The sequence below is a fragment of the Candoia aspera genome, chromosome 6 (genome assembly GCF_035149785.1).
Source record: "Candoia aspera isolate rCanAsp1 chromosome 6, rCanAsp1.hap2, whole genome shotgun sequence".
Classification (NCBI taxonomy): Eukaryota; Metazoa; Chordata; class Lepidosauria; order Squamata; family Boidae; genus Candoia; species Candoia aspera.
This window is the reverse complement of record NC_086158.1, coordinates 65,196,486-66,349,918: the sequence shown is the minus strand read 5'-3', so window position 1 is coordinate 66,349,918 and position 1,153,433 is coordinate 65,196,486. Positions and strand designations below refer to the sequence as shown.

General features: G+C 38.7%; 7 protein-coding genes across 11 annotated transcripts; 2 read left to right on the top strand and 5 right to left on the bottom strand.

Annotated features, from left to right (window-relative positions):
- Positions 1–105,448: 105,448 nt before the first annotated feature.
- On the bottom strand, positions 105,449–132,495 carry MKI67 (marker of proliferation Ki-67). The gene is made up of 16 exons (XM_063307345.1): positions 132,385–132,495; positions 129,886–129,967; positions 129,660–129,775; positions 129,032–129,101; positions 127,641–127,719; positions 125,372–126,649; positions 124,782–125,023; positions 123,778–124,105; positions 123,502–123,620; positions 120,035–120,224; positions 115,086–115,187; positions 113,626–113,728; positions 112,497–113,589; positions 111,751–111,820; positions 108,100–111,300; positions 105,449–106,064 (listed from the first exon to the last, which is right to left on the bottom strand). The coding sequence occupies exons 1-16, from the start codon at positions 132,474–132,476 to the stop codon at positions 105,934–105,936; spliced, it is 7,296 nt and encodes a 2,431-aa protein (XP_063163415.1). The 5' UTR covers positions 132,477–132,495; the 3' UTR covers positions 105,449–105,933.
- A 30,330-nt stretch (positions 132,496–162,825) lies between these two features.
- On the bottom strand, positions 162,826–327,016 carry PTPRE (protein tyrosine phosphatase receptor type E). Its single transcript, XM_063307347.1, has 21 exons — positions 326,839–327,016; positions 270,769–270,801; positions 227,053–227,159; positions 212,212–212,314; positions 211,827–211,900; positions 209,405–209,541; positions 204,018–204,108; positions 193,916–193,992; positions 193,757–193,793; positions 191,418–191,515; positions 190,358–190,477; positions 189,485–189,648; positions 186,748–186,883; positions 182,462–182,611; positions 181,385–181,478; positions 181,070–181,146; positions 179,644–179,778; positions 178,050–178,175; positions 173,770–173,921; positions 171,871–172,006; positions 162,826–169,792 (listed from the first exon to the last, which is right to left on the bottom strand). Exons 3-21 carry the CDS (start codon positions 227,153–227,155, stop codon positions 169,718–169,720), a joined length of 2,085 nt encoding a protein of 694 aa, XP_063163417.1. The 5' UTR covers positions 227,156–227,159; positions 270,769–270,801; positions 326,839–327,016; the 3' UTR covers positions 162,826–169,717.
- Positions 327,017–336,895: 9,879 nt separating this feature from the next.
- CLRN3 (clarin 3) lies at positions 336,896–347,631 on the top strand. Its single transcript, XM_063306158.1, has 3 exons — positions 336,896–337,257; positions 342,955–343,128; positions 347,121–347,631. Exons 1-3 carry the CDS (start codon positions 337,032–337,034, stop codon positions 347,390–347,392), a joined length of 672 nt encoding a protein of 223 aa, XP_063162228.1. The 5' UTR covers positions 336,896–337,031; the 3' UTR covers positions 347,393–347,631.
- Positions 347,632–417,285: 69,654 nt separating this feature from the next.
- Positions 417,286–421,018, bottom strand: FOXI2 (forkhead box I2). The gene is made up of 2 exons (XM_063307823.1): positions 420,460–421,018; positions 417,286–417,836 (listed from the first exon to the last, which is right to left on the bottom strand). Exons 1-2 carry the CDS (start codon positions 421,016–421,018, stop codon positions 417,286–417,288), a joined length of 1,110 nt encoding a protein of 369 aa, XP_063163893.1.
- A 99,137-nt stretch (positions 421,019–520,155) lies between these two features.
- On the bottom strand, positions 520,156–529,345 carry NPS (neuropeptide S). The gene is given in 3 exon segments (XM_063307821.1): positions 520,156–520,179; positions 520,181–520,369; positions 529,202–529,345. Coding segments are annotated over 3 exon segments (357 nt in total).
- Positions 529,346–592,869: 63,524 nt separating this feature from the next.
- DOCK1 (dedicator of cytokinesis 1) lies at positions 592,870–1,082,108 on the bottom strand. 4 transcript variants are annotated; one of them, XM_063307341.1, is made up of 52 exons: positions 1,081,793–1,081,971; positions 1,014,528–1,014,611; positions 998,390–998,430; positions 997,307–997,362; positions 993,579–993,675; positions 991,490–991,638; positions 988,617–988,752; positions 987,059–987,216; positions 985,886–985,967; positions 984,649–984,787; positions 982,917–982,989; positions 980,945–981,087; positions 979,055–979,180; positions 978,288–978,412; positions 977,360–977,458; positions 971,923–971,995; positions 963,383–963,486; positions 962,709–962,892; positions 959,019–959,116; positions 953,968–954,057; positions 952,658–952,758; positions 950,733–950,858; positions 948,419–948,527; positions 940,218–940,288; positions 936,499–936,605; positions 924,430–924,557; positions 920,381–920,476; positions 812,272–812,373; positions 799,447–799,541; positions 755,510–755,588; positions 753,969–754,069; positions 745,764–745,822; positions 732,057–732,205; positions 704,511–704,596; positions 704,180–704,336; positions 697,267–697,307; positions 695,032–695,122; positions 678,285–678,404; positions 660,968–661,057; positions 654,511–654,615; positions 645,574–645,715; positions 645,067–645,145; positions 642,955–643,039; positions 641,913–641,999; positions 632,129–632,305; positions 629,751–629,834; positions 621,801–621,938; positions 617,507–617,652; positions 616,074–616,272; positions 610,745–610,895; positions 605,308–605,453; positions 592,870–593,899 (listed from the first exon to the last, which is right to left on the bottom strand). In XM_063307341.1, the coding sequence occupies exons 1-52, from the start codon at positions 1,081,836–1,081,838 to the stop codon at positions 593,804–593,806; spliced, it is 5,646 nt and encodes a 1,881-aa protein (XP_063163411.1). In that variant the 5' UTR covers positions 1,081,839–1,081,971; the 3' UTR covers positions 592,870–593,803. The 4 variants fall into 4 exon arrangements, with proteins under 4 accessions (XP_063163411.1, XP_063163412.1, XP_063163413.1 ...); XM_063307342.1 differs by having other exon boundaries at positions 980,945–981,024; XM_063307343.1 differs by lacking the exons at positions 592,870–593,899; positions 605,308–605,453; positions 610,745–610,895; ... (9 more) ...; positions 654,511–654,615; positions 660,968–661,057 and adding an exon at positions 676,233–676,379 and having other exon boundaries at positions 1,081,793–1,082,108.
- Positions 870,896–904,933, top strand: INSYN2A (inhibitory synaptic factor 2A). 2 transcript variants are annotated; one of them, XM_063306157.1, is made up of 4 exons: positions 870,896–872,105; positions 880,233–880,325; positions 892,920–892,991; positions 903,489–904,933. In XM_063306157.1, the coding sequence occupies exons 1-4, from the start codon at positions 870,901–870,903 to the stop codon at positions 903,670–903,672; spliced, it is 1,554 nt and encodes a 517-aa protein (XP_063162227.1). In that variant the 5' UTR covers positions 870,896–870,900; the 3' UTR covers positions 903,673–904,933. The 2 variants fall into 2 exon arrangements, with proteins under 2 accessions (XP_063162227.1, XP_063162226.1); XM_063306156.1 differs by lacking the exon at positions 880,233–880,325 and having other exon boundaries at positions 870,901–872,105.
- Positions 1,082,109–1,153,433: the final 71,325 nt, after the last annotated feature.

The following is a 1,153,433-nucleotide window of genomic DNA, read 5'->3' as shown; positions in this document are numbered from 1 at the left end:
GAAAAGAAAAGCCTTCCAGATATGGCAAAAAGATATTGACTGTGCTGTTAAGAAAAAAAAATGCCAGTGAAAAGGCAGAAGTCCAAAGAAGAACTAGAGAACTTAAGAATGCATGGTGATAAAAAAAAAACCAAGAAATCCAACAATTTGCAGATGTTCATGATGCACAGGGTTTTTTTAATGCCACAAAGGCCAACTATGGACCAACAAACTATGGTACAAATCCCTTATGTTCAACAGATGATGTCAAACTTCTAAAGGACAAAGAGTCTATGGCACTGCACTGGAAAGAGCATTACTACAATCTCCTAAATCATCACTCTACTGTGGCTGATGAAGTCTTCTTGCAAATCCCGCAAAAATAAATAAGAGATGAGCTGGCAGCACCCCCTAGTTTGGAGGAAGTTCGTAAAGCCACTAATCAAATGAAAAATAGCAAAGCTAGCAGACCTGATGGGATTCCTGCTGAGGTTTTTAAAGAAGGTGGACTTGAACTTACAAAACAACTTCACAAGGTCATCGATAAAATCTGGACGAGAAAGGAGATTCCAGCAGATTTTAAGGATGCCATAATTATTGCTATTTTTAAAAAGGGTGATAGGACAGGCTGTGGAAACTATCGAGGCATCTCTCTTCTAGCTACAGCAGGTAAAATCCTCACAAGGATTCTTGAAAATCATCTCCTTTCTATATCAGAGGACATCCTCCCAGAAACTCAAAATGGTTTCCACCCTTCCAGGGGGACAGTGGATATGATTTTTCACTGCACAACAGCTTCAAGAAAAGTGCAAGGAGCAAAACTGCCCTCTGTACACGGCGTCTATCGATCTGACTAAGGCTTTTGATACTATAAATCGTACTGCTCTTTGGATCATCCTGAAAATCGGATGTCCTGATAAATTTGTGAAAATCTTGCAGTTACTCCATGATGACATGATGGCAAAAATCCTGAATAATGATGGCTCTCAAAGAGATCCATTTAAAGTAGGATCCGGCATTAAACAGGGATGTGTTATTGCTCCAACCTTATTCGCTATCTTCATTGCTAAGATTCTACACCTTGTTGAAGGGAAACTTCCTACCAGTGTAGAAATTATATATCAAACAGATGGAAAGCTTTTTAATCTTAGAAGCTGAAGGCAAAAAATAAGGTAACTACAACCTCTGTTACAGAACTCCAATATGCTGATGATAACATAGTCTGCGTTAACTCAGAAGAAGATCTTCAAACTATTCTAAACATCTTTGCAGAAGCATACGATAAGCTCGGCCTCTCCCTTAACATTAAAAAAACCAAAGTGCTTTACCCGCAAGTTCGAACTAATCCCTCCGCAGCACCATAAATTCAGCTTGAAGGTGTGTCACTGGAAAATGTTGACCACTTATCTAACCTTGGCAGCCATCTATCTATAAAAACTGATATCAATGCTGAAATTCAGCATTGTCTGAGCTCTACAAGTGTAGCTTTCTCCCAAATGAAGCATAGAGTTTTTGAGGATTGGGACATTCGCAGGGAGACCAAAGCCACTGTACTACCGACCCTATAGTATGCCTGTGAAACATGGACTTTCTACGAACGCCACCTCCAATTTCTTGAAAGATGCCATCAATGCTGTTCTGTAAAATTCTGCAAATTACTTGGGAAGATAGGTGGACTAATATTAGCATATTGGAAGAAGCGAAGACCACCTGCTTTGAGACAATGATCATCCAACATCAACTTTGCTGGACCGGCCATGTTGTTCGAATGCCTGATCATCCTCTTCCAAAGCAGCTACTATACTCCCAACTTAAGAACGGAAAATAGAATATTGGTGGACAGCAAAAGAGATTCAAAGACGTTCTCAAAGCTAATTTTAAAAAGTTTAATATTAGCACTGAGAACTGGGAAGACCTAACTCATGAGCGTTTAAATTGGAGGTCAGCCCTTATTAAAAGTGCTACGGACTTTGAAGAAGCATGAGCGCAGGGTGAAAGGGAGAAGCAAGCTAAGAGGAAGGCACGTCAAGCAAATCCTCATCATGACCATCTTCCACCTGGAAATTTATGCCCTCATTGTGGAAGGTTGTGTGGATCCAGAATTGGCCTTTACAGCCACTTACAGATCCACCGTTAAGATTCTAATCCTGGAAGACAATCTTGCTTGGCTCTGAGTGATCACCAATGACAAATGACGACATATTGTTCACTGATAACTATTGTTCACTGATAACTAAAGGGACCCATTAACTCAGATACAATATCAGGACTTTCAGACTTAAAATAGAAATACAAAGCACAACACAGATCTCCCCTTAATCTGAAGTTTCTGGCCTTAATTTATTGGGCAACTATCCTAAGATATTTGGATGGAATCACACTTTCATGCAGAGCCTTTTATTCAGGGATTTAATATGCAGTTGATAGTAAAAATATCAGATCCATTAATTACACAGTTAATACTTTATAAAACAGTAGGACGTTCTTTAGTATAAGTAACAAATTCTTTCACCTAAACATCTCCTTCACAACTTCAAATGTATTATATGAAACAGAAGGGGGTATTAGAGAGGAAGGGGAATCAAAATGGTACTCCCCTTCCCATTGGGTCTCTCACTCCCTCCACCATTTGCTTCAGTTCTTCCCATTACTGATATGTGATCTCTGACAGATAAGTTGTTGAGAAATGTGGCCCTCAAAAGAAAATAGCAAAGACATTCTAGAACAATGAATTGCATTGTGACTAGGAATGGTATGGTTCATTTAAAAACCAACCTAAACCTCTTGAGTACCCATAGCAGGACAAGGAAGGCAAATGATGCATGATTACATCATCACATAAATGCTGCAGCTTACATATCTGCATCAGACATCAGGATCCAAGTAGAAGACAATGGCATTTGCACAATGACCCCGTTATAATTTCCTGCGGATGATATTGATTAGTCTCTTAATCATTCAATAAGTACAACTCAAATAATATTACCCCCAATTGGCTAAGTTTGGATTCTTTATTTTTTTGTAGTTTTCATACAAGTCCAACATATAAAACCTCTAGAATTTCATTACTCCATTGGTGTTTTTTTATTATTAAAAAAACTGGCTCTTATTTTTGTATGATTATTATTGTACATTACCCTATTCATCTACTGCAGAAAAATAGTAGTAGTAGCAATCATAGTAGTAGTATTGCCATTTCTATCCCATAGTGTCAGGGCCAGCCTCGCTCCGAATAAGACACAGACTCACTTAATAGGGATTAAGGATTTCTGGTTTATTGAAAAGGTGCTGACAGAAAGAAAAATGGGAATGGAGGCGTAGTGGCATGGTACCCTGTTTATACCCTCTTGCCGGACCCCATGCTCCTCCACCCTCCATTGTCCCCATTCCTCTGACCGGACGGGCGATTTAGGTGTTGATGTGATTTGCGATGGGTGTCTGGGCGTTTTCCCGGCTGTCGTCTTTGTCCTCTGGTTGCAGGTGCGTCCTCCGGGGCGCAAGGCTTGAGTTCTCCTGTGTCATCGATGCTTATCTGGATTACCTAGTGATATCCTTCTATTAAGCTGTAGATTAGTTCATGGGTGTGGACGCTTGGGTGATTAGCTGAGCATTGATTTGATTGTGAACCTTCCTCTCTTTCCTGATGATCATGATCCACGTTGTGAGGCTCTTGTGTGCCTTGCAACGGGGTCATGACACATAGTTCTTCCAGTGAGGTTGATGGTTTCTGGATCATGGTTTCTGTTTTTTGAAAATAGTAGACAGGTACCTCTGCTATAACAAATCTCATCACTCTAAGGTTTCCAATGTGTCTAGAGGGGGAACTCTCACACTATTATTTTTTATTTTTATTTATTTTATTTTCTATCCTGCCTTTATTATTTTTATAAATAACTCAAGGCAGTGAACATAGCTAATACTCCTTCCTCCTCCTCTTTTCCCCACAACAACCACCCTGTGAGGTGAGTTGGGCTGAGAGGGAGTGACTGGCCCAAGATCACCCAGCCGGCTTGCATGCCTAAGGCAGGACTAGAACTCCCAGTCTCCTGGTTTCTAGCCCGTTGCCTTAACCACTAGACCAAACTGTTCTATTCCCCTGACTCAGGTAGAATGTATGTCTAATGTCTATATTTATTTGGCAATTACTGTGTTTGTGTCATAATTATCTATTTTGGATGCAACAAAATAAATTTATAATGTATGCCATAATAGGACCACTTTGATACAATGTATGTATTGTATCAAGTGCCCCCCCAACACATCTCAGATGCATTCATTTTTTTTCCCTATTCTAAGTCTACAAATAAGTAACCAAAGGCCAACTATCAACATTTTCCAGTAGGCCTTATGTAATGATTATGTCATTATGGTCTTAAGCTGAACATCTGAAAAACCATTTGATTCCATCATTGGGCTTTTGATCCTTTATTGGAAATCTCATAGATATGCATGCAGATACTAACGTAATAAAATAATACTAAACACTTAAATAATAATAAAAAAAAACCCACACAAGTAAATTTACTTGATAATGCAAGTAAATATTTTCTTTAAAAAGTAGCTTGAAAAGATATTAGGGAAAAAATGGACAATTACACTGGTAAATTTACTTCTGATGCAAACACAATTAATAAACAACTTAATTCTATACTTTTTTCATTTAAGGAATAATATCCACTAGCCTAAATTGAGCCTTACAAACTTGGACAGTTTGTTTAGTTTTCTGAAGATCTTCCTAAGCTTGTTAACCAGTGAGGTGATCCCCAGAGCCTGTCAGTTCTAGAATCAATTCCAGTGTACTGCCTTTTTTAAAAAAAATATAAGGATAACTGCTTCTTATGCATTAATAGACCTTTTCAGGCAATAGTAGCAAAAATTGTATTTGGGAACTTGTCTTTTGGAGGTCAGAGGGGCACTTTAAGGTTAAACTAGGCAAAATGCTATTCATGGAATTACAACTGTGAGACTGGCTTTTAAAATGTAAATTAGCAAGTGTGTGGGACCATGGCAAAGGCAGAGAAGGTTTTTAATCATTTTCTCCCTGTTGGTGCCAAAACTGACCAATACTGTCGTTATCATTAACTGGTAATGCTACATGAGGCACAGGTTTGACTAAGGCTGGCAACCTCGTCCATTTCCTTCTATCTTATTAAGAAGTGTTGCATGAAAGCTTTAATTGATCAAACCAGGCAAACCTCTGCTGATAGGCAGCAGAGGTCAGTATCTAAGTGCCCATCTGGTGATGATCATAGCATATGGAAGATAGTGACTTGGAATATGACAGAAATAAATGGTAAAGACCATGAGTCAATGAATTAAAAGAAAGAAGGAAATTTCTTCACAGCTACAGTTGTGTAGCTGTGAAACTAAGAGAAAGGGGAAGGATGTATTAAATCTGAATGAAGGTGGAATAGAATTCAAAATGCATGCAGAGAATGAAGAAATACGTTGGGTTGGGAAAACCATCTGGGAATTCCAAGCATGATGGCTTGCTTGGGAAGATTAAAAAAAATCTTTGAGAGTGAAATAGCACATTATTTCATAGTACTGTCATGAGCAGTCACCAGATGTGTAGGTTCACTCACAGATATATTTTTAAAGATAGTAAGGAGAATAAAGAGTACTTAAAGCATTTCTATCCTCACTCTTAATATCTAGTTAAAACTGAGTATCACATTGTAAAAGCTCTAGCACACAGCTTGGCATTCTTCATTCTAAGCACTTGTTTATTGGCACAAATTAAACATTTGTGTTATGTAACAAATAGGCATCCACAAGTTCTATCTACATTTTGTATTTTGCAGTTTTCTTTCATACTTTTATAAAGATGAACAAGTTCATTCTATATGTATGTGTGTGTGTGCATACATACATACACACACACACACACACACTTTAGTAATTGGGCAAAATATAAAAATCAAGCATAGGACAAAGAACAAGCAATGGATGGCTTTAATAAATGAATTCACCAGATGCATCATTGCCCTCTGAGTAGTCAACCCAGTTTGGTCTAATCAAAGAGCAGCATGAATTGGTTCACCAAGGGATTGAAAAGAATCAGGAACAGCATTTAGCACTTTGCTGACCTTGAGACCACCTTTACAAAATTCCTTCTGGAACCACAATTTTTCCAGCCATTTTCAAGTAATTTTTTCCACTTCCTCCTGAGAATAAAACACTTGATTGACCAGTAATGTTCAGTCCAAATTCTCTCACTGGGGGAAAAAAAGGGAACTGTTAATAATCCAAAGGTATGAGAGAGAGAGAGAGAGAGAGAGAGAGACAGACAGACAGACAGACAGACAGACAGACAGACTAAATAGATGAAAAATAGATAGATGATAGACACACAGACAGATGGTAGATAGATAGATAGATAGATAGATAGATAGATAGATAGATAGATAGATAGATAGATAGATACTGTAGATAGATACTGTAGATAGACAGACAGACAGACAGACAGATATAGAGCTACAAATAAATATTTTACCACACATTGATGCACATTATATTACCTTTGTTATTATTGGATGTAGTATTTTAACTAAAATCCAGATTCTAGTGAGAGGCATGTGCATAGAGTCCAGAGAGCTTGACAAAAAATATTTTTTTTAAAGAAGCAATTGCTCTAATGCTTATTTAAGTCTACACCAAGAACCTAGTTGTTTAAAAACTATATATAATAATGGCAAATATTAACAATTCCAAAAGGGAATTGTGTCCTAAAGGCCACCTTTCTTTCATATTTTAATCTGTTATCTTATCTGTGATGGACCTATTATTAACTATATTGTAAGTAGTTTTATATGCATATATAAGTATTTAAATGATACAATTTCTTGAATTAATACTGTTTAGTTCATATAGTCATAGTTAATACTGTTTAGTTCATATATACTGAATTTCACTAAGAAATTCTCTAATTAATGATTTCTTTGTAGTCTTAACTGGCTTACTTCCCAGCATAAAATGATCTAAACTAATAAAATCTGGACACAAGAGAATGAATACCTGGGCTATAAAGAGTTTTTGTAGCAGGAGAAAGCTGGTGTAATAATAAAGTTCTGTTTTTCTACACAACAGGGTGCTTTCCAAGTTTAGGCTCCCCTTTTCCCCCAAAATACTGTGTTCCTAGAATAACTGTGTTTTGATTCTCCTGCTTGAGTAGAAAGATTTATTTGTGCCAAAATCTAGGACACCCAGTGGAAAATAGCAATCTGTAGGAAAATGTGGCATTGTAGGTATTCCTTTGAAAGAAAAGTGCTGCCTTAGTAACCACCATAATTAGGATGGAAGTAAGTTTGATAGGTTAATTTACTGCAATAGTGTATACAGTAGATGTTCCATCTTAGTCTGAAAATTCCTTCCACTCAAGGACACAATCTTGACATTCTTGCAATGCATTAACAGAACCATCACATGGTCCTATTGATTTGAAGTGGTGATACCATGGCATGACTGAATTTTAAGTAGTCCCCAAATTGATAACTATAGAACACCTATGTTCATTTTCTCTTTCCCTCTTTCTCTATCATGCATACAAATGTATTTCTATATTCCAGAGAGAAAACATACAAAAACTCTAAGAGCCTGTTTAAAAATAAACAAGAATGATTTTGCTTTTATGTTCAGAATAGGGACTATCAAAATATGGATTCAAAGGATGCTGTGCTGGAATTATACCTCTTGAAAATGCAGTATGGAAGTGCTTGGTTCAAACTGAAAAGTTTTGTATTTGCCCTCCCTTTATTACCCATTTTTTCTTTCTTCTCAGCAGGGCCGCAACTAGGGTCTGTGTCACCCGGGGAGAACATGGATTCCACGCCCATTTTGGTGCCACCCCAGCGCTCATTTTGGCGCCCCCCAGTGCAGCGCCTGGGGGACATGCCCCACTTGCCCCCCCCCCAGTTGTGGCCCTGCTTCTCAGACCTTCGAATTGTGCTAATTTCATACTTCTTCAGAAGACTATTGCCCATACAACATGGTAGCCACAAGAAAAATACTTTAGAACTGACAATCTCTTGCATGTTAATTTACTACCTGTGTCCAAACAGCCTTTCTATGATACTAAAAACAGTGTGCCAAAATGATGATGATGATGATGATGATGATGATGATGGTGATGATGATGATGATGATTTAAATGTATATACTGCCCAATTCCCTGTGATTCTGGGTGATTTACAAATTATTTAAAAAACATTAAAAACAAGGAGACAGACAGACAGACAGACAGACAGACAGACAGACAGACAGACAGACAGACAGATAGATAGATAGATAGATAGATAGTTTATTCAGTCAATGACCAGCAAGATAAAATTAATAAGAACAATAAACAGCATCAAACTAAATGAAATGAATACGATTATACATAGACTATAAATCAAAACAATTACCATATAATCTCTAAATCCCTAGTAAAATAACAACATATTTGTTTAAAAACAAGGAGACAACACAAAAACAACACAAAACAAAAGAAACAAAGATGGCAGAGAAAACAAACCTGGATGGGAAACAAAGAAAAACCACCCAGAGTCCCCTTTTGGGGGAGATGGGCAGTGATAGAAATTTGAAAAATAGATAAATAAAATAAAGAAGAAGAAAAAATCATGTGAATATTTATCAACAAAGAAAGTAGATTAATAAAGTTCTAGAATTCAACTTTTCAAGTTTGCTTAAACGAACAAAATCTCTAATTTGCACTTACTCTTTCCATTGTCTAGATGGGGGCAAAAACTAGTAGAATCAAGACTCTTAGTAATTATCTGGTAATAAGATTTGGGACTGAGTCTTCATCATCTCTAGATAAAACACATTGTAACCAGTGTATAGTATCCTTTGAATCTCTTTCCACTTGGTGACTTTCCAAATAGAGATCTGCAAAATACATCTAGGGAGATCTCAGTTGGGCCTCCTTAGCTAATGAAGATATGCAGAAAGTAATCTCTGATGTGATTAAAGTCCTGCCCCTTCTTAACATGTGTTGCAGGGTTTCAATTGTGGCTGACATCTTGACTGTTTTGACTCACCCTACTGATGCCTCTAGCAGTTCCTCTATTGTTGCCAAGAAAACTTCACAGACATGGACATGTCAGCACCAGGAGTCAAGCTTGACTCAAGGGAATCTTTATCTGCATGGGTGTCTGCAGGGTGTAGTAAAAAAAACCCAAGTTGATGGCCACAATGGTGTGAAGTAAGATCTCCATATAAAAAAAAGGTGGTGGAGCTTCTAATGCATCAATGTGGCCTCCTTCTAGACTTTTTTTACCATAACCCACAGACATCCTTTTTTACCTGTTTAAATGTTCATTGACTAGGAGTGTCCTTTTTTGATACTTTACATGTATTCCTTAATGCATATGCAGACATCTAAATAAAGCCATAATGAATACAAAATTATATACCCTCTTCTTATTTGGTTGCTATGGAATGATCACAGTATGCACATAATGTTTCCCAAACAGTGGGAGATCTATTAGTGGTGAACTAATTTAATTGGATGTAATTTTTTAATTATTGTATTTTTCCTTTGATGTACCATACCTTGGTAAAAATGAATTATATTATTCTTGTGACTACTACAGCTATACAATGGGAGTATCTCATGGTTATTTGGGTCAGTTTAATTATCCCCTAAACCAGCAAATGCAAAGTATAATAAGATTGTCTTTTCCAGCTGTTCTACCTTTGTGAATTAATTATGAGCAGCAAGAATTAAAAGTGATGTTCTATTAACAAGCCATCAGAATTTCTGCATGTTTAAGACTTCTAGCAAGGAATGGAGCTTGTCTCAAGAAAAACAAAAGCTTGATACCCTTTTCTCTAAAGTATGTTCTCGGGATAAGGGTAACTTAACTTTCTCTTAATCCAGGATTGATTTTGTTTTTAAATTTAATCTGACTGTAAAGAATATTGCCTTTTATACATCTATATTGTCCATCACATCATTATGAAAGTAGACTATAAAGGTAAAGCTGGCTATTCAGATATCAATCTTGGAATCTTCAGGAAAAACATCTGGGTTCCATTGTCAAGTCATGAAAGTATGAAATAATTTCTGATAATTAATAATGTTAGAACATTTAGGGAATATATTTAAATGTATTAAAAACCTATCGGGGTTTTAGAAATATATGGGTTCCTAGTTAATAACATATTTCAGGTTCTTGAAAATTGAAAGAAAACCATTGCATCCATTTCCATTAAAAAGTGAAAGTTATACATGACTGGGTTGTGGGGGTACTTATTTTTCTATAGTAATTTCTTTTAATATATTGGCTTTCAATTGCTAATATTCCTCTGTTAAAACTCTGGCCTCCACAGCCCTGATAACAATGACAAACAATGAAAGGCAAATTCATTCCAAAATAATGTTCCTTTCAATATTACTTCCAGCAGTTGACAACTCTAAAAATTAGAATTATAAGACATAGAATTGGTAGAAGTTAAGAACCCCCTTCTATTAACAGAAGTATCTTTTGCTCACATAAGCTGCTCTAAAGTCCATTCTATTGTCTGGGATAAAGCTTAGAAGCATATCACTGACTATTTTTTTTTAACAGCACATCTGATCCAGGTTTCTTGATCTGGCTATTTCAAAGGTTCAGACCTCTTGAAGTCATCCTCTCTTCAGGTACCTAAGCAAGTCAGGAAGAAAGGAGAAGAGAAGGTCATGTAGATGATTTAGTAGGTCATTTTTATTCTAACACCAATTTTTCACAAATTTAAATATAGTGCTAAACTTCTGGAATGAATCTCCTTGATCAAAAATGAAGGCACTATACTTTTTTATTTATTAGTCACTGTAATTAATATATGAGAAAATATCTATGAATTGCATATTCTCACCTGTATTATGAGGTGTGATTAACCATTGCCTTCAATGTATAGAAAAAATGATATTCATTCTGTACTCATACCTAATATCACTGAACTTTTCAGAACCAAATAGTAGAGTTTCCTTATCTGTTGAGTATCTGTTTGAAAGCAAAGCACAAGTACAGTGCCAAAATTTGACCCCAAACCTATCCATTCTTACTTCATTTCAACATGAGACAGAATACACTGAAGTGCTGTCAATGTATTAAACATTGGGTGTTCTTTAAACATTACATGCAAAATATTTTCTAAAGCATTATTTCAATAAAGCCTCATTACTCACAGTTCACAGAAGTTCATCAGGAGAAGATCACTTTGGAAAGAATTCAACTTAACTAGCCTTTCTTCTCAGCAGTGAATTATATGAGCTACTTTTTAGTTATTGAAATCTTAAAATAAAAGATGTAAATGCTACAGTGACATCTTAAGATCATTGACAAGGCAGGTCCTGCCTGCATGGGAAAAAATATGCCCAGCTGGTCTGGAGCTAAAACAGATTGATAATTAGTTGCAAAATGTAACATTTCATCAGGAATAGTTTGAATAATCCAATTTATCTTTGTCAGATATGCAGCACATATTCTTCCCCCTTTGGAGACTCTTTGTTCTTTAACATAGTATTATAATTTCAGCCTCCTAATTAACGTGCTAGCCAGCCGGAACTACAGATCTGCCTTGATGTTGTGCTGCAGATTGGAGGCTGGTGTTACAGCACACAGCTAAGGTACCTGCCCTAAGCCACATGCCACCACTAACTACTGTGGTGCCTGCTGCCTGCTTACCATCCTACTGAGGCCATCCCTAGTTTGATATTGATGAGATCAAAGATAGGCAGTTTGAAGGGAGGAGGGCTTCACTTGCTGGCTAGTTTGAGTGATTGGGACCAGTGTACAACAGCTGGGACCACAATTTCTTTGCATGTTCGAAAGCAGCTCACCAGGGTGAGCTCCTACACGCTCAGGTTTCTAATTAACTGATAAAGATGCATGGTCCCTCCTTAATGCCTCAGCCTAATCAAGAAGGTAGTGATACCAGACTGAATGTCCCTTAGATGAATCTCCTGCTTCCCTAGTGAACAAATGTACAAGCTTTTGATGTTCCTGGTTTGTTTGGTTAATACCCCTGTAAGAGGTGGAGGGCTACATGGATTTACAGGGAAGGACAAAAAACTTGTGAGGAGAAGCTTAAATGGTAGAGGAGAATTTGAAGATGACAACAGAAGTTCGAATGACACAGGACTGGCTGTAAATATATCTAAGAGAGCTGCCAATGCCATCTCCACAGATACATAGATACTGTTTTTTTCCCCCAAGTTAGAACATTTAACATTAAAGCTGCTTGAATTGGGAGGAGTATCAGCCCATTCATACTGAATAAAGAGCTCCTTAACATTTGTTGTAGGATCTTGAATGCCCCTTTGCAAGATAGAATTTTTACTTTATAATCTACTATATAATTTTGGATTAATATAAATTTATTATATAAGACATACAATATATATCAGCATGATAACCATGGTTTTCTTCAAAGATTCTGAATGCTGTTTGATGAAGAGATGCAAATGTTTAGAGAGCCCATTTCCTATTTTTCGTTAGGGTTTTCATGTGCTCCATTTTTCAGAATAAGTAACAGCCAATCCTCAATTCCCCAATCCATAGACCAAAATATGTCAAAACTACCGTCATATATTAGTGTTAGGTCCCTTTAGAAATGTATGGGTTAAAAGAAAATATATTCAAAAATCCACATGTTGTGATAGAAATATATTTGTGGATTGTTAAAAAAAAATTACATCATAGATTAATGCAGAAATATCACTAAGCATATCCAAAATTGGCCTGGAGCAGAAATAAACTTACCCATCCTTCTTTACTTTCCTCTTGAAATCACAGTTTAATTCTGATTAAACCAAGGCTTTCTGCGTTTCTGCCCATTTATAATACGCAGGCTTTCTTACAAAACAATTAAAGCAGGAACATCTATTCTGAGTCTCAGTTCTCTTTCATACATGGTTTTAAAATACTGTATTTAATTTCTTCAAATGTTCATTCAAAGGCAAACTCTTTTGAGTGTAAAGAACAGCTCTACAATTTCTTCATTCAAAAGTTTAAGTATTGTTTCCTATGCCAAAATGCAGTTACTTAGACTTCAAATTCCTAGTATGATTCTTTGTCAAGGAAAGTGTGAACATGTTCTGTTGGGGCCAGGGCCTGAAACATATTTGATTCTTCTATGGAAATCAAGGGGCCTTCACACTTAAATTTCACAAGATCATTCTCTTCATTTCTATCTAAATTAAAGCCCTTAATCTGGTATATGAAGTCTGTAAAATCAATATTATAAACTGTAGGCAGACTACCAAAAAGAAAATACAGTCATTATTACTGGGTTAGACAGGCTTAACTTTATTAGCAGTAGGTCACTTGGGTACATATGAATCCAGTTCAAATCCGACAAGGGGGAATCTAATGCTATCTGAACATTGTGGGTGTTCACACACACCAACATTGTGGGTGTGAAACATGCAGTGTTTCAGGATACCGCTTTCTAATGCAGGAGGCATAGGGTACATATTTATTCTTAGTAATATTCTTTAGCATATTTATCCTGTGCCCGTGCCTAACATTTAATGAACTCAGGAAACAACAAGTGTCCTTATAATGTTGTTAAGTGAAAGACTTACACCACATAAAACTGTTTGTGTCAGTGTCTTTGAGGAAGCTTTGTACCAGGGTTGAGGTGAAGATATAACCAACCCAACTTGTCCTGTTTTCTTTCACTTTATAGCTATTGCTGGACTCAGATATTTGGAGCCCATGACAAAAATCTGACCCAACACGTGAAGAATCCCATTAGAGAGATGGGCAGACATATAAATTGTTTAAATAAATAAATAAATTCCCTTTCCTTGGTGCTTTTTAAAAAAATAAATGAAGAAGGTAAGGGACAAGGTCAGCAGTGATTAGAGAACTCCTGACTTGTTAGGACTCCTAACTTCCCAGAGTGCAAAGTTGTTCTTTTTTTTTTTTTTCCGATTTCTGTTACCAATTATTCAAGCCTGCTCCAAATGTTTCATCCTAGTCTCCCAATTTTTGTTTCTTCTTCAACTCTAAAAATTCATTAATGGTTTTTAGAAAAGTGTCAGTCCCATGATACATATGAGACCTCTGTACCATTTTGTGTCTCTGTGTGTGTATCCTAAGCTGTTACATGTATACACATGGATTGTGTTTCTTTTTGAGAGTGTGCTATCCATACTAAAGATTCACACAGTGTACTTCAACCACCAGGTATAAGTTCTAAAAGAAAAAAAAACATTCTATTCTGAAATTATGCTCTTTATTTTTTAAGCCTTTATACATTACAAAAGAGAAGAATAGCGTGATTAGCATACTCATCCTCAGTACATAGATGAGTATACTGTTTCTAAGAGTCATAACACAAAGTTGGAGATTTAGCATTTGCCAGTAAGAAGTGTAAGAAGAAATTATAGAAATAGAACAACAAATGATTGCTATCTGCCAGGAAATCTTTTATTACCTGCTTTTCTTTTCACAACAAAGCTTTTTCATAATAGGCAAGTTTTTTCTTTCTTACACTTTGCTAACTCTGTGTCCTAATTGATCTATTCTTCTTAACTCCTTTAATGCCATGTTTGACTTGTCTATCCTACATCTGCTAAAACTTCTGCCAATCTATTTTCTTCTTAAGCAAGAAGAAAGCAGATAAGCCTAAGTTTCAATGCTACTAACTCCTCCTTTAAACCTATACTACTCGATCTATAATTTGGTTTTATTTCCTACTTTACCTTAACAATGACTTAACTTAACTGGACATAACTTTATACTATACTGTCGTTGGGACTGTGTTGTTTTGGGAGAACTACTTCTATCGTATCCTTATCCATGCCAGCCAATTCTGCTGATGCTGCTTTGGGCTTCTAGGGTGAAGTCGCAAGCTGAGGTTGCCACTGGGCAGCCACTTGGAGGAATAAGCATCTCCCTAGGCTGTGCCTTTGGGAATTGAGGTCCCTGTCTGGTCCCTGCCAATGCTGTGGCTCTCCCATGGCCTTTTGCCAGCAGCCAGTGCTTCTCATTCTGTCTTCCCTCAGTAGCAGCCACCTGTATCCTCCCTCCAGCATTCTCCGGACCTAAACTTCCTTTGTAGTCTTTTTTCCCCCACGTCTCTCTTTTTTCCCCATTGTTTCTAATGGCAACACATTCCTGGTGCCCCTGATGGCCTGTCATCCATGACAGACAAGCTCTTTTTTAAAAGGCCTGCTCCTCTTTTGGGCAGAGCAGAGCCCGGTATAGATATACAGTAGGTGAAAGGAAGAATACAAGCATTTCCATCTGTGGGTTCATCCTCCCACAGGCCCTAATGACCTGTGGTAACTAGCTGATACTGAGTGAATTTCTATAAAGCATGAGGAGTTTCAAGTCTCACCATGTGTGTAGATATCTGGGTATGACCTGAAGGATTGTTCAGGGTTTCTAGCTATTTGTATAAGCATGGTATGCTATTTATCTGCATACCTAACCACTTTATCAATTGTGGGGATGTTGATCAAGTCAAATATTTTTTTTATTTATTTATTTATTTATTTAAATTTGTTGGTCGCCCAACTCCACTTTCTCCTGCTGAGAGAGCGCGCATAACACTTAACTGAAGACTTAGCAGATGGATCAGTCCACAACACGAAAAGAACATTCCCCATTTCTGCTTTTAAAAAATGTTCCAACTGACTATTTCATGGAGTCAAAATAAGATAGGAAACTGAAAGCATTTTCATTAGCTTTTAAGACTTGTAAGGCCTTATGCTCCATTGCCTCTCACTTGAGCATCCATTTATACCTGTGAAGGCAACACTACAGCAGAATGCAGTGTATTACACAAGGCAAAGTAGTAAACAATTTCACACAACCTAAAGGAATCACATAGCAGAGCTATGTTATTGAGTGCAATTCTATATTTGCTTACCTAATGGTATATGCCACTGGGACTGTATATGATTGTGCCATTTAAAAGTTCTCCAAATTATTATTCAATTACAATAAAAACATACTTCTCAATAACTGATCTTCTAAAAAAGGAAATAAAATCAACACTAAAATATATGCCTAACGAATGTATGAATTGAGCTTTAGATTATTGCTACTATTTCTCCACTGTCATTTTCCCTCATTATACCCCCTACAAGATGATACTAGCTCAGCTTGTTATTTGCATCCAATCAGTTTTAAGCATTTCAAAGTACCTTAAAAATTGTGGGTCCTGACAATTCTGAGGTTAGTCAGTAGTATCTGTTACTCCATCCAGTTTCTGGGAAGTATTTTAGTATTACAATTACACATGTAATCTTGACAATTTAAGATGGAATAAAGGGTGGGAGAAAGAATCTAAAGAGAGAAAAAAATTCCCTTGTCAAGTTAATACTGTGAAGTGAAGATACATTTTAAAAAACATTCTGAGAACTTGAAACATTTCTTTTTCTAAGCAGGACAAAATCTGCCCTTCCCACTACACAGCCATATGCCAATGAGCTACAGGACTTCATTGCTAGGTTGGTGATGGATCTCTCTAACTTCTTGTTCTTCAGGACATGAAGCCCTTGTCAGGAGGCATTTGCATAGTTTCACCTTGTGTGTCAGTTGTGATCGCGCATGCCCTTGTTACTCAATTTGGACTACAGGTAGACCTCGTTTAGTGAATGCCTCATTTAGCAACCGTTCACTGTTATGATAGTGATGAAAAAAGTAACTTTACAACCAATATTTGCATTTACAACCTTTGCAGGTCTGTAAAGCAAAGGAAAGCTAAAGTAAGATCATAAGCACAGCTGCAGTTTAACTTAGTGACCACTTCACTTAATGGCTGAGTGCTGATCCTAGTTGTGGTCACTAAATAAGAACTACCTGTATTATATCTGCTTTACATGCAACTTGTCATGAGTAAGGATGGTGAGCAGGGGGCTTCCATCCAGGCTGTAAAGCGCATGCGTAGCACTGAGGAATTGGTCAGCCATTCAAAGAGACACAGATCGGGACCGCCTTAACCTTTGGGGTTTATAGGCTGGGTTTTTCCCACGCTTCTTCAGTTTGTTAGGATTCCTGTTACGTACTAGCAATAAACATTAGAGACCAGTTCCTTGTCTCAGCGTGTTTCCTGGCTGTTAGGACATAACTGTCATTGAAGACTATTTGGAAGCTGCAGCTGTTCCAGAAGGCAGCAACCTGAGTAATAATGTGTTTTGTGCAGTTTGCTAGCAGGCAACCAATTTCAGGTGCAATTCAAAGTGCTGGTGATTTGAAGCCCTTTATGATTTAAGATTAGAGAATCTCTGAGTGGAAACTGCCCATCCATGGAGATATAGAAGGGAGGTCTTGCTGTAGGTCCTGGCCCCTAGGGAGTGTCACCTTTAGGGTCTTCAGAAATGAGCTTTCACAGTGGTGCCCACCCACCAGAACAATCTGCCCCCAAACACATGGCTAGTCTCATCAATACTAGCTATTTAAAGATGATTCATGTAGAGGGTGTTCAGTGATAAATGTTAGGTGGAATGATCTAAGGAAGTTGCACAATGGGATATTTACTTTTTTATATTTTCCTTTTTGTTTTTAACCCAGTTACTGTACGGGGGAATTTTTAGGCCTCTCAGAATGGTTTGATTGGAGAATAGCATATAAGCTCAAGTAATAAATAAATCTGAATGACCCATAGAATTGTCTTCTTGAAGACATTATTTTGATTGGGTGACCAGATAGTTTTGGAGCAGAGAAACATCAATCTGTATTTGCTGTCATTGCAATAACACCTAATTTTCACCAAAATCTCTTTTTTGTGTGTGGTTGTAACAGTGCTCTCTCCTGCAATACTCTATTGATTTTTTTTTGTCATCTTTATTCTCACTTGATCTTCCTTTAATTAGTTTATCCATCTTCCTATTTCTCTCCTTTCCCATCCCTTCCTTCTAACATTGTATTTCGTCTAAAAAACAGTAATTTCTCAATTTTCCTAGTCTTCCTTCCCATTCACTTATCCATTTCTCAAACTATTCATCACTTTTGTTTTAATTCTGTAAATAAGTGTAAATATACTGTTGTGTGATTCTGGCTTCTTTCTATTTTTTATTCTTACAAGCAGTATCCCTCCCTGCTTCCCAGTCCTATTTTGTCCCTACTGAGAGGTGTGTGTGTGTGTGTGTGTGCATACATGTGCACATTTGTTAGCATATTATGCCGTATCACTGGAAAGAGTGAGGAGATAGTCACAGACAGATTGTTCTGGCAGTAGATTTCTCAGAGTATTACTGAAGTGTTGAGCAACCAGTTGCTGTAGTAAAAAAACTATATAAATATGAAAATGCCTGCCCTGATTTCTACACACCCAGTATGCTTCATCCATTCATAATAGTCTAGCTTTCTGAGAGATTCCATCCCATTCTGGTAAAAACAAAAGAGTTACAGGTGCCATTAGTTGTTTATATTGTTCTTATGCTAGATAATGGGAGGCAGAGCTCTAGTTTTTCTGAGTACAGGTAGTCCTCAACTTACAACCACAATAAGGAATGGAAAATTTGTCATAAAGCAGGTGTAGTCATTAAGCGAGGCATAATGTGACTTCACCCAATTTTACAACATTTTTTGCAGTGGTCATTAAGCGAATCATGCAGTTCCCCATAGATTTTGCTTGTTGGAAGCTGGCTGGGAAGGTTGCAAATGGCAATCATGTGACCCTGGGATGCTACAACCATTGCAAATACATGCCAGTGCCCAAATTTTGATCATGTGACTGCAGGGACACTGTGATGGTTGGAACTGTGAGGACTGGCCCTAAGTCACTTTTTTTCAACACCATCATAACTTTGGTCACTAAATGAATGGTTGTAAGTTGAGGACTACCTGTAACACCAACTAATAGAACTGGGAGCCAACTAGACCACTTATCCTCAGACCTGCGTAAGGTGACTCTGGCTGCTTTCTGAGCATAGGATTCATCAGCAAAGCAGTCTGGGCAATCCATTCACAGTCCTAACTAAAATACTGATAACTGTTAGATGATAGCAGCAAGCATTTATCAATTAAAAGCTTAAATTATTTTTTATGTGTTTTGTAAATGAGATTAAAATAAATCTTAGAAACCATCCATATAAGTTTGTCCTCTTTATTTCCGTTGCTGTATCTTTAATTTGACTGAAAGATCTAATTGATTTTTCTCAGCTTTAAATGACTACTCAAAGGATAGATTGCCCTCAATTATTCCTTTCTTCCTTCATCTTGACAATTCTGCATTATTATTGGAAAAAAAAACCCAAAACCACTGACCTCATCTACAATGGCCAAACCTAAATCTTTTTGTTTTTGTTGTTGTTCCCAATCATTTCCTTGTACACCCTCCCTATGCTTAAGACATGTAGACAGTCATTTCTAATTCTATCTTCTTATATTCCCCCTTGTTCATTACCTGCCTCGTTGCCCAGCCTATTTCCCATGCTTAAGAAAATACCATTAGTTTGCTCCTTCCTGGTGATCACAGAGCACTTAGAATTCCCACAACTAGCCTTATGCTGACACTTTGAGCCCAGGTACACATTTCTGACCATGTGAGGTGGCACCTGGAGGATTCTCAAGTAGCTAACTGAAAGGTCTTAAAGTCTTTCACAAATCCTACAAAATTCCCTTCTAGGTGGCTTTGAATGAGCCACAGAGGAGACTGCACAATGATCTCTCAGGTCAAACAGCAGGAGTCATGGTGGCTAAAATCTTGCCTGCCTTGATTATTTATTAACTGGTTGAGTCTTCTCATGATGATATACCACACATAGGCTTTAAAAACAGTACATACTGTTTACAACGTTAGGGATCCATCCAAAGTGCTGTGCAAGTAGAGGCTTTTCTAGGCCCCATGCTACTGTATCCATGATACACCTGGGCATTACTATTCCTGCTGGAGTCTTCTAGGCTCCCTGCCTCACCTGATTTTTTAATTTTATTTTTTCTGCTTATTTTGGGACTGGCTAAGAGAGTCATTTTGTCAATGAACAGGCACCCTGCTCATGGCAGCTGAAATGTCTGTGGAATATTCTCAAAATTCCAAATATGCCAAAAATTGCATATTTCCAGTACATAGTTCCATTCCATTCCAAAAAGTCTATGTTTCTTCCAAAGCTCCTAAGTTTCTTCCGTATCTCCAATATGGGGCAAATAGAATTAGAATGAAATCAGTGGTATGTACAAAGGCAGGTTTTGCTTGTCAACAGAGTTCAATGGATTTAACTTAAATCTTTGTTTTTAATATTAACCTATTTTGTTCCTGAAATGTATTTAAATTTTAAATCCGTTTTACAAAACTAGACATTTAATTGCTATCCATGTGTTAATACTATCAACAAGGAAGGTGAAAATCAGTTCCTAATTTCAGAAATTCAACCTAAAGTTAAAGACTCTACATAGGTGATGTAAATACATGAAATAATGAAAATTAATCAGCCTTTCTGTGTAGACTTTGTGCTATTATTTAGGGCCTATTAAAATAAACGGGAGCTTTTCTTTACTTGATTAGGTAATATGTTTGCAGAATGTTATACTTACTCCATTAAAAATAGTTTAGGCATGAAATCTTCTGATTTTCAAAGAGCATATTAAAAAATGAAGAAGTTTAATAACAATCCTAGGCTCCATTTATATCTTAGGTGATTGGTGTTCACTAAATGGTGTTGTACAACTCTATCTTTTCGTGTTCTCTTTGCAGTTCCCAATAAAAGAAAATGTAGAACATGAACATGTAAATCCGTGCTTCGAATTAATAATGGATTAGATAAAGGCTAATAAATGAACCTCAAATCTGACAAGAGGGTGATACTAATAGGGGATAGTTCACCTATATGGGAAGTGAGGTTCATTTGATTTATAGGGAACTTTACTTCTGCCATGTCGGGATCAGCTGCGCAGCCTGGGCCTCACTCATACAGGTATACAGTACATATGAAACTATACTCTGTGTGTGTGTGTGTGTGTGTGTGTGTTATCCATTCAATCACCTCCAATTCTTGGAGACTGCCTGGAAAAGTCCCTGCAGTTTTCTTGACAAGGTTTTTCAGAAGTAGTTTGCCATTGCCTCCTTCCTAGGGCTGAGAGAGAGTGACTGGCCTAAGGTCACCCAGCTGGCTTTGTGCCTAAGGCAGGACTAGAACTCACAGTCGTCTGGTTTCTAGCCTGATATCTTAACCACTACACCAAACTGGCATGTATATGTATATATATATGTATGTATGTATATGTATATGTATATGTATATGTATATGTATATGTATATGTATACACACACACACACACACATATACATGCACATACACATACACATACATACACACACACACAGTCAGACCCATCCAAAGAAAGAAGAGCAATTGGCAAAGTAGAGAAAGTTGGGAGGGCCAAAGAGCAGAAGAATTGTCCTGTGATGACAGTCTAGACTGAACCTGGCAACAAATTGCTAAAGTATTGCAATCTGGACAGAAGTTTCTTAAGCCACTTTAGAGTCCAGCTAGATTGGAGCAACATAAGAGTGCAGTATGAATAAGCAGTACATCCCTGTTTATGAAGCAAATGCAATATATATACAGTGCAATACACACACGTACAAACATGCACGCACGCACACATACCTGTATACCAGGCAGTGAGAAAAGAGCTTTCCTGTGCTGAAAGAGGTGCCCTGATTACTGACTTTTTTTCAAAGTATTCTGCTTGCCTTTATATCCGTAAATCTCATAAGGTAGTACTTTTCCACACAAAATATGTTACATCATGAAATTTGTATTCAGATACACCAATGGCCACTAACTTAACATGTTTTAAAACAGAGTTGGACAAATTCAGTGGCTTATCTCCCAGGATCAGAAACAGTACAGCTCTGGCTCCCAGTCACTAGGATCACCAGCCAGACAAGACTTTTCTCTTTGTATTCTAATGGTGGACCTCCCAGAAACATCTGATTAGCCATGGAGGAAACAGAATGCTGGATCTGATCAGCCTTCGACCTCACCCAGTGCAGTGTTGGGTTTCTTGTTTTTGTTTTGTTTTGTTTCTCACACTGTTAAACTGCTTGGAACCTAAATATAGGAAGAAATGTCTCCTTCCATATCCACCTGTCTAGGCATTATGATTATTTTTGGAGGCACTTGTCCAAATGCCTGATCCAAAAGATGTGGACATGACATGGGGAGGGCTTTCTTTTTTGATTCTGAGCGTATCTATGACTACCTCCTCAGAGAGACTTGTAGATGTCCTTTTGAGGCCAGGTGCATATCATTATTTTTATAGACTTTTGTTATCTGAGGAATTTTATCATCTGATTATTTATGGCCATTTTTACTATCTTGCATTATTGATTTCTTTACTGTATTCTTTTATGATGTAGGTTTTATATTCTAACGCATACTGACTTTTTTTTCCCCTGTTGAATGACATTGTGGAAATCTAATAGACAGGTCACAGTCTGACTTCATTTATCAACATGACTTAAATTAGGAAAGTGACTAAAAGATATCACCAGATAAACCAGATCATGTATTTGGAAAATCAGGAAACCTACTCAAGGTTCATTCTTAACATTCTGACCTCAGTAGCACATACTATCTTGTCAGTGTGCATGTGTATCTCATTTTAGCTCCACAAAGCGTATGGTTGTATATTTTTTTTTAAAGCAGAACTGTTGAAAACCAGAATCATCCAGACAGATACATTGCTAAATTAAAAGGGGATCTCTCTCTCTCTCTCTCTCTCTCTTTTTCTCGCGCAATTTGGTCAGCAGCTCTGACTGGCACCAGGGGATAAATCAATTTGTAGCAGCAGGGTTAGTTATTTAAGTGCTAACCATGAACAGCTTAATTGAGGAAGTGTGTTAAAAGCTAAAGGACAATGGCCACATTAAGTGCATGAAGACTATCTTGTCACAGTGTTGTTGTTTTAAGAAAATCTTCTGCACTCTGGTATCCTCACACCCTTCTCTTCACTAATTAATCAAATATCCCATACCTGATAGTTCCTGATTTGTAAGTACATCTCTACTTTAGAAAAGGTGAAGATTAAATCATAAATAGTCCACAGACTGTGCATTAAGCAACACTGAAATCAATGGAACTTCATCCCTGATAACTGGGCATAAGACTGAATCCACAAACATCATATAATACAATTTCTGTTATTTCTGTTATATTTATTTGTTTATTTATATATTTATACGATCTATAAGCCTGCCCAACTCATAATTTATGATGGCATATATCAATAAAAGCAAAATAAAATTAAAATCCAACAAATATAAAACCAATATGACAAACCACAACAGTACACAAAATAATCAAGGTTGGAAATAACAACCATTCCTTTTTGTAACAGAATAGACTCAACTACCATCCTGGCCTAATGCATGCAAGAGGAGCCAGATCTTCATGGTTCTAAAGAAGGCAAGTAGCCTCAGGACCACCCACATCTTTTGGGAGAGCTCATTCCAAAGGGCAGGTGCAGCAACAAAGAAATAACTAGAGACAGTCAGTCCTGCAGATAACCCAGCCCTGAGCCATACAAGGCTTTACAGATGACAACCAACACCTTGAATTGCACCCAGAAACTACCTGGAGCCAGTACAACTGAGTGATGGCATTACCTAGGCATACAAAGGCATGCCCATTACTCCCCACACCACTACATTCTGGACAAGTTGCAGCTTCCAGGTAGTCTTCAAGGGCAGTCCCACATATAGTGAATTACAGAGATAAAACACAGTAGTAACCAAAGTATCAGTGATTGTGAGCAGGGACACCTGCTCCAGAAACAGGTACAATTGGTATACAATATGGAGTTGGACAAAGGCCATGGCTGCCAGCTCATCCACAAGCAGGGATCATGAGTCCAGGGAGACCCCCAAATGCTCCTGAGGAAATGATGAGGACCTTTCAGAATACTAATGATGTTTATGATATGGCTAGATTAAAGCCTTTGGCACAGTGATTTGATGATGTTGTCATGAAGGAAAAGAAAATCAGAAACTGCAAAGACAGAATTACAGTGGGAACATGGGCTGTAAGGAGCATGAACATGGGAAAGCTTAATACAGTGAAAGATGAAATGAATCAACTACATCTTAGGCATCAGCAAACTGAAATGGAGTAGAACTGGACACTTTCAACCAGAATATCACACTGTTTACTATTCAGGACATGAAGAACAAAAAAGGAATGGTGTTGCTTTCATAGTTGGGAAAGATATAGCAAAGATAGTATTTGGGTACAATGGATTCAATGACCAAAAAGTATCAGACTTCACAAGCAACCTTTAATATGATGGTTATCCAAATTTACAGTATGTTCCAACCAGAAGAAGAGGAACTGGATGAGTTTTATGATCAAGTTCAATCTTCAATTGGCAGAACTTGTAAGCAAGATGTACTGCTTGTGGTTGGAGACTGGAGTACCAATATTGGAAATAGTAAGGAAGAAAACATAGTTCAACTGTATGGCCTAGGAAACATAAAAGAAGCAGGAGAATGGCTGACCACTTTCTACCAATCCAATTATTTCTTCATTGCCAAGACACATTTAAAAAATCAAAATGACACCTATATACAGGTAGCCCTCAATTAATGACAACTCATTCAGTGACCCTTCGAGGTTATGACAGCACTGAACAAGCGGTAGTTACAGCTGGTCCTCAAAGTTCTGGCTGTCTCAGCACACTCATGGTCATGTGATTGCCATTTGCGACCTTCCCTGCCAGCTTCCTACAAGCAAAGTCAATGGGGAAGCCGGTGTGAGGTTTCAGCCCACGTCTGACTCCGAAAATTAAACTTATCCCAAGTCAGAGGGGCAGACTGAAACTGCTCAGGAGAGGCTTGAAAAAGCAGAACCAGGAAGTGACTCAGCAGAGTGGGAGAAATGGCAAATGGGGATTGGACAAGAACCGGTGGGGGATTTGAACTCTCCAATCAGCATGCGAGACAGGAGACCTGAGAAGTGCATGAACCAGAAAGCAGCCTGATTGGCTGCTAGAGAGAAAAGGCACGGAAGGGATCGGCTTAAAAGGCAGATGCGTGAAGAGCAAGCTGCCGGAGGCAACCAATCCTTTAAGCTCACAGCCCTTGCAGAAGAGTCCTTACCTGCGTCAGAAGCCTCACCTGTAGCCAGATTGGAATCAGTGCCAGCATCTTCTATCTCCGAAGATTTGCCTTCTGCACAAGCCACTTCAGAGGATCCTCCTCCTGCCATCCCAGCTGAGCACAGTCTCACGTCTAGCTCAGGACCTTTTTGCCACGTTTCAGCATGAATCAGGTGTGCACCCAGCCCTGCTCCTAGCCCCCAAGTGTGCCTAGGATCTCCAGTTCGGTCCAGTCTTGCTTCCAAGTCCAGTCTTGCCTAGGATCTCCAATCCAGTCCAGCCTTGTTCCAAGCCCACAGCCATGTCTAGGTTCTTCAGTCCAGTCTAGTCTTGTTTCAAGCTCTCAGCCTTGCCTAGGAACTCCAGTCCAGTCCAGCCTTGTTTCAAGCCTGCAGCCTTGCCTTGAGTCTCCAGTCCAGTCCAACCTTGCTTCCAGTTCTCAGCCTTGCCTAGAATATCCAGTTAAGCCCAGCCTCGCCTTCAGAGCCAAGCCTTGTCCAGTGGTTCCAGTTCAGTCTCGCCTAGCCTCCACATGTCAGTCCGGTTCTACCTGCGTGTCAGATCACGGATCCTTGCCTCCAGTTTCTGCATTGCCATACACTCTAGCTTCACCAAATCTACCAGCTTCAATCAGAGAGTTAGCCGAATTCTGCCTTGCTGTTCTACCACAGTCTGATCCTGCAACCGTGCCTGTTCATCAGTCATTGCCTGCTGGTCTTGATTAGAACTACCTTGCTTTACTATTCACCAGAACTCTATTACTGTAAATAATTGTTTTAAATAAATAGTTTTGATGATAAATCTGTCTGGCCACCTCATAGTCTGAACAGGACAACCAGCAGGGAAGCTCACAAGTCACTCAGGTAAGTCTCTCCCACCTGCACACCCTCCCCTAGCTCCTCTGCACTCACACTGCACCTTGCCAGCCACCTGCACATCATTACATACTCTCCCTGACCCAGCAGCAGCCACCCCTGCCACACTCACAACATGCCTCCCCAGCCACTCATGCACCCTCCTTGCATACTTCCTGAGCCTTGCTGCCACTCATGCACCCTCCCCAAGCACACTGCATCTCCCTGGCCACTTGTGCACCCTTCCTGCACCCTCCCCAAGCCTCACTGTCACTCACACACCCTCCTGAGCCTCAAGCCACACCTCCCCACCACCCACACACCTTTGTGCACCCTCCCCAAGCCTTGTTGCACTCACACGGTGACTCCCCAGCCACTCACGCACCCTTGCGCACCCTCCCTATACCCTGCCCGAGTCTTGCTGCACTCATGCTGTGTCTCCCCAGCCACCTGCACACCCTCACACACCCTCCTCGCACCCTTTCTAAGCCTTGCTGCCACTCACATACCTTCCCTGAGCCTTGCTGCACTCGCACCGTGCCTCGCCTCCCTGACCATTTGTGAACCCTTGCATGCCCTCCCTGAACCTCGCTGTGCTCATGCCATGCCTCCCTAGCCACCCATGCAGCCCCGTGCTCCCTCTCCCACCCAGCAGTAGCTACTTACCTGTCTGCTGGCCTGCTTACAAGCCACCTGGAATTTGCTTCCCCACTGACTCTGGTTGTTGGAAGCTGGCAGGAAGTTGTGAGGAAGTCCTCACTTAACAACCTGCAAACTTAGCTTAATTTTATTTATTTATTTATTTATTTATTTATATTTCAAATTTCTATCACCACCCATCTCTCCCAAAAAGGGGACTTAATGATGGCAGTGGGGACTGCAGGGATTGCCGTCACTAAGTGATGTGGCCATGTGATACCACACTTTATGGCTGCACCGCTTAGCGATGGAAATTCCAGGCCCAATTACTATAGTTAACCAAGGACTACCTGTATATGGCCCGTACCAGACGAGCACACAGAAATCAAATTAACAACATTATTGGTACAGGAAAGATGTGGCCAGGAGATGAATGTGGAACAGATCACAAACTGCTCATATGCAGGTTCCAAGTCAAACTATAACAGAAGAACAAAGCCAATCAGTTTCCACAATATGACCTTGAGCAATATATCCACCATTTTCAAGAAGAACATCATGAACCATGTCCTGACCCTCATTGATGGGGAACATATACTTTTGGCCTGAGTCATTTAGGATTATAAAATTCATAATCAGCCCTTTAAATTGTGCTCAAAAGTGAAATAGTAATCAGAAAGTTGGGATATATGACTTTATATGCTTTTGTCTTTTAGATTAAATCTATCCTAACTGCTGTATGGTGATATTTTGAGCCAAATGTAGCTTCCAAAGTGTTTTCAACAAACAGAAAATTATGCCAAAAGATCTAGTCAAAGATTTTCAACTCAGTCATCATTTTTTCCTTCAGTCACACCAACTTCCATATATTGCCATGTGTGTCCATGTTCTTATCATTAAGAAGTATATTCATATGCATTTCACTTGTAATTGTGAAATCATGGCCATTATCATTTGCCCAAATGCTATTCTGCAAAATAAAAAGTAAAACAACATACGTCACTTTCTTTTTAGTCTTACTGGCACAACCTCATGTGTTTTACCCTAACTTGTTTGGCTTAAAATATTTTCCACATTTTAAAGAAAATAATCAACACAGCAGCAATTTTATTCCTAGTGCCACAGCTATAGAGAGCTTCAGTAATACATCACACTTTACTTCTTGCCACAGAGGTATTTTTATAACTAAAGCAGGGTATTTTTTATGGGTCAGATGTTCTTGTCCTAGCATACCACCGTTTGTATTCTCTTGGTAGAAAATGTTCATTCTCTACTTAATTTTTAATGTATGTATTTGTTTTTATATTAAAATTCAATAAAATTTTAATTATAAAACATGATATCTCATCCTGAATTATATGTATCTGCAGAGAAATACAGCTGTGGTTTCATGACAGTTGGGCTTTTTGCTCACTTCTCTCTCTGTACGGTATTTCTGGTGCAGAGTTATGCAGATTTTAACTTTTAAATACAATGTAAGCATGTAAACAACTTGGCTGTCTTGAATATTTCAGGCAATTCAGTACAATTTTGCTGGGATACAGTATAAAACAGCTGCTTTCAGTATTTCGATATTTGATCTATGAAAGATGTTATACAAGATTAAAGACTCAGGAAAATATCCATCATTGTCCATTATCTTACGCGGAATTACATTTGCTGATCTAATGCCATTTTTCCAGTTTGAAGATCTCCAGCTTCTGGAGATCTTCATTGTCTCATTTTGTTTTTGATCCCCAAAATTATTTAATTCACAGTTTAAAAATACCATGCTAAATGGAATGTTGCAGAACTACCATTTTGAAAACTGAGCTCTAATTCCTAGTCTCTGCTTCTTATTCTTCATACAGTTACCAAACATTAAAAAAATGATCTCTCTCTCATTTTACATCATGGCTGAGAAGTTTGTTCAGGGATTTTTTATGAGGGAATTTATCAGGAGACTTTGGAAAAGCCAAGTATCCATTCATCTTGATAGATCCAAGAACTGAAAGAAAATAAGTGGAACAGAAATCTGGTTGATTCTTCTTAAGCAACTTTTATCCTTCCATACATTAGATTAATATGTATATATATACACATACATACATGTACACAGGCACAGAGTTTTATCACCACTTTCTATCAATTTACCTGAGGCAGATATCAGACTAACAAGTCTATTATTCTTTTTAAAAACCCAGTGATAATTTTGTGGGCTTTGTGGAAATATATATTACTTTAGTATTCCACCTCTAAAAAAATACCAAAGTAATTATTAATCAGGTGTTGAAATACAGCATATTTTCACCACAACATGTGTCTTCCCAATATCAAATAATTTTGGCTAATGCATTGATGTTTAATGCTCCTGCAGTCACAGCGGAATTAGGTATCCATTCCTTACATAGCCATTTAACTATTAAAGTTTTCACATACTGGCTGAGGATCCAGTCATTGGATTCTGATAGACTTCCTAAAATATGCTTAACAGAACAGATAAATATGGCACAGCCCAATTCTTGGATCAGCCAACTCTTTGAAGTTATTTCACAACATGGGTTTTCCATTCAGTATTTGCTCTCAACGGCCTCTCAGGCAAGGGAAATTTTTAAACAGCAAGTCCTGGATATTAGTGCACAAACTGACATGGAATTATTGACTAAAAATAGATCTTTAAGTTGGTTGGCTAAGAATAAAATTATTTTTCAACCTGAAAAATAACTATTAATGAGCTTGCCACAACTTTTAAGAAGGGCCTATTCTAGAACTAGATTTGAGTTGTTGGACTCCATGGACAAATATGGGCACTTCCACCACTTGCCATATCATAAGAAAACCTGCGTATGTGGTTCACTAGCCGTTGAAAATATTTTTCATATTTTGTTCAATTGCCAGTTATATGTACCCATTAGGCTTAAATATTTATCATCCCTATTAGAAAGAACAGTACACTGGGATCCAAACCACAGACTGTCTTACTTCCTTCTGGGTTCTAATGTGCATATTGTATGCAGAACCGCTAAGTTTATAACTAAGGCAGCGCTCATAAGAACCCAATACACCGAACAAATTGGGGTATCCTGTAAGGGAGATTCATACATCTGATTACTGACTCCTTGTATTATTGCATATGTATTGTATTACTGTATTTTCTTTTATCTATTTTCTTTTTGGACAATGTATTGTATTTTATTTTATTTAATTCAATTTTATTTTATTTTATTGATAAGGTCACAGGACTAATCAATTAATAAACTACTACTACTACTACTACTGCACTGATGTTTCATGATAGTATCTTTGGGCTGCACCAAGGTGCACCAAGGTTGAAAATTAGTAACTATTAGTAATGAAAGACTAAGGAAAAGATTAAAAAAATTCAGACTGTTCCAAGACAATATTCTTGCATTTTCCAATGTATATATAATGAACTTCATTTCATTCATGGCCATGTGCTAGTGGGACCCTTCAGGTGGCTTGCACTTCAGTTTCCACCAGTTCCAGCTAGGATGACCAATGGTTATAGTTTATGGACACCATAGGTAATGCTCCTCTCAGACATAACCATAACCATGTCCTCTGATGCCTTCTTTGGCCTTTCTTCTTTGGTGAACTCCAACTGCAGCAAATTTTAGCTTAGACAACATCAGAGGTAAAGGGAGATAATCTTTTTCATGTGCCATTCTTCCTTAAGAAAACCCCACTCCCTAAAAAAGCCAGTATGGGCATGTTCCAGAATTCCTCTTTTTACCATCAAGATTGCCATGAATGACTGGAAATCTTAGCAGTGAAACTAAATTCATTATATGACAGAAGCTGCAATTTTGAACATATATTAAGACTTTAAAAGGTCTCTTTTCAAAACGTCTTTAGCTGAACTATACCATAAAGCTTTTTTTTAAAGAAAAACTCTTAACTTTGAATTAGTCTGTAATGTTTAAATTCTCCACTGAATAATAAATAAAAACAAAATCTCATAAACTATCCAGAACTTTCTGTAGATCTCTTTCTATACATTGCCTTGTGAATATATTAAATGCCTAAATTACAATGGTAGATTTATTCCATTACATTTTTGCTGTATTTTTTCCCATTAAAGTACAGAAATCAAATTCAGAAATGTATTGTTTTCTCACTTACTGTTGACATTAACCCAAATGTTTCTGGTTACAGGGATGTTAATTATTTAGCTGTTTGCTAAATCTATTTTTGGAAAAATGACCTGCTAGTCACATCTTATTCATTCCCACAGTGATCAACCAGATCTGAATGAGAACCTTACAAGCCAGATCCCTATGAAAATCCTACAGGCAGAACATAAGGGCAATAATCTTCTCCCACTACTGTAACTAAGCAACAAGGGATCCCGAAAGTTGTAATAACCAGTAAAACTATCAGTAAGTAATAGCCATATCCTTCATGAACTTGCCAATTCACATTTTAAAATCACCTAAGTTTGTGGGCATTGTGAATTCAATCATGTATCTTGTGATAGCAACTTCCATAGTTTAAGTAAGCATAATTAACATAGTGCTATATGAAGCATTTACTTTCTCCTGAATCCTTCATTATCAGCTCATAATTCCTAGTATTATGAGAATAGATGAAAAACGTTTTCTGTCTGCTTTCTATTCTGTATGCAAAATGTGATGTACCTCTGTCATCTCCATGCTTTTTTCCAACCTAAAATCCTCCAACTTCAGAAAGTTACAAAAAGCAGCAGTATACTACCCAGGGATCTACAGGCCACTCTTGCCTTAAACTAAAATCAGAAAGAGTCACTGGGAGTTGGGCAGCACATTAATAATAATAATAATAATGGATTAATGGGAGACTAGCAAGAAAGAAGTCATTACTTATTAAAAACATTGATACTCATCTCAATTTGCCAAAAACAACTGGATTACCCTCCAGACTTCTGGTGAAATGTTCTATGGATAGACGAGTCAACAAGGAGAACTTTTGGGCTACATGGGTACCATTATGTTTCGTGGAAATCCATTTCAAATTACATACCTCATATCAAGCGGGCCATGTCATGGTCACGGTCTGGGAATGCTTTGTTGTCTTAGTAACTAGAAGATTCACCTTTGCTGAAGGAAGCATGAATTTATTTATTTATTTATTTATTTATTTATTTATTTATTTATTTATTTATTTATTTATTTATTTATTTATTTATTTATTTGAAAGATGTGCATGGCTAGTAGCTAGCCACAGATAAACAAATAACAATACAAAAAAAATTAAAACTCTCTCATATCACCAATGAGAGTCCCATCATAACACTATGTGTGCCAGGCTCCCCTCCCGACTCTCCTGAATCTGCCATGCATCAGAGACTTCTACAGGAGAATATCCAGCCAGCCGGCCAGCCAGCCATTTGCTGAAATCAAAGAGCAAGTGGGTCATACAGCAAAATGTTCAGCCCAAATGTACAAGCAAGTCTTCAAGAGAAAGGATGAATGTTTTAGACTGGCCAAGTCAAAATACAAGTCTAAACGTCATGGAAATGTTGTGGGAGGACATGGAATGAACACTTCATACTGTTCATGCTTCAACTCTTAAATATTAGTGAGTTTACCATGGAGAAAAGACCAAAATTCCTGCACAGCAATGTGAGAGATAGATCACCACTTACAAGAAGGATTTGGTTGTAGCTATTGCAGCTAAAAGTGATGTTACTGAATCTAAAGGGCAATTACTTTTTCAGATTGGCATATTTGAATGCCTTTATGAAATTAGAATGCCAAGTTGCATGTCTTTATGAAATTAATGAAAAAGCCCCAAATTTTGGTGCTATCTGTATCAGCAGGACCCCTTATATCTCACTAAGATGCTAATGAAGCTCTGATAACACTTATTGCCAACGTTTTGCAAACATTTAGAAAATCTAAAAGAGGTCAAGTACTTTTCCACAGAACTCTGTGTGGGAAAGAAAGTATGAGTTTCAAGACTTTAGATATGGCATTTCATTTTAGGGTATATTTTCAAAACCAGAAATAATCTCTGACCTTCACATTTCTTACACAGAGAAAAGAGGTTTCCTCATTTCTGAAGCTTCCCTCAGATCAGTCACACACTGGTCAGACAGCAAACAACACACTTACTTCGTTAAAGGAGGAATACAGACCAGGAGAAGAAGAACACATAAAATGGATCCTAGTTTAGAGTTGCAGGAAGCCTTTAATCAAATTGCCTCATTTTTCTTCCTGCATTAATACACGAGGATATTCAATTAACCACAAACCCATAAAAAAAAAATTCAATTTGTTTATATAGAACTAATGTTTTGGGTTTTCTGAAAATATCCCCAAAATCTTAAATCACAGTTCATAGTTGTCCTTCAGTATCAAGAAAATAACTTAAAAACAAATTTATCTACATTTCTCATAAATAAAAAATAAATCTACAGTTAAATTCTCTCAACTGTTTGAAATAAAAAATATGTGCATTGGTGGCAAACAGAGCTTGTAAAAACATAGCTGAAATAGAGCTGGCATACTACAAGCTAGAGAGCTTTGGTATAGTGGTTAAGGCATCAGGCTAGAAACCAGGAGACCGTAAGTTCTAGTCCCACCTTAGACATAAAGCCAGCCGGGTGACCTTGGGCCAGTCACTTTCGCTCAGCTTTAGGAAGCAGGCAATGGCAAACCACTTCTGAAATCTTGTCAAGAAAACTGCAGGGACTTGTCCAGGCAGTCTTCAAGAATCGGACATGATTGAACAGATTAAAGAAAACAAACTACAAACTAAGTGGGTTTTCTGTAGTCACTTCCTTCTTTGTACTATAATGACTCTGCTCCACCAAAAACTGATCTTGTGATTTTGCCTAACATGTACTATTTTGTTTTCCACAAATCACCTGCAGTGTCTTGATAGATGAGCCTATAAAGGAAGCTTCTGATCTTCATTTGAGACTCATCTGAGCATGACCACCAAAGTCTAGTTCAAAGAGGAATAATACAATCAAATCTACACTATGGAAAACAAGTGTAGAGCTGTGTATGGAACAGGAGATCTTCTGGTATTCACAGCAATGTGGGCTGCACATGACACAAAGGGCTGAACATAAGCATGGGTATTTTTATTGTCCTGCCATCCTACGGGTTAATGCAGCTGGGTGGTGGGGTTGAGAGCTGGTATGGCTCAGTGGCTACAGAGGAATGCTAATCTATGGATACCAAAGGATTTGGGTTCTTACCCAAAAATTCTTGGGCCCACACTGAACTGCAGTCCTTTGCATCAGTGCCATTACTATTCCCGCTAAGCAGACAATGTGGGTCTAACCCCCAGCCCTCCCTTTAAATCAGGGTGTGAAGCATAAGGGAAAGAAAGATTCAAATTAATAATTCATTCCAAGCAACCCCCTGGAGCAGTTTTACTATGATATGCTATGCAGAATGCTTCAACACACTAATTAATATTTTCAAAGTGTTCCATGAGCTCCTTTTAAAAGCACTTTTGCTTTCTATTGAACATTCTGCATTGTAAATAAGATCAACCCTGTCTCTAAAAACCATTGATGAGTTATTCCCTGCAGCTGACATTTTACAAATATAGGGAGATTTCCCCTTGCATCAAAAATAACCAAAACCATTTTTTTTTGGCAACATATAGGTAACCTAAACATCTTTTGTTCCAAAATTAACAGGGATAAATTATGCTCCCTTTGAGAGGCAAGTAACTGCACAACTCAGGTGAGCCCAGGAGATATTCTGTAATTTGCACTTAATGATTGTATTGCAGAGTCCCCATTGCATTGCTCTTTCAGCTAACAGCGAAATAAAGTCACTGTAAATAACTTAATATTTAAACAGAAGCAAATTCTTATTTTGTTTATAATAATGATTACAATGCTCAGTAATGAATTTGTTCTCAGATGCAGTGACTGAATCAACCTATGTATCTGCCATAATAATTCTCATCACTAGAGGCTCTTTCTCTTAAGAGGTATTAAGGCATAGATTGATAAATTTTAATAGCCAAAAAAAATTGCCAATATCAGTATCTGAAGACATTTTCTCTTTAGCTTTGGATGATTGATTGTTTCTCCAGCACCATGGTGACTTCTAGAAGTGGTCAGGTTGTTGCCAACGAGGTTAAGATTAGTCTTTTCTTTGGGAAGACAAGTCATTTGGGCTTTCTGATTCCAAGGCTAAAGTATTGTCATGTCTGGCGTCAAGAAGGAATTTCTCTTTCTCAGGTCTGATTGGTTGAGGATACAAGGAGATTTTTCTGTTTATTGCCTTTTTTCCAATACTCTTACATCAGTGTTCCTCAACCTTGGCAACTTTACGATAAGTGGACTTCAATTCCCCAAATTCTCCAGCCGGCATGCTGGGTGGGGAATTCTGGGAGTTGAAGTCGACATATCTTAAAGTTGCTAAGGTTGAGGAACAGTGCCTTAGGTAATACACCATTGCTAATGCAACCCACTGTCAACATGAATCCTGCATGCTGGTATTTTTGGAATTTATATAAATAGTGTACACAAATAATAAATGCCAGACAGATTACAGTATTCTGTTGACAGTGCTAATTGCAGATCCCAAATTCAGTGTCTTCAAGCCTTCCTTATACTGTAATTAAAAGTTACTGAGCCCATAACTGAACTATAGCTTGGATCCTTCAGCTTGCCAGCCTTGAGACACGTGGTATAACTCAGCTACAGAGCATTTGTTTTATGAGCAAAAAGATCCCAGGTACATTCTCAAGTATCTCCAGGTGGGACTTAGAAAGGCTGCTAAAAAAAATCTTACAGGACTCCTGTAAGTCAACAAAACTCATACAGAACTAACTAGATCAATGGTCTAAATCAGTATAAGGCAGTCTTCTAAATTGTGCTGGGTATAAGAATTATAAAGACTCATCTGAGCCTCCTAAGTTTCTAATAAGTATATTCTTTGTCTTAGGTATGCCTTTAAACATGTGGAGCTCTGCTCCCATCTGTTGCTAATTCTTTCTATTATCTAAATTAACCTATTGGGAATACAGCAATATGGGGAAAAAAAACCCTTCCCATTATGCAGGGAAGGCTGGTTGTTTAGAAACTAAGATCTCTATGGCTGTCCAAGATACTGTATCTCATGGAGAAAGGTAATGTAAGATTCTGTATGATATTTTTTTTATCTGTTGTCACCATGGATGTGATGTGATTATTTTTCTGATGGTGTCACTTTCTGGCTTTCCTGTATTCCTATAAATCATAGCAGACTGCAGACTCGTGAAATTTTACTACCAGTTTGTGTTAATATTTTCCACTCTGTCCAACTCCTGGGCACTCAAGCTAGATTGCATGTACGGTAGATACATAACAGCCAGTTTTCGTATGTGCATAGAATCTCTGAGAATTTGGAATTTTATCAGCAGTACCTTAGGTGCATATTTTACATCTGTAGAACTTTTTTTTTTTTTAATACTATCTCTGTAGGACTCTTGTTCTATATATGGCTGTTGATTTGACTGAATATACTGGAGCTCTACACTGACAGAAAGAGGACAGAAAATAACCAAACTAATAGCAACAGTTATTATGCCTTCAGGATATAACAAAGGAATGTCTCTATTTAGAAATGGACATGTGTACCAATATTTCTGAAAGCAACATGAAAACATGTATCTCTTGTCTTGTACAAGCGTTTTGTCTCAATTAAGCTTATATTTTTTAAAGAACAAACAACACTTTTCCTGCTTTCCAGGTAACATCTGGCACATAAAAAAATCAGTTGCAACAAGTCAGATGGGTAAACTGCTAAAATAATGAAATAGTACAACACACATATATGTTTCAAGGACCTACAGCCGATTTCAACATGCACTGCACTGTTATAATTTCTTTATGAATCTTTTTAAAGCATCCTACAACTTCTGAAAAAAGCTAGGAGAGAGTATTATTAAAACATGGACTTTCTCTGTCTCTCTCTGCTCAGAAATAATGCAGCATCAGCCGCATGGCCACTTTTCAATGCCTGTGTATACTGTGTCTATCCCATCCACAAACCTCATGCCGATTTGGGCTGCTGACAGTGCCTTCTAAATCCAGCAGCATCTGAGGAAGAACAGAGGCTTCTCCCTGATCTCATTCAAAATTCGTTCTTGGAGGTAATTGCCATTCTCATGCAAGTGCTCTGAGAAGAACAAAGGGATTGCCTTTAAGCTGGAGAGTACCCAGCAACACAGATGGAAAGGGCTGGAAATTGCCAGCCAAGTCTGGAAATCATTGGGCCATTAGGAATGTACAGAAGCTAACTGTGAAGGAATTAGGAGAGAGGTTTTGTCTCAAGTTAAGAATGTTGTGCAAAAATGAGTGTGACCTTTTCACTGCAGGCTCAGCTGAGCAGATTTGTGTGTGTGTGTGCCTTTAAGTCAGTTTTTGACTCTTGGCAATTGCTTGGACTAGTCCTTGCAGTTTTCCTGGTAAGATTTCAGAAGTGGTTTGCCACTGCCTCCTTCCTAGGGCTCAGAGAGAGTGACTGGCCCAAGGTCACCCAGCTGGCCTTGTGCCTAAGGTGGGACTAGAACTCACGATCTCCTGGTTTCTAGGCTGGTGCCTTAACCAGTACACCAAACTGGCTCTAAGTTCTTGCATTCTCTCTCCCTCCCCTCCCCTCCCCTCCCCTCCCCTCCCCCCCCCCTCCCCTCCCCCCCCTCCCCCGATTAATGCTGAACCTTTTGCCCAGAACAATTCTTTCACCCAGCAGTATAAAGATAAATGTTCAAGTTCACCACAGCTGCTGAGAGAATAATCCTATCCTCCTGATGTTTCCTACTAAGGAGGCAGCTTCTGGTGGAGAAGTCCCTTTACCAGAAAAAAGGGGCTCCATCAATACAAAATGGGGCAGGCTGTTTTCCTGGAGAAGTTCTTGCTACTACTGCTATTCAGAGACACACTAAGTCTGGCTCTAGAGCTTCCATTTGCATAGCTGTTGGCATATAACCTATTTGCTTCATTAATTGTTTCTAATACTCTTCAAAACGTGGGAACTGAATGTGGCCTTCAAAGCCATGGAGGGCACCACAGGAAACAGATTGCTGGTTTCCAGTTCCAATTAATGGCAGGAAACCAAGCATTTGGCCCTTATTAGCTAATTCATACCTCCATGCCTAAAAATTACACACCCACAACCTATGCCACATTTATTTTAGGTTGCAAGAGCCAGGCCAGAATATATGAAGTAACAATACTTCCGTATTGTTTTATTTATTATCTCTCTCTCTCTCTCTCTCTCTCTCTCTCTCTATCATCTATTACTAAATAAAAAGGGCTAACATGCACACACCTGGGTTTACAGGTAAAGGTAGAGCTCAGGTATGACCACTTAAACCCAAGTAGACATTCTTTGCTTATTTGCTGCTTTGTTTGCAAATCCTTTTTTACAAATGTGAAGTTCAGTGCCTGAAGCCACGATCAACAGGAGGCCCAGAAAACAGAGTGGAAACTCTTGAAGCCAGTCGCCTTGGGCGGACACAGGAAATATTTGAGAGTTTGTTGTTTTTTAAAAGCAACTAGGGTGAGTATTGACTTCTGGAATTAAATGGATTTTAAGTGTCATACTTAACTGCCCTCTACTTGGTGTTTTAGCTACTCTATGATGTAATACAAAGCCTTGTTATTTGGTGGTTTCCAAGATGGAAGGAAAAAAAAACAGATGATTTGTCTTATCTCTAAAAGCAGCATTGGCTCACTGTCACATATACTGCATTGCCTTCAGATGAAACAGCAGAAGAGGGGATGTCAGAGGTTGGTCCTTTCTTTCAGTACTAGCCAGTGTGTTACACAGCTCCTGAGATGCAATAACCTGTTGCAATTTGAGATCTAACCTGGGCAAAAATGCTCTTTTTCTTCCATGTTGCAATGCCTGGCCGCATAATTTAACACCAGTTATTTTATTGTTAATTGGTATACACTTGGCCTGGAGTTTCAATCACATTGACATTCTACTCAATAAGTTTCTAGCACTTTTCTTCCTGCATTTTGTGTGTGGACATGGGTATAAATGAGCATGCACACATTCCTTTATCTGGATGATAAACTGCGACAATGCTACAGAGGGGAAAAGCTAGATGAGCGAGCCTGGCATTTGCTAGCAGAAACATAGTATGCCCCTATCAGCAACGTTCACACAAATGCTGTCTAAAATATGTGCTTGGCTACTCACTGAATAATAAACATATGTGGGGAGGCTGCAGACCTGGAAACATTTCTCCACAGCCCCAGCCACAATGGTGAAATTGGAGAAAAAATGCTTCCACAGCCATGCTGGTGTGCTGTGATTGGCAGTCTCGCCCACATCTCACACCTTGGGTAGAAAAGACCATTGTAATAATTGATGACAGTTTTTAAAAAAAATAATATTAAAGCTTAGATTTCTCCTTTCTCCCACTATACTGTGGAATTACTATAATAGCAATAAAACATTCTTACTCAGAGGCCATCATTGTGAGGTAAAATTCCGTAATGAAGTCATCTGTGCCCTTGCTTGGATAGCTTTGGAAGGTAACCTTATCATTGGCTGATGTCTAAGGAGGACAATTTGCTTTGCTTCTCCTTCTTAAATGTGTCTCTGTTTCTTTTGTTTTTCAGGTCTGGATAAAAAAAATATATCCCTGTTTTGCTGCTATATATGCATTTCAGTGATTTGGCCTGAAGTCAGAAGGTTGTATCAAATTGGGCAAGGGGCTGTGGAAATTCCAGGCTCCACAGAATTCCAACGGACAACTCCTCATGGAGTGAGACCAATTATAACAAAGCCTGAAAGGAGCTTCATATTGGTTCTGATCCAGTAGCAATGGTTACTAGAATCTTAGCTCAGAGTGAAGCTCAGAGAACAGCCCTAGACTTTGAGAGACACAATTTTCCACAGTTAGGAACATCTAGAGAAGTCTAGCTAGCTTTCATGTGGGATGCCTACTTTTCTGTCTTTGCTTTTCCCCGGCCTTTGCGCCCCCCACAATCCCCTGCCATAAACACACCATCTTTTCCCGCACACTCTTGTTGGCTGATGGAGCTGTTAAGAAGCCTAAGATTGCCATCTTGTGGACCAAAATGGTCAGTGAACGAAGGGTGTTCTGTTTTGTTTTGTTTTGTTTTATTTATTTATTTTAGGATGTCACTGAAATTTGGGCAGGATTTTTGTTTTGTTTTGTTTGCTTGTTTACTTAGCCTTGTTTAATTAGAGTGGTCATTAGTGATCATGTTCCACTTGGGATTTTCCAAATGGTTTGGGCCCCATTATCTCTTTATGAAGCCAGACTTTAGAAGCCATGAGTGCTGAATAATACAGAAAATTCAGGCTTGAGGTATTTCAGTTTAAAATTGGCAATGGATTTTTCTTTTAATTGTGCCCTTGGTATGGCCTTTTAAGTATATGCCAAAGTAGGGCAACTTCAAAACAAGAAAATGATCAGAAATCTGATCATCTAATAGGCCAAATGTAAAAATAATATTTCTGTCCTCCACCAAAATGAAATAATCAACAGCCTCTAGTAGATCTTGGACGTTTTTCCAGTACGGGCATATTTCTTTTACTTCTTGATATTCTTCCCTAAAATGTCTATTTTTTTCTTTGTTTATTCTGGTCTATCCACTTTCATTTATAAGAAGGGGTTTTTAGGTAGATATACCAGATATTTTACTATTTTACATTTTCATTGTTTGGTTTCAATGTCAACCCATTTTGACTATGATAAACTGAGACATTCAGCATTTATTTATTTATTAACTAAAAGTGCATTTACCAAATAGCACCATCTAAAATTATTTTTATTATTTTTTTAATCAAATTATGGGAGACAAACATAGAGCTATACTTAATTTTATGTTGTCTTACCCTTTTTTAAAAAAAGAGTTTAATATCTTGGATTTCCTTAAAAAAATTTTAACCTAAGCTCTTAGCTAGCTTGTTTTTTAAAAACAATGCAGTACTATATAAGAGATCACAGGAAACTGGTGAACTAAATTACAATGTCTAATTTCTTTTGCTTTTCTTTATTAATAATGTTTAGAGCCATTACAGCAAAAGGTATTTCCCCAGTGAATCAAGTTGTATAACTTGTCCCTATATCCACCCTATGTTGCTCTTGTTTTAAATCAGATAACAGATCCATATATTGTTTACAATGCAGCATGTCTATTCAGATGTGCCACTGATGTTTTTTTTTCCAGGTGCATATGAATAGGAATTGCAGCTGGACTGCATGTTTCTAATTAATTTAATACATTGATATTGTACATTTGCTATAAAAACATATACCTTAATTTGAAGCATATGAGGATTGATATAATTTATTTTAAGAAGTAAATTGTCTTTTAATCATTTGTGTCTTATTGAAAAGGAAAAGAAACGTGTTCCAGAGATCCATGCAAGGAAGCAATAATATTTTGTAAATCCCACATGAACATAGTTTTGTTATTCCCTCAACTAATCCTACCACTATCAAATCAATCTCAATGTAAAATCAATCCAACATAAAAGAAAAACCAGATATTGTAATAATATTACTTCCACTCCACTTCTTAATATATTTCTTCTAGCAGAAAGCTCCTTATTTCACAGGACTCTTGCTTGAAATGTTGCTTGAAATGTTCCTCTCTGTTCTCTCTCTCAGCCTTTCTTTCTTTGTATACAAATCCTGAAAAGATTATCAAAATTCAGAGTCAGTTAAATGGCTCACAAGTGTCATAACTTCCTTGGACTCATGTTTCAGTGCAATTTTGAGCATGCTCTTAGCCGCAAACAATTGATAAGAGATGTGAGAGGGGAAATGTCAGAGACCATTTAGAATAAAACCTATTCTATCTGGGAAGAAGCTTATTCTCTGGAGTTCACACAGGAATTCTACTGCTTCATTCAGGTAAGATACTTGGATTATATTAGAGAAACATTAACTTCTATTTTAAAAAGCAAGAATATTGTGAGAAAAAGAATGCTTCTAAATGGCTCAAAGGTCACCTGAAAATACTTTATTACTAAATTTCCTTCATATGCAGTTAGGAACAAAGTGAGTTTCAACTTTGCAAGTTGCAACTCTGTTCTTCTCTACAGCAAAATAAAAAGAAAACTTTTCAGAAGTTCACTTATTTTTATCTACTTTCAAAGCACAATTATATGAGTAGCCCTGATGAATAATACAAAAAGTAACCCATGTCTATACTAGGCAAGCTTTTTTTTTGTCCTGAAATATCAAAGCACTGAGTGTGTTTTAACATAAAGCTGAATCAGGAAGCATTTTTGCATTTTAATGCAAAACTTGGGCTCAGGCAATTAAGAGATTCCAGAGGAAGAAAGCAGATAGAAGCTCACATCCTATTTATGAAGTTCAGCTGACTGTCAACTTTATGAAAGAGAGTGGCTTAAATTCGCTGCACTGCACCTGAGATCTTGCACCATTCACATGTTTATTGAGCATGGGGAGGGGGTGTGTGCTGAAGATAATTTGAAAATATTAAAAATGATCCTCCAGTTGTGGCTGTCAGGTATCTCAAATAGGCACTTCTTTTTTTCTTCTCTCCAACCTAAATATGCAGCTTAAGAATCACTTGCCTGGATTCTTCTCGCTCAAAGAGCAGTACGAAAGTCAATTTGGACATGTTTAAATCAGATTCTTCCCTAGTGAGGCTGAATGAAACAGTAGGCTTGGAGTCTAACCCAGTTTAAAAGTCTGCTGTTACAGGCTCCAGGTTTCAAAGCAGTGACCATGTCCATCACCCTCACTCCGTACATATTTAGCTCCATCTAAATGCCCGAACTGCACAGCCATTTAGGGTCTGGAACAAGCCCCATTTAATAGGCATTATTTCTATTGCTACATGGTAATAAAATCTGCAGCAGTTTTGCCTACACTACTGGTGCGATTTACCTAGCCTAATAGACAATGCAAATGCTAAAAGACACATATACATCTTCATTATATAAGCTAGGGCTTGAGTCATGTTCCTCCAGAGACAGTTTTATTCATTTTTATACAATTTGCCTACTGTACAGTACAGATGGTTTCTATTAAATAAAATGTCTATTTACTTCTTCTTTTTTTAGATTCTGTGATTAAATTGGTTTAAAATGATGGTGTATTGTGTTATCTCTTCTCATGACTTAATTTAGCTCTATGAGCACCAGTCATAACTTGAAAACCTGGTTTTGCCCACTTGGAAAACAGATATTTTGACTACATGCTGAGCTTTCTTTTTTATATACTTGCTACAGCAGTAGCTAGGCAGCAATTAATGTCACAAGCCTTAACTATGTATGTTATTTTCTAAATATGTATTTAAACATAATATAAGGGGCATCTTTATTAATATCAGAAAAAGATTGCTATATTATTTGTCTTGCTATTTTACATTCGTACCTGATGTTGACAGGGCAATACCTAGTACAGTATACTATGGGGGGGGGGGGGGCTGTAGACAAAGAGAAATGTGCGACTATACTGCCACCAGGTGGCTGTTATAGGTATCTCCTTCAGAGATGCTTGTACAGTTAGCTGGTTAATTCAAAGCTCTTTTCTTCAAAGTTCTTTTCTGCTTTCTTATTTACATTAAGGCAAAGTATTATAGGAAACCGAAAATCATAAAGGAATTATCATAATCAAATGTATACCTATATCACAGAGTTCATAGGACTTGCAAAGGAAAACTACCACAAGGGACTTCTAGATAATTTGACTGCTTTCAAATCCCCATGCCCTGATGAAATATATCCTAGAATTTTGAAGGAACTGGTTGAATAATTGTCAGGACTTCTGCCAATTATCTTTGAGAAGTGCTGGAGAATTGTGGAGGTGACAGAGAACTGGAGAAGAAGAAATGTGGTCCTTCTCTTTAAGAAATAAAGCGGACCCCACTAATGATCAACCAGTGAGCCTAACACTGATCCCCGGAAAGATGTTAGCAGAACATTTGTAAGCATCTTGAAAACAATGCCATGATTGCTAAGAGCCAGCATGGTTTTGTAAAAAATAGATAATGTGAAACCAATCTTGTCTACCTCTTCAACAGTGTAACTACTGTAGTGGACAAGGGGAGTTCTGTGCATATAACCTACTCTGATTTAAGCAATGTTTTTATGAGGTTCCACATGGCATTCTCATTGACAAGCTGTTAAACTGTAGCTTGGATGGCAGTACAATAAGATGAATTCACAATTGACTGGCTAATGATACTTAAAAGAGTCAGCATTAATGACTCTACACTGAGTTGGAGACCTGTAAACAGTGGGGTACCACAGGAATCTATCTTAGAGCCAGTATTATTTCCCATTTTTATGAATGAACTGGCTAGTGGGCTGTTTATCAAATTTGCAGGTGATGCAAATTTGGGAAGTCTGATCATCCAGGACAATAGAATGAGTGTGAAGTCTAATCTTGGTAGATTAGATGACTGGGCTGAATGGAACAAAATATCCTTTAACAAGGATCAAAGTAAGATATTGCATTTAAGGAGAAACAATGTAGGACCACATACAAGATGACAGATTTATGATTTGAAAACACTACATCTAAGATCATCTTGGGTCTGGTTCAGTAGATATATTCAGGGGGATAGCTAGCAAAGGCAAGTTGAGCTGGCAAATTGCCTTTGACCTCACAGGGATTTTGTGATTGCTCAGATAGTAAAGCTGGGATGCAGCATGAGTTCATTCCAGATATAGAGTAATCTTTGAGTAGCTCTAAATGAAGGCTCTGTATATGAATTGCAGTTCAACTCTGGATGTGTCTGATTAGATGACATTGGCTGGGTTGAGTTGAGTTGACTTCTGGCCTTGCAATGGTATATTTGAAAGTTGTGGGATCTCTTCCTGCCACTCCTTGCCTCTTGCACCCCCAAAAATCCCTAAGCAGTCTGGCACTTTGTATACCAACTGGTCCCTTGCCAAAGAGAAGGGGAAAACAGAACTCTTGACAATTTTACTCCTGTTTGCTTTATCTGAGCTACTGTGCACAAGGGATGAGTGCAAGGATCTGCAAATAATGAAAACAGCTTGGATCAACCATGGCAACTATTTAAAATAGAATTCCTGGAGCCTGTCTGCCCTGTTCAGGATTTATCTCCCTTGCTCTATCCCACTGCAGTCGCTATAGCAGCATGCAACCATGGTTAGTTCTACTGGGAAAAGTACCTTGTTGAAGAACTGCCAGCAGGGAATCATTATACCTTCAGATGCTTTTATACTGTATGCAGTGGATTGAAGTGGATTAGATATTTTCTTTTACAAAATCACATCCCTCATAAATTGTAGCTTCCTATTATAGCAACATGGGGGGGGGGTGGCTACAGCAATTGCCTTTTCATTTATTTATTTATTTTTACAGAGTAGAGAAGAATGGATTTTTGTTTCTCCAGGATGGACATCAGTTTGAGTAAATAATGGGGGTGGGGTGTACATTATATTGGTTAGCTGGAAGAAGCACTGATTGGCTTCTTGTATTTTGAGGCTGGCAGCATGAATTAATTTCAAACTCCACTGGACATCTGGGGGATTGAAAGTAGTAGCAGTACTTTGAGTAAATGAATCCAAAGAAGACCAAAAAGAGTACTCTACCATTTTACAATGCCAGTTACATTTGCTCGCAGCTCAGTAGTTTTAGCTAGCCAGTCTTCCCTAGGCCAATTCTACAATCAACTTATAACATGGATGTGCAGCTGACAAGACTAGACGCATTGTTCTAAGTGATGCACAACCCTTTGCCTAACTAACCTTATTATATGCATTTTCCTTACTAGGAAATGTGTGTGAGTGTGTGTGTACACACACAGATATGTTGAAGATCAACTAAAGTAGTGACTCTCAAATAGTGATATCAACAAGTGGGCTGTTACAAGCTCTGAGACTAAGAACTTGAATACTATGGAAAAAGCAGCACCTGGAGATCAAGTGGGAATATTATTGATGCTTAAGATTATCTGGGCAACCATGAAGACAACCTTAATTGAAGAGTCCCTTGGTATAAAAAAACCTGAGAAATAGAAATAGACTATAAACTACAAATATAAATTATGCTTTTGATTTTGAGTTTCTGTATGAAATCCTCCTTTACATTTCATACAGCTATAATAATCATTCCCTTAAGCCTAGAATGTTTCCTGTGAACTTCTCTCTCCTCATAATGGGACAGCACATTGCAGGCTGGTAGAATATGATCCCATGATTGAGGTACAGTGAAGAAGAAATGAAGAATTTGGAAATGAAATATGGTCAAAAAGAAAATGAAAGAGTTGTGGGGAAAAGCTAAAGAAAAGCACTTATTTGGGAAACACAGATTTTTTGCATGAACTACTATATTTGTATAAGTATATAGTATTTGTTCTGTATCATGTTTCTGCTGTATTGTTGGCTTTCTTAATAGTCACTTCTTTTTCATCTGTTCGTAGCTGGATATACCCATCCTGCTAACCCAATTGTTTTTTGACATGGTTTATTATATAAGCCACAATGTATGGATCTGTACATTGTACAAGGCATGAATCATGACTGCACAAAGGATAAATCATGATTTACCTTCACACTGGATCTGTTTATATGTTGTATTCAACATACAAAATCATACAAGCAATATTATGGCTTAGCACATAATATGAACCCAGAGTTCACACATTATGCTAATCCTTGGTTTGATTAACCATGGTTTGTTGATTCAAAATTAGTTCGGTTCATACAATATGCTAAGTCAAAACCAAATAAACCATATTGTGATTTAACCCAATACCTAACTAAGGATTTACCGAGGTTTGAGGGAATACTTCAGTATTTTAGATTCTATTTTATATTTCTATTTTGTATTTCTATTTCTATTTTATATATTAATTGTGATTTTATTGTATTTTAATTTTTAGCTGTATTGTAAACCGCCCAGAGTCCCTGTCAGGGGGAGATGGACGGTGGCAAAATATGATTGATTGATTAATAAATAAATAAATGCAACTCCAGGTAAAACATGTCTCTAAAAATATCTGCAAACTGTTAATACTGCTTCTACATTTTGGAGAAGTGAAGTTGTATTCAGCAGCAGGCACATCCTTCCTCTCATAGGTTGGAGACAGATCTGCCTGAACCACTTCATACAAGCCTAGGTTAAACCCAGGAACACAAATAAGCACTACTTCTGCACCCCAACCCTTAATTAGAGACAGTCAATGTAGCTATGTTTAGACCAAGAAAATTTTCCCATTGGCAATAGCCTGGTATTTTTCTCAACAAACCACCTGAAAATCATTTTGCACAACTGGTTTGTAAATATCCTGCAAACTCTAGTCATTCTCTGACTGAAAGCATGTCCTTTATCACCTTGATAAAATTTCAGTGTAGTGTACTTCCTCACCACCACCACCACCTCCACCACCACCCCTTTGGGTCATTTGAGTCAATCTTAACTCCTGGCAACTCCATGGACAAGTCTATGAAGTTTTGTCGGCAAGATTTTTGGAAGCGGTTTGTTGGCCACTGCCTTCTTCCTAGGCTGAGAGAAAGTGACTGGTTCAAATTCAGGTCTCCCCACTACTAGTCTAGTGCCTTAACCACTAGGCCAAACTGACACTCAATATATTATTAAATCCAATCAAAAGAAAGGTTTGCCATGATTGCTATATAGCCAATCTTTCAGATAAGGAGAACCAAGCAAGTTGCCCAATTGCAAAGCAACAAGGGCTTCACATTAAAAATAAAAAAAAAAGAACCCAGCTGTGTTTGCTGATGAAGAACTGTGGGGATGGCTCACAGTTCCTGAATATAGCATGAATGATTGATCAGTTTAAATGAAGAAGTGAGTATTTCCAATCTTCCCCATGTCCATGATACAAATATTTTGTCACACTTGCATAAGGCCACAATTCTTAAAGTTATTGCAGACTTTTGAAATGGACCAGCTAACTAACTGAAAGCTTGTGCGTAACTAGCTAGGTATGTTCTTGCCATTAGATATAGCAATGCAGGCTAGCTTATCATGGGAAACAAATATCACTATAAAAGCAATAGAATAATGGAATAGTAGCCCACTTACCCATATTGAAAGCTTTAATTGCTATTCATAATAGTGCAAATTTATTAAATAGTTTAGCTTGCTTTGCAAAAAATGTTCATATTTACATAGCTTTTGCAACCACAGATATCCTTAATATCAATGTTTACATTGGACAGAACTTACATCTTAAGTAGCTGCTGCATAATTCCCCAGTAATAGATATATTTAAAAGTAAAAAACATGCCTTATTTGCTGCATGTCTAGGGTCTAATAAGAAAAAAAAAAGGTTCTGTGTTGGCCTGTGGCAAACTGAGAAGCAGAAAGATTTATGAAAACCCTTCCAAAACTTTTTCAAACAGCTGTAATAGAAAGGAAATACAGAAACATCTGAATCACAAAATTATCATCCTTCCACTCTATACGATATTACCAAGCACCCTCAAGCAACTATCTTATTTAATAGACAGATTTAATTGACTACTACAAGTCCAGTTGTCTTCATTATGCAAAAAGGCAAGCCCACAGATAATGCAGCTATTTCTGAGCTGAAGGACTGCTTGGAACAAAATGGTAAAATGACACTGAGATCTCACAACTAGACAATAGTCCAAAAGAATAATGCTTGAGTCAGTTAAAATAATTTCAGGATAACATGTATTGATTTGGCCTTCTTTGAGGCAAACAAACCCCAAACCAAATAAATCCATATGTAAAATAAAATAAGGCAATAAATATGTATAACATGTGTTTACAGTTATCCAGAATATATCACATTTTAGCATGCTTTTGCAGATGTTGAACATTTTTCAAGATGAGCCAAGACACAACAGGGTCTTTCACTGGGACGCAGGTACCATCTGCAAATAATGAAGAGCAAGTCTAGGTTTTATGTTTACACCGCATTTACAGATTATGTCAGCTTAAATATTTGCAGGATCATGATTGATTTCTAAATGCACATAGAGACAATGAGGAAAATGGACTGATCCCATGAGAAACTGAACACCTGCAAAGTGCCATTTGCTTTAGAAAGAAAGAGAGGAAATACAAGCTTTTGTAAATCACATGACAAATTCAGTTCTAAACAGAAATTAACATTCTTAAGTTGAGCAAATGCCTCTGGGAAAAACTAATTTATATCTCTGGCCAAGATCAGGAATCTTGAAGTGATATCAACAATTAAATACAGGCAAACTGAAGAAGTATTTATTCAGGAATCTTCAAATGGTCATTTAGCATATAGCTGGATGTACGTAAGTTATATTCGATACCAGATCCTAAGCAGAACTGCTCCATTTTATGTACCATTGCATAAGTAAATCAGCTCACAAAATTGAGAACAAAGTCTGAAATACAGTTCTAGCTGTAGTGAAAAGCCACAACTAATCAAGTTTTCCTTCCAAAGATACTAAACCTACAATGAGTGCAGTAGCAGCTCTTGGGAGTGTCCCATTGCATCACAGTGGCCGTCATTTACTGTTCTGGGATGGACATTGATGGATATGTGAGATCAGAAGCAAATAGAACAGCATTGTTGGAGTGATGGAGTCAGAATTTCTCCAGCATTCATTTGTACCCCTCATATAATTTTACCTCAGACAATAACCACTGTTGGTGCTTCTAATGCTCTGCTGAGAAAATTACCCACCTTGCCACCAGGAGATGCACATGAGTATATGCACATTTTGCAAGCCAACTTGCATAACCATTTTATAGCACGGAAAGGTTTTGTTCCTATGACATGCTCATCCACAATTAGGTAAATCATAATTTATTTAAATTAAATTGACCACAGAGCTTTCCCACCGCATAAGAACGTTGCCCCTTGGGTTTGGTATTTATTTTATTCTTATTTATTGGTGTATTTATTGTAACTTATATTTTATGATTTTAATCTTGGTTTTATTGTAAACCCCCCAGAGTCCCACTTTCTTCAGGGAGATGGACGGTAATAGAAGTTTGAAGAATGAATAAATAAATAAATCTGGATTTATACAACGAACTGAATCATTAACTAATAATGGGTTCCTACAATATGCTAAACTAAAATCTGGTTGAGTGATTTGTAGTTCAGTGCCTTATACAAATTTAGCCAGTGTCATGCAATTCCAGAAGCCTAGGCTAATTGAGTTCAGTTAGGCAAACTGATCATGTGAACCACAACCTAATAATGAAGTTGGCTGTGCTGAAAGATGAAAAACCATAAGAAAGAAGAGCAGCAGCTTTGAAGTTGCCTCCAACAGATTTAGCTGGACAAAATCATGAGCAGCCGCACAGCTTTCTCCCCTACCGTAGTGAGATATACTTCATTTCTATTTAAAGTACATATGCATACATTTATGTATAGCCACTGTGCAAACTTTATATAAATCCAAGCAGTCTTCTGTCCCTTCTTTGGATGATGTAAATTCTCAGTCAGCTTCCAGCCCAACCATTATCTGCCCCTGAATCTATTTAATTTCTGTGATCCATCAGGATCAAATACCTAATATCTGCCTGTTTGTTTTTCTCTAGGTAAAATAACCTAAAGTGCAATCATTTTAACTACTGTCCTAAGAATAATATCAAAGTGCATGAACCTCAAACTCTAACCATTCAATAGGTGAGCCAATTCAGAAGCTGACAGTTGCCATGCCCATGTCCTCTTTATAGGATAAAGTTTCAACACTCTGCCTGTATCTACTAAAATTACTTCAACTTAACCAGTAAACAATGGTGATGTCATCTGCAAATTTCCCCTCTATAACTGTTCCTTTCCTGTTCAGACTAAGCACCAGACAGGTTTTTAGAGAATAATCTTTATTAAATAACTATTTGCAGTAATGAAGTCCTTGATATGCAAGGCTTCGTTAAACATGCCCAACTGACCAACTGGAGGCAACAGTTCTTGACTGGAACGGTACTGACACTGAATCTCAGACTCACTGGACCTGGAACAGGACTACGAACAGACAGGGATGAATGGGAGACTTGGATCAGGACTTGAACTCAGAGCAAGGTTAGACTCGGCTGGGGGTTCTGGATTAGGCTGGGTACTCTGAACTGAGGACTTGAAGACAAGGCTTGAAACTGGAGCAGGACTGGACTGGATCCTCTGGACTGGAGACCTGGTGCAAGGCTTGGAACTTGGAACTAGGCTGGACTTGGCTGGAAGCCCCAGACTAGGCTGGATTCTCTGGACTGGAGACTTGGAGTAAAACTTGGCACTTGGAACTAGGCTGGACTCGGCTGGAAGGAATGTGTGTGCCATGAACTCAGATCCTGAACAAGATAGGTGTGAACCTTCGAAACACACTGGAGTCTGCAAAGCGCAGTTGCATAGGACTGTGGAAAAGTGGCAGTGCTGGAAAGTTGAGGCTTGCTCACACTGCTGAGGAGATTGTGGAGACTCATGGCTGGAAGCAAGGTGAAGACTGCTGGACGTGGCTGATGCTGATTCCTCACTGGCAGCAGATGCAGGATTCGATTTGTCTTCGGAGTGGAGCTCAAGCGCTGGTTCCTCTTCGGCCACAGACGCTGACTCCAATACCCATAAAGACTCTTCTCCTGAAGCTGCAAGGTTAGAGGATCAGTCGTCTCTGGCAGCTCGCTGTCTGTGTTGCTGCCTTTTATCCCGATTTTGGGCAAGCTTGAAGTCTCCTGCGGCCAATCGAGCTGCCTTCTCCTTTGTGCGCTTTTCAGCTCGTCTCTGGCACGCGCTGATTGGCATGTTCAAGTCCTCCTCCAGATCTCGCCCAATCAGTGTTGTAAGTTCTTCCCGCTCTGCTGAGTCATGCTGGAGTTTCGTTTCTCCGATTCCAGCCCGTTAAGTTTCCAATTCCTCCTCTGACTCAGAAAGTGAAACTAATTCTGAGTCAGAGGCAAGCTTGGTTCTGACAGTTCCACAGGAACACTGTCTCTCTGGTCAACCCATTGCTTGTCTATAGTAACTTCATTTACTCATAAGCTGTAGCATGATTTGTTGCTTGTGGCACGATGTATTGCATGACCCCAACCGATGTGGTTTGTAAATAATAGTTGTGTGAATCCAGCCAATAAGTGTTTATTTAGCAAACCATGGCATAATGCAGCCAGTGAACCCAATCAAAGATTGACTATTAGAAACAAGCAAGCATCAAAATATAAAAAGATTTACTTAATTTGATTAGCTTGCTATAATTATTACAATCTCTAAAGGGGAACCTTAACAAATGACATTTAATGCATAACTTTTCTCATTTCCAGGTGAGTAAAAGAGAAAAGGTATTGATTAAATGTCATTTGTTAAGATTCTGCTTTATAGCTTGTAATAATTCTACTGAACCCAGTGAAACATAATTCTGAGCAATCAGGTACAACAGGGTCAATTTTCAATATATTCCAGGATGTGCTACTATAAATTAATTTTTTAAAAAGCACACAAATCCAGAACCATAGGCTGATCTATAATACTTTTGGCTTTTTAACATGCTCCCTGCAAAATAACATGCAAAACTTTCAACAAGTTAAAAATGAGGGATAAATATTCTGACTTGCATGCATTCTTAGCTTTCTGCTTGAAAAAAAAAAAAATTACTCAGTAGGATGAAGCACCCTTAAAGAGACTGATAATTCAAGGAGGGTTGATCCCAAATAATAATGTCCTTATATATGATTCTATGTACCCGATAATGTTTGTGATTAAGGATTATTCATTATGTGAATAATGAGATATTAATTCATTTGTTAAAATAATTCTGTTATTGAAAGTCTAAATTGTGCTGTGTTGGGAAACTGGGATTTACTATTATTCATATTAAATTTACTTAATACAAACTGAAAAGTGGATCACTAGAAAAAATACATCATATATGAAAATTTTACTACAGCCAACATTAATAAGCATCAGAATGTCTAATATGAAGTGTGAACTGCAGTGTCCTTAAATGTAAAGGGAAAAAAATATATCTTGGTAAATTAGTTCTCTGGAGGCCAAAGTTAAGAATGGAATGAAAGAGTATCTTCATTTTCAGCAAACACCAATTCTTTTTCATGATAATACTATTAAGCTGTCAGTGGAGTATTTTGAGGGACTGTTCCAAGACAAAAGGACAATTTCCTTTGGGGGGATTTTGTGTTGCCAAGTAATCAATATTTTAGCAGTGCTTTACCCATTTAGCCAAGTCTTTCTGGAGTATCAAAACAATAATTTATTCATTTATGGCAAAGTTCAAGGTAATAGTTTCATTCATTCATTTATTACTGTCTCTTGATGATGTGTCTGCTTTAGCTTTTTTCCCTTTTATTTCTCTGTCACAGGTAGAGCATTATGACATGGAATAGAGCAACAATTGTCTATGCAGCACTGAGGGATATTTGTATTTTTTGTATAAAAATGAAGTTTAATAGAAACATTTCACAGCATAGCATACTATGAAAAACAGTTGCTATGAAAGTGATATTTGAAGTGTGCTTGACATTGTTCCTATCATCTAGATTATGACTGGATTGGATTGGACTGGATTACAGGAGATTACTTCCTTATAGCAGAACATAGGGAAAGAAATAACCAAGGGGTCCACAAAGATGGGAATGCAGAAAGACCTCTCTTTCTCTAGCTAGTAGGGTGCATCACAGGATGAAATCCAAAAAGGAACACAGAACACAAAGCAAGCTGTAGACTGAAAAAACAAGGTAAACAGATAGATGGAGGTAGACAGAGGTCTGTTGGAAAGGAAAGAAAAGATTTAATATAACAGAAATGTAGTAGCAAGAACTGGCATGCATATTGCATGGTGGTGCACAGGAGAAAGAGAGCACCAGGGAGTAGAAATAGAAAAGAAATAGGTTAGTAGAGAAAAGAATGCAGCAGATTCCTTAGGGATACAGGGAGAAGAATGAATACACCACAAGCTACATGGTGAGAAAAAGTGGAATGGTGTATAAGACAACAGATTTAAAAGAAAACACTGAATTCAAATTTTTAAGAAAAAGCCTATTTTCATTGCTGTCTGACCTTTTTGAATTAGTTAAAAAAATATCAGAGTGCCTTTCTCAGTGATCTTAGTGGCAGAAGAGGGTTGGAGTCACAGGTTTGCCACCAGTTGGAGGATGGATGCCCCTTGCACGACGGACTTGATCAAGAAATACTTGCCCAATGTCTTCTTGCAGGGCAGCCAAACAGGGTAAGTGTACAATAGAATGGCATCTCTTTCTCTTTTTCACCATCTTTCCAGGCTGCTTCTGCAACGGTACACACAAAGCAAAACAAATCCCCTTTTCTTTCAGAGCAGAAACTTTCCAGTCAACTACGTGGCTGCTTAAAAAAACAAATGAACAAACTAAATGAAAGACTTGGGCATCTGAATGACTGGGCCAGTGAATCCTTTACAGATGCAACATGCATCTAAAAGGGATCACGAAGTTGCTACTTAACTATTTTGACTTTATTATTCCTGAACGATATTTCTATGTACATAACATAGAAATAGAGATGTCCTGTTAAGGACGCACATGCCCTAATATAAAAGTAGTAGTTCCAGTTGACATATTATCTCCTTTTTAGCCCAAGATTTGCTATTTGTGAGATCCAATACCCTCTCTTCAGTCCAATTTATGACACATTGTTGATTCCTGAGAACTTGGAATACAACCTCTTCTGTATCAGATTACTCTGTTCCTTAAGAAGCAGATGTGCAGTTGGTTCCAATGTTGTATCTTGAGGCTTGCTTTTCTGTTTTGTCAGGCATCAATTGTGTTATTTCCTGGAGAGAGAGAGCCTGCCAACTTCTCATAACCTCCAAGTTGAATTATCTGAAAAATATTGGAAGCTTTAACAGGTAAAAAACTCAGCTGTTTGCCTATGTCAAAGATGGCAACATGGGGCCACTTAGTGGTTGAATTCCAATTCTTTTCAGCCCTGGCAAACATAGCCTTGGGTGAGTCCCCCATTTGAAGTAACACATCAATGTGCCTATTACAGTAAAACCTAAACTTAACAAACTATTCAGAGGAGAAGGAAGTGTCTGTTAAAGCCCACTTTATGTCATTTGTATCCATTTCTGTCATTTGCTTAATGGTAATGTTGTAAATTGATGCAAATGCCAACTTAATGTTATTTGAATAACTACATAATTATGCAAGTATGCAAAAGATATGAATATACATAAATCATCTGGAATACTTCAGATGCAATGAACTTAGTCTATTGTTTGGGAGAAGGATGTCTGGACAGAAAATTTGTCCTTGTATCTGAAGTCTACTAATCTGAGGTCCATTAAAACAAGGGTTTACTGAAGTTGTGGAAGAGCAACATTAGCTACTAAAGAGCCTAATTCAAAGTGCTGATCCTTTTCCTTAAAATCCTATATGGGCTTGTTACAGTGTGACTCACTTCTTTGAGAACTGGAGATGTATTTTATTTATTTTATTAAATTTTTATCACCACCCATCTCCCCACAAAGGAGGGACTCTGGGTGGTTTACAATAAAAACAAAGTTAAAATTCTATACAATTATCAAAACAATAAATATAAATAAACAATAAAAATATAAAATACGATAAAATCCAGATGGACTGAGAAATTCTGTATCGATCCGTGAATCTAAAAGACCATTCTAGGGGGCTAGCCATCACCAGGAATAACTATTCCCCTTCCCGCTCCCGGCATGCTGGCAGAAACAGGTTTTTTTAGCTTTTTTTCGAAAGTCCAGGAGCGAGGGGGCTTATCTCACCTCTGGGGGAAGAATGTTCCAGAGGGTGGAAGCTACTGCAGAGAAGGCCCACTTCCTGGACCCCGCCAGATGGAATTCTTTTACAGATGGGGTCTGCAACATACCCTCTCTGCCTGCCCAGGTAGGATGGGTCAATGTGATGGGGATGAGACGGTCCCTCAGGTAACCTGGCCCCACGCCATGTAGGGTTTAAAGGTAATAACTAACACCTTGAATTGGACCCGGACGCAAACTGGAACCCAGTGCAGCCCGCGCAGCAAAGGTGTTACATGTGCCAACCTTGGGGCACCCAAGATTGCCTGCACGGCTGCATTCTGGACCAGTTGTAGTTTCCGGATACTCTTCATGGGTAGCCCCATGTAGAGCGCATGACAGTAGTCTATATAGGAGATGACCAGGGCATGAGTGACCATTCAAAGGGCTTCTCAGTCTGTTTTGGTTTGCAAGGATGGCAATTGACACAGAGAAACACAACAGTGAATACCTTTTTGCTTTTCTACTATATACAGTGAAGCTATTTACAACAGGTATTTACAACAAATATATACAACATAATCCCAGTGTCAGGTTTATACCTAAATCTCTGTCCCAGAGACTATTCCTCTCTAGCTCTCCTGCTGCTTCATTTCCTCTTCCTTCACTCGGTCTCCCTCTCCTGTTTCTGGGCTTATCAAGAGAGAGTGAAAAGAAAGGGATATGCTGGATTTACCAGCTGCATGCTTAGCACAGTTTGACTCCTTCTCCTGGATCTGCTCAGCCAAACACCTTTTCCTCCATGGAGGAAGAACCTCTCTCAGAGACTTCTGCCCAGTCCTTCTCCAGAGACCAGGGCTTCACTGACGACAGCCGATTCCTACCTTCCTGTCTTGGGTGAAGATGTCATCTCTCTGGGACTTCCCTTCCTCCAGGGAAGCCACCCATGGATTCTTCTTCTCCCTCTCCAACCAATAACTGCTCTACACACTCACGTAACTTCACTCTCCACCTTTTCTCTCCTGCCACTCTCCAATTTTGGATCAGACTGGCAGCATGTCCCCCAGCAACTGAGGAGGTGGGTGTGTCCCCCCCAGGGCTCTAGTCCCCAACACCTATATATCAGGCTGGACCAATGAGGCTGCGGTCTCTAGATCTCCTCACAACAGCTCTGGCTAGCAGTTAGGTCATCTCTTCAGCCCATGTGACAGCACACTTGCCTTTCAAGACCAGAATTGAACTGGTTCTCCCCTCTTCACTCTCCATTTGCTGACTCACACCAGCACAACAGCAGCCAGGCCACTAAAAACCATATGCCACAGAGCTTTAAAGCTATTCAGGCAGCAGCAGTTCTCTTACCACGTATTGGATACACAAGGAGGCACTTTCCATTTGCCATCTCCAAATGAATGTTGTTTGCTATCTACAAACAACAGGGCCTTTTCTATAGTGGTGCCTCAACTTTGGCATGCTTTTCAACAGGAGGCTGCCAAGTTCTAGCAGTGCATTCCTTCTGGTGCCAGGCTCAAATATTTGCTAAGGCTTTTTTAAAAAATTGGCTGATTTGGTTTTAAATCTCCTAATTGTTTCAAGTTTGGCTTGTTTTCTTCAGTCCATTTTCAAAGTGTATTTGCTGTGAATAGTGTCTCAATATCCTTTCTGGAATGAAGATGCAAATATAACTCTTGAAATAAAATGTTAAAATTTGAAATAGCCCATAAGGGATACATAAAATGTAAGTAATAAAAATACTTGTGATTATTCTTCTTTCAATAGAACAATAGCTGTTTACTGAATAGTGTACTAAGGTTTTTACTATTCCAGTTAACAAATCTTGCTATTCTGGGATTCTCCAACATGGAAAGATCTTGCTCTGCACGAACCTGTATATTTATGAAGAAAGAATATTTAATTTTTCGACTTTAGCCACTCTGGTATCTTAAATATTACAAAAGTGTGGGGGCTTTATTAAAAAACTTCAATAAACAGCACACTTTTTGGACAAAATGAGTATTAAAGGGTAAACGCTAAATGCTACCTCTTAGCAGGACAGTAGTTTAAATTGCATTAGTAAATCATCAAATGGGCTCTATGAAAAATATTCTCATAATTATTTGCTTAATTTTCTCTCATGCTGTTACTATAAGACCATTATTACATAGATAGTTTTACCAGCAGTGCATCTGTTTTACAGTTAAAATAACTTTTTAAAAGTGTGCTAAAATACCCAACACCATTAGGTGACAACATTACTGCAGAAACTGACGATGACAATGCTAAGAACTTAAGATGACCCAGTCTGGGGGTCAGACAAAAGGCACATCTCACTGAACAATCTGTTACCACTCTGGTCCACAGGTGTCTATGGAAAACTAGATAAAAGTGCTGCAGAGGTATGTTCTCCATCGCCTCAGAGCTATTCTATCTCCACCATCAGGTAGCTACTGATAACCTTAACCTCCATACTCCCTTTTAAAGCTGCCAAGGACACAGTGAGAAAGCAGCGTTGAAATGCTGTTGTGCAGTCCATGAACTGGCAAAAAACTATGTTGGTGTAAATTGCTGGTATGAATTGTGCTACCCTCATTGCCAGTCCCTATCCTGCTACAGTTAAGCCTCGTGTGGCGCAGAGTGGTAGGTGGCAGTATTGCAACTGAAACTTTCCCCACGACCTGAGTTCGATCCCAGCGGAAGCTGGATTCTCGGGTAGCTGGCTCAGGTTGACTCAGCCTTCCATCCTTCTGAGGTCAGTAAAATGAGTACCCAGCTTGCTGGGGAAGGTGATGACTGGGGAAGGCAATGGCAAACCACCCTGCTATAGTCTGCCAGGAAAATGTCGCGAAAGCGGCTTCCCCCCAAAGGGTCAGACATGACTCAGTGCTTGCACAGGGGACCTTCCACCTTTTTTTTCACATCCTGCCACAGTAATGAGGCCAGCTATCCTTACAATTTTAATATGGGACAAGTTAAAGGAAGTATTGGTGGATTTCTCTGACTTTGCTTTCTCTCCCATTAACTGTCACCTGCAGGTGGGAAAGACCACCTCTAATCACTTTACTTAATATGTGTCAGCCCTTCAAGGTAGACCAGACTAAGAAGCCAGCATTATAAATGCTAATATTACTGTTATTATAAAGTTACAGTAGCAGAATCTTGCAAGCTTGAATGCCCCCCCCCCCATTTTACCATTTTTTCTTCATGAGCATCATGTCTGAGATCCTTTCTCAGATTGTATGTCTGCCCTGGACTCAGTTTTCTTTTATCTGACCATTGTCTTGGTTGCAGCTTTTCTTCCTGTTCCTCAAGGTTATCCCTACTGCCTATTACAATATGTGGTGGGACAGTGAGTATAGGGAGGTGCTTAGCCACCTGTCACACTGCCTCACAGGTAGAGAGGTGCTCCATGCCTGATACATGTCAGTTGGACTATTTCTGAGCATGGGTCTACTGCTCTTCTGAGAGAGCACTAGACCCTTGTCCAAAATAGGTGAGGGTCCAAGGGTGAAGGAGAAGTGGAAGTTGAAGCAGCAGGGAGTGATCAATAATAAATGGGATATATTCTCAACCAATGCTGCAAGGGACTGGCACTGCTGGCAGTAAATGGCTATGGATGCAGCATCTGGAAGTAGCCCATGGAGTTTCCCAAAAGACACCCTCTCAGGCAGACTTCTCCAGTCTAATCTTTATAACAGCAAGAGGTTTACTTTTGCATATAGTGAAATCCAGATTTCTTGAAACCCCTCCTTCTCCTGCTAGAAGGGCTTTTGTTTTTCTGGCAACTGCAGGTACTGGGTGAAATAATATTGCTCTGGAGTCTCTGACAAAAGATTGCATTCTAAAAGAAACTGGCAAAAAAGTCCAAGAAAGCAATTGAGTTGAGCTTATGGCATCTGGTCTTCCTAAGAAATAGGGAACAGAAATATTGCATAAGATTATTTGTATGAATTTTTAAATCTAATATTTCGTGCCTGGAATTATTGCCCCTGAACAAGCTCATGGCATGATCTGCTGGAATTTCTTTACAACAGAATTGTCTCTAAATAGGAGCAGACCTGCATCACCTTGTGGTCTGCCATTGTTTCCTTTACATTTTTCTATGGGAGACACTTTTCAAGATATTGTCTCTAATTTGAATAGCTTTATATTTGTATTTCCTTTTGCCATTGAATGTCTTGCATGCGACTATTTAAACCTAAAATGGGATTTTTACATGTTTTCCTTTTTTTAAAAAAAGTTTGATTTTATTAATCCTTTATGTGATTGGTCTATTTCCCAAGGAGGGACAGTTACCAGGTCATGTTCATACCATGTTTAAGGGACATGAGAATGAGCCCCAAGATCATTTAACTATGTGCAATATAAAAACTGCTTTCTTTTTTTAATTGGGCATTCCCAGATTCTAGCTTTATGATAAAAAAAAAAGAGGGGAAAGTCCCTGGAGACCACTTGGAAGTTTAAACTGATCCAGAATGCAGTGGTGTGGTCAGTGATGGACATGCCTCAGTATGCCTATGTGACATACCTGTGACCTGTGCCTATGTGACACCCCTGCTTTGTAAACTGCACTGGTTGCCAGTTGGTGTTTGGGTGCAATTCAAGGTGCTGGTTATGTCCTATAAAGCCCTGCATGGTATAGGACCTGGTTACTTGAGGGTCTGCCTATCTCCTGGGTGTTGGTTTGATCTGACAGGTTTGGTGCCCTCCAGGATCCCTTTGATTCAGCAGTACCAGCTATCAGGATGGTACCATTTATCAGGCTGCGCAGTGCTTTGAACTTAATTCCAAAATGTTACTTTGAAAATTCTGGGAACATGAATGCAGTACTTATTGGTGACTCATTAAAATAGCTGTATCTGTTTCCAGAATCATAAGCTGCTCCTTGCAGCAGCCATATGATTCTGGAAAAAAGCACAGCTGCTTTAATGAATTGTTTTCCTGCACTCCAACTTTTTAAACTCAAATCTGAAAACATTGCATAGCTTTATTGTATTCATTTATTAAATGAATAATTTATTTATTGTATTCATTTAGAGAAAGACAGACCATCAAATATGAGAGAAAGAAAGAGAAAGATGGATGGGCATTTGAGATGAAGTGACCAGCTTATTAAAAAGTAGTATATTATGCATTGTAATATGGTAAAGCTGACAGATCATTTCTGGGATGCATATATGGCTATATCTCTTGTTATTTTTTCATACATCACAGTCACATGAGCACATCAAGAATTTTTAGGGGTTGTACATATCCTTTTCTTCTGTGCTGACATAAGGCAGAAAGAGAAAATGATTATAATGACTTTTGAAATTGTTACAGGAAACTAGAAAAGGCTCTCTCACGGTTGTTTCATGAAGCTACATGATTAGACCAACATTAAATAGAGGAGATCCTAGTCCTCCATGTCCATGTTATTTTATATCATGAGTACATTGATATAAGAGCCATGTGTTTCTTTCTGCATTAAATCAATAATAATCATTTCACAAAGCCAGCATTTAACTTTACCAAAAATGGATGCAAGGAAAGACCCAAAGCAGTAATTTATTCCACTGGGAATAAATGAAGGTATTTCATTCCCAGGAGATCCATGATGGTATCAATCAACCAGCCAGCCCCAACAAAATATGACTAGCATTTGAACCCTTCAAAAATTAAAGGGTTGCTTTTACTATATTGCCTATTCAAAGTGTCTAGGATTCTTCCATTTTCTTATGTCCCTGATGCACACAGTAGTGTGTGGCTCTCTGAGGTGTTTCCTGAATAAACTATGCAACTATATGATATTCTATGTATTTACATGGTCATTCCAGCAAGTCTCATGGAGAGGTTACATAGTCTTTTCAGGAAGCACCACAGAGATCCTCAAGGTACCATGAGCATATGGCACATGTTAAAATCGGAAGGTCTCCAGACACTCTGTGCAGTCAGCAAAGAAGGTCCACTCCAATTCACTCTGATCATTTTTCTATAGAGTATTAATTGAAAATCCATTTTTAAAAAAACCCTTCCAGGCCAGCAGGATAAATTTTAAAAACAGCACATCCTTATTCAAACTACTTGTGATTATAAAATGTGTGGGTGTCTTAAACTTTTTTTATGTAGTTAACAGCTCAGAAAGTAAAGGAATAAATTTGACTACCAGAGGTTTCTTTGATGGCCAAGAATTGTATATGTGTGTATATCTAAAGTTGTCAGTGTCACCCTTTTCTTTATTGCAAAATGAACTCATTTCACTTAGTGGTGCCTAATAAACTTAAACCCTTTGGCTTTTATTTGTCCCTGTTGTAAACTATGGAGTGCTACCATGTTTCTTTAACATCTGGGACTTATCACATCTTTTCAAATGACTCACTGGGCTGAAGAAAATGCCTGCTGAGACACAGATGCATGGTGTCACACAGACTTAATGGGATACAAAAGGAGAGAATAAAAGGTGCGTACTGAGGAGACTGAGGTTGGAATGTTTGGTCCCAAAGATGGAAAAGTACTTAGGGAGTACACAGAAAGCCAGTAAAGGGAAGAAAACAGACCAAAAAAATCTTATATACCTACAACATTAGACAGAGGGAAATGTAAAGATATCTATGCTTTGCTGTAAGGGATTTATAGTTTCTATAAGTTTCAATTTATAGTTTCTATAGTTTCAATGGTGCATGATTTGCAAGAGCAAATCATGCACCATTTCCATGAAGTCTTGTGGCATGCCCATCAAGACATTTTGAAATACTAATTCTTAAATATTACCCTACAGCCAAATTATCTGTTTGCATATTATAAACTGCTTTATTTTAAATTTTCTATAACCTACCACTTCTATAATTTCAAACTGTGATGCCTTTGTTGCTATCACAATGGATATGAATTGCTATTACAGTTGGTATATACAGTTCAGAAGTGAGGCAAGCAGCAAGAATTATATCATTTGAAATAGGATATTTTTTATTGGGATTGGCAATATGATTGACTGAGAAAGCATAGGAGAAGGTAAATGAATTTTCCTGAGGTACTTATGAGTTTTCTCTAATGTTACCAACTAATTTGAAAATAAAATTAAGCCAGACAAGTTCCTCATCCCAATAGTCCCCAGGCCTGCTATGTTGAGCAGCAAGGACTGAAGAACAAATAAAAACCTCTCTTCAACATACCATAAGACTGGTGAAAAGGGCATGTGTCATCCCTGACCACAATACATTATTGGCCAATGAAGGTCATTTCCTTAGATGGCAGCATCTTTTGGGAACTTTTTTTACACCTAGATCCAAAGGGCCCAAAATGTCTTCAGCTCTCAGAGCCCACAATATATGAGAGTTGTAATGCAAATTTTGTTGTGTTCAGCTTCCATTAAGAACATGCACCACTTTTTATAACATTTTATTTAGGAATAAAATATAATCGAGGCCTAGATCCTCTAATTAAAATAAGCTGTTAGCAGCAGTGATGAATGAAGGGTTCTTATTTATTTATTTATTTATTTATTTATTTATGTTAAATAAATGTTTCTGTTGTATTGCATATTTATTTGTTTGTTTGTTTCATTTATTAATCAAATTTATATAGCCACCCATCTCACAAGAAGTTACACACAACAGTTCCCATTTCCTTCCTGTCTTATGAAAGCAGTTTCTCCTATTAACAGAGGTAGGCTACCAGCTGTATGGATAGAGTGCTTTTATTTTTAAATAAAAATAAATTATTTTTATTTTTATTTTATTTTTAAGAAAGTATTCAAACTAGAGAATGTACTACTTCACAGAAGTTCCCATGTTCTACGGTCATATGAAAACCAACCCTAAGAAGAACCACCAGACTAGTTTGGTCCTCTCTTCATAGTTTAATGCTGGAAAAGGCATTTTAGTACCCTCCAGATGTTTTGCATTGCAACTGTCATAATCTCTGACCATTTTCCAGGTTGGCTGAAGTTAATGGGTCACTACATTTGCTGGTGAGTCATTGCTGATGCAATAGACCAAGATCCCTATTTTCCCAGAAGAAAAGCACAGATTTTTAACTTCTCCCCTGTAACTCTTAGCAAGGAGGTTGCAGGCTAATGGGATGAGACATAATAGCCTTTTCTGTGCTGCACTTGGCCTATTCATGGCAGTTGCCAGTGGCTGCTATAACCAAGCTGTTGCCTTGCTTCCAAGTATCACCCTCCAAATACCCAATTTAATGGTTCTTATGCTCCCCATCTTCATTCCAATTGTTAATTCTTTGCATAATAATTAGATACCAGTGTGACACCATGAATGACATATTAATCTATGCATGAAAAGACACATTAGAGTTGAGAAAAATCAGTAGATTCGCCTTTAATAAAATAATGTTGCTTTAAAAGTGAGTATGTCAGGAAGAAAAAAGAAAAGCAGCCATAATCAAAATACAAGGAGATTCAAAATTAGATAGGAAATTATATTTAAGGATGGCTATGTATTAGGATTTTTATTACTAATTCATTTCATTCTTAATCATAAAAATCCTGAAGCGAAACAACTACTTTGGAATTATCGTTAATAATTACTTTGATACCAAATTCCTTTGGATGAATAATACAGACGACTTAGAGATAGGACTCTTTCTAAACCTCCTGAGTGTTTGTATGAAGTTTAATTCATTTCCTATCTCCAAGTTTGCAAATGAAGTGTGAAACAATTCTTTATTTCTACAAGGTTGTCACAATTCATGCACAATGCCTAGTATATACCCAGCTCAATTAATTTAGTGGATTGGAGAGACGTTGTCATCCTGTGCAACTTGTGTCATTCATTCACCCAGTGAGGTCATCCAGGCACTATTAATTATTACAATTTATTGAACGATGACAGGGTTCTTGGCACTGTCATGATGGGCTGTATCAATTTACAGCAAATCCTGTTTATATAACAATTCAAAAACTCCATTGGGAAGGAATCCATGAACAGAGTCACAAAATAGGAAGAAGACAGGAATACTTAAGGCAGACCTACAAGGGAGAATTAGGGGAGGGCTACATTCCCATCGTGAGGAATTCTTTATCTTTCTTCATACCAAGAGATTATCATTGCCTAGGCACCCTTTTTGGCATCAAGATGGTTGATTAATGAGATGCTGTGATCCAAACCTTTTTGGATTCAAAGCTTGTTAGCAACTACTACAAAGTCACTATGGCATCAAGATTTTTCCGTTACTACTAATTTTAGGATCTGCTTTGCAAAAGCTATGAAGACACCCCCGTCTTTCACTCATTTCTATTAATGAGTTTAGCTCCCTGAGAAATATCTATCTGCTTCATAAATTTTTCAAGACCTGTTCATTAGGAATATTTTGTGTATTTTCTTGTTTTCACCATCCATTGAATTGCCATTTTTAATTCATCATCATTTTTAATTCATCGTGTCTTTCCAGAGAGAGAGGAAAAATCCTTGTTCATGAAGTTTCTCAAAAAATAATATTTTTTTGAGAAACTTCATGCTAGGGTTTATGGGTAGCACCCTGCAGGTGAATGTCTTGGGCTCTTATTCAATTGTCTGGGAAATAATCAACATGACCCAGATTCAGAGCAGATGAGATGCAACCTATAATCTTCAGTAGGAGCTACTAAAGGGTCAGAATCTCATGAGAACTTCCCTTCTTGATTAAATCAAGCCCCACATAGTTCTGCTGCCAATAACAGTCCACTGGATGATTCTTAACACATTTTCTCATTGATACATTTATTTATTTAATTTTTATCCTGCCTTTATTGTTTTTATAAATAACTCAAGGCAGCTGACATCCCTAATATTCCTTCCTCCTCCTATTTTCCCCACAACAACAACCCTGTGAGGTGAGTTGGGCTGAAAGAGAGTGACTGGCCCAAGGTTACCCACCCAGCTTTCATTTTCTAAGGCAGGACTAGAACTCAAAGACTCCTGGTTTCTAGCCCAGCCCTTATTTGTTTTTTATTGTTAATTTTATTACTGTATTTTTTATTGTACACGGTTTCTGAGGACTGTACAAATCAACTAAACATGGAGATTTTGTTATAAATGCTGTTGCTTACATAGACTTTTTTTCAGTATTGCCTGAATGAAATCAGTTTTAGAAGGAAGGCCAAATAAGTCACAAAAGTAAATTCATTATAACTTCAACAACATTAATTCTGTGTAGCTGAAACCTGATACATCTAAAGCCAAGAGCCAAACATTCAACATCAACATGATTTAGCCCTGTTCTCTTTACCTAGGATCTAGGCCACAATTATCTACAACTTTGTTCATATAAAGACTGTCTTGCTGATCTCTCTCTTGTTTTCTACCTATCAAAGGACTTGTGTGCATTTGAAAGGACAAGCACATTTTTTAATTTAAACTTCTAGATTTTATATTTCTAAAAATGTTGGGGGGGAGGGCATAGTTTTTCCTTCTACCCAGCAAGCTTTGGACGAGTATTTGATACACTCTAATATCACTTATGCACCTAATAGAATCCAATGCATGTCTGTGAACATTCCAACACCAATCTTAAAAGTAACTTGCTTCAGACAGAACCTGATTACTAGTTGTAGTCCTCCTTCCTTTTTTCCTGGATTTTTAGTCTGATTAAGAGTTCTTAGCCAGTCAATTTTTTTCAAATATTTTGTAAATGATTTTTTTTTCCCCGTTCAATCATGTCTGATTATCAGAGACTGCCTGGACAAGTCCCTGAAGTTTTCTTGACAAGGTTTTTCAGAAGAGGTTTGCCATTACCTCCTTTCTAGGGCTGAGAGAAAGTGACTGGCCCAAAGTCACCCAGCTTTGTGTCTAAGGCAAGACTAGAACTCACAGTCTCCCAGTTTTTAGCCTGATGCCGTAACCACTACACAAAACTGACTCTCTTGTAAATCATAAGTTGATCTAATAAAAGTATTGTTGCAATGTAGATTAAAATACTGTATTGCTACCCATGTTTCTCAAAGTATTTTTGGTCTAGTTTTATTTTTTTTATTTAAAGCCAATTCATTTTGTATAACCTATCTTTCTCACCCATCTGACCTCTGCTGTTGGATCAACTGCACAATACTTATGCCAGCACCTCAAACAATTTTATCCTGAAAATAAATGTAGAAATATCAACTGACATGCCAGGACAAATATTTTCAAATTATGTTGTCTTGTTTGTTGTTTATTTGTTTAGTCACTTCCGACTCTTCGTGACCTCATGGACCAGCCCACGCCAGAGCTTCCTGTCGGTCGTCAACATCCCCAGCTCCCCCAGGGACGAGTCCGTCACCTCTAGAATATCATCCATCCACCTTGCCCTTGGTCGGCCCCTCTTCCTTTTGCCCTCCACTCTCCCTAGCATCAGCATCTTCTCCAGGGTGTCCTGTCTTCTCATTATGTGGCCAAAGTATTTCAGTTTTGCCTTTAATATCATTCCCTCAAGTGAGCAGTCTGGCTTTATTTCCTGGAGGATGGACTGGTTTGATCTTCTTGCAGTCCAAGGCACTCTCAGAATTCTCCTCCAACACCACAGTTCAAAAGCATCTATCTTCCTTCTCTCAGCCTTCCTTATGGTCCAGCTCTCGCAGCCATATGTTACTACAGGGAACACCATTGCTTTAACTATGTGGACCTTTGTTGTCAGCATGATGTCTCTGCTCGTAACTATTTTATCGAGATTTCTCATTGCTCTTCTCCCAAGGATTAAGCGTCTTCTGATTTCCTGACTGCAGTCAGCATCTGCAGTAATCTTCGCACCTAGAAATACAAAGTCTTTCACTGCTTCTACATTTTCTCCCTCTATTTGCCAGTTATCAATCAGGCTGGTTGCCATAATCTTGATTTTTTTGAGGTTTAGCTGCAAGCCAGCTTTTGCACTTTCTTCTTTCACCTTCATCATAAGGCTCCTCAGTTCCTCTTTGCTTTCAGCCATCAAAGTGGTATCATCTGCATATCTGAGATTGTTAATGTTTCTTCCAGTGATTTTAACTCCAGCCTTGGATTCCTCAAGCCCAGCATGTCGCATGATGTGTTCTGCATACAAGTTGAATAGGTAGGGTGAGAGTATACAGCCCTGCCGTACTCCTTTCCCAATCTTAAACCGGTCCGTTGTTCCGTGGTCTGTTCTTACTGTTGCTATCTGGTCGTTATACAGATTCTTCAGGAGGCAGACAAGATGACTTGGTATCCCCATACCACTAAGAACTTGCCACAATTTGTTATGGTCCACACAGTCAAAGGCTTTATGTTGTCTTAAAGCATGTTAAAACATTTGTTTAGAAATTGCTTATGTTATTAACTTTTAGCTCAGCTTGATGTAGGACACATAGTGGGATGGCCAAATATTAAACATGCATAGAATATATTCCAGTAGTGGACAATCTTAATCAAATGGTTGTACTGTTGTGCAGAGCAGCACATTTGTATGCAACTTTGACATCCACCTTGAGCTCTCAAACTCTCTAAATGTCTCACAAATCAGCTTCCTGGTGATTCCTGCCTATCAGCCAGTTTCATCAAAGTTGCAGAGCTGTACGCACTTGGGAGGAAGCCTACTTATTTCTACAAAACATATAGGATATATTTCTATACAATACAATATTCTATACAATAGGATCATTTTTTGTACATTTTTAGTTCTAGCTGTAAAGGCAGCAATCCTATGAACTTTACTCAACGAGAGAAAAAGATAAAATTCATTGAAGCAGCTCTTCAGTGAGTTGCATAGGATTGTACTGTGAAATACTATCAGAGAGAGAAAGAGATTAATGCATATAGAACCTCCCACAGTATTGAAATATCAGCCACAATGATTCAACTGTTCTTGAAATAGGACAGAAGGCAGCAGTGAAACACTGAAGTTAATTGATTAATCAGTTTTAATATAGAAAATGTACAGTATATGGCTCTTCAGAAGCATCACTCTTATGGGGACAAAAAAACTCACACCCCTTCCTCACCCCTATAATGAGACATAGCCTTGTAAACAGTGAAGAACTTGATATAAAAGTAAACATTTCTAACAGAAATCTTCACAATCAGTTCCTTCTTAACTTCACCAATAGTGGATTCTGTGAGCTTCGTTTGCTATGACATTAAATTCTGTCAGTTCATAAAGGTGTTGCTTTCATCTTTTCTGTTATAACCTCTTATACCTCTCTGAGGTTTACTTCTCCTCATCCGTCTTCTGTCTTTTATTCCCCATTACACAACAGATGACCTATCAGATATTCTTCTTCTCCGCCAACATATTTCCTGTTGCCAACCATCAATGAGAATAAAACCAGACACTCTTTTTATCTCCCTCCTATTGCAGTTGCCTGCTGAACCACCCTCATTCCTCTGCTGGCCTGCTAAAGATTATTTGCCAGTACTGTTTTCTTAGTGTGTGTTTTAACTAAGCAGAACAAGTAGTGCTTTCTAAACTGACAATTCTGACGTTTGGTTGCTTGCGATTTTTTTCCAGGCAATGACAACTACTTGCAGCAAGACATGGTAAACCTTTTCAAATGAAGAACCTTGTTAAAACAAAAATAAAAAAAATGAGAACAGCTCAGTGAAGGCCTTTCAAGGAACAGAAGTCATCACCACAGGAGTTGAATGAAATAAATCCCTTATGAATTTATTTAATTTGGTTGGACCTTTTCCATGGCAAATATAATTAAAAACAAGATATTCTGAATCCAAAACAATGTAATGTCTTCATTTAACATACACACATCCCATATAATATTCAGATGCTGAATGTACCTTCTATTAGATCTGGAGACCTGCAACCAGAGATCGCCCATAGATTATTCCTACTATTGGAAAGGGAGTGAGGATATGTTAGATAACCCTTCTTCACCCTGCAGTCTCCCAAATGTTGCTGTGGAAGTTGCCCAGCACACGAGATGGTAATGTAGAAGCAGGATATAAATGAAAAAGAGGATTGGCAAAAATAACCAACCCATCTTTCTACGAGTGGAAGTCTCCACTGATTCACAGCATTTTCTATAAGTTTGAGGACTCCAGACTTCTGCCTTTCCTTTTTGCTTTACAGTAAAATTGATACTAGTAGTCCTGATTACATCTGCAAGTCCAGGGGAATTCAAAGGCTTTATTTATATTTAATTGTTTTCTGTTTAAATGAGCAAATGGGTTACTCATATCAAACTTGCACTGCCAGATACTGCTATACTATAACTCTCAGCATCCTTTTCCATTGGGCATCCTGAGAGTACAGGGAGTTCAGTAACATCTAATGAAACATCAGTTCCTCATTCCTAATCGTCTAAGTACAGGTAGTCCTCATTCAGCAACCTTTCAAACTTACGACAGTGCTGAAAAAGTAGATTTACAGTCAGTCCTTGAACTTATGGCCATCGCAACATCCCCATGGTCTCGTGATTGTGATTCAGGTAATTGGCAACTGGTGTGCATTTACAATGGTTGCAGCATCCCAAAGTCACATGATCACCATTTGCAACCTTCACAGCCTTCTTCCAATAAGCAAAATCAATAGGGAAGCCAGCAGGAAATCACAAATCATGGTCATGTGACATTGCACCTAACAACGGCACAGGATTTACCTAATGACAGCAGCAGAACTGTTGTAAGTAGGGCACAGTCACATGATATTTCATTTAATGACTATGTTAAGGAGTTGCCAGCCCCAATTGCAGTCATTAAGTCAGGACTACCTGTATCTAAATAGCCATTCACATAGTGTAGCATGAGATCATTGGAACTGCTGCCTGCCACAAAAAGGCCACAGGGCATCTTTGCTAAGAAAAAAAAACCTTATCCTTAACCAAATATAATGAACTGCTTCACAGCCAATGATCTATTTCACATACACCTGGAAAATATTAACTCCTCAATAATGAGAATCAAAAAGCAATCTGTCAGTTGCTTTAAACCCTACTAGGGATTATTTCTAGGAATCATGCAATTCCTAGAAATGTTAGAATTGCTAAGTACAAAAATGCTGACAATGGAACTTAAAAAAAAAGAAAGGAAGATCTGTTTTAGGGCACATTTGCACATCCTTTTAACTGAAATGTGAAGAAGTTTCCTAACTATTCTTTAAGGCCATGTCTTCATGATACTGCCTTCACCTCATACCCGGCTGCTAAGGTCACTAATTTTGAATTTAGCTGATCTGATGTTAAAGGGGGACTTTCTATCTTCTCCCAACACAGACCTTGTTATATGCGTAATTTATGGGTGACTGTGATGATGACATGGTTAGAAACTGCCCAACTTCTATTGACTACTTGTAGTACAGCATACATGCCACACATTTCAGCCCCAGCCACTGACTGTGGAGGTTAAACTTCCAAACAGAGAGGAGTGCTGTCTGCACAAATTAATGCCTTCTCTTCTCAACTGTTAAATGATTTTTAAAAAAAAATAAATAAGGTATTTATACATTACACACATGAATCAGGAACAGTGCAAAGCCTACTGAGTTTGTTCCCTTTTGTAAAATGATGCAAAAAAATTTTACAGATTGTTTGCTGTTCTAGCAGCAGGAGTACAAAAGAGGATGAGCTACAATGCCAGATCAAGGGGGATCAGGAAAGCAGAGAGCCCACTCACCAGAACTTGTCAACAGCCGCTTCGCATAAGCTGTTTTTAGACAGAGTGAGAAATAAAACAAGAAAGAATTAGTTAAAGGGAATGAGCAAGTAACAGAGAACATGTGTGAGAGAGAACACATGAGAATGAGAGCAGAATAGCACAAAAGAGCATAAGAAAAAAGAAGAGAAAGACCAAGAGAGATAGGGAAAAGCTGAAAAAGGGAGAAAGACCAAGCAAACAAGAGGCAGCATGAAAGAGTCAGAGCAAGAGTTAGTCTTTGGATCATCCACAGGTTGTATGACAGCTTCACAGTAAAGAGGAACCAGAAAGTCCTCACCCATCCTGTGGATCCCATGGGTCTAACCATCAGTCAACATTCATCTACTCCTCCAAAGCATATTAGGGACAGTGATTGTGGACTTTTTTTCCTGACAGCATGGAACCCACCAATAGTTTGCTGGGGGTGGAGGGTATTGTTATACATTGAACCTGTAAGGACAGTACCACTCACTACCTTATTATTGAGGTAGATTAGAGTGTGGCTCTTGGGACAGAGCAAATTATGCCAGCAAGCTTTTGTGCTACCTCACAGATCACAGGAAAGCACCAAAAAGCAAATGTTTGGACTCTGGATGAATTTCAGGTATGCAGAATGCTCTTGTATAGTCCAGGAAAAAGATGAATTGAGTGCCCTTGGCTGGAAGGAGATAAGACGATGGTGCCAGTTAAACAGGTTACTGATGGCTTGATAAGGAGCCAGCAAAGAACAAAACATCAGGAAAGAAAAAACAGAATAGATAGGCAGCTGAGGTGAATGGGAAGAACTGAAGATGGAGAGAAGTCAGGAAAGGAGACTTTGCAGGGGCAAAGGTGCTGTTCCACTGGGGTTTGCAAAATCTCCCTTGGAGACATCCTGAAGGCATAGTCTATAAGCCTTCCTCAATGGAGGACTAGTAACATTAATCAATTACTGGGAGCAGCTTCTATATTGCTTATAATGGCAATACCAGAATAAAAACTTTGATAACTATATAATAATGGCATTTTTAGTGGCATCCCATTCAAAGAATCTATCTGTAATGTTTTCTTCACTCTAAGAACTATGTTCCCCACAAGCGACAGGGAGAACAGTAATTTGATATGAGGCAAAAGTTTGGTCCATTGATTTCCACCCATACAACGCACACAACAGAATTTAACTAGGTGGAGTTCTGGAAGGCTTTCTAATTTCTTACAGTTCCTCAGCAATGCAAGGAAACTGACAGAGACTGAGGATAGTCTTACCTTAAATACGCAGCAGGGGTGCCCTGGAGAAGGCCCAGAATCTTCCTTAGGAATTGTTCTGGACCACCTCCAACTGGACAGTGATCTTCACTTCCCACACTGTAATGGTATGTGGGAAAGACCTCGGGAGACAGAAGGAAGAACCGTAGACTAGGCAATGGTCAGATAAGAGGCAGCTGAGCCTGCAGAAGGAATGGGAAATGGCAAATGTCTCAGAAGGGACCCTCCCACATCTCTTGGACTGTAAAGGTGAGGGGGGACAGATGTATTTTCAGATGTATTTTCAGACCTGCAAGATTCTGTTAATGTAACCTTACAATAAAGATGGAGCTCGGTAAACTTCTTGTCTGGACTACCTCTCAAGGCTGGCACACATTTAGATCTCAGCTCCATATAACATCTGAGCTAGCACCTTTCTCTGAAATATCTTAACGCAGAAGCTATTAACTGCCCTCCTTTTGAGATGGTTAAGATATTTGAAGGAAGAATATTGTTCTATTTCTTGGGCGTTAATTGACAACCTATGGTTGATGTTACTTCTTTTAAAGACAACTACCTTTGTTTTTCAATTATTTATCCTCAGTTTTTCACTTTCACTGCAATCACTCTATCTGGCCACCATTCTTCTAAACTCAATCTTTGTGCAGGAGATAAGAGCAATGTCATCAGCATATATTAGAACTGAGATTGTGCAATTACTAAGTGAGGGGCAGAAATAGTTTTGCAATTCCATGATTACTACATAAAGCAATGATGGGCAAACTTTGGATAATCTGGTAATTTAATTTCAGGGCAGGTCCAAGGGTGCTGGGTTTTTTTTTTTCATTTGTTTGTTTTATGTGTGAAATCTATTCTAGGACTTAAACAACAGATGTTGTGTGTGTATGTGTGTTCCACATAAAAATAGCAAGAAAGCAAGCCACCCATTTAAGCAATTGTACACGGAAAAGTAGTTGTACAGTGGGAGGGGTGGATTTGGGACAAGGGCTGCCAGTGATGTCCAGCCCAGTTTTAGACCCTGAGCAGCTGCCAGAAAGGGAATGAAGAGACAAGGAGGCCAAAAAGCAGGGACATCATTGACATGATGGATTACTGTGTTACAATTGGGCTTTAAAATATTCCTTAAATTATGGTCCAGCTCTAATTTCAAACAACTTTCCTGGTGCAGCAAGATCAGGCTAATAAAACAAAAACAAGTATGTCTTTTAATACTCATGCTAATACTTATGCTAATTTAAATTCCTGGTAAATGACTAAGTATTTTATGTATTTTATGTAAGGATGAAAACGTGTATGGACAAATATTTAATTTTTTTCTGCTACCAAAAACTGCCCCTGAATTTGAATTTAGATTATTACTCAACATACCTTTAATAATAACCCTAGAGATTTCAAAAAAAATTGAAGGTGATATAATAGATAGTAATCTCTGGAATATTTATTTCCTTTTTTCCTTTATATAGGTTCAACAAGTTTCTGATATACTACAAAGCCCTGCAAATGCTGGTTAACAAGACAAAAGAATGGACAAGAAAGAAAAAATATCTATAAACAATTATTCTATTAAACACCTTCAGTTCTTTAGAAGGAGAAGAAAATCACTGTTGCATATACCCAGCCCTAAAAAGTTGGGCCTGAAATACATTCCAGAAAGTGAGAAACACCATCACTTTGCTCTGCAAGGATCAGTTACAGCCCCAAACCATGTGTTAAATTGCTTGACACAAATGTTTGTATTTTCCGTTCCCTTTTAAGATCATATTTTAACAGCATTTAATCCTGGACCCAGTCTCATCCATGTCTTCCTAGCATACAGCCAAGGTGTTTGTACCCAAATTGTTCACTAAAATATAAATAGGCAGATAAGACACTAGAAATTTGATCAGATCTCTACATATCATCAGCTTGTTGATGGGACTCAGATGCCAGATTTGCAGCCCCACTGAGTATGACTGCAAATTATAAGTTACGTAACTCTTGCTGCCAGGAGAAGGGCACTGAAAAACCTTGAACACACCTCTTAAAACAAAATATTCATTCGCTTTATTTAAAGTGAATGAATCTCTACATGTGTTTATGGATGCATGCCAGATATGCCTGTCAGAGGCAGATCACTCCAAGAAAAGTGACAGCCAACTCAAGGGAGAAGCTTTTCCAGGTCCCCAAGAAAAATCAGTGAAAACAAGTGATGAATTTCCTTCAAAGGCAATGGGCAGAAGGCAGATCAGGATCTGGAAATTAATTCTTCAGTTCTGCATAGCTCAACTGTTTTAGGCAGTGATATTGTATTCACTTGCTATGGAGAAAGTCTTAAAGTTAAATTGGATTTAATTAAGGAATAGTTGCAGGGGTGTCCACTCGGGAGGGTCAAAACAATCAAGATGACAACCATGACAGTGAGATTGAACCTCTGCCCCTTTTTTATGTGCACCACACATAAAAAGTGGGTGGAGTTTTGATCACCCCATCACGGCCATCCCCTTGGCTGTTTTGACCATACCCTGCAGTTGACTGTAAGTTTGCAGGGTTAAGAGACAACATGCAACTTGCTTGTCTCTGCTCAGCTCATATATCCTAAATAGTGTTTTAGCGGTGTTTCTCACTCAGTCTCTTATTCTAGTTTTATTAGTAAGACTTCTACATCTTCCTTTGCAGAACCATTTTTAAAAAGGCATAATTATGGAGCTACACTGTCAGAATATGTCAGGTGGAAAAATGACAAGTTATTGTCCTCTTCCTGCATCTCACAAAACACTCTGATAACACTCACTGCCTTCTGGCAGTGGGTGTTTTCAGATCCCCAAAAGGCTTTTTCCATAGTGTCAGATTCCTGTTTCTGTGTAAGATTACTGTATTCTTTTTCTCACAGTGCCTTTTTTTTTAAATAAGGTCTGATAGATGCAATGCTTCAGTCTTTTAGGACATTAGTACAATGTAACTCCAAACAGTTGCACAGCAATCTGATGCTACACAGGTATAACAATAGAATCTTAAAGTATTTTCAGCACAGCGGGACCTAGAGTAGACCAGGATGTTTTTTCTTAATACTACATCTAGATCAAAATTGGACAATCTGCACCCCCACTCCCACCCCCACCCCAGGTTGCATGTTGCCTCTGAGACTCTTTAATGCCATCTTCAGATTCCTCATCAACCACAATTACTGAAAATCAGCAACATGGTTCCTCTCCATTTGGGGCAGGGAACATGTGAAAACTGTAACTGAAGCCAAAAATATCCAAATCACTCCAAAATTCAGGAAATCAAAAAGCAAAACTTGTAGCTCCACCTACATATGTGACATGGCCCTGCTCACTCTACATCACCCTACCACTCTAGCCTTAAATGCAGCTCCTGGACATTAAAAGCTCTTAGCCACCTCTGAACTATATTAATTCTTAACAGATAAGTTTATTATGTCATTACTAGAATTGTAACACCATATCTGAGAACATTCAGTTGGAAGCATTGCATAGTCATAAAATATGGCCTTGTAGAAAATAGTATTATCATTCAATCTTTTTTCTTTCTTTATCCTTGGCTTCATTTGTGGCCAAGGAACTTATACTATAAAATTATATTTTATAGTATACTGCACTATACAGTACTATATAGTGTTTACTATGTAAACACCAAATTATAAGAATAAGTATAAGAAACTTTCTTATAAGTATAAGAAACCTAGTTATTATAGGAGAAGTACATGGTGGCCATAAGAAACAATCCCTGTGCAATGGAAATGGAAGTTATACTAGTGAAAACAAGGGAGTTAGCACAGCCATTATTCATTTTAAATCAGCTGATGGAAAATAACCCTAACCCTAACCCTAATCATATATCTTGGTATCATTGTTTAGTAATAATACATTGAGTTTAGTAATAATACATTGAGTAAGATTGAGTTTCTCAATCTTCTAAGAGCAGGTGGTATTTAATACAGACAATGGCACAGTATTTGGTCACGCTGCTGGAGATACTTTGATCTGCTAAGAGATAATTCACATAAAAGAGGTAGCTCTACCTGGGAGGTCCCGTAAACAGGATTTATGACTTGGATGTATAAAAAGGAGAGTGCAGTAGCACATGCCTCACAGAATTAGTTTGCCTTGATCTCATGGGAAAAGTCTTTTTGAGCAAGGGATTTTCTAGAATCTACCTAAGAGGAACACGGAATGGCAGCATGTTAAACTGGGCCATTGTGAAAGCCTGCTGGTACTTCAAATTTGTGATGCTAGTTAGATAAGCTGATTGTATACAATTATTTTTTCATAATCCCCATATAGAAATATCTAGGACTGGCTTTAAATCTCTTTGAGGATCCATGTCCCAAATTCAATGCTTAATAACTTTTCTTGCATTCTCATAATTCCCCTTTAAAGCCATACTGCTGAAGCCTATCAGCTAGACTTCCTAGCAAAGCAGATTTACAGTTATCTATTAGAGAGTCAAATCCAGCTGGACCATATATAAATTCTAGTTATAAATTAAACACTGATGTCCAGACTTCATTTGGTGTCATAATCAAACCTATTTCTAAATGTAGGTCACCTGGGCACTGCAAAGCATGCTATGTTTTATGTAAGGATAATCAGTGGACTCCTATCTATGATTATTAGATGAATATACTGACAAGATGGCAAAATACAGCCAAATGTTGCATTTTCAACAAAATACATAAAATAACTCTTGCATCATTAACAAGCCAATCAAGCACAGAAAGGGCTGTTTACTGTTTTAAAAAGGTGAGATAATTCACCAATAAAAAGGACCAATAAAAATTATTGCAGTATTCACCAATAAAAAGGACATAAGCAAAACAGTAGCATGATAACAGAAGCTATCATATACCTATATTATATGGCACCATCCTTGTCAAGTCCTAATGCTGTGTTTTTAAAATCTCGTATTACTAGCACCACAAAGTTGAATAGATGAAGGACATTGTTTCCATGAGCAGATACCATGGCTTGATACAAGAATCAGAATACATTTTAACAACATGTCCAAATTAAGAGTGTTCCAGAATTCATAGGTTCCATTTCAAAACTACCTTTTTTTAAAGCCAAATATGGAAAGTAGCAGCACCTGGCTGACTTTGACTGCTCTTGAAAAAGCTAAGCACAGCCAGTCCTGATTAGTACTTAGACAGGACAGAGATTAGCCAAAAATGCCAAGACTATATGCTGGGCAGTTTAAAAAAATCATGGAAGATAATAATTACAAACCACTCCCATACTGTTGCCAAGAAAATTACACAGACATAACCATTTAGTCATCAGGAGTGGCATTTGATTGAAGGGTTTCCTTGTGTTTTATCTATCTGTGTAGAAGACAAGTCTAAAACCTAATCCTGTATGTGAATGGCCATATCATTTACTCTTAATAAGTACAGTGGGAAAGTTAGCACAAAAGTCCTATTCACACATTATTACACACATATACAGTAAACTTCAGCCTGTCCAATGGTCCCAGTCCCTACTTATTGCAAGTAGGCTAGCCCCTCCTCTAGTATCCATGAGGTAAGTGTGGATATCTGAAAAGTAATCCCTACCTGAGATATCTTTTCTTTAAAAAAAAAAGCATACAAGTATCCTACATACAGTATAATTAAACATAAATCGCACCCATTATATGATGTATTTACAGGAATGCCTACAATTCCTTGTTTCAGCCTATGAATTGAGGTAATCTACTGTTGCCCATCTCCAGGTACGTCCCTCACCATAAATGTAGCAGATGGTGACTTTGGGCTATATTTCCACACCAAACGATACTCAGCTGATACTACCATTGTCAGTATTTAGGCAACATAAAAATATATTTACTAGACAACCCTGGGACCCATTGGGTCATCCTTTGAAAGAAAAGTAGTACAGTCTGACCAGATATCTGACCAGAATGAACATTAAGTTTTAGGCTGACCATTTATTTTTTTTTACCCCAATGCTGGACAGTCCCGTGATCATCTAAGAAGAATATATATCATAAACAGAAAAAAATTGTAGTGGCAAACGAAGTTCTATAATAAGTCAATATTTACTTACCTAAACAGATAAACAGAATAACCACTGGTGGGCAAAAAAGCAGTGGGAGTGGGAGCAACTTCTGACTACCCGCCAGCTTCCCCATTGACTTTGCTTGTGGGAAGCTGGCAGGGAGTGTCAGAAATCACAATCACATGACTGCAGGAATGCCGCAATAGCCACAACTTTGTGAATAAAACTGCTCTGAACATCATGGAACTTGCAATCCCACAGAAGTAATGGATCCCAGAATTTTTACACATTCTTTAAGTTAGCAGATTTTAGGTACCTTGATTCAAAAACTGTTGTGGTGTAATGCACCATTTGTGCTAACATAAGGGTACGAACAGACAAACAGATAAATACAATGAGAACTTTAGTAGTATGTAAATTCTAGATTACAGAAGTTGACTAATAAATTCTGAATTCTGCTGTTTTTATTATAATTGTAATGAATGTAGTGATTATAAACCAAACTTGTTCCACATTGGCACAGAGCAGCATGTAGGTAGCTGGGGGGAGGGGGGGAATGTAGCCTTTGTTTCTATATTGTACTGGTGTGATGTTGATCAAACTTTGATTTGTGTGTAACCATTTATTGTAATAGTTTTTAGAAAATATGGGAAATTATCTTCTATATACAGGTAATCTTCACTTAACAACCACAATTGAGCCCAGATTTTTGGTTGTAAGTCATAACAGTTGTTAAGTGAGCCAGACACATCTGTACAACTTTTTTTACTGCAGTTAAGTGAGTCACAGCAGTTTTACTGCAGTTAAGTGAGTCACAGCAGTCATTAAGCGATTCAAGATCAGGGCTTGTGGTTTCCTTTGGTTGTTAAGCGAAAGGTGCAGTTGTTAAGTGAACCAGGAGTTACTTTGCAGTATCGTGAGGGGAGGAGTGTGATAGTCATATGTTTTCCACTGAAACATGACTATGGAAGTGCTTCTGTGGCTACAGTAGTATTATTCTCAGTTAATAGTACTGTTATTTTCAACTAATATTGATTATTAAAAACTTTTACTGTAAGGTCATCATTGGAATCTTTGTTCTTCAGTACATTACTAAACAGATTTAAAGGTACAGTACTGCACCTTTAAACCCATTTAGTACTGTGTTGTAGAACTTTAGTACTTATGCTTGCCTTTAATTTTTTTCCCCAGTTTTTGTTTAACTTAATTTGTATGGTGGCATGCATGTTCCATCCTCTGCCTGCCTGATTTTTAATTATATTTAACAATACTGAATGCTGGTTTAGTGTTTTTAAAACAGTTGTTTTATAAAAAATCAGACTGTAACTTTTTTTTCCTGCTGTAGTAAACTCTGCAGCTTTTATTACTGTACAGTACTGTATATAAATCTGATTTTTCTAGTACAGTACTGCATGGAAAAGGTGCAGATTACTGTACAACCTTCCTACACACAAGGCTCCCTCTGTTGGCTGCTAAATCACAGGAAGTAGTGCGACCACATGACTGGGCCTGCTGCCTCAGAAATCCAGCGTCGTAAGCCTGGAGGACTTCCTGGTACCAAAGGTTGGTCACATGACCCAAAATGGCCACCACATCTGGGATGGCCAAATCTCAGTCATGTGATCATGGAGGCCTTGTGAGGGTCGTAATTTCAGGCCCCAGTAGGAAATCTACTTTTGGGATACCACTGTAACTTCAAACAGCCTTTAAGCAGCCGGTCTGTAAATGAAGACTACCTGTATAGATAAATTACCCCATGCTTCTAAATGATTGAAACCTAGCATTATCCCTGGAAAATTGATAGTTTGTGTGCTACTCACATGTCCATTGTACACTTTTGGACAATATAACAAACCATAAGCATGGATTTTCAGTGAACATAGCACTTTCTCTTACTCTCCCCATCTCCAGAAATGCAGTTAAGAAATACCTATTGATTGTCTGACTAAGCTTTCCATGTCCTTTACAGAGTGCATCTAATGATAGAATATCTCCATGGTTTGTTGTTGGCTCTGTGGTTAATCACACCCAGATGAACCTTGCAAATGAATACTAAGTATAACGCAAACTATGACTGCTGTTTCTTAGCCAGGGAGGATATGGAACACATGAACTGTTGCATTCCCCAACAAGCACATTAGATCATAGAGAAATGTTATTTTGCATATTCAAAATCAATTGTTTAACTTTCTTGTCATCAATTCCCATATAAGGAGTGGAGAGGGTCCATCACACTGTTTTTAAATTCTGAGGATAGACAATTGTTTTTTATGGATCAGTGAAATGAAACAGAAATGGTTTCTAACTAGAGCTCACAAGAAACCAGTGGCTTGTGACCCTTTAGACATCTAGCTGTCTCCTTGCTCCATTGTGACTTGGATCAAACTGATCAGTATTATCATCTACAGCAGCGGTTCCCAAACTTTTTGGCACCAGGGACAGGTTTCGTGGAAGACAATTTTTCCACAGACTAGGTGGGTGGGGTATGGTTTCAGGATGATTCAAGCGCTTCCTCTTTCTCCCAACCTTTTATTCTTTTTTCTTCGCACCATTTGGAGATAGCAGCCAATGGGCTTGCTTTCTCTGACAGGAAGCGGAGCTCAGGTGGTAATGTGAGCGATGGGGAGTGGCTGTAAACACTCAGGCTGTAAATTTGCTCGCTTGCCCACCACTCACCTCCTGCTGTGCGGACCGGTTCCTAATAGGCCATGGACCGGTACCGGTCCGCGGCCCAGGGATTGGGGACCCCTGATCTACTGTATCTACTGTATTCATTTCCCACTAATATTATTCAGTTTCATTCAAAATAACTGGCATACTCTTGTCCTAGGTCAGCTTGCAGAATCTACCAAAAGAGTAAATAACTATGCACAGAGCAAACATCTATCCTTTATTTTTCTGCTAACTTCATATCAGCAATATAATTTTGATGGCTGCTAGTGTTAAACAACTAATACTCAAAAATCTTTGACAATCTATTACAGATCATTCCTTTAGAAAGACGTAGCAATATCAGATGTTTAGCCAATGAAGATTTTCTTTAGAAAGCAATTGGCCTGACTAGGATTCCAATTTCTAGAATTCCTCATTGAATATTTTGCTTGGTAATGCTTTATGAAGGCATATTATTCTCTTGTTATTGGTCACGCACACATGTAGAAAAGCTTTTGTAGTCCCCTGAACATTTTAGTTAAGAACTCTTGTTCAATAGTGTTCTTTGATTTGGTTTTCCAATATGCTAACTAGAGCCAACTGTATAGCTGACAATCTAATTGAGATTTGGCAGAGTATTCATATTCAGATAAAGAGAATTTTGAGAGTAGACAAGGGATCCTCGGCCCCAGGCCAATGGGCACTTATTTAGCATGTCTCATAGGTGATTCATTCAGTCATCCAGCAAGGATGCTGCCAATGGTGCTGTCTCAGCATCCCTACTAGCTGATCCATGGAGTTTTACTCTCATCATTTCCAAAAGGAGCCACTTGTGTGTTGTTAAGGACAGCAATAAAGTATGATGTTGACAGCAGTGATTCAGAAAAAGAGAGATGGATGGAAGAACCAATCCTGGATGCTGGCTAGAATATCTGACACATGGCAAAAGAAAGAGAGAGCAAAGCCAACCAAATCTGGGAGATGGCCTTCAGAGGCTGGAAAGAAAACCTTATTGCTGGAAGTTTGAGTAGAAACAAATGTATCCTATGCAAACTATTACCCTATTTTGCAATCACAAGCTGGAAGCAATGGAACATGGCTGAACAAAACCCAAAAGAGTGGAACTGGGACACACTTTCAGTGAATTCCTTGTCAACAAAAGCAACCTAGCAAGAAATCAGAATTTAGCCAAATTGCTCAGAAACAGCTGAAATTTTGAGCAACAAATACTCATAATTTAACTTGGATTATTTGGACACCCTTGGTTGCAGAAGGTTTATTTTTACATTAGGGCAGAGGTATGTTTTTACACACAGGAGAAGCCCAGCCATTCTTTTTATAGGTTTGATGATTTACAGACTGAGGTGAATAAATACATAGGCAGTTCCAGATTCGCAAAATTATCCCTTGTAGAGCAACAAAACGAAGGGAGAAATACATTTTTTTCATCCAGAAATCTCTTAGCAGTTTAATAGCAATCTACAGCACCACTTTTCCCATTAAATCAAAAATCCTCTCAGCTGGTTTACACAGAGAAAAAATTAAGAAATCCAATCACAGGTCTCCTGTGGCTTGTCCTTTTTGGCCCTTATATTCCAAGCCAGCTTTTCAAACAAAAGGTAGCCTAATGCTAATTGATTATCAAGCAACAATGGACCCAGGAAGGCTTCTGTAGCCTCCCTTGGTGTACGCCAGTTCTGTTTCCCTTTATTTTCTGTTAATAGATGGACTTAGTGCAGGCAAATGTATGATTTGATTTCCCTCTGCCTTAAGCTTTTGCCAGGTTACTTATCTCGGATTGGAGCAGTTTGCCTCTCCTAAATTGAAGGTCCAAAGAATAGCTTTGGGGCTTGGAGCTCAAACCCCACTCTGCCTTGTATCTTGGTTCTAAGGCTAGGTATATTTCTTTTCACCCCAAGACATTTGGCCTCTGGAAAAGTGGTGTTGTGTGACTGCACTACAGACTGTAGCATATTATGCTTGGATTGGATACTGTCCCTGCAGACATGTCGCAAAATTCCAGATGTTTCCACCAACCCAAATAGTCTGGGAAGACTTGAGCATTGGTCTTCCATAAAAGGGGCTGGACTTAACAACTGGGCATGGACTTTGCACAGGTACATGAGCTTTACTCTTTACTCTGGGTGTCATATATAAGTGCATGAGTGTTTAGAAGTGGGTCCCAGTTCATAAAGACTATCATGCTATTTGATTGCATTATGATAGACATGAAATTTAAAAAAAAAAATCAAACTTTGTGTGGTATTTGTAAAGGCTTAGGTAGAAATGCCTGGCAGTCTTAAAAATAAACAATAGGAATCCATATTTAACTGAGCTTATTTTCTAATAAGATGCTCATGATTTCAGCCTGAATCATCACCAAGTGATGGGGGACCACCACAAAATACCATGGCTATGGGCTGGGCTGGAAAGCTAATGAATATCCTGGTAGAAGACAATGGCACATCACTTCTATACTGTTGCTAAGAAAACTACATGATGATGTCCACATACTCATCAGAAGTCAATCTTGTTTGTTTTTACTTGACTGTTAAATGGATATTAATAAATTATGAACTGAAGAGATCAAAAATATTTATAAGATTAGGAAGATGGAGGAAAATATTAGATAAAAAAACCACACAGGTTAGGTTTTCTTTTCTAAATACTGCAACTTGCCTTTTTTGTTTAGCACTGATGCTTTGACATACAGTACCATCCAAATACATACTGTATAATTTATCCAAAATTCCATTTGTGAATAATTATTTATTTTCTTTGGACCTTGTTAGAAAAACATATGAAGCTATATAACTAGAAGGAATTGATTTTATTGCAGAAATTGCTATGTTGATGCCATTTGAATTTATCTGCTGGAATAGTCTACTGTAGGAATCCACTATATTCTCAGTATAGTATAGGTTTCACAAACATTTTTAATGTATACATTGTAAGAATTTACCTGATAATATTTATATCTTTTCTCAGTTAATGACTGTTAATCTGTCCCACCTATGAATATGTTTTGATCTCAGTTGCTCTTCCATAGAGCTAATTGCTTCATGTGAGGACTGGGACACTTATCCATCATATGAAGGGTGGGGGGATGTCCCATTCATAAAAAATATATATGTAAATACATGATGTGAAAAATTCTAATAGAAAGAAAGATTTGACCAATACAACAACCGGGTTTCAAAAGATTTCCTCCAAACAGGAAAGAGGCTTTCCTGTAGTGGTATCTATTCTGTACAACATTCTGTCCCTAGAAACAAAAGATACATCAACTTTCCTACAGTTTTGGTGCCCATTGACAAGATTTTTGTTTATTCATTTTAGCATTTGAGACTCCATGATGGCACAGCTGAACTATTAATAATTGTTGCTACACTGTGTTTTATTCCTGTATTTATATATTTCAATATTATGGCATGTTTAATTCTCTACTCTTCCTGAAGATGCACTAGGTAAGTATTTTAAGTAAATAATAAGATGTTATTGACTGGGGTTCAAAATACCATATAATTAGTCACATGAAGCCAAGAAGTTAAATTTATTTTTCATCAACCCATTTTTCACCAAACCGTTTTTTTATGATTAGACAGGAGAATCTTTTAAAAAGTTAAAAAAAATCATGCATAGAGGAAGAGGAACTGTTTGATTCTGCCCACTGTTGTTTCCAAATGTTCCTTTTTGGCTGTAGAGGAAAAATCTCTGTTCTAGTACAATTGTTTAGGAAAGTGAATTTAATTCTTGCTTTTTCCCATCTTTCTTCATGAACACATGCTCTGTTTTGGTTTGCTTTTTAACTACCTCTTATCACAATATCATGATATAAAGAGGTGATGCTTTTTAAACAAGCTACATTTTTCAATGCCCATCTTTCAGGAATGCCAGTTAAAAATGGGAGTGCTTGAGAGAATCAGGTTCAAGGTTTGAAAAAAGAAAGGAAGAAAGAAAAGGCCTCAGAACTTTCCTAATATATATTCTTGGAGTGGTGTTTAATACTGCTCCTTTTGTTTGTTTCGACAATGGATCTTATCTTTTGGTAAGGACTGTGTTCAGGACTATTATTGCCCTATAGAAAAGCCGCATCGTCTTTCTTTCCACTTGTTCAGCACACCAGAGTGGCATAGCAAATTTAATCGAAGAACGCAGCTCCAGGGAAGGCCTTTTGAGACTCTCCCCTTTTTCATAATACTGTTATCTCCCCTTCCTTGTGTTGGGGATGCATAAAAATCACAAAAAAGTCATTCTGAGCATATTCTTCCTGATAATTATTGTCAGACTCCAAGATAAGTACCTACGTGATGTAACGTGTGTCAGAACTGGCTCTCTGAATGCAAATCTAGCAACACTTATAGACCCAAACAATGGTGGCCCGGAACACCAAGACCTAGTATTTTGCCACAGACAAGAGACAGCTTTGATTTTTGTGTGTGTTTTGATAAGGCACAATCTGGGTGCCTTTATCTCAGCTGTTATATTTAAAGATGACATTCTAGCCTTGCAGCCTAGCCTATTGTTTTGACCCTGATTATCACCAAATGTTGTTGTTTAGTCAAACTCACCAGCTTAATGAAAGGCCTGCTCCCAATTTAAGGAAAATTATTTAAATGCAGAGTATCCTATACACTGTGGTTTCCAAAAGAACTAGGTGGTTAATCAAAAGTTAATTGTATAATTCTCATGCAGATTAGGGCCTCTTGCAGACGAATCCCAGGTTGTGATTATAAAAAAGGGGGGAGTGTAGCGTAATGCACAAGGGGTCTTCAGCCTGGTAAACAATCAGCAAAGGTTTAATTTGTGGTAAACAAAGTGATGATACACTGGGGGACTCCAAAGGAGACAAAAAGGTGAAAATAAATTAAAAAACAACAACACAGAGAGATGATCTTTTTGTTTTTCAACATCTTTCAAAAACATTAGCTAAATGAATAAAAAGTAATCCATTAGTATTTACTGGCAGCATCCTAGCAATAAGCAAATTCAGAGCGATTCTATAATTACACTGCAAAACTCCCAGAACAGGATGCTGCCAGCAACCTATGCTATTGCTCTCTTTACAATAAGAAAGTTGTTATATAATGAGCAGTGTGATTAATTGACAGACCACTTTGCTATAGGACACCAAGCTGTTCCAGCTTCATTAAAGAATGATTACGTGCTTTAGAAGCACATGTGATTTGGGAAAGATGACCATTGAACACATATACAATAAAGGGAAGTAGATATTTGCATAGGATAAGCAAACTAAATTGGGAGTTCTATATATTTTAGCCAGGCAGGCTTAGAATTGTTTTTTTTTTTTTTCCTATGGCTATTGTGGCTGATTATTGCAGTTCGGACAAGTCCTGCTTACACTTGTTTCAATAGGGAACAAATTGCCTGTTCATTAGAAAAAAAATATGTCAAACACTTGTAGAGGCCCATATTTCCATGTAGTAACTTCCTACTGTTCCTCCACCTTGCTGTCATAGCCTACCTGTCATTACCTACCAGGCTCAAATGGGTGAATCCTGAGACTTACCTTCTGTTAGCATCAGAGCATTTCTCAGTTATACATGTTTCAAGAGGTTTGTGTTCTTCAAAATGAAAGGGCATCACCTATTTATAAACTGCTTCCTAAGACTGCAGGGCCATTGTCTTCAGTCGTCTGTACAGAAATAGCAACTATTTCTTTACCACAACATCCATTTTTCCAAGAAAGTGATGCATTTTGTACACAAACTGGAAAGTACATTTTTTTCTGATCAGAGATTTCACTCCATACCATCTGTATGAGAAAGTAACATTAAACTTCACAAAATGACAAGCAGAATTATTGTTACTACCTTTGTAATAGGCCAGTTTGGTCTAGTGATTAAGGTGCTGGGCTAGAAACCAGGATGCTGTGAGTTCTAGTCCCCTCTTAGGCATGAAAGTCAGCTGGGTGACCTTGGGCCAGTCACTCTCTCTCAGCCCAACCTACCTCATAGGGTGGTTGTTGTGGGGAAAATAGGAGGAGGAAGGAGTATTTAGGTATGTTCACTGCCTTGAGTTATTTATAAAAATAATAAAGGCGGGATAAAAAATTAAATAATAATAATAAATAAGTCATTTATTTTAAAATCAGTTTTAGACACATGGTTATAATCAGGATTGCAGAAACTATTGTTTTCCAGCCTTACCTACTAATACCAAACCTGGCCTGGCCACCCCTCTTACTTTCAAAAGTAAATCTACCACTTTAATCTCCTCAGTGATGACTTCCTGTGTGCAATTTATTCTTAGAGCTTGTCAACATGCTCTAACCTTGGCGATACCTCACTATCCATGTTTAGATAGTGATGGCCCCCTTTGTCTCATCCCCAGCTCTCTGTGTGGATCAACCTACATTCATCCTTAGCTGTTCCAGTTTTAAAATAGTAAATACTCAAAAGCTTTCAAAAACTCTGGCTGTCTTTTCCTCTACATCCCCCCAAAGTCCATTTTAAAATAATGTTTTCTGTATTCTTTCAACAGAAGACTTGGAGTATGACTAATCTGTGATACCTCATTCACAATCTTGGTGATGATGCAACCAGGGGATGATATCTGCTCAGCTTGCATTGGACAACTGAGGCTGCTGCAAGCATGACCCCTCATCTCTGATTCAAGACATTGCCCCCAATGGACATTTTGGCATTATGCCAGCTTTTTATATACATTGTACATCAGTTTTATGAAAGACCACTGAACCTGTCATTGCATGTACAATCAGTGGTCTTTAAAAAAAAAGTGGGTATACCAGTCTATGAAAAAAAAAAAGCTGCCCATCAGTGTAACTGAGAAAAAGATATATTGCTTGTTTTGTCCCAAATTAGTGCACTGAAGGTTTCATGCCACATTTACTGATTTGGGATATTCAGGAGAAATGGTGAATTGACAGGACTATTGCCAGTTTCCTCTTCTAGACTAAGTGACAGGAAAGTCAGTAAACCAGTCTACCTGTCCTTTGGAAGACCACCTCTCCAGCTGACAAGTCAGTGAATTAGAGAATGGGCCAGGATGAAATGGGAAGTAGCTTCCTCAATGTGCTATGTGGGTTCTCTCCCAGTTTCCTTTATGTCCTTTTTCTGCCCCAGTGACCTATCAGCTGGGCTATTTTGGGACACAGGTCTACCAGTCTTCCAGAGATAGACTGGAAGGTTGGTATACCCAGGTTCATAAACAGCCTGAGTGGCAGGTTACCAGAGTGAAGCATCTCCACACCAGCATCCTATCACTCAAGCAGTTTGAAAGGTGGCTAAAGCCACTGTCTCAGGCAGCTGCCCACACTCAACCAATTCTACCTCACCACAGTTTAAGGAGGGCAATTGACAGTGGTTTTTCCCTTCCTTTGAATGGAAGGGGAGACAAAGCCAGAGAATCTACCAGTCACTGCCATTAAATTTTTCCACAGTAAAGATATAAGGACAGGACCACTCACAAGGCTTGTTTCTAAGGCAGGTTAAAGCTCTGTCCTCAGAGTAGCGCAAACTAACTTTCCATCCCAACTGAAGGACTGGAGGAATGCACATCAACATGGCTAGAAAAAGAGCCCTTCATTTGTTCTTGTGGCCTTTAAGTCAGAGAATGTTGCATCCCCAGTGAAAATTCACATTTCCCAAACCTTAAAATATGCTCAAAGAAAATATTTAATGATTGTAACAAGAGAACCGAACTGCTCTAACAGACCTGATTCATATAACAGCTTGGTAGTGGTCCAATCCTTTTCATTCTTCTCTTGCAATTTGCAAGGAACTGTTGCAGTTACGGTACAAGATATTTTCCCAAACTCATTGCTGACTTCTGAATCAGAGAATCAGGCTGGCATAATTTCCTACACCATAACAAGACATGCTTCTGAACATATGCTAGGAGTCTAACAGCCAACTGTACACTCCATAGAGGAGACTGTTAAAGGCTTTAGAAAAATAAATAGCCAGCCATAAAACTGTAAGACCTGGCAGTCCAGCACTTGGAACATTCAGATCTAATATTGTCACAATCCTTTAAAGACTCTATATTCTCTTTCTCCTCCAATGTTTGCAGCTGCTGTTCCACATCTTAGGAAGCAGCATTAGCTGGAAACATTTGGTCATAGGCCTTAGATTTCTCTAAACACATATCAGTTTGGATCCAAATATCTCATTCTGAGTTCTGGCCTAATTGATGAAGAAATTTTTAGCAATGTCATTTGGCCTGATTTTTTAAATATTCTTTGGTCAAATATGCATAATGAAAATCATAGTTGGAACTCAAGCTAGTTAAAACATGCACTTCCAGCTTGATGTTTTCCATCAGTATAAACCTCTGTGAATAACAAGCAAGATGTTTCAGAAATTAAGCTTGCGAGAGCTTTACAAAACTGACAATACTGTTGAAGCTGCCTATATAGGATAATTCTCTCTCTCTCTCTCTCTCATTCTCTGGTTTTGTATAAAATACAAGCAATTTATACATATATGTGCCTAGAAACATTTCATAGACTTCAGAATTAATCAGCAAGACTGGAGTGACTTGTCTATTACATTCAAGTATATTTTGGAGTTGCTGTAATCTGTGGAGACACTTCAATATATATGTTATATATATATGATGCACAAGAAACTCATTACTTTTTTGATAATGTAACTCCCTCTGTGCCCCAGCCAGAGAACTGTGATATGAACATTCAAAATTATTTTTAGGACTACATCAAGGACTGAACCTGCATTATTGGCTACAATTGGCTATGACCTTCCAGAGTACAACATACTTGCATTACAAAAATCATTGAAAAGTCTTTAAAATAAGAAAACAAATTCCAGCTTTCTTCCTTCGTAAAAGCTGAAATGCTTGTTTAGTACTTGGATGAGAACCACCAGAGAATTCCAGAGCTTTAGGCTGAACTGGGAAGTGAAAAAACAGTCCAGAAGACAATGGCAAGCCATTATTATATTGTTTCCCAAAGAAATGCATGGATGTGTCCATGTAATCAGCAGAAGTTGAATCTGATTCAAGAATATCTAGCTACTCATCCATCTACTCACCCATCTATCTACCCACCCATCTATTTACACATGTCCTTCCTAATCAGCTTGTTAAATACAACCTTTGACAACATTATTAGTTAAGACCAACTATTAGCAAAATGCACTTAAAATACTGTAATACTTTAAAGCTTCGGTCATGTCAAAGCTTCTATTGGTAATTACTGCTGAGAACTCAAATCAACTGTTTTCATCTTGATCATAAAATAAGTACCATCTTGTTGAATTAGGATTTCAAAACACTCCAGGTAAAGACACTACAGAAAGAAACCTCACAGAAATCTACTTCAGCTTGAAATCATGACAATTCTGTTTCTTACATTTGCATGGTACTACCCACCATTTGCTATCCCTAGCTCTAATGCGATAGGACCCTAGATTGCTTGGAATCATATACCTGTATTCAAGTAAATTCAAGTTCACTTTCCATTCAAACCTTGCTCAATGTGAGGAAGCTGAGGAGCACATAGGCTCCCTCTGCAAGAAGTGCTCAGGCTACCTGGAGTGAACATGCAGGTTCAATCCCAGGACCCAGCATGACATCCTCCAGGAAGAAGTCCAAGGAAAGCCATCTGTGGAAGAGCAGGGAGGCTAGACTATTCAAGAATATCTCTATATCAGCCAGGTTATGAGTGGGCTGGGACTGCTGTAAAAGCTAGTGCTTTGAATGCAAAGACCACTGAAGGAAAGACATGGCCAGGAGCAAATTCTGACAGTGACCCAGTTTTGAGTGCCCAGATTTTGCTTTCCTACATACAACTAGATTGCTATCAGACAATATTGCTATCATATCCTGCTGTGGCCAGAGAAGCCAACACATGACTTATTCACAAACAGGAGCAGTTCTGTCAAAGCACAGTTAGAGTTTAGTCTGTTAGAAGGCAGTCTTTCCATTTAATTTAGACAAGGGTCTAAATTTATTATTTTAGAGCATCATGGCATGCAATGTTTGAGAGAGCTCTGATACTGAAGCCTCTCCAAATGATACAAATGTTTTGTTACTAGACTTGAACTGTGTACAAAAGAGGGATAAAAAAGCAGCATTGGTATGATATTATCACAAAAATCATGTAAAAGCAGTTATAAAAAAAAATTCTATATCATTTTGCTGGGTGAACACACTGTTTGTTGACTATAGATCTCAAGTGGATGTAGCAAAGTTAATGTCCTCTATGACATGTAGAGCTATGGGCCACATCAAGAAGTTATATAATCACCAGCTGAAAAGGACTTCAGAGAAAATATCTGTTATCGTTTTAATTATTGAACCTATAAAACTGACTAGCTAATCAAATGGCATTGCTGTGTAATATTGCTTAAACATTATTGCCCAGTTTTATTAATCTTCTTGTAGTCTTGTCCCACCATATTTCTGCTCTCTGAGCTTCTGCCCCCTGGCACTAACTGTGTGATAATCATGCAAAATTGAGTTGTGGTTTTGGATCTGAACAAATGGAGACTCGAACGAGACATGAAGCTCATTTTACATTTTGATCATCTGAGCCACAGTCTGAACTGAAGTCGTTAGAAATTTCCATAAATAGGACAGGGCCATAGGGGCACCGCACTTGAGGTACAGTTGGGCCGTGGCTTCGGCTGCAGAATCTCAGCTGAGATTGAAACAAGGGCATGCAGACAAAAAAGGTCAAATGTATACTGAAGTTGGAACAATACTGAAATTAGCAGCATGCACACACTCATATACACACTCATATACACACACACTACCTTTATTATTATTGTGATTCATAACATATTTCATTGTGCTATTCTGCTTCAAGATTTAAACTTTACAATAACAGAAGAATTGCTACAAACAACTAGTGTGTTTGGTACATTAATAAAAATCCGAAAGCATTAATAATGAAAGTCTCTTTTTAAGACAAGCTGAAATAAAAATCAAATAGTAGTGAACAGGTTTTCGAATTGACTTAAACATTTTTTTGGGAGGGTGCTGAATCTGAAGGGTAAAAACAGGGCAGAGGAAGACAGAAAGAGAGGGTGGGAACCATGCTGAGCGTGATAAAAATCCCAGGACTACAGTTCATGATAATTTTAAAATGGATAGATAAGATGCTATGAGGTGCTTCCACATGCAGGCCCACAAAACTACCGTTGAGGAATAGCTTTCCACAATAAACAGGAAAAGCAAAACAAAGTAGAATAAAACAGCTATAGCAGTGTTCCTCTAATGTTTACTCATAAATAAGTTTCATTTTCCAAAAGCTTACTGCAACTTTAAGCTTTTTTCCTTTTGGCTTCTACCTCTAGTTTTTTTTCCTGCTTCCATGTGGATCATCTTTACTGATAAATTACAGTAATTATTTAGTTCCTGTTCCCCATAGTTTTGAGGGGGGAAGGGGAGGTCTTACTGGTTTCTACTCATCCTATCTTATTTTCTTTTTCTGGTTGTGTAATAGCACTTTCCTATATAATTCAAAACTAACTTTAGGACAATTAAAGAAAATATATTGATTACTAATAATGCCAAGCTACAGTGGCAGGTACAGAGGAAACCGTAAATAAAGGTTTTAATTAATGGTAAGGTAGATTTTAAACAACTCAGTAGCACTTTACCAAATACACCACATTTTCTTCATATTAGATGGGGAGAAAAAGTAAACATCCTGACCTGAGGCTCTGAGAAATAGAATATAGAACATACTGGAATTAAGATTAGTGCTAAAGATATCACTCTGTTGTTGTTTATTCGTTTAGTTGCTTCCGACTCTTCGTGACTTCATGGACCAGCCCACGCCAGAGCTTCCTGTCGGTCGTCAACATCCCCAGCTCCCCCAGGGACGAGTCCGTCACCTCTAGAATATCATCCATCCACCTTGCCCTTGGTCGGCCCCTCTTCCTTTTGCCCTCCACTCTCCCTAGCATCAGCATCTTCTCCAGGGTGTCCTGTCTTCTCAATATGTGGCCAAAGTATTTCATTTTTGCCTTTAATACCATTCCCTCAAGTGAGCAGTCTGGCTTTATTTCCTGGAGGATGGACTGGTTTGATCTTCTTGTAGTCCAAGGCAAGAATCACTCTAATTCTGCATAAAAAGTGAATTGTAGCAATCTTAGATTAAATAATGCCTTGGTTACACTGTGAGTCCTGCAACAGCTCCCAGTTTGCACAAATTCCCATTAGTAGGGCTACCAGATGTGGGCAGCAAAAATCTAGAAACCACAAGATGGCAGCAAAGAGTCAGAGTTTTCTGTATCACTTCCAGTTATTTCATACAGTAGTCATACAATACAGCTTTTTACTGCCCAGGTCCAGTAGCCTTACTACTAGGTCACTGTAACAATGTATGCTTTTTCCTTTTCACTGCAAAAGTTTACAGTTACTTTAAACTGTCTTTAGTTTAATTAATTTTGAGCAGTGCTCTGTTAGTTACGTGCAATATCCACAAGGAATTTGATTTCATGGCTAATTCTATAGAACCTAAATGCAGTTACCTTAGTCTGGATCCATTGTGCTTGCGAATAAAAGCCGATTTCTTCAGCATTATCATCAGTTATGGAAAGTTTTCCTGGTCGGTAACCATCCCCAACACAGCATCTTCCAGATGTGTTTGGGCTGCAACTCCTGGACAACTCAGTGTCCCAAACCATCTGCAGGGCATCACATTGGGAAGGCTCTGGTAGCAGTCCCCCTTCTTCCAGTTATATTTAGTATAGCATTTTAGCACTTTCATTTGGTAGGCACTTATAGCTAAAAGCTATTTTCCCGAGAGCAACAATCCTGTAAGGCAGGTAGAGTTGAGAGAGTGGCTGGCTTAAAGTCCCCAACTGGACTTCTGTGGTTGAGGTGGACAGAACCTGAGTCTCCTCTGATTCCTAGTCTAGTACCTTCCTGACTGCACCTCTCTGGCTACAGGCCATTCTTCCACTGAGGAGAGCCATGCCTTTCAGGATTCTATAAGCCACTGGCATCCATTCCTTGCTCATCCAGTCGGAAGTGTTCTGTGGGTATGATCAGTCCTCATTAAACTCTTGAGGGACCTTCCTCCTCCCAGTCACAGGGTTTTGTTTCCTAAACGTTTTCTTCTTATTTTAAAAACCTTGTGATTTCCTCTGCCTGTTGATATGCTTGTCTTATGAAAGAATATCACATTTTTGCTCCATATTATGTTTCTGCAGATGGGAAAGGAGTTTCTGTTAGTTTACATGGAACCTTCCTATATTTCCCAATTAGTGCCCCACAACATGGGCACTGCAATTTCCATACATCTGGGAGATGTAAAGTTGAGGAATCCTGGTGATGATTGGGGTATATTAGGCATGCATCACTAGCAGGGTTCTTACCACAAACCTATACTAGGTTTCTCTTTTTTTAAACTGACGAGTTCTGTCATTATTTCCTTCATTTCCTTCATTTATCTTTTTTTTTTTTTGTCTCAGCATTGTATCTCACATGACATTCCTTTTGTGCTGGGAAAGGCTGAAAGGCAGGAAACTCATGGTATCTAGGACCAAGAGGATCTTGAATTTGGTAACTTAACTATTGTATATGAACATCAGAGACTGTGTTACTAAAAATAATCTGCTGTTTCAGTGTTGGCAGTCTGATATTATTGCTTTAAGTACTGTTTCCAGCAGTGTCAATGGGCACAAAATTGATTGGCACTGACGTTTGGGGCGTTGGGTTTTTTTCTTTTTAAATCTTACTATTTTCCTTTTTTATTACTGTAAGCCACTCATAGACTTTTTGGAACTTAGCATTATATAAACTGCAGAAATACATATATGCATACATTTTAAGAATTACGACATTCTTTAAAAATATTTCACCTCACTTTTCTAACAGTTTTATTCTTTTTGTTTATGATATGACAAAGCTGTATCATTTCCTCTTCTTTTTTCCCCTAGCTGATCCAGAGCATCGTCTGCTAGGGGAGTGTCAGGCCTCAGTAAACAAGCCCTGTAGTTTGGTTTTGGGTTAATTCACAAACATGTATGAATGAAGATCTTTATTAGCAGAGCGCAGAGGCAGGGATTTGGAGGCAGAGCTGCACCGAAGAAAACAGGGCAGTTCATTTGCTAAATATAATTTGATTTAAGGATTTTATATTAGACTGAAGGATTTTACAGCATTATGTTAAGTTTTCTCAGAAATCTGAAGACAATAAAAATTGTGCTCATGTGTGTCTTACAGCATACATTTTTGACCATGTAAGAAAAATATCAGATGCAAATTTTCTACAATGAGAAGTTGTATGTAGGTTATTGTTAAGTTTATCTTTTTTTTCTACTTTCCTTAGCAATAGTTATATGTTAAATCAACATTTTATCTTTTTTTCTTTCTAGCTGTAGATTGTGTTTGGTGTTGTGGTTGTACTCCTTAAACAAGTACAACAGGGCTTAGTCCTGGGTTTGTGAGAGAATGTCCAGAATCACCACTAGTGTTAGAAGATGAATGAGATAAAGCTTTGGAGGTGTGAATAGCTAGAGAAGATGAGTTAGACAGATTAAGGCTTTACCTTTCCTAATAGCCTATCCAGATCTTAAAACAGGAAAACTAGAGTGTTCAATGTCCATGAAACAGAGCAGCCCAAAAATAAATTTGATCACCCTGTCAGACCTATTCTGGAAGTAACCCTTCTCCAGTCTTCTACCTCAATTACTATGTGTTTTCCAGATCAGGGATGCACCAGAATATTTAGTTTACAACTTCACTTGTAAAGTTCAATAAAGTATCTGGCATTATGTCCTATTTTATGAATTCAAACAGCACCAAGTAGATGTCTGTTTTCTGCTGACTCAGGGACATACGCATCTTTCACAGACTGGAAACTGAATGTGCTCTAATAACTATAACTTGCATTTCTAAAAAAACCAGACGACTTAAAAACAAATCCCTCATTTCTTCTTTTCAGAGGCCTCTGAGAGACTATAACCTAACATTACTGTGACAGATGACCCATTTTGCATGCCTGAGGCTCTCACTTTCACTACATCTAAGACTGCAACTTGGAACAGGAATGGCTTAAACCATTCAAGTCAACCTCCCCTCTCCCGTTTCCTGGTTTTTAACTATCTAGCCTAAGAAGGATTCAATATAACAAAAAGTTTACAATTACCGGTTGTCTTATTAAATGTATTATTAACCTATAGTTTTGAGATCTTTATTTGAGCTTATTTTGAGATAACTGTTCTTAGCATTGTGAATTGGTTTACTAAGAGAGATGTAGGGACAGAGAATAACAACCTTGGAATGTCTAGAGTCATTAGTTCCCAATATTACATACAGAATATATGGATCTTATTAAAAACATTATTTTATCTTCTATCTCACTTTTCAGGCTATTTTCATTATAAACATATGTTACAGATTCAGAACTGAAGAAACTATGGTGCTAATTTGAATCACTTTCTGTAAGCAGCAAGAGGACAAACAATTCTAACTCATGACACATCAATCCACATACACCAAAATGAGTACCAACTATCAGAGAACCCTTGCAAAAAGATGTTTGCAATCCATTTTAAATCAAATCAAAACAGAAGGAGTAGAAGGTTGGAGTTGTTTATAATCTTGTCTCTTTCTAATAATAGAGACACAATGAATGAATGAATGAATTATTGATTGATTGATTGATTGATTGATTGATTGATTGACAAGGGTTCTCTTGTCCCTTTGAGGGGAAAACTCCTTCCTCCATTTGCTAAAATACTATAATGGCAAAGAATGACAGTTTAGTAACTTGTGTTTAATTCAGCATTAAAAGCTCTATTATTTTCTCAGCCTTGCTTTTTTTAAAGATAAAGATACTGACCATCCTTGCATATCTTTCATAATGATTATTGATATAAACCACTTGGAATCCCTGCAGTTCTAAATTGAGAAGATTGATACTGAATAGGAATCTTTAATGGATACCAGAAAGATAGCAGAAGATAAGAATAACACAATCAGTAGTTGATTTAGCAATTCTAGAAACTTACACCCTAGTAACTGTGTTTACAAGTGTAGTCCCTGAGTGACAAAATTTTATGAAGTAGGCTTGCACACATTTAAGTATGATCCAAACCATACTGAGTTTAAATTTTCACATTACAATAAATATTATTTAATTTTGGTTGGCTTATTCTGGTAATGTATTTTAAAGGACCTAAAATGGATGGCATCTGAGATCACCACTCTTTGAATAATGGAGAAAAAGAAAAGAAAAAAAGATCACAGAGAAAACAAAATTGCTAATGTATATTTTAAAGCAGCAATTCTATATAACCTAATTTAAGAATAAATTTAACTGAACTTAGAGGAGCATCCATCTGACTTGACATGCATAGGACAAATTATAAATGTTGTAACTGGACAGACATACAACTTTTGCTCTATCCAGCAACATGCATTTCAGTAAACTTATCATCATCAAAAACAGTATCCTGGAAATGAAGAAAATCTTAAGCAAGATTTCTTTAACCTATTAAACAAAGTTATTAAACTATTACTAAAATTTTAATTTAATTATGTAATTTATTAAATTACATTAATTAAATTGTTTAATTATTTAAATTATGAAACAGTTATTACCAAACTATTAAACCATTAAAACAAAATAATAAAATATGTTTATCCACTTAAAATGAGGTAACTTGGAATTATAACTGTCATGGCTTTAAAGTAGATGATATACAATTGCATGTTCATAGCTAAACACCGAGTTGACAAAGGAACATGTTTTATTAGTTATTAATTCATGCTATGTTTGATTTCTGTATGCAACATTTATTTCCTTTTTCAGTATCTAAAATATTCATAGATCTTAAATGTCACTTTCTCAGTTTATCAATGAATAAAATTTTCTCCCAGCATATCCATGGCTTATAGCATGGAAATGTTAATTTCAAATATTTTTTTCTATTTATGAAAAATATTTATTTACTACCTATGATGTACCACATATTTAGGCAAGGTACAATAGAACTACAAGATAAATCTTCATTATCAATAAAGCAAACATGTCTGCAGCCACATTGCAATGTCAGTGTGAACAGAATGGGTCCAAACTAGAGGGGAGAAATCAGTCTCTGCAAATGTTGATGAAAATACCCTTCCAAAAGTGGATGCTTCCCTGAAATACTACATATTATATGTGAATTTAATTCTTGCTGCTTATTTGCTTTTGAAATGCTTTCTGCATATGCTGTAAATACTTTTACTATTTAGATGCAAATATATCTAATATTTTCTTCAAACAGATGGTTAGAACAACTACACTTGGGCTATCTGCAGAATACAGAATACACAGGTTTTATGAAAAATGATTGTAGGAGTCTGTTTAAAATGAAAGCTTTTTAAAAGGTAAGATTCCTTCTCCTTTTTTTCACAAGGGAGACAATCTTTTCAGAAGAGAACAATGAACTTGGAAATGATGGAAAGTTTAAACTATTTTATTATTATAATTACCATGTTATCAAAGTCTACAGTTGTATCTTCTCTATATACAGGTAAAAATGGAAGTGAACAGTTGAACTGTTGCCAGCATATTTGTTAAGACTCCTACATTTTAAGAAAAAATATATACACTGTTCAAGTAAACAAGATTATTTTGTTCCCTATTTGCAGCATGTAAACAAGATTATTTGTTCCATATTTGCAACATGTAATCTATATTTTCCCCCAATAATTGTAACTTGAAAATGCACACAACCTATGTATCTGTTTTGCTCAACGACTGGTTTAAAATTTTAATAATAAAAAACCCTAGCTAGCTCATTCAAAAAAGAAATTAGTGAAAAAAAACTTTGGTAGTCTCTCATCAGTGAAAACTGATTTAGTTATGCAAATTACTGCTATGAATATTAAACCACTGATGAAAGGTTTTAATGAAGGGATCTTTTGTTTTGGAAATGCAAGGGTATATACTTTAATTTCTTGCTAATTTACTGTTCTTTGATAATGTTCACATTTTCCCCAAAGTGACTTCACGGATGGGTTTAATACAGTGAATAGAACTACAGGCCAACAATACTGGTTTTGACAAGCCTTCCCCTGTGTAACAATAGATCATGATTTGCAGCCCCTTATGCACAATTCTATTAGGGTGAATTTTGTCTACAGGGCTTTCCCTGAAATGAATTCTCATTTTAATGTTAGCCTCCTGCAGTTTTTAATTTTTAATCTGTAATATGAAATTGCAAATTTTACAAACATCATTTGAAAAAGCCACTAGGACAGAACCGAATGCCAAAGTTTACATATTGTCTAATTAGACTGTTATGAGAAGCAGCTTATCAATGTCAAGCCAAAGATCATCAAAAAATCCATTACTAATTTGAAAAACACATATATTTATAGGTTAATTTTGTTTAATTTGCATCTGATTTGCTTAATCATTGTTTAAAAATTGTATTTAGCTTAATAATTTTGGTTGAGTTAGCAACACACCTGGGCTGTGAATGTGGCTTAACAGCTTTTGTCAGTTGCTTGTGTCATCCACAATAAAAATTAGCTGTAACCCTCAGCATAAAGCACAGAGAAAATGCAGCACTCAATAGCAAATCAATGTTAAATATGAAAAAGAAGGCATTAAACCTACTTACCAAGGTGATCAATATTGTGTTTTCTATCCTCTGCTTTTTTGCATGTCTTTTAGCTGAGTTGAGTCCAAGGTACTAAGTATTTTAAATGAAGAGACATGAAAATAAAGCTCATGCAGCGTTACATATTATGTAGAGGAAACAATAGATAATTATAAAGCTTATTTACAAAATCTGTTTTGCTTTAATAAAATACTTCATATTTTAATATTTTCCTCTTAACATAATTAAAGGAAAAATTATCTAAATGGGAGAGTCATCACCTTTTTCTGTCTTTCTGCTCTCAACTTGACCATGGAAAGCAGTGTTAAAAGTATAGAAGTTTTACTGTGAGCGGCATCAATTTACAGGAGGCTTTTAAAATATATTGAGACTGAAAAAAATGGAAAGCTACAGTCCTGGACTTAATTCAATTAAATAGTTGTACTGCTCCAAACTGTCTGTATAGAGGCATGATACTTTGAAAAATCCAGTATGAAAAAATCTAAATTACGCCTATATATTATGATACCAACATTAAGCTACCATCAAACCCAGAAAAATATCTCTAGGAGCAATAGCTTATAATCAGTCTTCACCTCTTATGAAGTAATCAAACCCTTGATTACTAATGACTAGTTAGGAAAAAAATTCACTAGTGTTCTAAAAAATAGTAATAATAAATGGCTTGATAGTTCCTTTAGGGTGCTATTTGAAGACTGCATATATTGTTGCATAGAACAACCTGCTCTACACTGGTATTAACGCATAGGCAAAATAGCCAGCGCAAAGCTGTTTCCAGCACTTAACACCAATTAACAAGAATAATATCCATAGCATATCTTAACATGAATACGATTAACATGAACAGCACAATTTTAAGAACAAAAAGAGGGGGTGGATCACCAAGAGGAAATTTCAGATGGATTGCCTCATACTTGTCCCTCCAAATATTTGTGCCTGGCAGGTGCCCTGAAAATGTTGAGTATATGTCATAACTTATCTAGTCTCATCACATTTACAAGACAAACTGATGAGAATATGCCTTACCTACTATGTCCCAGAATGCTCCCTCCCTCCGTTTTCCTTCTGGATATAGTTCTGAGCAAAAATCCTTATGGTACTGCATTTTTCCATTTTTATTATTGAAGAATTGTTATGAAGTCCATGAGTTCATAAGGCATTATTAGAAATAAAAATAATCTGAAGGCTAGCCCTTTCTTTGCAATGTGGCATAATCAGTTTTTAAAATTTATTCTCCTGAAAATGAAAATCTTTTCAACATTTTAAAAGTCAGGTGGGGCATGATGGCCACCAAGGTACTGATGTTATACTTTGATTTTTAAATAGAACATAAATGGAAAATAATAGTATAAGAAAGGAGGCAGGAGGAATTAGTCAATAGCACACAGAATGAAGAACAGATTAAGAACACCTGGATAATGCACAACCACTGGTGTCTGCAGGGAGATAAAAAATGTCACAATGGTGGTCACAATCATACAACCAAGAAAGCAAAGAGGTGGGGATTCAATTGCACAGCCATGCCCACCATCTTGACTTTTTTGACTCCTGATAGAACTGGATTTCTGGTTCTTCTGCTCCCTCTCTCCCAATGTTTCTCAGCCTCAGTGACTTTAAGATGTGGATTTCAACTCCCAGAATTCCCCATCCAGCATGCCGACAAAGTGACTGCTAGTGCTGGCCCTGAGATACTGTTACAGAACAAAAGCACCAAGATGGGTTTCTTCCTCCCAGAGAAAGTCTGTGGACAGCAGCCAGTTTTGGACTGCACAAAAAGTCAAGATCAGCTTTTCCTCACCTCCCTTGAATTGCAAGTTTTACTGCCAACTACCTTTTCCTGCTGTAGTTTGAAAATATCCTTCTTCTTTTATGTCCCTTCAAGTGCTCTTGTCCATGTGGGCTGGAGCACTTTACTTCCTTGCAGGATAACTCCAGGTGCTCATTGGCTACTTCTCCAAGCCAGGATCACTATCTCCATTGAGGGAATGGCTGACCTGATCTAAGGTCTTCTAAGACAATGTTTCTCAATCTAATCAATCTTAGCAGCTTGAAGATGTGTGGACTTCAACTCCCAGAATCCCCCGGCCAGCCATGCTGAAATTGAGAAACACTATTCCAAAAGAACACTGCTTGCTATTGGCATTAGAGTAGCACAGGGGCCCAAGAGTTTTATCTAATGTTTATTGAAGTTGCTGGTTCAAAACTCAGCAGTGTTTTATTAAAATTACTATTTATTTATTTTTATTTAAAATACATATATGCCTGTCCATCTTCAGTGAGACAACTCTGGGCAGCTCACAACAACTCTAAAAATAAAATAAAAAATAGCAGCAGCAGCAGCAGCAAAAATTCAGTGCCTCAGCCATTCTCCTTCGATGCAACCAACATCTTAATTTCTGTTATCTAGCTAGCTTTCCTTAGAAAGTAGGGGCCTTAAAAAAAAATAAGTGCAGGGGCCACCCATTTGTTGTTCTTTCAGACAAAATAGTAGAAACCTGCACTTTAAAAAAAAAAAAATTCCCTTCACTAGTTAGAGGAAGTTAAAAAAAGTTTTTTAAAAGTTTTTTTTACATGTGAGGGTTTGAACCAACTACCTCTTACATATAAAGCATAGCTTTTAATCATTATGTTATTCTAATCCTGATATGAAAAAGGAAGGTCTAGACGTTATTAGGGTATAAAACGGTTGGTAAGAAAGCATTTTTATTTTAAAGTTGTTCATTGTGTGTGCCTGCATTTAAGTGATATTGCTGCTCTAATTTTATATATATAATATTGGTCTAGTGGTTAAAGCTCCAGGCTAGAAACCAGGAGACTGAGAGGTCTAGTCCTGCCTTAGGTATGAAAGCCGGCTGGGTGACCTTGGGCTAGTCACTCTCAACCCAACTCACCTCACAGGGTTGTTGGGGGAAAATAAGAGGAGGGAGTATTAGGTATGTTCACAGCCATGAGTTATTTATTTAAAACAAAAATAAATTTAACTTTATTTTGTATAGCTTTTACATTCACATAAAAGCACATAGGTGTACTAAAACCCATCCAGAGGGATGAAGGCGATTGGCTGTTGCTTTCTTAGCAGGGGAACTGTCTGATGCAGCCTTTCTCAATTTTTTGATGGTGGAGGAACCCTTGAAATATTCTTCAGGCTTCGGGTAAGCCTGCACATTCAGGCTCAAATATACGCCAGAAGTTACAAAAGTATTATATTCATTTCATGGGTAGGCCTGTATATATGCATTTACTGGGTTTAAACTAAGAATAATGAAACTTACCTATTTAATGTGAAGTTGCCCAAATTTGAAATAATTTTTAAAATAAATTGTGATCTCCCAGGGAACCCCTAGTGACCTCTCGTGAAACCCTGGGGTTTCACGGCACCCTGCTTGAGAAACCCTGGTCTGATGGGACCAGGGAAGATGTGGTATCCTGCACCCTGGACTGAACACTTTGCAAGTTGTTGCAAGCCTGGACATATTTTCCTTAAGCTGGTTTAGTTGCTGGAAGCACAGAACAGAAGCAACTTAAGTATGCTAAGTACTGAAATGCATATTAACCCTTTGCTGTCATGCCCTCTCTCCAACCGACTGAGAAATATGTCTCAAGGGGAAAATGTCATGGCAGTAGCAAAAAGGTTAAAGGGAAGTATGTATCCGTACCATATTTCTTAGATATGGTGATGGTACAGAAGTGGCTTCATTGCAGAATTTATTTAAAAACAATTAGGACTAGACATGAGTAAGAGGATGGATTTGGCTTCATGGATTTTCATCCTAAATGCTGCTGCTGCATAATTCTTGGTACCAAAAAGCCATCTAGTTACTTTAGCCCATAGAAGGCCTCTCTTTCTAAGCAGCAATGCTCCTTCTTTCAGTGCAAGCTCAAACAAGAATTATCAGCATGTGGCTTACTTTTGTCATACTTCTTGCATATCCAAGAGATTAAAATAAGAGTTCATTACCTGTCACTCCTGATAAGATAGATGTGAGATCCTTTCCTCAGCAATAGTGGGCCTAAGATTATCAGGCAATTATCAGCCAGTTTTGGGGTCTGGCTCTGAAAAGCACCAACGGCATACTTTGTTCTACGTTGCTAAAAATTACTCTTGGCCAATTATCTAGGGTTTTTTTCCCCCTTTCAATCTACAAGACATTAGTCCTGCGTTTCTGAACCTTAGTAACTTAAGATGTGTGGACTTCAACTCCCAGAATTTCCCAGCCAGCCATGCTGGGATTTCTGGGAGTTGAAGTCCACACATCTTAAAGTTGCTTGAGAAAACTGCATTAGTCAGATTTGGTAGTCCTTTGTCCTGAGATAACTTGAAATTTTAGTGACTTCTGAAAATAATCACTACATAAGCTTTTCTGTGGGAGCAGTGCTAGCACTCTTAAGAATTCCTTATTGATCATGTGGTCAAGGAACTTACTGAGATTGGTTTGCAGACCATTTGTTGGTATATGTGTAAATCTATTCTGTGAAAATAGTAGTTAACATGGAAATAGTAGCTAAATCAACTATAAGAGGTCTTAGCTTTAGACTCCTTTTTATCAATATGGTACAACAGCATATAGAAACAGGAGTGGGGTGCAAAAATGAAAGGGAACATCCAAAAGATTCATTAAGAACTGCAGCTGTCTAGTAATACTACTGAGTCCTGGGAAAAGTTTAAGCAGTTTTGATATTTATATGCATGGGTTATGCAGCCAAAGACCTCTTCTTCCACACAGCTACAAGTTTTTGTTTTTTTTAATGGAATGCCACTTAAGACAAAAAAGAATTATGGAGTTGTCTTACAAACATGGCACACACACAAAATGGAGACATTTCAGAAAGTTAACTTTCATATAAAAGTTCAAAAAAAAAGGGTGAATCATTTGAAGAATTCCTGTCTTTAAAGTTGCTGAGCTGGATTTTAATTTTGGCCAATTTACTAAAACCTTGACAAAATACCAGGCTGTACTACACAGAAGAGACCTAAAATTGCAGAAATGACTTCCAAAAGATGTTGATTTGACCTTGCACAAACCAACATAGCCATGTAAGACAGCTAGTTACTCTGCAGAATCATCAAGTAAAGATAACACTGAAACTGCCACTTTAGATCAGGTGTACCAAATAGTTCAAGAAGCATGCATGGGAATTTTTTTCAATTCTCTCCATTATGATGGATCAGCAAACTCTGGAGCATTAAGCTACACAAGACATAGCATCCTTCATCAGAATAAATATCCTGCACGTAATCCTGTAATGTTTAATTTAAAAATTTTGTTAGTCCATATTCAGAAACAGCTTGTATTTCAGGGAAGATTAAACCAAGAAATGATACAGATGTTGATTGTAAATTGTGCAGAAGCCTCACGTGGGAACTATGGACACTGGGCTAAAATACAGACTATTTCATCAGAAATTAATGGCAATATAGTTACTTTTAAAAGGGGCACAGGTGAACGAGCTCCTGAATTTATGGATAAGCATGTCAGCCAGCAGAGCAGCTGATGGGCAAATGTGTTAGATTACGAGCTTACACGTACAACCCACTAAAGATGTTTGGTAGTTGAGAAGTCAATTCAATGTGACCTTTAGTTTAAACGTCTGCTAAAAGGGTGAATAAAATGAAACAAAATGAACAAGTAACAAATCTACCAACCACATATCCAAAATTGGGTCATTCTAATTTCAGATATCTCTACACATCATTTTCTGGCTAGACAATCAAGCCGATTCATATTAATATTGGGAACAGACCTGTTATTTACATTAAAAAGAGATAAGGAATGGGATGAACCAGAGATTCTGGATGTGAGAAAATAGTGCTAGGAATGCACAAAAATGTTTTCTTTCTGGAGTGTTCTAAGCAGAGTTCAGGCAGAACCAATACACACAATGTAATGGTATTTTCAGAGCCTGAAACATTCTCATTCAGATTAGTGGACATTTTTCACTAATCAGTTAAGAGCCTTTTACCACTTCAGAAGCTTTGAGTAAGACATAGCTGGTGGCTGTGGGGCAGTAAGGCCCTGGGAAGATTGATATGAAGATTGGCATGTGGGAAGTGAAAGAAGAGTTGTACAAGCCCTACATGCCCGACTCCCAAGGATTTCTCTTGGCTGAAACCTGGAACTACCTAAATTATCTGGATTTTGCTTTGACAGTATCATGACCTGTCCAGCATAATTTAGCCAAACTTCCAAACCATGCTTGGTCTGTACACAGAGCAAAACACCCTTTTTTCCACTTTGTGTACACATCCTTCAATAGGACAGAGGATCATGCATCCAACTGCTAACCCAACAGCTTTCAGTCTTGCCTTCTAGTGCTAAACAGAGAAAACACCAGCCTCATAAAAATTCAAATTTGTATGTTCTGGGAAACTGAATAGCTAATGTTTTCCATCCTAGTAATTATCAGTTACTATAGTATGGAAGAAGAATGAGCTAATATTAGCACTGATTCCAAAAAGAACATTGCCTAACCTATGCTATTCTGGCAGGCAGCCTCCAATTGGGTCATCATAAAAAGCAATACTGCATATTTTTAATATTAAAAGACACAAGTACAGTAACATCAGCATTTTAAAATTTCTTGACAATACAAATTTCTTGACAATACAAATCAGAGCAGTTAAAATTTAAATTCCTTATCCTTTAATATTTTAAGCAAACAAGTCCTAAAACAATTTGAAAAGGTATTTACAGAATATTTGCATCAGATATTATCCATTTCAAGGGTTAAGCTGAAGTGAACCTTGAAGCATACTTTATTAATCTCAGATAAAAATGCACCCACAGCAAATATTACAATCTATTTTCTTCTTCTTTTGCTTGCTCTTGTCCTGCCTTCTGTCTCTCCAAGCAGCTCAGCCACCAGGGTGGTATTCTCTTCTTTCATTCTCTTTTTTCCTCTTGTTTGCACGGTTATACTTTCAGTGTTTTCTGTGGAAAAATAAAATGAGAATATGATACCAATTGTTAGAAGCATACTTCCTAGAGTAAGTGAATTGTTTGGGACATTTCTGTATGTATTTGTTCTCAGATTTATCACTATTTTACACAGAACTTTGAAATATTCCAATAGGACTAAAATCAATTAAAATTCAAGAGAACCTTCAACGTAATTTATTTTTTAAGAAACTCTGAAGCATGGGGTGTTATAATTTCTATAAAACCCCAGTAAATACAATAGGTTCCAAAATGTACAGAACTGAAAAAACTTGGCTGAATAATTAATTTTATATTTTCTCATTCAGGCTATGTGGTAGCATTCACCAACCTGATGGCTTTCAGGCATATTGGGGCTACAGCACCAAGGATTTTGAGAACTGCAATCACAACACAATCCCTTTCCCAAATGAAAGGGAACATCTAAAAGATTCATTAAGAACTGCAGCTGTCTAGTAATACTACTGAGTCCTGGGAAAAGTTTAAGCAGTTTTGATATTTATATGCATGGGTTATGCAGCCAAAGACCTCTTCTTCCACACAGCTACAAGTTGTTTTTTTAATGGAATGCCACTTAAGACAAAAAAGAATTATTTTGGAGTATTAAAAGAACATTGCATTTCTGGGCAGAACAAGTAATCTGGCCTATTACTGTGAGCAAAAACAAAACAAAACAAAACAAAACAACTTTCTGCAGTAGCCAATAGAATTAAGAGTTGAGAAAGATATACTGCATACACGCAAATAAGGAACTATTACCAAAAGACCTCTTTCAGGATCTTTCCAAAGAAAGCAAGCTCCTACAGCTATGGGGAACTTGGAGTTTCTAAGTTGCACGTCCATAGCCAAGACGGGGGGGGGGGGGGGATATCCCTCTGGTAAATGTAGGAGTACGCATTGATCTGGACCGACTTCTTGAGTTCTCAGGGTTGCAATCTGTGTATACTCTTCTGGTTTAGTGATAGAGGTCACAGAATGAATTTTAAAATACAAAACCTGTGTACTGGTTGTTGGAACTATTAGGGTGCGCTCTTCGTGAACTGCTGGGCTCTATTGACATTAAGATTCCAGAATGCATCTTAAAATGCCAAGACCAAAAGTCCCATTCAGCTTCTACTCTTCTATTTAACGGCTATAGATTTCTGTGTTTGTGCAATGACTCTTACTTTTATCAGGCTTTGCAAAATGCATTTACATTTTGCTATAGTATTCAAATAGTATTAAATAGCAGGAATGAGTTTGTTTGGGTTTTTTTTAATGAGAACAGTGTGGACACACCTGCCATGTTTTTCTGTTTAACACTATCAAGCCTTACATCCCTACAAAGTATACTGAGCTAACTCTATATATGATAACAGTTGCCAGGGCATTTTATGCCTTTTCCCGAAAATTGCATATTTCCCTAACCCATTGCTTTCCCTGGAGGTTTTCCAAACAAAAAAGTTTTCAATTGCTGCTTTCACTAATCTTTTGGCAAGTCAGTAGTAGCCTATTACTCCCACCTATTCCTGTGCCTCATGGAGTTCCAAACAACAGAGCAAGCGGCTTCTTCCAAGTTTCCACTGTTTCCTATGGCTGGAGCACTCAAAACTTTCCCCTTTTTAAATTCTGATAGAACACAGAAACGCTTCCAAGTTTTGTTCTGTTGACCAAAACTATTAACTAAAACAAAATGATCTGAAAGGTTTTGAGTGCAGTGCCTGTTCTGAGTTTGAAATAACACATATTTTTTTTTCTTTAGTGTAGAGTCTTAATCATAATCTCTTAAATGCTGTTGTATTATTCCACTAACTACAGAAGAGTTAGTGATCAAGGAGGTTAGAAATGGATCACCATTAGTTCATTCTTGCAAACCCCACCTTCAAAAACTGTTCTGTAAGGTTTCCAACATTTACAAATAGTATTTGGGAGCGGAGAGGCAAGATCAGGACGAAATCTGTGCTTTAATGGATTTCTCTTTAATTCTGAAATTAACATATTCTTTAAGAATAAAGCTTACTGTTTTAAAAGATAAAAGATATCAACATACCTGTTTTAGATGTTGTTGATTTATTTTCTGGAAATACATTTTTCATTGTGTTAGCAGTGGCATTTGTTTCTGAATTGCTCTTAATTTGTTTTCTTTTGCCCCATTTTGATGAACTCTTTTGCACCAGCATACTTGAGTGCTCCACATTTTTATTTTGGTCGTAATTAGATGAATTACTTTGATTGGTATTTTGGGTCATGGTTTTTATTTTAAGAAATTTCTGTCCCTTGCCCATTAAAGAAACTTTTTTATTAGACACGTTATTTAGAATCCTAATTTGGTCATCAGGAACAATATCACTGTCTGCAGACAATATAATTTTTTCTTTGAGGGAAGGAGAAACAGCAGCCTCAAGTTCCTTAACTTTTCTTCTACCTTTCCTTTGATTGTTCTTGCTTGCCGTAGCTGTTTTCTCTAAATCTCTGTTTTGGTTTTCATGAAAAAACTCTTCTTTTGGAACCATGCATTTTCCTCTGACAGAACGTGTCATTATGTTATATGTATCAGAACGTTTTGCTAATTTCCCTTTTCCAACAGAACGTTTGCAATTTCCGCTTTGATTTTCATTAGCAGAAGATAATGGTGACAAAGTGATGCTTACTTTCAGGGAGGGAGAAACTAGTGATGCAATAGTTGATTGGTGCTTTTTTTCAAAGCTATTTTCTAAAGGATCCGCTTTATCTGTTCCTGGCTCAGTCTTTCTATCGTTAATTCTTAGTTCATCATTACTTTCTGTTGAAGTTCCACAAGGTGTTAATTGTTTTCTTTTACTTCTTCTGGATATATTCTGTTGTGCTACACCTTGTAGATCTTTCATTCTGTTTTCTTGAATGTTATTATCAATCAATTTAGAACTTTTACTGGAAGAAACTGAGCTTGCTGAAATTTCATCATCTGCTTTTCTTTGTCTATATTTACGTGAGAAATTCCCATCTGCATTATTTGCTGTTTTCAAACCTTCATTTGGCTGTCCAGCTGAATGTCTCCCTTCGTTTGATGATAGCAAATGGACAGTGTCATTTTCGATAGGAGAAAGGGTTTTCTGAAATACAAGAGTGATTTTTCTTCTTCCACTCATTCTTGGTTGATTTCCCTTTGCAGGGCAAGCATTTTTGCCAACTATATTTTGGCCTTTTATAGCGGTTGTCTGTGTACTGCCATCATCTGCAGATATTTCACCAGACATAGTCCGTTTGTGCCTGCCTCGCCTAGGTGGATTCTCTTTCACTGCCCCTTGGCTCTTCAGTGAAGAGGATTCTGGCGCACCCCTTTTCCCTCTTCCCCTTTTGGACATATTATCGTCTTGGCTGATAAACATATTTGGGTCTTGAACATCAGCTGCCTCATTACTGGATGTTTCATTGACTTGCTTGCTTCTATTTCTCCTGGGTGGATTGTCTTTTACTACCCTTTTTGGTGGAATGTGCTTTTCAAGAATTTGCACATTTTCTACTGGCATCTTTTCAGTTTCCTCAACATTCTCATTTTGAATTTGCGGCAAAGAACATCCTCCCTGGGCAAAAGGGAAACTGTTCATTGTTGAATCCTCTTCTCCAAAAGCAGTATTTTCCAAAGGACTAGGTTTGGGAAGCACTTGAACAATCTTTCTCCCTCTGCCCCTTTTCGGCTGATTTTCTTTTAGAGTGACAATCATATTATGTTCTTTCACATCAGAGGCTAGTTTACTGTCACTTTCTTCAGAGGGGCTGAAAATAGCTTTTTTGCCTCTACCTCTGCCAGACTGATTCTCTCTTGCTAGCTTTTCTCTTCTGCGTCGATTGTGCTCTGTGGGAGCTTGCATGCTTTCCAAGGGAACCTTTGGGATCCCATTAGAAATGTTTTCAGCTTGAATTTCCATCATGGATTTCTCTTGGACAAAACTAGAGTTAAATGCAGGCAGACACTCTGTAGGAGTAACATTTTCAAAAGACACCTGTTTACGGCTGTCTTTGCAGTTCTCTAATGTGCATTTGTCTTTAAAATAAGACCCACAACTTACTTGTGTTTTAACAGGAACAGCTTTTCTTTTGCAGCTTTGTGATGTATTCTCTTTTGGAAAAACAGAACTTTCAAGAAACGCACTGTCTTTTTCTTCATGAGCATTATCCTCATATCCAAGTGCACATTTTTCTTCAGAAACCTTAAAGTCATTTTTAAGTAGAAAATGAACTTTTTTCCCTTTCCCCTTCCTCACTAAATTTTCTTTCATTGTTGTTAGGTTATTTTCTGAAGTTTCCATTTGAGGTATTCTAGATTTGTACTGTACTTTTTGTCTTCCTTGCTTACGTTCATTAAAAGCTGTGAGTAACGTTTCAGGGTTTGATTGTATTGCAGCAATCTTTCCTCTTCTATTTCTTTTAATACTTTCTTCCCCTGACATCGCATGAGCAGTTTTATCTTTGGCAAGCTTTGTCTTCAGGTCACTTGCACTCTTTTTTACATTTCTAGACCGTAGCCATGTTTTGGCAGTTAAGTCACCTTCATTTTCTTGGGTTGGCCCATTTTCTTCCAAACCCATACTTGCTTCAGTTTTTCCATTTCTTCTAGTTGCCACTTTTCTCCTGTTTACAGGCTGTTTTTCCACTGTTGTTTCCTTTGAAGGTTTCTCTAATTCCTGAGTATGGCTTATGTTATCAGATCCTATATTCCCATTTGTTTTAACAGGCAGCTTCTTTGGTCTTCTTCTTTGAGATTGTTTGGTCTTGGTTTCAATGGCTGTAAAATTGCTTTCAGATTTGCATACTGGATTTAGTTCTGTAAGGATGTCAAAACTTTCACTGGTTTGCACACCATTAGCTGATCTTGTTCTATGGGTATTCTTTGTAGGCCTCTGAATCTTTTTTGCATAAACTGCAGAACTACAATCATTTATTTTCCTTCTCCTAGTTCTACCCAAAGCAGGTGGTTCAAGCTTCTCTGAATCTAATGCATCAGGATTTGCAGCTGCTTCCTTCACAAAATCAGTTTTAGCTTCATTTTTGGAACTCATTCCATCTGGCTTATAGCTTTCAGAGAGAGAGATTGTTCTTGTTGTTTCCTCATTGAACTCTGTTTTTAATTCATTAAATGAATTACATGCAACATGACCTACATGGTTTGGAACACTACTACTGTTATTTTTTGTTACTGGAAAATGAGATTCTCTTTCAAATGTAACTTCCAGCTTTGCTTTGCAACTTCCAGACACATTTTCCATGGAGTCTGAAATAAAGCATGTTTAAATATATTTTTAAGATCATAGTCATTAAGAAAAATGGAAGTTTTTAATTATGAAAAGTTTTGAGCTGATGTTCTAGGTGGCTTTGTCACTTAACTATGGAGAAACATTTATAAAAAGTATCTCAGTAATGACAACATTCACACACAAAAAAATCTTTTTATAATGCTAATATTTATATTCCAAAAATTGTACTAATTTTAAGTTTACAGAGCTCTGCTACAACTTTTTAAAAAGCAGTTCTCATTAATTTCCACAGCAGTGAAACAATGTGCATGAAGATTAAAATATGAAAAAGAAAAAAAGCAAGTCTAGACAAAACTCTTCTGTATGAATAAAACAGAACCATATCTTCATTTACTTATATTAGTTATAGTATACTTTCAAAAGAATATACAAACCATAGATATTATTGAAATGATCTTTACACATACCTAGTTCATTTCCAGAAGTGATATAAGATCCATTTTCTTCCATAAGTTTCAGAGATTCTGGTAATTCAGCCTATAAGTATTACATAGTTATTAAAATAACTGACATCAAAATATTTCTCACCTATAAAAATGTTCCAGGTTTCTAATAATCACTATTATATATATTGAATAGCACTTTTTCCATATTATCTGCCTTGAGGGTTCATGCAAAGACTACACTTGTACTGGAATTGCCAGGAAATCCAAGTAGCTGTGCTTATACATGCATGCATAGGCAAAGCATAGTATTTGAAGCAGCTATACTAACCCTTCCCAAGGACATAAATGTTTTACATAATCCTGTTTTATATTAAGAGATTGGGTGTTATGCAAATTCATATTATATATACTAGAAGATAATAACACAAGATAGGCTATATGTCCATTTTCTTTTTACACAGAAACATTTTTAAGTTCTGTGTTTTGCAATACTAAGATCTATAATTAAGAATCCAAAAATATTTTGATGTTTTTAGTTTAAAAATTGAAGCAGCCAATTTCCACAAGATCACAATACTTAGCCTTACTTCCCAAGACCAAAGTAACAATCTATTTGTCATCTGAATTTCTGGGGTCAAATACAATTGATCTCAGTATCTCAAAAGGTTATTGTGCAACAAAAATGGATTATGTGAATTCTTTTAGGTTACTAAAGTGTGGGCTATCTAAATAAAAACGAATACAAATATTTGATACAATAAACTTACCTTATGCTCATTTTCAGTGTCCAACATTTCTTTGACACCTGTATAATCTGTTTCAGGACTTAGGGAGCTGTCTTTAGGTTCAGTCATAAACTTCTGCAATCCCAAGTAGTCATCAGTTGGCAAAGATTTCAGTTCTGATGTTTTCAGTGTCTGACTAATGCCAACCATATTGTTCATGGGTTCAAATCTTTGCTTCGGTGCCATCAACTGAATACTTTCTCTATCTTTTATAGGCTTCACAGTTTCCTTAAATTCTTCAGTAATGTTATTAATATTGATATCTTCCATAGGCTGGATTCTCTGTTTTGTTTTCTTTTTGGTAACACTTCCAATCATGTTTTTTAATACTTCTTCAGTAGATACCATAGATTTGGTATAGATATCATATACAAGAGACTCTATGTTCTGTTTGGGTGTCTTCAAGAGCGTCTTGATTCCTGAAAGTACCTCCACCGGTTCCGATTTTCGCCTGGGTGTCCTCAAGAGCCTCTTGACCCCTGAAAGCGCCTCGACAGATTCTGATTTTTGCTTGGGTGTCTTCAAGAGCCTCTTGATTCCCAAAAGTGCTTCAACTGGCTCTGATTTTTGCTTGGGTGTCCTGAAGAGCCTCTTGACCCCTGAAAGAGCCTCCACAGGTTCTGATTTTTGCTTGGGTGTCCTCAAGAGCCTCTTGACCCCCGAAAGCACCTCCACGGGTTCCGATTTTTGTTTGGGTGTCCTCAAGAGCCTCTTGACCCCTGATAGAGCCTCCACAGGTTCCGATTTTTGCTTGGGCGTCTTCAAGAGCCTCTTGACTCCCGAAAGTGCTTCAACTGGCTCTAATTTTTGCTTAGGTGTCCTCAAGAGCCTCTTGACTCCTGAAAGTGCTTCAACCAGCTCTGAGTTTTGCTTAGGTGAAGTAAAGAGCCTCTTGACTTCCGAAAGTGCTTCAACTGGCTCTGATTTTTGCTTGGGCGTCCTCAAGACCCTCTTGACTCCCAAACGCACTTTGTCTGGCTCTGATTCTTGTTGCAGGTTTTCTTCTTCCATTCCCATTATATTTCTTTCATTTACTGATAAACCCTTTCTTATACTTTTTTGAAGTAAGACATCACTTGCTTCTCCAGTAGTCAACTTTAAATTACCCTGCTCAGCAATGGATATTTGTGAAACTTCTTCCAAAACTGGGGAGGTTAGATCTTGATTATGTCTTTCTTGGCTTGAATTGTTGAAATTCAAAGCAGACCTTTTTTCTAACGCAAGTAGAAAAATGATACAGTAATGAAACTTCACTGACTGTATTAAAGGAGGCACACTTGAATATGAAGGAATGTTATTTAGAAGAAAGTATTTACTTATTTATTAGACTTTTTATATGTTCTAGAGTGTAACAAAAACATAAAAACAAATTTATTTATCTATCAAATTTGCCACCGCCCATCTCCTCCCACCGGAGGGACTCCAAATTACACCAAGAATATTAAGAATGAATTAAAGTCAAATTAAAGTTACAATTATTCCTAACGGAAACACACATATGGTAACTGGGATTGTGCTTTAAGCAGATTGAGTACTTGAAACATGGCAACTTCTAAGGAGCAGAAGGATCAGAATCTACAACAGTCTATAAAATCTTCTGCCAATCAGGACAGTATATCTATTCTGATAATACTATAAATTGTGAAATCAAATTCAGAAACAGTTTTATGCATTTTCCAAACGGAGACCTAAATTAGAAGCCATTAAACCTGTTGCACCTAGAATGAATGTGCTAAAGCAGCAGTTCCCAACCTTTCTGGCACCAGGGACCGGTTTCATGGAAGACAATTTTTCCACAGACCAGGGGGTGGGGTGGGGATTTCAGGATGATTCAAGCACTTCCTCTTTCTCCCGACCTTTTATTCATTTTTCTTCGCACTCTTTGTAGATAGCAGCCAATAGACTTGCTTCCTCTGACAGGAGGCGGAGCTCAGGTGGTAATGCAAGCGATGGGGCGCAGCTGTAAATTCGCTCACCTCCTGTTGTGCAGCCTGGTTATTAACAGGCCACGGACCGGTACTGGGCCTTGGCCCGGGGGTTGGGGACCCCTGTGCTAAAGTATCTGAACTGGCTAATTATTTCATTTTTTTCCCCTAATACATCTTTACAAGGTAGTATGAGGAATGATAAGTTATGTCTTTTTCTTCATTATCACCTTATAAAACTTTATTTGGATTAGACCATATATTTTTATTCAGTATTTACAACTTGAGGTAGCTCAGTGACTTAATAAAACTCATACATCTATCCATCATTCTCTGCCTTTGCTCATCTGGCCTGTGTCCCTCAGCAGATTCTCTTCCTACTCAAAGCAGCACAGTAGCTTAAATTCTGGTGGGGATGGCAAGGAAAGACTGACCTGAAGCTTCTAGAACAATAAGGAACAGGGGTCCACATAGCCTTACTAGTGTCAGAGGAGCGAGGACTTGATCTAGAAGAGTCTTCCTTCCATTCTAGAAACCAAACCCCTTCGATTTGCAGGAGCCTACCTTTGGGATGAATGATAAAGTAATCTACTCTAAATGGCCATATAATGGTCATCAATCATAATGTATACATAATAAAATATACCAGATTCCTCTGATGCATTCATTTCAGGTCCTGATGTCTGAGTTTCGAGTACAAAGCTGTTCTGTTTTCCATTTGGTGGAGTGTGGAACATTTCAGCCAACCCTGCAAATAGTATTTAAATCTATTAATGTTCAGTTAGTAGGTAATTAAATGCAAGAGCAAATATAACTATAAAGAAGATATTTTCTTTGACTGCTCCCTAGATTTGTAATGCAGTCAGATTCCAATATTATTTTCAAACATTAATGTTCATAGCAATCTAAAGGCAAAGAACCTAAGTACATCATTTGTCAGGATGAAAATTCCTATAAACCCAAGTTGTTTCATGAGATTGTGGATACTTTCTGCCGAACACCATCTTAAGAGCAAATTCTACTACAAATTATGATGCAAATAATTAATTTGCCTAGTAAAATAAACTAAAACCTGTGATTGCTTCTACAGTGCTATAACAGTAACTACAAATAGATTTCTATCATTGTGGCCTACACTTATAAATTACAATTTGCAACAAATGGTGTGTGTTGTGTGTGTGTATGTTTGTAACTATAACCCTCACGAGCATTTAATAGAACAAGGAAGAAAAAATAATCTTCCCTTTCCTCTCTTTGAAGTCTAAGATTTGGCATTAAACTACTGCCCTTATCACTGCCAATCACTTATGACTGCAGGAATGGAAGTGACAGGCTAGGGAGCTTTTCCAGCAAAAAAAAAAAAAAAAAAGTCCTGTTTAAAGCACCATCGTGGACCTGTTCAATTATGAGCAGTCTATGCAGTTTTCCATGGATAAAAACTGGAATATGCTGTACTGGAGCAGTGGCTGATGGGAGAGAAGGAAGGTGCTAGGGAGACTGGGGCCAAGTGGGTCTGTGGGATACATTGTGCTGGAAGCTAATGAAAGGACAGAGGGAGTGGCATACGCCAGCCTTGCTCTATTTGCCCCTTTTTGGATTCTGTCTCATCTGAAATACGGTACAATTGCATGGCTGGCCCAAAACCATTTAGCAAAAACTCTGGAGTCTGATGGCTTTGTTCTGGGTTCAAAATGAAACCATTTTTCCTGTTTTATGCACACCTCTAGTGAGGGGGAAAAGGTGACAGTAAAGAAGAGACAGCAATCTCTATGTAGTTTTGAGACAGGCAAGCAATGCCCATACAAGGTCCAAAAGTTTAAAAATAGAAGAGATTTAGATGCAAAAAACAGATATCAAGGAAATTCTCGTGGTACAGAAAACATTATTTTAAAAATTTGGCAGATACTCTCCACCCACATCAGAAAAAGAAATTTTATGCAAGTCCACTGTTCTCTGGCTAGAGTCCTTTGAAGGGACCTGCAAAATCAAACCAGATAGGCTGGGCATTACTTTTTCATTAGAAACTAGGCACTATTTGTTGCAGACTTTTGTGCCAAATGAGGCATCTGATAATACTTGCGAATTAATATTCAAGAGCAAGAGGATGGCAAGGTGAGCTGGGGTGGCAGAGGCAGGGCATCAGGGGTCTCAGAAGTGGCGAGGGCGACTGGAACCAGGCTAGGGCAGCTGTGGGTTTCTGGGGCGTGGCAGTTGTTGCGTGTTGGTGAATGCTGGCATGTCACCCAAAAGGTTGTGGCATGTCACCTTTAACATACACATCATAGGTTCATGTACATCATAGGTTTGCCATCACTGACCTAGTACAATAAAGTCAGAGTGGTCACCATAAAAAAGCCAACAAAGTCGAACTTACTAATACTAGAAATACTTATTAATAAAATGTGCAAATGTTCTAGTTCAATACAGCCAATTCAAGTGTTCTGATTATGAAACGAAGCTTGGCTATTTATATCATTTTGAGTGTTTTCACTGCTCTCAGCAATATTAATTGAGCTGCTGTTTTATGGGAGGCAGGGGGTATTTACACATTTTTCATCCTCAGCAGCAGGAAACTAAGCTATTGGTTTAGAATGGATAGGGTGATGTGGAAGAGAAATGTTGCTAGAAAAGAAGCAGTTAAGCATACAGCCCATCAGAAAGCTTGTTCAGTGCTGACCTGGATAATCACTGTTTTTTTTAAAAAAAACAAAGCAAAAGGTAATGTTTGCAATGGAACTTAATAGCACAGGTAGCTGGATAAATGGGCTGCATGTGTGTAGTGCTGCCCTTACACATAAGCAATGCAAAGGGGAGTATTTGTTTATTATTTATTTATTTTTCAAATTTCTATCACCGCCCATCTCTCCCAAAAAGGGGACTCTGGGTGGTTTACAATAAGGTAAAAATTAAAACATATAAATTGCAATATAAATAGATCAATAAAAAGATAAAATAGATATAAAACATAAAATCCAAGCGGCGCACATCTTATTTTTGAGGGAGAGTATGCGTGCTAACTTTTTGCACCAGCTGAGGTTATATAAACACTCTTAATGCACCGGTGGGTTTTTAAAAAAATTTTGGAGCACATGTGAACTCTCTGCAAATCATTTTCCGTCTCCCAGAAATCTTGATTCCTCCTTCCAAAATGGATCCCAATATAGGTGATTGGGGGAGGGGTTTAAGGCTAAGAATAGTATTGATTTGCATCCTAAAGGTCTATAGTTTCCATTACCACCTTTAATCCTGCAATATATACACAAAAGGCCACCACCACCAATCATGACACCTCTACTGAGAATACCATAGGACCAGATAGTCTCTTGTAATTCTCCAGAAGGTATAAAGACTGAGTTGAGGCTCATGATCATTCAAGCCTCTGTTCTACAACATTAACTGGTGATGGAATTACATAACGGTCAATTATATCAGGAGAATATGCTACTATGCTATACTGTACTTTGCTAATGGCTTACATTTTTAACACTATCATAGCACCATCTGTTGGCAAAGCCAGGAGTTGATATGTTGGTAACATTAAGAAAAAAACAACAACAATCCACTGCATATCTAATTTCTCACACTTCTCTATTAGCCCCTCACAATTTCCTCGTTAGGGACAGCCTTGATCTTATTTCCTTTCAGTAGATAGGCATACATGCAATAAGACTGTTCAAATATTTAAATAAACTTAGTAATTAGTTAAGTTTGCATACATTTTTATATTTAGATAGATGCTTGACACTAATAGTGTCTCTTTTGCTCATGGAATAATCATTTCTAACCTAAGATTAAACGGCTATGCAGTAAAACTCCAAATCTCGAATGCAATGTTTTAAACGCATATGCTATATACTTTTATCAACTTTATTTCACCATTTGTATTTGTTTATATAATTCAGGTTATTGATGCTATATTGCGATTAGTTTTTCCATTGCTTATGCTAGATAAAGTTGTCACTAGCTACCAGCCAAGATAGCTAGATATTAGCAATGTACACAAAATAGAAAATGTGTTTTGTTTAGTCTGGGACAAAACAGTCCTATGTAAAATGTTCTGTTGAAATGTTTCAAGTAGGCCGTGTCCTGTTCGAACAAAACAGAACTTTGACTAGTGAACAAAACTCAGAAAATTTCAAGAGTTCCAACCACAAGGAACAACAGGAGCCTGGAATCAGTGGCTGCTCTCTTGCTTTTCAGCCCAGGGCCACAAGAGTAGATAAGCTAGTAGTCCATCCTGAGAAGGAAAATTGACCAATGGCATGACATGATACTTAAAATATTCTGAAAATATTAAAATCAGTCCCCTCAAAAGCAATGGAAGAACAGGTGTTTTCACCAAACAGAAAAAAAAATATTAAAAAATTATCACTCCAACCTCCCCAATTATTCTCAATAGAAAAGCCAGATAAAATTCTCATTTTGTCAACAAAATCTCCTGCATCACTTATCCAAAACATTACACAACAAAGATAATTGCAAATCTCTTTAAGCTCCTTTTATTAGTTTACCCCCCCCTTTATTGATATAGCGGTAGTATAGTATATAGTGGTACTATATCTATACCATACTAGATTATAGTATAGCGGTAGTATAGTATATAGTGATACTATACCTAGAGCAGAGCAGAGCAAAGCAGTATAACATATAGCAGTACTATTTCTATACTATTTCTATACTATACTATACTATACTATACTATAGCAGTAGTATAGTATATAGGGGTACTATATCTATACCATATTATACTATAGTATAGCGGTACTATATCCATCCATCATCAGTTGCTGGGATCGACAGTAAGCAGATACTGCCCTGATGTCCTATGGAAATCAGGATAATGATTAGCATAAAGTGCTTATAAAACAGCATCTATACATATTATCCTTCACTCATGGCTCAGCACAAAAAGCCCTCCCATTTGCTTTTTCTTTACCAGGTTGTATATTTATCACCCTCTAACTTAGAAGGGGATGGGACCTCTTCCTGACTGTTTCTAACCATCCCATCAGATCTGGTAGATGTTATGGGTCCCGTCAATCAAGGCGTATCACCTGGTGGGACCCAAGAAGTGAACCTTTTCTGTTGTGGTGCCTACTCTTTGGAACATCATTCCCAGAGATTAGATTGGACCTGACCCTGCCAACCTTTCACACTGCCCTGAAAATGTGTTTCTGTTCCAGTTATGGGGACTGCTAGTTTGAGCCCATGAGAGAGCTTAATTGTTGTTTGATTGGTTTTTACCTTGGCTGCTGGTTATGTATTTTATTTTGCTCGTTTGTGCTTCTGACTGTTTTAAGCTACCCAAAGTCACTATGTTGATATGGGTGGTCATATACAGTAAATTGAAATAAATAAATGACATAAGCTGTAGGAAGAAAGTTTTCTGAATCTGAAAAAAAATATCACAATACTAATACCCTCTGGTTAAATATTACATATTGCTGACTGTCTCTACATAGTATCACAGCTATACAAAACAGTTTATCATACAATATCCAAGGTTTTTTCTCTATGACGTATCTTATTAAACAGGAAACGTGACCTCATGCCATTTGGCACACAAATCTGTATTAAGTGAAGCCAAAAGTTTACCTGTAAAACTTTCACTGAAGTCAGAATGCTGTTTCAAAGGGTAATTGACCACCACTTTTGGAACTTGTGCGGTTATATTCACAATTCCAGTATGAGCTTTTCCAATCACAATTGGAGCAGGAGAATTTGCATGGCCTGTTGTAAAGTGACCGCTGATTTTTCTTTTTGGTGTTTTTAATAAATTGGTATTCTAAAAGCAGAATATATTTTAAAAAATCAGTTTAATGAACCATGGCACTGTATATACAAATACTAATTCAAAACTCTAGTGATAACAGGATATTTCACATTTCAGTTCTGGGGAATATGGTATGTGATTTTTTGAGAGAAGTTTTAACTGGCCAATCTGCATAAGCTGAAACTGTACCAGGTTTTCTGGTTTGCTTCAAAAAGGTCTGGGGCCCTAAGAATGATCAAAACAATCCCCTTTCAATATATATTTGAGGGAGAAAAGCAATAATGTGCAATCTCAACATTCTGGGGGGAAGAAAGTTCCTGGGAACATTGGAAACTTTTTTCCTTCCAGATGACATGTATCCAAGTTTGTTTTTTTAAAAGAACTCTGCCAGAAAAGAAGCAGCTTGTTGCATTCAAAATATGGTCACTTATAGTTTCAGAAGTTTTACTTCTGAAAAATTATTGGACCATCTCAGGAACAGCCAGGTCAGTGCAATCCATAAGGGGAAAAAAAGAGAAATGTTTCAAAGTTGTTTAGAAGAGTTTTAAACACAAGTAGACAACTGTGAAAAAGCAGTCTCCGCCTGCTTCTCTCCAAGAAGATAAGCCACCTGTTAGCATCTCCCACAGGAGCATATATCCTATGACACACACAATCCTGGAAGTGGGGTATTGCTGAAGTGTATTAAATAGGGACAGTAAGACCTAGCAGTGAAGTATAGCTATTTAGAGAAGAGTCTTTCTGTAAGCATTAAAATGGCAAGTTGGAAAAGGTTGGAGAGAAAATGGAAAAAGAACAAAAGTTACAAAGCTCATAGAAAATAAGCACCTCAAGGTTCAGTAGACATTTCTAAAAGTGGTGGGCTGTAGAAGGGAGATTGCTGGGTTTATGTAGGTGAGGCACGAATAGAGAAGATACGGTCAGTACTCCAGCAGACTGAAAGCCTCAGAAGTTCAAGGCAAGGCTGATCTGGGAAAGAAGACTGGGAAGAAGAGCAGTCTTGCATTTCACCCAACATTTTGTTATACAAAGTCCATTAATAATACATTAAGTGCGCATTAATAGCCAGGATCAGAAAGAAGAGCTGGGAAGTAGCTGCGTGGAATCCACAAGAGGCAGGACAAGAAAAAGAAAGCTGGTAAAATAAATTTCCACATACAAAGGAGAGTTGCCACATAGACTCTTGGGGCAAATGTGAAGGATGAGAGAAAGGGAGGTGGCAGTGGGTGTAGCATCAACAGAACAAGGGTGACTGCTATTCTACTTTGAGCCTCCAACCTTAGACAAGGTGCCTGAAGGAAAAAACTGGAAGAAGCAAGACAAATCATCCTGGGGGGAAAGGGAGAGATAAAGGAGAAATAGAGTGATAAAAATCTAAAAGCTAAGTGGAAAAACAATAAAACAATCAATAAAATGTTAACCAAAAAGGAATTAAATTAAAATAAGATAAAGGGCAACTCTTTAGAAATGTAAAGGGTAAGGCTTAAAATGGATACAAATAGAAAACCACTGTCTTTAGTATGGGAAACGACTCTGTATATATTTGAACAATAAAGACATTTTGGAATATAAGGTTGATCTTTGCCTGGTTACCATTATCGCTTATAAAAACCCACAAGAACAACACATAAACATTAAGATTTGAATTATAAACATTAAACTATATAATGATTTTTAAACTTTTATGAATAATTTTCTTCCACTAAGACTCAAATCAATCATAAATATTTCTCTCACAAATTTACCATGAATAAACTTTAAAAACACTTCATTTAAATTTTGAAACAAGTATGTCTAAATTGGTATTTTCAGTTGGCATCCATTCATTATTACTAATTTGTTTAGGATTTTTTTCTGCTGAAAAATTAAGCCACATCTGTAGCTAGGACAGTTCTCTTTCTCTGCAATCACAATAAAATAATACGATTCTTAGTGCAGCCCCTTTGATGGAAGGGGAACAATGCAACTGTCACTAGCTGTAGATAAGGTAGGCTAAATGTCCTCACTCATATGGGCTGTAGGTCAGTTGATAACAATTGCTTGGAGACTTTTCACTAAGGTGATAGACTATGTGGTCTTATTCAATATGTGCACTTTTAATTACAGTGTCAGTGTCACACCCTAGCATCCTGAACCAAAGTACTGATAGTCTCATTGAGCACAGCTATATTGGGCCCTGCTACAGAACAATATCAGGAAATTTTGCCATGTGTGGAAAGCATTTTTGACATTTACCTACATTTCCTTTTAAATTTTTGCCTGCTCAGCAGAAACAGCACATAGTGAGCCTTCATCTCAGTGGTTCTTCAGCCACTGCCTCATTTTTCTTATAATAACTGAAAAATCTCTGCGTTGTTTGAAAAGCAGTATAGTACCTAGAAGGCTACATCAATCATGCTTATTATTTCTATTATTTCATCACTGAGAAATACTAAAAACATGTATGTTCTTATATTAGGGCTGTAATCTTATCACATTTAGAAGTATCAAATTCATTTCATCAATACATTAATATAAAATTTGTAAATACCAATCTATTTTAAACATTTTAATCACTTAATACACCTTATTTCAATAACTAACCCTACTTTGGAAGTTTGTCTGCTGCTGATATATATTCTGGTTAATCAATTTCATTTTTTTTTTTGGCCTCACCCTTACTACTGTGAAAACCACCAGTCTTTTCCCTTTCAACAAGAAAACAGTGAAATTTTAGATTTCTGAAAATACTTCAGCTATTTCTGTTAGCAGAATTTTCAGACTATTCAGTCCACTTCACTTAAACTGACTGTGTTCTGAGTGGCAAGCATGGCTCTTTGAAATTGCTAATTTTTTGCCTATGGGTAATAGCCGTACTCCACATCTCACAGCTTTAGATATGCTTTCTTTCCATTGTTCATCACACATATAATTGATCTATTATTTTCCCCAACTCATTTTAATTTTGGAAATAGCTAAGTTGTCCATTCATACCTTTATACTTCATCAGGTCATTTTCGTTCTCCAGAAGAATGTACCAATAGAACATACTGCCATCATTAAAAGATCTTAAACTGTCTTACATGAGGTTGAATTATTCAAGCCACCCCATAAATGTCTATTAACATTGTTGATCATTTTCCATTAATAAAAGGTAGGCGCTTGTATCTGGAAAAACTAGAGACTGAACTTTTATATTTTTATACAAGCAGAGCACCAAAAGGATCTCCACAGTACTAGAGTCCACATTCTTGAAACCCAGAGGTTGGAAAAAAGCCACTAATTGTATGGACATCTGTTTTAGCTATACCTTTGATGATTTTAAAGGCACCTTCCTCACTGATCTTCTTTTAAAGGTCTGTTTTGAAGCAGACTTCAGTTGTAGTTTTGGAACACCTTGTTTCACTACTTCTGCCCAAGTCTTTGCAACTAGAATGACAATTGAAGATTCACCTTAATCATTTTTAACATATAAAATACCTGCTATACAACCATGTTACACTATAGTTGCAATATATAAGGTTTAATTCTGTGTTTGTAAATTATCTAGCAATAGAACAGTCTACAAAAAAAATATATAGCACACCTATCAGGTTGGCTTCAGAAGCACCACTTCGTCTTTTAGAGCGAATAGCATCCACAGCTCTACTTTTCCCAAGTATAGAATTTCTCCTTGGAGTACATGATTTTCTCCTTAACAATATAGTGGCTTTAGATTCTGGATTGTCACATTCTGTTTTTTTAACTTCAGTGAATAACCTATTCACATGCATCTCTTGTGCAGCAGCTTCTTCGTCCTCTGAAGATAGGCTTGCAACATGAGGAACAGAAAAGCATTCTTGTCTTTGGGGCACACTATGCGAGGCAGTCTGCTTTGGCACAATACTTTCACGTTGCTTCCTCTCAAAGGAACCCTGCCGAAAACAAGTAGAGAACAAAAAATTAAACATTCGTTTTTTAAGGAACAAAAATCATGCCTTCTTTCCTTCACAACTTCTCAGAAAGATGAACTGAACAATTATGCATTCACAAGAAAACCATATGACACTATAATGCACTTTATAAGGGGCTGCCTTTGAAGACTATGAGAACATTACAATTAGTCCAGAGTGGGGCAGCATGTGTCTTTATTAGTTTCTAATGTTGGAAGCCTATTACACTTACATTGCAGACTCTACACTGGTTACTAGTTCGGCTCCAAGTACAATTTAAAGTAAAATAGGGGAAACAGGGGAAAAGCCACTCAGAGAGGTGTAATCTATAACCAGCCCCTTGCAGAAATTCTAGGGATATAGACTTTAAAAAAAAAAAAAAAAAGAGGGGGGGGGTTTAGATCTCCTAAGAAATATATAGTTTACATCCCTCCTCCCCCAAAAAAACATTTCTAAATCCTGCATGATCTAAAATTTCTGATCAATTGTTTGAACATATTTATAAAGAACAATTATTTAAAATACGTTTTCAGTTTGAGGAAGAAAAGTGAAGTTTAGATAAACATCTGCATATAAACTGACGGAACAAGAGCAACTCTTTGGTTACATTGTAGATGTTCAGTTAATCAATCAATCAATCAATCAATCAATCAAGTACCTTTATTACAGACCGCCTCAATTCTGAAGCTTTTTTCAGAACTGCTTGAGGTGAGTTTCCAAATGGCATGCTTAGTCTTCCTGGAATGGCCCCTTTTTTAAGTGGCGAGTTTGGAGGTAAACGCTTATCAAAGAGTTCAGGACTCAGTTGGCCACCAAAGGACACTCTCTTTCTCTTTCCCAGTGGTTGGACTAGTAAATCTAGTTCTGTACCTTTACGTTTTTGCGGTGATTTCTTGGGCTCTGTAAGTGAAGAGTAAGTAATAACAAAGTGAACACATCATCTTACATTAATAAAATTAAAAAGTTGGCACTCAAAATGCAATTGTTTAATTTGAAAAAAATTCTAAACTTTTTAAATTTTTAATTATCAGTATTTTCCATCATAACCAAGGCACTAATACTTCAAATAGTTATTGAAACTTTAATTTCTCTGTTTGTGGTAACCACACAAGTAAGCCAATTACTGACAGAAAAGACAAGCTGGTTAACAAAACCAATAAACAAAATTATTTTTATTTTAACCAAAAGTTACTAGAGACTGCAAATAACAATTATAGCATTTTTGGTATAGAAGGTAATTATATTTACCTGACTTTTTGATTACTTTAAGAGGACATGAGAAATTCATTTCAAAAACAGCATCATCCTTGGCTGATGTTTGGACATTACTTTCAAAAGAACTGGAAAAAGCCGGTATGTTATTTTTCATATTAATATTCTGCTCATGGCCTTCTGTTGTTATCTTTATTTTATTCTCATTTGTAGGACAGCCTGTTCCCAGGTTTTTTTCAGGTATCTGATTTGCCATTATTCCATTGGTTTGGGAAGGATCTGCAGGGAGTATTAGTGATTCTTCTCTATCTATTGCCTCTATACAGGAATATTCAGTTGAAATATTTTTATTTAGTTCAATACTGTTATTGCAGTTTTTACTAGTATTAAAATGAAGTAAACTGAAAACAATACTAGAATTCCCATCTTCTGAATCTTTCAGATTTTGCGTTGTTTCTGTGGCCAGTTCTCTGTTTTCATTTGTTTTAGAATATATATTTTCAATCAAAATATCAGATTCAGGTTGCTCTGTACTAACTTGTACAGAACACCCTTCCGTTACTCCAGAGCTCTTCATTTTGTTCAGTGAATCTATTTCAACCCATGACCTTCTGGACTTTGAAGATCTTCGGGAGTTTCTAGAACATGGACTGGAGCAACTCTGAGTACTCTTTCTGCTAGACTTTGGTTTGGGCAAAATACTTTCTACAGGCGTGAAAGCATCTGTTAAGTTTATCTTGTTAAGGCACCTAGCCTTTTCTGTATAGTCCAATGACACTATACAACATGATTCAGGGAAATGCTGTGCACTCTGATTTGCTTTAAAATGTGCATACTTATTAGCACTTTTGATTATTTGGCTTTTTCCCACTTCATTATCTTCCATGTACTTGAAATCCGACTGATTGGTACCTTCAGGTGCTTGTTTCTCTTTTATACCACAACTCTGAATACTTGATGATTTTTCAGAGTCCTTCTCTTCAAAGAGGATTGGTACTGGATTTGCTACTATACCACCATTTTCTTGAAGTGTGCTATCTTCAGAAAGTTCAGCTTTAGCCAACTTTGCACGACTCGTTGCAGACGTCCTGGATGTTGAGTGAAATACACCTTCCAGCAAGGTTTCATTACCAGTATCTTCCTTTACATTGTCTACACCACCTTCATCTTTCACTAATTCATAAAGTTTGCTAAAAGGAGACATTTCATTTGTTTTTTCAGTGTCTTGCATTTTATACTTAAATTCAGGTGTACTGTAATTTTCTTGAGTTTTTTTTTCATTACTGCTAAGAGGGTGGCTTTCAAGTTTCTTGCCTATAGAAATACAAAGCAAGCATATTTTAAAACCTTTTTTAAAATGTTTTCTTGAATAAAGTTAAAAGTATTTTTGAAGTATTACACAGATAAAGTACTGACCAGAAACTAAAGTTATTTTTGAGGAATTATTAAGCAGAGCTCCACAAATCCTTAGAAAAAGGTGCTTCACAACACAGAGGGGTGTGTACAAAGCATCTCTTTTCAAATCAGAACGCAGTCAATTTTTTCCAGCCTCATGCAACAGCTTTGTAAACTGCTTCCAACAATCTCAACATGATTGTGATTGCCCAGCCACTTCTCTTTGAATTTTTTTTTAGTGGTAACAGCCAGAAACAGCTGCACGAACCTAGAAAAATATATGACTACCGATGTCAAGAGAGGTGATTTGTACAGACCTGCATACATTACAAGGCACAACCTTCAAAGCATTGCACAATCTAAGAAATCTAAGAAATCAAAACTTACACAAATAAATCAAATTTCATTTGTAGATGCCTAGCAATGTAATATAAACATATGCAATCAGATTACAATTTGAAATTTGCAAAATATATTCGAAGTAATAATGATACAATAAGTTTTTCAACAGACCTTACTACTCTTCCATTCATTAAGCATCGTTCTGATTAGAGAAGTTTAAGGAATAGCAGATGTGTTCATAAACTATTTTAAGAAATTTTAGGAAAATGTGTGTCACTCTCTAAAACATAACCAGCTGTGAAATATTATTTCTAATATAATTTTAAGACTGCCTTGTTCTTCAACTCTTAACTATCATGGCTTAGAGTGTACTCAGAGACTGCATCACTTACAGGCTCAGAAAAAACTTCAATTCACTGATTAAACCATTAATATATTATAACAGCAAATTCCTAATGTTTGCTCTGATTTGTTTTACTACTCACTGCTAAATACATCTTTATTAGTAAAAACAGTCCTTAATATAATGATCCATTTATATAAAAAGGAAAACAAACTAATTACCAACCAGTAAGTGGAGAAATTTTATAATCTGAGTTTTGAGGATGCAGCAATTCCACCTGTTGCACATGCTGAACATGAAGAATCTGTAAATTTACACACAATACAATAGAACAAGGAATTTAATACTTCTTTTAAGCTTGCCATTTTTTTCTTGTAAAACAAGTTTCCATTGGTCACTTCTTAGAATAAACCAGTGAAAGATAATGCAGTATTTCATTCACCTCTTATCTGCATCAAGACTACTATGTACCCCACCATTTTCAGGACTAATTCAATCAAAATTTTAGAATTCAGTATAGACATCCATTGCGTTAATCATTACTATGCTTTCCAAAAACTCATGAGCATCCATGCACCCCCAGAGACACCATTCAAAAGCAGCAACTTACTATGTATAATAGTATAATGGTGTGTGTGTGTATATATAATATTATGCATATTATATATGCATAATAGTATAATGGTAAATATATATAAATTATAGTAATTATTTTTGTGAGCCAATTTAAAACGGAATTTGAATGTGCACCTTGGTGTATAGTGGAATGACAATAAAAGTTTGTTCTGTTCTGTTCTACTCTATTCTATAAGAACTAATATTAACAGTGGTTCTGTGAATAAAGGTGCTTAGGTTGCAATAATACCGCTGAGGAAAATTCTAATTAATACTAGATACTGTACATCTGAAAACTGATGTCATTCTGTCTAAATCTCAATGTCACAATGTTATTGCCTCCCCTTTCATCATTCCACTTATATAAAATTACAGTAAAATCTCAGTTTAACAGACTTCAACATAACACCATTCATGGTTTATCCATTAAAGCAAGGTTCTAGTGCAAATTATTCCATTTACATCACTTATCTAATTATGTAACTGACATAATTTGATTAAAACAATGTAAATCTGGACTTATCAGACTCTCCCTCCTCTTAAATGACCCATTAAAACAAGGTTTAATAGGTTTCATTTTTATATCCATTCCTAAGTTCATCCTAAAATCTTACAGGTTTTATCTTTTACTTTCAATTGGCTAACCTAACCCTAACCCAGCTCATGAGAGCATAGAGAAACTATTAATCTTTCTAAATCAAGTGTCAAGTTACAGCACAAACTCCCTTTCTTTTTTCCTTGTAGAATACAATGGGAGTAACAGGCCAGAGAAAATTTCTGAACTTTCTGAAGCCCAACACCAACATCAAACAACTTTCTTTTCCCCCCAAATTGTAGGCAAAAGTCAAACAGCATGTGGACTAGAATGTCGCAATGCAGCCACTGATAATGGCCAATTACTAAATGAAGCCAAAGAGCAACAGACCCTTTAGTAAATTTCTATATATTTCATTACTGTCCCCTCCCACAAATTAAGGCAAAGTTAATGATTTTGATTTTACCTGTAATGTTTCCTTCTCTTGAGATCTAGAAAGTCTCTTCTGAGGAAATGAGTGAGGTGGATATTCAAACCTGTTGAAGTACAAAGATGGCTTAAATTAAAATTAATCCAATTTTAAGTTACTAAGACTTCAAGAAGTTATTAAATCCTCTTTATTCCAAATTGTTACCATTTTCAACTCCAACTCTACTAAAGTACATTATTAGACTGATTTTTACTTCTTTCCATATCTTAAGTATAACATGAAAAATTATTTCAAAGGCTAAAGCATCTGACTAGAATTTTGAATGGTAAAATTCAGTCAAAACATCTTCAGAGTAAATATGAAGTCCTTTTAAAATTTGGAATGGAGGGAGCTGAAAATGTCTACTACCCACTACCATACAAATGCCTACTATCCATTTTACCATACAAATTCTAATATAAAACTGTTTGTTACTTCTCTCCCTTGCTCACATTTGACCTCATGACTTCAACTATGCCCTAACATTTATTCCTTCCTTCTCTAGTTGTTATCTAGTTCAGATAATCAATTTTAAACTCTCCCTGATCTTCAGGTTTGTAGAAAACACTGGCTGACACAGCCTATTTTTGGCACACGCATATTTACCTATATGATTGTTACATACCTGAAAGAACGATCAATAATTGTTAGTACATCCCCATGATTTAAGTGTGTGGGATCCTGAAAGTGATTCCCATTTAGCTGTGTTGGAATCGTAGAACTCAAGTTAAACAGCACTGCCTAAAAACACACAGGTATAAAATATGTATATCCAGTTCAATCAATAAAAAACAAATAAGTACTAGAAATAATAGGATTATATAAGTACCAAAAATAATAATAATACATACCTCTTTATTTTCATTGACTTCAATTTTACAATGTTCTTTAGAAACCCGAGGCATCTGGATTCGAATATCACATTCTTTTTTCCTTTAAGATATAATCAAATAATTTATAAATTTATGATTGCAGATTATGTAACATACACTCTCTCTTAAAACATGTTGTGATCTCTAGTCCTCTCTTTGACTCATTTCCACCTAGTGTTACAAGGCAGCAGAAGCTTTTCCTGAAGATGCATTGAGGCAACTTGAGTTTTAGGGAGCTTCTAAAAGACATGTTTAGTTTTAGATTAGACCCAGTTTTAAAAAAAAATTTAAACAGGCATTCATACAAAACAATAGTAGATTGCATATGTTGCGTATTTGTAGAATTATTTAATTTTTGGGATATCCTAAGTGTCTTGTAATGTCACTTTTTTTTTAATGAAAAACCAACAAAGATGAGCATCCACAAAAAATGTTATTTCAAAGCCTGAAAGGTAGGCTTGTCTAGGACTTCCTATATACCCTTAATAAGGAAATACCAACATTTATAGTTTTATGATGCAGAGAGGTATAATACAACAAAGCATAGCCCATTGCAGTTTAGTTTGAAGAACATTTTATTTTCAGACCAGCCTTCATAGAAAATGAATCAAATTGTTGGGAAATGTATGGAAACAGTTTATTAGGTTTGAAATGCAGCCATTCTCTGTTAGAAAAAAAATCCAGTCGCATATTTTCAGACAGAATTGATGGTTTCAGTATCTATTGCTTATTATTATAAAGTAAAGGCACATAAATTATACTATAAATTGCAACTTGCATTGCCTATAAATATGCTTCATATGTTTCTCTCAGTGGCTCCTGCACTGTTTGATGAGCCTTTCTTCCTCTGCTAATACATCTGAAAAGACAAATCAGATCAGGGAAATCTAACTCTGAACAGACATAAACTGCACTGGTCTTTGAATGGCTCATCTTGGACAGCACTGTAGTAAAAAAACCTACAAGCCCATTGAGAAGTAAATGAAGGTTAAGGAAATTATTTTAAGTTAAGAATCTGAATTAACCTTCCATTTAGAGACCTGCCTATACATTTAATAATTCTTCATTTTCCCCCAAACCTGTGCTTCAAAATTAATTTAAAAGTTCAGTAAATCACATTTAATTATACCTCATTCAGTCTGAAATAAATATCTTGGGAAATTCTAGAAAAATAATAAAGTAATAAATCTTAATTTGAAAACCATATGAAAATTTTTAGACTATCTCTTGCCAAACTAACTTGATTTTCATTGGGTAACTACCTTACCCAATGCCAGAATGTATATCTTGATTTCAGCAAAACATGTACAAAGTATCCCATGACATTCTGATTATCAAGCCAGTTAAGTGTGAGTTTGATGGCATGAAAGGTAAGTGAATATATAATTTACTCAAAAATTATACTTAGAGTGTGTTCATCAATAGAAATTTGCAGAGCCAAATGGAAAATTCTTCACTTAGGAAAGAAAACAAATTCATAGGTTTAGAATTGAGAATACCTGGGTGGACAATAATCACTATGAAAAGTATCTTGTAATAGTAGTTAATTTACGAACTGAATATAAGTCAGCAATATCACATTACTGCACAAAAAGCAAATGCAGCTTTAGACTATATCGTGAGAAATAAAGTTTTCAAATAATAATAAGCAATTGTTCTACTTTATTCTGAATAAAGCAGGCCCACCTTAAGTATTGTGTCCAGTTCTGGGAACCCTACTCAGACTTACAGTAACTGGCACATTCAGAAATGAGAAACAAGGATGATTAGAGGACTAAAAACTAAGACCTATGGAAAAAGCTATGAAAGTAATGGGACCATTCAGTCTTGGAAAAAGAAAATGCAAGGAAGGTATGATAGTTCATCATATTCCTGAAATGACACCATCATTCCAGAGTGAAAGACCAGAATAATGGATTTAAATTACAAGAATTAGATCCTATATGAATGACTGAAAACCCTTACTTAATAAGTTGAGAACTCTACATGCTGTGCTAATTTAAAGAAGAATTTCAAACATGGAAGAAAAATACATAGTAAATTAATTTCCTCTGCCAAATCTCAAGAAAATCCAATTTTCAGAATAAACTGAAATCTTGTTTTAATGGAGTAATTGAGGAGGAATATTTATCTTATTTTTTTATTGATCAAATTTAGCCACCGCCCATCTCCCCCAAAAGAGGGACTCTGGGCGGTTTACAGTAAAATCAAGCGCAAACTATCCATTACGAATGGAAATTCAGAAAAGAATATATTGTATAAATGATATACACTGAAGCAAAATTTAATCTATTATGTGCAACATACTCTGCACTGATGTCCTACTAGAGAAACTATATAGAAGTCACAATGAAGTAGTCTGAGGCACTTATGACACCATCTGAAATTCTGCTATAAAAAGGATATTACTTTGCAACATGACAAACTATATAAAGAAAATCCCATACAAATAAGCTCCTTACCAATTTAAAGTCTTACCTTCCAAACAAACAAGAGTTTGCAGTGAGTGGAAAATGAGTTCCATCAGTCCCATTTCTCTTGATAACAACAATTTTCCCAAAAAGTGGCATTCTCTCATTTGTGTATCTTACCTCTAAGGAAAATATATATATAAAAATTACTGAAGTCATAGTTACTATATATAAGAAAAAAAATTGAACTTATTCTATCAATCTTAATCAATTTCAGGAATTTGGAAGGCAATATCTCATACTGATGTATAATTTAGCAAGCCATCATCAACAGTAATTGGTATTTTTTCTCACAAAAAAATCTACTTTGGTTGTTTGCTTTGGTTGGTTCTTTTGGAGTTGCTTTAATGGTAACTTATTTATAGTTGTTAACTAGTTAGATGAGGTATAAACACATTCAAAACAACCCAGAAAACTAAAAATGAGAAAAAAATTAAAGGGGGAAATGGTGTGAGACTAGGCTGAAGCTGCCATAACTAAAGATGAAGCAGGCACATAAGCAGAGAAAACAAAAAGTCAGGAATCTTGTCTGGCCCAGAGCACATGGAAACTTCCCCTCTATCCCATCAACAGCTACCAGACTTGTAAAGTAACAAGGCAAGAGTTGCTGCCTGTCTTGTGTATCAACAAAGCAAGGACTTTTGGGAATAAAAGGGGTCCCAAAGCCTGCCCACCCCTTGAGTTGTCTTTGGATTCAGACTTGGCAGCTTCCATCCCTCCAGCTAGTGCCTTGAAGACTAACTGAGAAGGACGAAGCCTAATTGAGAAGGATGTGGGTAAGTGTGGATGAGTGTGTGTGTACTTATTAAAAGAAAGCAAATGCATGCTGTAACCAGTAAAGTTCTGCTGTTACTTTAAATTCACTGGATCTCCATGTATTCCAAAGAACCTGTTGTGCCTCAGTGTTCAGTTGAAAGTAATTTGTGTGTGTCCCTAATTTTTTGCCAGCTGTTAACCAGGGCTGTGGGTCTTGTCTGCTCAAGCTGCACCTATCTGGAAAACCAAGGTAGAAAGCAAGGGGGGGCTTACAAGATTTGTACCCTTCAATATTGTGTGAGTGAGCAACCATAAGCTGAACCTGGGAGTGCATGTAACAAAAGAATAATTACAATAACCTATTACTCTATTAAGTAGTGTGGAAGGAATAATGCAGGCTGCCAAAGTTTTCTTCTTTGGATTCTAGAACTTAAATTTACTCATTATTTATTTTATTATCTTAGATCTGGATTAACAGTATAGTTAGCAATCTCAGTGGCTTTGGTGGGTATTCCCCATGCCAGATAATCCTTTTACTGTTGTCTGGAGTGAGAATGCAAGGTAGGACAGAGTGGCTGGTTGAGTATATCAGTGCTGATCCCCAATGAACTACTCGCCACAAAATGTTTAGAGACATCCTCAGGCTTGGACCTTGAGAGCCTGGACTATTCCCTAGGTGAGAGCTAGGACTGGGCTTAAAGTTTCCTGGAACTGTAAGGGTACCTTGTTAGAGAAGAATGGGGGTGGGGGGAAGAGGAGTTGAGAAGCAGGCCAATGTGCATTGTGGGTGGCAGTCTGTAAGTGGGGTCTGAGGACCTGTTTTAAGCCTCTAGTTACCTGGTTGAATGCCTCTGAATCAAATGATGGGGAAGTTTCCTGCATGAACTGCAGGCTGACGTTTGTCTACCTACAGTAGCCCCTATAAAAGAAAAAAAGCACACGTTAACCCAGAAACTGAATCCTACTAGAACTCCTTCAAAATAGAAAGGGAAAAGCAGTAAAGCTACTTTTTGAAAACCACCAATCTTTTTCCTACATGCAAAACAGCTCTCAGGCTCAGCTCTCAATTCATACTTAACCCTGCTCTGCAAGTAAGTTCAGCCAGAACGAGCAAAGACAGAACAATACCTATAGTTTTAGTAGCTAATGTTAGAGAAACTAAACTAACAAGTCAATCACAGCACCGGAAACATTCTCAGAATGGCTTTATTTTGGATGGGGCTTGGTATAAAACCAGTATTGTTCGGAGGACAAGGTAAAACCTCTTAAAGTGTGGGCAAACGCACCTACGCTTGGAACCCTGAAACCAGGCAGCTCCAGCTTGGAATGTTTTTAACTGGAGATCGGTCTGGACGATTTAATAGACCATCAGCCAAATTCAAGGGTAAAGCCGCTCAGAGCTACATGTGGCATTCGTAAGCTATTGTGCTGGTTTGCTGGAGAATTTCATACGCAGCCACCATTTACCACTTCGTAGAAGGAGGTTTTCCTAGATCAAAACCTCCTTTCCGCTAGTAACACAGCGCCCGCCGAACGGCACGAGGCCAAGCAAAACCGTCCCAGAGGAACTGCCCTTTCATCCGGGGCAAAATCAGCCCGTTCATTGGTCGTCCTCCTGTTTCCATCTCGAGCCACGATCGAAGTTAATTTCTTTACACCGTACGCCGGCAAAAAGAAACGCTCCTTTCCTTGGAGACAGGATCTCTACACGCGATGCCCCCTCAACGGGCCACCTGCGAGCTCAGCTCCGCCAAAGCGAGGAAACCGACAAGCCCCCGCCTCTTCAAGGAGACCGTATCTCGACGCGTTTCAACTGCCCTCGAGCCCGACGGCCAGCATCGCTCTGAGACTTCCGCCGCGCCTGGCTCACAGCAGCCCCTCTTCCCAGACTCTTCGGGTGGGGCTTCACTCACCTTTCGGGGCGCATCTCGCCCCCAGCGCCGATCAGCCCGGCTGGCCCCTCTTCCCGGCGCCGCAATTAACCTCCCACAACACCGAGCCGCCCTCGCCGAAGCGCCCCTTACCTGCCCTGCGCGCTCCCCGCCCGGAACACGCAGGAACACCCTTGGCCGCGTCCACCTTTCGCCTCCGAGGCGGCACCCCGCCCGCGCGCGCCAAATCTCCCTTCCGCTCATTCAAACCACCGACTCCTCCCCGCCCTGCTGAGGCCGCTCACTGGATTCCTCCGCCGCCAGCTCCGAGCGGGAGACGACAGCAATGCCTTCTTCTCCCTCTCTCTCTGTCTGTCCTTGAAACAAACCGGCTTCCTGGGCCTCTGAACGGCGTTTGCCGATCCAGACGTTGTACACAGCCGGAGCTTCTTAAGCGCAAGCTCGCACTCCTGCCACAACCTGCGAATATTTTTTAAAAGAGGGCGGCGGACTCTGATTGGTGACTGTGGGATGACGTCCGCGCAAAGGTAATCCAATAGGGAGTCCGCACGGACTTCAATTTTTTAACAGACGTACGAAGGGCTGAAAGATTGTTTTCTACCTGCGCGTCTCCCGCCAAACGGGACGGCAGAAGGCAAAACGAAGTGCAGATTTTGTGTGTGTGTGTTTAACAATGGCCGGAGTGTGGTGGCAAGTAGCTTGGGTAGATACTCGTTTTAAAGGCACTTACCGTGCCGTGAAACGTAAATTTACTCATTAAGTTATTAAAGGCAGCCTTATTTGCTCTCAGACTTATATGAGATGGCAAACAAGGTGCTGTTTATCATGAAGCCAAATATCATTCGGAACGTTGGTGAGATTAAGGAAATACAGTAAAAGATTTAAAAACTCTTTCCCTTGTTCAACAGAGCCGAGATGTCCATTTCTATTCAGGACATCTCTCTGATTCCAGCGCAGTTTACTTTACCTACAGAATAGCAGAATGCGTTACTGAATTTAAGGTTGATGTTCCAGAGACACATGTAAGTGCTAATGCAAACAAAGACGGTGTGCACAGATCTTAGAAATAAGCTTTCCCTGGCAGCCGGCTTGTTTTCCCACCATATCTGCCCTCTTCATACAAAACCTCTTAAGGATAAGTAGGCGGAAGAGCTGCACAAATATCTCGTGCTGGTAACTGTCCAACCTCACGGTCTGGAAGTCTTTGGTGCTGGAGCAGAAGCTCTCAGCAAGTTGCTTTATGGCTGCCAGTGATACTTTGACATCAGGCATACTTTTTTCGGTATGACACACCACAGAGAAAAAATAATTTAAATATACTGCCTATGGGGCATTTGCTAAGACACACAAAAAGCCTCACATACTGTATTTTGAACACTAAACAGGGAAGATCAATTGAGTGTGTATAAACACACACACAATCACACCCAACTTAGTACTCACAATCTTGTGGTAGTGTGTCAGAAGTTCTGTGGGACAGCACAAAAGCTGCCTGCAAAAGAAAAATGTTTTTAACCAGTAGGGTTCCTCTCCTCTCTAAAATGGGGAGCAAGTAGGAAATGTGAAGTCCATTTGATTGTGCCTGTAACCTTTAGCTGTTTTTGTTCCTCTTTTATTTGTGCTACCAGAGTCAGAAGATTAAAATATACTCCTCAATCATGACTCTTGAGAGAAAATACTGAATGTGTATTTTCCTCTAAGCTCCTATCCTTTCTTGTGCCTCTACTGTAGAATAAAGAAACATTTTTTATTGCAGGGATATTGTGGAAACCGGTCTATACTTTCCACAGTGGCTTATTCAGTCCTGCAAAGGACAACTCCTTTGCAATTTTAGTGTCTCTACATGTTGGGATATAAATGTGGAGAAATTTTCTGTTGGTGTGCACCTTAAACTGTCTTAAAGGTTGTTTTCTCAGTTGCCCTAGCACTATCATAAAAGCTGGCCCAAGACATTCTGCTGCTGGAGGCAAAGGACAAAATTATGCCTCTACTCATTCCACAGGCAAAAAGCAGCTGAATTTTACTTCAGGAAAGGTGACAAGACAGCATCCCTCATCTTAAGGACAAGCCAATATTGAAGGTGCAGAGCTGGTTGCATTCAAAGATGTTACCAGATTTGGGTGGCAGAGAGGGTTAGAGAAGATTGTGTTATTGCCTGGGTTGGACCTAGGGCTGGGCTTCATGTTTTCTGGCATCATGAAGTCTCCCTATCTCTGGCGAGAAAGTGGGGGGGGGGCAGTTGGGAAGTGGGCAAGGTGTAGTGTGAGTGGTAACCTGGTACACTGGCTGTCTAAAGGGTTTTTTCAAGCCCAAAGTTACCTGGTTAAATGTTCCTGCATCAGGTGATGGGACTTTCCTGGGCAGAACGTGCTGTCTAGGAGGATAGGGGAAGGGAAGTCAGGTAACAGGAGTTGAATTTTGGTTATGTTGGGCAAGGGTAGGTATGGCAAGAGACTAACTGGACTGCACTGGGGAAACACATTTTCAACATCTTTGAATGATCCTTCCTTTCATCTCTTAATCCTCATACCAGTAGCCAGGGTTCTAGATCCTTAGAGCTCAGGATCCCTGATTTCTGTTGTTAAATGCCAAGTCTGTCTATAGTAAGTCCTTCCTCATCCATGATTTCATTGTGGCCGACCTGGTTTGGGACAGCCACAGTCTCTGGGCAGGGGAGGTGGGGTAGCTGTTGTCATCTGCGAGATTCTTTTGACATCAAGAGGTGCTGCTTCAAAGGCAACCAGATGTGAGAGCTTTTTTTGTGCAGCTGGGCAAGAGAGGCCTATTGGGTTTGCTGCTTGTATATCATTCCCCCTGAACTATGGCATTCCTGCCAGGGCCACTTGACCAAATTTCTAAGATGGCAGTGGAGTCCCCCAGTTAGTAGCGTCAGTGCAACGTACCTTTCCTCGGCAAGGGATTTGAGGCAGCCCTTGATTCATGGCTACCAATGTAACCATGGACCAGATTCAAATTATTGAGGGCCCAACATACATAGGAGGTCACACACTAGATCTCCCTTTTGTCTTGGGTTAGACGCTACATGATTTGAAAGTGGGAGTCACTAAACTTTGTCCTTTGTCATAAGCAGATCACTTTCTGATTGCTATGGAGTTTTGCAGTGCAACCCCCTCCACAGTGGAGAAAGACTTAGTATCAGTATACCCCAGGTGCTGATCAATCCTGCTAGTTGGGAAGTTTCCTAAGTATCTGGTGGGAAGTTTGCCTGAGACTCTGGTCACCCACTGGAGTAAAGGGTTGTCTAAGGCTCTGGACCAGATTCTCTCTGCTCACAGATCCACTACAGCCCCTTGGTTTGCCGAGAGGTTCAGGAAGATGAAGCTGCAGAGGAAATGCCTAGAGCACCAATGGAGGAAGACCCATCTTAAGACTGACTGGACACTTGCACAAGCTCAGGTTCAAGCCTACATAGTGATTTAAGCAGCAAAAAAACTTTTTGCTGCCCCATTACATCAGCTAAATGCCACCCAATGGCCTTTTTTAAGGTAACTCGCTTCCTTTTACGGAAGGATGTTCACCAAGACCATCTGAAAGGCCACTGTGAAGAATTCTTGCACCATTTGACAGTTAAGCTATACAGATTTGAAAGAACTAGATTCCAGCTGTACAGTGCCAATGGAGATGAATGGGCCTCATCTTATGAAGTGATCTGGGATCATTTTGAGTCTGTGGATCCTGAGGAAGTAGATAGTGCCCTTTGTAATATAACCTCCACCAGTTCTCAGTTGAATTCTTCACCTCATACCTGATTAAGGCCCTCATTAGATGGAAGAATGCTGGATCCAACCAGTAATCAATACCTCTTTGAGAGAGGGGCTATTCAATGATTTGCACCTTGTGCATCAATTGCAACCATTATTTGACTGGGACACCCTGCTCAGTCACATATGCCCAGTCACCTCCTGTTTATAATGCACTTTACATGGGGCTGCCCTTAAAAAGCTACAGCTGGTACAAAATGTGGCAACCTGGGCAGTGACATGGAGCTGCATTGGTTACCAGTTAACTATCTTGAATTGCATCCAGAAGACATCACCTTTTAAGGCCACCCAGACCTAATTATCTGAGGGACTGCCTTCTCTTGTATTCATCTGCCTGTCCAACCAAATCAAATATGGTCAGCTACTTCCAGGGTCCATCCCTACAGGATTGTCACCTGATAAGACTTCAGAAGCTGGTATTTTCAGTAAGCCCCCAACCCTGGGAACTCCTTCCCACCAGAGATTCACTCAGCTTTGTTCCTCTTGAGCTTTAGGAAAACTCTGAGTCTTCAGGAATGGGTGGCATACAAACAAAGTGAGTGAATAAACAAATAGAACCTACTCAGATACATGCTCTTGTGGCTGCTAAACACAGTTTTAACACTGGCATAACAGTTTTGAAGTTACTGACTTTTAAGTACATTTGAAAAGCAAAGTGTCTCTGCTCGGTCAGCTCTTGGAATATTTGATTTCAGTGTTATTATTAATCTGTCTTTGCACTCTGTGCATTATGTACTTTTGCACCCTTTTGCTCATGAAAAGAGTGTGTTCAAAAATGCAAAAATTCTAGATGTATGTACAGTCATTGCTTGCTCTTGGTACCTACTGATGTGGAGGTTCAGGATGCCTTTACTGTCTGTATGATAGATTGTATCATCTTGAAATGTTCTCTGAAACCCTCACAATCCACAGAGCAAAGGATGCATAGAACAAACATGCAAATCTAAAGGCATCAATGTTGCTATCTCCCATTCTCCCCTCCCCCCCAGTCTATGCTGATGGCTTGCCTTAGGAGAGTTTGACTTAAGTTTCTACAGGGTATTGTTTAGGTATAAATTTAAAAGAGGCTTATTTCCTATAGCTGAAACATGACAAACTTTTTCAGGCCTTGTTAATGCTGAACCAGAGGCAATCAAAAACATTTCAACAGGGTGTAAAGGCACATTATTGCACTTGAAAAAGTGCAGGACAGTAAAAAGTATCAAAGAGACTGAAATCATCCTTATGATTAGAGGCTATAGTACTTAGACAAGACAGAGAAGTGCACAGAGAGACTGGAAGAAATTCAACCACTTCCATATTTTTGATATGAAAATGTGTCCATGTAATGACCATGAGCTGAATTCAACCTGAGAGCAATTTGATTTCAAATTACTAGAATTCAGGGTCAAACAGGGAAGGCAAACAGATGGAGGCATGGTGCAAAATACAGCACACAGCCACTATGAATGTCCACAAAAACAGAAAAATTAATTTGCTTTGGGTTTAGAAGCATTATGCCAGAAAACTCTGAGTATTGTGCAGTCCAGTGGAACAAAACTCTAAATGCCAGAAGTGTTCTATGCAAATAAACACTAGAAACATTTTATTTTTCCACCTTAGGAAATAATGTGAACTCAAAACAAGCCTTCCTCCTAGGGCTTTACCAGTAGATGGGGTAGTGCTGCTGATTACCATCCATTCTAGCCAAGTATTGTTTAAAAAGATGATTTTTTTAAAAAGTCAACTTGGAAGTAAGTAAAAAATCATCTTGTTGTAACACAATAGCCACACTGAACCCAGCAAAATGCAACTGAATTCACTTTGACAGAGCTCATGAATAGTTAGAAATATTTTTCTCTCTAGCAATACTTTGAGAACTTACCATACTACTGCTGTAATGAACTCCTGCTTCTTGTATTTATGGCCCTGACTTCCATGTAAACTCGCAAATGTAAAAAATTATTCCAGATACAATTTGGAAATACATTATCTTGAAATGAAACCTCGGCTAAAGCAGTATGTGCATTTTGTTTACAAATATGCAAGAAAAGCAAGCATGTTGCCTTGTTTTGGGAGTAGCAAATAAAACCTTAGTCAACAGTATTAGCAACATTTAAAATGCACAAACACCACTTTTCCATTGCCATATTTACAGACCCTATAGAGAAAATAACTTGAAAACCTACATGCAAGGAGACAAAATCACACTAACCCATAAATTGAAGGCTGCTCTAATTTCACCATAGTAAAAAATATAAAAAGGAGTCTGTTTACTTAAAAACGAAATGCAGCACCGGAAACATTCTCAGAATGTCTTTATTTTGGATGGGGCTTGGTATAAAACCAGTATTGTTCGGAGGACAAGGTAAAACCTCTTAAAGTGTGGGCAAACGCACCTACGCTTGGAACCCTGAAACCAGGCAGCTCCAGCTTGGAATGTTTTTAACTGGAGATCGGTCTGGACGATTTAATAGACCATCAGCCAAATTCAAGGGTAAAGCCGCTCAGAGCTACATGTGGCATTCGTAAGCTATTGTGCTGGTTTGCTGGAGAATTTCATACGCAGCCACCATTTACCACTTCGTAGAAGGAGGTTTTCCTAGATCAAAACCTCCTTTCCGCTAGTAACACAGCGCCCGCCGAACGGCACGAGGCCAAGCAAAACCGTCCCAGAGGAACTGCCCTTTCATCCGGGGCAAAATCAGCCCGTTCATTGGTCGTCCTCCTGTTTCCATCTCGAGCCACGATCGAAGTTAATTTCTTTACACCGTACGCCGGCAAAAAGAAACGCTCCTTTCCTTGGAGACAGGATCTCTACACGCGATGCCCCCTCAACGGGCCACCTGCGAGCTCAGCTCCGCCAAAGCGAGGAAACCGACAAGCCCCCGCCTCTTCAAGGAGACCGTATCTCGACGCGTTTCAACTGCCCTCGAGCCCGACGGCCAGCATCGCTCTGAGACTTCCGCCGCGCCTGGCTCACAGCAGCCCCTCTTCCCAGACTCTTCGGGTGGGGCTTCACTCACCTTTCGGGGCGCATCTCGCCCCCAGCGCCGATCAGCCCGGCTGGCCCCTCTTCCCGGCGCCGCAATTAACCTCCCACAACACCGAGCCGCCCTCGCCGAAGCGCCCCTTACCTGCCCTGCGCGCTCCCCGCCCGGAACACGCAGGAACACCCTTGGCCGCGTCCACCTCTCGCCTCCGAGGCGGCACCCCGCCCGCGCGCGCCAAATCTCCGTTCCGCTCATTCAAACCACCGACTCCTCCCCGCCCTGCTGAGGCCGCTCACTGGATTCCTCCGCCGCCAGCTCCGAGCGGGAGACGACAGCAATGCCTTCTTCTCCCTCTCTCTCTGTCTGTCCTTGAAACAAACCGGCTTCCTGGGCCTCTGAACGGCGTTTGCCGATCCAGACGTTGTACACAGCCGGAGCTTCTTAAGCGCAAGCTCGCACTCCTGCCACAACCTGCGAATATTTTTTAAAAGAGGGCGGCGGACTCTGATTGGTGACTGTGGGATGACGTCCGCGCAAAGGTAATCCAATAGGGAGTCCGCACGGACTTCAATTTTTTAACAGACGTACGAAGGGCTGAAAGATTGTTTTCTACCTGCGTTTTGAATTAGATTAACTATCTTGAACTAAAAGCTCCATTTTTTGGCAGTACAGTATATCCATTTTGTTAAGACATGCACAAGAACATCTCCCTGAGGTAGTAAATAGAGAGAGATACATTTAGGTTGCATAATACTGAGTGTGTCCCATATGTTTATATACTGGATAGTGGAATCATATGTCTACTTTCTGAGTAGCAATTGTATTTCAAGGAATATAATACTGTTTGTGGTTTATTTGTTTAGTTGCTTCCGACTCTTCATGACTTCATGGACCAGCCCATGCCAGAGCTTCCTGTCGGTCGTCAACACCCCCAACTCCCCCAGGGACGAATCCGTCACCTCTAGAATATCATCCATCCACCTTGCCCTTGGTCGGCCCCTCTTCCTTTTGCCTTCCACTCTCCCTAGCATCAGCATCTTCTCCAGGGTGTCCTGTCTTCTCATTATATGGCCAAAGTATTTCAGTTTTGCCTTTAATATCATTCCCTCAAGTGAGCAGTCTGGCTTTATTTCCTGGAGGATGGACTGGTTGGATCTTCTTGCAGTCCAAGGCACTCTCAGAATTTTCCTCCAACACCACAGTTCAAAAGCATCGATCTTCCTTCGCTCAGCCTTCCTTATGGTCCAGCTCTCGCAGCCATATGTTACTACAGGGAACACCATTGCTTTAACTATGCGGACCTTTGTTGTCAGTGTGATGTCTCTGCTCTTAACTATTTTATCGAGATTGGTCATTGCTCTTCTCCCATTGCTCTTAAGCCCCTTGTGATTTCCTGACTGCAGTCAGCATCTGCAGTAATCTTCACACCTAGAAATACACTGCTTCTACATTTTCTCCCTCTATTTGCCAGTTATCAATCAAGCTGGTTGCCATAATCTTGGTTTTTTTTGAGGTTTAGCTGCAAGCCAGCTTTTGCATTTTCTTCTTTCACCTTCATCATAAGGCTCCTCAGTTCCTCTTTGCTTTCAGCCATCAAAGTGGTATCATCTGCATATCTGAGACTGTTAATGTTTCTTCCAGCAACTTTAACTCCAGCCTTGGATTCCTCAAGCCCAGCATGTCGCAGGATGTGTTCTGCATACAAGTTGAATAGGTAGGGTGAGAGTATACAGCCCTGCCGTACTCCTTTCCCAATCTTAAACAAGTCCGTTGTTCCATGGTCTGTTCTTACTGTTGCTACTTGGTTGTTATACAGATTCTTCAGGAGGCAGACAAGATGACTTGGTATCCCCATACCACTAAGAACTTGCCACAATTTGTTATGGTCCACACAGTCAAAGGCATTAGAATAGTCAATAAAACAGAAATAGATGTTTTTCTGAAACTCCCTGGCTTTGTCCATTATCCATCGGATATTGGCAATTTGGTCCCAGTTCCTATGCCTTTTCTAAACCCAGTTTGTACATCGGGCAATTCTCGCTCCATGAATTGCTGAAGTCTACCTTGCAGGATCTTGAGCATTACCTTACTGGCATGTGTAATGAGTGCCACTGTTCGATAGTTTGAACATTCTTTAGTATTTCCCTTTTTTGGTATGGGGATATAAGTTGATTTTTTCCAGTCTGATGGCCATTCTTGTGTTTTCCAAATTTGCTGGCATATAGCATGCGTTACCTTGACAGCATCATCTTGCAAGATTTTGAACAGTTCAGCTGGGATGCCATCGTCTTCTGCTGCCTTGTTATTAGGAATGCTTCTTAACGCCCATTCAACCTCACTCTTCAGGATGTCTGGCTCTAGCTCACTGACCACACCGTCAAAGCTATCCCCGATATTGTTATCCTTCCTGTACAGGTCTTCTGTATATTCTTGCCACCTTTTCTTGATCTCTTCTTCTTCTGTTAGGTCCTTGCTTTTATGATCTTTGTTTTTGATCATACCCATTTTTGCCTGGAATTTACCTCCAATGTTTCTAATTTTCTGGAAGAGGTCTCTTGTCCTTCCTATTCTATTGTCTTCTTCCACTTCTTCCACGCATTGCTTGTTTAAAAATAATTCCTTATCTCTTCTGGCTAACCTCTGGAATTTTGCATTTAATTGGTCATATCTCCCCCTATCACTGTCGCCTTTTGCGTTCCTTCTTTCTTGGGGTCCTTCTAGTGTCTCAGCAGACAGCCATTTTGCCTTCTTGGTTTTCTCTTTCTTTGGGATGTATTTTGTTTCCGCCTCCTGAACAATGTTGCACACTTCTGTCCATAGTTCTTCCGGGACCCTATCTACTATGTCCAGTCCCTTAAATCGATTCTTCACCTCCACTGCATATTCCTTAGGAATATTAGTGAGCTCATATCTAGCTGATCTGTGGGTCTTCCCTGATCTCTTTAGTCTGATCCTAATTGGGCAATAAGAAGTTTGTGATCTGAACTACAGTCAGCTCCAGGTCTTGTTTTTACCGACTGTATAGATGTCCGCCACCTTTGGCTGCAAAGGATGTAGTCAATCTGATTTCGGTGTTGTCCATCTGGTGAAGTCCATGTATAAAGCCGACTCTTAGGTTGTTGGAAGAGAGTGTTTGTTATGCAGAGTGAGTTGTCTTGGCAAAATTCTATCAGCCTATGTCCTGCTTCGTTTTCTTCTCCCAGGCCATGCTTACCTGTAATTCCAGGTGTCATTTGACTGCCCACCTTAGCATTCCAGTCTCCCTTGATGAAAATAACATCTCTTTTAGGTGTGTTGTCCAGTAGGTGCTGCAGATCCTCACAGAACTGCTCTACTTCAGCTTCTTCAGCATCTGTGGCTGGGGCGTATATTTGGATCACTGTGATGTTAGATGGCTTGCCCTGAATTCAAATTTAGATCATTCTATCGCTTTTTGGATTGAATCCAAGCACTGCTTTAGCCACTTTACTATTAATTATGAAGGCTACTCCGTTTCTTCTGTGGTCCTCTTGTCCACAATAGTAGATCTGGTGGTCATTTGATGTGAAGTGGCCCATTCCAGTCCATTTCAGTTCACTGATGCCCAGAATGTCTATCTTTAATCTTGACATCTCACCAATAATCACATCCAATTTGCCCTGGCTCATAGATCTTACATTCCAGATTCCAATGGTGTGTTGATCCTTAGAACATCGGATTCGCCGTTCACCACCAGCACTGTCGGCCGCTAGCCGTCCTTTCGGCTTTGAGCTAGCTGCGGCGCCACGTCTGGGGCTAGTTGAACTCATCCTCTGTTCCTCCCCAGTAGCATTTTGACCATCTTCCGACCTGGGGGTCTCATCTTCCAATGGTATACTGACATATCTATGGTTGTACTGATCCACTGAGTTTTCATGGCAAGAATACTGGGGTGGGTTGCCATTACCTTCCCCAGGGATCGCATTTAGTCTGACCTCTCTGTCATGACCTTCCCGTCTTGGGTGGCCCTTCACGGTTTAGCTCATGGCATCATTGAGGTGCTCAAGCTCCAGCCCCACGACGAGGTAACAATCCTTTGATGAAGATAATACTGTTACTCTGCCTAATATATGAAAGTAGCTTTAGTGTAGGTGATATTCAGGAGACCCTTGTTGTAGTATTCCTATTAATACACTTAAAGGAGACCTTTTGGTCTTTCTCTTCCAGTCCAGTATTAACTAGATAGTTGGCATTTTCCTAAAATGGCTATCCTATGGTGAAGTCACAAAATGAGTATCATGGGAGGTGGGAAATCACAAAATATATTACAGCAGGAAAAAAAAAGGGGGGAGGTGAATTTCTTAAAAACATAATTTTCCAGTCTCTGGGTTATCACCCATTTTACAGAAAAGTAACTTGCTTTCTGCAAATAATCTCTAAATATATTTCTACAAATACATTTTCTGCTAAATTGCCCCCAAGTTGTGTGTCTAGTTTAGCTATAGTATCTACCTTGCTATTGTACAGTGATTGCAACCAGGAAAATTATACAAAGCAAAGATTTTTTTTCAAAGAAACTTTATTAAATTTCAAAATATAAGTAAAACATATAAGAATAGAAAAAGACTGAAGGAAGAACGAAAAAAGAACAAACTTAAAAGTGCAGAAATAAAAAGAAAGAGACATAGAAAAAAAGTTACTTCCAACCATCTTTAGTACAGATAAAAACATAAAAATACATTAACCTCTTACTCTGTTTTTAACTATCAAACACATTATTTCTATATTCTTATACAATCCTAATCATCAAATCCCAAAATCAAAACTTCATCTTTTTCTGTTTCAAGCAAAAAGTACAAAAATGGTTTCCAAGTAGAAACAAAATTAGATACATTATTTTCTTTAATCAATGCAGTCAGTTTCGCCATCGCCACCAGCTCCATTAATTTCGCCATCCATTCTTCCACTGTAGGAATTTTTAAGTCCTTCCACCTTTGTGCATATAAAGGTCTTGCTGCTGTTGTCATGTATAAAAACAAAGTCCCAAATTTTATTTCAAACTGTTTATCCATCAAGCCTAAAAGAAAAACTTCTGGCTTCGACTGTATATTGATCTTAAGAACCCTTTGAATTAAAGTATACATCTGGCCCCAATAAGTCTTAGCTTTCTTACAGGTAGTCTTCATTTAACGATGGTAGTTGAGCCCAGAATTTCCATTCCCAAACTGTGCAGTTGTAAAGTTAGATGGCATCACTTAGCAATGGCAATCCTGGCAATTCCCCTTGCTGTCATTAAGTGAACTTTACCCGCTGTTAGCCCGAGCACCCACCCCAATCCAAGCTTGGTTCCTCCCAGCCCCGAACACTGCCTTCAGTTCCCCCCACCCACCTATCTCTCCCCCATCTCTGCCCTTTTGAAAGCCCTGCACCTTGCCCTGCGGGGCAGCAAGCCCACCTGCCCACACCACCCACTGGTGCCACAGCAGCTACCCATACCGAGTCAAGCACCCGCACCACCTGCCCATGCCGCACCAAACCACCCACCCATGCTGTGCCATGCCCTGCCACCCGGCCACACCATGCCACCTGCCTGTGCTGCACCACCCACCCATGCTGCGCCAAGCCAAGTCACCCACCCGCCTGCCCCAAGCCAACATCGCATGCTCCAGCCTCCCCAGCCCGCATTCCTTCACCCAACTGCCTCCTCTTCCACTTCCCCACACCAACCTTTCAACTTTTTCGCCCAGCCACAGAAGTCCCTGGCTGCCTTTGCTGAGTCCTTTTTGCAAACTTCTTGAATTCAGGGATTCATGGGTTCCTATAGGAATGCACTGGTAAAAGTTAGCAGAAGCTGCAGAAGCTGGTTTGAGTTAGCTTCCAAGGTTGTTGCCACATACTTTTATGTTTCAATTTGGCTTAAACAGGACCTTTCATCTGAAAACTTATTTTTCTCATAACATCCCGTTCTTATGTCTCCAGGAGTCTACCAAAGCCAAATTATCCATCAAATCAAAAACGGAATTTGGTAGTTTCTCCTGTTTCGGATTAATTCCTTTACCTGAAGTTCTATCCATAAGTAGAGAGATTACTCCATTCCAATCTCCTAATAAACACCAGTTCTGATACAAAAATTGTGACAGTTGCTCCATAAGATGTTTAATTTTTTTTCCCTTATCTTCATTTGGCACATAAAGTCCAACAACTATAATTTAATCACTTGCATCTCTACTTCTCCTGCCACATATCTGCCATGTTCACCAGAAATTAAAAGTCATGGTTTCAATTGTGAGCTAATATACAAAACAATTCCACTGGTCTTTTTCAAACCTGCTGAAATTAATTCTTCTCTCAAAAACATATTTGTCATATTTTACATCTTTTTTTCTTATATGAGTTTCTTGCAAGCACATTTCATCATAGTTCAATTTTCTCAAATAATGAAAAATCTTCCTTCTCTTCTGAGGAGCATTAGCCCCATTTATATTCCATATAATGTATTTATAATCCATGTCTAAGCAAATAGTCCATCAAAGTCCTTAGATGTGGCTACAAAGCAAAGATTTCGAAAGATACCTTGTCCCTTGTGCTGAGATGGGCGGCTATAGAAATCAATCAATCAGATAAATAAAAGACTCCCTGGACATGTGGGCGAAGGGGCACACAGTTTAATTCTGGAATTGGAACATGAAAATTGGAGCTGGAATGCTGTCCTTAGAATCGTCTGGACTAGTCAATACAGATAATCAGTTCTGGCAGGCCAACATACTTTTTAAAGCCAGATAGAGCCTGCCATTTTAGTGCATCACTCAAGCTCACAGAACCAGGTGCATGAAATCCAGCATGTCCTGCATCTGCAATCTTTCACTATTTTATACCAGGTTTTTCCTGGTATTGGAGCACACTGAACTTGTTAAGGTTGTAATGGGAGAATATAATACAGCCTCTGTTATCTCACTGGAGTAACCCAAGTCATCTGATGAAATGAGTGTTGTTACGGATAAATAAAGAAGGCTTATTCTCCAGAAATAGAAAAATCAACTCTAGAGGTTTAACTGGAGAAATTTACTTATTGAATTTAGTTAAGAGGGTTTTTTTTTCTGTAAATGAAGTTGGATGCAGAGCATTATGTAAATTATTTCTTTCAAAGGCTAGGCAGAATTGATCTTTAATTTTTAATATTTTTATTTTATTTTATTTTTTAATTTTTTTGTGCCTTCTGCCTGGACAGGTCCCTGAAGTTTTCTTGGCAGGGTTATTCAGAAGTGGTTTGCCATTTCTTCCTTCCTAGGCTGAGAGAGTGTGACTGGCCCAAGGTGATCCAGCTGGCTTTGTGCCTATGGCAAGACTAGAATTCACAGTCTCCTGGTTTCTAGTTTGGTGCCTTAACCACTACATCAGACTGGTTCTCTATACTATATTAGCTTTTAAAAAGTAACTTATCAATGTTTGAGAATAAACCAGAGAGTCAGCTGTGACTGCTATTACAAAGGAGATGGCTGAATGAAACTATATGATTTAGCCTCAATTTAATAAAGTTTTTCTGAATGGAATGGGTTTTTCTAATGAGAGGAATGGAACTATATACAGATGAATCAAATATACTATCAAATATGTGAATTCAAACAAACAAAATTTTCATTTATAATGTGTTCCTCTGCCAGGGTGTGGTCTAACCACAATCAAAGCAATCGTTAAAATTTCACAAAAGCAGTAAAATCAATATGCACTATGATATATTTACAGTCACATTAAAAATAACATTTATACAACTATGAAATCCTAAACCTATCAGTCTGATTCCCCTGCCATCTAACTTTCCTAATTAGATTGTTCAACAAAATGACTATACTGTCTAACTTTGGTATCCTATATCAAAGATAACAATGAAAAGGAAGCCCTGTAAATATGAAATAAGAGCCCTGTCTCTTATTTCATCAGCTTAATAAAATATCATTCAAGAAAGATACATTCAAAGACCATTGGAAAACATACATATAAATTATTGCAAAATAGGACAGTTAATTTCATTGGAGCATAGAGATAAAAATAGCTGATGCTAAAAAATAAGAGTTTATGAATCTTGTATATTTCATACTTTTGGCATTTTGGCTTGATAGAGTACAGTATATGATTTAGCCTCAATTTAATAAAGTTTTTCTGAATGGAATGGGGAGCAAAATCACTGCAAGATCATATAGTTTTGCTTCATGGCATGAAGTTAGAATATTTAGATTTTTCCAGAAGCAAAACCTCTTGATATTTGTGTTGCTTCTTTTTTTTAAGCTGGCTTCATTTGTCCTTTTCATGTGGCTATGAAGTTAAATCGCATTAGATATGTTGTAGGCAGCTTTGTTAATGTTAGTTTCATTTTGTATGTAAATTACACTGAAGTGGCAAAACATCAGCATCAATAAACTTAGTTTTCCATACCAAATTATGAACTAATTAGAACATGCAAAACATGCCAGGCAATTTAATAAAACTTGACTATTCTACAAAAAGGAATTACAAAACTGTAACTGGGGAAAATTAGCAAGAGTTTTATCAAATGTACATCTTGTAACACTCCTTGTTTTAATCTGGCTTTTGTAAAAAAAACAACATAATTTTCTATTAGATGATAATATCACAGTTCCATTTGTATATGATTAAATATAAGCTTAATATTTCCAATTGTTAACAGCTCTAATTGCCATGGCAACCAGGAGGCCATTACCCTTTTCCTGGGTGATCACTTTTCAGAAACATCTAAAACGGTTGCAAAATCCCCATTAATAGCTATAACTGTTAGAAGCCTTCTGGTTCCTCTCTCATGTTATTATTAGCTTTTAATTGTTTTAGGATTTTCTTGCAATTTTTCCAATTCCTTTTTAAAATTATTGTATTGGATTCCTGGCCTTTTTACCGTGTTTGGTCTTGGACCGTAAATTCATTTGATTGATTGATTTTTTGTTTCATATATTTTTGAAAGGTGAGTAAATATCACAGTATTCAAAGGCAAAGAGGTGCCCATCAGTTTTTACCTCAGCCTATATCATTCATGGCAGGAGATTTTATTGGACAAAATGTAATCACTTGGGGTATACATTTAACCATTTGAATTATACATTCAGAAAGTACCAAAGGAAGAAACTCAAACATAGGTTTGTCTCCAAAAATAATGGAATAAAGTAACAGTAACTTGGCTGCAGGCTAAACTGCTGAGCTGCTGAGCTTGCCGATTGGAAGGTCGGCGGTTCGAATCTGCGTGACGGGGTGAGCTCCCGTTGCTAGTCCCAGCTCCTGCCAACCTAGCAGTTCGAAAACATGCAAATGTGAGTAGATTAATAGGTACCGCTTCGGCAGGCAGGTAACGGCATCCCGTGGAAGTGTCTACGGACAAACGCCGGCTCTTTGGCTTTGAAACGGAGATGAGCACCGCCCCCTAGAGTCGGACACGACTGGACTTAATGTCAAGGGAAACCTTTACCTTTACCCTAACTTTATCACATCAAAAACATAAATGTTTATACACATGCACACAAACTGATCTCTTTGACCTACATACAAAGTATTTGGTGACCTGAACTCCAAATATTTTCAACATTTTTTACCATTTTTTTTTAAAGATAAGAGTTCAATCTGAGGGCCATTCTTTTTAACAAGGATAGTTAGGTAGTGTGGTGTAGTTAAAATATTGGACAAGAAAGACCCAACTTCATACCCATTCCCATCATTGGAAGCTCATTCTGTGAGTGAGCCAATCACTCTCAGGCCAAGCTACCTCACAGGGTTCTTGTGAAGAAAATAGGATAAAGGAGTGTTATGTACACAACCTTGATTTCCTGAATGAAAGGCAGGATTAAATCTAGTACAAATAATATTATTATTATTAATATTAATAATAAATATATTAATGTAAACTATAGCTCTTCTGAGAACCCAAGAATTAAACATGTTTATGCCAAATATTCAGTTGTATGTCTTCTCTATTTCATAAAATCAAAATCAAGGTATTTACATTTTTTTATTTATAAGGTAAGAATGTAGAAGTCTAATCCTTTCTTAGAGACAAAATATTTGCATACACTTATGACTGTTACGAATGGATTTTATATAAAGATTGTATTAACTTCACATTTAAGGTTCTTCTAAGTTATATCTTTAAAAAAATAGGAGGTGGCATTGTAACAAATTGTAAAGTATCAGAAGCTTTTCTTTCCGGTTATGTACAGTAGAAGCAACCTCCTAAAGTTCTATATATTAGTATATCAAATAAAATCTAAAATATTTTCAGTTATGTACAGTATTTTAAACGATGTTATTAAAGCTACTTTTGAATACTTGCCATAAAGGGAGAGTGTCATGTTCACCGTTTCAATGTTCCTGGTACATCATAACGTTTCGCATGTCATTTCTCTGATACGTGTGTGATCTCGGGAGGGAGGAGAATTCCACTTCGGGGAGTTATCTGTTGGCTGCTGGTTTGGAATGTATTTGGGTTATCTCATGTGTTCAAGATTGCTTTCCCAGGATCAGTGGAAAATGGTTACCAGCACCTGGGAGGGGGGTGGTTGCTGCAGTTGGGCGAGGGGAGGGATTACGTTTCGAGCCGAGGGTTTTTAGTTTGTATTTGGTGTGCTTTTATTCATTCTCAGCTTTCTCTGTATTTGCATACTATTCTTTTAATAAATCAGATATCATTAAGTACCTGCTTGTGAGTCTGAGTGTATCAGGATAGGCAATCACTACATAAAGCTGAGAATCCTAAAATTTTACCGTTAACATCCTTCCAGAGTAATCTGTGAGGAAATAAAGTTAGTGATGACTGAGCCTACTCCTTACTCGGGGGAAAGTGAATACTCGAGTGCGGGGGAGCCGGACTCCACGGTAAAGAGAAGGGACAAGGTCCCTACTCCGGAGTCGGAGGACCTACCGGAGACTTCGAGTTCCAGTCCAGCGGAAGGGAAAACTGTGAAATCTAAAGTGGTTAAGAAAGCAGAAGAATCACCGGCTGAGCAGGTGACGTGGGATGAGGAACAGGGAACCCTACCAGGGACGTCTAAGACGTCTTGGAAGCAGAGGTACCTGCTGTCCCCGAACGTAGCCAGGACCGATAAGAGAGTGTCGGAGGACTCCGAGACCCCTGAGAGGTTACAAGGGTGAGAAGCCAGGATACAATCCCTGGAAGAAATGATGATGAAAATATCATTGGCGTTGTGGGACCAGGACATAGGGGGAAGGGAGCATCGCTCCAGACAGTCGTCCCCATCTCTCCCCCCCCCCTCGGGTGTGAGGAAGAAGGATCGGAGGAGGCATCGGGCGGGATCACCATCCCGCAGTCCCAGACGTTTGTCTCCATCGCCCCCACGGCGTTCAGAAGACAGAGGAAGGAGGAAAGATAAGGATGGGGAGAGAAATCCCAAAGTCCGGGTTTCGAATCCCCCCCCCCGAAGAGGGAAGATCCCCGGTGTTCAAGAGAAGGGCTGGGCAGAAGGAGAGGAAGAGGAGCCCGCAGGGAGCAAGATACAGGGATTTCACTGTCAAGTTTGATGGGGATCCTACTAAGCTGTCATTTTTCCTGACCAATGCTAAAAGCTATATGGAGGAGTTTGGGAGGCTGTTTCCTTCTGAAAGGGCTAAGATAAATGCTGTGGCCACCAAACTGAAGGGGAGGGCGGCTGATTGGTTTGTCCAATTAACTGAGATGGATGCCCTGGAATTAGACGACTTCGAAGAATTCCTGTGGGCATTCAAGTTGCATTTTGCTGACCCGTTAGCTAAAGAGAAAGCCAAGGTGGCTCTGAGGGAACTGATCCAAGGATCAAGGTCCGTTGCAGATTATGCCCTAGAATTCCAAGCCTTAGCTGCAAAGGTGGATGATTGGTCGCCAACGACCTTAATAGAAATGTTTCAGGATGGTCTGAGACCCGAGTTGCTGAGATGGTTGTTGGGAAGAGCAGATCCTACTACCCTATACGACTGGGTCCAGCTAGCTGGGAACATTGAGCAAGCCCACGCTAAGTTTGCACAAAGCAAGAAGGGTCCCAAGCAAATGGCTATGATGAGAGCGGCCAAGTCCCCAGGCACCATGGGCAGAACGGGGTGCACGGCCTGGCAGGAGGAGAAGGAGAGCCGTTTTGCAAAGGGGCAATGCCTCCGATGTGGGAAGGAAGGACACTGAGCAGCGGCATGCCCAAAAGGAAAGACCGAGCATCCGGGAAAGTCATCAGGGAAATCTCCCTCCTTGCCCAGGAAGATGAAGGCAGCATTGGCTGAGACCGAGGCTGAGGACATCCCTTTCTTTGGGGATGAGGGGGAGCCCGAGCTGTTCCAGCTGGCGGGAAATGCCAGCCACCTGCTTTAAAGGGTGCCACTGGGCAGGTGGTAGAGGAGGGGCATGACCACGTTTCGGTGAGTGGCAACTACCCCACACTGACAGTGAAGGTGAAGTTGGGCTCCCGCACAAAAACGGTGGAAGTGTGGGCATTAATCGATTCAGGGTGCTCACGTTGCTTAATGCACCCTGATGTGGTGGCTGCTTTGGAGCTACCCAAGTTTCCGTTAAAACGGCCCATGATTTTTACCCAACTGGACGGGACTACGGCGGGGGGAAAGCCAGTCACCCATTCCACGGGCATGGTGGCGTTGCAAATGGGTAGCCACCGGGAGGGGCTGCCTTTCGTAGTGGTGCCAGTGGGGGGTCCTTTGGTCATTTTGGGGATCCCTTGGTTGGTCCAACAAAACCCATATATAAATTGGGTGCACAGGACTTTGACTTTTGGGGATGATTTCTATCAAGCTCCTGAAGAAGACAACGCCTCAGAGGCCGCAGTGGGGAGGGCGGCAGCCGCAACTCCGCGTTTTGCCGCCACCCCACTAGAAGGGTTGCCGGAGCTATACCAGGGTTTTGCAGATGTGTTTGGCGAGAAGGAGGCGGACCAACTCCCACCGCATCGGAAAACTGACTGTGCCATAGAGTTGGTCCCAAATGCCCAACTGCCCAAGCCTAAAATCTATGCCATGACCCAAAAAGAACTGGCAGCGCTGAGGGAGTTTGTGGATAAAAATTTGGCAAGAGGTTTTATTGAACCAGCTAATTCACCAGTGGGTGCACCTGTTTTATTCCGAGCGAAGAAGGATGGGACATTGAGACTTTGCACAGATTACCGCGGATTGAATGCAGTTACAATATTAAACAAATATCCTTTGCCAATAATAAAAGACATGTTAGCACATCTGGCCAAGGGGAAAATCTTCTCTAAGCTGGATCTGAGGGAGGCGTATTTCCGTATCTGCATACGGGAAGGGGATGAGTGGAAAACTGCTTTCAATTGTCCTCTGGGCTCTTTCCAGTACAAAGTTTTGCCGATTGGATTGGCAGGGGCACCTGGGGTGTTTATGCAATTGATCAATGAAGTGTTGCATGAGCATTTATTCAAAGGAGTACTGGTTTATTTGGATGATGTTTTAATTTACACTGAAATGATGGAAGAACATGAGCATTTGGTGAAACAGGTGCTCAGCAAACTGAGGAAGGCTGAGCTTTATGCTAAACTATCTAAGTGTGAATTTCATAAGACTCAACTTGATTATTTGGCGTACAGAATTTCTGACAAGGGTATTGAAATGGACCCTGCAAAGATCCAAGCCATTTTAGAGTGGGAGCACCCGTGCACTCGCAGGCAGCTCCAAAGTTTCCTTGGATTTTCCAACTATTATCGCCAATTCATCCAGGGGTTCACAGAAATTGCATTGCCTCTCACTGACTTATTGCGAACAAAGTGTCTGGGGGACACACACAAGGTAAAGAACCCGGGAGCATTGCTCAATTGGACACCTGAATGCCAGGTGGCTTTTGACAAGCTAAAAAGCCTGTTCACAGCTGAGCCTATCCTGCAACACCCTGATCCCACTAAACCTTTTGTGGTTCAAGTGGATGCCTCTGATTTCTCCATTGGAGCGTTTTTGTTGCAGGCAGATGCTGCTGGCTGCCTAAGACCTTGTGCGTATCTCTCCCGCAAATTTTCTGAGACAGAAAGACGATGGCATGTTTGGGAAAAGGAGGCTTTTGCAGTCAAAGCAGCTTTGGAGGCATGGCGCCACCTTTTAGAGGGGGCCAAATGTCCTTTTGAAGTTTGGACAGACCATAAGAACTTAGAAGCGCTCAGCACACCCCATAAGCTCAGCCCTAAACAAATCCGTTGGGCTCAATTTTTCAGCCGTTTTAATTTTAAGTTGAAGTTCATTCCGGGAAAGAAGAACTTCCTGGCTGATGCACTTTCCCGCCTGCCCCAGGATTCGACCTCAGTACCTGACGTGGTAGGCACATTGTGGACAGAACCTCAGTTGGGTATGCAGGCTGTCACTCGCAGCCAGACACGTGCGCAGCTGCCCTCAGGTTCAGTTTCACCAGCTGTGGGGAGGCTGTTGATCCCTTCTCAATTGCAACAACAGTTTCTCTCCGAACTGAAATCTGACACTTGGTTGCAAGCGAATAGACACAATGTTACATTTGACCGAGGCTTCGCATGGAAGCAAAGCCGTCTCTATGTCCCTGACAGTTTGCGAAGGGAGGTCCTACTCAGGTCTCATGATGATAAAGTGGCTGGTCATTTTGGCTTTGTAAAAACCTTACACCTGGTGCAGCGCCAATTTTGGTGGCCTACGTTGAGGTGTGATGTCAAAGACTATGTTGCTTCTTGCCCTGTCTGTGCCATGTCAAAACGGAAGAGGGGTAAGCCGCAAGGCTTGTTGCAGCCAGTGGCCAGCCTCTCATGTCCTTGGGAGGAAATCTCTATGGATTTTATTGTCGATTTGCCTCCGAGCCAGAGAAAGACTGTGATTTGGGTTGTGAAAGACTACTTTTCTAAACAAGCCCATTTCATTCCATGTGTCTCTATCCCGTCGGCTCAACAGTTAGCCCGCCTCTTCCTAGTCCACGTGTACAGACTTCACGGATGCCCCGCCCGTTTGGTCACAGACCGCAGGACACAATTTACTTCCCAGTTTTGGCGGGCATTTTTAAAACTGCTGGGCACCAACCAGGCGCTGTCCACTGCGTCGCATCCTGAGACTGACGGATCTACGGAGGCTCTTAATGCAACCTTGGAACAATATTTGCGAGCCTTTGTAAACTATCAGCAGGACAATTGGGTGGATCTTCTGCCCTTTGCCGAAGTCGCTTACAACAACGCTGTACATCAAAGCACGGGCCACACCCCTTTCCATACTGTCTTTGGGCAAGATTTCATCCCTATTCCTGATCTGCCGCAACCCACTTCTCCGCCTTCTTCACCTTCCGACTGGGCTGCGCACCTGGGTGACTCCTGGCCGGTCATTCAGCAAGCGTTGGCAGATGCCCAATCCATCTACAAACTCCATGCCGATAAGAAGAGAGTGCTCCAGCCTGCCTTCAAAGTTGGTGATAAGGTCTACCTTTCCACCAAGTTCATTAAATCTCCTCAGCCCTCTAAAAAGTTGGCTCCCAAGTTTGTTGGTCCTTTTCCCATTGTTGGAGTTATTAACCCTGTTACATTTAAATTGGACTTGCCACACAATCTGAAACACTTACATCCTGTTTTTCATTGCAGTTTGCTCAAACCTGTCAACCACTCCGATCGCTGGCAGGCCCAACCCACACCTCCTACACCCATCATGATTGACGGGCAACAGCATTTTGAGGTGAAGGAGGTCCTTGATTCCCGCAGACTTCGTAGCACCCTGCAGTACCTTGTCCCTGAGTGGGTGGCTGCACACGATGTTCACTCTCCTCTTCTAGTTAGGCATTTTCATGCTGCTTATCCTATGAAACCTACTCCGTAGTATTTTTGGTGGGGCAGTATGTCATGTTCACCATTTCAATGTTCCTGGTACATCGTAATGTTTCGCATGTCATTTCCCTGATACGTGTGTGATCTCGGGAGGGAGGAGGATTCCACTTCGGGGAGTTGTTATCTGTTGGCTGCTGGTTTGGAATGTATTTGGGTTATCTCATCCGTTCAAGGCTGCTTTCCCAGGATCAGTGGAAAACGGTTACCGGCACCTGGGAGGGGGGTAGCTGCTGCAGTTGGGTGAGGGGAGGGATTACGTTTCGAGCCGAGGGTTTTTAGTTTGTATTTGGCGCGCTTTTATTCATTCTCAGCTTTCTCTGTATTTGCATACTACTCTTTTAATAAATCAGATATCATTAAGTACCTGCTTGTGAGTCTGAGTGTATCAGGATAGGCAATCACTACAGAGAGATGTATAATTTAGATTTTATAGGTAGTCCTTGTTTAGCAGCCACAGTTTTGGGACCAGCAACTCAGTCCTTAAGCAAAGCGGTTGCTAAGTGACTCTGCTTATGATCTTACTTCAGCTTTCCTCTGCTTTACAGACCTGAGAAGATCCTAAATTTGAGGATTGGTTGTAAAATTATTTTTTCATCACTGTTGTAACTGTAAACGGTCACTAAACAAGGCAGTTGCTAAACAAGGACTGCCTGAATAGCAATTAATAGCTTGTGTTACAAAATGTAGCTCTCAATATTTCATCTTAACACCATACTTCCACCGGCTTCCAATTCTGATTTTGCAAACTACAACAAATACCTCTATGGTATAGCTTGGTAAGTAAATTAAGCAAGGGTAGATGCAAATCAATTCATATTCTTATAGAGCTATAATGTGCAAACAGTGCATTCACTTAAAAAAACAGTGGGTTTAATTAAAATATTATTTGGAACTCTGACATAGTTCAGAATGTTGTGTGTTAGAACACTGCATGTCCTTTCTAGCTGATGGGATGAAAGCAACATTGTGATGGATAAAAATTAGTCTCCATATTGATCTGACCTTGCATAGAATACTGTGAAGTGCTTAGGTAAAACAAGTCTGGAGGGTGATAAAAAGGGACAGGAACTTTCCAGACACACACACACACAAACACGCACACACACACAAGTTCTTTTCTATTTACAGTGATATTTAATATATGCAGTAGCTTTAGCTTAATAAACTATACATATATACTATATATACTGTATACAGTGTATATATAGTTTATACTGTATACTATACAACCATTTCAAATGGAACTTTTTACAGTGTCTGTTTCTGCAAATCAGTTTCTTGGCCTAGGCTCTAGCCTCGCTTATCTGACTGTTGCCTTGGTAGCAGCTCTTCCTCTGGTCCTTCCTGGTCATTCCCTATGTCCTCTACATGAGGTCTTATACTTGAATGTCCTTTGTTTGTTAGTTTGTTTTCTTTTGTCTTGTCTCCTCTGTGATGCTGCATTCTTCCTCATGCATTTCTGGAAGTGACTTTTCATTTGAGCTGCAAACATTTGTTTTCTCTAGGCTTCCTCCCTTAGACAGAGATGGCAGGGCTTCCAAGCAATTTCATCCTGCTCCAACAGTTCTTTTGCCATTGGTAATGGGCTCTCTGCTTTTACACTAGCTCCATTTCTCCTGTTTCTTAACCTCAGTTTACACTTGGGGAACATTTCCCTTCCTCATTTGGTCTCACTTCTTGCACTTTAATGCATGTGTGTCTGTGAAAGAGAGAGAGAATGAGAGAGAGAGAGAATCCTCTAATACAGGGTTTCTCAACCTCAGCACCTTTAAGATGTGTGGACTTCTTATATGGCTGGGGAATTCTAGGAGGTGAAGTCCGCACATCTTAAAGGTGTTGTGGTTGAGAAACACTGCTCTAATACACAAGTCACTTTCAAGGGTGAATGCTTCAGCAGGCCCAGAGATGCAGTTTTCCCACTAATCTCCCTGATTTTCACATGAATGGTATAGTAGGGATCAGAGCTAATGCGTACTCAATGTTCAAACAAATCCTCCCCAAAGGGAAAAATTAATTTTATGACACACGCATGTATAGTTCTCTGCGTGTCTACTCAGAAGTAAATTTCATTGATTTTTAAGGAACATTCTTGTAACAAAAGTGTAACAGAATTATAGCCATAAGTGCTTGAAAACCCACAGACTGAGATTTTTCTGTAGTAATTACAGTTTTGAAATATATACTCACTTAAATAATTCAATTAACTTTAATATATCATATCCTACTGGAAAAGTTACTGTTGACGTATTTGTGTTGGGGATAAAGTATAATTTGTGGGCAAAATAAGCAACATTTAGAATGAGCAAACAGAATCACTTCTATTACACAAGATTGCATTCAGTGAATACTTAAAGTCTGAGTAATTCTATCAATCTGTTCTGTAGGTGTAAACCTACAGAGAGTGAAGCACATTTTTTTCTGATTATTTAGCTATGACTGATTTTTTATTTTTTATTTTTCTGTGTCTTCAAGTCAGTGTTGATTCTTGGTGACTGCCTGGACAAGTCCCTGCAGTTTTCTTGGCAAGATTTCAGAAGTGGTTTGCCATTGCCTCCTTCCTAGGGCTGAGAGGAAGTGACTGGCCCAAGGTCACCCAGTTGGCTTCATGCCTAAGGCAGGACTAGAACTCTCAGTCTCCTGGTTTCTAGCCTGAGGCCTTAAGCACTACACCAAACTGGTTCTCTGGGTCTCAAATTATGACTGATAGCATTATTTAATTCTCAGAATGAATTTCTCTTGCACATACCTGATAATGTCCTACCAAGGAAGTGGACAGGCTGCTTGGAATGGCATGTTTGACCACTTGTCCTCTGGGTCCTTGCCCAACTTGGCTTGTAACTTCTAGCTTAGAAGTTATTACAAGTATTGTAATTAACCGCCCAGAGTCCCCCTTTCTTGGGGGAGATGGGCAGTAATAGAAGTTTGAAAAATCAATCAATCAATCAATTAATTAATTAATATTACAAATACTTCTTTGAAGGAGGGCAGAAAGACCTTTTGTTTAAAGGAAACAATGATTAAAACTCTTCTAAAGAAGCTTGTACAGTATCAGACCTCTCAGAGACAAGCCACTGTAATTTACCATAATTAGATAAAACAACCAAAAGGGTGGTAGCTTCTCAGCTGCAGGCAATCTGGAGGAAGCAAGAAGCATTATATCTTGAGTCATTTCAAACTGGTGTCAGTGTTGAGACTAGTTGGAGATCCTGCCAGTGGGGCGGGGGTTGAGTGTGGCTGTTGGTTCCCTTGATCTCTCAGTGGCTTTTGATACTATTAGCTATGACATCCTTCTGAATCTTCTGAGTGATTTGAAAATAGGAGGTTCTGCATGCTTCCATTTCTCTCTCAAACAGATTTCAGATGGAGTTGCTTAGGGACAGTTGCTTTTCAGATTACATAGTAATCCTTATAGTGTATTGTTGGAAGAAATTAAGATCTCTCCCTGCCCTCCATGTTGTCTCCCCCCACCCCCCAGAACACTGTCTTCCTGCAATATTGCCTTCTTGAGCAAGGTAAAAGGTTAAAAGTTGCAAAATAGAATGTCTTTGATGCAAAAGGGGATGCCAGAGATTAAAATATAAAAGGAAGCCCAACTGTTTACACAAAGGATTCCCTTCTGAAACCCTGAAAAACAAAAGGTCACTCATTCACAGAATGTAGTAGAGCCCATTCAGGAGAACAGCCAAACAGATCTCCATAATCATAACAAACTATTCCTCCCAAGGTAGATAGTCCAGGCTAGTAGACAAGGCCACAGCCCCGCAGGGAACCCAGACCAGAACAGGAAACACCAACAGCAGGGGCCTGACCACAGAGTGCCTCCTCTCTGAAATTGGGTAAACTGCACTTATCTCAAGTTCCTAGGGGGTGGGAACACCTTTGCATAGCAACAGCCAAGCTCTTCTATATAAGGGGCTGGTGGGGAAATACATGTGTGCCCACCTTCCAACCAGCATAACTCTGTACATGTTCTTGGACAATAAAACAATTACCTCTGCTCAAGCAATTGCCTGTGTTTCTTCATTCCCGGCTCGGGATGAACTTTTGTTAAGTTTTCCTTCCAACAGTATAGTGATGCAATGTTTTTTGAAATGACTATGACCAGATGTGGGTAGTATGAATGATAGTACATTAAATCCAGACACGATAGAGGTGTTTATAGGAGGATCTCAGTTCCAAAAAGCTAATAGATCTCCCAGTGCTTAATAGGTTTACACTGTCCCAGAAAAAGCAGATACACAGTTTGGGGGATGTTTCTGGATCTCCCAACTTGAGGCAATGACCAGAAGCACTTTTTCACAACTTTGGCTGATAAATCAACTATGTCTCTTCCTGCAAGAAAATGACCTTAAAACTATGGCGCAAGTGTTGGTAACCTCCAAGTTAGGCTACAGTTACACAGTATATGGGGGAATGTCTTGTCCAGAAAACTCAGTGCAGAACACAGGACCAAGTTAATCTCTAGAAGAACAACTGTATTATACTAAAAGCACTGCACTGGCCGCCTGTTTGCAGGTGAAATACAAAATATTTATTATTACTGTTATTGAAAATGCTGCAAGGAGGGGCAGTCAAGAATGGTTTGCTCCAGGAGTGTGGAACCCTTGTGCCACAAAGAGAGAGAGGGCAAAGGGGATCAGGCCTAGCCTTTGCTAGACAAGAGAAGATAATCCCCAGCCTCTGTTTTGGTGAAACCTAGCAATGGGATAAAACAAACAGAAGCTGAAAACCCAAGTAGCAGCTTTCTGTACATGTCTGCCCCTAAATAAAATCAATTCAAAATCAGAGAAGAATTTATTTATTATCTTCCACCTGTTTATGCAACACCCAGGGCAGTTTACAGCAGTGCTTTAAAATGTGCAGGGGTCAACCATTTCATGAAAAAGGGTCCCATTTAGAATTCTGCTGTGGGTTGCTTTTTAAATAATATGTATAGGGGAGCATTAGATGTGTGGTGTTCATTAAAACAGAAGAAAAACTACTGCCCAGAAAGATTACATTAGTATGTGTATAATCCACTGGGGTAACTAAGAAAAATGATGACTTTTATTCAGATTATTTAGAATAAGTATGTGTGTTGTGAATGAATTATTCAACTACCATTTTGAATTAAATGTTACACCTAAAATGGTTCATTTAATACTCTTTTTTGTCAGAATAGTGGTCTGAGTAAAATAACCAGAATTTTAACAGCTTGGCATAGTAATTTAAATAAAGGATTTTACATTCTTTACAAAATTGCAGTATTTAGTTTAGATGAGCAAACAGGAGAGGAATTAAATTAAGAGATTTAAGGAAAGAAATACAGCCTGAAAATAAAATGAAGCCTTGTTCTTGCATCGGAATTATTAGATCTTGCATTCTGCATATACAAATAATTCAGCAACGTTCACTGGAATTATAAATACAGCAAGATCAAATTATAAATGTAATAAAAGAAAATATCACTATAATACATACATATAAGTATTTGACATAAATTAAATAGGCTTTAGCATGTACATAAAAAGTTTCAGTAGCAATACATTAAAATTATAATGCCTAAAGAAAACATTTCAAACTACTGGAACAAAAAGGTTCAAACTCTTTTTAAAACAGATTCATAAATGTCCTTTTCAAAATGATCAATACAGTAGGCATTCTTCTTTAGGGCCTCTTTAATCCAAGTCATTAAATGTATTTGAAACTCATTATCAAGAATCTTTTCCACATTAGTTGTCTACATTAAATATGAGCCTATATAAAGCATGTATACCACTGAACCAAAGTTATTCTCTGAATTTTCTGGGCTGTTTGCAATGGATGGCAATAAATAGGCTTGTACATAAAAACTATAGATACACGTAATTATTGTGAAACTTCCTCAGCAAGCACAAGAAATAGAAAAGGCCCATCTAGGCATTTTCCTGCATTTCAGTAGAGCTATGGTGGTACAGTATAACTGAAATGCATGCATGATTCTCAACATCTTCAAGCACATGGCTGCTTCCAAATATATTTGTGTTTAGTGCAGTAATTCGAAGTGCTGCTCTAAGCAAGCCAGTTTTATAAACTTGTAGCACGTTCTGCAATTGCCATACCCCAACCCACAAGCTCTAGATGTAGTTTTGGATAGGGTGATAAATACACTTACAGATATTACCACAAGCAGGCATAGCACTTGCTTATACTTCCAGGCCCTTACCAAATTTTAACTTTACGTATATTTAGAAAAAATATCTGCATATAGCTATACTATTTCTATTCAGGCATTACTCCATATAGTATAGACCTAGTGCATAATGAGGAGAGGCAAAAGTCAATCCCCAACCTTTGCAAGTTCAGGATAAAGTTAGGAAGAGTGGTGTGTCCATCAGTACAAGAACTTAAAATCTCTCTTTAGACTGCTAGGGATAGAGGCCAAAGGTATACTTAAGGCAGAGTATGTCCATGGAACCTTTTTCCTCTTTTTGGGGGTGGGGGGGTGGGATAGTGCGTTCCATTCAGTCTTGACTCCCTGCAGTTTTCTTGGCAACATCTTTTGGAAGTGGTTTCCTAGGGCTGAAAGTGACTGGCCCAGGTTCATCCAGCTAGCTTCATGCCTAAGGCAGGACTAGAACTCACAGTCTCCCGGTTTCTAGCCCGGTGCCTTAACCACTACACCAAACTGGCTCTCTTTCCTCTTTGTATATCCTTTCTAATGTGGTTTGGAATAATACCTGAATAGGGTTTATTTCTTCAAAGAGAAAATGTGTGCTTGTTTGCTTTTTCTTCATCAAAGATTAACTGGCTAGCTAAAGTGGACTCCGAGGTGGGCTGACTCTAAAAGTCTAGTGAGCTCATAGCTGCCAGGCCCTTTTTATCCGCTTTATATAGGAAAATGGAAGGAGACAGGCAGGGCAGATCCAGATTTAGGCTACCCAATTTCCACAACATTACCCAGACTAAATTAATCTAGAATGTTATGGCTGACTGGTACAAATCCTGTGGCAATGTTTATATCTGAAGCACATGCTGTTAGCTCAAAACAGGGCCCCTTCAGCACCACTCCAACATGTTTGCAAACAGATGTGTATGTAATGAGGGCTATACAGCAGTTTTCTAAATTGTAGCTGTTGGTCAGAGATTGCCCATCCCTTATTCCAGGCATATATAGAACATGTTCAACTCTTGTGTTTTGCATTGCAAGAGAATATAAAAAGCAATCTATAATGTTTCTTTTTGGTTAGCTAATCCATAGTTAACAACCTTCTCCTTGTCGAGCTTCTAATATATTGTTGATGGATGTAGGATTTTTCTAGAAACATAGTTTGAAATAAATGGCTTTAATGTTTCTAGTTGTTCACATGTTCCAAGTTAAACCGGAACTTAACGCTTTGGTAATCAGTGTCCATTACTGCACAAGACAAACTGAATCACATAGTGACTGTTATACAGATCAGAATATATAATTTCTAATCATTATTTGGCATTTATTAATGATGTTTCATTCAATGTTAAAAAAAGTGTGAAAAATATTTAATATATTTGCTATATCCTTATATGAAGTATAGCAGCCTAATCTGACTGAACATCTCTGAGCTTAAAAAGAAGCTTTCTAATGTTACAATCCTTGAATCTTGTAACATTTCCATTATTGGTTAGATTCAGAATTTTTTTACACATGGGACAAATCTTGTCATCATATGGGATTACACAGAACCAAATACCCTGAAGAATATCTAAGAAACAGATTATGTTGGGTATTCTGGCTTTCTTCTCACAGAATCCTACAGAATTATTTAAAGTCAGTTACTGCAAAATATATTGGGAGGAGACTAGTTGGATTTATGTTTAGAGTGATTTGTTCATACTGCACCACTCCAAATAATCTGTTTTCTGTAATTTATCAACAAGTATGAATCTAAGGAAATCAGTCCTTTTCATTTATGGATCTTATGTGTATTTTTGACAGAGATTTTATTTCTATATTACTTTATTGAATAACATAGTTCTGGTTTTTAACAATGATACATATTTCTGCAAACATGCAGAACTTTTCTCTGCTTTTGATGGGTAATTTAAACACAATGCTATCCCTTAAATGATTCACCCAGATACAGTTATGTGTTACAGAACTTTCCAAATCTGGTTCCCTCCAAATGCGTTAGACTCTCATAATCCTTCAATCAACAATACAGCCATTGATGTTTGAGTAAGGATAAAGTACAACACATCTGGGTGGTGCCTGTTTAGGGAAAGTTGGCTTAATGAAGACTATATAGGAAGCAGCCAAGAACTCAGTGTTATGGGCATGGATCAATAAATAAACACCAGCCAGTTGTAGTAGGCTGGATTTACCAAGAGGTATGAAGTAAATTAAATTGGTGACTGTTTTATGTCAAGTGCAAAGGTGCTTATTTGGATAGATACATGAGAAGGGACTCAGGAATCAAGATGCCTGAAGGACATGTATTTCATTCAAGGCTTCAAGATGCTTAAAGTAATTCCTTATTTTATCCTCCACCCCCAAATCTACACAAGATGACCCTTTTACAGAAGATCAATTTGGAAAAAAAACCCAGAGGATTATTTTTAAATTTTCAAAACAAAAAACAAAACAGCACTTTCCACATAACTCATTTAGAAGTGTTTGATATTCCCAAGTTTGCCAGGAGCAGTTTCCAAAGCAGTGTGTGGAAACTGTTTATTTTCTCAATGGATTTTGGTCTATACCACAGTAAATTGGAAAGTTTATTCTTCTAAGGTGTTTTAAAATTCTATCAGATTCCAGTATAGAAAGCTTACTTAGTATTTCTTAACCACATAACATTTTTTTTTTGAGGTTAGAATCCTTAATATCAGTCACTTCATACAATAAATGTGATTCTTTAGGTGCATATAACTGTATGTATGCATATAGATTTTTTAAAAGAAGATGTAAGCAACTGTGCTTAAAAACAGTGTTAGGCTGCTAACCTGAATTGTTTAACAATTAGAAGTAATTAAGTAAGGCCAAATGTGGAAATTTTGTTGTCTTCTAGGTTATTAAAAGTATTCCATTTTCTTTTTCTTCCAGAAACAATTTAAATGTATGTAGAATTAAAAAGAACAGGAGCTAAAGTAGAATGACCATCTTGCAGTCTACATAATTTTTAATAAGGCATTTATAATTCATAAAACAACCAGACAAGCCAGATATATTGCATATTATATTGACATTTGTATAAATTTATATAAATTATGCTTGTGCTTTTACATATATACCTTCTAAAATATGGGGAAATAAAATGTATTTTCTATTTTGTTAATTCACTGTCATCTAGTTTGTTCAGACTATATGTATGATGCAGACTTCTGAAGAGCAGTTCTGCTCATCAGTAGCTCCACCAGGGAAAGGATGGGTGGACATTTCTAAGAATATCTCCATCACTGTTCTTACACTATGTTGTTCCAGAACAACTTTTTTTAAAAAAGAAAATTCCATGGGGAATTGAGGGGGTGGGGAATTATGAGAGGTAGAGAGTATAAAAATAATTTACCCTCTTCCTTTGGCAACAGCTTCTGAAAACATAAGGAAATCACTATTTCCCTTTGTTGGCATCAAGAAAATGTTTCTTCTGTTCTAAGAACTTTGAAATGTTGCAACAGCCATTAAAATGAAACTATAGAGTGCAACTGCTATACAAGTCCTATCAAGATGATTGGGTTTTGTGCTTTTTAGTACATGATGGTTTGCACATGAATAGCTCAACCTGAAGACCGATAGGTATTCTGACATCTACATGGTGCTTCTAAGTTCTGGACTCATGTAGGCCACATTAGAAATAAGAATATCTTTGCTCATTTTGGAAATATATAGAGGTAGTCCTCACTTAATGACCACAATTGGGACCAGAATTTTGGTTGCTAAGCAAAGCAGCTATTAAGTGACTCCAACCCAATTTTATGATCTTTTTTTATGGTGGATGTTAAGTGAATCACTGGGGGAGTTAAGCGAACCATGTGATTGTTCAGTGAATCATGTGGTTCCCCATTGATTTTGCTTGCCAGAAGCTGGCTGGGAAGGTTGAAAATGATGATCATGTGACCACAGGATGCTGCGATGGTCATAAATGTGAAGTGGATGCCAACTACACAAATTGTGATCACATGACTGCAGGGATTCTGTGACAGTTGTAAGTGTGAGAACCGGTCATCAGTTTTTCAGCACTGTCATAAGTCCGAACCATCACTAAACGAATGGTTAAGTGAGGACTACATGTATGCACTCTGGAGATGAGGAGAAACAAGATTTATGGGGACATAGTACAGGGGATCATTATTTTACTCAAGTGCCATGGATACTAAAGGAACTCAAGTAATTAAGGGCATTACTGTGAATTGAATATTGAAAAATTGATATTCAACTAGGCTTAATAATGACAAAGCCATTCATTAAGTTTTATTACCTTCAGTAGCACTTAGTAACTGATAAATTAAGTTAGATTGCTTTATACCGAAGATACACATTTTTCTTTATATAAATGTAATATCTGGCTTTATAGCTATTTATGACAACAGAACAAAATTTCTTGATACAAAATAGTTTCAAATATTGATCAGCTGGTTTTAAGTTAAATATATATTCTGTTAATTCAATAAAATAAAATAACTTAAAATTATATTTTAAGACTGCTTAACTAAATTTAAGAAACTCCATATTTACACTGTTGTATTAATTGAGAACTTGCATTAAAACAGAATTTCCTAGAATCCTGTTTTTAAAAATATACATTTTTTAAAAAAGTTAAAATGAAATGTTGCTTATGGAAGATTTATGTTCCTCTCTATTCTAGTTGTGCTTAATTGTAAAGATCAAAACAGTACCAAAGAGGCAAATGGATCTAATTGGTATTGACAAAATTAAGATAAATATTTAGAATATTCTCACACTCTAGCACTTTGTACAGTGTCTACCTCAGTGAACTGTCCAGATTAATATTAATGATGTTATATGAGGATCAAATATATTAATGACCACAATAGCATCAACATAACAAAAACAAGAGACAGATGTAAATCTTATTGAAATGAAGACTCAAGAATTTTTGTCTGTCTATCTTGGGTAGCCCATCTTCATTTCAATCCAGTTGTACAACATCTTTGTAGGGTAATCATTACCAATAGAAGAGAATATCTGTAGCTCAGGGTTGAACTGTGGTGTCCTTGGTGCTAACAACCAAGCTCAGAGAGCACCAAGGACTCCACAGAGTCATCATTAAATGGAATTTGCTTTAAATAAAATATTTTTCCATGACAGCAGGATGATTTTTTAGCTCTAATAAATTTACTCTTTTTCCTTTTTTATATAGATATTAGGGGCTATATAAAATAATTTTTTAAAAAATTAATGTAATTTCAAACTTAAGATTAGAGATAATAGGTCACAATTTCACATGCATTTAGACAAAATATGGGAAAGATTCAGCCAAAATCAAGGAGATTTAAAGTTCTGTTAATATGTTTTGCTCTTATATGGGCTCCCAGTGATCAGTGGGCTGTCATCCAAGCCACCGATCAGATCTACATCGGTTTAATTTCAGCATCAGTGCTTTCAGACTTTTAGCTGGATCCAAAGTCCCATTAATTTCAATGGGAAATATTTAAGCATATGCTTACTAAACCCACTGAAATCAGTGGGCCTTAAATATGCCTAACATAGGCTGGATTGTGCCTGTATTCATAACAGTATACACTGCAATATATTGTACATGGGCATCAGTTGTTTAAAACTAAAAACAACAAAAACACAAAACCTTGACCTAGTTAGGGTTACTACACATGCAGACACAGGTTTTGCACATATTTCTTCAGCTGAATGGGTAGTCCAACATGCACCTATATTCTGCTTATACAGCTTTCCTCCTTTATCAACCAGCTGGAGTGTACATATTAAGTTCTTTCAAAACTAGGAACTCCCGTAGCTCAGCTCTTTCCTTTTACCACCAAACAGCTGACTAGAAGTTTATTTTATTGTATGAAAAGGGTCTGTGCATACTCCTTTGGATCAGGGTGGAAGCTTATTTGAGTCATGTATACACCTGAAGAGACTTTCAAAGCAAAACATATATGATCATATGTACATTTAGAATTTTAAAAAATGGAAATAAATTAACATGATTTACAAATATCTGTACAGATGATTAAATAAAAATATGGCAGGCATTTTCATTTGAAATTAGCATAATCAGAAAATATATCAATGAAATCTTGTACCACTCTGTAGCAGAATTCATACTGTTCCTGCAGGGGCAAAAAAGAGACAATATTATGTTTGAACTCTGTTGAACTGTATTTAACTTCAACACTAAACTGTAGTATCATAATAAAACATCACAGAGATAACATGTTCATCACTTTTTGTTACATGTTGCAGCACAGCTATCTATCAAGTGACACTGCTTAGATTAAGTCTACTAATGTAAAACAATGAACATAATAGTTCTTTCCTCTGAAGAAAGTATTCAAATGAGAAGCGAATCCTATTTTTTATATAGGAACTTTTATATATTTTCATAAATGTGATTTTTTTCAATTTATTGATCTAAATTTGAGCATACGCTATTAATCCAAAGTCACTGCTCACTTTAAAATAAGCTTTCATAGGGTAAACAAAAGAGCAATCCTAATTTTTGCTGCTTGCCAGGATAAAAACTGATTAGATGTTTTCATCTTTTGCCTTTCTCTTTCTTCTCTATGCTCTTATTCATAACTGGTTTTCAGCTTTGTTTAGAGTGTGCCAGGAAAATAAGGGGGACCCAAAATTGTATCCTAACAACCTCTAACCATCCTATAACTGGGTACTTCTACCACTGGGGAGGAACTCTGAAGGTAAATTTATACAGGTAATCCTCGACCAGAATTTGGGACTGGAATTTCCATCACTAAGCAACGTGGTCATAAAGAGTGTGTTATCACAGTGGCACATCAGGAAGGCTCTCCTTTGTGCCCATGAATGGAGAGGGTACAAAACAAAATAGTCACAGAGATGGACTGTCTAGGGAGCTCAATTTCTTTTTGTGTCCTTTTTGGAATAAAGGTTACTTAGCTCCATGGTCAGCAGTTTCTCTATGTTCCATACAGCTGATGGAGGGAAATAAATTAGCCCTATGCAGGACTGGGCCTGTTTAGAGCTAAATCTAGCCCTTTTAGGATTAGCTAATTGGATTAATTAGCCTTCATTTCTTCTCTAGTTTGGAATTTCTGTGACATCACCAGCCTTCCCCTATTGGCTCAGTTCAGCATGTTGTGGAAAGCAGGACCTATATAAAGGACAGGTACTGGGCTGTTCATTCTGTTTTCTTTTCTTTGGAGCCGGGCCTTATTTTCATAATGATTTCACAAATCCATGGCTATTTTTCATTATCTTCTTCAAAACAAATGTCTGCTAATTGGTAAACAATAATGACAATAGTAAAGACTGAAAAGGAACATTCGGAATGAACTCAATAGCTTCATTCAATGTACCATTTTTTTTCCCTCTCAGTCTTTGGAGAGGCCTTCCCAATGTTACAAATTACTGTTGAACTTCCTGTATGTCTTCTGCCCAGTACAACATAGAACAAGATCTCTGATGACTTTTAGGTCATGCCAGTTTAACATACATGATAAATTCTGCAGAGTATCAAAAAACCCAAAATGCAATATTTTGTGCCAAATTCAAAGTTCAAGGATTTTTTGCTTTCATTGTATGACAAGTATGTAGGTATGTATGTATAATGGTTATAAAGTTATGCTTGAATTTCCGCAGGCAATATTGAAACCCAAGAAAGTTACAAGAAAACATACTTTCCAATTTCAAAGAAATTACCTTCAATGCTCCTGCAGGTATAATAAATTATAAAACAAATGTATATTTATAAACCTGAACTCAATTAAACTGAACAGGAAAAACTTCAGAGTAGTCATACATAGAATTTCACTACATTTTGGTCATCTCTCTACTGTTTATTTATTTATTTACTTATTAAAATTGTATTCTGCCTTTTGCAACAGAAGCTCAAAGTGGCATATATAGTGACTTTGGGCCAGCCACTGTCTCTCAGCACAAATTAATTTTAACCCAAAACAACTATCTACATGAGGTAAGTTGAGCTGAGGGAGAGTAGGTGACTCAAACTCATCAGTGAGCCTCCATGAACTAGGACTAATTCTCCCCACTTCTAGTCTAATTCCTTTATTTATTTATTTATTTATTTGTCACAGAAAATAACAACATTGGCTTGCGCAAGCCAGTCCTATTGTATGAAGATCAGATAAAGCCTCTATATTTCCTCTCAATATATCATTGCTATATTATCATTTGTGGTGAAGCAACATACCAGTGTTTGCACCATATGAGGTCTTTGCAGCCGTAAACTCTTCACAGCTTGAAATACATCTAAGAGCCCCTCAGCTTTGACTCGCTCCAAAATATTGCTGAGTGCTATGAATGTACCTGTTCTTCCAGCTCCAGCGCTATAAGACAAAGAGAAACAAGTTGACTTACCAAAATCATATGCAGAAAAATAAAATATACATGCTGAATTGAGTTTCTGCTAATAGGAATAAGTTTAGTAGCCTCTATAGCTCTATGCCTCTTCAGGAGTAGCAGACGTAGCATGCATTTTTCAGATTTGCTTAATTTAATTCATACAAATAATATATAGATTAATTAGTCATAGAACCTTCTTCATGTTGCTGCAAAAATAAGCTTTTTTAAAAATTTAAACTTTAAAACTGTTCAAATAGTGAATGTTGATTTTGCAGTTACTTCCTTATAAATAAAGATTCATCTGGAATGAATTTATCCATCCACCAAGCTCCAGAGGAAGTATCTACTGGAGAAGAGGGAAGGGATAGTTATTTCAATGTTGTTTCCCATCTTATTCAACTCTATAGAACAGCATGGGAGTAGGCATTGGGATATTTCAGAGCAGTTTGAAAAAAACACCAACTTTCACAAACTTCTTCAATTATGTCTGAATTTAGCCTATGTAAACTGCTGTGATGGAATGTCTAGTAGACCCTGGGAAGATGGAGGAGGGACAAGGGCTCTCACAAATAGAATTCCTTCATTCAGAGGAAGGGTAAGCATAAGAAAGAGGTTCAGAAGAACTCCACCTTGTTTACATTAGGTATAACTGGATCTGGAGAATTCTGTCACATTACTCTGTTAACAATAAAGAACTTTCCAGTTCTCTATTTCAGTATTGGTAATTTATGAGTCTAAAGCAAGATGTGAATTATAATTATAGCGAACAAGATTAAATGAATACATCTTCAGGAATCTGAACAATTTATCCAGCAGAAGTTAATGGAGATTACAGGTTTGTTAGCAAGGTCATTTTTCATATTCATCTGGAATTCCAGGTGCTCCCTACAGCTAAATCAGAGTGGCAGTGGCACGGCCTCATGCCCTACAGAATCCATTATGAAATCATATGTTGTGGACAGCTATATAATTGGTGGTGTGCTACACCACCACACCATGTGAATTTCATGCTGTGGTAGCATGATATACCATGGCAGCTCTTTTTCCACAGCCCACTTCTCTCTTTCATGTCTGACCAGCAATAGCAGCTTGTGGGCTCAGCTATCCATGTTCCAGTAACCTCCAGATCATTCTATTTTAATACGTCATGAGTGAGACTACCTTTGGGAAAAATTTGGAAAATTATAGGTAGTTCACAAAGTAGCAACAAGATTATTACTTGAGATCAGAAGTTACATTTTTTTAGAATTTTTTTATCCCTTTATTATTTTTAGAAATAACTCAAGGTGGCAAACATACCTAATACCCCTTCCTACTCCAATTTTTCCCACAACAACCACCCTGTGAGGTGAGTTGGGCTGAGAGGGAGTGACTGGCCCAAAGCATATTACATTGTGCTAAAGTTTTGTTAAGCGCATTGGCTCCCTTGTCAGTTTTTAGGACTAATCCACTGATGGTTTTTTATCTCAATAGTCTTTTATGGCTTGAGACCGAGTTATCTAGAGCATCATCTGTTTCTATATGCACTTGCCATTATACTCAGCCTCATCACTGGCCACTTCAACTGCTTCCCTACTCTGCAGCTGTAAATACAGTAAGTGGCAGCTGGAAGAAAGGCTTTCTGATTATTCTTTCCTGGAGACAGTACCTACTGCCTCTCCTTCAGAGCAAAAGTGCTTGCTGGCTTTTCAGATTCAAAGTTTCAAAAGAGCACGAGGGAAAAAAATAATGTAAAATATTTGTTTACCTGCAGTGTACTGTAATGGGATGGTTTCCTGTCTGCTGCTGCTGTTTTTGAACAGCTGCAATGAGGTCAATCATACCTTTCCCTTCAGTAGGAATGCCAATCTCAGGCCATCCATGAAAATGAAACTGTCGAATAAATCTGCCTTGCTTCTCCTAGTTATTCAGAAGTGAGAAAGCCACAAGTTTAAAGTGAATTTAGTAGGGAAAGGAAATATGTTTAAATACCAAAGTGTCACCCACTTTTCTGGGAGTAATTCCATTAGATGTAGCAAGACTTACTTTTGAATAGACACATACAAGCTTGCAGAGTCTAGTACATATTGCAAAATTTATATGAGCAGCGTCTTAAATTAGTTAATCGTTACCTTGTCGTGGTGCTGGAGCTTGAGCACCTCAATGATGCCATGAGCTAAACCATGAAGGGCCACCCAAGACGGGAAGGTCATGACAGAGAGGTCAGACTAAATGCGATCCCTGGGGAAGGTAATGGCAACCCACCCCAGTATTCTTGCCGTGAAAACTAAATGGATCAGTACAACCAGAGATATGTCAGTATACCATCGGAAGATGAGACCCCCAGGTCGGAAGATGGTCAAAATGCTACTGGGGAGGAACAGAGGATGAGTTCAACTAGCCCCAGACGTGATGACACAGCTAGCTCAAAGCCGAAAGGACGGCTAGCAGCCGACGGTGCTGGTGGTGAACGGCGATGTTCTAAGGATCAACACACCATTGGAACCTGGAATGTAAGATCTATGAGCCAGGGCAAATTGGATGTGGTTATTGGTGAGATGTCAAGATTAAAGATAGACATTTTGGGCGTCAGTGAACTGAAATGGACTGGAAAGGGCCACTTCACATCAAATGACCACCAGATCTACTACTGTGGACAAGAGGACCACAGAGGAAATGGAGTAGTCTTCATAATTAATAGTAAAGTGGTTAAAGCAGTGCTTGGATACAATCCAAAAAACGACAGAATGATCTCAATTCGAATTCAGGGCAAGCCATCTAACATCACAGTGATCCAAATATACGCCCCAACCACAAATGCTGAAGAAGCTGAAGTAGAGCAGTTCTATGAGGATCTGCAGCACCTACTGGACAACATGCCTAAAAGAGATGTTATTTTCATCACAGGAGACTGGAATGCTAAGGTGGGCAGTCAAATGACACCTGGAATTACAGGTAAGTATGGCCTGGGAGAACAAAAGGAAGCAGGACATAGGCTGATAGAATTTTGCCAAGACAACTCACTCTGCATAACAAACACTCTCTTCCAACAACCTGAGAGACGGCTTTATACATGGACTTCCCCAGATGGACAACACCGAAATCAGATTGACTACATCCTTTGCAGCCAAAGGTGGTGGACATCTGTACAGTCGGTAAAAACAAGACCTGGAGCTGACTGTAGTTCCGATCACGAACGTCTTCTTGTACAATTTAGGATCAGACTAAAGAGATTAGGGAAGACCCACAGATCAGCTAGATCTGAGCTCACTAATATTCCTAAGGAATATGCAGTGGAGGTGAAGAATCGATTTAAGGGACTGGACTTAGTAGATAGGGTCCCGGAAGAACTCTGGACAGAAGTTCGCAGCATTGTTCAGGAGGTGGCAACAAAATACATCCCAAAGAAAGAGAAAACCAAAAAGGCAAAATGGCTGTCTGCTGAGACACTAGAAGGACCCCAAGAAAGAAGGAATGCAAAAGGCAACAGTGATAGGGGGAGATATGCCCAATTAAATGCAAAATTCTAGAGGTTAGCCAGAAGAGATAAGAAATTATTTTTAAACCAGCAATGCGTGGATGTGGAAGAAGACAATAGAATAGGAAGTACAAGAGACCTCTTCCAGAAAATTAGAAACATTGGAGGAAAATTCCAGGCAAAAATGGGTATGATCAAAACAAAGATGGCAAGGACCTAACAGAAGAAGAAGAGATCAAGAAAAGGTGGCAAGAATATACAGAAGACCTGTATAGGAAGGATAACAATATTGGGGATAACGTTGATGGTGTGGTCAGTGAGCTAGAGCCAGACATCCTGAAGAGTGAGGTTGAATGGGCCTTAAGAAGCATTGGTAATAACAAGGCAGCAGGAGATGACGGCATCCCAGCTGAACTGTTCAAAATCTTGCAAGATGATGCTGTCAAGGTAACGCATGCTATATGCCAGCAAATTTGGAAAACACAAGAATGGCCATCAGATTGGAAAAAATCAACTTATATCCCCATACCAAAAAAGGGAAACACTAAAGAATGTTCAAACTATCGAACAGTGGCACTCATTTCACTTGCCAGTAAGCTAATGCTCAAGATCCTGCAAGGTAGACTTCAGCAATTCATGGAGCAAGAATTGCCAGATGTACAAGCTGGGTTTAGAAAAGGCAGAGGAAGTAGGGACCAAATTGCCAATATCCGCTGGATAATGGAAAAAGCCAGGGAGTTTCAGAAAAACATCTATTTCTGTTTTATTGACTATTCTAAAGCCTTTGACTGTGTGGACCATAACAAATTGTGGCAAGTTCTTAGTGGTATGGGGATACCAAGTCATCTTGTATGTCTCTTGTATAACAACCAAGTAGCAACAGTAAGAACAGACCACGGAACAACGGACTGGTTTAAGATTGGGAAAGGAGTATGGCAGGGCTGTATACTCTCACCCTACCTATTCCACTTGTATGCAGAACACATCATGCGACAAGCTGGGCTTGAGGAATCCAAGGCTGGAGTTAAAATCTCTGGAAGAAACATTAACAATCTCAGATATGCAGATGATACCACTTTGATGGCTGAAAGTGAAGAGGAACTGAGGAGCCTTATGATGAAGGTGAAAGAAGAAAGTGCAAAAGCTGGCTTGCAGCTAAACCTCAAAAAAACCAAGATTATGGCAACCAGCTTGATTGATAACTGGCAAATAGAGGGAGAAAATGTAGAAGCAGTGAAAGACTTTGTATTCCTAGGTGCAAAGTTTACTGCAGATGCTGACTGCAGTCAGGAAATCAGAAGACGCTTAATCCTTGGGAGAAGAGCAATGAGAAATCTCAATAAAATAGTTACGAGCAGAGACATCACAGTGACAACAAAGGTCCACATAGTTAAAGCAATGGTATTCCCAGTAGTAACATATGGCTGCGAGAGCTGGACCATAAGGAAGGCTGAGAGAAGGAAGATCGATGCTTTTGAACTGTGGTGTTGGAGGAAAATTCTGAGAGTGCCTTGGACTGCAAGAAGATCAAAGCAGTCCATCCTCCAGGAAATAAAGCCAGACTGCTCACTTGAGGGAATGATATTAAAGGCAAAACTGAAATTCTTTGGCCACATAATGAGAAGACAGGACACCCTGGAGAAGATGTTGATGCTAGGGAGAGTGGAAGGCAAAAGGAAGAGGGGCCGACCAAGGGCAAGATGGATGGATGATATTCTAGAGGTGACGGACCCGTCCCTGGGGGAGCTGGGGGTGTTGACGACCGACAGGAAGCTCTGGCGTGGGCTGGTTCATGAAGTCACAAAGAGTCGGAAGCGACTAAACGAATAAACAACAACAACAACCTTTTTACCTTAACTGCCCAATGTAGTACTGGGAAATAGATTAAAAAATACCATACTGCATGTGTTTCTGTGTGTGTGTGCACGTGCGCATGCGCATACAGAGTTTCTCTTCCTAACATTCCCCAGTAATCTTGGCTGAAATAAATTGCTAGAAAAGATGAAGGAAAGTTCTTCATTAATTTAAGGATTGAAGTGGTGAAGCAAGAACCAAGAATTCTCAGGTAGGACAGAACTGTTTTGTAAACATGAAACAGATGTCTCAAGGCTAAGGAAACAATAGTTCAAAGCCTGTTGACGTGAAAAGGCTTAGAATTTAAATCTTGGTGCTGCCACACTATGCATACGAACATGTACATAATAAGAGAGAGATGACTTGATTTCTGAGTTCTGCAGTAGACAGATTTTCTGTATATATCTTACTTATTTCTTGTCTGCAGAATGCAGCCATGACAAGAATGTGAAGCTTCTGCTGTTAGCCAGTTACAGAAGGGTGGGGTTAAGTTTCTAGACAGTCAAAATGTATGAGTTTGCCTGTTCTGATAGCTGATCACAGAAAGGAGCTATGGATTGCTTACTCATGATAGAAGCCATTTGTTAAAATAAGTTATTCATAACTGTTGACAAATCTGCTTAATGGAGCGGAAATATATTTAAGACAACAGTAAGCAAACCTGAAGTTGCTATAGTTATAATGACTTCAAGTAATAGAGAAATTATGAAGGTTACCTGGTTATGTGTAATTAAAAAGTCTCTTATGCTTATAGCATCAACAAGCAAGTCATTCTTAATATCAATGGTAATCTCGCCATAAGAAACAGAACCTTCTGATGGCCAATACTGAAAACATTTTTCCTGTGAAATTGGAAAGAGAAGAAAATCAATGTTGTTTACAGATTTCTTGTTGATAGGTAACATATGTCAATTATTCCTGGGAATTTATTTTGTTTATTTTCTATTCTGCCTTTATTATTTTTATAAATAACTCAAGGCAGTGAACATACCTAATATTCCTTCCTCCTCTTATTTTCCCCACAACAACAACCTTGTGAGGCGAGTTGGGCTGAGAGAGAGTGACTAGCCCAAGGTCACCCAGCCGGCTTTCATGCCTAAGGCGGGACTAGAACTCACAGACTCCTGATTTCTAGCCTGTTGCCTTAACCACTAGACCAAACTGGAATGGTGATGTACAAATTAATTCCAGTTTCCCCATGCCCTACATTGTACAATAGTAATATGTACAATATAATCCATCTGTATTAGAGTAGTGAAAAGAAAAATCAAGAATTATATGATTTGTATTCTTTTTATCTCAATTTTCTATGCTTAATGAATATTGTATGTTAATGTTTCATAAGCAAGTTTTAGATATTTTTGCAAAAATTATTTTAAAGCTGAAAAAGCAATACAATTATATTAAAGGCCTTTTACGTGCCAGATATTTTACAGATAATTTACATTGGTTTTGTAATTCTACTGTGAAAGCCATTATATCGTTTTGTGTGTGTGTCTCTCTCTGCGTGCCTTCACATCAGTCCTGGCAACTGCCAGGATAAGTCCATACACTTTTCTTGGCAGCATTTTCAGAAGTGGTATGCCATTGCCTATTTTTAGGGCTGAGAGAAAGTGACTGGCCCAAGGTCACCCAGCTGGCTTTGTGGTGGGATTAGAATTCAGTGTCTCCCAGTTTCTAGCCTTAACCACTACAACAAAGCTGATTCTGATATCCTAATTAAGGTAACACCAATTATACAGAATTCTTATTTGCTTCGATTGGTACAGAATTCTTACTATAAGGAAATTGCAAATATTAAACATCACTTACATTTGAGCACAAAAACACAATTCCCACTGAATTTCCTGACACTTGATTAAAATGTCCTCTGAATTATGACGACTTTCTTTGGACTTTGGCTATGACACAAGGTATGATAATTGATTTTTTGTATTTTCTGAAAACATGTGATTGTAAAGCCAAACAAAAGTAATTCAAACTTTTCCATACCCTATCTATCTATCATGGGCAGTGTTTGCCTCAGCAGCAATTCAAGAGTAGCCAGCTTTGCTCATTCACAGGAGATCTCATGATTTATAGAAGAGTTAAAATCCTGGTTAAGTCAACAGCAGCATCCATTGTGCTTGCCCAGTCTCTGGACTGCAAAAACGTTCGCTCACAAATTCATGCTGGGACTGTCGAGGCACTACATTTTACAGATCAGTGTTAATGAGGTATAATGCACAAATGAGCTTTCTATATTTTTGTTCTGTTTTTTAAAATATTAATAACAGAATATTTACAAGATATTGTACAAAATGTTCATACTTGCTCCCTTTCCAGAACTTCTGTAAGCATAACAATGGTGTGGCATTTCCACTCCCACACCATTCGCCAGAAGTCTTCCACAGTGTGAGGAAGAGGTCCTTGAGTTGCAATGAAGTAGTCCTTTTGGCGATAGCCCTGGACACAAACAAATATTTGATCCTTTGACAATTCTGTTATCTAGATTCTCCCGTGTTTGAAAGGAATTTTATATTAAATAGATCTATCAGAAGAGATATTTTCTTTCAAGAAATGTTCTAAAGATCCTTCCAGGGCCACTCATATTCAGTCTTCCACAAATCAGAGAAATTAGTTAAGCAAATTTAGCCCAAGGGCTTCACTGAGGTATTTGGATTGTGCCAGTTACAACGGCTGAAAAGGAGGCATGTAGGATTCTGGCACCAGAGAAGGCAAGGGCTTGTTAAATTAATAAACAATGAGCCTTCTTGCATCTGAAAGGAGAACGAATGAATACCATCATGTTGACTACATTAGTAAACAGGAAAACTCATGGCTTCTAACAACGATCTGTTGAACAAGCCACAATGGCCTAATTTAAACAATACAGTTGGTAGCCACTTGGGCTAAATTTGCTTAACTAATTTCTCTGATTTGTGGAAGACTGAATACGAGTGGCCCTGGAAGGATCTTTAGAACATAGTGGTTGGTTTCACAAAAGTCAAACAAGTGACATTATGTTTATTGCCAGAGTGTACACCTTCTTCCACAGTTGACTTTTGAGAAGGGGACCAGATGTCACGCTCCTTAGAGTAGGTGAGCCCAGGAAAGAAAAGGATTCCATTTATGCATATTTAAATGTATTTAAAATATCAAATTCATTAAATATAGTTAATATGATCATTCCCCAGTCATGTATTTAATATATTTTTTTTCTCATTCTGTCACATTAAAAATACAATTAGATGACAACTTTTGGAGATCTCTGTGGCTTCAGTGAAAGTATTTTGGACATCACACACCCTCATGACCCTTAGGTTATGCAACTTTAGTATAATGCACCATATGAGTTCAGCACTATGTAAATGAAGATGCATCTGTTATTGAAGCCTCAAGAAAGAACACATTCTTCACCAAAATAAATGGGCAGAGTAAAGTTTGACAGCAAGGAAAGATCTCTATTTCTGTTTTCAATTAAATAAAGCAAACACTGCAACTGTAAAAAGTAAAGCAAACTTGGTTCTAAGAAAAAGTACAGATGTTTGCTTCTTTATGTCGATATTTTAAATATAAACTCTTTTTTATTGCTATTATGAGGCTCTGATTCTTTTTAAAAAAATTCACAGGTTATTGACATATAGTAATGCTGAAGGATTTGTAACACTGTGTTTTCTGGACTAATTTTAAACAAAGATTCTTGAAAAGACTTTAACATCTGTTATGTGCATTTTGTAAACAGAAAAGTACTTACATCTATGAAGGAAGCATTGATATAATCTGTGTACTCCTGACCTCTTTTCATTGAAAGAATCACTCTGTTGAAGTCATCTAAGGAGAAAAAAAGAAGACACTTTAGATTTTGTAAAATTCTAACCATTTTATGATCAATAATGGCGTATAAATTATGGCCATCAGGCTTTTATAAAATTAAGGTAAAGTTAATTTATTTATATTTCAGTCTGCAATGCCACCTGCTGTTGATTGTAAAACATTACAATTTTCTCTTAGGGAAGTTTTTGTCAATCAAATTATACAATTTGTATGAAGATGCAATTTGATTTCTTACAAGGGATGATTTGGATAACTCTGGCTTTCTTCATATTTGCTGGCAGATTACCAGTTCTCATGTTTTCTTTCATTATTCGAACATTTGTTAATTTCTAAAACAAAAATAAAAATTAGACAATTACTCTAAGTATTAAAATATGAAAACTCACTGTGAGAACAGTAACAAATTCAACTCAAATGTCTTAAACATATTTTCTTTTGAAAATTCTGCTTGGTAAACCAACATACCATATCATTACATTTATACAAAAACCTTGTTATATACATCTATAGAAGGGAAATTTAAAACTGAAAGTTTCTACCATATAATGCCCACTTAGTGTTTATTGTCTACAAGTTGTACAGGAAGTTAAGTGTTTGCAGTTGGATCCCTGTAGCTGGTCTCACTATTTGCAATTTATACACTATTATAGAATATGAAATCACTAATACCATGATATTCCATAAGTCTATTTATTAAAATTAAAAAAACACAAAAAATTAAAAAATACTTTACTGGGAGAGAAAACTATTTTATTTCAATATTCAGTAACATTCAGAAGGAAGTACTTTTTTGGGGGAAGAAGAAGAATTAAAGGAATTTTTAAAAGAATGAAATAGGATTGGCTGAAAAATTAACACAGCTGTAAGAAGTTTTGAAGAATGTTTTAATGAAGGATTGTTAGTTATATTAACAAAGCACTTCTTAATTTCATTCACCAATACATGTGTGTTTTTGGACAGGAATACTGAATGTTTTTTCATACTGTTTAACTCTATAAATATACTTACATATTCCCAAACTATTTTTTTCTTTTTCAAATATTTCCTTGGGTAAGGTTTTTGTTTTTGCTATTCTTTGTTATGCTGCTTTTATTTTCATAGCATTATTAACATACTTAGTTTAAATAAAAAAAAATTTAAAAAGTGAATAAAAAACTTTTGATATTTTATGTATTGATAACATGACAGATATTGCTTTAAAAAATCAAATATTTTAAGAAATAAAATTAATGTATTAAAAAGCAGCATTTGTGTAAAATTGGGTTTTGTTGTCATATTTTATAACAAAATTTTATAACTATTAAATGCTTACTTTAAACTCTTCTTCCAGTCCTATTTTAATAAGATTTGGAGTGGTACTATTTGATGGCTGCAGGTGTTTTTCTAAGGAGGACACATCTAGTTCTGTGTCACCATAGAGGTAGTACTCAAGTAAGGCCTGATATATGAAAGAATACTGCATCTGTAAAGAAACAGAACACTCTTTAAATCACAACACTTGAAACATTTTTAGTTAAATAGTATTCAGTAACATTATTTTAAAAATAAATATTCATTTTTACAATGTTTTTTAATGTACAAATGTTATTAAAAGTTTTAAAGAGAACATAAAAATAACACAAACTAACTCAGAATAAAGAAAAAAGGGAGAAAAGAATAGAAAGGACAAAAGTGCAGAAAGAAAAGATAAAAAGAAATAGAAGAAGCTTCTGATTTCCTTTGCAGCAAAAGCAAGTATAATTACAAAGTTATCTCATACTCTGTGGTTACAAAAGAATCTGTTTTTTCTGTTATCCCTTTTTTCCCCTAATCACTGATACCACAATTCCTAAGTGCATTTTTTATGTTTCATGCAAAAAGTCTATAACGGTTTTCCAGTCAGCCATAAAGGTAGATATTGTCCTTTCTCTGATCAAGCAAGTTAACTTAGCCATCTCTGCAAGCTCCATCATCTTCACCAACCTTCCTCCATTGTGGATGGTGTCAAACTTTCCACTTTTGAGCATATAAAGATCTCACTGCAGTTGCCATATATAAAAAACAAAGGTCCATGACTTTTTTCTTAGTTGCCTACCTATTAGTTTCAAAAGAAAAGCCTCTGGATTCAGTTGTAATTTAACCTTTAAACTTAACTGTAGAACAAGAAATACTTATTTTTATGTAGTTTATTATGCCAGAATAATTGGCAGAAGAAAAACTATACAGGCAGACAGGAGAATTGTGTTACAGTTTTAATAATGAAAAAGACAGCAAGGGACCCTGTGGCTGTTGAGGTTTCACCAAACATTGCCCACACAGTTTCAAACATGAAATTAATTCCTGTAAAGATATGAAGTTGCTTTAAAATGCTGAGGTTCTCAGGAAATAAAATTAATTTTCCAGTTCTGCAATGTTCAGCTATTGCACATTTGCACAAAATTGGTTCCTTCTCATCTCTGGAAAAGGTTTTGGACTATTTATTACAATTTCTGTTTACTGTTGCTATAAAGACTGGTTTGCAAGAAAGAACAGAAATTAGAGAAGGACAATGTTTTCCCTATCTCTTTCTATGCAGTTTTTTTCCCACTGAGGAATGTGCTATCTGGCCTGGCTCTCTATTTCCTAAGAGATTTCTCTGATTCACTATGCTATTTTAATGGATAGCTTGGAGATGCTGTTACAATCTTTCCAATTTTTTTAAACAGTGAAAACTAGGACATTGCTTCCCTGGGTGTATGGGGAAGGGCAGGTGGATGAGGTTTTTTTATATCTATCTATCTATCTATCTATCTATCTATCTATCTATCTATCTATCTATCTATCTATCTCTGATTAAAAGTTTTAAAGGGAACATAAAAACTAACAAAAACTAATCCAGAACAAAAAGAACAAAAAGAGAGAAAGAAAGAACAAAAGTGCAGAAGAAAGGATAAAAATAAAAAGAAAGAAGCTTCCAATTTTCTCTGCAGCAAATACAAGTATATTACAGTTATATCTTACTCTGATTACCAAAAAAATCTCACTTTTTTCTATTATTCATTTTTTCTCCCTAATCATTGACACCACAAGTCATAAGTGCATTTTCTTCTGTTTCATGCAAAAAGTCTATAACAGGTTTCCAGTCAGCCATAAATGTCGATATTGTTTTTTCTTTAATAAAAGAAATCAATTTAGCCACCTCTGCAAGTTCCATCATCTTCAACAACCACTTCTCCATTGTGGATTGTTTTTTACAAAGTTTATAGCCTCCCCCAATCCAAACATACTCTGGATGGGGAACAACAAAGTCCAACTAAGAACAGGACATTACAATCATATCTATAAGCCACCTGGAATCACTCTGTGTGAATTGGGCGGCCTTATAAATCTGTTCAATACATACATACATAGGCAGTAAAAATCAATAATATAAATCTGATGCATCACAGTTGCCATTCAGTTGAACTGTTCTGGAACAGCACTGCTTTAGCTAATTTTCAAAATGCCTGTAGAATAGGGGTTGTTTGTAACTGAAGGGGGAGGGTGTTCCAACAGATGGGGCTGCCCCCTGGAAGCCTATCATCTGGCCCACAATTTATGAACCTCATGAAGAGGTGGGACCTGAAAAAGGGTCTCTCTATAGAACTGGAATGGATGGGCAGATTCCATTTTCATAGGAAGTTACCTGATATATGCCAGTATTATGCTGTAAAAGGTTTTAAAGATGAATTGAGCTAGAAACCTACTGGCAACCAATGCAACAAGATCATAATACAAGTAATCCTTGACTTATTACCACAATTGGGACCGGAATTTCCATTGTAAGTCATTGCGGTCATAAATCGAGTCACCATGTAACCGGACCCAATTTTACAACCATTTTTTACAATGGCCATTAAGCGAATCGTCAAGGTTGCTAAGTGAATGCAGCTTCCCCAATAGGCATTTTTTTGCCAGAAAATGGCAAAAAAGTCACAAAACACGATCACAAGACCACAGGACACTGCAACTGGTTGTAAAAGTGATCCAGTTCCCAAATGCCCGAAATGCGATCATGTGACCATGGGGGATGCAATGTTTTGTGACACAAGTATTTTACAGGGCGTAAATGTCATGTGTAGGGACGTGATGGTGCTGTGGGTTAAACTGCTGAGCTTGCCGATTGGAAGGTCGGCGGTTCGAATCCGCGTGACGGGGTGAGCTCCCGTTGCTAGTCCCAGCTCCTGCCAACCTAGCAGTTTGAAAGCATGCAAATGTGACTAGATGAATAGGTACCACTTCAGCGGGCAAGTAATGGCATTCCATTTAGTCATGCCAGCCACATGACCATGGAAGTGTCTATGGACAAACGCCGGCTCTTCGGCTTTGAAATGGAGATGAGCACTGCCCCCTAGAGTCAGACATGACAGGACTTAATGTCAAGGGAAACCTTTACCTTACTAAATGTCATGAGTACTGATGGTGAGCAGGAGGGGCCCCCTCCTGCTTACCATTAGTACTCATGACAGTAAAGCACCCATTCTGAGGCTGTCGTAACTTCAGGCCATCGTTAAACGAACAGTCATAAGTCAAGGACTACCTGTAGGTATATTCTCACTTGACAGGATTGACCTATCAGGAGCATTTGGAATTGCCCTAAAACAGGTATGGGCAACTTGCAGCCTACACATTTCATGCATTGGTGAAGTGCACTGGCCAAACTGCTGTTTCAGTAGCTGAATTTTCTGCAAAAGTTACAAACGAGGTTTACTGAAACCTTTTAGAGGTCACATTGTACCCTGAAGTCTCAGGTTCTGCACCTGAGACTCAAAGATCAACAATGGTACCTACTTGTTGCAATATAGAATAAATGTGCCCGTAACAAAAACAGATAAAATAGAAGTCAGGTGATGGGATAAAAGCTGAAAAGATTTAACAAGGGAATTAATATAAATCCCTCCCACCCCTCATTTGATATTCTTAGGTAGAAACAGGAAGATGTATAGAGGGCGATATCACATTTTTTGGGGGCAAGTACTTTCAGTGAGAAAAGGTGCTGTCCTCTGACTTTTTTTAAAACTCCTATTGGCTATGATCAGCTAGCTGCTGCTTTGGCAACATTTTTAAAAATAGGTGGTGATTCTCCTAAGAACCGGGATGTCATCATGTTGTCAGTGAGAGAATGAGCTGTGTGACAATCACTGTGGACAAATACAACTGGTTTAGGGAGCAAGAACACCCAAACACATATTTGAAACAGAAAGTTTCTAATTTCAAATTAGGCTGCTATGCAAATTCTTTCTGTTCCTCTGACATTTCCAAATGAAAGATTTTAATGGTGAGAAGATGAAAATGTTCACCAATAAAAATTAACCTCTATTGATGTACATACAACATATTCATACTGATATAATATTTTTATATTTATATTTATATTTATATATTTATATTTATTGTTTACTTGTAATTGTATTTTTATATATTGTATTTATATTGTATGCCTATTGTTTTAATTGATTATTTTGTTGTAAACTGCCCAGAGTCCCTCTGGTGGGAGGAGATGGGCGGTGACAAATTTGATAAATAAACATAAAGAAGGCTTTATATAGTTTAGTGGAAATAATGATCAAATATAGCTACAGAAATATTTGATTTACTTACATCTGTCTGAACCATCTGTGGACGCTGACTGCGAATTCTTGCCACAAACTCGAACACATCAACTTTTTGTTCAGCATGCATCATGTCAATCATGGCATCTATTACTATGAACGTGCCTGTACGACCCACACCAGCACTTGAAAAAAACACACACATGCAACTAAGCAAACCACAGTGCATTGATGTATCTTACGCCACACTGCAATAATATATCTTACTCCCTTACTTCCAATATTACTGGTTTTCCTTTGTGTTCTACAATACAGCAACTACCTGATTAAATTATTAGTAGTAGTCCCAGCAACAGTCAGAGTAGCATTTAGTTCACTGGGAGGCAAAGCTCAAAACAAAAAAGTGTATCTATATAAACCCAAAGTCTCTCAAATCTAAGTTCAGACACCTAACAACTAGCCTAGAAGTGATGCCTGAAGCCCCACTGGAGAAAGACAAAGAATGAATCCACCAAACACTAGTGAAAGCCCATATTCAAGCCTATATTGTAGCAATAAGGGTGGCAAAACATTTTTTCTTTGCCTTTATTGTGTCTGCCAATAGCTGCCCAGCAGCCCTGTTTAGAGTGACCTGCTTCCTTAAGGAAAGCTGGGCCTCCGGACCATTGCAGGGTCACAATGAGGAGTTTTCAAGCTATTTGGGGGATAAAGTCACTCAGATCTGCTCAGAGTTAGACTCTGACTGGGCAGATCCAAGTGGGTTGCCCAGAATACAGTATTGTGAGATTATCTGAACTGAGTTTGATTCTATGACTCCTGAGAATGCGGACAAGGTCCTCCAACTGTCAGTCCAGCCACCTATTGTTAGATTCTGGCTGATTCCTGGGCTATTAAGGCAGCCCAGGTGGTGACCAAAGGAATGGTCCATATAGTGGTATCTGCCTCTTTGAGGGAAGCAGTGGTACCACTGGTCTTGAAAGAGCTGGTGGTGCAACCCACCTCAAGAGGCCATTACTATACCCCACCATTCTAGATAATTACCCAGTTTCCAATCTTCCCTGTTGTGGGAAGGTTGCGGAGAAGGTAGTCAGATGGCAGCTGCATTTTGTACCAGCTGTAGCTTCTGAATGCTCTTTGAGGGCAGCCCCATGTAGAGTGCATTCCAGTAGTCCAGTCGTGAGGTGACCAGGAGATGAGTGACTGTCTAAAGAGTCTCCTGGTCACGGAAAGGGTGCAACTGGCACACAAGATAAAGTGTAAAGACAGTCTTGGTCACAACTGCCAACTGCTCTTCAAGCAGGAGCTTTGAGTCCAGAAGACCTCCAAGTTCCACACCAGTCTTGAATGGGAAAGTGCAACTCCATTCAAGATCAACAATGAAAACATCCCTGACCAAGGGGGTCCAAACAGCCATAGCCACTCAGTCTTGTGAGAATTGAGCCAAAATCTATTCCTCCCCCTCCAGACACTGGGTCAGTACATTGACAGATTCATCCTCACAGCCCAGGCTTGAGATGTATAGCTGGGTATCATCAGTGCTCTACATGCAGCTGCCCTCAAAGACCATTCAGAAGCTACAGCTGGTACAATATGCAATGGCACAAGCAATAACAGGCACTTCATGTTACTGTATGTCCATGTGTCACCACTACTACATGAGCTGCATGGATTGCCAGTAGGCTCCCAGGTGCAATTCAAGGTGCTGGTCACCACCTATAAAGCCCTTCATGTCATAGGGCCTGGTTATCTGAGGGACTGCATATTTCTAATTGTTTCTGCCCACCTGGTATGTTCAGGCAGTGAGTGTGCTCCAGGTCCCTTCTATTAAACACTGCCACCTTGTGGGACTAAGGAAGTGTGCCTTTATGTTGCTGCCCTCTCCCTCTGGAACAATACCCCCCACCCCAAGATATGAATGGTACCCACACTCCTGAGGTTCTGGAAAGCCCCTAAAACCTGGGTTCCCAGGTTTGGGGTTAATGTGTTCACTGATGTATTTGTGAGATCCCTGTTATATTTGTATGGTTTATTGTTCTGGTTGTTTTTTAATCCAGGCTGCCTGTTTATGTGTGTGTAACTGTTTTAATTGTTTTCTGGATTTTGTAAGCTGACCAGTTTAATTACACACATAAACAATTTTTTGTTTAACCTCCTAAACTACCACGAGAGGGAGCACAATTACCTTAGATTGCTGTTCAGATTCTCATGGCAAATAATCTTCAGCCTTCCTCGAAGAGTAAAAGCCATGGCATCCTATGCTAGGCAGAGACTTTTACTATGTATTACATCAGTTACTTGCTTATTTTTTCTTACGATATCATTGCAACTTCCTCTCTTCCCCTCTCTAATTTTACCACTGCTCATTTATTAAATGTTCAATTTAAAGTTTATTAATGACATATTTTTATTTTTAAATTTCAATACAGAAATTCAGCTTCCCTTCAATGTACTTTCCTGTGTCCATATATTACTATGCAGAAGACTGTGGAATAAGTACTAAAATTAGTCTACAAGACTCTATGATTTTTAAGCATTACTTTCCTTTATTTCTATATCATATCTAAGCTCATTTTCTTGGAGTTGTGTTCAACTGCATCCCCAAGGCTCTTTGATCCACCAGATTTCTGTGAATGAAAAAGAAGGTAGTTCCTGTTTCCTCTTTTCCATGCCCTCCAACATTTGTTCCAGAGAGATGGAACATCCTTTGGATTAGTGTGGGCTATTAAATCCACACCCTGACATTGATGAGGATACACATCTCCAGCTCCACATACAGATATACATACCTACAGTGAACCACTATTGGTCCAGCAAGTGCAGGATTCAATGACTTGACTTTCTTTAGGAATTTAAGCATTCCAATAGGTGTAAAAGGCACTCCAAAATCAGGCCAGCTGGTGAAATGAAGCTGAGTGACAAGTCTCGGAGCTTTGCAGCCATCAGCAACCTGCTAAAGACCCAGAAACAAAATATGAATATAATCAATCACATTTTAGAGTGAAATCAACCAACAGTTTAGTCATTTGTTACTTGACTTTTTCCTTCCTCTTCACAATACACATTAGCACATTTCCATTTAAAGAGAAGAATTAAAGCAGGTACAAAGTCAATCATGCACGAAAAGCATCTATAAATGAAGTGTGTATAATACAGAGATGGCTTTTTCTACAATGACATTGCAACCTGGAATGTCCTTCACAGGTATGTCAGGTATCAATATTATATTGTAATTTATGCTGAGTTTAAAAAATTGCCTGAATTTTTGGATTTAATATACTGTCAGAAGAACTATAATGCTGAATCAGACCAATAGCCAAGTTAGTAGAGCTAAGTCCCTACAGCAGCAAACCAGAAGTAGAACATCAGGATCAAAGTATGCATAGAGTTTCAAATAAAATCTCAGTATGGGTTCTAAAATAGTAGTACCAAGAGATTTAAGTAAGAGTTAAATACACCTAAGTTTTCATCCTTCAACAAAAACATATAAACCTAAATATTATTTATTCTCAAAACAGTGTTAGCAATAGTTAATCATATTTTAAAACAATTTTATTTATTTATCGTATGGCACATTCACATCGCAGTTAATTAAATATTTAAATAAATAAATAAAATAAAATATTGTTTATTTAAAACAATAATAAGAGAAAATGAAATACCGGCTGAATGCAAAACTTTCGAATGGTGTAATCTACAAGAACTATACAGTCTTCCACAGAAACCCGGATGTTTCCATAAGTCCAACATCCTTGATCAGGCCAATACTGGAAACATTTGTCCTATATAAATGTTAAAACACAAATAAATACCACATCAATGTGTTGTATGTTTAACCAAAACTGACAGGTTAAAAACATACAACTGTTTTGTAACTATAAGGAAGGGTGAGCTAATTCTGAAATTGAAACCAAATAGGACCATATAGCTCTAATTATATTCAAAATAAGATCAGGGAAAATTTTGAGGTATCATAAGATTAAAATTTGTTGATATATAATTTTAGAATCTTCGGTGTCTTTGATTTTTCTGCAGACCCATTTCTTCATGTTTGGGTCTGTTTGAAGATAAAAAAATATTAACATAGTGTTAGACTAGAGTTTAGAAGAGACAGGTAATTACATGTATTGTTTTAAAAATATAGCCTACATATTTAACCCATTTCTTTTAAGTGACAGGAGAGGTCATCCTTGAGCAACAATAAGACTCATGCTTCATTTATAGATAAATCAACATTCACCAGCTACCACTACCTAATGATAGGTGTTCTGCAGGATGTAAATTTATTATTGAGCTTAATCAATTTTATTCAAATAATAATAATGGTAGAAGGAAAGTTGGAGCTTAAATACACTACTAACACTCTTTGGGACTATGAAATTGTAAAATCTGCCTACTGAAGAAGGAAATCAGGCAAAGAAAAATACAGTCAAATAATTTCAGGTAATTTGCTCATACAACACATTCATTATTATTTTAAAATATAAATTGTCAACCTTATATAAATATATATATTCTCTTTGGGGGAAAGGGTTCAGAAAAGAGAGAGAGACGATGTGTGCAATGTGAGAAAAATTATGAAAGGTCAAGTATTTTAATTAAGTTACTGCACTGCTGTATCAAACAAGCTGATATAGGAAGTGGTCATGTTACAAATAGTTTTGTGGGCTACTGGAGAGCTCCAAACAAGCTGGAGGGAAATAAACTTTAAAAGTGTCTTACCTCTTTTCTCTCTTTCACATTTGTTAACATGACAATAGTTGCAGACTTCTGTTCCCATATCATCCTCCAAAAATCATTTATTGTATCTTGCTTAGGACCTAGATATAGGACACAACTACTCAGTTAACAGCTACACAAAAGACAGAAAAATGTTTCTAATCCTGTTTATTGAAAAGAATCTCAGTTTCTATATGAAATGCTCATCGCTGTTTTCAACGTTTAGAAAGCCCAAGAAAAAGCAACAAATTAAAAATAAATATGAAAAACTGCAATAAACAGGCCATCAGACAGAACTGCAAGATGATGAAACAGCCTTCACTTGGCAGCAAAGGCATACCAATAGAGGCACTGACAAACAAATTTGGCAAAGATGTTCCAGACATGCAGCCTATTAAAGAGGGAACCCTCCTGTTATAAACAAAGAGATCAAATAAGTTCAGATAAGGAAAGGTAATCCTTTCTACACATATGCACACAGCCTTATTAGGGAAAATGTTTATGTGTATGTACACACATGATACTTTATCACCCAGAAGAAAATAAAGATGGCTATTGTTGTAAGAATTTCAGAAGAGCCGTGCTCTGCATGCTTTCTCTACTTTATGGCTTGAAGAAGTCTTAGATAGCACTTCTGAAGAGCAAACCAGAGATGGAACAGGGGAAAAAAACCCAACTTATTTCCTAATATGAAGTGAAGGAGGGGGATGGCAAAAGACAGAGTAGGTGATATGGCTGTACTGTTGTGTCAGAATGCTATTAAGCTTCACAGGAGATGGAGAAAAGAGAAGCAGAGCTATTGCAGAGTATCTGGTGGGAGATCAGCTGTTTTTGGTGCTCTCTAAGCTGTCACTTGTGGCAGCCCTTCCAACAGGCTGCACAGAAAAGAGAAAAAACCCCCAAACAGGGCGATTCCATCAAGTCTGCCAAGACACAGGTACTCTGGGTGTTCCCCAAGTGTTTTCTCAACTGGTTAAAATAAGAACTGCAATGTTAAGAACTAGATTCAAACTTCCCTCCCCCCCCGCATCCCTTTTTCTTGTGCAATGTGTCTTTTAGACTGCAGGTTTGAGGGCTTGGATTATTTATTTTTATACATAAGCTACTCTTTGAGCCTTTTTGGCTAAAAAGCAGAATAAGAATGTTTTAAATAAACAAACGAATAGTAGAGGGAACCACAGGAAAAGCCAACATTGCTACCAGCTTGTGGGTGACAGCAGCACTGGTTCAACACACATGCCACAACCAGAACTATGATTAATGGAAGAACAAGATAACTGGGAGCACAATCCAGTACAAACCTCTTTGCCACCTGGATGACCCACCCTTACAGTAAATGAAAAAACATTCGCTTGTTCTGAGGATGTGATGTGAGAGCAAAGAGGGAAAAGTAAAAACAGTTCAACTATGGGCAGATGCTTTGTGGAAGTAGGATTCCACAATAAAAATGTCTCCAGCAAATGAACTATCCCTCTTTTTAGCCAGCCTGAAAAAGAAACTTTATGCTATTATTGTTATTTTGAAATACGTTCCTCCTGAAGCTTCATGTAGTTACTTTTGAAAAATGAGTAATTGAATAAGAAAAGGATTTCCACCTAGGAATGTCTACCACCTTCATTTTTTTCTTGCAAACTATAACTTCGCTAAACATGCTGGTGGAATTATCCTTGTCCTGTTAATGTTTAACACTAATCCAAACTTTTCATTTTTACTTTCCTAATGACCCCTACTAAGAGCCAGTTTGGTGTAGTGGTTAAGGTGCCAAGCTAGAAACTGGGAGACTGAGTTCTAGTCCCACCTTCAACATGAAACCAGCTGGGTGATCTTGGGCCAGTCACTGCCTCTCAGCCCTAGGAAGCAGGCAATGGCAAACCATTTCCAAAAAACCTTGCCAACAAAACTGTAGAGACTTGTCCAGGCAGTCACCAGGAGTCAACACCGACTTGAAGATGCAAACACGCATACGCACACACACAATGACCCCTATGAACTCTTCCTTAGTTTTCTGTTTATCTCAAATTCTTACACAGATGTCATATAGGGAGTGACTCAAGGTCAATTGCATGCTTCTCTCCTTCCCTTTCATACTACACACTACAGTTTCTCCAAATCAGTTCCCAGTAGCTTCTTAGCCACTCTAAAGGCTCTTCAGAAAAATAATTAGGTGTTTTGGCATACTCGTTAACCTTACAGTAAATGAAACTAATTTACAAAATCTTTAAAATCTTAGTTTAGACTAAATGTAAAAGGAAACTAAATATTTCTGAAATTGTTTTGCATATGCAAAAATACAGAATAAAACCTTTTAAAAAGCTTGCCAAACAATAGAAACCAAAAGATACCTTGAGCAGCTAGAAATTTATTCTTTTCCTTGTAGCCCTATGAGAAATAAAGAGATATGTTTTATTTTTACAAGAATATACATTAAAATATACTTTTTAAAACAGTAAGTAGTTACTTTTGAAGAATGAGTAATTGAATAAGAAAAGGATTTCACTTACATCTATATACGAAGCATTAATATAGTCTGAACACTGAATTCCATCTATCTGCATTAAAATTACTCTGGAATGATCATCTGTAAAAATGAACACTCAGTTAGAACTATTTATTTCTAACATGGCTGAAATGTGAATAAAGTTCTAAATCTATAATTTTCTTCTGAAAATAAAAGTTAATCTAAAAATGTCACTTAACACAACACTGTATCTATATACTACTAAAACTCTTATGTCTGTTTGTAACCATTAACTGGGCAAAACAGTGTGTCATAGGCCAAAATTTTTGAACCAAGTTACCTCAAATGGGCTAATTCACAGAATGTGTCCAAAATCCAGGACCCATGACTTCCGTGGAACTGAAATTTGGCAAATTTAAAAAAAAAAGCATTTTATGACATAAAAATTATCATAAAACATTTCCTTTCAACTCCTGAGGTTTGATTGTGCTATACAGTTTAGTATTAATGACATGGGCAGTACATTAGAAACTCTGCCATTGTTGAAGGCATTATGGAATTTGGTAAGGAAACATCTATGAAACAATGGCCCAATGGATCACGGCTTGTCTAATGGTTATTCATAAATATTATAACTTCTATACTGAATAATCTGCAGCAAAGGATCGTTACCTTGTCGTGGTGCTGGAGCTTGAGCACCTCAATGATGCCATGAGCTAAACCGTGAAGGGCCACCCAAGATGGGAAGGTCATGACAGAGAGGTCAGACTAAATGCGATCCCTGGGGAAGGTAATGGCAACCCACCCCAGTATTCTTGCCATGAAAACTAAATGGATCAGTACAACCAGAGATATGTCGGTATACCATTGGAAGATGAGACCCCCAGGTTGGAAGATGGTCAAAATGCTACTGGGGAGGAACAGAGGATGAGTTCAACTAGCCCCAGACGTGGTGCCGCAGCTAGCTCAAAGCCGAAAGGACGGCTAGCGGCCGACAGTGCTGGTGGTGAACGGCGAATCCGATGTTCTAAGGATCAACACACCATTGGAACCTGGAATGTAAGATCTATGAGCCAGGGCAAATTGGATGTGGTTATTGGTGAGATGTCAAGATTAAAGATAGACATTCTGGGCATCAGTGAACTGAAATGGACTGGAATGGGCCACTTCACATCAAATGACCACCAGATCTACTACTGTGGACAAGAGGACCACAGAAGAAATGGAGTAGCCTTTATAATTAATCATAAAGTGGCTAAAGCAATGCTTGGATACAATCCAAAAAACGATAGAATGATCTCAATTCGAATTCAGGGCAAGCCATCTAACATCACAGTGATCCAAATATACGCCCCAACCACAGATGCTGAAGAAGCTGAAGTAGAGCAGTTCTATGAGGATCTGCAGCACCTACTGGACAACACACCTAAAAGAGATGTTATTTTCATCACAGAAGACTGGAATGCTAAGGTGGGCAGTTAAATGACACCTGGAATTACAGGTAAGCATGGCCTGGGAGAACAAAACGAAGCAGGACATAGGCTGATAGAATTTTGCCAAGACAACTCAATGTGCATAACAAACACTCTCTTCCAACAACCTAAGAGACGGCTTTATACATGGACTTCCCCAGATGGACAACACCAAAATCAGATTGACTACATCCTTTGCAGCCAAAGGTGGTGGACATCTGTATAGTCGGTAAAAACAAGACCTGGAGCTGACTGTAGTTCCGATCACGAACTTCTTATTGCCCAATTAGGATCAGACTAAAGAGATTAGGGAAGACCCACAGATCAGCTAGATATGAGCTCACTAATATTCCTAAGGAATATGCAGTGGGGGTGAAGAATTGATTTAAGGGACTGGACTTAGTAGACAGGGTCCCGGAAGAACTATGGACATAAGTCCGCAACATTGTTCAGGAGGTGGCAACAAAATGCATCCCAAAGAAAGAGAAAACCAAGAAGGCAAAATGGCTGTCTGCTGAGACACTAGAAGGACCCCAAGAAAGAAGGAAAGCAAAAGGCAACAGTGATAGGGGGAGATATGCCCAATTAAATGCAAAATTCCAGAGGTTAGCCAGAAGAGATAAGGAATTATTTTTGAACAAGCAATGCGCGGAAGTGGAAGAAGACAATAGAATAGGAAGGACAAGAGACATCTTCCAGAAAATTAGAAACATCGGAGGTAAATTTGAGGCAAAAATGGGTATGATCAAAACCAAAGATGGCAAGGACCTAAGAGAAGAAGAAGAGATCAAGAAAAGGTGGCAAGAATATACGGAAGACCTGTATAGGAAGGATAACAATATCGGGGATAGCTTTGACGGTGTGGTCAGTGAGCTAGAGCCAGACATCCTGAAGAGTGAGGTTGAATGGGCCTTAAGAAGCATTGGTAATAACAAGGCAGCAGGAGATGACGGCATCCCAGCTGAACTGTTCAAAATCTTGCAAGATGATGCTGTCAAGGTAACGCATGCTATATGCCAGCAAATTTGGAAAACACAAGAATGGCCATCAGATTGGAAAAAATCAACTTATATCCCCATACCAAAAAAGGGAAACACTAAAGAATGTTCAAACTATCGAACAGTGGCACTCATTTCACTTGCCAGTAAGCTAATGCTCAAGATCCTGCAAGCTAGACTTCAGCAATTCATGGAGCAAGAATTGCCCGATGTACAAGCTGGGTTTAGAAAAGGCAGAGGAAGTAGGGACCAAATTGCCAATATCCACTGGATAATGGAAAAAGCCAGGGAGTTTCAGAAAAACATCTATTTCTGTTTTATTGACTATTCTAAAGCCTTTGACTGTGTGGACCATAACAAATTGTGGCAAGTTCTTAGTGGTATGGGGATACCAAGTCATCTTGTCTGCCTCCTGAAGAATCTGCATAACAACCAAGTAGCAACAGTAAGAACAGACCACGGAACAACGGACTGGTTTAAGATTGGGAAAGGAGTACGGCAGGGCTGTATACTCTCACCCTACCTATTCAACTTGTACGCAGAACACATCATGCGACAAGCTGGCCTTGAGGAATCCAAGGCTGGAGTTAAAATCTCTGGAAGAAACTTTAACAATCTCAGATATGCAGATGATACCACTTTGATGGCTGAAAATGAAGAGGAACTGAGGAGCCTTATGATGAAGGTGAAAGAAGAAAGTACAAAAGCTGGCTTGCAGCTAAACCTCAAAAAAACCAAGATTATGGCAACCAGCTTGATTGATAACTGGCAAATACAGGGAGAAAATGTAGAAGCAGTGAAAGACTTTGTATTCCTAGGTGCAAAGATTACTGCAGATGCTGACTGCAGTCAGGAAATCAGAAGATGCTTAATCCTTGGGCGAAGAGCAATGACAAATCTCTATAAAATAGTTAAGAGCAGAGACATCACACTGACAACAAAGGTCTGCATAGTTATAGCAATGGTGTTCCCCGTAGTAACATATGGCTGCGAGAGCTGGACCATAAGGAAGGCTGAGAGAAGGAAGATCGATGTTTTGGAACTGTGGTGTTGGAGGAAAATTCTGAGAGTGCCTTGGACTGCAAGAAGATCAAACCAGTCCATCCTCCAGGAAATAAAGCCAGACTGCTCACTTGAGGGAATGATATTAAAGGCAAAACTGAAATACTTTGGCCACATAATGAGAAGACAGGACATCCTGGAGAAGATGCTGATGCTTGGGAGAGTGGAGGGCAAAAGGAAGAGGGGCCAACCAAGGGCAAGGTGGATGGATGATATTCTAGAGGTGACGGACTCATCCCTGGGGGAGCTGGGGGTGTTGACAACCGACAGGAAGCTCTGGCGTGGGCTGGTCCATGAAGTCACAAAGAGTCGGAAGCGACTAAACGAATAAACAACAATACTGAATAATACCATGCACTCATCCTACTAAAATAATGATTCTTTTTCAATCATCAGTTTGGCAATATATCATGAATATAAATGCAAAATCTTAGAAGGTAAAAAAGAATGATTAATAGCAACATAAGATTTCATGAATTAGAATCCACTTGGTCCTATGCGGTGCTAATTTCATTGGCTATCAGTTCAATGGTGGTATTAATTTTATCACTATAAATGGCCATAATGCAAGTAATTTGGGACAACCTTTTTACAAATAAATCTATGATGCTCTTTTTTCTGATAATGGTTCCCAGGAAGTTCTGATATCCCCAAGCAACACTCCACTGTTTTTCTCCTAGAAGTAATTATTAGACATCAGAATCCAGTAACTATCTAATCCCTTTTACAATTGTCTAAGGGATCTTTCTCACACCATGAATGATGTGTTATCTCATGTCCTTGCGATAGAAGGAAAATATGTGGCATGAAAAGTTGCTGCTCCCATAGCATTCTTTTTGATGCTCCATTGAAATGAGGTCAGCAACATTGGAACCCTCACATAGTAGGTGGTAGGGATTATAACCTAGTACTGAAGTAACGACAGAGGATGGCATGAGGACTGGAAATAGGAGCCTTAGCGCTGGGGAATCTACATCTTTCAGACTCAGTTACCCTTCTGTGAAACCTAGGCTGAATCACTGCAGCAGCTGTTGCTACCCCTCCCTGCTCCATGGCTCCCACATGGCCATTCTAGTTGGGCATGGCTTCTAGTGCAGTCAAAAATAACATTTTGTCAGTTTGATCACTACTGTATCTGCTTTGGAATCTAAAGAATTGAAGGATCATTGCTGTTAAATACTTCTAGGAGAATCTTGCCACCTCCTCAGATAGTAGAATCTGGTAAGACGTTCAGATAAGGGAGACAAATAAAGATAAAGCAGCGTTAAATAAATTTGTCCCCCTCTTCCATTGTAAGACTTCCAAAACTGGCTTACAAATACTTATTAATACCACTGATTTGTATTCTGCATGTAGCAGTGGAATCCAATCCTCACTTTATATTTTCTAATGGGAGTATTAATCTTGTGAAAGGTTTTCCACAAGATCAATATTCCTATGAGTGGAAAAAAAATGGCTGCAAGTCAAGGCTTGTTCTCTCCAATAGCCAAGGCAGAAATGGCCATGGAGGCACAGACTGTTTATGGCTGGGTGGAAGGTGTGGTCCTTCAGCAGGCTAGTTGAAGCCCTGCAAGTCACCAACCTACATCAGGCTCCTGCACACCACACAGACTGTTTACATAGGAAGCTTTTACAGAGGTGGTGGTTCTACCAGAAGATTGGTGAGGAGGAAATGGATAGTGGTATATCCCTCTTTCCCTTAGGTACATAAAATTCTATTATTTCCATATAATAGATACATAGTGAAATGCATTCAAATATTTAAGGTACTATATCAGCTAATCAAAAATATCTATTCTTTTGACTATTGTGTCTCATCCTTGACATGAAACACCTGGGTACAGTGGTGTGACCCAGTCTATCTTTGGCTAGAACCACCTGGTATAACAAGACATTTCTTGCCTTTGGCATGGCCTTGTTCTTGGCATTGATAAGTGAAATCTGTCAAGGATAAGATAAACCTCCTTGTTCATGCCAAGGGCAGGTGGACATGTTGATAGGATACATCTATCCTCCCTGTGCTTGGTATAGATGAATAGACATGTACAGATGTGATTGTTTATTGTCTATGATTTATATAAACCAGTCAGAAGGTCCTCTAGAGTGGAACCCCAGTGCAGTCCTAACATGAGTAGTGCTGTATGCTTGTCAGCTTGGAGAAGGGGTCTGCCCGCCATTCCTGACTGGCAGAAAGTGTGAAAGTTTTCTTTGTCTTTCATAGATGTTAGTATTATAATCTTTGTAAGCTGTATTTTATTTTTTCCCCTTGTTTCTCATACTGCCTTGGAATAAGGCATTTGGGTGTGCTTATTGCCTCTGAATCCGAAAGTACCTGTAGCCCAAGCAGGACAGCTTTAATACATTTTCCAGTGGAAAACACTAGTTTCTTGCCAGATCACCCTGATCTGACTTCAGCCTGGCCCTAAGACAGAGGCTCCTTAATGACCAGTAAGCAAGCCATCTCAGGGCTGAAGATTTATTTATGTATTTATGTATACTTATTTAAATATCCTATTCACACTTTGTGACTCTGGGTAGAGTACGTCATTAAAATGAAAAACAATCAAAGTAAAAAAATATACAATACAAAATCAATACAACAAAACAAAATCAAGCATAGCTGAGACTGAGTATAACGAACACTTTGACAACAGAATAGGCTCATTTACCATCTTGGTTCAGCACAGGGAGAAAAGGTTTAATAGTTAACATCATATTTTCAAGGAAGAAAATTCTGTAGTTTATCAGTTTATTTACTGATTTATATATGCATGCGTGCATGCATGCATATTAGAGAGATTTATTTATTGCCGTCATAGACCAGTACAAGCAGAGTGCTTAGTGAATATATATATAAATCTACCTTAACAGATAATAAAGGAAAGAAAATTTAAGACAAAGTTAAAATACATTTATAAAACAACTAACATCTATGAGTCAGGTCCAGGGTACAGTCTATATTTAAATTATAAAAGAGACACTAAAATGATATAAGTATAATAACATCTAAAATTACAAAGAAATGATGAGATGCATCATGCATGCATATAATTTAAAGGCCGCCTGACTCCCAACAACTCTGGGTGGCTCACAAGGAAAAAAAACAAAAAGAAAAAGAAATCATAAGCAGCCTGAAGATAAACATACTTTTAAAAAATCATCTAACAGGGGCTCAACCATCACCCTGTCCTGAAGCCTGAGAGAACAACCAGGCATTTAATAGCTTCCTGAACGACTTCAGGGTGGGAGCCATCCAGATCTCTGCAGTGATATCATTCTAGAGAGCAGGTACCACAACAGAGAAGGCATGCTTCCTGGCTCCTGCTAGATGACACTGCTTAATGATGGGATCCAAAGCATACCCAATATGCCTGATATTGTTGAATGGACAAATCTTTCCCCTCCCATTAACACTGACTGAAACTAACCACAAAGAAGGGAAACCACTGCAAAACAATGTCTCCCCACTCCCAAGTTTTCTAGCCAGTCTAGAAGGATACCATGATCAATGGTATCGAAAACTGCTGAGAAATCAAGGACCAGAAGGATGAATGCACTACCCCCATCCCACCTTGCCACAGGTCTTCAACAAGCATGACCAATGCTGTCTCTGAAACCTGACTGAAATGGAACCAGACAATTTGTCTTCTCCTGGATCCTCTGGAACTGAAGCCCAACAACCTTCTTTAAAAAGAGAAGGTTGAGACTGGACAAAAGTTGTCCAGGGCTTTGAGGTACTGTGATGGCTTCTTGAGGACGGGGCATACCAAAGGAAGACCCTCTCCCTCAAATAAGTAGGTATAACTGCATGGACTCAACTGCAGGTCACCTCCTGGGCAGTTTGACCAATCAGGAAAAACATGGATCTAACAAACAGGTGGCTGAGCTCAGAGTTCGGGGGACCCTGATCACTTCCTCAGCAGTCACAGCCACAAATGCATTCCAGAAAATCCTACAGGGCTCCACCTCAGGCCCCTCCACTGGACCTGTCCAACTGAAGTCCAACTCTGAGTAAATCTGAATGATTTTATCTGCCAGATAGCAAGAATAGTCCTCACAACAGCATATGGGCTCTTACTCATGTTCGATCAGACTTGCTCTTAATCTTCCAGTAGTGCTCCAGGCATCTCTTCTGGCACTTCATCTCCTGCAGCTCCTTGGAGAACCAAGGTGCACTGCAGGATTGGCACACAGGGAGAGACTGTATAGGAACAGTCCAATCTAGGACCTCAGCCACCTGCCTGTTCCAGCCAAACTGCAACCAGATCCTCAGGGAAAACCCCAAGGTCCCTGTGGAACCCACCCAGGTCCCAGAGTTTGTGAAGAAGTACTTCCTTTTGTCTACAATTGGAAGATGTCACTGAATTTTACAAAGAGATTCTGGCAGTTTCATTTCCTATATAACCCCCAGAAACAAATGTACTAAGTTGCTGGGCAACTAGACAAGACTTAGAATATTAGAACTTTAAAAGACATATTTTTTCAAAAGTGTGAAATTACCAGCTGTGTGGCATGAAACAAGAGAAGTCTCTAGAAAAGCAACAGACACATTCCCTTGATCGTCTAGTCCTCTTTGTGGTTGTACAGAGGCAACATCTGATTTGATTGGCTTATATTTATATGAATTATTGCATTTAAAATAATATGCAGTTTCTGCAAGTGAACTGACTAGTTCTTTTGCTAACACCAAAGATGAGGGAAAGCAAGTATCATCAGAAACACTTTATAAAAGCATTATTGTAGGATAGGCTGGCTGGGAAAAACTAGTTCTTTTGCTAACACCAAAGATGAGGGAAAGCAAGTATCATCAGAAACACTTTATAAAAGCATTATTGTAGGATAGGCTGGCTAGTCAGTGGCCAGGAAATTTGAAGTTTCCTCTAACTTCATAGCAACTGTAGTCAGTTGGCTCATTTTTAATACTTTTGTGCCACACTGTTGACAATTTCTCTCTTTCTAAATATGCAAATGTATGTGTATGGGTCTGGGTCAGATATATACCTGTAAAAGTGAGTGTCTTCATTATTTTAATTCTTTTGCTTTAATTTATTCCATTTTGAATTGCAGGCTGCCCAGAGTCTTTATATAATTATTTATCATATTTAGATGGCTGCCCATCCCATGAAATGTGAAAGTTATTAATAAAAGGCTAGAAGAGAGCATCAGATTTGAAATATCACAAACGATGGAGCCACCTCATCAGATCACCATTCCCATGCAACCCCCAGGCCTGTTGACACAAACAGGTTTTAAGAAACTTCTGGAAGGTCAGCAGAGATGGAGCCAGTCTCACCTTGGGGGGGATGATGTTCCACAGAGTGGGTGCCACAGCAGAAGGCCCCTCTCCTGGGTCCCACCAGATGTAACTCTTTGACAGATGGGACCGGCAACATACGTCCTCTGCTGGACCTAATGGGGCAGGCGGATGTAATTGGGAAGAGGTGGTCCCTGAAATAACCTGGTCCCATGCCATGAAGGGCTTTAAAGGTCAGAAACAGCACCTTGAATTGGACCATGAAACAGACTAGCAGCCAGTGCTGCTCATAGAGCAGAAGTGTAACATGTGCCATTCTAGGGGCACACATAACTGCCCACACCACCACATTCTGCACCAGCTGAAGCTCTGTATATTCTTCAAGGGCAGCCCCATGTACAGCACATTACAGTAGTCCACCCAGAAGGTGGCTAGGGCACGAGTTACCGTGAACAGAGCCCCCTGATCCACGAATGGGCACAACTGGCACAACACGAAGTGCAAAGCCCTCCTAGTCACGACTGCCATCTGCTCTTTGAGCAAGAATAGTGATTCTAGGAGGAGCCCCAAGTTGTGCACTGGGCCTGTCTGGTGCAGTGCAACCCCATCCAGCACCAAAGATGGCATAGTCCCAGAACCAGCAGACCCAAAAACCCAGAGCCATTCAGATTTGCCAGGGTTCAGTTGAAGCCTGTTGTTTCCCATCCAAATCCCCACAGCCTCCAGGCGCTGGATAAGACATCAACAGCACTGCTTAATTCGCCAGGGGCAGAGATGTATAATCAGGTATCATCAGCATACTGATGATACCTCACCCCATGGCGATGGATGAGCTCACCCAGCGGCTTCATGTAGATGTTGAATAGGAGCAGAAAGAGCACAGAACCCTGCAACACCCCACACAGTAGGGGCTGAGGGCAGGAATCTCTCTCCCCCGGTCACCACTGACTGGTATTGATCCAGAGAAAGGAGGAGAACCAGCACGAATACAGTGCTGCCTACCCCCAATACCCAGAGCCGGTCCAGAAGGATACTGTGGTCGATGGTATTGAAGGCCGAGGAGAGGTGAAGCAGAGCAAGGGTGGATGCACAGCGGCCATCCCACCTTTGCCAGAGATCATCTAGAAGTACGACCAATGCTGTCTCTGTCCCGTACCCAGACCTGAATTTTGACTGAAAGGATTGAGGCCACTTATAAACATTATTAAACAAACAAATAGATGTTTATGCCACCTTAAATTTATTAGCCCTGATATGATAAGACATCTGCTTATTTTTGTTAGCTGTTTTTAATATGACCAGCTGCCTGGAAAATATTGGACTATTTAGAATTTTGAATTATATATCAGCAATACTTACAAGGTAGTATGTTGGGGTATCTGTTTTTTTCTCTGTTTTCCTCTTTATTTGCCATCTCAAGTGTTCCTTGCATATATCCCGGTGGTAATGACTACAGAAAATATAAATTGTCTGACTTAAAAACAGCACCCAATAACAAATAAACAGAGCTGATGGTTAAAATATATTTTTATACTTTATGAAATTTTATATTATCTATATCAGAATATTAAATGTCATTAAATGTAAATATTCATCCTGAAATTCATCTCAAAATTTATTGAATGCACCAGGCAAGGAATAAACTCTATTCTTCAGCTAGATAGGCTTTTATTTTTTGCAAATTGTTCTTGTGTGAATATAAACCTCTTATCTGAAAATGACTTATGTATTATAGGATATCATAAATCTAACCATGAATAAGAGCTGTCTATTTCTGCTTAAAATTCTCAAAACTCTGTTGCTTAAGTTTAAGTAAGTCTTCATTTCAGTAAATATACATCTATTAACCTTGGGATATACACAGTACTACTGGCATACTAAATTTGGTGATGACTGATTCACGTTTGGCCAAAATGGGATAGGTTGAAAAACTCTGAGTACTGAAAGCAACTTTGGCTTTTAAAAAAAAATATATATAGTGAAGGAATTTGCCATTGGAAGCTAAAGGATAAACACTGCTGAAAGCAAACAGAGTTAACAGCAATAAATATAGAATTCAATTTCTTAAAAGCATGCACTAAAAATAAGAAATTACAAATGCACAAGAGAATGAGCCAATCGTGTCTATGTGACTCCATGATAAAGTGGAAATTAGCAAGGCTGGGCAAAGCTTTGATTTTGCACTTTATCGGCATCTGCAGACGGGTCAAAAAAGTCAAGATTGCAGTCACAACCACACAATTGAAGCCTTGTGTCTTTGCATATGCGTGTGATGTCGATGCAGGTGCAAGAGGCAGGGCTTCAATTATGCAATGCCCATTTTTAATTTTATAACCTCTCTCCCCCAATGAATATAAATGGATATTGCAAACAGTGCTGAATATTAACTTACAGATGGCTGCCTAGCCCCATCTTCAGCACATCTAGTGAAGGGAACCCATCATTTGTGGGTAGTGGGCTCCATTTTCAGACCATTTTTCAAAGGACTTAGCTTCTTGTTCCCTTGTAATCCTCACTGGCCTTCTCTGTATCTGTTCCTGTTTTTTGAAATATTAAACATGTGATACCCAGAACTGGACAGAACACTTGAGGAACCCGATCTATGCAGTATAAGGTGGTATGATACAGTTACTAATTTACATAATATCCACAAAGGGCTTTTTTCCACTACTGAGTTAAAGAGCTACCCATGATTCTTACAGACTGTCTCCCCTGCAATCTTTTTCCTGCCTTTAGGAAGGTAGTTCCAAATCACTGCTGAATGGTGTTGTCCTGAGTGAATCCAATCCAGACTTCATAGATAAGGGACTTGGCTTTATTTTCTGGTTTTATTGCCATCCCTCTTCAGCATGTCACCAGGCAACAGTGAAAACATCAAGCAATCTTAACACTGCAGCCAGAATGAGGAAGGTCTGATTTCTACATCTGTCTGGCCTTCTTTAAAGGATGATTTGTCTGCTCCTCGCCACAGATCCCCTTTGAGAATTAACTCAGTTCATATTCAAAAATTAATATGAATTCAAAATTAATTAAATTAACTCAAAATCATATAGGAAGATACCGAAGCAGAAAGATCCCCAGAGAGAAGGAAGTCAGACACTCCCAAGATTATGCATCTGGTTAGGTCTCATAAAGTGGGAGAAGTAACTGACTACAGATAGCTGGAAGACTGAAACAAATAAACAAACAACAAAAGCAACTCTGCTGGAAAATTACTGTGTATAATTTCAAATTTAATTTGCATCCAGCACACTCCTAGTCAATCCCTATATCCAGATCTGAGCAAACATACATGCCACTCAGTATGACTAGCAAGAGAGATAGAACTGCACAGATTCCTTTTCTTCACCAGATAATAATGGAGTTCTGCTGTCTTTCTGTGGAAGCCTGGAGAGAAACTGGTATAAAAAAACAGGAGGAGGTGTGGATGGTTATGAAAGGGATTCAAAAAGAAAGTGCTAATGAAGGCAGCAAATGCTGGGAGAGGAAATAGCTGCATCTGAAGCTGGATAGTAGCCACAGAGGAATTAGCATGCCCATCCCTTCCCAAGTGCAACTCAGATGACACCCACAATAAGTCAGCTGACCTTACCTCTAGGATAATGGGTAACAAAGTGTTACACATTTTGCACACCTTGAAGCTGTGGTAACAGAGAGTTAGCTTTAAAGCCGAGACATCTAATTATAAATTACAGCTGTTTCACTCAGCTAGGGTAGAGGATAAACTACAGGTGAGGATCAGGCTCCATAAACACTTCCTAGTTGTTTAACGGAACAAAATGCACTCTATAACTACATACTCTATTATTATGTTTATTCTCGCAGACGAAATAATACCTTTTGAATTACATAGGTCCAAGTTACACAGGGCAAAATTTGTCATAAATGTTTTATTTCTACAATTGTTTTAGAAAGAACTTAAGTTATGTGGATCAGGACTTATATTAACCTACTTTAACCCTTTGGCATTACTGTTAACCCAGTCGGAAACTCCTTCTATTGATCAGCTGCTATTTTCAATATGAAGAAAGATCAGCCTATTGCTCTTACTGCAAATAGCAAAAGGGGGTGTATATGGGTATTCGAAAACCCTAATAAAATGATAAGGGGAACAAAAGTTGTATCTTACACATATACATCATGGTCTTAATCATCACTGGGTTTAAATCTTGTGAAGAATTTTCTTTGAAAACCAGTGTGAACTAGGCTGTGTTTACCAGCTAATAAGGAAGTTTCTTGTGTAGGTTATATTCTGTTGCCACAACATAAATGTATTACATTTGTTGCTTCAATATATATGCTTGCTTTGGCTCTGCAAGCTTTTTGTCTTTAAACAAAAAACAAAAAATCACCCCCCATACACTCGCATACACAACACGAACATAAAATAAGTAGCTGAAAATTGACCATGAATAACTACAAACTAAACATTCTGTATCTTATTTTGATAAGCTGGTTTTCCTTAATTTCACTTCCAAATATTTGACAAAAGTAAAAGTAACAAGTGAGCTTTTATGAGAACTTTTTAAAAATTTACTCTGCTCTTTGAATACATCTTTTTGCATAACCAGACGAATTGTGTAAAACTGGAAAAATGAACTTCCCTTTGCTATGTGAGGCAAGGGAGGTTTTTTAGACTTGTTTTTATTTCAGAATTTCTCCAGAAAGCTGCTTGAGAAACAAATGCAGAAGAAGCATAAAATCAGCTCTCACACCCAACATTTTAAGCACGGTCATTTTTGTTGCAGATTTGTATTGTTGTTTTTTTCCCTATCATATTTAACCCCAAAACTCAATATACTCACATTAATTCAGAGTTGAAAAGGCAAATTTTAAACATGTAATCATAATACAAATTGCTGAAACACAGTCCTGCCAATTACAAAGCTACACTCTAAAGGGTGATTCTATGCCTGACAGTTTAATTGGCAACCTTTGTTTCACTCTGATAAACTTAAAATTAAAACTAATGGAAACATCTGATCACCATAGCTACATCGGAGAAGTGCTGAATTGAAGGTAAGTTCAGTTTAATGTAACTGGCCTTCAGAAACCAGACAGAAATTATCAGCTATCTGCCAGACCCCCAAACCCTCCTCATATATGCAACCACAATGCAACAGGAAGCAAAAAAATAAATTCTCAGCTCTAGCTGAAATGAGATACTATATTTAGTAAGCTTTCTTAACTTGGTGTCCTTCAGATTTTTTGGGCTTCAACTTCCAGTATTTCCAGCCACCATGTGTAATGATTGCCTATTCTAAAACAGTATCAGACTCACAGGCAAGATTCAAGGATATCTGATTTATTAAAGAACAGTAAGCAGGATCACAAAGAAAGCTGAGAATGATGAAAGCACGCCAAATTCAAACTAAAAACCCTTGGTGCAAATGAAATCCCTCCCCCCGTAAAATCTTCTCAAGTTCACAATCCCAGGTGCTCCTAACCGTCTCTGGTGGTCTGCGGGAAAAGGCCTTGAACAGATAACATAACCCAAACACATTCCATTGTACTGATTTCACATACAGAGCTTGGTACAAGGTCTCACAGCAGCTCCCTCCCAAACAGAAACGCACGTCAGCGCCATGGCATGTGAAACGTTACGATGTATAAACTACATTGAATCAGTGAACATGACACCATGAGAGGGAGATTGATATGGGATAGCTCTGTTACAATTATCTCTTTTCTCCATTAGGTGTCTTTAAAAAGTACTTATTAGTCCAATGTTTTTTCCTTGTAAAAAGTCACTAGGGCAAAAGTAGAGAGCTTACTGCCTTCCAGATGTTTTGGGTTACAACTCCTACCATTGCTTACTATTGGCCTTGCTGGCTAAGGCTGATGAGAGGTAGGCAACAAATATTCTGCCACTGCATTAAAAACTGAATGGCTTTTAAAAGGCAGAGCTTATACATCTGGAAAGAAGCAGAATCGGTAGTTACGAAAATAGCAACATGCAAGACAGAATGACTAGCTTCAAATATTGAACTAATATCCGTGTTCTATTGAAATAAACCACAATGGCTAGGTTTAAAATTTAAACCATGGTATACAAACCACAGTGTTTGAGTTCAAACAACATATTAAGCAAGAAGCAATCATATTACATTATTATTTCAGTGTGATGTCTGAATCATTTCTTTGTCACTTGGTTCTCAGCCCACACTTCTGGACTATACAAACATTACCGTCTTTAGAATTTCCAGAGAACAAAATAGCCACACGACTTAATAGTTTATGAGGTGGCACAGTGGCTCTCTGTGTCATAAAGTGCAGCACTGCAGTAGTGAAAGTGCCTTTCAGATGTTTTGGAATACAGTTCACATAAACCCTAATTCCCAAGGCTAAGAGTTAAGGATCCTATAAGTTATAAGAGTTGCTGGTTGGGCATCATATACATTATTCTTATTCTTAATAATAATAATAATAACGTAAAACATCTGGAAACCTCTCAGCTGCCTAACATGGTATAGGAATTTGCCACTCAGCTGAATAGCAACAAGATATAGGATTGGAAAGCTCATTTCCAAAAATGGTAGAGGTCCTTTTAAACTCTGTTTATTAAAAACAGATACAGTAGAATTGATATAGGAGCATACAATATCTAAACAATGCCAAAGGATGCAATTGAGTAATAAAAAAAAGCAACTTCCCCTGTTCACTTTAAAAAAACGTAACTTGTTCACTTTATTTGCAATCTTTCATTTAAGAAAACCAAAATGAAATAACAAAATAAGATAACTTACATTAAACTCTTCCCGGAATAACTTCCCATCATCAGCTGCTCTTATCCGGATTTCCTCTTCCAAAAGTTCTACCGGAATAGGAAAATACTTCTTTGGGCCAGAGGGAGACTGTCTGAGAAGCATCACCCTTTGCTGTTCTGTAAAAAGGAGATGCAAACATACTACATGTACTGCCAAAAAGCAACGTATATTTTAATACTACTACATGTTTAAAAAAAAGACTTAAAATTAAGACTCTATTTGTACAGCCAACTTAAAGGGGAAACTGCAAAACATTTACTAGTTTACAGTATTTATAGTTAGTTTTGTAATTACAGCCGCATTATATAAGGATAGTGTGTGTGGGGGGGGGTTCCTTTTTTTTTTTAAAGAGAGGGAGTGCCAGTGTGATTTATAGCTTAAGGTGCTGAACTAGAAATGGAGAGACCCAGATTATAGTCTTCCCTCAGGCATAGATGCCAGATAGATGTCTTGGGCCTACCACCTTTTCTCAGCCCTAGTTGGGAAGTTGAAAAACATCTATATACCAACCCACACTGAACTAGCATAGGAGATGACAATCCATCATCTTCAATGAAGAAGTCTTTATCCTGAAGTGGATTGATTTGGACTGATAGACATACTGAGAATTGTAATTATTAGACATACGAATAAAGGTAGTCCTTGGTTAACTACTCATTTAGTGACCGTTTGAACTTACAACAACATTGAACAAGTGGTACTTACGACCAGTCCTCAAAGTTCTGGCCACTGCAGTGCCCTTGCGATCATGTGACCACAATCTGGACACTCAGCAACTGGCCCGCATTTCCAACCACTGCAGCGTCCCATGGTCACACAGTCATGATTTACAAACTTCCCTGCTGGCTTCCCACAAACAAAGTCAATGGGAAAGCTGGCAGGAAGTTGAAAGTCATGGTCATGTGAGGTCCTCGCTTAATGACCTGTGGTGACTCACTTAATGACAGCAACTGAGGACTGACAGAACTGCCCTCACTAAGCAGTGCAGTCATGTGATGTTGCACTTTATGACCATGCCACTTAGCAACAGAAATTCCAGTTCAAATTACCATTGTTAAGCAAGGACTACCCATAAATAAGATTTAGTTCTGAATGAAGTTGTATTTTAATTCACAAGGAAACCTGACCATCAAAACTAAAGCAAACCTTTACTTCTTGACATCCAGTTTGCTGTGAATTAATTATCCATGAATTCAAATATCAGTATTAGAAGGTATTTTTTATTATCCAAGTCTCCAGAAAAGACTATTATTAAGGTGGACATTAGTTGTTTGCAAGAACTCTGGAATAAAGAGTTCTGAGGGGGGGAGAAAGCTGATTTTGATGGATTGCCTTTCCATCACAATCTGCAAGAAAGGCTTTCACAGATTGTCAAGGTAGGTTTTCAGCAAGTATGGTGGCTACAGGACAAAGGCAAATTATATTTTCACCTGTAATAATGTTTGATGAGCTGAGCTCCTCTCGAAGGAACTCTAAACCTCTAGGTTTTTGTTTTTGGCTCACGGTTGTACTACCTTAGAAGAAATTTGTTGATGACTGCACACAGGCTATGTATACAGCCAAAGTTCTGCAGAGGAGTGGCAGAGAATGTTCCAATGGCAGAAAGTTCATAATGAACTATGAAGGAACAATTTGCCTTACTCTTCTCAGCAGTCCTCCAAATTTACCATATATAGCAATCAATCTTAAAACCATTATTGATGGGCCCAGTGAATGGGATGACAGTATGCAGAAAAGACCGACTCAACAGGCTATGTACAAGCTGCAGGTTAATAGTTGTCCGGCCCAATATTCCTGAAGCATTTTGAAAATGTGGAATGTTTGGTATAATGCCTAAGTATTAGTAACCACACACTGGCCTCATGATTCTTAACAACACAAGATATTTATATATTACTGAACTACATTGTTACATAATGAAGATATTTAGGGTTTTTTGCATCTGTTCAAGGGTGTTCTGCATTTATACAGAAACTAACCCAAGTTTCCTTTGACCTTCCTCCTTCACATGTTAATTCATATGTTTTCTCATTTCTGTTTGTCATATGCTGACACAATTTTGGTACATTTATTTCCTTTTTTAAAATAATTATGCACACCGTTCAAAACTGACTCCAGGAAAATTTACATGTAAAATTAGTTCTACATCTAACACGTATTTAAATAGAGTTCCTGAAAGTATAACTTAATAAAATGCAAAGCTTTTAAAAAAAAAATCTATTCATCCTACCTTCTTTTGCTGAATCAAATTGTACTATAAATTTAAACAAAGCTGCTCTAAAGTATCAAATACACTATCAACTGAATAACTAATACTGTAATATCTATTTGCTTTCCCTTTCAGCATTATATTATAAAAAGAAGTAAAACTTTATATAAAATTAAATAAAGAAATAATTACCTTGCTCTTCTAAGATTCCATTCGGCATTTTTTTATCAGTGGAACTTACAACAGCTTTTCTGTGTCTTCGGAACCTTAATAAATATAAGAAGCATTTAGAAGACCACAGTATAGGTCTCGTGAGACTAGATAGGTTACAATAAAAAATATTCTATATTATGGCTCACAAACCATGTACTTCTGGAGAAGCTTCTTTTAATCATTTTTTCAGTTGTAAACGTTATAGTTGGTGCACAAAAACGGTATGTAACATCCTCCACTACACTGACTAATGTGGGAAACTACAGGCAGCACAGCTGCGGCTATACAAACTTTCATTTCCTTATGAGATCACATGGTAACAAGAAACAACTAGTTCCATGTCAAGAGTCTGACTCATACATACCTGAAGAAATAGCCAGCTAAAATAATTAAAATTATGAACACTAAAATCAGGATCAGCACTGAAGTCAGCAAATGTGGTGGCTGACCATTTTCTCTTGGAGGACCTAAGAATTAAAAACAGAAACATGAGCTGGTGCTAAATCACCAACTGATAAGCAACAGAGAACTAGTGGAGCAGAAGTATAGAAATTATACAGCACATAGCATTTTGTAAGTAAGCAATATTCTTCTGTCATTACCAGGTATAAAGGAAACTTAGTATGAAAGGAACATGTTAAAGCACTGAAATACTTTGGAGCCTTTTTTACATTAGAACTTTGTGTACTGTATATGCAGTCACAGATATCACTCTCTACCTCTGCTTTTATTGGAAAAATATTGGAAAACATGTAAAATCTGAACAACCTAATATAATATCCATTTTTATCTCTTGCAGGCCAAACACCAAAACTGTAGCAGAGGAAATTTGAAAAATCAGATTGTAGAAGAGAACGGAACAATAATTTCCTATGTCTTGTTTTTGAATGAATGAAATAAAGAACCATATATTCAGTCAAGTTCCCATAATGTCAGTTTTGTCAAGCTTATTAATAAACAGTTAACCTTGAGCCTCAAATTATTTTTAAAAATTAAAGAGAAATTAATATTTATCTTTCTAGCTTAATACTAGAAAATGGTATATTTATCTTCTTTTCTACAAAGGATAAGAAAAGTAGATATGACACAAACCTAAACAGTAGCAAAACATGCAAACAGTTCAATATTGTGAGGGATCCCATGTGATATTAAGAAGAAGAAAGCAAAGATGAGCTATGGCAAAAAGAATATAAAAACAGTATAGTATACACTAATAATACATATTTGTCACAATAATGACACATGTGTTTTTACAAAACAGTAATACTCAGAAGACAGATGTTCCTCATGTCAAAGCATTTCAGGATTTTTAACTTAACCAAAATATTTAAGAATAGAAGAAAGTGAATTGCTTCTAGATCTATGTATCCTTAGCTCGTCAAATAATACTTAATAGAGGGGTCCAACTTAAATTTGCAGTTGAAAAAAAGGTTTTGGTGCATTTTCAAGTTTCTCCTAAGCATGCTGAAATATCCCTTGGAGATCTTATTTTGGCTGTAATCCCCTCAGTAATCACTAAGTTCACAGTTTGGGGGGAGGGGGGTGAACCTTTCTTGAACAATGTCTACTGAGGTGAATTTCTTTACTAAGTAATTTGCCTCATTATGTCAAATAATGTAAGCCATTGCAAATTATATGCAGAAAGAAATCTAAGAAATGGGTGAAAATGAGTTGGCATTATTTGATAAGGATTTTAATAATGATTAAGAGAAGAACATTTTGCTCAATGAGCATGAAGAGATAAAATATCTTTGACTATTTTTTGAATTGAATTTAAAAAAAACCACATCACAATGTTTATAGAGGAAACAGGGACTTTGTGAGATTTATAATTCAACCTCTCAGACACAATGCTGCATCCCTGAAAATCTGTTAAACATAAATTTTAAAAAGATCTACTACTGTATCTTACAATTATATGCAGACTTTGCATTCCCATTGCATTCACATTCCAGTTGCAGTATGCAGCTGGAAAAACATTTTTGTTTTAAGCACTGCCTTCCTACAAAGGTTCAAAGAAACATAAGAAGTTGACATATAAAGGTTATACTGTTTCTCTAACTAGCCACTATTTTGACAACCTGCAAACAAAGAATGGCAGTGTTCAATATCTACAAATGACTGCTATCTTTTCCTTTCTAATTATCATTTTGGAAATATCCTAAACATTCTGGAGTATTATACCAGTATTTTTACTTGATTGCAGCTACCTTCTTGTGTATATCTAACCACTGACACTCAATATCCTGAAACAACTGCAAAGGTGAGATAATGTGATCATATTTGTTTTAAATTTAGACAAAGAAGTATTCATCTCTAAAAGCTTTGTTATTTGTCTTATTCTGTTGATTAGACAAACAATAGTTTCAATTTTAATTAAATCAGATTTTACACCATCCATATTTCATAATACTCTGAATTTTTATCTATGGTATTGTTCTCCAGCATTTTTTTTTTAAGTTTACTACCTTGCAACCATTCACATTTAAAATAGCATGTCAGTTTTCCCCCAAATGTTTTAAAATTAAAGCCTCAATAAATAATTCTTGGAGATCATACATATCTTGTCCTTGGTATTTGTTTGCTTCCTCCAATGGGGGAGAAAATCAAGTCTACAGGAAGACAAGAACTATACTTTATTGAGATAAGCTATAGTAACGATCTGTCAAGTCTGTACTTTACCTCCATCCTTCTTATACCCCAGTGAATCATGGAGTTGTTTGCCAGAACCACTTTCACATATTATCTTGGTTCACAGGACTTAAAGAATGTTTCAGCCCTCTTTGTCTAGGTAATGGTTCTTGCATATTCTGTCAAGGTCATCTCCTTTACTCTCTATACAAGTGTTTTTCAACCGTAGCAACTTTAAGATGTCTGGACTTCAACTCCCAGAATTCCCCAGGCAGCATGCTTTAAGTTTAACAGTCTTTAAGTTTAAATGGCCCAAAGTGAAAATGATGGGGTGATGTCAGGAAGTTTTTACTTTGGCCAAATCTGAACTAAATATCTCCAGGTCAGTGGATTTTCTACCTCTGTTCCACTCGGCCATACAGTTTGCATTTTATTTCAATTCATCTCTTACAATTTGATCAAAGTCAAGTCAAGTAATTCTTAAATCTGATGGTTCCCAATTCAGCTGCATACTCCTAGTATAGCTTTTGTTTAGAAGTTACAAACAATCTAACACTGAGTTGCTTTGTTACTATTCTTGTCATTGGTATCTTCGTGAAGGATGAAGACTTAAAATTGTAATTTTGAGAACACCATTTCCTAATACTGTTTTACCTTTAAAGCAGGAAGTGCATAAAATGTACTGTCATTTAAAAGCTTTGTATGTGACCGAAAAAATTATCAGCACTTTTTCCCATTTTTAAAGTGTTTTTTTTAAATGCATCTTTTTAATTTTTTAAAAGACTTATATAGAGTGACACTGTTCTACTTATAAAATTATTTGGAGGAAATCTTAATCATATTTCTCTTCTTTATTGCATGAAGTTATATGTGTTGCCTTATATGTACAGAGAGTGAAAAAGAAAGAAAAGTTGAAGAGGAAGGTACTGAACTGAAGGGAGGAAGGAAATGGATGTGAAAAGAAAAAAAACAGAAAATATGATGACTGGGACAGCAGATGCTAGAATGAGAAAGAAACAGTATGAATCAAAAAAGAAAATGAAAAGCAAAATATAAGGGACCTCTGGCATTTTTTCCTCTGTCCCTACACAATACGTATAAGAAACTTGCTATTCAAAACATTATAGGAGGAGAGATGTGTTAATCTATGGTAGCATTCAGGAGACTGAACTACCTACCCAACAAGATAAATAGACAAAGCAATATAGCCAGATTCATTCCCAGGGAGGATCTATTAAAAGATAAACTACAAACACAATAGCATTGATCTCTTAACATCTCCCACCATAATCCCTGTCCTTACCTGAAGCATAGCAAGCATAGAGGTAAGGGCAGGCATTGCATGGTAGGAGGCAACAGGTTAATAATGGAAATAACAATCTCATGGAAAACCACCTGTAATGTTGGTACTCCTAACCAGAGCTAAAAGAAAAGGAAATCCTGGCTGCTAGGTGAAGCTCTGTTCTCTCTGGCAGCCAAAGAAATAAAGAGCCCTGTGGCCAGATAGGAAGGGTGTAGTGAACCAATTGGAGCCTATAGGTAACCAATATCTACTGGTAAGGAAACCATCCCAGGGCTGGGACAAGGAGGCTGAGTGGTGCTTAGAGTGGTGCCCAACACTTCTTGTTTAATTCAATTTATGCCCTTGAGTCTACTAAGTTTCCTACCACTAAGATATAAAGCTAACTCTCACTGAACTCAGCCAGGTGTTTATTTCAATAGACTGGGGAAGATAAATCACTCCATATTCTAGTTATTCATATTGCAACAAGAGGGAATGCCAAAATATCAGGTTATATTTGTAGGGGGTCTTCTTGGTCTCTGTATTGCTAAAATACTACAGTTACAGCATGTAAATAATTTTTAAATTTTCAATTTAAGATGGATGTGCTAAATCATTTCCCTCATGCTTCAAAAATCCAGGAAAATGTAATATTACACAAAGATAATATATTCCACAATTTGATCTAATATGTCAAGCCACAGATGATAAAATTTATAGTCAGGGTCAGCCTTAGGCTGCAGATAAAAATGGACCCAAATACCTTGAAGAAGTGTAGTGTTCCCATTTTCCTCACTTGCTTTAGAAAGATGCCCCTATAAAACTATGTCTAATGTAACTGCAATAGACTGTTCCACATAATTTCATTGGGGCATAGCAGGAGGTGATTCTAATTTAAAAACTATCATGAGTAAGAATGGGAGTTATGCAACTGTTCCTCAGAGTGATTAGTCTACATTCTCCCCTTTCCCCATGCATGTCATCAATTTAGAATCTACTTGTTCTAGGAATAAAGATATGGCTTCTTCTTCCCACATGCAATATTTCTGATCAGGATTTCTTGCCAATATGCCTGTAATTAGCAGGAACATATGCACATGGATGTTTTTCAGCTATGCATTTAGTTATTGAATGTCTTCTTTAGCATTCAGTAATGTGGAAATTAAGTGATAGTCATCAAGAACTAGTTTAGTAAACTCGGCTAAGATTAGTCAGCTTCTGTTTCAACAGCAGCCAGTAAGATGCCACAAAGTTCATCCTTCCTTTTAATGGTATTTTAGGAAAGTAAAGAGAAGTTCTTCTTTCCCTAAATTTGAGAATGTATATTTTCCCACCTTCAGTAGTTGTTTTTCAGAACTGAAATTACATATATTATATACACGTTCATAGGTTGCAATATATAAACTTAACTTACATTCCTTAATATTATGCAAATAAGACAAAGCAAGGTATTTAAAAAAACCAAAACATAAAACTGATTGAGTCATAAATATAACTTAATATATGTGCTTATTAAACACTACAGGAACATCTGCTATACTGTTTACATCTGCTACTGTAGTACAGAGGACATAGAAACTTCCCCTGGGCATTGTATAGCTTTAATCCAAGTCCCTAGAGTAATTAACATCATGACCAAGCACAAAGATTTTAATTAATATATTGAATAATGCTCTGAATGCAAGGATCCTAAGAATAATCAAATGTAACGAATCTAATAGGGAGATGAAACAGCAGTAGAAGGAAGAGGAAGCATTTTGTCCAGCTTGTCATTGACCTACCTGAGAAGTCATACAAGGGGATGTTCAGTAGGCCAAATTATCGTTCCCTTTTTCTAAGAAAGTCCAGTTCAGACAAAATTTTAGTTCTCTTTACCAGATACAGCAGAGCTATCAGCACCAAGTTATTAAAAAGCAGGATGTACTCCTGCAATTTTGGGAACTGCAGTCCCAACTTTTTTTTTTTTTTTTTGGTGCCTTGGAGTCAGTGTTGACTCATGGTAACTGCCTAAACTAGTCCCTGCAGTTTTCTTGGCAAGGTTTTTCAGAAGTGGCTTGCCATTGCCTGCTTCCTAGGGCTGAGAGAGAGTAACTGGCTCAAGGTCACCCAGCTTGCTTTTTGTATAAGGCAGGACTAGAACTCATGGTCTTCTGGTTTCTTGCCTGATACCTTAACCACTACACCAAACTGCCTCTTTCAACACATCTAGAAGTCACCTTCTTGGGGAAAGTGGACCTATTCCTCCACTAAATGGTATATTTGGCAGAGACAATCCTATAGTGCTTATGGATAAATGATTACCTTGTAGTTTCTCTGGAAGAAAGCTATCTTCCATAATAAATAGCTAATGCTTCCATAAATCAGTGGAATATGATCTACTCAGGGAGAAAGTATGGATTTGGTTTTGAAGTTTTGGAAGTTAGGAACTGAAAACATCAATTTCTTAGGGTTCTAGTAAATTCAGGAATCTTCAATGAATGTTCTGATTGTGCATTGGCTTAACTTGCCAAAGCTGGTAGAGATGAACATCTGGTGAATCAGCATTCTTTCTCCAACAGTAGCAAATGACAGCTTTAAGGTTGTGGATTATCATAAACAGGGCATGAAGGTGAGGGAATCTGGTATACTCTTGTGTATGCAAGATTCCATTCTAGCCACAAACCCAAAAGTCACTGAAAGACTGAGATTCCATGAAATTGCCCAAACCTTACCATATTTTATGGCAGAATATTTCATAATTTAAAAATACATTATTTATTAACACTGAAAAATCTACCTATCAATAGTATGACTTGTTATGACAGTGGGGGAAGGTTCTTTCTCTCCCTGGATTTAACTCATTTAGAATACCACACTATAGTGACCTTATTTCTCAAGTAAAAAGCCTGAGTCCCCCCCCCCCCCTTCTTCTAGACTGAGCTCATGAATCATGCAGGATTATTGTAAGGGTTAGCCAACCCACTGTTCTGCTAGGCTGGAGAATGGATTTTCATCCCTGCCATTTGGAACACTAAGGTTTTTTTTTAAAGAACTAACTTTAAAAAATTAGGGACAAAATTTGAAAGGCTCCCCCCTGCCCAGGTATTTGGCAGCACCTTTTAAAATTTTAATTAAATTTTAATTAATATATTGAATAATGCTCTGAATGCAAGGATCCTAAGAATAATCAAATGTAACGAATCTAATAGGGAGATGAAACAGTAGAAGGAAGAGGAAGCATTTTGTTCAGCTTGTCATTGACCTACCTGAGAAGTCATACAAGGGGATGTTCAGTCCTATGGAGTCCTTGGTGCTCTCTGAGCTTGGTTGTTTGCTTGCAGACATTTTATTACCCAACTACGTAACATCATCAGTGCTAGTGAGTGTGGGGTTTGCTCCCTGTTTATATACAGTAGCTTGCCCTGCCAGTGTTGATGGGGATGTGGTTTTCTCCTTGGCAGTTCCTTGATTAGGGTATTCTTTTCTGCCTGATGGTTTGTCTGGTGTTAATCCCTGCTTACCTGGGTGTTGGTTGCTGGAGAGGATGTGTTCTGGTCTTTTTGTTTCCTTCTTAGCTTTTTTAATTGTCTCTTTCAAATGGTGTGTAAATGTGGTTTATTTTTGTGCATCTATTGATGGCTGATTTGTCTGAAAGCCAAGCTTTCAGGAATTCCCTAGCAATTTTGGATTTATCTTGGTTGCTCAATTTCCCAGTTGAAATTGTGGGTGAGTCTGTCCATGTGTTGTGAGATTAAGGAGTTCTCATCGTGTCTACTGACTCCATCTGGTGTTCGTGGATGTGCTCTGCTAGTCTTCTGCCAGTCTGTCCTACATAGTGGCTGTAACAGTCTTTGCACTGTATGTTGTAAATAATTCCTGTTTTTCTTCTTGGGCTGCTGCGTCTTTTGGGTTACCTAGGATGTTTTAGAGGGTTTGGTGCTATGGACGTTTTAGTTGGTTTGTGTGCTACATTGATGCCATGCGATTGTAATAGTCTGTTGGTTGTTTCTGAGATGTTTCTGATGTATGGCAGTGTTATCCTTTTCATACCTTGTGTTGGTTGTGCTGTAGTGGGTTGAGTGGTCAGGCACTTTTTGATAAAGTTCCGTGGGTATCCACTTTGTTGGAAGATGTTAAATAGGTGGTTTGTTTCCTTTTTATGGTGTTCTGAGTTGCTGCAGTATGTTTGTACTCATTTGAATAATGTTCTTACACAGCTCCTCTTGTGGGAGGTTGGATTGTTACTTTGGTAATGGAGCATTTGGTTAGTGTCGGTTGCTTTTCAATAGACTTGTATTTCTAATTTGCCATCGTTTCCTCTGCTGATGAGGATATACAGAAAGGGTAGTATGTTGTTTCTTCTTCCCTTGTGAATTTTATTCCTTTGAAGATGTTGTTGATTATTTCATATGCCTTCTCCAGTTGTTCCTTTTTTTTATTATGATGAAGGTGTCATCTACATACCAGGTCCATACTTTTGGTTGTATGTGTGGGAGTGATATAGTTTCTAGATGCTGCATAACAGTTTCTGCTGTGTCCTGAAAGTGGTGATCCCATGCCTGTTGCTCTGATTGTTGGTATATTTGTCCATCAAACTGAAAGTAGGTAGTGAGGCAGAGGTCAATGAGGCCCATGATTCTTGGTATTTCAATCTTAGTGTATTTAGCTAGGTTGGGTGTGTTGTGTAGTACTGCTGCCATGGATTCTTTTGCTAGTTCTGTATCTATGGATGTAAAGAGTGCTGTGAATGAAACCATAATTTCATCTTCTTCTACTTTTAGGTCTTTTCTGGAGGCACTGTAGTGGGGAGTTGATAGAATATTGATTCCCTTCTGTGAAATATTCAAAGCTTTTTTGTAAGTTCTTTGGCTACGTTGTACATTGGGGTCCCTGGTAACAATACAATTGGACAAAGAAGTATGTTGGGCTTGTGTACGTTTGGGCATCCACAGAAGCATGGAAGGATGGGTCCACTGCTAGAGACTAATATGCAATCCTAATATGTAATCAGAAATTCTTGACCAAAGACCTAATATATAATCAGAAATTCTTGACCAAAGAAATAAAAATACATGTATAATAAGATTACCAATCAAAGCAATGGGATCACCATGGGATCACCGATTTCAGGAATTATAGTAGAGATCGTAATGCAGCATCTGGAAAGGATAGCACTCCCACACATACAACCCAAAGTATGGATCTGGTATGTAGATGACACTTTTGTCATAATACAAAAGAAACAACTGGAAGAAACCCACAAAACCATCAATAACATCTTTAATGGAATAAAATTCACAAGGGAGGAAGAAAACAACAATTCACTATCATTCCTGGACATCCTCATCAGTAGAGGAAATGATGGTAAGTTAGAAACACAAGTCTACAGGAAAGCTACCCACACCAACCAAGTGCTCCACTACCAAAGTAACAGTCCAGCCTCCCACAAGAGAAGCTGTTTAAGAACATTATTCAGATGAGCACTTACACACTGCAGCAACCCAGAACACCAGAAAAAAGAAAAAGAACATCTGCACAGCATCTTCCAACAAAATGGCTACCTGCTCAACTTTATCAAAAAGTGCCTCACCACCCAACCCACTACAACCCAACCAATGGAAACTATGAAAAGGATAACCCTGCCATACATCAGAAACATCTCAGAAACCACCAACAGATTGTTACAACCACATGACATCACCGTAGCACATAAACCAACTAAAACTCTTCAAATCATATTAAGCAACCCAAAAGATCCAATAGCCCATGAAGAAAAAACAGGAGTTATTTACAACATACAATGCAAAGACTGTAACAGCCACTATGTAGGACAGACAGGCAGAAGACTAGCAGAGCGCATCCACGAACACCAACTAGCAGTCAGAAGACACAATGAGAATTCCTTAATCTCACAAAACATGGACAGACTCAACCATAGTTTCAACTGGGAAACTGTGAGCATCCTAAACCAAGCCAAATCCAAAAATGCCAGAGAATTCCTGGAAGCCTGGCACTCAGACAAAGCAGCCATCAACAGACACATAGAGGTAAACAACATTTACATACCATTCAAAAGAGACAATAGAAAAGCCAAAAGACCAGTACACTCCCTTGCCAGCAATCAACACCCAGATATGAAAAAAATCAACTCTAGGATTAACACCAGATGAACCATCAAAAAGCACAATACACCCTAATCAAGGAACGATTAACTCAGGCAATCAACCAAGCAGCAAACAACAGCCCAATCAAAGAATTCCAAGGAGAGAACAAGACCCCTATCAACACAAGCAGGGCAAGCCACGTATATAAACTGAGAGCAAGGCCCACTCCCTCTTTGCACTGAAGATGTTGCCTAGCCTGGCAATGAAACATCTGCAAGAAAACAACAAGGCTCAGAGACCAACAAGGACTCCATAATAAGATTACTCTGATTTAGAAAGAAGATGCCAGCTATTTTATTTTTAAATTAAGCACTAGTTAATTAAAAGCTTTAAAATTATTACTGGGGGTGGGGCTGAATAAAAATGGCTTCACTGTTGTTTTTCTAGCATACAGTATTAGCAAATATTGAAGGTCTGAAGCTTTTTGTCAAATATAAAGACTCTGAATCTTGTATCTAACTACATTTAACAGAAGTTTTTAGAAACAGTCATAGATTAGAGTTCTTCACTTTTAAAACACTGCTAATTAGGCCACTGAAGATGGCTTGCAAAAATACTCCAATTATGCAGCAGTTCTATGCAGTTAGTGGAAATATTATCCTATTGTCTTCATTTAAGTTAAACTAAACCAAATGTTAATAAAGCAGCACATGCTGTATATTTCAAGGATGTTCAACATCTAACCAGAAGACTGCTGATCTATTGGCTAATAATAATAATTAGAAAGAGAAGAACAAAAAGTGAAATATAGATAAAAACAAGGCCAATACAAAATGAAAAAATAGATAAAATAAGTTATCTACTGATTTGTCAGTGGCATAAAGAAAAGAAGCCTGGAAGATGCTGTTCTTATGCATTGAATTTTTACGCCACTCAACTCCCAGTAACTTTATCTCCTGTTCCCAGATAAACCACACAGAACAATAGAATAATACAATGATAAAATAAAGAACAAAATATGACCAAACCAGACAACCATCAAAGCAAATCCATTTTACCCAGAAGGTAATATACAACAGTTTAATATATAAACCACTGGCCTCCTAATGATAATAGCAACTCCACAAAACTGGCCTACTCTCCTGAGTGCCTCAGAAAGCACATCAGGTAAAGGAAGGAGAGTTTTCTCTGAAGACTAGTCAAAACAGTTTGACAACAGGGGGGGTTATTAAATCTAAATGTCAAGCTGTATCAAAAGGGCAACACAATAAAACATGAGTAACAGACTCCATATCACCGAGTTGGCAAGGCAGTAGTCAATCTTGGATTAAAGTATCTCCCCTCAGATAGCATGGAAGGCAGGGAGATAAGTCTTGCCAAAGAGAAAGCTCTTTGCTATGACACACTCAGAATGTTTGTCACACAATCTGCTGGGGCAAAAGATCTTCCATCTTGACCACCCACATAATGGAGGGGGATTATAGTCCAGTCACTGTGAAACATCAAGTTTCAAATCTAGGTTGGCTGCTCAAACCCTAGTGAATTCAGGTATTAAACTGAGAGCCATGTTTTCTAAGGTTGAGTTCAATGCCTTTTTTCAAGCTAAATAAAAACTACACAGGAGAATAGGAACAGCCGAAGAGCCTTCTGTTAAAATAAACAGCCTCACACAAAGCTCCGTAGAAGTAAGGTTCCAAAGAGAGAAGAGAGTTGGGAATGTTCTGGGACGCTCAGAAAACAGACCTTAATTTTTCTATTGGACTGCTTCAGTAGGTGTGAGATCCTTGTAGAAGCAAATCTGGAAGCTGTACAGTAGAAAGCTAATCATATTAGCTCTTTAGATATTAAGTTATTAAGAGCAGTGGGCACATAGTTACTTACCTCCTCTACTATCTGCAAAATACAAGATTGTGCTGGCAGGTTGATTGGCTGGAAGCTTTTGATTACTCCCTTCAAAACTGAAAATGCCTGAAAGGTTATTCTTAGAAATTTAAAGAACTTCGTTTGTTTGATACTGGCACCATTTATTTTCCACCAATGAATATGGCTGCTATGTCTTTTACTGAAAACCTCTGTCTAAAGTAATTAACAGCAAGTCTTTCCTCTCCACAATGTAATCCAAAAGATACTACCTTAGTTTCACTTGGAGAGAATTACTACAGCATCTGCATAATGGAGAACTGAGAAAGGCTCATCCAATCTGGGTGGATAGAATTCAGTATTTTTAGAGCTATGGAGTTTATGTAAAAATTAAAAAGGAGAGGAAGAAACAGATAACAATGCTTCACTCTTTTTTCAGTAGGAATTGGCACCAAGAGTCATCCTGGAGCATATCTTCATATGCTTCTATTCAATCAGTGGAAGAGGCTGCCACTCTGACCCAAATCCCATCACTCAGAAATGAGTCAAACATCATTTAAAAACTGAAACAGTGGTATATAGGGCTTCTTTTGGATAATATGCATATTTTTCCACTAAGTGCTGTGGAATTATGCAGCGATCAAGAATGGATCTGGTCAAAATCTAGCTTGCTCCTCAATCAGAACCTTATTATGACCAAGCCAATCAAGCAGTTTCAAATATAGACTTCTAGAGTACAGTTTTGTTGTTTATTCGTTCAGTCACTTCTGACTCTTCATAACTTCATGGACCAGCCCATGCCAGAGCTTCCTGTTGGTCATCGCCACCCACATCCCCCAAGGACGAGTCCGTCATCTCTAGAATATCATCCATCCATCTTGTCCTTGGTCGGCCCCTCTTCCTTTTGCCTTCCATTCCCCCTAGCATCAGCATCTTCTCCAGGATATCCTGTCTTTTCATTATGTGGCCAAAGTATTTCAGTTTTGCCTTTAATATCATTCCCTCAAGTGAGCAGTCTGGCTTTATTTCCTGGAGTATGGACTGGTTTGATCTTCTTGCAGTCCAAGGCACTCTCAACATCACAGTTCAAAAGCATCGATCTTCCTTCGCTCAGCCTTCCTTATGGTCCAGCTCTTGCAACCATTACTACAGGGAATGCCATTGCTTTAACTATGCGGACCTTTGTTGTCAGTGTGATGTCTCTGCTCTTAACTATTTTATCGAGATTTGTCATTGCTCTCCTCCCAAGGATTAAACGTCTTCTGATTTCCTGGCTGCAGTCAGCATCTGCAGTAATCTTTGCACCTAGAAATACGAAGTCTGTCACTGCCTCTACATTTTCTCCCTCTATTTGCCAGTTATCAGTCAAGCTGGTTGCCATAATCTTGTTTTTTTGAGGTTTAACTGCAACCCAGCTTTTGCACTTTCTTTTTTCACCTTCATCATAAGGCTCTTCAGTTCCTCTTCGCTTTCAGCCATCAAAGTGGTATCATCTGCATATCTGAGACTGTTAATGTTTTTTCCAGTGATTTTAACCCCAGCCTTGGATTCTTCAAGCCCAGAACGTTGCATGATGTGTTCTGCATACAAGTTGAATAGGTAGGGTGTCATGAGCACTGATGGTGAGCAGGAGGGGGCCCCTATCCAGGGGGGAAAACGCATGCATAGTAGCGAGAATTTGAGATGTCATTCAAAGAGACATAGAACAGACCCGCCTTGACTTTTGGGGTTTATCTGTATGGGTTTTCTCATGCTTCTTCAGTTTGTTAGGATTTTCTGTCTAATGTAGCAGTAATAAAACACTAGAGACCTATTCCTCGTCTCGGCGTGGTTTCTGCTTGTTAGGACATAGGGTGAGAGTATACAACCCTCCCATACTCCTTTCCCAATCTTAAACTAGTCCATTTTTCCACGGTCTGTTCTTAGCGTTGCTATTTGGTCGTTATACAGATTCCTCAGGAGGCAGACAAGATGACTTGGTATCCCCATACCACTGAGAACTTGCCACAATTTGTTATAGTCCACACAGTCAAAGGCTTTAATTAGGAAACTAACTGGGCAGTAATTACAATCAACTTTTTTTTAAAATTATACTGTTATTGACTGGGACCAATTCTTTAAGATTAGCAAGCATGACTTATATGAGTAAACAGCAGGCCCACCAGTTGGGATTTGTCCTCTCTGTCTGCTTTACCATTTTCCAACTGGAGGATCAGTGGTGGATGTCTCAAGGATTATGAAGGGCCAATATGGCTTTAGGGTATCTTAAGAAGGACCAAATCAGTTAGCTCATCACTGAATAAGACTTGGGAAAGCTCAGTTCAAACTTTGGGGCTAATTGACCTAACAGGTGCAATTTCATCCTTTAGAAAACAGTAGACTATCAAGCTGAGAGGTTCATAACCTTGGCCATTTGGCTACCTTCTACCAGTTAATGTCATGAGTACGGATGCTGAGCAGGAGGAGGCCCCTATCCAGGGGGGAAAATGCATGCGTAGTTTAGAGACTTTGAGCTGTCATTCAAAGAAACCCAGAACAGACCCACCTTGAGTTTTGGGGTTTATCTGTCTGGGTTTTCCCACGCTTCTTCAGTCTGGTAGGATTTTCTGTCTACAATAGCAGTAAATAAAACACTAGAGACTTTATCCTCATCTTGGTCTTTCCTTAGTCAGGACAGTTATAGCAGGGGCTTCTGTTTTTTTCTATTTAAAATAGATTTATAGCATTTTTTTAAAAAAATCAAGTACTAATTTTTGAAATGATTATCATTATTGGCTAAATAAGCCCTGTAACTTCAACTAACCTGGATTGGCTGTGACACAATTTTGATCAAACCAGGGCTTGGGTTTGGGTTAGAGACTCATATTCTTCATTGTAGCTTTAGCAACTAACATCTCCTGAATTATGAGGACTATTTGATGAAATCTAAATCATACTTCTGGGACATTCTTCCAAGCAAAGATAAACTGGCACTGGGTGGCTCTAAACTGGGTGGCTCTAAAAGAGCTGATACGTTATCATAATACTCTTTCCAGCTCTTTAGACCCTCTAATTTAGTATGCTTGTAATTGAGACCAATTATTCATTGAGAATAATTAATTGGAACTTTGTGCTTAAAGCACTTTTGGTCATTTTCTAATTACATTTGTTACATTCACACACACACACACAACCTAAGTCATGTTTCTTAATGTATTAATACTAAATGTCATGTATTAATATTAAAAATGCTACTACACATGTGAACATTTATGCTTGCTAGAAATCATGGGAGTTAAAGTCCAAAAGGCTGGGAAGACAAATATATAGATGAACACCAGATCAACTTCCAAACTGAAGTTTTCCCTACCTGTTGTTGTGTCATTATGTGATGTAGTTCCGTTGTCATATAATGCTTCAGAATGTAGAAAACTAATGGAAATTAGCAATATTGAACAAAAATATTCCATCATGGATCTGCCAATGAAACAATAAATACATAAATCTAAAACAAATATTTAAAAAGTCAGCTTAACATAATGTCCTTACATCTATAACAGAGGACTGAATTATTTTACTGTTATAATAAAATGTACTGTCTCCCCAATGGTCTTTTTACATTTGTATAACGGCTAGTTCGTATGCCAGATTTAAATATCTGTTGTTTCATGAAAACATAAGAGACAATAATTTGTTACTGCTTATTTGATGCCTTTTTCTTTAATCATCTCACCTGCTTTCGAAGATCTCAACCCAACTCAAACACAACTTCCTTAGACTTCCCATCATTTACTCCCATTCAGTCTTCCTTTATGTATTTCTTTTGTGATTTGTTCCTAATCATTGTTTATCACCAAATCATATCAACATACTTCTTCCTTAGAACAGTCCAATCCTACCCTCTATCTTTCTACCAGCATTTGTTTATTGTAAAATTTATCTATTTTTCCATCTTCAGTAAACTTTTCTCTCCATTCATTTTTCCTGTCCAACATAATTGTTTGATACATTAATTTTAAGTATGATACTCTTCATGGAATCATACAACTTATGTAACATCCTCTGCAAAGAAATTCAAGTTCCCTATACAAAGGGATTGTCCATATACAAATACATATACTCATAAGCCCGTGCAACTAAACTTACTGCAAGCATTGCTTTTACATTTAGGCATACATGCATTAAACAATAAAAGAGACACCACAAATCCTTGTCTTACTCCCTGCTCAGTTTTGGAATCTTTTGCTAATCCTCATTTTTTGTACATACAGTATATATATACATATAACACACACATATACACATACATACATGGGCAGACACACAAACACAATTACACACACACACACCACCTGTAGTCTCTTTTGCTTTATCATTCCATTAAGCATCTTTTTTCTTACTTCCTATTAGCATAAGTCTAGACAATTTTCTGGTCCTCTGTAATCTAATTTTCATTCTATTTCAAGCAGTGTCTATATCCTTTTTCTTCATATCCACTTTCTATTCATCCTGCTGGGAAATTATTCTCCTCTGTCATTTCTTTTCCTGCAGCCTTTTACTTTTACAACTTTTCCTTATTTCTTTTTATTTCACGTCACCACCCCTAATGGTCTGTCCTTATTTAAAACTTACCCTTAATGAAGGATATTTCCCTTGCATCATTCATTAATACTGCCAATCTTTCATCATTTACAGTTAAATTAATCAACCAGAGTTCAATTATGGTTTCGGTTGATTTCTACGTGTATGCATGAATAGACTTATTCTTAGCCATTTATTCCATCAAATATCTTTTTCTAAGGAAATATTCAACAACTAGTTCCCATTCTCATTTGTTGTTGGATCTACAAATGGCCAATCATTTTTGTGTATCTTCTCATCTCAATCCCACCAATCCATTCATTTCACCTAACCCCATATTTTTCCTTGGATTGCATTTATTCAGCGTGCTGCAGTTTCCCCCCAAAACTCATTACCACTGTTTACTGGAGCATAACATGCAACTCTCACTAATTTATGAATTCCCTTTTTCATACATATAAAATAATCTAAATAATGCCAATTCATACCTTCTGCCATATTTTAACCCTTTCATTCATAATTAAGCTACACGTTCTCTTCCCCACATGTATTTATGCACTACCCTGTACAAAATCAGAGCACCTTCTTTCAGATCTATTGTATTCTTCCCATTTCTCTTAGTTTCACAGGTACACAATATGTTTATTTTTATTTCTTTCATTTCCCTCATTAATTCATATTATTTAACATTCATTCCTCTTAAATTCCAAGTCATAATATTTAATTTGCCATGGTTGTTATTAGCAAGACAACATAGATACTGTTTTCTGCTGCCTATCACAGCCTTAGTCAGTTGGGGATTTCACATTAGTAAGATAAAGAAGGTGTAGGTTTTACTACCAGCCCTAGTTATACCCATGACACATACAGCATTTCCTGATAATGGTAAGGACAGTACTGGTCGGTTCTGGCACATTTTAGTTTGCATGCCACAAGCACAATCCAATTATACCCCAAGCATGATCATGCTGTTCTATGCAGGCCAGAATCTTATGTAGTGGCTATCTTGCAAGACAACATACTATTGCCTCCATCCCACTAATTAGGAGGCACATCCAATGTACTGACACTCACTCAAGAGGATTATGCTGAAGTTATAAATAATATTTTAATTAAGTTCATAGTTATGGTATATGCATTGTCTGCATACAATACTGTAGTTCTACACCTATATGAATTAACCTTCATATAAACCTGTTACTTAATTTACTTACCAAACTATGTTATACAGATACTTGTTGCATTTGCAAAATATAATTTGGAAACCAAGTATAAGTATGAAACGTAGATGCATTGCGATAGCTACATTTTGTAACCCAAAACACTAATTACCGTAGCATCCAAATGCTGCTTTAATTATAGGCTATTTTGGCTGAAGAAAAAAATTCAATGCACATTTTAATGAGTATAAAATTAAACAACATATGCAGATAGTAAAATTAATTCCTTGGTTGTAGGATGATCATTTGGTAACAATCTGTTACCTTAGCCTACCGTTTTGCTGATTTTTTTTAACAGACTTACATTCCATTTTTTTCTTCAAGAGAGTTTTCAAACATAAAGCCCTCACCTTCAGGCTGAAGTGGTAGTATTCAGGTTTCTACACCATTTGAATATCAATTTCACCAATACAAGGAAGACTGCTTGAACTAATGTGTATAGATTGAGTTATACATATTTATAGCATATTAAGCCACTCAAAAATTCAACAAAATGGATGCATTATCCACTAAAATCACAGCATCCATATGTTGAAGGAGCATGTGTCAATGTTGGCATTACCTCTCAGGTTAACAATGTAGCAAAGTCAATCAACAGGACAGCCAGAACCAAAAGTGGTTGTGGTTACAAATGTGATTCTTACCTTATTCAGTATGCAACTTACTCATTTTAACTCATTTGTATGCCATCCACTTCACCAGACTCTGGGTGGCTCACAAAAACACATCAATAAACTCTAACTATAAAATCAGCATAAAATTATAGAGCCAGCCAGTCACCTAATAGCTAAAGCATAAAATTATAATCTTCAGGGACAGCAGCAGCCAAAATTCCTTCAATCTATCTTCCAAAATCTCACTTGAGAGTGAAAAGAACATAGAGTCAGCACACCTACAGAGAAACCTTGCTTCTGTACTGCCATTCCCCAATCAATCCAGGGACAGAGGATCACCAACAGCCCTTCCTCTAAAGCAGTGTTTCTCAACCATAGTGACTTTAAGATGTGTGGACTTCAACCCCCAGAACTTCCCAGCCAGTGTGCTGGCTGGGAAAAGTCCACACATCTTAAAGTTGATATGGTTAAGAAACACTGCTGTAAAGCATACACCAGACAAGAAAACTCTACTTGGAGAAGATAGTTACGAACCAAGAACCAGAGTCATATGGAGCTTTATAGGCAATAACAAGCCCTTTGTACCTGAAAACCTAATGGTAGTCAATGCAGCTGCTACAAGCAGAGCACGAATCTGCTAAGCTGGGACTGGCCTTTTTGCAATCATGCACCTGCAGATCCTGAAAGTCTACAAAGGCAGCCCCAAGTAAAGTACATTACAGTAATCTAGATGAGAGATGTTAAGGGTGCAATAGATAGTTGCCAAAGTCTGTTCCAGGAATGGCTGAATCTGATGCACCAGCCACATTTGAGCACCGGCTCTCCACCTGCTGCTTCACCAGATGACATATTATAATTATAATATTGAACTGTACAAAATGAATTCTGTGACAGTGATTACTTTAATAAATAGTGTACTGAGTGTGGATGTATCTGCATCAATTTCTGGATAGCGCAGAATGTAAATGCAATAAATTAATATTGGATATATATACTTCTCTCAGCTTAGATGTAGTTTCTAAAAATGATAAACATCAAGAGTATCAATATCCACATTGCCTGTTCAATGATACCAATTTTCATTAGGTGGCCAAAGTATTTCAGTTTTGCCTTTAATATCATTCCCTCGAGTGAGCAGTCTGGCTTTATTTCCTGGAGGATGGACTGGTTTGATCTTCTTGCAGTCCAAGGCACCCTCAGAATTTTCCTCCAACACCACAGTTCCAAAGCATCGATCTTCCTTCTCTCAGCCTTCCTTATGGTCCAGCTCTCGCAGCCGTATGTTACTACGGGGAACACCATTGCTTTAACTATGCGGACCTTTGTTGTCAGTGTGATGTCTCTGCTCTTAACTATTTTATCGAGATTTGTCATTGCTCTTCTCCCAAGGATTAAGCATCTTCTGATTTCCTGACTGCAGTCAGCATCTGCAGTAATCTTCGCACCTAGGAATACAAAGTCTTTCACTGCTTCTACATCTTCTCCCTCTATTTGCCAGTTATCAATCAAGCTGGTTGCCATAATCTTGGTTTTTTTGAGGTTTAGCTGCAAGCCAGCTTTTGCACTTTCTTCTTTCACCTTCATCATAAGGCTCCTCAGTTCCTCTTCGCTTTCAGCCATCAAAGTGGTATCATCTGCATATCTGAGATTGTTAATGTTTCTTCCAGCAATTTTAACTCCAGCCTTGGATTCCTCAAGCCCAGCATATCACATGATGTGTTCTGCGTACAAGTTGAAAGGGTACGGTGAAAGGATACAGCCCTGCCGTACTCCTTTCCCAATCTTAAACCAGTCCGTTGTTCCGTGGTCTGTTATTACTGTTGCTACTTGGTTGTTATACAGATTCTTCAGGAGGCATACAAGATGACTTGGTATCCCCATACCACTAAGAACTTGTGTAGAGAGCATTGTATGCTATGTTGTTGGTTGGCAAACCACGACAGCTGTGCGAGATGCTTATTTACATTGAACCTTCCTTGAACTTCCATAGTGGATAAGGTTGTAGCAAAAACTTTCCTCACAAGGCAACAGGAGCTATAACCTGAGCTGTGCCAGGAGGCTATCAGGGGGGTTACATGAGGTATGCATTGCTATTTAGACCAATCAGCCTTCTGCTATGTGAATTACTGTTTTAGTGCACTTGCTTAGCTGGGGGAATAATAAAAGAGAGCTTACGGCTTGAATCGGGGCTCTCATCCCGAGGAAGTTGTGTCTGTGCATTCTTCCTACATTCTTCATGAGAGACCACCATTTTCACAACTTGCCACAATTTGTTATGGTCCACACAGTCAAAGGCTTTAGAATAGTCGATAAAACAGAAATAGATGTTTTTCTGAAACTCCCTGGCTTTTTCCATTCTCCAGCGGATATTGGCAATTTGGTCCCTAGTTCCTCTGCCTTTTCTAAACCCAGCTTGTACATCGGGCAATTCTCGCTCCATGAATTGCTGAAGTCTACCTTGCAGGATCTTGAGCATTACCTTACGGGCATGTGAAATGAGTGCCACTGTTCGATAGTTTGAACATTCTTTAGTGTTTCCCTTTTTGTATGGGGATATAAGTTGATTTTTTCCAATCTGATGGCCATTCTTGTGTTTTCCAAATTTGCTGGCATATAGCATGCGTTACCTTGACAGCATCATCTTGCAAGATTTTGAACAGTTCAGCTGGGATGCCGTCGTCTCCTGCTGCCTTGTTATTAGCAATGCTTCTTAAGGCCCATTCAACCTCACTCTTGAGGATGTCTGGCTCTAGCTCACTGACCACACCATCAAAGCTATCCCCGATATGGTTATCCTTCCTATACAGGTCTTCCGTATATTCTTGCCACCTTTTCTTGATCTCTTCTTCTTCTCTTAGGTCCTTGCCATCTTTGTTTTTGATCATACCCATTTTTGCCTGGAATTTACCTCCGATGTTTCTAATTTTCTGGAAGAGATCTCTTGTCCTTCCTATTCTATTGTCTTCTTCCACTTCCGCACACTGCTTGTTTAAAAATAATTCCTTATCTCTTCTGGCTAACCTCTGGAATTTTGCATTTAATTGGGCATATCTCCCCCTATCACTGTTGCCTTTTGCTTTCCTTCTTTCTTGGGCTACTTCTAGTGTCTCAGCAGACAGCCATTTTGCATTCTTGGTTTTCTCTTTCTTTGGGATGTATTTTGTTGCCGCCTCCTGAACAATGTTGCACACTTCTGTCCATAGTTCTTCCAGGACCCTATCTACTAAGTCCAGTCCCTTAAATCTATTGTTCACCTCCACTGCATATTCCTTAGGAATATTAGTGAGCTCATATCTAGCTGATCTGTGGGTCTTCCCTAATCTCTTTAGTCTGATCCTAAATTGTGCAAGAAGTAGTTTGTGATCTGAACTACAGTCAGCTCCAGGTCTTGTTTTTACTGACTGTATAGATGTCCGCCACCTTTGGCTGCAAAGGATGTAGTCAATCTGATTTCAGTGTTGTCCTTCTGGTGAGGTCCATGTATAAAGCCATCTCTTAGGTTGCTGGAAGAGAGTGTTTGTTATGCAGAGTGAGTTGTCTTAGCAAAATTCTATCAGCCTATGTCCTGCTTCGTTTTGTTCTCCCAGGCCATGCTTACCTGTAATTCCAGGTGTCATTTGACTGCCCACCTTAGCATTCCAGTCTCCCGTGATGAAAATAACATCTCTTTTAGGCGTGTTGTCCAGTAGGTGCTGCAGATCCTCATAGAACTGCTCTACTTCAGCTTCTTCAGCATCTGTGGTTGGGGCGTATATTTGGATCACTGTGATGTTAGATAGCTTGCCCTGAATTCAAACTGAGATCATTCTATCATTTTTTGGATTGAATCCAAGCACTGCTTTAGCCACTTTACTATTAATTATGAAGGCTACTCCATTTCTTCTGTGGTCCTCTTGTCCACAGTAGTAGATCTGGTGGTCATTTGATGTGGCGGCCCATTCCAGTCCATTTCAGTTCACTGACACCCAGAATGTCTATCTTTAATCTTGACATCTCACCAATAACCACATCCAATTTGCCCTGGCTCATAGATCTTACATTCCAGGTTCCAATGGTGTGTTGATTCTTAGAACATCAGATTCGCCGTTCACCACCAGCACCGTCGGCCGCTAGCCGTCGTTTCGGCTTTGAGCTAGCTGCGTCATCACGTCTGGGGCTAGTTGAACTCATCCTCTGTTCCTCCCCAGTAGCGTTTGACCACCTTCCAACCTGGGGGTCTCATCTTCCAATGGTATACCGACATATCTCTGGTTGTACTGATCCATTTAGTTTTCACAGCAAGAATACTGGGGTGGGTTGCCATTACCTTCCCCAGGGATCGCATTTAGTCTGACATCTCTGTCATGACCTTCCCGTCTTGGGTGGCCCTTCATGGTTTAGGTCATGGCATCATTGAGGTGCTCAAGCTCCAGCACCACGACAAGGTAATGATCCTTTGCTGAAGAATGATACCAATACATAGCACAAATTTAAAATAATTGTTTATAATAATCTATAGAAAAATAGTTGTCTACTAAATTACTAGTTTGGCAAGAAGTTTTTGTTTTTTGGCAAGAAGTTTTCTTCAAATCTTTACTTTTCAGTTAAAAAATGGTAACATTTTCTTGGATATGCAGTGCAATGGACAGAATTAGAAAAAGCAAGCAAATATTTTCTCCCCAAATTTGTAATACATACCCATTAAAACTCTTCCGTTTACTCAGCTATCCCTGCTTATATATTCTTGCACAGCAGATGGTGCTATGTCTGCACTATCTAACAGATTTGAGTTAAACCAAATACTGATTTCCTGCTTTTCCTGAAGACTTTTGAGAAATAGAAAAATGGGAATCATCACCAACTTAAATTTAAAAAGTAGTGCTAAATGGAACAGGCAAAAAAACCCCCAGAACATTCCTAACAATGAGTAGAATAATATATAAGATAAATATATACTTAATTTACTGTATAGCACATCATTGACATGTATAGAAGTAGTTTTGTTTTCAGGAAATAACAAAAACAAAACTTTTGTCATTTTATTAATCAAGATTAATGCACGTGGTTGACTAAAGTACATATTCTAAAGGATGAATCTTCCTGCTGATTCTTCATATAAATTTCACCCCTCCTTAATCTCTGAGTTTCAGTATAAGCCTTCTGTAGGCAAAAGTAGACAAGAAAGTTGGAAAAAAATTAAAATGGAGGGTGGGGCAATCTCCATCAGCCCTCCTCCTGCTATAGTTCCTGTATTAATATGAACCCTTCAACTTGCACTTCTAATTAAATACAGTCATTATTCTAATATTTACAGACTCTGAATGTTGTGGTACAGTTTGCCAATTAAACTACAAAAATATAACAATTATGTACAAAAGTATATTACATAACACAATGTACAAAAACGCACTGGAAGATTGCTTGCAGAAGTCCATTTATTAACAAAATTCATATAAAATCTGTATACTGTAAGGAAGTGTGTAAAGCTTTTAGTTTTATGAAGTTCTTGTACATTCTCGATCAATACACATGTGCAGGTTGGTTGATCAGTCAATGTGGATGAAACTAAATGACATCACATTGTATTTTTTTTCCTAAATAAATTAAGTTTTAAAACAAATTTTATATCCAGGACTATACTTACACATGAATATGCGAATAAAATGAAGAGAAAAGAACTAACGTGCTCATATGTTTCATGTTGGAAGGGAGGGGAGATGTTCACCATACCAGATATCGAAATAAGCACAAAACTAGTTAAAGGTAACTGTGTCAGTTAAAGTTACTAGTTAAAGGTAAATAATTTTGACAGATAGAAATTAATGAAACAGAAATTATAGTTAAAGCTTTCTCTTGTGCATTGTGTTATTCTATACATGAATCAGAATGTCAACAGAAATTATTTGACTTGGCCTTTCTGAGAACTAAGGCCATAAATTACATTTAATTCAATTATATCTGAAACTGTCAAGGTAACTCAGATAGCAACCAGAAGTAGCTCACAGAAGTACACACAAATGTGGACTCTGCAAGAGAATATGGGTCAAGCAAAATATTTTGGACTCACTCTATACACAGCAAGAAAGTGAAACACAATAGCCTGTAAATAAATAGTTCCTATGCCCCTAAATAAGTTTTTGCTTTCAGATATTTGGGGGGGAGGGTTGATTAAAATATTCATATACCTTACATCTTCTTTTCATAAACTTCTTTATCAAAGAATTCTAATACAGCATAGAAATATAAGGCAGTCAAATATTTTAAACCCAGAGACAAGTTAATACTGAAAACGAAAGTAAAATTAAGAAACAGGAAACTAGAAGCACAGGCATCCAGGCATTAAAATGAAGAAATAAACTTCTAGATTGGCTAAAAGGCAAACTTTCTTTGCTCTAAAATAGTTAAAAGGGTCAAAGTACATACTGGCTTAGTTAATGAGAAAACAAGAGTTGCTAAATGATATTTTTCCACATACATAACCAGCGTTGCCTAGCATTCTCCATTCACATGTACATAAATTTTCATGTCTATGAGACACACAGAAACAAATGATAGTTTCGCAGAACTATGGTGATTTAACCCAGCAGATTTAAGTACTGAATTAATGAAGATTGGAGGATAATATATAATTCTAACTTGTAAATGAGTAATACTTAATTCTAATAATTGTTTGAATTGGAGGATAATATATAATTCTAACTTGTAAATGAGTAATACTTAATTCTAATAATTGTTTGAGTTGCTCAAGCAATAATTCAAATTCAAAAAAGCACATTGGTTTATTTTACATATAAATACACAGTTATTCATGTTGCAAAACAGAAAAATATCTTGTTAGCATACTCACTTTCTAGCACCAAAATACTAAATAAATCATTTTAAAGAATAATGGAGATTTGGGACATGGTAAACCCTATATAACAAGTGGAGGATATTATTTTTGAAGATTATTTTAGTGATTTGTTTCACACCAGCAAATTACACTGAAGGCATTAAAAAAAATTAAAAGCTCAGTTTAAAACATTTTTTTAGAAACACATAAACAAAATGCACAGCATTTTTTCAGCTTATCAACCAAACAGCTTATATATCAAAGGCTATTTTCATAAAAATGTTCTTGCTACCAACAGGAAGGTCACTGAGAGGAAATCATCTAACCTCCTCGACAAGGTCTTCTCCTAAAGATATTGGAGCCCAGACAACTTCATAAAGGAAAAAAAAAACTTTTTCAAATAGCCTGATTCCAAGTCACTTTATAAATCATAACCAATACTTTGAATTATTCCTACCCAATGAAATTATTTTAACAAGGGATATCCATACTCCTTATAACTTGCCTCATTCAATAGCTTGTTTATTATACTTTGAACTGCTGAAAAGTTTTGAACACTTTTCAGAGGCAACATTACTTAGAATATATTAAGTAGTCCAGTCAGGAAACAACTAAAGTAGGTGTTATCAAGGCTAGATCTAACTTCCCCAGTAATGGCATGGCTACTGTATAACCTTTAACTTTATAAATACACTTCTGGGACTTCACTCCATCCAACACAAAATTAATTTCTACTCTTTGATCTGTTTTTTTACTGACAAGAAAGGATCTCTGTTCCAACAGAATTAAGATTCTCTTTCTTGGCCTAACTCAACTGGGTCCTGTATAATTAACACCTCCTCTTTGCCCAAACTTTTTTATTCTGTTTCAGTCTTGTGCTTTTTATAATTTTAAAGTCTTAATAATATTAGTTTGTATATATTTTTTTCACTTTTATTTTACAGATACATGCTGTGATAATGTCAGAAAACCTAGACAGTCATCTATTGGGGATGCTTGAATCTGGATTCCTCCAATGAAGAGAGGGTTTGGATTCAGTGGCTAAATGGCTTTTTCTAACTTATGGTTCCATAATTCTAAATCTTACCTTATCTGTACCATATGGCTTAGCAGACTTATTTAAGGTGATGATAATTATTAAATAGTTGTGTAAATCAGTTCTCAGAATATCTTTAACTTGTTCTGAGAAGTTAATTACACTGGTGAATAATATTTTGAAAAAATGCAGATAATGGCAGTATGACAAACTAAAGAACAATAAAGTGCAAGATTTTCCTTTCTAGTTAGCTGAAGCAGAGCTCAAAATATTAGAACACAATTGTTCTTTTTTTATTATTTTTTTCAATGACAGATAACTAAGTACACACCAGCCTTTCAGAAAGTTCTACTGGTAGTAATGTTTCATTTGCAATTAGGTTTTGTCAGCTTGTAGCAGATCCCCACGGTCTTGAAAAATGCTGCTGACATTTGGCTTCTGATACTGGATTGGAGAGGTTTAATTGCATGTCTAATTAAATTTAATGCTATGATAGCATCTTATGTCTTATTCACCACTATAAATATTACTATTGGTTGTATCATGTTTTCAGACAATATGAAGACCATCATTTCTATTTAATACACAGATAGGCAGCTCAGAATACTATATTTAAAACAAAGACCAAAAGCAACAATAATAAAGCTTAGCAGCAAGCAGTAGTAATGAACTCATCTGCTGATCCTCAGAGGTAAAATAATATAAACATACTTACAGATTTGAGCGTGCGTGTTTTTTTCCCGAATGCACTGCAAAAGGGATATACTGCAAAACAGAACTACGTTTTTCTGGCAACAGTCTATCCCAGTACTGGTGTTATTTTGTTTAGAAATAGTACTCTATATATATTCTGCCCAGAGAATTTGGACAGTTGGCAGTTCTCTTATGGCCCCAACTTAGGCTGACTATATTTCCTTGAGACAAAAATGGGACATTGGGATGGCAAAATGAGGCAGGGCTGGGTGATGGGCTGGATTGATGGCAGGAACTTCTCCGGTTTTCTCGGGCTGGGAATCTTTGGATTCCTTCATTTGTAAGAGGCAAGTCTGGGCTGGAGAGTCTAGTGAACGGTTGTCCCTGACAAGCAGTTCCTCCTCTGGCCATGCTTTTACGTTCTTTTCTTCCCACTGTTTCAAGGCAGGAGCCAATCAGCTCACCCTTTGATCACCACCCATCAGCTGATCCTGTTTTTTTCATTTTAGGTTTCCTGCCGGGTTGAGTTCTACGGGTTTTTTTCCTGCTGTTTCTGCTGAGCTCCCCCTCCTCCCACTCAAAGTCAGACTGCATTCTGACAGGTTCGCGGGAACTTTCAAATTTTTAAGTAAGGTTTTTAAGAAAACAGGACAATATGGACATTTATATTAAAAGGACGGGACGGTCTGGAAATGTTAAAAAAAGGGACTGTCCCATTCAAAATGGGGCATATGGTCAGCCTACCCCAACTCCAAAATGTTTTAAAATGTAGCCCAAACATTTGTTGGCTGCAACACAAAGTAGGTTCTACCTTCCACTGACAGTGGGAATTCAGGCTGCACCATTAAAATCCTCATTTCAAACAAAGCAACAGCCAGTAATTTTCCCTGTATCTCAGATCTTCTCTGTGTCAGCACTATAAGGATACACAAAAAGAATTTTGGATTTCTCGTGTGTGTTCGTGTATCAAATTTGTAAGCACCCATCTCCTCTCACCAGAGGGATAAAGATTAACATGGATTGCTGAGTTGTCTCAATTCAGCTTGAATTGATTAAATTCCAACTCCTCAACCATGGCCTTGGGATACAAGATTAGGACAGACAAAACAGTACCTGGATTTGTAATGCTTTGAATAACCAATGAGCTAGATCATAACTCCAATGCTTAAGAGTTACTCCAATTTTTAAGAAAGGCTCATGGGTAATCCAGGAAATTATAGGCCTGTCAGCTTAACATCTGTGCTAGGAAAAATCATGGTAACTGCTATTAAATATAAAATTACCAAACATCTGGAGACACAGTCCTTGCTCAAGGATACCCAACATGGGTTCACCAAGGGAAGGTCCTGTTTAACTAATCTACTACAGTTTTTTTGAAGGTGTTAACAAGCATGTGGATGAGTCAGCAGACATCATCTACTTAGATTTGCAAAAAGCCTTTGATAAAGCCCCTCACCAAACAATTTTCACTAAACCTAAAAGCCCCTCACCAAACAATTTTCACTAAACCTAAAAGCCATGGAATGTATGTTTTTGCCTTACACCATTTCATTATTCTGAGACCCAGTTTGGTCTAGTGGTTAAGGTGCTGGGCTAGAAACCAAGAGTCTGTGAGTTCTAGTCCTGCCTTAGGCATGAAAGCCGGCTGGGTGACCTTGGGCCAGTCACTTTCTCTCAGCCCAACTCACCTCACAGGGTTGCTGTTGTGGGGAAAATAGGAGGAGGAAGGAGTATTATGTTAATATGTTTTTCTACTACTGATTAAGGTTACTGTGGTAACTAATCATTTTGGCCGAGTGAAGAGGTTGAATTTAATTGTCCCCTTTTCACGTGTTAATGGTTGCATTGCCTAAGGGAGGAACTTGCCTGGACTTGTTTTAGTTTCAGTTTCCCTTCTGTGTAGGCTTGCAGAGAATATGCAGCTGAGAGAAATCTCTCCTCTCAGCAAACAGCCTTTAAATATGTTTGTTTTCTGTAAATAAAATTATTTTTATAGAAATGCCTGGTGTGTGACGTTTCTGATCTCTCCTGGGCCAAATGCTTTCCTAGCAATCTGCCAACGTATTAGGTTTGTTCACCACCTTGAGTTATTTATAAAAATAATAAAGGTGGGATAAAAATAAATAAATAAAAGGGTAGGTCCTCTTATGGATAAGCAACTGGTTAAATAATAAAAAACAAAGAGCAGGAGTAAATGGACATTTATTACAATAGAGGGCTGGGATCACCCAGAGTTCTGTCCTAGGACTGGTGCTTTTAAACATATTTATAAATGATCTGGAAATGGACTTGACACTAAATTCCTCAGAATGGCAAAAACAATATAAGTGGAGAAAGAAGATTCAGAAGAGGGTAGCTAAGATGATCAAGGGGCTGGAACAACTTCCCTATGACAAAAATTGCAACATTTTGGACTTTTTAATCTAGAAAGGAGGCAAATGAGGAGACATGATTGAGGTACAGTATATAAAATTATGCATGCCGTGGATAAAGTAGACAAGGATAAGCTAGCCTAAAATACTAGAACCAGAGGTCACCCAATGAAATTGTATCATGGAAGAATCAGGACAGACAAAAGGATTTTTTTTTTAATACAACACATACTTCAACTTTGGAATTTGCTACCACCACATGTGATACTGGTTACCAGCATGGCTGGCTTCAAAAAAGAGTTTGACCAATACTTGGAAATCATGGGGATCAATGAGTATTAGCCTTGATCGCACTGTGACTGCTTATGAAGATCATCTGCTGGGAGATTAGTAGGCTTTTTGGGGCAGTTGGTTGGCTGCTGTGGGAACAGGCTTCTGTGACAACAGACTGCTGGACTAGATGGGTGAGGGGTCTGATCCAGCAGGTACTGCTTATGTTTTTATCACACATTTAACATACAAATATTCAAGCTATATATAGAAAAAAGAATTGTTATTTTTAACTGAATCTCTGCTTTCAGTGTGATAAAGGGAATTACAGAAGGAAAAGGAAGGGAACAGAATAGCAAAACTGGGGGAAAATACTTAAAAGATAAATACTTTTGTATTTATAGTTATGTTTTATATCTATTTTACTAGGGTATATAGAAGGATAAATTCAGAGCACATGCCATCATACAAGACAAAAATTTCAGAGTGACAACTGTATAATATATGTACATGTATGAGGAATGAAAGAGTAAGTAGATAAAGATTATTCATCTGGATCGTTGACCTGTAATAAAGAATTTTAATTTGAAAAGATTATAGTATATTGTGCAAGAACTGAGCTAGTAAGGCACTTTACAATACTGTACAATAAATCAGCTAAATGCTAAGGTACTTCTAGAATATGACTCCTAGAATGCAGTATGCAAATGAATGTAGTTGTTGAGAAAAATCAATTTTACACACTTTTAAATATCTATGTTGACAAGGCAAGATTGCCAGTATATCTAAAATGAGGTCACGTATTTCATCTGGGAATATTGTGAATTGTCTTAGTGATCTGAATATGAAAGGAGTTCAGAAAACATCCATTGAAAGGAAAATAAAGAGGAACAGGGAATCCCTGGATAGAGAAACAGGGAGGAAAGAAAGAAGGAAATGGTGAGAGATAAATATGAGAAAGAATAATGGAAATGTGTGTTAACCTTAAAAACTTGTAGACCCATAATAGTCTACAAACAGACTTTCTTAAGGGGTTATCTAATAATACATCATGAAGCTATACTTATACAATGTATTAAAACTTCACTCACTTAATTTAAGAAATCAGTTCCTAAATGCATCTGTAGTATAAGAGAGAGAGAGATTCTTATCGTAATTATAATTTAATACTTTGTATCTTGTCTATACAATTAGAATGGGTGAGGACACAGGTAATCAACATACTTGTACCTAGAAACTATTTCTCTATTCAGGCTTAGCATGACCAGTTCCTATGGGTTGGTGCATACCAAACTGCACTAAACCTTTTGGGCTAGGCCTGTTTATAGGTCTTGTGCAATATGAAATAAAAATTAAAACAAAATCCAAAAGATTTAGCACAGTGATCTCAAAACAGCTAAAAAAGAAGACATCCATTTCAACTTTCCTCATGCTTAAAATAGTGACAAGTTGCCCTGATGGACATGGGCTAATGGCCTCAGGGTTATTTCTTTTTTCTGCGCAAAAACCAAGCTCAGGGTCACTAGACACTGAGAAACATCATTTGATTAAAATACCTGAATGCAGATACTTTATAGGTGAATATATATATATGGATGAAGAGTTCAGCAATAGAGGACACTGCTGCACTTTCCCAGACTTGGTTTTGTACAGTGTGACCTGGAGATACTGGGTTTATCAAAGAGCAGGTGGAGGATGAATCTGCAGTTGGAGACCCAGCAGGAGCCACCAGAACCCAAGGGAGAGAACTGCTGAGTGGACTGACTGATGGAAAAGGCTGCAGCTTTTGGAAAACAGATGACGTATCAGTGAAGATGTTCTGACAAAGGTGCTGGAATTGAAGACGCCCAGAAAATACTTGTTTTTCTTCTATCTGTTTCTCCCTACCCCAGAAGTGAAAGTATTGAGAGAAGTTGTCAGCCTTCCCAGGTAGACCAGGCAGGAAGCATGACCAGATGAGCTAATTCTACTTCATTGTGAAGCTACATAACAGAATCTTGCAAGTCTGAAGGTACAAAGTCTGAAAGTCTCCCACCATCTCTTTTACAGCCTGATAAGTTGGGGAGGTTCCTTTCTGAGTTTCTTTCTCTTCCCATTACGTAGCTGCGGGCTATGCCATCTCTTATCTGATCATTCAGGCAGCATCTTTTCCCCCCACCCCCCAAAGTCATTCCCACATACCATTACAGAAATTGTGTGAGTTAAGGAAGAATGGAATGAAACAGATAAGAGACTCTGAAAAACTCCATTTGGAATGGTCTGTATAGAACTGTATATGTGGAATCCTTGGTGCTCTCTGAGCCTTGTTGTTTTCTTGCAGACATTTCATTGCCAGACTAGGCAACATTTTCAGTGTGAGCTGAAGATGTTGCCTAGTCTGGCAATGAAACATCTGCAGGAAAACAACAAGGCTCAGAGAGCACCAAGGACTCCACAGTTCAACCCTGAAATACGAATATACAAATAATGAGAACTATATATGCATGGTTAGCTAAGCCATGGCCACTTTATCTACTGGAAATATATATAAATTATCTAACAGCTCCATAACAATAAAAACTATAATTTAGAGAAGAACAGCATGTATGTTTTTGGAAAGTTCCTTCCCTCCAACAGTGGACAGCATGGATTAATGGGTCCACCAGTAGGAAAACTGACATAGAGGAGAAGCCCAATATGGTAAGAAACTCAAGGCTCCAAATCAGTGAGGCGACAGGGTCTTTATCCCTATTTTCTATTTCCCATGCTACAGTTGGGCAAGCCAGACCTCTTAGGAATCTTTGACCATAAAGAGAATACAACAAATCAAATAAGAGAATTTAAACAGAACACTATGTAAGGACAATCGGAACTCAAGGACAAATGTGCTAACACTGTGGCAGTGGAAAACAAAGTAAAGAGGTTTGTCAGGCACTGTGCCTAGTTGCATAGAGAGGGCACCAAACAATTCTGTAATTTTTAGAATATTCAGACAGGGTTTTCCACATGTATAACTCATATGTATAAATCACAGAGAACATGACAAAAGAAAAAGGTTGTATTGAATACAGATCTTAATCCTGAAAGAAGTGTTCATCCTGGGGTTCTTTTGTTTGTTTCCTGATTTTAAAAAAGCAAATATACATAGGCTTTCAGACAAGGAACCTTTATTTTTACAAGCTGTTCAAGCTGACATTAGTTTCTCTTTCCGGGAGCCTCATTTTATAAGCCAACTTAGAGATATCAGCCTCACTGCTAACTGATTTTTAAATTGTCATCATTCAGGAGACTAGCATTGCAAAGATTTATTTTCCATGAGAAATGAACTGAGGCAGCGGCAAAAATCCTTCAAGGGTTTATTTTGGTTCACCTCACAGAAAAAGCATTAACAGTTCCCTTTATTATGTTCCAAATGTAGAATATAAGTGACAAAAAATAATAAATCTAGAAACAAAATAACACTGCATGCAGAGTAGATCACTTGCAACATACCTCTAATTAAAAAAAACCTGACTTCTCTGCAAATTCCTCCACTTCTATATTTTTCTGAAAATATTGGCACCAAATGAAGTTAACTGACAGACTATTCCTAATAGCCACTGAAGGAGGAGTACTTAGGTAGAGGCAGAGAATACCAGCTCACCAGATAATGAGCAAGAAAATGCTAAGGAATTAGCAGTATGGTTTGGGAAGAACTGGATGGCCTTCAGTTTTAATGGCATCAGAAATGAAGAGCAGAAAGGATATATTTACAGGAAGAACAGGTACAGCTTTCTGAACTTCCAAGAAGCCCAAAGAGGGTAAACTATGCCAAAAGAGTGGCAGTTGTCTCATGCACACTGAGCAGACATCTTGAATAGAAGTATACAAAAGCATCATAGGCTGATCTGTGGGGTTTATGAAGGACAGTTCCATCTAGATTTAAGAGATACTACAATCTCTAGCTGGAAATAGAAGATATATCAAAAACAAAAAAATGGAAGTTATTTGCAGCAACACAAAAATAGGCTTAAACACACTGGATACCATTTATAAGTAGTGGCAGCCTTGTTTTAGATCCACCACTAAGCAATAATGTAAACGGGCCTAGGATACCCACACTTATTTACATGCACACCCACACTCATTTATTTCATTTGGTACATAGAAATTTATGAGGCAGGTGGTAGATTGGATAAGGTAAGTGGGCCTAACGTAACAACAGAGATCAGAATCATTGGGGAGAATGAAGTGAACTTCTCAGTGAAATTGCCATTCTCCAGCAATTTTGATCAAGATCACTGGAGGGAACCTAAATCAGACTTTTCCCTTCCAATCTAGACCACAGAGGGAGTAAGTCTTATTCTCATTTTCTACCTTAGTTTCCCACCTTAGTATGCAAATACAATAACTTTGTCTATTTATTTAATTTTCTTGCTTCAACACAACATACTTGATCAAGGTAGTTATTTTCCTGCTGTTATTTTCAATAATATTCCATGGCAAATAACATATAACTGTAAAGTAAGGTGGCATTTTGTGAGCCACAGAAAGAATATCCAAGGTCTTCAGACTTCTTATCTATAATTTATAGACTAAAATCACTTGCCCCCTTGTGAACTCTTAATCTGTTCCTAAAACCAGCTGAGGAAACAAATTATTAATTTATACATTTATAAATTATAAATTATTAAAAATTAGTTATACACTAGAAGTTTTCCAAACAAAGCGATTCATCATGGATAAAATGAATATAATTAAATAATAAATGGCTGAACACACACTGAACAGAAGTTGTGAACAAAATGAAGATAAATATCGCCACCTTCAACTCCTAAATATGGATAAGTGGTAGATGGGGCTGTAGAATGCACTAATTAATCCACAACACTGTAAAATACACTAAAACAGTCTTTCCAAAAATATTCACTTTAAAATAATAATAGCTCCCACTTCAGGTGATCGGAATTAGAAAATCCAGTATATCTATAGTACTGTACTTAAATGTACTGTAATTAAGACAATACTGAGGATGAAGACCCTGACTAAATAAAACCAAGCCAGATATACTCATCTAGGTAAAATCAAAGTAACGAGGGAAGTTTACTAAATAAGTTCTGTTTATTATAAAGCTTAAAGTTTACTTACTAATTGCAATGAATTTCAAAGAAAATTATTTCAAATAAAATCATAAGGAACAAGTTTTTAACAACAAAGACATCACCACTGTATATTTTCAACCACTCCTTGCCATATTTTGCAGTATACAACAATAATGTTTTCTATAGTTACTAATACCAACTACATACTCCTAAATTTCAAAATCTCTGGAAAGATAATAATGCACCATACAATCCTCTGGAATTTGTATAAAAAATGGCTGGTAAATAGGAAAACCAGATATGATTAATTTGTGCTGTAATTAGATAATTAAAAAACCATGTTGTCTTGTCTTGTAAAAAGACTTTTTAAATAAATATCACTGCACAACATACATCAAATTCTGATATTTCTTTCCTTCTAGAACTTTACATATTGTTTAAATGCACTAGGTTCACACTCATAACCCATCATTAAGAACACCTCCCTGGAACAGCAGACATGTTAGTATTTTTGTGAAACTGTCCTCAATAAGGAAAGAACTCAATCCTGTGGGAGAATGCAGTAACTTCAGCAAGGATGCTATGATGTAGATCTATGTACCCATTTTGACTTGAATCAGCTCTCCCTCCCTCCTTAATGCTACCTTTGCAACACAAAGGGCTACCTGGAATATAGCCTTTAAGATTGGACCCTTTCAAAAGCAGTAAAGGAAGTGTAAAAGTCCCAGGCAGACAACGAACAGTAGTTGCATATGATCCTTAATTCAATATAGCTTTATATAAGATTTCCCCTCCCCCCTGCCAAACTTATATAAACACTGAAATGTTATGCCGCCTTTCCATCTTGTATCTTCTTTCATCACTTTGATTTTTATATACAGCTTTACATCTAAGTAGTTTTTAACTACTTTTCAACTGTTCTGCAGAACCCTGTGGTTCAGTGAGAGACTAAGAGCAAAAAGAAAAAAAAGTTCACTTGACAGAAATATTTCTAAGATACAGCAGAAAGTTTGGGGGTTGTCAGCTGACATTTAAAAGCCACACTCCCTGCAGCATTTGTGTTTGTGACAACTCATCATGTTGCTTCTTGACAGATATTACTGGATTTTTTTAAAACAGGGTACATTGCCTAAAAAAGTTTGAAAAACCCTGGGGGAATGTAGCTACCAAGTAAGAAGAGCTCTGCATCAAAAAGAGTTATCTTACCTTCTTTGTTAACTGTATTTCTTTAGAATTAACCTAATTACTAAATATTATGAAAATATTTCTGTGTCCTAGTCATATCATGAAATACTATTTTTAGTAAATCTTGTAACACCTTTTTTTGAAGTAGAATTTAACAACAAATCATTTGTCAAGTATTTTGTTTATTCGTTTAGTCGCTTCTGACTCTTCGTGACTTCATGGACCAGCCCACACCAGAGCTTCCTGTCGGTCGTCAACACCCCCAGCTCCCCCAGGGATGAGTCCGTCACCTCTAGAATATCATCCATCCATCTTGCCCTTGGTCGGCCCCTCTTCCTTTTGCCTTCCACTCTCCCTATCATCAGCATCTTCTCCAGGGTGTCCTGTCTTCTCATTATGTGGCCAAAGTATTTCAGTTTTGCCTTTAATATCATTCCCTCAAGTGAGCAGTCTGGCTTTATTTCCTGGAAGATGAACTGGTTTGATCTTCTGGCAGTCCAAGGCACTCTCAGAATTTTCCTCCAACACCACAGTTCCAAAGCATCTATCTTCCTTCGCTCAGCCTTCCTTATGGTCCAGCTCTCGCAGCCATATGTTACTACAGGGAACACCATTGCTTTAACTATACGGGCCTTTGTTGTCAGTGTGATGTCTCCGCTCTTAACTATTTTATCGAGATTTGTCGTTGCTCTTCTCCCAAGGATTAAGCGTCTTCTGATTTCCTGACTGCAGTCAGCATCTGCAGTAATCTTTGCACCTAGGAATACAAAGTCTTTCACTGCTTCTACATTTTCTCCCTGTATTTGCCAGTTATCAATCAAGCTGGTTGCCATAATCTTGGTTTTTTTGAGGTTTAGCTGCAAGCCAGCTTTTGCACTTTCTTCTTTCACCTTCATCATAAGGCTCCTCAGTTCCTCTTCGCTTTCAGCCATCAAAGTGGTATCATCTGCATATCTGAGATGGTTGTTTCTTCCAGAGATTTTAACTCCAGCCTTGGATTCCTCAAGGCCAGCTTGTCGCATGATGTGTTCTGCATACAAGTTGAATAGGTAGGGTGAGAGTATACAGCCCTGCTGTACTCCTTCCCAATCTTAAACCAGTCCGTTGTTCCGTGGTCTGTTCTTACTGTTGCTACTTGGTCGTTATACAGATTCTTCAGGAGGCAGACAAGATGACTTGGTATCCCCATACCACTAAGAGCTTGCCACAATTTGTTATGGTCCACACAGTCAAAGGCTTTAGAATAGTCAATAAAACAGAAAGAGATGTTTTTCTGAACCCCCCTGGCTTTTTCCATTCTCCAGCAGATATTGGCAATTTGGTCCCTAGTTCCTCTGCCTTTTCTAAACCCAGCTTGTACATCTGGCAATTCTCGCTCCATGAACTGCTGAAGTCTACCTTGCAGGATCTTGAGCATTACCTTACTTGCATTACCTTACTGTCAAGCATTACCTTACTGTCAAGTATAGCCTTTCTATATTCTGCACACAAACCATAACAGTAGAATAAAAAAAACCAGAAATCTCCAATTATACATAAAGTAACATTGATCTATTTATTTTTCTAAATGAGATGGGATTGTAAAAAACTCCCTTTGACATTTCTTTGCATCCATTTACCTATTTATAAGCAAGGAGAGACTTACTTATAAAATAGCATCAGAAATAGCAAGGACTATAATTTAAACAATTAAAACAGTATTCACACAATAGTACTATAATCCTATCTGATGTCCTAACAGCCAGGAAACACGCTGAAACAAGGAACTGGTCTCTAATGTTTATTGCTAGTACATAACAGGAATCCTAACAAACTGAAGAAGCGTGGGAAAAACCCAGACATATAAACCCCAAAGGTTAAGGCGGTCCCGATCTGTGTCTCTTTGAATGGCTGACCAATTCCTCAGTGCTATGCATGCGCTTAACAGTCTGGATGGGAGCCCCCTGCTCGCCATCCTTACTCATGACATCTAAGACTGGCAGAGATTTAGAAAGAGGAATAGAATTAGAACCCCAGCTGTTGACAAGTTACCAAAATGTATATTTTGATGAGAAAAATACTGTTTCATAAATTAAGATACCCAGCTAATGTATATTTTTCAAATGGTATGATTACTGAAACAGGTAAGCCTGTTTAGGAAATCAGTTCAGTTTAGTCTGGATGCAAATCTCTCTACCCTATAATTAAACAGTAATTCTCTCTTAGAGTGAATGAAGCTGGGTAACATATGTAGCCAAAAAATCTTCTTGCAAATCTTTATTATTTGGAATATTATAACACAAGGTAAACAGTGACTCAGAAGTACAATGGAGAGAATTTTAAACAGCCTGTAATATAAAGTTGTAGTACCTCAAGGATACAAAAGCAGTGAAAAAGAAAAGAAACTGTAGCAGTAGCTGCAGGAATAGTAGTAAATAAAAGATACAATTACGCTATGAATTATATATATCAAACCAAACATTGCCTAAAGTGGTCTTTATTGAGAACATGATACCTCCTATGGGTTTGGAAACTGGGTTGTTCTTTGGAAGTGCTGTTGTTTTGTGTTGGTTTTGTTTTTACTATTATTTTAATTTAATGTTTGCATTATTTTGTAAGCTACTTAGAACCTTGTTCGAATTAAAGTGGCATATAAATGCTAGTAAATAAATTCCAGTACACTAGAGAAGTTATGAATAAAGAACCTCATATAGTGCTTTTTTGTTTGGGGTATATAGTGAATTATTTGACAGCAGCATTTACTTTTTCAGTGGCAAATTTTATCATTTATTCATTTATGAGATGCTAATTCATAATTTTAGATGCCTATAAAAAAGAAAGGAGTAAACAGTGAATAGTTATTATCTTTATCTTAAAGCATGATTGAAAGAACATTAATCATGCATATGAAAAAAAATTCCAGAATAATGCAGTGACAAACCACTTTATATTGTTGCCAAGGAATATAAAGCCACTAGGAGTCATAAGAAATGTTGTCTATGATAGTGTAAATAGACCTTGGAGCCAAATGTATTTGTCCGTTATATAATTATTTTAAGAAGATATTTTAGATGAAATGTGGGCCCATGTTAAAAATGTGGCCTGGCTTACTGTGTTATCCTTAAACTGAAAATATCATTTTTTATGTCTAGGTCTGAAGCCATTATCTACAATCAGTAACCGTTATTAACTTATAATTAAGCACCTATTCGTCTCCCTAGAAAACAACGTATGATTCAAGACAAGTCCTAAAACAGCTACTCCAGCAACACTTTTGTGGGTGCTTCTTGAAAACAAAGGAACTGGGGAAAGTATTTGCCTTCTTCCTTTTCATATTGGGTCACTCCAACCTCAGTCAAGTCCTTGTGGACTTTCTGTTGCTGTTTTCTTTAAAAAAAGACACAGACACACACACACGTATAAAAAAATACTAGCAGCCATGCTCAACAAAAATTGCTGGATGAATTTGGGGAAAGGTAATCTGGGGCACATTCTGTGATGAATGCCTTGATTGTGGCTAACACTAAATCATGACTAACTTATGATTATGATTATGATTTTTGTTTTTTATTGTACAACTGCAGCTTGAATTTCCTTTTCTTGGTAATGTTGCTTACAAAGTGTACTGAGCATCACCTCACAATTTTAATAGAAGTAATCTAACTCTACATATTTAATTAATAACATTAATTTGGATTATTTCTCATATAAAAGCATCTTAACACAGTAATGTTGACAGCTATGTGAATCAGCAAGGAAACTAATTAATACATTTTTAAAGCTAGTTATATATAGGTCAATGAAATGTTTTTGCCCACTGTAGTTTGAACATGGTCGTTTACAAATAACGCTGAGTTTTACTGCAAGGAAGGTGGAAGTTGACAGTTAACAAGAACACCGCACATACTATAAAAGTAGACTCTCACTGCACAAATCACCAAAAAGTCCTACAGAAAGAGGTAGCACATGTACTTCCTGACCTATTATGTAAACTGTCACGCTCTCAACATACATAAAAACATGATGGGAAGGTGGGAATGTGTCTTTAATATATGCAGTTAAATACAGTCCTTACAGATAATAAAGTAGAAATGCTACAAAGTTAGCATTTGTATTAAATGCTATGAAAAAAACACACAATAAAATTTGCATTATCCTAATGGGAAAAGAAATACATTCATAATATTTAGCACTGATGGTAGCCAAAAGCTTTTGTTTAGTCAAGCACATATTCAACACTTTCAGCTGTGCTCTCTAGGGATGCTATCTAGTTAAGCAGACCTTTTGAAAGAGAATTAAAATTCATATTACTTACTATTTCTATTTAAATAAAATACTGCTCTATAAATAAAGAAAACTCATGTTTAAAATGAACAAACATGTAATTCTCACTGGAATAAGAAACTGTATTGTAGAACCATTGTATTACAGATAAACAGGTTATAAAGTTATTTTATGTATTTTAAAATCAGCATTTCTCAACCCTTAAAATAAATTGGGATTGGAATTCCCAGAATTCTCAGCCAACATGGCTGGCAGTAGTTGAAGTTCTAGGAATTGCAGTGCTATAACAATTAGGATATTGAGGAAGACTATTTTGAACATCTCTGGGGCTAAAAACCTTGCCTTTGATATGATCATACAATGGGTGCATTAATAGCTAAACAGCCAAGAGGTTTTGTGGGAGGTGTCATTAGATAAAAAGAGAGTGGAATATACACTGTATGAGAACTTGAAATCTGTTCACTTGGATCCTGACGACTCTCCCTCCAGCTCCAAAGTCAGGAAACCACTGTCCTTTGCTTCCATTATACCATGTAACAGGGTTTGACTATGCAGCTACTATTTTCCAAGTTCTGTCTAAGAAAAAAACACTCAACATTCTCCAATCATCTGGATTATAAACTAGCAGTTAACAATTCCTTTTTGTCTACTACACATACTGGGTTAGCTAAATTGAAGGAAGAAATTGCATCTGTGTATTCTTGATACTTACTTCTTCATGATACCCCAAAGCATGTTTTTTGATTTAAAACAAAAACAAAAAAAATATTTGTGAAAAAAAACTGTAATAGTAAACAAATGTTACTTTTAATAATATTATGTGTTCAGATTGCTGTCTAATCTTATATCTCTTTTCTATCTTTTTGATATCACCATTAATGGCTGGTGATTTGTAAGTGCATTCCAACTATTTCATGTATCTATGATGTAGATCTGGCATGAGAAATCACATACAATGTATTGAATTTCATAAGAGGCTATATGCTTCTACTGCAATTCCAAGACCAAGAGGTAATTGGCAGGCTGTCCTGACATTTAAATAAAATTAAGTATTTTGTCCAGTTCCATAATAATTTAAACCTTCTCTGTCTGGAAAAGATAAAAAGCCATGTTATCTGCAGCCATTTACTGAAATAGGTTTATTTTAAGACTTGAACTATTATGTAGACCAGTGCTTCTCAAACCTGGATAAATTACCCAAAATTGGGTAAAAGTGGTTTTCCTTTGGGTAACAACACATGAACCCATTACTCAATCACAGCAGGGACTTTTAAACTGACTTAAAGTCTTTTACCTACATTGGATAAAGGAGCTTCTGATAAGCAGTTTTGGGTGACAAAGGAAAAAGTTTGGGAAGCACTGACGTAGACAATTAGGTACTAGTTTTAAATGAAAGACTGCAGTTACAGAACTAACCCTGAATAAATGTTCTAAATGGCAACAGTAATTCCACTGCACTCAGTTTAGACCAGGGGTACCCAAACTCTTCAGCTCATCGACCCCTTCATGAAGTCTGATTGTTCATCGACCCCCAAACATTTATTATATGAAAATAATTTAATACTACTTTAACTAATAGTACTACAAATAACAGCAACAATAATGAATAGTCTCATCGACCCTGATTCTCTTTGGAGAACCCTGGTTTAGACCAAGATACAATTCACCAAGGAGCATCATTAACGCAGGATGTATGAAGACATTGAGGGGAACTTGCTAGGCTCAATTTTAGGCAACAAAATGAAGATTATATTGTGCATATCAGATTTCATAACAGATCAAGCAACAACTCCCTACTCTCCAGGCATTTTAACTCTGTACTCAGGAATCTGTTTGTGGCAGAAGCTTACACATGTATTAGTTGTTTTACTGCCAACAAAAAGAAGCAAATTTATACAGTAGAATCTCGGTTAACCAGCAGTCATGGGTATCGATAGATGCCGGATAAATGTAGCTTTCGGTTACTTGAGGGTTATTAAAAATAGGTGCTCCAGATTTGGACTTGCCTTTCTGCTAGAGAGGGATCATCTGATCCCTTTCTGACAGAGGGGTGGGTTTGGGCTTGGCATGCCGTACTGGTCCTTTTCTGGTGGGGGGGTGGGTTTGGCTTGGCGCACTGCACCATGCCAATCCGGTCCCTCTCTAGCGGAGGGGTGGGTTTGGGCTTACCTTTAAAAAGATGGGTTTGGACTTGCCCTTCTGCTAGTGGGGGGTCAGGTTGGTGTGGTGTAGCACAGAGTGCTGGGTTTGGACTTGCCTTTCTGCTGGGGGGGCGGGGGTCAGCGCAGCATGTCATGCCAAATTTAAACTTATCTTTCCACTAAAACTTGATTTTATTTAATTTTTTATTTAACATATTATTTCTTCATTTTTTGCCAGTTGCTTGAGAGTGCCAGTTGCTTGAGTTCCAGTTAACCAAGATTCTACTGTATAGCCACCCATCTCACAAGAAGTAACACTGGGTGGTGTATAACAAAGATCTAAAACAATAAAACATATAAAAATTATCATTATTTAAAAGTTTTGAAAGCATACAGAAGAGATGATCTCTTCTCCAAGGTTTAAATTCTCCTACCCCTTTGAGTTAATGCTAATTGTTTCCCCCAATCTTGAGACTGGAAGCAGCTGCTCAGTGTTTATAAAATGGCTCTGATTTGTCTGGGAAATGCTGGTTCTCACCTGACTAGCTTCATTTTTTACGGAGTACAAATACAACATTTGGACTTAATGTGTGATTTGGATTTAAATATAATTTTCCAAATGATTCTGCAAAATGCAGTCAAAAGATAAAAACTCACTGAACCTTAGGAATGTGTGTTGATAAAAAGCTAAATCTTGTAGTCCTAAAAAGTTTTAAATTGTTCTGGGAAAGACAAGAATGAATCTGATTCTTAATTCAATATCTCAGCACGAGAAATAAATTTTCCAGAGACATCTTATTAAATAGTACATGGACTGAAATATTAATAATGCTAATCTAGTCAAGAATGTGTTCCCAACTAATCAGTCAAGCTGAGCTGAAGTACATTTTAATCATTTTTATTCTGATGCTTCCCACAGAATAGTATCATCTTCCAGGATACCTTTATGTTTTGGTGGATTAAGGTCAATTAAACAAGTTCTAGTCTTTGTTGGAAGCTATATAACTAAGTCTCCTAAAGCCAGTAATTTGACATTCTTCCATCTGCTTAGGTTGGCAACTTCATCTTAGACAAGTCATCTAATGACTTTTAATACTAAATTTCAGTCCCCAGCTTTTGTGAGAAACCCAGATAAAGATTGCAAATGTAGAGAGAGAACCTGCAAACTTTCCTATAAAAAATTGTAATTTAAAAAAATAGAAATACAGAAAAAATACAAATTTAAAGAAAAAGAGTAATATCCAACACATTAATTTGTAATGAAATTGTAATACCAAAACAAACAAAAAGGGAAAAAATTAAACAGAAAATGAACCCCAAGAAATTAACATAGTAACATCCTGGCTGTCTTTCAGTTAAAATCAGGCTTCATTCCCACTTCATCCTTGTCTTGGGAGTTGAGCAGCTCTGCCTTTTCTTTATTTACTTTTAGGCCTTCTGCTGCCTTCACTGAGCGGGTGACAAACTGATTCTTTTATTTTCCTTTTAGACTGAACATTCCAAAGAAGCCATTTTGTTCTTTTTAGCATCCTTTGCCAATCTCAGATCTTCCTACATTTTAATTTTTAAAAAAATAATCTCTAAATGGTCTATTCCTTACTGACCTTTGCCATCTTCTCTTTTCTGTATATCTTCTTTTGTCAGATATTTACTAAGCCTTTTCTGTTGTCACAATGGCTTCTTTTAGTGTCCTCATTCTTTTTCTCCACATTACAATTGTTTGCAAATGTGCTTTTAGCATCTTTTAAACCATTCCACTGTTATGTAACAGTTTTAGGATAAGAGGAAAAAGAAGGAAGAGAAAAGGGGAAATGATGTCATTTAGTCCTGTTATTTTCCATTTCCTTTTCCACCTTCTAAAAGATCTCCCTGTAGAATTACACATTAAAATACTGTTTGCAACAAAACTGAAAAGGAAATTGGGAAGAAAATCATAAAAATTTATAGGGCAGTACAGTTAGTACAGTATTAAGAAAACTGCAAGAAAGATAAGAGAGACATAGTTAAAACATTTTTAAAAATGTAATCAAGGAAATGTCCCATGCTCAGGGTCAAATTATAGGCAACCATTCACAGATGTGCCCCAAAGGCATTTGGAAAAGGTATTCTTTGAATAAAAGATTAGTTGCATCTCTCATCTTACCTTTTATTTGTTGTTTCAAGCTTGAGAGTGCACATTGCTTAATAATAGTAGTAGTTGCTGTTTTGGCTTCTAGGGACAGTTCAGCAATACAGATATAATACTGGCTGGACAGGGCCAAAAAGTCTAACCTCCCCCCACTTTTGTTGTTGTTGTTGTTAAGCCTTGCAGAAGTGTACCATATCCACTTGTTACTGTTATTTTAGTAAAATGACCATAAAGATACATTGCCAAAATCCTGCCATTTTGTTTCCAAATTTCAGTGGCAGGATCTTAGATTATCCCTGGAAACTATAGGCTACATGTACTGTAGATATGGGCCACTCGCCACTCCAAGTCTACTTTAAACATTACTTTCCCAGCTCAAATCAGTTAATAGAATAACTAATACTGGGAAAAATGCATATAGGTAGTCCTCAAGTTACAATGGCAGTTGAGACTGGAATCTCTGTCACTAAGCAATGCGGTCATAAAGCGCAACATCACATGACCACATCACATAGTGATGGCAATCCCTGAAGTCTCCATTGCCATCATTAAGTGAGGATCATGGGTCATTAAGTGAGCACCTCCTCACATGTTCCTGCTGGCTTCCAACAACCAAAGTCAGAAGCTGGCAGGAAGTTGCAAGTCCCAGGCAGCTCGCATACAGGCCAGCAGACAGGTAGGTGGCTGCTCCCAAGTGGGAGAGGGAGTAAAGGGGTATGTGAGTGGCAGGGGAGGTGCAGTGTGAGCTTGATGGGGCTTTGGCAATGTTTCTTTTCAGATGGAAGAAATTACTACATAACCAGGTTATTTACCACCTTTCCCCAGTCACATCTACCTGTCCCACCAGAGCAGGGAGGCAGGGTATGTTGCGGGTCCCTTCAGTTAGGAAAGTACATCTAGTGGGGCTGAGGAAAATGGCCTTCTCCATGGTGGTTCCCTCCCTTTGGAACATCATTACCCCAGAGATAAGGTTGGTCCCCTCCTTGCTCCTTTTCCGGAAAGGCCCCAAAGACGTGGTTTTGTCAGTGGGCCTGGGGACTCCAGGTCACTTCAGAGCCGATCAAGCAGTTGATATGAATGTGTTTGTTGCCACTGTGGGATGTGTATTGTGTTTTTATGGATTTTAATTCTCTAAGCTGCCTGGAGTCAAGGTGTGAGTGGGTGGCCTTATAAATTTGTTAATAAATAAATACATAGTTTAATATTAGAATATTTGTTTTATATCACTTTTTTCCATCTGATGCTCTCAAGTAAAGTTATGCCCTTCTGCTGGCTCAAAATCAAGAAGAGCAAAACTGGAGGACATTAGATTGGGAAAATCACTTTTATCCTCTTAAGGTTTGTGTTCTAAAGCCCATGGCTTTCAGCTTCAGTTGGTTGCCACTCAGGATGAAGAGTTTTGGGGATTCCTAGACTCAAGCATGTTGTTGTTTATTCGTTTAGTCGCTTCCGACTCTTCGTGACTTCATGGACCAGCCCACGCCAGAGCTTCCTGTCGGTCGTCAACACCCCCAGCTCCCCCAGGGACGAGTCCGTCACCTCTAGAATATCATCCATCCATCTTGCCCTTGGTCGCCCCTCTTCCTTTTGCCTTCCACTCTCCCTAGCATCAGCATCTTCTCCAGGGTGTCCTTTGATGTGGTCATTTGATGTGAAGTGGCCCATTCCAGTCCATTTCAGTTCACTGACGCCCAGAATGTCTATCTTTAATCTTGACATCTCACCAATAACCACATCCAATTTGCCCTGGCTCATAGATCTTACATTCCAGGTTCTGATGGTGTGTTGATCCTTAGAACATCGGATTCGCCGTTCACCACCAGCACCGTCGGCCGCTAGCCGTCCTTTCGGCTTTGAGCTAGCTGCGTCATCACGTCTGGGGCTAGTTGAGCTCATCCTCTGTTCCTTCCCAGTAGCATTTTGACCATCTTCCGACCTGGGGGTCTCATCTTCCGATGGTATACCGACATATCTCTGGTTGTACTGATCCATTTAGTTTTCGCGGCAAGAATACTGAGGTGGGTTGCCATTACCTTCCCCAGGGATCGCATTTAGTCTGACCTCTCTGTCATGACCTTCCCGTCTTGGGTGGCCTTTCACGGTTTAGCTCATGGCATCATTGAGGTGCTCAAGCTCCAGCACCACGACAAGGTAACGATCCTTTGCTGAAGTAGACTCAAGCATGGATATCCTTTAATGCAGTGAGTATATGTATATGTATACTGTATTGTGTTTTCTGGCTGTAAGTCCGTAATAAAGATTAAACTAAATTAAATAATAAGATATTGTAGTCCTATACTCCTGCCAGCTTGTCTCTGATGACCTTGTTCAACAAGGAAGTTTTAATAGGAGAATAACTTAGTAACTTAGTTCATAGAAGTGTGGTTCCTCATACTCTGCTGTCATAAACCACATTTGACAAAATGGGTTGTCCACTATGTATTAAATGTTCTATGGATGGCAAGCAAAAACAGTCTCTTATCACAAAATCAACAGGCTCACTTCAAATAAGAAACTACTTACACTATTGTTAAATACATCACATATAACTATTTTATTTATTGAGGAGGAACAGACTGAATTACGAAAGTGATTAAACTCGTGGTTTGCTTCCATTAAGTCTAAGGTCCACACTACAGTAATTATAAAGTCCTCTAGAGTCATCCAAACATTGTTGTGGCAAAACAATAGCAGTGTAGACAACTTTGTATTACTTCAACAATACCTGGGTGATTCTATGAAGACAATGTAAGTCACTAGCAGGGAAATAATCTTAGTGCAGAGACAGCTGCAGAAGTATGGTGAGCATTTGTTATACTTTTTCCTACTTAAAAAGTGTTCCCAATTCTTATAGCACCTATTAGGTGAAGATGGTCATTATCTACATGTGCTAACAATCTGTTTAGCACACTAGAAGTGTCACTAAACTTAACATCAGGTGCACTGTGTTTTGGATCAGGGCCAAAATTCATGAGTAGATATTAAATAATGAACTATGTGCTAAAGCTGAGTTCACCACATGTCGTTCCTTTCTATTGACTTTTGAGTTTTGAACCAGATTTAAGGAACCGTGGATTACACAGAATACTCTGTTCCTCAGCACAATAGAAACATCACATTTTAAGTCTTTTCAAAACTACATAATGCTCAATCTTCAGCTTAAGATTGCAATCTAAGAAAAACATATGTACACATTTATGAGTTAACCACAACTAACTCTAATAATCATAATCCCAACAGCATACATAAAAACAAAAAATGTGTTCATTAGTGAAGGTACAATCAAAGCATTGTGCCTGCATAGTAAAAGAGTAGAAATAATCCTTGAAATATTAAGTATGGTGTGTCTGCATAGTAAAAGAGTAGATATAATCCTTGAAATATTAAGTATGAGTTAATACACAAATATCCAGAATGATATATGAAATTATTTCATTCTTGGATACTTTTTTCATGTCCAATTAACTTTACATCTATAAAATTATTAGAAAAAAACTATAAATTTATTTCAATCTATGAAATAATAATATTCCATTACATACAGCTCTTTTCATATGAAATAAAATCAAACGAATATACTTATTTACCTTTTTTTCATTAAGTAAAGTTCTTGTGAATAACAGCCTGAAATCCATTTTGCTTTTCAACTGGAAGTAACCCCTTATCAGCAAATAGTTTTTCAAGAAATTCTGGCCCTAGTGCAATAAAGTTCTTTTTAACAGGCAGGGTAGTGATTTCCCCACCTCCTTTTTTTCATCCCTCCCCATTTTATTCTTAAAAATGGAAATCTTGATTTCTGCACCCTTAATTAGTTGCTTTGCCATGTGATAAAACACTCAAACAGCTCAAGAGAGTCATAGGATTGCCAGGGGAAGGGTTGTTCCTTTTAATAGTGTAAAATATTTCCTCTCTTAGAGGAATAGGAAACATTCATTCCGATCAATGATTTAAAAATTACCAGCTTTCCAGCCCACAGTCTCTTCCATGCAGCTGCAGATTCTATGCAATTCCTATTCTTTAAAAAAAAAAAAGTATTAAGAAATCTCTTGAGTCAGAGAGGCAGGAAGCAACGAGCACTCTAGAAATAAAACATATTATTTGGATCTGCAAGGGACAAAAATCCAGATCCCTGATATTTGCTAAACAAGGCTAGCAGCTCTGCAACAGTTCTTGCTTGTCCCTTCTACCTCAACTTTAGAATCTGTACATCTCTTGTTCCCAATAATCACTTCCTGCATGGCCGGGTTAACAGCATGATCATGTTTTTAAACTAACACACTGACTAAAGCAGGTATTTTTGATGCAAACAGGAACCCTACAGCCCCAGTTCTGAGTATCAACAAAGTTAGAGCAGATCAAATTCAGCCATCTGAATCTCTAAGCACAGAGAGGTTCCTCAGTTATTTATTTATATGATATTTCCTTTCAAAGGGAGAATGAGCAAGGTTTGCTTTAAAAAGAAGTTCCAACAATTTTATTCTTCAGAAGAAGAATATCAAATGTCCTTCTTAAACCCACTGGGCAAGATTCCGGAGTCCAGCTCATCACTTGAGTTTGTCTGCTACACTTTAGGCTTTCAAACAATCAGTTTCCTTCAAATCCTGGAAGCTTAACTACAGTTATCAGAAGTCCAGACAGATAGCATGTTCAATGGTTCAGGAGTTCTGGGGTTGTAGTCCCAAACATCTGGAATGCACTAGTTTCCCTATCTATGCGTTAAAGCCATCTGCTAAAGTCAGAATGATCATTCTCAAATTTCCCTGCTCCAAGCAAAACCTCTTTGCCTCCTCTCTGTTCATATTCAGCACCTTTTCTTCTGCTCATCTTGGTTTGCCTCCAGGTTTCTGTTACCCAGATAGTCACAGTATTTTCCTCTCTTCTACCTTGACCCAGTACCCCGGTGTTGGGTCAGTATGCTGCCATATTCATGGCTGATTTTCTCCATCTTCCACAGTCTATTCTGCCTAATTGATCTAACTAGAGCAACCGCTACTCCCACATTGCTCTGCTATCTCTATAAATACAGCCCGTGAAAGAGCATCAAGCATCCAGTTGCTACTTCACCAAGCCCATTCAGGTCATAGAATGGAACCAGATGTTTGCTGAGCTCAAGAGTAAGGCTCAGTAAGTGATAAAATCTAGTTTTAAACCTATAAAAATCCATATGGAAAAAAAAAAAATAACAGCCCACATCAAAGAAAAACAAACTGGTCTCCTTATAGAGGTCAATCCAGTCAGGATACTGCTGCAATCACAGAACTAACAATAGGAAAAAGGCTACATCTTTCTCTCATGTTATCTTTGATATAAATATTTAAAAACTAACGTATTTTTAAGGATGCAACAAAGTTTGCAGGTTTCACTAAATACTGACCATCCTATCCCCATTGCTTGCTTTTACCCGATTGCTACTGTCTTCTCCCACTGTTTGTTGTTGTTGTTTATTCGTTCAGTCGCTTCCGACTCTTTGTGACTTCATAGACCAGACCACGCCAGAGCTTCCTGTCGGTCGTTGCCACTCCCAGCTCCCCCAGGGACGTGTCCGTCACCTCTAGAATATCATCCATCCATCTTGCCCTTGGTCGGCCCCTCTTCCTTTTGCCTTCCACTCTCCCTAGCATCAGCATCTTCTCCAGGGTGTCCTGTCTTCTCATTATGTGGCCAAAGTATTTCAGTTTTGCCTTTAATATCATTCCCTCAAGTGAGCAGTCTGGCTTTATTTCCGGGAGGATGGACTGGTTTGATCTTCTTGCAGTCCAAGGCACTCTCAGAATTTTCGTCCAACACCACAGTTCAAAAGCATCGATCTTCCTTCTCTCAGCCTTCCTTATGGTCCAGCTCTCGCAGCCATGTGTTACTACGGGGAACACCATTGCTTTAACTATGCGGACCTTTGTTGTCAGTGTGATGTCTCTGCTCTTAACTATTTTACTGAGATTTGTCATTGCTCTCCTCCCAAGGATGAAATGTCTTTTGATTTCCTGACTGCATTCAGCATTTGCAGTGATCTTTGCACCTAGAAATACAAAGTCTTTCACTGCTTCTACATTTTCTCCCTCTATTTGCCAGTTATCAATCAGGCTGGTTGCCATAATCTTGGTTTTTTTGAGGTTTAGCTGCAAGCCAGCTTTTGCACTTTCTTCTTTCACCTTCATCATAAGGCTCCTCAGTTCCTCTTCGCTTTCAGCCATCTAAGTGGTATCATCTGCATATCTGAGATGGTTAATGTTTCTTCCAGTGATTTAAACTCCAGCCTTGGATTCCTCAAGCCCAGCATGTCACATGATGTGTTCTGCGTACAAGTTGAAAAGGTACGGTGAGGGGATACAGCCCTGTCGTACTCCTTTCCCAATCTTAAACCAGTCCGTTGTTCCGTGGTCTGTTCTTACTCTTGCTACTTGGTCGTTATACAGATTCTTCAGGAGGCATACAAGATGACTTGGTATCCCCATACCACTAAGAACTTGCCACAATTTGTTATGGTCCACACAGTCAAAGGCTTTAAAATAGTCAATGAAACAGAAATAGATGTTTTTCTGAAACTCCCTGGCTTTTTCCATTCTCCAGCGGATATTGGCAATTTGGTCCCTAGTTCCTCTGCCTTTTCTAAACCCAGCTTGTACATCTGGCAATTCTCGCTCCATGAATTGCTGAAGTCTACCTTGCAGGATCTTGAGCATTACCTTACTGGCATGTGAAATGAGTGCCATTGTTCGATAGTCTGAACATCCTTTAGTGTTTCCCTTTTTTGGTATGGGGATATAAGTTGATTTTTTCCAATCTGATGGCCATTCTTGTGTTTTCCAAATTTGCTGGCATATAGCATGCATTACCTTGACAGCATCATCTCACAAGATTTTGAACAGTTCAGCTGGGATGCTGTCATCTCCTGCTGCCTTGTTATTAGCAATGCTTCTTAAGGCCCATTCAACTTCACTCTTCAGGATGTCTGGCTCTAGCTCACTGACCACACCGTCAAAGCTATCCCCGATATGGTTATCCTTCCTATACAGGCCTTCCATATATTCTTGCCACCTTTTCTTGATCTCTTCTTCTTCTGTTAGGTCCTTGCCATCTTTGTTTTTGATCATGCCCATTTTTGCCTGGAATTTACCTCCGATGTTTCTAATTTTCTGGAAAAGGTCTCTTGTCCTTCCTATTCTATTGTCTTCTTCCACTTCCACGCACTGCTTGTTTAAAAATAATTCCTTATATCTTCTGGCTAACCTCTGGAATTTTGCATTTAATTGGGCATATCTCCCCCTATCACTGTTGCCTTTTGCTTTCCTTCTTTCTTGGGCTACTTCTAGTGTCTCAGCAGACAGCCATTTTGCATTCTTGGTTTTCTCTTTCTTTGGGATGTATTTTGTTGCCGCCTCCTGTACAATGTTGTGAACTTCTGTCCATAGTTCTTCCGGGACCCTATCTACTAAGTCCAGTCCCTTAAATCGATTCTTCACCTCCACTGCATATTCCTTAGGAATATTAGTGAGCTCATATCTAGCTGATCTGTGGGTCTTCCCTAATCTCTTTAGTCTGATCCTAAATTGTGCAAGAAGAGGTTTGTGATCTGAACTACAGTCAGCTCCAGGTCTTGTTTTTACCGACTGTACAGATGTCCGCCACCTTTGGCTGCAAAGGATGTAGTCAATCTGGTTTCGGTGTTGTCCATCTGGGGAAGTCCATGTATAAAGGCGTCTCTTAGGTTGTTGGAAGAGAGTGTTTGTTATGCAGAGTGAGTTGTCTTGGCAAAATTCTATCAGCCTATGTCCTGCTTCGTTTTGTTCTCCCAGACCATGCTTACCTGTAATTCCAGGTGTCATTTGACTGCCCACCTTAGCATTCCAATCTCCCGTGATGAAAATAACATCTCTTTTAGGCGTGTTGTCCAGTAGGTGCTGCAGATCCTCATAGAACTGCTCTACTTCAGCTTCTTCAGCATCTGTGGTTGGGGCGTATATTTGGATCACTGTGATGTTAGATAGCTTGCCCTGAATTCGAATTGAGATCATTTTATCATTTTTTGGATTGAATCCAAGCACTGCTTTAGCCACTTTACTATTAATTATGAAGGCTACTCCATTTCTTCTGTGGTCCTCTTGTCCACAGAAGTAGATCTGGTGGTCATTTGATGTGGTGGCCCATTCCAGTCCATTTCAATTCACTGACACCCAAAATGTCTATCTTTAATCTTGACATCTCACCAATAACCACATCCAATTTGCCCTGGCTCATAGATCTTACATTCCAGGTTCCAATGATGTGTTGTTGCTTAGAACATCGGATTCGCCATTCACCACCAGCACCGTCAGCCACTAGCTGTCCTTTCAGCTTTGAGTCATCACGTCTGGGGCTAGTTGAACTCATCCTCTGTTCCTCCCCAGTAGCATTTTGACCATCTTCCCACCTGGGGGTCTCATCCTCCGGACGTATACCGACATATCTCTGGTTGTACTGATCCATTTAGTTTTCACGGCAAGAATACTGGGGTGGGTTGCCATTACCTTCCCCAGGGATCGCATTTAGTCTGACCTCTCTGTCATGACCTTCCCATCTTGGGTGGCCCTTCACAGTTTAGCTCATGGCATCATTGAGGTGCTCAAGCTCCAGCACCACAACAAGGTAACGATCCTTTGCTGAAGCTTCTCCCACTACTATCACTTTTTCTTCCCATGCTTGGCCACCTCTGCTGCATCCACTTCTGCTTCCTTCCCCTGGTCTTAATTTCATTCTTTGCAGCCATCGCCAACATGCTCTGTAAAGTGCTGTGCCATGAGCTGGCTACTCAGTTTGCATGGCAGAAGCAAATGCTTCATTTTAATTTAAATTTAAAGTTTAAGTTTTAATTTAATTTAAAACTTAAGCATAAGTATCAGGCTTAGATCCTGTCTTCGAAAACTGGCGCTATAAAAGGGTTGAATCAAATGTTACAGATACATTGCTAATCAAATGCCTAAGAATGTGTTAAGGTCCTGTCTTTCATTTCATGTCTCAAGTAGTCTACATACAGCCTTCTTGGCTTAACAAATCCATTTCATCTGAAAGAAGACATAAAGAAAGCATTTCTTGTACAGGTTTCTTTTTCCAAATTAGACAACCTGGACAGCCAAACAATTGGCATTCTTTGTAAAAGGTCTGTAAGCTCAAAACCATCCCAAACTGTATTTCTAAATAAACTTTAAATAATGATGAAAATAAAGGAGATAAACATCATTTTTACTTGCAGGTGAATAACACTTAAATTTAACTGCAAGTCGAATTTTATTTATTAAAGAAATGTATGTGGCCACCCATCTACCAAAAGAATTAAAGGTGGCAAACAAGAAGAAAAACCCAATACAATTATCAAACACCACCACTCCCAAAACAAAAAAGACAATGTTGAAGCCCCAATAAATCTCACATCAATAAACCATTCCCACCATTTATCAGCAGACAGTGTGGCAGAATTGGTGCACTCTGTGTTCCTTCAATAAAACAATGCCATCTATTGGAACCCCAGAAGTGCACCTTCTCTGTAGCATCACCTGCCCTCTGGAATGAGCTCCCCCCCACTCGATATTCAAACTGTCCCCACCCTACTGGAATTTGAAGTGCCCTGAAGACATGGCTCTTCGCCCAGGCCTTTAGTAAAGGTGATTGAAGCCCCTTTGCTTCTCTTTCTTTGTTCCTATCTGTGTTTGTTATCTCTTTGTTCCTTTTTGTGTGTGTGTTGTTTCTTTGTTTTTAGCTGTTTTTAACAATTTATAAACCACCCAGAGTTGCTGGGAGTCAGGCAGGATGATGATGATGATGATGATGATGATGATGATGATGATGATGATGATGATTATGATGACAGCAGCTCCATCAACATCTTGGCCCTAGTGTCTGGTGAAAAACCAGGTCTTACTGTAATTGCTTTCCTAAAGACCAGCAGAGCTGAGTCTATCCGTATCTCCGAAGGAAGGCTGTTCCGTAAGGCAAGCACTGTAACAGAAGAGGTACACTTCAAAGCCCCACGAAGCAACAATGTTTCACCAAAGAGACCCACAACATGCCCACCCTGCCAGATCTAGTGGGATGGACAGAAACCATTCGGGGTAGCCAGTCCCACAATTAATGTGGCCCTATACAATGTACAAAGGTGACAATCAGCACCTTGATGTGCACCTAGAAGCCTACTGGGAGCCAATGCAGCTGTCACAGTGGTGGTCTTATATGGGCATATTGTGATGCACTCACTATATTGCCATGCCACTGTATTCTAGACCAGCAGAAACATTTGAATGCTTTTCAAAGCAAGTCCCATGTAGAGCCTGTTGCAATAGTCCAGTTGGGAGGTGACTAAGGCATGAGTGAGCATGAGAAGTGCATCTGGATCTAGGAAATAGTGCAACTGGTTGCCAAAATGGATTTGTGCAAAGGCTTTCATGGCCATGACTGGCACTTGCTCATCAAACAGGAGCCATGAGTCCAGAATTGGCACATGAATTCTGACTGGGGGAGTATATCCCAGCCAGAGTTTAAGATGGCAAATCACTAGATACAGGGAATCCCTAAAATCCACAGCCACTTAGTCTTGTTAGGGTTGAGCCGAAGCTGGTTCTTCCCCATCCAGATCTTTACAGACAAGCACTAGGAAAGCACCTCCACAGCATCACTTGGACAGCTCAGGGCAGGGATGTACAAGTGAATATCATCAGCATACTGATGATACTTGACTCTGTGCTGACAGATGACATCACTCATGTAGACATTAAATAGGAACATGTAGAGAGTTGAGCCTTGCAGCACCCCACAAAGCAGAGACCTATGATGCTATCTCTCCCCCACCCATATCAACACTAACTGGAGGAATGAGGAGATCCATCAAAGAACTATGCCTTCCACTGCCAACCCCTTCAGCCAGCCCAGCAGGATACCATGATCAATGGTACTGAAAACCTCAAGGAGGGCCAGGATTGATACACTACCCCCACCACAGCCCTTCCAGAGGTCATCACAAGCATGATCAATGCTGTCTCAGTAATATATCCCAGCCTGAAACCCAACTGTAATGGGTCCAGATAATCCAGAGCCCTTTGAAGGTGTAGGCCTACCACCTTCTCAATAACCTTCCCCAAGAAGGGACATTTGGGGACTAGATGAATTTTATCCAGTACATACAGATCCAGTGATGACCTCCTGAGGAGTGGAAAGACTACCACCTCCTTCAAGGCATACAAAATGAAAAGTGCTTGCTAAGTGAAACTGTATGCCAAGCTCTCTAAGTGTGAATTCCACAAATCACAGCTTGATTATTTGGGATACCGGGGTCAGTGCAAGGCATTGAAATGGATCCAGCCAAAGTGCAAGCCGTGGCAAATTGGGGGCAACCTCACACCCGCAAGTAGCTACAAAGTTTTCTGGGGTTCACCAATTTTTATAGGCAGTTCATCGGGGAGTTTGCAGAGATTGCCCTGCCACTCACTGACTTGTTGAAAACCAAAGGCCAAGGGGAAACCCGCAAAGTTAAAGCCCCTAGTGCCTTGCTTAATTGGACCCCAGACTGCCAGGCTGCACTTGACAAGCTCAAAACTTTGTTTATTGCAGAGCCTGTACTGCAACATCCAGACCCCGATCGTCCCTTTGTTGAGCAAGAAGATGCCTCAGAAACATCTATTGGGGCTATTCTACTTCAAAAGGACCCCTCAGGCAAACTGAGACCTTGTGCTTATTTATCCAAAAAGTTCTCTGACACTGAGCGCTGTTGGCATGTTTGGGAAAAAGAGTCATTTGCTGTTAAAGCTGCATTAGAGAACTGGTGCCATCTATTGGAAGGTACCAAATTTCCTTTTGAAGTTTGGACTGACCATAGAAATTTGGAAGCTCTTTGCACACCATGGCGCCTTAGCCCTAAGCAAGTTCGCTCGGCTCAGTTTTTTAGTTGTTTTAATTTCCAACTTAAATACTTCCCTGGAAAGCGTAACTTTTTAGCTCATGCGCTTTCTCATTTACCCCAAAATGATACTCAGCAACCTGACATTGTTGACACTGTATTAACAAAATCACAACTAGGTTTGGCAGCTGTCACTGGAAGCCAAACGCAGAGCAAGCAACCCGAGCCCTGCAGGCAAAAAGCTGAAGTACCTGCCCAATTGCAGGCTGACTTTCTTCGTGCTTTGAAATCTGATACGTGGTTCCAAGCTAACAGAGACAATTGTTTCAATTGTTTGAAAGACCCGCACTTTTGCCATTCTCAGCTTTGCTCTTGAACCTGCATACTATCCAGTAATAAATCAGATATCCATAAGCTTCTTGTGTGAGTCTGGTTGGAAACTTGCATAGGCGTTCATCACACTATCCTCCACAGAAGTCTGCTTTATGTTATTTTCCTTCTGAAATTTCAATAATCCAGGTCAGTTTACTCATAAGTATGTATGTTACAATAATCTTCCCTAGAAGATTTCTTAGAAGTTTCTTACACTTCCATAACTAGTGCCCTTCTATATCTTTATCTGGAAGAGCTTTTCCTCCTGCCCTTCCCATGGTTTTTCATTTCCCAACCCAAATTTCTCCAGAGAATAAAGTAAACATTTGTTAATCTACCAGGATCCTAACGATATGCAGACTGTTTTTATACTAAGTTACTTTAAATTGTTCTTACGTGAAGCTCAGATCTTACTGCTTATTTCCACTTTCAAGAGCTGTTTTAAATCTACTGCTTTTTCCATACAGGTAGTCTTCACTTACCAACCAGCCACTTAAAGGCCATTCAAAGTTACAATGGTACCCCAAAAGTAGATTTCTGACTGGGGCCCAAAATTACAACCCTCACAAGGCCTCTGCGATCATGTGACCCGGATTCAGCCATTCTGGGTCATGTGACCGCCCTTTGGTACCAGGAAGTCCTCCAGGCTTAGGACACTGGATTTCTGAGGCAGCAGGCCCAGTCATGTGGTCGCAATACTTCCTGTAATTTAGCAGCCAGCAGAGGGAGCCTTGTGTGTAGGAAGGCTGTACAGGAACCTTCCTGTGCAGGAAAGGTAAGTACCTTTTCCATGCAGTACTGTACTTATGTTTGCCTTTAATTTTTTCCCAGTTTTGTTTAACTTAAGTACAGATTTGTATGGTGGCATACATGTTCCATCCTCTGCCTGTCTGATTTTTAATTATATTTAACATACTGAATTCTGGTTTACTGTTTTTAAAACAGTTGTTTTATAAAAATCAGATTTATATACAGTACTGTACAGTACTGTACAGTAACAAAAGCTGCAGAGTTTACTACAGCAGGAAAAAAAAGTTACAGTCTGGTTTTTTATAAAACAACTGTTTTAAAAACACTAAACCAGCATTCAGTATTGTTAAATATAATTAAAAATCAGGCAGGCAGAGGATGGAACATGCATGCCACCATACAAATCTCTACTTAAGTTAAACAAAAACTGGGGAAAAAAATTAAAGGCAAGCATAAGTACTAAAGTTCTACAACACAGTACTAAATGGGTTTAAAGGTGCAGTACTGTACCTTTAAATCTGTTTAGTAATGTACTGAAGAACAAAGATTCCAATGATGACCTTACAGTAAAAGTTTTTAATAATCAGCCAGTAATATTAGTTGAAAATAACAGTAGTATTAACTGAAAATAATATTACTGTAGCCACAGAAGCATTTTGTCATGATCACCGTTGCGATGCTTGTGACATCGCAACGGCTCGCATGACAATGCAGGGAAATGGGTCCCTGGCGGATTAAGGGAAAAGGCAACTAGGTAACAAAAGAGAGCAACAGGTGCTGGCAACAAAGTATCAACTCTAGCCGGGGGCACAGTACTGCAAAGCAATTCCTGGTTCACTTAACAACCGTGCCATTCACTTAACAACTGAAGGAAACCACAAGCCCCGATCTTGAATCACTTAATGACCGCTGTGACTTGCTTAACAACTGTGCTAAAAAAAACAACTGTGCTAAAAAAAAGGTCATAAAAACAAATCTGGGCTCACTTAATAACCATTATGACTTACGACCAAAAATCTGGGCTCAGTTGTGGTCGTTAAGTGAAGACTACCTGTATAGGCATTTGAATTGCTGTTCCTGCATCTTTGTATCTTTAAGCTAACAACCCTGTTAAACAGTGTTCCTCTCTACATGTAAAAATGAGAATGCATTACAATCTAAGTAGATATGTTCTAAAAATATCCTTCTACCAGTTCTATCTTTCTATTTTGAGTTGTAAGATTTTTTTAAACTGGTCTCTCCAAATAAAATGCCATGAAAACAATTATAACAAAAACATAGACCTATTGATATGGTTCCTGAATAGTTATTTTTCGGCCATTTTTCCAACAGCAAATCATTGTAAAAAGCAAGTGCCATCAGTACTATTATATACTGTATACCCTGTCAAGGGCTTCAGATGCTCATAAGCTGAGATATATACACTTTTCTTTTTCAATAGATCCTGCTGGATGCTTGGGTGTGTGTGTGTGTGTGTGTGTGTGTGTGTGCATATGTCTGTCTATCCTCAGAAATCACATCTCAACAAAATTCAAGACTGCAGAATCTAGATTAAGGCTATCTCCACATGTGCTGATCTACAAAATTCAAATATAGTCTAACTGCTGAATATAAATATAGCTCCAAGCTGTTAACTTTATATAGTAATATGAGATGTCTTTAAAGAAGCAAAGCATATTTGGAGATACAGGTGGTTAATTTTTAATTGTTAAATTATACAATGTACTCACCTACATTCACCTAGGGGAAGACAATGCTATAGGCTGCAAAGAGAGAGAGAGAATAGTTTAAAATGTTATTGCTTTCTCCCATTTAAAATACAAAAGCAAAACTCTTGCTTTAAACTGACTATGCATACCATTGATTATACATGCAAGTGTTTTTCTTCAAGTTAATTAGAAGAAACAGTTAATATGCTTTTTTATTTGTACAACACAGAGAGAAATAAAAACACCTCCCCATGAAATTTGAAACAGTTAAAGGTGCTGATTAACAAAGAAATATATATTTGGCTGAATGAACAGCAACATAAATTGACAAAAGCCTTGTTCAGGTAATGGTAAACGCATGATGAAAGTTGCATATATCGGCCCATTCCTAACCTCACAAAATTGCAGTCTACTGGGGCTGAACTTAAAATGGAAAATATGTTTTGTTTACTAATAGATAAAAACAGATTGTGTCTCAGAAGGTTCCAGTTCAGCTACACCAATACCTAAAGCATTTTGATTGTTTTGTGTTTCATCTGAAACAAATTCTGGTAGGCAGTTTTACAGGGCAAGTAGGTTAAGACTGGTGCATATATGCCATCCTTTTCTACATAGCTTGTTTACCAGTGCCCACTAATCTTCCCAGCATTTCCCACCTCCTGTTAGCTACCACAGCCGATACCCTTGATGGCATAGGGCAGGCCAGTTGTATATGCCTTGCTTGAATTCAAGGGCAGTGGCAGCTAAGGGGCGATAGGGAAAGGAAGATGAATGTGCTGCTCTTAAACATAAGGATGGTGGCAGCAGCCTGCCTGCACCTTTCCTGCTCTTCCCAAAGCCTTCATTTTTCCACCTCTCCTTAGCAGATACAATATGTGACCCTTGAATCAAGTGCAACATATCAAACCAATGTCCCCCATCTTTCTCAACACCTTTCATTTCCTATCTTACTTAAGTCACTACCTTTTTCCTGTTCTTCCTGTGAAAATATTTTCTCACATTGATAAGAACTCTTACACCTGTACACCAAAACCAGGTGCACAACTGCTCCACCTTCACAAGAAACAAGATTCCTCCCCTTTACAGTGAAAAAATATGAGAAAATAGAATAGCACGTTGGCACCTTACACTGCCTATACATAGGTTTCTCATGTGAAAGTACACACTGGAATTGTGCTATAACTTTAGTCTTCCTTTTAATAAATATTACTAATTAACGTTCTGAGAGGCTTGTTCTTTGGATTAATTATTTCCAAGTCAGATTGCTAGGAGGAGCACCTGATATTCCCCACCATGAAATATGTTCTCCTGGAACATGCGCATTTTGGATCTATGCCCAGACAAAATATGTGTGATCTGGTCTGGACACAGACCTCCCAAAACTAGCTGTATTATGCATGGAATGCTCCATGCATGGAACAGTTGTACACTCCTATAACCTCCTGAGATAGGATCCTGATTGCTTATAAGATTCTATGAAATTACCTTGAATATATGAAGGTTGAGTTAGGTACACTAATGTGAGAGGCAGTTCATACATAGACACAAGCAAACAGTCTGATGCCAGACTAGCTTGTTACCAAAAACAAGATACAGGTGGAAACCATCTCTTCCACTACAAGAAAATAGCTTTTAGCCTGTTACACTCTGCAGGTAGGAGAAAGATGTCCCTTCATCTTCCTTTCCCTATCACCCCTTAGCTGCCACTGCCCTGGAACATGGATTTCACTATAAATAGACTTCCATCTGATGCATAGTGGTTGCTGGAATTCTTTTGTAACAACTTCATTAGGTTTTCTACAATAAATCTATCAGTTTTTGTACCCATGGAAGTCTATTGTTGCAATGTGTTGCCAACCCAGATAAGACAAATCTGATTTCTAATGATAATACATGAAAAGTCTAAGCAAAGGAACAATTTCGCCTAGCTGAATCCAAAGGCTACTGCATCTAATTGTGTAATGATTGCCCCAGCCCCAAATACTCAGACTCACAAGAGGATGCTAAATGAAATCTGATTTATTAGAGTACTAAAAGCAAGTACAGAGAAAGCTGAGAATGAGCAAAAGCGCGCCAAATACAAACTTAAACCCTTGCTTCAAACGTATCCCGCCTCCCTCATAACAGCCCCGCCCGGCACAGGTGCTAGCAATCGTCAGAGTTGCTAGCCTGGGAAAGTAACCTTGAGCGCAGTAGATAACACAAACACATTCCAAAGCAAAGCCAAAATATAATCGTTCCCATCCTCCCTAGACAAATGAAACACGCATCCAATTAATGACATGCGAAACGTTACGATGCATCAAATACATTGAAACGGCGCACATGACATACCGCCCTCCAAAAATACCCCTAGGGACCTGGTTTCGAGGGATAAGCGGAGTGGAAACGGGCCACTAGAACCGGGGAAGCTACATCTGATGCGGCGACCCATTCAGGATGAGGGAAATGTTTCCAACGAACTAAATATTGCAAAGTATTGCGAAGGCGTCTAGAGTCCAAAATTTCCTTAACTTCAAAGTGTTGCTGACCATCAATCATGATGGGGGTGGGAGGTGGAGGTTGCCGATGCCAGCGATCAGAAGGAATAGTCGGTTTGAGTAAGCTGCAATGAAAAACAGGGTGTAAGCGTTTCAGGTTATGAGGCAAATCAAGTTTAAAAGTCACAGGGTTGATCTGAGCGACAATTGGGAAAGGACCCACAAACTTAGGTGCAAGTTTCTTTGAAGGTTGTGATGACTTGATAAACTTGGTAGAAAGGTACACTGAGTCCCCAACTTGGAATGTAGGTTGGGGGGCCCGCTTCCGATCAGCATACAATTTATAATCCGCTTGAGCATCAGCCAATGCATTTTGAATCATTGGCCAAGAGTCAGCCAGTTGTGTTGACCAATCATCTGTAGTGACCGCACCTGCAGGAGGTTGTGGGAGATCAGTGATAGGGACAAAGTCTTTACCCAGAGCCACCCGAAACGGGGTCTGTCCAGTGCTTTGATGCACTGCATTGTTGTAAGCCACTTCAGCAAATGGTAGAAGGTCCACCCAATTGTCCTGCTGATAATTCACAAAAGCGCGCAGGTACTGCTCTAGAGTGGAGTTAACCGCCTCAGTGGCCCCGTCCGTTTGAGGATGCCAAGCCGTGGAGAGGGCTTGCTTCGTGCCTAACAGCTTGAGAAACGCCCGCCAAAACTGAGAGGTAAATTGTGTACCTCTGTCTGAAATCAAGCGGGAGGGACATCCGTGTAGCCTGTACACGTGTACAAGGAATAGGCGGGCTAATTGATGCGCTGACGGAATGGACACGCAGGGAATAAAGTGGGCTTGTTTGGAGAAATAATCTTTGACCACCCAAATGACCGTTTTGCGTTGGCTGGGTGGGAGCTCTACAATAAAATCCATGGAGATTTCTTCCCAAGGGGAAGAGGGGGCTGCTACCGGCTGCAACAGTCCCTGGGGCTTGCCCACCTTGCGCTTGGACATTGCACAAACAGTGCAGGAAGCAATGTAGTCTTTGACATCTTTACGTAATGTGGGCCACCAGAATTGCCTCCGAACGAGGTGCAAGGTTTTTACAAACCCGAAGTGACCTGCGAGTTTGTCATCGTGTGAACGTGTTAACACGTCTTTCCGGAGGCTTTCAGGAACATAGAGGCGGTCGGACTTCCAAGCGAAGCCTCTGTCAAAAGTAACATTGTCTTTATTCGCAAGCAACCAAGTATCCGTTTTTAATTCTTTTAAAAACTTTTGTTGCAATTGGGAGGGAATTGACAAAGAGCTTGGCTGAGCAGCGCTTGTGGTGGGCGGTTGTTGCGCGCGCGTTTGGCTACGCGTCACAGCTTGCATGCCCAATTGGGGCGCCGACCATAGGGTGCTCACCACATCTGGCGCCGCCCCAGAGTCTTGAGGTTGCCTTGACAAGGCATCAGCCAAGAAGTTCTTTTTCCCTGGAATAAATTTGAACTGAAAATTGAATCGATTGAAAAATTGAGCCCAACGAACCTGTTTAGGGCTCAGTTTTCGAGGGGTACTAAGTGCCTCCAAGTTTTTATGATCAGTCCATACCTCAAAGGGGTGATTAGCCCCTTCCAACAGATGCCGCCAAGCTTCTAATGCAGCTTTCACTGCAAATGCCTCCTTTTCCCAAACATGCCAACGCCTCTCAGTTTCAGAGAACTTGCGGGATAAATACGCACAGGGCTTGAGGCATCCTGCCTCGTCTTTTTGCATCAACAATGCGCCAATAGAATAATCGGAGGCATCAGCCTGTACAACAAAAGGCTTTGAGGGATCAGGGTGTTGTAAAATGGGCTCTTTGACGAAAGCTGCTTTCAGCCGCTCAAACGCCGTTTGACAAGCAGGCGTCCACCTCAACAACGCTCCGGGATTCTTGACTCGCCTAGTATCTCCCACCCCTTTCGTTCAAAGCAGGTCCGTTAGGGGCAAGGCAATCTCAGCGAACCCCCTTATGAATAATCTGTAATAGTTGCTGAACCCCAAGAAACTTTGAAGTTGCCTGCGGGTACGGGGACTCTCCCAGTCCATGATAGCCTGCACCTTGGCAGGGTCCATTTCTATACCTTTATCAGAAATTCTATACCCCAAGTAGTCAATTTGGGCCTGATGAAAGGCACATTTGGATAGCTTTGCATACAATTCAGCAGATCTGAGTTTACACAAGACTTTCTTTACCAGAGCTACATGCTCTTTCATGGTTTCCGTATAAATCAATACATCATCCAAATACACCAGTACACCTTTAAACAGATGTTCATGCAAAACTTCATTGATTAATTGCATAAATACCCCAGGGGCCCCAGCCAACCCAAATGGCAACACCTTATACTGGAAGGCTCCCAACGGGCAGTTGAATGCAGTTTTCCACTCATCACCCTCCTTGATTCGTACACGATAGTAGGCTTCTCTTAAATCCAGTTTAGAGAAAATCTTGCCTTTGGCCAGATGTGACAACATGTCCTTTATCAATGGCAAGGGATATTTGTTGGAAATTGAGACGGCATTTAATCCGCGGAAATCCGTACAAAGTCTCAATGTCCCATCCTTTTTTGGGCGGAAAAGAACCGGCGCCCCCACGGGTGAATTCGCCGGCTCAATGAATCCGCGCGCCAAATTTTTGTCCACAAATTCCCTCAACAAAGTCAGTTCCTTTTGCGTCATGGAATAAATTTTAGGTTTAGGCAATTGAGTGTTGGGCAGCAGTTCAATGGCACAGTCCGTCTTTCGATGGGGGGGCAACTGGTCAGCTTCCTTTTCACCGAATACATCAGCAAACATCCTGTACTCGGCCGGCAAGCCCTCCAGAGGAGAGGCCGGGTAAGGCGGAGTCGCAGCTGCCGCAACCCCCACCATCTCCTCTGGGGCACCCTTCCCCTCTGCCGCTTGATAAAACCCATCCCTAAATGTGATGGTCCGGTAGACCCAGTTTATTTGGGGGTTTTGCTGCACCAACCATGGTACCCCCAACACCACCAATGGGCCCCCTACGGGAGCCACGACAAAAGACAAACCTTCCTGGTGACTGCCCAGTTGCAAGGCTACCCGCCCTGTAAAATGGGTGACCGGTTTGCCCCCTGCCATGGACCCATCCAATTGAGTAAATGCGATGGGTCTTTGTAGGGGAAAAGTGGGGAGCTCCAAAGCCGCCACCACGTCGGGGTGCATCAGACACCGGGAACACCCCGAATCAATCATGGCCCATACTTCCACCGTCTTGACTTGTGAACCCAATTTCAATTTCACCATGAGTAAGCGATAAGTGCCACTCACCGCTGGAGGCTCGCGCCCGTCTTCTACCACCTGCCCAGCGGCGCCCTTTAGAGCAGGTGGCTGGCGTTTCCCGCCGGTTGCGGGATTTCGGTCTCCCCTTCAATTTCGTAGAACATCACATCGTCTCCCTCGGTCTCAGCCACCGCAGCTTTCTGTTTCCTCGGCAACGCCGGGGACTTCGCCGGCGGTTTTCCGGGCCGTTCCTCCACCTTTGCCTTCGGGCATGCTGCCACTCGATGCCCCTCCTTACCGCATCTCAGGCACAATCCTTTGGCATACCGCTTCTCACGCTCCTCGTCCCAGGGTCGCTGTCCCGGTTTTCCCCCGGTGGTCGATGGGCGGCTGGGCTTCATCTCCCGTCCCGACTTGACAGTCTTCCGCTGGGCAAAGACCTCTTGGGCATGTTCAGCCCTTCCTGCTAGCAGGATCCACTCATACAGCGTGTATGGGTCGTCCCTCCCCAGGGACCAGCGCAGCACCTCGGTATTCAAGCCATCTTTGAAGAGCTCGATAATGGTTGCTTGGGACCAGTCATCCACCTTCCCAGCTAGCGCTTTAAACTCCAAAGCATAATCGGCCACTGATCGGAACCCCTGCTTGAGTTCCTTCAGGGCTCGCTTTGCTCTCTCCTTTGCTAAGGGGTCCTCGAAGTGTTGCTTCAACGCCCAGAGGAACTCCTCGAGATTTTCCAGTTCAGGCGCTTCCGACTGGCACATCTGGACATACCAGTCTGCCGCCCTCCCCTTCAGTTGGTGATGATTCTTGCCTTTTCCGATTGGAAAGCCGCCCCCCATTCTTCCATATAAGCTTTCGCATTAGTCAGGAAGAACGAGAGTTTGGTCGGGTCCCCATCAAACTTGACAGGGAAGTCGCGCATACCGCCTCCCGCCGGGCTGCGCCCCACCACCGGGGCTGCTGCGGCGGGTGCTTCCCTGACTCGGAGCGGCACGGGGCCCCGGGGCGATCGCTCGGGCGCTGCTGCGATTTCCATCTGGACCGACTGGTCCCCTTCGCGCCTCCGCACCACCCGTCGCCATTCCGGGGTCAGCCCCTGGGAGGAAGGGGTTGATTGCCTCTGGCTGGATTCTTCCCGGAGCTCTCGCATCGAGGTTACATCCAAGCTCAGCTGTTTCAGAATAGCCTCCAACGAATCCATTTTCGACTCCAGCACTCTGATTCGATCCGGAGTGGGTGAGCCCTCCGTTGGCTGCACCTGCACCACGTTGGGGGATAAAGGGTATCTCTGCCTCCAGGATGGGCCCCCCGCTGCTGTGGCATCTCCTCGGGTCTCATCCCAGGTGAGCAGCTCACCCGGAGAATTCACGGTGGTCTCCGGGGCCGTTTTCAGCCCCCCGGCTTCGCTCTCCGACCCGGAGCTCGCCTCCTCTCTGATGGCGGACAGCTCCCCTCCTTGGGACGGTCGGCCGGACGGCCTCACGGTCGAGTCCGGTTCCCCTTCCTCCATCATCACGATTTCGGGCTCGGTCATCGCGGGCTCTCTCCCTCACAAGTTAGACGCTTGTCTTCCTTGGACAGGGGCCAGCGGAGTTAGGAACTGAGATTCTCAGCTTTATGTAATGATTGCCCCAGCCCCAAATACTCAGACTCACAAGAGGATGCTAAATGAAATCTGATTTATTAGAGTACTAAAAGCAAGTACAGAGAAAGCTGAGAATGAGCAAAAGCGCGCCAAATACAAACTTAAACCCTTGCTTCAAACGTATCCCGCCTCCCTCATAACAGCCCCGCCCGGCACAGGTGCTAGCAATCGTCAGAGTTGCTAGCCTGGGAAAGTAACCTTGAGCGCAGTAGATAACACAAACACATTCCAAAGCAAAGCCAAAATATAATCGTTCCCATCCTCCCTAGACAAATGAAACACGCATCCAATTAATGACATGCGAAACGTTACGATGCATCAAATACATTGAAACGGCGCACATGACAAATTGCATGCACTAAAAATATTTGGAAATATACTTTTCAAAATAAATCCTTCATGATAGAGTATGAAAAGTAATGTGCTATGGAAAACATCCAATACTGAAAGGAAGAGGAAAATCAATATTTCTTCTGTCCTATGGAACCTTTCTACTAGCTCCTATTTCATAATGTTCTAAAACAGGAATAACCATGATGTTTGATACATGACAGATATTGGAAATATGGAATTACTTTTACATAAACAAGCTTATAGCTCCTTTTAAGCAGTAGACTACTAGTACTGACTATAATGTACCAGTAAACTCTGATGAATAGATTGGGTTGATGAATGGTAGCATTAATAAACAACTGTAAACTTGGTCTAAAAATATAATTAACCATTTATTTTCTCCCAAGACCCCTATCCTATCCAGGTTGGTATGAACAATATTCATATGAACTGAACTATTCACAGACACAACTCTTAAGTAGCCTTCTAGAATATCAGATTCTAAAGAATAGACCTTGTAGTTTTCAAAAGCTATGGCCCTTAATACTTTCCCTATCTTTCCTAATGTCATATGGAAAGATACAGCAATGCCACCAACCACAAGGATTTAACAAATGATGGATAAGGCTATCAAAAGCTACTAGTCACAAAGACTGTAAGTTGGCTCCAGAATCTGAAGCTGTATGACTCTCAGTGCTATCTATTTGATCAGGGTTACAAAGAAAACGCCATTTCACATACCTCACTGAGGGCTTTCCAATAGTATCTAAACAACCTCCATGAGACAGAATGATTGACTATATGGATGTTACATCTGATTCAGTTTAGTTTTTCTTGTGTTTTAGGTATGCTTGTATGACTCTCCCAAATTCAGCCTTCAAGATTTATTTGTCCATTTATTTTTCATGGCCACAATGCTCTGAGTTTTATCTACCTATGTTGGTAGAAATAAAAACTTTTAAAACATTTTCCGACAGAGAAGTATTTTATGCACACTATTTTCTTTCATATATTCAGTTATAAAAAGATTTCAGATCTGTTTTTGTTTGGGAAAGGGTAACAAAGAAAAAACAAACTTCAGTTCTCTAATAACATTATCCTTCCTCCCTGATGGAGTTTTTAAAGGTTAATAAAAGAACTCCAAGCAGCTAACAGCAATCTTGCAGAGTAGAAGCGTGAACCAAAAAAAAAAAGGAACTTGCACATTAAGCTTAATTACGTTCAGAAATAAATTCAGTCTTCACATAGTAGTTAGATGAATTTAAATAGAGATAGCTTACTTTTATTCAGTAGATCTGGATACAGGTAGATTCATAGTAGAAAGCATTTATTCATCAATGGTTCTTTGTAGACACATTTCTATGTGAAATAGAAATGTCTGCATGCAAGCTAGATGAAAGAGGAGGAAAGCTACATTTCTGCAGCACCTTCTGCTTGCATGTGTGCCAGAAGAGTAATGGAGATTGTTAATCCCCAAACTCAAGGAGGAGGAGGAAGTGGAAATCAGGTGACCCATGTGACATCCCACAAGCACAATAGAGATGTGTTTGTTAGAGAAACCCCCTTATGCTTATGAGACAATGCTGAGTTGACCCCTGATAATTCCAACACTCCCCACATAACTCCAACAAAATTTGGTCAAAACCCATACGTTGTTAAAACAAATTGTCTAATCCTTCTTTTCCCTATCTCTTTCTACAGAAAATAGAACAAGAAATTAAGTCACAAAGTACTGCAGAACTAGGATGAAATGAATCCAAACACTAATATAATCTGTAGCAATGTATCTATTTTGTTATGAATGTTAAAGAATTTATCCATTTCGAAGATTGTTACTCTGCAGAACACCTGATTCAGTTATTTCAGTTGCTTTTGCAACACATCAAAAGGCACAGAGATAAAGCTCATTTAGCAATCATTCTGTATTATGAAATTTAAGAAGCTGAAAATAGTTCCAGTAACTGGTGAACTGAATAAAACTGATTAGCTTTTCCCTTATACTATAACACAGCTGCCCTCATTACTTACAGTATTCTCTAAAGTCCTAACAACTCTCTTCCCTTAGCTAAACCCCTGAGCAACTAACCTTCAATTTGACAGAAGCAAATGTCCCACACAAACAATTATGAAGGCGATTTTTGCCAAACCAAACCATTTAGGTACACAATCATGTAATTACAGTGGATTTTTAGGAAATATATAAAGAGCATTTCTATAAAAAATATTGCTTAATATCTCAAGTGAAAGGAAGTTATGAAATATATAAAGAGCATTTCTATAAAAAATATTGCTTAGTATCTCAAGTGAAAGGAAAATGCAGCAGACAGTTTTCAATACTATTTCTATTAATCTTTTGTTTTTTCTCAAAGAATAGCTGAATAGCCAAGCAGCAGAAAAGGATGAAAAAAATAGTTTGTTAAACTTGAAACAAAACACCTTAAAATTAGGTGAAAATAGTATTTAAACCAAGATGTATTTTATAGAGGTGGAGTGATAAGGAAGGAGCTGATGTTTACTGCCAGGGCCTATGCTTCACATATAAAAAGTCTTAAATCAATCCCCAGTATCTCCAGGTAAGGCTGGAAAAAAGTAGACTAGAAATCCTAGATGCCTGCTGATAGTCCTGAGAGCATACATCAATGTAGACCAACAGTCCAGTCCATTATTTAGCAGTGCCTTAGGCAGTAGATGAGGAATAGTTTGGTGTAGTCGTTGAATACCAGGCTAGAAACCAGGAGACTGTGAGTTCTAGTTCTGCCTTAGGAATGAAGCCAGTTGGGAGACCTTGGCCCAGTCACACTCTCTCAACCTTGGAAGATAGCAAGGACAAACCACTTCTGAAAATCTTGCCAAGTCCAAGCAGTTGCCAGGAGTCAATACTGACTTAAAGGCACAAATATTTATATTTATATTTAATACAAAATAATGGCTACTGAGAACCACTCAGAAATTAAGGAATTGTTATTCTTTGAAGTACAAAAGAAATCACTTATAACAGATTGTCTTTATATATAACTTTTTAATATGTAACTGTGTATATGTATATGTACACCTGTGTTTGTGTATGTATGTATGTATGTATGTGTGTGTATATCTATATATATATATATATATCTATATATATATATATATATATGCATATAACTGCAGTTATATAATTCTGCAGTTTACCATATGAGGATATAGGGATTTGATATGTCATCAGGTAGGAACTGACAGGTTAGCAATTAATCTTAAATGGAAAAAAGAAGAAACGTTCTCTCAGATGTATTGATTGACAAGATATCAAAACTGATCTTTATATCCAGAATTAGGAAAAATATGCAGGGAAATAATCAGTTTTAAAGAAAGATTTTTGTTCTTAATATTGTTCTGGAAGGATGTGATAAAAATTCTACATTTTTTTACATTGTTCTACATTCTTACAACTGTTACTTGGTTTATATAGGCTGATATTAAAAGTGAAATTTTGCATATAGTATAAATTTACACACAGACACAGTTCTTTTGATTTATAAGATACTTTCCACCAAAAATAAGCTCAGCTGTTTATTATATTATCTTGGAGAATTTCACTATCTATAGAAGCATTCCATATCTTTTCTTCTCTGTGTCCCTTTCTCAAATACACACACACACACAGAGGGCAGAAAGAAAGAAAGGAAGCTATTACTAAATTTCCTGATTCCAAACAGATGTTTCCTGGACTGGGGATGTACACTGAGTCATGATGGCATATCAAGTAGCTATATAGGGAAGATGATTATACTTAATCTGGTAAAGTTCCTTTACAGTGCTCTATGGACACAATGTTCCCTAGATCTTAAATAAACATTGAAATCAAACATATGAATTTTGATTCACTACAAAGTTCTGAAATTTCATAATTATACTTAAAAACAACTATATACATATAAGTAAAGTCCCCCCTTCCAGAATTCTTCCTCTAGTCTTCAGGTGGGGTGGCCCCGATCATTCATCAGTCAAAAAAATTTCCCTCCCCAAGCAAGTCCTCATTATTTGCAGAGTCCAAAGTGCTTGCAGGTTTGAAGACCTCATAGACATTCAGATTACTTTGGCTTGTGAGATTACTGCAAATAGAACTGTTGAAAGAAAAGTGGTACATTTATGTCATCAGTTGCCTCCCACAAGCAGTGAACACCTGAGTAGCCTTTCAGTGAATAAAATAATCCAATCTGATGCACTTGAGTTGTTTTTCCTCAGCATTTTTCCAGCATGGTTGCAAGGTCCTCTTGTTTTTGCCATGCACTCACCCATATCTTACAGCAAAGCAATTTGTATATGATGCAGTGAGTTTTGTTTATCAGCAAGCTTGTTGCAGAGCCTGACAATGATTATGGCTGAAAGGGAGTGACTGACCCAAAGTTATTCAGCTGGCTTCAAGGGAAAACTAGAATTTGGATCTCCTCGCTCCTCATACAGCACTTTACCCACTACACCATGCTGCTCTCCTGATTAGGGTTACCAGACATCTGACAAAAAGAGGGCATGTCCTCCATCTGGCAGTCATGGCCTTAAAATCAAGTATTGTCTGGCTTTTTGAGTATCTACAAGCTATCTCTTCTGAGCAGTTTTTCTTAGCTGAGCAGCGCTTCCCTAATAAGTGCTAACCACAAGTTAACAAGCTGAGCTCTGTGACAATTAGTTAATTAGTACCCTCCAGCCAGCTTGCTGCTGCTTGAAATTGAAAAGACCTTAATCAGTTACACCCTGAAACTTTTGTCTCCTAACGATCTCTAGCACTTTCCTGCATCGAAAAACCAGTCTTTCTGATGCTGGAAAAGGTATTTCATATACATGTAGACCTAAGTACATGGGGGCGGGGGGGCAGTTTTTCCCTGTAATTTTGTTGAGGATGCCGAGAAAGTAAAAAAAAGTTAATATGTACTCCTTTCCCCCCATTGGTCTCCTTTCCAATTGTCCATGTCCTCCTTTGCCTGTTCAGATATCTTGTAACCCTACTCCTGACCCTCCTGAGTTCAAAATCCAAAATCTACTCCACCTTAAATTCTCCCTCCCCACCACCTCACCCCACTATAAGGCTTAGTTGCCCAAGTCACAAAGGAGTTATTTCAGGATCAGGAAGGAACAGTGGAAAGCTGTATGTAATTTCTAGAGTGGCTGAAAGCTGTCAGCAAAAGGCCATTGGATTTATTTTATAATTACTGGAAACAGACTAATAAACATGGCTTCCAACTTTTTAGATAGTCATATTCATTACTGGTCTCTAGGCAAAGGCTACCCTCCTATACCAATGGGAGTAACCAGTAGGTAAATCACTGTCAAGCCCCCAACAGACATGGCAGGAAATCTCAGCCCTCCAAACTGAACCCTTATTTAGAAACTGGTTTATTTAGAGAAAGCTGAATAAATGGCTGTATTAGTTTTTTATTATTATTATTGCAGACAAGAATAAAGCCACATACACACAGAAGATCTATCTATCGCTCACTTTTATTGCTTACATTTATATGGCTGCCCATCTCACACAAGGCAACTCTGGGCATTGCATAGAAGTGAAAGTCTTTATATAGGTCTATGCTCCAGCATTTAAATTTTTGAGGCTGTTCTTCCTGCCTTTCTGAGTCAATGGATATTTGGCTATTCTTTTATTCAACTTGAGAATCACCTGGTCTATGTTTGTGTAATGGTTCTCTCCTAGCCTGGAAGCCTGTGGTCCTGTCTCAGCTTCTTCATTCCTGACAATGCTCCTCAAATACAGTATCTCCAAGAAATATTACCCTGTGGCAGTGCTGCTTTCAATAGATATAAACTTTAATATTATATAAAATTTTGTGTTGTGAACACACATGGTATTTTGTGAAAGTTCCCTGATACTTCCACAAAATGGTTATCATAGGGAAAATGAATGACTAGTCAAAAAATAGTTACTCAGAGACATATGGCAAGTCATAAAATAACAAAGGTATAAGTCATATTTTAGAAATAAAAAGATGAATCATCACAGATCAGTTGTTTGCCAAAACTACCAGGATGCAATAACATGGGTCCATATATCTTCCATTTTATTCTTAAAACACAATTTATAAGATTTTCAAGTTTCTAGACAAGCAAAGTAGCTTACCAGTACCAATGCATTATGCAAATAAGGGGAAAGGAGAAATGGAACACCCTAATTATCTGTTCCAAATGTAAGTACAGGTTGACAACTCTGAATTACCTAAGCATCACTAACTGTATACTATGCACATATTTCCCCCTTTTCCCTGCACATAGACACATTAACCAAAGTGAAATTTGGAAACATAATCTCTGTAAATTATTTCCTAATACTATTAAGCAAAAACCAAATACAAATCAGTTAGCTACCATGTAGCTAGGAATACCATTATATAACCTTCCCAGTATCTACAGACACCATTTCAGAAACAAAAATGGGAAACTATTAATATAGTTAGATTGCTAAATATAACAGATGAAGCCAGATTTTTTAAAAACCAAATTATGCATTTTGGGTTATAAATCAAAGCTATAATGCAAATGCATTGGTAAAAGCATTTCTTTTACTGATCTTTCTATATATGTATTCCAATTCTGAAATAAATTAATTTTAATTAATTGCATAATTGGGAAACTGTTCATGGTGATGGTTATCAAGTCCAAACAAAATGTAACACGTTTAAATTTAATGTAAACAGGCACAAAAAGAGAAGTTACAATTCATTTTATAATTTTACAACAACTGTTTAAATACGTATACATAAGTAATATATTGGAAACACTGAAAAATATTGCTGATTAGTATTGGTGTTACATCAGGCATTAACCAGAAATTAACAGCAACATGGTAACTACATACACATTCAACCTGAAATTGCATGTCTCCTAATAAATCTTTCAAAAGAGGTAAGTAAGGTAGGGAATAGTACTTTTTGGGAGACCAGTAGAAAATAAGCAGTGTGGATGATACTGAACTTGAAAAACTACTCTGGAATAAAAAAGTTTCTGTTTCATAGTCCTATATCTAAAATTTTTCATTTGGAAAACAAAATATTTAGTTTGTTCATATCATTCTTCCTTAACCTGGAACACTCCAGTTGCAGGGAGAGTTCGTGACTCCAGGTCTCCAGTTTTCCCAGCTAGCAGGGAAGCTAGCAGTTTTCCCAAGACATTGTATTGTATCATAAGCATTGTATCAGGAAAGGCAACTTATGACCTAATGAAAAATACGTATATATATGCTTTGAGTCAGTGTTGACTCCCTGCAGTTTTCTTGGCAAGATTTCAGAAGTGGTTTGCCATTGCCTGCTTCCTAGGGATGAGAGGGAATGATTGGCTCAAGGACACCCAGCTAGCTTTGTGCCTAAGGCAGGAGTATTGCTCATGGTCTCCCAATTTCTAGCCTGATGTTTTAACCACTAAACGAAACTGGCTGTCAGTGAAGTCTCTGTGTGTGCGCGCGTGTATTTACGTTTTTTACATCATTCTTAAAAACAGCACATCTTTGTTACCTTGTCTTCTCCTGTTTATTCTCAATATTTGATTTATTTTTTATAATGTGGTCTGTTATGGCATAAAGTTGTACAAATACAGTAAAATTTACTACTACAGTACAATGAAGTTATGCTTATCACTTGTATAGGTTTTTGCATGCTGATTGTCAGTTTACAGAGGAAGAACTCCATGAATGAACTTCCTTAAAGATAAAAAGGTGACAGAGGTAATAATGGCCAGTCCCCCTTTTCTTCAGCTCCTAGTGCCACTTCCTACATTGTTAGGAAGAGTCCTTCCCTGAAATCCCCTGGGGTACAGTTTCAGAGGATGTTGCAGGGAAGTAAACGTTTGCCTTCCCAAACACACCTGACAACAACGATTTCCTCACCAATTATTTGTAGTGCTTTATTGGGTCATCCAGCTATGACTGTGCTGTTATATCAGCAATAAAGTCAGGCTTCATATTGAACAATTGTGGTTGGGTGAAGGTATTAAATGCTATAAATCACTGCTAAAGAAATGATTAGCATCCTGTATCCAATGAATTGAGTCAGAGGAAATAATATGTCAGACCGAAAGAAGATTTTAATGGATGGTTTAAGCTACGTAGTCCAAAACTTGGAGTAATCTCCCCATCTTCTTATTAATATATTTCGACTGTTACTGGAAGTATTATCTGTAACTGGCAAAGAAAAGGAGAAGGAGAAGGAGAATTTGGCTAGAAACAGTACTGTGCAACTCAGACAAAACTGACTGGAGGAACCATGAATGCTTTCCTCTCTTGAAGCTGCCTTAAGCAGATCTTTTTTACTCTGCAGCAATTACAAGTTCAGACTGAGTAAGATTTATATTAATTATAATTATGAACAAAGTCATATAATACACTGTAGACTTGTAGCAATTCTCCATAACTTGAGGCTTAGATCCTCATAAAAATTGCAGTTAACATTATTCATAACATGCTAAGGATTTTTTTTACCCGGTTTATGTACTAAAAAGATAAATTATATACTTGTCATTCTTTTGCCCTTGGTGGGAAAGCAAGTATTGTATCACATGCAAATTTTCTATAGTTTTAATAAAAACTATACTTTTAGACTTAACCATTCTATCAGCAAGAAAAACAAAATGTAAAGTATATTGAGGAATAAAGGGTTGACTATTTTCCAGTTACAATGAATTATGAAAATATTTTAGTTCTAATGTGACTTTTTTCACTTTGGAAAAATGATGCTTGGTTATGTAGTTCAGTAAGGGTAACATTTTTAGTTTTAAAGGTGTTTTTATCCAAATATCTATGTGACAAACACAGTATATATTTTCCAAAGTGAATTATGACTCCATGCATTTTGTCATGCTTGATATTCTGTACACTTATACCTTTTGTCAGATTATGGCTATTTTCAAACTCTTTTTGTATGCATCTAAATCTTTCCACTCAGGTGTCACAATTCATATGCTGCAAGCCTATAAAACAGACTGAAATCACACCTTTATTTGGGGTGGGTGGAAAGTAATCTAAAAAAGACCTCGCTGTTACTGCTACTCAGATTACACCAGTGCTCTTTGTACCGTAGATATAAAAAAGTTAACTTGGACAAGATAAATCAAAATATCTCCCCCCCCATTGAAAAATAAAAAAGGCTAAAAAAAGTATTTTCAGAAATGAACCTAAAATCTGTTGAATGCTTTTAAACAAATAACTAAACAGCACTGTATCTGATTCAAAACTCATGACTGTATAAGAAAAGATCCTACATTCTTTTAAATATCGTACGAATGAGGATATCCTTCCCCCTCCTTTTTTTTTCTTCCTCACCCCACACCTCTACAATTTTTGGAGGTAGGCAGAGATTATACAGTATATTTGTCAGTATATTCATTAAGGTACCAGGCTAGAAACTAGGAGACTGTGAGTTCTGGTCCCACCTTACGCACAAAGCCAGCTGGGTGACCTTGGGCCAGTCACTGTCTCTTGACTCTAGGAAGAAGGCAATGGCAAGCCACTTCTGAAATGCTGCCAAGAAAACTGCAGGGGTTTGTTCAGGCAGTTGCCAGGAGTCAACACTGATTTGAAGGTACAGGGAAATAAAAAAAGGTATGCAAAAGAGACAAGACAATAAAATAGATTTCTAGGATGTCTTGCTACTGTTCCAAATATTAAATTCTACTGAAAACATGTTTCTCTTATCTAGATAGAGTCAAGAAGCAAATTAAACTAGGCACAGTTTGACTTTCTAGAGATGTAATTCCATACATGTAAGGGTTGAGGCAGGAATCGGCAGTTCCCAGGATTCAGTGAGCTGTTATATAAATGTACAATAACCACTTGACTTCACTGCCAAATATTCATTAATTTGGAAGGTCATGAGAAAGAAGTCACAAGTCTAAAACCCCAAGGTTATAAAAGGTACTTATATCTTTTCACTGGCAGTAGGTAATCCACTGTTTGTAAGCATCATTCCTGTTTGCAATAAAGTTTCTAATCTAACTGGGCCATGTCTGTAAGCCTCCTGTCATGCCAAGCTAGGAAGTCAAGCTAAGCTGTGAAGTGTATGGAGATCAGTAGTTTACTGTTGAGTCCTGACCAGGGAGCTTGAAAACAGACAAGCAGTTAAGTTACAGAGTAATAAAAGTCCCATAGATATATTAAGATTGACCTAGGTCATTTTGTGAATGATCTCAATAAAAATGACCTCCTAAGTAAGGAATGACCTCCTAAATAAGACCAAGTTTCACCAGATTCACCTTTTTATTTCCAGAAAAGTTCTGTATTATCTGTGAACACTTCCCCGTTTTGTTTTGTTTAGCTTAATTAAAGATTTTTTTAAAAAATGTTGGTGATAGACGAGAGTATAGTCTCTTGAGCAAAACTATTATTTTGTCCTCAGTATCTGATAAACAGGATATAAAATACATAATACAGAGATTATATTAAATACTAAAGCTAGTATCTTCTGTCAGCATATCCTCCACTGTGTAATTCTCTTAAAAGCTAAGCTAATTTATCAGTTGTGAAAATGTGCTCCATAACATACTTCTGTTGGACAGTCCTGAGGCTATTGACCAAGTTCTACTAGTATGGAAATGAGGAAAAACTCTCTCTCTCCCTTGCTCTGCTATGTACCATTCACAATGTCCTCCTTAGTCATTGATCAAACAACACCAGATGCGCTAGAAAGTTCCATTAAACAATTAGAGTTCTATACTTATGTGACAAGGTTCCACAGCTATACAAGCCAAGGACAAATTCTAGAAGTTTTGCATTTAAAACATATGCTCTACTAACAAGTTATGGGCAACATTCCTCAAACTCAAGAGAGTTGTGAGACAAAGGAATGAGGGTCACCAGAAAGTGTCTCCCTTGTGAGTCCTTTTCTAGAAGGCTTGCTAGTTTGATGCAAAAGTATGCTAAATACAAAGTAATATAATGGCTCCAGAGCATTATATACCCTCTATGAAGACTGAGTAGTGAGAGGTGTTTTTTTTTTAGCACATTGCATTTGCTTTTGAAAGGAAGATTAATCATGCCTGGAAGGCGTAAGATTTCTATGCAAAATTATGACTGTCCTATCTGGCACTCCCGCTGCAGAGAGGAAGGAAAAAAGGGCTATGAGTATGCAGCCAGGAGATAATTGGAAGAGTAGGATTTACAAGCACCAGGCTAGAAAGGAAAGAGGAAATAGACTGTGACTCTAATGTCAATTCAGCTATGCTGGGGGGCACTGCCAAAGGTAGCTTACAGCCTGCCAATGTTTTGCAAGTTTAAGCGTGGTTTAAGAGAAGCTGATTTAAGGCATGAAAATATCCTTTAACTTTGGTGAATGAGGGCATCTGTCTTCATAATGAAATCCAGATTTCAGGAATCTGAAATTCCTTTTGCAATTATGCAAAACCAAACAAGCTTATAGTTCCATTTAAAAACATGGTTTTTAAATTGTACTATTTGTTTGCTTATTTCCAGTGAATAAATTTTATTTTATAAAGTTATAAAGTTTATCATTGTCTTATTTAATATATAAGATTTAATTATTAAAAGTGGCATATTTATTTCTTACCCAAATCTAATCTCAATGACATTATATATTTTCTTCATAGGGGAGGGAGGTTCAAATCCACTTTATATTTTTAGCAGGTTGTTATATTGCAAAGTTTGAGAACCCCTGCATTATGGTCTCTCTATTTTCTATACAAAGATCATCAGATGTTCTCAACAACAAAAGTTTTACTGCTTAGCTTTAAAAAATAAAGACCTATCATCTGTAATAGTCTTCATTTGCTAACTATAAGTTATCATAAATTGCAATCAATCTATATTCTGAAATGGTTATATTCCAGTCAGCATTATTTATTGAATACTGAACATGCTTTTGTATTTTGAGGTCAGTTATTCATATTATCTACTATACTACTGAATTTCATTTCTATTGCTTCAGCCTAATTTCTCATCATATCTATCACGTCCAATTTCTTGATCCCTCTCAATATTTGTCACGTTTTCCATTGGGCTAGGATCCAAAAACTTACTAGAAGCATATATAAATGTATCCTTGGAGCCTGAGATATTTATTGATTGTTATTCTTTTCAATTAGCATATCCACCATTTCATAACATGAATTAGTTCTTAATTAACATGAGATCATTAAACAAATTGATCACAGAAGGTGATAATGTAGGGAGAGAACTGGGAAATTGGGCAGGAACATTCTTTTAAAAAACTTACAAAATGCTCTTTTTTTCCTTATTGTGTTTTACAAACTTCCTCAACAAATTCTTCAATCACAAAAGTTGTTTAAAAATAATGTGTAAATAAAAATACCTTTAACAATTTTGCAAGCCATAGATACCAAACTCCAGTAACATATCAGCACTGTCTTAAGCGAAGGATTATTTTCAGTTTGTTAGTAATGGTTGTATATTAAAAGCATTAACTGTCTGTTCTTAAAAATGTTAATTTATAAGCAAGAATTCAGTGCAGCCTGCTTCCAAGTACACATGGTTTGGATTGCTGCTTAAGTTTGATTGCTGTGAAAAGACAAAAAAGGAGCAGCAGCAATTTTAACTACAAGTATAAACACATCTGGCATAGTTTGTGACCAAAGTAGATGCTGTCATTTTTCTGGCATCTTTGCTGCAATGGTACACACTGAATTCTATGCAGATGGCAAAGTCTTCAAAAGCACAAATACAGTGTAGTTCCCACTGCAGATAAATAGGCTGGAGGAATGACACCCTTTCTTAGCTATTTAATTAAGATGAAGCCATTACTTTACTACATCTTAACATAAATAATTATTTTTAATGAATTATTCTGTTTTATTTCACTATACATCCTACCTTGACCCCCTCCTTATTTCCAAGTATTAACATTGCATTTGAAGGCAACCTAGTTTAAGAATAAGATCAGAAGAGTGTAAGCAGTGGTATTCCCTGTGACACTCTATGGAACCAAAAGTTGGACTATGTAGAAGCAAGATAGAAAGAGTATTGATGCTTTAGAAATATGGTGTTGGACAAAACTCCAGAGAATACCATGGATAGCCAAGAAAACAGACAAATGGATCATTGAACAAATCAATCCAGAGTTCTCACTTGAGGCACAAATTACCAGGCTGACATTATTCTACTTTGGACACATTATGCAAAGGCCTTGCTCTCTGTAGAAGGCTCTAATGCTGGGAAAGGTGGAAGGAAAGAGAAGTGGATGACTAGCAGCAAGGTGGATGGACTCAGAGTGGTGATGAGTGCACCACTGGAAAACCTAAAGAACCAGGTTAGGGACAGATCATAATGGAGAAATTCTCTCTATGTGGCCCCTAAAAGTCAACAACTTGAGGGCATGTAATCAATCATCATGAGAAAATCTATGTGATTGCTAAAAGTTGACACTGACTTGATGACACATAATAAGTCAATAAAAAATAAAAATAGAAGCTCAAGCCTATAACAAACCATTTATAATTCCTAGTAAAATAATTAAAAGTAGAGCATTAAGCAATGGCAGAGATTCAAAATAAAAACTATAGCATTGCAATATATGCAATAACTTTATCACCATGGACCAAGTTGAAAGTATTATGAAAAATAATTTCAAATACTTTCAAAGATCCAAGAATTCAAAAATATTTCTTTGGTGCTGAGTATAATTAATTAAAAATTGCTTCTGACTTAACTGTTTTAATAGGATGTAGTTATGATTCCCCTGGGGATAAAATGTGATGCTTGCAATATAATATTGCCTGTGGGACAGTTGGCTCTGTAGTTGTAACAATTATCTCTGTTTTGTCAGAATTAATTTGAGTACCTGTTGCTATCTGGTTGGTGAACTAAGCATCTGTTGCCACAGCTGAGCATGAATATAGAAAGATGAAACTTGTGGATATTGGGGAATCTGGGGCTCAAATCAGGAATTTCTGTTTTTTTGTTGAAATCTAATCTTGGATTTATCTTCCCATAAAAATCAATACTATTGTTTTTAGGGAATAAATGTGAATCCAGTTCACTATGAACTACATGAATTTAACATTATGTATTAATGCATATCTGGGCAATAGGGGCTAAACATACAGCACTTCAGATACTAACTGCAGACTTGAGAAAATATATTCAAGAAAAGTAAATCACTGGATATTTTACATGTTTTGTAAAGAATAAATGGTCTGGAACAGGGATAAGGAAAGGAATGAGGCCTGTCACTCCTGACTGGCTGACTTGAAGCAGCGTTAGTACCATTGGCCCAGTATTGTGCAAACAGTAGGCCATCCACAAAATATAATGGATTTGGGGATTTGAATACTGACTAACCCATAAGGTGACTTTTTTAGTTCTGTTTATCATCATAATTTGTGAGCGCAATCATTCTGGTTTATAACTCATGTTTTTTGGTTTAGAATTATATGTGAAGCAGGCAACTCTGTTTTTCTCAACAAATCTTAGTTAAAAGAATAGCTTAGTGAAATCTGTGATCTGTGGTACAATGTATGTATACTTATTTCCCAGATAAATTTGTGTTCATATAGATACACAGATAAAAAATCCAATATCAGTATCACAGGCAAGAAAGTCTATGTTATTATAGGAGATATTAAATCAGAAGTAAATAAGAAAGGTAAAAAGAGGATTATTTTCATAATAATATATTTTAATTTTAAATAATAGGTAATTGCTAGATATGTTTCCACCTTTTCATATTACTTGCAAAATCTATTCTACTTTTGAAAAACAAGGCTTGATCATATAAAGCACAACTACTTTCTAAACTGAAAATGTTATATGAACATCTCTTATTCTACAACTGCTTTTGAAAAAACAGCAACTTGAAAGGATAAATAGGCCTGTTTTCATGTCAACAGTTAATGTAAGCATCTTTTCTTCCCCACCCCACTGTCTTCTGAGAAACTTCTGTGAACTCAACATGAATGCTTCCTCCACATGAAATAACACAGCTGTATTCATTTATAAAACAAAAACAGCACTGTAGGAAAATATGCTGCTCTTCACTCTGTTGTGTTATCAGTCCAACAAAAGGGTAATGTTAAAAATGGAAGGCATGCTATCTGGAAAGGTCAAGCACTTATTGAAGTAAATCTCCAGTGCTTATGTGACATACTAAACTTTAGGGTTGTGGAAGCATTTCAAAGACATGCTTCAAAAGGCATGCTAACATAAACAAAGCACCCCTCCTTGAAGTGTTAAAGCACCCATGTCTTCTGGAAGGCTCCTAGGCCTGCTTCAAGGCTGACCCTGACCATCTGCATGTGTGTGGCCATGTACAGACAACACTTCAACAAAATGGCTGTGCATGTCACACACAGATGCACTGAAGGCCACGCAATCTTTCCAAAGGACGCAGCCTCTTTAACATTTGGAGGAGGCTTGCTATGTTAGCATCAACGCACTTTGTGAAGCACCTTTCAAATGCTGGGCACTGTCTTACAAAAACGTTTCTTAATTATCACTGCATATTAACAGTGACAGCAGCACAAATGTTAACCTCACCTTAATATGACAGCTACTTAAAACAGTTAAGGCAACTTTAAGAAATTATTTAACAGTATAATAATGACAACTGTCACTGCACAAACCAATCTTTTTACTTTCATAAATACATATTTGTCACTTTGTAGTAGGCATCCAAGTGCATTTCTAGTTCTGTTCTTAAATGGTTAAAGCAAGTGTCTACATTTTAAACAACAGCCAAGCCGTGCACATATTGGAAAGCCAACATATGCATGATAAGGGTGAGTACACACTTCCTTTATATTCTATTTAAAAAAAAAGATCAGTGTTTTCCGCCTAAATAACCATGGTAGATATTATAGTTTGGCCCATGATAGAATATCCCATTGTTCATTTTAATTGAATGAGGTTTGTTACCAAGAGAGAATAAATCTTCTAAGCTTCCTTCAGACCATGCATAATTCTATATATCTCAGTCATCTTTTTCACTTTTTTAAAACTAAAAACTTTATTGCCCTGCTATAAACTTTCCTGACAGGGAAGTTGCTCCAACTTCTTTATTTTGGTTTCTGCCTCTTTTTCATTTTCAGGGTTCAGCCAACTGTACAACATTATCTCTGTCAATTATAAGCTAGTTAAAAGCATTAGTCTCCTCTCTGTATACTCTACTCCAATATCCTTAGAGATATTTATTCCTATTTTCTGTTCTCTCTTAACCAATTATTGATCCATAAAAGAATCGATATAATATCAAGTTGTTTTACCAGGAACATTTATCACAGACCACTTTTCAGTAATCCATGAAATTGATTCTCCAATAAATGTATGGAAATGTCATTAAATTACATTTTAAATCCAATGGTCTCACTTCCTCACTCTGATTTTTCTTGAGTGTTAAGTGCTATATAAACAGCAATAGGCACATTGTTTACATTCTTGTTAAAACTGGGGTCCCTAAGATGATTTTCAAGGTTGCCAATATTCCATAGACACCTTGCACTTAATTCCCATCTGATGTCTTATATGTATATTTAAAAAAACAACTCAAAAGGTCAAAGAAATGTGCAGCACGCTAGGACTGTACAGCATTTTCGATTCAAGAGTTAAAGGACATTTTGGAGTGCGCAGAGGCACCAATGTAACTTCTCTCTGTAACTCCTTAAACTAAACATATTTTTTCTCAAAATTACACTGCTGGCCTTTCACGGCTACAGCACAATTCTAGGAAAAGGTGCATTTGGTTTAAATAGATACAGAAAGGCGCTATTACCAAAAGATTCTATTTTGCAGCCCCACTGCAAAACCAAGTGCCAGCTTTTAGTACCTACTTTATTTCTAAAAATTTCTCTGGACTTTAAATGGGTATCATAAGGTTTCTTTAAAAAATATTCATAGAGGGTAATTGAAACCCGGTACTTTGTTAGGAGTATGCCCACTTGCCCAGAAAAAAATGACAAGAATAAGCAGAACTATTCCTTTTGATTATAAACAGTTCTGCATATATAGTTCAAATAAGTAGAACATTATATGATTTTTAAAAATGAATTTACCAAAGATTTGGTGAGAAATGAAATACATTTTAAAGTGAAGCACTTCAAATGATGCATTGCAAGTCATCAGTCAAACTCAAAATTGAAAGAATGGTTTACAATCTATGAATCTATCTGAAATAGCACTGGACACTTTACATTCTTATTATTGAGCTAATTATGCATCTCTAAATATAAGTTCTTTTGAAGCATAAATCTTAGAAAAAAGCTACTTTATAACAGAGCAACATTTCTCCAAAAAAATTGAGTACTACTCTGACATGTCCATAGCCCTTCAGGTGAATATAGGGAACTTAAGATATTCATGACTACCTTTAATTTATTTCTGTGGTTTTTTTTTTTAATCTGGTTCATCCCCTGCCATCTAAAATGACTATTAGTCCATTAAATATGGGAACTAAAATTACCTAACTGTACTATCTCCCTCAGAAAAATATTTATCAGTTCAAGCATTCAACAGGTTTATCTTCCCCCAAAACTTATTGACCTATTAGTTTGGGACAGAAGATTGGAAAAACGAACAGTTTTTTCAGTCTTGTTCTTTTCTTCTTAAAAGATGTAGAATTTATCTGTAAAACTTACTGCACACTGAAATGCATCAGAACTGAGAATCAGAACAAGAACATACTTTCAAGTAAAATAATTATTTAGAATAGGGTAAAAGTGGAAAGCAGAACATTATTTTAATTTATTGAAGTGAACTCATGATTGAGTTACTATTAACTGTATAATTTTGTTTTTTTAATCACCTGAAATGTTGGAAGATCACAAAAATCACAGATCATTTCAGTGAGATTCCACTGATGTTGTTGTAGTTGTTATTTGGAGGCCACTCTATTTCAAAACAAGTCTCTGGGTGGCAATACGCATGCTTTGCAGAGCATGTGTATTGACTGGGAGTGTAGACCCTACATTGTCAGCCTTTGTTCATATGCAGTTCTCTCAAACAAAAGTCTTCAGTATTTAATTGCCAAATACAATTGTATATGTGATAAACATTTGGCTTTTCATATTAAAATAAGAGATACGACTATTTTCTTTTGCACTGCTACCTGCTTAAAATCAAAACACATAGTATTAATAAAACACATAGTAGTAATATTTTGTCAGCCATCCATTCAATGAACATGACACTGCCATAGCTTATGTACAGAAAGGGCATGCAGAGAATGTACTTGTCTTTGGAGTTGAAAACCTCTTTATTTATTTGCTTCTCAACCCAAAAACATACGATGTCTTATTGTAGTAATTTGTCACTGCTGGTGAAGCATGTGAACCAACATCTATACCAATAAAGTTGACCAAACACCAATTATAGAAGCAAATCAACTGATCCAGAATGCTAAAAAATCTCAAAAGTAAGGCCTAGCAATCATTGCAATGGGAAAGCAAAGCTGCACCAGGAACTAAAGGGCTAATAAAGCTGTAAAGTGAAAGGTGATGTTAAAAATGACAGTATTTGTTATTATTGGCCAGTTGTGTTAAGCTGTCATGTCAAGCACGAACAAGCAGCATTCAGTCACTTATGCTTTAGTCATTTCACAGTTGGACTACTGCAGTGTGCTGTACATGGGGCTATCCTTGAAGAGCATTAAGAAGCTTTAACTGGTCCAAAACACAGCAGCAGCATGGGCAGTTTTGGGTGCACCACTGTACACCCATGCATTACCTTTATTTCGCAAACTGCACTGCCTTCTAATAAGCTGGGGGTGGGGGGATAAGGTGCAAGCAGCTTAAGTCAGCTATAAATCCCTACTTGCTCTAGGTTCCTTTTCTGAGACAGTATCATCTAGCTGGACCCAGGAAGTGTGCCTTCTCTGTCACAATGGCTGCCTTAAGAAACAGCATCCTCTAAACCTGGATGGATCTGACCCTGTTAGCCTTCTGGAAAGCCTGGAAGACCTGGCTTTTCCCTCGGGTTGTTGCCAGGTGCCTGTCATGTATGGTTAGATTGGACTATAATTGTACGGAGCTCAGCTGAACTGCTTAGATTGAGATGGGTAGCTATATAAATTCTATAAATAAATAAATAAATAAATACTATAGTCACTTTTTATTTTATTACTCTGAACAGTTTCGTGTCATCAGCAAATTGATTACTCTCTCCCTTAAATCTAGATTATTTATAAACAAATTAAAAACACTCATCCCTAGAGTATTCCACTTTGAGTGTTTTTCCATTTTGAAAAATGCCTACTTAATTCTCTTTCCAATTCTTCAGCAAATTATTGATCCATGAACACTTGTTCTCTTATTCCACAGCTGCCAGGTTTTCTCAAGGATCACTGGGGAAAGATTTTGTCAAAAGTTTTGTAGAAGTCCAACTAGGCTATGTCTGTTAGAGCTTGCCTATTTAGATGTTTATTGACATCCTCAAAAATTCTAGAATGTTAGCTAGAATACCAAGAATTTTCAGGTGGATACCAACTGCACTCAAGAATGTATTTATTTTAAAGTTGTTAATTAGATTTATCATTTCATTTCTTGTTATCTCTATTGACCTCAATTAATTTCATTACATAGCTGAAAAAAAGCATTTCTCTGAAATGTATCTACCTCCCTATAGCATATCAGTTATCCAACAACTTCCAGAGTCAGTTTCTTGTTCCAAATATATTTAAATAATGTTATTTGTTTTAATCTTTTCTTGCAACCTAGACTTGATCCTCTTAATTTTCTCTTTCAACTTTTGTTTTAAAAAACTAAACCATTTTTTAAAATTGCTCTTTAAAAGTCAAACATAATTGCACTGGACTTTTTAGAATTGCCCACTTTATAAGCATCTTGAACGTAATGGTATTGTGGACACTTTTTCCAGTTGATCCTACATAGTTCCAAGTCCCTGTCTTCTCTGATGTGCTAGTTTATTGGCTATTATTAAGGCATAATCTTTAATTTTGTATTTTTCATGTCTGAAATCCAAATAAAAGCACCAGTCTTTTTCAGACACCAATTTGATTTTATTTTCAATTTGAAGAATCACTTTCAGTTTCTTGACTGGAATTTCAAAACTCTGCCAGAATAGTTGAAACAATGATCCAGAGTTTAAGATGAAGCATTTTGAGCTCTGAATGTTTCAGATTCAAAACAGCTTGCACTCCCCAAGTTAATACTGTAACTTTTTGCATTCATAAGAATGACATGATTTAATTCTTCAGAGATATTGTTGCACAATATCTGTGCCAAGTTAATAATATATGTTATGGCATTACACAGTATGTTAATGCATCCACTATTATAACAACAGGATTCCTTCTAAAAGATGAATACAGTGATACTAATCCAAAATATATAAGGATAGCTATAAGAGCACAGTTTCCATTTTCCTTAAAATTCCACTATTAGAGTTCTAAACATACATTAGCGATAATTTTTAAAGAACATCTAGAAATATGTCCAGTCTATGAACTTACTTCTTCAGAGAGAAATATGTTCCAATCCTATTTATGAGAGTATAAAGATTGCTAATCCCAGCTCCTGCCAACCTAGCAGTTCGAAAACATGCAAATGTGAGTAGATTAATAGGTACCGCTTTGGCAGGCAGGTAACGGCGTTCTGCTTAGTCATGCTGGCCACATGACCACGGAAGTGTCTACAGACAAACGCCGGCTCTTCGGCTTTGAAACGGAGATGAGCACCGCCCCCTAGAGTCGGACACGACTGGACTTTATGTCAAGGGAAACCTTTACCTTTACTTAAAGATTGCTAAAACACAACATCAAATATTGGTAAAGTTTCAGACAATAATGTAACACAGCACTTCACTCTAATTGTGAATATAAATTGCATCCCATTTATATTGTTTCCCATATCACAGTCTGAACTGTCCCATCTTCAACCATTTCTAGTTTCTATTTCTTAAAAATATGTTTCCTATTTTGAATTTTGCAAGATCCAGTTTTAACAAGCACAGTGCATATCAACAATATGAAAAGCTGTGATGAACCCAAGACCCTTCCTTTTTTAAATCTCTTTCAGGTTAGTGGTTGCCCATGGATACATAATTCTTTTGACAAAAGCTTCCTTACCAGAAAATCAGGAACACAAAATCTGTATTGTATATTGAGATTTATATTAGAATATGTTATCACACAGGAGTCAGTCAAGTGCTTACTGTACTTAGTTATTAATAACACACAATATGTTGCATGTACGTTAAGATACCTCTGAATTCAGAAAGCAAATAATTTAATAGTCGGAGAGCAAATAAAAGCCAATTTACACAATCAATGAATCAAATGCCAAACCTTATCAACATATTATGCAATATGTTCCCTAATAAAAAATACTATTTTCCTATAGAAAAGAAAGTTAACTATACCTCCTCTTTTCTCAATCCGTTAACTTCCTACATATTAATTTGAAAACAAGTGCTCCCCAATGCATATTAAATGTGTTCATAATCTTCTGAAATATCTCATACAATGCTATCTCACATTGTAGTAATAATATGTATATATTAGAGGTTCCATGGTCATTGACAGTTTTAATCATATATACTGATGAATCTATTCATTTAAGTATTTTATGCTAATGGTCAATATTCTACTTTGATTATTAAGAATAGTAATTTGGGCTGAAAAACTACAGAGTGAATAAGAATTTGTGTGGTAATTTACAATGAGAGTATTCTTAAAATATAATGAATCCAGAATTAAAACAGTGCCTCAAACTAAATGCTGTTTAAATTCAGTAAGGCAGCTGCCTGCTTTTCAGGCAAGCCTTTTACTGATACACTGCAAGTGCTAAACATATTTTATAACTGGTCTCCTTTAATGTAATTCTAATTTTGATAATCAAGTGAAATATGGAAAATGGCTAAGCACATGGTAATAAAAAAAATATGGTATTGCCTGCTCTAAAAGTAGAAAATATTCTAACTCCATTTCCCCATATAACAGGACACAGAATATCTAACTGTAAAACAATAGACAATTTAACCTGCAACTTATTCTTCTCACAAATCTTTTAGCTGTGTTCTATTATTGTGATAACCAGACCGGCTCAAAATAGTAGCAGGAGAAAGGAGGGCGTAATTGGCTATCTTGTACATTATGTTGTGACCTTGAGATGGCCTACTAAAAGTATTGTTCTAATTTGGCTTGTTTTTCTTATGGGTACACAGCTATATTGCTTTTGTATGAGCTGAACGATACTGAACAAAGGATTCCTGCCCTGGCTAAAGAGGAACCATATTCTCCAAGTATTCCCATCCACTATGAGTTAAACTAACCCATTTGCTTTCATTGTTTTGTTGTTGTTGTTGTTGTTTTAATCTAGCACACCATCTAAAATTATCCTTATCTGTACTTCTATTTTCATCCTCTATGTGTTTTCTGCCTAATCAGAAACCGATGGCTTATAATAAAATACTGCAACATTTATTTTTCATTGTCTAAACATCACCCCAGTTATTCCAGAGCCAATAAATCCTCATTTCTCTAGCTTTCCAGAATACTATGTATTATCAACCTGAAAAGCTTTATTTCAAGGAAAGAACAAAACTAGTTAAATTAATAGAAAATTTTATCAGGCACGTTTCCACGTAGTGCCATAAATCCAAAACAAGACTACATCCCTTTCACTGATTTTCCATTAAATGCATGTCCTTTAAAAAATACACAAATTTTTATCACCTATATTTCAATATTGGTAAAAGTATTTGAAATTATTTTAAAATTTAAACATAAACTGTAGAATTTAACCTGTTGTTTTCACATTATCTGAAAGGGTTATTTAAGAGACTGCCTCTCCCCAATTATATCTACCCATCCCATCAGATCTGGTTGGAGAAGCATGGCGGGGTCCCATTTATTACAGAGTGCCATCTGGCGGGACCTAGAAAACAGTCTTTTATGTAGTGATGCCTGCTCTTTGGAATATCATCCCTTCAGAGATTAGATTAGCCCCAGTCCTGTTGGCCTTTTGCAAGGCCTTGAAGACAGGGCTATATTACCATGACGGGATAGGAACTTGGCAGACCCATGATCTGATTATGTTGATTATTATTTGTGGTTAATCTTGGCTGCTGATTACATATTTATTGTTATGTTGTTAGCTGCCCAGAGTCATGACAATGAGATGGGCAGCCATAAAAATTTAACTGAATAATTTGATTTTCACATCTTTCCAGCATAACTGTACTTTTGATGGAAAAAAAAAACTGGAACAGGAACAACCAAATTATACTTATTTTATAATCAAACATTCTGGACATCTGGAAACAAACAGCAAATATTAATCAATATAAATAAATCTGTCTTGAAGGCCTGCACAATTTTAAACTGGCACAGATAATATCATTGATCTGCTAGTAGTGCAGAAAGTGACATATGCTCTGATCAGAAGAGTGTAAAATTTGGAAAGTATAAACATCCTAAGTCTTACCTACGTAAGAGTAACATGGAATTTCTCATGGAAAATATTCCCACTTCCCTTCTAAAACTCTATTTAGAGTAGCTTTTCAAAAGCAGTTAATGGCCTACAAATATGTTTATCCATAAAATATACTAATGATTATAAAAACAGAAGCAGAAATATAAAATATATGTAAAGATTGAATTATTATTGATGCAACAATAATATTTTAAAACTTATCTTTCTGTGCATTTTTTAATTTCAGTGACTTAAAAAGCAACAGACTACAGAGGAGAAATGCTGACTAATTAGTTACTCCTCATCAATTAAGCTTTCCTAAAAGAAGCACCATGGTTAGGCAGGCTACTCATCCAAGCTTTTGAAACTTAGACTTGCTTCACCCATGGTTTCTTTAATGATAGTATATGAATAAGATAAAAAACCCAATACATATAAATATTTCAATACATAAAGGACAACACTTTAAGAGAAAAATATATATGGTTGGAACAGTGATTAGGAAGGACATATATTTGTTTCATTCTGTAAAAAACTGATGTAGGATGAAGTTTAGGGTGACTCCAACATTGCAGAGGAAGGCAGATAGTGAAAGTGAACACAGTGGTAATTAATTATTCATTCTTATATAACATATAGCCTCGTGTAGCGCAGAGTGGTAGGCAGTATTGCAACCAAAACTCTCCCTACAACCCAGGTTCGATCCCAGCAGAAGCTGGATTCTCGGGTAGCCAGCTCAGGTCAACTCAGCCTTCCATCCTTCCGAGGTCGGTAAAATGAATACCCAGATTGCTGGGGAAGGTGATGACTGAGGAAGGCAATGGCAAACCACCCCGCTATAGTCTGCCAGGAAAACGTCGCAAAAGCAGCATCCCTCCAAAGGATCAGACATGACTCGGTGCTTGTACAGACAACCTTTTACCTCATATAACATATCAAATGAAACCAAGCCATTTCATAAATTTATTATACAACTTTTATTTAAGAATGGTTCTCTTTTAGAAGATCCATCATCTCTGAAAAAAGCCTGTTTGAATAAGATGGTTTTCACAATGTTGCAAAGTATAAGAATCTGACACAATTGTCTCAGTAGTGACCTGATTCATGCATCCATTAAAAATGCAGATTTCAGATTTACTGAAGATGTGTACAGAATAAAGGAAAAAGCCATGACTAAAGACTTCCACTCAAACTACCTAATTAAAAGCAAACAGGCAAGCCAGACCCCTCTCTACATTCCTTCCCCCTTTGCACCAGCAGTCTGGCATTCCAATTCCAAACATCTCCAGTTGATATGACCTTGGATTCCACCATTAAACCAAACACTATTCTTTCCCACTCTCATTAAATCTCCCCCTCCCTTCTGATGCTTGACATGTGTTGACTCAACTGGCAGAGGACACGATCAAATGATCTACCAGTTCTTTGATCATGGATTCTGACATACTGCCCCTCCTGAAAAAGATAACTGACATGGTTAATATATAACAAATGAAATAATATAATAGTAAAGCATAACAATTAGGAGTTAGATTTGTTAGGATATTTTGCATAAAACTTCTTAAGAAGATCTGGAGCTTTAACATGACAAATGTCTACCCACTCGTGGTCATGGAAATGTTTCCAGTGAATTAAATATTGCAATTTGCCTCGATGTTTCCTGGCATCTAGAATTTATTTTACTTCAAAATGTTGCTCCCCATCAATCATCATGAGGGCATGGCTTGGTTGTTCAGGATGCCATTTAGAAGCTTCTCAAACTCGCTTTAGAAGACTGCAATGAAAAACAGGATGGATTCATTTCAAATTCTTTGGGAGCTTTAACTTAACAGTCACAGGGTTGATGATTTTTTCAATTTCAAAAGGTCCCACAAACTTTGGACCTAATTTCTTTGATGGTTGCAGGGATAGTAAAAATTTCATGGACAAATATACTTTCTCTTCCACTTTAAAATCCCATTCTGGAGATATTTTGTTGTCAGCGTATTTTTTATAACTCTCTCAGGCGGTGGCGAGGGTTTTTTGAATTATCGGCCATTGAGTACTTATTTGCTTCATCCACTCGCTGGCAGAGTGGGACTTACATGGTTCTTGTGGTAATTCAAGAATTGGCACAAACTCTTGGCTATACACTATCTGAAATGGAGACCATCCTGTGCTCTGATGCACAGAGTTATTATAAGCAACTTCAGCAAATGGCAATAAATCTATCCAGTCTTGTTGGTAACTTGTATAACATCTTAGAAATTGGTCTAGGGTGGCATTCAATCATTCACACCTCCCGTCCAATTGTGGATGATGTGAGGATGATAGGGCTTGGGTGGCTCCAATTAGTTTTAAAAACGATCTCCAAAATTGTGAGGTGTACTGGGATCCGCAATCGCTCACTATCCTATTGGGTACTCTGTGTAGTCTATAGATATGCTGAATAAAGAGCTTTGCAAGTTGCCTGGCAGTGGGCATGCCTGCACACGGAATAAAATGGGCTTGCTTAGAGAAAAGATCTGTCACAACCCAGATTATAGTCCTTTTTTTACTCTCTGGCAATTCTCCTATAAAATCCATAGTGATTTCCTTCCAGGGATTTGTGGGGTTAGCCACTGGCTGCAATAAGCCTTGAGGTTTTCCCCCTTTCTTTTTTGAGGTGGCACAAACTGGGCAAGAAGCCACATCGTTCTTCACATCCTGTCTCAGACTGGGCCACCAGAATTGTCTACCAAGTAATGCAGAGTTTTTACCAGTCCAAAATGGCCAGCCGACTTGGCATCATGACTGCGTATCAGAATTTCTTTACATAAAGTCTCTGGTACATACATTTTACTCTCTGCCCACCATATCCCATCTCTCTCTGTTAGAGAGGTTTTATTTTCATGCAACCAGGTGTCATTCTTAAGTTCTCAAATCAGTTTCTTTTTTAGTACAGTAGGCACTTTCACTCTCTCTGCTTTCGCCTGGCTCCAGGTAACCACTGCCAAACCTAATTGCTGGTTTGGAAACACTGTATCCACTACTTCCTCTTTTTGGCTATTGTGTTGAGGTAAGTGTGAAAGAGCATCCGCCAGGAAGTTTTTCCCCTCAGGCAAATACTTTAGAGTGAAATTGAACCTGCTGAAAAACTGAGCCCAGTGGATTTGTTTGGCGTTCAAGTGCTGTCTGGTTTTCAAAGCTTCCAGGTTCTTATGGTCAGTCCAAATCTCAGAGGGCTCTGCAGCCCCTTCCAACAAATGTCTCCATGTCAGTAAAGCCCAACGCGCTGCAAATGCCTCTTTCTCCCAAACATGCCACCTGCTCTCCATCTCGGTGAACTTCTGTGACAAATAAGCACACGGCTGCAAATCTCCCTTCTCATTTTTCTGCAAAAGTACAGCTCCAATTGCAACATCAGATGAATCAGCCTGTACAATAAATGGTTTCATGGGATCAGGGTTGTGCAAGATGGGTTCTGCAGTAAACAATCGCTTTAGGTTGTCAAATGCTGTTTGGCATTCTGGGGTCCAGTTTAACAGTGCGCCAGGACTTTTGGCTTTTTTCAACTTGACCCCCTTAGTTTTTAACAACTCAGTCAGAGGCAATGCAATCTGGGCAAAGTGGGAGATGAATTGGCGATAGAAATTTGCAAACCCCAAGAAACTCTACAGTTGCTTCCTCATTCTAGGGGGTTCCCATTCCAGCACATCTTTTACTTTAGCTGGCTCCATTTCAATGCCCTTGTTCAACACTCTATACCCTAAATAGTCCAATTGCTTCTTATGAAATTTACATTTAGACAGCTTAGCATACAATTTAGCATCTCTAAGTTTTTTCAACACTTTGCACACCAGCTGAATGTGCTCTTTTTCATTCTCGAATAGATTAGGATATCATCAAGGTACACCAAACATCCCTTGTACAGATGCTCATGTAACACTTCATTTATCAACTGCATGAACACTCCAGGTCCACCTTTTAACCCAAATGGGAGAACCAGGTACTTCCAGCTTCTTAGAGAGCAATTGAAAATGGTTTTCCACTCATCCCCCTCCCAGATATGCACTCCCTCAGATCCAGCTTTGTAAAGATCTTTCCCTTAGACAGATGAGACAACATATCTTTCATCAGAGGCAGGGGATACTGGTTCATGTTACAATTTGCATTCAACCCTCTATAGTCTGTGCACAGTCTTAAAGACCCATCCTTTGTTCTGAATACAACCGGAGCAGCCATGGGGGAGTTAGCTGGATGAATGAAACCCCTCGCCAGGTTTTTGTCTATAAACTCCCGTAACACCTCTTGCTCTTTCAAAGACATAGAGTACATTTTGGGTTTGGGGAGTTTGCCCCTGACTCAGTCTCTATGTCTGTCTTCCAATGGGGCAGTAGTTGGTTGCATTCGGCCTCTCCAAACACCTCCCACAAGTCCCGATAGGGTTCAGGAATCAAATAATCATCGGGATTTGCGACCACCCCCATCTCCGTTGACACTGCCGCTAAGCCCCTGGCAACTCCCATCTCCCATTCTTCTTGGTTAAAGGAATTGAGAAAGCTCTTTCAATCCACAAACCAACTGCTAAAATTTCAAGATGTTTCCAGTACTGTGCAAGGGTTAGTGTCCTAACAGTCAGGAACCATGCTGAGACGAGGAATAGGTCTCTAGTGTTTTATTGCTACTACATTTGTCCTAACGGTCAGGAACCACGGTGAGACAAGGAATCAGTCTCTAGTATTTTATTACTGCTACATTAGACAGAAAATCCTAACAAACTGAAGAAGTGTGGGAAAACCCAGCCAGATAAACCCCAAAAGTCAAGGCGGGTCTGTTCTGCGTCTCTTTGAATGGCTGCTCAACTCCTCACTACTACGCATGTGTTTTCCCCCCTGGATAGGGGCCCCCTCCTGCTCACCATCAGTGCTCATGACACATCAGCTCTTTATTTACAAGTGAAGTGTTGGACTGTGAATATATGCAACAAGTTCAGTCTAGGTGTAATAGACTAAATACTGTAGATGCAACAAAACTACCTCTGGAAAGCATTCAATTCTTTGTTTTGTAATTATACTAATTTTGCTAAAAATTTTACGCCAGAAAGATGCTACTTTTTCGTATGTCCACTACATATAGTAAAAATTATCCCTCTTGTGTATAGCACCTCCAACTTTTTGAAGAGTGATTATGTAATATTTATGCTAATCTAACAGGGACATTGGTTTACTAAAACATTTATCGTTCAGTTTGTCTAGGGCATATGTTTCTTGCAGCATGACTATGGATGGATTAAAAGATTTTATATACTTAATAATTCTTGCATGTTTAATAGCCTCTAACATTCAAAGAAATAACTTGGACGCTGATACTCACTGAATATCTTAACTGTGTAACTTTTTTTTTTACTTCCTGGCAAGAATCTTAAGTCTGTACTTCAAAGAAGAAACAATCAACAGGACACTAAGGGAATTATTTCCTGTATTATTAATTCTTTCTAATATGATATATTACTGTTCTTTTACAACCTCCCTCCCTCATTCTCTTAACCCTCTTAACTGTACTCTCCCTTCTCCACTCTGTTCCCCTAATTCCCATCCAATCCCCCCCCCACCAATATTGCCTTCCCAGACCCTTTTTGACTGAATGTGCTCAAGTCATCTTTTCTGCCTAAAATGGGGGATGGGGCAGGATGATGCAGTGCTGAATTCATATTCCCCTCGTCCCCATCTATCCCTAAGTCTTTTGAATATCAATGAACTAACAATCATTCTATATCTATTCTATTTATTTATTTACAGGACTTATATGGCCGCCTATCTCATACAATGACTCTAGGTGGCTCACAACAATCCATAAAACATAGTTAAAAACAAAGGTACCCTTCCCCCAGGCACCAGACCAAACATCTCAACCCCCATCCTAGCCAGACAGAAGTCAAATAAATAAATAACCTAATAATCTTTTAACTATTATAAAATACATATTTTAAATATTCTTTCCTTTTCCTTCTCTTTTTTTATTCCTTTGCTATCTTCAAGTCCATTTATTTTATCTTCTCCTTAATTTAGGACAGTCATGCTCCTAGTATCCAAGGTCGCCTTCTGATAAATTTTCATGGGGGTTTCTTTAACTTTGTCAAAGCTCTGTTCATTTCAGAGAGAATAGAAATAATCTTTCCTTGAGAGTTGAAGATAAATTAGCTTGAAAGGAAGCTGTCATTTATACCTTATTCCTTGTTTTGTCAGTTCTTCTGTAAGAGGTTTGAAATCTCTTTGTAGAATAGCTGGGCTTACGTCCTGGAAAAGATGTATAGCATCTTCCCCCCATTTTATTTCCTCCAGCTCACAAGCCTTAAACACAATAATATCTCTCAGCTGAGTGTTAACAAATCTTATAATAACATCTTGTGATTTGTTTCATTCTCATGAGCCTAAGGTTGTACATTCTATGGGCACACTCCACATCTTTCTCAGTAACTTTACGTCTGGCACAAGCTCATTAATTTTTGGAATAAGATATCCCAATATTCTTTTCTGCATTCTCCCAAATGCCTTGAATCTTTAAATTGTTCCTTCTTATTCTATCCTGAACATCAGCCAAATCCAATTTCATGTTTATCTTTTTTAACTGTTCCAAAATCACTCTCATTTTTATTGCAGTGTTATAAGACTTGCTACCTGTCTGAACAATTCCTGAAATCTGTTTAGTCATAGCCTTGAACTGCTTTTTGTCTTGCCTTCGAAGTCTTTACTGTTGTTGATTTATCCCATTCTAATTTTAATTCCATGTAAATTGTTCCATTGTTCATTGAATTAATTGTTAAATTAGATCAATATCCTATTTCAGCCAGAATGATGTTTAGTTTTTAGTCATATTGTACTCTCTGGAGATCTTCTTCCTCCTCTGTTTCTTCTTTTTTGTTACTAGAAGGGGGTGCTGCTTCAACTCTCTTTGAATCATCCATATACAGTACACTTTTTTCCTTTGCCTCTTTGAGAAGTACCTATCCTGGACACACCAATTATTTTTATCAGCCAGTGAAGCTTTTAGCCAAAATTAAATGACTAAGAGTTTAATATAGCTGGTTTAGGAGGAGCACAATCAGCTCAGCACCCCATCTTTCTGCTGGCTAGCCATAGAATTAAGGGATTAAAAAATTAAATCCACTGAAGAAAAATGGAAGAAACTGGGAATATTTAGCTTTGAATGAAAAAGGTGTAATAGCATTCCTCAATACTTGAAAATATGTCACACAAAAAGTTCAAAATGTGTTCTCTACTGCTCAAAGTGCAAGACATGGAATAATCCAACTAAATGTTAGGAAAAACTTCCTAACGGTAAGAGCAGTTTGATAGTAGAACCAATTACCTAGAGAGATGGATCTTCACTGGATTTATTCAAGCAGAAGCTATTAGCCAACTATCTGTTGGAGATTCTTGCACAGAGCAAGAAACGACTCAGTGGCCAAAATGCTCCCTACCAACTCTACAATTCTGTGTATACATAGTGCTATTTCATCTCTTTCATGAGAATATTTATTTATTTATTTAAAACATTTATGTAGCCACCCAACTTGTACCAAACTCTAGGCAGCTCACAACCAAAAGATAAAACAACCCCTATTTACAATAAAAAAATATTAAAACCACTACCATCATAGTCCTCGACTTACAACAGCAATTGGGAGCAGAATATCCATCACCAAGTGATGCAGTTGTAAAGCACAACTGCATCACTTAGGGACAGCAATTCCTGCAGTTCCAATTGCCATCATTAACCAAATGCCACAGTCGTTAGGCAATTCAAATTCCTTTTGGCTTCCCACAACCAAGTCAGTCCTGAACTTCAGAATTATTTTCCATTCATAGTCCAATCATATTATTTTTCTAATAATTATTTACTGTCACATGAAATACCATGTCACTAGCAGACTATCTGACTTTTTCTTCCTCTTCTTACAAGTTCTGTTTAGTACAAGGCATCATTAAGACCAGCATAACATCATAACAGCTTTTTTTGTTGTTGGTTTTTAATTTTTTAAATTTATTCTATTTGTATATTTGTATATATAGTGTATATTTGTGACTCTGGGTTGCTCACATTATTAAAACAATCAGATAACACAACAAGTAAACAAAATACAGAAATCAATAACAAACACACTACCCCCCACATTTAAAACCCAATTAAAAACCAAAGTTATAACGAAAAAAAATAAAAGGCAGGCAAGTGAAAGTCATGGATCAATCAGTATAGCCATCTGGTAGACTCTGAACCATAGCCAGATCCCCAGGCACATTGACACAACCATGTCTTTAGAGGTTTTTGAAAAACAAAAAGGGTAAGGGCCAATCTAACCTCAGAGGATGATGTTCCAAAGGGTGGGCAGTGCAGCAGAAAAGGCTCTCCTCTTGGGTCCCATCAGATAACGTTCTTAATAGATGGTATCTGTAACATGCCTTTTCTGTCGGACCTGATGGGATGGGTAGATGTAACCAGGGAGAGGCGGTCCCTCAAATAACCCAGTGTAATGGAATGTGAGAATGACCTTGGAAGATGGGTGGGGGGGAAGAGATGTTGCCTAGGGAATGATCAGATGAAAGAGGGAGGAGTCCACTGGGGACAGAAAGAAACTTAGAATGGATCCACCACTAATCAGGTGGTAAAAAGAGACAGCAGGAGATTTGTATTTTCAGACTTGCAAGATTCTGTTAACACAGCCGTCCAATAAAGTAGAATTAGTTCATCTAATTGTGTTTCCTGTCTGGCCTACTTGGCAGGCTGACACCCAGCCCCATGCTATGTAGGGCTTTACAGGTTATTACCAGCACCTTGAATTGAACCCAGAAGCAAACCGGCAACCAATGTAGTTTACACAGCAGATGTGTAACATGTGCTGATCTTGGCTGCACATACCTGCCCCCACCACTGCATTTTGCACCATCTGAAGCTTCTGGATGCTGTTCAAGGGCAGTCCCAAGTAGACCATGTTACAGTAATCCATTCAGGAAGTGACCAGGGCATGAGTGACTGTGAGTAGAGCTTCCTGGTTCAGGAATGGGTGCAACTAATTGTAATGTGACCCATTCACCACTACAAAATAAGCTCATTGCCCACAATTTTAAAAAAATATCTTTAAGAGGCAAAATGTGTACATTAAACCTCTGCCAGTCTTGAACATCTATTATAAAATTAGGGCTGGCTGAAATCTTTAGCTCTACCCATCATGCAGCTGCTCTGGGGCCACAAAAGTATTAATGCATGGCTGCAGGCAATCTGAATATAGGTTGCCCACTTCCTGTAACTGGGTTTTGATTATCCCTCTGGATGATGGATTGGGTTTTATTGGCCATGGCTCCTGGTTTTATAGGATTACAATATATGATGTTGCTTTTAATCTGACTGATATTATTTGTTTTTAATCCCAATTACATACTGGAGAATTGCACACGACTCAGCGTCAACAGACTGCAGTGGCCTATAAGCCCTGTAAATAAATAAACAAACCCCTTATGTAAAAATGCACATTGTGTTCAATGCATATTCAGTTGGGTAGAACAACTTTCAGTATAACATCAGAAGTCAAGGAGCTGCACCACCTACTTGACAGGAAACCGAATTCCATCCAAGAATGTGACTGGCAAAGGACTACATTATACTTTACCTGATATACACAGGGACCCTAGCATCTATGATTGGTAAAGGGATAAAAAGATCCCTGTGTGCTTCAGTAGCAATAAAGTGGAGAAAAAATCCCAACTGAAACTGAGTATGCTTTCTTTTGAACAGGAAAAAAACACTGATGTAGTCATATGTCATATATTAAAGATAAAATGTATAGTTTCAGTAACACAAACAGAGAAAGAATCACACATATGTACATAGTCAAGAGGAGCAGAAGGCTCAAGAAGAATATGTATAAAAGTATATACATAGGATTCAAGACTTAATTGTAACAATCATAGGGCTGGTCATTAAAACTGTGTTCTCATGAGCTTATATGAAGAATCACATGTAGTGTTATATTCAATACAATAAGAAACTTTCAAGAGTTTCATTTTAAGTAGAAAAATGAGACCCATTAGCAAGTCAGTTTGTATTTGTTCTAGTAAAAACAAAAAGTACAGTTCCCCCCCCCCCCAACCTGATTCTGCAAAGAGGACCAGGTGAACTTTCTGGATAAGCTATTCCATGGCTAATATACCACTGACAAGAAAGCCCTTTTCCCAGCAGCCATGCTTATCAATTCATTTAGTGTCAAGCACTTAGTGAAGAAGCCTTTAAGACACATACACAAGAAAGAACAGATCTCAACCACCAATGGATATTCTTTCACCCTCCACTCTTGTAAGATTGCAAATTTCCATCATCCCTGTCTATTGGCCCAAATGGCTGGAATCAGAGCCGCAACTGGTGGGGGGGGGGGGGCAAGCAGGGCATGTGCCCTGGGTACCGCACTGGGGGGGGGGCACCAAAATGGGCATGGAATCCATGTTTGCCCCCAGGTGACACAGACCCTAGTTGCGGCCCTGGCTGGAATGATTTGAATTGGAGCCCAAAACATGTGAAAAGTTATATGTTCCTTATCTCTGTTTCAAATGAGAGTCAGTAGGTGATGACAGCAATCACAATATTATGACTGAAAGGCATAGTAAACTTTTAGTAAACTTGTTACCCTATGGCAGATCATTTTTACAAATAGCTACTATACAAGCTGTACCAAAAGTCAATCCCCATAGGCTAATCTCAATATTTTATAACTTAAGGTTTTTTTCAGAGAAAATGTTACTGTACTTAGGAATGTTCAAAGATCATGTGTCAAACAAGTTTAGAAGGAAATGGCAGCCAAGTCTAACATTTAATGTAATTTTTATAATAAATTGTCTATGGGGGTCTGATGTTTGGCACACCCTGAGTACATGTAATGTGTTGTATGTATGACTACATATTTCAATAACTAAAGAGGATTTTTTTAAAGATGCAAATGCCACCAAGGCTAGACATTTATTGTGATTTCTACTGTCATTACAGTAAAGGAATTGCAGTTCTGTAATAGACTGTTTCAGTTTCTACAGTGTTGGTGAAGGTGAAAGGTCCCCTGTGCAAGCACCAAGTCATGTCTGACCCTCTGGGGGGACGCCGCTTACGTGACGCTTATGTTTTCTTAGCAGATTATATCAGGGTGATTTGCCATTGCCTTCCCCAGTAAGCTGGGTACTTGTTTTACTGACCTAGAAGGATGGAAGGCTGAGTTGACCTGAGCCAGCTACCCAAGAATCCATCTTCCTCTGGGATCAAACTCAAGTCATTGGGAGAGTTTCGGTTGCAATACTGCCGCCTACCACTCTGCGCCACACGGGGCTCTCTTCAGTGTTACCCTACCAATATATAGGTATACACAAGTGGGTACATATATACTTTGGCATTCTGTCATTTAGGAAAATTGGAGGACATACATATTGCAACAAATGCAATGAATGACTAATATAAGAGTAATTCAGTTTTCAAGTGTAAACTATATTTGTGCCCATGTATCACTTTATATCTTGATGTGTCTAAACATTTATATGATAATATTGAACTCAAAATATGCAAAATTCAGCAAAGATAACATCAGTCATTCAATTAAAAGAGGACAAAATCTGTGTATCGAGACTGAATAAAAAACTCCACATTCAAGGACAGAACTTTATCTTAAATTATATTTTGCATTTCAACACAAAATTAGCATTCAAGTTTGTTCAAGTGTGCATTGGTTTGCACTGTTTAGAAAGTGAGAACATTTCATTAAATTTAAAACACAATCTAATTGTTTTCCTTGATCATTCAGACTAGAATTGGAAGAAACCTGTTTGGCTATCTAGTCATAACAATCTGCTTGATGGAGGAAATCAAGTTAAAATCATTAAGCAACAGATCATTGTTTGATTGATATACTTAAAGGCCTCAAGTCATTAACAGGTCCATGCCTAACCTAGAAATTTCAGCCCTTTAGATTTGTAAATATAAATACAAATGTGCTTTATTTTCCTGTATAAAAGTAGCATGATTAGAATTTATAATAACCATAAAATATATGGGATAATCTGTAACAAACCTCTATAAATCAACTAAGATTATATTTTATAGAAATAATAGTAAGGAAACTGGTTCTGGGGAAAAAATCAGTTTATACAATATACAGTAGGTATTAAAACAAAATGAAGTTAGCACAATAACAGTGGCCTTGGGTAAATAACACCTTTATTACAAACAGAAAATAAAACACAGTGCTTTAAAACAGTGTATTTCATTTATGAGACTTTAAAAGGCAGTTAACTTTAATCTAGACTTGCAGAAGTGATTTTTTAAATCAATAGGAGAACTGTGACCAAAGAACAATGGTTTGTTCACCACAAATGAAATCTTTCACATTTAGCTACAAATGCTCCTCAAAAGGCCCTTTGTGTGTCACAGCAACAAGATACAGGCAGATGCAAAAAGCCATATTCCCCACAGGACATATTTTATACTCTGTATAAGAATCTGTAAGCAAGCTGCCTTGTGTCAATATGTAGCCCCTGAGGGCAATGAATTGAAGAGCCCTATAATCAAATACACGCAGTGGGCAACTATTTATTTTTCAAACACACTCTATTAAGTAACACCCATCAGGATTAAACTAGATGTGACATTTAGACTGCAATCCTATACAGACTTATCTTGGAATAAGTCCCATTGAACACCAAGAGGCATTTCTGAGTAAACTCATACATATCTTTGCTTTTAACATGGAGGCTTTTAAAAAGTATTAGCATATATTTGAGGGTAGGTAAAAATAATTTGGATTGCAGTTCTTAAATTAGGAGGAATTGTAACCTTTTCATTCCTTAGTCCTAATCCTTTCATTCAGTATCTCTGAAAATGGTAATTTTTTTCAATTGCATTGGTTTTCCTCCCTAGGCTGATACCCACTTTGGATAATAGATTTTTTCAGAATCACAGCAGTAGAAGAAAGGTTACAAGTAGCCCACCTATTTCCATTCCAGCAAAGAACCACTGAGCTGTTCATATTTTTTTAAAAAAATACAATTCAATGCAAAACCATGTTTAGTTCAGTACTATTATTAATCATTTGCCTATCCTCCAGCTGTAGACTGTATATTGTTAAATGTGTAAAGCATGCGTTAACTGTCCTCATTACTCATGCTTACGTGCACTGAATACATTGGAATCCATTAGACGTGTCTCTTTTATTACCACTGGTATTAGGCACATTTCCAATATTCACCCCCATTTGAGTTGACAATATGGTGCTCATAATGTAAAGCTCTTATCTCTCACCAGATCCCCATCCCTCTTGATTTTTAGTGGGTGTTTATTTTATTATTATTTTTTAACCAGCTAGGAGGTTGACCTGCTGCAAAATGAAGTACCAGCCTCAGGCTCTAGAAACTATTTTATTTCCTCGTTGACTCACTTGAGCTTTGGAGCTACTCTAAAATATTCTATACGGTGAGTGACTACAGTCTAGTGCTTTATTTTGGTATACTTCCAGTGCTTCCCTCCCTTAAAAAGGAAACCTGGGGATAGAAAGGAGAATCCTGTTGATGGTGTGTGATGATTGGGAAATGGATCAAGCAATGAAAGGATGGCAATATCACCTCCAGATTTTATTCAAGCAGGAGGATGGAATTAGAAGAATTTGGGAGTTACAGATGGAAGGAGATATGAGGGAGTTACAGAGTCCATCGTTGGGAATACTTTCCACCATCAGGGAAAGAGGGATAGGAATAAATTTAGAGCCAGAATAGGCTACTATTGTTTGGCGAGAGAGGGAGGGAAGGAGGGAGGGGGAGGCTGACTTTTTAAAAATTCATTTTAAACTATTTAATAAAAGTCAATTTGTACCTTTGTTAACAAGATATCCATGATAACATGTATTTTTCCCTGTGTTCAAATAGTTATTTAGAAACAAATAATTTTTAATCCCGCACGTTGATTGGTGGTAGGTGCAGAACAAAACAATAATAAAAGATTAGGCCCTCCATAGCAAGAAGGGTATGCAACATGGTAACATGAAAATGTCTTCCTTGAAATGGTTAATTTATTTTGTTTTGTGATTTGACATTCGTGGTTCAGCTTCCCACCTCTACCAATTATTTATCTTCTTATCTAAGTTATTTATCTTTAATCCTCATTAGATAACCCTTTGTGAAACTGATGCTTAAACTTAAGTTCACAGAATCAGATGAGACTTTTTAGGCTATTCCTACTCAATGCAGGAATCCAGATATTCCCAACACACAGCAGTCTCGCCTCTAGTTTAATATATCCTGTGAAGGGAATTACATAATCTCTCTGGGTTATTGGTTCCACAATCCAACTCTTCTTTTTAATAGCAAGTTTTTTCTAATATTCAATCAGAATCTTCCTAAATCATTCTGGAACAATAGACAATAGATTTTGATCTTGACTTCCTTGTAAGTTGTTTTTCTTTAGCTCAGCAATTTATCTTATGAGAAATAAGATATTTTGTGCTTGCCTCCCCGCTCCCCCTATTACTTCCATTTTGTAAGAGCACCAGCTCAAAATGTTGTTGAGTTATTTTATTTATTTCTTTATTTATAAATTTATTCACTGCCCATCTCCCCCTCATGGGGGACTCTAGGCAGTTTACAATAAAATGCAGTTAAAACTTAAAACCATTTCAGTATAACAATACAATAAAATAAGAATATAGTAAAATCTAAGTGGCAACAGATTTTAATCAGTCCATGAGCATAGGACAACCCTCAAAATCACTTAGGGCACTAGCCATCCCCAGGTATAACTATTCCCCCTCCCATTCCAGCCTGCTGACAAAACCAGGTCTTTAGTCATTTTCGGAAGTCCAGGAGCGAAGGAGCCTGTCGGACCTCTGGGGGAAGGATGTTCCACAGGGCGGGAGCTACAGCAGAGAAGGCACACTTCGTAGACCCCGCTAGATGAAATTCTTTTATAGATGGGGTCTGTAACATGCCCTCCCTGCATGACCGGGTGGGCTGGGTCGATGTAATAGGGATGAGACAGTCCCTCAGATATCCTGGTCCCATGCTATGTAGGGCTTTAAAGGTAATAACCAACACCTTGAATTGGACCCGGAAGCAAACTTGGACCCAGTGCAGCTCATGCAACAAAGGTGTTACGTGTGCAAATCTTGGAACACCCAAAATTGTCCACGCGGCTGCATTCTGAATCAGCTGAAGCTTCTGGATACTCTTCAAGGGTAGCCCCATGTAAAGCGCATTATAGTAGTCTATCTGGGAGATGACCAGGGCATGAGTGACTGTTTGAAGGGCCTCTCGGTCCAGGAAGGGGCGTAACTGGCACACAACACAGAGTTGAGCAAAGGCCCTCCTGGCCACAACTGCCACCTGCTCTTCAAGCAGGAGTCGTGAGTCCAAGAGGACCACCAAGTTACGCACTGGGTCTGTCTGGGGCAGTGCAACCCCATCCAGCACTAAAGATGACAAATTCCTGGCATGTGAGGTGCCATTCAACCACAGCCACTCCGTCTTACTAGGGTTCAGTCGAAGCCTGTTGCTCCCCATCCAGGCCCCCACAGCCCCCAGGCACTCGGAAAGGGTGGTCCCAGCATCACTTACTTCACCAGGGATGGAGATATACAATTGAGTGTCACCAGCATACTGATGATACCTCATCCCATGGTGACAGATGATCTCGCCCAGTGGTTTCATGTAGATGTTAAAAAGGAGAGGGGAGAGTACCGATCCCTGCGGCACCCCACAGAGAAGGGGCCGTGGGGCCGACCTCTCCTCCCCTATTACCACCAACTGGGACTGGCCCTGGAGGAAGGAGGTGAACCAGCGCAGAACTACGCCACCCACCCCCAGCTCCCTGAGCCGACCCAAAAGGATACCATGGTCGATGGTATCAAAAGCCGCTGAAAGGTCAAGAAGAGCCAGGATGGATGCACTCCCTCCATCCCTCTCCTGCCAAAGATCATCCGTAAGTGCGACCAATGCCGTTTCCGTCCCATAACTGGGCCTGAAACCTGACTGATGGGTCTAGATAATCTGTTTCATCCAGGATCCTCTGGAGCTGCAGCGCCACCACTTTCTCAACCACTTTCCCCAAAAAGGGGAGGTGGGAGACTGGGTGAAAGTTGTCCAATACACTAGGGTCCAGCGATGGTTTCTTGAGGAGGGGGCACACCAGTGCCTCTTGAAGGCTGCCGGGAATACCCCCTCTCTCAAGGAAGTATTTACCACCGCTTGGACCCAACCACACGTCCCCTCCCGAGCTGCCTTCACCAGCCAGGAGGGGCATGGGTCTAGTTGACAAGTGGTAGGGTTTACAGTCTGGAGGATCCTGTCCACTTCCTCGGGCTCAACAGGCTTGAACTGTTCCCAGATAACAGAGTAAGAACGTCCCCCGGGCATCTCCCTAGACACTGCCTCGCACTCAGAGTCCAACTTGGAACGGATCTGAGCAATTTTATCCTGCAGATGCCCAGAAAACTCCTCAGCTCAGCCCTGTAGATGGATCTCTGGATCCCCTTTCCCCAGAAGGGGATGGGTAATCTTAAACAGGGCCGCTGGGTGGCATTCTGTGGATGCAATAAGGGCAGAGAAATACTGATGTTTCACCACTCTTACCACCACAAGGTAGGCCTTAATAGCGGCTCTAGCTTGTGTTCGGTCAGGTTTGATCTTTGTCTTCCTCCAGAGGTACTCTAGGCATCACTTAATCCTCTTCTGAACCCTGAGCTCCTCCGTAAACCACGGGGAGTATCGGGTTCAATGGGATGAGAGAGGCCGCACGGACACGATCTTGTCCAAGGCCCTAGCTGCTTCCCTGTTCCAGGCTGCCACCAGGGCCTCCACTGAACCATGCAGCAGATCCTCGGGTATAACCCCCAGCTCCCTCTGAAACCCTAACAGGTCCAACTTGAAAAACAGGGTCTCACACCCAGCCACTTGTGGAGCACAGCCCCTGAAAGCCACAAGGGATTCCCAGATGACAACAGCACCCCTCCTCTCCTGCCCTGGGGTCTCGGCTGGTGCCATAATCGAAACCCAGCAGGGCACATCTCCGAAAGAGGAACACCTCCTTCCACGCCCAGCCAAGTTTCAGTAATGCACGCCAGGTCGGCCCCTGCCTCCGTGATCAAGTCGCCGATGAGGGGGGCCTTGTTGTTAACAGACCTGGCGTTGCAGAGCAGCAGCCGAAGCCCAGGGCCTCCATGGGTCTGCTAACCAGGGTCTGGGTTTGAGCACGGAGGGCCAGAACATGCCACCGGTAATAAACACCGGGGGCGACTTCCCATAGATGGCCCACTCTCCGGTTCCTGTCATAACATCCCTGACCCATCACCACCTCAATCCTCTGTCCTGCCCTACAGTCCCCAGAGTCTCGCTGTCCATTAGCCCCCAATCCTGGACTCCGAAGACCCCTGGTTAAAAATAAAGATTCCTCCATCCAAGCATATACTCACTCCCACCCTCACATTCACTCAACCACAATGCAATGGTGGGCCTTTCGAACATACCAGCTCCCGCTCTCGGCATTGTCAGGGCCTCACCATCGCCTGTCCACTCATTCACTGCCCCCTCCTCGGCTTCTCTCACTAGTCTGGAGGGAGCACACCAGCCACTACTCCTTGCCCCCCCTGCCTCTCACTTAGGGGGTGAGTGTATCCATACAGTCCATACAGTCTTTCTCAGCCAATAACCTGTACACCCTCACACACCTCTCACGCCTGGAGGGGCTACCCCATACACCTGGAGGAATCTTCACAAGGCTAAAGATGACTAATGATAACTAAAGGTTGGGGGGAGGTGGCTAGGGTTAAAACCCAAGGAATTCGGCTCTTAAAGTTAGAATTCGTGCCCGCAGGCCAGTTCTTCTACAGAGCGCTAGATACCTGCCCAGTCCAATTATCCTGCACTGTCGATGTAGTTGCACCCAATCTGTTGCCTGCGCCCGATGTATCCTCCAGGCCAGTCTATGGTCGTTCCCATCGACTCCCTGGTCTTCCCCCGGCAGAAGGCAGCCTGTCGTCTGGGTCCATAGCACCGCCAGCGTTCATCAGCCTCCCCATGCTCACCAGAGTAGGCCGCCACTCCCCTGCTCATCCGGGGGACTCCAGCACGACTCCCAGCAGCAACTCTGGCCGCGACCCTCGCCACTCGAGGCCCGCTGCGTCGAGCCACTCCGACCTCAGCTCCGGCTGTGGTTCTAACGGGCCCGCCACGCTGCCAAAATCCCCCGGGTCCTGTCGCCGCCAGCATCCATGGCCATGCTGCTGGCGTCCATGTCCTGGTACTACTGCGCCACCAATATCCCCTGGGTCCCGCAGCCACTGGGCTCCATCGCTGTCGGGTCCTGTCGCTACCAGGCCCCATCGTCACTGAATCTCCCGCACTGCCGGGCCCCGTCATTGTTGGATGCCGTCTCTGCCGGGTCCCGTCGCTGCCGAATCTCCCGCACCACCAGCATCCATGCCCCGTGTTGCCGGCGTCCGCATCCCAGCAGCGCCGAGACTCACCGCAGTCTTCCCAATCCCCTGGGGGAAACCAGAACCAGTCCCGGCGGCACCAACCACCCCAGCTCCGACAGCCTCCAGCTCTAACTGCAGCCCTGGTCCCGGGTCGCTCTGGCACCGCGCCCCGCCAGGCTCCACTGACCTCCGCCGTCGTTCCTTCCAGGGGCTCCCTCCAGTCCTACACCAGTCCATCGGGTAAGGGGATTATAAACCTCCCAACCTCGGCAGGCAGGCTAAGGCTAGGGCAAAAGACGGAAAATTGGAGCCCGCCCCGAAGAACATTCACTCACGGCGTTCACTCGCGGTCACCATCGTAGATCTTCTATAGATCTAGCTATACTTAAATTAAAGTTACACTTAAATGCTTCATTTTAAAAGAGTGACATTCCTGTATATTTGAAATTCCTTATCATTTACAGATTGCGACCATTTAGCTGACCAAAATAATCCTGGTTTTATCCCATTAGAATTCAATTAATGTTTCAATCAGATTTCAACCATTCATAATCCTGTAAATTCAAACTGCTAAACTTCACATCCTAGATTTCTTTATTTTCTTCTTCCCATTTTAATAGCACAAGTATTTTTATGATAGCAACCACTATGGAAGAATAAATTTCTTCACAAAATGAACCCAATGTCACAGTAAAGTTGTTTTATTCCTCCTATAATTACAAGCTGGCTAATTGAGTCCTTTTTTGAAACAGGAAAAGAGGCAATATCACACTTGACAGACTCCTTTAAAATAGCAATGATATTGTGATAACTAAGAACTATTGGCTTATACAATACAAAACCCTGAGTATTTTTCTTCTTCTTTTGAGAAATATGGAATAAAAGAGTTGCATAATAGTTAACCTGAGAACATAAGTAATGTTATATGCCACTTACTACTCAGAACAGCTCACAAAGTAGCTCTACTGATTATTATGGCATAAAAATATATTACATATCAAGGATTATAATCACAAATTCAAATTATCACTACATCATCACTGTTGCAACCATCAGATGAAAACAAGTATAAGAATTCACAATAATATAAACATATAGGACAGAATATTTTATTTCTTCAGCATTAACATGACCTCATTCTGACTGCTTCCCCACCTCACACTTAAAAATCAAGTCTGTATTCAGATGCACCCTTATCTATATTTAAGACAACTGAGTTCAGTAGGACTCATTTCTGATCAAACATGCACTATACTATACATTTATAGTTTGATCAGGCTCATTTCTGATCAAACATGTATTACACTAAACCGCCCAGAGTCCCCTGATCGGAAGAGATGGGCGGGGACAAATTGAATAAATAAAAAAATAAATACTATACATTTATTTAAAATGCACATAAAATAAAAATTTTAAAGGCCACAGGACCACAGTTCTTTACATATAATGCTAAGTTGTTCCCATCCTGTGCTAACCTAAAGCAGATGTTTGGCTTTTACTTAGCACAATTTGTGAATCCACTCACTGTGTGTTATAAACCATTGTTTGTGGCTTAATATTATATATGAAACACTGTTGCAATTTTAACAAATCATGGTTGATCACAATGTGTGAAGTTTGGAGAACAGCATAAAATGCATGCCCAGCTTCTGTAATTTACTGACAAGCACATACTTGCCTAACATCTGAGTGATATACTGGTAAAATCTTGCATTATTTAGAAGAACATGTAATATTATAGGAATATCAATGACTTTGTTCAGTTGAACATATGCAGAACATTGACTGAGAGGAGAATGGGACTTGTCCTGCACCTGCTTTCCTATACTGCATGTATTTAGCTGAAGTCTGAAGTTGAATTATATACTAATTTGCTCTCCATGCAAACTGTGACTTTGCTTTATTAGGGTTCTAGATCATATGGAGAAATGGATTTATGTTCAAGCAATCAGAACAGTGGACCTCAACAAGAAAAGGACAGGGATGCACTCATGGCCCTGTTCTTTACCTTTCTCAGCCCTCCTTTCATTTGTCCCTAATAGCACTTGAATGCCAAGAACAGGACACGAATCAATGCAAATTCTTAACAAGACTCCAGAACAGGAATGTGTAGCTCTCTAATTGTTTTGCAGTGATTTTCCCATCCCAACCACCTTCTTTTAATCTAATTGAATCATGAGTAGTTTCAAATTCAGCAAAGAACCAATGGTTTGGGCTTTTTTTAAAGAAAAAAAAAAGTAACAGCTACCACTCCTTCATCAAATTTGAGTATTCATTTATGCCCAGGTACTCCAAAGCTCTTAGAATTAAATATTTAATGGAAGGGTCTCTACTTAGGGCTAAGCCAAAACTGAGAAAGTGAGACTTATTTACAAACAAGCACAAGAGAAGACTTCATAAAACAGAATAGGCTAGATGTATACTGCACTGAGATTATAAGCATTTTCCTCTGACCAAGATTCTTCAAGCCAACCCCTTTTGCTTCATTATAATCTTTATCATTACACTATGGTATATTATGCCTGGCATAGTAAAGGTGTGAAAAAACTTTTTTATTTTGTGACAGATTTATAATCTTGCCATTACTTGATCCAGAAACAAAATGAAGCTATAATGTTGTGCTGGTAAACATAAACTTATCTCATTTTTTCCAACCAAGGAACAAACTGTAATGCCTGCATAAAAATAAGAAGTATATATACTAGACATACCCAGCAAGGGTGCCACTAGATTTAATTAAATTCATTTGTCACATTAATGTCCCTAAGTATCATATGCTATTCAACAGGATAAAATTATTAAGTGCAATGTTAAGGGAATTTAAATACCAGGAACTGATGAAACACAATACTGAACAATTTCTCCTTTCAGTGACCCACAGAATAATCTTAACTTTGCTCTGCAACATGTAATTGTAAAATAAACATAGACCTATAAATTACTTCTTAATAGGGTAGCATATTTCAAATTTATGAATATAAAGATAAAATGCTAGTTTAAAGTTGTTTGCTGCCTCAGTCATAGACTCTGGGGCTCACAACAATCAGCATAAAACAAAGCACACAAAAACACCATAAAACCATAAAATGTAGATTCTCACTTATTTCTGCTCCCATTTTTAATCTAAAATTCATACCATTCATCTAGCCAAACTGATTACAAACTTCCAAGTTCTGTACCAACTCCTATCTAGAGTAAGGGTAGCTTTGAAAAGCATTTGAAACATACAATTCTCATCAATCACAAGAAAAACTCATTAAGTAACCCTATAACAGATTGCTCAAAACTGATAGTAGTAGACTGCTCTGTATAGAAAGATTTAAGCAGCCATAGGACACAGCTGAAAGGTCTGATATAGGACCACTCCTAATTTTCAACAGCAATTCATAACAGTGTAGTATGAACACAGTGGCTGACAAACTTGCCACCCATGGATTTGCAGTCATATCTATAATTCTAGATTGTTGCATCTTACTTTCTCCATTTGGTTGTAATCCTGAAGCCACTTTTCTGTGTTAAGTAATTATGACAAAAAGACAGAACTGAGCCCTAGAGCAATATTAAATATTACAAAAATACATGGCTACTTCCAAAAGCCAACTTCTTACACTCCATGACATTTACTAAATAGTCTGGTTTCTCTTCAGATTGTATAAATCCTGCATCTTACAAAATGTATCTCATATCCTTACATCATCACACAATGTTCTTGTCTGGTCCTATTCCATGTAACTGGCTTCTTCTGCAGTGTACAACAACCATGCCAGGATACAGAATCAGTTTTACCACTGATTCTGTGAAAACACACCACAGAATGGTATAACGGTACAAAATTTTAAAGGACACTGTTTTATTATTGGCAGTCTCAAGCTTTTCATAATGTATAGATTCTGTCATACAAGGCTGTAGCTCTGGAGATCACAAGCCTAAGTGGGTATAGCCAGCTTCAGGATAGAACATTTACTATGATCCTTAGTTTCTCATCTGCAAACTGGAAATCATGGCTCAAAGAGCTCAATAGGTTTAGCCTCGAAAAGACCAAGGAGAATATGAAAGTGTTCTTTAAGTACCTGAAGACTATCACATAAGAAAAAATGCTAACTATGAAAACAGCCAAAGAGGGAAACCAGTTATCTAAAGAGGTGGTGAATTAAACAGGGTTCAGGCAGAAACTGAGTTCATTGGAGATTGTGGAGTCCTTGGTGCTCGCCGAGCTTGGTTGTTTGCTCGCAGGGTTGAACTGTGGAGTCCTTGTTGCCCTGAGCTACACATATTCTCTTCTATTGGAATCACTGGAGATTCTTTAATGTATATTCCTGCACTGACCAGGCAGTTGTACTAATCATTTAAAGGTGCTTTTCCAAATGTATTATTATCAACTCTTAAATCAAGACTAGGCAACTTGCATACCATATGTTGCTCTCTTTCCAGAAGTTTTATGTAGTCTTCAGATTCCCTCCCAAATGATTGCTGGTTTTTTAGCAGCCGCATCAGTCTACTGCAAATTTTGGTGATGTGGCTGTTGCACTGTTTTAACTCTCCAAACAGGTAATTATAAAATGCACACTCACCCACTTAGCATTTGGGGGGTCAATATTAATACAAGGTATGAAACACTCATAGGCTTACATGAATTATTTAAGGCTGAATAAAATATATCAAATATCTTGCATACTAAAGTACTATATAGAAGCACCAGGATTTAATAATCACAAATAAACATGTTTGGTCTGTAAAGTCAGTCATCTTCAGTTTATTCCTTCATACATTATTTTATGATGATCTGTGGTAATGTGTATCCATAATGTCTTGTGAGATACATTATTTCTTTATTACAGACTGATAGAATATACATTGACCCTAGAAAATTGCTATTAATTAACCTGTAACTATTTAAATGATTCTCTGTCCAGGAGACTCAAGTTCTAGTGGAACAATAGTACGGAATCCTCATCTCAGCTATCATTCATCTAAACTCAGTCTTTTCCATTCTAGAGAAAAGCACTGAGAAAATTAATTCCACAAATCAGTATAAAGATTTTAACACATTCTGTTCAATACCACTATAGGGGAAAAAAAAAACGCCAGAGCATATCAAATAGGTGCTTAGCACTGATTCCATTATACCATAGGCTAAACTACAAACCATTTGCATAAAAAATAGCTTCCTAGGATGTAAGAGATGCATAACAGTGTTAATTAGTTTCAGTTAAAAACTCCAACTGGTAAAAAGACTCAGCCAAAAGCCATACTACAAATGTATCTTCATTAACTCCCCCACCCACCTCCCTTGTTTAGCCAAAATGCAAGAGATGCTATTAATCAGATGTGACAGATGTGGTACCACTGTTAACCTGGCCATCCCATAGCAATACAGTAGTCAGTCTCTGAGAATTAGCCTGGAAGCAAAACACTGTATAAAATGTGTCTCACTGGGGAGTCAGCATTCACACCTCAAAAACTAAGGTGCTAAGATTGAAACGATTAAGCTAGTAAGTTCCCAGCTCAAATGTGCCATCCTAAAGCCACTTAAAAGGCTTTACCACTGAATACAACTAGATGTATTTCTGAGAAAGCATGCATAGGATGGTGGTGTAAGTGCCTCCATTCCAATTTCACACCACCACCACCACTGGCCCCCGTAGTGTGGACAGGAGTGACCTACCTTAGAAGGTTGTTGTGAGAACTTTATTTTTTTTTCCTGCACTTTGCATAAGATTAGTTTGATGGGTATGTCTGTATGCAAATAACTTTAAGAGCTTAAAATGGTTAAATAAAATGCTAGCTAGTGTTAAATGTCTAAGCTGGATACCAAAGGTTACCCCTCATTGTCGTTTGAATGCAAATGAGCTTTCATTCCTCTTCCCATGGGTGAGGTAAAACAGGAGTGCATGGAATGTGATGTGACCCTGTTGAAACCCCTGAACTTTAATTTTGGTCAAGAAAGACCAGCTAGACCAAGAAGAGCACCAAGAAAATATCCTTCAGACCCGAAAGGCAGAGATGCAGAGCTTCACAGTCACCATCACAGCCGCTTCCCACCCACCCCACCCAGCTGCTGCCCAGACAGCTGACCGGGTAGCTTTCTTTCGAATTCACCAGACGACTTTGCTTCCCGCCCGCCACCTGCATGGGAACTGCTTGGCTTCCCTCCTTCATGGCGCTTTCTTTGCCAAGGGAAATGCCATTTCCGTTCCTCACACTCCCACCTCGCGGGCGGGCAGCCAGCCAAGCAAGCAGAGGCAACGGTGGGCACCGCAGCCAGCCTCTCCCAGCTCGCCTCCTCAGCCTCTTCACCGGGGCACGGTTTGCTCCGGGGCAGCCGGAGCGTCTTTGCGGCGAAGGGGAGGGGTCGATTTGGTCCAAGCCCTGGCGCGCCAGCGGGCTGAGTGGGAGAAACCAGCCGTGCTGCCTGCTCTGCGCCCCAACCCCTGGCTGCTCTGGGGAAAAACAGCGGGAGCTGGCCTTACTCCCGGCGGTGAGGAAAGCTTAGGCGGCGGCCGGCCAGAACCTTTTGCCCTGCTTGGCCGCCCGGCCTCGTGCCCCGCCGCCTGCTCGGTTCGCTTACCTTCCAGGGACTCGCCCAGCTCGGCTCCTCGAGACACGCCGGCTCCTCATACCCTTCTCACCCCGCCGGTTGCGAACTGAGGCGGCGGCAGCAAGCAGGGGACGCCCTGGCATTCACCCTGCCCGCCGCGGTTGCAGGAACCTCGCTTGCCACCAAGCAGGAAATTTCCTCCGTTCCCCCTCGCCTGTCTGCCTGCCTCTGTGTGCAGCCGTAATTCAGAGGCGGTGCCAGCGGAGCACAGGAGCCGCCTGCTGTCCGAGAGGAGCCATGGCAGCAGCTGCAGATACCTACCTGCTCTGCTTGGGAAGGCACCTGGAGAACCGCAGCAGCGGCGGCAGCCTTGTCGCACCTGTGGCCGGGCAGCCAGAAAGAGACTCCACAGGCAGAGGCAGACCCCCTTTCAATTGGTCACTGGAAGGGGACATAATTCTCTGTGTTACAACTAGTGGATGAGGATGAGGATGCGGATATTCACCCAAAAATACTTCCTTACCATAAAGGAGGGGATGTGGAGGAGGAGAAAGAGGGGAAATATTATTTTTATATTATTCTAACAGCAGGATTTTGGCTGATTTCTGAAGCCAAGCGAAGTTTCCCTTGGGTAGTAGCTGGATGGGGAAAATTAGGGCATCTTGAGACCAGCTTATTTCCTGGTGACTTAGCCACATAAGTTTCTTTGACAGGACACAGAAGACATTTACCACTGTTTCCTTCTGGGAGGCTCATTTGATTCTGTGTTCCAGCCATGGCATTTCCCCCTCAAAGTACTAACAAAATCCAACCCCACTTAGCTTCCAAACCCAGACAAGATTTTCTATCAGGAATTATTGGCTAAACTGGGAAGATGAAAAATACCCTGGGGAAAAAGCACTGTCAAACACTGCATGTCCCCAGGAGTCATGCTCAACCTCAGAACATCAGGAGTCAGCTCAGCAGGAGGACATCCAAACATTTTAAAACTATTCTTTATTTATTAATCTGAAAGCAGATTACAGCTATAAAAACAAAATGTTTATAAAGCTTACGGTATACAGAAAAGTTTTTAGGAAGCTGCAGCTTATGTCTTTTTTGCAGATATTCTACTAAAATTATGTTCTATGCCATTATGAAAAGTAAAAAAAGTATTGTTCTATTTTGTCCTTTGTTATACAAAAGACCCAGTGGGGCAGAGCTCCTTTAATTATAGATGCTCCAAATCTCTGAATTTTTAAAATAGGTTTCACTGATGATTTTCATGAGTGTGCTATCTGGGGTTTCTAATTATCCCTTATTTTATTCTTTGTATTGTTAAAAAAAAATCTAAAATGGAAAATAGCATAGTATTACTGGGGCAGCACAATTAGGTCATTATGTGATGTGACCTATTGTTACGTCTGATTTCCTCATCCTTCAGATGCCCATAGGGCCTGTTTATCTGAGGGACCACCTTTCTCCTATTGCTTATGCCCACCGGGTATGTTCAAGCAAAGTGGGTATGCCCCAGGTCCCTTCTATTAAATGTTGCCTTCTTGTGGGACCTAGGAAGCGTGCCTTCTATGTTGTGGCCCCACCATCTGGAACAACATCCCCCCAGAGATAGGAATGGTGCCCACTTTCCTGGGGTTCTAAAAAGCCCTTAAAACCTGGCTTTGGTCCCAGGCCTGGGGTTAATCTGTTGGGGAGGGGGGCTGTCACGCTATTTTAATGGCTGTTTTTAGTCCAGGTTGTTTTGTTTTTCTCTATGTTTTAACGGTTTAAACATGGTATTAGATTTTGCGAGCCACTCAGAGTCCGTTGGACTGGTGGTTATAGCAAATCTAAATAAATAAATAAAAAAACAACAACTGTTAAATTCTTCAGCCAGCATGACTACTGCAGACAATTTGGAAATTAAAAGCCCATACGTCTGCAAGAAATCTAGCTTGGGGAATACTGCTCTAGCACATGTCTCATGTTTTTCTGCTTCTATGTAGATTCTACTTGTGCTAGCATATTGGCAGCAAATTCAGTTAAGTTGGCTGCTGATACATTATTTCTATGCACAAATGTTTAAATATCATCATCATCATTTATTAAAGCTTGTATGCTGCCCAACTCTCAGTGACTCTGGGTGGTACACGCACACACACAAAATCAAACAAAGAAATTGCAATAAAATCAATAAAGCATAAAAGATAAAGATAAAAGATGGCAAGCACAATAGACCTGAAGGAATGAAGTGAGGGGTCTCACTCTCCCTCGCCAAAGGCCTGGGTGAAGAGCCAGGTGTTCACTGCTCCTCTGAACAATAGCAGAGGGGGAGCCATCCAGATCTCAGGGGGAACCTCATTCCAGAGGGTAGGCACTGCTGCAGAAAAGGCACACTTCCTGCGATAGATGGCATAAATATAATGGAATATTGCATGATAAATATTCCAGCAATGGAAAGCCTTCCACAGCTAGCATATTTTTTATCAGGGCAAACTAATGTTATCTGGCTAGGCCAAGCAGGCATATCATACTGTGGGCGCAAAAATCTTGATGACTTCTAAATGGCAACAAATAGTTATATATTTTCTGCATCTAATGGCTATAATAACTGAATTATTGTAGTAAAGATATGGTATGCCTAAACCAAGGCTAGACAACCTCGTGTTTCTCCTCCCCCAAATATTTTGGGCTTCAATTCCCACCAGCTCTAGACAATAAGCAAGTGATTGTGTAAGCTTTATTTCAAAACATCAGTGGCCATTAGTCCATTGCCTTGACCAAAGCATTTTGTATATGTATATAATAAACTTGTTTTTACAGTTCTACTGCCGTTGTCCTAGCTGGTGTGTTTCATTTTCTGTTGCTTTTCTTGCATCTTTACATCCCACTGGATATGGATCATATGATGTATATTGTAAAAAAGCAATTTTCCCATAACTTCATATTGTGTAAATTAGGCTTGCTTCTGGCCAGTTTGCATGGATATAACTTAAAAGTAAATTGGAAGGCGTAATTAGGGAAACCATATCCATGCCAAAAATTCTCTCATGCACATCTTCTAAAACCCTATTTAACAATGTTTTATCCAAAGCATCTTTTGCTCCTGTCTGAGTTCACATATTGTGCTTTGTAAATGATGGTCTGTGGCTTAGCATGATATGTAAACAAGGCCTATTTGAAAACTATGGTTAAAGAAATCACATGTAAACCTATTACTTGTGTGCAGATCTGAAGATGGGTTGGACTGTGCTTAGAAATGCATCATCAGTGTTGTTCTTTCTCACAATCCAAGTCTATCGACCCAAAGTTATGTCAAAGTTATGGTTATTTCTGGCATGCTGTTCTGCATTCCCCATCCCAAATTCTACAGTCAGTTTACAACTCCACCTTTATGTCTTGTAACTGAAGAAAATTTCCTGTGTCCATTTTTTCCTTCTTCATTAGGAGTTACTTTACCAGTAGAGAAAAGAACAGCTGCTTCCTCCCATTAATTGACTCTTTAGGGTGGGTTGAAAGTGGATCAAAGGATGGGAGTATTTTTACCACTTGACTACTTCATCATTATGCCTGTAGCTTCCAATATGTTAAATATTATTAGATGAGAATTAAATAAGGGTTGAGGGGATTTCTAAAACAGTTAAGAGGAAGGGGAGATGATAAGTTTGCTAATATCTGTTGAAGAGAAGGTCAGAAGTCATTATATTTCATAACTTTAGTTTTCTTGCTTGCTTTTTTCTTTTCTTGCACTTCTTTGTTTTTTCTTTGTTTTTAATCTTTTTTAGATTTGCTTTTTACTTTATGTAAAATCCTCAATAAATATAAATAAAAAACCCAACATGTTAATTATTATTGTGCAGTGTTTATAAATAGGTCATGGCCATAGGATGTGTCTTCAGACTGTCCACAAGACACACCTGTCAAAACTTGTTTTGTGTGTGCAAGTGTTTGGTGTTGGAAAAACAGGAAGCATTTAATAAGTAATTTCATGGCCTGTATTTTGGAGTAGTATTGTCTCAGAAAAGACACCATTTATTCTGCAGTCAATTTATCAAATCACAGTTTTGGATTTCATTTTCTGTTCAGGAATATTACTGCCTTGCCCTCTGGCTTGACTAACTTTGATTAATTTTGCACTAATTTTATTCTAGCAGATGCAAAGCAAACTGGCCTACTGTTCTCCTGATGACTTGCAAGTATATTTAACATAATCACAACATAATCCACAAAAGTTCTGTCAGATTTCCATGCACATCAGCATTTTAAAAATTTCAGACTGAAGGAATCCAGTCTCTTTTTGTTGTTGTGCATGATTCTTGCAAGGAGAGGGTCAAAATAATTAATTAATTATATAGTATTTAGGGAGCGTAGTTTTACAGTATTTACAGTATTCTTACATCCCTTGTACAGAAAACTAGAATGGCAGTATTATTTTAGAAAAGATCTGGCACTCTGCCTTGCTGAAACATGCACCTGTGAATTTGTGTGTATGTGTGTGTGTGAGAGAGAGAGAGAGAGAGAGAAAGAGGGTAGTGGTGATGGTGGCAGAGAAATTGTGATAAGATTGTCTGTTGTTGTTGTTGTTTATTCGTTTAGTCGCAGCCCACGCCAGAGCTTCCTGTCAGTCGTCAACACCCCCAGCTCCCCCAGGGACGAGTCCGTCACCTCTAGAATATCATCCATCCATCTTGCCCTTGGTCGGCCCCTCTTCCTTTTGCCTTCTACTCCCCCTAGCATCAGCATCTTCTCCAGGGTGTCCTGTCTTCTCATTATGTGGCCAAAGTATTTTGGTTTTGCCTTTAATACCATTCCCTCAAGTGAGCAGTCTGGCTTTATTTCCTGGAGTATGGACTGGTTTGATCTTCTTGCAGTCCAAGGCACTCTCAGAAGTTTCCTCCAACACCACAGTTCAAAAGCATCGATCTTCCTTCGCTCAGCCTTCCTTATGGTCCAGCTCTCGCAGCCGTATGTTACTACGGGGAACACCATTGCTTTAACTATGTGGACCTTTGTTGTCAGTGTGCTGTCTCCGCTCTTAACTATTTTATCGAGATTTGTCATTGCTCTTCTCCCAAGGATTAAGTGTCTTCTGATTTCCTGACTGAAGTCAGCATCTGCAGTAATCTTTGCACCTAGGAATACAAAGTCTTTCACTGCTTCTATATTTTCTCCCTCTATTTGCCAGTTATCAATCAAGCTGGTTTCCATAATCTTGGTTTTTTTGAGGTTTAGCTGCAAGCCAGCTTTTGCACTTTCTTCTTTCACCTTCATCATAAGACTCCTCAGTTCCTCTTCGCTTTCAGCCATCAAAGTGGTATCATCTGCATATCTGAGATTGTTAATGTTTCTTCCAGCAATTTTAACTCCAGCCTTGGATTCCTCAAGCCCAGCATGTCGCATGATGTGTTCTGCATACAAGTTGAATAGGTAGGGTGAGAGTATACAGCCCTGCCGTACTCCTTTCCCAATCTTAAACCAGTCCGTTGTTCCGTGGTCTGTTCTTACTGTTGCTATCTGGTTGTTATACAGATTCTTCAGGAGGCAGACAAGATGACTTGGTATCCCCATACCACTAAGAACTTGCCACAATTTGTTATGGTCCATACAGTCAAAGGCTTTAGAATAGTCGATAAAACAGAAATAGATGTTTTTCTGAAACTCCCTGGCTTTTTCCATTCTCCAGCGGATATTGGCAATTTGGTCCCTAGTTCCTCTGCCTTTTCTAAACCCAGCTTGTACATCTGGCAATTCTCGCTCCATGAATTGCTGAAGTCTACCTTGCAGGATCTTGAGCATTACCTTACTGGCATGTGAAATGAGTGCCACTGTTCGATAGTTTGAACATTCTTTAGTGTTTCCCTTTTTTGTATGGGGATATAAGTTGATTTTTTCCAATCTGATGGCCATTCTTGTGTTTTCCAAATTTGCTGGCATGTAGCATGCATTACCCTGACAGCATCATCTTGCAAGATTTTGAACAGTTCAGCTGGGATGCCGTCGTCTCCTACTGCCTTGTTATTAGCAATGCTTCTTAAGGCCCATTCAACCTCACTCTTCAGGATGTCTGGCTCTAGCTCACTGACCACACCGTCAAAGCTATCCCCGATATTGTTATCCTTCCTATACAGGTCTTCTGTATATTCTTGCCACCTTTTCTTGATCTCTTCTTCTTCTGTTAGGTCCTTGCCATCTTTGTTTTTGATCATACCCATTTTGGCCTGGAATTTACCTCCAATGTTTCTAATTTTCTGGAAGACGTCTCTTGTCCTTCCTATTCTGTTGTCTTCTTCCACTTCCACGTATCGCTTGTTTAAAAATAATTCCTTATCTCTTCTGGCTAACCTCTGGAGTTTTGCATTTAATTGGGCATATCTCCCCCTATCACTGTTGCCTTTTGCTTTCCTTCTTTCTTGGGCTACTTCTAGTGTCTCAGCAGACAGCCATTTTGCCTTCTTGGTTTTCTCTTTCTTTGGGATGTATTTTGTTGACGCCTCCTGAACAATGTTGTGAACTTCTGTCCATAGTTCTTCCGGGACCCTATCTACTAAGTCCAGTCCCTTAAATTGGTTCTTCACCTCCACTGCATATTCCTTAGGAATATTAGTGAGCTCATATCTAGCTGATCTGTGGGTCTTCCCTAATCTCTTTAGTCTGATCCTAAATTGTGCAAGAAGAAGTTCATGATCTGAACTACAGTCAGCTCCAGGTCTTGTTTTTACCGACTGTATAGATGTCCGCCACCTTTGGCTGCAAAGGATGTAGTCAATCTGGTTTCGGTGTTGTCCATCTGGGGAAGTCCATGTATAAAGCCGTCTCTTAGGTTGCTGGAAGAGAGTGTTTGTTATGCACATTGAGTTGTCTTGGCAAAATTCTATCAGCCTATGTCCTGCTTCGTTTTGTTCTCCCAGGCCATGCTTACCTGTAATTCCAGGTGTCATTTGACTGCCCACCTTAGCATTCCAGTCTCCCGTGATGAAAATAACATCTCTTTTAGGCGTGTTGTCCAGTAGGTGCTGCAGATCCTCATAGAACTGCTCTACTTCTTCAGTTACCCTTCTTCAGCATCTGTGGTTGGGGCGTATATTTGGATCACTGTGATGTTAGATGGCTTGCCCTGAATTCGAATTGAGATCATTCTATCGTTTTTTTGGATTGAATCCAAGCACTGCTTTAGCCACTTTACTATTAATTATGAAGGCTACTCCATTTCTTCTGTGGTCCTCTTGTCCACAGTAGTAGTTTTGGTGGTCATTTGATGTGAAGTGGCCCATTCCAGTCCATTTCAGTTCACTGACACCCAGAATGTCTATATTTAATCTTGATATCTCACCAATAACCACATCCAATTTGCCCTGGCTCATAGGTCTTACATTCCAGGTTCCAATGGTGTGTTGATCCTTAGAACATCAGATTCGCCGTTCACCACCAGCACCGTCGGCCGCTAGCCATCCTTTCGGCTTTGAGCTAGCTGCGTCATCACATCTGGGGCTAGTTGAACTCATCCTCTGTTCCTTCCCAGTAGCATTTTGACCATCTTCCGACCTGGGGGTCTCATCTTCCGATGGTATACCGACATATCTCTGGTTGTACTGATCCATTTAGTTTTCATGGCAAGAATACTGGGGTGGGTTGCCATTACCTTCCCCAGGGATCGCATTTAGTCTGACCTTTCTGTCATGACCTTCCCGTCTTGGGTGGCCCTTCACGGTTTAGCTCATGGCATCATTGAAGTGCTCAAGCTCCAGCACCACGACAAGGTAACGATCCTTTGCTGAAGAAGATCGTCTAAGGATGCAAAAAGTTTTAGCAATGTAAAACACAACAAAAACACAAGGAATGATTGTTACCCTTCATTTCTCTTTCTCCTTCAAATCTGACAATCCAGACACTTTATATTATATGGGTAATATGCCATGCCCATGGGTAATATGCATATGCCATGAGGCCTTTAAAAAATGTGTGATGGTATAGTGCATTTATGGGTCTCTCTTTAATTAAGATGGTGATTGAATCCGCAAAATAAATTATTTGTTGCTATGCCACTAAAATCTTGATATTATGAAAGATATTCTTTTCTATCCATATGTATATCAACTCCCACACGTTTTCTGTGAGTAACTTTATTATGCATAAATGAAATTCTTTACTGTTCCATTGATATGCAACTGCTGCATAACATTTAATATTATATTTTGCAAAGAGCATTCAAGTTTTCTGGTTTCTACTAAATTATCTAATATTTGCCTGCACATTGACTAAGCAAGTAAGTGATTGGAAGGTGTGAAATCCCATGTATAAATGTATCAGCCATGAACTCACAAGATTTACTGTGTGTAATCATATGCTTTGTTTGAGCCAGTGTCTTGAAAACTCCAGGAATAAGCCAGAATAACTGTTATCCTGGCTTCCTTGATCAAATCCGTCTTTTCTACCTGCTCTAACTTTGCATCTTTATGATTTAGGTTGAGGCTTGGCAAAATACAAACACATCAGAAATAATCCAGGCAGCCATAAATAAAACCATGTATCTCTACTACAGTCAAGTGATCAAAAATAAACCATGGTTTCAGACAGTGTACTATCCCAGTACCAACCAATTCTGTAATCAAGCAAACTACATTAAAGCTTAGAACGATGTGAAAACCCAGATCAAAGGGGAAATATTAAGAAAATATTTTTCTTACATCTGTAATCTAATAATTTATTAGTGATATATTATGTGGGATATTTTAGGATGGTGCAATGTTATACTTTAGTATTCAAAAGGAAGTCTTACTGTATTTGAGGAATTGATTATACAATTCTTACAATCTTATTAAAGCCAGAAACTCCACTATTCTTTACGAATTACATTTATGGATCTGCAGTCTTGCTGGCATGGCTCATTGGCAAGCTTAGCTTCTTTTGAGAATGACATGTTATATACTGCTTGTGCAATGATTAACTAAGTTTCAGTGTATGTATGTTATCACTTGTGTATGTTATTCAATTTTATTCAAATTAATTCAAAGTTTCAATTTGAAGATCCAGGACAAAGATCCAGTCATAAAGGGTGATTCTAGTGAGTCTCTCCCAAATCATATACTTTTTAGAAGCTTCAAACAAGTTTAGTATATATGAATATTAATTTTCTCATTATTAATGTTCTATGCATATATGTTCTAAAACATTTTGCAATATTTTAGTCTTCCTATTCCTTCTCACCTCTCATTTTAATAAGAAGGATTCTGCATTCCTGAAGCTGTGTGATCAGTGAACCTGCAAGGAAACCCAATGTCTGCAAAAGGTATTACTGAGAAATTTCCCTTGTGTGACATTGTTTTTTATATTTGTATCAGCAATTGCATAGTGCAATTTCTCAGAATAATTGAAAGTGTGGCTACCATGTATCTATAGTAATGTGTAGCACCATGTGACTAGTTTCATCTTTTATTGGGACTCCTAAGACATAGATAGCCAGATGTTATTCTATGCGGTTCCAACCTCTACTGGGAATTGATCTGACAGAGCTTCATACTTTAGATTTTTATGTGCAGTACATTAGCTTTAGGAGCTATCTAGCTACCGGCACTCAGTGGTTGCAGGAAGGTATACAGGTAGTCCTCGTTTAGCAACTGCCTCATACAGTGACTGTTCGCAGTTACAACAATAATGAAAAGTAACTTTGTGACCAATCCTCACATTTACGACCTTCACAGGTCTGTAAAGCAAAGGAAAGCTGAAGTTAAGATTGTAAGCACAGTTGCAGTTTTATTTAGCGATCACTTCGCTTAACAACCATTTCACTTAAGCGAAGGTGGAGTGTATATACCATTCAGATCTTCCAGAATGAAGCAATCCTTAATCATGCCATGTGTTTTTTTAAAGCCATGACCAAAAAAAAAAAAAAAAGGGGGTATAGAAAAATTGTGCATTCTCGGTGACACTGTAAATAATTAACTGTTTCATCATTCTCCTTATGGAGATGAAGTTTAACTTTGTGGCTACATTATGAAGATCTCAACATGTCATGATCTGAGTGTTTTTCTTGTCACCATGGTAATATTTTACTGCAGACCAAAGTTCAGCTATTTTACTTCTTTATTACCATTACTGTAAGTCCAAAGTTTATGGGCGTTGGCAACGGTCTTTCGTTTACCAGCAAAAGAGGCAAAATCTTCATACACTGGAATTCTCATCAAAAGAATTGAGTGCCAGAGGATAAATCTTATTTTAGTTCAAGAAAACTCTTATCTTTTTCTAACATAATGCCATCCAGGCGAAAATCTTTGATGTTTGTCTCTGCTTTTTTCACCAGCTTGTGCTCTTTTGTGATTGTTTGTATTGTTCTTGCAACTAAAAACTGGGTGTCAAGTGAGATTACCTACTCGAAAGAAAATTCCAATATGAAGCTAAGAATTACATACGGACTTTTCCAAGGAGTTTGCTCAGATGATTCTGGTGGAATTAGTTCGCCACACACCAACTTTCAAGGTAAATAACAAGTGAAGTGAATAATGCTTGTCATTAACCAAAATTAATAAATCTCCCTTTCCCTCCCCCTCTCTCAAGTGAACGTGTTGCTATTGTTGGGAGTAGCTGGGTTTGATACGATCAGTCTAGTATTATAAACTTTCAGCCAAGTGTTCATTGTTTATACAGTAAGCCATTTAAAGAAGACAAGTATTTCACTCAGGAGGAAATTGTTGTACAATAAATAAATGGTAAAAAGTATTTTTACAACTGGGGAAGGCAATGGCAAAAAAAGTATTTTACATGCAAACTTTAAAAAGCTATTGATATTACTAGTAATAGTAAAAAAAAATGGCACTGATGTCAAAGCCTGCCCCTTTTGTAGATGCATGTGGCTGCCACCTTAATTTTTTTATCTGCCTTTGGCCACCTTCTTATTTTCTTAATTTTTAATAAGATGTTGTATATATCAAAATGTGTGAGGCAAACAGAAAACTTAGTTGCTGAACAAGGCTCTTAATGTGAAAGAGTACCTGATCTTCACAGTCTTCAGGCTCCAATGCAGGAGTTCTATGGCATTTCCAGAGAAAACTGGCTTTTATCTATTAATTAAACTACAAACCTTTTATTATTACAGCCTATGGGCCAGAAAGTTAATTAAACTACACTATTCCTACTTGTGATGCTACCATGGTACAATCCAGCCAAATGTACTTTGATTTTAACTGGTACCTTTAGTGAGGCTTTTCTATATTATATTGGCCTTCATTACATTATTTACACAGTACAGCAAAATAAACATTCATATTTGTTGATTTCCTAAATATTAGGCATTCCAAAATGTGCAAATGAGATTGTGGTGGGACATAGACAAGAATCATTGTGTAAAATTCAAAATAAAATAAGGTAATCCAACAAGCTTTTTAAATGATAGAGAACTTCACACATCTGTTAACTGATATTGTTTTAACAGATGTGTGAAGTTCCCACACTAATAACAACAGTAAAACTTTTTATCCAATAACACAGTGAGGAAAAACAGTCACAATAACAACAATTGCATACTGCAGAGAGGGAATTTAGTATCAATAGCCAAAGACTCTCCAGAATAGCCAGCAGGATTAGTGCACACCTGACCTCTAATGGGCCCCTGTTCCAAAAGAGAAAGGCAACAGCAGAATAGGCATGCCTTCATGGTCCTGATTATGACAGTCTATTGGGATATGACCTGAAGAGTACCATCCCTCCAAGATCTTATTGGATGGGCAGGAACCAGTGGGAGAAGATGGTCCCTCAGATATGCAGATCCCAAACCATATAGGGCTTTAAAGGTGACTACCAGCACCTTGAACTGGGGCTTAACTCAGAAACCAACTGACAACTCTCATAGTAGAGATGTTACTCCAGCACACTGAGAGGTGCCCATTAATACTTGAGCCACTGAATTCTGGACCAGATACAGTTGGTCCTCAAGAGCAGCCCCGCATAAAGCAAATTGTAATGGTCCAATTGAGAGATGATCAAAGCATGAGTAACTGTGAGCAGGGCCTTCTGATTTGGAAATGGTTGTAACTGGTGCAAGTATTTAGTTGTAGAAAGGCCCTCTTAGTTGTTGGAAGTCCTGGCAAATCCAGCATGCCTCATTAGCATATGGATGGTTGCTCTAGGATGCAAACTCTCTGTGCTATTGAGAAAGCTGTTTGTTGCCACTCCCACTTCCTCTCTCTCTCTCTTCCTCCTCCTTCCACCAGGAGTGAAGCACACGGCTGTGTGCTGCTCCATCTCTGGGTGCCATGCAGTGGGCCTGGAATTCCCCTTTCTACATGCAGCTCTTAGCAGCTGTAGGGCTGAGAGATCACCAAGTATAGGTAAAGAACAGAAGAAACAAGGAACTTCATTTTCCACCAAAGATGAATGTAACTGGACCAAAGAATAAAGTCAATGAAACTCTTTTTTACTTTACTTTGAATCTACTCTGTCTAAGCGTGTGATTCTTTATGCTTGGAAGGGCTAAGTGTGTAAGATCAATAACCTGTATTTCTCTGACATGCTCATTGAAGCTATTTAAGATAATATTCTTTTTCTGTGCACAGCTCCTCCATTGTATTAAGCTCTGCTCCATTATGTGGTCCTGGCTGTCCACTAATTGGCTTCATTAGTCACAGTTATCACAACTGCCCTGAGTATTTAATTTATCATCATCATCATCATCATCATCATCATCATCATCATCATCATCTCCTTTAGCAGGAGTTGTAAGTCAAGGAGGACTCTCAAGTTACAAAATAGTTCAGTCTAGAGGAGTGCAAACCTGACCAGAACTAAAGATGGAATATCACTCACCTAGCTAAATTCAAAACCACATCTACTCTGTCTTAGAGAGACTGACCCTGAAGTCCCTTTTTCACATCCAGACTCTGATAATGTTCAGCACTAGGACAGTACTCAACTGTATCTCCTGTTCAGCTCCTGTACCTGATATCCTCTGACCTTGTGCTGGTAGACGACCTCTTCCAGTGGCTTCAGCTACATGTTAAATAGGAGGGATGAGAAAGCAGAGCCCTGCGGCATTCCATAAAGAGGGACCTTAGGATTCAACCTCTCTGTCCCTACCACCACCCTCTTCTCTTGAGGAGGGAAGTAAAACCACTGCAACAAAGTACACCCCAGTCTCAACTCTCAGAAGTGGTACAGATGGATACCCTGATCACTGTTATCAAAGATCACTGTTATCAAAGATCAAGTAGGACTAGGAGGATCACGCTATTATCCAGGTCCCACACCAGGTCATTCTCAAGAGCAGTCAGTGTGGTGTCAGTGCCAACCACATTATGCGACATGATAGCTAAGTGGTGCCTCCAAATTCAAACCTAACATAGCTCTGAAAAGAAGTGACAATAGGAGAAATGTCACTACAGTCATCATCCCATCCTCTCCCCACCATAATGGGCTGTGAGAATAACCTTGGGAAGGAGGAGCTGCAGCCTAGACAACAGTCAGACAAGAGATACCTCAGTCCACAAAAGGAATGGGGGTGGAGAAAGCATCTCAGAAGGAACATTCCCTAGTTCTCTGGATAGTAAAGGCAAGGGAGGGGAGAAGGGCTTTCAGAATTGCAAGATTCCGTTACTGTAACCTTACAATAAAGGTAGTGTTAGTACTCAGGGTTTTGGTTGCTTGTTTGGACTGCCCTGAAGGTCTGCCAGTCCCTCCCCCCACTTTTCAACACATAGTATATGAATAGCTTTATTAAAAGCAGCATAATAGATTAAATTAAGTTCCTTCTCATTGAACATCACACTGGAGTAGGTGGCTATATTAAGTCTAATAAATAATAATTCATATATCTGACCATATTATATTATTTTTCATATTTTATGATAGTGCAAAATGCATTTTGTTATGTACCATAGCACAACTGAATACATCTCTTCTGCTGTTCATGGTGGAACTGAGCAAGAGAGCTAAATGTAGAAAGCTCTGAGATGTGAATTATACAGAGGCTATTACACAGCATTTCTTGGGCAGCTAGAAATTCATTGGCAAGAGCAATTTGCTTGAATATTAAAAGGTCAGTTAATTAATAGCCTTACCACAACTAAGAAAGGCATCTGATATTATCCTCTAGATTTCTCATGAGCCTTCCTTGACTGAACAATAAATTTGATTTCTTCTCTTACATTTTGCATTCTAACTGTGCAAACCATGACACACAATTAAACTAGCAGACACTTATTAGACTGCCATTTGTGATTTATGTTGTGTAATAAATGACTGTGGGCTTTCTTGGGCTTTCCAGAGGATCATAGAATGAGGTGCCTCACATTCATAAGCTATTCCTCACCTCCCAACGTTAAAAAACATGTTTTATTCTTAAATATATTCACAACTGATTATGTTCTAAATGTTTAATCATACAGCAAAGGAGACTAACAATTTTGTTCATTTTATGTTTGATTTAAAATATCTTGCCAACATTTAGACACTTCTAGGCTAGCATAAATGTTTGACATTCTTACAAAGAAATCACAGACATTTCTGTGTATGCATACAGAAAGCCATACTATTGATTCTCAAGATGAACTTGTCATGACATGAACAATAGATAATTTAAGATAATACTTAATTATATTTGAATGGATTATACTTGAATGGATATATTTGAGTGGAAATAGTTACACCTTCTCTCTTTTGATTTCAGAAACACATACAGGAACCTATTTTTGTTTCTTCATTCTAATTTTTAAAACACAAGATTTTGGCAAGGAATTATGAGATAAAATATACATCATGTCTTTGAAATATTAATATACTACATGAAATTATTAATGCTGTGCCAAAAGGTTTTTCCTTTATTTTCCTTTAGTTTGTCAGAAAACAAATTGCTTCTATTTTTTTTTCCCCAGAGAAGAACATACTGGTGAAATTCTAATGGGAGGAAAATGCCAGGTTCTTAAGCTTACTTCGATACTATGAGATGGTTGAAAACTAGGTGTTAAGTAGTTTGCCTTTCCTCATACAATCATCTCTCCAGCAGATTGCCTTTGATTGCCTTTCCACTCTCCAGATAAATTCCAGGGGAAATTATTATGAGGTTAACCACTCCCACAGGATTTTTTTTAAACCAGGAGAAAAAGACAGCCCGAGAAGTTGCATATTAATGGAGAGATGTATAGCAACACCTTGTACCTATAAAGTAAGCTCACAAACATCAGAAAATGAAGGAATTGTAAAACAATTCTAGTAAGATAGACAAGGAGCAGTTTCTTCTACAGGAGAAGAAAACTTTCAAGAAATTGGAAAGATTTTGGTATACTATAAGAAATAAAATCAAATGCTTAATTCAGGGATTTTTGACAATAAGTAATAAGAGAGAGAAAGTGAGGAAGACTCCTAAGACTGCTGAGAGTGATTCCGAATTTCTACAAGTCCTAATACTTTCAGATCCAAGAATAATGAATGCATGGAGGAGACAAATCACATTCTCAAAGGTCTCAGTAGAGATGAATGAATTGTATGAACTGTACACATAAACACATGTATACATATTTTCTTGATGTGATCAGAATCTTAATAAAATGAAGCAGAGTCACTAGTACTGCATACAAAGCCATATGCATTCAGTTCTGCACAGATATGCCATGTTCAAGTAATTAGCAGTATACATGACTGTACGGAGGAAAGACCACCTGCAAAATCCCAGCTCTTGATTACATATTTCCATGCACAATAGTCAGTAAATGTCTTCAAAAAGCTAAAGCAGTCTTTCCTAATCTGATGCGGTCTACCCATCATTTCAATCAATGTTCTGATTCCATTCTATCTGGACAGTACCCAGTTGGGAACAGACAACCCAATGTGGCAGATCATATTTGAAAGCAGCCTTCGTTATCATCAATCGCTTCTTTAAAAGTTCTACATTTTTACTTTTTAATTACCCTCATAGAAATCAGTTCTTTCGTGTGGACATTGTAGGAAGAGAGAGCGATGTTAATCTAGGACAAAAAATCAGAAGTCTGGTAGATAGTTTCCCGACCAGCCACTCTATGCATCTGATGAATTGAGCTACTGTTCATGGAAACTAATGCCTTTTAATAATTTGCTAGTCAGAAAAGGTGCTATCAGGTTCTTTCATGTGAAATATGTCTGTATCTGTATTACTTATATTACCTCTGCATCTAGTGATACTAATTATGAAGGATTATATTTCAGTTACAGATGCTCTAGAAAATACTACTATGAAGACTTTCAATGGAGTGATTATATTTCTGCTGGTTCTTACTTTGCTCAGTTCCTTCCTTAGTTCTGGATTTACCTGCTACAATGCCATTAGCAACCCATACCAAACATTTTTGGGTCCTATTGGAGTTTATACCTGGAATTCTATATCTGGTAAGTAATATACATTTGAGCAGATATGTCTTCAAAGTATTGATAATGTAATACAGTTACATTTTAGACACCAAACAATTGCAGCTCAGAATGTAGAAAAAGATGGAAGCAACTATCATTAGTATTTATAAATATTCATATTAAATTCTACTAAATACATTAACTGGAACTACAAAGAGGTTTAAAATACTTTAAGCTATCATATTAAAAATAATCTCTGGTTAGCTTCATTTACTAACTTTCAAAGGAGTTCTCAGCTTTCCTTACAGATTAGGAGCCAATATAAAATCAAAACAAATTCCACACTCCAAAAGAATCCATTAAAAATTAAATATAAATTTTGGATATTAGACCTTGAAGATTCTACCATTAAGATTTTCAAAAGCTGTTAGCAGTCATAATGATAACATCTTATGGATTATATTTTTAACAAAAAGACACATTTTCTTCCTCAGTAACCAATTAAGGTTCATACATGCCAATTTCTGTTTTAAAATATCTTCTGGAATTACTTGATTATTTATAATATAACTCCAAATTACAATCAATATCAGCAAAGATCAAGGAAAATTACTTAAAAGCGATTCGTAGATGGTATTATGCTCCTGTACAAAATTGCTGGAAAAGGCCCATATAAATGTGTAAACTGTGGTAGAAGAGAAAGGGCATCTATAGGCATGACTGATGGTCATGTACACTGTTCAGAAGTGATTAGATAGATTAATAGTATGGATATAAGAAATATTAGTTAGACTCCAAAGATATGTTTACTGTCATTATTTAGTGAGGCAGTTTAGAGAATTAAACTAAGATAAGTGTTCAATTCATGATTTGAACTCAAGGCTGGCCATAGCACAATACTGGATCCCTATATGAAAAACTATGGAAAATTGTAGTAATAGAAAAATTTGACATACAAAAGATGGGAGGTATTGGGATATACCAGAAAAGTTACTTTCGATTCAATTTGAAAAAAAATACCATATGTGCTTGTGCATAAGCCCATCCGCTGATAAGATGACCCTCTACTTTTTAACAGAAATACCAAGAAAATGCCCCACCCATGGATATGATGACCTGCATTTTTCATAGCATTTTGGTTAAAAATTTGAAGGTTGGCTTATCTGCAGATGGGCTTATCCATGAGTACATACCGGAAATATGGGTACTTTAATAAAGTACTACCAAATATACTCGCGGATAAACCCATCTGTGCATAAACCAAACCCAATTTTTTGGGTGTATTTTGGCACCTAAAATTCTTGGCTTATCCGTGAGTATATATGGTAATACTTTTTCCAATGCATAATAGGCTAAATTTCTTTTTTTTTTAACCCCAGTACATGCAAAAGTTGCTTTTGGAATCTTGACTTGTTCTTAGATCTTTTTAATATGCTTGTTGGTTTTTAAATTACACACACACACAAAAGGTGAAAGGTGAAAGGTCCCCTGTACAAGCACCAAGTCATGTCTGACCCTTTGGGGGGACGTCGCTTTCGCAATTTTTTCTTGGCAGACTATATTGGGGTGGTTTGCCATTGCCTTCCCCAGTCGTCACCTTCCCATATATAAACTGACACATAAACTGAGACTCAGAAATATTTCAGATAAGTAAAACTAGATAGATAGATAGATAGATAGATAGATAGATAGATAGATAGATAGATAGATAGATAGAGTTTTGCACATACACAAAAATGTTCTGTGTGTGGAGAGAGAGAGAGTATTGTTTCACTTAAAATACTGTCTTTTGCTTTAAAATAATTCATGACATATTCTATTCTATAGAATTTCTGTCCTACTTCTGCATTACTTCACTGACAGGTTTATGCTTAATATAGCAGTAGAGATTCACAGAAAGTATGCCTTCGTGTTCTGCATAGACCTGTTCTAACTCTAATAACTGCAAGTGGAAAAAGCTGTTTAAAGCTTTTTGGGTGCACATACAGTACCTTGGGATAGCACAGACATTCTCAGAGCAGTTCCAGACTTACCTCTTTCTCCTTCATCCAAATTGGCTGGCAACTATTTCTGGAAGGCAGAAACAGACATTGTTGCCTTCTATTGACCTTCTGCTCTCTCTGAAAACAATCTCCAGAAAGTACACTTTTCTTCACTCTACTGGCTCAAGTGCTCTTATGCATTTGGGTTAGAGTGTGCTTTCATTTTGCTTCACTGGCTACTTTGCAGAGAAAGGGCCACCTCTAATGCTTAAGATTACCTCTAGGAGCTTTTAGACTTTATTTTTCACTGAGACTGTTACTATACCACAATCAGTAAAACTTTCACCTTGTTATCCAAAAGTTGCTGGTTTGAAACCCAGCAGGCAGGGTTTTTTTAAAAATTGCTGTTTTTCTTTCCAAGTGCCCTCCTTTCCCACTGGCTCTATTTATTTATTTTTCGAATAGAGCAGTTCCATTATTTCACTCATTTTCCAATCACCGGAGGTAGAAGGCTTTTATCTTCAGCTTTCAAATAGCTCCCAAAACCTATAGGCTGTTTGGGGGCAGAGGAGAAACTCTTCTACCTTTGATGCTTTAATCTTGTAAATATAAATATTAATTTAATTTAACTGTGTGTGTGTGTGTAAAAGTATTTGTGTCCAGGAAGACCTACCCACGGCAACGAAAACAATTGGCCATTGCTTTCGTGGTACAGAAAGTGGGAGGGCCCAGCAGCAGAGTTATTGTCCAATGAAAGGACATGTAGTGCCCGCAGTCCAGACTGAATGCCTTTACAAACTGTTGCCAAAGTACCTCCAGCCAGGAGAGGATTTTTTTATGCCAGGTTAGAGTCAAGCCAGAATGGACAAGGACGGGAGCAGCTTAAGCAATGTGTGGATGTGCTGCAGCCACTGCAGTTGGTTTGCTCCTCCTATGTTTTGTGGTCCCTTAAACCTGGAGTTCAGTACTGCTACTTTCTTGCCTCTTTTACTCATCACAAGAAACAGATGAGTTTTTCTCTGTTCTTTGGATTCTTATTTCTGATGTTCAGTCCTACTAGGGGACAAACAATAGCTCAATAAATAACATGTAAGGCTGCTGGAATATCTTTGTTAAAGAGGAGGAGGAGGAGAGGAGGAGGAGGAAGTAGAAGGGGAAAAGGGAAGAGGAAGGAGGGAATTAAGCCTTTCCTTGGTCTCTGTATTCCTGATCTAAAATCCTTATTCTACTGTTAACATATATATATGCCATTCACCCACACTGCTGATCCTATAAATATCAGAACTCAAAAGTTAAAAATGTCAGGATATCTGTTCATTAATCTTTCAAATCATGTCTATTTTGGCTCCTTGAACCAGCAAGAAAAAACTCCCAGTGTTTCCAATGGAAATTGCAATAGAGAAAAACATTGCTCAGAGAAAATAAATAGAAATACACTTGCAGACAAAAAGTATTTTCTATATACACGAAAAAGTAGTGAAATGTTATACTGTAAAATGAACTTGTTCAAACATTTTCCTGAGGATACAACCCTTCAGTCTTCTATTAGACTTACATCTGGTTTATTTTGATGTACTTTGCTATCCTTATGATCCTGCTACTAAAATAACTCAATTTCCAATACAGAATTTGTCCCAAGAGGCTCCTGTTTTTTTTAAATAGAACTGAAATAATTTATGCAAGGGAGAAAATTGTATGTATTATAAAATATATAAATGCTAAGCAGAACCTATGCAAAATCCTTCCACAACCCAGGCCCTTGTGTGTGAACTACAAAGCTGTTATTCACAACCATCATATATTCATTGGTGTGATGACTGGGGGGTAGGTAATGATGAGAATTATAGCCCAACACATCTGAGACTCTGTTGTAGAGTGTTGTTTTATAATATTTTGTTTGTAGAAATATAATTCCATGTGGATGGCCCTTGTTACATATCTCAACCCAGTCTAGAAACAATTGACTGACTCAGCATATTTTATATTCAAGGAACTAAACCACAACAGAGAAATGCAACAATATCAGCAATATTTCCTTTTTCCTTTTAGGTCTCTCCTGTCTCCTCAGCCTAATATTGTTTGCAGTGAATGTGGAGATAAACAAACTGTCCACTGAGCTGGCTATCAAAAAATGCAATTATTTCACAGACTTGGAACAAACAAACATATATGGATATTCATACTGGATCATGCTTCCTATAATTGCCCTCAATGCTACAACTATTATCATCATTGTCTTCTATGAACATGCAAAGTATTCTAAGAAGAAGGAACGAGAGAGACCTTTGGACAGTGCACCAAAGGATGGCATTTTATTTTAATGTGATTATTTCTTCTGTATTAAGATAAACTGAGCAATCTTCCATTTCAAGATAAAGTGTGCAGTTATGCATGTGAAGCTTACTGACTGACTTAGTATCATGAGATACAAGGGAAATGAAGAATAAAATATAAAGATAATATAATAGAGACTATCAGGACTGGTACTTGAAATGTCAAGCCTTGCATTTCTATAGCTGTTATTATAGTCGATAATTTTATTTCAACTGCTTTGGTGTAGTGGTTAAGGCATCTGGCTAGAAGCTGCCTTAGGCATGAAGCCAGCTGGGTGACCTTGGGCACTTCCTCTCAGCCCTAGGAAGGAGGCCGTGGCAAACTATTTTCTGAAGGTAAAATATGTTTCAGAAAACTAGTGTCTAGTGTCTCTGCTGACTAGAATGAGGAATCCTCAAACAGCTGTAATGTCTTCATTCGTATAAACAGAATGAGAAGGTGTATCAGGCACAGCTGAACCTTTTGAGCACATGAATGCAACCACATTTTCAAGAAAAAGCTACAGAGATTTGGGGAACTCAGTTCCTTTATTATAAAGAAAATGCCATACTGTTTTATTATTTAACTAAATTAGATGATACAATCTCAGATATGCAGATGATACCACTTTGATGGCTGAAAGGGAAGAGGAACCGAGGAGCCTTATGATGAAGGTGAAAGAAGAAAGTGCAAAAGCTGGATTGCAGTTAAACCTCAAAAAAACCAAGATTATGGCAACCAGCTTGATTGATAACTGGCAAATACAGGGAGAAAACGTAGAGGCAGTGAAAGACTTTGTATTTCTAGGTGCGAAGATTACTGCAGATGCTGACTGCAGTCAGGAAATCAGAAGACGCTTAATCCTTGGGAGAAGAGCAATGACCAATCTCGATAAAATAGTTAAGAGCGGAGACATCACACTGACAACAAAGGTCCACATAGTTAAAGCAATGGTGTTCCCCGTAGTAACATACGGCTGCGAGAGCTGGACCATAAGGAAGGCTGAGAGAAGGAAGATAGATGCTTTTGAACTGTGGTGTTGGAGGAAACTTCTGAGAGTGCCTTGGACTGCAAGAAGATCAAACCAGTCCATCCTCCAGGAAATAAAGCCAGACTGCTCACTTGAGGGAATGATATTAAAGGCAGAACTGAAATACTTTGGCCACATAATGAGAAGACAGGACACCCTGGAGAAGATGCTGATGCTAGGGAGAGTGGAGGGCAAAAGGAAGAGGGGCCAACCAAGGGCAAGGTGGATGGATGATATTCTAGAGGTGACGGACTTGTCCCTGGGGGAGCTGGGGGTGTTGACGACCGACAGGAAGCTCTGGCGTGGGCTGGTCCATGAAGTCACGAAGAGTCGGAAGCGACTAAACGAATAAACAACAGATGATGTCTGCCAGTATAATAGCTCTGTCTTGGTGGATAAATCCTGCCATAGGGCAATGTTTCCACCTCTTCTCTGTTTTTATTAACTTACCAATGGCACCGTTTTCTCTTTCCCTCTTTTACTATACTAAATTCCCAAATGAGTCATCAGGAGCCCAAGTCCTAATGAGCCAAGTGACAGCAGGGAAAAAAAAACAGTAATAAATACAGCTCTACCCAACCCATAGCTTTCTTCTCTCTAGCCTTATTGCTTACCTCTGCATATCCTGTCTGAGCTCCAAGTGGGATTGAGCAGCACCGTCTTAGTAAAAGGGAAAAACAACCACACTGCCTTAACTTCATCTGCTGTTATACCCCAGAACTATGAACGTTCCATCCAAGAAAGCCAAAATGTGGCACTCACCAGAGCAGACAGTGAGAGGTGATGCCCCTTCCCCAACATAAGGAGAGTTCTGCCTCACTTCGTCCACACTCTGAACCAAAGTCCCATCCACCGTAACAGTGTAGAGAGCCAGAGGACAGGGAGAAAACAGAAGGCGGGATTATCTATTGGGGAATAGGCTGGTGCCTTGAGTAGCATGACTCTAGAAATCAGGGCTAATCAGTGCTGAGTATTTGGGGGAGAAACAGAGTTTTATCTGTTTAATGACCCAATGGAGTGCAGTCCAGTGCTGGAATTTGCTCTTACAGCCACATCTTGCATGCTTTATATTTTGCTTCAAGTTACAAAAAGTATTTGGAAGCCCAGTCCTTGCCAAAAACTGGCAGTGTTAATGCCCTGCCTTTGAAACTTGGTTACTGATACAGATTTGGATTCCATTGGACTTGGACTGGAATAAGACTATTTGACTAATATTGCTGCTGTTGGTTCTCAGTTTTTAACTATCTGTCATGTTCACTGATTCAATGTAGTTTATACATCGTAACATTTCACATGCCATGGCGCTGACGCGCGTTTCTGTTTGGGAGGGAGCTGCTGTGAGACCTTGTACCAAGCTCTGTATGTGAAATCAGTACAATGGAATGTGTTTGGGTTATCTTCTCTGCTCAAGGCCTTTTCCCGCAGACCATCAGAAACCGTTAGGAGCACCTGGGATTGTGAACTTGAGAAGATTCTATGGGGGGAGGGGTTTCATTTGCACCGAGGGTTTTTAGTTTGAATTTGGCGCGCTTTCATCATTCTCAGCTATCTCTGTGATCCTGCATACTATTCTTCAATAAATCAGATATCTTTGAATTCCTACTCATGAGTCTTATGGTGTTTTAGAATAGGCAACCCCATTACACTATCCACTATTGGACTCAGGCAGGCTATCTGTTCCCTCTTGCTGTTTCTGAAAGTTGTGGCCAAAACTGCTTCAAAATAGCAGCACAAATGTGTATCGATCTTAATTCTGCTGCTTTCAGTGTAAAAAGTGACTAAAGGCTACCGCAGGGAAGCATATCTGTAACACTTGGCATAATTTAATGTGGCCAGCCTAATTTCAAAAGTCCTTTGCAGCAAACTCTAGCAAACTCAGTTTGTCTTTTCCCCAGTAGCCTATGAAAGGGTTCTATGAATTGGTTAAGAGAGTTTCAGGAAGAGAGAGAGAGGGTGGCACTATCTATTTTGGGCTCTGATTCTTACCAGCCTGTTTTAATCCTATTCATCATTTGCATGCAACATGGTTCCCAACAGATTATCTTTGAAGAAATGTGGCCTTCAATAGAAGAATGGTTTTCCACCCTGACATAGAACATATCAATTACTTCCACCCAAGACTGCATTCAGGATGTACAAGTGAACTTACTATGGAGCAAAGCTCAGAAACCACATGATTAGGAACTGACCTCTATTCTCCATCTTGCATTCATGAGAACTTGAGTGCAAATTTCATAGTAGAATCTATCCACAAAATATTGTCAGCTATCCTGATCCTAAGAGGAAAACAAATTCTGCATGTGCAACATCCAATGTAATCATTTTCTGATCCTGGATCCTGGATCCTCTGTGGAGCTATCACAGTCTTGTGAGAAAAATAACAAATCTGAGTGTTTGCTGTTTAATTATGGGGCTAACTTAATTGTGTTTGAGCATCATCTCCCTCAGATCTCTAAATTCCATCAAGCATGTACTTCAGAGTACATGATTTTCACTGAACTCAATTGCTAAAGTGGTATCAACTGAAAGCTGACCTGTTTCTCTGCTTCTCTTCAGAAATCTTCAGGCTTCTCTGCATACATATGTTAAACATATGCTGTGTTAAGAGATAAATATCAACTATCAGATATAGCCTAGTGGCAATATTTACTACAACATATGTTAACAATTTTATTTGGACAAGCAGCTTTTTCAGCTTTGGAGACACCCAAGATACTAGAACAACTTAGATCTTAGATCTTAGATACTAGATATGTGTTATCAATAAATCAATTTGATATGCAGATGCTAAGAAATGAGTGGAATAAAGAATTAGAGTTTCCTATATTGCCTAGACAAAGGGAAAGTGTTTTAACTTCTATACCAAGAGTGTCAACGGACCTTAAACTAAGACTTATACAACAAAAAATAATATTTAGAATTTATGGGACACCATTATGTTTGAATAGAAAATGTCTAAGACAGCATTTTGCTGGAGATGTAATAAGGATTATGCTTCTTTCAAACACATGTTTTTACAATGTCCTGTACTTACTAAATTCTGGGAGAAAGTACTGGATTACATAAATATGATTGTGTGACAAAAAATAAAATTTTCAGAAGATAATATTCTTTTGAATTACATATCTATTACATGGAAATTGACAATTGGACAACGTAAATAGATTCTCTGTGCCATTACTAAGGCCAAAAGACTGATATTGCGGCACTGGAAAGATAAATGTATGGTCCCTTTCGCTCAACAGATTGAAGACCTGATTGTACTTGCCACTTATAAGTGGATTGCCTATAGACATAGCCTTTGTATGGACAAGTATAATGAAATATGGAACTCGTTTATACAAAATACAGTAGGTTAAAGTTGAATGATAGTGTACTTGTATTAGAAATAAATATATATGTTCTTGAATTATATTTATATTAGATAAGAATATATAGAATTGTAATAGTTGTAATGAAAAACTTTGGTTTTTTTCTATTTTTTTCTCATCTGTTTTTAAAGCACTCTTTATGTGTTGTTTCTTTTTTTGAGAATGTAGGTATTTGCATTATGATTCATTTTGTGTTTTGTTTTTTTTTCTTGTTTGTCACTATTTTAAAAGCAAGGGGAAAAAAAGGATTCTATGCATGTTATTTTATACCAAAGGTTCTGTATCAACAGCACCAAGTATATTCATCTGATTGAGAGCCCCAGGTTGATAATTTTCAGAGAGAAGCTGTGTTCAAGGTGATTCCTATATGAAAATGGATAATCTCCTAAAGTTTGTCCACTATTGATAACAGGTTCCTGCTGCCATACAGCAGTTCAACCATGCTGAACCACTTATTTTCAAAGGCCAAGACACGGGTTCCCTGATAATATAAATGCTCTGTTTCTATTATAAAGTCCGATTGTAGATTTAATCACATTGCATGATGGATGTTGGCTCAGCAGAATAGTGACAGTGCCCAGTGAAGCTCACTGTGAAAATTTCTGCACCTCAAGCAGAATTGATAGTGCCTGTTTAGCCAGTGTGTACAAAATGTCTAACTATTTTAGACTTAAACATTAGTAGTGGCAAAAAGTAATCTATAAACAGTATATAAAATCTCTACATCTGGCAGGGTGTACTTGTTTTACTAATGAAATTTGCCTTGATTAGTTCTCATGAATTATGTTCCTTTGAAGACCACAGAGCCTGTCTACTTGATTCTTGCTTGAGATCACTGCATTTGCATACTTTAGGACACTACACTGGAGGAGATTGAAGATTCCAGATTAAAACTCAGTTGCTGCATTGGACCTCTGTGTCTTTGATGCAATAAAGCAATATAGTATGCAGCAGGGAAGATGATTATGCACGCAGCAAAGGGCAGTTTCCACTGCATTACTTTCTGACCTGGAGAGGCAACACTCCTTTTAGTTTGAATGTTCAAAATGTTCATGAGAGAAGGCTTTTATTTTTCATCATGACAAAAACAATTTCCCCTCTGTTCTGGATACCATGTTTGACGAACAAAAAGAGTAAGTTGATTTCGTTAGTTAATCTAAAAAAAAACAACTTTAATTTCCATGTAAAATACAATCTATGTTCCTTGTTCAGTTTACGTCATCTGTAATTTATGAGCAGTCAACTTCGACTTCCAATTGTGTCAGCCCATAACTAATGATGCAATTGCACTGCAGTGGGCTGAGGATGGAATCTGATTTGTCACTAGAAGATTAAAAATCACAACAATAAAAAGACTTAAGCCTTTGGCTGTATTATGAATAACAGAGTCCTTTTTTTTTCATAGCAGGCCTTTTGAGTGTACTCATGACATGCTCTCAAAAATAATTTGCACATGACTGAAAATAGTTATTACCTTTGCACTTTTCTTATTGTTTTGGATGTATGCAAAAATATGAGTTAAACATAACAGTCACAGCAAATTGCCCAGAAAAGTGAATGGGGAAATCCTTTTTAAACAACCACATCTTTTAATTTCTTTCTTCATACAATGTAAACAAGAGCTATATTTCCATAAAGATTTCTTTCATTTGCAAAAGAGTTTCCTAAAGTGGATAAAGTTCCAGTCTTATCACAGGATTAGCCCCATAGTGATCAAACAGGGTTGTGATCAGGAGCTTGTAATTGCGTGAAATTTGAACATAATTCTGTAGTGTCAATTGATGGCAGAGTTCTGTTTTAAGACACATTTCTATAAACTGACCTCTTTTTTTTTCTTTCTAGCCCTTTCAGGAAAAAAATTAAAAGAATTCCAGTTGGTCTATTTGTTCATTAATGCTGGTCAATTTTACCCATATTTACTAACCTTGGCCTACTATATGTGCAGGAAGAATTGCAAAGAGAAAAGGCAGGGAACAAAACTGGAAGCAATTAAAACAACCTGGTTTAATTCCAGATGCATTTGATGGTGGAATCAGAAAGGTGATTGTCTGAATAGTTATATGTGTGTGTTTTCCTGCACAAGGGAAATGACAACTTTAGGTTGAGGATTAGAGCTGGAAATCAGCCCAATGGAGAACAGGTTAACCTTAATTAGGTACAATTCAATCTTCAAGCCTGCTTTCGCTTGAAAACAAAAACCAGGAGATCATAGCAATGGATGTTTCTTGCCACATCTAAGTCCACTCTTTGACAGAAGTGCCCCAGTTTGAAAGCCCATAGAAGAAGAGTATTTGTATATTGCATTGTTGGAGTCCAAAGAACAATTCATCTACTTTTAAATGGTTTAATATACTCTTTATCAAGGATGTGTGAAGTAGCACAGCTTCATTTCTAGAGTCATCTTGACTATACATAGTCCTAACTTAGTGACCGCAACTGGGACCAGCTATTCCATTGCTAAGCACCACAGTCGTTAAGCATATAATCACATGACCATGACAGGCTTACGACGTCACTTCCCATTCAGTCGTTAAGCAAATCACCATGGTCATTAAGCGAGACATAATGTGACTGTGACTTGCCACTTTACTTCCACATTTTCCATTAACCCTGCTTGTCAGAAGCCAGTTGTGGAACACACAAATGGCGATCATGTGACCATGGGATGCTACGATGATCATAAATATGCTCCGGTTGCAAAGTGCCCAAATGGCAATCATGTGACTGCGGGATGCTGTGATGGTCATAGATGTGAGGTTTGGTTGCAAAGCTGTTTCTTTTAGAACATAACTTTGAATAGCTGTTCAACGAGGCAGTTGGGAAGTGAAGACTACCTGTATTGCTGCTAGAGCAATCTACCCAAGGCAGCACCAACAGGTGTTCCACCTGTTATGTCTCCTGCATCACTTGGCCATCTCACTTCCTTGGAAAGAGGACCCTCGGTGGCCAGCAAAATGGCCAATTCATTTACTGTAGGTTCAGGGACTCTAATGCAGCATGTAATAATAATAATTATTATTATAATTATTATAATTATAATTATTATTATTTATTGAATTTATATGCTGCCTGACTCCCAGCACTTTCTCCTAGGGATACAGAAGCACAGATCAGACATGGCTTTGCTTTTAGCAAAACTAGTTATGCATTTCCTAAAGTGCAGCATATATTTTACTCAGAATATTATTAACCTATCCCGGAAATACTTTCCCACACCCCCTTTACAAGGAGATTAAAACCTTTCAAATATTCTCGAACCTCCCTGAGATTTTCTGAAATCTGTATCAGCTATAACTAAAGCTGTATTGTTGTATCTGCTGTCCATGAACACATACACACTCACAAGCGTACATTCTTTCTAATGGGACCAGGAAATGACAGACATTGCTGAAAATTGCTAACAGTCTCAAAAGAGCAGAAAATACAAGCTACAGATCAGAGAATGCTGACTGCAGCCCTTTATAATCATGAATTTTGTTTCAGCAGGACATTACTCAGATCCACACATGATAGTGTATGTTCTGTCTTCCTGAACAGGCAAGACAAGGGTCAATATATTTGAAAGGTGAAATCAATTGATGGCATCTGTAATATGTACATCAGCTTAGCTTTCTTTTAGATATATTATGAACCAAAAACTAAGATGCACCAAAACTAAAATAATAACTTTGCAGTACAAATGGGGTTGTTGGCAGCTTAAAGAAGAAAACAGGGAAACCCAACTTTCCCTGTCTGATATGCATATGTAGCACTATATATTTTTGTGAAACATTCTGTACTTTGAAAAGGCAGAAAACTATTCTTTCTAAATGGCCGACTGTTTTTATTCAAGCAACTCCACTCAGAGGTTTTTGATCATGAGGTTTTGCATGACTTTGGAAATTATAATTTTTATCCCTCTGAAATTCATCTCCACATAATTAGCTATTTTTTTTTCATGAGGTGAAATTCTTTACAAATTAGAAGGCTAATTTTATCCATAAGGTTTTTTCATCTTGAAAAGGGGATCATGAAAATTATTTCCAAGGTTCAAGGTTTATTGTTGCAATACTTGTAAGACTTAATTATTACTATTATTACTTGTGAAATTACTATAATTTAAGCTAGGCCTTTCCAAACCTTTCCAAATGACAGACTTAAGAATGTATTTTCTGATTTTTTCCCCTATCAGTTTCAATACATATTTAATTTGCATACAACATAGACTAATGAGCCAGTGTATAAGTGGGAAGGAATCCAGCAAAAGGAAAATTCAGAAGAATGTTGAACTTAAAACATATCCTTTCTTTAAAACAACCAGGATCTGCCATTTGAGTTTTAACCCATCAAAATATTTATTTTTTGTGGTAAAAATTATATTTTGAGGAGCAATTAATGGATTAAATGATTGAATATCAATTGAAAAAGTATAGTTTGTATGAAATTGAGCTATTTATTTCTGCACTAAAAGCATACATTTCAATTTGAAAACATGTACTATTAACATTATTTTTATATGTATATAAAATGGATGCTATTTTGTGTAATTTTTATGGACCTATATCTGTGTGTATGGATTTTTATATTCTTGAGAGAACCAGATTGAGAAAAGGTTGTCAACCTTCTTATCACTTGATTGCAGATCTTGGTTCACTATTGGTCTAAAGCAGAGCTTTCCAAACTTTTCATGTTGGTGACCCACTAACACACTGCAGGTGCGGCCACATCACCAGAAGTCATGCAGAATCAGCTGTTTTGACCTGATTACACATACTGCGCATGCGCAGTACCTGTACGATCCCTCGGCCACGTGATACACCTACACACTGGAGCCGACACACTAACGTGTCGCGACACAGTTTGGAAAGCTCTGGTCTAAAGGCTTGAGATCTTGAATTTGTATGCCTGAAGTCAAGAATGGTTAAGGAAATGAGCAGTATAGAACAGGTTTTCCTTCTTTTCTGCCAAAGCTATATCTGTTGTTCTTTTTTCTTACCAGAAAGTCTCATATTTATATCTACCAGAAGTATCAGGAAGGACAGAAAGAATGTGGAATGAATGATTAAAGGATTCTTTTTCTGTCTTCTCTAGATGTTTGGCTTATCTAGAAATTATGCTGCTTCTTGGCCAGAGTGACAAAGATGAACCAGAGCGGAATAAACTCTGGTGAATCAAAGAATAGCAAAGAAAAAAAGGAGACTGCCCAACCAAATCTGGTCCTTTCCCCTACTTGCATGTCCTTATCTTGGACCAGCTGCAGGTTAAAATCACAAGTTGCTCTAAGGACCATCTAGTCCAGAATTTAATTTCTGAGGGAAACATAAAAGTAATTAATATTATATAATGTTCAAACCTCCACAAATTCAGTCTCTTTCAGTCAAGATCATCTGATTCTTTATTATTTGCCTTACTTAACAACGATTATTTTTCAATTAATGACACCTTAAGGAAGGTGTCATTAATTAAAGGTGTGTTAAGGAATGAAAAGCCTCATGTGGTACAGAGTGATAGGCGGCAGTATTGCAACCGAAACTTTCCCCACGACCCAAGTTCGATACCAGCGGAAGCTGGATTCTTGGATATCCGGCTCAGGTCAACTCAGCCTTCCATCCTTTCAAGGCTGGTAAAATGAATTCCCAGCTTGCTGGGGAAGGTGATGACTGGGAAGGTAATGGCAAACCAGCCCGCTATAGTCTGCCAAGAAAACGTCATGAAAGTGGCGTCCCCCCAAAAGGTCAGACATGACTTGGTGCTTGCACAGGGGACCTTTCACCTTTTCACCTAAGGAAGGTGTAAGCAATTTTCTAACTGGTGAAAAAGGCATATTGTACCACATTCAGGGCATTACGCATATGCTTAAGATCCTCCATTGGGTACTGATGGGTTCCTAAGTGCAATTCAGACTGTTGGTTTTAACCTATAAAGCTGTGTATGGCTGGTTACCTAAGTATCTTCACAACTGCATTCTTCAACTAGAATCAACCCACCCAATACGATTAAGTAGGAAGAGGCTCTTGGTTCTACCACATTTTGTGAGATTAAAGAAGCTGAGATAAGGAGGCAGTACTTTTCTTAATGGGACCAACTTAATGGAATAGCTTTCTTTTTGTTATGGGGGTCGCTGGCGAAGAAGGAGGGGACCCTCTCAAGGGGGAAAACACATGTGTGGAAAGCCTTGGGCTCCCAGCCAAGAAAATCAGAAAGAAACCACCTTAGTGTTCTGGAGTTTTTCCTTTAGAGTTTGGTAGTTTGAAAATAGGAGGAGGAAGGAGTATTAGGAATGTTTGCCACCTTGAGTTATTTATAAAAATAATAAAGGCAGGATAAAAATTAAATTAAATTAAATCAATCAATCAATTTCAGTTTGGCAGGATTCTGTCTATAGGGTAGAACAATAAATACTAGAGTTCAATTTCTGGTTCAGCATGCTTCTTCATCCCTAATTCCTGACACTTTTAGATATTAAGCTCTAATACAAGGCAAGGACAAAATTGTTATGGAGGGCTTTTCACAGTTGATGGTCATCTTGATGGAGGTGTAGCTTGATTTTTATTAAAGGAGTTTCATTTATAGTTTTGTTTTTGAGTTACTGTGGTTGATTTTATTGTGGATGTTTTATTAGTTAATGTTGCCACTACTAAAGTAGTTAATCATTAATATTTTATTATTTCAGTCTGTTTTTTGCATGTTGCTGCTTTTGATGTTTTATTTTGATTGCAAGCTTCCATAAGCCCATCAGATTTGATGGCATATTAATTATTTAATGAATAAATTACATACCACAAAATAAAAATAATAAGTAGAAGTGTACATATTTAGAATATTTAAGCCAGATATGTAGTTCCATGCAGTAGATATATAGAAATGGATTAAGACCTGATTTAAGTATGCTGCATCTTGAATTTAATGATTTCCTTAACTTCCTTTTTCTATATCAGCAATATGACGATGCATATGAACATGATGTGCCTACAAGTTAGTGCCTAGATTGAAAATCAGTTAAAAATTAAACCTATTTATCTACTATTTTCCTAGTGTCTCACCTGAAGTTAGACTTAGTCTGCCTCATTTTCATAGCTGCATTAGTCTGTCAGCCACATTTTCCATATTTCCAAGTGGCACATTTAATTATTTCCATCAAAGATTTGCAGTAAGGATCAATATAATAAAAATTGTAATGACCTCGATGTGGAAAAAGTGCTGCATAAATAATGATATCAATTTTCCAAGGCAATCATTTTTCAAATATAGATCAGCAGAGATCTTGTGGATTTACAAATAAGCTCCAGCTGTATAAACTCCCTCTAGCGTCCTCTCTTGTTATCCAAAGCTCTGAATTTATCAGCCCTCCCAGATAAACCAGACAGAAAACACAACCAGATGAGCTACTTCTACTTTATTGTTAGGCTACATTAACAAAATCTTGCAAGTCTGAAAGTACAAATCTCCCGCCATCCCTTTGTACCACCTGAGTCCCAATCGATCTGTGGCTTTCTGCTTTTTAGCCATGGGATTCCCGGTATGATGGAGTAGTTGGCAATAGGGGCTACAATGAACTGCAAGGTTTCCTTATGCCCCCCGCCCAGCCGCATGGCTAATGTCTCTGTCCTAAATTCCACTGGTCCCCCTTGGGCAACAGACCCATTCATTTGTGTGAAAATAATAGGATTTTTTAGTCTTTTGGTTTTCAGACTCAGAGTGTCAAGGAGGGCAGGGTGTATTAAACATTTGGTGCACCCTGAGTCAACCATTGCAGTCAAAATGGCTTTGTGTCTGGTTCGCAAGTTTTCTAACTCTACTTTCACCCTTAAGGTGGGATAATCATCACGCACCAAAGGGTCTTCCTTGTCATCAATGTCGGAAGAGGGTGCGCTATGCCCTGGAGTTGCCACCTGCTCGCAGGTGCAATTTAGAACAGGTGAAACTCGCTTCCCACCAGCTCCAAGACTTCTTGGTAGGAATCTTCTCCAGAGTCGGGTTGAGGTTCCCACTCGGGGTCTTTTCGATCCAGGGCACTTGCAGCTGCTGCCTTGCGTCGGGGCGGTGGGGGTTTGGTTGGTTTAGTTGCTCCTTTCATGGTGTCCAGGCATTCTGCTGCTCTGTGTGTGTCCTTCCCACACTTGAAACAGGCGCCTTTCTTTCCGATCTTGTCTTTGCGATCCTCCCTCTCGCGGAAAGGTCTTTGCTGGGCAAAAGGAAATTGACTTGGCGCTACTGTATTTCTTCCCATCGCTTGAGCCTGAAGCTGCCTGCGGAACTGGTACTGGGTGTTCTCAACCTCACCTGCAAGGCAGATCCAATCTTTCAAAGTGGGGGGGGGGGGTCTCCTTGGCAGAGCACCCATCTAAGGATTCCTGGTTGCAAGCCCCCCTTAAAGTAGTCTATCTTAGTGGTTTCAGACCAGTCCAGAACTTTTCCAGCAAGGGCTTTGAACTCCATGGCATACTCTGCCACGGTCTGACCCCCTTGCCTAAGTTGTTGGATTCCGGTTTTTGCTCTCACCTTATCCAATGGGTCCTTCAATCAGTCCCTCAGGGCTTTCATGAACTGCCACAGGTTACCCAGTTCTGGGGCACTCGCATTGTGCAACTGCACAAACCACTCAGCAGCTGGCCCTCTGAGCCTGGCACCCACTTGGCTAACTTCCTTGTACTCCGTGGGGAATGATGACCCATACTCTCTCATGTATATGGAAACTGTGGTCAGGAAAAACGCCAACTGCTTTGGGTCGCCATCAAACTTGACTTGGATGTCCTTTGGGGCTGTGCCCTGGGTTGCCCCGCCAGCTAGCGCTCTTCCTCCATCTCCTAGGATTTCCTGGTGGGCTCCATTCCGCCTACGTCTCACGGGCGATTCAAAATCTCGGTTGGGGTTAGGGTACATCGTCTCCCTCGCCTGATTGGTTACTCTGCTCTCGACAGCTGAGTCAAGATTTCTGCCAACGGGTATGCCATGGTCTCCAGAGTTCTCGATACCTGCTGTAAGACCACTTCCATGGCAGACATCTAGCTTCCAGAATGCGGATGTTCTGGGGAATTCCATTAAGATCTGGAATGGTTCCATGCAACCCCGGGCTTCGCACTACTATCTGTGCATCCACAGGCAGGGAGGTCTTGACTTCCCTGGTGCCAACCTGGGTAGGTGCTGCCTGTGGTTCTTAAATAATAATGCTCGGTGTCCGGGGTTCTGTCACAAAATTTAAAGAGTGGAGGGCACTTTCCAACTCCATCTGGTTGAGCTGGGTTTCCACCTCACACTCGCTGTCTCCGCTCCCCGAACTCTCCTCCATCTCAATGTTTTCTTCTGTCACTTTAGCATACAGCATGGTTCTCTCCGAGGATGACAGAGGCGATGGCTGCTTCACCTGGGACTTCGCGTGCTTAGGCATGGTTCGTTAACTCTCAGCTGATTGCAATCTCAGGAAGAGTTTCCGACTTATGGATTCGCAGCTTAATGTCAGCACCTGCTCATTCAGGCATTCACACACACAGTCAAGAAACCAGAGTTCTTTGAACTGGTTTATTGAAGCGTAATGAATGGTACAGAAGGCAAGCTGCAAATAAAGACTTCCCGCCAAAACCTACTTTAAACTACATTCCCTTAGCTAGTCCCCTTTCCCATGAAACATGTCACTCCCCCTCCCAACCAGATGGCATTTGTACCATATCTCAACCTCCCGTCCTTGATGTGCTTATAGCCAAAACAATCTTACGTTCCAGCTTCGCAAACTCCCTTCCACCTCCTTCTCATCCAGCAACCTGTGAGAACAACACAATGGGAGATATCCTGATAAGGGTTTCTGTGAAACCTTTAATCAGGGAATCTGACAGTATGATATGAAGTCTTCCCACAGCTAATGGCAATGGGAACTCAGTGTTCTTTACAGTGACTCTGTTCAAAATCTCTGGGTTCCCATTTTCCATGTGGCAGCAGGCAGCCCCTGATGTAATGCAGGTTCATTGGGAAAGGATAAAGTTGTGGGACTTTTCTATTTCTTGCAACAATCCTACCAAGATCCAGGGATCTGGCATATGTATATACAGTATGTCCATGTGCAGTACCCAAGTACCACCAGGTAACAATGGAGTTCTTTGGCTCCACAGACATGGTCACTCATGACAAAGATTATACAAGCACATAACTTATACCTACTTATATAAACCCAGAATCTCCTCATCATTTCAAGCATATATCCACCAGAACAAGTTAGTATTTTTGCAGTTTCTGTTACTTAACTTATATAGACCAAACTTACATTAATTTCTTCTGTTAAAAAGAAATTTAGTTCAGGGGAGGCAATCATTTAGTGGCCCAGGGTCATACTCAACTTATGGGAGAAGCTCCAGAGGGAGAGTGACTGAAATGATGATGAGAATGGGAATGATCAACATTTTGTGCTTTTGTTTCCCTACCTGTCAAGGAGGGATAATGAAGTTTTTGTTCCACAGGTGTTTGCAGGGATGGGGTCAAAAAAGTCAACTATATGATCAAAGCCCATCTCTTGTTTACATGCATCTAAAATGTATGTACCTTTGTGGGAATGTTATCAGTATGTTGGCTGTTTTAGCTTCTCAGTTGCTACCACCTTCCTTTTGGGGTTTTAAAAATAATATTTATTATTGCATTTGGATGTTGTTTTAGCACCTATACCATCTGTAGTGGTTTATGAGTTGGGTGGCCTATATGTTTGATTTAAAAATAAATATAAATAAATATCTTAAAGTTTGCACTACAGTTTTCATTGTTTCATCACTCAGAATACAAGAAAACCTCCCCACTAAATTTCAGCAGTTACAGTTAGAGGACTCAGGGGCCACGTGTAGCCCAGGAGCCCAGTTTAACTACCTACCCACCACATTTACACAGCATCAACTGAGCTGGAATTAAGGTTGAAACGGTGTCATCTGGAAACATGTTCTAGCTGACAGAGAACTAAGGTTTTTATTCAAGGAGGAAGTATTTTATGCTTCTACAAAACATAGAATTCCTGGTGATAGAATAATATAGTAAAAATATGGAAAATGGTTTGCCATTTCTGGGATGCTTCTTCCCATCTCTGAGTTTTCTTCTCAGACTAGTCTTTAACCCTGAGATTCCCTAACTATTAGTCAGGAACATATAAACAAACAAACAAATCCTTAAGCCTTCTCAGAGAGTCAGATGCAAAGCCATCCGTGGTCTTTACAAAGTGCGAAATATTATTTTGAAAGGCAGGAAGCTTAACATTAATTGGTTAAACTATTCATTGCTATATGTTGTGATACAGTTACTTCACTTAAGCAAACTTGTTACTCATTTCATACATAAGAATCATGATTATGAGGATAGCATTACACAGTGCAAAGAACTGAAGAAAATGAGTCACTTCCTGTCTTTTCTTCACATCTCTTCCTGCCAGTGGAAGGAAACATTTAGGAGAAACAGAATTTACATATATTGTAAACTAACACCAATCTTGCCATAATGGATTGTATATATGTAGCTAATGACATCACCCGACCCCAGACATGGCTGGCTAGGAATGGAGTTCAAGGTACTGTGTATTGGCTCTCTTCTTGTTGGAGAGGGATACTTTCCTCAGCATACAGCAGGGATCAGCAACCTTTTGGAACCAGAAGTTCTACAATACTTTTGCAGGTTCAGTCATGCTCTCTTTTGCCTGGGTCAGTGTGCACAGGAAGTATTTGCAAGCCTCTGCAAAGAGTCAGAGCAACTCAGTGCCTTCCTGGCTGGCCTCACAGATTAGAGGAAATCATGCTTTCTCGAACCTGTGAACAGAAGGCAACATCAACGGAAGTCAAGTTGATTGAGCCATGTTAAAGCACAGGTTTCAGCTAAAGGGAAAATACACTGCTCTGAAGTGATGCAGGGCTTTGGCATGGCAGTAGCAAGGTCGCTTTTTCCTCGAGTTTGGATTACACCAGTTTGAATCAGAAATAAATTGGCTCTAGAGTTCTAGATAGACTGTACCGTGAGAATGGCATTTACAAGCATTTACAAGATGCCAAGATAATTGAAATCCCTCATTATCACTATTACATGCCTCTTTGATCCCTCTGACTGGTTATTGGATGAAGAAGGATCCTCATCTATATCTTCTACTTGCCCAGGTGGTCTATAACAAACTCCCACAACAGTATATTGTAACTCCTTTTATTCTTATCCAACAATTTTCAACAGGAGTTCCATATTGATTCCTGAAGTTCTTTACTAGTATATATGGTGTGTGTCTGTGTGTCTGTGTGTCTGCGTGTCTGTGTATGGATAAAATATAGTGTTCCAATGTTAGGTGTTAATTGAGAATTATATCCCACCAAGTTGCATTGATGCCTATCGCATCATATTTGTCCTCTCTTAATTTTCTCTGTTCACTTCCCATTCTCTGTGCATTGGTATAGAAACATTTGAGGCTTTGAGTGCCATCTACTGGTAGCTCTCTTGTAGTATCCTGTCAAACTTTGAGTGTGTCTTCTGGCTTTCTGCTTTTCCCTTTGTTCTGCTTTCTTGGCTGTATATTTGGTTCTGGGGTTTGCCCCCTTTCGTCTTCTTCTGTTCTAATTGAATGCTCTGCAGATGAGATGGCAAGGCACATGCAAACACTTTCTTTCTGGGAAGCATAAACCTAGCATATGTCATTGTTGTAGAATCCAAACCCTTCTCAGAGACATGATTTGCATAGCTAGTTATTGATTTTTAGGATCCCATTTACTCTTGCAGCATGACCCTCAAATTAAAGGATTAATGGGGAAAAAAATAAGCTCCCAGTTCCTTCACCTCCTTGCTCAAGATCCCATTGATTCCAGAGAGTCAAGGTGATCATGTCATTTATCCCCATCTGGATCAAGAGAAAAAGATATTTGTGGGTTTGAATAGTCTTGGGAACCTCTCTGACACATCCAGTATATAGGAACTAGAAAACAACACACCTTCCTCTACATAATATCAGGTCTGCACAGTCATCTTGATTTCCCTTAGTAGGAAATCATCTTCCACCACAACACTCCTCTTCTTTCTCAGGGTGGCTCTTGAATTTCTTCAGTCCATAAGACCCAAGTGTCTTGTGTTACCTGGCAAAGTTTGCTCAGATGGTTGTTGATCACCCTCTAGAGAGAGAACCTGGTACTGATTCCTGGGTTCTATTGACATCGAATGCCTCCTGATCTTCTTGCGTCTCTGGGTGTCATTTTTTCCAAAGTTTTGCCACTGCAAAAGGGCTTTCCCCCCTCTTCTCTGGTGTCCTCTTGACTTCTATGACATTCCTGGTGACAGATTCAGCTGTCCTGTTTAGGAGCCTCTTACCTTTCCTGGTGCAATTCATATAGCAACTATTTCTTCTTCAAGTCCCTTCACTTTCTTCTCTAAAAAAATGTAAAATAGTTTATGCACAGATGTATTTTTTTCAGTGTTTCTTGCCTATGTAAAGAACATTAAGGGTGCAGTGCTGGGATTGCCAGGGACACTATGTTGTCTACCTGTTGCTATGTAGATTCAGTTTTGACCGGATAGCAGTAAAGGTTGACAGATGTAAATCTGTACTGGTTTTTTGTCCTCTTTTATGGGATGTTGGGAGCTTGAGATGGGAACTTGAAATGGCAACAAGATGAAATAAAGATAAAACAAGATGAAATAAAAACCTTCTACTGGTGTATACTTAAGAAACAAAAGCAAAAATGGACAGGAATCTCCTGTCATGGGCTCCATTGTTTCTATCATATTTACAGTATGCTCCTGTATGATAAGAGCCTGCATATATTTGCAACAAATGCAAAATTGAAGAAAAAGTCCAAGCAATAGAGCAGGAAGTGGCTTCTCATCAGTTGATAAGAAGATAATAAGATTTAGCAAATACATTTTTAAAAAAGCAGACAGTATAAAATAAAATAAGAAAAGCAGCTTTCCATGGGAAAGAAGATCAAACAAAAGAGTCACCCCAGTGGACAGGAATGACTATGAGAAACAAAACAGATAGACTATATTCTGCATCACTGAAACCAAAAAATGGCTTTTGGTTGTTTTTGTTGTTTTGACTCTTGCAGAAAAAATCAGGGTCTATACTTCAGAAGAAGAATAAGATACAGAGGAATAATAAAACAAGAGATATGACAGGATATCCATGAAGGGCAGAGGGGATGTGGCTACAGCCTGCAAGAAGCCAAAAATAAGAATTGTGTTAGTTGAGGGCTTCTTACCACAAGGAAACAAAAGAAATGTGTACCAAATAAATACCTCACGAGGCATGCTGCCTGCCTGGAACAAGGATCAGGGATGTAACAAGACAGCTTCCAAAACTTATCAAGTCCACTGACAATTATTACTTTCTGTTAATCCAGGAGTGATTAATGATTCTGCAAAGAACAGCTACATCCATGATTCCTTTGAACGAAGTAACTTTACGATTCTGGAAGTTCAGTGATGTTCTTATCCCTCCTTGAAGTCCCTGGAAAAGGATATGAAATTATTAGAATGTTTGCAATTTAATGGCTACACAGATGAAAAGTAGAGATGTTTTCTGGAATCCTGGTTGGAGATAGCTGATGAGGGACTGCTAGCACAAGATGGATTGAACTTCATAAAGACTGGTAACAATGTGTTAGCCAAAGCATGGTGACCTTGATCAGGAGAGCTTTAACTCAATCCTGTGGGAGCTGGTAATGAAAACCCTGACGTAAATAAGAAGCTCAGATGAAGATTTGTGCACTGCAGAAGAAAGTGGGAGTTTTGTTGTTATGGGGCCTGTTAAACCACTCAGTGAAAAATCAGAGCACTGGCTCATAAAGTTCATGGCTTTCATTCTGTACACACCAGTGCTCAGAATAAGGGAATAAACAAAATGAGCTTAAACTCGTAGTACCAGAAGGCAAATATGATTTTATTGAATTGTGGGGATCTGACAGGATGACTCCCATGCTGAGAATATAACAATTGAAGAAAACAGTATGTTCTAATGGAACAGAAAGAGAGGAGTTACACCATATGTTAATATGAATTGCACTCAGAATTGCAAGTGAATGAGCTTCATAATATTGTACTGCAGAGGGCACCTTAGTTTAAAAGCTTCCAAGAAATATATAGGTAGTCCTTTGGGTTCAAAGAAGACACACTGTTGTGCAGTTCATCTCTGAACACTCTGTCATCAGTCTGTGGTTTCTTTTCCAAAAGAATGTATATCCGCTCACCGCTGCCTGTAATGAACCGTCATCTGCAAGTCTGGTCTGAGTGCAGTGATGTCAATGTGATAACGGTGAAGTTCAGCCACTGTGAGTGCTGTTCGCCTTTCAGGCCTTGACACCTTGTCTCTATCCAGCAAGGTGTGGACGTTCCAGGCTCTGAAAACGAGCTTTCTTTTATTTGTTTTTCTTGATAATGTTGACTACTAAGGAGATGATCCACCAGCCACAGTTAGCTAGCCAGATGTTGTGGGGCAGGCAATGTTTAGGGTACTCTTTCTAACTCCCTCCCTCACACAAGGGTGGGCAGTGCTCTCCTAAACAGGGCTGCCAATCATCCTGGATGCTTCTGGACATCTCTGCTGCCCCATGCACAGAGACAACGATCATTGGTCCAAAGGCCGCCTACGTGCAGGTTTGTGACTACAACTGCCAGTGGTCATCTCCACTTGTTGCTTTGCCACTCCCCCATTGCCACAGGACTTAACGAATTAAGTTTGGGCCGAGATGAATCGCACAACAGAAACCTGTGCATGATGAAGTTTTAAGTGGAACAGCCGTTACACAGGGGCAATCCCACTCTCTCAGCAGAAGACACCTTAGTCCAGTGGCACGGACAACTGTTATGGCTGAAGACCTTTCCTGCTGCAGTGGATGACCAGGACATCTAAGTGTCTTGTCATGCTCTTGGCACTCCACATTGCTTGCTGGGCCTGCCTATTTGACCATTGGACCGTTGATCAGTCTCCTCTGCTCAATCTACCAGGGCCAGACTTCACACGCTGGGATAGACAAATCCCCTACCACACCAAGAGTCAAAGACCCATCAGCTACTTCACCTGGTTTGGCCTGTCTGCTGAGACAGGCCACTGGGGTGTGACCACTGCATGTGTTACAGCTACTTGGAGCCACAGGTGAGAGCTGAGTGCCAGGTGGGGACCAAAGGTGAACAGGAACCTTAAAAAGGGCATGGCAGGCCTCTCCAACAGAGGTGCTACTGCTCCCTGGACACCCCATAGGGCGAGGTCCATGGAGGAGCTAGGAATACCTCAGCAGAAATTCCCAAACTCAAGACCTGTTATGGCTTGTTTAGGTTGCTTGGCTTCAACTCAGCTAGAGGCTTTCAAGCACATCACAAAGGTTGGCTATATAGCTTTATTGCCTACTAGAATGAAGCCACATGAAACAAATTATTTGAGGATGTAAATTCCCTCTTCAAGGTGGTAAAAAATGCATTGATCTTTTTCTTCTTGCTTCATTTCAATAGACTCTTTGCCATGAGATTCATGGCGTTGTTTACATAACTGGCACCTCTGCCCAGGAATCTCTGGCTTTTCGCTTAACTTTCACCCCATTCTCCTCTCTGTTCATTCTGAAATGAAATGGACAGGCAAATTAAATTTTAGAGAGCATCTGTAATGGTGTGTGGGAATGACCCTAGGACACAGGAGGAAGCGCTGCAGCCTAGACATCAGTCTGATAAATGAAATTTGAGTTCAAAGGGGGAGTGGTCGCTAAAGCATCTCAGAAGGGACCACCCTAGTTTTTGGGAGAGTAAAAGTGAGGGACAGGAGGGGTACTTTCAGACTTGCAAGATTCTTTTAATCTAACCTTACAATAAAGATAGAGCTAGTACTCCTGGGTGTACTTCTTGTCTGAACTACCTTGCAAGGCTGACAGCATCCAAAACAGATATAGTTTCCAAATAACTGAAAGTAATAGTTCCAAGTTTATTCTTGTCTGGTCATATCCCACTTTCTGAACACCATATTTTAACATGTTTTATACCCTTATACAACATAGAAGTTCGTGTGTGTGTGTGTGTGTGTGTGTAGAGAAATGGCCTACCAAGGAACCAATTTATGCTGACTAGATTCCAGGATGTCTAGTAAATCTGCCAAATGACAATGTTTATATCTGTTCTATATATAAACAATGTCAGCTGCCAATATTGTTGATCAGGCTATTACACATGTCACAACTGTGTAAGGCCAACTGAACAGTTAGCAGCATTCTCCTTCATCACTGAAACCCTTACCAGCAAGTGGGATTCCTAATAGGACGGCCAGACGCAAAGTGAACAAAGCTTTGACATGTTTAATAGGACAAATTTCTGAAGATGTAGATTGTCTTTCTATCTTAGTGGTTGATGGCACTGGCAAAAGGATTACATTTGGACAGGAAGAGTGTGCCAGTAAGGTTTTCAGACTGCTATCTAAAAAGGCAATACATTTAGGGCCATTTCTCTGAGTCCTTTATAGTACATAGTACAATAGCAGTTGCTTGGCAACCATTTGGCTGTATTTATCAAGCATTATTGCTTACCCTTTATTTCTGAATTTGTCACAGAACAGACATAGCTAAAGACTGTCTAGTAGGGACAGTTTTGCACTACTGACCAGACTTTAAACAATTCAGGCATTTAAAACAACTTCCCAAGGTACAAATAAATGCATTAGCAACACCCAGCAATTGCACTACCATTTAGTTTTTAATAAAAATAAAATAGGATCAGGCAGATTTTTATGTTTGTTGCTGCATACTTTTAGACTTGTATCTACATTATATTCACTAAGGAAGCTAGTAAGAAATTAATCATACTCTGAAATTATTTTTTTATATTGCCAGCAATGCGGGTCAATGGCTCCAATTTTGTAGATCTTGTAGATTACCGTTGTTAAAAATATTGGGATTTAAGCATACTGAAAATCTTTAAAATATTCTGATTATATACATTATTTATTTATACCTTGATTTATTAGCTGTGTATATCACTATAAGCAACACAGATTCCTAGTAGTTATATCAGAAAAGCATCCAAACATAAAACAACATAAAAATATCACATTCATAAAACATAAAGAATAAAATAATCAGCCAATACATGCATACACATATACATTATATACATATTATATATTATATTATATACATATAATTTGGGTGGGGGGGATAGAAGCCAAAGGTAAAGCATAGTGCAGTATGTCAATTCATCTAAAATGGCAAACTGCTATATAGTCTTAAAAATACCTTGCACATACACATAACACACATAATTCACAACACAGTCCAGAGAATAGCTGTACTTCTATATCACAATGGAAGAATGAATGAAGTTCCTAAAGGAATAAATGTTTAAAAAAACAAAAACAGCCAAGCATCAACCATAGCTAAATGGAATTGTACAGAAGCCACAAATAGTTAAAGCTTGTTTGGTGTTGTTTATTCATTTAGTCACTTCCGACTCTTCGTGACTTCATGGACCAGCCCACGCCAGAGCTTCCTGTCAGTCGTCAACACCCCCAGCTCCCTCAGGGACAAGTCCGTCACCTCTAGAATATCATCCATCCACCTTGCCCTTGGTCGGCCCCTCTTCCTTTTCCCTTCCACTTTCCCTAGCATCAGCATCTTCTCCAGGGTGTCCTGTCTTCTCATTATGTGGCCAAAGTATTTCATTTTTGCCTTTAATACCATTCCCTCAAGTGAGCAGTCTGGCTTTATTTCCTGGAGTATGGACTGGTTTGATCTTCTTGCAGTCCAAGGCACTCTCAGAAATTTCCTCCAACACCACAGTTCAAAAGCATCGATATTCCTTCGCTCAGCCTTCCTTATGGTCCAGCTCTCGCAGCCATATGTTACTACGGGGAACGCCATTGCTTTAACTATGCGGACCTTTGTTGTCAGTGTGATGTCTCTGCTCTTAACTATTTTATCGAGATTTGTCATTGCTCTTCTCCCAAGGATTAAGTGTCTTCTGATTTCCTGACTGCAGTCAGCATCTGCAGTAATCTTCGCATCTAGAAATACAAAGTCTTTCACTGCTTCTACATTTTCTCCCTCTATTTGCCAGTTATCAATCAACCAATCATAATCTTGGTTTTTTTGAGGTTTAGCTGCAAGCCAGCTTTTGTACTTTCTTCTTTCACTTTCATCATAAGGCTCCTCAGTTCCTCTTCGCTTTCAGCCATCAAAGTGGTATCATCTGCATATCTGAGATTGTTAATGTTTCTTCCAGCAATTTTAACTCCAGTCTTGGATTCCTCAAGCCCAGCATGTTGCATGATGTGTTCTGCGTACAAGTTGAATAGGTAGGGTGAGAGTATACAGCCCTGCTGTACTCCTTTCCCAATCTTAAACCAGTCCGTTGTTCCGTGGTCTGTTCTTACTGTTGCTACGTGGTCATTATACAGATTCTTCAGGAGGCATACAAGATGACTGGGTATCCCCATACCACTAAGAACTTGCCACAATTTGTTATGGTCCACACAGTCAAAGGCTTTAGAATAGTCGATAAAACAGAAATAGATGTCTTTCTGAAACTCCCTGGCTTTTTCCATTCTCCAGCGGATATTGGCAATTTGGTCCCTAGTTCCTCTGCCTTTTCTAAACCCAGCTTGTACATCGGGCAATTCTCGCTCCATGAATTGCTGGAGTCTACCTTGCAGGATCGTCAGCATTACCCTACTGGCATGTGAAATAACTGCCACTGTTCGATAGTTTGAACATTCTTTAGTGTTCCCCTTTTTTGGTATGGGGATATAATTTATTTTTTCCAATCTGATGGCCATTCTTGTGTTTTCCAAATTTGTTGGCATATAGCATGCATTACTTTGACAGCATCATCTTGCAAGATTTTGAACAGTTCAGCTGGGATGCCATCATCTCCTACTGCCTTGTTATTAGCAATGCTTCTTAAGGCCCATTCAACCTCACTCTTCAGGATGTCTGGCTCTAGCTCACTGACCACACCGTCAAAGCTATCCCCGATATTGTTATCCTTCCTATACAGGTCTTCCGTATATTCTTGCCACCTTTTCTTGATCTCTTCTTCTTCTGTTAGGTCCTTGCCATCTTTGTTTTTGATCATACCCATTTTGGCCTGGAATTTACCTCCAATGTTTCTAATTTTCTGGAAGAGGTCTCTTGTCCTTCCTATTCTATTGTCTTCTTCCACTTCTGTGCATTGCTTGTTTAAAAATAATTCCTTATCTCTTCTGGCTAACCTCTGGAATTTTGCATTTAATTGGGCATATCTCCCCCTATCACTGTTGCCTTTTGCTTTCCTTCTTTCTTGGGCTACTTCTAGTGTCTCAGCAGACAGCCATTTTGCCTTCTTGGTTTTCTCTTTCTTTGGGATGTATTTTGTTGCCGCCTCTTGAACAATGTTGCGGACTTCTGTCCATAGTTCTTCTGGGACCCTATCTACTAAGTCCAGTCCCTTAAATCAATTCTTCACCTCCACTGCATATTCCTTAGGAATATTAGTGAGCTCACATCTAACTGATCTGTGGGTCTTCCCTAATCTCTTTAGTCTGATCCTAAATTGTGCAAGAAGAAGTGCGTGATCTGAACTACAGTCAGCTCCAGGTCTTGTTTTTACCGACTGTATAGATGTCCGCCACCTTTGGCTGCAAAGGATGTAGTCAATCTGGTTTCGGTGTTGTCCATCTGGGGAAGTCCATGTATAAAGCCGTCTCTTAGGTTGCTGGAAGAGAGTGTTTGTTATGCACATTGAGTTGTCTTGGCAAAATTCTATCAGCCTATGTCCTGCTTCGTTTTGTTCTCCCAGGCCATGCTTACCTGTAATTCCAGGTGTCATTTGACTGCCCACCTTAGCATTCCAGTCTCCTGTGATGAAAATAACATCTCTTTTAGGCGTGTTGTCCAGTAGGTCCTGCAGATCCTCATAGAACTGCTCTACTTCAGCTTCTTCAGCATCTGTGGTTGGGGCGTATATTTGGATCACTGTGATGTTAGATGGCTTGCCCTGAATTCGAATTGAGATCATTCTATCATTTTGTGGATTGTATCCGAGCACTGCTTTAGCCACTTTACTATTAATTATGAAGGCTACTCCATTTCTTCTGTGGTCCGCTTGTCCACAGTAGTACATTTGGTGGTCATTTGATGTGAAGTGGCCCATTCCAGTCCATTTCAGTTCACTGACACCCAGAATGTCTATCTTTAATCTTGACATCTCACCAATAACCACATCCAATTTGCCCTGGCTCATAGATCTTACATTCCAGGTTCCAATGGTTTGTTGATCCTTAGAACATAGGATTCGCCGTTCACCACCAGCACCGTCGGCCGCTAGCCGTCCTTTCGGCTTTGAGCTAGCTGCGTCATCACGTCTGGGGCTAGTTGAACTCATCCTCTGTTCCTCCCCAGTAGCATTTTGACCATCTTCCCACCTGGGGGTCTCATCTTCCGATGGTATACCGACATATCTCTGGTTGTACTGATCCATTTAGTTTTCACGGCAAGAATACTGGGGTGGGTTGCCATTACCTTCCCCAGGGATCGCATTTAGTCTGACCTCTCTGTCATGACCTTCCCATGTTGGGTGGCCCTTCACGGTTTAGCTCATGGCATCATTGAGGTGCTCAAACTCCAGCACCACAACAAGGTAACGATCCTTTGCTGAAGAGTTAAAGCTTGTAGAAGAAACTAAAAAGACTATTGATTTATAAATGGCAAATAAAAAACAGAAAGATGCCAAAATAAGCCAGTAAAATGATGGCAATGCCATCATTTGCTTATGCCATCATAAGCCAGTAAAATGATGGCATAAGCAATCAATTACACAGTATGGCCAGTATACAGTATCTAAGCAATGTGGAAAAAGCTGTTGAAATTCACAGTTAGTTGGCTTTTAAATAGAAGAATTGATTATTTTGAAATACATAAGCCGTGTGTTCATTCCAACTAACACTTCTAATTCAATTTGATATTCATTATAAATTAATTTATATGTTCCAGTGTTTCTCAACCATGCTCAACCAATCCTGGCTGGGGAATTCTGGAAATTGAAGTCCACACAGCTTGAAGTTACCATGGTTGAGAAACACTGATGTGTTCAATGCATATGTCTTTTGCATGACTAAACATTCATATTCCGCTATCTTTATCTTGCGCTCATGTGTTGATTACTATAAACATTTACTTTCAAATAGAATAAAAAAGTCCTGTCTGCAATATACACATGTGTCGAATGGTATTATTTTAATTCATTGCATCAACTTTGGCAACAGCAGAAGTGTACTAATTGTTCTTGCAATTCCAGAAAGTTTGGTGGAAAAGCTGCTTTCACAGGTATTGAAAAATCTGCTTCTACAAATCTGCATACAGTACACTCCAATCGTCTATCACAAACTCACATGTTAACAGCCGGAGATAGATTTACATCTGTACGTTAAGTCATGATGCCAAGGTGAATAAGAGCATTGTATTATGTATTCCAAGTTCTAATGTTGCACCTTAATGATGTACTTGTGCAAAAGAAAGGAAGAATTGTTGGAGGTTTATTATATTAGATACATTAGTAGTAACACAGTTGTGAAGCATGATAAGAGCCGTTGGCTCATCAGCACTCTCAAACGCTTGTCCTCCTCCTCCTTGAAGGGACAGTAATCTTGAGCTGAGTGATCTTGAGCAGGGGTTTTAGAATAAAAGGGAAAGCACAAAGCAGTGTATAGACCAGCTGATTCAGAAGTCCCTCTGGTTCCAAAGGCCACGGCATGCATAAGCACTCCGAACTACAGGTAAAATCTCTCTCTGGATTTTTCACCTTAGACAACTAGATCTATGGATTAGGGAAGATTTTGCTACAAAACATGCTATAATTTTCAAGGGGTCAGAAAGGTCTTTGATATTTTTGGAAAAATACATTTATTTGCTTTATTTATTTATTTTTATTGGGCTCATGGGCTTCTCCAATCATGAACAACCTTTAGTGGTATACCCGCCAGCCCATATAAGTCAGGTTAAAAAAGCACAATACAATAAAAAACAAAATGTATCAATAGTATCATAGTAAATATAACACCAGGAAAATTGATTAATCACTTAAGCCAACCTCAAAAATAGGTACTCCACTGCTAGAGCGAGTAAGATCACATTTCATTCCCCCCAACCTGCTGGAATAGTCACATTTTAGTGTATTTCTTGAAAACAACATCTGGTTTAAAAATATTTAAAATGAATATATGCACTCCTTTTAAAATCCTACAGTTCTGGTTTGTGGTAAATCACTTTTGAAAAAGTACTACAAGCAAATCACCACAAGAGGGTAGCATAACCCTTTTGTCTTAATACTGTGCTGTAAAGCACTATTCTTAAAGTACTTCCTTATTCCTCCATTTCAGAATCTCTTGTCTTCTCTCTAATGTAAACAAAATGGACTTGAATATAGGTTGCATTCTTTGGATTTGATCAAGGGATAATATTCCTAAGGAACATTTACCCAATTATTTTTCTGCTTTGTTATTTTCTGTTTTTAAGTCAATAAACTTCTAACATCCAAGGAATTGTTCCTTTAATGGATTTTCATTTATTACATTATGGTTAATATTACCCCACTCTATATAATCCCACAGACTTTGGTTCAAGAGACCAAAGACCTCATTTGATGGGGGGATGGATCAGAAGTAGAGTGCACGTTTTACATGGAACAATCCTCATCAGCTCCAGGTACGTAGGAAAAATTCCTGCATGAAACCTTGGAAAGCCCCTGTCATTCACTGACAATGATGCTTGGGTAGGTGAACCAATAATTAATCAAAGCCCCTTCCTGAGTCTCTCAGTCATTATTACACATGGGAATAAATGGAAGTGTCCCCTATGGGGAACAAAAATGCTTCTCTTTTGCAAAAGAGGGGGTCAAAATCCAGTGTGTCCAGCTTTCCTCTCACCTAAGTTCCATTTTAGCATGCAACCTTATGCTATCATAAAATAAGTATAAAATATGCAAAAATGTACAAAAAATAAATAAAAGCTATCAGAATAAAAGGGATACATTTCAACAAGAGCAAACAGGGCACTGAGTCGCACAGAGGTTTCCTTGTACTTGGATTAAATCTTTTGAAATCAACCAAAGAGCAAGGGTAATCCTAAACCAGAACTGAACCATTCCAAAATTGGAATGCTCTGATGCCACAGCCCTGCCAGATTGCAGATTAGCATGTTCAGAAATGCAAAAAGAGAAATGGATGCTGCCTTTTCCGTTTACATTTGTTTTTATCATTTTTCTCACTGAACACAATTGGTGAGAATAAAGTGAGACCACATTTATGGCTGATCTCAATATTCTACTAGTGTGAGAACTCAATGGAGGGCTGAAGTTGGAATCATAACTTCCATTCTCTGTTTTTCCACGTTGGGATGGAATTTGAGGAGCTATAATCCAACACATTGGAATGCTGGTTTAGACATTCATTTTGGAATGGAAAAATGGAATAAGTGGGTTTAATTAAATTCAGTTTTTCATTCATTCTAAAATGAATGGACAACCTTACTATATCTTAGTTTATCCAGTTATTTCTATTGATACATTAGTGCTATATCTTACCACTGTTTGTTAGGTAGATTTGTAACTCACTCATACATAATGGCAGATGTAAGGTAAAGGTAAAGGTTTCCCTTGACGTAAAGTCCAGTCGAGTCCGACTCTAGGGGGCGGTGCTCATCTCCGTTTCTAAGCCTTGGAGCCGGCGTTGTCATAGACACTTCCGGGTCATGTGGCCAGCATGACGACTCGGAACGTCCCTAATGGCAGATGTACTGAAGCCAATATTATCCAATTTTGGAAAGGACACAGAAATATTGTATAGCAAGAGTATAGTAAATTTAGCCAATGCCTACAGAGAAATCAGTGCCACACATGGGTACTGCTGATATATTATGAAATTATGGCCAGCCATGGATTTCCCATGCCAGGATTATTGTCCCCAGGTGTCCCTGACAACACTTCCTCCCCAACATCCATATCAGATGATACATCCAGCAAGACCATAACAACAACCACAATGAATCAACTGGATTCTGCAACCATGCAGGACAAATGCTACAAAAGATACTAATACAAAGAACAACTTTAAACAGATTAGTAAATTATTGGAAAAGTTTTTATAGGATAGACAAACATTCATAGTTTCTCTGTGTAAATTGTGATTTCCATGTGAAGATGGTCTTAATTTTCTGGATTTCGAGATTTACAACTGGGGTTTATATTTTCATTTCTTTGTCTTTTTTCTTTTCTCTGGTATATCAGCACAAGTAGAATTATGACTTGACTCCTCTGATATCTTGGCAGGGGTTTGGTTCTTCTTCTAGCTGAAAATCAGCTGTTTTTCCAGCATTTTTTTTTTTTTGAGCACTTGAGCAGAAAACAGTATTAATATTTTAGATCAACTTATTGTTTATCATTGCCTCAAAACATTTAATGTAGTAGAGGTTTAAACTGCCTAAAACTGCTGAACAGTTTAAATTAAATTAAAATATTGATTTCTCAGTTTGACCTGATGTGTTAGCAGCTTCTATAACTCCCAAATTTTGTTGTATTAGAAAATGTTTTGGGTCACTCTGAATCAACGGTTTATTTTTATGGAGTCTTGAAAGGTATTACTATTTGTAAGACCTTTAGAGTACATGCTTTAACAAATAAATGCTTTTATGTTTTAAAGAACGTTAAACAAGTTTCTTATGATTTAAGGTAAAATGATTCATCAAATAGTTGTGTTTATTGGGCATCTTCATGGATGTTTAAGAAAGATTGAAGATAATTTTTCATGATGAAGATGTAACAATTTCAGGGAACTTTGAGATATATATTTTGAGCTTGCTCTATGATCATCCCACCTTAAGTGAATATTCACATTATTGTTAATATAATTTTGGAAATAACAATATGTTTTAAATATGTTAATGTAATGTTAAATTATACTCTGAAAACTTGGAATGTATAAATTTGAAGTGCAGCTAAAAATATCATTTTTCATTCCTGGAAAAAAGTACAATTCTAGTCTTAAAATCCTGGACTGACGAAATGTATTCACTCTCAGCCTTTGAATTGGCTCTCTATCAATATATTTAAAATACTAACTAATATGACATTGTATGGGCAAAGTTCAATTCACTCTTTAGAAACCAAGTAACTGTCTATTGTAATATATATTTTTGCTCGGCTGGGATGTACAGTACATATACACATGGTTGCTAAGCTTTTATATAGTATACTGGTCTGGTTTTCATGGCTGGTATCTGCTGGGCAGTGTTGGGCTTCAGGGTTTAGTGACCTTGGTCTGTTGTCTAGGCCACAGTCACTAAACCCTGAAGTCCAACACTGCCCTTTTATATAGACTTTCTAACTTACTATGCTACCTAGGCTCCATTTTTTTCCTTGAAGAACAGAGATTCTTAAAGGAGTGCATTTGTCTGTGAGCATTTCTTCAGCATGTTGGTTTGGGATGTGTATAGACTGTGGCATAAGGGATGCTGGCTACTTGATGAGATCTGTCTAGAGGCTATGGTTCCCAGAAGTCATGGTTTGGGGACCATGTTTGGTTGCTGGACTTTGGCTAAAGATCATAGAGAGATGGAATATGGTGATTCACAGAATTACAGAGCTGGGTGGAACTTCCATCTAGTTGAACTCTCTATTTGTGCAAAATCTCCAGTACAAAATACTATTACAGTGTTCTTAATAAGATGATTGATCACCTTCTGCTTAAATTAGGACTACCATATCTGAGCTGCAAAAGTCCAGATGATTGTAACAAAGAATTAGAGTAGTGGTAGTTTAAATATCATCCCTAACGTTTGTTCCTTTGCATAACAGCATTCAGAATTAGAAAGTTTTTCCAAAATTTAGCCAAAATCTGCTTCTCTGCTATTTCATTCTATAATGTTAAATTTCCACATTGTACCATCTGCAAATGTAAAAAATAAATCTTCCACAAGTCAGTATTCATGTTACTGTTGGATGTTTGGGCCATGACACCAAATATATGCTAGAGAACAAGCTCTTCTTGATGATTGGACTGGTCTCAAGAAAAGAATGGTATGAGCTTGATCCAGCTGTAAAGTGGTTATCTGCTGAATTGATCATTTTTAATATTTAAATATTTATTCAGTTGATGATCAATTAACTTTGAGCCAAATTTGAATTTAAAAAAAAGTGAAACTGAGTTGTTGTTAAGGAAAGGTAAAAAGAAATGTGTTGCTTAGAGTAGTGAACAAAATAATATAGATGGATTTCCTTTCAATAAGTAGTATTAATAAATAAATCATTACATTAAGTTATATAGTAAGGTCTAAATATAGTAAGGTAAATACTTATGTTAAGTTATATACAGTAGTAAGGTATTATAGTACTATGCACATTAACTAAAATTCATCAGTTAATTTTTTAAAAGGAAGATAATAAATCAACAACTTCAGGGGGTGGGCTATTTACAATTCACAAGTTTCAGAATTAGATTTAAGAAGATTAGATTTAGATTTAATTAGATTTATTAGTTTTATTTATTTATTATTTATTAGATTTATTACTAATTAGATTTAATTAGGGACGCGGTGGCGCTGCGGGTTAAACCGCTGAGCTGCCGATCGGAAGGTCGGCGGTTCGAAACCGCGCGGCGGGGTGAGCTCCCGTTGTTAATCCCAGCTCCTGCTCACCTAGCAGTTCGAAAACATGCAAATGTGAGTAGATCAATAGGTACCGCTTCGGCGGGAAGGTAACGGCGTTCCGAGTCGTCATGCTGGCCACATGACCCGGAAGTGTCTATGACAACGCCGGCTCCAAGGCTTAGAAACGGAGATGAGCACCGCCCCCTAGAGTCGGACACGACTGGACTTTACGTCGAGGGAAACCTTTACCTTTTTTAGATTTAATTAGATTTATTCTTAGATTTCAGAATCTAAGAATATTGGCCAGCCGGAAGTTGCTAATCCAAAGATAATTGAGGGGTTATAAAAAAGCACTCTTCAAATATCTGAAAGAATGTTACATAGACAAAGGTCAAGATCTGCCTTTCTCATACCTGAGTGCAGGACACCGAATAATTGATTTAAACTACAGGAAGGCAGATTCTGATTCAATGTCAGAAAGAACTTCCTTCCACTAAGAGCAGTATGATATTGCAAATAATGTGGCAGTTGCGCCTTCATTGGATATATTTAAATGGAGATAGTAAGCCATTTGTCCAGGATGCTTTAATTTGGATTTTGTGCTGAACAGGGAGTTAGATTCTTTGGTCAAAAGGATCCTTCCATCTCTATGATTCTATGACTTTAACTCAAGTACTTGATAGGTCTAATAAGGTTTCTTTTAAAGAAGGCAGTTGACTCATCCCTTTCTACTCCAAAAAGAATTACATACAATAGTAAATCCTAGTAAATATTTAAGAATGAAACGTTTTAGATTCACTCCTGCTCAAGGAATTAAAACTAAAAAAAAAAAAACATTAGCACAAATTACAAAGATTACTGATAGAACTAAGGTTTTGTTTCTCAGTGAAATTGAGAGGAAGGACACACGTGCAGCTTTGGCACATGTCCAACTTTGAGCTGTAGTGCACATTAGTATCTGAAGACAACATTTCTTCCTGCTCTCAAAGTAATCTTTAAAATATGCAGAGATTCTTTTTTTCCTTGTTGGGTTGTTGAACATGGCATCTCATGAGACATGTTATTAACTCATAAGTCAATTTGGCATGAAGGAACTTGAGAACCTTGCCATCCATCTTAATATGTCTTTCACAAATGTAAGAATGGGGAGCAATATTAGGGATTCCCTTTCACCGTGCTAATGATTAATAACTGATAGTATCTCTTAGTCTTATCTTGTTTTGATATTTGAATGTTGATACTCCTCACACTGATGTTAAACATCAGATATTACTATGATAGCATTAGATGTTATAGTTTTTAAGGGAATAACCTTATGACAGTGCCATAAAACAAAATAAAGTCTGTCATCAAAATAATATTTTACTATCTAAAGAATGCTGTTTCAAACAATTTGCAAGGAAAACTCATTTGGTTTTAAAGACTTCTTCTGTAATACATATGCAGGAAAAAAATGAGTTTGGGAGAAAAAAATTCAGATATTTACAACTAGGGCTAAAAAACTCAACAACTACTAGAAGGAAGAAAAACTTTGTTTTCTGAATCTCTTTGTTACTGCTTAGTGGTTGTCATGATTTTTAGCTAAAAGTTGTTTTCCTGAACATATTATTTGCCTAAGGAGCAATAATCCCATTTTGGCCATTACAAAGAATTTTTTTTTTCTTACACTTCTTGTTCTGTAAAGATTCAGCATGGCTTCATGATGAAAAACAACTAAAGTTTGCCATTCTTAAAAATTAAGCCCAACATGGCCAGGAACAATCTTCAACAACCAGGACAAGCTCAGAATATGAGACCTGATTCAAACTGAGGTCTTGTTTCCTGAGTGAAATGTGATTCAACTTTCACTCAAATAACAAGAACCTGCTTCTGGATATCATGTTCCCTCCTGAATGAACAGCTTTGCCAAAAAAGAGAAAAAAAAAAAAAGGAGGAAAAGAAGGGTGTTCAAATACACCTTTGTAAATAGTAGCAGTGGAAGAATAACAGAAATTTAGTGCGTGGTGTGTGTGTGTGTGTGTGTGTGAGAGAGAGAGAGATTATTTTAAGGTGTTTATGTGTCATTGGGGTAAAATCCTTTTCAAAAAACCCATGTTTCTGTAAGTTGGCTTGCAGAACTCGCATGCTATAGCTCACAAAAAGGATTCCATTTGTGTTAAGTTGATCGATTTCAGCTTGGCAGTGTAGCTTTCCTTCAGTCCCTGAGGCTGCCTTACTTGATTCCTGCTGTCAGATTCTGTCCCCACTCCTCATCCTCCATGCAGCTGTAGAGAATTTGCCTAAAGCATCCTTGGTCTCTTGAACATTTCTCTCTGGGAAAAGCACTGAGTCATTTACATTCCTATGCAGCCCTGGCAGGCATGTCTTATTTTGCAAATGCAGTGCCCCTACATGCTCAGTTTGTCACTGTCAGGGAAGCAGCATCCTTTCCTCCAGAAACAATAGCTTTCTAGATCTCTTAAACCAGAATATATTTGTTAGCCTTCATGCTAACATACCACATACCACTTATTACTCCATTCCACAGCTACATTTTAAAATGTATTAGTAGTTTTGAAATATTTGAACTCAGGATGTTTCCAACGATGGCCTTAAGTAACATTCATGCAGCAAAAAGCTCAAAAACAAATCATAAAGTAGATGATATCAAACCCATTAGCTAGCATACAATTTCTTAAGGAAACAATTTTCTTCTAATTCTTCTGAGGTCTTAAAAGCATCACATACCTTTGTTCTAATTTATTTGTTAACCTGTTAATAGCTTATTGGGATTTTTAGCCTGGAAATATAAGTGGAGAAAGAATTCAGTTGCGGTGCCTGGTATGAACCTCCACATCCAGGCAGATGGAAACTCATGACCTTTCCCATGCATTTGACTAAGCTATTTAACAAAACTATTTGGAAATAGGGCTATGTTAGTAAAGAGTGTTCTGTGTTTTGTGAAAAACACTGCCTTACCATAAATACAATGTAGACTTGAATTTAAGTCTGCACTCACATTCATGGAGAATTGCCTTCTATACATTCAGCCCATTCATCTGCCTAGCTCAGTATTGTAGACACTGATTGACAGTTCCAAAATTCAAGATTCCCCCCCCCCCTAGATTTACTTGAAGATGCCAATAATTGAACCTGGAGCCTTCTGCATACTATGTTCTACTACAGAAGTGAGGACCATGGATTAGAAAATACAACAGATTCTGTTGGAATCTTTCCATGGGGAATATTCCAAACTGTAATTCACTGGACTCCAGCAAAGGATCATTACCTCGTTGTGGTGCTGGAGCTTGAGCACCTCAATGATGCCATGAGCTAAACCATGAAGGGCCACCCAAGTCGAGAAGATCATGACAGAGAGGTCAGACTAAATGTGATCCCTGGGGAAGGTAATGGCAACCCACCCCAGTATTCTTGCCATGAAAACTAAATGGATCAGTACAACCAGAGATATGTCGGTATACCATCAGAAGATGAGACCCCCAGGTAGGAAGATGGTCAAAATGCTACTGGGGAGGAACAGAGGATATGTTCAACTAGCCCCAGATGTGATGACGCAGCTCAAAGCCAAAAGGACAGCTAGCGGCTGATGGTGCTGGTGGTGAACGGCGAATCCGATGTTCTAAGGATCAACACACCATTGGAACCTGGAATGTAAGATCTATGAGCCAGGGCAAATTGGATGTGGTGAGATGTCAAGATTAAAGATAGACATTTTGGGTGTCAGTGAACGGAAATGGACTGGAATGGGCCACTTCACATCAGATGACCACCAGATCTACTACTGTGAACAAGAGGACCACAGAAGAAATGGAGTAGCGTTCATAATTAATAGTAAAGTGGCTAAAGCAGTGCTTGGATACAATCCACAAAATGATAGAATGATCTCAATTCAAATTCAGGGTAAGCCATTTAACATCAGTGATCCAAATATACACCCCAACCACAGATGCTGAAGAAGCTGAAGAGATCAGTTCTATGTGGATCTGCAGCACCTACTGGACAATATGCCAAAAAGAGATGTTATTTTCATTAGAGGAGACTGGAATGCTAAGGTGGGCAGTCAAATGACACCTGGAATTACAGGTAAGCATGGACTGGGTAAACAAAATGAAGTGGGACGTAGGCTGATAGAATTTTGCCAAGACAACTCACTATGCATAACAAACACTCTCTTCCAACAATGTAAAGATGGCTTTATTCATGGACTTCACTAGATGGACAACACCAAAATCAGATTAACTACATCCTTTGCAGCCAAAGGTGGTAGACATCTATACAGTCGGCAAAAACAAGACCTGGAGCTGACTGTAGTTCAGATCACGAACTTCTTCTTGCACAATTTAGGATCAGACTAAAGAGATTAGGGAAGACCCACAGATCAGTTAGATATGAGCTCACTAATATCCCTAAGGAATATGCAGTGGAGGTGAAGAATCGATTTAAGGGACTGGACTTAGTAGATAGGGTCCCGGAAGAATTATGTACAAAAGTTTGCAACATTGTTCAGGAGGCGGCAACAAAATACATCCCAAAGAAAGAGAAAACCAAGAAGGCAAAATGGCTGTCTGCTGAGACACTAGAAGTAGCCCAAGAAAGAAGGAACGCAAAAGGCAACAGTGATAGGGGGAGATATGCCCAATTAAATGCAAAATTCCAGAGGTTAGCCAGAAGAGATAAGGAATTATTTTTAAACAAGTAATGCCAGGAAGTGGAAGAAGACAATAGAATAGGAAGGACAAGAGACCTCTTCCAGAAAATTAGAAACATTGGAGGTAAATTCCAGGCAAAAATGGATATGATCAAAAACAAAGATAGCAAGGACCTAACAGAAGAAGAAGAGATCAAGAAATGTGGCAAGAATATATGGAAGACCTGTATAGGAAGGATAATAATATCGGGGATAGCTTTGACAGTGTGGTCAGTGAGCTAGAGCCAGACATCCTGAAGAGTGAGGTTGAATGGGCCTTAAGAAGCATTGCTAATAACAAGGCAGCAGAAGATGACGGTATTCCAGCTGAACTGTTCAAAAGCTTGCAAGATGATGCTGTCAAAGTAATGCATGCTATATGCCAGCAAATTTGGAAAACCCAAGAATGGCCATCAGATTGGAAAAAATCAACTTATATCCCCATACCAAAAAAGGGAAACACTAAAGAATGTTCAAACTATCGAACAGTGGCAGTTATTTCACATGCCAGTAGGGTAATGCTGACGATCCTGCAGGGTAGACTCCAGCAATTCATGGAGCGAGAATTGCCAGATGTACAAGCTGGGTTTAGAAAAGGCAGAGGAACTAGGGACCAAATTGCCAATATCCGCTGGATAATGGACAAAGCCAGGGAGTTTCAGAAAAACATCTATTTCTGTTTTATTGACTATTCTAAAGCCTTTGACTGTGTGGACCATAACAAATTGTGGCAAGTTCTTAGTGGTATGGGGATACCAAGTCATCTTGTCTGCCTCCTGAAGAATCTGTATAACAACCAAGTAGCAACAGTAAGAACAGACCACGGAAGAACGGACTGGTTTAAGATTGGGAAAGGAGTACGGCAGGGCTGTATACTCTCACCCTACCTATTCAACTTGTACGCAGAACACATCATGCGACATGCTGGGCTTGAGGAATCCAAGGCTGGAGTTAAAATTGCTGGAAATGTAGAAGCAGTGAAAGACTTTGTATTTCTCGATGCAAAGATTACTGCAGACACTGACTGCAGTTAGGAAATCAGAAGACATTTAATTCTTGGGAGGACAGCAATGACAAATCTCAATAAAATAGTTAAGAGCAAAGACATCACACTGACAACAAAGGTCCACATAGTTAAAGCAATGGTATTCCCCATAGTAACATATCGCTGTGAGAGCTGGACCATAAGGAAGGCTGAGCGAAGGAAGATCGATGCTTTTGAACTGTGGTGTTGGAGGAAAATTCTGAGAGTGCCTTGGACTGCAAGAAGATCAAACCAGTCCAACCTCCTGGTCCAACCTCCAGGAAATAAAGCCAGACTGCTCACTTGAGGGAATAATGCTAAAGGCAAAACTGAAGTACTTTGGCCACATAAGACAGGACACCCTGGAGAAGATGCTGATGCTAGGGAGAATGGAAGGCAAAAGGAAGAAGGGCTGACCAAGGGCAAGATGGATGGATGATATTCTAGAGGTGACGGACTCGTCCCTGGGGGAGCTGGGGGTGTTGACGACCGACAGGAAGCTCTGGCGTGGTATGGTCCATGAAGTCACAAAGAGTCAGAAGCGACTGAACGAATAAACAACAACAATTCACTAGAACACAAACTATTTACTACTTTTCAGTATAATTACCACATGATGGCAGCAGACATATATGGAATGAATAATTTAATCTTAAATATGAAGGAATGGGTAGCAGTTGCTCAGTTGGGAAAAAATAATTATAGCTTCTCAGCAGTTGAATCCAATGAAATATTTCAGCCATCAAAAGTCCTAGTCCTATTCGATAGCTGGAATAATCGAGAGTTATTTCAAATCAAGGGACATTGAAACCAAGGGACATTGAAAGTCTGCAACAACTTTATAATTTATCTTGCAAAATTTTGTACATGCTTATCTGATCCATTCCTAGCAATGTATAGCCAGTCCTGCTTGCTGTGGTGTGGTGGGGGGAGGTCAAGGTTGATGACCTCTCTTTCTCGAACTCCTGTAGAATAGTTTTTAGTTAGTACATACCTATTGCTTGGACCTTCATGACTATTCAGCACACAAAAGTTTGGAAAATAGATTTTTTTTCTATTTTTCTATTTTTTTCTATGTAAAAATAGTTCTTTTTACAGTTTATTATATTCCCCCTTTAACATTTAGAATAGGTAGATCATATTTAAACTTAAAATAGTTATGTAATTTCCTAAATATATTTTTGATCTGATTTATTCAAAAATTCATTTTGAAATATGAAAGTAAGTTCACATTATTGCATAGAAGATCCAAAAGCCAGCTGAATCATATTTGGAAATTAATGCATGTAAGAGTTTGATTTCTTGAACCCTCATAAACCATTATACCTTGTGGAAACAACTTTCTGGATTAATTGCCAGTATGCAAACTAATTAGGCCAATCTAATGTGTGAATGCTAAATAAAATTTCTTATAGCTTTATTTTTTAAAATCACTCCCTCAAGTCTTGTCTTCAGACTCAATCAGCTTGTATATTTATTATCTTCATCCTGGTGACTCTTCTGAATGTAATTAACTAAATAAAGATCTAATGCTTCTCTGCAGTCTACTGAGCTTTTATTCATCAATCTGATGGTGTTGAGTTCAATAAGTTAATTAGGAGATAGAAAGAAAAAAGCCACTAACATTAGAAGTAAGCCAAGCAAAGCATAGAAAGAAATCTAATTATATTACTTGTATTCAGAATTTATTTTACTATGGTTCCATAGGAGGACTGGGCAACTTCTGAAAGGACCTTGGAGAAGGCTGAAGGAGGCCATTCAAGGATCTAACAACATCCCTAAAAGTGATATAACCAGTGTTTGGCACATTGGGGGAGGGTTAATGGTTGGAAAGTTTGCAGGAGGCCTGTCATGTTCCCCGTTGCAAGGCATATGTGCATCACAACGGGGAACATGCACATTAGGTAAGAGGAAGGGATAAGCATAATCCCTAAATCACTCAAGCACCCATATCCAGAAGGGAACCCCCAACACAATAGATAAGCCCTTCAGACCAAACTTAGCACCCATCAAGAGGCAAGGGGAACGCCTTCCCATTTCCCCCCGGGGATGCATTCACACCTCCCTCATGCACGCATGTCCACAGAGTAATGCCCACATAATGGGAGCACCCATCAGGCAGTAGTTAACGCCTATCAGAAGATCGGGGAAACACCTTCAGGGGACGCACCCGGTCCGGACGAAGACAGGGAGACAAAGGAGATCGCCGGGATCACCCATCAGCTGACGCATCGAGGTCTCAAGCACCCATCCGGTCTTGGCCCGAGGGTAGAGAAGCACAACGTCCGCCAGCAAAGTATAAACAGGGCACCCTGTCACCACATAAGGATTCCCGTCTTTCTCTTTGCACGCACACTGTTCAAATAAAACCAGAAATCCTTAGACCTTCTAAGTGAGTCTGAGTCTTATTCTGAGCGTGGCTGCCCTGACAAGGCCTCTGCTCATTCACCTCACCCCAATCTCCCCACCTAAAACAGTCTGAAATTGTTCTGCCAAAATATGGCCATTTTGCCACCAGATTTGATGGTGCAATCTCAAGGTGTTGGGGGAGGGCTACATACAGCCTGCAGGCTGCAAGTTGTCCATCACTGTACCATAGAAGTATAGGTTATCCTTTAATAATTAGCAGTGTGGAAATGGAAGGGAGATGGCTACAGGGATGTCCAGAACTTTCTGTCTCTGAAGAGAGAATGTTTGATAAATTTAGGATCATTCTGTTCTTCATTAGACCATACCAATCTGGCAATTCAGGAGATAGTTTGGCAGTTTACTGGAGGAAAATGGTCCAATAGGAAGTGGTTTGTGGTGTTCTGGAACTGTGCTGAAAGATATACTGTACTTCTAGAAAACTTTCAGACCACCCCAAAACAAGTTTATTGGTATAATCCAGAAGCAGAGCAGAATGTTCCAGAATTCTCCAGAACATTTTGACTCTGGAAGTAAGATATTTTGCACATACCAAATGATTATTATAGATTATTCATTGTATTTATATCTTGACCTTTCTGAAAAGAGCTGAGGTCAGCTTTCATAATTTAATCTTTATCCCTTTATTCTCAGAACATAAAGCAGGTTAAGCTAAGTTTTTAGAAGCCAATTTACAATAACCTAGTGTGCCCCATAACTTAGTAAAGAATCTGATATTTTTAGAGCAGCCCAAACTAGGTCTCAAAATTGCTGATACTGATCTGCCATTTGTGCCCATAATGAGGAACAAGTGTTTTTATTCCTCATTGCAATCGAGCATTCTTAACTTCCTAAGTGTTGCCTTTAATTTTTTATAGTCTATTGCATATCTTGGAACTGAAAGTTCCCCCATGTTAAGATGTTCACTGCTAAATATATGAAGTCTTTGTGGTAATATACATGTACACTTACCCCACTCAATGACTTCCTCCATGCTGACAATGTTCCTGTGTTTATGCAAGTTGGCTTAAATCTGAACCTCAGTGACATTTAGTTTAACATGGTAAAGAGACCTCTGATTAGGCAAAAGTCTTGTTCTCATGTTGAAAACTTACAGATGATGAAGGCAGCCATGTTAATATTAAGCTGATCTTGCATCAGTCTGAGAACATTGCAGCACACAATATCCAAGAGGGCAGAGTTGAATCTGTTATTTCAGAAAGGTATGCATGAAGAGGGCTTAAGTCTTACCTTTATCTTTCAAAATCATTGGTCAGTTTTGGGAGAAACTGTCAAAATTTGATTGATTGAAAATAATTTGTCTTCATTTATATAGCCATTGAGATATTGAATTATTGATACATAATTTGGACAAATAAGAAATCATACAGAAAGAATGAGAAAGAATTAAAATGAGTAAAGAGGAGAAAGGTAAGTACAAGTCTAAATTTGTTGAACAAAATGAAAGAAATATAATAATTCTTGAGATGACTGAGTTCTTTCTTTCATATCCTTTTGATGATTGCCTTTTTTATTCTCTCACAAGACAAAAATCATATTTACTGAATGGTAGAGCAGGGCCTAAAAAGAAGACATTTTAAGATCTATTAAATATTCTGCCTTAGGAAATTTGTTTTTCATCTTCATAATGACCTTTCTCAGACTCTTCAGACCACTTTAAACATCACAAAATACCATGAAGTCACAAATTCCCAAGGTGTTCTCACATCTCTTTCTCCCTCTTATGTTCTGTGTCCAATCAGTTGTCATAAATCTGGGATAGATCATTTTCTGAAGCCAGTGGCACATTTGGTACTTTGAAATAATGTCATGTCATTGGTCGTCTTCCCCCAAATGGCTTCCATGGGGGATGGGGTACTCATCCATTCATGAAATGCATGTTGGGTGGCTATGTTAGGTTGCCAGGTTGGGTATAGCGTATCACAAAATACACATTTAAAGAAGGCAATTTGATACGATTTTTGCCACACAGTCTTCCCAGGATGTTCTTTGCCATCTCAATTCATTTTTGCCTATTTTCTAAATACATAGGTACATTTTCAAAGAAAGCACTTAGCTTGGCAACAGCCACTGAGTATTTTTACCTTTAAAAAACATCTACAAGACTATGTGGAGACCTGAGACATTCTTTTAAATAAATATGATTGAGCCTGGCATTTTGTATGATATAATTCGTATTTGTAAATATGATGGAAATTAGCATACCACTTTTTAATTTAATTTTTGGTTACATTAATATGCTTTTTAAAAATATAAAATCCTACTGGATGATAAGCCTTGGGGGCACCAAGAAAAGTAAAATCCAAAACTACATTTGCAGCTGTGAAAATTACATTGTTCCCCTTGTGTTAAATAATGCAACTGTATATTATTATGGGAAAAAAATACATCATAAATCATAGAAAAGGTAATTGTAAATAAATAACTGAGGCATGTTATCTCAGATTTCTGCTGTAGCAGTTGATCTGTAGCTTTGCCCAGAATTAGGCCTTTACTGGCCACTCCAAAGACTCTTTCACTACCTATAGATTCTTTCTGTTGACAAAATAATTTCACAGAGGGCAAATGGAGGAATGGGGAGCGCAGCTCAGCTTATTTCATGATTTCTGCTAACTAAGCACAATACTGGGTAAGATCAGAATGCTGGCATGTCCCCTCCCATCCAGGACCTTCTTAGCTTTATCTGCCACCATTTTGCTATTGTGTCATGTTCCCCGTTACAAGGCATATGTGCATCACAATGGGGAACATGCACATTAGGTAAGAGGAAGGGATAAACATAATCCCTAAATCACTCAAGCACCCATATCCAGAAGGGAACCCCCAACACAATAGATGAGCCCTTCAGACCAAACTTAGCACCCATCAAGAGGCAAGGGGAACGCCTTCCCATTCCCCCCGGGGATGCATTCACACCTCCCTCAGGCACGCATGTCCACAGAGTAATGCCCCACATAATGGGGGCACCCATCAGACAGTAATTAACACCTATCAGAAGATCGGGAAAACACCTTCAGGGGACGCACCCGGTCCGGACGAAGACAGGGAGACAAAGGAGATCGCCGGGATCGCCCATCAGCTGACGCATCATGGTCTCAAGCACCCATCCGGTCCTGGCCCGAGGGTAGAGAAGCACAACGTCCGCCAGCAAAGTATAAACAGGGCACCCTGTCACCACATAAGGATTCCCGTCTTTCTCTTTGCACACACACCGTTCAAATAAAACCAGAAATCCTTAGACCTTCTAAGTGAGTCTGAGTCTTATTCTGAGCGTGGCTGCCCTGACATATTGACTCCTCAAAGGACTAAAGGCAGCACCACTGTGCTAATGGTCTATTAGGAATACATAACTGCTATAGACTGTCAACTGGTAATGTTGAATTAAATCTATAGCCTCATCAGGTATGCAAGGCTGAAATGGTATAACAGGGGAATGACCTGACCAATTCCCACCCACTGCTTCCCAAAAGAATGAGAGGAATCTGGAAGTTAGCCTATTTAACAAAAGGGAAAAGGGGGGGGAAATCATGAATAAAAGTTCTGCTTGTGACTCAGCAACCTTTGTGATACTAATCTGTAAAATTTATTCAGCCAAAGAGATGACAGAAAGGAATGTAGGTTGAGGGACACAGGAAGAAGCCAAAACAATGGCACAGTGCTGCAGCCAGACATACTTCACTCCTGTTGTGGCACCTAAATTTAATGGGATTTTAAAGCAAATATTTATACTGATTTTTACCTGAAATAAGAAATTTGATATATTTACAGTCACAAGTGAATAGAGTTTCCTTGGAATAATTATTCCTAGATATTTAACAGTTTCAGACAAGTAAAACACATTTTTACAAATTTCCATAGAAACATTAGAAACTCCAGATTAACCTGATAAAATAAACTGTTGCAAAATATTAATTAAACATCATTGGCAAAAAATAACAATTTCTGTTCAACTCTAAGCACTATTATATCAAAAATGAACCACTGTCATGTTCATCGTTCCAATGTTCTGAATACATCGTAACGTTTCGCATGTCACTTTCCTGATACATGTTTGCAGAGTGGGGATTTCCAGCCGTGCCAGGCTGTAATCTCCTTACTGTAACTGTGGAATGTATGTTTGGGTTATGGAATGTCTTCAAGGTTACTTTCTCAGGCCGATGTGGGCAACCGTTGCTAACACCTGGGAGGGGGTGGTTGCTAAGCGGGAGCGAGGGCGGAACCAGGTTTGAGGCGAGGGTTTTTAGTTTGTATTTGGCACGCTTTTGCTCATTCTCAGCTTTCTTTGTATTTGCACACTATTCTTTCAATAAATCAGTTTCATTAAGAACCCACTTAATGAAGTGTGTCAGAATAGGCAACCATTACATAAAGCTGAGAATCTAAAACTCTTACCACTAACCTCCTTCCAGTGTTACTGTGAGGAAATAATGTTAGTGATGACTGAACCTACTTCCCGCTTGGGAGAGAGTGAGGATTCCAGCGTGGGGGAAACGGATTCCATGAGGCAAAGAAGGGAAAGGACCCTCCCGCCGGAGTCGGAAGAGCTGTCGTAGTCCTCGGACGCCAGCTCAGCTACTGCGAAAGCGGTAAAGTCCAAGGTGGTCAGAAAGGATGAGGGAGCCCGGTCCGGGACGCCCCAGGCACCTGGGAAGCCAAGGTATCCACTGTCCCCAGATGTGGCCATAAGGGTGAGGAGTGGGTCGGACGTCTCCGAGGCCAGTGAGAAATCACAGAGATTGGAAGCCCGGGTAAAGTCTCTAGAAGACATGATGGCAAGGATGTCATTTGCGTGGGGCAGCCAGGATAGAGGAAGAAGGGAATATCGCTACAGACGGTCGTCTCCATCTGTTTCTCCCTCCTCTCCCCCAAGTGTGAGGAGGAAAGACCAGAGGAGGTACTGGGGGGGATCGCCACCGCGCAGTCCCCAGCGGGCATCCCCATCGCCTCTGCGGCGGGCTGAGGATGCAGGGAGGGGACGAAGCAGGGATCGGAAGAAAAGTCCCAAAGTCAGAGTTGTGAGTCCCCCCCCCCCTCGGGAGAAGAGGTCTCCAGAACCCAGGAGGAGGGCTGGGGGGAAAGAGAGGAAGAGCAGCCCACAAAGAGTCAGGTATAGGGATTTCAATGTCAAATTTGATGGGGATCCCACAAAACTGTCATTCTTCCTGACTAATGCGAAAAGCTATATGGAGGAGTTTGGCAGGCTGTTTCCTTCGGAAAGGGCAAAGATAAACACTGTAGCTACCCAACTGGAGGGGAGGGCAGCTGACTGGTTTGTCCAATTAACCGAAATGGACGCCCTGGAGTTGGATGATTTCAGAGACTTTCTGTGGGTGCTAAAAATGCATTTTGCTGACCCGTTAGCAAAAGAAAAAGCTAAAGTGGCTCTGAGGGAACTGATCCAAGGATCAAAGTCCGTGGCAGATTATGCCCTAGAATTCCAAGCCCTAGCGGCCAAGGTGGATGATTGGTCACCAACCACTCTAATAGAAATGTTCAAAGATGGAATGAGACCCAACTTACTGAGATGGGTGTTGGGAAGGGCAGATCCGCTCACCCTATATGACTGGATTCAACTAGCGGCAAATGTCGAACAAGCCCAGGCTAGGTTCGCACAAACCAAGAGGGGTCCCAAGCAAATGGCCATGACGAGGACGGCGAAGCCACCGGCCACCACTGGCAGAGCGGGACGTACGGCTTGGCAGGAGGAGAGGGAGAGCCGTTTTGCGAAAGGGCAATGCCTGCGATGTGGGAAGGAGGGGCACCGAGCAGCGGCGTGCCCACAGAGGAAGACCAAGGAGCATCCGGCAAAGCCGTCAGGGAAATCCCCCTCCGTGCCCAGGAAGATGAAGGCAGCAATGGCTGAAACCAAGGCTGAGAGCGTTCCTTTCTATGGGGATGAGGGGGAACTTGAGCCGTCTCAGCCAGCGGGAAACGCCAGCCACCTTCCCTAAGAAGCGCCACTGGGCAGGTGGTAGAGGAGGGGCACAACCACGCTTCGGTGAGTGGAAACTTCCCTACCCCGACCGTGAAGGTAAAATTGGGGTCACGGACACGGACTGTGGAATTGTGGGCAATGGTGGATTTGGGGTGCTCACGGTGTTTAATGCATCCTGACGTGGTAGCTGCATTAGAGTTACCCACGTTCCCTTTGAAACAGCCCATGATCTTCACCCAATTAGATGGATCTACGGCGGGGGGGAAACCGGTGACTCACTCCACAGGGATGGTGGCATTGCAAATGGGTAGCCACTGGGAGAAACTGCCTTTTGTGGTAGCGCCTGTGGGGGGTCCATTTGTCACTTTGGGGATGCCTTGGTTTGTTCAGCAAAACCCACACATAAATTGGGTGCACAGGACTGTGACTTTTGCAGATGGATTCTACAAAGCCCCTGAGGGGGATGAATTGGACAACAGCGAGGTGGGGAGGGCGGCAGCAACAACTCCACATCTCCTTACTGGTCCACTAGACGGACTGCTGGAACAATACCAAGACTTTGCAGATGTGTTTGGGGAAAAGGAGGCGGATCAGCTACCACCGCACCGCAAAACTGACTGTGCCATAGACTTTATCCCTAATGCAAAGTTCCCTAAGCCAAAAATTTATGCTATGACCCAGAAGGAACTGGCAATGCTAAGAGAGTTTATCGATAAAAATCTAGCCAGGGGTTTTATCGAACCAGCCAGTTCCCCAGTGGGTGCTCCTGTTCTATTCAGACCAAAGAAAGATGGGACTTTGAGGTTATGTACGGATTTCTGTGGATTGAATGCAGTCTCAATATTAAATAAATATCCCATCCCGTTGATCAAAGACATGTTATCACATCTGGCGAAGGGGAAAATATTCTCCAAGTTGGACCTGAGGGAGGCATATTTCCGCATTCGTATATGGGAGGGGGATGAATGGAAAATTGCTTTCAATTGTCCTCTGGGCTCTTTCCAATATAAAGTGTTACCTTTTGGGCTGGCGGGAGCGCCGGGAGTTTTTATGCAACTGATCAATGAGGTCTTGCATGACCATTTATTCAAAGGGGTCTTGGTGTATTTGGATGATGTGTTAATCTATACTGAAACAATAGAGGAACATATAGAACTGGTCAGACAGGTGCTCAGCAAGCTTAGGAAGGCTGAACTGTATGCTAAATTGTCCAAATGTGCTTTTCATAAATCTCAAATTGACTATTTGGGCTATAGAATTTCTAACAAGGGTATTGAAATGGATCCAGCCAAGATTGAAGCCATTCTGGCATGGGAGGCGCCACGCACACGGAGGCAGCTCCAAAGTTTTCTTGGCTTTGCGAACTATCATCGGTCATTTATTGAGGGGTTCGCAGAGATAGCGTTGCCCCTCACTGATTTGCTGAAAACTAAGGGGCAAGGGGACACACGGAGATCAAAAAATCCAGGGGCATTACTGAAATGGGCGCCCACATGCCAGGTGGCTTTTGACAAGCTTAAGAAACTATTCACAGCAGAACCCATTTTGCAGCATCCAGACCCTAACAAACCATTTGTGGTGCAAGTGGATGCCTCTGATTTCTCCATTGGAGCACTCCTGCTACAGGCAGATGACTCGGGGTGTTTGAAGCCTTGTGCTTATCTCTCCCGTAAATTCTCTGAGACTGAAAGGCAGTGGCACGTTTGGGAGAAAGAGGCTTTTGCTGTTAAAGCTGCTTTAGACACTTGGCGCCATTTGTTGGAGGGGGCTACCCACCCTTTCGAGGTTTGGACTGACCACAAAAACCTCGAAGCACTCAGTGCACCCCGTAAGCTCAACCCAAAACAAATCAGATGGGCTCAATTCTTCAGCTGTTTTGATTTCAAGTTAAAATTTATCCCGGGGAGAAGAAACTTTCTGGCTGATGCACTTTCCCGCAGACCTCAAGATTCCAGCACTGTACCTGATATAGTAGGTACACTGTGGACGGACCCACAGTTGAGTCTGGCAGTGGTGACCCGCAGCCAGACTCGTGCGCAACAGCCAGACGCTTCAATTTCACCCCATCCGGGACGTTTGCCAGTTCCCTCAGACTTGCAACAACAGTTTCTTTCCCAATTGAAATCTGACACTTGGTTGCAAGCAAATTTACACACTGTTACTTTTGACCGTAATTTTGCTTGGAAAAACGATCGTCTCTATGTGCCTGATGCTTTGCGCAAAGACATTTTACTCCGTTGCCATGATGACAAACTCGCTGGACATTTTGGGTTTGTGAAAACACTCCACTTGGTTAGACACCAATTCTGGTGGCCAACACTAAGGCGGGATGTTAAGGAGTATATTGCTTCCTGCCCTGTATGTGCTGGCTCCAAACGAAAGGTTGGCAAGCCCCAAGGGTTGCTCCAACCAGTAGCCAGTCCCTCTCACCCCTGGGAGGAGATCTCTATGGATTTTATCGTGGATTTACCTCCAAGCCAGAGGAAGACTGTGATTTGGGTTGTGAAGGACTTTTTCTCGAAACAAGCCCATTTCATTCCATGCGCTTCCATTCCCTCAGCCCAACAACTTGCCCGCCTCTTCTTTGTACATGTGTACAGGCTCCACGGGAGCCCCTCCCATTTGGTGACTGACAGAGGCACACAATTTACTTCCCAGTTTTGGCGGGCTTTTATGAAATTGGTGGGCACCAAGCAAGCGCTCTCCACTGCGTCGCATCCTGAGACTGATGGATCTACAGAGGCACTTAATTCCACACTGGAGCAATATCTGTGTGCTTTTGTGAACTATCAGCAAGATAATTGGGTCGATCTCCTGCCGTTTGCTGAGGTCGCCTACAACAATGCAGTGCATCAGAGCACTGGTCAGGTGCCATTTCGCACTCTCTTTGGTCGGGAGTTTTCTGTGAATTCAAGGATGGGTGCATAGTACCTAACTCAACAATAAGAAAAAGTATGCTGAATTGTTATTTAAATGAATCTTTTTTTTTCATTTTAATGCTCAAGATTTTGCAATTCTGACTTCAACAGTAAGTGGAACAAGAACTATCAGAGATGCTAGCTAGTTTCAGAAGAGGCAGAGGCACCTAGGATCATACTGCAAATATCCAATAGATTATGGAAAAGATGAGCATTACAAAAAGACATTTATTTTTGCTTTATTGATTATATTAGGGCTTTTGGCTGCTTATACCGTAACACATTTTGGACAGACTTAAAAACATGGATGAACATCTTCCTGATAGTTCAAATTCATGAGACAAAGAGGCAAACCATGAATTTTGATACCAGTGAGTGAAATATAAGAATAAAAAATGCTGCCATCTCTTTTACTAAGTTCTGTAAAAATAAGAGGAAATCATCAGTTTTCTTGACAGTAGTTCAGGATGGCACAAATCCCATGTCAATACATAGGAAATTGCTCAAGCTGAATATTCAGTTTAAGAACACTTTACCTGCCTTATAATAACTTAACACTATAATCCCCATCTCCAGGGAAAAATGAGAAGTGGGTCAGAAATATTCAATGTAAGGAGATTAAAATCATTAAGAAAACTGGGATAATACCATAGTGAAGATGCTTCGCCATAAAGTAAAGATGTGTCACAACACGGACCGATAAATGCAAACACACACACACAGACAGACTAGAAGCTAAATTTCTTTCCTATTCATGGCAACTCTGGTTAGTTCACCTTAGAACACTAAATAAACTAAGGTGACTTTGGTTCACATCATTTTATATGAGCTTTGAATGTTGACAGTAAATGCAATCTAAAGCTGTTTCACCTGTTAGCAGGGCAGGGAGGACAGGTGTCTCCACAGGACCCTGCTGCTGAGACTGAAAGCAACACTGATTGCCTTTGTGTTTCTGAATGTTTACTATAAATGAAAGCATCCTCAAATAACATGTAAAGGATGGCTGGAAGAATAAGTCTCACATACACTGTGACTGAGAAGAAGAAGCAGTACATTTATGGTGCTTTTATTTTTGAGAATTAAGACACCAGTGGAATATGAATAAGGGCTCTGGCTATCTTATCCTCAGTCAGTTCAGTGCTACAGCAAACATTACCTTGATGGGAAGTTCCCAAGTACCAGTCTTGCTCTCTTTACTGGGAGTAATAGAGATTACACAAAGGGGAAAAGTAGCTTTTTACTCCTAAATTGCATCTTTTCTGCAACGGCGAGATTTTGTAGCTGACAGAAACAATTGACTATCCATGGAGCACTTTTTCGCACTGATTGGGTTCTTGCTAATCCCAAACTGTCCAGTTTTTGCTGTTCTTTGGGAAGGGCCACGTGCCAATCCTTTTCTTTTCCCCTACAGCCAAGAGGCCTCTTGCTTACTGCTCCACACACTGACTTATGATCTTATCATTGTCTACCTCCCATTTTTGTTGTTCTTCCTACCCCTACCCCAATGTACAGTACTAGTGTCCTTGCAGGATCCTCCTATAATTAATGATTTTAATAATTGAATAATGGGATGTTACTCAGAAGGCTAATCCTGGAATAGGCAATTACCCTTTAGTAATGAGCTCCTTTTGAGACAACATGGCATCTAACTAAGCCATAGTTTTATATGCCACTTGTACAACCTCAGTTACATAGGACCTTATTCCCAGCTTACTCCTTTTTGTTCAGCTGAGACTTTAACCTTCCAGAAAAAAATCAGGACCAACAACTGCAAAATGCTCTTTATACATCTTTACTTTTCTAAAGTTAATGAAAATGGGTATCATCAATGGAAGACATGATTTCATTAAGTTAAACCTGCAAAGTAAATTCAGTGTTTATACTGAAAAAAGGTTCCTTTAAGTAATTGTATAACATAATTTATAATTATATGTAATCTAACTTACATAATCACAATATTCCACTTATTAAAATAATAATGAAGACAATACTCAGAAGGGAAGAGCCATTGGCCTGTCTCAATACAGATACAGAAGTTCTTGGATGAGGGAAGGAACTGTACAGTATAGAAGCATACTGGGAGAGAGGAAGTGATTTAGAAATGCAATAGGAAAAGTGGAATATAAAATGATGATGATGATGATGATGATGATGATGATGATGATGATAATGATGACGACAACAGCAACAACATTGTCATGAGTAAGGATGGCGAGCAGGGGGCTCCCACCCAGACTGTCAAGCGCATGCGTAGCACTGAGGAACTGTTCAGCCATTCAAAGAGACACAGATCGGGACCGCCTTAACCTTTGGGGTTTATATGGCTGGGTTTTCCCACGCTTCCTCAGTTTGTTAGGATTCTTGTTAAGTACTACTAATAAATATTAGAGACCAAGTCATTGTCTCAGTGTGTTTCCTGGTAATCAGGACAAACATGATGACAAGGATTATTTTATTGGCAAAATATGCTAGGGATAGACATCAGTAAATATACACTATTTAGTTCCTTCTGTTTAACCAGATTTTCTTGGATAATCTTCTAAAGTCAAACAGGCTTTACAATGTTTTTGTTATGGCAATAAAAATTAGGTATTAAACAGATCTACGTAGATTTTTCCCAAGTGTTTTTAGAAAACAGATGTCATTTTATCTGTCTTGTTCTTTAAGGGTAATAGAATGGCCTCTAAAAAAAAAAATCCGAACGGGGCCCAACTAGCCTGGCATTTTCTGTTTAATAGTATTAGCCAAGATAGGCAGTTTGAAACAAAGAGAACACAAGTTTAATGGCTGTCTTTTCTTGCTTTTGGACTTCTGCTCATCATGGACAAGCTGTGCAACTTTTTGAATAAGTAGATCCACAGCAGAGATTCAGAGATGTTATGCATTTGTATCTTAGCTTCTGAATTTGTTATTATGATCACCAAGATAGAAAAATGTAATAATAAAAACATACATGCTGTGCTATGTTAAAATCTCCTCTCAAAGTTATATTTCAGGTACTCTAACCGTGAAAAGTAGGGGTTTGACCTAGGATGAGGGCCTTTTGTACTGAGGTACCCACATACTAGAACATGAACCATGTTCACACTTTCTCTGCAAAACTTTGTTGATTTCTGTTAGCTCTCTAAAAATTGTTCATAAATTATGTAGTCTCTGAAGTAAATATTTTAAAATGTATTGCATTTATTTTCAGTTATTTCTTACCCTATATCCATTAATTTCATTTGTGCTGCAAAATGGTAAACAATAATAAACACATAAACAAACAAACAAATAAACAAATAAAGGGAAGTTATGCTATGTATCCAACAATCCTATCTTTTTATTTCCTAATTCTCTGAATGCAGATTAGATTATTTTAAATAGCAATTATATGAATGGATTTAAAAGAAAAATAACAGCTATTGGAAGCATGACTCTTACTGAATACTGATATAAGGTACAGAAGGATTAACTTTTTGTACTCTGTTAATTCACCAAGTCTCCAAAAGAGAATAGAATTCAATCAGTTTAGCTCATTAGATGGATAGGCACACGCAACACCAGCAACTTGTCTCCATAAGAGGATGTCTATATTTTTTCATGGTTATATCTTGTTCTCAAGATTTACCTAATTTGCAGTACAATGTTTTTTTGTCGTTTATGTTTGTGGGAAGATAAATTTCCTCTGGCATGAATGGCTTTAAAAAGGCAATAGTGCTGCATTTCTCAGCTGGGTTTCAGTGGAAACCTAGGATTCCAGGAAAAGTTGCTAGAGATGCCACAAGTGATAGTGATTTAAAAAAAAAGAATGTTCTTCTTTGTACTTCACACACTGTGCCAGGCTAACACTCACAGTGGTGGCCATTTTTATGTGCTGCAACTCATCTGTTGGTCTGCCATTTTGCTGTTGTTACAAACATAGTAAAAACATTGTGCGGGTTAGAAGCAAATTGTATTGTGAAGTTTTTGTATGTTTGCAGTTTTAATGCAGGGGTTCCCTGAGGCCTGAAAAGTATTTCAAGGGATTTTCCAGGCTAAAAGGTAGAGAAAAGCTGCAATAGTGAGAAAAGGAGAAAAGGAGACCTGAATTAAATTAGGACCCTTTTTTCCTCCAGGGTAGATGTAGGTTCCGATCCAAACTGCGACAATGTGGGGCATGTGACATCTTTTTATGCCTAGAGCCCACAATGGATCATCCCTTCTTGCTATTCAAGCAACTGCAAAATGTGTGAATGTTGTCACTTCTAATCTATTCCTAAAAGAAATAGAAATCCCACTGATTTTCAGATGTTCTGAAATCACTTGCCCCTCAAAAAATTTTTTTGGGGGGGCTGTATAGCAAATTAGGTAAATCCTAAGAACAAGATACAACCATGAAAAAATATAGACTTCATCCTATGGAGACAAGTGACTGGGGTTTGTGTGTGCCTGCCTATCTAATGAGCTAAGCTGATTGAACTCTATTCTCTTTTGGAGATTTCAAAATACTTGGAAATCATTTCCATAACAAAAGCCTAAGACTTTTTAAAAAAAATTATTGTTATGGTTACTTGGCAAACTGAAGCAGAAGAACTGTAAAGCACACAGACTAGTAAAATATTACAAGGTTATGGGAAGTAAATATTTTAAAAGCTTTCACATTAAAATAAATTATTGCCTGATCTTAAGGGCTTCTTATGACATTATTTGATACTCAAGCATGTGCATATGTATTATTTATTTCAAATCTGAATGTAACATTTCCAGAATAAATCTTTCAGTTGTGTTAGAGCACAATCTAAGTAATTCTCTTTTGGTACTTATTGACATAATTAACTGATGAACAACTTATGCTATTTTGATGGCTAGCCAACAGTCCACTGATGCATAGAGGGCTGTAAAATTTATTTTCTCCAGGACCTGTTGGAGGATTTAGGAGATATATTTATAAAGATGGGAAAGTGATCATATCAGGATTGGCAGATGAAGAATAATGAAATCAGGCAGCCCATATTTGTCAAATGAAGGAGCTAAAAGTAATGTGAGCAACTTTATGGGACAACTGAAACTCCAAAGCCTCTTTGTGTCATTGTACTGCTAAGACCCACAATACAACTTTTTGGCTGTATGTACTGTAGAAGCAAAATGTATATGCTGCAGACATCACACTTAGTAATTTCTTTATCTGGCAAGCCACCATGGCATTGGAGACTTTAAAGCACCTGGGTCCTTCTGCTAGGATCCTAGTTTTGAGTCCTTTAATGACACCTTCTAAATGGTACATCCTACAAGTTCCTGATGTCACAGTTATCTTCTTCCATATTGCATCTTAGAATGAGTTTCAGTAGCTTGAAACCTGCAACTTATAGGTGCCAGAAACTATCAAAGAGATACTGAAGATACAGATTTGGCTGTTTACATCCCTTCTATTGAATAGGTCCAAACTTTATGAGAAAAAAAAAAATCTCAGGCCTTTTCCATTAAAATTCTGATAAGATTGCCTTCTATCTAGTATAGACAGTTTTATAATCTTAACTGGCAGTTTCTCTAATAAACAACAAATTATTCCAATGAGGCCAGAGGAAAAGTAATTAAATGCATTCTGCTGGAGAATTGAAATTGGTGATCATTGTATAATAACTTTGGCAGATCTTTACGATTCCCTCCTCTAAAAGAATTAATCAGCACTTTCATTGCTATCAATAATTTCTACAAATCTCTTTTAATTTGTAACCTTAATTTGTAGCTTGTAAATTGGAGCTTTTTCTTGCCAACAATTTACTTCATCAGCCTTTTTTAAATATGGTGAAGTTATTCAAGTTTTATAGATGGTTTTACTTCTATTTACTTCTGTTTTTACTGATACAATCAGCGATCCACATCAAGTCATTTTATTTCAGTCAATGACCAGATAAAATCAGTGATTCTTAGCTATGCAGTGAGAATGACGCAGAGGAAGCAAGGTGTCTAAGGGCAATTCAGAGGAAGTAAGGGTCTAATAGCTATTCAAAAAAGTGAAAGCCAGCTAAACTCAGGCTTGGCTCAAATGCATTGACAACATATTTGAAAAAGTGACTGTAGAATTAGGGCACTGATAAAGTAGGACATTGCAGTGAATAATTTGAAAGTTGTTGAGGTTAATGGAGGAGAATTCAGTGCAAACAATAAGATTGCAAGGTTGCAGTAAAAATGTGCTTATCAGTATCAAAATGCCCACAGGTTGCTTACCTGGGCTTATTGTTCATGTCTTATTATATAGACCAACTCACTGATCCACTATTGATCGCATATGCACACTTCAGGAATCTCTTTCCATTGGAACCTCAAACTAGCAGTACATAATCCTATGGATTCAGTCCAGCATGTAGGTAAGCAAAGAGCATCTAAAGCTTCTGTTTTATGGTCCATTCTTTTTTTCCCCCCTAATCAACTATTGTGCAATCTAGGATGGCTCCAGAATAAAATTAAAAAGCAAGTTGGTATTAAAGGCAAGTGTTATGTAGTAGTTTGTAGGTTGGCAAATGCATTCCCATGTATACTTTAAGAAATATTGTATGATAATTTGTAAGATGTTGTTCAGGTCAGAGAAAAGTACACATTTACATCATCTGCTTGCAAAGACAAGTCCTCTTTATATTTCCAGCACATCTTTCCTGTAATGGAATTTTATCGCTTTGTAAAATGTTCTGGGAGACAAAACACCAAGATTGTCACCATGCTTCATTTTACGGCATTATTGTTATTATAAAAGTCTGCCTTTTTAGTGCTTTTCAAAAGTTGTTATTGATTCTCATCACTTCTGAGCTATCAGAATGAATATTATAGCAAAGTTTTATTTTGCATAATAATTATATAGGAATGCAAGGGCTCCTGTCCATTTACAGTTTTATGACAAGCTTTTTTCAGCTGAATGTATTTGTGTATCTAACATACATGTGGGCTTCATGCTCACAAATACTCTATCTTGAAAAGAGATGGAATGGATGATTTATATGCAGCCTATTAACAGGATTATCCTTACAGTGAAAACCTATACATGAGAATTCCCACTGAATGAACTCAGGCTTGCTCTTGAATACAGGATACAAAAGCAGAACCTTAACGTGGTATACTCAGAAGTTTAAAAGCAAAAGGAAACAACTAGATGGTTGTTGTTGGTATTATTATTATTATTATTTCTAAAAATAACAACATCAAAAAGTGGCAAAACTCTTATTCTGGAAGTAATACACTTAAGTAATTAATTTTATTTATTATTATTTATTAGGTCACTAGTTTTATCAGTAAATAAATGTCATCTAGTTAAGAATTCTGCAGATTATCTCAGGTTAAGCTACAGTCATTTATAACATACTATTTTCCTATTTGGAAGAATATTTGGAGCATCTGCTTTGTCAAGCATATTGGCCATAGTTTTCATTTTCTCAATCTAACATTACTAAGACATAGAAATTATGAGGATTTTAGCTAAAGACATCTGGAAGATACCCAATTATAGTGTGAAAACATTTATTTCCAAAATGCAATACATCCAAGGAACATCCATGAACTGCTATTTTCATGAACAGTCAAGCTCAGAGAGCACCAAGAACTCCACATTCAACCTTGAGCTACAGATATTCTCTTTTATTAAAAACAGAAACTATAAATGTTAAAATGACATCTGCAAGAGAAGTCTTAATAGATTTGAGAAGTCAATAGCTTTTTAAAAGATGGGTAGAGAACACAGAAGACAATGGACTGTACAATAGCATTATCTGGAAAGGTCTATCAAAGGCTATTAGCCCTGAGGCCTAAAGTCACCTTTGAACTTGGGGTAGCATGTTTCCAAATATTAATTGCAGCAGAACAATGGCAGACTAGTAAGTCTCACCCTCCTGCTTGTGAGTGCCCCAAAGGCATCTGCTTGGCAACTGCAAGAAACTCTGTTCTGAGTTAAGGTGGGATTTGGCCTGATCCGGAAGGCCTATTCTCATGTTCTCACGCTGTATACAAACTAAGTGAATGAAGGATGTCCATTTCAAACTTAACGACTAATATCAAAGGAACAAAAACAATGCATAGAAATTGTAAAAAAAGAACACCAACTTTCCTTTTATCAGCTATATGAAATAAAAGCTCCAATTTATTAAACAGATATGGACCTCTGAGAACATTACAGAAGTCACCTGGATAACATAGTATCTTATATGCCTCCCTTTGCAAAGTAGGAAGCAGTAGCAGTAATAGATGGAGGAGGAGGAGGAAGAAATTGCCAATTGAAAGAGGTACTTCTAGGTAAATATCAGTTTCCAGAAAACTGGCATTGCTTTTATTTCTGGGACTGCACAAATGCTAAAAAAACCCACAAGTACACACAAGCTATCATACCTACCTTTAACCAAATGCTATTTCCAGCATGGCAAATCTGCAGGACACAGCACATGGACTCATGTAAATAAAACACAAACTCTATTTTCACTGCTAAAGCTTTACATAAGAGTCATCATTCTTTTCTTAACGATAGGCCTAGGTAGAATGTACATTATCCCTCCTGCATTCAAGTACAGTAGGTATAATGTTATGGCTAATAGGAACTCCAATAAGTAAGTGTTAAGCTGTCAAAACATTACAACACTATTGGATTGCAAAAGCAGCTTAGAGTGTAACATTAAGGCAATGTGAGTCTATCTGCTGGATATGGCCCATTTAACATTAAAGAAAGTTTTGCCTTTAGCAGCTGTTTCTTCATGTCGTTGCAGTGCTGAGAATTATCTAGGCTAGCAAGGACAGGAGTGACTTAATTTTATTATTTATTTTATTTTATTCAATTTGTACAGCTGCCCATCTCAAACCAGTGACTCTGGGCAGCGATGTAGCAGCAAGTAGAATCACTTCTAAAAGAACACATGAATTTGACTAGATATGAACTATGTTCCATCAGTATCTGCAACAACTGAATACCAGGCTAAAACCACAAAGTCTATCTTGACTTGCACATAACTGCAGATTTCCAAAACAATAAAAGAGGGCTGAAAATGGTACTGATTCAAGAGATTCCTCCTTGCTTTGCTTTACAGTTACCAAGCAATTGCCCGTTTTCTCTGAAGAAAATGGTGGCAATAGCTGACAGCTGTCTTTGTAATCAACTGGGCTATGCAAAGCATCCAAAAGAGGTACTTAAGAAGTACTTTTATTTGAATCGTTATAGCTGTCATATCTCTGCAAAGCCACTCTTGGTTTCTGTCTGGGAAGAAAATGAAATGAAGCGGCCATCCATGCACACACATACACATAGAGATAGCCAAGTGCAGCTTTCAAAACTGGTCCATGAGTTTTGCAAAAGATGCAAAAATATACATGCTTACCAGTGCTTAAGTGAGATAGCATCAGTGTATGGCAAAGATGTTTTACATCTCAGTCTTGGACATGTGGTAAATGGGTGGCTATATAAGTTGGCTTAATAAATAAATAAAAATGAATGAAACAAAAGAAATTGTTTTTTCTTCCTGTAGTCCACAGGATCCTCTCCATCAGGAAAGGGCAGTCTATGGTCCTTTACATGCTACAGGTAGACCTTGCTTAACAACTGCCCTGTTTAGCGACTGTTCAAAGTTACGATGGCGCTGAAAAAGTAACTTTATGACCAGTACTTGTACTTACGACCATTGCAGCATCTCTGTGTTCACTTGATGGACATTTTGGAACTTTACAACCAGTGTGTAATGATTGCCTAAACCCAAATACTCAGTCTCACAAGCTCGGGCTTAAAGATAACTGATTTATTAAAGGAATAGTATGCAAATACAGAGAAAGCTGAGAATGAGCAAAAGCGCGCCAAATACAAACTAAATACCCTCGCTTCAAACCCAATCCCGCCCCTCGCCCCACCATAGCAACCACCCCCTCCCAGGTGTTGGCAACCGTCACACATCGGCCTGGGAAAGTAACCTTGAAGACATGTCATAACCCAAACATACATTCCTGCAGAACAGCAAGGAGATTACAGCCTGGCACGGCTGAAATTCCCCTCCCCGCAAATGACAGACACGGAACAGGAGAGTGACATGTGAAACGTTACGATGTATTCAAACCATTGGAACGATGAACATGACATATCGCCCCCCTTAAAGAAACTAAACTAAGCAGCAAGTTCATGCGGCTAGGCAGAATAAAGACGTGCGAAGTGATTTTACAGTGTGGGACACGCATCAGCACCTATACATAGGAAGACACGCATCAAAGAATCCACATGTGAAACGCTCCCATTCATCTCTACACAAGATCTAAGCATTGACATGAAAATTTTCACGATGCAAATATTAGCATTGAACATTGCGATCATGACAAAACGCAAGGAACAGGTTACAGTGGTTAAACAGCATATAAATGCAAAAGGCTAAACAGCATGAGAATGCTAAAGCAAACCACAGAGCCCCGCCCCTCCACTCAGTCCGGAGGGACATGCTTCCAGCAAACAAAGCCCTGAAACCCACCCCTATCTCGCCCGAAATCCAGGATTTCTCGCTGATCGCCAGCCTCGCTCGGTGGGTCCACCTCCTCCGCCCTCAGTGCGATGAATGCGTCGCCTTCTTCCTCGGGCCCCAAGGCGGGCTGTCTCACCTCGGCCTCTCCGCTGCATCCCGCCCGACCGCCGCCGCTCTCCACGCAGCCCAGGCCCCTCGAGGCCGCACCCTTCTTGGCGCTGACACAGGCAGGAACGATGGCTCTCTCCTGCCGCGCTTGCATCCCGTGGAGCAGCGCCATCTCCAGCCACAGGAAGTTCCTCATCCAGTCCCGCTGCGCCTCCGAGCGCTCGCACCGCAGCTCGGCTTCGGTCAGCAGGAACACCCACCACTCCAACGAAAATGCCGATGTGCCGCCCTCCTTCGCCGGAACCATGCAGCCACGCCGCGTCCCAGCCTGGGCCATCAAGGATGCCAGCCACTCCGGGGACCACACCGGGGCGCCGCTCTCCACCTCCAAACCCATCCCCGACTCCGGAACATCGCTACCGGCCACCGCTCTGAGGTCGCTCCCCCGCGACTCTGCCCGTTGCGGCCTGACCCGCCGATCAGCGAATTCCACCTCCGGAAACGTGGGGTATTGGGGTCTCCAGGTGGCATGAGCTAGCCCCGACCGAGCTTCCGCCACGCCGTCCCCGCTGGAGCGCTGTTGCGCCCCGATTCGTCCATCCATTGTTAAAGTCATCGCTAGCTCTCCCCTTCACCAAAGGCTTGGATGGGGGCTAGCGGAAAATTTCATTATCATTCTCAGCTTTATGTAATGATTGCCTAAACCCAAATACTCAGTCTCACAAGCTCGGGCTTAAAGATAACTGATTTATTAAAGGAATAGTATGCAAATACAGAGAAAGCTGAGAATGAGCAAAAGCGCGCCAAATACAAACTAAATACCCTCGCTTCAAACCCAATCCCGCCCCTCGCCCCACCATAGCAACCACCCCCTCCCAGGTGTTGGCAACCGTCACACATCGGCCTGGGAAAGTAACCTTGAAGACATGTCATAACCCAAACATACATTCCTGCAGAACAGCAAGGAGATTACAGCCTGGCACGGCTGAAATTCCCCTCCCCGCAAATGACAGACACGGAACAGGAGAGTGACATGTGAAACGTTACGATGTATTCAAACCATTGGAACGATGAACATGACACAGTGGGTGTTTACAACCGTTGCAGTGTCCCGTGGTCACATGATCAACATTTGCACTTCCCAACCAGCTTCCAACAAGCAGAGTAAATGGAGAAACCAGCAGTAAAATCACAAGTCATGGTCATCTGATGTCTCACTTAACAACCCACAGTGACTTGCTTAACAATCAAATGGGAAGTGACATTGTAAGTCCATTGCGGTCACATGTTTCACTTAGCAACCGTGTCACTTAGCAACAGAGTTGTTGGTCCCAACTGTGATTGCTAAGCGAGGACTACCTGTATTAAGTTCTTGATTCCCACTAGGTCAAGCCAACATTGCTAATGGTCAGGGAAGATGAGGCAATGCAGTTGAACAATATTGGGAAGGCCACCCATATAGTCCAGCCGGCTCTCCCTAAACATTTAAAAACTTAATGCAGTTGTCCCTCAAGCTGGTGTATTTCAGACATGTTTGGCTCAGATGCTAGAGTCAATGCACGCTTTAGGCAGGTAAAGAACCCTGGAACACTGGCCATAATTCACATCTAGAAGTGCCAAAAACTTGGCTAATCAGGAACTATTGCATTTGGCAACTGAGGCAAGGATGACAAATCAGCTGATATAAATTTGATTGCTTGGTGTTATGGGCTTATGACTCTATGATTATTATAAATATGTTGAATTTATATGATAGCATTGATTATTGTTGTTATATAACTTTGATAACTGTTGATTTATTATAACATAGGGTATATACTCTATGTTACCCAGTTAAAGTCATTTTGATTGAAATGGCATAGAAACATTTGTAATAATGAATGAATGAACGAGTTGAAGTCCTTCACTTCTGGAGGACACCAGGATACCAAGGCTGATCTTTCTTAGGTTTTACCAGCCTGGTAAGGGAAGGATGACTGGCCGTAATACAAGTGAATTTCCGAAACAGCTTTACAACCTTCTTGTTCTTAAACATGATCTAAAGTTTATTGAATTCCAGCAGGTGCCAATTGCAAAGGAAGCATTTCCAGGCTGGGTAATTTTAATTTCAAATTGCCACTGTGAATCCGAAACCTTCAATTAAAGTATTAGATATACTCCTTCTTCAGGCTGTTTCTATCTCTCCAGCAATCCAAACAAATCTGCCCCAAGGCTCATTTTTGCAAAGACATTTCCCACCAACACCTCAAGGTAAGTCACTCAAACAGCCAGAGATACTTTGGCTCAGATGTGAGAGTTAATGCACGCCTTAGGCAGGTGAAGAGCACTGAAGCATTCAAGAGTGAAAAGTCAGCATAAAAGTGATAAATTACCATAAGTGAAACCTAATGCAAGACAAAGTATCAGAATAACCATCCTGATAGCACATCACCACCTCTTCAGAACTTACCATCATTCCTGTTTTCAATTTGGGGCATTTATTTCATTGCACAAAATGGTCCACCATCTTTCTTTGTTGTACAGTAACTTTGTTTTTTCTATAGAGGAAATGGCCCACTGTTTTTAATTTTCAGCTTCTATATTTTAATGCTATGGTCTCATAAATGGATCCAAATCCTAACTGACTAGTTATTCTTGGATCAATTGCCCCCATGTGATATACGTGGAGGCTTACACCCAAGTGATGTGTGGTCTAGTTCTGTAGACCACTATAATGAAATAGCAACTCACTGCAGAAGTCCAGCAGCTGCCTCAGATAGCAGCTTTTGTGCCCTATGAAAGCAAAGAAAATAATTAATTTAATTTGCCTTTTTTGTAACTAACATGGGTGGGAAGGAAGCGCTTGGGGGAATTTTTCCTTTGTATTTGCATTTTGGATAAACATGGGAGTGGGGCACCATTTGCTGTTCTGGCCCCCTCCCAAAAATATGTCTTAGAGAGGGGCTATTCAATAGGTCAGATGATACTTCTCTCCCACTGAAAAAGGAATGACTGAGTGGCAGGCCAAATTTATGCATATAGGCTTAGTTTTTGCTGCACTTGGAGCAATGAAATAAACACAATCTCCAAACCCACAGCTTCAAAATATGACAACTTTCTATAGATAAGTGGTGATGTAGTAAGGAAGTTGCCATGCTTTTTATTTACTACAACTTTTCTTCCAGCCCCTCTTTGTGACTATAAACACACGTCTGAAGTTTTGCAGAATGTTGAAGCAGCATTTTATCTTCACAGCAACTTGTGAGGTGGGTTAAGATAAGAGTTTAATAACTGATCTATCTTTAAAGTAACCCAATCCAACTCTTCGGATGCCCATCACTACCTGAGCTACAAAGAGTTGGATAAGGTTCACATTTGGATGGGAGACCACTAGGCAATCTAAGGGCTATACCTTATACTGGGAATTTTTCTAAAACAAAAAAAAGCAGAAGCAGTTGTTTTCCAGGCAACTTCCGTAGAGTTGCCTGGAAAACAACATGAACTTGCCCATGAAATCAGCAGGAGTTGAGCTTGACTCAAGGGAGTTGTTAACTTTATTTTCCAGTGCCTAGTGGGCCAGTATAATGATTCCACCATTCCAATTTTCAAGAGCAAGTATCAGCCCAATTCAGTGATTAAATACCTGTGTGCATGCATAAATAAATGTCCTCACTGCTGCAAGAGCATCCTGCTTGCTTTGGAGTTGCCTCTTCGAAACTACATGGCAGAGACAAGCAAGCAAGTGGGTCTGTAGTGGGCTGTAGCTTCCCCACTCCCCAAGAAAATGAGCTCATTCCCATGTAAGGAGTTTCCATCCTGTAGCCAGAGGAGGAGTCTGGGCTTTCTTGGCTGCTAACTGTGGCTTTGCTGATGCTGGATGGTCATTCTCACTTCTCACCAGAGCAGATGAAAACAATGTGGGCCACTGGGAATCTATTAGCAAATATTTTACTTAATTTACTTCCTTTGATTTCAGGAAAAATGTTTTCTCTCTTAGAACCTTTCTCCACTACTGTTAAAACTTTACCCACCCATCCTTGAGCTGGCACAAAACAAAACTGTTGTAATATTTGCTGGACCCACTGCCAGCCTCTATCTTGCATCTGTTCTGAGTCATGGCTAAACTGAGTTGTCCTGGTTTATCCATTTCATTAGAGAAAATGTGATTGGCTTCCTCCTCTGGCTTTGCTGACACCCCCTTCAGCATCTCCCCAGCCAGTGGGGAAAACATCCACCAATCAGGGCTTTCACAGGAAGGGGAGGGTCAGACTTCAGGCCTGCTTGAGCTTCTCTCAACTGGTATGTCTGCCTCTCCTGTGTTAGAATAAAATTATTATATGAGATAGCCCCAGGGCAGAAATAGCCCCAGAGAGAGGCAGGCCTTATTGTGATTGTGTAATTACATAGGTCCCATAGAGAAGGAAGACTGAAATTAGCTGCCGGGCAACCAAAGCTCTTCCTTTATGGAGGAGAGTGATGGAAACCGAGAAATAAGCAACAAAAGCAAGTTCAGTGTTGTATTATCTGGATACCACAATGAAGTAAAGCAAGACTGCTGCATCTGAAATATTTATTTATTTATTTATTTATTTATCTACTTTATCACCACCCATCTCCCACAAAAGGGACTCTGGGTGGTTTACAATAAAACATAAATAAGAAGAATATAAAACTATAAAATAATATAATACATAATAAATATAAATATAATAGGAACCCGATGGCTAAAGTTCTCTGTGATTCGCGAGCACAGCAGGATCCTTCTAAGGGACTAGCCATCCCCAGAAATGCCTATTCTCCCTCCCGCCCCAGGCATGATGACAGAACCAGGTCTTTAGTTGTTTCCTAAAGTCCAGGAGGGAGGGAGCCAATCTCACTTCCGGGGGAAGGATATTTCAAAGGGTGGGAGCTGTTGCAGAGAAGGCCCACCTCCTGGACCCCACCAGATGGAGTTCTCTTACAGACGGGGTCCGTAGCATGCCCTCTCTGCATGTCCGGATGGGACAGGTTGATGTGATAGGGATGAGACGGTCCCTTAGGTAGCCTGGATCCATGCCATGTAGGGCTTTAAAGGTGATAACCAACACCTTGAATTGGACCTGGAAGCATACTGGCAACCAATGCAGCTTGCGGAGCAAAGGAGTGACATGTGCTGATCTTGGAATGCCCAAGATCGCCCACGCGGCTGTATTTTGCACCATCTGTAGCTTCCGGACACTCTTCAAGGGTAGCCCCATGTAAAGCGCATTGCAGTAGTCCATATGGGAGATAACCAGGGCATGAATGACTGTTCAAAGGGCCTCTCACTCCAGGAAAAGTCATAACTGGCACACAACATGAAGTTGTGCAAAGGCCCTCCTAGCCACGGCTGCCACCTGCTCTTCGAGCAGGAGCTGTGAGTCCAGGAGAACCCCCAAGTTATGCACTGGGTCTGTCTGGGGTAGTGCAACCCCATCCAGAACTAAAGATGACAATTTCCCAGAAATTGAGGAGCCATTAATCAACAGCTGCTCCGTCTTCCCTGGGTTCAGCCACAACCTGTTGTCCCCCATCCAGGCCCCCACAGCCCCCAGGCATTTGGAAAGGGTGGTCACAGCATCACTTACTTCACCCAGGATGGAGAGGTATAATTGGGTATCATCTGCATATTGACGTTACCTCACCCTGTAGTGACGGATGATCTCGCCCAGTTGTTTCATGTAGATATTAAAAAGGAGCAGAGAGAGTATAAAGATATGCTTTAGAACAAGTGGGATCAGTGCACATGTATCTCTTAGTCCCCCATGCTTGCATCTTCCAATATTCCCAGAACATGCCACTGATCATATTCACAACAGATCAGCTGATCTTGGCTCAAAGTTATGAGTGACAAAGAAGCTGTGGCAGGTTGTGCCATCTTGAGGAAAGTACATCTGATGTCAGCTTAAGGCTGGGGATGAGTTGAGGGCATGATCCTGTGGCCAAGAAATAAGAATGTATCTCATATGTCCTTATCAGCTGCATCCAGTGCTTGGCAGGAGCAACTACTCTGTGCCCCCTCAGGAACTACTCCTGGAACAAAAGCCAGCTCAATTTCACAGACCTGGATTTTGCATCCTGTTAAGAGGAGGGAGCTTACTTCTGGCCTCCTTTCTTACCTTGACTAGATTTTCTTTTAGTTTCTTCCAGAACACGTTACCAAGGGGCTGAAGAAGTGCTCTGGAAAAACACAGAATATTGGGTCTGCCTCTGTAGCTTCCTTAGAAGGGTCTGTTAATGATGGGGCACAACCTCACTGTTACTGGATTGTTCTTTTCCCTTGCTGGGTTCTGGAGTGTTTCAGGAATGGACTCAAGAACACTCCTGCTGTCAGCCTTTGGGGAGTTATCTATATCCCTTTCCCTGCTCTTTTAGAGCTGCAGTCATAGCAGGTGCTTCTACAGCTGCCTCTCCTGAAGCAGTTTCTCAAGCTCCAACTTCTCGAGGTCTTTCTTCACTGGGTAGATTGCATTCCAGACATGGTTAGCAAGGTCTTTACCCAGTAACATGATAAAGCACTCCAAAGTCCACTGGAAAGGTAACTTAACTAAGAATGAATCCCCATTCCCTTTGACCTCCAGGTGTATTTTCAAGGATATGACCAGGTGTTGTTTCTTTAAAAGGGAAGGATAAACCCTGGAGATAATTGGACAGGTGTGTCTCACCATGCTCCTACTGAGTGTCGATCCACTATTAGAACAAAATAGAATAGTAGAAAAGTTTCCATACTGAATTCTGGTAGAATGGAGATTAGCTTTTGAATCCATTCAAGACTTCCTGAATTGATTTGGTTAACCTACCTTTAGCTTTGCTGCAGTCTGTCTTAAATAAAGCCCTGCTTCTCCACATTTGAAGCATTGGAGAAGAGAATTATCTACAGACTTCTAGAGATACTTGGGGTTTTGCAAAAAACACATTAATAGTTCAAAGAAAGCTCCCATCAAACAGCGAAAAACCCACTGTAACAGAATCTGCACTTTCAAGATTTTCATCTTTACAGATTTGAAGTGAATGCTGAGAACCAGCAGGGCAACTTGCTTTTACAGCAGCTTCCCTGGTTTAAAAGCACTCTGCTTGAAGCCTCTAGAAACTTCACTGAAGTCTGAGGTGTTAGTTTAAAAGGTTCTCCCCACCACCACCACCCACAGCACACACAACTGCTCTACAAAGGCATATCCCTGCAAAAAATAAATAGGTTTGGGTCTGATGGAACCTGATAGGAATCGTCTTGCGCATTTCTGATCTATGAGTCCCACCAAAGCCCCTGGAAACTGGGACTTCCATGGAACGGACCGGCCCCATTTCTCTTCTCTTGCTTATTGCCCGTTTCAAGTCTTTCGCGTGAGACAAGGGACTTTCGCCGCGGCCCTCTCCTTGCTTTTCCGCTCCCACAAAACAGTTAGCAGCGTTCTGGGAACGAATCGTGAATGCGCTCCCAGACTGAATTCCAAATTCTTCACATGCATTAATGTCCAGGTCTCTGGAAGAAGACAAAGACGATCTGATGTAATGGACGGAATAAAAGGACGAGGAGAATTGAGAAATCTGCCCTGGACTGATAATAAATGCGGAGCTTTTCCGGCCGACAAACCGGGACTGACTTCTCTTCTTGGGGACCAAAGGCGGTTTTCCATCTTTCCGAAGAAGGGTTCAGAATAGTTATCAAGCAGCCGGCGGGCGATCCTTTGAAGAATAAACCTCGGTGAATCAACTGCAAGTTACTTACTTCAGTGAAATATTTACGAATATGCTTCCACCAGGAAAGTGGGTAATACTCTGCTGCGAAGCAGGAGGCGGGCAAGGAACTTAAGCCTGAAACCCACGCCAGGTATCCCGGAGTCAACCTTGCTGTACGGATTTACTTCTGAATAAAACCCATTCTGCTTTAAACCTACGAGCCCACCGCATAATTAAACTGCATTGAAATCAGCAGGGGTAACTTCTGAAGTGAACTTACAGGATATAGAGCCGTAGCGCTGCAGTCGGAGAGATGCAGCTTAACACAACGCTAACCTGGGCGCCTAACGGTGAGAAACTTCTAAGTCCCATAAAGGCACAATTTCTTTTTGAGAAAATTACATTGCTGTGTAGGCGCAATTTGGGGTAGTTAATCCGGGCAGGAGTTCGGGTTGCAAGATTCCGATATTTCGGGACTATATTAATGGGATTTACTTTCGAACAATTTCTGCGTGACTAGAAAACAGCTGTGTGTGTGTATATATATATGTATGTATGTATATGTATATATAAAATATGTTCTAGCTAAGCCCCAGTAGAAGAATTTCAGTTAGCCTCCATATGTCTAATATTTATTTGCTGTTACTTCCTGCAAATAAACAGATATAAATAAATATTATTTTAAACCAAGCTGGTTTAAATCCAAACCTGATGCTTTTTTTTCCATTTATGACTTATGCACAATTGAAGACTCTTCCAGCAAATGCCAATACTTTTTATGGCTTTCAAATGAGCAGAAGCACTTACGTTTTTCTTATTTCAATTCTACCACCACTAAACTCCCCAAAACACTGTGCCAAAATAAAGCCCACAAATGATTTGCCTTCAGACCATTTGGGGACAAGGGAAAGAACAGGGAAATAGTAGCTTGATGGAGATGCGTAAAGAAAAAGCAAGCAGCACCTTATAACTTGGCAGAAGGAAGTATTTAAAATTAAATTGTTGACCTTCCTTTCCACTTCTCTGCGTATTTGACTATTTCCACTTATGGCTTCATTGCTCAGTATCAGAACTATTGTCTGGTCTACTTAAAGTTGCACCATATGCACTACATATTTTTATCTGTAATTGCAAGTATCTAACAACTGCCTCTGTTTATTTGGTGGAAAAACAGTCACTGCTATTTCATATTTACTTAGAAGTTGGCATGATGCAGATTTTTCACCAGAGTAAGCATGGCTATAATTGAAACCTAAGCTTCAATCTTTCATTGTAAGTTTATATTGTGTAAGCTCCAAAGGTTCTGGTTTTTAAACACTATAGGCTCCAGTTGAACTGAAGCCCTGAAAAGAAAAGAAAAAACCCACAAAACATAGTAAGAAATATAGCAGATATAAAAATAGGACAAATTAAATGACATTTTATTTTGTTCACTTTATGGTCAGCAATACTATACATTTAAAATCTAAAATGTGTCTCAATATTTCTCAAAATATAGCTATTTCCTTCTACTAGATGCCTATAGCTGTTATATACAATTTCCAAAATATTTCTATTATTGGTTAGTGCACTTGTTTTTTTTAACTGAGGATTTAAGTCCATAATGCATAATCCTGACCTTGTAAAGAAAGCTACTAAATGATTGGGTCCTGGACCATTATTTGAAATTATCAGGATTTTTGCATAGTTCCTTGAAAAAGTCTGAAGTCAATGGGATGTGCTTTCAAGTATACATTAAGAATTGGGTTATTGTGTGTGTGTGGAGGAGAAAACGAATGGATTGTACCATCTCGTTAAAAAGCATTTATCATTCTCACAATTTGATCATTTCATTTAATTTCTAGAAAAGCAGCTGTTCTAAGGCACAGAAAGTTAGTGATCTATGAGGCAAACCCAAAGTATTTGGTATGCGATAGAAATCAGCAATAGCATCTCTTGCCACTAATTAACAGGTGATATGTTCTGATGGGAGATAATTCTGTGGGAGATTCTGTGGAAGCTCACAGAACTGGGCCATCCACAGTTTTGCAATGGATTGTGTCCTATGGATTAGAGCTCTATGGCTCACCATTTGAATGACACCCAGATCATGCTATTTGAAGAGAATTCTTCTACTAGAGAATCACTTCAGCTTGTAAAATGATGTATCAGGACCTAAACTGAGTTTATGCCTTGGTCTAAAGTACATCTAAGCACACTCCCTCCAGCATTTGCGGCTGTTGAGAAGTTTGCTTATATTTTTTTAAAGACAGGTGAAAAGGAAAGAGAGCAGCATGAAAACAGGAGAAGAAAGAAAAAATAATAGAGGATGCAACTTAAACAAAGGGAACAGAATAAACCTACTCAAGATAAAACCATTTAAAAGTGGATCTCATATCAGATGTAAAGATAGGTCAAGACTGAAATGGCCAGGTTCAAATTATCCTACTTCGGACACATTATGTGAAGACCTAACTCTCTGGAGAAAGGAAAGATGGAGGGAAGGAGAAAACTAGGATAAGCAGCAGCAAGGTGGATAGACTCAGTTACTGTGGCAATGAGTGCACTACTGGAAGACCTGAAAAACCAGGTTAGGGACTGATTGTCATGGAGAAAATCTATATGGTCACTAAGAGTGGACACTGACTTGATGGCACGTAGTCAGGACTGAAAATGCTGAAGGCTACCTACATAAGGCAGCGTGACTAGGCACTCAACAAAAGTTGCTTGTAGGGCTAATGTGGAGCACTAGCTTTCCAGCATTACTTTAAACTTCTGTCCCTTCTCTGCTATAAATCAGATTGTTCACACTAAATGTGCTGAGGACAGGACTGTTGAGCCAGCTTGACTGCCCACCAGCACCTGCATAGTAATTCATCTTGGACTGGGACTGAGAACTGAGTTCAAACGCTGAAGCTGGGTTGCCAGTAGAAGGAGAGCTGGAGTTCAAATTGGGCGCATTTTGCCTCCTGGGTGTGAATTCAGATAGTGGCCCAGCAGAAAGCTGTCTGGGGAAACCATTCCGGCCATGGGCCATGACATTCATGGTCGAGACGAATGTGGAGAAACAATGGCTAGAGTCCAGGCTGGGGGATTTGCAGTCATTCGTAGATCTTGGAGAGCACTGCAGCTCACCAGAGCCCAAGCTGCAAGGTTCAGTGGCTTGCTGAACAAGGCAACTGTTGCTTTTGTCCTCCACTTTGTTATAGCCTCCATGCCCACTAGCTGCATCAGATCGTCTTTTCCTCTTCCTTCTGAAGTTGCCATTATCAAACATCTTCTCACAGTTAGGATCCAGGGTCCAGTAATTCCCTTTACCTATGAATCAACAGAAAACATGTGGGTTTAACAGGGGCATGCAAACTCTATCTAGAAAGTTAGACACTTCTGAAGAGTCAGGGCAAATGGTTCTAAGATGGGTGAAGTAATCAGAGGACACAAGGCAAAGAAAGTGGAGCAGGCTTCACCTAAGATTACCTCACAAAGTCATGGCAGAGCTGACATTCAAATACAGGACTTCCTGATTTATGGGAGTTTTAGCCACTGCACTACGCTTGGGCCATTTCCTCCCTTGTGATTTATAGGGTCACCCAGTCATGGCTGTGGTGACAAATCACTAATGGAGACAGATTTTATATCACCATAGCAATGGATCAGTGACATTATAAGCCGAGATAACCACACAAAATGACCTTAAGATTGTACAGTTCACACTAGTGGCATAGGATAAAGTTATCGTGTCCTTGGAAGATCCATCAGATGCTGCTAGGAGCTTGGAGAGACAGCAAGACAGAGATGGAGCAAACAGTATTTTCATTCTTGGCTGCAGGCTTATCCACAGCAATCTGAGAAGGAACAGGCTTGGGTGAACAGGTGTAGGATTGCACTGTAAGCAGGACTGTTACGTTCCCATGCCTAGAATATAACGCTTCTGGTGGCATATGCATTCACTGTAACAACCTTCAGTGTATGTTACGTACGCAACGTTCCCATACGCACACAAATCAGGGAATGTTTTTAGAATTTGCACCTTTTCTTACTCTGCTGTAAACAGTAAGTTTATGCAGACCCTTTCTCCAAAGCCGCATCCTTATTTGTCCATTCAGAATGGGGGATGTATAAAGAATGGAATAGCAAAAGTTGACAGCTCGCTGAAATCATGACAGTTACATGGTATTTATTACAGAAATTAATGCAGTCGTAGATTATTCCTTTTTGAAAGCTGGGTGGGAGTCATTTGGATTTCATGCTTGCATTCAGACCTTAAATAAGCTACACACAGTCCTGTGCCATGAGGTTCAACAGGTATGAGCTAGTGCCATTGACTTCAGTGGAGGGCAGCAATTCTCAGTTTAGAAAATTGTAAACTGTTCATACAACTGCATTCTTTTGTGGAACTGCAAGCAGCCTCTACATGCTCGGAATTCTTTGTTTTCTAGCTTGCTCCACCCTAACCTTTGTATATTCACATCTGACATCTGTATGTGTGTATATAACTTAAAAATAAATTTCACCATGTCGATGGTTCTTTCTCCTTGATCAGCCTATTGATATGGTTCTGTGCAGTTATCTTTAATGGCAGATCAATGTACATCATGGGTGTGGTGTAGCAGTTAAGACTGGGGAGACCTTAGTTCAGGCTCCTCATCAGCCATGGACTCAGACTGGTGACTTTAGGACTATTGCTCTCTCTCTCAGTCTAACCTACTTCACCCAGGCAGAGGATGTGCTCTGCATAGGAAAGAGGGGGGTATATAAGTCTAACAAATACAATAAATAATCAAACATTCCATTTCCAAGCATCCTAACTGACTTTCAGTAGAAACTTTTAAGGCTAGAATTCAGAAGACAGTATACTAGAGCCAGTTTGGTCTAGTGGTTAAGGCTCCAGGCGAGAAACCAGGAGACTGTGAGTTCTAGTTCTGGGTGACCTTGGGCCAGTCACTCTCTCTCAGCCCAACTCACCTCACAGGGTGGTTGTTGTGGGGAAAATGGGAGGAGGAAGGAGTATTAGGTATGTTTGCTGCCTTGAGTTATTTATAAAAATAATGAAGGTGGGACAGATAAACAAATAAATAAAAAATACACTTTCCAGGTCGTCTTGTGATTTTATGAACTAGAATGGTGGAAAGGTCCCCCAACCTCAACCCCTGATATTCTTTCAGGCAATACTAGTTGGTTACAAAGCATCTCATATTGTGTGGAGTTGTTGCAGTACAAAATTAAAAATTAATACTTTCTGTGTGCTGGCATCCAAGAGGAGAAAAGAGAATAGTTTGGGACAAACTAGGTTGAACAGATGTTTAAATTTCAAGTTTAAGCATCTGTTAGCAGCTGTGTGTACAGAACTTTCAGGAAGACATATGTTACGTGTATATTAAACAGTCCAGAAATATTAATTTATTCACTAACTCATCCAGAATATAATAGTTATATTTTAATTCTTTATTCTCAATACTTGGTCATTGTTTAGATTTCTCACTCTGCACACTGATAATTGTTTAACTATTTGCTTGGGAATGTGGTGGAGTTTTAAAACACCCGCAGGATCCTCACTGGGTTGGTGCATTTCAAGATAAACTTTCTCATGAAATTCTCCTCCCGCAGGCTGGCTGGGCAGATTGTGGGAGCTGTAGCCACCCCACCCCCACCCCCAAACGCCTAAAAGGTTCGGTGGGCTCCTCTCCCTCTGGGCTAATTGGGAACGGCGGAAGGTGTAACTGGCTCCAAGAGATGGCCGGACTTACTTCCGAGGAAACGCGCTGGTGGGGCTGCAGCCTAACCAGGCCTTAGGTTCCCCCCGACGAGCGTGAAGGGGACAGACAATCCGACACCCATTTCCACGCGTTGTACATTCCGCCCAGGCGGCGAATGAGGAGACCCGAGGGAACGCGTCCCAGAGGGCTTAGCCGGGTTCACGCGGTTCGCCAGCCTTCCCTACCTGGATCGTCCTCCAGCCGCGGCACCTTCTTGAAGCAGTCGTTGAGGGAGAGGTTGTGGCGGATGGAGTTCTGCCAGCCGGCTTTGCTCTTCTTGTAGAAGGGGAAGTTGCCGGCCACGTACTGATAGATCTGGCTCAAGGTGAGCCTCTTGGCCGGCGCGCTCTGGATGGCCATGGCGATCAGCGCCGAGTACGAGTAGGGCGGCCGCACCAGCTTGAAGAAGTCCTGCTGGCCGGCCAGGGACAGCCAGCTGAGGTCGGGTCCAGCCGCCGCTTGGGCGGCCAGTAGCTGCCTGGCGCCCGCCCCATAGGCCGCCGAGGGCATGAAGGACCCGGCCGCACCGTTGGGACCGGCCAGGTACGGGCTGGGCGCGACAGGCGCGCCATTTAGCCACAGGTAAGGGCCGCCGCCGCCCGAGTCCCCCAGGCCGTAGCCGCCGTGGTGCGGAGCCCTCGGCGCCTGAGAGGTCGGGAAGAGGCTCCGGTTGTCGCAGAAGGTGGTCGCCGCGTCCAGCAGGTCGCGAGCGCTGAGGGGCTGCTGGCCCTCCAGAGCGTTCATCTCGGACGCTTCGCGCACCATCAGCTCGAACGAGAGCGACCCACGAGCAGAGGGACCGGACCCAGCAGCAGCGGAGAGCCGGTGGGCTAGGAAGGAGCGGACGGCGCCGCCCACTCGTCTGCCCCCCTCCGAGACCAGATCTCACCCCCTCCGGCACCGGCCCTGATGGCCTCCTTCGCTCCCCACCATCTCCTACACCCCCGCGACCCACATCAACCCTGCCGGCCCCAAGCCTCCAGGGCCCTCCCCTTCAGAGAGACGGACTTTCTCTCCTGCCAGACCACCCTTTCGGCACACTTGGTCTGGCTTTCCAAGAATTCAATCCAAGAACATTGCTGCCCAGAAGAACATCGCTGCCCGCTGAAAAGGAAGTAAGGGCAGGGGTGAGAAATTACAGATTGACTGTAGTAGCCAGTACACACACACAGACACTTTGCAAGTGATGATGTGGGTGTTCTGGTGTGGTCAGTCTACTGGGTTTCAAGACCCCTTACACCCCTAGTATCCAACCACTTTTTAGTCCCATCCATTTAGTCATGCCCATGCAAACTCAACTGGTGTGTTGAAGATAAAAGTTCCATTGAGGCATTTTGAGTGATACTTGTTAATCAATTTATTTCAAGTGCTTTCTGGAGTTCCTTAAGTGCACATTGAGTTTGTGATGCTTGGATCAGCACTGAATAAAATACACCTTGCTTCATTGGATGGCCCTATTTGTTGTCACATTTCATGAAATTAAAAATTCTGGAGAAAATAAAACACTGAAGCCAACATAGCTATGGGTATAAGTCTGTCGAACAGATTAGATTTATTTCTGAATAAACAAGGAGTCTTTTGTAGAAAAAAGTTCCATGGTTGATGCTTTCTCGGCTTCATCTCTTCCAGAACTATGGAAAGCCATTTGACTTGATAACTATGCAAATGTCAATCAATTATTTTTAATGCTAGATTTCAGTTATTGAACAGATAAAGTCAGGGAAGAGGTTTTTACCTGAAGTTATGCAAAGTGCTTACCGCTGAGTGTTAGCTGATAAAGCCACAATTAGATCAGAGCCCTTTAAGATGACATAGAGAGAAATCTGAGGAGAAAAGAGAAAAAGGTGAAGAATATCAGTTCTGAAAACTTTTTCCTCCCATGATGAAGAAGGCTAGCTGAAGCTAAGGGACCGTATTCTTTATTCATTTCATACAGTATATTAAATCTGGGGCTTTTTTTCCTGGCCTGCCCCTGAAAATGCTTGTGAATCCCTGAGATAGAGAAACAAAAGAAATATATGATTTTAATTAACCCCACCACCACTTATCTCAGATTTCCCTAATGATTACTGGAGGAACCAAAATACGTTAATCTAGTTAAATCAATGCATTACTATTAAGACTGTGATTGGTCTGCCCTACAAAAGATGGAACTGAAATCTATTGTTTAGTCAGTTAAAACCTGTTTCTTTTCTTGGCTCAGAGATTGTATCTGGTTTCGAAGATATGGACATTATACATATATGAGGATTTTAGTATTAGAAGCTGAGCTGAGCTTTTGACAGGAGATCTGTCAAACTTATTCTGAAGTTGTAAATTCAAAGAGGCAGTATACCTTTGAGCTTGCACATTATTTTTTGTATAATGTGGCAGAGATTTTCAGCCTTTTGTATCTTATGTCCTACCAATTACTTTATAAAGAACTTGGGGCCCTGCATGACTGAAGCAAAACACTTTCCCAAGAACTGTTATATGTTTCCTGGCATTTTGTTTTTATATTTACCATTTGCAGTAAATTTTAAAGGTTTAATCTAATTTTCAATGTTTTACCTTATGTCCACCCAGACTACTTCTGAGCCACACCTGTAGTACACATGCCACTAGTTGAGAACCACAGCACCATGGGACTGTGGTTGCTATCCATAGTTGCATTTGCAAAGTTACACTAGATAATCATGCTTGTTTCTTCAACAAGGATTGATCAATACAGCTGCTTTTCCCAAGGGAGGTGCAAAATTCTTCTTGGCCACGACAAATGTCTTTGATAAGCAAAGAATTTTAACATGAACACATTAAAAGGGACTATCAGAATTTAAACATTGCTCTGTACTATGTAAAACTTCAAAACAGTACTTTCAATGTACCAAAGGTTTGACTGAATCATTTTATCAGAGCAGGTTTGTGAAATGATGCAGAGAACCACTTCAGTGCAGTGAAATGAATCATGAAGCCTTTTGAAATGCTTCACAGATTCAGTGGCTTTTCTGCTGTTTCTAGGTTATTACATGTAATGTGTAAGACTGCAACTTCACCTTCATATATAAAGAACACTGAGACAAGAAACAGAATGGTATGGTAGGTTCTTGACATGACATGAGTAGACATCAATGAGTTTTCTCCCCTCATTAAACTCTGCATATCAAAGTTCTTCTGCCACGGCAACTCTAACCTTGCTTTGAGCTTCATTCACTTTCTCAGCTTTCAGCTTCTTTAATGTGGCCAGCCACAAGTCTTAACTTTGCCTTGTGCAAATGGAAAGCTACATTTCTGTGCTGGAAATTCCAACACAACTGGGAGTCCAACTAACCTCTTAGCAGTGAAAACATGGGCTTAAGGCTAGCCAGACCAGTGCACACTGATGTCAAATCTTGTAGGGTTGGGGCCATTTTAAGTCTCTCGGTCATGAATGGATGTATGCCAGGCTGATATAGGTGCTAAAATGTTTCCTGCTTTTAAGAATGATGAGGGAGATGACAAAGCTATAAATGCCACTTCCTTTGTGACAGAAAGAAAGTGGTAGCTGCTTCTGGCTCCCAGCCAACTAGATAGCAAGCTGGATCTTTGCCACAGTCCAATGATACACAGTAGGAGCTCAGGCAGAATTGTCTTTTGGAAGAAAAAAGTCCTCTTTACCAGTATCTTAGGAAGGCAACTATAAACATTGTCAACAGGCCTGACGCAGGTCAAGACCAGGATTCCAATAAACAAGCAACCTATCCAAGGGGAAAGACAGAAGACACGGTGGGATGGAATCCAGGATTCTAAGCATGACACAGAAAAGTAATTACAATAGGACTGAAACGTAAAAAGATGTTCTCCATGTTTTCTCCCAGGAAGTGAGGCCAATAAATAAGCCAAACTGAGCCTCCACCCAAATGTACAGCTGAGGCACATTATTCATTAGAGTCTGCTGGCCTGCTTCTTGGCAAGTCTCTCCAATCTACACAGCACAGCTATCTATATCATATGCCTCTGCTTAAGTCTGGGTGGCTGAACTTCAGAGTCTGAGACACTTTCAGTGGGTACAGGTAGGAAGTCCTGGCAGCTTTGGATCCACCTCAGCCAGAGTGGAGTCATTGGTTCCAACCCTGTGGAATCACCCAATCAAGAACTATTGTCACTAGATGTATCCGGGTCCATTTCTTCCCCTTCCTCCTCATCTGAAATATGTCCAACAGGGCCATAATACCACCTCTTCCTTCATGGTGTGCCTTTGTTGCCTTGTATCTTACTCTGAAGTTCTGCAAACTATATCAATTATTGCCAACAAGCCATAATGTGACCCAACCAAGTCATACCCATAAGATTCCAACCATTGCTAATGTGTCCTATTACAGTCTGTCCTTCACTGAAGTCACTTATGAGAAGGTCTTTTCCAGGATGGGGTTCAGCCATTCTAAACATGGCACTCCACAAAACTCAGCAATTAGAGGCAGGAATTGTTGAGGTTTTCCTACCAACGATTAAGACTGCTATTGTACCTAATCATTTTGGCCGGGTGAAGAGGTTGTATTTGATTGTCTCCTTTCACGTGCTTGATGCAAATCGCCTGGGGGGAGGAACCTGCCCGGACTTGTTTCTTACTTCCTCTCTTTTTTTCTCTCTGCCGATATGTAGCCAAGCTAGGTAGCTCTGAATGAGAGCTAAGTCCTTTAAATATGTTTTGCTTTTGTTTTGCTTTTTGTAAATAAATATTTTTATAGAAATGCCTGGTGTGTGACTTTTCTGATCTCTCCTGGGCTAAAGGCTTTCCCAGCATTCTGCAACAGGAATGGTGCATCAATGGCATTTTTCTGAAGCTGCCCAGAAGAGGCCAAGTTTTGAATTTCCATAGCCAGACTGGCATCCCACCAAAGCCAACGATGAGGAAGTTCTCCCCAGGCCATTAAAAATATACGATAGCTGTAGAAGCAGCTTCCAACCTTTTATCCACTTCATCACTAGGAGCATTAAGAGTAGAAAGACTAACTAGGGACTACAATAAGGTTCCCTTTAGTGTCTTATAGTGCCTCCTAGAATCACCCAGCCATTGCTGAAGTGATAGAAAACCTGTCTGAGTTATTATTTCATCCCAGCAATAGTTGGATGATTGTAGAAGATACTGTAAATTATTAGTGGGGATTGTGCCTCCTTTTTTGTTCCTTCTGCTTTCCTCAATTGGAATAATGATTCTCTTAGGCTTTCCCCTCCAGTCTTCTTCCAACATGAAAATAGAGTATTTTCTGTTTCTTTTCCCCACCATTAAGAGGAAAGCTCAGAGATGAAGGCCTTATATGTAACTTCTTCAGTAAATCTTACTCATCCTTTTAGACCTTAAGCATCTGTTTCAAACTACTCTTAATGGCTTTTTTCTATTCATATTCATACATTTATGCACTGCTAAATACAGAATCCAGTGAATGAACTGGAATATTCCAACCCAGGTTCCTTCAACATTTCGTTGACCAGCAGCTCTGCCAACTTTCCTGCTATTTCACAAAACCCAATACAGTCAAGAAAGCTATATCACCCCACAGGACCAAGCCAGTGTCTATTTTCAGTATTATGCCAAGCCCAACACTGCAGAAAAGCAGGCACTTTTACATTGGCATTGATTCAGCACAAATTCTCCATACATTCTTTGCTAGATAATCTGGAGGCTGCTGGACTGTCCTTTCCTCATTCCTGCTATCCTTACCTAAAAAAGAGGTACAGAAGGAATATTTCAAAATGTTGTAGGAAAATTCTTGATTGAATCAAGTTACAACTTTTTTGGATTACTGTCTTCTGAATGGTTTACCACCCCTGTTGTTTTCATTCTATGCTGTCAAAAATGAAGCCATTACATAGCTCTGTGATATTTGGCTGCAGAAATCAAGACCCACTAGATGGATAAACAATTGCTTTACTGCCATCTAGTGGTTCTCTGGATTTTTGCAGCCCTGATCTGATGAGCTCCAGCAGTAATTATTCCATAGATCACTGAACGTGCAGAATCATTTGCTAGAAGCCTGAGTTTTCATTTGAGAGTACCAAAATCAGCTTAAAATACTTTCTGAGCAGCTAAATACTGCTGGAAATATAAATTAATATTAATATGCAAAGCTGTGCATATTAAACATGGCTTCCCTTCAAACAAAAGATAGGAAGGTCAAGCCCAATTTCTCCAAGTAACAATAGACTAAGACAATTTTAATCAGACTAAAAGTTCAGCTTGGAGCAGTTAAGCTCTTTTATCACAATCCGCTCTTCTCCATGCAGAGTTAGTTTTCTATGTCTCTTTGCTGCCTTCTTATGGTCTTCAGGATGCTTTTGATCCCAGACATGTACCCTCAGCTTTATGCATTTTGATGCTTTCCCGTTATAGCTAAACTAGTTTGCCACTGAATCTCAAATGACAAATTCAGATGGAATCACATTGTCCTTGGATCTTCAATTCAGACTAAATCAGAGCAGATCCCCAGTGGTCTAACTTGTAATATTTTCAGCATACATTTCTCTACCTTGACACCTGCTGGCATGTGAATATGTAGCAGGGCTGTGCACACTTTGAAAATCATTCTGAAGAAGTCAACTTAGATGATTGCAGCATCTCTCTGATTTTCATTAAATAGCCTAACTTTTCTCAGGCTTCCCCATGAACCTGGGGAGATAAAAAGTACTTTAAGAGTTGCATTAACTGAAATGAATAGATTCTGAATAGCAGCAGCATCTTTTTTTTTTCAGGCTCCCATGCAGAGGACTGAACAGGATCTGGCTCCATAGCAGAGAGGCTGTGCACTCAAACAAGTTCCAAATAAAGTTCAAAGAGTGCACAGGCCTACCAATAAATCAACAATATAAAATACCTACTTATCCATTTACAATACAGTCCTATGTACTTCTCTTCAAAAATAAATATAGTTTGTTATAACAAACATTATAACATGAAACTGATGACACACTAAATAAATACAAATGGAGTTGCATTCTGTGGCTGTAATTCTTTATACACTTCTGTGTCAATAAACCCCTTTAAACCCACTGATATTTATTTCTAAAGAAGCAAGCAAAAGATTGCCCTGTTTTATATTCCAAATACATTCAGAAAGGTTATGCAGTTCTTAAATTCCCAAGAGAGCAAAGCCATTAAAATGAAGAGAGAAAAGGAATTTGGGAAATAAATTCTGTTTCTGAGATAGAGTTACTCTTGGTGAATGACATGAAAAGGTATCCAATCACAGATACCATCTCAAAATGCCTCCAAGCAGTGTTGATGGGAGCAAGACAGGGATTACATACTTACAGATAATGAGAGCTTCCTGTTTTCTCCTCTACCTGAAATACATATTACTTCCACAGGGACTGAGAAGTTTAGGGAAAACTGTGAAAATTATCCAGTGTCTTGGTTGTTTAAAGTCTGCACCTTAAACAAGTAAGCCTCCTAACTTTCTCCTATCCCATAGAGCACAGGCATGTTTTAACCTTTTTTGAATTTACCTTTTAAACAGAGTAATTAACAAATGGTTCTTTCAAAAATAATGGTACAGAGGGACAGAGGCCAAAGATAGGATAAAAAGGAAGATAAGGAGCAAGGAACAAACAATATGATATCCCAGCTAACAGATTATTTCTTGATAGTCACTGCTCCATCTGACATTAATTTGTCTTTGAATTATTTAACTTAAAAAGAAAAGGGAAGCATGTAGGGTTGTGCACACTTCAAAAATACAGTGCAAATACTTTGCACTTCATTAAAGTATCCATTTAAAAAAAAAAAAAATCTGTATGAGCCTGAAAAGTGGTTAAGAGTTGCCTTAACTTTAGTAAGCAGATCCCTTAAAGCACTGGCATTCTTTTTTCAGCCTCACACTGAAACCTGAAAAAAGCTGGGCTACTTCAGTAAATAGTGGAGAGATGCTGCAGTCATGTGAGGTCAGAAGCATGTCTTCTGGATCGTTTTGGAAGTGTGCATAAACCTAGAAATTAGCATGCTACAAAGTCAACTGCCAGGTTCTAATGTCATCTGTATTTATAAAAATGTCTCTGAACCTCACAGGTATTCTTGGGAAGAAAAAGAAATGTGGCAAGCTGCAAACTCTGCTTTGTCTAGAAATGTGCCCTTTGTTCAGAAAAACAAAAGCCAAAAGTAAACCAGGCTGATAGCATGCTGGGAAGCTAAAGGAATTGCTTTGCCTTCTACTAAATGTGTGCTTTCAGGCTAGTCCCTGCTGTCATGGCAGACATTTGAATACAGGCAAATCTCCGTGGAATCCATTTTGTGAGAATGTCCACAGCATGTTCTCAATATCTCGTGTGTGCTACCAACCCACAAAGATTGCCAGTTGCTGAGATGGTGATACCATGCTGAACTTATCATAAATTGGATTCAACCATCAGTGGGTTCTTGACTCTAGTTTGTAAGGAAGGGAGAAAAGGAAGGCTACTTATCTGGGTTGTAAAAATCCAGACAACTACAAGGTAGAATTTTCTGTGTATTTTTATTGTCATTCACAGTTATGTGGATTTTTCCAGCCTAGAAAAGCCAGTTTGCACATCATACTTCACTAAAATGGGCAATACACACTTGTTACTAAGTCTGTTTCTTAGAGCATACAAAGCCCTGACTATGATAATCAGATTTGGCAATTTAGTTTCCTGCTACTTTGAGGGTATAAAACTCAGAGCAACTATTGTGAAAGTCTTCAAATGAGCCTTTTATAATTTTTTTTAATGGCCTCCTAAAATACTCTTCAAACTGGGGAAAATGCAAAATTATGCTACCATCTGGTTCATGATGTGCTCCTACCTACTTTGCATCAATACCATGCCCACTATGTCCCTTATCCATGCCCCCAGGTGTTAAGGTCAGCCCATGAAAGATTTTCTTCCCTGCCCTATCAAATCAGGGAGTAGACTACATGATTAGTTGATCTTCTCCCACTGGTAAGAGGGAATGCAAAAAAAGATGTTAATAAAAACAGTTCCCAAGCACTAGAAGCAATTATCTTGTTTTTATTTCATCATTTTGCGCTGAAATTTGTCATATCAATGCAGAATTCTTATCTGGGTTGCAGAAATATGGACAACCATTAGATGACAGCAAAGAGCTAATTTTCTGTATCTCTTTGCTGCCATCTAATGGTCTACCACATTTTGCAGCGTAGGTGTACTTGCCCAAGTATAACATATCAGTAACAGCTGAGAACAAATTGCCCTGTGAACAACCTATAGATCTCATAGCTCCTGATTGAAGGTGTTTGCATCTGGTAATAGTTAGTGACTCTCAAAAAGATAAGGTAAGAGTCAGATGTGATTATCACTCTGTTAGACTGGGAAACGGAAAGCGTGCTAGAAAAAGGCAGCGACAAACCTGCTCCTATGAAGAAAAATACATGGCACAGTCATGAAATCATTCATGAATCATGACATCATTCAGGCCGTTATCCTCTAACACATAATTGTAATAGTCATTGAATTTAATATTTACTTCCGAGTAAACATACAATACGTAGTCAGTTAAGGTAAAAATAAACAGAGTGTAGGTTGCAAGTTATGATTTCATGACCATTTTTTTAGAAAGATCTTTGATGCTTGTTTGCTGCAGCAGATACATAAAAGCCTTCTTCCTTTTGCCCATTTCTTGTCGCCACCTGGAAAGAACAAAATCTGTCAGTGAAAAGGCCAAGATCCAACCTTGCCTAAAGCTAGGCCGTAGAGCAGAACAGGCTCTGTGTTAGGCAAGTACAGCAGTTGCCCGGAGCTGCAGAAGCTGGGGGATGGGAAGTAGCTATGAACTGATGGAGGACCACCTCGTCATGGAGTCTACACTTGCTTCTTAAGTTAATCTACTGTCCTCAGCTACAAGGGTAATTGTCTTTCCATCTACCCATGTTGGAATAAGATTTAACAGCCAGTCTGGAGGAGGGGCACCATTTTGTTCTTTGCCTCAGTGACTCATATGTCTGGCCACAATGCTTATTTATTCTATTTATATTCTGCCTTTCCTTCAAGGGTCTCAACATAGTGGTCCCAATTTCTTTATAACAAATCTATGAGATCAGTTAGGCAGAGATATAGGCTAGCCTATATCAAGCACTTAACTTATGAAAGGCTACCATATTAGGTCTACAAATATCCACATACCAAGAATGGCAACCAAGAACCATGGAAAATGGCCCTCGGATCTTTTCAGTTCAGGTATGGTAGACCTACTTACTATTTGAGCAGAGATTTGAATCTAGAATTGTACCCTGCGCTGTTTGTAAGGAAACATCATTCTAGAAATAACTTTATATGGGCAGAAGCAGAGACCATCCTTTTTTAATGAATTAATATAATTTAGCTTTCACATAGAAATCTGAATTAAGTATAGACAAGGTTATAGCCTAATTTTGATTTCTCATCCTTCCTTCAAAATCTATTTTGGTGTAAAATTCAGGTTTTGCACTATAACAGTGCAAATCCCTGTTTTTAAGCATTTGTGATGAGCCGGTGGTCAGTTTGTTTGTCTCATCCCACATTTTGCCCCTAACCAAAACCAATCAAAGGGTTGTATGAAGCTACAGTCTGAGGAAGCAAATGTGTCCTAAGTATTTTTTCTGCTGTTTCATCATTGGTGGTCTATCAAACAAGGGAGGGCTTACTCATGGTTAGATATAAAAGTAAAAAAATCTACTCTGAGACAAATGCAGATCCTGGTGACTTCCTGTACACATCCATGTAGTTTTCTTGGCAACAATATGGATGTGGTTAGCCACTGCTTTCTTCTGGGACATACCTTTTATTTCCCAATCTACAAGTATCATAATCATTGGAAGAATCTTTTTCAAGCCTTAACCAGGCCTAACCCTGCTTAGCTTCCCAACTAAGGTCAGCCAAGGTGCTGCTACTTTCTAAGGGCCTCACTGTTCATCCCAAGGGGTTACCAGGAAGCTCTGTTAGGCTGAATCTGCTTCTCCCCATTCCAATCACCATGCTGCCTCTGCTGCCACTGCAGCCACCCAACTCTCTAGGCAGCGTTTCCCAACCTTGGCAACTTTAAGACGGGTGGACTTCAACTTCCAGAATTCCCCAGCCAGCAGTCCACCCGTCTTAAAGTTGCCAAGGTTGAGAAACACTGCTCTAAGGTAATGGGTGGCCAAATCTAACACATTTTTTAATGCTAGAAGGGTGTCCTCAGATAGTGTTACAAGAACGGGGAAAAGTATTACTTTAATGCTTTTTGCTTATCTGTTTAAATGTGTCTGATTCTTGCCTGGACAAGTCCCTGCAGTTTTCTTGGCAAGTTTTTTCGGAAGTGGTTTGCCATTGCCTCCTTCCTATGGCTGAGAGAGTGACTGGCCCAAGGTCACCCAGCTGGCTTTATGCCTAAGGCAGGACTAGAACTCACAGACTCCTGGTTTCTAGTTCAGTGCCTTAAGCACTACACCAAACTGGCTTTCACTTTAATGCTAGTAATGTATTTATTTAAAACTTCAAAATCCAATGAATATAGTATAGCTAGAGAAAGGTTAAGCCTGTCTCACTCATGGGCTGAGGATATGACAAAGGCATCATCATGAAGTTGAGCCAAAAAAAATGTTGTCAGTCATGTTTGTTTTCTGGTTGTACAAACAGGAAAAGTTAAATACATCTACTCTTAAAACAGATTGTAAAAATCCTTACCCTGAGGTCATTTGAGGAAGGACTGTGGTTAATGCAATTATTAAGAACATACTATAAGTGGAAGAATTTTAACTATCCTTCTCCAGTGCCAAATTACTGGGGAATTTAATATGTTAGGGTTGATGTGGCATTAGGTATGTGATGAGCATTGCTTTCATTTTCTTTAATTGTTTGATTAGAGTGCCACCTAGTGGACTTTTATTCATTTGTCTCAGTTGATGGAAATATGTTTTAGGAACTTTGTTCATCCAGGGGAGTTTAGAACTATATGTCTCTCAAACAGAGTTTCTCTCTGAATATGGCATACGTCTTTTGGGGAAAAATAACTCCCTTGGATATACTTACTTCATTATTTGATATTATATTAAACTCTAGTTGTTAAACATAGGGGAACAATAGGGATGTGCAGTTTTATAAAAATCTACTCCATTTTACTTCACAGAGTAACTATACTAAGTGTTGACAGCACTGAGCCCTCTTCTTGGTTGCTGACTCCCTCTGGCTGCATATTGGATTTCAATTCCCATTTGTACAAGAGTTTCAATTCAATTCAGTTTCTGATATTGACCCACTGAAAGGGACTGTGAGGGGAGGAGGAATCTGGTTTAGGTGAGAACACGGAACAGCCCAGATGTGGTGGCTGGGGGAAGGAAGCATTTCAGAGAGACTCCATCCTAGTTGACTCACTTTGCTTGGGAATTCACTCTTACAGTTTTCAAGATTCTGTTTTTCTTGCAAACTAACTTTACAGATGACTGTCTGAAATCTGTGTGATTCTCACTTTGGTTTGCCAGCCACATGGGGCTTGACATCTACAAAGCCTTACATGGCTTGGCACCCTGACACTTGCAGGACATCTATTTCAAATAGGTCTGACCTACCCAGAGTGTTTATCTGGGTTGGCATGCTGTGGATTCCTTGCCCATGGGAAATCTGGAGGAGAGCAAAAAATGAATTTTTGTGTGTGATAGTGCGCACCTTGTGACAATGCCTCTTACCAGAGATCAGAACAATGCCTTCACTCTGAGCTTTAGGAAGGCCTTAAAGAAAGCAATTCAGAAGGGCATTGACAGAAAAGTTGACATCTAGTTGTTGGGCATCTATTTATATTAGTTTTAATTCTGTTGTTGCTACGCCTTCCCCCCTTTCCTTTGGTAATGATGTCATGGCATCATTACTCTACTCACTCTGGGCAAGAGGTAGTCATGATTTACAACATCTAGAGTTATTTGGCTTAGGAAAACAGCAAGGTGTGTAGGGAACCATGGGAAACCCAGGACAAATAAGAAAATACATCTTCACAGGGCACATAATTAAACTATGGAATTTGCTTGCAATGAAATAAAGTGACAATCTGAATGGTTTTAAAAGAGCATTAGACAAAATCATAGAGGATAAAGCTGTCAGAAGCAATCAGTTATGGTTGCTCTACATTGACCCTTTTAGATACAACAGAGAAGAGGGCATGGCACTTACTTGAGTACTTCCTATGTGCATGTGCTTGAAACAGAATGGTGGCTTTATTTTCCTCCTGCTTCCATATGATGGAGAAGCCCCAGACCCTAGAGCAGGTCCATTCCCTTACTCCCAATTTCTTTAATGGATATCCAAATGTTCTCCAAAATGATTATACTAGAGAAATGGGATTCTACATATTTTTTGTTGTTTGTATCCCAAGCACCTTTTGCATGCTTAACAACAACAACAGAAACCCAGAATCTTTCCAAGAGATTTTAAAGAATTATTTCCCTCAATTTTTTAAATACAAAATGGATACATATTCTTCTGCAACTCTGGGAACTGATGAGACTAAAGATAGATGCATATATCTATCTGTTTATTTGTTTATTTACAGTCCAAGACCAAGTCACGGAATTTAAAAAAATAGAACACGCTATTAATACATGCATAAGTAACAGTATATAAAAGGAAGAAACCCTATAAAGGAACTGGTTATAAATTGTAACCCATAACACATAAAAGAAATTCACTGAAGGCACCAAACAGTTTCTATAAGCTAAAGCCATAAATAAAGTCTTGTTACTGCCTTCAAAACACCTGGGTATTGATCGTTTAGTAAAAATACCTCAATGTCCTCATGATGAGTAGAATTTATCAGATTCAAGAGTAGGTATATTAACTCTGCCATTGCAAGTACAGTGGACACTTTAAAAGGATATGTGAAACAGATTCAACCTCTATGTTCAAGCAAATACATACTTGGTCTTCATATGGAAGGTTAGCATATTGACCAGCTGTCACCCTAGTAGAGAAAACATCTATGTGGACTAGGGAGATATCATTCAGTCTGCTGTCTCATCTCATCTCATCTCATCTGTCTACACACACACACATAAAAACACATATTAATATTCAGAAATTAATTGACAGGCTTTGAGTTCAGAAGTATAAATTTAAGTCCTTGTATTTTGGACCAAGCTTATAGCCCATTTTTAAAAGGCAAACTTACCAGATGCTGCAAAATTCTTCATAAATGGGACTGAAAAAGAATTTCAGGGGGAGGAAGTGCAGACCTAGATGTGATTAATCAAGAATAAGTTTTTATTAAGTATGCATATATAACTATGAGAGCCAGTCTGGTACAGTGGTTAAAGGCATTGGGCTAGAAACTGGATGAACATGAGTTCTACTTCTCCCTTAGGCACAAAACCAGCTGGGTGACTTTGGCCAATCACTCTTTCTCAGCCCTAGAAGGAAGGCAATGGCAAACCATTTCTGAAAATGTTGCCAAGAAAACTACAGGGACTAGTCCAGGCAGTCACTGGGCGTTAAGACTGACTTAGAGGCACATATACACATATACAAAATGTAACCATACTGTGCAAATGTAGCTTGAAGAAGGAGGTTAAAAAAGGGCAAGAAAGCAGGATCATCCAGTTGGAAGCAGCAGTGGAGTGTGGTCAAAAAAGTCAAGAGGGTGGCCATGGCAGTGTGATCAAAGCTCCACCTGTTTTTTATGTGTGTTGCACATGAAAAGTTTGTGGAGCTTCGATCACAATGTCCTGGCCACCCTCTTGACTTTTTTGATCATACCCTACAGATCCCCCTGGGTAGAAGACTGGCAACATGACCAGCTAATAGGCACTGTGGAACTATTTTTTATTCTCAGTGGGTTTTCTGCAATAAGGAAAAAATGCCCGAAGAAAAGTCTGAATGTCAAGTAACCCCCACAGTATGTCAGAATTGCTAGAAGGATTATTTTTAAATCTTACACCTTGTCCCCATTCACCGCCAGAGGAATTGCAAAGACAAAACATTGAATAACCATAGTTGGGGAGGATTTATATATATGTAGGTATGCTTCTTAAGCTGGACCATACTCATTATCTGAAAGGTAACCTAACCTCAGAACTTTGAAATGCAAATATTTCAAATAGAATTTTCCAAATAGAAATAGAAGAGTAAAAAGTTACATTCCTTGGTTTTAAGCCTGGCCAAGGTGAGAGAGAACATAAATGGGAATGAAAACAAGTTATGAAAAATTGGATGAGGTTTAAGAGAGGTGCAATTTTCACTCTGAAATATATTCACTTTATGCTTTGATCAAAGTCACTTCTCCCTTACATTCCAGTACATGCCCCTGATAGGTTTGATATAACCAAAGGCTGTGCACCCATGGGCTGGAGCTAGTTCTGCTTAAAACTGTGTGCCAGATATCCAGTAGCTTGTTGTCATTGGTGATCTCTGGATTTATGGATTCTGATACAAAAGGAAGAGATTCCTGGTTAATATATATCCTAAAATACTACCAGCTTAGACTTGAAGCAAAAGATTCCTTTCCTGTCCGGTTCGGTTACAAGAGAGGGCAAATCTTGGTGTTAGCAAATGTATTTTTTATCACTGTAACCCATTTAATTTTCTTTTCATTATTAGTTCATTTATTTATTATAGCTTTAATCCTTTTTTAATTTGTTTCTTTAATAATTGTTTGTTTTTGGTTTTAAACTGTGACTGCAAAGTTCATTTTTCTCCTTATATTACAAGGAATTTGAGCAACATCTCATGTTTAATTTCAAGATTTCTATTGATCAGTTGTTAAATATGCTACAGTTAAACAGTGGGGATTGTAATTAGCTAATTTCTTAATCTGATACATCACTTTTTTAGCCTTATCCTAACTTAATTACAGAGATTTGAGTAGAAGCTGGTTACAAATTGTAACCTATAACACATGAAAGTAATTAAAAAATACTTTATGAAGCAATAATGATCACAAAAGTCTTTTACAGGGAGCAAACTTCAAATCAAGACCGGGCCAATATCTGTGCATTCAAGGAATGTTTTCTGTTACAAGGTTAAATAGCAAGTGTGTCATTTGTGTAAAAGCAAAATATATGTTCAGCCAGGTATCTGTGACAGACTGCTTCAAGGCACTGTAATTCTCAGGCACTTGAGTGTCATTGAGGTGGAAATGTGGGGGGTGGGGGGTGGGGGGAATTCTCTCTAGTGAGGTAGAGAGCATTTGGCAAAAGATTCCCAAGATACAGTTGCTGGAGGGCAAAGAAAGAGAGAAAATGAAGTGACACCTCTTTGCCTTGAGGGAACTGAAGGAACAACTTACAGAGCTCTCTCATCTAAGCCAGCTGAAAAATCACACCAGCTCTAAAGGACTTCACATTATAAAAGGACATCACTATATTGGCATACCAATCTCTCCATCACTGTGTAATTCTATCTCCTTCCTAGCCTCTATAATTGATTAAACCCTTGCTCTGAGGCAAAAAAAGCTTTTCAACACTGTTCAAACACAGGAGCATTCTGTACAATTTCAGTAGGGTGACAGGGCATGGATTTCTATCTTTTCTAGGTGATAGAAGGATAGGTGGGAGCACTTTGTCATGATTAATCACCAATGTGGCTAGGAAGTAAGCCAGAACTTTAATTAAGCTGAAGGTCATATAGACATGTAACTTTTCCCACAGTTATATCTGGGTGCAGGCCTTTTCGTTCCCACAAAGTTAATCTTGTCAAATTGTGTATATTGAGACAGCAGAATCCAGCCTGCAATGCAAGAACAAAGAATTACTCTTGCTTGATCCCTGTGTGTGCATGCTAGTAAAGGTGCCATTCAGAGTCATCAAAAGCAGAATTCAGACAGAATGGAATATAACCGAGCAATGAATCACTTTAAAGATAACACATATTGTGGCCATCCATGTAAGTTTGCTGAATACTGTCATAAATGGAATGACTTCTAAGATGCCACCTTCATTGCCACTGTAATAGGCTAACATGGCCATTTCTCTGGGAGTCTAGAATATAGAGAGTTCTTAAAAATCTATATTGCCATGATCAATAATTGATCTATCCAATTTCAACCTTTCCAGAAATTTGCATATATGCCAAAATTTTTAACCTTGGCTTGTTCACCTGAATTTCTTGATGCTTTTATTGTCCAACTTCTTTTGGATATTGTACTGTATTTTTGCTCTAGATCTATGGACTAGATGGGGATCACTACTTTGCCCAATAATTCTGCCTTCTTGGCTTTGGCTGCCTGCCTGATGGAGTCTTTCAACAGTTACTTACTCTGCACACTGTAGAGGGCAGCGGCAATGGCCTTGAAGGAAAGGAAGAAGAGCCGCTACCGAGGCAGCAGTCAGACAGGTTGGGCTTGAGACCACCCCAAGAAAGTAACTGGAGAAAACATCTCAGACAAACCCCTCCCCAGCTCACACAAAGATAAAGTGAGGGAGAGGGAAGTACACTAAGACTTGCAAGATTCTGTTACTAAAGCTATTAAAATAAAAGTAGTCATGATCTACCTGGCACTGGTTGAACTTAGTCTGGTCTATCTTTTTGGGCTGACAGATGTATTTCTCCATTCCTAGCCTGAATACTAGGTGAGATGAGAACAAGCAAAACTCTATGGAACAATATAGAAAGGTTGAACAAATCATGTTGCTCAGGTTTCCATGGAACAATAAGTGATGGTAGGTTCACTTAATGTAACATATGAACCCAAACCAAAGGATGAAATATTCCCACTTATTTTTATTATTAAAATTTACACATGACTTGTATGGGTAAACAGGGCAGACTCTTGAGTAGAAATGTGTTCACCAACTCAACAGCATGAAGTTGGTTTTCAGGATTAAAGTGGATGTCATATAGAAGTTTGGTGAGTAGACTTCTCATCCAAAAACCAGCTGCTGGACACCCTAACTGAATAACCTCTGCAGCATTAATTTGTAAAATTCATCATTTTTGAGGGACATGTCAAATCTCTGAAATAAGTTACCTCAACATTTTTATTAACCTTTCATCAAGCTGTTAGTACATAAATAAAGGATTCATCTCCTCCTGTACCCATCTCCCATAAGGCTATTTTTAGCAGGAAGAATTTAATGGGAACTCTAATTATAGATGTTTGCAATGTATCTGATTTGGCCCTGCATAGCTGCATCTTAAATGTGGAATTCCTTATATAAATGTGGAAGTAAATTATTATATCTGCATTATGAATTATTTTCAGAGATTATGTTTCAATCTCTTTTACACGGCTTAGGTATGTATAAGACAGTTGATTAATGAAACAAATAAGTATATAAACCATTTCTTCACACTTTATGATCGACATACAGTAGCTTGTCATATGATAGAGCTTGAAGCAACTCTTGTGATAAAAAAGATCTTGCTTCCTGGTGAGCTGATAATGATGGCATCTTGATTAAGGATGTGTGAATCTTTTTTCTCTTTTCCAACATTCAGTCATTTGTCTTGTTTTTATAAGAGTTTGAGACTTCTGGAGAAAAATGTTCATCAATTTTTTTGCACCTTTCTCGATATACATTTTTGTATGCAACATTAGCTAATATACACAGTTCTGCAAGCCATTTTCCCCAAGATACCTTTTTTACATCATTTTCACTATTTGTATTGTTATATAGACACTTATCGTATGTGGAGAGGAGGGCAGTTTATTAGAAGAATGTCTGCAAAATTTAGAGAATTTTAAAGGAAAGCTGATTTTCAGTTCATAAGTTGCATAGAAAATTTGAATGTACCTTAGTTCACATTAAAATATTGCTGAGCTAATTTTTCCCCAGCTCTTGTTTTAAAAGCACAAGCTCCATAATCATAAATTACAGTAATTGGATAGACATCTTAGCTGGTGGGAAGACCTATTATTGCTTCTTAATTTAGCGCCCCTTTCCCATCATCACCATTTTGTCAGCTATGTTATTTTCTTTTAAATGCCGTGATATTTCAAATTTCAATGTTTGAAATAAAAGTTATTTAATAAAAATATTATTAAAAATAAAAATTATTGTAGCACTAGCCATTAGTATGGAAGCACCAATAGTATATGGAACAGAGGCAGCATAATATTCTCCATATGGGCTAGACCTTGTTGCATCTTTCGAGCTGCTAAATAAAAAGAAACAATAGCACTACAATATGGGAGTATTCAAACAACACACACTTATAGGAGTGCATTTAGACTTCAGAAAATCAAGTACTACTAAACCTATGTAATTTCTGGCTTTTGTAATGGCTGTATGTGTATGTCTGGCTGTTAAATGCTTTTGTACACAAATACATTGTATACTACAGATAAAGAACCATATGGTGCTCAAAGATTAAAGAGGCCACATAAGAGCTTCCAGCTGGAAAAAGAAACTCCTTCCTATGTTTAAGGTAGTTTTGCACTGAGAGAGTTTTCTGATCAGCTTCTACAGAATACAAAATATTAGGCTTATCGTGCTTGGATTTAGAGAAGAAGAGCCCACCTTGAAACCACCTGACATTCCTAAGATTATCTATGCAACACATATAATCTCTTTCATCCTTTCTTTTCACCATCTCTTTTCAGGTGTGATGTTCAGCAAAGAACAAAGTAAGCTTCTTTAGGCCCTCCTTAGTACCAGATTTCTCAGAGCAGTTTTTTTTTTAATCACCTATTTCTAAAGGCTGTGTTGCAAAACCCTGCCAGTTTTCTCCATTGTGCTATTCTTTGAAAGAACTGTCCTGTTCAAATATAATTTTCTTTTATGAAAGGGCATTCACACAGCTATTCTGATATTCACTTTAGTGTTGACCTGCTATAGCTTCCATTTCGAGCTCCACAGCTGGTTTGCGGTTATCAAAGTGGCACAAAACCGCCACTACCCTACTTCTGATGTCCTTCAAACACTCCTGCTTCCAATAGATCTCCAACTGTAGGTAAAAAGTGGGCCAAGTTCATCACAGCCTTATTCTTACACAGAAGTCCCATCCTTTTTTCCTATTGCACCTTTTAAGAGCAATGTATTCTTCCTTCCCTCTCCCAGTCAAAAGCCTTCCAGACAAGCCACTGACCCTATAGAGTGCGAATTATGGGCACTGTAGTTCAACATGCAGGAGGATGCCTGGTTTGGGAGGACTACTATGTGCCCTTTACATTTGCTTGCACAGATGTATAATATGTTTGTTCTTTTGGCTAAGGATATTACATTGTAAGTTATGATCATGCTCAGATTTGTTTGAGCTTTCTGTTTATAATGTCTCAGATGGTTTAGGCAGATATTTTCTTCCAACAGAAAGAGAATATATGTAGCTCAGGGTTGAACTGTGGAGTTCTTGGTGCTCTCTGAGCTTGGTTGTTTGATTGCAGATGTTGCATTACCCAACTGGGTAACATCATCAGTGAGTCCACTCACTTGCACTGATGATGTTACCTAGTTGGTTAATGAAACATCTGCAAGCAAACAACCAAGCTCAGAGAGCACCAAGGACTCCACAGATACTTTCTTCTTCTTAGGGGAAGAGGGAGGATAGCTTGATGACGATCAAAGACTGTTCATGCATTACTCTGGATAAAATTGAAAGCCCTGGAGTGGATGGGGAATAAAAATTGCCTACTAGCCTTCATTCTGGCACCCTGAATAATGAATATGTTGGGTTTAAAAGAAAAGGAAAAGCATATCCTTAACTTCTTTGCTTATTCCTTTTTTTAATAGTAATTTTATTAAAGATTTTAATTTACAACAATAAAAATTAATACAAACTAAAAAAAGAAAAGAATAAAAAGAAAAAATAGAAGATGCAGAAAATAAAAAAGAGAAAAAACAAAAAGAAAAATAGAAAAGAAAGAAAAAATAAGAATATATAATAAAGAAAAAGAAAAATATATAAAGAAGTTACTTCCCCCTTCATCACAACAATTTTAGTAACTTATCACCTTCTCCTGAAATATAACAAATGATCTCTTCTTCCTATATCCCATCTCTTATCTACAAGCAGAGCCATAAAATCTTGTCATTTCAGTCTTGATCAGCAAAAGTCCCTTAAGGGTTACCACAGACAATAGCATATCTGTTTTAACCTTGATCAAATAAACCAACGTTATATTCCTTCCTTTTACTTCTAACAATCTTGATCTTTAGTCCCTTCAAATAATGTCCTGGAACTTGATTTCTTTTCATTTTTTATTTGTCCCTTCTCACAAGATTCTTCAAAGCTTTTGTTAATCCAGTATCAGAAAATTATCCCGGTCACTCTTTTGGTTTGTTATTTGTATATCCCTTTTAATTAAGACATCAGCCAATTTCTTTTGTATGTCCAGTGCGACATCTTTTTCCATCTCATTCTTGTAGTCTGTCATTTTAAAATCCACTTAAAAATCAGTCTCAACCATGTCAGGTAATACGTGTTCTTCTTCCATAGCATCTTTTAAACACAGTATATCTATAGAGGCAGACACTCTTAAAATTGACTTCTGGATCCATTGTTCAAAAATGTCCTTCAATATGTCCAATGTTAAAATATTTTGCTTCAGTCAGTATTAGTAAGTCATGTTTGAGTGTTGTTCTCCTTTAATTATAATCTTTAGTTCCTTCTCTAGTGTCCTATTTTTAAAGTCTTATCACTTTTTTTTAAGGAATTCAAAACAAAAGCATTTTCCCAGGGGAAAGATTCTTTAATTCCAAAATCTTACTTCAAATTTATCTGGACCCTTAGTCTGTTTGTAACTTTATAAAAGCAAAGTTTTAATCACCCTTTTGCTGTTTATTCCAGAAAAAAAAAAAGTCCTTAAACTTGTATTTAAAACTTCTTTCCCTAAGGATTGAAGGAAATTTACCTGGTACTGTCCTGTTCAGACTATGAGATGGCTAGGCAGAGTTCTAATAAAATTCTTTACTGAATAAGTATTTACAATAGTAAAAGTTTTGCAATAGATTAGAATATGTAGTTCAAATCAAATCCAACCAGGTGGCAAAGGACACATAGGCAACACTGTAGGGTCAGACTGTGGCAAGACAGCAAGGCAGAACTTGGCCAATCCTCTGATTGAAGCTGCAAGACTGGAAGGAGCTAGAGTGCATGGCAAAGGAGAGGCTGAACACTCAGGTTGGTGTCCTGGCATGCAGGCTGGATCAGGCTGGCATGCAGAGGCTAGACAAGGCTTGGCTGGAGTATCTAGGCAGGGCTTGGTTCTGGAGACGAGACAAAACTTTGCTGGAATGCCTAGGCAAGACTCGGATCTGAGGAATAGGCTGGACTGGACTTGAGCACTGAGGCAAGGCTTGAATCTGGAGACAAGACTAGACTGGGCTGGACTGGAGCGTCTGGGCAAGGCTGAGATGTGAAGGCACACTCGGATCATGCTGGAGAGATGCAACAAGGCTTGGAGCTGGACACAAGGCTGTGCTCAGCAGGGACAGCAGGGAGAGGCTCTACTAGAGTGACCTATGTAGAAGGCGGTTCCATGAGGGCAGAAGGCGCTGGCGCTGGTTCCACGCTGGCTACAGGCAAGGCTTCTGATGCTGGTAAGGACTCTTCCGCAGGTTCTGTGAGCTCGAAGGATCAGTTGTCTCCAGCAGCTTGCTCTTGGCGCGCCTGCCTTTTTATTTGCTCCTTTTGGTGCCGTTCTCCTTTAGCAGCCAATCAGGCTTCTTTCTCTTTTGCGCACTTCTCTGCTCTCCCCTCTCAAGCACTGATTGGAGGCTTCAAATCTCCCTCCAGAGTTTGTCCAATCAGTGCCTGTGATTTCTCCCTCTCTGCTGAGTCACTTCCCGGTTTTGATTCTCCAAGTCCTTCCTGATAGGTTTCATTTTGACTCTGAATAAATTTCATTTTGGGGGTCAGAAACAGGCTCAAACCTCACAGGTACTGTAAAACATGTTGATCCAAAGGTTTCTAATAGCTGAAAAGCAGTTAAAAGTAATTTCTGAAAGTCATTAGAAAATGAAGTTTGCAAACCCAGGGTCCTTTCAAAGGTGCCAACCACATTTGAGCAAGATGGCTGTTCCCTCATCTTCCAGAGCTCTAAACTCACTGTGAGCAGCAGCTGTTTGGAACACTTGTGGATGATCCCAAGTCCACTCCTTATTCAGAGAGGAATTACAAAGAGCCAGTCTACTCACTGGCTGTTCATTCTGCCACAGTCATCAGCTCCACTTTTAGCAGAGCCATCTTCAGTCTGCCATTTCTTCCCAGGAAGTTCTACTTCTTTGCTTATTTCAAGGGCTATCAGCATGTTTGAAATAGTACTACAGTAATTCTATTGGTGGGCTCTCTCCTAATGATCTTTGGTGGGTTTAACTGTCAGGAAGGCAGCAACAGTGGTCATCCATTTAGTACCGAGGCAGCATGTAAATTTTCTCCAGGATCCTGTATGCTTCCAAGACAACATGGATCCAGAGCACTGGGAAATGCGAGTGGTGACGACCATCCTTCATGAATGAAGAGCCATTGTTTTCAATGTCCCTTGACAGCTAAGAGTGACAGCACACTGAGGATACTCCATGGCAAAATAGGAAAATTAAATGGTGTCTCCAAGATGTCCTTGAATTCACTAAAGTGCTTGAAGACAGCAGCCTGGGAGATAAATCTTGATGGACCTTGTTGGACTACTCAAACATAATGATACCAACTCTGGTTTCTCCAGTAAGTTCCCCACCCCACCCCACCCCACCCCATACACACACACACATGCCCACACACACACAGAGTTCATACATGCTTGCACCTTTTTCTGTACTTTTATTTGATGTTATACCACTGTTCTCTTTCGAGGCCACATTTTGCAGTAAGTGTGATTATCAAACTAATTTCTTGCCATTTTATTGTTCATTAGACTTAACTATTCTGCAACTTGCCATTTCCTTATAAAATCAATATAATAAATCTAAAACTTGTTCTAACATTAAGTCTCCAACCTTCTCATTAGAAATGCCACTGCTAAACATATATAACCTTGTTTGAGACAGGACTTCAATTTAATGCATCTTGTAATTTGCAGTTCTCCACATGAACACTGAAACACTGAATGAACTTGGAACTTATTTCACACATTCACTGAGTACATGAATTGATGCTGAGCCATATGCTATTTTGCTTGTATATTACTAAATATACTTTAGTCAGTAGCTGGGTAAACTGATGAGGCACTCTGAGCTGAGAGCAACTGGCTGAAGAGCATTGCTTCCTAAGGAAAAAAAATGTTTTGAAAGAAAATTCATTATTGGTGTAACAAATTCTCTGTTTTAATCTCCTTGCTCTCTAAAGAATGTTCCTTCAAAACAAAAACTAAACATCTCATTTTCTCCCTAGAAACAACATTCTTTCCATCAACATGTAGGCTCATATTATTTTCACAAAGAAATGGGTTAGGCTATATCATAATATAATAACTTGTTCCTCAAGAGTAGAAATTGTCACAGAATGGCATTTAGTGCATAAAGGTAAAGGTAAAGGTTTCCCTTGACGTAAAGTCCAGTCGTGTCCGACTCTAGGGGGCGGTGCTCATCTCCGTTTCTAAGCCTTGGAGCCGGCGTTGTCATAGACACTTCCGGGTCATGTGGCCAGCATGACGACTCGGAACGCCGTTACCTTCCCGCCGAAGCGGTACCTATTGATCTACTCACATTTGCATGTTTTCGAACTGCTAGGTGGGCAGGAGCTGGGATTAACAACGGGAGCTCACCCCGCTGCGCGGTTTCGAACCGCCGACCTTCCGATCAACAGCTCAGCGGTTTAACCCGCAGCGCCACCGCGTCCCTGAGGGAAAATTAGACTAAGAAACATGAGGCCTCAGTTCATATTCTTGAAGGAGGGGCAGCTTCTTTAGAGTGTTGAAGATTGAACCACAAGACATATTTCTATTCCATGTAATGTCTACTAATGAGAGAAGAGAATGGCTTCCATATTGATGGATAGATCATGAGGCACTCTGCTTTCCAACTTTTTGATATGATTTTCATGTCCTACCACCTGCTCCTTAGACAATAACCTTACTCCACCTATAGCAGGAATAATCCTGAGAGCCCACCATTGGCAATTCTGGAGTCAATTTTGCTTACTCTGATCTTGTGAGTAAGCAAAATTGGGAGGAGCTGTATGTCTGTATCTCTCTGAGCAATCAAGGTTGTATATCTCCTCATTCTACGTGTCACTGCTCTACCCACCTAGTATTCCCCTAGTGGGAAATTTTAAAAACAGCTGTTATTATTGGATAGTTACTTCCTCCTTCTAGCTTAGGAGAAACTTTTGAACTAGTCCAGTGTTTCTGCCCCTTGGCAATTTTTTGTATGTATGGACTTCAAGTCCCAGAATTCTCAGCAATGGCCGTGTTGGCTGAGGAATTCTGGGCACTGAAGGCCACACATCAGTAAATTGCCATACAGGTTGGGAAATACTGTTTTAGTCACATTTTTGTATTCAATCTGCATTCATTCATCATTCATTCATTCCTGTCCCCATTTGTTCCTGTTTGGCCACGCACACTTCTTAAGTAACTCATTCCCACTGAATTCAACTATTACTATCAACCTTCTTTTACTTCCATACAAGAATCTAGGCACAAACATCCTCTGTACACTCTCATATTTGCTTCTGTTGACAAACATTCATTCCCCATAACAGGCTACATATTACCTATTACGTTTTTACCAGTATTTGCCCATGTTAACATTTCTCAATCCATTTTCCTATCTTTAGTAAACATTCTACATACAGTAGATACAAAAGTTCATCTGCTTACTCTAAAATAATACTAATCCATATTTTCTAACATATCTTTAGCCTTTTCATTCATGCTTAAATCTACACCGTCATTGTCATATACATGTGTTTATGAACTCTGCTACAATAGATTAGACCAATTCTACCCTTCACCCTTCTCTTAGTTTCACAAACACACAACACATCTCTTCTTCTTCATTTCCTTTCCTTCCTTTTATCATTATCGCATACACTTCTTACATTCCAAATCACAATCTTTCATATTTCAGATGGGCCCACAGATATTGACCTCTACTGCCTATCATAGCTCTAATCAATCAAGGTTTTCATGTAATGCTTTTTAATAAGAAAGACAAAGAATAAAGTAGGGTACCAGTCTTAGCTGTACCCACATCACATACTGCATTCACTGTTATAGATGAAAATATGATAACAGTCAGTTTGGCATATTTTGGGCAGTATGGCATAAGCTCAAGCAAAGCCCAGCCCAGTTTTAGCCCAAGTTTGCTCATGCTATTCTATACAAGTTAGGATCTCTAACACACAATTGCACACATCCCACCAACTGATAGGTACATGTAATGTAGTAACAGACATTTCCTATACAAATTTTTGGTCCAGACCTTTCCTCTAAAACATGGTTTCAAAACTCATGTTCCTGCTTTAGGAGCGATACGGCATTTGCTTTGTAATTTCAGAACAAAAACATTGCCATCTTCCAATATTGTGAAAACTTTGGTTTTGCTGATTAATTATTTATATCCCACTTTTCTATTAAAACAATATCAACAGCAGTAAAAATACTATATAATATTTTTATTATATGACACCTCATTCAAAGATAGCAACAATAGTAAGAAAATAAGCCATGTAGCCACATAGATATGCAGATTTGCTTCATAGCACTAGTTCACCATCGGCTGAAGTCAGCTTTCCTTTTCTTCATGACTCATGCTTTCAGTATCTCTCCTTCACTTTTTCACTGGTTCCAACATCTCTTGCCTATTACTAAGACTTAGATTTCTATCTCCCTCTCCAGCTATTCATTTTAGGCCTCCAGAAATCATTTTCCTCAATGTTTTCTTCTTTCAGTTTCTAACTTCTCGCACTTTTACTTGATGATTGATCAAAAATGGTTGGAGGCTCTTCTTCTGCAGAAGAGCAAATGAGGATGGAGCAGTAAAAGATGTAGCATTTCCAGATGGATAACTGTCAATCTGTTGCTGCTAAAGCATCTTAAAGACTAATACATTTATTGTGTTATAAACTTGTGAATGGACTGTTATCTGTGGAAAGCTGGGTCAAAATGAAGTTGTTAATCTGTATGGTCTAAAAGAAACCTTGGTGTTTTTAACGTGGCCATGCAACTTCTACAACAATAACAAACAAACAAAAATCAGTGTAACTGAATACTTTTAAAAGGATTTGAAATTTCTCCTTCAACCATAATTAATACCATTCCCTAATCACGCATGAAAGGAAAGAGAAAGTGATGTTTTTGCTTATAAAATTCCAGTCTGTTGTGGTATATGACCAAACTAAATCTTTGCACATATTTAGTGAAATTGTAAAAGAGAAAAGGAGAAAAAAAGTCCAGCCTTTCCCCATGTTTTTTTAATGGTCAGTTTTTCAGTGTTTCACCAATAAAACAAAGGGGAAAAAAATCTGGTGATTCACTACTTGTGTCTCAGAGAAAAAGTGAATTTCCTGTTTAACACTTTGGGTTTGGCCCCAATCCCTTCTTTATTTACCCCACCCACCTTCTAACCCCAGCATACAGCACCCAGCAGATTTTCGATGAGAATAAAGAGCCCACTTGTGAGAAATTAAGTCCCCCACAACTCTCCTGCCAGCTCCCTGCAGATATTGACTCCTACTGATACAGAGATACTTAAGGGATAGCCATAGTCCAGTGGCAAAACCCGATGCATCTTATAACAATAGTTTGTTATTTCAAGCTTTAGAAAGCTTCTGTCAGTCAGTGCAGCTAATACTGATGGGGTTAGTATTGGTGGTGGAACAAAGCTTTGACTGAAGTAGTATGCACGCCTGATGGAACATTTCCCTTCAATGCACATGGCAATTTCAGACACATTTTCCTACAGCTGCAGACTGTGAAGGATCTGATAGAAAACTTTTAAAAAAAAAAACTCTTAACCACTTCTGAGGCAGACATAACCCAGAAATAAATTATGGGTCTGAAAGAGAATGGAAATGGGTGATTCTGTGAAAAGCAGATTTTACCCACTATATCTCTTGATCAATGACTTGATCTATTTCTTCAAAATGAAAACCGTCCAGTCTCTTGCAACTCGAGTTAAACTATACTGAGACAATCAAATTTGTCTTTTGATTGTCACAACTCCCATTTTAGGAAAGCAGATGCTATTATACTGTGAGTATTGGCTGACTTCATTTCTAGTAAAAGTCAGCCAAAAGCCTGTAATTATGCTGAATAGTTTCCTGGAATCTTACTTCCATAAATGATGCCATATTTTGAGTAATATATCATCACTGTGCCTTGCTCAGATTATTACACTAATATATCATTAGAAAAATAGCTAACTGTAGTGATGGATTAGTCTAATACAACTTTAAAGCAACAGTTTTCTCTGATAAATCTAAGCTGATCCAACTCTCCTGTGTAAGTACAATGCAACATAATATTGCAAGGAGATACTCTGAAGAGACACCTTTCATTAGTAGAGAAAAACCTTATCTTGAACTTGTAGTGGAATATTTAGGATTAGACAAAAGAACCCTGAGACCCAAAATAAAGTATTGTAGTGTGAAATGCTTCTGTTCACTGCTCCAGGGCATCAATCACACCATCTTCCATGATTTTTCATTCCCATGTGTCTAGCAGTACTCCATGGCTACCTAGCACACACGGTTTATTAACAGTATGTTTTTGTAAATCCTACCCTTATGGGAATTTCCTCCTAAATACTTACCTATTTCTGAAAATCTTGGATTTTTCTAAATCTATCAATATCTCTTTTCTTGTCTATACACAGTAGTGACATTTTGACTTTGCCTATTTCAAGATAGCCAAATTGATTCCATTTTTGGAATCAGAAGTAGAAAGGGTAATATAGCTAGCTATAGGTAAAGGTAAAGGTTTCCCTTGACGTAAAGTCCAGTCGAATCCGACTCTAGGGGGCGGTGCTCATCTCCGTTTCTAAGCCTTGGAGCCGGCGTTGTCATAGACACTTCCGGGTCATGCGGCCAGCATGACGACTCGGAACGCCGTTACCTTCCCGCCGAAGCGGTACCTATTGATCTACTCACATTTGCATGTTTTCGAACTGCTAGGTGAGCAGGAGCTGGGATTAACAACGGGAGCTCACCCCGCCGTGCGGTTTCGAACCGCCGACCTTCCGATCGACAGCTCAGCGGTTTAACCCGCAGCGCCACTGCATCCCAGCTATAGCTAGCTATAGATATAGATATATGGAAAATGGGTTAATAGTCCATAATGTACAAGTTTAAGTAATAGGCTAAATACAGTATTGAGTGGCCTAAAGTGCAAAATATAGAAAACTTTCTAATGGAATGATATGTATCTTTTTTCAATTATCTTGCTGTATTGGTTCTGTGAAGAGGAAAGCTGGAGCATCATCTATTTTAAGTGTCATATTGACTAAGTTATGGAGGTTATAGAGTCAAACTCTGTTCCCATACCCATCTAGGCAATTCTATTACATGTCTAATAATCAGGAACTCATTCATCTATCTTTCTTCCAATGCCAATCTGCCTTCAGTCAAGGACAAAGAGGTCAGATACATCACAAAAGAATAAATGGCCCCAAATATGACATCAGAAATGGCAATATTTAAAACAAGTAAATAAACATTTCAGTCTCTAGAATGTTCTGTTGCTCACCTGAACAATGGAACCCTTCAGTGGAGGAATATCAAAAAGGATACTCCAGAATGAAATAGTTGAATTAGATACACTGTAGCAAATTCCTAATTCATTTGGGCTACAGCAGAAACAATGGTTTTCTATCCTTCTAAAATCATTAATTTACTAAGCTATTCTAAAACAGTGGTTTTATCACCAATTACTGTAGTTTCAAATGGTTGCTGTGTTTTCTTTGCATACATTTAAGTTTTAATTGAATTGTCACAGTCTGTACATCTTGCATTCATTACCATTCAAATTATCAACATTTCATTTTCCTTTCTGCCCATCTGTGTTCATATACCTGCCAACTAATGATAACCTTTATGCATCCACTGAAATAACGTCTAGTCTTAGCCTTTAAGGTGCCACAAGATCTTTGTTATATTCATAGTGTGAGATGGGTCTTGAGTTTAGTTATAAAAATATTAGAAAGTCATGCTTATCACTCCCTATTCCACTTAACATTGGGATATTTTGAATGATAGATGGTCAACTGAGTGTTAAGAATCAAACAATTCAAAGAAATTACATATACTGTACAAAGCTGATTCTCCTTTTTTGTTGATAGAAGTCCACCAAGACTTCTTGCTTTGGAGAAAAAAGCACCTTTAAAGTTAGCAAACCTCATGACAGTTTGTTTGTTTGTTTGTTTGTTATCCTGCCTTTATTATTTTTATAAATAACTTAAGGTGGGGACCATACCTAGCACTTTTTCCTCCTCCTATTTTCCCCACAACAGCGACCCTGTGAGTTGAGTTGGGCTGAGAGAGAGTGACTGGCCCGAGGTCACCCAGCTGGCCTTCATGCCTAAGGCGGGACTAGAACTCACAGACTCCTGGTTTCTAGCCCAGCACCTTAACCACTAGACCAAACTTATATATTCAAGTTTACAGGTTTAAATAGATTGTTGTCCATTTCAAGGTAATGGGTAAGAAATACCATAGCAGAGGATAACAAGTTTTTTAAACAACTTCAGGTAGATAGCTTATGACAACTCAACAATTCCATATAAAAGACAATGTTTCAAAATGAAATTTAATATTGAAATCCATTAATCTGGTTATAAAATATTTGTAACTCAAAGGGGACTTAATAGGAAGGCAAGTGTAGAGCAAAGGAACCAATACATTTTATGACATCAATACATGGGGCCATGAACAACACAAAATCATGAACATCATAAAGTGCTTAGCATTTCTGTTATAAAATATTAGAAAAGGACCTCTCTACTGTTCATATATTCCAGTTGGTTTCCCTCTTTGTTCCTCTTCCATATAGATTCTAGACCATGTAAGTGCCTAGCACCCTTCTTTCTCTCTCACATCTATATTAAAAAGAAGAAAAAAAATTGCTAAGTAGACCAGCTTTCCTGAGTGCTCATGCAATCAAGCACAGACTTGTTTCTATTCTTTTGGAGAGAGAGCAATAGAACCATTATGCTTACGATCTCTTAAAAAACTAAAATATCCTATAGGAAACTATACATGTCATATTTTGTAAGGTTTTGAGTTTATGGTATTGCACCATTAGAAAATAAAATCCAAAAATAATAACAGGCCATTGTTTGTTTGTATACATTACTTATATAATGCCAAATAACTAACGTTCTGTAGTCAATTTATTAAAAAAAAATCAAAAGCATAAAATAATTAAAGACACCACCACCAACAACAAAATGCTCTTAAAAACCAGCAATAGCATTAAACCAAAGTAAAATAAATTATAAATAATCATGTATTTTTCTCTTTTAGTCCAATGTTCAGCACTCTTAAAAAATGGCAATAATTAGGTCTACTAGCATGAATATGTATTGCTTTCAGATACAAACTGCTAGATTTTTTTATGTGCTTTACATTTTACTCTGCAGTTCTGATACATTCCTCTGAAAATAACAGTGCTAAGTGGCCTCAAGATATTATTAGAATAGGATTCATAATCTTGTATCCTCCGGATGTTTCAGACTATAATTCATATCAGCTCTAGCCAGAATGGCCAGTCATGAGATATTATAGGAACTGTAGTCTAAAGCATCTGGACACCAGAGTATGAAGTGGTCTATTCTATTTGTATATTAGAATTTAATTGTTATAACTGTTTTTGTTATTGTGTGGATTCAAGTCATTGTATTTCAAAGGACATGTCTGCTGCTAAAGCCCTGACAAAAATAATCTGAATGAATTACCTGGTTAACTCATTGCAGCAAAATAATGGCTAATAATCTGGCACCCCAAAATCATCTTCTTTACTTGTTGCTTCTCTTCAGATTAGGTAAAGGTAAAGGTTTCCCTTGACATTAAGTCCAGTCGTGTCCGACTCTAGGGGGCGGTGCTCATATCCGTTTCAAAGCTGAAGAGCCGGCGTTTGTCCGTAGACACTTCCATGGTCATGTGGCCAGCATGACTAAGCAGAATGCCGTTACCTGCCCGCCGAAGCGGTACCTATTAATCTACTCACATTTGCATGTTTTCGAACTGCTAGGTTGGCAGGAGCTGGGACTAGCAACGAGAGCTCATCCTGTCACGTGGATTCAAACCGCCAACCTTCCAATCAGCAAGCTCAGCAGCTCAGCGGTTTAACCCGCAGTGCCACCATGTCCCTTCTCTTCAGATTACATTCCCTAAAAACTGTTCCAAAATCACATGTATTGTCTTAGACATTTACTTACCCTAATTCAATCTTGCAATTGCATCTGCTTCAGAAGATGAGCAAAACATCTTTGTCTAAAAAAACTAGTATGATTATACCCTGCATCCATTTTAATGAATTAAAAATTCAGCTCCCATCAAGATATCATGAACATACCTCTGGAAAAGGTGTCTCTCTTAACTTCTGCGGTAAGAGGATTTTAGCCTGATATGTGGAAACCTTAATCTACTGCTGATTACTTGAAGCCCACCCCCATTCCTTGTGGTATATCATGAAAACTAGATGCACAAATGCGGCCAAGAAACTCACTCCATTGCATGTTGCTCCTAATGGGATTGATCACGTCCAAGACTCTTAGGCCCACTGAGAAAAGAGTCCCCCATTGGGGGAGAGGGGTGGTAATATAAATCTAATAAATAAATAAAATAAATAAAAGAGGGCCGGTGGTACAAGTACATGTTATAGAAATGCTTTCATTTATAGTGTAAAGATTTCATATACATTATAACTATCACCTATCTGCCCAGTTTATTACAACAAAGAGGTTTACTTATATTCAAATAAAACCACCAACCCATCCCAACTTCAGTAGCAGCTTGCTGGCAGCAATGCTGAAATCATTTGCAGATAAGGGCCCCTCTAAGGCAAGATTGTCAGTCTTCTTTTTTAAAAAAATAGTCTGTTTCGTCACATGGTTGGTAGAGATTTGCTTCCTGAAAAGCTCTCCACCTCATTTCTCTTTATATGGGAATTCCACAGTCTGGCATGTTTTGGCAAAAGGTGATGGACTCTGGAGTCTGCCCTGGTTTCCATCAGAGGAATGGCTTCAGTATTGCTGAGGCCCAGCTGACCTAATTCCACTGCAAACCTCAGGCTCATCAGGTATCAGGAATTCTGCTTGTCTCAGCATCCTTTTCTTCTATGTCATCTCCTTCTCCTATTGCCATGTCTGTTGATAAGCAATGTCTTCATCTTCCTTCTTCCTGTTAAGGGTTGAGGTTGCCCTCCCTTTTTGCCTTTACTGATTGTTACGCCTAGCTGATGAAACCAGACCATTTGATGGCTGTTGTCTGGAATATTCAATATCATGAGTGAACTGGAGAAGAAGTGTTTTTGACTCTTTCTCCCATTCTATAAGCTATGTTGGATCAGTTGTGCCTAGATCGGCAAAAGGACCAGCCCTCGTTCTCCAGAACAGTTGACTTATCTGAAGACATGCAGGAATTAGGCATATCCGTAACTATCAATATGTATGGTGTTCCTATATGGATGGAGAAGATGGAGAAGTTTCTTTGTGGACATGTGTATGAATTCATTGGTACATCTGCCATATGCAAATTTCTGTCAGTAGTACTAGAAACTCCTGACTCAATTCACCCAACACACTCAATGGTTCATTTGGATTTGGTTTAGCTATTTAAATCAAGGTTAAATCAAGGTTTGTGTTTCATATAAACCCAGCATGTTGTGGTTGATTTAATAAACAAATTATGGCTTACTCAGATGTGTGAATTCAGTCTCCTTCTTCTGAAGGTTTCATAGAATTCAGTAGTATATTTTTCACTCTCAAATGAAGCCTTGGATTCCCTTTAAAAGAGAGGAATATTTAGAATTCCTAAACAAATTCCTTCTCTGTTAACATACAATATATGCCTGTTTATTTTTATCTATTTTTTCTTGCCCAGTTGTTTCACTCATTCTGCTTTCTATTCCTGGGTCGCCAGCTTCTATCAGTCAAGTTCTCCTTCTGTTCAGTTGGTTCTTGTGCCCAAGGCTGGTACTTCAATTAAAGTATGCTGTTACTGATGTTAAGACAAGTCTCCTATTCTTGTGGTCAGTTTCTGTGGTTAACTCTAAAATAATTTTAATCCCATACCTTGTTCAGGAAATATCACTCTGCTAGCCACAGAGGATAAATAATTGCTGTTTAATGCCTTGCTGGGGAAAGTACTCTGACCTAAAATGACCTTCTGTTTCCAGCTTTTGTCTAGGAAGGAAATTAAAAAAAAAGTGACTATTCTATTAAAATTGGAAGGAAATTTTTGATATTTAATAATATTTTATTTTGTTTAGAAATCCTTTCTCCCTGTTCCCAGTCTGATTTTGCAACAGATTGCACTAAAGGTGGCCAACCCTGGAGGGCTGGCAGTCACATTCAACATTCTGAGTGGATGGTACTGAGAAACAATTTTTAGCAGGAGGGAATTGCCTGTTCATAAATTGGTTGCCATAAAAGACATCATTGGAAATAAAAAATGATTGAATAGAAGGCAAATAGGTAGAGCAGGTACAATATTCCCCACCACCACCACCACCACCACCAGTCTACTTGCTTTCTGCCAGACATGTTTCCAAGCAAAACAGTAGACTGCAACTTCCATTCATTAAAAAAAAAACCAACCAAAGCTGACTCTTGATTATTCTGGAGGTTAGGACTTTACTACTGGTACCTATTTAATTATCTTTAAAATTAAGACAGTCTTGAAAAAAATGCAAGGGAGGCACCAAGGGAGCTGACCACAGGGCTACTGGTGGGACTAGACACCATACTGAGGACAGGCAGATACCCTCATGGAGAGTCAGTCCTGCAGATAACCTGGTCCTGTGCCATGTAGGGCTTTAAAGGTGATAATCAGTACCTGAAATTGCACCCAGAAGGAAACTGGGTGCCAGTGCAGCTTGCACTGCAGGGCTGTCACATTGGCAAACCTAGGAGTGCCCAACACTGCAAGCACCCCTGCATTCTGGACCAGTTGTTTCTTTGTTAATTCATTTTATGTAATCTTATTGCATTTTATATCTACGTTTTAGTTTTATTAATTATACTGTACGTTTATGTATTTTTATTGTAGTGTTCTCTGGCGTAAAGGACATAATAAAGGTTTGATTGATTTGATTGACCAGTTGTAACTTCCAGGTGATCTTCAAGGGCAGCCCCATGTAGAGAGCATTGCAGTAATCCAAACGGAAAGTGACCAAGGGATGAGTGACTGTGAGCAAGGCCTCCTGGTCCAGGAAAGGGCATAATTAACACACAAGACAAACCTGTACGAAGGCTCCCCTAGCCACAGCTGCTTGCTGCTCATTGAGACTAGGAGGACCCCCAAATTTCCCACCAGCTCTGTCCAGGGTAGTGCAACCCCATCCAGAGACACCAGACCCTGGGGCGACCAAACACCCAAAGCCCCTCCATATTGCCAGGATTGAGTCGAAGTCCGTTTCTCCCCATCCAAATCCTCACTGCTTCCAGGCATTTGGGCCCCACCACAACAGCATCACCTGCATGGCTAGGGATGGAGATGTATAACTGAGTATCATCAGTACAAAGGAAGGTGCAATCAGTCACAGCTTTCCCATGTGTAGATCTGTGTGATGAAATATATTCTCTATTATTTGAAGGCAGTTTGAAGACAGAGTATTTATCTGTTCATCATACTATTTCATGTTTACTCAAACCATGTTTGGTGGAGCAGATGGTGAGTTAATTAGTACCATCAACTCCAGGTACATGAATTAACAAAGGCTTCCTATTTCAACTTGTCCTAGTTCTTGCAGCTTTTCCAAGGACTTTTGACTTTCTCGATTTCATCCAGCTACCGTATCCACTATCTCTCCCCTTTTCTACTTCCCTCAGTCTTGTCTTATTTTATTAGACCATCATTCACTTGTATCGTCTGCCAATGGTATGTGAGTTTCTGTTTGCTGATCATTTCCTCAATTGGACAGTCAGATTTTGTTTAGTCCAACACTGATTGTTCCCATGGTCCACTTAACAACCCTTTCCAAATCTGTAATTTGAAGGAATCTTCTTCACTCCCTCCCTCCCTTCTTCTTTCTTGTCCAGTTTTCACAATCATACATTACCATTGCTTCAACTATTCCACTCTGATCACTCTCACTAAATGTCCTTATCCTTCATTATCTTGTATAAGGCCATGTCCCTATTAGCACTTTTGACACAGGGGTATCATGCTCTTTCAGCCCCAATCTTTCCCTTGATCTTGTGATGCTGACCTCTTGTCATGTTCATTCCATCAGAAAAAAATGCATTAAGGCATCATTAAATCTACTGGTTTAAGAATAATATTTTCTCCCTTAAGCTGACATTATCCCATCACAGCTTTGAGATGGGTAAGATCTCTAATGCTTTGTTGCCCATTACCTTGGAGGTGGAATCAGCTGACCGGTTGTGGATATCATGAGAATGGATGTTTTCACATTTGAAAAGTACTCTGAAATAATCTTTACCTTTCAATGCAGCTCCACTTTTCCTCACTGCATTTTCCAGAATAAACTGAGGGATGTTAAACTAGACTTTTTTTGCTTATTTGCTGCTTTTTCTTTCTTTGTCAGTTTCAATCACTACCCCTCTTCATATGAAAAGAGGTATAGTTGCCCAGCAGCTGGCCATTTTCAGTTCTCCACTCTACTGGATCTAGCTACTTGCACAATTTGTGCAGAGTCTGCATCCCTTCTTTCTGGGGCTATTTCTCCCAGGGGGTGGGGGTGGTCTTGATTTTCACTTGGGAGGCATTCAAATGGGAGGAGCGGAAGACTAACCAGCACAAAAAAGCTAGGGCAAAGTTTTGTCATCTGACCCTTTTAGTTCTTGATGCAGTACCTTGAGGAGTAGATGTGTGGGTGATGTATTTAAAGGGGGATGATGGGTGATATATTTAAAGGGGGTAATGGCAAAGCTAGAGCAGAAAACCAATTACCTGGGTTATAATGAACTGGCACATTCACAATTCAGGGCAACTCAACTGGGCAGTGAGTCAGAACAGATGCAGGACAGAGAGTGGCAATGGACACAGCAAATGGAATGGCAGCATTGTTTGGAATCTACTCCAGTATGGTTGGATAGCACTCATTCACGAATGGAGAAAGATCCTGTCCGTAATGGCTTTTAACTCTGTGTAAGATCACAAGGTACGGCTACATACATAGTAGGGAGTGTGTTGCAGATAACTGGAAGGGTTTTGAGAGAGTCCCCTTTCTCTTTTCTTAAATAAGATGACCAATACAACTTCTCTAACCAATATTTTTGTGCATTGTTCAACTGGACAATCGCTATTACCATTAAATTCATTTCATGCCCAGGTCTTTGAGGCTGTTGGTTCATGAAGATTCTCCCCATTTCCCCTCCTATCATTTTCTACTGCGTGCTCATAATTTATGTCTTAACAGTGATGAAAACATGTTTACATCATATGATTATTTTGTGTAATGATTTCTCATGAAACATACCTAATAGAAGAGAAAAGCAATTGGTTATGAATTCAGCTAGCCTAGAATAATATATGGGCGATACATCTGAACATTCACTATTCTGTTTTCTCTTAATGTTCTGTAGTTATTAGGAAACATTGTGCTATATACAGTAAATCTTATTGGGCCTTTTAAAAAAAATTTACATTGCTTTAAAATAAATAACTTGGAGAAAATTGTAATGTAACAACCCAAAGCAATTACAAATTACAATCAATAAAACAAGGATCACACTGTGACAGAAATCCTCCACTCCACTCAATGAAAGAAACTTCAGGCAAATATCTGGAAAGTCAATTTATTCCTGCAGAAAACTCTAAATGCCACTGCTTAGTCCTGTGCAAGGGACATCACTGCCAAAAGTCACAAGTGGGCGAAAGCAATGATGTCGCTATGGAGTAACACTATGGACAGGGAATGCTATGCCCATTGAACTTCAGTCCTATTGTAGGCAATGGTGTGATTCAACCTTGCCCAACTATGCTCTCCAAATGTGTTGAACTTCAACTCCCAGAATCCCCAGCCAGTTTAAACCCATAGTCCGGCTTCTGTTGCTATTCATGTTCAGTTCATAGTCTGAATTTACTGTGTAGTTTACAATATAGATGTTTCAGAAGTATTGAATCTTTCTCTAAGGAATTATTTGTGGATGATTGCTTCAGTGCAAGCTATGAACCTGACAAAGTAATGTTTTGAAACAACAATGCTTCCTTCATTATTTTGCCTTCTGTGTTTTCTCTGCCTTCAAAGTTATAATTTGACAGTTTCTGTATAGCTATGCCCAGGGAAATTCAAGCTTATGTCTACAGAATAACCTGGATTCAGGCCTATCCACTGAAGTTGATGGGTTTGTTACAACTGAATTAGCAAGGATGCCATTGTGGCTTCCAGATTGTGTATTGCATGCGTAGTAAATAGTTAGATATTGTGCTAGTATTCTTGCATTGCCATTACAGATTTGCTATTATGAGATCATTGCTAGTACACAATAGCACAATTCATGGAAATTGGGAAAATGTCTGATACAATTGAATATTATCTCTATACATCAATAACTTTGCGTATTAGACATTCTCTTTTGTTCCATTTAACAAAATACAGCTCCAGAATAGACATAGTTGGCAGCCATGGTGAGCTAATTGTCCCTTTTTGTGGTGGGATGGCATTACGATGGAGATCTGCGCAGGATGCAGGATCTGGGTTGCTGAAATGGTCTCTGGATTAAGGAGAGATCATTGAGATAGCCCACATGACTCTGCACAGCCACTCCTCATGAGTAAACCATAGGAACTGTCATTTCGCAGTTTGCCTATGGGTTGAGTGGCTGGGAGTTGAGGGAGGAAACATCTTTGCTCACAGTCATCAACACAGTCTTTTAAAGGACAATAGGCTCGACCGAGCCTCCTTCTTAATCACTTTGGATTTGTTTTTGCTGATGCCTTAAAAGGATTAAGACTCTTTGGAACGGCAAGTTATACTGTATTCGCTAGGTTAGTTGCCTTCTCCTTAGAGAAAGAACTTTTAAATGAGATTTTAAAAGCTTGTAAAACAGCAAAAACAGCAAAAGGGTGCTTAGAATATGCACTTTAGAAAGTTTAACAATGGTTTAGGGGCTCAGATGGACTTGGAATTATAATTTTAAATGCCCACAAATTGCTCTGAATTAATTAGAAGGAATTTTCTCATGGGAAAAATGGCAATCATTTTTGAGTTTTTTCATGATAAGGGGACCTTGAATGTTGGACACTAGAGGGAGCTAGAGGATAAAGAAAACGGAGCAGAAATCTATAATTTGGGAATATTTGTCTGCCAAGCTTTTTGACAAATTGGAAGAATTTCTTGACAAGATTGACAGAGCATGTTGCAATGAAATTACAGAACAAGAACAGAATAGATGATTTTGAATTTACTTGGAAGGACTCAAATGTAATAAGTAAAGAGAAAGATGTGGGAAGGATAGGTTAACTTATTCCCAAAAGGAGATGTACAAATATCGAACCAGGAAACTGACTTGGATAATATATATATATTTTTTTTACTGGATATACGAAAGAGCTCTGTTAAGATTTGAAGGACTTTATTAGAAGTGACAGACAAAGGACAAACTTTACTTATTGGATATAGAAAAGAAATCTGCTAAAATCCTGAAAGAGTTTTGGCTTGAAACACAAATGAACAGAAGACTAGCTCTGGGACTCTTTTTGAAGGGGTTAAAAGTTATTTTTAAAAACTCAGGGAAGGAATAAAAGATTGGCTTATTCAACCAGGGCTAAAGGAGAAAAATAGTTACAGTTGGTTGCCTTTACTGGACTTTTGCTGACAAAGAACTACCGACAAAGAATTTTTTTAATTCAATAGATGAGATATGGGGTGAATAGAGATTATACTGCATTTAGAGATAGTAATAAACTCTTAAGATTATCTTTACTTGCTAGGATGAAGGGGTAAGTTACTTCTTTCTTTTTTTCTTTTCTTTTTCCTATTTTTCTTTATTCTTTTTCTTTGTTTTTCACATTCTTTTCTTTTGTATTTTTCTGTTTGTACTTTTGTAGCCTGTATGGCTTTTATTCTTTTCATTTAGAATTCTTAATAAAAATTATTTGAAAAAAAGGAAACCGGACATATTTCTTCACTAGCTCTTCTGTTCCCCCTGGATTTTAATCACCTGGTACGATGAATACATACTGGAAGCTTGAACATTTGTAGCCACTGGTATTCATTCATATGCACTGTAATGGAATCCAACATGGAGACTGTGGGGCACTGTCAGTGTTGCTCTGTTATTTATTTTTTTCTTGAGGGATCATTGTACATTTTTGCTAGGATTATATGGGGTCACATTGGAATTATGTTGATACAAGAAATCCCTTGGCATTTTATTGTAAACCGCCCAGAGTCCCCCACTGGGGGAGATGGGCTGTGATATAAATTTAATAAATAAATAAATAAATAAATAAATAAATAAATTTGATTGAGCTGTTTAAATAATACCCTATTGATAAAAATGTCCAAACTCCTACTGATTTTAATGGTAGTGGCTCAATCCTTAGAACTGAACCCTACTATAGTTTTTAAATCACAATATATCCAGATCATTGTTAAGACAAATGTAAGGCTGGAGGAGGAAGGGTTAGTGTACAGATTTTTGAACTTAATTCTCAAGAAAATCATACTTTAACTGCAATTCTATATTGTTATCAATATCTACAGTATATGTCAGAAAACTGCATTTGGTAAGGAGATTTTGTTATATGTGGGGTACACAAAAAAGAGAGGCTCAGAAATTTAATTTTGCTCATTTAACTGAATACTAAATAAATATTTCACATTTCTTTTAGAAATGTGAGTTAAGCACATATGGTATGTAAATAACTAAATAGCTAATGTTATTAAACTTTTGAAGTGGCCAACTGTGCATGAAAAGCATCTTCTTCAAACATGTTTAAGATTCCCAATTCTCATTTTATATGCAGTCTGTTGTTATACAGCAGTGCTTCAGATAACCGTGTCATGCTGTCTAATTATTGGCCTAACATCTTTATAAATTGAGTATCAGAAAACAGCACTGATGCCTGCTCTCCATATTGACCAGTGACATGAGATGTAGCCAATTAAGCCAAGCTTTTCCCTTTTACAACTAGCTGCTGTTGTAACAATGGTTATTAGCAGGGACATCCACAGGAGAGGGATCAAAAAAGTCAAAATGGCAGCCATTACTGTGTGATTGAAGCCCTACTCATTTTCCATGTGTGTTGCATGTAAAAAAGTGTGGGCTTTAATCGCAGGGTCACAGGTGCCATTTTGACTTTTTAAAACACACACCCTGCAATTGCCTCTAGTTATTAGCTAGCAACTGACTGTAGCTCTTAAGCTGTTCCGAGGTGCAATTCCTAGTGCTGATCCTGAGTGGTCTATGATGGGAGGGAGCAAACCCCAAGTTACTTTTTTTACAGTATCTAGGAGGCCTCTGTTCACTATTGCTGAACATTATCAACACAGATCCCCACTATTTTCAGGTAGAAAATGCACAAAATATGTACCGCAAACCCTAAAATAGACTTAATGCCTATTTAAAAAAAATTAAAAATCCCTCATTTTGCTTACAAAATGCACAACATACTTAGAAAAAAATGGATTCCATACTTGTATATAGCATGGCACTACTTATTTTCCTTATTTTTCCCAACCACTGTGGTCTTGGCCCTCTAAAATGATAATGGTATCTTCCTCTATTAATGGTTTTCCACTTCTTTTCTGTGGTCAAGGTGTTTGGAAAAGCATAAACCTTCCTACCTATTGTGATCCTCTTTGGAGGCTGTCCTGTTTCTCCGAATAACCTTTCCCTTGAGAGACAGCATTTTCAGGGGCTACCCATCAACCCTGGAAGTCCTTTTTATGGGGCCCTTATTTTACCGCCTCAGGAACACTTTTCTGGCAGTTGTTAAAGGTGTTTGGTTTTTGTTTCTCTTTAGGCTTTGTTTTTGTGGTTTCACTTGCTACAGCTCAGCTCTCCTAGGGATGAAATAAGGAAGAAATTAAGCCATAGAGACTATGTGAAATGAATAACTAGAAAGCAATGTGAGGGTCTGATTTCTATTTGCATGTGCTCAGTCTGAGCCTTGTCCAGTTTCCTTCAAAACTAGCTTTCCTCTTATCCCTAATTCCCATTTTAGATGGTTTTACGTATTGTTCCTATGTTCACGTTTCCTCTTTGAATTCTAACCCTTTTCTTTAATCTAATACCCATTCATGTTTTCCTTTGCTGTTGTATGCTCTTAATAAGTTTATTATTTGAAATAGATACTTTTTGTAAATGCAAATATTATTTGAAACAGATACTTTTTGATCCCAATTTGTGCCTTGGGGGCAAGGTTTTAATCTGATTATGTGCCTCAGAAGATCTAGGCCTTTCCAGATTGACAATTAGTCACTGAATTTAAGGTGCATATATGTTCTTCAAGCAGCAGAAAAAGGAAGTCGGTATACTTCTTTTGGCCTTGTTACTATAACCTTGGCTGAGGGATGGCCACATCTACTGCAAGGTAACCCTAGTGGTGGCAGGAAATACCAGCTAAGGGTAATCACTGCTGCATCCTCTCCTCCCTCCAGCTGGCCTTGGTTGCATGGGGCAGATCCAGGAGTACAGATAGCTTTATAGCTTGAACCAGAATTAACTTAAAATCACACTGAATTTCAAATTATCATGCTTTTGTTTTGTGTCAAAATACAACTTGTATAGCTGACAGATCCGGTCTGCAAAAATTTGGGCAAACATCAGTTGGCAGCAAAAAAGCAGACTTTTCTCCATATTTTGCTGTCCTCTAGGGGTCATCTGGATATCTAGACCTTGGTTTTGATAGCCCCACCCATTTCTGGCCTAGAAATTGTTGCTGTGAACCAAGATATGCCACTTAACTATTACTCATATTTATACAAAAGAAAGATCCCTGCCAAAATAGACAGAAATCACACATCTGACTCATTATAGCAAATCTGTAATAAGTTCACAGTTTCAAAGGTAAATTAAAAGGTGGGGGGATCTAGTCTTACTTTTCAAGTATTCCTGATCTTTCTTTCCTTGTTTCTTAGCTGTCATCTTAATGCCTCACAAACTGTGGCCTCAGATTGCGCAGGTAACCATTTTTCAGTGATATATTTTGACACTGTGGCCTTTATCTCATCCCCGGCCCATCAGGGAGGCAACCTGAACTCATCTTCAGCTGAGTTGAAAAAGAAGGCTTTCCTTCTCCCAACACAAGTCTTGTCAGATGAATGATCTATGATGCCTCATTCACAGTGTTGGTGATGATGTAGTCAAGGGCTGGGCTCCACCCAACTGCTATTGATCACTTTAGGCAGCTGCTGACATGCCTCCTCCCTTCTCGTCCCTGGACACTAGCCATTGCATTGCTTTGGGTAATAGAAAGTCTGATTCTTTCAAACAGGACTCCCCTCCAGTATCTGCCATATCTCCAATCCCATAGAGTGAATGTGTGGATTCAGAAGTTGAAGAGTTAAAAAGCCATCCTGAAGTTAGTTACTTCTCTTTCCAGCCTGTGGATGGAGTGGTCAAGAAACAGGAGGTGTGAGCCAGCTCTTTCCTGACCAGGTCTTTATTTGGGAGGAAGCCAGGGAAAATCAGCCATACCACCAAGCCCTGTGAGGGGTGAGGGTGTGATGAAGCAGGAGAAATATGTGATGCCTATCAAGCCCTTTGCAAACTGTGTTTAAATATTGGCTTATCACTCTTCTGGATGAAGAACAATTCTCTATTTTAAAATAATTCAAAAATAACATGGGGGTGGTCAGTGGTTGTGATGGGGGAGGCAATTCCATCCTTCAGAGAGCAAGGGAGCTCCTTCTCCTACCTCCCCTCAGGCTAAGAAGGCCTTTGTTGACCATCCAGCTTGTAGCATGACCTTACCCAAGGATCTTCACAGCTGAGGTCACTCAGAAATCCATGAAATCAAGGCTAAACTCTGGGTATGGATGCCCATGGTAAAATAGGAAGGGAAGGTGGAGCCAGCCATAGCAGGCAAGCCCAAGCATATGAAGTAAGGACATAGCAGCCTTGCCAACTTCTCCTCACCTGAGCTGGGCAAGCAGGCTGCGCAAGTGCCCCAAGCCTTTTGTTATGGAAGCCTGTTTGCTATGCTTGCTGAGCATGCATCGAAAACAAATTTTCTGAGTTGCCTTGGTGCATTTCATCTCACTTAGGGGGAGCATCAAGCCAAAATGAAAGAATGAGCAAGAGAAGAAAGGATTGACTATAGGAGGAATGTGGTATTTGAATAGCAGTTTTGCAAAGCAAAGTTGCTAGGGGTTTCTTTACAAGCATATTCCAGCCCTAGTCCAAACCCTTCACCATTCAGCTTAGGAGAAATATAACTAAAAGGAACAGTTGGGATGTGTGGGAGAGATGTCTGCTTTCTGTTGCCTGCTCAACTAACCCATCCCTAGGTATCTTCCATGTTTTGTGGAACACCTAAACACTATCAGGACAGAACTTCTCATAGGTAGAAAGCAGCAGTAAGGGGAAAATTCAGAAATGGGAAATGATGGCCAGAAAGAATTCCTAGATTGTGTCTTCTGTACAAATGAGGAAGGGCACATTTAATCTTGACTCCAAATCTCTTATATCACACCATTTTTCTGGCTTCTTCCTCAGTCCCACTGCTGGTGAATGTTTCTCCTGCCACCTGGAGGGAAAACAAAGCCAAAATAATCCACTAATCATGTTTCTTAATTGTCTTCAGTAAATATGTAAGGACAACATCAATCCCTACCATAATTACTGACACAGAATAGGACAGTCAGCCTTATCAGGTGGACCAGACAGGAAACATGACCAGATGAGCTAATTCTACTTTATTGTAAAGGCTACATTAACAGAATCTTGCAAGTCTGAAAGTACAATTCTCCCCCTATCTCCTTTATACCCCAAGACATTAGGGAGGGTCTCTTCTGAGTCTCTTGCCCTGCCCACTATCCAGCTGTGAACTAGGCTCCTCTTATCTGACCATTCCCTAGGCAGTGTCTCCAGGCCCAGCCTTCCAAGGTCGTTCCCACATCCATTAAAAGGACTCAGCAACAAGGGCAGTGTTACAAATGCTAGCATACTTTTCTCCTACATCAAGATTTGGAGGAAGGTACTTTAATGAGACTGTGAGAAAGTATTCTTAGTTGCAACAGCTTCCTTCCTGTTGTTTCCTTCACCAATATTTTATAACTTGTGCTTATTTACGCATGCATGCATGTATGTGCATATGAGTAAGTCAAGAAGGGGAATCTTCCTGGCTCAGTCATTCATCTGCTTGACCTTGGAACAAACAAATCAAGTTGTTTTGCTTTGTTGCTTGTCTGGATATACTCCAGACAAGCAAGAAAGAGATCTATGATGTCATGAGTAAGGATGGTGAGCAGGGGGCTCCCATCCAGACTGTCAAGCGCATGCGTAGCACTGAGGAATTGGTCAGCCATTCAAAGAGACACAGATCGGGACCGCCTTAACCTTTGGGGTTTATATGTCTGGGTTTTTCCCACGCTTCTTCAGTTTGTTAGGATTCCTGTTATGTACTAGCAATAAACATTAGAGACCAGTTCCTTGTCTCAGCGTGTTTCCTGGCTGTTAGGACATATAAGGGGCTTTCGCAAGCTTATGTAGCCATAATCTCTGCCCTTTTAAAATCAGCTTATATCATGCTAAGCAGAATTCTTAACAGCAACAGCTAAGCTTTTTGAGTCGTATGTTGTCTTTGTTTCCTTGGGGATTCCTGTAGAATATTTTTTTTCCTGCTTTAACACTGGGGAATTCACTCCGAGATGGTCTGGGATTTTCTGAACTAATCTGAAAGCTGAAAATATCTCATAAAACAACCAAAAAATGAATGCTTATATATGACTCATGTTCACCCCTCCCCCAGATTCCAATTACCAGCCAGAAATAAGGATGCAAGGAATGAATCCTCTTTGTGGTTGTGGGTAGAACAACGTATATTTTGTGTAATATTCTGAACACTTCAGGGGATGAAGCACTCTGATTCAGAGCCCTTAGAATTATAATTTGCAGGTGGTTAAAATTCAATTCACTGTGAAAAAGAAAGACGTATTCAGAAGACTTCCTTGTCAGCAGACAGCTAACAGGCAATTCCAGGCATGCAGAACGAAAGCTTTTAAGCACCAGTACAATTATTTTTATTCTAAATAGGAAAATATGCAGCTTTATTCTTTTTATTTGACTGAAATGTAAACAAAGTGGGAGGGAAAATTCATGGAGATTATGGAAAAAGAGCCATTGAATAAATATTGAGTCATTTTCCCTATACAGCGTGTTCTGCAGTTTGATGGACAACAGAACACTATGGTACCGAATTGAACATTTTTATTACTCTTTCTTAATCAAAGGATATTTGTGCTGGATTCTGTTCAGTAGGCCAACTACTCAATCATTCACTGAATGGGCACTCATTTCTTTTCTCACACACCTCTGCTTCTGTATTTATCTGCCTATTTTTATGATGTTCTCACATATTTAAAAACACAGTTGAAACAGCTTTCTATTGTCAAAGGCAGCAGAGCGGATATGAGTAAGTGACAATGAAGTCAGGATTGCAGGTGAAATCTCCATTTTTGGCTAGTGTGATGGATTTATTACTTTACTTGCTTATTTTAGCTCAGTATAATTGACTTTAGTTTAACCTCATTATGCGGTTTCTTTTGGCATACTGGAAATAGAAAGTAGATACTGCAGAAGAAAGAATACTTCTACAATATGTATATGGTATGTGGAACAACATTTAAGATCCTGAAAGGCAGGATCATAATTTTAAATTATTATGTGATTTAAATAATTAGTGCCCAATCTTCTTATTCCTTGATCCCAAACCTATTCCCTGTATTTTCAACTCTCTTTATAGGAAGGGGAAAAGCTGATTGCAGTAAAGAAACTTAATCTCCTTTTAGTCATGTGAGAATAATGTGTTATATATACAAGTAATTTCTACTAAATATATTCTTCTCCAACTACAATTTTGTCCCCCATAGGAAGCATAGTGTCATGGTGCTGCTATCTTTGCTACAACATGCTAACTATTCACTAAATATGAACAGCAAACTACACATGATTCTTGCAGTTATCAATTTAAGCAGCATAAGCTAGGAGTTTTGTGTTAACTTACACTAAGTATGAATAAATTAGCAAAAAGTTTGAAATAGGCTGAAAAGGGTCAGCATAAGATTCAAGAACAACTGAATGCACTCAAAGAGAAATATAATAGAGAAGAACACAAGAGATGAGAAAATAACAATCTGGAATGTCAACAGCCATGTAAGATCTACTGGGACAAACATCAGTTTCCTGGAAAAGAACTGTTTCAGACAGTAAAACACAACAAGATGTCCCAGAAAATCTGAATAGCCAGTAGATATGACATCTTCCTAGACATGAAACCCATAAAGATAGAACAGGTCTTATTTTCAAGCAAAACAACGTGCAAAGGGATTAAACAAACATAAATCTTTGGGACCAACATAAAGAGAATGTTACCTTCAGGCAGCTGGTCGACATGACACTAAGTGTAAGATGGCATCATCATTGTGTTCTGTTGAGTTGTAGCCAACTGCTGTTGACTCTATGGATAAAAGCTCTCCAAGCTATCCTGTCTCCTGCCACATGATGCAATTCTAACAGGCACATTCCTATAGTTTTCAGTACTCCATCTTGCCACTGTCAGCCACCACTGCCACTGCCACTGCCACTGCCACTGCTGCTGCCACTGCTCCTCCTTCTCCTTCTCCTTCTCCTTCTTCTCCTTCTCCTTCTCCTTCTCCTTCTTCTCCTTCTCCTTCTCCTTCTCCTTCTCCTTCTTCTCCTTCTCCTTCTCCTTCTCCTACGTCTCCATCTTCCTTAGATGCATCAGCCTGCGTGATGTGTTCAAAATATAATAGTTTTTGTCTTAGAATCCTTCCTTCCACCAGCATTTGGGCTTCATTTCCCCTAGTACTTAATGGTTGGTCCATTTGGCTTTCTCAGGAATACAAAGCAGCTTCCTCCAGTACCGTAGTTCAAGGGACTCATCCTTTGTCTCACATCCATACCCCATAACAGCAATGACCAGCAGGTGGGCCATTCTTTTATCTTAATTGAAATGTCATGATCTTTCATGAGTTTCTATAATCCCTCCCATGTCTTTTTGCCCATCATTATTCTTCTCAGAATCTAGAAGTAGTCAACAGTTTGTGCAAGGAATGCTCCAGGACCATGCAGTCTTCAGTTGGCATGGCAAGGAAAGAAGAAAGGAAAGAAAGGTCCTCCTCTACTAGTTATGTCTCACATCCTCTTCCCCACTACAGCTCCAGTACTGTTAGCTCTTATTCCCTATTACCTGACAGAAAGGAAAAATTTGGTGCAGAATCTTCAGTCAGGTTTTCTGTGGCTATTTCGGTTTCAGGAACAAACATGGCATTCCAAAGTGAAGCACAAGCTGCACAGTCGCATTACATGACACAAGACAGGACTAATATTTCATACAAAATTAACTGCTGGGATTGCAGCCAGCACTACATAGGACAAACAGAGTGCCAACAGTATAAAAGAATTAAAGAAAACATAACTGCAGTAAAGAACCAGGTTCACAAATATTTAACAGTTACCCAAGCCTTCAGTACAAATCTCATATCTGACAGGGAGAAACAGAGCAGTGATGATGTTGCCTAGCTGGGTAATGAAACGTCTGCAAGCAACTACCAAGCTCAGAGAGCACCAAGGACTCTACAGTCTCTTCTTTGCATGCTCCAGGTATCATCTCAGGCCTCCAATCCTGGACATTAACTGGGGCGGGGGGGCAAATGGGAGCAAATGACAACATACGCAACACAATATTATTACACAAGTTACCCACTTACATAGTACATAATGATTGCATCTTTGGCATGATATTGTCATGGCATCACTTTGTAATGGCATCACTTTGTAGCTTGTATTGGACATCGCCAACTCAATCAGGAATCCTGTACAACTGTTGACAGTCAGTCCTGAGCTAGATGGACCAATAGTTTGATTTGAAGTAAGGTAGATCAAACCAGTCCATCCTCCAGGAAATAAAGCCAGACTGCTCACTTGAGGGAATGATATTAAAGGGAAAACTGAAATACTTTGGCCACATAATGAGAAGACAGGACACCCTGGAGAAGATGCTGATACTAGGGAGAGTGGAAGGCAAAAGGAAGAGGAGCTGACCAAGGGCAAGATGGATAGATGATATTCTAGAGGTGACAGACTCGTCCCTGGGGGAGCTGGGGGTGTTGACGACCAACAGGAAGCTCTGGCGTGGGCTGGTCCATGAAGTCACGAAGAGTCGGAAGCGACTAAACGAATAAACAACAACAAGGTAGCTTCCCATGTTCCTCTTCTAGAACATCAAACCCTTGAAAAAAAATGACTTGCCAAAATATCCAATGTATTTTTTAAGTGCCATACCATGTTTCAGTCATGGTATATAACACTAAACTGTGCAGTATATATACAAGAAAACAGATGGATGTGCACACAGCAAATGGTCATGACACATGTACAAATGACAACTGTGTCCTGTGTTGCAGCCTTGTTCCTTCCACCCAGAAATATTCCTGTAGATGTTCATGTGACATATGGGGTCATCCTGTTTGATTCAGTCCAACATTAAAAATGAATGTTCTTAGAACTCCACTTTTTTAGTCATTTCTACTAATCATGATGAATTTTGCAAACCAAAGAAAGTGAAAAATAGAGTGGGTTCTAGCCTAAGTATATGTCACTCAGTAATATTTTCAGAGCAAAATATGTTAAACAATCTGGGAATATTATTCATTGTTGTTTATTCATGAAAAAAACAGGGAGAACTAATCAGACTGCAACTCAGGTAGATTCTAATTATCTTACAGTTTATTTAATAGATTGAATTATTTATGGTAGCTGCCCTCTGATTCAGTCCTTCATCATGGTTTTCCTCTTCTAAAAGCAATACAAAGCAAAATAAAAAAGACCAGGCTCATGCAATCCAGTGAAAATCAATTGGCTGTCAGACTTTCCTTTTGAAATTGCCAGCTATCTACTGTAAAATTAATGTTGGTGTCTTATTTATAGTGGGGTTTGTACTGCAGTAGTTGCTACTGTTGCCTTCTAACTAAACTTCTTGCTGATGTCAACACGTAATGTCTAAGCCATTACCTACTTATTTATTTATTTATCTTATTTACTTATGCTTATGGGGGGGGGGGGTTGTAGTTTAGTTGCAGATCCAGAAGACTGCGATGAACAAAGTACTGCAGCAAGAAATCCGGCACCAAGGACAGATCAAAGGGTGGTCAAGCTGCGGATCCCGGGGTGGGGCGGGGATCTTGGTGATTTAAACTGTTGGCTGCACAGGCTTTCTTCACTCAAATCTTTAAAGTGTAATGGATCACTAGCTTTAATAAAGAACTCTTCATATCTTAATGGGCATGTGTTGAGACTTACTGATTTAACAGCTAAAGGATCACGATCGTCACATCCACTGCCTCTCAAAGTAGTCAGCTCCATTGCTGAATAGCTCTTACTGTTAGGAATTTTTTCCTGATGTCCAGTCAAGATCTACTTCCTTGTAATTTAAATCCATTATTTAAATCCATTATCCTGTCTTCTGCAAGGTCCTTCAAAATTCTTGGATATAATTGAACTGATTCTGGAAACTTAAACTCATTCATCCTAACCATGTGCTCCCTAACCTTCTCTTTATGTTGAAGTGCTACTTTCTCCATGTATCAGCTGATCTGCTTAGGTACATTGTAACTTAAGTATCCATTAATATTTTAGCAAATGGAATATGTACGTATGCATGCATCGTATGTGTGAACCTACATGCGCCCATTCATGTAATGACTTGAAATACAGTTTCATAGCCATAGTCTTCAATTTCTATCCTTTGCAGATCTGCCAATAAAGCTGTAAACATGCCAGCTTCCCACCACTACCACCACCTTCCAGAGATGAAGTCTTCATAATACAATAATGCATTATATATTGTTTTAAAAAGAGAAACTGACTTATATTTTATTCCATTAATTCACTTATCAAAGAAGCATGAGAAATACAGGCGTGTTTACTTCAGCTCATAAAAAGAATCTTTGTTTACAACTCTGCTTAGCAGAAATCCTTTAACCACATAACACTAAGTTAGCCATTCTGAAAACACTTAGAATAAAAGGTAAGTAACAAGATTGGCAGGTGGGGGGAGAGATATCACACCTTATGAAGACAGAGGAAGTATCAAACATTAGTTGTACAACATGTGAAGGGTCACAATGAAACATTTCCCTAGTACACATCTCCATTTGCTAGTCTGTATGCTATTGGGCATTTGCTAGTGGGCGATATTTCTGGAAGCCTGCTTCCATACAGGTCCAGCCACAAGGTGCAAATTTAAATGTGTTATAGAATATGAGGATTATTCCTTGCAAAATCTTAACCTACTGGCAGAGGACAAAGAAGCCTGATCACTAGAGATCATCGATCAGTCAGACCATTTCTCCAGGACAACTGGCTTTAAAATTCATGTATTTGAGATCTTGTTTCAAACTGATTTATGCTGGCTCTTGTTTCTCGAAACAGATTTTCTGGATTCCACAGCAAGACTTCCTGTTAGCAGCTCTTAACTTATTTGTTCCTTTTCTATCCCAGTTTGGGTCCTCACTTTGCCAACCCTTCTACTATTGTGTCCCCTAATTACTTCTTACCCTAACAATCTCGGACTACATGGAGGCCAGCATTCTTGTCCAGACATCTATATCTATTCACCACCTGGATTCTTTATTTTTACCTTTATTTATATTATTTATTATTGTATTTCATTCTGTGTATTTTATTGTTTTTAATCAACTGTTGTAAACCACCCAGAGTCCCCCGATGGGAGGAGATGAGCGGGGACAAATTATATAAATTAATTAATTAATCAATTAAATAAATAAATAAATATCTCAGTACTGAGAACTCAGTACTTTGACTAAGTCTTGTACATTCAATACATCTTTTTAGGGGCTCAACTTATTTGTCATTAATAACAGTAAGGTTGGAGGCTCTTGCTCTAGTTGAAACTACTACTGCTGGACAATCAAGGAGCAATTTAAAAAAGTCCATCCTTACTAGAAATTGAAAGGAGGTGTCATGAGTAAGGATGGCGAGCAGGGGGCTCCCATCCAGACTGTAAAGTGCATGCGTAGCACTGAGGAACTGTTCAGCCATTCGAAGAGACACAGATCGGGCCCGCCTTAACCTTTGGGGTTTATATGTCTGGGTTTTTCCCACGCTTCTTCAGTTTGTTAGGATTCCTGTTAAGTACTAGCAATAAATATTCGAGACCAGTTCCTTGTCTCAGCGTGTTTCCTGGCTGTTAGGACAGGAGGAGATGATTAAGAAATCGTTTCAGCATCACACAGCTACATTATGTACATGGGAAGAAGGGACAGAACGATCAGCCCTGCAAAGCCAGTGCGTTGCAGACATTCTCCATGGTGCCACTGCTCACTCTTAGGGTCAAAATAGAGTTCTCTCTCATGGGAAAGAGTAAGCACAGGCCTTCTGATTCCAAACAGGAGTATCAAGGGAAGAAGATGAAAGACTCTGATCCCATGTCACAGTTCTGACATCTTATGTCACAGTTCTTCCTCTCCCCACTACTAGTTTGTGTCTGTGTGTGCCTGTGTTTAATCATCCACTTAAGACCAGATCATGTCACAAACATTTTGACTAATTTGACACCCTGTTCCAGAGAAATTATTTTTTTTCTTCCTTAATTGTTCCATTATGGAGTAGGGTTAGGGGACTTTCCGCAAAGGTTATTTTGACCCCAAAATGGTGAAAGAGTCAGGACTAAATTACACCATACATTAAAAATACAGGTTTTGAAATTATGTAATTTTGATGGGGATCACCAGATGCAGATAAGGATCTAATCTTTATCTCCATTTCTTGTTTTAAAACACACACAGAGACACTACCATTTATGTATTAACAATTGTTTATTTTTTAAAATGACACCAATGCCACTTTTTTTTCCTAAATGAATGAAGTAAGGGAGAAGATTAAGCTTCGTTCTAACCATGATCAGTGGTTTTGATCTAGAGTGGGCCACTATATACTACACTGCAGTAAACTGGGAAAATGGAAGTGCAGATGTACAGTGTGTGTTCTATGTGCTGTGCAATTTACTGCGTCAAAACTGATACTGGCACAGCCAGAAATAAAGTTAACAGGGCTTGCATCATTGCAGGCTTGCACAGAGATTTTCCCCTTCCTTCTCTGCTATGTACACATTACTCTGTTCCCCAAAAGCCACTCACTGGGTCAAGAAAGCAACTTGTAGCTGAAAGGTGGTTGACCACAATCTTGTTCATTCCAAACTTAGGGCGACCAGATTAAGTCTGCAAGAATCTGACAAACACTATGTGGCAGTAAAGATTTCAATATCTCTTTGCTGTCATCTGTATTTCTGCAGCCGCAGTCTGAATGCCCTTTCAATAGTCTCCCAAGTACACCAGAATTTGCTTCAACCAGCACCCCTTATACTTCTGACTCAGAAGGGAAAGGGAGCAACACAGAGAATGATTTCTAGGAGGGCAGGGATAGGCAACATGGTGCCCCTGGCCATCAGGGTCACCAAGACATTGTTCTTGGTGTCAGTAGTTTTCCGATCCCATTTTACATTATTTTATTTATTATTATTTTATTTATTTATTAAATTTATATAGCTGCCCATCTCTGCCCATACATGACTCTGGGTGGCGTACAATAAAACAATCAAATAAACAATTATAAAACAATATAATACAACAATTTAAAAAGTTAAAACCATTTAAAACCATTAAAGCCAGCACCTTGAATTGAACCCAGAAGCAAACCGGTAACCAATGCAGCTCGCAGAGCAGTGGTATAATATGTGCCATTCTAGGGACACACACAACTGCCCACGCTGCTGCATTTTGTGCCAGTTGAAGCTTCTGGATGCTCTTCAAGGGCCTCTCCATGTAGAGTGCATCATACTAGTCCATTTGGGAGGTGAGCAGAGCATGAGTAATTGTGAGCAGAACCTCCCGATCCAGGAATAGTTGCAACTGGCATACAATATGTGCAAAGGCCTCCTAGCCACAACTGCCACCTGCTCTTCAAGCAGGAGTTATGAGTCTCTCAGATTGCACACTGGGTCTGTGGGAGCAGTGCAAGCCCATCCAGCACCAAAGATGGTAAAGTCCCAGATCCAGAAAGCTCTAAAACCCAAAGCCAGGGTTCAGTTGAAGCCTGTTGTTCCCTATCCAGGCCCCTCCAGCCACTGAGATAGGACATCAACAGCATTGCTTTGTTTGCTAGGGGCATTAAAACACTTTTTTTAAATGTTTAAGTATTTTAAGAGATAATAGAGAAAGGTAGAATGTCTTTGCACCTCAAAATATCCCAGTGAGGAGTCAGGATCCATACAGCATCCTAACAGGCCAACTCACCTTCTGGAAAAAGGGTATTTTGTCACTGGCTTTCCCTAGAATGGCAGCCATTTTGTGAGTAGACACAGTGCATACAGCAGCCATTTTGTGAGTCTCCTGGCCACTTGCTTTCAAATTCCAGATGTGCAATGTGTTCCCTGCATAAAACAGTTGCCAGCTATGAAGTAAGGTAGCATACATAATGAATGATGTCAGTGGGAAAGTGAAGAATGAAGCTCATTTATTGGATCATATAAAAGTATATTAAAGAAATAAACAAATAAATACAAACAGTAGCTGGTTCTCTTAGAGTTAACTGTCTCCCTGTTGATTCATAGTGCTTGGATCTGCTGTCTTTGACCACCTCTCAGTTCACTTTAGAAATGTCAGCACCCAATGATGGTAGCATAGGAGAGAGATATCTACCAAGAATCAGCATGGATGGAGAAGTAGGGAAGCTTGTGCTCCAGCAGTGCAACCTGTTTGCAAAATGAAGTGTTGTATTCTTTGCTTACACACATGGATTCACAGTATTTGTAAATAACATAAATCCAGCTTCCAGTCAGGAGGCCATGAAAATGCTGGAAATTTATTAAGCCAATTTCTGTAAGCCTAAAAGGTCAAACTGAAACAAACAAGACTTTGCCATCTTCCTTGCTAGTCCCTGAGTAGCATGAGTGTGGCTGTCCAAACATTTTCTTCCCACAACTTCAATTCTCAGGATAGAACCACTAGAGGAGCAAATGGATGAATGAGGAGCAAAAACAAAAAACAAAGACCCCACCTCAATATTATCAGAGGAACAATACGCATTCCCCTAATAATTAATTTTATATACATTAAGTACTTATAAAGGTATGGTCATGTTATTATTTTTTTGTCTTATTTAAAAAGCTGAATAGCACTCTTATTGTGATAAGCAAACCTGACCAGAACTTTCTTTCTTTACAACAAGCAATTTTGGCAACTTTTTTTATTAGTTGCTATGTGATGCCTCTTGTATTAGCCAAGCACTCTTCCCTGATCTTCTTAATAGATATCTCTCTGTGGAGGGTAAGCCTTAAGGAATGCTATTATACCTCCTGGTCTCATTCAGGTCAGTTCCTATCAGAGGAAGAGGAAGAGGAAGAGGAAGATCCAGCTGCTGGCAAGCTCAGAAATCTCCTATTGGCTATGATCTGCCTTTTCATAACTACCTTGCTGCTTATAGCTAGAAAAGGTGAGTATAAAGTGAATGAAAAAGACTTCTTTAAACTGAAGGTATTTCCTAATCATCCATTCCTGTTTAAATTTCACAGTCTTACTGTCCGATTTCTGAAGATATTTGTGAAATAGCACACACATACCCAAAATAACACCAAACCTGAAAGAAATTCTGATCATGATCTCTGAAGAAGCAGCATAGATACTTGTTTAGCCAAGGCTTACATGGTGGAGCCCAAAGGACTAGGACTCATGGCACACTCTATGGTCTCTAGGCAGTATAGAAGCATTAAAGGATTATATCAGTAGGATGTAGAACCCTAATGCTATAAAACATCTCTCTAGAACAGAAAGCACAAGAAGACGTTTATATGGATGGTTTGGCTACACACTCAAAGATTTCAGCTGAGCTGAGGGTCACTAATGCACACACATTTTGCATTTTGAGACTCAGTAAGGAAAGGTGAGAGTAAGAGACTCCTCAAAAGTGGAATAGTTAGTGCATATTTTATTCTGCCACCCATAGTTGAGAATTTCAGTTTTGGAAAGAGATCACAGTTCTGCTTTGCATGTGAGAACAGCTGTCTTGCACCATGAAACAATTATGCAAGAAGTAGTTTTTTGAAACCTATTTTAAACTCAGAGCGAAGTACTTTAGTTTGAATATGGTACCTTAAACCTCAATTTTAGGAGTTCATTACAAAAAAAAATCTATTCATATTTCATTCTCTGAGGCTATATTATGTATCTCTGTCAGGATTTCTAGTGTACAGTAAATCATATTTAGTTCAAACTGTGTATGATGTAGCAGAGCCCCAGTTCCTTCAATGTGTTTACTGAAGGTTCAGAGCATATGGGAGCAAAGGATCATTTTCTCTGATCAAAATAAGCTGCTTCTTACTCCTACCTCCACAGCTTCTTGAGCAATAAAGCAAGAAAGGAATTTGCATTGCTCTACACAATAAAAATTAGAGGAAGGCACAAACATACGCTATTAAATGACATATCCTTTTGATGTTGCCTTCATCTCAGTCCCAGCCTATAGTGGGAACAGCTTAAAGTTGCTTTTAGCTGTTCCAGTTTTCAAATAGTATTTTCTGCTCTCTTCTGACACAATTTTTCGCATGGACACAACCTAGGACTCTTCATCTGCAGTTTGGCTGATGACCTGGACAGAGCTAGGAACTGCCTTCTCTCGCCAGTTGCTAGGCCCTGCCATCTGCTTTGACTTGGATGCAGGAGGGACCAGACACCTGGTTACCATGAGGCAGCTGCTTCTACTCTATGGGCAACTTCTGGAACTGCCAGACACTCTCAACCAGCACTGCTAATCCCTTGCAACACCAGTCAAGGAAGGATCTAACTCATGAACTCACCCCTTCCTCTTGGCTTGTGACCTGTCAGTCAGGCTATTTCTCAACATGAGTCTAGTGTATTTTCAAAAGTGTGCTAGACTCATGTTCAGAAATAGAGTTGCATATCACAAATGGAGCACCTTTGTGCCTGCAAAGTCACTCAAGCAACTTGAAAGTTACCTAAACCCTCTGACTCAGGTACCCACCTACACTGATCCAACCACCCCTAACACACACACATATTATGGGCAGCAGGAGATATATGGTAGGAGGGGAAATGAAGCCTGGAGAAGCCACCAATCATTTTCCCTAACTTGTCCCACATTAAAACTGTAAGAATAGCACCACTCACCCTGCTTCACTCCTGAAGGAGTACAGATTAAAGCTCAGCAGTGAAGACAATACTGTTTTCTGCTGAATCAAGGACTGATGGATAGCATATTAATGCAGCAATGAGGAAGAGTCCTTAGACTGAGGAAATAGTATAAGGCATGGTTTTATGGGGGGAAAAAACCTGGACACCCTCTTTTGACAGTGCTTCTTCATTCAGTTGCGGCTCATCCCCTCCCAATTAGGGTATGGTGCCCTCTCTCAGGTTATATCAAGGAAAATATTGCTGAGAAATCAGATCATTGCTGAAAGGTAGCTAAACTGGGAAATAAATATTTTTAAGTAAACATAAACATAAAAACTTTGAATCATTGCATACTTGTTTTCAGCTTGGAGCAGCAATTATCTTTTACAGTATAAGTATAGATTTTAATGCCAACTTCGTACAACTAAACCCTATTGCAATAGATAAGAAAGTCCTAACCATTTCTAGGGTCAATTAAAATGTGTTTTTAATTTTCTCATGTTGTAGGTTTCAGTGTCCAATGTAATTTTATAAATAAATCAAGATCTGAAAGGGCTCCATTATGAGCAAAGTATGGTCGCCCAGGGGAAAGCAGTATTTTAGCATTTCTTAATAATTGGAGAATTGTTAGGATTCCAGGAAGAACACAAGCAATTAATTTCTTCTCCAGCAGTATACAGATTACTTCTATCATGCCATAGAGAACTTTCCCTGTAGTGCATTGAAGTACAAAGCTTGATGCAGCATTTATAAGTTAATATGATACAAAAAGAGCTGGATTGGGGAAATAAAAACAATCCAGTTCCCTAAATCCAAACTGATGCAATTACTTCTCCTCCCAGACCAGGGGAAGGAGCAGAGAAACCAGCTTAGATGCGTACAGTTTCTCTGTTAACCATCCTCACTTGAACAAAGCAGTCCAATCAGAATGGGAGAGAATGAAAATGGTAACACAATGAAAAATGGAGAGGAGTAGGACATTGTCTTTTAAAAACATTTTCTGTGCTATGATTCCAATGGGAAGAAAAATATTTATACCAGCTGCAGGGCCAATTTTCCTGAGTTCTGATACAGTGAGAAAGACATACATGCTTTGGCTTCAGGGACACCCTTCTATAGGCCATAAAACTGTACCTTTAATTTCCCAACATATATTTTTCTAATCTTCATGATTTTCTTCACATTTTTATGAGAAATACCCACTAGGTAACATGTCATGATAATGTGGGCCTTTTATTCCAGTGAAGCCTCCTGCCATAATTTGATCCTGGTACTAACATTTTAGAAGAATAGTAAAAGACCTGTCTGCTGTCAAGGATAAAATATGGAAGTAGAAGTGCTATTTAATGCAATTTGTTCTTATTTACCAGCTGTTAAATTCCACATTTTTAAAGCTATTAGAGTATATTCCATAAGTTTGTTTGCCCAAGATGTTCAAGAACAACTTGACATAATGTATGGCCCAGGCAGACTTCCACTGATCTGCTCTCCAGATGTCCTTAACACTGGAAGATGAAAGTCTCCAGTGAGCTGGACAGAGTAGAGATATTTTGGTTTATGCACCTACAGTAGATTCTAGGTTTAGACTATGTAGTATCATACAGTAAATTGGAGGGGTGGAAGAGAAATTGCTTTCATCCCTGAAAGGTATTTGTATTCCTGCATATGAGGAGATTAGATCTGAATGTATGTATTTCACTTTGGGCTTGTAAGACAGTCTAACGTGCCATAGCCCATCAGTTCATGCCCCATTAAGCTCCTTGCACAAGCCTGACTTCCAGGGAATCAATGGTGGACTAAAGACAGCTCCACAAGAGCAGAACCAATGACCTCAGCAGAACAAGGAGCCAGTGAATGGATTGGCTCCTTGGAATTCTTCTCTAGAGCAAGGAGAGGACCAGGATTGCCCACAAGTGCTCCATACAGTGGCTCCCCATGAGGAGACCATAAGACAGCAGTCTCCAGTGGACTTTAGAGCTCTGGGGGCCAGGGGAAAGTCATCTCTGCCCAAACCATGGTTCAGAGTCTTCAAAAGGACACTGGGTTCACACACTTCCTCTCTTAATCACTTTTGGAAATTGCTGATTAATGGCTTTATGGATATTAAGAAACTTCAGAAAGGCAAGTTTCATTATACTGGGTGAGTTTCCTTCTATCCTTGAGGAAAGAAGTTTTATGAAAGTTTAAGGTCTTAAAAAAAATCTTATTTTTGAATAAACAGCAAAAGGGTATTTAGTGCCTGTTCTTGTGCTGCTATGATCAGTGCCTCAATGTTATCTTTTAGTCTAGCCCTTTCCATCTGCTGGTAGGATTTCCCAGTGTCAGCCACCTCAACTATCTGTCAATGGTACATCCCATGCAGGGTCTTGTCTCACCATGGGCTAGTTCCAGTGGGCTACTGGAACAAACCATACATGGATGAGACTGTATGTGTGTGTATATACACACACACACACAAACACACAAATTTGATTATGGGTTGCAGTCCCACTTTGGGAATATTTGTAATAGCACTTACCTGAAGAACAGCATAACCCTTTTGGGTCTGCTGCCCCTGTTAAAGCTTCTGTATAGCAGGGAAGTAAACAGATTGGCTTAAACTTCTGACACTGGAAAGTATCTAAACAGAAAATGTATATCTTCTTTGAATTTGGCTTTCTCACTTGATAATGATATTATGTAAACTCCCTTTGCACAGCACAAATAGGAAAGTTCATTTGAATATGACAATAACTGGGTTTCACACCTGTCTCATATAATTTTTCCTCAGGGATACCATGCCAAGGGCAATTCTGTGTATCTCTGTAAGAGCTGAAATGAGGATGACATCACCATAACTTTGCATGTGCTATTATTTTAGCTCTTCTGAAGCAAAGGTCCAGTATACAAGTTTGTGTCTTATATAACCAAATGAAAAATTGCTAAATATATCTTTTCCAAAGTAACACTCTGAAGGAAAGAAACCATATTTCTTTAACATTTAAAACTGGGTTTTGGAGAGATATTTGCAGGAAGGTGTGCATTATAGGCAGGAAAATAAAAGAAAGCTAAAGGCAGAGTGAAGTAGCCATTTAAGCAATAGGGAAGATTAAAGTTATCAGTGAGGAAACAGGACATTTTTTTAATCCATTCAATCATGTCTGATTCTCAGAGACTGCCTGGACAAGTCCCTGCATTTTTCTTGGCAAGGTTTTTCAGGAGTGGTTTACTATTGCCTCCTTTCTAGGGCTGAGAGAAAGTGACTGGCCCAAGGTCACCCAGCTGGCTTCATGCCTAAGGTGAGACTAGAACTCATGGTCTCCCAGTTTCTAGCCTGATGCCTTAACCACTACACCAAACTGGGGCATGACTAAAGTAAATGGACATTTTCCAGGCTTGAGTTTTCTCTATCCCCAGAATTTCTTAGTTAGCAGAACTGGAGTAAGATTATCTGATTCTCTCTCACGCACACAAGCATACAACAAAGAGGATCTTAGGAGTATTGGGAATTTGTGAAGTGGATTTGGAAGCTAGCAATTATGAGCAAATCTAAAACTTTGATGGCTTCCCCTGCCTGCCCCCACCTGCTTTGAAATAGATGGTTGAGAACACTAATAAATAATTTCCTTCCAGTGCTGACCACAAATGGAATTGCAGTTGAGTGTCCACACTACTGAAGAAAGTGATGCCCATTCCAATTCCTTGAGCACTTCCTTCTGATCTTTTCAAGGGACATGGCTTCTGCCATAGGGCTACGTTTATCACCCACTATTCTGGCTACATTTACTTTAAAATATTTGGTGACAGATAAAACCTCCCCAATGATTTCCATTTTAGCAATTAGTCAGTGAGGGTGATCAGAACACATGTTTAAAGTGGTGGAGTTTAATCAAATAGTGTAGATCATAATTTTATCCTTTAGCCCTCTAGGAGAGCACCCTAACTGCCGTATAATGTCTGCCTTGATGGGGTTTTGGGGAAAAAAGATGAAAAACATTGGGAAACTTGGGTGGGGGGATTGTGTTACAAATGGAAGATATGGCTGCCTGAGTCAACAGTAAAATTTCTTGGATAAGCCAAATTTATCACATAAAAAATGCTTCATCCGGAAATGTTGAACAGTTGAACAAGGTTATTCCAGAATCTTTCATCTCAAAGTACACTGGCCTCTCTCCAAGAACATCTTGTTTCTTTCTTTCAAGCTCAGACTAGAATTAGAGTGAGATGCTATTAAGACCAGCAATGTTTCATAGTAGTGACCCAAAGTATCTAACAAAATAACACTCTTGGAAATCACTGGGAGCAGAAACCATTCACTCTTCTGCCAGATATTGTTAACTCCATATTAAAGGAAACCCAGATTCAAGCAAATATTTCCACAGCTGGCTGAGCTTCTGATTGCTTTAGAAGGGGCTGCAAATATTTTCTTTTCTCTCTTCCATAAAGGGAGGGAAGGAAGACATTTAGGTAGGTGGTACAAGGTGTGTGTTGACGATCACTCGTAGCCGAGTAAGATTGTCTTCCAGGATTAAAATCTTAATGGTGGATCTGTAAGTGGCTTTAAAGGCCAATTCTAGATCCGCACAACCTCCCACAATGAGGGCATAAGTTTCCAGGTGGAAGATGGTCACGATGAGGATTTGCTTGATGTGCCTTCCTCTTGGCTCGCTTCTCCCTTTCGCCCTGTATGCCTGCTTCTTCAAAGCCCGTAGCACTTTTAATAAGGGCTGACCTCCAATTTAAACGCTCATGAGTTAAGTCTTCCCAGTTCTCAGTGCTAATATTAAACTTTTTAAAATTAGCTTTGAGAACGTCTTTGAATCTCTTTTGCTGTCCACCAATATTCTATTTTCCGTTCTTAAGTTGGGAGTAAAGTAGCTGCTTTGGAAGAGGATGATCAGGCATTCAAACAACATGGCCGGTCCAGCTAAGTTGATGTTGGATGATCATTGTCTCAACACAGGTGGTCTTTGCTTCTTCCAATATGCTAACATTAATCCACCTATCTTCCCAAGTAATTTGCAGAATTTTACGGAGCAGCATTGATGGCATCTTTCAAGAAGTTGGAGGCGACGTTTGTAGAAAGTCCATGTTTCACAGGCATATGATAGGGTCGGTAGTACGGTGGCTTTGTAAACAAGCACTTTGGTCTCCTGTGAATGTCCTGATCCTCAAACACTCTATGCTTTATTTAGGAGAAAGCTACACTCACAGAGCTCAGACGATGCTGAATTTTGGTGTCGATATCGGCTTTTATAGGTAGATGGCTGCCAAGATAAGGAAAGTGGTTGACGTTTTCCAGTGACACACCTTCAAGCGGAATTTATGGTGCTGCGGAGGGATTAGTTCGAACTTGCGGGTAAAGCACTTTGGTTTTTTTAATGTTAAGGGAGAGGCCGAGCTTATCGTATGCTTCTGCAAAGATGTTTAGAATAGTTTGAAGATCTTCCTCTGAGTGCACGCAGACTATGTTATCATCAGCATATTGGAGTTCCATAACAGAGGTTGTAGTTACCTTATTTTTTGCCTTCAGCCTCTAAGATTAAAACGCTTTCCATTTGTTCAATATGTAATTCTACACTGGTAGGAAGTTTCCCTTCAACAAGGTGTAGAATCTTAGCAATGAAGATAGCAAATAAGGTTGGAGCAATAACAGACCCCTGTTTAATGCTGGATCCCACTTTAAATGGATCGCTTTGAGAGCCATCATTATTCAGGATTGTTGCCATCATGTCATCATGGAGTAGCCATAAGATTTTCACAAATTTATCAGGACATCAGATTTTCAGAAGGATGATCCAAAGAGCAGTACAATTTATAGTATCAAAAGCCTTAGTCAGATCAATAAACGCCGTGTACAGAGGGCAGTTTTGCTCCTTGCACTTTTCTTGGAGCTGTTGTGCAGTGAAAATCATATCCACTGTCCCCCTGGAAGGGTGGAAACCATTTTGAGTTTCTGGGAGGATGTCCTCTGATATAGATAGATGATTTGCAAGAATCCTTGCAAGGATTTTACCTGCCATAGCTAGAAGGGAGATGCCTTGATAGTTTCTGCAGTCTGTCCTGTAGAAACCTTTTTTAAAAAAGAATGATAATTACAGCATCCCTAAAATCTGCTGGAATCTCCTCTCTCATCCAGATTTTATTGATGAGCTTGTGAAGTTGTTGTGTAAATTCAAGCCCACCATCTTTAAAAACCTCAGCAGGAATCCCATCAGGTCCACTAGCTTTGCTATTTTTCATTTGATTGGTGGCTTTACAAACTTCCTCCAAACTAGGGGGTACTGCAAGCTCGTCTCTTACTTGTTTTTGCGGGATTTACAAGAAGACTTCATCAGCCACAGTAGAGTGATGATTTTGGAGATTGAAGTAATGCTGTTTCCAGTGCAGTGCAATAGACTGTTTGTCCTTTAGAAGTTTGACACCATCTGTTGAACATAAGGGACTTGTACCATAGTTTGTTGGTCCATAGATGGCCTTTGTGGCATTAAAAAAATCCATGTATCATGGACATCTGTAAATTGTTCTCTTTTCCATAAAGGGAGGGAAGGAAAACATTTAGGTAGGTGGTACAAGGAACCAGTGGCTTCATTACATTATCTTTAAAAAAAAAACTTACCATAGATTAGTGCTGATGTCACTATACTCCATTCCTGATTCACTTTCCTAGTTAATTATTTGCATATCTGAATATCCCTTCCTTTTTCAGGGATCACAAATGATGGAACAGTTGATAGGATGATTAGCTGTATGCAAGTTTACATATTTGGTTACCTACTTTAACACCAAATTGAAGGTCAAATGAGATATTTCCCCCCCCCCATCCCCATTTTGGCTGAGAAAATTTATTACATGAATAAATAAAAATGTTTATCACCGTACTCTGTATATTCATGAGGTAAATTCATCTCCCTTTAAGAAAAAGAGATTTCTCAAGCCAAGCAGTCATATATAAAACATAAGTGAATTTCATGTGAAGCTCCCATCAAAGCCATTTGTTATCCAGCTGGTGGCAGTGTTTTCTTTAGGAAAAGATTGCAAATAGGGCCATTGTTTCTCCCAGATCCACCTTGAAACATTTTAAAGTGGAAGAATCACAAATGCTTGAAAACTGTCTAAGCACATTCTTATAAGAAACAAAAACATTTGGTCATTTTTAAGACCACTAGTATGTTAGGGAGTTATCTAATTCTAGGAAAGAAAAAGAAAAGCAAGATGTTTCTTTTGAGTTGGGTATCATTGCTTTTTCATTGTCTGACTGATAACATGCTGTTTGGCTGGAAAAGATTTCACTCTGGCTGCATAAGCTGGAACAGAGACATTAAAAAGTACAATGTGGAAAGCATAGCAGATTTAATATGATTTTACACTGATATTGTTTTCATGTGCTACAGCTAAGGGAAAATATGTGCTATTAAGGGGAAGAAAAGCCTTAGAACACATGTTCCTCCCATTCCCACATATTCCCACTGGCATATTCCCATTACCCCTATAACTCAAGTAGTCCGTGGAACAATAACAAAGGCAGAGGGGGAGATTTATGACAAAGTATAAGAAAATCTGATATTCTCAGCATCCGTCACAACTTATTAAAAGAGACAAACAAAAAAACACACCCTTTAATAACATTGTCTTATATTATCTTTCTGCAGTAACATCACGTAGACTCCCTTGCTGATTACAGAAGAACGAACATAAACCATTTTGACTCTGGATTTCAAATCATTCTAGTCCATCCACAAAAAAGCGAATGTGCCCACCTATGTGTCATAGATATACCATCTGCATCAACTCCATCTCATAAGAGCTTATCCTCTTTACTCTGGCCTTTCTCAAACAGATGCTTTCCATCAATGTTAGATTTTAACTTCCATATTGGCTAAACTTCCTAGCTACAGTAGCTAAAGTCTAGCGTTGTTGGGAGCCATCAGGTTGAAGAAGACTATCTGAAGCCTAGGATTCTGTCTTGATCTATTGATCTAGCTTGATCTATCTGTTCCCTTCAAATACCTCTGCTGATCAACAGAAAATCTTCACTACAGCTAAATAGGACAAATCACTGCTACAATTGAACCAGTTCAGTTCAGTTTGAAAGGTTCAAGTAGGAGGTTCTTCCAGCAAAACATGGTCCACAGGATGTAACTCTGCTTTTACTTTATTCATGCTATCAGGCTGGCCCTACCATTTGGCAGAGTGGAGAAATCACCATAGGGAGCCAATTTTTCAGTTGTTACGAAAGGGTAACAAATTATAGTCAATGTATATATTATTTTTATTGCCAGGGAAAAGGATGAGGTTACTTGTGGGATTTTCTGCCTCAGCTACCAAAATAATTTGGCTGACCTTGGCCTGTTGCACCTGAACTGGACAGGGTTTGCCTCAGGAAATATTAGGACCAACCTTGTTAACCTTTAATCGATAGCAGTTAACTAAGGACTTGTGAATGTGGAAGCCATTTCTGGAAATCATTTGCCTACTTTATTAAGAAAAGGCATCTAAAAAACATATATTTTTTTCTCTTTCCTATCTTCTGTTCTTGTTGATTGATTTTGTTGATCAATTCAGGAAATCTTCAGGAAAAGACATTTTCATTTACTCACTCTCTCTCTACCTTGTTCTCTCCCTCTCTGGCACTTGAAATCAGTGAGCTACTATATAAATGTATAATATCCAGGACTGTGCAGATCCTTCAAGAGAAATGTTCCAGAATGCCCTGGGGAAAATGTGAAGCGAAGGTGGAGTCATGTGCGGGTGGAGTCAGCCAGAAGTTTCTGAAGTAGCTGTGCAACCATGGAAAAAAGACACACCTGTTTTAACTATTCAAAAGGAGATGTTTCATCTGTGCTCCTACAAGTTCCAAAGGCCCTCTTCTGCAGGATTTGCATGGCCCTAAGAACAGCAATAACCCCTTCAAAAAACATTAGCAATATATATGCATGAATGCTATTAAAAAAGGGCTTCCCCTTTTGAAAAGAATTACAGACTGAATAAAAAGAAAGGTTTGGATCCATCTGTGTCATGTGCAGTAAGGATAAATATTAAGAATTTATATGTGAGGAGGAACGGTCGGGTTCTTCAGAGATGAGAAGGACTCTCTTCAGTGACATATTCCTGAAGTCTCTGGTGTTATTTGGTTATTTCAGAGATAAATGTTATCTCATTCTCTTTTAATAAGCTGTGTAGCAATGGTGGAAAACAAAGACAGATTTCTGTGTTGCGGGATAGACCTATTGAAAAGATTAATCACAAGATGGAAACTAGTGAGGGTTGTAGCTTTATGGTTTGAAACAATAGGGTTAGACATACTGATGAAGCATAAATCTAACACCTGCCTTTCATGATAATAGCTAGATCATTTTTTATGTTCAGGTCAAACTACCTTATGTTCTGACCTATAGCAGCTCTCCAGGATGTCACACAAAAATTTGCTCTATCTCCTACTACCTCCTTTTTTAAAACAGATGATTGACCCTGAACACAAAACAAGTTCAACCACTGAACTCTTTCTCCAAGTTTATACTGTAGAGGCAAGAGTGCCAAATATTGGGGATAGACTGAAGAAGACTATGGCTTTTATATATATTTCAGAAGGATGTTGGAGGTTATCACTGAAAACGTCCCCTTAAAACTCCTCCCTGAGCCAATTGGTGGTGGCTTTAGCTCAAACTGGTATGCAGCATAGCTCCATAGCCTACTAGAACCTCCAGCCACATTACCTCCAGGGCTCCTCCATACCTCTGTATTCATTGCATTGGCCCATATGAGAGGCTGTAATGAGCAGAAACCTGGACTTAAATGGGCATTTGGCTTGAAGTAACAGAGGTTTTTATATAACCTTTAAAAAGTACAGTTTAAAGCTGACTTCCTGCGGGGAGGGACAACCACCCTCTATGCACATGTTATGCAACAATTCCCACTCTTTATCAGTTTGGTATATATAAATCAGGCTTTTTAGTATTTCACTATTGTATAACTCCCGCTACAATTTTTTGTTGCTCTCCGTGATAACCTGTAGATTCTTAAACACCCTGAAGAAAATGAATACTTGGGGAAATGGAAAGTCTGTGTTTGGCAACAGTTCCAGAATATGGTCATTATATATTCAAAGCCCCATATTTCTCACTAGATGGTTTCCACATGTTCAATTTCTGCCTCTTAGAAAGATCTGGAGAGAATACTGCCAACTGGTTGTACTGGACTTCCCTCATGAAGCCCAAGGTATAGTACATGCCACTGTTTTCAAGAATCTCTTTTTTATTTCAAGTCCTACTTATTTAAGAATCCTTACTTGGAATTCAGAAACAGGTTAATAACTCTGGCACTCTGCCGACCTCATTCTTCCGGTGGAAGTCTAGCTAGAGGATTCAAGAGTGTTTCATCTGGGGATGACCTTGAAAAGGCAGCACATGCAATTATCACACCATGAAGCTTGATGACTGTAAGTCCCCTTTAGCATTGCCTTTTCATCTAAAGCAGTGTTTCTCAACCTCAGCAAGATGTAAGGACCTCAGTGTGTGGGCTCCAATCACTCCCACTAGGTAGACCAGACCAGGAAATCAACTCCACATTAAAAACAGGAAGACTAGAACTACCCTTATTAAGATTGTCTATAATATCAGAAGCTTGCAAGCCTGATTGTGTTTTACCTCCTCACCTCCTTTCTTATACCCCAGTGTATCAGGAAATGTCTGTCTGAGTCACTTCCAAATATTATCTTCTTTCTCAGCACTTAAAAAGGTTTCAGTCCCCTTTGTCTAGGTAACAGTTCTTGCATATTTCTGTCAAAGTCCTACCTTCCTTACTCTCTACATAGGCCCAGTGCAATCACAGATCCCACTCCAGTGAGTCTCATTCTGGAATATAAAAATTATAAATTAGCTAATTATAGAGGCTATCTAAATATTTCTCTTACAAGATATTTTTCTTTTATGGAAAATATCAAGAAGGAAATTTGCTCTTTTTTGGAAATAAAAATCAATACGACAATCCTCTGGCATGTGTTTAAGGCATTTATTTGTGGATCTATTATTGCTATCATCTCAGCAAAAAAGAGACTTAGAGATTTTAATCTTATACAGCTGGAAAAGATAGTTAAAGACTTACTTTTGTCTTATGCTAGAAATCCCACAGATGAATCGTATCAAATATTTATAGTAGCTAAGGTTAAATTGGGGCTACTACATTCAGGACTATTGGGAATCAAGAGAGGAAGTGGGAAGATTTTTAGTTCACTAGTTGAAACAACAAAAACTACAAAATTTTATATCTGGAATTCAAGCCAACAACATTCAAGTATGAACTGAGACAGTTACCAGTTTTATGATTTTTACACTCAGTTATTGGAGATACCTGTAATTTCTTGGGGAATATTGAAATGGAAGGGATTTCTGAGGAAGGGGGAAAAGCCTGGCAGACTCATTGACTTTACAAGAAATTATAGAGACAACATAGTCTATGAAATTGGAGGAAGACCCTAGACCTAGTGGATTTCCAGTTGAATGGTATAGAACTTTTATAGATATATTGGCATCTATGTTGTTAGAGGTTTACTATCAATAATTTAATCATTCTATACTCGATCCATCATTTTATGAGATGTGTATTATAGTAATATTAAAGCCTCATTAGATGTGCAATTTGCAGATTTGTTATGTATCTTTCTTTAATATGGGTGCTAAAACATTAACTGCAACACTAGCCAAGAGGCTACCAAAAGTAATTGACTTGAGTACTGATGGTGAGCAGGAGGGGGCCCCTATCCAGGGGGGAAAACGCATGCGTAGTTTAGAGAATTTGAGCTGTCATTCAAAGAAATCCAGAACAGACTGGCCTTGACTTTTGGGGTTTATGTGTCTGGGTTTTCCCACGCTTCTCCAGTTTGGTAGGATTTTCTGTCTACAATAGCAGTAATAAAACACTAGAGACTTCCTCCTCATCTTGGCGTGGTCTTTGCTTAGTCAGGACAGTAATACTGGAAATAAATCACCCATCTCAGTCTGCATTTATGAAAAAAATAGGCAAGCATTTCTGATAATGTAAATTATGTGTCAATGGTTTTAAATGGTTAATTTGGTTGTAAACCGCCCAGAGTCCCCCTGTTGTAGGGGAGATGGGTGATGATAGAAATTTGAATAATAAATAAATAAACAAACAAGCATCTGTTTGGTGACTGATGTTTTGGACCCTGCAGCTGACAAATTAGAATTGGCTGTTTTCATCTCATTGGATGCTAAAAAAGATCTTTTATATATTTCTGTTTGCATTTTGTCCTCTGGATTATAATTTAGTATCTTCATCCTATGGCTAGAAACATCACAAAAGGATATTTTTTTCAACCAATCAGGCTATATCATGGTACCTTCAAGATGTTCTGCTTTTACCACCAATGATGGTGCAAAGCACTTGGAAGATTTATTTCATTTAACTGAACTATTTATATTCCTTTAAAAAGCTCAAAGCAATTTCCTGCTTCAGACTGAGAACACTCCAGAGCTTATTACTATTACAAATGGAAGGATGATCCTATTCTCTGTTTTTTGAATGTGTTCAGTTGTGCCATTTATATGTATTTCCCAAAACATGTACTTTTTTATACATAGCCCCCTAAAGAAGCACATTTGTCTGTAACTTTTTGTATTGATAAGTGTGTACTTTGAAAGATAACTCATTTCAACCTGTATTTTAATTTCAGGAAATGTAAATTAAGTTATTCAAGGAATAAAGTGTTCGATCTGACCCAGGGTAAGTTGTGTGTACATAAAGGGAACATCCTTAATTTATATCTACCAAATTCAGATAAATCTTGCAAATGTCAGAAATGTTTTGGGAATTGTGAGGTGAGGTTATTCTTGATCAGCTGATATAATATTTGAAAAGGGGGGGTTATATCATGCCATCTCCTTTAAAAACAGTTAGTAGGACATCCTTGTGCTGCAGTTGGCAGGATGTGAGGCTGAGCTCTGAAATCCACAATGCAAGAGGCCACTTTTGAAAACAAGCTGTTGCATTATGCAAAATGAAGTTCTAAGAAAGACCTCAAGGAAAATATAGTTTATCAAGCAAATTCTGCAGTCAGAACATTCCCAAAAAAGAGGATAATTAATTTCAGTTCAGAAACTGCCAGATTTGAGCAACTGAACTGTGCCTTTAAAATATTCTCACATATGTCAATGGAGCGGATAAATAATTCTGCAGCCCCTGCCACAAAAAAAGAGGAAACTACAATTCAACAGTGCAGATAAAGAGGCTGGAATATTTCTTTACATGCTAAAGTGAATTCACTCGCTGCATCAATATATCAGTGAAATTAATTGCTCTGCAGCAAGATCTAATCATGTCAAGTGATCTATTTCTCCCTATCATAAAAGTCTATGAATGCTGCACATTTTGTGTTTCTTTGAATACAAAAGTAGGCTCTTTCTGAAGTAGCGTAATCTATAGAAGCAAGAAGGAAAACCAAAGTTGCTTCGGGAAAAATGTTCAAGCAAGGGAAGAGAAGAAGCTCTACTGTTTCTTCCTCCCTTGTGGAGTTTAATCCCATAAGGTCATTGTCCATTGATCGGTACTGTGCTCTGGAAAGCAATACAATATTTGAGAACTGTTCTCTGAGGAAAAGCGATAGCAAGCTGTACTGTATTATACCCTTGCTTTCCTTCTGACATCTTAGTGAAGATAAATGCAGCTCATTTCCCAAGTAAAGTATATAAATAACACTTTAATTACTGATCATAAGGTGTGATTTGCAGGGTTGGGATGCCCTAATGTCTAAACTGCTGTAATACATTGTAAGGCAAGAGAAAGGAGCAATCTGTTCTTAAGGAAGCTAAGCCTACCTACAGCTTTCCATGCATCTTTGGCTTTGAATACTGCCTTGTACAATGATCTCACAATAGTGCATCAACTCTATTTAGTGCGTTTTAAGGTGGAAGGGGCCATTTTGCGGCAGTGTTTTGTTTTGTTTTTTAAGGGAAACTTGAAGAAGGGATACAAATGCAACAAATGACAAATAAAAAGAGCTGCAGAAGCCCCTAAGTAGGTTTTAAACTATTTAAAATGGAATAAGCAATGACCAAGGCCCTGCAAAAACATTGTCCCTGGGCCTTGTGTGTGATTTAGCCCTCTGCATGCACTGTGGGTCCATTCCCCCTGATTAAATACAGCCCCCAGCCAAAACAAGGTTGCTCACTCCTGAATTATGGTACACCTGGGCCTTTTAAGAAGATGCTCAAGCAAATTAGTCAAACAGACTGTTGTAGAAATCTAGGAAATACTTTCATAGATAGCACTCAAACCAGATCATTAAAGACCTACTTAATTCTATAGATCAGCGTTTCTCAACCTTGGCCACTTTTCAGATGTGTAGACTTCAACTCCTTAAGTGTCAGGGCAGCCTCGCCTCGAATAAAACACAGACTCACTTAGAGGGTCTAAGGATTTCCGGCTTTATTGAAACAGAATGCATGCAGAGAAAAAGTCGGGAATGCGTGAAGGGCATCTTGTTTATACCCTGGTGGCGGACCTTGTCCCCCTCCACCCCCTATTGTCCCCCCAAGCCAGGTCCGGATGGGGGATTAGCGTGGTAATGGGTTCAGTGATGGGTGATTCTGGCGATCTCCAACGATCCTCTTTGTCTTCTTGCCTTCGTCCGGTGCAGGTGCATCCCCCCAGGGTAATGGGTGGGAGTTCCTCCGATCTGCTGATGGTCTCCAGGTCCGGTCTGAGGTGCCCTTCTATTGTCCTGGTGATTTACTTGTAGGTTTGTGTGCTTAAGGGATGATGTGTGTGTTTAAGGGATTATGGTTCTCCCTTCCTCTTTCCTGATGTGCATGTTCCCCATTGTGATGCACTTATGTCTTGCAACGGGGAACATGACATGCTGCCCCCCTAAGAGAAGTCTAAGGTGCTGGTTTTTCTGGGTATGCTTCGTGGAAGCTTTTGACCAGCCGTTTTGCTGAAACATTTTGCGCTTGGACCCACTCTGGGTGCAGGAAATGCCTCCACTTGATGAGGTACTGTAGGGTGCCCCTTAGCCTCCTGGAGTCTAGTACCTCCTTAATTTCAAAATGTTGTTGCCCATCTATCATGATGGGTGGGGGTGGAGGGGTCTCCTTGTGCCATTTGGAAGGAGTGGCTGGTTTCAGTAGGGCACAGTGGAATACTGGGTGTATGCGCCGCAAATTGTGGTAGCTCCAACTTGAAGGTGACCGGGTTGATAATCTCTATGATCTGGAATGGTCCAATGAATTTGGGTGCCAATTTCTTTGATGGTTGTGGGGATTTGATGAACTTAGTGGAGAGGTAGACCCTATCTCCCACTTTGTAGTTCGGTTGCGCCGCCCTGTGGTTGTCTGCAAATTTTTTGTATATGGCTTGCGCATCTGCCAGAGCCAGCTGGATGACGGGCCAAACCGTGGCCAGTTGTGCTGCCCAGTCGTCTGGGGAGCAGGGCGCGGTGTCTGGTTGGGGCAGTTCCAGGATTGGCACGAAGTCTCTGCCATAGACTATTTTGAATGGGGTGTGACCTGTGCTTTGGTGCACTGCATTGTTGAAGGCTACCTCTGCAAAAGGTAGCAGGTCCACCCAATTGTCCTGTTGATAGTTGATAAATGATCATAGGAATTGCTCCAGGGTGGAGTTGAGGATCTCCGTAGAGCCATCTGTGTGGGGGTGCCAAGCTGTGGACAGTGCCTGCTTGGTGCCAATGAGTTTTAAGAATTCTTTCCAGAACCTGGAAGTAAATTGTGTGCCCCTATCGGTCACCAAATGAGAGGGGGCGCCATGGAGTTTATATATGTGGTTAAGGAATAGGCGTGCCAGCTGTTGTGTGGAGGGAATGGACGCGCAGGGTATGAAGTGTGCCTGCTTGGAAAAGTAGTCTTTTACCACCCAGATGACCATTTTTCTTTGGCTGGGTGGTAGGTCTACAATGAAGTCCATGGAAATTTCCTCCCAGGGGCGGGAGGGGCTTGCTACTTGCTGCAGCAGTCCTTGGGGCTTCCCCACCTTTCGTTTTGATGTGGCACATGTGGGGCAGGCAGCGACATATTCTTTAATGTCCTTTCTGAGGGTGGGCCACCAGAATTGTCGCCTGATTAAGTGTAGTGTTTTAACGAAACCAAAGTGTCCGGCTGTCTTGTCATCGTGGGAGCGGTTTAAAACTTCTGCTCACAATGTCTCTGGCATGGACAGGTTTTTTTCTCTCCAGGCTAGACCATTCATAAAAGATACACAGTGTTGGTTGGTTTGCAACCATGTATCTGTCCTGAGGGTTTGAATGAGTCTTTCTTGCCAGTTCGGTGACATTGACCTGCGTCTCCCTCCGTTCGCGGGTGTTTGCGCTGGGGTGCGTTGGGTTCTTGTCTGGCTGCGCATGACAGCAGGGCAGCCCAGCTGTGTGTCGGTCCACACAGTCCCTACAATGTCTGATGCCTGGCTGGCATCCTGTGGCCGTCGGGAAAGAGCATCTGCAAGGGAGTTCTTTCTCCCCGGTATGAATTTTAATTTGAAGTTAAACCTGCTGAAGAATTGCACCCAGCGTACTTGCTTTGGGCTGAGGCGTTTCAGAGTGCTGAGAGCCTCTAGGTTTTTGTGGTCAGTCCAGACCTCGAAGGGGCAGGAGGCCCCTTCCAGGAGGTGCCTCCATCTTTCTAGGGCTGCCTTGACTGCAAACGCCTCCTTTTCCCACACGTGCCATCTCCGTTCCATTTCGGAGAACTTGCGGGAAAGGTACACACAGGGCTTCAGCTGATTGTCAAAATCCCGCTGAAGCAGGAGTGCCCCGATGGAGAAGTCGGATGTGTCGACTTGCACGACGAAGGGTCTGGTGGGGTCGGGGTGTTGCAGTACTGGCTCTGCTGTGAATAGGCTTTTGAGGCATTCAAAAGCCGTTTGACAATCAGCTGTCCAGTTCAGTAGCACCCCCGGGTTCCGTGATTTACACATGTCCCCCAGGCCCTTTGTCCGGAGTAGGTTGGTCAGGGGCAGCACAATCTCCGCTAGCCCCTGGATAAAACCCCTGTAGAAATTAGTGAACCTGAGGAAACTTTGGAGTTGCTTCCTCGTGCGTGGGTGCTCCCACGCCAGTATGGCTTGGACCTTGCTTGGGTCCATCTCGATTCCCCTTGCCGAGATTCTATAGCCCAGGTAGTCAATTTGGTCTTTGTGAAACTCACACTTGGAGAGCTTGGCGTATAGCTCTGCCTTGCGGAGTTTCCCGAGCACTTGCTTCACTAGGCGTTCGTGCTCTTCTTCGGTCTCTGAATAAATTAAAACGTCGTCGAGATAGACAAGGACCCCCTTAAATAAGTGGTCGTGCAAGACCTCATTAATTAACTGCATAAACACTCCCAGTGCCCCCACCAGCCCAAATGGTAGAACTTTATATTGAAAGGACCCCAGCGGGCAGTTGAAAGCCGTCTTCCATTCGTCCCCCTCCTTTATTTGTATTCGGAAGTAGGCTTCCCTTAGGTCCAGCTTTGAGAATATTTTGCCCTTTGCCAGGTGGGCTAGGATGTCCTTTATTATGGGTAAGGGGTATTTATTTGAAATGGACGTGGCACTCAAGCCGCAGTAATCGGTGCAGAGCCTCAGTGACCCGTCCTTTTTCTCCCGGAAGAGGACTGGGGCTCCGACTGGTGAGTTTGCGGGGTCAATAAACCCCCGTGCTAAATTCTTATTGACGAATTCTCTTAATGCTGCCAGCTCCTTCTGGGTCATCGCATAGATTTTGGGTTTTGGTAGGGTTGCACCAGGGACCAGTTCTATGGTGCAGTCTGTTTTTCTATGGGGTGGGAGTTTGTCAGCCTCCTTCTCGCCAAACACATCGGCAAACTCTGCATATCTGGCTGGCAGGCCCTCCATGGTCGCCGCCTCCAGATGCATCGAGGTCACTGCCGCCCTCCCCATTGCAGCACGGGGAACCCGATCCCCTGTGGGTGCTTGATAGCGCCCGTCCAAAAACGTGATTTCCCTGGTTGTCCAGTTAATTTGTGGGTTGTGTTGCACCAGCCACGGGATCCCTAGGATGATTAGGGGTTGCCCCACCAGTGCCACGATGAAGGGCAGTCTTTCTTTGTGGCTGCCAAGCCGCAGCGCAACTTCGTCCATGTATTGGGTGACCGGGCCCCCTCCCGCTGCTGATCCATCCAACTGTGTAAACACCAAATGGTGCTGAAGTGGATAGCAGCAGAGGTTTAGCGTGGCCACCAGGTCTGGGTGCATAAGGCACTTCGAGCCTCTTGTTTCCTTCCACCTGTCCTCTGGCGCTTCTTAGGGCAGGTGGCTGGTGTTTCCCGCCGGTTCGTCATTTCCGCTTTCCTCTTGCTCGGTGAGGTAAGGGAAGTCCTTTGCTGCGGTTTCGCCCATCGTGACTGGCATTTTCCTGGGTGCTGGGGTTGGCTTGGTTGGTGTCTTCCACAAGCTGTCCCTCGCCTTCGCTTTCGGGCAGACCACCGCCTTGTGATCTTCCTTCCCGCACCTAAGGCACTGGCCCTTTGCGAACCGTCAGTCTCTTTCTTCCTTCCATGGCTGGGGTCTCGACTTCACCGGTCCTGCAGCTGTGTGGGGTCCTCTCGCTGCCTCTGTGTGCTGCGCTTCCCTCTTCGCTTGGAGGAAAGTGTCCTGGGTGTCCTCTGCTTCCCCTGCCAGCTGGATCCACTCTACCAGAGTGTTGGGGTTGTTTCTGCAGAGTGCCCACCTGAGTACATTCAGGTTGAGCCCCTCTTTGAACTTCTCAATGAGGGTGGATTGAGACCATACTTCGACCTTACCGGCCAGGGCTTGGAACTCCATAGCATAGTCTGCCACGGAGTGCTGTCCTTGTTTTAGGGCTTTCAGGGCTCTTTTCGCCCTCTCCCTTTCCAGGGGGTCCCTAAAGTGCAGTTCCACTGCCCATAGGAACTCATTGCAGTCCTCAAGTTCTGGGGCGCCTGCCTGGCATAACTGGACATACCAGTCGGCGGCCCGTCCTTTTAATTTTATTGCCAAGGCATTTACCTTGCCTTTCTCTGTTCAGAAGTAGGGACCCCATTCCTCCATGTAGTTTCTCGCGTTGGTGAGAAAAAAGGAGAGTTTTGTGAGGTCCCCATTGAACTTAATGCCGAAGTCCTTGATCGCCACTCTCAGTGGGCTCCACGCCGCATCTGGGCACCTAGGTGTGCTTTGGGCAGTCGGGGCTCCGTGGTCTCGCCATGGGGATTCCCTCCGTCGGGCATTGGGTGGTGTTGGTGCCCTCTCTTGCCGGCTCCCGCTTCGCTCCAGTCATCACGCCATCGGGATGGGAGGGTGGGGTGCAGCCCATCTGGCGGGTTCCTGGAAACGGACTCTGCCTGGCGCTGTGTCATCCTCTGGACCTCTCCTCCGTCTCTCTGGCTGGTGCATTTCCGAGGGGGGGGGGTAAGAGGTGTCGGGCATCTGGTGTCCGGCCCCTCCACGCCCTGGCTGTGGGACTCGTACGCCGCTGCTAACCTCTGGAGCAGCTGCTGCATTGCCTCCAGTTTCTCCTCGACCGTGCTCAGCCTTGCCGCCGTTCGAGAGCTCCTCTTGGTGCGGTCGTCCCTCCGCTCGCCTTCGGTTCCTGATGCCGTGGATGATGGGATGTCCCACAGCTCCTCTGGGGTTCCGGGCGATCCTGGCGAGGATCCCCCCATCTCATCGATGGTGGCCCACATGCCACGGGACTCACGGGTGGCGTTCGCCGTTGCTTCTCCCTCCGAACTCGATCCCGAGCTCACCTGGACCTCGCGCTGTCGGGGCCTCGGGCACCTTCTGTTCATTGGGATGGGAGTTCTGCTGCCGGTCGTCGGGTAGTCGCCTCGCCGTGAGCTGATGTCTTCCATGCTAGCTTGGTTCCCTCACAGAATGGACCTGGACAGGTGCTAGTGGGAAAAAAAATTTTTTTGGATTCCCGTCTTTATGTCAGGGCAGCCTCGCCTCGAATAAAACACAGACTCACTTAGAGGGTCTAAGAATTTCCGGCTTTATTGAAACGGAATGCATGCAGAGAAAAAGACAGGAATGCGTGAAGGGTGGCAGGGCATCCTGTTTATACCCCGGTGGCAGACCTTGTCCCCCTCCACCCCCTATTGTCCCCCCAAGCCAGGTCCGGATGGGGGATTAGCATGGTAATGGGTTCGGTGATGGGTGATTCCGGCAATTTCCGGCGATCCTCGGTGATGGGTGATTCCGGCGATTTCCGGCGATCCTCTTTGTCTTCTTGCCTTCGCCCGGTGCAGGTGCATCCCCCCGGGGTAATGGGTGGGAGTTCCTCCGATCTGCTGATGGTCTCCAGGTCCGGTCTGAGGTACCCTTCTATTGTCCTGGTGATTTACTTGTGGGTTTGTGTGCTTAAGGGATGATGTGTGTGTTTAAGGGATTATGGTTCTCCCTTCCTCTTTCCTGATGTGCATGTTCCCTGTTGTGATGCACTTATGCCTTGCAATGGGGAACATGACATTAAGCAAGGCTGGCTGTGGAATTCTGGGAGTTGAAGTCCACACATCTGAAAGTGGCCAAGGTTGAGAAACACTGATCTATAGAGAGACTGTGAAAGGCACAGTGTCATGCACTGCCTGCCTCTGAATAACACTCAGACACTGGTTCGTGGATCAGGCTCTGATTTATTTGCAGGGCAGGTACAGCGTTGGTAGAAAAAAGCTGAGAGTGACAGGAGCGCGCCGGTGCGGGGTTTAAATACCCCGCGCCGGTCAGCGCCCCCTCGCTCGCGGTCACGTCACCCCCCTTTGTCCAATACGTTGCCCTGCCGGTGGGTGAGGGTTTCCGGGATCGCCCATCATCAGGTTTTCCATTCCTCTGCTGATTGCTTTCAGCTGGGCGATCCCCGTTGTATTGGCGCTGATGGCTTGGGTGTGCTCCGTGATCCGTTTAGTTATTGTTTGTTGGCCGTTAGTCGTTGTGGGTTGATGGCTACTTATCTTGTACCCCTTCACCTATTTCCTTGCCATTGTCATGTGTGCCATTGCGCTGATGACTTTAGCTCAACGGCACTCATGACATACTGCCCCCTTTCCGAATAGTGTTCCCCCCCGGTTTTCTGGGTTTTTTTTTTTTTTTTTTTCCGTGGAGCTGTCAAAACGCCACATTTTTTTTTTTTTTCAAAGTTCCCGCCGGAGTAGTTGTCGCCCCTCCCTTTGCTCCTCCCTCTACCACGTGCCTTCCCAGGGTGTGTCCATGGTGCGCATGCTCGGGTCCTGACCTGGCGTGCGCATGCTCCAGCCACACCCTGTTTGTTTGGCTCAGTTCGGCGAGGAGAGAGGCGTGGCTGGTCGGGTGCTTCTCAGCTCCAGGTAGGACCCTTCTTTTTTCTTATTTAAAGTGCGTCGCCTTTGTTGTGTCTCCTGGGCGTTGCCCCCAGGTTGCCCTGTTGACTTGCTTGCCACTCCCCCGCGGCCGGGGGGGGCGGGGGGAGGGTGCTGGCGAACGTTTGTCACCACCCCGTGGGCCCGGGGCGGGGGGAGTGAGTCCCGGGGGGGGAGGTCCACCCAAGTCGCGGGCTTGGGGGGGCCCTTTCCCTTGGGGCACGGGAGGCGGGGGGGGCTGCGGGGGGGGGTTTGGTTTGCTGACCTTGGTTGTGGTTTGTCGGGGTATGCCCGGTGAAATGCTCTGGTCAGGTCAGGCGCGTTAACGTTGTGCGCCGCCACCCATTCCGGGTGGGGGAAGTGTTTCCACCTGACCAGATAGTGTAGAGTTCCTCGTTGCTTGCGGGAGTCGAGAATGTCCCTTATCTCGAAGTGGTGTTGCCCGTCGATCATCACCGGTGCGGGCTGTGGCGTGCTTGGGTGCCATCGGGAGGTGGTTGCCGGTTTCAGGAGGCTGGTGTGGAACACCGGGTGGAGTCTCCGGAGGTTGTGTGGCAGGTCCAAGCGTATTGCTACCGGGTTCACTATTTGCGTGACTCGGAACGGCCCGATGTACTTAGGCCCCAGTTTTTTCGAGGGTTGGGTTGACTTTAGGAACTTGGTGGATAGATAGGCCATATCCCCCGCCTGGAACGTCGGTTGTTGGCGCCGGTGCTTGTCGGTCTGCTCTTTGTAGGCTGCCTGTGCATCCTTCAGCGCCGCCGTGATTACTGGCCATGCTTCCGCGATCTTCCGTCCCCAGTCGCTAGCGTCCACCTGGGGTTCCGGGGGTTGAGGTAGCTCCGGTATGGGGACGAAGTCGCGCCCCGAGACTACTTCGAACGGAGTTTTCCCCGTGCTTGTGTGGACGGCGTTGTTGTATGCGACTTCGGCGAACGGGAGCAGTTCAGCCCAGTCGTCTTGGTGGTAGTTAGTATATGATCGTATGAATTGCTCTAAGGTGGCATTAAGAACCTCTGTGGCTCCGTCCGTCTGGGGGTGCCAAGCCGTAGATAGGGCCTGTTGGGTCCCCGTCAGCTTCAGGAAGGCCCGCCAGAATTTGGAGGTGAACTGTGTGCCCCTGTCGGTCACCACACGTGCGGGACATCCGTGTAGCCTGTACACGTGGATGAGGAAGAGTTTGGCTAGCTGTTGTGAGGATGGGACCGACGTGCAGGGGATGAAGTGGGCCTGCTTTGAGAAGTAGTCCTTCACCACCCAAATGGCCGTTTTCTTCTGGCTGGGTGGGAGGTCCACTATAAAATCCATAGAGATTTCCTCCCATGGGCGGGAGGGTTCTGCCACCCGTTGCAATAGCCCCGCGGGTTTGCCTGGTGCCCGTTTGGCCCTAGCCCACGTTGGGCAGGACGCCACGTAGGTTTTTACGTCTCGCCTGAGTGCGGGCCACCAGAATTGACGCCGTGTTAAGTGTAGGGTCTTGAGGAACCCAAAGTGTCCCGCTTGCTTGGCGTCGTGTGACCTATGCAAGATCGCCTGGCGTTGCGAGTCCGGGACGTAGATTCTGCCTTCCCCCCATGCCAGGTCTTGTGCCATCGTTACCTTGTCGGGGTTTGCCAGGAACCAGGGGTCGGTTTTGAGGGCGGCGGCGAGGTCCGTGCGCATTCCCCCTGGTAGTTGCGGTTGGCTTCTTCCAGTCGCCGGTTGTCCCGCCGTCGGCTGCGCCGTAGAGTCGAGCTGCCTCCGCGCGCCGCTTCGGGTGGTCACGGCCATCCCCAGTTGCGAGGCGGATAGGACCGTCCCAATGGTGTCTGGGGCGGGCTCTTCGTCTTGGGGCAGTCGGGAGAGGGCGTCGGCCAGGAAGTTCTTTTTGCCCGGCATGAACTTCAGCTGGAAATTAAAGCGGCTGAAGAATTGGGCCCATCGGACCTGTTTTGGGCTAAGGCGTCTAGGCGTTCGTAGGGCCTCGAGGTTCCGGTGGTCAGTCCAGACCTCGAATGGTTGGGTGGCTCCCTCGAGTAGGTGTCGCCATGTCTCTAGTGCCGATTTCACCGCGAAGGCTTCTTTCTCCCAGACGTGCCATCGCCTCTCTGTCTCGGAGAACTTCCTTGACAGGTAGGCGCATGGTTTCAGGAGTCCCGTGGGGTCTTTCTGTAGCAGGATGGCTCCCAGGGAGAAGTCTGAGGCGTCGGCTTGGACCACGAACGGCCGTTCTGGGTCCGGGTGCGCGAGGATTGGCTCCGTAGTGAACAGCGCTTTCAGCTTGTTGAATGCGGTCTGGCACGCGGGAGTCCAATTCAGCACTGTGCCTGGGTTCTTGGCGCGTCGGGTGTCCCCCACCCCTTTGGTTTTGAGGAGGTCCGTTAAGGGGAGGGCTATCTCAGCGAACCCCCGGGCGAATGACCTGTAAAAATTCGCGAATCCGAGGAAGCTCTGTAGTTGGCGTCTGTTGCGGGGCCGCTCCCAGTTTAGCACCGCTTCGACTTTTGCGGGGTCCATTTCGATGCCGTCCCCGGAGATTCGGTACCCCAGATAGTCTAGGCGCTTTTTGTGAAACTCGCACTTTGTAGGCTTGGCATAGAGCTGCGCCCTTCTGAGCTTGTCGAGGACTTGCCTGACTAGGGTCACATGTTCCTCGTGCGTTTTTGTGTAAATAAGGACGTCGTCGATGTAGACCAGGACCCCTTTGAACAGATGTTCATGCAGTACCTCATTGATGAGCTGCATGAACACCCCAGGGGCCCCCGCGAGTCCGAAGGGCAGTACTTTGTACTGGAAGGCGCCTAGGGGGCAGTTGAACGCCGTCTTCCATTCGTCCCTCTCCCTGATTCGGATGCGATAGTACGCCTCGCGAAGGTCCAGTTTGGAAAAGACTTTGCCCGTGGACAGGTGGGCGAGCATGTCCTTCACCAGGGGCAAGGGGTATTTGTTGGACAGGGAAGCCGCGTTTAGGCCCCGGTAGTCGGTGCAGAGCCGTAGGGTCCCGTCTTTCTTCTCCCGGAATAAGACGGGGGCTCCGACCGGTGAGCATGCTGGCTCTATGAATCCCCTGTCTAGGTTTTTATCGATGAACTCCCGGAGGGTTGCCATCTCCTTCGGGGTCATCGAATAGATCTTTGGTCTAGGTAAGGGGACGTCGGGCAGTAGGTCGATCCGGCAATCCGTCTTGCGGTGGGGGGGTAGTTGGTCAGCTTCTGCCTCTCCGAAGACCTCGGAGAAGTCGGCGTATTGTTCTGGTAGGTCTGCTGTGGTAGCGGCGTTGTCTTGTGTGGTCGCCTCCGCTCGTCCTACCGTGGGGTTGGTTCTGCCCGCTAGAACTGGTGCTCGATACTCGCCGTCGCCGAATGTGAAGGTGCGGGTCTCCCAGTTGATCCGCGGGTTGTTTGTCGCGAGCCATGGCATCCCCAGGACTGCAATGGGCCGTCCGATGTGCGTGACTACGAACGATGTGCGCTCGGTGTGAGTGCCCATTTGCAGGGTGACCGGCTCGGTTTGTAGCGTGGCTGGTTTCCCTCCCGCTGTAGAGCCGTCCAGCTGGTGGAATGCCAGCGGCGTGGGGAGGGGGAAGCAGCGGAGGTCGAGTTTGGCGACTAGGTCGGGGTGGATGAGGTTTTTTGAACACCCAGAGTCCACTAGTGCCGCGGCCGTGGTGGCTCCGTTGCCGGCAGAGAGTTTAATTGCTGCCATTATTACGGGGCTTTCGTCGTTTCGTTGAGGTGGTCCGCGCTGCTGTCCCACCGCCTGCCTCGCCGCGCGTTTCAGGGCAAGCGGGGAGCATTTCCCGCCGGCTGGTCGGGGTCTGCGTTGTCCTCTTCCCCCCAGTAAGCGTCCCAGCCCTCCTCTGGTGTCGCTGTGGCCACGGTCATTCGGCGGTGAGGGGGCGGCGCCAGGTTGGGTGGTTTGGGGCTCATTTTCGGGGTGGGTTTGGGCGCACTGGTCGGCGGTCGGTTGGCGAAGCAATCCACCGTCTTGTGCCCTAATTTGCCACACCTCCCGCAGGGCTCCCTGTTGAACTTCTTTTTTGGGTATATGGGGCCGGCCATCCCCCCGTGTGGTGCGGGTACCTTTTTCCCGGCATAGTTTGTGTCTTCCGTGGTTGTCATGAGGAAGGTGCGGTGCGCGTGTTCGGCTTTCCCCGCGAGGTGGATCCACCCGTGTAGCGTTTCTGGGTCGTCGCGGTAGAGGGCCCATTGGAGGACGTCGCGGTTGAGCCCCCTTTTGAACATTTCCAGCAGGGTGGTCTCGGACCAGTCGCTGACCTTCCCCGCGAGGGCTTTGAACTCCAGGGCGTAGTCAGGGACCGTGCGTGTGCCCTGTTTAAGTCTTTGGAGTGCGCTTTTCGCCCTTACTTTGGCTAGGGGGTCTTCGAAGTAGTTTTTCATCTCATTGATGAAAGCAGGGAAGGTGGCGAGGGCGGGGGAGCTGGACTCGTACAGTTGGACGTACCAGTCCGCCGCCCTGTCTTGGAGTTTGATCGCCACGGCGGCGATCTTGTCGGCCTTGGAGTCATAGGAGTGTCCGTGCCTCCCCATGAACTCCCTAGCGTTCGTCACGAAAAACGAGAGTTTTGTGGGGGTCCCATCGAAGAAGATGGGGAAGTCCTTTGGGGCCCGGGCGTTTTGTGCGGCCCCGCCTCTCGCTTCCCGGGGTGTGGTGTCGGCCGCCTGTGCCGTCTGCTGACCCTCCGCTGGCCCGTGTGGGTTCGGTGCTTCGCTCGGGGTGTGGGCCTGTGCGGGGACGTCGTTGGGTGGCGCGGGGGGCATAAGCGACTGGAGCATGGTCCGGAGTTCCGTCAGTTGAGCCCGCATGGCCGCGAGTTCAGCTCGTGCCTCCTCGTCCACAGCCCGCGCCGCCGCTGGGGCCGGTTCCGTTGGCGCGTCCTCGGGGGTGGGTTGCCGGCGGGGTTCATCGTCCCTCTGCCGCGGGTCCGCTTCCTCCGCCGTCTGCTGGGTGTCTCCGTCGTCCTCCTCCGTGTTGACCGCCGTTGGGCTGTCGCTCCACGCCCGTTGCCGGGGTGCGATGTGGGGCGCGGGGTCCTCCGCTGGTTTCGGAAGTCGTGCTGCTCCCTCCCGCGGTCGGGTTGCCTCCGTCGCCATCTCCCCTTGGGGTTGGAGCTGAGGCTCGGGTCGGGTGGGGTGGGCGTCCATGGCTCCGGGAGTCCGCGGTGCCTCTGGCTTTGGTCGGTCCTCCTCTGTCTCTTGCCGCGCGGCTCGCCCTCCTTGCCCGCGCCGCTCCGGCCTCATCTTGCTGGTCTTCTCGCCGTCTACTCCTCCCGCAGCTCGTTGTCGTCCGGTGGGGCTCGGCGAGGCTGAGTTTATGACTCTCAGCTTTATGTCATGCGCTGCCTGCCTCTGAATAACACTCAGACACTGGTTCGTGGATCAGGCTCTGATTTATTTGCAGGGCAGGTACAGCGTTGGTAGAAAAAAGCTGAGAGTGACAGGAGCGCGCCGGTGCGGGGTTTAAATACCCCGCGCCGGTCAGCGCCCCCTCGCTCGCGGTCACGTCACCCCCCTTTGTCCAATACGTTGCCCTGCCGGTGGGTGAGGGTTTCCGGGATCGCCCATCATCAGGTTTTCCATTCCTCTGCTGATTGCTTTCAGCTGGGCGATCCCCGTTGTATTGGCGCTGATGGCTTGGGTGTGCTCCGTGATCCGTTTAGTTATTGTTTGTTGGCCGTTAGTCGTTGTGGGTTGATGGCTACTTATCTTGTACCCCTTCACCTATTTCCTTGCCATTGTCATGTGTGCCATTGCGCTGATGACTTTAGCTCAACGGCACTCATGACACACAGGAGGAGCAACAGGAAGAGTGTGGCTGATACAAAACAAGGAGAGGGGAGACATTACGGTTCAAATAGATGCAAATGGATCCAAACCAGGAAGAGGGTTGGTGACGAGTTTAGATTAAAATAACTTTATGAAATGGTACATAAAATTTGTTGGGCTGCAAAGAATATGTCAGAGGAAAAAGTAGCTAGAGCACAGCTATTATCTGGTCAATAAGGAGGGGAATATATTCTCCTTCCTTCTTGGATTTATAGCCTGTAGTTCCTCCGCTGTTCCCAGAAGAAGGAGGAGCAGCTTTCCCCAAACAGGCACCCTCCAGATGTGCTGGGACTGCAATACCCAGCATTTCCAGCTAGCAGCATAACTTTTCATGTAGGGATAGATAAAATGACTTTGGTGCATTTTTCCTTTAGAATGGGTAATTCCAAAAATAGCTGGAGCCTTTTGGATTTCAACAATGATTATAAATATAAAATTTGTGAGCTCAGTTACTTCAGATTCAGTAATGCAGGATGAAAGAGAATGATGCAGTATATCTAGGAGGACTGAGTCTACTTCGGAAATAATTTGGGAAAAGTGCTTTGGACCTCATGCAAACCCGGTGCCACTTCACTATTCATTTGGGCACAAGTCTGAAAATAAGCCTTACCCGGAGTCATTGTTTTAAGTTGGTATGGAAACCTACTGTATAAATGTAGGGCTACCATTTGTTTATCAATTTATATAGCTGCCCAATCAACATGAGACTCAGTGGCATCCACTGATTAAAAAACCATAAAACCAAGAAATGTGTTGTTGAATAATAAACCATATCAATAGTAAAATAAGGTTAACCAACAAAGTGCACCTGTAACTACTCACTCTGCTGCATTCTGGACCAGCTATAGGCTCCAAGTGGTTTTCAAGAGCAGCCCTAAGTAGAGCATATTGCAGTAATCCAGATGTGAGTGATCGTAAGTAGGGCTCCTGGTCCAGAAATGTGCACAATTGGTACAGAAGAGGAATTTGTGAAGGGCCGTCCAAGCCACAACTGCCACCTGCTCTTCAAGCAAGAGCCATGAGTCCAGGGGGACCCCCAAATTCTGCATCAGGTTTATTTCTCTTAACATGGGTAACATGGGTAAGGTTTGTTTTACTATATGTAAAATATGTATTAACTTGACCACACCAGTTTTATAACTATTGGGTTTGACTATGGTTTTTACTTGCTGTCTCAAAAATTTGTTTGTTTTTTGAGCTGCTCAATTACTGTCATAAAGTACTACTACTCTCTCTTGGTATTTATTTATTTATTCGTGTCAGAAACATCACAATTAAAATAAGGCATATTGTAAAACATAGAATTTTAAAATATAAAATATAAAAGTTAAAATATATAAAAGTTAAACAGATCTTGCCCAGAAACTGGCAACATTAATTGTGTTCTGTTGTGCTGTCATGAGGTCCTCAAATGTGCATTTATCAGGGCACAAAGGACAAGTGTACATATGAATTGTTGTCTTCATGTCTCCAGTCACAAAGGGCAGAGGCTACCAGATAGCCCCATTTGTTCAGAGTATCTCTGGATCTTGTTATGCCCGTGCACAGTCTGTTCAACAATTTCCATTCTTTCCAACTTTTTCCAGACTCAGGTGCCAGGTCCTCTGCTGGTTCCATCCAGTGTTGGTTCTTTGTAGCTGTCCATAGGTCCACTCTACTTTTAAATTCATCAAAATCTTCCGTCAACCTAAGGAAACTTTTCCTGGATTTTAATCTCTGAGGATCTAGTTGTAGGCCATACAGAGGGTGTTGTTTGGATATTGATAATTTAATCCTGTCTCTATATGCTGCTGCTTCTCTATGGACAGCAGGTAGGGCAATTCTGGCTAGGTGGTAGATCTTATCTAGAGAGGTATGTTTCAGACATCCGGTAATACTTCTGCTAGTTTCATTCAAAGCAACGTCTACTTTCCCAGCATGTGCTGATTTATACCAAACTGGGCAGGCATATTCACCTGCCGAGTAGCAAAGGGCTAATGCTGTTGTTTTAAGGACCTTTGGTTTGGCACCCCAAGTAGAGCTCGTTAATTTCCTGAGAATGTTATTTCTTCCACTGACCTTCAATTTAGTATTGATACAGTGCTGTTTATATGTTAGGGCCCACCTAAAGTAACCTCTAAGTATTTAGGGTTGAAGCAATGCTCCAATAACACTCCTTTCCATGTAATTTGCAGCTTCCTAGCAGCTTGCTTATTGTGAAGATGGAAGGCACATACCTGAGTTTTTGCTGGGTTTGGATAACCTTAGCTGGTTATCATGATAGTATCGATCCAGCTCTTCCAGGGCTTCAGTCAGGCGTTGTTATACCTCCTCAAATGTTTTTCTCTGTACAGCCATTGCTCGATCATCAGTGTATATATAGTTGTTAGTGCCTGCAGGAAGCAGCTGATCATTGGTGTAAATATTGAAAAGGGTGGGGCCAATATACTACCCTGTGGTAAGCCATTCCTCTGATTCCTCCACCTAGTTTGTCTTCCCTGGAACTCCATGAAAAACATATGGTTCTCAAGCAGATTCCTGATGATGTTTGTAAGTTTAAAATCTTTAGTCATATCATATACTTTCTGCTTCAGTCTTCTGAGATTGATGGTATCATATGTGGCGGTAAGATCTATAAATACAGTTTCTGTTACGCTGCCTTTTTGCAATCCATCTTCGATGTACTAAGTTAAGGATTTGTGTGGTACAGCTTTTTTCAGGGCGAAATCCAGCATGCTGGGGTATGAACAAGGGTTCTACCACTACAGTGAGGCAGTTTTGTATCGTTCTTTCAAAGATTTTATAGGTATGGCACAGGAGAGAAATTGGGCGGTAGCTCTTAGGATTGTTGGTTTCTTCACCTGGTTTTAGAACTGCTATAACCTTAGCCTTTCAACAGCCACCAGTAATCTTACATTGTTCCAAGCAATCATAAAGCATTTCCAGTAACCACTGTCTTGCTTTTGGCCCAAAGTGTTTTATCTGTTCAATAAGGATATCATCCAAGCCAGCAGCTTTCCATGGTCTACACTTCCTGATGGCATCTCTCAGCTCTTCCATAGTAAAAGGGGGTGATAAATTAGTTGTTTCATCCTCCTCATTTCTATTGATTTTAATCTTATATTTTGGAAGCATTTGATCTGAATTACCATTCTTAAGGAGCTGACTGGCTATTTGGTCTGCTGTCACGTTGGCATAGTCTCTAGAGCAAGTTGGGTCATTATTCAGGCAATTCAACAGTCTCTACGCTTTGTGGCTACTTATACTCATATCTAGTTCCTCTATTAATTTAATCTAGCTTTCTCTCTTAGCTTCAGCTATGGAATTAATTAGCTGCTGGCCTGCATTCACTGTGTCCTCTGCCATAGGATTGACATCAAAGAGAGCTAGATACTTCTGCAATTTGTCTCAGCTGTAAGACCTTGAATATAGTTGGTTTTACAACCCCATGGGATTGACAACCAAGAACATTTTTAATGGCCTCCACAGATTTATTGTAGGAGCTTGGTTTAGGCATTAATTGAGTAACAGCACTGTCCAATAATCTCTTACATTTAGGCCAGTCGGCTTTTTTAAAGTTATACTTATTTCTAAAGGGGATACTGTGAGGTTGAACTACAGCAGTGACCTGGCACATAATTGGCCGATGCTGAGTATTTAGGATAGGTGGGCAGACTGCTTTGACACATTGTTAGATTATATGATTGCTCACAAATATCAAGTCCGGGTTGTATCCCCTGCACCGCCTTCCACTGTTAAATGAAGCTGGTAGCTTGTTGTCATGTAAGAGAGCCAAGCTGTTCGAATCCGCCCACTGTATCACAGCCTTCCCATTGCTGTCATCCTCGGGATACCCCCAGATGCTGCTGTGGCTATTAAGTCTCCAATGACAGAATTTATTTTATCCTTATTAAATGTGTTAAATTCGTCACTCTTGCTCTCGCTTAACGGCGGTTTATACACTGAAGTTACCATGCAGTTACTCAGCTCTACAGTTATTACTTCTGTATTATTTATCTCTTATATTGTTGCAGACCAAACCTGGATATCAGGCTTCACAAAGACTGCACTGCCATATTGTTGGTGGGGCCTTTCCACTACTAGCCGCATGCCCTGTATTTTAGGTCTTTTCTGGTGACTGTCTCTATGGGTCTCCTGTAAACATAGGACATCGCAATTACATTTTTGGCATAAGTCCCACATCAGTTCTTCCTTACTTGTGGACAACCCCTCAATATTTACTGAGATAATAGTCATCTGTGGCCCTGAAAAGGTACTCTGTGGGATACACATTTTGCCACACAGAGGTGAAATTAAGCACCTCACTACACTTACGATGCTTGGATTGGCCAGCTATAAGCTGTTACCCAGGGGATGCCCGAATGTGTTAACAGAACATTCTTTGAGGAGGCTCCTTTCATGTCCCCTCTCTCTTGGTAACAAAGATCTAGAGTTTTCTGTATCTCTTGCTATCACCTACATTTTGCAGCCTAGATATGTTAGCCTGAGGAAAAAGACAGGGCTGGTTTAATGAACAGGGGATGTGCTTGTGTGAGGTCTGAAGTATGTTATGAATGATTTTCAAAGCTTGCACAGCCATAGTATCTAGTATGTGATAAGCAGAGGAGACATGCTTCTTACTAAAAGACAAATGCAGGTGAAAGAGGAGGAGGAGGAAAGGGAAGGAGAAAAGGAGAGAGGAGGAAGGAAGGAAGGAAGGAAGGGAGGGAGGGAGGGAGGGAGGGAGGGAGGGAGGGAGGGAGGGAGGGAGAGAGCTGATATTTCCTCTCGCTCTAGCTGTCTCTGTCACTGGGTAGTGTAATGGTTGTGTCATGAGTGCCGTTGAGCTGAAGTCATCAGCGCAATGGCACACATGACAATAGCAAGGAAACAGGAGAAGGGGCTCAAGATAAGTAGCCATCAACTCACAACGACTAACGGCCAACAAACAATAACTAAACGGATCACGGAGCACACCCGAGCCATCAGCGCCAATACAACGGGGATCGCCCAGCTGACAGCAATCACCGGATGAATAGAAAACCCGATGATGGGCGATCCCGGAACGCCAGCGGGGCCTCACAACCCCTCACCCACCGGCAGGGCAACGTATTGGACAAAGGGGGGTGACGTGACCGCGAGTGAGGGGGCGCTGACCGGCGCGGGGTATTTAAACCCCGCACCGGCGCGCTCCTGTCACTCTCAGCTTTTTTCTTCCGACGCTGTAACTGCGCTGTGAATAAACCAGAGCCTGATCCCTCGAACCAGTGTCTGAGTATTATTCAGAGGCAGGCAGCGCATGACATAAAGCTGAGAGTCATAAACTCAGCCTCGCCGAGCCCCACCGGACGACAACGAGCCGCGGGAGGAATAGACGGCGAGAAGACCAGCAAGATGAAGCCGGAGCGACGCGGGCAAGGAGGGCGAGCCACGCGGCAAGAGACAGAGGAGGACCGACCAAGGCCAGAGGCACCGCGGACTCCCGGAGCCATGGACGCCCACCCCACCCGACCCGAGCCTCAGCTCCAACCCCAAGGGGAGATGGCGACGGAGGCAACCCAACCGCGGGAGGGAGCAGCATGCCTTCCGAAACCAGCGGAGGACCCCGCGCCCCACATCGCACCCCAGCAACGGGCGTGGAGCGACAGCCCAACGGCGGTCAACACGGAGGAGGACGATGGAGACACCCAGCAGACGGCGGAGGAAGCGGACCCGCGGCAGAGGGAGGAGGAACCCCGCCGGCAACCCACCCCCGCTGACGCACCAACGGAACCGGCCCCAGCGGCGGCGCGGACTGTGGATGAGGAGGCACGAGCTGAACTCGCGGCCATGCGGGCTCAACTGACGGAACTCCGGACCATGCTCCAGTCGCTTATGCCCCCCGCGCCACCCAACGACATCCCCGCGCAGGCCCACACCCCGAGCGAAGCACCGAACCCCCACGGGCCAGCGGAGGGTCAGCAGACGGCACAGGCGGACGACACCACAGACCGGGAAGCGAGAGGCAGGGCTGCGCAAAACGCCCGGGCCCCAAAGGACCTCCCCATCTTCTTCGATGGGAACCCCACGAAACTCTCGTTCTTCGTAACGAACGCCAGGGAGTTCATGGGGAGGCACGGACACTCCTACGACTCCGAAGCCGACAAGATCGCCGCCGTGGCGATCAAACTACAAGACAGGGCGGCGGACTGGTACGTCCAACTGTACGAGTCCAGCTCCCCCGCCCTCACCACCTTCCCTGCCTTCATCAATGAGATGAAAAACTACTTCGAAGACCCCCTAGCCAAAGTAAGGGCGAAAAGCGCACTCCAAAGACTTAAACAGGGCACACGCACGGTCCCTGACTACGCCCTGGAGTTCAAAGCCCTCGCGGGGAAGGTCAGCGACTGGTCCGAGACCACCCTGCTGGAAATGTTCAAAAGGGGGCTCAATCGCGACGTTCTCCAATGGGCCCTCTACCGCGACGACCCAGAAACGCTACACGGGTGGATCCACCTCGCGGGGAAAGCCGAACACGCGCACCGCACCTTCCTCATGACAACCACGGAAGACACAAACTATGCCGGAAAAAAGGTACCCGCACCACACGTGGGGATGGCCGGCCCCATATACCCAAAAAAGAAATTCAATCGGGAGCCCTGCGGGAAGTGTGGCAAATTAGGGCACAAGACGGTGGATTGCTTCGCCAACCGACCGCCGACCAGTGCGCCTAAACCCACCCCGAAAATTAGCCCCAAACCACCCAACCTGGGGCCGCCCCCTCACCGCCGAATGACCGTGGCCACAGCGACACCAGAGGAAGGCTGGGACGCCTACTGGGGGGAAGAGGATAACGTAGACCCCGACCAGCCGGCGGGAAAAGCTCCCCGCCTGCCCTGAAACGCGTTGCGAGGCAGGCGGTGGGACAGCAGCGCGGACCACCTCGACGGAACGACGAAAGCCCCGTAATAATGGCGGCAATCAAACTCTCTGCCGGCAACGGAGCCACCACGGCCGCGGCACTAGTGGACTCGGGGTGCTCAAAAAACCTCATCCACCCCGACCTAGTCGCCAAACTCGACCTCTGCTGCTTCCCCCTCCCCACGCCGCTGGCATTCCACCAGCTGGACGGCTCCACAGCGGGAGGGAAACCAGCCACGCTGCAAACCGAGCCGGTCACCCTGCAAATGGGCACTCACACCGAACGCACATCGTTCGTCGTCACTCACATCGGACGGCCCATTGCAGTCCTGGGGATGCCATGGCTCGCGACAAACAACCCGCGCATCAACTGGGAGACCCGCACCTTCACATTCGGCGACGGCGAGTATCGAGCACCAGTTCCAGCGGGCAGAACCAACCCCACTGTAGGACGAGCGGAGGCGACTACACAAGACAACACCGCTACCACAGCAGACCTACCGGAACAATACGCCGACTTCTCCAAGGTCTTCGGAGAGGCAGAAGCTGACCAACTACCCCCCCACCGCAAGACGGATTGCCGGATCGACCTACTGCCCGACGTCCCCTTACCTAGACCAAAGATCTACTCGATGACCCCGAAGGAGATGGCAACCATCCGGGAGTTCATCGATAAAAACCTAGACAGGGGATTCATAGAGCCAGCATGCTCACCGGTCGGAGCCCCCGTCTTATTCCGGGAGAAGAAAGATGGCACCCTACGGCTCTGCACCGACTACCGGGGCCTAAACGCGGCTTCCCTGTCCAACAAATACCCCTTACCCCTGGTGAAGGACATGCTCGCCCACCTGTCCACGGGCAAAGTCTTTTCCAAACTGGACCTTCGCGAGGCGTACTATCGCATCCGAATCAGGGAGGGGGACGAATGGAAGACTGCGTTCAACTGCCCCCTAGGCGCCTTCCAGTACAAAGTACTGCCCTTCGGACTCGCGGGGGCCCCTGGGGTGTTCATGCAGCTCATCAATGAGGTACTGCATGAACATCTGTTCAAAGGGGTCCTGGTCTACATCGACGACGTCCTTATTTACACAAAAACGCACGAGGAACATGTGACCCTAGTCAGGCAAGTCCTCGACAAGCTCAGAAGGGCGCAGCTCTATGCCAAGCCGACAAAGTGCGAGTTTCACAAAGCGCGCCTAGACTACCTGGGGTACCGAATCTCCGGGGACGGCATAGAAATGGACCCCGCAAAAGTCGAGGCGGTGCTAAACTGGGAGCGCCCCCGCAACAGACGCCAACTACAGAGCTTCCTCGGATTCGCGAATTTTTACAGGTCATTCGCCCGGGGGTTCGCAGAGATAGCCCTCCCCCTAACGGACCTCCTCAAAACCAAAGGGGTGGGGGACACCCGACGCGCCAAGAACCCGGGCACAGTGCTGAATTGGACTCCCGCGTGCCAGACCGCATTCAACAAGCTGAAAGCGCTGTTCACTACGGAGCCAATCCTCGCGCACCCGGACCCAGAACGGCCGTTCGTGGTCCAAGCCGACGCCTCAGACTTCTCCCTGGGGGCCATCCTGCTACAGAAAGACCCCACGGGGCTCCTGAAACCATGCGCCTACCTGTCAAGGAAGTTCTCCAAGACAGAAAGGCGATGGCACGTCTGGGAGAAAGAAGCCTTCGCGGTGAAATCAGCGCTAGAGACATGGCGACACCTACTCGAGGGAGCCACCCAACCATTCGAGGTCTGGACCGACCACCGGAACCTCGAGGCCCTACGAACGCCCAGACGCCTTAGCCCAAAACAGGTCCGATGGGCCCAATTCTTCAGCCGCTTTAATTTCCAGCTGAAGTTCATGCCGGGCAAAAAGAACTTCCTGGCCGACGCCCTCTCCCGACTGCCCCAAGACGAAGAGCCTGCCCCAGACACCATTGGGATGGTCCTATCCGCCTCGCAACTGGGGATGGCCGTGACCACCCGAAGCGGCGCTCGGAGGCAGCTCGACTCTACGGCGCAGCCGACGGCGGGACAACCGGCGACCGGAAGAAGCCAACCGCAACTACCAGGGGGAATGCGCACGGACCTCGCCGCCGCCCTCAAAACCGACCCCTGGTTCCTGGCAAACCCCGACAAGGTAACGATGGCACAGGACCTAGCATGGGGGGAAGGCAGAATCTACGTCCCGGACTCGCAACGCCAGGCGATCTTGCATAGGTCACACGACGCCAAACAAGCGGGACACTTTGGGTTCCTCAAGACCCTACACCTAACACGGCGTCAATTCTGGTGGCCCGCGCTCAGGCGAGACGTAAAAGCATACGTGGCGTCCTGCCCAACGTGCGCTAGGGCCAAACGGGCACCAGGCAAACCCGCGGGGCTATTACAACGGGTGGCAGAACCCTCCCGCCCATGGGAGGAAATCTCTATGGATTTTATAGTGGACCTCCCACCCAGCCAGAAGAAAACGGCCATTTGGGTGGTGAAGGACTACTTCTCAAAGCAGGCCCACTTCATCCCCTGCACGTCGGTCCCATCCGCACAACAGCTAGCCAAACTCTTCCTCATCCACGTGTACAGGCTACACGGATGTCCCGCACGTGTGGTGACCGACGGGCACACAGTTCACCTCCAAATTCTGGCGGGCCTTCCTAAAGCTGACGGGGACCCAACAGGCCCTATCTACGGCCTGGCACCCCCAGACGGACGGAGCCACAGAGGTTCTTAATGCCACCTTAGAGCAATTCATACGCTCATATACTAACTATCACCAAGACGACTGGGCTGAACTGCTCCCGTTCGCCGAAGTCGCATACAACAACGCCGTCCACACGAGCACGGGGAAAACTCCGTTCGAAGTAGTCTCGGGGCGCGACTTCGTCCCCATACCGGAGCTACCTCAACCCCCGGAACCCCAGGTGGACGCTAGCGACTGGGGATGGAAGATCGCGGAATCATGGCCAATAATCACGGCGGCGCTGAAGGATGCACAGGCAGCCTACAAAGAGCAGGCCGACAAGCACCGGCGCCAACAACCGACGTTCCAAGCGGGGGATATGGCCTACCTATCCACCAAGTTCCTAAAGTCAACCCAACCCTCGAAAAAACTGGGGCCTAAGTACATCGGGCCGTTCCGAGTCACCCAAATAGTGAACCCGGTAGCAATACGCTTGGACCTGCCACACAACCTACGGAGACTCCACCCGGTGTTCCACACCAGCCTCCTGAAACCGGCAACCACCTCTCGATGGCACCCAAGCACGCCACAGCCCCCACCGGTGATGATCGACGGGCAACACCACTTCGAGATAAGGGACATACTCGACTCCCGCAAGCAACGAGGAACTCTACACTATCTGGTCAGGTGGAAACACTTCCCCCACCCGGAATGGGTGGCGGCGCACAACGTTAACGCGCCTGACCTAACCAGAGCATTTCACCGGGCATACCCCGACAAGCCACAACCAAGGTCAGCAAGCCGTCCCCTGCAAAACCCCCCCCGCAGGCCCCCCCGCCTCCTGTGCCCCAAGGGAAAGGGCCCCCCCAAGCCCGCGACTTGGGTGGACCTCCCCCCCCGGGACTCACTCCCCCCGCCCCGGGCCCACGAGGTGGTGACAAGCGTTCGCCAGCACCCTCCCCCCGCCCCCCGGCCGCGGGGGAGTGGCAAGCAAGTCAACAGGGCAACCTGGGGGCAACGCCCAGGAGATATAACAAAGGCGACGCACTTTAAATGGAAAAAAAGAAGGGCCCTACCTGGAGCTGATAAGCACCCAACCAGCCACGCCTCTCTCCTCGCCGAACTGAGCCAAACAAACAGGGTGTGGCTGGAGCATGCGCATGCCAGGACGTGACCCGGGCATGCGCACCATGGACACACCCTGGGAAGGCACGTGGTAGAGGGAGGAGCAAAGGGAGGGGCGACAACTACTCCGGCGGGAATTTTGAAAAAAAAAAAAAAAAAAGTGCCGTTTTGACAGCTCCACCGAAAAAAAAAAAAAAAAAAAAACCAGAAAACCGGGGGGGAGCACTATTCGGACAGGGGGCAGTATGTCATGAGTGCCGTTGAGCTGAAGTCATCAGCGCAATGGCACACATGACAATAGCAAGGAAACAGGAGAAGGGGCTCAAGATAAGTAGCCATCAACTCACAACGACTAACGGCCAACAAACAATAACTAAACGGATCACGGAGCACACCCGAGCCATCAGCGCCAATACAACGGGGATCGCCCAGCTGACAGCAATCACCGGATGAATAGAAAACCCGATGATGGGCGATCCCGGAACGCCAGCGGGGCCTCACAACCCCTCACCCACCGGCAGGGCAACGTATTGGACAAAGGGGGGTGACGTGACCGCGAGTGAGGGGGCGCTGACCGGCGCGGGGTATTTAAACCCCGCACTGGCGCGCTCCTGTCACTCTCAGCTTTTTTCTTCCGACGCTGTAACTGCGCTGTGAATAAACCAGAGCCTGATCCCTCGAACCAGTGTCTGAGTATTATTCAGAGGCAGGCAGCGCATGACAGGTTGCCTATTCTAAAACACCATCAGACTCATGAGTGTGAATTCAAAGATATCTGATTTATTAAAGAATAGTATGCAGGATCACAGAGAAAGCTGAGAATGATGAAAGCGCGCCAAATTCAAACTAAAAACCCTCGGTGCAAATGAAACCCCTCCCCCCATAAAATCTTCTCAAGTTCGCAATCCCAGGTGCTCCTAACGGTTTCTGATGGTCTGCGGGAAAAGGCCTTGAACAGATAACATAACCCAAACACATTCCATTGTACTGATTTCACATACAGAGCATGGTACAAGGTCTCACAGCAGCTCCCTCCCAAACAGAAACGCGCGTCAGCGCCATGGCATGTGAAACGTTACGATGTATAAACTACATTGAATCAGTGAACATGACAGGTAGATAATTTCCTGTCAATTCCTAATTATGTTACTGATTTCCCAAGCTTATTGGTATGCTGCTCTGTCTAGCACAACATAAACAATGTCATAATTCTGAACATGAATATTAAACAGTGGAACCTAGTGGTAGTTCAGAGGATAGGCAGCAAAATAGCTTGTGACTGTATTGCTCTTATCACCAAGTGAATGAATAAAATCCCTTTTGCCAGAAGATACAGCACAGCCAAAGCCAAGGCCAAAATGAGAAGCCTAGCACTGTAGATTGTACCATTGAAATTCAGTTCATTAAGGTTGATTTAATGGAGGAGAATCTCACTGGCAAATTGGTTCCTGTGGATGGCTATTTGGAGCATTTTTTTGGACAGATACATGTTAAGGATCACAAATAGTGCTAGAGGTGACAGACTGGATGACCAGTATAAATCCCACTCTGGGGTTCTGAGCTACCTTGAGGGTCAAATTACTAATTTGTTCACATGTATATATTTTAATTTCTTGCTTTTGGATCCTGCCTGTCACATGGAGCTCACAATCTGCTTTTGTCTTCCTGGAATTCAAGATTAAATGTTAATTCCCTTTGGTGTCATTCTTTAGAGATTATCTAATTCTTTAATTATGTATTATTACTTAGAGATGCTTTGGCAGAAGCATGCAAAGATTCCATCTGGATTGATGGCTACCATATTGCCCTGCTTCTGCCTCCCAACTTTCCATTTCCAATTGCCTACACACACATATACACATACAATTATATTATTATGTAATATATAATACCATTATATATAACATAGAAAGACACATACTAAATTATATTAAATTGTATGTATACAAAATCATATTAAATTATATGTATTCGAAGTTCAACTTAATTTTATGTCTCCAAATTAACACATCAAAATGCACATGTATGATGGCCCAACAACCAGGCTTAAAATGCAGATTTCTGTCTTGCATTTCCCCCCAGTTTTTCCTCAAGGGCATCCACTGTTGCTTCTATGACAAGCCTTTCTCAGTGGTAGAGTGGTTACAATAATTGGTTGATGGGCAGAATATCCATGACTTGAGACCTGGAAGAAAAATGGAACCCTTCTATCTCAAGGGACTGAAGAAGCAGCACATCAGCAGATTTATTTAAAAACAAAAAGACCCAAAGGAAAAGCAGGTAGCTCAGCAAAGGAAAAGCATAATTTTAAGAAAAGTTTCTGCTGGGTTTGAACCAGGGAGAAGGCCATGTAGTGGAGCAACAGCAGATCTTCTGGAGGAAAAGCTAGAAAAATGAGGTGAGAGAGTTTCCTGCCTTGGTAGAGTAGCCAATCAAACCAGAAAGAAATAAAGCTCAGCAGGCACATGGGACAGCAATGCTTGAGCTGGCATGAGACATAAAAGGCTACTTTCAACTCAGACACAGGCAGAGGTCACACTGGCAGTGGTCTGGGGGTGAGAAGAAGATAACGTCCTGCATTCATGGCAAATACTCACAATGAGGCAACTTGGCAGTGCAGAGGTGCCATAGGTTGGATGCCATATTCATGACTGCCAAGTTCTGTCATGCCCAGCATGAAGTTGTAGAATATAACCAAGTGGAACAGTTTATGTTTTCTATAAAATAAACAGGACTGCCTGATGACTTTAGAAGAGAGATGGCTTTGCTAGAGCTACTCTATAAAAGAACTGCAACACAGATTTCAAATGGCAGCAAAATAGCACTGACTGCCAACATGAACCCAGTCATGGTATAAATGGGAAACAAGAAATGCTGTCTGCTAATATCCCTCAGTCTCTGTACCCAAACCCACAAAATAAGGGGATGTTTGGGAAAGCTGCCTCTCAAAAAGAACCCATCTAGATGGAACAGATGTCTTCTGATGTTAAAAGAAGTTGGGGAAAGATCAGCAATCTCCTATTTATGGGCTTTAACAAGTCTTGGCTACATGCTGCCTTGGCCTTGGAATTGATTTATTTATTCATTCTCAGGCTGACCAATAAGTTTATAACTTTGAACTGATCTCTCACACACATGCCTCAGCCCTATTTGCCTAACTCACTTTCACATGGACCAAAAAGGGCCATTACTGGCAAATAAAGTTAACCTGACCTTTGGAACCTCAATTCTAGCCCAATATGGCTAAATATAGATGGAAGACAGTTCCATTGCCCCAGGATGGTAAAAACAGCTCTTTGTGATGGTGAATATGAATCCATAAATTATAATGAATCACTTGAATAGACAAACGCTAATCTCAGGCAGCCAGTGTGACTTTTCTTCCAACACATTTGGACCAGCTGAGGAAGGCACTGATATAAGCCACCAGCAGACAGTTGTCTCAGATCGCTAGTTGTCTAAACCCTGAAAGACTCAGATTAGAAAACAACAATGCTTCTGTATATATTTTGTATATATTTCTAGTTTAGCATAAACCGCCAGAGGCATTGTTAGTCAAAATTCTCTACAGAAAACTCTGCATTAGTTTGTCATACTAACTCCAAGTGCATCAGAAATCTACAAACTTTGGTGCTTTTGTTTTGCCACAAAAAACAACAACAACCCAAAAATGTCCAGAAACATGTACACAATCTTTATTCATATAAAACATTGATTGATACCAATTCTTTCATTGTACTTAAAACAAATGAATGTTATTCTTCAGTTTACACATGTTTTTACCAATAAAATTTCCTTTTTTTGACACTTAAAATAAGTCTTGTATTATTCCATATAATGATTTTCTTTGCATCAAAATGTGCCACATCAAATAAATGCCTTCATAACATCTCTATGCAAGCATACTAAGTTTGTTATATCACTTGTCTAAGGAAATGGCCACAAGGTAAAAGTCACACGAATAATGTATTTCAGCAGATGACCTTTTCTTGTTGACAAAATCTACAATGTTTATAGACTTTACAGCTAACCAGGTCTATTTTTATACTGCAAAAAAAGACCTATAGAGAAAAATAGAATCATTTTTATTCTAGCACAGTCATAAGTTTGTAAATAAAAAACAAAGCTTATTTGTTAAAATTCATAATTTCATGAAATACTTTTGAGGAGACATCTACTCTGTGAATCAATGTTCTAACTGAATGGTCCAAAAACACTTTAGTCCATATTACTATAGAAAACCTAGTTTTCTGAAACCTACTTCCTTTACTTTTTATTTTCTGTCCCATATAGATCCATTTATGTGAAAGCAGTCAGGGGGTTGAACTAGGACTGGGGAAAACCTGAATATGTTCAGCTTGGCAATAATAAAAGTTCACTGTAAGTCCCTACAGTATCTCTCAGTACAACCAACTTCACAAGACTGTTGTAGGAATGAAATTAGAGGATCAAATAGAGTTTATCTCATCTTGAGATCCTAAAGGCCTCAATTTGGGGGTAAAAAATTCTGTCACAGATGGAATTAAGCTGAAAACCACTTTTATATAAATGCAAAATGATACAATATTCTAACTTAGAAAGAAATGCCTGTTTTGAATGACCACATTTGCTTTGTTTGGTTGCACCATTTCAAGTAAACATCTGCTTTCATTATGAACAAACTGATACATTTGTTTTATTGGAATCATTCATGCACTACAAACAATTTTAAGCACATCCAGTTTAACTTTATAGATTCTGCTTTGTGAGTATTTCTTTAGGCACTTGTTTATAACTTGGTTCTACGAAAGGATGGTTTTTTTAATTCCTGATCCAACCCCATTTCGAAAGGATCTTTTAATATCAGACTTCTCCAGAAAGGACTTGAACAATGCTAGTTCTTCAGATCCATCCATCTTGGCTAGGCAGCCATTCAGCAGCAGCAGCAGGAGGCAATCAGATCTCCCAGGCAGCTGGCAGTTCATATAAAGGGGATTATTCCTCTGAAAATTAAAAAAATGATGAGAAAATAAGTTACTGATGTATATGTGTAGAACAGCCATACCTACATGCATAGGCACACATAAACCTAGTTAGGCTGTAAAAGGTGTGGATGAATTTGTATTACTGCTACAGCATGTTGGGCTTTAAGGTCTGACCATGCTAGCACAGTTTTTCTGGAAAGTCTACTTTTATTGCAGATGTTGTCCTAAAAGGCAAACAATTTTCTTAGTAAGCAAATGATACTCTGTGGTTTGGCTTTCCTTGAAAATAGTTGTGGGGGGTGGGGGAGGAAATGCAAGTAATAATCTAGCAATAATCTTCTGACACCGACCAGAATATTTACAATGCAACCCTGAAACATATATTGTACAAATAGATTGCGATGCACTATTGTGGTGAAGCAAGCTCCGTTGCTTATATGCATGTGATATCACAACATGCATATAAAAAGGATGGAGCTTGCATCACAATGATGCAAGACTGTTTTTGTCACCACCACTCTGAGGAGCCTCTGGTTGCATATGACAACTTCTTACACACAGAAAATCTTTCTCAATTGGCATCTTATCATTTAGTTAGAAATTCAATATATTTTATCATGAGGAAGATCAAGATCAAGTAAATCTAGGTCTGCCCAGCCTGTTGCCCAAGTGCTCCTGAAAGACAATTCCAAGACCCTTGTTTCCCCTTCTTATCATTCTTTATGTTTAAATAGATGTTGGACCAGGCAATTTCTTAAAAAGGAGACTAAGAATATCCTCCATGAAACAGGACACATGGACACCCAAGCACCTTCAGTGCTGTGTAAACCACTGGGATAGTTGTAGTCATCATGGTTAGAGATTAGGATGTGTTAAACTCTCTTGTAGCAACGAAGATAGCTCTGAACTTATGAATTAAAATATAAGGTCTCGTGCCTATAGCATATGCAGGGGTTCTCCATTCCTGAGGCGTTTTGGTCAAACACCTTAACTTTGCTTTCAATGCTTCATAACAAGCAAAAGATGAGTAATGGAAATAATTCTGGATCTCTACAGGTATAGGTTTACAAGTAATTTACAGTCACATTGTTTAAAAGTACTGAAGTGTATGGGAAGAACAAGTTCATAAATGCATTTAATGCTTCTTATTTTCACAAGGAGATCTGGAAAGAAAATTGTTTGATCATGAATTCATGTGCTGGCAAAAAAAAAAGACAATTTTTCCAAACAAACAGAAGATTTTAAGTAAAGTTTAATTGTCATACAAAAGTTGTATTAGTGGATTCATGTGAATAGCCAATATTTTATTTTATTTTATTTTATTTTTAAATTTGTCCCCGCCCATCTCCTCCCATCGGGGGACCCACCTACTCCCACCTGGTGGCCCTGTTCAGGGTGATCTTGTAGAGAGCCAGGGAAATGATTTTGAAGCAAATATTCAGACTTTTGATTAATTTTATTAATTAAAATATAATATTTACATATCTACAGTTAAAATATAATATTTACATATTTACAATTAAAATGTAATATTTACATATATACAATATAATATCTACATTTCTAAATTTCTTTTACTTCCATTTCAATTCTCAATTTTTTTTATAACCTGAAGTTAACTGTAAACAGTCACTCATGCCATAGTAACCTCAGGGCTCTACTATTGGAATGTGCTCAACATGAGGCTGCCCTTGAAGACCATCCAGAAGCTTCAATTGGTCCATAATGCAGCAGTGCATGCAATGATGAGAATGCCTTGGTATGCCCATGTGACACCTCTGCTCTGCAAGCCACACTGGTTGCCACTTTGCTTTGGCTGCCATTCAAGGCGCTGGTTATGACTTTAAAAGCTCTAAATATCATAGGGCCTGGTTATTTGAGGGACCATTTATCTCCCATGGTGTCTGCCCAGTCAATTTGAGCTGACAAGGTTGGCATATTCCAGGTTCCTTCAATTAAACAATGTCATCTATCAGGACACAGGAAATGCCTGCCCTGTTGGCATTCTGGAGGGCCATAAAGACCTGGCTTTTTTCCCAGGCCTTAGGCTAGGTTGGCTGGACCACCTTCTGCTGGATGCAACATGGTGGAATGTTTGGGGGTATCTGCTCAGTTTGCTTGCTCTTTTTTCTTTCTCTTCTGTTCTAGTTTGGTTTTGTTGTTTGTTGCTTCTTATTATATTGTTTTTATATTGTCTTGTGTATTGTGAGCTGCCCAAATTGAATTAATTAAATACATTTCTGTAAGATGAAACAAATGAGTTTCTTTTCAAGTATAATAAATTATGCTGAGTTATGGTCTATCTCAAAATAATCCTTGGAAGACCCCAATTTAAAACTATTTCCACATGATTTTTTTGTTTATTCATTCAGTCGCTTCCAACTCTTCATGACTTCATGGACCAGCCCACGCCAGAGCTTCCTGTCAGTTGTCACCACTCCCAGCTCCCCCAAGGTCGAATCCATCACCTCTAGAATGTCAAGGAATTTGGAAGTTGTTATGGAAATGACAGACTTCTGATTGTGCATGTTTGTGAAAGATTCCCCACCTGGGAAGATGAAATCCATCACAAGCCCAATTCATTTGGAAGCATGCAGCCTTTTATCCTAGTAATTAGATTTTAAGGTGGCATCATCAAATCAGCATATATCCACAGACACACTGGATGTTTAGCAGTAGTTTGCCCTTCATTTTATTTTCTATATGTCCTATTTTGAATTCTCAAGAAAAATACTTTTGTTGTTGCTAAATGCTCTAGCTTGGTGTAACATTTGAGCATCGTCATTTCCATGTGTCTAGACACTGTTTTCTATTTTATTACTAGACTGTCAGCTAGGATATTGCATAAGGAAATTGTGTCTAATTGCTTGTTTCTTTCTTTATGAAATAATTTCTTTATTGTTTAGAGTAGGGCCAGCAGCTACTATCCCTGGGCTGCAAAACACCACCAAATGGCAGCAGATCACTAACTTTTGCTGCCTCTCTTTCCTCCAATGTAGGGATTATCTACATTTTTGTAGGTGTGATGTGGTAGCTCTAGGTTAGAGAGAGAAAATGGGAGATTGCACTATATTATCCTTTTGCCTATGCCCTTTTTTATTTTGTTAGTTTAGTGCGAAAACTCTTGTATATCTTACATTCCATTGCCATTTGGGCAATTGTCTTATATTTTACTCTTAAAGCTTATTTTTACAGGAACACCATTTGCTGTGATCTTGATCCTGATTCTTTTTCATACACATGTCAATATGCCATTGACATTTTTCCAACATGCAGTTAACATCACTTCTACCTTAGCCTTCAGATAAAGGAGTCTTTCCCTGTACCTCTAGGAGATGCCAACGATTAAATCTGGGACTTTTACATATAAACCATTTTCCGTAACATTTGAGTTATGAGCCTTTTTTTCTGAGATGTCATGATTTAAACATGAGTTCATCTCAAAGGATGAAACTATATAGCAGAAAGCAGCAATGCAAAACTCTATCATCGTTGCGTGTGTAATTAGATTCTGTACAAAATGAGTGATCAACCTCCCTCAAGAAACTATTTTGTTATAATAGTATACATGCCTAGGAGAAAGCAAAGAATACGAGATTAAATTTTATAGTAATGGGAAATGAAGAAACAGGCAAAACTTAATTATCATAAGAATATGTTCTAATTGGAAGTTCCAAAGTATTTATGATCATCCTGAATAATATTTCTGCTTTTTAGTGATGATTTCTTTTCATTCAAGGATAATTACTTTATTTCATTCTGTACCCAAAGAAACACACCGTGTTCCAGATAAATGGTATCTGCTGCATGAGGACTAGGACTAATAAACAAATTTCTAGAGTTCCAGTCTCACTTTGCTCTGTTCCTTATCAGCTACATTACACATGAAAACCTGTTGTAATATTGTATTGTGCTAAATAGCAACTATATTGAAAATTCATGCACATGACCTCCAATCTTCCTGCTTTAAAATTACATTTAAATATGCCTTGTGGCACCAAGCACAACACATGTAAAAAAGGGACAGGGTTTTGAAAATATGGTTGCAGCTACTATCTTGATACTTTTTTGATAATCCACCATCCCACAGATCCCCTGGGAATATACTTGTGTCATCCACTGAAAACAAGGCTGCATCATGAAGAAAGGATCAACACGTTCCCTTGTCAGCAAGTTCCAGGAATTGTGAGAAAAACTGCATATGGTGCAGACACCATATGGACTGGGACATTCCATGTCTTTTTCTAAAAGTTGGTACAAATGATATGATTTAGATCAGCACAACTAAATCAGATTTTAAGGGTGTAGGGGTTCCACTATAGTCTTTCCCTCCATGCTAATTCCATCAAGGAAATCATCTATGGAATTACTATTAGCAGTGGAAGGAAACAAAAGCAGAACACAGCCACCTTTAGTCTTGCTAATAATAGTTCGGAAATGTGTGATATGTAATGAAGGAGAAAAGGTTTTTACCTGTACAGCTATCATACAATGGATTATATCTAAATTATAATTATTTAAATTTATATGTCACCTGACTCTCAATGACTCTGGGCAGTTGGGATTCCTTAAATTCTCTGTTTTTTTTTAATTAGAATTTTTTAATGTAATAAAATATACAAAACAAGCAAGAACAAAAATATAAAATAAGAGATAGAGACATAAGAAAGAAATTAAAACAAACAAGCAATTGTACCTTCCACCCTTCTTTCTATCGAATAATTGTCATCTTAACTTTTCCCCAACCTCTTCATTTCATTTTGGGATTCCTTAAATTCTGAAAACAGCTGGAAATCTTTGGCTGTAAGCCTTTGTATTTACCCACTCTACTGATCCTAGGGGCTTTAGATTTAAACCATTACTCAGGAGTTGTTAACTTTCTCATTATTACTTACTTGATAGACTTTGTGTATATGCTTGTGTCTGTGCATGTGCAAATATAAAATAGAAACTGCAAAACCCAGAGAACAATACTGGATTCACGGATATGTATACACTATTTCCTCAGATTCATATATAACCATGACCGTTTGAATGTCAGTTCCTGGATAATTTATATTGTTGTTGTTACGTAACTAGTTAAATCTGTTAGAAGATATTTTGAAATGTAAAAAAGGCAATTAAAACTATAAAATTAAACTATAAAATTAAATAATGAGGTTCCTATAGAAATGTTGAAATGTTCTAATTAGTTGGGTTGCAGATAAGATTATTCCAAAAAAGGAATGGCTATCTACACATATTGAATGTATGATGAGTAGTTTTGAAAAATAAAATACTGTGTAAAGTTAAGTTTATGACAATATAAATGATAGAATGATACTGGTAATACAGCGTAATATTGGACATTATTTGCTAATCTTATAAGTCTGCATCTGTGGACTTAAACTTTCAACAATAGTTGGAACAACATTCTAAGTTCTTTCCCAAATGGATTCAAATGACTATAATATACAGTCATGACTTTCAGAAAATATAAACATTACATTCACTTGCTTTTGCTTGTTTAAAATTCATAGATTTATTCAGTATCAAACCTTTCTAACTTGCTTCAGATTGACAACAGTATAGCTGGCATTATAACAGGTTTCAGTCACAGAGTACCGATTTTCACTATATAATGAAATCTATGCTGCAAATGTACACATACCAATGTGGGAGGAAGCCTTGCTGAAACAGTATTGACTTAAATTTAAGTAGAATTGCAAAGCTAGATGTACCGAAAAAGAAGAAGCTGTAGCAAATCAAGTTTATAGTACTGAATATCTTAATTCCCAGTTTCATGCCTCAGTCACTAGAGCAGCATACTTCAGATAAAGTGACTGTAGTCTAAATTTATGGAAATCAGTAAGTGCAAGATTGTTACAATTTTTATAGCAATGCAAAAAAAATATTCTTAATAGAGCAAGGTATATGTAAAGATGTACTACAAGTTGCAAAAGATCATCTGATAGTTTGATTGATGATTAACATTTTTAAATACCAATATTATCAAACCGTTTTACAGTTTGACATGATGGTTTTAAAAGTAATAACACACTGTATCTCTAGCCAAGGAAGTTTTCTTACTTACCATAGGTGCGACAGTAGGATAACATTCATTCGTATTCATTGTCGAGAGCCAGATAATTAATACAGCATATAGCCTGAAGAGACGGTAAGAAAACATGTATTGTATTAATTTACTTTTCAGAAGGCAACGAATACTTTGTGTAGAATGTTAATTTTCCAAAGATGGAAGTCTAATATATATACCTAAACATGTCTTTTATTCTGCTTTATGAAACTTCCAGGTGTAAAGGGAAACTCACAATTGTACAGCCACATTCCTTATCTTTATCACTAGTCATTTCCTCAACAATCATTTTATACTAAGAGTTTGGGAGCAAAAATGTCACTGAATCACATTTATATGTGACTAATTGGCCACAGGATGGCCTTTATTCTTGCTAGCTGGAAAAATGGCAAGGGTGCATCTTCACAACCAGCATGGAGTCACCAAGTGATTAAACTGACAACACTGCTACTAAGAGGCCTTTAAAATCATTCACCTCTAGCCAGTAACTTTGTGTGACACAAACTGTCAAAACTCTGTTCAACTCTTATATCTTGCATGCATACACTACAAATGTTAAATTACTTCTACCTATTATATATACCTCTTGAGAGAAAAATAATATTCCTAGCTATTTCATTTAATGGGCAGAGCAAGCAATTTTAAAAGAGTTTTATTTCACTGATAATCAGTATTTTGTTCTATACAATTCCAGTTTATTAGATAGGAAAAACACAATATATTTCTAATAAGTAGCTTTTAACATGAATGGGATTCAGTAGGATGAAACACTAGGACAGTATTCATACAAACTGTGAATCATGGTTTACTGGAATAACCCAATAGACTGGTTTCACAGAACAGATTGTGCAAATCCTACCCAGGTGTCTACATTAGAAGATCTATCATCAAAAAACAGAGGTGATCCTAAAATAATCACATCCCTGCAAAGGTGCAGTGAAGTAGACCTGACCGGTTTCTATAGTTAAATAGGGCATGAAAGGAGCTGGCAAAAGTGGAAAGCAGATTTGTGTAAGGCAGCAGTTGAGGGAATGTAGGAAGATCCCTTTGTGAGGACTGGACATTAGAACTGTCACTCAGAGAATGTTAACATAGGATACTTCTACCAGTTTAAATTCTGGAGGGAGAGTAGACAGAGAAGTGATGGATTTGGGAGGTGTGGCTAGAATGATAGGTTAAAGAGTAGCTCAGCATCCTTAGCACAAGGTAATCCTCCAACCATTAGAATGACAAGGGTATAGATATATATACTGTATATATTTATTGCCAGGAAAAGCAAAGATTAGCAGATACTTTGTAAAATATAAGTTACTAGAAGTCACCTTTCTATGAAGGCTAAAGGAATACTCTGAAGAAGGTAACCAATCTGTAATCTTAAAGGAACCCATTTACAACATTACGTTATATAATAAAAGTTAATTTATTATATTAACTTTTATTTACCATATTAACTTCTTTATTTCAATATTTAAAATCATGCCACAACAGTTGGACTGGTAAGATGTCCTCAGTTCATCAGTTATAGCATCTCACCTTCATTAAAACTATGTTGGCTGCCATTTGAAATTCTGTTGGGGGGGGTTACTTTCCATAGTAGAAGTTTTATATTGGCATAAGTCAGGTCACCATTGAACTATTAAGCAAGGGGAAGGTAACAGGATGCTATCCCCTACCATGTGCTCCCAGACATCTCCCTTGAGGTTCACCAGGCACCTCGTCCCTCTTGACTTAAAAAATAATAATAAAGAATTTGAAAGTTAACATGCTATAAAACAAAGAACATGCCTCTGGCACCATATTTATTTATGATAAGGTCTTTGGCCCCTAAAAGTCCCACTTCCAGAGACAGTATCCTGGAGGTCTGGTTCACTTTCTAGTACAAATGAGCATTTCATGGCTCATCATGCCCATCATGAAATCTGTTCTATAAGTAGGCATGTCTGCTACATTTACTACATATTCTCAAAATCCCAAATGTTATTTGGCCCAGAGAAGTTACCTATCCATGGGTTAGTTCTAGTCAGGTAGCATTTGATTGACTTAGCCTAACTGATGGGCATAAGTAGAGCCCACACTGAAGACTGACATGGAAAAATAGCCCAACCTAATGCATTCTCTTGGATGTTTAAAGGAAGACTTCCCAAACAGAAACTCTTCAGATTAATCAGCTGGAAAGAAAAAAGATTCTCTAGTGCCTGGATATTTCCATGGCACACATAACTGGCTGGTTTCAGTGAGAAAATATTATTGAGAAAGACATGTTGCAGCGACAGAAAGATGGTGCTGATTTGCATAAAATTGAAGTTGGTCTAAATGTGTTCTCTCCTTGTCCCATTCTACAGCTACTTAAGACTTGCAGTACAAGGTCAGAGAATACACGTTCAAATCAGGAGAGCAATAGGAAACAGGACATATTTCAAATGATTCAGAGTAGCTCCACTTCTTCCCTTTCAGAATAGAAGAACGTTGTATGTACATCATTTTAAAGCCTTATAGAGATATCTGCACTATGGAGGACCTGCTCAGATTGTTAAGGATCCCAAACTAATGTTATAGTTTCAGAGCTCTTCCCCACAATAGCAGTAAAGTGCTGTCATCCAGTACAGAGACCAGCAGAAAATATCCTAGCTTAAGAAGTGTGCTGTTTGAACTTCCAATCCTATTCTGCCTCAACAAGGAGGCAGAAGGGGAGGTCTGTCTGTAGCAGAAGAAGAGGAGAGAGGTGAGGTGAGGAACACCTCTTTGGTCGCAGTTACCGGCAGCAGAAGACTTACTGTGATCTCTGTGTGGGATTGAGAACTGGCAGCAAAGAAGTTATTCTTCTTTTTCTCTTTCCCTCTACTCCACCCAGCCACAGCAAGCAAAGCATGGGAAGAAGAGGGGAAGCTGGTCTCCTGCTGCCTGTTCTCTGATCCCATTCGAGAATGGTGGAAGGGGCAAAAAAATGGCCACATATTTATCCCCCCTCTTCTCCTGCCTCTCTTCTCTAAGTACCAAAAAGAGTTGCTTCTTCACAAGAGTGATGTCTGAACTGTTTCCCCCCAGCTTCCTTCAAACAGGGAAGTGGGTAGAAGTGGTTCTACATCCCCACAGTAAAGCTACCCAAGTACACCTCTTCTCCATAGCTTTATTACTGCAGTGCTAAAATTGCAAAAGCTGATCATGACACATGCCCAGCAGTATTTCAGAGGCTAAGAAGATCCTTGTCCAGAGGGCTTTCAGAAGATCCCTGGACCCATGTAAAATGTACCACTGCAGCTTAGCACTGCAGTACCAAATCCATTGTGGGGGGTGGGGGGGAGAGGTGCACTGAAGGGGAAGCACCTCTACAACCACCTCTCCCTGTTTCTTCTGCAACCCAGGCCTGCAAGAGAAGTAGGAGAGATGGTACCAAGGGATAAACCTGAGTGCCTTGCTGCCAAATGGAATGGCCCTGAAAATTAGTGGCCAGGAAGCAGAAGTAGGGGCATGCATACAACAGCTTTGGGTGGCCCACAGGGACACCAGATGCCTGTCATAACCTTACTCCAATATGATGCAGTTCAGACAGATCTGAAGCCATGACATCTGCTAGAAGAAACTGGAAACTGGAAAACATCACTCCAAAACAAGGAGAAGACAAGTTTGTGCTGCCTTCTAGGCAGAACAGGGTAAGTTGAACATGACATCATCCATTTATGTATGCTAAAATTGGTTGCTGAGGCATTTTCAATCCGCATTTAGCAGGTCATGTGGAAGAGCTCTCAGACATCTGCAAGAAGGTGGCGATTCTGCTAGATGTTTCTTCCTCTGAGTTACAGGGTGATGGAAAAACTGTAACCTTGGCTGAGAAGGCCCTGAGTACAAAACTGAGTGATTTTTCCCCGGAGTCTTCTGCTGCATGCTGAAAGAGTTCACAATGGTGCTCTCACTGTGAACAATGGGAGGGATGTTTTTAAAAAGTCAGGAAAAGTATTGAATGCTGTTCTATCACACACTTTTCCCTACTAGGCGATTGTCACTGTCATACAAAACAAATAAGAAAACTCTCCTTTGATACTCTTTAATGGTCATGCAGATTTTTACAGCTCAGGTGTGGTAGCCATAGTATCAGGTTGTTACAGCATTAACTTTTTAGATAGTGGATTTTGTGGATCATACTTATGTTCTGAAAAGACTCAGAATTTCCACTGCCATCCCCATGAAGTAGGGGGCCATCTCAAGTGGGCGCCAAAAATACAGGTGACCATTTGATGCAACAAAGAGATCCAGAAACCCTTTGCCTTTGCTGCCATCTGGGTACTTTCTAGATTTTTGCAGCCTAGATAAATATAAATATGTAAAGATATAAAGATAAATCCCTAATAAAGAAGTTAGACACAATAGCAGACTTCTATGCTCCTTCCCTGTCTCTTCCCTTCAGACTGAAGGGTATAGTCAACACAAGAGATCTGTGGTTATTTTTCCCAGTTTGAGTGAATGTCCCTCTGTGGTAAAGAGATGAGGAATAGGACATGGACCAGTGCAAGAAACAGAAGTCCCCCTGATTTCTCCACATGCACACTGAAGGCTTAATTGGAACTTACTCCTATTTCAACTATCTGCTCCATCCTGAATGTGAATCTAGGGTTAAACTGCCATTTATTAGAGATATAAATAATCACGAACTCAAACGGCTTTTCAAAGAGTTCATCAAAAACAATCCCTCATAACAGGATCATTTTCCCCAATTATTATTCATAAATGTCATAATACATAAATGGATATAGTCCGTTTACAATGATTTCCCATTTTTTTCCTACAAGATCAAGTCTGCCCACTGATGTGGGTAGTATGACTTCTTTAATGGCCATAGTATAAATAAGGGTAATGCAATGGCAGAAATATATATTCTGTTCTCCTTCGGGCATGACTTCTGTGGTTCAGTTCCTGATTCATGAACTCATTGGCTTCCTCCTCTCATTCTGAAGTGCTGCTACATTAAAAATTAATGTTTGCAATCCCTTTTTGCCTGGAATTTAGCCTCACTCAACCTGAGTGAGCATTCAGAAGATTGGTCAATGAATGTTTTCTGTTTCTATGGCATTCTGGGCAATAAAAAGCTGCTTCACTTTTTATTACCTTAGTTCTGATAGAGCCTGACAAGCTGCATCAGCCATATAAGCTGTCAGGAGGATTTTTGTCTATTTACATATTCAAGCATTTTAAGCCATATAGAGTGAGAAAATCCCATCGTTTGAATGGAAGTGAAAGCTGCAACAGGTACACTAAGTTCATCCCTATGAGATAAGTGGATTAACTGGATAATTCTGGTACAATAGAAAGTTGTACCCATTTGAGTCTCCTCTGATAAAGTTGAGGCTCAGTTTTAATTGGCTCTGCATTTACTGAGCTCCATTTTCATGCAAATCCTCCCAGTGAAAGGAAGGAGGCAGCCTTAGCCAACAAGGAATTGATAGAACAATGACAAGCAATGTCACAGTCCTGCATTTCTTCATGATTCTGTGTTTTAGCCTTAGGGGGTGGGGATACCCCATTTGTAAAGCATTTAGGACTCCTTTATACATACAATCCTGTCCTCCAAAAGTCTTATACGAAGAGCTATAGATTTATGAAGGAGACAGCACAGTCTTCCTAACACAGCTCTCTGCTGTCAAAAATCTCCTGGCTATGCAGAAAGTGTTCTTGATAGGTCAGGCACAATCACTTCTCCAGTTTTCTCCTGCTTGTTATATACTTACTTACTTTAATTGTGTTTTCTGGTCTGATTAAGCAGGTGACTGTATGACCCAGTTTTCTGTCTTTGACTATCCTCTCTTTTCTTAACAGGCCAACTGTTAAGAAATGCTGTGCAACCTTTTCACATATTACACTCAGGGCTTGGTTAGCACTTAGCCATTTATTTATTGATATTAAAATACATATACATGCTACCTTTTATCGTGTTATATTTCAAGTTGTCTAGTAGGAAGACATGGAGGACACTTGCAAGTGAACCTTAGATTTACTGAAGAACTGCTGCAGTAATTTCACCTGTTTTTAAGTAGAGAAGAAGGAAGGGAGGAAGGGAGGAAGGGAGGAAGGAAGGAAGGGAGGAAGGAAGGAAGGAAGATACTGCAGAAAGGGACAATCCTGGAGAAGGGCAGAAAGAAGATAAAGTGGTATATGTCACTGTTTACTTACCTACTGTCCTACAGATATTTTAGATTTGAAATCTAATAATTCTCAGCCTGCATGGTCTCTGCCCAACACACCTGAAAATCCCCCAGATTGGGGAAGCCTATACTAAACTTATTGGAGATTATTGTATTTTCTCAATGTCTCTTTCATTTTTGGCTTTACTGTAAAGCAGCCTTTCTTATTCTGTGCACCCATTTAAACTATACTGATTTTATTAGACCTTATTCATGGATAAATAAACAGATGGTGTTTTTAATGTTATCTAGAAGAAAGAATGTGTAATCTTCAGATACTAAAAGTGGGAAGAAGTTGTTCCACCAAAGTAGTTTAAGCTAATTGCCTTCCAAAGATATTTGCTTATAATTGCTGGTCACAAAATTAACATCTCAGTAGTGTTGTGAGTACAGCAGCCAGTTAAGGACCAGAGAGAAGCCTTAACAGCAAGATACCTCAACTGCATATTATGATATCCTCCATTGCCCCATTGCTGTCTTCAAAACAAGCATATGGAAATCTTCATTCCAGTCATTATATAAAAGAAAAAAAATACTATGGAGGCTGTGTTCTATTTTAAAGTGCACTTGATCTAAAAGAATATTTTCTTATTTGCTGTACTAAAACTTTAGTTTTTACAGAATTTTGTATATGTGATTTATCGATTGAACAACTACCAAGAGTTGAATTAGTAATTAGTTCACAGAAGTGATGTGGATTTGATACAACATCAGACTATCACATCGTTCTAATGTCTGACTTACTGAAGTTTTTATATTGAGGAAGCTCTTGCCCTTCATTCGAGCCTAGCCGATGCTGATCAAAGGTGTTTGCAGAAGCATTTTGTTTGAGAGTAATCCATACTCCTGTGTAGCTGTTACAGACAAGTAGATCATTATGCCAAAGGCCCTGTTCCAAGCAATCTGGCACCTCTCTCTCTCTCTCTCTCTCTCTCTGCCTTTGGCTTTCAATGTGATGGCATCAGTATTTCATGGAGTTGGAGGAGTTGAAATGGTTATGCATATTCTTACACTAGGCACTGTCAGTATTGATTCAGAGTTGCCATATTCTTTAATCAGCTTTCTCTCTCCTTGTAGGAGGAGTTATCCAGGGCAGGGGAAGTATGATAATGGTTTCTGAAATGGAAAGAAATGAGTTAGCTAAGATTTTGCCCTGGGTGCAGTTGTTGTTGTTGTTTGTGAATCTCAATGGAAATAAACAATTTTCTGGTAGATTTTAATTTGCTTTTTTAAAAAAAAACACTTTTATTCTCAACAGCACTGTAACACTTTTGCAACTCAGTTGGCATTTCAGTTTTGGAACTGAAATTCGTGTCTAACTTTCATGCTTACTTTCTTTCTGTAAACAATGTTTGGAAGCATAAGCTGTTACTATCACTAACAGCTCAACAGCAGCAGCGACAATAAACACCCATCAAAACAATATGCCTTTCCTTGCACTAGCTAGGTAGTGCATTAAATCCATGCCCAAGAAATCAATAAACCAAAACAATTTTGTCACCAGTGGATGAAAGTGAGAAACAATGTTTCGTCTCCCTATATTGGAAAACGTAGGTGCCTTGATATAAAGATCGCTGCGCATTTTGTTTTCCTGTACTGAAGTAAATACCAAGTTACCTACTTGTTTTCTGGAATTTGCTGATGGAAACTTAGAAGAAACACAATCATTGAGATTTGGTGACCATGGCAAGGTACAAAATGGAAAAGATACTATCACTGAAAGGTCACAATTCTGATTCTGACTTGATGATAATGGGATATCTCAGTAAGATACAAAGACAACAGAGCAATATAATTCAAGAAACGCGAGAAAGTTCATACTTACCAAGCTCACTATTAGGAGTAGAAAGCCAAGAATGCTATAATGGGAACATGGAAGATAGCAAGCCAATGCCCTCACTTCCTAAGGTAATATATCCTTTATTTACCATATGACTTCTATGACAGGAAGAAAAAGGACAGCAAACACTGTGTCATCAAAATCCTGATTTAATAATCAAATATTATTCTATAAATTATGCAGAATCTTGAGGCAAGATGATTTTTGCGACTACATACGCTTTCACACTTCCAGGTTTTTTAAAGTGATAGATGCATTCTCTGGGTTGCAATCTAACAAATCAAGAGACAGAATTTAGCATTCCTTGATCCTGAACTTCTTTCTGGCTCTGTATTCTCCTCGCATATCCATTTCTATCACTAGTATCTAAGCATTTCTTGATGATGCTTCAGCCTCTACTTCTGGCCAAGTGATATCTTGTCATATTTAGGAATGTCCTACTCTAGAAGGCTAGAAGGTGGTGTTGACTCCAGTGATGCATTACATTGTTAAAAAATTAGCATGAAAAATAATAAATTCCAAATCTATTATAATAAAGGGAATACAGTAGGTGCAGAAGGAGTCTGCCTGTCCTCCTTGTCACACATCACAATGGTTTTAACCAAAGCATCTGTTCTAAAAAAAAATGACAGAAGTAGAAGATAAATTATCTTTACAGTTATATTTTTGGATTTGGTCTTAAGCAGCTGCAAAAATATTGCTTGCTCTGTCACAGCCACCATTTTCTATTTATAAAACGCAATTCTTAATATGTGACTATGTGCTTTTTTATGTCTATTTCCCCATCCCATTATAATTCAAATATACAGAGAGAGCGTGGGAAGACAAAGTGCAAGTTCCTCTGCGTAATTCTGACAATATCTGTCAATTCTGCCTTCTTCTGTCTCTGGGCAGAAATTGGCCAGTTATATCAATTGCTGGATTAACAAAAAATGACTAACACCTAAACGTCTAACAATTCTTCATTGACACATCTCTTGCAGCTTCACAAAATTAAACAAGCCAACAAACACATTAAAAGATAGATTTTCTGAAGGAGCAACCAAGTCCATGTTTAGCTCATCTGACAGATAATAGTAAGTTATTTTCTAAGAATGTTTAGCCAGAGCCAAAAACCCAATCTCGGAATGCTGCAAATAATCTCAAAATTCAAACTGATATCTAGCAAAGTTTCTACCTGATTTGAACAAACCTTGTTTTTTTTTTTGTTTTTTTTTTACAAAATTCCAAAATGCAGCTATATATTGTCAGATAAGATTTAATAATGTGGGCAAAGTTACTTTAAGGAAATACACACAGCTCTTGGAGTGAGGCAAATAGAGTATGTGCCCTGGTCTGTGTGCATGTGTTTGTGAGAATATCAATTATATTTCCTGGAACTTCTCAACATCCTATGAGAAAACTTCCACCTTGGGGACTTCCAGGGAAGAAATGGCAGACTGAAGACTGCTCTACGAAAAGTGGAGCTGATGACTGCGGTGGAATGAAGAGCCTGTGACTAGACCGGCAATTTGATAATTCTTCTTCAGACAGGAGAGGACTTGAGATCACCCACAAGTGCTCCAGACAATTGTGCCTCATGAGGAGAGGAAAATGCTTAAATGCTTGTTCTAGAAAATTAAAGGAAGGCAGGGTTAGATATCAACTCTGATAGGCTGAGGAATGATTTTTCAAGGATAAATGATAGCACTTTAGGAATACAGAGCTATTAGTCTCCTTGTGTATCTAAGACAGTCAAGTTCAAGCTGTTAGCTCTTTAGAGCAAGCAACAAATTCCAAGGACTGCTGCCAGAAAGAAGAACTACACTAAAAAAAAAAAACCCTAGATGATGATAATAAAAATAACAACAACAACAATATAAACTTATTTGCCGCCTGACTCTCAACGACTCTATATGTCAACAATATCAACAACAGATGATATCAACAATAGATGATATTCTCTAAGGAGAACTCTGAGCTTCAAGGTTAAGTAATCTAGCAGATCCAGTTATGGTTCACTTCTTGTTATACAACCTCATGGCCTTCAAAGAGTATTTAATAATTAGGAGCTTTTGTTAAACAAAATATTCTTTGCAAAAGGAAATTTTGGGCATGACATTGTCACGTAATGACATAAGTCTTATTGTCAAAGAAAGAAGAGGAGGAGGAGATTCCTTTTTTGGTTTTTTAAACTATCTATTAACTATCTTTCTCTCACTGACATCTTTCTTTGCTCTGTGGTTGATTATATTCTGTCCTATACTCAATTATATGGATCTTGTGAACCCAGATTTGATTGTGAACACTCCCTCTCCAGGTTTAGTGTAATGTTTTTTCTGCCTCCCCACCCTCATGTCCTAAGATGACAACTTTTGAGGAGTTTTTGAGAAAGCCTTTGAGAAGTTTTAAGTGGGTATTTAACATCAAGGAAAGTTTTATGGCAAGCAGAAGGAAGGCATCTTTAAAAAAAAATTGCCGAAAGGATACAAATCAGGCCCTTCATTGGCCTTTCCATGCAGCATTCAAGCTGGAAAAATAAAGCTGAAAAGCAGAGATTGAGAAAGGAGAGGGTAAAAAGCAAGTAGCACAAAACTTACACATTTCTACTCGTCAGTTATCAGATTTTACCCTTTGTTAAATTGATGAGTGACAGCCAAGAGCTTTACTATCATTGGAAATGTCAGCACTAGATCATTATTTGATGACTATCACTGCTAGTATAAAGGTCCTTGTGAAGAAGGAAGCTAATGTTGCTGTCATACAATTCAGTGGCCAGCCTGACATGCCTTTTGTCTGAGTAGATGCTATGGAGTTTCCTCCTATCAAAAGATTCAGCCAAGAATATCATATACAAAAGGGATATAAGAGACATAATTTCTCCTGAACCATTTCCTAGGGTGATGGAATGTCATCATATTGTAAAGAGACATAATTTCAGCGAAGAACACTAACTCCAAACGTTAGCATGGCTTGTTTTGTGAAGATCTCTCTTTTCCATCTATTCTATCAGTTTCTTAGTTCTTTCATTTTATCAGTTAATTCTGTTATGTTTAATACTGATATAAAGGGTAGGGAAATGTAGCTCAGGTAATTAATGAAATTACAACTAATTATGAGGTGGCCTTTGCAAGAGAGCAAAAGTGGCCCTCTTTGGCCTTGAAGGCAACCTTTCAGGTGAGTTCCTCAATGTATGAGAGCTCAGGGGCCATCCTGAGCAGCTATTGAGGGTAGGTGGGACAAAGAGGAAGGAAAGGTCCCATGGCCATGTCTTCTATGTTACCAACTTAGCGGTTGTCTAAGCCCACCAAGGTTGCTCTTCATCTTCATGGTCATCCAGATTATCCCTTCCTGTGACCTTCTCTCTCTCTCATCCAAAATATAGCTGTGCATGAGCACAGCACTCACACTCTCTCCCTTCAAAGCAAGATTCCTTATATTGGTAATTGTTTTGGAAGATGGCAGCTGAAACAAAAGAGCCAGCACAGAATTACTAGCTAAAGCATTTGCTTCTTTAAAGCTTTGATGTCTGATGGGTATTCACTATAACATAACTCTACAAGCTTGAGCAGGAAAGGGAGAAAAATAATTGTTGGTAAACCCTTTGAGTTTTGTTGTTTGTTGGCTAGTATTGGCAAGAGTCCTATTAGCTCTCACATTCTGAGCTTCAAAATATTATTTATTTTGTGGGGGGGGGTAGTTGGTTGTTTAATTAATTTCTTATATGGCTGCCCAGAGAAGTCTCTCATACTTGTAAATAAATAGATGTTACAATTACAGGGAAACTGAACCTGAAAAATGTCCTACAGGAAGTTTCCACTCCTTAGGTAAACAGAGAACAATGAAGAGGGGGAGGAAGCAAGCAGCATTTTGCCAAATAAAGTTTATCCATTCTAGTTCAACAATATTATCTGAGAATCAGTTCCCCTGCCAGAGTTTTAAGTGTAGTTTTATCATTGATATTCATCTGAATTGTATAAATATATTTGGTCACTTATTTGAATGTAGCGCACAGAAAATATACTGAAAGACTTACAGTATATTTGAGAGTAAATGGCTGAAAGTAAAAGTTTTGAAAGTGAATATTACTTGAAGAGAAGCTTTGAAAGGAAATGTTATTGGCCAAAAACAAATAAGGTATATATTCTAACTCAGGGACAGAAATCTGAGGAGCGATTTGGTGTTTCAGGAGTCTGTGGGGTTCTTCTCACAAAATACTGGCCACAATCAGAATGGCCAGTGAAAAAAACACCCATTTACCAGTAGGCAGAATTATTCTCAACCACTCTTCTTTAGTCTCTAGGACAAGGTTTCTCAACCAGGGTTCTGTGGAATCCTCAGGTTCCATGAAAGGTCACTAGGAGTTCCCTGGGAGATCACGATTTATTTTAAAAATTATTTCAAATTCAGGCAACTTCATATTGAAGAGGTAAGTCTCATTCTTTATTCTTAGTTTAAGACACTGTTAATGCATATATACAGGCCTACATATCAAACAAATATAATAATTTCAAGGGTTCCTCCAGGGTCAAAAGGTTGAGAAAGACTGCTCTAGGATCTTCACTACCACACTAGCTTTTTTTTTTTTTTCTCGGCAGACAGGAACTTTTTTAGGCAAGTCCCTGGGCTTCTGCCATACAACATTTTAATTTTGGAAAAAAAGAGACACTCATGGAAACAAAGATGATGCTAGAGCTGGATGATTGGATTTGAAGCTTCTGTTTTTAGAAAGTTTAAATCCTGTGGGAAAAGAGCCTGGTGGTGGTCCCCCTCTTCAATTCCAGGCCTTCGGTTCATCTGCAAACTGAAGACTCCATTCTTCCAGAGCTACAGAAGAAGACCTCCAGGATTTGCTGCTGTGGTGCTGTCAGGAGAAGATCAAGATAGAAATAAAACCTAACTGTTGGAATAAGACATTTAAAAAACCGTGTCACAAATCCAGATAACTAAATACAGCCAGGAAGGGCAGGAAGCTTCATGGATGGGCAGATTGGTACCCATGAACATTGTGATGCCTCCCGTATTCTAATTGTTAAAGAAACTCAGGTGGGATTTGTCCACTTTGTCAGCCAACGTTCTGTGATTAGTCACCTTCTTCTTTAGCTACAAACTTTTCTTAACTATAAACTTCATTGTCTCTGAGAGCTCTAATTTTTTAAGAGGCTGTTCTTCTGATTCTGTTCTTGTTAGCATTCACCACCCACTTTTAGTACTGTATTAGAGAGAATGGTTCTAACATTAATAAAATCATCAGGTATTTTTCCTGACATGTAAATTCCTTATACTTCAGGTCTAAATATTTCTTGCCACATATCTTCCTAGAACCCCAACATGTAAAAACATTGCTAGTTCAGCATTATGGCATATTTGTAGTGAGTGATTGATAATACCATATCCTAAGCAAACACTTTATGCTGTGGTAGCAAATCTTCAAATCTGATGGTTGGAGAAAGGAACATCGTTATGAGACTTATTTATGCAGGATAATATGAATGGGATAGAACCAATATAAAATATCATAACCGTTTCAGAAATAAATTTAGATAAGAACATGGTAATGTGCTCAGAAATGTTTTGCCAGCAAAGATAAAGGTGTTGCTTGACAACTTATTAGTTTGTTCTAACTTATCCATTCCACATTGTACTCATTTTTTTTTCTGCAAACCTCTAGAATGAAATCACTTGTAAATCATCTATTTAACTTGGAGAGATTAGACTTACAACAAATGGTTTCATAAATTAAAGCCAGAGGAAGACAACTGTTTATGAACATTTTATCCTGCCAGGCAGAGAAGCACAGCAAAGCTAACTTATATGAAAAACTATATTTTGGACACCAAAACATATCAGGGAGATGACAATGCTGTGTGTGATAGAAAGGTTTGTTTCCATATTTAGTTACCATTAGTCCTGCTGGCATATCATGCATGGATAACAAGTTGTACCTTTTGATAGCCACAGTAAACTTTAGTTTTCACACTGGAGCCAAATACATTATTTCAGTTTTTCAGGGCTGCACAATTACACTATGTACAATATGTTTGTTTGTTTGTTTATTGAATTTATCTCACAAAAATAACTCTTGGCAGCATACAACAATTCAATAAAACAGTAAATTTATAAATGACCATTATCTAAAAACCATTATGTAATAATAATAATAATAATAATAATAATAATAATTTAAAAACATTAAAAACTATAAAAGTAGAACTAAAACAGAAAAGAAAATTATAGGCGAATGGATGTTAATAATGGAGTCACCTCACTAGATCACCTGTCCCCTGGGGTGTCCAGGCCTGCTGGCATAACCAGGTCTTGAGGGGCCTTTGAAAGCACAGGAATGATGAGGTCAACCTCATCTCTGGGGGGAAAAGGTTCCACAGTGAAGGCATCACAGCAGAAAAGGCCTGCTGCCTAGGGCCCACCAAATGTAGCTCCCTAGAGGACGGAACCCATAAGATACCCACTCTGCTGGATCTAGTGGGATGGGCAGATGAAATTGGGGAGAGGCAATAACCTGGTCCCATGCCATGAAGTGCTTTAAAGGTCAACACCAGCACCATGTATTGGACCTGGAAACAGACTTGTAACCAATGCAGCTCACGAAGCAGAGGTATAACATGTGTTCTACCAGAAACACATGTAACTGCCCATGCTGCCGCATTCTGCACCAGCAAGTTTCCAGATACTCTTCAAGGGCAGCCCCATGTAGAGCACATTGCAGAAGTCCAACCAGGAGGTGACCAAGGCATGAGTGACTGTAAGTCTCCTCAGTCCAGGAAAGGGTACAATTGGCACACAATATGAAGTTCTGCAAAGGCCCCCATACCCATGGCTGCCACCTGCTCATCAAGCAGGATCTATGAGGAAGACCCCAAATTGCTTGGTCGGGGGGAGTCCAACTCCATCCAGAGTCAAAGATGAGCCCCTGGGGCCAAAAATCCAGAGCCACTCCGTCTTGCCAGGATTGAGCTGAAGTCGGTTCATCCCCATCCAGACCCTTACAGCATCAGTGCACTTGGACAGCACCTCAACAGTATCAGCTGCCTGGCCAGGGGTAGAGATGTATAGCTGGGAATCATCAGCATAGTGATGATACTATACCCTGTGCCATCAGATGCCCTCACCCAGAGGTTTCATATAGATGTTAAAGAGGAGAAGGGAGAGACCTGAGCCCTGAGGCACACCTGCAGGAGCCTAGGGCTCAACCTCTCCTCACACACCAAGACTGATTGGAACCAGCCAAGGAGAAAGGAGGAGAACCACGGCAAAACAATGCCTCACACTCCCAATCCCCAGAGGTGGTGCAAAAGGATACCATGGTTGATGGTATTGAAAGCCACTGAGAGATCCAGGAGAGCCAGGACAGTTGCACCACCCCAATCCCAAGCCCTCCAAAGGTAATCAGCAAGTGCAATCAATGCCTTAGTGCTATACCCCAGCCTGAACCCAGACTGAAAAGGGTCCAGAAAATCCACTTCATCTAGGGCCCTGTGAAGTTGTGTGCCAACCACCTTCTCAACCACCTTCTCCAAAAAAGGAAGGCTGGAGAGTGGTCAAAAGTTGTCTAACATGGCTGGGTCCCAGGATGGCCTCTTGAGGCATCATATGACCTCATATGATGTCACTGAGCAGACATTATAAAGCCTAAGAGTTAATTTTTTTACCCAAACTAACATAAATGTTTCACATTTTAAGAAACAAAATTTTTGTAAACCCCTCAAAGCATCAGGAACCAGCCTGTGTCCATAGGTATCCATAGGGTGTGGTCAAAGAAATTGAGATGGTGCTCACGATGGTGCAATTGAAGCTCTGCCTGTTCTTTATGGTGCAACACACATTAAAAACAGGCAAAGCTTCAATCACAGCACTGCAACCTTTTTTCCATACCTCGTGGATGCTCCTGAGACAAGCCTAAAATCCTTAAAAATCTAAAAAGCCTCAGTAAAAGGAAGCTTCCTTCAGTTCTAGCAATGGCTTTTTCCACAATGAAAGTTCAATCAGTAGATTTCAAGTGTTGTTCTGGGATGCCATCAATGTTGTCTCACTATTCATTGGTTGGCAAAAGCAGAACTGTAATATGTGGTGCTATTATGCTCTATTGGTTGGATGAGAACCAGAGAGATTTAGGTTCAAAACCATATTCTTCCAGGGAGTTCATGAGTCATTTGGGACTACTCGTTCTCAGCCACATGACCTCATACTGCTGTAATTAAGCCAAAATTGGGAGAGGAAAATTTGCTTGTCATGAACATCATTTTCAGCACCCAGAGGAAAGGTGGAAAAAGCTAAACATCTGGTACTCCAATGACTTATTGACATCTTTTTTCCAGTGGGTGATGGCTAATGAACAAGTGCCTCTAGAAGCCCATCTACGGAAAAGGTCTTCTAGGACAGTTTTCAGGCAGGGGCTTCCAAATACATCATTCTGTGATAGCTAAAATAAGAAGTAGGCCATCATTCAGTTCATCCATATCTGAGTTTTTCATCCAATCAGGGGTTTGAGGTTCAACAGCCTTATTGACAGACAATCATATCTCCAAATGAATTAAGGAAGCCATTCAGATCCATCAGGACTATTTTACCTGGTGGACTACCACTGCAAAATCCATGCTGACAGTGAATCTAAAGCTAATCAGGGAGAAATCTATCTTTGAGAGTAGAATGACAAAGAATTCTGCCACCCTCAACATACCAGCTCCAGCTGAACAAAACAGAACAGCAAGAACATGTGCAGGACTAGCTAATATTAAGTCTACATTTGCCAGAATGCAATGACATGCTGAAAGAATTTGATTTCTGAGTAGAAACTCACTAGCTTCTTTTCAGGAAATCAGCTTTTCACTTTGGGAATTCTGCCCCAGGATGGATTAAGCATTATTACTAATAAATAAATAAATATAATCCCATTACTCCATTACATTATTATTCATCTTGTCTAAAATTGGTTCTGCACAATGAATATTTCAGCTTTAGCATGCTGATAAATGTTTTTGTAGTATGACCAGCCAGTTGGCATTTCCCGAGCTACAGTGAGATCCTGTTAATAAAATCTGGACAAGGAATAGTTCAGCATTAGACTCCATATTTTGATGACAAGGAATGAAAGGAAACAAAATGAAAGACAGAATTTTATTTCAGCCATTCATGCCAACTTCTGCCTTTACCATTCATTGGCTGTTTCAGCTGGCTTGCAATGGGAATTGTATAACTCATCCTGAGAACAAAATCAGTTGTGTGTCTTGTGCCCTACATATAATGAGCAGAGAATTTTCACAAGAGCAGAGAAGGCTAGAGAAGCAGCAGCAGCAGCTTGTAAAAATATATTTTGCAAGCCAAGAATTCTATCGAAAAAAGAGCTTCTTGATACAACATGGGCTTCGAAATATTTTAAGAATGCATAAGTGGGCTCCTTGCAGTATAGAGATGGGTCTCCTTTTACTCTTCGGTTCTGAACCTAGGGAAGGGCAGAAGATGACGAAGAGGAAGAGAGATAAGAAAGAAGAAAGCATGTCACACATTGCACCTTTCTCTGCCTGTATTATGGTCTAGCCTAGAATGTTGCATTTGAATGTTGCATTTGTGTAGAGATATTCAGTGAGCACAGAAGATTGCAATAACTTTATATGGCACTAAAATAATGGTGGGGGGAAGGGCAGGGTAAGCATGGCAGGATAGAGTATGGTTTATTACAGTTATAAAAAGAAGAAGAATAGGAATAAGAATAAAAAACAAGGGCCTCTCTCTTCCTCCTGATCACTTAAGAATCTATTAGGCTTAGTGCAGAATCCTTCAAGCCTGGAAGGCAGCTTAACTGCAGGACAAAGAGGTGCATATTGCTTCAGCATTGATTGGCAGGAGTGGTGTGTACTTCTCTAGACCACTTTTTCCCCTTTTGCAAAACCATCTCAACCGAAATATGACAGGAATTACTGAGATCACGCTGTTAGCCCAGATGAAAAATGGAGAATAAGGAGAATAAGGTGACACTTCACTGTGACACTTAATAGGCAATTTGCTTGCCTGTTTGAGGTGCTTTTAGTCAATTTTACAAGATTTGCATAAGCCCTTTAACTTCTTGGCATATCATAAACTACAAAATATAGTGGGATGCAGGATAATACGTAGCAATAAATGTTATCTGCATGCTTTAAAAAATAACAGGCATTTTTGCATAAGATTAATTCCTGCTTTAGCTGAACCCTATGTTGTTATACTTAGCTAAATGAAATTCTATTGGTCTTCCGTTCCAAGCTTGCTTCCACATTCTCATTTCCTAATACAGATACATTTTTTACTGTGTCAGTGAGAAGAGACAGATCCACAGAGTACTGAACTTAAGCCAAGAAGATGGGGATTCAAATCACTCCTCAGGCATGGAGCTCTCTTAGATGCCTCGGGCAAATCATTGTTGCTAAGCCTCACCTTCCTTTAAACTCGTTGGGTGTGTTGGATGGGGTATGGGGAATGGGGAATGGAATAATCTGTGTGACATCAGGAGTCTTAACCTAGGTTCCCCAATAGTGGGATCTCCTTTGTCTGCTCATCTAAAGGAGAGAGCTGCCATATTGCAATGAACTGAGCAGCCATGAAATGCTGGACGTGTTCCATGCGCTCCCAGGTTCAGCGTATGGTCACTCACTCACAAACTCACAGCCAGTTGAGGCACGTGGATCTTGTAAGCTCCCCTTGCTTTCTACTGGGTTTTCCAGATAGGTGCAGCTGGAGCAGAGAAGACACACAGCCCTGATGTACAGCTGGGAAATAATTAGGGACACACACAAATCACAACCAAGCACTGAGGCACAGCAGGTTCTTTGGAATACACGGAGACCCAGTGAATTCAAAGTAACAGCAAAACTTTACTGGTTACACTGTACATTTGTTCTTTCTCACAAGTACACACACACTCATCCACACTTAGCCATCTCCTTCTCAACTAGGCTGCCGGGCACTAGCTAGAGAGATGGAAGCCACCAAGTCTGGATCCAAAGACAACTCCAGGAGTGGGTAGGCTTCAGGACCTGTTTTATCCCCAAAAGTTTTTGCTTTGTTGATTAGTTGGGATTGGGTTTTTTTCCATGTGCTCAGGCCCAACTTCATTTGTCTGGTTCAGGTGACATTTTTCCTTTGTTTCTTATCTACCTCCCTGAAAGGATCTTTTAGACAAGATTCCTAGTTTTTTTTCCTTCTCTGCTTACATGCCTGCTTCATCTTTAATTATGGCGTCTTCAGCCTAGTCTCACAGAGGCTGATGGTGTAGATAGCAGTTAAGCAGGAATTATGTGACAAAAGTAGACTATAGGGTTTAATGTGGGCCTGTAAAGATGCTAATTTTGGTATGTTAAATAACTTAGTGCCCAAAGTTAAATAACTACCTGTCCATCCAAACATAACACATGTACAGTCAATTGCTCCCTTTCTTTTAACAGTAATTTCAACTGGAGTTTTCAAACTTCCCTGGGGTGATTGCATCAAGTATCTCCCTTTTCCTGGTCATGAAATTCAGATAATATGATATGGCAATATACTGGTAGGATCAGGATCACTATAGACAAGTAGCCTATTATTCAAAGGGTTACAGGTAAATTTAAATGTTTTTGAGAAATATCTTTTAAAGCGGCTGGATGGAAATTATATAAAATCCAAACTTAGCCGAAAGGGCTGAAAAAGACTATGCAAGCAGAAGCATAGGAAAATGTGTTTATTTTGATTTAACTCTCTTCCATAATCAATGGTGACAATGGGCAGGTCAACTGCCAGTGCTTCCTTTGTTCAAGAGTGTTTTTTCTCCACTGTGTCAGCTCTACCATTCCTGAGGTCTGATCTATAAGCTAGCAGACTCACAGTCATACTACTGCCAAAAATAGTCCCAGAGCACCAGTAGAAGGGTTTTAGGCTCTTGACAATAGAGTCATTATGACTGCTATGGTGGACAATATTTAGAAGCTATCAAAACAAAAAGGACATTCAAGCCTCAGGAGATGTGTCCTTTCTTCTGCAGGAAAGGACCTTTTTCTGAGCAGTGGAACAGATACTTTCCATTCCATTCTTTTCATTCCAAAAGTTCCAGTTTCAACCTATGGCCCTGCAGCTGGGGAAGTCCTTTGTACTTGAAGGACAGATCTGCTAATGAAAACCTGACATAAAATCTTTTAGAAACCCTATACAATTCCAATATGCACCCTGATATTACCATGTTTGAACAGCACAAAAAAATGCTAAATCTACCCCCCTGTTATTTTAGCTAGGTTTTTGTATTTTGGTCCTTCTTCATGGCCATCTCATAAATGTTGGAACATGCCACCATGTGATGAACAGAGAATTGGTGGAAGGTTTGTTTCTAAAATAGTCATAGGAATTAAGAGATTATTAGGCTGGGAGGTGACCATGTTTATTCTATTCAAAATATCAGTGAATTCTTTCAATAATATAAGTAGGCAAGATCAAGAAACAGACCCCTCAGGAAGACTAGGACTATATTTTTTTGATACAATCTATAATAACAGAACCGTGGTAGCCTAATTGTGCTTTATTTCCCCTCCCTCTTACAGCCCAGTGGATCAGGGAATAGCATGCCTACAGTAGGTCTCTTCCGAATGCTATCTTGTTTCCCAGGATTTAAGGAATGTTTCATCCCATTTTGCTTATAGAATGGTTCTTGCCTTTCCCTCAAGGTCATCTCCCTGACTCTCTGCAGAGAAAGATATGATAGTATATTAGAATATGATATTAAACTGAGGAAGGACTGGAAACACAATGCAGAATGTGCCAACTATCATAATCTCAGCTATGCATAGGTAAAATGAAGAGACAATCGCTAAGCTAAAGTGGATGCCTTATTTTTATGAAAAAGATAGGGTATCAATTAAATAATATATAAAAATATAGTTTTAAATTGCAAAAAAGAAAAAGCACGTTCATACAGTGGATCAGTAAGGTAATTATAAAAACTATGCTTATTTAGAAGATTCATTGGAAGAAAAAGTGAAGCAATGAAGATAATGTTGTGGGACAATGCTAAGGGCACAAAAGACTCAAGGAGATAAATACAAAGATTCTAAAATTTCAAATTCCAAGAAAGATTGTTTTAAAAAATCAGGAATAATGTTGAATTTGCTTTAGATCAGGATGATTCCCTAACCTTTGGGAGCTGGTGAACACATTAGGAATTTGGGAAACTTGTTATAGACACTGTCACAAATGATAAATGTGGCCAGTTATAAAATATCACTCTACCAGAAAGCAACTGGTGAGATTGTTCCCCACAAACTCCACTGCCTTTCTCTTGCTTTTGACTGAACAGTTGGGCAAACTGAACAGTGGACTTGCTTACAATATAACTTTTGTTCAATCAAAAATATCAATACCACATTCAGGTGTGGCACAGACCCTGGTTGGAACAAAGGGAGATGTCCACAGCCCAAGTGCTACCCAAATTCTAGATTGTGGTGCAGATAATGGTGCCATTATTTATTTATTTATATCAATACAGGCATCCATCTCACTAATGAGACTCTAGGCAGCTGACAAAGATTTAAAAATACACAATAAATAGAGTAAAAAAATATTAAAAACACAAAGTGGTTGCCAAAGACACCATACACCAGTAATGTGTGCTCAAGTATGCTCCTAACCCCCATGACCATGAAAATAGCCAGGTCCAAAGCCTTACAAAAGGTGATCAGATTTGCAGCCAATCTAACCTCAGACAGTATGGTGTTCCAGAGGGCAGGTGCAGCTATGGAAAAGGCATGCTTCTTGGGTCTCACTGGATGACAATCCCTGAGTGATGGGAACAGGAGCATGTCCATCAAGCCTGACCTAATGTAATGGTTAGAAACAATGGGAGCAAGGTGGTCCCTCAGATACCTGGCCCAATGCCATGTAAGGCTTTATAGGTAAGAACCAGGACCTTAAATTGCACCTAGGAGGCAATTGGGAGCCAGTAAAGGTGGCTCACCTCACACAGCAAAGGTGAAACATGGGCAAAATAAAGCATACTCATAATTGCCCATGCCACCACATTCTGAACCAATTGAAGATTCTGATGGGTAGCCCCATTGTAGTATTCCACTCAGGAAGTGACAAAAGCATAAGGAACCATGTGTAGTGCCTTCTGATCTAGGAAGGGGCAAACTGGTGCACAATACAAAGCTGTCCAACAAAAACACCCCCAGCCACAGCTCCCAACTGCTCTTTGAACAGAAGCCATGAATCCAGGAGAATTCCAAATTGTGCAAATGGTTTTGTCTGGGGTAGTACAACCCCATCCAGAACTAAAGATCAAGGAGGCCCTAAAATCCAAAGCCATGCCGTCTTGCTATGGTTGAGATGAAACTTGTCCTTCCCCATTCAGACCCCACCAGTCTCCAGACACCAAAACAGAACCTCCACAACATCACTTAGGTGGCCCAGGGTAGAGATATAAAGCAGGGTATCCTCAGTGTACTGATGATATCTCACCCTGTGCCGTTGAATGACCTCAGCCAGTGACTTCATATAAATGTTAAAAAGGAGTGGGGGGAGAGTTGAGCCTACACAAGAGAAGCCATGGGGCAGACCTCTCCTCCCCATCAATACTAACCTTAACCCCAGAAGAAGAAAAAGAACCAGCATAACACTGTGCTCCCAACTTCTAACTCCTGGAGCCAGTCCAGAAGGTTGATAGTATCAGAAACTGCTGAGATATCAAGGAGAACAAGGAATTATGCATTATCCCCATCCTGCTCCCTCCAGAGGTCATCCACCTCTGTGACCAATGCCATTTCAGTCCCATACCACAGCCTGAAACCCAACTGCAAGAGATCCAGATAATCTGCTTCCCTAAAAAGGGAAGGTTGGAGACAGGGCAAATTATCCAAAACAGTCGGGTCTAGGGATGGCTTTTGGAGGAAGATCACCACCTTCTTAAGAGATGGGGAACCATTCCTTCCCTCAAAGATGCAGTTGGGGTTGCCTTTATAGCAGGATTCTATCAGAAAGGCAGGGCATCCCAACATAAATTCCAGTACAGGAACTGTCCAGTTCTGAGTCATTCAGCTCAAGTATCAGAGGGAATGATAACCAAGATGTTAAGAGGCACAGTGTGGTCTAGGAAAATATATTTCTCCCAAGTCATAAAGAGACAAATTAGGCTCTATGGTAAATAAGCTTTGCTATATTAAATTTGGTCCCAGGTTACTCATCATACCAATGCTATTCTCATTTATGTGTGATCATCTAAGTGGGGCACTAAGATTTAAACTAAAAAAAAAAGGTATTTACCATGGTATATTGATTCCAGGTTTAAATACTTCATCTCTAGCCCTTTCATCCTGCCATGATTTAACTGAAAACCTAATATTGGATTAAGTGAAGGGCTTAGAACATCAAATAGAAATAAAAGCATTATTATTTCAGATAACAATGCAATGCAATAATTAAAAGATTCCAGATAGAACAAATGATTGATTTTCTAAATTAAAATAAAAAAGAACTAAAGTGTAAGGCAAAACAAGCAAATTATTCCACTCCACTGTATTAAGTTTGTTGGAGTCAACTGAAATAGCTGAATACCAGTTCTGCATGCAGAAGATCGAAGATACAATCTTAAGAAGGGCTGTTCTAGATGACGGAGATGGACAGCTAGCCGTTCCAGACAACAGTGAGACAAATTGAGTCCAACTTAGCATTAGGCAGCTGTCCAAGTTTCTTAGCTGTCTTTTACTTTGGACGCAAGTCATTTCCTTTTGGTTTCTCCAGATAGGTGTATTTATAAGGATTGTGAGGAGCAGTACTCGGATGTGCCAAAAATCTGGAGTTGCATTAAAAATGGTGCAATAAAAAGTAAGATAAATGGCTGAAATGGCTAGGCTAACTTTCATTTGCATTTATGAAGGACACAGCAATAGGGCACTTTAAGAAAAGAAACTGCCCAATTTCTATTCATTTAAAAAGTATTATATGTGAGATCCTCACTTTCTAAATTATATGCAGAATGGCTTCAACATTTCTTGCTTTTTTCCAGTTCTTTTGTCCTCATGCAGAATAGTCAAAGAACTTAAACTAATGTTTTAATCATATACAAGATAATGGTGTTTATTATCCTAATTAATTTAAAGCACTGCTTGGGTAGTTTGCTCACTGAAATTTGTACTTCTAGTGCAGTATAGTATAGAAACAGCAAAAATATGTAACATATGTATGTCAACAACTTGATCTTCCCCAGTCACTGTTCACTTTGTAGGGAAAACATCATGATTTACTAGCATACAGACATTTTGATTTTTCAGAAAACTTTTGTTCAGTAAAAATTCACAACTATCTTACTGTTATGATGGCACATAATTTGGAGTGGGGCGTGTGTATTTTATATGCAGTGTAAAACTAGTTTCCTTCCTCCATGGCTATAGTCTCTCCATTGTATGTGTATCTCTCTATTTCTACAAATCTTTTCCAGCATAGCTTTGAAATATTTTTTGTTACAGTTATTGATAGCAAACATGACAATAATTCTGAACTAGGTGGAATATTAGTCTGATCCAGCAAAGTGGTCTTTATGTTCTTCAACTCTTTTCATATGTCCCTGAATAAATGTTAAGTTCTAATTAAACACCATACTTGCCAGCAAAGAACATTACCCTTGAAACCCTTTCATGAGGGTTCCTATGTTCCTGAAAGGCGGGTGGGTGGATGGGATGGACAGTAACTTAGAAACTCTGTCCTCAAACAGAAAAACACTGAATTTCTAATTAGTGCTGTCTGTTCTGCTGTCTTGAGACTTGGGTGCTGCTTCTCAACAGCAGCAAGTTTAATCCCTGAGGTGACCACAAAAGCAGCTCTGTTTCATGTGGGCTGGGCTCAGGGTAGCCATCAAGAAGTGACTGAATCCATATCCAGTGACTAATTTAGCTGGCCTCTTGCAGCTAACTTTCTGTTCCCCTATTTGTTATCAACAGAGTCCGGGTTTCAAAAGGCATTAGCAAGACAAGGAGGCATATATAACCTCAGAAAGCTTTTCCATTTTACTAGTTAGGTTTTTGTTTAAATTATACTCATTAGTTAGAGGTGAAACAATTTGGGGCAAAAAAGGTCAAGTCTTTTCCAGCATAGCTTTGAAATATTTTTGTTACAGTTACTGATAGCAAACTACTAAATATTGAATGGAATTTCAATGTGTATAACCTAGTAACAGATGTGAGAGTGCTGCCTTCATTTCTCTAATAATCAAATAGCATTTCTACTCTCATTATGAGCACTCCCAATCAATGTTTTAAGATATTTCAGGATCAGCTTCAAACTAGCCTTAATACCATCTATTTTGGGGAGTTGAGTCTATTGCTTTGGTTACTGAAAACTACAGTAAACTCAGTTTTGAGATTACTTTTCCAATGGATCGTGAAGTTCCAGGAGGTCATCTTCATGGACAGTCAATTTTCCCACTGGTGGAAATTTTTGTTTCATTTCACCCACAGTTCCAAGGTTCGAATCAGCTATTACATAGCAACCATATAATGGATCTTCTTCCCATGCTCTCTTACCCTCAGGGTTCACTGGTCTTCTTCTGGAGCACCTCTTTTTGTGTAGGCACTCCTTAGAACTTATCTTCTACACTCTCCTCTTCCCCAATCCAGATTCAAATTATGACCACAGCTATTGGGAAATATAGCCAATTGCAAGACACTATGCTATTGTACCATCATTAGAAGTTACAAGAACTTTTTAGTTCAACAACTGGCACTATAGTGAGCAGGAGGCTTTGAGGGATTTTCATTGTGTTAATTTATTCTTTTTTTTTTAATGATCTTCCTCCCCACCCACCCACCCAAATCTCTTCTTTATGTTTGCAAACCACCATTTATACACAAAGGCAAAGACAGAAAAGCAGGCAACTTGGGGATAGAGTGCTGTGCAAGCACTTTATTTCCTTTTATTTTATCTTCATTATTCCACAACTGGTGGTAGCTCAGACTGTGGGACACTGATTGCATGAAATTCTTTGCACTCTCCCATTGCTCAGCTGGAGAGACAGAGGGTAAATACAAACTGACTCACAATATTCTCTGTGAGCTCTATACTTGCAAATGTAGTGCAGTGAGTTTTCATGTCAGCAGATAGCTGCAAGTAGAGAAGTGAATTGCAATGGATTCATTTCAGACCATTATTAACTCTATTTCCTTGTCAGTGTCTGTTCCTATGCAAGTAAACATGGCATGCAAAATAGTGAGGATGACTTTTTGTGGATGGAGAGACTATTCTGACCTCATCCTTAAGCACTGAATCCATGAGCAAGTAAGGATAATTTTATGTTAAGCTGTATGTGATCTGTAGTTTTTACAAAAGGGAGGAAAAACTAGAAGGTCAGAGGCAGGAGACAGACTTCCTAAGCTTCTGTGGAAAAGCTTAGCAAGATCCAAGTTTGAGCTCTTTTGGGAAGGGTAACAAATTAATTACAAATTAGGGAAAGCTTCGCCACTGCTAATACACTGTTCACATAATATCTGAATTAAACATCTCTGAAATGCATAGACATGCACAAGTGATTAGACCAGATGTACGTGCATATACATATTTATAATTTCTGTAAGTTATACTGTATGTTAGGGAGTTTTTCTCATTTTCCGCAAGAGTGTTTCAGTGATTGAGGCAGCTAATAATAAATTGATTATTGCAATTAATTATTCATTTCATTAATTACTCATTAATTTCAATTATTTTATTCAATTAGTAATTGAAATTAATATACTGATTAATACATTGATTAAACAATCAAATAAAATGACAGGTCAAATTAGATCCTGCACATATGACACTGTTCTATGAACATCATATTTCTACTATTCATACAGCAGGATTTAGTGGATTGGAAACCTATCTTTTAAAGGAAGGCCTAAGTACAGCTGTTCTCCTTGTCTTGAATAGAGATAGGTTGGGTTATCTGGACTGAAGCTGAGTAGACAGGAATTTGAATGTGGCTAACGTATAGCAAATAGTGTGACTTCATCAGTCCATTGAATCTTGAATAATGATGTTCAATTAATCTTTGTTGGAAAATATTACAAACAACACTTTGTTTTGATGATAAAATAAAAGCCTTGTTTTCATAGTTTTAAATCTGGATAGTATACATACATTGGTCCAAGAGCGCTCTCACTGGCTGCCAAGGGGATGGGAATTTCTCTCTGCCAAATAGCTGGCCATGTCCAGTCTCAAACACTCATTGACCTACAGGTTACTTCCTGGCACCATTTCTAATTTCCAAAATACTTTGTAGTATCTTGGTTTAGTTAAAAGGATCTGTTCAAAAGTGAAAGAAGGTGGGCAGCTTGCACCTCTGATTAATGGGCAGAGACCTCCTATGCAGCAGCACTGTCTTCCTCATCTACAGAAGAATATTTTTAATATATCAGAGGCTCTTCGTTATCTATGACAGAGGAGACAGGTGAGAACTGGCAAGACAGTAAAACCGAGATTATAACTTTGCATAGCAACCTTTATAACATTAATTGGGAAAATCTGAAGATGTGGATCGTAATGATGGTGGAAATGACAGCTGCATTTAATGATTACATTTCAGAGGCAATACTGAAAGTAGTTAATGCTAAGATATTGTTCCAACTAATGACCAGGAAATTGCAAAGAAAGAACTGAAATGCAAAGGGTCATGGTAAATATGATCCAGCACAGCAGATGTAAAGAAGAATGCCAAAATTCAAGAAGCTTGAATTTAAATTAGGGAGGCCAGATATAAATGGGACATTAACAAATTAATGGATCATGTCAACAGATATAAAGACAAGTTTGTTCTTCATTTGAAGGTGTTTGGCTACTAAGATCCAAAGAGATGTAATTTCATGTTAACTTCGGTGACTTTCTCAAGAGCACTTGTGAACTAAATAACATTTCATGTTGTCACAATTTAAATTTTAATCTGTAAAATGCAATGCCAGATAGAGTTGTTGGGGCCTTTTAGAATAACTGATTACCAGTGTAGTTTCTGGAGGCTAAAGCAGGATGCTCTGTTTCAAAAATAAATAATAAAAATAGTTATAAGAAGTAGAGTACCATTTGAGTCACATTTGCAATTAACACATCACAGAAAAAAGATGATTTTAAATGGAACAAAAGACTCCTGTTTAGGTATGTGATGAACTGGAGTTCTGGCAAGAGAAGCAGTAGTAGAAATTTTTGGAAGATTCCACAATGGCTGCTTACATTGTCATAAAGGAAAGTTCCTCTTCTGTTTTAGAGTAAACTGAAAATACAGTTGCCTTTTTGGCAACTTAAGTGGCTGACATCAGATTTCAAAGGAACCACAGTTTATTCAAAACACCTGTTCTGTTACTCTTGGTGTCTCTCCATACATTCTCCCACTCAAAATCTTCAAGGGTCTGCTGTGACTAAAATAAGAACAACACTTTCCACTGGTTGTCTTTGTATCTGTATTTTTTTTATATTTTATTCAAAAGAGACTATAGGAGAAAGGAGCTAGCAGTATATTGCCCAAAGCCCTTAAAACAGCACACTATTACTTAAAAGTCAAGTCAATTTCTCCAAGAACACTTAATGGCATGTTGATTGCATCCTGCTGTTCACTTTAAATAAGGCCAAGTAGATTCAAGGATTTAGATTACATTACCTAAGGACCAAGCCTGAAACCCAATTTTTTGCCTTTGATATAATTTGCCTTTATTACCAATATGCCTTTATTCTAGATTATCTGTCAATAAATTTTTACTGTTAAAATGAAGTGTGTAGAACTCCAGTTTTATAAATTGCTTTTTACATGAATAGAAACAGAGTATTTTTCTCTACCCCTTTCCCAAACTTTGAACTCAGAGTCATCCATTAAAATCAAACATGGGGGTTTCAAGATCTATCTAAAGAAAATGTTCTTTGAACAACATATGATTAAACTATGGAATTTGCTGCCATCAAATACAGTGATGACCATTGGCTTCCAATTTAGGTTATTTTAAAAGGGAGTGAACTAATTAAATGCTATCAATGTATCCATCTAATTAAAGGCTATCAATGTATTCATCTCTTACTTGTCATGCAGTTCCTCTGGTATTAGCAGAATTCTCTTCTGCTGATTTTTCTTGCCTGTAGCCTGTTTCTGTGGACCAGAAACAAGTCTTGCTGAATGGTGAAGTATCTGCTTTTCTCTGAGAGATTTGTTTCATGAATAGCTCACTCAAGTCAATGATTGCATACTTGACATTTTCAAACTTATTCAACATCTAGCCATTGTCCTCTGAGAAAATACTTTACTTTGGATGAGGCCAAACTTTCCACTCTATTTTCCTGGTTAGTTTTTTTCTTTCTTTCTGAAAACCTGTGGCATGAACAAATGGAGTGGGAAGAGAGGTCAGTAGAAGACCAGCTATACATACAAAGAAGATGATCTTCTGCCCCCTAGATATGATTTCTCCCAGCCCAGTTCCCTGTTATGAAAGAAGCAGAAGGGTTAGAAATAGAATTCTGGGAGGCTGAAGAAGCCTATTATAAACTAGGCTGCCCTAGCTTCCATCGTCTGCTGTAGACTATAGATTGTAAAGATGACAGTATCATCCAAAACCGTCTGTAAAAGTGTAGTCAAGTAGAGAGGGGCAGGGGAGCAGGGAAGAACCAAAAAGGGGAAAAGCTCAATAATCTTCCTAACTTTGAAATTATCCCTGCATGTATGCCAACTTGAATTCTGGAAATATAACAAAGGCAGTATACTAAATAAAGTGAAATAAATTTAACTCCAAATATAGGTAGTGCAAAACATGTTATGTGCATTGTGATTCTTCCTTTGATAATATTCTCACATATTGCACATGTATGTAAAGCTGTATCATACTGCTTTAATGTTATGCACAATGTTTACAAAGTCCTACAGGAGTTCATATGCCTTGCTCTTGGAAAGATTGAGACAAGGTATTTCTCCATTTCATATCAGCCAGCAGAACCTTGATAGTTTTCATTCATGCTGCAGAATGATACTGCAGAACTCTGCAGGTGGTGTTTTGTTAGTATATAAATGAGATATTACAGATGCATATTTACTGTGCTCAAAATTGTGTGCTAAATTATGCCGGAAATTTACAGGCCTCAATAACTTGCTAAACTGCAATATTAAAAAACAATGCAAACTCTATCAGGAAAGCAAAATGAAAAATAATTCATGTATACTAAAAACTCCAGAAGGACCTGATTGGCACAGAGAAACTAGCTAATGGTATTGAATTTCTTAAGAGAATTTAAGGCTATGATAATGACAATGCATACATAATTGTTTATTTTGATTTGCAGAGAGACATTGATAGACTGATCGACATTGATAGACTGTTCCTTCCACCAGGCTCTTACATAAGATGTCAGCTTTTGGAATGAAGCACTGGAATCCATAAAACTGAGAAAGAGCTGGGTCATATCATAAAGCAGATGTTATTTATCTGTGGAAAGTGCTCAATGAATACATTGCCATATATGCACATCAGAGGAATTGCAAGCATAAAGTATGAATCAAGTGCTCTTCGAGAGGTTTAAGGTTCATTACTGAACTGAATAAGTGACACTAATAAATGTGAAACATGGCCCTGGCAGATATTAAAGAAACAATTAAAACATAAATAAAATAAACACATTCAAAGAAAATATTCAAAGAACATTTTTTAAAAAGTACAGGAAAGACCTTGAAGGATTATTTGAGCTGGCAATGGAACTAAAGAGGGAATTCACAAACATAATGTATAGAGATGGGATGGAAAGGGGCATTAGCTTTTAGTGATTTAGTTGATAAAGAGCAAAGGTTGGCATGTGGCAATGTCCAGTCTGGCTTTTGGAACTTGGAGAAGAATGTAGCAAGAGAGATGCATCAAAAGGCTGCTTTCCAGCTCTGCGGGTCATGGTTCCCACCTTTCTGTTGTCAGAGGGCTGAGTCAGGTTTCTGGGATTGCCTCAAACAAAATACACTGTGTGTTGATTATAGGGAAAGTAGATGAAACAAAGAGATCAAGGTGAAATATACAGTCTGCATACCTATAATTGCATATATTACCATAACAAGCAGGCACGAAGGTTATAGTCTCTTGAACAGAATTTGTCCTTGAATCAGGGACCAGTCACGACATTACTATCTCAATTTTACATTAGGACTTCATCAGTTTAATACCCATGTTTTGGGGTGGGAGATGGGTGTTGAGTATTTTGTTTATTCAGGATAAAATATTAATCTGAAGTATTATTTTTTAATTGGGTTCAGATATCTATTTTTGCTGGAAGTATCATTCTCAGTCATCCTCTGAATTCAAACCCCAGTGAGGCAGCAGCATCATTTTTGTATTGATTTTAAAAGAAAAAACTACGGAAGATGAAAATTACTAGTAGAATTGCCTTGGTGTGTCTGTCTTGTGGGACGTTATAATTGGGTGATAACACTGAAATATGATATGTGCAGGAAAACATTGATTATGTTGGAGAGTTGGATAAACAGGAATGTGGCTCGCATAGGGTGAAGTGGCAGTATCTTACGTAAGTGACACATATTTAGACAGGATGTTCGACCAATTAAACCATGGATAATGTGATTCTCCAGTATAATCAGTGATCTACAGTGCTGTAACGAATTAACTGATTTTTACTTATTTAGAGGCCATTACACAAACCAGAAAACCCTGACATCAAACCCTTGACATGGCAAATTTGGTTTATTATAGTTGATGATCAAAATAATTGTAGAGGTATTAAATCTAAGGTCAATGTGATAGCAACATTATGAGGCTGTTACTACCATTTATGGAATTAAAAAATAATAATTGTATATTTTCAAATAGAACAGATACCTGCATGTTATTGAGAAGCGTAGACTATTTGCAAATGAGTCCATTTAAACCCAGGCTCCCAGCAGCAAAGAAAAATGACCAAGTCTGCTTCAGCAGTAATAACTGGAATCTAAAAGTGCCCCCTTTTTTTCCTCTGACACAATGTAACGTGAAGTCATGAGAACAGTCTGAGACATAATAGTCTCTCTTGGATGATAAACTCATGAACCATGCAGAAATAACAAGGTCAAATGATTCAGTGTGCGCAGCTCATTCATAATGATCTCTCCAACATTAAACAGCCGGAAAGCATAATAACTTGCAAAGGCATCAACATTCAGAGCAGAACATTGGCAAATGTATATTTGCCATCTAGGTGGAGATGAGAGCCTGCAGATCCTCCTTTGAGCAGAAGCAACTCAGAAGCTGCCCTACAACCCCATTTCACCGTCATTTAAATTATTTCAGTAGGGTTCTCCTCAGGGCTTTATTTGCTGTAGTGTGAGCTCTCTTCAGCTAGAGTGGTCAAAGTATAAATACTACCAGGTATCTCACCCTGAGCTAGCTGCACCATCTAAGCAACCATCAGTGTATTTCCTTACTTTAAGCAGTCAGGGGAGAGAGATGAGTTGTTATATGTCATGCCTTCAGGTAGAGGTTCCATGACTCCTCTCCATCCCCTCAGCTGGAATGGGAGGGGAATTATAGCATATATTTCTGTACTATTTCAGCCACTTCCTGACCAACCAGAGGCTGTGTGTGTGACCCATTTCATTCTTGCAGGATCTCATCAGATACACATAGTAATTGTATGAGGAAGTTTTTATAATACAACTTTCTTTCCAACTTTCTTTCTCTGGGGTTGCACTGCCCCAGACAGAGCCGGTGTAGAACCTGGGGGTTCTTCTGGACTCACGACTCCTGCTCAAAGAACAGGTGGCAGTCATGGCCAGGGGATCCTTTGCACAACTTCATGTTGTGCACCAGCTATGCCCCTTCCTGGATTAGGAGGCCCTCTGGTCAGTCACTCATGTCCTAGTCATCTTCCGCATACATAGACTATTGCAATGCACTCTACATGGGACTACCCTTGAAGAATATCCGGAGGCTACAGTTGGTTCAGAATGTGGCCACGCGAGCAGTTTTAGGAGCCCCAAAGAGGGCACATATAACACCTTTGCTGTGCAAGCTGCATTGGGTGCCAGTTTGCTTCTGGGTCCAATTCAAGGTGTTGGTCATCACCTTTAAAGCCCTTCATGGCATGGGTCCAGGTTACCTGAGAGACCACCTTACCCCCATTACATCGACCCATTCCACCCGGTCAGGCAGAGAAGGCATGTTATGGGCCCTGTCCATGAGAGATTGTCGATTGGCAGGGTCCAGGAAGAGGGCCTTCTCTGCCGTGGCCCCCACCCTCTGGAATAAGTTACCCTCAGAGAGTGGAAGGCCCCCACTCTCCTGGCCTTCCAAAAGGGGGCTAAGACTTGGTTGTGCCACCTCACTTGAGGTGGGAGCGGGGATAGTCAATCATGGGGGTGGTTGGCACTTTGACGGGGCCAATGATGACACCATTATTCCACCATCTTGGATTGTATATTGTATATTTCTTATATTTATGTGTATTTCTATTTTATACTGTGTCTGTTTTAACAATATTTTAATTCTTTTATTTTAATTTGCTTGTAAACTGCCCGGAGTTGTTGCAATACAAGTTGGACGGTAAACAAATAAGATAAACAAACAAACTTTAGAAAGCTCTTAGATATATTTTAGTTTACCACAATCTGTTCTTACTTCAGTCATAAATACTCTTTCTGCTGTACCAGCCTAGGCTAGCCTAATTTGGTATTCCCATTTGCTTTGGCTGATCATTGGCATTTTTCTTTAATGTGCCATAATGACTGGCAAATATGTCTAAGTTATAAACATGGCATCACCCCATTTATGCACGCTGGTCCTGTGTACATGGGTTACGTAAGAGCACACAAAATTGGAAATAACCATAATAGCCAGTTGTGGTAATCTGCTGCAGCAACAGATGGAAACATGATGAAGAAGGAAGGAGCTAGATTCAAATAACCAATCCTACTTCATAAGCCTTATGCAGCTTTACTACATTTTCTACCTCTGATAAGTAGAAATTGAAACTTACCAAAACTGCTGTGAAGGATCAGAGGCCACTCATGATAAATGCTTCTCAACATTATATGAGATATGGAAGATTTGTCTGTGATAAAGTTGTGTTAAGGCACATGCCTTGTGGTTTAAAGAAAGAACTATAATCTGCAAAGTGATTGATGAACCGTAAAAAAATAAATCTGCCTGGTACAAGAATTATTTAAAGACCAGAAAAAATATATATTCATTATGCCTCATGTTTGACCTATCCTAAAGTTCAGATGACAATTGCCTTAAGCATTAAAGATATTGAGTTCTTTTGTGTTTATAGCTGGAAAAGCAAAAGTGCAGTAGAGGACTCAATTGAAATCTCATTCCTTTGCCTCTTTCTGTGAGACATTGTGATTGTTACAGGATTACAAAAGGTGGAAGAATCTAGGTCCCCATACTATGACACGATTGTTCCTAGGGCTACCAGATCTGGGTTGCGAAAATCTGGATGGCTATGAGAGGGCAACAAAGATATGCAGTAAAACCAGTGCATTTTTTCCCAATGGCTGTCTGGATTCTTGCAGCCCAGACTGGATAGTACTGCTTATTCCCAGCTTTAAAATCAGAAGTTCCATTGTAACATCCACTGTCATTTACAATGGGTTACTTAAGCTCACACAGAGTTAATTCTGAAAGAGCAAAAACAAAGGACATGAGCTATTAAAACAACCAATTTTTGCATTAAAAGTGAAAGGAAGAATTTTCCATGGTTTTTTAAAAATCATAGCTAAAGAAATGGTTGAAAGCCTTTCAAGCATTGTGCAATAGCCATATTTTATACTTCTTTTTATATACACTTAATAAATAAATGTTGAATGAATCTATCATTCTGAACAAGAGAAGGTATTTGTAACAATCATTCAGTCTTGCTAATGAATAAGATTAACCATAAACACAAGTCTCATAACCATGGCTGAATCTGTTCATTAGATAATGCTATGCTGGATTTTTCCTTCTTCTCATAAATCTGCTATGCACAATGAATTTACAATGTCAGCAGAAATTCATCTAATCCTATAGCAGAGGAAGATCATTTCAAAAGGTAATTGATATCTTTTTAACCTAGAAATGTCAGATTATATTGAGAATAATAGGGCCTGACAAGTCTAAAGTTACTAGAAAAATGGCAAAATTGATCCACTTTGGGTTCTGAATTTTTAAAGTAAATTAGCATTGCACTCCTACTGAAGTATTATTACATGAAGTTTTCCCTCTAGGTTTTAAGGCTATCTCCAGAATTATGGCATATGACTTGTCAAATGAGAAAAGGCAAAAAAAGTCTGCCTGCCTGCCTGCAGTATGGGCCCCCTTAAGCCCCCTCTCTCCCTTCTGTAGGGTAGATTCACATCTTTGCTTTTTTCCACTATCATTTTATAACACTTTTTTTGTGATTTCCTCATGTCATGCTTATGTAATTACTTTCCAAAATGGGTGGGGGAAGTATCACCTATTAAGATAAAATTAAGCCCAAAATTTCTTATCCCAGCCTGAAGGACAAAGCCACTTGGCTCTGACTCCTGACTGGGTGGATAAATTAACCTATCCATAATCTTTCCATAGTAATGGCTAGAACATTTAAGATGGAAGGTCCTGATTAACTGCTAACTGAAGGACAGAAGAGTGCTAACTTTTCTTTGCCCTCTGTGTTAGATCTTGGGTATCGGTATGGGACAGAGAGTTCTTTTTCTATTGGTTAGCACTACCTAGGAGTTTGTGTTTGTATGTTTTCATTAAAAAAAATCATCCTTTTGCCAACTTTTCTTCAACTTGGCTGGCCAGTATCGTCAGCATGGATTGTCACCCACCTACAGTAAGTTTGTGGTTCTGGGATGAAAAACAAGGGAGTAAGGAGTTCATATAGAATCACTGAGGTTTCCTATGGCCCAAATACTCGAAAGATTTCCATTTTTGCTCCATTGCAATTCAGTCAACACATTTCAGAAGAACATTCATGTCATACATACCCCTGTTTCGGACTACAAGTGATGTTACACATTCTATCTGTAGCTGATGAGAGATGAAATCCAGAACAGCGGTGGATATATGATTGCTTATTGCTTCCTTAATATATTAGTGTGTCCTACTTAAATCTCCAAATTGGAATTCCATAGACAGCCTCATCTCCAGAAGATGCTACAAATATATTTGTTTCATTTCCCAGTATGCCAGCCAAGCCAAACTGAGCTAAAGCAGAATACTTCTCTAATAAGTAGTGGTAGATGCTTTTTAAATATAATTTTTTTCAAAAGTTTGTCTTTAGCACCTAAGGTATTCATCAAGTATGGTCCAGCAGTCTATTTCATAGATAATATTGCAACATTTGTTTAAAAAAGAGAAAGATTTTCCCAGGAAAAACATCTGACTGTCAATGATATTAAAAATAAAGTAAAAGCTACATGGGAAGAGCTTTTATGGACAAAAATTGCCTGTGGATGTTTCTGGTATTAAACAAGTCAAAAGCTTAAAATAAGTTGCTATCTAATGAAGTGACTTTCACAAACTAGGTAGAAATTAGTACTCAGAAGAAAACCTTCTATTACTAGTAGCCTTGTAATCCAAAGCTTTAGAGAACAGTTATCCCCAAATAGTACTATAGTACTTAGACATGTCTGAAAACTTTAGTGGAGGGGTTTGGCAACTATTGGACCCAATGGGAAAGAATACTAGCTAGATAAGCCTTTAGTCTGATCCAGAATAACTCCTCTCATGTTCTTGACTTGATTTCAACAGAGATAATCCAATTCCAGTTTTTAAAATCTCCCCTATACCTATTTTGTAGTTATAACTGTATTGCTATAAACTGAATTGGATAGGTTTCCATCCATTATGTCTAATCTTTAAATAGTAGCTCATATACAGGTTAGATCTGCCTAAGTGTCAATACAAAGGCTCCATAATGATAGCTCTCAGTGCATAATTTGAACATCGTTGAAGTCAACAAAATAAAAAAAAATAAAGTCACAGTAAAATATTTCACTAAGATAAAGAATATGCTTGCAGTGTCAATTTTAAACCTTGCTTTTTCACTGAGAAGAGTATTTATGAATTCGTGATATCAGATAACACCATCAGTTTAACGTTATGATAAATACACTAACTTTTCAAGGGATCAAAATCTCTGTAGCTACAGAGAGGAAACAGTTGAAAATATAGTATATTATATTCTACATTGTCTCAAGTATAATGAATCAAGAATCTGATTTTTCAAAGAACCATATGGATTTCAATACTACTTTTAATTACTGTATTCTCAAGACAAATTTGTTATTTATAGGTAATCATTGTTTACAGTAGCTGCCCATAAAATTAGAAGTAATTATTGACAATTATTGACAATTACTGTTGTGCTACAAAGATAATTTGATATAATATTTAATGGTGTTGGTACATTATATACTGTTTGGATTTACTGAAGAAAGCAGTTACTAAGTTAGTTATATAGCAATGAATTTTTTTATCATAAGTCCCATTTTGTTATTCCCTATGGCTTTAGATTAATAAATTGTATATGACAGTCAATTCATAAAACTTTCATGGCAGAAATTCACAGTAGTTGCCCTAAAGAATTATATCGCATAAAGACAAAGATCTGAGTAGATCTTGTGTTTTGTCCTCTTATGCCTATTCAGAAATAAGGCCTGTTCAGTTTGCTGGACATACATATGCATATATTGGTTTATAGGACTACAGCTTTTCTAGAACTTTTCATATCTTACACTGAACGCACATGATCCTTATTTTTTTTAATATTTTTAAAAAATGTTTTAATTACAATAGTAAAAGATAACACAAACTAAAAAAGAAAAGAGAGAAAAAGATGTAAGAAAGCAAAAAAAGAAAACATAGAAATAGAAAGAAAAACCGGAAGAAAGCAACTTCCCACCCTCACCACAACAAGTATAAACAATTTCACAATCTCTCCACCTCCTCTTGATTAACAGATATAAAGCTCTTCATCCCATAACTTACCTCTTAGCTATAGGCAAATCCAATAAATAATGTCTTCATCCAGGTGTCAGCTAAAAGTCCAAACAGAGTCCTAAAATAATATTAATTCACTATAAAACACAGTATTCCACATCTCAACTCTTAGCTGTTAGCAAATACATATTTAGAAGGCATAAAGTGGTCCCAGTATCCTAGTATGAACAAAAAACTAAAATGTACCATGACAAAGAGGGGCAATTTCTCCTTTAAAGAGAAAAAGCTCACAACTATCCCTTAGTTTAAGTGGAAAGACAATTAGGTACAAAGCCCATTTAAATTCTTTCAGGTTAGAATACATAAAGAACTATAGGGAAAAAGGCTTAAACACCATATTAACTGTAAGCAAATCCAATACACAACATTTTCCCATTCCAGATGTCAGCAAATCCAAGGAGAAACACCCCAAAAAACAATGTGTCCCATTCCATCTTCCCACCCTTACCTCTAAGCAAATCCACATTTAGAAGGCATAAAGTAGTCCCAGTATCCTAGTATGAACAAAAGACTGAAATTTAACATGACAAAGAGGATGATCCTACTTATTTCTCAATTCAGTATAATATATGAAAAGTGTTAGATTTGATGATTCATTCTTCATTTCAGATTTATCATTATTAACTGAGAACAAAAACCGAAGCACTGATCAGTCTCAGAATTTTTTTTCCTCAGGGTCTGCAGTACATTATTATCAAGAGTTTGGATGCTACAGTCCCATTGGAACATTTGGAACTCCAGCTGAAGGGTATCAAAAAAACAAATCTGGAATACATTTCTCCTCTCTTTTGAGTTTTGAGGTATGACAGGAAACAAGTGAGCTTCTCGGTTATTCTGATAAAGCACCATTTCAGCTATGTGGAAAAAATTGCAGTAAGCTAATTAAAGCCTACTGCCTCATACAGGAATTGAACTCCATATTAAAAATTTCCATATACCTTTCAAGACAGGATGTCTCTATAAATAACTACTTATTCAGCTTAGTCACAGTGACATGCAGTCCATTTTCAGCTATATTACATTAGATAGTCAGCTAGATACCATTTGCAGGTGAAAATGTATCAAAGAAACTGTATCTCTGACACCAAAAATTACATCACTCTGTAGCTGTTCTTTGAGAATTAAACAAAATAAAAGTGATTATTTTAAAACAAAACCATAGATTATTAAACAGATTTCTACGTTGTTACTTGCTCTCAATCAGAAACATATTTTGGACTATAGACATATTCTTTTCTAACAAGCCATGGTGATTGGAAGACCGTTAACAGAATGAATGAATGAAAGAATGAATGAATGAATGCTTTATTGCATCATGGATGTGTAACCTCTGTCTCGAGGGCAACATGGAGCTTGCAAACCCTTATTTTGTGATGATTAACTCTATCTCTTGAATTCAATAGTGCATATGATGAAAAACAGCAGGATCAATTTGGGGTATTTTAAGGAGAATAGTATAATGCCTAAAGCACTACTAAAGCTCCCACCCAACTAGGAAAAATACCTTAGCCCCAATGACATATGTGAAGTGATCATATCCATTCTGCATTATCACCAGCCCATTGCAGTTCTCATTGCCATCACCTGCTAAGTGTTACCCATGTCAACCCAAAGGTTGCTCATTATTATAAAAAATCAGCATTGTGACTGCACACTTTATGCTCCAACTCAAAACTAAACTTTCACTGAGTTCACATGCAATACTACCAATTGTTGGTTGGTTTGGGTTTATAGTACTGCAATGTGTAAGCCCACAAAACATGGCTTAGTGTGATTTGTAAACAGAATTGTTAGAAATTGTTAAATCACAATTGAGAACTACATTTGGCAGCATCTTGGATTTCTTGCACATTTTGCAGTCAATTCTTAAGGAGTTCTACTTCCCCTATTGTTCTATTGAACATTGGGTTCCATTGCTACAAGATGCTAGGTAGAAAATAAATGCAATTCTTAGTTATTAATCAAATTTCAATCCCTCCAGTGGTAATGATCCATGAACTGATATGATTTGGATGAAGAACAAATTTTCAACAGCCTCCCCTTAATTAGTTTATGTTCTTCCTTTTCATGTATACTCTGAACTTTAGCTTACTATGTATCATGGCTGGCAGTAGTAGACTTCTTTGAAATGTTTCCTCATCTTGCTCTTGGTCTGGGCTGCTCTTTAATTTCATTGTAATTGAGTGCAAACTAAGTAATTAGTATGGATTCTAAAATCAATGTTTAATGGTAAAATTTATTTTTAAGGTAAGACACACTCATAAAATATAATTATGATTGGTCTTGGACCATAAACAAAGAAAGAAACGAACAACTTTGGGTTAGTCTAATATCTAAATCTTTACTCTGAAACCTAACTCAAAATATGGGGTCGGTTCTATGACACTTTAGGAAGTTTTCTGAATAGTGAATAAGAGAAGAGGAACTAAGAGCCTATATGACAAGAACAACTAGAAAAAATAAGCAGGAGTTAGCATTTTCTAGTATCCTTACTCTTCACTATCTAAACCACACAGCAATATGAAGTGATGAAATGATCACTGAATCAACAGGCTGATTTACACCAATAATTAAAGTGGCTAAGAAAAATTGTGTGTGTGTGTGTGTGTGTGTGTGTGTATCCCTAAAACAGCTGAATAAAGCCATTAAAATACCTCATTCCTATTTAAATGACTTTCTTTCATGATTTGCATGGGAGGACTCTCACTGCTTGATGCTGCTAGTGGATTGTGGCAAATCTAGTTAGACCTAGATTGTGCCAAATTACATTTAGTTGGTAGACCTTTTCCCCTGAACGCTACCTTCTAATGTTCTAAAAACAGATGACTGCAATCATACAACAATTGGAGAGCAATTCAGCAATCATGGATGACTTGCTTTATAGCTTTTCTGTACACCAACAACCAGAGATGGTCTACAGTCCTAGCAACCATAAAGAGTACAGGTCTAAAATTGAATCAAAACAAATGTTTCTCCTACTTAAAACTGTTCAAACAACTTGAGCATTACAAAAATATATAACAGGTAAGCCTAGATCTGAAGAAGAAGGAAGCAATTCTCGGAATGAATACAGCATAGTCTGTAGGTGAGTTAAAGGAAATTTTGAGCATGATAGAGTACCTAGGAAGGTTTATGTCATAACTGGCAGGGATCCTCCATTCTTTAAATGAACTACTCAACACTGGCCATGAGGGCATAAGCAAGATGAAGCTTCCAGAAGTGTTAAATGCTTCTATGACAGCAGCTAACATGCTATATATCACAGCTAGCGGCTATGGAATAAGTGGAGTAATATTTCAAGATCACAAGGGAGAGCCAAATGAATAGCCAATTGTCCTAGAACATTCACAGATTCAGAAATATGGTGTATTGAGAAAAAGAGTCCTGCAGCAGTGTGGCATATTAATGATTCTCAAAATATTTTTATGGACTGGAATCCTTCCAGCTCTGTTCATACTGTAAGCTCTTAGTTCTCATGATGAACTGCAAAGATTTGGATCAGGTTCCAAAGAGATATCAGAGGCTTCTCCTTTCAGTGATGGGATGTAACCCCCCGCTGAATACTATTCAGCAAAATATTTATAGTAGGAGGTGCTTTGTCCTGACACTGATTAAAATCTTCTGCTCCATGCAGCTTAGAAGTAGAATTATGAAACAGTATTATAGGCCTCAGAACCTATTTTTAATGGTTGTCTTCAGTGTATACGATACATTACTGCTTATGACCCAAAGCTAAAGGCCAAACTGAACTTAATATAAAATGGTTATCTATCACATGTGTGCAGCGAACCAATGGCTAGATGTTTGTCCTGAGGAACTACAAAACAGTGCCCAACTGTTCATAGGGAAAGTGGTTCCCCTTTTGTAGAGGAACTTTTTTGCAACTTTTTAAATATTCCTACTAACCCCACACCAATGGGGAAAAAGAAAAAGCTCTTCAACTGCAAAGTAAATTCTAACACAGGAAGATCCATTTTTAGCTTTATAAAGAGCACTGTCCAGAATCACATACAACAGCAGGGAAATAAATGAACTATTATCCAGGCCACTAAGTATGACCCAGCACAACTAATCATCGATGTACAGCTCCAGCTCTGGAAACTCACCTTGTCACTGGCCTGATTGCAAGAAACCTTTACCTCCACTGTGATAACTATCATGAAAGGCATCCAGGATCTCAAGTGTAAATTAAACTATAGGATGAGAATGAATGGTCAGAACCAGCAACAGTATAGAAAGAGTGCCAGACATATAAGTCTTATGTTGTCCAGAGCAACAAAGGCACAAGAACAGAAGACACTTGGAGCAAATTCCAGAGAAGCAGCAGCTTACATTTTCAAAGGAACTTCCAGAAACAGCGTGAAGTGCAATAAACTTGCCAACTCAGCCAACATATGAGGCTGAGTTAGTATCGCTGAAGAATGACGACATCTGACACCATCACAAGACTCATGTTCTTCGTTGTCAACCCTGGAACTTGTCACTTCTGGAGGCAGAGTGATGCTAGAGCCTGCATGTCATATGCTCACTGGTTTCAGAACGGAAAAATAGTATCCATTGACTGGGGGTGAATAATTCCCATGTGCTATTAGAGGCAAGTGACCCTTTATCTCAGAGATAGGAAATAGAAAACTCTGCTGCTGCTTATTATTTATGGTGTACTGGTAGATTTGTAGATTACACGGAGTTTATGACTCAGAGGGGAACTATAGTGAATGTGATCTTATGATTTCTTCTGCAGCAAGAAAGAACCCAGAAAGAATAGAAACAGTTACTTAGCTTTCATGGAAGAAAAACAGGCTAAAGACTGTAGCAGTTTATGTATGTTGTTATTCTGGACAAACTGAGTTATTCTTGTTTAGCTAAACATCCATTGCCATTTTGATAAAGAAGAAAGCATCCCCATGAACATGAATTGAAATGCGGCATCCATGACCTTTGGCACTTTCTTGATGATCGTTCCCTTAAATATGACCTAATTTTGCTGTTCTGGTCCCTATTTTATTCTGTCTTCAATATCAAAGAAGTCAGCTTCTCATGTTTCTTGGGCTAATACGAGTTACTTTAGGGGTGTGTAGCATTCTTGTCAATCAAACCATTATTATCAACAGCTGCAATTAATATGGTACAAATAGAGATATTTATAATTTTGGAGCCAGTGTGGTATAGTAGTTAAAGTATTGGACTGGCACCTGGGAGACCCATGTCCAAGTCCACGATGGAAACTCACTGGGTGACTTTGGGCCAGTCCTGAGAAGATCAACCTACCTTGCAAGGCAATTGTGGTAAAAACCTTGAGGAGGGAGCACTATATACTCTGCTTTTAGCTCCTGAAGGAAAGGCAGGATATAAATTCAACAAACAAATAATAACTAAATTTGATTTAGGCAGACTTTTTTTCCCCCTTTCTGATTTCCTCCACAATTCTCAAAAATTGCCATGCTATATGGGAATTCTAGGACAAGTAGTTCAAACAGATCTGGAAAGTCCTAGATGAGATGTGGATTAGGGTGTTTTATCTAAACTTTTGAAAAGCATTTATATAGTTGAAAGAAGAAAGATTTCCAGAATAGCCTGCATTTGATAATACAGTTACAAGCCGCACTTACTGAGATTAATGGAGCTGCTGTTGAATCTTTTACAGGACTTATATTTGAATAGTAGAGCACTTACTTTGGTACCAAATTAAGGATTTGTAATGCTTACTTTGGGCAATAATAGTTGAAAATCCAGGCAGGCATACACACATACACACACATTAAAAAAACAATCTTTGTGAATGAGGATATTAAATTGACTCAAGGTTTTATTGACTTATTTTCACTTAACACTCAGTAACGAATTTACCTGAAAATGATTCAGATTAGATGAAGACATCAAGAAAGAAAGTTTTGCAATTTACCTTTCCCTTGGGTGACAGTGTGAGTGTGCATGTTGGATGGTTTCTTAGTCAAGTATCCTTTAAGTTGCTGTTTCTGAAGCAAAGCTGTCTGCTTATTACCAGACCCAGGTTATACCCACATCATTTCACCAAAACTACAGTGCTAACATGTGCTTTATTCTTGTTTTAGCCAGCTCCATTCTCCTGAAGATCCTTTTCTTCCATTCTATCATTTTCTTTTAAAATGAAGATGAATACAGAGTTAGTCCATTACAGGTAAATTATCACATTATAGTGAGGTATACACTTTTACCACTCAATTGTGTTATCGCAGAAATAAAATACTACAGGCATATTGAGTCATTCCTTCTACAGGATAGACACTAGCTGAAGCCATATCTTTAGCTATTAAAAAAAATAACATTATCACTTAATGAATTCACCTTGCAAATTATTTAAGTAGTCTAGGTTTAAATAGAGTTTGAAACAAAAAGGTGGAAATGGATTAGGAATTCTTTTCCAATTGTAGAGAAGGGTTTCTGGAAACATTACTAGATTATATTCAGGGGTGGGGGGTGCATTAGCACGGACACTTAGATGAACAGCTTTTCTTTGTTAAAGTGAGCATGCCAAGAATTTTTTTTTTAAATGATCAAAATGAGAGGACTTTCTCTGTACGTTTTTAGGAAGTATGAACAGCCAGAGACTTATCCAGTATTCTGTCTCCTAGAATCCATCTACCCCATGCAAACCAACTAACTTACAGACAAATACGAACAAAGAACATTTGAGCAACTTTTTTGCTTGACTGTCCAGCTCCTGGTTGAACACAACCCTTGAACAGGAGTTATAAACTCTGTAGGCAGTTGGTCCCATTTTTGAATGCTTTTACTTTTCAGAATTTTTTCCTAACATTCAGATAGAATCTCCCTTCCTGTAATTTAAGAGTGTTCTGTTCTGCACTCCAGAATAATAGAGAATAGGTTTTATCTTCTTCCTCCCTCAGGGACTTGAAATATGCTGTCATAGGGATGTGTAAAATTGTGCACAAAACAGCATGTTTTGGGTGGCCTATGCCCAAACCATGACATTCCTGGTTTGAGAGTCCATATATGAAAAGAAACATGGCTGCTTGTGGTAGATATGTGTCATGGTGTGACTGGGATTTTGAAACTGGACATGTATTTAAGGTTGCAATAATGGAGGCTTTTATGCTTCTTATTTACTGGTGTTTTTTTTTAATCCATTCAATCATGTCCGATTCTTGGAGACTACCTGGACCAGTTCCTGCAGTTTTCTTGGCAAGGTTTTTCAAAAGTGGTTGGCCATTGCCTCCTTCCTAGGGCTGAGAGAAAGTGACTGGACCAAGGTCACCCAGCTGGATTTGTGCCTAAGGTGGGACTAGAACTCACAATTTCCCAGTTTCTAGCCTGATGCTTTAACCACTACACCAAACTGGCTATCTTTACTCTTTTCAGCAAAACTGTTTGCAACAGGTATTTCCAACAAGATCCTCACTTCTACCTGACATCGAGTTTCTTCTTAAGTCTCTCTCCCAGAGACTATTCCCCTCTAACTCTCCTCCTAAATGCTTAACTTCCTCCCCCTTCACTCTGTCTCCCTCCCCCATTTCAGGGATTATCAAGAAGACAGTAAAAGGAAGGAATGTGCTGGATTTACAAATGAGTGTGCCGAGTGGCTTTCATCAATTTTCCTTGGATCTGCTCAGCTGATCATCATCCATTGGGGGGCAAACCTCTCTCAGGAGTCTTCTGCCCAGTTCTTCTCCAGAGACTAGGGCTTCACCAAAGACTCTGACCCACTCTCCGTAGCCAATTATCTCCCTCCTTCCTGTCTTGGGTCTTGGGCCAAAATACCATCTCTTTGGGACTTTGCTCCTCTTTCTCCAGGGAAGCCACCCATTGACTTCTCTTCTCCTCCTCTGACCCAGGAATCTGCAACTGCCCCACATACTTATGTCAATTTAACTCTCCAACGTTTGCCTCTAGCCACTCCCTTCTACAACAGACTTTGTAGTTCATATTTTCTCTCAGTTTGGCTCCTCTCCTCTCTCTCTCCAATTTGGGGTTAGACCAGCAGCATGTCCCCCAGCAACTGAGGAGGTGGGTGTCCCCCACAGGGCTGTAGTCCCTAACACCTCTATACCAGGCTGGACCAATGGGAATGCTGTCTACCGCTCCCCTTTTTGTCTCTCCCTTTGCTGATTCATGCCAGTACAACTGCAGCCATACCAGGCCACTAAAAACCATATACCACAACATGAATGAAAATGGTTGCTCTGAACAGAACTCATTTGTGGAGTAAACATAGGAAAAAGCCAAGGCTGAGAGGCTTCCTCAGCATAGTATGGGGGATACCAGCAATAGCAGAGGCAGCTGAGGAGAGGAAGGGACAGGAAGAAGCTGAGAAGCTCGGTGGTGGATGAGTTGGTGGGATGAGTTGCTCTGGGAACTTGTTCCTTGCTGCTGAGATCATTGAAGGCACACAAGTCATGCAGAGGATATGTGGAAAGAGGAGGCAACGTGTACTAGTTTTGTCCTGCTTGTTCCATAAAATCCCTCCAGGAACCCTCTGGATTTTGTTTTGGAGCCAAAATAACTGCAATGTGACAAGTGTTGTTTCTGATCTGAAATAGTTTGGCAGAACTTCCAGAACTTGATGTTTTGTTGTGGGTACCAAACAAGTCATATATTCTGTTTTGTGACCATGTTATCATATTCTCCCTTGGTTGGTTCTTCTCCCCTGCCCCACAAGGTTTAACCAACACACTTCCTTCATTTCTTGGGTGACTGAAACTACAGCCTCCTGAGCATCTTTACTGCACTTCTTTATACCTTTTCCAGTTTTTGAATTTCTGAATTAGAGGTTGTTGGGGGTTCTTTCTGCCTGTTTATAAATAAATGTTTAAAATATATCTATGCACACACACACACACACACACACAGAGAGAACATTATTCAGAACAGAGGAAGATGGTGAGACCAGGAGCCCATTTTTGTTTTTGTTTTAATCCCGATTATTTGTGCCTTGTCACTATAAGCCACAACCATTGCACAGATCCCAGATCTCCCAGGAAAGGGGAATAGCAGCATCCTTAAATTAGGTTGCAGTGCTCCACTATCATAGCCTAAGTCAGCTTGGTGGTCTTGCACAGTTATTCCAAGAGTAGTTATGAATCCCATTGTACCACAGCAATCAGCTGGAGATGGATGACAGAAACAGAGAAGCAGGCTCCTTGCAGACATGATTTCAGAAAGAAAGAAAGAAGGAAAAGTCATGCTTCCTCCCACACACAGTGTGTGTGTGTATGTGCGTGTGTGTTTGTGTTTGTGTGCGGTCACTGCTCACTTCCAATTATATTGTTCCATCAGCTAAAGACTGTTGTCAGCCAGAAACAAAGAGCACCAGAGGGAAACAAAAGAAAGAAATAAAACAACTTCTAAGCAGTGAAATCGTTTCTTTCTGGTACAGTAATGGCCTGAAGTAAAGGAAAACATTCCTGCTGAAGTTAACGTAATTATGTGCTAGCTAGCCCTGTCAAAATCCCAGAGAAAGCCCGGCAATGCTGGCTTATTCCTATTAAAGATCAGTGCTCTCCTGTCAATTACCTGCTACACTGAGATCACATAGTTGTGGGGACATCCCTTTCTTGAGCTGAAAACAAGCCAACATTTGCACAGAGGCTTCTTCCATAGAACAGGGTACAGACCAAGGCTGAACAGCTTCTGTCAACTCAGGGGCTTTTTCTGGCATATCAAAGGTCATGGGATGAAGTCACAGCTTTTCCCCAATTGTTTCACTAAATACTTCTTTTTTTATTTCAACCTTTTACTTTATTGCTCTGGTCAGGGTTTTGGCAATAGGAAGTCCCATCCCCACCCCACAAATGAAGAACCAGTGGTCCGGTGATGCAGAGGCATTTGGGGGCTTTAGATCCCCTTACTGATAAAGAGAAAATGCTGCATCTTTTTTTAACCACATGGAAAGGGAAGAACCATTTTGATGGGACCGGAAGGTCAAAAAGCCATTTTGCCACTAAAAATGTGAAAAAAGGGAAGGAAACGGTGATTCTAAGTAGTATGCAAAAGAAACACTCAAACCTTCAGTTTAAATCAACTGAATTTTCAAGTTTCTAAGGAGCTCAAGCGTCCATTTTCCTGGAACTCATCTTTTGAATGCTCTGAAACAGAGAATAATTTTAGGCTGTTAGGAATCAGCATTCATGTTTACCTCCCTGTGAAAGGGGTTCTGTTTTTGAAAAACGGCAAATTCTTTATCTTCTCTTTTTTTCCTTTTATTCTGTTCCTTTAAATATTTTAATAAATAAATTATAAATATTTTTTAAAAACATGGTTCTCTTGGAGTGATCCAGTCACTATCTCTCAGACATAAGCAATTATAAGAAGAAGATATGCTGCAGCAGGAAATAAGGGTGCTGATAAAGAAATAAATAAAATGATCCTGGTCATTAAATACAAATTTGGAAAATGAATAACTGCTCACTTATGGTCATTATAGTTCCTTTCAGTGATGCTGAAAGGAGAAAATAGTAGGACTGGGTACAAATAAATCTTGCATGTGTACATTTATATGCTCAGTTGATTTATACCACACTCTGTTGAGCTCACATTGATCACAGGTGTGACCTCCCATCATGACCCTGTTTTTCTTCTGATTCACTTTACATGTTTTAAGTTTGAAAATGGCTATTGTCTTAATGTCACAGGAAACATATGCTGGCCATTCAGTAATTTTGCCTTACAAGTTGAGAATCGGGGCATCCAGAGTCAAAAAATCAAGATCACAGATATGACCGTGAAAAGTGCTGCCCTTTTTTAAATCTTCCCCTACACCCTTTTAATGCTCCCAGGTCTTCTTCTAAATTCTCACTCCTTATATCCTCTACAGTATACTTTTTATGTTTTTTATAGATATTTTTAGTTTCTACTTTATATACTTTACAGAGTGTTTACATATAACCTTTTATGTCTTTTATATTTTTATGCTCCTTTTCAATGATCCCCTTATACTGGTCTATGATTGTAATAAAGTTTTATTTGATTTTTTACTTGTGTGTGATGCATGTTAAAAAAAGGTAGAGCTCGAATTGTGCAGTCATGACCACCCCCTTGACTTTTTTGACCCTCCTCTCCCCACAGATGCTCCTGATTAAAATTATATATAGTGAACATTCAACCTGTATAGAGAAAAGGTTTTCTGAGAAAAACATGCTGGACTAGGTAATAATGTCTATCATATATAATAACTAGCCCTGTTTGTATGTTGGGTTTTAAGCCACTAAAACAGGGACAAATTTTAGCACAGAATATCTTTCTTCTATTTATTATGAAAAAAATGTAGAAATATGGAAAATACTAAGAATTACAGCATTAAATTAATATGCAGCTTTAAAAAGTTCTGGTCGTGATAGCACGCTTCATCAGTTTTTCCCCTCTTTTTTTCTGCTCTATTTATTTAGATACTTTATTTTGCAAAAGGAAAATCCACAGCCTCAAAACACTGAGGAATTGCCTTTATGGCCAAGGGCAAATAAACCATGGAGAAGAAAAGATAAAAATTTTATCTGAATGGAAAACTGTGGATGTACTGGCTTAGAGATACGATTTCAAGATTTTTTTTAACATGTAACAGCACTTTGGTATTCATTAGTAGCATTTATTTAAAACTGAGGTCCAAGTCCCCAGACCATGGACTGTATGCCACCTCCCAGCACCTTTTGTGATTCATAAAGCACTCTGAGATCATGCCACTAAATTTTGATTATAAAATGTCCAATTTTCAGTGGCACAATTTTTGCTTGAGTCAGGAGTTCAGCAGGGCCATGATGAGAATTCTGAGTAGGTTGAACCACTGCTTACCCTCACCCAGAATCAGACTTTTCCATACTGCCTGCACTTTCAGAAGCTCCAGGCTTCAGAAATGATCAGAAGCTTTTTAAGTCCAGGATCAGCAGCAATCTTCCTTCTTCTGAACGTTTCAATTGGAGCATAAACAGGTAAAGGGAAAATAGCTCTTATACTAGGACTCTGTAATGTCCTATACTGATCTTTCCAAGTTCTTGAAAATGGTTTGTACTGCCTGAGTCTAAACCTGTCTTATCCATGTAATGTGAACACCTATCCTTAAATATCTTCCTTGAGGACTTCAGGCTAGATTTTAGGGTGTTACACACTGTATGTACATACTTACATATATATCCATCTCATTCTTTCTTTTCAGGATAAGTCACATTATGAAAAAAAGACATACTGAACCAAATAAAGGTGTGAGATAAGAAAATTACTTATTTAGTAGATTTATATCCTGCCTTATTTTATACAACTCAAGGTGGCATATATAATGCTCCTTCCTTCTATTTTCCCCACAACAACAACAATCGTGTGAGTTGGGTTTGGCTGAGAGAGAAGGACTGGCCCAAAGTAATCCCACCAGCTTCCATCATGCTTAAGGGAGAACTAAAGTGCATGATCTCCCAATTTACAGCACCTTAACCACTATACCAAATTGGCTCTCCTGAAACTGTGAAGTATAAAACTATAAAACTATGAAGTCGTAACTATTACAGCAACCCCATTCACTATACTGCTTCATACCTTTCCATCTTGCAAACCATCTTTCCTTCTACCACACCCATATGTTCATTCATGCACTACCTTTTGTTATTAAAATTTATTTATTATCCACAGAAGTTTAACTGTATACAGCATCCCTTCCTCCGATTTTTCCCAACAACTACATTCCTGTGGGCTAGGTTGGGCTGTAAGAGTGTGTGACCGGCTTAAATTGGTGACTTTAGGTGAGACAGCATCAAGGGTGCTAAACTTTGGTCTCCCCACTCCTAGTTCAGCAGCTTCTCATCTCTCTCATTTTAAGGATCTCATCAACTCCAGTCAGGCACAATTTTCTTGGTCTGCCCCTTCTTTTCAACCCACTCACTTTTTCTTCACAGATTGTTTTGCAATTTGATCTACACCTCTCTGTATGACCAACCTACCTCAATGTTTTGTGCTTACTTCTACTTTTTTCTTTAATTCTATGCTGTCTTGTTCTTTAGTAAGCAGCCTATGATTTAAGGCAGCCTTCCCCAGTCTCCTGCTGTCTTGAAGTGTTGACATTGATCTTGCCGGCTGGGAAAACTAAGAGTCATAATCCAACACATTTGGAGGGTACCAGGTTGAGAAAGGCTGTTATATAAGCTAAGCTTTCTTCTGTGAGACTTATTGCTATTGGTGAGTGTGAAGATAATGACCATCTTACCATCTCTGAAAGGCTGATCTAATCAAATTCAAAATGGTGTGATAAAGGGTGTATTATGGCATAATTTAATTTGAATGACCACATTAGTAAATCAAATATTATAAAATATCCAATAAAAAGCAACTGGTCACATAGGTCAATGAAATGAAAAGGCTTCATTTCAGGAGAAATTAAAATTGTCACTGTTAGGGAGAATTTCTGTGAGAAAAATGAATGTTTTGCCTAGAATGATATATTTGTTTCAATTTTAACAACTGGCGTACCATTTAAGCAATGGCAAAAAGATATACCTAAATTTGTATCACAAAGGAAAAAACCATAAGTTAAATATAAAGTGTTACAAGATGCAAAGGAAAGAGGAGGATTGGGTTTACCCAATTTGAAATTGTATTTTGCAGCTTGTTGTTTGGTTTGGATGAAAGAATGGCTGTTCCTGAGGAAAAAAAAAGACTTTTAGAGTTAGAAAACCACAACTTGTGGATTGAATGGCATGGATATTTATGGTATGATAAAGTTAATGTGGATTTTAAAAACCATTTTATTAGACATGTCATACTGAAAATATGGAATAGATATAAACCCAGGCTGTGCCTGAAAGCACCTCTATGGATCTCAGAACAAGAAGCATTTTATAGAAGAGAAACAACATGCAAAGATAAATGGTTAACATACCAGGAATTATTGGAAAATCACCAAGGGGAATATAAAATTAAATCAAGAGAGCAATTAATGGCAGAAGAACATAGTTGTCAATGATTTTCCCATTTACAGTTATCAGAAAGATTTAAAATGGATAAAAAGACTTACGATATGGAGCAAAGTAAGATAGAATTTGAAGTGCAATTGTGTACCAAGATGAACATGTAATTGCTAAAATGTATAAATGTTTGTTGAACTCTGAGGAAGAACAGTGAAAGAATGTATGATAAAGTGGACTAAGAATTTTGGTTATAATATACAGATGGATCAATGGGAAAATATATGGTTAAAGGGGTTGAAATTTACACTGTGTTATAATCTTAAAGAGAATTTTTATAAAATGATATATCATTGGTACATGATGCCAGAGAATGGATAAAGGCATTTCAGATGTATGCTGGAAATGTGAACAACATGAAGGGACATTCTATCATGTTTGGTGGACATATAAAAGAGGCTAAAAAAATTGGATTCAATATATACATTGATACAGAGGATTTTAAAGATTAATATTCAGTTGAAGCCAGAACTTTTCCTTTTAGGACTGATGGATAAGCAGTTAGAAAAGAGCCATGGAAGATTATTTCAATATATGATTACTGCAGTGAGATTACTATATGCACAAAAACAGAAAGATTCGGCATTACCCACCATGGAGGAATAGTTGGTGAAATTGACAGAAATTGCTGAGATGAACAAACTAAGAGAAAGGTCATTATTGATATTCATCAATGACTGGAAACCCCTTATGGACTTTTTGCATAAGAAAGAAAACAATTTTGTGGCTTATGGTTTTGATGATTAGAAATAATACATTATGGAAAGAAAGATTGGAAGCCATATGTATGCATATTTCATGGCACTGCACAGATATTAGAAGTATCATTTTACCTGTGTAAATCTACCTCAGTACTGTCTACACTGATACAATAAAATATTTCATGATTTGGGAGAGAATATGGAGTTATCTCTGGTTATCTGTTAAACATGAGACATGAATAAGTAAATATTAGATTAAAGGATATAAAAAATAATTGATGTTGAAGCATCACTATCCATAATGGAAAACTCAGTTGCCTTCCTTATTATGTAGTTCAAGTAGGTCTGTAAAGCAATTACTTTACAAGCCTTGATATAAAAACGCAGACTTAATTGTGTGGTTGCTTTGCCATGCTAAACTGCCTTTGTAATCTTTTGATGCTATTTTTGCCTGTTTTAACTTGTAATACATGTGTGTTTTATGAGAGAGAGAGAGAGAAAGGTACTTTTTCTTGAGAATGCTTTAAAGGTAAAATACTGTGCATTCAAAATTCCAGAAAGGTGTGTGACCCCAGAGAAATGTGATGGTGCACCTAAAGAATACTTAGTGTGCTCAGTAACTGCTACTAGCTTGGTAAAAGAGAGGCAAATGGTTTTTGAATATACAGCAATTGCTCATAAAAGAATCTCACCATTTCAGATGGTCCATTAAGATTCAGCTTCTTGATTCATTGCAATGCAGCTTCTGCAAGTCTCCTCTGGTGACCTCAGTGGATAGTACTATTTTGGTCTCAAGTATGATCAGTGGTTAATATAGTATCCTAGTCCATATATAATTTCTGGGTGGCATGATATAATCTTCATGCTGAAGCAATGTATCAAAATTTTCAAATCATGCTATAATTGAATGTAGAAATGAAACTTACCATTTATATACTAAACCCATGAGTATTTTTGCTGGTCTATTATCTCAGGTTCCAGGTTACTCATCTGTTCTTCCTTTTTTATGGCATTTTGAAGAAATAGGTTTATTGTTGTAATGACATATGAACAAGCATTTAAACCACTCAATCTATATTTTACCAAGAAACTCACATAGATAGACAATATAAAGTGATTGACAATAAGCCAAATGATGAGCCCCTCAGTTCAGATAGCACTCAACATACTACTGAGGCAGAGCTGATGATCTTTCAGAGTACTAATGGTGTTTATTATGTGGCTAAATTAAAGCATTCTGGATGTCTAGTTGTTGATGTTGCCATGCAAGAAAAGAAAAGAAAATCAGAAGCTTCAGACTTTTGATTCAAAGACAGAATTACAGCGAGAACATGGAACATAAGAATAAGAAGTATGAACATTGGAGTGAAAGTATGCTCATCACAGTGAACGATGAAATGGATCAACTACACCCTGTTGTCTTGGGCATCAGCAAACTGAAATGAATTGGACACTTTCGGTCAGAAGATCATACTGTTTACTGCTCAGAATGTATAAAACAAAGAAGGAATGGCATTGCTTTCATAGTCAGAAAGGATATAGAAAAGACAGTACTTGGGTACAATGCAGTCAGTAACCAAGTAACAGATTTCATAGACAACCCTTTAATATGACAGTTATCCATGTTCATGCATCAATCATTGATGCAAAAGAAGAGGAAGTAGGTTAGGTTAGCTTCAATCTGAAATCAAAAGAACATGCAGGTAAGATATGTTGCTTGTGGTTGGAGACTGGAATGCCGAAGTTGGAAATAGTAAGGAGGAAAACATAGTTGGACTGTTTGGGCTAGCCAGATAATAATAGAGATCCACCAGAAAGTCACGTAGATCAAAGGAAAGAGCTTTTGCTCCATATTTTGCTACTAGTTATACTAAATTTAATGTAACCTACCCCATAGCTATTCCTGTACACCATTCTACAATAGAAGCCTCTGAACTCTATCATGCTTGTCAATAATTACAGAGAAATTGCCAGAGACAATTTACTATAATAATCCTTGCAATATTTTCAGTATTCATGTGTTTTACTATAGACATATCCAGAAAGGGACTTTTAACTGAAACTTTTAAAGGTGACAAATACAGGGAGAAACCTGTTCCTTTTCTACTCCGATAAAAGTGTTTTTTGTTTGCCTGCCTGCTTGCTTGCTTTCTTGATTGTTTCAATCATCAGAATTTTGTGATAACTGCTGTTGATGATAGCAAGAATCTAAGAATACTCTCTTCCACAGCTGAGACTATCCTGACCAGTCTGGGCAAGTTGACAGCTAGACTGTGTTAGGACTGCAAGTTAATTGTGTCACGCATAACTTGCCATGATTGTGTTAAACAACAGCAGTTATTTCTGTGTGGGAGGGAATGAAGGCCACATAGTTTCCTCACCCACTTCTACCTTTTGGTGGCTGCTGCTGTGAAGTGATGAGAGCATCAAGCATGTTTTGATGGGAAGACAAGAGTGGAAATTAAAAAAAAAAAACTATTCTATGCAGAGTAATACTTGGATAAGACCCATTAAGCCCCTGTATTTTTAATTTCTTTGAATGAACCTCATTCTGTGACATCGTTTCAGGGAAGGAGGGAAAATGTTGGGCTATCAACATGCAGGATATGAGCATTCACTCTGATTCTACCAACAGTTACACTAATATGCTGAAAGAGCATCAAATGAAATCTTGTTTAATAGAAAGCCACATGTCAAAATGCAAGATCTGCAATGGCATAAGCCAGAAAACAATGCAGATGTTTACCAAACTGTTTTTTCTTGCGCCTAGAATGCATATATGGGCTCAGAAAAACGACTATCTTATTTGGCTGCATAGTTTTGTATTTTGTTAAATTTTTCACACTTCAGAAAATCACATTCTTTATCGTAATGAGAAATTAGACTAGTTTAGGGCTGAATTTTGAAGCACTGAAATAGAACTTAGAAATATTACCCAACATTTACAGGTTTATATTTACAAGTGTTGAATCAACATAACAGTGCATATAAAATATGGCTAAAATATTAACTTCCACTCATCATTTTTCAGTTCCATGATTTGTTTTTAAAAAGGATTTAACCAGTTTATTTTGCTATATTGTTAAAACATTGCCATTATGAACATGTAATTGTTTGCAAAATGGCAAACGTTTTATTGTGCTGGGCACATAGCCAAGAATTAATTAATTAAATAAATTGGTTTATACAGCTGCACATCTCACATAACGCGATTCTAGGTGTCTTACAATAAAAACAAAAATACAAAAAATAAAACACAGAGCATCACAAGATAACCACATGGCCAGGAGACAGGCGCTGTCAAGAATAATAATCATGGACTCAAAGGTAATACCTAGTGTAGATGAAATCACCAAATGCTCCATAAGCTTTTTTTAAAAAGCTTCTAAAGCAGCCAAATAATTTCTGTTAAAAATAAAATTAGGGGGAGGAATATCCATTTGGAAGTCTTCAGCTTTCTAGGATGAACATTCAGACTCCCAGTATTTTATAAGATTCTTCTTTGCCCGTAACAATCAGACTTCAATAATCTCACTGCTATAGAGAACTTGGAGGTGTGTTTCCTTGCAGCGTGTCTTTCTCCCGGGGGGACACACCAGCTAACTTTCTGCCTTAGCCACTGCTTGAACTTGAAGTTACATCATGACTCCAGAGGCTCAGGGCAATTAACCCAGTGTCTCCCTCTGCTGTCCAGTGTGTACATAGACAACCTCAAAGAACAACTAGAACAAACTATGACTCCTGAACACATTAACATGCTGACAACTACAATCAAGACCACATCACTGAAACAAGCCGAAAATAGGAAAACTAAACTTCAAACTAAACTACTTAAATTGAACTCCAGAAGCAAAGAGGCACCAGAATGGGTGGTCAACATGTCCAGCCACCCACTATCCACTGCAGAATACAACATCCTACAGAGAGGCTGAACTACAACACAGAGGATGTGGATAAATTAGAATTCTTTGCAGCTTTAGAAGTGGCATTTAAAACTACAGGACTTACTACAGAAACCAAGAGGACGTAAGACAGATAATCATACCACAAATCAGAAGGACGTGTAAACAGAACCAACTGAAAGCAGAGGACAGAGCAGCCCTCAAACACCTAAAGATGGACCAAACCATCATCATCCTCCCAACAGACAAAGGCCTCACCACCATCATTATGGACAGATCACAATATATACAAAAGGCCAAAGAATTACTTGAGGACAAAGAAACCTACACCCCAGTAAACACCAATCCCATACAGAAACCAGGTCAAAAGAACTCTCAACAACCTCACCAAAAAGGCCAAATTACAAAATAAGAACAGAGGTGGATGAAAGGCAGTGGACCCATCCTCCCATGCTTCTATGGACACCCCAAAACACACAAGCCTGGCATTCCATTTCAGCCAATTGTATCATTACCAGGGACTCCCACATACAACATAGCTAAAGAGCTCACAAAGAGACCTGGGCATCTCACAGAGGAGAGTGAATACTCTTATCAACTCCCTGCTACAGTGACTCCAGAAAATCAAAGACCTAAAAATAGAAGAAGATGAAATTATGGTGTCACTTGATGTTACAGCCCTCTTCACATCCATAGACCCAGCACTAGTGAAAGAATCCATGGCAGCAGTTCTACGCAATATACCCAACCTAGCCAGATACACCAAAATAGAAATACCCAGGATAATGGACGTAATCGACCTCTGCCTTACGTCCTACTTTCAGTTTGATGGACAAATATACCAACATATCAAAGGAACACCCATGGGATCACCACTCTCAGGACTCATAGCAGAGGCTGTAATGCAGCGTCTAGAAAGGATAGCACTCCCACGTATACAACCCAAAGTATGGATCCGGTACGTGGATGACACTTTCGCCATAATAAAAAAGGAACAACTGGAGGAAACATATGAAACCATCAACAACGTCTTCAATGGAATAAAATTCACAAGGGAAGAAGAAAACAACAACACACTACCCTTCTTGGACATCCTCATCAGCAGAGGAAATGATGGCAAGTTAGAAACACAAGTCTACTAGAAAGCTACCCACACTAACTGAGTTCTCCATTACCAAAGCAACAAACCAACCTCCCACAAGAGGAGCTATGTAAGAACATTATTCAGATGAGCACTAATGCACTGCAGCAACCCAGAACACCAGAAAAAGGAAACAGATCACCTATACAGCATCTTCCAGCAAAATGGATACCCCCCAACTTTATCAAAAAGTGCCTGACCCCTCAAACCACTACAACCCAATGAACAGAAGCTATGAAAAGGATAACTCTGCCATACATCAGAAACATCTCAGAAACTACCAACAGACTTACAACCACACAGCATCACCATAGCACATAAACCAACTAAAACTCTTCAAAACATCCTAAGTAACCCAAAAGACCCAGCAGCCCAAGAAACAGGAGTTATTTACAACATACAGTGCAAGGACTGTAGCAGCCACTATGTAGGACAGACAGGCAGAAGACTAGCAGAGCGCATCCATGAACACCAACTGGCAGTCAGAAGACACGATGAAAACTCCTTAATCTCACAACACATGGACAGACTCAACCATAGTTTCAACTGGGAAACTGTGAGCATCCTAAACCAAGCCAAATCCAAAAACGCCAGAGAATTCCTGGAAGCTTGTCACTCAGACAAAGCAGCCATCAACAGACACATAGAGGTAAACAACATTTATATACCATTCAAAAGAGACAATAGAAAAGCTAAAAGACCAGAACACCTCCTCACCAGCCATCAACAGCCAGATATGCAAAGATTAACACTAGGATCAACACCAGATGAACAATCAAACAGCACAATATACCCTAATCAAAGACCTATTAACTCAGTCAATCAACCAAGCAGCAAACAACAGCCCAATCAAGGAACTCCCAAGGAGAGAACAACACCTCCACCAACACAAGCTGGACAGTATATAAACAGGGAGCAAGGCCCACTCCCTCTTCACACTGAAGATGTTGCCTAGTCTGGCAATGAAACATCTGCAAGAAAACAACAAGGCTCAGAGAACACCAAGGACTCCACAGTTCAACCCTGAGCTACAAATACTTGCTTCGATTAAAACCACTATTAAAACTACTGTCTAAATATAACAATATCAAAACAGTGCATTTGTCTCAGATCTTAGCCTCCAACTACAGTGAGAGCAATAGGACTGTGTAATGCATTTGAAACGGATGCTTCTCACTGCATGTTAGCCTGAATAAAGCCTCTCTCCCAAGCATTAAAGGAAGCTCGTCCTTTGCAAAGCTCACATGACTGCTTCAAATCTCATAGATGGTCTGCATGCAACCTCTCTATTGGGACCATCAGCAAGACAAAATGGCTCTGTATACACAAGCTGTGCAGGTGCAGCTGGGCAGCTTTTGAAGCAGCTATCTGAGCTTTGCAAAGGCGAGAATTGCTTTAATGCTCTGAAGAGAGGTTCTTTATTCAGGCTAACATGCAGTGTGCAGCACCTGTTTCAGATACTTTGCACAGGACTTCTGCGCAAGTTACAGCTGAAAGCCTTGCAAACGAGGCAGTTCCTTTAATGCTTCAACAAGAGGGCCTTTGTTGGTGCACATTGTAAAACACCTCTTTCAAATGCTTTGCACTACCAAGTGAGAATGTATTTCTAGACATGACCCTAAACAACACTACTAGTTCATGCACTACAGTGAAGGTATATTAGTCCAAACTCTTATCGCCTTCCACTTGCAAACTGTATACTGAGCATTAGGGAACATGTATACAGCAACGAAGAATCTATGTTGTATTTGCAGAGTTCAGTAAAAAGACACCTTTACTTTTTCATGGGTAAATCTCATTTACTACAATTATTTGAGCCTGCCTATTGAGATGTTTTGCTTCAACAAGCGTTTTGTAAGAGTCAGAAAAGTTAAAACTCACCATCTGTGCTATCACAACTAGAATAGCTACTCTATTATTGTAGCTAGCATTCATGAAAATGCTATTTATCCTCAAAGCTACACGATATCACCAGAAAAATGGAAATTGTAAGACCCAAATTTATTTTAAATCTACCATAAAAAATGGAATGAAAGGAAATTGAAATGTCAGGGCAACTGGACCTTAGAGATAAAATGAAATGAATTAATGCTGATAGCAGAGGATACGCAGGGAACAACTTCAATAAACTGTTTCTTTTTTGCACACAATGTAACAAAGTCTGTCTTTTGTGTATCTCTTAAATGTGGCATAATTTATAGTCTGACCTTGTCCAGGCTTGGAAGCTAAGCACAATCAGGCCTGGTCAATTCTTAAATGGGAGACCATCAGGGAATAGCAGACAAGCCAGATAGTGAAGTTGAAAAAGCATCTTGGAAGAAGGCAGTGGCAATCCACTTGCATTTTGCTGCTCAGAAAACTATATGCAGGTGTACGGAGCTGAACTCAGCATGAGGGGGGTTTGACCGTAAGAATCTAAGTAGAAAGTGAAAAATGCATCGTTCTCTAATTCTGCATCAGCTTTCCCCAGTGTCGTATTGTATATGTAGTTCCAACCAACATGAGTACATCTGATTTATGTCACTACAGTCAGTAACAGAAGCCTATATCAAACTAATATTTATTCTTTCCCACAGAATATTTGGGACTTGCAAAGGATAAGAAAACAGTTTCTTTAGAGCTGAAAATATGATCATATAAAATAGTTCAATACAGTATTGGACCAACTTACACAAAACTAGATTTGAACTGGACCTGACATTTACAAAGTTGGGGAAAACTTGGGAGAAGTTGGCTTCACTTAAGAATACTATATTTACTGATTGAATTTTCACAAGCGATTCTTACTGCTGCTCAATCAGTTCCAGGAGAGAAGCTATCATCCCCTATCCTCCCCACTTCTTACTGCTTCAAACACTCCTGGATTTTTTTAAACCTTCATATTGAAAAAAAAAGCACTGAGTGATGGGACTGTATTTTAATCCCAGATATTATGGATTTCAGCAATTTGGCATTCTATTTCTGACAGTGGCCATCAAAGTGCTTCAGGAGGCTTACAGATATGGTATGACCTCCAGCTTAGAAGTTGTTCCAATGAACGTATACAAACGTATACAGAACACCAAGCTGTGAAGATAATGATATATTATTTCTGGAGTCCAATTGCTGGAAATCAGAACAAAAGATTATTGTTTCCACCCCATTATTACTTTCCCGCCATTAAGTATCTAATCAAGAATACAGTAAAACATCTTGGGCATCTCAGATATACTAGAAACTTGTAAGACACAGTTAAACATCTAGCATTGCTTTATTTAATTACAGGCTTGCAGAAGATCAAGCTTACAAGAAACTTTGATGGCCTGGAGAGGAGGCTTCTGATTGCTCCTAAGCATGACTGGAGTCTAAATCTTTTATCTGCTGGAGGGTAGAACACAAAGAAAAGTCCCTTCAGCCCCAGGGGGACTTCTATTCCTTTGCATTCTGGTTTCACAGCACAATTTTGACTCCCATCCCACTGGATGTAAAGCCGCACGCCTTCCTTTTTCATGAACAGTATTTTGGCTAAGAATCACCCTTCTCCCTCCTCTTTGTGACTGTAAGAAACGAAGGCAAAGAAGATACGCAGCTACATATTTACAGAAGGTCTGCTTTGACCCTTACACCTGCTGCGATTGAATGCTTTTTGTACTTTTACTGTCCTTATTAGTCGATCTCCCAAGCCAGCTACTAATTTACTTCCAGTTCTGTGATATCTATCTTATTCACCGACTGGGTGCAGGTGTAACTTCTCTGTTCCTTGCCTTTCTTATTGAAAGTGAGGCACAGGAATCATATTGGTCACAATAATCTTTGTTCCGAATACATAGTTGAGAAAAATAGCTCTGCTTCTCTGCAGCCTTGCAACTCAGTTTCTTCTCCAAAATAGTTATCCAGCCTTAATCATGAGAATATTTTCTTTAGATCATGAAACAGACATGAAAATACTATGGTCCCAAAACAACTTTTTATCAAGTTAGGATCAAATTAAAAGTCCATACAAATAGTGTGGCCTTGAGGGGTGTGTAAATACTATCCAATTCACCAGAGGTGAAATAACTCTACAAATGCCACATTCCAGATTACTCTGGAGGAAGGTAGTTCCAACTTGTTCTCCAGTGGAATTCTGAAAAAATGAAACTCTGCCTTCCCGTTTTCTAGCGTATGGAAGCGGGGTGGGGGGTGGCAGGGAGAGACCCTCAATTCAGTATCATTTTTATGCTTTTCATCAGAATGGGATAAAACTGACAGCAATGTTAAACCATTATGAGATATGGCATACCTGATTTTATAGAAATTGGGAGCACAGATTTCCAAATTACGTTACCTTAATTTTTTTAGAAGTCTATTATTGTTTTGTTTTCAGATAGAACATACCGAAACTGGCAGTAAAGAAGGGGGTATATATTGAGAGAGATATGCAGCAAATTTCAGAATTTTGAGAATTTTTGGTGCAAAAGAAAGGGTGTTTTAAGAAATGATGATGAAACTTCCTGAATGTGGTAGATCTGACTGTCAGGTATTGAACCTTAAATTTTACTTCATGTATGTACTGTATGTTACACAAAGAATATTTAATAAGATTTGCTGGAGATGCAGTTAGGTGTTGGAACATTCTCATATGGACAGGTCTTTTCCTATTATTATAATATGTTGAGGTAACATCAAGGTTATTAATATGATTTTGAATCAGCCACTCTGTGATAAGATGTACAGTGGATATAAAAAGTCTACACACCCTTGTTAGGTTTTTGAGATGTAAAAAAATCAGACCAAGATAAATCACTTCAGAATTTTTTCCACCTTTAATATAACATACAAGCTGTACAATTCAATGGAAAAACAAACTGAAATCTTTTAGGGTGAAAAAATAATAAAAAAAACTAGAATAACATGGCTGCATAAGTGTGCACAACCTTAAACAAATACTTTGTTGAAGCATCTTTTGATTTTATGACAGCATTCAGTCTTTCAGGGTAGGAGTCTATCAGCATGGCACATCTTGCCTTGGGAATCTTTGCCCACTCTTCCTTGCAGAAGCACTCCAAATCGGTCACATTGCGAGGGCATCTCCTGTGCACAGCCCTCTTCGGGTCACCCCACAGATTTTCAATTGGATTCAGGTCCGGGCTCTGGCTGGGCCATTCCAAAACTTTGATCTTCTTCTGGTAAAGCCATTCTTTTGTTGATTTGGATGTATGCTTTGGGTCATTGTCAGGTTGAAAGGTGAAATTCCTCTTCATCTTCAGCATTTTAGCAGAGGCCTAAAGGTTTTGTGCCAAAATTGACTGATCTTTGGAACTGTTCATAATTCCCTCCACCTTGACTAAAACCCCAGTTCCAGCTGAAGAAAAGCAGCCCCAAAGCATAATGTTGCCACCACCAGGCTTCACTGTGGGTCTGGTGTACTTATGGTGATGCACAGTGTTGTTTTTGCGCCAAACATACTTTTTGGAATTATGGCCAAAAAGTTCAAAGAAAAACGTCCAAGCCCAGCTACGTTTTGCAAAAACCTACATCAGGTCTGACAAAACCATGTGGGAAAATGTGTTATGGTCTGATGAGACCAAGGTTGGAATCTTGTGGAACATCACAAGTCATGGGTTTGGGGGGATGGGGGATGGCTAAAAGAAGACGTCAGTGGAAGAAAAAAATCAATTATTTACTTTTCAACAATAGACAATTGGTATGTGTGTTTGTCAACATTTTAACTAGTTCTATTTCATCAACAGGGCAACAGGCTTTCCCCCCCTTTCTTTTTAGTTCTGAAGTTACAGGTAATCTTCACTTAACAACCACAATTGAGCTCAGATTTTCGGTTGTAAGTCATAACAGTTGTTAAGTGAGTCCAGACTCGTTTTTATTTTTATTTTATTTATTTTCTATCCTTCCTTTATTATTTTTATAAATAACTCAAGGCTGCAAACAAACCTAATACTCCTTCCTCCTCCTATTTCCCCACAGCAACAACCCTGTGAGGTGACTTGGGCTGAGAGAGAGAGACTGTCCCAAGGTCTCCCAGCCGGCTTTCATGCCTAAGGCAGGACTAGAACTCTCAGTCTTCTGGTTTCTAGCCCAGAGCCTTAACCACTAAACCAAACTGGCTTTTTTACTGCAGTTGTTAAGTGGGTCACACTGGTCATTAAGTGATTCAAGATTGGGGCTTGTGGTTTCCTTCAGTTGTTAAGTGAACGGCATGGTTGTTAAGCAAACCAGGAGTTATTTTGAAGTAATGGGGGGCGGAGTGTAATAGTCATATGTTTTCCACCAAAACGTGACTATGGAAATGCTTCTGTGACTACAGTAGTATTATTCTCAGTTAATATTACTGTTATTTTCAACTAATATTACTGGTTGATTACTAAAAACTTTTACTGTAAGGACTTCATTGGAATCTTTGTTCTACATACAGTAGAACAAAGGTATTGGGTTTAAAGGTACTGTACAGTACTGTAACTTTTTTTTCCTGCTATAGTAAACTCTGCAGCTTTTGTTACTGTATAGTACTGTATATAAATCTGATTCTTCTAAAACAACTGTTTTAAAAGCAGTAAACCAGCATTCAGTATTGTTAAATATAATTAAAAATCAGACAGGTAGAGGATGAAACATGCATGCCACCATACAAATCTCTACTTAAGCTAAACAAAAACTGGAAGAAAATTAAAGGCAAGCATACAGTACTGTATGGAAAAAATACTTACCTTTCCTGTACAATAAGGCACACACAAGCCCCACTCTTCCAGCTGCTAAATCACAGGAAGTAGTATGACCATGTGACTGGGCCTGCTGCCTCAGAAATCCAGCGGCGTAAGCCTGGAGGACTTCCTGGTACCAAAGGGCGGTCACGTGACCCAAAATGGCCACTGCTTCTGGGATGGCCAAATCTCAGTCATGTGATCGCAGAGGCCTTGCGAGGATCATAAGTTTGGGCCCCAGTTGGAAATCTACTTTTGGGGTACCATCATAACTTTGAACGGCCTGTAAGCGGCCAGTTGGTAAGTGAAGACTACCTGTATATCATTTTATTAATACAGTTGTATGTACTTACATTCCTTCTGTTAATTTATTTAGCATAAAAAAATTAAAACTGGGGAAAAAATGTGACTGAGAAGACTGATAGTTTCTGAGACTCACAAAAGTCTCTTTGACTTTGGGACAGATTTGTCAGTCAAAGAATCCAATTCTCCTTCTTCCTCTTGTCACCTTGGTATTTTCCACAAATCACAAACACTTTTAGGTATAGGGCACAGCTGCTATGGCAACATCTGTTATAGTATACCAGAAGTCTGGAGAAGCGGACCAGGCAGATCAGAGCTTCATGGTGGTGGTGATGGTTTGATTTAGAAGAAAGTAGATTAAACTCATTTGCTTTGCTGCAAATGAAGAAAAATCTGTTCTTAATTCCCCATTGCATTGATTCATATCTCCAGAAGGTAGTAGTTACAGTAGTATGTATGTCTATATGCATGTGCATTCATTTATTTAAACAATTTATATGGCTGCTCATAGCAATGACTTTGGCAGCATACAAAGACTTGAAAGCGAAACAGTAAAATACAATCAATAATCCATGAAACAAATTTTAAGGCCAAAAAGAATCATTCCCAATTTACAACACAGAAGAACAGGAATAAAACTATTCAACCACAGACCTTACTTAACCACCCAGTCCAAATGCCTGAGGAAGCCAATAGTAATAGCATTATAAATAAAACTACTAGTAGTAAGGATTGCTCAGGTTTTTTTCTTCTCTTTACATTAAGACCAGGTTGTGGGACAACTTTCAGCAGCAAGTGGGATGGAAGATTTATCCCTTGCATTATCAGCAAAGATCCAACTAAAGTTCCCCCATCCCTGACCACAGCCACATATTTTTCAATTAGCCTTGAAAAAGAAGTAGCCATTGATGCCAATGGAAGCTTTTCCCCCCCTTAAGGATAATAGGGACACGGAAAGATGCTGTGCAATCTATCTGGGTCATAACAAAATGAGGTTTGTAACTATGATGGTGAAAGAATTGGCCTACTGAGCTGAACAAAACCCATCAGGACATAATACTTGCTAGATAATTAATACAACATAAACTTGGCCTTGTCAAGCATACATGTAGATGTCAGCAGTCAATAGTCAGGACTATGCCTTAAATCTCAAATTGTTCAGACTAAGGAGTCAGCCCTGTTAGCAACTTTATAACACTATGTATAACTTTATTAGATTGCATTCTGCTATTAAATTATCCTCTGGCCGTTTATAGTAATTGTGTGTAAGTACAGGACTGAATAGTCTAGCATCATCTTCTTTTGGAAAACTGACCTATTTTCCATATGCTAACATGGGAGATGTATGCTTGTTGTGTGTCCATCTGATATATTCCTCATGCAAATACAGGAAACTCATATAATATACACAGTTCTTTAATAACTCTTCATTTCTTTCCCCAACAATTGTTTGGCAAAACCCTGTACCCAGGGTTTCTTTGTTGAGTATTTGGTCTAAAGGTGAATTTATACTACTGCCTATAAATGTATTGGGAATGTGCGTTCTGGACTCTTCCTGCATAAAACTGAATCTCCTCAAATGTCGTTCCTGACTGATCCAATGTCCTGAATCTGGCAGGATATAGTAGCAGAGGTTGAGAAGCTATTCAAATCAATTGGAGGCCCTGTTCTTAAGCCAAGTGCATCTCACAGCTAATCCCCTCTTTGGATCCAGGCAATCCAAGTTCATTTGTAGTTACAAATCTTTGGTCATTAAGAAAATTCATATTACCAACTTTAAGCCAATAAAATATAAACACAGGTTCTAAAGTAACCAGTATTTTTATTTTCTTAGAAAGAGGAAATACTTAAAAAAATTCTTTATTTGGCATAGAAATATTAAAACAATTGTTAAGGTTATAAAATTTGTAAATGATTTTAAAAAGTTAGAGTGACATTTTTAAAAAGTTAGTTTTTTTCTGATTTTTTTCATAATATTTTCAGAGCTTAATTACTCTGTTAGGCTTGTAATATATTTTAACAGTTATCAATATTTAAAATACCATAACACATTTGAAGATAGAGTGTACTTATTACTTAAAAGCAGGATGAGGAAACTTAAGACACTGTAAGACCATAATATATACATAATGTCTGTACATAGTGACACAACTGTGAATCAAATACAAATGTTAAGATTGATTTTGTTTGTTCCAAAAGCATCATTTTTGTCCCAATTTTTAGACTTCTACATTTGCAGATAAGATACTATTCCCTATAAATTAATGCCTGCCCAGGAGCCTAAAACATATTCTGCACTAAAATATAAGCAAAAACTAGTTTAGCCATTGATTGAATGAGGACCAATCAATGCATGAGAGACCAACACTAATATAAGCCCAGAACATGATAAGTGGTCTTCCTAATACTTTAATGTAAAAGATTATATAGCTATAATACTAAAGTACATTGCAAGCATTAGGACAATTCTTTTCATAAGGCTTACATATGCCAATGCAATGATAAAGACACAAATGCAATTTCTTAACTATATTTTGATTGTACTAGAACCTGTTCAGAACAACAGTTAAAAAACAGCTCATGGTTGCTTTGGAATGCAGTTCAGTTAATAAGTTGGTAACCTTACTTAGAGATATCAATAACTGTTGGAATGTGAGAATCATTGCAATTAATGTTTCATGTTGTTGATCTGGGATGATGTAAAATATTGCAAACATTTTAAACATATTTAAGACATAGAAATTTTACAACTTAGTCTTTCAAGGTATCTTTTCTTCTTCATTGGACAATCCCAGAATCCACAGAGGCTTGCTTCCGAGTGGTCTTTGGAGGTGGCGGCGGCGGCGTTTTACTTGGTAAAGGAGGTGGCAGTTGCTAGAAGAAAATTTGGATAAAAATCTTACTAGGGAATTAACTGTATCGATTCAAATATAAATTCATATAGTACTGCTACTGTGACAGCAGGATAAAAAGGTATATCTATTTAATTCCACTCCTTTAGTAATGACTGTAACTAAAGTTGAGCATTCAACAAAGACACCAACTGGAATCTATTACATAAGCAAGTATAATTCTTATTTTATATTGTAGTTGTTAACTATCTTAGCACTAAATACTACCAAACTGAGATATATCCTGGAATATATTTCTCTACCTTTTTTATAATTGGCTGCCAATTCTTATTTTAGAAAGGCCATGCTGTATGAAGTGTGTGAACGTATAACTTACGAACAACTTTGTATTTGCTACCATATATTCATGAAGGCTTAATATTTGTAATGTTAAAATACTTTGTTGCTGAATACTACATTTTGATTTCTAGGATTTTATTTAAGATAGATACTTTAGAGAAAGAACTCTTAGACCAGGATACCTTTTTCTTTAGAAGTAGGGAATTCTCTGTAGATACCATGGCAATGCATACTCAGACAATTCCCCAGGAAAGTAATGGTTGAGTCAGATTTCTTGTAGAGTGCTCCTAGACAGATTTTTCTACTGTGAACACCTTGCTTCATTGTACAATAGGTCCAAATAAGTTGCTTTCCATCTTGTGTTTTCCCTGTTTTTTCTTACACAAGAAAAATGCCAAATGCCATTTAAGAGTAGTGCCAGGAACCTGGTATCACCCATAATGCAAATCACTATGTCTGGAGTGCAGCTCAGATTAACTGTGAACATTTGATTTCCTTATACTTAGTGAAACTTCTCAAGACTTCTCTATTTTAGCAGATGACGCAACCCAAGGCTCCAGGATGAATGCAAACACCTTTTCTGTGATTCAAGACCCACTTTCAAACAAAATTGCTGGGAAAAAAGGCAGCAAGATTTCTTGCCATTTAGAAATAGCAAAGGTATCCAGTTATTAAGATTAGCTTTGCAGAGTTTCCAGTATCTTTTATAAAGGGACACGTGCAACAGTTATTATATTTAATGGTCCATTATAGTTGATTTGTTCCACAAATAGGTATTCCCCACTGTTTCCTTAGCTGGCTTGTTGAAGCGGAAGTATGGTCTGAAGAGAACTCTTGATGCATGGTCAAAATTCTACCCAGACCCCCAGTGATGAAAGGGTCCGATAATGAAGCCATTTACACTGGTGACATATCTTTCAGCTTTTAATTTGGGGTCAGTTCTGTCTCCATATTATGGTGGAACAAGCATTCTGTTTTATCTCTCAGTAGGAATTATATCCTAGGAAACGTAATTATTTTACTGAAGAGAAACAAACTTTAGCCATGACGTAGACCATTTGTTCTCTGCGTTATTATTTACTGCAAAATCCTTTTTATTTAGTTACAGACTATGCGGCTTTAGAGTGGCTATGTAACATAGTCAACACAATGTCAGGATGTAGTGATAGATGACTGATTTACCATAATAATTTCTACTGTGAAGGGCATACGCATAATAATGTGCATTTTCTGACTTGATGGATGAATGGGGGAATTAAGGACAAAAAAGAAGAGAAGGATACAAATTTAAGGGAAAGGGTTTATGGAGAATTGAATATAGCTGCTGCAACTTATAAATCTTCACAGGTTGAACAATTTAGGCTAAGGGTTGATGAGTCAGGATAGCAGCAAACTGACAGTGGTGGATTCCATACTGAAGGGCAAGCATTTAAATTTTTAAAGCAATCATGGAAGGAGAAGGTGGAAAGAAGGTAAAGAACCAGAATAGTATACATTTCCATTTCATAGAAAATATCATAAATAGAGGAAAAGATAGAGGAATAAGATTCTAATAAAGCCCTGTGATAGCAAAGTCTTTTCAATGAAAACGGCAATGGGGAAAGTAGTGTTGCTTCCCCTCAGAGTTAAGAGAAGGATGGTGGTGGTTTTGGAGCGTATTTAAACAATAGGAAAAATATTACATTAGTATCTAATACTAGTAATACTGAAAAGCACTACCAAGGAAGTTGCTCTAGGACTCCCTTCTGGAGCAGTATTAATTATGGCACTGGTTTCATGCATATCAAAATGGTATATTTTTGATTGCCCCCATTATCAAAAGCCAAGAAAGTAGCCCTAGATTTAACTTCCACTCATGACGTGATAGAGCCTGATTGAGTAATCTGCTTTAATGCTGTCTTGATCTTAAACTGCAATGATGATTCTAAAAAACCACACACCCTGTATAAAATAAAAAGATAATATTTGAAGAGTGGCCTAAGCATTCTAAAATATTACAGATGCTATGTCTTATAAAGCTACTATTGAGGTCTAATTTTAACCTAAAAAAGACTATACATTTTTAGAAGAGCAGTAGGACAGGAAAGTATTTCTCTTCACTCTTTTTTTTTTTGGGGGGGGGAGGCTGGTTAATCATCTACTGCAGATGCTCAGTCTCTAAATTTTCTGTAATAGAAGGTTGGATTACCTGGTTTACAAAAACTCTACAACTCTATAAGATTTGGTAAGATCTCCCATATTAATTTCTGATCACTGAGTCCAAGTCTGGACCTGGACTGGTACGATGTCATTATGTTGAATACTGTAATTATATCAAGTAATTGCCAGATTTATGAAACACCCAATCAAAAAAGCATTATGAATGTTTGAAATAATAGTTTTAATGATTACAGCTGTTTTATGATGAAGTTTTGGTGACCAGGGTAATATGAAAATTGATCGCTATGGGTCTGACTCTGGGGGGTGTTATTCAATAATAAGTTGTGCTGCAAGTAATATCTTGTTGGCAGAGTAAATAGAAAATGACACACATTTTGAGACTCTTAGGTTGCTAGTAGTTGCAGCTTCTTCCTATTTTCTTTTTACTTTTATAAACATATAGAATGTTCCTCTTGTTTCTGTCTACCCTTTTAAAATTAAACAGGAAAAGGAACTATTAGACTCTGAAGAAAAGTTTCACTGCCATTCACAATATGCTTGAAATAGAAATCCAAATTTTCTGAAAAATTTAAAGGTTTCTTCAAATTGGGTTTACCCCCAGTGACTTAATTAACACATCTTTGTAGTTGTCTTGGCAACAGGATAGAAGTAATTTGCTGCTGCGTTCTTCCAAGATATTTTGTTGACTTCCAAATTTAGCCTGCGACTTTGGTATTACTTTACGGACTCCCTTCCAAATATTAACTGAGCTTGACCCTGCTTAGCTTCAAAGCTAGATGAGACCACTGAGATGCTACCAACAACTAGGTTATAAACCAATCACGTTTAGTAGAGTCAGAAAAGGCAGACTTACTTAGCTTCCAAGCCTAGATAAAGTGGGCCAGGGGCTCCATGTATATTTTATGGTTGCATTAATTAAGTGGACTGAGTTAGGTTTCAAAAATGCTAGGTTTTAAGAGATTGGTTTATCCCTGAAGTAATGATATGGTCCACCAGCTCAAAATAAGCCCATATTTAGGCCAATTTCCTACAGTCATGTGACCCTCAGGAAAAACTGAAATCTTATGTAAAAGATGCAACAGCAACATAGAAGCATTTATCTCAGATACCGCATGATCTCCTCCCTTTTAATTTCTGTATTAAAAGAAGCAGCTATCCTTGATTCTCTTTACAGCCTTCAAAGAAATGGGTGATATAAAGGCAATGTGAATTTTTCTCCATGAATTTTTAAATAACATCAGAGGTTTGCATTAAAATATTGTGGACATTTAAAAAAAATCAAAATCACTGTTTAAAAAATGATAATTCCTTGACTTTCTCTCCCTCTGTCTTTCTGAATCTATATCTATATCTATATATATCTTACAGTGTTTAATATTACAGAAGATCTTGATTGTATTGTATGATAGTACAAACAGTAATTCTCATAGCACTATTCAATATTAAACATTTGAGACAATACTTACAGAATAGTTTGGAAGAACTGAATGCAAACAGTAAATTATACCTTTTCTGTTTCATTTTGCCTTTATTTATTTGAATTCTGTTATTTCATGCTTATAATTAAAAGAACGTTCCTTTGCCAGGTTTATTATTTATTTATAACTAGGATTTTTTTACCCACATATTACTACAGGAAACATAAAAACAATCCTACAATAAAACATCACAACCCTTCTCCAAGTCAACGTAAAATAAGAGAAAAAAATAAAATAAGAAACAATGGCAGCCCAGCCAGCATCAAGCTTCACAATCTACCTGGTATTTTGCTAATGTACAGTACCTTATAAAAACCCACTGAGTTAATACTAAGTTTGGCATCCATGGTCTATTTGATTGGGTCTATAGATATGCCAAATTTCAAATTAATAGAAGAACATTTGCCATATATAAAATTTGACATACTGTGGAGGTTTTTTAATTCCATTCTTTTCAATAGCCATAAATACTGTACTTCCATATTTTGGTGAAAATGTTTTTCATTCAGACTTGTCAAGAAAGACAATCCTTTATTGGTCTGATGAAGCTCTGAACACAGGTTCAAAAGCTGTAGATACTGTGGGCAGACAAGATATACTTATAATTATAGTTTTCAACTTATTGTACATGGTTATATACATTCATTATTAAAGCATTAGGACTGGGGGGAAGTTATATATACTGTTTTTGTCTGTATTCTTGTACTATACAGTACATTGCTTTTGTTATAAGGTACATAAAGTTTTGCATGTAATTTTAAATTAATGGAAATCAAAACTTCTTTGTGTACTTAGTAAACATCATATGGTTTAAATTAAACTGCTCCATTTCTTTTCAATTTGTTTTTTTGATTCTGAATTTAGTATGTAGCTGATTTTGTATACAGTGATAGGTACAATCCTTAGAAAACAATGTGCAAGGTCTCATGTTAACTTCAAAAGGGAGATACTAAAGAACCTTTTCCCTTAAGTATTGATTTTGTAACTTTAGAGCTAAGGGCTGAACTGAATACTTCATTCTAATACATATATCTCCAGTTCTGCTATGTGGTGAGAGTTTATGGTCATCCAGATGCTACTGAACTGCAGTGCCTGGAATTCTTTATCACTGGCCATGCTGGCTGGGGCTATTAGGTGTTCTAGTTAAACATCTGAAGTGTCAGGATGTCTACTCCAAGGTAAATGAGATTATGTTATCTAAAAAGCTTCAGTAGTGTGTTTTTATAATGAAAAGTATGGATACTTCAAATAAAACCAAATCTATAAATGTGACTCAATTTTAATGTTTATAGTAATATCTTAATAGACATGTAAATACTGAGGGAGGTCTCAGCACTTGGGTAAGTCTCTTCATTTTCCACATGTATGTTGGGATTACTATCAAGATATATCCTATTCTTAAAATGCAGTAGTAAGACACATCTTAGTGTCCACAGAAATATTGAACTTTGTCTATTAGCATGCTGCTCATGTAAGACAATTCATGCACAAATAAGCCTCCCATGTAACTGTGGCTCCATAAAATATGTGACTGTGTGACACCTATACATGATATTCTCCTTGTATGATTGACTAGGAGTTGGAATTGCATTCTATCATTTGCAAGGAATAATTTGAGGAAGATGCTGATTTATAAGAATTGTTGAGTCAATTTAGTACTCCGTCTTCTATACAGAAGACAAGGACAAGCTATCACAATATGTTTAGGCTGTATGAGCCACTGTACTGTTAGTTAGTTACCATCCAGTCAGGTTCAACTTCTGTTGCCTTCATGGACAAATGCTTGATGTCTCAGCATGACTTCAGCAACAACATGTAGCTCTGCTAAGGACAGTCAATAATATCTTTGATTCTGTTTATCTGCCTAATCTATTGTCCTCCCATTTCTCAATTCTCCTTAACCTTGCCAACCATAATTTTTTCTAGTCCATCATCCCATTACATGTCCAAAGTATGTGAGTTGTGGCTATCTTTTTATTGCCTCAAGGAAGCTGTCACTCTCTATTTGGTCCAGGATTGATTGGATCTCCTTGCTGTCTCTAAATCCATAATTCAGTGGTATCTGTTTTCTTCCTCTCATTCTATGTATCCATCTTTCAAAGCTGTACATTACGACTGGAAAAAACAAGTGCCCAAGTTTGTCATTGCCCTCTAAGATTAATCTCTTTATTTCTACAGCATACTGGCCATCTTTATTCTGGAGACCAAGAAAACTCATCTAGTAACTTCATTTTTCACCCTCAGCTGTAAATTCAGTAAGCATGCAGCTGGATGTTAGCGTTGTCTTCTTCACATTTAACATTAACCTGGATTTTTCACTTTGTATTTTTACTTCTAAATCTTATTTACTTTTGACTGATGAAATGATGCTGTCTCCATATCTAAAATTGTATTTTGACCTCCATTTTGATTCCAGCTATCGTGTTTTCCAAACCTGTCATTTTAATAATATATTCACTGAATAATGTAAACAAATTTGGGGCAATATGCATCTTTATCTGATTGCCTTCTCTACTATGAGCCTCTCTGTTTCCCCACATTCATTTTTTGCAACAGCTTTTTGTTCACTGAAAAGATTCTGCAGAAGAATAATTAGGTGTTCTGGCACATTTATTAGTGGTTATATGTTCCACATTCTGGCATGATCCTGGCTATAATAAGTCAAGGATGTCATTATATTCAATGAAGCAAAGGTAAATCTCCATCTTGTATTCTCTTGTTCTGTTATCTATCTTATGTTATCTACCTTATATTAGTTTGCCTTTTCTGAAACCTGCCTGCTTATTGGGCATTTCTCTTTTCTTATATGGTCCATTCTTTTTTGTAACATCTTCAAATTACTTCAGCTGCTATTAATGGAATGGTTCAATAATTTGCATATTCTCTTGAATTTCCTTTCTTCAGTATAGATTTATGTAATGAACTTTTCTAATTACTAGAACATACAGTCTTATTGTATATTTGTTGATATAGAGCTGTTAGCACTTTAATTCCCTCTTCTGAAGCTTTAAACAGTTCAATAGGTATTTCAGCTATGCCTGATGCCTTTCTATTTGATAGATGGTCTGCTGCCTGTCATACCTCACTTTCTAGTAGAATTGTTCTTGACTATATTGTCCCTTGATGTCAACCCAAAAAGGTAGACCAGACTAAGAAACCAATGCCATATAGGTCAAGCCTATATTTATTGTAATAGTCATAGTAAGAGAATCTTGCAATTCTGAATGTGCTTCCCCCTCCCTCCCTTTATCTTCATGTGAACTAGGGGGGCTTGTCTGAGAAGTTTTCCTACATTATTTTCTTAGCCTGAGATCAAGACCTTCTTGGTAGCACTGCCTTGGTAGCAGGTCTTCCTCCTGTCCTTCAAGACCATTCCCTCTGCTCTCTACAAACATTTCCATTTATTTTATAATTCCATTTGTAAATGTTTCAGTATAGTCTTTCTATCCTCCTCTAATCTCACTTGCCTACATTAGATCTCTTTTATAATTAATTCTGAGCATTTCTATTATAGCTCTAATTTTTCCTATGGTTTCTCTGCTATTCTTACAAATATATCTTCTTTTCCTTTCATTATTATATTCTTTATTTGTTGACATTCTTGACTGAGGTATGTTACCCTCTCCTGTCTTGCTTGACATTAAAAGCCTGTGTCCTTCTTCTAACCCATGGCTTTATCTTCCAGCTTTCTATGGCTATCTTGGTAACTTGTTCTAAAAGCCACTTGGAACTTTTCCTCTTTGAAATACTGGGAATATTTCTCATTTGCCCTTGTTTGCACAGTATCTCTTATCTCAGCCCATATCTCCTCACAGTCCCTTTTGCATAAGTTAAGCATATTCAATCTGTTCCGTACGTTGCTCTTATATTCCAACTGCATGTTTTCCAAATCATACCTTGCTGGCACAACTTCTCTCTTTAATTTTCTAAGTTTATCCTGTATACTTTACATGAATAACTCATGGTCTGTTTCACAATTTACACCAAGAAATGTTCTAGCTGACTGGATCACACTTGTCCATCTTTTATTTCTTGTTACGTAGTCACTTTTAATTCTTAAGTTGTCCATCCAGCCCAAATGTAAAGATCATGTTTACGGTGCATCAAGCAGAAGTTGGAGAGAAAGAAAGGAATCTCTTTGCCAAATATTATCTTTACCTGCATTTACTCAATCCAAATCATCAATTTTTTCAGGACTTGCATTCTAATCATATTTAGGAACATAAGATCAGTCCTTGGTGAAACCAAGATCTTAGTCCAGTATTTCTCACTGTTTCTCACAGTGGCTGATCAGATACCTTTGGAATGCTCTCATACCCCTTTCCCACCTTAGTTCCCTGCAACTGGTATTTGAAGACATGCTGCCCCACCCTAGAAGTGACATTGAGTTCAAGACTAAAAGTTTTTGATAAACATGTCTGCCATGAGTTTATCTAATCCCCTTTGAAAGTCTTCCAAGTTAGTGGCCATCACCACATCATGGGTTAATGGATTCCACAATAAAATTATGCAGAGTGTAAAGTGCTCTCTTTTCTCTGTTCTGAATCTCCTTCCAATAAGCTTAATCGGTCCTTATGCTCTGAAAGAAGAAAGACTTTCTTCCTGTCCATTTTTGCCATACCATACCAAGCTCCTCAGCCATGTCTCCCTTAAGTTGCCTTTTTTGCATGTTGAAGTATCTCAAACATTGTAGCCTTTTCTCCTAAGAATGGAGTTCAAACCCTCTAACTTAACTTAACTCCTAAGAATGGAGTTCAAACCCTCTTCTCCCCTTTTCCAGCTCTATTATATTTATTTATTTATTATTGAATGTGTACCCTATCTTTTTATGTATTCCAACACTTAACACAGCTTATAACAATAAAAACACAGTACAGAGTATAAAGCATAACAATGAAGTCATTTAAAATCAAAATTAAAATCAATCATTAAAATTTAATTAACAAAAGCTTGGCAAAAGATGTATTTTCTTAAATACCGGGAGCAAAACCCACTTCTTTAGGAAGCACATTCTATAGCTCCAGAACCCCATTAGAGAGTCCCCCTTCCAGCTTCTGGCAGCAGGGGCACCTTCTTAAAGGCCTCTTTGGATGATCTGAATAACTGGGCAGATTCATGTAGGATAGATGGTCCTGAATATAATGAGGTCATAAGCTGTTTAAGGTTTTAAGGGTCAATTCAGCACTTTAAATTGTGCCCAGCAGGCAACTGGTAGCTAATGCAGACCTTGCAGTACAGGCATCATATGATCTCTGTATTTTGTTTCAGTCAGCGGTCTGGCTACTACATTTACAATAAAATGCAATTTCTGGACAGTTTTCAAGGTAGCCCATGTAAAAGTCACTGCAATAGTATAGATGGGCTGGATCAAACATGAGAATAAATGTCAAAATCTGAACATCTCAGAAAGGAATGTAGTGGGCATACTAGTAAAAAGTGTGTGCAAACACATTCCCTGCCAAAGCGTCCATTTGCAAATCCAGGAACAGCTGGGAGTCAAAGAACATACCTAAACTAAGAACTTGCTCTTTCTGTTGTAGTGCAACCTTCTTTACAACAGGTTTCACTTCAATCCTATGTTCAGTTTTCTCCTGATTAATAACACAACTCTCTTGCTTGGATTTCATTTTAGCTTGTTCTTCCTCACCCAGCCTATTATTGCTCTTAGGCAGGATTCAGGACCCTTAGAGCAGTAGTGCTGGGTGTTAGCAATATCCTGATGTGCCCATTCCAAAGCTCCACAGGATCTCCCCCAGTAAGCTCATGTAGATGTTAAACAGCACAGGATATAAAATAGAACCACAAATCTGATATGCTGACAAGTTCAGGCTGGGAAGCTAGCCTGGGCAAAAGTATTAAACTAAGGAAAGAAGCTATTGCACATTCAGGGAAACTTTGTCCGAGGAAGTGGAAGTGAAAAGTGATGTGCTAGAAGAAAAGAGTTACTGCAACTTGGAGGAGAGTTAGCTAGGCTTGGAGGGCTGCGAGGGGAGAGGGGAGAGAAAATTTGAACCATGATGGATTAGGCAGCATTGGCTGCTAAAGGTTTGCCTCTTCCAAAGTAGCCAAGGAGAAGAAAAAAAAGAAGATGAAGTTTATAGGGTCCTATCCAATCATCCCCTTGCTTAAGTACTGGCTGTGTGTATGTCTGTTATCAGCTCCTATCCTGACCCACCTTTTTACACTCCCATTGTGTCAAAAAGCCATTTCTCCCACTTTTCTTGCCCAGCTATGGGTTACAGCAGAAGCTGGAGGGGAAGTGGATCTTCTGGATGATAGTTGTCCCAGCACCAAAAAAACCTCCCTAGAAGGGAGAAGTAGGTCTTCTGTCATCAGCTCTCCAACCTCTATAGCAGTGTTTCTCAACCTTGGCAACTTTAAGATGTGTGGACTTCAACTCTCAGAATTCCCCAGCCAGCATGCTGGAGTTCAGAGAACTGGAAGCTGAGGAGCCGTACTCCCTGCTTTCTCCTGCTAGAGGGAAGGAAAGCGGGTGTTTTTGATGCCAGGTCTCTTTCCAGCAGCTAAATTAACGCAGGCACTCTGGGTTGTGTGTTGTGAAATAATTTTCCTTGCAGTTGTTTCCAAATGGCATTTCCTTAAGTTGCCACAATTAATCTCACAGTATTTTCAGAGACTCTGGAAACTTCAGGATGAAGGAAAGATGGATAACAGCTGTCCTACAAGCTCCATTTTGCTGACACGTGGATGGAGGGAACACCCGTATCCCCTGTTCTCCACTATATTAGTATACTGATATTACCCATATTTATCATTTTATTATCTGTCAGATATAATAATTTTACAGTAAAATTATTTTCAGTCTGACCATTCAGCTTGTTTGCATGTTTTGGTCTAACATGGCAAAGTGTTAACTGTACCTGTATCTCAGAATATAATGAATAGCTTCTAATTACAAACAGCAATATTTTCACTCAACTATTTTGACAAAAATTGCATGTTCTAAAAGCAAAACATATGGTAAAATTGCTGGCTTTTAAGAAACTGTTGTGAATGCCTGTGAAACGAAATTATTTTTTCCTAAATGATACTACATTTCTTCCTGTAAGATAAGATTGAAAAACCATAAACTCTAAGCTGTTGGTTGGATTCTCTCAGCTTGCCTTTCAGTCTTTTAATATTTGTACAGCTATCATTGTCCAATTAATTTAGGTACTTAGACTGAGTCTCAGCTTTCCTTCCTATTCTAATGAAAATGCCATTCTGTATAAGTACCATTGGGAGATCCCAAGGACCCAAAGAACTTGAGCTAGCTTCCAATTTTACAACCCAGAAACAGTGGAAATAGTGATTTTGGCAACTGGACTTTGGAGAGTAGAGATTGATCTTTAATTTGCTTCTGTGCATTTTTTCTGTGTGGACCTTCTGTAAGAATAATATTTTACCAAGCCAATAAACATTATGTATGGTTACTTCTAGAAACAGTACTTACTCTTTGAGGTACAGGTGGGGATGTGGCTGGGCTAATAGATTCATGGCTCTCCATGACATTTCCATAGTCTGCCATGCTACCTTTCAGAGGTAATGGTGGAGGGATGTCCATCATTTCCAAATTATTCATGCCATTTAGTTCTGTATCTGAAAAATAAGGATGCATGTAACTCTCAGCAGATTATTCACATTCACAGTTAATTTATAGTATTAGGAAATAAAATAACTTTTTTTTAGTTTCACAAATTCTTTCCAACATTTCTTACTTGAAAAATGAAAGAGTAGCAACAAGAACCATCCAGTAAACAGAAAGAAAAAGAGTCTTTTATATCATAATATGTAATTGCTAATCAAGTTGCTTTTTTTTTTTTTTGCTCAGAACACCAGTGCTTTAGAAATTATAATAAATGTCCTTGATTGTGACATGTATGAATGGCTTAGACGTGGTGGGAGGGTAGGCATCCATTATAATTTGGTGTGGGCCAGAAAGATACGAAGTTGAAAGGCCACTTCATATATAAATTCAAGGTTAAATTGAACAGAAATAAGCAGTGTATTTGTAAGAATATTTGTTATGGTTGCTTTATAATATCCATAATAACCAGAAATGTCAGGGCTCTTGTGGAATGATCATACAGCTGGGAGACTAATCAGCTTTCCTTGAATGATGTTCTGGTATACTGGAGAGTTGGCCATTACTAATCTTTGTCTCCTCTCCAACAAAGCATTCTTAATCAAAACTGAAGTTGTATCCCATTGCTCCTTTTTTTGACATAGCTGGTTAATATTTGTATCTCATCAGATGGAGAAATCAGGACCATCTATACCGCAAGTGTTCTTTCAGATAACAAAAATGCATCTTCTGAGATGGGAATTCCCAGATATTCAATTGTAGTTTCAGTTACTGAATCTTGGATGTAGCATGTTGCTCTATTTTTTATCGTGTATGAGAAGTGGTCTACATATAATTTTGAATATTAGTATTAAACTATATTATTATAGTTATATCTAATCTAATCTAATATATATATATACATATTTATATATAATGTAATATAATAGATGTATACATATGTATATATTATTTATATTATATTATACCAAATTTAACTGTAATGTTAAATGAGGTGAATAGCTGTTTCCATAGCTAGAAATATCAAAAGGAAAAATGAATAGATTGCAATACCATTGCAAATATATTCTATTTAGGACATCTTTTAAAATTTCTAGAAGTCTGTTAATATCTTTAATTCCAAGTAAGGCAACATTCTGTTACATACAATATGAAATCTGTGATACCAGTTCTTGTCAACAAGGCCCTAAAGTTGTTACAAATCCAACTTCAAATTTCTATGTGAATTATATTTTTCAGTCTGTCTTTTAGCCTATTGTACCTCACAAGGTAGTGGTAAGGATGAAATGGGGACAGGAAAGAATCACATATACTGCCATGAACTCCTTGGAAAAGGGATGAGATATATGTAGAGTTAAAGGAAAAAAAACGACTTTCAGCTGGCAACTATTTCATTTTTATTTTCTACCTCAGAAAAGCAGTAAATAAAACTTTCTGAATTTATGTTGGGAACCTGCATCACAGAAGCAGAACATCAGACTATAGTTTCATGCACACAGATTGCATCCATCTCAAATCTTTTAAAGCTTACTCTTGCAGACAACTGCCTTTCTGCAGTATTAAAAGACAGGAACTGGTTTGTGAGAAGCAGACAGGCCATTGAAGCCTGACAAAGAGATGAAATCTCAGTCTTCTGATGAGAAAAGTGTGCCAAGCTGGTTCCAAGGGTACCTGGAAATGGATTCCATATCCAATGGCCAAGCAATTTAGCTCAGCATAGTCTGTGCTGCCAGGGAATTCTGGAATTTGTGGTCTGCTCTACAATGTTGAATAAGGCAACAGTGACTTTTATAGTTTCAGCCAATTTGGAATTTAGTCCCATATACTGTTGCCATACAATCTCTAACTGATACAAGGTGATTAAATCAGGCAGTTTTAAAATTTACTTTCTAGTCTTCCTGACACAAATTTTATTCTTTAATTTTACTTTTTTCTTTTGGGACATTGCAACTCAAGGAATTTTCATGTGCTCAAAATAGTCCTGTAATTGGGCCTGTCTTTTGTGTGCATGTAGCAAACCTGAGTAATGAAACTGCCATGGCTTAGCTCCTTTCTTCTTGCTTATTAATAAAAGAATAGAGCCCTTATGGGTACAAGAGAAATCCTAAAATTCTACGTATCAAAAAAGGAGCAAAAACACCCTATAGCCAAAGTAAAGTATTCAGATGCCTTGATTTTATACAAATACTATACTGATCTTAAGATATATGCTTTGTGTCTCACAAAACAGTTTATAACTATCTGAAAGTATTTAAGGGTAACTTCTTTAAGAAAATGGAAAAAACTAATTACCAAATTCCTTAAGAACTTGTTTTATGGCTTTATAATGTTCAGATTATCTTCCCTAATCTTTTGGGAAGAGATAGGAGATATTTCTACTGTAACTGTTTCTATAATTTCCTCCTTTTTTCCAGACTCTTCCATTTCTCTCTCCTCCTCCCTGACCCCTCCATCTTCTCTACCAAGCTGCCTTCCAGGGAACAGATTGCTCTTGTCAGAAGTAATCACCTATTGAAGGTTTCCTGCCTTAGTTCACTCTGTTTATTTTTGCTATCCTCACTTTTTTTTCCTTGCTAGAAATCAAAACTGATCACATGGAAAGGACTTTCCCCCTTTCTTCTATCTCTCTATTTAAGCTCCCTCCATTTGCATGAAATAAGGCTACCTAAAATCAGGCTCTTAGACTACAAATTACTTGCCCTTTTTGTAGACAAACTTGGATAGATCAGGAACCTGCAACAGGCTCTCTTTCCCACATATTCTAATTTCCTCCCTAATAAATGTTTATTTGTTGATTTATATTAAGCAAATATATATGGCAAACCATCTTAACCAAGAACTCTGGGCAGCTAGCCAAAAAACAGCCACTCAAGAAGCATAGTCAAGGCACCCTTAATAATTCTCTAAAGCATAAAACCCAAACACACACACCAGGCTCCACTAGTATCCCCACCCCAATTCTTGGGGGAACAGCCAAATATTCAGAGCTTTCCAAAAGGCCATCTGAATCTCAGGGGGAGGCTGTTCCATAGAATAAATGCCCTGACAGAGAAGGTCTTGCCAAGTGACACTGCTTCATAAAAAGGAGCCAGAGCATGCCCACCCTGTCAGATAGTGGAATGAGCCAAAGCTACTGGAGATGGGAGTTCCCCATGTCATGAAGGACATTAGAGGTCACAACCAGCACCTTGAATTGCTCAAAAAGCTCACATAGCAGTGGTGTTACATGGGTGTACATAGTGTACCCCAACTGCATGTCCTGCTGACCCGGTAAAACTTCCAAATACTTTTCAAGGATAGCCATATGTAGAATGCATTGCAATAGTCCAAGTGGGAAGTATTTAAAGCATGAGTGACTGAGTAGTAGCTCCCAAACTAGGAATGGATGCAATTGGCACAAAAGATGGATTTGTACAAAGGCCCTGCTGGTTATGGCTGCCATCTGCTTCTCAAGCAGGAGCCATGAGTCTGGAGGACTCCCAGATTGCATACCAACTTTAAATGGGGAAGTGTTACCCCAGCCAGAATTAACAATGAAAGGTCTCTGGATGTAGAGGCCCTAAAACCCATAGCCATTCAGTCTTGGTAGGGTTGAACTGAAGCATGTTCTTTCCCATCCAGACCCACATAGTCTCCAAGCACTGGGAAAGAACCTTGACAGCATTATTTGGATGGCCTGGGGCAGAGATATACAGTACTGATGATACTTAACCCTATGCATATGGATGACCTCTCCCAGAGGCTTCAAGTAGATGTTAAATAGGAGTGGGGAGATAGTTGATCCCTGTGGCATCCTGAAAAGCAGGGGCCTAGGGCTAGATCTCGCTCAACCTACCAGATTGAAGTTGCCTTTGAGGAAGGACTAAAGAACTGTGTCCCCATATCCAAACCTTTAGCTGGCCCTGAAGGTTGCCATGATTGATGGTATTGAAAGCTGCCAAAAGATCAAGCAAAGCTAGAACAGGTATATTAGCCCCCATCCTAAGCCCACTAGAGGTCATCTACAAATGTGTTCAGTGCTGTAACCTGATCTGAAGCTGACTGGAATAAATCTAGATGATCTGTTTCATCCATACCTTTTGGAACTGGAAGGTTGGAGACCAGACAGAAATTCTACAGTACACAAATTACCCAAAACATGGTCATCAGCTGGTTATCCATGGATGCAATAAGGGCAGAGAAATAATTGGTTTTCATTGCCCTTATAGTCACAACCTAACCATTGATAAAGGCTCTTACCTGTGCTCAGTTGAACTTCCTATTTTTATTCCTCCAGAGGCACTCTAGGTGTCTCTTATGCCACTTATTCTCCCAGAGTTCATCTGAAGACCAAGCTGCTCCCTGGGATCCACATGCACAGAGTCCACATAGATGCGATCTGATCATTTGCCATATATATTTGCTGCTGTTACTTGCTCATTCAACACAGTGACTAAGGTCTCAGTTGAGGTTCCTGATGGACCCAGAGGGATTCTAGAGGAAACTTGGGTAGCCCCTGAAGCTCTATTACATAGCTCAACTGAGGTCTTAGTCACTATGTTGAATAAGCAAGTGACAGAAGCCTTTAATCACATCGCAGGTAAGAGCCTTTATCATTGGTTAGCTTGTGAACTTACCAAATGCTTTGATCTTGATTTTTATGAATTAAACTCCTTATGGTATAATTATGATTACATAAACTGAATTCAAAATATATAACACTTAAGCAAGTTGGAATAGTCAATCTGTTGTTGTTATTGTTTTAGTGTTTCAGGTGATTTTGCATTGCTATCTATATTATTTATATTTTTAGGTTTATATTTCTGCTGTTAACTGCCAGGAGTCCTTTAGGATTATGGCAGTATACAAAACTAGTAAGTAAGTAAACAAACAAACAAGTTGGATCAGCTAAATATTTGCATACGAACTGAATTTTGAAATGAAAAATTCAATGCCTTAAAACAATATAGTGAATTTTTAATAAGAACCATATACTATTTCCTTTTTAAAAACAAGACATAAATAAAAATATTATTTTCACCGACTGAAAGACATGGAATCCAGTGCTGAAATGCAAATCACATTAATAAAAAACCCTTATCAGATATACAGCTAAAGATGTTTTCTTATTATGTATGCAGGAAAATGTGTCAATGAATATATCAAATAAAATATCAAATATATTTTGAATGTGTGTGTGTGATATAATTATTTCTTTTTAAGCCAAGTGAGAGTGCTCCCGATGGATATATTCTATAAATTCTCTTATTAAAGTTATCCATCTAGACATAAAGTATTGCAGAAACATCAAACTCCATAGACTTACTGGGCTGTAAGCTGAATGAAAGCTTGGTTCTTGGAGTGATTGGTGGAGGGATGCTTTGAGGAGGTGGCAATGGGGAAACAGAAAACCGTTTTTCACTTCCCATGACGTTAATTACTTGGCTCTTTGGTCTTTGTGGTCTCAGTGGGCTGATCTGATTGGGGAAAAAAAAAGAATGTTAGACCAATTAGAAGTATATTTTACACTGCAAGTGGGAAACAGTGGTCCACTACATACTGCTGAACTATAGTTCCTAGCATCACTTACTACTGGTCATGATGGCTGATAATAAGAGAGTTGTAATTCAGCAGTATCCAGTAGGCCAAATTACATACTACATTTGCCAACTATACAATGAAATCTAATTTGTTCTTAGAGCATGGCTGTTGGATATAAGAGAGAAAACATTAATTTATGAGCTGTCGACATTGTGATAAGTATGTTCCAAGATATACATCATAATGTCACAATGATAAGGAAAAAAAATCTTTGTCTCAATGCAGCATTACTCAGTCGGATTAATAAAATATCCTTGGTGTGTCCTTCAAACATCTTAATATATTTTTTGAGATGTTTTCTAGTTTTTTGGGTAATAAAATGTCTTGTGCAACTAATGAATTAAAACATAGATGAGTATGAAGAATGTTTCTATAATAATTCTAATCCTTTCTGCTAAAATCATCTAGTTAATGTTGAGTTTTCTCATTCAGACCACTAAACCACATAATATTAATTAATATTTTAGTTGCTGATGGACTTGATTATTTTACATATTGAACTGAATTTTCCTGACACAGAAAATTCAGTTCCATATGTAAAATAATAAAGTCTACCAGCAACTAAAATATTAGTCAGTATTATGTGGTCTAGTAGCCTGAATGAGAAATAGTTTTACTAACTGTAGAACTCCTAAAAGGAGTTAGATAATGACTTATAAGGTGGAAATGCACTTATAATTTTTCACGTTTCCTATGGTGGAATAGTGATAACTCATCTTGTTTTCTGTTACTGAAAGCCGAGACACATTGAACCTGGACCAGTATCAGAAAGAACTCTTATCACTTCCAGGAAGTTATTCAGCCCCCTTGCCTCCAAACCCCATTTTAGAACATTTTCCTGTACATCTACTGTCCCTACATCTCTATGTTTATGCAGGCTTTTTTATATTATTTTTCAACAACATACAGAAAGCTACTAGGTACACAGACAAGTTTTAGACCACAAGTTATATACTTGAAACTCCAATTAAGCATTTTAAATCACACTTTCTAACAGAAGAGATTGATCTGCAAACTGTTAGAATCTGAACAGCAGTCCCTCATCCTCTCCGATCAGGAGGGAGAAGAAAATTGAGAAAAAAAGTTTTTTCTTTTGTTATAAGTCTGTCCCCTTCTCCTGCTTGTCTTCTTTGGCAAAGAAGGTAGTATTTTTTAAATTAATAAATGATACCTGTATAAAATTAACATTTTTTAGGAACAGCTAAGTTTTTAAAATTAGAAGAATGTCTGGATTAAAAATCATTATGCTATATTGTCTATGATGACTGAAATATGCCAAACAAATCCATATATGAAGAATGCATAGCACAAAGTAGCTACTAAAAACAGGGAACTATTTCTTGACTTTGAAATACATGTGCTTGACACTGCTATCTTTTATTTGTTGAAGATCAAGCTAGACAACATCACTGCTTGCAACAAAACTAATCAAAAGAGGCAGATTTTTATGAAGTCATTCAAGATCTGGGACACCAGAGTTATATTCAATTTCCCAGTTAAATTCTACTATGTATTTTGAGGGTAGATGTTCATGTTTGGACTTTTTGAAATGCAAATTCATTGCCAGTTTGATTGTTACCACTTGGTATCTCATTCTCTTAATATCAAATCATTAACTTGATTCACAGTTCATGTTAAGATATGGCTTATTTTTTTAAAAATCACAATTTACTACATGTGCACGATTATTGGGTTCATATAGTATGTTAAAAAGTAAGCCACATATTGTATAATATTGGAATTCAGCCTATATTTGACAAGAGATCTTTAACACATAGTCTTAATATGCCAGTAGCTTTAGCTTCTGTTTGAGCTTTAAATAGTACCTGTACTGGGATTTTTAAAGGATTATTTTGTTCATTTTTAACAACTATATTGTATTAGCCTTATGAGTTTGCAACAGTCCTGAATCTGTAATAAGCCTATAATGCAACAGCAAGAATGGGAAGATGATATTATGTCAGTCCTGCAAAGCCTCAGTTGGTTACCCATTTGTTCCTGAGTGCAGTCCAAAGCATTGGGAATTACATTTAAAGTCTTAAACCTTTTAGGTTCAAGATACTTTTGGGAATGCTTACTTCCCTATCATTTTGCATGTGCCCTAAGTTCTGATGGTAAGACTGTCCTCTATATCCCATCTGAGGCTGCCATCTAGTCAATAGAAAAATGGGAAAGGGCTTACTCAGCAGCTGCCCCTTAATTCTGGGAGATTCTGGCTTATCTGGAGAGACTGGACTGGCAGCCTCCTTAATGACCTTTGGCAGCTTTTTTGTTAAAAAATTAAGGAAAGCCTTGGTTTTATAAGATTTACACACACACACACACACACACACAGTATATATATAATTATTTTTAGCTGCCATATTTGAGTATGCTTTTACTACATTTTTTTTCTTTTAGCTGCTTTATTAATTTAATTTAATTTAATTTAGCAATTCCATTGATTTCATTAAAAAAGGGAACAAGGAGAGACACATGAAATTATAGACCAGTTAATTCAATGCCTGTTCTAAAGAAATGGAAAGGTATTAGTAAACAGAATACCATCAAGTACAAAGAATGAGAACCAAAGAACCAAATCTCTTACTAAAGATTTGACTCAAAGAAGCTTAGAATGACACACACACATGGATTTTACACCATTTTATTTCCACAGCAACTCTTGACTGAAAAATAACCAAGTGCCAATAATAAGCCATTGAAATGTATGGCTAACTAGGGAATTGATCTTTTATCTCTCTAGTTCAGAACTCTTTTAAACACCATACTACCTCCAGATATGTAAACCCACACCAGCCATAAATATAACAGATGTTTTCCATTTCAGCATATAGAGATAAAGTAACCAAAGCCTTTTTTTAAAAGATTTTTTATCCCGCCTTCATTATTTTTTATAAATAACTCTAGGTGGGGAACATACCTAATACTCCTTCCTCCTCTATTTTCCCCACAACAACAACTACCCTGTGATGTGAGTTGGGCTGAGCGGGACTAGTTGGGCTGAGCAGGACTAGAATCACAGACTCCTGGTTTCTAGTCTCATGCCTTAACCATTAGACCAAACTGGCTGGTGCCTTTCATACCAATTAGCATGTACAGAGAACACTATATTATCTAAGACCTAACAAATTGCTGTTATATAATGAAAATCTGAGTTTAAGAATTGCTGCCAAGAAAAGTTCATGGACATGTCCATGCAATCAGCTGAAGTTGAGCTCAATTCAAGAGACTCTACCTTTAACAAAAACTAAGGGGTACAATCAATAATATGTGAGCAGGTTTCTGATAGCATAGCAGGACTTCTTTCACTTTCATCTTTCTCTCTAACGCTGGGTGCATACACTACAAACTGACTTCGGAAGATTTCCCATCTCTCCAAACCAGATTTAAGAGAGAGGGGGAGGAATACTTTCCCCAACCAAATGACATCCATCAGCAGAATGGTCTCAAAGCACCAGAGTAATGATGCTTTTCCTTATGTGGAATAGCTCTCTTCCCACAGAGAAGAAAAATTATACTCTAACAGCTTCGCAATGTATTTTAGCCAAAGAATGAAGGCTCTAGGAAAGAAAGAGAAAAGAGTCCATACAACCTCAAAGTATCCTTCAAATACATGAGACCTTATAAATGGCATAATTTTGGTTGATATGTTTATGTTATTAAGAATAACATAATACAACATTTTACTTATCTTTTGCCCTTGGTTAACTCTAAAAGTCAGACTCCCTGTATCTGCAACATACCACTGGCTTCTATGTAGTAAACAGAAGGATAGGCTTGGCTTGAGGATGCCTTAGAACGGATGAGAACCACATGCTCATAATGTTTTCTGAAGAACTAGACTTTCCAGCAAAAAACATGAGAGTTTCTAGTACAGAATGAATGACAACTTTCCTAAAGGATATATGTTTATATTACACCATCCTCCATTTGCATATGTGTTTGTGTGTATTGAATGCATGAGATATTACATCTGTCTGTCTGTCTATCTGCATATACAACTAAAAAAATTAAAACAGTAAAATATTTAAAGGAAAAGGCAGGTAACATTCTTTGTATACAATAAGGCTTTTTGTAAAAATGCCTTAAATACATAGGGCCTCTTGGTATTTATGAGATTCTTCTACTCCTTCAATACAAATGGCCTCTAGGCAGAGCACAGATACCATTAATAAAATAGTTGGGAAACATAGCAATAGGGCCCTCTCCCTCACTGCCATCTAGTCCACATTTGACAAGAATGGCTCTAAGAGAAGGACCTCAGCAGCTGACCTGAGAGCATGGGTCAGACTGATACAGTAAAAGGTAGCTGGACTATGCCTTTTCACTACTCACTGACTCCCAAAAGTCATGATAACTTGCAAGCACAGATTAAGTTTTAATGTGAAGTGTATCTACTGTGCTATAAAGAGGCATAGCAGTTATCCAGATCAGTATTTTTAAAGTGCTGTTTTCTCTGAATAGTAGGCAAACTGTACAATGAACAAGAATGATAGTTTACAATAGTTAGATGTAACAACACTATTATCTCATATCCTTATATAGATATATATAATTGCAGAATTTTTCAACTATGCTTAGCTATAGCTCCTTTAAAGACTGAATATAATTTAGGATAATAAATAGCCCCAGTCTGTGTATAGTTTATGGTAAGCCTAAAAAAATCTATTGGATACTGACTAATCTCTGCTCCCTGAACTCTCTTTAATACAGCACCAGTATGGGATTAAAGATATGTATGGGGATAGAGCTGCATAATTTTCCAAATGTCAGCACATGGGGTTGTGCTACCTGATCACTTGGCTAAATGATCTAGAAAAGAGGCTTCTTCAGGTGAGTACACTAATTAGTCACATTCTACCTCTACCCTATGTTACACGGAAGGTAGGAATTTACAAGTGCTAAAATACTCAAATCAGTCTTAAATGATATAAAGTCTTTAGTGATGCCAGATCCTAAGAGTATAACCCCCCATCCAGCATTTTGACACTGTTCGTTGAATTCTGATATGTAAAAGTTATTTCTTTAAATAAAGTATGGAAAATTATAATTACAGTTTCTGAAAGTATCACTGCTTCAGACTGCTGCAGAGAAATATCAGTCGATTTAAATTCTTTCTCAAATATTTCTTGGTGCTTGCTGTTTCTCTTTTCTTTCTTCTTTTCTTTCTTGTCTTTATCTGAGTCATCTTTATCCAACTTATCTTGTGATCGAGAATGCATCTTCTTTGGCAGAAGGGGCTCAAGCACAAACCTGAACAATATCAGTTTTTCTTAATATATGTACAATGAAAGCACAACTCTTTCAGAATATTCATCCTATTTCAATCAAACAAGGAATACGTACAGATATATACTGTATGCACACATACTTATACATTCAGAGTTTTTAATTCTCTATTATTATTTTTCAAAAAAAATTATAATTCAATATTATACTTTATGAACCAAAGAACATCTGTATGGCTTATTCAGTAGAACTGCAGTTGATGACATCATTAGACATACTCACTGGCTACTTTTTCTTAAAGAAAGTAATCAGACTGTAACAACATCAGTATGGCTTATTCAGTAGAACTGCAGTTGATAGTTGCTAGTGTCACCGGACATACTGACACTGACTGCTTTTTAAGGAAAACAGTCACAGTGTAGTAATTGTGGGAAGCGTTCCTGCTCTAGATCAAGCCACAACACAACTTTTCTGCCAAAAATTATTTCTCTGCTATCTGCCCACTAAAATGCAAATAAGAGCATTTGCTTCCACATAACAGGAGCCAGTTTAAACATACTTTTGCAAATGCACGAGCGTCATAATCTACTGCTGGTTCCATAATTCTTTTTTTTATATTGTGTGTTTTTGCATGCCAAGATAAAGAACATATCAAAACCTATTTATAAAGCTAAAGTAAAGCACTGCTTCTAAATGCCTATTTTTATTATGTCAACAATGGCAAGAGTTAGTGATACAATTGCCTGGGGCAAAATCTTGGCATCCCACAAATATGCCGGGAATTACCCCTACTCCCACCATGCCAATGAGAAAGGGATCATGTTGTGTTAAACATCAAACAGAAATACTGATAAAAAAACTATTTGGGATACTGATCTAAATCAGAGTCTCCTCACAATGCATTAGATTTTTAGAATAGCCTCTCTCCGCTCACAAAATCAGTAACCAGCAAAAAAAAAAATGGTGAAATTCACCTAACACACTCAGCTTAATTTTAATATTTTAGATAAAGAAAAGAGGCTGATACGAATCTTCAGGCTAAATATTTTTTCTCACTGTCTAGATATAAAACTGATTTTCAATCTGTCTGTAAAGTGTTATGAAATAAAAGCAAATAGCTTCAGAATGAACTAGCAAAATAGACATCTTATATCTCATTTATACATCATGATAGCCTCTTATAGCTTAGATTTTATCTTTAAAAAGACAAACAAAAGGGTACAGAGCAGAACTACAGTACAAATTATATCACTCTTACCCATCAGAGCCAGGTCTAGAAGGAGCACTGTCAGATGAGATTGAAGAAATTGAAGCAACAGATAGCGGCCTTGAGGAGGAAGGCATTGTGAATGATCTAACCATAGATCTTGGACGACTGCCTTGTCTGTCATCTACTGATGAGGGCTACAAAAAGATCAAATATAATTTCTTCTGTTACAAGAGCACCATGAAAGATGTAGATGTAAAATATGGTGACTTCATCAGTCCATTATTAAGGACAATATTATTGTTACTAAGATATCACTTAGAAGCCTTTAGACCCTCTATGAACACCTTTTCTTGAACAAGTGTATTTCGAATAACAGTTACTATAATTATTATGCTATTGCCCACTGCACTCAAATTTGACAGACATCTGGTGTGAAGAATATGCAGCTAAGCATGAGGAAGGAATACAAAAATGGTTAGGTAAACAACCACTTAGCCTGGAAGGAAGAGGGGGTGAGAAGGAAGCTCAAGATAACCCTGCCTTGATTCTCTTTAGTATAAGTGGAGGTCAAGGGAAACTCTATCAGGTTTTCAAGACTCTGTAACTATACCTTACAACAACAAAATAAAGATCCAGTAGTCTGTGTGGTATCTGTTTCTTCACTTGGCCTATTTCAAAGGCTTAACAGCAAGATAGAATTCCTATTGACCATTCCACCTCCCCACTTTCCCATCCTAGTTGTTGTACCATGGAGTAGGCTGGTGACAGAGCTTGAGGAGGTATATTCCCCCCTCAGCAAGATGGTCAGCAAATCAGCAGCTTCATCCAGAATTATATCTTGGATAATAAACATTTTATCAGCCAGCAGCCTGCCCTATTTTCCCAGCAATAACCAAGTTGTAGAATTTAATCATAATATTTCCCCTTGATGATTTTTTACTTCAGTGTTTACTCTCAGGCTTCTTTCCATTCCTCACTCTTGGAAACACACCCCTTAACATCAGACATCATTACAAACTTCACCCCACTTGGTACCTACATTATAGAAAACAAGATGGAGTAGAGGGGAGTTGAGTCTGAAAGTTGCATCTCTAGTGGCAACCTCGCTGCCCCAGTTCAGCTCTTTTTTTAAGTACCAACCCCAAGAGGCAAATGCATAGGACAGAGTCAGGAATCTCATCCTATGAAGAGATTCTATTATCTGGAATGCAAGGAATCTCTTGGCAAGCAGCAGCAAAATGGTATCTTCTTTGTCTCTCAGCCTACGTGGACAGAAGGTCTTCCAATCTGCTTTATTTGGGGATTGGGGATTTCCTAGATCAAGAAGGGCCCTCATGATCTTCTGTGTCAATGAGGTTTTCTTCGGTAGTGATCTAACAGTACATTAGATCTGTTAAATATTATTACTCAAAAGGACCAAAATGTTATAGAAACACAAATACTAGTACTGTGATTCAAATACCTGAGTTCACAAAGAAACACAGAGATGGAATAACAATCTTTAAAATATTTTTAATGTAGAATTTTTACAGTACTGAATACTCAAGATTTGTTAGCTATTAATAAATGATATACACACAAAATTGTGTTTTTCTGCCAAAAATAAAATTCCCATGCTGTTTGATCACTGATAAATATTTCAAGTTATTAACTAATAGGAAATGGGTTCTGCACAAGATATAGATAAAACAGATATAACATTATCTATTTTAACAAGATCTTTGCTGGGCATAAACAAGGCCATTAATTTTGCCACAATGTTAATAAATGATGTGTAAGTAGAATTTATGTTCCTATATTTCTTTTTTTGTGGAGAATATTTAGGCTGAGGATGGCCAACTGACAATTACTAAAGCAATTTATCTGCCTCCAGTGGACTTTATGAAATAGCTGTTTGAATTCCATGAAGTAGTAATTCTACAGTTTATGCAATAGTTGACCTTTGGATGTATTAGGCAGTGACTTACAGAGAAAGGGAGACTTATCCTTCTTCTTGTTATCAACTTTGTTGCTGCTATTTTTAATAATTGTTGTGAATCATATAATTTAAATAAAATTGGATTGAGGAACCCTGGAGTATTTCTTAGCTCACACTCATTTCATCCTCACAATTCAAGCCTGATTAACCTTTTTTCATGGAATTGACTACTTCTGGCATTACTGTAATAGAAAATAAAGTAGCTCACAAAAATGAGAGTTGGTACTAGAGATTAATTATAATTATAATTAATTATAATATATATAATATATATAATATAATGGTAAGAACTATAGGTACAAAACCAGAACAATATTGTACTGTACACATGTAAAATAAGGAAGAAAAAGGGTTAATAGTTAATCTTTTTCTTTAAAAAATCTGACACAAATTATCTGACATGAAGCATGACTAAGTTTAGATCCAATCTTTTATTTTCCCATACATTAGATTTTTCTTCAAACAGTTGTAGATTTTACTCTTTTATCCTCTAGTCATGAAGTACAATGAGAATCTTAGGCTCAGATCCTTAACAGCTTTCTCTGTTAAGTAGGCACTTCAGGAGTTCTTCTGATGTCCCTCTTTTAGTGGGATCTCAATAGACCCTCATTTGCCTCAACATTTTGAAGCATGATTCATGCTTCTAAATTCCAGTGGCAAATCATTAGGAAATAATCTCTAATTACTTATTAGGAAATATGTTTTTTCTTTGATTCATCTATGATTTTCCTGGTCATATTCAGTTTTTGAGTGTGTTCTCAGGCTGCCACATAAGACTGAATCCAGCCCTTTGCTGCAGATTTTGTAACACACCAGTGAGCTAAGAGAAGAGATAATGTTAGAGTTATGTACCATCATTGATAGAATATATTAACACAGGCAATAGAACATAATCAAATATTTGTCCACCAATAAAAACTAAAACTGCAGAACTGGAGAAAACCTTGAAGACCATATATCCAATACTTTTATTCAAAAACCTAATCATGGCTGTCCAACCTGTGTTTAATAATTTTAAAAGAGTTCCCTCCACAAAGGCAATTTGGTCTAATACTGAACTCTCTTTAAAGGGATTTCTCCTAATATTCAGCAAAAATCTATTATGTTATAAGAATTCAAGTACACCTTTTTTTCTTGAGGAGCAAAGAATAATGCCAAAGATCAGTTCAACTTACATGCACACTCCCATCCCAATAGTCTCCTATTCCCCAGGCTACAAAGCAGTAGAGAATCCTAGCTAAGAACAGTGCTAGTAATTTGAGTTTTCCAATTTTTAAAGAATGAGTGTGCTGGAGGTATTAGGAACAGAAAAAAAGAAAGGATAGATCAATAAGTATTTCTTATACAATTTATATACAAATAAATTTATCATTCTAGACAGATCTGGCACTGTTTTAATATAAATAGTAACATTCCTGGTCATGCGAGTTTTTAAAAGTTCTTCAGAATTCTTCCCCACATGCACAATTTGAAAATTCAAGGAGTCATCCACACAGCTCCTTTGCCCTGGCTCTGAGATGGCCTGCTTATTAGTAACTAAGGACATGTTCTCACATCAGACTTTCATTGTGGGGCCAGCCAGCCACTGAAGCAGGTTGAAGCTGGATCAAGGTCATCTGGCAGGAAACATTTTGATTCATGTGAAGAAAAAGCCAAAGGGAAATTGGAGACCTGTGGGGCTCCAATTAGTCTACTGAAAGACTACCCTCTTGTTTTTGGCCAGGGAACTCTGCATTTCTGGGGTGGGGGTGGGGGGGTGGAATTCCTTTGGCTGCCAGAGAGACCATACCTTCTCCTAGCAGCCAATGTTTTCTTTTTCCGTTTTTGCTCTGCTAGCAATACTGACCTTGTGGAAGGAGTTTAATGAGATCAATATTCCAAGTAATACTGTTGCACATCAGGGACATCCCTGCTGTTACCTCACTGGGTGTGGCAATGATGCCCTCTAGAATCACAGACATCAGGATAGGGATCACTGTAATGAGAGGCAGTGACAGAACTATGCTTGGTGGGGACAAGAAGAAAGTCTGGCTACAGAGAAGGAAAATGGTGTCCTTCCCTGCTTCTCTCTCCCCTGAGAACAGCCAAAAAGAAAAATGCTGCTATCACACTCATATGAAGGCAACTACTTTGCCTGGCCAGGGTTGTGGATGAAAGGCCTTAAATAAAGCAATTATGGATGGTCCATATACAGTATATTCTATGGAAACCTAGGAAGTTGATTTTCATGACATAAACTGCCTCTAAACTATAAAAATGGGAATCCACTAGTGAACACAAACATTATTATTATTATATACCTTCCATCACTTCATTTTCAAGCTGAAAAGTATTTAAAAATAGTGTATTTAGAGAGCTACTCACAAGACTTCTGATTCCATATTGTTTTTCAACTTTTTCTTTCAGTTGTTTAAAACAGGCTTCCATCCTCTCATGAAATGGCCTTAGTGCTTCTGTTACTTTATTACCATGAATTCGGATACCTTCTGTCAGGAAAGGGATCTGAAATGGGCAATTATATTTTAATTCATTTTTTTATCTTCTTTCAAATGAAATAGGAACACAATGAGAATTTCACCCCAGCTGTACACAGAAGAGTTGCCACCATAAAAATACCTGTAAGAATTGTACTAATCTATGCAAAATTCAGGGGACGCGGTGGCGCTGCGGGTTAAACCGCTGAGCTGTCGATCGGAAGGTCGGCGGTTCGAAACCGCGCGGCGGGGTGAGCTCCCGTTGCTCGTCCCAGCTCCTGCTCACCTAGCAGTTCGAAAACATGCAAATGTGAGTAGATCAATAGGTACCGCTTCGGCGGGAAGGTAACGGCGTTCCGAGTCGTCATGCTGGCCACATGACCCGGAAGTGTCTATGACAACGCCGGCTCCAAGGCTTAGAAATGGAGATGAACACCGCCCCCTAGAGTCGGATTCGACTGGACTTTACGTCAAGGGAAACCTTTACCTTTACCTATGCAAAATTTCACTTTTCATCATAAGGAAACTAAGGTCGATTTTGTACAATAGTTACTGATACTGTTATTCCACAAAACTGATACTTATATTGTATATACTGTATAGTATGTCATGTGCAGTTTTTCTATTTTTTGCTTTTATGTATATAATTTCATTAACATAAATACATATTTACAAGGCATGTTAGAATGATGATGATGAATGATGACTCTCATATTACATTATGAAGTCCTAGCAAAAGATTTTTTTAAAAAATGAAACATTAAAAAAGGGGTGCTTTTGGTAAAAAAATGCTGATTATGATCATTTGGGCCACATTAAGAATATTTTATATGAATTTGTACACATCTATGTGTGTTTAAACATGTATAAATGAATTTGCTCAATGCTAAGCTTGCATTTCTAATCAGACATTGGTTTTTAAAGATTTTAAAACAGGAAGGAGGGGATGAAAAATTAATTCTATTTTATGACTGCAAATAATTATGTGGAAGGCTGCTGTCACAAAATATCCATGTTAAAATAAGATTATATAATTATCTCACAATAAGGAGATATGGCTGACCTTTAAAGTATTTTAAGAAAAATACTTTATTCCTGTAGCTACAAACTTTCCTGTTTGTTTCCTCTCTCTCTTTCTTTCTCTCTTTCAACCTTAATGGGGTGGTAATAAAATGAGATACATGTTTTCAGGGTTTAATTTTCTTCATAGTAATCAGGCTAAGAGGCTTTTTCTTAATCATTCATAATTAAACCCTAATACTGATTAAAACATTTTTTTCCTATCATCCCTGAACATCCAACTAAATTAGCAGATTTTATTATTAAGGAAGATAAGAAAACAAGCATACTGCACTTAATGCATTCAAAAAATCTTGCCAGAATGAAATCCGGAATCCGTTTTGAAGTAGAATGCAATTGCCAATTCACTTGACTTCTAACAAAAAAGACTTAAGGAGGATAATATTTATTTATAGCCTACATAGATTTATCTCTGGTATTACAATTTTTTTAAAGTCACTTTTATATTGCTTTGATTAGAATGACTTCTTTATAATCAAACATTAATTCCAACCTATTTAGCTATGCTATGGAACTTAAATATAAGGTACCATAGTTACAAATGGAAGAAGACAATAGAATAGGAAGGACAAGAGACCTCTTCCAGAAAATTAGAAACATCGGAGGTAAATTCCAGGCAAAAATGGGTATGATCAAAAACAAAGATGGCAAGGACCTAACAGAAGAAAAAGAGATCAAGAAAAGGTGGCTAGAATATATGGAAGACCTGTTTAGGAAGGATAATAATATTAAGGATAGCTTTGATGGTGTGGTCACTGAATTAGAGCCAGACATCCTGAAGAGTGAGGTTGATTGGGCCTTAAGAAGCATTGCTAATAACAAGGCAGCAGGAGATGACGGTATCCCAGCTGAACTGTTTAAAATCTTGCAAGATGATGCTGTCAAGGTGATGCATGCCATATGCCAGCAAATTTGGAAAACACAAGAATGGCCATCAGATTGGAAAAAATCAACTTATATCCCCATACCCAAAAAGGGAAACACTAAAGAATGCTCAAACTATTGAACAGTGGCACTTATTTCACATGCCAGTAAGGTAATGCTCAAGATCCTGCAAGGTAGACTCCAACAATTCATGAAGCGAGAATTGCCAGATGTACAAGCTCTTTTTTCCTCCTATTCCTATAAGCCTTTTCCATACTAGTAATTTATAGCATCTTATAGCATCATCTAGCCTTTGCTGCTATGATATAAAGCTTGTCTTCATTATTCATATATTGGCACAGCAATGGCTGGATGATGCTGTAAGAAGCTGTAAATCACTGGGGTGGAATGACCACTGGGTGTGGCAAGTGACTCACTGCATACAGTGGTAAAAATGATAATCGTAATTCCACTTGCTTGAATAAATATGCTTTCGGAAAACTGTGTGGTTCGAGATGGTGGAAAGGAATACTGCATAGTACTATCTTGGGAGGAAATACCCATTTCCTCATAGCTCTATAAGCAACAATAACAGCAAATTAGTTAAATTATTTTCCTAATATAAAAACACAATTCAGAATAGGACACAAAAGGAGAAATCCAGCATCCTAAATGAGGAATAGCTGCTTCTCTAAAAATCACTCCAAATAGTTCTGAAGGACCAACTGGATCTGTCGAATGCTACCAACTTTCAGTTACCTTTAAAATTGGTAAAGAATTGAAACCAGCACAGAGAATATGTCAACTTTTCCTTCTCCTCTAGTGAGCTACTTGCATTATAATTAGTTTTTTAAAAATAAAATACCATTTTTTTATGTTATATAGAAATAATTTTTTTAACAGTTTAATTCTGGACTTTCTGGCTTAGAGTAATAATAATAATATCACATTATCTTCTCCACTGCAATAGTATCTGAAAAGTATTTTTTCCTATTAAAATGGCTGATTTATATAAGAAAACCGAGAAATGCAGAAGAGATATGAAAATTATCTGCGCCTGTATTAAAATAATGCACATGTATTGTTTAGGTATGCAGATTTGCAATAATATATACCGTATATTTTGCTAGTAAACTAAACATCTTTGAGGTTAATAGTATGTCCATGAGTACCATTAAAATTCATTTTTAACACAGTTATTAGGGGCAACGACAGAGTGCTGACATTAAATTATTCTCCTAGGGACAAATAATTTTTCTCTGAAGGCTTGAAAATTTCTAAAACCCAATTTGTTGTAAAAGCTTACAGGAAAAAATTAACATCAAGGGAGTACACTAGTTTATATTTTCAGAAATATTTTTATGGTCAATAGAGGATTTCAAAATATTATGAGTTAGCTTTTTTCAATATTTAAAACGTATGCCCCTATAAATAATTTCTTTTATACAAAGAACAGAACTGAATATAAAACATGAACGCAGTAGCATTTTTTAAACAAAAAGTAGTCAGTCACATCTGTGAAAAGCATCATAAAATATCTACATGTAACTATGCAACAGATACCAAAATGAGTTGATGCAGCCTAAAATTGCATTCTTTGCAGCCACATCATGCTTCTGACTAATATTCAGTGTGCTATTCGCTATTGTTCTAAGATCTCTTTTGAATGTATAATTTCCAAGCCAGTTATGCCCTATACCTATCCTATACCGATACGTTTGATTTTTATTTCCTAAGTGAAGAACTTTGCCATTTGCACTTACTTCCAGCTCCTTTCTCCAACATATTTTGAATTTTATGTTGGTTTTCTAGAGTATTAGGTATCCTATTCAATCATGTATAATCTGCAAATATCATAAGCAATCTCCCTTCATTTCAGCATTAATGAAAACATGGAAGAGTGGAGGGCCCAGGACCAGTCCACCTCGCACCCCGCTATTTACCACTCTGCAATTCAAGGAATAATGTGGAATCATTAATTAATAACAGCTCTTAATTACATCCAGTCTGTAGCATCAGCATGCCAAAAGCTTTGCTGAAGTCAAGTTATGCCTATAGTATACCCATAATCTATTAAGGACATTACTCCATTAAATTATGAGACAAGATTAGTCTGTAAAGATTTGTAATTTATAAGCCCATGCGGACTTCTAGCAATTATTGTATTCTTTTCGATATACTTATAGATAGAGCTCTTCATGATCTGCTCTAGAATCTTCCCAGGGATAAATGTCAGACTGACTGTTGTAAAGATTGCTGGATTTTCCTTTCCCCTCTTTTGGAAGATAGGAACATTTGCCAATCATCTGAAATTTCATCAGTATTCTAGGAATTTTTCAAATGTAATACATTGTGGTACAGCCAGATCATCTGCTAGTTCCTTCAGGTCCCTGGGATGCAATTTACCTGGTTCTGGAGATTTAACACATTCAAAGAAAAGAGGTAATCTATGACCATGTTTCTATCAAGATTCATCCTGTGTGCCATAAAAAAACACATAGTCTGTTTTTGGAGTAGAATGAACTGAAATACAGTAGGGGATTAGCTCTGTTTTTTCTTTGTTACCTGTTAGCATTTTGCCTTGAGCATCTGGTATTGATCTTTTTCGTTTTCATTTGCTTTCAATGTATTGGAAAACGCCTTTTTGGTTATTCTTAGCATCCTTCACTAACTTCAGCTCAGTCTGAATTTTAAGTTTACTGACACCAGCTCTATAGTTTGCAGCCACCTATCTGCACTCTTCCTTTGTGATCTGTCCCTTCTTTTCTGTATGTGTCTCTTTTTGTTTGCAGGTCTTCACCAAGATTTTTTTGTGTAGCCTCATTGGATTCTTTTGCTGTCTTCCATTTTTTTCCTCAATGGAATTTTTTGCATTTAGTATCTCCTTCTTTAAGAAGTCCCATCTATCTTGAGTTCCTTTTCCCATTACTCCTTAAGTAGCCATGGGGTCCTACTTATCATTGCCCTGAACTTATTAAAGCTCACTTTTATGAAATCCACAATATGTCTTTGACTATACTAGATTTTAGTTTCTCTTAAAATTAAGATTCCAGCATTACATGATCACTTTCTGCCAATTTCCTTGCTACTTGTAATTCCTCAGTTAAGCCTTCCATGTTGATTAGTATCATGTCAGGAATACCCAGTCCTCTTGTGTCTTCCTCCACATTTTGAAGGAGAAAGTTGTCAATACGAAGAATTTCCTGGAAGGACCATGCTTGGCAGAGTCTGTCTCCTGATAGATATCAGAAAATCCTGACCAGTAGGTTTGTGTTAAGGGCTTTTATCATTATGGCATGGGATACACACAAATTCAAGTGGTAAACAAATATTTAATTTCCGGAAAAAATGGTAAAAATTTAGCTTAAAAATCTTTAAAATTGTGGAGACGAGAAGGCAAACCCAAATGCAACTATAATTATCATTTTAATCACTGAAATATGAGAAATCCCATGTTTTTAAAGACACAAATGTAGAGAGAGGAAGTTTGTTTAACTGCATTCTCTAATGTTTATATAGTTGTCCACAACTGCAGAAAGTTTGAAAAACAATGGACAGGAAGGATGGAGAAGAATAACACCTAAACATTCAGGATCTTTAGTTTCATTCCCAGAGTTTCAAAATGCCATAGGTTTGTTTTAATTCATTATAGTAATGAGTTGCCAATTACCATAACTCTTCTCTTTGTCTCTCTTTAAGGATCCACCATATTGTCTACTGCTGTTCCCCTGAAAAGTTGGAATCTGTTATATTTGCAATGACTTGAAAACAATTCCTGAGTTCCAGTGGTGTAGAATATCCCCTATGCTCTTGCTTTTGGTCATTATACCCACCCACAGCTCTTGTTTCTCTGTCTGTCTGTCTTCCACTCTCCATGAGACTTTTTTCTCTGAACAGATAAACACTTGTCCTTTCTTGTCAACTGAAGTTTGTCCTTGCTGATCAAATCCTTTGGCTTTTTCTTTCTCATAGCACTGCTATGAGCTTACAATTGCTACAAGTATATCCTAGTTGTTTTCAGGCAGGAACACAAATATGCCATAAGCCCTGCAGATATTAACTGCCTGCTCTTGTCCATTCACGTTATTGTTTTAGAAAACCACATATTTTTTCCTAATAGGTTAATTCTCTCAATCAGCTTTGCTCTGCTTTTCAACCTACTTTTGACCTCTTTGAGACTGCTATTTCATTTCAGAATATGATTCAGTTTGGCAGCCCTTTCCCTTTATTTACTCCTCAGCTTTGAAGATTTTTAAAAAGATTTACACCATTTGATTTTTTCATGTTTTCTTTGCTAAATTCATCATTGTCTTAACTGACCAAACTAACTTCGGCTGCAATTCTATAGACAATTATTAAGGATTGAGCACAGCTGAGTAAACTCACATAAAATAGCACTGTCAATAAACTTAACTCCTCATTTCAAATGTGAACAAGGAATAAATAAACCAATAAATAAATAAATAAATACAGTGAAACCTCAGTTTAGTGGTCCTCAATATAATGGACTTCCTAAGCAATGGAGCAAATTTCTGTGGCAATTTACATCATTTGCATAATGAAATCATTGCACACATGACATAAACTGATGCAAATGATGAAATCTGCATCATCTGCATCATCACATAAATAAGATAAATCACTATGATGACATATTTTCATACTTAATTGATATTTTTGAATAACAGATACCCCTCTAATGAATTAGTCCATTAGAAAGTTTCACTGTTTTTTCCCCATTAATGCTACTTCTTTCTGCAACATCAACTTCATATTTCTTCTGGTTTATAACAGCAAACTTCACATCTGAGATCAATTTTCCCCTTCAGTGGACTTCTTCATTTTTCTTATTTTGTTTTAATTTATTCTAATCTACTGTCAGCATTTTTTTAATGAGTAATTTCTAGCCAAATATACTTCTTTCTAAAAGTAAACTTACTTTTTAAATACCAGTATGTACAGGGGAACCATATAATTTCAAAAGTCCCAGCAAGTTGTAAAAAATATGAACCTGGTTTAGAAAATCACTTAAAAAGTTCAGTGAAGTCTAAGCATATTCAATATTATGGTCAATTCTACCTTAGACAGAGTGTAGGGGCGCCTCAGGTGGGCTGTATTGTGAGGCAGAAAGCAGTGATAAGTATTGAAACATAAAACTGCTTTTTTACTTTTAGGTACCTTGGAGGACACTGCTCTATTACTTCTAGTATCTTATTTTCAAGGCCCCACCTTTTTTTTTTGGCTCCCTAACTTGATGCTGACAGGATATATTGGATTAGCTCTCATAATAAACTCAGAAAACAGACAAATTCCAAACTTATTGTGGGATTATAGAAATTAAAATACAACTCATCACAAGGGCACCAAATTGGGGAAAGGCTGTTCTTTTATTTATTAATTATTTCTTCCACATTCTGTACTTTTATTTTGGATCTAGCACAACCTTGTCATGAAATAAGTATTTATAATGAAGATTTCTGTTATTCCAATATGGTAATTTACATCTGGAAGTCTAACTCATATCTCTATGTTCTTTTTAGACCCTAATGGAGTAAGTCAGACCCCGGTAATAAAAACTGTTCCAATGGTTAATGTATATAATATATGTACTTTTTAATTTAGTTGACTGTTTCTGTTTTCTCAGAGGTTCAAACTGTGCACTTGACAGAAGAGATAAAAACATGGGTTAAAAGTATTCACCACATCTGGGAGGATAAAATGACAAATTATAGAAGGCATGAAAAGATGATTTTGCAAGCCTCCTGTTACAAGGCTTGCAAAATCCTATAGAAACATACCTTATGCACTAGAGTTAATTCTTTCATGCCTCATTTTTGTCAAAAGTGATAGTAAGATACCTCAGAAAGCCATTTGGTTGTTTGTCAATCTGATTTACCTGCCACGCAATTAGATCCTTTAGTTTTTCAATTTTTTCATGATCTTCTGGGTGTTCATATATGTATTTCTCATTAAAGAAAGCCTAATGGAAACAAAAAGCCAGCAGTTATTTTGTACAATGGCATTTATACAATGCATAATAGCAATATGTAAACATAATATTTAACATTACCAATGGTTCTGTGGAAGATCTCCCTGAGAAGGATGAAAGTAGACCACCTATTTCACCTGCACTCTTCTCCCTCCTTCCTCAAGGGCCATTGCCACTAACTGCTCCATGGGGGGAGGTGGAAAGGAAGGCAAATGATGGCTGTATCAGAACTTGTTTTAGCTGGGCTGCCCCTTCCTCCAATAGGGCCATTGTTACCAATGGCTTTCAGAGAACAATATATTACTTATATTTCAAATAAGTAAATATTGGTAATAAAGTATAAATCAAACTGATATTTGCATCAGCACATAAGCTTATCAGTTTAGGAAAGAACAATAAGAGCTATCTGGAACTTGAGTTTTCAAAAGTATAAATAGAAAATTTATAAGAAACTAAGAGTGCTCATGCTCTACAGATTAAAATAGATGACCATGAGAAATGAAGAAGCAGGATATAAGGACAATAGCACTTTCCCCCTTGTGTTTCCCAACAAATGATAAACAGAAGCATGGTGAAAGTAATGTTTACCATCATGACCAGTAGACATTTATAGCCTATTCCTTCATAAATGAGTCTGCCTTTAATAAAAAGTTAAGAGCAACTCTAAAATGATTTAAAGAAAAAAAATATTTTCTTATGGGAAAATATATTCCAATTCAAAAGACAATCCTGGAAATGTAATCTTTCAAAAGGAGGTAAGTATCTGAACAGGCATAGTATTGAATATAACGACCATTAAAAATTATCATCTTGTTTGTCATAGAGAATAAAGGCCTATTGGAATCATGTAATGAGAAATGTGATCTTTCCCACATTTAAAACTGTAATGGTGGGGGCATTCCTATGAGTGCAAAAAAAAATTAATAAATGACAACCATCATATTTATAATTTTTAAAAGCTCCTTAAAATGCTTCATGTTGTATTCATACAATTTTGCTTCATTTTGGGTTATATTTACTGCTGTGTGGCAAAGAATTGAGAGTGAGAACTTCACTAGAATGGTGCCACATGTTATGTGCATGTTAGCAAAGTCACAGATTTATACCTTGCACAGGTTACTACAGCCATTTAAGCACACCTAATTAAATAAAGCAATCTTAATCTGGTAAAAATAGTATAATTTGCCCTTCTTAGCAATAACTAATCAGCATTATTGCCAAATATGGGATCAATTTAATTCTTCCCAGTATTAATATGGCATTCTAATCAGGAATGTAAGCCAGCTCTCAGTCTAGCAAGCTGATTCATTCCCTGCCCCTATTACAGGTAGCAAAGACTTGCATGTGGTAGTTGAATCCAGCAAGAGCCCCCTAATGCTCCTTGCCCTCACTTGAGGACAGACACACCTGGGTCAACCAAGATGCTTTTATGGCTTACCCTGTCAGCCATTAAACCAATCACAGCCTTCTACTCTTGTATCTAGTAGCATATAGTCATGCTAACAACGCAGAATCTATGTCTAATTTTTCCAGCCCTGCTTGGTATCACAGGAGGCCCCGCACCAGGAGTGTATTGGCTCTTGTTTCCATACAGACTTGTATAACATCACATAGTTGCCTGGATGTTGAGGTTTCCACATTACAGGGGGTAGTCTGAATCACAAACTGAAAAATGACAATTGCAGACTCACAAACTGACTCACAGTTTGAGGGTTAAATTGCTGCTCTCTTGGCCCACTAGTGACTGGGTTAGTCGATTCATATGACATGCTAGACTATAAAACTGTCTGGATTAAGCATATTGTGTGAACCAGCCATGACAGAAATGGAGGTAAAGGTCTTTCCTCAGAGCCTTACCCCTGCCACCAACTGGTAGATTAAATATAGCTTTCAAACCAGATTTAATTCTTCAGGTTGCTCTAATAAGACAGAGGGGAGAAGGGGAGAGATAAACAAGACAGCACAAATTCTTCCTTGATTTTCTCTTCTGCCCTACTGATCATCATTACTTATTCACCAAACAAGAGAAGGTTCACCTTAGCCTCCAGTTTCAGTGATTCTCTGCCTTGCCTTAACTAACTGCTACAAAAATCATTTTAAAAAGTACTCATATTAGTAAAAGATTACCCCTTTTTAATATGAAATAAATTCTATTAGTAATAGAATACTAATCAATTTATTAGTAATAAATTCAATTAATAGTAATAAATTTAAGTAGCTACAGTGTCATTGCCAGCAAGCTCTATATCTTTCATCAATACTAAGAGAACAATAACCAAACATACCTTTTCGTAATTGGTGAAGCCTCCCATGACTGCAGGGTCCACAATGCCATTTAGCAGCATAGACAGAGGGTTAATAGGTAGATTTGGATCATTCAAATGTTGCTGAACCATATTGTTGATTTTATCATTTGTTAACTGCATGGTTTCAATTGCATTTTCAAGTGGACTGATTTCAATCTGAGAAAACAAAGGTTTAACAAAAATGATTATAAGAACTGAAATGGTTTGAATTCAAATATTAACTGAAAACAGTAGATTTAATTCCTGAAAAATTATTAATGTAGTTTTAAGTTGGGTCATCCTTTGAGAGAAAGGTAGTGCAGTCTGATGTGGCCAGAATGAATATTAAATTTAAGGCTCACCATATTTTTTTTACCCCAATGCTGGATGGTTCTGTAATCATCTAAGAAGGGTACATATCATAAATAGAACATGAACTTCAATAGTAAGTTAATATTTACTTATCTAAACAGATAAACAGAATGACCACGGGTAAGCAAAAAAGCAGTGGGAGCAGGAGTGACTTCTGACTTCCTGCCAGCTTCCCCATTCCTTTGCTTGTGGAAGCTGGCAGGGAACGTTGGAAATCATGACCATGTGACCGTGGGGATGCTGCAACAGCCACAACTTTGCAAATAAAAGTGGTCTGAATAGTACAGAAATTTCAATTCCACAGGAGTAATGGGTCCCGGATTTTTTTATGCATTCTTTAAGTTAGCAGATTTTAGGTACCTTAATTCAAAAATATTGCCGTATAATGCACTGTTTGGGCTAACTTGAGGGTACAAGCACAAAGAGATAAACAGAATGAGAGTTTCAGTGGAATATAGATATTGAGTAAATGCTCATGCTCATATAAATTTGTATAGACATATACAACTTGATAATAAGCAAAAACGGCATTTGTTTAGATTACTCATCTATATGTCAATTATATATAGTAAAACAGAAACTTAACAAATCAAGAGCTACATAGCCGCTCTTTCTACACTCAATGGACAAACCGCTATCACCTTTTACTAACATTCATTGGGTCACAGGGTAGACTACTTTTGAAATTAAAAAGCTGGAAGATGAAGAGGACTGAAAGATAAAAAATTCTTAATCTCTAGTTCATCTTTCGTGTTCCAAACGTTTTTCATTAAACACACAAAATATTAGAGCTGTTGCCAATATTTTGAAAGATGCACCATGCCCAGGAGCACAAAGAAAGTATTTCTGTTTGAATTAGTGATGCAGCTGCTCCCATTTCCTACTACACATAGTTGCTTCAGAAGCTATTCCTGTCAGGGTTATTTTAATAAGTTAAAGAGAGATGCTTTTTTCCTTCTCCAATACAATAGAGACACACCCTTTTGAAGGAGTTGCATAACAGTGAAAAATATTTGAGGTTAATATAGATACACCAAAATGCAACTTTATATCTGATTACTATAATTTTCATAAACTATAGAAAAACACCTCTATCTAAGGATCAGTAGCTTAAAATATTTCTGAAAGGCACATAATCAAGTCTTTGTAACTGTCACTTACATACACACATACATACACACACTGATTACATTCAACCTGCCTTAATTAACTATCTTAATTAATTAAGTTTCCAAAATATTTAAATTTTAACTTCACTATTAATGCTTCCAGCAAGCAGTCTTTACTTCATCTAGCACTGAATAATTTGTTAAGTCCAAAATATTCTTAATTTTCTACACACTATAAGTTGAAGGCATATTTTTTTTCTTAAGTCAGCCTTTTTGATTGTCCAACTTTTACAGTGATACGTTACAATTGGGAAAACCATGGCCTTGATAATATGTACATTTGTTATCAGTGTGGTATTTCTGCACTTTTATATATTGTCTACATCTGCCATAGTCTTTCTCCCAGATCTCTCTTTATTTCATGACTATAGTCACCATTCCTGTGAATTTTTGGGCATAGAAAGATAAACTCTGTTATTACTTCATCTCTACCTATTTGCATTGGACTAGCATTATCCATTGACATTATCTTAGTTTTGTTTAATATTAAGCAGTACAGTGGCTTTTACACAATCTTTTCACCTTCAGTAAGGATTCATTATGTTTTCCTTGCTTGCAGCCATCAAAGAAGTATCACCAGAATGTCTTATTTGGTTATTTGAAGGATCACCTTTCCCCAGTTACATCTACCCGGCCCACCAGAATGGGGAAGTTATGTTATGGGTTCCTTCTATGAGGGAAGTTCATCTAGCGGGACCATGAAAAAGGGCTTTCTCTGTGGTGGCTCCCTCCCTGTGGAACATTATTCTCCCAGAGATTAGATTGTACCCCACTTTGATACTTTTCCAAAAGGCCTGAAGACATGGCTTTGTCAGCGGGCCTGGGGATCCCAGGTTGAGATGGAGCTGATCAAGTGGCTGATCTGATTGTGTTTGTAGCCGGCATGGGGGGTGGGAGGGGGTCAATGGGTTTTTTATATTGTAGATTTTAATTTTGTAAACTGCCTGGAGTCACTGTATGTGAGTTAGGCAGCCATATAAATTTATTAAATAAACAAATAAATGTCTATAAGGTTGCTGATGTTTATCTCAGCCAGTTTAATTCCAGTTTCTATTTCTTCCAGTCCAGGATTTCTCCTGATTATAACTAGATAGACAGTATACCACCTTGGTACACTAATTTCTCAAATTAGAACTATTTAGTTGCTTCATATTGTATTCTAATGTTGCTTCTTGCTGATCATAGAATTTTTTTCAACAGGCAGACAAGATGGCCTGGTACACCCATCTTTTTAAGTGCTATGGACAATTTGTTGTGATCTGTATAGTAAGAAGCCTTAGAATAATCAATAGAGTTAAACAGTTGTCTTTTGGGAACTCTTTTGCCTTCTCCATTATCTAGAAGATATTAGCAATGTGATCTCGGGTGCCTCTGCCTCTTTTGAATCCAGCTTGTACATCTGACAGTTCTTGTTCCATTGATTGTTGAAGCATGGAATGCAAAACTTTGACCTAATGAGTATTTTCTCATTATCATGTGAGGTATCTGCAATTGTCTGGTAGCTTGAACAATTTTTAGCAGTATAGTTTTTTTGATGCTGGAATTTAAATTGATTTTTTCCAGTTCCTTAGCCTTGCTGCATTTGCCACATCTGTTTACTAACTGCAAATTAGCAATTATTGTGCAAAGCTTCAAACAGTTCTGTTGGTATTTCATTTCTGCAGTTTTGTTATTAGCAATGTTTTCTAGTCCTTCATATGTATCATCAATTTGTAGATTTCAGGGAGGGGCAGTTCTTATGCTTATTTATACCATTTTTCTTTATACCTTTTTCTAGCAAATGTTTATTTCCCTGTTTTTTATTGTGCCCATCTTTTCATGAAAGATTCCCTAGATATTGGTAATTTTCTTAAACAAATCTCTTGCCCACCCCATTCAATTGTCATCAGTTCTTTGCCTTGCCTTTAAAGATAACTCCTTGTTTCTTCTTGCTCTATTCTAGAACTCAGCCTTTGGTTGGGCAAAATTTTCGTCTGTCTCTGTTGTCTTTTGCTATCCGCCTTTCTTTAGCTATTTTCAGTATACCAGCAGAAAGAGAATTTGGCTTCTTTTGCTTTTTGCATTTTGAGATATTTTTGTTTCCTGTTTAATGATGTAATGAATTTCAGTCTAGAGTTCTTCAGACATTTTATCAAACCTAATCCATTAAATCTATTTTTTTAAAACTTTCACTGAATTATCATACAGAATATTGCTGAGGTTGTATCTTGTCTGATTACATTATTTGTTTTCTTTAGCTTAATTTTGTAAGAAGGAATTTATGATCTGAGCCACAATCAGCACCACAACTTGCTTTTGCTGACTGAATAGAATTTTTCCATCTTTGTTGATACAGCACCAAAAAAAGATGTCTAATTATAGGTCACTGGAATCTTTGCTATCAAATTTTCCTTTTATCTCTGACTACATCAACAGTTGGATATTCTTTTGACTTAATCCAGCCTCAGAAAAAGCACCAGTACTGCTTATATTGACCTCCTTATTTCCTAATAGCCTATTGGATAATTTAGGACCTAGAGGCCTCATCTTCCAGGATCATGTTGACATTGTCTTGGTTATGAATCCACAAGCCTTTTCACCACTATGAAGTTAGGCAAATAGCCTTAAATTAGAACTGTAGCATTAGAGTTTGAAGTTGTTATTTGGCCATGACATACAACTCCCTGCTTGATATGTTAAGAGAAATGGGTTGAAAATAACAAAATGAACAAGAAAGAAAGTACAATGTTTTTTACTTAGGACATGGAAATGAAATGAAGTGGTAGCTGGTGTGGTAATAGAAGATAACTTGTACGGCAATAGTACCTAACAAAAAGACAAAAGCAATCTTAGGGTGCATTAATAGAAATAGTTTTTAAATCACAGGAAGTAATAGTTCCAATTATTTTGCATACAGCAGACTCCCACCTTGAGCATTTTGTCCGGGTCTGGGCATCCGCTTTAAAAAGGAATCAGACAAAGTGGAACAAATCCAGAGGAAGACAATTAGGAGACTAGAAACTAAATCTTACAAAGGGAGATTGAAGGAATGTTGAGAAGAATGGTGGGAAATAGAGACTCTGTACTTTTTCCACTGTAAAGATCCTCCACTCTTCTATTATTCTGTTTTTGCCTGTGAGCCTATCAACATGGTTATGATCATGCTGCTATTTCACACATTCCGTGAATACATGATCCCCTAATCTCAGTGCTCTTGTGATCTCTCCTGTTTGCTTTTTGCCAGTGTATATATATGTGGATGTTTCACTTGAGTTCTCCAATGTTTGCCTCAGCAAAGAGGAAAAAACGGTTTTATTAGCACTTACATTGGAGTATAATTGAATTACTGTACAACAATTAATCTCAAATCTGTGATACCTGTATATATCCACAGAAATAAAATAGGTACAACTGGAGATAGAAATAGAGATAGAAATACTGAATTCATCAACATGCCCTGAATATTTTGTTAGTTTTTATAGAAGAATAGATACTTTAGTAGGATTTATTTGACTTGTTAGAGTGGTTTCTGTTAATTAAATGTTATTATTTAACCTATAACTCAAAGGATATAACTAAATTTGAAGCCATGCATTTATTCCTTCTTAAACAATATATTTCAGAAACAATTCATCATGAACCTATGTCTGTGAATACCCTTATTACAAATTTAGTGGTAAGATTAAATCCTAATAAAAAAAAAAAGAAACCCTGTTTAGGGGTTTTGCTGAATATGCTGTAATCCCATGCTAGGCAGAAAATTGGCCTGTACATGTTGGACCTGCCCCTTATTCTCCCTGACCGTCATGCATGCAGCTGGATGTCTGAAAGAAAGTTGTATTTTTTGACTGAATCAAAGCTCTTTGCTTGGTATGGAACCCTACATTATTAGGGACCTGATTCACATAGACTGCTGCATTCAAGTTCATGCATATGTGACTACAGGCATACCTCAGACCTCCAGATGAACAGCTGGAGACTGGGAAGGTAGGTGGGGCTGCATGAACAACCTCATCCCCTCTCTAGTTTTAACCCTCCATGTGCTCAACTGGAGGCCTGAATAAGGCTGTTAACTATAAACATAATAGTCAACAGGACAAATTTGTGGTATCTAATATCTAATCTATTTATGCCAATCTGGATAATACATTTCCACTGCTGATTGATTTATTTTGTGATTACAGGAGCAATTGCAAACTCCAAAATCAATATTTATTTGTGTGTTTTCTTCTATTCTTTGCAAATCTAAAACTTACAAAATTTATCTGGACAGCATAATGTTCATATCATAATATGCTTTTTTTAAGTCATTCTGCCACAAGACAAACACTAAGAGCTGGCTTGTTTTAGATTGGAATTAGCACAATTTTCATTTAGAAATAAAATACTAGCAACATGCTATTTATAATAGCTGACTGCTAAGGATTATTTCTATTCCCAATAACTTGCAATGCCTAGTTAGACATAATTTATTTCATCTTATTTTCTACTTTGGGCATAATACTTGTGTCAAGAATTAAGCAATCTGGAATTACAGAATTCAGGAATACATAATTGTGTTATTAGCTTTTTATCTGATAAGACAGTCTGAACAGCTGCTCTGGCTTTGGTAACAGCTGTATTACACATAGGAGATAAAAAGTTATACGCTCTGTCTTGAAATATTAAGATTAGTTGAGGCGATGTATTCATTTCACCTGTGTATCATTATAATCTTTGCTTACAAAAAGCTTATGCAAAAGAACTATGAGAAAAATTTATGCACAATTATGTGAGATGTGTAAAACTGACCTGTTTCCTAGTTACACTGCCCACCCCACCTAAAGAAAGATGTTTTCATGACAAAGGAATTTTAATCAGATAGCATATGACTAAAGTCATCAAGTAAACTATATTCCATCAATATCAGTGTAAAATTTATTGAACATATTTTGTTCAGTAATTAAATATTGGTGCGTATCATACTGTCATATACTCTGTACCATCCAGTCAGTTTCAACTTTTGCTCAACACAACTATATTGTGCTGAATTTAACAATATAGTCCAGCTCATTATGGAGGAATATTTAATTTGATTTTGAAAAAATAACAGATTTTAAAATTATATTACCATACAAATTAATATACTGCCCATCACAAGACTCTGGAAAGTCTGCTTAGAAAAGACAACAATATGATGAAAATAAACAGTACATTCCATAACAGAATTAAAACAGTATAAAACAGATGTATCTACAAAAAGGGATAGACATATCCTCAACCCAAATCTGGCAGGTGAAACATCCTTTGTCAGCAAAATCATGTTGGAACAAGTTGTTTTCATCACCTTCCTAAAAGTTAGCAAGGACGTGTCCAATCTAACCTTGGAAGGCAAACTGTTTCACAGAGATGGGGCTACAACAGCAAAGGTCTGCTTCTAAGCTCCTAACACCCCAATGTCATGTGGGGGAGAAAACTGAAGCATCCTCTCCCCCCAAAAACTTTGCAGGATGGACAAATTCAACTTGGAGAGAGCCAAGCCATTTAGAGTTTTACAGGTGAACATTAGCACACTGAACTGCTCTTGGAAATCCATTGTCAGCCACGGCAATGGCAAAACAGATGTTATTAGACGACAGTGGTTTTAACTAAGACGGCAGCTACATTTTGGATCAAGTGCAGTTTTTGGATAGTCTTTAAAAGCAATTCCAAGTAAAAATGTATTGCAATAATTTAAACTCACAATAAGGGCATGAATTAGTGTTGCAACGGGATAGAGGAATTTAGTTCTGGGTGTTGAGAAAGAGGTGAGAGAAGCAAAACAGTTACTCAGCTTTGACAAACTAGAAAGCATGAGAAAGATACTCAGAACAGCTCCATCCTGACCTTGTTAAAAAGGGGAACTGAAGGTTTAGGACAGGCTTTCAAGATTCTATTAATATACCCTATAACAATAAAGTAGCATTCCTGGAATCTCTGAAGTGTTTGTCTTATCTCAACAGGCTGACACAAGGCTTTTTTTGCTTCTGCTACAGTATCAATGAATCATGTCTAATTTTTTATGCACAAACAGCAACTCTGTTTTGCTATGATTCAGTTTAAGCCTGTTTAATTCCACTCCACAAGTTCCAGGCACTGAGTATGGACTCTACTCTTGGAATGGCAATATATTACTGATGGTACTTCACCCCAAACTGACATATAGCCCTTTTCGGGAGAGATGGGCAGTGATAGAAATTTGAAAAATAAATAAATAAATATAATATAATATCTATAAATTACTAGGAACTACTGGGAAGATTAAGTAACAAGGAGGAGAGGGCTGAGTCCCACATTGAAGCAACAGGGTTGACTGTCCCTTCCCCATGACTACCTAATGGAACCACCCACTCAAGGAGTAGAACCACCAAACACAATGTCCCCAACTCTCAAAGACAGTCCAGAAGTATATTACAGTTGATGTTATCAAACACTGTTTAAAGGTCTAATTGTATTATCAGGGACACACTCTGTCATCCAATCCTGATGCAGGCCACTCACTAGAAACCAGTGCAGTCTCAGTTCTATAACTGATAGGAATCCAGATAACCTACTCTATGCAATATCAACTGTGGCTGAAGCCCTACCACTTTCTCAAAAATCTTCCCCACAAAGGAATTTTGGGTGGAAATTGTCTAAGGTGGCTGAGCTCATGCTCCAGAAAACCCTATCTACGTCCCCAGATTCCACAAGATCAAGAGATTCCCAGATTGCCCTGGCCATCTCACTAGACTCTGCTCAGTTGGTGTTCAACCTTAGAAAATGTGAATGATTTTATCACCAAAGAATCTAGCAGATAAGTCATAGCAGACTGCAGGAAAATCTTCCTACCTACTCCTTCCCAAAAGTGTGTAGTTAACATCGAACAGAGCTGCTGGGCAAGAATCTGCAGACACATAAAGAACAGAGGACCGAGACCATTTTTATCACTACTATATGCTCCCAAAACATGGGCACATAAACATGTTTGATCACATTCACTAATTCCCTTCTAGGCATCTTTTCTGTTACTTCATCTCCTAGAGTTCCTCAGTAAACCAAGAAGCCCCCTGGAATGGGGACTAGAGATAGAGTCCTTGGAAGCAATCTCTCCAGAGCTCAGCAGGATGATAGGAGAATTGCCTGCCAGATCACTGGAAAAATCCCCAAGTGTCTGCAGAAAACAAATAGCATTTATTAAATGTGTGGGATAGGTCTTCCAACCCAGCTGAAGTCCACGATACTGAGTTGCATATATGGTTTTCTTAAAAGTATAACTATTTTTTTATTTACACATTTTTATTAAAAAGCTAAAGCACTAATATGTTCCTACTGTACAGATTTTTATTTTACTAAAAAAAATAAATGTTTAAGAGATATGCAAATAACCATATAAATGTCTAAACAAAGTTGGTTGACAAATTTCACTAAAAAATAATAAAATGACCCAAATTAAAAATAAACAAGTGAATTAGTGGTTATTGCTTTGGAAATACAATACTAATATTTTTAATTACTAATAAATTTTGAACACAGTTCATCTATGACTATGAAATGAAGTTGGAGTATGAACCTCAAATCCAAAGCCATTCTGTTGGACTCAGATTTTTTTGCTCCAACAGAAGTCCTTTTCACAAAATGCAAACTGATAACACTGAAAGACCTGCAACTTATTCTAGAACCTGATGTAGGTAGAAATTGTGTTTGACCTAATATAAAGCTACTTCTTTGAATCTATACTTCATTCATGATAACACTTCAAAGTCTTTCATTTCACACTCGTAGCACACAAAACTAATTTTAGTCACTTCAGGTGGCCAAAAACACTTCATAGCAAAATGAAGCTCCAGCTGTCCACCATTTTTATTTTCTATAATTGGATCTGGGCCAAAATGGTGCCCAGAGGGATCAGTAGGAAGGACAAGCAGATGGAGTACTTCATAATGAAACACTTCTAACCATCTAAAAAAAGGGCATCAGCAGGGTACCTCCCAGGCAGGAGGTGATGTTCTAGTTCTCACGAAGATAAAAGGGAGGAGGGAAGCATATTCAGACTTCTAAGATTTTATAATAAAAGTAGTATTGGCCTGTCTGGCTTTGGTTTCCTAGTCTGGACTACTTTGAAGGGCTGACAGAAATATAAACTCAAGCATCAATTCTGCAAACACTCAATATGTTAAGCATCAGCAAATTATATATTGATTTGTTTAAAAATATCAGCTATCTGATAAAGTGATCTTGGTAAACATCTTCTGACCTGAACTTACCATAAATACAGATTTGACTTCAAACCATCTTAAAATGCCAGGTAGTTTATATGCTGTCACATAAATGGTTCTTTCAATCCACATATTCTGTAAATTTAAGACAAAAGATTTGAAGTAAAATGCTCACAGACTGATAGACTTTAGCCTAACCTAAATTTTATACTGTCATCACAAAAACCGAGTAGCAACTGTACTGACACTACAGCTTTTAAAAAATGCAACACCACCACCCAAAATTGGTGGAAGAATACTTTTGCATTCAGTTTAATTAATTTTCTATATGGTTTGTCATGAGCTCTTGTATTCATGTAGAAGACACAAGTGAATTATCTCTCCCCTAACTTCAACTTGTACATATATGAACCGGCTATACAGCAAACAATTATTTGAAATATATATTTACTCAAATATAGAAATAGCTGTCTGCAGTACTAGTGCAAAGCTGTTGCTTAGAAAAGGAATGAGAGAAAATCCCCAGCTGGTACAAATATTAGTTTCAGTAGATGGAGGAAAAGAGTTTAATTTCCCTTCTTTGCCTATTCTGACTCCTTTAATTATCTGTCTCTCCCCTCCAGTTGATACAAGCTGCATATTATATGCAAAGAAGCATTTGTACCTTAGCCTCAATAAAGCATTTATAATCTTTGTCTGCCAATAATGTGATGTATACAGGGAGCCTAACTCAATGGAGAGACCTTAGTATTTGAGTAAAACAGTATTTTAAAGCATAAATTAGAAAATTAGAAAACTAAAAGAAAAAGCTGGTATTAATGAAAATCATCCATGTAGGAGTTAAATTTGCATGACTAGAATCTCTACATTATGCAACCACTTTTTAATAACTAAACATTAACATTTTCAAGACTATCATATTTTTGTTCTTCACTTGATGACAGGAAATTCCACAACACAATGATCAAAACGTCATATATTCATAAAACTGTAAAAATTTACAGAGAGCATATATATTATGTTCTCTCTCATATTATACGAGCATATGTAAAGGACATTAAGGAAACTCTGCATAAGATGTTCAAAGTACCGCAAATTCATTATCTGGATTTTTCTCTCCTTTTCGAATGGGTCGTGAATACTCAAATCGCTGAACCTCGTTTACCCTATAGAAACTAAAAAGAGAGAAATACACAATTGCCTTTATATTTTCATATGGTAACAAGCCAGTTTGGTCTAGTGGTTAAGTCAACAGACTAGAAACCAGAAGACTGAGAGTTCTAGTCCTGCCTTAGGCCTGAAATCCGGCTGGGTGACCTTGGGCCAGTTACTCTCTCTCAGTCCAACTCACCTCAGAGGGTTGTTGGTGTGGGGAAAAGAAGAGGAGGAAGGAGTATTAGGTATGTTCACCGCCTTGAGTTGTTTATAAAAATAATAAAGGCAGGATAAAAATAAATAAAATAAAAATAAAGATACTTAAGATCACAATGATGCTTCACATATTAACCATTGCAGGAAAGTGTTATTTTCATGATGACCTCCATATGTATTCTAGTCGCTTAAAATTAGGATTTTCAAACTGCAATATCACAACCCCCTAAAATGGTAAGTGAGATTGTGTCCTCCCCCCTCCCCCAAAAAAAACTTAGTGACAGGGTTTGGCAAGGAATAAATATGCTGCTTATTTTTCATAATTAAATTTTGATCTATAAATCACAGGGTTCTCAAGCTCTGCAGTATCACAACTACCCACTACTGCAGACTTGTGCAGACAAATAAAAAGCAAAACCAAGAGTAAAATTTGGAAGTTTTTCTCATAAAGGTATATTAAGAGTCTGTGGTCAGTTCAGGGCCACTACTGAAGTTGATGGCTGAATGGAAATTATACATCAGGACTCTCTCAGCTTAGTCTGTTACTGTTCTCAGCGTCTGGGAAAGAGGATGGCAGACTGAAAAATACTGCAGGTTCAAAACATATGCACATTGCTCCATTATCTGGAAAACTGAGAACTAGCTCACTTGTTCATCCATTAACAGGTTTTTACCAAGAGAATGAAAGTGAACTCCTATAAATTGGGTTCTAACAGCATTCAGTTGTTGAGATTTCTGTAATCAAATGCCTTTTCTCTTTTAATAAATCTGGTTAGATAAGCTTCTGTAAGAGTCTTGCTTTTGAGTATACTACGCTGTCAAGAGCTTGATGCTACTGATGCTATCACTGTTCGGTACAACTTATTTGCCAGCATCCATTAACAAGCTGCAATGTTGTCAGAAATACATGCATGCTATAATGTTATTATGTAAATTACACAAACTGTGCCATGACATCTGTTGTCTATATGTAATTTGCATCAACTTGGTGATGATGTTATGACACATGGCATCATTTGGCCTCTTTGTCCCCTTTGAGGATGCCCATGACCATATTAGTTGTTTTCAATAAATAACCATGCTTTTAAACATAATTTTCAGAATATGAAGATATGTTCTTTTCATGGTATATCAAGGCCTTAGACATTACTGCCACAATAACTCTGCTCAGGAAACCTTTTGTTTTGTTACTAGTGGTATATAATATTTAGATCACAGTAATTTATTTTATGGGAAACTCTCTTTCAAAACTCTTTGAAAACCCTCAGTAACTAACAGTGAAATCCTAATTCAAAGTTGCAATGCCTGGAAGGAATTAGAAGGAGGCACAAGTCACTTTGAGTTAAAAAATCCCTTCCTTCTGTTAAACCTCAAAAAAATAAACAACAAAACACCTGATCGAAAGTACTGATTTATCAGCTGTACTGCCTTGCACATGCTGGTAGAAGGAGTTTAAAAAGAGGTAGAGAAGAGGTAGATTAAAGAATATTTGAATTCTGTTTGAGGCTCAGTTGTAAGACTGTCATGTCAATGTAGAGGACAGGTAAAAGAGAAATTGCACACACAAAAAACCAGGGACAAATTACTTTTTATCAGTATTGAAGGATAAATGAAAGCAGAGAATGGAAGAGAGCAGCCATGAAATCAAAATTAATTTTTTCTTGAGATAAATTGAAATAAATAATCTCTTGCTGCACTCTTAAACTGTCTATTTCTTTTTGTGTTGATGAATATAGATGCAGTTCTTCAGGCCATTTAGCAGGTAATACATTTAACCAAATGCAGTCTACTGAAGCTATTCAGAGTAATTGCTCATTTTGAATGTCTGTACCTTAAAATTTGCTCTGATACAGGCTTGTGAAATTTTGATGGTAAGTCAAGTTTTGGCTTTACTGTAAAGCACTGAATATCTGAATTACATGTTAAGAATTACAGTGATGCCTAGTTAAAGTTATACAACTAGAAAACTTAATATATCACACACATAAACACAAACCTATAAACAAAGTAAAGGCAAAAATTCTCTCAAGTGGCACTTGACTCTTATGGTTTCTTGGATCATCATAAGGAAGTCTGCCACGGCTTTTTTCAATTTCCTAATCTAATCTATAGATCTTCTTCTTGGTCTCTCACTCAAGTACTATCCAGATCCAGACCTGCTTAGCTTTCTTCATGATCAACCAAGTCTGACTAGGTCTTATCATCTGAGCTTGGCTTAAATACAGTGCAAAAGTAAAAATATGAGAATGTAGGAAAGGCAGCAACACCATGAGTTGTTGAAGGAATTCTCATTATACCAACTATACCAACTAAAGCCATCAAAACTCTTAAAGGATACACTGCCCAGGAGAATTTTTAATGTCTTCACCAGGAGGAGACGTAGTCTTCATTTTTTCTGCATTAGGAAACTGGGTTAATAATCTTGCTTCAAAATCTTCACGACGTTCATATTCTTTTCCTCGATAAATAAAAACTTTGTTCTATAAACAGATATATAATATGTTTTATGTTTTTGACAGATTCCATTTAAATATACAAATGCACCCAAATTCAGGTTGAGAATATCTTTGTTTCTACATTGTGAAACTAAACATTTCTAGAAACTAGCAGAAAATAAAATTCTACACAAATCAATAGTTTTTTTTATAAAAAAGAAATCCTGCAACAAGAATATGCTTATACTTCCACATATTTACTTAACACAATTAATTCTTCATTCTGATTCATGTTCCAGAGCACCAGGAAATGACCAAAGAAGTATCAAATATTACCCTAAATACAAGAAAAAATCCAGAAACAAGTATTAAATTTATTACTGTACCGAGGCCACCCAATGTATCTCCCACTCTATTTTATTGTCAATAAAAAGTATTTATGAAAATTTGGAATACTGCCTTTTATTCAAAGTAAAGTGTATAGAATATAAAATACGTTTTGCTGGCCTGCAACAAAATTGAAATATAGAAGAAATAAGGAAATGCTAGAATTCCTTCACAGTTGCAATTAGCACTCTATCCCTTTCTGGTCTCTAGCTTGCAGTAAAATCAAAATAAGGAAGCAGTAGAGCACTCATTTTTTCCTCCTTCGAAGTTGTGGACAGTATTTTTTCAAAATGACACAGGGTAGGTACAGCTACATTTGTAAAAAAAGCTAGTGATAATACTTTGCCTGGCCTCTCTTTACAGAGCTTGGAAAGTTATGTTTAAGAGCTGCAAATCAGCCCTCAAATCAGAATTAGATGCTGTGCTTTATCAGGTGGTCAAGACACTCTGCAACTGCATGATCTCAGAGAGCTCCTTTGTTACGAAGGAGTTGGGAAGCATTTCTTCACCTTTATTCTCTTCTATGCTGTTGTCAGAAGTTGTCTGGTTGATCAGTTCAATTTCTGTGAGCCCCTCCTGATGTGATTGGAAAAGGTCCTCCACTTCACGTGGCTCTATGTCTTCAAGGCTTCCTCACTAACACCCAAGGATTGCAGTCTACTCTACATCATCTGCTGTTCATGAAACAATTTCAGTAGATGAAGAAGTGATTGCCCTAGGTCACAGTTATTTCCACATAGCATTCCATGCTATGATGTTCTCAGTGCTGTAATTTGTGAATTAGTGAATGAGGAGGAATGTTTTCCATGAGATCCAGCATTATCCTGAAGAGTAGTATAGCCTGAAAGTTGCTATTGGACTTGGTCCAGCAGTTGATCCATTGCCACTTATCATAAAGGTGAGGCGTCCTTGGCTGGCTTAGAAACTGGAATATTTCTTCTTGCTTGCTGATAAAGGTATGGGATGACATCTGCTTTCAGAACAGGTCAATCTCATAAGCAACAAAGATTTACTCTGGCCAGTATCCCCTGGAATCAATAAGCTTCTCAAATGCCCCTGAATATCTTTGTGTTTTTTCATGACCCACTGATGCAATTTTCCGTGCCAGTTTGAGGTGGGCTAGGGAGGATGTAGCAGAACTTGAATGTTTGCAGACAAACTATCTCCTGTTTGTCTGAAAACCTCCCTCACTGCCTTCTGTAGAATTGGCTGTTTAGCCATAACACTTTTTCATGGATTACAGGCCAGTCTGGAGCACATTCCTTTGAGCTTGTCCTCTGTCTACAGGTTGAGGACTTTTTTCATCCCTTCCAGGTGGGTATTGCATAAATGGGTGCCATCTTGAGATTCTAGGATGATCAAGTCCAGATATGCATTTATCAGCTGCATATATGTAACTCTTGAAATAATGAATAACATTTTCTACTTGTATTCTTCATGCTTTGGGAATGTTATTTGCACAAGTCAGAAGCTTTAGTATTTAGTCCTTTATCTTGTTTTTTAGCAGCAAGTTGAGTAGGGATATCAAATGCTGTCTTATACATCAAGGAAATAGTTGAAAGACAAAGCAAGCTATCTTAAAAACATAGCAATAAACAACATATACCAAGTAAACTGGTAAGCTAAATAAGTCTGAAAAATAGTTGTCTGCAAGAAAAAAAAAAGGAAAAATACAAAACCACTGCAAACTAGAAACATCCAGATTCAAAAGCATGCAAATAATAGGCATGTAAAACAGGCCAAAAGATGAATGATAAATCAAAAACAAACAAACAATAGGTAAAACATAGACAAACTAAAAATACATAAAACATAGAATATAAAGTAATGGTCAACCTCAAGTCATGCACAGATCTGAATGGCTGAGGCAAATAGTATGGCAATAATCAATGTCATAATGTCATTAACATCAGCTAATAAAAGAAGTTAGATTCCAATCAAAAGAACTTCCAGGAATTGAGTTGAAACCTTATAACTTTAAGTGTTAATCTCTATAAACATTACAAAGTAACCCAAGTTAGTAATTATGTGGTTTCATAGCCACAGGGCACAAAGGGTTATACCATGGGATGCCCAGAATTGGTAAGCTTATAGGACAGAAAGGAGAGAGCTGAATCTAGCTTGGAAAACACAAAGCAATATTTGGGCATGATGAATGTTTTCACTCATATATCTTAACTCCTGCTTTTCCCTCACTCCTTTTGTTTGATCTTTGTCCATGAAATGTCTGGAGAGGCCTTCTGACTGAAAAAATCCAACAGAAGCTTCAGCCTTCAGGACAGTCATTACCGATTTCTTTTAAGTGGGTCTTTTAAATTGTGCATTTTGAAAATAAATCAGAGTAGGAGGGGAAGAGCATAAATGTACATGGGCTTGGTTACATAGGGAGAATCCATTATTTTTTATTGCATCCAAATCAACTTTTTTGGGAGGGGTTGCATTCCAGTCAGTTTTGACTCCTGTAGACTGCCTGGGGAAGTCCCTGCAGTTTTCTTGGCAAGATTTTGGAAGTGGTTTGCCATTGCCTGCTTCCTAGGGCTGAGAGAGCCCAAGGTCACTCAGCTGGCTTTGTGCTTGAGACAGGATTAGAACTCATGGTCTCCTGCTTTCTAGCCTGATTCCTTAACCACATCATCAAACTGGCTTTCTTTAGATCAACTAAATGGTACTTTTATTTTGAAAAAGAAATACTTCCTAATTTTAATTAGGAGTTCAGGTTAATTTTTATTTTCACTTAAAAGGAACAACAATTTAATAAGATAGTAACTCATTGAATCTGTGGAGTGCTGGCCAGCAGATTATTTAGGAAGTGCCCTTTTGGGCCCTGAGATCCAGGGAGAAATTTCTGCTGGCCTGGGTGAGCAGTTTGCTAAGTCATTTAAGGACATAATTGCTCATTTTATTCTTTCTGAACTGGATGAAAGATTGCCAGGAACCCATGAGATGACAGAGGTAACATCTTATGAGATCATCTGGGATTCTTACAATCCCATGACATCCTGAGGAAGTTGACATGGCCCTCTGCTGAATGAGTTTAGGAATCTGCAAATTAAGACCTGGGAAGGTTATCTGTCAGTCTGACAGTGCGGGTACAGGAAGTGGTGAAAGGATCTCTGGGAGAAGAGACGATTCTACCTATTTTGAAGTAGGCAGTGGTACACTTCCTCATCAAAATGCTTCACTTAAACCTGCTATCTAGATAATTACTGGTTGATCTCCAACAAACTATTTCATGGTAAGGCTACAGAGAAGGTGGTGGGCCTTCAACTACAGAGGAACCTGTATGAGATTATTTGGATTCCTTTCAGTTGGGGTTAAAGCTTGGGTATGGACCCCAACTACATTGGTTGTTCTTGTGGATGACCAGCAGTGAGATTTGGAGGGACAAGGCGTATTTCTCATCTTGTTGGATCTCTCAGTGGCATTAGATATCATCTATCTGTGAGGATTAGGGATCAGAGGCACTGTTCCACAGTGGTTTTGCTCCTTCTTCAGTGAACACTTCCAATTAGTGTTGCTGGGGAAGGAGAGATCATGCCCTTGGGCTCTCCAGTGTAGGATGTGCCAGGGCTCAGCCCTCTTCCACATATTTTTTAACATGAAACATTGTTTAACATGAAACTAACTGAAACTGCTGGGAAGGTTATCTGTCAGTCTGGCATATCAATAGCTGATAATACCCAGCTTTACATCTCTACCCTAGCCTAAGCAGGAGATGTGGTGGGAATCCTGACCCAGTGTCTGGTGGATGTGATGGACAAGATACAGCAGCAAAGTGAAGTGTTTTGTAAGCTACAACTTTAACAAAAGGAAAAAGAAAATAAGACTTTGAGGGGAAAAAAAGACTGAACACAGGGTGTTTAACCTATTATCTTAAATTTCTCTACACTAATGGACAAATTATGGGTAACAAGCAAGGTGAATTTGATGTCATGAGGAGCAAAGGCATGTATGCGATAATATGGATTACAGAAACATGGAGGACTGAATCCCACCAACAGAACTTCAGGATTGATGTGAATACCCTGTTTCAGAGGAACACAAGACAGAAGGTGGTGTAGTGTTGCACATCAGCAAATCAGTTACCTGCACAGAGGCCCACTGGATTGATGGTAACACTGAAAGTGTCTAGGTTAAGATAAAAGGACAAGCCAACAGAAGAGATATTTTGCTGTAAGTCTGGTACAGACCACTAAACCAGTCAGAAGAGGTAGATGAAATTTTATTAAAGCAAGAAGTGAAAAAAAAATCATTAAGTGGTTGTGAAAGGAAATTTCAAGTCCTCAGACATTTGTTGGAAGACTAATTCTGCCAGATATAAGATGTCACATAAATTCTTGGCTTGTGTTATCATAATTTTCTTTTCCAAAAGGCTGAGGAAGGCACTAAGAGATATGCTATCTTGGATTTGGTTTTACTACAGGGAAGAGTTGACTGAAGATATTAAAGTGATGTGAACTTTAACTGCAAGAGTCCATACATTGTTAGAATTATTTTAACAACAAAACAATTGTAAAAGTCTTGACAATTATAAAGGCCAAAGCTTTTGCTGTCAGTTGGACCTTCTTGAAAAGGAATTTAAGGATAATGCAGTACAAAACAAGGAATAACTTTATTGATTAGTCATACGACCATATCAAAAATTTGGGCATCAGCCACTGTAAGATATAAAATATAAAATATGATACCATAAAACAGCTAAAATACAGTAAGATAAGATAAAATATACTATGGTAAGATAAAGTACGATAAAATACAGTAATATCTTGTAGTGGCTGATGCCCAAATTTTTGATATGGTCATTTGACTAATCAATAAAGTTATTCCAGACTTATTCCAGTACCAAACAATATCAGTGAGGAAAAAATGAACAGACACCTGAAAAAGCCAATGTGGTTGAATAAGTACAGGAGCTGAGAAGGAATAGAGTTTGAAGAAAGATACTTACTGGAAATGGAAATAAGAACTAATTACCAAGGAAGTCTGTAAAGCATCTCAGAAATGTAGGAATGAGTTTAGGAAGGCAAAAGGAGAAAATGAGTTAAGGCTAGCAAGAGAGGAAAAATACAGCAAGAAGGGTTTCTTAAAATATATCAAGAGGGAGATAAAGGAGACACTGGGCTCACTGCTTATTCAAAACAGAAAAGCCTTAACAGATTATTTCAGTCAGGTTTCAGGCCAGGATTTCATACTTAGATAGCCTTGATCACGCTTGAAGATGACCTGTGGTGGAGCTGGAATAGTGGTGGTGCATCCGTCCTTGTGCTCCTTGTTCTCTCAGCAGCTTTTGATACCATTGACCATGGTATTCTTCAGAGCTGGCTACATAGATTGGGGATTGGGGGCACTCTGTTACAGTGGTTTTCTTCTTTTCTCCAGGGCCCGTTCTAGTTGGTGTTAGTTGGTGGGGAGAGATTGCCTCCTAGGCCACTCCTTTGTGGGATGTCATAGGGTTCTATTCATTTTCCCCTCCTTTTCAATGTCTACATGAAACCACTGAGAGGTCATCCACTGATTTGGGGCTAGGTATTGTCAGTAAGCTGATGAAACCCAATTATATATTGCAACTCCAGTCTGACCAAGTGCTGTTGAGGTTCTATCCCAGTGCCTGGATGTCATGCGCTGCCTGCCTCTGAATAATACTCAGACACTGGTTCGTGGATCAGGCTCTGGTTTATTCACAGCGCAGTTACAGCGTCGGAAGAAAAAAGCTGAGAGTGACAGGAGCGCGCCGGTGCGGGGTTTAAATACCCCGCGCCGGTCAGTGCCCCCTCACTCGCGGTCACGTCAACCCCCTTTGTCCAATACGTTGCCCTGCCGGTGGGTGAGGGGTTGTGAGGCCCCGCTGGCGTTCCGGGATCGCCCATCATCGGGTTTTCTATTAATCCGGTGATTGCTGTCAGCTGGGCGATCTCCGTTGTATTGGCGCTGATGGCTTGGGTGTGCTCCGTGATCCGTTTAGTTATTGTTTGTTGGCCGTTAGTCGTTGTGGGTTGATGGCTACTTATCTTGAGCCCCTTCACCTATTTCCTTGCTATTGTCATGTGTGCCATTGCGCTGATGACTTCAGCTCAACGGCACTCATGACACTGGAGGCTGTGAGGATTTGGATGGGGAAGAACTGGTTCCAACTCTCAATCCTACCTAGACCAAGTGGCTGTGGGTGTTTGGACTGCCCCTATCTGGGGTATTCCAACTTTGACCTTGGATGAGATAGCACTCCCTTACTCAAGGGTGATGTGCAATTTGGGGGGGGGTGTCTTCCTGGACTCAAAGCTCCTGTTTGATGAGCAGGTGGAAACTGTGGCCAGGAGGGCCTTTGTGTCCTAACAGCCAGGAACCACGCTGAGACAAGGAACTGGTCTCTAATGTTTTATTGCTTGTACATAACAGGAATCCTAACAAACTGAAGAAGCGTGGGAAAAACCCAGACATATAAACCCCAAAGGGTTAAGGCAGTCCTGATCTGTGTCTCTTTGAATGGCTGCCCAATTCCTCAGTGCTACGCATGCGCTTAACAGTCTGGATGGGAGCCCCCTGCTCGCCATCCTTACTCATGACACTTTGCCCAGCTTCATCTGGTACACCAGTTGTGCCCTTTCCTAGATTGGTAGGCCCTTCAAACAATCACTCATACCCTGGTCATCTCACAGCTTGACAGCTGTGAGTTCTACATAGGGCTGCCCTTGAAGACCACCCAGAAGGTTCAACTGGTCCATAATACAGCAGCGTGCACAATAATGGTCATGCCTTGGTATGGCCATGTGACAGCTCTGCTTTACAAGCTGCACTGGTTGCCAGTGTCAGAATTGAGTCTGACATGGAATCGGAGGCAGGGGAGCTTAGCACTGAAGGCAGGAAATTTGAGCTGATTGGTGATAGGCAGAGGGAAGACTCACCTCCACCTATCAGCGCTGGAGAAAGAAGGGCGGAAAAGCACGCTCAGCAAAAAGCGGCCCAATTGGATCCCGCCAGAAAACGGTGGGAGGAGTATAAAAGGGCGCTCTGAGAAAGAACGGGTTGCCAGAGACAACTGTTTGTCGGAATCGCCTTCTCAGACTGGTCTGTCATCAGAGCTGCCGCCCTTGCTTGAACCTGATCCTGTCGCTGCCCTTCCGCTGACTGACAATCCTTGCCTTGTCAATTCTTCTTTGTCGTCGTCAGGGTCCTGCCTCATTGAATCTCCTCCACTGTTGCCTGAATCCTGTCCCTCCGAATCTTCTCTGCTGCAGCTTGCATCTAGCTCTGTCATTTCTCCTCAGCCATTGCCTGAATCCTGCTCCGTTGAACCTCCTCCGCAGCTGCTCGCATTTTGCCTTGCCGCCTTATATTTATCATCGCCGCCTGAAGTTCACCTCACTGTTCCTTCTGCATCACAGCTTGTATCCTGCCTCACCACTCCTTCGCAGACATCTTCCAAGATTCTGTCTGGTCACGTCTCAATCCCAGCCGTGTGAGTCCTGTCAGGTCACTTCTCCCTCACAACCAACCGAGTTGTCTTTCCATTTCTTCTTCTTTCTATCATCATCTACAAAGGTCTGTACCATTGCACGTTTCCAAGTCACCACTGAGTCCTTGCCTTGATGTGATCTGCCTTCAACCATGAAGTCCTATTCACCTAGCCTTGCCTTGCGTTGTTTTACTTCACCTTGAGTTGCCTAGCCTTGCCTTGCCTTGTTTTGACTTTCCTTGCCCTGTCTTCCTTCGCCTTGTCTTGCTTGCTTAACCTTGCCTTGTTCTGCTTTCCCTTACCTTGCATTGTCTTGCTAAGTCTTAATCTCGTTGTCTGAGAACCTACTAATTCCTGTCAGCCAGTAACCACTAGTTCTAGTGGCCTTCTGGAATTGTAAGACCTAAGTCATCAAATTCAGAATCCAAGATCCTTGGTGATTACAGTCTATATTGTGTAAATATCTGTAAATATTTTAATAAAGAATATAAAAACACCTCTTCATGTGTCAAGCATTAGTGAACCAGAACAGCCAGTTTGCTTCCAGGTGGGATTCAAGGTGCTAGCCACTAGCTATAAAGCCCTACATGGCATAGGGCCTGGTTACTTGAGGGATATCACTGAAAGCCATGAGAAGACTGAGAGAAGTTGGTTAGGGACTATTTTCCATTGCCAGGAAATCTAAAATAATGCAGGGGATGAAATGATCCTTATGTTCCTTTTCAAGTCCATAATTCTATGATTCTGTGATATAGTAGAATAAGTAGCATCTCTGGGCATGTAATGAATTTGTTAATGGGGGAAATAGAGCAATGACACAGCTAATGGAAAGCCACTCTTTCTCCACAAAACAAGGGAGCCCAAATAGGTATAAAATAATACAATTTGAGGAAAAATGTAAGATATTCTACAACCTTTTTAATTTAACATTGTTTTAAAATGGAAGAGAGTGATATTTTCAAATACAGAATCTTTAACAATATAAAAAGCTGAAAATATTTACCCGTAGAAATGTTGGAAATCCTTGTCCATAATATCCAACTGCAAAGTAATCTGGTTTAGGTCTTATTACTTTCACAATGTTTTCATAGAACTGTGCTTGTTTTTTCTGTGTAAGAAAAACATAATTTTTAGAATGTCCTTTTTCTGGAGATTCTATTTCTTTATAAAACTTCCCAATCTCAGTTATTTACAAATAAGAAACATTTAATGCATTAGTTCTATAAGATGCTACTGCAGGCATGTTAACAAGATAAGTTACCTTGTGTGGAAAACCTAATTGATAAATGGAAAAGAGAAGACCAATTTCTCTTAATTTTTTTTTTAATCTGTGGACTATACAGAAAGTCTCTTGCAAGTGCATCAGCTGGTAGTCAAGGGGAAAATCTACCTTGTAAGCCCATTCTGATGGTCAAATGCAGAGAATTATTTGCAGCTTCTGTGGCAGAATCAGGTAGAATAAATATACAATGCTATCTCCCCAAATGGGGCAGACTTTCAACAAGAAGATAAATGAAATTGCTATTGAAGGCAAAAACACTTCTTCCATCTCAGTATATGCTTTTGACTGAGCCAGGGGAGAGTAATAACCTAATGCTACTGCCAAGTATAGCACCCTTAGTCTTAATGCTGCTTTTCTTTTCTATTCAAGATTATGTTCAAACATATTCTTCTCTTACACCTAACTCCTTAGATGTGAAACGTGTCTCTGCTTCCTCTACAGTAAGACTGAAGCTACAAGAGTTGATTGATACATTCAGTATCAACAGGTTTGAAAGCACCACATACTTTTTTTTTTTAATTTTGTGGTACACTTAATCCAGCATGTGATACTGTTTTATCAGGTGCTAAAATACTTGTTCGTTCTTCTGTAAGATGTTGACTGACTCGATCCCAAGGGATTCTAGGGAGTATTTTATATACATGCATACACATGGGCAATTGTCATTATATAAACAATGGGATGAGTTAGAAACATTTAATTTAAACCCAGTGGAATCAAATTTATACCTCACCTTCTTTATTTTTAGTGAGGGGAGCAGTAGTGTGTGGGTGTGGGTGCACGTGTATATATATGCACATATATAGACAAGCCAGCATGATTAATGGTATAGGATTTGGGGATTTTGTATTTTAATTAAAAATAGATGAGCTTTACTTTTTGTCAGACTTAAAGAAGTCTTTGTTTAACCCTGGGATTGCTGAGAACTTTTGGTGTCCTTAGACTGTGATTATGATTTGAGAATATACTTCCTGATTCTAGTTTGCTGCTTGATTGCAGACTATAGTTTTTCAATTCAGATATCACAATAACCTTTTTGGGACAGAAAATCAACTTACACTTTGCAGTCTATATAAATAATATAAGAGGGGGTAGCTGTCAAGTATATGCAGGTCTCTATTATAAACAGACATTCTGTAGCTAGAATATATATCACAACAAAGGCATTATTTCAATAATGTACTTCTGTACCTATTATACAACAATTATATTATATACAAAGATAAAGACAGAGCATAATTACTTATCTACCATTAGCTTCTGAAAATATATGCAAAGAAATTTGCTAAAAATGTTCCACAAGCTAATTGTTTAACATAAACATTTCAATCTATCTCTGTGGTATACTCTGCTCTTGAAACAGGCATGGACCGCTACTGAAATTGCAGAAATTTTTAATAGATGGCAAATACTTCTGCAACTTCATGAAATATGCTTTGAAGCTGCAGGGCAAATGCTACCTAGTTGCAGAGAAAATGATAAGAGAACAAACTGAACCTGATAGCAGCAGCATTTTTTATTTGTCAGCAAAAGAACAGTGCAAATACACGAGCAGTTTCAAAAGGAAATGGTGGCAAAGGAAAAAATAGTTTCAGAACTGTCCTTATCCAGTCTACAATACCATTTTCACAGAAAAGGATAGCTTGTGCTTTAAACAAATAGGGCTAGTTTTTGTTTAACCATTTTCTACATTATGAGAGTCCATGAGGAAGCCTGATTTCTAAGGGAAGTAAAAATTCTAGAATAGTGCATGCAGGTTAGTGGAGACTTGTATTTCTGGTTCATTTTGAGAAAACAATATTACAAAATTGTGTCTTGGGATTTAAAGTTAAAGGACCACATTCAGGGCAAGAGAGTAGTCAAGTTCTAAAATAAAAAGAACAAGTAAATCACAGCTGGTAATCAAACCTGAAAAAAAAAATTGAACAAACCCTGCAGACTGCTAGCAGCAACAACAAATAGTGGGGTATTATATAAACACTCTCTTTGAAATAAACAGAAGTCTGGTCTTCTTTTGTTAGATAAGTATTGTTACCTATCACTTGGTTTTTGTAGGGTAGAATTTGCACACATGAGAATAAGCCCCAATGGCCAGTGAGGGCCTTGAGTACCTGGGAATATGCACATGACTGAATTAATAGGTTTGAGAGATTTATCACTATAGAGGATGAGTGTTGTTTATTCGTTTAGTCACTTCCGACTCTTCGTGACTTCATGGACCAGCCCAAGCCAGAGCTTCCTGTCGGTCGTCAACACCCCCAGCTCCCCCGGGGATGAATCCATCACCTCTAGAATATCGTCTATCCATCTTGCCCTTGGTCGGCCCCTCTTCCTTTTGCCTTCCACTCTCCCTAGCATCAGCATCTTCTCCAGGGTGTCCTGTCTTCTCATTATGTGGCCAGAGTATTTCAGTTTTGCCTTTAATATCATTCCCTCAAGTGAGCAGTCTGGCTTTATTTCCTGGAGGATGGACTGGTTGGATCTTCTTGCAGTCCAAGGCACTCTCAGAATTTTCCTCCAACACCACAGTTCCAAAGCATCCATCTTCCTTCTCTCAGCCTTCCTTATGGTCCAGCTCTCGCAGCCATATGTAGCTACGGGGAACACCATTGCTTTAACTATGCGGACCTTTGTTGTCAGTGTGATGTCTCTGCTCTTAACTATTTTATTGAGATTTGTCATTGCTCTTCTCCCAAGGATTAAGCGTCTTCTGATTTCCTGACTGCAGTCAGCATCTGCAGTATACTTCGCACCTAGAAATACAAAGTCTTTCACTGCTTCTACATTTTCTCCCTCTATTTGCCAGTTATCAATCAAGCTGGTTGCCATAATCTTGGTTTTTTTGAGGTTTAGCTGCAAGCCAGCTTTTGCACTTTCTTCTTTCACCTTCATCATAAGGCTCCTCAGTTCCTCTTCGCTTTCAGCCATCAAAGTGGTATCATCTGCATATCTGAGATTGTTAATGTTTCTTCCAGCGATTTTAACTCCAGCCTTGGATTTCTCAAGCCCAGCATGTCACATGATGTGTTCTGCATACAAGTTGAATAGGTAGGGTGAGAGTATACAGCCCTGCCGTACTCCTTTCCCAATCTTAAACAGTCTGTTGTTCCGTGGTCTGTTCTTACTGTTGCTACTTGGTCGTTATACAGATTCTTCAGGAGGCAGACAAGATGACTTGGAATCCCCATACCACTAAGAACTTGCCACAATTTGTTATGATCCACACAGTCAAAGGCTTTAGAATAGCCAATAAAACAGAAATAGATGGTTTTCTGAAACTCCCTGGCTTTTTCCATTATCCAGCGGATATTGGCAATTTGGTCCCTAGTTCCTCTGCCTTTTCTAAACCCAGCTTGTACATCTGGCAATTCTCGCTCCATGAATTGCTGAAGTCTACCTTGCAGGATCTTGAGCATTACCTTACTGGCATGTGAAATGAGTGCCACTGTTCAATAGTTTGAGCATTCTTTAGTGTTTCCCTTTTTTGGTATGGGGATATAAGTTGATTTTTTCCAATCTGATGGCCATTCTTGTGTTTTCCAAATTTGCTGGCATATAGCATGCATTACCTTGACAGCATCATCTTGCAAGATTTTGAACAGTTCAGCTGGGATGCCGTCGTCTCCTGCTGCCTTGTTATTAGCAATGCTTCTCAAGGCCCATTCAACCTCACTCTTCAGGATGTCTGGCTCTAGCTCACTGACCACACCATCAAAGCTATCCCCGATATTGTTATCTTTCCTATACAGGTCTTCTGTATATTCTTGCCACCTTTTCTTGATCTCTTCTTCTTCTGTTAGGTCCTTGCCATCTTTGTTTTTGATCATACCCATTTTTGTCTGGAATTTACCTCCGATGTTTCTAATTTTCTGGAAGAGGTCTCTTGTCCTTCCTATTCTATTGTCTTCTTCCACTTCCGCGCATTGCTTGTTTAAAAATAATTCCTTATCTCTTCTGGCTAACCTCTGGAATTTTGCATTTAATTGGGCATATCTCCCCCTATCACTGTTGCCTTTTGCTTTCCTTCTTTCTTGGGCTACTTCTAGTGTCTCAACAGACAGCCATTTTGCCTGCTTGGTTTTCTCTTTCTTTGGGATGTATTTTGTTGCCACCTCCTGAACAATGTTGCAAACTTCTCTCCATAGTTCTTCCGGGACCCTATCTACTAAGTCCAGTCCCTTAAATCTATTCTTCACCTCCACTGCATATTCCTTAGGAATATTAGTGAGCTCATATCTAGCTGATCTGTGGGTCTTCCCTAATCTCTTTAGTCTGATCCTAAATTGTGCAATAAGAAGTTCGCGATCTGAACTACAGTCAGCTCCAGGTCTTGTTTTTACCGACTGTATAGATGTCCGCCACCTTTGGCTGCAAAGGATGTAGTCAATCTGATTTCGGTGTTGTCCATCTGGTGAAGTCCATGTATAAAGCCGTCTCTTAGGTTGTTGGAAGAGAGTGTTTGTTATGCAGAGTGAGTTGTCTTGGCAAAATTCTATCAGCCTATGACCTGCTTCATTTTGTTCTCCCAGGCCATGCTTACCTGTAATTCCAGGTGTCATTTGACTGCCCACCTTAGCATTACAGTCTCCCGTGATGAAAATAACATCTCTTTTAGGTGTGTTGTCCAGTAGGTGCTGCAGATCCTCACAGAACTGCTCTACTTCAGCTTCTTCAGCATCTGTGGTTGGGGCGTATATTTGGATCACTGTGATGTTAGATGGCTTGCCCTGAATTCGAATTGAGATCATTCTATCGTTTTTTGGATTGTATCCAAGCACTGCTTTAGCCACTTTACTATTAATTATGAAGGCTACTCCATTTCGTCTGTGGTCCTCTTGTCCACAGTAGTAGATCTGGTGGTCATTTGATGTGAAGTGGCCCATTCCAGTCCATTTCAGTTCACTGACGCCCAAAATGTCTATCTTTAATCTTGACATCTCACCAATAACCACGTCCAATTTGCCCTGGCTCATAGATCTTACATTCCAGGTTCCAATGGTGTGTTGATCCTTAGAACATCGGATTCGCCGTTCACCACCAGCACCGTCGGCCGCTAGCCGTCCTTTCAGCTTTGAGCTAGCTGCGTCATCACGTCTGGGGTTAGTTGAACTCATCCTCTGTTCCTCCCCAGTAGCATTTTGACCATCTTCTGACCTGGGGGTCTCATCTTCTAATGGTATACTGACATATCTCTGGTTGTACTGATCCATTTAGTTTTCACGGCAAGAATACTGGGGTGGGTTGCCATTACCTTCCCCAGGGATCACATTTAGTCTGACCTCTCTGTCATGACCTTCCCGTCTTGGGTGGCCCTTCACGGTTTAGCTCATGGCATCATTGAGGTACTCAAGCTCCAGCACCACGACAAGGTAACAATCCTTTGCTGAAGAGAGGATGAGTACCAGAGTATAAAGAAAGACACTTGCAGAGATTCTTGAAGAAATTTAACAAGGTAGAAGATAGATGTGAATTAGCAAGTCACTAATGTGTGTTACCAGAAGAAAATCAATACTACAAAGTAGTCCTTGGGTTATGACCATTTATTCAGTGACTGTTCAAAGCTGCAATAGTGCTGAATGAATGGTACTTATGATGGGTCCTCGTAGTTCTGTCCATTACAGCATCCCCACAGTCACGTGATTGCAATCCAGGTGCCAGATTAACAATTACGACATCACAGCTGAGGTCACATGATTGGATTTCTGATGTTGCCTGCTGGCTTCCCACCTGCAAAGTCAATGAAGAAGCTAGCAGGAAGTCAGAAGTCACGGTCATGTGAGGTCCTTGCTTAACAATCCTCATAGTCATTGCTTAACAACAGCAACTGGGACTGCTGGAATTGCCATCACTAAGTGATGCAGTCACATGATGTTGTGCTTTATGGCTGTGTCACTTAGCAACAGCAATTCCAGTCCCAACTGCCATCATAAGCCGAGGATTATCTGTACTCTAAAATCAGTAGCTTTTGCATATAATTTGGACTACAGTATGCTTTATGTTAAAAATGTTTATTTTTAATTCAAACATGTCTTTTTTAATGTGTTGTGAAATATGCAGTTTAGATATCAGCATAGGCTATGTGATTTGCTTTGTAATAAATATTGAGATACTCACGTTAAGAACTGAAAATTGAAATTCATGTTTATAGTCATTTACACTGAATTAAAGAGAAACCTACCAGGACTTCACTAAGTTGTTCATAATCAAACATTTCATTTTCATATTGTTCTGCAAGTTCTTTGCCCAAGACAATGGCTTCTTCCCACATCTGTTAAAAATATAATTGAATTTTAGTTAACTTTTAAAAAATCTGTTTAAAATTCAGTTTTTAAAACTAAAACTCAGTAATATTTATTCCAACTGAACAACAGCAATAATAATTTCAATTTTATTCTACTGATTGACCATTCTGGTTAGCCATTCAAGGTGGTTAACCAGAAAGATAAACATAAAGAGTTAAGTAATATAAAAACATTTTAATGATTTCAGCATTAACCAGATTAAAACTGTCCTGGCTAAAGAGAAGTATTCTGACTCCTTTCCTAAAGGCAGGATGAGTATGGAACTCCACAGTTTAGGAGCAATATAGAAGGTGGCTTGCCTGAAATGAAATAAATACTTTGCTTATTCATTTCCTCCCCCCAAAAAGGATAAGCACTTTCAAAACAAAGTTTCTTTAAACTTTTAAATTAATTGCCTATAAAGTAGTTTAACAAACTTCACTCAGTTCTAAAATTCAAACTTGCTCTGACGTTATCTTATAGCAAGATAAAAATGATGAATTTGCAACAGATAAATTAGACTTTTCAGATATTTATGTATTGAATTTTTATACTCCCAACACTGCTTTATACGCCATTCCCTAGAAAGCTTCAAAAATATTTTTTATTTTATATAGCCATTATATTAGATAACGTTGAATGCAGAAAGAGAACAAATCCAAACATAAATGAAAAACAGTAACACGCATCCTACTCAAAATGCTATACATGTAGCATCAGCAATACTCTTCTCCTGGCTTTCAATGACATCCTTTTCCGAAGAAAACTATTGGGGAGCCAGACAAAGAAAATAGCTGGGAGGTGATGGTAGGGCTCTTCTGTTAGAGCTCATGCTGCATAATTCCATCTTGGTATCTTTGCTTTTTTTCATCTTCATGAAATCTCTGGAAGGTTTGAACTTCAGTGTGTATGAATAACATTTGTTTGTTTGTTTAATTTATTTGTCTACTGCCTAAACCACAGGATTCTAGGCAGCTTACAGAAATTACAATAAACACAAATCAATATAAAATTAATAAAAATTGCACAGTTCAGTAAATACATGCCAGGTCTGTCTTCTCATATGTGATTAAATTGTGGATAAGGGTGGTTTTATTACTGACAGGCCTGGTATTTAATAGGTATTTGGTATTTAATGAACTTTACCTCTTTACCTTTCTTTATTTTTCTACCTTTCCCAGGGAAGTGGTGAAGAATCCTGAGTGAGTGTTTGGAGGATGTTTGGGATGGATAAAGATGCACAAACTGAAACATAATTCACATAAAATGGAAGTATTGCCAGTCAGAAAAGATGTTTATTTAGACTGAGGCCTGCAATCAGTCCCGAAAAGGCAGTATGCAGTCTGGGATCTCCCACATTTGATGTTACCTAATTACCAGACTTTTCAGAGGCATTGGTGGCATTTACCATCTTAGCCTATTTTACTGAGTTTGAATTTTGCTTTTGCAACAACAATTACATTGAGTATTCATTGTCATGATCTTGCTGAAATAAAAAAAGCCTCCAGTTTCCCTCAATTCCAAAAATAAAATACATTTCATTCTAAAAGCACATTAAAAATCCTTTAGATTTGGTTCTCTGTTTTTGTACAGCAATATTCTCTATGAAGAATAATATTTCATCAATGTCCATCTTATTTTTCTTTTCATTTTCTAATATTTCACAGCTATCAATGTCCAACTGTTTTCCCTAATACTAAAAAAAAATAAGAATATATTTATAAACAATCATCATGTAAGGATATATATGCTCATCACCTCTTCTTTATAGATTTATCAAAGGGTTTATCAAAGAATGTGATAAAATGTTTATGATGGAATAACTTCTCTTTGATATGTTTTATTGTTAATGAATGTGTCTCTAAAACTAAACCTTTAAACTAAACCTAACAAGAAGTGTTAACCTCATCACATTGCATCCCACTAACTTTTTAAATCTTGGAAAATGTCATTTTTATGTGATTTCTGAAGGACAGAATCACAAATCAAATAATATATCCTATAAGCTTATAGGATTATAACCATGAATACTATCTTCATTGCTTATTTAGCATTTTCTAAAAACCACATTAGTTAGATAAGCTTTTATTTCTAACATGTGATTTATGACTTTTATTTAAAACAACATCACTCTTTGTTATTTTTTATTTGTTAAAAAATGCAGGATTTTTTCATGAACAATACTTTATTTATGTTAATATCTAATGGGTGTAATATTGTTATTTCTACATGAATCAATAATTAAATATTCTATAAATGCATCAATTTTAATTTTTAATATGGTAAATATAGATAAATATAACCCATAACAAACAAAAACTCTTTTGGGATCCTTCATAATTTTTAAAAGTGGGAAGGGTTCCTGAGAGCAAAAAGTTTAAGAAAAGTGAGATAAACCATATTAGCAGTCAGAAAAGGAGTAACACAGTAACACTGACCAACAAAGATAATAAACTTTTTTTTTCCTCTTTGTGATCTCTCTTTCAATTAAATTTTTATTTTTTATTTTCCTTCAAGTTGTGATATGATTTTGTATCAGCAAATGACAAGAATTCTCTGGGCTGTGTAAAATAATTTGCCAAACTAAAGAAAATATACATATATATTGGACACAATTTAGATCGAGACAATAATTTAGGAGGAATGTTAGTGTCTCCTTCCCCAAACTGATGATCCCAATCCTATTTGTCTTCACCAGCTGCATTTGCCAGGTTGAAAATTTCTATAGGAATGTAAATCTGAGATACGCCACCTCAGTTTTTTATGCTCTGAGATGTTCATCACTGCAAAGCACAAAATGGATTAGCAAAATAGTAAATCACAGCAGTTAACAAGCAACAATTTAAAAAGAAACAAAACCTCTCAGTTTTCCTCTTCAGCTTTGGAATAACAAATAGACTTTATAAGTTTTAGATTAGACTTAGAACAGGTAAAGTTCTCCAATGACAATATATAACTACAAAACACCATTATGCCAACTGAGCAGAGAATAAAATCATGCAAGATATTCTTACTGACTCATTTAGAATATTAAAAACGCTTAACAGCACGTTTAAAGTATTACTTTACCAACAATATGAATCATATTTCTCTATGCTGCATAAAATATCAGGTATTCAGTAGACAGCTTACAATACCTTTTCTGTCATAATAAAAAAATGCAATTTATTCTGTTTTCTTCTTAAAGAATACAGAAGAATATATCAGTTTTCATTTTTGACCATGACCATGACTACATTGATGTAGTTGTAAGGAATTTTTAAGGCCTTTTCTATAAATTTTACAAACCATTGTTATAGCCTACCTGTTGCAGAAACTAGGAAAAAAACTAATATATTCCTACAAAGCAACAAGAATTACAGAAAGCTATTGATAGAAAAGAATGATATATGGGCATGGAATACTATGGAACCATAAGCTGCCAAAACAGGAGAAAAATATGAAAAGCCTTTTTCTCTGGGTAAAGGACAAACACACAGACACACACAGAGACACGTAATAAATATATAATGGCATTCTACACATATTTTAAGACCAGTTTCTACTATTCCATGAAAACTCCATAACGGTCTCCATATTCACCAAAGAATATTTATTGAGAATACAATGTGACTATCACAAATGCCTCTGAAAACTGAAATCTACCAATATTTTTTTGAAGGTCAATAATGTCTAATCTCTGCTGTTTCTAAGATTTCCTGCTTTGGTAAAAAAAAACAACTTTATTTATGATATGACAAGTTTCGAGAAGAATGAGCTACACTAAGAAAGATATTCAGTAAATGAAAGAATTTTTTTCCCAAACATGTTTTAAATATGTTAAAGAAAAAAGCTACCTTAAAAATGCACAAGTGAATAAAACTGGAGAAAATACTGTACAAAAATGACTCCTTTGAACAAAGAAAATACAACTTTTTAAAATGAAAGTAGAAATCTAAAGATGGGCCAGGGGATCAGAATTTTGGTACTCCTCATGTTGACAAGGAATCAAATTCTAAAAGGGAGATCCCCCTTTTAAACATGGAAATATTTACCATTTAAAATTCAATTTAAGCAGTTATATTCCTTTTTTGTGTTTGTGCCTTCAAGTCAGTCTTAACTCCTGGCAACTGTCTGGACAAGTCCCTGCAATTTTCTTTGCAAAATTTTTCAGAAGTGGTTTGCCACTGCCTTCTTCCTAGGCTGAGAGAGATTGGCTGCCCTAAAGTGACCCAGCTGGCTTTGTGCATAACGTAGGATTAGAACTCATGGTGTCCTGGTTCCTAGCCTTGTGTAATGGTTGCCTACTCCAATATACTCAGTCTCACAAGCCCGGGCTTTAAGATAACTGATTTATTAAAGGAATAGTGTGCAGATACAGACAAAGCTGAGAATAAAGCAAAAGCACGCGAAATACAAATCAAATACTGTTGCTTCAGTCCAACTCCGCCCCGCGCCCCATCGTAGCAATCACCCCATGCCAGATGCCACCCAGCGTCATAAACCGGCCTGGGAAAGTAACCTTGAAGAAAGACACCAACCCAAACATACATTCCAAAGATTACAGCCTCGCAGGGCTGGAAATTTCCAAGAAGGAAACACGGAGCAAGAGAGTGACATGTGAAACGTTACGATGTATGCAGAACATTGAAATGGAGAACATGACACTTGTGCCTTTAACCACAAGATCAAGCTGGGGCTCTCAGTGATATACATACATTTTAATTAATCACCTGTTTAAAATATTGACTTAGGAAAATGTAGGCACTTTAAAAGGAATACATGAACCTTATATTTTCAGAATCAGAATTCACATTTTACCCTTTACTGAATATCCAGGGTAGGGGATTATCTATATGCCACAACAAACTGATTAGGTGTATTAATGAAGAGAAGATATGCTCCAATGATGGGGAAGCTTATACCATAGTTTAATATGAGCTAGTCATATAGATATAGATAGATAAAATAAAGTTCACTTTATTTCAAATATTTTTATTCTGCTTTTCAGTATAAGACAAATCCATAAGTAAAGAGTACTTTGTTAACCAATAGCCCCTGCAGCCAAAGTAGAAGATCCAAGTAGAAAAGGAAAGGAAAAAAAAATGAAATTTTGAAAAGGTTCATTTGAGTCAGTTTGGAAGGAGAGCGGTGAGGAAGAGCAGCTTTGTTATGAAAAAAAAGGGATGTTATACAGTAAAAACTTAGAAATTACCTGAAATAAGGGAAGTGTTAGTGAAACTTGTGAAGAAACTATTACAATATAAGCATTCAATTTGCATATTTTACTGACGAAGAGTGTTGGGTTACTTACATTTACTCCTAGTTAAAGTGAAAGAGTTATACAATTCATTCTAAAAAGGTCAGACATCAATGAAGTTATTTTAAAAATGGCACTAAATTGTAAGATATACTGTATTAGAAAGACCCAACATGCATTCGGCCATATTATTTCTTTGGTTTAAAGTTTACTTTTATTGCATACAAATGCAAGTTGGGAGCTTCCATGGTTTTCTTTAAAAATGAACGGAGCAGCTACTGGGGGTAGGGAGGGCAGGCTAATAACATCCAGCATTTCAGGTGATTCCCTGCTGAGACCTAGAAGAAAATTTCTTGAGTTGCATTGGGGGAAAATCCTCTGCACCAGGATAAGGGAGAAAATGGAGGAACTGCTTTCTTCTCTCTCATAACTTAAATGTAGTAAATAGCAGTGCTCCACAAGTGATTCTAAATGCCTTCTCAAGAATATTTTTATTTTCTGTTTTCTTCATAGCTTCTTTTGATCAACCTTTTCCTCCACTTTTTCCATTTCCTTTTATCCTGTGTTCATTAATTTTCTTCTAATCCCCTTTTTGTTTGCAGCAGAAGCAACAGCCCACCTTGAAAAGTGGCCATTTTAGAGCATGTTTCATATAAATAAGTCTCATATGCATGAAGGGAAATAAATATCTAATATTTTATTCCAAAATTGTTTATCTAGTCATTAGAAGTAGTAAAGTTAATATGGATAGACAAATTACCCTTCTACAGTACACTTGTAATCACCAGTAAAGCACAAGATGTACTTCAGTTGATAATTAGAGACTATCTCTGTGGCTTTCTAATCAACAGCAGTGGAATATGGAATGATGAGCCCTCTCAGGAAGTCAGTTTTCTAAATATAGATCTATTTTATCTTTCTCTTATTATCAGTCTTTAGATGGAAGATTCCCACAGGTATTACTCAAATGTGTATGCCTTAGTAGTTGAATTTCCTTGATCACCCTACTGATGACAACCTTAGGAAACTAGTTCTGGGTTTTCATTTTTTCATTTGAGATGCTTCCTTGTCTCATTTATTTGTCCTCTACTGAAAAGGCGTTTAGAAGTTTCCTTCACTTATTTCTTATAAACAGCTATACATGCTTCATAGGGTGTCATTCAGATCTTTACACAAATTGACACTGAAATTTTCTTTAGCTTTTTGTACATGAACTGTGAGAACAATTTATTTGAAATGCTTTTTTAAAAAAAAAGGAAAAATTTTGACAGCTCTGAAACTAGCATTATCAATTTAAATGTTATTAGGAACTGTTACTATTAACTATATCAAAAAACCGCTATAACACTACTTTAATAATGTTCCTTTCCTGGATTTACTTCTTTTGCTTATTTCCTATACATCTGCAGTATAACTAACATCTAATACAAATATAGATTGTAACCTTTCAGTTCTCTCAGCTAAAGGTAATTCATTGACCCAAGCCCTACATATATGTAATATCATCTGAAAGATGGAAAGGATCCTTGACAAAAAATGAGGCACTTAAGAAATAATGTTATGGGATAAACACAGGTTATAGTCAAATGTCACATGTAATTTGATTACTGAGATAACCTGTTTCTTGTTTATATTGACTCATAAACTAACCCAAAGGATCAGGTTTGCATACCACAGTAAGACAGACAGACCCCCCCCCCCCAAGTAAGGTTAAAATTAACTAAGGTTAGCTTGCTATGCAAATATAGACACTTGGTCCTTAACTGACTTGGCTTCATGTGCTGATTCCATTTTTGCTGAGTAACAGTTATGCAGATATGAAGACAACTCATGAAGGATTAAAATATATCCCAGATGATTTGACGATCCTATACACTGTAGACTACTTAGGGTACTTAGACTTAGAATACTAATAACTGGCTATACTGCTGGAGGTTTGGGATATTATAGTTCAGTAATACATGGGGACTTAGGAATTAAAATAATTGGATTAAGCATTTCTCTTGCTGTCAGGAAAAAAAAATCAGCTCAAGTTAATTGTCATGGTGCTTTGCTGAAATCAAGATATGCATTCCCACAATCTACTAAGAAAATTACCCAGTCAAAAATGAGATACGGTTACACTGGCAAGACTTGTTCTTGACAAATTCATATTGCCTTCTGGTAATGATCACACTGTTTTCAAGATGCTTACAGATATATCTCTTTATGATCTGTTGCAGAATTTTCCCAAGTATTAATGTCACACCGACTGGTCCTGGGTCTTTTTTTTTTTTCTTTCCTGAAGATAGGAATAACATTTCCCCACTTCCAATTGTTTGGTATCACCCCTTCCCTATATTTCTCAAAGGTTCTACCAAATTATCAGCTATTTCCTTCAGAACCCTGGAATGCAATCATATGGCCCTAGAGATTTCAGCCAGTTTAAAGAAAATAGATATCCCTTGACCATGTTTCTGTCATTCTCATGTTTCAGTTCTTCCCCTTCATTCTGCTCTTTATAACTATTTGGTGGAACAATTACTCTCCTGAAACTGAATACAAGATGGGAGTTGAGCAGTTCTACCTTTCCTTTGTTACCTGTGAGTAGCTGGTATAGAGATTTCTTTCATCTTCCTTTTGTTTTAAACACACTTGAAGAAGCCCTTTTCTTAACAGGTCTTTTTTTTTTTTGCCAACTTCAGCTCATTCTGAGCCTTAACAATCTTTACAATACATATAGGCACTCTTCCTTGGTGACCAATCATTTTTCCCACTTGTTATATATGTCCTTGTTTTCAAAGAACTGTACATTCATGTTGACAGAGGGTAATCTACCTGTTTAGTAGCTTCTTCCTAGTATGCAATAAAGATTATTATCTCTTCAGGCTGGGTTGTGAAACTAAGTACTTAAGCTGATTTCAAACCTGAACCTAGCCAAGCTGTGACAAGTTGAATGCCTGAGATTTCTTCCAAGGTCATGTCTGAGGCCCTGACAATATCCTCCTCCTTTCTGCAGTGCACAAACCTTACTTCAGGGTTTTCACTTCCAACCAACACAGATTTCACTTTTTAAGATGGCGCTGAGTCAGCATGTGTATGTAGAGCAGGTATGATTTGTGGGAGGATTTTAGTATGTTGTGGAGAGTTAGAGAATTGGATATTTGGTCTGTCTGGTGGAGGAGTCTCTGGGGTTTGTCCTTCAATCGAAATAAATTGGACTGGTTTTCCATCTAGCCCATGTAGCTTTTAATTCTTGCTGGGCTGTTTGGCGGCTTGAAACAGGATTGCGTGTGGCCTCCAGGGCCCATTCCCTTACCTGGATCTGTGGCTGGAGCGCGGCTTGGAGAGCTAGCCTTGGTGGCTTGGAACCGGCGGAGGTGGCTGGATTGTAAAGCCCCCAGGAATGTGGATTGGCAGCCTCGCACGGGAAGCGCTTCAGGCCTTTTATATCAATTGGCAGCATGGCGGAGGGAAGGAAGCCGGCATTGAAGATGGAAGAAGCCCCTATTGCCCTGCAGGAGGGACTGTGCCAAGGGGTGAGGAGATGAGGAGGGTGAGGCTGCTGGAGTATGTAGCCACGTGAAGGTGAGGGATTTGCTGTGGCAGAAGCAGAGCTGGGCCAGGCTGGTTGCAATGGTGCGGGTTCTGCAGCTACAGCTTCCTCCCCCCTGCGGGCGGGCAGCCATTTCACCTCCTCCCTGGCTGAGAGTTGCTGATAGGGTTAGGCGTGTGCCCTGGATTTTGTCCCCTGTCTCTGGGTGAGAGCCGGGGAGGGGTCTGAACCCAGGGATTGTATAATTGGGGCCTGAGCAGTCCGGTGAGAGGAGACTGGCTTATGGCAAGGAATGGTTGGTGTGGCTGGTGGATGGGGTTTAAGGAGGTGACCCTTAATTAACTTGAGGTGCTGAGTGCTAACACTGCAGAAGTACCTGAGGTATTAAGGAGTTTTTGTCAGGATTGTAGATTGTTGTGAGGTGGGGGGTGCAGGCCTGGGCATGGATTTTGATAGACAGGGCAGGGGGAAGGGTTCTGAAGGGATGAGGGCAGGCTATAATATCCCAGTAGTGATGGGTAGAGGGAGAAATGGCGGGAGATGAGGGGCAAGATTTGTATGTGGAAGGGGTCACAGGTATATTGTTCCTGTGGCACATTCCAGCCCCTCGAACTCACTCCTGGGTCCCGGTTGGCAGACTTTCAAGGCCCTGGGCTGTTGGCTGCTGCTACTGAATGCCAGGTCAGTTTGTAATAAGGCCATCGTCATCCATGATTTGATCATGGATTAGAAAGCTGACCTGGCTTGTATTACGGAGACCTGGCTGGGAGAGGAAGGGGGAATCCCCCTTTCTGAAATATGCCCAGCTGGTTACTGGGTGTGGCACCAGCCGAGACTCCAGGGTAGGGGCAGTCGGGTGGCAGTGGTCATCTGAGACACTTGGGAGCCATCCAGGGGTGCTGCTCCTCAGATTGCTGGGTGCAAGACCCTGTTTGTTAAGTTGGGCTCTAGGGATCAGCTGGGACTGTTGCTATTGTACCAGCCTCCCTGGTGCGTAGCAACCTCCCTGCCTGAGCAGCTTGACTCTGTAGCCGGGTTGGCGGTGGAGTTCCCCAGGCTTATGGTCTTGGGGGATTTCAACCTGCCTTCCTTGGGGCAGGGTCGGAGGTAGCTCAGGAGTTCATGGTTACCATGACAGCCATGGGCCTGTCCCAAGTAATCCAGGGCCCAATGCATAATGGTGGTCATTCGCCTGACCTGGTTTTTCTGTCAGAGCAGTGGCAGAGTGCTCTGAAATTGGGGGAGATCTTGGTTTCTCCCCTGTCATGGTCAGATCACTGCCTGGTGAGCCTCCAGTTCTCTGGCACTACCCCCCTCCGCAGGGAGGCTGGACCTATTAGATCAGTTCGTCCCACACGACTGATGGATCCAATTGGGTTTCAGAGGGAGCTCAGGGTTGTTCTGGGAAGTCTGCTACACGGTCCGACTGAGGCCTTGGTGGCCGCGTGGAATGAGGGAGCGGCCAGGGCCTTGGATCAGATCGCGCCTGAGCGACCTCTCCATGCCCATGGCTCCCTGTGGTTTATGGAGGAGCTGAGGAGGCTTAAGAGGGCTAAGAGACACCTGGAGCGCCGCTGGCAGAAGACAGGGAGTGAAGACAACCGAACACGAGCTAGAGCTGCTATTAGAGCCTACCTCGTGGCGGTAAGGGCGGTGAAACATGGTTATTTCTCCACCCTTATTGCATCTGCAGATAGCCATCCGGCGGCCCTATTTCGGGTGACTCGGTCCCTCCTTGGAGGGAGCAATACCGAGCTTCACCTGCAGGGTCGCTGTGAGGAATATGCTGTGCATCTAGCAGATAAAGTCGCTTGCATTTGCTCTACGTTGGACTCCAGCTTTAAGGCAGGGCCAGTGGAAGATACAGGGGCAAAGTCTGGCATGGTTATCTGGGGGGAGTTTGATCCAGTTGCACCTGAGGAATTGGACAGGGCCCTCGCAGCTACTAGTTCAGCCACTTCTGTATTAGATCCATGCCCTTCCTGGTTGGTCAAGGCTGCCCAGGAGGAGGCACGTGATTGGGTCTGGGCGGTGGTTAATTCCTCTTTGAGAGAGGGGGTGCTCCCACCGGCTCTTAAGGAGGCGGTGGTGCGTCGTCTCCTCAAGTGGCCATTGCTCAACCCAACCAGCCAGTTCTCTCCCCTCTCCTATTTAACATCTACATGAGACCGTTGGGGGAGGTGATCTGATGGTTTGGGGTAAGATACCATCAATATGCTGATGATACTCAGCTTTATATCTCTACCCCAGACCACCTGAGTGATGCCATGGATGTCCTGACCCAGTGCCTGGAGGCTGTAAGGGCCTGGATGGGGTGCAATGGGCTTCGACTCAACCCAAGCAAGACTGAGTGGCTTTCAGTTTGTGGGCCTCCGGGTGCTAAGGTTTTTCCACTTTTGGTCTTGGATGGGGTTGCACTGCCCCAGACAGACCCAGTGCACAATCTGGGGGTCCTCGTAGACTCACGGCTCCTGCTTGAAGAGCAGGTGGCAGCCGTGGCTAGGAGGGCCGTTGCACACATTCGGGTTGTGTGCCAGCTGCACCCATTCTTAGACCGAGAGGCTTTGCTCACAATCACTCATGCCCTTGTGACCTCCCGTCTGGACTACTGTAATGCGCTCTACATGGGGCTGCACTTGAAGAGCATTCGGAAGCTTCAACTGGTGCAGAATGCATCTGCACAGATAGAAAATGGTGTCGGGTACTCGACATATGTAATACCACTGCTACGTGAGCTGCATTGGTTGCCAGTATGCTTCTGGGTGCAATTCAAGGTGCTGGTTGTCACCTTTAAAGCCCTTCATGGCTTGGGGCCAGGTTACCTAAGGGACCGCCTTCTCCCAGTTGTTTCTGCCTGCAATTCGATCTAGTAAGTTGGGTATGCTGCAGGTCTGGTCAGGCAGAGAGTGTCATGAGTAAGGATGGCGAGCAGGGGGCTCTCACCCAGACTGTCAAGCGCATGCGTAGCACTGAGGAACTGTTCAGCCATTCAAAGAGACACAGATCGGGACCGCCTTAACCTTTGGGGTTTATATGGCTGGGTTTTCCCACGCTTTCTCAGTTTGTTAGGATTCTTGTTAAGTACTACTAATACATATTAGAGACCAAGTCCTCGCCTCAGTGTGTTTCCTGGTAATCAGGACAGAGAGTGTCAGTTGGCGGGAACTAGAAAATGTGTCTTCTCTCCCATAGTGCCTGCCCTCTGGAACATCCTCCCTCCAGAAATTAGGATGTCCCTGACCCTGTTGGCCTTTCGTAAGGCCGTGAAGGCCTGGCTTTGTGCCTGGGCCTGGGGCCTCGAGTGTGTGGATGGTCCCATCTCTTGGCTGTATTAACATCCATGCATTGTTCACTTGGTAGCCATGTATATTTATTTTGTATTTATTTTATATTTTAACTGTTTTAATTGTAATTGTTTTAACTGTTTTATAGTTCTATTGTTGTAAGCCACCCAGAGTCACTCGCTGAGATGGGCGGCTATAGAAATCAAATAAATAAATAAATAAAAGTGGCTATGCTTTGGCCAAACATATTTTATCAATCTTATGAGGTATAATCCATGTTGTCCAACTGTCCATCATCCTGAAAATTCAAACTATGACCCTAAAAACCATATCTCTTCCACCAGTATTCTTCTTTCCTTTTCTATGGACTGGAAGGAGGCATAAAAATATTCTATTTTTTTCATGTTCTGTCTTATACTTGTTTTAATGTTTTTTTTAAAGTGTTTAATAAAAAAATTAAAAATAAAATAAAAAAGTCACCATCTAACACAATGGTGTTATTTTTGTCTTCTTGCAGGATACAGTTGCATCCCCTCTCCCCTTGTTTCTTTGCTGCAATATCTCTCTGTTACTCTGAAGCCTTAAAGCTGTTTCTCAGTGCAGAATATTTATTTATTTACCACATTTACATACTGCCTACTCCTTGTGATTCTAGGTAGCTTACAATATATAAAAGTTACAACATATATAAAACCACTGTAAAAAAAAAACCAATTAATAAATAACATTATTAAATACTGTTCTTTAAAATCTTGCTATCCTCAAGCCTATCTTATGACTTGAATGTCCTCTCAAAGAATATTACTGTAACAATTTTCCTAAAGGCCATAACGGTAGAAGCACATCTGTCTTCCAGGCATGCTGTTCTAGATGGAGGGGGCTACTTCTGAGAATGTGGCTGTCTGAGTTCTAACTCCTGTAAACTTTTTCAGGGCAGTTATCTGAACCATTCTCCTATGACTAGAGTGGGCAGCTTCCACCTGGAGAAGATGGCCCTGAAGGTAATGAGGGCCCAAGCCATATCAAACTTTACAGGTAATCACCAATAGCTTGAATTGGGACCAAAGGCCCACTGGCAACCACTGTTTCTTCTGCAACGCAGGTGTTACAGGTAGTCCTCATTTACACACCGCAGTTAGGACTGGCAACTCCATCACTAAGCGATGTGGTTGTAAAATGAAACATGACCACACCCAACTTACGGTGTCAGTTCATCAGTTCCAGTTGAGGTTGTTAAGAGAATTACTGCAGGCCATTAAGTGACCGTGACTAGCAATTTCCTGCTGGCTTCCCCATTGACTTTGCTTGTCAGAAGCCAGCTGTGAATGTTGTAAATGGCAATCACACGACTGTGGGATGCTGTGACCATCATAATGCATGCTGGTTGACAAGTGCCTAAATCATGATCACGTGACCGCAAGGATGCTGCGATGGCCACAACTTCAAGGACTGGTCATAATCCTCCTTTTCAGCACTGCTGTAACTTCAAATGGTCACTGAATGAGTGGTTGGTAAGCGAGGAGTACCTGTACTTTGCTGAATCAACTAATGGTGACCAGAAAGTTGGTAGCTACATTCTGTAACAGCTCCAGCTTCTGAATCATCTTCAAGAGGAGCACCACACAAAGCAAAATGCATTGTAACTGCAGGGTCCTGTTTACTCATATAAGCTGTTTTTTTAAGAAACTACTGCTGAAGAGTTTTTACTTCTTATTGTTCCCATGTCAGGCTCTCAGGTAGCCAGATACATACTGTTCACTTAGAGAGAAATTTCATTAGGAACTTGCCCACTGAACGTCACTAAGAAACTCCTGTTTGTTTCCTGTTTGTTTGCTTCTTCCTGTGCCAAAATTCATGTGGTCCATGTCAAGTCTTCCTGAATGTAACAATAACCCTAGAAAGTTTAAAATGATTAATGATGTGAGCAACGGGGGGGCAAAAGGTTGGAAATAGAAATGACTAAGATGAGGGTGCAGGGAAAAATAATTTCTCACCTGCTAGCATAAAGCAGAACCAGTGCTTTTTGTTTCGAAAAAATAAATTAATACAGAAATGAATGTTCTGCTGTTTTAGAACAATTGGAAATCAGTGGCAAACCATTGATATAAATTTAAGACAAATTAGGGCAGTTTCAGTACACCAAACAAATTAATGCAAAACTGAACAAATCTTACTTCTTTTAGCTAGCACTTTCTTTAATTTAATATAGCTTTCCTGTCCCTTGTCTTTTGGCATTTCATTGTACTGACATTTGTTCGTTTAGATTTAGAAAACTGCTCAACTCCCAATGACTCTGAATGGCTTGCATAATTAATATATAATTTGCTTTAATGTTGTCCTTTTTTATGTTCTAATACACACAAATACAAGTGTGCAATCTAGTATGTATCTAGTACTGTGAACTAAAGTAAATTTTATTCAAAAATATATTAAAATTATATTTTTGTTCTGGTAAAGTAAGAAATGGGATGTAAATTCAGTTTCTTTTTGTTTGCTTATTATTTTTTTTATCCACTCAACACTTTCTATTTCATTCACTTAAATTGATGAAATTGTCAATATGTATTGAATGTTTTGCTCATATTGTATGTGTTTTACTGTGAAAAAACCTAGCTGTTGAAACATATTACAGTGTTTCTGTATTTATTTAAAAGAGAAGGTGAAACTGTACTATCTATCATAAAAGAGCACTGGGATTCTATTATCAGTTGTATTGGAAGATTATTATAAGATGTATAATTAACTATGAAAAATCATACTACATGAAAAGGAGGTTAAAATAATATATATTTGTCAAAAAGGTGGTACAATTTCTCATAACCATTCAGAAAATAAAATTTTGATAAAACTTTTCAATATTTCACTTTGTAAAATTATTTCTTGTGGAATTTCTAATTCCAAAGAGTATTTCCTATACTCTAAGATATAAGCTAGGTGGACAGCAGCCACCTTTAAAAGACCTCTCTAATGTTTTCCAGCCTTTATTTAGGGAAAATCTTATCATATACACTGACCATCACCATTCATAATGCCCATACCTTGAACTGAGCCATATATTATAATTATACGCCCTTAAGTAACTTGGGTAACTTTCAAGATGTTGTCAGAAAAAGTGGAAATACAAACTATTTTTTGGCACATACTAAATATAATAGTTTGCAATTCTTGCTAGTTTGTCCAAAAGTAGATTTGAACTTCTCACATATTTCCTAAATGCTAAGAACCAGAAAAAACAAGTTCAAATTTTCAGCCTGAAAATTCAAGAACCATGACAGAGCACTAAAATTTGTTACATAAATGCTGACAACTATGTTAAAATTTTGCTGATCTTTCAAAATGCAAAAAGAAAGGAAGCAAAGCAAACATCCATTAGTTCTCAAATGAGCTGCCATTTACCTCCCTTTTCCCATTTATGACTAGAATAATGTACACAATTAGGGCTAAAATAAAAATGAAGTTGTTGGACAAAATAATGCTTTTGTGAACTGTGAATCCCTCATTTTGTAAAGGTCTGCACAGGTTAAGGCATTGTAAACAGATACTTTACCTGCTGTTCATAAACACCTCATTAATGCCATAGTAACAGAAGTGCACAAATCAGTACTTAAAATAATATAGGTATTGCAGTTGTTTCCCCCTACAAGCAGCAAAAGCCATTAAAGTCATTAAATATGGTGCAAAATATTTTCCAGTTTTCTCATTCTGTTTGTTTCACTGCCTGAAAATTCATCTTTATAAGCTGTTCCTCTTGTTATTTCCCTTCAGAGCTAGCTACATAGAACAGATTGGACACCTTTCCTCTAATCCCCAAGGCTATCACTAATTATTATTTGTACATTGTTTTTCTTTTAAGCCTCACAGGAAAGACAGCATACAAATGTGATGAATTATATTTCTTAGTGTTAATACTTAACACAAAGTAACTCTTTGAAAGTACATCTTTTCTCTACTGGGAAGAAAGTGAAAAATGAGTTCTACAACCTGAAGTGCTCAGTAATATCTGGTCCATCTTTAGGTTTGAAGGAACTGATACTGGAGGAAGGTGTGCTATAAACTACATCGATCTCCATTATTTTTGTCAAAATGATCGTGCAGATATCTTGTTTTTGTTCCCAATAGTTACTTGCTAGCCCAATTATGTAATTTCAGGCTGGATGTAATATTTTTACATACCGGTATACAAAACAGCTCAACCTCAAAAATTGTTTTGCTGTGCTGCCTGGAAGCACTGCAATTTTGAGGTGTTTAAGCCAACTGTCCTTCCTGTTGCTGGCACCAGTGGGCAACGTAAAAACTAGCCAGCAGAAAGATTTCTGCTTTCAAGGTTGATGCAGGGGGCAAGCTAGTTAGGGGTTCAAAACAGCTTCACACCCTGTGGAGACAAAAGAGAATTTGGACCCCTTCTATTCCAGGAGTTGTTGTCATTATCATGAGGTTATAAATGCCCTCTGGGAAGCTCAGAAAAATAATTATGCACACTAGAATTAAGTATATTTTCCCATTTAGCAACTATTCTTGAAAATAGAAAAATAGAAAACTACTATTTTTATTTTATTCTGTGGGATCTACAGTAACATGGAATTGGAACCCAATGGGGGGGGGAGGAGGAATTTACTCAAGAGAATTGGAAATATTTAGCCCACTGTTCGTCTTGTGTAATTTTTTTTCTTACTAATATGCTTCTAATATAATATCTAATTCGGTTCTTAGTGACTGTTTAAGGCAGGGACGAGAGAAAGTGTTTCATATTCTCAAAAACCAAAATGAGGAATATGATATTGCTGGCCATTCTGTCTGATATTCTCAGCAAAGAAAATCAGCTCAAGGCTGGATGCCTTATCACTCCAGCAATTATGGTTTGGAATCAAAGTAACAGAAATTCAGAAGGTACGCTTTTGTAGCCCACACAGTTTCATAAAAGCGTAATATTTTCTTTAGGGTTAAAACTTAGCTTGCTAAGAAGTTTTATGAACTTCTAGAAGTTCTCTAACAACTATAACAGTGCTTGGCTAATTGGAAATGCCACTTTATTCTTCCTCATGCCTCAAATACTCTTCACAATTATTCAGTACTATTATTCGCTCTCTCACTCACACACACACACAGTTTGTGATTTTGTGGTCAAAGTAATGTAACTTGCTTTTTTTTCTTATTACCTTGCCTCTGTCAAAATAATGAATAATTTCTTGATAGAGCTGATCTTTGAGTTGTCCTTGTGTTGCTGCCTGGTATCCATCCCGCTGAGTAAGATGTGCTGCACAAGGTTCTTCAGACCACTATATTAAATGAAAACAATAAAACAATAAAAAATAAAAAAAAGATTAATGTATGTTATAGGTTTATTCTGCTTTAAACAAATCCATAGAATGAGTTTGTGGGGGATTTTTTCAGGATGTAGAATATGACATCAATGCTTAAAGTTCAGAGTTCACCTACTGGAGCAGGTCAGGAGATAAATGAAAAACTGTTTCAAATAAAAATGTCTCACATAACCATTTATATAATCACTTCTATTGTGAATGAGCCTGCAGCACTGATCAGTTTTGAGTAAATAGAACAGAGAAAGTAAGGAAAAGAATCAGATAAGCTTTGGGACTGTTGAGTAAAATTAGGAAGTCGTAACCCTTCTTCATGTTTTAAAAATATCAGCTCCTGGAGGGGAGATCAAGACATACACTCTAGCTCTGTTTCTTCAACCCCAAACTCTCTAGGCTGATGGGAAAATCTGCAAGGAAAAATCAAACAACCAACCTGCAACCGTATTGGCTGGGGATTCTGTAAGTTGTGGTGTCAACATGTGGGACCTTATCAGAACAGGTTGATAATTGTAAGTGTACTACCAACCCTTCCTATCAAGGAGGTAGAAGGAAAACACCGAGATTGTTAAAATCTGACTAGATTACAGTTTAAATTATAAAGCATATTCATTAATTAGTTGTTTTAAGAGATTCACAAATGAGACTGTCACTGAACAGCCAAAAAGACTTCTAAGGGATGGTAAACAATTCAAATATTTATTACAGTTCACAGATTCAAGCCAGTACAACCATACATTATTTATTGTGGTTCAAAACCAGAATATATAGAATACAATTACATGCTCATGGATTTCAACATAGCTGCTATTAAATGTTACGTGTTGGGTCTTTTATCCTACATGGAAAAGATGAATAAAGTTTTCCCGAATCACTGAGTAAGTACTGGAATAAAACCATAGAGTATTTCAAACACAGGGCTTCTGCCAGATGTATAAATTAGAGCTAATACATTTTAAATATTTTTAATTAAGCTGGATTGAATACAAAAGTGAATTACTAATTTGAAAGAAGTATATTGAGGTGGTCTGATCACAGAGAAAATGAATAAGTAAATTGTAAAATAATCAGTGAAAGAAGAATGAGAGGGAGGGGAAGGCACAGAAGTTCTGGCTGGATCCAGTTGATGAGACCCTCAAAAGGAGAGCTGACAAGATTTACAAATAAAGGGCAATATATCAATCAGCATATGGTGGAAGCAAGTATGGCTTGTATGGCTAGAAAAAGGTTTAATGAATGGTGCTCCTGTAAACTAGATTTAGTTATTTTCTTTTATCTCCTGCCTTTTGGTCACTACTTCCTATTATTTTCTGGTTTTTGCATATCAGTATTTAATCTAAAAGGGAATAATATTGATAGGTATGCATGCATAGATAAATCTGTTCTTTTTTACTTATATGTGCCATTAAGAATTAACTCATGGAAATCAGAAATGTATCTTGACTCTGAAATGTTATATAACAGTTATAAAATTATTTTAAAAATTAAAAACTTAATGCCTCTCTGTAAGATAGTATTATGCTATAATCTCAATTAAATACAAAAATGAATACAGAAAAAGCAGAATAAAAGAACACGTTCAGCCTAGCATTTTGGGTGTATAATATATGGCCATATTTTGAATTTTTTCATGTTTTCTTTTTTAATACCTTTGTTTGAATTAACTGGAAGTGAAGGCTCATTGAGGCAATAAGTGGAAACACAAATAGGCTGAGCAGATGCCTTTTCAGAACATCATTAGGTTTGGAGATCTCCTGAATACAGACTCTTACTCCCTTTTTCCCACTGTGGGTGCAGTCAATTCTGAATAGGGTTAATGTCACCTTCTCACTCACTCTTGACCAGCTTGGCTGGGTACCCATATCCTTGGGTCTTGACTTACTAACCCTTTCTGGACCTTTAAGTTCTTAAATGTTAATGTGCATCTCAATTCTTGCCCCCTACTGGAAACTTGCCTAGTCTTGGCATGGCACACTCTTTTGCTCATGACCTTGGTTATCACTGGGCCTTCTCTTTCTTTGTTGGCTGCCTTCAAGTTGGAAGTTGGCTGTCGCTTACTGAGGCTCTTGTCCAGCTGCTAGACCTTTAGAACTCAATCAGCCTTGCTATCTTGCTTGTGCTGGCAGAGTTGCTGCTGCTGCTGCTGCTACTGTTTCTCCAACATTGCATCCACTTCCTTAGTTACTGTTATGTTTTTTTCCCCATCTTCCATCCACACCTTCCCCTTACCAAGCCCTTCTTATCCTAAGGACTTTGGACAGTGCATAGGTCCAAACAGGCTATGGAAACAGTTGCATCCTTGAAAAGAGGCAACAGACATTGGCATGGATGCAAGTAATGTGGGGCTGTGTCTGGTGAGCCATCCTGGCTTGGTTTTTGGTGGGGAAAAAAGGATGCCATTTATGCTGGTAGTAGCTCCTAGGACTTCCCCACAGGTCTTCTCAATGTTTGTTTGGGAAAGTGGAGTGGAGAGAGCCAGTGGAGCTAGTAGCAGAGACTAGTGCAGAAGGCTAGTGCCTTCATCTTCTTGGTTAGACAGGCTGGTCATGCCTCCCAATATGGGTTTGTGAAGTTTGTCTGACCCAAGCTCCTGTGGCATAGCTAATCTGAAGTCAAGAAGACTGTTGGAGGTGGTAGCAACCACTCACACTGACAAAATGAGCTGGTTACCTGGTTGATAACTCGGGTTTGTGCTTGAATGCTACTGAAACTCACAAACATGATTTTTTATCTCATGTTCTGCTGTTCTAAAGTTTATAGCTCTACCAGGAACTTAGGCTAGCCAGCAATCCTAAAGTTATGGAAATGAATAGAACACAATTCTGAGGAAATGTAAACTGAAGCACAGTAGACAGGGATCATATCTGTGATTGCCTGCACATCATTGTATTGTCTTTCCTTGAATAACCTATTTCTCATTAACAATTAAAAAACTCACACTTTTAATAAAAGCTGTTTGGTGACAGCTTTATCTTTTAAGTGTCACCTGAATGTCACTGACATTTTCTTTTTTATAACAAAATCACATGTGAATTTTAGAAAAGATGGGTATATCAACTGGAAAATGTCTTTGCACTGGTCTTACAAATCTACTGTAAGCCTTTTCTGCTTTTACACTGACATTTTCTTACATTTAACATAATTCACCTGTCATTTCATTTTCTTCTTATTTAAAGATGCTCTTTAAGTGTCCTATACTACATCCTTTTATCTCTATTTTTTCCCTTACACATCTTTCTCCTTGAATATCAAAATAGATCACAGACAAGTATGGGTCATATCAATGATTTGAAATGAAACCATAAATCCATCAGTAAATCATTTTTATTACTAGTATCAGTACTATTCTCTAATGATGTTATATATATGTTTCTTTTTAAAATATGGTATTTGTATGTTTTTAGTATGGCTTACAAACAATGGAATATTCAACACTTAGAGTACGTTGCCTAGCAAACAACACATACTATATTAAAATGCTGGTAAGAAAGAGATGGTGTTTCTGCTTCACAGAAATGCACAGATGACATAGTCAGGTAGTTACCGGGAAATGGAGGTAGGGCATATACTGTGGCCCACATATACTACATCCTTATGTGTGCCACCTCCATTTTTACAGAACTCCAAACTATGCAGTGTTGAATCCATAGTCAGAAGAGGAGTTCTGTGCTTTATTTGTGCAAGTGTAGAACTCCCTGTCAGACTCTGTCATTCAGCATTGATCTGCAGGAACATCTGAAAGGGGTAGAGAGTATTCCATTCAACAGGAATTGGGCCAAGGGTTTTAAGGCAGATGAATCTGGCAGATCTTGGGATATGTAGGGACATAATCAGGTCTATATGTTCATGCAAACAATATTATAAGGATGATTCAGCTTTATTCCAGAATTAACGCTTTTTGTGATACATGCATGAAACATGACTGAAGCATGCAAATTATTATATAACATTCATAATATAAAAAATATCATAGTACCAATGCCAGCTTTGGACAGTACAGCTCATTTTTCAACAAGTTGGCTAGAATACTGCATTATTTCATGCAAAGATAATGAAAAATAATTCTCATAAAACATTAAACACAAACATTAAGCCTAATTAAGCTTAGCATGTTGTCTGCATCACTGTTTGGATCTGCTCCTCAGAGCTACAGAATGTAGCTTCTGAAGGATCTGCTAAGGTCTTCGGCTTCAGTATAACATGTGAACATAGTCATAGCCTTGCAACTTATTGCTCACTGTTCATTCACAGATACAGTACACTTTTGATTTAACATTCCGTTGGGAAAGAAGGGGTATTCAGAATGTTCTGTTGCAACTTAATGTAATGATTGCCTATTCAAAATCACTATCAGACTCACACAAGGCTTTCATGGATATCTGATTTAATAATGAACAGCATGCAGGATCACAAGCAGAGCTGAGAATAGTAAAAGTGCAGGATGTCTCCCAATAAAACCCCAAGCAGCTTCCAGTCCCTCCCCCCCAAGTCAGTATAATTCCATTCCCTGCAGGTGCCCCTAACGGTTCCTGCCGGTCTGTGGAAAATGTCCTTGACCAGGCAAGATAACTGTCATGTTCTCATTCTAATGTCTGGTTAACATTGTAACGTTTCACATGTCATTCTCTGTTCCGTGTTCCTTCACTCGGAGTTTTTTTCATTCTTTCGCCCTCCATTGTTTTGAGGGCTTGGAATGCATGTTTGGGTTTGCGCTCCTGTTCAAGGTTACTTTCCCAGGCGCGTTTCACGGCTTTCAGCACCTGGGAGGGGGAGCGTCCTGACGAGCGACGGGGCGGGACCTGCTTACCAGCAAGGCTTTTAAGTTTGTATTTGGCGCGCTTTTGCTCATTCTCAGCTTTCTCTGTATTTGCATACTATTCCTTTTAATAAATCAGTTATCTTTAAGCCCGAGCTTGTGAGACTGAGTATTTGGGATTAGGCAATCATTACATAAAGCTGAGAATCATTTTATCCATTTTCCGCTAGCCCCATCCAATCATTGGATAAGAGGGAACGCTAGCGATGACAGAACCTCAACTCCGCGCAAGTGAGGGAAGCGAAGAAGAGCGGGAGGCGGCCAAAAGCCGGCCAGTGCTAACTTCGAGAGCGCAAAGAGCAGCACGTCGGGAGTTGCGAGATATCCAATTGGACGAGCTGCTGATATCCATGCAGGAGAGTCTTAGGAGTGATCATAGAACCGTTATGGAAAGAACACAGGGGAGGGGGTCTCCACAATTGACCTGGGAGCACGAAGTCCCCTTGTCACCGAGGGTGGTGGTAACCAACCAACCCTCGGAGGAGCCAGTCACTCCGGCCCGAATGAGGGCATTAGAAGATAAAATGGAGTTAATAGTGACGATCCTCAAGGATCTACCCAAAGAGGATCTACCCAGAGAGGCAGAGCCCAACCTGGAGGATTGGGAGGAAGAGCCGTCACAGTACCCCAGGCATAGTACCATGTCGACCCGGGGGAGAAGCAAGACTCGATCAGCCCGTCAAGGGGGGGAGCGAGAGGCAAGACCTCCTAGGGATCGACCACCCATGGGGGCTCGGCGCACGCTGACATTCGCGGCACCGCCACAGCCAGCTGAGCCGGCAAGAACCTTCCCACCATTTGGAGTGAAGTTCGATGGGGATCCCACAACGCTCTCCTTCTTTATTACTAATGCCAAGCACTATATAGAAGATTGGGGTCGAAATTTTCGGTCTGAACATGGCAAGGTCAATTTCATTGCCAACAAGCTGAGAGGAAAGGCAGCGGATTGGTATGTGCAACTATGCCAAGCTGAGGCAACTGAGTTAGAGGACTTCGATGAATTTTTGTGGGCACTTAAAGAGCATTTCGAAGACCCCCTAGCTCAAGAAACGGCCAAAAATGACCTGCGGAAACTCTACCAAGGGTCCCTCTCAGTTGCCAAATATGCGTTGGAGTTTAAAGCTTTGGCAGGAAAAGTGGAAGACTGGTCTGAGCCAACAATCATCGAATTGTTCAAGCAGGGGCTTGAACCCGAAATCCTTCGATGGGCTCTGGGCAGAGATGATCCGAAAACGCTATATGGGTGGATTCAGTTGGCGGGCAGCGCAGAAAATGCCCTACGAACCTATGCCCATACCAAAGAGCTTAGACAAACACGTCTCGCTAGAGGAGCGCGCACATCTGGACTTGCCAGCCGCCCCAAACCAAAAACCTGGGAAGAAGAGAGGGAGCAACGGTTCTCCAAGGGCCAGTGCCTCAGATGTGGGAAAGAAGGACATCGAGCCACGTCGTGCCCAAGACGCCGTCCAGAGGAACGACAGACGAAACCCACGGTAAAGACACCTGCTCCTGCTCCACCGCGAAAACTGAAGGCAGCCCTCGCGGAACTGGACCCCCCAGACCTTCCTTTCGGAGAAGAGGAGGAAGAGTTGCAATTCGACCAGCCGGCGGGAAATGCCTACCACCTGCCCTGAAGGGCGCCCTAGGGCAGGTGGAAGAAACCGGGCGTAACCATGATTCGGTGAGTGGAAACTTCCCCACACTGACTGTTAAAGTTAAACTGAGCTCAAAAACCAAAACGGTGGAAATGTGGGCCATGCTAGACTCGGGTTGCTCCCGTTCCCTAATGCACCCTGATGTCGTAGCGGCTCTGGAACTGCCCACGTTCCCTTTGTCAAGACCCATGATTTTCACCCAATTGGATGGAACTATGGCGGGAGGGAAAGCAGTCAACCTTTCCACGGGACTGGTCGCCTTGCAGATGGGCTCCCATCAGGAAAAGCTGCCATTTGTGGTAGCTCCAGTGGGGGGTCCTCTGGTAATCTTGGGGATGCCTTGGTTTGTGCAACAAAACCCTTTTATCAACTGGCTGCATAGAACTGTTACGTTTGCAGATGGATTTTACAAAGTACCCGAAAAGGACCTACTGGAGGACATGGAGGGTGGAGGGCTAGCGTATACCACTGTGCAAACGCTTCAACCTCTTGAGGGACTACCCAAGCAATACCAAGATTTTGCTGAAGTATTTGGGGAAAAGGAAGCGGATCGCTTGCCACCCCACCGAAAAACGGACTGTGCCATTGAGTTTTTACCAAATGTAAAATTGCCTCACCCAAAAATATACCCCATGTCTCCCAAAGAGCTTACCACGCTAAGGGAGTTCATTGACAAAAATCTGGCTAGGGGTTTCATTGAGCCGGCAAATTCCCCGGTAGGAGCTCCTGTCCTATTCAGGCCAAAAAAGGATGGGTCATTAAGGCTTTGTACCGATTTCCGCGGGCTCAATGCGGTCTCAATATTAAATAAATATCCTTTGCCCCTGATCAAAGATATGTTATCACATCTGGCCAGAGGCAAAATTTTTTCAAAACTGGATTTGAGAGAAGCCTACTTTCGCATTCGCATAAGGGAAGGGGATGAGTGGAAAACAGCGTTCAACTGTCCTCTTGGGGCTTTCCAATATAAAGTCTTACCATTCGGTTTGTCCGGGGCACCTGGAGTTTTTATGCAACTGATCAATGAGGTCTTGCATGACCACCTATTTAAGGGGGTACTGGTATATTTGGATGATGTATTGATTTATACTGAAACCATGTCAGAACATATCCACTTGGTGCGTCAGGTACTGGCTAAATTGAAAAAAGCAGAGTTGTACGCAAAACTGTCCAAATGTGCTTTTCACCAGTCGCAAATTGATTACCTAGGGTACCGAATTTCAGCTCAGGGCATTGAAATGGACCCTGCAAAAGTAGAAGCTATTGTGGCATGGGAGCCTCCCCGTACCAGGAGACAATTACAAAGTTTCCTTGGATTCTCTAATTTCTATCGGGCATTCGCCCAAAATTTTGCAGAAATCGCCCTCCCCCTTACTGAGCTGTTAAAACTTAAAGGACAGGGGGATACGCGACGTTCAAAGAACCCGGGCGCGCTCCTTACATGGACTCCAGCCTGTCAGCAAGCGTTCGAAGCGCTCAAACAAATCTTTACCACAGAACCAATATTACAGCATCCAAACCCCGCTAAACCCTTCGTTGTACAAGTCGATGCTTCTGATTTTTCCATAGGAGCAATTCTCTTACAATCGGACCAATCTGGTGCTTTAAAACCCTGTGCCTACCTCTCTCGCAAATTTACGGAAACAGAGAGAAGATGGCATGTTTGGGAAAAAGAGGCTTTTGCTGTAAAAACAGCTTTAGAGACATGGCGACACCTATTGGAAGGCACTTCAAACCCTTTTGAAGTCTGGACTGACCATAAAAACCTGGAAGCTTTAAGCACCAGTCGGAAACTCAGTCCCAAACAGCTGCGCTGGGCTGAGTTTTTCAGCCGCTTTGACTTCACTCTTAAATTTATACCCGGCAAGAAAAATTTTTTAGCTGATGCACTTTCGCGCAGACCCCAAGATGCTGGCCCAGGGCCAACGGTCCAGGGCACCGTCTGGACCGACAAACAATTAAGTTTGGCAGCAGTGACTCGCAGCCAGACCAGAGCGCAATCAACTCCGCCTCCAGCCGCTCCGCCTTCCAGCCGCCCGCCGCCCTTGTCAATTCCCTCCGATTTGCAACAACAGTTACTTTCCCACCTTAAAACAGATACTTGGTTGCAAACCAATAAACACATTTTAACTTTCACCAATGATCTTGCCTGGCGCAACGATCGTCTCTATGTACCCGAAGCAATGCGAAAAACCATACTCCAGCGCTGCCACGATGACAAGCTAGCTGGACATTTTGGCTACGTAAAAACTTTGCACCTCGTTCGCCGCCAATTCTGGTGGCCAACTTTACTCAAAGACTTAAAGGAGTATGTCACTGCGTGCCCTGTATGTGCGGCGATAAAGCGCAAACCAGGCAAGCCCCAAGGTCTCCTTCAACCCGTTGCCACTCCATCTGTCCCTTGGCAGGATATCTCCATGGACTTTATCGTTGATCTACCCCCTAGTCAACGAAAAACCGTCATTTGGGTCGTTAAAGACTTTTTCTCCAAACAAGCTCACTTTATCCCGTGCGCTTCTATCCCCACCGCACAACAGCTGGCACGCCTCTTCCTCATCCACGTGTACCGCCTCCACGGTATCCCCGCCCGTTTGGTGAGTGACAGGGGCACACAATTTACGTCACAATTTTGGCGGGCATTTTTGAAACTTTTGGGTACGAAACAGTCACTGTCTACCGCCTGGCATCCAGAAACGGACGGATCTACAGAGGCGGTTAATTCTACATTGGAACAATACCTCAGGGCTTTTGTTAACTACCAACAAGACAACTGGGTCGATTTACTCCCATTTGCTGAGGTCGCCTACAACAATGCCATTCATCAAACCACCGGTCAAGTTCCCTTTAAAACAGTTTTTGGACGTGAATTTGTTCCGATTCCTGAACTTCCTCATCCTCAACCGCTACCAGCCACCCTCGCTGACTGGGCAGACTCTCTCAAAGACTCATGGTCTAATATTCTACTTGCTCTCAGCCATGCCCAAGCTACCTACAAACGACATGCCGATGCGAAGCGTTCCCCAGAACCATCCTTTGCGGTCGGGGATAAAGTTTACTTGTCAACTAAGTTTATCAAGTCCCCTCAACCCTCTAAAAAACTTGGTCCTAAATTTGTCGGTCCTTTTCCAATTGTTGCTCAACTGAACCCTGTTACGTTTAAACTTGATTTGCCTCACAACCTTAAACGTTTACATCCTGTTTTCCATTGTAGCTTACTCAAACCCTGCCTGTCGTCAGACCGTTGGCATCCACAACCCATTCCTCCACCTCCCCTCATGATTGACAACCAGCAACACTTCGAGGTGGCATCTATCCTCGACTCCAGACGCCAGCGCTCCGCTTTACAATACCTCGTCCGCTGGAAACATTTCCCTCATCCTGAATGGGTTGCTGCTCCAGACGTGCATTCTCCTCGTCTCGTAGCCCACTTTCACTCTGCCTATCCTGACAAACCGGCTCCCTAATTTCTTTTGGGGGGGCAATATGTCATGTTCTCATTCTAATGTCTGGTTAACATTGTAACGTTTCACATGTCATTCTCTGTTCCGTGTTCCTTCACTCGGAGTTTTTTTCATTCTTTCGCCCTCCATTGTTTTGAGGGCTTGGAATGCATGTTTGGGTTTGCGCTCCTGTTCAAGGTTACTTTCCCAGGCGCGTTTCACGGCTTTCAGCACCTGGGAGGGGGAGCGTCCTGACGAGCGACGGGGCGGGACCTGCTTACCAGCAAGGCTTTTAAGTTTGTATTTGGCGCGCTTTTGCTCATTCTCAGCTTTCTCTGTATTTGCATACTATTCCTTTTAATAAATCAGTTATCTTTAAGCCCGAGCTTGTGAGACTGAGTATTTGGGATTAGGCAATCATTACAATAACCCAAACATGCATTCTTCACTCCTCACATCACAGCCTGGTACAAGGGACAGCAGCAGCCCCCTCCCGTACAGCAACTTGTGTCAGCACCATGGCATGGGAACATGTTACAATGTTTTCCAGGACCATTAGAACAGGGACCATGACACTTAATACTTAATTTCGGCTTTCCAAAGGAAGATGATTTTGGTGATTCTTATTCCTTCATCTGCAGTTTTCTATGCATTACCAGATTCAGCCTAAAGGTCAGAGGAGTCTGAAAGGCTTGAGGAGGAAAGAGGAAATTTTGTCAGATATTGTCTCCTTCCTGTTCCATTCATGGATGCCTTCAACCAGTAAGGAACACACTTGTTTTTAGTAGGACAAGATGAATCCCATAACATCATTTTCTTTTTCTATCCAAAAGTAATTCATTTACTACTGACTTGTCCAAAGGGTTAGCTAGCACATTAGCACATCACTGGTCAAAAGGCCTAGGGAAATTTACATTCAGATGATCAATCTGACAATTTCGCCTGAGGTGGGAGAGGAGATAGCCAATCATGGGGGGTGGTTGGCCCCTTGATGGGACCAACAATAACATCACTATTTCCCGTCTTGAATTTTATATTATTTATTCTGTATTGCTTATTTTATTGCTTCCAGGATTTCCAGCTCTCTCCGTAGCATCCACTCACTCAGGACCAGAGGAGCCGATGCAGATCAGGGCGAGCAGGAGGCTTATTTCCGAGGCTGAGAGACAGAGAAGGAGAGAGAGAGCCCTCTGTTTTTACTGCGGAGCCCAGGGGCACATGGTGAGAGCTTGCCCAGCGAGAAGCCAAGCAACTTCAGTAAGACCCCCAGGGCAAGCAGCAGAAACAAGAGCCATCTCCGCCTCTACTTCCAACCAGGGAAACTCCGTCGGTCTCCCTCCACAGAGCTCAGCAGGGAGACCATCAATCAATTAAGAAGGGCTCATTCCGAGGATTCCAGGCACTCCTTTTACTACTTACCAGTAATAATGCACGTAAACCCAGAGCACCAGGTCAAGCTAGAGGCCCTCGTGGATTCCTGAGCTTCCACCAATTTTATTGATGTACAGACTGTACAAGACCTCAACATCCTGACCATAGAATTGCCACGTCCCATAGAAGTTAAGACCATTGACGGCCAGTCCCTCAAGGCAGGGCTGATTAGAAGGCTCACAGAACCGGTACAACTGACAACAGGAGACCACACTGAGTGGATCCAGCTTTATGTTACTGCATTGCTTAATGTGCCTATAGTCCTGGGCACACCTTGGCTGAAGATCCACAACCCATTGTTGAACTGGACTATGGGAGCAATCTCCTTCCCAGCTAAGGAATGCCAGAACCACAAGATTCAAGCCGCTCTCCTCTCTCCAGCAACCAACGCAGTCACGGAAGCAGGGAGGGTCCAGTTACCAGCCAAGTATGCAGATTTCACAGACGTTTTCAGTGAACAAGAGGCCACAGCATTATCCCCCCATAGGGACTGTGATTGCACCATTGAGTTGATACCAGGAGCCAAGATTCCAGCAAGGAAACAATATCCCATGTCCCCCAAGGAACTAGCCACCTTAAAGGATTACTTAGATTCTAATCTCCAAAAGGGTTTCATCCAACCATCCACTTCCCCAGCGTCTGCTCCTACCTTCTTTATACCAAAGAAGCCTTACCCGTTGGCACCGGCAAACCAGGAGGCACCCATGAGAGTGGTGCATGAGTTCAGTTCCCTCAATAAAGTCACAGTCAAGGAAAATTACCCACTCCCCCTAATATCTGATCTGCTGGATCGCTTACAGAAAGCACGCATTTTTACTAGGTTGGACCTCAGGAATGCGTACAATCTGATCTGGATGAAAGAGGGGCATGAATATCTGACTGCCTTCGATACCAGGTTTGGTAAATTTGAGTACCTTGTTTTGCCCTTTGGCTTGTCTAATGCAGGAGCCATATTTTCCCGATTTATGAATCAAATTTTCTCTGATGTACTAGATAAGTATCTGGTCATTTATCTAGATGACATATTAATATTCTCTGAGGATGCTACAACTCATGTAACCCATGTACATAATGCCTTACAAAGACTGAGAGAGAACAAGCTGTTCGCCAAGCTAGAGAAGTGTGCCTTCGATTTAACTGAATTACATTTCCTGGGCTATAAAATATCAACAGAAGGCATATCCATGGATCCTTCAAAGGTCCAGGCAATTCTCTCGTGGCAACCCCCCCGAAATGTGAAAGAGGTACAAAAATTCCTAGGGTTCTGCAATTTTTACAGGAGATTCATAAATAAATTTAGTGACAGGGCTAAACCCCTCACACAGCTTTTGACGAAAGGATCAAAATTCATTTGGGGGGAGAGAGAGCAAGCAGCCTTCCAAGAATTTAAGCAACGCTTTGCATCCCAGCCGCTGTTAAGACACCCTGATCCCACGAAGCAATTCATAATGCATTCAGATGCTTCCGATATTGCCATTGGGGCGGTGTTATTGCAATATACAAACAAAACCGAGAATACATTGCTTCCGTGTGCCTTTTTTTCACGCATGCTCTCACCAGCAGAGAGAAACTATGATGTTTTTAACAAGGAGTTGCTGGCAATTAAAGCAGCATTCCAAGAGTGGAGGCACTGGCTAGAAGGTGCAAGCTTTTCTGTGAAAGTTTGCACTGATCACAAGAATTTACAGCTTCTACAAAACACCAGATCCCTCACCCCACGCCAAATCAGATGGAGCCAGTTTTTCTCCCATTTCAATTTTGTTATTTCTTATGTGCCCGGGGCGCAAAACTGCTTGGCAGACGCCCTGTCTCGATCCTTTCAGGCAACCCCCGCCACTCACCAGGAGGTACAGGCTACTATATTACAACCTCACAACTTTGATCAGTCTATGAGGGGGAACCAAACAGAGATTTTAGCAGCAGGCAGACAAGCAGAGGACCTATTTACAAGAGTCAGAGCTCAGCAGCAACAGGACCTGTATGCCAGGGCCAGGATGGATGACCTCCAGAGGGGCCCGCAAGACACTGCCCCCCCATTCAATGTGGAGGCAGGAATCCTCTGGCATAGCGGGCAATTATATATTCCCCCTTCATTGAGGGAAGAAGTACTGAGACTTTGCCATGACCATCAAACGGCAGGCCACGGAGGTGTTTTCAAAACTCTCCATAGAGCTCTGAGAGACTACTGGTGGCCTAAGATGACTGCAGACATAAAGGGTTACGTTGCTTCTTGTCACACCTGCAGACGAGCCAAGCCTCTCCCAGGGAAGCCCACAGGACTCTTGCAACCCCTACCCACCCCCTGTAGGCCTTGGGATACAATCTCCATGGATTTCATCACTGATTTACCCCCGGTCCAGGGGCTGATTTCCATACTAGTGGTGGTGGACCTTTTCACAAAAATGGCACATTTTATTCCTTGCAAGGGCCTCCCATCTGCACAAGCCACAGCACAGTTGTTCATGGACCATGTTTTTATGTATAGAGGCATGGTGAATCACTTGGTGAGTGACAGAGGCCCACAGTTCACTTCCAGGTTCTGGAGGGCCCTTTTCCAGTTATTAGGGGTCCAGATCCACCTGTCATCATCGCATCATCCTGCTAGTAATGGGCAAGCCGAGAAAATTAACCAATGGTTACAGCAGTATCTCAGGTGTTACACCACTTATCAGCAAGACAATTGGCCAGCCCTGCTCCCCATGGCAGAATTTACTTATAACAACTCTGTGCAATCCTCGACCAAGATGTCCCCTTTCCAGGCACTCTATGGGGTTAACCCTCGGGTGTTGCCCACCTCCTCCCAGCAGGGAGCTGTTCCAGCCGCGGCTGATTTTCTTAAAGAGCAACAAGCCGCACAGGAGTTGTTAAAGGAGCAGCTGAACAGGGCAAAGAGTGCTTACAAGAGAGCTGCAGATGCTCACAGACAAGAGGGACCGGCGATTGCAGTAGGAGACAGAGTGTGGCTCTCTACCAAGTTTTTGAACTCTACCAGACCCTCCAAGAAGTTGGACTCTAAGTTTGTGGGCCCTTTCACTGTGGTACAGCAGATAAATCCAGTGGCTTATGGCTTAAAGCTACCAGCATCCATGAAAGTCCATCCAGTGTTTCACAGATCATTGCTAGCCAAGACCCTCCCCCAAGTGCCTTACGATCACAACTGCCCCCCCCACCTCCAGTAATTGTGGAGGGGGAGGAGGAATACGAAGTTGAGGAAATTCTGGACTCTAGGAGGAGGAGAAGGGGCATCCAATATTTCATACACTGGAAAGGGTACCCTGAGGAAGAGTGCACGTGGGAGAATGCCAGAGATGTACATGCTCCAGCACTTGTTCATCGATTCCATCAGCTTTTCCCTCACAAACCCAAGCCTCACACTCTACCAGAGATTCCTCACTTGGATGAGCAGGCAGAGGAATTCGTAAGTTTGCACCTTCCACCCCCGCCTGAAGCCTTGACTCCAGTTACAGAGGAGGGGGGGGCCCGCAGCCCTCCACCTCAGGCGTGCATTTCCCAGGGGGGAGGGGGGATGACTCTTCTAATTATCTAGCTATTTTCCAGCAGCGGCCACCTGGGCCAGAAGCGTTATCAGACCTGGAGAGCAGCACTGATTCGTCCTTGGAGGAGTTTTCTTTGAAGACTTTCCATCGTTGCCCAGTTCCCATGGGACCTTAGAAGCAGACGGCGAATCTTATCAAGACTCTGGAAGGGAGGGGGCTGAAATGGAATGTGAATCTGGAGGGGAGGGTGATGTCATGAGTAAGGATGGCAAGCAGGGGGCTCCCATCCAGGCTGTAAAGCACATGCGTAGTACTGAGGAATTAGGTGGCCATTCAAAGAGACACAGATCAGGCCCACCTTAGCCTTTGGGGTTTATATGTCTGGGTTTTTCCCACGCTTCTTCAGTTTGTTAGGATATTCTGTTATGTAGCAGTAATAAAACACTAGAGACCTATTCCTTGTCTCAGCATGGTTCCTGGCTATTAGGACAGCTCTGCTCTGCACTGCACCGACCCCCCACAGCAGAAAGGCAAGTTCAAACTGACCTTTTAAAAGGTAAGCCCAAACCCACCCCACCGCTAGAAAGGGACCGGACTGGCGCAGCACAGAGCACCAAGACCAAACCCATCCCTCTGCTAGAAACGGATCAGCCAATCCCTCTCTAGCAGAAAGGCAAGTCCAAACTTGGCACACCTATCTTTAATAGTAATACTCAAGCAACCAGAAACTACATTTATCTGGCATCTACCAATCCCCATGGGTGCCAGTTAACCAAGATTCTACTGTAATAGCATTGTGAAGTGGTTGAAGGACAAATTACAAGAATACAACTACAGCACTATAAAGACTTGTCTAAATCATCTTTTTTCCCCTCTCTGAACATTATAGAAATGGGGGAAACTATTATAATTTCTTTTTCGACCAAGTAACGTTTAAAGATACTTCAAGGCAGATATCAAGAGATGTTCATCTTGTGAACAGTTTGTCAGATTTTGAGGTATCTATATTCTTCATAAATTGAGGTGTCTGGACAACAGGACAAAGTTGTAACCAGTCACCCTGCAGTGCTAAAGTCTGCTACCCAGTCAAAATACAACTGGAGATGAAAGTCAAGCAGGTACCAGTAAAGATAAACTTGGAATACTGGTCAGGATTTTCAATCTCTTGCAGTATTTTGATCCTAAGTGGGAAAGATGCTTCAGATCCAGTATGGCTGTGTTTGCTGTACTTGTCAGCATATCTTTAAAGAAACCTTGCTTTTTCCTGGGCTCACATGGTAGCCACTTGGTTCAGAAAAGCATGTGTTAAGGAGGTATTAAGGAAGTGACATATGGTTGCATCTTGTCATGCCTCCTTAATTCAAACACATATTTTCATGCCACCGCGTAGCTATCATGCAAACCCAGAAAAAGGCAAGGCATTTTTAAGGATGCACCAACAGGGACAGTGAATGTGCCCCATGCTGAATCCAAGGGAGATGATAAATCACATCTTGGTTAACAATCTGTACTTACATTTGCTGTTAATCCCACAGAATAATTAAAATTCTTTTTGTTTCCACCATAGTACCTTGGATGATTCACCTGTTAAACTAAACTTTAGGCAAAAATCCAGTAATACCTTAGCTTTCTGTTTCATTTTTCTAAAATATTCAGTATATTTTGTATGTAGGTATTTTTTTATTCTTGGGGAAAATTTACATCTTAGAACCTAAACCTTTAAGATTAAAAGCATTTGAAATATTATACCTTAAGAAGCTTTGCATGAAGAAGTAATGTGTAGGCAGCTTCAGTGTAGTTATCACATTCTTTGTGCAGGTCACAAAGCTTGTACAAATACCTAAAATAATAAAATAAAATTATCAACAACACTACAAAATAATTATGGTTTAAGATCCCATGAATTCTAATGCTGAAATATGAAATAAAATATGATTTTTTCACCTCACATTTCAAATCAAATCATATTTAGCACCTGACATACAAAAGAACCCAGCAAATATATAAATAATGCATTTTATAAGATTACATTTTCAGTAGTTAAAAGTTGAATACTTTTTTTAAACTTTGATTTTCTTAAGAGGCACAAAATAATATTTTGGTAAGCATATAACTGAAAGTTTCTACTTCTGAGCCTAACTTTATTTCCTTAAAAAGTCATTCCAAAGAAACAATGAAGACTTCACTGATACTTTTGAAAATAAATAAGAATGCATTCCAACACATAAAACTATGTTTTTTATGACAATAGTGTGATTATATTTAAGTTGATAGTATTTATCATTGTTGCTGTTATTCATATGTTTGATAGTGTTGCTAATTTTGCATGATTGTAATATTCCATATGCATCATATGTTTTGTCATAAACCACTCAGAGTCACACAACTGAAGTGGCACAGAAGCACTTGTAATAAATAAGTAAAATAAATACTTACATATTTATATAACTGACTTCTGAGAACTTCTATCTCAGAAACACACATAACATTTTTCTATCTGGGCATATTTTTATGTTATATTAAGACCTTGATGGTGACTGTATTTTGTGGAAGAGTAGGAAAGTTTAAACCAGTGCTTCCCAAACCTGAGTAAATTAACCAAAATTGGGTAAAAGTGTTTTCTTCTTTGGGTAATGACACATGAACCCATTAAATTGACTTAAAGTGTTTTACCTACATTGGGTGTAAAGGACTTTTCGATAAGCGGTTTTGGGTAATGAAGGAAAAAGTTTGGGAAGCACTGGCTTAAGCTATCCTTTCCCATAAATTCAGGTCAACTGTGGTTCACCTGATGCTACATGGAGAGGGGAGGTTTAAGACTCCTATTCAGTTGCACTTGGTCATACAACTCCATATTTTCACCAGTGCAGCTATTAGCATTTAAGGAAAAATTCTTAATGATGCTAATGCAAGTTAAAACAACAACTTATTGTCATGGGAATGGGAGTTACCAAGATCATTAACAGAAAGAGAAAATATTCCTTCCTGGTATAATGAAGTGCTAAATCCACTCTGTTGGCTTCAGTTTTAAACTGAGAAAAACCCTATAATGTGTAGTTATGCTTTCTGTATCCTTATACAGAATTACAGAAAATTTCTGTAACTTTGAAAAGGTTACATTTGACATGTAAATGATCAAAATGAAAGCTTCAAATGGAGGAAAGATGTTTCATATATTGCTAAAGAGTTACTCAAAGGCAAATAATCAGATGGTACTTTTAAAATCTTTTGATAATTAGAATTATATCCTGGGGAAAGAGGGTTTTGATATCCATTGGAGAATACCAGAATGCAGTTGTGATAATAAAAATAATAATAAAAAGTAATGAGCAATTGTTCTAACTGCAGAAAGGTAGCTGGTAATTAACACCCCCTTTCCCAGTTAAGGAAAAAATTAAATCAGTGGTAAACAAAAAAAAAACACAACAACAAATGAAAGGGCCAGCAGCTAAAATATAGCTCGTGTATCAAGAGAAAGAAGCAAAGAGGAAATACCAATCAAAAAGCCAGCAGAAGAAGAAAACCTAACCAGATATTGACAGTTCACGTGAGAGGTATTAAAAGACCAAGGTAGGGGGTGAGGGGTGGGAGCAAAGTTACATGGTAACCCTGTCAGGAGACTATTTTGCAACAACAACTTTAATATTGGGAAAAACTAAATGAATACATTACATCCATGGTGGAAAAATATCTGGTGTGGAAGTACATTTTGAAATTACACATCTGTATATTCTGAAATAACAGTATACTCTAAATATGCACAAGTTCATGTTGTCTAAAAATGTAATTAAATGATACAATAATAGAGGCCATATTGCCCACAGCCCTACTCTAACCAATACATAGCATTTGATGGTATTTGCAGACATATGAATGAGGGATCTGTTTATGGTCTGTGGATGTGTGGGTGTTTGAAATCATATATTCCACTTACATCAGTTCCTCATTCTTAAATAATGCCTAATAGACTTTATATTTACAAACCTTATGTACATTTCTTCTCTTTCAATCTCTTTGTAGAAATTCTAGAACAAAAAAAGAAATATCAGCCTGTTTTAATGAATTTGATTTTACACATATGTGCAAGGTGTTACACACACTATTTATATTAGGAATTCATAACTCTATAATATTGTAATTTGAAGCTTGATACTTCTAGAACTCATTTTTTTCAGCTATGAAATATGGAAGCATTGCTTTTTTTAATGTTTTATTACAACAACTCAGTATGTCCCCAACAGGGCATTTTCAAGTCCTAAACCATTAGCTTTTCTCAATTTTGCAATGTACTAATCGTTATTGCAACCATTTAAAACTTCAAACAAAAATTAGTGTTAAATCATCCATTCTTGAAATCTAATAATTTAAATAGCATACTAAAAATGTAAATAGCTTCGGGTTGGGAGGAGGATGAGTACTGATAATTATGAGATTACTGGAAGAATATATTCCTTCCTTCTACTGCAGTCCTAAATAAAACTCCTCCTCTGGAATTTATTTTTCATTAAAACCACAGAAGGACTACATTTCCCCTCTATGCCTGCTAAAATTCCAGCAATTAGCACTCCTACAAAACTTGTGTTATTTGTATTAAAAAACTTCACTTTAGCTGGAGAACACATCTGATGTAAGTTCATCTCCTCCTTAATTAAAGATCCTTTTAGAACCTAATGGCAGTCTAAAACATAAATACTTCTATTAATATAAACAATTAGTTTACTGAGCAAATGCTTCCATGCAGTGACATGGTCCAAGAAACCCTCTTTAGATTGTGGTATGGATATGTCTGCAGTTTTGAGCACAGGCCCTAAACTGATAGTGGTTAGGCAAGATTCAATCAGACAGATTAGATTATCAAGATTCAAACCATTTTTATTTTTAGCCATAGATGCTGATACCTGGGCTGAGTAAAGCAGACTGTGTGTGGCCCCTTTAGTTCTCCTGGGTTAGTGTTTTGATACTACTAATCATGGAACTTTTTTTTTTTTTTGGTCAGCAATTGCACTTTGTAGCAGCTCCACTTATTTCCATTTTCCTGTTTAGCATCTGTGTGAAACAAGTTGATAGTCCTGGGTGTAATGATGCAGTGTCACAAATATGCTGATGCCACTCTGTTTTATTTCCATTTCATCAAATACAGAAATGGCACCTAACTTTTCTCCATGAGTTTTTAAAATCAATGGTTGCCTTGATGAGGGTGAATCTCCTTAAGTCAAATGCAGACAAGAAGGTTGATGATCAGAAGCCTCAATGGACTGCATAACTGAGTAATTTTCTCTCAAGATAGGAGTGTATAGTTTCTATTAACAGACAGGTATAGAACACCACATGTGAATGACTGATGGGAATATGATAGTGTGAGCATGTTACATCAGTGTTAGGAGAGACTGATGTTTAGAAAAAATTGTTTTCTTGGCTCTTTCTGGACAAACGTTCTTCTGGATTGTGCCAAATATAATAATAATTATATATTACGATTACAAGAATTAATCCACAGTCCATATTTTCCAGTCAAGCAACAAAGGGGCTCCTTGAGAATTCATCCAGAAGAACTTTTTTTCTTTTCAGAGCTGAGTTTTGATTTCCATAATTGGACAAGTTGTAGGTCAGAGAAGAAATCAAGTAATTTCTGGAGAAGCAATCCAGATAGGTGGAGAAAAAGACTAATGAAAATGAGGAATTAGAAACTTATTTATAAAGTAAAGCAGAAAAACAGGAACACAAACAAAGGAAAAACTACACTAAACACTTGATTATAGTCCAGGAAATAAGCTCTCATCAATTATATTCCTGTTTATGGACTAAAGCTGCCAATAAAACACTGGAAGCAATAAGTCCAGAGGCTGAAAAAGTGAATAAATCATTTTTACACACACCACACAAACACATACACACACACACTCCAATTCTACAAATAGAATTATTACTGGTATGCAAAGGATATACTGCAGAAGTTTGAAGGGTCAAGATAATTCTGAGAATCTATGTATCTGAATTCAAAGCAAAATAGGGACTAAGCAACAAGACAAAAGTATTAGCTATTTCCAGTGCTTGAGAACTGCAAAAATAAAGTTTATTTATTGATAAATACATATATAAATAAATATATATGAGACTCAGGATATCCCCGCATGTGATCAGAAACTGATTCTGCAAGTAATCTTTGAGACTCATACTCTGCACTTCCAAACACTTTATTTTTTTAGTACTTTGTGTAGCCTCTTCTTGTTTATCTTCATCAGCCACTGTTTGGGCCCACAATTTCTTTAATTAGGAAAAAAGAGGGTACCTAAAAAAGGTGTGCAGACACAGGAAGAAGAAAGTATAAAAACATCTACTGAATTAGGTTTCTGTTTTAATCCTCCTATGCTTTTCAAATAGCCTCTTTATCAAGGAATCCTGCAAATATTATTCAGTTCATTAAATAACTGTGAATACCCAACAAACTGTAAATACTCCAAACCTTCTTTAAGCAAAGAGAGGTAACCATTCCATCCTCTGTTTAGGCAAGATAAACAATTAGAACAAATAATAGCATCTGTAAATATGAGCGAGCTTGTACATTAACAAGACAACTAACTGTATAGAGCTTCTCTCACAGAAACAAGAGCTTCTGTCCATATTTTACAGAGGTAGGATATCTAATATTTAATAATAAATTATTTTAATTGCATTGGCAACATTGACATAATGTTAATTATACTATTAATTCAATATAATTTTAATTAAAAATTAAAAATAAATTAAAAATAATTTTAAATCTCTTTTTCACTTGTTTATATTGTCATAATGGCATAAGGCCTGGATACCTGAGAAACCAATAGTTTGTGCCAGCCCAGGGCATTCCAGCAGAGTGGCTGCACTCGAGGTCCCTTCCATTAAATATTGCCATCTTGTGAGACCTAGGAGGTATGCCTGCTCTGTTGCAGACCCCACCCTCTGGAATAGCATCCCCCACAGATAAGGATGGCACCCTCTCTCCAGGAGTCTAGAAAACCTTGAAAATCTGGCTCTGGTCCCAGGCCTGGGGTTGATGTTTGTCATTGTTTAATGGCCCCTATTTTGATTTGTGGGATTTCTTAGCGAAGTGTTTTAGTCTGGGCTGCCTACTGATTTAATGTTTCTCACTGTTTTTGTTTTTGTTTTAAGTTTTGTATGCTGCCCAAAGTCCACCGGAATTGGGCAGCCAATAAATTTAACTAAATAAATAAATATATTGTTGGGGAGCCAGACTGGTATAGTGGTTAAGGAGCTAAACCTGGGTGAAGACACCCCGGTTTTTGTCCTTCCTTAGGTACAGAATCCAGCTAAGTGACTTGGGGCCAGTCTCTCTCTTAGCTCAAGACTCAGAAGTTATCTATCTATCTATCTATCTATCTATCTATCTATCTATCTATCTATCTATCATCTATCTATCTATTAACCCACACTGGGCCAGTGTGACAAATTCCTGTCCATAACCTTCACTGAAGAGACTTGATTTGGGAATAATAATAATGATGTTGAAGATATCATTACATATGGTATAAGGGTTGAACCAGTTTGGTGCAGTGGTTAAGGCATCAGGTTAGAAACCTGGAAACCATGAATTCTAGTCCTGCCTTAGGCACAAAGCCAGCTGGGTGGCCTTGGGCCAGTCACTCTCTCTCAGCCCTAGGAAGGAGGCAATGACAAACCGCTTCTGAAAAACCTTGCCAGAAAACTGCAGGGACTTTTCCAGGCAGTCTCTGAGAATCGGACATAATTGAACGGATTAAAAAAAAACCCTAACTTATATTTGTTCAGAGTTCTTTCTTGATAAAGAATAATCCAAAATGCTTGGAGTCAATACAACCACCAAATCCAAAAGTTGTTTTCTCTATTTTTCTTGTTTAAATAAGCTTTATCCTCTCTTTTCTTTTTTCCATCTGATGCATAACCCACAAGAGAGATGACAGGTAAAGAAGCTGTTCTGGTCCCAGGAGCTTGTGGCTGTTTGTGAGGATTTAGTGGCCCAATTCCTGGAAGACCCATAATAAATGATCCTGACAGATATACCATGTCAACACGAGCTAACAGACTTCCTTAAAAACTTCATGCCCAGCTTAGTATGCATCTTATAAAAGTACTGAAGTTTTTGTTCCATTCTGTATAGGTATATTTATGGACTGTTTTCCTGGATCATGATAGCCTTGAGATACTAAGGATCTCAGACTTGGCAGTTAAATGCAGGGATGATACTTTAATTAAACTATCAGTACATCTGGTTACTATGCTGTTCGATTTTTTTAAAGGGCCAGGTTTCTTCTGGTTTGAAGCTGAATTTCCAGTTTACACTCTTAAATTTATCTTTTATTCTCTAGAAATTGCAGTGAACTAAGGCATTAACAGTTTACACTTCTATCAACCTAACAGATTTTTCAGTCCCTTAAATCCATTTGACAAAGTTGAGCAGAGTCTACAAAAGCCCATGTACTTTAAGATGCTGCATAATTTACCAATCAGGCTATTCTACCAAAGTTAGATTTTATCATCAGATATTTATTACTTAGATGGATTATGATGGTGTAAACAGATTCATATATTTAATATATTTTGGGTTCCTCTAATCCTCATGTCTAAAGTAAAGTAAACACCGATTTTAAAGGAGAGGAAGAAAAAGAATCTCTTAACCTTTTCTTTTTTGTGAAACATCAAACAGGCAAAATCTTACGCCCCAAATTATAGTCATGAGATTAAAGGTAAAGGTAAAGGTTTCCCTTGACGTAAAGTCCAGTCGTGTCCGACTCTAGGGGGCGGTGCTCATCTCCGTTTCTAAGCCTTGGAGCCGGCGTTGTCATAGACACTTCCGGGTCATGTGGCCAGCATGACTAAACGGAACGCCGTTACCTGCCCGCCGAAGCGGTACCTATTGATCTACTCACATTTGCATGTTTTCGAACTGCTAGGTGAGCAGGAGCTGGGACTAGCAACGGGAGCTCACCCCGCCGCGCGGTTTCGAACCGCCGACCTTCCGATCGACAGCTCAGCGGTTTAACCCGCAGCGCCACCGCGTCATGAGATTAGGCAGCCTAAAAAAAACTACATGTCATTTTCAGGATCACAACAAATTACAACTTCACAGAATTCTTTCTTCTCCCACAAATTAAAAATACTGTTACAGCTTAACAATAAGCTCTTCGCCCAGGCCTTCAGCAAGGATGATTGATCCCCTTCTTTCTTTTCCTTGTCCCCATCCTAGTTTGTTTCCTCTGCCATCTCTACTCTTTTGTTTTGTGTTGTTTTTGTGTTGTTCCTTGTTTTTAAATGTTTTTAACAATTTGTAAATTGTTAAAACTCTGGGGAGTTGCTGGGAATCAGGAGGCATATAAATTTAATAAATTATTATTATTAACATAAAAAGAGTAAGTTCTGATATTCCTATTCTCTTAATTGACAAGTCAGTTTACTGACATCACTCATTTACTTTAACACTATAGGCGCTGCGGTGGCTCAGTGGTTAAGACGCTGAGTTAGAGGACCATTAAGGTCGGCAGCTCGGCAGTTTGAAACCCAAGAGTGTGAGCTGCGTGATGGAGTGAGTTCCCTTCAATGTGTCCCAGCTCCTGCTAACATGCAAATGCATGCAAATGCAAGTAGATGAATAGGTATCACTTTGGTGGGAAAATAACAGGGACATGAAAGGATCCCCCTCAGGCATCCCCTGGGCAATGGTGATGTCACCATCAAATCCTTTCAATACAGAAGTGCCTTGGTAGGTGCTTCTGATACACACACACACACAAATTTTAACACCATTGTCATAAGAAACAAATGCTACTCAAACTTTTAGTATTATACAATCAGTTGTATGTTGTACCAAGTCTATCGAAAGTCCAACCCCACCAATAAAACATTATTTAAACTTTGTACTACAACCTCCCCCAAAATAATTTTAATTTCTATTCTTCAGCTCCTCATGGTACCTAAATCCACGTTATATTCTTCTTGCTGTACCAAAATGCATTTATAGTAAACATTTAAATGCATTTCACTGAAAATTCCTATTATTGAATTATTTTTTATCACTTGTTCCTTTCAGACTGTCAATATTTATTTATTTCATAAGTATACATGTAATCCATGTGGTTAATCTAAGAGAAAGATTTGAACCCATCAAGGAAACACATGGTATCAGCTAAATATAGTACTTATCTGGTTTTGTTATTTTAGCCAGGCAGTATGAAACTTTTTACTCTGTTGGCTTCATTGACTAGAAAGATCACAAGTTGCAGAGGATGACATTAATCACAGTCAGTTTTTGGTAACTGCTATTTTTTGTAGTCACAGCTTTACTTCTTACACATAACTCTATCTGAAGAAGCGATTTGATGGAGCCCTTTGATTCTGAGCTATCCCAACCCACCTTCAATTTTCTACATGAGCAATCAACATGTTTCATATGCCAGCATATGAGTGTGAATCAGTGATGTGTCATGTCACCAGTAACAATGCTGTACAGCCTTTGGTATCTTGGTCTCCATTTTACTAATTGTAACATAGAAATTAAAATATTCTTATTTGTAAAACTGCTGTTCAGATGGATAAAAAAGGGCATTTGGTTAAAAAATAAACCCAAAATTCTGAGGATACATTTTGTTTGCACTACCAGTGTTTGTATGTATAACACTAAGGAAAATTTTAAGTGTATATAAATCCAATTATTAATTATTAATTATTGATTATTAATACTAATTCCTAAAATGCTATAATCTTCATAAGAAAACACAAGTAACCTTTTGTTTCTCCTTCTGATTATGTGGTATGTATCTCATTCTATGATCTTCTTAAAATATGCTTTTTCCCCCAAACAAAACTCATCTTACTGATGAATGAAAAATTCAACCCATAATATACATATAGCCATTTCATTTCTCACCAGTACATTGACTGTACAGTTCATGCGGTTTTCCTTGTTTTCATCATGCATAATAGTTCTGTAATCTAGAAGTCTCTCCATCAGCCGTACCACAAGTTTAACAAAAGTTTCGCCACTTTTGGCAAGGTACTTATGTTTTCTGCAGTGCTCCAAAAGACTGAAAAGATAATAATAAAAAATCTTATTAATCACACTTGGGAACAGATCCTTCATGAAAGAGTAATTTGAAATATTTTGTATGAACAAATGTTAGCTAATCATAGGACTGTAACTTAATTTGTATGTCTCTTTACTAAGCACCAGTATAAATCCAACTATTGCCAGCACTTACATTTTGTCAAATAACACTTTATATTGTTCATCTCCTCTTCCGCCTTCTACTTCATGATCCAGTTTTGTGATTATCTCATTTTCAAACTGTAATTAAACAGAGCAAGCATAAATAATTAATACTGCAAATATTTCATATGTCATCATAGAAATGAGCGGGTTATAAATTTGTTCAGCTTTACAAGAAATGTAATACTTGTTTGAGTTTTAATAGTTTGACATCTCCAGTGCTACCTCCAGTTGTTTATAATGATCTGTTGCCATATAAGCACCTCCACATTCAGGAAATGTTTGGCCATATTGTTAAATGGAGCTTAGGTGATTTTTTTAAAAGCAAATCTAAGTAAGGTGGTTAATTACAGTAATAAGAGACAAGAAATCATTTTCAAAGCAGGCACACTCTATCCTTCCCAATAACAAGCTACAAATGCAAGCAATTTGAAAGCATTATTATGGATGATATATTAGGCTGTACTGCCAATTGCATCATTTGGTTGGATGAATACATTAACATTTATTTGGACTAGAGAACTTGGCTCACCTCAGATACATCAAACAAGGAACTTCAAAGTCATTGCATTAGGGGAGGGAGATGAGGCAGAAAAGAGCTAGTGATGAAGTTAAAAATAAGGCTTAAACATGATAATTATAAAAAAGAATTAAGTAATCATTTCAACAGATTATCAGTATCTTTTTCCAACAGATGATTACTATTACCATTATCATTGTTTCAAAAATGCTTTGCAATGCACAGAAGCACCTCCCTTCAAATCAATAAAGCATCTTTTTCTAGACTTGTACAGCTTTCTGAATCTGCTCCTGACTGTTTCTGCAGGCACAACCCATTTTCTTAACTCCTCCCCCTCTTGTTTTCCCTTCCACCTGTTCTTCCCTGCTATTAGTAGTGGAAGGTGGTTGTGGGCTACCTGCAGTTATACATATACTTCCTAAAGCAATAAATTGTATCTACCTTCATTTGGAAAATGTCATTATAGTGTCAACACAGTTAAATGACCATAAAATGATAGTGAAGTGTATTTATTTTTATGATATCATGGGGAAGAGATACAGAAAGTATCAGTAAACTGAAAACATGAAGCATATGAATTAAAATCCTGTGAATAAAGATGTCTTTATAGGTCTTCTACAAACCATGAAGAACAGACCTAAATGGTTATGATTCCTTGCTATCTGAATTATTGAAACTTTGTCACTTTTAATTCTCATCTGTGTCCTCCAAATTCCTGTATTTACAGACATTGTCTGCACCCACAGTTCATTCTATGTGTACCTCCACTTGTTCTTTCTTTTTGATATCCCTGCTACTGATGACGCTTCTTCTTCAAACTGTAATAAAAACTCAGGTGCACATAAGCTAAAAAATTATGCAAACAGTATCTAATGTACTGTATATAACTCAAAAGGTTTGGGGCATACTTTCACTGAGACAGTTTATGCATTAGAGGTATGAACTACTTAAAGCAATGCAGAATCACTTTTACTTGGGCAGATACCCAAAACTAAACAGTTAGAAGCTCTTTTTTTTTAAATAGCACTAATGTGACAGAAAAAGATGGTAATACCACAAATCATGAATGAATGCAATGGGACAATAGGTATAAGGAATAAAATTATATTGTAAGTGCATAAACTCTTAATTCCTAATTATAGGACAGAATGAATGTCCCTGTATGTTTATCCTAAAAACACCTGCAACATCCATAAGCTTCAAAGCTGTTACATATTGGAAATTGCAGGAGAGAAAAACACAAGCATATAAATGAAAGTCATAAATGTGCCTTCGCACAATGCATACATCTCCCTAACTCACAGGAACCCACTTAACTGAAAAAAGTCATTCTCATTTCATTTGTGAAAAATTAGCTAACTGCAATGTAATTTTTCAAAGAATACCAGACACTATTTCTTCAGACATGTCACTGTCTCTCAACATCATGGTGACCTGAAATAATCTTTTCCAAAATCCACAAGTTGATGATTGTCTCAAAATGTAGTTTTGTATGGCATATACTTGCAGTATGCCAATCATTCTGACAGGTTAGGAAAAAAATAGGGTCTGCAGGTTGAAAATACTCAGGAGGTTTACAATACAGCTGTATCTATTCCAAGATAAGCTAGTGAGAAATGATTTTGCAACAACCAGTCTTAATCCTGCATACTTTATTGCAACTCTTCACCTGTATTTTTAGTGTCTGTAGATAAAGGTTGAAGCTATCTATTCCAGAAGCACACCTGAAACAAGTGGTCACCTGTAGCAAAAGGTTGGAAAGTTGCTTTACAGGGCTCCAGATAGAAATAGGCCCTGTTTCTCACAGCAGGAAAGTATGGGGTTGTGGAATATTGGACTTTTCCGTGTCTTTGAAACCTTCTCTTTGTTGGAGGTCCCAGCAAATCAGCATGCCTCATTAGCATGTAGATGAGTTTGTTCTAGGATGCAATTCTCTATGTGCTTCTGGAGGAAGCTGTTTTTTGTCCCTCCCACATTTCCTTAGTCCTACCTTCGTCCACCATCTTAGAAGGAAGCATGCTGCTGCTGCTCCTTCCATCTGGGGCCATGCATCGGCCTAGAATCAGGAGGTTTCCCCTTTCTGCATGCAGCCTTTAGCAGCAATAAGGGCTAAGGGTTAATTCAGTTTAGGGAAAGAAAGAAGAACAAGAATATTTTTTCCTGAATGGATGTAACTGGACCAAATAAACGAGTAAGACTTTTTTTTGCTTACTTTTGAATCTACTTTGTCTAAGTGTGTAACTCTTTATGCTTGGGTGGGCTAAGTATGTAAGATCAATAATCTATATTTCTCTAATGTGCTCATTAAAGCTAGTTTAGATGATATTCTTTTCTGTGCATGTCTTTTTGCTGTATTAAGCTCTGCTCCATTAAGTGGTCCTAGCTGTCCACTAATGGCTTCACTCTCGTTGTGTCCTAACCTCTTCGGTGTTGCATAGCAAGTATGGACTGTTAAGTTTTGGAGACCAAGAAAGGGGAAAAGTAGCACTACTTCTGCTACTGCTACTACTATTGCTACCATTACCATGACTACTTCTGCTTGCCTCTATCTAATAATCTCCCATTCAGTGTTGAGAGGAAGCATTTCTAATCTTATAACACACATGAAGTTAACTTAATTGATTCAGAATACCATAAACCAAGGCACAATAATCCTTTTTGTGGCTAAGAGCCATACTTCTAAAAAAAAATTATGTGAATCTATCCATTAAATCTATAATTGATCTGTTTAGGTGTATGATGTGATCACAACTGGTGACATTGGAAAGGGCAAATTTTTTGGCCTTTTCTGTGTCTTGGAGGGCCTTTAAAACAAAATAGATGCTTTAAACCCAGCAGAGGTTTAAAACACCTATTTCAGTCATATATAAATCTCCACTAAAAATAGGTAATGTTGAAGGGTTCTGAGGGATGTACATGGAATCTTGTCCCTCTTTGCATTCCTCATCCACTGACATTTACAAGACCCTGCAGATCCATGAAACATCTAAGTACAATTATTCAATGGGTGGTTCAATTTGTTTTTAAATTTTCCTGTTACATGTAAAGCAAAAAGGATCTTGATGAAAAAGCTATCCTGGAAAACAAAGAGGTTGAAATGCAAATCATTAAACCCATTTTCAGCCCACCAATCACTTTAAACAGCCTCAGCTTTATGACCTTTTGAATCAGATTATGCTAGCTCCTGAAGGTTTCTAAGTAGTTAGGCCAAAATCCACAGGCTATCAAAAGATTGTGCAATGAACCAATCTTATGACCATATAGCCTGGCTGTGATCCACTATATATACCCATTAAATAAATGCAAGTCTCTGCTGTTTTTCAAGTCTGGAAATTTATTATAAAGGGAAAATTTAAAATAAAGGAAAAAAAAGTTACTTAAGAAAACAAATTAAAATGCAACTGCAAGATAAATTATTATTATTATTATTACTTGGCCTTCTTTGTCTTCAGTGAGGCAATACAATTCTTTAATGTAATAAAGGTACTGATTCTAAAAAAGGAAATTAAGATGAGAATAGCCCAACCTACCTGTTACCATACAATTCAAAGGTATATCTCTACAGCTCATGAGAATGCCAAACGGTAGTGTAAAACAATATAGCAAAGAAGGAAATCACAAATTTTCCTAGATTTTCTAAGGAGGTACAAAACTGATCTGCCTTCTTTAGACGTTTAATTCAGGAATATCCACCAGCTGATTATCAGCTGGTTTGCAAAGAGGAAATATATTTGTTATACATGTTTATGCCACAAATCACTCACTCAAGAAAACTATAATTTGCTTAGTCTTTCTTAAGAAGCTGCCAGGCCCACAACTAGGGCCTGTGTCACCCGGGGCAAACAAAGATTCCACGCCCATGTTTGCCAATTATTTGTATATCCCTTTTAATTATTTATTTGTATATCCCTTTTAATTATTTGTTATTTGTATATCCCTTTTAATTATTAAGACATCATCCGGTTTCATTTGTATATCCAATGTAACATCTTTTTCCATATCATTCTTATAACTTGTAATTTTTAAATCCACAATTGTATCAACCTCAGTCTCAGTATTGTCCAGTAAATCTTGTTCCTGTTCTATAACCTCTTTTAAATCAAGTTTATCTATGATAGCAGACAATCTCAGAAGTTAATCTTGAGTCCATTGTTCCCAAATATCCTTGAATTCATCTAAAGTTAAAATATTTTGCTCCATTCTGTATTAGTGAGTCGAATTTAAATGTTCTTCTCCATTAATTATAATCTTTAGTTCTTTCTGGTTCCCTCTGGTGTCCAACCTTCATAATCCCATCTTAATCATTTTTTTTCTAAACAACAGCAGCATTTTCACACAGGAAGGTTTCTTATAATTAATTTCAAAATTATTTAAAATCCTCGAGACCCTTAATCCCGTTATAAATTTCTGAAAATTGTAATTACCATTTTGCTGTTTATTTTGCCCCCCCCAAATTTTTTAAAGTCCTTAATCTTGCACTTGGTGGTGGCTCAGTGGTTAAGACACCAGGCTTGTCGACCAGAAGGTTGCAAGTTCGGCAGTTCGAGACCTGAGTGCCACGTGGAGTGAGCTTCCACACTCGCCCTAGCTCTTGCCAACCTAGCAATTCAAAAGCCTGCAAATGTGAGTAGATAAATAGGTACTGCTTCACTGGGAAGGTAACAGTGTTTCCATGATTGTCATGCTGGCCACATGATACGGAAGTGTCCTTAGACAACACTGGCTCTTCAGTCATGGAAACAGAGATGAGCACCACCCCCTAGTGTGTCATTAGATACAACTTAATGGGAATCTTTACCTTTTACCTAATCTTGAACTTAAAACTTTTTTCTCCAAAGGTTGAAGGAAACTGACCCAGTGAATGTTGTAAAACTTCCTAATCCAAAGGTTTTTAATAGTTGAAAAGCAATTAAAAAGCAGTTCCCAAAGTGATTAAGAAGTGAGGCTAGACTGAGCTTTTTGTCCATATAGGCTATGTTAACAGCTGTGAGCTTGATGGAAGTCCCTCAATTCCTAGCCACTCCACTCATGAGCCAACCACAAAAGCCTTTATTCCTGTGGTCTACTTGCGAAGAGCAACTGTCCAGAGTGCATGTGGGCAATCTCACTATCTCTCCTTTTTCCGGAGAGATTAAAAGTGGCCAGAATTTGCCTTCTGGTCACTGATTTCTGCCACAACACTGTCCCCACTCCTTCAAGGACATTCAGGTTGCCATGACCTTACCGGAAGTCCATATTGTCTTCCTTTTGACCAGATTATGGTTGTTCATATGATATGGAAAAAGATGTTACATTGGATATACAAATGAAGCCAGATGATGTCTTAATAATTAAAAGGGATATACAAATAACAAACCAGGAGAGTGACTTGAATAATTTTCTTATTTTGGATTTACAAAAGAAACCTGTTAGATTTCCAAAGGATTTTCTGAGAAGAGACAAAGAGAAAATGAAAAGAAATGAAGCTCTGGGACATTATTTAAAAGGATTAGCGATCAAGATTGTTGTTTCTGATAACCCTTAATGGATTTTTGCTGACCAAGAACAAATGACGAGACTTTAAAGATTTGTAAAAAGAGATTTTTTGTTGTATTTTTAAAGAAAATGATAGGTTACTACATTAAAGGGAAGGAATATAAAGTTGGTTTATTTGATTAGGGTTAAAAGATATAGTATATGTTGTTTTCTGGTACCCCTTAATGGACTTTGCTGACCAGGACTGAATGATGAGGCTTTAAGGATTTGTTTATAGAACAGAGATGAGATATGAGAAGAAGAGATCCTTTGTTATATTCTCAGAGAAGATAAGTTACTGAATTGCTTGTACTGGTTGTGATGAAGGGGGAAGTAATTTCTTTATATATTTCTTTTCTATTTTTTTGTTTATATTTTCTTTTCTTCACTTTCTATCCCTTTTTTCTCATTCTTTTTTACTTTTTTAGTTTGTATTAGTCTTTTCTTTTTGTAACTGCAAACTTTAATAAAAATTATTACATTAAAAAAAAAGGAAGAAAATATGCTCCCTCCACCTAGTTAGTCCTCCAAGAAAAGAAGTTTGGGCTACCGAGTGCTGAAAAAGCCAGATTTGCACTGTCTGAGTTCAGGTAGCTGCTGAATTTATCTCCCTGCTTATATTCCCTGCAGGCTGCTTAAGGATATTTTTGCAAGCAATTGCAACCAGCAATAAGTTCAATTGATCAAAACTTCTCAGTGGAGCCTAAGCTCATACATTTTTTAAACATCTTCCTCATATCCCATATGTAAACAAACAGTATTCAGACTACAGATATGGCTTGGGAGACACAAAACAGCACCAGGTATCCCTCTGTGACTTGTCAGCTAATGGCAGCTTGCCTGGGAAACTAGGCTTCTTTCCATCCTTGATAGGGACCACAATTAAAATGCACATATAGTCAGTTTGGATGAAGTCTGTGGGGGTCCTTGTGTAAGTAGGTCTAGGAACATGGCTGGTTTTGCTCCCCCACCTTCTGTTCTCCTCCATATCCTCTGCTGCTTGCCTACCCAATAGGAAGGAAAGTTTATGAAACTTTGTTAGAAATATTTCTAAAATATTCCTTTTTTTAATGATGATTATACCAAAGCCAATGATAAGGTTTGATAAGATGGTAAGCAATTGCTAACATTTAAAGTAATTAAAGGATAAAAAACTGCTGACTTTATATTGGAAGAAAGTACACTCCCAAAAAATGAAAGAAAAATTTTAGAATTCCTGTAGTAGATTTCAGCGAGAATTTTGGAAACCTTTTCACACTGCAAGCACTCCATTAGTAATGACGACACTCCAAGCAAAGCATTAAACCAAAGAGGAAAACGTTGAATAAGATGAATGTTGGGAAATACTTTCTATTTACAAGAAATACTATTTTACATTTAGATTTTTTAAAATTAATTACAATTTTTTTTGCTCAAGGAATATTTTTTGCATTATTCAGCAATACATTTTCAATGTCAAAAACAAAACAAATCCAGAGGTACAAAGTTAATGAATGAGTTCAACTATCAGAATGCTCCAAGCAAAGAAATACAAGCCACACACATCCAATAACATTTTAGAGCAAACTAAATAGATTGAGCAATAGACAAACAAATACACAAACATGGGTGTATATGTCGATTTCTTCCAATAAAAGACTTTGTAAATTTTATAGGGACATTAGGTCAATTTACATTTTGCCCCTAATAGATAAATTCCCTGGGAATCCAGATAACTTTTATGTGAAACATCATCTTGAGGGTCTAAAACCACACATCACGTGTGCAGTAGCCAAATTCTGTGTTGCCACAATGAAAATAAGACAAAATTGGCTAAAGAAGTAATTACCCTTGTTTTAAACATTAGTTTTAAATTTAAATATCTTAATAAATTGTTAGGGGATACACACACACACACAGTATATGTGTATGTTTATGTGTGTGTCTGCATATATATGTGTGTGTGTGTGTATGTGTGTATGTGTGAGTGTGTGTATCTGTCTATCTATCTGTGTGTGTGTATAATACTTATTGATGTTTTAGACTCACACTACCTGGGTAACAAATGTATTAATATTTGTTATTAATAAGTAATAGAAGAGTGAATGCTATATTATTATGTGATCTATTTTATTAGTTGGTTGTATATTATTTTATCTCTTTGTTTCACTCTGTTTTTGTTCTTTTAAATTTTGCTGGTCATTGACTGAATAAATATTATTGATTGATTGACTGATTGATTGATTGGTATATAACAAGAGATTTAGCTGCTATGCAAATAAGCGATCAAAAGTAAAATGACAGTTGAAACACATCAGACTTTTTTCTTCCATGCCAGCAAATTAACTAGATCTATGAAATGTTACACAAGCCAGATACTGATTTTGTTGTTGTTGTCAGAACTTGACTGCCAAATTTTTATCTGTTAGGTGATTAAATCACGATTTGGCTACCACTAAATATGTACAACACCTTATCAAAAGCATATGTGAAACTGAGCCTTAAAATAAGAATGATTGGTATGGTCTCATAGAAATTGCTTTTGTATTGTGTATTTAATAATTAATGGCAGGTCAATAACCCCATGTGCTATCTTGGCTAGATATCATTGTGGTGTAGCTTATAAAAATCATTATGCCCCATGATTTGATTCAATGGGATGTCTGAAAATCTTGCTGTTCTGAGATTTGGATTATCTAGTGGTGTTGCATTTTTCCTCTTTACCAGTGATTTTCAATTTATTTTGCAAATAAAACAGTTCAATCAGAAATGTGTCAAGAATACATAAACAGCTGCCTGACTGTTAGCTAATAAATACAGCCATGACTTAGCATTTGTCACAGTCCACATAGTAAAGCTGTCCTGATTTCTTACTAAATAACCAAAAAGAAAATACACCATTGGAATTTTTAGTTAGATGTTCATGTGTGGTTATTTTAGCAAAAGTAGAATCTCTCTCTCTTTCTCTCTCTGTCTCTGGAGCACTTTATGTTCATAGAATTGTAGGCATGGAATAGACTTTAGAGTTTTTCTAGTTCAACCCTCTGCCAAGGGCAGGAGTCCTCAAACCATCCCAAACAAATGGCTGGGAAATCTCCAGTAAAGGAACACCTGTGACTCCAGGAGGCAGGTTGTTCCACTGCTTAATAACCCTCATGGTCAGAAAATTATTCCTTATTGGGATTGCCTTGTTGCAAAATTGTATTTTGCAGCCAGCTGTTTGGTTTGGACGAAAGAAGGGGTGTTACTGAGAAACAAAAGGATTTTAGAGTTAGAAGAGCATGATCTGAGATTTGGCTGGCATGGTTTTCTACGGTACAATAAATCAAGCTTAATCTAGATTTTAAACATCAGTATGTTAGAGGTGTCATATTGAGAATATGGAATAGATACAAACCCAGGCTGTGCCCGAAAATGCCTTTGTGGATATCAGCCCAAGACACATTTTATAGAAAAGAAAAGCAGGCAAAAGAAATGGTTGACATATTAAGAGATGTTACAACAAGAACATGGAGAATATAAGTCAAAAGAGCAATTGGCTACAGAGGGATTTAGTTTCCAATGGTTTTTATATGCACAGTTAAGAGACAGGTTTAAAGTAGGCAAAAAGACATTTCGAACTGAACAGTGTAAAACAGAATTTAAAACTTAATTATGTGCAAATGATGAACATATAATTGCTAAAATGTATAAGCTTTTACTGAAATAGGAACTAGAAGAAGAACAAATTAAAGAGCGTATGATAAAATGAGCTAAGAACTTTGGTTATAATATACAGATGGCTCAATGGTGAAATATGTTGTGGAAAGGACTGAAATTGATTTATAATTTAAATTCTGTTATAATTTAAATGAGAACTGTTATAAAATGGTGTACTGCTGGTATATGACATCATAAAAAATATCTAGAATGTATAAAGGTACTTCAAATCTATATTGGAAATGTGGAAAACATGAGTCATTTTATTGTACTTGGTGGACTGTAAAAAATCTAGAAAAGTTTGGGATCAAATACACACAGTGATACAAAGAATTTTAAAGATTAATATTCAACTGAAACCAGAACTTTTCTTGCTGGACAAACAACTAGAAATTGGTTCGAGGATGATTGCTTTTGTACATGGTAACTGCGGTGAAATTATTACAGGTAGTCTTCACTTAACTACCATTAGTTCAGCAACCATTCAAAGTTATCATGGTGATGACTTGGAGAGGGGCAGGTGCATGCAGTTTTCCAAATGATGCACGGCCTTCTCGCAAGCTTTTGGAAGGCCTCAGAAGCCTTCTGAAAGCTTGCAAGAAGGCTGTGCATCATTTGGAGAAGTGCATGAGTGACTTGGAGATGAGTGGGCGCAGCATCAGGAAGAAGGCCTGATGCAGCCAGCAGCTACCTCACATAGAGCAAGGCTGGGTACGCCTCAGCAGCAGCAGGAGGAATAAGACGGCGAAGGACAGCTGGGGGTGGCAGGGCCAGCAGAGTAGCGGGGGGGGGCTTTGTGTTGTGGCAGCTGGCTGTGGTGGCACTGAGGCTGAAGTAGAGGCCCAAGGGCAGTGGCGGCTGGCTGAGACTGCCAAAGGTCGCAGGCCTCTACTTCAGCTCCAAGAGCCGCCAGCATCACTGCCGCTGCCGAGGACTGCTGCTGTGCAGGGCAGCCAAAAGGGCAGAGATGGGAAGGGAGATAGACAGGTTGGGGGAGTTCAAGAGGCAGCAGTCCCTTACCATACCAAGTCTTGGGGCTGGAAGGGGCCGAGCTGGAAATGGCTTGGTTCGGGGTGGGTCCTCACCTAACAATCAGTGGGATTTGGTTAATGATGGCTGGCAACAGGGACTGCAGGGATTGCCATCACTATGCAATGTGGCCACATGACATCACACTTTATGACTGTATTGCTTAGCGACAGAAATTCTGGTCCCAATTACCATCGTTAACTGAGGACTACCTGTATGTGCACAAAGATGGAAAGACTCTGAAATACCCACAATGGAGGAATGGTTGATGAAGATGACAGAATTAACAGAGATGGCAAAATTAACTTGCTTAATTAGAAAAAAGAGAATAACTACATTTCTCAGTGACTGGAAACCCTTTATGGACTTTTTGCTGAAAATGGAAAAAAATGAATTGTGATTCATGGGTTTGATGATTAGAAAGGCTAGAATATGGAAAGAAGGGAGCCATGATACAACATTAAGAGAGAGAAAGAATAAAATATAAATGCATTTACAGCTGCTATTAAGAAGACTGGAAGCCATTTCTTTATACCTTTTTTTCTTTTTCTTTCTCTTTTTTCATTTCTATTTACTTATCACTTTTCTTTTACTTTACTTCCTTTTTTCTTTAAATTTGTACTGTTTTTACTTTGTAAAAAACTCCTTCAATAAAAAATAATGGGAAAAAAAGAAATTATTCCTTATTTAGAGTTTGGATATTTGTAAATCTGCCACCCACTTGTTCTTGTCCTACCCTCAGATACTGTAGAAAATAAATCCACATTCTCTTCTCTGTGACAGCCCTTCAAATATTGGAAGACTGCTATTACATCTCCCCGTAGTCTTCTCTTCTTTAGCTGAACATACCCAGTTCTTTTAATTTTCTTCAGACGATTTAGCTTCTAAGTCCCTCATCATCTCTGTTGCTCTTTGCACTCTTTCAAGTTCCTCAGCATCTGTCTTTACTTTCTTTTTGGGGTGGGATGAGGTTGTTTTTGTTTGTTTTTCTACTTCTTTTGCAAAAGGCTGCTGGTTTTTATGTGAAACTCTCTTGTTTTATTGAGTCTTAACTTTGTTAGCTTTACCTCTTACATTTCTCTGCCTAAGTGATTAGAGTTTCCATTGTTGTACAGGGAGCTGTTTTACTGAACGATATCTTTTAGATATAGACTGTCTTGCCTGCAGATGGAAAGAAGAAGAAATGTCTTAGGTTTGGTTCTGGCTAGCAAAGCCTGCAAAAAGCCTCCAACAATCAAAGCTACAGGACTTTTTATCAGCAAAAGGAGCCAAAACCATAAGTGGAAATGAGTCTCTTCTATTAAGTAATAAATATGAGGTGTTAAACCAGCCAGAGCTAGATAGACAGAATGATATCCTTGCCTCACATCTTTTATTGCAATGTGACTCACTGGCACACCGGCACAGTTACAGCAAAATGAAGAATTGTCAATATTGGATTCAGCCTCTAAATTACCCTCAGCAGTGTTCAATTCTGACAACCTGATGGCCAAACACTGTATATTAAGAGCTGAAAACAGAGCTGTGATTTTTCAAGAGCCGCTGACATCACAGAGAAGTTAGACAAGCTCTATAGCTCCTTGATCCATCTTGCTAGGTCTCTGAATCAAAGGGTTAAATCTGAAGAAAGGGCTCATTGCGGTTGATTGGTAAAGTAGTGATTCTTCAGATGCAAGCCCTTTCTTTGAAATCTGGATATAAATCAGAAGCTAGTATTCAAAGGAGCTATTGAGGAAAGCCTCAAAGTCCTTTTAGCTCTTGTGTTTTACTACCTGCTCAACATTGCTCATCATTAAGAGTAATAACATAAACAAGAGAAGATGGTCTACAAGAAAAGATATATTGCATTCTTTGAGTGAACTATTATGCTGTCAAATGTACCAAATACATATAGGAGGAGCTGAGTGGCTCCCAAGAAGCAGAAATGATTATAGAAGTTTGCTAAAACTTACCAGCACAATTATCCCTTTAATTCTCTGTAAAATGAGGATATTTTTGACTCTGTTCCAAATGCATCCATACTGTGTCTTTCAAGACATGGCCATTAGACCACTGATAAGGGATGTGAAAAATCAGCCTAGAGCTGATCCTTCCAGGTGTACAGAAAAAAGTGATTTTTTTAAAGGACTAATAAAGTGGCCTTGAAGCTCAGAAGAAATGGGTAAGCAAATGAACAATTTGACCCTCCTGCTTAACGACTCTCAAGAAGATCAGTTAAAGGATTCATTCAAAATATCAAGAAGCAGTAAGAAATCCTCAGCAAATTAGACAACTTAGAACTTTAGTTATCATCTATTTGTGATAACATGGCTGTAAAATGAAATTATATTCACTCTGGCTTGCAAGATGTATCTATGGATGTCTATAGGAAATCTGCCTAATGTCCACTGGAAGAAGCTTACACTGTTCCCTTGATTGTCTTGATGACATTACATTTGCCCAGTGCAGACTATTCTCAAATTCAGTCGCCCTCCATACAGACAACCCCACCAAAAGGAAAGAATGAGGATGAATATTTGCTTGAAGAAAATATTCAACTGACATAAAAAGAGGATATCAATAACTCTTCCCCTGGCACGTCTGCTGTGATTGCAATGCCACCTCTTAATTTTGAAAAATTCTTATATTAAATCAATCCTTTTATTAAATCAGTATGAGGTCCAGGCACAGCTGGGTGAAGACACTGGAAGCAATGTCAAGTCTACTATTATTTGCTCAACTGCAGGGACCAATAAGACATCCTGCTTATCTCTTGAAATATTAATATTGCTATCTGCATTCAAGAAGAAGAGGCGGTGGCAGGGTGGAGAGAGGGGGGGGGGAATAAGACCCCTTCTTTCTAAATGATTGGGAAAATAGGCATTATTGTCCTTCAAGAGAAATAGAAATGTGAGTCCTTGAAGCTTGAAAATTTCATGTTGTATTCACTGTGGGCACCTCCAAGAACCAAGAAGGGTATGCCATTGAAGGCTCCAGTATGATACATTCAGATAAACCATTCCAACCTGCATGTATGCCCCCCACCCAATCTCACTGGATATGATTTTGAATCTGTCAGTAGACAATTATACATTCAACATATATATCTAAAACCAGTTCCTGTGGTTCCTTAATGTGATTATCTTAATAGCGGGGGACTTAAATACCAGACTTGAGTCAATTGAGTCAAACTGCTGCTTACACATTTTAACAGTGTTGCCTTCATTGAGATGGTTCTACCCCAACTCATTCTCACTGCTATAAAGACCATGGAATATAGTATGTCCCAAATGGCAATCAAATACTATATTTTTATCCTAAACAGATCAGCTGAGGGGAATGTGTTGGAGAGCCTACCTATTTGGGTTGATGTAGAGGGAATTCTATTGACTTCTAATGATTTCTTCAATCCTATCTTCAAATATTAACTCCTAGATTGATAGCAGCCATCTGCTTCTAGTCACTGAATTAGTAATGAACTCTGCTATTCACCACAAGTCCCAAGGTCAAGTAAATTCTCACTTGGTGAAAGATATGAGAGTGGAAGCTCTAGTACTCTATTGGTTCATACAAAGCAACTCACCTCTGACAGTCCATCTATATTGGACTATCTACCATAGGCCCAAAAATATCATTAAGTTCTGATTCGACAGTAAATGCACAGAAGCCAGAGCAAAATCAGTTGAAAAAACCAAGGCTCTGTAGAGCTACTAACTCTAGTTATATTCAGGTATTGTATTAGAGAGGAAAAATGTATATAGGTCTTGTTAAAAAGGAAGAAGGAAGACAGAAGGATAACTGGGAAACCTTACTCAGATATCTTGTGTGTTTTGGCACTTTGTCTTACCTGCCTTCCAAAAGGTGTTACTGGTTCATTTAATATAATTCCTCAGAGGAGCAAGATCAGCACAATCAGCACTTTCATTTAGCAATAATACTAGCTCCATACCCATACTGGACATTTGTCTTACGATATTCTAAGTTGGACCTCTGTGTCTCTTTCTAATGCTGCTAAACTTATTTCTCATTTAAAACAAGGCAAAACTGCTAGACCTACTTCTGATAGAATTATTTAAGGCAAACATTAACTAGTGGGCACTGATCCTGGCTAATCTATTTATGCATATTTATGTTAATTCCAGATTCTAGCAGACTGGAATAAATTTATCACTGTCCTATTACATAAAAAAGGAGACAAAAGTATTCTATCAGGCTATTGCCCAATCAGTCTGCTGAGTACCATAAATAAATTGTATGACAAATGCCTTCATGGAATATTGCTAGACTGGATGTCATGGGATAATATTTTAGCAGAAGAACAGCCAGCGTTAGGAAAGATAGGTCAACTCTAGACCACCGCCTAGTTCTTCAGAGACTAGCCATAAAGTATTTTTTATGGGGTGGTTGGTAGCTTGAAGGCACTCACACTGCTTTTTAGTTCTTCTCCTTTACCTGTTTGTATTTCTTGTATTTCTTATAATGGTTTTTATGATTTTCTATTTGTAAGCCACCCAGAGTTGCTTTTATAGCAAGATGGGCAGTGTATAAATTTAAATAATAATAATAATAATACCCCACTGAGGAAAAATTGTACATTGACTTCACAAATTTGAAGGCAGCTTCTGAATCAGTCCTCAAAAACAGGCCATAGAAGAAATCGATTGCCTTCTTCACTGACAGGTGCATCCACATTTAATTGCAAAACTCTATGAGAACAATAGAGTTCTCGTATGGCACAGAGTGGTAGGTGGCAATATTGCAACCGAAAACTCTCCCCACAACCCGAGTTCGATCCCAGTGGAAGCTGGATTTTTGGGTAGCCGGCTCAGGTCGACTCAGCCTTCCATCCTTTTGAGGTTGGTAAAATGAGTACCCAGCTTGCTGGGGAAGGTGACGACTGGGGAAGGCAATGGCAAACCACCCCGCTATAGTCTGCCAAGAAAACGTCGTGAAAGCAGCATCCCCCCGAAGGGTCAGACATGATTTGGTGCTTGCACGGGGGACCTTTCACCTTTCACATGAGAACAATACAATATGGGTCCAATGTGGCTTTCAAGGGTATCTTCTACTTTCCCCTATTCAGAAAGGCGTGAAATAGTGCTGTATTTTGGGAACCATCCTTTTTCATTTCTACATCAATTCTCTCAAGATCAGACTTTCATCTCCCATTTTGATTAGTAGACCCATTTCATTGCATGCAGATGACACAGCCATCCCCTCTATATTTTAATGAGCCTGAAACAGTGCTTCAGAGCATTTGCTTTTTATTGGAGAGAAAGGCCTCATTAGTCCTAATAAAATCAAAGTAGTTGTATTACCTAGAAGCCCCATTATACTCTATCATTCTTTAAAATTTGAAGTCATCTGTATTACTTAAACTAAGTCATTCAAATACTGTATCTCAGTGTCTCTTTTTATGCCTGAACATCCTGAAAAGGACAAACAAGGATCACCTTTTGGTGGGGTCAAGTATTGCAAATTCTCATTTACAATCTGCTGCTCATAATCACAATAAGCATATTCTGGCAGCAATTAGGATCTATAAAGCAAATGCCATAAGTACTTGATCCATAGTATAGAGGCTTGCAAATATTGCAATGCGGCTCCTCTCGAAGCTGTTCAATCAAAGTTCTTAGCTCTCTTCTACATACGACCTGCTATGTATACAAGATTTCAAAGAGGCTCACATGCGGCTTTGCCTCCAGAATACTGCCTAAACTAGTTTACGTTGAGAGTTGTCTGGGCATTGACCTTTTGGGATAATGTAATATCTTTATGGATCCCTGGGATAAATTCAGATCTGATATCCTGTGGCCTATTTATTATCTGAGCTTGACCACGACCTCCACCAAACTTAAGTGAATTCAATTACACTTACTTCTAAATAGGCATGGCTGGGACTGTACCACATAGTATTTCATTAAGGCTTCTAAATGTTTTATCCTGCTTTCAGTTTTATGCAACAAAAGTGACATTTTTTTTCAAATTTTAGCAAAAATAGAAGTTAAACCACCCACTGACAACTTGATAAGAAAATGCTGCCTTGTTGATATTATAATTTAATGTCAACCTTTAGAAATGAATAAAAATATTCTCTGTTCTTGCTGGCAGCCTCAACTCAATTACCTGCTTTCTATAATAGAACTTTAGCCAGAGGTGCTTTATTTGCATCAGTAGTTTTGTATTAGCAATCATATGTATTATCCATTTGTTTATTTTACAGTTGTATGTGATGTTTCTCTCTTATTTTGTGGGTGTCTAGAAATAAGACGTATCTTATTTCTATGTTTTAAGTTCAAGTATACATTGCACATTAGATAATGTTGATGTCATGAGCACTGATGGTGAGCAGGAGGGGCCCCTATCCAGGGGGGAAAACGCATGCGTAGTAGCGAGAATTTGAGCTGTCATTCAAAGAGACACAGAACAGACCCGCCTTGACTTTTGGGGTTTATCTGTATGGGTTTTCTCACGTTTCTTCAGTTCCTTAGGATTTTCTATCTAATGTAGCAGTAATAAAACACTAGAGACTTATTCCTCATCTCAGTGTGGTTCCTGCCTGTTAGGACATCAATCCTAACAAACTCCTACTCCCATTGAAAGAGGGAGGAAGGAAAAAAAAATTGGGTGGGGGGAAATGTCTTCGGAAAACCAGGGAATTCAGCAAGCCATTCAACAACTGGCAGCAGCCTTGCAACAACACCAGCAACAAGTAGATCTCCAGATCAACACATTACAAGCAGCTATGCTACAGCAGTTACAACAACCAGCTCCGATTATCCCACAACCGGTGCCAGCAGCAGCAGCAGCAGCTCCGCCTGTAGCCTTGAGATCCCAGGGCAGTTTACCAGAGAAGTTTGGAGGAGAAGCAGGACAGTTGATAACCTTTCTCACACAGTGCACAATGTTTTTCGACAGCAGACCGGCAGAGTTTCCCACAGACAGAACCAGAGTCACTTTTATTTTAAGTCTGCTAAAGGCCCCAGCAGCCAAATGGACTATTCCCATGGTAGAGAACAACGACCCAATTCTCTGTAAGTACCAGAATTTTCCTGCAGGGTTCCGAGCACACTTTGACGACCCAATGGTCACTGCCAGCCGGGAAATTCGGAAGCTCAAGCAAGGCAACAAGAGGGTGGGAATTTACACTGTTGATTTCAAGCTGTTAGCAGGAGATCTGGACTGGAATGAGAGTGCATTAAAAGACCAATTCAAACAGGGGCTGGATGAGGAAATAAAAAATGAATTGGTGCGCCAGGGAACACCAGCTACTTTAGAAGGTTTATATCAGCTGTCTGTGGTCATAGATGCCAGGCTAGAAGAGCTCAGACAGATGCAGCCGGGGAGAGGCAGGGGCTGAAATGGAATGTGAATCTGGAGGGGAAGGTGATGTCTTGAGCACTGATGGTGAGCAGGTGGGGGCCCTATCCAAGGGGGAAAACGCATGCGTAGTAGCGAGAATTTGAGCTGTCATTCAAAGAGACATAGAACAGACCCGCCTTGACTTTTGGGGTTTATCTGTCTGGGTTTTCTCACGCTTCTTCAGTTTGTTAGGATTTTCTGTCTAATGTAGCAGTAATAAAACACTAGAGATCTATTCCTTGTCTCGGCATGGTTCCTGCTTGTTAGGACAGTTAATAAACAGATTGGCAAAATCATTTTACTCAGTGGCAAGTTCTTTAGCAACACTTTGCATACTACTTACAAATTACAGGTAATCCTCACTTAACGAGTGCCCTGTTTAGTGACCATTCGAAGTTACAATGGCGCTGAAAAAGTAACTTTATGACTGGTCCTTGCACTTACGACCATCGCAGTGTCCCCATGGTCACGCAAATGAGATTTGGGCACTTTGCAACCGGCGGGCGTTTATAACTGTCACAGCATCCCGTGATCACCATTTGTGTGCTTCACAGCCAACATCCAACGAGCAGAGTCATGGAGAAGCCAGCAGTAAAATCACAAGTCTCAGTCATGTGATGTGTTACTTAATGGCTGTGTTGCTTAGCAGTGGAGTTGTCAGTACCAATTGTGGTCATTAAGCGACAACTACTTCGTACAGTACATAGCAACTAAAACATACAGTATATAGCAACAACAATAGCTTAGTTGTATGCGGTAAAAATATTCTTAGGCTCTGAACTGGCTCTGTTTAACTCAGTAACAGTTCCTTACTAGGAAAAGCTAAAAATATGTTTCTTTGCTTGAACTTCTCAGTATTTCAGTTTGTTTTGGGGCTTGGCTACAGGCTTTGTTTCCCAGTGATGACTTGGCTGATACAGCTAAATTCTATTCAACAACTGCTCAGGCCCCAACCTGCAAAAAGAAACTAACATTATTTTGCTACATATAGATACGTGCTGCTGCTTCTGTAAAATCTCGCATTTCGATCTGTCTTTACATTTTGGTCTATACTGCAGTTGAAGTTAAAGTTTGGTCTGTACTGCAAAATTGTATTTTAAGTTTGAACCAGATCATTCAATCTGTATTAATTTCACAAAATGAACCATGCAAATAGGGAATAATCACCTTTCATTGGAACAGCTAGTGTACAACCTTTTAACTTTAATTCAATTGAAGTTCACAGTTAACTCTATGTATAGAACATAATCATTAATTATTTTGGCTAGACAAATTTTAGATTGGCAAAACCCTAACAGAAAGCTAGATATAAAAGCATGGATTAAAGAAGTTAAATTTTCTTTGTAATTTATTTTTTTAAATAATACAGCTCTGAAATAAATGTAAATTATCTGTTTAATGATTTAAAATATATTTACGAGATAAAAATGCTTAACTTAAGAAAAGGAAGGCCGATATTATTCATGAATCTATCTAGCATATTTTTATGTTCACAACCTGTGTGACTGTCCCAAGTAGGACATGGTCCCACTCACCACATGGCCGTAATTTGTTCAAATGACATTATACCAAAGAAAAACAAACTTTTTAGGCCAGGGGCACATCTGTTCTTTCAAAGTGTCTTACTGTTAGTGAGGTCAAAGACCAAATGTATACAAACACAAAATGGGTAGTATTGCTAAAACTATAAACAACAGTAAAAAATATTAATAATAGGCAGATGTAATCATCTCAATACATATTCTACAGACATTATATATTTAGAAACCTTTAATGAGATTACATCATCTTGATCTGACAGCAGATAATAAAGACAGGATGTATCTGAATGCCCTGGAAACTTAACTATTAGTGGAAATATGTATTGCATGCAGATGTCTTTATAAAAAATACAGCACAAAAAATGAGCTATGGCTTCCCACACGGCCCATTCCACATGGACAAAGCTAATCTTCATACAGGCTTTTCTTATATCTCCCTTCCAGTACAGGTGTTGCTAATGTATTAAAATGTGTTAATGACATAGCTCTAGTATAATCTGAAATTTCAGTTTGATTTAAGTATCTAGTTGTAATGGACCTAAAAGACTGGCTACTGAGATCAACCTTCTTGGCAGACAGATTTGCACTTCTTGTCCCTTTATGTCTAAGGCTGTCTGCTTTAGCTCTGACTTGGTCTGATCAGAGCCCAGAGCTAATAAAGCTTCTTGTGAGTATCTGTATCAGTTCAGCTTTTGCAGAATAGAACCTCTCCATTGAGCAATAAAATTGTTTGTTAAAACTAAAGAAACCAAACTAGCAGGAAAAAAGGATAAATTTAATCAGTAATTTAAAATACTGATCCACACATCAGTTTCCATCCTGATTATGCCTGTGTCTTGATGCACAACCATATTTGGGGCATACCAAGGTACTTACAATACAGTGTCTTCCTCAAAAACTCTGAATGCAAGGACACCATAACTGCAGTATCATTAAGGTACGCTATCTAAGCTCTGACAAGCAGGTGCATTTGACTTTGACTATAAATAATTTAATTCACACTGGTACCTATAAAGCACCTCTGGATCAATAAAAGGCTTAGAAGACCAGAGCTGACTTCTGAGCATTCTGCAATACGTAGTGTGCCCTCCTCTGTTCCTTTGAGACAGATAATTCTCATGATCACGGCCTATCACAAAAAACCCATTTACCAAAAGATAAACTAGTGCTTACAACACTATAATCCCAATATGACCCTTGGGGATCTCCAAAACATTCTGGCAAATAAACGTAATGATACAAAGAGGTGCTTTCCTTTGAATCTTGCCAGTTTTCTACATATTTCTTAAAATTAATATTGTTATTATTATTTAAGTAAAAAAGGAATTGCAAACCTGGTGAGCACCAAGTGAGATGTCTGGGGAAACACTGAAGTCATGGGTGCCATACTGCCTACCTTTGCATTAGGCCAGTCATTAGCCTAACCTAAACCACAAGATAACTGTGAAGATAAAATTGGTATCTATTCATAAAGAAATCAATAGACAAAAACAGTACTCAACCAATGGGTAACCTGTAGACATTACAATGCCTGTATGCAGCTCTTTCCTCATTACTTTTTTTAAAAACACTTTTACATTTAGAATCTTATTTTTCTCAGGCCACAGCCACTTTTGAGCCCTGGCCCCATGCATTTATTTGAGTGTAGCTCTTGGCACATCATTCAACTGTAGAGCCTGACCTATTCTGTCAGAAAAAAAAGCTGTCTACATCCTGGATATTCTCTGTCCTGAAAACTTGGGTGTCAGTGTAGTAAACAGAAATAAAACAAATAGACTTCTTTTCAATGGATTTCAAGCAAAATGATGAAAACATGCCTAAATTCTGTGCTCATACATTGTGACTCTGTACATCCATTACAAAAGGGAACTACTTAAAACGTTATTGATTTAATAAATAAAAATAGATGAATATTTCTGGAAACTCATTTAAATATACCCTTCCGTATGATTCTTGTCATAATCACCAAGTTATGACAGAAGTGCAATGGTTCCATCATGATGTTCTATTCATGCTGGCTAGCATGAACATATAATTTCTTATTCTTACTCCCAAAGAAACAAATGGTTACGTAAGTTCTTTTAGGGGTAGAAAAACTAAACTTTGGGGGAAGCAGATGTGAGATGAAGATTTCTTTCTTATGAATGACCTACAGATTGATTTCAGCATCCATCCTCCAGTACTGCCTCTAAAACTATTTTTTTTTCTATTAAAAATAAATGGAATTCAAGATGGTGATTGGGAGCGGACGCTAGTCGCTGCTCTCGGGGGGAGGATCCTGGTCTCTGGGACCTTGATCCCCAGCCCCCTTTTTGTCAGTCGGGGGTTTTGGGGGAGTGTTGTGAATCAATTTAGGGGTTCCCCGGCTTCGAACATCTTTGGCTGGAGACAGTTGGAGCTCCCCTGGGTGGAGCAGCAACGTAGCAGAGTGTGGCGGAGCTGGCAGTAGCGGCGGACCCTGGCAGACCTCCCAGGGGTTTGGGTGAGCTTGGGCGACCCTCTACAGACCGTGCTGGACCCTGGCGGGACCTTGTAGACACTGACGGACCCTTGGTGGCCTGGAAGAGATGGCGGAGTGGGATAGGCCTTGCAGTGAGGCCTCTGAATGGCCTATAGTAAAGTGGTGGAGCGGCAGAGCTTGGCAGAACGTGGCAAGCCTTGTGGTAGCAGTGGACATAAATGGACCTCTGGCAGGCCTGGTGGACCTGGCGGTTTTGGGGAAGAGCCCTGCAAACCCCTTTTTTGGGGGGACCAGTGGAGAATCAGCCTTGCTGAGGCGGTGAGTCCTGGTGGTGGGTCCTCGCATTGAGGAGTGGGGTGTGGCAGCATGGTGGACTTTGGTGATATGGAGGGGCCGGTTGGACATAAGGGACTTGGGTAGTGGAACGACTTGGCATGACACCCCATGGATTCTAACAAGGCAAGGACCCAACAGGTGTGGCAGATCCCAGCAGCAAGGAGGAACGAGGGTTGGAAGGAGGACTGGCTACTCCTGCAATTGCTTGGTGGCAGCAGAGAATTTTTAGGGTCCCCTGGGTGTGACTGGGGTACTCCCCTTTGGGTGTGAGAGACACAGGGGGAGCCCAGGACTGTATGTTGTTTATGTAAGAGTATCCACCCCTAAGCGAGAGATAGGACATTGGTAGGAGTGAGTGGGGTGCCCCCCTGTGTCCAGTGAGAGAAGCCGGGGGACACAGTGAGTGCGCGTGTGGTGGTTAGGCCCAAACAGTGCTGAGAGTGGGAGCTGGTACGCTGGGGGGGCCTGCCATCACTTGAGGGTATTTGTGTGTGGGAGGATGTGTGTGTGGGGGGGGACCCTTGTTTCAATCCAGGGTTTCTGGAGGTCTGGGATTGGAGGCAACTGGGCCTGGAAACTCTGGGGGCTGCAGGGTGGGTTACCTTATTGAGGTGGTGATGGGCCAGGGATGTTATAGCGGGAACCGGAGGGTAGCCCATCTTTGGGGAAGACACCCCCAGTGTTTGTTACCAGTGGCATGTTCCAGCCCTCTGTGTTCAGACCCAAGCCCCAGTCAGCAGATCCTTGAGGGCCCCAGTCTCTGGCTGCTGCTGCTTAACACCAGGTCAGTCAACAACAAGGCCCCACTCATATGTGATTTGATCACAGAGGAGGGGGCAGACCTGGCATGTATTACTAAGACCTGGCTGGGCCCAGGAGGGGGGATAGCCCTCTTGGAAATGTGCTCAACTGGGTTTCAGGTGTGGCATCAGCTGAGACAATAGGGTAGGGGAGGAGGGGTAGCGGTTCCTATCTGAGAGTCTCTAGTGGCCTTCAGGGGTGCTGCTCCACAAGTGGCTGGTTGTGAGACCCTGTTCTTCAAGTTGGGTTCCTGAGAGATTGAGATTGTTGCTGCTGTACCAGCATCCCTGCTGCATCGCAACCTCCCTGCCAGAGCTGCTCAAGGCCATCTCAGGGCTGGTGGTAGAGTTCCCCAGGCTTATGGTTCTGGGGGACTTCAATCTGCCATCCCTGGGGCATGCCTCAGAGACGGCTCGGGAGTTCATGGCCTCCATGGCGGCCATGGGCCTGTCCCAGATTATTCAGGACCCGACTCGAGACAGTGGCCTTACTCCGGACTTGGTTTTCTTGTCGGAGCAGTGGCAATGTGATCTGAGGGGAGAGTTAGATCTGTCCCCATTATCATGGTCAGACCATGCCCTGGTGGCCTTGAGATTCTCTGGTGCTGCCCCACTCTGCAGGGAGGCAGGAAACCATTTGATTGGTCTGCCCCCAGCAACTGATGGATCTTATGGGGTTTCAGAAGGAGCTGGAGGTTATACCCGAGGATCTACTGCATGGTCTAGCGGAGGTCCTAGCCGCAGCCTGGAATAGGGAAGCAGCTGGGGCCTTGGACAGGATTATGCCTGTGCAACCTCTCTTGCCCCATCCAACCAGGCACTCCCTGTGGTTTACGGAGGAGTTGCGGGTTCTGAAGAGGGTCAAGAGACATCTAGAGCGCTGCTGGAGGAAGACAAAGACCGAATCCGACCGAACACAAGCTAGAGCCGCTATTAAGGCCTACCTTGTGGCAGTAAGAGCAGTAAAACATCAATATTTCTCCGCTCTTATTGCGTCCGCAGAATGCCGCCCAACGGCCCTGTTTAAGATTACCGGATCCCTCTTGGGTAAGGGGGATTTGGTGATCCATCTACAGATCGTGCAGAAGAGTTTTCTGAGCATCTGCAGGATCAAATCGCTCAGATTTATTCTAAGTTGGATTCTAAGCGTGAGGCACAGTCTGGAGAGATGCCGAGGGAATGTACTTACCATGTTATCTGGGAACAGTTTGATCCTGTAGGACCTAAGGAAGTGGACAGGATCCTCCAGACTATAAATGCCACCACATGTCATCTAGACCCATGGCCCTCCTGGCTGGTGAAGGCAGCCTGGGAGGTAACATGTGGTTGGGTCCAGGCAATGGTTAATACATCCTTGAGTGAGGGGGTGTTTCCAGCTGCCTTCAAGGAGGCACTGGTACACCCCCTCCTCAAGAAACCATCACTGGATCCTACTGTATTGGACAATTTCCATCCTGTCTCCCACCTCCCCTTTTTTGGGAAGGTGGTTGAGAAAGTGGTGGCGTTACAACTCCAGAGGATTCTGAATGAAACAGATTATCTAGACCACTTCCAATGAGGTTTCAGGCCAGGATACGGGACAGAGACTGCATTGGTCACATTTATGGATGATCTCTGGTGGGAGTGGGATGGAGGGAGTGCATCCATCCTTGCTCTTCTTGACCTCTCAGCGGCTTTTGATACCATCAACCATGGTATCCTTTTGGGTTGACTCAGGGAGTTGGGGGTGGGTGATGTAGTTTTACACTGGTTCACCTCCTTCCTCCAGGGCCAGTACCAATTGGTGGTGATAGGAGATGAGAGATCTGACCCTTGACCCTTCTTGTGCAGGGTCCTGCAGGGTTCGGTTCTCTCCCCTCTCCTATTTAACATTTACATGAAACCACTGGGTGAGATTATCTGTCACCACGGGATGAGGTATCATCAATATGCTGATACTCAGTTATATATTTCCATCCTGGGTGAGGTAAGTGATGCACTGGCTGCCCTTTCTCAGTGCCTAGGGGCTGTGGGGGTCTGGATGGGGAATAACAGGCTTCAGCTGAATCCTGGTAAAACAGAGTGGCTGTGGGTTGACGGTTCCTCTGTATCTGGGAAGTTATCATCTTTAGTTTTGGATGGGGTTGCACTGCCCCATTCAGACCTGGTGCATAACTTGGGGGTCCTTCTAGACTCATGACTCCTGCTCGAAGAGCAGGTGGCAGTCGTGGCCAGGAGGGCCTTTGCACAACTTTGTGTTGTGCGCCAGTTATGCCCTTTCCTGGATCGAGATGCCCTCTGAACAGTCACTCATGCCCTGGTCTTCTCCCATATAGACTACTCCACACGGTCTACATGGGGCTACCCTTGAAGAGTATCTGGAAGCTTCAGCTGGTCCAGAATGCAGCCACGCGGGCAGTTATTGGTGCCCCAAGGTCGGCACATGTGACACCACTGCTACATGAGCTGCACTGGGTGCCAGTTTGCTTCCGGGTCCAATTCAAGGTGTTGGTTATGACCTTTAAAGCCCTACATGGCATGGGGCCAGGTTACCAGAGGGACTGTCTCATCCCCTTAACATCGACCCATCCCACCCGGTCATGCAGAGAGGGCATGCTGCGAAGCCTGCCGATAAGGGAATTCCACCTGGCGGGTTCCTGGAGGTAGGCCTTCTCTGCAGTGGCGCCTGCCCTCTGGAACATTCTGTCCCCAGAGGTGAGGCAGGCCCCTTTGCTCCCAGCCTTCCAGAAGAACTTGAAAACCTGGTTCTGCCTCTTCACCTGGGGTGGGAGAGGCAACAGTTTTTCTTGGGGGTGACTAGCACCGTAGATCTCTCCCCATGAATAAGATCTTCGCCCTTTGGATTTTGTATCTATTTTATTCTTATTTTTTGGTTTATATATTGTAATTTATATTTTTATGGTTTTAATTCCTGATTTTATTGTAAACTGCCCAGTCCCCCTTTTTTGGGGGAGATGGGCAGTAATAGAAATTTGAAAAATAAACAAACAAACAAACAAATAAATAGGGTTTTTTATCCTAATGGAATGGGAAAAAGCTATTGTTGCAGAGGCAAAACATTTATTGAGCATCCTCCAGTAATACCCCGAATAGCCTTCTGGCTCACCTCCTGGACCCCGCCAGGTGGAATTCCCTTACCGGCGGGCTTCGCAGCATGCCCTCTCTGCATGACCAGGTGGGATTTCTTTCAGCAGTAGATTAAGGATTACCTCCAACCCCTTAACTCTAGTTGTTAAGGTTGTTCTTCAGTGAGGGAGCCTTTTTTAAAGTTCAGAAGCCTGTTGCTTAGGTATCTCTAATTCTTAAATACTTTATTAGACTAAAGGAATTCAGGGTACTATGCATTTCCACTGTATACAATTAAGGGTTTTTGTATACTCAAAATGAAACTGAGAATGGAAATTTATATTAGGTCTATATGACAGTTTATTCCTTCTTTATCCAAAATGTTCAGCACATGAAAACTTCAGATACTGTGTCTCTCACGTGACTCACATGACTGGGGAGACATATGCATCGAATGAAAATGCTGAAGTAGGAAAGCCATGCTAGTTTCCACATTAGCTGGAGTGGTGATAATAGAGGACACTGGCTTACACAGAAGCCAACATTTGTATTGCCCACAGGCTTCACTTCTGTCTGAAATATCCAAAGTCATTAAAATGACAGCAGAGAGTGGAGGATTATCCAAGCACACAGATGGTAGAAAATTAATAACATCCAGGTTGTTGCATTGTCACTGCTAGCACAATTATGGTAGAGGTACACCAAACATGGAAATACTCCAGCTAGAAGGTTGAATCCAGTCAAACAAATCTCTCCAACCAGTCCTCAGGGTCCCCAGAGCGCTCTCTCAACCTGTCTCTTACAGAAACAGCCATTTCAAGGCATTTACTTTGAAGTGGCTATTCATTCCTACACGTACACACACACACACACACGTTTTGCAGTGAGAAAAGGGGAAAGTGAAGTTGCATCACTATAAACCATGATTTCTAGGTGTTCCAAGTACTGTTTTCCTAATTGAGAAAACTGAAGGACCATGAAGCTGAGTGTCTAAAAGCCCTCAGTCAAAGCATGCCTGCCCAGAAGTGACAATTCCCTGTGAGTCTCATGACATCCATGGCTAGGGAGAAACTGATATTGTCTGCCTCCCAAAAAACCCCTGGAGTAAAATTGCACAGCAAAATTGGGTTTGCTAGGCACAACTGTGGATTTACAAGTTGTGCAGGCCTATTTTAAGCAAGTGATATTAAACCTGTTTTCCACATTTACCTTGATTAAAGCAAACACATTTTGTTAAGAAAACTGTTCTTACCATCTGAAAACTTCTGGTAGAATGAAACTCACACTGCATCATATCGAAGAATATTGGAATTGTAGCTTTTCTAAGCTCAGTTTCAGGAATCAGAGTCATTTCTAACATGGGCCCCACCATCTCAGGAATGAATTTGATTTTGTGCTGGCCTGTTGGGGAAAAAAAACTGAATGTAAGAGAAAAATAATTACTTTCTTATTTCAAGCATAGTAAATAAGAATGCATCAGCTTTAGCCTACGTAGAGACTATATTTATTATGTATGGACTTCCACACAAGAGGATGCATCTCAAGTAGATATAATGACTTTAGAGCATGATATTAGGCAATTCTTTTTATAGAGACAAATGGCACTGATGGCAGAAGAAGAGAATGAAAGGAAGGAGTTGGCATGCAGACTGCAGTTAAGAGAAGGCTGAAGAAATGTTGGCACTGAGTAACTGCTGGACAATGGTTCCATCAACAAGCCTGCAGCAACTGGGGAAAGCCTAGAGACCCTGATAGGTAGTGCAAAAGGTGCTGCTGCCATAACAATGAGGGGACGTCAAAGCAATAAGGTGCTAACAGTAAGAGGATGGGAGTAAGAGTTGGATACCAGACTGATAAAGATTCAGGAGAGGAGATAGTAATGCCTGAAGCTTCTAGCTTAGTGAAAAGACCTGCCACCTCGCTGGATCACTGGAAGGCTGTTACAAAGAAAATCAAAAAGCCTTCAACCTAGTGTATAACTGGCATATATTGGTTCTGAACAGGAAATAATTTAATTGATGGGATTTTTACTACCCTATCCCTTTCTTCTCAACAAATCTTGCTAAAGAGACTCTGAGAATTGTTATTGAAAAGAATCACTTTCAACCTTTGGTAACTGTGAAAGAGCCTGACACTGAGTGAGGAAGGCAGCATCGGTGGTGGAGGTAGAAGACCCAACACCTACAAAGCCAAAGCAGCTCAGATGCTGAAGAAAATGTTGGCTGAGTCCCTCTGACTCACCCAGAACACTGTCACACACATCTGGTGATAGTGGTGGGGCCAGAACAGGCCAAGTGTACCAGCAGCTGGTACTGAAAGACAGCTGCTGCAAACATCCAAAGGTGGGAAGAGGTGAGTCTAGAGGGCAAGGTAGGGTTGTTATCCAGAAGGGGACTGCAGGGCCATAATGTGGCAGCAAAGGGACTCTTCAGAAATAGGCTGAGCAACTTGTGAAGTGGCATGGAGGCTGGCAGTGGCAAAAGAACCAGGAGGGACACTGAGGAATTCAGGGAAGTAATAGGGCAAACATAGCTTGACCAGACAGCACTAAGCAAGCTGTGTAAGAAGGAAGGGGCTAGAAGGCCAGTACTTGGAAAAAGAATAGAAATCGAAAGATAGAACTAAATATAGAAGTATAAAGAAAAGTGGAAATAAAGTGCTTAGGACCAGTTAGGGATATAAGGATAAAAAACAGAAATAAAATATAAGTTAAAGAACAGGAATCATAGCTACAAAGTAGAATTAGCCACTGAGCAGAATAAGAACAAAAGAGTAACACGAATAAAAGAAATAATTTATTTCCTATCAATAGGAAATTGATTTCAGAGTTGCTTGAATTAAAAGGCGGAGATTCTTGCCACCATTCTGAACCTCATAAAACAGGATGGAATAGAAACAAAAGTCATGTAAAAGAATGAGACTGGTACAATAGACATATGGAATTAGGGAATCAGATCTGGGAAGGGTGAAGATAGAAGTCAGAGATAGAATTTTAGGTTCAAGTACAATCATCATAAACAAGAAAAGTTAAGAAAAGTGGAGTATAGAATTAAAAGACTGTCTTGCCTTTTAAATGGGTATTTAAAATCAGGAATAGGAATAAATAGTACAATATGTAACAGAAAAGTTGGGATAGATAAGATAAAAAATCAGTATATGAGAAAGAAACAGTATAATAAATTAGAAAGGACACCACTCTTCAGTCTGGGAAAAAAAGTTATTCCTGTAGTGCATCTTGATAATAAACACTCCGCTCCCCAGTGGGCAGTTAGTCTGTGTCCTGCCTGAGTCTGTAACATGCCAGAACTTATGAAAATTGACTTTCACAAAACTGGTTCCCTGGGTATTTACACAATTCAAATAAATATTTTCTAGATGATAAATTTCTTGATTACAGAACAAAATGAGAGAATATATTGGAAGAATAGTTATTGTTCCTCCTTTATCCATGATCAATCATAGAAAGAAACAGATAAAGACATTTATGCATTATTTCAGACCTGATCTTTCCATTAATTGTGTGTAGATGCTGGGTCATGGGGAACAACAGTGTGTGGTTGGAAAAAAGAGCTGGGCGCATTATTAAGCTCTGATGCATTCTTACATCAATATGTTGATCACAGGTACAGTGCAGAATTCTTTTCTATTACCAGTGTTGAAGTAAGTTCCAGCTTCTTGATGGGAAACAAGGTATCTGACCTCCCTTTCTTGGGGAAGGTGGTGGAGAAGGTGGTTGCACAACAGCTTCAAAGGGCCTTGGAGGAAGTGGATTAGCTGGATCCTTTTCAGTCAGGATTCAGACCTGGGTATGGGACGGAAACAGCATCGGTCGTGCTTTTGGGTGATCTCTGGCATAGGTGGGATGGGAGCTGTGCTTCCATCCTTGCCCCATTTGACCTCTTTGGTGGCTTTCAATACCATCAACCGTGGTATCCTTCTGGATCGGCTCAGAGGATTAGGAGTGAGCAGCACTGTGTTGTGCTTGTTTGCCTCCCTCCTTCAGGGCCAATTCCAGTTGGTGTTGATTGGGGAAGAGAGGTCCCACCCTTGGCCCCTACTATGTGGGGTGCCACAGGGTTCGGTGCTTTCTCCTTCCTTTTTAACATCTATATGAGGTCACTGGGTGAGCTCATCCATCGCCATGGGGGGAGGTATCATCAGTATGCTGATGATACCCAATTATATATCTCTATCCCTGGTGAATTAAGTGATGCTGTGAATGTCTTATTCCAGTGTCTGGAGGCTGTGAGGTCTGGATGGGGAACAACAGGCTTGAGCTGAACCCTGGCAAGATTGTGTGGCTCTGGGTTTTGGGGCCAATTTGTTCCAGGACTATGCCATCTTTGGTGCTGATGGGGTGGTACTACCCCAGACAGACTCAGTGCGCAATCTGGGGGTCCTCCTAAACTCACGATTCCTGCTCAAGGACCAAGTGGCAGTCGTGGCTAGGAGGCCTCTGCACAGCTTCATCATGTGTGCCAGTTGTACCTGTTCCTGGACCAGCAGACCCTGCTTACAACCACTCATGCCCTAGTCACCTCCAGATTGGACTACTGTAATGCTCTCTACATGGGGCTGCCCTTGAAGAGTATCCAGAGACCTCAGCTGGTACGGAATGCAGAGGCGTGGGCAGTTATGTGTGCTCCTAGAACAGCGCATGTTACACCTCTGCTCTGTGAGCTGCATTGGTTGGCAGTTTGCTTCCAAGTCCAATTCAAGGTGTTGGTTTTACCCTTTAAAGCCCTTCACGGCATGGGACCGGGTTACTTAAGGGACTGCATCTCCCTGATTACATCAGCCTGCCCCATCAGATCTAATAGAGAAGGCATGCTGAGGGTACCATCAGCTAGGGATGTACATTTGGTGGGTCCCAGGCATTGGGCCTTCTCTTTCTCCTGATATTAGACATTCTTTCCCCCAATATTAGATTAGCTCCATCCTTTTTGACCTTCCGGAAGTCCCTCAAGACCTGGTTATGTCATCAGGCCTGGGGCTCGTAGGGAACTGGAGACAGGCTTAGATGGCTCCATTGCTGAGTTAGCTATCCTAATTCTCTATTGCCTAGGGTTTGTATATTTGTTTTTATCATATTTATCTTCTAATATTGATTTTTATATTTTTATACTGATTATTTATGTATGTGTTGTTTTTATTGGATTGTTGTAAGCTGCCCAGAATTGCTTTTCTGTGAGATAGGCAGCTATACAAATTTGATTAATAAACAAACAAATAAACAAAGTAGCATTCCATTATGTGAAATTGGGAGCGGGGATAGAGAGAATATCTTATCTTTCATTTCACACCAAACTAGAGAATTGTCTCGGCTCAGCATTGCTTTTAACGTTGACACACTCTGCTTTAATGTTTTAAATTAAATAGAGCCAGTTTGGTCTAGTGGTTAAGGTGCTGGGCTAGAAACCAGAGACTGTGAGTTCTAGTCCCGCGTTAGGCATGAAAGCCAGCTGGGTGACCTTGGGCCAGTCACTCTCTCTCAGCCCAACCCACCTCATAGGGTTGTTGTGAGGAAAATAGGGGGAGGAAGGAGTATTAGGTATGTTTGCCACCTTGAGTTATTTATAAAAATAATAAAGGCAGGATAGAAAATAAATAAATAAATGTGGCACACTTTCTACAAACCTTTAGAAAAGTTCACCTTTGAATTTCTAATGGCACTTTAAAGAATTATTACTTTTATTGTACTGAATATCCTAACCAGCAAACTTAGCGTATTCAGTGAGGAGCCTTCTAGTAAATTAAGATATGCTTTTAAAAACATGAAAGGATTGTAAGGATTTATTTCTATAACTTCATTGTTATAACCAATTTTCCTTTACCATGCCTAAAGAACTCTGACAGAAAACACAGTACGATGTCACAACATTATTTGTCATGGAGACTATCCATGCCAGGAAGTTACTCTTATCTCACAAAGTTCTAAGGAATTTCAAAGAGAACAGAAAATTGAGTAGTTTGAAGTAAATCTGCCAAAGAAGGATGTTGCTGTAGTGATACATTTAAGCCTCGGATTACTCTTTTACTCTGTACACATTTGATCTAAAACTATTTCAGAAGATTTCTTATTCATTTCAATTGAGAGGAAAAATCCATGACTGAAATGCTGCCTCCTTCACTGAAGAGACAAAGTGAAAAAAACAAGTGGACTTCCCACATTCACAAGGAATTGGTACATCAAGAAACGAGAGGGGTTTGTTTCCAATGAAAATACATACAGAAAATATCACACTTTGATAGCAGACGCCATGGATGATGATGATGATGATGATAAAAGCCCATTAAACCCAATTTCAAAAGGTGTTTAGGCCCAAGTAAACTCACTGTTCTCTTTGGGCATGCTCTAATCCACTTCAGATCAGAACTTTTCATGATCATCAGAAGTACTCAAGGAAAAAGCAGCTGTAAAGCACTGCAGGCCTGTTTGGAATTCATACAGTGTACTCCATTTAATCCTTCCTTACAGGTTTAATTGATAGAAACTGGGAATCAGTGAAGGAAAAGGTATCTTTCTATGAATATAATGCACAGAAATGGTATACCAAGAATAGAGAAACCGAAAGGGCAATTGGAAAAGATTAAAATGTATATAATCACATTACAAATCTTTTCCCTTCTTCCTGAAGGTCATTTACTCAATCAGTTCATCAGTCTCACCCATCCCAAGTTATTTTCCACTTCAAACGTTATGGCATGAGAACCAATCATGCTCAGGCTGAATGAAAAATCTGTTCTGACTAACCAGGAAGGAGACATTTAAATTTAGCTTGTAGATATCTGATCTACTTCCCAGATTCCTTTGAAATGTACTGTAAATTTGGCCCATAATTGCCCAAAATTGCTGTCTCTCTAAGAACTCCTAGCTCTTCTTTTTTTGCCCACCAAAAATTTTTTGGCCACAAGTGAATCCTGCAATCATAAGGATATTTTCAAATGCATTCTACTTGCTATCTGTGCAATTCATGTAACTGAGTTGTTAATATACAGATAACTAAGTTGTTGCTTAATAAAAGTTTGTAGAACCTGCCTGTGCAGATATAAATGCCAATGGGCAAAAACCTTTTGGACATGAGATTTTATCACTAGTGGTGGGCCAAAGTTCCTATTAGAAGAGGATACTGTCTAAGGCTATCCATCAGTACTGTGACCCTCATATCTCTTCTATAGTTCCTTAAATTACAGAATTCTCTTAGGCATCCCTCCCTTCTTTAGAATACAGTGATTTTGGAAACAGATTGAATAAAGTCCTGCTAATCCTATCCCAAGTTCTAATCAGTATCTAATCAAGTTTTATATTATCAATACTATTCCTGACTGTCTTTATCTTTCTAATTGGGGTGGCTGCCTGTTTCAAATTGTTTGCCAAGAAGATCTTGTCTAACATTCGTCAGGATTTTAATTTATGTTGAACAGAATATTATAGGTTTTACATTTCTTGAAGCCAGTCAAATTGAATTATTTATCCTTGGAAAACTTCTGAAAGAAATTTCTATTATAAACATGGATATTACATGCTCAGACAAACAGTATTGTCAATATTTTTACATAACTGCAGATTCTGAGTAGCAAATCAAAAAATTATTCTAGCTTTATATGCTCATGAGAGAAGGTATCTAGAGTAAACATGGAAAAATGAAGGGGTAAGGGAAATAGAAAGGAGTGATTAGAATCTTGCAAACATCTATCTATCTATCTATCTATCTATCTATCTATCTATCTATCTATCTATCTATCTATCTATCATCTTTTTATCACCACCCATCTCCCCCACACGGGGGACCCTGGGTGGTTCACAATAAAATTTGGTTGTAGATTCCACTTGTATGGATTTTCTTTAAAAAGATTATGATTCCAGAGATAGAAATGTAATTTTTTCAATCATTATAAGAAAGCTCTGGTACTGATATCTTTCATCTTGCTGACTACAGCTATAATTCTGCAATATATGAGTAATTGGGAATGCATACATCAGACATCCCTCATTTTGTGGAACTGAATAATTTGGAACCTAATGTGACAGAGATCATATAGTACATATACGTACATAATGCCTACTGTATTTTCTTGGTGCCTACTGTTTTAAATTAAAGTTTATTTGTTGTGAAAGACCAAAATCATAAGTCCAATGAAGTCAAGGGAAAAATAGGAAATTAACAAATAATTAAAATCAGAATGGCTTTTTAATCAAATTTAAGGACAGAGGACAAAGCACAGAAAACAAAATTCTGTAGATTTTCACTGAGATATCACCTAAGAGGAAACATGGGATCTTTTTGTCCTATCTTGCATAATTATGAGTCAGAAAATGAGTTATCAGTTCAATGCACCATGTGATATAAAAGGGGCATGCCAGAGGCCTTGTGAAACTTTCCATTTCTACTGGGGGGCAGGGATGGGCAAAGTTGATTTTGGACTGGACCAATCTGAAATCTTCCTTCTAAAACAGAGGAAGGCAAAGTATTATACTGGGCAAGGGTAAAGGATCTCCTGTGAGATGAACTAAGGATGCCTGTTAAGTATTTTGCATGAGAGAATTGTCTCCCAAACAGACCTATCGCATACCAAATAGGACTTTTGGAAAAGTCCAATTGAATGTCAGTGCTGAACCCTATTCTTTCAAATTTAAGCAGGTTCTTCCTGGGAGATAGATAAAATAGGAAAGAGAGATATAACAGTAAATTGAAAAAACCCCAGTATTTTAGATTGGCCAAGATGTCTCTGGGTATGTATTTGTTTGGCAATAACAGACATCTAATGACCTTGACTCTAAAGACTTTTATGGCTACTGGGATATGGTTATTTCCATTGTGATGTGCAAAATGAAAGACAGTTTTGGAAGCCTGTGGGCTTGAGGAGGAATGACCCTACGTACAGTAGTTCATTCAAGGAAGCTTAGAAACATATCCTAAAGTAATTAAATAAGCTATTTTGCTCAATGCCGAGGGAATTAATTTTCCAGGAGTGCTGGCAGTGGAGAGTTCATTTGGAGGAAGTGACTTTTGGCTTTATTATAGTAGCGATGACGAGTTCCTCCTCTCTGCAGTACTGGGCAGGAATACAAAGGCCATTTTTTCAGTTTATAATTTACCCTTATCCTGACAGAAGACAGAGATGTTCAAGTTCTATCAACATTATTATGCTATGTTTTTCTTTTATGAATAAAAACACAGTAATTTAAATTTACAAGTTGCAATCCTGCAATTAATTACCTCTGCACATCAATGGATTTTAATGTTCAAATTAAGGTAGCTACATACCGGATGGCTACCTTAATCTGAACATTAAAATGAAATAATTTTCTATGGCAGGTGACATTTTTACTCTATCATACTGCTAGTTATTTAAAATACCTCAAGTCCCAATATCCGTGCAGTAATATTGTTTTTTATGCATCTTGCAGGGTGCCTTTCCCCAGTTTTGTTTAGCATCTACATGAAGCTGCTGGGACACATTCACTGACATGGGGTTAAGTATCATCAATATGCTGATGATACTCAGTTATACATCTGTGCCCCAAACCAGCCAAGTGATGTTATCTCATTTCTGTCCCAAAGTTCGGAGGCCATGGCAGTCTGAATTGGGGTCTGGTTCAACCCTGGCAAGACTTAGTGGTTCTGAGTTTTGGGCCCCTCAGGATCTAGTTCTGGGAATTTTCCACTCTTGGCTCTAGGTAGGGTTGTATTTCCTACTTGAAGCTGGTACTCAATCTGGGGGTTCTCCTGACTTGTGGCTCCTGCTTGGAAAGCAGGTGGCATCTGTGGCTAGGAGGACCTTTATAGAATTTTTTCCTGTGGATCAATTACACCTATTGCTGGAGTGGGAATTTCTGTTCATAGTACTCATGCCTTTGTCATCTCCTGGTTGGATTTTTGCAATGCACTCTACATGGGGGTGCTCTTGAAGACCATCTGAAAACTGCAGCTGGTCCAGAACAGAGCAGCACAGGTAGTGATGGGTGTGCCTCAGTACACCCATGTAGCATCACTACTTTGCAGCTGCACTGGCTCCCAGTAAGCTTCTGGGGGCAATTCAAGGTTTGGCTCTTCTCCCGTACACTCAGCAAGAATGATAGATAAGCCTGCTTTGTGACATGTGAGTGTATATTACCAGCAATCAATCAATCTTCTTGTGTTGATTTGGTATGGTACTTGTTTTCATTTTTCTATTTTGGATCTTGATTTCCTTTTTCTTTTTATGGTATACTGCTCAGAGTCACAAATTGTGAGAGGGCTGGCTTATAAATGTTCATATAAATAAAAATAAATAAATCTTCAGCATTTCCTAGCCTTATTCCCCAGGTATGTCGGAGTACCCTTTGCTGCCAGTTTGCTACTTGGCAACCTGCAAGGCATAATGATACACAACATCCTACTTGGTTTAAGAGTTGGATATCTAATGGGCTGTCTTTTCCCGTAAGTGCCTGTTTATCTAGTGGGAGTGCTGGAGAGTAGTCAAGTGCTGACTTGAGAGGTGATATTCTCAATACAGATGTCTTTATTGTGAAATTACCTTCCCATTTAGTTATGGGGGGCTTGGGGGTCAAACAAAGGCTTCTTTGTGATCTGGTCTGGTACTGTCATGCAATGTTTTAGAATGTTTAAGAACTATTTATATTTGTTTGTTTATTTATTTATTAAATTTGTGTGCCTCCTGACTGCCAACAACTCCCCAATATAATATTGAATGTGTTTTAAGGTTTTTAATGAATTATTTTAATTGTTTTTACTTTATTGTATTCAGTAATGGTACTTTGCTTTTGATGATAAAAATGCTGGTTAGAAAAAATCTGGATAAATGAATAAATCTATTACACGCACACATCTACACACATTGCATATATGACTATTGGCCTCCGTTACAAGAGACTAAGAAAAGCCAAAAGACCAGACAAAATCATGCTGGAGTGTAGTTCTTTATATACAGTCCTTAGGTACGCTCATTCAAATGTGACAGTAAGATAAACTCCTCGTCTTTTTCAGTACTCTGGTGTCAATTCATAACACTGTATCTTATTAATCTTGGACATGTTCAGATGACATATACTGTTAGGCTTCAAGGCTACACAGATACCAGCACTCAATAATTTGCACTAAGAATTATATACAGTCAACACTAGACTATTCCTCCATTCCCAGAAGCTTGGCACAGCCTAAAAACAACTAATTTTATATTCACATTCCTCCTACACACATAAAAAAAAAATGTGACAAGCACAGTAGCAAATTCAACACTCAATCTTCTGCAGCCAGCAGTAATATGCAATTACTTATAGCAGCTGTGGACTTTAAATTTCTTTTAGAATTTCCTTTTCTGAGTTACGAATTATGAGGAGTTTGACAGTGTTCAGGCAAGGTAGTCCTAGATCAAATAATATTTAGCTTCATGGCATTCTTTTATTGATTTTTTAATTAGGATTATTCAACAATCTTTTTTAGGGGCTATTAAAAGACAGTAACACTGTGTCTATCTGAAGAATAGACCTGTATAATATAATCAACCCAAAATACTATTATGTCAGATCTATTAGCTCAACACTTCGGAAATTGAAGATAACGTATGGTTGAAGAAGAGTAATAATCTGAATATAAGAATTAAACCAGAAACCCATGAGGGACCCATGGATGATGTTACTAAGATATTTGATGATTAGTGCAGCAGCAACCCTACCACCCTCCCCCAAAAAGACAAAAAGTGGAAGATAAGTTCATATGGGCTTCTTGTTGAAACCAGTGACAAATGAAACCACTAATGTTTGCAAAATTTTTCAATGAAAAATAAAAATATATATTTGCAAACCATGCCATGTATGTATGTGTGTATGTATGTAATTTCTATTACCACCTGTCTCCTAAGAATGACTCTGGACGGTATACAAGAATTAAAACCAAAATAATGAGAATAACAATCCAAATAACAAATGTCCAAGGTCACAAAAAGAATCTGATTCCGGTTTAAAATAACAGCAGCAGCAGAGCTCATTTAACCTCTCAGCACTCATACAAAGTATGTTCTTCATAAAAAGTAATGCTGAGGATAAACTTTATGAAGGGCAGTAGTCCTAAAATGAATTAGAGAGATTGCCTTTGAAAAATGCCAAGCTAAGTGAGTGGAAGGACATTTTCAAAATCCAGTGCTGTTCTGCCAAATGAAGGTTTTCTAAACAAAACTGAAGAGAAATGATTAGAAAGAAGAGAAGCTATCTGAAAAATCAGATATCCCAACTTCAGGATTAAGTGACACAGTACAATTAAGAAGGAATGAATGACATTAAAACCCTGCTGTATTCTGCACATCTAGCAAATCATAGAGCAATTAGAGAACTCCTGCTCAGACTACTCCAGTGCAGCATAGAGAGGTTCAGCATTCTGAATAACTGAAAGTATATAATTGGATGGGACCTCAAATATAAACTCATTCAATCCAGACTCAGCAAATCCTGACATTACCAACTAGATTCTTTAAAAACTCTCAGATGAGAATGCAAAGCATTTTGTTGTACAGTCAAATAACTTGCACTATCAGGAAGCTGTCTTTTAATCTGAATCCCCTCCCTCCCTCCCTTCCTTCGTCTTGACTCCTGGGGCCTTCTTCTTAGGGGTGAGACAGTGTGACCGGCCCAAAATTATCCAGCTAGCTTCATGTCTAAGTCAGAATTAGAACTCATGATCTCCCAGTTTCTAGCTGGGAGCTTTAACCAAACTGTCCCACAAGTTCATGTCATAAACTCATTATTTATGAAACAGCCCATGCAACTTAAAGATGGCTATCATATTTTATCTTAAATTCTGCACAGTAACCCTAACACCCAACAAAAAGACCAAAGTTTCTGAATAATGGAAGTATCCCAATCTTCAAAAGGGTGGGAAAAACGTAAGCAACTACCAGCTGCCAGGTTATTAGGAATACCTATAAGAGTGACAGAAGATATCATTGAAAAATCTGTTTCATGTCAATTCTTCCAACTTCAAGACAAGCCCACACTTTCCTCTTTCCAATGTACTGTACATGTCCATATTTTTGAACATTAGCAAAAAACCCTTGTCTGTGTGTTTCTTATTGCTTACTTATGTGAAGCTGATCTCCTGAACAGCAAAATTCATAAAATCAAAAGGCAGGATAAGGGCAACTATTAACAACAAATAGCATCAGCATAGGAATAATTACAGTAGATTTCTAGAGAAATTAGCTGAAAAGTTTTGGGAATAATTTATGGTTTCAGGATCAGAGTTCATGTATGGGTGTTTCAATTGTCTAATACTATGTACCGTATTTTGCTTTATTCTGGATTCAAGTCACTAACATATTCAAGTAAAAAATAATAATTCAGAAGTTCCCAAATACGTAGTTTCTGATGTCATTTTCTTTATCACATAACTGTTCAAGAAGAGTTCATTTCCAACTCATAGAATTATCATATTAATTTTCTTTCTTATCATAAATATGACTTCACATAATAATCAGGAGATATATTAGAAGATTGACTGCTCTCTATTACGTTGAACATTCTACAATGCTGACTAACAATTATTCATAAAGTTGGTATTTTATATTCAACACTTCAAAAATATATCAGTATGATTCAACCAACATTTAAGTGAAAGTCAATTTAAAAAGCAAATAGTTACATTTACAATATCCTTAATAGGTTTCAGATATTTCAGTCTACAATATTTGCACTGACATTTGATGGAGGTGATGGTCCTGACCTAATGTTAATTACTACATAAAGCAAAGACTATAAGGAAATTACTACAAAGAAATTCCAATAAATTTGACTAAATGTTTTAAACATATTATAAACAATTTAATTAATAATACAATGAACTGTGGTTTTTCCTTCTTTGTGTTCTTTCAAAGTTGTTCCACACATCCATTTTAGCTTTAATTGTAATTTTCTGTGGGTCATTGCATTATATGTTATAAATAATCATTTCTGAAGAATATCAGCGCTAAGTATTGCAGCAAAACTGGCAAAAACTGTGGTGATTTAACAAGGTATAAGCTTTGTTGTCAAGAATTCGCTTCATCAGATTCACAACATATTGTCCTAAATTACAGACAAACTATCAAGCTCTTGGCAGCCCACTTCAACAGAAAGCAAGGCTCTCCCTGGGTTTAACAAGATTTATTGAAGAGAATAAGATCAAGTTACAAAATCTCAAACTGGATAACTTTCACTTTTAGAATTCAATTTATCTCTCAGCCAGTTAAGGCGGAGACTTTTTCAGTCTACTAACAGCTTATGTGTGAAGTGGCAAGGAGGCCATTCTCTTAACTGGTAAGAGAGGAATGTCCAGGAGCCAGGCAGTTCTCCATATATAAATTCCACAGTCTCTGCTATTGCTACACTGACTTTTAGAGATATTCATGTTATAATAGAAGTATATTCCAAGTAGGGGGTAGAAAAATAGAGAATGTTATAAGAAAAATGTATTAGTAATAAAGTACTGGACAAAGCCTTTTTACCCAAATCTGTAAAATAATTTAAATATTGTTTCCCTTAACTATTATGTGCTTTCTGTAATATATTTACAAATGGTATGCTCATTCATTAGTCCTAAGAATGCCAATGAGCCTTGAAGCAACAAAGTTACTTGTTTAATAATGGACAATTATATTTTTCAAATACTTAAAAACAAAGACAAAATTAATACTAGACTGCTATCTCCTACCCTAAAAAGAACTGTCCATCCTGTATACTAACAAATAATTTTCAGGAAAGATGATTTATTATTAGATATAAAGCAACCTGTCACATCAGAAATCTCTGACAATCGTTTTGATGCACAAGCTATAACTGTAAATACCCTATTGTATGAATATTTTCTGTATGTCACTACATCACTGTGTTAGAGAAATGCAGAAATAAATATCCATTTATGTATGCACAGAATATGCAAATCAGGCATAAATTCACACAGGCAGTATCAAATAATAGGATTCTTACCCAGATTATACCACATATCACGAATCTCAAAACCAATTTGTCTTCTCATATCGCCATACCTAGAGAAAGTGCAATTTTCTTATTAAAATGGTAGTATTCTTTCAATACTTTAACTGACTAGTTTCTATCAAAAATAGTAGCATTTAGAACTAAATTGCATCCTACAACTTTGTATAACAGAAAGTTTTTCAATTTGTTAGGTAGTATTTCCACTGTTAAGAACAGGAAAAATGTAAACAAAAATTACATTGACATTCATAAATCATACAAAAGAAAATGATTTAAATAATAAATCAAGAAAACCTCTAAACACATGCATCCTAGCTCCCAGTTTAACATCTGTATTTTGCAACCTTGCTTAAAGGGAAAAACGAATTCCAGTTGGTACTGTTTTTTCTGTAAACATTGCACCTGTGGGATTTTCACTCTGCTTTACTGGCATATTGCATAACTGTCCCTTGGGAGTCTAGGATGGCTGTGTAGATTAATGAAAGAATTTTTCATTTCTTAGTCTCTAATATCTGAATAAAACAAATTGAGCACCCTTAGGAATATTTTATTTTAAGCTTATTTTAGCATACATGGAAGTAGCAGGGATCAAAACCATCCAATCACATCAATTATGAAGTTATTTTTTAAAACAGCCATGATACCTGCTGAGACAATACAATGGAATTAAATGCATGGTGTCTGGAAAGCTTGCAGAAAATAGATAAAAAGAGAATATCACTTGTATTAGATGTTGCACTTTTTAAAAAATGTTAAAAGTTTGTGAACTCTTTTGAATTTTCAATATTTCTGCATAAATATGACCTAAAACGTGATCGGTTTTTAACATAAGTTCTAAAACTAGATAAATAGAAGCCAATTAAACAAATGAGTCAAAAACATTATACTTGTCTATTTATTTAGTAAGGAAAATGATCCAAAGTTACATATTTGTGTATGGCAAAAGTATCTGAACCTCTAGGATTATCAGTTCATTAGAAGGGGAAGTTAGAGTCAGGTGAACACTGAACACATTCTCTGTGTTCAGCTTTTGGTTAGCTCAGACTAAGTGATGACTGACTGAAGATACGCTTAAGACTCACAAGCATACAGATAACATCTAGAGCAGTGGTTCTTAAACTGGAGGTAATTAAACTGGGGGCAACCAAGGGACAATCTTGGCATATCTGTGGGTAACGGAGCAATTTGTTATTGCTAGTTTGTGAGTCCAGGATCCAGTCTGGAACTGCTGCTGCCAAAACACTTGTGTAAAACAACCGAATCTGTTTTTGTTGTTGTCGTTGTTGGGGTAATGATATTATTCAAGATTGGAAAAAGTAATTTGGGTCAAACAGTTTAAGAAGCATTGATCTAGAGTTTGAGATGAGTAATGGTAATGAGTAATGTTGAAAAACTGCAGGATAGTTTTTAAAATGATTTTCCATAGAAAATGGAAAGGCTGATGATGTGGCAGATATCTATGCTTCTTGGGAGATAAGATTACAACAGTGAGATAATGAATATAAAAATACTGATGAATAAAAACCTTAGAAACAACAGCTGAACCATAAAATTGTCAAAAGTGCCTTTTCCCCATTAATTTAGGAATATTTAATTCAATTTCCTGGGCTCAAAATTCAGAAGGAAAGTAGCCCATCACCAGATACCACAATATGGCTGAATTTACATATTGTAGAAAGCTATCTTATCCCACAGGGTGTTCAGCATTTACACAAAATCTCTGAGTAAGGTCATTCAGCATATTGTTACTATGGCAGATGATCTGTACATTATAGATTAATGTATTCTCTGAACCCATTCAGTTGTGGTTTATTCAGTGAATCATGACCAAGCAAACCATATATTAAGGCAATGTATATATCATACCTCTATTTTTGGTATCTTAACCAGCAGTGCATCAGTAAAACATGGTGAGTGATAATTATGACTAAGCAGGATATTTATACTAAATTAATATAGAACAAAACGTAACATATTCTAGGCCTAATAATGTAACACTCTCACTTTAATCATGATTTGTTAAAAAAGGCATGGTACCCTTGGTTTGTCAAACCAGAAAGTTAAGCCATAATGGCTGGGCTCATACATTGTGCTGAGCCAGAATTGAACAAACATTATTTTGTGATTGCTGCACTGATCATCAGTTTCTGGGCCTAATTCAAAGTGCTGGTTATCACCAGTAAAGCCCTAGACAGTGTAGCACTGGGTTACATCAGGAATCACCTTGTCCAGTGTGATTCTGCATGCCCTATAAGAGCACTGGGGAGGCCCTGTTATTGCAAGACACCAAAGGTATGTGGCAAGGCATTCTCTGTGGCTGTCTCAAAACTGTCACTACCTCCTTGCTCCTGGTATTCTAGAAAGCTCTAAGATCTCTCCTTTTTAAACATGCACTTGAGTTGACAATGACTTGGTAACCATTTTTAGTTATGCTATACTGGTTCAAGAGTTGAATTTTCATATATGGATTATTTATTTTATGTTTTTATTAGGAATGCCCTGAATCGATTGGTCAGGGTGACACAAAAACAAAAGCCTGTAAACAAATACATGAATAAATAAGTAAATCATGGCTTAGCATTCTGTGTGAGATAGGTCAATCTCTTTTGGGAGAAAAAATGTAGAACTCCTGTTCATTCCAATGAGAGTTAGTAAAGCTCCTCATTGGTTTTATGTTTTAAATATGTATTTGTTCAAATGAATTAATATTATAAAGATTAATATTGATAATGCTTAATATATAAAACAGGATCTAAAATATTTCTGTCCTATAAAATATCTTCTTGGTATTTTATGCTTACGAAGAGGAAAAATTCAAAACAAAACTTTGAAATTTAATTTTAACTCAAAAGGAGCTTTTGATATTGAATATAGTGATCATTTACATTCCAATGGGGTACAATAGGTATTTTCCCCATAAGTATATATAAACTTTTGCTTCACATATTTTAATTGATTTCCATATAATTTTCTATCTCAGTTCATTGCTTACACATATCTGCTTTTAATACCTTATTATGCTTAGTCGCCACTATAATCACTTGCAAATAATCACTTATTTATCACTTGCAACAGAAATAATCATTTATTTATTTAGGTATTGCATGCCATCTTTCTAAACCAGGTTTTCCCTCATTCCTGTGATTGCTCTCGAAATATTTAGAAAGGAAATAATTCTGTGTGGAATTTTAGGTAACTCAGATGCAACACTTTGAAGAAGGTAACAAGGATACTATAAACAATTCAAATTAAACCAAATAATTTGCTTTGTTCGATTTTAGAAGATAACACTGCAATCTAGATAATTACATTTTATGGCATAAGCTTGAGTTAAACTAATTCAGGTCAAACACATGGATCCTGACACTGAGCTGAACCAGAAACAAAGTAGGAAATCTCAATCAGAGCTAAACCAGAACAAAACAAAACATTTTAATTTCAAACTGAATCTAGCCATCCTTTCTAAGCTATAAGCACTTTTCTGTCTCTTTATTGTAGTCTCTTTACTGTGATTTATGGGCCTGGTTTTATTTTTATGCACACATAAACACACCTGCCAACTGTTCTCAATTGGCTGGGACAGTCAGGGCAGTGGGGATCATTCTGCTTGAAAAATTCATCATAAGAAATCCAGGCTTGCCTACAGAGAGGACAAAACATAGTAACAGAGAGGATTGGAAGTGCACTCAAGAGCCAAATTAGTTGTACTCCCTGGCATAAGGATGAAACCCAGACCTCCTTATTTTAAGTCTCTGGGCAGAGGGTAAGGAATTGGACGTATATGCTGAAAACTGCTGGGTTTGGGGTGCTTTGGGGGGCCTTGATACACCAGGCTAGTTTTGCTACAATACCAGCCATGTAAGGTCAGCTGCTATAATTGGCATATACTATACTGAGAACACTAGTTCAGGGATTTTTATTTTTGGTAGAAGCTTAGGTCTTGCTAGAAGAATTAGGCCTAATTTAAGAAATTACAATAACAGGATGAAAATGTAGAGATCAATACTTCACCAGTGAAGACCAGATGCGGTGACATATAATAGCCTATGATTAAAAGGGGGCTGAATATGTCAGTCTAAACACTGATGTTTATGTGTTGGAAGGGGACCAACCAGAAGAAGAAAGGACCCTGGTCTCCTGCGGGGATAAATGGTGTGCACTTCTGGCCAGAAGTTTGAAGGGACTTCACCATCAATTGCCACCACGACTAGAGTCATCCACTTAGCACTTCCCTGAATTCCCTGTGTTCATCTTGGTTTCTAGTTGAACAGGCAATTCACCTAGAATTTGCAACTTTGAATAAAAACAGCAATATAGTATAGTGTTGTTAAGAAATTGTTAGGAATTGAATCCATCCTGTATTTGAAACCTGAAATGATTTTTATCTTCTGTGTGTCTACTTTACTTGCGTGTTACTTAGTAAAATAAAACTTTCCCACTGAATCTTGGTTTGGTCATTAAACCTATCTGGCAAAAGATACTAAGAAAAACTTCCTATGTTCAATTTAGAAAAGAAATAAGGAAGTAAAAGAAGCATGCTGGCAGCTGAGAATGAACTCTCTGAAGCTGCCACCTTAGCAACTGACAGGCAAAGAAGATTGCCATGTGTGATTGAAAGCCTGGGACAGTTTTCTGAATGATCCACCTGGATATGAGAACAAGCACTCTGAAAGTCCTGCTATATTCTAAGTTTGGGTGAAAGTCCTGCTATATTAAACTGATGTGTAATCTAATGTTTTCTTCTGGAGAAGGTTTATGAGATAAGTAATAGATTTACTTGTAACAGCTTCTCAAGAACAGTATTGCATTTTAAAACACTCCTTAAGTGCTCTAATCAGAGGCCTTGTTAATTTAAAACAGTATATTATTTTCAAAACCATATATTTACTTTTTTTCTCAAACAATAATCTAAGCAAAAACATTATGGAACTATATTCTCACATTCTACAGGGGATTTAGAAGGCCATTCAAAAAAGGACATACAGATACCTTTTGTTAAACATATACTTATGTCTTACTCAATTTCCCATGGTGGGACTCATGATGTAAAGGGTTGTATAGGTCCTGTCAAGTACAGGACAAGTACAGAAAGTCAGGAATTAAAATCCTCCTGAATGCTTGTATGTTCTTGATCCAATCTGCAGAAATCAGTGACAGAGCAGGGAACACAGAAACTAGTTACTTGTTTACTGTGTGACTGCCTGTCTGTCTTTTTGCATATCTGTCTGTCTATTTATGCAATTTGTATGAAGACATGAATGGATAAGTATGGAAGTATGAGACCCATAGAGGCTTTGTTCTCAAAGATTTTTGCTTATGCAGAATGTTGAAACAGCAAAATTGAAGCCTCTGGAAAGAGTTCCCCCCACCTCACAAAAAAGAGCCATTTTGCATAACATATAGTGGTTTTCAAGAGATTGTTCCCATGGGAACTGGATGAGGCAATGGCAGTCAAACAAAACATGCCAGGAAGAGTAAGCAGAGGACCAAGGTGGGCCAAGACTTGTTAGAAAGTGGATGGGAATTGTGTATTTTGGAGCCATCAAACAAAATGAGCTACCCTGTACAGTAGGCTTCCTGCTTCAATTTTTCTGGAACTGAAATCCAGGATAGTTACTTAGAATTTGAGCTGCATAAGTGTGTTAGTAAGTGAAGCTTTTAATTCAGAAAGTGAACAACAGAAGTTGTAAACCTGAATTTGTTTCTATATATCCTGAGTTTCTAGATAAATAAAAACAAATAGCTTGTGGTGTTATAAAGACCTTTGCTTAATCTTCCATTTAAGAACCACATTGGTTTAAGCTTAGGGGAAGACTGCCCCCATCATGGCAAACACAGTTTCAGTCACAGTTATTAATGTCTCATTTGGTTAGATTTCTACCTTTCTAAAGCTATAACGATCCACATCAATAAATCAGCGAGGATGTTTGTAATGAATTATGAACAAGACCTTATGCAAACGGTGCACCTACACTGTCCCTATATATGATGCTGATATTGGAGCCACTGTCCCTATATATGATAGCGTATTGGCGCCACTGCTTACAAAAAATACACTTTTACTGTCACAAGCGTCTGCTGATATGCTTGATGTCAAGCCTAGAGTTGTTTCTGAGATTGAAGTGGCTAATAAATTGATTAAATAATTTATTAAGTAATCATAATTTCTGCAGTCATATTTTACTTTTGGGTTTGTATAGATATCATGCAGTTGATAGTGTAACCAACATGAAGCAATAATTAGTGTGTTACATGAAAGAATAGATTTAACTTCAGATAACCACTCTATAAGGCTAGCTGTTATCTGCAAATTCATAAATATCTCTTTATTTAAAATTATTTGGTACTCTGTTAGTGGCAGAAACATTGTTTGGATCCAAAACCCAAACAAACATACAGTATATATGATTTATATTCCACCTTTATCTTTTACAACTCAAAACGGCACATATAATGGCCCCTCCTCACAAGAACAACCGTGTGAGGGGTATGGACTGAGAGAGAGCATGTGGACCAAACATGGATCAAGTTCCATGCTGTTCACTCCTGAAAGGAAACGGGAACAGGGTATAATTCCACCTTTATTTACAACTATCCTAAAATCTATGAAAAGAGGAGAGGGACAGTGAGAGGAAGGGAAACAGTGGAAATCATATCCAATACACTGTTTATTTAGACCTTGCTATATCAAAGGTCTTTGCATTCACAAAAGCACTTCTATTGTGAAAAGAAGGGCATCTGTAAATTCAATCTATTGTATTTTATAGATGAATTTTAAAACACAACATACTCAGTGTAGTGGCAATGAGGAAGACCATGCTTGTTTCAAGGGGTTTAAGTGACATATTTTGATTTTTCTCCTTCACACGAAGAAGCTTAAAATTTATTTTGAGTTATACTAATTTTTAGCTGGCTTGTTTTTTATTTTTGTTTGAAATGGGGAAGAGAAGAGAAAACCCCAAGATTCTTTTTGTTAAACACTAGCTTATCTGTATAGTTTCCCAGGCTCTTGCATTAAACAGGTGCTCCAGACCCTGGGAACTATTCCGTCAAGGTCAGATCCTGCAACCTCTGTACCATGGGAACAGAGTCATGAGGTTTTAGGCCAGACTTTGATAAAAACCTTAGGATTGCTTTTTGAGTTTGGGAGCTTGGCCACGGACCCTGATACCAGGTGCTGGGTACGAAATGGGCTTGGGACGCTTCCCCTCAGACTTAGGGTTGAGTACTCTGGAAATGGAGCCACCCTGGGGTATCTCTGCTGTCATTGTTAAGGGGCTCCTGACAGCCTATGGGAGATTGGGTATCAACTTGCTTGGTATGTTATGATTTTTCTTTATGTTATGCTGTTCATTCTTCTGTTTAATCTGCCTAAATTATGTTTCTGTTTAAATCTGTTTGCTTAAGTTAATAATAAAGCTTAAAATTACATTATTCACTTGTGTGCTTATTGTCTCTGGATCTCAAAGAACTAATTGTCTGGGCACCTGATCACTGCTTGGACACTTGACAGAACACTCAGTTCTAAGAAAACAATTTTAAAAATCTTTATAAATAATGAGAATCATGCATCTGGTTCCACACAAGTTTGTGGTTTGCACATATTGGTGGAGATTGGAATTCCCCATATTCAGTATCTGCTATGACTCGAAAGAAACTGAAGGCAACATAAATATAAAGGGGCAAATCTTACTTTCCTAAATGGTGCTATGAAATTTAGAATAAAATGTGTAAACTACTTACCCAAATGTAGATAAGGCAATCAGATTTAAACAAGGCATCACAAATGTCAGAGGTGTACTTATGGATTTCACATTAAAATTCATTTCAAAATTAGCTACAAGATCTTTAATAATAAAGCAATATAATATAATCTTAAAATGAGATTAAAATGAGTAAAAAAACTATAGAGGATTAAAACTTAAAATCAGAAAACTGGTGTTTTCTAATGTTAATTTGAAACATCTTGACTCCATTAATATGTTGTAAGATAAATGTTTGCTTTATACTGTAATTTTGGATCTTAACTTGATGCTAAAAATATGATAAATATTTGAATCATAGTTTCAAATCTAACCTTTCATCATACTATGATTACTTGTCAATGTGTCTTGAGTTTTCTAAGCATCTCAAGTAATATTATGTTAATAAACTTTCAAGTTCCTGTTCATGGTTTTTATTTGACATATAACTTACTTGTTAAGTATTTTGCACCTTTTAGCACTTGAAAAATTCTCCAGTTGTAATGACTCTTGGGTAAGAAAAGCAACAGCAAGATGAAAATAGTTGTTCCAAAGCTGGAAATTGCAAAAAATACAAGAATCATCAGTATTATAATACTGAAATATATTAACACAGGTAAGTTTTCAAAGATGTAATTTATGTCATGCATATTAACGTCAAGAAGACATCAAGCTACATTCATTCTTGATGGAATCTCTGTGTATTGCTGCCCTATATTGATTGAACAAACTTGCCTGTCTAGACATACTGAAGTCAAGTAAAACAGAATAGGAATTAATGATTATCTATTTATGTTGTATTTAAAGTGGAAAAAAACCAATGAGCTTCTTAAATGTACTTTGAGAGGTTCCCAAAAGAAGAGAGGTGTTCTTTATTGTTCTGTTGAATACTGGAAAAAATATAGGCACGTAAGGGTCGAAATTGATAGTTTAAGTTTGATTTTTGACCAAAATTGGGCTTAGCAAAATTAATCAATGAAGTATCTGAACAAGCTATATGAAATAAAACAAGTAGTCCTATATTTGCTTGATTAAAACAAAGCAACATGTTGAAATCTATTAGATCCCTAAAGATCTCAACAGGTTCCTAACAAGATTAAGTGTTGAAGTTGCTATATTGATCTCCTTTTGAGCCTAATTCAGTTCCTGGCTCCATTCTAAGAGATGTTTATTACTTTTAAAGATTTAAACAATTCAAGATTACAACACCTAAAAGTCAATTTCCTATCATATGAACCCGCCCACTCTCTGAGTTCATTTGATGAAAATTGGCTGCTTGACCCATTAGTATCTGGATCTTGTCTGACAGTAGGACTTTCAAGTTGCAGCTGCAGACTTTTAGGGTGTCTTGCTTGCGAAATCCACTTGGTGATTTTTGCACTTCATTGAATGCCTTATCTATTGATGAAAAGAACACTGAGATACAGTAAAAGAGATTCTAATGAGGCCAAAAATGTAAAAAGCTTGAAATAATAGCATGAAGTTGATCTGGAGAAGGAAAAGGAAGGTTTGAAGTTTTAAAGAAGGGAAACCTGTTTATTGGAATACTATGAAATGTGCAGAAAAGACTTAGGTTCTTGACTACAAGATAACCTTACAGCCAAATATATTCTTCTTAGAAAGAAAATGTGTAAAGATCAATGTGCTATCACTGACATGCAAATACAAATGACAACCTGGTTAAAAAAACAAAACAGATTAGAGAAGCCAATGAACTTCTGAAATGTGGTCTGTGGTATAATAACCTTTCAGAATTTTTCTCCTTACAATCCCTTGATTAACTCAGAACTTAAATAATATGGATAAGTAATATACAGATTGTCATTATGTCAAAAAACTGTATAATCAGAATGACAAATTATGTGCCATATCTAATGCCATATATTGATAGCAAATTCAGTGAGCAACTTAAAAAGGGAAGTCAGAAAAAGATATATTGAGAAGGATTTTTAAAAAATAAGAAATAAGAAAGACAATATTCAGTGTATGTTTTACCTGTAGCTCAAAGCTGGTTTGATCAAGAAATTTTTTGTTCAGCATATCTGCATACTGATTAATTGCTCGCAAAAAGACTCTGAAAGATCAGGAGAAAATTACATAATTACACATTTAAGATTTCAGTACCTTTGTAAGTTTGGCATTCTAATTAGATATAAATCTGAAGCTGCCAGGAAAATAGAAACCATAGCAGTAATTTTAAAATAAGTGCAATTTTACCACTATTAAGTATACAGAATTATATGCAGATATTTCAGAATCAATCAAGGAAATTAGCATATGTAGAATATGATAAACAACAGGAGCCCTTTGGATGAATGCATTTCTCCTCACCAATAAGATCATCAAAAGATAATCAACAATTCTATTTACAGATAAGCAAAAAATATTTGTTTCATAAAGCCACACATACTAATTTTTAAGAATCAATAGCTGATGAACAGTGTTTTGAAATTCTAGTTGTTAAATGCTTTTATCTTTATGTATAATTTATGTATAGTTCATCAAAAGGACTATAATTGGATAAAAAACACCCAGAAAAGAATGACATATAAAACTCAATACTCTTAGCAAGAACAAATCATACTTTCAGGGCCATAATGTAAGTGTAACTCCCTGGTCCCCAGATTAAAACTTTCAGATCCCCGTCACACCATGACAAGAAAACTCAAGCCCTGAGCCCAAAGCAAGGCTGCAGCAAGTGAGGGCAGATAGTAGCAAGGGTACTTTCTCTGCCTCTTTCTCACTGCGGCAGCAGGCCTGAGTTCCCATGAGGGCCTCCCGTAACCTACCCAGACTCTGCAAAGCATCCATTCTGCTACTAATGAGAGGAGTAGGAAAAAGCTGAAGATGTTCCTAGTAGTAGAGAAGGTGGTATAGCAATAGCCTCTCCCTCTATTTTGAAAGATCAAAGACACAGATCAAAAGTGCCCAAACCTTTGTTTTCAAATGCTTCATCAGCAGATTGCTCAAACTGGTGTTATAAGCATGCCAACTTAAGCCTTGGTAAACTATCCTGACTTTTAAAAGGTATAAATAATATAGGTCTGTGACATTATCTTTGAAAGCATTGCAATAATAAAGGGCAGACTCCTTCTGAATTACCTATCTTGCATTTCATAGTTCCCTGCAGAGAAGGGAACTCCTCCTGTAGAGGAATCAAGGATCATTAGGTACATTTAAAGATTACCTCATAATATACTAAAACTTACATATCTATTCCTCTTCACTTTTGATTCTTCCTTTTCTTGGACCACTTTTTGATGAGTATTCTAATTCAGACATTTTTCTTTTTAAAGAATGCCCTCAAAATGTTATATCTGAATACAGCCCAGGGAAATCGGCTAAATCAAACACTAAGTCATTTTTTAAAAAATCTCTCCCTTTTCATCTAGTTCATTACTTTTGAAATGCACATAATTATACATATCTATCACTGTTCAACAAAATTAAAGAATTCCACTAATAAAAAATTATTAACATGCAAAGCTGCCTTATACTGAACAATTGCTGGGTTCATGCATCACACTAAGTAAAACCAAGCCATGATTTGTTAAGTACAATTAACAAATTTGGGTATGTACAATATGTTCAGTAATAAATCATGGCTTATAAATGATAGTGTCTTAGTCCACAAAGCATGCTAAACCACAACCAGGAAACCACTTTATAGTATAATATGTTACATGAAGCCAGACCATTTAGTCTAATTCTGATATATTTATATTCAACATATTGCAAATTGTATAAGGTATCACATTTTTAATAGCCTGCAGGCTATTGCTTTATGGACATAAATATGCCATTTCTTTTATATAATGCAGCATGAGCAAGTTAAAAACAGGAATTCCTATCAGTTCAACAGTGCACAAAAAGTACACTGTTGTAACAAAGTACCTTGAAAGTCACTTCATGTTGGCATATAATTTCTAGTCATGACAATGACACAGAAGAAACCCACCTAAAATATAGCTCAGTACTTGAAATATTCAGATGGAGACTGCTGTAAAACTAATCATTTAGATACAATCACAGATGATATTCCCAAGATCATCTTGGATTTCCTCACATATTCCCATTTATTAGGCAACTGACTTCAAAGGAGAATAGCCTTGTTATCTCACTCATAATCAGATACAGTACAGACCCACAAAGTCTATACAGTTGGGGCAGGTTACAAATCAATCAGTCAATCAGTCTCGTCAAGTTACTGCTTTCCCTTAGTATGGTTTGGCAAGTTAATATTTTTTCCATAAAGTAGCAGTCATAGGAGCAATATTTCCTCCCTCCCCCCCTCCCCCATTCATCAAATTTACATGGCTGCCCATCTCACAAGAAAGTGACTCTGAGTGGCATACAATAAGATTAAAAAACAATTAATATATATAAAAATTAAAACAAGGCTGAGAGAGAACAACAGATGTTAATAACAATGGAGCCACCTCAATATCTCACTGGTTTATATTGATTATTGTAGGTGTCATACCAATGGTACATCACTTTATAAAAATTCTCTTTACATTTATAACATAGTTAAATTTCAATTCTTTCAACCACATATTTTCCCATTGTTTCATCTGTGTATCAAAACCCAATTTTTTTAGCCCACTTTATAACACATTCTGTTTCAAATTTCAATAAAAGGTTGTACATTTTAGCAATCACATGTTCCTCATTTGTACACAATTCTGTTTCAGTATTACAATGTTCAATACCATAAATTCTTTCATCTACTTTAAATCTTTCTGATAACTGTACATAAGAAAACCATTGACAATTATGTCCCGCTGCCATCAATTGTTCTCTTAATTTTATTTTGTGTTGCCCTTGACAAAATTCTAATATCTCACAATATGTTAACCATTTGTGTTTGCCTATTACAGTATTTCTCATCTATAGAATACTTCTTGTGCTGAGAGTCACAAAGGTGTTTTCGGACACAGCCTGGATTTGTATCTATTCCATATTCTCAATATGGCACATCTAAGATAATGGTTTTTGAAATCTACATTGACCTTGCCACAAAAACTTAAATTTAAATTTATGTTGGGAATGCGAACAGCAAGGGTCATTTTATTATGCTGGATGGATGTGTAAAAAAGCTAGAAAATTTTGGGTTTATTTATTTATTTATGTATCAAATTTATTCCCCGCCCATCTTACTCAGAGAATGACCCTGGGTAGGTTACATACAACAGTAATGAAATATTAATTAAAATGCAGTAAAACAGTAAAACGATACAGTAAAAACAGTCTTCTTAATAAATAATGTTCAAATACATACAGTGATTCAGAGGATTTTAAATATTAACATTCAATTGAAACCAGAACTTTTCCTCCTGGAACTGATGGATAAACAGTTGGAAAAAAGTCTGGAAACATTGTTTTTATATACAGGTAGTCCTCGACCTATGATCATTCATTCAGCAACCATTTGAAGTTATGACAGGCCTGAACGAATGGTGGTTATGACCGATCCTCAGAGTTCTGGCCATCCGAGCACCCCACCGGTCACATGATCGCAATCTGGGCACTTGATAACCAGTTTGCAACAACTGGTTGCAGCACCCATGATCATGTGATCGCCATTTACAATCTTCTCTGCCAGCACCTCCAGAAAGTCAATGGTGAAGCTGGCAGGGAAGGTCGCAAGTCGCTAGGATAAGTACCCCCACCCACACTCCCTGCCCCAGCCCCCTCGCACTTGTGCCACACAGGCCACTTGTGCATCCCTGCGCACTCTCCCTGACCCTCACTTGCACACCTTCCCCAACCTGCACTGTGCCTCTTGCACACCCCCTCGCACCCTCCCCGACCCATGCTGTGCCTCTAGTCTCTTCTTCTGCTAAGGATTGAAGGAAACTCACCTGGTGTTTTAAGACTTGTTGATCCAAAGGTTCTTAATAGCTGAAAAGCAGTTAACAATTTCTGAAAGTGATTAGAAAAGGAAATATGCGAACCCAATGTGTTTTTGAAGGTGCAAACTATGGTTTGAGCAAGATAGCTATTCCCTCATCTCCCAGAGCTCTAAACCCACTGGAGACCACTGTCTTGCAGTCTCCTCATGAGGAGCAACTGTCTGGAGCACTTGTGGATGATCTCAAGTCCTCTCCTTGTCTGGACAGGAATTACAAAGAGCTGGTCTATTTGTCAGCTCTTCATTCTGCCACGGTGGTCAGCTCTGATTTTAGTGGAGCCATCCAGTTTGCCATTTCTTCCCCAGAAGTTCTCCCTTGTTTTTAAAAAATTCAATAAAATTATATTAAAAAGGAAAACTGAATTGTAGGGTATTATTTACAGGGGAAATTGTAGGGTATTATTTACATAATACCCTACAAGAATGCACCTAGTGACCCTGTTCCATCACTGGTCCGATTAAATGAATTTTATTGGTTTCCATAACACACATAGCCATAAGAATAACCTGGGCTTACACAAAGCTAAACTAAAACATGGCTGCTTCCATTCTGAAGTGGAAACACTAAAAAATGTAGATGAACCCTAAATATATTTAACATAGTTTAAAAAATAAATAAAAATCTGAAACTCCCCTCCCCAACATCTTTTGGCAAGTACCTTGCCAAAAACCCCGGTCCCAAAATGCTGCCATCCCCATCAAAAAGTTACATCCCTATTCTAAAGGTTTCTTAACTACCCTTAGTAAATTATTAAAAGAGCAAATAAATGCCAAACAATAAAGAACTAAAAAGACCACAGGTTACAGAGTTGCTAAAAGTTAAGGCGTACATTTCACTCATATAAGGTTATACGTTTTCTAACTCTCATCAGCAAATCATCTTTCCCTAAAGGCTGTTCTTTTTGTTAATGAAAAAAATAAAGTTAATTATGATACAGCAATACCTGATACACAAGTCCTCAAACACACACACACAATGAAATTTTGATTTTCATCCTGTTTCTGCCAGTTTTGTTGTTCTTTATTAAGCACCAAAATTTAAACAAAACTTGTTGCCTGGAGGAAAAATGGTTGAAAGGTAAGAAAAAAAAAATCTTGCTCTTTCTTCTCTAGCAATATAATCAAAACTGTAATACTGCTGTAGAATCTGTTCTGCTTTGCTAGTCTGAGAATACTTGTGTTGCTGACACTGCTAGAAATGGATCACTAATGCCTGGAAAAAGAAAAACCTTCTGAAGCTTGAGGTAATCTTCTGATTGAGTCACACAAAAGCTGACATATTTTCACATTTTAACAGGAGAGAGAACATAATTTTTAGGAAGTGACGAAGCAGATGTTAAGGTGATCCTGGAGAGAAAGTATTCTAGCAGCTAGTGGGGAGTTGGGTCCACACAGTATTATTTGCTTCTTTGAGGGAAGGGGTGCATCTGCTCCCTTTTGAAGAAATCTTCAGGGAGTGTGGATTTATTTTTCACAGTTTCCAAGGGTAGGACAAGAACCAGCAGGAGGAAGCTTTACAGAGAGAGATCGAAACTCAAAATAAAGAGTAATTTCCTGTCCATGAGACTATTAAGCAGTGGAACAGCTTGCCCTCTGGAGTTGTAGTTGCTCCATTATTGGAAGTTTTCCAACAATGGCTGGACAGCCATTTGTTTTGGATGGTCTGAGGATTCTGGCAGAGGGTTGGACTAGAAAACTTCCAATGCAATCTTATGATCTATGATACTGAAATAGAAAAGTAATTTCACATTCAGCGGAGTTAGTAATTTATTCCCTGCCGTTGATAAGAATTTCTTTATCTCTTAGATTGCTTTGCTCAGCCTTACAAATATATTGGCTGGGAATTTCAGGAGTTTCTAATCCCAACAAATTCTCAGAATACCAGGTTCTGGAAGGTTGCATTAAAGTTTGTGGTTCCCCTGTTATATGCCTTGTGCTTAGTCGATTACTGGTTTAAGATAATTTATAAATATGTAGTGATTTCTTCCCTTTCTGATGTACAAGTTATTATGAATGGACAGGTCCCTTTTTTATCACCTTTGTCCATTCTGGCAATAATTGTTTGCAGTGGTTTCTTTTTTTCTCTTTAGAACATACTCTGCACTCTACGTACCAGCAGGTGTTCACTTATTACATAGGTTACAGCCTATGGAGTAGACTGAGTCACAGGACTATATTCCTTCTTTCTTATTAGAAATGTTTCCCTAGTGATGGAGTGTTCCCCCACCACCACCACCACAAGTTGACCTGACCTGACCAGACCAGGCCATTAATCTCGTGAAGAGAGAAAAATAGAGCATGCTCCTGCAGTAAAGAGATAGATTCTCTAGTGCCCCCTGGTGGTGTGGCTGGTTCTAATGCAGCTCAAATTAGGAGAACCAAGGAGCAGGAACAGCTTTAGCCTCAGGAGTCTGAATTTCAGACTTCTGGTGAGGACATGGCGAGCAAGACATCCCTGAAGGAGCAAGGACAGCATTATGGCTGAAATCGCTGACTAGATCCTGGCTGGCAAAATCTCTCCAGAGAAAGCAGAGGTCATGGGATTGCCCACATGTACTCCGGATGGCTGCTTCTCATAAGTTAACTGCAAGAACTGAGGTTTTTGTGGTCAGCTGGTGAGTGGAGTGGCTGGAAGTTGAGGGATTCCATCTACGCCCAAAACAGTAATGTAGCCTATATGGACGTAAAGCTCGAGCCGAGCCTCATTTCTTAATCGCTTTTTGAATTACCTTTTGAATTGCTTTTTAAATATTCAGAACTTTCAGAATGACAAGTTTGATCACATTCACCGGGTGAGTTTCCTTCAACTCTTAACAAACAAAATTTTAAGTGCAACTTTAAAGACTTAGCAATTTGGGGGGAATAAACAGCAAAAGGGTGATTAGAGTGTTACTTTGGAAAGTTATAAATGGATTAAGGATCTAGATTGACTTGAAATGGGTATACTTGTTGAGATGAATGGGGATGCTACTACTTTATATAGTTTTTTCTTTTTTGCTATATTTTTATCTTTTCTTCTCTATTCTTCCTTTTTTTGTTTTTTTCTGCACTTTTCACTTTTTCTATTTTTTGTAGTTTGTATTAGTTTTTATTTGTACAACTGTAATCCTTAATAAAAATTATTTGACAAAAAAAAATGGAATCTGGATCTCAAGAGATGTTTTCCTTTCTTGGAGTCACTGCTTTCCTACTTGTGGGAGTCTGATGGCACCAGCTGGCCTTGCAGCCCAGCCCAGAATGGCTGCTCAGCCTGGGGAGCTATATGTCCTATCTTCCCCAAAGATTATACCCTGCTGCCATTTTGGGTGGATGTGGGAAACACTCATCCCTTAGTTACTTTATTTAATGTGTCTGTTTTCTTTTAAAGCAAATGCAGCCATTTCCATAATTATACTTTTAGCAAGCCCAATATTTGAGTTTCTCAAAAAACAGAAATGTCACACAACCAAATTGCAGAAAATAGATTCATGATCTTTCTGAATATATAGTTATATACAGTAAACAAACAAACAAACAAAAAGATTTACAAGCATATCTAGTACTAGAAAATGATATAAGGTAATAATTCTGAACATTACCAAGTTGGGAGGCTACAGGAATTGATGGCATATCTATAGAAATATGGCAAATGAAAGAAAAAGAATCAATAAAGATTCTAACTAAACTATGCAACAAATCTAGAGAATGACACAGTGACCAACAGAGTGGAATAGATGAATCTACATTCCAAAACCAAAGAAAGGAGACTTAACAGAATATGTGGAGTCCTTGGTGCTCTCTGAGCCTTGTTGTTTTCTTGCAGACGTTTCATTGCCAGACTAGGCAACATCTTCAGTGCAACTTCAGAGGGAGTGGGCCTTGCTCTCAGTTTATATACTGTGGCTTGCCCTGCTTGTGTTGGTGGGGGTGTTGTTCTCTCCTTGGGAGTTCTTTGATTGGGCTGTTGCTTGCTGCATGGTTGATTGCCTGAGTTAATAGTTCCTTGATTAGGGTGTATTGTGCTGTTTGATGGTTCATCTGGTGTTAATCCTAGTGTTGATTTTTGCATAACAGAATATGCAAGCCACAGTACAATATCTTTAATTTCACATGCTAGCAAAATAAGGCTTAGGATCATCCATCACAGATTAGAATCCCACATGCAAGAGACATGTCAGATTTTCAAGCTGGTTTTAGAAAAAGCTGAGGAACAAGAAACTACATTGCTCATGAATATTGGATAACTGAGAAAGACAAAGGATATCAAAGAATAGTCAATATGTGCTTCAATGAATATGGAAAAGCCTTCCATTTTGTCAATTCTGTGAATATGTGAGATGTCCTTAGGAAAACAAGAATCCCAGAACATTTGATTACTGTTATGAGAAGTTTATACACTGGACAGGAAGCCACAGTCCATACAGAATATGGTAGAACATACTAGCTCCAGGTTGGCAAAGGAGTAAGAGAAGGCTGTATACTCTCTCCCTATCAATTCAACCTGTATGCTAAATACATATTAAGGCATGCTGGATTGGAAGAATATGACAGTGGTTTTAAAATTGGAGGAAGAAACATCAATAGCCTGGACTATGCTAATGACTCTACTGTAAAACCTGAAAATACAAATGATCTGGAAGCTCTAGTAATGAAAGTCAGAGAACACAGTGAAAAAAAGGAAACTGTGTTTAAATATAAAGGAGACCAAACTAACAGAACAGGTTCAGCAATTAGCCTTTGAACTCACAATGTAGATACTGAAGTGACAGATAGCTTCAGCCTTTTGAACACATTGTGTGAAGGCCTACATATCTGAAGAATGCTGAGAAAGGAAGAAAGAAAGAGAAGAAGGTGACCAGCAGTCAGGTGGATGGATTCATTTACAGCAGCAACAGGTGCACTGTTGGAAGACCTGAATAGCTGGTTGGGGACAGATCATCCTAAAGAAATTCTGTCTATGTGGTTTTAAGAGTTAACACTGACTTGATGATACATACTCGATCAATCAATATGGAAAGATTATCACAGACTAATTTCTATTGAAATAACTGCATGTCCCTATAGAAATATCTATTAACATCATCTTAGAATAAGGTCTGGGTTTCATAAATATAGAATAAACAAATTGTTTTTCAAAATTAATGTTGATGAAGAAACATATTAAATATATGTAGCTAATAATTTTAATTCATTATTTTGCACTTTAATTCATTTCAGTAGCATTCCTGACTACTAAAAAGAAAAAAATAGAAATTTAATTTAGATCAACATGTTGCTCCTCAAAAAAAAAAATTATGAAATTTATAAGTCTTCAGAGTTAAACTGTGTACATACATTTAGATCATACACAGATATAAATACAATAGTCAGGATGAAGAACTAATAGTCAAGTGCTCTCTATTTTCCCAAATATTTCTATCATTCACCTTTGCTATGAAAAAATGGTAACCCTGTATATTTGTATATCATCCTTCTTAACAGCTGTCTCATAATAAACTAAAGTACTGAATTTAGGTACAAATAGATTGAATGTGTTCACTCATAATGATAGAATCCATAACCCCCATTTTTTGTGGGAGCAACTAAAACACTGTGGAAACTTTGTGTGATTCATTTCATTTGATAACAAAACTGGGATTCTTGGCTTGTTTCTTGCAAAACACATCAGGACTGAGGAGCCAATAACATGTCATGCCTTCAAATTTTGGCTTGTTAAGAGGAGAAGTCAAATATTGCAATTTGGACATCATGGAAAGAGTGTCTGTGACTGTTTTAGCTGCTTTTGCTGACAGGAAAAGTGGAATCAGAGCAGGGGGCTTGGGTTATTTATTTTTGGTAAGCCAGAATTCTTCAATCTTTTCTGTAGATAAATGTTACTTACAAGGGATTCTTGTATCAGAGAAACTTTTTAAAAGTTTTTAAGATTTTAAAGCTACAGAAATAGCAAAAAAATGAACACTTCAGCTTGATGAATGATAGATTAATCTTTCTTCTAGCAATATCCATGTACTGGCTATGTCAGACAAATCAGAATACCTTGAATATATGGTACTCTAGTCATGCATACAGAGAAATACTTTGTTTTTAAAATGCATTCTTGAACTTTTTTATTCAGGTTATTTGTCATCTCCTCATTCCCCAAAATAAAATATTAGCAAAGAAAATGTATATATTTTGCAGTATTTTATCCAATTACACCATTAACAAATCAAGGTTTTATAGACTGATTTGTGCTGTGTTGTTTATAATTATCCCTATTAATAGAAATCAGTGTTACAATTATCTTAAAACACTTGGGAGTTCTCACATCTAAGGCTAAACAGTCATACTTGCATTTGTGCTTCCTGTGCAGAGAATGGGAAATAGATATATAAATGATATGAATATATACATGAATAAACGAATGATATTCAAGATAATTTAAATTCTCAAATGTATACCTGGAATTATTTAATAACATACATGCTCAGCAGATCCCAGACTGTTTTTTTTTTAATTGTATGCAAGAAAATTAAACCCTTAAATTCTTCATTGTACCAAGGTGCCCAATGCCTTCTACCACACTACAAAATCTGTAGTGAGAGAACTGTGTTCCATAAGTTCTTTTTGTTTTGCCTGTTTCTTTCTTTCTTTGTATCACGTTTGCCTGTGCTACATGTTCTGAAATATCAGGGCAGAGAGCAGAGTATATCCTTCTGTATTTCTAGTGGCAAGAGGTATCTTTGTAAAATATCATGATACAAAAGTAGAAACAGTGTCCTATTTTGGTGTATGCCTTCAAAGATCAGGAGTCCATGCCCTCATATGTCTGTGAAAGTTTACAAAAATTCTCCTGAGTCTTTGACTTATAAATTTGACATCACATCAGGGTCATGAGATCCAGTTTGGTGTAGTGGCTAAAGTCCTGGATGAGAACCTGGGAGACCATGAGTTCTAGGCCTTTCATAGGTGTGAAAGCCAGCTGGGTGGCTTTGGGCCCATCAGCCTAACCCACCTCACAAATTTGTTGTTAACAACAACAATTTATTAAACTTGTATGCTGCCAGACTCTCAACAACTCTGGGCATTTTTGTGGGAAAAAAATAGGAGACAGGAGCAGTAGGTATGATGCAGGGGGTTGTACAAATGGTGAATATAAATCTAATAATGATATTCCATTAGTACAAAAAGGACCAAAATTAAGGCTTGCGGCCATCTACATTAAAGAAGCTGAAAGCTGAAAAAATGAATAAACCCCAAAGCAATATTGTATTTGTTACTGCATCTCCTTTTGTATCTCTTAATTGATACCTAACAGTCATCTGGATTTTTGTCCAGATATGCAGATTTGTAGATTCGGTAGGTTTTCAGATTTTTATTTAGGTCAAAATTTTCCAAATATGTCCATTCTATCTCATCAGTACACAACAGTCTCCCAAGTAATTAAGAATACCAAAAAATATCAAATATTTAGAATGCAGGGAAGGCTGTTCTTATTTTTTCAAAAAGATATATTGTTGAATTTAAAAATATGATTGTTTTTAAACAAAAAATAATAAGTTGGGGTTTTTTAATTTATTTTTTATCTCGCCTTTATTATTTTTATAAATAACTCAAGATGGGGAACATACCTAATGTTCCTTCCTCCTCCTATTTTCCCCACAACAACAATCCTGTGAGGTGAGTTGGGATGAGAGAGAGTGATTGGCCCAAGGTCACCCAGCTGGCTTTCATGCCTAAGGAGGGACTAGAACTCTCAATCGCCTGGTTTCTAGCCTGGAGCCTTAACGACTAGACCAAACTGGCTCCATATGTAGTGTCACTTGCATGACCAAGTGTTTCTTTTATTTCTTATTAGGAAAAATATATATATACAGTCTAACATTTATCATGACAAAGTGAATGCTATTTTTATGTGCTGCAGTTCTTAAATGTGCACAGCAATCACATCACAGAATTCCATCTGCCAGGAACAGATAATAGTATAATAATCTTTGTAAATCTGTCATATTGTTTGGGGTATCTATCAATAATACTTTAATTATAACTACAACAAAAATATAAACTATGAACATCGAATTAGATTTTTAAAAAATGAAAAGACTGTGTAATCATATTTTAATTTTCTTCCTTTTCTGTCTTTTTTTTCCTCCTTTGAAATAAAGTCTAACAGGTGATAAATCTGTCAGCTTGTTCAGGGCATTAGGAGATTGTAGCATTATAGTCTGCATGTTTATTGAAGCTTATAATTTTGTTTCACAAGTGGGGCTCTGCATGCTCTTAAATCATAAAGTCAGTCGACTCTTTCTGCTCTGTGGCCATTCCTGTGGTTTTCAAAATCCAATATGTGGAATCACTCTTTATGATAACTTCTGTAGCTGCAAGCAAAGCAATTTAGAAAACACTTTTATAGTAGCAATTTCTATATAGTGCCTGCAACAAATTGCTTTGCTGTGGCAACATTTACAAAATAGTTTAAGTAATACAAATAAATTATCAAATGATCACAATGTAAACAGATAGAAAACTAGTTTCGCATCAACAAATTTACTACAAATTAGAAAAAAACAGGATGATTTAGTCAGCATCTATTCATTTCTGTTAATCTAGCTCAATGTTATAACAACTCAAGCTTTAAATGAAATTCAGTCAAATCTTTCATTGCAATGAACTAATGTAGAACATGCTCCCTATTTGGTGGTGGGCAGGGTGGGGCAAACAACCATGCGGACTTTGAAGGTGTTTATAGAGATGAACTTATATCTACAACAGAAATGTATGTATTTAATAAATGTTTATAACTGCCCAAGTGATGTGCGACTCAGAAGATTATTGTCAGCCCTTCGAGGTAGTTCAGTCAAGAAACCAAAACCATGAGTACTAATACTCATTATGCCTTAATTGTAAGGTTACAGTAACAGAATCTTGCTGTCCTAACAGTCAGAAATCACGCTGAGACGAGGAATAGGTCTCTAGTGTTTATTACTGCTACATTAAACAGAATCCTAACAAACTGAAGAAGCGTGGGAAAAACCCAGACATATAATCCCCAAAGGCTAAGGTGGGTCTGATCTGTGTCTCTTTGAATGGTTGCTTAATTCCTCAGTACTACGCATGCGTTTTCCACCCTGGATCGAGGCCCCCTCCTGCTCGCCATCAGTACTCAAGACACTTGCAAGTCTGAAAGTCCTTTTCCCCTCCCTTGTTTTTACTTTCCAGAAAACTAGGGAAGGTCCCTTGCTTTCTCCCGTTCCTTCTGTGGGTTGTGATATCTCTTGTCTGACCATTGTTTAGGCTGCAGCTCTTCCTCCTATCTCCCAAGGTTATTCTCACAGCCCATTACATTCATACAGAATTAATTACAGCAAATAATAATCTGAACCCAGACACACATCACCTCCCAGGAAGCCTTGATCAATCAGGAGGGACATACTGGTGGATACAGTAACAGCTCTAAGGACTCTGTCCATTTCCTTAAGATAAATAGGCTCAGACTCTACCAGATAACCTTTCCAGACTAAACCTCAGTCACCTCTACCAGACATGCACAGTTGGAGTCCAACTCAGGACGAATCTGAGTTACTTTATCTGACAGATGCCTTGAATAATCCTCAGAGAGGCCTTCAGATGTTTTCTGACCCATCCCTCTCTAAGAGGGACCATGTTACCCTAAACAAATGGCAGTCTGCAGATGCATAAGAAGAGAAAAATAACTATGCTTTTATGCTGTTATGGCAACATTCTTAATAAAGGTTCTTACCCATATTCAGTCAGACTTGCTCTTTGTCTTTCTCCAGTGGCACTCCAGGTTTCTCTTTTGCCATTTAAACTCCTGGAGTTCCTCTGAAAACTAGGGGGCCCTCCAGGATCCACACGCAGAGAGAGGCTGCACAGGTACAATCCAATATAGGGTCATTGCCACCCTTTTATTCCAACAGTTGACTAAGGCTTCAGTTGAACTGTGCAACAGAACCTCAGAAATTTCCCCAAATATCTTCTAAAACAATAGGCATTTGAGTCTGGTGGACCAATTGATCTCTCCATCGTATGGAGCAGATACGGAGAATTCCAGACCAATCAAAGGATGATCTGTCCATGACAAGGCACATACAGTGATATCCTCCAACTCAAGTCACCACAGCCCCAAGACAAAAATGAGATCTAGCACATGCCCCTTCTGTGTGTCAGGCCCTCCATAACTTAGGTCAGGTCCATGGTGACCAGTTAGCCATGAACTCCCAAGTTGCTTGCATCTCTGCACCCAGAGAAAGCAGATTAAAGTTTCCCAGAACTATGAGTGTGGGAAATTCCATCATCAACTCAGCAACAGTGTTGATCAGCTGTGGCATGGAAGCTACTATGCAGCAGGGAGGCTAGTAGAAAAGCAGTGATTCCATCTGTTCTCCAGAATGCATCTTATAAATAGGGTCCTATATTAAGTTATCTTTGGAGCAGTGCCTCTGAAGGCCACAAAAATCTCCTAGATGACAACAGCCACTCTCCTGCTCCTGCCTTGCCCTAGGGTCACAGCTGATGCCACATGTGATATCTAGGTTAGCCCATTTCCAAGAGGGACAGCCCTCTCCTTCCATGCCCATTCAGGTCTCAGTGATACACACAAGGTCAGCCCTCTCATCCATGGATGAGTAGTATTACATTTCAGGCTGATCTAGCATTGAACAGCAAGAGCTTGAGCCCAGAGAGTAAGAAGGTGGAATTGATAAAAGACACTGAATATGCTGTCCTTAAGATCAGCCCACCCCCTTTCTCCCTCTGCCCATTGCTACCAAGATGTTGCTGCCTGCCTTTTTCCTCCAATCAAATTCAAACCAATACATTCCAGAATGTCAAAAGCCATCTATAAAATACAGGGTTCTGTTCCGAAACATTCAAAACCTGCCTTTCAGCATTGAGTTGGCTTCATCTTGACAGCAGCAATTCTAATCAGTAGCTATTTCAGTTTTGGTTCATATTGGTAGTTAAAAACGATTCTCCTGTACATCCTAAAGTCAGTGCAGATTCAGAAGAAGATGAATCGTTTTTCCTATAGACATGATGCAACCACTTAAGTCTTTAAATGTAGAGCCAGTTCCTTAAGAGAGCCAGTGGTGTAGCAGTTAAGGCAACTGGCTAGAAACCGGGAGACCATGAGGCACCTTAGGCAAGAAGCCAGCTGGGTGACCTTGGGCCAGTCACTCTCTCAGCCCCAGGAAGGAGGCAATGGCAAACCCCTCCCAAAAAACCTTGCCAAGAAAACTGCAGGGACTTGTCCAGGCAGTCTGTGAGAATCAGACACAACTGAACAGATTAAAAAAGAAATAGAGTACCCCTAACACATGCACCCAAATACACACAAGATATATTCTATGGACTGGAAGAAAGGCTGGGTGAGACCAAAACTGAGAAGTTCCCACCTGTTGCTTCCATTATTTGCACTTACTCTTGTCCTATGAGCAATTTATTTTTGCCCCCTGGGGCACTGCATTTGGTGGACCAGAGATTACATCTGCTTGCTGCCAGTAGTCCCAAGTCCAGCATCCTATTTTATTGAGCTTCCCTATTATATGGCCAAAGGCATACTGCTTTTCACATTAGGCATGGTGGCAGTAGGGAGCTCCCAAGGTTGGAGCTCTTTGCCTGATGCCGTGGCCACAATCACTGGCATTCTTCTTCCAACTTATCTGATCCCATGGGATTTGAAAGATTTTTAAATGTGCTGCTGCCAGGACTTGATGTGGAAGGTAAGTGCAAATAAAGGATAAGGGCAAGAAGGAGCAATGGGCTGTGAATAGCAACCTGATGGGAGGGGTGAGTTTTGCTTCTCAGGCCAGGTCTGATGCCATGTTGTATCTGGGAGAGAAGGAACACACTTCCTTAATAAATTACTGAATTTGGGCCATTTATATGAGTTTTGTATCCAAAAATGACACAAAATATTTTGAACATATTTATTTATTATATATATTTCTATATTGTTGCATTCTAAAAGACTGTCATCAATTCACAATAAAAATCACAATAATACCTCAAACAATATAACTATTCAAAGTGCATCAATTAAATAAAGCTCATCAGTGCCAAGTCTCACTGGTAACTATTAAGAATCAGAATTTCTGCAAAATAACAGTATTGTAATGGCTTTTCTTAAGGACATCAAGTTAGATATGAGCCAAGCCTCCAATGGAAAGGTTATTGGGTTGCATAGAGATATTTTAGTTTTTCACTGGTATAATGTAATAGCAGTAAAAGGGGGAAAAATGTATAACTCAAAGGTGGAAGCCTATCTAAGTAAATGTTTATGGGAATGAAATTTTGATTCCATGCACACACATACATACAGGCATACATTCAAACATATGCACATTTTCAGTGCTATAGATTCCGCTGTTAAGTTTGAGGGGAATAAACTAATTTATGTACATTAAAATGTATAGACATTTCGTTACATGCTATGAAAAACAAACCTGTCTCACTCCCTTCCCTATTCTGAACCACCTTGTTTCTCCATACTAAATTGTTACATTAGCTTCTCATTTATTGCAAAGATTCCTTGAAAGAATAATCTGATCTTCTAGTATTTATTTATTTATTTCTCACATTTCTTCACTGCCCATCTCGTGTTGTGACGACTCTAGTATATCCATTCACATTTATATGTTCCACATTCTGGCATGTTTCCTCAATGATTCTTACTTTCAATGTATCCATATACTTGTATAGTATTAATACTCATATGATTCCAGTGGAGATGATTCTGTCATTTATTGAGCACATTTTCTGAGCATCATTATGGCAGAGCACGTACTTAGTGATAACATGTTTGATATCCCTGCCATTCTATTCAACTGTATGATTTCTTGTACTGAACAATATATCATGTAGTCATCTGGTTTGAAGCAGCCTATTCCAGTTCAAAACAAAGTAAAAATTACCATTTTAATACTGTATTTTTATAGTACATGCAAGAATCCTATGGTAATTTACAGTAATGAGCATAGCTTTATTTTTTGTTAATTGTCTTGGAATTTTTTTTAAAAAAATGACAGGATAGTACAAGCTGACTGAAAAAGGCAGTGGGAATAATGGCTGCTTCTAGCAATATTTTGTGTATTTTCTTCTCTGTATGTGTACAATAACTGCAATCGAGCACTTGAATTAAATGGAGTAATAGAAAATTCTACACATAGTCTATCTGTATCTACTCAGAAATACAGTAAGTTCCTTGAAACTCAATGAGGCTTACTTTAGGACTTCCGGTGGGAAATGGCGGACTGATCAGCTGTCCCTGCGTGGAGTTCTGTGGGGAGAGCTGGCATCATGGCTTTTTTGTGGGGGCACAGGCTGGTTTCTCCTGTAGCCCAGAGCATGTTTCTAGGCAAGGAAAACACTGGAATCGACCCATTTGTCCTCTGGATGGTGAGCTGCAGCCAGGAGACCGTGGACGGTGTGCACGATTGATCGGCAAGGCTTCACCAAATGGCTGGGATTTCATCTCTTCCATGCCACGCTTGCAGCCTTTTAAAGGGACAGTAAATCCTGCCTTCCCATTTCTAAAACACCAAATTATTTTTAGGTTATGTACCCTAAGAGAAGCTTTCTACAGTAAGAAGAAATAAAATCTCTTGGTGCTTATCATTATTTCTGGAGTATATTTTAAATTTTTTACAGTTTTGGCTTTTTCCCATTTAAAGTGCAATGAAGACTGAAAATATATAAATGCCTTCCTGTTACTATTTTTGCTACTGAATTTGAAGGAGGAGTAACTTCCTACATGTTGGGATTTCTGTAAGTTTTCTGTTCATTTCTTTTGGGACTTATCTGCTAGTATATTTTCTTTTGCTAATTTTAGATGAAAGTTTTTCTATTTACTCATTAGCTCCTTTTTTTCCGTGTGAGCCAAGTCACTAGAGGGTGCCATAATCTACTGCTTGAATCTACTATTTGAAGCATGGAGCTGTTTAAGGAAGACCTCTTAGAATGCCATCAGGATTTAAAAGAGATCCGTTCAGAGTGCTGTCAAGCTATCCTGCAGAGTATTCGGGACATTGGAGAAGATATTGTTGCTAAATTGTGCCATCTGAATGAAAATGTTATGATGGATGTTGTTGATTTTGGAAAAGATGAGGAATTTTCTGTCAGTCAGATTAAAGTAATGTTAGGGGAGGATTAAAGTTTGGTGCTGAATGGGTTAAAGCAACAGTCTGAGTTTAAGCCTGTACACAGAGTTACTCTGTTGGGGCAATGTTATGACTATCTGAACCAGTATTTTGGGAAAGAAGAGAATACATTTTGTGGGAGTCCTTTCTTTGCTGAGAAGTCTGAGTTTTTGAAGGTGCCAGTGTGACTGTTTGATGTTTCTAAAAAAAATGCCTTATATGTAATAGGTAAGATATGTAAATGCCCTGGTATACTTTGAGGAGGGGTAAAAAAATTTAAAATGTGTAAATGGATGGATAATGAGGTTATGATTTCATTTTCTTAATGATTTGGACTATGATTTACAGGATTTTGATTTGTATGATTTAAAAAGTATTGATAAGATATATATTTGGCTTTTAAACTTAATAGTCTTAAATCTGTTGTATTATTATTAATTATAAAAATAGACAACTTATATGTTTCTATAATTGGTGTTTATTATAGTGAACAGAAATATATAGAATAGTGGTAGGAAGGAAGTAATTAAATGGGTGTTTGCTTTAAGGGGGAGGGATGATGATTTAGAAATTTATATATAATATACTTTTTACATAAGGGGAAAGGGCAACTGTATTAGTGATTTGTATGTGTTAATGAAAGAATTTATAGAAATGATGTGATTTTGGTTTGACAAAGAGTAAGGGTTTGATTATGGAAATTGTTGTATATTCTTGCTGTTGAAAGTTGGAAGTCAACTTTCTATGTAATCTTAAAATTCTTGTGTGTGCGTGTCTGTGTGTGTTTCACACCTTTTTTAGTTTTTTTTCTTTTTCTTTTTGTAGTTTTTTTGTTTTTCTGTAGTTTTTTATCTTTGCTGTAAACTTAATAAACTTATACAGTATATAATAAAGAAACTCAATGAGGCTTACTTTCAGGAAGGAACATAAGTTTTTTCACCTGAAAATTGTAAGAGAAAGACGGAAAGAAATTAAAGTTCAGAGAAAGGGGTAAGATTTGGAGATTCTAGATACTGTGAATATGAATGAAAAATTCTACTAAATTAAGCAGTATTTGATGACTAGGGTGATAACACTCTTATACAGTGATCTGTTTGACTTTCTTTTTTGTTTGGGATTGAACACCAGCTTCCTGCTATTTCTTGCACTCTTCACTGGCTGTGTAAAGGAGAGTATTAGCCAGTTAAAAAGGATTATTGAGGACATTCATGTTAGTATGAAAATGGTGAATTGAGTTTAGAAGGCGAAGCCAGTGAAGCAAACCCTGTATGTGAAAATGCCTCACTTTTGACATCACTTATGCTACCTTGTGGCAGTGCTGCAATTTCACAAAATAGTTATAAGGACTGAAGAAATAGAGAAATCAGTATGAGTTGTTAATCTGTAAAATATATCTTGCAAGCAAAAATTATATAGAAATGCAAATATCTGAGATGCTGGGATTGAAGAAGGATGGAACATGTTCAGTTACATCTTAACGGAAGATTACAAACCAGTTGTCCACAGAGCAAAAGTAAGAGGGATGACATAGGTAGACAAAATGCACTGTGAAATTTATACTGGAAGGCAGTAGACAGAAAAACAGTATCTTCTCTAGTCTTGCAAATTACTTCTTACATGCTTTATTTAATCTAATCCAGATTTAATTAATGTCTGCTATGAAGTATTCTGATAGACATTCACATCACTATGTAGAACACCATATGGTGATTTCAGTTCTCAGTGTTTGGAAAACGTGTTAATTGCAACCTACTGTCATGCATGTTAATGTTTCCTATATTACCATGAAAAGTGTTAATGGATATCATTAGCTTTTAACTACTACTCTGTAGGATTGGGTCAAAATAATATAACAGGGAAGTTTGCTGTGAATATTCTGTCACCTCAACGTCTCATCCGTTTCAATGATGAAGACTATTAAAGGAACTAAAGGAGAATGCCAGCCCCATTCTCCCATGTTAATACTGTCACTCCAAAATGGCTACTGTATTTCACAAATCACTTTCATATAGGAGGGAAAAGAACTATGCTGTTTCTCTCCACCAAAACACACCAAACAGCTGGGGAAGAAGTGCTTTCCCCTATCATTGATTCTTGTTGGGCGAGATTTTTGGTGGAAACAGCCTTTCTTCCTCCATTTCCTCTCTCTTCTTCATTGTTCAATTGAATGAAGCCTTTTTTCCCGTTTAAATGGCGAAAAGCTGTTGTTGAGAAAAGTAGCTAAGATGGAGAAACTCACCTAGAGCTAAGAACTTCCAACCCAGGACTGAAGTACATAGACCTCTTCCCCATTCTCCTCTAGTCACCTTTTGAGAAGGCAAAGCTGCCTCATGCAAAGAGTTGAATAATCATTCCTTTCACTTGAATATAGAAATGATTGTGGTTCTTTTAAAATTGAGGACCCCTACAATATAGTTGCACATAGATGCATTTCACCAACAGAAAGATATTCCTAATGTTGATTAAATATTTAGAAAAATATGAGGAAAAAAGCACACATGAAGACAATTTCTAATACTAAGAAGGAAAGAAGGAAAATCGTCAGAAGGCCAATAATTCCTATTTTTCTACAGGAATATTTAAAATCTCTGCCTCAATTCTTTTTCCACATGCAAAAGACAGTTGAACAAATTTCAATAATTTCTTCCTTCCCAAAGCTTTACATAATCTAAACAATTTTTATAAATTCAATAAATAAAATAAAAAATGCTGCGTTCTTCATATATAAAGACAAGCCAATTTTTTAGAATGCGTTATGCTTCCCTTGGCTTCATATAAACCAGAAATTTGCTGTCTACATATTTCTTTTTACTGAGAAATGCAGCAACTCAAAAGTCTCCTTAGTCTAGCATTAAATGGCATGGAGTCTGACACTTAACTTCTCTGCCAGACAAACCTCATCACATAAATGCACAAGTAAATGTTTCACTCACAGTCTAAACCACTCAGCTTTCTTAATTATTTAGCTCCACTCATTCCTGATGTCAAGCACAATAGCATCCTATAGTATTATTGTTCAAAAGGTATAGCAGTAGTCACTCCTGAAAGAACTGTTTTACAAGCTGATCCTCCCACAAGATTGCACCAGTTAAATTTTCACATGGGTAATAGTGCACTTGAAAGTTCCTGGGTGGTACCATTGTATCCCACATTAAAATGTATTAGTACAGAGAAGAAATTTAAGTATCATCTCTCTGAATTAATAAATTTAAGTCATGTGTTGCACAGATGAAATGAATGTCATGTGGATCACCACATTTTCAACCAGCTAGGATCCCAACTTGATAGGAAAGGAACCTATATAATTGCTGAAATCCAGATAGATATCAGGGAGCATCTATCTGTAGTCTGATATTTAAATTCCTTGTTTGAACTGTATCTTTCCATGCTTCATTTAGAAGCTGCTTCTTGATTTCAAGCCCCATCCATGCTTTAGAAACAACATTAAAAGGTGGATGCTGATAAAAAGTGACGGGAAAAAAATGGTCACAATGCACTCTTAAAAATGCTAGTTAGAATGGGCCCAATGTATGAAATTCATGTCACCTCTTCTATTGATTTAAAATCCCAAATGCTTCAAAATATTGATCATAACTTTTTATATGATGTTGTTTGCAGCCAGTTGGTTTATAGTAACAAAAAAATAAAAATAAAAACCTTCAGGAAGTAGATTTGTAAACAGAACCTTGCTATACTGAATACAACATTTGTTATATCTGGAAAAATAATGCATACACATACACACAAACATTCCAAATTCCTCCTATTATTAACTATCAAATGTTACTAGAAGTCTTTTCCATGTCCTTCATAAGCAACCAGTTTCTCTGTCAGATTCACTCAATACTGAAATGTCATACTTCAACATTTTTCTCAACAAAATTGTTTCAACTGAAATGAAGTGAGATGTGTAATAAGCTGACCATTTCAACTGGCCCTAAGAAAGCAGTAAGTAGAAGTAAAGAATTACAGAGTGGGAGAACTATCCCTATTCTACTTTTATTTTTGGGTTGTTTTGTTTTTTTTGCATATGTATATACATATATACATACATACTCACTATTCCCTTTTAATTAAGCAGTATTATGCAAAGCATAGTCCAAGGGCATCCCATACATATTGACCACTTTTGCTCATCACGGCTTTGCCAATCAAGCCTGTCACATGATGAGTTTTAGTAATACAGAGAAGGTATAGACCAGGTTACCAGACTTAGTCATACCCATGTAATTCCCTGCCAGTGATAAAGGAAGTACCAGTTTTGGAACTTTTTGACTACTATACCACAAGGGTGACCAAAGCCCAGTTTTACCTCAGGCACGCTCATGTTATTCTATGCCAGTCAACATTCTATTGCCGAAAACCCATCAGTTCAGAAGTTCATGTAATAACAACAAATACGGAACATGCATTTACTCAACAATGCTTGTTTAAAGTTTCCTGAAATCTTTTGAATCAGATGGATCCTACTAACTTCGTTGATATTCTTCCTATAATAATTACTAGTCTCTCTGATTCAACTGCAACTTAAAATGAATAAAGGAGACAATTAAGGAGGTGGATGGTATGAATGGGCACTTTTTTTCTTGCTTTTCCTTCACAGGCTGTGTGCTGTTACCTTCCCACAGTGCCTTCATCATCTGCAGTTTTTCCTGCTCCTCAGGAGGGAGGGATTCAAAAGATCCATTTCAAAACAAATAGCAGAACTACTAGAAAAGAAAAAGCACATAATCCAGAAATATCAGTTTGGAAAGTTTGGAAAGCTGACAGTCTATTTTTAAAAAACAAAAATTCAGTGGATGGTATACAGCTGCATTACATCATCATACATTATCATCATTCCCTTTTTAAAAAACATTTTACACACCATAAGTCTGATTCCTCACGAACAAACAGTAATTCTAACTTTAAGCCACCTATTGGAATACCCTCATTATGGCTAAATTTTCTGAATAGGACTTTGCAGTTATTAAAAATGTTTTCCCTATTATCTCATTCATTTTCATCAGCCATATAGGTTAAGCTGAAAGAAGGTTGGAACTTCTGAATCTCACAATATGGTTCTGCAGGAAAAAATAAATAAATCTTAGTGAATTTGTTTACTAATGTTAGTTATTTCTGCAAATTTTCATTCTAATCTCAAATCATTGACTCATAAAGAAGGTTTAAAGCCATCATCAGAAAACTTTAAATATCCTCTAGCACCTTCATTTTTAATGCTTCCCATTCATTTCCACTCCCTATAGTCAATAAAACAAATACAAAACCAAAATCAAAACCAATCTATATGGCAGTTAACCATAGCTATAGAAGATTAGCACTGATTTGCCCCAAGAGGAGACTTTGCAGTTCATTTTCTTTTACATACAATTTTTTACCCATTTTCTTTATGATCTCACATAGCTAAGTACAAAGGAATAAATTTATTTTCATTTTTTAAAAGTCTTGACTTAAAATATTTTAGCATCAAAGAAATCCTACACTAATGTAGTATCCTATATTGCTTTTGCTGATTATCGTTACTTCATCTTCTTTTTGGATCATGAAATAATCTTTTAAACTTTATTGTTAGCTTAATTTCTTACTAGAATAATAGAACAAGTCAAATATTTTTAATTTTAGGACCATAGGTTCAAATCTAATAAAGATTTAGAATCATAGAAAAATTGCCCTTAGACTGAATGTTCACATGGAAAGCAAGAGGAAAAAGCACTGTTCAAAGTTGGTTTATCCTCTTCTAAAGACTTGTCCAGTCTCAAATAAGAAATGAAATACTTGTGCATTTAATTAAGTAGGGACTCATATGCTAGAGCAGAATAGGCAGTACAGTATTTTTGATAACACCTCCTATACTCAGCTGCCAATGTGGCATCAAGAATTGTGGGAGGGTTTAGTTCAAAAGCTGACAACTAGGGTTTTAAGGAAATATTTGTTGGCTTATAATAAATTTAGTCCACAAAATGCACTAAATCATGTTGCTTTGCTTGGTTTTGGCTTAATGTGTTATGTGAAGCTAAATAAATTGGGTTTATTCAATAAATCATGGTTAACCAAACATTTGGCCAGGTACATGATGCGTGAATATAGTCAGTTATTCATTTAGGAACCATGGAGATAATTCTAGTTGCCTCCCTTGCTCTCCTTGACAAAATGAACATTTTGACCATGGGTACCTGGCCAACTGTGCATTGCAATATCACAGTGTAAGCTCCACCCTTTCATACTTGCATCATAAGGCTGCATGCAAATATGTAAGGAGAAATTTTTGCATCAAAAGACATTTCATCACTTGCCTCCTTAGCCCCTGTGATACCTGTGAAGTTGGCTTAAAGATCTTAGGTTGCTAAATGAACATGCACTCTGACTTCCTATACTAAATAAGTACCCCACTCCAATCAGGATGGATCTGACTATTTCTTTAACTTCCTTCTTATCAATGTAAAATAATTAATAATTACTAATAAACAGAAGAAATAACGTGTGGCCAATTTCTGTAGGGTTATATTCCTGATTTTGAAAACAAACTTTAATATTTGATAATCTGAATGGCAATAGTTACTTACATTTCCAAAGCCACAATTACTAATTATTCTATGTTATTTTAAATTATTTTATTATTTGTATTAGATTTGTAAGATACTTCAAAAATATCTTTTTGAATAAACAATAAAATTCCAATATTTTCATAGTTCAAATTGGCACTGGAAAGAAAAGGAAAGTATTACATCCACTTTTCAAAAATAGCTGCTACATGATAATGACTTATGACAAACTTTGTGAAGCACTCCTATTTTAATTTAACACTTTTACCTCTATTTAATTACTTGGTTCACACCATAGCTTTTCTAAGTAACAAACACATCTACATGTTCTTGCTCCTGACACTTGTTAAAAGAGAGTGAAACATCGCAACATTTGAAAGGTGACTAACACCAGTTCAGTGGTTTGTTTTAAATAAGTAAAGAACAAGCTCTTATAAAGCCTCACTCAATGCTGAAGTATTCAAGGTGCTATTACAGAAAGCATATTCCATACATTTTGTGCAAAGTAATTTGTTCATTTCTTTCTTATCATTGCTATATTCATTTTGGAAAGAATATCTAACTAGATCATATGAAACTTAATTTTTATGCATTTTAAAAATATTATTCCACATCAGTTTTTCAGTAATACATGTCAACTAATTTTTTATGTTGCCCACTCCTTGCAAATTATTAAATATTTTTATGAAGGTAAAAATTCTTAACAGTGTATTAAGACAAACTTCATAAGGCTTGAAAAACCCATCCCGTTTTTTGCCAGCCACACAACTCTTTGATTCTTGCTCCAAAACACACCCTTAAATATCCACAAGATGTGATTGTTAAACATTTTGCTGAAGTAAAATTTTGCTTTGCCCTCATTTTTAGAGTGGTTTTGGTGATTAAATTGGAAAGAATGAGAAACTCTTTAAAGAGAGGACAAGAAAAAATATAATTAATAAACTTTAATTCCCTTAAAGGAATTTATTTTTAATTATATTCCTGAGCCTTTGGGTCCATTCACACTTGGCAATTTTTTCTTGGGGGGGGGGTTACTTATATACTACTGGAATTTTAGAAATACAGTAAAGAACCATTAAATATTGGGAGTTTTATTTGAGATAATAGGAAAACTTTTTTCTTTCAATATAACACTTGAGTTTCACCAAAACAGATACTTTGGATAAAATAAAGCTAGCACTTCACAATCAACCTTATCATACATCAGTGTGGGCAGGGCATCTGACTTGCCACTAAAAAAGAATATGAATAGCAAGCTCAGTGAAATCAAATCTATATGTAACATGGAAGGTATTGCCATAATTGCATGCTCTAAAACAGTGCTTCTCAGTGAGTGGCATGAATATTACCGTCAATACAAAGAAGCACTCTGAATACAACATGACTCACTTCCTCACGCCCATTCACTGGAGAGGAGAGGAGAGGAGAGGAGAGGAAGAAGACAAAGCAACATCTCTAGCATTCTAGTGGCAGTAGAAGCTAGGGCAAGGATTCTCTAATATATTTGCTAGGAAAGATGTCTCACTGCATGACCTCCTTTCAACATTTACTGGAGAGAGCATTGGAGAGAGGGTAGGACTTGATAGTGACAACTGAGAGTGACAAAAAACCAAAAACTTGGCAATGAGAGAGAGAGAGAGAGAAATAGGCAGGGGATTAAAAGTTTCACACACTGTATATGGAAAAAAGCTAAAAATATTTAGAAACATACTACCAATAGGCAGACTGAACAGTTTGGGATAGAGAATTCTCCAAGACTTATGTCCATTCTGATAGGATAACAATTAAGCATAGTTAGCTGAAAAAAAGAATGAAGAATGTGGTCCGAACAGGACCAAGTGATACTTAAGCACTTCAATATACTGTACAGAGATATAGAAGTTTATATATAAAGGAAGAAGTCATTTACATGGGAGGATGACTGGCCTAAATAATGCTTTGATAAATCTCATTACAGTTCTCATGCTTCACATGATAGCTTTAACATTCAAAAGATCTTAAACCAATTACATAGTTTATAAATTTTTCAAAGGCGTTCACTAATATACAGATAACATCCATCTCTTGCTATCACTGTACTAGTTAATCTTGGCAGAAAATGACATAGGCCATATTTTATTAAGAAACATCTTTTACATTTCTTTTTTAGGTTCTAAAATGTTATAAATCTATTTTTTTTCCTCCTGTCAAAAATTAGAGGCCTAGAAAGACCAAGGTCATTTGCAAAGACCTGAGACCAGACATGTCTATTGCAATAACAATACCCAAATGTCAGCTGACCCCAACCTAGATATACAAGGAGAAGGGACCAACTGTCCATTCATCTGGATGCACAGGCAAGGAAAAAAGATCTAAGTTGGAACCTGGGGGCATATATATCACTTCAGATTTATATTTCCTAATTTCTGATTTTATGCTCTAATAATGGCTTTTCTGGTATCTGAAATAAAGCTAGCTTATTAAAGAACTGAATCTTTGGATGTTTGCCTACTAGCCTTTGAGTCTGAGTAATTGTCTGGATGAAGTCTGAGAAGCATTATTTTATTCTTCATATTTAAATCTAACATATTTACCCAAAGGGAAGATTATCTTCCTCTGCCCCAGTGATTACCCATGAATAGGGCTGATGTCATATAACTTTTGTAGAGAATCAACCTCTTTCCTTCTTGCAAACAAATTTTTTAAAAAAGTTCATTACAGACAAGATTGCTCAGATGTAATTGTGGTTCTTTCATCATGGACTTTTCTCCTACAGTCATCTTCAGAATGATCAAGAATAGAGTTACTTTTTGGGAGGTCCAGAAAACATCTTCCCAACAGAAGGTACTGTTGTTTACTCAGTTCCTTCAGTCTCCTCAGAAATGCTTGAAAAGAAAATACAGAATGCCTCAGAGGAAATGGAGGAGGGTCATGTGAATATTCAAATGACCACCCAAAGAACCTCAGTAAGCTTACAGGTAAGCAACTTGTTCTTCATTATTGTGGTCTTGCAAGCCATACTCATTAAGTACTATCAAACTGATTTGATAATATTTAATGAAGATCAAAGGTTGAGATGAAGTCACAATGCCTATGGCTATAGCTTAAGAGTTTATAGACCATAAAGTTGGGTTCCCCATAAGGCTGATGCTGATGTAGGTATTACTCTTATGGAATAGGCCCATACAGCCTCTGGTAAGGAAGCTGTGAAATTGTAAAATCCAGAATGACTTATTTCTGTGAAGAGCTGGTGACCTTTCTTTTTGACATTCATAGCACTCCAGTAACTGCAGTGTTTTTCTAATCAGTGTGTCCTACAAACATAAAAAGACAAAACTAATTGAACATTTAATGAATGCAAAGATGACATGTTCACTGAAGAAGGAAACAAAGACAGCTACAAAATACCCTGACTGAAGTAGAACTAGTTATTAGTTTCAGAAGCAATGTGGCAGCTGGACATTTTTGTTTTTAATGGCACTTACTGTAGGTACTGTAGCTGTTTTAGCTGGCAAGAGATGGTTGTATTTTTTGTATGTTTTGGCAAGGGGGCTTTTGTGGGATAACTTGGATGGGAGAAGGAAGTATGTAGAATGAGAAAATTGTGTTTTACAAGGGACAAACAAGCTACTTGATGTTAAGAGAAGCTATGCAAGAAGGCAGGTCAGTAAGGAGCAGATTAAGGGAAAGGGACATTTTTGAAAGGAAAGTGAGAATAGGAATGGCAGTGGGCAGTTGGGCCCAGAGCTTGAGCCACCCATGGAACTAGTAAAACTGATTTGATGGATAGTCTTCTCTGGATAGTGGCAGAGGTGATGGAGGGTAAAGAGAGATTACTACTGGGAGATGATGAAGCAGTGGTACATGTCACACTCAACTGGGCAGCTGTAGAAAAGATAATGGCCTTGCTGGAGAAGAAGCCAATTCACTTAGGTTTAGTTTGGTTGTTTGTTTGTTTTTTTTGAACAGATAAAATGTGATCTGAATATTGTAGGCATGGACATTAATTCTTTGCTGTTCTCAGGTCACTTTTTGTTTAAACTGCAGGCTGTGATTACACCAGACCTCTATCAGGGTGAAAAACCCATTAAGATGGTCCACCACAGACACCTGATGTATCTGGATGGCTTTCAGAGGTGCTTGGGTATTTTCCTGATGATTTGGCAGGCATTTCCATCTTGTGCCCTGTGGATCTTTGGAATACAAAGACCACCAGATCACTTGATGAATTTGCTTTTGCAAGGCCTCTTCCCTGTCACTGTACTGCTTCCTGGCACAAAGAGAGATGAAAGATGAAGCAAGTAAAAAGGTGCATCAAGTGATTGTGTTGTAAGTAAGTGTGCATTGACTGAGAATTGGTATGTTTGTGCCTCCATATTGGTGTCTCCATGGTGGTCCTAAGAGTAGAGGAGCTTCTCTTCTATTACATCTGTGAGTTGCGAGCCAGCAGCCTTGTCCAGGATGACCCAGAGACTTTTAGGGAAGAATGAAGGGGACAAGACACTCCTAGGCCATCCAAATAAATTTGTAGGTTTCCCTCCAGGTGAAACCTACAAATATGCATATTCATTCTGGTCTGGATACCAGTTGGGTACAGTTAAGTGAAATGAGAGAGGCAAAATCTTGCTGTGCGACTAGGGATTGTGGAAACTAATGAAATGGGTACAATCTTCTGTAGCATGAATTGTGCTGTCTGCAGGCCTGATCCATGCCCCTCTTTAGATTTTTTTAATGTCTTATTTTATTCTTTATAATGCTTTATTTTATATGTACTCACCTCCTGAGTGAGAGTCAGGAGGTGAGGGGGAGGGAATGAGATGCCCCTGGCTGACCAGTGAGAGAGGCCGAACAGGGAGCATTGTGACTGAAGAGTGAATGAATTGGTGATGGCTGGCCCAGACGGCGCCGAGAGCATGAGCTGGTGCGCCGGAGGGCCTGCCACTGCACTGTGAGTAACTGTGTATGTGTGAGGGTGTGTGAGTGGATGGAGGGATCTCTATTTCAAGCTGGGGACTCTGGGGTGCAGGAGTGGGGCCAGGTGGATTTGAAGTCTCTGGGGGTTGCAGGGCGGGTTGTTTTATTGAGGTGGTGACGGGTAGGGGATGTTATGGCGGGAGCCGGAAGGCGGGCCATCTTCGGGGAAAACGCCCCCGGTGTTGGTTACCGGTGGCATGTTCCGGCCCTCTGTGCTCAGACCCAGGCCCTGGTCAGCAGATTAATAGGGGCCCTCATCTCCGGCTGCTGCTACTCAATGCCAGATCTGTTAACAACAAAGCCCCCCTTATATGTGACTTGACCACTGAGGAGGGGGAAGACCTGGCATGTATTACCGAAACATGGCTGGGCCCTGAAGGGGGGGTGCCCCTTTCGGAAATGTGCCCGGCTGGGTTTACGGCATGGCACTAGCTGAGACCCCAGGGCAGGGGAGGAGGGGTGGCAGTTGTCATCTGAGAGTCTCTGGTGGCCTTCAGGGGCCCTGCCCCACAAGTGGCCAGCTGTGAGACCCTGTTCTTCAAGTTGGGTGGCCTCACCATGGACTTAGTTTTCTTGTCAGAGCAGTGGCAATGTGACCTGAGGGGAGAGTTACAGCTATCCCCATTGTCATGGTCGGATCATGCCCCGGTGGCCCTGAGATTCTCTTATGCCGCCCACCTCCACAGGGAGGCTGGACCCATTTGATTGGTCTGCCCCTGGTGACTGATGGACCCAGTAGGGTTTCGGGGGGAGCTGGGGGTTATACCTGATGATCTGCTGCATGGTCCAGCAAAGGTCCTAGCCGCAGACTGGAATAGGGAGGTGGCCGGGGCCTTGGACAGGATCGCGCCTGTGCGACCTCTCTTACCTCATTGTACCCGATGCTCCCCATGGTTTACAGAGGAGCTGAGGTTTCTGAAGAGGATTAAGAGACGTCTAGAGCGCCTCTGGAAGAAGACAAAGACCAAATCTGACCGGACACTGGTTAGAGCCACTATTAAGACCTACCTGGTGGCAATAAGGGCAGCGAAGCATCAATACTTCTCCACCCTTGTTGCGTCTGCAGAATGCCACCCAACAGCCCTGTTTATAATCACGCAATCTCTGTTGGGGAAGGTGGGTGCAGTGACCCACCTACAGGCCGTGTAGAGGAGTTTTCGGAGCATCTGCAAGACAAAATCGCTCAGATCCATTCTACGTTAGATTCCAAGCATGAGGCATGGTCTGTGGAGGTACCCAGGGATCGTACTTACCATGTTATCTGGGAACAGTTTGATTCTGTTGGACCTGAGGAAGTGGACAGGATCCTCTGGACAGTAAATACTACTTGTCATCTAGACCCATGTCCTTTTTGGCTGGTGAAAGCAGCATGGGAAGTGACATGTGGCTGAGTCCAGGAGATGGTCAATACATCCTTGAGGGAGGGGGTGTTTCCAACTGCATCCCCTCCTCAAGAAACCATCGCTAGACCCTACTATACTGGATAATTTTCATCCAGTCTCCCACCTGCCCTTTTTGGGGAAGGTGGTTGAGAAAGTGGTGGCATTACAGCTCCAGAGGGTTCTAGAGGAAATGGATTATCTAGACCCCTTTCAGTCAGGTTTCAGGCCTGGATATGGGACGGAAATGGCATTGGTCGCACTTATGGATGATCTCTGGCGGGACTGGGGTGGGGGTAGTGCATCCATCCTTGCTCTTCTTGACCTCTCAGCGGCTTTCGATACCATTGACCATGGTATCCTTTTGGGTTGGCTCAGGGAGTTGGGGGTGGGTGGTGTGATTCTACACTGGTTCACCTCCTTCCTCCAGGGCGGGTCCCAGTCAGTGTTGATAGGGGAGGAGAGATTGGGCCCACGGCCCCTCCTTTGTGGGGTGCCGCAGGGCTGAGTACTCTCTCCTCTCCTTTTTAATATCTACATGAAACTGCTGGGTAAGATCATCCATCACCATGGGATGAGGTATCATCAGTATGCTGACAATACTCAATTGTATATCTCCATCCCAGCTGTAAGTGATGCCGTAGCTGCCCTTTCCAGGTGCCTGGGGGCTGTAGGAGCCTGGATGGGGAACAATAGGCTTCAGCTGAACTCTGGTAAGATGGAGTGGCTGTGGGTTAAGGGCTCTTCCATATCCAGGACTTCATCATTGCTGGTTCTGGATGGGTTTGTACTGCCCTAGACAGACCCGGTCCGTAACTTGGGGCTCCTCGTGGACTCACGGCTCCTGCTCAAAGAGGTGGCAGCCATGTCCAGAAGGGCCTTTGCACAGCTTCATGTTGTGCACCAGTTACGCCCTTTCCTGGATCGGGAGGCCCTTTGAACAGTCACTCATGCCCTTGTTATCTTCCATATTGACTACTGCAATGAGCCCTACATGGGGCTACCCTTGAAGAGTATCCAGAAGCTTCAGCTGGCCCAGAATGCAGCTGTGCAGGCTATTTTTAGTGCCCCTAGAAGGGCGCACATAACACCTTTGCTACGCGAGCTGCATTGGATACCAGTCTGCTTCCGGGTCCAATTCAAGGTGTTGGTTATCACCTATAAAGCCCTACATGGCATGGGACCAGGTTACCTAAGGGACCTCCTCTTCCCCGTTTTATCAGCCCTCCCCACTCGATCATGCAGAGAGGGCATGCTACGGACCCTGTCGATAAAATAATTCCATCTGGCAGGGTCCAGGAGGTGGGCCTTCTCTGCAGTAGTGCCCGCCCTCTGGAACATCTTGCCCCTGGAGGTGAGATTAGCCCCATTGCTCCTAGCCTTCCGGAGGAAATTGAAGACCTGGCTCTGCCACCAGGCTTGGGGCAGGGAGGAGAATAGTCATACTTGGGGCTGGCTAGTACCTTGAAGTGCCCCTCCTATACAATGACAGAATGAGGCCATAGCCATCTGGATTTTATTATATTTGGTAGCTCTGTGAAATTGTTTTATAGTATGTTTTATATTGAAATTTTATTATATATTTATTGTTTTATATTGTAAACCGCCCAGAGTTTCTCCGCTCCGGGGAGATGGGCAGTGGCAAATTTGATAGATAGATAGATAGATAGATAGATAGATAGATAGATAGATAGATAGACAGACAGACAGACAGACAGACAGACAGACAGACAGACGTATTCTAATTATCTTAAAATTGTACTCAGTCTTGGTCACTGGACATAATCATAAAAGTAAGCTAACTAACACTTACATGACACTACTGGGTAAGATCATCTATCAATTTGGGGTGAAGTGTTTGTGAAAGGTGAACTGCCCTGAAACAGAAAAATGTTACATGAGACTGTCAAGGTCAGATTTTTTCTCTGTAGTGGTCTATCAGCTTGGGTATGTAGGCAGTTGCAGAGAAAAGAAAAAGTTTAAATTCTTGGAATTCCTTGCAAACTGGCATGTAAGTTTCAAAATAAAGAAGTATACAGAATACAGTATAAAGAAGCCAGAGCAGGTAGATAGAAAAAATAAAGAGTTTTCTTCTAAGTTTGGTAGGAGGTGTTGCTGAGTGAGAGCTGATCAGATATGGAGCAGAGGAGGCAACAGCTGGAGAACAAGGAGCCAGAAAATCCATGGCCAGGGAGAGAAACCAGAAAGGAGCATGAGGCGACTGAAGCCAAAGAAAGAATCTGTAAAAAGATCTAGCAGAAAGGAAAACCCAGCTCTGGACTGTAGATGGCGGAAAGCAAACTCCAAGTGGTCCAAGTCCTGGATAACTGGGCAAGAGTATGTTAAGGAGAAAAGTTATTAGCTTCCTAAGTCAGTGCTGAAGATAAGTGAGGAGGCAGGAACTAGCAGCTAAGTGTTTGTCTTATAAAGTGAGTAGAAATTTAAGTCATTTAGTTAAGATCAGGTAGTATACTATAGTTAGATTTATTAGTGAATATTACATATTACACTTATTCACTATAGGTAGATATATAAACACATTGACTAAAAGTAAATACACTTTGCACTAAACTTGAATAGCTTGAATAGCAATAAACAGTGTTGTACAGTATATACTTGTTAACTGCATAGGCATGTCTGCCTTCATTTCTATTCATTCCCACCCTCTGAAAGGGTAGTCAGTATGTCGGTGACACTGAATAGGCTGGACTGTTCATGCGGTGTGTCAGAGGCTCGTCCCAGAAGCCATAAAATGTTTCTGGTTCTTCTCCTCTGTCATGAAATGTACAGGAGGGAGGGGGGAAGATGGATTGCTGCTTGGGAACAGAGACATTGCCAGCAGACACAGCAAAGATGGGACTGAAATGCTTTGGCAATCTCCTTATCTACAATTGATACCAACCCAAGGAATGCAGCCTGGGAACTGAGTTGTAAAACTGAAAGCAGTTGTAAAGATTCAATTTCAAAAGAAAGGCAGGAAAATGTGTTAAGTTTAAGGGAGGGATACAGGGAATCTGATTCACTTGTGTCTTTGAATGGAAAGAGACTGTATCTTAATAAAATTTCCTTCCTAAAACCTAAATGACTTATAGCGAGGATTATTGCTATTGAGATATCTGACCCCACATTCCTCACACTGTGGAAGTCTTGAATGGTGTTCTGAAGTTTAAAAGGATTGGAGAAGCAAATTCAGATTAAACCCTATCAAGATAGACATTGTTCATACACAAATATCTACATTATCTGAAATCATCTTGATGTTTGCTCAACACAGGGCTGCACTTCCAAGTGGACTGGTTTGTCCCTGGGGTTCTCCTGGATTCACAGTTTCTGCTGTATACCACCCACAGCTGGTTTACCAATTGGACAACTACTACATGTTCTATGTGGGGTTGCCTTGAAGGTGACTTGGAGGCTGCAATTGGTACTGAAAAGTAGTGGCCAAATTCTTAGTCAGAGAAACCTGATATACTATAGTCACAACCATATTATGGTTCCTTAAATCAAATCATGTTTTAACTATAAAAAAGAAACACAGAGTAGCAGTAAAAATTTAGCTACTCCCACTAGACCATAACTTAACTAATTGCTCACAAGTTCTTTTGCTAACAATGTAAATTCAATAGAAGATAATATATGTAGCTCAGGGTTGAACTATGGAGTCCCTTGTGCTCTCTGAGCTTGGCTGTTTGCTTGCACACATTTCATTACCCAACTAGGTAACATCATCAGTGTTAGTAAGTGTGGGCTTTGCTCCCTGTTATACAGTAGTGTGCCCTGCCAATGTTGGTGGGGCTGTGGTTTTCTTCTTGGTAGTTCCTTGATTCAGCAGTTCATGGAGCGAGAATTGCCAGATGTACAAGCTGGGTTTAGAAAAGGCAGAGGAACTAGAGACCAAATTGCCAATATCCGCTAGATAATGGAAAAAGCCAGGGAGTTTCAGAAAAACATCTATTTCTGTTTTATTGACTATTCTAAAGCCTTTGACTGTGTGGACCATAACAAATTGTGGCAAGTTCTTAGTGGTATGGGGATACCAAGTCATCTTGTATGCCTCCTGAAGAATCTGTATAACGACCAAGTAGCAACAGTAAGAACAGACCACGGAACAACAGACTGGTTTAAGATTGGGAAAGGAGTACGGCAGGGCTGTATACTCTCACCCTACCTATTCAACTTGTATGCAGAACACATCATGCGACAAGCTGGCCTTGAGGAATCCAAGGCTGGAGTTAAAATCTCTGGAAGAAACATTAACAATCTCAGATATGCAGATGATACCACTTTGATGGCTGAAAGTGAAGAGGAACTGAGGAGCCTTATGATGAAGGTGAAAGAAGAAAGTGCAAAAGCTGGCTTGCAGCTAAACCTCAAAAAAACCAAGATTATGGCAACCAGCTTGATTGATAACTGGCAAATAGAGGGAGAAAATGTAGAAGCAGTGAAAGACTTTGTATTCCTAGGTGCAAAGATTACTGCAGATGCTGACTGCAGTCAGGAAATCAGAAGACGCTTAATCCTTGGGAGAAGAGCAATGACAAATCTCGATAAAATAGTTAAGAGCAGAGACATCACACTGACAACAAAGGCCCGCATAGTTAAAGCAATGGTGTTCCCTGTAGTAACATATGGCTGCGAGAGCTGGACCATAAGGAAGGCTGAGCGAAGGAAGATCGATGCTTTTGAACTGTGGTGTTGGAGGAAAATTCTGAGAGTGCCTTGGACTGCAAGAAGATCCAACCAGTCCATCCTCCAGGAAATAAAGCCAGACTGCTCACTTGAGGGAATGATATTAAAGGCAAAACTGAAATACTTTGGCCACATAATGAGAAGACAGGACACCCTGGAGAAGATGCTGATGCTAGGGAGAGTGGAAGGCAAAAGGAAGAGGGGTCGACCAAGGGCAAGATGGATGGATGATATTCTAGAGGTGACGGACTCGTCCCTGGGGGAGCTGGGGATGTTGACGACCGACAGGAAGCTCTGGCGTGGGCTGGTCCATGAAGTCACGAAGAGTCGGAAGCGACTAAACGAATAAACAACAACAACAACAAGTTCCTTGATTAGGGTATTGTTTTCTGCTTGATTATTTGTCTGGTGTTAATCCCTGCTTATTTGGGTGTTGGCTGCTGGAGAGGATGTGTTCTGGTCTTTTTGTTTCATTCTTAGCTTTTTATTGTCTCTTTAGAATGGTGTGTAAATGTGGTTTATCTGTATGTGTCTATTGATGGATGATTTGTCTGAGTGCCAAGCTTCCAGGAATTCCCTAGCGGTTTTGGATTTAGCTTGGTCTAGGATGCTCACAGTTTCCCAGTTGAAACTATGGTTGAGTCTGTCTGTGTCACATCTGCAAGCAAAGAACCAAGCTCAAAGAGCACCAAGGACTTCACAATGTAAATTAACTATTTACAGGGTTTTATCCTGTAAGAGATATTAAAAATAAAATTAACTCAGAATGTCCAAGTTATCAGTTAAATAGGAGATCTAGCAGAGGTTTTTTGAGATCTTTATAAAATTTGCAAAATAGCAAGACATGGTCCAAAGATTCAACAGACACTGAACCACACAGAAAAAAACCTTTTGTAAAAGGGATCTTCATAAACCTGCCCTCAAGGACTGCTGATGAAATCACAGCAATGTCTTCAACATTTACAGATAGTTCACTGGCCTAAATGCCTTCCTAGTTTGAAGGAATATATATGATTTCTTACTATTGTCCTGAAAGATAATGCACTACAGAACGTTTACATCTCTAAATTGAAGTTCTTTCTTTTAAGTATTAACATAGCCTGCTCCAGGCCTAGGAATGCCCCAGGGAAAAATCTATAATGGTGCTGCTTTTCTTCAATTTTCTATCTCTGGGTGGAATGAAAACTGCTACCAACATAAGTGAAACCAAACCCTGATTCCAAAATGTTAGTTTAGTCAATATCTAAAGATGTTTATCCACATCCTGGCCTCTATTGTAGTAAGTCCTGCTTCTTTCAAAGTGCTATGTTGACACGCAGTGTGACAACTGGTATGTTGTCACTAGGGCTTAAGTGAGCCCAATTAAGAATAATTGCCAATACCTTGACTTCAAGAGTTTCAATGCTCCTGAAATATATCCTACTCATACAGCATCAAAGAAGTAATCATTGTTGAAGATCTCTGGGCATTCAAAATGGATAGACCAATGTGGGAATTTTGTTTTCCAAGGACTGGATTATAAACCAGGTACTTAAAACAGTTCATCCGCTCAATAAAGTGTCTGTCCAGAATCCAGTGTAACTTTTGGGGGCCTTTTGTGAAACGTATAACTTTAGTTTTTTCCAAGTAATTTGTAATGAGTGGTTTTCATTTAAAAAAAAAGGGGGGTCAACAACTTCATAGCTCTCTTTAGGCTTATTAGAGTCAAAGATAAGATGACTACATTATCTGCATAAAGCAGGGATGTTATTGGTCTACTGGCTGCTTTTGGAGAATGATATTCCTCTTTATTTAGTTGCCCCACAATTGCATAAATTGTGGAAAATAAAAGTGGAACAAGGATGCAGCCTTCTTTAATTTCCTTTTCTGTGGGCACTAAATCAGAACTGAGGTCTGCAGCGTTGCATCTTACCTTCAAGTTTGCATTAATACATAAAAGTTGTATGAGAATAAGCAATAAGAGGTTTTTAATTTGCACCATAATATCTGTCTAGATATTGGGCCAATGACCTGCTTGAAAGCAAAAGATATAGCATATAAAGTTGTTCGGAGAGCATGGATATGTTTTTCAATTAGATGGTATATCACCCAACCTTGATCCAAAGTAGAACAGCTTGTTCTGAAGTCTGCCTGTCAGGAGCTAAAAGATTCTCCTTTCTAACTATTCTGCAAATTTCCAATGCAAGTGCCTGGTATAGATTTTGCTGATTGTTTTAAGGAGGCTCACTGGGTGGTAACTGACTGGATCTTCTTTTGTATACTTTTAAAAATTAGGATAATTATGGTTACATTCCATTTATTAGAAACTATGAACGTAAGAAAAAAGACAACAAGCCCTACTAATAAAGTGACCAAAGAACCTCCTGGCTAAGTAAGGTTGGGACTGCCCCATTCTTGGATGGAAGAATTCCAGAACTGTTCGCTAGACTGTAAAATTAAAAAAAAAAAAAAAAGATCCAAGAGGAAGATAATAATAAATCACTTGTTTCCAAGTAAACTACATCAACAAGTAATCAAGCTCAATAGTGTTTTTACCTTTACCTAATGATTTTAATTATCTATACAAGTATGCACATTGTGAATTTCTAAGTGTTTACTGCAAATTAACTTTCCCCTCATTGATCGGTATTGCTGTGACAACTGTCAGTCAGGACTTAACAACTACTGACTAATTCAATGAGAAGAAAAACAAGGGGAAAACTAGAAGTTAGAAAGATAGATAGATAGATAGATAGATAGATAGATAGATAGATAGATAGTTAGATATTATCAGGGGGTGGATAGATTGCTAAAATTGGACCTATGAAGAGGATCATCAATTTCCAAAGGTTTCTTATCCATTCACAAAAAAGGATATACACATAGCACTGAAAATATAAACAAATATTTAATCATGTTAAAAGCATTGTAATTTGGCTTTGACTCATTCATCGATAGAAATTACACACTAGGGGACAGAAATCTAAACAAGTATTGCAGCATAAACTATGACGAACGTTCAGCTTATTTTCAGCACTATACAGATTGTAACAGTATTTCTACACATGGTTGAAGTTTTTCCTAAACTATATTACTGTAAAATAAAGCAACCCAATGTAGTACATAACATCCCAGGGAAGAAATGCCATACAAAATCAAATAAAACAAATCCATGTACATGATTAGGGTTAGTAACATTACATTATTATCAATATTAATATATAATTATTAAACAGAATTTCAAAAGTGGATTTTTTATGTATCTGTTGATGAATATTGAACATATTATGTTATGGTAAAGCTTAAGAAATGTCACAGACCAGGGACCCAAACTGTTAATCCATCTATTCAGTTCTATACAAGCAATTGGTTTTTGTATGTAATGAAATAATATATTCCTAACTGCTAGAAAACCGGCACCCATAAACTGTGTATTCCTAAGTGAAGCACACCACTCCATCTTAAAAACAAGTACTCAAAAGGTACATCAAGTAGATGTAATAGTTTGACTGTTGGTATGGACAATGTGTCACAGGAAGCAGTCCCTTCTTGTAAACCATCAAATCACTTTCATTTTATGCAAAACTAGAAATAATTAGGCTAATTTAATCTCTTTGATTTTCTTTTCAGTTCATTGGGTTAACAGCATTTTTAATCATTTCCTTACTAAATTTGGACAGCCATCATTATATCTAGTCAGTACTTTTAGAATGTCCCTCTAAGAAAAAATTCAACACAAAAATAACTCATGCAAGTTGGTAATTAAGTGTTCCCCATTCTCCACTCTTTGCACATGTACCACTGGTACCTGTAATAGGAACTATCAACCAGATTGGCATAGCATTAGGCAGAATGAGAGGATCACATCAGCTCATAGACCCAACAAGAAAGGGAGTTTCAGTGAAGTGCTGGGATTTCAAAAATCTGCACTCTATGGTCTGTTCTGCACTATTCTGCAGTAGCCTCATTTTGTACTAGCTGAAGCTTTTGGGTGATTTTTAATGGTAATCCCTCAAAAAAGTGCTCAAATGGAGCAGATATAAATAAAGCAAAGCAAAGCAAAGCAAAACAAAACAAAGCAATAAATAATGCAAAGAATTACTGTAATTCAGGCAGGTGATTACCAGAGCATGATGAGAATTGGCAACCATCTAAAACAGTAATAGCTGTAGCTGGCAAAACTGATAACTGCTCATTCCTTCTAACTACTTAAAGTCATGTAGCCATCAAATGACAATACTAAAATAATCATTCATTTCTTATATCACAGAAGGGGCAACCCTGTCTTGAAAGACAACACACCCAGATATAATAGATCTTATATAAAAATGCTTTTAAACTCAAGATTTCTGAACATTCAGCATTAATTATATGTTTAGAAAACATTAGCTCTCTTAACATATTTTGAAGGTTGCCAAAAGCAGTATTCCTTATTCCTTCTCTAATGAATTAATGTTAAGACTTCAGACACAGGAATACAACTCTTTAGTTTTGAGAGCAAGTAGCATTTAACAAGGGTCATGAGAATAAAGTTGTAATTGGATTTGCAAAAACCTTCAACAGATCGCCCAAACACCTGAAAGAGCTGGAACTAGAATTAAATTTAGAAAATGAAAATGTGGAAAAGAATCTTGGAGTATACTATCTGTTAAGACAAAACATTCAGAACAATTATATAGAGGACTTCATCTAACAGTATATTGGCAGAGACTGCTTCTTTTAATGACGATGATGATATATGGTTTGGTTTATTGGATCAACCAGATAAACATTTTGAAGTATAGTGACTACAATCAACCAGTGGAAAAAAAACCCAGAGAAAGTAAATTACATCCTAGAACTTATATCCCTGATGAGTACAGTGCTTAAGCCAGCTGATGCTAATTAGATTTGCAAGCATTGCATTTATCAAATTCATGTAGAAAGAAAGCAGAATCTAACCTGCATGGTGTATGTACTGTAATAACTACTGAGGCTACTTCATCACAAGATTAATTATTATTCCACCTTAATATCTCAGCAGGTGGCAGCATCTAGCTGATCTCATCTAGGCTTGGAAGATAGGCAGGATCCGGTCTTCTTAGCACTTGAATGGGAGACCATAAAGATACTAACAGGACTCTAGCCAAACTTGAAAGTAAAAAAATGGAATACCATAAAAGAATATCAAAAATACCAGTTGGACCCTGGAAGCTGAATACTTCCTGGAGGGAAGGAATGACAAATTAGTATTGCCTTGTCCACCTCCCCCATTACATGATTGTTTCCAAGTAGTCACTAGGAACCTTGACTTCTTATAATAATACATTATAAAGCACAGGCTATTAACTATACTACACTACACTAATCTCACGAGTTTTATGAGTTGTAATCCAAAGCCATCTTCAAGGCTATCTACCTGGACAATTCCCTTCTTCCATATCCTCAATTATTATTATTATATTATAATCATTTCAATTATCACTGAAATCCTTACACTATTCAATCAGAATGCCACTTTCCAATCCTTTCTTTAAAAAAATTAGTAAAAATATTGATGATTTTCTGAAACATAGATCACTATTTTTTTTTAAAGTGCTCACTTCATTTCAAAATGGAAACTTTCAGGTTATATCATTTCATAGAAGCATCCGAGAACAAATGACAGTATTTTCAAAATAGCAAATTCTTTTCACAGAAACTTAGAACTATTTCTATTCCTGGAGAACTGATTAGCAAATAATGCGCAGTTAAGAGGCATTGTTAATGGCATTTGGAGGGGAAAAAGCATGTTATATTACTCATTCTACTTGAGCCGACAAAGAATTGAAAAGACCTCCTGTCAAGTCCCAGAACTGCTTTTCATTATTAATAAAGACAAAATACATTCTGGACAGTCACACTCTTTTCCAAAGAACCATGGAAACATAATTCAGAATGGAAACTGTAATGTGCGCTACTGTACCAGGTAACATGCACACATCTCACAGATTTTACTCTGTGTGCATCTCCTTCTTGAAAACAAAATTAGCTCTTTCAATATATATATATATATATATATATATATATATATATTGCAATGAACTGTCTGAACTCCCCCTCAAAGCAAACAAGAAATAATGAATAATATATATTGTTACTTTCTTCATAAATTGATGTAGGATGACCATGAGTATGAAAAGCTTTCTTAGTTATTTGCATTTTGAACTTGGCAGGGATGTCAGCAAAACAAGACTGCCTTACGTCTAGTCCACATCAAATTGCAAACAGTACATTAACATTGATAGTTACATGCAAATAAATTTCAACAATTTTAATAGGATTGGAGGATTAGATCATGCAAAGAAGCTACTTTAAAATAAACTACAATGCATAAATTTACAGCTGATACTTTGTGTAAATCATATGTACTAAGTTTCCAAAAAAGCCATTTTTAAAGAGAAGCCTGTCAATAGCAACGGAATATACAATTTAAAGAGCCATACCTTAATTTTTATTAAGATCTATGGCCATAAAAATTAATATCAGAGAAAATTCTATTTCAAAAGATCTTTTCTGCCGGGAGATAATACTGGCAGAATACAGGTGTAGCTGAATTCTAGGGCAGATTTTTTTTAAAAAAAAAAGCTCTTTACTGAAGCTTCTCTATTGCAGAAATGATTTGAAGTTACAGATTTAAATACTTAATAAAAACAGAAAATGGGAAGCTGCTTAGACCTGTATGTAAGGAATGGCTTAAGGAACATTATTCTACAATCACACACTTAGACTAGCATGAGTATTTCTATTGCTCAAATTCATACAGAAGATATAGGACCTTAATAGATACTTCAGAGTAACCACTTTTTGGAGTCTACGTGCAAAAGAATACTTCGATTAAAAATGCTGATTGGGAACACAGGGTTCATCTATGGCCAAAAGATAGATACAAAGTTTGGTAGCACTTTTGAGATGAACCAAATTCATTAGTTCTAGTGCATCTGATGAAGTGAGCTGCTGATGGTTGGGAAGTACAATTCATAGTAATCTAATTTGAACCTCAGTATAATATGGACAAATGAGAGGAGAAAAATAGTACAGTAGAATCTCGGTTAACCGGAATTCAAGCAACTGGCACTCTCAAGCAACTGGCAAAAAAATGAAGAAATAATACATTAAATAAAAATTTAAATAAAATCAATTTTTAGTGGAAAGATAACTTTAAACTTGGCGTGCCACGCTGTGCCAACCCGACCCCCCCAGCAGGAAGGCAAGTCCAAACCCAGCGCTCCGTGCCACGCCACACCAATCCGATCCCCTTCCAGCAGAAAGGCAAGTCCAAACCCACCTTTTTAAAGGTATCTAAACCCACCCCTCCACTACAAAGGGACCGGATCGGCACAGCACAGTGCGCCAAGCCCAAACCCACCCCTCTGCCAGAAAGGGATCGGCCGATCCCTCTCTAGCAGAAAGGCAAGTCCAAACTTGACATACCTATTTTTAATAGTAACCCTCAAGCAACTGGAAAGTACATTTATCCAGCATCTACCAATCCCCATGGGTGCTGGTTAACTGAGATTCTAGTAAAGGTAAAGGTAAAGGTTTCCCTTGACATTAAGTCCAGTCGTGTCCGACTCTAGGGGGCGGTGCTCATCTCCGTTTCAAAGCCGAAGAGCCGGCGTTTGTCCGTAGACACTTGCGTGGTCATGTGGCCAGCATGACTACACGGAACGCCGTTACCTGCCCGCCGAAGCGGTACCTATTAATCTACTCGCATTTGCATGTTTTCGAACTGCTAGGTTGGCAGGAGCTGGAACTAGCAACGGGAGCTCACCCCATCACGCGGAGAAATCATTTCTATTAAACTGATGAGTCGCAAAGCTTTTTCATGTATGGAGTAACAAAAGAGTTACTCCAAAAGATTTTTCAAGGAGCTTTTCTATTTCTGTTGGAATTATTATAAAAGGAAGAATATTTAACAAATATTATAGATTGTAATTATGACATGAACCTCATTAAATCAAGCAGTAGGCAATCCACTTCTGTGGACTGATCTGCTAGCAAGGAGAAAGCGTTCTCTTCCTCAAGCTAGCCTAAGCAGTTAGCTAACAATGGTTTCAGTAATTCCAAGTACCAGGTTTGAAACAAGGGGCAGCAGAGCAAAATCAGTGATACTCTCTCTATTGCCATGTCTGAACAAGGTCACTGGAGATCTTCGAGTAGAGTACTATTAAACATCCCCTTTTTAACTATGGATGGCAGAATATTTAGTCTGGTGATAAAAAAGCTTTCCTGTGTGAGATAGAGAGAATATTGATGATGTAATTGGATAAAGTGAAAGGTTTACATGCATGTAATAAAAAACTGATTTCTAAGGAAATTCATTGATTTTCTTTGGACTTACTTATTCTGCATCATGTTCATTATAACCCAGTCAGAAGGATAGACATTCTTCCCAATAAGATTTTTGAACATGATGAATGTTTCCATAAGGAAGTCCTAAAATAAAAAGTAAAACATATGACTGCTATTTTACATAAAGAATAGGAACAATGGAAGAGAAAGCTCATGACATTTACAATTAAATTAAAAAACTGTGAACAAATAAATACATCTAATTACCTCTAATCAACACTATATCATGTAGCAATTTCTGCTTTAATGGTACCCCCAAGAATCATATCATAATACATTTTTATTAGTAATGACAACTCAGAGTAAAGCCAATTTGTAACAAAACTGATACTCAGGAATAAATAACCTCAACATGTCTCAGACTACAGTTCCAAAATTCCAAATCCCTCACTACTGTGAGGTACTGTTATTTACTGTTATTTTATTGCAGATTGGGTTTTACCTCAGTTGTTACTATACTTTTTATGTATTGGTGTTTTTTGTTTATTTTGGATTGGGTTTTCATATGTTGTCAGCCACCCAGAGTTACTATGCCTAGATGGAAAAGCCATATAAATCAAATTAATAAATAAATAATAAATACATTCCAGTAATCCCAGTTAGCATAGTCAATGATTGGGGATTGAAAGATTCAGTTTAAAACATCTGGAGAGCATGTGCAATCAAGAATGTTTTGTTATATTACAAACTGATTTGTTTTAATTTGGCACAGGATTTTAATGGCACAGTACGGTAACTGTTCAAAAGCTTCTCCATTCAGAAAAATAAAATAAACATTGATTTTCAACCAGATTCCCAAATTCAAAGAGTAGCTACAATATGCAGTAATTCTTGGCAAGTATCAGTGAAAATGAGTATTTTGACATGAATAGAATTACCTTGCATACTTAAAATTTGTTAAGTGGCTGTTGTTAACATATGTTGCTAACATTACATAATGGAAATATTTCATTGTAAGAACACACCTAACATGTTCAGTAATCTCCACTTATTTTAAGTAATCAAACTAAATACATTAGTTTTATTGCTTTCTATATCATGGTGAAGCTTGACAATTTTTCCAACAACCCTAATACTTTGCTAATTTAGCATGCTGTCTCTCTTCCAATTAGATGGGTGCTTCCTTTTCTAATAAAATGCTTGATGTCCTTGCTTCATAACTTAATAATTGTATAGCCATAATTTCAACAGGATTTATACTCAAGTGCATAGGGGCAGAACTGAACCTGTGGAATTATCTTTGAATATTTTATGGTTCCAGATGCACACTTTATTAAAGGTCCTGCAAGTTTCAGCTATTGGGTTTATACATCTTTGCTAAATTTGGAGGATGAATTTCCTATACTTTGTAGACTACATTGCACCCTTTATTAAACACAGAGTTAGAAGAACAAATTATTGACAATCATTTACTGTCACATTTAAACAATATACTTTACATTTCAGCCTAATATTATAAACAGAAATACTAATAACTCTAGCAATTCAGCAGAGGGAATTATGGAAAAAGAAGAGTTACTCCATTAGCCACTCTTACTCCATTTTGTCACTCTTGTCCATGGACTGTTATAATTGAGATAAATGGTTATAAGAGTTACTACTTAATTGCCTAAATAATACTTTTTTCTCTTCTTTCCTCCTCCATGTTGTTATGGCCTGTAAGCTACCAGCATGGCCTGTCTTGTTTTATCAGTCTTATGAAACCTATCCAGAGAGTCATTTCAGATGAAGAGTAATGGAGAGTGCCTTTAAAGCAGGAGTAGCTAAGTGGTTCCTGACACACTTCCATTGGATGCATGAATATTGTTTTCTGAGCTCTAACTATCACTACTTTCCCCCCTTCCTTCCATAACAGCTTCTTGCAATAAGTAGTCAGATAGAGAAAATAAGACTAAGTAGTTAAATGAAGGCATAACATCTTATCTGTCCTTTCTCACCAGTTTTCTTTCAAGAGCAAGACTGTACAGTATCAGGAGAAAAAAAGAACATGAATCTTCCTTGCTGAATGCTTCCAGACTTCTCTCCACTAGCCAGAGAAAGCAAGCTAATAGAAGATGATTTTTTCTTTCTTAGTGATATTGATTTATTTCACATATATAAATGCTGCACACTTTCAAAAAAGCTTTGGGTAGTTTACAAAAACATAAATACCAACACCACATTAAAAGTAACCTGTTTGGCTCTTTCAACTTTGGAGAAGTGTGACACCTCTGACACTGTTCACCAACTTTGTTGCTGCCTTCTGGACCAGCTGAAATTTCTGGGCCATCTTCAAGATTTGTATTATGAAGAATGTGTTACTACAATTTCCTAAGATTATCAGTGCATGTGTAATCAATAGCATGTGTCTCCTTCAAGGATGATTGCAACTGATTTACCAATTAAAAGTAATAAAAGCACACACACCCAACACTGTTCAGTGCTGATGTCTGATCCAGGAGGATATAAAGAAGGCAATGCTGTTCATCAAGGAACAGCCTGGGGGCATTCAGAAAAGACATTAAAGATAGTCCTTGGGTTATGGTGGCAATTGAGACTGGGATTGCCATCACTAAGTGATGCAATTGTAAAGTGTGATGTCACATGACCACATCACTTAGCAACAACAATCCTGGCAGTCCCAGTTGCTGTCATAACCCCAAAATGTGTGCGTCATTAAGTGGGAAGCAGCAAGAGTCCTAGGTAAAGAGCGTGGGGGGGCCACAAGGGGGTGGGGGGGCTAAAGGAGGGCTTGGGAGGACTGGCACAGGCTGTGTGCCAGCGCAGGAAGAGTGGAGAATGCAGGGTGCGGGCATAGGAAGCTGGGGGATGGACAGTGCAGTGGACCATGAGCACAAGAAGGCCGGGGCATGAGCACAGTGGGGCATGAGCTCAGGAAGACTGGAGGGACTTACCAGAGTAAGACCTTCCCTGCTGGCTTTCCCATTGACTTTGCTTGCGGGAAGCTGGCAGGGAAGGTTGCAAATGGCAATCATGTCACCATGGGATGCTGCATCCATCATAAGTGCGAGCCAGTTGCCAAGCTCCCAAATTGTGATTATGTGACCATGGGGGTGCTGCAACGGCAAAAACTTTGAAGACCTGTCATAAGTACTGCTCATTCAGTGCAGTCGCAACTTCAAATGGTTGCTGAACAAGTGGTCGGTAAGCATGGACTCCCTATATCATTCAATATACAGAAATCCAGCAATAATTCCATTCAGCCTGAATTCAGTTCACCTTCCTCTTCCACATCCAGTCCTTTCAGCCTAGAGAGTGTTCAAGGTTCTCCAGACAACCTTTGTCATGTTCCCCGTTTCAATGTTCTGTTAACATCGTAACGTTTCACATGTCAAACCGTTTTCCCGTGTATTCCTGGCTTGCTCATTCCTGGTAATTTCCATTCGGGCGCTCTGCTTTGTTTTGAAACTTTGGAATGTATGTTTGGGTTTGCAATCCTACTCAAGGTTACTTTCCCAGGCGCGTGTAACGGTTGCTAGCACCTGGGAGGGGGTGCGTGCTGACGAGTGCTGAGGGCGGGACTGGATTGACGGCAAGGCTTTTAAGCCTTTTGCTCATTCTCAGCTTTCTCTGTATTTGCATACTATTCCTTTAATAAATCAGTTATCTTTAAGCCCGAGCTTGTGAGACTGAGTATTTGGGATTAGGCAACCATTACAACCTTCAGCTTTCAGGAAAGTAGTATAGTGTAACAGATTATGAGAACCAGGCAGAGTAGTTCACTGGCTGTGAGAAGAGAAAGGGTAACCAGCAAGGGATGGGTAGGAGGGGGAGGTTGTACAAAGGAAATCTTTTGAAGAGATTCCACCTTAATTGGCTTGGGAACTGTCTGGGAACTTTTATGTTTTTACCCTGAGTAGTATTAAAGATTCCTTTCTGAAATCCATGTAATTCCTGCTTCTTGAGTTTGTCAGGTATGTGGGGCTTAGCATATAGATCGGAAATATCAGCCTTTTGCTGGCAGCAAGTGACAAGGCTGCATTTGATTGTTCTCAATAACTTCCTACTCATGATTCACTTAACCATGATTTACTCAATATTTCCAATTTCCTGGGTTCCCATGTTACACAATCATGCGATAGAATGTAGTTAACTAGTTTGCAATTTACCATGTCATTTAAAAACTGCCTAGAATGTAGCTTAATTGCAGTTCTGCCAAATCCACCCAACATGGCTAGAGATGTCACACCTTTGCCTTAATGTGTTTGGGAACAAATTATTTAAAGAAGTACTGTCACCTCCTTCAGCCTGTCCAACACCTTAAACTTAGCAGGCAAACGCTTTTCAAGCTTTTGATAACGGGAACAATTATTTTGGTGGGCACAAGGGACAGGACTGTTTCAGCTTCATCATTATAGACTTTAAAAAAAGCTTCAAAGACTAATTTGAGCCTTTAGGTAGGCAGCCTACACATTTTTTATATTAATTAATCCAAACCTAAACACAACAGATAAAATGGGTTAAAAACAAGGGATTAGATTAAAAATCTCACCTTGGCAGATGAAATATCATTTGGAAAAGAAGAAGCAAAATTACAGAATATGCAAGCTGCAGGACTTCTGCAAATTCTTATCAGTTCCAATTTAATTTTTTAAATAAAGTACATTTTGCCTCATATATAGAAATTAAAAATAACAAAGCAGTCCAACATGGCATCCAATTAAATATGCTATTTGCAGACAAGTATAACCACAGTCAGTGAAAAATAGCAAGATTATAAGAAGGTTGAGATTCACACAATATGCAGCATCAGTTTCTACTATATACAATATTTTCTTTTTTACTATATATTTCCTTAGCCTTTGCATTTATATACTATTCCTTAACAAAGGTTCTCGGGGCAGCATAACAGAAATAGCTGTGATTGATTTTCTCAAAAGATTAGCCGGTAGAGATATAGACTGTATGAGAGAAGAAATGGACACAAGCAAACATCAGGGGAAGCATCAGGGGAAAATATTATTGCCCCCCCCCCATCAAATTCCAGTATTCTGCTTCGATGCTTCATGCACTTCCTTACAAATGATTTTATCCACTGCCTTTCTCCCAAGGCAGTCGGAGCAGCCTATAACCAAACAACCAAAATTTTCTCAGAGCACTGGTCTCTTTAAAAGGTGATAGCAACAGTGGCTTGAATTTGATTGGTTTCTTTACTAACAACATTCAGTCATCCCCAGGTAAATGTGGAAGGGGCTAACAAACAGATTTCTCAGGAAATTGGCAGCTTACTTAGAAGCTGAAAACTCAAAGGTGCAGGTCTGAGATTTTACTTATCTTCTTGTCCCATAAATAATTTCCACTCTTAAACAGCTGCACAATCATTTCTGATGGTTTCCTACAGGGATCAAATACCTTATAGAACCCAGTGTCTGGCTGCTTGGAGGACCAGCACTGACATGAAAATCTCGCAAATCCTCCCAGAAAGACCATTATAAGTGTTGGAAAGTATATGAAGCATCTATAGATTTCATATATGAAATTACTTCTATGATATGAAGTAACTTAGCATAAGCCTCAAACTCTGGAATAAAAAAAATATAAAATTCTTTCCCAGAAACCTTCAATTTATGGAACTATATGAGTATGGGAAAATCATTTGTAAGGAAGTGCATGAAATATGCTATAGTAAACAATTATGCTGGGCTGTAGAAAAAACATTGTTTCAATTATGCCACTTACAATCTTTAGGTTAGACTGTGATTCATGAAGGAAGAGAAGAAGAAGTCAGTGAAGCCAAAGATCAACTCCCACATCAGAAAGAAAAGTAATGTCCTAGAAAAAACAGTATCTACATTTGTGGCTGACTGGAAACCCCTTATGGACTTTTTGCATGAAACAGAAATACATGCATTTATGATTTGTGGTTTTGATGATTAGAAAAAAAAAGATAATAGAAAAAAGTGAACTTATTTTTGTAATCATACTTATATTTGCTGCAAAGGAAATTGGAAGCTTCTTTTTTCTATTGCTTTTTATCTTTTCTTTTGGCACTTTTCTTTCTTTTTCTTCCTTTGTTTTCTTTACTCTATATTCTGTTTTTTTTTTGGTGTGTTCTCTTTAATACTTTTAATAATATAATAAAATAATTTCCCAACAGTATGAGAGTTGGTATGTCAGACTTCCAAAGTAATACTTAAACAGACACAATAGGCAATTAAATTTTCACAAATGAAATTTCAAGCTTGACCCTGTCAGAGAATTGTTTTCAATCTGAAAAAGTATAGTATTATTCTAAGAAAATCTGAATCATCATTGGTAACCATAACCATTATCATAGGGCATTAGGTCTAAATATGTCATACCCCTGGTTTACAAATCATCCTGAGATGAAGGAGTTCTTTTCTCCTTGTCTTCCATAGGCATGAAGCGGGCACTACTGTAAGAATCCTGGCATCCTACTGTAAGGAGGAGCAATTAATAATTAATTTTGACAAATCTAAAGTCCTAGTTTCCTCTAATAAAAGACAAAAGCAAAAGTGGACAATTGACTCCCATGAACTAGAACAAGTTAAATGTTTTAAATACCTGGACACAGTATTTCAGGCCTCTAGGAAATCAACAGCCCAGGTAAACTATGCCACTTCTGCTGCCCAGAAGAGCTCACAAGCAATAATAAAATTTACAGTCAACAGAGAGCAAATTATATCCCAGCAGCAATTAAACTGTTTATGGACGAAACAGTTGCCCAGCTACTATATGGGATACAACTTGGCCCATACACAAACCTAAGGGCTTATGAAACCATTCAATCAAATTTCCTTAGGTCTTTGTTTGGTACCCCAAAATGCACCCCAATGCAATTTTGAGGCTTGAAGCTAACGTGCCAAGTATTAAGGCTCAGGCCTGGATCAGGATTTTAACTTCAGGACTCAAAATCATGTTCGATCCTACAGGCCCGATGCCTTTGCTGCTGTCAGACAGCTGGCACCGTACTACAAAAGAACTTTGTAGTCTTGGCCTCTCTCCTAAATATTTAGGCCAACTAACTCTGGAAAAGGCCAAATCAATAGTAAAAGAAAGAATTAGGGACATTGATTCCCAAAATAATACTACCAGTGCTCCAAAATTCTATTGTCAAATTCTAGATAGCTGCAAACCCTCTACTGCAGGGTAACTATACAATATCGCCTTAAGCAAATATAGATGGGCCTTTTCCAGAGCTCGCTTTGATGCCCTCCCTTCAGCTCTTTTGGCAGGAAGATTTCATGGGACTCCTTATTCACAGAGACTTTGCCCCTGTGGATCCAGGGAGGTAGAAACTCTTGCCCATGTCCTCATATAGTGTCCTTTTTATGATGCCCCAAAGACATGCTCTGATTGCCACAATTATTTCTAAATTTGTGGGTCACACTGACAGATTTTACGTTTATTCCTTTTTAAGGGATGCTGATTCTACACTCACATACCAGGTGGCCAAATATTTTTATCAAACTATACAATTACGCAAAACTTTTAATTAGGTATATTGTTTTACTCTTTTATTGTTTCCCTTTTCCTGACAATGAGTTGCTGATTTAAACTATTTTCTTTTATTGTAAAGGCTGGTCAAAGACCATAATAAAGACATTCTATTCTATACTGACGCAAAGAATTTTAAAGACGAAGATTCAACTGAAACCAGAACTTTTCTTGTTGGGATTAATGGACAGACAACTAGAAATGAGTCACAGAATACTGTTTTTATATATGATCACTGCTGCGAGACTACTATATGCACAAAAATGAAAGGACTCTGATATACCCACAATGACGGAATGGTCGGTGAAGGTGATAGAATTAGCAGAGATAGCAAAATTAACTTGTTTGCTTAAGAGATAGATCAACTATTACATTTATTAGTGACTGGAAACCCCTTAGGGACTTTTTGTTGAAGAAAGAAAAAAATGACTATAGATGTACATATATAATAAATCATTCCTGGGGATGAGGAAAAAGAACATGAGGCATCTAGATCTGTTGCTCAAAAAAGAGGACCTAGCATCAGTAGTGAGGCAGACATATGCCTTCTCTGTTTGTGAATATCCGAGTTGCATTCTAATGATTTAGACCAGTGTGACTCAAAGTGTGGTCTGTAGACTGGTGCCAGTCCATGAACTGTTTGTTACTGGTCTACAAGAAGATAAGCCCAGAATTTGAGAGTGTTTAGAAAATTTTATAGCAATTTGACATTGTTGTGACATCCAAGCGTGTGATCAGTGGACTTGTCTCACTGAACAGGATATAGCCTGGTTCAGATGTTGTTGAACTTGCACATGTCTTACATGTGGTGTAAGCTGCATTATAGTCATGCAGAGTAGGACCACATTATAATGTGTGATATTTTAAGGTTAGTTTGTCAGCTGTAACTCAAAGATATATAAACATCTGAGAAAATGTAAGGATTTATTTTTATAACTTGTTTTGTTACAATCATTTTAATTTTTAATCAAGCTGTTTTTAATTTATAGTTTAACATAGTTAGCTAAATTAGGTAAGTAAAATGTGTATTATTTATTTTTATCCCTAATTTCTTTCATCAAAATATAATTTAAATTTAACTATAACTTTACAGGATAAATTGTTGGAACTGATACAGCATCACTTGCCTCATTTTGGATAAAAGTTAAAAATTATTATCCTGAGATTTCTGAAATTGCTTTAAAACCTGTTCTTCTCATCAACATAACTTTGTGAGACTGGTTTCTCTATTATAACTGTCCTTAAAACAAAACAGAGAAACATTTTAGATATACATTATCCCCTGTGAGCAGCACTGTCATCAATCCAACCTAGATCAGATAAATTTACAAGCAAGAAGCAAGCTAATTTGTCATATTAAAAACTGTAAATATTGATATATGTTGTGTTTGTTCCAAGGGTATATATAGGCATTTAATATATGAATCACTACTTTACTACTTCACTTGAAACTTTTTGTTTAGTTATTACTGCAGAACAACAAAAAGTTATGAACATAACACTTGTCCTCTGTATTAATTGCCTATACGTGTACTTTCAATGAACAATTTTCAGTTTCTGTTATTCTTTTCTTTTTTCCTATGTTGTGTTTGTCCTGATTATATTTCTTGAAATATATCTTTGCTGACTCCAATAATAAAAAATGGGTTTGTTTTTTCGTATGTCTTTTTTTTAAAAAAAAATCATTTTTCTAATAATTTGTTTTTATTATATTTTATAAAAGTATTGATCTGCAACAGATTGGCGATAATAAACCTTGGTCCTTTATTACAGGTAGTTTGAGAAGCACTGATCTAGACCATAGGAAACAGAGACCATACAGATGGGAAATGATTGATTGTGTGGGGCAGGATATGAGGCAGGATGCTTTACATGGGTATAATGTACTACTCCTGAGCAACCTGACTTGTAAACAAAGCTGACTGTTACTGGCTTTGCTTAGGTAAAAGGTGGTAACATCCTGCATTTTAAATCCTACGGAATGCCATGCAATACAGTACTGACACAACTTTTACAATAGTGTAACTTTGCATACCTTATGCATTATCTGCAAGCTATATTAGCTTTTCTGGAAACTTTGATTCCTCATGTAGACCTGACCATTACTTTCTGTTTTCCCTGTGAACTTTGGCTACCAGTAAGAAACATTTTTATCTTCAACTCAGTCTGAATAAGTACTATAGTTTTACTTTTTTACTTCAATTGTGAGCACTTCTGCTAAACCTTGGACTGTTAACAATTCAGTTTATGTTTTGCCTTAGCTACAAAATCCATCTGTTGCTATCTAGTAAAGATTTGCTCTGGCTCTGGCTCAGGAAAGATTCCCTTCCACACTATTACATATAGTAGTATATACATAAGTAAGGCAACTCTCCATCTTTCAAACTACTCAGCTGCAGGTATAAACAGGCAACAAAAGTTAATTCTGTTTTCATTAACTTTAGAAAAGAGAACTACGGGTTTTAAGAACAGAGAAAAACGGGTTTCTGCATCTACTTTGTTTGACAAAATTTTAAACTGTCTTTCCCAACACAGTGGGGCTAGTCATTATTATTTAAAAAGATCATAACAAAAAATTGCAATTTTAAGACAATACAGAAATGAATATATAAAATATATTGCTAAACTTGATTTTTTTAGGAATAACACACTAGAAATGTGGGCTACTCAAAAGTCTATAAATTTCTTATTGATGGAGTAGAATGCAAGACTTAAATACTGGTCATAATATTGGAAAATTGCAGGTGGCAATTTCAAGTTTTAGTTTTGCATCCAGCGTGCTCTCAGTCAATTCTCTGTATCCAGATCAGAGCAAGCATATATAGCCATTCAATTCAGGTAGCAAAAATAGATTGATGCTTATTATAAAAGTATTATCAGCAAAACATGGAAGACAATTAACAGGTAAAACAGGAGAAAAGAGAGAAAGAGAAGTGGACTACAAGGAAGATACAGTATAGAAGAGCAGGGAGCTTAATAAACTTGAAACTTTTAGAGCCACTGCAAACAGTATTGTGGGTAATTAGAATGGACAGTTCCAAAGGGAGAGGCCTTTGCTTATTTCAGCTTTAACCCATTAATGTAAATAACAGCAGCAGAACAGAGATGGAAAGTAGGATCCGTCCTCTATTCTACACCATAAAGGGAACAATTTGATGGACGGTGTCGATGTATCTGACCCTTGAAACATGGGCAGATGCATGAGTAAAGACTGCTTCAGAGAGCCTGGTCCCAAACTAGTCAGGGTATTAAGATAACCTTGAAACATAGACTTTTTACAGGTCTTGTGCATTGGTGTAATGTGATTAGCTCCTGCAAACATTCTCAGTGCTGTTGTTCACCTCATTTGAAGTGTCTGTATTGTTTTTATGGTAAAACTGAAGCAATATATTCTTTTTCCATATAAAGCTGTACTTGCCAAGCAGTAGTAACTATTTGCTTCATTGTGGCCTGCAAATTGTTCTGTCATATACTGTAGCTGAGTTGGCACACATAATTTAAGCCTTAACATTAAAAATAAAAATAAAAATGGCATTGTTTATAAGAAAAATAATTGATTTCTGTTCTTTGCTCTGAAACTCTACCTTGCACTAGTGGAATATTTATTTATTATTTATTTATTATTCAAATTTAATTACCACCCATCTCCCCCAAAAGAGGGGAGATATTATATATATATATATATATATATATATATATATAAAATAAGCACATATAATATCTTCTGAAAACTACTGCAACTAACATTTTAGAAGACTGTAAGAAAATCCATTGATTTTCAAGCTCAGTAAACACTGATTTACACTAACCAACCTGAGCTGCAAAACTGGCAGCAAACAGATATAGAAAGCTCACCCTTTGCTGCTACTCTATGGTTGTCTGTATTTTTGCAGCTCAGATCCTAACATGCTACTGGGAAACAAAGGAGAAAGATGCCACAAATCATCTTCATAAACCTCACAACTGCAATTTGAGGCATGGTAAGATCCAAATCAATGTTCCATTTTTATGTCCAGGGCTGCAACGGGGGGGGGGGGGCAGGTGGGGCATGTGCCCTGGGTGCCGTGCTGGGGGGGCACCAAAATGAGTGCTGGGGGGGGTGCCAAAATGGGCATGGAATCCATGTTTGCCCCAGGTGACACAGACCCTAGTCGCGGCCCTGTTTATGTCTCTTTGGCATGATTTTTATTTTCTTTGTAGGTTAAATATGAGGTTCTTGTTTGTGTAAGAAGCATAGTAATCACTACTTTTTGAATTATACAATGATATTAAAATAGTTCTGAGCATAGCTGAAAAATATTTCTAATTTGCTGTAGTTAAATCACTAAACTGAAAGGTGAGCTTCCTCCCTCCCCCTCAAGCAAGAAACCACTATGGCCAAACTGAGATGAATGTCAGGAAATGGGCCAACCATTTATTTCCAATCAAATTTCTAACTGGAAAATACTTGAGTCACTGCTGCAATAAATTGAGAAATCTGATTTCTCTTCTTTGCCTGTAACTGCAGACAGATTTTTATTGCCTCATACTGTCTGAAATGCTGTACCATGGAACCTAACTTCCCTACCAACAGAATCATATCTAGCACCATTGTATGGACTTCATCTTCATCTCCTAATTAATAGATCTCAGCTAATACATTCGGGTCTGCCTGTACAGCATGCATTTGCCATAGGGCCACAATAGTTACAGGTCATTAGAGAGGTGTTTATTTGACTATAAATTCCATTCTATCCTACCCTAATTAAATTGTGCTACATAAACAGAAATACAGATTAGAAAGAACCTTGAGGAGCTTGCAATATTGTGTCTAATAATAATCAAATATATCCTTAAACCTAGGCATGTTTAATAATATTGGTTAGAATGGCTGCTATATCAATAATGTAAGAGTTATTTGAAGAAAGTAAATGATTTTGGAAATCTGGTATACACATCAAGATAGAAGAATATGTACAATGATCCTGTTAGTAGAATAAAATTAAATTCCAGTCCAATACTATCATCAATGATATGTCCAATACATCATAAATGACTAGTTTATGAGTTGGATTCATATGTATAAAATATTAATGACACAAAATGAAACATTATACATTTGACCCTGGCTTATAAACTGGGTTCAGTTTGTTTACAAATTTTGATTTTCCTTGAGGATCATCATTTAATGTATGGATGATGACACATGTTTTGCTCTTGGCATGGAAAGCAAACAACAATGAATAAAGCAATGATTTTCATGTCAGGTCATATAGTTCTAAGAAAAAAGTTTTTCAGCTTTATAATGTTTTATCATATAATATTTTTAAAAAAGAAATGTTGTAAGAGTGGGAAAAGTATTTCAAGTTAAACTTACAACAACATCAGTTCTCATCTTCCCCAAAGTCTTGATTAAATGAGCATAATGATAATCTTCCATTTGTCTTAAAATAGCTGTCATGCTTGCAACAAAATTTCCCTGAAAAGAAAGCAAAATAATCAACAAAGGTGCCACACAATATGCATATGATCATCAATATTTAGGAAAATCTCAAAATATATAAACTTTATTTTTTAAAAAAGAATAATAAAAACATGTAATTTACTGCTCTTACTCCTAAAGCACCTATAATTTTATGAGTACTATACTGCTCCACCTATATGATTTGTAAAACTCTTGACTCTTACTATCTTTTACTACATGTTATATTACATTTTTCTCCTCTATAAAATTCAATTATATGGGTAAGCATATTTTTTATCATTATCAGAGAATGGGAGCCTGCATCTTGTGCCCTGAAGACATGAATCCTAAGTTCAAACAACCCTGCAGAGCATTGTTTTGGCATCGTGTGTATGTTTCTGTATTTGTTTCTGTCTATATGTATAAGGGGAGCAGGTACAATATACATAGAGAGGAAATTTATCCTATGCGTTAGTGGAAGTGTATTTTGTTTACACAACTGTCTATTTGGATCCTGGTCAATGCAAAGTATATTTTGCATCATTTACCTAACTGTATTAAACGTGTGTGTGTGTGTGCATGCACATACGCCTTGACTCCTGATGACTGTCTAGAAAAGTCCCTGCAGTTTTTTTGGCAAGGTTTTTCAGAAGCGGTTTGTCAGGTTTGTCATTGCCTCCTTCCTAGGGCTGGGAGAGAGTGCCTGGCCCAAGGTCACCCAGCTGGCTTTGTAGCTAAGGCAGAGTTGGAACTCACGTTCTCCCGGTTTCTAGCCTGATGCCTTAACCACCATACCAAACATGCTCTCAGTTGCATTAAAGACTGTGCTGCATAATATTTTAAAATACCTTTTAACTCCCACTACAATATATTACTGTTTCTACCTCATGTAAATATTAGGACTATGCAGCACTCCAAATAGTGCTTCGTATGGGTGGGAATGTGAATGTAGCCCCTGGTTGCACCTTAAAACACCTGTACCCTCTCCTAAAGCATTGCACAGCCCTAATAAGTATACTGATATAATTATTATAGTCAAAGAAGCTCTGTTCTTTTGCATACATTTATACAGACGTTCATAAAAAACGTATAAACACACAACCATTAAAAGGTCCTAATTTCTTCTTACATTGTGCATGTTTTAGCAGCCATTACTTATACAGTATAAAATAATTAAAATGTGGAAGGAGATAAAGCTACTTACATCGAAATTCTAAGGAACAAATTTTCTAAATCAGATAAACAAATTCAAATATTTACCAGCACCTGCAGCATCTTCTAAAACATTCTTCTTTTATGCTACAATCTCATGACAATGTACCATTTGACTGTTTTCTTCAAGATACTTTTTCAAAACCTGTGCCTTGAAACCTTACATGCATTTTAATTCTGATTAATAGCTTCAGTAATTAATTTTCCAGTTAATAGTTTAATATACCAGGTAGTCCTCGAGTTACGACCACTAGTTCGCTGACTGTTCAAAGTTACAACAGCATTGAACAAGGGGGACTTACAACCGGTTCTCAAAGTTGTGACCATTGCAGCGTCCCTGCAGTTACATGATCGCAATTTGGAAGCTCGGCAACTGGCAAGCAATTATGACAGTCGCAGACCCCCACAGTCACATGATCGCCATTTGCAACCTTCCCTGCTGGCTTCCCACAAGCAAAGTCAAAAGGGGAAGACGGCAGGAGGTTGCAAGTCATTACCACTGCTTTTTTGTCCACCCATCTTTGTAGCACCTGTCCGTCACATCCACCCACCCTCTGTAGCATTCACCCATGGCACCTGCCTGCCTTCCTGTGCTCCATAGCACCCACCTGCCCACCCATAGCTCTCACCTGCCAGCCTGCTTGCCTGGGACTCCTGCTCTTCCCATGTCACAGTCACATGAGATCTTCACTTAACAACCTGTGCAGTCCTGGGGTTATAAAGGCATCCAGGACTGCTGGGATTGCCATCGCTAAGTGATGCGGTCATACGACATTGCACTTTACAACCACATTGCTGAGTGATAGAAATTTCGGTCCCAATTGCTGTTGCAACCCAAGGACTACCTGTAGATGATACTCATATAGTAGGAATTCTCTTTCAGTAGTTTAAATAACAATGAAAAAGAACAACATTCAACAACTTAATATGGGACCTGAGGGAAAAGATTATGTTAAGTTTATGAATGAGAACTAAGACTTTATGGATTTAGACACAACTACTAATCAATATCTTAGGAAAGATATTTAAATAGACATCTCTCTTGTACATTTCTGACTTCTTTCCTCTTCAAATGGTTAATTACTGAAGATTAATGTTTGTACACTCAAACCTTATTTTTCCAATACCTTCAGTTTTTACCTAGGGATCCTAATCCCCTCTTTGTAATTGTACAGCATCTCTTTATACAAATTACTAGGATTATGCTGATAAGTAAATAAAGGAAATTAATCATTGCAGGAACTGAGGACTACATAAAAGCATCTCATAAATTATCATGGTAAGAATTAGACCCAGGAAAATATATTTTCCTTTAGCTAACCATTATATTTTCATATAAAGCATTTAAAAAAAGCTCTCATATATGAATGGCAAAAGAGGAATAGCATGTAAATGGAACTCAAATGAGTTTATTATTAACTTCATCCTGTTTTGACCTTGGATGGTTCCCCCGGGTTCTTATGCTTGATACCATATTAGTCAAAATTGATGCATACAACCTGCAATATTAATAACATGAATTATGGTTTCTATTTCCCATGCCGATTTGGTTCACACATACTGTATGTCTTTGCTTTGGCTTAGCATGATGTGTGAACCCAGCCACTGTGATTTGTACACCATGGTTGATGGATGGATCAATCAATAAACTTTTTTGCAATTGGGAAGAAAACACTTTTTAAAGTAATTTTTTTATTACTAATGGCTGAAGTGGATTAGACAGTGACATGAAAAATGCTAATGGACTTAGATGATTAAATCTTATATTTTTTCTATCACCATATCCTTACAAATAATTCAAGATAGACATGTACACACACTGTGATGCTTGATATCTCCAAACTATGATGTTAACATTAGAAACTCTTCTTTACTACATTTCAAATGATGGACAGCGTGCAGAAAATAATATATTTCATTCTTATTTGCTACATAGTGCTCAGTGAAGAATGATGGAATGGGATATTCTCTCAAACATTTGTTTACAGAAATTAGGTTTATGCATTTAGGAACATATACTCAATGCACAGGAAATAAATTCTGAATTTTAATTTTTTTATTAATGATTTTAAATAGAATAGCAAAAGCAAATACAAATTAAATTCAGAAAAAAGAGAGAAAGAGTAAAATGTGCAAAGAAAGAAAAAGGAAAATAGAAAAAAGGAAAGAATAAAGAAAAAGAAAAAGAAAAGAAATATGTAAAGAAGTGATTTCCAGTCTTTATCACAAGTAAAAACAAATTTGATAACTCATCACCCTATAAAGTTACAAACAAATATTTCTTCTTCCCATAACCCATCCCTTCTATATACAAAACCATAAATCATCAACTTTTCAGACCTGGTGTCAGCAAAAAGTCCATAAGGGGTTATCCGAGTGTTATAAAAATATGTGTTGTTTTAACCTTGATCAAAGAAATGAACTTTATATTCCTTTCTTTTACTTCTAACAATCTTGATCTTTAATTCATTCAGATGCTATCTTTCTTTTTCCCACTGCAAAGACTTCTTTGAGGCTTTAGCAGACCTAGTTTGTAAATCCAATGGAAAGTCATTATCCAGGTCATTGTCTGAGTTTGCCTTTTATATTTCCCCTTTGATTTTCAAAGCCTTAATCAACTTGTTTTGTGTATCCAGTAAAAAGCCCTTATGAGGGTTGTTCTCTTCACTTTTCTCTATCTTGTAATCCACATTTTATCCAGTATTTCTGATTCCACTATTTCTGCACCAAAATTTGTTTCACATCTATGGTTCTTTCATTAATATCTTTTAGACATAGTCTATCCACCAAAGCAGACATTGTCACTGATACTGTTGATATTGTGGCTACTAATTTCTGGCCCCATTCTTTGAAGATCTTTAATATTTCAAATGTTATAGCTTTTGTGTAATTTTGTAAATCCCAACCCTAAAGGCAAGTTGTTGTTTTTCTTTCTTGCCTGGACTTTAGTCCCTCTAGTATCCAATTTAAATCATAAGGTCTCTCATCTTTGTTATAACTTGCAATAGTCAAAATAATTGTGGTTCTCATGAAATGCTGTTTACTTTATATAGTTAGTTCCAAAATATTATAGTAAAAGTTCCAATATTCCAAATTTGTCTGGACCCTTACTTCATTTATAACTTTCTTAGCTCAAAATCTTGTTTAGCTTTTTGCCATTTATTTCAGCTTCTTTAAGTTCTTAACATTAGAGTTAATTTTTCTTTTGTTCAGGAATAAATGTCACTCACCAGGTGACTTTTCAGACTTGTCATTCCAAAGAACTCTAATAGCCATAATATATTTAAATAAGGAATTTCCAAAGTGATTAGAAGCGAGGTTAGCGAACTTAGTATCCTTTAAAAGGCTGCAGTTGTCAGCTTGATGATTAATCCCTTTCTGTCCCAGCACTCAGACTGTCTGGAGACCGCTATCCTGCGGTCTCCTAGCGAGCAGCAGCCATCTGGAGCACATGTGGGCAATCTCCTGTTTTTTGTTTGTGTGCCTTTGAGTCAGTGTTGGCTCCTGGTTACTGTCTGGACTAGTACCTGCAATTCTTTTGGCAAGATTTTTGGAAGTGGTTTGCCATTGCCGCTTTTCTAAGGCTGAGAGAGTGACTGGCCCAAGGTCACCCAGCTGGCTTTGTGCCTAAGGCGGGACTAGAACTTGCCGTCTCACAGTTTCTAGCCTGGTGCTTTAACTGCCACACCAAACTGGCTCTCATATTTGTGTTGGCCCCCAAGATGGTGACAAAGCCATAGCCTCCGTAATGGGCTCTTCCATTCACACCTTTTAAATCATAACTACTACCACGGTCAACATGGGAAAACGAAAGAAGCGACAGAGAATACTGTCTGCAACACCACTGCCAGCCAAGCCATTAAAACAGCAGAAGGTTGATAGATTTATTACAAGCAAGCAAGTCTTCCCTGTAAGTAACATTTCCCCGCTTTATCTAACGGACAGATACGACCCGCTTGAGTGGGATTTGCAGGCAGAGATCGAAAGCCAGCAACTTTCAGACCTCTCCTCGTCACTGATAGAGAATGCTTCCTCTCCACAGGCAGTTGCTGTTAGCTCAGCCGCTGAACAATTTGTACAGGAGGGAGACATGGATTCTAACCCTAAATCCCTGAAAGAACAAAATGCACTGGACTTTATAACTAGGCATAGCCTACTAACTGCACAGACTATTCTTTCAATTTTTGACTTGCTAACTACAATTAAGGACAAAGTCGACTCCCTAAAAGAATCTTTCACGAAATTTACTGAGGGTCAGCCTAATCATATTGTTTACCCTACCAAATTAAATGACTGTGCTTTACATGCAGCCAACAGAGGAAAGGAAGAGTTTACCTCCAAATCCATACCTTTGAGAGGGAGTGCCAGTGGGGGGAAGGAAAAGATAAGCAGCTCCACAGAGCAAGGAGTGAAGGATGAAAAGTATTCATTAAGAAAATGTCTTCTTCAAACTAATAAGATAACTTTGCAAATCCTAAACAACAGAACAAACAGAGGCAGATGGGGATCAAAAACAGCCATTATTCAGTCCTGAAGTCAGCTTTTACGCTGTGAAAGGAAATCTGTGGACTTACAAAAGGTAGAATGGCTTCCATCCAGAGGCAATTATAGTCGAGTCCTGCTGACATTTGGACAGTCTGTGGTACCCAGCATGCTCTTCAAAATGAAACCTATTTTGAGTACATTCTCAATTTTTACAGTTCGTGTTTTTCACTTTGAAGAAGTTAGATCACTTGTGGCTCAGCGTAGCCAAGAGGGTACTGGCGCTTTAAAATACGATAGTAAAACTCCCCCAGACAACTTCAAGGACTTTTCAGCGGCAGAGCCTCTGCCAAAGAAACGTTCAAGCAAACAACTAGCCCATCCTACAACTACACAGCTGGCAAACTATTCACTTGAAGAAAGCCTGATCAACTCCTTCAGTGCTCTGTCAGACTCAAGGCAGGCCGATATCCTTCAGAGATTAGATGTTCTGAGAGACGCCTTAATGACTTGTCAAGCAGCCAAGCCATTAATAAATTTTGCCCTATGAAATATTGAGGATGATAAGCCCAATTTTAAGCAACAATGTGAAGGTAATCCTGAAAAAGAACAATCTCTCAGCACTCCCACAGCTGCCAAAAAATATCAAGAGCTACAAAATTCTGAGGCAGCGTCTGATTTGGTGGATCTCTCTGGTTTTAATTCATGTCCTAATAGCCCTCTGAATTTACTAGAAGCTTCAAAATAAAAAATTCTTGTAGTTGCACAGGTTCATGCAGACTGGGCCTCCTCATCTCCACCTCTCCAAGAGTAAAATGGCCTTGGTTTTTTGCTCGACTTGTGTTCTGCCGCTCTGTTAATTATCAATGTCCCAAGCTGTTTGTTATAATGACTCCCATCCACCTGTCCACACGATTTGTAATATGTAGGATGTATCATTTTACATATTGTTTTTGGCACCCTGATGTTATTCTGTGCCTGGAAGTAGATGATAATAGATGTGGATTTTGAGTTGGGGCTGACAGAGGCAGTAAGAGTCTTAGTACCGTTGGATCCAGGATGCCCACAGGGATTGGTGAAGTCACTGTGCTTTCTTTGTGGAGTGTCGTTCTGTCACCCAGGTGTGCAGAGCAGCAATCGTGTTCTGACTGCAAAGTGGATTGTTAACATCTGCCCCGGACTTGGAATCTGTGATATTACTTCTATGCAGATATCAGGACAATGTTGCCATTTTTTGACATCGCACACAGAGAATACATTTTATTGAACTCACTGGGGTTGCATACAATATTGTCTTTGAGTTTAATATTCATCTTACTATATATCTCTCTATTCCATTTTACTGTATACTATTCTACCTTATCTTTTATTCTTATTTTACCCTATCTTACTATATTTTATCTATTTTATTTCATTCTAGCCTATTTTATCCCATTATATTGTATCTTACCTCATTTTGTCTTATTGTATTTTATTGCAGTTGATGTTTTGATATGGTCAAATAGACTAATCAATAAAGTATAATCAATCAATCATATTTGTGTTATAATTATTATGTGTCTAACACATTTTAATTCAATATAATATTAAATTACCATAGTGACAGTGTAAAATAATTATATGATCTTGAATAAATGAACAAACTAATGGACACTGAAACTTTGTTTATATATATATATAAATCATATTTTTTATAAATGCTTACAACTTGAATGCTACAGAATTGACGAACACATTAATAAGAAAAATCTTTGAAAGGAATAATTTTGAAGGCATCCTCAGTTATAATGTAGAATGCAGATAAAGAATTTTATTTATTTATTTATTTATTTATCAAATTTGTCACTGCCCATCTCCTCCGACCGGAGCGACTCTGGGCGGTTTACAATACAAAACAATAAATGCACAATAAAATTCCAATAAAATCCCTCTAAAACAATTTCTCAGCGACCCCATCTAATAAAATCCAGATGACTGTGATCTCCTTCAGTCATTATGTAGGAGGGGCACTTCAAGGCACTAGCCAACCCCAAGTATGGTGAATTGGCTATCTTAATATAATGCTATGGCAAAACTGTACACCCAAAAGTTTTCGTTCCCATGCCTGAGACCTAGGTGAGCATTTGAGGATGAATGGGATGAAGGGCTAAGGCAAGACATGGAATTCTCAGCAGGCCTTATATTGGACAGAGAGCCTATCTTCATGATGCATTTCTGAATCTAAGACATTATTTACTTTCAATTTAATTTAGTTTACTTGGAATGTGTGAGGGTTGGGAGGGGCATTACGTTTCATGTTTCTACTTAACATCTACTTTACATCTTACTTTATTATGGTGAAGCACGCTTGTCAAACCTAAAATCAGTCTAAGTTACATTTATAAATTGCACAATAATTACAAAACCGGATGAAAAGAATGCTTATTTAATGGCCTTTTTAAAGAAAGTTTGTAATGCTTACAGAAAGTAGTTACTTCCTATCACCCTAGTATCTGTGGGGTGATTCTGCAAGTTGATGGAGAATAAAAGTGTCACTGATCTGCTCCTGCAATACTACAACAGCCCTGCAAGCACTATTTTGCTATGCTGCCTTCATGAATCGAGGTAAGTACTCAGGAAGGGGATATCGTTCCACAGCTTACTGCCAGGCTAAAGATGGAATGATCCTGACAAGTGACAAGGCCAATACCTCTGGCCGTCAAATGTTATAAGGAAAATGGGAGAACCCCTTTCTTAATGGTGATGAAGTACAAAACAGAACTTTATAAAGTTCTTCTGTAGTACACTTAACTGATAATAACAAATAGGAAACCTTAATTCTGAATCATCTGTAAAAGGGAATAATGTCAAATTAAATCTCTAAGAATATTCACAACTTGGGTTTTCAAAAGTATTTTGCAAAAACAAAACATCTGGATTTCTTTTTTTAAGAATCTGCCCCTTATATTGGTCTTTTGAAAACTTCTCTCCAGAGAATACAGAAATATATTTCTTGCTTGATATATTATTGAAATTCCAAATCACAGAAAAGCACTTACCATAATACATTTCTAATCCAGAATTAAAAAAAATATTTTGTAATTTTCTTCTATAAAATAACTTTTAATGGATCAATATTAATTATCTAAGCATCATTTGATTTTTTTCTTTTATGTAATTTTATTTGTATAAAACTCGCTTGTTAACTGTAATATTAAACTCCTAATGGAGCTAAAGGAAATAATATTTCAATAAGCTGTATGTCTGGGAGATTGTCTAAGTACAGTGCAACTTAGTCTAATTAATAGATACATTTTGCATAGAAATCCAATTTCTGTAATTCCAATAACCCAAACTATCAAGCCTATTTTCAATTTACATTTCTCTTAAAATACTTTATCCTAGAACATGTATGATAATTTTATTTACAGCACTAGCTCCTCCTATTGGGAATAAATTTGTGTCAATACATAAACTATGAATGAAGTTTATGACTGAATGTTAGTTTGCAAAGCAAAAAGTACTCTTTGTGTAATAGCAATGATCTATGAAGCTTATCTAATTTAATTGTTACAGTACTTCTTTCCAGTCTTGCAAAGGAAGCAATGTGAAGAGAGAAGGTTTTATAATTTATATATTTGAATTACACTCTACCCAAAAATCCATTTCAAATAAATGGTAGAATCCAGGTTATAATAGAATCTTTTATGGACAGAAGTCAACATTAAAAAAAAAAACAATAGTCTGAAATATTGATCTTTTCCCACCACAGAAAATTTATTAAGACTGAATTGCTCCTGCTTCTATTAAGATCTGGTTGAAAGCCCAGTACATCACAGAATACAACTGAGGTAATCTTGAGATTTCAGTTATCTCAGTTGGGCTGAAAGTTATTTAGCTGCTTCATCAGCTTTTTTATCATTAAAGATGCAGGGCACATTGTTAAGTATAGGATGAATTGCATATGGTATACATTAACTATGTATTATAATATATGGATCAATTACTATGCTCACTTGTTCCTGTCTTTTTTATTGCATGTAAGTTAAACATGTGTGTTTAAAAACATTTTTGAAGGACTTCAATTTTTATTTATAGATAGATAGAAGGTAGATGAATAATCATAAAGGGAACACAGAAGACCAATTTGCTGACCTTTGCTGTAGTTATATAAATGTAGCTTTACAATTACTCCTGGTATAAAATTGAAATTGATTTTTCAGAAAATTAGATTTTTCTTTGTTCTGCATGGAATGTTATGCTATATTACAGATGCAGAGATGAAACAGTATAACATGCAACCAGTTAAGCTTTAAAAACTAACAGCATTTTTCAAAACATTTTATAAAAACCAATTACTTCCTGTTGCTTAATATTTGGTTAGCTTACATTTAATAAGTCTAACTGCTGCAGTTTTAAGTAGATAAGGACTGCAGTAGCTAAAGTCCTTATCTACTTAAGGTCTTAAACTTAATGCTGGTCTATCACCATAATAAAGATTGATTTGATTTGTAATTGAAGCCTCTCACAGCAGGTTCACCTAGCCATCAACTTTACCCTTCTTATCTTGTGCTCCAGTTCTGTGTCATCATCCAAGTTCTCATCGGAAGGAAGGAAGGAGCAATCTGGATAGCCAATGGGAGAAATTCAGTGGTCCAGTCAATGACCTGTCCTCCTCCTATTTTATTTCTTCTTTCGGTAGTGAGGAAATATCACTCATACAGAATTGGGGTGGGGGAGTGGGGTAGGGCTGGCATTGTGCCTTCTCATCTACTGGGAGAAGGGAATCTAGAGCTGGAAGGCAGGAATTCCCGCAAATCCAGAGGAAAAGTGCTGTAAAAACCCTCTGGAGCAAGAGCTGAGCCAATAGTTAACTAAGTGGCTTTGGTGATCTGATGATTGATATGCTTCTTAAATTGAGATGATCTATCTACACCAGTTCCTGCTCTGGACATCTCCTTTTTGGATTACCATGACACATTTGACATGCATGGGCCTTTGAAGATGACTCAGAACCGACAGCACACTCTTCTGAGACCATGTAACAATAAACATAAAAACTGCACTGGCTGCTTATATGTTATTGATCAGATATTGATGTTTGGGCAATTATCTTTAAGGCCTTTCATAGTTTAGGATCCCTGTAGATGAGGAGTGCACTCCCAGTGTAACTTGCCCAAGTGTTAAGATCTGAAGTCGCCTCCTCACAGCATCTTAAAGATTTTGCATATTATCTGCAAAATGAAAGTAAGCCTTTCTTTGGAATGCCCTTCTCCATAGGCCAGGCTGGCACCAACTTGCCAGCCTGTCTTTTTGTATGCAAATGATGCAGTGCTGTTGGGTGAGAAGCCAAACTATTTGTAAAAATATATACACGGATTGTATGGTGAAACAAGGAGTATGGATTTGAAAATTAGTATATGAAAACCCCAAACTGTTGTATTTAAGATGGAAAATGGAGTGAAGGACTGCAAGTTATACATAAACGGAGAAACATAAAAACAAGTAGATTAATTTGTGTACCTTGGGTGGCATATATATTTAACAAATTATTATTATTTTTATTAGTAGTAGTAGTAGAATTTTTACTAAAGATGGAGATATAGAAAATTTATGTCATGCAAATGCTAATACAAAGATAATAAGTAGTATGTAATCTGTTGTGTGAAATGCATCCTTGCTTTAAAAAAAAGCAAACGTGGCTGGGTACAGGAATATACTCCTCCTGCTTTGTTATATGGAAATGAAAATTGGGTGTCAGGAGAAATACAAAAGTTGGATGAAGATGGAATGGGCTACTTAAAGGTGTATGATAAAACAGAAAGATAAAAGGTTAACAATAAATTAATGTCACTGAATACAAAAGTGAGTGACCTGTATGAAAGAAGTAGGTTGTGATGGTTTGGCAATATAGAGAGAATTAGTGAGGACTGTAAAGCAAATATATGAAGAAAAAAATGAATGAGTTAGAGGGAAGGAAAAGCTAAAAAAAAAACGACGATTGGATGTCAATAAGATCTTCATCAATGAGAAAGGTGAGGCACTAAAAAGAGCCAGGTAATGTATGAATTGGTGATGGATATCTTGGAAGCAAGGATAATTGGTAAGGATAGAAAAATATGGAGGGGTATAGTGAATTATGTTGGTGTAAACCAGATCTACTTAGATTTTCTGTCTTTTATCTCAGGCTTTCAATTTCTTTTGCTTAGTATATTTACTGTTTTATGTGTTTTGTAGAAAGTTTCTTACCCTGAAACTGAACAGTATGAAGGTTATGTATGTGTGTATACGTGTACAGGTAGTCCTCGCTTAATGACCACAATTGGGACCAGCAACTCCATCACTAAGTGATGTGGTCATTAAGCAAAACATCACGTGAACATGACTTGCGATTTTACTGCCAGCTTCTCCATTGGCTCTGTTTGTCAAAGACAGTGGTGAAGCACGCAAATGGCAATCATGTGATTGCAGGATGCTATGATGGTCGTAAACACCTGCTGATTGCGAAGTGCCTGAATCTCGATCATGTGACCACGGGGATGCTGCAATAGTCGTAAGTGCAAGGACTGGATGTAAAGTTACTTTTTCAGCACTGTTGTAACTTTGAACGGTCACTAAACAGGGCAGTCATTATGCAAGGACTACCTGTATGTTTTACTTTATTTTATGGATTGTAACCACTGGGTCTACTGAACAGTAGATAGGGTATAAACATTCTGCTTAATAAATCCATTCAGGAAATACACCATAGACAAGCACATGGTAGGGAGTACTGAAGATTGTGAAAGAACAAATTCAAATGCTGCAATGTGTCTATACCTACAAAGATCAGAATTGTTCAGACAATGGTTTTCCTTGTGACATACTATGGAAGCAAAAGTTGGACTTTGAAGAAGCAGGATAAAAAAAGTATTAACATTTTTGAACTTTGATGTTAGCGAAGTCTCATGGGTATACCATAGATAGCCAAGAAACAAACAAATGGATCATAGAACAAATCAGTCCAGGGTTCTCATTCAGGCAAAACTGATCAGGCTCAAATTATCATATTTTGGACACATCATGAAAAGACCCAACTCCCTTGAGAAGTCCATAATCCTGGGAATAGTGGAAAGAAAGACAAGAAGAGGATGACCAGCATCCAGATGGATGGAAATTACAGCAACAATGGATTATTGTTGGAAGACCTGAAGGGCCAGGTTGGGGACAGATCATCTTGGAGAAAATCTATATGGTCATTAAGAATCAACACTGACTTGATGGCTATCTATCTACCTACCTACATATTGTATGAGGTTGGGAAGAGTAACACATTGTGTATAAATTTTTGTTTGTTTGTTTGTGTTTTAGAGAGCTGTGGAATTGTGAATGCTACCTCTATAGGGATTAAGGTTTGCAGTAAATCACCACTGAACCTTTAGCCAGTACCCAATTTTTGTCTGTGCAAAGGAAACAAGATAGGATGCTAAAGTGCAGAAGTGATTCCTTAAGCTGGGATTCATGGTGAACAATTGGCTCCAACAAATCCTGAATATACTGTACCCTTAAGTTTGTGTTTACGCAACTAAAATTACAATTTTTTAAATTTAATAAATCTGTACCCATATGAAACTAGACTTTTTAATGATTCTGAATGTTCTCAGAGTTATAAACTTATAATACTATATATCTCTTTTACAACCTAGCTAATCTCTGACATTTTATTTAGAGAAAACAATTAATTAAAATGACTTCTGATTAATACTATTCTTTTTTTAAAAGACTGTAACTATCTTCTGTCTCACTTTTAAAACACTTTTTCAAACTTCTCTTTAACAATTCCTTTAGGCATTTTTCTAAACAGCTAATCCTACTGTACAAGCACTTCAAGCAAAGTTTGAAGCAGCAGTATTTCTAGAGTTGCCAATAATGCACAATACTTTTTAATGTCAAAAAATGAGATTTTGTAAAACTCTAGAACTCCATGAAGCCACGAGCAGTTTAACTCTTTTCTTACCAACACCCTTTTACAATATTGCTGGTCTTACCCCTGGAATCAGAAGTATAATGCATTTGTCAGGCCCTCAGCAGCGGGCCTTCTCTGCTGTGGCGCCCGCATGGTGGAATCTTCTCCCCCCCCCCCCCCATGAGGTCAGCCTCACCTGGTTATGTCAGTAAGCCTGGGGACTACTAGTGAGGTGGCTCCATTATTAGTAACATCCCTTCATCTACAATTTTTGTCTTAGCTCTGTTTTTATAGTTTTTAATGGTTTTTAATAATTAATAATGATAATGGTTTTAGGTATTTATTAATTGTTTTAGTTCTGTTGTATGCTTCCCAGAGTTGCTTGCTTTGTGAGATGGGCAGCTATATATATTAGACAAACAAACAAATAAATAAATAACTAAAGTGGAGGGGGGTAATGCCATGTGTGACGGGTAGCACATGCCATGAGCATGATGGAAAACACAGGGGGAAAAAAAGCAGGCAAACTGAAACTGCCTGATGACCCTGGAGGGAGAAAGAGAGAGCTAACAGAAACAGACTGCTGTCTTTCCCTTGGTGTGAAAGGCGATAGTATATGGGTACAATCAATGTTATTTTTTATGGTAGATGGCATTAGTTAGTTGGGAGGTAGGGAAAAAGAATGACCATTGCCAATTTGAAATACAAACTTACGATTAGGAAAGTTGGTTAACATCTCCTGGGAGATGGCACAAGGTTGGAGCCAAGCAATAATCAATGCCTCAATGAATGAGGGGGGTTTTCTGTCACTTCTAAAGGAAGCAGTGATGTGGCTCCAACTCAAGGAGCCTTTGCTCTCTCTCTTTTGGTAACAGGCCTGTCTCCAAACCTCCTTTTCATGAAAAGGTTGTGGAGAAAGTAGTGGCCTTATAACTGCACTGGACCTATTCTGATCACTGGTCATGTAAATCTTTGTCTGCAATGGAGCCTAGAGGAAGGAGATTATTTGGAGCCTTGGCAGTCAGGTTTCTGGCTGGGATCCTGGGACAGCAACTCTCTTGCTCCTCCTTGATCTCCAGAAATTTCTGACCTGCTTTCTGAAGGGTTGGTTCCATTTGGAGGTAGAGGATGAGGACAGATTTTTCTGGAGACCTCTACTTTGTACAGTGCCTCCAGTATCTCCCTTCTCTCCACTCCTTTTTAACATCTGTATGAAGATGCTGGGAAATGTCATCTGCTGATATGGGGTTCGGTATCATTATGCTGCTGATAAACAGCTATAGCTCTTGTCTTTAGATCAAACAGGTGACATGGTGGAAGTGCTAGCCCAGTGGAGTGGCTTTGGGTCTTTGAACCTAATGATTCCAGGTATATTCAATCTTCAAGGCTGAGCAGGGGTGTATTTAGAGGTTGTCAGCAATTTGAGAGTTCTGCTAGTCTCACAGCTCCTGCTTGATGAGAAAGTGTACGAACACTTTTTTACAGCTATGTAAATCTTATATGACAATTGTGACATTCGCTGGATCAGGAAGCCCTGCTCACAGTCACTTGAAGAAGAAAATATGGCACTGGGTTAGGCAAGAAAATTACCCCATCCCCAAATACAGTTTTCCAGCAAAAATAAAGTCAGCTGGAGTTTCATGTCAGCTCAGCCATGAAACACTTAGAATCAAAAGAATACAGATTGTAGTAATGGGAAGCACAAGCCTGTAGGAACGGGCAACATACAAGGATTGTTAATAAACAAATAAATAAACAAGCAAACAAACAAACATATAGGAAAGGCAGCACACTCATTTTTACCTTTTTGTCATCATTTTTTGTGTGACATCTTAGATATATACATATGGGTCTGTGAAAAAGTCTGCACACCCTTTTAGGTGTACTGAATTTTTGCATATCTTTGCCACTGAATATGAACTGCATATATATCCAGTTCCAATACAAAAACAAAGCCTGAATGAATAATTGATTGTAACACTGATGTATATTTCATTTACTTCATAAACAAAAACATCCAATATACGATGTGCCTCTGTAAAAAAGTAGTATCTCCATAGTTTCAGTAAATTCAACTAAAAGAATAACTACAGCCAGTTGTATGAGTACTTCTTTAAAATGTCAAGGCTGATTTGGGCCACCCCTGCCCTATATAAATCTCAAAAATCAAGACTCATTTATTTATTTATTTATTTATTTATAATTACAAAAAGAGGAGAAAATAAACACATAAAAAGTGCTTTAACAAAAAAGTGAAAGAAATACAATAAAGGAAAAAACATGTTAATATGTAATTATAACAGTAAACAATTACAATTCTACATATACTTATCTAATACAACTATTATTCAAGTATGTATATATTTCTAATAGATTTATATGACTACCATTTTTTAACCTACTGTATTTTGTATAAATGAGTCCCATATTTCATTATACTATATATTCCCATAGAAATTAGTCCCATATTCATTATACTATATAACCCCATAGAAATAGATACATGTCTGTATCTATAGGCAATCTGCTCATAAATAGCAAGTGCAGTCAGGTCCATTGAATAAATGAGGCCATACATTTATCTTTTGAATGCTGCAATATCAGTCTTTTGACCATAGTAAGGGCACAGAGAATCCAGTTGTCCAGTTGTCAAGTTCCATGTACTAGGCATATAGTTCAAAAGAATATTATCCTCTGAAAATTGTAGTTTTTATCACACAATCATATTTATATAATCCACTACTTTCTCCCAAAACTTGGTAAGTATAGGACATTGAGAAACATGTTTTAAAGATTATTTATCTTTAAATAATCCTTTATCCTTATTATATCTCCAACAAAATGCTGTTTTTGACAATCTTTTTATACAAATGTAATGGAGTCCAATAAATTCTAAATATTATTTTTTGTTGTATAAGTTGTAGTTTGAGGTCCATTGACACTCTTGCTATAAAAGTTAAAACTTTCCCATTGTCTAGACAATATAGGAACCTCTAATCCATTATTCTACTAATTTCTTAACATCTGCATATCAAATTGATGTATTGATAACAAAGATCTATAAAAACTATTTTTTTTTTAGTTTTAAAGGATTTAACAAGTTGTTCTAGTATCTCAGATATCTCAGAAGCTGAAAATGCTGCTGGTCCAAACAATGTTGTTAACAAATGTTGTAGCCATAAATATTGTTATTGGGTTACATCTGATAGATGACATTTATCTCTTAACACAGAGTATGTTAAAAATTCATTTTCATCATCTATCGGTTGGTCCAAAGCCAATATCCCTGCTTCCATCCAATTTTTCCATATCATCTTTTTCCCAATTTTTAAAGTTAGGTTTCCCCATAAAATCAATTTGTTATGGGAAAAAGTGTCATAACTTTTTTTTATTAGATATTACATTCCATAGCTTTCTGACAAACCTGTTTCCAGAGATATTAGAGTGTTAGTATATTTAGATCCTAATACTGTCCATCCAACCAAAGGTGCTTTATATAATATACTTATATTATATTATAATTTCATATAATATAATTATAATATTATATTATAATAATATAATTTTATTTTAAACTGCCCAGAGTCCCCCTTTTTGGGGAGAGATGGGCGGTGATAGAAATTTGAATAATAAATAAATAAATAAATAAATAAATAAATAAATAAAATATGCATATTCCAAAGGTGCTCAAATCAGAAAATTAACACCAATTGTTGGCTTCCAGTATTTAATACTTGACAATAAGTAAGCATGATGATATAGCTCCAGATTCATAAGACCAAATCCTCCCTCATTAATTGGTAATTGCATTTACTGTAAAGATATTCTTGGAATTGAAGAACCCCATAGAAATTTCCCAAACAAGAATTTATTTTCCGAAAATATTTTCCAGATATACAAACTGGAATTCTTCTCAGAATATAATTTGGGAATAATATTCAATTTGACAGCGTTCACCTTTCCCCAAAGAGTAAGGGTTAATGACTTCCATCTATTGATATCTAAATAAGCATCTCTATATATTTTATTTATATTACATGTTACTGAGTTATATACTTTGGTATACATATACCTAAGTATTGAATGTATTCTGTACAAGTACAGAACTGATATTCCATAAATGAATGGGTAACCAAATTTTCACCTATTGGCGTCAATTCCAATTTGGACCAGTTAATAGAATATCCTGCTATTTTACCAAAGGCATCTATCTTTTCCATCAACACTGGAATAGTAGTATGAAGTTCAGAAATAAACAAAAGAATGTCATCTGCAAATAAAACCAATTTGTGTTCAACTGAGTTGGGTACTACTCTGTAGATCTCCCTGTGCTGTCTAATAGCACAAGCCAAGAGTTCCATACAAATATTAAATAGCAAGGGTAAAAAGTGGACATCCTTGTCAACTTCCTCTAAATAGTGGAAAAGTAGGAGAAGATATGCCATTAACCTTTACTTTAGATGTGGGCGACTTATACAATATCTTAATCCATTTTATAAATCCCAAAGGAAATCCAAATCTATGGCAAACATATACTGCTTGTGTATTTTGTCAAAGGCTTTTCAGCATCTAATGATAAAATTACAGATTGATCTTTATTTTTATTCAAGTCTATTAAATCTACAACTAACCTAATGTTGGCTGCTGCTTGCCTAGTTTTTATACCCTGCTTGATCATTCTTAATAAGGAACAATATCACTTGCTGTAATCTATTTGCTAACACTGCTATTAAAATCTTTGTGTCGACATTAATCAATGAAATTGGACGATAATTAGCACGCTCAGTGTGATCTTTACCTGCTTTTGGTGTAACTGTAATATAAGCCTGATTTAATACCGATGATAAAATTCCCTTATCAAATATCTCTTCATATATTTGACAGTTTTGGCACTAAAATATCTACAAATGTTTTATACCACTCAATACAGAATCCACCTATTCCTGGTGTTTTACCATTTGCCATTTTTAAAATTATTTTTTTAATCTCTAGCTCAGATAGTGGAGCAAATAAGAGTTGTTTTTAGATTAATTTTATTTTAAAAGGTCTCTAAAGCTTCATTTGATACATTCTCTGGTTTACTATATAATTCTGCATAGATTTTTAAAATTTAACAATTAATATCCATTAAAGTTTCATACAATTCATCTCTTTTATAATTACCCTATCTTTCTTTTGCTTTAAGCGCTTTGCCAAGATCTTACTGGGTCTTCCACTGTTCTCCCAGTATCTCTGTCATAAACATGTTAGCATAAATTCTGTCTGCTGTGATATTATAGTATTTACTTCATATTTCTTTTTCTGTATTTCTCAATTCAAAGTAGTAGATAGGCATCTAACCATCTGTGCCCATAAATGTTTCAGTTCATCTTTCAAATTATTTTCCCTTTTATTTTTAATCTTATTTTTGCATGGCAATTCTACAATAGTTCTACCTCAGATGTATGCTTTATATGCTTCCAATTCAAACATTTGGGCACTTGATTTTCTGAATTCAAATCAAAATATTGTAAAGTCTCTACCTGCATTTGTTGCAAACTCTTTATCATTTAATAGGGAAACACTGAAATACCAATTTCTCAATACCTTGACTGGTTTCTGAAACTCATATTTCAAGGTGATTGCACTATGATCAGATACATAACAAACATCAGTGTTACATTCTTGAATTTGTTGATATAAGATCAATGATATTAAAAAATAATCAAGCTTAAAAAATTCTGATGCACATTCTCTTTTAGATACATCAAATGCCAGGAGTCTACTAAATTCAATTCTTACATATAAGTCTTAACTGTTTCCCTCACTAATGATTTTTTCATACCTATATGACACTATCTCAGTAAATTCTCACTATATAGGTTCTGCCTGCTCAATATAAATTTTGGATTAAAAAAAAGTAATTTATACCTATTAATCTGGAAAGGTTACAAAACCATTTCTAAAGCTCTCAGGCTCTGCCAACCCACATTTGAGAGATGTAGTCTTGAAATAGATAAATTTGGGACAATGATGAACCTTCACAAGATTGGCTATACTGTCAGAATCACTCCAAATATAACATTATCCTGGAAGTCACAAAGATCCCAGAACAAAATTCCCCAGATCTGTAGCACTCTTTTGCTTTAGCTAAAGTTAGTAATCATGACTTCACCAACAGAAAAGCATTGGTAAAAAAATGGGTTTCATAGGACTGTACCCTTGTAGAAACTATTGCTCATTTCAAGTTTGCAAAAAAGCATCTGGATGACCTTCCAGATTTCTGAAGGAATGATGCATGGACAGATGAGTCAAAAACAACTTTTCAGACCACATAGGCATTGTATCTAGAGGGAACCAAACACTACATTTCACAATAAGAATCCTATACCATGCTAAGAAATAAAAGTAATAATGTTATGGATTAGCAGTGCTTTGCTGCTTCAAGCCCTGGACAACTTTCCAACTTGAATTCTACATTGGATGAGAGAATTCTACAGAAAAATACCTGCTGAAGTACAAACAGGTCATGCAGCAAGACAACAATACCAAGCACACAAGCATATCTATAAGAGAATAAATGAAGAACAAATTTAATGTTCTGGAATAGTCCAGACCTAAGCATCACAGAAAGGTTGTGGGAGGAACTAAAACAAGCAGTTTGTGCTAGAAAATCCTCCAATGTAACTGAGTTAAACAGTTTGCCATAGAGGAATGGAACAAAATTTTTATTCAACTATATGAGAGACTAATCACCAATTACAGAAATAAACCTTTGCTGTTAATACAGCTAAAACAGTTACTGAATCTTTGGAAGTTATCACTTTTTCACACTGGCATATTACTTATTTTTAAAATAAATAAAGCAAAACCCTAATGTTGGCATTTTGTTCACTGACACTCCCTTTATATAGCAATGGGCCCACAAAAAGTTCTGATAATATTCAGCAGTTAAATATGCAAAAATTAACTAAATCTGAAAGGTGTTGAATACTTTTTCACAGCATTGTATATTAGATGTGATGCTTTAACCTTTTTTCCTCATTCACTAATAATCCATTCCTGTTCCCAACAAAACTATTATTTCATACCCATCACTTTCTTTAAACAGCACATACAATGCCATATTTTTCTATTTAAGAAATGCATATTTTGTTCTCAGTTAAGAACTGTAGCTTAAGAAAGCAGTAATATGCATTCTGAAGCTCATTCGTCACAGCTTTAACTCTGTTGATTCCATCTTTTCATCAGAACTTTAAAATGTGACCATTTAAACTTCAGAATTGCTAAATTGGCTTTGTGAACGAAAAGGACGTAACATTTACCTTTCAAGTCTAACATATGGCATATTTTTATACCTGATTGAGTTGGAAGAAAAATACCATCGTCTTTGAAATATAAATGCAAAATGGCCAGCTGGCTGTTCACCTGTGAGCTGTTTCCATATTGTCAGCTCAGGGCAGTGGGTTGCAGAATAGTGAAATTAAATGAAGACAGCACTGTTTTGTCATGTATATTCCAGATGAGTTCTTTCTAACCAGCAAATAACCTCTGATATTATAAACCAAAATATTGTTTTTTGGGGATCAAAGTTTGCATACAGTTGGCTTTTTCCAGTAGCTACCAGTTGCAGAGGCACCAACTTCTGGAAGGTTACTGTATTTGAGGAATTTTAGGAAAAGCTTTGCAAACCAGATTGCATTTTTTCTTTTGGACTTTGCTCTGAACGTATGCCTTTGGACAAGAGAGCTTGAATTCTCCATAACCAACTTGTTTTCATACCTTAGGGTGTGTGTGTGTGTAAATGTACTTGTAAATTACATGTACCTTTGGAAGTTTAAGATTTATATATAAATAAGGATATGACAAGTAGAAAATCATTGCATCTTTCACTGTAGATTTAAAAGAACATTTCAAAGATATAAAACAAAACAGGTTGTACATGAAACACTATTACAAATTTACAGTGGTATTTTCTTTTATGAGCAGTAAACTCTTGACAGTGGAGTCATCTTCTTGTTTTGATGTATAGTTGCTTTAAATACAAAGATTACAATTTTTTTTTCAGAATATTTATATCACATTTTAAACCCAATTCTTTTGGAATATATCTGTATATCTATCTTATCTTTTTCCAAAACTATATGGTTTACAATAGATTTTAATGTGGGATTAGCATATCTGTCATAAACTGCAAAAAATTTCTTGCATAATATTTGTCAGGAAATTCAACAATTGGAATCTTGCTTTAGAAAATATAACAGCATAGAACTACATACCAATAGAATAACATAAACACAAGAAAAGACTGCTGATACTGTACAAACGGAAGAAAGCGCTGAGAAAAATATACATGTTTTAAATAATTCTATAGTAAATAACACCCAAAACTAATTGTGCTATTGCTATTTTTCTAACAGATGCTAAGAAAACATTCCTTGTAGTGTTATTAGCCAAGCATTTTCAGTTTATCACATAAAACAGAGTAAGAAGTGACTTAGTTTGACTATAGGGCATTTCAATTCAGAACAAAATCAAAATATTGATAACTTGAACTAAGATGTTAATGCTATCATGATGCTCAGCCTATACAATAATAGAGAGACAAATAAATGTGGCAGCATTTTTTAATTTCTTTGGTTTGTTTAATATGGGCATTTTCCATAAAGATTTATTTGTCAATTTGTATGTTGCTGTAATCACCTGAGTAACTGGTGTGATATGAGATACATACAGTACTGCACTTGCATGATTATGCTACACAAAACAGCTAAGAGCTGATTCAGAACCAGGATGGTGTTGTGGTGTGCTGGACCACACTGGATTTCAATAACTAATTAAGAATTAATTATCTGTAGGAAACAAATTTCTATTTGTCCCTTGCTAGATGGAATCTAGCAAATAGTGGTGTATGCTACCTTCTTCAACCACCAATCCACATTTTAAAGCAAAGACAAGTAAAATTCATCCTATATAACTAGACCTAACAATGACCTAAACAATTTCTCCAGAAATGCATCAATAAGAGCACCAAGATTAAAGTAAATTTCATAGAATCATAGAGTTGGAAGGGATCTCAGAGCACATCTATTCCAAATGATTTCATCCTTAAAATAATGATTTCAGCCTTTAAATAAACATGTTGCAAGCCTCCAACAGCTTCATATAAGGTTTCCAAAGTCTGAGAAAAATAATGCTGACAGATGTGAACAGTTCTGCTGGGCATACAGCTACCTGAGAATGTAATAGTAGGAAAAGAAATGTGTAGATATACATGTACAAACATTTATATGCATTCTTGCAGCTACACAAATAAAGTACTGCTCTTAAACTAGCTGCTTTTACACACATTTTTCAGCAGGCAAGGTACACAGAAGATTTAGCACTATAATATATGGCAAGTGCAGCTACCAATTTTCTACAAATAGGTATCAGCAGGAAGCTTGTATAAAGAGTACTGTATTTTGTACAGTACAATTTAGGTAGCAACTAGCAAGTTCTTGTACTACAACTAACCTGAATATGCTTCAAGAAATGCTTTAGGGTTTCATTTTATTGACAGAAACAGATGTCTTACCCTCTGATAGATATATACACAGAGAAACACAAGTAAACTCACATCTAACACCACAGATACAAGGGAAACCCAAAAATATTGATCTGCATACACAACATTAAGCCTATCACTTTTAAATTCTGAGCCTAAAAGGAACATTTCTCTTATAGCCCTAGGCCAGTTTTTATGTTCTCTATCTTAAGATTCCTACAAGAAATCATTAGCCTGCTACTTCAACTTACAGTGTTGAGTAAATGTAGTTGTGGGGTGTGTGCATGCAACTTCAAAGTAAAGACATTGTATAAATCAGTGCTGACAGACAATCCTAAAGGAGTCATACAGAAAACCATGCAGAAGAATATAATTCAAAATGTCAGTACTGCAAAGAGGCTGCAATATAACATTTACCAAGATACTATGAAATCATCCTGGTGGGACCAAGTATGTAAGAGACACCTGCACATATATAAACCAGCACAACAAAAAGTTCTGCACTAGTGCTTGTACTGGATTTCAAAATATTTATTAAAGCATCACAGTTATATAGATAACACAAAAGCAGGACTAAACTAACACAGAAATCTTTGTGAAACAAAGAGTTTTGCAAGGATTGTTCTTTAAGTCTTTCACTAATGCTTCCACAGACATTAGTGAGCTTTCTATTTGCTCTGAAGAAAGCATATAAATGTGGCTGTAATTTATTGTCCTAACATTACTTGCTAGTCTATACATACAATGAATGATGTCATGCATTGTTATAATAGAAAATGTAAGAAAAACAACTTTCCTTTTAAATCATTGTAATTTGGGAACGTATTGTAATTTGATCTTAAATTGACCAGTGGATGGTATGAAATTAGAAATAGATTTACATGCATTTAAGTTCTACACCAAAGGCTATATACTATGTATGAGTACATACACATATGCATACTGCATACAAGCTATTTCTTATAACTGCTATATTTAATACCATCAGATTAGCTGGTGTAGTATCTATATGAATGAAACTGGAATTTATTCCTTATGCGTTCATCTGGGTATTTACATGTAAATCTATCTGTCTACACTCACACACATTTTAATGTTGCATAACCATTTTTTTAACTGAAGGCATTTTATTTTTAAAAAGAGCATTATAAAACAGTTAAAACAGATTATAGTATGAGTTTCCTATGCTATTTTTTAAATTTCTGTTGAAATTCAAGGTCTGTAAACAATACCTTCAGATTTTGGAACACAGGTGCCAGAATTCTGAGCATCTACCATTACTTGAATATAAAAATGATAGAGAAAACCTGTAATATAAGCTCAATAATAAATGTTTGAGCTTCTGCCTTCTTCAGCTGCTTTGAAATATGCCATTGTAGTCAATAGGGCTTACAGAAAACATACAGGATAGAATATCCAAATGAGGGACATTCTAATTCCCTAGCTTCACTTTTTGAAAACAGCTGGTCAAGTGGAAGCAGAATTATTCAGATAGGTGTTCCAAAAGGATACACTGATTGTATCAAAAGTCCCTGAGAGATCCAAGAGCATTTACAGAGTGCAACTTCCTCTATTTTTCCCCCAAAGTACAATCTAGTTCATCCCACAGGGCAATCGAGTTTCTATCCCAAATGGGCTAGAATGAATGAATAGACTGAATCTAGAAATCAGCTTCATCTAACAGTGCCTGTGGTTGTAGGATGTCATGTTCAAGTTTTAAATGTGAACACCAATATATTTTAAATGTTTTAATTTGTTTTACATATTACTGCATTAATGCCTTTCGATGGCTTTTTCCATGAACAGATTTTCATAGAGAATCATTTAAGTATCCATTTGTTAACAGAATTCTCCACTAAGTGTAAAATCACTGCAAGTCAGAAATAATGTTAAATTAGTAATAAAATCTGTAGGAGGATCTGTAGAAGTCTGTTGAGGAAATTGTTTAAAGCTTGCATCCCTTTATCATTTGTTTAGAAGAGCTGTGAAGACCTGGCTCTTCACCCAGGCCTTTGGAAAGGGAGAGTGAAACCCCTCACCTTATTCCATCTGTCTGTTGTGCTTTTATCTTCTATTTTTATATTTTATTGATTTTATTATAATTTCTTTGATTGTTGTGAGCTGCCCAGAGTTGTTGGGAATAAATAATTTTCCCTTGTTACTGAATAACAGGTAGTAGAAATTATCGACTAGGGCTCATATCAAGTAGTGGGAATAAATAACAATAATAAATATTATTATCATACAATACATTGGTCTAAGTTGATTTGACATCCCACATACATAACACTGTTGCCAAATTGAAGAGGTTTTTTTTCAAATAAGCTATTCTAAGTAGCATAAAATTGGCACCTTTGATACAAGGTTGATGACTTTTACCATCCATTTTAGAACGTAATTCCATCTATAGAGTAAATACAAAAACCATCTCAATATTATTGAGTATCTCTGTTTGATAGTTTGAACATTCTTTAGTGTTCCCCTTTTTTGGTATGGGGATATAAGTTGATTTTTTCCAGTCTGATGGCCATTCTTGTGTTTTCCAAATTTGCTGGCATATAGCATGCATTACCTTGACAGCATCATCTTGCAAGATTTTGAACAGTTCAGCTGGGATGCCGTCGTCTCCTGTTGCCTTGTTATTAGCAATGCTTCTTAAGGCTCATTCAACCTCAGTCTTCAGGATATCTGGCTCTAGCTCACTGACCACACCATCAAAGCTATCCCCGATATTGTTATCCTTCCTATACAGGTCTTCCCTATATTCTTGCCACCTTTTCTTGATCTCTTCTTCTTCTGTTAGGTCCTTGCCATCTTTGTTTTTGATCATACCCATTTTGGCCTGGAATTTACCTCCAATGTTTCTAATTTTCTGGAAGAGGTCTCTTGTCCTTCCTATTCTATTGTCTTCTTCCACTTCCGCGCATTGCTTGTTTAAAAATAATTCCTTATTTCTTCTGGCTAACCTCTGGAATTTTGCATTTAATTGGGCATATCTCCCCCTATCACTGTTGCCTTTTGCTTTCCTTCTTTCTTGGGCTACTTCTAGTGTCTCAGCAGACAACCATTTTGCCTTCTTGGTTTTCTTTCTTTGGGATGGATTTTGTTGCCGCCTCCTGAACAATGTTGCGAACTTCTGTCCAGAGTTCTTCTGGGACCCTTTCTACTAAGTCCAGTCCCTTAAATCTATTCTTCACCTCCACTGCATATTCCTTAGGAATATTAGTGAGCTCATATCTAGCTGATCTGTGGGTCTTCCCTAATCTCTTTAGTCTGATCCTAAATTGTGCAAGAAGAAGTTCGTGATCTGAACTACAGTCAGCTCCAGGTCTTGTTTTTACCGACTGTATAGATGTCCGCCACCTTTGGCTGCAAAGGATGTAGCCAATCTGATTTCGGTGTTGTCCATCTGGTGAAGTCCATGTATAAAGCCATCTCTTAGGTTGTTGGAAGAGAGTGTTTGTTATGCAGAGTGAGTTGTCTTGGCAAAATTCTATCAGCCTATGTCCTGCTTCGTTTTGTTCTCCCAGGCCATGGTTACCTGTAATTCCAGGTGTCAATTGACTGCCCACCTTAGCATTCCAGTCTCCTGTGATGAAAATAACATCTTTTAGGTGTGTTGTCCAGTAGGTGCTGCAGATCCTCATAGAACTGCTCTACTTCTTCAGCATCTGTCGTTGGGGCGTATATTTGGATCACTGTGATGTTAGATGGCTTGCCCTGAATTCGAATTGAGATCATTCTATCGTTTTTTGGATTGTATCCAAGCACTGCTTTAGCCACTTTACTATTAATTATGAAGGCTACTCCGTTTCTTCTGTGGTCTTCTTGTCCACAGTAGTAGATCTGGTGGTCATTTGATGTGAAGTGGCCCATTCCAGTCCATTTCAGTTCACTGACGCCCAAAATGTCTATCTTTAATCTTGACATCTCACCAATAACCACATCCAATTTGCCCTGGCTCATAGATCTTACATTCCAGGTTCCAATGATGTGTTGATACTTAGAACATCAGATTTGCTGTTCACCACCAGCACCATCGGCCGCTAGCTGTCCTTTCGGCTTTGAGCTAGCTGCATCATCACGTCTGGGGCTAGTTGAACTCATCCTCTGTTCCTCCCCAGTAGCATTTTGACCATCTTCCGACCTGGGGGTCTCACCTTCCCATGGTATACCGACATATCTCTGGTTGTACTGATCCATTTAGTTTTCACGGCAAGAATACGGGGGTGGGTTGCTATTACCTTTCCCAGGGATCGCATTTAGTCTGACCTCTCTGTCATGACCTTCCCGTCTTGGGTGGCCCTTCACGGTTTAGCTCATGGCATCATTGTGGTGCTCAAGCTCTAGCACCACGACAAGGTAATGATCCTTTGCTGAAGTTTGTACTATAAGCCACCAGTATAGGTGCCTTTTGCCCTTTACCAGGCTTTTGGGGAACCAGTAGCCTATTTCTTTTACTTTTGTTTTTAATTTCTTAATTGTATCTTTTAATTATTATATCACTTCACAGATTTTAAAAATATGCCTTTGGTCCACCCAATTTAATATCATTTCCAGGAAAAAAAACGCTTCCTGTAGAAATGGATTTCAAAACAGATTCTATCTTGAAAATTCTGATCTGAAAACCATGGGGCAGAAACAGAGCTGAAAAGTCTGGATGCAGTGAATTCTTTAACTGTTGGCAGCCATTTTACTCAACTTCCGCAGAAGAAGAATTAGAATTCCAATGGCTAGGCTGAATAAGATTTCTAAGTCAGTATGTAATGGATTCCACAGTTAAGATCTCTCCCACCTCAAAAAAATTCTGAACAAGAATATTTTAAAACTCTTAATCCTCTGTAAGATTTCTACAAGTTTTTAAAAGTAAATGTTTTGGTACTGTTATTTTTCAAAGACATGTGAAATAGGAGTCTTCAGATAAATAACTACAAAGTTGTATGGGAGTAATATCCTTAAATGTGTTTTAAATATTTTTGTCTGCTCTAATATTAATTGTTATATTAATGTCTTTAAAGAGTGACTTGTCTCTTACTTCAGTCTTTGTAGGAAGATAAAAAGGTATGTCAATGGCATTACATATTAAACTAGAAATGGAACATAATGTCTATAATTTAGCTGATCAGAAAGTATAATTTTTAAATACTAAATTCATGCCATGCAAAACCTTCTCAGTAGTTCCTAGAGTATTCATTGTTATAATTTCCATAATTAAATTCAGAGGTTCTCAACTAGAATAAACAGAGGGATGGTTTTAATCAACTTGCAATACTTGTTCTAATGCAATCAACAAAATATGCTGATTGACAAAATACGAACAATTTTTATTATATTTTTTCCATCTATCATTTCCAAATATAGCTTTGTGTGGAGATGCATTAGATGAAGAAATCCAATTCAGTAAACCCATTCTTGTTTTGTGTTCCTCTTTTTTAGATAGGTATTACCTCCTAATATTTTCTAACATTTTTAATGTGGTAATTTACTTCCCCAATATTCAAATCAGGACCGATCTCTACCATGGGGATGCATATAAATTGAATTTAAAAATCACAATCAGCAAATTCAATAGAAACCCATGTCATATTATGGGAATGTGTTAATCCTGATAATTTTTCAAGGTATACTTCACTGGAATTTCTGAAAGAATTATTATTGGTATTTTTTAGAAAAATCATATATGAGAAAGGTTAAGAGGGAAATGCACCAAATTATTCCCAAGGAGAATATTCATCTTGATTTGATTTGTATAATGTTATTTCCTAATTTAATATAGAAATATTTAAATAGTATTTTCTGAGTCTTCAATAATTTGCACGTAAGACTGATCATAAAATTAGGTACTAGCATCCTGTATCAAAGCAAGAATTATTATTTTTAAACTGTATTATATGACTTCTCCAGCTTAGTTTCTTCCATAGCATTTATCTGTCAATCTCCCTTCAGAATCAATTAACTTAACATTTCTTAACTTCATGCACCAGTGTCCTTTGCTAGCACTTCCATGGCTAACACAGAGGGAAAAATGCAACATACTTAGCATCTAGACCACTAGAGAGATTAACAAAGTTTGATGAACTAGCACTAAACCACTAAGACAGTTTTCTTCTGATATTTCCTCTTCAAGTGAGAGTGTCACCAGTGCAGCAAAAAGACTTTAAAATCAAAATGTTTAGTTGTAATAGTAACCAATTAATATGCCCTCTTGATGAGGACTAGTGTGCTTTAAAAATTGAAATCCTATTCTAAATCCAAATATAAACATAGCAATATTTTACAGTTTAAGCATTTGTTAGCCATTTATTCCCTAATTAAATGAGTAGTCCTGGATTTTAAAAAAAGCATAATTTAACCATAATACTTTCAAGAAGGACTGTAGTCCCATTGTGAACCTATATTTTGCCAGAAAAAGGTTCTAGGTTCAGTTTATGGCACCTCTTGTCTCAATTCTGGATATTCCTGAAAACACTGTGCTAGATAGACTAATGATCTGCTTCACAGTATGAGGAAGCTTCCTATACTCCAATGCACTTGCCACTGAGTAAAGAAACTGCTATCTCAACACTATTGGTAGCACTGTAGATGAAATAATACTAAGACATTCTACTAGAAATGACTCTACAGGTAGTCCTCATTTAGCGACTGCAATTGGGACCAGCAACATGGTCATGAAGCAAAGTGGTTGCTAAGTGAATAATCACGTGACCATGACTGTGCTTATGATTTTACACATGATAATGTGTACTACTTCAGCAAAGGATCGTTACCTTGTCGTGGTGCTGGAGCGTGAGCACCTCAGTGATGCCATGAGCTAAACTGTGAAGGGCCACCCAAGACGGGAAGGTCATGACAGAGAGGTCAGACTAAATGCAATCCCTGGGGAAGGTAATGGCAACCCACCCCAGTATTCTTGCCGTGAAAACTAAATGGATCAGTACAATCTTGCAAGATGATGCTGTCAAGGTAATGCATGCTAGCAAATTTGGAAAACACAAGAATGGCCATCAGACTGGAAAAAATCAACTTATATCCCCATACCAAAAAAGGGAAACACTAAAGAATGTTCAAACTATCGAACAGTGGCACTCATTTCACATGCCAGTAAGGTAATGCTCAAGATCCTGCAAGGTAGACTTCAGCAATTCATGGACCGAGAATTGCCAGATGTACAAGCTGGGTTTAGAAAAGGCAGAGGAACTAGGGACCAAATTGCCAATATCCGCTGGATAATGGAAAAAGCCAGGGAGTTTCAGAAAAACATCTATTTCTGTTTTACTGACTATTCTAAAGCCTTTGACTGTGTGGACCACAACAAATTGTGGCAAGTTCTTAGCGGTATGGGGATACCAAGTCATCTTGTATGCCTCCTGAAGAATCTATATAACGACCAAGTAGCAACAGTAAGAACAGACCACGGACCAACGGACTGGTTTAAGATTGGGAAAGGAGTACGGCAGGGCTGTATACTCTCACCCTACCTATTCAACTTGTACGCAGAACACATCATGCGACATGCTGGGCTTGAGGAATCCAAGGCTGGAGTTAAAATTGCTGGAGGAAACATTAACAATCTCAGATATGCAGATGATACCACTTTGATGGCTGAAAGCGAAGAGGAACTGAGGAGCCTTATGATGAAGGTGAAAGAAGAAAGTGCAAAAGCTGGCTTGCAGCTAAACCTCAAAAAAACCAAGATTATGGCAACCAACTTGATTGATAACTGGCAAATAGAGGGAGAAAATGTAGAAGCAGTGAAAGACTTTGTATTTCTAGGTGCGAAGATTACTGCAGATGCTGACTGCAGTCAGGAAATCAGAAGACGCTTAATCCTTGGGAGAAGAGCAATGACAAATCTCGATAAAATAGTTAAGAGCAGAGACATCACACTGACAACAAAGGTCCGCATAGTTAAAGCAATGGTGTTCCCCGTAGTAACATATGGCTGCGAGAGCTGGACCATAAGGAAGGCTGAGAGAAGGAAGATAGATGCTTTTGAACTGTGGTGTTGGAGGAAAATTCTGAGAGTGCCTTGGACTTCAAGAAGATCAAACCAGTCCATACTCCAGGAAATAAAGCCAGACTGCTCACTTGAGGGAATGATATTCAAGGCAAAACTGAAATACTTTGGCCACATCATGAGAAGACAGGACACCCTGGAGAAGATGCTGATGCTAGGGAGAGTGGAGGGCAAAAGGAAGAGGGGCTGACCAAGAGCAAGATGGATGGATGATATTCTAGAGGTGACGGACTCGTCCCTGGGGGAGCTGGGGCTGTTGACGACCGACAGGAAGCTCTGGCGTGGGCTGGTCCATGAATTCATGAAGAGTCAGAAGCGACTAAACGAATAAACAACAAATGTGTACTAACTGACTGTAATATCAAACCCATGACTGAGAGACCCTGCGAAGGTCGTAAATGAAGGCACTGGTTGAAAAGTTATGTTTTCAGCACCATCGTAACTGCGAATGGTCACTGTCCGGGGCACTTGCTAAGCAAGGACTACCTGTAATTGCTATTTTGTCTCATTGCTAGGAACTTTAAATTAGATTTTTTAGATATTCTGTCTGTCAGAAACTGACAATGTTCGAAAATTAGTGAAAATTCCAAATATTGACTACATATTTAACGGAGTAGTTGAGAACTAACCAACCAGTTTACCAATAACTTACAGAAAGGCAACATAATTAGCTGTTGATGAATCAAACCATAGCTACCTATCTCCAGTTCAGAAAAATACCCAGAATACCAGCCATGTTATTCTCAATTCCAACTGCAGGGAGACTGCAGTAGTGTAAAACAAGAAACTGCAACTACACTTGCACAGCAGACAAACCAACAGTTTATTTAACAGCAGCAATTCAGTGATATGAAAATAATTACTTTCAACAGAACATCTAATGAAGTTGCTGATCCCAGATGATTACAGAAATGAACAGCCAAACACAGTTAATATCTGAAAGAAATTCTCTCCTTCCAATTTAACATAGCCAAGAATCTTGACATGAAATCAGAATGGCCCTAGTGAAACTAGAGCAGTCTTGATAATATTTTCATGCCTGTAATTACATCCCAAACTGTGAAAGCTACTTAAATTGTATTAAATGGCAAGCATTAAGTGGTCCAAATAAGATTTAAATGCGTATCATTTGGTAAGAAATAAAAATATATTGACATCATTTGATTTTGACAGCTTGCTAAGTGGAAAATAAATAAAAACTCTGTCAAACCATTAGCAGAAACACAAAAATGTTAATGCCTGTATGCTAGACCTCGACAAGTACAGGACTGATTCATTATTGGAATGGTACCTTGACTACCATAAGACAAAATATGAAAGGACACACAGAGCTTGACCATATCAACAGCAACTATGTTGAAAGAAAAAGCAACCCGTGTGAACATATTCAGGGTAGGGCTAATGATCACCTTAATAAGATATCATGGGAGAATGATCTGTTCGCTTGCAAACATTACAAGTGAAGGAAGTAACACTAGAATGAACAGGAAGACATTCCATTCCAGACCAGCACTACCACATCAGTCATGGGCAGAAAGCAGCCAAGAAGGCATTAGAAACTGTCCAGCAACATACCCTAGCATATTCTCATTGGCTTTCATTTCTATGGTAGAAAGGATTATGACTGGCCATCCAACATTCGTACACCTGCACCAGTGGGTAAATTCCCTCATAGGCTGTGCTATTTTCAGCATTTTTGAGAAGGAACAAATAGATGGGAAAATCAGGATTATAAATTTGGTTCTTCTTCATGTGTACACCCTGAATAATTGCAGGTAAAGAAAAGGTACTATTATAAGCTATGTCTTATTGGTGTGAGTGATGCATGTTTGCATGAGTGACAGCTGGAAAGGGGGATGGGAATTCCAGCCCAATTCCAGCCCAGACTGAACATTATAAGTTGTTGCAGGGTGGGTGGGAGACACACTTCATGATAGAGATCTATTGCAGTTTTGTTCAGATATTAGTGTTGACTAACAATGTTGCATTGTAATGATCCAAGGGCAGGAGTGGTTTTGTGGAACATCCCTCCAGTAGCACATAACATTTGCCCAAGTACCATGGAGAAAGGAGTACTGTGCTGAGGGTAGATATGAATGGATGAAGATTGGTGAGTGTTATTAAATAATTTCTAGTTAGCAGGGGAGATGAAAATGGTTTCTTACAGTATATCTGCTTTTTGCCCCAGGAATTCAATACAGTTAGTACCTTTGCAATTTCTCCAATTTATCACTCAAAAAACCTTGTGACTGAGGCTAATCTGAGTAAGAATAGCAAAGCTAAGATCACTCGGTAAGCATGAGTAAGTAAATTTTGGTTTCTCCACTAATGGTCCAACATTATTTTGTAGAACTTGCAAAAATATTTTCCTCTGAATACTTTGGATTTTCACTGGTTTGACTAAGACCAGATTTATCTTATTATTAATAAAGAAGTTAAAATGAGAAAAGAATAGTCCAGTTTTTCCTGTCACCATTAGATGTAATTATATTCCTGATGTGAATTACAGAGTAAATGTTTATTTTGAATTACAAAGTAGCTGACAATTTATGAAGAGAGGAAAGAACAAAATATGTAAAGAATAGAATTAAGTAAAGAAAGTTGACATAAAAATGATTACTGTGCTTAGTAATGATTACTTGCTATAAAAACTAACAATATCAGCATGTACTTTTTAAACTTTTAAGAATAAGTACTAGAAAAGAAAATGAAAAGTTGACTTTTCAGATGTTATTTCACAGTACTAAAAATTTTATTGACACGGCTTTTGCATTTTTCATATCTTTGATATGTGAAGAGTTAATTTCTGTCAGAAAACACAGACATACACACCAAGCTACTTTTGTGTTTAGATTTGATCAACAGTTTATTGCTTATTTAGTCCTCTCCAAATCTAAGATAACATTAACATGCACAGAATAGAAATACACTCGTTAATAGAACAAAGAATGTGAAGCATACTAGATTTGTCACCCAAATTGATATTTGCTATCCTTGCTGGTTAGTCCACAATGCACAGTGACCCTCCAGTTATGAGACCTCCAGTTATGAGACCCTCCAGTTATGAATACAAGCAAAACTGAGTAACTTCACAGGAGTGTCATGAAGGAAATGAACAGTCCAACAAAATTAGCTTGTACATTAAGCAAGATGGCTCCTGATAGTGCATGATCAGTGTAGACAGGATATAGAGAAAATGCTTTTTGAGACTGCACAGTGAGAGACTTATGGTACTAAAACTTAACTATTATTAAAATTGTCATTAACTGCATAATCCCTTCTGGACAAACACTGGTAACTACTTTTTCAGAAGAATCAGTTACCTGTAGGTTTTAGTTAAGTTAAACATCACCTTTCAGTTCTAGCAGCCTGGTTGCAGATGAAGACAACAGATAACTAATTATTCATGAGAGAAGAATTGTAATGGAAAACATTTTCAAGCACTGACAATGTAAAAAGCATTAATTTATTGTTCACCCCATGGTAAACATTGCAGGTTAACATGACATCCTTGAACCATGGTATCAGCTACTTGGTATGACTGCAGCATTTAGTTCCTTGCAAAACAAATATAGCTCTATCTTGTCTTATTGCTAGACTGAGGCAGTAATGACAATGTATGCTTTGCAGAGATTTAATAAACAGGATATAATAGGATAGCTGTTACCTTACTCATCCATAATTTAATATATCAGTGCATTATATTATAGCGATCATCAAAGAAATTATGATGGGGTTGCACCAAAGCTGGCATAAACTATGAGTCTGTGCCCATACAAAAGTCAAGAAAACTAACCTCTTAGAAAACATAATAGTCAACCAACAGTTCAGGCCAAAAAATTATTCCATAGATAATTTTATGCCATTCTAAAAAAAGGCAACTTTTTTTGCCTCCTACTTAGTGGTGCAGGAAAACTGGTTTTTGGTTATGATCAAGCTCATTGCAAAGTCTGAGGTAGTTTTAGCACAAGAGTAAAGAAAACATCTCTTTGCACTGAAACTCTCAAAAGCACTGTCCCTATCCAAGGCCAGTGCACAGTAATCAAGCAGTTTGTATCTGAAGATGATCTTAAATAGACGTAAGGGTTTTCTCAAAGGCTGTGTTAATGTATCATCCTCAGTCTTGTGTCAGCAACAAACTGTATCAGCATAACTGCTCTCCCAACTTCTGATCTGTACTGTATTCCATTTCAGGAACATGTCTGGCAATTGGTGTGTAGTTATAGTTCTAACATGGGACAAAGAAAACGATTGCTAGATTCTCCTATGTTTTGCCTACCATTGAGCATCACTTGCCAGCAGTACAACAGCCATCAGTTGCTCCCCTAAATATGTGGTGAGACAGACTTGAGTTGTAGGTAAGTGCCTCAGACAGGAGACTGAATCATTTTTCAGGTGCCCAAATGACAAATTGCCAAGTGTGGAGGTGTTCTGTATCTATGACCCATCAGGCTATTTCTGAACATAAATCTAATGCTCTGTTGAACAAGTGCTTCACTTGTGTCTAAAAACTGCCAGCCGAATTAAGTCATGTTTAAAAAACAGATCTAAACCCATGCATTAAGGAGCCCACATAAGATCTTTTAAGTGCTGTATCTCTCTAGTGGGTTTAACCAAGGCATCTTTGCAATTTATTCAATATATGCAGTATGTGTCATTTATATCCACACAAGTGCAATATTTACTGAAAACCTAAATGCACTTTCTAAAAGTTACATGGGACTGGGCCAGATCTCCATCCTTTATGTTGGACTGTGCAGATTTCTAGTGGTGCAGGAAAAATTTCAAGAAATAAACAAGGGAATAAGGAGATGTAACAGGAAACTATAACTCAGGTGTGTATATTTTAGTATACTAATTGGAGAACTTTCATTGCTTTCCATCCCACTGTTCATTACCAGTTCTGCAAGTTGCATGTTGCTGGTCAAGAACCCAAATGATCCTTGCCCATTTCCACGGAGCCCAAAAGTGTAGTTATGTTGTATTACTGACATAAAACGGCCTTTAAGGCGTCAGTCAAGACTTTGAACCGTTTCAGCTGTCTACGGTCCTTTTGGATGCTCAAGCATGTGGCATCTCTGCTTTCAACAGCTCTCCGCTTATGAGAGCCATTATTTGAAGGGCGACTCACTCTAAACTCAACAAGTTCCTACCCACAGTCTGCCTGCGTCCGTAGGACGCGCGAACTCTCCCTAGTGGAGAACCAGCACCAGTTCCCGTCCCTTTTCCGGTGAGAGGCGCGCGCGCGCATACGCACAGACCTACTCCCGCTCGCACCAAGCGGCAGGCTAGCAGCACGCGCTCCCCTTTCTCTTGTGCATTTCCTAAAGTAGGAGGAACCCGAGCTTCCCTGAGTCCTCTGTCTGCAAGACTGGGGGGACGGCAGAAAATGCTTGAAAGTGAACAGCTCTGGGAGACAGGTTTGAAACGGGGACTGCTGAAAGCAGGAGCCCCGCTGCCACCCCCTTCTCCGCTTTCCCCCCTACAACAGCCTCCCGCCCTCGTTTTATTTTTTTAATCTGATCTGAGATCTCATTGGAGGGAGTTCAGTAAATGAGGACATTTCCAGGACTGCGTGGCTTCTGCTGTTACTCTGGCATTGAATTGCCTCAACGACTCACGATTGAATTAATGTTTGACTGCGAAATCTAACGAGGAGGAGAAGAAAAGCAGGCGTTGATAGCGGTTGGGGGGTCTCTGGGAAGATTTTTTTTTTAAAAAAACGGTGTTATCTTGCAGCAGATGCTCTTGCGAGAGTGGATCGTTCCTCTGCAAGCTTGCAGAAGTGAGCTGATAGAGATGCATCATCGCAAAGGAACTGCACTGACCTTTACTTATTTCTAAGGAAACGCTGTAAGGTAAGCAACCTCGCGCTACAAATCAGCCGAAATTCTGGGAAAACTGCAGACGCTGCCCACAGATTCCCAAAGATCAGAGTGCTTGACAAGCCTCAGCATCTTGCTGGAATGAGGCTTCATGAGAATAGTGAGTTACCATGGCTGCCTAATTAAAACTTCACAGGGAGAACTATGAGCATGCATATAAGAGACGCGTAACATTTAAAGGGGGGAGGGCGAAGGAGGGAGAAAGCGGTTATGCAATAGGACGTGGCTCCCCTACATTCGCGATTGCATCTTACAAGTTTCACGGGAGATAAGCGGGGGTGCGGAGAGTCGGGGGAATACTACTCCACATGGCCTCGAACTGTACTCTTATAGAAAAATACCCCAAATCTTATACGGGTCACTCGCTATTCAGTACACGAAGTGCTGAGGCGGACGGGTTGCTCCTTTTCCCGGGCGTAGATTTGCAACTAATCTCTCCACTGGTTCTAAAGAAGATTCTCGCCTGCGCCGTTACTACTCGTCGTTTTTCCTCCAGAAATGAGGCTGTAATTAGGTCTGCCTTTGGATCTGCATGATAATGGAGACGACCCCAAGGAAATAGCCGCGCCGCTAAGTTGAAGCGCGGTAGAGAACTTCACACAGAAAGAGACACCGCGGAGCTTGATATTACCTAGGCTTTGAAGCCGTTGGCGTTTGGGGAGAACGGTGCTCCAAAACGAAGGGAACCTTTGTTCCTCCTCCCTTTTAAAGCCCATTAAACAGGTAATCCCATTAAGATGCATCAGGTACGGGAAAACGAAGGGGGCAGAAACGCGGATCAGGATGCAAAGTCAAAGCGGCCAGCTCGCCGGGACCTTGCGTCCTGCTGCCTCATGCTGACGGGGAGGGGGGAGGTGTCCGCCTTGCGTCTTCAGCACTCGAATAAAAATCCTCTCCTGTGACCTCAGCTCTTCCACTTAATAAAACGCTAGAGCGAGCTCCAACAATAACGGGGCGCAAAGATTGCAGCTGGAGAGTCTGGATTTGGAGGAGGGGGATAGGGAAGGCTGGAGGGTTAAAATGTAAGCTTCAGACCGTCGTTTACACGCCGGAAAGCCCTGGAACAAAATGCTGTGTTTGTGTGAACGTGTCTGGAAAGATCCTGTCCCAAAGGAGCAGAAGCCCTCTGCTTGCACTGCAAAGCTAGAGCAGGCAGTGAGGTGGTATAATTTCGACCTTGCCGGTTGAAATGGCTTAAATTTGACAGGCACGTAGGGGATTATTTAACTCAATAGTAGCTGGACAAGAGAAATTAGAGGATCCTTTCATTGCATCCCAATTTTGGAAAGCAAATACAAATTGTAATAAAATAATGGTAAGACATATTGCAAACAAAATGCTACAAATAATTGTTGTCCATGTGTTCCTTGCCTTTTTGCATTCTCAAGTTGATACCTCTCATATATTCTGTATCTCTGATTTTGAATATATGTAGGTTAACATCAAGAGCATGGATGAAAAATTACTAGATAGGCATCACATGATGTAGCCATTCCAACATCATGCATATGCTCATAATTTCACTATTGTAAGTTTTTAATAGAGATGTTAAACTAGGAAGATAAAGTAATAGTTGCATATGTGTGCGTACATGTGATATCTCAATGTTACAGGTAGACAAGTGTCTACTTTCTTACTAAAGTTTGATGTGAATGTTACTTTTTGTTAATGTTTTACGTCTCAGCTTGTAAGCAGCATAAATGCGGAGGTGCTGCATTTTGCTATAGAAAATGATCTAGTAAGGCAGACACATTAGAACATTTTGCAAGAATACTTGCACAATATTCTCTTAAAGTATTTTTTAATCAGTGAATTCATGTGTTCAGTACTGGATTTACATTGGCTTATATCACATGAGCATACATTTTAAATAGGTTTTCATAGTGGAATAAATATAGTTTCAAATGAGTATGAAGTTACTCTTTTATCTAAAATATTGTAAACAGTTCATATATCAGGAAATTGATATTCCTTATAAATATGTAAATGAGTAATCAGTTAATAAAAATAATGATCATCAGTAAAAAAGATAAGTTATGGTGAAAGGTTAAAACATTTAGTGCTTAACATTCAGTACACTGGTTTCTTCTTTAAGTTAAAAGGGCAATCCTTACAGAAACATTTTTGCATGTGGCAAGTTAGCAGTTTTACCAAAAGGGATGAATATCAAAAATAAAACTGGAGAAAATCAGACAATAGTAAACTTATTAACAATAGAATACGTGAGCAACCATGAAATGTGGGGCAGATAGGTATGGAAATAAGAAAGTGGAACCATTTTTTTAAATTAATTCCCCCACCCAAAGAGATTTAGGGTTGAGAAATAAAGTACATGGCCTTTTCATATCAAACCTAATACAGCAATCCTAAAGATCTATTCATAAATCCTATTGAATTCAATGGGATTTTATACCAAGCACTGGGTAAAAGATTGCAGCCTAATTTAAAAAGTTCTTAAATATACCTTGAAATTGAGTCAGAAGCAGAAACCATAACCATTGATAGAAAACCTGCCATCTTTAACATCACGCTCTCCAGATGTGAAGGGATTAATATAAACTCTTAAGTCAATATGGAGAGGAACAGCTTAAAGAAAACTTTAAACTAAAGGAAGGTTTTTTTTGTTGCCTTAGAAACAGTTTACATCTATATACAGAACTTTTTGAAAGCCAGCAAAAACTCAACAAATGAACACTTTTTTTCATATAATTTAGGAGTAGACACAAATTTGGATTTTAGTTTCACAGTGAAGTTATACTATTCACTGCTGAATGTGAAACAGTCACTTATGATTGTGCATGGAAAATGACATAGTTGCTGGAGATGAATAAGAAAAAATACATGTATTCTCAATTCCAGTAAATAATATGCCTTGAAAATAATAGCGTAACAATAAAATACAAATTAATAGTTTTTAATTACGATTCTGTCCCTAAGATTTACAGAGTGCAATAAAGCTTCTCGACTCTTAATGTATTTGACACCTTAATTTGCTATATTATAAAGGAATTGCAGTCACATTCCTGACCAATATGCTAGACTACCAGATTTCATTGCCAAAGATGTTCTATAGTTTAGAAATTACTTTCTGTTTTTAATTTATAAACAATGCCTCTACAGGTCTCCATGGGTCTTGTTCCTAATGGTATAAAATAACAGATCCCAAGTTTAGGGGTCACTTCGTTAGAATTTTTAATAATAATCAGTTTCTCATTATTGACATATCAGATTTCTTTTTCCTAACGCATATCCACATTTGTAACTCTAGGAAGAGTTTCAGACTACCATGTGTATGAAACACAGTGCTAATTAAGATCCTTTTAAAAAGCTAATGTTTTATAAACAAGTTATGGACTTAACATATAAATGTTTCATAGACAAATTCATTTTATGTGCAAAATATTCACCCACCATATTAATCTCACTGAGGTTAAGACACATAACTGAGTATGTTCCCATCCCTCTGCATAAGCTTTGCTGGTCAGTCTGTTAAAAGAGTGCAGTTGGTTCAAATCTGATCCATTAAAACAGTGTCAGCATCGCTGTATGTGATATGATCAATGAACCCAAACATATCCAGATGGTTTGGTAATAACTAATGAAATCTGATCAGATCACTTGAAAATAGTTTTGAAACAAGTGATTTACACTAGCATATGATTTGACACTATATTAAATGATGAGTCATGTAGCATGTTTTCCCTTTACATTTTAAAAATAGTGATGTATAACATGGTGATTCTGTTTGTTTATTGCTGGGGCTTAATATGACTCTAGTTCATGTGATGACTTCATCACAAGCTGTATCACCGGAAAAAAAAAAACCGGACAGCTCAGAAAACCCAACAGTTTTCAATACACAATTCTCAAAGAGAATTCTATATAAATTAGCTTCACAGCTCAACTGTAAAGTTTCAAACAGATTTATGTCAAGACACTGTCAGTGTGAATAATTACAGCATAGGGTTTAACATTTTTAGATAACCTCATTCATGAATCATTACAAATGATTAATGCTCCAATATACATTCATGAATAATTTAATTCATGGAACCTGGGATTAAGGGCATAACAAAACTTCAAAGGCTGCAGTAACCTACATCCAGTCTACGGTATACAAAAAACACAGAAGACCAAATCAGATTTTAAATCTTCAACAGATAGAACATCCATTATTATAGAAGTCCAAGGGGGCAGTGTACTACTTTCAAGTTAGTAAGTGCTTGGATTTTTCCTCCAACATACTGCAGCTTATCATTTTTCAAATTGTTTTACAAACTGTAGCACTAGAATTCTATTTACTTTTAGTTCTGCAGTTGTACTAAATTACTGGCACAATGAATTTATGAAATGCAGGAGGATGGATAAAATATATAACCAAGAAGAAGAAGAGATGCGGCCTTAAGGTCTGTCTATGTGAGTAGCTGGAAGAATCACAAAAAGAAAATCTCAAAACTGTATAGTAAAGTCAGTGAAAGTATTCACCCAGGACAGAGTGTTCCTCTCTCCTCCACTTTTACTACTTTGCAGACCCTGTCCCTTATGCAGCAAAGTCAGTGGCTGAGGGGATGAGGGATACTCAAGGAAGTTGGGCAAGTAAAGAGATGAGGCCGTATCTGTTTCTGTGTAGTTAAATATCCAGAGAACTATAAGATGCAGTGATGACCATCAACTTGGATAATTTTAAGTAGGGGATAGAACAAAAAGATGAGCTGTAAATTAAATCAATACATTCATGGGGGATTAAGGCTGTCAGAGTCTACTAGTTTTTATCATTCCATTACCTCCGATATCAGAGCCAATATGGGTGAGTGATCCTTCAGTACCAAGTGTGTTCTTGTCAATTTTCCACAATCTTTTCATAGCCATTAAAGGAACAGAATGTTGGATTATATTTGTCCTTTATCTGCTTCTGCACAACTTTTCTTAGCCTGATTTCACTGCACCTCACTTACTTGATATTCTTTGGCATCAGGTTAGAGAAGGCTGAATATAATGTTCCTTTTAAGTTACTGTACTATCTCAGAACGTTTACATTAGGAAGTGCAGGAATGTTACTAAAGTGGTTACATAACTGTCTATAATTTTATGTAATTTCACATTCCACATTGAGTCATGGTAGTGTATGTTTCTTTCAGCATAACTTGTATTTTTCCATCACGTGAAAAAAATCTTTTACATTTAATTCTACAATCAGGTCAAGTGAGTTAGTACACAGCAAGTTACTTCAAACAAAATAGGCCTACAATATATAAAATAGATACTGCATATAAAGTTTTATTAGAAGATACATGACACATCTCTTAATGTTTCTGCTACATAGCTAAGTTACTCTTTCCCCAGAAGTGATAATGTCTTGACAACAGAGTTCAAGTTGTTGAACAACTTATCCTTCCCTAATCTTCAAATCCTTTTTCCTATGCCAGATACGTGGGAAGTAGCATATCTCAGAAGGGCATGTACAAAGAGCAAGTTACAACTAAGATTCAAATCCAGTGCTGATTTTATTACTTGTATATTCGTATTTTGCTATTACATGAATCCTGCTTTTGTTCTGATCTAAACAGCATTATTTGCTCTCCAAGTGCAAACACAGTACAACCAGAATTTTCTGCAAACACAATTTATCTTCTTGAAGTAGCATCCCTTTTGGTATGGTTTGATAGAGATTTTGCTTGTTCCAGTCTGTCACTGAGCATATTAAAAATATATATTGCTTGTAAACCTCTTGGTTTATTAAAAAAATATCTTCAGTTTCAGTACTGTTGGTGTGGGTTTAACAATTGAAATTGAATTTCTAGATAGTCTCATATCAGGTGCATCCTTTGCAGAAGAATCATGAAACAAGCTTTTCGTAAGTATGTAGAAGAAACATGACACAGTTCCTACAGCTGACAGAGAAGAGTGATACAAGAGGAGATCCATTCAACACCTAGCTGGATCTTCTGTTGTCGCTATCAGACTGTTCCACTTGTAACCACACAGTATTTGCCAGGACCATCGTGGTGTTTCTCTCTGAAGATGTGATAAATGAGGATGGGGAGCTGACTTATAAATGGCTTGTCTACTATTATAGTCCTTGTTAAACTCTGAAATAGCATCTGACAATCAATCTGGACTATTTCATGATGCAATGCTGGTTTAATTTTATTCCTATGGAAAAGGAAATTGCTTATTTGCATAACTGAAATTTATTTGTAAGATACGTGACAGTGATTTCTTTGTAGCATTCCTTGAACTGCATGGTAGCATTAGTTGACTTCATAGATGCTGCTGTATATTTTCTGTCACCCTTTACCTAGTCAGTCTGCCTATTGACTAGTTCCTTCTCATAATGTCTGTGGAATGGTAAATTCGGATGAGAGACCAACCCATAAATGATTATTGCATTTATGTATTGCACAGAATATGGAGACCTTGTTTGATGGTTTTCCATTTCTTGTATGTGTGTGTGTGTGAGTATGTGCGCACACACACACACAATCTTGGAATAAAAGCTTGTAATCTGTAGTTGTAATGCATGGAAACAATTTGCCAGAAAGAAATCCATCTGTTCTCTTTGCTCTGAGATACCTTTCAATACATTGACCATCTTGGTTAGTAAAACTGTAGAGAGAGTCTGGCTTGCTTCCTTATTTTGTCCTATTCTGTTTTGCCCTTTAGTTTCAATAATATGGCAATAATACATCATTGTTATTTCTGAGTTGACATAACCTTGCTTATACCCTTGCTTCCTTATGATAATGAGACCGATCTCTTTCATAAAATGATTTATATCATACGTAACACTGCATTGGTGCTTCCCTTTACTGGCCATTATTTTGAAGACTGACAGTCTGTTCCACCAGATTGAATTGGTGGAAGTCGTAGGAATCATTAGAATGTTTTAGGCATTATCAGTATGAGAGTCCTTTCTTGCATGTGCCACTGTCCTGCCACTAAGCATATACTAAATTGCTGGCATATAAACCAATTATCAACCTCAATTATTATATCATTACTGCACCATAGAACATATACTTATCTCTGTTTAGCACTGAAGACATTAGAATCACTTGTTCTAGGTTAGTTCCTTTTGGTTCATTAGCTGTACTGCTAATGCCATTTGCCACAGTGGTTTAAAAAAAAATGGCAGTTTTCTTAGTCATTAGGTAAGAATGAGGTTGAATGTATGTCTCACGGGTGTATAGGCAAAAAATAGTGGTTTTCTTGCGTTGTGACTCCTCTGTGTGATGTACATGAATCCAGGGCATCCTGTCCTTAGCTCCTGTACCACAGGACACTCAGCAAAAGTTTTTGGGAAACTAGCAGATTTCACATAGAGTAGCTCTTTGTGTATCAGTGATTAGTATAGTTCAGGGGAAGTGCAGTGATGAAACAAATTCTTACAGCAGCACAGACTTCTCTGTTGGGCTCTAGGCATTACTGTGAAATTGGACTACAGAGGTACTCATGCTACTGGACTTAGACTCTTAATCATGTCTGTGTTTTGAAAAGCACCAGATGTGTTGATGGGTTGATACTGGGGTGAACATTATCAGGCTGATACTAGACAAACTGACTAGTACCTATTGCATCCAGAATGATATACTTCATGTTTTACTATATAAAGAACAGAAGCCATGCTGAAATAAACTAATCAGTAGGAACTCCTGAACTGAAATGGCACTGCTAGACATTGTGAAAAATAGCTATGATAATTTGTCTCTTGTTGGCTGTATGATAGTTATGGCAACTACTGAGAAAACACTTTTGTTTTTGTTGTGTAGTGAGAGTTCTGAAGGTTCTGCAGGATAAGCATTGTTTTTCTTCTGCAGATGTTACTTATTCAGTCAGATGTTTGAACCACCTTCACATAATTTTTAATTAGTTAGCTGCTGTTGCTCTTTTATCCACATCAGCACTTTTTCCCCCCTTTAGGCTTACTGTAGTGTTATTGGAGAAAGACTGAAGCAGTTTAGAATATTCTGTCTACTTGCTCTACCTGCCAAGTCAATGATTACAGTCTTATTATTGAGCTGTTCTTGACCTTTATGCTTTGAGTGCTGTCCTGAACATGGTCACTCATCAGAAGGTGCTCAGATCTTGCCTTTTTTTTAATTGACTATGGTATGAATTTTTTTGTTCTTCAATAGTATATTCAAGTTATTTTATACATTTTTTCCTGTTCTGCTTTGCTCCTTTTGTAACAGCTATATTTTAGCTAAAATTTCATCAGTCTTGAAACTATGTGAAAGTATTTTCTGACCCCTGAAATTAACATGGCATTATTTATGGTGTGCTTCATCAGATTATACATTTTCTGGGGAAAATGGTCAACCCTTTACAGTCTGATTTCCATTTTAATTTCTGATGCTGCAAAAGTCCTGTATTTTCATGGAAAATAAGTTAAATGGCAATTAATTCCTCTCTTTTTTTTTTTTTGACATGGCTTTCTGACCATGAGTAAATGTGTATTCAACAGAAAAAAAATACTTATCTACATAAATTTAGATGTAGCATGGTTTGCAATTTTAACATTTATGTATAATCAGTAGTGTTCTTTCATTTCTCTATTATACCTTCTGTCTTCAGTTAAATAATGCCATCAATTTTTTTTCCCTAGTATTACTGCGGGTTCTTCATACAGATTCTTGTGACAAATCTGGACGTCAAAGTTTGGCATCACATAGAAGTGAAATGTTTACACAATCCAAATGACTTTAATATTTTTTGTCCTGACTCCGAAATACTGCTATCATATTATGGGCTAAATTGAAATGCGACCCCGTACTTAATAAGTGGGATATGAGACCCACAGAATACTTGACAGATTAAACTAGAAACATTCAGTCAGTTTACTAGATTGTGGCTTTGGCTTGTGCTTTGATACAGGTTCAATAACACTTTTTGTTTGTTTTTTCCCCGTTTAAAAAAATATACTGTATATTTGCTGAAAAGAAAAAATCCATTTAAGAAATTCAAATTAACCATTATCTCCTTTTATACTTCCGTTGTTTTTGGTTCCTGTTGTTGGTAGTTAAAAATGATTCTCCTGTACATCCTAAAGTCAGTGCAGATTCAGAAGAAGATGGATTGTTTTTCATATAGACATGATGCAGTCATTTAAGTCTTTAAATGTAGAGTCAACTCCTTCAGAGAGCCAGTGGTGCAGTGGGTAAGGCATCTGGCTAGAAACCGTGAGATCTAGCCCCACCTTAAGCACAAAGCCATCTGGATGACCTCAGGCCAGTCCCTCTAACTCAGCCCTAGGAAGGAAGCAATGGCAAACCACTTCCGAAAAACCTTGCCAAGAAAACAGGGACTTAACCAGGCAGTCACCAGGAGTCTTCAACTGACCTGAAGGTGTGTGTATACACACACACACACTCACTCACTCACACACTCTTCCTTGAATTGGTATGAGAATGACATAGTGTCCTGACTAAGCAAGAACCACGCCGAGACGAGGAAGAAGTCTCTAGTGCTTTATTATTGCTATAAAGGTAAAGGTAAAGGTTTCCCTTGACGTAAAGTCCAGTCGAATCCGACTCTAGGGGGCGGTGCTCATCTCCGTTTCTAAGCCTTGGAGCCGGCGTTGTCATAGACACTTCCGGGTCATGTGGCCAGCATGACGACTCGGAACGCCGTTACCTTCCCGCCGAAGCGGTACCTATTGATCTACTCACATTTGCATGTTTTCGAACTGCTAGGTGAGCAGGAGCTGGGACGAGCAACGGGAGCTCACCCCGCCGCGCGGTTTCGAACCGCCGACCTTCCGATCGACAGCTCAGCGGTTTAACCCGCAGCGCCACCGCGTCCCTGCTATTATTGCTATAGTAGACAGAAAATCCTGCCCAACTGAGGAAGCGTGGGAAAACTCAGACAAACCCCCAAAAGTCAAGGCGGGTCTGTTCTGTGTCTGTTTGAATGACAGCTCAAAGTCTAAACTACGCATACATTTTTTTCCCTGGATAATGGCCCCCTCCTGCTCACCATCAGAACTCATGACACACAGTAATCAATATGCACTGGTTAACAGCCTGGCTGCCATATTTTGCAGTGACTAAAACTTGTGCAATCCTTTTTTGACATTCAGGAAAAAGTATAAGGCATAATTATGCAGACACATTTCTAATTAATTACTGCATTACTGGCATTTGAAGTTTCCAAGCTGAAGTATTTTCAGTGAGAGTAGATCCCTTCCACAGCAGGGATGAATTGCAGTCCAAGTACCTTTCTGGTGATCTACAGCATCTTCCTACTTGGAAGTAAAGTGAGCTTGCTTACTTACCAAGCCCAAAAGAACTTTAAATAAGCAGCTGTTTCCATAGGCAATGGGTTAGGATGTTATGTGAGCACACCACTGAGATTGAGATTGTTACTTAATTTTTGTGGGTTTTTCTCCCAGTATGGCCATTTTTTAAAATTTCTGATTACATAGTTACATAGTTTTAAAACTCCTGATTGATTCTTGTAAACTGCCCAGACTTGTGTGCAAGTCAGAGGCTATAGAAATTGAAATTACAAACAATGAAAAATTGTAAAACCCAAGTCATATTTCCACCATTTCCTCAGATAACAAGTCTCAACATAGATGGGAGTCAAAATTCTTATAAAAACGCATTCCAAAGCCCAGAGGTTTTGTGTTCATTTTTATGTTTCGACACAATAGTAGAACAGATCTGTGTGAGATACCATAAGCCAAGACAGTCAGTTTGTGGCCCCAGTATTGCATATGTCTCCTACAAATTGATACAGACCTGCTCACTTCGTAGTATTGCATAAACCAATGTGGCCCTTGAACATACCCCATTAATATTAATAGCTGCCCTGGCCACCAAAGCATTGGCTTCCCTAGCCATAGGCCAACAGCCACTGTACCAAATATTAGCCTCCCTTCTACCCCATGCAATCAACAGAACACAATTCAACAAAAAAGATGGGAATTATAGTTCTCTACAACCCAACTCCACTAGCTGGAAAGTCTACATTTTCCTTACTGATTTTAGGTGTAGATTATCAACTGCGGCATTTAAAGCAATCTCAGTCCCATATTTTGGCTGAATACTTCACTAGAATGGGTTAACCCATATGAGAACAGAGTTGGGGCTGCCATCACTTTCCCAACCACCTTTTGAAACTTCTTTGGTATCAAGGGAAAGGTTTTTTTTTAAGGAGTTCTTATAACTGCTTCTTCTAAACTGTAAATCTAATCTTTTCAATAGTAAATTTGACATTCAGAAAGTAGTTCATTAGCACTCTTAATTGTAAGGTCAGTTGGTTCTGGGCCTAATCTGGTTAGAATGTAGGAGCAAGGATTGAAGAAACAAAAGGTAGCCCTCATTGCAAACACCTTGTAAGCATTGTAACTAACTAACTAGAATCCAGAATAACTGGACAAGCAAGTGTCAAATTGATCTTGATCTCATCTTTTCTAACAATGGAATTCAAATTGAGGCATATTAAACCAATAGCCAGAATCAATTGTTGCTTATCCACAAATTGTACACAGCTATTTACCAACTGTTTTGGATCATACACTCAATCCTAGCAGATAACAGCAGTTTTGGAAAAAAACTTATTTGAAGATACAATGGTAAGCTTTCTTCACTGCCCTCACAACTGTGGTGGAGTTCTCCAAATGGATGATCTCCACAAGGACTCCAGTCCATATTCAAGTGATCGATTTGTTTGTTGATGACATCTTAAAACAACTCTGAAGGGCTTCCAACCAATAAAACAACATAAAACCAACAGAAATAAAAAAAACAGAAAAACCTGGTGCTCTAGCCACACTTCCCTAATGCACCCACCCTCTCATCCCACCGCCTGGGAGAAGAGCCAGGTTTTAAGTGCTTGCCAGAAGGATAGGGGCCTGCTGGATCTTAGAGGGGAGGGAGTTCAATAGGGCAGGGGCTGCAACGGAAAAGGTTTAGACTCCCTCCCCCATGCTTAGCCCAATGTCAGTCCCATTTTTGTGTGTTTGGATCCCTAACTCTAGAGTCACCTTACCTAAAATAAAAACTAATCATCTTACACACTACATTAAATATCTGTTAAGTACAAATGTCAAATGCAGTCCACTTGTGCAAAATGTTTGAATAATACCTTGAATTCAAAAGACTTCCAAAATGTTTGAAAACAGCACATGCTGAACTCAGCATCACTGTTTTACATTCAAAATGGGTGCTTCAGATTTAAACTGGTTTGATTCAAAGTGCTTTGTGCATCCCTACAGTCCATATATTAGGTCTAATAATGATAGTATTTTTTAAAGTGTTTTTTGATTGTCCTGTTGTATTATATTTATTCGGTAAGCAATAATTTGGCTTTCTTCATAAAAAATGAGAAATTCCCATTGAATCAAGAAAAAATCATTTTTAAACGAAAGCCCCAAACATTACATATGAAGGAATATTCAGTTTAATTATTAAATAAATCAAAAAGTGAATAGATTTGTATAGCCCCAAATCGTAAATTTGGAGTAATCTTTCCAGCCTTGAATAATTAAATTCTTTGCTGTCCCCTCAAAAATATCTTAAGCTCCTTTTAAAAAAGTAATAAACTTATGATCAAGCTGTACTTGCAAAGTAGATGTGAGAAACGGTTTTGGTAAAGGGTGTGGTTTTTTTATGCCCATTAGAATTACATCCCTCTGGGCAACTTGCATGATTAGTAGAGAGACCTTTATTTGATTCTAAATTACTATCTTTAATTCTTAAGATTTTGATTTAAGTTTCTTGGTTCTCCAGCAGTTTTAATTTACTTTTCCAGCTATCATTCCTGCTTCTTTTGTTTATACCCAGCTTGCAGCTTTGTCTCACATTCAACTGTCCATTTTGCTTAAATTATAATTAGATAAGTCTGTATCACAGTGTGTATTTCTCTTTTCTAAATCATTTATGAAAGATAGTTTATAAAACATATTTGTAATACAATTTTACTTTCTAGGAAGAACACTGTAGGAGCATATAGAACACAACTAATGTTTAACCACATCCCCTTCTCTCTCTCTCCCTTTCTCTCTCTCTCCAGTTTAGTCAGCATTTTGACTTCTTCAGTATTGTAAAGTTATTTTCTCCCTCTTCCCCCCCACCCCATTTTTAGTGAAAGAAAGCAATAAATATACTTTTGGAGAAAAATCAAGAACAGTTCAAGGAAAAAAAATAACAAAACCAGTTGCATTTCTGGAGAGTGTCCAAGATGGATAGGAAAACCAAATTCTGTAAGGAAGTACAAGAAAAAATCAAAATCGTTTTTAAAAGAAACTAAACTCTGAAAGCATATCAGCTAGAGCTGGGTGCAAACCAGCACAAAATCAGATGCAAAAAAATAGCATTAGGATGTGTGAAAAACTGCTGTATACTATGGATATATACTGATTCAGTCTATGTGTACAAGTTCATTACTACATTACAAGTACCACAATACAAAATTGGGGCGGCTATATAAATTTAAATACACCTGCTTTAGCTTATGAATGGTAAAAAATTAACAGCATCAATAGGTAAAGCAGCAGATAAAGACATATTCAAAGAAACCCAGGTAATTTTATAGGCAAGAAGTAACATGAAAGCTTAGGAATAAAATAATTTTTTAAAAAATTGCCAGTCAGCACTCTAAATATATAATCCCATTTCACAGATGGAGAACACAGAGATTGATACTAAATATCTGGTGAACTAATGCAAATCAAGTGATCGGTCATCTGCTCTAGTGAACTTCGAAAACTTTGGAAAAGTAAGAGACATGTTGCCACAGTCTGTATTTTAGACATGCACAAAGAATTGTATATTCCCATCAGGAATATGATCTCTCCTCTTCTGTAGCCTCTCCAGCATGATGCTTTCCAGGTTACTTTTGCAGCTCTTCCAGATTTTAAGGCACTTTTACAGCACGGGGGGGGGGGGGCGATGAAGGCTAAAACTTTCTTCAAGATTATCTCTTAGCTGTTTTTAGTCAGCAGCCATTTCATCAGGCAACATCAGGTGATGAGGTCAAAGTTAAACCTGAACAGTCCCATTATTCTCCCAAAATTATATACAGCTGATTACCGAATTGTCGATTTAAAAATGGAAAAATTGCGCAATCCGGACAGGCTTCCAGTCAAACTATTTAAAAAACATGTTAATTGGTGGGCCAAGCCATTGGCTTCTTTATTCATGCTTATTGATCACTATGGTAAAATGCTGAATACTTGGCTCAACTCAATAATCCCAATTTACAAGAAAGGAGGGTTTGATCAGCCCAGTAATTTTAGTCCAATCAGTCTCTTACCTATTTTGGGCAAGCTTTATGCTAAACATATTGAACGCCGTCTACTAGATTGGATGTATACAAATGGTGCAATTGGTCCCAAACAGATAGGCTTCTGTAAAGGAAATTCAGCGATTGATCATTGCCTTACGTTGAATTTCCTAGTAGAAAAATACCTGAATTCGGGAAGGAAAAAGCTCTTTCTAGCATTTATAGATCTCAAAAGTGGATTTGATTTAATTCTGAGGGATGTACTATGGACCAAACTGAAGAACCAAGGTATCAACCCAAAGTGGTTGTTTCTATTAAACTTCACATGGATACCTCTGGTCCAGTTAAATATTCGATCAAGGGTCATCTAACAGAATGCCCACTCTGAAGGGGGTTAAGCAGGGCTGTGTTCTTGCCCCTCACCTTTTCAACCTCTTTCTCGATTTGGCTCACTCCCTTAACTCAGTTAATGGTCCCCCCCCCCATCTTGGTGGTCTTCTCACCTGACTGTTACTTTACACCAATGATACTACAGTCCTTTCTTGTTTGAGAGTGGGCTTACAAAGATACTTGGAGGCATTTTATAATCATTGTCATCGTAACTCACCATTAACTTCTCTAAATCAAAGGTAATAGTTACCAAAAGATGGTGTTAACTGAGATGATTTATGGCTAGTACAGGAATTGAACAAGTTAAAACTTTTAAATATCTTGGCATTACATTTAGTTATAATCTTTCTTGGGTAACTCTTCGTAATAAGATTATTCATTTGGCCAACTGTTCGGCTGCCCAGATTAAACAATTTTATTTTACAAGAGGTAACCAATATGTACCTGCAGTTATTAGAATTTTTAAAGCCACATCTCTCTCTCAAATACTATACGGTATTCCTATTTGGCTAAGAGTCTTTAGCTCTAAAGTAGAGGGTATTCAGGCATCCTTTTGGAGGCTGCTTTTAGGGGCTCCTAATTGCCTCTCCTTGATTGATAACTGGCAAATAGAGGGAGAAAATGTAGAAGCAGTGAAAGACTTTGTATTTCTAGGTGCAAAGATTACTGCAGATGCTGACTGCAGTCAGGAAATCAGAAGACGCTTAATCCTTGGGAGAAGAGCAATGACAAATCTCAATAAAATAGTTAAGAGCAGAGACATCACACTGACAACAAAGGCCCGCATAGTTAAAGCAATGGTGTTCCCTGTAGTAACATATGGCTGCGAGAGCTGGACCATAAGGAAGGCTGAGAGAAGGAAGATAGATGCTTTTGATCTGTGGTGTTGGAGGAAAATTCTGAGAGTGCCTTGGACTGCAAGAAGATCCAACCAGTCCATCCTCCAGGAAATAAAGCCAGACTGCTCACTTGAGGGAATGATATTCAAGGCAAAACTGAAATACTTTGGCCACATAATGAGAAGACAGGACACTCTGGAGAAGATGCTGATGCTAGGGAGAGTGGAAGGCAAAAGGAAGAGGGGCCGACCAAAGGCAAGATGGATGGATGATATTCTAGAGGTGACGGACTTGTCCCTGGGGGAGCTGGGGGTGTTGACGACCGACAGGAAGCTCTGGCGTGGGCTGGTCCATGAAGTCACAAAGAGTCGGAAGCAACTAAACGAATAAACAACAATTGCCTCTCCTATCCCACAATTCGTTTAGAAACTGGTCAAAGCTTAATTGAAACTAAAGCTTGGATAATAAATACTGGCTTAGAATTTTATTAAGAGCTGTTCCTTGAAGTCTGTTACCATATCTTAAAAAAGATAAACTATACCTCGCCTTGGACTTGACATATTATGTCCAAGCTCAGGCAAATCGGCATTGCAACTGAGGATTTATATCTCTCGGATGAAACCTATGTATTTAGTATTATTAAACAGCGATTTTTGGACTTAGAATATCATAAACTCAGACCAGCTCAACCTCGTGTCCGTTCGCCTGCTACGCTTGGTATAGAAAATCATCTGGGCAAGATGGCGCATTATTTGCATGATCTTGTGGTACCATCTCAGCGTAGGGCCTTCTTCCCGGCCAGAGTAAACACTTTTCCTTCTGAGATACTCTTTGGAAGGTACAAATGCATTCCTGTCCATGAGAGGCTCTGTGTCTGTGGCAGTCCAGATACAATTCATCACATCATTTTTGACTGCCACTTATTTGTGTGTCTTCGGCATGAACTACTCTTAAAACCTTTACAGAGTAAATACCCGTTAAATGTTGTAGATACTGTATCATCTTGCCAATATATACTGGGTGATGCTGTATCTGAAACCAGCCGAATTGTTGCCAAATTTCTAGAGGAAGTACACAAAAGGAAATGTAACCAGTTTTTTAAATGAGTATCGCTTTTTCTTTGTTACTTTCATGATATGTTAATGCCTTAGATAAATAAATAAATTTGATTGCTTTTATAATGCCAATAAAGGTTTGATTGATTGATTGATATATGCAGCTGATAATTATTATGGGGAAAAAAATCTTTTAAGAAATGGTGTCTAATCTTCTCTTCCCACCTGTAATAGGCTGTAAGAATAACCTTGAGGAACAGAAGGAAGAGCCACAACCAAGACAACAGTCAGATAAAAGAAACTTGAGTCCAAATCAGAAATGTAATTTGAGAAGATGTCTTGTATTTGACCCTCCCTAGTTTTCTTAAACATAAAGGCAGAGAGGGGGCAAGCACGTTCAGATTGCAAGGTTCTGTTACTGTAACCCTATAATAAAAGTAGTATTAGCATTCATAACTTTGGTTTCTTATCCGCTCTACCTCATGGCTGACACCACCCTTTTTACTTCTTCTACTCTTTTAGAGATCAAGCCTCCAGGGAAAAATACTTTTCTTCTTTATATTGACTATATATAAATTAAAATTAAGTGTCCTTTGGAGAGTGATTTTGGTGTATAGTGTGTGTTGTGGGCCGGGGAGGGTGTGTGGAGGTGCACGAGTGGCCAGTGCAGCGCACGCACAGAGGGCTGGGAGAGGTGTGTGGGTGGGGAAGACTTACCCAGCAACTTGCAGCCTTCCTTGCCGGCTTTCCCACTGACTTTCTGGGAAGCCGGCAGGGAAGGTTGCAAATGGCAATCACAGGGTGCCAAGCACCCAGATTGCAATCGCGTGACTGTTGGCGTGCTGGGATGGCCAGAACTCTGAGAACTGGTCGTAACCGCCATTTGTTCAGCACTGTCGTAACTTCGAATGATCGCTGAATGAATGATCGTAGGTCAAGGGCTACCTGTACTGATTTGATAGTAATTTGCCAGCTCGAGCATAAAGTATCAGCCTAATAACAATAGGACAATCGTGAAATCAAATATATGCTAAAGTTTTTACTAAACAATGTCCCAAAGTTAACTGGTACTTAATATTTTGAGCTTTTAGATATCTTTGTATATAACTACTGTTAGGTTGCCAACACTTCTATAATCATGTCTACAGTAGCATCATTTGTGTTCTCTTGAAGAGTGGATTATTTTGGTCTCTCTCTAAATGCAAACATTTAAAAAGGGGTTTTATTTTCCATAGTGCTTACAACCAAGTAATAATATATTTGGTATATTTTAGACTAAGGAGCATGATGGCCAAAGGAACAGATCATGAGATGCGGAATCTTTCATCGCCAGCCTCACAATCCCTCAATGATGAAAGTAAGTGTTACGTCACTGGATTTCAGTTGATTTTATCTAATAAGATTTTATACACATACTGTGACACACGACAGTTACATAAAAATATGTAGCTTGTCCAAGATTCCCATCCGTGTTGAATAGCAAGAGGAGAAGAAAAAATTTAAGCAACTGTGATTAAACAAGTGATTGATCGTACAGTTAAGTGTATTTGAGAATTAGTTCCCATTTACTGTGTTTGTGTTAATGCATTTCTTTATATAATTGGTTTGTACAGCCGCTTATCTTAAAATAGCGATTCTGGGTGGAAAACACGGGATTAAAACCAACAGAACAAAAGGAATAAATAATAACAGTAATCATCAACACAATTATAGCAGAATGGCACCTGAGGGCAGTCAAAGTCAAACCACATAACCATAGCTGTGAGAGACAACTGCAGTGATGAGCTGACCCAACCTACAGGACCAATCCAGGTTTTCAAGGATTTACCAACAGGGTTGGGGCATTACCACTAAAGCCCACATCTCTTTCTAAAAGGTATTATCCCATAATGTTTAAATTCCAAAACTACTGTTTAAGCAAATAGGTAAGCCCATAAAATTAACAAAAACAGCATGCAGAAATCATCAATTTAATACTAAAATAGGAGTTTGCTGTTCCCTGTTTTATATTTAGTATTTTTATTTGGTATCCACTTGTATCTAAGTGTAGTGCCATATATATTTTTCCCAATCCTGTGAGATTGGTGAACAATTACTTGCAGCCTCTTACGTTGTACTGTATTTAATTTTTGTTGATCCTAGTATCAGGCAGTAAAAATAATCCCAGTGATTTTACAAGATCCCGGTGATTTTACAGTGATCTGGTATAGAAATAAAAATCACACAGCATATTGCATTTTCTAAAAAAGAGGCAGCAAACAGAATTTAGGCACCTAAGAGTCTTAGCAAACAAAAAATTCATCCCTCGAATTACTGTCTGTGAAGTCTCTTCATATCCCAGATATATTTAGTTCAGTAGAGTAATACATGTATTTACAGTGCTTGAAGCAGACAGAATTCTTATTCACTGACCGCCATTACTAACTACAGTTGCACCAAGGTAATGAATGTAGAGAAATTCCCATATTAAGGATGGAAAGATTTTTGCCTTTGCCTTTTAAACAATATTCAATATATGAAGTTTATATGAACAATATATGAAGTTTGTGAACTATTTTGAATGTATTTTCTTGGTTGATTGAGTGAAATAGAATACACATTTCATCTTCAAGGTAATAAAGTTGCTGGTTCTGTTTTTGGAAGCTATAAGCTATTAGTATACTTACTGGTAGGCTAAACCTTCTGATTGCTGCTTTCCCTTTTCCCATGCCACCAAATGATTTTATATACCACTGCTGTTTTATGCAGAGGTAAATACTTCCTTCTCTATATTGCTATTTAACCACTTGACTTTTGGGTACATAAAATACAGTATCTTCATTTATTTCTAGCCTCTACCAAATTTCTGCAAATCCTCCTTAGTTTTAAATGTCTTTGCTAGGTTTGTTTTTTGTTTTGGTTATTCATTTATTTTAAGTGCAGATCAAATTTACACTGACCTATGAGCAAAAAATATTGGTTATTCCATTTTAAGTATGTTTTTTCCTGGTTAGTTTCTTTGGTTTATTCTGTAACAAAATAACCAAGCTTTAATTTTTTAAATTTTCACTCACACCTTTTCTATACTGTTCAAACCAAAGGCATTATGAAAACGGGCAAAAAATTAACCATGGTTAAATTCTCTTCTCATGCAATTTGGCATTATTCTTCAGAAATAGCTTATTTTCCTGTCTTAGCAATCAAATAAACTGTGTTTAAAACAGGCATAAAGCAAGGTAATAAACTAAGATGTGACCCTTTGAGTATTCTCTAAGTGGAAGAGAGCAGCCACCTGCAACAGCTTAGTTACATACAACAATTGAACACAGTAGGGATATTAAATATGCAGCACAAGCTCTAATATTTTACCATTTAAAATTAACATTTCCTTATTTCAATTTGAATACTCTATAAAAGTATGGCTTTGCTATATAAATATTAAAAAGCATGGTAATATTTTTCTTCTAAAACATTGATTCTTTGGTAATTTAAAACCCAATAAATGAGGATGGTTCCATTGCCATGGAAGCAGTTAAGAAGGGTCACATTTTCAGAACTATTAACTTTGCCTACAGAGAAATAGGAACATTTTTAAAAATCGATGGCTGCTTATACATAGTGACATTTTCCTCAAACAGCGTTCTTAAAATAAGAAGCATCACCCAATTTCCACTCAGTTCCATTTCCAGCATGAAATGACTAGTAATAAATGCAGATCTGTTTATTGTAGAATTTCTTTAATTTAGACTTCTGCACTGACTAGGGATTTAACTTCATTAAATTTATGATTTTAAATTTACAGTAAGGTGTTTCTATCTATAAACTCTTCAGGAGTTAATTATGCTGTCATCAAACATAACTGTAGCCAATGAAATGAAGAACCTCCAAGGAGAAGATAAATAATTATAAGGATATGTTAGTTACCAGAATTATTCAGTGACAGTCATTCTGCAGAATGAAAATATTCTCCTGTATAGCATTAAAACATCAGTAGTATACAACATTTTTTATAATTGTTTCAGTTTTTTTTCCTCCCACCTCTTCTCACTACAGAAATGACGATTTTCCCATGAATACAGAGAACACTCAGCCATAGCCAATAGTTGTCGTGCATTTGGCCAGGCTTCAATACACTTAATGATGCATATTTAAGCAAGGACTGTTCTGTCCAATTAAACATCATGGAGAACATTATGCATACATCCTTTCTTATGCGCATAGTGCATTTCTGAAGGCTCGCTGTCTCATTAACCTCTGGAGGACAGTGATATGACAATAACTGGTATCAACATAAGACAGTTCAAACCAACACTTAAGTCTTGGCTTCCTTGTAATCAAGTTAGTTTTTTAAACTGCGATTCTATCCAGCTCTAGTTCCAAGAATCCCAGGGGAGCAGAGTATATTAGTTTCTTCCACCTACTCCTTATACACACAGGGATTATGGGAGGTGGGATTAAAGTAAGAATTACTGCCCTAAAACCACACAACAAGCTTCACAGTTCAGGAATGTGAATGACATTCAAGTTCAGGAATAGCTCCTATGTCAGGTATGTTTTCAAAAGAGTGGCGTTACTGGTTTTTGATAGTTACTGCAAAGTTTCCTAATATAAGGTACATAAAAAAATTTCAACACACTACCCTACACAAGACTATCACCTCATCTAACAGGAATTCTGGCTAACCAGAAAACCTGCACATTTTTAAATGGATATTTCATGTGTCTTTTGGATTTTTTCATTTGTTTCTGTCATGTATGCATATTGCTATTCTTTTTAATGTTCTAATCTACTAATCCATTCTTTTCCATGAGATGGCATTATTTATGCATTTTATAATGCAGAAAAAGCTTTCACCTCCCCGCTTGCAAAAAGTGAGGCTACATTTTTAGGAAGCCAGAAGGTCCTAAACTTTTTTACAAAAATGATCCTGTTTGAATAAAAATAAAAATGTCCATACTCAGGGTAGTAACAGCCTTCCTAACATTGCATTTGACTTCAGGTACCATGGGAAGTGAGGAACCCAGCAAATGCTTGCTTGCGGCCTCTGAGAGTGAAGTTGATTCAGCGACGTCACTTGCCTTAGAGATGAAATATGCACTGGATCCCAATCGGCAGATCAAGAAAAGAAACAAAGCCCTGCAGGTGAGATTCAAAGACATCTGCGAGGCCCAGAATGAACAAAGGGACAAACAGCTCTCTCTCTTACAGCAGACTGACAGAAAGGAGGCAAAACCCATTTCTTACAGAGCAGCTTACCGGAAATACATGACAGTGCCTGCCCGAAGATCAATCCCTAATGTTACTAAAAGTACAGGAGTTCAGACTTCACCTGAACTTAAAAAGTGTTACCAGACGTTCCCTTTGGACCGGAAGAAGGGAAGTATAATCAAAAGCATAGCTTCAGTTGACACTTTTCCGAGTCAAAACAATGGATTCTTAATCGATGTTAAAGAGAAAGACAGCAAAATCTCAGGAGAGGCTGTTCAGTGTAGCAAGAAAGCTACTGGATTTGTGACAGCTGAATTTATTTCACATACTAATGAACGCACCAATGCAGTAGAGCTGCCTTCTGGGGACAACTGTTGGGAGACATGTGTAAGCACTGATTTGCACAGCTGTAGTAAAGAACCTCCTCCTCTCCAGAACTCAGCAGCTTCGGTTTTAGAAGAGCCTGATTACCAGCTGCATGACAAAGCAAAACACCACACTGGGCCATTGAGGAACGAGGACGCTAATCCAGCCAGCCAAGGAAAAGGGCTCAAGACAGAAGTAGCTTCTGTCTGCTTGCCTGCATCTGGTTCACACACCTCACAGGCTGACCAGCAACATTCTGCAGCAGCAGGGAATGACTGGTCCCTGTGTCCAGCCGAGGAGGAGGAGAACAGAAGCAGAACTCTGCGTCTTAATGGTCTGCAGTCACAAGCTGTAAGTGCAGCTCAGGCCTGTTCAACACAGGCACAATGCCAGTCTGCCAAATGTAACGAACAGACCCTTCAGGTAAATATTTCACATATGGAAGGAAAACAGCCTTGTCAGACAGCAGTTGCTGTGAGTGAAGGATGTCAACAAATTGTGCCTCACACAGAAGTGGTAGATTTGAAAGCACAGCTACAGATGATGGAGAACTTGATCAGCTCAAGTCAGGAAACCATAAAGGTCTTGCTGGGTGTTATTCAAGAGTTGGAAAAAGGAGAAGCTCATAGAGAAGGGTAAGCTGATTTTGGAATCCTTTTTAATATATACAAGCATCTCATTTGGGAAAAAGTAGCCTGCATGAATTCTACCCAGCAATTTACCTGTTTCTGTCCTTAAAGTATTTACTCTGAAGGTGTTAGAACTGCTCAAAAAACATATGCAACTTATGTATCAACTTGTTTTGTTAATATGGATTATTTTAATGAATAATTATTCCTGACTCACAATACCTGCAGATTTTAATTTAGCATTTAGCTTCACACTAACCGTGTCCAGATGACTTTTCTATTTCATTGTGTCTCTAATGATCTTATAATACATTTGCTTTAGTACAAAACTGCTCCTAAAAAAAGCATGCCTTTGGTGACATAATTGCTTTCAAAGAATATTAAAATTAAAATATATTGCTTACATATACTTGTCATAAAACAAAGGGTCATGTTAAAGTTAATAGTATCTGCTATACAGTTACCCAAGAACTCTTTCGTTAATTATTTAAAACCAGAATAGGCTGGGGGGGCAACAGAAAACTCTGTTCAGAATGCTGAAACTGCCCAGAATAAAAGTGTCATTTCATAAAAATGAAGGGCAGCATATTTTAAATATTCCCACATATTGTTCTGCCTTTGTTCTATAATTTTTTGAAAAGTATTGCTCACAACACACTTAACAAGCAGAGCTGTAATCAGATTTGGATAATTAAGTTTTTATCTGATAATTGCAAGTTCTGTGTTTTTGGCATTTCACTTGCCTCTTTTTATCCTTCTAAAAGACGTACTGCCTGTATTTGGTAGTTAAGTTCAGTGGCTGTATTTGAACCAATACAACTTTCTGTTTCAGCATCTCCATACCTCCTAACTGCTCTGTGTAGGTCATGCTTCCCCTGCTTCACTAAACATTCCCTCTTTGATTCCTTCTATTGTACCAAAATTACCTATGTGTGCCTTCTCTGTGGCTTTAGAAGTTGCTTTCACCCAAAACAAGCAACTGAGTAGTGCACGTTAAAGATAGAACAATTATAAATGTGGAAGTTGTTCCCTGTAATAATTGTTGCTTGGCCAAAACAATTTACAGCACTTACTTAAATTTAAACCATGCCATATCCATGACACAGGACAGTCTATATATTTCAGGTACAGCAGAACTGATTTCAATTGTTTCTAGATGCTTAACTGAGAATTTATTTTGTACATGCCTTTTTACACCTAATAGAGTAAGTCAAACCTTTAGCTATGTATATTGAATTTTCATACCTATATTTCTATCATATAATGACATCAATGTTTTGTTGCCTCAGAAAGGCTGAATATGGTTGAATAAACTAGTATTTAAGATCCATTAAAGATTCACCAGACATAACCAGTGGAAGGAAATACAAGTGTGGCACAACGACTGAAGAGGCCCTGTGTCTTGTGACTATCAAAGCAACAGATCTTAATGTTAGACCTGTAAGCAGAGGTCTTATAGGGCTTGGATAGATTTCATGATTTAAATTACAAAGTTCTTAAAGCAAACATGCATAGTTAAGGGTTTTGTGCATATTTTTTTCAGGAAGTAGTCAGGAAACTATTGATATACTTAAGTACTGATGCAAGTGGTGAATGCAACAGTACAACACAGCATATATGACTAAGGATTCAGGGCTTCCTCTAGGAGATTCAGCTTATGGACGAGAAACAGCAATGTCTTAAAACTAAAAGTAAAATTAACGGGTTTTGGGTTTTTCTTTGTATTTGCTCCTATTGCAAGGAACAATTTATATTAAATGGGCCAAACCAGCACTTGGACTTTTAGTTCAATTTTGTGTCTTCCAGAGTTAACTTGACCATATGCCTGAAATATGTATAATTATGTAAAATGTCAGTGCCAACACAACATAAACTCTCTCTCTACATACTACATTATGGTGATTTTGTCTTATGTTCACTTTTACTTTCTTCCTCCTTACTTTTTTTTCCATTAAAGTTGTTAAATTTTAGAGTCCAAACTGAAAAATTACATAAAAACTAAGGTCCAAATCTGATCAGAGGGATCTTCCTTAACTTGCACTGCATTTGCAGAATCAACTTAGTTTGATCTAACAAACAAGTTAATCCTGAAAAAATCCACCTATTCTAAATACCGTAGATATTTGCTTGTATGATTTTAAAAGCTAGTTTATTCATGCTATGTTCTTTTTTTAATGTGAGTGCCATAGTACTGTCGTAATTCATTTATTTTATGGGCTGCATAAAGGTCAAATTACAAGTAATTTCAATTGCACAGTTTTGCCCTTGATGCATGGATGAGTTTTACAAACAAATCAGTTTCTACATGAAAAACCAAATTCCAATATAAATTTCAGGTGAGGGCTCCTAGGTTGGATTTGATTTGCAAAAGGTATTAAAAACTATCAAGCTTTTCTACCATTAAGTTGCCAATATGACTAGGTTATTTGTGCTGCCTTTTTATGAAAAATCACAATCTAATATTCAAAGGAAGAACATGATTCAAGGGTTTGGCTCAAAAATTTTGAAGAGGGGAAAAAAACCTGTTCTAGGGAAAGAAACACATTTTGGGTAAAATTGAAATGCACATTGTTTAGCACCTTTCACAGATAGACAGTCACTTCTACTTTTAAAAATCTATTATGTATAATGTGGTTTACTCATAAATATATGGTTTGAGTATATAAAATTGAAAAATACAGTTCAAATTATTATTGACTGGCTTTATAATGTTTTAAAATGTTTGTTAAAAATGGAAGCACAATGTGATGAACTTGAAAGAATGTAGCATTTTACCTCTTTAAGAAAAGGGGACAAGGAGAAAAAATAACCATTACAACTGAAGAAACTGACAACATTTGGTTTGTAAAAGTCTCTGTTCTGGACTTTGTTCTCCATTGTATCCAGCAGACTTTCAACGAAAAAGCTGAAAAAAGGGAGCAACAAGATTCAGAATACACAGTTTAACGTATAAAATGTAGCCTAATCAGACTTATTTCTGATAGTACTTTAATTAGCAGTTTCTGCTTCTTCTGAAAGACTCCTGTAGTGAGGGAAGTATTATTTCTATTTCATATGCTAGTTTATTGGTTGATTGGTGTTATTTCCAAACAGACCAATTCCTTTTGCCTCATACCCATTGTAGTCTATCATTTAAAAGAAAATATTAGTATATCCCTAGGGGGAGGGGGGAAACAGCTTTTTGTCCAAATTTGGGGAGCTGGGCAATTTATCATCATTCATAACTGACTGTAGAATACAAATTTGAGGGGAAATGACATTGAGATTCAGAATGCATACCAGGGACATAGACAAATAAGAGCACTAGGAAAGATAAAGAGAGAAACAGGAACACCAGTGATTCATAATTAGTAAGCATTATGTGCTGTCAGAGGTTCATAAATGTGTTCACTATTCATAGCTATGGCTGTACTACTCCTGAGTAGAGCTTTAGAGTTCTTATTCTTTTTTAAGCATAGAGAAGAACTAAGGCCTTACTTTCCTTGTTTAGGCTTAAAAGATACTCAAAAAGCAGCAAGACTTAATAGTGAGTGCAGCTTCTCACATAGTTAATTGTGTATATGTCTGCTTATATCTCAATTAATGTGACCAAATTTACATATGTATACAGAACAAGTAAATCACTATGAATGTCATGGTTTTTAATTGACATTAATTGGAAACATTAAAGTGACTCTGGAAACTAAAACATACAGGTTCTTCTTTTTAAAAATCTATATTTGTATACATTTTGAAAAGGGGAAAGGTCCCTGTGCAAGTACCGAGTCATGTCTGACCCTTTGGCGGGACGTCACTTTTGTGATGTTTTCTTGGCAGACTATAGCAGGGTGGTTTGCCATTGCCTTCCCCAGTTGTCACCTTCCCCAGCAAGCTGGGTGCTCATTTTACCGACCTCGGAAGGATGGAAGGCTGAGTTGACCTGAGCCGGCTACCCGAGAATCCAGCTTCCGCTGGGTTCAAACTCGGGTCGTGGGGAGAGTTTCGGTTGCAATACTGCCGCCTTCCACTCTGTACCACACGAGGCTCTTGTATCCATTAAAATATATTCATTAGAAATGTTTACATGAATGACTCATCTGATGTATTCTACATCCAGCTCAGCAGAACGTATAGGTTAGTCATCTCCCTGATGAGTAGGATCTTATTTACAGGTTGCTGAAAAACCAGACTCTACTAGATGCTTGCAGACCACTGAACTAGAGTATGAGTAGGCAAAACTACCATTTGATAGCACCTAAGTCTGATATGTACTAAAGCATTCTAAACTCAATAGGTGAGTTACACACTGCAGAGGTAAAGGTGGGTATACAGAATAGCTGATGTTAAAACAAATGAAGCAATATATACCCTAGAAGCTGATTAAAAATATCTCCTCAAACCTATTCCTGATTATTATAAGCTTCAATAATAAATTTAATTGGTTTGCACTGTAGAAGGTGGACCAACCACTAAAATTACTTTAGTTCAATCTTGTCTCTCTCCTTCCCAGAATCCATAGCCATAACTTCTTGTTCAAATGGCCCAATTATTAGAGAATATTATACATATTTTATGTTTCTAGGACATTGGAGGAAGAAATAGCAGGCAGCTCAGGGCATATGGTTTTATTCATTTCATCCTTTTGCTTAAATGAACAAAATTAAGATTCAACATCTTTTTCATATTATAACATTCTTATACTAGAAGAACCTTTTTTTTTCCATTTCAAACTATCTTTGTACTCAGGTACTTTTCAAATGATATTAAAATTGGGATTTAAGGAGAATCAACCATATGGAAAACAATAAATTGGCTGTGAAAGGTCCCCTGTGCAAGCACTGAGTCATGTCTGAGCCTTTGGGGGGATGCCGCTTTCGCAACGTTTTCTTGGCAGACTATAGCGGAGTGGTCTGCCATTGCCTTGCCCAGTCACCTTCCCCAGCAAGCTGGGTACTCATTTTACTGACCTTGGAAGGATGGAAGGCTGAGTTGAGCTGAGCCGGCTACCCGAGAATCCAGCTTCCACTGGGCTCAAACTCGGGTCGTGGGGAGAGTTTTGGTTGCAATACTCCTGCCTACCATATTAAACAACATCTCTCTTTGAAAGTAATAGAATTTAACTTTTATTCTTTTAAAAAATCCTTTTACTAATACAAGATTTGTTACAAGACATAGGCTGTATTTCTAATAAAGAAAAGGCAACTTTGAAACTGTAAAAGTTTTAAATATTACAGTAAATTGACGTCTGTGTGTGTATATATATACACACACACACACATATTTGCAGTGTGTGTGTGTGTCTGTATAAAAGCTGTAATCAGTGTTTTCCATGCAATAGAGAAAGCAATAAATCCTGCTACTAAACACAGTCAAAGCAAAACCTCCACAGGATGGGAAAGGGAATGTTACCATATAATAGCTATTTGTCTGTCTGTCTATTTTTTTATTGGACTTAAATCCCAACTTTTTTTATTTAGCTTGCATTACTACTACATGATATATCTAATCAGGATTCTAAACTCAACTGGATCTTCAAAAAAAAAATTAGAAACTGAATCAAAAATTTAGGAGGTCTGAAACTAAGTTTACTTTATTTCTTAGGTAAATGAATGAATAATAATGTTATTAAATAGGCTGACCATATTTCTTTGAGACAAAAACAGGACATTGGGATGGCAAAACGGGACGGGGTTAAACTTACGTAACATTCCGTATTCATGAAAAAGACAATAAAAAAGTTATTGACAGTAAGCTGGGAAGGTGTAGGAGGGGGAGGTGCAGCAATGGTTGGGTCCAGAGAGGCTGATGCAGGGGTGGTATTGGATGGAGAGGTTGCAGGAGGGCTGACGGCAGTGGCGAGCTGGGACAGGAGGACAGGAACAAGATGGCAGGAGGGCGGAGGGCGACAGTGAACTGGGACAGGAAGACAGGAATGAGGCAGCAGGGGGCTGGAGAAGGGGAGGGCTGAGGGCGGCAGCGAGCTGTGACTGGAGGACAGGATCAAGGCAGGAGGCTGGAAAAGTGCAGGAGGGCTGAGGGTGGCGAGCTGGGATGGGAGGACAGGAATGGAGGAGTCTAGTGAATGGTTGTCCCCGACAACCTGTTCCTCTCTGGTGCACCTTTTATTTTATTTTCTTCCTGCCGTTTTGGCCTGAGAGCCAATCAGCTTCTTTTCTCCTGGGTGTGCTTTTCTGACCATCTTCCACTGCACTGATTAGCAGCAGCAACTCTTCCTCTTGCTCACTGCCAATCAGCTGTTCCTGCGGTTCCCATTGAGAACTACTGCCCAGTCAGCCTCCATTTCAGTTTTGATTTTTTCCTGCTTTTCCCAATAACAGCTCCAATGTTTTTAAAAAACGGGACAATATTGACATTTATATTAAAATGATGGGACGGTCGGGAAATGTTAAAAAAACAGGACTGTCCTGTTCAAAATGGGACATATGGTCAGCCTATTATTAAATGATACTATATACCAAAGATATTTAGTACTGTACCACTATAAATAGACAATGAAGTACAACAAAATGCAGCCAGTGTTCCTTCTCTTTTCAGAGTACTCTACACCATCCTCTTCACATAGTTTTCAATGTTCCCTCAAAATGAAATAAACAGTTAACAGTCCGTAGCACGAGTGAAGCTGGATCCTGACTTGATTATTTCTGATGGGCCTGCCTATCTATCTATCTATCAATTAATTAACTTATTTTTGCAAGCCTTGAGATGAATGCTGATAACAAAGTCTTAGGGTTTCCCTATTAAGCAATACATGGCTTGGCTCCTCGGCTTTCAGGATTGTCTCTCCCAGCTACAGTCAACCCCTCCAACAAAGTATTCATGAAAGGGGATGTGTATGATCCCAGGCCAGTAAGTTGTAATTATGGAACATCTCCCCTGTGAGTTCAGCTTGGCCCTTAATGACATTTCAGAAGGCCTTGAAGACTGTCTTCTTTTAAATACTAGTTATTCTGTCAGTATACTTTTTTGTTTTTGTTCTTTTGCTGCCCTTTGGATAACGCACATGCTGGTAGTATTCATATATGGTTGTTATTACCACAGGTTTTAAGGAGGATCAAAGGGGAGGTTGTTTTTTATAATTCCTTTTTGTAAATCGCCATAAGCTGATCTGATTGATTACTAAATAATTTTATTGGTTAGTAAATAATAACAATAATAATGAAATGTATATGGCCTCCAACTCCCAGCAACTCTGGGCTGTATATAGTATATATGTGTATGCTGTAAATAAATAAAGTATCAGGCACCAGCAAATACAATTTTTTCTTCTGTTTTTTTATAAACTGTAAGCCTTGTAAAAGCAAACATATCTATTTCAAAGACAGTATCTGTGTCTTCTTGGAAACAGCAAGAAGGAAATTGAAAAGGGCAGGGAGGCTATGCTTAAAAAAAAGAAAGCTAACCATGTGCATTATTTGTAGCAACCAGGCCTCATTTTTTTGAAGCCCAGATTACATCTAGCAAAATAATAGAGAGATGGACCAGAAGCCCTATCACGTATGATACTTCTCATGTAGAGGAAAACAGCTCCTTTTGAAGTGTTCTCTAATTCAGATGAATCCTAGTTCTAAATGTATCGTCACGTTCATGTATCAGTTGGGTTCTGTCAGAAACTAAAGGCTCTTAACAGGAAACTGAATAAGCTATTCTTTCAAACTGGAGCCCTTTCCATATTTATTAAACCTATTATCTGACTAAATATTACATCTGCTTGATCTATTCCAGGAGAAAAAGCTCAGTCTTCGATTTTTCTTTTGAGTTGGGGAAGGGTGCATGTGACATAGTTTAAAATCATTCTCTAATCCTGCATCTTAAACTCAGAAGAAAATGTTAGCACAACTACTCCGCAGCACAAGTAGACTTAATCTTGCATTTTCTATCACATATCTCAAACTTCATGCTTTTTAGAGGAACAGCTATTAACTGTAATAATTAACTGATGAGCTATTAACACTTTTGTCCCAATCAGTGTTTCTTTTCTACATAAATATGTACAGCAAAATATCTGTGAAAAACGTTACATAGGTCTACAAAAATAAGATTGCTGCTCCTTGCTGTCCCATTTTTCCCTGCAAAATCCAGATGGATTTTGAATCCTATTCCCTACATAATTTTTTCACATGTATTTTTTCACAGATATTGTTCCAAGGGGAAAAACTTTATGTCGAAATCGGACCTTGACTATGTAATGAAAGCTTCTTCTCATTTGTTGAGACTTGACCCATTAAAGTAAGTCTTCTACTATTAGTGCGATCGGACTGTTATAAATAATAAATTATTTCGTCCTAGTTCACGTACTAGAAATAATAAGAAAACTCCATTATGTATAAGGCAACTAGTAATATAAGTGTCTTAAACAACTAAGGGAAAATATGAAATTGAATACAATTACTGTTAGAAAATCAAAGAAAGTAACGAGATTGCTGATTTTTGTACAAAATTCAACACAGCAGAGAATCCTATAGCTATAATTCACTGGGAAATGACACAGTGTATTACTAAGTTATACACATTAATTCCTTTTTGCATGATTTTACAGAACCAGGAATAGCCCAATTTGGATATTAAGTTATCACCCTGGATATATTTATACAGCATGGATTGATCATACTTCTCCATGCCTTCGGTTGATAGTGACAGCTAGGCTCAGGTATGTGGCTAGCCCATTAATGTCAGTAAATTGTTCCTTTTCCTCTTTAGCCAGAATCTACCATATAACATTGTTTGCTTGCCTATCCATTCCTTTAAATTGGGTGGAGGGAGAGGGGAGTTGCTTTATGGAATCCTAAAAGGCATGTACCAAATAATGGGACCAGAATTCCAAAAGAAAAAAGTACAGGAAAAAAATGCATCTTCAAAAAAATAGAACCTGGGAGATGAAAGCTACAAACTGATGTATTTTAATGAATATTTATCATACTTCAATAATAAGTGGTGAATATAGGTTACATTGTTTTTAAGCCTTTAGCATGGCTTTCACCATTTTTACATTAAGTTAGATCAAGATACTGATAGAGAACATACCTTAACATACTAAAATCTTTATTTCTTTCCCACAAAGTGCCCTGGCTATAATTCTGTGGACATGTTTTTTATAGATTTTTCATGAATGTAGATGCTTTAAATTTGCTTAATGGTTGCAACAATTCACTGTTCTGGATAGTAAATACTGCAAGTATATTTTGACATATTGTTGTCAAGACATAAATACTGTACAAGCCAATATTCTGTTGACTTTTGCCTGCAGTGGCCACTTGTTTGACGGCTCTTTCAGTTATGCTGTCCCTTTCACCTTCCTTATGAACTTTTGCCCTAGGGATGTACTTCCCATGGAAAAATCAGCAGAACACTTTTTTTTTAAATGCTATTATTTCAAAATAAAAATGTTAAGCATAGATCTTCCCAGAAAAAACAAACATTTATTAACCTCATATTATGAAAAAGGTTATTGAAGGTTTAAAAGCTAATAAACAGTGGCACATGAATCTCAGAATTCTTCCCTCCCTTTACACTCAAACCAAGAAATCATTCAATTCTGCATGTCAGTCTGCAAAACTGAGTGTTGGCCTGCATAACCGAAGCCAAGCTATTCTGGGATTCCTTTATTATATATTATGATTTGGGTTCTTGTTTTTTTTTTCCTGCTCTTAATAGCTGTCTTAAAAGTACACAAACATTCTCTTTCATTGTATGAAACTGTGATTTTACATATTTAAAATGTCCTGTGTTGTATTTTTCCATTAGGAAGGTGGTTAATCGTTTATATATATACATACAACTTCTTTCTGAGATAATATCTTGCTAAGTACAGTAACTAGCACTACCTGGGAGTAAGGTTTGCATATAAGCATAATGTTTAGCCTGCCAAGGGTTATGGTCAAGACTGTAATCATTTTCCTTATTTGTGTGTACCGTTGAAGTTTGTAACTCACCCTTTTGAACAAGAGTGTAAGTCAGGTGGTAAGCAACCTGGGTCAGCTGAGCATATTTTGAACAGAACTCTAGACATCATTGTTTCTGCCACATGAGTTCAATTGCATGCTGATTACTAGGACTATGCAGTGCTTCAGCTTTGAAGGGGGACAGGTGGTTGATAACATGCATGGGAACATACATAGATCCTGTCAACTCCTTACACCAAACTATCTTTTCCTAAGATCTGCAGCCATGTAATTCCAGTTAAAGATGTGGATGCTTTAATTAGTTGCTGACAGGTGCTACATGAGCATATGTGTGCCTGAAACACCTTTCCCCTTTCAACTCTCATGTTTGTTCCAGCCAAATCTACATCATCGTATGTTCATTGTGAGATTAAAACAAACTTGTTTGAGAGAAGACAGGATACAAGTGTAATAAATATACTATACATTCTGAATAGATCTGAGAACAAGTACTTCTGCCAGCAAAGCAAGATAGAGAACTGTTCAATGAAATTAATCAAGTACTTAGAAGCTACCAAGTAATGTTCAATAAGTTTGCCATCTTGACCTATATTTGCTTATCACTGTCTCAAAGGAAAACTCAACCTTTATACAGTCCAGGACTGATTGACTAGTTCTTGCAGTCCATGGTCTTTGCAACCATCTTCAAATCCATAATTTGAAGGTGTGTATCTTGTTTCTCTAATTCTTTCTTTCCTAATTTCTACGTTCCTAATTTCTCTAATTAGGAAAGAATCTCTCTAATTCTTACTGGTTTTCACAGCCATACATTACTGCTAGAAAAACTGTTGCTTTAAATATTTTGATCTTTATGATCTTGTATAAGCCTTCCTCCCTAGGATTAATTTCCTCTTTACCAGCACACAGTCCATCTTTATTCATGAGCCCAACAAAACAACTATCATCTTCACTTCTTCACAAGCAATGGTTGATATTTTGTTTTCTTAATATTTAACATTAACCTAGATTTTTTTTGCTTTAATTATGACCTCTTCTAAGTGTTCTTTACTTTCAGTGTTACCTGCACATCTAAAACTGTTAGTGTTGCAGCCTCCAATTTTGATTCCATCTATTATTTATTCCAATCCTTCCATTCCTGAAAAACATATTTGCTGTATAAATTAATCAGAAATGTGGGGCAATATATATTTTGTCTCATCTTCTTTATTCTGAATCTCTCTCTCCAAAATCAATTCTTCCAGTTTCTCCAGTTACCAGCACGGTTTTCTAATTAAGAGAATTGGTCAACACTTTTAAAGGCTATCTAGAGACATGTACAGTATGTGCACCTGTGTACACAGAATCAGTGGACAATTCCATAGGCAATAGAAGATGTTCTGGGAGAATGTTGCCAGATACTTATCCAGCTTTTAAAATATCCTCTCAGGAATTACATTGATTCTTTTGAACTTTAATAGGACTTTAGATGTTACATGAATTCTACCATTGGATTCTGATTTCAACTGAGCACAAGTGGGATGTTCTCAATTCCTTCTATTCTCAGGATGAAGGAGAGTTAGTTACTAAACTGGGTTATTTTATCAGTGGACAACCTATTATCGACTAGAGCCCCAGTATATCCATCCAATTCTGTTGGTTATCTTTATCTAGTTACTTCCTCTGTGTATGAGACATGTGCATGAGAGAGATAAGAGTTTGTTGTGGTGTTTTTTCTCACATATTTTTTAACTTACTTAAGACCAAGGTATCAACTAAAATGTGGGAATCACTATAAATATGTGTGAGCAAAAGTTTAAAGTTACTTTCACCCCACCTTGTCTTTAAATCTGCTTGTGTACCCCCATCCCATTTTTCAGTTGTTTAAGTTATGTCATCAGAAGGCTGATGGAGCCCTTGGCACAATTGAAGATGTATATACCTATCTTTTTATTAATTTGATGTTCACAATCTACAGTTGGGTGTGCTCATTTGGAATTGCAATGAATGTAAGCCTGATGAATGTTCTTTATTTACCTGCAAGTATAATCCAGAGAGGCGTAGAACAGTGGCTGTATGTTCTTAACAAATCGTCAGCCCTATTAATTTCTCAAGGAAAAAATAGAGTTTTCTGAAGATTTTGAGAAATTTTACTAGTCAAACAACCATTGGCAACATGGTACTTTTAGTCTAGAGCAGTGTTTTGTCTTGAAGAGTCATACAAAGTGTCAGGGTTTGAGGCAAAGAAACAGCACTGAGCCAGGAATGAAGCTCTAGTTCTTTATTGTTTCTACATACACAGAACCTTGCCAAACTAGGCAAAGCCAAAAGGTGCTAGGGAGAAATACTCCAGGGAATCTAAGGCGGGCCCTGTCTCAGCTTCTTGGCTGGCTGCCCAAGGTCCTCCAAACTGTAAGATCGTTTCTCCCCCTGGAATGCACCCCCTCCTTCCTCTCCTGTGACCTCCATAACACAAAGTATGCTTAAGCCTTGGTGGAAAAAAAATTCTGCTTTTTGGTTTATATATACTATGGCTATGTTGCAATTGTGAATTCTGATATTCACAGATCCATGGTATACTGCAGATATCTGAACAGACTTGATATCTTTCAGTTTCAGATTTGCACAAGGTTGCTTGAACCACTAGATGGAGAAAGTGAGCACAAACCAAATAAACTGTTACATACTGTGATAAGAATTCACAGGACTTCTCTGAAATCAGACACTGCAATTACTGTGGATTTTTTTTTAATCATTCACAGTCTTTGTGGATTTTTTTTTTAATCATTTGGAGTCTTGATTAATTGGGATATATACACAGAATACATTCTTTAGAGAATACACTTAGCCAAAAGTAAAGGTCTTTTATTGCCTTTTGTTTCATTTTATAATGGAAGAAGTAATCATTGAGCCAAAATAGAAATAGAAACCACAGCATAATTATTGGTGAGAGGAGCTTAGTCAGTGATGAACATCAGTGTACAAGTTTTTTCTTAAAAAGTTCAGTCATTTAATACCTAAATTGTTAGAACGTATCTATTTTTTAAACTTGAGTTTCTCCAGTATAGTTTCACCCTCATAACTGACTTCATAGATCAAGCATCAAACTAAACTCCCACTTTCAGAAATGAAGTGTCAAGATAAATATAGTGACTGTGTGAAAATGAAGAAGAGGAGGAGGAGGAGGACATTAAAAAAAGAGTTAAGAAGAACAATCAGAACATCTTTAAACATAACAACCAGAGAACCAGCCAGAGAAGTGGTTGGACCTTTAGACAACAAAAGAATGAAAGGGATGTTCAAGACGAGTATAGAGAAAACAGAGAAAGTGAAGTTGTTGTGCACAGAAGTCTTCGCTATTAAAGAGAAAGGGCAGATCCAGCAAACCTAATTTTGCCTTACCCCTCATCAAAGCGCCTTGAGTAAATTTAGCAGTTCTAAGAGGACCTGTTGTTTTATGGATTAATTGGTTAAGAATAGAAACAAAGAATAAAAAGTATTCTGAACGGAGAGAAATAATATGTGTCCCTCAAGGAACTGTACTGGGACTGGTGCTTTTTGATTCTTAAATGATCTTAAGTTGGAGATAAGCTTTTTGCTGGCCAAATTTGCAGATGACGATAAACTACTGAGGGTGGTTATACATATGATTATAAAGAGCTCTGGAAGGCACTTTCTGAACTGGGTGAATGGTTAACCAAATGATAATTTAAGTGAAGTAAAGTTAGGCACATGGAAGCAAAAGTCTTCTAACAACTTGCCTTGTTAATACAGCATTTTATCTGGTTCCATTGCTCATATTTTCTATAAAGGGGGACAATCTGGTGGTTCTTTCCACATTAATTTGGGAATTCCTTTTTTATTACTAATTCTGGAATGGGAATAGCTTGCATTTTTGGCATCAATACAAACATTCATTATCAGGAGATGCAAAGATTAATCTCTCCCTTTTGGTGACATGGAAGAGAAAAAAAAAGTACTAGTAAATTCATATCAAACCTATGTTATATCATTCCTAGGTCCAGAATTAATCTTTTTTTAGAGTATTCCAGTTACAAACCTGAATGAAGTAAGGCCCAACTTCAGATCTAAGAAAGTACAATAATACTATGCTAATTCCTAGGTTGAGGCCCTAATTAAGACAGCATTAAGGAGAAGATAGTAAACAACATGTGTTTATACCATGTTTCTATGCTGTCCTACCTTAATTGACTCAGGAAGTTTAAATAACAAAAGTAAACCATTAATCACATCAATATAAACACAGAAATACATTACACAAGCAGTCCAGGTCCACTATCTATACCAAAAGCTTGTCGAAAAAGGATACTCTTAATTGTGTTATAAAAAGCAGGCAAAATGGGGACATCTTATACCTCACGATAACATTTTATAACATGGGGCCATACTGAGGTGTTCTTCCAGGCCCCCCTTTCTTTACCTTATAAAGGATAGGAGTCTCAGCAACCGTTTCTGGGATGAGCACACAGAAAAGGCTGATCCGGATAGGAGAGATTATTCTGAGGGTAACAGTTATCAAGCCATGTAAGGCTTGAAAGATTAAAAACTAGGATCCTGAAGTAGGCACAGAAGCCTACTGAAACCAATGCCGTATAGATGAGGACTACTTTTATTATAACCACTATAGTAACAATCTTGCAAGTCTTAATGTGTTCCTTCCCTCTACTTCATGTGAACTAGGGAAGGGCTTGTCTGAGATGTTTTCTCAAATTAGTTTCTTGGCCCAGGCTCAAACCCTGCTTATCTGACCATTGCCTTGGCAGCAGCTCTTCCTCCTGTCCTTCAAGGCCATTCCCTATGCTCTATACTCTAATCAATGCACTGCCTTTGGCAAAGGTGTAACACTACTAAACCTACTTCATGCTATTAGCAATCAGGCCACTATATTTTGAAACAATTACAACTTCTGAATCATTTTCAAGGGACCCTTGTAAAGTACATTGCTTTAGTCTAGTTGCAAGGTGATAAAAACATTATTAATACATGGTGATCTAGGCCAGAAAGGGTTAGATCATTAGGTGAAGCTATGTAAAAGCCCTCATCAGGTTTCCACCTTATGCTTGCATAATAAGTGCATGGCCAGGTCCTCCAGATTGCACACCTGCCTCTTCAGAGGAGTACAACCCTGTCCAGAGCCAACTTTAGGACTGGTATCAAGTTGGAACATTCACCTACAAATATCAACTCTGTCTTACAAGGATTTAATTTGAGCTTGTTTTGTCCCATCCAGCCCCTCACAGCCTCCAAATACTGAATCAGTACTTCCACAGCTCACCTAGGCCAGACTGAAATTGTGTTGTACAGTTGATCATCATCCATCATCCACATCATCCTGTTGCTGATACCTCATCCCATTCCTAGCAGTTTCATGGAGATGTTGAATAACATGTTGAATTTGACTGGAGATCTGCTTGCATAAGAGGATCTTTCTCCTCTTTCTCATATAGTCCTACTGGAATGTGAAAAACCCTAAGTGGTTGGGGGAAGGAACTCTCCAGAGGAAGTTTTGAAAGAAGGATGAGTTGCATACGATAGATTATTGCCCTTGTCCCATTCTGTAAGTGGAATTCATTTCTGTTGATATACCACTGAATTCTACACAAAAGCTTAAGTTTTACTTTGTTTTAAACTGAGCTATATTGTGATCCTATCCAAATAATGCTGGTAAAGGAGTCCTGAAAAGCAGCTCCCACAGTGTTCCCTACAAACCTATGTAGAATGCAAATAACAAGAGGAATGTTTCATAGATCAAAGCTGCCTTATTTTGATGGCGTTACAAACAAGAAGGATGAAAACATTCATGAGAGATTTATATATCCTCAAGAACCCTATCTTGTAATTAAATATGATAAGGCAACTGAAATTTAAAACCACTGTCTGAATCTTCAAACATTTACACTATTCAAAAATTGATACCTATCTCACTAAAGTGGATCTGTGACAAGATTATGTAATTTTTCTCCAAATCAATAAACTGAAAAGAAGTTGCATATCAGCAATGTATTCCAAAATGTATTCAGATTTATTCCATAGCTGCTGATGTACCATTGATGCCTGATTTGCAAATATACTGTACTGAGAGTTTTAGAATGATTTTTGGCATATTTCTTTCCCCCTTTTGTCAGCACAGTATTTTATTGCCGCTCTTATTTTGAATAATGAGGATTTTATATATGTATTTATTTTGCGTACAGTTTTTAGGATAGAATATTCATATATCACAGAAAGAATAAGCATTTAAGATTACTTTCAGCTTTATATTGTTTTGGTTTGTCATCTTAACATTTATGTATATAAAACCTGAAATCTATAAATACACTGAAACATCAGTTAGAAGAAACTTCTTTAGCCAAAGTGATATTCCTATTGGGAATGTAACTTCACATTCTAAAATCAGTTTTAAAAAATGGTAATATTTAGCAATAACAGCCATTCAGCCTATTCTCGTGCAGAGAAAGAGACTGATAACTATGTAATTCACCAAGGCTGTTTTGCATATGGAAACAACTGCAGAGATAGAAGTCATTCTGTTGAACTAAATGAGACATGTTTAAAAAGTTTGCATATATATCACAATGAAATGCAGCAGTCAAGACAACTTCTGTTTCAGAGAGTGGACTGCTTATTGGTACATTATTCTCAATGGTGATGGTTACCATCACTTATTAGTTTCACTCAATAGTATCACTTAAATAAGTTTTTCTTCCTAAGTGCATAGATGCTAATGTACCAAAAACACATTATTTAACTGGTTTATTCTATATATTTAACACATACCAGATAAGAAGTGATGATGAATATAATCATACTTAAAATGGGTATGTTCAATACTAGCAAATTGTAATAAGAACCAAATAAACCATAACTTACGGTTCAGCATTACTGACTCCAAAATGGGCCACACTATGATATTCTTCAGAATCTGATTGGACAAAAGAGCTTTCATTTATGTAATTAGGGTATTATTAATTTCTGCACTTGGGCAGGAGTTTTTAGCCACAGTTCAACAAATAGAATAATCTCTGAACAGCTAAGAATTGATTTGGCTGGGGATTCTAACTGATAGTACTCCTGAAGGGTTTCAACCTATCTCAAAGTGTTGTATAACAGTTATACTATTAATATTATCAGTCTACCTAACCTTTGAAAATAAAGTAATTTCTGTTTAAATTAATTGGCTGGGATTCAGTGGAATGTGTTAGGCAACCATTTCTTCTTGGGTAAGATCTGAGTGATTGTAATTACATTGTTCAGTTACTGGCTAATTACTGATAAAGTCTGAGAAAATACGGCTCTAAAACTTTATTAGCCAGAGACAAAGTCATTAGAAACTTCACTATATTAAGCTGATTATAATGCACAGCAATGGTCCAGTGAGTGTTCTTAAGGTCAGGTGTCCAGGAAAAGCAGACAGAGCCCTAAGTGCCTTCAGAATCAAACCTGAATGTGAGTTTATACTGGACCAGAATGCAGATATCATCAGAGACAGTTTGTCTGAACAGCATGCCTAAAATTCAGCCAAAACTAGTAATTGAAAATGACATTTCAATTTGGTAAATGTGACCCAGAAAGCCTCATCAGCTTCTGGAGGAAATAATCATATCTTGGGCCTAGTTCTTCACACAGTATAAATTGTCATACTAAAAGACAAAGAAAAGTCTAAGCAGAATCCCAGTTTTAAGAATTCTGTTTTCTTACCATACAGGCTCAATGATTTATTTTTTTTGTCTTTTTGAATTAGCTGTACAATTATATAAAAAAGGAAAGGCTTGTATTTCTAAGAGAAGCTGTTCCCTTTTAAAGAACTAAAGCTCTGTTTGCATGAACTATTGTGCAGCTCTTTTAAAATATTAACAAAGAAAAACCTCATTTTAATAGGGAATAACTGTCTGTTAAGCAAGATATCTGTTAAATCCTAATTTACATCATTTACCATCAATTTTATGTCATTTGTTTAATTATGTAAATGATATACATTCACCCGACTGCTGTCAGTTGTGTTATTACATAATGATGAAAATGTACATGAATCATTCGGACTAGTTTGACTAAAACACACTGTAATTGGGGCGGGGGGGCCGGGTAGGTACCTGGACAGAAATGTTGCCTCTTGTTTCTGAAGTCTGCTAAACTATGGTCTGTTACATAGAAAGTTAACTGTATTTAGGAAAAGGTGTAGCATGATACCTGATAACAGGAGCTATTGTTGGGAATTCTTGGAGGTGTTTAGTAAGTTAGCCCTGTGAAATACTTGACTTTAAGCAGCACAATATCTTTGTGATTTAAAACATGCAGAAGATTCTTGATAGAGCATTAGGCATCTTTAGTTAGAAAATACTTCTCTGATTGAGCTGATCTGTGACCATAATAAAATAAACTGAATGTATCTGAACTCAGGACACCTACTGAATATTGTGAACTTCAAAGCTTTTGGGGGCAAGGAACTATTTCATTTTCCCTGTAGTCCTATATCTGACAGCACTACATAAATAAAAGGATAATTTATGGCTGCATAAATAGGGAAATTTGAGGAAAGCAAATTTAAAGTTCATTTTTGTTCCTGGTACCACATTTAGAGTTCTTTGGATTTGTAACAGGATCTAAAATGATATAACCTCTAGTATAGGTAAAGGTTTTCCTTGACATTAAGTCCAGTCGTGTCCGACTCTAGGGGGCGGTGCTCATCTCCGTTTCAAAGCTGAAGTCCGTAGACACTTCCGTGGTCATGTGGCCGGCATGACTAAACGGAACGCCGTTACCTGCCCGCCAAAGCGGTACCTATTAATCTTCTCACGTTTGCATGTTTTCGAACTGCTAGGTTGGCAGGAGCTGGGACTAGCAATGGGAGCTCACTCCATCACGCAGATTTGAACTGCCGACCTTCTGATGGGCAAGCTCAGCGGCTCAGCGGTTTAACCCACAGCGCCACCGCGTCCCTCTCAACCTCTAGTACACTCACAAATAAAAATCAGAGCAAGACAAAAAATAAATATGCATGAAATTATTGTGACAGCCAAGGATATTAAGCATAACTTTGTTTCAGAGTCATTCATACTTCAAGGCCACATAATATGTATCATGCATATAAGTATTTTGCTTTTTCTTACTCCAAAGTAAGGCTTAAATACAAAGATTACAGCCTGATTAACAAGGGTGGGGCTTTTTTGTGGTATATTTGTTTATTTTTATTTAGTTATTTATTTATTTTATAAATTTATTCACCACCCATCTCTGCCTCTGGGCAGTTTACAATAAAATGTTTACATATACATACATTCCTCTTGGTTTGAAAAGTGATGTCATGATATAATGAAAGCAGGTAATACAAAAAATTGCAGCCCAGTATTGGGGAGCGGTTGTTAAGGGCCCAAATAATAGTTTTACCTCCCCAGGAAAAGATCCCAGTATTTTGAGGTTTAAGTACCCCTAAACCTGAACGCAATTCTACCCAGTGCTGTGGTGGAAGTATACACCCCTAGAATTAGCAATAACACCAGACTTCATATCTCTAGCCTTCAAAATTATATTTTACATGTCTTGCAATAATTGTAACCAGTGCTATTTCTTTAGCCTAAAAGTTTATGCAGCCAAGGGAAGTTTGTGTGATTGAATGTATAGTTTTTGGAAATTAGCAGTATAAACAAGAAACAAATATACCAGTGACATACTGATAAAGAGTGACTAGACTTTTTTTTTTTTTTGACAGAGACTCCATCACCATCATCAGATCTGCCATAAATAAGATCCAAATTTCATTTTCTAACTTGGACATCCAGTGGCTCATCCCTTACCCTCTAAGTGTGTTGCTTTGTTTGAATCAGAACAGCTTTAGCATCACAACTGGAAAGTATATGTACAGGGACAGCCTAACGAAAATTGAGATTGAATGAAGATCTGCCTGCTGTCTCCACTGTTCTGTCCTACCACATGCTCCCTCATACCCAACTTTTCCCTAGTGCTGAAATAACATTAAATGATTTTTCTATTCATATTGTAATAAATTAAGACGGAAATTAGACACACAACATAAAACATAAGACAGTTATATTTGGACAATAGTATAATTATAGATGGTATTACATCCTACAGTGGTGCTTTAAAGTTTGTGAACTATTTGAATTTTCAATATTTCTGCATAAATATGATCTGAAACATGATCTGTTCCCCACACAAGTCCTAAAACAAGATAAAGAAAACTCAGTTAAACAAATAAATCAAAAACAGAACATCCCATTGATTGAAATACTTGACTCTTAATTTCCCCTTCAAATGAACTAATAATCACATACTTTTGCCACACAAATATGTAGCTTCGGATCATTTTCCTCAATAAATGAACAAGTATAATGTTTTTGACATAAGCTTTTACCAAACTTGTAATTATATCAGAGCTGCCTATTAATTAACTATTCATTTCAAAGTGGCCAGTATATTGCCTTAAGGTAAGCTGTACTTCCTCATTCAGGTTCTATCTGTAATCATTCAATAAATAAATGCTGGAAACACAAAGGCTGTGAATGCAAGTTACAAGAGCAATCTGTTCGTCTTCCCTGACAATAAAGCTTGAATGACGTTTAAAATTTAGAAATAATGTTATTCCTCTTGTTTATTGCAGGTCACTCTAACATTCCCTTATGAACAATATATATCATTTGAATGGACAAAATCTAACAAAAACATTGCGATAGACATGTACCATCTATAATTCTGCCTATTCAGCTTGATTTCAGCTGGCCTTCAGTATATTAACAAACTCTTCCCTGAATAGCAAAATGCACAAGTGTTCTTATGTGCCTAAATGCAGGTATAAAACTGACAACAAATGGAATGAGAATTAAAATTGAATTCCATCCCCCTATCCCCACCCTGCTTAAAACAATGAAGAAGCATTTTTTTAAACAATATCTTGTTTGTTTATTTTTAGACTTTCATATCGGACTGGTCAAGACACATCCAATTGTGACACCTGTAGGAACAGTGCGTGTATAATCTATAGGTAAGTGAATTCTCATGTTTCCTCTTTTTAAATTGAGTAAAAATGATTTTATTCAGTAGTGGAAATTGAATGCAAGCCACTGCTTTAAATTGGTATTTCAGCTTGAATGCTCTTAAGAACAGGAAATTAATGTTTATTGTACTATAAAATCCAATTTATAAAATATTCTAATGCTAGAAAGAAGAGAAACGAGATGGGGATAGTGGTATGTGTTGTTAACTTGTACAATACTAGAATAGAAATTTGTAGCAAAAACATCAAAATAATACTTTTTTTCCATTTTAAAAAACTTGTTTATGGCCAAGATAATAAACTTGACAGTGGAAATCTCAGATGCCTTGAATATTACACAGCATATACTTGTAATCTTTAGCTTAAAAATGGAATGTCTTAAAGCGAATATGAACATTTTCACATTCAAAGAACAGAAAGAATAGCCACTCTGAGCTCTCTGCACCAATTTTCATAATCAAATAAAGGATTCTGTATTGCAAACATAGTTTTGGTGAAAATATATATACAAATGATCCTTGCTTAATGACACTCATTCAGTTACTGTCCAAAGTTATGACGGCACTCAATGAGTGGTACTTACGACCCACCCTTGAAATCGTGGTCGTTGCAGTGTCCCTGTGGGATGACACATGATTGCCATTTGGGACCTTTACTGCCAGCTTCTGACAATGGGGAAGCCGGCAGGAGGTCACAAATGGAAACCATGTAATGTCACACTTAATGACAGTGCAGGATTTGCTTACTGACAGCATCTGGAAGTCCCGGAACTGCCATCGTGTCCAGAAGTGCCAGAGCTGCCATCATGATGATGTGCTTCACAACTGTGTTGCTTAGTGATAGAAATTCTGGTCCCAATTACTGTTGTTAACTGAGGACTACCTGTAATAGATGATCAATCAACATGCATTTGTAAATAATACCCACCTCCAGAAATTGGAGAGCTAAAAGCATAGATTTTCATTATTCTTCACAAAAGTAGGATGATTAGGATAAATATTAAAGGTAGCAAATGAGTAGGTTTATACACATATGCACATATATTGCTTAATCTAACATTTAAATTACATTCCATAGTAGTATATATTGTTATCTTTAATTATCTTCATAAATGATGAGATGGTGCTGCATATTATATTTCTTCAACAGTCTTCTGGAACAATCAGTGAAGAAAATTTGTTAAATTAGTTGGGTAGCTTGGGGATGGTTGTTGCCAGGAGTAATTATGGGATGTTTTAGGACACAAGGACTACATTTCTAAGTATTTTTGTGTCACATCTTGCTCTGTTTGCATAATCCATCAAGCATAAATTGGTGCAGTATCGATTGAGCTGCAGCAAGTCTAATGCCATCTCATTCGTTCTCCTACGTAATGTATGCCATTAATGAAATGAGGTGCCCTGAATTCAAAAGTTCTTAGGGAATAAATTGGCTTCAGGTGAATTTTATTCCATATTTTTCAACTGCACACAAGCAACAAATGTTCTGCTCTGTAAATGTACAATTGTGCTTTAGCAGTAAGTGTTGCGTAAGGGTTTTTTTTAACTGATGTAAGCTAAATACTGTAATTGTAAGAATCCTGAATATGTAGAAAAATGAGAAACCCCTACTTCAAATACTGTACATGAAATACCATACAGGTAGACCTCAGGTTACAAGAGCAATTGGGACCAGGACTGCTAAGCTAAGCAGTGCAGTTGTAAAGCGTGATGTCACATGATTGCATCACTTAGTGACGACAATCCCAGCAGTCCTGGTTGTTGTTATAACCCCAAGATGCGTGTGTCGTTAAGCAGGAAGCAGCAGGAGTCTCAGGTAAGGAGCGTGAGGGTGCCACCTGGGGTTGGGGGAGGCCCTGGGAGGGCCAGTGCAGGCCACACGGGAATTGGGGGAGGCTCTGGGTGGGCTGGTGTAGGTGTGTGAGTGCAGGAAGGCCGGGGGTGGACAGTGTGGCAGAAGTGACTGCAGGAAGTCTGTGGGGTGGAGGGTGCGGCACAAGTGCAGGAAGGTCAGGGGGACTTACCAAGCAACTTGTCGTCTTCCCTGCTGGCTTCCCTATTGACTTTGCTTGTGGGAAGCTGGCAGGGAAGGTTGCAAATGGCAATCACTTGACTACAGGACACCGCAACCGACGTGTGAGCCAGTTGCCAAGCACCCGACTCGTGATCACATGACTGCAGGTGTACTGTGACGGCTGGAACTTGGAGGACCGGTCGTAAGTACCACTTGTTCAGCATTATCGCAACTTTGAACGGTCACTGAACAAGTGGTCAGTAAGCGAGGATTACCTGTAGTTACATTTGCATGAATGACCCAATATCCAGGAATGGGAGGATCCTTATCCTTGCCTTTGTTACGAACTATCACTTGATGGACCCTATTTGTATCCCATCAGCAGCCTAAGATGTTGAATGGCTAAATTTCAGTGGTATAGTTAATGTCAGTGCGTATATAGGAGGGGGAATTAAACAAAGATGGAAATAGAAGGTGGGGGCCTTGGAGAGTTATTTTTTTCCCCATTTCTTATCTTGAACCCCCCCCCCCCACTTGCCACCAAGTTCCCCATTTTTGTATGTTTTAAAGGTGGAAGTGGGAATAGCCAGAGCCAGTTTGGTGTGGTGGTTAAGGCACCAGGCTAAAAACCAGAAGTCCATGAGTTCTAGTCCCACCTTAGGCATGAAAGCTGGCTAGGTGACCTTGGGCCAGTCAAACTCTCTCAGCCAACTCACAGGGTGGTGGTTGTGGGGAAAATGGGAGGAGGAAGGAGTATTAGGTATGTTCACCACCTTGAGTTACTTATAAAAATAATAAAGGGATAGAAAATAGATAGGCAGGCCGGCCGGCCTTGGGAAGCAGGCTGCTCCCATCGTCTCCCTTAAGCCACTGTTTTACCTAAAATAGCATTTGGACTGTTTGGGGGAATTAAGAATTTAAAAATGGTTGAAGTTTGCATTCCAGAGACTTCCTGTTCCCATTCTCACCCTTAAAGCCCACAGAACTGGACTGGGAAAGTCAGGAGGCTGAGGTGTAGCTCCCAATCTCTCCAACTTCATGCAGCTATGTCCCAGAAATCAGTTAAATCCTATGCTACTTCAATAACTGTCAAAGAGTAATTCCATATTTTTCCTTACTCAGGAGTAGCAACTATAATTATTTATATACTATGCCCCTCTGTAACTCTATTTTCTGGCTTATAGCAGTTCCTTCCCCTTCCATTTCTTTAACATTTCCTTGGCAGATGCCATCATCAGAAGTGATGTACTGATCCATTTGCTAGGGGGTAAATACACTAATGAAGCAGTTTTCTCTTTTGCTACATGTTCTTGTGTGAATGCTAAAAATAAACTTTTGACGTGAATGGTTGCTTGAGATAATTATTTGTCACTTTAGAAGCAACCGTTCCTCACTTGTTGAAGCACAATGCATAAATCCATTGTGTGCATTCCTTTACCTCTGGGAAAGGCCCTCTTTCTAATATCATTTGGTGCATAAATGTATATTAAGGACCTGTTTCAATATATTTTGCTTATTGGTTTTCTCCACTCATTTTCCTAATGCCTTTTCCTACTGTTTTATATGCATAATAGTTTAAAGTTACATTATAATGAAGTCTTCGACATTTTACCCCATTTATTTACCTGCCTGCTCAGAAGTCCCAGTAAGTGGCTTACTCACAAGAACACCTAGATGAGACTGTAGCTTACACTGTAAATATATTCAGAAATAAGCCCTGTGCAAGCCAGTGGGGTTTACTTATGCAGAGAATCATACTTTTAAAATATTTTAAATTCTTGATGTAATTACTATTCATTTATGTTATTAGTCCAATATGGAGATCTGTATGGACTATAACAGTATTCTTGGTGCTAAAAATGATTTTGGATACTTGTGCTTTTCTCTACAATATGCCACCTTCCCTTTTTTACATTAAAATATTATTTACAAATTAAAAGTAGAGTAGGGCAGAGTGAAAGGCAGACACAATTAGATGACCCAACCATATTGGGAATTCATAGTCAGCAGGTCAATATGACCTTACCCTAATTGTATTGGGAAGCCGTTCAAATATTTCCTTAACTTAGCCCATTTCCCAGTTACTGAATAACGGGTAGTAGTGATTATCAGCTAGGGCTCACATCAGGCAGTTGAAGTTAAAAGCTGGTTGAGGAAGTCCAAATATTGCTCTTATTCTTTATCCTAGTGAAAGAATCTATTTCATCCAAAATATAAATAAAATAATATATGTAAAGTACATTCAAAATGAATAAAGATTCAACAATCTCTCATGCCAGTTTTTCTGCTTCTTTCATTTAGACCGCATCTTCTCTGGCTAGGAATATGTAAATACATTTGATCCACATCAGTATCAAACGTATTCTTTCTGCATGTTTTTCATATAAAATGTTAAAATATATGCTGTTCCTGGATCACTTTATTCCAACTGCTTATTTTTAAAACATATTTTTAATAGAAGATGGCAATAATTAGCAAGTTCCATTCATGGCTGCCAGAGCAGGCCATTTTTTTATATCCTTACATCTCACCTCATCCATATTGTTACTAGGAATATATTCACTGTCATGTCTGTTTTAAGATCATAATTGCTCAATTACTGAAAAGAAAGAGGGCCTTTGGCATTGTAATATTCAGGAAGAGGCATCAAATAAGGAGATGGGCTATTTTGGGAGGGAGTTAATGTACCACTCCACCTCAATGAAAAATGTATGGGGAAGGTAGCATGAAGTATGGAATAAGCCTCCAAAACCACTGTTTGCGAACTCCTATTATATTTTGAGCCAAGTCAGTTAAGTAGAAGGCCCTTAGCAATAACATCCTTGAAAGACTGCATGTAGGAATTCCTACATAAGGCGGAGGTAGCATGTGCTTATAAATACCATATAAGTGAACCCTTTTAAACCGGTATTAAGCATGCGTGCGTGCACACACACAAAACCCAAACATCCTGGGATAATAAATACTTTGCTCTCGTAACTATCCAGATGTATCCTTCAGTGTCAAATACAGCATAACTGAGAAAGTGAAATGCAGAAATCATTACTTGTAATTATTTTTTAAAATCAAGATGACATTATGGAATATTAACGTTGCATGGAACAATAGCTGAAGTCTAATTAAAGCCCATAATAGCATAGAATATTGAGATTTCAAACATTTAAATTAGTTTTTATGGTAACATCTGATTATTTTGGCAAGCTTAATGTTATTTTTGTATACTGGAACTCTTGTTTTCTGCTTTTCTCCTGAATTCTGTCATTTTTTATACAGTATTGTATAATCAGATTTTTAGGAAACCATAGAATTTTAATAAATATTTTTAAAATTTTAAAATATAACAGGAATTTGTATTCTTCAAATAACGCCTGTACCTGTGTTTTACCCCTTTCTGAAAATTAGTTTGCAATTATGGCTTTGGAGGCTGCTGCTCAGTGTGTGTGCATGTAAAAAATACACCATAATAAAGTATGAAAGTAAAGGTAATTAAAACTAAACCTGGGGTGAAGAATCTGTGGTTTTCAGCAATTCAGGTTAAATTACCAGCGATGGCTAAATGTTGGCTATCAACAACCTTGGGCTATATGACCAATAGTGAGTGATAATAGATTTGTGGTTCAGCAACAGCTGAGGGCATCAAGTTTTCCACTTCTGAATAGGATCCACCCACAAGAGACCAAGGAAATTGGGCTTGTGCTGAGTATACATCCACGTCAACACTTTTCCCTCTGGTTAATCTTTCTCTAACAAAGTAATTTATTCTCCTGCTAGCCTGTCTGTTTTGGTGTACTTTTATTCCTTGTCAGGTATTAGTCGTAGGTCTTTGTAACAAGTCTTTCTTCAGAAATTTAGTACTCTCATAGGTAATCAAAGGCTGAAAATACAAGCCACCCTAGTTACAATGAGAAGCAACTTCCACATAGGCTAAGAAGGGGGGAGGCTTCAATTCTTGAGTTTATATCCCTTGCTATTTTGTAGTTACAGATTGCTTGCAGTCTATTTCTTATGCTAGCTGATTGGTTGCACCTGGTCTGTGTTAATCACATTATTGTGAACAAAATACTATAGGAACTCATACAATCTCATGTGATAATATTTGTAAAGGCGGGTGGGGGGGAGAGTTGCCTGAAACAGTTCCTGCTCTGCCAGGTCAAATATCTTACCCATTTAACTTTTATTATCAACATTCTAAATCCTGAAAACTGGAGAATATTTACACAAAATAATATACATTAAATTACAGATGGCATGGGTAGTATTTTTTCATATACATATATTCCAGTAATCTCTAGGAAAAGAATGCTGTATTATTTGTCAAATGAGAATATACTGATGTCAGTTAAAGAGTATAAAAGTATGACTTAAGGCTTTCACCTTGTAATTTCAGACAGTGTATCCTTAAAAATGCAACAGATTAAAAGGATCCTGGATAACAATTCATTTTAATGTATTAATGGGGGGGGAGCAGACCCCAAACCTTTACGATTATTATGTGAATGATTACTATTTTGTGTGTTGTTCAAGCAGAGCAAATCTATCCTGTTAGTACAAAAAGTAGGAGATCAAGTATATCCTCCATTCAGAATGAGCAATATTTCATAAAACTGTAACGCAGATGTATCACTGAATAAAATTAATGTAGAAAAATATTACAGATTATTAGTATTATTAAGATACTCTTAAGTACCCAAATATTTCTACCTTATTCTGAGTTACAATTCAGAGACAACTGCACATGGACAGAAGTTGTATTAATCCTATCTTGTCCAAAGTAATTTGATAAAATAACAGAGAATATATTCCTTCTATAATTATTTCCTAAGAGACTTGCCCTTTACACTTACTTAAAAACAGTCTTTTGTTTAATATTTTGTACATTGATCTATAAGCAGTTACCATGAAATTATTTTAATGACATAACCATTGAAAGCTTTCAGAACAGCTTTCAGTTTACTTGGGAAATCTGAACACTCTGTAAGCTAATTCAAGGTTATTTCAGGTTCAGGGGAAAAAAATTATCTGAAATCTACTGTGATTAATTTCTGCAGTGAAAAATTGATTAAAGCACACTATAAAATTGAAGTTCTTGAAAAATGCTAGCAAAAGCAAGTGATGCTATTATTTGGCTATTTTTTCTTTCTTTCTTGGACTTCAAAAAATATCCTGATTGCTCAATATTTTTAATTTCATCCTAGATATTATGGTTCTCCTAATATTCAGTTCTTGAGATCAATTGAAAACAAATTATAACTTGTGAAATGCAATCATTCAATCCAAAATTCAAGTTAACATTAAGAGCACCAGAGTAGATGAAACCTAATTAGATGGTGTAAAATCAGCATCAATTTAGGTGTGAATAGGGCATGTGTTTGATCATAAAATGAGAGGATCAGAGTTTAAAACTTTCCAAGCTAAACACAGTAAGTCTTAAAGCAATGACTTTTAATTAGTTTTGTAATGAACAGTGGGGCTGTGTAAGGTCAGTTCAGCCTGTTTGCAGCCAGTTTTCAACTCGGAAAACAGCCTAAATGCATTTTGTGATGGTTCCCCAGAGTGGTCCAGCAAGATATGTACAATTCTCACATGTGAACTGGGAGGAAAAAGAGCCCTGTTGTAATCTATTGTGAGGGACATGCATCTAACCTTTGAGTTTTTTGAAAGTGTCAATAGGTATATAGGTGGAGGTGACTGTCAACATTATGTAGGTAGATTTTCAGAAAGCATTTAATGATTCTTCATCAAAGACTTTTGAATAGGCTTGGCTTGAATAAGCTTTGCAGTCATAGATAAGAGGACTTGTCTTTTTATGGATTGCTAGTTAGTTAAACAAAACCAAAGAGGAGGAAAAATGAGTTCTTACAGAAATGAAGAGAAGAAAACATACGCCCACAGAATCTGTGTTGAAGCTGTTGCTTTTTAACTTGTTTATAAATGATCTTGAGTTAGGGGTAGGAGTTGAGTTAGCCAAGTTTGCAGATGATCATCAACAGCTTTGAAAGTTGTTTTTTGATGATAAAGCAACACACGCAGAGGCAAAAAATCCTAACCTAATCTATTAAAATATAGTAGGTCTGCATTTATTGATGTTAATTTAATGTAATTCATGAATAAATTTGTACTTCCTGGAAATGGGGAAATATTCCAGAACTATGTGGAATGTAGTACAGGTGGCTTCTGAAAACCAAGAGAAGAAACGAACTTTCTTTCAGCTTCTTATCTTAAAAACCTAATTATCTTAGAAACCAAGTCCAACTTTAGGTGGTTGTTTCCAGCAGACCTCCAAATTCATTCAGGCCTGGGGGGGGGGGGGTTAACCAGTAGCTGCAAAAAAGGGAAGGGGGAAAAAAGCTTTATGTCTATGAATATTAGTAAATTTGTAGAGTGAGAAAATGTTAAACCATACTAAAAATTCCCTCAGTTTTGATTCCCAGACTTTTTTATCCCCTTGCCTTCTGCCCTTTTTCTTCTGTCCTAGATCTATACTCAGGTGAGGAGACTTCTTTCATAACCAGCACATTTAAGATCAGAAATACATTTTCAAAGCAATTTGTTTTAAAATTACCTTTTGCAAGATCACTGTGCATTACCAGTACTAATTACCTTTCTACCACAGCTTGAAATCATGTCTTTTGTTTTTATAAATTAAACCTGAAATACAGTTTATGAATGGTGTTCTGATCTTCGAGCTATAATTCCTTCTGAATCTTTTTTTTTTTTCTTAATTGCAGGGCAGCCATTATGGTACTTTTCTACTTCACATGCAGCTTACAATTTAGGATAAATATTTTATGAGTTTAACTTTACTTTTACATAGCAATTTTAATTTTCAAATGAGTAATAGATTTGAATTTGTTTTTTCCTTGCAGTCTTATGTTTTGAAGTTATGTTTAGTAACATGATATTCTACAGCTATTTTACTAGCTCTAACTTTATAATTGGCTGAGCTCAGGTTTGGGTTTACTGTACATACAGCAAAGAAGTTGTCTCACAGAGATAACAGAAAGAAAAGAGTCATTATTTCAACAAGTTTGTGTAGTGCTTAAAAATATGCAGAAATCAAATTGTTATTTCAATAAATGGATAAACATTGCAATCAAAATTTTACAGTCCTGATACCACTCACATTTAGAATATAGTTTACAAAAAATTAAGAAAGGGCTTGTTGACATATTAATTATGTGTGAACCAATAGCCCTTCGTTACTGAAATTACTTTATTTTTCTCTTTGGTACTATCAAACTTACTTCTTAAACACTGGATAAAAAATAATTGAGTTAACAGCCAAGGGATAACTGCAGTGTAATGGGAAGAGTGATTGCAGCCATATCAAGATAAAACTAATTTATATATCATATTCCAAATATACACCGAGGTTCTAGGTTTAGGAGTAAATATTGTATGCTTATTATTTTCCATCCTGTTGGGAATTTTGTACCCTTATCCTGATTCCTCTTAATATTTTGGTGTTGAATAACCAGTTCGTAATGATGAATTAATATAAGGAATAAATATAAATTTCTCTTGAAGATAACCTCACAAGGAAAAACATAACCCCTACAGTGCAGGGATAATTTTTAACTTTCCAAACACCAAGATATTTATCCCATTTGGTTGAAAGGGATGTCAAGTCTTCAACCAAAATCTAGCATTGCATCCCAGTGCAAGTAACCTAAGTGCAAGAGTGTCCTAGGAGTTACTATTAATTATTAATTAATTAAATTTCTCTGCTGCCCATCTCTTGTACAGCAACTCTGGGCGGCTTACAAATAAGAAAAATGGCAAATCACTAAAACAATTCAATATAAATACATAAAAATACAAATACAAGATATAAAATGTAACATTCAAGATGGGAAGCTCTTAACCTTGGCGCCCTCACAGGGTCAACCACCCCCATGCATAGCTGTCCCCCCTCCCATCCCAGGCCAGGTGGCATAACCATGTTTTTACTCCCTTCCGAAATGCCGGGACAGTGGGGCCTGTCCTACCCCCAGCGGTAGCTTGTTCCAAAGGGTGGGTGCTATGGCAGAGAAGGCCCTCTTCCTGGACCCTGCCAATAGGCAATCCCTAATGGACAGGGTCCGTAACATGCCCTCTCTGCTACTACAATTTAGCTTAGTGGCAGAGTAGACCTGGCTAGACCTGGAAATTCACAGGCTAAATTCAGAAAAGCTGCTGCCGTTCAGTGTAGACAACTAAGCGAGCCATGGGACTGACTGAGTTTAAGAAAGTTTCTGTCATCTTAGTGGGGTAACACAGCCCCATGCTACAGTCAATATATTTAAATACTGTTTTACATTTCAGATGTTACTTGAACTATTTTGGAATACTATATTGTTAATACGTTGTGTTGGAGGAATGCAGAATCTGGGTTTTTTTTTCACATATCAAATTCATTTTCAATGTTATTTTAACTAAAACCTCTATATTGGCAACTGATTATGGTTCTCTTTTTTTCCTTCCACTGTTTAGTGTGGAATTAGATTTTAAGCAGCAAGAAGACAAACTTCAGCCAGTTCTGAGAAAACTTCATCCTATTGAGGAAACTCAGGTTGCACCTTTGCCTTATTCTCAGGAGAGTTACTCCTCAACTCCCAAGCAAAAATCCAAAACTGAATCAAAAAAGCATGGAAGATGGAAACTTTGGTTTCTTTAACTAAGTCCGTAATATATGGAATTAAAGGTCGCCTTCATTATTTTTTAAAAAAAAACTACATCCACATGAACTTGTGGAGTTTTAAAAAGAGGATCCTAGTAATTTGAACAGGTGACTGTCAGCAAGTGTTACTCTGACAATATTAAGAAAGCATTCTTTCTCACCATATGTACCAAAAAGGCCTTTGTACCTATGAATGAACTTTCAGGAGTAAGGCATTCAAATTGCATACCTTGCCAACTTTTTATTTCAATTTCACCAGTGTGGGATGTTAAAGAATTTTTAAAACCAGGATAGAAATTCATGTTAGCAAAAGGCAAAAATATAATTACTTGCCCACAGTTCCTTTGATTGTTAAAAATAACATTTTAATGTTATATTGCAACTTTATTCACACCAGAGTGGGTATCAGTCCAGTTTTTGTTTTCATTCTTTGGTTTCTTTCTTGTAAAAGAAAGAGCAGAACCTTTCCCCCTGAAGGCCTTCACTGTATATTTAATTTTTCACATATGCTGGGGTGGGTAGTACCATTTTCAGCACATAGATATCCTGAGGAAAGCACAATATTTTCAAATGGTTTGAGACCATGAATAACCTTTAAGATGTGATTATGTGTATACTTGCCTTTCTGTGCTGTAGCATTATGCCAAGTGATTGCACCTCAGTGAAATGCTGGCACCTTTAATTTACTGTCATTTTCATCACACGACCTACTGCTCACTTTGGATGGTGAGCAGTCAAAAGCCACCTAAAGTCAGGGCATGCCTTTAATTACTGACAGTTGACAGGGTCAAAGCTAAGGACACTAAGCTCTCTTAGATGTTATTTTTAATCTGTTGGTACCCAACAGCTAAAACTGTATGTTCTGGCACCATATTTGGAATGGGGGAAAGAGAAGGGAAGACATGCATAATAGTAAGTAACAGATCATTGGCAGCTGCCACAATTTAATACACTTTTGTAATTTAGTCTCGAGAAAACACTATACTCTCTTGACACACTGTGCCAGAAATTTTATAATGTATTGTGTTGTGCTTTATAAAAGTTCACAAGAGCCTGGCAGTTTTGCACATCAAAGGAAGACACTGAACCATCCTAATCCTTCTATTAAAATAGTGTTAGCAAATGAGAACATGAATGAAAATGATGTGCAATTAACAGTTTAAGAGTAGTTACACATATTGAACAAATACTCTACTAGTTATTTCTAGACACTTAATTCCCATCAGTTTCAAAGGCAGGGGATCAAGCACATAGTTAACTGCCCCAGTAATATCAATGGAAGTACTTTATAATACTTGGCCCTGTATTTAAATAATATCTCTGGAAAAAAAAATATTCTGTAAGCTTGCTTTGGAGAATTTTTGCATTTTTTAATACTTCAATTTCAGAAAGGTACCTGAAAAGTACTCTCAAAAAATTATACAGGTTTTTTTCATGACTGCAAAGGAGAAGAAAGTGAGAAATACTGTTTTATTGGTGGAAATCTCCAGTGAAAAAATACATGAATGAAGATGTGCTACATACACTTACTGCAATATTAAACTTAAATACATGTTATACATTTTATATGGACCCATATTAAAAAGTATAATTTGGTTTTATGGAAAAATACTTGAGATAATGTGTTTATGAAAATACAATTGATACATGAGTTAGATCAACTTCAAAACTCACCTATTATTCTATAATACTTTTTTAAGTAATATTCCAAGAGGGCTACAAATTACTGCTGTACGGAAGTATTTCTGAGTTTTATTTTTAGTACTTTTTTTTCTTTTTCACAAAGTAGAAGGCTGAGAACGGTATTTTGATGCGACTGGAAAAGTGTGAATATTGATGTTGGAAAGGAATGGAATTAAACATAATTTTATAATCCTTTAAAGTTCAAAACTTAATTACAAATGATCCCAACATAAATACTTTAAAACCAAATCCTAAATATATCATTAAATGTATTATTATTACTAAACCCAAGACACATCTTCAGAAAATAAGTACATACATAGATTAGACTGAGGTGTTGATTGTGATCCTACAGATAATATCACGTACATATGCAATAAGGTTCAAAATGTGATGGAGGATGCGTGGGCTTGCAATTTCTACATGTCAGGAACACTTAAGACAGTTGCATCTTTTTCCCTCTACAACTAACATGTGATCCCAGGAAAATACATACTTGGCTTAAGAATTCCTGGCAGATGCTGTAAGTTTTCCAAATCACATTTTCCCCTTTCAATCTGGATCACTGCACAGTCCTAATAAGCAACCTAGTTTTTATGACCATGTATTCATGGTCTTAGTAAGGATCATGGCTATTATCCCTAATGAGAGAAATGTAAGTTGTAATTATTGTTTGCATTTGCTGACAGTAAATTCTATACTATAGACTTGCAGTAACTTAGGTTATTAAATTCTCCCAAGTCCATAACATAAAAGTCCATCACAAGGACACAGGAAGCAGGAGCCCAACTATGAACAGGTGCTGTCTCATGCAATTGTGAATGGTCTCTGTCTCACAAGTTATTAATGTGCATGTTAAAAGCTGCACATGTATACATGTGTTTTCCTGATTTTCTTCTAACAAATCTTAATTACTTTTCTAATCACACAACCCAGTTATGACTTCACTCACAGTTTGTTAGCTTGGAAATAATTAGTTGTGGAGAAATGCACAAGAAACCTGTGCAAACTATAGGGCATGTGTCTGCTGGTTTACAGACTATCCTGCTTATTTTCTTTTTCTTTAAATCTGGGCCAAAACAAACATATACATCAGGTATACATATTATAATATGCATCTCTCTGAGATTCTTAGCATATGATCTATGTATTTCAAAAATAGCCCATATTCTCTTGGGCTTCCATCAGCCACAAAATTTCCTAAAACGTATTTGCTTGTTGCCAAGTAACACATTCCATTATACAGGAATCAAACTGGGAAAAGAAAAACATTCAGAGCTGAGAAATAAATTCAGTATTCCATACATGAACAGAGTATTTTCCTAAAACGCTTGCAAATTTTAATTTTTACATTTCCTCTTTCAAAAGATGAAATACATATTCTTGCGCAAAGCTACATATTGTGTTATTGTACCATACTATGTAACTTGTAATAAAATTTATTTGCAAGTGTGTAAAGCGTATCATACTGTATTACATTTAGGATCACTCAGGCACAATTTAGAATTCTGTGGAGAGAAGGTTAAAATCTGTAGTGAAGTATATTTAATTGACATGTGAAATGAAAATACTTTACTGAGATTTCTTGTTTTAAAAAAACAGGTAGGACATCCAAAATGTGTATCATTATTCCAATTTGGTGTATTCCTTAATTTGCTGCTGAATTCATTAGCAATATCATGTGGTTTCAACCACTCGTTTACTTAAATACACTTCCATATCATGCTTTAATTCCATTTCTAAATAATAAATGCTGCAGTAATTTTATATTACTTGCTATTTTCATACTACAAGGACAGTATTTTCTAAGTTTGCATAATTCCCATAAAGCAGCAGTGACATAGATATTTGTTTTAAAATTAATGGGAAACAATACGTGTAAATACCACTTTTTTTCTTAAAAAAATAGACCACTGTAATATACTTTATGTAGTCAAGATAAAATGGAAAATATTAATGTTAAAAATGCTGAGTGTATGAATTGTTTGCTTTGCTTATATTATTATTTTGATTATTTTTGCCTCTGAAAACACTTTTGTACAACAAAATACTGGCTCTGTGTGTCTACTTTTTCTTCAACTTTTGCTGTATCAAGTTTTAAAACCCAAGAGATGAATTTTTCATGAATGTTTTAAAATGAAATTAGATTTTACATAGCGCTAGTTCAGCAACATCTGTGTAATAGCAATGAGTTGATACTATATGTAAACTTGATAATTATCATTGCCATTAACAGACCTCATATTTCACTACAATGAAACCGGGTTTCTAACATCTCTCTCAGCCTTATTTCCCTCTCAATAAAATAAAATGAGTACAAACAGTTTAAATATAGGATATTCAAAGTATTCCCATTTATTTGAAATATTTTTTTTAAAAAACCCTAGAGTTTATATATAAGTATCTCACACTAAAAGGAAAACTGAAAGTAAAAACAATTATGAAAGATGATTTGATTGCAATTATGGCATGCAGAAATGTAACACTACATGCATTAAAATGTAGATTATTATATTAGTGTAGTGCAATATAAAGCTATTTATTTAAAATTATTAAATCTATTTGACTTTTTACAAGGAATTGAAGGTGGTTTACAGAGCCCCCCCCCCCCCGTTTTTTTTCCCACTATGAGGAGGATGAGGATCATCTTTATTTCAGGAGCTCACGGTGGTCTACATACCACTCCCTTCAATTTTCCCAGCAAGGTAGGTTGATCTGAAAAGAGTGACTGGCTTAGAGCACACACTGAGTTTCCATGGTTAACAGTAGACCTGAACTCTGGTTTTTCCAGCCCTGTTGCAGCAACTTAACCTGTATATCATAGTAGCTCTGATGTACCAAATATTAATAGTATAAAACATTAAAAAGCACTACTTGGTTTATCAATCTTTCCAAGCATCCTGCTCATGTTTAGTCATTGGACCATAGTTCTGATTGTCATAATCCAATAGATGCTCACTAATGTTGAAAATTGGAAACACTTGGAAGACGCTCTATTGGGGATAACTAGTTTAATATAATTGAGCGGAAACGAAGTCCCAGTGCAAAACTTGCCACCTCCGTGCAATTCAGCATGCAGACTTCGCTAATCCGTATATCATATGTGACCCATAGTGAAATGTTTTTAAAACAAAGGGCTGAAAAGATGATGGAATACACCTCCCAACTGACAGTTGCCTATGTAAACTCAGACTACTGTAATTCACAGTCTGAAGTAATACAGCTTTCACAGTCACTGCGCTAATGTCTACTACAAACAACAGTAATAGAAATAAAAATACATACTGCAAAGATTATACTGCTGCTTGCTTAGAAGTCTAATTAAAAAAACAATCCTAGAAATTCTCCACAGAATGATGTAATTTTTAAAACAACGTAATTCATATTCACATATTATTCGATCAAAATGTTAAATTATTGGAATTGAGAGGACAATGTTCTACAAGAGTCAGGACTCAAAAGAAGCTGCAGATAAAATATGTACCGTATCACTTGAAAGGATCAAGAGTATCTTTTCAGCATGAGTGTATGATATACGCTCAGAGTTCAACTAGATTTATCAGGCCACATTACCTATCAGTGGACCAAGATAACCAGAAATGACAGCCAAGAAAGCTTGTGAAGGGCAAAACAAGGATCAACAATCATAGGAAAAAACAATAATGAACACTTGAGTTGAGGAAGCAACTGTTTGCCTTCTAGTAGCCTAATTGTACCTTCCGCCTCTGGGTTCTCTCTTCTTTTTGCTGACTCTTGGAACAAAAGCAAGCCTCTTTCCTTGCAGAAGTCAATGGAGTTGAAGCAAATTCCAGGGCCTACTTGCTGTTGTGTGGTGTGACCCTTTCATGGAACCTAAGGAGCAGTGTCAGATGAAGACACTGATACACAAGATCCCAGTAAAGACAGGCCCAATGTGAGACCTGAAAATGTAAAATTGAAGGCTCCCACAGTCTCCCTTACAATAAAACACGGATTTTCCCATCCAAAGCATTTGCTTCCTGAGAAGAGTGCTGCCTCTCCAGTGGAAGATATATAGATGAAGGAGGAACTACTAGATAAATCAAAGGTTAGACATTTTTATCCAGATTGCTACTACAGGAGTACATAATCTATTAAAGAGATACCTAAAGGGATTTTCTATTTGAAGTACCAATGACTCAAAGTTCTATCAGCACCAGTTCTGATTATGTGCAGCTGAGATTAGAATTCAGTAAGATAAGCATATGAAGTATTTTATAAGACTAGAAAGACCACTTACAAAAAGAGCTTAATGACTCACTATGTTGTGAATTACCTGTTACTGGTGAGCATGATAATGAGATATGTGAGATGACATACATCAGCTGTTAGACATTCTCAGACAATTCAACTGTTCACTGTTGGTACAAGGAAAGTACTCATCAGGCTTCCCTTTTGTCCTACCAAGATAGGCCTAACTCATTTGTTCAAAGAGAGGCCAATGGTGGAAGGGAGGGAGGGAGGGAGGAAGGAAGGGAGGGAGGTGTTCAACAGAAGAAGAGACAACGTCCTTTGTGAAGTAGTCTTCTATAGAAAAATCAGTTATTCATAGACAAAGACTATATCCCATTTCTATGCTGCAGAACTGAATCATCATTCTTCTCTACTGCGTATTGAACAGGTTGCACCTAGAATACTGCATCCAGTTCTGGGCAGAGCATTCCAGGAAGGAAAATGACAAACGAGCTTATTCAGAAGAGAACCACCACGATTTCAAAGGGCTTGGAAGAAAAAAAAAATGCATGAGGAATGGTTGGAGGTGTTGGGTATGTTTAGCCTGGAAAAGAGAAGAATGGGGAGATACAATACAGTATTTGATTTCAAGTATCTGGAGGGCTGCCTTACAGAAGTTCAGAGTTGTTCCAGAAGATAGAACAAGACCTAATGGCTTTATAAGGAAATGGCCTTTGGTCAGACATCAGGAAAAAAAAATTAACAGTTAAAAGCAGTTCAACAATAGAATAGACTGCCTTGGGAATCTGTAACACAAAAACGACATATTGTTAAAGTGGGAGAGAAGGAATTCATCAACAGGATCCAATCCATGGTTAATGTCACTTGCTAAAATCAGTTCAGAATATGGAAACTCAATCAGCAGATGCAGTAGATAATCTGGGGGGGGGGCGGGGGGGGGGGGACAATCAGCATTGGTTTATGACCCAGCCTTCCTATTCAATGAAAATGTGTGAAAAAAATTAGTGAAACAATTTCACTGGGACAAAAGAGCTGTAAAAAGGACACAGATGTTCTCAATACTGGCTGTATGTTAAATTCCATCAAATCTCAGTTGTCAAAGGTCAACTTCATCTGCCAAAGACCCTGTCCTTGATCTGAATATTCGGGATTAGAGGGAAATTCCAGCTTTGGGCACTTCAGCCTAAAGCTAAGAAGAGACAGAGAAACTATTAAGGAAATCTAACACCAGTTCTTTTGAATGACTCCAAGGCATTCAACAGGAAACCACACTGATGTTATGGAACATATGGAGACTATGCTTTACAAAGTATCACTTTCAAAAGTTTACTAGACAACCCATGACCCATTGAGTCATTATTTCAGAGATATGTCCATACCAGATTCCTCAATGCCTTCAACAATAGCAGAGCTTCTAACGTACTACCTTCACTGGAAAAGTTCTTAAAAATTTAGAGAGATATTTAAAGAGGTATCTGCCTTGAAAATAGTCCATATCATTCATATGGAACTGTATGGCACAGTTAAATATCAGGAGTTGACTACAGAGTATGTTTTATGACATTTTGTATTATGTCATAAAATGTTTTATAATTTTTATCTCATAAAATGTTTTATAAAATTTGCCAAATTTCTATTCCATGAGAGTCATGTGTCCGGATTTTGGATGTATTCTGTAAGTTGGCCCATTTGAGGTACCTTAGTTCAATAATTGTCATCTTACAATGAGCCATTTTCAAACAGACACCAGAGTTTTAGTAGTATATAGATGAACCAGTTCTGACATTTTCCTACCTAGGAATGAGAATCTCTGGACTTGATGGCTACATACTTGTTGTATTATGGGCTGCACCTAGCCTAAAAGTAGGATGCATCCAAAGCAATCTCAGTATTTTTATTTAATTTATTTAATTTGATATTTTAATTTAATTTGATATTTTAAAATGCTTTTTAACTATTTGGTTAAAAATTATTGACCAATCTATAGAAAAAGTAATTTACTAGATAATTATTTTCCTTATTCTATAAAGCAAAATCTCTTTGCTGAAAAAACAACTGAACAAACTAGCTGGTGAAGATTCTAAATAAAGATTAGAAAAATTAGATACATAGAGATAAACCACATTTACACACCATTCAAAAGAGATAATAAAAAAGCTAAGAAGGAAACAGACTAGAACACATCCTCTCCAGCAACCAATGCTCAAATAAGCAGGAATTAACACCAGACATCAAGCAGAAATCAATACCGTAATCAAGTAGAAAACATTATCCTAATCAAAGAACTACCAAGGAGAAAACCACACCCCACCAACACTGGCAGGGCAAGCTACTGTATATAAACAGAGAGTAAACGCCACACTCAACTAGCACTGATGATGTTACCTAGTTGGATAATGAAACATCTGCAATCAAACCACCAAGCTCAGAGAGCACCAAGGACTCCACAGTTCAACCCTGAGCTAAATATATTCTCTTCTATTGAAAGATTAGAAAAATTATCCGTAAGTTTTTAAAGATTTAATTTCTAATATAGAATGTCTAGCTAGGTGACCTTTCTAATTTGAATCCTATGATTTATTTCTTGGAATTCAATAGTGAAAAATTATTTATTTATTTTAATTGCATATTGATAAGCTGAATACATGAACTTTCAATCAGGGTCAGTAATGTTAATTTCACTAGAATGCCAATATGCATCTTTCAAACTAACCTTAATACATGCATAACCACCATGTGCAGCATCTAAGTAAAAAGCTGCAAAGCTGATCAGCATACTAAAAGTTACATCAGAATAATGTTGATTGTGCTCAAGAGCAGTTGTGTAACCTGAAGAGAGTAACTTCTCCAGATAAACAGTGTATTATATATTCATACTCAGCAGTTAAAGATGCACCCAGAAAATGTTACTTCAATGAGAAAAAAAATAAAGCAAACAATTACAGCCAAGCTAATCTTTAACACAAATTGTAAATTAGAAAACACATTCAGAATTGCAAATTATGTTCTACTTTGAGACTGTTAATTGTATAAACCTTATAAATTAATTAAATCAATATCCACCCCCAACAGAAATCTATAGTGTAGATTTATATAATCTGTACTTCTCCCTAGATGAAGCAAGCAAGATAGATTTTAATGAATTATAACATTTGAATTAAAAAATAAACTGAGACCAGGAAATGTAATCTAATTGTGAACAGATCAGCTATGGCACAATAGGAGTATTAAGCTAAGATTTCAGTTCAAATCCTCAACCATGAAGATTCCTCAATTACCTTGTCCTTCCTCACATTTTCCTCATAGGAGTTTTATAAGGTTAAAAGGGCAGAACCATATTCACAACCCTAAACATGTTGAAGGAGATGTGTGATCAAAACAGCAACCCAAAAATAATGCCTAATTTCCACAGAAAGTTTAACCAAACCTGAAGGTAAATGCGTGCTTCCAAATATTGTTGAAATCATTATAAGCAGTGGGTGGAAGGTGAGACTTGGTTTCTATAACCATAAACTAACTTTGAACAGATGGGGCCATATCTTTGGCTGGCAATTTTGAGTGTACTTGGTCATCTAGGCTGCATACATTGCAATTCAGGAAAATTTAAATGGCTATTATGTCCAATGGTTAACATTGTATAAGCTAAATTGCTTCTAATTTGATTCTAATGAATCAAATTAGTTCATTCAACTCCTGAAGTGTAATATCTCACATAAAAAACGAAATTCTCATGGAAAAGATGCCTTGCCTAAAAACATCCTTCAGGACAGGCAAAATACGGTTCCATGGAAGGAATACAATGCAAATACAATGTGTGACAAAAGGGATTTCTTTGAAATGTTCTCCGTTATCAGAAAATAAAAAGTAAGTGTATACATGTATCTAGTTATACAAGCTCAGCATCCAAAGGTACAGACCATCAATGATACTCCAAAGAATATCTGCACTAACTGCATAGTTGCAGGATTTTTTTCATGTTTAGAATAACAACAACTTAAGGATCACTGTGTAGTGACTTTTTGAATCAGATATGCTCAAATACGCAAGCACCTCTGTGGAAATGACAGCAAATAAGTGAAAAAAAAAAACCCACACCTCTCTACAACTTATCTACTAACACCCTATTCCCTTTCTTAAGTAAACTACTTGTGTGTTGTATCCTGAGAAATGCTACAGTGCTGTTGACATTTATGAAGCTGCCAAAACAAATACAGAACAAGCAATTCACCACTAGCTACCTGGGAGCATGGCACAAATTTAAAACTGCCAATTTGAAATTGGTGTAAAGACATTTTTGTTGATTTCAACATGTTCTTAAGTTTGGGGAGGAGGGCTATCAAAGTAAATGCTCACAAAAGCTGAATTTTCCGAAGTCAAACCTAAGAATGTATTTCTGTATTCCTAACAAAATTACATACTCTACAGAAACGTTGTACATTCTGCCAATCTACTACAGTAACAATGCTGAAAGTTGGAACTATTACTGTTATCACTGCAGTAGCAAGAAGAGTTCAGCAGTAGCAATGGTGAATGGGACAAAGTTGGGACAAATCTGTATTGTGTGTGATCTCCAAAGGTCTCAAGGCTGCAGCCTTGGGAATTACACTTAGAACTTTTCAATGCCATCTTTATTAACTAGTTTATGACTGCAATGATAAGTATGTGAATAAAAGTATGGGATTAAGAGATTTCTGATTTAGTTTTGAGAAAAAATATTCAACACTAAATCTTGAGTCACACTATTTCAATCTTTCCCTTTATGAACAGCCCTCCATTTGAACAGCAATGAAGTACAACAATTAATAATTTAAGATTTCTTAACCAATCCTCTGAATTATATATGTCTTCTCGGATCAGTAAATGCTTTATGCAGCACCATTGCTATCTATGATAATTTCTGTATCTGGGGGGAAATTACTGAAATCTACATTCTGTTTTGAGAAAATGGCTAAATTCCTATTCTGAAGTAGCAGCAAAGACATGTCCTCGTTTCCCACCTTTTTGTGCTTCTAGCATAATTACTAAAGATTTGCTCCTATGGCCTTGTTTTGTCTTTGAAAGATTTAGATAAAGGTATCACATGAGAATGCTGTTCCTTTCTTATTCATTTTAATTTTCACAAGACTACTACTTGTATCTAAGGTGAATCAAATGGGTGTGGATAGCAATTATTTTTATTTTTTTAAAGGTATATTCTTAGCTATTAAGAATTAAGAGTTACTTTTTGTAACCATTTCTTATTATCGTGAAGTACCGAGGTTTTCTCCATATCAAGCTCAAGTTCTGATGACTTAATGAATACACCTATGTACAGTAGTTTCATTGGCAACAGTATAGAAGTTGTTTGCTGTTGTCTTCTTCTGGAACAGTTTTTAAATTTCCCAGTTTAGCCTAGAGCCCTTGTGTTTCCTGGATGTCTCCCATCCACTACTAACCAGGTCCTGTCTGCTTGTTTTCCAATCCCAGACAAAACCAGCCAAGTGTTTCCACCTGTTGATTTAGGGTCAAATGCATACTCTTTTTATCAGTTTCAGGAGGAATAAAAAGCATAATAATTAATTTGACATGGATCCATGGAGGGTCAAAAGATACATGCAAATGTTTATTTGCAATGAAAATCTTACTATTATTACATAATTGCTTGTATCAAAGTGAATCATCACTGATTTTGCCAGAATGAATTCCATTCAGAAATGCATTGAATCATAAAAGGTAAGTGCTCCTCTAAAATTCTTGGTGCTGTCAGCATTCATTAAATACGTATGGTGTGTTCAACTGTACTGCTTTCTCAGTTATTGCTCATTTTCCAAATGCATATATTTAATAAGTGTAGTTGGTCGTAAATGTCTACTTGAAGGCTTAACATTTCAAATATATTTTACTAGATTTCAGACAACAGAAGACAAGCCTATGCAAAATCTATCAAATCAAATCTTAAATGTATCTTGACTTCATAAAGCTATAAATCATAAAGAAAAACAAGTTACAAAGTACAGTATTCAAAATATAAAATAAGAAATTAAAAATAATTTGCTTCTCATCAATGCACAAGATTACTAAGAAAAGTTCACAATGATTTTCCCAATTTCTTCAAAAACCTTTGAGAAAAAAGACTAATTGGGCATTGACACCAAAGATGGTAATATGCTTTCAATCCCATTTGGTTTACAATTTCATCAATATGGTCTAGAAAAGCTACAATCTATTTTAGTGGAATGCAGTGGCATCTGTGGATTACCTTACTAGTCTTTTTTTTTTTTTGGATGATGATTTGTTGAAATGAATTTAACAGAAATTTTGTGCCACAAAAAGTTCAAATCCCAAATCTTCTTCCCAGGATTTTTAGATTTTCAAGATTGTCTACCATGCTCAGTATCAGAGCTTGAAGTGGTCACTATACTATTTTCGAAATAATATCAATGGTTGTTAATTCTTGATATTCTTGATATTACAAAAAAATAAACAAGCATGATATTAGCCTTCTTGCCAGGCTCAGTAATATATCTTAATTCTTTAGCCACTTAACCCCATACTCAGGGACTTGTTGACAGCAGCAGCTCACAGAGATGGCGTAGTTATACAAGTTGCACATGGGTAGACAGGTATGCATGCTGCTTCACAGTTCAAACACTAGACCTTTCCTCCCATTTTTTCAAATCAACGGAAATTTGGCTGGCCTTGATATTGGGAGATAGCTACTCAATAACAGTTCTGCCTAACCTGAGAACTGCTGGTTCCTACCTTTTCAGCATTAGTCCTTACACATGGCAACGCCCTTCTACTATCAATCAGTCAATCAATCAAAATGAATGTTTGGCTAAATTCATATATCACCATAAGCCATGGTTTGCTTCAAAATTCACCATTGGCTGGTCCCTCACACTGTACTGAGCTATAAACAATGGTTTGCAAGCCACACTGTCTACATTAACACAAAACAGTAAGCTGCAATTATGTAAAACAGATTATGGTTTAGCACAGTTTGTGAAACCAAACTTGGTCACTGCTGCTTTCTATTTTTTCTGAATGAAGGTAAAGGTTACAGAAGATCACATATTCTGAACTTGCTCCAATGTGATAAATTCACCCTCTGCTAGAAGATACATACTTTACTTTTCAAGACCACTAGTATAATCCAATTGCTTCTGTTTTTCAAATACGTGACACTGTTCTTGTATTACCAATGATTACATCCTGAGTACAGCTAACAGCATTTTGAATTAAGCTTTTTGAACTATTAGAACACCAAACCCAAATCAAGGTTCAAGATGGTCTAAGAAAATGTTATGGTTTACAGCATAAAATATCAATGAAACTAATCTCCTTCCAATTTCCAGACAGTGATCATTTATCAGAGCCATTAACTTCAAACTTTATCCAAAAGGGATTGGAGAGGGTTGTTTCATCTTACACTGATTGAAATTGCTAGCATATAGCTTTTCCTACCTTCCTTCCTAAAGGGATTCATTTAAACACTGTTCTAAATGAGCCCATTTTCCTCATGCTAGCACTGGTTTAAAGTTAGCAGTACTGCTGCTTAAAAGAATAGAGAGATCACATGTTACTTCTCTCCAAAAAGCATCAACAAAACGTCTAAGCAGCATGACAAAATTGTACAAATATATATTACTAGACAAGGATCCAAACATTCAAAAGCTCAAGCACTGCCAATAATATCCCAAGGAAACAGAAATTAAAGCAGCTAGACAATTTCAAGTAGTGGACGCTTTTGCTAAAACAGGCAAAGATACTGAATTAACAATAAGATGGCTATAATTTGGATAGAATTCAATCAATTTCATCAGAAAACTATTATACAAAATTGAAACAGAATGAAAACATTCTTCATCCTCTGATAGTTTTATCTTAGGGCTAAGCATTTTTGTTTATTTTCTTTCTTTCTTACTAATTAGGGCTTATATGCCCAAGGATTTTGAGGCTTACATTTCCTCCTCTTGAAAAGACTTTTTTTTAAACAAAAAAAACCAGTAAAACAAAATAACTACTACAACTAAAATTACAAAAAGTTTTAGCACCCAAGGAAGACTCAAACACTAAAACACAATCCATAAAGGGGGGGGGGGGCTCACTGTTTTACTTCCCAGGCTTGCTTTAAAATTTAAGTATTAATCTGCCTGGTGCTAAACACACGTGCCACAATAAAGTTTAGCTAATGCATTAATTATACAATAACATAAATGTAATAGTCCTATATTAAGGATATATGGTGTTATATAATTGAAACAAATATAAATAACTGAAGAAACAAGTCATGTCACAGGTCAGTAAAGGAGAATACTGCTATGAGCAGAATACAAGAATAGGTCCTAACAAATCTGTTCTGAGCAGGTTATAGTTCTGTACTGTAAACTGGAAGACACGAGGGAAAAAAAGAAAAAAAAATCCGCAGCAGATAAAGGCCAAATAAAATAAAGAATTAAATAGCAAGAGGTGAAATGTCTGAAAACACCAGAATTTCTTTTTCTCCTGGTATAAAACCCAACAATGACAATTGCTAGAATTGTCACATTTGCTAGAATTGCTAGAATTCTAGACAAAATTGTCAAATGGGCGATAGAAACACCCTTTTCTATTATTTGTAAGCTCCCCATCTGAATGAATTAGAAGTAAACTATGCTACTTCTGTCAAAAAATTCTTTTTTCTTGTATTTCTGAGACAATTCAATGTTACTAAAATACGTCTCCTTTGATTTCAGGCAGGAAATTTAAAGCTACTGTCTTCAAAACAAGTAAAAGAGAATGAACAGCAACTGTTCCTTAAAACTTTCCTGCTTCAAAGTCTTTAAGGATTAGTGGCTAATTTATATCAGCCACATATTTTGTGACTATGAAATTAAATTGAGTAGACTAGGTTAATTTGACCAGATAAGAATTTGGAGACTTTTGTTTTGAAAGGAGCATTACGAAGATCCTAAACTCGATTTCATATATAATCCTGCAAACTTAACCAGCATCTTTATTCTAATTACTGGTTTCATGACTTAGAAATACAGGAGGTACTTCTCTCAAACACAGATGCACATTTGCAGTTAAATATTTAAGAAGGTCTTTTTCATGTGGCATCCTATTTATATAGATGAGAGGAAATACCTCATTTTATCATGAAATATTGAATAAGATTTTGATTTAACTGCAAAATAACCTGATCATTTTTAGGAAATAAAGTATTTGTATCATTTATCCATACAAAGCTACATTAGGACTACTCCAATATCTAACAAAGAAGGAAATTAAAATCAGGGACTAACTGAAATCTTACCTACAACGAAATCTCTAAACAAATCAGTATATATCCAAGTAATCACAGAAATGAATTTAAGAAAGACATTTCATTCCCACTAAGGTGAAACTATCACCTGCAGACAGAGGCAGGATATATCGTTTCAATTTTCTTACTTGGTTAAAAAGCAAAATAAATTTTTTCTTCCTTTTAACATGTTTCCTTTCTGAACTTTTCACTGCTGCCTTAGCAGAGAAAAGGTACTGTGATTCTGTTTGTCAAGGCAAAGAGACTACACAATTTGCCTTGAGCTGTCTCCGGCTGGTGCTACAAAAGAAGGCTTCTCTCAGTGCTGCCTGAGGTGTTCAGGCTGGACAGCTTTGGCGGATGCTGCAGGGCTCAAGTAGCCTTTGCTGAAGTCACCCAGCCTGGAAGCATTTCAGCCAGCTCTGCAGGAGAAGTTTGAGAGGGGATAAAAAGCAGCACAATGAAAGCAACATGGTCTCATCGCTCTAATAAACAAGGAGACCATGTTACTTTGTGAAGCAGTTTCGAGGGGTTACTTCATATAGACCTTCTCTGACAAGAAGTCCTCTTCAGCAAGGCCCTGCTGCAAACTGAAACTTCAGAGCCTTCACTAGAGTAGCACATACCATACTTTCCTTTATGCTTCAATATTCTCAGTATTTAAAGATGCTTACACTGGGAATGGAGTATATAAAGATTAGAATTTGATATAATTTCTTTTGATCTGAATTCATATACATTTTGCCATTGATTATGCTTTAATTTCTGATTTATTATGTAAAGTTTTTCATTTATTATGATTTTAATCATTTACATTCCAACTTCTTTGTCTGATTGCTCATTTTATTACACTGATTACTAGCTGATTACATTCGTTATATTATAATCAATTCATTTATTATGCTTTTATTGTGAAATGTATGGATAATTTAATACCATATTTTCACTGTTTTTCTATGACTTGACACCAATTTGTCTATTTTAAATTTTAAAGTTATTTTCCTTTTTAATTCATCAGTCACTCTCTATCAGCTAACCCTCCAATCTTAATTCAGTGGTCATCCTCCATCAGCTCATAGGAGGAGCTGAGAATAAAAGGAACTCTGAAGATAGATACAAGTGAGACAGATGGAAGAGATTCTGAAGAAAAATATTCAGCCATTTTTTTTAATGAAGCCAAAATTAACATAATAGAAAAAAATACAACAATTCCATACAAATAATAATAATATATATCATGGCTTTATAGTTCCTATTTTAGAAAGAATTTTTAATTTAGTCCTAGATATTATAAAATGAAAATACTGCATAAATACAAAAGTGTTATTTATTTATTAGAATGAACCAATAGTTCAATTTCATATCTCTCAAAGCAACTGAATGGGAAATTGTTTAGTATAAATCCCAATAAAATTAACCAAGCAATTAGGATTTTTCCCAAATGTTGTAAACATACTGGATCCTACAGGAAGGAACTCTAGTGGATTATGCACTTTCCTATATTGCAAAAATATTTTTGTATATTTACCAAAAAGCACTTACTATGAGTTCTGAGTCACGTCCCATTGATATGACTGTTCTGTTTACTGTCCTCAATAGCTTTTCCATAATTATCTGCACATGTCTTTGTGTTGGTCCCTAAAAGCAAAACACACACAAACACACACAAGAATTACCAAAAGCAGTTCAAGATTAAATAGCTTTATGTATGTAGCAAACAATTTTGAATCCCTTTGCTTCAGTCTCACTATGAATCAATGCTCAAAAGTACTGATTTTCTAAAGCAGTGTCCAAATATAGGAAGTCTATTAAAATTTTTCAGCTCTATGGCCATCTCTGAATGATGTAGACAGGTTAATTAAAAGGGAATTGTAGGAGAAAACAAACATTTCCAAATGTATGCCACATCTATTTAACTTTCTTTGGTTGGGATCTTCAATATATAATGTTCTTGAATAGCCAATCCTCAAAATACTTTTTTTTTCTTTTAATGTTAATAGCCATGGCCTAATAACTGATATCCCTAGGAAGGAGGCAATGGCAAACCACTTCTGAAAAAACTTGCTAAGAAAACTGCAGGGACTTGTCCAGTCTCTGAGAACTGAACGGATTAAAAAATAAATAACTGATGTATTCCATGCTAAAGCCAAGTATAAATAGTAACTACAGGCGGTACTCCTAGACTTAACTGGTGCATCTGTATCCATGAGTTGTATCCAAGATCTCTTTCATACATACAGCAAAGTGAAGCACTACTTGAAAAGAACTCCTTCATGCAGTCTGTATGAGTTGTACCTGCTAAAAAGGGAATCTCTGATTCTCACACTAGAGGAAACCATTATATAAAAACCTTCAAGACTGGAAGTGCACAGCTGCACAGACACTGATTTGAAAAGGTGGGAGGAAAATGCCTAGTAATTAAACCTGGGGACTAACATATATAGAGGACAGGATTCCAGGATGCTCTTTGATGAAAAACTTCTTTATGTAGATGACTTCCTAATTCTTTGCAATAAATCTACTTATCAAACCCTATTTTATCTGCTTGAGAATGCAGAGCAGGAAGAAAGTTTAATTGCTATAGATGGTACAAAGCCCCAGCACAGTGTTTACTTCCAAATGGTACCATACAATGATATAGAGAAGCTTCTAAAGACAGTTCAATAATTGAAACGACAACAAAAGGACAGTTGCAGATGACAGCTAAGAAATAAAAAATTGTAACTAATTTAGTCCAACTGCCAGTTACAATAATAATATTGATCTTAAAAGATTAAACAAATGCGGCTATTAGAAGAACCCTAAGGCCAATTTCACTATTCCTTACTGAAAGCTTATGAAAACTGGCAATAACACACAAACACATAGAACTCGCTTTTCACAGATGTGCACCTATAAAAACTTCTCTTTTAAAGCTGCCTCCAATTGCAATTGAATTTTGTTACAAAGGAACAACGTTTGCTATTATGGCTGTTACTTTTTTGCATGTTTGTTTGTTTTATTTTCTATCCCGCCTTTATTATTTTTATAAACAACTCAAGGGGGCGAACATACCTAATACTCCCTCCTCCTCTTTTCCCCACAACAACTCTAGAAAAGAGGAGTAGGAAGGAGTATTAGGTATGTTCGCTGCCTTGAGTTATTTATAAAAATAATAAAGGCGGGATAGAAAATAAATAAATAAATGAAAGAATGAAAGCAAGCAAGCAAGCAAAAAATGTAACAGGCATAATAGCAAACTTTGTTCCTTTGTAACAAAATTCAATTGCAATTGAAGGCAGCTTTAAAAGAGAAGTTTTTATATAATTTGTGTGTGTGTGTGTAAGCAAAAATTACCAAAAGAAAAGTGTCAGTATTTGGAAGGAATTTATTTTCCTATTTAAGAAAGGATGAATTGGTTTCATTGTCTTTATCATCAGTGCTTGTTAATAGTTTCTTTGCTTCCTGACCCTCATAATTAATTTTTTCACCAATAAATATTCTCTTCCATTTCCCAATAATTCCTTAGGAAATGGACTTTTGTCACCATTCAAAAATGAGTTCTCTCAGTTCAGCCTATCCATCTCTTCCTTACTCTGCCTTCTCAGCAGGTCTGCTGGCACCTTCCTAAGCAAAAGTCTTCAACTTTGCTAATCTCAGCAGGTAAAGAAACTAGAAGATAATTGCTTGCGCCCCAAGGTGCATGGCAACCAACTTTGTTTTTTCATAAATATTAAGTCCTGCACCAGTGGATTGTATTACCAATCAAAATCACATTTAGTAAAGACTGCAGGAAAGTTTAAAACACAGGACACTGTTATACTGTGTATCTTGCATGCTAAAAGCTACATTTAAGGTAAGAGTTCACTTGCTTAATCCTTAAGGAATACCAAGCCCTTTCAGTGCATAAAAGAAACTTGGTCAAACAAGCATAAGAGCTTCCTCATGCTGATAAAGTTACATACTGAGATTTAGGAACAATATAGTGCAATAATAAATTCAGTTACTGACAGCTACACAAAAGAATAGCTAAGCTGAGTGTGTTGAATTCACACTTTTTGGTATGACGCAATAGTGCCTTTTAAAGTATCTGCTTAATAAGACCCATGCCGAGAGGCTCAACAGATAGTATCTTATTTCTTAAACAACTTCTCTCATTTTTATACAATAGCACAACTGGTGAACTCAGTGTCTTTATCATTCAATCTCAGGGTCATAATTTTCAGATTTGGCCAACAGTCTGAGTGGCAGCAGCTATCATAATTATTCTTTAGTGGGAAATTTTAGGAAAAGGGGACTGCCAGGAAGCTTTAAAATTATCCCTTCTCCCAATCTGTGACATCTGGGAAAGCTCCTGTGTTATGTATTAGTAACAAAAGGACAACCATACCTAGACTATTGTGTAGTTCTCAGAGAACCATTCTCTGTTTATTCCTTTTAGTGAGATAGTCATATGATATGCATTGTTTTAAAAAGGTAAAACAATTTTGGGGTTTGATATGTATTTTAAATTCACAGGTTAATAATTCATACTGTCCTACAAACATACAAGATTTATCCATGGCTAAGAAGGTTTGTTTGTGTTTTTCAAAGACAAGCCATTTTCAAGGCCAAACTAAAAAAGCAATGGACTTCCCATGGTGATAAAACTTTAAAATAAAACTTGTCAGTGCTCTCTCACACACATACTTTAAACAAACATCTATGCTTATAAATACAATTAAAAGCCATTTTCAAAAGACTATGGCATGAAAACCCAAAGTCCTCCTTGTAGAACAGCACATGGATGGATGGATGGATGGATGGATGGATGGATGGATGGATGGATACAGCAGCACTCACAAGGCCACACTGCATAATTTTCTATTCCTGTTCTCACTGCAACTAGGAATGTTGTTAAGAAACCTCTTAATTCCTAGACAGTAGCTTTATTTTAATTTGTTTGTTTTTCAATTTGTATGGCAGCCCATCTCATCTAAGCAACTCTGGGTAGCTCTGGGCTTATTAAGTAAGTTCCCATTGAGTTTTCCTCGTATTTCTCTTAGGAATCTAAGTATGTCAGGAAATGCAATCTGAAGCAGCAAAAACCAACCAGCCCTTAAACTGAATAATAAAAAAATGTAGTTATCTATACGAATCTAGTCCATGGATAAAGGAGTATGGATAAGGTGCTAAAGCTCAGTCTCTGCTGAACTACTGAAACAGAGACTACACTTTTATCACAGCATCCCTACTGAATGGTATAGACCATCTGAAATGTGGTGCTTAACTGCAGCCAAGAGAAAGCTTGAGGTTCATTCTTTACCAACTATCACATCTGCAAAGAGAAATAAAGTGCTTGCATTCCAGTAGTTCTGGATCTTCAAGTTCCTAAGCAAACTTTATATTTAATTATAAATTTAATTTATATTAACTTTATATTAGATTAGGTATAAATGACATATCAAATACATGCCATAATACCAACTTTTCACCTTTTCCATTCAAAGCAGAACTCTAGGTGAATGGCATTATTAGAAAAACAAATGCTCCATTTTTTAAACCTCAGTTTTATTCATAGCAGTTTCAAAAATTCAAAATGTCAGAATTAAATATATACAATGGTTACTAACCACATCTTTCCTATATAGAACTTCAAGAATATTACTGAGCAATCGGCAACAGGCATCCAGGTCTTCTTGCCTTTCCAAATGATACTTCAGCTGATCCGTCATCATTGGCAGCAAGATCTCCCTACAGTCTACATATCAGGGAAAGGGGTGGGAAAGGAAATAGAATCAAGCAATATCTGTGAAATTGCTTCATTTATGACAAAATTTCAAAATAAAAGTGTCTCAAAATCTATAAAAATAACAAAGTCAAAGTTCAAAGTCACATTTCTAAAAATAGCAAATTGGTTTTACTAATATATTATCTACAGTGTTTCTAATATCCAAATATATCCATGTAGTCTTTTATTTATTATATATCTCTAAGAACATCTAAAACATAGTAAATAGCATATAGGTGATCACTCAACCAAAGAGATATATTTGCCTTTTTGAAACTTGTTGAGTAAATTACACCAAATATATCTAAGTATATTATTGTTGTTGTTGCTGTTGTTGTTGTTTATGGCTGCCTACTTCAGAAGACTCTGGCGGCATCAGACTGTGCAATTAAAACATTTAAAAAAAACAAAATATAGCAGCCTGATCTAAAAAACAACCATAACACTCAAAAAGCACAACAGAGGCTCCACAAACACACTCACCCCAGGCCTAGGAACAAAACTAGATCTTAAGGGCCTTCTAGGGGAATTTTTTTTCATAGACTGCTCAAAGTTGTTCCCATCAAATATAGTGTGAGATACAATAATATTAATACTTATAAAAGATATAATACACTAAGACAAACTAGTGCTTCCTTATAACTGTGATTGGTCAAGGGTCATGAGTGCACTGATTCATTTGAAGGGCTCCACCTTTGCTGAAACCCCAACAGCTGAGCATGTGGTAGGAAGGATGTCCTCACTGCACATGCTCTTAGTGAATACTCCTATTTTCCTTTCAGTGCTAAATGGTCTTGTACAGCAGTCCTGAAACCTAGGAATACATACTTAAGCCTTGCCCATCTGGCTTATTTGAGATAACTGAGGGAGGATGTCTGGGTAGATCCAGGAAGTGGTGGACACAGTTTTGCATACTGGAATCTTTAGAATAAATAAAGATTAAAAAATAAAAAATAAAACCTGATTTGAATCTAGAGGTTTATAGTAACTAACACTTATTCATTAGTACCCAATTTCTGGGCAAGATATAAAGGAGAGGGCACTGTCTGTCCAGCTCCAGACATTTCTGGAATTATTTTGACCCAATGCTATCTAAATTCAGCCCTGATTTTGGGACTGAATTAGCCTTGGTCATTCTGATGGACTACCTCCTTGGGGGCAGGAGGAGACAGGGAGTATGACTGTTGATTTTTCATGACCTTGCAGTGGCTTTTGATACCATTCATCAGACTATACTTCTAAACAATCTCCCTTCAGTAAGGGTTGGGACCACTATTCTATGGTGATTCCACTCTTATTTGAAGGGATGGCTTCAGAAAGTAGTACTGAGTGGGCCTCATCAGCTTGACAGTTACACTGCAGAGTGCCACAGGGCACCACCTTGTTCTCAGTACATATGAGACCATTAGAGTCAATATGGTAATGAACCCTATTCTCCACCATAACATTTGAATCAAGAGATAGTACATATTCTAAACTGATACCTAGATGCAGTAATTCATTGGATCATATTAAAATGAATGCCTTATAGCTGGGAAATCTCCAGGTAATGGAATTGGACAGTTTGCATACTCTAAATGGGCTTGTACTCTTCACAGAAGGAACTACATAGTTTAGGAATGACTTTCATAGTCATTGTCACTTATATGACCTATGTTTTGGCTTATTGGGCTTATATATCTATGGAAGAATAGAGGCATAAAGACAAAAGCAGCTTTTTTGTGTACTGGGAAACAGATTGACTCCATTTGTGTCTGGAGACAAAAACTTTGAGAAAACATGTTGAACCTGAGTATTACAAACCTAACTCATTATGAATGAGTCTACATTCAGAAAGCCAAGCTTTCTCCAAGAATCTCCATTAGCAGATGGAGAACTGGCATACTGAGATGCCATTTCAACAACTTAATACAGCTGAGCCAAGTAACTAGAGACTCCTATAAATGTTCCACCTTTATTAACTAAGAGTTCACTCCACCCTGTTGAGAATCCTGGAGTGTGTCTTTTAGTGCTTACTCAGATAAGATTGTTTTTGTTGTTGTTTGTTTAGTCGCTTCCGACTCTTCGTGACCTCATGGACCAGCCCACGCCAGAGCTTCCTGTCGGTCGTCAACACCCCCAGCTCCCCCAGGGACGAGTCCGTCACCTCTAGAATATCATCCAACCACCTTGCCCTTGGTCGGCCCCTCTTCCTTTTGCCCTCCACTCTCCCTAGCATCAGCATCTTCTCCAGGGTGTCCTGTCTTATTATGTGGCGAAAGTATTTCAGTTTGGCCTTTAATATCATTCCCGCAAGTGAGCAGTCTGGCTTTATTTCCTGGAGTATGGACTGGTTTGATCTTCTTGCAGTCCAAGGCACTCTCAGAATTTTCCTCCAACACCACAGTTCCAAAGCATCCATCTTCCTTCTCTCAGCCTTCCTTATGGTCCAGCTCTCGCAGCCATGTTACTACGGGGAACATCATTGCTTTAACTATGCGGACCTCTGTTGCCAGTGTGATGTCTCTGCTCTAAACTATTTTATCGAGATTGGTCATTGCTCTTCTCCCAAGGATTAAGCGTCTTCTGATTTCCTGACTGCAGTCAGCATCTGCAGTAATCTTCGCACCTAGGAATACAAAGTCTTTCACTGCTTCTACATTTTCTCCCTCTATTTGCCAGTTATCAATCAAGCTGGTTGCCATAATCTTGGTTTTTTTGAGGTTTAGCTGCAAGCCAGATTTTGCATTTTCTTCTTTCACCTTCATCATAAGGCTCCTCAGTTCCTCTTCGCTTTCAGCCATCAAAGTGGTATCATCTGCATATCTGAGATTGTTAATGTTTCTTCCAGCGATTTTAACTCCAGCCTTCAATTCCTCAAGCCCAGCATGTCGCATGATGTGTTCTGTGTACAAGTTGAATAGGTAGGGTGAGAGTATAGAGCCCTGCCGTACTCCTTTCCCAATCTTAAACCACTCTGTTGTTCTGTGGTCTGTTCTTACTGTTGCTATTTGGTCGTTATACAGATTCTTCAGGAGGCAGACAAGATGACTTGGTATCCCCAAAGCACTAAGAACTTGCCACAATTTGTTATGGTCCGCACAGTCAAAGGCTTTAGAATAGTCAATAAAACAGAAATAGATGTTTTTCTGAAACTCCCTGACTTTTTCCATTATCCGCAGATATTGGCAATTTGGTCCCTAGTTCCTCCGCCTTTTGTAAACCCAGCTTGTACATCTGGCAATTCGCGCTCCATGAATTGCTGAAGTCTACCTTGCAGGATCTTGAGCATTACCTTACTGGCATGTGAAATGAGTGCCACTGTTCGATAGTTTGAACATTCTTTAGTGTTTCCCTTTTTTGGTATGGGGATATAAGTTGATTTCTTCCAGTCTGATGGCCATTCTTGTGTTTTCCAAATGTGCTGGCATATAGCATGCATTACTTTGACAGCATCATCTTGCAAGATTTTGAACGGTTCAGCTGGGATGCCGTCATCTCCTGCTGCCTTGTTATTAGCAATGCTTCTTAAGGCTCATTCAACCTCACTCTTCAGGATGTCTGGCTCTAGCTCACTGACCACACCGTCAAAGCTATCCCCGATATTGTTATCCTTCCTATGCAGGTCTTCCGTATATTCTTGCCACCTTTTCTTGATCTCTTCTTCTGTTAGGTCCTTGCCATCTTTTTGATCATACCCATTTTTGCCTGGAATTTACCTCCAATGTTTCTAATTTTCTGGAAGAGATCTCTTGTCCTTCCTATTCTATTGTCTTCTTCCACTTCCACGCATTGCTTGTTTAAAAATAATTCCTTATCTCTTCTGGCTAACCTCTGGAATTTTGCATTTAATTGGGCATATCTCCCCCTATCACTTTTGCCTTTTGCTTTCCTTCTTTCTTGGGCTACTTCTAGTGTCTCAGCAGACAGCCATTTTGCCTTCTTGGTTTTCTTTCTTTGGGATGTATTTTGTTGCCGCCTCCTGAACAATGTTGCGAACTTCTGTCCAGAGTTCTTCCAGGACCCTATCTACTAAGGCCAGTCCCTTAAATCTATTCTTCACCTCCACTGCATATTCCTTAGGAATATTAGTGAGCTCATATCTAGCTGATCTGTGGGTCTTCCTTAATCTCTTTAGTCTGATCCTAAATTGTGCAAGAAGAAGTTCGTGATCTGAACTACAGTCAGCTCCAGGTCTTGTTTTTACCGACTGTATAGATGTCCGCCACCTTTGGCTGCAAAGGATGTAGTCAATCTGATTTCGGTGTTGTCCATCTGGTGAAGTCCATGTATAAAGCTGTCTCTTAGGTTGTTGGAAGAGAGTGTTTGTTATGCAGAGTGAGTTGTCTTGGCAAAATTCTATCAGCCTATGACCTGCTTCGTTTTGTTCTCCCAGGCCATGCTTACCTGTAATTCCAGGTGTCATTTGACTGCCCACCTTAGCATTACAGTCTCCCGTGATAAAAATAACATCTCTTTTAGGTGTGTTGTCCAGTAGGTGCTGCAGTTCCTCACAGAACTGCTCTACTTCAGCTTCTTCAGCATCTGTGGTTGGGGCATATATTTGGATCACTGTGATGCTAGATGGCTTGCCCTGAATTCGGATTGAGATCATTCTATCGTTTTTTGGATTGTATCCAAGCACTGCTTTAGCCACGTTACTATTGATTATGAAGGCTACTCCATTTCTTCTGTGGTCCTCTTGTCCACAGTAGTAGATCTGGTGGTTATTTGATGTGAAGTGGCCCATTCCAGTCCACTTCAGTTCACTGATGCCCAAAATGTCTATCTTTAATCTTGACATCTCACCAATAACCACATCCAATTTGCCCTGGCTCATAGATCTTACATTCCAGGTTCCAACGTTGTGTTGATCCCTAGAACATCGGATTCGCCGTTCACCACCAGCACTGTCGGCCGCTAGCCGTCCTTTCGGCTTTGAGCTAGCTGCGTCATCACGTCTGGGGCTAGTTGAACTCATCCTCTGTTCCTCCCCAGTAGCATTTTGACCATCTTCCGACCTGGGAGTCTCATCTTCCGATGGTATACCAACATATCTCTGGTTGTACTGATCCATTTAGTTTTCACGGCAAGAATACTGGGGTGGGTTGCCATTACCTTCCCCAGGGATCACATTTAGTCTGACCTCTCTGTCATGACCTTCCCATCTTGGGTGGCCCTTCACGGTTTAGCTCATGGCATCATTGAGGTGCTCAAGCTCCAGCACCATGACAAGGTAACAACCCTTTCCTGAAGAAGCTTGTTTAGAAACACTATTTATTTTTATCAGTATATGCTTTCCCTTCAATTTTTCACTGCCAAAAAAAAATTGGATTAAGCTCCAGAAAACTGACATCTGTCTTGAACAACATGATGCCACAAATTTCTTTCTTGGCATCCAAGCAAATTCTAAACATAGCCTTTGGCCATTGTCTCCCACAAATTCCAATAACCCTCCGTGGCTTTGGCATCAGATTAAAGTGAACGGGTCTTATTTGAGATTCTTGATGTTCCAGATCATTTGGATCTGAAATTTCCTTGAAATATTTCAGAGTGTATCAGTTAGATTGAAAGGACTGCAAAACCTTCCAGTTTTGTTTGCCCTTAGAAAAAGAATTTTGTTATACACTTCAACGAAGACAACATGAGAATATTTCCCAAAAAACTTTATTCCCATAAAAGGAACTGATTCAAAACAAGCTTGTATACCTGTATCCTCATGCTAACTGTATGCTAGAAATTTCTCCTAGCTTCCAAGTTTGTTGCCATAACAGCATGGCTCAGAAGCAAAGAATCTGCCAGAAGAGCAGCTGTTCAGGAAATGTTCTTCTACATCCTTTTTCAGTTTAGGGATATTATCTATGCCTGCCATTTCCTCTGCTCACACAGAGGTTGCTCTAACGAAAAATTTGTAGCTGCTGTGTGAAAAGTGGGCAATGAAGCTTTGAATTGCCTGTGAAGGACCATTTTTGTTCTCTTGCTGGCTGTGAAGTATGTGAGGGTTGCAATAGGTGCATCAACCAAAGGAACATTTAATTGTTCCATTATATTAGTGGGAAGAGAATTCCTGTATCTCAGTCTATAACACTGCTTGATTCTGGCTGGAGTTGCCCATTCCTTCTTCCATATATTCCTGAACACATTTGGAAAATGAACTGCCAAGGTTTTGGTTGATCTTTTGGAAAAAAAAACTGTCTAGGCACCCATGGAAGACAGCACAAGATCTTCCTCTCTGCTGCCTGTTATGCAGATCAGCTGGAAGAAGTACACAATACTATTTTAAATAGAAGAGAAAAGAAGAATTCTGAAAAAAATAGGTGTCCCTTGTAATTGGGGGCTTCTAGCTCCTGCGAAGAAAGTTCTGTTTCCTCAAAAATCTCAGGATTGGGGGGCAAAAATTCTGAACCACTAAGAGATGTTTACAATTCCCCATTGGTAGTCTTGTTGCTATTAACTCTCCTGGGTTTTTTCCTAAGTGGTGAGGAATCTCCTAGGCTTCCTAAAGATCAGGAAGAGAAAGAAGGTGGCATCCTGGGAGACCTGAATCAGAGGACATTGTTATTGGCACCCAAGCAGCCCCACAAAAAGGCATCTCAGTAGACAGTAGCCTAGACTATGAAGCAAAGGTGACTGCAAAAGAGTCTAGAGTTATAATTGCATACACTTACAAGAATGCTTATAATTAAGGAAATTTGATTCTGTATGCCTGTATGATAAGCCTCTGGCTGAATGTAAGAGTAGACTTTGCATTTCCTGCCCAAGCAAAAAATGTGAACAACCATCAATAGGTTGTAATTTTTCTCTACAGCATCTGCTTTTCCTACTAAAGAACAAAAGTAAATTAAACAATGAAAATAAATCAAAGAAAAGAAGGCAAACAAAAAAGGCCTTTATTGCTAACAAAAAACATGAAAATATTCCCAAAAATATGACTGATAAAATGGTAAAAAAGGAACTGGGGTGAGAGTGTATACATACACAATGAAAGCATACTTCCTGCAAATAATCTCAGTTAACTTACAGACACTTCCCAATGGGGTTATTTTATTTATTTCTTTATTCAATCAATGCATATAGTTGCTTTATTCAGCACATAATTCAGGGCAGTATATATTATCAACAGCAGTAATAAATAAAAACTACATAATAAAACACAAATAAAAATCATAATCAAAAACAATAACATACAAACATAAGTGGTGGGGAAAAACTCATCCAATGGGTCATACAACTCCAGATCCAATGCCTGAAACCAGGGGATCCTCTGGGATCCAGAAACAGAAAATGACTGTGCAGACACAATCCAGACTAAGGCCATTGCCATCCCCTCATTCCAAGTAGTGAAACTGCACCAGATCTTTGGGATTTCTACCAAGTGCTGCCTAAAACACAGCCAAATCCATCAAGGCACCTGGGGCAAACAGACAAATCGGTCTCACCTCCCTGCAGATGGGGAGCAGTAGGGAGAACTCCAAAGCAATCAAAGAATGGTATGTCCATGATAAGGGTTAAACAGAAACATCCCCAAACTCCAGAACATATCACCACTGCCCTGAGACAAAAACACAATCCAATGTGTGTATGTGTGTGTCTCTCTCTCTCACACACCCCTTCCCCATGTGTCAGGACCCCAATGACTTGAGACTCTAGAGTCAGCATCCAAGATTTGCAGATTGAAGTATCATAAGCCTGAGAAACTTTATTGCCAGGCTGGCAACCAAATCAAGCAGCTCAATCAGGGATGCCATTTTGCAGCAGAGAACTCCATACAGAAGTTGCAATCCCACCTGTTCCCTAAAGCCAACCTCTAAAATAAGGTCCTACATCTTGTTATCTGCAGCCCAGTGCCTCTGGAAGTTGCAAGAATCTCCCAGATAACAATAGCCATTTCCCTACCCCTGCCCTGGGAGTGTGGCTGATGCCACACTCAAAACCTGGGTGTTGGGGGATGGGGGGGCGGGGGTTGGAGCACATTTCCAAAAGGGGAAGCCTCCTTTCCATGTCCACCCAGGTTTCAGTAATTCAAGCTAGATCAGCCCTCTCTTGCAGAATAAGATCTTAAATGAGGAGAGCTTTATTACAAGCTGACCTGGCATTTAGCAGCAGCAACCTTAGACCAAGGCCACCAAGAATCCAATGACCAGATCTTAGAGTTGAGAACAAGGGGTTAGAAGGTGTACATTATAATATTTAAATTATAAAAATATTTATACCATTCAAGATCTTCTTCAACTAGCCATATTAATAGTGCCCTCTTGAAAAAGTGGTCCATGTTGGCATGTTGAGGATTTTTAAAAAGCTCCAATATTTCTCTATTAAAACCAATTAAGGAAAAAAAGGAATAATGCAGCCACCAATATATCTTGAGTAGAGTCAGAACAGATTCATGAACAAATTCAGTAGGATGATAAAAATTGTGAATCTAGTTAGGACTCTCCCATTATTTATATCTTATTTTTGAACTTGAAAATCACTTTGAGTTGGAACTAAAGGTGTTCTTCTACTAGACAACCTCCTCCAACTACATATTCTAGATTCTGAAACATGGTAGGATTCCATGGTAAGATTTAGTTATTCAGTGTGTGAAACAATATGCTGGCCAATCAAATCAAGCTATGACTTGTGAAGCCTAACAATGAGGTCATCTATAAGTCGAGTGAATAAAATATATGTCTAATTATTACAAGGACATTCTTGGGTGAAGTTACAGTATTTCTAATAAGGTCAAATCAGTCTCTCTTAATAACAACTACCAGCTGGTAACTAATTCACCGCATTTGCATATTTAGGCTAGTATTAGAGGTGCCCCCCCCCTTGTTTGTACAAGCAAGATATTGCATTATTTCACCAATATAAGTCTGAATTACTCTAATAAGAATGCAAGAAGCAATTAGGAACTAGAGATGTAAACACATTATTAAAATAGGAAACATTATCATGGTAGTCCTTTCAAAATAATTCCAGGAAACATTCACTGTGAAACAGAAAGCATGCTTTCCTCTGGTCAGTATAAGCTTCTTGAAGGGATGTATTTTTACCAAGACATACATACCATAACATTTGAAGTTGATGTTGGATGGGATATTTGCAGTTTATACACCTTTCAACTTCAAAGATGCCTATTTATCAGTCTGATTTTGGTTGCCAACTTTACTTGATTTATTTTTTCGAATATTATGACTTCACTTTTCCACAAAGACCATAGCAAACAAAGGAATTAATATTTTGTACAATATTAATTAACAGATCCTTTGTTCACTTTTGACCTTGTGTAAAACCAATCAAGCATGAAATCGTGAATTACTTAGGATGAGTTAGCCAAATTTGCTCAGTGATGATTTAAGGATGTCAACATAAAACTAAAAGCTTTGTTCACATAATAATCGGACAAGAATATCATTCTGCTAAGTACTGCAGGTCATTCTGAATGCTCAATACTAGCTACTTGCCATCACATGATTTAAGCTACTAAAGAGAAGAACTTTGTAAGAGAGAATTACACCAGAGGACAATTCAACTACATTATCATTAATTACCATTTCAAAAGAAATGTGTTCCTTTGACCTACAGTCAGCAGCTAAATAATGTTTCATCAAGGTGGAGAACTTTTTTATATTAAGTAACTTCATTATTTTGGGTGTGCTTTATTAAAAGAAAACAGGTGTATATTTGTGCTTGTATGTGATAGTCACACACAAAAACATATAGCCTAATGTAAAATTACTTCCAGAATTTTTATTTTCCCATTTCTCTTTCTGCATCATCTTCAACCACTGACCTCAATTAATTTATCAGCCCCCAAATTTATATCCTAAGCAGCAAATCATTTTGCTTCTGTGCTAGGTATAAAGGTATTGGTTTCTACCCAGGAACACACACACACACACACACACACACACACACACATCTTTATGAAATAAAACAAAAATAACTGTTTTTCTTTTAGAAAACTTTAAGAGCTCCCAGGACTTGGAGTGACTATATAATGATTAGGTCATAAGCACAGCTTTCTGGAGTCCTCAGTGGTGGTGGCTCATTCCACAAATGACCCAAGCCCCACTGCTTGTACACCATCCATTCCGGATTGTTCAACTGTTTAGTCTATCTTCGGTATGCAAGGTGATGCTGCTTTAAGCTAGCTGAACCCCCAAGCTAATCTACTGTAAGAGATGGATATACACTATAATTTATGGTAGACAAGACTGTCCACAAAGTCATCAGTGATGGAGCTGGAAGGTAACTTTTAATCTGAATCTTTTAGCATTTATGGGTGAATTCAAACAATGAAAAACAGCACTGCAAGGTTGCTGTTTAAAAGTAGCTGGAGCCTTGAACAGGAACATTATTCTGTTCAGAGTGGGGAATATATTGTAACATCTATTGCAGATACTCATTTGTAGGAGATGTAACTCAGTGACTTGGTTTAGGGAGCAGCCAATGATTTTTACAAACTTCTAAGAACAGAGCCTTTTCCCCCCAGAAGCAGCTTCACAAATCCTGAAAATTCAGAGCAGTGACTTGTAAGAATTGAACTGAAAACTTTCCATCATGGGTCACCCAAATATTTCAAAATCAGCACTTGCTGCTTTTAAAAATAATGTTAAGCATTTCGGTTTAGCTTTTCAGTTGAAAGCAATGCCTTTTACAAAGGTTCAACAAAACAGGTCTTTTTTATCTTAGCAAAAAGAAAATCAGTACTGATTCTTAAAATTAAATATTAAATATTATCAAGACTAACTGTAATAGAATAATGGTTGCTACACTGATGACAGAAAGCAGTGAAAGTAATTTTTTAGAACTATCTGTAAAGGTGGTGCAACCAGTTACCATAAGCTTCACAAATTTGTTTTCCAAAAGATGTTTGGTTCAATATGTTCAATAAAAGACATAATACACTGTTTTGGGTATTGTCTGTTTAGCCAGAATTTTTTAATCTATTATTAGGACCTAAATAAAGCTCAGATTAAATTATAAGTCACAGTGCTACAGGATTACACAAAGCTCTAAAGGGTTCACACTTTTTTCTCGCCATTGTACCTTGCATAGTTTTGTGTGGGTGTGTATATACGTATATATAAAAACAAACAAACAAAAAAGCGTTGCCTAAGGGGCAGTCACAAGTTCTCTATTGCCATCGCCTTCCTGCTTGATATTACGAGCCAAGAGATATGAATGGTAGCCCATATTTAACCCAAAACTTTGGTCACATACTCTGGTCTATGTAACTGAAGTGAATTAAATACCAGGATTAGACAGAGTTCACAGAATGACCTGTTACAAAAGTGGTTTGCATGCTGCAGGATGGATTTTATTCTTGGACTGTTGATCAAACCTGGCACAATCTGCCTCTGAAAATTATTTTATTGTATAATTACATTTGAAATAGGCAAGTTATGGAATGGGAGAACAAGAATATATATTTAACTGGAATTGGAAACTTTGCTTAATTTTCACTTCTGATTTGCTATGGTCTGTTCAGATTCACCAGCAAAGTATGTTTCCCCATGAATTACAGACCCTGGAGGGGAACTGGAGAGCGCAAAAGACAGAGATTATGTTTTACTGTTACTTACCTGTTTTGTAATTAATATTATTAGCTTCTCTCTAAATACATTTACCCATTTATAGCGTTCCATGACAGTATATACATTTACCCATTAATAGTGTTCCGTGACTGTCATGCTGGCCACATGACCGTGGAAGTGTCTTTGGACAATGCTGGCTCTTCAGCCACGAAACAGAGATGAGCACTGCCCCCTAGTGTCAGACACGACTGAACGGGAACCTTTACCTTTACCTTTATGGGTAATGAAGTGATCTTTCTCAGCTGCTATATGTAGTATGGCACAGCAGGCCAATACAAAGATTGACAAATAACAAACCATGTAGCAATTTAATTACTTTTAAATTTATTTAAAGATTTTTTTCTTACCATGTTGCGTGAAAAGATCACTGTGAACTATTTCAATCAAACAGTACAGCTTCTGAATTGTGAGACGACCCACTGGAACATTCAGTATAAAATCTGTAAATAGTTTGCTAGCAAAACAAGAAAAAAAGAAATAAGGTGTTTTTTTATTTAGAGCTTTTGGGACATTAATGTAAAAATCCAAGAATCTTCTGAAAGGCAATTAAGAATTCATGTGATCCCCTTTTATATGTGTAAACTTGTTAACTCCTTATACATTTCTAAAACTCATGTGAAACCACCGAACATATTTCTTGCTCCTGAGCATTAATTTAACCTGAAAAGTAAACATCATCCAGGTTTTCCATTAACTATAATTTTTTCATCAAATATTTATGGTTTTCTTTGCTTCTATTTTTTTAAAATGGTATGTTAAAAATAGTCAGTGGAATATGTTCTGTATAACCTTTACAAGTATTCAATCCATTTCTTCAGTATTTAATAATCTGCAACTCATCTTCATCACAAGATAATAAATGAATTGAAACCCCACTATGTAATTAATGCATGCTTCCTTTATAGAGAAGCATATAGGAACCTTTAATACAACTTTCCTATATAGAGTAGCATATCGGAACCTTTAATACAAAGGTTCACCTGTAGAAGATAGCAGTCAGATAATTATTTTTGCTCCTCAAAATGCCCATGTGTATTGGGACTAGAAGCATGCAAACATTTTTATTTATTCATTTATTTATCTGACCACCTGAAACCAACCAGACTCTAAGCACCTTACAAAAATTACATAATAAAATCAGAATATAAAATCAGAATAAATTGATGAAAAAAGTAACTGGCGATAAAAGGCTAAATTAGTGAATTATAGAAAAATGGTACTGCTGTATAAAATTAATCCCCAAAGGCCCTGCAGAAAAGGCTTGCCTTAACTGCTTCTGGACGGCCACAATGGTGGGGGTGATCCATGCTGCAGGGAGCAAGCAATTCCAGAGGAGGGAAGCTGCTACAGAGAAACCTGACATCAGGCTCCCTTGTAAAATAGCTCCTGATAGATGGGACCCTTACTTGCCCTCCCAGTTGCCTAGGGATGATGGGCAGAAAGGTAATTTCTAAGTTACCCAGGCTTCTACTCATATAGGGTAAGATTGCACAGGCTGTATTAGCTTGGGGTTAGACAGAAAAACATTCCAGGAAAAAAAATCCTCCAATAATTTGGCCAGCAGCTTAAGTAGTCATTGAATGTTCTACTCTTAAACCCCTTCCTCCTGGACATATAGCCCAGAATGGTACATATGTAGCCTGTCCTGTGCTTTCCGCTGCACATATACACACAAAGACAGAAAATGAAGGGAAAATAGAAACACACAGAGACACACGTTACTTTATGTAGGCACCTCCTATGGCCACTGATGGTAAAGGAATTGGAAATAAATCCAGAGGCCATGCTCTGCATACTTCGATCATGTGTTTACCTTAAAAAAAGTCCTCCAAGCCATAGATATTTAAGGGAAGCATTCACCAATAAAACAGAAAGCAACAGTCCCACCATCACAGCCACTGGCTGCAGCTTCTTGAGGACTGAAGAGATGGGGGAGGAAGGAGAAGTTTACCTATCTTAAATTTACAGTTTTTTTAAAGATTATTTAAAGTTAGCTCGGTCCTAAAATAATGGGTTCTAATGTAATGCCCTTGTCCTTGTGTCCTCTGCATGTCATACTTTCTTTTTTAGGTTAAGGTGTGTTCTGTACAAGTATATTGCAAACAGTATTACCAGGGTCTTGATCTTTCAGGCTGCCAGAAACAGAAGCTGGGTTTTGTGGGGTTTTGTGGGGAGGGTTTCCTTTTTAAGCAGATTTTCAAATCAAAAACTGTGCACTGTACATGTGCATTAGGAAGAACCTTCAAGCCATTTGCTAGAAGAGTGTATTTCTGCTGCTAGGCTGATCATAATCTAAGTTTCAGTTTAGATTGTATGGTAGGTAACAATCAGCATCAACCTTTTTTTTTTTTACACAGCCATAAATATTTGGTTCCCAAATTTTGCAGCTGTGGGATGAAAAATGAGGGAGCATTTAGTTCTCATTGTCCAAATATTTTGACAAGAGATGTTGTATTCCAAGTTCAGAGGAGAAATTTTGCACCCCACCCCTATTTTATGTACACTCCCAACTGGGCAGTGGCATAGAGGGAGACGAAGAAAATATGCAAAGATACTTTCTATGAGTACAGCAACTAATATCCTGATTTTCTTCAAACTCTCAAATTCATTATGATATTTATTTGTTATTCTAATCTTTCAATAGCATAGCATGAACATGAGGAAAAACAGAAAGTATCCTCAGAGGAAATTAAAGTATTTGATACTCTGCCGTTGAAGAGTATCTGGAAACTCCAGCTGCTGCAAAATGCAGTGGCATGGGCAGTTATGTGTGTTTGTGGTAGAACACACGTTACACCTCTGCTCTGTGAGCGGCACTGGTTACCAATTTGTTTCTGGGTCAAATTCAAGGTACTGGTTTTGACCTTTAAAGCCCTACGTGGCATGGAACTGGGTTATCTGAGGGACTACTTCTCACTGATTACATCTGCCCATCCCACCAGATCCAGCAGAGAGGGCATGCTATGGGTTTCGTCACCTAGGGAGCTACAGTTGGCTGGCTTAGGTGACGGGCCTTTTCTGCTGTGGGGTCCGTGTTGTGGAATATTCTCCCTCCTGAGGTGAGGCTGGCTCCATTACTTCTGAGCTTCCAAAGGTCTCTCAAGACCTGGTTATACCAGCAGGTCTGGGGAGCCCAGGACGGTTGAACTAGTGAAGTGGCTCTGTGATTATTAACATCCCTTCATCCACTATTTCTTCTTTTTAGCCTTGTTTTTTTACAGTTGTTAAAGTTAATAATAATAATCATAGTACTTTGGAGTATTTATTAACTGTTTTTTAGCTTTGTTGTACGCCACCCAGAATCACTTGTTCTGTGAAAAGGGCAGTTATATAAATTTGACAAATAAATAAATAAAGTAACTATACGACTGAAATACTGTTAAGCATCCAAAAATAAAAATGATAAAACTGATGTAATATACAAATAACACTTAAGGTTTAAAATCTCTAAACTAATTTCAGAATTAATCCTCCATATCCTTATTTTAGCAAACAAGAATTCAGCAATAAAGGATCTTTATGTTTACAAATGTTATTTCCTTACAAAGCAATTATGTAGCAAAAGTTTTAAAACAAGAGCCTTATTATATTATTAATATTTCTACCCTTTTAGTACTTAGAACTTCAAATCCAGCAGTCTGGGCTGAATTTTTTTTCTGACCCTAGAGAGTTATCATACATACATTTTCTTTATATTTCTTCTGCAATACATAATCACTCCAGAGCCTGTCCAAATAGGTGTTAAGCTGGTTCATGAATACATGTCACTGCATGGTTGCAAGTGCACTCACATATTTACTTTTACTTTACTGATCAGTGACTCACTGATTTCACTTTATCCCACTCCCAATTATTTAGTTGTGACGTTTATAGACCATTCCAATCTGTTACAACTCTGTGTGGCTTACAAAATATAACTATAAAAACAAAGCAAAAATAATTATGTCATCAAAAGAGAAAGTTTGAAAAAAAATTAACATCTCAAGTTCCAAGAGGATCACTCTTTATTAAGTGGGAACAAAAATACAGTCTTAGGCACATACTTATACAGATAATACAAACTTACCTAAGTTCTTTGGGATCAAAAACAAGCTTTACATCATTCACAATAGTTGGCAAGTATTTAAGGGCAGCTCCCTAAAAATGAGCAGAGTAATTTATTTAAAGATGAATTAAATCATACAGTTGAATTCCATAAAACACTCCTTACTGTTGCTTCTCTGTTACCCTTTCCAGTTATGTTACTTAGCTTTCCATCAGTTTTAGTCAATTACTTTCTTCACTGCCTCCTCTGTTACCCTCTGGACTTAAAGAATGAAGCTACCATGTGGAAAGCTTCCTTGACTCATACCTCTCTTTCACATTCCTTCACTGTCTTTTTTAGACTTTCCCATTTGTTCCAATATCCACTACTGTTGTCCCTTATTCCTTCTTTATCTCCAGTTGGGAACCTTCTTCCACTATACTGCAGTTATCCTTTTCTATTTATCAAGTGAAACTTTTTAAATCCTTCAGTGCAGCCATGTTAGGATCATCAGAGCTTTGTTTTCTTCCCCTTTCACAGCCGATTATATCATTAGTTCCTATATTTATTTCTATCTTTGTCGCATTAGAAGATTTTGAACAATCATAGGTAATACTGTACAGTTTCTATCTATTTTATGTAATACCTAGACACAACTGACTTGAAATAAATGTTAGCAGCTTTTGTACAGCTCTCATACCAGAATTACAAAGCTGTTATGTTGTACCAACAGCACAAAGCAGAATTTAACACAATAAGATAACTCATCCAAATCCCTATGTAAGAGGGTCAGTATAATTTTTTAAACATGCTAGCAACAAGGAATAGAGGATTTGACTTAAATCTACTCTGGATGAAAAATTACAATTTTCTAAGATGTCATGTACCTCACTGTTGTAAAGATTAGCTTCATGATGCCAACAGTTTGGGAGCAAAGAGAGGAAGGATGAATTCTAACAATAACAACAAAACCCTTAAAATCAAAATACCTTTTAAAAGTAAAAGAATTTTATACTGCATTATTATGCAAGACATACAGCAGATTCATCCAAATGAATTGTCTTTCTTGTAACATTACATGAGGCTTAATTTCTGAGTAGCTCATCTTTTTGCTGTACCACACTACTTGCATTATTTGAATTTGCCTAGAGTTTAATAGAAGTTGATGTTGCTTTAGCAATAAGCTCATTGCACTGGATTTTTCTTGACTCTTTGCTCTAAAGATTTCACTTGCATGAGGATATTAATATATTAAGTAGACTATACTAATCTCCTTCTACTCCCAGTTAAAACCAAAGTCTAACTCACAGAGCTAAGCAGTCCTATTTCCAGCTCTGGGGTGAATTAATCATGTCCTAAGTCTGTTATCTATTAACCATCAAATTTATAACTGTCTTTGTGACTAAAATATAGCTATGTATGATGATTAATATGAAGTACTTTAGGGTGAAGTTCAGGGTACATTATTCACTGTAATTATTTTAATTAAATCCATTAGCATATCTTTACTTAAGATAAGAGCTATCAATGATACAAAATAAGCTTTTTTGAATAATGCATGAAGTAATTTTTAATTTACATATTTCTCAAGATGATGCCTATTAAACTGATTTCAGTTAGCAAAGTATGAAGGAAGAATTCATGCAACCATAAATATAGCTATTCATTCTCAGAAAGAACTGAATAATTCCATAAGTATTCTATATTTTCAACATAACTAAACATGCCTAGAGTTACCTCCTTTGTACCACTGTAATACTTTTCTGTTTTAAAGAAACAGCACCTTATATGCCTAGAGACAATATAATCTGTGTATTATAATAAGTTGCTGGTACCCTGACCTTAGTAAAGGTAAAGGTTTCCCTTGACATTAAGTCCAGTCGTGTCCGACTCTAGGGGGCGGTGCTCATTTCCGTTTCAAAGCCGAAGAGCCGGCGTTTGTCCGTAGACACTTCCATGGTCATGTGGCCAGCATGACTAAATGGAACGCCGTTACCTGCCCGCCAAAGCGGTACCTATTAATCTACTCACATTTGCATGTTTTCGAACTGCTAGGTTGGCAGGAGCTGGGACTAGCAACAGGAGCTCACCCCGTCACACGGATTCGAACCGCCGACCTTCCGATCGGCAAGCTCAAAAGGTAAGTAGCATCAGACCATAGTATCTGGATGGGAATCACCAAGAACTACCAGGATTGTAGGGTAGAATGTGAAGGGTTAAAAACATCCTAAAAAAGGGTACGGCAAACTATTTCTGTATTGTTGCCAAGAAAACTACATGATGTGCCCATGGCAGGATCTGAACCTGACTTGAGGGAAACTTCATATATAAACAAAGTGGGAGGAAGGAAAAGAAAAAGAGACTTAAAAAACATGAAACTGTTTCCATTTAAAAAGTTGCTTCTAATCTACAAATTTGGAAACTGCCTTTATCAGTATTACCTTACTGTTAGAGATGACATTCTACTGATATTAGTGATGGCTTTGGGATAAAAATTCTTGCAAATTTCACGTTGAATTTTGAAAACATGAATACTCTGAATAATAACAATTTTGAAGAGTTCTGAGATAAAACAAAGAATGCCTCTCAGTTTAGAAATGGCTCAAAATTCTGTGAATTTGGAGAAAAAATGAGTTTTCATCCTTTGAGAATTATTACTGTTTTATTAGAAAAATCTGACACTCTATTAAAAAAGGAACCGGAGCTTTGGATAAACATCTCTCTAAAGCTAATCTTCTGTAACATATAAAGCATGACTAAAACTCTGACTCCCATCAAAGTGTTCTGAAAAATATTTGTATTTCAATTTACTTTTGGATTAAAAATAATCAAGACATGATTAATAATTATTAGCATTTTATGATAAATATTTTTGTAGCATGTCTTCAGTGGATTTGAAATAACCTCAGTACTTAGCACTCACTATTATAAAAATAATTAATGATGACAATACAGACAGATGACTAATGTCTCAAATATTATTTAAATCATGACTCAGTTTAAAAAATAAAAGAAAACAGAGGGACTCTAGAAAATTTAAATTAGAAAGCCAATTAACATTATAGAAGGTCAGTTCTTATGAAAGCCAAATAGCAAATGCAACCTTTACTCTATTTGCAAGCTATAGCTGAAATGAGATCCTGCATGATTAGTAGCATCATTACTATATTAACTATTCCCAGATGCTGACATACATGAAAAGAGGGATATTAATTTCAGGCAATAGTCATCAGATATCAACGGAACATCAGGAACAATTACCAACAATTAAACAGTTTGTTAACTTCTTAAATTAACATTATGAATTAAAATTATTAATTAACATACTTGCACATCACTGAGCCAAGGTTCATATCCCTGTTCCCACCACAGCAAAGACAACAGGATTTAATCAGCCTAATGACAACACTTATTTTCATAATCTCACACCAATAAAGAACAAAAAGCTAATCCTTCATTACTCTTAGGCACTATATTAAAAACTACCAAATTCCTATTCTACGTTACTATTCATGCTTGTTAGATACCAGTCCCCCATACTACAGTCATTACTGTCTTGTGATTTCATCTAAATAGGAATACGAACCTGGGTGTTCTAACTGCCTCTTAGTGCATGTAATTGACTGTTACTATGAGATGGTCAACCAACCAACAGAGCCACCTGACCTTCCTCAGAAATATAAGGATGAGAAAGCTTCACATGCACTGAATTTACATATACCCATATCCATCATGCTATTCTCTTTCACAGTAAAAAACATGAAAATTGCACAAATGGAATAAGAAATAATAAGATAAAGAAAGGGAATAAGTGAAAGAAAAGGAAACATAGCTAAATTATTTTACATTATTATGCCTTGAACTTCTCATGAACTCCACCCAATCACAACCTTCTTGGTCTTCCTCTTCCTCTCAATTCATTCACTCTTCCTTCAGATATTGGTTCTGTGATTTGATCCTCATTTATTCTCTTATATATACATTCATACCCATTATGCTGCTCCCTTTTAGGGTAAGCAATGTTTTGCAGAATACAGAAGAAAAGGGTAAGAAATTGTAAGAAAACAAAATTAAAAGCATGAGATAAAAAAGGAACACTGCTGCACCAAAAGGTACATCAATATCAGTCATTTACTGCTCCATACCTTTCTATCTTGCAAATCATCACTCTTTCCAAAATATCCATACATCAGTTCATACACTGCCTTTTGTTCTTTGAACTTCTCATCTCACCTCCTTCTCTATCCAATCATGATTTTTTTAGTCTTTTTGAGTAAGTCAATCTTTATATACTTGTTTTGCAATTCAGACTTCATTCAGTCTGTCTACATGGTCAAACCACCAAAACATAATTCTTTCGTAGTAGTCACTCATTTTTGTATTTAATCCATTTTAATTCATTCTTGATTTTTTCTCTTTCCATTTTATCACATATACTAAAGCACCTCATTTTCATATCTAAATTTCCCAACTCTTATTTCCATATAACAAATTGGGCAGAAGCATGCTCTTATATACAACCACTTTCAACAACATTCGTTCATCACAACAGAAAGCATACTACCCACTATCTTTCTACCAAATTAGCATGACTTAACATTTCTCCAGATACCCAGTTTGGTGTAGTGGTTAAGGGATCAGTCAAGAAACTGGGAGACCGTGGGTTCTAGTTCTGCTTAGGCACAAAGCCAGCTGGGTGACCTTGGGCCAGTCCCTCTCTCTTACTCCTAGGAAGAAGGCAATAGCAAGTTAATTCCAAAATCTTGCTAACAAAACTGCAGGGACTTGTCTAGGAAGTCACCAGGAGTCAACAGTGACTTGAAGGTACACACACACCAAAAATCCCCCAACAAAACCAAAACTATTTCTCCATCTGTTTATATTCCTTGGTAGAGTTGCTCTTTGAGTGAGATGGGTGGTGACTAAATTTGAAATATAAATATAAAAAATACATGCATACATAAAATCCAAATGGCAGAATACACAAAGCCCACAGAAAATGCGGAGAGGGCGGGGGGTGGGGGGGAGACAAAGTATATCATGAAAAGAGTAAGATTCAATGCAGCTCTTCCTCCCCCAACAAAACATGCTCAAAATTTACCTGCCTTTTCAGTTTGATCAACGGTCTCTTTTCTGATCAATAAATAAATTATATGCCATGATGATACAGACTTATTAATTGGACAAAAATACATTGGTAGGTGGTTTATCTATTTGTTTAAATAGTTCTCAAATCTTATTTGGCCTTCTGTTAAGTGAAGACAACATGTTTGCTATGGGTTTTTTTTTTTTGTATCTTTCTATATTATGACAGGCAACTCAACCACCATAAAGTTAATTATCCTTTAATGAAAGTGACACAGTTCACAAGCAGAGATATTATAGGAAACAAATTTCTCATTTATTTCAGTGACTAAGTACCATGTCACAGAATATGAAAAGGCTATTTTCTAGACTGATATGAATTAATAGAATTGTAATTTCACAAATCATCAGTTGCTCCAAGATCACCATTCTGCCAGGATCAGAATATAAGAAAGATGTCGGAGAGACAGAGTCTGCTATTTCTTTTTCTTAAAAAAAAATCTTAGTGAGATTTTATTTAAATGAAAACTTTAAAAATGAGCAGTATGCTAATATTTGAGGCATGCTAATTTTGTTCCTAATTATTGTCCCACCCTACCACTACATTGTCAGGAAAATCAATATATTATTAGATCTATAAATGTTCACTCATAGAAGAGACCAGCGACTTTTTGTTGGTCAAGAAAATTAGAAGATTGATATAGAGAATATACAATATATGTATTTTATTTTATCTTTTCTTTCTACACAAGTTATGTTAGATCATCATTTGGGGATTATATTAGATTATATTGTTCCCCAATCTTTTTCATGTCCTCAAACCTTTCTTAAACACAGCTTCTAAAAAAAGGTTGCATTCTTTCTTGATAATTTGATGCAGCAAACATAAAAACTAAGCCAAGCAATATATGCACCTAAACAATTCACACCTAAACAATTTGTTCCAAATCCCAAAAGGGCAAAGTGGGGAGTGGGGGGACACAAAAAGCAAATAGAAAAATCCTATTCTCAGCTATGTGTATGCTGTGGCTCCACATATTTTACACTAACATCCAACTCCCTACAAGCCCCCCCCCCCCCAAATTATTAAGTGTAGTTTCAGCCAACAAAAAATCTCCCCCATTTGCCTTGCCTTCTGTTTATAGGAATATTTTGTTTTGGTGTGTGTTTTCTTTTTGTAAGAGAATATAGGGCTTGAGAACATGTACTTAACCCACTTGTTTTCATACAAAGCAATAGCATAGCAAAATCAGAGCTGTACCACAGCAATGTTGTCAATTCAGAAAGCAACATTAACTTCATACCGACAAATTTCCTATTTCAGTACTAACACACTGCAGTATTAATCTCAGCTTCAAATACATCTGCAGATAAATTTCGGGCTACTGAAAATTCTGTGGACACATTTTGAACCTCATTTTTCAAAAGAAACAAAATTTCCTGCAAAATATAAAACTTCTAAGATTTCATAGTACTAGTTTTTTGCCCAAAGATTAGTGAAATATACCTGGCAAATAAATAGGAATTCAACTGAAAATGATAAACTCTATAAATAGTTAGGGCTCTATCAAACTGTGTCCTCAAAGGAGGTAAATATTAAATATTCTGTTGAGACAGCTCAGAAAAGTGTTGCTATTATTTTTTTCAGTCTAAAGGGGGGCACTGAATTACAGCTACAAACTCAGTTACTATATGGGGCTGAAATAAACATTTGTAAGGATTACAGGTAGTCCTCGGTTAACTACGGTAATTGGGACCAGAATTTCTGTCACTAAGTAATGTGGTTGTAAACTGTGATGTCGCATGACTAAACTGCTTAGCAACAGCAGTTCTGGCAGTCCCTGGTTACCATCATTAAGCAAGGACCATGCAGGTCATTAAGAAGGACTTCACATAGTGATTTACAACTTCCTGCCAGGTTCCCCACTGACTTTCCTTGTGGGAAGCTGGCAGGGAAGGTTGCAAATTGTGATCATGTGGCCATGGGACACTGTGACAGTGGGAAATCTGGGCCGGTTGCTGAGCACCCAATCGCAACAGTGTGACCACAGGGCTGTTGCACTGGGCAGAACTTCAAGAACTCATCGTAACTACCCACTGTTCAGCGCCATCACTAGTTCAAATAATCGTTCAATGAGTAGTTGTTAAATGAGCACCACCTTTACTTCCAAGGAATATTAGAATTAGTCCGATCCAAATTCATAAGAACTATCCTTGCACTTCCTAAATGCAAATTAAGTACAGTCTTGTATTAAAAGATAGATTAGTTTCAGTTGAGGCTCAGCCTTAGACATGTCTTGACTTCTTTAAAAAAACATAACATTAGTATTTGCTTATGTTATTGAATATCCCAAGGGAGGCACTTGTTTTATACTTTACTTTTTATCATACCAATATTTAGCTTCAAGTCTGCACTACAAGACAGCAGGTGTATAGAGTACTCAATAGTCATTTATCTAATATGTTTTGATAGATACTGGGAAAAGTCATTAATTCAGAATCCTGAGGGTATAGCCAAGATGTTAAGATTTCTATAAGCAATGTAAGATCAGTGAGATGACCTGCTGAGGATCCCATCCCCCAGTATGTTCCATCTGCAGAGATCCCATAGACAGGCTTTTTATGCCTTTGTACATACAAACCAGCATTTCAAGGTTGTGAAAACATAGTTCTGGATAGAGCATTTGGAGGATGCAAACAGGGACCATTACAGTGATCTTGTGTGTTTGCATGTTGTTTTTAATTTGCTTATGTTGTACATGCTCAGAGCTGGTTTGTACAGAGAGTCATATAAATATTGGTTTATATACATACACATACATGGATGGATGGATGAATGGATGGACGGATAGAATTAATTCTGAGTGTCTTCTGTTTCTGTTATATGATTGAGATTTTTACATTGTCTACTGATGGAAACAAACTAATTAAAGTCAGGCTTATGTATGTGATTTTTTTTCTATTGTTAAAATGTAACATTTTCAATTCTTGCAGAAGCATCTTACTTCTAAACAGTATTATTGTCTAAAAGATATATATAAATGAGTTGAACAATTAACTAAAAATCTGTTATCACTCATAATGAAAAATACTTATTTATATTACAACAACAAATGGCATTATGGTGAAAAAAAGCCCCTTCTACTTCCAAAACATACCTTTACTGTAACAGTCTGTTCAGAGGCACTGCTCATCATTTCATTAATAGACTTAAAGAGTTGAAGCAAAGATTCCCTAAAATCAGCTTCCCCTTTATTCTCATACAGTCTGAGAAAACAAATAACACCAACACAGTTAAAAAAAATACAGTAATTAATTAATGAGCTCTCTCCCCCCACAAAAAAATCTGGCTATGGTGGATTACATTGACATTCCACCTTTTTCTAGGATTTCATATAGTTCCCCCTAGAACCATTGTATCTTGTCTCAATCATTGTTTCTTAGGTCAAATTTAAACCTCTAATATGAAACATGAAAATAAATATTCTGTTTAGTACTGTAGCAAGGGAGAGAATGGTTCAGATAGGAAAGAATCAATCAATCAATCAGTAGTGGGCATCATCCCATAAAATCCAGGAAACTCAAACTCATGAGCAGTAAGTTTTTTCCTGTCTCAAATGCTTTTTTAAAGGGGGAACAGACTAACTCCATTTCATCTTTGTTCTTTATCTGCCTTCCTGGGAAGGATGAATCTCTCCTGGATGGTTTCTGCCAAGTAAGGACCAATGGCCCCAATCCTGGAATAAGGATTGGTGAATATTCACCTAAAAAAGTATGGCGCTAAAAGCAATTTAGGATCTTTTTCCAAGTTTATATTATGGACTGATCTGTTTATTTCTCCTTAATTCTTTTTTTTTTTCTACCTACAGAACGTGTGCCTGTCTGCATATCCTGCCTAGGAGATAATGACGTTAAAGCTTACAAGACCCATGACATTTTCCTTTTAATTTCCCACTGTCTTCAAGTCTCATTTGCCCTTTAAATTAATCTACATGACAGACTTGTGTCTTCTGAAATCTGTAGTCTTGTTCTGACAGAGAATTTTGCTTATTGTGCATCCCAACCAGTTTATTATCTACAGAAATGGAGAGTAGGAGGAAGATCCTCTCACCTCTACCTGGGAAAGGTATAGAGAAACTCGATCTCTGTAAACAGTGGTGGTGACAGTGACAAGATAGACCCCACTAGACAGTGGAGGCTGCAACAGTGGGGAGTGTGGGAGAAAGGCTTAGGGACCTTTGCTTGAGGGATTAGAGGCACTCCCTGTATATTTTTACAAGCACCGCTTGCCTTCTGAACAAGTTTTATATATAACATCACAACAATGTTTTGTTTAACAGCATCACATTCACATTCACATTGCCAAGAGAACATCAGGATACAGTTTTCATTTCTACCGTCCTTAAAAATGTAACATTAGTCCCTGGTGGGAGGAGATGGGTGGTGACAAATTTGATAAATAAATAAAATAAAATAAACATTATTATTCTCCATTGGTTGCATGACAAGCTAGTCCAAAATTCAGAGTCATATTATACTGGACACAGATGTTAATCTTTCTTGATTAGAATTGTCTTTTTTTAAGTGTCAGATACAAAGTAGTATGAACAGTGAATAGAATATGGAAAATACTGTTACTATCAAAATCTTTTCCAGCTATTCCAAACAACTTTTAGGCCCAGTCCAATATATTATACAAACTGCCATAAACTAGGTTTAAATAATCAATAAATGACAAAAATCAGCCTATTATTTCTAATAGAGACATAGTCATGATAAATTTCAGAGAGATATAAAGCTGAAATATCAAAATAACATGAACTTAGAGAATTGAAACAAACAGCCAAATGGAAGAGACTAATTTAGATATGAATCAGTGTAAAAAGCTTCCTGCTGATCCTGAAATTTTTGTCTAGATACGTTTTAACAAGAAAATCTCTCTCTCTCTCTCTGTGCGTGTGTGTGTGTATAAATAATTAACCTATAAATCTGGAAAAAAATCTTACTAGTATTTTTTATCTTCAATAATTGATATTGTCATAAAGATTACTTCTATACAGTAATAAAAAAGTATCAGATAAATAATTACCAATCTATGGCAGTATAACTATTTCCTAAGTATTTATAGTAGATCAAGTAGAATTGAACTGCAATAATAATGTATCAGTACATTACTGTGCAGTATAATAAATTTTTGGAAATTTTGTCTAGTAATCCAAACATACTGCCTTGCCAAAACAAACAGTACAACGCAGTAAGTTAAGAATTAGCCAATGGAAAATTAACTGATCAACATCCAATGCTAAACAATCAGTGTTCATTTCATCTACATTAATAAAATTGGTAACGATTTCCATATATCTCAAAAGAGTATTCCACATCTTATATTATATAACATTATATAAAACAATCATTATAAGAACAAATGTATTCTGAAGGATACATTATGGATAAAGATGTTATGATACTTACTGGTTGAACAAAATTCTTGACCGCACAATAAATTTGAAAATATATTCCAAAGATCTCATAGCCTTGAATAGTTGATCAGTGATGCCAGCATTGTCTACATAGGTCCTTAAAACTTTTGTCAGTTTTCTGAGCAAGAAGAAATACACAGATCTTGAGACATGAGTGACATACAGCATAATCCTGACTTGTGTTCAAAGAACTTTCACAGACAATAAAGGAAAGTAAAGGGTAAAAAAATAGTGAAAGAAAATGTAAAAAAAAAAAAAGACCTTCAATAGGGAATTCTAAGACTTAAAAAGATGACTTAAAGTAGTTTTTTGGATCATTGCCAAGGAAAATTGCAGAAAGCTGCATCCATCTGTGCACACAAATGTCAGAGCATTTGTAAAATAAACACCTCCATGGCACAGACTGCATTTTTTCACATTTTGGCAAGCCAGTAAATGTAGAATACAGATGTAGTATGAAGTCTTCTGTCTTCACAGTTTTCGCTCTTTACTGTGAAGACATTTCTAGATGTAAAAATGGTTTTAAAATATTCTTCCTTATTAAAATTTTCTAAACAACGGTTTTAGAATAATGCAACACATTTATGCACTAACCAAATAAAGAATGTTTCTATATCTACCCATACTCATACATACACATTCAGAGTTTATTCAGCAGTAAAATGGCACAAAAGACTACATAGGAAGATTAGGGCCGTGCCACTTAGTGACGGAATTGCCAGTCCCTATTGCGGTTGGAGAGGACTACCTGTATGTAGTTTTCCTGGACTGAGTTCATGTTTTGCTAATGGTCTTCACATACTTTCTTGAAGGATATCTTTACCTCTACAGCTTCTAAGTATAGTTCAAGATTCTTCTTATGATAGACAAGAGCCTAGGCAATTTGGGAATAGGATTTATGACCAAGCCCTTTCACCCTTAACAGATGTGGCTGATCGTTAAGGTCAGAAGAGGTTCAGCTGCATGTGCCAAGGCAGGCAGAGTACCATCTTCTAGTTACTCATGGAAAGCCTTTCTCTGTGATCATACCTGCAATCTAGAATACTCTTCCCTCAGAGATTTTTCAGATGCTTCATATTGCATCTTTTAGATGCCCCTTGAAGACTTAACTATTTACTCAAGTTTGCTCAGAATGAATGCCAGATGAATCGTTTTCCTTTTGTTTTGTTTTCCCATATTCCTACTCCCATTCTAGACTTTTTAGCTTATTTTTTAAATCTTAATTTATTGGTTTTATTATTTAACTGCTTTTATTTTAATCTCTTCCAGTTGCAATTGTATGAGAGGTGATATAAATATATGAAATCAATAAATTATTGAAGTTTTGCATGGCAATGCAGGCTACTTCTGTACAGAAGCAATGGGAGCAGAAAAGTAACCATTCTTTGCTTCAGACACCACCACAGAATATTGTTTCAAATAGAGCTTTAGTCCATGCTCAGTCCAATTCACAGATTTCACCCATTTGCCCTCAAGCTGTCACCACCTTCTGTTTCATCATCCACAGTTCTCCATTCTCTAGATCAGGGGACAGCCTTGGCACTGTGAAAGGGAAGAGAGCACTTACAGATGATACTGCCCACTGCCATAGGCATTTCTGTATTCCAAAGACTGGACAGCTGCACCACGATCTTAATTTTGTTAAGTCCACATCTGCCACAGCAGATATGAACTCCTTAGCTACTGACGCACACAAAATCTCCCAGATAAGAAGCCCAGAAAAGCCCAGGTTTTAACTCTGAGATCACCCAAATCAGAAAGCAATAGGTGCCTAAACATGCCTCAGTGTAGTACATTCAACCACAAACTGGCCTAGTAAACCTACAAAACAATGTAAGCATCTATGATAATGACTTTTTATACCCCCTATTTAAATAACTAATTTCTGGGCCAAGACATATTTAATTAACAACTTACGTGTAAGCCAAAGTAGCACTGAAATGTTTCTTAATGTAGGTTTCTAAAACAGGATTGAAATGCTGGAACTTCCGGTCAGCAATTAGTCCGATGATAAACACCTGTTCAGCGGGAAAGGCCATTCCATCATCTTGAAAATACAGCATTTCAAATATTTACATTTTTAGTGAAAAAAAAAAAAAGAGTTAGAAGAGAGCTCCATCTGTAAAATACAGTTTGCTGGTAGGATTTCATTTTCATATATTCTATTTCAGAGAAGGAGAATAGAGTACAATTTTGAACAAAAACCTAAACTGTCAGTTGAGTAACACTGATGGCTTTACCAGTTGTCCTCAAATACTGAATAGGTTGCTGAAACATTGATCTATGAAGGTCATCTGTAACTGCCAGCACAACAGAATTCTTGCTATCTGAAAATCCCTGGCATTTGACTTCAGTGCTTCTCTTGATTTCTAAACAAATTTACCCCTTTGGACACTTTTTTCCCCAGTGAGCTTGCTTTTGTGTTAGGACCTGGAATGGAATTATGTACAGAAGTAACTTGACAGATTTACTACAGTAATAACTTGAATAAGAAGCTGCTGTTTTGGATACCATAACAGGTCTTTCCTCTGCTGGCTACACTGGTTGGGTTCCTTGTTCTTGCTAAGTCATGGTTTGTTGAACAAGTCATTGTGCCATAAAACTAAGGCATAACCCATAGTTAAGCATTCAAAGTAGTTGGTTTGGTATACTATCTAAATCCAAACCAAACAAGCATATGATGGATTACCAACCTGTATCAACCTTCTCATCAAGGAATCTCAATGAAAATAATCACAGCAAAAGTTGTGATTAAAAGCCTGTATTTTTCTAATATAGCCATAAATATATCAAAGAAAGGCTTTTCAACCTTGCTGAATCTTGCTGTTCTGTCCCCAGCTGATCCTGGTGGGTGCTAAGGAATATGTCTGGATGCACACGGGTGCCCACAGGCACTGTGTCAGGGATCCTAGCATATCCTGAAGGTTCAGCCTCTATTGGATTCTCAGCCTGTTACTATTTATTTTATTTTGGCCAAAGTTTTCATGAAACTTGTGTGTTTAAGATTACTTCTATGGTATAAATTCCAAAACACCATTTCACCTAGTCAATAATACCATGAATCCCATGGAAAGTAATGTGACTGTATTTGTACAGAAGGCTTGAGGTTCATGGAACCTTCACTGCTTACAGGGACAGAAATTAAATAAATTAAAGGAATATAAAGCAATCTCTCTCTCTCTCTGTATGTGTGTGTGTGTGTATATATATATATATATATACATTACCAAAGCATCGAACACCAATGTGTCAAATGTCTCACTTTCTGAATTCTCCATCATAATGTTAAACAACGCATCCAGTGTATCTTGAAGGAACTGAAAAAAAAATACTATGGTCAGTATTGTTAACAGGTATTCACAAAAAAATTTTTTGTCTAAACAGTAACTACACACCTACTGATTTAAAAGTGGTGATTGTATTAGCTTTTTAAGTGTAAAAAACAAAAAATTGAGAGTCCTTTAACCATATTATCCTGAGAAAGGTATGTGTATGCATATATTTTTATGCATATATTTTTATGTTTATATATAGGGAAGAGAGACTATAAAAATAATAGCCAAAGGAAAATGAAATTAAGGGTTCACTGAAAGTGATGAACTCAGACCATATGCCATCAATACTCCAAGGTGCTTCAAGGGTATTGTAGCTTTCTTGAAGAAAGGACCTACCTAACCCAATCCTAACCCCCATAGATTCTGAGGCTCTTTATAGCAATATCCAACACAAGGATGGAATGTAGACCATATATGTTGCAAACCAGCATATATAACCACCACATTCTGCCATTTGGTATATATTCAAACTTCACTTTCAAGGAGAGCAAGTATTCTGGATTAATGACACAGCCATGGGCATTTATATGGCCCATATCACACCAACTTCCTCATGTCTGATAGGTATGGTTTTCTTACATTTCTGTTCCTAATAGTATCTTATTTACTTGAGGTACTTTCATGATATCAAATGAGGATTCAATAACTTACACCTCAACATCAATCAGCCTAGACTGTCAGTCATACAGTTCACTTTATATATACTATTGAAAAGCCAGTTTGGTCTAGTGGTTAAGGCAACGGGCTAAAAACCAGGAGACTGAGAATTCTAGTCCCACCTGAGGCATGAAGGCCAGCTGGGTGACCTTGGGCCAGTCACTCTCTTTCAGCCCAACTCACCTCACAGGGTGGTTGTTGTGGGGAAAATAGGAGGAGGAAGAAGTATTAGGCATGTTCCCCACCTTGAGTTATTTATAAAAATAATAAAGGGGGGATAGAAAATTAAAAAAAAAAAAAAAGGTATACAAGACATGTAAGCATTTTTTTGTATCAGAAACTGACTGCTATTTATCCTGATATGCTTTCAGGTCCCATCAAGAACAAATGACAAAAGTCACTGCTTATAGTCAAGCCTTTTGACTCAAATATCCTAATTATGTGCAAAACTCACCAGCCTAGATATGGAACATTCCAGTGTCCCCAGAGCTTATTGTTTGTCTCTGGAACTGTGTGATGCATATCCTTCAACCATCAAATCCTCAGACTCAGAAGAGAGAGACCATAACTAACAAATTGCAATCAGGCTATTCTCAAATTCCCAATACTCTTCCAATGAAGTGAAAAAAATATCTATATGGCCAGTGTTATCTAGGAATTAAGTACTATGAGACAGGTCCAGAAGAAAAAACTGAAGTACAGAGTAGGACCTGTCAGGAGTTATAGATTTCAGAGAAATTTTCATGACCCAAACTTTGTCCATTCATTAATTCTTAGAAGGAATTAATGAGCCAAGTATGCAGTCCTTTCTGTGAATTGTCTTTCATAGGAGTAGCTTTGCGCTGATCAGATAAAAACTGTTCTGCTGCTACATGGTCCTCTGAGATATGAATAGCCAGAACAGCCTCATTCAGCTTTGATAAATTCCACTCACATAGATCAGCCTTGCTAAGAAGCTTCTAGCCCAAGCAGTACTGGCTGAAAATAAATAAAAGCTGGAGCTTCTGGTAAAGAAGGTGGGGAGTAAACTATTATGCAGGAAGACAAGTAAAATATGAGAAGCCATACTTTGGTTTCATGATTCAGGCAGTACTTCTAGTAGAATTACATTGATTTATATACTCTTCTTTATGAATGAAAATATTTCAATATATTATCTTGCTTATGTAATAGGAAATAATATCTCAGTAAACTTTTTTTTTCTGAGTTCTGCAACTCAAAGATTTGACTGACTGAAGCAGCATAGAAGTTCTAGTATGTATGTATGTATGTATGTATGTATGTGAATGCATGAGCCAGCCTTAAACCTACTGGAAAAAAAACACATATGTATGTGCTCAGGGGCTGATCTCTGGATTTCTGTTTTCTGGTGTGAAGGAGACAGTCTCTTGACAGGACAGTGCAATTTCTACCTCGATTGCCTGAAATTGCTTACAATCAACCATCAAACCTAAACAGCACCTTAATTCACAACAACAGACCTAGCAGTAATGAAACAGAATAATGCTGTGTTCCCAAAATGAATTAAAATCATAAACCATAATTAATAAATCACAATGGCTGAGCCCAAACTAAACAAACTACCTTATATCTTTGTGTGTTTGTGTGAAGACATCCATGTGTTAAGCCATAGCAATTTATTTGTTTGGGTTTAGCAAGTTGCAAACACAGCTACTATAATCTGCGAACCAAAATTTGTGTTGTTTGAACAGAAGCACAGAAACCAAACCATGCAGCAGCCTAGATGGCAGCTGAACTCATATCTAGTCAGATAACATTACAAGACCTAATAGTGTTCATCACGTCAGAGGTCCTTATATTTATTCATCTTCCAACATAAAATCTATTATTTATCACAGCAATGTTCCACTCCACTTTACAACATATTGACTGGCAAGTCCCTAAATTCTATGGAAAATAAATAATCAGTACTGACATCAGTATTATTGTTATCCACTTAATCAAATGGAGAACACAATATTAATAAAACACTACTACACAGTGCTTTATTACTATACATATAGTACTATGATTACTAAAGCTCAGCTCACATTCACTCATGCCCTAGTCACATCCTGGATGGACTACTGTAATGCACTCTATGTGGGGCTGCCCTTGAAGAGTATCCGGAGACTTCAGCAAGTGTAGAATATGGCAGCATGGGCAGTTATGTGTGCCTTTAGAACAGCACGTTACACCTCTGCTTCACGAACTGCACTGGTTACCAAGTTTGCTTCCTGGACCAATTCAAGGTGCTAGTTTTGGCCTTTAAAGCCCTTCACGGCATGGAGCCAGGTGGTTTGAGGGACTGACCCTTCCCATCAGGTTCAGCAGAAGAAGTATGTTGCAGGTCCTGTCTGTGAAGGAATTAGATCTGACAGGACCCAGGAAACGAGCTTTTTCTGCCATGGCACCCACCCTGTGGAACACCATCCCCCCTGAGGTGAGATTGGCACCATCTCTCCTGACCTTCCAGAAGTCCCTCAAAACTTGGTTGTGTAACAGGCCTGGGAATAGCAAGGGAATGATAATTTGATTAGAGGGCTCCATTGTTTATAATCTGAAGCACTCTTAGCCTTTTATAATATTAATTTTTTGTACTTTTGAATGTTTTTAAAATTGTTTTTATGGTTGTTTTGTATTCCGCCCAGAGTCACATCGCATGATATGGGCAGCCATATAAATATGATAGATAGGTAGGTAGGTAGGTAGGTAGGTAGGTAGGTAGAAAGCAAGCAAGCAAGCAAGCAAGCAAGCAAGCAAGCTCATAGCTGTTGTTTGTGAGGAGGAAATGAAATAAATAGTAAATTAAAAACTATTCCAACCCTCCAGACTAGATTTTAGGGACAGTAGGAATAAACAATACTACAGTATATAATTCCAACCAATAGGAATAAATGGTGTTAAGCAACAATCTGTATAATTTAATACAATATTCCATAATTAGCAGTGGGTACCTCTAGCACTTTTTAAAAAAAATTATATATTTTATTTTGGGTAAGCATAAGGCAAAACCCAAATTTCATTAAGAAGGTACACAGGTAGTCCTTGACTTACAATGACAATTGGGACCGGAAATTCCATTGCTAAGCGATGTGGTAAAGACAACTACAGCAATCTGTGCAGTCCTGATTGCCATTGTTAATCAAATCCCATGGTTGCTAGGCAAGGCAACTTCCTCCCAGCTTCCCACAACAAAGTCAGTGGGATGCCAGCAGGAAGGTTCAAGTCCCAGGCCAGCAGGAAGGTAAGTGGCTGCTGCCAGATGGGGAAGGAAGCGAGGGGGTGTGCAAAGGAGGTGCGGCGAGAGTTGGGGAGAGTGCAAGGGGGTTTGCAAGAAGTGCAGCACAGGTTTCGGAAGGTGCATGAGGATATGGCACGGGTCAGGGAGGGTATGTGAGGGTGTGAGAGGGTGCACGAGAGGCATGTCACAGGTTGGGAAGGGTGCAAGTGGCTGGTGCAGTGTAAGTCCAGATGGGCCAGGGTCAGGTGTGCAGGTGGGGGAGATTTACCCCAGCAACTTGCAACTTTCCCTGCCGGCTTCCCCAATGAATTTCTGGGGAAGCTGGCAGAGAAGGTTGCAAATAGCAATCACATGACCGAGGGGCACTGCAACCAGTCGTAAGTGCGAACCAGTTGCCAAGTGCCCAGATTGCAATCACATGACTGTGGGGGTGCTGGGATGGTCAGAACTCCAAGGACCAGTCATAAACACCATTCATGTAGCAACGTCATAACTTCGAACAATTGCTGAGCAAATGGTCATAGGTCGAGGACTACCTGTATGACTGAACATGCATGTAGAATTGTTGAGTTGGAAGGAGCCTCTATGGCTGATGAGTTAGCCCCCTGTTCAGTTCAGGAATCCAAATTCAGCATTCCCAGATGGCTTTCTGGTCTAAGTTTGAAGGGGATTTTACCACTTTTCTGTGCAATTAGTTTCACTGTCAAACTGCTCTTATGATTAAGAAAGTAATCTGGCTTCCTGTAACTTAAATCCATTATTCCATGTCTTAAAACTGTGGAATGACAGAAAACAAGTCTTGACAGAATAAGATGCTTTCATTTTTGTTATTCTACTATGGCAAGTTATCAGTTACTTGACCAAAGCCTGACAATAAATCATTGCCTTATTTAACATTTATTTTTAAGTAGTACATTTTACTTTACTCTCAACATGAAGCAGGATATTTTCACCATACTATAGAAATAGAAAATGAACTTCCCCTTCTAAATCTATACATTCCTTTCCCACTCCCGCCACTCCCAAAAAAAGTTTTTCTTACTTTAACAACTTCACCTCCATCAACTTTCATCAGTTGCCTTAAATTCTGTTGCAGGATATTTGTGTTGGATCGCCACTTCAAAAGCCCCAGTAAGTCCACTAGGAAGGGAGGGAGAAAAGTTGGTTAATTCCACCATACATAAAATTCAGCACAGAAAAAGATTGGAACAACTCCTACAAGCTGCAATCCTACACATGCTAATCTGAATCTAAGGTAATAATATTTATCCACTGACCAAATGGGATACCATTTTCTCCCACGCCATCCCACAAATATGCTTCAGAATGTTGGGGGAACCCTCCAAAACACATTTGCAGCATAGTATGAATACCAGGGAGGAAGGGATAGAAAAGTCCTTTTGACCAAAAAGATCCCTTGCAAAATACTGGATGTACAGGAAGCTCTGGCATGGGCTGGTCCATGAAGTCACGAAGAGTGGAAAGCGACTGAACGAATAACAACAGCCCAAGGCCTAGTAAATCTAGTTATCAGATTTTAGACATATCTAACAGATATATGAATAGAGAGACCATCTACACAGTCCATCTAGAACAGAAGGGAGCATTCAAGCATGCCATTTCTCATTGTAATTCTGAATTCCTGTAATCCAATGTTATGCTAATTAAATGGATAAATGAGATACAGTATGTTTACATAAAGACAGCTCATAATCTAATGGTTTACAGAAACTATTGTCAGGATCTACCATCAAACTTAATTCTGTTGTTCAAAGACCACTGATGATGCAGTATAGGTTCAAATCATGAGATTTAGAATCTGAGGCCCTCAGGGTGTACGTTCCACCCCAAACCCTAAAATGAATTTCAAGATCTCCAGAAGTTGTTACCAAATTGTAACTTTTAATGTGGTAGATATTTAAAATTATTAAATACATGATTGGGTAGAAAGCTATATTAACTATATTTAATTTTAATTAATCTTAATGTGTAAAGAAAGTGCCTTTAGAAAGAGATTTAGGTTTATCTTGGCTCCACCTACTCATTTTTATAATGCAGTATCCATTATACTAAGTAGCCCTCAAACTGAAAAAGCTGTGCTCTTCTGAATTATGAAGTCAACAGGCTAGATAGTTCTTTAATGTACAAATTATAGCAGCAATATAGTGTGCAGATCATACCAAAAAGATGCTTTGAAAGATGTATTTGATTGAGCAAAGCAATACTTCTCAATGAGTTAAAGCAAGACTCAGCCCTAAGAATTCAAAACTATAATAGAACTGATGACCCAATTAAAATTTCCTGTCATCTTCAATTCAAAATTTTGCATATTACCTCATGGAGTGAATGAATTTGATTCACTGTTACTTTCAGTTGATCAAGCATGATGAGCTGGCATGGAGCTTGTAAAAAAATTCTACAAATATATATTGTTAACTGAAATATGCCTAAAAATGCTTTACAGCATGATACCTTCCTTGAAATATTTGGCTTCTAAACCTTTAAGAAGGTAAAAATTAAATTTTAAAAAAGCATTAAAAGAAAAAGACCTTTGCCATATGAATGCAGAAGTTCAGGATGATGTGCCTCTTAGAATCCTATCACAATTAACTGAACATGAGAAAAAAGCTTGTATTAAATATGAGCTTAAGTATCAACACAAATGCAGTGTCAACCTTCATTCCAACTTACATCTTACATGAACATATGGGAACTGTAAAAACCCAGTTCCAGAGATACTATAAAGAACTATAAAACTATTTTAACACATAATATAAAACATCAAAAATAAAGAAATTAACTCTCTAAAGTCAATATGATTTTGTCTGCCAATAAAGGCAGTATCACTACAGAGTTATTATCAGCTTTAGTACACTAAGGGGAATTACAAAGCTATAACTCAGTTAAGATTTGCATTTCATGCAAATCATTCTGGAGATGGAATTCCAAAAGAAACATAATGTTTTAAATTAAATGCAGGAATAGATATCAGAGACAATTATCAGTTGCCAAAAAAGATACTCCAATATGAAATTCCTTCCTCAATGTGCCCAGGTAATAAATAACATCATATATCCATTCTAAATACTTGTTATACTAAGTAACTTAGAACCATTCCCTAATTTACTGAAATGAATTTTTGAATGGAATTAATTTTTTTATCCAGCTGTAGGAGCTGGTAATCAAAGTTTTACTTGCTTTCTTGAACAACAAATCCCTATCCATTTCTATCACAGCATTTCAAGTTTATCAGAGAGGCAACATGACTCCTTTTCCTCCACCTCCTAAATTCATTATCCTTGAAGCAAGAATGTTTTTCTTCAGATTTATTTTCTAGAATGATTCCAACATTATTTCCAGGAGGAAATAAAATAATGAATCAGATTAAAAAAGTAATTATGGGGGTGAACTATCACCAGGGGAAGGATCATCAACAGGGACACTAACATGGGGCTCAATGAAATACTGCTGTCTCAATGTAGCACTGCAATATCCAGGATATAGGAGGTGTATAATATTTCTCTACCACCCTTCAAATTTTGATCTATATCACTCCTCAAGAGGCTTGTGCCAAATAGGAGTAGAAAACAGGATATTTTATCTAATAGTAACAGTTTTTCCAGTTGATGCAATCGTGCCCTATGGATACATTAGAATTGTACCCTAATCCAGAATTCTAAGGTGTTCCAAAGGCTGAATTGTCTCAATGCAGAAAGATCTGGACAATCTCAGATTATGGATTTCAGACAGAGCCTAAAGCTCTGTCCAAGACAAACTGTATCCAGCTCCTCTGTATCCCCTCTATTTTTCATTTCTTTTGCAGCAATGAACAGAAAAAAACTCTTGTCTGCAAGCAGCTGCTGCTAGAGCTGTTGCTGAGAAAGAGTTATTCTCAGCCCTACGCTGGGAAGACAGGGTAAAGTCTGCAGAAAGAGTGTGAACTGGCAGGCAAGACGAGGAAATGCCACAAGCTGCATCTCTACTGTGAACTGGAAATTCCCCATCCCTGACAACAAACCATACTGCAAGCCTGTTTGGTGGATTAAAAATAGATTTAGCCACAGAAATAATAGATGTTTTCTAAAGCAGTATAAAAGCAACAGAACTCAGAATTTCTTAAATATTAATTATCTCTTTATGCTTAATGTCTTTGTATCTTTAAATGAGAAATTTAGGGGAAACTACTGATAAATGGTTTAAACAAAACATGCATGTGATCTTCAAGAACAGGAAAGCTCACATGCATTTTATATAGCAAAATATGAGTAGTCAATTCTTTTCTTCTATCTTTCCTGTAGATGTGGAGATGCCTAAACTCTGACATTTCTAACACAATATATTCATATTTGTTTTATATGCAAAGCTATAGATAGCATCTAATCTCCATCATTTTTCCCCTGCTGTTCATCAATATTTGTGTTAAATGTGGAGTTCTTCACCCATCCTACCAGCATGACCAATGGTCAGGTATGATGCAAGTTGCAGTCCAAAATTATCAGAAGGGTCATACATTCTCTATTTTTTTTTAGATGTCTGAAATAAACCATTGCCAAAAAAGCTTTTCAAAAAGTTGACCAGGTTGCATAAAATATGCAACACTTTATATTTTATTTCTGAATGCCATCCATGCCCAAATATGAAAGGGTGACTCAGTACTAAAATTGTCAGCATTAATCTTTACAACACACAAATTGAATGACTTTTTTTTCTAGAACTGTATTATCATTCCTACCATTTTGAGTTAGCTTTGTTGAACAGACAAGAGTAGAGATCTGGAATGAATCTTTACTGATGGTACAGCTTCCAAGATTTTGCATGCCCTTGCCAGCCATGGAGTGACCTTTTTCTTCCAATTCCAGTTTAGTAGAGGGCAAACTTAAATACGTTGAAAAATCTTCTAGCTTCTTTGCTTCTGCCTGCAAAATAATTTTATCCTCACATCTTACTGTATTTAAACACAGACACCTTTAACTGTTTAATTCATATCTAACAATGTCATAGTTGGTTTCACTTTTTCTTCAGACTTTAAAAGTAGATCAAAAGCACATAGCAAAAGTAACACTGTTTCAACTCCAGTGGCAAATCATCAACATTGTAACATACCAAGTCTGGAGGGAATAAGGAAGAGAAATATTCCACATACTGTATGTGGTTTAAATTTTAAGACGTTCCAAATACTTTAAATCATGAAATCTTAAACTGTTGTCTGATTTTTAATAAAACACCTATATGAAAAACAACTTTTACTCTTCCTTCTAATACATACGCTTATTCTTGAAACTGATGAGGTAACAAAATTTGATTACATGTTTGAAGTTATTCTTTTATATCACTTAGAACAAAAAAAAATCCATCTCTTAAACCTTTGGCTGCTTAAAGTGTAGTAGCATGTACTTGAGCTAATACCTTGTATACTATAAGATCATGTTCTCCATCCCGTAGGGTTGTTCCATCATATCGCATTAATTTAACAAATGCCAGGGCAAATATTTTCTCAGATTTATCTTTGGCTGTTCAAAATAAAACAAATGAGCACACGGTAAATCAACTTATAAAGACAGATATAGGAATGATAAAATACAAGATGTATATATTAATGAAGATTTTAAAATTATTAGGTGCTTTGTAACAAAAAAGCCATTTGAAATGTAGGTTGCAATGAAAGAGAGACAGAAAGAGCGAGAAAGGTTGTGGGCTGCAGTTCGTTTATGGTCCAAGTCAATCATAAAGATACATCAAATACACTCTCTGTGTGTGTATACAAACACACACACACAGAGAGAAGGGTCTGTGTGTTATGTTTAAAAGTATGTGAACCCTTTTGAATGTTCAATATTTCTGCATAAACATGACCTAAAACGTGATCTGTTCTCCTCACAAGTCCTAAAACTAGATAAAGAGAACCCAATTAAACAAACAAGTCAAAAACATATTTATTATTCAAATTTCTGTCACCGCCCATCTCCCCCCAAAAAGGGGGACTCTATACTTGTTCATTTATTTATTGAGGAAAATGATCCAAAGCTACATATACATATACACATTTACAACCGTGTTCCGCCAGGAACAGTGCCTCATCTTGGTAGGGAGGTGTTCCTGGGAGGAATAAATGAAGAATGTCACAAGTGGATGCCAAGAGTAGATATTCCCAGCAGGGTCACCCAAGGTCATCCCAGCTGCCCAGATAAAGCAAGCAGGCACTTATATTAGGCAGCAGCAGTATGGGAAGATACTAGAAGTGGATTATCACATTAGTGACAACAGCAAAGGCATCAACTGAGCGAGAAAAGGCAATGGTAAAACATTCCTGTATTTTTACCAAGCAAAACCACATGTATAGAAAATATGCCTGTAGTACTAGAAGATGAAGTTAAATCATCACTCTGGCTATTACCAAGTCAGAAGACTACAGACACTGATAAGACTACCCACTGAAATATGGTAACCAACAGAAGAAGTAAAGGTTCTAACCAAGCTATAGCAGCAAATCTGGAGAATGGCACAGTGGACAACAGATTGGAAGAGGTCAAGCTACCTTACAATACCTAAAAAGAAGACTTAGCAGAGTGTGCAAACTATTATACAATATCCTTAATTTCACATGTTAGCAAAATAAGGCTTAGGATCATCCAATGCTACATGGAAAAAGAGATGCCAGATATTCAAGCTGGCTTGAGAACAGGCCAAGGAAAATAAGGTATTATTTCAGATACAAGCTGGATAATTGAGAAAGCCAAAGAATGCCAAAAAGAAAGTCAGAATGTGTTTCATTGATACAGAAAGGCCTTCGATCATGTCAAGCTGTGGAATGTGCTTAAAAAAATGAGAATCTCAAAACATCTCATTATCCTCATGCAAAACCTACATACAGGTCAGCCTGTTTGGACATAACATGGCCAGAAAAAAAAAAGATTGGCTCAGCAAAGGAAAGAGACAAAACTGTTCTTTCTCCTTACTTATTCAACCTATATGGTGAATACAAGTTAGGTATAACAAAGATGCCTATCTTATTGCAAACATTTCAATCTGCCAAGGAGTGAAACAAGGATGCAGTTTAGCTCCCCTACTGTTTAATATTTACATAAACTCAGAGGTTGCTGCTTTTACCAAAAAATAATTTCACCCTCCCTAAGCTCAGGGACAGACATTTGGCGATGCTTTGTATGCAGACAATGCAGCAATTCTCTCACTTACACAGGTGGGTCTTAGGAGAAGTTTGCATTAGCAGAATTCTACAAGGAGGAAGGGCTTGGAGTTAATTACTCCAAGACTAAAATTATGGTTTTCTTGGGAAGACCTAGCTACCATGAATACCAATGACTAATAGAAACTAATACACTAGAACTATTTCTATCTTTAAATGTCTTGGAGTAATTTTTCAGCCCTCTGGAAGTTCGCAGGAACAATCATCTCCACCAAAGCCATTAATAGTTCCAAGGTAATCCTGGTCTTTTTTCCCTCTAAAGGAGGTAGATGCATACTGGCTGCCATTAACCTGTTTAAAGCAAAATTTGTATCCCAAATGCTGTCTGGTGCACAGAGATGCACCTACAATGATCTAGGGCCCTTGGATGCTGTTCCCAAAAGTTCTAATTCGCAGAGAAACAGGAATGATCCCACTGGAAGCAAGATGCCATGTTTGCTGACTCTCTTATTCTATTTTCTATTTTCTGTTGGCCCACCTGGCAACAAGCTGACTTGTGTTATTGCAGCTTTCCTATCCATTCTTTGTGACCTCTAGGCCCATAGAAAATGAAAGCTGAGATTTGTCAGAGACTTCAATATTGCATGTCAGGCAAATTTGAGCACTACAATCAGCAGGAGTGGGTTCCTTCCTAGAAATCTTTTAGATCTGCAAACTATTTGTTCAGTCTGGAGTATTCAAATTATACAGCCTTTTTTTTTTTGGCCCACTCGCAACGTCCCCTCTAATTTCTGATGTGCTGTGTGTGGAAAACAAATGTTTTGGTCAGCTTTTCCCAAACCAAGTACAAATATGTGTGCCACAAGTGAAAAAAAAAGGTGAAAGTTCCCCTGTGCAAGCACCGAGTCATGTCTGACCCTTTTGGGGGGACGCCTGTCCTAACAGCCAGGAACCATGCTGAGACAAGGAACATGTCTCTAGTGTTTTATTACTGCTACATAACAGGAAAATCCTAACAAACTGAAGAAGCGTGGGAAAAACCCAGACATATAAACCCCAAAGGCTAAGGCGGGCCCGATCTGTGTCTCTTGGAATGGCTACCTAATTCATCAGTGCTACGCATGCACTTTACAGTCTGGATGGGAGCCCCCTGCTCGCCATCCTTACTCATGACAACGCCGCTTTTGTGACATTTTCTTGGCAGACTATATCGGGGTGGCTTGCCATTGCCTTCCCCAGTTGTCACCTTCCCCAGCAAGCTGGGTACTCATTTTACCAACCTCGGAAGGATGGAAGGTTGAGTCAACCTGAGCCGGCTACCCGAGACTCCAGGTTCCACTGGGATCGAACTTGGGTCATGGGGAGTTTCAGTTGCAATACTGCCGCCTACCACCCTGCGCCCCACGAGGCTTATTAGAGGGAACATAGCATGCTTTAATATTTTACCCTCAGCAGTATTGGATGGGAGGTTTCATAAAATCCCATTTAATGACATTGTCCCAATGGCCAGAATGAACCTGAGACCTTAGCACATGTATTTCTTCACTGTCCCTTCTACAAGAAATTACATGCTAATAGATCAAGCTTTCAAAGAGGGGAAAAGTAGATTATTTCCTACTCTCAGACTTTTTTGTTTGTGGGGGGCGTGCCTTCAAGTCAGTGTTGACTCCTGGCGACTACCTGGACAAGTCCCTGTTTCCTGGCAATGTTTTTAGAACTGGTTTGCCAATGCTTCTTTCCTAGGACTGAGAGGGAGTGATAGACTCAAAGTCACCCAGTTGGCTTCGTGTCTAAGGTGGGACTAGGTCTCCTGGTTTCTAGCCTGGTCCCTTAACTACTACAGTACACCACACTGGCTCTCATTCTCAGACTGGAACCTTGTTATTACAAAATTGCCAAGTTCTTATCAGCAGTTATTTCCATAAGAAGGCTTAAAGTGTCCTAATCCTGGAACAATGTCATAAGAAAGTCCTTTTATTCTTTTATCTTTATCTTTATTTTATCTACTTTGTTTTGCTGTGATTTATTTTGTTCTCTTCCGTTGACTTCTTATACATGTAAATGTTAACTGGCTGTGTCTGTATCTATGAAGATCAGCATCATGTAGGCAATGGTTTGCCCTGTGACACTCTATGGAAGCAAAAGTTGAACTTTGAAGAAGCAGGATAGAAAGAGTATTGATGTTTTTGAACTTTGGTGTTCGAGAAGACTCTTGAGAATACCAAGGACAGCCAAGAAAACAAACAAATGGGTCATCAAACAAATCAACCCAGAGTTCTCACTTAAGGCACAAATGACTAGGCTCAAATTATCCTACTTCATACATATTATGTGAAGGTCTAGCTCTGGAGAAGGTTTTAATGCTGGAAAAGGTGGAAGGAAAAAGAAGAGGACGACCAGCCACAAGTTGGATAGACTCAGTTACAGTGACAATGAATGTGTCATTGGAAGACCTGAAGGATCAGATTAGGGATATTTCATCATGGGAAAACCTATCTATGTGGTCACTAAGAGTTGACAATGACTTGATGGCACCTAATCAATCAATCAATCAATCAATCAACCAACAAACATGATTGTTTGTTACATTTTCTGGCAATTGGTAATATAAAATCTGTTCCCTGTTGAAACTACAATGGGTATTTTAACAGTACGTGTGATACATATTCAACCTCCATATTAAAACATACACAGCATGATTTTTATAAGGGAGGCAGTATATCTGCCCGCTATCACACTAATAGGTACTGCATCAATCAGGCCAGGGAGAAAAGTCTCCTGTGTGGAATATATAAAATGTTTAAAAAATATCTAGGAATAATCCAGGTGGAGGGGGAAATTGTACTGTAGTGGAGATGGGAATCTCTGGCTTTATTGGTTTGCATGTGCTGCAACCAAATTGTCTGCCTAAATTCATCCAAAGTTTTATCAAGGCCAAGGGTAGATAGTGCTAGAACCAAAAAGATATTTATCTGGATGTTGAATGCTATTAAAATCATACATACAAGTAGTCCTCATTTAATGACCACAATTGGGATGAGAATTTTGGTTGCTAAGTGAAGCAGTAATTAAGTGAATCTAACCTAATTTTATGACCTTTTTTGTGGCAGTCATTAAATAAATCATTGCAGGCATTAAGCAAACCATGTGATCGTTAAGCGAATCATGCGGTTTTCCATTGATTTTGCTTGCCAGAAGCTGGCCGGGAAGGTCAAAAATGTTGATCACATGACCACGGGACACTGTGACAGCCATAAATGCAAACTGGTTGCCAGGCACCAAATAGCAATCATGTGACTGCGTGGATGCTGCAGCGGTCATAAGTGTGAGGACTGGTTACAAGTGTTTTTTTTTCAGCACAGTCATAAGTCCGAACCCTCACTAAACGAATGGTTGTTAAGTGAGGACTAATTGTATATACATGTGAAAGCACTAAAATAAATACTTTTAAAATCAACAGGACTTATTTCTCACCACATATTGTGCTTCAAAGTATAAACACTGGACAAAATTCCATTGTTTATTTGTACACATTGAACAAATAAACAAAATCCACATTCCAGTGAAGTGCCTATGCTGAAACTTTGTGTATCTCAACAGGTCCTTATTATAATTCTAGGACGCTACAGACATGGAAAGCCTACACCAGTCATCCCACATGCATAATTACCCAGAAGACAGAGAAACAGATATTAATAGTCCTTTACTTTTCCCTCAAAAGCATACTATTTCAAGCACAGTCACACAAGCGGCTCACAAGATCACTTACAAGCTTTGGCAAGAGCAATCTGTTAGAAAACTCAAAGAATCCTTGTTAATGGCAATAATAATAAAAACAGACGGATGAAGCAGGTGAAGTGCTCAGGCTCCACTGGCCTTATTGGCAACTGAATATGAGCTGAAGTCATCATTCTTTGTTAGCAGTGTCCATTCCAAAATATGAATTGGCAGGAGCATGGCATTTCACGTACCTTTTAGATACTAATCTCTACTAATTAATTATTCTAGCCTCACAAGTCTAATAAATAATAAGCTATAATATTCATAGCCAGGAAGTTTTATTTCCTCATGGAAAAATAATTTCAGAATGCATACATGAACAAATATGTTGACAGCCTGTATTTCTGATAATCCAACCAGAAATAATACTTAGTTTCAAAACAGTGATTCTTTACCTTAAGGAACTATTCATGTTCATATTAAAATGAACAGTATTTTTGTATCAAATCACATTTTATTTATTTATTTATTTATAAATAAATAGATAAATAAATAAATAAACTGTATAAAGCTGCTCACTCACAACTTTGTTATGCTAATTAAAGAGCATGCAATTTAATAATAATAAAAGTAAAATTATCTATTACTATTATTCATATTATTTGCATGCAGAGTTTTGAAAAAGATCAAGACTGCCACATCCATTCTGCAGAAGCCTAAACCATTCTTCAGTTGTTTCTCCACTCCATTATTTCCAAACTCTTCCTGTGTGTTGTTAGGGTAGCCTTCAGATGTTTGCAATAATTCTCTCTGGAACAAAGCATACTCACAGGAAATCTAATTTTCAACTTGAATATGTAAAATTTCTTTACTGCAGTCACAAAAATATAAATGAGACAAAGTGCAACTTCTACCAAGCTAAACAGTCCACTCACAGATAAATACTGTACATACAAACAAACAATGTAGGATTAAATCCTGAGTTTCTTTCTCCCTAAAGGACTGGTAGCTACTCTTTTCTCAAGCTTGTCTACTGCAGCTACCTGCATACAGATAAGTCCTCGGTTAATGACAGCAATTGAGACTGAAATTTCCATTGCTAAGCGATGTGGTCATAAAGCATGACGTCACATGACTGCATCACTTAGCAACAGCAATCCTGGCAGTCCCGGTTGCTGTATTAAGCAAGGATAGAAGGTCATTAAGCGAAGACCTCCTTGCAACTTCCTGCCAGTGTAGCCGGGGTGAGGGTGGCTATGCTGGAGGTGTGAGCCCTGTGCTCTGCTCACCCCCAATTGACCTTCACCATCTACTTCCTCCCACTTTACGATGTGCGCCCGCCTGGCCCTTTGTGAGGCAGGTAAGGTAGAGGCAGCAGGCCACAGGGTGGTGAAGCACAGGGCGGAAGAGTGCAGGGTGGTAGAATGCAGAGCAGCAGACTGCAGGATGATGGGACTGGCAGGGGTGGCGGAACGTGGGGCGGCAGGGGCAGCAATGTGCAGTGTTCCCAAAGGGGAGAAATAGGGGGAGGAGAGTTGAAGCACACCCTGCGGTTATAAATGTGTGTGGGCTGCCAAGTGCCCGAATTGTGATCACGTAACCGTGGGGGCACTGCAATGGCCGTAACTTTGAGGACTGGGTGTAAGTACCATTTGTTCAGCACTGTCGTAACTTTGAACAGTCGCTGAACAAATGGTCATTAAGCAAGGACTACCTGTAGTGTTCTCATACAGAACTTCTCTATTCCCAACCTTACTTCTTCCCAACCCCTAAATTCAACCTTGGCATGTGTCACATGGTATCAGTACCACCTTTTTTCCCCTTAAACCTCCACACACTGCACATTGAACAGGATCTGTGATTTTACTTTAGAGGAACAAAGCAAAAGGTCAGCTTCTGCTATGCAGTTTGATTTCCATTACCAGTATACCTTAACAGTTATGTAAGGCAGGATTAACATCTTATTTATTAATTAATAAAATTTATGTCCCACCAGAATTGCAGTACTTTCAGTGGTTCACAAAATAAGACTATACAATAACAAATTAAAAACATAAAAATGTAAGACAATTAAAACCCATGGTGACAGGCCCAAAAAGACTTCCAGAAAAGCTGACTTCAGCTTTTTCCAGAAGGCAGGCAAACTGAGTACAAGCAAAGATGAGAAGGAGAATTTGAAGGACAACCTTGATCAACCCAGTGGCAGCTTAAAAAATGTATGAAAAAGCACTGTGGCAGTCCTAAACTCTATACCATAAGGATTACAGTAATCTAAAGTCTAATCACTTTGGCAACCCATGAACTACTGCAACTTAATGCAAATACTTCCTCCTGAACCAATTTGTAGTTAACAGTCATAAATATAACAGTAATTTACTGCATCTTGTTTTCATTAGTGAAATTGTTACATTTTCTATTAAAATTATTGCTTTCATTCAGTGATTAATTTTACATCAAAGCAGTAGCTCTTTAATTACATAAGCACTAACCATTATGAAGATGTCAAATGTTACAAGTTCTAAATATAAGCAGTGAAGATTACATGATTAAAACTTTGATTCTTCTGCCAATATTATAATAAAAATTCAAACTAGGTTTTTAGCAGATTCATTAGTGAAATCAGCCATGGTAATATCACAAACTAGTAAAGCATGTTTTTTATCTCAAAACTGCATTAATAACAAACATCAAACAAGCTGAATACCACTTTGTCCTATTGAAATGTAGTGACTTTAAACAGAAACATTAACAAGTGAAGTCAATACTTGGCGTGTAAGTAAAATGCTAACAACCTTTCCCATAGACTTCATGACTAATGAAAATCACAGTAGCTCATTAACAGTGCAAGCAAGTTAGTTTATTTTCTCTATAAAACATCCCGAATACCAGCCTCTAAGAAGCATACACCCAATATTATTTAATTGGCTTTACTTGAAGAAGTATAAAAAGGAAGAAACTATAGCAAGAGGCATCAGGATAGGAGGCCAAAAGACAAGGGCTTCAAATTAGACAGCAAATTCTTCTTCAAAGTAGACTCAAGTTTTTAAAAAAGTAACAGTGGGTGGGGGTGTTAATTACTCACAATCCTGTGATGATCTGTGCCGGAAAGTAAACCTTAGGTGACTGCGGTTTACATCTTCAATGGGGATTGCAACCTTCACAAAACAAAACAAAACAAAACAACAGATTTAGGTATATATACACAAGGTATGATACACATACACACACACACACACACACAAAACACATATACAGATATATAGATATATTAATATATATACATATACACTTATGAAAGAGATACCCACACAAACGTACTAGCATAAAAATATTTTTTCTAATCCATAAAAGTAGTAGTCAACTCAACATTGTTATGCTGATTGCTTAAAAGCAGCAGCATATGAATACTGTCACAAGAACTTTCCTGCCTGGTTAGTCGTGGCCCACTTCTCCTTTCCCCAGATGTGAAGTCATAAAGGTTATATGACAACAGCTAAGCAAAACCAAACTTTCAAAAGTATGCTATTTTAAATAAGATTTACTGAAGTATTTGAAACTGTACCACTAGTCAAAACAGCAGGAGCACTTTTCTTCAATAAGAAAACTTATTTCTCCAGAGGCTCAAGAGCTAAGTACCCAAACCAGAACCCGTCCTTTTACAAAAAGCACAACATTTGAGAGCCAGCAGTTCAGAATAAAACACTAAATAATTTCTCGTCTTGTTCTGCAACGCAGACTGACTTTTCAGTTAAGTCTGGAATTAAGCCACCAAGAACTCCTCAGGTTAGTAATTCAGCGTGCTGGTAGGTCATCCACTAGACCTTTACTGAGCTAATGTGAAAATTCTCACACTGAAAGGAATTAACAACGATCAAAGCAGGGAACCCTGCTTCAGAAAAAAGGCAAGCTTCTAGCCCCATACATCAAGAGTTTTGGCCCCTAAACTGCCTCTACGTACATGTAACTTTTAGAACATTCCTTCTAATAAATATTCTTCATCAGAGCTCTTCCATTCTTGTTCCTTAGATTAACTATTCCCAGTAAGACTTCAGTGAGAGAAGTCTGACAGTTAACAGTTTGCCTATGCACTGAACGTCTGGACATCTTTTCTTTATAGTTTTACAGCATATGGTGAAAACAACTCTGCTCAACCCTCCTGTGTTACAGGACCCCAAAAATAATTAGTCATACCTAGAATTACAGTTCAGAAGTATGAAATAGATCTTCTGTATTTGATCCACCAGTAACAGAGGAAAGTGAAATGATGCTCTTGTCAGCTTTTAGTAATGGACATCATTGTTAGCAGCAGAAATTTACAACAGCTAAAAGAAGGCCAGATCTAGTGTTCAGTTTTTCTCCGACAGTGGAAGATTGCTCACCTTCCTTACAAAGAATAATGTTATCCACATCATGTTTATTCTATTAAAGCATGCTTTCACTTTATGATCCAGGTGTTTAATCTTATTGTTATCAATAAACATCAGATCTCTCAATTCCGGTTTTTCTTTCATTGTTCAGCCTTTTAAATGTTTACCCTCCTTGCCTCTTCCCACTTTACATCATATTATTCTCTCAATAATTTCACAGCAGAGAACCATTGCTGCCATGTTATTCTTAATGTTTTAACAATTACTCATATTTGTATTACTTAACAGAAACTCTCTGTACAATACATTAAATGTGTTATTAAAAGGGAAGTCAATATAAAAGCATTATATCGTTTTTAGCAATACATTATATTAAATCCTACATAGGAAACAGTAACCATATAGATGTAGCAATAACAATAAAATTTACAAAATACCAGCACAGTAAATCATCTAAGTAATTCTTCAACTTGGGAAAACAAAAAAGTCTGTATTACAATGCAGAAAAGACCACAAGTCTTCCCTCTCTAGGGAAAGTATTGCATAGCTGGGATACCACTACCAGAAAAGACCTTTTTTGAAAGCCACTCATCTCTCATTCAGCAGGAGTATCTAGAGAAGCACTTCAAGTACAAATCCTATCATTCTGATAGTAAATATGGCAGGAGATATGTTAGGACAAGATACCTCTTTCAGACAGCCTGGCCTTAAGCACTATAGCTCTCCAAATTGTGTCTAGAAACTGACTCACAGCCAGAAAAGATGGCAAAACACTGACATAATATGGTCATATCAACCATTCCCAGTCAGTAGCCTAACCACCCTATTCTGAAATGTTTGAAGTTTCTGAACCAATTTCAAAGGCATCCCCTGCTCCCTGCAATAGTCCAAAGAGGAAGTTACCAGATGTAAATTACTGCTGCAAAGCATAGGTCTCCCTGACTTTGTTAGAAACAAGTTTATTCCAAGCTATTCAACAAACTATTTAGGAAAAGTACAAGCTGTTGCAAAATAAAACAATCACCACTTAACTGGAGAGGTAAACAGAGATATGTCTAGATTTAATCTCGTTTTATTGGTCCCTATGTATTCCACTACCCAAAAAAGGCAGCGCTTGAGATAATCAACTGCCTTGCTGTGTTAGATGAGAAGGAAGGTTAACAGAGAGGTAAATGTGGATGCCATATGCATTTTGGTGACACCTCTGCCCATATCCCTTGATAATCTTTCCAGTGGCTTCCTGTAGATTTAAAAATCCAGAGGTATCTCATATTTGGCATCCCATCACATAATTTCCAAAGGGCAAAACAATAATCTCCAAGTATCACCTTCTAAAATAGCCAACCAAGTAGGAGAAGAAATCAGTGTAATATAGTGTTTTCACACTGCAACTAAAGCAGCCTATATGAAAGAATACTATAGTATGGACAGTTTGGTCTAGTGGTTAAGGCTCCAGGCTAGAAACCAAAAGACTGTGAGTTCTAGTCCCGCCTTAGGCATAAAAGCCAGCTGGGTGACTTTGGGCCAGTCATCTCTCTCAGCCCACAACATCAGGCTCAGGCAACAAGCCGGTTGGTCAGTTCCTGTCATAACCAACAGATCAACATTCGGTTGATCCAAAAAAGCAGACCCTGCACCTTTGGAAAAAACACTAGGAAGGAGGAAAAAAAAGGTGGAATGTGCTGAAAGCTCCTGAGAGATCCAAAATTAATAATCTTATGGCATCTTAAAAGACTAGCAAAAGTATTGTCTCATAAGCTTTGTGGATCTCAGTCTACCCTATCAGATGTATGGAATATAGTTATAAATGTATGCTGTTCTTGGCCTTGGGGGTGGAGAAGAGATCTAAGAGACCCAACAGGATCTCCTAGAGCAGATCATCCCACTAGAACAAGACAATTCCAAAATCAGACCTGCAACTGGTCTGAAATGGTTCAAAACAATTAGTTTCATTAAAATATGCCTGGCCCTGATGAGCAACAACAGCAGCAACAGTTGTTTTGTCTTTAGGTTCAAATCAGGTTTCTCCCTATAGCAAAATAAAAATGGCAAGGGTCAAAGACGCAAATGTTTGGCCAAGCATGATCAAGCACCTTTTCAACATACTTAGACTTCATCAACTGAAACGCATCCAACATTAATGAATCAGACAATGCCATTACAGATATTGAACTAATTCCAAAGGCTATGTTGTGATGGATGTGATCAAAGCATCTTGCATATTGGTCACAGTGACTTTCCAAAGATGATAACTATCTGTCTTTCTGGGCCAGACTACCATAGGTTACTCATCACTTAGAAATGATCCACTAGATGATACCACAAGGATATAATATACATGGAGATTTTTGTAGCTGCAGTAACAGATTTTCTTTTTCCAGACATATTTTCACTATGGGAAAGGAGTATAAAAAGTCCTACTTTCATATCTGCCCTTCTCTCAATACAGTGTTCAAGGCTATCAGATATTCTTTGAAAATGGGAAGAACTCACTCCCTGACTTTGTTGAATACAAGAATATCCCACTCCTTAAGAGTTGAAAGGCAATATGGGAATAACAGAAATACAGATTTTACTAGCACATTATCAAATACTGGTATTAAATATTATTTAATACAGCTTAGTACACTAACAAATTCATGTTAATGCTACAAAATGCCAGATAATCTCTAAATAGCATTTTTATTATTGTTAAAGCTCAGGAAGGACATTAGAGACAGACCACATGCTTTACATACAGTTCAATTCCTGTCATCTTTGGCTACAACAATTGCTAACAGATGATACTATAGAATCTTATCTGAGACCACCTAACAAACTGATACTAAAGTAGATGGACAAGAAATAATCTGATTTTCTTATGATGAATTCACTGGTGACCAAGATTTATTCTGCCTATTTTCATTATCGACAGTGTGGCACAAGGATTAAGGCTAGACTGCTATTGGGGATAACCAGGTTTCACCTCAACCAGAGAAGTCCATCGGTGACTTTGATCCAGTCACTCTCTCTCAGCCCAATCTTCCTCAAAGGGTTGTTGTTGTTGTTGTTATGGAAAATTGGGAGTAAGGAGCACTATATGCCCAGCAACTCTGTCACTTCTTCCAGTGGTCTCTGCTGCTAAACCAAGGTGGTTTAGTGATTCAGGATGAGGGCCAGGAAGACTTAGTTCAAATACACTCTAGCCATGGGAACTCAGTAGGTGTCTTTAGGTCAGTCACACTCTCTTACTTCTCTTAGTTCAACCTACCTTACAAGGCTCTTGGTGTGAGAATGATATGAAGGAAGATGCCTATGAAAGCTGCCTTCAGCTTCTCTAGGGAAGGCAGGATATTAAGCTAATAAGCAAACAAACCAATACTGGGAACAACTTTCTATCATACTCTCTGTTCTAGGACGTCCCAATATACCATTCACTGCCAAGACTGCTTCCTTAACTAACGTCATATAATTCACTGGTTTTCTATTGGTCTCCTTTCATCAAATAGATGATGGACGATGCTCCCTAGTTCAGCCAAAAGTACATGCAGCCAATCTAGAGTTTTGATGTAAGCACTTGCTAGATAATTCTTTACTCTTACTGTGTTTTACTTTCATCTAATTTTAAAATCATTCATTCCTATGCATTCCAGGACTACTAATATGAATGTCTGGTGAACTGCTGTGGTGTTTTATCTTTTCTTTCTCTTAAAGAATTAATGAAAAATCCCAATAATTTCATGGCATAAGAAGAACTTTAGGGTAAAGTATTGTTATGGGATATTACAAACAATTGCTATAGCATTTAACTTTCTAATAGGATTATGCAGTGCTTCAGATTTGAATCCAAAAAGATGTTTTAGGGGTATCATGGAGTAAATGTAGCAGACAGATGCTATATCTATGTCCTTGCATGGTCCAAAATACCTTTAGGAATCAAAGACAAAATATTGCATAGCTCTGCTATCTAATGCAAGAAAAGCAGGAGGCAGATGTTGGAATAAATCTAGCCAAGCTGCCTTGACTGGAAGATCAAAAAAGAGACAGAGGGGGTTTGTGTCAGTCAACGGCTTCATCTATATTGTTCCTTAGCAACATACAAAAGTCATTCTGGCATGGATATCATCTCTCTTGCCCATTTTTTTTAAAAAGAAACCTTAATGCCAAGCATACCTTTATAGTTTCAAACCAGCGGGGTTGTTTTACTTGGTAATATATAACAGACTTATATTCTGAAAGAGCTTCATCTCCGGCCCCTGGAAAAATTACGTTCTTAAAACAAGGAAACAAAGCAGAAATCAATGTTACAGTTACAGGTATAAGTAAATGTTATTACTATACTTAAGAGACAATTAAAATAAAAATTAACTTTTAAATTCAGATATAGTAGTACAGAAATATTTCAGATGATAAGCAGAATACATTTTTGTAATATATCAAACTTAAATCTTAAAACATGTACCCAAAATGTGAACATTCATAATGCTTTCCTACACATTCAGATGCTTTCAGTGGAACTGGTGCCTAGGTCAACTGACCCAACCAAATGTCATAAATACAGTTACAATGATTTGATTGTGGACATATACTGAAAAATACTCGAAGAACTCAATAATATTATTTATCTTTAACTACCAAATAATTAGTTAATAAGAAAAAGAATGAAGGAAGCTTGTTTTCCAATACTGCAGCACTTGGGGAAAATCAAATAGATTTGCGAAACTTCTCTGCGGTAATCTACAGTTATCTTCAAATATGACAAGGAACAGAGAATACCACTGATGATAAACACAATTATAATTTCACCTAGTAAGAACTCAAATAAGGTAATGTAATTTCAAAAGATTCTGTACGGTTCTAGATTCAAGTTGGAAAATAGTATTCTTGAAATAACCGGCAGCACAGCAAATTATTGCAAGTGAGGCAGGAAATTATGGAGGAAATGTTACAGAGGGAGGGAGGGAGGGAGGGAGAGAGAGACAGACAGAGAGAGGTTCATGCTTTAAAAATATTTAAGCATGATTTAACAATATTTGAATAATCAATCAATCACATCATTTTGGACCAACCCCAAATCAGGTATCAACTTCCCCAAAAATACCTCCAATTTTTTCCCATCTTCATCATAAACAGATACTGTAACCTCTACATTCTTTGCTGTAGTTTTGCTGCCTTTGTCAAAATCTCCTTGAACTAATGTTACATAGATATCATTACGGACATCACCTGAAAACCAAAGAGAAGAACAAGTCACTGATTTAATAGTTTACCATTTGCCAGTATCCTACAGAAACAGAAAACTAATTTTAAGACACATGTGGCTTATGATTTGTTTATCATCTGTTTTTTGTTACAGTTTCCTCTATGCTATAATAATTTCAATACTACGTTTACAGAGGATGCATGCTAGAATAGCAGACGTTATTTAACTTTGTATGAGCCTGTGTTTTAGAGTGTTGAATGAAGCAGAATAACGTAACTTTCAAGACTATCATCTAAACCAAAATAACATTTTAGGAATGACACGTAATTTCCAATCTCCATATACAGAATTATCCGCACTGTGAGTAAGTGAAGGCCTGCTATGCATTAGAAATGAAAATGATTCCTACTGATGCAGCACATTCATAAACAAGTACAGATATTGTGTTATACCCTCTACCTCAAAGGAAAGACAGATAGAACTTAGCTAAATAAGTTCTTTTTTGATGGTAAACAATCCAAATAAAGTTGAAATAAGTTCAGACTTTGTATTTTTGAGAACAAGTGACCTTTTAATTTCTCCAAATAGTATTTAATGCACTTTCACAATTCAGTCTATGCCTGTTTTATACCAACATTTCCAGTTTTGTGATTGTATAACCTTACCAGGCATAATAATTTCTGGAAAACCCATTTTCCGTGCCACAGCTGTGGTTCTATCAACTAAGTGAGGAAATTCTTTTCGTATCTGATGTATGTCTCCTGCAAGAAGTTTCAGTGTCACCCACAGGCCTGTAAAATTTAGTACAAAATATTACTTCAGAAACTACGGGTTTCATATACAGTCTGACACATTTGTTGTTTTTTAAATGTTAATAAGATGGGAAAATGTAAGAATAAAAGCAGAATTCAGACAAAAAGAAAAATCTGTTTTAGATAGTAAATAATGCCATTCCATATTTTGGCTGCTATTCTTTATTATCTAAATCAGAGATATAGTTCTCCTGAATTGAAACCCATTATTCAGACAACATGACTAATACCTACCTACCTTTATTTTTATCTCATTTAAATTCCTTTTCAAAGGTATCTAAACTGGGGCCACCCTACTTTTGTTTGAGTGAAATCCATAATTCAACTACATATTATAAGAAGTGCCTCCTCTTGTTTGCCAACTCTGAACCATCCACCATCCATATTAATAGAGGAAGGAGGGGAAAAAAGCCATACTTGAAAAATGTAATTATTATGTAGGGAAAAAATGAACCAGATGAACTGAACACAGCCTATGTAAAATAAATAAACCTTACCATAAGAATATCTGGGGCCAATGAAATCAGTAATACTGCAGTGACAATTATTTAAGTATAGCTGTTTAAAGATACGTACACAAATATTTTCAATATTTATGAACAATTCAACCTGAGATTTTAAACTAAAAAGCAGCATTTCTAACAAAGGTGGTGCTGAAAAAAATATGACGTAATGTCCCCTTTCAAAATAATATAGTTGTTTAATTACATTACTTATGTAGATTAGGAGCCACATGTAGCTTCTGAAGCCTTTGTATACACATTGCTTTTTATATCTACCCATGTTTCTAATTAAACTTAGATTTCAAGTCTGTACTCTGCTCTGTAAGGAGCACATCTATTTTTCTTTTCTGTACAGTACATTAAAATTTTGTAGAAACCAGCCCAAAAGAGCCTTAAATTATCTAATTTAAAATTATCTAATTTTACAGAGTGTGGGGGAACAATTGGAGTGTAGAATGCACTTTGGTACAGATTTTGCTTGCTGTTTGAATGTGCAGTCACTTTTTAAAGTTGTTATGACACAGTAGCCATTGTCAGAATACTGGCTAATAAATGAGTGACTTCCTATGTGTTCATCTACTAATCACTATATCTTGCTTTATTTTGGGAATTGTGGACAGTATGACCTTTTGAGATTATTTCACCACTATTTTTTTAAAAATTCCATGTTTAATTTATTTCGTAAGAAGTTATAAATTGTGAGAGTGATACACGAAGAAAATTAACAGAATCCTTTTGTTTTCTGGCCTTTTAATTAACTTTTAAGTAAAAATTTCAACAAGCAACCAGCAATTTCTAAAATATCTTGAAAAGGGTTCCTATATTCCATGCCCAGCTTCTATTAACAGGGCAGCAGAACTAAATAATCATCTGAATAACAAAAAGCATGTAGCACTTTAAAGTTAAATGCACATGGCCCTGGTGGATTTATTATTTTTGATACAGCCAACTAACCATGACCTCCCATTAAGATTTTTTAACTATAAAAAGAGAAAAGTAAATTAATAAAATGATTAATGATTACATGTCAGTGAAACATGTAATGATAATGATAAATGCTTATTTTAAAACATGGCTTCTAGCAACAGAATGATCATCATTCTTCATGATGCAAAGGAGTGGCAATTCAGAAACAAGAATCTGTTTCCATGCTAAGAGCAACTCAATATATTCAGTACAAAATTGATTACTTTCCTAATCATTGTTAATGCTAGCAACATAAGGAAAGGAAAGTACCTACCTTGACCCTTGTGGTTAACTTCTTTAGCAGCAATCACTTTGTTTATTACAGTCTGAAGAAAATCATTCTCCCCTGCCACCCTGGGTGAAAAACGGGATGATATGTTCAGCTGCTTGTGTCGAATGGTGTTATCCAATGCTAGCCTGGAGAATGCACATGACGACCAACACCAAAAGGTAACAAAGATGGAAGGGGCAGAAAACCAGAAGTCATAGTAACAAAGACACAATAGAGTGTGTATCACATAGGTGACAAAGTGTATTTGTTAGTCAACACAAGACAAAGGAAAAAAAAGGAAGACATAGAAAGATAATCAATCAGGAAACTAATAAGGAGAAGTGAATTTATGATTCCAGAAAATAACATAATCCAGATTTATTCATAGAAGCATGTAGAATAGAGATGAAAAGCCTGAAAAAGTTACATATAAAATAACAACACCAAAATGTAGAACATACCACCCCATGGAATGATCAAGCCCAGCTTCAGGGGTGAAATGAACTGACTACAAGCTTAATGACAAATAACAAAAGGCAGAAAGCTACTACAAATAAAAGTAGCTTAGTGGGGTGGAAGAGAATCAAGAAAACCCATGAAACAATTTTGCTACATGATGGAGAGAATAAAAATACTGAAGTAACAAATGAAATGTAATATTTAGAAAAATGTCATCTATCACCCCCCAGCAATTTTGCCCAGTGCTTAATGACAGCTGTTGAATGTGTATTTTTTCATTGGCATCCAAAAACCACCATATGGAAAGAAAAATACCAAGTAACACAACAAAGACACAATACAAAATTAATAAATAACAGGAAAACCTTCATTTTGGAAAAATGTATCCATAAATTGTACATAATTCGTTCCTGATATAAACTTTTTCTGAAGAACATTTTAATTAAGCATAACATAAAAAAAGAAAGCTACAAAACATGAATGGAGTATTTTATTTCAAAAATTTCCAAGATCCATAAAATACCTCACTTCATTTTTAACCTGCATGTTTTTAGAAATATATATACACACAATTGATAATATAACACAAAGCAATACTATCAAGATTCTTTAAGGATATATCACCAAGAAACTATTAATCAAGCAAGCGAAGTTTTGCTTCATCTATCTGAAGCCCAACTTTCTCCTTTCATTGAGGGTTTCAGTTTATAATATTATTTTAATGTTTTTTTTTCTTTTAATTTAGATAGCATATGCTACTACAGATGCATCCAAGTAACTAATTTTGCATGATTTATATAACTAAAAAATGCAAACACATTCAACATAAAGCTTATGGAACAAATGACACTATTCTTCTACTCCATCACTATCACTGGCCACTAGTCATAGAGTGTAGACTCTACTCCATTAAAGCCTGAGGATTGGTGTTCTCACATTTCACTACAGGATCTAAGCAATTCACATTAATGTTGTTAGCATCTTTTTCCATTAACTTTGTATTTTAAATCTTGTATTCAAGCTTTCTTCCAAGTTCAGATATTTTATGCACGTGGATCTCATTTCATTGAAAAAACAGAAGTTTTCTGTTCTGAAATGAATTGCACGCTTTTGAAACTCTTACAAATTCCAGTACCTACATCTCTGATTCCTATCCAAGAATGATATTAACAATTCAAGATTTTGAATTGCAAAGTTAAATATATAATGTATTCACAAACTCATGGCAGAATACGGAGAGCTTTGTTTGCATGTAGGTTCTGCCTGTAGGAACTTTAAAGATAGCCAAACATTACAAAGGAATTCAGAGCTGGCTCTTTTATTCTTTGAGAAGAGCTTGTTTAACCACACATGTTAGTTCTGAAGTAAACCATTTTTCTTGCAAAACTGTCCTGCCCATTTAGTTTGTTATTCTTTCCCTTTTCAAAACCTTGGGAGTTTATTTTTGATGAAGAATCATAATCCAACTATTCCTGATATCGGCCCTGATTATTTTTCTGTATTAATTTGTACTTACGGTTGAAATGGAATGAAGTGCTGCTTGTCTTCATCATCTACTTTCCCATTAATTATGTCAGTTACATCCATCACTGAATTCAAAAAGAAACAAGCATAATTAAGGATTAAAATACAGTGGCAAAGAGTGATGATGATTGACTGCTTGGAATTATTTTATAGCAAGATATGCTGCTCTTTTCAAAGATAACCTTGCTTCATTCGCATCAGTAAAACAAGGTGGAATCTTCTGAAGGTAATACTGGGTATTCATTGGCATTAACCAATGTATATATCTATATCAACATCTACATTCCTATCTATCTATATCTGTCTAAAATAATTTTTAAAACTTAAAGCATTAAAATTGATAGAAACCAACAAAAGCCAGGAAAACAAAATTGTGGTTGTGTTTCATGAGAAAGGCAAACACCTTGTCCATGTGCTCTTGAAATGGACAGTAGAAACAAAGTTTTCTTTCTGGGAGGAAGGGCAGAAGCTACCTCGCTGCAGCTGTTTTTTCTGCAGCCAATGAATTGAGCCAAACTGGTCTCTCCGTTGCCATTTACTGTATGTTCCTCTTGGGTAGCAAGTCCTCTCAGTGGCCTTTAGTTTCTTGACAAGTGAAAAAGGCCAGAGTTTATAAAATATTGTTGTTATCTACTGGTAAATACTGCTTGGCCTTTTATAAGCTAATCTCAAAGCTAGTTTTACAGTACATTATTTCTCTACCCTTTCTTTCTTCATTGTGGAAGGTGAGCATTTTATGCTTTAGGCAGCAATTATGCTTGCTGCTCTATAATGATATTCTCTCAATTGTCTCCTGCAGCGAAGAGTATATGCCAATTGTTTAACACTTTCATATCTTATAAAGGTAGTCCTTGACCTATGACCATTTGGTTAGCGACTGTTCCAAGTTACAATAGAGCTGAACAAAGGTGGTTACAACCGGTCATCCAAGTTCCAGCCGCCCCAGCACCCCCATAGTCATGTGATTCAGATCCGGCAACCCATTCGCACTTATGACTGGTTGCTAAGCACCCCACGATCAAGTGATCGCCAGTTGCAAAATTCCCTGCCGGTTTCCCCAGAAAATTGGTGGGGAAATAAGTAAATCTTCCCTACCCACGCGCCCTGCCCAGCCCCTCTGTGCTTGTGCCACACCCGTCACTTATGCACCCCCTCACGCACACCTCTCACCCTCCCGGCCCATGCAGCACCTCTTGCACCCCTTCACACCTGTGTGCACCCTCCCTGACCCATGCAGCATCTATTGCACACCCCCTTGCACCCTCCCTGACCCGCGTGACACCTTTAGCACATCCCCTTGCACCCTTCCTGATCCTCCCACGCACCCCCACACCCCCATTGCTCCCTTCCCCACTCGGCAACCACTTACCTGTCTGCAGGCCTGCGACTTACAACTTCCCGCCAGCCTCCCATTGACTTTGGTTGTGGGAAGCCAGCAGGAAGTTGCCTCGCCTAACGACTGTGGGATTCGGGGACTGCAGGGATTGCCGTCACTAAGTGATGCAGTCACATTTTACAACCACATTGCTTAGCAATGGAAATTCCAGTCCCAATTGCCATAGTAAGTCGAGGACTACCTGTATGCAAAAAAAGTAGAGCTACAAAAAGATTGAACATTACTTTCAAATTTAACATATTATAGTTAAATCAGTATTCGTTCAATCCCAAGTAGCTGCTTTTATTCACAACACATTTTGACAATGTCTGTAAGGAGAATGGATTACCTGCTACACCAAAAGGTCGCCGTAGCCCAGAAGTTAGCTTCCTTGTGTTGTTCTCTCTTAGTTCCATTCTGCCAACTCGTACGATCTGACACACAAAACTGATCTTCTCTCTCTTCCGGTCTTTACTGCTGCCAAGGTCCTAGAAATGTGAATTTTTCCTTACAAAATACTCTCATACTTCTATTTTACAATTCATACAGAAGCTTTACTATTTAACCTTCTCAGATGTCATTTCATTTTTTAAAAATCGTTTTTACATGGCCAAATGTTCATAATGACAATTAAGGGATATGTTTACTTGGACCTCTTAAAAGCTGTTATACAGAATCTTGAACAATTTTGCTAGATTAAAAGGCTATTTTCCCTCCAAGTGTGAAAAGGATTCAAAATTGTTTATTTTGGAGCGGGGATAGAGAAATGTTATTTTAATAACACCACAGGGAAATCCATGTAGATTTTAAATGCATTAACCAAGAGTAAACAAAACTTATGCGGCACATCAGCTTAAGATAGTGTTCTCTAAATATGTTCCCAATCCTGGAAGGAAGAGACTGCCTCAAAAAGCATGCAAAACTCCACCCAGGCCCAATGATGTAGGTATGCAGAGAAGTTCCCCCTTTTATTTAAATTCCCCCTTTTATTTAAATTCCTGGGGCACTATAATAAATTTTACTTGCATTACCTGTTAAATAACCAAGACAAATGTATTTCTCTGAAAGTAGCAAAGTTTTGCTACATTATGTGTAAGCCCACAAATGGTTGCCAACAGTTACTGATATAAGGGGATAATTTTCCTTTGTTTTAGAGAATGTATTTTTATTGGTCAATGACCGAAATAAAGTTTCTGTCTGTCTTGCGGAGAAGTTGGAAAGAACACTGGCAGAAATAGAAGCTTTCTTATACTATCAGACTATTTGTCTACCTAACTCTTTATTGCTTATGCCAAGTTTTCCCAAAGCCTCTAGCTTTATTAAGAACAGATACGTTTCGTTTGCCATCATGGCCAACGAAATTTCTAGTATTGGCTTTCTTTTTAATTTATGCTACAACGTCAGAATGGAAAGCTGGTTGCACTGATACCAGTTACATAATATTTAAAGAAGTCATTCCCAATTCTGGAGTAACCAAAAGGTTAATGTAAGGCTCTTCATATGCAAAGTACGTATTCTTATACAACGTGGAAAATACTGAAGCGACCGGATAATGTAAGTATCACAAATATAGAAAGGATATTTACCGTAAAGACTGCTCGAAGATTATGTAGTTTATCTATGTCTTTTGGTAGACCAGAACTTGACCACCTCACCAGATAATTCTCACTATGCAAATAAAAATAACATTTGACTATGTCTTACTCATTATGAAAGCAAAAGCAGTTTTACATTAAAATATATTAACATTATATTTAAACAAATACTTTGAGACGCTACTCATAATTTGATGTAAACCAGACTTATTTATTTATACAAATTACAGGTTGCCTAATGACTCTGGGTGGTTTACAATTAATAAAGTAAAAATGTATAAATTTTTCCTTTAGTTAACCATACACACACACACACACACACACATATCTCAGGTCAAGATAGAAAACAGAAATATGGACAAATAAGTTTTTTCTTCTAATCATTACAGAAATAAAAATGGTCTGGGAGTGCAAGGAGGAGCCTCATTTTTTTTTTACCTTAATGCACCAACAAAAAGGGGTTAGCAGCATGCTATGTCTAAAACAAAATAAACTCAAAACAGCCTTCTCAAATTCATTTTCATAGAGATATATCTACTGTGAATTTTTTAAAACACAGATTTTAGATTAAAAGCATTATACCTATTTTAATAATCATTTATACTTTTAATGTATCATTTGTTTCATAGCTTTCATCTTGTCTGATCTCAAAGCAGTTCTCTGATGCTGACTATTACCATTCTCATTCTGTTCCAGGATGAGAAAACATCCATCTCTTTCAAAAAAAAGAATGCACAGAAGATTTTGTTTGATGGAATTTATTCTTTTGCATGAAGCAACTATATGGGGATGCAATGACAAAGAATACCAAATATGCATTATAAAAGTTCCAAAACTTTTAACATTGCATTTTCAATGTTGTATATTAAACAAACTGGGAACTTCACAAGAAAACGTATTTGACTTCTTCTTGTAAAAAGTAATGGCATACCAGGACCAGAAGGTCCCACAAATGCCACCAACTAGAAAACTGGTAATTAACATTGAAACCTTTAATGGAGACAGGATGATTTACGAAATTTCCACAGACAATTTGTAACTAATGACCAACAGCAGTGGTTCCCTTTGTCTTTTCCATGTTAATATATATCACACAAAATCTGTTTGATACCTTTGAGATTTGTGAGATTTTAAAGCAAGCACAACAGTTGTTAAAGCACTGACCTGATAAACTTAGATTCCAAAGGATCATACAAAGACATAAGGACTTCAGCATCTTCTCCAATTTTGCAAACAACATTTTTCAGATTTACAAATAATGCAAATGAAGGTGTTGCAGCAAATTTTGCTTCTCTACTAATGTCAAGATTCTGCTTTTGAGACTACAACACAAGAGAAAAAAAAGAAAAAAGTGCTATACAATATTTTGCAATTACTACAAAATTTTAAAAATATAGTGATACAATCAATTACATAAATCTACTCTTGTAAGTATATATGGATTGGGGTACAGTTGTATAATTAATTAACTAATCCCTAGTCACCTTCACTCCATTTATGCCTCCTATGCTAAATGTAGAACAGTTCTAAGAGATGTGGAAATGTAAAAAGTGAAAGAAGATGGCTACAAAGCAATTGTGCAGATCTTGCAGGGCTAACTTTGAAGTAAGTGAAAGCACAATTCACTATTTATATGTGCTTCACTAAACAGACTAATGACATATTTACAAATCTACACAAATCCTGGCCAAGCACAGAATTTACCATTTATGATTGCAAATTTCAGGTTCTGTAGCACTGCCTAATATATTCCCCAAACTCTAGAAAAAGGTGTAATACTACAGCCAGATAAAGCAAATAATGTATTTTGGAAAATGTAATGGCGAAGAACGTTTTTGATTGATCGTTATGCTTAGACTTTATTGTAAGGATGTACCAAATATTCAATGCATGAACTGCCTTGTTCAAAGAAAGCTGTTTTCAGGTTATCTATGACCTAACCAAACTGTACCTATTTCAGGTGTTTAGGTTCCATGCATGAAACAAGATGGGACTGTTTTGCTCTTGGCAGAAATGGTTGATGGGAACAAGAAGAGAAAATGCCAAGACTATCAGTGGCTGAGAGAAGGCAGGACAGGGAGAAAAAGGGATGGGAGCTTGGAACATTGAGGGTGGGGACAGGTCAGTGGGATATACCATGCTGGAACATGGATAGACTGAGGTACTGGGAAGACCAGAAGCTGTTTAATTCTGGGAAGTTACAGAGAAAGTGGGGGAAGGTAAGAGCATCACTGTTTGAAGGGAAGGAGAGAATGCCTCACAAAGATCAGGGACTCTCTTGTTCTGTACAGAAATGTTTAAGGGGAACAGAAGAAGAGGAAAGGACATCAACTGAGGAAAAGGAGCAGAGGTTGGGGAAGGAGCTGGGCAGGCCAGTGGGATATGACATGCTGGGAACTGCAGAGAGTACAGAGGGGTGACATAGAGAGCAGAGAGGAGTGACATAGAGAGTAGAGGGGGTGACTTGCACTATTCACCTAACAATGTTTTATTTTCTTCAAACCCAGAAGAAAACAAACCCTTGTAGCTTTCAGTTCTGCCAAGCAATGGCTGACTCAAAAGTTTTGCAAAACCTCCAGAACACAACTGCTTGATGTGGGTTCAAAACAAAACATTCTCCTTTTGTTTGCGTGTGTGCACGCATGCACGCACGTGCATATTCATACTTTACAGCCATTGACACTATCATAATATCAGTTGGAGAAATTATTTTGTATCTCACTTTTTCTTCCAGCAGTCTTTCTTCCACTTGTTTGGAAGCTGTTTCATGAGCTCTGAATAGGTTGATCGTGCTGGTTTGGTCTGGATCTAATATATTACCATCTTCATCCCTTACCACTAGATCCAAATCCAGAATTCTGTATGGAAAGGAAAACACCCAATGCAACACCATGGTTAACATAGTATTTGCTCAAAAACTCTGCAATCAAGTCCCTCTGCCTCCAATCTACATAGTTGTAAACAAAAATATTCAATTTGGAGTAGGAAGACGGGCGATCAAAGGTCTTTTTTAATACTCTTAAGCCAGACAAAATAAAACAATACATTATATTTCTTTGTACCTTTTTTAGATAGATCCATGCAGATTATCTGGTGTACTCTGCCTTTTAAACCTCTTTTAAATATATGGCTATATTATCTTATAACCCTGTATCACAAACATAGCCTCCCCCAAAACGCAACTTAGAGCAGAACAAATGGGCTGTTGGAGGGGTTAGGAATTATATAAGTTTAAATAAGTTTAAAATGGATAAAGGTGACAGTAATTCTGAAAGATTAAATTTTGTAAAAGTGTCTATGAACAAATTGGAATTAAAATAGACAAACGAACTGGACCTTCATGGGAATGTTTTTTGTTTTGCATTAAAGAGTGTAGACAATTGGTGGATTTCACAAAATAAAGATAAAGGTAATATGAGCCAGATTGTGATGGTGACTGTAACTACAGAGTGCCATTTGAGACAGAAGTATTAAGAGCAGAAGAAGACAAAAGAGGAAAAAAGTGTGTGGGGGGGGGGGGGAGACTGCCTTTCACTTTTCCTCTTGTAATTGAGACACTTTCACTTTTGGATTACAATATTAGAATGGCAACTAACCAGAAAAGCGGCAAAAACAGGAGAAGGGAGGAGAGGATTGTTAGAGCAACCTGCAGAAAGAGGGAGCAATTCTACACCAGAATTGCTTCAGGAAATGTTTGAGGAATTACGCAAAAAGTCATTTAATATTAAATTGATAGCCTTTGGAGAGAGAATGGATGAAAGATTTGTGGAGATGAAAGAAGAAGTTAAGACAACAGAAAACACTGTAAAACAAGTGGCTGGAGATGTAAAACAAATTAATGACAAAGTGGAAATTTTGAAAAGTAAGACAGAAGATATAAATAAAAAGATGGAAAGAGATTAAGATAATTTGGCATTATTAGAGTTGAGAGAGAATCCCATTTCTGGGATGGAAGACAAAAATGCAACAAATATTTCAGTAACTGATCTTCCAGAAAGCCAAATAAATAAGCAAACAAAAACACAAAACGAAACAAAACTTTTACTAAGACCATCTTGGATTTTATACTCTGTATTTTATATTTTATATTTATATTCTTATATTTATGTATATTTTATAATGAATCCTTTATTTTTTATTCTTTTATTCATTTGTAAACCACCCAGAGTTGTTGCAACACAAGATGGGCAGTGAAGAAATACAATCAATCAATCAATCAATCAATCAATACAATTTCTGCTACTCTCCACCAACTTTCATGTGCTCATTATAAAACAAAATGTTTACAATATTTAAATTCTCATTCAATTTGTTTGCCTTGAGGTAAGCCTTTCTCCATTATATTTCCCCCTTACAGTAAACATTATCCAAACCTCCCAAAAAGCACAGTCAAAGAATTCTAAAGCATTTAAAAAAATGTAGTTCATGTGAGGTATTGACCAGGCCTACTGAATCTTAATGTTGCCTTGGATAAATTCAAACAGTCATCTCTAATGTGTCTCAAAATCTCATTCATCTGAGTACAACTATGGAAAATCTAGGGTTAAAGGAAGGAAAGGGGCTGTTTTTGAAGAAAACATGTTTAATGATAATTATCATTTCATTAGAAATCCCAAAGAAACTTCCACAGGATCAACACATTCTGAAAACCACTGCTACATTCCAAAGTTTCCAACTTTGGCTAATATGAAACTACTTACTTTTCTCCTAAACAGTGAGAAGGAAAGCATAAATCATACTGTGCAATGAATTATCTCTGCATATCTATCTATCTATCTATCTATCTATCTATCTATCTACCTACCTACCTACCTACCTACCTACCTACCTACCTACCTGTGGGTTTGTAAAATAGTTGAAATTTACTTCATGTACAATGAGATATGTCAAAGAAGAAATTGCTTAGATTACAATCAGGTAAATTGTACATATTGAGAAATTCTCATTTTAATTGTTTAGCATGGCTAGATTTGCCATTTAAGCCTGGAAATTATTTATAGATGTTGGAATGACTGATTGCCAAGCAGGTGATTACGTTTATTGTAGTATTTTTATTATGGTCCTTTAACTTGATATGGGTTGTGCTAAAAGTGGTTAACATCTTTTTTGCTAATTGATCAGTTAAAGTTAATAGATTTTAATTACTCTTCAAGCATTTAGAAATCTATTTAGAGCTATCTTATCTAAATGCTAGTCATAGTTTATTACTGCAGCTGGGAATCTGAACTAATTAATTGGTTACGTACATATTATCTTAGCACATATTATTTAGTTCCAAAATCATTGCATAGCTGTAGTTTTGAACTGACTGCAATTTTGGATAAACAAGTAATAAATAAAATTCTTTACATATACTTTTGCTGAGTTCTGCTAGGAAAAAACCTACATATTTGGAAAATTGAAAATCTTGATACATTTTCTCTAGCAATCAAGACAGAAAGGCTACTTTGATGCTGCAAATAATGTTTATGTTACAGTATGTTTTTAATGTACATGTAATATATGATACATAAACAGTAGCATGAAAAATCATCAAAGCAAAAATAAACAAACAAACAAGGAAATACGAGCATGTTTCAAGTAGTCATCACAAACCTGTTTCCATAATCAATCTTTGCTGTGACTTTCTTCTTCAGCTCTTTGAGTTCATCTTGGGGTAGTGTTCCAGACAATATTTGTGATCGCCATTCAATAAGATCATATATCATATGTCTTACACTACGAAACATTTCTCTGTTGTCTTGCTATATGAGAAGAAAACAGGTTAGTTCTCTTGTTGATTGTACTGCCTTTCCTTATGCAGGAATATACCACCAAACCAATATAGATCAGAAGTAAAAGGTGAGTGTGGAATCAGGTTTATATAACTTCAGCTATGAAGTTTATTATTTCACTTTGTAGGTCATCACCTCTCATCCCAAACCATTTTTATTTCTTGGAGAAGGCCAGATGGGGAAATATTATACATTAAATCAACCATAAGTAACTCATCTGTGATCCAAGAATCAATCGTCCAGTAAAAATTAAAACTGTATTCATTTGCTAGAAACCTGTAAAAGAACATTTTGAATTGTGTCTTCAGAAGAAAGATTTAGTTCAAGTACTGCATTTTATCATGAGAAGGCATTTTAAGTGGGCTAGTTTTAAAATACAGCTGTTATATTTTTATCCTACATTCCTCATTTATTTTTATTAAACTTTTAACATGTTTTTCTTCTGCAAGGCATGACATCTTAACAAGTTATTTGACATACGAGCTTGCAATATTCTTAGTGAAATTAGAAATGACAGAAATATTATCTTAGCTATGATCAAAAGATCCACAGATGGACTAGCAAATTTACATGCACATAAAGGTGCAGAATTAACTGCATCAAAATGATAATCATCATTATGGATTTAAATAGCATATAAAATATAATTATCTGACAGTGGTGTATTATTTGGTCCAGAGGGACCAGATCTTACAGAGGACATCCATCCCTCACAATAGAATCAGACAGAACAAACTCTCACTGACAGTTGGAATTCTGTTACAATTAGTTGGGCTGTCTGATGTAAGGCCTAATATTGGTTGACTATCAGTCTAAGCAAATCTAGGTTATGATTAATTATTAATACTGGAATGCTTTCCAAGTCATATATAGATGATATGCATCACAGCATAAAACTAAGCAGTAGGAATTAAAGAAGAAAGCAAGCTAACTGATTCATTCCCTTCAGCTAAACTGGAAAGGGAAAAGAATATTTGATAAAACCTCATCTTTTGATGCAAGATCCAGCATTAAAATTACACATACAAGGTGTGATATAGAAGGAAATCCATAAATGAAGACTGCCTTGGCTATATCTGGATGCCTTTATTCTCTGGGTGTTTTTGACACTAGCACAAATAATAGAATTAAATTCACAAACTAACATCAGGTCTTTTTAATCTACTATAATTTCCTCTCTATTTCTCTATATTCTGTATTGATCAGAGTGCACTTAGAATATTGTGTCCTGTTCTAGACACTGCATTTTAGGAAGGATGCTGATAAATATAAGCATGTCCAGAAGAGACCAGCCAAAGTAATAAAGAGCGTGGCAGAAAAAAAATGAGGAATGATTGGAAGCTTTGGATATACTTAGCATGGAAAAGAAGACTATGGTGAGATATGATAGCTATATTCAAGTATTTGAAAGTCTGTCATGTAGAAGGCAAGGCTAAATTGTTCACAGTCATTCTAGAAGATGAAACAATGGATTTAAATTCCAAGGAAGTAGATTTCAACTGGACCTCAAGAAAAATTTCTTAATGGCAAGAGCAATAATGGAATAGGCTGGCCCAGGAGGTGGTGGCTTCTCCTACTCTGTCCAGTACTTACATTCTATGAACAAATTAAACTACCTTATCTAGAGACAATCCACAGATCTTTGTACCTAGTACAATACAACTACCTAGGACAGTAGCACGTCTTGGGTAGTTGTGATTCACAGGCCTGCAGTACAGATTGTCTTTTTAATAGGAAATAGAAGAGTTTCTACCTGGGAAAGTTAATATGCAAAGCATATTCCTGTTCCTCAGCAATTATTTCAAATCACTGAGATGTATTTAATTGGTTTATTTAGCTTGGCTGGTTTATGGGTTAAGCTCCTTGGTTACCCTACAAAGAAGCACTCTGAAGACATCTACAATACTTACAATATAAAGCTGTCGCCATATTGTAGACCATTCCCGTAGTGTAGTGGTGACCTCCTGAATGAGTGGTAGTTCACTAGGTATAACAGTTTCATGTTGTCTAAGAATTTGGGAATACCAAGAAAGTAATATGGGAGAGAAACAGAAAACTTCAGAGAATGTACTAACTTTCACGGCATCAATGTATTAAAAATACTATCATTTATAGTATTCCAGATTATCCTATTCTTTTTTAATTAATTCATAAACATGGCTTGCAAAAAATACATTTCTAAATTTTAAAACTGTAATAAGAGATATTACCTAATATTATTATATATTATAATAGGGTTAGAAATTGAAAACCAAGCCAATCACAACTTTAAAAACATGAACAAAACAGAATATGAAACCCTTAGAATACTCAGTATGAGTTAAAAATGGCCCAGTTTTGTCCCAGACTCAAAGCAGTGTGTTTTACTTCAAGGTAAGGAGAAAATTCTTTGAATACCAATGTTTTGAACTCAATACCTACTCCAGGCATTTCAATCTCAAAATGCTTTGAGCTTAGAACATTTTGCATATTCCTGCTAAACGTATTAGCATTGTAAAGGGTTTTGCTCGGGTGCCAACTGCTGAACAAAATCCTTTGTGGTTTAAACATAAAGAAACTTATTTGGCAAGATTCTATCACTTTACCTCTGCAAATCTGCCCTTTAAAAATGCATCACTGCAGCTTTGTATAATTACTAAATTACACATATATGAGAAATACAACATTAATTGAAGAAGTTTTGCAATCAGTCAGAAAAGGTGTCATTATACAGTAATCAAATGATTTGCATTTTCATAATTTACATATTTAAAAGGGTATAAAAATAAATCAGACTCTCTTTTATCAAATCAGCTTTCTAACTTTTACATATATACACACTGTTAACTGACCACTATAAATCCTTACCAAATATCATTTATTAACTATAAAAATTAAATACATCAATTTAACAAAAAACATAAAATACTATCTGAACATGAAAACAGAACTATTCTTCAATACAGAAAAATAATGTATGGGAAACACACAGTTTTATAAGTGATCTTTGCTATTGAGCAGAGTTCCTCAACCTTGGCAACTCTAAGCTGTGCGGACTTCAATTCCCTGGCTGTGGAATTCTGGGAGTTGAAGTCCGCACAGCTTAGAGTTGCCAAGATTGAGGAACCCTGCTATTGAGGATTAGGTGTTCTATATCATGGCCAGCTCTGACATGGCCAGAGTCTGAGGTTACTTCAGAGGACCCTGTGGAACAGCAGCCTGCCTCAGAAAGCAGCAGGGAGACACCTGGGGCTGATTTGGCTGCAGAGCCTGTGGAGCAGCTGGAAGCAGCAGCAGATGAAAGGTCTAATCCAGAACCTCCTCCCAGTCCTACAGCACGTAGTGAAGGGCAAAGCAGAGGAGGTCTGCACAGCAACTTGCAAGGCAAGGGGGTTCTCAGTGGTGGTTGCTTGCACCTGGTGGGACTCTATTTTAAAGCCACCACTAGCAAGCAATCCTTCATTGGGACCAGCCGCTTTGTTTACTGGAGCCTCTGCCTGTTGTGCCCTGAACTCTTGCCTATGGAAACTCTGCGAAGACTCTGCGACCTCTGGACTGCACCCTGACAACACTTCTGCCAGCTGCTTGGAACTTTTGCTTACTGGGATCTTGCTTGTAAGATTTCTAGGGATTTGGGACTGTCTGAAATTGTGTGTGTGTCTGCATACACGCCCTGCCCAATGCTGCTGTAATTACTCAAACCAAGTAAAGCTTTTGAACTGTACTCCTTTGTGCATGTCTGTGTTTGTGTGTCAGACCTGGGTCAGGACATTCCCATTGCCTTTGTTCTATCAGAAGAAAAGAGGAAAAAAGGCCAGGAGTTGAATGGATAGGATTGAGAAAGCCCAATGTGTTTTTTTCCCCCCTGAATAAATCAGTATTGGACGGTGCCTCTAACAGAACCTCCCAAAGCAAATCTCTCCTTGAAGTCAAAGCAGTCCTTCTATATAAGACCTTTACAGGTAGTCCTGCGGTTACGACCACTCATTCAGTGACCGTTCAAATTTCAGACAGCACTGAATGAGAGGGACTTAAAACCAGTCCTCAGAGTTCCAGCCATTGCAGTGTCCCCATGGTCAAGTGATCGCAATTTGGGTGCTTGGCAACTGGCTCGCTACTACAATGGTTGCAGAGTCCCACGGTCATGTGATCACCACTTGTGATCTTCCCTGCCGGCTTCCTGCAAGCCAAGTCAAAGGGGAAGCTGGCAGGAGGTCACAAGTCACTCCCGTGCCTACTGCTTTTTCACCACCCGCCCACACTCCATTGGGCCTCCCGGTGGCAACTGCCAATCTGTAGCTCCCACCTGCCAGCCTACTTGCCTGGGACTCCCACCTCTTCCCACATCATGGTCACGTAAGGTCCTGGCATTATGATGGCGATCAGGACTGCCAGGATTGCCATTGCAAAGCAATGCAGTCACATGATATCACACTTTACAACTGCATCACTTAGCGATGGAAATTCTGGTCCCAATTGCCATCATAACCCAAGGACTACCTACATACATCTTTAAGGAATACTGGATAAGAGCATACTGTGCCTTCTTATATCAATCAAATTCACCAAATCACATGTGAAAGAATATGTCAATTGGTCCTTTTGGTCACATAACCCAGTATCCTGACTTGTAACCAGACTTCCTGTAAAGTCAGTACTGCATACCTACAATTTATCAGCAAAAAATCCCTTACTATGTCCTTCTTTTGCACAGGCAACTATTATTTTTCTCTTTTCTCATATAGAGCCATACTGCCACTTTGTAAAGCTCTCAGGTACTTCTTTACTCCTTTTATTTTAGTGAAATCCTGTCACAATGGTTCTTTACAATTCTTCCCTATTACACTGTCTAAACCAGGCCTGAACCACTTAGGGCCCATGGGCCACAAGCAGCCTTGCACAGCTGCCAGCATTTTTAAAAAAACTCAGTAAATTCACTACCACCAAACATGGCTGCGGCCACAAAGGCTCCACCCCCTCAAAAGACATGCTGCCAAGGCATCTCCAAAGCCTCCAGGCTTCACTAATGCCACCCGCTCCAGCCCTGCTGCTGTTCCACTAGCCAATGATTGGTGCACCACATGTTCCTTTGCAGCCCACAATTACTTTTAATTTATCAATGTGGCCCTTTCCCCACTACAAGTTGTGTAGGGATGGTGTAAACCAACACAAGTTTAAGCAGATATTAATCTTAATTGGAAGAAGCCATGCTGCTTGGAAAACCTGTTTCTGTTATCCTCAATACTTCCCATATAAATATACAAACTAAAAAGCAGTCTCATAAACATCAACATTTGTTGTACATAGGATTTTAGAGAATATCAACTAGGGGAACTAAACTTTCACACTGATGCTTTTACTCAGGTAATTATTTTAAAAACACTAATCCTAGGGGGGGAAAATGCAAGTCCCTCCTTGTGGGGGGAGATAGGCGGTGTTAAAAATTTGATAAAATAAATAAAAATAAAATAAATAAATAAGTCAGACTGTTGATGTCTCTCATTATTTCTCCTGTCTTTTGGTCATCATGTTATTCAAAATTAGAAAATAAATTTCAGGCTTCATTTTTTCTGCACACTCATATCTATTTTAATATATACAAAAAACCCATCATATAACTGATATTTCCACCTGTTTTTTTTAAAGCTCCAAAACTCACCCTTTTCCTTCGACTATTGCTTCTTTAAGTTGTATATAGGAAGCAGGAAAGATGCCCTTTTAAACAGGAAAAATAAATTTATTGCTATTTGTTTACCATATGTCCAATATACTTTATAATCACAATTTATTTTCCAGTGATTGATTTTAAATTACAATTACCACCAGACCAATTGGCAGAGGTAAGAATAAATATAATCTGAAATACCTGGAGAACCTCAAATTGGATCATTCTATTATAAGTGTTTGTCTAGGTTTATCTTATTATACTATCTTCCTAAATTTTGGATTATCTACGAAAAGCATTCATTAACTTAAAAAAAAACCCAACCTTACTGATACTTTGCTCATGATTCTGAAGAATGTTTCACTAATGACAATCAGTTTACATGATCAGGAGCTATTAACATTTCTGCTCCGAAGAATTTGTGGTAATCCTGAACAATGAGGCCAAACAAGCCTTGCATTCTACTCCATCAACTTTCCTCCTCCAATGCATGTAGGGAAAGAGTTTGGAATTTTATTTCCATTTTAGGCTACCTACCGATGAATTGATGCACTGTAACACTGAACAATAGTTTATATCACATTGACAAACCTTAGTTCCATATACTCTGCTTCCTTCTCCTTATAAACTATGGGTAAGTTGTCAACTTCTAATGCATTTTAATAATTATCCTATTTAGGAAGGATGCAATTTCAATTAAACATGTTCATTTATATTGGAATCCAGAATTTTTAAAGCAAAAACGTAAGTACAAATGAAGGCTCCTTACAAACTTTTTGTAAGGAGAGATATAAAATAAAATGAATCTACCTACTTCTTTTCAAGAAGTAAATTCAACAAATCCATATTGTTATTTGTTTGAAAAAAGTAGTGTTATAATCAACAGCATCAGCCAATTAAAACTTTTATTTCATCAACATTTCTGCTTTATCTAAGAAGTTTCAAACTATAATTTATTTATTTATTTGTCATATTTCTTTACTGCCCAACTCGTATTATAATGAAATCACTTAGGAGGTTACTAATGCTGAAGCTTTTAAAAAAGTGACATCATTAATACAGAAACAAAATACTTACTTTTTTTGATTTTTTCCTTAAAGTATAACCTCTGTACCAACCTAAAAGATAAAATGTCTTAATAAGCTTTTACAAAGCAATTGGAAGGTAAGAAGGCCGAGAGTCACCACAGAACTTCATGTAAACAGATCTATTATCATTCATAAATGTTATGTATCTTTGAAATATAAGAGCACCTACCCAGTTACTAATTTTCTGCTTTCTGATCTCTTACTGAAAAATTATAGGTTGACAAGTATCTGACAAAATTCCTTTATTATAGTTTAAATTATTCAACATAAATCATAGGAAAAGGATTAAACCTCACCTCTCCATGGGCAATAATCCTCATTACCCACCATGTGCTTACAATCTAGTAGAAAACTAAAGAGGGTGCTATATGTTATGGATTAATTTACCAGGTAATATGTCCCTAAAACATCATATAATTTCAGAGTTCCTCATATATCTTTATTGAATAAATAGATAAAATTCAGGATCACAATTCTAAAAAATAACCCAACAATAACAATGTTCTAACTTTGTGAAGTCTTCAGATACGTTTATCTGTAAGCAAAATTTTAGGATTTTTAAAAAAATCACTAAATACTAATGTTTATCCTTTGTACCACTGCCAAATTTGGGGTGAAGGGGGGGTGACATTTAGCTGGCACTTTCTAGGTCTTCCCAGAAAAGGTTGGTATGAGCTAAGGAACTTTAAGCCTTGTATTCCATGAAAGAATATGTAACATTTTCCATCATATCTTAGACTGAAAGTTCCACAGCAATTTTCCCCAAACTAGATTCCTCCCTTCAGCAAAGGATCGTTACCTTGTCGTGGTGCTGGAGCTTGAGCACCTCAATGATGCCATGAGCTAAACTGTGAAGGGCCACCCAAGACAGGAAGGTCATGACAGAGAGGTCAGACTAAATGCGATCCCTGGGGAAGGTAATGGCAACCCACCCCAGTATTCTTGCCATGAAAACTAAATGGATCAGTACAACCAGAGATATGTCGGTATACCATCGGAAGATGAGACCCCCAGGTCGGAAGATGGTCAAAATGCTACTGGGGAGGAACAGAGGATGAGTTCAACTAGCCCCAGACGTGACGACGCAGCTAGCTCAAAGCCGAAAGGACAGCTAGCGGCCGACAGTGCTGGTGGTGAACAGCGAATCCAATGTTCTAAGGATCAACACACCATTGGAACCTGGAATGTAAGATCTATGAGCCAGGGCAAATTGGATGTGGTTATTGCTGAGATGTCAAGATTAAAGATAGACATTTTGGGCATCAGTGAACTGAAATGGACTGGAATGGGCCACTGCACATCAAATGACCACCAGATCTACTACTGTGGACAAGAGGACACAGAAGAAACGGAGTAGCCTTCATAATTAATAGTAAAGTGGCTAAAGCAGTGCTTGGATACAATCCAAAAAAACGACAGAATGATCTCAATTCGAATTCAGGGCAAGCCATCTAACATCACAGTGATCCAAATATACGCCCCAACCACAAATGCTGAAGAAGCTGAAGTAGAGCAGTTCTATGAGGATCTGCAGCACCTACTGGACAACACGCCTAAAAGAGATGTTATTTTCATCACAGGAGACTGGAATGCTAAGGTGGGCAGTCAAATGACACCTGGAATTACAGGTAAGTATGGCCTGGGAGAACAAAACGAAGCAGGACATAGGCTGATAGAATTTTGCCAAGACAATTCACTCTGCATAACAAACACCCTCTTCCAACAACCTAAGAGATGGCTTTATACATGGACTTCACCAGATGGACAACACCGAAATCAGATTGACTACATCCTTTGCAGCCAAAGGTGGCGGACAACTATACAGTCGGTAAAAACAAGACCTGGAGCTGACTGTAGTTCAGATCATGAACTTCTTCTTGCACAATTTAGGATCAGACTAAAGAGATTAGGGAAGACCCACAGATCAGCTAGATATAAGCTCACTAATATTCCTAAGGAATGTGCAGTGGAGGTGAAGAATCGATTTAAGGGACTGGACTTAGTAGATAGGGTCCCGGAAGAACTATGGACAGAGGTTCGCAGCATTGTACAGGAGGCGGCAACAAAATACATCCCAAAGAAAGAGAAAACCAAGAAGGCAAAATGGCTGTCTGCTGAGACACTAGAAGTAGCCCAAGAAAGAAGGAAAGCAAAAGGCAACAGTGACAGGGGGAGATATGCCCAATTAAATGCAAAATTCCAGAGGTTAGCCAGAAGAGATAAGGAATTATTTTTAAACAAGCAATGCGCGGAAGTGGAAGAAGACAATAGAATAGGAAGGACAAGAGACCTCTTCCAGAAAATTAGAAACATTGGAGGTAAATTCCAGGCAAAAATGGGTATGATCAAAAACAAAGATGGCAAGGACCTAACAGAAGAAGAAGAGATCAAGAAAAGGTGGCAAGAATATACGGAAGACCTGTATAGGAAAGATAACAATATCGGGGATAGCTTTGACGGTGTGGTCAGGGAGCTAGAGCCAGACATCCTGAAGAGTGAGGTTGAGTGGGCCTTAAGAAGCATTGCTAATAACAAGGCAGCAGGAGATGACGGCATCCCAGCTGAACTGTTCAAAATCTTGCAAGATGATGCTGTCAAGGTAATGCATGCTATATGCCAGCAAATTTGGAAAACACAAGAATGGCCATCAGACTGGAAAAAATCAACTTATATCCCCATACCAAAAAAGGGAAACACTAAAGAATGTTCAAACTATCGAACAGTGGCACTCATTTCACATACCAATAAGGTAATGCTCAAGATCCTGCAAGGTAGACTTCAGCAATTCATGGACCGAGAATTGCCAGATGTACAAGCTGGGTTTAGAAAAGGCAGAGGAACTAGAGACCAAATTGCCAATATCCGCTGGATAATGGAAAAAGCCAGGGAGTTTCAGAAAAACATCTATTTCTGTTTTATTGACTATTCTAAAGCCTTTGACTGTGTGGACCACAACAAATTGTGGCAAGTTCTTAGTGGTATGGGGATACCAAGTCATCTTGTATGCCTCCTGAAGAATCTGTATAACAACCAAGTAGCAACAGTAAGAACAGACCACGGAACAATGGACTGGTTTAAGATTGGGAAAGGAGTACGGCAGGGCTGTATACTCTCACCCTACCTATTCAACTTGTATGCAGAACACATCATGCGACAAGCTGGCCTTGAGGAATCCAAGGCTGGAGTTAAAATCGCTGGAAGAAACATTAACAATCTCAGATATGCAGATGATACCACTTTGATGGCTGAAAGCAAAGAGGAACTGAGGAGCCTTATGATGAAGGTGAAAGAAGAAAGTGCAAAAGCTGGCTTGCAGCTAAACCTCAACAAAACCAAGATGATGGCAACCAGCTTGATTGATAACTGGCAAATAGAGGGAGAAAATGTAGAAGCAGTGAAAGACTTTGTATTCCTAGGTGCGAAGATTACTGCAGATGCTGACTGCAGTCAGGAAATCAGAAGACGTTTAATCCTTGGGAGAAGAGCAATGACAAATCTCGATAAAATAGTTAAGAGCGGAGACATCACACTGACAACAAAGGCCCGCATAGTTAAAGCAATGGTGTTCCCCGTAGTTACATATGGCTGTGAGAGCTGGACCATAAGGAAGGCTGAGAGAAGGAAGATGGATGCTTTTGAACTGTGGTGTTGGAGGAAAATTCTGGGAGTGCCTTGGACTGCAAGAAGATCAAACCAGTCCGTACTCCAGGAAATAAAGCCAGACTGCTCACTTGAGGGAATGATATTAAAGGCAAAACTGAAATATTTTGGCCACATAATGAGAAGACAGGACACCCTGGAGAAGATGCTGATGCTAGGGAGAGTGGAAGGCAAAAGGAAGAGGGGCCGACCAAGGGCAAGATGGATGGATGATATTCTAGAGGTGACGGACTTGTCCCTGTGGGAGCTGGGGGTGTTGACGACCGACAGGAAGCTCTGGCGTGGGCTGGTCCATGAGGTCACGAAGAGTCGGAAGCGACTAAACGAATAAACAACAACAGATTCCTCCATATATTGTAGGCTACATATCCCTTTAATTCCAATATGGAGAAATCCAGATTAGGAAGATTGTCCTAGATTTTCCTATACAAGTACTTTCTCAATCTGAAGAAAGAACAGACCACCGGGATGAGTATCTATTCAGAATATTATATGCTTTATTTTAACACTGTTTCAGTGTGACTGTTCCACACCTTGAACATTAACATCTACAGAAGACTTCTACTTATTTCTCGTTAGATGGACATTTCCACTGACATTAAAACGAAGTATAAACCATTTGAGACTACTCCATTCACATGAAGGAGATGCAATGCCCTATCATACTTGAGTAACTATACCCTATACAGAGGAATAACACCTGAAAAACATTATTGTTTATAGCAAATTATTTAAAACCTAGACAAGTTGGATACTGAAATAGTTTGCACAAACATACTTAGGTGTGATACCCGATCGAGCCTCAATTCTAGCTCTCTTCATATCCCTCTGCGTGGATAAAGGCCTTTCCCTCCTCCAATTTTAATTCTACAGTGGTACCTATAGGATATTTTTCAGATTGTCCTCACTGACTATCTATTGTAGTGTAAGTATTTCAGCTTATCAAAACATTTCTCACATTTGTGAAAGCAATACGCTATGCCAGAGAAACAAAGTGGTAATGTCTCGTTCACTGTGTCCCAGTCTGCAACACATCTGCAAGTGATCAGCATCATGTGTTTTTATTGCTAACAAGCCCATTCTGGTTTAGGATGACTATTTAATTAAAAAAATAAAATAAAATCTCCCAAACGATAAACATTCAGGATGATGGTGCTATGTCAGACAAATTGGGAGAGATCTTTCACACAAAATATATCCAATTCAGCACAGAATTGGCAAGAAACTTTGCACTGTAAACTGTTATATATGGAGTCCTTGGTGCTCTCTGAGCCGTGTTGTTTTCTTGCAGACGTTTCATTGCCAGACTAGGCAACATCTTCAGTGCAACCACATCTGCAAGAAAACAACAAGGCTCAGAGAGCACCAAGGACTCCACAGTTCAACCCTGAGCTACAAATATTCACTTCAATTGGTACTGTTATATATGTCAGGCTCATGTTGAGCCAGGGGGTTGGGGGTTCAAACAAATGAGGGATTTTTCTACTTGGGACCCATTCTGTAATCATTGCTATAGCTTTTGGAATTTGCTTGCTGCTTCATTTCCATATTTTCCCTCTATCTCTTTTATCCTTTCATCTTTTCCCTCCCTTTATTTCTCTTTTCATTTTCTTCTCTTTCCTTTATTCCTTTCTTACTGGTTGCTTCTTTATAGGCATTCCACATTTAATATGTTGTTTTCGGTTCTCTCCATCCTTTCTTTTATTGCCACTCACTGAGCCTGGCTACTGTACTATTGCAGGTGGAAGGCAAATAGAGAAGGAAGAACTTTCTTCTGTAATCTAAGGGTTATCTTAAAAAACAAAAAAATCAACTTGGAGCAGTCTAACAAGAGGGCTGCTATTAAAATAAAATGGACAAGTTACACTTCACCTGAAAATATATATATTCTTTCTGATATATTAAGGAATATGATCAAAATTGCTCATATAAATCCTTATATGAACCAAAAATGTACTACCTACAGTACAGATCACTTCACAGTAATTGGTGATATTATGGTTGGATGCATAGAACAATTATATGTAGCCTTAATAAATAGTGGTTTAATGTGACACATATCCCAGCATATGAGAAGGGATTAATCATTACCATATTGTTAGAATAGTATCTTAGTCTAATAATAAACGCCTTCTTTCTCACAGAAAAGCTCCTACTGCTATCAATGAATGGGTCTTTCCAAAGGCTAACATACTGGTCATCAGAATTAACTGGAAGTAGAGCCCAGGAAGAACGTATTTTCTCTTCCCACAGCCCTAGATTGCCCTTCTTCTATTTCATAGTTGCAATCTATAAGTGGGGAAAAAAAGCTGCCTGCAGAATTAAACCACAAATCAATATCACATAGAAACTGAGCCATAGTTTCTACAATATGTATCTATATCTATATAAATTAATCAGTTCAAAAAGCTCACATGGGCATTATAAATCATAAGGTAATGGGAACTGTATACATGATTCAACTATGTAAATAGAAAGGTACATCCAACCAGTGACTGAAGCAAGTAACTAAATATCTTACCTTAGTAAAAGGTGAGATAATAATTTATTATGGTAAATAACCAGTGTACTACTTATTATAAGCCAATATCAATTTCAATTTTGCATACAGATGATTTTTAAAGGAGGACATCACTTACCCATAGCCTTGTAATGTGTTTACTCCCATACTGGGATTTTGATTCCATTTTTCCAAGTGATTAAACACACACACATATTTATTATACACTATACACTATACACTATACACTATACACTATACACTATACTATACTATACTATACTATACTATACTATACTATACTATACTATACTATACTATATTATATTATATTATATTATATTATATTATATTATATTATATTATATTATATTATATTATTATAAATGACTGACATTCAACCGGTTAATTCTCACCAAGCTGAATTACTAAAATAACTCATCTCCTTGACAGTAAAGTATGTGTAGGCTTCACAGAACCATGCTATTCATAATTTCACTAAACATAATTTAAAATAATTCCTAATGTATTCAACTGGGATAAACCTTTAGCATGAGCATTTTCTCAAGTGCTGAGATCTTGAAAAGCATAATTAACCAAAATTAATGGCCATAATTTTCCTGCTGTAAGCATATTTCATTATTTTCTAAATATTTAGTTTTTAGATATTATTTAGGTGTGCAGCAGGCAAAAATGTACAAAAAATATTAAAAAATGAGATTCCTTCTTAAAGATCAGTTGATGCCACTGCTGAGAAGACAAAAAAACCACTGCATGCATGTATTGTTGTCTAGATAGGAAAATGTTTTTGTGAATAAGTTTATCATCTTGATTAAAAGCCATATGGTAAAGTTGACTTACAATATTAATTCATTAACAAGTCAATAAAAAGGAAATTAAATCTTAGATGATTAAGAACATTAATGTTAGGTAGAATTACCAAATATGATTAAGATTCTCCAAAAACTACCAACCAGTAGATCCATTACTATCAAGCTATTCTATCGTATTTTATCAACTATCACACCCCTTGACAAGTAATATCCATACACCAGACACTTAGATCAGATACCATGCCGATGAGCTTTAACAAAAGCTGCATTATTTGTCTAGGTCAAATGAAGGTTTCTAGTGCTTGATCTGAAGAAAAAAAAAAAACTTCTCTAAGATGCATAAATGGCTGTTTCCTAAATAAACTTTTTAACTTAGTAACATTTATTACTTTAATTCAAAATCCTCATAAGGTAATAAATATCACTATATTTAAAAGCTTATTTAGGAAACAGCCATTTCTTCTTCTTTTTAACTAATGCATTTAACGCTTATTTCATGGGGTTGTTTTTACACTTTGGTATTTTTATGCTAAAACTTGTATTGCAGGCATTATGCACTACACAGAAATGAATTAGGAATGCTTATCAGATTAGCAAATTTAATTCCACAATAAGCATAAATAGATTAATGTAGCAAAATTCTGAACAATTTATGATTTCATTATTATCAGGCCTCTGAATGATGTAATATGTATAAATTACAATATAAAGCTCCACCTAATTATGAAAAGAAAACAGTTCTGTAAATAGTGCAAAATACACCCATCCCTCCCAAAGCCAAGACCTGTCATGTTCGCCGTTTCAATGTCTTTGATACATCGTAACGTTTCGCATGTCATTAGCTGGATGCGTGTTTCATCTTTCACGGGAGGATGGGAGTGTTTATCTCTTGGCTTTGCTTTTGGAATGTGTTTGTGTTATCTGCTATGTTCAAGGTTACTTTCCCAGGCTAGCTGGTCTGAAGATTGCCAGCACCTGGGGACGGGCGGGGCTGTTGCCAGGGAGGCGGGGTACGTTCGCACCGAGGGTTTTAAGTTTGTATTTGGCGCGCTTTTGCTCATTCTCAGCTTTCTCTGTATTTGCCCTAAGTTCCCTAATAAATCAGATCTCATTTAGCTACCTCTTGTGAGTCTGAGTATTTGGGCTGGGCAATCATTACATAAAGCTGAGATCCTAAGATCCCAACTCCGCTGGCCCCTTTCCAGGAGAGGGCAAGTTGTCTAACCCTGTGAGGGAGAGCGCCAGCGATGACCGAACCCGATATCGTGCTGATGGAAGAAGGGGAGCCGGACTCGACCGTGATGCGCCCCGACCGACCTCCCCAAATGGGGGAGCTATCAGCTATCTTGGAGGAAGCGAGCTCTGAGTCGGAGGGCGAAGCTGGGGGCATGAAAACTGCACCAGAAACTACCGTGACCACCCCGGGTGAGCTGGTCACCTGGGATGAAACCCAAGGGGATGTCTCGGTTGCGGGGTGTCCGTCCTGGAGGCAGAGGTACCCACTGTCCCCTACAGTGATCCAGGTGCAGCCAAAAGAGGGCTCTCCCACCCCGGACAGTATCTGGGTATTGGAGTCGAAAATGGACTCGTTAGAAACGATCCTGAAACAGATGAGTCTGGACCTGAGTTCGTTGAAAGAAACCCGGGAAGGGTCAAGCCAACGGCATTCGACCCCTTCGTCCCATGGACAGTCCCCGGAGCAGAGACGGATGGCCCATCCGCGGGAAGGGGAACAGGCTGTCCGGGTGGAAGTAGCTTCACCGCCCGGGCGGCCGCCCCCAGCCCCCGCGCCGCGGCCGGCCAGGGAAGCGCAACCCATAGAGGCCCCAGTGGCAGGGCGCAGCCCGTCGGCGGGCAGGATGAGAGACTTCCCTGTCAAGTTTGATGGGGATCCGACAAAACTCTCATTTTTCCTGACAAATGCTAAAGCATACATGGAAGAATGGGGGTCGTTTTTTCGATCGGAAAAAGCAAAGATCATCACCATTGCCACCAAACTGAAAGGGAGGGCGGCAGACTGGTATGTCCAGATGTGCCAGTCGGAAGCGCCCGAGCTGGAGAAATTCAACGAGTTCCTCTGGGCTTTAAGGCAGCACTTTGAGGATCCCCTGGCAAAAGAGAGGGCGAAGTGGGCTTTGAAGGAACTCAAGCAGGGATCGAGATCCGTGGCTGATTACGCGCTGGAATTTAAGGCGCTGTCTGGGAAAGTGGATGACTGGTCCCAAGCCACCATCATCGAGTTATTCAAGGATGGCCTGAACACTGAGGTGCTGTGCTGGTCCCTGGGGAGAGACGACCCATATACTTTGTACGAGTGGATCCAGCTCGCGGGCAGGGCTGAGCATGCCCATGAGGTGTTCGCCCATCGGAGAACCGCGAAATCGGGGCGAGAGCTGAAACCCAGTCGCCCACCGAGCGCCGGGGGACGACCAGGACAAAGAGCCTGGGAAGAGGAGCGAGAAAAGCGGTATGCAAAAGGGCAGTGTCTGCGATGTGGCAAGGAGGGGCATCGCATGGCGGCGTGCCCGAAGGCAAAGGGAGAAGAACGGCTGGGGAAGCCGCCGGCGAAGTCCCCTTCCCTGCCGAGGAAACAGAAAGCCGCGGTGGCGGAAAGTGAGGGAGACAGTGTGCCGTTCTACGAGGATGAGGGGGAGCCCGAAATACTGCAGCCGGCGGGAAACGGCAGCCACCTGCTTTAAAGGGCGCTGCAGGGCAGGTGGTGGAAGAAGGGCGCAAGCCTACCTCGGTGAGTGGCAGTTACCGTATTCTCACGGTGAAGTTAAAGTTGGGCTCCCAATCCAAGACTGTAGAAGTATGGGCCATGATTGATTCGGGGTGCTCCAGGTGTTTGATGCACCCCGATGTGGTAGCGGCTTTGGAGCTACCCACATTCCCCCTGCAACAACCCATCGCCTTTACACAGCTGGATGGGTCCATGGCAGGTGGCAAACCGGTCACCCATTTCACAGGACGAGTAGCCTTGCAGCTGGGCAGCCATCGGGAAGGGTTATCCTTTGTAGTGGCTCCGGTGGGAGGACCCTTTGTGGTTTTGGGGGTGCCTTGGTTGGTTCAGCAGAATCCTCAGATAAACTGGGTTTATCGGACTATCACTTTTAAGGATGGATTTTATCAAGCGCCAGAAGGGAAGGGGACCCCAGAGGAGGTGGTAGGGGTAGCGGCAGCTGCGACTCCGCATTGCCCGGCCCCTCCTTTGGAAGGTTTGCCGTTTGAGTACCAGATGTTTGCTGATGTGTTTGGCGAGAAGGAAGCGGATCAATTGCCCCCTCATCGGAAAACGGATTGTGGCATTGAGCTGGTGCCCAACACCCAATTGCCCAAGCCAAAAATCTATTCCATGACGCAAAAGGAATTGACTTTGCTGAGGGACTTTGTGGACAAAAACTTGGCACGGGGGTTTATTGAGCCAGCTAATTCGCCGGTGGGGGCACCGGTTCTCTTCCGCCCAAAGAAGGATGGAACATTAAGACTCTGTACAGATTTCCGTGAGTTAAATGCAGTCTCAATTTCCAACATATACCCTTTGCCTTTGATCAAAGACATGTTGTCACATCTGGCGAAAGGAAAAATCTTCTCTAAACTTGATTTAAGAGAAGCCTATTACCGTGTACGGATCAAGGAGGGCGATGAGTGGAAAACGGCATTTAATTGCCCGTTGGGTGCCTTCCAGTATAAGGTGTTGCCTTTTGGCCTGGCTGGGGCTCCTGGGGTATTTATGCAATTGATCAATGAAGTACTCCATGAGCATCTGTTTAAAGGGGTATTGGTGTATTTGGATGATGTATTGATTTATACTGAAACTATGGAGGAACATGTCTCTCTGGTAAAAAGGGTGCTGAGCAAACTCAGAAAAGCAGAATTGTATGCCAAACTGTCTAAATGTGCCTTTCACCAGACGCAAATTGACTATTTGGGGTATAGAATTTCAGATAAGGGCATTGAAATGGACCCTGCTAAGGTACAAGCTATCGTGGACTGGGAACGTCCCCGTACCCGCAGGCAACTTCAAAGTTTCCTGGGGTTCAGTAATTACTACAGATTATTCATAAGGGGGTTCGCTGAAATTGCCTTGCCACTGACAGAATTACTTCGGACCAAAGGTCTTGGGGATACTCGACGAGTAAAGAATCCAGGGGCGCTGCTGCGCTGGACGCCTGCCTATCAAGCGGCATTCGAACAGCTCAAAGCGGCGTTTACCAAAGAGCCAATTCTACAACACCCTGACCCCTCTAAACCTTTTGTGGTTCAGGCTGATGCCTCCGATTACTCCATTGGGGCATTATTAATGCAAGCTGATGGGGACGGGTGCCTCAAGCCATGTGCCTACCTGTCCCACAAGTTCTCTGAGACTGAAAGGCGTTGGCATGTGTGGGAGAAGGAGGCATTCGCAGTGAAAGCAGCATTAGAAACTTGGCGGCATTTGTTAGAGGGGGCCAATCACCCTTTCGAGGTGTGGACGGACCATAAGAACTTGGAAGCTCTCAGTACTCCTCGGAAATTGAGCCCAAAACAAGTTCGTTGGGCTCAATTCTTCAATCGGTTTAATTTCCAATTGAAGTTTATTCCGGGGAAAAAGAATTTCTTGGCTGACGCATTGTCACGACAACCCCAGGACTCCGGTGCAGCGCCAGAAGTGGTCAGCACCCTGTGGACAGCGCCCCAATTGGGTATGCAGGCTGTGACGCGCAGCCAAACGCGAGCGCAACAGCCAACCGCTGCGGACCCTGGGCAGCCGACTGCTTTGTCAATTCCTTCCCAGTTGCAACAAAAGTTTCTAAAAGAGTTGAAAACTGATACTTGGTTGCTCGCAAACAAAGACAATGTTACTTTTGATCGGGGTTTTGCTTGGAAATCTAACCGTCTTTATGTCCCTGAGAAGTTAAGAAAAGACGTGTTGCTCCGTGCACACGATGACAAAGTAGCGGGACATTTCGGGTTCGTGAAAACCCTGCACCTCGTTCGTAGGCAGTTCTGGTGGCCCACGTTACGCAAAGACGTCAAGGAGTATGTCGCCTCTTGTTCTGTCTGCGCTATGTCAAAGCGTAAGGTGGGTAAACCTCAGGGGCTGCTGCAACCTATGGCTACCCCAGCTTGCCCTTGGGATGAAATTTCTATGGACTTTATTGTGGAGTTACCACCCAGTCAACGAAAAACTGTGATTTGGGTGGTCAAAGACTATTTCTCGAAACAAGCCCATTTCATCCCCTGCGTGTCCATTCCTTCGGTGCGTCAATTGGCCCGCCTGTTCCTAGTACACGTGTACAGGTTACACGGATGTCCCTCTCGCTTGATTTCGGACAGGGGCACACAATTCACTTCGCAATTTTGGCGAGCGTTCCTCAAACTTCTAGGAACGAAGCAAGCCCTGTCCACGGCGTGGCATCCACAGACGGACGGAGCCACAGAGGCTTTAAATTCTACGCTAGAGCAGTACCTTCGGGCTTTTGTGAACTACCAGCAAGACAACTGGGTGGACCTCCTCCCTTTTGCAGAAGTTGCTTACAACAATGCTGTGCATCAAAGTACAGGTCAAACCCCATTTCGTGTTGCACAAGGCAGAGACTTTGTACCCATCCCAGATTTACCACAACCTTCTGGTGGGTCAACCTCGCCAGGGGATTGGTCTACGCAACTTGCAGACTCTTGGCCGGTGATTCAAAAAGCATTGGCTGATGCCCAATTGGATTACAAACATTATGCTGATCTGAAACGTTCCCATCAGCCTGCCTTCCAAGTCGGTGACTTAGTCTATCTATCCACTAAGTTCATTAAGTCATCACAACCTTCTAAGAAATTGGCACCTAAGTTTGTGGGTCCTTTCCCCATTACCGCTCAAATTAACCCTGTGACTTTTAAACTTGACTTACCGCATAATCTAAAACGCTTACACCCTGTTTTTCATTGCAGCTTGCTCAAACCGACTATTCGTTCTGACCGCTGGCATGACCAACCTCCACCTCCAACCCCCATCATGATTGACGGTCAACAGCACTTTGAAGTTAAAGAAATTTTAGATTCTAGACGCCTTCGCAATACTCTGCAGTACTTAGTTCGTTGGAAGCATTTCCCTCATCCGGAATGGGTCGCTGCCTCTGATGTGGCTTCTCCTATCCTAGTTGCCCGTTTCCATTCGGCTTATCCCACTAAGCCAGGTCCCTAAGTTTGTTTTTGGGGAGGCGATATGTCATGTTCGCCGTTTCAATGTCTTTGATACATTGTAACGTTTCGCATGTCATTAGCTGGATGCGTGTTTCATCTTTCACGGGAGGATGGGAGTGTTTATCTCTTGGCTTTGCTTTTGGAATGTGTTTGTGTTATCTGCTATGTTCAAGGTTACTTTCCCAGGCTAGCTGGTCTGAAGATTGCCAGCACCTGGGGACGGGCGGGGCTGTTGCCAGGGAGGCGGGGTACGTTCGCACCGAGGGTTTTAAGTTTGTATTTGGCGCGCTTTTGCTCATTCTCAGCTTTCTCTGTATTTGCCCTAAGTTCCCTAATAAATCAGATCTCATTTAGCTACCTCTTGTGAGTCTGAGTATTTGGGCTGGGCAATCATTACAAGACCCAAAAGGGCAATACTTTTTCAGAAAATAGCAGACACTACTTTAATGTCCTAGATTGCACAATATTCAGGAAGCCAAATCTTCAAGCACACCTTAATAATAGGGGACATTTTTTTCTTTGCTTTAGAGAAGTTCAGATGTTGCACAGTGATGTCTTGAAACACTTGATACCTGACAACGTCTGTAAGACTGAAGGAAAGCTTTCCCACTTCCTTAACAGCCAATACAAATATGACTGTAGTTAGATTTACCACACAAATAGTCTACTCATCTTCCTTAACACAGAGAAGAAGGGAATTCTGAGTATTTCCTCTCAACCCAAATTGTTCACTCACACAAGCAAAGATTAAAATAGTTAAACTGGTTGTAGTAATGCTTCCATAGACTATGCAGAGCAGTCAAACAACGCGGAAAGGGATCTATTTGCAGATAACTCCACATCAAATACGGGAGAACAGATGAGAAATATAAAAACATTAAAAAAGAAAACTGGTCAATGAATTCACTTCCACTTGTTTTGTTATTTCTTCTAATAATATTGGGTCAACCTATAATCCTTTCTAAACAAAGCTACTTACTACATATACTAACCTTGGTTTTGTCTGTACATAATACTATATGGGTACTGCTACATGGAAAAAAAGTTATTTAAGTGAACAGTAATCTACTAGCTTCAGATGCAACAGCAAATTATGGCATGTTTAAAAATCCCTGGCATATAAAAGGAGAAAGGAACACAGACACCTGAAGAATGACTTTGAGATTATTTTTAGCAACAAATGTTCAGGCTAAAGCCCATTTAGGTGGCAGAATTTAGCCGACCCTGGCTAATCTCGAACAAGGTCAGGTCAGGATAGAGCGTGAATGGGACACTATCAGGAAATACTGGGGCTATAAGCTAGAATAAGAAGTTGAAAGAATAACCTAAAAGAAGGCAATGGCAAAACACTACCATACCATTTCCCAAAAATATTACATGTCATGTCCACAAAGTCACAAGGAGTTGAGCTAAACACAAAATATTTTTCTCTCTTATTGTACTTTAGAAATAATATAAAGAAACAATTAAAACAGTGTTGCACAGGTCCATTTATTTATTTGTTTATTTATTTGATTTCTATAGCCGCCCATCTCAGCAAGTGACTTTGGGCGGCTTACAACAATAAAACTATAAAACAATTAAAACAGTGTTGCACAGGTCCATTTATTTATTTATTTGTTTGTTTATTTGATTTCTATAGCCGCCCATCTCAGGAAGTGACTTTGGGCGGCTTACAACAATAAAACTATAAATCAATTAAAACAATTACGATTAATATAAAATAAATACAAAATAAATATACACTTATGCATATAAGGCCACTAGAGTGACATACAATATACAGTATGAATGTAAAACATACATCCAGAATCGAATTTATGCAGCCACTCAGTCTGCATATAACCATCATTATAATGCAGCAATGAAACAATGAAACTTGACTTTTAAAAAACATATAGAAATGAAAGAGGAAAGATATGTTATTTGCCATCTAAAAGACCCCTTACTATGTCTATTTTAGGCAAGTACTCTTTCCTAGCTTACACAGTTTTGGTGGAAACAGTGCAACAGCATCTTTCGTTTATGTCTAGGGGTTAGAAGAGAAGGAGTAAAGGAAGAGCAGGCAGATGTACATATTGATGAAAAAGAAAATAAGCCTCCAATCCTAGAAAGAGCTTTCTGGGGAGGAGGAATAGGGGAGAATCTATAAAATTGTTAAAGGATTGCAGCATTGTATTGGCAGATACAAGAGAACTGAAAACGTAACACATTCAAAGGTAGGCAAGCACAGCTGGATGCAAGAGAAAGAATGAAGAGGTTATCTCTTATCTTGCTATAATAAAAAGACCTGGGTTCAAATCCCTACTCAAGAATGGATATCCTTGGTAAGTGTGGCAAATCACTTTCATCCTAACTGATTTCGGAGCTGTTATGAAAACAAAATGGAGATGTCTCTGTATACATTAATTAAATATCTCATAATAGTAAATATTTCCACTGCTTTACTTTACAATGAAGAGAATGCATAGAAAAGGTTATTTCTGAAACAGCTGATCACAAAGCAAAAGCATTGCTAGTTCTTTACTAAGGAGTATAAGTAATTTAGAAGATAAGTATCTTCTATATTTTCAGCATTCAAGATTAACCCCTTTTAAAAGAAGGGTTTTATTTATTATCTGCAAGGGTACCAAGAACATCGATCACCTTTCTAACTGCTTAACAGATACCACCAGAGATCCATACAAATTTATACAAACATTAATCTTGGGGTTTGTTTGCAGAAAAATTAAAAAAAGAACAAGACATTTGCATCTTACAAAGGTTATTCATCAATTCTGACATGCCTATTTAATGTATAGTGACTGTTAATTTTAGTGCCATTTAAATGTTTCAATATTTCATTAGGTCTCAAAATAGAACTCATTTGCTAAAATAAGCAAGACACGCTAAGCCAAAATGCTCATAATAATAACTCTGAGAATAATGATTATGAAAGAAACATTTGTTCCACTTGCCTTCATGTGTTTCCAGTATGTGCATGGTGTCTCCTATTTGTAGTGACAGCTCATCTGGACCCCGGGCATCATAATTATAGAATGCTAGAAGGGGAAAAAAGAGGAAAAAAGGCCACTATTTTAGTATTAGAAAAAAGTGCCAGAAGAAGAAACACCAAGTGAGTGAAAACTTTAAACACATGCACACATTTATAGCCACTATTGTGTTGACATGGTTGAAACCACTCTAACCAAATCAAAATCTCTCAGGCATATATCAAGCTTAACTCTCCATATAGATTAATTTAGCCTAATATATTAACAATGAATCCTATATATGTCTACACAAAAGTAAGTCCTATTAAGTATCAGGTATGTGGATATTTAATTCAACTAGAAAATATAAATTGTGTTAGTACTTCCGTTGAAAGTAATCTATGAAAAATATGCAATAGAAATCAATCTAATAAATATAAAGTAGACCTGTGGTAATCTGGAACAGCATCTCCCTCTACCCTTTCCTTCATCTGAGGCTCACTCAATGCTATTTGATTTGGATTACTTTACTGCTAGACACTTGGTATATATCCAGTAATCCATCATGATGGCTGCATACAGACACCTTCCTAGCATTCAGATGTCTAGGATTATTTCCATTTTTAAGAAAATTGTTTAAGGCCAGTCTCAAAGAACTGATGATAGTAATAGTGATATACAGAACTCCACATGATTCCCACTTGTTCTTTACCTTGTTTAATCTTTAAAGAAACCATTGGGGGAGGGGGGAACCTCAGGTTTTGGAATGCCACTAGTATGTGTCATCAGAATGCTAGGTCCTTGTCACTTAATTCCAAGTAAGAGGCTGATAATCTTCAATGCTGCCAAAATTAAGTAATAAACTGGATCAGGATGAACAAATTGAAATTAAATCCAGGCAACAACGCAGTGCAGCTGATCAATATGAAACAAGGCTAGGGAATTGCAGTTTACCTTGTTCTCAGCTGAGCTGTGCATCATGGTATTGTGGGATTTACACAGAAACTACAGTTTCTCAGGTCCGATGTCAATTAGGCCAGTAATCGACAGTCACCTAGCTCTAAAACTCAGTGGTTAAAGGCTAAATTGAAGGAGCCAAGTAATAATTTGGGCCTACCTTGTGGCAGTAAGAGCGGCGAAGCGCTAGTACTTCTACGCTCTTACTGCATCCGCAGAATGCTGCCCAGCGGCCCTGTTTAGGATCACCTAATCCTTGCTGGGGAAAGGGGGTCCGGAAAATCATCTACAGGGCCGTGCTGAGGAATTTTCGGAGCATCTGCAGGATGAAATTGCTCAGATTCGGTCTAAGTTGGACTCCAAGTGTGAGACAGGGTCTGTGGAGATGCCTGTACTTACCCAGTTATCTGGGAAAAGTTTTATCTTGTTGGACCTGAGGAAGTGGACAAGATCCTCCAGACTGTAAATGCCACCACCTGTCAATTAGATCCATGTCCCTCCTGGCTGGTGAAGGCAGCTCGGGACGTGATGTGTGGTTGGGTCCAGTTGACGATAAATACATCCTTGCAGGAAGGGGTGTTTCCAGCAGCCTTTAAGGAGGCGCTGGTGTGCCCCCTCCTCAAGAAACCATCACTGGACCCTACTGTACTAGATAATTTTCGTCCAGTCTCCTACTTCCCCTTCATGGGGAAGGTGGTTGAGAAGGTGGTGGCACTGCAGCTCCAGAAGATCCTGGAGGAAGCAGATTATCTAGACCCCTTTCAGTCAGGTTTCAGGCCCGGATATGGAATGGAAACAGCATTGGTCGCACTTATGGATGATCTCTGGCGGGAGCGGGATGGTGGCAGTGTATCCATCCTAGCTCTCGACCTCTCAGTGCCCTTCGATACCATCGGCCATGGTATCCTTTTGCGTCGGCTCAGGGAGTTGGGGGTGGGCAGCGTAGTTTTACACTGGTTCACCTCCTTTCTCCAGGGCAGGTCCCAGTTGGTGTTAGTAGGGGAGGAGAGGTCGGGCCCACGGCCCCTCCTCTGTGGGGTGCTGCATGGTTCAGTACTCTCTCCCCTCCTATTTAACATCTACATGAAACAGCTGGGTGAGATCATCCATCCCCATGGGATGAGGTATCATCGGTATGCCGATGATACTCAGTTATACATCTCCATTCCGGGGGAAGTAAGTGATGCTGTGGCTGCCTTTTCCAGGTGCCTGGGGGCTGTTGGGGTCTGGATGGGGAACAACAGGTTTCAGCTGAACCCTGGTAAGATGGAGTAGCTGTGGATTAACGGCCCCTCAGCTCCTAGGAATTTGCCATCTTTAGTTCTGGATGGGTTCACACTGCCCCAAACAGACCCAGTGTGTAACTTGAGGGTCCTCTTGGACTCACAACTCCTGCTCGAAGAGCAGGTGGCAGTTGTGGCCAGAAGGCCCTTTGCACAACGTGTTGTGCACCAGCTACGCCCCTTCCTGGAGCAAGAGGCCCTCACGCCCTAGTCATCTCCCATATAGACTACTGCAACACACTCTACATGGGGCTACCCTTGAAGAGTATCCAGAAGCTTCAGTTGGTCCAAAATACGGCTGCACGAACAGCGATGAGTGCTCCAAGATCAGCACATGTAACATCTTTACTGCGTCAGTTGCATTGGTTGCCAGTTTGCTTCCAGGTCCAATTCAAGGTGTTGCTTATCACCTTTAAAGCCCTACATGGTGTGGGTCCAGGTTACCTACAGGACCATCTCGCCCAAGCTACATCAGCCTGTCCCACCCGATTGTGCAGAGAGGGCATGCTGCGGACCCCATCTGTAAGAGAATTCCATCTGGCGGGGTCCAGGAGGCGGGCCTTCTCTGCAACAGCTCCTGCCCTTTGGAACATCCTTCCCCCAGAAGTGAGGTTAGCCTCCTCCCTCCTGGACTTCAGAAAACAGCTGAAGATCTGGTTTTGTCGCCTTGCCTGGAATAGGGAGGGGAAAAGCCATTCTTGGGGCTGGTTGATTCCCTAGTTCTGTGGGGACCGGTTTTATTCCCTTATGGTTTGAATTAGATCTGCCGTGGCTTGGACTTTATTGCATTTTATGCTGACTGATTATTGGTTGTATTTATGGTTTTATTGAAATTTTAAACTGTTTTTATTGTGAACTGCCCAGGGTATTCCATGTGGGGGAGATGGGCGGTGATAAAAATTAGACAGACAGACAGACAGATAGATAGAACAGCAGCAGCAACAATTCTCTATGCCTATAGGATATTTTTAAAGTATAGAAGTGCTAAGATAAAGCTAAAAGGTATATAAATTGATATGATATAAATAAGTAACTCTTATATCTTTTCTTATATCCATAGACAAAAACCTGACAGTACACTGTCTGAACATGACTTGTAGACTCCAACTTAAAAACATGAGTTTAATAAATGGGTCAGCATAAACAGAAATATCTGACTGAGATGCTAGATTATCTCTATGCAGATATCTCTTTCTGCACATTCTACTGAATGCTTAATGGTTCTACCTAAGTAGCAATTATGTACCAAACATCAAAATCTGAAACATTTTAAACCTGAACTTGTCATATCAGTATTTTGAGCTCAAAACAAGCCACATATATCCTGAAACTTGTTTGGGGCTTTGGACAAGAATCAGAAAAAAAGTTGCCTCTTACAAGTGACGTTGTTTTGTATGCATGTAAATTTTTAAACGTTTGCTTGTACATTGCTTTTGCTTTTATTTTTCTCAGACTATTCACATGAGTGGCTCACAGTGCAAACCCAGAAAGTATGGGTGATCACTCTCCATCCCACTGAAGATGCTGTCTCCCTTTTCTGAATAATCCCCCAATTAGACATAAAAGGAAAGCAACAAAACAGTGTATTTTTCCCAGAAGCCTACCAGACTTTTCTGACTATAAGGACAATAAGGATTGGCAGCATTGTACATGGACAGATCCTGCTAGCAAGCAAGCAACCAAAGTGTACTTTTGGACATTAGTGTGGCTTACAAATGACCTAGAGAATGTACATTGTGAGGAAGATCACTTACTGGAGATGGATGACACCCTTTCCAAGTTCCAGCATCCAAAAGAAAAAAAAAATCCTTCGTATTTTGCCAAACATCTAAATCACTTTATTAAATTCCTTCCTCTGGGGCTAGTTTCACTCAGTGTTGATTTGGAGAGAAGCTGCTCTCTTTGTGAGGTACCACAGGGCTCGAAACTCTCTCCCCTCCTATGCAACATCTACATGAAACTGCTGAGTGAGATCATCCACCAGCACGGGATTCAGAATCATCAGTATGTTAATGATAACCAGTTATATCTTTCAGCTCCAAACCAGGCAAATGAGACCACCAAAGTCCTATCCCTGTGCCTGGAAGTTCTACGGGCCTGAATGGGGAGAAACCATCTCCAACTCAATCATACCTAGACTGTGTGGCTGTGGGTATTAGGGCCACTCAGATCTGAGGATATTCCATCTTTAACCTTGCACTTCCCCATTCAAGAGTGGTGTGCAATCTTCTTGGATTCACAGCTCCTGCTCAATGAGCAGGTGGCAGCTATGGCCAGGAAGGCCTTTGCATACCTTCATATGGTGCCAATTGCACCCTTTCCTGGATCAGGAGACCCTGAAGACACTCATGCCCTAATAACCTGACATCTCAATTATTGCAATGCACTCTACATGGGGCTACCCTTGAAGACCACTGAGAATGTTTGACTGGTCCAGCATGATACGGTGCTAGCATTATGGGCATGCCTTGGCATGCTCTTCTGGCATCCCTACTCTGAGAGGTGTACTAATTGCCAGTTTGCTTCTGGATGTGATCAAGAGCTGGTTATGACTTATAAAGCCCTACATGGCATACATCCAGTTATTTGAGGGACTGCCTAGCTCCTGTGGTGTCTGCCTGGCTGATACAAGCTGAAGGATCAGCGCACGCTGGTTCCTTCGCTTGAACAGTGTAATCTATCAGGACCCAGGAAGCATGCCTTCTCTGTTGCAGCACCTGCCCTCTGGAATATGGTTCCTCCTGAGATCCAAGTGGCTCCCACCTGATGGAATTCCAGAGGGCCTTAAAGACCTGGCTGCTTTGGGCAAAGAAGACTGGAGGCCCTCACTGGATGCATATGTTCTTGTATTGTGGCTGAATTCACCATCTTGTTCTTTCCTTTCGCTTTCTAGTTTGCTTCTTGTTCAGTATTACCTTGTTCTTATTTGTCTTGTTTTTTTATTTTGTTCATTGTGCTGTGAGCTGCCCAGAGTCATTAAGGATTCAGGTGATGCCAAACTGAATACAAATCCAAATAAAAAATAAATAATTTTCAATTAAAATTAACACTAAGATATTGCTGATCCCTCCTATACCCAAACAGGTTTTGCTAATAAGAGCAAGAGGAAAAGGTATGTTTCTTGGCCTGGAATAAAGCCAAGAGGGAAAAGTCCAACCTCTTCTGCAGAAGGCATTGCTCAGACTAAGAAAGGACTTCTTCCTACAGCATGAATTATGCTTTTGCAGGGTCTATTTGTATACCTTCAGTAGACATCCTGTATCTTAATGGTCCAACTAGGGTAGGTGAAATGCACATTTCTCCAACTTTGCAAAAAGTTGTGTTCGTGGAGTCTCTTTAAAACATCTAACATATGTCTCATGCAAGAAAGGGTCTCATGCAAGGAAGGGTCTTCAGAAAAAAATCAGTATGTCATCCAAATATATCACTACATACTTGTCTAAAATGTCAGGAAATATTTCGTTCATAAATCTAGAGAACACTGCTCCACAATTAACCAAACCAAAAGGCATCACTGCGCATTAAAATTTGCCATACCTGCTGTTGAATGCAGTCATGTATTCATGCCCCTCTTTTCATTCCATTCAACTTGTAAGCACTTCTCAAGTCTAACTCAGTAAAAATTGTGCCTTTTGGAGGTGGTCCAGGAGATCCAAAGTAAGAGGCAATAGGTAGTGAACCTTAATGTTACCTAGTTTAGAAGTCTATAACCATGAATCATCCTGACAGAGTCCCCATCCCCCTTCAAATGAATATTGTAGGTGCAATGCTAGCAGAGTTTCTCAACCAGGGCTCTGTGGAACGCTAGGATTCCACAAGAGCCCACTAGGGGTTCCCTGGGAGATCACAATTTATTTAAAAAACTATTTCAAATTTGGGCAACTTCACATTAAGGAGGTAAGTTTCATCCTTTATTTTTAGTTTAAGAACACTGTTAATGCATATATACAGGCATACACATGAAACTAATACAATAATTTTGTAACTTCTGGCCTATATTTGAGCCTGAATGTGCAGGGGTTCCCCATGGCCTGAAAAATATTTCAAGGGCTCCTCCAGGATCAAAAGGTTGAGAAAGGCTATGCTAGAGGTTTCAAAATATAAATAAATCCTCTTCAAATTGTCATCAAATAGCTATCCAGTAATGGCTAACTCTCAATTTAGACATGTGATATCTCTTTGCTGGAATTTGGGCACATGATTTCAAGTTGATGGTGGAGTCACATGTTTGATGAGGAGTCAGTGCATTGTCTCCTCCTCTGCAAATGTACTGCAAAGTCTGATATTTCTTTGGCAAGGTAGGAGAGTCACCATCATGGGCGGGAGGGGGGGGTGAAAGGCTAAAACTACTTTGAGAGTGCCTATAATAACAGAATTTTGCAAGTCTAATTATGTTGTACCTCCTCCTTCTCCTCCTTATAGTTGTGAATTAGGGAGGTGTGTATCTGAGCCTCTTCCAAATATTATCTGTCTGTTGTAGACTTAAAATATGTTTTGCCCCTTGTCACTTTCAAATAAAGCTGGCCTATTCTGTCAAGACCATGCTCCTCACTCTTAACACATAGAATGGCAAAAGCTCTGTGTGATCTTGTGTTGTCAGCTGCAGTGGGTTACTGCAGCACAGCACCAGCCCTGCTCACAGGGTCTGTCTGTCTCTTGTCTCCACCATCATTTGCTTTTTGAGAGATAGATAAATTTAACTCATGTACTGTGGTCTCATCTATGAATTTAGCAGTCACTCCCTAGTCTCCAAGAGCAGAGAGTTGCACCTTCTGGCCTGAGTCTAAACAAAGAGTAACAGGAACAATAAAGTGCATTTCCTGCTGTCGGTGTCTGAGCTTCCTTAATTATCTAACAACCCCCCTTCTGAACTCATGGGAGATGCTCTTGGGTGTGTGAAGTTTCCCAACACCATGGCCTTGAAACGAGTCAGGAGCTTGCTTCCTACATGGCCTGTAGATCCACTGATGCAGCAGTCTGTAGCTGAGTCAGAGGAATATTTTTTTCCTGTGGAGGATCTGGTCCTATGCCCAAGAACTCTGCAGTAAAACCATAAGCCCTGTTCCTCTCCTGGTAACTGGGATCTCTTGATTGCTCCAATTTACTTGGGTTTTCTGGTGCTGGATTCTGAGGAGGCTATTGGAAGAGGGACTATGGGTGAAGGGTGGCTGTAAAACTCCTTCACATTGCCATTTTTATTTATTTATTCCTCACATTTCTTCACCGCCCATCTTGCCAAAGCAACTCTGACATTTCTCCCCACCTCAACTCTTCCAATTGGCCATCTATCATCATGCAACATTGGAACACTCTTCCAAATTATCTGGGGTGCCTTGTCTCACTAAATTAATCTCTCAGCTCATCAGCAAGTCCTTCTCTAAATTGGTCAATCACAGCCAAATCATCCCTTATTTCTGGCAAATAATTTTAAATCTAGTATGTATGCCCACATTCTATGCTGACCTTAAGTTTGTAAATTTCATGGCTGATGGCCGTATGTCTCACATGATCATCAAAGGAACTTCTAAACCTTTAGTTGAAATTTTGTTAATTATCCAGTACTGGTTCATTGCCCTCAATAAGTATGGCCCATTTTGGCTCCAACCTTCTCTTTTTTTCTTGCCTGGAAGAAACCTTGATATGCAAGCCTACCTCTGTATCTACTAGAGATCATATATACCAATCAATTGGCTTCTGAAATGAGACACAACCGATTATCCAGCCTTAATTCTCTATAATATAAACAGATTTGGTTTTTTTAATTAAATAGGTTATCTAAGAAAAAATGAGAATAAACAAAGCACAAAAGTCTGCTTCTTGGAAAAACAACTTCAAAGGCATATACAAGAAATACAAAATACTCAGAAGATAAAAACCTTCTGAGGATAGTTTTTGACAACATTCGTCTTCACTTTCTTAATAGCTTTAAAAAAAGCTATATCAGCATTTTCTCCAGTCACTCTCTTCAATTCCTCTCTTATCTTCTCACAAAATCATGAAAAGTATGGCCTTGCCAACACAGCTTTAAATTAACATTTGAAATGGTGCTATCTCCCTTTAAAAATAAAACAAAAACTCTCTCTTCTTAGATCATTTTTAGAGAAGCACAAAATTGCTACAGATGTATTTTCAACTGAGTCACTTCCTCATTACATGCACATTGTAATGGAACTGTCTTAATAGAATTTCATTCTATATATGCCTACTCTGAAGCAAGCCATGTTGAATTCAAAGTAGTTATTCCAAATACAAGCTTACCTAAAAGTAAGTCCTATTAAACTCTTTGGGGGTAAATTCTGGTAAGGCATGTACAAGACTTCCCATCAATATATCAGCAAACCTCCATGAAAGCTTGACATTAATGGCCTTGTCACTCATTAGAATTTTAAAAATCTATCTATCACAATAAACCTAACTAAAATATGATTTCAGAATATAAAATTAAAAAGCCATTACAAAAACCTTTACTGTTCAGTTCAGTATGCTGAAGCAAACAAAAATATAACACAGAAGACAATCTAGCCTAGCTTTGTTCAACCTGGTGCTTTTTTGTTGTGTTAAATCATCTCCTGCAACTCTCAATCAGCATGGCTTGCTCCTGTTGGTTGGAGATTATGGAAGCTGAAGTCCAGCACATTTAGAAGGTGCTAGATTGCAGAAAGCTAATTTAGTCAACAGGAAATGTCAGGAAGATACTCTATTCTATCACAGCAATTCTAGAAATCCATAATACTGCTCAAGTTTTAAGGAAGTTAAGTAATTAACAATGTATCTAAGGTCAAATAATTCCCGGAAGTTAACACACAATTTCTCTGCTGTCTATCCATACGGATTATATTGAAGCGCTAAAGTATGTTTCAATTTTCATATGTGTCCATAGCATTCACTACTATGGATCAATTGCATTATGGCTTACTTTTCCTAAAATATAATGCATAAGAAGTGGTACCATTTTATACATTATACTGCCCATAATATTTAGAAGTTGGCAGAAATGTTCCATTTCCAATTTATACACTGCTAGTTCCTAACTCTAATATTGTTACCTCCAACACAATACACTCCACGGAAAAGCTAGCTGGAAATTATAGAAGCCATAGTTCTGTAACACCTGAAAATACCATGTTGGAGACTGCTGCTTTAATGCATCCCTTAGCACCATGTTGGAGACTGCTGCTTTAATGCATCCCTTAGCACAGAGTACCGCTTCGGCGGGAAGGTAACGGCGTTCCGTGAGTCATGCTGGCCACATGACCCGGAAGTGTCCTATGGACAACGCCGGCTCCAAGGCTTTGAAACGGAGATGAGCACCGCCCCCTAGAGTCGGACACGACTGGACTTTACGTCAAGGGAAACCTTTACCTTTACCTCTAGCACAGAGTAGCAAGACGTACTTATAACACAGTACTGGCACTCCCAAGACCATGCACAAGTCTCTCAACTCTGGTTCAATGGTCAGTCTACAGGCCTATGAAAAAGATTGCTAATCAGTCTATGACAGTTTGACGTGCCTATCTGACATCCTACTCCTTAAATACAATAAGCTAAATAGCTATCTGATACGAGCTGTCATTCACATTCCACACTGACCTCTGATGAATTAGAAACATTGATCCAGAGTACTTTGTGATAGGATTTTAATTAAATTTCTTTTTTTTAAACCAACTTGTTGGAGAGATAGCCTGAAGCTTTCTTTAAGCAGTTCCCCAAAGAGACAATAACGTTGAAATTCAATTCCTTTTGGGGGGAAAAAATGAATACCGCAATAACTGATCGTAACATGCATATATACCCATCTTGTTATTCCCTTTCAGGCTAAGAAATGTTATGATAAGCACAGAAAAAGGTGAAATGTGGTAAGCAAAGAAATTAAAGTCAGGAGATAAAAGGAAATCTAAATAAACCCAGTTTTCACCAACACCATTTACTATACCTCTCCATATTTTTCTATCCTTGCAAGTCATACATGCTTCCACCCTGTCAGTATAGAAGGAGACCATCCAAGAAACAGAAGGAGATACCAGATTTTGAATATTTATCAAATTTCGTCACTGCCCATCTCCCTCAAAAGAGGGACTCTGGGCGGTTTACAGTAAAGCTAAAAAGAGATTACGATACAGTAAAAACAAGATATATTAAATATAAATATAAAACATTAAGAAAAATGTTGGAGGGGGGCACTAAGTGGAATTCTGCACAAGGGCACCTTGTGCACCAACATCAGCCCTAACATGCATAAATCACTCACTACATTTAAATACAACATCTTTGGTCTTTGATACATGAATTTTAACAGCATTGCTCTGCTTTATATCATACAATCTGATATTCGCTGCAAATCACTCGGGTTCTCAGCCAACAACATGGCATCATCTACATACAAAAGTGCCCACACTTTAAGATCCCAACTGTATTTCTAATGTTACCACAAGCATTTCTTATACATTAATCTATAAATACATTAAACAACCAAGGTGATATCATACTCATTTGTTTTTTTCTCTCAGTGTTGATGGATGGATGGATGGATGGATGGATGTTTGTGTGTATATATCACACACACACACACGAGACACACTCTCTCTCTCTCTCTCTATATATATATATATATACACATACAGTACATATATTCTTATATATGCTTTCCTTCTATTGGACATTGTTTTTATTATATTTAAGAATAATAAGAAAATTAGACATGTGATCTAAAGAACACTGCAACAAGTTCAGGATTAATAAGGAAGGCCCAGATAGGTAGAAGCACATAGCCTTCTTTAGCTGATCTCAAAAATCTCAGCATCTGCTTAGTATTTGAATGAGTACACTAAACTCTATGGCTGTAGGTTAGATTGGGAAGTAACTACTCTGGAGAACTGTTTCTAGGATACCTTGATCCATTTCCAGAGGACGTTCAGCATAGTACAGATTTGAAAAAAAAGACATTTTTGGAGTTTTCTATAATGCTGTATTCCTGAACTTCCAAAATTTGCATCTCTCTACTGGGAGCTTTTTTGAAAATGAACCATTACAGAAGAAGAAAATTGCAAACAACTTCCATACTATTATCAAGGAAACTATGTTGAACATGTTATGAAGTCACTACAAAATTTACACAATTGGGTAAGTTGCTTTTTCAAGCCAAAAAATATGCAAAGTTGTTTTCAAGCTTGAAATCTTAAGACAGAAAAGCTCAAGTTGCTTTGACTGGCATAGGCATATGTCATGAGTGAAATACCTTCTTCAAAATTAGTTGTTGGAGCAATGGCTGAAGTTCCTTTTGTTTCCGTTAATTTATTTTTTTGTTTACTTGCTTGCTTGCTTATTTTCCCAAGCCTCTATTCACTTTTGCTTTGCCTTTGATGTACTTAAAGGGCATTTTCAAAAGTATGTCTTAAATACATAATTAATGTACACTGGCTAGAATATATCAAAGTTCTTTTTTGCAGTATATTGTAAATTATTGGTTATTATTAATGGCAAAAGGAGTAAGAGAGATTAATACTAACTTTAATTTTACTTTTAATTAACCCTTATAAAATTGAACTGTTGGGTTCAATCATTGTGTCTCTTAAGAATCCTAAAATTACAGATACTTTGAAGGCTGCTAGAGCATCAGGGCCATATTATCTAATTAGTACACATTTCAGTTGTACATACCACTCAGCAATTATTATAGGTAAATTATATTCAACATGCGATTTCTCAATAACTTTAAAATAACCATTAGAAATCAACAGATGTAAAGGGTTGATTCCTTGTTTAGCCCAATCATCTTGGTAAAACATCTTCCTTGCTGTTTTCAAAAACAAGCAGGTTTCAATTACTGCAGATAATGAATCCCAAAAAATGGCCGCATTATTCGAATTTGCACTATTTGAAGTGATATTTCTATGGAAAATAAGATAACTGGTTCCAGCTCAATGGAAATAGGCAATGAAAATTTTTAAACAAATTTTTTTAAATGTATATTAATGCAATATTACAGTAAACAATAAAAAGAATATACTTATAATTTAAATTTATTGTTAACAAAGTCACAGAGTACTTTTAGAAAGCAAAATAAAAAAAAATCTAAATATGATTCCCAAAGCTAAGTTTACACTGACAACATCTCGTATTTCAAAGTACTTTAGAAATGTAAACTGAAATGATTTCTCTTTCTTTAAATCTTCATACATATGGTGGTAGACACACAATGCTTTATGTGCATCTTGGTGAATTTGCATGCTTCAATCAAGGTTAGGGTCAGCATCCATAATTTGCTTTAGAACTTCTACAGCTCAAAAAATATCTTTAAATTCCTTGAGACTGAACTCCTTCACTTGCACATTACTATTTTCCTCTGATGGAATCTTCCTTTTCTCCATTTTGCAGACATGAAGATTAGAAGCATCTAAAACCCCAATGGCAATTGTACATGTTCTAGCTTCAACTGCACACATGTTAGCCTCACATTAACTGAACTTTGGTTTGCTTCAAACTCAACCTGGTATCAGAAATTACAATTCACACTAAATCAAGTATCACATTATTCAAACTCGCACTAATCATGACCTAGCTGTATGGGTTATTCCACAGCATCAATTTCTTATGTGATTTGGGGTCAAAACTGCTTACCTATTAATAATGTGCCAGCAGCATTCAAGACAAAGAATAAAGATCCCTGTCTAGTATACAGTACTAGACTCTAAAACTTGCCAAGATTTCAAAGGAGTTAACATACTGCTCTCCACATGGGCCTCAAGAGGGGAATAATCATTAAAAATCTTGTTCCAAAGGATATAGGTGTTAAATCAAAATCCCAATGATATAGTTGAAAATCTGGTAGGTTGAAGTCACTATCTTCGTAAGGTAACCAAGGATATTCAAGGGGCTTTAGCCTGCCATAAATATCTTCTCATTAACTTATCTCTGTAAAGTATCCAATAAAAAAATTAACATTGGAATCCCTGTTAGAATATACATTAATCTCAATGTACTATTCATTTTGGTAACATTAATCTTGCCCTAAAAATGTAATTGGAGTTTTAGATATTGAGTTATATCTACTGAAATTGCATCTATACATTCAGACATGTTTAATTCAACATACTATTATGTTGTTGTTTATTCGTTTAGTCGCTTCCGACTCTTCGTGACTTCATGGACCAGCCCACGCCAGAGCTTCCTGTCGGTCGTCAACATCCCCAGCTCCCCCAGGGACAAGTCCGTCACCTCTAGAATATCATCCATCCATCTTGCCCTTGGTCGGCCCCTCTTCCTTTTGCCTTCCACTCTTCCTAGCATCAGCATCTTCTCCAGGTGTCCTGTCTTCTCATTATGTGGCCAAAGTATTTCAGTTTTGCCTTTAATATCATTCCCTCAAGTGAGCAGTCTGGCTTTATTTCCTGGAGGATGGACTGGTTTGATCTTCTGGCAGTCCAAGGCACTCTCAGAATTTTCCTCCAACACCACAGTTCAAAAGCATCGATCTTCCTTCTCTCAGCTTCCTTATGGTCCAGCTCTCGCAGCCATATGTTACTACAGGGAACACCATTGCTTTAACTATGCGGACCTTTGTTGTCAGTGTGATGTCTCTGCTCTTAACTATTTTATCGAGATTTGTCATTGCTCTTCTCCCAAGGATTAAGCGTCTTCTGATTTCCTGACTGCAGTCAGCATCTGCAGTAATCTTCGCACCTAGGAATACAAAGTCTTTCACTGCTTCTACATTTTCTCCCTCTATTTGCCAGTTATCAATCAAGCTGGTTGCCATAATCTTGGTTTTTTTGAGGTTTAGCTGCAAACCAGCGTTTGCACTTTCTTCTTTCACCTTCATCATAAGGCTCCTCAGTTCCTCTTCGCTTTCAGCCATCAGAGTGGTATCATCTGCATATCTGAGATTGTTAATGTTTCTTCCAGCAATTTTAACTCCAGCCTTGGATTCCTCAAGGCCAGCTTGTCGCATGATGTGTTCTGCATACAAGTTGAATAGGTAGGGTGAGAGTATACAGCCCTGCCGTACTCCTTTCCCAATCTTAAACCAGTCCGTTGTTCCATGGTCTGTTCTTACTGTTGCTACTTGGTCGTTATACAGATTCTTCAGGAGGCAGACAAGATGACTTGGTATCCCCATACCACTAAGAACTTGCCACAATTTGTTATGGTCCACACAGTCAAAGGCTTTAGAATAGTCAATAAAACAGAAATAGATGTTTTTCTGAAACTCCCTGGATTTTTCCATTATCCAGCGGATATTGGCAATTTGGTCCCTAGTTCCTCTGCCTTTTCTAAACCCAGCTTGTACATCTGGCAATTCTCGCTCCATGAACTGCTGAAGTCTACCTTGCAGGATCTTGAGCATTACCTTACTGGCATGTGAAATGAGTGCCACTGTTCGATAGTTTGAACATTCTTTAGTGTTTCCCTTTTTTGGTATGGGGATATAAGTTGGTTTTTTCCAATCTGATGGCCATTCTTGTGTTTTCCAAATTTGCTGGCATATAGCATGCATTACCTTGACAGCATCATCTTGCAAGATTTTGAACAGTTCAGCTGGGATGCCGTCGTCTCCTGCTGCCTTGTTATTAGCAATGCTTCTTAAGGCCCACTCAACCTCACTCTTCAGGATGTCTGACTCTAGCTCACTGACCACACCATCAAAGCTATCCCCGATATTGTTATCCTTCCTATACAGGTCTTCCGTATATTCTTGCCACCTTTTCTTGATCTCTTCTTCTTCTGTTAGGTCCTTGCCATCTTTGTTTTTGATCATACCCATTTTTGCCTGGAATTTACCTCCAATGTTTCTAATTTTCTGGAAGAGGTCTCTTGTCCTTCCTATTCTATTGTCTTCTTCCACTTCCGCGCATTGCTTGTTTAAAAATAATTCCTTATCTCTTCTGGCTAACCTCTGGAATTTTGCATTTAATTGGGCATATCTCCCCCTATCACTGTTGCCTTTTGCTTTCCTTCTTTCTTGGGCTACTTCTAGTGTCTCAGCAGACAGCCATTTTGCCTTCTTGGTTTTCTCTTTCTTTGGGATGTATTTTGTTGCCACCTCCTGAACAATGCTGCCAACTTCTGTCCAGAGTTCTTCCGGGACCCTATCTACTAAGTCCAGTCCCTTAAATCTATTCTTCACCTCCACTGCATATTCCTTAGGAATATTAGTGAGCTCATATCTAGCTGATCTGTGGGTCTTCCCTAATCTCTTTAGTCTGATCCTAAATTGTGCAAGAAGAAGTTCGTGATCTGAACTACAGTCAGCTCCAGGCCTTGTTTTTACCGACTGTACAGATGTCCGCCACCTTTGGCTGCAAAGGATGTAGTCAATCTGATTTCGGTGTTGTCCATCTGGTGAAGTCCATGTATAAAGCCGTCTCTTAGGTTGTTGGAAGAGAGTGTTTGTTATGCAGAGTGAATTGTCTTGGCAAAATTCTATCAGCCTATGTCCTGCTTCGTTTTGTTCTCCCAGGCCATACTTACCTGTAATTCGAGGTGTCATTTGACTGCCCACCTTAGCATTCCAGTCTCCTGTGATGAAAATAACATCTCTTTTAGGCGCGTTGTCCAGTAGGTGCTGCAGATCCTCATAGAACTGCTCTACTTCAGCTTCTTCAGCATTTGTGGTTGGGGCGTATATTTGGATCACTGTGATGTTAGATGGCTTGCCCTGAATTCGAATTGAGATAATTCTGTCGTTTTTTGGGTTGTATCCAAGCACTGCTTTAGCCACTTTACTATTAATTATGAAGGCTACTCCGTTTCTTCTGTGGTCCTCTTGTCCACAGTAGTAGATCTGGTGGTCATCTGATGTGAAGTGGCCCATTCTAGTCCATTTCAGTTCATTGACGCCCAAAATGTCTATCTTTAACCTTGACATCTACCCAATAACCACATCCAATTTGCCCTGGCTCATAGATCTTACATTCCAGGTTCCAATGGTGTGTTGATCCTTAGAACATCGGATTCGCCATTCACCACCAGCACCGTCGGCCGCTAGCCGTCCTTTCGGCTTTGAGCTAGCTGCGTCATCACGTCTGGGGCTAGTTGAGCTCATCCTCTGTTCCTCCCCAGTAGCATTTTGACCATCTTCCGACCTGGGGGTCTCATCTTCCGATGGTATACCGACATATCTCTGGTTGTACCGATCCATTTAGTTTTCACGGCAAGAATACTGGGGTGGGTTGCCATTACCTTCCCCAGGGATCGCATTTAGTCTGACCTCTCTGTCATGACCTTCCCGTCTTGGGTGGCCCTTCACGGTTTAGCTCATGGCATCACTGAGGTGCTCAAGCTCCAGCACCACGACACGGTAACGATCCTTTGCTGAAGAACATACTATTATACATTTGGAGAAAAAAAATATAAAGCCAAGTATTTTATAGAGTCCCTAATCTTTTACAGTAATCTCTAGAGATAGTAGATCTCAAAGGCAGGTTGGGATCTACTATATTTGTTCCAATCAGTAGTATAACCCTAGTATAAGCCATATTGCTGTATGACTTCTTGATAATTATGGAATGTCATTACCAAAACGTATTACCGACATAATATCATTGGCATATAAGAACAATTTACAGTCATGGTCAAGTGCCACTACATCCTCAATATCTTGTAACTGTCCAGCAGAAGCCAGTGGTTCAACAAAGAAACTGAAAATTAAAGAGGACAAGGGGAATGCTTCCAGATGCCATGATATAACTTGAAACACTAAGAAACAAATTCATTCATAATATCTGGGGAAAAATGTAATTGTAATGCAATTATAATCCAATGAATAAAAGATGGTAGAAATCCATTTCTTCTTAGAAACCACTTCATAGATTCAATCTTAACTGTATGAAAATCTTTCAATGTCCAGTGAAATTAGAATAGCTGATTCCAATTTCTCTGCTGCAATATCCACAATATTAATTACCAGGAGGACATTGTCATATGCTTGTCTATTTTTTATAAGTCCAGATTGAGTTGGAGAAATTATAGATGATATTACTTTCTGTAGCCTCCTAGCTAGGGTTATAGTTAATATTTTAATACTCACATTAAGCAAAGATACTGGTCTATAGCTTGCACATCTTGTGGGATCTTTCTCAGGTTTTAACATTACTGTAATGTAAACCTCATAAAACAATAAAGGAGATATATAATGATTAAATGAGTGACAATAGGCTTTCAATAAATCTGTAAAAGTACCAATAAATCTGCAGAAGTTCTGTACCATTCAACTGATAGTCCATCTGGTCTGGGGACTTTCCCTGGTTTATTAGATTGCAGCATCTATGTGGTTTCTTCTAATACCACTGGTTGCGCCAAATTATTTTTAATCTTCCTGAGAAATCTCTTCCATTTCAATATATCCCAGGAAACTGATAATCTGCTATGCAGTTACAAAAGTACAAAGTTCATCTAAGTGAGCATCAAAACTATAAAAGTGATGATTAATAGATCCTGTCTCAGTAAATAACAGCCCATCATTGGTCTGAATTCCAAATATAAATTTTTGTTGTTTCAAATGATAAGCCAATAATTTCCCACACTGAATGATGCTGACAACACAGCAGGTGTAAAACACAAGTGACAAGATTGGAACATGAAATGAATACATCTTACTAAAGGCTTATTTCAGTCACTCACAGCCAAACTAATGCTTGTACGTTTGTGATCACCAGAGTTTGTTCACCCATTGTCAATTATTCCCAAATTCAATTGCAAATGGATATGCCAATATCAAGCCAAATATTATGAGAGTTACAGCTGCACAATAAAATACATATGTAATACTGACAGGCCATCATTTGTGGCATCAGAGTATATAAAATATCAATAAAGAATCAGTATTGCATATTCTTACTCGTGATAAACTCACAGAGTGTTCTTTTTTACTGGCCATTAAATTCAGGAAGGAATTCATGCTTTCATGTTTGCACTATCACAGGTGGGTATAAGAAACGTAAAATAATAATAATAATAATTTTAAAAGGAAAGAAATGACTCATAATTCTGTACTAACACAGATGAGCTAGATGATAGATGGATAGACAGACAGACAGACAGATGATACACAGACCACATATTACATTTTATAAGCTCTTCTCTCCAATGATTAATGCAACTAAATTTACTTTATTGGGTTTCTATCCCAGTTGCCTCAGATGCATAACAGTTCCAAAGGCCTCACAATACTAATTAATGTAAAGTGACTTTTTATAGATGCAGAAATTAAACGAGGGAAATATAGGATTTACCAGCTCCATTATGTACCCAGTGCCTAGGCTCTCATTGCTTATTATTCATATACTTGTGGTTTTCAAACATGTTCTCCATATAGTTGAACGTAACTATCAGCTCACATATAGCTACATTTCAACATACATACATACCTACACACATATACATACCTATATATACCTACAAGAGACCATTTCACTAGAACTTCATGATGTATTAGCAGGACAGCAGTGACCTTTTAACTGCTCCAAGCATTTGTTTATCCCAACCATATCAGTTTAAAGGTTTTTTTAAAAACAAGTGTATCTTTCATTAAGCATAATCTCAAGCATTCTGGTTTAAGTTCAATGAGCTAAGCCATATTGTCAGTCACACCAAACCAAAATTCATTATTAAAGCAATTAGTAAAATATTCAATACTATGTAGAACTATGGCAACAAAAGCAATAATGGACTTGTTTCATGGAGGGGAAACAACAACAACAAAAAGGATATCTATATATTCTTTTAGTTGCCCAAGACCTCCAAGCTTCTAACAATTACTACAGATTAAAAAATCTGCCCTAACAATCCCTCTGGCTCTCTGTTTTATTTAAGCCAACTGTTGGAGAGAAACTTCCTGCTAACAGTTGCAGTTTGTGCCACTAATGTTTTCTTAACTAGTTGCAAAATAAGAACTCACATTACTTTCTTCCAAATAGCATTTAACCCTCAGAAATGTAACCAGACATTTAAACAAGCGAAAAAGGAAAGATGTTTAGTCAAAACCAAAACTGTATTTGCTTTCTCAACAGGAAAGTATTGGCTTTGGTAATCACCTCTAACAAAGAGCTACTGTATTCCATAATCAATCAAGGATGTATCTTGGCCCCGATGTTGTTTAATCTCTATGTTAACGACATTCCAGGATCCCTCCGTTCTATGGATGTTCACATGCCAAAGATCCTCAACAGACATATCAATATCCTGTTGTATGCAGATGACATGGTTTTGATGGCACATTCCCAAGAAGGCCTGAGAAGATTGATGGGGAAATTTGGTGCTTACTGCGGTACAAACTTTTTGAACATTAATGAGTCCAAATCCAAAGTGGTGGTTTTTGGGAAAAGACGGGTCAAATACAAGTGGCACTTGGATGGGGAGCCTATAAAACAAATAGACTCTGTTTCATATCTAGGGGTGGTTTTTACAGATACAGGGCCTTGGGTTAATCACTACAAGCAAAGTTCTGCAAAGGCCCCAGCAAGTTCTAAAACACTAATTAAACTACTTATCTACAACCACCCTTGCTCTCTGCTCTCCATTCTGAAGGTCCACAAGGCAACAGTTGTACCCGTGCTAACGTATAGTGCCGAATTTTGGGGCCTATCAAAGGCCTCCTTACTTGAACAAAATCAAGCATGCTTTTTAAGAACTATTCTAGGGACCAACAGGAATACACCTGCAGCAGCAGCAGCAAGAGCTGAAACAGGCACCCATTACATTTACAGTCTATCAGTAACCAAAGTCTTCAACTACTGGTGGAGGATTCTCCCAATGGAACATGATAGACTACCAAAAATGTGCCTTGAAGGACAGATGGGCACACCTCAACCCTCCACATGGATCAATCAACTCCTCCAAACTATCGCATTCCTCAGCTTTTCATCATAATACTTACTTTCAGCTGGAGACCAGGCCAAGGCAATATTCAAACAAAGAGTCTTGGATGTTAATGCCCAAACAGACATTGAGTCACTTGTACACAATAGGTCGTCGAAATGGCCAGCCAAGAATAAACTGTCCTTTCAAATAGAAAAATACCTGACAATGGGTCTGACTCAATACCATAGGATAGCTCTTACTAGAGCAAGATTTGAGCAACTAGATTCTATGGTCAAATACAGACAATTCCACCAAGTGCCTTACCTTGAGAGGACATGTGTTTGTCGAGCACCCGAAGAAGACATTACACATGTCCTATTTAACTGCCAACTATATGCCCCAGCAAGGGCTCAGTACCTTCAGACATTAATTGACAGAACCACATACTGGGATCGTAACAAAAGACTATGTTACTTCCTCCAGGGCACAAATACATATGTGGTCAATAGAACTGTTAAGTTTATAGTTAGGGCTGTCCAACTGAGAACGCAATTTATAGAACGCACTGGGGTGGCATGTAAAGGTGATGAATTCATTTAAACTCACATTGTTTCTGTATTTTATTACTTGTTTTATTACATCTTGCATTTTTATCTTACAATTTTATCTCTATTTTACCCTACTGTATTTTATCGTATTTTATCTCACCACAGTATATTTTAGTTAATTTTACTGTATTTTAGCTGTTTTATGGTATCATATTTTATATTATATATCTTATAGTGGCTGATGCCCAACTTTCTGATATGGTCATTTGACTAATCAATAAAGATATTCATTCACCATAATCAATGCTTCAGAGCATCCTTGCTGTAGTATAATCTTCTTTCTTTTACCTGCAGTTTCCTCTAATTTTTCCCTTCATACAATTCCTGTTTTAGGCAAAACTGACAAGCAAAATATAATTAATGTCAGGCAAGACTGAATGCATCTTTCATGATCTTCCTCTCCACAAATCAAACACACATCCAGCCAAAATTAACATCTCCAAACTATTTGTTTCAATCCAAGAAATTTGAACACACTTTTAAATCCTGAAAATGCTGAATCTGACAAGAATGTGCACCTAGTGGATAAAATGTACAATGAACATCCTTAAGTTTTGATGCAGTAGAACAAATTTTCTTGAAGCAACATTTATCTCAGATATTAAATTCCACACCAAGGCATAATGTCTTGTACTTTCAAGCAAACCCTTAGCATCATCTGCTTTTCCAGATGTAGTCTATAGATTTGTACAGTGAAAACTATTACTTATAATTCAGATTCACAAGGGATAGAAATGTGGAACAAAACCAGACTTGCAACATGTCAATACCATAAATTCTACTAATCTTTGGGTTTCTCCTTCCCTTATCAGCTATACCTCATTCAACATCCGTATGTCAATAAGCTATCAAAGGAAAAATACTTCTAATTCCTCTCTGCATCTAAGAGGCTCAGGACCATAACAGCACTAGCGCCATTCAAATCAGGCAGAGCAAATATAACAAATTAACAATAATAAACTACTAATAATAATGGTGGCATATATGTGAATCATATGAAAATACTGAAGTGGCAGAAAGCTTTTGCCTTTTAGAATTATCAGCAGTAAAGGAACCAGCAGTCAAGAAACGTGCCATAGGCTAGTTGTCATGCTATGTGGAAATGAACTTGGGAGACAGGGGAAGAGCACCACCGGGGGAATGGTCGGATAAGAGGCAGCTTAGCCCACAAAAGTAATGTGGACATGGCAAACGACTCAGAAAGGACCTTCCCTAGTTTCTTGGGCTGTAAAGGCAACGGGGAGAAATGTACTTTCAGACTTGCAAGGTTATGTTAATGTAACCTTACAATAAAATAGAATTAGTGCATCTGGGTGTGCTTCCTGTCTGAACTATCTTGCAAGGCTGACACTAGCACTTGGTAGAATAGTACTGGAGGCCTTAAAAAGGCTATTCAGATGCTATGACAAGTTTATACAAAGATCTGAATCACGCAGGATGGTCTTCCTGTGACACTCTATGGAACTGAAAGTTGAACTCTGAAGAAGCAGGATAGAAACAGCACTGGTGTTTCGAACTCTGGTGTTGGAGAAGACTCCTGAAAATTCCATGGATAGGCAAGAAAACAAATGAATATATCAGAACAAATCAATTCAGAGTTCTCACTCGAGATACAAATGACTACACTCAAATTATCCTATTTTGGACACAGTAAGAGAGGACCTAGCTGAGGTCTATAGTGCTGGGAAAGATGGAAGGAAAGAGAAGAGGACAACTGTCAGCAAGGTGAATTAATTCAATTACAGCAGTGATGGATGCACCACTGGAAGATCTGAAGGGACAGGATGAAGACAGATCATCCTGGAGAAGGTACATTTATGTGGTCACTAAAAGTTGACACCAATCAATAATCAATAACAACTAATAATCAATTAATCAATCAATATATCCAAGACGGTGACCGGATGCCAGACGCCCACCCATATCTAGGGTGGGATATTTTTAGATCTTTACCCCCCACATTTGGCCTCGCAAGTTGGGCAATCTGGGGAGATTTGGAGAATGGAAGAGCTTGGCCCCAATACCTGATGTGTGGGTGGTGAAATTAGCAGAAACCCACCGGACAGAGCGGCAGCGAACAGCGGTAGGGAACCTGGTTGGGACTCTTCAACTGCGGTGTGGTAGCTGCTATTTCTAACATTAACACTACCTGTAGGTTGGAACTCCCCCCTTCCCTGGAGCTTTCTCCCTCTCTTTCTCCCCTGTTGAGGAGGCAGAGGGATGAGAAAAATCTTGGCCACACCTTACGGGCACCAACTTTGAATTCTGGTAGCTGGATGGACCTGAGCGACGCGGTGGCGAGCCCGGTGCAGTAGTGAACCTCGGCATGGGGGAGAGGCCCTGTGCAGCTTGGTAGCAAGGCCTGGCGAACCCCTGGGTGAATTCCAGGACAGAAGATCGATCCCAGCGTGTGGTGATCCTAGCGACACAACATGTGGCGCATCAGTTCTGGTAGCGCGATGAGTGGCTGAATAGTGAGCCAGCCTGAGTGGTGACAGAACAACAGACCAGTCTTGGTGGCGAGCTCTGTGACAGCAATATGGCTGGGCGTGGCAGAGGATAAAGGTGGCACACTGGCACCATGAAGGAGCAGGTTTTGGCCTGGACTTTGGTGTTACTCTGGATCCCTCCAGGCAGCTGCTTCCCACAGAGGGACTTGTGGAGACCCCTAGACATTATACCAACAACACTGGGGGAACTGCCTGGAGCCTTTGGCTTCTGGATTGTAAAATCACCGGAGTAGCGGAGTAACCAGTTGCTGTATGACATGGGGCCTGAACAAAGTGTGGCTATCCCCTCCCAATTCTCCCAATCCTCCTAATATGGCAGGGTTTAATAGGGTCCCTCCAATATGAATAGGGGCTCCCTCCCTATGTGTGAGAGACGAGGAGGGAAGCCAAGTGTGAATGGGGTGTGCTAGAGCACTCACCCCGAGAGACAGGGGGTGAGGGGTAGAAGATGTGATGCCCCCTGTTGCTCAGTGAGAGGCTCAGGGGCATAGTGTGTGTGTGGGTGAGAGCGAGCGCTGGTGCGCTGGGGGCCCACCACCCCCTGGTGGTTGTTGACAAGTGTGTTTCACTGTATGAGAGGATGGAGGAATCCCTATTTCAAGCCAGGAACTTTAAAGTTCCAGAACTGGAGCTACTGGACTGGTATATCCTGGGGGATGTAGGGCAGGACATCCTATCTATGTGGTGATGGGCAGGGGGTGCTATGACGGAAGCTGGAGGGTGAGTCGTCATAGAGGAAGACGCCCCAGATGTTTACTACCTGTGGAGCGTTCCAACCCTCCACGCTTAAACCCAAGCCCTGGACAGCAGACTCGTGGTTGCCCTGACCTCCAGCTGCTACTTCTTAACACCAGATCAGTTAACAACAAGGCCCCCCTCATATGTGACTTCCTCACAGAGGGGGGGGCAGACCTGGCTTATATTACTTAAACCTGTCTGGGCCCAGAAAGAGGAGTGGCTTTGTCTGAAATGTGCCCGGTTGGGTTTCGGGTGTGGCACCAGCCGAGATGCCAGGGCAGGGGAGGAGGGGTGGCAGTTATCATCAGAGAGTCTCTAGTGGCCCTCAGAGGCCCTGCTCCGCAAGTAGCTGGTTGTGAGACCCTGTTTTTCAAGTTGGGTGCCCGAGAGCAGTTCGGAGTGTTGCAGCTGTACCAGTCTTCCTGCTGCATAGCAACCTCCGTGCTTGAGCTGCTGGAGGCCGTCTCAGGGTTGGTGGTGGAGTTCCCCAGGCTTATGGTCCTGGGGGACTTCAATCTGCCATCCCTGGGGCAGGCCTCAGAGGCAGCTCAGGAGTTCATGGCCACCATGGAGGCCATGGGCCTGACTCAGATTATTCAGGACCCAAATCAAGACAGTGGTCTCACACCAGACTTAGTTTTCTTGTTGGAGCAGTGGCAATGTGATCTGACGGGAGAGTTACATCTTTCCCCTTTGCCATGGTCAGATCACACCCTGGTGACCTTGAGATTCTCATATGCCACCCCCCTCTGCAGGGAGGCAGGACCTATTCGACTGGCCTGCCCCCAGCGACTAATGGACCCAATGAAGTTTCAGAGGGAGCTGGGGGTTATACCCGAAGACCTGCTGCACGGTCCAGTGGAGGCCCTGGCTGCTGGAGGAGAGGCCTCCACTGAATAATAGGGAGGAGGCCAGGGCCTTGGATAGGATCGTGCCTGTGTGGCCTCTCTTATTCCATCGAACCCAATACTCCTCATGGTTCAGGGAGGAGTTAAGAGTTCTGAAGAGGATTAAGGGATGTCTAGAGCGCCACTAGAGAAAGATGAAGACCGAAACCGATCGGACACAAGCTAGAGCCGCAATTAAGGCCTACTTTGTGGCGGTAAGAGTGGCAAAACATCAGTATTTCTCCACTCTTACTGCATCCGCAGAATACCACCCGGCGGCCCTGTTTAGGATCACCCGACCCGTTGGGGAAAGGGGATCCGGAAAATCATCTACAGGGCCGTGCTGAGGAGTTTTCAGAGCATCTGCAGGATAAAATCGCTTGAATTCATTCTAAGTTGGACTCCAAGTGTGAAACAGGGTCTGTGGAGATGCCTGGGGAATGAACTTACCCTGTTATCTGGGAACAGTATGATCTTGTTGGACCTGAGGAAGTGGACAAGATCCTCCAGACTGTAAATGCCACCACCTGTCAATTAGATCCATGTCCCTCCTGGCTGGTGAAGGCAGCTTGGGAGGTGATGTGTGGTTTGGCCCAGTTGATGGTAAATACATCCTTGCAGGAAGGGGTGTTTCTGGCAGCCTTTAAGGAGGTGCTGGTTTGCCCCCTCCTCAAGAAACCATCACTGGACCCTACTGTATTAGATAATTTTCATCCAGTCTCCCACCTCTCCTTCATGGGGAAGGTGGTTGGGAAGGTGGTGGCACTGCAGCTCCAGAGGATCCTGGAGGAAGCAGATTATCTAGACCCCTTTCAGTCAGGTTTCAGGCCCGGATATGGAACGGAAACAACATTGGTCACACTTATGGATGATCTCTGGTGGGAGTGGGCTGGAGGCAGCTTATCCATCCTAGCTCTCCTTGATCTCTCAGTGGCTTTCAATACCATCGGCCATGGTATCCTTTTGGGTTGGCTGAGGGAGTTGGGGGTGGGTGGCATAGTTTTGCACTGGTTCACCTCCTCCAGGGCAGGTCCCAGTCAGTGTTGATAGGGGAGGAGAGATTGGGCCCACGGCCCCTCCTTTGTGGGGTGCTGCAGGGCTCAGTACTCTCTCCTCTCCTTTTTGATATCTACATGAAACCACTGGGTGAGATCATCCGTCCCCATGGGATGAGGTATCATCGGTATGCCGATGATACTCAGTTATACATCTCCATTCTGGGGGAAGTGATGCTGTGACTGCTCTTTCCAGGTGCCTGGGGGCTGTTGGGGTCTGGATAGGGAACAACAGGCTTCAGCTGAACCCTGGTAAGACGGAGTGGCTGTGGATTAATGGCCCCTCAGCTCCTAGGAATTTGCCATCTTTAGTTCTGGATGGGGTAGCACTGCCCCAGACAGACCCAGTGTGTAACTTGGGGGTCCTCTTGGACTCACGACTCCTGCTCAAAGAGCAGGTGGCAGTCGTGGCCTGAAGGGCCTTTGCTGTTAGGATGGAGACTGAGTCGGAGAATGAAGAGGACAGCCTGGAAAAACCGTTAAGCAAAGCCCTGGAAAAACCGCTAAGCCAAGCTGAAGAAAAAACGGAGGCAGATTTACAAGTGAAGCCTCGAGTGGGAAGAAGCTGAACAGCTGATGAGGCCAGTGAACCAGGTTCACCACCGCCAATCAGCGTGAGAGAGAGACGCACAGCAAGGAGGGCCGAGCAACGTGAAGCCCAATTGGCTCCCAATCGGCAGCAGGGCGATCTTGCAGCCTATAAAAGACGCAGAAGAGACTAAAGGGCTCTGGAGAAAACCGCTCCTATATTCAGTTTCAAGAATTCACCTCAGCACTTCCTGAGCCATCATCAGATTCAGATAAAGCCCTTAATATTGACAGGCCTGATCTTCCTGCAACAACAATCACTCTCACACCCGCTTCTTATAGCGAATCGACTATCGCCGCAATTACTTAAAATAACTCCCTCAGTCTCGTTGCCACTTCTCTACCCTCATAATCCTTATCTGAGGCATAAGAGAACTTCAGCGCTGTCAGTCTCTGCCATAACAGATCAACTGTCAACTCCTGAAATCCTATACCATTATAATTAGAACAATCCATTCACCTCAGTTTCTGTTATCTTATTTTGTTTCCTCAGAATATTCATTGCTACCGTCTTTCAATTATCTGCCTCAACTCTTCTGTCACCATTGCTCCCTAACATTCTTTGTTGGTTTAAACAGATTCCTCTGCCTCAGATTCCTACAGTGTTTCAACTCATTCAGATCTGCCTGTTTGGCTCAGAATTAATGACTTCTACCAACTTCAATTAATTGGTAATTCAGTTTTGCACAATCAAATTGATTTGTTTCTTAAATTGTATTTTACCTGTTTGCCTATGACTATCTCTGTTTTTATTTAATTATTTTAAATTAATTTACCTCAGAATTAATTACCTGATTCGTATTAATCCATTCTTGTTCTATTTTTAATTCATAACGATCTTCAGCTTACTAAAATTAAATAATAATTTTCAGATTAATCATTACAGAACTTCCAGATATTGTAAATTCTGTTTAATAAATACTATATTCATATTCTGAGTCAGTCACTTAAACAGGACATTTGCGCAGCTTCGTGTTGTGCACCAGTTATGCCCCTTCCTGGAGCAAGAGGCCTTTCGAGCGGTCACTCATGCCCTGGTCATCTCCCATATAGACTACTGTAATGCGCTTTACATGGGGCTACCCTTGAAGAGTATCCAGAAGCTACAACTGGTCCAAAATGCAGCCACGTGGGCGATTTTAGGTGCTTCAAGATCAGCGCACATTACTCCATTGCTTGCGAGCTGCATTGGGTGCCAGTTTGCTTCTGGGTCCAATTCAAGGTGTTATCACCTTTAAAGCCCTACATGGCATGGGGCCAGGTTACCTAATGGACTGTCTCATCCCCATTACATCAACCCGTCCCACCCTGTCATGCAGACAGGGCATGCTACGGATCCCATCTGCAAGAGAATTCCATCCGGTGGGGTCCAGGAGGTGGGCCTTCTCTGCAGCAGCTCACACCCTTTGGAACATCCTTCCCGCAGAAGTGCAGTTAGTTCCCCCTCTTCTGGACTTCAGAAAACCGAAAACCTGGTTTTGTCACCATGCGTGGAGTGGGGAGAGGAAGAGCCATTCCTGGGGTTGGTTGGTTCCCTAGTCCTTCTGGGACCGGCTTTATCCCTTATGGACTGAATTAGATCTGCCATCACTTGGATTTTATTGTATTTTATACTGGTATTTATTGCTTATTGTTATTATTTATGATTTTATTGAGTTTTAACTGTTTTTATTGTGAACTGCCCAGGGTCCCCCGTGTGGGGGAGATGGGCGGTGATAAAAATATAATAAATGAACAAACAAACAAACAAACAAAATATGAAGTAAGGGTTTGAAATGTTGAAAAGCTGTGTTCTGGCAGATCTGAACAGCAATCTTTTAATAGAAATATAAAGGCTAAATACACAGTTGAGGTAATTATTTTTATGTTCTTCAGAATTTAAGAGATTGGTGGCTATCTAAATATTAGCAATTTAATCAATCAATCTGTATAGCCATCCATCTCAAACCAGTGACTCTGGGCAGGGAACAATCATAGAAACAATTAAAACAGAAAACAGTTAACAGTTAAAACACAGTACAAAAAACAAAATTACAATACAAATAGCAGCCAAGAGATATTATAATCCATAAGTATCAATATAACCAGGAAATGGAGCCGTTTACACACTTGGGACCCCAGCCTAGGCACATAGCCAGGTCTTCAAGGCCTTCCAAAAGGCCAACAGGGGTCATGGGGCTCAGGAGGGTTCATTTTCAAATTTTTGTCCTATAAAATTCTGGACCATAATCACGAATAAGCTAAACAGAATCATCTCCCTAACATCTCTATTAAAAACCAACAACTCAAAGCTAACATGAAATAATAGAACCAAAGTACTAGTGTAACGATTGCCTAAACCCAAATACTCAGTCTCACAAGCTCGGGCTTAAAGATAACTGATTTATTAAAGGAATAGTATGCAAATACAGAGAAAGCTGAGAATGAGCAAAAGCGCGCCAAATACAAACTTAAAAGCCTTGCTTGTAAGCAGGTCCCGCCCCATCGCCCGTCAGGACGCTCCCCCTCCCAGGTGCTAGAAGCCATTAGACGCGCCTGGGAAAGTAACCTTGAACAGGAGCGCAAACCCAAACATGCATTCCAAGCCCTCAAAACAATGGAGGGCGAAGGAATGGAAAAACCTCGGGTGAAGGAACACGGAACAGAAAAAGACATGTGAAACGTTACAATGTTAACCAGACATTGGAATGAAAACATGACATATTGCCCCCCCAAAAGAAACTAGGGAGCTGGTTTGTCAGGATAGGCAGAGTGAAATTGGGTCACGAGACGAGGAGAATGCACGTCTGGAGCAGCAACCCATTCAGGATGAGGGAAATGTTTCCAGCGGACGAGGTACTGTAAAGCGGAGCGCTGGCGTCGGGAGTCGAGGATAGATGCCACCTCGAAGTGTTGCTGGTTGTCAATCATGAGGGGAGGTGGAGGAATGGGTTGTGGATGCCAACGGTCCGACGACAGGCAGGGTTTGAGTAAACTACAATGGAAAACAGGATGTAAACGTTTAAGGTTGTGAGGCAAATCAAGTTTAAACGTAACAGGGTTGAGCTGAGCAACAATTGGAAAAGGACCGACAAATTTAGGACCAAGTTTCTTAGAGGGTTGTGGGGACTTGATAAACTTAGTTGATAAGTAGACTTTATCCCCGACCGCAAAGGATGGTTCTGGGGAACGCTTTGCATCGGCATGGCGTTTATAGGTAGCTTGGGCATGGCGGAGAGCCAATAAAATATTAGACCATGAGTCTTTGAGAGAGTCTGCCCAGTCAGCAAGGGTGGCTGGTAGCGGTTGAGGATGAGGAAGTTCAGGAATCGGAACAAATTCACGTCCAAAAACTGTTTTAAAGGGAACTTGACCAGTGGTTTGATGAATGGCATTGTTGTAAGCGACCTCAGCAAAGGGGAGTAAATCGACCCAGTTGTCTTGTTGGTAGTTAACAAAAGCTCTGAGGTATTGTTCCAATGTAGAATTAACCGCCTCTGTAGATCCGTCCGTTTCCGGATGCCAGGCGGTGGAAAGCGACTGTTTAGTACCCAAAAGTTTTAAAAATGCCCGCCAAAATTGTGACGTAAATTGTGTGCCTCTGTCACTCACCAAACGGGCGGGGATACCGTGGAGGCGGTACACGTGGATGAGGAAGAGGCGTGCCAGCTGTTGTGCGGTGGGGATAGAAGCGCATGGGATAAAGTGGGCTTGTTTGGAGAAAAAGTCTTTGACGACCCAAATGACAGTTTTGCGTTGACTAGGGGGTAGATCAACGATAAAGTCCATGGAGATATCCTGCCAAGGGACAGATGGAGTGGCAACGGGTTGAAGGAGACCTTGGGGTTTGCCTGGTTTGCGCTTTATCGCCGCACATACAGGGCACGCAGTGACATATTCCTTCAAGTCTTTGAGTAAAGTTGGCCACCAGAATTGGCGGCGAACGAGGTGCAAAGTTTTTACGTAGCCAAAATGTCCAGCTAGCTTGTCATCGTGGCAGCGCTGGAGTATGGTTTTTCGCATTGCATCGGGTACATAGAGACGATCGTTGCGCCAGGCAAGATCATCGGTGAAAGTTAAAATGTGTCTATTGGTTTGCAACCAAGTATCTGTTTTAAGGTGGGAAAGCAACTGTTGTTGCAAATCGGAGGGAATTGACAAGTGCGGCGGACGGCTGGAAGGCAGAGCGGCTGGAGGCGGAGTTGATTGCGCTCGGGTCTGGCTGCGAGTCACTGCTGCCAAACTTAATTGTTTGTCGGTCCAGACGGTGCCTTGGACCGTTGGCCCTGGGCCAGCATCTTGGGGTCTGCGCGAGAGTGCATCAGCTAAAAAGTTTTTCTTGCCTGGTATAAATTTAAGAGTGAAGTCAAAGCGGCTGAAAAACTCAGCCCAGCGCAGCTGTTTGGGACTGAGTTTCCGACTGGTGCTTAGAGCTTCGAGGTTTTTATGGTCAGTCCAGACTTCAAAAGGGTTTGAAGTACCTTCCAATAGGTGTCGCCATGTCTCTAAAGCCGTTTTTACAGCAAAAGCCTCTTTTTCCCAAACATGCCATCTTCTTTCTGTTTCCGTGAATTTGCGAGAGAGGTAGGCACAGGGTTTTAAAACGCCAGATTGGTCAGATTGTAACAGAATTGCTCCTATGGAAAAATCAGAAGCATCGACTTGTACAACGAAGGGTTTAGAGGGGTTTGGATGCTGTAAAATTGGTTCTGTGGTAAAAAGTTGTTTGAGCGCTTCGAACGCTTGCTGACAGGCTGGAGTCCATTTAAGGAGCGCGCCTGGGTTCTTTGAACGTCGCGTATCCCCCTGTCCTTTAGTTTTTAACAGTTCAGTAAGGGGGAGGGCGATTTCTGCAAAATTTTGGGCGAATGCCCGATAGAAATTAGAGAATCCAAGGAAACTTTGTAATTGTCTCCTGGTACGGGGAGGCTCCCATGCCACAATAGCTTCTACTTTTGCAGGGTCCATTTCAATGCCCTGAGCTGAAATTCGGTAGCCTAGGTAATCAATTTGCGACTGATGAAACGCACATTTTGACAGTTTTGCGTACAACTCTGCTTTTTTCAATTTAGCCAGTACCTGATGCACCAAGTGGATATGTTCTGACATGGTTTCAGTATAAATCAATACATCATCCAAATATACCAGTACCCCCTTAAATAGGTGGTCATGCAAGACCTCATTGATTAATTGCATAAAAACCCCGGGTGCCCCAGATAAACCGAATGGTAAGACTTTATATTGGAAAGCCCCAAGAGGACAGTTGAACGCTGTTTTCCACTCATCCCCTTCTCTTATGCGAATGCGAAAGTAAGCTTCTCTCAAATCCAGTTTTGAGAAAATTTTGCCTCTGGCCAGATGTGATAACATATCTTTGATCAGGGGCAAAGGATATTTATTTAATATTGAGACCGCATTGAGCCCGCGGAAATCGGTACAAAGCCTTAATGACCCATCCTTTTTTGGCCTGAATAGGACAGGAGCTCCTACCGGGGAATTTGCCGGCTCAATGAAACCCCTAGCCAGATTTTTGTCAATGAACTCCCTTAGCGTGGTAAGCTCTTTGGGAGACATGGGGTATATTTTTGGGTGAGGCAATTTTACATTTGGTAAAAACTCAATGGCACAGTCCGTTTTTCGGTGGGGTGGCAAGCGATCCGCTTCCTTTTCCCCAAATACTTCAGCAAAATCTTGATACTGATTGGGTAGTCCCTCAAGAGGTTGAAGCGTTTGCAGAGTGGTATACGCTACCCCTCCACCCTCCATGTCCTCCAGTAGGTCCTTTTCGGGTACTTTGTAAAATCCATCTGCAAACGTCACAGTTCTATGCAGCCAGTTGATAAAAGGGTTTTGTTGCACAAACCAAGGCATCCCCAAGATTACCAGAGGACCCCCCACTGGAGCTACCACAAATGGCAGCTTTTCCTGATGGGAGCCCATCTGCAAGGCGACCAGTCCCGTGGAAAGATTGACTGCTTTCCCTCCCGCCATAGTTCCATCCAATTGGGTGAAAATCATGGGTCTTGGCAAAGGGAACGTGGGCAGTTCCAGAGCCGCTACGACATCAGGGTGCATTAGGGAACGGGAGCAACCCGAGTCTAGCATGGCCCACACTTCCACCATTTTGGTTTTTGAGCTCAGTTTAACTTTAACAGTCAGCGTGGGGAAGTTTCCACTCACCGAATCATGGTTACGCCCGGTTTCTTCCACCTGCCCTAGGGCGCCCTTCAGGGCAGGTGGTAGGCTTTTCCCGCCGGCTGCTCGAATTGCAACTCTTCCTCCTCTTCTCCGAAGGGTAGGTCTGGGGGGTCCAGTTCCGCGAGGGCTGCCTTCAGTTTTCGCGGTGGAGCAGGAGCAGGCGTCTTTACCGTGGGTTTCGTCTGTCGATCCTCTGGACGGCGTCTCGGGCACGACGTGGCTCGATGCCCTTCTTTCCCACATCGGAGGCACTGACCCTTGGAGAACCGTTGCTCCCTCTCTTCTTCCCAGGTTTTCGGTTTGGGGCGGCTGGCAAGTCCAGATGTGCGCGCTCCCCTAGCGAGACGTGTTTGTCTAAGCTCTTTGGTATGGGCATAGGTTCGTAGGGCATTTTCTGCGCTTCCCGCCAACTGAATCCACCCATATAGCGTTTTGGGGTCATCTCTGCCCAGAGCCCATCGAAGGATTTCGGGTTCAAGCCCCTGCTTGAACAATTCGATGATTGTTGGCTCAGACCAGTCTTCCACTTTTCCTGCCAAAGCTTTAAACTCCAACGCATATTTGGCAACCGAGAGGGACCCTTGGTAGAGTTTCCGCAGGTCATTTTTGGCCGTTTCTTGAGCTAGGGGGTCTTCGAAATGCTCTTTAAGTGCCCACAAAAAGTCATCGAAGTCCTCTAACTCAGTTGCCTCAGCTTGGCATAGTTGCACATACCAATCCGCTGCCCTTCCTCTCAGCTTGTTGGCAATGAAATTGACCTTGCCATGTTCAGACCGAAAGTTTCGACCCCAATCTTCTATATAGTGCTTAGCATTAGTAATAAAGAAGGAGAGCGTTGTGGGATCCCCATCGAACTTCACTCCAAATGGTGGGAAGGTTCTTGCCGGCTCAGCTGGCTGTGGCGGTGCCGCGAATGTTAGCGTGCGCCGAGCCCCCATGGGTGGTCGATCCCTAGGAGGTCTTGCCTCTCGCTCCCCCCCTTGACGGGCTGATCGAGTCTTGCTTCTCCCCCGGGTCGACATGGTACTGTGCCTGGGGTACTGTGACGGCTCTTCTTCCCAATCCTCCGGGGTGGGCTCTGCCTCTCTGGGTAGATCCTCTCTGGGTAGATCCTTGAGGATCGTCACTATTAAATCCATTTTATCTTCTAATGCCCTCATACGGGCCGGAGTGACCGGCTCCTCCGAGGGTTGGTTGGTTACCACCACCCTCGGTGACAAGGGGACTTCGTGCTCCCAGGACAATTGTGGAGACCCCCTCCCCTGTGCTCTTTCCATAACAGTTCTATGTTCACTCCTGAGACTCTCCTGCATGGATATCAGCAGCTCGTCCAATTGGATATCTCGCAACTCCCGACGTGCTGCTCTTTGCGCTCTCGAGGTTAGCGCTGGCCGGCTTTTGGCCGCCTCCCGCTCCTCTTCGCTTCCCTCACTTGCGCGAAGTTGAGGTTCTGTCATCGCTAGCGTTCCCTCTTATCCAATGATTGGATGGGGCTAGCGGAAAATGGATAAAATGATTCTCAGCTTCATGTAACGATTGCCTAAACCCAAATACTCAGTCTCACAAGCTCGGGCTTAAAGATAACTGATTGATTAAAGGAATAGTATGCAAATACAGAGAAAGCTGAGAATGAGCAAAAGCGCGCCAAATACAAACTTAAAAGCCTTGCTTGTAAGCAGGTCCCGCCCCATCGCCCGTCAGGACGCTCCCCCCCCCAGGTGCTAGAAGCCGTTAGACGCGCCTGGGAAAGTAACCTTGAACAGGAGCGCAAACCCAAACATGCATTCCAAGCCCTCAAAACAATGGAGGGCGAAGGAATGGAAAAACCTCGGGTGAAGGAACACGGAACAGAAAAAGACATGTGAAACGTTACAATGTTAACCAGACATTGGAATGAGAACATGACAACTAGTTCCTTTTGTCAAGAGCATTGCCCAAGACTATTAGGAAGTGTAGGTATTAGCAACTGTGAAGTAACATTTTGTAGATGTTTACAGACATAACAGCCAATCTATTCTTTATATGTAATTATTTATCACCTTTTTTGACCCATAAATTCATCATGTAACTATCCAGGAAATTAAATAAAACACAAGACACCTCAGAGTGAAATAGGTTTATTACTTTCATGAACAGAAAGATAAACAGAATATGAAAATGTGTAGAAAAAATGTAAAAGTCCAACTATTTGGAATGTAAAAGTCCAACTATTTACAGGACAGTAATCAACTTTTTACAACTTTATTATTCTGTCTTAAGGCATTTTTTAACACAGTATTAATCAAGTTCAGAATTGATGTAAATTAAAATGACCTAGACTGAATCATAATCAGGACAGATGCAAAGGGAGCTCTGGTGACACAACTCAACTTGCATGAAGTAAATATAACACTGTAAAAGTTTTTGTTCATAATCTACATCAGAAATATGAACATGCAAGGATTGACCCACATATTTGAAATCCAGGAATACAACACATAAAGTACTGGCAGGAACAATACATAAGGTTAACTGGCAGTCCAGACAGGAAACTAAAACCATGAGTACTAATACTACCTTTATTGTACGGTTACAGTAACAGAATCTTGCAAATCTTAAAGCACTTCCCCCTCCCTTGCCTTTACTTTCCAAACAACTAGGGAGGGTTCCTTCTGAGAGGCTTTCTCTACCACATCCCTCCTTTGGACTCAGATTTTGTTAATCAGACCATTGTCTAGGCTGTGGCTCTTCCTCCTGTCTCCCAAGGTTATTCTCACAGCCCATTACACAAGCTCAGCATGTTCCAAAAGTGTAACACACCTGCAAAGAAGGCCAACAACATCTTGAAGAGCATCATGAGCAGCATGGAGTCCAGATTGCAGGAAGTAATTATCCTGCTCTACTCTGCCTTGGTCAGATCTCACTTGGAGTACTGCGTTCAATCCTGTAAACCCAGTTTTAAAAGGATACTCATAAACTGAAGCAAGTCCAGAGAAGGGCTACCAAGATGGTGAAAGGACTGGAAACCAAATCCTACAAGGAACAGTTAAAAGACCTAAGTATGGTTAGCTTGCAGAAGAAAAGGTTGAGAGAGAACATGACAGCTGTCTTCAAATACCTGAAAGGCTGTCACACTATAGAGGAATTGGACGAATTCTCACTTGCTCCAGAGAGTAAGACTAAAATTAATGGGGTGACACTTCAAGGATGTAGATACAGATTAGACATTAGGAAGAACTTCTTGATGTTAAGATCTGTCAGTTAATGGAAAAGGTTACTGCATTGAGTGGTTTCTTCCCCTTCACTGGAGGTTTTCAAACAGAGGCTGGATAGTTATCTATCAGGGATGGTGTAGTGAATCCTGCAGTGTGCAGGAGATTGGACTTGATGACCTCTTAGGTTCCTTCCAACTCTATGAGTTGTCAATCTACAGTTTGCCAGTTTTCTCTCATGAAGAAACTGGAAATTTGGAATCTACCTTCCAATATTTCATTCCAGCTGTTACTTCATGGGTTTTAACATCTATGCTTAAATAATATTGGACTTTCCAGTCTTAGAGCGTTCTGATCTAGAGCAGGGGTGGGTACACCCTCACACCTGCCAACTGAATCCCACTGCCAAAGATGAGGGCAAATTGCCAAAATTCAGGAGGTGATATTCTGCCAATTTCTGTGGAAAACAAAAGGAATATAGTGAAATCATTTTTTTAGGTAAGCTTAATATACTTTAAAAAAATCCTACCTATTTAAGAAAATAAGAACTCAAGAAGCTTGCCCATTTGCTTCACATAATGATGTCACTGCAACCTCAGGCTGCCCAAAATAATATTTAAAAGTTCAACTGCAGCTGGCAAAAAGGTGCCCACTGGTCTTATAGAAAATGACATTATGTGAGCTTGCCACATAAGTAAATGATTGAGGTAAAACTAAGCTTTCGGTGACCCTTTTACAAAATTACTAATATATGTCCGCATTTTGTCAAACACAAAAATTCCTCCTGTTCCAGCCATCCATACTGATAAAGTATCAAATATATATGTTAAAATAGTACATACTTCCAATACAAACATGAATACTTTTCATAACTTTTTTTTTCTGAATACTGAAAAGAGGGAGAGGTCTTTGAAGCTATTAGGGAATACTGGTATTAAGACTGCAGTGATCCACATGTGGGGAAAAGGTGATTCGGAACACACATGAGCATGCAAGTAGCGCCTGTTGACTGCTCCTTAAAGAACAAACACCTTTTCCTAGAATTGGGCAGAAAGACACATCTGGTTTACGAAGGTGCTCTGTGTACACCTTCAAATCACCTTTTCTCCTTTGAACATCAACTGTTGCACAGTCCTAGTACATATACTGTGTACTCCATTTGCAGCTGTATGATATGCTTCAGACATCTAATTTGGTAAGAGCCACTATATTCATTCTTCACCTTCACTTAGCAGACTTTTTTCTTAAAGCAAGGCTGTTTAAGGAGCCTGAGGCAGTGGCAAACAGACGTTACCCTAACACAAGCTTCTGTGTCCTAAAAAAGAAATTAACTCAACTCTTCAAATATCAAAATTTTTGTTTATTTTAATGAAAAGCTAAATTACCACTTAATATGAGGGCTCCTCACCCTTTTCATTTTCAACTGCCTCTAGTTTTATATTATATAGTCAAATCTCAGGGGGGAAAAAACTGTCTGCACACAAATAAAATTAGTTATTTAGCAACTCTGAAAGCTCAGGGCTGCTATGCTATGTTTGCAATGACAGCAGACAATTAAAATGTAATGGCTAGAATTTGCAAATGTTTTAAAATGCCTTTGTAATATTGTTTTAAGTGTCAGGCAACTTTCAAATGACTTAGATCCTTGCAGTGTGCATCCATACTGGGAAACTCTCTCTCCAGCCCACACGTGTATAAAAGTTTTGGTTAAGGGGGCAATATCCTTGGGGGCAATAAATGCCATCAAGCACTTTCTGTAGTTCTGATTAAGACTTCTCCATTTCTCAACTGGCAATTTGTCCCAGTCTTCTTGTGCAAATTGCTCCAGTTGTCTGAGGTTTGATGGGCTCCTTCTCCCAATGATGAGTTTCAGCTCTTTCCATAGATGTTCTATTGGATTCAGATCAGGACGCAAACTATTATGTTATTTTGTAAATTAATTATATCAACATATCACAGGAGCTTGCATAGGATCAAACTACACAAGATCTAGGCTGCACAGGATCAAACAACTAAGTTATTTTATGAATTAATTATATCAACATATCAGGAAAACATTTCTTCCGGTAGCCATTATTACCCAATATACAGAATGTAAGATTGGGGATTCTGGAAATGATGTACTCAATGGATAACCTTGCACTTACTATCTCAGTTTCCCATATGTCTTAACTAATCCACAGGGTCATTATAGGGACAATGAAATCAAACCACTGTAAAGCGCTTAACACAGCTGTATCAACCTCCACGCAGTTATAGGGAGTAAAATAATGATGTTGCTGCCAATGAGTGGAAAAACTGAACTCCTATCTGGAAAAGGTCATAGAATCGATCACTTGAAATTTACAGACACATCAATACAATGTTACAACAGGAAGATTTTCTTGAAAACCTTCAAGCCATCTTGTCCTCCCAAGTAATAATTCTGAAAATTGCTACAAAAATAATAAAATACATGCTTAATCACCAGCTGGCAAATAAGCGGGCATGCAGTATAATTGCTTATGTTCTGTGAAGCCAAGCAGTGACAGAATGTTTCCTAAAAGTTATACAAAAAACACAGACTTGTTCAAAAATTTAACTAGCTGGATGCCACTGCTTCTTTGTAAATCTAGTAGCCCAGCTAACTAAACAAACAGCCAATTCAAACACAAACTGTACAAGCAGACAAAAACTATCAGAAGTTATGTTCATTAGCATTCTGCTCACAGTAGTAGAAACATCAATATAACTGATGGAATGACTGCAGCTTTTTTCAGCGTACTGCATGACACAGGAGAAGCAATATTACCGGATTTTCAACTGCATCTGTGCCATATTGAATCACTCTGATTTAGTACAAAATCCTGCCAAAGCATTTTGTATGGGTACCTTAACCAATATATGGTTTATGACTGATAGTATATATAACATAGCAGTTCTCAAAGGGAATTATCAGTGATTAACAAGAACTTTATAGGTGTGCTGAGAAATATATGACATAGAAGACAATCAGAGTGGGCAAGTAAATAAATACAAAATTCTACCAATAGTTTCATTGCTCCCACCTCAGCAAATAGTACAGAATGAAATAAAATAAAAAGTTAGCTTTTTTCCAACATAAAAATAGTTTGTGGTTTGCAAAGAGATGTATATTTACTACTTCCACATAAACACCTGGTGTGGGCTGGTCCATGAAGTCACGAAGAGTCGGAAGCGACTAAACGAATCAACAACAACACATAAACACCTAATACCAAAGGTGTATAAATTGCATGTACAAAGCCTAACACTTTTCTTGGTATTTAAAGAAGATGGAAGTTCATATTTGATTTCTATGTTTTATAAATAATTGCAGGAAATCTCTAGTACAGTTGCAAGCTAACAATATTCACAATGAATCTTAGCTATCCTAGGAATGGACAAGAAGAAGAAGGGTCATCGTTTAATATCAGAAGATAGAATATATGGCTATTCACATAAGTGCACTCTGCAGGGCAGATTAACAGCTCCTATTATAACTTTAATCAGTTTTAAAACTTTAATTAGAAAAGCAGGGGGAGAGAAGTCACTGGTGAAGAGCTATATATACCCTTTCTTTTTAAGTGGCTAACCAATCCTGTCTTCATTTCCCTATCAAGTATATATTAAATAGCTACTAACTTCCGTACTGGTCACCATCTATCTATTTTTTAAGTTCCAAGCATTCTAACAACAAAATCAGCTATTTCCATCTGGGCCAGCATTTTGACATATTTCCTTTTTCAAATTCTACTGGGAGGCAAGTTTTTAAATTTCCAACGTTTGTCACTGTATGTCCACTAAGGTGTTGGGTAAGCCGAAGTATTCATTTTATCTGAGCATTTAAGACATTTCAATCATTGTGACTCTAAGTGGGTTACAAGCAAAAGCATTATAGTACAAAAACACAATAATGATAGAACAAGTACAAATTAATAATCACTCTAATCATCATAATAAGCATTAAGCAGGTGTATTCTTAATACCCTAATCATTCCAGGTACAACAACTAACTACTGCCTCAGTTATTAACTGTTGAAATGAAGTGAAATGAAAAAGACGGAAGCTCAACAAAAAAAATCAGGACCAATTCCTCTTCCTCTCACCCAAGTGCTCTGGCTATAAAAGTTGTTTCAAACACAGTTCCTAAGAAATATCTAATCTTTTTTCCTGCCCCAAAACTGCCACAACAGGGTGATTTATAAAAATATGTTTCTATCAGGGAGTTAGGGCCTTTGTTCCTTCAGGTAGACTGCTAATGCTATATTCCTTCTTTATTTTTGGCAAACAGTTCTAGAAATATAATCTAATAGTTGCTCTCTTCTTACAGAAAACCTGTTAAGATTACAAACAGACTAGCCATGTACCTCTCTAGCAGCAAAGCAAGACATTTATATCTAAACCATGGAAACCACATAGTGTTGACATGCTCAATATAGATTGGGGGAGGGTAAGGCCTAAGCAAGACAGATTCTAGAGCAGGGGTCGGTGGAATCCTAGGATTCCGTGAGAGGTCACTAGGGATTTACTTATTTATTTATTTATCAAGTTTTATCACCTCCCATCTCCCTTCCAAGGAGTTCCAAGGGTTCCTTAGGAGGTCATGATTTATTTAAAGAATTATTTCAAATTCAGGCAACTTCACATTAAAGAGGTAAGTTTCATTCTTTATTTTTAGTTTAAGGATACCATTAATGCATATATACAGGCCTACACATGAAACAAATATAATAATTTTGTAACTTCTGGCCTCTATTTGATCCTGAATGTGCAGGGGTTCCCTTAACCTGAAAAATATTTCAAGGGTTCCTCCAGGGTCAAAAGGTTGAGAAAGGCTGTCCTAGAGGACCAAAAGCAGTTGAAAAATCCTTCTATGGTATAAAGTCACTGATTCTAAGGAAGTTACTTTATGGGGGGAGGTGAGTCTTGTGACTAACAAAATCGGATCGAATTATCCATTCAGTCATATCTGACCCTTGGTGATTCCATAAGCCAGCTCTGTCCATGATTTCCAATCTTGTACAGCTTCTTTCAGTTGCTTTATATTTTGGCCTGTGTCTGCCTTGATTACATCCAACCAGCACATTCTTTGGCATCCGTCTTTTGCCACTGACAGTTCCAAGCATAACATCTTTCTCCAACGATGTTAATCTCATGATATGACCAAAGTAACTAAGTCTAAGTTTTGTTATTTTTCCTTCTAGTGACATGACCAGTTTTATGCGCTTCAACACTTCTTTAATTGTTATCTTTGCAGTCCAAGGGATGTGCAAGAGCCTCCTCCAACACCATAGTTCAAACAAATCAATTTTCCTTCTATCCAACTTTTTCATCGTCCAACTTTCACAGCCATATGTAGTTATGGGGAACACGACAGTGCGGACTAGACTACGCTTAGTTGTCAAGCTGACATCCTTGTTTTTCCAAATTTGATTCATACTCATCATTGCTGTGCGACCCAGCATGATTTGGTGTTTAATTTCTTGGCTACATTCGCCATTTTGATTGACCAGTGATCCTAAAAAGGTGAATTCCTCCACGCATTCCACCTCCTCTCCATCAATTACTATTTTCACATTTCCATTCCTTGCAGTTGTCATGAGTTTGGTCTTTTTGATATTCAGAAAGAGGCCTATCTTCTCACTTTCTCCTTTGTCTCTCATGATTAGGTGCTTTAAGCCTTCCTGGGTTTCTAAGAGGAGGGTTGTATCATCCGCATATCGAAGGTTATTGATGTTTCTTCCGCCAATTTTTACCCCAATTGATTCATCTAGCTCCAGTTTCCTGAAGATCACTTCAGCGTACAAGTTGAATAAGAAAGGTGACAGAACACAACCTTGTCGCACACCTTTCTCAATCTTGAACCAATCAATGTGTCCATAATGAGTTTGTACAGTGGCTTCCTGATTTACATACAGTCATTTTACCAACTTCACCAAATGTAGTGGCACCCCAAGGTCTGCTAGTTAGTCAGTCTGTGACTAACAGAACAATTAAATAACCAAATTAAATTCTGAGACATTCAGTTACTGTTTAACAATAGTGAATTACACATAAATGCAGGACATTTTAGACACCCTGTATTAGAGTTTAAGAGCTTCAGCAACTAACTGCAAGCTAAAAGAACACAACTAACAAACAATTAAATTATTAAATAATCCCTTGATTTTACACAGGCAGATCCATGACTTTATTTTTTTACTTCTAAATCAACAGGATTATATACAACTGTCTCTATGATTATTTACCTCCTATTTATTATGAAATCCTCTGAGATGGACTACAGTACAATGGAGTCAATAATTTACTGAAGTCATCCTGTCACATTATGGTCCTTACATCCCCAAGAATTTAGCATTTGCCTCTAGGCAGCTGTCTATTACCTGAATACCAGCTACTCTTAAACTGAATTTGAACATTATTTTAAAAAATATAGGTGCATATATGCATATGAAAGAATAATTCAATTGTTAAGAAACCATCATTGTGGAGACTAAGGTAAATGGACAGTGATTTAAAAATACTGTTTAATCCATACTAAACCAGACAATTTAATCCTTTCAAAGTCCTGGATAATGCTGAGAAACATGAGGAATTTGTGATCTGAATGAAGAGATGAATAATAATAATTAACAGCTTTTGCAGAGTTCAACCATAGGCTATCAACTTGAAGGTTTACATACCCTGTACATAATTTAAGAATCAACCAATCCTCTTCATTTAAATTATTCCTTTCATTTTTTTCTTAGTTAAGCAAGGTTGTCAAGCACTACAATTACGATAAGCAGAAATTATGCCTCTTTGCAGGAAGGGGTAGTACCCCTGCCTTGAAGGCAGTGGTATGCCCCTTCTCAAAAGGCCATCCTTTGACCCAACAGTGTTAAACAACTTTTGCCCAGTCTCCAACCTGCCCTTTGTAGATAGGTTGGTACACAGCTACAGAGGGCCCTGGATGAAGCGGATCATCTCGACCTTTTTCAGTCTGGATTCAGGCCAGGACACAGCAGTGAATGGCATTGGTCACACTTGTTGATGACCTCTGGAGGGCTCAGGATGGGGGTGGTGCAATTATCTGGCCCTCCTGGACCTCTCAGTGGCTTTCGATACCATTGACCATGGTATCCTTCTGGACTGGCTTCGGGGTTGGGAGTGGGAGGCACTGTCTTATGGTGGTTCTCCTCTTTCCTCCACAGCCAGTTCCAGTTGGTATCGGTAGGGGAAGAGAGGTTGAGCCCCAGGCCCCTGCAATGGGGAGGGGAGACTCAGGGCTCAAGTCTTTCGCCTCTTCTTTGCAACATCTACATGAAACCGCTGGGGGAGGTCATCTGTCAGTATGGGGTGCAATATCAGAATGCTGACGGTACCCAGTTATATATTTCCATCCCTAGCGAGACAGGTGATGCTGTGGCAGTGCTGGCTGAGTGCCCAGAGACTGTAAGGGTTTGGATGGGGAGGAGCTGGTTTCGACTCAACCTTGGCAAAACGGAGTGGCTCTGGGTTTTTGGCCACCAGGCCAGGGTGATATTTCATCTTTGACTCTGGATGGGATGGCACTCCCCAGACTCAGCTGGTGTGCAATTTGGCTCATGGCTCCTACTCAAGGAGCAGGTGACAGCTTTAGCTGGAGGGCCTTTGCACAGATTCATTGGGTGCGGCCTTGCTCATGGTCACTCATTCCTTGGTCACTTCCCGGTTAGATTACGGCAACACACTCTACATGGAGCTGCCCCTGAAGACCACCCAGAAGCTACAACCGGTCCAGAATGCAGCAGCGTGCACAGGGATGGGTACCCCTAGGTTTACCCATGTTACACCTATGTTTCACAAGCTGCATGGGCTCCCAGTTTCCTTCTGGGTGCAATTCCAGGTGCTGGTTATTATCTTTAAAGCCCTATATGGTACAGGGCCAGGTTATCTGCAGGACCACCTCTCCCTTAGGACATCTATCTGTCCTACCAGATTAGATAGGTTGCGCACGCTCCTAGTTCTTTCCCTTAAACACTGTCATCTTATGAGATCTAGGAAGCATGCCTTTTCCATGGCAGCCCCTGCCCTAAAAACACCCTTCCCTCTGAAGTTCAGCAGGCTCCCACCCTCCTAGCCTTCTGAAAAGCACTTAAGACCTAGCTTTTCCCCCAAGCGCTGGGAAAAGATCAATGAGAATTTTTCTGGTGAACTGCTTGTTAACGTTTATTATAGTGGCAGGTTTTTTTTACTATTTGTGGTTTTAATAGATATATGTATATATTAATTGTAAAATGATGTTTTTGTTGGAATTATCAGGGGGTCAACTCAGCATTGTCTCATAAGCATAAAGGGTGGTTTCTCTAGTAAATGTATCTCTATTGTGCTTGTGGGATGTCACATGAGTCACCTGATTTCCACTTCTTCCTTCTTCTTGTGTTTGGGGACTAATGATCTCCATTACCTTTTGGCACACCTGCAAACAGGAGGTTCTGCAGAATGCAGCTCTCATCCTTTCATCTTGCTTGCATGCAGACATTTCTATTTCCACAGAAAATGTCTACAAAGAATCAGTGATGAATAAGAGCTTTCTACTACTAAGCTACTTGTATCAAGATCTACTGAATAAATGTAAGCTACCTTTTTTTTTTCTTCTGTAAAACTACTGTATGAAGACTGAATTCTTTTCTGAACGCAATGAAGCTTAATGTGCAAGTTTCTTTTTTGGTTCATGCTTCTACTTTGCAAGATTGTTGTTAGCTGCTTGGAGTTCTTTTATTAATCTTTAAAAACTCCATCAGTTTTAACTGTTGAGTGGGAGCCACCCAGAGTTTGATATAAGATGGGCAGTGAAATAAATGTTTTAAATAAATAAATAAATAAATCTATTTATTAATCTGAAACACAGAGGTAATTCAAGCAAATCAATGGAACCAAATATGCCCATGAAAGCATGGGAAATGAAATCCTCTGTGTAATTAGCTGAGGAATATTGTATGAAAATGAATACTTATTTGATTTACTTGCTTGCATTCTGCTATAGCATTCTGCTATAGTTAATAACATGTATGTTATTATCAATCCTTATTGCTATAATCTGAATGAATTGAATTTACATTCTGAAAACTATTTTAAGAAGGTGTGAACTTAAATCAAATTCAAGTATTTTACATAAATAAGGCTTATTCAAGATAGGCAACAGGCTAGAAACGAGGAGACTGTGAGTTCTAGTCCCGCCTTAGGCATGAAAGCCTGTGGGTGACCTTGGGCCAGTCACTCCCTCTCAGCCCAACTCACCTCACAGGTCTGCTGTTGTGGGGAAAATAGGAGGAGGAAGGAGTGCTAGATATGTTCCCCGCCTTAAGTTATTTATAAAAATAATGATGGCAGGACAGAAAATAAATAAATGAATGAATAATTAATAAAATCTAGAAATTACATGGAGTGGGGTGTATGTAGGCGCAGAATGAAAAACCAGTATATGGTACATCAAGCTGAACTATGGTTTCTTTACAAACGAAGTACAGAATAATCTACAGTTGGTTGGATTTGCATAACACATTACAGTAAAACCAAACAAATCATATTATAGATTAGTACAACTATGAATCCAGTCTAGACATGGCTGCAAAGGAGGCCATCTTCTCTCCTCCTTCTTTAATTAGAGATAATTAAAGCATCTGAACTGACCCAAGCTAGAAATAAATGCAACTACCATTATAGTTAGCTGGGTGCCCTCAAGATGGGTACAGCTTTGGAGACTATATGGACAATATTCATCATCTTCACTAGTCATTATAATCCTGGCTAAATTTGACAAGTATTTTTTGGTGCTGACAAATCTTTTAACTGTCAATAAAAAATTCAGGATAGAGACACTTCCACAGAGGGAACAAAGGCAAGTTTCTTCTTGTTCTTTTGTTTCTTATTGGTGAACCCTGATTCATAGAACTTTCTCCACATAGACAATGATGATTATGGTACAATCAATTGAATCTTTTTGTTGCCTAGTAAACTACATTTATTTCACACAGATTTTGTTAATTTGATATATTTCATGTTAGATAGCTGCTTTAACATGAAACTTTGTTTGATTTGATTTGATTTATATCCCACCTTTTCATTCAGGAGTTCAAGATGGTTTATATAACACTCCTTCCTATTTTTCTCTACAACCACCTTGTGAGATATGCTCATCCCAAGAAGGAATGCTTAATGTCCCACTAAGTCAAGAGGTTAGTTGGGGGGGAGGTGGTGCAGAGGCTGTGCTTCTCTGTTTCAGCCCCTTTTCTTCAGAGTAAGATATCTGCTTGACATTCCCTTTTATCACATTTAGGGAGGCTATAAAAGCACTATTCTTCAATAGATCATTTGGGCTCTGACTGTAGCCGATGAATGATGTGTTATTTAATTTATCATTCGGTTAATAACTCAACTGTGTTATTGTTTTATTGTAATTTTGTAAACCATTAAGAGTAGTAGTGAAATATAAAAGCATGTAAAGAGCATGTAAAGTCATATATTTGTAAAATCTGATCGTGAAACACTGTAAGTCCTTTTGATTGGAAGAACAATATACAAATGTAAATGTAAGTAAATGGAGTAAGATTTGACAGAATAAACAAAGAAACCAAAACATCCTTCCATCTAAAATGGTAAAAAAAAGCAATAGAAACCTAGTCCTCTAAAATCTTTAGTGAGAGACAGTTTGGTGTAGTGGTTAAGGCACAAGTCTAGAGACTGAGTGACTATGAGTTCCACTCCTTCCTTAGGCACAAAGCCAGTTGGATGACCTTCTCTCTCAGCCATGGAAAGAGGGCAATGGCAAAGCACCCCTGAAAAGCTTGCCAAGAAAACTGCAAGGATTTATCCAGGCAGTCAAAGGAGTTTAAAAAAATGCACAAAACCTATTTATCAAGTTCATTGCTAAGAAAATTTGAAAATATTGCCCTCTTTTCTCTCTCACCCTAGTCTCAAAAACCTCACAGCAAAGAGAATGACCCATATTCTGTACAACTGAAAAGTATAGTTAAAATGTAGTAGCTATGATCAAAGAAAGAACCAAAACTCAGCTACACATACACTTCACAAAAAATTGCTAGTTACCTAGTACACAAGGTTTTCTTTAAATAAAGACCAGTTATTTAGATGTCACCTAACAAAATAAACCCTATTTCTTAGCATTCTGCAATGAACTTTCAGTGTTTACAATCCAAAACTAGTACTTTTTACAGTTGTTTTTTCTCCAAAATGTTAATACAAACTACTCAATCTACTGGTCAACTTAGAAGGGCGTCAACTTGTGAAGGATGCAGTGCCCAACTTTTTTTTATGTTTCTCCAGTTTCCCCTTGCCCTTCAAAAATCTTTCTTAAGAGAACAGAATCGAATGCAGTATCACATATAGCTATTGTCCAGGTGATTACTTATAACTGTAACTGTTATAAATATAAATCCCCTTCCAAGTCATGCTTTATTTATGCAGATACTTGTTTTTCTTAAATAGTCATATAACCCCTAGATTTACATAAAATATGACAGACCCAAAAAAGCCATCCTAAAAGCTGTTCATACAGCAACCTAAAGTGTTTCAAAGAAAAGAATTTTGTGTGCCATCAAATCCAAGGGTCAAAGAAACAAATACAACAATTTAAAAATACTGTATACAATAGTTATTATTATTATTATTATTATTAGTCAAGCTTGAAGGAATAGGATTAAAAGTAACAAATGCATGCTTTCAAAGCTACTGCATTTCTGTAATATTCAAATATACAGGTAAAACGAAATATGTTTTAGAAGGATACAAAAAATGTCTCACAAAGCAGAACATTGGGGCATTTTTGCTTAGCAGGCTTTAATAAGGATATTATCGCCTTAGTATGGTCATGTTGTTTTTGGAGTCTTTGATAGCACTTATCCTGTTAAGAAACAATGCATTTCCCCCATTAAAACAATTTCTGGCTCATCTATATTCCTGCATGAAATACTCCAGGATATGAAGCTGAGTCACCCTTACAACTGCATTTTGCGATAATATTTATAAAATGAATTACAATGCCTTTTGTTCCAAGGCAGTAATTTTCCTTTATATCTACAATGAATATTCAGGATGATTTATAAATCTAACACTAAAGATTGGTTTCACAGAACAAAAACAGCTTTTCAGGGACATTTATACACAGTACAGTGTCACAGTGACAACATAGTCTTACAGATATGGAAAATAAGTTATTGAGATACATATCACATGCAGTAACTCTTTTGAACTAGAGATTAGGAAAAAAAAGTCATGCACAGAAGTGTATAGCTCAAAAGAAAAGACTGTTCTATGCTCAACTCTTAAACCTGAAGTATAAATTTATATCTATCTATCTATCTATCTATATTCAAATACTTATGTAGTTTTGCCATAAAATGATACTCCTACTTAAAGTTAGATGTGCATTTAAAAGATTAAGGTTGCAAAATTAATTGACTCTAAGTCATAGCTTTTGACTGAATTAAAGTAAGTACAATCTATTATGCTGATCTTCAGCAAAGAATCGTTACCTTGTCGTGGTGCTGGAGTTTGAGCACCTCAATGATGCCATGAGCAAAACCGTGAAGAGCCACCCAAGACGGGAAGGTCATGACAGAGAGGTCAGACTAAATGTGATCCCTGGGGAAGGTAATGACAACCCACCTCAGTATTCTTGCCATGAAAACTAAATAGATCAGTACAACCAGAGATAAGTCGGTATACCATCGGAAGATGAGACCCCCAGGTCAGAAGATGGTCAAAATGCTACTGGGGAGGAACAGAGGATGAGTTCAACTAGCCCCAGACGTGATGACGCAGCTAGCTCAAAGCCGAAAGGACGGCTAGCAGCCGACGATGCTGGTGGTGAACGGCGAATCCGATGTTCTAAGGATCAACACACCATTGGAACCTGGAATGTAAGATCTATGAGCCAGGGCAAATTGGATGTGGTTATTGGTGAGATGTCAAGATTAAAGATAGACATTTTGGGCGTCAGTGAACTGAAATGGACTGGAATGGGCCACTTCACATCAGATGACCACCAGATCTACTACTGTGGACAAGAGGACACAGAAGAAAGGGAGTAGCCTTCATAATTAATAGTAAAGTGGCTAAAGCAGTGCTTGGATACAATCCAAAAAACAATAGAATGATCTCAATTCGAATTCAGGGCAAGCCATCTAACATCACAGTGATCCAAATATACGCCCCAACCACAGACGCTGAAGAAGCTGAAGTAGAGCAGTTCTATGAGGATCTGCAGCACCTACTGGACAACATGCCTAAAAGAGACGTTATTTTCATCACAGGAGATTGGAATGCTAAGGTGGGCAGTCAAATGACACCTGGAATTACAGGTAAGCATGGCCTGGGAGAACAAAACGAAGCAGGACATAGGCTGATAGAATTTTGCCAAGACAACTCATTCTGCATAACAAACACTCTCTTCCAACAACCTAAGAGACGGCTTTATACATGGACTTCACCAGATGGACAACACCGAAATCAGACTGACTACATCCTTTGCAGCCAAAGGTGGCGGACAACTATACAGTCGGTAAAAACAAGACCTGGAGCTGACTGTAGTTCAGATCACGAACTTCTTCTTGCACAATTTAGGACCAGACTAAACAGATTAGGGAAGACCCACAGATCAGCTAGATATGAGCTCACTAATATTCCTAAGGAATATGCAGTGGAGGTGAAGAATAGATTTAAGGGACTGGACTTAGTAGATAGGGTCCCGGAAGAACTCTGGACAGAAGTTGGCAGCATTGTTCAGGAGGCGGCAACAAAATACATCCCAAAGAAAGAGAAAACCAAGAAGGCAAAATGGCTGTCTGCTGAGACACTAGAAGTAGCCCAAGAAAGAAGGAAAGCAAAAGGCAACAGTGATAGGGGGAGATATGCCCAATTAAATGCAAAATTCCAGAGGTTAGCCAGAAGAGATAAGGGATTATTTTAAACAAGCAATGTGTGGAAGTGAAAGAAGACAATAGAATAGGAAGGACAAGAGACCTCTTCCAGAAAATAAGAAACACCGGAGGTAAATTCCAGGCAAAAATGGGTATGATCAAAAACAAAGATGGCAAGGACCTAACAGAAGAAGAAGAGATCAAGAAAATGTGGCAAGAATAGACAGAAGACCTGTATAGGAAGGATAACAATATCGGGGATAGCTTTGACGGTGTGGTCAGTGGATTAGAGCCAGACATCCTGAAAAGTGAGGTTGAATGAGCCTTAAGAAGCATTGCTAATAACAAGGCAGCAGGAGACGACGGCATCCCAGCTGAACTGTTCAAAATCTTGCAAGATGATGCTGTCAAGGTAATGCATGCTATATGCCAGCAAATTTGAAAAACACAAGAATGGCCATCAAACTGGAAAAAATCAACTTATATCCCCATACCAAAAAAGGGAAACACTAAAGAATGTTCAAACTATCGAACAGTGGCACTCATTTCACATACCAATAAGGTAATGCTCAAGATCCTGCAAGGTAGACTTCAGCAATTCATGGACCGAGAATTGCCAGATGTACAAGCTGGGTTTAGAAAAGGCAGAGGAACTAGGGACCAAATTGCCAATATCCGATGGATAATGGAAAAAGCCAGGGAGACTCAGAAACACATCGATTTCTGTTTTATTGACTATTCTAAAGCCTTTGACTGTGTGGACCATAACAAATTGTGGAAAGTTCTTAGTGGTATGGGGATACCAAGTCATCTTGTCTGCCTCCTGAAGAATCTGTATAACAACCAAGTAGCAACAGTAAGAACAGACCACGGAACAATGGACTGGTTTAAGATTGAGAAAGGAGTACGGCAGGCTGTATACTCTCACCCTACCTATTCAACTTGTACGCAGAACACATCATGCGACACGCTGGGCTTGAGGAATCCAAGGCTGGAGTTAAAATCGCTGGAAGAAACATTAACAATCTCAGATATGCAGATGATACCACTTTGATGGCTGAAAGCGAAGAGGAACTGAGGAGCCTTATGATGAAGGTGAAAGAAGAAAGTGCAAAAGCTGGCTTGCAGCTAAACCTCAAAAAAACCAAGATTATGGCAACCAGCTTGATTGATAACTGGCAAATAGAGGGAGAAAATGTAGAAGCAGTGAAAGACTTTGTATTTCTAGGTGCGAAGATTACTGCAGATGCTAACTGCAGTCAGGAAATCAGAAGACGCTTAATCCTTGGGAGAAGAGCAATGACAAATCTCGATAAAATAGTTAAGAGCAGAGACATCACACTGACAACAAAGGTCCGCATAGTTAAAGCAATGGTGTTCCCTGTAGTAACATATGGCTGCGAGAGCTGGACCACAAGGAAAGCTGAGAGAAGGAAGATCGATGCTTTGGAACTGTGGTGTTGGAGGAAAATTCTGAGAGTGCCTTGGACTGCAAGAAGATCAAACCAGTCCATCCTCCAGGAAATAAAGCCAGACTGCTCACTTGAGGGAATGATATTAAAGACAAAACTGAAGTACTTTGGCCACATAATGAGAAGACAGGACACCCTGGAGAAGATGCTGATGCTAGGGAGAGTGGAGGGCAAAAGGAAGAGGGGCCGACCAAGGGCAAGGTGGATGGATGATATTCTAGAGGTGACGGACTCGTCCCTGGGGGAGCTGGGGTGTTGACAACCAACAGGAAGCTCTGGCGTGGGCAGGTCCATGAAGTCACGAAGAGTCGGAAGCGACTAAACGAATAAACATTATGCTGATATAAAATCGGCACTTGACTAATGTGGCAAGCTGCTGTATGATATCAAACTAGCAAAGAAGTATGAATTTATTCTTACAGATAGCCAAGTAACATAAAGACACATACAACGTTTAGACGCAAGCTTTTATCTGCAAAATAAGAATACAGCTATGATTGTAGCAGTGATTCACTGTCAATTACTGACACATTAATTCACATTAATTTTCTTCAATATGGTTACATGGATACACTTTCATAGAGAACTAGCATAGCAGATTAGAAGAATCTGTGGACTGTGTCTCTGGACCTCAGCAAAGCCTTCAACACAGTCTCTCATGATATTTTAATAAAATGATAATACATGGACCATATTATACTACGTTTGACAAAAGGTGGGGAATAGCAGGAACACGGTGAACGTCTCTTTACCTAGTGCATATCATACACCTAGAGGATATACAGCAGGTATTCCAGATGATATACTGTATATTTGGGGACTCCTTGGAGGAGTGAAGAAAAAATCTGTTTGGTGTGAGACTAGGCTGAAGATGCCATAGGAAACAAGTCATTAAGGAAACAAAGGAAAAAATGTCACCTGAACCAGACAAAGGAAGTTGGGCCTGAGCACATGGAAAAAACCCCAATCCCAGCTAATCAACAAAGCAAAAGTTTTTGGGAATAAAAAGGGGTCCTGAAGCCCACCCACTCGAGTCGTCTTTGGATACAGACCTGGCGGCTTCCATCCCTCTAGCTAGTGCCTGGCACCCTAGTTGAGAAGGACATGGATGAGTGTGTATGAGTGAGAAAGAGCAAATGTATACTGTAAACCAGTAAAGTTTTGCTGTTACTTTAAATTCACTGGGTCTCCATGTATTCCAAAGAATGCCTCAGTGTTCAGTTGAAAGTACTTTGTGAATGTCCCTAATTATTTCCTGGCTGTTGACCAGGGCTGTGGGTCTTCTCTGCTCTAGCCCCACCTATTTGGAAAAACCAGGTAGAAAGCAAGGGGGAGCTTACAAGATCCATGTGCCTCAACAGGTTGTAGGTGCATGCATGAGTGACCATAAGCCAAACCTGTGAGTGCATGTAACATGGGCTCTAATCCTGATACCCAAACAAAAGGAGTGTGCTGGCCAGTTATGCCAGAAATATGCTGAATTGTTTATAGCTCAGCCCAGACTTAGTAATATGACCAGCTCCTGCTCACATCAATCATATTATTCTATACTGGCATTTTCATATAAGTAAGAGGACGCGGTGGCGCTGCGGGTTAAACCACTGAGCTTGCCGATTGGAAGGTCAGCAGTTCAAATCCACGTGACAGGGTGAGATCCCGTTGCTAGTCCCAGCTCCTGCCAACCTAGCAGTTCAAAAACATGCAAATGTGAGTAGATTAATAGGTGCCGCTTCGGCGGGCAGGTAACGGCGTTCCGTGTAGTCATGCCGGCCACATGACCACGGAAGTATCTACGGACAAATGCTGGCTCTTCGGCTTTGAAACGGAGATGAGCACCACCCCCTAGAGTCGGACACAACTGGACTTAATGTCAAGGGAAACCTTTACCTTTACCTAATTTCAATGGAAGTCAGGTGGCCACTGGAATTCTTCATTGATTGTCAGATTCAATCTTTATACCATGCCAATTAATTTGTGAAATTAATAAAGCTTTAAATAACCATCTACTTACATAGGGAATAGCTGGATTTCCCTAATATCTAAAGTAGCTAATAAATTTAAGATCAAAATCTTAATATGTATTGTCAAGATGTCCAGAATATAATCAATATTAGCAACAGTACATTAGCACTGGTAAGTAGCCATTAAAAGTTCCAGGTAGTTTTTGTTTAGCAACTACAATTGGGACCAGCAATTGTTAATTTGGTTGTTAAACGAAGCAGTCGGTAAGGGGAAAAAATCACATGACCACGATTATGCTCATGATTTTAGTTTAGCTTTCCTTTGCTTTACAGCATCAGAAGGATACAACCCCAAACAGGCACGTGAGCCCAAATGGCAGGGAAGGTTTCCAGAACTTGACTCACAAGGAAGCCGGGTAAAAGGGCAAATCTTATAGCCATTTTCCCCCACTCCCCTGCCCTTTGGAATGCTCACCCTGGCGCTAGGATAATTAGCAAGAAAGGAATTGATGTTTGTACTTACATTCATTGGAGAGGAAGAGATTACAAGAGAGTAAAGCAGGCACACAATGGGGAATACACATGGAAAGGAATGTGCTAGCAGAGCCTTTAGCAAGAAACTGATTAGGATCTTGTCAATTTCAGGCAGCAGCTGCTAGGGGGTGGGAGAATTCTAATCAACTAATAAGGTCACAAAGCTGAGCTTGTAAACTTAGGGTTAGCACGTCTTAGGGACTTGCTGTGCCACAGGAAGCGATAGCTTATTTCATCAATCTCTCCCCTCTATGAGAAAAAAAGAGGGAAAAAAAGGGTCAGGCACAGGACAACACATACTGACTGTAATGGTGAACATGTGACTGAGAGAGAGAGAGAGAGACATTCCAAAGGTTCTAAATACTGGCATTGATCTCAAAGTTACTTTTTCATCACTGTTGTAACTGCGAACAGTCACTGTCCAAGGCAGTTGCTAAACAAGGACAACCTGATTTGTTACATATTCTAAGAAAGAACCTTCAAAAATGCATTTATAAAGAGTTCCACAACATGCATAAACCATTGTTAGAACTGCCAGATTTTCAGTATTCTTAAATCTTGTTCAACAAAAGGTATACTTTGAAAAGACTATTACTATACATTACCTATCTCTCTAAATTTTCCAGCAGATTATCTCCAGAAATTATATTTAATGCTTGGGGCAAAATCTTATTCCTGTAACATTTATTTTTCTTCAGTTAAACAAAATATCACAGTTAAATTTCTTGTCACTAATCAGTGAAGTCAAGAAGATATTTTTCTCTAAGTCCCCCTCAAATTACACTTGAGCTAATTATGTCTATCACTAATATTTTTTCCAAGTAACAGCTTCCAGAATTGCTGCAAATCAGACCTGTTCCAAATCTGCACTTGGCTTGTTTTGCAGGACCATACAATATACTACAGGTAGTCCTCACTTAATGACTATTTTTTCAGTGACCGTTCAAAGTTACGATGGTGCTGAATGGTTTATGACCAATCCTCAAAATTACAGCCATTGCAGTGCCCCTGCAATCAAAATCCAGTCACTTGGCAGCCCTCCCACATTTACAACCACAGGGTGCACTTCAACTCCCCCCACCTGCCTATCTCTGCCCTTTTGGATGCCCTGCCCTCCACCGCCCTATCACCCAACACTCCGCTCTGCACTCTGTCAACCCCTGCCGATCCCAGCTGACCTTTGCTGTCTCCTTTTTCCTGCTGTTGATGAGGTGCACCCAGCCTGGCCCTTCACAAGGCAGCTGCTGGCCTTGCAAAGCCTTCCCAAGGCCATGTGCAGCCTTCTGGAAGCCTTGCAAGGCCACACAAGGTCTCAGGAAGGCTGCACGCAGCCAACAGCTACCTCACAAAGGGCCAGGCCATGTGCACCTCAGCAGCAGTGGGAGGAAGAAGATGGCAAAGGCCAGCTGGGGACAGCAGGGGGCGGCAGAGTGCAGGGTAATGAGGGTGCAGAGCAGAATGTGGGGCAGCAGGGGAAGCGCAGCCAAAAGGGCAGATATAGGGGAAGATAGGAGCCTGGGGGGAGTTGAAGCAGAAGCGAGTGTGGCAGGGCAGGAGAAGCATAAGTTCCTGGCCTAATGACCACAACTGGGACTGCCATCACTAAGCAGCGCAGTCACGTGATGTTTCGCCTAACAACCGCTTTGCTTAGCCACAGAAATTCCGGTCCCAATTAGGGTTGTTAAGCAAGGACTACCTGTACACTATTTACATTTAACTATGTATTCCAAATTTAAATTTGTACATGACTTTGGAGCTTTCTTTTATTCAAAAGCTTGTAGCATTTCTTCAGGGTTGTCTCTCAGTAACTGTTTCTGAGTTAATGCTTCTGTCATAAGTAATAGTACCTAGTCACGTTGTCTTCTATTAAAAAATGTACCATGCATATAATACATGTAAATTTAGCACATTATCAACACAACCCTATACACATCCACTCAGAAGTAAGTCTGAGTCACCCTTAAAAGAAAAATACAGTGAGGCAGAAAACAAAAGAATCAGATTTCAAACCCATCAGTTGCAGGAAAATGATAATGTCTATATTCACTTTGCTCTTCTCTTCTCTGTTAGCAACAATACATTTATTTTCAACTCCCACATCCTTGAAATTCATTAGAGGCATGTCATATTGTTGGACATGATCATCATTCACAGCTATTGTAAAAAAAGCTATTATAGTAAGTGCTACTTTTTTCAAGATCACTGGACAATAGACAAAATTTCCATCACAATTAAAGAACACACTGAACTATTCTGCTGCAAGCTTAACATTGTTTTTAAGTGAAACACAACCCAAATGTACTTAGTTTTAATGACAAATTATTCCATTTTCATACAGCTGAATTTTCTAGCTTTTTAAAGCATGTATGTGTCCCACAATCTTCATTTATTTTATTTTATTTTATTTATCTTTATAAATAACTCAAGGTGGCAAACATAGCTAATACTCCTTCCTCCTCCTATTTTCCTCACAACAACAAGGCTCAAGGTCACCCAGCCAGCTTTCATGCCTAAGGTGGGACTAGAACTCACAGTCTCCTGGTTTCTATCCCAGCACCTTAACCACTAGACCAAACTGGCTCTATGTCCAATAAAAATGATGCTACTGAAACTGTGATATTATGTTATGCCCAACCTTAATGATATTTTCATCCTTCTGTCTCATGTCTGTTCCCCACATACATTCAATTAAAAAAAAAACTAGTCAAACTCAGTACCTGACTGAATAAAACAACAGGATTGTCCAAATATTATTATATAGAATTATAGAATCACAGGGTTGGGAGAGATCTTGGAGGTCTTTTAGTCCAATCCCTTGCCCAGGGCAGGAATCCTCACACCATCCCAAATGACTGTCCAACCTTTCTTTGAAATCCTCCAGTTACAGAGCATCGACAATTCCAGGAGAAAGGCTGTTCCACTGCTTAACAGTTCTCACTGTCAGGAAATTTCTCCTTATTTAGAGTTTGGACCTCTCTCTGTAAAGCTGCCGCCCACTGGTTCTATTCTCAGGCACTATGGAGAATGAATCCACATCCTCTTCTCTGATAGCCCTTCAAGTATGGAAGGCTGCTATATGTCTCCTCTTAGCCTTCTCTTCTTTAGCTAAACATAACCAGTTCCTTTAACCATTCTTCACAGGTTTCAGCCTCCAAGCCTTTAGAGAACCAGAATAACCTTGGAGAAGCAAGGTGGTGGCAGCAGTTAGCAAAACATGAATTAAGTCTGTGAAAGGAAGACGACGACAGAAAAAAAAAACTTAAAATTGACCCTACTTTGACTTTCTTTCATATAAGAGAAGGGAAAGGAAAATGCTGTCAAGCTTTTAAGATTCTGTTACTCTAGCCCTGGGGTTGGCAAACTACAGCCTACAGGCCTAATCTGGCCTGCCTCCTGCTTTTGTATAGTCCTCAAGCTAAGAATGGATGGGCGGGCAGGCAGGCAGCAGATCACCAGGCCCAAGCCTCAGCCAAGCTGCCAAGGTAAAGGGCAGTAGTGGGGCATCTTGGGTGGTGGCCGCAGCCTATCACCGCCTCTTTGGCCCGCAAACCTGCCAGCCACAGCCACAGAGGCAGAGAAGAAGTGCAATCTGTCCCTTTACAGAAAAGGTTTGCTGTCCTGCTCTAGCCTACATCAATGAAGCAGAATTCCAGTATATCTTCTAGAGTCAAGTTTCTTGAACTGGCCTATGTCGAAGGACTGACAAAGCCCCTCACCATCTTCATTGCTCTTCTCTGCCCTCTCTCCTGTTCCTCAGCATCCTTCATGTACGGTGTCAACCAAAACTGGACATAGTATTCCAGGTAGTATCTGACCAGTGAAGTATGGAGCAGAACTATCACTTCCTGTGATCTCAGTATACCTCTGTTGATGCAGCCCAATATTTCACTGGCTCTCTTGGCTGCTGCAGCACACTGCTGACTGATGCTTAATCTGTGGTCTACCAAGACACCCAGATCCTTCTCACAAGTATTACTGCTGAGACAGGTACCACCTATATTGTACTTGTACATCTGATTTTTCCTAGTGCAGAACCCTACATTTCTTGCTACTGAACTGCATTTTGATGGAAAGGGTCCACTGTTCAAATCTATCAAGTTTCTTTTGAACCTTGGGCCTGTCTTCTGAGATGTTATTAATTCCCTCCAGCTTTGTGTTGTCTGTAAACGGGCTGATAATCCCTTCTATCGTCTCATCTAATCATTCATAAAAATGTTGAAGAACACTGAGCCCAGGATGGAACACTGAGATACCCAACTGCATACCTCCATATAGCCATAAATTCATTAAGGACCATTGGCTGGGTCAGTTGTTCAACCAATTGAAATCTATCTGGTAGTGGGACCATCCAACATCGCTCAATTTTATCAAGGAATCAACTATGGCCAGCTTTATCAAATGCTTTACTGAAGTCTAGATGTACAACATCCAGAGCATTCCCTTGTCTACTAATGTATTTACTTTGTCAAAAAAAACCAAACTGTAAGATTAGGCACCACCTATTCTTAAGAAACTCATGCTAGGTTTTAGTAATCCCCTTGTTTCTCTCTGAGTGCTTGCAAACCCACTTAATTATCTTTTCTAGGATTTTTCCAGGTATCAACATCAAGCTGACTGATTTGCAGTTTCCTGGTCCACTTTTTCTGCCTTTTAAAAGACTGGAATGCTAACTCTTCTAGTACTTCTCCTGTATCCAGAAGTTCTCAAATATTATACTTAGTAGTTTTAAGATCACATCCACCAGAATGTAATCCATCTGGCCCTGGCAACCTGAGTTCATTCAAAGCAGTAGGTATTCTCTCACCACTTCCTTGCCTATTTTGACCTGCATTTCTCTTCTGCCCACTATGGTACAGTCTCTGACAGGTCCGACCACTTTTATTTTTGCAAAAAGACCAATGTAAAATAGAAACTAAGCAGTTCAGCTTTCTCCCTGTTGTCTGTCACCATCTTGCCAACTTCTCCAGCCAGTTTACCAAGATCTTCCTCTTGTTCCGCACATACCCAAATAAACTTTTTTTTGTTATTTTTGGCATTCATTGAAAGCCTCAGCTTATTCTGAGCCTTAGTCTTCCTGATCATATCCTTATAGACTTGGGCTATTTCCTGATATTCTTCTTTTGTTATATGCTTTCCATTTTTTAAAAAAGTCCTTTTTGTTTCTCAGTTGATTAGAGACATCTCTATGCAACCACACCAGTCTCATTAAATGTCTCCCATTTTTCTTTCTCTTTGGCATTATGTTTGGGCCTCAATTATCTCATTTTTCAGAATTCCCATACACACACACTGCTTTTCTCTTCAGGATTTCAACCTTTTGAATCCTTCCTACCTTTTCCATTTACCTTATTGAAGTCAGCTCTCTTGAAATTTAGAATACTAATCTGACTACATTGAGTTCAGTTTCTTTTGAAAAAAAATATATATACCACCAGTACTATATTCCAACCATGAGTTCCATCCCACCAGTATGTTCCCCATACTCTGAGCACTGGTGTAAAGGATCTGAGCCCTTTAGCACCACCCTTCTTAGGTCTGCCTGCTGAACCTTCCAGGATATTCCTGAGCACTCCTTCCTTCTTACTACTTCCTTCCTGCTGTAAGGTTTACTGCCGTTGGGCTTATGCTTTGAGTGTGGTTCTGGATATTCGTCTCCTGCCTCTTCCTGATTTAGTTTAAAGCCTGCCTCTTTGTGAGATGCTGCACACCTTGCATATAAAATAGTGGTTTATTACACTGATCCTTGTCTGCTCCTCTTTAATTCATTTCATTCAAATGAAACCAAAAGATTTGGATGTATCCTTGCATAAGATACAGTAACTTGCTTATCTGGATTGACTGAAATTATTTCACAATAATAATTTGCGATCCCACATTAAAAACCTAGCTAACCCATGAACAGTTCTTACCATATAAGATACTAGTGATACAGCAATACTCCTGTGTCATAAAGAATCATGCCAAGTATAACAGCAAAGAGTAATTTTAAATCAAGAATCTCTTTCTGGGATTTAAATGATTTATAGAACAGAAATTATGTATACACACTACAGCATCAGGGCAAAACGCCCTATTTACAATTCTGAGATGCACAAATCATGCAAAATACCTCTTCTAAAGTAGAACGAGGCACTGCTTCTAAATTACACTGAATAAAAAGTTGTTTGTTTCATATGAGAGCCACAGGTTCAGGATCAGGAAGAATATCACAAATGAAACTACAATGACTGCTATGAAACCAACTGCTGTAACATCCCTGCAATGAGAAGCACTTTATTAATAAGCTTCTATAAGTTCCATGTTACAATCAAATGAATTAACCTGCCCATCTGTCAAAACACAATGGTCCAGTTCTTACTGCACTAAGCCATGGTTTCCTTAATTAAATGTATTGAATAAATCACAATTACCTGGTTTTGCACAACATGCTAAGTAAAAACCAAACAAACCACATTATAGTTAGCATGAGACATAGTCCTATTTGCCAAATACGACATTGCATAGCTGTATTGTTTGGATGTTCGACTGGCTTCAGTTCAGTTTGTTTTGGATTTAACACAGCTTGTTAACCCATCCAGTTAAGGATTGTAAAGCATGGTTTATGACCTAACACAGCAAGTGAATCTAGTAAAATACGATGTATTCAACATACCATAGTTAAATAAACTATGGCTTAGCACAACCTATAAATCCAGCCATCAGCTTTTTATCCAGAAATGCCGTTGGATAAGCATATCCACACACAGTCTTCACTGGCAGTTATTCATAGCAGAGGTAAGTCAATTATATAATTTACAATAGAGAATACTGACTGAGCAGGATGTCTGTCACTTTCTAGTCTGTCATAACATTTATTATTACAGTTCCAAAATAGTGAATTAACTTTTATGGAATCAATGCAATTCTATTTCTGAATTTGCATATCACCCTAAACACAATGTAACCATTTTTTTTAGAAAAATTGAACTGCTGGCATTCATACATGATGCTAAGCCATAACTCAGGATTTCCAAACCACAATGCCAAGCATACATATCATACTAAATCAAAAACAAGGAAACCAACCACATCAACAGCACCAGGTAATGTTAAGGAGTAATCTCCAATATATTGCACTGTCTTACTCAGAATTTATCCTATGAAGAAAGTTTCCTCCTTATATATTTATATTCTAATGTGTTTGTTTCAGAAAGAACTTACAGGCAAATGAATATAAATTGGATTCAAGTACACTAAAAGAAGTGAAGAATATTTCCTAGACAATAACATCTCTGCAGAATATAAATTTCATAAATCTCTTTTTCTCTTAAACACTAATTAAATTCTAATAGAGAAACAGTGAGCATTGTTGAATAGCTAAGACAAAACCATGAAGAACTGTTAAAATATTCAATTATTTTGGAACATAATTCATATCAACTACCATATGTGTACCTTTGTCATCACAGAAATCAAGTCCAAGGGAGTTTTGTATCAGAGCTGTGCAGTTTCCTCCACAGCTGCTGTGCAATCCTGGGAAAAGGCACAACTGCTTTAATGGGTTCTTAAACAACCCGTGACCCACTGAGTCATTGTTTCAGTTGGGTCGTTGTTTCAGAGATATTTACTTACCTAAACAGATCAACAGAATGACCACCAACAGGCAAAAAAGCAGTGGGAACAGAAGCAATTTCCAGCGTCCTGCCGGTTTCCCACTGACTTAGCTTGTGGGAAGCTGGTAGGGAGAAATGGGTAAGCTGGCACAGAAGGTCGCAAGTTGCTTGGGTAAGTCTCCCCCACCCACGCACCCTCCCCCAATCCCTCTGTGCTCATGCCGCTCCAGGCACTCGTGGACCCCTGCGCACCCTCTCTGACCCACACCCTTCCTGTCCTGTGCTGCACCTTCTCACACTGTCCCTGACCCTCGCCATACCTCTTGCGCATCCCCTTGCTCCCTCCCACACACAGCAGCAACCACTTACCTGCCTGCTGGCCTTGGAGTTTCAACTTCCTGCTAGCTTCCCCACTGACTTTGCTTGAGGAAAGCTGGCAGGGAGCATCAACAATCATGACCAAGTTGAGACTTCCTGCCAGCTTCCCCACTGACTTGTGGGAAGCTGGCAGGGAGCATGGAAATGACAACCACATGACCATCGCTGACCACAGCAGTGCGGCAGCACTGAAGTGGCAGCAGTGCAGCAGCACTGAAGCAGCCACAACTTTGCCAAATTTCAATTCCACAGGATTAATGGGTGCCAGATTTTGGACAGATTCTGTAAGTTAGTCCATTTGAGGTACCTTGGTTCAAAAACTGTTGCCCTATGATGCAGCGTTTCGGCCAGTTGAAGGTTACAAAGTCACAAGACTTTTAGTAGTATATAGACAGACAGATGCTATGTTTACACTCCTGCACGCTCCAAAGCACTGTTTCCTTTCTAATCCAAAGCACTGCACACTGTATTTTTGTTCTATAAATTGCAGGCTATCATGTCCCAATTCAAATGAAAAATGGTTGTGTGAAAGGTAACTAGTGGGATAGCCTGTGCACTCCCCCCACAATAATAGTTTTGAAAACATTGATTTTTTTTTCTCCTGATCAGATCAAAATGATCACTCCTAAACCTGTAGCATTCCAGTTATATTGGGAATTCAACCATCTTGTTCCTTGGTTCCCAGTGTACAGGTGGTCCTTGTTCAGTGACCATTCAAACTTGTGACAGCCCTGAACGAGTGGTAATTACAACTGGTCCTTAAAGCTCCAGCTGTTGCAGTGCTCCCGCAGTCACATGACCATGATCTGGGTGCTCAGCAACCAGCCCAGATTTCCGATTGTCACAGCACCCTGCAGGCACATGATCGTGATTTGCAACATTCCCTAATTTCAGTCAATGTTCCCTGCCAGCTGCAGTCAAGAAAAGTCAATGGGGAAGCTGGCACAAAGTCAGAAGTCACAATCATGTGAGGTCCTTGCTTAACGACACATGCAGTCCTCACTTAACAACAGTAAGCAGGGACTACCAGAACTGCTGTTGCTAAGCAGGTGGTCACATGACATTGTGCTTTATGACATCGCTTAGCGATGGAAATTATGGTCACAATTACCATCATTAAGCAAGGACCACCTGTAGTAGCCTCTGGGGGTAGTAGCCAAGCTCCCTGTCTCATATGATTTTTATTTTGGAGAGATTATTTTAATAAAAAAAATGGAAATAGGCATGCTGCTAAGTAAACATATAAATAGGCTTGTTGGATCAAGCTAAGGCCCATCTTAGTCCGTCTTTTTGTTTCTTGCAGTGACCAATCCAATGCCACTGGGATATTCACAAACAGGAAATTGTGACTTCATTATTTCATCTGTAATTGGTATTTGGAGGCATTGCCCCAAATCCAGACACAATAGTGAATATTCAAAACCGATAGTCCTAATGGGTCATGAAGTTATCTAATCCTCCTAGTTAGTGATTATCACTACGTCTTATAATGAATTCCATAGCTTAATTCTGCGCTGTGTAAAAAAGTGCTTTCTTGTATTTATTCTAAATTTCCTTCCACCTTAACCAGATGACCTCTGGTCAGAGGGTTTTAAGTGATGAAGGAAAATTTCACCCATCCATTTTCTCCATAGCATGAATGATTTTATGCACCTCAGTCATATATCCCCTCAACCACCTTTTTTTCAAGCAAGACGGAATGTCCTAGCTTTTTCTTATAGAGAAAAAAGTTTGAGTCCCCTTATTATTTTTACTGCCCTGTTCTGTTTTTTTTCCAGGTCTATTACATTTTTCAAATGTGGGAACCAGAACTATTTGTATGTTACAAAGCTGACATTTTGGTTTTCAGTCATTTTCCTAATGATCCCAAGACGCAATTTGACTTTTCCACAGCTGCCACTCCCCCCAGTTTACATCTATCCACTATAACTCCAAGATCTTTTTACTAGCCAGTTAGACATCTCAAGCCCCATCCGTGTGTGTGTTTAATGCCCCAATATGCACCATGTTTCACTTATTTAAATTGAACGTTTGCCATTTGGTTGGCCACTCACCCAGCTTAAAGAGATCCTTCTACAGCTCCTCATAACCACTTGATTTTTACAATGCTGAATAGTTTAGCATCATCCAGAAACTCGACAAGGTGACAGCTCACCTTTAAGTCAAAGTACCAACTACAGTTTCATCTGCATTTTAAAAAATGAAGGATAGTTATAGCCAAAAGCTCATTTGGTAGTGTGCTTATATTCTCAGGAAAAATGACAAAGGTAAATTGGTAATTAGATATTTTATAATTAACTATAGTCACCAGGGTAATCATTTTGTATGATTAGCCACAACATGCTCTCAGACGGGTCTACTGGCTCACAAAAATATGGGACCCTTAATTTTGCCTGATGAAGAATTCTTGGATACTCTAAAGCAGGCAGAGTATTTTGTAAAAATATTGCCTCAAAATGAATTCTGGATAGATATGGTAGAAGCAATAAGTACTACAAAGATCAAACCTGGAAGTATATATACAAGTAAAGTTTCCTGTCAATAACCAGAAAACAATGTCAGTATATAATTATTTAATCAAGTGAAAATGGTAACATTTGAAGTTCAGAAGAACTGAATCTAGATTGGATAAATGAAGTACAGATCTAGCAACCACCTGCAATTAGAGCACATGAAGTGATGTCTACATTAGAATCCATAAAGGATTTGCAGCCAAGAAGATAATATGGAAGGGGGTATCTACCAAGATAAATCAGAAACAGGAGTTGTTTAATGACATTATTTAGAGAACCAGCCTCTGTCCACAGATAATCAGGATATCTTATTGCCTTAAGAAAAAACTACATTCCAAGCAGTAGCATGCTCTCCATCACTTCTGAACTATTTGGGATTCACCACTTCCGATCAGAGAATGAAAAATTGAAAAGATAAGTTTATTCATGGTTTATTTCATCAACTCAGTGTTTCTGGTCACACAGCAGAACAAACTATAGACTAATCACATGGACTGGGTTCAAGGAAGACAGCAGATTAAAATAATGTGTAACAACCTATGCAAGTACTTAAGAAGCAGAGCTTGCATTTTGATACCATGATGTACATTTCATTCTATTTTGCAGAGGCCCCTGCCCATATAGCTGGATAATTTAAGTATGATCCCTGGTGCATATGTAGTTTCACCTATCACACTGAATGGTAATGTAGTTAAAACAAACTAGACTTAACAAAAATGAACTTTCCAAATGTGGCTTATTCCATATAATGTGGGTTAGCATGGCATGTGGGCCCATTCGCTCTTTGGTTTGCTTAGTAATAATTTATTAAATAAACTATAATGGATTTACAAAACATGTGATTGCATAAATAATTTAAATATAGCATGGCACAACATTCTAAGCCAAATACTGTAATCAAAATTATTATTAGGCCTATCAGATCTGCGCTGACAACCATTAGCAGCAGAATTAGAATTTTCAGATTCTTTTTGCTGCCATCAAGTGGCTCTCTGGATATTTGCAATCCAGATTTCATAGCCCTAATAGTAGTTTAGTCTTAGTGAACCAGATTAGAGAAGAGCAACAAATAGTTTTTTTCCCCTACAAAAGACATTACAAGTATTATCTGAAACAAACTACAAATGATGCATTTGCACCATGAAGGTAGTTTATTTAGCATGTGCTGTTTTTACTAATAAAAATACTGAACATTGTTGTATAATTTCATGCACATTATTTCAATTCTCTTTCCAACAATCCTAATATGGGAGAAATTAGAAAACATACAGATAATGCATGTTGTTAAAAAACAAGCATTAAGCATCAGATTTGGAAGCTATTAATAAAAGAGGAGCTATATTTCTTTCCTACCATGAATTCATTCAAAACCCACACACATAAAGCAGACACATGACAGAAAAAGAAGGAAAAGAAAAAAAAAACAACTCAAGTTGAACAAGTGCAAATGTTGCATGAGAGTAGAATAAACAATGCTGCATTTCTCTTTCCTCATCCCCAACATCCTACTGCTATTATTTCACTACTTAACTTTGGAAAAGCATCAGGAACTAAGAATAGTTTCTTTTATAGACTAGCTGGATATATCACAGAGGTGGGCACAATGTGTATTTCTTCAAATGTTGGCAAGTAAGTATGGCAATAGTGAGGAATACTGAAAAAATGTAGCATAGCCACATCTAGAAAACCACAAATTATGCTCTAAAGATATGTTTGTCCATTGTGAACTTAACTGTGATTTAATAATTAATTTTCTGGATATGAATAACACATTTATTAACTGCATAGACTGAAAATACATAACATGTCAACCTAAATATTGCTGGCTAGTTTGTTATTCAGACTGCAAATATAAGAACAGTATTTTGTAAATCAGGGTTATAAATCTAACAAATTTTGGATTATTCAACAAAACATGGCTTAGTATGATCTGCGCACACAGCTATGGGAATTACAATGATGCACTCCTGCACTGCCAGATTTACAACTCTGTGTCTGGCAAACCCTCCCTTAGATGAAACATTCCTTTTTTCACACACTGAGAATGCTACTTCTGAGGTAGCATCTGATGTAACTGTCACCTTAACAGAAGAAACCCATTTCATTCACATTTTATTTCACCCATTATTTAAATCACACAGTAAATCAGCTAAGGTTTCCTTAATCTAGTAAGAGCCCCAATACTAATGGAAGTTTATTTTTGCATACCTATGCTTAAGACAATTAATCTAATTGTCTGATTTCTCATAACAATGTTGAACTAACAAGACAGGCTGAGTTCCTACAAGATACTGGTTTGTTCTGCAAAGGGACTCAAAGAATCCACTGCCAGGAAATTTGCAGAGAACATTTTTTAAGAAGTCTGACTCCAGGTTCAGCTTGTGGCACCAATTATCCACCAGATTTACAGAAAAGAAGTAATATCCAACAGAGATCCCCTACATGTGTACTCTGTGTCAAAATAAGTCTGAGGAAGAAAGAGTTAAAAACAGAGGGCACTAGTTTCCACCTCCTTTTAGGAGAATTCAGCAGGTAATGGGGAAAGGGGTTATTGGGAGAAACTGAGTCCTGTTTTGCAGGACAGAAAAATGCAGTTCAATTGGACCTGATTTCCCTAACAACCACCCTTGGAAGAGATGGGGGCATGTAAATCAAAAGCAACAAAAACAAAAATAATTACAGGACTAAGGGATCCAATGAGGAGATGCCCCAAACGACGCTAGAAAGGCTCGGGAAGAAAGCAGGTAGGAAAACAGAAGTCGCTCTTGGCAGAGGAAGCGTGCCTCTTTATGGGAAGTAAAGCGAAACAACACCCCCCAATCCCCCCTCTCCTTTCATCAGCGCGGGCCTTTTGAGAAGAAGCCGCTTTCTCTCGTCGGCCTCGACCCTTCCCCAAAACGCCGCAGTCAGGCGCCGCGCAGGAGACGGATAAAGGGCGAGTCAGTGGCCCGACGGGGGCGGGGAGGATTTCGGTTTCGCTGCGAGACGCGTTTCTCAGCCGCGGAGCTTCAACTTCTGAGGAAGTTCGCCGGGAGCAGCCAGGCAGCCGCGCCACGAGCGGGGGATCCCCGCGGCGCGCGGGAGGGAGAGGGAAAGAGAGAGCGCTCACCCACGCCGTATTTCTCCTCGCGCTTGGTGGGTATCCAACGCGTCATAGCTGAGGGGAGCCCGAGCCCGCCAGCCGTCGGGAAAAGCCGGGCAGAGAGGCGGGGACTAACGCAGCGGCGACTCTGCTAAGCCGCCATTTTCCAGCCTCGGTCGCGGCCGCCCCGGGACAAGGAGAAGAAAGTTTGCAGGCAACGGAGGGGTCATGTGGTGCAGGCGGAGCCAGGGATTGGGAGGCCCTGCCTGGATAGGAAACCCAAGCGGCCGCTGCGGACGGACAACGAGGCTGCTTCAGCGCCGCCGCCAAGCATCCTTCCTCGGGCTGGCAGGGCCCGTTTCCCTTCCTCTGAAAAGTCGCTTCCCCTCCTGAGAATGACGCTTCCCGGGCCCGAAACCGCCCCGCGCTGCTTCAGCTTTCCGCCCCTTGAGGCACAACTAGCCACGCTACGCTCTCCCAGGGGATCGGCCTAAGGGCACGTCATGCCTTCCACCTGTGTATGAAACAGGATGGTTTGACGCTGCTGCTTTCCTTTTTAAGAAGAGAGTCAGTGTTGGAGCCCATTTTAGTATGGACCTATCTGAAAGCTTTGTAAAATGATTAATTCCAGGACAAATTAAGTTACATTACAGTTGTAGATTCCCCATTCCAATTCTTACAGATTTTGATTTGTGTGTGTGGGATCACCTTTCTGAAGAAGGATACTTGGATACTGGATGATACAGCTCCAGGGGACTCTGAAAGAAGTGAATTATTGGACTGTTTCAGTCCAGTTTCAAGCTGGAGCATAGTACAGACACTGCATTAATTGTAATTGTTTATGACCTGTGGCAGAGGCAGGATGAAGGTGGTCCGATTGTCCTGGTTCTTCTTGATCTCTTAAGAGTCCTTTGATACCATCAATCATAGTATCCTTCTGGATCAGCTGTGGGATTTGGGAGTGGAAAGCATGACATGGTAGTTCTCCTTTGTCCATGGCTGGTTGCAGTCAGTGTTGACAAGTGGGGAGAGATCCAGCCATTGTTTTGTGGGTGCCTCAGGGCTTGACACTCTTGCCCTTCTTGTCTAATATCTACATGAAACCACTAGATGAGGTCATCTACCAGCATGGGGTGAGGCATCATCAGTACACTGTCAGTATTCTAATTGATCAAGTGATGCTATTGAGAATTTGTTTGGGTCTGGGGTGGGAAGGAACACAAACTCAACTGACAAAACTGAATGGCTACTGGGGCATGATTGTTCTAGTGCTGGACGTTCTGTGTTTTTGGTTTTGAATGGAGTGGCACTTTCCCATACATAAGGTGTGCATTTTGGGGTCTTCTTGGACTCACAGCTGCTGCTCAAAGAAGGAAGGCCTTTGCACGGATTCATCACCAATTGCACCCTTTCCTGGACTGGGAGTGCCTTCTAATGTCACTCATGCCTTGGTCACCTTGGAAGTGGCTTATTGCAATGCACTCTAAATGGGTCTTCCCTTGGAGATGCTGGGAAGCTACAACTGGGACAGAATGTAGTGGCATGAGCAGTTATGGGTGTAACTTGGTATACCCATGTAACATGTCTGCTCCACGAGATGCACTGGTTCAATGAGCTTCTGGGTACACTTCCGGGTAATAGTTATTATCACCTGTAAATCCATTTGTGGCATAGGGCCTGGTTATCTGAGGCACCATTTCTCTCTACCATCATTTCTGCCTGTCCCATAAGATCCAATAAAGTGGGTGCATTTCATGTCTTATCCATTAAGCAGTATCATCTGATGGGGCTTAAGAAGTACACTAACTCTGTTGTGGTACCTGCCCTTTGGAACAGCATCTCTCTGGAGGTTCAGACTACTGTTTAAACAATCTCTGAAAACCTGTCCCCCCCGCCCCCAAAGTTCTGGAATAGGTTGGAGTATGCCCATCTAGTATGCCATGTCTGTTTTTATAGAGCAGAGGTTCCCAAACTTTCTCAGTTTACTGCATCCCTGGTGGTCCCCAAACTGCACCGCCTTAGGTTGCAGGAACAAACTCACAAATTGTTCTGTTTATTAAGCAATAAAATATCCTGTGGCACCCCTGCGAGTGTGCTATGGTGCCCCAGGGCACTGCTGGGAACTGTAAGGTTAGAGTATGTCAGTTCACCCCATTATGTTTACAGTTATGTTTTGAAGTATTGTATCTGTTTTTAATTTGTATACTGCCCAGAATCAGTATTGAGTGGCCAAATAAATAAGGCTGAACATAATTATAATTTAGGTATTTAGTCAGGAGCACTACAGTTTTCCTTTTTTGCAATAAATTTGTTAATAAATGACAGTATTCTTTAACTTCCTTAAATAAATTTAAGGTGCATTTTTCACCAATTTAGAATGAGGTATTTGGGATAACTATCATTGTTGGGTTATTGTTTTAATACTCAACTTTCTAATAGCTTCAGCTGTTTTCTTTTTGGCTGGGACTGGTAATATAGCTGACCTTCAGAATCTGAATCCAGAATCCACAACATAAAACATGAAAGAGACACAGTAAATATATAAAGGTTATATTCTCTTGAAAAAGCTGAAGGAAGAAAGAAAACTTCTAAAGAAGAGTTTCACATTTCAGACATTACACTTTCTAGGGAATAGAGGGTTCCCCCCCCCCCAACATTTTGATCTGGTAACAGTTTCCCTGGTGCTTTGAAATGACACTAATTGCAGGATCTAATCACTGACGACCTGAAAAATATTATATAATGAGGAATTTGTTTCAGCTTCTCATGTGACTATTGCAGAAGCAGCAGGAAAAAATCTTTGCAAAATTAAAAGCATTAATTTGGTGAAGTGAGTAAAATAATCTTTTATTTACATATTTTAAATGCTTATAGGTCACTTGAATGATAGAAAACTGAAATCTGAGCATGACTATCAGTTATTAATAAAACATGAGTAACACCTAATTCAAAAAGAAAATTAAGTGCAAATATTAAGTAGTAAGATTAAAATACTGAATACAAATATTAAAATCTAATAATAATCTGAAACCATTTATATTCAGTAGTTCAATAAAATATTTAGGAGAAAACCATTGAGAATAAATACATACTTTAAGAGCATGTCCTAGTGCATCTCCATAATGAGTTTCATAGGCATGGGGTTATTGTCAACCTCAGAACATCAATCCAATTCTCAGGGAGGAATATTTAAGTAGAGCTTTGGCAACCTCAAAGCATGATTAGATTGCCTGAGTGAAAGCAGAAACTCAATGAAATTAGCCCAAGTATTTAAAGTTTTAAACATTAAAACTAAGACTTTAAGCTGAGCTTAGATACACACTGGCAAGAAGTATAGCTTGCACTGTATGGGAATCACACCCTTGATTTTCTTCTACCTACTAAGAGTTTGAAAGGCAGATTCTCACTAGCTGAAGATAGTGGGGTAGCCTCATGCAGAACTTAAGAGAATAATCAAGTCTGGCCATCATCAATATATGGATCACTAGATAAAGATCATCCTTGTGGGCAAACAGTTGGCAAATTTATTTTTAGTATATGAAATTGTTTGTTAATATGAGGCTGAAATCTGCTTTGAATCATGAGTTGTTACAGCAAATCACAAACTTAGCTATCACATGTTCAGCATAGAATGAATACAGAATATAATAATGTGATTCATGTACATGCAAGCTATCCAATTGTTTATGTCACTTACCTCCTACTTTGCATCACTGAATATAACTGCCAATAATATGGTGAGGTAACACACCCACCCCATCTATAAATTAACATATGTTTGTTTCAGTTCAAAAACCATTGTGATATATTGAATTATTTTTGCCTTAGGGTTGGAAGAAATCCATCCTCCAGCTTTGTGAAATCATCTACCATATTTCAATGATTTCAGTCCTAAAAACACAATTAATAGATGAGAAATGTGTCTATATTTGTCTCTGTAATTTTAGAAACTTACAAATCAAAGTTCAATCAGTATGAAAAATAAACTCTGTGAGCATGGCACCAGTTCTCCCAAAGCATGTTCTGAGTAGCACCTGGGGAAAGGAGCATCCAGGATGTAGCACCTGGGGGAGTCAAACTAATATTTACAGGTGAAGCTAAAGCCCTCATCACCCTGAATCTGGGGAGTGCACCAACTTACATCAACCTGGAGGAGAACCAGGTGTCAAATATTGCTGGGAATGAAGGCAAGTAGCTTAATCTTTGGCTGACAGCCAAAGCATAATGTTCAAGGCTCATTTAAGGATGGCAGGGGAGAGGCAACACAACATGGGTATCATTGCAGAGGCAGGCTAAATGGCACTGACATAACATTATTTCAAAGCTCGGACATGAGCATGCCAACTCTGCTGGATCTTACAAGGTGGGCAGAAGCAATGGGAGAAAGGTAGTCTTCAAGTAACCAGGACCTATGCCATGAAGTGGTTTATAGCTTACTACCAGCACCTTGACTAGCACTCAGAAGCACACCTGAACTAATGTAGCTTGTGCTGAGGGTATGCATATGTAGCCACATTCTGAATCATTCTGGTATGCAGTAGTTTTCAAGGGCAGCCCCATATAGAGTGCACTGCAATGGTTCAAACATGAAGTGACTGATGCATGAATGACTGTGAAAAGGGAATCCTGGCCAGGTAAGGGTGCAGTTGGGGCAATGGATGACTCTGGGCAAAGGCTCTCCTGGCCACAGATGTCAAATTTCCCAGGATGCAGCATCTAGTTGGGTCCATGTGGTGGTAAATGCTTCATCTGAAGGGAGTGGTGCCATCTGCCTTGAAAGATATAGTGGTATGCCCCTTCCCCAGAAAAGACATTGTTAGACCCAACAGTTCTGGACAACTTTCATCCAGTATCCAAGTATCCTTCTTCAGAAAGCTGATCACACACACACAAATCAAAATCTGTAAGAATTGAATGGGGAATCTACAACTGTAATGTAACTTAATTTGTCCTGGAATTAGTCATTTTACAAAGCTTTCAGATAGGTCCATACTAAAATGGGCTCCAACACTGACTCTCTTCTTAAAAAGGAAAGCAGCAGCGTCAAACCATCCTGTTTCATACACAGGTGGAAGGCATGACGTGCCCTTAGGCCGATCCCCTGGGAGAGCGTAGCGTGGCTAGTTGTGCCTCAAGGGGCGGAAAGCTGAAGCAGCGCGGGGCGGTTTTGGGCCCGGGAAGCGTCATTCTCAGGAGGGGAAGCGACTTTTCAGAGGAAGGGAAACGGGCCCTGCCAGCCCGAGGAAGGATGCTTGGCGGCGGCGCTGAAGCAGCCTCGTCCGTCCGCAGCGGCCGCTTGGGTTTCCTATCCAGGCAGGGCCTCCCAATCCCTGGCTCCGCCTGCACCACATGACCCCTCCGTTGCCTGCAAACTTTCTTCTCCTTGTCCCGGGGCGGCCGCGACCGAGGCTGGAAAATGGCGGCTTAGCAGAGTCGCCGCTGCGTTAGTCCCCGCCTCTCTGCCCGGCTTTTCCCGACGGCTGGCAGGCTCGGGCTCCCCTCAGCTATGACGCGTTGGATACCCACCAAGCGCGAGGAGAAATACGGCGTGGGTGAGCGCTCTCTCTTTCCCTCTCCCTCCCGCGTGCCACGGCTGCCTGGCTGCTCCCGGCGAACGTCCTCAGAAGTTGAGGCTCCGCGGCTGAGAAACGCGTCTCGCAGCGAAACCGAAATCCTCCCCCCCCCGTCGGGCCACTGACTCGCCCTTTATCCGTCTCCTGCGCGACGCCTCGACTGGGGCGTTTTGGGGAAGGGGCGAGGCCGGCGAGAGAAAGTGGCTGCCAAGAGCGACTTCTGTTTTCCTATCCCCCAACCCCCAAAAGAGAGCCAGTTCGGTGTAGTGGTTAAGGCGCCAGGCTAGCACCTGGCAGACCATGAGTTCTAGTCGGGCACAAAAGCCACCTGGCTGACTTTGGGCCAGTCACTCTCAGCCCTAGGAAACAGGCAATGGCAAACCACTTCTCAAAATCTTGCCAAGCCAACTGCAGAGACCAGTGCAGGCAGTTGCCAGGAATCAAGACTAACTGAAGGCACCCCCTGTTAATATATTGTTTTCTACTACAGATTGGGGTTACCATGGTAACTAATCATTTTGGCAGAGGTTCAATTCAACTGTCCCCTTTTCGAATGTTAATTTTTGCACCTGGGGGAAGGAACTTGCTTGGACTGTGACCAAAATTATGGGACAAGGTGACTTGTATTTATCCTGCTTGGGAGAAACTGTAAAAGGTGTGTTGTATGTGCCAAATTTACAATCAAACCTTTTATCTGTGGCACAATTGGCTGCAACAGGGTATGTCATAACATTTAAGAAAAATGGTTGTGAGATACGTAAAAATGGACAATTGTGTGCTACTGGTATATTAAAGGACTCCTTGTACATTGTGCAAAATGCAATGAAGCCTATCATGACCAATGTGTACACCTGATGCACAGGAGATTTGGTCATGCTAATTTCAAGTATATAGCACAAATGCCGGAGCTGTGTGCTGACCTCAAGATAAAACCCTGTGATAAATACTTAGACTGTGTAGTTTGCAAAGAATGCAAAACACTAAAAGCTCCTGTGAGTAAGCACAGTGACAGAGTTACAACTAGACCTTTGGAAATTGTACACTCTGACATGATTGGTCCTTTTGCTCCAAGTCTTGGACAAGCAAGGTATGCAATGACCATCACAGATGATTTCTCAAGATACACATTTATCTACATCTTAAAACATAAAGATGAGGCATTTGAGAAATTTAAAGGTTTTGTGACATGGGCAAATGGAAAATTCCCTAGGCCTGTATCTGCACTCCAATGTGATAGAGGAGGAGAGTACCTTTCTCACAATTTCAAAAGGTTCCTAGCCAAAAAGGGGATAGAACAAATTCTTTCTAACCCTTACACCCCTCAGCAAAATGGTGTTGCTGAAAGAAAGGGCAGAACCTTGCAAAATGCGATGGAATGCATGCTTAAAGATTCACATTTATCTTTTAAGTATTGGGGAGAGGCAATATCTATTGCCTGTTATGTACAAAACAGATTGTATAACTGTGATTCAGGACACTCCATTCCATTTGTTTTGTGGTGTGAAACCAAAGGTAAACCATCTTAGAGTGGTTGGTAGCACTGCTTGGGTTCATATTCCAAAACAACAGAGAAGGAAAGGAGGCCCCACAACAAAGAAAGCCATCTTTGTTGGCTATGAACAAAGCCAAAGGAGCTACAGGTTCATAATGGGAGAGAAATTACTAATTAGCAAAAGTGCTTCTTTTGCTGAACAAAACTGGGGGAGATTAAACTCTAGCTCTCCAGTTGATCTGACCACCACAAGAGAACAGCAAGGACTTGCTGATGGTGATCTTTTGCCTGATGAGGACATTAAACCAGAAAAACAAACTGAAGATCTGTCTGATGAGACAGATGCTTCTCAGGAAAGTGATAGGAGTCAAAATTTAAGCCCTGTATTACCTTGCAGATCTCAGACGAGTAATAAAGGCGTTCATCACGTTTTCAGGCTGAAACAGTAAAGGCTTTTCACATATTCACAGAACCTGAGTCTTTAGAACAAGTGAATGCTTTACCACCTGAGATTGCACAAAATTGGCATTCTGCCATGCAACAGGAGTTAGCATCCTTGAAAGAAAATAAAACATGGAAACTGGTAAATCTACCTCCCAATGAACGCTGTCTAGGTTGTAGGTGGGTTTTCAAACTAAAAAGGGATGCTGATGGCAAAATCCAAAAATAACAAAGCAAGGTTGGTTGCAAAAGGGTTCACTCGGAGGAAAGAGACTTTGACAAGACTTTTGCACCAGTTACTAAAGGTGAATCAATTAGATTACTGTTAAAAATTGCTGCACTCAAAGGAATGTCAGTTCACCACTATGACATTCAAACTGCATTTCTCTATGGTGATTTAGACCACAAATTATACATGCAGCAACCCCCTGCCTATGAAAAAGGGGAGAATCTAGTCTGTGAACTGCAGAAGTCAATCTATGGGTTAAAACAAGCTGCTAGATCCTGGAACCAAAATTTAGATGAAAAACTGCAGAATTTTGGTTTTGAAAAAGGAAAAGCAGATCCATGTGTATATGTGAAGCAAGACAAACAAGGCTGTATGTATCTGTGCATTTATGTTGATGATTTGCTGCTGTTCACACCAACAGAAAAAGGCTTGATTTTGAAGCCTGCATGAAAAGCCATTTCATATTAAAAAGCCTTGGAATTGTGACAAATTACCTAGGTTTGGAAATACACAGGGAGAAGGATGGTAGCTTTCTGTTAAGCCAACGTAGTAAAATTCAAAAGCTCCTAGAGGATTTTAATATGCAAGACTGTAAACCAGTCTCTACTCCGATGATAACAGATTTTCAGAAAGATATAGGAGAAACTCAATTAACTGAGGCAGAGAAATATAGATCTGCAATTGGAAGTTTACTGTACATTGCAAATCATTCTCACCCAGATATCTCAAATTCTGTGGCCATTTTAAGTAGACAGGTAGAGAAGCCTACATCTACTGGAAAAGCAGCATTGAAGAGGTTAATGAGGTATTTGCAAGGAACAAAGAATTATTGCCTAAAACTAAATGCCTCTGGAACCGAGAAATTGCAGGCTTTTGCCGATTCTGACTGGGGAGCAGATGTCAGTGACAGAAAATCCACTTCTGGGATTTTAATTCAATTTGCTGGATCTAGCTTAGGCTGGCGTTCTAGAAAACAAACACTTGTTGCTCTTTCCACTGCAGAAGCAGAGTTTTATTCTCTAACACAAACCTGTAATGAGGTTATATGGTTTAAACATTTGTTAAAAGACATAGGCATGGAAGTGAACCAGCCTATAACTGTTTATGAGGATAATCAAGCTTGCATTGCTATGGCAAAATCTGAAGCCTGCAAAAATAGGACAAAACATATCGATATTAGATATCAATATATCAAATATATGATAGCCAAAGGAGAAATAATGTTAAAATATTGTGAATCAAAAGACACGATTGCTGATGTTTTAACCAAACCTCTTGCTGTACCAAGACACAAAGAGTTAACAAAGCAAATTGGTTTGCATCTTGTTCTGTAGTATAAAAAGGGGAGTGTTAATATATTGTTTTCTACTACAGATTGGGGTTACTATGGTAACTAATCATTTTGGCCCGGTGCAGAGGTTGAATTCAACTGTCCCCTTTTCGAATGTTAATTTTTGCACCTGGGGGAAGGAACTTGCTTGGACTTGTTTTAGTTTCTTTTTCCCTTCTGTGTAGGCATGTAGCTGCTCTGAGAGCCTGCAAGAATTCAGAAGCCTTTTAAATATGTTTTGCTTTCTGTAAATAAATTATTTTTATAGAAATGCCTGGTGTGTGACTTTTCTGATCTCTCCTGGGCCAAAGGCTTTCCCAGCAATCTGCCAACACCCCCCTCTTCCCCTCCAAAAAAAGTAGTAGTAGCTTCCTTTTGGGCATCAGCTCTTGCATTACTGCTTGGACTCCTGGCACCTCCTCTAGCTCTTCCCTTTTTTTCTTCTTCTTGCTCAGATCCTCCCCCCCACCCACCTAAATTTGAATGACAGTACTGCTTGAGAATAAGTATATGGAATATAGTGGGATGGTCCCACAAATCTAATCTTTCCTTCACTAAACTGGTTGGCCACTTTGACATCTTGTTTCTTCAGGAAACCTTTCTAACCCCTTAGTTTATAGAGCAGACTACCCATATCCAACCTCATTAGAGGAGACTGCACATTTTCCATCAAGATTATAAAGGGGTGAAACAGGGCCACCATTATCTGGCTGATTTTCCCTGATGGTATTCAGCAACCTAAGGCTTTCAGATGCAATGCTCTGACCCACAGTATTCAACAACTCAGAAACAGGAGATACATGTTTCTCTTGTCACTCAGTTTCAAGCTTATTAAAATAAGGCATAGCCAGTAGAAATCATACCTCAAATTTTAAAAAAACCCTTTGTAGACCATAGTTTGATCAAGTATGTGTTACACTGAAATAAACATTTATCTCTTCATTTTGGAATTTCAAGAATAATTGTTTCCATGATGCCAATCAAATTTTAAGCTGGTTTGAAAGATCTGACAAAAATGTATTAAAAGAAAAAAAAAGAGCAGCAACTTCCCTAAAATTTCAGTAGCAATTGGTTGGTATCATTAAAGCAAAAGTTAATTCTCTTCCAGCATATTTTTGGCCGGCGGCTGCCCATTTCAGTTTCCCATTTCGATTGCCGTATACCCACAATACCTTGGGAGATCTATGTGAACATTTTGTATGATTCACAGGAAAAACTCATATCTTTCAGATTCATCAATGCCCTCCCTCATTTTCAGCTAGTGAAATCCCAAAGATTATAGAGTATTTGTGGGCAGGGAAGGCACTAGGGAATTATCACTCCACAGATATTTAAGGCAAATATGCACTTCTAGGCTCGCTATCTCCTTTATAAATAGGATAGTCTAATTCCCATTATTGTTTCAATCTACAAGAAAGGCAGTAGAGATGATCCATCAAATTATAGGCCTATTAGTTTACTCAGTATGACCAGTGAAATGTATGCTATGTACCTAGCCCTTAAACTGGAGGATTAGATTATCCAAGAGCAAAAATAGTAAAAAAAGTAGGCTTTAGATTGAGTCAGTTAATAACTGAGCACTACTTAGTCCTCCACATCTTGTTGAAAAATATATATCTGGTGCTAAATGTCTTTATGCAGTATTTGTTGATTTTAAAGTGTCTTTCAATTATTTATTATGCAGACTACTGTGACTGCCAGGGTGCTGGGACAGCTGGAACTTTGAGGACCAGTCATAAGTACCACTTGTTCAGCACCATCATAACTTGGAACGGTTGCTGAATGAGTGGTTGTTAAGTGAGGACTACCTGTAAAGATTTTGCCGATAGATCCAAAGTCTATAAGTGGACTGTTAATTACCACTTAATTGAGCAGGTTTAGAATTTTAAGTACTCCAGTGTTGTATTTAAATACAATGGTAGGAGAGATGCCTATGCCATGTATGTTGTTAATCTCGCTGAAAGTAATCAGCAATACTTCGTTACTTTTACAAGTGAGGAAATCACTACCTGCCAGCTGTGCTAAAACTCTTTCAGGCTAAGTCGCTAGCACAGTTATTTGGGGTGGCCTTGGACCTATGCACTAATCTTAGATCACTTGAGGCTGTACGATCTAGGTTTTTTAAACTGGTCTTTGTCACCATACCCCAACCTTGCCAGACTTGAAACCCATAATGGTATGAGAGAATGAGCTTGGGAGATGGGGAAGAGCCACAGCCAGGGCAGTGGTCAGATAAGAGGCAACTTAGCCTGCAGCAGGAATGTGGTTTGGCAAACATCTCAGAACGGATCCTCCCTAGTTTCTTGGGCTGTAAAGGCGATGGGGAGAAATATTCTTTCAGACTTGCAAGATTCTGTTAATCTTACAATAAAGTAGAATTAGTCCATCTGGGAGTCCTTCTTGTCTGGACTACCTCACAAGGCTGACAAAACCTGGTTTGTAGCCTTCAGTTGTTGGCACAAATATAATTATAATTCATCTGGGTGATCTACCTCATTTTGTTGATACATTTCAAACCACTTAGCCCTAATTCAGGAAATGGTGCATTACAATCTGTTGCTTGTTATGTATGTTTGGCCAAAGAATTGATAAAGAAACAACTTCTACACACAGAAGAATGGTTTAATTTAATCCACTTGTCTAGCTTTTGAAAATCTCCCAGGGTTTTTCAAGGGACAGTTATTACCCTCTATCTTTATATGCTGATCCAACCCAATTATCACAAGGGCATGTATTACACCTTCCCATCTATTTTACTGCAGGTGAGATATGCTAAAATTTCTAGAATACACTGTTTGTGCCCATGTGGCATGGAGGAAATTGAAGCAATAACTCATCTTCTACTACATTGTTGATTTTGCTCAGATTTATGGCAGAAGCTAATTTTTCCTCCTTTAACTACAACTCAAGATCAGGTAGATTTTTACGTAGGTTTTCTTTTGACCTGTAAGAATTACTGTGTTATATATAATGTCACTGTCCTGACTCTCCCAGGAAACACTCTGAGACAAGGAACTGTTCTCTAATGTTTATTGCTAGTACATAACAGTAATCCTAACAAACTGAACAAGCGTGGGAAAAAACCCAGCCATATAAACCCCGCAGGTTAAGGTGGTCCCAATCTGTGCCTCTTGGAATGGCTCACCAATTCCTCAGTGCTACGCATGCGTTTAACAGTCTGGAAGGGAGCCCCCTGCTCACCATCCTTACTCATGACAGTCACCAAATGTTGATATTTAGCTGTTAGAACATGGAGGATAATGATCTGTGTAGCATAAAAATTAAGAATACCCCTTTTTAAATTATTTTTGAATTAATATTTTAATTATTACATATTTTAATTTTTAAGTATATACGTTTATAGGTACTGTGATGGTTTGTCTGTTTGTTTGTCTCTAAGTGTTGTGGCCTCAGCCTGTAATAAAATTTTATTTGAGCTACTGCTCAACTGCAATAGCCCCAAATAATAAAACCATTTAGAGAATATTCCTGATCTATGCATCTAACTACATGTTCAGATCATCAGACTGACCTGTACCCCAAAACATAGAATAAACTTAAAAGTAAACTTCAAGCCAGACAATCCACAGATGGCAAACCAAGGTGGCTGTACTGTAAATTTGGTGACACTGGCATCTCTATAAGCTCGTTTGCAGTTAATTAATATTAATGTGATTTATTCTTAAAGATTCATAAATATAAATACATGGGAGGTCAAGGCTGTAGCCAGTCACAACTGGGACAGCTACATACAGGTTATAAAATATATACAGCTTAGGAGAGGGGTTTGTTCCTGGCCAGTATACTCTAAATATCTAGTTTGGCTCCAGGAGACAAGGGGAATGATGTCCATGTCTTTGTGTTTGTTTTGTCTCCTATTTAACCTACTCTTTGCTTTCACATGCCTAATGAGCTTAGCTTGAAGGAAAACTGTAAGCATCACCTGCGTCTCTTTTGTGTAATTATAAGCTTTATGTGTTAGTCCCTGTTTTGTTTAATAAAACAGATCTAATTTATTTTAACTGTTTCTTGGACTTTTTATTCCAATGGCAAGTTCATTACACAATTCCATATTCTACATTCTCTGTCCTGAAGGGCAGTTTTATGGGAGACTGTCTTGCAATTATGAAATTAGGCTTTTCTTTCCCAAATTCTTCTACAATATAACATCAAGCTTCTAAAAGCACTTTCTCCATAGTCCAGTTTACTTGCCCATTTAATATTAAAGACTAATGGATCAGGGTGTGGATGGGCTGCTGGTGATAGTATAGTGGCCTGTATCTTGATTTTTGTTCTGGTATTGTGAATAAAACCCAGTTAAATTTTTAACTAGAATTGTAACAATTACCATGAATATTTGGCAAAGTCTATATAATACCCCCAATAACTGGCATTAAATAAAGTAAATTAAGTCCTTTTATAATATTTTTTTAATGTGAAAATGCTGCCACACAATTTACCATTCCTAGCAGTCATAAGAATTTAGATTATTTATTCAACATTCACAAGTAACATATTTAGAAAATTGGGAGTGCTGGAACTAAATATGAACAACATATTCTAGCAGTAAAAACTTTTGGGTTGATCAAAAGTTGGTATACTAGTGTCACTGTCAGTATCAAGCAACATCTCAGGAAGATATGAATTTTGCAACTTATGGCCTTGAAAAGTATTGCATAATCTATTAAAAGTTCATCAGAATGGTAATTTTAGAAATCACTTTGGTATATATTGAAAACATGGGAAAAAATAAATGATGGACTGATTGATATTGTTGTGAAATCAGAAGGGGGGATTGGTATGGGGTAAGCAAAGAATTGGGGTAAGTTTTAGTTGATGAACAATAGCAGTCTTTTTGCATCTGGGAATCTAGACTCGAAATAAATATAGGAACAGGATAAATCCAGGAGTTTTCAGTGGATTGTTGTACAAATACCCTTGAGGGGAACCCCATCTAAATTTTGATAGCAAAAATGTATGTTCTCAATGTACTATCATAGTTAGGAAATGAAAAAAAAGTTTGTTTTTTTAATGGAGCGGAACCACAGTGGGGTATTTTTGTAATGCAATAAAAACTTTCATAAAACACTGAAGAAAATAATCTTGGGAAAACAAGTGATACATGTGTTTGTCAGAGAAAGAAAGAAACAGTATCTTTCAACTGGAATGGATTACCATGTTAGCACATTTCTAGAAGTTATGTTAGCTATAACTATTGGTCATTCAGCCAAAAAAAGCCCTAGTAGTTATTCAACATTGTGTCCCATTGATGAATAACTGCTAGAACAAAATTAAATAAATTGTCACTGTGCAAATTTCAGAAATAACTAAAAAGCCAGCTCCTCTGTAATACCTGTAGTATATCACCTTTGCTTAATTTGTTTGGAATTACAATCAATGCATTAATGAGTGAGATGTTTAATGTAATTGAAATACAAAAATGCATTTGCTACAATCAGTGTTTGAAAATCCTGTGGTTGTTGGAAATATATCTGTAGCAAGGTAAACTGAAAGACAGCTATTGATCAGGGTGAAAAGATGTCATCTCAATGGAAAAAAATCAGGTTATTTAAAAAAATGAAATAATGTGCAATAGAGCATTTTGTTTTATCTGACTCAGGTCAAATAATTGTTCCTTACTCTTATTTGAATTTGATGTGTGAGGAAGGAGTTCAATTCACATTTGGATCCAGAAGGTTGGATTGCAGAATCAAAGGGTGGATCCAGAGTTGTTCTTCACCCAAATGAAAGGGTTTATGCTATTTGTGGGAAAGAGTGTGATCCTGTAAAGGCTTCTGCTAGAGGAACAAGATTATTTTTGACAATTTTCTTCTTGCTGTATCTCCAAGCTCTTCTTTTTTTTTTCCTGGTACCAATCCTGTCTATCTTTTTTTTAATAGGAACTTTATTAAGTTTGAAACAAAGATAAAAACTACAAAAAAGAAAAAAAACTTCAAAAATAAAAAACTAAAAGAGTATGAAACACAAGAAAAAAGAATTTTTAGCATTACATAAAGAGGTGACTTCCAACTTTCAACAAGAATATACAGCAATTTCCATAATCAATCCCTTACTCTATATCAAACCAAGATCACATTATTTCTATAAATCATTCCATTAGTACATCATAAAAATCACTAAACACAATTGCTCCTTCCCCATATATTAAAAGAAAAAGAAATATATAAACCTCCAAATCAACTCCCCCCCAATCAAAAACATTTAATTATTTCCTTCCTAGCAGCATTCTATATATTTCTTTCCACTATAATAGAAATCAAATTATAAAAACATTTAAATTGTTTACTTTTATAATTAATATTATAACAATCTTAACCCTATTAAACCTAAAACCAAGCAATTATTATTATATAAATCTTAAAAATCAAACCTTAAGAGCAATCCAGTAAATCTTAATCCAAATCATTAAAGAAAAATGGAATCATACAAGCCTTAATATCAATCCCAAAAAAAAATTCTTAATTCTTTACCCTACCTCAAAATATACCAAAGCATTTAATTAATTAATTAATTCATTCATTCATTCATATTACACACAGGGCATTTTTCATACAGAAATCAAACAATCTGATTGCCCCCCTTAGAAACTCTCTAGGCTCTACTTCTGACATTGTTCCAGAGGACCTCCTAACTCTTTGAGGACACAGAGAAATCTCTCTATAAATTGCTTTCAGCCATCCTCTGACAAAAGCATGCTATAAGCGGAACACTGATCATAGATCTGATATGGAAAAACATATTTCCTTTTCTAAGATAAAATCTTTCCAATCCCAATTCCTCTTCATTTGATAATTTCAGTGTTTCAGAAAGACTTTACCAAACTTCAATGCCTTTGGATGGTTTAATCAACAGAGAAAATATGATACAGTTATCAAGAATAAGAACTCTATTTTGTCTAAAAATATGTTAGATTTTAAAGGCATTACAATTCCAAAAATACTGCAGTTGCAAGTTAGAATACATATTACTGTCCGCACCATATGGATATTTGATGCATTCTTTGTGCATGTCCATACACATGTAGCAATAGAATGTTATATATGTCAAAATACATTTTATAAGACTGACAGGAATATGTACAAAATGTAATGCTCTTTTCAAAGGTTGTTATTAAATCCAGAGAACTATAAACATAAAATGAAAATATAAATTATTTATATACTATAGTTGACTCTTTACATTCTCAAAACACTCTCTAAATATAACTTATTTTCAAAAAATCTTCAGAGATATTAGCACATTTACATTTTACATTTTAATTTTAATTTACATTTAGCTGAAATACAGTCATTTAATGCCCATTACTCCAGAAATAAAAGGAACATACATCATGAAAAAATAATAAGTTTGGAGCATCTTCCAAATTACACTCTTTGTTCAAAGTAATGTGGAGTAAATACTGTACTATAGAAAATGGTTTTACAATCACTCCATTGTCAGATATAGGAAATTCTCTACTTGTCTATGCTACTAAGCCAGATACAGGAATGGTTCTACATTCACATTTGCACTGAATCAAGAGTAGGCAAGAGGACATGTCACTCCCATGCTATGAATAGACATGGGGAAAAAATACATATATGAATATTTTAGATAAATCAATAGAAGGTGTATCATTAAAAATACACCTGCAGTTGTAACATACAGTTGTAATCGAAATTATTCAACCCCCATTGCAAATCAGGTTAATTGTCAAAATGTATAGACTAAGTGTACCTGTATTATATACAGATCCAATGGTTTCTGACTGCCATTGCTATGGCACAGAATTTGGCCACCTTCCTAAAGACTTAACTCAGTTGTTTAATAGGAAACACATCGTTGCCTATTGGAGCTGGTCCAGATAATTTGACATTAGCTCTATCCTCCAAGGATAATATATAGGGCATTTCAAAAGTCCTTGTGCAACTGTCTCAGTTCCAATGTCTGAACATATGCATAATTGCTCTAGATAAGGGTTATTGAATCTCCCAGTCAATACTATTGAAGCCAGAGCATCTAAGTGTGCCAGTATAAATGCCCTCCTATATGAAGGATCAAGTACACAGTAATAATATTGTGGATAATGAAAGATCGATACATGAGTTCTTTGTAGCAGAGCTGTGAGATGTTATGTCCATCCTTTTTTACATCAAGGTTGAAAATTCTGTTTGACCTTGCACCAGACTTTGTTTAAGCCCAACTTAGATATGAATTGGGGGAGGGGATGGTGAGCCCACAGTAGACCACATCTGATGTTACTTATTTCTTTGCTGGAGAATTGTATTGGTCAATCAATACCAGATGGACTAGGGAGTTACCCCCATAGATTTATTTAAGCCAGTAGTTCACCTGGCAGAGCCTCAGGCAAGCCTCAACAGAGCACAACCAACCTCTAATGAGAGAAGTATATCTGTGAATTCAAGAGCCAGGAATTTAGACAGAGGCCTCAGGAATTTGGACTGAACTGCTTCTACCACAAGGATATTCTTATGCACACAATGCTGTGTACCATGCAGCAAAACACTTAGCACTTTAGCTTTGAAAAGTTGAGTTGTTGCAGGCATATGGTTATCTCTTAAAGCATGTGTATCTGTCAAGCCCTTAGAGGCAGGCAAACAAGAACCACTTGGATTTCTGGAAAGATCTTTATTGATAGGAGGTATTAGTATTGGTCTCTGTCCCATCTTATATTAAACAAAATCAAGGTAATTTACAGTTTCTTTCTCACACTTCCCAGGACAGTGAAATCTCTTCTGAAAGTTTCTCCTTAAGGGTTTGCTCTTTCCTTCTCTGAGGCAGTTGTATGTTCTGTTACAGACTTCCTCCCTTCTCTGTGTTCCTCCCTTCCTCTGCTAAGTATTCAATCACAGTATCTGATTATTGCTTTGGAAGCTTTTCATGCGTAGAACATAACATCTGAGGACTGGAATTTCCAGGAGGTGGAAAATAGATGCTTAAGGTATTTAAATGCCTTTCCTTGTCCAATCTGGATGTTCTTGCCTGCCCCAATATTAAGGGGAGTGAGCCAGTTTTGCCTTTCCTTCAGCAGTTAAGGCACCAGGCTAGAAACTGGGAGATGGTGAGTTCTAGTCCTGCCTTGGGCACAAAAGCAGCTGGATAACCTTGGGCCAGTCATCCTCTCTCAGCCCTAGGAAACAGGCAGTGGGAAACCACTGACTCAAAGGCATGTAGGTGAGTTGGTGCACCACTTAGTAAATTCATCCCTGTTGGTTTTTGCATGGTTGATTTCAAGCATTTTGGTCAGGCAATGTAATGCTAACACCCGAAGTTGTCATCACCACCTCACCTGGGATACACAAAGGATGGAAGCGTTGCATGCAGATCACTGTTGTATAAGCCATCCTGTACTCTGGACTTGTAGACAATGACTTCAGTATCAGCTAAACTTTTCAGTAGATTGTTTGCAGTGATCGAATTTTGATTTGCAGATCTGGCCAGTTTTCAGACAGTTGTGGTAGAGATTTTTTTGATCTTCCAGACCTTCCCTTCCCTTCAGCAGTTCTATCATGTACTTTCTTTTTCTTAACAATGTATCTCACAGTGGAAATGGTTAGCTGGAAGCATTTAGAGATTTTTTCTATATATTTCCCTTGCTTTGTAAGAGCAAATTATCTTCATTTTCAGTAGCTGACAGCCACTTAAAGAAGCTCATGGTAATTGAGGGTAGACAGAATAATAATCGTAACCTGACAGGTTAGAAGGGTCAAAGTATTTGTTCCCCTCTGAAATTGTCTTTACCTCATTAGTTACTGTATAGGCCTAATCACCTTTTTGGGCCTAGTTAACTTCTTTACAGTAAAAACAAAAACAAAATGGATCAACTGGAACAGTGTCCAAATTTCTGCACCTGCCATTTTCACTGTTTTATTATTTTGAATCTATAAACAACTGCATATGCTAGCATGCATTCAGATTTGCAGAAAAATACCACGTTTAACATTGTACCATGAGCTTGTGGCGACATCAGTTCCCTTGAGGATTAATTGAAACACACAGTCTGACCAGGATGCCTAATTGTGACTGAAAAAATTGCTCAACAGATTGCAAGCATGCAATATGGTTGAATAGTACCTATTTTATAAGCTGCTAGATGATGGCCACTACTTATGCAGATCTTGGGAATGGTTTTTATATTTTACTGCTTATATTAAGCTAATATAATGGGATTTATAAGCACACAAATAGATGCAGTGCCTTTCTTTACATTCTAATTTTATGAATGTTTATTCAGAAGGATGCATTATAATGATAATGTTCAATACGTACTTATTACAATGATATGGATGCTGCCTGATCCATCAGACTGAATGAGTATTAATTTTATGGCATAATTTGTCTCTTAATTACCATCCTCTCACCCATCCCCTTTGTATTGGTTGCTATGGAAGTTATGATATACAATAATGTATAATTCAAAGTCCTATTCAGAAAATATTCTTCAAGAACTGTTTGTGTGTCCTTCTTTCTCTCTTTCTAACTGCACTCACGCAAACATATATTATTCTTCAGAAGAGACAAGCTAACATAAGGAGTGCTTTGTGAAATTGTAGTTTCTCTGTAATAAACCTTTCACTGGAAGGCAATATCCACAAAGGTTGCTTGGTGTTAATTTTTTCTTCATGCTGTGCCTTTTTGTCTCTTGATTGTAGAAATGTGTACCAGTGAATTATAAGTAAATATTATCTAGAGTGTTCCAAGTACCAAGATTTCTGCTCTTTCTCTGTATTGGTTTTGTTCATTTGCATTATAAGATAAAAGACTTTTAAAAGTAAAAGTGGCCCTGGGTGGGGAAAAAAAACTTGTTTGACATAGAGTGGAAATTGTTGCTGTGTCAACTCACACCCATTTAAGAAAAAAAATTCTCATGCCGACATGCAGTATTTTAAATAATTTAAAAGTTTTTTACAGCAAATATTAACAGTCATAATGACTGCAAAGGGCAAAAAAGACATATGAAAGTATGTATGAAAATGCAGCAAGGAAGCACGTTAATCCTTACATCTTTGTCCTTTCACCATTATCCATGTGAATAGGCAATCTATGTGTATGCATGCAAATTGTACACATAAAACCAAACTAAGATTCTCCAATAAGCAACTCAATTGCTATGTTCCTAGGCTCTGGGCAAAGAAATCTGCATGTTGAGATGCCTGATTAGGGCACAGTTTCATACATAAGAGGCAAGGAACATTGTGTCATCCCACAACTAACATCTTCCCATGCTGAGCAGGATGTCTGTGAGGTCAGAGGCAGTGTCTACTTGGTTAGGATTCCTGATGTTACAAAACATTCAAACAAGCTCAAATATAAGCTTCTGCCAGCCTCTCTGTTCAACACAAGGTCAGGCATATTGGGGTGGTGCTGGTATATTCCCATTTTTCCTTACCCTGTTCATATACAGTGCCTGAATACAGGAATAGAATTACAGGAATTAATTGAAGGCAGACATAGAAATAATGTGTGTGATCTCATAGCTCTTAATATACATTACTTGCATACTGTTTCAAGCCAAATCACTGGCCAGAGTTCAATATATCCCAATGGTAAATGTTTTATATTACAGTGGAATAACGTGTGTGATACAGTGTGGTGATTCTAACTACAGATAAAAATAAAATAGCTGAGGCTACAATTGCAGAAGCATGCTGGTCAGGATTAAAGAAGAAAGAATTAACATTTTTTCTTCATACCACTTTTCTACTGAAAATCCTCACAAAGCTGTTTCACCTCCATCGATGAAAATACACAGATACTTTCCTAGGAGAGAAAGAAGCAGAGGAGGGTGGCATAGGTTGCATCATTTCCTGGGAATCTGATCTTTTCCCCAAATGTGTTTGCAATTGAAATCTCAAGATTTGCTGAGTAAAGATAATACATCCCCCAAATAAAATCTTCATGACAGGAAGAGTCTATCTTATCCTGTATTTTGAAGGATCAGTAAATAAAAGGAAAAGGCAGAGAACCTAATTCATTTTATCTTATTTAGAATATATTGCAAGAACGCAAAAATACATTAAAAAAAGCATATTAACAATCAAGCCATTAAAAAGAATCAAGTAAACCTTACCACAAGCCTTTTTTCTCCTCTGTCTTAAGAGGGATGATCAGTTTTACTAATCCAGCAACAGCCTTTATATAGTTATGTTGGAAGAAATTAAGATCTCTCCCTGCCTGCCATGTTGTCTCCCCCCAGAACACTGTCTTCCTGCAATATTGCCTTCCCCTTGAGCGAGGTAAAAGATTAAAAGTTAGAAAATAGAATGAGTTCAGTGCAAAAGGGGATGCCAGAGATTAAAATGTGTAAGGAAGCCCAGCTGTTTAGACAAAGGATTCCCTTCAGATTTAATCAAAGACCTTAGAAAACAAAAAGTTGCTCATTCACAGAATTTAGCAGAGCCCATTCAGGTGAACAGCCAAACAGATCAACATAATCAAATAACAAAAGATTCCTTCCATGGTGAACAGTTCAGGCTAGTATACAATGCCACAGCCCTTCAAGGAACCTGAACTAGCAGAACAGGAAACACAAACAGCAGGGGGCCTGACCACTGAGTGCTTCCTCTCTGAAATCTGGTAAACTGCACTTTTCTGAGAAGTTCTTAGAGGGCGGGAACACCTTTGCATAACAGCAGCAAGCTCTCCTATATAAAGGGTTTGTGGGGGAAATACAGGTGTGGCCACCTCCAACCAGCATACTCTGTACATTTCCATGCTCTTGGAAAATAAAATCACCTCTGTTCAAGCAACTGCCTCCGTATCTTCATTCCCACCTCGGAATGGACCCTGGTAAGATTTCCTTCCAACAGTTAAACGGAGTTTCTTATCAGCCTACACATCACCAACTATTCACTACTAAGTTAAAATTCATAAAATTCATTGGTACATGTTTGAAGTACATTTGTTCAAATTCTAAAGGGGAAAAAAAACCCAGCAACATTTCTCACAACTTTGCTTTTAGCCTGTAGTTACAAGTTTTAGTATAGTTTCTTTGACTTAATGACCTTATCTGCATAAAAATCCAAAAAACACCAAAATCCAAAAATGCCAGAGAATTCCTGGAAGCCTGGCACTCAGACAAAGCAGCCATCAACAGACACATAGAGGTAAACAACATTTACATACCATTCAAAAGAGACAATAGAAAAGCCAAAAGACCAGTACACTCCCTTGCCAGCAGTCAACACCCAGATATGCAAAAATCAACTCTAGGATTAACACCAGATGAACCATCAAAAAGCACAATACACCCTAATCAAGGAACGATTAACTCAGGCAATCAACCAAGCAGCAAACAACAGCCCAATCAAAGAACTCCCAAGGAGAGAACAACACCCCTACCAACACAAGCAGGGCAAGCCACGGTATATAAACTGAGAGCAAGGCCCATGCCCTCTTCGCACTGAAGATGTTGCCTAGTCTGGCAATGAAACGTCTGCAAGAAAACAACAAGGCTCAGAGAGCACCAAGGACTCCACAGTTCAACCCTGAGCTACAAATATCTGCTTCGATTGCTAGTGAAGTTTCCAACTTAAGTCATCCTATTTCGCACTTTGTAATAGGTCTCCATTACCAGTTTTAGGGTCTCACCAGGATATATTTATTTTTCCAATGCACAAATATATAAAATTGTCCGTGTCCTACATAAAAGATGTTGATCATGGAAAGATTAATCTGCTGCCATCTCTAACTCCTTGAGTCTCACGTAGCCCTGTAAGCAAACTGAGCAATGCTGCTTAGGAATCAGTCACTTTGCTTCTTTTTCAAAGAACCATTAACCACATTACTGAGCATATTTAAGCCTGCGGAAATGAAATCAACTCTCTGGTAATGTGAGGCTACCACTGAGTCATGAGGAAACTCTGGGATAGACATAGTTTAATATATTGTACCGCATCAACCACTGATCAAAGCTGACAGCTTCTATTTAATTTGAATACTCTTGATTTTTTAGCATTCCCCTTGGATGTATTTTTTTTTAATTTGACGCCCATTTGTCCAAATAATATTTTACTGCAGATGCTCAAATTATTGCTCATGGAAATACTAGAACATAAAAGTTTACAGTATTTAAATAGATTGCTGTTTGCATTATATATTATTTCATAACTGTATTTTATTAGTTTGTAATGCAGAAGAATTTGTCATCCAGCAGGGAAAAATCCATTACAGTTTCTGAAAGAGGGATTTTATTTAATGCTATCCCACATCTGTTTATGGGTTGCAGAAAAAGAGAAGGAATGAATTAATTCTCCTCACTTTCTCTGCCCTCAAATAGGTGATAAGTGATCTGAATGGGATGTTTGCTGCTGGATAAGGAAGTGTGCGTAGCAGCTTTCTGCTATTCTTCTGTTGAAATGGATTGGAGCCACAGAATGCAATCAACCAAAACAGCTGCTGTTCAGTCTGCTGGGCCTCCGTGAAATAAATGGTGATTGTATATAAGCAGTGCTTGTGGAGTAACTCTGAATAAAGCTAAGGTGAAACCTCCTTTAAAGTGCTTTCTGCTAGTCATAGAGTATGTACTTTTCAGCATGGCATGAAAAGATTTTTGTTTAAAAATAATACTAACTTATTTTTAAAAACAAAAAACTGTCTAATCTCAAATGCTTGCATAATTAAATTGCCTGTAGTGCAACTTGCTCCATTATACTGCATTAGAATACAGGTAGTCCTCAACTTAATGACCACAATTGGGACCGGAACTTTGGTTGCTAAGCAGTGCAGTTGTTAAGTGAGGCATCATGTGACTGCACCCGATTTTATGACTTTTTTGCCACGGTTAAGTGAATCAAGTGATCGTTAAGCAACTCTGGCTTCCCCAATTGATTTTGCTTGTCAGAAGCTGTCTGGAAAGATTGAAAATGGTGATCACCTGACCCTGGGATGCCGCAACTGGCATAAATACACACCGGTTGCCAAATGCACACATTTTGATCATATGACCACGGGGACGCTGTGATGGTCATTAGCGCGAGGACCAGTTGTAAGTCATTTTTTTCAGTGCCATTGTAACTTCAAACAGTTGCTGAACGAATGGTCATAATTCGAGGACTAGCTGTAAGTGATATCAGGTCCTGTATCATTATCAGCTTCTCTTTTGATATGGGCAACTTGAAAAATCATACTTCTTCCATTTTTAACAAGGCTAGTGAGATGAAGCCAAGCGGAGTTGGCTAGTTTGCAAGCAGCTCAATCGGGTGTCAACAAAGGGGGTCAAAATAAATACAGTAGTCACAACCATGCAAAACCCCATTGCTTTTTTACATGCCTCACATGACACAGGTAAAAAGGGGAGTAACTTTGACTGTGTGCTTGGGACTTGACTTTGTTTATACCATCTTGACTTTTTTGATACCCCCAAGTTCAAACAAGTTGCTGAAGTTGAGAAGACATATCCTGTTCAGCAGTTTTACAACAGCATGTGGAAAGCAATTTGTCCCAGTACTATCTGACTTCTGTTGGGCACATAGCTGAAATGCCATCAATGCCCAAATGATGCCACCATGTAGTAAAGAGCAGTCATAGCTTCCCTTTCCATTAATCTGTGCTTCTGTTGCAAGTGTAAAGCTCCAGGTCCTGCTACAGACATCCCTTCCTTGGATTCTTTACATAATAAAGTTTTACACAAGAAATATATTTTCTGGGTGTATTTTTATAGATAATTATTGTGCCAAATGAGCACAGCTCATTTTGATTTAATTTATTCTGCTCTCCAGTTCTCACAATAGGTAACTTCACTCAAGTAACATACTGGCTATGTGAAAATGACATAGTAAAATGTAGTGCTTAGTATGCTAAGATCTACTCTGACACAGTTTTCTAATCTTGTATGCAAAGTAATGTGCATGATCATAACTGTGGCAGGCTTATTTCCATATCTGGGCTTTCTGGTAGGACAACAACCCTCAAATGATAAGGCTGTACCCCTACTGGCACTTAACCACAGCAGAATCATTCCTTGACAACAGCAATCCCACCCACCCACCTTTTTCCCCATGATAAAAATTGTCTTCATCTCTTTGCCCTTGCATAAATAAGACAGGCTTAGGTTGTCCTGCAGTTGTGTTAGAGTAGAGCTTTCTTTCTTATTCCAAGGTGTAAAATCTATTATGCTTTGCTATCCTGATATTGGGGGTGAAATCAGGTGAACAGTAGTGGGACTGATCAAAGAGGTGCCTACTGGGTGTATCAGGCTGATGTGTGCTTGCCCCTCTCCTCTGGTCCCCAGTCAGCCTCTTCTACCACTGTCTGCTATTCACTCCTTAAAATCTGGTCACAGCAGCATGTAAAACATAAAAAAAAAAATCTACTGGCTTATGTGGCTGGGGCCTAAAAGAGCATAACTGTGATACAGCATAACAATGAGATGCCTTTTGTCTCCAGAATGCAACACAAAGGCATCTGCAGTATGGCAAGTGGTAACTGCACTGAAAAAGAAAAGGATTAAATAAAAGTGGTCTCTTCCATGTACTGCAGCAAGCAACTCAGCTCTGTTTATGATTCTTCCCCCCCCCCCCACCCCTGACTGGATTCATTTTGTTAGGTCTAAAGCAGGGTCCCCAAACTCTTCAGCTCATCAACCCCTTCATGAAGTTTCAGATTGTTCATTGATCCCCAAACATTTATTATAAGAAAATAATTTAATAAATACTACTTTAACTAATAGTACTACAAATAAATAACAACAACAGATAGTCCCATCAACCCTTGGGGGTCAATATTGACCACTTTGGAGGACCCTTGTCTAAAAGAATGGCCTAGAGATCCCTCACAGAACCCTGGTTCAAACCCCGCCCTTTCTCCCTGCAATTCCATGACTGACAGATGTTTCGTCTGCTGGATGGTGAGGTATGTGAGGATACTTTGATTTCCAAAGACTGGACACACCACAGTGTAGGAGCACACATCTTTCTTAACAGTAGGCTGTTGCCCTGAGTTAATTCCACCCTTGTAGGCTTTGCAAGTTGATGTAGCCATGTAAATAAGTCTTTGATGGGTAGTCCTTATAACAAATAAAAATCTTGAAAGTTTGTAAAGTGGCACATAGCCTTTGCCTCCCTCCAAAGGTTCTTGCACTTGCTGGGATTAGGTGCTGCCTTAGCGTGGTTGCTCCTCTTCTGGGTGCTGCCGAGCCCCAGGCCAAGCTCCAAGCCAAGCTCCAGGCAGGAATCACACAGCAATGGGCTGCTTACTGTAGCTTCTGGTCCTGACACTTGACTGACAACCCTCTTGCTTGCTTGTAATAGTTGTACCTTCCCAGGCATTGCTTCCCGTTTCCTTGTCTGCTTGTTGTCCTCATATCCTCCACCTTTTCTCTTACACACCCCCACTTTTGTAGGCTAAGGGCCTGGGTGGGCTGAGGCTGCCTGTGGATGTCGGCATGTTCCTAAAAATGCCAGGTGGTGGCTCAATTAGCCAGACACCTGGAATGCCAGTGTGGAAGCTTGTGAGTAAACTCTGTGAGTGGGGGTTAATGGGTGAATGAATGAATGAGCCCATCTCCTCTCAAGTTTTCCTTTGGGAAAAAGCATGAGTTGAGCTGAGCCTTGGGTAGTGGTGGTGGGAAGCGTTTTTGCCTGGCTGCAGCTGGTTTTCCCAAATGCAGAGAAGCAACCCCAGCTTCATTCCCTCACAAGGTATTGAAGAGGGAATGCAAAAAAAAAATAAAGGACTACTTTGCCCATAATGCACTGCATCCATAATATCAGGACAATGTAACCTGGCAGTACTCCAGACTTTTCAGACGTAACAGAGACAGGACAGGGATTAGCAACAGAGACAGTTAATATCGTGCCAGGATAATTGTCTGCCATCTCAAGAATAAATGGATAGTAGTGGGAAAATTCCCTACATACCAATATAAATTAGACTTTTTTTTCACTAGTAATGCCAACTTGCCTTAATAGTGTTAGAAAATCAAACCATACAATACACAAATATGAAGAAAACACAACACGTAAATAGTTGTGCTAGTTTTCTCTTTGTATGCTGTATGAGATGAATTATACACCTACTGTAGAAGGAAAACTATTTCAAATCATCTAAGACATCATTCTATCTCTCAGTAAACATAGTTATGTGAGGTCACTTTAGAGACAGCAGTGGCAAACAGTGATAGGTTTCAGAAGTGCTAATTTGAAAAATAATAATATTCTACATGGGATTATAAAGAAATCATGCTAGACAAAATTAATTGCTTTTTAAATTGAATTATACAATTAGCCAATGGAGTAAATGGTCTGCATGTTAAATAAATAAACTTTAATATAGCTTTTGACACAATGTCACATGGAATCTTGCTTGGAAAATGAACTGGAATCAAATTTGAAAGTCCTTGCTATCAATTTTAGGCCCTTAATATAACCTTCTGAGCCACAGCAAATTTCTGGTTTGTAGGATCTACTCTGTTTTTATCCACCAGCCTGAGCCTGATGTAAAAACATGGGCATACCATTAAAGAATTCTGATTAAGAACTAGGCTGAGCCCTTAAACTGACTGGACTTACAGTCTTTTCAAACAATAGTCCATTATTGGGTCAGCCCAGATTCTCTTCGTTTCATCAACAATTAACAGCAGGGTAATTTTGTTGTTTCTATTGGAAGGAGGAAGGTTGAGGCTGCCAGGATTGTTGTTGCTAAGCAATGCAGTTTGGTGTGGTGGTTAAGGCATCAGGCTAGATACAGGGAGACCATGAGTTCTAGTCCTGCCTTAGGCACAAAGCCAGCTGGGTGACCTTGGGCCAGTCACTCTCTCTCAGCCCCAGGAAGGAGGCAATGGCAATCCGCATCTGACAAACATTTCCAAGAAAACTGCAGGGACTTGTCCAGGCAGTCTCCGAGAATCAGACACAATTGAATGGATAAAAAAAAATTGGGAGGAGGAGGAACCAAATAGAGCTGCCATTCTACTGCAAATCGCACTGATTTCCCAGCCAGAACATCTGGTTGTGGAAAACAGTAGTAGTCCAGCCCATGTTGGGGATACCAACTTGGCAAAGGCTGACCTAGAGCATGGCCCTATGTTTTCCCTACTATATGCATCAATCTGCTTTGCCCTAGGTCGATGTTGTGCTCCCTTGCTCTCTCTCTACTTTGACAGCCAAATAGCCCCTACAGGTAGACCTCACTTTCCAACTATTCATTCAGTGACTGTTCGAAGAGGCACTTACGACCGGTCCTTGAAGTTCTGGGTGTCGCAGCACCCCTGCAGTCACATTCAGGTGCTTGGCAGCCAGCTTGGACTTACCACAGTTGCAGCAAAGTCAATGGGGAAGCCAGCAGGGAAGGTTGCAAGTTGCTCTGGTAAGTTCCTCTGGCCTTCCTGCATTGCACCATCCATCCCCTGGCCTTCCTGCATTCGCAGCATGCTGTGCCATCCATCCCCCGGCCTTCCTGTGCTCACACACGGCCTGTGCCAGCCCTCCCAGGGCCTCCCCCAGCCTCTTCCAACTCACAAGCAGCAACCCCCACCCTCCTGCAGCACCCTTTACTTGGGATTCCTGTCTCTTCCCACTTAACAACCCATTGGTGTTACAATAACAACTGGGACTGCCAGGATTGTTGTCGCTAAGCAATGCAGTCATGTGATGTTGCACTTTATGGCCACATTGCTTAGCGATGGCAATCCCAGTCCCAATTGTACATCTTTTCAGCTAGATCTGTACTTACACTATTTAACTGTCATGCTATTCAGTCCTCACTTAATTAGCTTGCTAACAGAATTGACCAGATCAGAAAATGAGATAAGGTTAGTTTGGCAATGCCTGTTCTTAACAAATACATGCTGATTTCTGGTACTTACTGCACTGTTTTTAAGGTGCTTATAGATCAATCTTTTAGAATCAGCTTTAGAATCTTCCAGAGTATTGATATCAGATTCACTGGTCTTTAGATCCATGTGTTTTCCTTTTCTTTGTTTTAGAAAATAGAGACAATATTTGCTATTTTCCAGTCACCTGGCACTTCAGCAGGATTTCTCAAAGATAAGTGCCAGTCATCTGGCATTTCAGCCAGACCATTAAGTACTTCCTGAAGTACTGCAGGATACAATTTATCTTGCATTCCGACCTTGTTCGTTCTATCTATCTATCTATCTATCTATCTATCTATCTATCTATCTATCTATCTACCTACCTACCTACCTACCTACCTACCTACCTACCTACCTACCTGGTGTTGAGCCTGTGTCATGATCACCGTTGCGATGCTTGTGACATCGCAACGGCTCGCATGACAATGCAGGGAAATGGGTCCCTGGCGGATTAAGGGAAAAGGCAACTAGGTAACAAAAGAGAGCAACAGGTGCTGGCAACAAAGTATCAACTCTAGCCAGCAGCATGGAAGAGAAAGATACAATGTTGCAAAGAAAGCAATTGACAAGACCAGACCAAGAGGCGCGCCCGAGCTGTCAAAGAGATTACGAACCTGATCGTCCGGCAATGAACCATCACCGCCCAGGGAAGCAATCGAGGAAACGCCCGGAGCACAGGAGGGGCTCCACGACCCCTCACCTACCGACGACGGAACCGGCGGGGCTCGGGGCGCACCCGGAGTAAGGAGGGGTGGAGCGCTGACTGGCGCGGGCTATTTAAATCCCATTCCGGCACGCTCCACTCACTCTCAGCTTTCTTAAAGGGCACACATACTGTCACTCAAATAAATCCAGAACCTAAGCCTATGCTAGCGTCTGTGTTTTTACTGGGTAGCAGGCAGAGCCTGACAGCCTGTGGAAGTATATATGCAATAAATATATACACAAACATGTGTTTCCTTTCATTCCTGTTTTTGTTAACTATCCAAATTTCAAATTCCAGGCACTGTTTCAAGATGTTTTCAGGTGATGTAGCAGTTATGAACTTACCTTACTTTAATGGTCTGATTGTTTATGGGCCTCAAGAGAAATAGAATGCAAGACAATATATTGAATTCAAAAGGCCTGTTGTCTTGCATTCTATTTCTCTTGAGGCCCATTAACAATAGGAAGGAGATACCAGGTGATCACATTCCTACTAAATCTGGAAAAGTCAAGAAGTATAAACACCTTGTAATGAGAATAATTATCACATTTTAATAAATACACACTTCACATTTACATTTATTATGCAGCGGGTTCTAATTCTACTTGTGCAAGGAGGCTGTATTTGAAGTTCCCAGCTTCCTTATATAATTAAAATCCCCAGAATTCCCTGAAGTTAACCTACTCGCATAATTTAAATAAATGGACTTAACTGAAAGTAACAATTTGGATACAACCTGATCTCTTTTAAAAAGATTGACCCCAAATCCTTATTGAAGAGTAGAGCTGTGTTCACATATATTTGTTCAAACTTAGGTTTCATTGTTGCAACAAAAAGAATCTGGGTGAACAACAAGGCTGATGACCGTCACTGGTAGTGAGACATGGCCAGTGTAACTTTGTGATCCTCACAGATAGTGTGAACATGTGAGAAGGACATGTGTACCCCCCCCCCCATAATACTATACAAACAGAAATATTGTGTTAGAAATAGGCACGATTTTACTTGTCACATTCATATTCGACTTAAATTCAGGAACTCAAGGCAATGCAATTTGTATTGCAGTGTAATTCTGCTTTTCAATGGCAAGTTTTGTTGCTGGTAAATGCTGCATATGAAATCAAGCCTTTTAAAATTCTTCTAAAACCTTTTTGCCATTTATGTATTGCTTTGTGTTGATTAGCATCTATTATTCTCACTGTAGTTGTTACTTATCTTTAACCTTTCTGATAAACTGCACTCTGTAGAGATATTTGCAGTCTTGTATGATTGCTGAAATACATTTTCAAGTCAACAACAGCACAGCCTATTAAAAATACATAGCAAAAGTTAAATGTGCACCATCCACTCTGCATTAAAAATAAACTACGGAGACACTTTGGATTGGTAAATAAACTACCAATTATGTTATTTTTTGTTAATTATTTATCTACAGTTAATTGTAAGTGTGGGCATTTCTTCAGATAATTAACTAATTATATGTGCAGTTGTGAAAACGTTTAAGCAGGGCCTATTAATAGGCTAAGAGAAAATATTTCTCTCTCTGCAGATACCAATCTTGCCTTTTGACTGAGCACAAAGGCTCCTGATTCTCCTCTAGACTTCACAACACAGAAATCATGCTGGCTGAAGTTGAGGTGAGCACTCTTTTTGAAACTACTGGGATGCATTTCCCTTATTTTCCCTTGTTTACTTTACCTGCCCCACCTCTTCTTCCTCTGCTCTGAATTTTAATTTGTAAAGACCTTTGGGCAGGCACTCAGCCTCTTCTTAAAGATGCAACCATCTTCTCAAGTTTCTGTTGACATTGTGCTCTAACAGGAAGAACAAAAATAAAACACACAGGCCCAAGCATAACTATTTTTTAATGAACAAACTGTAAAAACTACTGACAAACTCTGCTGTTAGCTACAGCTCTCTGTAAATACATGAGCTGCAGTGGGCCAAAAATTATTATTGAGATATAGTGCCTCCTAGCACATTAACACTTTTAGGCATCTGTTTTCCCAAATGCTAAGGGGAATACATGAGTGACTTTGTTCACAGTAATTATCCTGTTCTGGCTTCTAAGACAACTGTGAGCTTCTTAAGTTCAGGCTGTAGATGCTCCATATAGCAGGGGACCACAAGCCAGAACAGAAGAGGTTGAAGGTAAGGTGTGCAGGCTGTGATGATTGGGTATCAGAGCTGTTGATCAAAGCCTGGTAATGCAAGGCAACTCCTCCAGTTTATACTCCTGAAGAGAGAGGAATTTGGAACATGTAGGTGGAAAGATGGTCAGAGAAATATGGCGTGAATATATTTGGTGCCAGGGAACGCAAGTATCGACCAACTATAGATATGCTGTAATATTAAAGGAAATTGTTTAGAACCCATGGATTAATGTTAATTCAATTCCTTGCCTAAATCTTAATGAAGTGACTGCTGCTCTATTTCTTCCCCGCGCTCCACTTAGTCATGTTACCTCAGATATGTATAAAGAAATTGAGAAGAAAAATAAAAGATTTTCCAAATTAGGAAGGGCATTGGTGGTAGCAGCACAAGCCATAGATCTGCCTATCTCCCTCATATGGGGGACTCTGGGCGGTTCACAATAAAACAGTTTAAAATTCAATAAAATCATAAATAGTATCATTAACCCATTAATATCAATATAAATAAATAAATATAAAATGTAATGAGATCCAAGTAATGGCAGATCTAATACTACCCAAAGGGGAACAAGACTGGCCTCGGCAGAACTAGGGAGCTAACCAACCCCAAGAGTGGCTCTTCCTCTCCCCACTCCAGGCATGGTGACAAAGCCAGGTCTTCAATCGTTTCCTGAAGTCCAAAAGAGAGGAGGCTAGCCTCACTTCCGGAGGAAGGGTGTTCCAAAGGGCGGTGTCCTAACAGTCAGGAAACCACACTGAGACGAGGAATAGGTCTCTAGTGATTGTTACTGCTATATAAGACAGAAAATCCTAACAAACCGAAGAAGCGTGGGAAAAACCCAGACAGATAAACCCCAAAAGTCAAGGCGGGTCTGATCTGTGTCTCTTTGAATAGCTGCTTAACTCCTCAGTACTACGCATGCATTTTCCCCCCTGGATAGGGGCCCCCTCCTGCTCACCATCAGTGCTCATGACAGGCGGGAGCTGCTGCAGAGAAGGCCCACCTCCTGGACCCCACCAGATGGAGTTCTCTTGCAGATGGGGTCCTCAACATGCCCTCTCTGCATGAGCGGGTGGGACGGGTTGATGTAACGGGGATGAGATGGTCCCTTAGGTAACCTGGACCCATGCCATGTAGGGCTTTAAAGGTGATAACCAACACCTTGAATTGGACGCGGAAGCAAACTGGCACCAGTGCAGCTCACACAGCAATGGGGTAATATGTGCTGATCTTGAAGCACCCAAAATTGCCTGCACCACAGCATTTTGGACTAGCTGTAGCTTCCGGATACTCTTCAAGGGTAGCCCATGTAGAGCACATTACAGTAGTCTATATGAAAGATGACCAGGGCATGAGTGACTGTTCGAAGGGCCTCTCACTCCAGGAAGCATGCACAAATCCCAGGGGTAGGTTCCAGCTCTATGGTGGAGAGGGCCTGTGTTCTACCTGCTCCATGTTTCTGAGTGAGGTTCCCTCCATCTGTGTAAGAGATTGCTAGATTTTACAGACATGGCTGGCTGGGGAATTCTGGGAGTTGAAGTCCACACATCTTAAAATTGCCAAGGCTGAAAAACACTGTGTTAGACTGTGCTTCAGGGAATGGAGTTTGATAGGTATATTTTCTCTCTATTTTCTGTGGCAGATCTTTATTCCATAGCAGAAATTGTCTGAAGTTGTTTTTTTTTTTAGCAAAGCAGTCTTTTTAGTAGGTCATTCTCTTTTCCAACTGCTGCAGGAAAATAACATTCTTCTCATGCGTTGATTTTTTAATTAAATCTTTTTTATGCTAATATCTTTGGCATGCCTTCATGAATATGCATGACAGCAATAGGTGTAAACTTTTCATGGCTCATTGTTCAGCCTGAAAAGCCATAAGCAGCCTACTAGCAAAATATAATATTTTTGCTTTTCATCTTAAAATAAGAATAACTTGTTTTTTGCTTTGACACTTGCTTCAGACCAGCACAATGGGTCATATCTTGAGGAAACCACCTTGATAGCTTCCAAAGATTGTGCACAGTTCTTGCATTAACTTCATCCTTTCAATTTGAAGAAGCATTTAAAATTTCTCTTGCTTTTATCACATCTTCACATTCTTTGAGAACAAAGGCAATTATATATATGTACCCTAAGTAACAAATGTAGTAAAGAGGCCTTTTTAAAAAATAATAGTTACAATATAGATGCATGAACCTTTATTTGGAAACATAGGCCTTCTATTATTGAACACAAAGGGAATTGTGGGAAACAAACATTGAAATATTTTTGCTGTTTCCCCCCTTTTGTTCATGAATAAATTTGAGAAAATCCATAGATCTGATTCTTAAAAGCAGCCAAACAATGAAGACATCATCTTGAAAAAAAGTTGCTTGTTTCTGAAGTTTTGAATTACGAAGAAGTCTCCTGCTGCAGACCTCATGACATCCCTCAAAACTTAGAGCATAGTGAAGTGTTCAGCGGAGAAAAAGTAGAGCTAGGACACATTTCCCTGCTCCTCTTACTGACATGTAGCCTTAAAGATGATAATTAAGTGATAGTGAATTTTGTGGGAAGGCTTTGGTCTGTTCTTCAATGAAGGTTGGTAAGGAAGAAGCAGTGTGCTAGGCGAGAGAGGAGAAAGCAGGGATACGTTTAGCCCCCAATTAAGAGTTGGAAGTACCCCCAAAAACAAAAAAGAAGTCCAGGTAAATTGAAATCTGAAGAATGAAAAACCGATTCAGTTGTCTGTTTCTCAACTAAAAACATATAAAACTCCATTTAAAACCATACTAAGTGTTATTTTATATCTGTTGGAGTCTTTGTTATATTTCTGTGTAATTTCATTGGGTTTTGGTGGGGGGAGGTGCATTTGAATAAACCTTCAGAGAACCCAACCTGTGCTATTGTCCTTTAAAAATAGTTTACTGTTACTGGGAGCAGTTCAGTGCCATCTTTTGTCAGCCAGAATCTTATAACATCCCTTTCAACAGCAGTTGGTATGGAATGTAAGTGGTAGATTCCCATTGTATTCTTGTCGTTGTGCTCTTTGTAATCAAGATTGTGGGCTTCCCAGGAGCATCTGGCTGGTCACTCTAGAAATGAATAGTTTGATTTAATTCTGCCTGGTTTTTTGACATGAGATGTAAAGTTTACTAGCATGATTTACATTCATTTTAGTTGTATATAAATGTATAAGTGCTTACAATTTTATATTGTTACCAAAAACATGATAAAGGCTTATTCTGCAGGCAGTGAAAGAAGAATAGCATTCAAAGTATATATTTATGTTTAACTGATGAACATATGAATTACCATATGTTGTTTAAAGAAAAGGCTATTTACAAAGTTTTCTTTTTAAATTGAATTTAAACCTGTAACATATCTAAACTGAAATAGTCTCAGAAACATGTAAATATACCATAAAATAGAATTTGATTATTAAAAATTCATCCCCAAATTCACATAATATTCATCTAATTGAATCAATTCAAGTTGTAATCCTAAAGCATGTATGCTTGGAATTTACTCAACTGAATTCAGTGGGAATATATTGGTGAACACATACACAATAGTCTATCATAAACTGGACTTCTGGTGGGGACATGGTGGACATGGTGGGCTCCATGGGCAGAACTGACAATGTGGCAGGTTTTTTTGGCTCAGGCAGGTTTTTCCTGAAGCCCTGGAGAGTTTTCATGGACAGAAAATGCTCGCAATCATCCCATTTGCCCTCCAGATTGGCAGCTTGCAGCCAGAGGATCGTAAACAGCTAATCTGGTAAGAGCTGCTGGGAGGCTGGGATGTCATCATTTCCAAACCATGCTGTAGCCTTAAACAGATGCTAAGACCAACCACCCCATTTCCAAATCACCCACTTTATTTCTTTAAGTTTATGTACCCTAAGAGAGGCTTTTTACAGCAAGGAAAAGCGAGCTCTCTTGGTGCTTATCATTATTTTTGGGATTAATTTTTAAAGAAAATTCTTTTTAAGTTTTGGATTTTGCTTTCCATCCAAATATTAAGGAGGGTTGAGATTACGTAATTGTCTCCCTGTTATTATTTTTGCATTAAATTTGAAAATTTTACTATTTTCCTACATGTTGAATCTGCTGTTCTGAACTTTTAGCTTTCTCCTGCTACTTTCTCTGGGAGCTGCCATTTATCATACTTTCACTTGTAAACATCTTTTGGAAATTTTCCATTAACTCCTACATTCGCTAGTTAAGTACCTAGGGGGTGCCATAATGTAGTGCCTGAGACATGAAGGATTTTAAGCAGACTTTCTTGGATTTACTGTATGTTGTGAGCTTAAACAGATTCTTTTTGGTTTCTGTCAAGTTATTATGCAAGATATTTGGGACATTGTTGAGAGCATTAGCTCTAAAATGTGTCATCTGGCTGGGGATCTTGTGGAAAAAGTTGAAGAGCTCAACAGTGATGGAAACTTTTCTACTAACAGTGAGATTGAGGCTTTTGTTAAAATGTCAGACGACAATTGGGCAGTTGAGTCGAAGAATTTAAAGGAACAGAATGAATTGCAAGTCATGAGTGAGACTGACTTTTTGATGGAAAATTATGGAAAAGTTATCTATAGGAGGCTTTTTGCTGAGAAGTCAGAGCTTTTAAAGGGGGCAGTTGGATTGTCTGATTTCTGTATGAAAAATGCTTTGTGTGTATTGTGTAGATATGTAAATGCTCTGGTTTATTTTGAAGTGGGGTAAGGATTTAAGAATAATTATCTGGATTGCTTTTAGGGCTTGTTTGACTTCACTTCTCTGTAATGATTTGGATTACGTTTAATAGAACATAATAATAATTACTTGGTTTTAGGCTTAATATGATTAAGATTATTATAATTTTGTATTATTAATTATAATGGCAATTTATATGCTTTTTAGTTTGATCTTTATTATAGCAGACAGAAAAGTATAGAATAGAAGTAGGAAGGAAATAATTAAATAAATGTTATTTTGGGGGGGAATGGATTAGGAGGTTTGTATTCTTTCTTTTCTTTTAATATAAGGGGAAGGAGCAAATGTATTTAGTGATTTTTATGATGTGCTAATAAAATTATTTATAGAAATAATGTGATTTTGGTTTAATCTAGAATAAGGGAATGATTATGGAAATTGTTGCATATTCTTGCTTCAAAAACTTTTCTCTTTTTGTGTTTTCACACTTTTTTAGTTCTTTTTCTTTCTGTAGTTCTTTGCTTTTTTGTAGTTTTTATCTTTGTTCTAAATCTGATAAAATTCTTATTGAAAAAACAGTCTATCATAAACCTTTCCTTATTTTTCAAATTAGGTCATTACAAAATTAGGTAATTCACAGGAGAGAATTTGTTCCATTCAGAAAATTCAGCTCTGTTTTTACAATGCTCGATTCTGCTAATATCCATCACATTTTGATATATTTAATTGTGCCCTTCCCTGAACCAAAACATTGGGTTTATTTCAAGTTACAAATTAAATCAACAGCCATTAGTGCATGCTTATTTAAGAAGCACACAGAACACAAATGGCTGCAAGCCCAGTCAAGTTCTTAAAAACATGAAAGCTTGCAATCACATTTTTAGTTGATTATACTAAACATATTGTTGTATATTCCTATGTAATATTCAGTATATTAGATAGGAATATATCTAATATTATAGTGATACTAACAGTATGACCTGAAGTTATGTGTTATACAGTATTTTGCTTGCTGATTATCCTATAGGATGCATTAAAGTTTCAATTAATGAATTACATTTCTATCATATTGTAAGCAAAGTTTAATTAAACTGAAGGATGTATCAGGTGGTCAAAACTTTATTGGCTGCAAAGAGAAATTATTCTAGCAAGTTATTATTCTATGTAAGCAGGTAGATGAAAAACTGCCAATTCCTGGAAAATAATTGAGTTAGAAATTGCTACTGATGGGATTAATTTGGACAGTTTATTTTTCTCTCTACTTTTCAGCTGTGTAACACTGATCCGGACCACATAAAACAGTGTTTCTCAACCTCAGCAACTTTAAGTTGTGTGGACTTCAACTCCCAGAACTCTCCAGCCAGCAGGCTGGCTGGGGAATTCTGGGAGTTGAAGTCCACACGTCTTAAAGTTGCTGAAGTTGAAAAACACTGACATAAAATATGGATTTTCATGCTGCAACGTTTGCTACTAACCAGTAAAGAGTATTATTTAATCCTTCTTCATTGACTTTAGGATTATTTCTTTCAAGCCTAAGTATATAATTTTTACATTCAAATCAGTCTACTCTGAACAGTACTACAAATATATGCTGGAAAATTATTCATTTGTCACTTCTGCAGTGCCCAAATATGTCTGAATAAATTTGTCTAAGATATCTGTGCTGTGCTAAGCTCTATCCCTTGTCACTACCCATGGGCACTACTGTGCCCATGTTGTGTCCTTGCAACAGGGCAGGATTGGTTTGCCATTATCTTCTTCCTGGATATTGGTGGTGGTTTTTTGGTTTTTGTTTGTTTGTTTCAGTCTTCCCAGGTAGACCTGACAGGAAACATGACCAGATGAGCTAATTCCACTTTATTGTAAGGCTACATTAACAGAATCTTGCAAGTCTGAAAGGACAAATCTTCCGCTGTCTCCTTCAGAGCTCGAGAATTTAGGGAGGCCCCTTCTGAGCCTCTTTCTCCATCCATTATGCAGCTGCGGGCTATGCCCTCTCTTTTCTGATGGTTCCATAGGCAGCATCTCTTCGCCCTGTCTTTCAAGGTCTTTCTCACAGACCATTACACACATGCACACAGACAGACACAAACACAAACACATGCCTTTTTAGAAGTAAAGATCAAATACTTTCCTCATTGATAATTTCTTGTCCAATAGTTAATTTCTTGTCCAATAGATAGAATCAGGGAGGTACATAAGAATAGAAGCATTCTCAAGTAATACTTACTTGGTTTTTCTTTTCTTTTCTTTTTTAACTTCCCAGTCCTGCCATTTACTGTTGGACTCCATTTCAAAAGCTAACCAGATCCAATCTGCTTAGCTTTTTTGAGATCAGCCAATGTTGGCTATATAGTGCAACTTGTTCCAACCATATATCTAGATAGCTACTATTATGTGGAAATACTATTATGTGGAAATATGTTGGAACTTTTATAAAGGGTTGAGTTGGATGTTAATAAATAGGTTAATATTGTGGGGTAAAATTAATATTATTACATTATACAGGTATTCTTACAGGTATTCCTATATTAATACCAAATAAATATTTCCTCCAGGTTGATAACTTATGTAGTAAATATATTTAACATAGTGGACCACCAAGGTTTTCCTGATCTAATTTGAGACTATGGTCTGAGGAAGGTGACTTTAATTTATTTGATTTGCAAAAATATCTTTGGACCAATATTTTGTCTGCCACCTGCATGTAATTGAATATTACTCTGGGCTATGTTGGAAAGTTATTATCTATTTCCTTTGCAATCAGGGCAAATGCTTGGACAACATATAGTAGAAAAGGTGCTTTATTTCCACAAATGTGTGTGGTGAGAAATCTTTGGGCCATATTGGGATATAGGTTGATTTTGATAATGAGACTGTTGAATGCTTAACTCTTTGTTTTTAATATAATTTTATTGAAAGTTTTAAAAACAGGAGTAAAAATTAATACAAACTAATATAGAATAAGAAAGAAAAAAAGGAAAAGGAAGAAATAAAAGACAAAGCTAAAAGGCAAAAAGAAAAGGTAGAAGAAAAATAGAAAAGAAAGAAAAAAGATATAAAGAAGTGGCTTCTGATCTTCTTTACAGCAGTTATAAATGCAATTCTAACTTTACCTCTTTCTCTAAAGCAACATCATGACTCTCTTTTTTCTATAAACTATCCTACCTAATCGTCAAATCCATAGATAGTAAGTTCATTTTTTTTTCTGTTTTACACAAAAAGTCCATAAGGGGCTTCCAGTCAGCAATGAATGTAGATACTAGCTTTTCTCTAATCAAACATGTCAATTTGGCCATCCCAGCAAGTTTTGTCATTTTTACCAACCATTCCTCTGCTGTAGGTATTGCCAAATGTTTATTCACAGTCCCAAAAGGAAAAGTTCTGGTTTCAGTTCTACATTAATCTTTAAAATCCTCTGAATCAGTGTATGCATTTGAACCCAAAATCTTCTAGCTTTTTTGCACGTCCACCAAGCATGCTAAAATGACACTTCTTGTCGTTCACATTTTCAGCATAGATTTGAAGTACCTCTATACATTCTAGATAACTTTTCTGGTATCATACACCAATGGTACATCATTTTATAAAAGTTCTCTTTAAGGTTATAACATAGTATAACTTTCAATCCTTGCAACCACATATTTTCCATTTGTTCCATCTGTATATTATAACCAAATTTTTTAGCCCACTTTATCATACATTATTTTACTTGTTCTTCTGTTTCAAATCTCGGTAAAAGTTTATACATTTTATCAATCACATGTTCATCGTTTGTACCCAATTCTGTTACAAATTCAATCTTAGAATATTCAATACTATAAATTCTTTTGTCTACTTTGAATCTTTATGATAACTGTAAATAGGAAAACCATTGACAACTATGTCCTTCTGCCATCAGTTGTTCTCTTGATTTTATTTTGTATTCCCTTCACAGAACTCTAGTATCTCATGTTATGTTAACCATTTGTGTTTGCCTATTATTTCTTGTCTATAAAATGCTTCTTGTGCTGAAGGCCACAAACGTGTTTTAGGGCACAATCTGGATTTGTATCTATTCCATATTCTATATTCTCAATATGGCACGTCTAACGTGTCTATCATGGTGATTTTTAAAATCTACATTAACGACTTTGTTATACCACAAATATCCATGCCACCCAAATCTCAGGTCATGTCCTTCTAACTCTAGACTTCTAGAATAGAAGTCTTCTATTTCTCAGCAACACTCAGTCTTTCATCCAAACCAAACTGCAAGATGAAAAATACAATTTCAAATCAAGTAAATCCAAACCTCCTCTTTTGCATCTTGTAACACCTTATATTTAACTCATGGTTTTTTCCCTTGCCATACAAACTTAGATATATCCTTCTGCCACTGTTTAAATGGTGTATCAGTTGTCAAAACCGGTATTGTCTGAAACAAAAACATCATTTTAAGCAAAACATTCATTTTTATCACAGAAATTCTCCCCAACAATGACAATTGTAATTTCTCCCATTATAACATATCTTTTTTTAATTTCATTCCATGTCTTAACATAATTATTTTGAAATAACATATGAATGTTTAACTCTTTGGAAAAATTCTACTTTGAATTCTACTTTGAAAATTGGTGGTAAATCATTTTATTGCAAAGTTTGGGCAGAAGCTGAGATCATGACTTTAAATCAACCATTATGTAATGACTGTTTTAAGGATTTTTCCCAACTTCAAATTGATTTTGTCTTCCCAATTCTCAATACAAGAGATATTTTTTAACTTAAAATCTGCTTTAATGGAACAATATGGGCCAGATGCTTTGGCTGCCTCAAAGGCATCTGAGTATCTCTGTCACTTGATAGAATCCATGACAGAATTAAAACCTATAACATATCTCAGTCAAAAGATTAAGAATATTTTTAAAGTAGATGTTTCTGGGATATTTCAAAAATGGACTAAAGAACTGGGATCTCAGATAAAACCCTGTCAATAGATGCATCTCCTTTAAAATATAAAATGGTATCAACATATCCGAGATTAAAGTTGATTCATCAAAAAGTTGTACTTAGGATGTACTGGACTCCCCAGATAATATATTTGAAAGGACAGACATCAGTTTTTCTATGTTGGAGGTATTACAAATTTGAGGGTTCATTGAGCCATATGATATGGTCATGTGATCATTTGATATCTTTTAGGGATAGTGTATTACACACACACACACACACACACACACACTTATGGGAAAATCTTTAAAAGTTAAAAGATGTTAATGTAATGTTGAACAATATACCAAAGCTTTGGAATCTGACTGTTTATCAGGAATTATGGTTGTGCTGAACATAATTTATCAGGTGGCTAAAAGAATCATATTGAGAAATTAGAAATGTGATATTATTCCTGATGTCAAGGAATGGTTGCTGAAAATGTGTGTCCTGTTTTGAAAAGGCAATATTTTCTACCAATCGAAGGTTGCAGCAATCTGTGTTACTATGGCAGAGATTTTGTGATATTTTACAATAATGTTTTGTACTGAATGTATTAGTGTATTTATTAGTAAACCAGTTACTGTTGATAAGTATAAAATATAAGGTAGATTTTTTTCTCTCTCTCTCTTTTTCTTCTTTGATAGTTTGTACTTTTAGTTTAGGGTTGTTTCTTTTCTAATTTTTTAAGTTTAAAGACTGTTTTATTAATTGTGTATGTATAGATTTTTTAGAAAAATAAAATTTGAAAAGGATAGCTATTATTAATTTACTTTGGCCATTTCTACCGTTTCTAACAGATGCTATAAAAAAACTATAAAGCAATCTTAGCAGAGGGAAAATTGCAACTTCTAGTTGGGAAAAAAATCATAAATAAGAGCTGCTATGCCTATTTACTTAAAAGTAAGTGCTACTGAATTCAGTAGGATTTTAGTTAGCAACAAAAACATACAGGACAGTTCTGACATTATTTCCATCTCTTTCTCCAATATACAAATATTGGGATAAATTATCTGTGATAGCCTATAAGAAAGGAGGAGTAATTTATAGCCAATGTGGTTAGGAGAGGCACTTAGGCCATTGCATCTAATGCTCTTCTCAGTATAGGAATCCAAATTAAAGCATCCCTGACAGATCACGGTCTAATCTCTTCATGAACATAGTCAATGAATGGTAGCCCACCACCGATCTATTTAATTGGCTCCACTGTTGAGTTTTATTATCATTAGGATGTTTTTTCTAGCATTCATTGGAATCTACCTCCCTGCAACTTAAATCCATTATTCTGTATCTTGTACTCTGAAACAACTGAGAATAGGTCTTAACCTTATCCTGTGTGAAATCTTTTGAGATATATGAAGAGTGCTATCATATCTGCCCCTCTTAGGTACATTTAGTCTTTTCTTTCCAGTTAATTCATAGATAGCAAGGTAATGGAGGAATTATTAATACACCATCAGTGTTATTAATAAACTATCACAAGCTGAGCTTTCCATTCTCAGAAGACATTCAGCTGTATGTGACTCTTTCCATTATTCACTGAAGTCTTTCCCCAGGTATCTCATTGTATAAGCTGAGACCTGGAGGTAATAATTCCAGAATCACTCCAGCCACTAACTTGTTTACATATTCAAGAGGTGACTCTGAGACCAAAGTGAGCCAAAAGAGACCAGGTTGAAAATAAGCAGCTTTGTAATTGGAAAAGCTCATGAATTATTTAATGCTTTCAATTGTAAATCAATATCTAAATATGCTGGCTCTTATAAATCAGGAGCCAGTTATTGGTCCCGGTTCTACAATAATGGGAAACTTGCTAGAAACCATTTGAAATTGCAGATAACCTAATGTGGATCTTCTTTCATAAGTAATACTGTTCTTCAAAGTTTCTCAGATTGCACTTTATGGGGCCATCATTCAGGAGGAACACATACCTTGCATTTCTTGCTAATTCACCAAGATGGTTATTTACTCATTTTATTTATTTCAGAAGCTAATCTGGAAACCTCATTAATTAGACTGTATGTACAGTAGATAATTCGTAAATATACAGCTGAATGTACAGGAAAATGCTTTTATTCTATGGTTCTGTTTATGTACCAGAAACTACTATTCTTTGCAACTTTTGGATCTTTGGAGCCTTAGTTCGCTAGCTAAGAATGGGCTAAGCATTGTCTATTGGTAAGCCCATTACGTTTAATAAGGTTTAATAAGCATACTGTCTTCTGGAATAGATTCAGGATGGTGCATATTGCCTATATACTAAATCGTAGGAAAGATAAAAGGTTCCAACTATGTACTAGGTAGAACAGTGACCAAATATCCCTGAGAGATGATCGTACTTTAAAAATACGTTACTATTTGATGATAAGTTTCCTTGATGCATTCATTGCTCTGACAAAGGATCCATAGGTTATCCTGATGATTTAATTATCCAAAGATATGTTCGACAGATATAGCATTTATTAAAACATGAAAACTATTATCCAACTACTTGAAGCTGTTCAAAAGAACATAAAAAATCTATTTCTGTTACTATAACATAACTATACTGACACTTCTATATCCTCAAGATGATGAACAATAATTCAGATTCTTACTAGTAGAATTAATACACTGTTCTCATTAAGGAAATGGGAATAGTTTTGGTAATTCATGATGGGAAAGAGAGGAATTTAGATTCTCTGGGATAAATAAAAAGCAATTTGATCATGTGTATCTTTAAAAAACTTTCAGACAACCTGAGACAAATGCAACATCAACAAAGAAGATGAACTTGGGAAATTAAGTCCTACAGTAATGGGCATTCATCTTCCATTGATGGTTGTACCAGGCTTTGCATGGCACGTCAAAGGCCACACTCCAAAACTGGACAGAGAGGGGGCTTCAGGAGCTTTGAAATCTGCAATGCTTGAGCTGCTAAATAGGATGTACAAAAATAAAGGACCCAAATTTTAACTCCACGTACTTTAGAGGTATTCTGGAGTCCTCAAAAGAGTTTCTAGCAAGCCTCATGTAGGCTATACTTTTTCTACCCTATTCTTGAAGGAGAGATTGAGGGAACTGGGCATGTTAACCTTAAGGAAAGAAAACTGGGAGGAGATATGGTAGCAATTTTTAACTATCTGAAGGACTGCTAGGACTTGTTATAATGTTCTTAAGTTACAGAAAGGCATGTTTGGAAAAATATCATAAAAATAACAGAATTTTTATAGCGTAACCAATCATCAAGGGAGCTAATCTGCTGGATGTGTTCAATGGGAAGTTGATTGCCTCGGTTGCACATAGTGGCCAATGGTCTAAACCAGGGTTTCTCAACCTTGGCAACTTTAAGATGTGTGGATTTCAACTTCCAAAATTCCTCAGCCAGCCGTGGTCTAAACAATCCTTTCCAACTCTGTGATTTTATGACTCCATCCTTACCAAGTTTTAGAAAAACACCGATTTGTACCACTGGGATTTTAACACTTGATGTTTATTTAAAATTCATTTTTAAACTGTTTGGGTCTTGGTAATTACCTTCTTGGTTATTTGTGAATCTTTTAGAATAAGGTTGAATTATGCATCATTCTGGTAGGTAGAAGGTATGATTTTTTTTAAATTTAGCAATAAATGAATTATTCATGTTTTAACTGAAAAGTTTACTTCAGTTTTAGTGTGACTGCACCAGAATACAATTCTACTGTATTCCACTGAAACCTTGCAAATTACATGGTACTTAGGTCCAGAAAGTTGTGAAAGCTGTTCAGACTGGTAACAGGTTTCAGAGCTAATGTCGAGCTTAGTTTTTATAAATGTTGCAGAGAGTTTAGAGATTATCTGTATCACAATTATACTAAGAAATGAGAGGCCTTATCTTTATACTGTGTTTATAACAACTAATTGCTGTTGTCAATATGGATATTCATGTGCATTTAGAAATTGCTTTTCAGGGCCTTCCCCCATCTTTCTCAAGCATATGATTGTCATTTATCACTGACAGTTCAGCATGCAGTATTATATACTGAGTTGTCAACCATCTGTAGTACTGTTCTGTGCTTTGCATGTGAGATGCAGCGATTCACTAGCCCTGTGTTGCATTTACATGTTATGAAAGACTCAAGAATAAGTCCAGATGTAGTTGCACCTTGGCCTAAAACCACATATTTAATTGCAGTTTAATCAGTTAATCATTACTGTGTAATGAGTAAAAAACCTTTTCTTGCACAGATTCTGGAGTCTATACAGTTGAACATATACATCTTTACAAAGACCTGCTGACAGACAGTATGGATTTTTCAGTTGTTAGGAATCATTTTCTGTATAAGAAAGACACTGTCTATTGATATCACAAGTGCATTTCTTTTTCAAATGCATGGTTGAATGCATACTGTACTTGTGAATGATTTTGCTCTTGTGCACTCAATATATATTTTGGTCCAAGGATCTATTTTCAATAAGCCTTAATAGGAAATGTGAACCTGAATAAGGACAAATGTTTTCCAAGGTTGTTTGGGGGAGGGGAGGGAAGCAGAGGGATCATGTAAGGTTGCTAGGAAACAGGGATAACCAAAGCTTTAAGAGATTTTCACTCACTGTTCTTTCATATTATTTGGGGCAATCTGTAAATTGTGACTGCATGTCGTAAACTCTGTACAGTAAAAGCTACAACAATACGGCCCTCAGAGTTTCATAAGGTAGTACACATCACAGCATGAAAAGTGGATAGAATGAATCTATGTGGATGTAGGTTCACTGTTATTTCTGAGTATATCTTTAAATAGTGAGAAGTAATGTCATTTCAAGCTTGGCTACTTGAAATATGGTTCAACTTGATTTTATATTTAATTCTTCTCTGTATCTCCTCCCTAGCCTAGAACTGAGCAGGATTACCAACTGGGCTGCAAAAATCCAGGCAACCACCAGTAGCACCAAACAGACAATATTTTATCTTCCAGACTTTTGTAGCCACATCTAATAGCTCTGATCACAATGTTGGGGTAACAAAATATGTCAGGGGTCCTGTTGGTGTATGGCCTTGTATATCAATTTCCTAATGCAACCAAGGAAAATCATTTGGATGTACAATGAAGGACTTCTCAGGATTCCCAGCAAGAGTCTAACAGAGATAGTACTTCTTCAGAATATCAATCAGAGCAGAATGCCCAAGCAAAATGCACTCTGTCTCATCTGTTGGTTTCCATGTAAAAGCAAATTACCTTAAAAACATAAACAACTGTAATTTGTTGTACAATGTATCATTAATTCAGCATTATCAGCCTGGTGCTTTTAGAGGTTCTTTATTTTTTAGCACATTTGTATGCATTGGATTACATGGAATTGTAGTCTGTAAATCTGGAGAGCACTAGGTTGGGGAAGCAGTCTTGATTTTTAAAATGACTCAAAGGAAGAATTACATACCACCAGAGGTCACCATAATCTTATACTGAATATATTAGAATGGATAATTAAACCTGACCTGTAACTTGTGTTTTCTAGCAGTGAGATTAGAAAGGAAGATGATATTTCAGTCTTTCACATCTATTCTCAAAACTATCAGAAAACTTGGATGCCCAAGACTAGTTTTCCAGATCTGATATCCTCTAGACATGTTAAATTACAAATTTCTTCAGTCCTAGACATCATGGTTAATAGACATGCTGTCTAAAGATGGTAGATATCATAGACAAATGTATTTACAGAACACCAGGATGGGGAAGGTTACAGTAGATTAACTGGATATATTACATACAGTCATTGCCTGGAGAACATATTAATCAGAATTGTTTATGGATGATGGCAGTCACAGATTGCCATGTTGTCTGAAAATCCAGCCTCTGGATGATATCAGTTAAATTTTGCAGAATGACAATTTGCATATTGAACTGACATTGATCATGGAGTGAATGATGACAGTGTTTCTTTTAGGCATTATATGCATGAAGAGGTCTATATGTGGATAGAAACCAGAATATGCCTCAGACCCCACCCCAGCCTTTTGTGGCTTCTCAGGCTCCACCCCGAAACATTAGGTTTAGATGTCTGAACTAGGGAAGACTATGTGAATAGATCAGAATGGGAATTCTGTGTGACTGGAAAGTTTTGTGGACATTGGCAGTGGATTCAATAGCATATAGCCCACAGTTATTTTTAAAGTATGGACGAATCAACTGTACAAAAGCCTATAGGAGAGAAATTCAAAATTATTGTAGCAGAATCATAAATATTGGCCAAGACTGAAATAAAGTCTTGAGAAATCAGACCCAACAATTATAATAGGCTACTTACAATTATGATAAACAGCATACCAAGATGCTCACTATGACTTAAGGCTGAGGCCCATTCTAAAGATAAATGTTCAGATTTAGAACATATGATATGGTATTATTAACCCTCACTATTGAGGATCCAAAGCATCCCTGAAAAATCTTGAAATTGGAAGTATGTAGTGAAAACCTGCAAAGACGCTCACCCATGAAATCCCAAAATTAGACCTATACTCTCCAGAGATTTTTTTTTTTTGCTATTCCCTCAGTACTGCTTAAATGCTATTTTCCCATTAATTGTTATTTCTCTGATGCTTACTCCTTTCACCTTACTGTCATTCCCCATGAACTGTTATATTCCCCAATGAATTTTTCATGAACATTTTTTCACTTTCTAATTGCTGTTCCCTCAAACACTATTATTCAAAAGTCTATTTCCCCACTCAATACTACTTATATAATGCTTTCTACTTGATTGCCATTTCCCACGAACAAGCTTTCATCATATCGTCCCTCACTAGTTGTTTTATCTCAGGCATGTGCACTCACGATTTTGAGGGTCAAATCGATGTGTCATGTTTAACTACTCTTTAGAGAAAAAATCTAATTCACATATCAATGCTTGTGTAATAAGCAAAGATATGGCATTCAGACATGCTTGAGCTCTGGAACTGTTCAATCATGTTATAGGATTATAACAGTGGCCAGGCAAATACATGTGAAAAGTTGGAATGGAAATGGAGAGACTTAGGTTCAAGTATAGCCTTAGCTATGGAAACACTCTGGATGTTGTTGACCCATTCATGATCTCTGAGCCCAACCTACTTCACATGCAGTAGAGCCCAACCTACTTCAATTCATGGGAAGAGCTGAAATTGGAAGAGGGAATATTTTCTATGCTACCTTGAGCTTTTGGAAGACACTAATCTATAAAGTAAAACTGGGGGGGGGGAGCCTTGTCCCCCAGCAATTTGTATCCCTAGGCATATCACCTTGGCATTTGTTAGCTATTTAGCCATATTTAGCTAACATGATAGGTTTTATGTGACTTATCTTTGCTAAATGTGTTGAACCCCCTTTTTATATGCATCAAAGAATCAAATTCAGAATGACAGAAACTCTGCTTAAGGGAAGAGGGGAAGGGAGGGAGGGAGGGAGGGAGGGAGGGAAGGAAGGAAGGAAGGAAGGAAGGAAGGAAGGAAGGAAGGAAGGAAGGAAGGAAGGAAATCATGATGCAAATAGTGGGAATAATCCCCTCATTCCGAAATCATGTGGACATCTAATCTGCAAAGGCATCCATGCTACTAGAGTTCAAGCTCAATGCCAATATCTTCACTGAATGCGCAGGTACCACTGCAAGTTAGATATCAGCAGCACAACTTTGGAGGGGTGGGGAGGGGTAATTATAATGCCTGAATTAAGCTAGAGAATATAGTGTTCAGAATCACCCAAGTTTTGTTTTTTAAGTCAACAGCAGCTATGGAATGACCTCAGATCAAATCTGAACTGTAACATGAAAGGGACATATTTCCTTGTGCCATTTTTCTGATTAAATACTGCATACATACAACTGCTATTTTCTGTATTGAGAAAAACATACAGGACCTACAATGGCTGATTCATATGGTAATTAGAACATTTGTGCAATTCATTGTAAAGGCAGATGCAGTTTCAAGTGTTCTTCATGAGACAACCTTATTGTCCTCAGGGAGCCTCATTTACCAGAAGTATTTTCTGCCCAGTTTAGTTATTGCTATCACTTGTGTATAATGAAGTTTTTCACATATTGCACATATGAGGTAATATAAAATGGAAAGCAGATATAAACTAGATGTGGTGGGGATAAAATTAAAATAGGCCACCTGCACTGGATTTCACAGCTGGCATGAGAAAAGACTCTTGTAATGTGATACATTTCTATACTGATCATTTGAGGATCTAATATTTATATATTTGCAAGCTGGGTATATAAAACATTATGGCTCACCCATATTCAAGAATGAAAATTGAATTCTTCTGCAAATGTGTGTCTGCAGTATATGATAGTATGCTTCAGTAAACACATAGTTCTGACTGCCTTTCATGATCTTTTAGAAATGCTTATTTCTAAAGGAAGAGAGTGTATAGAATAGAATGGATATTGGATGAATGGAATCCCTGCTAGATTAGTATTAACCAGGAAGCATACAACTACTGCGGTTATTTTTGTACTCTTAGAATTTTCAGTTATTGCTATTTTTGAATATTGTGCTCCAACTGGTTCATAATTAGTTATTTTCACAAAACCTGGTCATATGTTCATTGGATGTGTGATGTGGGGAGGTAGCACCACTTAGCCATTATTTATTTGTTTGTTTGTTTGTTTAATTCAATTTTTGCAGCGCCCATAGGAATATAGCCAACGGACCATGTTGTCTTTAGGCTTGTAATTCATTGGTGTGATTCTGCTGTCCTCTCACTCACTTATTAAACACACCAGGTGTAATATAATTTGTAAAAGACAGCATTCTAATTTTGAAAGTCAACAGTTCCCATCCTTACCCACACCTGAACTCATTAGGGATTATATAAATCATTCTAAATTTGCTCCATATCAATTTTTCCTCAAATTATTGAAAGAAAAACTACCAAATTTGTTTTTGTATGGTTTTCCCTAACATAATCATTTTGCATGCAACTTTGTTGTTTTTTGTGTAAACCTAATCTCCAAAGTCAACATAAAACAACAGTCAACAATAATTCCAAAAATTAAAACATCCATCCAATGGTAACATACAATCTATTAAAATAACTCAGTTCACAATGGAGCAGTAAACAATAAACATAAATAATAATCATAGATAATGAATTCTCAAGTTAGATCCCAAATGGAATGTAGAACAGCTCTGTCTTTGCCATCTTTCAAAAAAAGTATCAAGGAAGAGGTTAATCTAACTTTCAGTGGGATACTGTTTTATAGAAACAGATGCCATTATAGAAAAATATCCCTCAAGTCCCCTTACCTCACAAAATTGGGAACCCCTATCAGTTCTTTCTGGGGAGAATGTAATAGGTAGGTTGATTCTGGTTGAACAAGGCAGTCCTGCAGGTTCCAAGGCTGATAGGTTGTATTGATTAAGACCAGCATTTTGAATTATACCTGGAAACTTACTGCAAGCCAGTGCAGTGTCCACAGCACAGGTTAATATGCTCATGACAGTGAGCACCAGGCCAGCAGGCTGCTATATTTGCAGTTTTCAAGTGGTCTTCAGAGGTGGCCCAATGTACAGCACCCGTTGCAGTAATCCAAGCAAACAGTTATGAGGGCATGAGTCAGTGCTGTGAAATTTTCCTCCTTCAAGTAGAATTGAAGTATTGACAGTAAAGGGACCAGCAGTCAAAATTATGCTGCAGACTAGCACTTTGTGGAGTGGCAATTAAGGCCTTGGAAAAGATATTCAGATACCATTATGCGTCTATACCTACAAAGATCAGAATCATGCAGGCAGTAGTTTGCTCTGTGACACTCTATGAAAACAAAAGTGGGGACTTTGAAAAAGCAGGATAGAAAGAGTATTATGCATTTGAACTTTGTTGAAAAAGACTACTGAGAATACCATGGAAAGCCTAAGAAATACCTCCCCCCCATGGATTATAGAAAAAAATCAATACAGATTTCCAGAAGCAACACGACACCTTGCCCAGCCATTCCCCTTATTCTATTTCCCCTCAGTATTTGGCTTTTCCCCCAGTAATGTTTATCATAGTCATTTTGGGTGATTGTGGCTTCTATGTGCTACTAACTAAAGGGTACTTCAGTACTGGGTGCTATACTACTCCAGCTGGTGTATGTTGGAGTTTCAAAGTCTGGCTGCATAGAAGGTCAGTGAAACTGTCTGCCTGCCCTCCTGTCTGGAGGTGGGGTTGTAGCAGTTTTATCTCATGTGAGTGCCATAGATGAGCAGGACATTATATGAAGAGGGGGAAAAATGAAATAATGATTTACTGGGGTCACAATGTACACAACCTCAGAATCAGTTCCATTACTTTAACAATGTTCACTTCACATTCGAAATAAATAAACAGTGGAAAAGATGATTAAATTCACAAGAGTCAGTTTGGGCATATAAACTATTTTCAGTGATGCATGTGAAGTGGTAGATACCTTCTGCCTTTTTGGATCAACCATCAACAGTAAAGGAACGAGCAGTCAAAAAATATGCCACAGAGTAGCACTTGGTACAGCAGCCATGAAGGCCTTGGAAAAGATATTCAGATACTGTGATGTGTCTATACCTACAAAGATTAGTATGGTGCAAGCAATGGCATTCCTTGTGACACTCTATGGAAGTGACAGTTGGACTTTGAAGAAGCAGGATAGGAAGAGTATTGAGGCTTTTGAACTTTGTTGGCGAAGACTTCTGAGATACCATGGAAAACCAAGAACTTAAACCAATGGATCATTGAACAAATCAACCCAGAGCTCACTTGAGGCACAAATGACCAGGCTCAAATTATCCTACTTCAGACACATTATGTGAAGACCTAGCTCTCTAGAGAAGACTCTAATGCTGGGAAAGTTGGAAGGGAAATGATGAAGAGGATGACCAGCAAGGTGGATAGACTGTTACAGTGGCGATGAGTGCACCATTGGAAGACCTGAAAGACCAGGTTAGGGACAGATCATCATGGAGAAAATATATAAAAGTGATCACTAAGAGTCGACATTAACTTGATGACACATAACCAATTAATCAATTACCTGAGGGGCATCTCTTTGGCCATCGTAAGAAACAAAATGTCAGACTGAAATAGGTCTTGGCCTGATCCAGGAGGGCTGTAACTACAACTATATACAAATATCAGATGTCTTATGGAACAACTAGGAATCCAATAATTAAACTATGAATTCTATTAAGCCAAATTGATTTCTGGGATTGCTATGGTGCGCTCCAAGTTCCCTTAGTTCTCATACACAGAGCTGAGTCTGAAAACTCCACCATAGAACAATGTGCAATAGAATATTTCACTTTGTAAACTTTGTGAGAAATAGGTGAAGCATATATACCACCTTCTAGCATTTGGCAGAAAGACGAGTTGTATACTTGATTCATATGCAGTAGACATAGTTGGAAGATTCTGTCCATGGGAAAGAGTCAATGGGGAGACATCTTTAATCGGGCCATCTTTGAGGCTTTTTGGTATATCAGCTGCAGCAGGATTGCTTAACCTTCCAGGTTGCTAATGGGTATAACACATCATTAGATCCAGCAGGGAACATCATAAGGTTAATTAATTCCTACTTATTCTCATTTCTATTCAATGTAATGAATAATAATTTCAAATGTTTCAGAATCTGTTTTTCTTTCTCAAAGTGATTCACTCAGGTTTTATATACTGTAGAGCTGCTTTGCAATTAACATGCAGATTTTTAAAAATGTAAATAGTATCAGGTTGATGTATGTTTGCATGTGGAAATAATTATGATCACAGCAACAACAGAGGATGAATAAACATTTCCTTTATTCCTATAACTCTGAAGAAAATTTTATTTCCTGTGATGCCATTTGAATTGGGAGGAAATGTACCATGCAAAGCAAATACCAGCTATAGAAGAGGATTCTTCTCAGGAAAACATTCTTGCTGCAATTCAAAGATTGATACTTTCACAGAAGGCTAAGAACACAGAAGAATCAAATGCTAGACGCATCCATGTCCTGTTCAGACTAATAGGTGGCCAGACAGAATTATAAAATAATTCTTTATTTTCAACAACTATTTACATCAGAAGAAAGTCCTCAGTAGGTCTGATAATCAAGTTCACCTAGGCAGTGAAAAGCAACAAGGTAAGTCTGCAGGATCGAGGGCAGAACTAGTTCTTGACAATACAGCAGGATGAGGCTCTGGACTAGAGTAAGTTTGGCAGAAGCAGCAAGACTAGGTGCAGCTGGAGTGAAGAGGCAAGACTCAGAACTGGAGGCGAGAAGAGGCATGGCTGGAATGACAAGACGAGGCTCAGATCTGGAGGCAAGACTAGGCATGACCGGAGCAGCAGGACTCGACACTGGAGGCAAGACTAGGCACAGCTGGAGCAGCAAGAAGACGCTTGGAGCTGGGAACAAGACTGGACTTGGATGGAGTGACAAGACATGGCTGGGAGCTGGAGGCAGGGCTTGATCTGGCTGAAACGAAAGGTAGAGGCTGGGAGCTGGAGGCAGGGCTGGATCTGGTTGGAATGACAGGTAGAAGCTGGGAGCTGATGGCAGGACTGAATTTGGCTGAGGCAGTAAAACACAGCAGAGATCTGAAGGCAGGGCTGGATCTGACTAAGGCAGCAAGATGAGGCTTGGAGCTGGGAGCAAGGCACAACTCAGCTGAATCAGGGTGTGAGGCAGGAGGATCCTCAGAGGCAGGAGAAGCTGGTGCTGATTCCGTATCAGCTACAGGTGAGGCTCCATTTCCTGGCAAGGACTCTTCCGTAAACGCTGGCAGCTCGAAGGATCAGTTGTCTCCGGCAACTTGCTCTTTGCACTGGTGCCTTTTTATCCCATCCCTTTCGCACTGTTTCTCCTCTGTAGCCAATCAGGCTGCCTTCTGCCTGGCATACTGCGCTGTTCTCCTTTCTCGAGCACTGATTGGAGGATTCAAACCTTCCTCTGGATTCTGCCCAATCAGCGTCTCCAAATCTTCGTGCTCTGCTGAGTCACTCCTGCTTCCTGTTTCCCCAAAACCTCCCTGATAAGTTTTGTTTTCCCTTCCTGACTCAGCATAGGTTTTGTTTTCCAAGTCTGATTCAGACTCAACCCTTACAATCCAGGTTAATGCTCTGTATGTTAAAATTATAAAATCCAGTTCAACTCAGTTCGTATTTTTAACCAGAGAATGAGTAGATGCAGATTGTTTTTGTCACATTAACAGAAAGATAGAAAGACAGTGATTGCTATAAACAGCACTACCTCAAAGCTACCCCAGGAAAAATGAGAACTGATAATTATTTTCAAAAAGATGATGTTGTTGGGAAGATTTGGGAAGACGTAAACAAGTAAATCATTTTTATACTGCTGTAGGCATTCATGAGGGACGCGGTGGCGCTGCGGGTTAAACCGCTGAGCTGTCGATCGGAAGGTCGGCGGTTCGAAACCGTGCGGCGGGGTGAGCTCCCATTGTTAATCCCAGCTCCTGCTCACCTAGCAGTTCGAAAACATGCAAATGTGAGTAGATCAATAGGTACTGCTTCGGCGGGAAGGTAACGGCATTCCGTGTCGTCATGCTGGCCACATGACCCGGAAGTGTCCTATGGACAACGCCGGCTCCAAGGCTTAGAAACGGAGATGAGCACCACCCCCTAGAGTCGGACTCGACTGGACTTTACGTCAAGGGAAACCTTTACCTTTACCTAGGCATTCATGGCAAGTGTCAATCAAGAACCAGTTTTCTTGGACTCCCATGACATGGACCAATCAGAGATCAGCTTGCCAGGTACAAGTACAAGAGCCCAGTCAATCCCCTTTCAATTGCCTGTGAACTGTCAAGAAGTACACTGCAAAACAGCTTACGCTGCCCCTGCAGATGGCAGCCAAATCAATGGCTAGGTTCACATATTGCACACATGCAATTCACATGTTGTCTGGGATTCTTTTGAGCTTGTGGAACCCGAGGTGCTCCATAGTATGAGTGCCAACTTGTGGGTAGGACAATGGCCCTTCAGTCAGCAGGATTTGGAAGGTGGTCAGAGACTCTTTTAGGAACGGTGTAGCAGTACTTGCCTTGACGAACAGTGGTACACCCCTTCTTGAAGCAGCTATCTCTTCAACCAGCCATATCAAACAACTTCTACCCAGTCTCTAACCTTCCCTTTGTGGGGAAGGCTGTTGAGGAGATTGTGGTAATTCAATTACAGAGGATCCTAGGGAAAAGGGTTAGTCACAGTACTATTTCAATAACATCAATATTTTTTTAAATTTATAGATAATATTATTTCTTTCCCTTCAACACCCAACAGTTTGAATTATATATTTAAAAAGCAGACTGCCTTTATATTTCCTTTTAAACTGGAATCCATTGATTTTTTTTTACATTTAAAATTAAAATGCAGCTGGGTATTAGTAGATATTTTATAATATTAACAAAGACACCAATGAGAAAATAAAATGTAAGATTGCCATTTTAATTTATAAAAGGTAAATCTTATAATATAAACCACTAATTAATCAGATTAAACAATTTAATATAAAATAGCATTTATTATCCTCTTCGAGCTAACAGATAATAAAAATACATACACAGTGTATAGATTTACCAATATTGCCTTCACTAAGGCAAGGAAGAATTACATATAAGAATCAATGGGCAATTAAAAGAAAGATCACTGCTTAAAAACCATTAAGAATCCCGATGTCATAATATCAATGAGCAGACAGAAATGAAGAAAAAGATAGTGCATAATTTTCATACAGCTATGTTTCCATTAGCGCATCAAGTTTAATATCCTGCAAAAGGAAAATGAAATTATAGTTCTTCATAGTCCTACAGTATGAAGATGAAGCCATTACATAAAATGTTCTTTTTTAAAGTGCTAAAATCTGTTCAGCATAATATATCATATAAGCTAAATTATCCAGGATGCATATCTTGTGATTCACCTAGCAAAATGCAGCCCACCAGCTATGTCTAATGGGCCAAAAGGGGCTAGAAAAAAATTTCTGCTGCATGCCTAGGACTCCAAAAACCAAGGAAACTATCAGAGTCCTGTAGTCACATTACATAGGCTATATCTACTTAAGCTTCATTTTTGTTTCTTAAGGCACCACCAGTCGAAAACTTTTATTTCTTCAAGTTCCCTTTGTAGGCTCTCATCTCAGCCAAGTAGAGGGTGTACAGGCAGAGGGAAGATTTATTGTGGACATCCCCTTAAACTGTCCCACCAGCAAACTCCTGTTAGCTCTCTCTGTTCAGTGAATGAGCTCATACTCTACCACTTGGCTGCCATATATTCCTTATAAAGTCTTAAATACAAGATGGCCTTTATTTTGGAAATGGAAGAGGATGTAGAACTTATTAAAGACACTGCTAATGGTATAAGTACCAGACTGGAGATAACTGAGAATAGAATATTTTAGTTGGAAGACCTTGCAAGTCTGTGGATATAGATAATATACTGTATGTATGTATGTATGTATGTATGTATGTATGTATGTATTATAACTAACTTAGAGAAAGCTGACAATATTGGTCCCGGAATCTTACTCTTCCAGGCTAATTTACATGTCATTGGAACTCCAAATGGAGCAGAGAAACACCAGCCAGTTCACTTTATAGATGTCGTAATATGTGAAGTATTGGGATTGCCATAAAACTCTTAAGCTAGGTATAGGCTCATTATATCCCATCTTCTTCTTTTGCAGCTGAAAAGTCTCAACCATTTATTATGAGGTTTCTCAGATTTGCCACAAACAGTGAATTGTTATGGATGGCCAATCCATTCAGTGATGCAGTGGGAAATACACTTTGTATTAAGCTTTTTGTGGATTGGGGGCGGGGGGGCTTGTAGTCAGTTTTGATTTCTGGTGACTCCCTGGACTAGTCCCTGCAGTTTTCTTGGCAAGATTCAGAAGTGGTTTGCCATTGCCTGCTTCCTAGGGATGCGAGGGTGTGACTGTCCAAGGTCACTCAGCTGGCTTTGTGCCTAAGGCAGGAGTAGAACTCATGGTCTCCCAGTTTCTAGTCTGATTCCTTAACCACTGCACCAAACTGGGTCTCTTTTGTATATTATACTAAGAAAATAAATCAATGTAAAATATTTAGTACAGTGACAGATATTGCTCAAGAAAAAAAAATTCAACATTTTCTCTTAATTCCAGTCATCTTTGTTTTGAAATGGTGCTTAGAGATAATTTCATCAACATGAGGCTGAAAATGCCTTACCCATTTTCATTTAACTCTTTTTGGAGGAGGATTGAACTCTTCCATGTTTTGATGGTGTATTTAACATGTGCACCTTGGCTATTAATTTTTTTTACTTCTATTTCCCAATTAAGCTTCTCCCTGTAATATATCTCTGTGTCATTGTGTATAGGTTAAGTTTAAAAATTGCACTTTATTTTGCAGTTGTGTTTCAACTTCTTTCATTCCATTTTACCCATGGCTTTGTATTCATATAGTTCAGTGAATTAATTAGAATTTCTTGTATTCTTCCTTCCTAAGGTAATACAGGTAATCCTCGAGTTATGACAGCAGTTGGAACCAGGATTGCCATCGGTAAGCAATGCAGTCATAAAGTGCGACAACACGTGACTGCATCACTTAGTGATGACAATCCTGGCAGCCATCATAATCCTAAAATGTGCGGTTTGTTAAGTGGGAAGCAGCGGGAATCCCAGGTAAAGAGGGGGGGGGCCACCGGGGGGTGGGGGAGGCTGGGGGAGGCCCGGCACAGGCTGCATGTGAGTTGAAGGAGGCTGGGGGAGGAGGCTCTGTGGCACGGCATGAGCCCAGGGAGGCCAGGGGCTGGATGGTGTAAACACAAGTGCAGGAAGGCTGGGGGATGGATGGCGCAGCAGGGTGCAAGCACAGGAAGACCAGGGGGTTGTTACCAGAGTGACTTGTGACCTTCCCTGCTGGCTTCCCCATTGACTTTCCTTGTGGGAAGCCAGCAGGGAAGATCACAAATGGTGATCACATCACCATGGGATGCTGCAACTCTTGAAGTGCAAGCCGGTTGCCGAGCACCCAAATTGCAAGGGTGCTGCAACAGCTGGAACTTTGAGGACCAGTCATAAGTAACACTCATTTAGCAACATCACAACTTTGAACAGTCGCTGAACGAGTGATCAGTACACAAGGACTACATGTATTAACAATACTAATCACCTTGATTATTTTATTAATATGAGTTGGGATTATAAGGGATCTTCTGTCAATGTTTAGCTACCGTTGATTGGGAAGTACGGATTCAATATTTAATTTTATCATTTATTTTTTCTTATTTCTTAATTTTCCCCACTTTTCACTTTGCCTGGAATATACACTGCTTCAAGTATTAATTATATATAATGACAATTTCCTTTATAATATAGAATGATAAACGATTGAGTGTCCAGATAAGGAAGGAACTGCATAAGCCAAACAAATTAAAAGATGGCAACTGAAATGATGTTTTTGCAGGAGACTAATTCTCTTCCTAAAGACAAGCAGTTCTTATAGTAAGCTTAGACAGGACAGGTCTGTATAGGTGATCATTCTAAATGCTCAAGAAAGTTACAGCTTTGATTAGCATATTTTCTATGGTCAGTATTGCAGGAGAAAAAAACAGATGGGGACAGCTGATTTTAAATATTGTTTGTCAGGATTGGGTGATCCGTTTTATATTGCTCCAGAACAAATACATAATTGCATTTGTACCTTATTGTAAATCAGTGAACCATATAATAGTTGAGGCTCTAAATCAAACCTTGGATCCCTTTATAGCTAGAACAACCTACCACCCAAAGTATATATTCTGATTTTTAATATTTTGCAAGATTACATTTCTGAATTAGTGTTTAATTTAGGAATTTAATTTACTATAGTGTTATATTGATCCTTCCCAATATAAGTGTGCTTTCCTTTCTTCTGTTCATAGAAACAATTTTCATCTGGATTCTTTTCTGAAACCTTATTCCTCAGTATCTAAATTTAAGACATGCTTTTACGATATTCTACCATGGACCTGTGAAATTTATAGTCTTATCTGACAATAGATTAAACACATGTTCTAGGTAGTCCTTGAATGTACCTTTGCTGAAAGATAAAGGTTTCATTAAGCAGCTGTAACAGGAAATGTTAGCGATTTTTTTGTAGGAACTTCAGCCTACTTTGGTTTGGAGCACTTCCAACCTATTTGCTCAAGGCTCTATTATTGCAAGGGTTTCTTCTAAAAAGAAACGACAGTTGGTTAACATTAAATCCTAGAGGAGATATTGAAAGTATTATTAACTCTTTGTACACGGATGTGGTATACAGCTTATCAGAGTTTTCTCCAAGGCATGACAATAAATCCCAGCTCTCTGGAAACTCTACCCAAAATATTCTGTAGTGAACTAACTATAGAGATGTCATAGGATGAAAAAGATATAAAAATGTTTTACAGAATGTAAAAAAGAGGAGTCATATATACATGCAGAATATTTACCTACATAGGTTCATAGTAGTGGCCTACATATTTGTCTGTGCTTCAGCACCCACCCAACTCCAGCCTGACTCTGAGCAGCTCACAATAGAACAAAACAAGATTAAAAAATACAATGAATATAAAAAGCGAACAAGATGGCGAATCCAGCCAACAGAATCCACACATGCTATATATCCAACAGGCTCCTCCAACCTCCTCAGCCCAAGGCTTTTAGCCATCTAGAAGGCCATCAAAACCCCAACCACATCACCCTACCCTTTTAATCTTCCAGAAGGCCATCAAGATCTGGCTGTTTACCCAGTCACTGGGGTAGAATGATGGGAGCCTGTGCCTGTTGGGGCATCCTGGGAGAATGATTGAGGTGCCTGGTTTTTTTTGTTTTTGTTTTTATGGTTTTTACAGTTTTATTGTTGTTGTGAGCTGCCCAGAATTGCGCTGTAAGATGGGCAGACATACAAAACTTTTAAATAATATAAATAACTAAACAAACAAACAAATAGGGCCATAGAGAACAGCCAGGACTTTAAGGCTTTCCAGAATGCTGTTGCAGTGGAAGTCACTGGGTCTGTGGGGGAACATCATTTCAGAGAGCAGCTCCATGAAAGAGAAGGCATGCTTCCCGAGGCCTGATAGGTGACACTGTTTAATTGAAGGGACCCAGAGCATGCCAACCCTGTTGGCTTATACTGGCTGGGCAATCACCATGGAAGTTTTCCTCCCATCTTTCTGAGCCACTGGATGTTTCGCTGCTTCCTTCATGGCCGTAAGAGGGAGGTCCACATTAGGGATATTTACATAACAATTCTGTCTGAGTAAAGAATCATAGCTTCCCACCTTGCAGGTTTTAGCCCTGACACATCTCCTGAGTAACAGAGATCTTTGGTCCTCCACTAAACATGAATTTATTTATTTATTTACTTACTTACTTACTTATATTTTTATCCTGCCTTTCCTTCAGGAGCATATAGCAGCTTTATATGGCACTATATCCTCCCATTTTTCCTCACAACAACCCTATTACATAGGCCAGGCAGAGAAAAAGTAACTGGCCAAACTGACCCAGACAAAATTACCATGACTGAGAAAGGACTTGAGGTTGGGTTTCTGTAGTCCTAGTCCAACACTTTAATCATTACTACACTCCACTTAACCAATATAATGGTTATGAAACAGATTTATTTTTGCATTATACCATGGTTCTTTAGCCAGAACCCTACAGTTTTGTCATAGCTTCCTTGCTTGATCTGTTCCTGTCCAAAACCTTTTATTCTGTGTCTTAGCACATTTAAGATGTAGTATAAAAAGTTATTTAACACATGTCTTATGGGCATGTGTCATGCTCCCAGATCAAACATTCCCAGAACATTTGATTGGACTCGCGTGCATAGTTTAGTTAACATGTGTATTACTCTTGCGAGTCAAAAGCACAGGAGGGGGAACATCACTGGAGTGTGAAATCATCTTGTGTGGACTATCTTACAATGCCAAGGTCATTTGCGAGGAGCTGTTTAAGACAGCTGAAGATTCTTACACTAACTGGTATGATAGGGAGGGGTGCATACCTGAGATGGGTAGTGGGGGCGGGGAATTTGAATTCACTGAAGATGTTTAATGGGGAAAAAGTGCAGGCTTTTTCATCTGCAACTTTTTCTTTGTACTGAATGCTACACACCATTAAAGAGAATTCTAAGTGCATACTTATGAGTCAGATTTAATGGGAAGTTGAGCAGTCCAGTCATCACAGCACGTTCAAGTTGAATAAATGTATGAATTAGGTTCACATTTGTCTCTTTTACCTAATTCTGTCAGGCTAACAAATATGTTCATGGGTGGGTTGTGAAATTGCAGATTCATCCCAGGGTAGAAAGATATAGAAATGAATTTTTATTAATTGCACACAAAGTAAAACAAATATACCTGTTACAAACCTGTGAAATATTTCTATTATTGATAAATTTTAATGAATTCAGGTTTGTAATATACATTTTTGTATAATGCACCATCCTCAGTCTTATAAGCATGAGAATCTCTGTCTCAACCAAAACAAACAATGCATAAAATACCCATAAACCCCAATTTGTAACAAAATTTTACAAAAGTACAGATGATACTTAAACAAAGAAAAGTAGATATTGATGTGTGTTAACACCTTCATTGCTAAACTATTAGTAAAAAACAGCTTCTGTGAAAATTGATTTTAATCACAAGCCATATATAGAGAGAATAGTTGCACAATTTACTTATAAAATTGACTATTACAATGTGCTGCTTTTTGTGTGGGCAAAACAGACTTTGGTTAAATAACTTAAAAAATACCAAGTTGTACAAAGCCATGGTCTAATCATATGAAGTTGGAACACAACAGAATCATACTAGCTGTTAAGAACAGTTTGCTTATTATTTTAGTTTAATTATGGTCAATCACCAGCAAGTTTAAAAAACCCCTCAAAAACAATGGCAACAAAGAAAATATAACAGTCATATAAAACCAAAAATATTAAGACTTAAAAACCAGAGAAGGGGGAGTATTGAATAAAGTAGAGTAAAACAGTTTTCAGTAAAGCATAGGATAAACTAGGAATATAGTAAAATAAAAGAGAAGGAAAAAACCTTCATAATCCCATCACTCTGAGATTAGGACATTTTATGTCTATTGGAAATTATTGCAGATAGAAACTTAACAATTCTATTGACGATGGTTGGGTTCTGTTCTGAAAGTAGGAAATGGACCACCTCTCCCTCAATACAGTTTGGGTGTTTGTTAAGAAGTGGTAAGGATATGTCTGCATGTAAATTGGCATGGAAGGGGCAGTGGAAAAACACAAGCGATAGGGTCTAAGGTTCAATCTGGCCACAAGGACAGCATCTCTTAGTGAACAGATTCCTACTGTAACTCCCATCTAGTAATGCTGAGGGTAAGACATTGGAAGAAGCCAAAGAAAAAGCTCTACAGTGTGCTGGGCAAGGAAGGTTGAATAAGTAGTTTGTGGGTGTAGAATATTTCCAGTTTGGAACCCACCATGAAAGTGGGCTATGGCACCCAAATCTGTCTGCTGTGTGAGGTCAAAGGCTCTGATGGATTTCAGGCTTAGCTGTCTTTAAACTTAGGGACAGGAGAGACTAGATAGAAAGGCTGCAGTAACACAGGTCACCTAGATCCATTCTTTCCATGGTGATGAAATGTTATTAAGGACAATTAATGGGGCCAATATCCTATTAAAAAACAGAAGTTTAACCCAGTAAGAGATTCAGTAAACATGGACTCTTGCCTCCAGTGGAATCATACCAGTTTCCATGTGGATTAAAGCATTTAAAACACAGCATGGGATATGGAAGAGCCATATAAAAACCTAATTTATGAAGACATAAAATTGATGTTGAACATTACATAGGAAATATATTTACTCTAAAATATATAGAGGGTAATACAGCTTTAAGATCTAGAGTAGCTTAGGTTCTGCTGAGTTCAGCAACTTAAATAACTAAACCTATACACGTCATGCCTTTTTAAGACTGAAAATGGTGTATATTCTTAAACAGACTCTTATGAGTTTAATTACATTTTCCCACTGTTTATGGCTTTTAATGAATTTTAATGTGCTGAAGTAGACAATATATTATCAAAACAATTGATTGATTCTGAAGTTATGCACATTCCAATCTCAGTAAATAATTCTTTCATATTTTCTTTCTCTCCCTATGATATCCTGCTCCTCCATGGCACTCAAAGAAGATGAAACTGCCACAGTCCCACCTCTAGACAGGGGGCAGGCAGGCAGTTCCACTGAGCTTCTGTGCAGCCAGACTTTGAAGCAACTTCCACCAGCTGGAGAATTATACTGTAGTGCCTCAGGACTGAAGGACCCTTTAGTTAGTAGTGCACAGAAGCCATAGTCACCCAGAATGAATGTAACACATTCTACTGGGGAAAACCCAAAGACTGAGGGGAAATAGAATCAGGGAATGGTTGGGGAAAGTGTCATGTTCCTTCTAGGTAAGTAAGATGTCACACACTGTAGGATAAAATTCTTGGGTAAATTGGTTCCTGGTACTTTCCAAAGTCATTGAATTGTAATTCCAATATGCCTATTGGCTTGGTGTTAATAAGGATTATTATCTGAGGGAAGGCTGAGGGAAGGCTTGCTTAATTCATAATAATAATGCTAAGGATTAATAATGCTTTATTAATTTATTCAGTGTTGACTTTTAGTGACCACATATAGCAGGTTTGGGTCAAGGTACTTCTGGATTCAGAAGTAATGACAACACCAGTATGAGTACTTAAGGCTTTATTTTAAGGCAGGATAAGAAAATAACATAATAACAAAAGACAGCAGTTGAAGAATACTCAAAATATTGAAGAACATTATAAGAAAGACAGACCTTATATAGGCTCCAAACCATAATTATTCACACTTATTTCCAATGGCCTCATCTCACTTGATTTTGCCAAGGAGAAGGAGAATACAGTAAGTTTATCTTAGCTTATTATTGGAATGCCTATTTCTCCCAAAATTAGGAGTGTTTCTTTACATCAGGTAACAATGAAACCATCTCAAGGTTTTGGACTGAAAATGAGAAAGATCGTTATACAGGTGCCCCATACCAAGAACAGGACAAAATGAAGTATAACCCTTTAGTAACTACTGTATAATAAACACTTATTTAATTCTGTATTACCTACTCAACCATTATATGGGAATATAAAGTTTAATGTATCATGCACCTAAGAGAAAGAGGTACACACCACTATGCCAATCTTCCAGTGAAACCACTATCATTACAACAGCCTAAGGCTGACCATCTTGTTTTTGTTCACTCTAAAATAAGATTGAAAATTGGAAATACTGCATGTAAGGTACAAAAGTTTAAAAAAGCAGCTTTAGTCTCAAAAAATCCATGCACACACATGGGGGTTAAAGAAGAAAATAATTTTGGGGGGAAAATGTGTCTGCATAGGGGGATTTCAGAAAGTAGTGGGAGAGGCCAAATTCCTGGGGAACATTAATATAAGAAGACTTAAATTCCTTTACCAATTCATTCTTTTAAAAAACAGAAAATGAGGAAGGAGAGGATAATGTATAGGCCAGTGTGACCTATAAAACTAGGAAGAATATTTTCAAAGGTATAGTGAAAGTAATTAAAAGCAGGGTAGAAAGTAATTTGTGATACAAAGGGAAATGTTTTAAGATACTTATTGGCTCAGTTAGGGTAGTACAGTGGCAACTGGTTATAAGGAATTCAGTAACTTTCAAAGTTGGAGTTTTGTTTTGTTTTGTTCCGATATTCCTTCAACCAACTGAAATATAAGGCCCGACTCAGTAATGAAACTATATTGTTCTCATTTCAGTTAAGAAGAGCAGTACAATATTGCAGGTATTCTAACTGAAAGGAAACTTGGAGATATAGAGTTATTTAATTCAGGAGTGTATTGAATGAGGCTCATCTAAACCCCTGGTTAAATTTTGGGGAATTATCAGAACTTCATATTTTAAAAAAAATAGTTTGGTACAAATTTAACATTACAGCCATGGAGGATGATGAAATAAGGTGGAGAAGAGCAATGAGGTAAGATCCACTTACAGTAGCCTGGACATATCTGCAAGAGTAAGGAAATTAAGGCAGGTGTTCAGGACTGTAGTTTAGTCCCACATACGAGATGTCAGAATACTTGAGGAAGACTGAAATGAGGGCAACGTTTACCAGTCTTGACGCTCTTGTTTACTGTATTGCAGACAAACAGCACAAAGGAGAAGATCATATAGCATGTCTTTGTTTTTCCAGGCTACAAGTAAATACTTTTTTTTTGCCTCTTCTCCCCACCGTAAATCGGCAGCACACACCCTTGGTCAATCCCTACATTCACATAAGCTTTGGTTCCTGAGAATTTAGGTTTGAGTCTTTAAATCTTTTTGATTTTATTGTTCACATATTGTGCCACTCCATATTTCTTTTAAATAGCAATTTATCAATCAAAATGAAACAAATGTGTTCCAATTGTTTTAACCCATGTTTTCTTCAGTTGATTCAAATAATGTATCCTCTGTCAGACTTCCAGCAAAAATTCAAAGAAGCTACCTGAACATTTGACATGGCTTAGCTAGATATGAATCCTTATTGTATGAAGGCACTTAAAGAGAGCCTTCTTACATCAACAGTATTTTAATTTATTCTTTTTTGCCTTCACCACAGTTTAATGGATATTTAGCCTTGCATTTCTCAGCAAGTGTTGACATAACAAACATTTCTGCCCTGAACATTTTTAGCTCCCAGCATGACTCCCACATTCTAAGAAGAGTGGGTTGGGTGAGCTTGACATGTAGTGATCTGCTGAAGAGCTTTATGGCTAAGTGTAGATTGAACACAGGGTTGCAACTTGCAATCCAGTGTTTTCTCTAGTTTCATAAGAGAGTTTCATATGCAGAAACTGAGCACCACTTCATTGTCTGAAAACGTCATATACCCTGAATTTCTACATGCCAAGTTATGATATGTTTAGGTCATGATCAAAGGATCTAGTTGTATTCCACTGCTTGATACTTGACAGAGGTTGAGCAAGTGATTGGACACATTCAGGTCTTGCTGGAAAGTGGTCATTTCCCCCTAAAGACTTGAATTCCCCTTGGAGTCTTAAACATACTTCATGTAGTCTTAACTGTAAAAAAAAGGAGAGGGAGTTGCTCTAATTGCCAATAAATTATTTTACTCAAATATAAAGGTATTGCAAGTTAATAAAACCTAGTTCAATAGCAATAATTAAGTTACAGAATATACAACAATAATAAAGTTTTAAAAAGAGCAACAATACCTAATAATACCTGATACAGCAAGCAGCAAATTTTCCCCACTGTTACATATTATGGATTATAGCACTGGCTACGATTCAGTTTTCCTATACAGAAAAACCTGAGCTTTCTGCATCTCTACAAAAATAATGAATTATTGGAGCCTTCAAAGAGAAAGCTCTCTGATACTAACCTATGTCGGTTTATATGGTTTCTCTCATTCATAACAACAGTTTGTCTTGTTTTCTGGCAGTTACGTTAAAATGTCATGTATTTGGCTTTATAGTATAAATTACTAAGCACCTCTTGACTTTTATCATATATAGTGGAATTCCAATCAGGAAAGATAAAAGAAATATATGAAAGTTCTAGGGATGGTGTTGGTAAAAGATAAAAAAGCTGGAATAGAATTGCAAGATTTTTTTTCAAGATGCTGAGTTAGAATTGGGTTAAAAGTTCAATGTAACCCCTCTATGAACTGAGGACTTCTGCTTTGTAAGCTACTCTTCCACACTAATTGGACAATTTTATTTCTAGATATCCTTATCAGTTCTATCGCTAAGCTAGTAGCTTAAAATGTCTGGAAGAGTCTCAGGCTCCTTGAAGTACAATACCTACTTCAAAATATGCACCCATAAGCAGTCATATTCAGCCTTACTGCTTGGCCAATCAAAGGAACAAACTGTATTCATTCTTTAGTCATTAATTGAGTCAATGAAGAGTCATTGTGACCTTCAAAATGATGGATGCACCTAAAAATTAATTATTAAGACATGTATAAAGTTGGTTTATCCATGACAAAGCTGTATCAAAGTGAAATCAATACCACTATAATATATTGGTACATTCTATACTGCTTTTTATAAAAGTTGACAGGGCTGCTGTACATACAATAATTGAGCAGAAAGATCAGCTCAGTAGGTATGACTTGTCTTACACTGAACCACCCCTGCTTAAACTGACTCTTCTGCAAAGCTATTAAAAGTGCAGAAATCCTTTTTCCTTACCAGCTGGCCAACATACTCAATCCACTAGGATAACCTTCCCCAAGACTGATAATCTCCCTGAATCCTCAGCAACGGCTACCCTGGTAACATAGGTGTCTGATAGAAACCATGATGATGTCATGTATATCATGGAAACATTGGTCAAATGATGCAAATTATGTAATGTACAGAATGTATTTCATGTCATTTGCATGATGATGTTATTGCACACTGAATGCCATTTGTCCCCATTGTGCATGGCTAGTTGGAAAATTTTAGGAGTTGAAGGTCACTCATCTGGATGGAACTCAGGTTCAAAGTGGCTTGTAGAGGACAGGAAGATTGCTCATCCCATGCAATTCAGAAATGGAGGAGTTAAAGGAAAATATAACTCTGATCTATCTACCAACCCTAAACCTGTCAGTCTAGACCAGGGGTCTCAAATTCAACCTGTGATAATGCCTCAGGGCAAGACTAGGAGTGCAGCTGCCTCCCAGGTTGCTCTGCCTAGGTGCAGAGCCTTATCTTCTCAGCTGAGGACATTCACTCTCTGAAGAGATTGGCAAGCTGCTGCCTTACTTCCAGCAGTTGTTCTCCTGCTGTGTGAGCAGTGAGTGAGGTATTTTCCTTTTCTTACTTCCTTGTCATCATCGATCACCTACATTACCTCTGTAAACTTGCACTTGATTTGCTTCTGGATAAATTGGCAACTAAAAAACAGCTCTTAGCCTTTCAATTCTTTATGCAGCTTTCTTTTTTTAAAAATCTGTAAGCTTTATGGAATATACAGAAATATCTCTGCTATGATGTATGTGATAGATCAAAACCAAGGGTCTTCCCACTGTATGTGCATGCATGTGTGTATGGTGTGTACGTGTTTGTGTTTATTATATTAACCCCATACATTCTGAAAGGACTTTAACTTTAGTACACTTTGCTGTAGGCTAAGCTATTGAGAAGAGTCAGAGGAGGTTTGTCATTTTATTCCTCACAAATCAGTGCAAAGAGGGGCTTTCTCTGGAATAGATTGAATCATGGTAGCATTATTCATTTATTTATTTATTTTATATCCTGCCTTTATTATTTTTATAAATAACTTAAGGCGGCAAACATACCTAATGCTTCTTCCTCCTCCTATTTTCCCCACAACAACCCTGTAAGGTAAACTGGGTTGAGAGAGAGTGACTGCCCAAGGTCACCCAGCTGGCTTCCATGCCTAAGATGGGACTAGAACTCTCAATCGCCTGGTTTCTAGCCCAGCACCTTAACCACTAGACCAAACTGGGTCTCCCAGGAGTGTGGGAGGTTGCAGTCAGAAAATTGTGAATGGAGAATCAAGAGATCCTCCCAATTCCAATGCATTGTGCCAACCCATTTCACGTTAGAGGGCAACACTATGCAGATCTTTGGGACCAACTATTCTCACTGCCAATGTTAGAACTTGGCAAGTCTTGATTTTAAAAAGATTGCATCAATGAGAGTAATAAAGCATCTTTTATTTGTCCAATGAACTGACCAGTACATTTAATTGCTATGTAATTGTGGGACACCACATGAATGTTATAGAGAAGGGTTTTTAAAATTAATTTCTTTCTGATTCATTTAGCAATGTCACAGTGGTTACCCTGCATCTATAAATTTGATGTTTAACAATGGTGCATCCTTTCATACCAGTGACTTAACAGGTGTGTTCTGAGCCAAGAAGCAATTTTATTTGGTCCTTAGCAACACTATTTAATTTTAATTGAGAATCATAAAAGGTTTCCCCACATTTCTATTTGAAAGAAAAATATTTTTGAAGATCAGAGACATTCCACATTTTTACTTATTTTAAGCATCATTTTGAATTTGTAATGTTGTTATAGCTGAGTGCATATACTCTACTTTTCTGACTCTCTTACTTCCAGCTTATTATTGAGTCTGACCATTCATGAGGGAAACCAATTTCCACGGGTATTGCTGCTCAATTATTTTCTATTTATGATGGAAGACTATCTTTGCCATAAATTTACCATCAGTGGGTCAGTGCAGAGAAAACATGGATGTTTTGATTGCATTAAATAATTCAACAACTCCACTACTGTCAGAAAATTACTGTGGATAATTTCCAGTTTAGTTTGTAACCAGCACAAACTAATCCTTTTATGTACAAAATAGCAGCAGAATACTGTAGAGATGGAAAGTAGGACACCAGGCAATCCCTCATCTATTCTGCACCATTAAAAAAACAGTTTGATGGACATGGACGTATCCAACCACAGAAGCTAATGCAACGATGTTGATTAGAAAGATCAGCGCCTTAGAACTGCTTGGGATAAGAAAAGCACAGATCTGTGTCTATAGTTCTTTGTTCTTTCCTTTCATGTTGGCACCATTATGATAGCCCTGACCTCTCATGCCAGCTATTTCATTTCCTATATAGCTAAACTCTTTAAGAAACATATTTGTTGTACCTGTTATTTTAATGTCAATGGCAATAATTCTAGAAAATGGTCTTTGACAGCCAGTCACCATTGCAGGAACATTTTCACTAGGTTCTTTTACACACTATGAATGCACTAGGTAACATCAGGTAGACCGTCGAGAATAACCGTAATATCTTGCTGGCTTCAGAGCTACTGCAATGTTTTGTTTGACTTTCATTACTAACTACTGTATGATTTCATTTTGAGTTGCTTTTCCAAGATAGTGGTATGTGTAGATTTCTAGGGTGGTAAAACTTCTAAGATGCTCCTGTGTCAGATTCCCTGATCAAAAGTTTCACAGAAACCCTTATCGGAGCATCTCCCATCATTTCCTTTTCCAGGGAATGGAATCCTTGTTGCCAGATGGGAGGGGGTGTGAGGTTGGAGTGTGAAGTGGTTTATTATGGCTATGGAGGACATCAAGGACACGGGGTTGAGATATGCCAGTAATACCATCTGGATGGGAGGGGGAAGGACATGGTTTCATGGGAAAGGGGACTAACTAAGGGAATGTAGTTTTTAAGTTAGGTTTGAGTGGGAAATCTTTATTTGCAGCTTGCCTTCTGTAAGGGGACGCAGTGGCGCTGCGGGTTAAACCGTTGAGCTGTCGATCGGAAGGTCGGCGGTTCGAAACCGCGCGGCGGGGTGAGCTCCCGTTGTTAATCCCAGCTCCTGCACACCAAGCAGTTCGAAAACATGCAAATGTGAGTAGATTAATTGGTACCGCTTCGGCGGGAAGGTAACGGCGTTCCGTGAGTCATGCTGGCCACATGACCCGGAAGTGTCCTATGGACAACGCCGGCTCCAAGGCTTAGAAACGGAGATAAGCACCGCCCCCTAGAGTCGGACTCGACTGGACTTTACGTCAAGGGAAACCTTTACCTTTACCTTTGCCTTCTGTACCATTCATTACGCTTCATTAAAATAGTTAAAGGAATCCCAGCCTCCTGACTGTGATTGTGTGAATGCTCGAATGATCAGGTGCTGACATCCTGAAGTACAACATGAGAAACAGTAAACAGAAAGAGTTTGCAACAAAGACAGTATGCAACATTCTGGATTCTGAGTACATATGCTGTGGCCACTTTGAGGGATTTCATGCCAGTAATACATTTTATGGAATCTTCTATTTTTTATTCCTTTGAGGAATATTAAATGTTTTATTTGGTGTGGTCCATATACTACAAGGAAGTGCCTTAAGCTACTGCTCAAGAGGGTCCACAATCCTGGATCATGTAGAACTTAACAACAAAACTCAGCAGTAGCTGTTTTCTAAATTCAGCAGTAGCTGCCTTCCACACATTTTTCTCTGATTTACACCTGTCTTCAGGAAAGTACATGTTAATATCCATTTGAGATGAAGATATGGAAGCTGCACTAGCTGCTAGGTTATTTGCACTCTGACTAACTGGAAGATTACACATCTCTTCGCTACTCATATTTTCACTGGGGCTAGAAGGCTCATCATGAACACTGTTGACTTAGTATCTCAGTAGAGCTCCTTCCTGCTTATATACTTCAGCTACATTTCCTTCCTTCTTTTTTCTGAATGCTGGTCTAGAGAAGTCTTCTCTTCTTTCACTCCTGACTGAGGTTCTATTTCTGCTATGGTCATCCTCAGGTCACCTCCACAGCCTGGCAACTG

Bases quoted from the DNA above. Each gene is read 5' to 3' on its own strand.
- MKI67 (XM_063307345.1), bottom strand. From the start codon at position 132,476: ATGCCACTTTTTGGGAAAATTGTTGTTATCAAGAGAAATGGGACTGAT. The intron at 120,225-123,501 runs GTATAGCTAAAA...TTCTGCTTTTAG, and splicing joins TGCCTTTAAAATCATCAAAG to AATACCAATTTATTAAAAAC. The intron at 113,729-115,085 runs GTATATTTTATT...TACTTGCGTTAG, and splicing joins GAATGCATCAGAGGAATCTG to AAAAAAGGTCTGCTTTGAAT.
- PTPRE (XM_063307347.1), bottom strand. From the start codon at position 227,155: ATGATGGAATATTTTTGTTCAATATTGCTAATTTCCATTAGTTTTCTA. The intron at 211,901-212,211 runs GTATGTATGAGT...ATATTTATTAAG, and splicing joins TTAGCTGGCTATTTCTTCAG to GTTCCGAAGACACAGAAAAG. The intron at 181,147-181,384 runs GTAAGAAATCAA...TTTTCTCCTTAG, and splicing joins AGTTATCCAAATCATCCCTT to ATGACTTCAACAGAGTGATT.
- CLRN3 (XM_063306158.1), top strand. From the start codon at position 337,032: ATGCCATCCAGGCGAAAATCTTTGATGTTTGTCTCTGCTTTTTTCACC. The intron at 337,258-342,954 runs GTAAATAACAAG...TTTCAGTTACAG, and splicing joins GCCACACACCAACTTTCAAG to ATGCTCTAGAAAATACTACT. The intron at 343,129-347,120 runs GTAAGTAATATA...TTTTCCTTTTAG, and splicing joins TACCTGGAATTCTATATCTG to GTCTCTCCTGTCTCCTCAGC.
- FOXI2 (XM_063307823.1), bottom strand. From the start codon at position 421,018: ATGAACGCTCTGGAGGGCCAGCAGCCCCTCAGCGCTCGCGACCTGCTG. The intron at 417,837-420,459 runs GTAGGGAAGGCT...GTTGATTCATAG, and splicing joins GCGGCTGGAGGACGATCCAG to GTAAAGGGAATTACTGGACC.
- INSYN2A (XM_063306157.1), top strand. From the start codon at position 870,901: ATGGGAAGTGAGGAACCCAGCAAATGCTTGCTTGCGGCCTCTGAGAGT. The intron at 880,326-892,919 runs GTAAGTCTTCTA...GTTTATTTTTAG, and splicing joins TTGAGACTTGACCCATTAAA to ACTTTCATATCGGACTGGTC. The intron at 892,992-903,488 runs GTAAGTGAATTC...TCCACTGTTTAG, and splicing joins AGTGCGTGTATAATCTATAG to TGTGGAATTAGATTTTAAGC.
- DOCK1 (XM_063307341.1), bottom strand. From the start codon at position 1,081,838: ATGACGCGTTGGATACCCACCAAGCGCGAGGAGAAATACGGCGTGG. The intron at 799,542-812,271 runs GTAAGTTTAACT...TTTTTATTTTAG, and splicing joins AGATGAGAACTGATGTTGTT to GACTTCCTTATGGAAACATT. The intron at 695,123-697,266 runs GTTTGTAAATAT...TTATTATTTTAG, and splicing joins AGAGAAGAAATGTACATAAG to GTATTTGTACAAGCTTTGTG.